The following is a 1,153,433-nucleotide window of genomic DNA, read 5'->3' as shown; positions in this document are numbered from 1 at the left end:
TTAACCTTCTGGCCTGAGTTTATAGGGGCAATAGTATAAAAATGTATGTATATCAACTAAAGGTCAAGATGCATGTGCTGAAATGGCCACCTTCCCCAAATGTTGACAACTCTTCATTTAAGCCCCTTTCCAGGCTATTCAGACTATAAATCCATTGTGCTTCTTTGTTAAGAAGGGACCTTTGGGGGTTTGATGTATGTTTCGCTGCATCTAATACCCACCATTGAATGTCTTTTGAGTTGTGTTGGTTCTCCGTAAAGTGTGAGACCAGTTGTGCTGAGATGTTCTTGCAACGGATTCTTGATCTGTGTTTTTTCTTAAGTGGACTTCTGGTGATGTTTGCCAAACCTACCTTTAGCACCACGGGCATTCAATGCAATAAACCACACACGCACCCAGCAAGTACCGGAAAGTACTGCTTTGTTGTGTTACTTTGTCTCGTAACAGCTTGAAGCAGTTCAACTTTTGCCTTTGGATTGCCTGCATTGCAGATACAACATTTACAAGGACTTGTATGAGGCATATCTATTGTTGGTTGTACACCTTTAAGGGGGACTTTCTATAAAATCAGGAGCGTGCGCGCACCCAGCAAGTACCGCTATGCCGCGTTATTTTGTCTCGTAGCAGCTTGAAGCAGTTTAACATTTTCCTTTGGATTTCCTGCATTGCGGATACAACAGTTACAAGGACTTTTACGAGGTGTGTTAAAATCAACACCATATTCGACGGGCTCCCGCGCCCTACGAAGGAGGGCCCCTCGACGGGGGCCCCCCTTAGTGACGACTGCCTCACAAGGCACGGTGGCGCGAGGAGTCGGGGGGTGGGGTGAGGGGGGGGGGGTGTGCGCCAGGCATCACTCCACCCTGGTGAGGGAGGGGAGGGGCGGGTGACGTCATCACCCGCGCGGCCATTTGGGGCTTAAATACACCCGGTCGGAAGACGCAGGGTCTCTCTCTGCCGGCTTCCCTCCTACGTTGCTCTCGGGTTTCCTGTCCCCCTCCACGTGTTGGGACCTGAAGAAGCTGAGTGTTGCTGTCCTGTGTTGGCTGCAGTCGTGGCCGTGGTTCCAGTGGAGAGTTCGAGGTCGGTGTTCCGGGTTTTCCAGCGTCAGCAGGTTTCGGTTCCAGTCGGTAAGAAAGAAAAGAAAAAGGTGAGTGAGGGCCGAGCGCAGTAGAGGGGGTCACAAACTCTTAGTGAGGGTTGCCGGGTCCACGTGGTGGGTGGCACTGGGGCTCGTCGGAAATGCGGGGTCGGCTTGGGGGCCACATTAAGGGCATCGGCGACAACCTGGGAACATTTATGGGGGGTAGTTTATGTTTTAAGTGTTTTGGTTGGGGGCTGGTGGGCCAAGTGTGGTAGGGCCTTCACCAAGTCTGCCCTGCGACTGTTGGGCATGTGCGCCGCGCTTCGGCTGCTGGCCGCCGCGGTGACAGTGGCAGTGGCGGTGGTTATCTGGACCACGGACGCGGCACGGCAGTTGCGGCAGTGTCGGGAGCGGGCGAGGAACGGAACGGCCGACCACGCTCTGCAGCAGCTTCACGACACGCTGGTCTCCTGCCGACACCATGCAGTAAAACTGCTTCCCCCTCTTCCTTCTTCTGGCATTAGCACATCTCAATGAAAAACCCAATAGCAAGTGAGATTTCCCTATGTAGGCACCTCTCAAGCTTTCAAGCTTGCATATTCCCAATAGTATAGCAACTTCAACACGGTCACAATCCCCACAAGAGGGCAAAACCTTCCTGTGATTGTTCAGTATTGCGGGGCCAAGTGCGTTAAGGCCTTCAGTGGGGGGCGTGGGGCGTCCGCAGGGTCGCGGTGCGGGGTGCAGGAACACAGGGCAATGCGGGATGGGCGTTGTGCATTGGGGATTGTTCAGGGGAACTTCTCGCGGCTGCAGGCGAATGGTGGGAGGGTGGAAAACGAGACGGCGGGGCAGTGGGGGACTCGAGTGAGCAAGGGGGGGGATATTGGGAGGGATCGTGAATTGAGAAGAAACTGTTAATCAGAGGCCCTGTACGTGATGTTATCATTGGCTGTGTTTGCTCCTTTTGTTTCTGGAGTAATCATTCCAAAACGTATCTATTGATGCGACATGTGCTTCCGGGTGCAAGTTGTGAGTGAATTTTGCTGGGGTCTTTGACATCGCTGGCAAAAACCGCTACACAATTCAGCGAGTGGCTGTTTTCTCCAAAACAGCATTTACCCTACTAACTAGTGGGCTTTGCATGGGTGACTTGAGTTCTGTTCTGCCATGTCTTAGAGTGGTGTGGGGGAGGGGACGCCTACACCCCCCTCTTATCTCTTTGGGATTAAAGCCCAGGCTTTCAGACAGAGTCCCCGCGCCACTTCAGCCGCACTGGGGGCTAGTAATGTATGCGTGAGGCCGGAGGCCGTGACGAACAGCTGTTCTGGTGGCGGACTTCTGTGCTCATTAGCATAAACGTGATTAGGGGGTTATCCACGAGGGGGCTGGGCAGCCGGCTGTACTCTGGTCTTCACAGCTTGGGACACGGCAGCAGTGCAGAGGGGCAGGTGTCGGGGTATGCTCACACCGCATGTATGAGGCAATTGCTAAACCTATTTACGTCTTGTATGATTCTAGCTCCTCGGCTGAACTGCAGGCATGTTTATTTGTACCTTAGTGTACCTAAGGGGTGTTTCCTACGAGGCTGTTGGACATGCGCAATACATGGGTATTTTCACTCCAACTTCCAGAAAGCTGCATTCTCTCGTATCATGTTTGTTCACTAAATGGATGAAACCGTGGGAGGGTGAATGTGTTTCTATTTGGGGTTTTCACTACTTTGCCAGCATATCAAATGCATATGTGGCAGGGGCAACTTCCACGCACTATGGTAGCCTTCGGCAAAGCAACCGCCCCCGGGTCTCTGAAAAACAACCCGGTTTGTTGGTACGTTAACATTCCTCATACTCGAAGGGTTCTTTAGCCGTGGTGTGCCTAGGTTTTGCCACGTGCAGGGTAATGGTGGTATTACGGTTTGGAAGTTTGCGTTTCACGTGCGTTAAGGGTAATTTTTGCAAGCCCTAGGTTGCCCACGCGCAGAAAAAGGAGACAGTTGGGCACAAGGGCAGGGGGCCCGCGATGCCACAATGAGTTGCGTTTAACAGAGGTGCAAGGTGTTTCGTCAAAAAATGAAGCAACGGGAATGTATTAGTGCATATATACTGGTCCGTGCTCTTACAAGGAACGATATTTGTACTCGGTTGAAGTGTCTCCTTAATTAAGGCGGGTTGCTGCTGGTATGCACACAGTGACGTTGGCTAGCCTACTTGCTGAATTGTGTTTCTCGATTAGGAACTTTCGCCTGCCCCATGAACACAACGGTACTGACGTGCATGTTAATTACCCTGGGATGGCCAACGTGTCGCATGGGCTCACCATTGTTGCGTGGGTTTGTGCAGGAAAAGCATGCACCTCGGTACAGTTCATGGCTCCCATGAACCAACTTCCACCCGTATTATCTGGTTTGGGGCAGTTGATTCGACCCAGGATATGTTGTATTACTTACAATGCTCCTGTTACTATTGATTGCACGGGAAAGGGTGGCTTTGCATTGCTGAGGATACGTTTAACCCAGACGGCCGCGGGTGCCGAATTGTTTTTCCAGCCAGGGTCATTTGTGGAAATGGAATTTAAACATGTGGGAGGATTGCCAAGTGGGTTTCAATAGTAAAAATCTAAAGGCATACGTTAGTGCTGTTAAAGGGTTTATAACGAAGTGTGTTGTAGGTAACGTGTCCATTTAATACATAGGTTTTGTGCAAGGAAATGTTTTCAAACCACGTGGCTGTACACCAGGCCGTTTGGAAGCACTTGCATGGGTGCCTGGTAGCGGCGCTGCCGCATGTCCGAAATGGGACGCAATTGGTGTAGCCCACGAAAACTCTAGCCAGTACTAGGTGGATGGATCGTTCGACCACAGTGCGGTGCGAGAGAACGGGGTGCACCCGGCAGAGAAATGCCCAGGGACGGCGGGGGTCCTTTGTTACATAACGTAATTACTTGTCTCGAAGGGTGCAACGAGAGATGCACATCTTGGTACTGTGGATGCTTTTAACTCAGGCCGGTCAAGTGGCGCAGCGGGTGGAGCGCTCGCTTTGTCATCGGTGCAGAGCCTGCTGACGCAGGTTCGAATCCCGGCGGGACCGGGCTCGGCCTTTCATCCTTCAGAGGTCGACACCGTGGGTAATGATAAGCAGCGCTCAGATACCCGAGGGTTCGTAGCGTGGTATAAATGCCAAATTATTATTATTTGCGGGTTAGCGGCTTTTATTATTTGCAGGGTTAGCTGCTTGCCGTCCAGGTCCCAGAGCTGCTGGTGAACTCTGACTTGTTCCGGCGAACGAGCATGTTCTATTTTAATGCACGGCATACATTTCTGGGGTTTGCTGGTGTGGCACCACGAGGGGAATGGTGGTGGCACTTTCGCAGTAGGGAACGTTTTGATATTTTGCAGCATTTCATAAGGAGAGGGGGCACGCTTTGATAAGGAAGCTAAGCTCCCGTTCACATGGTAGTGCTTCATCAGTCGGTGTGGCTCGAACTGGTATCACCGTAGGGCGGCTACTTAAAGGTGGGGGTTCAAGCCTGCAAGGTTTGAAATGAGCACCACACACCGGGGTAATAATAAACAGGATACCTGAGGGTTCGCAGCGCTATATAAAATGCAATTATTATTAAAATTTTCGGAATGGTCGTAGTTACGGGGCATCACAGACTGATGGTTTATGACCCTGGCTGAACAGGCTCCCACTAATGACAAGGCTATTAGAGTACAGCGCGCAATTAAGGTATATGGGTTCTGTATGTTCATTGAGCCACACAGCAAGTGACACTGTGCCTCTTTCTGGGTCTGCCATGGGCGCGTTTTTTAAGGTCCGGTTCAAGGTTGAAGATCAGAGAACTTTTTGTGTGCAACAGTAGTACAGCAGCGATAAGGCCCGCCAAGGGGTCACAAGGCAAATGGCAGGACGGTTGTGCGCCGGGGTCCGTTGGTGCGCTTTCGGCCGGGGTGGGGGGGTGTTTGGTTTCCCAAGGGTCATGGTGGCAGTGGCCACAGCGCCGACCATTAGGGATAATTCGCTTGCAATCTATAGTGGGATGGTCGCGTTTCAAATGTTTTGTTGCATAAGGGGGGGGGATGTTCATACCGCGGGATCGTGCTGTTTATACGTTTTTGCAAGGCTAAGATTACCAATGTCATATGGGTTAGTGGGTAAAGGAGGCTATTTGCGTGCTGCGGTGTGCTCAAAGTAGGCGTTGCGTTCATTCGGATATACCTTTCGTCGGCATTGCAGATCCAATGTACTTAACAGGCACTTAATCAAAACACGGCATGGCAGTTGCACTTAGAAAGGAGAGGTGGAGCGTTGGTCAGTTAAAAAAAAAAAAAAAAAAAAAAAAAAAGTAGCTGCTTTCGGTTTCGTCACTTTCAGCACAGCTCACAGACATCAATTTTGTCACAATCATCTTTGTAGATGTAGCGGAGGGCGCAAAAACGGGCTGCATGGGGACCGACTGAGGGCACTTACTGCGGGCGCATCACAAATGGGTTTGAAACTGTTGAGAACAGAGATTAGTATTAAGGACGTTCCAAGGACGTTCACTGCACAATCTCGCTTTTTCGCTACTTACCAGTGTCCCTTAAGGTTGGGAGTTTTACAATGTTCACAGGGTTCAAGGAGTAAGATTAACCTACAAACAGATGCAGGAAGAGAGCGTTTGGTTAGAACAATTGGCAACTTGGGTACGCCTACAGATACCCATGAGAGCGTAGTGGCGCATGGTTTTGCATGACTAGCTGTGGTTAAAACAGAGCATTTTGGGCTGGGTGCCGGGCAAACCACCCCGCTCTGGGATGGGCAAGTGATGGAGCGGCACAGGCGCAACCTCCGCCACGGGCTTTAGAAGTGGGATGGCCAACAGCGCGGTTTAAGCTAGGGCGAAGGAAGGGTGCGCAAGCCGGATCCCCCTCTCTCTCTTGCAGGAGAGGGGTGCTCTGGCAGGCGTGGGAAGGGGGGCAAAGGGAGGGGGCGCTAGGAGGGGGCTGATCACGCGCACGGTGACAGGGGGGTTGCAAGGAAGAGGGGGTGGGTGAGGGAGAGCGGACACGGGGACGGGGGGTGGAAGAATGGGACAGGTTTCTTGGCATACGGAAATGAGATGACATGGGTAAATCAGTCTATCAAATCAATAGTCATTAAGACATTGCCTAGACAGATGCAACAACAGAAGTAATCAAAAGGCTTACAAATGAGGGCCCACAAGGAAGGGGGTGGATCATACCTAGGCAGACTTGGAGGGGGGCACATTCCCAAGGAGGCATTGAGGAGTCCAGGTGAAAATTGAGTATAAAACTAGGAAAATTCCTGATCAGCAGGGGCTTTGGTTGGGTCGAGCACGCATTGATCAGCTGGAAAACTCCGGGTTGTTTTGGGGAAGACAAGGTCCACTTATCGGAAGTGGGGGTAAGGGTGATGGTGTACAACTTAAAAGATGCCCTAGAAGGCATGGGCTGCAGATGAGCTGCCGGCGGAGGCCATTCGGGGAGGGGGCACGAGTCGGCTCTGATTGGGCTTTGTCAACGATGGAAGGCCTTTAAAGGGTCCGAAACGCTCCCTCCCTAACCGTGGCTGGGGGGGGGCCTCCGGTAAGGGAACGGAACGGTCAAGGGACGTGTTCCGAGGGCAGGACACCCTGCAGTCATGTGGGAGCAGAGTGCAGGCCGGAAAAAGGGTGAGGCCTGATGAAAACCTGCAGGTATGGTTGGCGGCATTCAGAGTCATGGAGCACATAATAACGGAGAAGGACCACGACCAGGGGCCAGCCCTTCAACACTACAGAGAATGCGTGGTGGAGGAACACAAAGTGGGGGGCACGTTTTGGATGAGGGACGACCTAAGGTTTAGGAAAAGCCTGGAGTGTGACCACGGCTTGAGATGGGAGCACAAGCAGGTGGGGGTTTAGTGGCTAGGAGAAGGGGGGTCAAACCGGACTGACAATAGAAGGGGCATACGAAAGGGAGGTCAAAGCACGAACAATCGAAGGTATGGGGCCTACAGGACAATTCCTTTTAAGGGGCACAAGGGCTCAGCCGGAACTCAGTTCTATCAGCAATCATTACTAGATGGGAATGTAGACAATAATAATGGTCAAAAAATAAATAAGAGATTTCACAAAAGTGCATTACTTATCGTAGTGGGCGTGGTTCGCCAAACTGGGGAAATCCCTAATCAGCAGGGGCTTTGGGTGGGTCAAGCATGCCTGGATTAGTTTGAAAACTGCGGGTTGCTTCGGGGAGGAAAAGTTCACTTATCCGAAGTGGGGGTAAGGGCGATGGTGTACAACCTAAAGGATGCTCTGCAGGGGATGGGCTGCAATTGAACAGCGTTGGGGGGGGCAGGGGTGAGTGTCGATTTGGGTTTTTTGCGAATAAAGGAAGCCTTTAGGGGCCCGAAACGCCCCCCCCCCACCTAAATCTGGGAGGTGGGGCCTCCATTTATGGAACGGAACGGTCAAGGGAAGACCTCTTTTGGCACGCCGCTGCCAGGCCAGTTGGCCCTCCTGCACATGTAAGCTGCAAACAGGAGGAGCACCAGCGGGGAAGGCTGCGACACAAGTCATCACGCCACCGGTTGTCAGCCGGAGGGCCTGCGTGCCTGTTGCGGACGGAGTGAAAGGGGTGAAAGGAGCATGGTTAGTTTAACCGGGGATTCCTGAGCTAAGGCGACCAGGTGCATGAGGGGGAACTCACTACGGCCGGTGGCCCGCTGTGAGTCATGGCGGTGACACCGGTCGCAGCGACTGGTCTTTGGCAGACAAGCCCAGCGGATGTTACCTGGTGTTCCCATTAGAAAGTACTGGCGGAGCCCACAAGGGGAACTGCACAGCCATCAGTTTATTAAGAACGGCGCCCAGGAGTATTAGACTCAGGGGAGGCCCACGTTAATGGGGAATGTTAGGGGGCTTGGAAGACCTTTCCAACTCCAAAAGTGGGTGGGGGAAATGGGAAGTGCATCCTTGGAAACTGAAAATTGCAAAGCATCAATGAAGTCAGCAAGGGGGGGTGAATTGAAAGTTTGCACTGTAAACGGGGCTCCGGCAAGTACGTTGGTAACTGAGGGGAAGGGGGGGCCCCTGGGAGATAGGGGGGGCTCAAGAGAAGGGGGCCCTTTGGGATTGGCACCCTTTGGGATTGGCAGCTTAAGGAGATCAAAAAGAAACCTGGGGGGAGGGCCTTGGAGTGCGGGGGCTAGGGGCCAGGAGGAGCAGGGGGGTTAGTTGGGGTGGACCCCCCGAAGCGAAAGGCGGGGGAAGAGGAGGGGATAAGAAGGATGCTGGGGCTCTGGGGGATAGGTATGCGCTTGATGGATGGGGCTCTCTAGAACAGGAGGGCGCGATGGGGGCCGGAGGGGATGGGACAACTAAGGCGGCGGGGAGAGCTCAGGCTGATCGGGGTCTTGGCTGAAAGGGGGAGAGGGGCTCCCTGGCAGGATGGGCTGGAGGAAGACCTGTTTGGGGAGAGAAAGTTAACTATGATCAATAAGCCAACCCGGGGAAACGGGAAGAGAGAATACAGGGGAAAGGGAGCAAGAAGGGGAAAAGAAGACCGGAACGCATCCTTTAGAAGGAGCCTAAGCGGAAATGAAGAATGGGAAAGAAATTAAAGCACGAAATAAAAATTGCACTTAAATAGCGTTGGGGAAAGAAATGAAAAGAAAAATTGCAAAATAAAGAAATGGCCAAAGGGTAGAGAGGGACTGCTGAGGCAGGGACTGGGCGCCCGCGTCGGGTCCCCCAAAGACCCGAGGGGGCGGGGGGGGAAAGTTGCTTGCTCTCAGAGTAGAAAATCCTGAGCGTGAACGGAACACCTGTAAGCTAACTCCTGACTTTATGTGTAATAAAGTTTGCTGTGGCAATTTTTCTCCCACTCATCCTACTGGTCTCTGCCTATCCTTTGGGTGGATGGGGGGTTGGGTTGCTTTGGGAGGAGGGTAGTTGGGAAGGAGTGAGAGTCGGAATGTGGAATGAGAGCTGGGGGGCGGGGGGGTTATTGGGAGCAGCATGGGCGGCCACTGTGCCACCCCACTGAGGGTGTCGGCGCTAAGACTTTCAGTGGACATTGATTTCAGAGTACTTACACTGTTTTCATTTGTTTTAGGCATATCTATTGTTGGTTGTACACCTTTAAGGGGGACTTTCTATAAAATCCGGAGCGCGCGCACCCAGCAAGTACCGGAAAGTACCGCTTTGCTGCGGCGCTAAATCGGTATAAAATCCGGTTCCAGAACGGGTAAGGCATGAGGAGGGTATATAAACCTGTACTAACTGAGCGTGTGTGGCAAGGTTGAAGTTATCAACGCCAGGAAAAAGCAGAGCACGTATTATTCTGTGCTGACAACTGAAATGTCCAGATCACTTTACACGCTCAAAACAAACATGCTGAATTATAGGAATGATTTGTGCACTCCTATCAAACGTAATCCCTAAAAAAGCGATAACGCCATCACCAGTAGTGCGCATGCCTAACTTGAATCAGGACATCCGCACCTTCTGCGCCCTCCGACACGAACACCAAGATAGTACGATCAGTCCCAAGATTATGAACATGTCGAAGGTGGTCAAACAGTCAAACACACGATCAGTGATGGTGTCTCCCAGGCGAGCTGAAGACGGCCCCATAAATCAGCATGGGGCTGCCAAAACACAAACCATCTCGGACGATACAATTCTAAATGCAGCTAAAGTACTGCTCAAGAAAACAATTGAGGAAACCACAAACAAAGTGACATCTCGATTCATGCGAGCGCGGGGGACTTGAGTCTGCCTAATGAATCTGGAACAACCGACTACCGAACATGTTGCTCTATGGATTCTTCCATTCACTCGCTGTCGGTCACATACACGCATCCAACACCGCGGCGCAAGGAACAAACACCTACCATTAATGTGGAAAATACCACGCTGCTGGAAATAACGCTGAATGCAGCGAACACAACGATTAACAGTCTATTCAAATTAGTTTCTACACTAGAAGAAAAAATAACGGTGCAATCAGCTGAAATCCAACAGTTGGTTACTTGGATATAATATATATTTATAACGCGCTTAATACCCAGAGGCTTCTAAGCGCGGACCCGGGGATCGAACCTGTGTTACTCCGTGTCATCTTGCTTCCAAGGCAAGCACGTTACCCCCTGAGCTATCCTCCCTGGATGGCATTGGTATCAACCAATCAAACTGGACTAACGCTCAAAGAAATCCCCATATCGCGGGCTAACACATGCAAGACACAGGATCATCAGAACACACAGACTGCTGTGAAGTTGACCTCATCAGCGCTGCCAACATTCTCTTATATAATTCACCCCAAGGAACAAGACAAAGCCCAATTGGCACCTCATCCTAATGACTCATGGATCAGTATAGCTACATCCAAACCTGATCAGGAATGTGAGCAAAGACCACAAAGGACGCAGCAGAGGTTAACTAATAAGGAAAGACCGCAGTAACACGATTTGATAACCGTTGCAGTAAACGGGCATCCAGAAGTTTCGTACAACGTCATAACAAACGAAACAAAAACTCAGCGAAAGATGAAAACATCCACACAAAAAAGCAATAACAACACAAACAAGCCACAATTAGAGGCTCAACTATTGCCATCCATGGAAAATGGACCAGTCACTGAGGAGAATAAGTCAAAAGGACTGAAGAAAATGACTACAACCACTCTGGACAAATACATGTTAAAACCTAAGACCGCCAATCTAAAACTAAAACCGGTAGTCCCAACAATGACTGTACCAGAGAGTCACTCACCCTTGGATGCACGGGTGGATCTTATAGAACCAACTGTAAACACCGGAGCAGTGAATGAACAAGTATCAAGCAAGGAGTACTTCACAAAAACAGGTGAACATGAAAGTGTCATACAAGCAAAGGCCCTAAAAACAGGATGCTGCTGATCAAAACAGCGGTAGCAGAATTCTGATTAGAACATCTGAAGCAGGAGGGAGTGCAGGCCGACTCCCGGATGAGCAAGAACCGCAACAAGCAACTACATTACAAGAAAGAGGTCCATCAAAGGCTCAGGTCGCAAATCTAGTATGCCTACAGTTACACCAAGCACAACACTGGGATCCGAATCAGTTAGAGAAAAACCGCCCGATAGTGGTCATAAAAACCTCAATGGCATCTCAATTTCAATCGAGAAGCGGTCAAGCGCATGAGAGCCACATGCAAAACGTCAATAAATCCACAAAGCAAAGTCCCAAAGTACCCTGGCAAGAAGACATAAACGGAAGCTGTTCCAGTAAGCCCTTGGGAACAGCACAAAAGCAAAGCCAGGTGGTGAAACAAGGGAACCGAGACCTGCAAGGAAAAAACACGATGAGCACAACACAAAAATATCACACGCTGATCTTGAAGTGCCGAGATGCACCTTTCCCCAAATAGGATATGAGTCGCATAAGTGTTCTTAATGGAGAAATAAATGATTTGGAAGATATCTCATCAAGTGACATAGACCAGGTGGAGTTTTTGTGTGATCACAATCTATCAATAGTGAGACTTTGGATTAAATCAGGACTGGTGATGAACACCATATGGAAGGCGAAATTGAGATTTTTGGGCTTGGGTTTTTAATAGCCCAAGATCCGGAGAGGCAGAAGTATACCTCTGAAGAGCAAGAAGAAGATAATTATACTAAAATCACAAATCAGAATTCTACACAACAATGCCAATGTGCACATTGTAACAATAGTATCGCCAAACTAGTCCAACCAGCGTGCCGTCAACAAGCATAACCACTATCGAATAAGGTCTCCAAACCAATTTCCTTAGCAAGTTGGAACTGCCGAGGCCACATGCATCTTCATTTAGCTGTCGATAACAATCTGAAAGACTTTGAGATAATTGCCTGGAAAGGGGCTTAAATGAAGAGTTGTCAACATTTGGGGAAGGTGGCCATTTCAGCACATGCATCTTGACCTTTAGTTGATATACATACATTTTTATACTATTGCCCCTATAAACTCAGGCCAGAAGGTTAACAATCCAATTGTTTTGAAATTATAATTAGCTCTACAAGAGACATGGCTATTAGCAACTCCAACTTGGGACAACCATGACGTGCTACTGGTGCCGGCAAAAAAGGCAACACGAGGCAGACCAACGTCCGGTCTATTAGTGGCAGTGAAAACCAGTGCAGGAATTACTCTTCAATCATGGGCCTCACCAAATAACTTCCTGCAATTAGTGCGAGTGTCTACACACACAAGACATAGCATTAATTAACATCTATCGGAATCCGGCAGGAATTGCTGACAATGCCTTCTATAAATCTTTGACACATCTTCTGGAACTAATCGATAAAGCCTCCATCACACAACATACCATCATAGTAGAAGACCTAAATGTGAAATGCATACAATTAGATGGGAAGCCCAAGAATACAGATGCGAAAAGATGGGAAACCTTCATGAGAGAGCGTAACTTCAGGATGGCAAATGGTGCTATAGCGGGTGATATACCCGCCCAGAAAACCTAGAAGAGAGGAACATCTTCAAGCATCATTGATTACATCTATATGAATGAAAAACTGTTTCAGAAAACAGATAAGTTTGAAATTCAACAACAAGCTAACAGTGTCCATCAAATGCTGATGATGAGCTGGCACGAAGAAACATCAGAGGCACCACCTCACCGCGACTGGTCATCTCAGGCTTTGCTCATCAATAATGCAAGAACGCGGTTTTGATGGTCTGAAGTAGCTCTACATTCCCTCCACGAACATCTGCACAAACACCAACAGCATAAACATGATGTGTCCTACGTCCAAATGCTGCATCCTTATACAGTTACTGGAAGACAGATGAGTTCTCTCGTTATTAAACATCTGCACAGTTACGACCATGAATTACGACTAGTCCGAGCAGATTACAGAAGGGAAAGAAAGCACATCCAATTGTTGCCTAGGCAAGATCAAGAACAAGCCTATAAAACAGCAAAATGCAGATACAAACGTGGAAGATGCGGAATTCCGTGAATTCTCCACAACAGCTATTTGCACAAATCAATGGTGTGACAGAATCCCAATGGCTTGAACATTTTACCCAACTGTATGCGGATAAAATCTTCAAAGTGTATCAGTACAAGCAACAAGCAATACAGCAATGGGACCTGGAATGTGAGGTGGAAATAGTAATAGATCTAATCCAAAAGGCGTCCAGCTCCCGAGCCGCAGGCCCAGATGGTCTGAACAACTCGATGTTTAAGGAGCATCCAATACACTGGGCTACAATACTGAATGATATCTTCCAACACACTCTAAAGACCAGCACATTACCAAGGTCCTGGCGCAAATCCATCATTGTTCCCATTTTAAAAAAAGGGGTCCTCGCCTTACCGATCAACTATCGATTGATTAATCATCGTAGCCCCTCGAGCAAGTCAGGGGCATAAAGTGTAGACTAAAAATACATGTGTGGAAATATTGAAATGTATAGTTGTAAAAAAAGTGATGATGAATTATTCTTGTTGAACTTGTTGGCATAAACTCTAGACCTCATCGGGAGCTTAGGTTGAGTAATGGAAGATACTATACACGATGTGATTCATATGTGATTGCAAAAAAGCTATGACATTGATTTTAAATGTAATGAAATGTTAATGAAGTGATAATGTAATTTTGTAATTGAAAAAGTTATGTATAAAAATTGAAAGATTGATGTAAATCAACTAAATCAATTAAAAAAAATAAGCCACATTAGTGGTTTTGCAGTTAGATGGGAACCTTAGCTCCCATTCTTTGCCATTGACTTTAACTGTTGTAGTTTTAGTTGGGAATTTGCACGCTTTGCATGCATCACATGGAAAATGACCCTTTATTGGTTGCAAGGCCCAATTAGAAATGGTTGCTCTAGTTCTTGTCGTTTTAGAGTATACCAATTTGTCCTTCAGGTTCTTCGATTGTTTGAATGCGAAGAGCGGTAGTGGTGTATTTGGTATGCATGTCCTGACCCTAGACCAGTATTTCTGTACCATTTTCTTGATTTGAAAGGAGTTTGTGTTGTATGTCATCCCAATATAAGTCTCTCTTCTTTTTCCCCTTTTATCTTTCGTTTCCAAGAGAGTCTCCCTTGGCACAAATCTTGCTCTCTTAATGGCGTGGGATACTAACTTCTTAGGATAGCCTATATATTTCAAGTTAGTACTTAGGTTCCTCGCATGATCATAATAATCCTCAATCGAAGTACAGTTCTGCCTCTGATGTAAAAATTGTCGGTAGGGAAAGTTGTCCTTTAGTGACCTTGGGTGAAAGATGGAGTGTGGTGTTTCTATCTGTGGTCTTTTTGTACAGGGAGCATTTCAGCTGTCCATCCCCCCCTTTAATGACCAGATCAAGAAAATTGATCTGTTGTCGGTCTGCCGCCATTGTAAATTTAATAGTTGGGTGGCAACTAATCGGGCCAATCAGAAAATTCTCCAGAGACTCTTGTATTCCAGTCCAGATGAAGCTAATATCATCTATATACCTATGCCAATGAAAGATCTGTGGTTTGAAGGGGGTTCTTTCTGTCCGAACAAACTCTGCTTCAAAGGCTGCCATGTACAGAGTTGCTAGACTTGGAGCAAAGGCAGCTCCGATGGCTGTGCCTCGTGTCTGTTAAGTAGTATTGGTTGTCATATTGGAAGAAGTTTTTCTTTAGGGCAATGGCCATCGGGTCTACAATGTATTCAGCAGGAACTCTTTGTTGCGTAGCCCCATGCATGGGTGAGGAATTCCCTGATCTTATCTATTGCTTCTTCTTGGCGGGTGTTTGTATATAGGGATGTGATAGCCATTGTGACTAAGAAGTTGTTGGCTGAGTCAAATGCCAATCCCTCAAACAGTTTAATCGTAGCCATATTATCTCTGAGGTATGTCGCTGTGTTTCTGCTAATGGGCTACAGAAAAATGTCAACAAATTTACAAAGTGGTTCAAGTATCGAACAACAGCCTGATATCATAGCTCTACCAGGAGGTGAGACATGGTTTTTGTGGATCTTTGTAAGGCATAAAGCATGGGGTTTTGATGTTCCGAGTTATTCAGGTATTCACACTATTCCTTTGTGATCCATCACCTGTCTGCCCAAAATTGGATGGTTGAGACGGATAGGGCGAGGAGCCTGTTCCTCAGTATTTTGTGGATGATTGTATCAAAGGCTGCAGAAAGATCCAGGAGGATGAGTGCAGCATACACTTCTGAGTCGGCAGTTCTTTTAGGTTGTCCCAGATGGAGACTAGTGATGATTCCACTCCACAGAAGGGTCGTAACCCCAATTGGGCATGGTCGAGGAGACTATTGGCGTCTGTGAAGAGGCCAAGTTGCTTATAGGCAGCGTGGTCAATTAGTTTGGCAATGAAGCGGGTATTGGAGAGTGGGCGTTAGCTTGATGGAGAGTGAGGTGTAGAGCTCAACGGTTGTTGGTTCCTGAAAGAATGAGAGAAGTGGTAGTGATGTTATGATGTAGTGATGTTGTGACAAAGGACACATGGGGATATCCAGGACAAAATCTGTGGTAAGAACAGATTTCTGGTGGCCGAAAATGGATGTATTCATTGAGCAACAAGTGAGCCATTGCTGTTGATCTTTTGGGTCCATTGAATTTTGCAGGCGTGCTTGATAATTATGTTATAGTTGTCATTGATCTTTTGTCTAGGTGAGCAGTAGTGGAAATTCATAGAGAAGTCACGTCTGCCAACATAATACCATTTTTGGAAGGTGTGTTCTGGTGGGAGGGACTCCCTTCAAAGTGACAATGGACCTCAATTCACGTCTAGAGAATTTCAGAGTTGGTTGAATAGTATGGGGATTAACCATAAGAGGACTGCTCTGTATCGTCCCCAGAGCAATGGTTGTGTTGAAAGGTTAATCGGACACTAATGGATGGAATAAGAATGTCTATGAGCATAAATGAAGACTGGAAGGGTGCTTTAATAATGCAAAGGGTATTTCAGTACAGGATTACTCCCAATGACACCTCAGGGGTGTCACCATTTGAAGGGTTAAGGGGACATAAGTCTAATACATTGATGCCACCAGGTTGGCTGTGTATGTCTAGAATGGTAGCTTTGGATACTGAGGAGATCAGATTAACAAGAGTGGAGCGGTGGTAAAATTGCGATATGATAAGTATGGAAGTAAGCATGAGAATTATGTTCAAGAGGACAAGATAAAACATCTCATTGCCAACGAGAGAGAGGAAGTGTGAGTCAAAGTACTCAAGGGAGAAGATTGTTGATAGAGATTATGGAAATGCTGCGAGAGTGAGTGGAGGCAAGGTGTGGAATAAAGAGAGAGTGGCACGTTTGAAGTAATATTCTCACTTCCAAGTGAGGCTTTTCAATGCTGTATAGGTAAACTTTGTTAAGTGTCTTAGGTGTTTTGCAAAGATAATTTGTTTGTTCATTTACAAGGTTTGTAGAGGGAAGGAGGTATGTTATAATAAAGTTATTATCCTGGTATTAATTGTACATAGTTAGTTTTGCGCAATTATTTGTACATTAGTATTCTGTTGCAGAAGAATTATGCTTGCTATGTTCAGTTTAGAATTGTTTTCACCCAAGTGACAGAATGTAGAATGTTAATCGGAAGGCGAGCAGTTGGAACTGGTAGCTGAGCAGACTAGGGGTGCTGCAGTTTTCTTACATCTAAACCTAATAATGAAGGATATAAAACAACTTACCTGAATCCTTCATTGCTTCATTATGCTGTTGGCCTCCCTTGGTAGTTGAGGTCAAGAACTGTAGCCTAAATGGCACCCAATGCCTGGTTAGAAAAACACTGTTTACAGCTTTGCTTATATGCACCATCTCCAGAGCTCTTTCTAAGCCTTGAAACGGCGATGGCGGGACTCGAAAAATCCTGGTTGTAACTGACCACTTCACCCCATATGGCCAGGCCTTCTCCACAAAAGACCACACACTATGGCTGGCCGGTGCAGATCCACTCTGATCAGGGCCGACTTTGAATCACGACAGAACAGGCAAGTGTTACAATGGGTGGGTGTCAAAAAGACCAGGTCCTCCTCCTACCTCTCAGGGAAATGCTCAGGCTGAGCATTTTAATAGCACTCTGCTTGGCCACCTAACACCTGAGCAGACATCCCACTGGAGCTATTGCCTCACTGACTCATTCTTACAATTAAGCAACTGGTTACTTCCCCTATTTCCTCATGTTTGGCATGTAGGCCGGGTTACCGGTGGACCTGTGCTTTGGGGTAACCCGATGAGCACCTGAGCAGACATCCCACTGGAGCCATTGCCTCACTGACTCATTCATACAACAAAGCAACTTGTTACTTCCCCTATTTCCTCATGTTTGGCAGGTAGGCTGGGTTACCGCTGGACCTGTACTTTGGGGTAACCCGATGATACCAGATCATATAACTACCTGAGATATGAATCACCTGAGACACGACGAATCGCAGCCTGCATCTCCGCCCTGGCCATGTTCAGTAGATCTACTGATAAGGTACATGCAAGCCGCTAGATGTACCACCAAGGCGATTGCTTACCTTATTTTATTTCAATTTGCCCTCCTTCGCCCGATGCCTGACACGAGAATCGAGCACCTAAAATGGCGGCCGCCACCAGCGTCCGGTTGCTGGACACCCAGAGCCGCGACCGAGGGGCCTCCATTGGCCGAGCCTCCTATTTCCGGACCCGCCGGAAGACGTGAGCCTGCACATCTCCCTAAGGCACTCTACACAAGGCACGCTCCTGTCCTGAGCCTGTCCAGAGGAGACAGGGCCCAGGAACGCTGCAAGTGCCACACGCCGCCAAGCCCATCAACCACTGCCTACGTCTTGACTGCAAACCCATGGACTGTATGGTAAGCTCCCGGCTGCCTGACCTCACCACCGCTAGCCAGCACATCCACACAAACTTGACCACGAGCCCACAGACCTCCCCTGGCTGCAAGCGCCAAACTAGAAATGGTCTCATGACTCTACGCTCTTTTCCACATAACCACCTAGTGCTGTATACGGCCTATAGCCAGTGTTCACTGCACCCTAAACTTGCAGCACATCTACTCAAAGCCAAAGAGCCTTAATGTTGCCTGCTGGCTACATTACTGTAATTGTATTAACTATTGTCAGCCTCCGCAATCATACTAACTGCTTAACTTTTGCCCCTATGTAATCAGTCTGAAATTTAACTTACTTACTGTTTACTGGCAGTGTCTGCAATGTAAGTCACCAGGATCATTGACTATAACTCTAGATTTAAACAAACATTGCCACTTGAAAGCCCACTTATACTATTGCATGTTGCAATCAGCCATATAGCGTTCCCCATTGGTTTGTTGCATCTAGCCTAACTGTGCCTCTCCATTTGAACGTTGTAATCAGCCATAGAGGGCTCACCATTGGATTGTTGCATCTAGCCTAACTGTGCCTCCCCATTTGAACGTTGTAATCATTCATAGAGGGCTCACCATTGGATTGTTGCATCTAGCATAACTGTGCCTCCCTATTTGAATGTTGTAATCAGCCATAGAGGGCTCACCACTGGATTGTTGCATCTAGCCTAACTGTGCCTCCCCATTTGAATGTGTTATTTAGCATTAGATGGTTCACCACTTGATTACTGCATCTTGCCTTTTTTCGCCCCCCCTACCTGATTGATGCATAAGTCTAAAGCAGCCCTACCCAAAATATACTAGTGCACCTAGCAACCACCTACTACCTACTGTACCCTACCTATGATCATGAGTAAAATCTTAAGGACCCTGCTATTCCAACTCATACTAGGCCTTTTCGCCACAATGGCCACTGCCGCTCCAACCTCATGCCCTCCCCCCCCAAGGACAAAAATATGAGATTGCGAGAAAGACTGCCACGTCTTTACGATCCTAAAATAAACAGTAACAGAAGAAGCTCTACATGTTACACAGCCCAATCCATAGAACTACCCAATAAAAGCACACAGTAACATAACTCCCATAAACTGTCCTCTGACCATACAGGTACAACTCCCAGAAACACTGAGAGAGCTAACGTATCTACAACCATACCTCCCCCTAAGGCAAAAATACTAGCAACCTATCACTATCTGGGTCACTTATCAATGCCAGATCCATGGTGGCCCATGCTACCGAGATCACCGACACACTAACCAATGACAATCTGGATTTACTGGCCATAACTGAAACATGGCTCCATGAGGCTGCAGGACCTGCCCTTATGATAGCTGTACCAGACGGATACCAGATACTCAGAGCAGACAGACCTAACGCCAGAGGAGGTGGACTAGCCATTATCCATAAAACCAACCTAGCTCTCAGGCTTGCCAATGCTCCACCCTACCAATCCTGTGAGACCCTCACTGCCAAACTCTACCTCTCTAACAACTGGACCTTAACCATACACGTGGTCTACAGACCTCCTGGGCCACTAGGCTCTTTGGAAGATGACTTAAACTGCATCCTAGCCAATAATACCAAAGATCACTCGCAAGTATTGCTTATGGGCGACCTTAATCTCGGATTCAACAATAATGACAACAAACATGCCCAATCAGTTGTTGCTACTCTAAAGGACTACGGCCTGACACAAAAAGTCATCACTCCAACACACACTAAAGGAAGGACCTTAGATTGGGTTGCCGACTTAAACTGCAACATCACTATTACAAACACCACACCGCAAACGTGGACTGACCACCATCTAATCACCTTCTCTGCCTCTCTGGACCTTATCTGCCCTAATACTATAGTCATGGCACCATCTCTCCCTACTAGGAGCAAAAAGAGGACATTACATCAGAAAAGCTATTACCATATCTTCTCCCGAACCTCAATAACTCACCCAACAGTACAGATCCCACCTTACTAGTCAAAACGATTAACTGCACCATGACTAGGGCATTAGACATTATTGCAACGGTCAAAATTCGCAAAAGTAAACAGAAAGCCCACCTCAATGGATGGTTCACACCCCAATTGAAGGAATTAAGGGCGTAAAAACGAAAGCTACAATCCAATTGGAACCACTCGCCCACTGAGGAAAATAAGCTCCGACTAACAATCTTTCTAAACTGTACAAAAAGGAAATAATTAGCACAAAAAAGAATACATTCAACAATAGAATATCCAAGGCTAAATCAGACACTAAGGAACTTTTCGCTATCTTTCACGAAATGGAATCTCCCTTACCACAGGTTGATAACACTCCCAAGGACAAGCTATGGTGTACTGACATTCAAAATGCCTTATCGAATAAAATTACATCCCTCCAAATCAAAATTACTAAAAAGAAAGTCTCACTGCTCTTACCAGCAGAGACAATACCCCAACAGCAACCGTCTCCTCTCACTCAGGGCTGCACAACCCTACCTTTCAGCTTCAGAAACGTCTCTACTATTGAAACAGAAAAAATCATACTCTCGCTCAAACCCTCCAATTTCAAAGGAGATAGCTTCCCTCCCCAAATTATAAAGGATGCAGCTAGAGATTTAGCCCCCTTCATCTATAAGCTCATTAATGACAAACCTAGTGCCGAACAATCTTAAACACTCCTGGGTGCTCCCATTGCTCAAAAAACAAACACTCAACACCTCCATCCCGACTCATTACAGACCTATCACTGCGTTCCCCTTTATACTTTAAATCCTCGACAGAGTAGCATACCTACAAATACAGGACTACCTAGAAGCCAACAACCTGCTAGGATCACGTCAGTCTGGATTTCGCCCCCTCCACGGCACAGAAACAGCTTTGATCGACCTCAAGACTCAAATTGACGAGCTAAAGGACAAAGGGAACTCAGCTATGCTACTCCTCCTTGACCTATTGGCAGCTTTTGACCTAGTGGACCACACAGTCTTATGTAGCCACCTCAGGTCAGCTGCCCATTTCTCAAGTGATGCCATAACTTGCGTTCAATCCTTCTTAGCGAACCGCACCATGAGAGTCTTCTCCCCTCTCGCAGCCACTGATCCCATTCAAGTCCCCTGCGGTGTACCACAGGGATCATGCGTCTCCCCACTATGTATAACATTTTTACTAAGCCCTTGTTCGACAAGTTGGACAGACTGGGTGTCACCTACACTAACTACGCAAATGACACCCAGATCCTCATTCCTCTTTCGGGCAACTTCCTGGAGGACTCGGCCTTAGTAAATAATATATACCTCCTCATTCAGGCATGGATGGCATCCCATGGCCTCTGCCTGAATGACGTCAAAACTGAGCTCTTAATCCTAGGCTCCGAGACTGCCATTAAAAAACCTGACCCCAACTATGCCATCTTCAATATCGACAGCAAAGACATTAAAGTGGTACCGGCTGTTAAAACCCTCGGCTTCTATTTTGACTTATCGCTTACCCTCAAGAAGCAAGTCAACTCACTAGCATCATCCTCAGCATATACCTGCAAACTGATCCGAGCTTGTAGACCATTCCTTTCTGAAACTAGCCGTATCACCCTAGCAAACGCACTCATATTATCTAGACTGGACTATTGCAACGCACTTTATGCGGGTTCTAATGAGTACATCATAGACAAATTGCAAAGACTCCAAAACAATGCCCTATGAGCAGCTCTAAATATTCCCAACAGAGATCATATCTCTGCCTTCAGAAGAAATGTTCACTGGCTCAAAATAAAAGACCAGGTCCTCCTGAAAACACTATCCCTTACCTCCAAATGCCTAAATAACATAGTGCCTCCGTACCTTACAGAGAGAATAAACAGGAAAACCTCAAACCAGCCCATGAGATCAGCTAACGCCTTCACCCTAGAGGTTCCTAGATACAAACATAACACAGCTGGCAGCTCCAGCTTCCCAGTTACTGCTTCCCAATCCTGGAATAAACTCCCATTAGAGCTTAGAACTGACCACCCCTACCCTACATTTAGGCGAAAAGTTCTAACTTGGTTATGGGCCAATGATGCCTGATTTGAGCTGCCGCTGAATCTCCCTCACACCCAGACAGCTCACTTTACTTGACCACTAGTCCAACTGTATATATTCCATTGTACCACCCTCACGTACAACCAGTTGGTACTTTGCTAATTTGCCACTGTAATTATGATCACTCACTGTAACATTCTATAGATATCTATGCCTGTACATAACTGTGTATGTATATCCTTGTAATGCTTGCGCCCAACTACCTGCGGGTCTCGGCTGCGCCATATCAAATAAACAAACAAACAACAAACAAACATATGTCAACCAGCTCCATCAACAACTGGAGCAGGCCCATGAACCTGCTAGTGCTGCTGTGGACAGGAATGCTGGCAGGAACAACATTGGGTATGATTCCACAATGCGATGTCACTGGTGGAAGGAAGTGAGGATGAAGAAAGACTTCTTGAAGGGCTACACCCAGTTATTGTGATCCTCACCCAATCCTGCCTCCCCTCTGCCTTTGACACCCAGTGTCGCACTGGAAGATGACCGGTCTGCTCTACCACCTCCTTTCATCCTTTGGCAGGTGTCTTTGCCACTCGCTCCTGTCTTGTGTCCTCCTGCCTTTCTCTGGCAAGGCCACCCCAGCTGCAGACTCCTGCTTCCATATCACCACCAGCTCCAGCTGTGGGATGCGGTGTGTGTTTCTCCATCCACTAACACCCAAACTGGATGCTATGGTTTTGCCTGTAGCGGGCGCAGCTGATCCACAGTCATATATGGTATCCATCTACGTTGCTGCCCAGTTGATCCACCACCTGCTACAGTCAGGTACTCCTTGTAAAGTACTCCCTGTTTATCTTGAACCTGAAGCTCCTCAGACAACCCCACCTGATGATGAAAATAAGTCATGAAGCTTGGTTATAAGGCCCCCCAGCAGTACCTTGTGAAGTCCCCATTTCTAGTATCATGAAATCTATAGTGTGCTATGCGCATGTTTCGGCCTTACCCTTTTCCCTATGGAACATCCATGTGCTAAATCTGACCAGTTTCACCGGGTCCGGTGCCTTGTGAAGAAGCAAGGACCCCAATCCCAAGGCTAATGATAAAAGAAGAAGGTGAAGGTGTAACTACCCCCAAATAGAGGCTAGTACGAAGGCTGGTACCTGGCCTTCATGGCAGTGGTCTATGGCCCACCCCCCCCCCCCAGACTGCCACAGTGGATTTTTGGGAACTCACCCATTTGCAGTGTAACTTGTAGATAAGTGAGGCCTGTCCCAGGTAGAAGTAAACTCCTTGAACAGCAATGACTAAGCACACGTACACTATAGAACAATAATGGACTGAAAGGAAAACCTTTATCTAAAATGCCCTTTTAAATTGCACTGATACCTATGGACAGCCATGATCTCTCTGAGCTGCATTAACGTCAACAGGCTGGAATTTTCCACTGCTCCAGATTTGCTGCTCAGCCCATACCTCATTACCTCTTTACCAGACTTTTCAGTTTTTGTCAATTAGAAAATGGTTTTTCCCCTCTCCCTATAAGGAAGGACAGTTCCAGGCCTCTACCACCAACCTCCTCCGAAAGTAGCAGCCCACCTGTGACTAAGTGCAGAATGTCACCTACCTTCTTGAAACTGCATTTATTTAATTGTATACATTCAGAAAACGTGTGATTTAAGTGTGTTAGTCAGCTGGCTATTTATTTGCAAGTTGCATGTGTATATCTGAGGTTGCTACCCCCATGCAAGCAAGACTGTATCCTCTGTGGAGGTGAAGAGGGAAAATCTGAGTGTCCCTGCCCTCCCGATGGGGCCCCCAACTGGAAGAAACACCCCGACAGAATAACCATCGACCATACAAGTTTGCACCAATCCCCACCACTCCCAGCATAAACGCGCACCACAAACAGTACCCAGCCAACCGACCATACCACCCTGCGGTGGTACGAACTCTATCCAATCCAAGCAACGACAACCAAGGCTGAGCTGAACATGATTATATCGACCTAATCCATGCAAGCCATTCTGCTGGTCATTGGAGACGCCATGAAGACATAGTCGCGTTAGACAGGAAGCACACGTGCAACCTGTACTGTTGGGACACTCGCACACCAATCCACCCAAAGAACATACACGTACAGTTCTATGAGCTAGATGACGGTGACATACACATACTGTCTGCATGTTTGTTATTTTGCCACATAGGCTTGCTACAGCACTGCAGAAATACAAGACGCCAGAAGAGCTTGTGTATATGCTTGCAGATGCTACATGCTATTAACCATATGGATGGACAGGAGCACTCAAGGGACCTGACCAACCATGACATGCCTTTAACTTATAGACAATTATGTCGAATGAATAACCAAAGCCGAAGTAGGGCTCAGACAAACCCAGCACACTAGAATCATCACACAGAAATCCCGAAGCTGCAAGTTGCTGTGCAAGCAGAATAGCCCTGGCAGGGACTGCCACCGCCAAGGCCAGGATATTGCAAGTGACATTCCTCACTCACTGCGCCGCGATGAGCCCAGCTACAGGGGAGAATATCCCACGCTAAAATTAAAATCTAAGTAATTTGGCCGCACCAGTGGTCTCCTCGAATGTGATCCGGCTGACCTGGCATGATGCCAAGGCCTGGAAGCTGGGAAAATGCAGCCGTCTCACGTCTGGGACCGAGCTTGCAACAATTTGCAACAATCCATCTACAACATGCGCTGGGACTGGACCGCTCTCATAGCATTAGTAAAAGGCTCATTGTTACACACTGTCACACAGTCACACCTTGCTGATACACGTTGTACGCAAGCAGGTATCTTGCAGGCTGGGAAAAACGGTAGTCCCAGGCTTGGGGGCCCGCGGCCTGACCAATGAGGACCCTGGGGGATAGGGGCTGGCGGTGGGAATCCCCAGCCAATCATTGGGGTTTGTAATGTAACAATCTTCAGGTAACCATTTTTAGGGAAGGTCCAAGTACACCACCTGACACCGTATCCTCCACTAACAACGCACACTATAGGTTTCTATACTGGACCTACCAATCTTGGAGCCAACCCGGAGTGGCGTTAGGTTCAGGGATGGATTTTGGGAAGTGACACTGACTGTGACATCACACATGTACAAAAGTGGCATGCAAGCCCAAATTCGGCAAGATGTGCCTGGACTGGCTTTTGCTCCATGCATGTGATCCCTGCTGGTTTATGATAATAAAACAGCAGTAACCCTTTGCTCCTTGTGTGGACTTTGACTTCTTTGGGACATTGGAAGGAATTGGGGCCTTCCGAGAGCTGGAGGTCTGCGGACCCTAGGTATGGCTCTGCTGACCACAGAATTCACCCTAACAGAGGAAACATTCAACAATTGTGAGAAGACACTCCTGGCAACGGTGTGGGCATTGAAAAACTACCGCCCATTCATCATAGTGGAGACTCCACACCATCCTTTGCAATCCCTCCAAAGTGACAGAATCCAGGCCGGAAATGTGAGTAATTCCAGAATTACTTCCTAGATTCTGTCAATGCAAGGCTTTCCTGTGGAGGTCAGATATGACCAAAACAAGAAGAGTCCCCTCGCACAAGTTCTGACTGACTTGCATGATTGTACCAGAGAAAACTTTCTCGAGGACGAAAGTCTCAAAACCCAGGACAACATGGAGGTGTACCTGAATTCCCTGCACAAAGTCTATGGTGAAGACACGTGCCAGGGAATGCCCACAGTTTATGTGGATGGGTGCTCCTACCATGTTGACAACAAAGGGGAAAAGGAACTGGTGGCAGGCGTTGGTAATGCCTGGGTGAATGATGCCCCGGAACCCTCCGCTGGATACAAAATTGGTCCCTGCAGTAGTCAGGTAGCGGAGTTGATGGCAGTTCATCAGGCCATCCTCACTGCCGTCCAACACCAACTCCACGAACTGGGCATAATAACTGACAGATTATGTCCGAAACGGGTTCGTGGAGCACCTGGTTAATTGGAAAACCAGAGGTATGCTGTTTGCTAATAACAGACCACTTAAACATGTCAAGCTAATACAAAATATTGATGATCTGGTCACCTCAAATGGGATGACCATCTATTGGAAAAAGATTAAGGGTCATTCCAGAATAGAGGGGCCAGACAAAACTGGACACTACCTAGCTGATCAGCTGGCCAGAACCAGAGCCATCCAGGGTGATCTCCTTCAGATCGAGTCCCTGTTTGGGGGAAATCCTGGTCACTGCTGTCACTAGGTCCCAGACAAATGCTCACAATGAACTCTCAACTGCCCAGTAGAGTAAGTAGACCCCAGATGCTGATTTAATCACGGCACAGAAAGGGGATCCGATTATTGGGAAATTCTATCAACACATTGAGGACCCTGAGAACTTTCCCCTGACTGAAACCGATTACATTGGGAGAGAGGACCTCAGGGTGTTGATGAAGTGTCCCAAAACATTCTGAATCCAAGACAGTTTGTTGATAAGGAGATCCATCTCTGAATGTGACCAGTGGGTGTTACCTACCTCATGTCGGAGCCTGATGCTAAGTCACACCCATGACGCGGCCACAGCCGGTCATCAGGGGTTTCACACTCTTGAAATTTTGCGAGAGGTTGCATACTGCCCACACATGGGGCAGGACCTCAACCAATATTTGAAGGGATGTCTTGTATGTGCACAATTTCAGCCAAGTTCATTCGCACACCGAGCTCCCCTCCAGAAGAGGGGAATGAAACTGCCTCGGTCAGATTTACAAGTAGATTTCATCTGGCCCATGATTCGCTCCTCTAGGGGGAACAAGTACATGTTAACAGTAACATGTTTGCTTACCAAATGGGTGGAATGTCTCCCGGCCCCCAAGTGCATGGCAGAAACAGAGGCTGCCCTCATGATCAACCACATCTTTTCGCGTTTTGGTCTACCCGACAGGATTGAGTCAGACTGAGGAAGTCACATCACCAGCGAAGTGATGACAAAGATGTGGGAGATACTTGGGGTAAAAAGGAAACTTCATATTGCATACCGCCGTCCTATACAGACCTGTGAGAGGTACAATAAAACAATTGTGAGCATTCTAAAAAAATGTTGTGGCAGATGCTGGGCCAAGTTGGGACATCTGATTACTGCTTGTCCTGATGGCCATCAGATCTACACCATCCTCAGCTACCAAAATGTCTCCATTTGAGCTAATGACTGGACAAAGGATGGTGCTACCTCAGCATCTGCTCTATAGAACACAAGAGCAGACACTGATAAATGCCTCCACAACTCATGAATATGTTGAGAATCTAAGAAAACACCTTCAACATGCTTTTGCGTACGCTCAGCGGAATCTGGAAAAATCATCAGAGGGGATGAAGACTCAATATGATTGGAAAACAATCAAAAAGGAGTACCAAGCAGGAGACCGGGTCTACTTGTACAATTTTCAAAGGAACCAGACCAAGGAGCGGAAATGTATCTCTAGCTGGCGCGTTCCTTTTGAAATTGGAGATAAAATTTCACCCGTCGCTTACAGAATATGCATCCCCAAAGGAGAGCTGACAGAAGAGAAATGGGTCCTCATTAATCAGCTAAAGAGGTGTCATCCCAGGCACACTTTGCAGCTGATTGAGGAGCCCAAGGAAGGTCAAATAGAGGAGACCCCTGGAGAATAAGATGCCAGAGAAAGAAAAATCAGAAGGGGATAGGTAGGTACATTGGTATATCTATCTAACAGGGAGTTATTTTCTTTACTACCATTGCAAAAAGGGATCACAAAACATGGTGTAAATGTGGATAGTTATCTTTGCCTTGTTAAGGAATTGTTGATGCGTTTAAGTAATTTAATGGATGTAATGTCTGTTTGTCCCACTGATGTCAACCTTCCGGGAAGACAGTGGGAAAGTGTTGTAATCTGTCTTTATCTATCCACTAGTTAGTACCAATTCTGTCCTTTGTAGACAAAGGAGGACTTCCCCGGGGACCCGGAAAGGGGGTGTCGCTACACACTCCAACGAAAGACAACGGGAGGATCGTGGTGTACCGCTCCCTGATGGAGAAAAAAAAGAACTCTGCCCGATGAACCCCACTTTGCCCTACTTTCCCTCAACAAGAAGTCTTGGGGAAGAAGGGTGGGGATCTGTTGAGTACTTGACCAGCCCAGCAGAACTCCCCTACCTCACCAAACTACATCTCAGCAGTCACCAGCAGAATGCACTGGCTCTGTTGAGCACTGTTGCCGTGCATTAAAATTGCGCTTTGCAGACTCCAAAATGATGGCTTGCTTCGTCTTCCCAGCCACACATGGGGCAAGATGGAATACCGAACACCTTGCGAATCTCTGCCAGTAATTTCTTCATTTGCACCAGAGAAAAGAATTAAGGGCAGCGCTGCTAGGCTGCCAGCTTACAATTTCCCACTGAAAAAGGGAAAAGTTCTGCCTTTTAAAATGACTGCGCCCTGATGCTCTTTTTCATCTGTTCAGCAGTACACTGTTCTGATCCAGTGAGACCAAGCTAGGTCCCTCCATATTCAGGTTGTGTTCCAGCAAAAAGGGGGCATTTCTCATTGAATGACAGGCTTTGCCAGGCAAGATCTGTGAAATAACAAAGAGCTTCACTTCAACCGTACGCAAAGATGCTTTACCTATGCAACAAAATATCACAGAGAAACCCTTCATAAGAAGCTTTCTCTCTTTTTGCTCATGTCAGTCTATTTCTACTACACAGGAATCAGTTCAAAGTAAGGGTCCAATGAAACTATGGCCATGGAAATGCTCAGAATAAAGATACCAGGAAAAGCCGCATTTGAAAGTGACTGCCAAGGAAAATGTATGTTATGTGTATTGGGACAAGTACCGAGCCATTCAACACTCCAAACTGCATTCATACCGGTTTCGGGCAGGTTTGTCTCCACCATTGTGTCAAACACCAGATACTAGACACCCACAACATAGAATGCGTATTCGTCACACACTTCATTCACCCAGCTCCCACCCAGAGGCGTACCCACAACATACGGTTGTTGAGAAGGCTCCAGCCAGTCTGGTCGGCACTTCCCCACACTACTATATATGGAACTTCCACCCAACAGCCAGTCAGGGGGAAGGGACAGAGGCAGGGCTTTCTGGGACTTCGGGAAGATCAAGGTAACAGGTTATGGAAGACAAGAGGCCATGGGGGCCATTTTGTCTCCATCAGGAATCTACCAATTCCAATGACAGGGCCAGGGCATCCCAAAATGGAGGACGCTCAGGGCACCAGTCATTTCAGCACGGAGCTGCCACCAGCCCATACCCTGCTCTGTGAGCCACACACAGGTGCCCACAAACATACACTAGGGGCACAGTGTTGCACCCCTACCCACGGGTGCCATACGGGTATCCCACGGGTCTGTTCACCAAACCAAAAGAGAGAGAGCTGCACCCCCAGGAGTCCCACATGAACTCCTGCGCGGAAAACGCGACAGAACCCACGATAAAAAGCCGTAAAGGACAAGGATACGGAGGCCCTGTCCCTCCGATGCATTCCCAGCATCACAGCCGGTCCAGTAACAACGATGCCGGTAGGCTTACCAGTACCGTTGTTACCAGACCGGCACACTCGTAATAGGCCCACTGACTTCAACTGCAAAAATTGGAGTGCTCATAAGTGATTACGTTTACAACCTCACAGTAGGCCAGTTTTAATAAGTATAGGGACAAATTAGTTTACCCTGGTGCTCCTCTGCTAGTGGCCCCAATACTGTCACATAGAATTGCATTATTGCTGCACTGGCCCTCCCCCAGTCTCATATCACTTGATTTGACAGGCAGACATAGGGCCTCATTATCAGTCTGGCGGTAGACGTGCCGGTAAAAACGGCACAGCTGCCGCCAGAGTCATTTTTGTTCCAGTGCCAGGCAATGGGGACTTACCGGGGCATTACGGCCCTGGGCGTCCCTACGGCAGGGCGCCGGAAAAAAGAAAATTCCCATTCCCTTTCGAGTCCCATTGGACTCAACGGGGAGGACAGATGCACCGGCACTGTGTGCAACAGTGCCGATGCATCCATCAAGGTCTGCGAACGGGTGACCCACTCGTAGTTTGCCGGTCTGAAAACAACAGTACGGGCAAGCTTACCGGTACCATTGTTTCCAGACTGGCAAACTTGAAATGAGGCAATGAGGCCCATAGTCTCACCAGCTAGTAACTGTGGTAGAACCAACATTACATGTTCTCCCCTGTTGCTCCCAGCCACTGAAGTTGCTCGAGCCCTCCAGAATACTGCCCCACACTCGGCTATGTCCTGTTATGCAAGGATATTGAGCCTCTAAGAGTTGGACCAAACATTGAGAGCAAAGGTGCCAGGAATAGCCCTTCAAAACAAACAGTGCGCAGGAACTAGAACATTACGTCTGCACGTAATACCTTTTACTTAAACTCTGCAAGCTAGTTTTGGAGGAAAGATGGGGGCACCAAGCAAGCTCTGCAACAACACAATCTACTGCCAAACATCCACATCCAGGCCAATGGAAGAGTTGTATTTAGCTCAGCTTGGACTTGTGTATTTATAAACCAGTTATGAACTTATCGTTTTATGTTAACCGGACTCTGCGGCTGTATCGACCTGGTGAGTAGCTGCTAGGTTCTTCCCAGCCATGTTTGCAGTATACTTTGCTATCAAGCAACAAGGACAGCACATTAGCAGAGAATCAGGGACGCCGGCAGGGTCTTTCAACTTTTTCAAATGACAGGGGTCTCAAGCCTCAGAGGCCCCCCAGCAACAGCCTCCATATTGCCATTCAGTAGTGTAATAACACCGCAATATATTCCTTTACATATTGCTCACTTTCTGAGTCTTACAGTGTGTGCTTGCAGTGCTCGCCTTACAAGCTGCTGCTGGAGCCCGTCCTGCCGTCACTTTGAGGAAAACAGAAATATTATCACGTACTTTCAACACTGTTACCTCCATGTCAGCCACTTTCTTATGAAGAAGGATCATTCACAACTATTCAGCGGTCATTCAGTGTTTCAGCTCCCTGCTGGCTCGTGATAATAGGCGGCTATTAACATTATTTTTTCCTCCATTATAATGTATGACCTCCACCCTACAGGAGCCTCAGACTGAATTCTGGTCTAAGCAAGGGGAGCCCCCACCATCATGTTGAAATGGTCCCCACACATCTTCACCCGTGCCTGCAGAGAATATTCCATTATGTTTAGAGAGGACATTATATCAGACCAATGTGCACCACTACATCAAAACTATTTTGCCGTTGAAAATCATGGCCCATACCGCACGTCATATCATTGAATAATATGCACATGTCCCAGAGGTGTAGCATTCATACACTTACAAGAACAGTACAAACAATTTTGATAGTGGGGGTGCAAGATATCACGGCTTGAACGGACCTAAAGTAATTCGCATCCCCTGACTTGCTGAGGTTAATTCACACTAACACAAGTGGTCACCCTGTTTTATATTTACTCAGGTCCCAACCAATGTAGAGGCACCATCTATCCCTTCCCTGGACACCCCATACCTTTTAATTGTGGGGGTGAAAGGTATCATGGCCTGAACGCACCTATAGTAATTCGTATCCCTTACCTCCCTGGGGTTAACTCACACTAACACAAGTGGTCATCCTGTTTTATGTTTATTCTGGTCCCAACCAATGAAGAGGCTCCATCTAGTCCCTCCTGGAATACCCCAATACCTTTTAATTGTGGGGGTTGCAAGATATCATGGCCTGAATGCACCTACGGTTATTTGCATTCCCTGTCTCCCTGGGGTTAACTCACAATGACACAAGTGGTCATCCTGTTTTATGTTTACTCTGATCCTAACCATTGTAGAGGCTCCATCTAGCCCCTTCCGGAACACCCCAATACCTTTTGATTGTGGGGGTGCAAGATATCATGGGCTGAATGCACCTATGATAATTCGCATCCCCTGCCTTCCTGTGGTTAATTTACAGTGACACAAGTGTTCATCCTGTTTTGTGTTTACTCTGGTCCTAACCAATCTAGAGGCACCATCTAGCCCCTCACGGAACACCCCAATACCTTTTGATTGGGGGGGTGCAAGATATCATGGCCTGAACACACCTATGGTAATTTGCATCCCCTGCCTTCCTGTGGTTAATTTACAGTGACACAAGTGGTCATCCTGTTTTGTGTTTATTCTGGTCCCAACCAATGTAGAAGCACCATCTAGCCCCTCCCGGGAATACCCCATACCTTTTGATTGTGGGGGTGCAAGATATCATGGCCTGGACACCTACGGTTATTTGCATTCCCTGTCTCCCTGGGGTTAACTCACAATGACACAAGTGGTCATCCTGTTTTATGTTTATTCTGGTCCCAACCATTGTAGCGGCTCCATCTAGCCCCTTCCGGAACACCCCAATACCTTTTGATTGTGGGGGTGCAAGATATCATGGGCTGAATGCACCTATGGTAATTTGCATCCCATGCCTCCCTGGGGTTAACTCACACTAACACAAGTGGTCATCCGGTTTTATGTTTAATCTGGTCCCAACCGAAGTAGAGTTACCATGTAGCCCCTCCCTGGACACCCCAATACCTTCTGATTGTGGGGGTGCAAGATATCTTGGCCTGAATGCACCTACGGTTATTCGCATTCCATGTCTCCCTGGGGTTAACTCACAATGACACAAGTGGTCATCCTGTTTTATGTTTACTCGGGTCCTAACCAATGTAGAGGCACCATCTAGCCCCTCCCTGGACACCCCAATACCTTCGGATTGTGGGGGGTGCAAGATATCATGGCCTGAACGCACCTATGGTAATTCGCATCCCCTGCCTTCCTGTGGTTAATTTACACTGACACAAGTGTTGATGCTGTTTTGTGTTTGTTCTGGTCCCAACCAATGTAGAGGCACCATCTAGCCCCTCCCGGGAACACCCCCATACCTTCTGATTGTGGGGGGTGCAAGATATCATGGCCTGAACGCACCTATGGTAATTCGCATTCCCTGCCTTCCTGTGGTTAATTTATAGTGAGACAAGTGGTCATCCTGTTTTGTGTTTATTCTGGTCCCAACCAATGTAGAGGCACCATCTAGCCCCTCCCGTGAACACCCCCATACCTTTTGATTGTGGGGTTTCAAGATATCATGGCCTGATTGCACCTATGTTTATTTGCATTCCCTATTTCTCTTGGGGTAATTCTCACTAACACAAGTGGTAATCCTCTTTTGTATTTACCCGGGTCCCAACTAATATATCAGCACCATCTATGTCCTCCCTGGACACCCCCATACCTTTTGATTGTGGCGGTGCATGATATCATGGCTTGGACACCTACTGTTATTCCCATTCCCTGTCTCCCTGGGGTTAACTCACAGTGACAGAAGTGGTCAAACAAATTTAGAGGCTCCATCTAACCCCTCCCGGAACACCCCAATACCTTTTAATTGTGGGGGTGCAAGATATCATGGCCTGAATGCACCTATGGTAATTTGCATCCCTGCCTCCCTGGGGTTAACTCAAACTAACACAATTGGGTGCATAGAAGGTTGAACCAAGTGCTGAATAATCTGTGGGTGACTCCTTGAAGCAGCACCCTCCATCGGCTCCAGTGGTGCCCGGCCCCAAGGAAACTGTGTCGACATGGGAGCCCTCGGGCTCGGCGCTGACTGCTGGCATGGTGTTGACGCAGCTATCGGTGCCATCTGGTGCCATCTGGTGTGGATCCGTCGGCGTCGATGTCCGACTGATCGTACATGCCTCAGTGTCGATCTGATTATTTTTCGGCACTAAGGCTTTGATTTTCGGTGACGATGTCCACGAGCCGTTTGACGTTCATCTCGCAATTTCAGGCAATGGAGGCAAATATCTTTTCTCAGATGTGGCTGATTTGATGGCCGTAGCAGAGGGGCTTTGAGATGCAAGTGGCTTGGACACTTCCTCTGAGGTGGTGACTCAGCAAGCCCACCCCTATGGTCATGCAAGTGCAAAGTATCGTTCCACAGTGGACACAGGAGTGGATGCACTAGGTTGCAGTGCCCTAGCCAGAACTCGGTCAGGATATGATCTGACTGACATTTTGGATGAGGGAGCCTCTACAGAAAAAGCCATGCCTTTCAATATGGCCATTGCTGACCCCATCACCACCTTGTGGCAGAAGTCGTGTACCAAAGAACCTGTGAATTCTTTCTTCACAAAGAAGTATGAGCTGGCAAGAGGGGACCCAATATACCTCCCCTCTCATCCTAAGAACGAGGGACTGGTCATACAAGCAGCCACCGTTAATACTAGACCATCCACATCAACTTCCATTCTACCGACAGACGAAGGTAAGGTGGAGAGTGTCGGTCCCTTCACTGTGGCCAAACAGTGCTTGTTCCCCTGGATGGAAGTACCAGTCCAGGGGTGCCTGAGGGGCTAAAAAAAGAGCGCTGTGACCGGTGAGTTTCATAGAATGTGAGAAACCCGGTGTGTGTATGAAAGTTACTGAGATTCATTGTATTGGAGTGGTCGCATGCAATCAGCATATTCTCGAGAGCATATTCTTTGAACTGTGTATAGTGAAATCAAGTGTTCTTGAAACTTGGGTAAGAGAAACCCAAGTCCTGACAGAACATTTGAAACCCATAATTGTTGGAACTGTATCCTGAACGTGGGGAAGGGAGATCGAGATTGCTCCAGACCTTGAGCCTCATCATGAGTTGGGCGCCAGTACCGCTCTGCCGGATCACTATTACAAATCCTGCCGGCGCCATAATGGTAGTACAGCCGGCTGTAATAGCGCCGGTTGTAATAGCGCTGGCACTCAATCGCGCTATTACAGAGTCATCACGAGTCCAGCAGGTTCTATTAGCGCCAGAAAACCTGTGGAAAATCTGCCGAAAATATCCCTAGCCAAATGCTGGAGGTAAAATAACACAGGAGACAGCAAAAAGTGTCCAGGTGAAACCAATGCACATCAGAGGCCTACACAGGACCCGCCCATGCACAACACACTCTCTGCAACACCATTACACCAGCAGGAGCAGGGAGGAGACAGCAAAAAGTGCCCAGGTCAAACCAATGCACATCAGAGCCCTACACAGGACCCACCCATGCAAAACACCCCGCCACCCCAACACCATTACACCAGCAGGAGCAGGGAGGAGACAGCAAAAAAGTGCCCAGGTGAAACCAATGCACATCAGAGGCCTACACAGGATCCACCCATGCACAACACACCCTCCCAACACCATTACACCAGCAGGAGCAGGGAGGATGCATCAAAAAGTGCCTAGGGGAAACCAATGTACATCAGAGGACTAGACAGGACCCACCCATGCAAAACACCCCCTCCCGCCCCCAACACCATTATACCAGCAGGAGCAGGGAGGAGACAGCACAAAGTGCCCAGGTGAAACCAATGTCCTACAAAGGACCCACCCATGCACAACACACCCTTCCCAACAGCATGTTGCCATTTGGAGCTGGGAGCCTTGATGATGACATCTACTTGCTGCACCTGGTGCTGCAGAGGCCTGCCAACCAGCCCAGGGCCCTGGGAGCACAGGGGGTATTGAGGATGAGGAGAAGGAGGAGGAGATCAGCATCAGCAAGGAGGCCAGCCATCTCCAGGGTCAGCCCAACACCCTGGGCCCTGACTGAAGGGCAGCTGGTGATGAATACAGGCTGGACAAGGCAACCATCACGCAGTTGCTGGACACAATCCAGGCTGACATAAGCAGCCGTATAGCCATCAGCACTGCTGTGCCCCCATTTGTCAAGCTTGTGCCGGTACTACAGTACCTGGGGACTGGCAGCTACCAACACACTGTTGGCATGATGCACGGCATGGCCCAGTCCACCTTTAGTGCTGTGTTGGGACAGGTGCTGGATGCACTGCTGCTCCATGTCAATGAGCAAATCGCATTTCCAGCCACACAGGCACAGGTCACCCAGCTCAACATCATAGCAGCCCTGGAATGCACACACGTAGCACTAGTAGCCCCCCGGCAACATGAGGCAGCCTACCGGAACCGGAAGAATTACCATTCAATGAACATGCAGATGATGTGTAGCCCTGACCTAACCTTCACCCACTGCTGTGCCCGCTACCAGGGATCCACCCACGACTCCATGGTTCTTCACAACAGTACTCTGCCAGCCTACATGGAGAGGCACCAAGGCCAAAACACATTGATGTTGGGTGAGTACAAAACAAGCCTCAAATGCATGCGAAATTTCATCTGTTGGGGGGCATACACAGAGGAATCCCTGCATGCCAGCATGCGACATAGGCAGCAAAAGCACTGCAACATTCCCATGGCAGAGCCTCACACGTGAAAACCTGCACACGTTCAACACAGCAGAACATAGTCTGAATGTTACATACCTGTGAAAGCACAGTCACATATGGAAGCACAACTACCACTGAGCATCTTGTGTGTCGCAGTGCTGCACCCCACCCTGACACAGAAGAGACATTCCAACCTGGCCACTAGACAGTCATGCCAATAGAGTCCTAATGTAGGCATATTCACAAAGCCACCATACACGAGTAGTTGGAGTCATAACCATCCCTGAGATACTGACCCTTGATTTGTCAATCACATGCCTGGCCAAATGTACATGACCGTGCCAAGTAGCAAACGCAACACCAGCCATAGCGAATGCCACGACACATGACCTAACAACGTGTTACATGAACATGCAGACATAAGTCTACCCCCATCCAGTGATAATGGACAGAGTACTGTGCCATTTCGACACTGGGGTTGTGCATGCAGTAAATGATCCATTGATTGATTGTTGCACCTTGTACAACACACACCATAATGAAAGTAACCAAATAGGAACTAGCGTGCGTGTACAACATGAGAGTGACACACAAAGGAATCCACATATCAATTGATACACTGCTGCATGTAAACCTCAGGCCATGCACGTCTCAGAAGGTGAAGGATGTATGCCAACATTTCACTGAGATAGCAGGAACCTTCACAACGCATACTTGATTGTGCTGCCAATGTCACTGATGACCGAGCCTTGTACACCCACTGAACTAACCTTGCCCTAATGTGCACATTCTCTCCCATGCAGGTGAGACCAAGGTCCAAGGAGAGCATTCCTTGTTATCACCCCACCTTCTCTCTAAAATGCTAAGATCTTTTCTCGGTCCTTAAAGTTCATAATCTTGGCAAACATATGTCTTGGGGGGTGCTCCTGTGCGAGGTTTCCTGGTCAGGGCCCTATGCGCTCTCTCAACCACAAATCCCTGGGATAAGTTCCCTGCCCCCACCTTCTGGAGCAATAGATTCTCTATGTAGTTTGTGGGTTCTCTGCCTTCCTCACCCTCCGGCAGCCCCACTATAGGCTCATTGTTACGCCTGGCTCTTCCTCCTGCATCCTCGGCCCTTTGCTCCAGGGTGCGTATACGATATAGCGCCTCCGTCATTTCGCTTTGGGTGGTAGTTAAGTTTGCTGTATTACTCTGCACTTGCTGTTCTGCTGTGTTGACCCACTCTGACAGGATCCTTACATCTTGCCTTAGAAGTCCCACGTCCACCATCACCGCGTCCATCTTATATTCGAGTGGTGTTTTCAGCGCTGCTATGGCTAAGAGGATGCGGCCCTCCTCTTTTACCTTCTCGAACTGTGTGGGAGCGGATGCACTAGAACCAGCTTCTCTGGTGTCTCCATCTGGGGTGCCTCGTTCTTCCGGATGAAGGCCTCCATGCTGGTTTGTTTTCCTTTCCCTCCTTTCTGCTTCGCCGACATGCCGGTGGCACTTTTTCGTTTGCGTCGGGCCCCAGTCTCACTTCCTCTCTGCCGCCGCTTTAATTTCCAGCGGGTGTCCTGGAGCAGCTCCCTGCCTACCAGTGTGGCCTCCTGTGTCGGAGTACTCGTGTCGCTCCAGTCCTCTCCTGTTGCAGCTCTTGTTGCTCTGCACCTCTCTGCTTCTTCTGTGTCCATGCCCCACCAGGTCCAGTCAGGGCCCCGTTTGTGAAGAGAGACTATGGCGTGACAGCTGTGGTTGTTGCTGTGGCTGCCCTTAGCGCCTTGCTTGCCTGTCTCTGGTCCAGGCTCCCCTTGTGGCGAGTACCGTGGTGCACTGGTTGCTGGACTGGGCCTCCCCTTACATAGTCATTATTGGGGTTGTTTATGCTCCCGTGTCCATTTGCGTCCAGCCCATCCCTTTTGCGGCTAGATATTAACTTATTAGAACAACTCAAACTCACAATACCATCAACCATGAACCTTGACTAAATCGAACTCGATAGACAGACAGAAAAACTTCATAAATGAATCACTGAAACAATCAACAATATCTCCAAGGAAAAACCCTTCAGCCCATCACACAAGAGAACAATGGCAAAATGGTTTACTCCCAATCACAATTTCAATGACAAATCCGCTCATACAAAAAGGAAATCCAAAAGGCAAAAAAGAAATACTACGATAACCGAATCACCAAAGCCACAAACACCCAAAACGAACTGTTCAACATCATAAACGAAATGAGGAACCCAATTGGATGCAACAACACCCCAGTGCCTTCAGTGAAACTATGCAACGACCACACAGACCACTTAAAAATCAAAATCAGTGTCATCCACCAAATCATACAAAGCAGACCAGTCAACCAAAATACACAATCCACTCCCCCAACCGAGGATCCCCAGAACAAACTCCAAAGCTTCCCCCAAATATCAGCAGAGGCTTTTGTGAAGCTGGTAAGAAATATCAAAAAAGCAGGCTCCCCATTGTACCCCTGCCCTACAGACATATACAAATGAATCCTCACACAAGGCACACCCTTGGAATGTTACAGAAACCTCTTTAACCAATCACAACAGGGAAAGTCCTGCGTTTTTTCAAATCGGTGTACATCAAACCACTGCCCAAGAAGACGGCAGGCCACGTGGAAGACCTCTCCAACTACAGACCTATATCGAACATCCCGTACCCAGCAAAACTACTTGAAATCTACGTCTATGGTCAAACACAGGAACATATTGAAAAATACCAACTGCTGGACCAGGCACAAGTTGGGTTTAGACCTAAGAGAGGAACTTAGATGGCACTCTGCTCAATCTGTAATGATCTAAAGACAAATGCAGACTCTGACACAAGTTCAGCTCTTATACTTCTGGACCTCTCTGCAGCGTTTCACACAGTCAGCCATGACTTCCTCATTAAGACACTCAAAGAAATAGGAATCACCGACCTGGCCTTACTCTGGATTAAATAATTCCTAACAGACAGATGGAAACCATCTGGAATAAACCTTTCATATCCACTCCAAGAGACACCAACTGTGGAGTACCACAAGGATCATCCATAGCCCCACTGCTCTTCAATATCTACCTTACTCCACTAATCAAGCTCATTAAAAACACGGATTTTCATGCTACAGCTATGCACATGAAACACAAATCATCTACAAAATAGAACACGCACAAGAAGAAAACTCAATGATGGAAGGATATCTACAAGAACTCTATGAATGGATTAACACTCTGCAACTCATCCAAAACAGGGCTGCAAGACTTGTCCTTGGCCTAAAACCCAGGGATTGTATCTCTCCAGGACTGAAATCTCTGCACTGGCTCCCAGTGGCGGCGAGGATTAAGCTCAAAACCCTTTGCATTGTGCACAAGGCCTTCTGGGGTCTGGGACCTCAATAACTTCAATTCTTCAATTCGCTCTTCCTAAATATCTTCCCCCTCGAGCTTTTCGCTCATCCATCTCCATCTCCCTCACGGTCAGTCGCTTCTCCAAGCAGCGAGTTGGTGGTAGATCTATTTGTTCTGCTGGGGATTCCCTCTGGAACAGCCTCCCGGCCCCTCTAAAAATTGGGGAGAACCAGCTCCGGTTCCGGAAGCACCTCAAGACCTTCCTCTTTGCTTCTGCTTTCTCTCCTCCTCTCCCCTGTTGATCTCCTGACTGAATTTGAAACTGCACTGGTTACCTGGCTACCCACTGATCTCAGACCCAGGTCTCCTCCCCACCAGTTACACACCTGCACTGCCCCCCTGGCAACCCTTGCACTGGCAGACTGTTCCGTTATCCCTACAGCCCAGACTAGCACTTTACACGTGATGGCTGCACTTACCGTTGCTACCTGCTGGCCACACTTATTTATTTATTTATTGCCTTTATTTGTTGCTTTTATTTATCTTACGGTTATCCTATGTACCGCACTATCCCCTCCACGTTCCCTCTGCACTGTTCCCCTCTCCCCTCCCCTGCACTTGTGCAATCTCAATGTGACCTGGCCTAATAGGATCACTGTCTTTGTCTTCCCTCTGTTTCCCCTCCCAGGCCTCGTCGCGCTTTGAAACACCTGTGTATAGGTGCGTTATAAATGCCATATCATATCATATATCATATCAGGGCTTTGGCATTTCTTTGTCCTGTAGACTGTAGTGTGTGTCTATGAGGAGGCATAACTAAACAGAACCCAAAGACATACAAAGCAATGCCAGGACTGGCGTTATTAAACCATCCATGGGAGTATCTACCTTACTCGAGGGGCAGTTCACCCTATTGACACAATAAATAGTCTGTTGTTAGCACAGCAGGGTTTGGTTAAACTATGCGAAAGGGCAGTTCAAGAGACCAATTTGTTTTTACCCCAACCCCTCAATGGTAATTTCTGTTATGTTAAGTCTGTCCACTCACTGAACATTTGTGTCTAAAGCTCACCAGGGGCTATGCTATCCCTGATGCAGAAACACTCCACCTCTTCAAGGACTTTGCTCATGAATCAATGAGCCATAGAAACATTGCATATCTGCACCAATAGTTGTATGAAAGGTGCTTCCCTCTACAATACGTAAATGAGTTTTCTCCCTTGAAATTTAGAAATAAAACAATGCCTTGTGCAAGCATATAGGTATGGGAACTCTTTCCGGAACAACTTATAACTGAGCATTCTGCTCACTTCTGCACTGAAACAAGCACTGCCTGAAAGAAACCTGCAAAATAATGTACTCTGACAGGTCACTGCATCTGTCAGTCAGCCTTCCGGGGTATGTGATGACAGCAGGTAAAGCTTTGCAATCACAGTTGACCTAAGTATTCTCTGAAAAATCAATCCACCCCACTGGGCTTCATGTGTTCTACCTACAGGGTCCCAAAATCCAAATCCTAACCCACATTTTCTAGAACTGGAGTTGAAATAGTACATGATATCCTCCTAGAATATCCAAGGGTAAAAGGACACACATATCTATCTAACGATTGTTTGTATAGCGCTGCACGCGCGAAGGCCTCTCCAGTGGTTTTAATTTAGTCTTCTTACTTCATAGTAAAGAACATTTTAAAATGTGACTGCAATATGCCCCCAGGGTGTCAAGCCCCCCAGGGGCACTGGTGAGAGAACACTTGGTACTGTGCATCTGCAAGGATGAATGTTGTATCACCTTTCTCTCAGCTGACCAACGAGACTGACCACTGCTTACCACTAAGAAGCCCCAAGAGGAAACACTTGAAAGAAAAACATATATTGTTATGTCCTATCCCCCTGACTGATCAGGTTACATAATGAAGGTATTCCCAGACAGATAACTACAAAAATTACTTTTTATTTTCCTTTAATCCCTTATTCAGATATACGCCCCTGCCTCGGTTTCCTCTACTTGGATTTTCTGCCTCAGAGATAGCTGTGAACATGTGGGGTCAGACCGTGATCAAGCTTTCAAATGGACCAACATAAATATAAAGCAGGATTACCACTTGTGTCATTGTGAGTTAACCCCAGGGAGACAGGGGATGCGAATTACCATAGGTGTGTCCTGGCCATGATATCATGCACCCCACAATCAAAAGGTATGGGGGTGTTCCCGGGAAGGGCTAGATGGTGCCTCTATGTTGGGTGGCACCAGATTAAACATAAAACAGGATGACCACGTGTGTCATGGTGATTTAACCCCGGGAAGGTAGGGGATGCAAATTACCATAGGTGCGCTCAGGCCATGATATCTTGCACCGCCAGTAATCACAAGGTATGGGGGTGTCCAGGGAAGGGTTAGAAGGTGACTCTACATTGGTTGGGACCAGATTAAATATAAATCAGGATGACCACGTGTGTTATTGTGAGTTAACCCCAGGGAGGCAGGGGAACGCAAATTACCATAGGTGTGCTCAGGCCATGATATCTTGCACCCCCCACAATCAAAAGGTAAGGGGGTGTCCAGGGAGGGGCTAGATGAGCCCTGTCTATTGTTTGGGACCAGATTAAACATAAAACAGGATGACCATGTGTGTCATTGTGAGTTAACCCCAGGGAGGCAGGGAATGGAACAAGTTACTTACCTGTAACCCTTGTTCTCCAGCATGAGTCTGGCTTGGATTCACATGCTCATGAATATTCCCCGTCATCAGGCTGGGAATCCTCGGTAAAGAAAAAAATCTGTTTCAGTTTCGTTCTGAACTGTCTTTCTACTAATAACCAATCACTGGTCTATGGGTCATACCGCCCCTAGCCAATGACTGCCCTCTACCTAAGCCCCTCCTCTGCCAGCTATCTTCAGATTTGGTAGCACGTAAAGTGGCAGTACGACCAAGAGAAGAGCCGCAGAGGGGTAGGCGGGAGGGTTCGCATGTGAATCCATGCCAGACCCATGCTGGAGAACAACAGTTAGAGGTAAGTAACTTGTTCCTTCTCCAGCATGGGGTTTGGCATGGATTCACATGCTCATGAATATAAGAATACAAAGCAGTACACACATGCACAACCACGGGAGGTGGCAAGGCTCAACATTAAGCAATACAACAACTCAACATTAAGCATCTCTTACCTCCTCACCAGGCTCACCTTAAGCGAACAGTTTGCGCAGCACTGCCTGGCCGACTCTGGACTCCTCCCTGGAATCCCGGTTGATGCAGTAAAATTTAGTGACGGTGTGTGTCGACCTCCACGTAGCAGCCCTGCAGATGTCGATCAGGGGCACACCAGACAGGAACGCCATGGTAGCAACGATCGCTCTGGTAGAATGGGCTCTCGGATGGCCGGACAACGGTCGGTTTGCGACCCGGTGACAGTGCATGGTACAGCAGGAGAGCCATCTGGAAATGGAAGCCTTCAAGAGGTCCTTCCCTTGGTTCACAGGTCCAAAGTTCACAAACAGCTGTGATGTCTTCTGAAAACTCTTTGTGCGTTCCACGTAGAACTTCAGCGCTCTAGCCACATCCAGCGAGTGCTAAGTCTTCTCAGCCGGCGACGAAGGCGACAGGAAGAAAACAGGTAACACCAAGGGCTCGTTGAAGTGGAAGACTGACGGCACCTTGGGCATGAAGGAGGGGTGCGCCCTCAGCACCACCCTCGTCTCGTGGAATGTCAGGAATGGAGGTTTACAGGAGAGGGGCTGGATCTCTCCCACTCCTGTCGTGGAAACGCTGTCTGCCACGACAGGAACTTCAACGGTGCCGAATGCAGAGGCTCGAATGGCGGCCCCATGAGCCTGGACAGCACCACGTTGAGATCCCACGCCGGGGTTGGAGCCTTCACCGGCAGGAATGATCGGAACAATCCTTTCATGAACTCCTTCACCAGGCGATGGGACCATAGGGATGACCGGCCGGAGTTCTGGTGTAGCGGGAGATAGCCGCCAGATGGATCTTGATGGAGGTATGTGCCAGGCCCACCTTGACCAGCAATAGCAAGTACGGCAGCACCTGAGGTGCCGTAATCTGAAGAGGATTAATCTTCTGTGCACGGCACCAGACAGAGAACCTCTTCCATTTGTGTCCATAATACTTGAGAGTCGAGGTCACTTTGGCCTTCGCAAGCACCTCCTTGCAGTCCTCCAGGATATCGTATCCTCCGAACTCTAGTGCTGCAGGAGCCAGGCCTACAGGTTCAGCGACCCCGGGTCGTGGTGGAGGATGGCACCCCCTTCTCTGGCAAGAAGATCCGCGTCCATCGGCAGTTTGGTTGGGGGGGACGCTGACATGTTCAGAAGGTCTGGGAACTAAATCTGCCTTGGCCACGCCGGTGCAACGAGGATCATCCTGCACCGGGACTGTCTGAGTTGATTCATGAGTTGCAGCAACAACGGCAATGGCGGGAATGCATACAGGAACAGGCCGTCCCAGGGGAATGAGAAGGCATCGCCCATACTCCCCAGCTGGGGAAACCTGCTGGTGAACCTTTGACACTGTGTTCATCGCCGTCGTGAATAGGTCGATCTGGGGATTGCCCCATTGTTGGAATAGGAGATCCACCTGATCCTGTCGCAGCTCCCACTCGTGGCACGAGCGCAGCTCCCTGCTGAGCGAGTTGGCGATGGTGTTTCTTATTCCTGCCTGATGGAAGGGGACCAGAAACATCTCCTGGGCGACGGCCCAGTGCCACAGATCCTGCGCTTCCTTGGATAGGGCTGGGGATCTGGTGCTCCCCTGCTTCTGGATGTAGAACATTGTGGTGGTGTTGTCGGTGAAGACCCTCACCACTTTTCCCTTGAGGGACGGAAGGAATGACCTGAGGGCCCAGAACACGGCTCGGAGCTCCAGGACATTGATGTGAAGCGACCTCTCCTCCGGGAGCCAAAGGCCTCTTGCGTGCAGATCTCCGGTGTGCGCTCCCCATCCCTCCAGGGTCGTCCGTCGTCACTGTTTCTTGATATGTCGGGGTCTGGAAGTCCATACCCGCTGCCACATGCACGCGGGTGCCCCACCACCGGATCGCCTGGTGGAAAATCTTGTTGAGTGAGATCCTGTCCTCGAAGCTACCTGCTGCTTGCATCCAACGGGCGTCGAGGAACTCCTGCAGGGGTCGCATCCGCAGTCTGCATAGGCACACGAGGTAGATGCACGAGAACATCATGCTGAGTAGGGACTTGATGGACTTCACCCAGGCCACGTCCAAGGTCAACAGCCGTTGTACCTTGCCCAGGATGGCCTTCGTCCTTTCCTCCGACAGCGAAGCCAATCGTGCCACTGTGTTGAGTCTGGCTCCCAGGAACAGGGCTACTTGCGACGGTACCAAGTTGGATTTTGCGAAGTTGATGGAGAATCCCAGATCCGTGAGCAGTTGGACGGTCTTTGCTGTGTGATCGACGGCGAGTTCCCTTGACTTCGCTTGGACGAGCCAATCGTCCAGGTAGAGGTAGACGTGGATCCACTGCAGGCGCAGCTGCACCGCCACTGGTGCTAGGCACTTGGTGAACACTCTGGGCGCTGACTTCAATCCGAAGGGAAGGGCCTTGCACGTGCTGGAGGGTGACCATCCGGAACTTCCGGGATCTGATGTACTTGTTTAGACGATGAAGATCCAGAATGGGTCACCAACCGCCGGTCTTCTTTTGGACTAGAAAGTATTGCGACTACACCCCGGAGCCCCGGAGCCTCTTTGGGACAAGTTTGATGGCCCCTTTTCTTAACATCGCCCGTACCTGCAGCAGCAGTTGGTGGATGTGGTTTTCATTCTTGGCCACGGGTGGAATACAGGGACACCTCTTTTGAAATTCCAGGGTGTGCCCGGGGGCCAGGGTCTGTAATGGTCAGTGGAGATGGACTCCCACACGCTGACGAACTTCGCCATCCGGCCTCCCACCGGGGTGCTCCGGTGGGGGCCTGACGCCACGGCCAGTTCGATCCTGCTTCATTGCGGCCTTGGCCTCCTTGGCGACGACGACGAGGTCCTCCTGTCTTGCCGCGTCCTCTGTAGGCCTCCTGAGAAGAGGAGCGCGCCGCCTGCCGCGTACCTCCTTTGGAGGCACCTTGCTTGCGAATGGACGGCCGCCATAGCTGAAGAACACCCAAGGCCCGAGCCGTCTCGGTATCCGCCTTGATGGGCTGCAGAGAGTCGCCCACTGTCTTGCCGGACAGGTTATTCCCGTCCAGAACCTTGGTTTGCACGTCCTGGTGGAAGTCGGTGGCCTTGAGCCAACAGCACTGGCGAAGGCAAACGCTGTTGCCCATCTGAAGGAAACCGGTGTCTGCGATGTCTGTGGCCACCGTGATGGCGTGGTCCGACGCCACTTCGCCTTACTGCAGGATTTCCAGGGCCTCGGCCCTCTTGTCGTCCGGGAGGAAGTCCAGCAAGGGAGCGATCTTGAACACAGCTCCCTGTCTGTAGCGTACCATGATCGCAAGGGCGTTGGCTGCTTTGATCGTTGTCACCACCAACGAGATGACTCGTCGTCCCATGGCGTCCAGCTTCTTCCCCTCGCCGTCCGGTGGGGAAGTTGAAGTTGATGCTGCTGCCCCTGCCGCCTTCTTCTTGGCTGCCGTGGAGAACACTGAATCCGGGGACGGTTGTGCCCTGAGACACATGGGGGCAGAGTCCGGGACCCGGTATTTCTTCTCATACCGGTCTCTCCTGGCGGGAGCCATGGATGGGTTCTTCAGAAGCGCAAGCCCCTCGTCCCAAATGTCATCCAGTAGCGGGATTGAGAGGACCGTCTTCCTCTTGGCCTCCCGCCATTGGTAGAGGAAACCTTCTTTCTTCTGTTCTTCGGAGCAGAGCTGGAAGAGCTCCGATGCCCTGGCAATCATGGTGTGGAAGGAGCCAATTTTGTCGGGTGGGGAGGCCCGAATAGGTGGTGAGGGGAGGTCCATTCCGTCGTCACCACCATCGTCGTCTGTCCCCGTCGTTACCGTCTCTGTTCCCATCTCATCCCTCGGAGGAGGGGATGGGGGTACAGGCTGAAAGGGGGGAGGAGGATGAACCTGTCTCCGCTTGTTCGGCAGGCTTCCCGATGGACCAGGTTCCGCTGGGTCCTCGGTGGGAGGTAAGGGCATCCTCGTCATTATCTCTGCACACAGGGACTGTATGGCCATCAGGATCGCCCCTGAGTTGTCCTGTGGTATGGGTGCAGATTGCAACGGGAACGATGATCTGGGTACCTCGTCGGCCCCCCCGTCGCTCAGCTCGTAGGCTCTCCTCGTAGACCTCGTCGGGATCGTTCCTGTGGGACTTAGCATCCTCGACCTTCCTGTCAGGATCCTTTGGACGCTTGCCAACTCATCCTCAGAGGTGGTATCTATGTCCGTTATGGCTACCGTGCCCCCCTCTTTTCCCTGCCGGGGTTTCGCAGGGGTCTTCTCGATAGGCAGAAAAGACGATTCCCTCCTGGGTGGCAGGGAAACTCTAGCCCCTGAAGTCGCCTCCACTGGGGGAGCCTCCGCAGGCTCCCCCACGACTCCCTCAGAGAGACAAAGCTTTACCTCACTGATGAGGCCCAACAAGGCTGAAACACGTGTATGGGGTTGCTTTTGGTGCTCTTGTTCAGAGAGGAATTGCCATAGGATTTCGGTGCTGGACTGCCCATGTGGGTGGGACAAAGACTGATATGCAAATGGATATTTCCCATCTGTGAAAGGTACAGTGAGCAAAAAGCGTGTGCTGCAAACTCTCATCTCAGAACAGGTTATCATGCCATGTTCTTTCTAGAGAGGAGCGCCTGCTACCTTCTTTGTAATGTTTGCAAGGAACTTGGGGTTGGTCACCCTGAGTTACCTGGGGGCAACCAGACGTGGACTCCCTGCTCACTGTGCTCAGAGAGACAAAGCTTCACCTCACTGATGAGGCCCAACAAGGCTGAAACACGTGTATGGGGTTGCTTTTGGTACTCTTGTTCAGAGAGGAATTGCCATAGCATTTCGGTGCTGGACTGCCCATTTGGGTGGGACAAAGACTGATATGCAAATGGTAATTTCCCATCTGTGAAAGGTACAGTGAGCAAAAAGCATGTGCTGCAAACTCTCATCTCAGAACAGGTTATCATGCCATGTTCTTTCTTGAGAGGAGCGTCTGCTACCTTCTTTGTAATGGAACCAGTAAGTGTCATGCTTCCCTTGTCCTGGGCAATGTCCATGCCGTGTAGGCCTCAAAGATCTTCCGGAATCCTCTGAGAAGTGGAAACACAACGAAAAGTGCCCTTGAGGGGCATAGAAATTTCTGAAAACGGGTCCCCGTTTATCGGAATCGAAGTCGGTGGAGCTTGAGGCTCGATTGACCAAAAATATAAGAGTAAACTCTTCGAAAAAACGCAAACGCAGTAAAAGCTTGAGAGCTACAACACGAGGACTCCCAACACTTGAACGTGCGCAAAAAATCTGAAGATGGCTGCCAGAGGAGGGGCTTAGGTAGATGGCAGTCATTGGCTGGGGTCAGTATGACCCAGAGACCGGTGATTGGTTATTAGGAGAAAGACAGTTCAGAAACGAAACTGAAACTGATTTTTTTCCTTTACCGAGGATTCCCAGTCTGACGACAGGGAATATTCATGAGCATGTGAATCCATGCCAGACCCCATGTTGGAGAAGCGAATTACCATAGGTACGTTCAGGCCATGATATATTGCACCCCCCACAATAAAAAGGTATGGGGGTGTCCTGGGAGGGGCTAAATAGTGCCTCTGCATTGGTGGGACCAGATTAAACATAAAACAGGATGACCACTTGTGTCAGTTTAAATTAACCCCAGGGAGGCAAGGGATACAAATTACCATTGGTGTGTTCAGGCCATGATACCTTGCACCCCCAAAATTAAAAGGTATGAGGGTGTCCAGGGAAGGGATAGATGGTGCCTCTAGATTGGTTGGGACCTGAGTAAATGTAAAACAGGGTGACCACTTGTGTTAGTGTAAATTAACCTCAGGGAGTCAGGGATGCGAATTACTGTAGGTGATATCTTGCACCCCCACTATCACAATTGTTTGTACTGTTCTTTTAAGTGTATGAATGCTGCACCTATAGTACATGTGGATAGTATTCAACGTTATGACGTGCGGTATGTCAGGGCAAAATAGTTTTGATGTAGTGGTGCACATAGGTCTGATATAATGTCCTCTCTAAACATAATGGAATATTCGCTGCAGGCCCGGGTGAAGATGGTTGGAGCTCCCCTTGCTTAGAGCAGAAAGCAGTCTGAGGCTCCTGTGGGGTGGAGGGCATACATAATAATGGAGATAATGATAAGATTAATAGCTGCCAATTATCACCAGCCAGCAGGGAACTGAAAACACTGAATGACCGCTGAATAGCTGTAAATGATCCTTCTTAAGAAAGTGGCTGGCGTGGAGGAAACAGTGTTGAATGTAGGTGATAATATTTCTGTTTTCCTCAAAGTGACGGCAGGACGGGCTCCAGCAGCAGCACTGCCAGCGGACACTGTAAGACTCAGAAAGTGAGCAATATTTAAAGGAATATATTGCTGTGTTATTACACTGCTGAGTGGCAATATGGAGGCTGTTGCTGGCGGCCCCCTGAGGCTCGAGGCCCCTTTCATTTGAAAAAGATGAAAGGCCATGCCGCCGTCCCTGATTCTCTGCTAATGTGATGTCCTTGTTGCTTACTAGCAAAGTATACAGCAAACATGGCTGGGAAGAACCCAGCAGCTACGCACCAGGGATATAGAGCCGCAGAGTCCTGTTAACATAAAACGACAAGTTCATAACTGTTTTATGAATACACAAGTCCAAGCTGAGCTAAATACAACTCTTCCATTGGCCTGGATGTGGACGTTTGGCAGTAGATTGTGTTGCTGCAGAGCTTGCTTGGTGCCCCCATCTTTCCTCCAAGACTAGCTTGCAGAGTTTAATAAAAGGTATTATGTGCAGACGTAATGTTCTAGTTCCTGCGCACTGTTTGTTTTGAAGGGCTATTCCTGGCACCTTTACTCCCAATGTTTGGTCCAACTCTTAGAGGCTCAATATCCTTGCATAACAGGACATAGCCGAGTGTGGGACAGTATTCTGGAGGGCTTGAGCAACTTCAGTGGCTGGAAGCAATAGGGGAGAACATGTAATGTTGGTTCTACCACAGTTACTGGCTGGTAAGACTATGGGCTTCATTACAAGTTTGCCGGTCCGGAAACAATGGTACCGGTAAGCTTGCCAGTACCGTTGTTTTCGGACCGGCAAACTACGAGTGGGTCACCCGCTCGCAGACCTTGACGGATGCACCGGCACTGTTGCACACAATGCCTGTGCATCCGTCCTGCCCATTTTCCGGCACCCTGCCGTAGGGACCGCCAGGGCCGTAATGCCCCGGTAAGTCCCCATTGCTGGGCACTGGAACAAAAATGACTCTGGCGGCAGCCGTGCTGTTTTTACTGGCACGACTACTGCCGGACTCACAATGAGGCACTATGTCTGCCTGTCAAATCAAGTGATACGAGACTGGGGGAGGGCCAGTGCAGCAATAATGCAATTCTATATGACAATATTGGGACCACCAGCAGAGGAGCACCAGGTTAAACTAATTTGTCCCTATACTTATTAAAACTGTCCTATTGTGAGGGTGTAAACGTAATCACTTATGAGCACTCCAATTTTTGCAGTTGAAGTCAGTGGGCCTCATTACGAGTGTGCCGATCCGGTAACAACGGTACCGGTAAGCGTACTGCACACTACGAGTCTGCGGGCAGGTGCAATCCGGCCTGCCAAGGTCAGACCTGGTGGGCAGAAAGGCACCTGCCTGTAGACTTTCACGGAAGCCGGTGCTTCTGCCATCCCCATTCCCATTGAGTCCTATGGGACTCAGATGGGAATGGGGATTTACCATTTACCGGCGCCTGACTTCCCGGAACACCAGGGTCGCAATTCCCTGGTGTTTATGGCAAGCAAGGTGCCGGTAAATTTTGCAAGTCCAACGGTAACCCGTCGGTAGCACGGCAGGGTTACCGCAGGACTTTTAATGAGCTCAGTGTGAGATTACATTAACGCCCAGGATTACACACTTTCGCTAAACAGCGAAGCAGGGATTTTAAACCACTGTGCAATTTGGGCACGGCCACCTTCTTCCGCGCTTTACTTGGAACAAATATTTAAGTTTTGGGTGTCAAGACCTACAATAATACTGTCCTATAGAGTTTACTTGTAAAATCCACAAATTGCATAGTAAAGCATCATGATAACCTGTAAATCCTTATAGTAGCATGTTAGGCAAAAATAATATCAGCGTACCTTTATTTTCCACATCCTGAATGGAAAACTATAAGCTGCCAAATATCCATTTACCCACTTTATTTTCAGCGCTTTCAGACACACAACAAATGAGGCGTAAAAAAACTCACTTAGGGTTGGAGATTTGTCACAAACCTCCAGCGTGTTGTTATGTATGGTTTAAAGAACATTCAACTAAGGACACGAAAGCACACTTTACGTTTTGGGATATAAAGCTATTAGACGTTATTGGTGTGAAAACATTTTCAAATGGTGGTTTATTGTGTTGCTCTATTTAAATGTCACAGATTTCAGTTGGAAAGTCACCATCATGCATAAGAAAGCCTCTGCTGCTTATGATACAAGAAACGTGTTGTCGGGTTTATTACGCAGCCTGTGTGTCTCAGGGGGGCTGTGACACTGGGAAAAGGGTAGTGCTTGATGAGTTGAACTGTTGGCACTTGGTTTGTGTGATATTCTGCATCCCCTACAGATGACAGGAATGGGCAGGGGCGGAGCTACAAAGACATCACTGGCCAATCCCAGGAAGGGAGCTGTTGGATGGTGGGCTATGCTGCTGTATTTTCTCATTTTTCATTTTGAGCTGTTTGTATGGCTGTAGCCATCTGTGGGTGGGCGGGGTAATCAAATGGAGCACAAGCTACCATGGGATGCAGGTAGCATACAACACCGGCAAAGACTCTTGCAGAGGTCTTGTCAGAGCAGCTTTTTTTTCTCTGGCACTCTGAGAGGAGAGAGAGGTACGCTTCAGGAGAGTGCGTTTTCACTGAGGCCACGCAGAGCTGGGAGGCCAGGGGGGCTCAGGCCTTCGGTGCAGGAGAAGCTCTGTGGGGTCAGGCGCCTGCACAGCAGTGGCTTTGGGGCTAATCAGCAGAGGCATCAGCGTGGGGGCAGTGTCAGTGAGGAGGGCACATCAGCTTAGGTGTCCCCCCCCACATAAGATGCGTGATTTCCCCTGGCCCCCTAAGTGCTGTGGAGCGGCCCGTACTGGCATTCGGATGCACCACGTGAGCAGTACTGAAGGAGTAAACTAGTGAAACAACTCCAGGAATGCCGGAAAAAGTGCAGGACTTCGGTCTGCATACCGCAATCCCAATATATAGAACCGCCCCACCACGAGTAGAACTCTGGCACATAGAAATGGGGCCAGATACCAAATGCAAACCTGAGCTCACGAAACTTGCACCTTTCCCACTACGAATGCACCAGAGCGCAGCTGCTCTCTGGCCACGCCCACTGTGAACTCAACTCACCACAACAAAGTGCACTGAGCCAGACTCGCTGCAAAACTATTACAAAAAAAAGTCTTTCTACCAAGATCTCACCTTTTGTGAGAATGCACAGAGTGGTAATCTCTCCTTTGGAACCCTGAGACAAAGAAGAGCGCTTAAAAGGGCACTTTCCCAAAACCAGCCTGTATTAAAGTATTGGGGGACCAAGGGCTTTCTTGGGGGTGGTGTGTTGGAGGCTTCTTGGGGATTGGTGTTCAGGGACAGCAGAGGCTCCCAGCTGTACGCTACGCAGGGTGCCCGAGCCAGTGCCCCAGCAAAGGTTGGGGAGGGGCAGTACAGGGGGGACACCCATTGACCCTGACCCTCATGGGTGGGGGTGTGACTGACCCTAGTCATCAGTGGAGAAACTTTGCTGAAAATTTTGGGGGGGACATGTCCTCTGAAGAAAAGGTGCCCCATTCAAATGAATGGCGCCAAAATAGAGTGCCATTGGGGGGGGACAAACACCCCCGCCCCCCTAAAATTACGCCCATGCTAGCCATCCTGTTTTGGGAGTCTCTCCACACCCAGAGGCTGAGGGTCTCGAGTGCTGTGTGGAGTGGGGAGGAGGACTAAGTCTTGTTGTGGGTCAGACATCCAGGAGTGTCAGTGGTGGACCCTAACCGTGAGGGGAGTCCGAGTGCTTGGAGGCAGAGGGTTTTTCGTGGTGTAGCGTGCCTCGCCCGCAGCAGCAGTACTCCAGTGGGGGCTGACCCTGTTACCCAGCAACCCCTGGGTGAAGGTGTTCTCTGAGGGGGACGCTGTCTCTCTTGATTGAGTTTCTCTTTGCTTAGGCTCCAGGGGGGTTCACAGTGGGCATTACCACAGGCCCGGGCCTGATATTTTTGCAAGGCTTGACAAACTGCCGTCTTGTTGTCTGTTGGCTTTCCTGGATGAGTTGGAAGGAGGCGTTACAGGGATTACGATTTTGCGAGACTCCAGCGGGACATGGAGCATCTGCTCCTCCCAAAATGGTGGCATCGGCAGGGGACATGATGTCTACGCAGAGGGAGACATTGCAGCCTTGCTTGAGGAGATCAGGGGAATCCGGTCCGACATTGGTCACAGACTGGACAAGTTGGACCGCAGAGTAGACACAATGGAGGACAGGATAGAAGGCTTGGAGTCCAACCAGCCCATGGTTCACATATTGGAAGCACAGATTGACACCAGATTGTCAGCCCTGGATAGGAGGGATGAGGAGAAACCCTCAAGATGGATGACTTTGAAAATGGGGAAAGGAGGAATAATCTTAATTTTTGGATTTCCTGAGATGGAAGGGGAGACTGAACGGGACATTGCCCGCATGTGTGGATGTGGTCCAGCTATTGTTCAGTAATGATGCGACAATCAAGCCTACTATAGACAGGATCCACAGGGCGAGATGGAGCTGGAGAGACAAAATCTGTCCTCGTCCATTTTCATTCATTCATTATTATGCGGAAAAAGCCAAGATTTTAGAGGAAGCCAGGAAGTCTAATTCTATTACCTATAATAACGCAACCATTACGATTTTCAGGACCTCGCCTCGTTCACCCTGGCAAAACGATGGATGTGCTCCCTCTTAATGCAGTGGCTCAGAGGGGAAGGGATACGCTATCACTCAGGGTTTCCCTTCTCTCTTGTTTTTGAGAATGAAGGACAGCAATATTGGCTGGTATCGGAGGACGACATTAAAGGAATGATTTCAGAACTTGTAGATCCCCAGAGTGGCCAAAGACACGATCCCGTGAAGGGTGCAGAGGCAGGGGGTGGGGGGCAGGAGGCAGGTCCCTGACTCAAGGAGATTCATGAAGTTGAATACCACCCACTCCCCCGGCCAATTGTTATTGAGGCCTGTGCTGGAGAGAAGGAGAAATTGCTTCGATTTTGATGGAGTTTTTGTAACGTCCTCATTGGGTGTTGTGAGAAAGGTACTTGGAGGGGCTGTTATTTTGAGTTTCGGGGCATTTAAGGGTTTAACTGGTTTGGGTGGCGGGTAGTTAGGAGGTTGAGGATTTTGGTTGTGGTTTGGATGTGAGGAGGGGATGGGGTTCTGAGGATTGGAGTGGGGTAGGCAGGGGGCTCAAGAACTCAGTTGGAGTGGGGCTGTCTGGTGGTTCAGTCGGGTGCCACTGATGGCTGTGTATCGTGACTTGATGCCTGGGGTGGAGGGACGGGGGGGAAAGAGTGCTGGTGGAGGGGAGAGTGGGGATCAAAGGGTTTTGATTGGGGGCAAGAGGGAATTCAGGTAATTTCACAGGTTTCTTTGACCATGGGAGCAAGGCAAGGGTGCCTAGAGCTAGTTCCTAGGTACCAGTGAACAGTTGCAATATTTTTGTTGAGTTCTGTCTCTGCTGATGGCTAGTCCTCTGGCTGCGTTGACGGTCGGGTCCTTAAATGCAAGGGGTATTAATTCCCAAATGAAGAGGTCTCTGTTGCTTCGTGCGTTTTCTCGTGCCAAGCTGCATGTGTTATCCCTACAGGAGACGCACTGGTTAAGAGGGAGGGAGCCATGTCTTAGGTCCACAAAGATAGAGAGGGTCCACCATGCTTCATTTATGGTAAAGGAAATGGGGAGTAGCGGTTATCCTTTCTTGTAAGGTGGCTTTCAGGGTAGAGAAAGAGCTGAAGGATCTGGATGGGCAGTTTTGTGTTCCTGCGGGGTACCCTGCAAGGGAACATGTTGACCCTGGGCATAGAGTATTGTCCAAACGTAGGACAAGTTGCGTTCTGGGAAAGGTTGAAGCATAGACATTTGTCCTTTGTGCAGGGCCCACTAATTGTGGGAAGGGATTACAATGGGGAGAGCAAGAGCAACCCAATACTGGAAGGGAGACTCCAGTAGATAAACCACGAGATGGGGGTGATGGATTCCCTGACGCCCCCATCTGTAGATGGCTCTCCATTCACGTTGTACTCTCAAGTGCACAATTCCTTCGAGGATCGATCATATTCTAGTTGATCGTGGTCTACGTGAACACTTTTCTGACTTTCGAGATGACCCAGTGCCATAATCTGACCATGATCTGGTGTGGATGGAGGTGAGGGGGGGAAGGATGAGATGGTCCGCGTAGGAGATGGTGGAAATGTAATGACTCCCTTCTACAGGATAAAGAGTCTGCCTGGACCCTGCTCATCAGCATAAAGGAGTATTTTGAATGTAATGATAATGGGGAGGTTAGTTCGGACACATTGTGGGAGGGTTTTAAGGCTATGATCAGGGGGGGAATTGATCAGAATGAGTTCTAACAAGAAAAGAGCCAGACTGAGGGAGGAGGAGGGCATGAGAAGTAAGATTGCGGGGTTGCAATCGGTGGGGGGGGGGCTCAAGGAGTACTGGGTGCTGAATAGGTGGGGAGGCTGATGGAATACAAATTACAGCTTAAGGAATTAATGTTGAATGATACGGAAAAGAAGTTGCTCTTCCTTAAGCATAAATACTATGAGAAAGGAGGCCAAGCAGGCAGGATTCTGGCATGGATACTGCGGGAGGCCCAGAAGAATAAAATGGTTGGTGTCATGCAGACTGACCACGGGATAGCTCATTATGACAAGGAGGGTATTGGGGTTCAGTTCAGGCAGTATTATGGGGAGTTGTATATGTCAGAATATAAGGGTGACGGGTCGCATATTGCCGACTTCATTGACCCGCTGCCAATCCTGAAGTTGTCAGGTGACTTGGTGGCACCGCTGGATGAGCTGACAACAGAGGAGGAGGTGATCCGGACAATGAAATCCATGAAGGGGGGCACATCTCCCGGGGAGGACAGCGTCTGTGGCAAGTTCTACATATTGTTTCCATCCTACCTGGTTCGGGTGTTTAACACAGTGTTGGAGGGGAGGCCCTCTGCGATACTATGATGGGGGCAATCACAGTGGTGATGCACTTGCACGATCCTAATGCACCGTGCATGAAGACCGTCTGTTTGTTCTCCCTTGTCTTCACCCCTTAATTGCACTTGGTAAAACTGCAGAGTCGTCGTCAGGCCTATTTGCTGTGTCTCAACTGTTAATTGTATTATATGCACTTACTCTGCCTGTGCAGACTAATATCGTCTCAGAACATCACAGGCTCTGATTCAACTGTTTTTCCCCATGCTTCCACCCTCCTTGAGCACTTTGAAACACTTTCCTTGTGTATAGGCCTTTTATAAATAAACATTACCATACCATACCAAGGAAGGTATGGATCTGATGCAGTGTTCCTCCTAGCGACCCTTCCCTCCGCTTGATACCAACGTTGAGATACTGGCAAAAATGCTTGGGAACAGGTTGGAGTGTATCTTGCCTTCTTTGGTCCAGGGGGATCAGGTGGGCTTTGTTAGAGGTCAGCGGGGCTTGGACCATATTCGGAAAACCATTGAACTGATGCACTTTGCACAGGAATCCGATCTGGGCACCTGCCTCCTTCCACAGGACTCTGAAAAAGCATTTGATAGGGTGGAATGTAGGTATATGTGAACACTTTTTGGAAAAATGGGGTTACGGGTCAACTTTTGCAAATGGGTGGAGGCTCTATACAGCGCCCCGGCCACACGATTGCAGGTTAACGCTTGTCTTACAGAGACCTTTTCTCTGTCTTGTGGCAGGGTAATCCGCTATCTCCGCTCCTGTATGCTTTAACCATGGCCATAGCAATTCGTCAATACCCCAGTAGAAGAGGGGAGATGGATTTTAAGCTTTCCTTGTTTGCTGATGACATTCTGTGTTTATTTATTTGCATCGCACATAACCCATAGGTATCTAGGCGCTAGTTTCATTGAATTGTGGAAGTGCAGGTTATTTATAATGTGCATGTTTTGTTTGTTTTTTTCAAAAGCGGATCCAGGATTCAAACCTGTGTTTCCTCTGCGTGGTCTTGCTTCCAAAACCTGCACGTTGCCACAGAGCTAACCTCCCCTCCCGCTAACTTAGTGATGTGGAGCAGGGGCGTTGCTGGGGGGGGGCTAAGGGGGCTATAGCCCCTGATGTTTTGGTTGTAGCCCCGAGATAGAATCTCAGGAACTACAGCCAAAAAACTAGCTAGCCCCCAGTCCCAACAGTTCCGACATTACCGTAGCCCCGGGTCTTTTCCAGACCTAGCAACTCCCCTGATGTGGTGTCATCCGTCCTAGAATTGCTGTCTCTTATAAACATTTGGGATCTTTTCAGGGGTTGAATATTAATACCCCTAAATCATTAATAATGGCATTGAAGGCCTGGGCCTCCTGTATTGAGGGTAGAAGACAGGTATATAAGATTGGGGTGGCAAAGCGATACCTGGGTATCCTAATACAGAGTAAACTGTCTCAGCTGGCGGAGATTAACTTTGATCCCCTTATGGTGACAGTCAAGAATGATTTGAGGTGTGGTCCGTTGGTGCTGATGTGGTATGGGAGGATGACGGCAGTAAAGATGCATGTCCTCTGCAGGGTTTTGTACCTCTTTATGGCCCTCCCGACGAAACTCCCCAATAGCTTTTCTGTGCATCTGCACTCATTGTTGAGAAGGTTTGTCTGGCAGAACAGGTGCCCCAGGATAAAGAGGAACACCCTTGCAAGGGCGCGCAGGGGATATGGTTATCCAGATTTCTACCTGTACTATTTTGCAGCCCAATTGCGGGTTTTAGTGGCGCACATGAGGGATGACTTCAGACGTTCTGGATGTATCTGGAAGATATGGACACGCCCGGCAAAAATGCAGGATTTATTATGGACCCCCCGAGTTGCGAGATCACCCTACATTGGGGATCCTATTGCACTTGTGGAAGTGGGGAGGGTTCATGGAAAAACTGCCCTCTTGGCCATCACCCATGACATCAGTGTGGGGTCCTTTGCTGGGACTTGGGCGTCAGGGCCTGTGTCTGGAGGGCACAGGCTTGGTCGGATGCTGGATTGGAAAGAGCAGGGCAGTAGTTTGGGGGGAGGTTTGGATTACGACACGATCAGTGACACTTTAGGTAGGGATTCCATCCCAATCTTTGACTACCTCAGGCCTAAGGGGAGATTCATGGATCAGAAATGGGGAGGCTAAGCTCAGGATGCCGCTTACGCCCTTTGAGAAGGTATTCAACAACTCGCTCTCGCAGAAAGGCATTCTGTCCAGACTGTATGGGGTCCTGATTATGGTGGACAGGACGTAAAGGCAGAACTTTAAGAAATATTGGAATGAGCTGGGTGGCGAGGAAATCTCAGAGGACATGTGCGGCAGGACTTTAAAGGTTGTGTTTCCTTGCAACTTCTTTACAGCATCTATCTAGCAGAATGTTAAAATGTTGCACAACAGGCATCAAAACACGCTGCAGATCTCAAAGATGTTTGCAGTAGCCCCTCCACTATGTCCGAGAGGATGTGTGTAGGTGGGGTATCTGTGGCTCACATGCAGTGGCACTGCCTGAGAGTCCAGAGTTACTGGAAGGATCTATTGGGGTAGATGTCGTAGGTGATGGGAGAACTTCTCTTATTAAACTCCCTTCAGATGCTTCTGGGGTTACCTCGTCTGATAAAAAAGGTTTTTAGATACCCCAGAATATGGGAAGCCATGCTCAGAGTTGGGTGAGCCTTAGTCCAGAAATGAGCGCCAACCTTCTGAGCCATGATGATTGGAAACGTAAACTCAAAGAAATGTTTCTTATGGATAAGTTGACGGCCCTGGTTCATGACTACGCGGGTACCTTGAAGGAGGAATGGGGCCCAGTGATACAGAAGTGGGGCTGGGATCTGCATTGATTGGTGGGGGAAAGGTCGGTACAAGTGGGGAGGTGAAGGGCTTGCAGACTGGTATTTGGGGATATGGAATAGGCTGTGATTTGTAGGAGGAACACACAACAGCAGGGATCTGATGGGTGGGAGGGGCACAGAAAGCCTTTTTCGGGTAATTTTCAGACTGCCACATGGAGAACCTCTCGCATTGGGCAGACGGGCAAGGAATTTAATTCATAGTGACTGTGGCTATTATTTGGTTGAAATCACTTTCTCTTGGTTGGGGAAGGGCAGAGTGAGGGGAGGAGTGGGGTGAAGAAAAAAATATTTCTGATAATAGACTGTGTTGATATGGAGTGTGTATTCTATTGTGTTTTATGTTGCCCCATAAAAATTTAATTTATAAAGGAAAGTGAATAGTTTGTCATTAAAGTATTTACCCGAGTTCTATAGACTAATAAAATTAAAATGAGGTAGTTAGATTGATGTAGAACTTGAATTGTTTAATTGGTTGGTCATTTTGAAATATTGGCAACAATAATTGATAAGAATAGTTTTTTTTTTTTTTGTGCATTTTTATTAATGATTGTACAGATAACACAAATGTATTGTTACTTATAATAGTTATTTCCTCATCCAAATGTTGTACTTTTAACAGCATACGCAAAGTTACATTAGTATAAAATTCACTCCACTATCATTAATAACACCTGGAGGGCTATTTGAAGAACTGTTAGCTGTCCTAAAAATACTTTCTTTTACTGCAGTATTAATGTCTGTACTTTTACCTGTTACTTTGGAACTTACTTGTTGCAATTTGGAAACTGTGGTTTTACCTTTCAATGCAACTGTTTTTATTTTTATTGGCATTTCAATTTGGGGTAAGTGCTTAGAATACAGTACATGCAGTCTGTTGTGTTCGTTTATGCATGTGAGCCGTGATTCTTTTGTACATCCGTATTTACTATAAAATCCTGCATCTACTAATACTGTATTTATACTTAAACCTTGAGATTTATGTATTGTTACAGAATGTGCTGGAGTTATTGAATTGAAAGCATAGAGTAACACTTTTTATTTCTTGCACTTGTTTAATGTTATTAAACGTTATTGCAATAAATTCAAAGAATAAATTGCTAGCATGGTTTAAAAAACAACTGTATAGCCCATCACTCCATTGACTAAGCTATCTTCGACACTAACATTCCTTTTAAAATTACTTTTGCATTTAAACAATTGTCAAGGCCTGCTGTTCTAGAAACTATGGTATAATTGGTTGAACTTTTTTTTGTATTCTACTGTATCTTTTTAGTGACAGCAGACTGGTCAGATGTATGTGATTTCTTCGAATATATTTCTCCTATGAAAATTTCACCAAATCCATTTCACTGAAAAATCAAATCATCCTTTTACTTTTTTTTTATGCGGGCGATGACCCCCGCTTCCTCTCCTCTCCCCTCCCTAGCCTAACACCCCACCTATTATGCATTACACATATACCATTTTACCTACCTTTTTCTGTGAAATATATTTAGTAAAATCTCATTAGGGGAAATGGTATTTGAAGAAATCTACGGAAACAGACTGTTCCACTTTGTCTACTACTTCGAGTGCAATTATCTTTTGATTTTCTTTAGAAATCATTTCACAATTACATTCTTCGCAATCTATTGAGGTGGACATTAAACATATTGGTTTTAGGCCTTGTTTTACTAAGGCAATATATACTTTCTTTTTGCTTCTTTTCCATATAAATTATTTATTGGCCATTCCTGTAATTTAATTATTGAGCTCTCAGTAACTGTGCCGATTCTAATTTGTTTAAGCATATTGTCATATTCAATATCTTCACTTTGTCTCATTTTCTGTTAACCCAAAGTAATGGAAATAACTCCATTGGCTATGCCTACAAAGGCTTTTACACTATCTTTTGTTTTAAAAACAAGTTATCCACTTACTGGTGTTAACTGTAAGAAATTACCAAATACAATAATATGTTTACCATCAAATATTTCATTATCATTACATTTTAGGATTTCTTGCATGTGCAAAACTATAAATGCAAGCATTATATTCGATAACATGCTGACTTCTTCAACGATTAAAACTGTAATTTAAAAAAATAACTGTAGCAACATTTTGTGTTTCTTCAGCATGTAGTTTTTCAAATTGTCATTTTTGTATCATGTTCTACTGGTAAAAAAAACAGTTTATGCAGTGTTATACTGCCAATATTGTAAGCAGCCAGACCTGTGGGAGCTGTTATAACACAATGCAACAGATTATGCAATCTGTCACTCACACATTTGTATATAAACTTTAATAAAAAAAACAAATGCTCCGAGTACCTGCTTCTCCACTAGTATATAAGAGGGTTGGTTTAACGTTTTTGCATTCACATACGCCAATTTCACATATAAGCTCATGGTCAATGTTAACAACAAAATCATGGAACACCTTTAGCTCTACATTTAACTGAACAACAAGTTATTCTAAAGAAATAACCTATTGGTTATCTTGTTGCATTGCAGCAAGATCATCTTGCATTGGGAATTGTGCTTCATTTCTTGGTATTGGTTGGCACCAAAGGGATAGATCATATTTGAATTTGGATTAAATGTTGGTTGTTGTGTATCTTTGTGTGCTAATTCTAGTTATAACATTTTGTCTTGCTCGATTTCTTCAAGCAATGAAACCATTTTTAAGGGAATGTAATGTGTTCCTTATTATGTATAAATGCTGCTTCTAAACTATTCCACTTTTCAATTAATTTTGGCTCTTTATGCCACTGAAAAAACAGCTGTATTAAGGGATACCAATAGAGCTCCCTTTTCTCTAATGAAGCATGTTAGTTTTTGGTGATTACCAACTTGGTTTTACATGCTTAAACAACCAACCATCACTGGTTTCACTTTTATAAGGTCCCTTTTCAATGTTTTATTTTACACCGTCTCAAACATTGTAATATTGTAGGACTTCATAAAGATACAAATCTTCTAAATGGTCAGAACTATCAGGGTAGTGGTTATCAAGCATGTTTCTTTTTTACTATATCGTCACTGGGTTATGACAAGCTAATATTTTTATGTGATATGGTTTTAAAACCTTATGTCTGGAGGCCACCAGGGGGCGCAGGCATGATGGCTGCCTGAGCCGTTAGCTCTACAACCAGCCCCGGAAAAACTGCGCAGTAACTACGGAGAACGGGCTCCATCCCGTTAATGAGCACACGACCCCGATCGGTGAACCAACGCCGCACCATATGGAAAACCCCCCAAGTCTGGAGGTGGCCCAGAAGCAGAGAAACACTCACGGAATTGTGGGGCTCCCCCTCCCCCACCAGCACGCCCCAGGCAACGCACAGCGACGCTGGCACCCGCTGCAGGCCTGCAGAGCCTCTGTGTTGCTAAACGAATTAGTCACCTGCACCCCCGGGCCGACGCGAGCGGAACGATAGGAGGTCCTGATGCGTGAAAATAACTGGAGCAACCCGCGGTGTCTGTGCCCACGCCGCTCCTGGAGGGGACCCCACCCGCCTGGGGCCTGCATCCACAGCCCTATGGAGGTTGCAGTGAAAAACCGCGAGCAGCGTCCCACAACGCTGCCACCGTGCGCCACAGGAGCAGGCCTACGTCCCCCCCCCCACACCAGCTGTGTGGCTTGCTCCCCTCACAAGGGGGCCCATCACCATCTGGGCCGACGCGGGAGCGTGCCCAGACACCCTCTGCACACGACCCTAAGGAGAAAGTTGAGGAGGGGGGAGTGCTGCCCCAACGGGACATTGGATTTTTGAGGCCATATTGCAGCCCATACAGACGCTGCCCTGCAGACACCCATAAAGTGCCCACACAAGGACCCCCCCAGCACACAGTTTTGCATCTGGGCCGCCGCTCTCAGGGGACTGCTACCCTAAATGCCACACTGCGCGGGGCAACCCCAGGAGCACCACAACACTGCCAGCAAGCCCCATAACCCTGGCAGAGTCCCCCCCAACTGGGGCTGTCGTGGGAGCGCGCCCCTTTCACTACCATAAAGGGGGGGACATATCTGTGACCCCACCAGGAGGTGAGATTTCAACATGTCCACGGGCCCAGACCCGGGTGGAGTGGGCCCACCTAATTGTAACCGGCGCCCCCCACATCCACGTTGCGGACCCCACCGACTCAGGTACACGCTAGGGGTCCACCAGTGGCTATAATAAGAAATATCAGCCAAGAACATTTAGCTGCCTGCCAAATGGGTCATACCACCCCCGAGGGCCCCCACGGGTGTGGTGCCCCGATGCCCTACACCAAGGAAACGACCATGAAGAACTCCCCGTGGAACCACGACTGCCATCCCGGCCACCTAGCCCAGGCACGACTCCCATGAACTGGAGGGAAACCCTCTCTAGATACCGATTCCAGGCTGTTGAGGAAAAGATGGCCCCGGGGGCCCATCCGCGCCAGCCCGGATCTTGGGGCCATCTAGAATAACATCCAAACAAGCCTGGAAGAAATCAGGGGAATGAGAACTGACATGGGGGCCAAACTGGCAGACCTTACCACAAAAGTCACCACCCTGGAAGATCGTATGGAAGGAGTTGAAAACAATCAGCTGTCCACGGCACTCCTGGAGACTCAAATGGAAGCGAGGTTCCAGGACAACGCCGCGAGGAGGAACTACGGTTCAAGGTGGACGACATGGAAAATAGGGCATCTTTGGCTTGATGGAATCCGAGGGCGAAAGCCCACAGGGCCTGGAGGGCAAGGTGCATAACATTATACGAATTGTCATGGGGCGGAGGCTGATGGGGAGATTAAACTCGACAGAGTCCACCGTGCTGGAGGGGGAGGCAAGGGTCCTCGCTCGGTGCTGGCTCGGCTGCACTACTACAAGGACAAAGCCAAGATCCTCGAGAAAGCCAGGATCCTCGGAAACATCCAATATGGGGAATCTAAGGTTGCTATCTTTCAGGACCTCTCAGCCCTCACCTTGCTGATGAGAAAGAAGTGCGGTAATCTCACCAGATGGCTTCAGGGGAAGGGGGTCAGATACTGCTAGGGTCACCTCTTCTACTTGGCATTCGAATGAATGGGGGAGAGACATCACCTGGTCTCTGAGGAGGACATTCAATGGGTCACAGAGGACCTGGTGAGCTACCGGGCCGGCTACTCAGGCACCCGAAAGGGAGACCTGCGGGACTCTCCCCGGGTCCCGGGAGACTGGATAACCTCAGTGGTAAAGCGAAAGTTAAGGGTGCTCGCAAGTTCCAAAAAATCAGACATCCGTCAACGGCCTCTGAGGGACACTTGAAGTGACCACGGTACTACCTCCCAGGAACGGGTCAAGTTCCTTTTCAGGATGACGGTGCCAAGTGAGGGCTCCCACGTTGTCCTGGGCCAGGGCCCCGAGGTTCTATAGCCACACGCCACATTGGCACTATGTTTGGCACTCAAGGTTACGAGGCCAGTTGTTGTTACGTGAACGATGGACAAGTTGTTCACGGTCTCACATGCAGGGTATACGTTCTATAATATGAGCAGAGGAAGGGGATTACAAACTACAGATCCCACTTTGGACACCCACATCGTGGATAACGTGGGATCACCTTACACATGATGAAGGGGATGGAAACCCCACATATTTTATCTACCTGGGGCTGGGGTAGAGACCTTGGTGGTTCGTTAACCAACCCCGACAAAGTGTTGGGGGACGTAGACAAACGCCTTTCAATGGGGGAGGGAAAGGGGGGGCGGGAACAGGGGTGGAGGTGGGAGAGGGCGGGAGGGTGGGGGGAGACCAATGAAAGGGGTACGAGGGAGACATTTAGGGGGGTCAAGGGAAAGAGGGTCAGCCAGATCGAGCCTGGGTTCCGTGCTTCACAACGGGTCCCATACCGAAACCATATGAAGGGGCAGAAAGAGAACGACACCAAGGACGACAATGGTTGAAGGAAGGATAGGCACACGTCCTCGATGAATCAAGGTCAAACATTGAAGAACTCTGGCTCCCCTTCTTTGAGAAGTATGAGCGCCCGGCCTGAAGCAATAGAGGCTCACCTAGGGACTTACCCGGACTCCAAGGAGCGCATGGGTCGACACCTTAAAGGCACGAGATATTTGACAGACAACCCCTCCACAGGGGCACCAACAGGCTAAGCCCAAGACATTTGTGCACCACAATTTTATGTCAGACCTTAACCATGAATATTCTCTGTTAACCTGTGGGACAAACTAGATGCCAATGCTCGATCAACAGCTGAGGGCTGGGATGGTGGGTGTGGGGGGAGATAAGGGTTATTGTTAAAATGTTCTGGAGGATAATGTTGATAAAGCAGAATGCATATTGTAATAACCAAAAAATGCCAATAAAAACTTGATTTTCAAAGAAAAAACCTTATGTCTGCGTTCTGTGTAGCGAAGACTGATGCACTTAATATGTACACTTTTTCAACAAAGGTGCTTACAGTTTGTCTCACTATGTGATAGAGAGTATGTCCAGACGTGGGTCCCTTGCTCGCTGAACCATAGGGAACCAAGCTGCACTTCACTGGGGAGGCCCAACAAGGCCGAAACATGTCTGGGGTTGCATGTGTTTCCGTGCAGAGGGGACCTGGCCTAGCAGTTCGGGCTGGGCTTCTACCATTGGTGGCAGTACCTGACTGATTTGTATATGGCTGGACCCCTTTTGCAATGGCGCAGACAGGCTAAAAAACGGTGGTGTGGAAGGTTGCCCAGAGCAATGCCAGTGGTTCAGATTCATTCAGAACCTTCCACCCATCACTTTTGTGCTTACAGTTTGTCTCACTATGTGAGAGAGGGTATGGCCAGACGTGGGTCCCTTGCTCGCTGCACCATAGGGAACCAAGCTGCACTTCACTGAGGAGGCCCAACAAGGCCGAAACATGTCTGGGGTTGCTTGTGTTTCCGTGCAGAGGGGACCTGGCCTAGCAGTTCGGGCTGGGCTGCTACCATTGGTGGCAGTACCTGACTGATTTGTGTATGGCTGCACCCCTTTTGCAATGGCGCAGACGGGCTAAAAAACGGTGGTGTGGAGGGTTGCCCAGAGCAATGCCAGTGGTTCAGATTCATTCAGAACCTTCCACCCATCACTTTTGTGCTTACAGCTTTTCTCACTATGTGAGAGAGGGTATGCCCAGACATGGGTCCCTTGCTCGCTGCACCATAGGGAACCAAGCTGCACTTCACTGAGGAGGCCCAACAAGGCCGAAACATGTCTGGGGTTGCTTGTATTTCCGTGCAGAGGGGACCTGGCCTAGCAGTTCGGGCTGGGCTGCTACCATTGGTGGCAGTACCTGACTGATTTGTATATGGCTGGACCCCTTTTGCAATGGCGCAGACGGGCTACAAAACGGTGGTGTGGAGGGTTGCCCAGAGCAATGCCAGTGGTTCAGATACATTCAGAACCTTCCACCCATCACTTTTGTGCTTACAGTTTGTCTCACTATGTGAGAGAGGGTATGCCCAGACATGGGTCCCTTGCTCGCTGCACCATAGGGAACCAAGCTGCACTTCACTGAGGAGGCCCAACAAGGCCGAAACATGTCTGGGGTTGCTTGTGTTTCCGTGCAGAGGGGACCTGGCCTAGCAGTTCGGGCTGGGCTGCTATCACTGGTGGCAGTACCTGACTGATTTGTATATGGCTGGACCCCTTTTGCAATGGCGCAGACGGGCTAAAAAACGGTGGTGTGGAAGGTTGCCCAGAGCAATGCCAGTGGTTCAGATTCATTCAGAACCTTCCACATCACTTTTGCGCTTACAGTTTGTCTCACTATGTGAGAGAGGGTATGCCCAGACGTGGGTCCCTTGCTTGCTGCACCATAGAGAACCAAGCTGCACTTCACTGAGGAGGCCCAACAAGGCCGAAACATGTCTGGGGTTGCTTGTGTTTCCATGCAGAGGGGACCTGGCCTAGCAGTTCGGGCTGGGCTGCTACCATTGGTGGCAGTACCTGACTGATTTGTATATGGCTGGACCCCTTTTGCAATGGCGCAGGCAGGCTAAAAAACGGTGGTGTGGAAGGTTGCCCAGAGCAATGCCAGTGGTTCAGATTCATTCAGAACCTTCCACCCATCACTTTTGTGCTTACAGTTTGTCTCACTATGTGAGAGAGGGTATGCCCAGACGTGGGTCCCTTGCTCGCTGCACCATAGGGAACCAAGCTGCACTTCACTGAGGAGGCCCAACAAGGCCGAAACATGTCTGGGGTTGCTTGTGTTTCCGTGCAGAGGGGACCTGGCCTAGCAGTTCGGGCTGGGCTGCTACCATTGGTGGCAGTACCTGACTGATTTGTATATGGCTGGACCCCTTTTGCAATGGCGCAGATGGGCTAAAAAACAGTGGTGTGGAAGGTTGCCCAGAGCAATGCCAGTGGTTCAGATTCATTCAGAACCTTCCACCCATCACTTTTGTGCTTACAGTTTGTCTCACTATGGGAGAGAGGGTATGTCCAGACGTGGGTCCCTTGCTCGCTCCACCATAGGGAACCAAGCTGCACTTCACTGAGGAGGCCCAACAAGCCCGAAACATGTCTGAGGTTGCTTGTGTTTCCGTGCAGAGGGGACGTGGCCTAGCAGTTCGAGCTGGGCTGCTACCATTGGTGGCAGTACCTGACTGATTTGTATATGGCTGGACCCCTTTTGCAATGGCGCAGACGGGCTAAAAAACGGTGGTGTGGAAGGTTGCCCAGAGCAATGCCAGTGGTTCAGATTCATTCAGAACCTTCCACCCATCACTTTTGTGCTTACAGTTTGTCTCACTATGTGAGAGAGGGTATGCCCAGACGTGGGTCCCTTGCTCGCTGCACCATAGGGAACCAAGCTGCACTTCACTGAGGAGGCCCAACAAGGCCGAAACATGTCTGGGGTTGCTTGTGTTTCTGTGCAGAGGTGACCTGGCCTAGCAGTTCGGGCTGGGCTGCTACCATTGGTGGCAGTACCTGACTGATTTGTATATGGCTGGACCCCTTTTGCAATGGCACAGACGGGCTAAAAAACGGTGGTGTGGAAGGTTGCCCAGAGCAATGCCAGTGGTTCAGATTCATTCAGAACCTTCCACCCATCACTTTTGTGCTTACAGTTTGTCTCACTATGTGAGAGAGGGTATGCCCAGACATGGGTCCCTTGCTCGCTGCACCATAGGGAACCAAGCTGCACTTCACTGAGGAGGCCCAACAAGGCCGAAACATGTCTGGGGTTGCTTGTGTTTCTGTGCAGAGGGGACCTGGCCTAGCAGTTCGGGCTGGGCTGCTATCACTGGTGGCAGTACCTGACTGATTTGTATATGGCTGGACCCCTTTTGCAATGGCGCAGACGGGCTAAAAAACAGTGGTGTGGAGGGTTGCCCAGAGCAATGCCAGTGGTGCAGATTCATTCAGAACCTTCCACCCATCACTTTTGTGCTTACAGTTTGTCTCACTATGTGAGAAAGGGTATGCCCAGACGTGGGTCCCTTGCTTGCTGCACCATAGAGAACCAAGCTGCACTTCACTGAGGAGGCCCAACAAGGCCGAAACATGTCTGGGGTTGCTTGTGTTTCCATGCGGAGGTGACCTGGCCTAGCAGTTCGGGCTGGGCTGCTACCATTGGTGGCAGTACCTGACTGATTTGTATATGGCTGGACCCGTTTTGCAATGGCGCAGACAGGCTAAAAAACGGTGGTGTGGAAGGTTGCCCAGAGCAATGCCAGTGGTTCAGATTCATTCAGAACCTTCCACCCATCACTTTTGTGCTTACAGTTTGTCTCACTATGTGAGAGAGGGTATGCCCAGACATGGGTCCCTTGCTCGCTGCACCATAGGGAACCAAGCTGCACTTCACTGAGGAGGCCCAACAAGGCCGAAACATGTCTGGGGTTGCTTGTGTTTCCGTGCAGAGGGGACCTGGCATAGCAGTTCGGGCTGGGCTGCTATCACTGGTGGCAGTACCTGACTGATTTGTATATGGCTGGACCCCTTTTGCAATGGCGCAGACGGGCTAAAAAACGGTGGTGTGGAAGGTTGCCCAGAGCAATGCCAGTGGTTCAGATTCATTCAGAACCTTGCACATCACTTTTGCGCTTACAGTTTGTCTCACTATGTGAGAGAGGGTATGCCCAGACGTGGGTCCCTTGCTTGCTGCACCATAGAGCACCAAGCTGCACTTCACTGAGGAGGCCCAACAAGGCCGAAACATGTCTGGGGTTGCTTGTGTTTCCATGCAGAGGGGACCTGGCCTAGCAGTTCGGGCTGGACTGCTACCATTGGTGGCAGTACCTGACTGATTTGTATATGGCTGGACCCCTTTTGCAATGGCGCAGACAGGCTAAAAAACGGTGGTGTGGAAGGTTGCCCAGAGCAATGCCAGTGGTTCAGATTCATTCAGAACCTTCCACCCATCACTTTTGTGCTTACAGTTTGTCTCACTATGTGAGAGAGGGTATGCCCAGACGTGGGTCCATTGCTCGCTGCACCATAGGGAACCAAGCTGCACTTCACTGAGGAGGCCCAACAAGGCCGAAACATGTCTGGGGTTGCTTGTGTTTCCGTGCAGAGGGGACCTGGCCTAGCAGTTCGGGCTGGGCTGCTACCATTGGTGGCAGTACCTGACTGATTTGTATATGGCTGGACCCCTTTTGCAATGGCGCAGACGGGCTAAAAAACAGTGGTGTGGAAGGTTGCCCAGAGCAATGCCAGTGGTTCAGATTCATTCAGAACCTTCCACCCATCACTTTTGTGCTTACAGTTTGTCTCACTATGGGAGAGAGGGTATGTCCAGACGTGGGTCCCTTGCTCGCTGCACCATAGGGAACCAAGCTGCACTTCACTGAGGAGGCCCAACAAGCCCGAAACATGTCTGAGGTTGCTTGTGTTTCCGTGCAGAGGGGACCTGGCCTAGCAGTTCGAGCTGGGCTGCTACCATTGGTGGCAGTACCTGACTGATTTGTATATGGCTGGACCCCTTTTGCAATGGCGCAGTCGGGCTAAAAAACAGTGGTGTGGAGGGTTGCCCAGAGCAATGCCAGTGGTTCAGATTCATTCAGAACCTTCCACCCATCACTTTTGTGCTTACAGTTTGTCTCACTATGTGAGAGAGGGTATGCCCAGACAGGAGTCCCTTGCTCGCTGCACCATAGGGAACCAAGCTGCACTTCACTGAGGAGGCCCAACAAGGCCGAAAAATGTCTGGGGTTGCTTGTGTTTCCGTGAAGAGGGGACCTGGCCTAGCAGTTCGGGCTGGGCTGCTATCACTGGTGGCAGTACCTGACTGATTTGTATATGGCTGGACCCCTTTTGCAATGGCGCAGACGGGCTAAAAAACGGTGGTGTGGAAGGTTGCCCAGAGCAATGCCAGTGGTTCAGATTCATTCAGAACCTTCCACCCATCACTTTTGTGCTTACAGTTTGTCTCACTATGTGAGAGAGGGTATGCCCAGACGTGGGTCCCTTGCTCGCTGCACCATAGGGAACCAAGCTGCACTTCACTGAGGAGGCCCAACAAGGCCGAAACATGTCTGGGGTTGCTTGTGTTTCTGTGCAGAGGGGACCTGGCCTAGCAGTTCAGGCTGGGCTGCTACCATTGGTGGCAGTACCTGACTGATTTGTATATGGCTGGACCCCTTTTGCAATGGCACAGACGGGCTAAAAAACGGTGGTGTGGAAGGTTGCCCAGAGCAATGCCAGTGGTTCAGATTCATTCAGAACCTTCCACCCATCACTTTTGTGCTTACAGTTTGTCTCACTATGTGAGAGAGGGTATGCCCAGACATGGGTCCCTTGCTCGCTGCACCATAGGGAACCAAGCTGCACTTCACTGAGGAGGCCCAACAAGGCCGAAACATGTCTGGGGTTGCTTGTGTTTCTGTGCAGAGGGGACCTGGCCTAGCAGTTCGGGCTGGGCTGCTATCACTGGTGGCAGTACCTGACTGATTTGTATATGGCTGGACCCCTTTTGCAATGGCGCAGACGGGCTAAAAAACAGTGGTGTGGAGGGTTGCCCAGAGCAATGCCAGTGGTGCAGATTCATTCAGAACCTTCCACCCATCACTTTTGTGCTTACAGTTTGTCTCACTATGTGAGAAAGGGTATGCCCAGACGTGGGTCCCTTGCTTGCTGCACCATAGAGAACCAAGCTGCACTTCACTGAGGAGGCCCAACAAGGCCGAAACATGTCTGGGGATGCTTGTGTTTCCATGCGGAGGGGACCTGGCCTAGCAGTTCGGGCTGGGCTGCTACCATTGGTGGCAGTACCTGACTGATTTGTATATGGCTGGACCCGTTTTGCAATGGCGCAGACAGGCTAAAAAACGGTGGTGTGGAAGGTTGCCCAGAGCAATGCCAGTGTTTCAGATTCATTCAGAACCTTCCACCCATCACTTTTGTGCTTACAGTTTGTCTCACTATGTGAGAGAGGGTATGCCCAGACATGGGTCCCTTGCTCGCTGCACCATAGGGAACCAAGCTGCACTTCACTGAGGAGGCCCAACAAGGCCGAAACATGTCTGGGGTTGCTTGTGTTTCCGTGCAGAGGGGACCTGGCCTAGCAGTTCGGGCTGGGCTGCTACCATTGGTGGCAGTAGCTGACTGATTTGTATATGGCTGGACCCCTTTTGCAATGGCGCAGACGGGCTACAAAACGGTGGTGTGGAGGGTTGCCCAGAGCAATGCCAGTGGTTCGGATTCATTCAGAACCTTCCACCCATCACTTTTGTGCTTACAGTTTGTCTCACTATGTGAGAGAGGGTATGCCCAGACATGGGTCCCTTGCTCGCTGCACCATAGGGAATCAAGCTGCACTTCACTGAGGAGGCCCAACAAGGCCGAAACATGTCTGGGGTTGCTTGTGTTTCCGTGCAGAGGGGACCTTGCCTAGCAGTTCGGGCTGGGCTGCTATCACTGGTGGCAGTACCTGACTGATTTGTATATGGCTGGACCCCTTTTGCAATGGCGCAGACGGGCTAAAAAACGGTGGTGTGGAAGGTTGCCCAGAGCAATGCCAGTGGTTCAGATTCATTCAGAACCTTCCACATCACTTTTGCGCTTACAGTTTGTCTCACTATGTGAGAGAGGGTATGCCCAGACGTGGGTCCCTTGCTTGCTGCACCATAGAGAACCAAGCTGCACTTCAATGAGGAGGCCCAACAAGGCCGAAACATGTCTGGGGTTGCTTGTGTTTCCATGCAGAGGGGACCTGGCCTAGCAGTTCGGGCTGGGCTGCTACCATTGGTGGCAGTACCTGACTGATTTGTATATGGCTGGACCCCTTTTGCAATGGCGCAGACAGGCTAAAAAACGGTGGTGTGGAAGGTTGCCCAGAGCAATGCCAGTGGTTCAGATTCATTCAGAACCTTCCACCCATCACTTTTGTGCTTACAGTTTGTCTCACTATGTGAGAGAGGGTATGCCCAGACGTGGGTCCCTTGCTCGCTGCACCATAGGGAACCAAGCTGCACTTCACTGAGGAGGCCCAACAAGGCCGAAACATGTCTGGGGTTGCTTGTGTTTCCGTGCAGAGGGGACCTGGCCTAGCAGTTCGGGCTGGGCTGCTACCATTGGTGGCAGTACCTGACTGATTTGTATATGGCTGGACCCCTTTTGCAATGGCGCATACGGGCTAAAAAACAGTGGTGTGGAAGGTTGCCCAGAGCAATGCCAGTGGTTCAGATTCATTCAGAACCTTCCACCCATCACTTTTGTGCTTACAGTTTGTCTCACTATGTGAGAGAGGGTATGCCCAGACAGGGGTCCCTTGCTCGCTGCACCATAGGGAACCAAGCTGCACTTCACTGAGGAGGCCCAACAAGGCCGAAACATGTCTGGGGTTGCTTGTGTTTCCGTGAAGAGGGGACCTGGCCTAGCAGTTCGGGCTGGGCTGCTATCACTGGTGGCAGTACCTGACTGATTTGTATATGGCTGGACCCCTTTTGCAATGGCGCAGACGGGCTAAGAAACGGAGGTGTGGAAGGTTGCCCAGAGTAATGCCAGTGGTTCAGATTCATTCAGAACCTTCCACCCATCACTTTTGTGCTTACAGTTTGTCTCACTATGTGAGAGAGGGTATGCCCAGACAGGGGTCCCTTGCTCGCTGCACCATAGGGAACCAAGCTGCACTTCACTGAGGAGGCCCAACAAGGCCGAAACATGTCTGGGGTTGCTTGTGTTTCCGTGAAGAGGGGACCTGGCCTAGCAGTTCGGGCTGGGCTGCTATCACTGGTGGCAGTACCTGACTGATTTGTATATGGCTGGACCCCTTTTGCAATGGCGCAGACGGGCTAAGAAACGGAGGTGTGGAAGGTTGCCCAGAGTAATGCCAGTGGTTCAGATTCATTCAGAACCTTCCACCCATCACTTTTGTGCTTACAGTTTGTCTCACTATGTGAGAAAGGGTATACCCAGACGTGGGTCCCTTGCTTGCTGCACCATAGAGAACCAAGCTGCACTTCACTGAGGAGGCCCAACAAGGCCGAAACATGTCTGGGGTTGCTTGTGTTTCCGTGCAGAGGGGACCTGGCCTAGCAGTTCGGGCTGGGCTGCTACCATTGGTGGCAGTACCTGACTGATTTGTATATGGCTGGACCCCTTTTGCAATGGCGCAGACAGGCTAAAAAACGGTGGTGTGGAAGGTTGCCCAGAGCAATGCCAGTGGTTCAGATTCATTCAGAACCTTCCACCCATCACTTTTGTGCTTACAGTTTGTCTCACTATGTGAGAGAGGGTATGCCCAGACATGGGTCCCTTGCCCGCTGCACCATAGGGAACCAAGCTGCACTTCACTGAGGAGGCCCAACAAGGCCGAAACATGTCTGGGGTTGCTTGTGTTTCCGTGCAGAGGGGACCAGGCCTAGCAGTTCGGGCTGGGCTGCTACCATTGGTGGCAGTACCTGACTGATTTGTATATGGCTGGACCTCTTTTGCAATGGCGCAGACGGGCTAAAAAACAGTGGTGTGGAAGGTTGCCCAGAGCAATGCCAGTGGTTCAGATTCATTCAGAACCTTCCACCCATCACTTTTGTGCTTACAGTTTGTCTCACTATGGGAGAGAGGGTATGTCCAGACATGGGTCCCTTGCTCGCTGCACCATAGGGAACCAAGCTGCACTTCACTGAGGAGGCCCAACAAGCCCGAAACATGTCTGAGGTTGCTTGTGTTTCCGTGCAGAGGGGACCTGGCCTAGCAGTTCGAGCTGGGCTGCTACCATTGGTGGCAGTACCTGCCTGATTTGTATATGGCTGGACCCCTTTTGCAATGGCGCAGACGGGCTAAAAAACAGTGGTGTGGAAGGTTGCCCAGAGCAATGCCAGTGGTTCAGATTCATTCAGAACCTTCCACCCATCACTTTTGTGCTTACAGTTTGTCTCACTATGTGAGAGAGGGTATGCCCAGAGGTGGGTCCCTTGCTCGCTGCACCATAGGGAACCAAGCTGCACTTCACTGAGGAGGCCCAACAAGGAGAAACATGTCTGGGGTTGCTTGTGTTTCTGTGCAGAGGGGACCTGGCCTAGCAGTTCGGGCTGGGCTGCTACCATTGGTGGCAGTACCTGACTGATTTGTATATGGCTGGACCCCTTTTGCAATGGCGCACACGGGCTAAAAAACGGTGGTGTGGAAGGTTGCCCAGAGCAATGCCAGTGGTTCAGATTCATTCAGAACCTTCCACCCATCACTTTTGTGCTTACAGTTTGTCTCACTATGTGAGAGAGGGTATGCCCAGACATGGTTCCCTTGCTCGCTGCACCATAGGGAACCAAGCTGCACTTCACTGAGGAGGCCCAACAAGGCCGAAACATGTCTGGGGTTGCTTGTGTTTCTGTGCAGAGGGGACCTGGCCAAGCAGTTCGGGCTGGGCTGCTATCACTGGTGGCAGTACCTGACTGATTTGTATATGGCTGGACCCCTTTTGCAATGGCGCAGACGGGCTAAAAAACAGTGGTGTGGAGGGTTGCCCAGAGCAATGCCAGTGGTGCAGATTCATTCAGAACCTTCCACCCATCACTTTTGTGCTTACAGTTTGTCTCACTATGTGAGAAAGGGTATGCCCAGACGTGGGTCCCTTGCTTGCTGCACCATAGAGAACCAAGCTGCACTTCACTGAGGAGGCCCAACAAGGCCGAAACATGTCTGGGGTTGCTTGTGTTTCCATGCGGAGGGGACCTGGCCTAGCAGTTCGGGCTGGGCTGCTACCATTGGTGGCAGTACCTGACTGATTTGTATATGGCTGGACCCCTTTTGCAATGGCGCAGACAGGCTAAAAAACGGTGGTGTGGAAGGTTGCCCAGAGCAATGCCAGTGGTTCAGATTCATTCAGAACCTTCCACCCATTACTTTTGTGCTTACAGTTTGTCTCACTATGTGAGAGAGGGTATGCCCAGACATGGGTCCCTTGCTCGCTGCACCATAGGGAACCAAGCTGCACTTCACTGAGGAGGCCCAACAAGGCCGAAACATGTCTGGGGTTGCTTGTGTTTCCGTGCAGAGGGGACCTGGCCTAGCAGTTCGGGCTGGGCTGCTACCATTGGTGGCAGTACCTGACTGATTTGTATATGGCTGGACCCCTTTTGCAATGGCGCAGACGGGCTAAAAAATAGTGGTGTGGAAGGTTGCCCAGAGCAATGCCAGTGGTTCAGATTCATTCAGAACCTTCCACCCATCACTTTTGTGCTTACAGTTTGTCTCACTATGGGAGAGAGGGTATGTCCAGACGTGGGTCCCTTGCTCGCTGCACCATAGGGAACCAAGCTGCACTTCACTGAGGAGGCCCAACAAGCCCGAAACATGTCTGAGGTTGCTTGTGTTTCCGTGCAGAGTTGACCTGGCCTAGCAGTTCGAGCTGGGCTGCTACCATTGGTGGCAGTACCTGACTGATTTGTATATGGCTGGACCCTTTTGCAATGGCGCAGACGGGCTAAAAAACGGTGGTGTGGAAGGTTGCCCAGAGCAATGCCAGTGGTTCAGATTCATTCAGAACCTTCCACCCATCACTTTTGTGCTTACAGTTTGTCTCACTATGTGAGAGAGGGTATGCCCAGAGGTGGGTCCCTTGCTCGCTGCACCATAGGGAACCAAGCTGCACTTCACTGAGGAGGCCCAACAAGGCCGAAACATGTCTGGGGTTGCTTGTGTTTCCGTGCAGAGGGGACCTGGCCTAGCAGTTCGGGCTGGGCTGCTTCCATTGGTGGCAGTACCTGACTGATTTGTATATGGCTGGACCCCTTTTGCAATGGCGCAGACGGGCTACAAAACGGTGGTGTGGAGGGTTGCCCAGAGCAATGCCAGTGGTTCAGATTCATTCAGAACCTTCCACCCATCACTTTTGTGCTTACATCATGCACACACTTGATTAATGTAGCAATATTTTAAATAGGTATATATATTTGTTATTTATGTTGATTATATAAAGTAAATGTGAAATTTCAATTTTGAACTTAACATATTAAAATAAATGCAAACAAAGGTGTATTTGTCTTAATCTATCTGCTGCTTCGTATGTCCAACATTCAGGGTGTGAAAGAGTTTTAACTCATAAGCTAATTAAACACGCTGAAAGGAACTAGTCATTTGTAATTTCCTCCCAAAGATCTTCAAGCTTACATTTTTCTGCCTGCACTATGTTTGATGTCATGCATCTGCTCATAACCATAGAATTGTCAGCTATACATTGAGTATCTACCTTTGCATCGTACACACTTAAAATTACAGGGCAGTAGTAATTTATAGTAATGATTTTTTAATCTTCTTTAAATGCATATCTCTTTTGGAAGTTTTACGTTTAAAATGGTGTCTAATAGCTGAAGGTGTTCATTACTTACTGTTGCTTCACACTCCTTTCTTGGAAATCCAAAACATCATCTTTGGTAGAAGCAGTTATTTGACTTGTATGCTCTTTTACAATAAAATGTGCATTTGTGATTTTGAAAATGCATTACTTTTTCATGATAATTCAGGCTTTCATCAGAGCTTGGAATTGTGCAGGTAAAATATTTCTATGCAGATGCTTACTGTTTTAGTATTAGCTTCAGAAAATCAAGCAGCACCTTCAACCCATAAAACCATGTGTTTATGAGGTACTCCTCGAGCTTGATATTCCTTCCACAAAAGTAATGTGTAACTTTAACTAATTGTGGGCACTATGTATTTAAAATAAAGTTTAACATAGCAAGGAATCAATTATGAAAATGTCTTGATACATTTATAGGATCAAATGCCTAAAAGTCTAATAGTTCTTCCCATGCATATTTTGCACAGCTTAAAGTTACAAATCATTTTGGTGGAATAAGGTTTTAAAACCTGTGATATATAATTCTGATAAAGGCCTAAATCAGTATTCTCTTTTATCTCACATATTGGCTAAAAGGATTGTAATGCTACTTTCTAAAACTTGATCTTTAGTGTCAACTTTCTCAACTAGTGTTGAAGCCGTCATATTTCTATATTGTTTTCTTGAATTGAGCGTCTGGGCCACTGCACAACATAGGGTTGCTAATACACTTTCATAAAGTAAGTGAAAAATAGATTCATGATTTAGTCTAAATCTAGGGTCTATTGAATACACGCAAGTTGTTATATATTCTTAAGCACATATGTGTACCAGTGTGCCATCTAATCTTCCATCCTCTCCTGTGGGGGAACACTTGAGCAAAGCATCTTTATTTGAAGTATTTATTTCAGACACTTAATAATGTGCCTTTTGTGTCACTTGAAATAATTCTATTGAATCACCTATAATGTTGTTTGAATGTAAAGGGTAGATAGTATATTCTTCATACAGATTTACTGTATATTGTAGTGAAACCTTTTCAAACTGCAACTGTTTTTCGGTTAGATCATCAACATTTAAATTCATATGTTCTTCACCATTTAAATGTTCATAATGTTAATTATTTGCTTTTAACAATGTTAAACTTTGGCCCACTTTGTATGAATCAACAGGTTTGTGCCAGATGGTTTTACTTTTTTATTGGGACTCCATTCATTAAAACTAATAGTGTATTTTCAATATAACAACTTGCACCTAAAGCTTTGGCATTTACATGTATATTTACTGGTAAGTATCTTACTTTGCCTTTTAATATTTTGTTCATTCATCAGCTGGTCTTTTTCCTGACTTTGTTTGTAAGCACACACTTGTTTGAAAAGGATGTATTAATTGAGTAATTATATGTCCGTATAAGTTTGAATCTTACAAAATAGGTTGGGGGTTTCATATTATTTATTGAAGGCACAGGCCATTTTTTTGTCTAAATATTTACAACAATATAAACACATGGTTACATTATCTTCAAGAAATAAATGCATAAATCCAAGCCTCACTGTGTTCTCCTCATTTCAAGTTGATTCATAGAATAATGTTGACACACATGTATGTACAAAATTTACATACATATAAAAGTTGTTTGCTTATTTTGAAATTTTATGTTGCATTTATTTATCATATTGTTTAAAACTTTGAGTTTTGCACCGGTGTTGTAAATCAAAACTTAAGTTACTGTTTTAATTTGTTACTTGGAAAGGCTCTTTTGCAAATGATCGGTCTTGTATGTCACTGCAAAGGTCATTTAGAACACATTGCAATGCCATACGTTCGTTGTAATTGTAAAGGTGATCCTGCTGTTTTTCTAGCTGCATTACTTTTTCAAACTAAATGTCTAAAGTCTTTATTATGTGCACCAAGTATGCACATGTGATGAAATGTACTATTGCAATGATTTCCAGAAGAACAGGAAATATGATATCCTCGTGATCTGGTACATTCTGTCATGTAACAATCGTCATATTGTTGCAAAAGGTGAATTTTTCCTTTGTTTTTCTTTCACAATAATTAACAGCAAACTTTCAAAAGGATTTTAAGTGTAATTCTGTTACAGCACATGTTTGAGTACACCTCCTTTGCTTTACTTGTACTTTTTTACTTGCATTTGGCACTTTTTTCTTGTATGTACAACTTTCAACTTCAATTAAATCATGAGTGTTTCCATTTATAAATTCAAATGTATTCGCTTTTGTAGTACAAGAATAGGTTATGTCATTATTTACTCCAAACATTTCTTCAGAAAAATTACATTCTGAAAAGGAAGTATGTATGCATTGGCCTAAAATACTACTTTTGTAATTCTGAACATTTTAATTTCTTACATTTGAAATGTTACGTAAACACTTGTGATGGTAAATAGTGAATTCCTTTTGAACATTTACAGTGTGCTTAAATAACTTCTTTTGCATAGCTAATGCTTTGACTACACATATTGTTTTGCTATGTATCCACCTGTATCTTTAAATTGAACTTCTCATTAACCTTGTAATGATTTGAGTTGGTTCAGCTAAAAAACAGGTTTTTGTATTGTATATGTTTTTGAAAACCTAAATATGAATCTTCGCTTTCATTTTTCTTTTGTATTTAATATGTGGTATTTGATTGTGTTTCTTACATTTTTGCAAGTGTTTTAATGGTTGTTATTGTCTTTGTGCATTATTTAAGTGCTATTTTTAAAATGTGTAGTTTCTAAATTCTAAATTGTAAAGGGGTTGTATAATGTAAAATAATTCTGTTATACACGGTATATTTTTAGCAACTGCTTTGGACTTTTGAGTTTTTTTCCCCCTATGTTGTGATTTGATTGTCTGTAAAACATTTTTAAAAAACACAGTTCACTGTTATTGTATACATTTTTTCAACTATGTTTAGGAACGTATTGATGTATTCAAAAACCATACAATTATGATGTATTTATACATAATAAAAAATATACAAGTACAATACGCTTAAGAGCAATACACATACTTTTTTGTATGTTTTTGTGTGTTATTTCTAAACACTATATGCATAATTTTAGTTTTAATAATATGACCTTAACTTTACCAGAATTAAATGGTAACCTACAATTGCAAAGTACATAAGAATTACGTTAGGTAATTCATTAAATATTGTGTTAGTAGTTGCAATGTTAGTTTTGTGAGTGGTAATGTTATTAACAATACTATATTTTTGGAATTATAATATGAAATAACTGATGTACATATTAGATTTGTACTATCAGGAATATCCTTGTAAATGAACATTATGAAAATCAAGTTGTACGTAATGTGTGGTAATATTACCTACAACTTTTTATACATACATAGGTTAGTATCTTTGTAATGTGTGTAATTATATTTTCAGACTATTGTATGCAAACAGCACATTTATTTAATAAATATTAGTACCTTACACTGTTTTGCGGTTTAAATGTTTTTTTTATAAACTTTATTAGATTTCATATACATAATTCAACAAAATTACAGAGTGGAGCTGAGAGTGGTTGGCAGTGGCTGCAGTGATCCATGCTAAGTATTTTTTCCTGTGTCCTTTTCTGGAGGCAGACTTTGTGGCAACGAGCAGGAGATGAGCCTTATATTCCTCATTCATACACGGAGTCGAGCTGAGTGTGGGTGGCAGTGGTCGGTAAGGGATCGGCTGGAAGGCATTAGGAACCAGGAACTTTGCCTGTTGTCTATTGATTGTTGGCATTCTCACAAGGTAACTTTCACTAAGTCTGACTAGATTCTCTCTCTCATCTTTCTTGATTGAACCGTATGCCCGCTTGTGATTCACGAGTACAAGAATAGGGCTTTAAACGGTTAGACTGTTCAGAGTTGAAGCGGTTGTTAACTTTGGGCAAGATTGTGTCAGACCGATACCTCCAATTTTACATGGACACAGACACGTAGGGTTACTGAAATACTTTTTGATCTTTGCTGGTGGCATTTGGTGGACGGAGACTGTGGGGGGTCTTCCTTTGATCTCAAGGGCGAGCATTACAGCTTGTGCACTCCAGAGACTGTGGGAAGGCCAGTCTTTGATCTGTTGTTTTCTTCCTTTAGCCCCCATGGACACGGGCTTCTTTGGTTGCTTACTTCTCAACATTGCTGCTATATCAGACTAATTTTGCTGCTACATCTATATCAACGTTGCTGCTATATTTTTTCCCAACTTTAAGGCAGTGCATAAACTCTCTACTAACTCTGCTGCTATATTTATATGAACCGTGCTGCTTTAGTTATATTAACATTGGTGTAATATTTATATTTATTTTGAAGTCAATGCATCCATTTTATGACTTTTCTTTAATTGCGCAATTTTCGAAAAGTATTTTTTAAGACAATTATTCTTTTTTACCATTAATTTGTGAATGATGCGCAAGGGATGGATTAAGCAGTCAATCATTAACCATGGAACACTCTGAAATACAAATTATAGAATCGAAGTTCCTGTGGGATCTGTGCCTCATGTGAACGAGGGGAATAAGGCGATTAAAGAAAAATTGGTTGGTTGTCAGGAAGACTTTATTGTGAGGGTCCTTATACCTAATTTGGGTAAGGATGACCCCGATACATTATGTTTTAACTTATTTGATTCTGCTGCAATGAATATGGGATCAAAAGTAATAAGCATAGTAGCGATAAAGAAAATGGCTATAAGGCAAAGAAGCCCAAAAATCTGAAAAACATTAAGATGTAACACACGTCTCGTAAATATCTGTTCAATTTAACCATACCAGAGTTACTTATTAAGGGTGGAAACAAGAGGACTTGTGTACCCAGGGTGATGACCCTAGTTTTAGAGGAAAGAATGACCCTGACTGAACGAATTGAGCGGAAAGTCAGTAAAAATGTGCAACTGGAGGGAGTGGTAAGTCTCCATTGTACTGAGCTGAAGTTATTGGTAGGAAATGTAGCATTGGGTGAGAAACTCAAGATGTTTGAATAGGAACACAAACTGATCCGATTATGGGATCTATAGAGGTCCAAACAGACAGTATTGAAGGTGGACAAGGAAACTTTAATCAAAAGTAAGACTTAGGGAGGGATTCCTCGCCCAAACAAAAAAGTAAGGAAATGGTTGATTCCCAGAGAATTAAATGGGGTTAATTCCAGGGGTTACCAAAGAGACAATTCCACCCTCGGACCCTTTGTTTTTAAAAAAAAATATATTTCCACTAGGTGCCCCAAGAACCCATTGCCATGATACTGGAGGGAGACAATTTGCCATAACACAAGGCGGGTGTTGTAGGTAATTGTCAACCAACCAATAATCAATTTACAGGCTCCTTATTATAGCCAGCTCATCACAATTACTTTGTAAAGAATCTGTGTGTTCCTAATTTAGCCCCACCTATGGATGGTGCATTTAGAAATTCAATGCAATCTGCTGTGGATAGGAAACCACAGGGGCTGGGAATGATAGATCCTATAGTATTTTGAGAGGTACTAAAGATAGTGAGGCTTTGGCACAACCTATACATGGAAATGATGGTGGTGTAAAAGGTCTTTGTGGAAGTAATTACAATCAATGTATGAACAATCTGAACCTAAATGTTTTGCAAAATGACAAGTAAATTGGGCTTGAATTTACCTGTATGTTTGAATTGTGGTAGCGTATTACAAATCTTTGCTGAAATTCCATATATGAGCCTGTCGACTTCAATTGCTTTGAATAAGGTCCAGTTCCAAGAACGGGCGGACTTGACAAAGTGTATTTTGTATTTTAATTCTCAACTGGTTATGAATTTGGTGTATGTGGAACGTGGACATTTGGAAAGGTTGGGATTTAAAGTGGAATTAATTTTGCCCCAACATGTTACAAAAGGGACCAACTCTGGGGGAAATCTGAAGGTTGTGTTCCAAGCTCATAGGTTTGTACTGAAGTAATTGACGGACTGTAACCAAGCCTCTAACAGATGGGAAGAGGAATGGGGTAAAATAAAGGCTACCCTATGGAGCACTCTGAAGCTTCCCCCGAGATGACAGTTCCACTTGCAGCTATCAGGTCCGTTGATAGCCATGTCTCGTTTCTCTTGAAAGTCTGTTGCCGTTGAGGGCCGGACGTATTCAATAACAAAACAAAAGTTCCTTCAACAAAAATGAAAGTTTGTTTCCTGGTTTTACTTGCTATCAGGTCCGTTGATGGCCATGTCTCGTTTCTCTTGAAAGTCTGTTGCCGTTGAGGGCCGGACGTATTCAATAACAAAACAAAAGTTCCTTCAACAAAAATGAAAGTTTGTTTCCTGGTTTTACTTTGGATGAGGATTCTTCACCCCTGGGTGTCCCTCTTCTGTGCTCTGACCCCTCTTTGCTTTCAGCCTCCCTCTTCTGGGTTCACTATTGCTTGTCCATTATTCACCACTCTTAATGTCTTTTTAAACAGTTCCAGTGGACATCCCTCAGCCGGGTTCACATTTGTCACCACACTGTTTCTTGGGACTTTAGACTTTTCCCCTTCTCGTCAGCATCTCTCTTCCGGGTTCACTCTTGCCAACTTCACATTTACTTTCAATGTTTATGGGATTTCACTTCCCTGGCTTTCTCATGTGGCGGGATTCACTTCCCTTGCTTTCTTTATAGTTCTTAGGTCAAAGGCCTTAGACTGTATGGGGATTTTGCTTGACCTCCTGTATGACCACTTTGACCTATTTTAGCAGCTCTCCTAGGGCCTTCTGGTATCTGTAGTTTCACTCAACGGGGATCGACCAGATTTTCTCACAGCAGCACCCATTTGGTGCCGGTCCCCTTCTGCAGCTGGACTCCCCTGTACAATTTTACAGTTCTTTGAACTTCTATCACTTTGCCATTTTCAGATTTTCATTCACCACAGCCCGTTATCGGTTCCCCCCCTTTCAACTCACTGGCTGTGATGAACCGCTTGGCTTTCCTCTCTAACTGGAGTCAAGCCCGGTACCACGGTAGCAGGAGTCTCCTTTGTACCATTGACATCTGCTGCAACACGCTTGGGCCATTGTCCTCGGTTTTACGATTCCTTCCGCTGAGGTTTCACAGGGCTTTGTTGAAAAGGGCAAGGTTGTGTCTCTCCTCATCAGCCTCTCGATGTTTGCCACCTTTCTCTTCCTCTTGAACTGCTGGGTCTGGATAGCTGTTGCGTCGTGCCGTCTGCCTTGCTCGTACTGTGCTCTCTTGCTCCACCTTTTATCCCTGTAGGGAAGGGAAAGAGCCATCAGGTGTGTGTGATTCTGCTCAATTGCCTGACTATGCCTGATCCCTGTATTGGGACATGTCAGGCAAATGGCTCGGGTGTTAGTCCATTCTCTTGTATGTCGTACAAAAGGGTTTGTGTCGGAAAAAGGGGGTGGGGGACAGTGGTTTTGAATGTCCTACATGGTAGGATGGGGAAAAGATGTTGAAAGAAGGGTGATACCGCGTCTCACCCGTCTGTGTCCCACTCCCCGAGGACCCCCCAATCAGGTGATACTCCCTCCCTGGTCCAACCCTAGGAACTGGATCCAATAGCGATGGCCGTGTCCTGGCCACCTGGATGACATATCCCCAGAGACAAGCTAGGGAGACACCTTTAGGTTTCTGACAGTGTGTGGGGGCGGGGGAAACCTTGGTGGTTACATACAATGCATTTCTTAAGATTCACTATTTATAAATTGGTTGTCTGCTGGATCAGACCTGGTGGGTTTTTATATTTCTGCAGAACGTAGGCTTTTAATATGCTCAACCGTGAATACTTTACTGTGCAATTAAAAGCTCTTTGCCTGTTAAAGTAGTGATATTAACTTAGTTATAAACCGAGCTGATATAATCCAGACACCTATGACATTATTCACTTCCCCCTCCCCATGCAGCTGGATTAGAGTGTTAGAGTGAATTTCTTCCCTGGGAAGGGTGGCAAGTACAGCTACCAAATGAGCGGATGGAATGGAAATTCAAATAAAGTGGCCTACAAAGAACCATTTGTACAAGGAGCTTTACACACACTCCTTTTAAAAATTTTTTTTTTTTTAAAAAGAACTTTGTTTTGTTTTGAGAGCCCGCCAAAACAGTATAGAATTCCTTAACGAGCAGAATAGAGGATCAAGTTAGACTGCCCTCTCAATACCTCAGCAAAACCCCCCATGTTCTCATTTCACCAGGATGCCTATTTATATGACAGATAAGGGAACCATTTGGCAGGCTTCAGTTACGCCATCCTTTTCCGACCTCAGGTTTGAAAGAGCAAAGGCAAAAGTGACAATGTGGCTAATTGCCCATTTAAGATAACGAAATACCGGTTGAGATCAATTATTATTGCACCTAAAAGATAAATGAGCTGACGCGGAGGGTTCAGCAGGAATAGTAAATAAAGCACTCAGCGTACCGTGCAGAGATGAGGAGCATAGAGTGCTCTCCGTTGGATGGAGCGCCGCACAAGTATAACATTATCAGCCTGAACATGCTATAAAACAGGCATGCTGGCTAACTGTCCAAATCCTATTAGACATGCCTCAAAGTAAAATCTTACAAAAACTCACCAATTGAAAGAAACGTATAATTTTTAATTTATGGATTGTGTCACGTTTTTACAAGATTATTTCTGTCAATGCACCACGATACCCAGAAGAACAAAGTTGGAGGGGATGGGGGGGGGGGGGGGGGTCAGAGTACGCAGGGCTCAAAGGGTACAACAAAGACATGGTAACCAAATTAATGCCACCAGGGCACTGCATGGCCGGTGCCATGCTTTCATTTAACAATTCATTCCAGGAGTGCCTTGCATGACACACAGTAGATGCCGTTGGCAGATTCTCATTCAGTCCCAGATTTGGTTTAATTTGCATTCTGTGGCCTTTAGCCCTGTATAAGAAAATACTACAAGCCCCAGAATACAGCAAAAATAAACGAGGACTAGATTATCGTCTGCATCGTCTGAATGTTATTACATGGAGGAAGGGTGGGGGTTTATAGAAAAATGGGGCAGCCAGACTGGGCATTTCCGTTTTTTGGCATGGCATTTACTACCCACATAAAGGGAAAGGCCAACATGATCAGTGTTCTTACATGGGGAGATTGGGGGCACTTGTGCAGTCAGTAAGTATATGTTTTCCTACTGTGGCATTTCATGTTTTACTTGTGTTAAAGGCAAAGTCAATATGAGGAGTGTTCATATTGAGTCCAGCCATAGTGCATCCAAACAAGGAAATGTCCTTACTGTAGCACTGCATGTTTTACTGGCATTGAGGGCAAAGTCAACATGAGCATTCTTACATGGTGGTGCAGAGGTTGGGCAAGCAATTTGTGCAGCAGTAGTAACATGTGTTCTTCTTGTGGCTGGGGAGTTATACTGGCATTAAGGGCAAAGCCCACAACAAAATGTGTATACATGTGGATACTGGCAGAACCAGCACGAACATGTTTTCTTATGGTATCATAACTGTGCATAATATTACTGGCCACACACAGAGTCAGCTGGTACATTTGGGTGTCATTCACAGGAGCTACTTTCGTCTAGTGCAGCGCACAGCATTTCCCTGGAGCAGCATGATCATCATGCACATTGTACATGCATGATGGTCCAGGCATGCCCAGAGAGTGGCACAGCCTGTGCTGTGTTGCCGAGCTGAGGTTGAGGGGGTGTCTGATGCATGGCTCGCAGGGGGGCCCCCACATTTTGTGTTATGCCACTGATTCAAGGCAGAATACCCATCTATTAACTAACACAGAAACTATTTCCATGTCGAAGGACAGCAACCGTATTCTTCTGCAAGAAGCATGGTTGGTGGAAAAACCTGCCCTGGATGGTTTTGAGGTTTTTGTTCAATTGGAAAAACCTGGTAAGGCAGGAGGAGCTTCAGGGGGGATGTTATGATAATTAGACAAATCAATGGATTGCTCTTTGGGGTTACGGCTCTCACTGTTTATTAAGAACTGGCACACTTGGAAATACTCTTTGTAAATGTTTATTGGCATAAGGGTGTGGCGGCCCTCGATTCCTTCCTGAAAGGTGTTACTGATACCATCTGGGATTGGCAAGAGGTAGTTCAGAATGGAAGTGTTATATTGGCGGGTGATTTAAATTCGGATTGCTGTATGCAAGGGGTGGATGGTGAACCCTGCGAGATTTTGCCTGAAATTGTCTCGACAAACCATAAACAGCAATGAGTGATAAAATGGCAATAGGCACTGGTTGCACTGGGTCTTGTTTGTCTCAATGGGGGAGGTAATGGTGTGGATTTGATTAATTCCGAAATGGAACAAAGGGGATTGTAAGTCGACTATTGACTATCTCTTTATTGATGCCTTTTTGTTTAACCACTGTATGGGCCTTAAGATCATACAAAATGTCTCGAATGATCACAGAATGGTGAAAGTTGGGATTAGCAGTATTTTGAACAGGACTCTCTGAGGTGCCCCAGTAAAATATAGAATAGTGGGAGAGGGAAAAGCAGTTTGGTGGTCACCCCACAATATTGGGATATTGAACATGGAACTAGACGATCTTAGGAATTCCAGCACAATAGAATGGGAGTTATATATGTTTGTTTCCAACTGCTTTGAAAAATTCCTGGACTCTCTGATGGTAAGGGCCATTTTAAATCCAGGGATGAGGTGTGATAATCCTACTGTGAACCATCAGCATGTGTATGATCAGCATCAGGCTAGAGGAAAGGTGCTTATGCAGCAGAGGTTGACAATTATTCGCTGTTCTAACTGCCAATTATGTCAAATCAGACTTCTTAAACAAAGGTATGGAAATGTCATTAAATATAGAAGGGCCGTGAAACTACAAAACAATGCAGAAGCAATGCTTCGCATTTTGCTTAAGAGGGCCCTAAGAGCGTTTTGGGCCCCAGTTAATGGCCAGGTTCCATTTATGTCCGTTTCCCAGTTGAACGCAGTTTCTAAGTCTTAATGGGTAGCTTTGTTCTCCAAACTTTATGGGTCTAAAACGGGGGATATTAATGGGAATAGAGACCATTTGACCACATTGAAAAATAAATATGGGCTACCTACGGTTGAACTTGAGGTGGTATTAAGGTTGATAAAGAAATCTAATATCTCCCGGGCCATAGTACCAAAGGACCTGATGAATCCCTGCCAATCTTATGGGCCCATGTTTTGACCATGGTGTTCGGGAGTATTATTAAGGCCGGGGTTCTGACGCTTTCTTAGCATACTGTATATAGTTACATGTCTTTGGGCCTCATCACGAGTTGGGCGCTAACCCTGGCGGTATTACCACCACGGCTATTAGCCCTACCGCCAAACCCCCGGCGCTATTATATGAGGGCATTGCAAGAAACAGCCTGGGGTAGGTGCACTGGTGATATTTTTGTGGCCTCGATTGACCACTTGCCAGCCTTTGATCGGGTTGACCGCAATCACCTTTGGATGAAGCTGTCGGCGTGGCAGATGCCGGGGGGTCTGCTGAGATTTTTCATGGCACTTTATGACAAGGCAGGGATTCATGTCAGATTAAAGTTGGAGGGGAATATGTCCCGTAGGACATAAACTGAGTTTGGCTTGATGCGTGGGTGCCCGCTTGCTCCTGCCTCTTTAATTTATATGTCTCAGACATTGATGAATATTTAGCAGATGGGTGAGCTACGAATACCCTAGTTGGCTTATGCAGATGACTTCATGCTCTTTGATGGCACCAAGGTGGGACTGCAGCATCGGTTGAATACGTTTTCAAAATATGCAGATGAAAATGGCCTGAAAGTCAACCCAGGCAAGACCCGTATTTTGGTGCTGTCGAGGGGCAAGAAGCAAAGGCCTTGAATATGGAGTATGCATGGGGTCCCGGTGGCTAATACAGGGAGTGTCTTTTATTTGGATTTCCTCCTTTTGTCCAAACCTTCTAAAATCGGGATTGGAACTCTGCTGAGACAAAAAGCTTTAGTCTTGACCAATCAGGTGTGCAAAATGGAACAAAAATACGGGTGATTCTCTATAAAATCATCAGATGTTTTCTATGAGGGGAAGGTGGTTCCTAAACTCATTAATCGGATGGAGCTATACTATGACAAGGTGAACGACTTTTTAGAAACCATTGAGGCACGAATGTGGAGACGTGTTCAAAAGCTACCAAATTAATTACTGGTTGTGGCCATTCGATTTGAAATGGGTATTTTATTGTTGACTGTGCGTGTGCTCTGGAGGCTATTGTCACTTTTCAGGAATATGAATGATCCGATTCATAACACTCTGTAAGAAGACTTAGGAAAAATAATGGGAAAGTCAACCAGCAAATGTAAATCAAATCGTTATCTGAAGAGAACACAAGAACAATGTGATACAACATTGACAGATCTATCTTTAGATAGGGAAACCTTGGATACTAACCCAGACAAGGGATAGATATCATTGAGAGATTACATAGGTATTCTTCTTAGAATCACTTATGGTGGGAACACAAAAGGCCAGGGGTTATTTCCCTCATTTTGCCACAATTCCCAAACCGTTGGTATCGGTCTATTTTATTAAAGCTCTACTGGTACATTTTACTACCGACCCGTGAGGTTCTTCACTGGAGAAAATGTGTCACAATAGAAAATGCCAACTGCAGATTTTGTAAGGTGGGAGGGCAAATTGAAACATTGAAGCACCTTAAATTAGCATGAACCAGGAGAACTATATTTATGGCAAATTTTGTAGCATGAGGTGCTTACACTAGTGAAGACTCTATCTGGTCCCGATGTATTAATGGCCAGAACACGCCGGATGGTATAGCAATTGCGTCATTCATTAAACCGATGAATTAGTTGTTTTTTAAATATTTGAAATCTTTTTGACTGGCTCAACTGTTTGTATTTTTACGATGATATTTATTACAACTTATGTATTTTATTCTCTTGATTCAGAAATTGATAATGTGAAATTGTGTTTTATTTTGTTTCTTAATTTCTATTTGTTGTAAAGGTTTTTTTGTAAACCATATGCAATACAATAAACAAAATTATAAAGACAGCAATTAAATGTTATTAGTTTGCATGTCGACCATCATTTGATGTACATTTGTTCACTTTATGTAAAAGTATGGGAAAGCACAATTACCTTTACACCAAGTACAGTATGTTGTACATTTTAAGGGTGTTGATTATTTTTATAGGAAGGAAACAACAATTATGAATACATTTAAAAGTTATATTGCATGTGGAATCCGAGTAATAAGGATAGAATATGTAACTGCATCAAATGTTTTGCAGAAAGAGGGTTTAATATTAGAAGGATGTTGTCAAGACTACCATTAACCACTGTTTCTTCACTCAATTCAGATAGGTCCCCCTCCTCCTCTCCTGATTCTTCTGATGTGGAGGTGATAGGCTTGTTTTTCTTTCTCTGGATAGTCTGCTTTTTTCTGAAGAGATATGGCCTCCCTCGGGTAGATACTGAAGTGGGAGAATGGAAGACCAGGCTCCCGTCCTTCACCTCTCGAGCTTGGCCTAGAGGGTCACGGCCCAGACACCCGCCGCGAGAAGAGTTCGTCCAGTTACCAGACGACCAGGTACCATGGTACAGGAACATACGGATGTGTCCACCTGCCTGCCCAGCAGCCCGCACTGACCGTGCCGACACCTGCGGCTCGGATCAGCTAGACTAAAAACCACACGTCGTTAGAGATGCCATGACGACCTAGACAACGGGAAGCACATCTGTATAAATATACACACTTAACATTCCCACACCAATCTACACGAAGAATATACTCAGTGCTCTGACGTAGGCAACAGGCATATTCACGGACGTGCATCTTTATTATTTTTACATAGGCTTTCAGAGTACAGAAACGCAAGACGCATCATGAACTCATCTATAACGCTTGCTCATGCTTCCCTTGAAACCCGTTACCACCGTGAGAGGTATAATGGAAACACGATATTGGTCATGGAAATATATGCCACTATAATCTAAAGCACCCATGCACGAAATGGATCACTTATGCACCAGGCCCAAGTAGGCCTCAAGCAAGAGTTCCGTGGACATTAACAAAGCAAAAGTCAGGTTGCTGATCCTGCAGAATGAGCCTGGTGGAGCACCCAGCCAAGGTCGCAATGTTGCAAACCCACATCCAAGAACAAATCATCAAAGGCACGATGTTGCAACCTTGCACTCCGCGTACCAACGTTAGAATCATATCTACAAATTAAACCAGACACACAGTGGAAAAACAATATTAATTGTGCAGAATTCTGCCTCAAACACGGTCCCGCCTCACGTGACCAAGCCGAACCTGACGAGATGCCAAAACCCAGGAGAGACAGGGCGTCTGGGTCCCGCACTACGAGACACAGGCCGGGACACTTGAAAGGCTCCATGGACACCTGCTACAGTGGGAACGGTCAGCTCCCACCTATAAATAAATCCTCACATTGTCTGCATGTACCCATATTGAAACATTGTTGCAAACACGGGTACACCGAGAGCTGGGAACAACGGTGGTCCCAGGCTGGGGAGCTCACGGATGCACCAATCAGAACATGGGGCTCTTATCTCACACGTCATTAACATTAGCCAATCCTCAGGGGTCTTCATGTAACAATTCTTATGTATCTAATTGAAGGGACAACCCAGATATACCACCTGACTACACCTTGACCACTAATATCATTCTCTATATGTGTACTATACTAACCCTACCACTCGAGCAACCAATTATGAGTGGCGGTAGGTTTTTGTTAACTTTTTGAAGTGACGCAAGTAGCGCGTCATATTACAGTAAAAAGGGCCTGCGAGCCCCACGATTGTGTGTGTGTCAGGACGAACGCGTACGCTCCTTGACCCATCCCTGCCGTTTGCATAATAAACAGCAGAAGTTGCCTTGCTCCTTGTGTGTGCCTCATACTCTGTCTCGATCCGAGATATAGACGGGAGGAGTTGGGGCCTCCCTGCCCGGAGGTCTGCGGGCGGCCCGGCCGACCCCGGCAGAATTTCCCCCCGACAAGTTGGAGGCACTGCTGAGATCTGTTTAAGATCGACTTTTATTTTTAATTTTTCCAGGCACTCCCGTTGCGAGGAGGCCCGGCGGCGCGGCCCCCTCTGCCGTTGCCCCCTTCTGAGGACTACAGGACCATCGCGGAGCTGCGAGAGGACCGGACAGCGCAATCCGGATATTGGCCCTCGGGAGCCGGTTGAGAAGTATCCCGCCCGCGGTCGGCGAGTGTCCAGACGTGGTCCAGACGAGGGGAGGTGGCGAGCCGCTTGGAGGGGTGCACGCAGTCGAGCGGCCCTGCATCGAGAGAACTTGGTGAGCATGACACGCACAACAAGCAATGCGAAATTGTGAGGGAGGGGGAGGAAGTAAATAAGGGAGGAGGGAGGAATTGTAAAGTGGCGAGGGTTTAGTTGAGTGTTGCTAATGGAATGAATGGTAGCGAAACGAGTGCGAAAGCAGGCGGCTAACGTTACGCGAAAGAGGGGGGCGGGGAACGAAAACATCACGTGAAGCCGCTCGTAACAGTGAGCTAACGTTACGCGAAAGAGGAGGGCGGGGCACGAAAACATCACGTGCAGCAGCTCGTAAGACACTGATTGGCCTAAATCGCGACTACGTGTGAGGATGGGTGTGTGGTTTCCTACGATTTGATATTTATTATTGAATGAGTAGATGAGGTTCCCTATTGTTCGAGCAAGAAACTCGATAGGTAGATGACGTTTCCCTGTGGGCGGTGGCTAGTTACGTAGTTGCCCAAAACGGAAGATAATTGGCTGGTTAAGCCCTCCTGTTGAGGGGCGTATCACACGCGAGGCGACGCAGCGTGCGCAGTCCGGTTATAGTATTGATGAGATTACCTTGTTCCAGGAGAGACAGGAAGACAGCTGTAGGGTTAGCGGGGTAGATTACAAGTGTATTTTGAATTTAAAGAACATAACACGAATATACCAGTAGCTCGAAGAAATCGGTGACGTCACCAGTAGGGATTTAATAGGATATCGTGAGCACAAGGAACCTTGGGTTCGAGAGTGGTGGGGAGGAGAAGTATGATAAAGGAACTGATACGGAGATAAACTATAAACCAGTGGATCGAAAGAAGAAGGGGAAAGGGGCGTGGCTGCGCACGGAGAACGCCGGCCACGGCAAGTGTAAAAGGGGGAGGAGAACGGAGAAACAGGACAACTGTATAAGATCGTCGTAAGGGGTACGCAGCCGCAGGGGGCTGCGTGCGCTTCGGCCGCAGGGGGCCGTAGGGGAAGGAATATAATATAACATCACATTTATTACTATTGCATAATTTGTCAAAGGATTGTCGTAAGTCCCCACACTTGCGGGGCGAGGTAAGCAATACAAGGTTGTATATTGTAAATTGGTAGTAAGGGGAAGGGTAACAAGGGGAGTACAACCATGTCATCCGGGAGAGGGTCATCGGGGAGAGGGTCGGGAGGGTGGGGGAACACCCTCACTACCCCACTACAGCACATATGCACCACACTGCCACCACACAGGGAGAAGTTAATTAAGTACAGCATAGAGTGGACCCAGGGGACAGACAACAAAATGTTAACACCATGGCCGCCTAATGGTAGTTTCGATCCATATGCCCAACACTCACTACTGAACCATCTGCACAATACATACAAGGGGAAGAAGTTGGCAAACCACGTGGAGGTGTTTAACTTATGGAGGATGTTCCAGGGGTCTCGACCAGGACCAAATGGAATGTTCACTATGGGGGAAACACCGGAAGAAAAGGAGATTAAGAAAGAAGGAACGGGTGGGGAAAAGGAGTGCGAAAGCACAAAGAATACGGGGAACGAAAGACAGGGAGGAGAAAAGATTGATAAATTAGACGACATAAAAAAGGAACCGAGCAATGAGATACCCATAACACCGGGAGTGAAAACAGAGGGAGGAGGGTTGTACCCTTTAAGAGAATTAGGAGAAATAGAAGGACGGTTAAGGGCGGCTGAAGGATACTCAAACCCGGCATACAGCCCTCCACCATATGTAGCTCATGGGAAGATACCACCATATGTAGCTCATGGGAAGATACCAATGGGGGAAGGGAGGATTAGAGAAGAGCAGACTGTAGAGATAGGAGAGGATGAGTGGGTAGCTGCACAGATATTGTTGAAATTACGAGGCTCACTAACTGGAGAAGAAAGGGAGGCGGTGAGGAGAACAAACGAGGATAGTGCCAGAGAGAGTGAAATGAGGGGAGAGGAGCTACTACGGCAGAAGGAAGAGATTTTGGAGGAAAGATTAGCAAAACTAAGGGAAGAGCAGAATGAACTGATCAAACAACTTGAGAGGGAGGAAAGAGAGAGAGTGAGGAAAAGGAAAGAAGGTAAGGACGAATTGGAAAGATTAAGGGAACGAAGCGAGGAACAAAAGAGAGAAGCTGAAAGGGTAAAAGCAGCAGCAGATAGGGTATCAAGAGTAGTGCTGAGAGAGAAGAAGAAGGAAGAAGAAGAAAAGGAAAAAGAAATGGAAATATGGAGGAGGAGGATAATATCTGAGACAGCTAAAAAATATGAAGAGGGGAAGGTAATAGAGAGTATAGTAGAAAGAGAAAGGGTGAAATGGGAAAGGAAGAGGGAGGATGAAAGGATATTGGAACAGATGAGCAACGAAGTAATGGAGGAATTAAAAAGGAAAAGAGAGGAAAATAGTAGGGAAATGGAGGAAAGAAGTGAAGAAGGAAGAGAAGGGAGGGGTAAAGAGAGTGAAAGATGGGGAGATGTATATAAAAGTAGGGAGGTAGCAACGACATCAGCACTAGGGGGGACAGTTGGTAAAAACGAAAGGGGAGAAAGAGACCTAATAGATTTAAAAACAGTAACAATAAAAGGAAAAAAGGCAGAGTGGGGGGTGGAATTTATAAATGATTTTTGCAGTGAGGAGGAAGAAGGAGTGGAGAAGGATGGAAGAAGGAGTGAAAGGGAAAGCTTAGATAAACTGTACCTCACTAGAACAAACATAGATTCGCCCTGGATAAGTAGAAGAGGGGAGGAGCTGGAGAGAAGTAAGGAGGAAACGAAAAGAATAGAGGAAACACAAACCAATGAAACCACGCCACCAACATCTCCATCACGCCGCCCTCCCACGTCACTACCTACGTGTTCAACCACCGCACGCTCTCTGCACAGAATAAAGCTCGCGCCCTTCATGAACGAACTTACACCGTATGCATGTCGGCTTAGGGACCTCCCTAGTCGCAGGCAAGACAGACAAATAAACATACCCTTATTGAACACAGGAAATGATGAAAGAAGGGGAAAGGAAGAAGAGGGAGGTAGGGGCAGAGGTAGTAAGGAAGAATTTGAAGTAGTAAAAGAAATGGGGGAAGAGGAGGGGTGTGAAGACTCAATATCATGGAGCGTAAAGGGTGACACAAGACAGAATTTAATGCCACTGCTGGAGAGAGGAGGGGTTAGACCACAATATGTACCTTGGAAACATACGGATAAGGAAAATATAAAATGTAGGCTCCCATCACTAAGTGGAGGTGCGGGTAAGTGGATATATGAAATGGAAAAACACACCGCAGGACAGAAACTAGCAGTAGGAGATGTGAAGGGCCTGTTAATATCAATATTAGGGGATAGAGCGGATGACATTTGGAAAAGAGCGGGATTCCATGGGGTAACAATAACAAACACATCGCATGATGGGGCACCATTTGCAAACTGCAGACATGCGCTATGGCAGGCACTGAGAGTGCAGTACCCAGACACCTCAGACATAGGAGCCATTACTTCCCGTAAGATGGGTGAAAATGAGGATCCTGTTGATTATATCCAGGACATTCAAGAGAAGTGGCGCATGGAGACTAGAGAACAATGGGACAAGACACCAGCCATATTTTATCATATACTAGTACAAGGGCTCCCAGAAGGAGTTCAGAAACAGCTAAAGAAAGTAGTAGGAATGGAAGCAAAACCATGGCCAGAAATACAACTGACTATAGTACATCACTGCAGGACATGGCAAGGAAAGATGAAACAAAAGGAGGAGGACAGGAAAACAGAAGAGGCCAAATTAGTACAGAAAAAACTTACTAAATACACAATGGAAGGGGCACTAATAACTACGCCCACACCAATGACCCAAAGCCCAACGCAAGTAGTGGCTGCACAAGATCCAGCTCAAATAGCGCCCCCACAAGGTGTAATACAGCAAGTGCCGCCTCTGCAATTACACACACCGAACATGGGAGGAGGGTACCCAATGCAAGGAACTGGGTATTATAGTTATAACAGAGGGAGAGGAGGGTTTATGAGAGGGAGAGGATATGGATATAATACCCAACAACAGGCTGGGGGACTCAGGAATAACTACTCCACAGGGCAACCCGTATACCAAGACAACGCAGGGAGCTTCCCATGGCAAAACAGGGAACCACCCGTGTGTTGGAGCTGCGGAATATTAGGACACATGTCACGTACATGTAGGGTCAGGCCAGGAACACCAGCATGGAATGAGCAAGCACAACCTAGGACATCACAAGAACAGCAGGGCATACAACAGCAGCAGATGTCACAACAAGGGAGTGGCCAACCACAACAACCACAACAGCAACAAGCCTATTCACTGCCACAACAACAAATAACACAGTATCTGCCACCGCCACAACAACAAGTAGCGTTAATACAACCACCACCACAAAATGAACGAACACAATTGGGTGGGGTGACGGTGTTGGGACACAACCCTTACACAGGGAATGGCCAATCATTGTACCCCCAATAGGACAGCCCACAGACGGCCTTGGTGTGTCCCATCCTGTCAGTAACACCTAATAGTGCGGAGGAGCCACGCATAGAGGTAACGATAGGTGACAAAAAATTATCATTTCTTGTTGACACCGGGGCGACCCGGTCTTGCATAAGGGAAGGTAAATTTAAGATGTCAGGCGAAGCCATGAACACCCAAGGATTTTCTGGGGCTAAAGGGTTGGTTCCATTTACTGATAACGTTCCGTTATCTATTGGAGATTATGATCTGTCAGTTCCACTTTTGTATTATAGTGCCTCGCCAGTAAATATACTGGGGAGGGACATAATGAACAGGTTGAACATGACGATCTCGTTTACAGAGGATGGCATAATTTGCTCTACTCCAGGGATTAACATGCTCGCAGCACGACAGATTTTGCAAGCATACTGTGGACAGACAGTGATTAGGGCGGAGCCAGTAGATGGCGAGATATTTCAATATGGCACTGACATGGCATTTGCATGGATGCCAGGGATAGAAGGGAAAATATGGAGGAGACCAGCAGCCTATCTATTCCGACCAGAAACACCAGGTAATGAACTAGAAGGGAAGGTGTTTGCAGTGGACATTGAGAGCATTATTGCAACAGCTGATTATGTTGCTGTGCACGCCCAAGATAACGAAGGGAGAGCTTGGAGGGCGGTGATAGCACTAGCAGAAGGGTGTAGGCTGACCCAGGTGTCAGATGAAGAGCTGTTCTCAGAAGAAAAGGAAGAAAATGAAATGGTGTTCATGATGAGCGTAGAAATATGGCTAAGAGTGGCTCACAAACAAGTAGCACAGAAAATTGCAATGGCACTTGAGGCACCCGCAGGCACCCCAGTCCCATTTTTTAAGGAGGATATGTCAAAGGTGCCCAAATCATTATGGACTATTAGCCCTTATGACGTAGGATGCATAAAAAGCATAGGGGGTGTAAGGATAAGGTTGAAAAAGGGTGCCATATTACCAAGAGTGAAACAGTACCCATTGTCAAAAGAGGCAGATGAGGGCATATATGAAACCATAACGGCCCTTATAAACAATGGCATATTGGTCCCCTCAGAATCACCATGTAACACAGCTGTGTACCCGGTGCGCAAGGCTAAAGGGGGGTCTTGGCGCTTCATACAGGACCTCAGACCCTTGAACAACATAGTAGAAGCAGAGTATCCAGTAACAGCAAACCCGGCCACAATATTGTGTGGCATTCCGGCAGAAGCATCACGTTTTACAGTGATTGACCTTAAAAATGCTTTTTTCTCAATACCATTACACCCAGACTCACAAGATTTGACAAGCTTTACTTACCGAAATACAAAGTGGAAACATACCAGATTACCACAGGGGTATTGTGAATCACCCTCAATTTTCAATAGAGTAATACAGATGGATTTGGGTAACGTTGAGGTGGAAAGCACAGTGTTACAGTATGTGGATGACATAATAATTTGTAGTACAAACGAAAGCAAATGTAGACAGGACTCCTTAAAAATGTTGACAATATTGGCTGAGAAGGGGTATAAGGTAGACATGGAAAAGATACAATACTGTCAGGAACAGGTACTTTACATTGGCCAACTGATATCTCAACATGGAAGAAGGATTGCACCACAAAGAGCACAGGCCATCTCAAGCACTCCCGTGCCACAGACTGTGAGAGAACTACAGCAATTTTTGGGGCTGTGCAACTACTGTAGAGCATGGGTATTTGATTACAGCTCATACATAGGACCCCTGCTTGAGGGTTTGAAGGAAGCAAATAAAGGGGAGAAAAAGTTGGGATGGACTATGGAAATGAGGGAGGCATTTGACGAATTAAAAGACGCAATATCAACTGCTCCAGTACTGGCATCCCCAGACTATGAGCGGCGCTTCTTTATTTTCTCACATTGCGACTCAGCAGTGATGAAAGCAGTATTGGCCCAAAAAACTAGCATGGGCTATAAACCAGTAGCATTTTACAGCGGTCACTTAGACCCTATAATGTTAGGCCAATTCTCTTGTGAACAAGGTCTCGCTGCAGCTGCTTTTGCAGTAGAAAAAGCATCAGCAATAACTATGGGGTGTCCAACTACACTATTTGTGGAACATGCACTATTTGCGATATTGAATAAACCTAAGTCCACACTAACAACACAGAGGGCATCAGGTTATGAGATTATTTTGTCTAAAGCTGAACTAGCAATTGTTAGATGTAGCACGGTTAACCCTGCAAGGTTCCTAGCAGAAGTAATTGAAGAAGGAGATTACGCCCACGACTGCACCCAAGTAACTGAACTATACTCATGTACTAGGAAAGTTGAAGAAAACGCACTAGAGGGAGGTGAGCTGTTGTTTATTGATGGGTCATCAACTATTGATCAAGGAGATGGGATTAGAAGGACTGGGGCAGCTGTAGTAAAAATGATGGAGGCGCCGGTGTGTGTGGCTATGAAGTGTGTACAATTACCACAGCATTACTCTGCTCAAGCGGCGGAACTCGTTGCACTCATATTGGCATTAAAGGAAAGTTTTAATAAAAGAGTAACCATATATTCCGACAGTGCATATGTTACATCCACTGTCCACTCAGGGCTATCAAAATGGAGAAGAAGAGGGTTTAGGAGAGCTGATGGCACTCCAGTACAACATGCCCTCTTGTTGGCTGAACTAATTGAAGTAATAAACGATCCCCAAGAACTAGCCCTAGTAAAATGCACCGCACACACCAATGGAGAAGACTATGTATCAAAAGGAAATGCAGCAGCAGACGCACATGCGAAATATGCTGCATATTTTGGTGAGATATGGAACCCCACCGACTCACAGAGAGGGAGAGGGAGGGGAATAGCGAGGGAGATGTTAATAAGAGAAGGGTACACCCATCTCCCAGCCACACAGATTATGGAGCTACAAGCGGCTGCACCAATGGCCGAAAAAGAAGTATGGGTGAAAAGAGGATGCACAATGTCACCAACTGACGCACTATGGCGCCAGGGTGGCACTGGGAAAGTTGTAATACCGTTGGCACTGTTAAATACCGCCCTGAGCCAATTACATCACCCTGCCCATACAGGCAAGGAAATAATTGCAGCACGAATTAGAGAAGATTGGTTTTGTCCCGAGTTAACCTCTCATGTGTCAAATTTTATCAGCAATTGCCTCACATGTCAACAGTTTACGGCCGGCCATACTTTAAAAGTGATAAGAGGTACAATACCCCGGCCAGAAGGGCCTTTTCGGCACCTTCACATTGACTATGTTGATATGATCAACATCTGTCAAGGCAATAGGTATATGATTGTAGTAGTATGCCCATTTTCTAGGTGGATTGAAGCAGGGCCCTGTTCACACCCTGATGCGTTTAGAGCAGCCAAATTCATAGTAAGGGAGGTCTTCCCCAGATGGGGAGTGTGCGAGGTGTTAAGATCAGACAATGGGCCCCATTTCGCAAACGAAATGTTCCAGCATATCACATCCCTGCTGAACATTAAACACAAATTTGCATGTGCATACCACCCACAGGCTAATGGTGTATGTGAACGCCTAAATGGCTTATTGAAGGAGGCAATTGCTAAAATACAACAAACAACAAAGAAAAGTTGGTTGTATTGCCTCCCGTTAGCATTGTTTGAACTTAGAAACAGGCCAGGGTCCGACCACCACCTCACCCCACACGAAGTGGTTACTGGACGCCAAATGCGCCTTCCCCTAACACCAACGTCAAGGGCATTCACCGACCACGAAAGTTCAGCGAATGTGTTAGGTGATGAAATGTATCAATATGTGTCTTCTTTGATTACTAGTGTCGTGTTTGTGTCTCAACAGCTCGAGCGCATACGGGGCGGGTCCACCAGCAATCAAGAAAAAGACGAAAGTACGGAATTGGGAAAGGAGAACTCCTGCAAACTTGCCAAAGGTGACCACGTACTACTTCGCAATTTCAATAGAAGGTGGCATGAGAAGAGGTTCACTGGCCCCCATCTGGTAGAGGACGTATCAACAAGAGCAGTAAAACTAAAGGATAAGCGTGCCTGGAATCACCTACATGACGTAAAGATCTACAAACTGCAGACCCGCCCCAGCGCCAACGACAGAGCAATTGGAAGAACAGCAACCACATCCCCTACAGCGGAAGAAAGTTCAACCACAGACAACGACCCAATTGTTCCCTCGGAGACAATAACTGACGAAGAAGGGAGTGATCCCCATACTGCCCACCCCATGATCACTCGCTCAAAGAGTAAAAATACTTCCGCCATTTGAGCACAAACCCCCCCCATTGACTGCTAAGTACAGTTGTAACTAAAACTGAAGGACATGATTGCACTAATACACATGTAAACACGTGAATGTTCTCTTTTTTCTCTCGCACATACAGGAACTGCGTAATATTGTATTGTTAAGAAAACTAATTAACAAATTCAGTGTGCAGGTGTAAATGGTGCTGCCAGACGATAACTACCCAGAAGAATTGTCACACCAATTTGTATACGAAATAAAGAGGCCAACATACTTAAAAAGGAGAAGGGTACGTGTATACTACACAGCCTTCCTCCTGGCCATAGAATATCACATGCCCCACCTCCGCCCATACTTGCCAGTCCTAAGAGACCCATCACTTAGAGTAGCGTGGGAGCAGCTCTTCGCCTGGGCACTGAATGACTACTTGATAGGGAGAGCTTAAAAGTAACAAAACTAACATCTAATAACCAGCACTTTTGAGAATTTTCAGGCGGGCAACTGTAACGTCGCAAGAATAAGCTGCCAGGACCGCAGCAAGGTAAGAGCAAAATGCCGGTGAAATTAGCATATGTAATAAAAATAATAGGGATTTTTATGATCACCGGGTTCTTGGCTGCTTCTGTCTGGCAGTACAGCTATGCTATTGATTTTATTGCTGCACCCAAACTTAATATACCCCCGTCCCCTGCTGCAACAGGTGATACGTCAGGTGGTAATAGTAATTTTGCACCCAAGCAAAATAGAGTTAAACGCAGCACATACTCAGACAATAAAGGTATTGATAATTATGTACAAGACTCAGCACACGTCACAAACAACATATGGTACCAACACATGACCCGCATTGGTAAACAGACAACTGAGGATAGCTGTTACGTTTGCTCATTAATACCATACGCCATGAGCGCTTCACGAACATTTGTTGCCACAGAAATAGATGAAAAAACAGCACAGTGCGTAATATATTTGGCCCTGTTCCAAACAAAAGGAAGATTTCAAGGAACAGTAGTGCACATGACATGGAAAACACGAGACTCATACCCATATGAAAACAACTTCCTCAAGACCTATCTAAGTTATCACAAGACCAGTTTACATGCTGAAGCATTCAGGTACATAACAAGTGGCCCTGCAAAAGGAGAAACAAAGAAGGTAACACTGCAGTACCTACCATGTGATTGGTACGCCACTGAAGTTCCGGGTAAACAAGGATGCTGGGAAAGGCCGCTACTGACGATAACAGGAAAGGTGTTCCTGGGCAACAGCTGGGAGATAGGAGTGATTGGCAGCAACATGGTAACAAAAGAAACTATCTCAACTATCGAGACACACAATCATCGATGTTGGACGACGTGGATCAAGTATGTACCAATGCTCACATGGGTAGAAGAAGATGAAGACCCGATAACTATACTACCATTGACTGCACCCAAAGTATGCTATCAGCATAAAGGAGAGGTGGACGTAGGATATAACACCAATTGTGCAAACGTGATGGAGTTACCTGAGGGGGGAGCGGGAACAGCAGTAATAATGGACCATTATTGGGCCTGTGGGGAAAAGGCATATCATACATTGCCTCCCCTGTGGAATGGTGTGTGCACAATGGTACACGTCAATGTGCCATCACTAGTGGTACCTAAGAAGCATGTCGATGTGGCGAAATTTCCTAAAATGGATGAAGGGGATAAGAGAAGAAAGAGATCTGCACCACTCCAGAAGGAGCAAGGAAACAGGACCAACAGCAATGATACTGTCCTAAACAGGAGAAAAAGACAAGGAGAGCCATTGACAGGAAATTACCTGTGGGGAAGATCGGAAACGGAACTAACATCAATACCGCCAGAACATAGACTATTCAGCAGAGCAGCAATGTTCTTCTCCTCAATAATACATCCGGGACTGCAGGCATACGCAAACGCAAAATGGCTCCAAATAACAAGGTGGGAACTAATGATGACCATCAATTCAACAGTAAATGGGTTCAACGCAATTAAAGAGGAGCTGCGAGCTGTAAGGATGGTTGCACTCCAGAACAGATATGTATTGGACCTCCTCACAGCAATGGAAGGAGGAGTTTGTGCAAAGATAGGACAATCTTGCTGCACGTTCATACCTGCCAACGATGCTGACAATGGTACGCTGACAGAAGCAGTTTCACAATTGGCCCAGATGCACTCCAAAATGATGGACGAAAGTAACGGTGTGAACAAGGATAAGAGCTGGTTTTCACTATTATGGTCATGGATGCCATCTTGGCTGTCAGATGGACTGAAAATAATAGTGGGATGTGCTATTTTGGCTGGAGCTGCCCTGATAATAATTAGGTTTTGGAAGGCCCGGAAGGCACGCACGACTGACGAGTTGCTGGAAATGGTGGGAATGGACCCCTTAATGCCAGCAGATGACGGCCAGCATACAGGTGTGATAATACAAGAAAGGGAGAAGTTGCGCACCCAAATTATCACCAATCATCTAGACCCACCATCAGTGAAGATCGAAAACCCAAGGAACCCCCGGAGCTACATAGGAAGATGGGTATACTGTACTCCTGGAGGGACATGTGAATACATGTATTGGTCATTTGAAGATCATGTAAACCATTATGGACATCTCGGCGGGATAACTAAGATATGGAGGGTAAGAGGAGATAACGAGAAGGATATGTTTGTGGTCGACAAGTCGACCAGAGGGGGGACTGAAGTGGGAGAATGGAAGACCAGGCTCCCGTCCTTCACCTCTCGAGCTTGGCCTAGAGGGTCACGGCCCAGACACCCGCCGCGAGAAGAGTTCGTCCAGTTACCAGACGACCAGGTACCATGGTACAGGAACATACGGATGTGTCCACCTGCCTGCCCAGCAGCCCGCACTGACCGTGCCGACACCTGCGGCTCGGATCAGCTAGACTAAAAACCACACGTCGTTAGAGATGCCATGACGACCTAGACAACGGGAAGCACATCTGTATAAATATACACACTTAACATTCCCACACCAATCTACACGAAGAATATACTCAGTGCTCTGACGTAGGCGACAGGCATATTCACGGACGTGCATCTTTATTATTTTTACATAGGCTTTCAGAGTACAGAAACGCAAGACGCATCATGAACTCATCTATAACGCTTGCTCATGCTTCCCTTGAAACCCGTTACCACCGTGAGAGGTATAATGGAAACACGATATTGGTCATGGAAATATATGCCACTATAATCTAAAGCACCCATGCACGAAATGGATCACTTATGCACCAGGCCCAAGTAGGCCTCAAGCAAGAGTTCCGTGGACATTAACAAAGCAAAAGTCAGGTTGCTGATCCTGCAGAATGAGCCTGGTGGAGCACCCAGCCAAGGTCGCAATGTTGCAAACCCACATCCAAGAACAAATCATCAAAGGCACGATGTTGCAACCTTGCACTCCGCGTACCAACGTTAGAATCATATCTACAAATTAAACCAGACACACAGTGGAAAAACAATATTAATTGTGCAGAATTCTGCCTCAAACACGGTCCCGCCTCACGTGACCAAGCCGAACCTGACGAGATGCCAAAACCCAGGAGAGACAGGGCGTCTGGGTCCCGCACTACGAGACACAGGCCGGGACACTTGAAAGGCTCCATGGACACCTGCTACAGTGGGAACGGTCAGCTCCCACCTATAAATAAATCCTCACATTGTCTGCATGTACCCATATTGAAACATTGTTGCAAACACGGGTACACCGAGAGCTGGGAACAACGGTGGTCCCAGGCTGGGGAGCTCACGGATGCACCAATCAGAACATGGGGCTCTTATCTCACACGTCATTAACATTAGCCAATCCTCAGGGGTCTTCATGTAACAATTCTTATGTATCTAATTGAAGGGACAACCCAGATATACCACCTGACTACACCTTGACCACTAATATCATTCTCTATATGTGTACTATACTAACCCTACCACTCGAGCAACCAATTATGAGTGGCGGTAGGTTTTTGTTAACTTTTTGAAGTGACGCAAGTAGCGCGTCATATTACAGTAAAAAGGGCCTGCGAGCCCCACGATTGTGTGTGTGTCAGGACGAACGCGTACGCTCCTTGACCCATCCCTGCCGTTTGCATAATAAACAGCAGAAGTTGCCTTGCTCCTTGTGTGTGCCTCATACTCTGTCTCGATCCGAGATATAGACGGGAGGAGTTGGGGCCTCCCTGCCCGGAGGTCTGCGGGCGGCCCGGCCGACCCCGGCAGAATTTCCCCCCGACAATACCACTATGCCGCCTGAGTGAAAAGGCCAGCAAGGGACCTCTTCCCGAGGATGCCAAGAAGAGGAAAAAGCCAACGGCAGAAAAAAACTCTTTATGTTTTCCAGCTCTTGAGTGAAGTCTTTAGATGATGGCAGACAGATAACCTGGGCATTTGTCCAATAGCTATGCCGTTGTATCCAACATTACCCATTTTGTCAGCCCCTTTCGTTTCCCCTCCAGTAAGGTGCTGCATGAGACATTTCCTTTGATTTGGCATAACAAGGCCGCAGATTTATTTTTACATATACATAACCACTGTAAACAGGTATTAAAAATTAGTTCCAAAAGGTGTGGCGACTGCTCCTCGTCCTGCTTCCCCCTTTACCTCCATATTGTTTGCAGGCACAACTCCCCCAAGGCCTTCGAGTCTGAGAAATCGCCTGCCCCTGCAGGTCTTTGCGGACTGGGGGGAAGTTGAGCCCCAATTGCTACCGCCAGACACCCCTGCCGTTTAGGCTCCCAGGAGGCGCTGTCTAGAATGGGCAAAGCCCCTTCCGGTTTAGCAATGGCTCATTCGGAGTCTTTGTCTTATCATAGGTTGCCACAACCCGCCACGCCAAAGGTGGGTTACCGCCCACCGTGGCTCCCGCTTTTCCTATTTTGTAGTTCTAGCAGTTCTGAGTACACCTTGCTGCCCGGTGCAACTCCGTCTATCCTCCTTTGACCAGGGATTTCACCTTTGCCCGTTGTGCCTGATCTAGGGATACTTCAGTCCCCTCCCTCTTTCCGTCATACCTTGACCTGCTCTTGCACAACCGGCTCCCGGTTTGACCACCGCTTTGAGGCCAACTGCCTCCCCTTTCCTCAAACCATCCCTTGGTAGCCCCAACTCTCTCAACCCTCCGTGCCTGCTATCCCCCTGCCCCTGCAGGTGATTCTGGGCTGAGAGAGAGCCATTTGTTCGAAGAAGCGGAGCCCTCGTTGCCACCACCAGACGCCCCTGCCGTTTTAGGCTCCCAAGAGGCTCTGGCCCGACTCCGTTTCTTGCATAGTCCAACCACCTCCTTTGTAGACACCGCTCTCTCAACCCTCCATGCCTGATACCCACCTGCCCCTGCAGGTGTTTTGGACTGAGAGAGCGCAATTTTCTCGAGGAAGCGGAGCCCTCGCTGCCCCCAACAGACGCCCCTGCCGTTTTAGGCTCCCAAGAGGCGCCGGTCCGACTCCGTTCCTTGCCCAACCGTCTCCTTCGTGGACACAATTCCCTGCACCCTCCGTGCCTGATACCACCTTGCCCCTGCCAATGTTTTTGGGCTGAGGGGGTGCCATTTGCTCGAGGAAGAGGCGCCCTCGTTGCCACCACCAGACGCCCCTGTTCTTTCAGGCTCCCCAGGGGGGCTGGTCCGACTGTTCCTTGCCCAACCATCTCCTTCGTAGACACGACTCTCTCAACCCTCCGTGCCTGATACCACCTTGCCCCCGCAGATGTTTTTGGGCTGAGAGAACACCATTTGTTCGAGGAAGCGGAGCCCTCGTTGCCACACCAGACACCCCTGCCTGTATTTGAACAGAAAACAATTTGTTATCCACCCAATGCAGACATGAGGCATGCTGTGGACACTTGTAGGCTGTGTCCCAAAAGCATTGCCTCGTGGATAGGTACCTTCCCTCATACATAAATGCCTTTGTCAGCTGAGTGAATAATTGACCACCCTGTCATCTCAGGGAAATCTTGGTTGGTGCAATCGCTACCTGTCCGTATGGATCATCTCCCCCAAGGAATGCCTCCCGGAAAACCCTTTCGAGTGGCTCCTGAAAACCAACCAGCCTATTATCCCTCGACCTTCCTCATAACTACTAAGTACTCCCATATCTAAACAACTTCAGGCCATGCTACAGCCTTCTGCCGAATTGCATTCTGGTATTTGTAGTCTCGTTATCCAGAAGTGGGGCTTATTTGTATCCATACAACCTATACTATTAGCCATAATTTTATTATCCACCGGCCATGTTTCCGCTAATCTTTCAGTAATTGTGCCTCTTAAAAGAATGTTAAGTCCCGTGGCACGCTATCCTGCCCTAAAGCCGTAGAAACCCACTTTAAGAAACCTTTACTCGGTCCAGATGCACCCTAACATTTTTCTTGGATGTTGCATAAAAATCCAGACACGCGAGTTCCGCACATTGCTGTGCTATGGCAAGCGTACTTAACTATTCACCTCCCGCGGGAGGGACCAGTGACTCACTACGCGCAGCAGTGCCCCCCCACGCAACAGTACCCGGGGCTGTCCCCCCAATTGCCTGGCCATATGCCCCCCTGACGTAAAGCCAAGCCGATCAACCCAGGAGATATACCCGCACCCATCTCTCAAACCCAACAGTTGTGGGCTGTGTATACGCCTAAGGGATACGCCAGGCACAATCCCCTGGCCATGCACCCTTCTTGCACCTGCTACCATCGATGGCTAGTAAATACCCCAATATTCCATGGCCTTGTGCGTACACCTGTTACCAACAATGTACAGTAATACCACGGGCAACCATATCCCGTGGCCATGCACTTACACCATGTTTGCACCTACTAACATCAATGGTCAGAAAATCCCTATTCGTAGCAAGTATTCCCTATTATTCGTGTGGACATTACTGGAAACCAACTCTGATTACTTTTGTTTTTTGGAAAAACCAATCCCATGCCTGTGTAATGGAAGAAAATGTCTTCACTGCAAAGCCGCCATTTTTCCATTTCCAAAACAATGGAGAGCACCTTGACCAATGCGTAGCAGCTGCATGCAATCCGCCTTACTTAGAAATGCACATGGCAAATGCCTAAACGCATTCTGGGACTTAGTCTTGCAGGTATACAGGGCACTAAACCCCGGCCAGGGGCATGACTGCGTCTGGCATAAATTAATTTACCGAATAAAAGCCAATCTGATACCAATCCTGTGCCCAACTACCATTCCCATAATGCACCAAAATGGGCTCAAAACCTTAAACGCAACCCCTAAACACGGCCACTGACCCCATTTCATTTCAGCCCGCAAGTATTGCAGCAGTTCTTTAAAGCTGTGCCCGTACCTGGACCTCACTTGTAAAGGCACAACATTGCCACACCAACCTTAGGGGTTATCCGTTCCTTATGCAATCACGGCCTCCAACCATACCAGCGAACACTGCGCCTATACCATACTGTGCATTGGCCATTGACCCTAAGCGAACCCTCGTAAGTGAAAAGCTCGCCCTGTTTCGTCCCAAATGCACATCACACCTGCTTATACCGCTGCAAGTAGCGAACTGACCAGTTATATTACAACCCCAATATCTTTGTTGATCCCCTGAGCTACAGAAACATGGGGGGAGAGGCCACCCCTAAACTCAAAATCGCGCCTTAAAAACACTAGCGTACCGGTGCGTTACAACTGGCCTATCATAAAATTCCCCCGCACTTTGCTATTACGTCCCTGCTATACCTCTTAGCCCACATTTGTGCCCATGTCTCACCATCATGCAACTCAATCCTACCATCTTGCCTCGTGGTGCTCCGACACCCGACACCAGAGTCCAGCCATAATGCTTAATAACAACATTTTGTCCCCGCTGCCTCGTGATGCACCCCCTAACGTTGGAAAGAGGCATGCCATAATCCTTGCAGCGCAACTGGGTGCTACCTGCCTCGTGGCGCTCCCACACATAATGTAAGGCGTCATTCAATACTGTTTATAGTGCCCTTTTGTAGTCCCTGCCCAGAGGCCTCCCCCATCCCTTGGGAAGAGTCGTATCTGCTTGTCCCGCCGTTGCAAACGTCAGATCTTTCCTTTTCGTACCGACAGTTTAAATAGTTCCCAAGGAGGCGTTTGACAGTAACATGTGTCGTAAATTGTGCAATTTAACGACTACCGTACAGTAACTGGTCAAAACTGCTAGGCGCACAGTGAAGTAACACACCATAGTAGCTTCTACGCATTGTCACTTTCGTGACGCTCTTCCCGTGCCTGCAATACTAAACCAGTTGACCACAACTACTACTGCCCGCACAACCGCAATGGAAGAATTCATGCCCGCCTTTCTAGAACCTCTTAATAATTGTGTATGAACTATGTTAGGTTACTCATACCGTGTTTAATACCCAGGGGCTTCTATGCGCGGAACGAACCTGGAGTGCTTTGTACCGTCATGCTCCCAAGGTGAGCACGTTACCCCTTAAGCTATCCTCCTCCTTATAAAGTAAGAATGCCGCCTTAAAACCAAATTGCCCCGAACCACCGCCGGTTTAGGAGAACAGTTTCTTATCCATTAGGCCACCGGGACCACTCGTGTGTGACAACCCACCCAGTGCTGTGTTAACAGAAACCACCCGCCTGCTCTGCGTGTTGCGGACAACCTCAGCTCGCAACTCCAACTTTCCTAAAATGTGTCACCTGGGTGGGCATTAGATCGGTACCCACGTCCGACCCCTAAGGTGCCATATGTAATTCACTCCGCAAGTTCTGCTGCAGCGCTTATTAATGTGCGAAATCGGACCACTACTCCCACAATTATTCCTTAGTTGTATACTCCTACTTAGTTCCACAACGATTGCCCTAACGCAGCTTCGCCCGACTGAGCTGTTGGACTGGACACCCTGCATCAAAAGCACCTAAAACCTTAAACCCCTGCGGCAATTCCCATAAGATCGACCGCCGACCAGCTCCCTTATTGTCGTTTAATACGAGCGCGTACCCCGAGGGGACAGACACCCCGGAGTGACGTAGACCCAGCGCGGAGATGTCATGACCCAAAACCAAGCCCGAGTAACATTTAGGTTTGCTGTGTTGCAGCACAAAAAATCAATCGGACTCGCCGCCACACGACCCCACTAGGACCCACCTAATAAAGAAGCCATCCAAACCGCTGACGCTGCACCTGGAAACATAACAACGGGTAACACGAGTAATGAGGGCAGCCTATAGCGCTACGAACCCTCAGGTATCTGAGCGCTTCTTATTATTACCCATGGTGTGTGGTGCGCATTTATCGACCTCGGAAGGATGAAAGGCTGAGTTTTGCCCCGCCAGGATTCGAACCTGCGTTAGCATACTCTGCACCGATGTCAAAGCGAGCGTTCTACTCGCTGTGCCACTTGAAACAGATACTTTACGACGCGTTTCTTCTCGAGTGTATGTTCCCATTGCCCAACGTTTCTAAAATTCCAGCCCTTTTCCTCTGAACACAGGAACACTTTTTCGATTTATCTCAGTAGCACAGGGGTTATGAACTGAGGAGACCGATTGTCACGGAATTAACCCCATATGCGCCCGCCGCCGCTTCAAAAGCGCTAAAACTTAAACCCCTGCAGCAACCCACCTAACCTCGATCGCCGACCCGTTCCCTTACTCTCCTATTAATACGGAGAGCGCACCCAGCTACTTCTGAAGCGACAACAGCGCATATATGGCGCTATATCCACCCCGCTCCTTACCCGACGCATACTCCTAGCTGGAACACCATCCACTCCTTCACTGGAAATCTCCTTGTCGGAACACCATTCCACTCCTTCACTGGAAATCGCCCCAACATCGCCACTCTTCGTCTTTCTGGGTCGAAAAAAGCACTCCTGCAGCCACAGCATCGCGGGATCTCAGACTCACAAACAGCAACCGAAAACGAAGTCCACAAACAGCAACCGAAAACGAAGTCCTCCACTTTTGGCGGGCGCCCAGCTGCTGGAAGAGCTGCAAGTGCCCCTGCGCCGGGCGCCCGCCGCTTTTATGTCCCAAGCCCCGCCTCCTTCCTTTGTTGCCCTTCGCGGGCTTTCCCGGGCTCTTGTCGCCCTCTCCTCTGGCTCCTTTGCCGCCCTCTCCCCTGCCCCTGGGGGGGAGGGGCGAGAGAGCGTCCAGGAGGAAGGCCCCTGCCCCGGTTATCGGGGTGCCTCCTCCACTTGCTGCGCTCTCCGTTCGTCACCTTCAATTACGTAGTCTCAAATGGAAGGGGGCGAGCAGGAGTAAACAGTCCATGCAGAAACAACCTTCCGTGAAGGAACAGAGAGACGGGCCGGGAAGGAGAGCAGCAGCCCCGTACTCTGTAGCTGGAAAGAGATGGCAGTCAAGGGCAATGCCGATGGATGAAGACAGAGGGGATACCAACCCCCGGTACAGGTGAGCAAACAACTGCTCAGGGAGATCCGAGAATAGAAAAGAGGCACAGAGCCAAGAAAGGGAACGTGGTAAGCACCAAAGAGAGGTAGGTGAGAGAAAGAAACACGTGAAAGGCGAGTAGCGAGAAAGAAGAAAGAAACGGAAATAAAAGGACAAAAAGATGCGCAGACCTCAATAGAAGGGCAGATCGAAGCCGCCAAGCGAGGAAACACTAACCTGGCAGAGTGGGACGATACCCAAGGAAGGCGAGGCCAGCAGAAAGAACAGCGAAGCAGAGACAGAAAGGCAGGCATGGAAGGAGGAAAATACGAGCTGGTTGAAAATACAACCGAGAGGAAAACTGCAGAGCGTCAAACCCGAAAGCAAAGGTGCAGATTAGGTTGCAACGCACAGAAGGAAGGAAGGGGAGTGGTTAAGTAGAGAGAGGAAAGCGGATATAGCAACCATAGACTAGAACGTTGAGAAGAGCAACGTGGACAACGTGACATGCTCTCCTAATGGCGACAGAACCTCGAAGTATGCCAGACGCGCTAGGATGGCAGGCGCGTGATAGATGTTTGATTTCTAACCAATAGGTAAGGGTATAGGAAAATGTACTGTGATTCAAATATACTTTCTATTGGTTTTGTAAGAGCACCTTTTTCATAAACAAAAAAACTGTTTCTGAAAATCAACATCAAAGTCACTGAAATGTTCTAGAAAGATGCATTTGAAAAAAAATGATTTTTATGAACCAGGTAGATTCATGTGAAGGTGTGTCTTGTAAAATAAGGTATTTATATACACTGGGCCTCATTCCGAGCTGGGCGGTAAGGGGTTGACAGCGCCGGTAATGGTGCCGGCACCATTAATCCCTTTGCCCCCTATTACGAGTCTGCTTGCGGGACCCGCAAAGGGCGCCTGGTAAAACCAGGCGCCCTTAGCTGGTCCCGCTAGCAGACCAGGGAGCTAACAACGGGCCCGCAGTGCAGTGATAGATGACTTTTTTATGAGGTAATTTTCTATTACCATTGTATATCCTGTCCAGGTTTAACCATTTAGAATTTAATGCGAAATTGTTCAATTGACGTTAATAAATGTAACACATTAATAAAAATAAAAACTGATGCTCATTAGCTTATTCATTATAGTGAGCGTTTTGTATGACACGTTTTCATATACACACTTGATGTATTGCAGTGTTACAATTGTTCTGTGAAGTCCGATAGCTGGTTGTATTCGTATTGGTTTGTGAACACATTTCCTATGTTTAAAATGCAATGTTTATTGTTTAATGATTTATTGAAATATTTTCTTTCCAGTGTAATTACGAAATGATAAAGTTTTTTTTTAGATTTTGTAGTTTACAGTTAAATAAACATTGATTTATGTTTACATACAATAACTTGTATGTATTGTTTAGTGGTATTAATTAAAATTTTACATAGCATATCAATGTATTTTTAATTAAATAAAGTCACTGAAATGTACTTATGTTTTATTTGTATCGCCGAAGTACTTACATTGTGTGCATTGTCTTATTTTCGTTTTTTAAAAAGGTAGTTATATCATTAATGCAAGTATTTTATAATTATATGATTGCTAACTTATTTTTTATAATGAAATTTGTTTATTTTGTACATAATACAAATATTTTGGTGAAACATATAACCAGCACGTTAAATGTATTCATGCAAGTTGTACGTTTAATATGTATGCTTGCATAATTAACAAACATATGTATATTTCAATTTTTCACATACAGTTCCTGGAGTTAATGGAACAACGTCATTTGTAGACAAACTCTATAAGAAATATAGGTGTAGTATGTTTTTTTATGAAACTTTATCAAAATCAAGTTCTTTTATACATTACCGTTTTAAAAGACAGTAGTACTAAAATAAAATATTGGAAACACTGCTCAATTACTTTATTTCGGCATTATGCCATAAAAGTATTGCACAACAATATAAAACAAAACAAATTAAACCAAATTATTTCATTCAGATTTGAAATTAAATCGGGTTGCATGCAATATCCCCAGTGCCCAGCTTTAGGCTATAGGAGGTGGATTTGTAGCCGGGCAGTTGGAACTAAGGCCCAATGGCATTAGTTCACCATATACTAAAATGTCAGGTAGAAACCTTTTCCCAAGTGTAATAGTGTAGTTGCATGATTTCCAGGCCAATGGTGCTCAGTTCAACTGTACTCTTTGCAGGGGGTTACATTTCCCAAAGAAACCAAGTATGTCCTTGACCATGGCCATGGCGGTTTCCATGAAGTCTATTTTAATAGAGTTGAGGGCGTGACTTCCCTGCTGGCCGATACTAGTGCAACTTACAATTTGCTCTCGGTTACAAATATGCATCCTCTCACTGTCCGAATCCAGTGAAAATATTTATTAACCCAAGCTTCCCTGGGTTCAAACTGATTGGGTACCGATTTGGGGACCCTGTACAAATATAATGAGCCCCCCCTGCCCGTTGTGGCTTTTGTCTTCTGGTTATGACAGTGGAGGTGACAGGGTGATAGGCCAGTCTATTTTCTGCTTTCTCGCGAGTGGCCATATTCATAGGTGCCCTATTTACCTGCAGGCTGAGGTTCTGCATTGCTAAAACAGGGGCTAGATATTGGTCACTTCAGTCTTGGTTGCGGCTATTTTTAACTGGGTTGTGGTATTGCCAAGTGCATTTATGTTGTAACAACAAACATCAGGCTCATTGGTCAACCCCTCCAACCCTTGGCAGCTCTGGAAAAGATGGGGCAGATTTCGGGTTGCGAAAGTCCACCTTCCACTGGCAAGTTTATGGCCCTTTTCCCATACTCTTGGCTCTGCAGTAACTCACACTTGCTTGTTCCCTTCCCAACAGTTTCCACTAAGGTTAGGACAAGTTTCTTTAGGATCAAAAGTTCTGCCAGGACTGTGCTGCAATGGCACTCTGTTGCTTGGCCGGCCTCACTGGCTGTATGGAAGTGCGTCTTGCTGCTTGCTCACTCAATAATGATGGGCTTGGCATTCCACCGGCGAGTCGGGCATGGTTGGTCGACCCTGCTGACAACCGCTGTGTCCACTCATGCGCTTTTTCCTTGCTCACAATCAGACAGGATTCTCTTTCTGGAAATGACAATGACCCGTTATCATGTCCCTGAGAGTACATAATTTGCTTTATAGGCTGAAAGGGCTCATCGGGGTGGAGGTATTTGGCGGACGGGGGTCTGTCCTAGGAAGCAATGTGCCCCCCCCAATCAGTGCAGCAGTTCTAATGACGGCCGGGAAATGAGGATGCTCCAACTGATATTGGGTGGATATTAAAGGGACAGCAGTGGCCAGAATGGTGGGAGTGTCAATGAAAGATTCCATGAACTGGTGAGTTGTTCCATTGTTAATCAGAGATGTTGTGCTAGGGGGGCCCTTGGTGGACAGTTGTTCCATACTGCTCATTTGCCCAAAGTCGATCGGCCAGATGCCCAGCTGGCACGCTGGTCGGCCTGTGGATTTATCAGATTTAGTAGGGGCTTCAGTATTAGAATAAATGTTCTCCTCCCTCAAGGATCCAAACTGGTGGGGGCACTGAAAGAGACAAAAAACTGCTGAATTTAGCTGATAAGGGAATACGCTTCACCCAGGGGTCATAGGCTGGGCTCAGCGGAACATTCCAGTAGTAACAGTCGTTGTGAGACTGTTGCTGCAATTTTCCTTATGACAGACAGTATCTTTCGCTTGGGTATAAATCCAGGTTCTGGTGCTGTTAGAGATACGAACATGTTCAAAGTTACAGGAAGTTTGTATTAATATTGCGGGTAGGGCAGTAGTAACGAGACTAACAGAGTTTTTAATAACTGATCATGCTACACGGCACATGTCATGTTCCACTTTGAGCCAAGTAGTTCAGTTCAGCAATCTTCACTGATGATGGTAGCGTTATGGTGCCCCTCCTCCCCCAGCTTAACTCACACCTGGTCCACTGCTCATAAGCTTGACAAGTCCTGCTTTGGAGGACAATTTCCAGGGATTTCGCTGCCCAACTCTGTGTCTTCTTTATCTTCTATGGGTATCAGCGAGAGGCACGTGAGAGGAAAAAAGCAGACAACACTGGAAAATCCTCAAGTGTCAAACTCTCTGTAGGCGCTCAATCCCGCGCCCTTTCCCCTACAGGATTCACTGGTTACTTTCACATAAGAACATTTTTCAAATGTGCAAAGGGACGAAAATCAGTAAATTATTGAAAGGATTAATGAAAAAGTTTGCAACATGAATTATGTTCTTTGATAAGTTTTAGTATTTTTCACATCCAAATTCAACATGCTGCTAAGCATGAGAAAACAATTTTAGTCCCAGGAAACAATATTGCTAGGCGTGCAAAGTAATTTATTATTTTAATACAAGTATTTTATAATTATATTTGTGATGATAGATCCTTTATTTTGTATATGATTTGCATATTTTCAAGAAACATATGGCAAACACGTTAAATGTACAAATGTAAGTTTAACGTTTAATCCGGATGCTTTTAACAAACATATCTGTATTTACTTGTTTACATACAGTTCATGGCGTTCAAAGATTTTTATTGGAACAAAGATATTTGTAGAAAAACTATGAAACAAGTATAGGTGAAGTATGTTTTTTATTAAACTTTATAAAAATAAATGTGTATTATACATGTAACAAAATAAAATATTGTAAACATTTATGTTACTTTCCCATAAGAACATTTTACAAAATGTGCAAAGGTACAACAAAATCAGAACATTATTGAAAGGGTAAGTAAATGAGGTTGCAAGATAAAATATTTTCTTTTTAAATTTCTGTGTTGCAAACGTATTAATACGCATTTTTACATTTTTACAATATGCCCTATGCCCAGAATATTACTTTTTCAAAGTAAGTCATAAACATGGTGGTACTTACATCTTTTTGGAGATGAATAGCAGCATTCATTTTTCCTACTGCAATAGGAAACAAGATACTCTGCATCAATGGCTGATAATGTTTGGAAACCACTGAGTCACCAATTTCATATGTTATAGGAATTTTTGAAGGTAGAAATTTATTAAATTTGTATACTGTTTCTTTTTCTACAGGTTTCCTTTTTCTAGTAGGTATTTCAGTTGTGTTGACTACAGTTGAACTGGGGTTTTTATTTTTACTGCCTTGATTTGTATTATTTTCATAAACATTTTTGAGATATATGTGCTCATGCCTATTATGCATATTGGACACCATTGAAGAATTTCCCAAATTATATTTTTGTGGATTATCTCTTTTAAATGTGATTTGCATAGGAGTTCAGTCATGTTTTGGACATCATTAGGGTGAGGAGTCTTCAAGTAGTACCAGACCCAAGATTTTAGGATTGCATTGGTCCAGAGGTTGGTATATATATATTTTTTTTAAAGCCTTACTTGTACAAATGACACCACTTAAAATAGTCCTATCACTGTCACTGGTGAGGTCGTTCAATTTTGATGTTTGTTCTGCAGGTGAAGGTGGACATTAGAACAGAAAAAGTATGTAGTAATTAGTAATTTGTCCAGTTACATTTTGTGAACAACAGATGTGCTAACATTTGAAATACCACTATCTTTAATAAATATTCATTTTTAGTCATTTATTTATAAAGATAAGAGAAATTGTCACACTTGGAATATGACTTTGATTTACAGAAACAGCAGTTGTAGAATGTTTTCTTTTTTCCAGAATGAAAGGACTTGCCACAGTTGAAATGGTAGTAGTAGTACTAGTACTGGGTAAAAAATATATGTTTGTAGTCTGTGATCTTAAAGTTTGTACATCTGACATAATCCTACTAACAGTACTTCAGTAGGTATTTATTGTTCCAGAATTGTTGGACTCTGTACAATTAGAATGGTAATTGTTAAAATACCAGGTGATTTTTGTTTTTCATTTTATTGTGCTACAGTACTGTGAACTATTGTATCATCTGTACAGGTAGCAAAATGCCATGTAGTAACAGGCATTGTAGGTTATGTTATCAGTACAGATGACATTTTAATTGTAGGAAAAGTGGGTGACTACTTTTTCGTAATTACATTTTTTTTTTAGGTGTTTGGGATGGCAAACCAAATTGATGGTGTGGTGCATGAAACTTGAGATGCAACCTTTGCAGTATTTAACAGTATATCTATTTTTTTTGATTGTTATATTTTAAAGGAGCAATGGAGTCTGAAGGTAAGACTTCACCAGCACACAGTACCTAAATAAAAATGCAATAAAATAATGTATTAATAGTTGTTTGTCATATTAAATTACTTCAATTGTTTACTAACAGAATTATAGTTTGAAGAGTTAATTGTTTGCATGCTTTAATTATTTATTTTTATGCTTGGGAATTAATGTGTTTTAAATCTTACACTATAGTTTTATATTTGATATATATTATTTACAATATATTAAAAACATACTTCTTATTGTTGTGCTTCTTTGTGAAGATGAAAGTGGTGTCATGGAATTCCCCTGTAATAATTTGTTTGGTAAGCTCCTTGTTTTGTCTTCCTCTTGAGGTGTATTGATTTGTAGGAGTTCTGCAGTTGGTTCAATTGCAATAATTAGGTCATCAAGGATTCGGCCTATGGGAACTTTGTTTTTCTTGCTCTTTGTCCTTTGTAGAGAAATGTTTGTGGCGTTTTTAGTGATTTTATTTGGTTTTGTATTGTAGCTTTTGTTTCATGCTTGTGTTTTCCAGCTGAAATTAAATCACAAAAGGAGACTTATTCTACTTTTGTTTAAAAAGGACACTTACTTGTTTGAAAAGGATTTTCTTTTTCAAAGACAATGCTTATTTAATGTTTGGGGACCATTAACTTGAATGAAATGACAATGTATTTGTGGAGACTTTTTTTTATTTTTACTTGTGTTCAAATACTTTTGATTTTATGTTATGGCAGTAAAACGTGATGTGTATTTTGGCCTCAATCGTGCTCTCCATTTGAATTTGATCCTGCATTGATGTTGATGTTTCACCTATACAAAATACATGTTTCTCTGATAGTTAAAATATGTGCATGTTAATGACAATGTAATATGTTCTCTTTTTTAAATATATGTCAATTTTGATTAAATAAAATATGTGTAAAACCCTAATGTTTTTTATAACAAAATGTATAATATGCATAGCCATATCTTACTATTTATTTGATTTTTTTATTTGTCCACTTATAGCAGCGCGCAAAGCCCATGGACATCTAGGCGCTAGGTACAGGTAAACAGTCATAGTGGAGAAGTGGTAAGGCAGTAGGCAAAGGTGGCTAGTTGAATAGCAAGGTTTTGATATGCTTTCTGAAGACATTGTTGGAAGATTTGCCTCTCATGTGAGGGGAAGCTTGTTCAATAGTGACGGTGCCCAGACTGGGAGGCTGGATCCCCCAGATTTTGAACGCTTGAAGTGACAAGGCAGTGTCTATAGCCGGTTCTTGTAGGCCTTTCTGAGTCATGTTTTTTAAGTTTGTTCGCAAGGTAACTTGGTGCGTCATTTGAAAGACATCAGTGGGTAAGGGAGAGCATTTTGAAGTCGATTCTGTCCTTAACTGGGAGCCAATGGGCTGCTTTTCTAGCATCCTATAAATGGTCCAGTTTGCCACGTTTGCCAATGTCAAGGGCAGCGCTGAGTGCATTGTTTTGGGTTATTTGTAGTTCGCTGAGGGTCTTCTCAAAGGTGCCATAGAGTAAGGAGTTGCAGTAGTGAAGTTTCAAGCAGAACAGTGCCCTGGCCACTTCCAAACGATTAGTGGTGGTGAGAAAGGTTTTGCTGGCGTTGATCAATTTGATAGCATATCCCGATGCTGATGCAATGTGGTTAACCTGGCGTGTCATAGTTAGAGAAGCGTCAAGGTAGACCCCAAGGATCTTGACAGAGGGGGCAACCGAAATCTTGTGGCATCAATGATGAAGGATTTGTACTCCTGGGGTAGATTCTTCAAGCGGGCAGAAGGCCCAATGAGTATGAGTTCAGTTTTTTGTCATTGAGGCAAAGCTGTGTGTGACCATCCAGGATTGGATGGTTTCGTATATTTCGTTGTTTCTGAGCATGTCTGTCAGGTGGTCGCTGGTGAGGGGGATAAGAATTTGGGTGTCATCTGCGTAATTTGTGTACGATATTTCAAGGGCATCAAGATGTCAAACAGAGGCTTGGTGTACACGTTGTACAGGGTGGGGGACACACACAAGCCTTTGTGTACTCTGCAGGAGTTGGGTGTGGGAGAGGCCACTGCTGCAAATACTCATATGTATGTGCTTCTGTATGTTCAGTTTATATATTTTTTTTTTTTTAATGGACTACTAGTACATACATGTACATATTCATACTTAAGATCCAAGCAATTATTGTATTAACTAGTAAATGTATAATTAAAATGCAATTTTAATTTCTCTCTCTGTCAGCAACATGTTTGTAGGTGGTGACATTTTTCAATTTGCTAGAAAAATAAGCACATTTCATTTTTAAAAAGAAAGAAGCATTTTTTTTTTTTTTTAATGCATATGGTTTACAACTTTAAACCTTACATTTGTCAAAATGCTCATTACATCAGTTCATACAAAAAGATTTAACAAATTAATATGATTTATCTAAGGAAAGGTAATTGTCCATGGCCAGGCATTAATTGTGTCTGGATTGTTTTCCAGAAGCAAATAACCGCAGTCGTCATGGAAATGTTGTTGCCAGATAAGATGTGTGCCCATCGTTCTTCAGGGTCCATGGATTTGTTGGATTTCATGTAGAGCCTACCAACTGCAAAGCGTTCATCTGCTAAGGCTGGGCATTGCATAAATAAATGGTGTAGAGTTTCAATACTGTCTTCTTCCTTGCAGTACCTGCATGTCTGATTTTGAAGGGTTTTTTGTGCTCGTATCCCAAGGATTTGTTGTGTTGGAAGAACATTAAGACGTAGTCGTATGAAGGTGTCTCGTATAAGACGATCAGGAAACAAGTTCAGATAACGAGGGATCACATTTAAGGCTCTAACTTTGGTAGTACAGTTTAACGTCAGTTTGTATCCGTCTTTTTCGTTTATTGTTGATATCCAGTCGAATCTTTCAATTTGGATTTTGGCTCTTTGTGGTCTGCATACTAGGGTTTCAAATGATATATCATATTTTATCCTTTCTTCATTGAGGAATTCCTTCCATTTATTCAGAGCCGTTGCGTTGATGTTTCCAGTGACTGGACGAAGAATGTTCAAGGCGGGAATCTTCTTGTTATTGCTTATCTTCCTAAGAAGATCAAGTTGTTTCCACCGTATGATTGATTGCACTGATTGCAGGCCAAGTTCGAAACAAATTCTTGAAGTTGGAATGGATTTTGGGATGGCTAATACCTTTGTCCAAAAGATTTGTTCCAATTGGTCCCATACAATTATTGGTAGGTTTATCATTGACTCACCGCTGTAAGTCAAGATGGGTACAACTTTTTGTTTGAAGAAAATTACGATTGGTTTCGTAGAATATTTCCCAAATTTTGTATGTAGTACTAGGCCTTGGCGCGCTAGAGAGTGTGCTTTGCCTTTCAGGTGATCAATCCATGGTTGCTCGGCAGAGGATTTATTGAGCCAGACCCCTAGATATTTAATTGTTTGAACTTGCTCAATTTTCTTCTTCTGTAGAAAGAATGATGGTGATTTCTGAGAAGGGCCCTTTTGAGTAGCTAACAACATGATCTTAGTTTTCCTGGTATTTATTTCCAACTGATTTGTATCCATGTAGTCTTGGATGTTATTCAGGGCAGTCTGCAGGCCTCTTGGGGTTTTGGCAAAGATTGCAATATCATCGGCATAAAGAATCATTGGAATTGCTGTTGAGTTTAATTTTGGTGGATTCATTTGCGGAGTAGCTATAGTCTCTTCAAAGTCTGAAGTGTACAAATTGTACAGGGCTGCAGCCAGTGGGCAGCCTTGTTTGAGTCCATGCCATGTTTTTATTGGTTGCGTGACAAGACCACTCTTACTCAAACAGATCTGCACTTGTGTAATTGAATATAGCAACTTTATTGGTTCCAGTATGTTGTTTGGGCAGCCCCATTTTGACAATTTTTCCCATAGGATGTTTCTGTTGATTTTATCAAAAGCGAGATGCAGATCGACGAAGGCCGCATAAGTCGGGCTACCGGAACTGATGGTTTCATGTTTGAGCAGGTTTAAGATGAGTAAGTTTATGTTGGTCCCGACGTTTTTTACAAAGCCAGTTTGCCGGATGGCATGTCTGTTTGCTGTGATGGCCCATTGGTTCAGTTTCAAAAGAAGGATATTTGCAAAAACTTTTCCCAGCGGGTCCAAAAGCGCAATAGGCCTGTAATTAGATGGATTCTATGTTGGTCCTTGCTTGTAAATAGGGATTATTGTCGCTCTTTGCCATGAGGCAGGAATTAGTTTTGTGCGATTTATCAATGCAAATAGATGGCTGCAGAAGGCTGCCCATATGTCAGGGTTCTTTTTTATAATGGCATTTGATAAGCCATCCGGACCAGGGGCCCGAGATACATTTAGGTGGCGTATTGCATCATTTATATCCGCGAGATCCCACTCGAACGTCCAGTTTGGTTGCAGGGTTGTTGGTTCATCGCAGCCGACCGGCGGGCGTTTTTGATGCAGCTGGTGGTAGTGGGTGATCCAGCTTGTTTCGGGGACCTCAGAGATCATATGGTCGACTGTAGTTGATGTTTCATTCAACAGTTTCCAGAGATCTCTTGTATTTCGCGTCCCCATGGCTCTTAACATGGTCTCTGCGTCATTTTGTTCGAGTGTCATCTTGGCATTTTTCAGCCAGTTCTTGTATCTTTGTTTGAGATGTTTAATCTGAATATACTTGGTTGGATTAGGTTGTTTCTTTGATTTTCTGATCTGAGATTTTAGGACTTTTTTCCTTAAAGCTATAGTTCAGCTGTAGGCATGGTGGTGGTGGTTTCTCGGTAGGTGGCCAATAGTTGGACGTTGGTGAAAAGTTTGTAGAATCCATTCATAATTTAGTTAGGATTCATCTATCATCGTTGTGTTGATGAATATATCTGGGAGAGACTTTATTTCAGGTTGTGATAATTTCAATCTTGTTGCCCTAGTATTGGCTTCCAACTCTGGTAATTGAAGTCGCAGTGGTGGTTCTCTGCTGTTTGACCATGATGTGATCAAGATGTAATGATCGCTGACCTTTGTGGCAATATTTTCCATCCGGCGTTTGGGGTCTTTGATGCTCCCTGAACGGTAAATGTAATCGATGATCCCATTACTAGTTCCGTGTGACCACGTTGGAGTAAATGAGTTGGAAGATGGATTTCGGGCATCAAGCCGCCTCATGTTTCGGTCTGTCATTTCTTTAGACCATTGCCGGGCACGTGGTTCTAGCTGATGTTCTGCGAGCTCTTCGCCATCAGAGGAAAAAAGATGGATGTTCAAATCACCACATATGATAAATGTAATTCCAGGATATTTCAAGATGTCTTCGTCCATTGATGTAAAGAATTAATCTAAGAACAGGTCAGCAGATATTTTGTTCGGATTCCAATATAAATTGAAAATACCCATGTATTGAGTGTGGCCAGGTATCAGAAGATCTTGTATGGAGTTCTTCTAAGGAATCCGTTCTTGTTGTATAATGAGTCTCTGGATCCACGGAGTAATATCTTGCGCTTCTATTATATTGAAGTGAGTGCCCATTTTGATAAAAGTTAGAAGACCAGCAGAGGGGTGTCCTTTTTGCCGGCGAATCGCTGGGTTCATGTAGGCAGTGTATCCATCGCATACTGGTTTTTGATGAAGCCATGTTTCCTGGAAACAAATAATCTCGGAATTTGTTAGTTCAGGTCGCGTCGATTGGTACAGATGAAGATGACCTCGGGTGTTCCATGAGCAATTGTCAAGGAGTATAGATCTTGTTGCGATCGTTGCCAAGTGGCTTCTTGGACGCTCACGTTGGTAGATGTGGTTGAGTAACTCATGTCTCTCCATATTGGTTGTCGTTCCATCACCGACTGGTGTCTATCATAATGGGCGGACTCTGTCACAAGTTATTGATCGTTCTTGGAAGGCGATACGGTTATCAGAGTAATGACTTTCACTGGAACTTAATGATGAGTATATTGTTGTGTTAATCGTTTCATCTCTCTCTTGTTCAAATTTGGAGTCAAATGTTGTGTCTGTGACTCTGAGATGAAATCCCAACGTTCGGAAATCTTCGGTGTGGGCTTCAATCAAACGTAGAGTCTTTAATGTAGCACATTCGATCGCAATTATGTCAAGTTTTTTGTGATCTATAAATTCGATTAGGTGTATGTCTTTAGTAGTAACTATTCTCAGCGCTGGAATGGCATGAAAGAGACGTAAAATATTTGTCCTATTGAGGATTAGATTGTCATGTTGCGTATCAAATCTAGCAAGTTGGAGCCTGTTCTTTGAAGATTTTTCTCATGGATCAGTGAAAGAAGGAAGTTTCACGGCGGCACTCGCCGATTGGTTGAAACTTGAAACATCTAATGAGGTTTGCGAGATGTCAGAGCCGTCTAGGTCGATAGTAGGAATTTGAAAAGAAGCATCTCTGTGGTTCTCATCAACAGGATCCATCATGGATTGCAGGTTTGACTGTGTCTGTTCATAGTGATCGATGGTAAGTTGAGCAGATTCATCTAATTGGGTCTCTTCCTGATCGCTGACTTTGTTATGATTGCTTGAATATGTGGATAAGTTCAATAATAGTTCTGTCTCAGCTTTCTCTGTATCAGGTAAATACGCTTCCCTAGTGATGCTTCGTGGTTTTGGCATAATTGTGGGATCTGGTTCTGCAATAGGTCAGATCGAGGTGTGTTGTGGTGTAGGTCTTGGTGGTTTTGTGGCGTAATTCGCTGGGAAATTGAGATTGCGTAAGAAAGCCTGTGAGCCTTTTTGATGTTGTTTATATTGTTTCTTTGTTTTCTGGTGGCCAGGATTGGTGTTGGTGTGTGGCCGTGTCGAGTCGAAGATACTATAGGAGTCCTTTGTTTTTACGGGGCACTCAGGGAGTACTGCCGGACAGTTAGCTGGATCTCTTGTTGCAGTTTGTGGTTCAGTAGTTAAATCAATTAAGCAATCTACAATACTTCCTCTATTGCTTAAATCTGAGGAGGGTCCAGTGTCTGTCTCATGAGAGCGGGGGTCCAGATGATCCGTTTGTGTTTCAATGTTTTTTAAACTTAATATTGTGTCTCGCTTGAGGCTCTTGATTTCGTGCAGAATTATCTATATTAGTTTGCATCAGTTGTATCAGTGCATCAGTAATATGTGCTTTTTCTATTCTTTCCTTTTGTGCTATGTCAGCTAGCCTTTGTTGCCAGGATGCACTGGTTTCAGCCTCTGTTTGGATCCGGCCTTCTATTTTAATCATCAATACCTCCTGGATTTTTTGCTTCGAGTAAATTGAAGCTAAAATTGAGGCTTGGTCCCGCGCTGTGTCAGCCTGTGCTTCTTGTTGTTTCATATACGGAATTAGGGCTTGAGTGCAGACTGTTACCAGCATGTTTTGAAGATCCACCATCGTTGTAGGGATCGACTCTTGCTGTTGAGGTGGATTAGGTGTAGGAAGAGTTTGATTAGGATCAGATAGGTAAGGTTTATTCTCACAATTGGGCTGCCGTAGATGCTGCATACTTGCATTCAAGGCTGGCAGTGGTGTACTTGTTGTTTGGTGAGTTTTGGCACTTGTGAATGGTCCGCAGCTATCACTTTGTGAAGTTTGTAGATGGTCCCAAGTGTTTTTGGATGTCTTCCTTTTGTTTTCTTGAAGCTCCATTAGGGCTTCTATCTCCGTTAGGTCCAGCGATAGGCGCTGCAGACGTTGCTTCGAGACTGCTTGAGGCAGCAAATCATGTAGTTCTGATTTCGTTCTGCGTTCATGCAGGGATTTCCATCTCGCTTTGGCCAGCTTTGCTCTGTCTTTTTGGTATTCCCGAGTTTGTGAAGGTGCTGTGCTAAATTGAGAATCTGGTTGGTGGCTAGGGGTAGAGTAACTTGTTGCTGATGAGTAGTGGCGTGTTGTAGGTTAAGGTGGATAGAATTATCAGGATCGAATGAGCTGGAATTCTGTTGTTGGTGACTGCTATTTAGGTCTGTGCTCGGGGCGTCAATCTTCTCCAAGTGACTTGTCCAGGACGTAGCTTCTATGTGGTAGAATTCAAGTTTATAAATGCCAAGCAGTGTGTCTGTTTGTGGTGTTGACTTGGTTAACTGTGAAAGAGTTATCTGCAATGCGGTGCAGAGGAAATATCGTCAGTGATTGCTAGTTCAGACATGGTATCTGTAGAGGAGGTTTGTTGAAGGCCTTCTATCGGCTTCTTGTTTGTAGTGGTTTCACTAACTATTGTTTTTTCTGTGAGACCGATATTTTCATTAGGCATAAATGAACTGTTTTGGTTGGTGTTGTTTGAACGTTGCATTTGGTGCATTTTGCCGGATTGCAGTCTTGTTTGCATCCGTAGTGCACCTAGTTGACCACTGGGGGGCTGATTTGTTGTAGAGCCCTGCTTGTCTGGCATGGTAAGATAATATTGTTGCTGCGTGGGCGTGGCCTTGTCAGAGCCGGGAAGCCGGTGCGATCGCTCGCGTCTCCGCACCGGGAGAAGAAGCCTCACATACAGGGGGGCTACAAGTCCCAGCACACACCCTGCACCCACCACGGGGACAGCCGCGGGCAGACCCGCTGGGCTGGAGAGCCTAAACCCTCCGCACACAAAGGGGCTCCAGACGGCCCTAGCGAGACACGCGGCTCTGAGGGATACTCGCCGCCCCCATGACCACAGCACTCCGGGGACAGCGGAAATGGAAAGATACTTGATCCACTGAAAGGAGGCGCTCACGTGAGGTGAGTCGGGGGGGGCAAAGTTACAAAGGTCTCTGATGGAGCAACAGTCTATCACTCAGGTGGTGCCAAGATTTCTAAATGTTTCAGAGAGGAAAGGGTTAATAATAAAGTAGGCCGTGAGGGTCAAAGGATAGGGTTTCCCGCAGTCCCCTCGGGGTTACTAGAGTCACTAGGGTTTGTGTGGGTATTTGTTTGTCGTGGGTCTGGGAGGAAGGCAGGGGTCCCAGAACGTTACAAGTGACGTTTTTGTGAGCAGACATTTTGTGTCCCACAGTTCAGGACGTTTGATATGTTAGACGTTGCCCAACTCTTTGCTTGAGGGGGTATGATGTACAGCCACGTGGGTCAAAGGTTTCCCCGCAGTCCCCACGCGGCACGACTTTTAAGAATAGTGAATACAGTAAGGTGCTGGATGGCACAGGTTTACCTGCAAGATATATTGGAAGCGTTGTACCGTGGTGCTGCTATTGTAGATGCTGTATGTGCTGTAGGTGTTAGGGGCACACCACGGACTTCCGTGGACTTCCGTGGACTTCTGTGGACTTCCAGGGACTCCAGTGACTCTGCACCGACTCCGCTCTGCAGGTCTAGGTAGTTTAAGAGACCTGGAACCTCCTTCTTGCAATGGAAAAAGAAAAGGGACTCCAAGTGGTCAGGATAGGCAAACACAAGTCCAGAGCAGCAAAGGTCCACGCTTCCACTGACTCCAGTGACTCTGCGCCGACTCCGCCAAAGAAGCATATATTTACTTTTACAATTTTATTAATTGTAGTGGGTTTTATTGTAAAATTATTTGAAACGTTTGTAAAGGATAATTACTCTGCAATGATCTCCATCTTAAACAAAATGTTCACTATTGTTTATAGGTGTGGTTGGAAAGGTGGCATGTTTGGGCGTCGTTAAAATCATTTATGTCACATGCGGTTGATATGAAACAAGTTCGGCAGAGTTTGTACATCCAGTGAACATGCGCACATTGTTTTTTTAACAATAGGCGTGCGCTTGTGTAATGTAAAAGAAAATGTGTAGCGAATGCATTATCACTCGTGGCATATTTGTTTTTCATTACGATTGTGTTTTTTTTTGTTGCATTTTAATATTCCAACATAAACCCCCCAAACCACCCACAATTGTGTTATTAACCTGTTTTTCATTAATCATATGCATCTGCAGGATGACTAGAATGAACATTACATGTGCTCTTGTAGTTTCTATGTTCTTTTATTGTGCAGCGTAATGATAGGGAACATGCACACGTTTTTGTAACATTATGCATGTACTGTGAGTTTCTTTTTGCATGCGCGCATGTATTGGGAGTATGCATGTTTTTTTTTCCAGATGCGAATGGTGATTTGAAGTGCTAATGTTAGAAATGGTTTTGTTGGAGTTCATACATAAAACGGAACAAGCAGTAAGTGTCGTGAATTTTCATATGTGTGTGATGCCTATGGTTTCACATGTGAAATACATTAAAGGTATATTTTGTTTTAATTTAAAGAAACATTGTGTTAATAATGGGAGACGCCTGGATTTTTTGGCTTCAACATTATAAGAGACAAGTGCTGGCTCTCCTACTATTTTCAAATTTGAATGTGGAATGGCACGGCTATCGCGGTGGAAAATGCTAACACATAATGGAGAAACTTGTTGTGCAACGTGGCAGTGGGAAAATAACAGATGTAATTTTGATCCATGCTGGAGGGAACGATTTGGGATTCCGAAGAGGAACTGAATTATGTCTCCAAATGAAAAATGACTTGGTACCTAGAAACCAAAATTGTATTTCCATGCTTGGCAGCACATTGAGCTTGGACGAATCATTGAAAAGTAAATTGGGAATGATTATGTATATGTATATATAAATTTGCAGTTGAATATGATCTACATTCTATGTTTTACTTGCTCCAATAACTCAGATTGATTCTGCCCAGAGGCTACAGTCTCCTGGTACCTTTCTTCCATGATTATCATGTGGAAGTACATGTAGGCAGTGAGCTGGACCATTTTAGTTTGCTCATCGTTAGTAGTCTGCGTCATGTAAAAGTTGGTCAGGGGTGGATGTAACAGGCCACTGTCCTGTCATACATCCATATTTATAGGGGTCACCTGTTTCATTATTGTAGATTGCCAGGCATCATGTTCCTGCTCTGCCCATTCCCTTTAATGAACAATTTGGACAGAAGGGCTTTCTAGCCATGTTAATTTCCATGGTGCTCATTGTGAAGAGTGTTCTGTACCTGCTGGGTTATCTATGTAAGGGCAAATCTCCACCCTGCTTCTTCCTGGTTTATGGTTACAATATTTTCTTTTGCGATGCAGCCCCGATACCTAGGGTACATGTTTTTGGATAGCGCCTTTACAATGCATCCCTGCTTTCTAGCCACTAAAGGTAACACTACACTAGCCACTAAAAATGCCACACTTGGACAGAATTGTGAATGTTAGCCTGCCTTGTGAATGTTAAGTGCCACGCTTGGATAGAACTGTGAACACTAGCCCGTGTCGCATCCAGATAAAACAGTGATTGTTAGCATGTGCCACACTCAGACAGAATTGTGAACATTAGCCTGCAGCGCATCTAGACAGAATTCGATAGGATGCCCTGCGTTGCATCCAGGTAGAACCGTGATTGTTAGCATGTGCCGCTCTTGGACAGAATTGTTAACATGGGTCTGTGTCGCATCCAGATAGAAATCTGTTTGTTGGCAAGCACCACAATTGGATGGAGTTGTCAACATTGACCCGCGCCACATCTGGACAGGATTGTGGGTGCTGCCTTGCATCACATCTGGATAGATTTGTGAATGTGGGCGAGTGCCACACTGGAGTTGTGGACATAAGCCTGCATCACATCCACTCTGCAGGACCCTCAATTTAGGTGTGGCCTTCACCTATTGTATGGTGAAACACTGGTCCTCATTACGAATCAGGCGTTAAGGGTTAACCCGCCATGATGCTAATTGCGCCACCGTAATTTACGGTGGCGTAATTAGCGCCTTCCCCACTCCCATTATGCCCTATGGGGCAAAAATGGGAATGGGGAAGGGAAAATGGGAAATGGGGATTTACCGCCCCACTCACCTTGGAATGGGGCGGTAAATCCGCCATCCACCATGGTGTAAACATAGTTTACACCATGGTGGTAAAGTTGGCGTACTTAGCGCCTGGGTCGTAATGACCCCCACAGTGTATTGTGAAGCCTGGGCCTCTCCCCCACTTTGCAGAACTCTCAAACCTGGGTGTAGCCGCCATCTTTGGCCATTGTATGGTGAAACACAACGTATTGTGAAACCTAGGCCTCTCCACCACCATACAGGATTATCAAATCTAAGCATCTTACCAAACTGCGAAGGTCGGCTACGAGAAATATAACTCACTAATCAAAAAGGTCAAATTTTCTGCATACTTAACTCACACAAAAACCCACACAACCACCTCTCGCACAGCAAGCCACACCCACTTCTCCACAATGCAACAACAAACAACACATAAGCCACACCAACAGCACGCGAGGACTGGCATCGATCCGATACTTGCACCAAAGCTCAGCGCACGGTGTCAACCGAACTGATGCTGCCAACAGGACACCACCTTTCTCAATATCCTACTCCCTCTCCACCTTATTAACACACCCCGCCTTCTCGTTTACAGATCCACCTGAGCGCCTGGGGACCAACTCTGTTGGTGACGGTGCGCCGTTTAAATATATTTTAACATTTAACTGCAATATAAAAAGTCAAAATGAAAGTACTTTTAGAGTTGATGGATTACATTTAACTAATAAGGGGTGATAGTTTATTTTTAGCTAATATTATTGAAGGGCTCTGTCATATATTGCAGTAATGGTCTGCTTTACGTTTATTAGTGTATACAGCATGTTTACTATTATTGGTTAATAAAATATGCATTTCCTTGCTTGAGTGCATGTTTGTAATGTGCACGCAGCGGAGGGGAGTGCTTAAGTCTTGTGTGAATATTCTTGTGTATACTTCCTCCTCAACTTTCCACTGAAGCCGGATGATGAAACAACTTGGGCCTCACAGATCCTCCCCCAACACCACAAGGCTTTGCTTTCTACAGGGGTCTGCAGCCATCTTTTTGCAGCAGGTAGGTCTTGCTGGAGCGCGATGCTCATGGGGTGCTTTTTCTGATTTCAGTTTCGGCACTCATTACCATATTACTGATCTTACCCCATCTTGCGATCAGAGTGAGAGTGCTTCGGGGCCTTTGCTTTTACCATGATTGGCCATACTTGTGTACTTTTACCATCTTCCAACATGGCCGCCTGGTGACTGTCCTCCTCAGCCCTACCTGATGCAGCCTGATGCTGCAGTGTGATAGGCCTGTTACTCCATCTTACTGGCCAACCATGAAGCCGTCAGGTGAATTCCGGCCCCACTCCTAGGCTCCTGTCTGTGCCTGTCCGTTCCTGGCTGGACCAATTGGCCCACCTTTTTCCCCCACCACCGCAGCAGCACATCTTGATGAAGTCACCTGGACTTGGGGGCTGACTGTAATCCCTCACACCTGGCCCACCAGAACTTCAAGCACCCCTGCAGATTTACTTGCGAGTAGGAAGCTCACCTAATTTCGATTTCCTGTGAATTTACATCTGCAACCACTTTACGTTTTGATGTGTTTAGTAGTGTGCCTTTGCTTAAAATCGAATTCAGGTGACTACATCTGCAGCCACTTTTTTGATGTGTTTAGTAGGCCTCTGCTTAAAATGGAATTCAGGTGACTTTACATCTGCAGCCACTTTTGGTTTTTGGTGTGCCTCTCCGTGCCTTCCCTCTCACCCTCCTCCTCCTCTACTATGTCTCTTGCACTTAAATTGCTCTGTGCCTCTTATCCTACTCCCCAGCCCACTTCCCCTTCTTCGTGCATAGCTCTTGCATTATTGAAACGACCGTCAGGCACGTACAATAATTATGTCATATGTTGTTACAGTTTGTATTCCTCCTTGTCCTAAGTTGTACCGCTAAATGCATAGCACTTGCCCATTCTGAATGTTCCAATGCCTATTAAGAATGTACATTTTTTGTTTAACTACTAACCCTCCCTGCATTGGAGCGCTTTGAAACGCTTGGTAAATGTATAGGTGCTATATAAATGACCAATAAAAACATAAAATAATGTTGGCTAGATACTGTTGCTTGATTCATGCACCTCCTTGCTTGAGTGTATGTTTGTAATGTGTATGTATTGGGGGTAAGTGCATACATTGTGGGTGGTCATGATAATGGCTGCATATTGCTTAAATTATGTATTTCCTTGCTTGAGTGTACGTTTGTAATGTGTATGTATATTGTGTGTAATTGTCATGTAGTCTTTATTTTGTAATTGTGCATGCGTTGTATATATTGTTGATTTAAGTATATTTTTGCTTGTTTTAGAGTATATTGTAATGTGTACACACTGGGGCTGGGTGCGTACGTTGTGTGTGGACATAGCTGCTGTGCATATGATTGGTGTATATTTTGAACTTAGTTCATATGTTTTTGGGTGAAACGTTGGTTGTCATTACACATGCATCATATATAGATACATTTTGAATCGTTTGTATCCCAAAATTGTCTGGTCTGTTTTCAAAATTATTTTTTCAGTGCACCAATTCCAGATAAAATCTAGGCACTTTAAAAAAAAAAAAAAGAAAATCGAAGCAGCCAAATTTGAGATATTTGGGCTGATTTTCTTGACCCCATGTTGCAAGATGTTCAAAACGCAAAGTAAACATTTGGTGAAGTACATTTAGGAAGTGCTGTCGGCTGAGAAGGCTGTGAAGGAGATTATCTGCATTTCAAACGTGAGTTACCCAAGCTCCGCCCACTTTTCCCAGAATACTTTAAAAGTTGCTGGGCATGCGCATTTGGAGAACTGCATTTAGGAAGTGCTGTCGGCTGAGAAAGCTGTGAAGGAGATTATCTGCATTTGAAACGATATGGCGTGAAACTGAAGGTCTTCTGATTCAAAGGACTTTCTTAAGCCCCGGGAAGACATTTTGGAACGTTTTGGATGTATTATTTATTTTTGTTTTCCTTTTAGTGAGTTACCCGAGCTCCGCCCACTTTTTCCCAGAATACCTTAAAAGTTGCTGGGTGCGCACATTTGACACGCGCGCATTTGGTGAAGTGCATTTAGGAAGTGCTGTCGGCTGTCAGCTGACTGAGGGTAAGATATTGTCGTGTAATTACACGTTACTGTTGTTTCCATGCATGCTTCCACGTTGTATAAGTCTAACGTATTGATTTGATACTTGAGACTTCAAAATTGGCTCCTCATTTAACACTGCTAATACTGGTCTTGTGGCGCAGTAGATTATTATTTTTTTTAAAAGCCTTTTGTGCAATTTAGATAACGCAGGCTTTACAGGTGTTGGAAGAGGTGTGTTTTCTGATTATAATTTGTGTTTGTGGTTGCTTGAAGTTGGTGCCTGAATTGGTGGGAGTCTTTAACTGGAGCACGGGGAGGCTATCCAGTGTGGATTTAGTGAAACTAGTGAATCGAGTTAGACAAAACTGCTGCATTTACAATGGTGCTAACCTTAAAAACAGGAATGCCTACTCAAGAAAAAAATCAAAGCATGTGTGTTGGAGGCTATTCACACCCCTAAATCATCTTCGCGCACTATTCATCTAGCGCGCTCATGTAAATCTGCCTCTAACCTACGGGTCTGTTCTGCAATGGCAGATATACAAATGTTTTGTGCTGCAGGGGCTGTTAGGCAGAAACCTGTGCAGTTCCCTCTGGGACCACTGCAAAAGATTTAGGACTACAGGTGTTTGGCAGTAAACCCACTTGGTAGCAGTCTGTACCACACAGATTCACTTAGAAGCTGTGGCTGAGCAGTCAGACTTCCCTCAAGAAGAGTTAGGCAGTATACAGAGTGTTCACAATAGGTCAAGAGAACACAATAGAGCAAGTAAACACTGACCAGGGCTTAGTGTAAAAGAGATATAATTATTTATTTAAAACCACATCTAGAAAAACACACAGGCAGTAATAGTAAGCAATTCAAAAACACGGTCACTAAAAGATATACACTCCCTTAAAAGAATATTAGACAAGTCTTAGGTAAAGCCCAACTTATTTTCAGACAGCGGTGAGCGCTTAACGCAGATGGCACTCTAATAATTTGTTTTAAAAGGGAGAGAAAAGCAGAGAATAAATTGAAACAGATCCCAACACTTTTTCACGAACACAAGGGAGGAAGGCAAAGTAACACTAGGAATTCAGAGTCAGTAGGCCTGATCCGCTTAGGAGGATCCAAAACAAAATGTGTCCAAGGTCACAGGGTTGCAGTGCACAAAAGTCTTGTAACGGTTCAAAAAGGAGTTGGATCAAAGAGAGGGACCAGTTAGAGGGTCAAGGCGGCCAGACCAGTCCAGAAGGTTAAGGGGTTATTATTACCTTGTAGCAATCTTTAGAAAGGGAGGCCTGGCGGACACGGTACCTTAAAGTGGTGAGAACACTCCAGCGGGGGCAGTTGTTCCTGGCAGCGGATGCAAGTCGGTGCTTTGTCCGGGGGAAGAGAGGATCTTGTCGGGGAGGAAGACAGGAGTCCGTTGCACTGCCAGGGAAGAAACCAGCCGCGGAGTTTCTTAGGTACAAGGAGCAGTCTGTTGATTCGCGGTTCAGTGGTGAGTGGCTATCCGGCTGCTGGGGTGCTTGGCACGGGCAGTTCGACCACAAACCGGTCTGGGGTGTGAAGAAAGAAGGTAAACTGGTTGTGCCCACCAGTCGGGAAGAAGCCTCTCCAGCCGGGAGATCTTCTCTGTCGTCGGGAAGTGGAGAGTCGGTTCCGCAGGGCTCCACCGGTGGTGTCGTCGTGGTAGGTCGGCTCAGCTTCTCCCTCGTCGGATTCTCAGGTCCTGTGGCGACTTCTGAAGTTCCAGTCCCCAAAGCCCTGCTTTTATGCAGCATACCCCCATTCACTCAGCCTAGCTGTCAATCAAACATGCTAAGTGGTGAGCTGGCCAGCTCACCACTTGGGCCAATCACACGAGAGTGCGACTTGAGTTACCAAGGTAACTCAGTCCAGGGTGCCTAAACCCCATCCCACACCCCCTGTGGTACCCAGACAGAGTGGCACCACTTTTGGATGCTTCTGTGGAGAAGCCCGCCAAAAAGTGGAACAAAGGGCTCGACTTGGGTTGGAGTCACAGAAGAGAACACAAACGCCATTTTAGAATCGAGTCTTGGCAAAAAATACCAACCGGCGAATTAATATTAATTAAATAAACCGGCGGTATGTTCGAGGCTATGAAAATTAAATAATTAAAGTTGGTAGCCTCAAACAATGGGAAAATCCCATAGGGAAATATTTGCGGTCGAATATAAAAAGTAGTTTCCACTGCCACCAGCCAAAACTCGATCAGGGGGGACGGAGACGTGCCCCCTCGACTAACAGACCCCGGGGCAATCGAATTGCCCCGACCAGTACGTCCACAATATGATGGTTTGTACTGGTTTCTGTTAATAATTTGGGACTAGTAAAGCCAATGGTGACTTTACATGCCCTGGGAGACAGTAGTCAGTCCCAGGGTATGGAGTCTATGGTGGGGTGTCACTATGAGACCCCTGTGTTACGACACGGAGGGTGCTGTGTAACACACATAGTAAAAACACATGAAACCCTATGGAGTAAAGGACCCCATAGCCCATAAAACACATTAACAGTCAAAGGAACACCATAAATCATGTCCAAGAGTGGGAGAAAAAGAGTCTCACTCTTGGCAGGAGAAATAAACAAACTCCAGAAATCCAGCAAAGCTGCTGGGGGACTCACTAGGTTAGGAAATTCAGCCTAACGAGAGAATTCTCCCTAACAGGGGCCAAAATGGGGGGGGGGGAGAATTGAGAATCCGCAACCAGGCTGTTCTGCTGCTGGTGTAAGCAGTGTGGTCCTGGACATTCATGAGGATGGGGGGGCGGTGGTCAATATAAACAACACCGCTCCGGACTCTCGATAAAGGAACTTCATTCTAGAACACTGTCCAAATCAGATTGGCTATGGATGGAACTTTATCCGACCCCATCCCGCCATTCTGTGGCCTCAAACAGGGGTGCATTTTGGCCAGTACGCTGTTTAATTTCTTTATGGCTGCGGTGCGTTATGAGTTTATGAACTGTAGAGCTGATGCACCCCGGTTAAGGGGTCATGCGGTCCCCTGGTTGTTCTATGCCGACGACCTTGTGTTGTTGGCTAAGACTCCTGAGGGGCTGTATGACCTCTTGGCGTGTCTGAGTAAATATGCCAATGCAAATCTCTTGAAAATAAATCAAGCAAAATGTAAGATCATGATATTGGGCCTAAATAAAAATCGCGCGAAACAAAGGAGACAATGGGTCATACAGGATGTTGATATTGAGATAGTATCTGAGTACAAATATCTAGGCATTCTAATTAGTAATGATGTACATGATAAACCATTCTTTAGAGAAATTAACCAAAAATTGACAACTGGCATTTCACAGACAAAAATCATACAGGCCAAATATGGCAAGTTCTCGCTTCTACCAGCGATGACTTTCTTTAAACAGAAAGTCGTCCCTATTTTAACTTATGGTACTGAAACAAGAGATATCATAGCTGATAATGTGTGGATCAAAATGGAAGGTCAATTATTGGAAAACGATATGTGGCTTACCAACGACTGTATCAGCATGTTTAATACGACATGAAATGTTGTATTAAAAAATGGTATCTTTGAATGCGATTTAGTTTTGGAAAGTTCTGTCCTTATATCGAAAGTATCTGATGGCCACTGAAGAAAATGGTGTGATGTTCAATGTAGGAAAATTCATGTTAAGAACAGATAGTTATAAAATCACCAAATGGCAGAAGTGGATAAATCTAATGATGGATGAAGCAGGTATTGATGAGGATCTCCTAATCAATAATCCTGAAAGAGCTAAAAGGAAACTATGCTTGCTCGATTGGATTAATACCAGAAACTCCTGTTTGGAATTGAGATTATTTAAAAATCAGGCCTTCGCAATCAAGGAACTGCATAAAATTCAACAGTATTTGGAGAGATTTCCAGATCCGAAAAATAGGCCGGGGTATATGAGAATAAGATTTAACATCTGCCTCACAAATGAAGTCCGTGCAATGCATAAAATTACTATGAATGGGTACTGCATATTTTGTAGGGTGCCACTGCAGCTAGAGACATTAAAACATCTGATTGTTGCTTGTCCTGCTTTAATTGAGAAAAAATGTCAATTTTTTAAACACATGTTTGATGAATTTTGTATTTTGGACTATGAGGTTTTATGGAATATGCTATATCATAGCCAATCAGCTAAAAAGAATACAGCAATATTAATGTACATTCAATCACTAAGTAAAAAGAGTGTATGGATACAAGTGATCTAGAAAGTGCATAATGGTTGAAATTATATATGATACTTGCTGAAGATCAGCCGGGAATGTCTAATTGTAAAACAATGATCAAGAGTTTTATTGATTAAGTTTAAAGATGAAGTTTATTAAGACTTAGCGAAAGTTGCAAAAATCTTTCTAGTTGGATTTAATATGTCTCTGTTTTAATAAGTTCTACAGTTTTACAGTGCATTTTATTATTGCTATTTTATATGTTTCATATGTTGTATGATGTGATCAATATGTTTGGTTTTCTTTTTGAAAGGCTGTTCTTCCACAGCTATATCAAGTAAAAAAAATAAAAAATAAAAAAAGTAAACATTTTGGAAACTATGAAATTTGTATGCACAGATGGCTGCCTTGAAATATCACTGTGTAATATTTTCAGATTTTTGTTAATGAAAGCGTTAGAAATTTACGAAAAATCTTTTTCAGAAACACCATAGAGACTTCGTCCTAACATTGACTATGACTTGTGCTAGCACAAAGGCATAATGACAAACAAGGCCTTCCAGTAAGTTGCTGGTTGATGCAGAGTATTACATTATTCCTTTTCGAAGTCAAAAACAGTACGTCGATGGGGCATTCCCCTAATACTATCCTTACTGGGACGTGTACTGTACCCTTGATCCTCACCTCATCTAGGTCCTCTGATTGTTATTTTTGATATGATATGATATTTATAACCCACTTAATACTGTTGGGTATTTTGTGTAGATTTGGGGTCTGGCAGTATTTTATTACCGCCAAAATAATGGTAATTTGGTGATGACTACTCCTTGCATTCAGATTGGGTTTGGCCTTACTTCCTTTCAGTGACCATTCCTTATTACATTATATAGGATCATTTAGTGGTATACATTTTTGTTGGTGGTATTTTCTGGTGGTAAATTACTTAGTGGTGAGCATGATTTTCCTTCCCTTCATTATAACCCCATCATACAAAACCTTCCTTATTCTTATAATACTTCTGTGATAGAGAGCCTTGGACTTACATTATTCAGAAATACCACATTTTCATGTAGAGTGCCACCTGTGGCTGTTATCACTGATTTATCTACACCAGTGAACTATGTTTCTATATAGTATTCACAATAACCTGTGTTATTATCACTAATTCATATACATTAGTGAACTATGTTTCCATAAAGTATTCACAATAACCTGTGGTATTATCACTAACTTATATACATTAATGACCTATTTTCTCCATATGCCTCTTTGCTGATTCATGTACGCCCAGCAATATCTATTGTATTATATTCCACTCAAACACCACACTGAGTGGAAAGACGCACGCAGCTATTTATAATTGCTAGTGTTACTATTTCATCTGCATGGGAAACATGACACATGTATTACCTAAAAAAAATCTTCCCCATTTCCTATCATATTATTCTAGATGCACCAAAGAAAAAGACAAAACAAAGATACGCTACACGATTTATGTACATTATACTTATATTATAAACAATTGCATTACAAAATAACACCTCACCCTTCTGTTTTACAGAAAAATGTACAGCAGCAGAATGAGATCCACTTGGCATCATCTGTAACAAGGAGAAAAAAAATACGGCAAAAGAACATTCACTTTACAACATTACAGCGTGTCAATTAAACACAGGGGATTCCCTATTGCTACTCTGCCTGCCTGATATTAGGTCATTCGTACAGCAGTCACAGTAATCTCCATTCACTTTGATAATGACCAGCTATCTGTAGTTCTCCCACACGCGACCTTCTTGCGCTCGTCTCTGAGGAATGGGCCCGGGGTTTTCTTTTTAATCTTGAAGGATTAAAGTGCACAGTGAGAACATGCAGTTCAATCTGCAGTTCTCAAGCCGTGCTAAGTGAGACTGGACCTGCCTCACAGCCAGTCTCAGATGCTCCGTCTCCACAGCTCAGCCAAAGCAAACTCCTCACGGTAGCCCGCCCAAAACCATCTGAACTCAGTTCTGTCAGACCTTGTCCAGAAAACCTCTGTTGCATCCCCCCATTCTTACGTGTCACCAATCAATTTCAAGAAACCGTATCCTCCTTCTTTCAACAATAGCTCGACTTTTACAGTAAGAAACTGTATCTAAACACATTTCCTGGCATGCAGATTTCGCTTCCTGCAACACAGTGAACAGAGAGAGCAAGGAAAAAAAATCTAAATGCACGTTTAAAAATGACTCTCTGAGCACGTCTCTTCTGCCTCTTTTTCCACATGGAGAGCACATTATAATGTTATTGAGTTAGTACCAGTGTTAGTATTTGTTAATTAAGTCAGTCAATTACATAGCTAATGTGGTCTCCTGTAAATGAGGCATTTCAAATAAGAAAAAAAAATTCTATTGTGCTTTTAAATCTGTAACCTGTCTCCATTTGCATATCCATATGTTACACTGGCGACATATGGCTAGCTATATGTGTGCCACATTATAGCAATAATGTGATCATATGCAGTGGCGCTGTACTCCAAAACACAATAAATTATACTACAATACCCAGAGGTTTCTAAGCGTGGTCCCGGGGATAGAACCTGTGTTGCTCCGTGTCGTTTTGCTTCCAAGGCGAGCACGTTGCCGCTGAGCTATCCTCCAAAGACAAATGTCAACTAATGAAATGCCTAAAGTTAACTTTGAAAAACAAATAAGTTGTTTGTTATACCTTAAATCCCATCGCGGGGATGATGGGTGAGCGCATGTCATCTAAGGCTTGTGGATCTGCTTAGAAACACATGGTTTACTTAGAATAGCAAGTAGTACTAGATGAAGGAGGTGAGTGAACTGAAGGAACAGAAACATAGCTTTAACATTGCCTGTCCCACTAGTGAATAATTTATTGCGTGTGTGTCAGCACAATAATGTTTCATTAAAGTGTGTATTTATTTCATTTATTTATTGGACATTTGTATGGCGCCTATACATGAGTGTTTCAAGGCGAAACAAGACAATGGGGGAGCGGACAGAGAAGAAACAATAAAAGTGCATACCGGTCCTACTAGGCCTTGTGACATTCGGATTGCGCAAGTGCAGTGACAATAAGGGCAGTTAGGAGGGGGGCAGGTCAGGGAGGAAGAGAAGGGGTGAGGGAAGGAGGGAAAGATAAATGCAGGAGGGCAGGAGGCCCAGGGCTGGGCAAGTGCTGATAGGGGCCCGGGAGGGCAAGTGCCAGGGGGACAAAGGGGTAAGGGTATGCTACAGCGGGGAGGGGTGTAGACCAAATACAAGCTGGTAAAGGAAAGGGTGCCCAAGGGCAGTCTGTGGCAGACTGGATGAGGAGGGTCTGGACCTAATAAGCCACATGAGGTTCCAGGCACCAGTTGCAGCTGGGAGTTTAGCAGGGGAGGGGGCAAGGGAAGGAGGAGGTGAAAAGTCTTGAGAAGTTTTCAGAATTTAAGGACTCTAGCACGGAGGTAGTTAGGGAGAGACCTGTGGATGTAGCGGGGTCCCAGGCCCCAGTAAGGCTTCTGGATGATGTAGAGGGTCTTGAATTTGATCTGAGGGGGAGCCAGTAGAGAGATTTTAGGGCTGAGAGATGCGGTCCTTGGGCTCGAGGCCAAGGATAAATCTTGCGGCCCTATTCTGGATTAGTTGAAGAGGTCGAAGGGAGGAAAGCGGTAGATTGAGGAAGAGGCTGTTGCAGTAGTCCAGCCTAGAGAGAACCAGGGATCTGGAGATATTGAGCTTCTGGGGAAAGGGAGAATACCGCTGAGGAGGAAGAGCAGGAAGTTGGACTTCTTGACAAGGTCCGTGATGAGAGAGGAGATGCAGAGAGCAGAAAAAGTGAAGAAACCAGTACAGAGACAACTGCACAAATTTAAATTAGGCACCTTTCCGTGACTTAACTGCCAACACTGTCCGAACATTCTAAAGGGAGACCACATCAGACATCCAAACACAGGCAAAACAAAATAACACTGACATTTTGCAACATGTGATAGCAAGAATGCAATCTATGCTATAATAATGACCATTCAGCAAATATTATGTAGGCCAAACTATCCACAAAGGGAAAGAAAGATGGACGGAATATAAATCTAACATTAGGACTGCAAATAAAATAACAAATCACCAGTGTACAGGCACTTCCATGACAACAGACACACAGCAGCCAAAATGAAATGAGCAGTTTTAGAGATTGGACATCCTCCGCCTAGTGGAGGAAACATTAACAAACAAATTGGGTATTTTGGATCCATCATTTGGATGCAAAAGCCCCACTGGAGATGAATGAGGACTTTTATTTTGGACCTTTTCTATGAACAAGGGGGAACCTGTAGAATCTAACCCATACCAGATCTCAGTTTGGAATAGGTACCTTTAACCATTGGTGCAACTCCATACCATGACTAGTATTATCAGATTCACTGTACTACACATTAAAGGGCGATCCTACTGTACACTCTACAGAGTAGGATAAGTAAGAACCCCATTGGGAAAATGTTATACGAATGTATTAAAAAATGGCATACCTTGATACTAGAATGTACACTCCCAGGAGGTAGCACAAGTCACTCGAGTACAATTAAGAATAATGTATTATATGATTGTGCAACTCCTTAACAAAGTATAACTATGGGGGTCATTATAACCTTGGAGGTAACCATGTTGCAATTTTCGGCATGGTTACCCCCTTACCGGGTCCAGGTTCCTTGAATGAGGAATTACCGGGCCATTCCAAACTTGGAGGACCCGGTAATCCCTCATTCAAGGAACCGAGTCCTGGTACATCCCGATTCCCATTCGAGCCCCCATAGGGCTCAATGGGAATGGGGAGGGGGAGGGAGCTAACAACGGGCCCGTTAATAACAGGGCCGTTAATAACGGGCCCGTTGTTAGCTCTCTGGTCTGCTAGCGGGACCGGCTAAGGGCACCTGGTTTTACCAGGCACCCTTTGCGGGTCCCGCAAGCAGACTCGTAATGGGGCGGTAAGGGGTTGACGGCTCCGGCACCATTAACCCCTTACCGCCAAGGTCGTAATGACCCCCTATATCTAAGGGCCACTATATTCTACACTCCATGGAGGAGGATAAGGAAAATCTACGTGGGAATCCATCCTAGTGAACATAGATAGTTATATACAAGAGGGAGCCATCACGTCTATTCAAGCTATTTGAAACAGCTTCTGTAGGGGGTTAACATAAGAGATCAGACAGCGACCCCACAACATACTATAACATGGTTTTGACCAGCAAGTATGGGTTTGCTTTGAAATATACCCGGAAGATGAACAGTTATAAGGGATTTTGTGCCCAGAAAACTGGTCGGTATAAAACCAACATAAGAGAACAGACAGCGACCCAACTAAAATAACATAGTACTTCTATTAAACCATATTATACACTATATCATGGTATTGACCAGCAAGTACAGATTTTCTTTTTTTAAATACCCATAATTTGAATAGTATGGTCTATTTACAAGCGTGACGTCACTGGCGTCACAAATACGATAACGTCACAACAGCAAAGCGTGCTATCATAAGTAGCAGCCATTTTTGAAGTAGCGCGAATCACTCTTTTGGAATACGGTGGCTGACAGACTTTGGATCCCTTTTGACAAGGGAACAGTAAGTTAACAAAGGATGGGAGCTATCTAGGCATTTACCCCAAAAACCTCCTAACAAATTTTAAAAATATCTATTCCTAGACACATTTGTACATTTTCCTTGGACAAATGAGGGAAACATCTTCCCATTACCAGCCAAATTGAACTCCTAAAAAGGTGAGTGGACATGATACTTACAGATTACATGTTCATGTGTATACTGAGTACATTAATGCTTCGGAGAATTATATAATTTGATGAATATAACATGACACAATATCTAATAGATTCAGGTCTAGTTACTCCTAGAACTGAAGAGCCATATTTTACAAGGAACCCATAAGGAGCTACCTAGTTCAGAACCAGCTGTAACACAGACCAATAGTGATATGATATGTCATTTATAATGTGCCTGTACACAAGTGTTTCTAGGCGCAACAAGACAAGGAAGGGAAGACAGAAGGACAAAACAAATGGTGTGTGAAGGGAGTGGATCCTGAAATTAATATCCATCATAAAATTGAGCATGGGATATGGAACAATTTACTTACCTGTAACTATTGTTCTCCAGCATGGGTCTGGCATCGATTCACATGCTCATGAATATTCCGTGTCATCAGGCCAGGAATCCTTGGTAAAAGAAAAAAGTTTCACTTTCACTTACAAATGGTATGTCTCCTCTAAACCAATCACTGAACTCTGGGTCTTACTGCCCCTAGCCAATGACTGCCCTCTCACTAAGCCCCTCCTCTGGCAGCCATCTTCAGATTTGGTAGTACATAAAGTGGCAGTATGACCAAGAAGAGCCGCAGAGGGGCAGGAGGGATGGTTCGTATGTGAATCCATGCCAGACCCATGCTGGAAAACAATAAGTAATGTGTTCCTTCTCCAGCATAGGATCTAGCATGGATTGACATGCTCATGAATAAAGAAATCATATCAGTACAATATTACAAAACCATGGGAATCTCTGTTGACGCGGTAGAATCTTGTGAAGGTGTGCGTAGAGCTCCACGTAGCAGCCCTGCAGATGTCCAGCAAGAGCACACCAGACAGAAAAGCTGTTGTCGCAGTGATCACTCTGGTGGAATGGGCTCTCGGACAGCTGGGCAGCAGTCGGTTTGCCAACCGATGACAGTGTGTTATACAGCCGGAGAGCCACCTGGCGATGGAAGCCTTGGACAAGGTCTTCCCATGGTTCACAAAACCAAAGTTCACAAATAGTTGAGACGTCTTACGGAAACACTTTGTGCGTGCCACATAGAGCATGAGCCACATCCAGCGAGTGCAAAGTCCTTTCAGCCGGCGACAAAGAGTCTGGAAAAAACACAGGCAACATCAAAGGCACGTTGAGGTGGAATTCTGACAGAACCTTTGGCATCAAGGAGGGGTGTGTCTGCAGCACCACCCTTGTGTTGTGAAAAGTCAGATAAGGCTGTTTGGAGGATAGAGCCTGGGTCTCACCTACCCTCCTGGCAGAGGTGATGTCCACGAGGAAAGCCATATTCCATGAGAGGGGCCTGATGCATAGGCTCGAAGGGGGCCCCCATGAGCCTTGTCAGTACCTTGAGTCTTCACCAGCAGGAACGATTGAAACAGTCCTTTGAGGAACTCCTTGATGAAACTATGGGACCAAAAAGAAGACCACCCCAGGGACCTGGTGTAGCAGGAGATAGCCACCAGACGTAGCTTGATAGAGGCGTGCACCAGCCCCGCCTTTGCCAAGGACAACAAGTATGGCAGAATCTGTTGGGCTGTGACCCTCAGAAGATTGATCTTCTGCATCTGGCACGCTGTTGTGAAACGCTTCCACTTGTTCCCGTAGCACTTTAGAGTCGACGACGCTCTGGCCCTGGCAAGGACCTCCCTGCAGTCCGCCAGCAGCTTGTACCCTCTGAACTCTAAGGCTGCAGGAGCCAAGCCTTCAGGTTTAGCGACCCTAGGTTGTGATGTAGAATTGCACCTCCTTCTCTGGCGAGCAGATCCACGACCACTGTCAGCTTGACAGGCTGGGTGACGTTGACAGGCTGAGAAGATCCGGGTACCAAATCTGCCTCGGCCACGCCGGGCCGACGAGGATCATCCTGCATCAGCACAGTTTGAGTTGATTGATGACTCGAAGCAGGCGAGACAACGGAGGGTACACACACACAGGAACAGGACTTCCCATAGGAAGGAAAACGTGTCCCCCATGCTCCTCGGCTGGTGGAACCTGGTGGCGAATTTCAGGATTTTGGAATTCATCGCCGGGGCATACAGATCAATCTGGGGTCTGCTCCATTTGAGGAAGAGGCGGTCCACTTGATCCTGCCCAAGTTCCGATGCATGGTAGGAGCGCAGTTCCCTGCTTAGGGAGTCAGCAATGGTGTTCTTGACTCCCGCCAGGTGAAAAGGGAAAGGAACAATCTCATGGCAGTGGCTCAAGACCTACGCCTCACTGGAGATCTGCTGCCCCCCTGCTTCCTGATGTAGAACATCATGGTGGCATCGTTCGTAAGGACCCTCACCACTTTGCCCTTGAGTGACGGAAGGAACAGCACGTTGGGTAGCTCCAACACACTGATGTGGAGATCCCTCTTATCCGGCAGCCACAGGCCTCTGGTGTGGGCTCCCCAGCCCTCCAGGGAAGCATCTGCGGTGACCGTCTCCTGGTATGGGGGGGCTCTGGAAATCGGTGCCCCCGGTGACATTGGAGCGCACACCCCACCACCTTATTGCACAATGGAACTCCTCGTCAAGAGCAATCTTGTCTGCGAAGCTTCCTGGATCCACTGTGCATCTAAGGTTTCTTGAAGGTGTTGGATCTGTCACCTGCAGAGGCGGATCAGGTGGATGTACAATGACAACATGCCGAGCAGCTACTTGATGGTAAGCACCATGGCGGTCTTTAGCGCCAACAGCCATTGGATCTTGCCCAGCATGGCTGCTATCCTCTCTTCCGAGGGGGCTGCCAGGCAGGAGACCGTGTTGAGCCTGACCCCCAGGAACAACACGTTCTGTGATGGGATCAAGCAGGACTTTGGATAGTTGACTGAGAACACCAGATCCGTCAGCTGCCAGTCGGTCCTCTCCGTATGTTCGACAGCCACCTCCCTTGACTTGGCCCGGATGTGCCTGTCGTCGAGGTACGGGTCCCCTGTAGACGCAGATGGCCCGCCACTGGTGCCGGGCACTTCGTAAACCCCCTGGGTGCCGTTTCAGCCCAAAGGGGGAGGGCCTTGAATTGGTAATGCCTTCCCTGTACTACGAAGCACAGGTACTTCCGATGCTTTTCGTGAATGGGGACGTGGCAATATGCGTCTACCAGATCCAGCGACGTCAAGCAGTCTCCTTCCTCCAGTTGGCCGAGCACGTGCTGCAACCTGCCCATCCTGAATGTTTGGGACTTGAGGTATTTGTTGAGATGCTGCAGGTGTAGAATGGGCCTCCAGTCCCCGGTCGTCTTCTTCACCAAGAAGTATCTGGAGTAGACTCTGGAGCCCCAGAGTCATTTTGGAACCAGCTCTATCGCCCCTTTTCTTATCATGGCCCTATGTGCTGCTCGTGCCGGGCCACAGGTGGTATCCATGGACACTTCTGCTGGAACTCTAGAGTGTGTCCCTGGGCAAGAGCGTCTAGAACCCATCGGTTGGTGGAGATCTTCTTCCACTCGCTGATAACGCCCGCCCGCCGGCCTCCCACCGGGGTGCATGGATGGGGGCCCGATGTCCTGGCCAGTTCAATCTTGCTTCAGGGCCTGCGTGCTGCCTTGGGAGCGACGACGGCCACCGACCACCGAAAATCTTGGAACGGCCTCTGTAGGTCTCCTGGGTCGTGGACCGGGAGGGTTGGCGGTATGAAGAGGACTCTCCACCGAAACCCTTAGACAATCTGCCAGAGGCACGAAAAGGACATGCAGTGTTGAAAGGTTGTCCCCATCGAAGGGCATGTCCAGAACCCTCGTCTGGACCACCTGATGAAAGTTGGTGGCTTTCAGCTAGCCATGACAACGGAGGCAGACACCGGTCCCCATCTGTCAGAACCCTGTGTCCACGATGCCAAGGGCTTCAGTAATGGCATGGTCCGATGCCACCTCTCCCTCCTGGAGGACGGAGGACAGAGAGTGCTTCGACCCACTTGTCGGGTAGGAACATCAGTAGTGGGGCCATATTATACCACAGATCCCTGTCGTATCTGGCCAGGATAGCAAGGGCGTTGGCCGCCTTCACCATGGATGCCGCTGAGTAGATTACTTTCCTCCCCATGGCATCCAATTTCTTCCCCTCACTATCCGGAGGGACGGAGGATGAAGACAAGGGGTAAGACAACTTCTTCCTTGCTGCCCCCGAGACCACAGAGTCCAGGGAAGGGTGCAAGCGTAGGCACTTGGGTGCAGACCCAAGTACCCAGTATTTCTTCTCCAGCCAATCCCTCTTGGCAGGCCATGGCTGGAATCCTCATCAAAGCCAGGCCTTCCTCCCAAACATCATCCGGGAGAGGATGGTCTTCCTCTTGGCCTCGCGTTGTTGATATAAGAACCATTCCTTCCTGGTCTCCTCTGGTGTCAGTTGGAAGAGTTCCGACGCCCTGGCAACCATGGCATTGAACGGGGGGGAGAGGCACCCTCGGCTGTGACGAACTACCTATGTCCGTCCCTATTTCTCTGGGGGGGGGAAGGCCTTTGAGGGGGTTGATGTGGCTTCCTCTTCTTCGCCGGAGGTTGGTCCAATGTCGTCCCCATATGGATCATATGGACGAATGCCTGGTCCTCCTCATCCGAGGAAGAAATATCCGTGCCCTGCAGTACGGATGAGGTCTCCTCTCCCCACCTTTTTGGCATCCTGGGGAGTCGGGTTCAGGCTCAGGGATGGCATCCTCTTCTCTGGTGTCCTCTCCAATGGCTTGGTCGATGCCTCCGGTCTCGGGGGCAGCGATACTCTGGCCACTGCCGGAGCTACCTTGTCTGGGACAGCCCCCTCAGCCTTCGAGAGGGCGACCGCCATCAACTCGATGGCAGACGACAACTTCACCTCAGTCATCTTTTCCTGCGGGTAGCAGATTTCCTCTTGGAGTATCTGGAGCAGACGGTGAAGATGAGCGTGCCCTGCCCATTGTGGGACCCGCCTACGCGGCACCCCCGACGGAACAGACTTGCAGTGCTTGGCCTTGTCTTGGGCCCCCACGGATTGAGCACCCTCAAAGGACATAGAAGCCTGCTCTTGGGACCGGCCGGTCAGAGGCTTGCCCCTGCTTCCCACACAGGATAGAGGTCTTGGCGTTGAGCCATGCCACCAGCCTACTATGACGATCCTTTACGGTTTGCTTGGAGCACCCAAGGCAGAGTTCGCAACCCACTTCCTTGTGATCCCAATGGAGACAGTAGAGGCATTGAAGGTGTTTGTCCTCCACAAACACGTTACGCAGTCCACAGCTGGAGCAGAGCTTGAAAAGAGAGCGTCCCTCCTTCTCCTCCGACATTTCCGGAGTGCAGAGTAGGCCCAATGGCCTTCTGGAATCTTCTATGAAACTTCGACAATTCTGCCCTTGAGAGGCATTGAAATTCACCAACAAAAAGATCCCCGCTTGTCGGCTGATGTAGAAAAGAGCACACAGGCTCTATTTGAGAAAAATAAAATCTAACTTTTCCCCAGACAAAGCGTGAAAAAACAGATCAGCTCACAGAGCAAAACACAAGGACTACCAAAACTTGAACGTGCAATAAAAAACTGAAGATCGCTGCCAGTGGAGGGGCTTAGGGAGAGGGCTGTCATCGGCTGGGGGCAGCATGACCCAGAGTTCAGTGATTGGTTTAGAGGAGTAATACAGTTTGTAAGTGAAACTGTGTTTTCTTTTACCAAGGATTCCTGGCCTGACAACGGGTAATATTCATGAGCATTTGAATCAATGCGAGACCCCATGCTGGAGAACGTATAGAACACTCAGCAAGGTATCGGTTTTTACAGGGGATGCCCCATGGCTTTGCAGTTTATGCAAGTACTTCTACATACAGGTGAGGCAGAGTCTGATAAGAATCTCATTATTGCTCAGATATATCAAGGTCTACGTGTTTTTCATACCTTCTGTTTTGGTTATTTTTTTTACATCAGGAAGGACATCTGTTCAAAAGAAAGAGTCGAATATCTACATGATTGAGTATTTCAGAAGAATCCGGAAAACAAGAGGCATTTGTTATAAGATTACCTAATGCGCATGATGTAAATAGTATGGTATTGTATTATCCATCAGTTGATAAAAGGAAAAAACATTTACACAATTTTCTTTCTGGATTGTTTCTAGAATAAGTTTCATGAAAACTTCCCCTGATGAAGAGAGATTATCTTGAAACGCGTTGGACACAAACCCTTTTCCTCCCTTATTGTGAAAATTGGATATAAAAAATATCTCCTTTGTACAAGCTAGTATTGTTTATTGGATTAATGAGTGTGTTTACTTTAAATTTAAAACGTTGTTCTTTCCTAAAAACTACTATGCATCTCTATTTAAATTCTAACATTAATTGTTGTACATACATATGAGAATATATAGATAAAATAACTTGGTGTCTAGCCTAAGATAGTGTGCAGGGGATGGGAGTTCCCCATTTTGGGAACTCCTAAAACGACATGTATATTCACTGACCGTGTGCCAGGGCAGTCCTCGCTCCCCCGCACCTGGATCAGTATCAAATCTATAACCCAGAAGGTCTATTAAACCAACTTTACACCTTCTTTTTAAGATTGTGCAGGGTGCATTATATCTAGCATTCTACTCTGCAGGGAACATGGCAGCCACCCTTGTTTAGGGGCCACCCCAGCCATGTAGGTATGGAAGGTCCCATCTGCCAGCGGCCGTAGCACTGCCTCAGAGGAAAGACACAGCGCTGCAGGAAAGCCAGCACCGTGACACAATCCCCAATGTCATGCAGTTCTTGCAGGGTTTGTGTAATCAGATCCTCCATGCCAGTTTGTTGGTCTGGCATGGGCCTTAAATGTGGTTTTGACATTCCTTATGGGAGCCACGTTGGAGCCTCTGCATTCATGTTCTGTTAGAGTGCTCGCCCTCAAGATGATTTTCTTGGTTGTCATCACTTCCGTGAGGCAGGTGGTGAGCTCCAGGAACTATCTGTTAGACCTCCCTACTTGGTTTTCTCCAAGGAGACGGTGACAGAGTGAGGCCCTCTGGTCTTCTTAAAGTGATCTTAGATGATCAACTCTCTCTCAAAAGATCCATCTTCCTGTGTTTTTTCCTCCACCACATTGAACTGGGGGAGTTGCTACAGTCCTTTAAGACGAGGTAGCAATACTATGAGATGAATGGGGATGCAGAAGTTACTCAAACATCAATAATCGAATAGACTTAGGTAGTTGGCAAAAAGGATGACTGTTTTAATATCAATTAACACTGGTTTTTATATGATGTTAGTTCAATGAACTGTTTTACTATGTATTAAGTATAAATGTAAACGTGTATTTTGTATATGTTAGTGTGAAAGGGATGCTAGTCATCCAAAAACACACTTTAAATAAATAATAATAAAACCAAATATATCAATTATCTAAAACAGTGAGATCAACGGACATCTCATTGCATGGTCTCTCAATGCATCTTAAAGAAAACTTACTTTTGTAATGAAAACTCGCCATAGGTGACATAAACCTATGTATTTGCTATCATCATCCTGCGTGGCAAACTACAAAAACCTAGTGGCAATTGTGATTGAATCTAAGGGAACATCTAAGTATACGTTCCATACTAGTCTAAGAAAATGATAGGCTTCTTAACATCAGGTGGGGCAACTAAGCCCTCCGCTTAAACAGGTCACTATGAACGTCACTAAATGCACAACGTCCCATTGGTTACACAAACTATAGGACCCTTAATTACACAGCCCCCTACAATTGGTTGGCTCTCTTACATCCGTTAGTACTTTTCCACTTACGTTAGCAGCATGCAGGCTGGACTTCCAGGTGCTGGTCATAACCATAGCTTCCCACCAATTAGCATATCATTTATCATCACCTCAGTGGTCTGCTGTCAATTAGGGCTTTGAACTTGTCCTTGGGAGTGGTCTTTGCTCTGGAGAATTCAGGGGAGTAGAGGCACGCTCTGCCTCCATGAGTAGGTGTGGTTTGTCTTGTTTGTCTAACTTCATCCTTCCACGTGACTGAAGACCACAAAATCGTGCTCTAGTGCATATTAAAATACTATTATTTAATAGACCTCTGACGTCTTCCTTGTTTTTGTCCATATCTTCTGAACAGGAGTTTTGCTCCTTCACACGATTGTAACTGATGCCTGCTCATGCCAGCCCTGAACGGCCTTGGCTTCTTGGGGCTCATCCAGCCTCGCCTTTCTAAAATCTGATTTTGTAATTTGCTTTTCAACTGATTCACACTGGAAAAAAGGTCTTCCTTTTCTGGTCCAGCTCTGCTATAACACGTAGTGGAAACATCCATTCTTCACTCACTCCTATATATGTATATGTTGGCACATGCCACAACCTATTCACTATTTAGCTAGCCTCAAGAATACTTTGTCTGCTTGCATTTCTTTGCATATGTACACATGTAAAATGACTTGATATCTTCATCGTTTCTATAGCATAGGTTTCTTCATCTTGAGCCCAAGATGTCACTTGTCTTCGATGCTTTCTTCATGCCTTATAGAATATCTGCATCCTCTTGTCCCTGCATCTCTTCTATGCACGTCAGTTTGGCTTCATGTGTGACGTCACCATTCGTCTCTTCCATACATTTGCTCTGCTTCTTCCGGGATTTCATTCAAATGACCATCATATTGTCTCATATGCAGGTATAGCTTTCTCAATGGGAACCTTGCTTCCAGGATTCTCCTTGGTATCAGTAATTTCACTGATACTGCACATGTCTCACACTCTGGTTCCCAAAATAGAGGCAATATGGGCGAGATGATTGAGGTGGGGGCACTTGGCTCTTCTTCTACACTCCCACATCTGGGCGATTCATCGACCACTCTCCCATCATCCTTCATGTCTAGACATCCGCGTCTGAAAAACATGCTTCTTTGGGATCCATATCTTCATGACTCCCTTCAGACATCCAGCTGATTTCACATGCTCAACCTTGTTCCAATTCATGAGCATGTACTGTCCATTTGGACTGCAATAGATCCATCTTCCCACATACTTCTTATGGTTCTTTGGATACAGGAACTTCTTTCCTTCAGGTGCATGAATGCTGGCCTTCACAAAATCTCTAATTTCTTCATCTGTCAGGTCTCTGGCCTTCCATCCAGTTTCAACATCCATCAAAGGAACTTTAAAATGTCTGCCATCCATTGTGCAACCCAAGAAAAGATTGATCCACACCAGCTATCATCAGTAATGTCTTCCACTTCATCTATCATCTGGACGTGTAGCTTCGTCAGAATCTCTATGGTCTCTGTCAAAGTGCCATTCTCATCATGAGAAGGTATAAATGTGCAACATGATTCCCCGATTTTTGCAAAAACACCTCCATCCATAGCTATAATCATGTCCAGGACATATCTATTCTTAAGACTCATCAGTCGTATGGCTCTCATAGCATTGAATACCTTTATGGTAGCGTTGATTGTTTGCAGCAACTCCCATCTGGTAATCTGCAGCCATTTGGTATTTGCTCCAACTTGGATCCTTGGCATGAATATCGTTGTGAATATCGACGAAGTCAGGCTGAACAGTCTATGTTCATATAGGATGGAGTCAAAAGCTTCTATTGACTTGGCTGAGAAATAGTTCTCCCTCTTCATTCGATTAATCAGCTCTACAGATCTCTTCTTCCTCAGGTGAGCATCTGCTTTAGGAAAGCTGTCAAGACTTAAGTCACTTTTAGGAATCACCAACGCTGGAACATGAACATTCACCAGTGAGCATCATCCTCCCCAGTCAGCTTCCTATAAGCTCTGGATCCACAAGCCGAATAGTGATCCATGATCACTGCTGTTCCAATGTTCATTCCTGGTGCATCAAAGACTCTACCACAGTACTGATTTTCTCAGACTTTTGTTGTGCCATTGTTTCTCGAGCACAGCTTGGCACTTTCAAAAGGCCCTATCTGCAAGGGTCCTCCTTTATCTCCGACCCAGGTCAGAAGTTTAGCAAGTTTCGACCATAAAGGCTTGCACAACATTTCTGCATTCTCAATAGTTGGCTGGTAGTGACCCATTATTATCCAGTCTCTGCAGATCACCACCCCTTCTTCCCAACCATCTGGTGATGGCACAGATCCCCAAATCTGCATCTGGCCTCTGTTCTTCCATTTACAAATTTCTTCTGCAGATGTTCCTGGACTCTCCAGTCTTCTGTTTAATTCCCATCTGATTTCAGCTCCTTTTACTCCAGGCTTTTCGTATCTGATCACGTGATTCTTCGTGTGCACCCTATTTCTGGTCTTCGTGTCTTGGACATAATCATCTTCATCTGGATCTGCCATTCAGTTGCCATTTGAGATATGCTGTTTGTCCCATGAACGGGCCTCTTGTACGACAGAATGCTAAGTATGATAGACAATGTGCAGTCAGAACGTCTATTTCAATAGCTATGAAGATCTTAGACTTCCCCATGCACATACAAAGCATTCCTCCTTTGAGGTCCTCCTTCCTACTTCTTTCATATGCTGATTACATATGTTATTCCCCAAGTGTGCTGTACTATCCAGGTAATCATTTAACTCGTGATCATCCTCCCTAGCACTTCTTCTCGTTCTTTTCTTATGAGCTTCTATAATCATCTCCTGAAGTATGTCAGAATAATTCCTTCTTACTGCACCAATCATAGAAACATTTATCAGTGCACTTGGTGTCTTTACATGTGTTACCTGTGCAGGAGAAAGTTCTTGAAACCTCTCCTATCCTGATGCTTTTTCTTAGCGGCAGCATATGATGGCCATGGAGAATCTGCCATAACCTCCATACGTGAGCTGCCTTCAAAAGGTAACCCAGGTTTATCTATCACAGGACCTGGTGCCTTTAAAAGGTACCTCCCGAGTAGGAACAATTACATAAGGTCTCGGCTGCTTTGTAGTGGCCACATCTGTACCCTCCTTCTGCATAGGTGGATACACAGAAATTCTTGCTTTATTTGAATCTAGATAGTAAGCATTGCGTACTGTAAGTAAGAGGAGTATCACTATGAACAAAATGCACATGTAAATAACACACATGTAAGCCCTTTTTCTTTACACCAATAGCTTCTTGCACATCATGGAGGTCTCTCGTAATCTGCCATAACGTTGTTGCTATTGACGCTGCCCATTCTTACTCTTTTTTAAGGAAGGAAAACCCAATTTTTAATCGGGCAACATCATGCAATACTCTGGAAGCTGCCGAGTCTGTTCCACATATTTCTCAATCAGCTGGCTGATTGCTAGAGGATGAACAAAGTTCCCACTGTAGACAAAGGAATCGTCCTTTCACCAGACGAAATGCGGATGCTCTCCCAGCAAGAAGTAAAGTACTTTAAAACATAGACTTTTGGATCTCTTCCCTCGAAAGTCTCATTCACTTCTCAGTGTTCTCTCAGAATAAAGATCAACTTGCCACGTTATTCCTCGGATCTCTCAAGAACGTTCGAACATCAATTTGTCTTCCAAGAAGATGCAGGCATTCCTTAATCAAATAGTAGAACACCATGCCAACCAGTCTATCGCATTGTCATCTGATAGGGGCATTTGTGTTTTCCCCACTGTATTCAAGAAGCTGAAGAATCTGCTTGATTATGGCTGCGAGCAATCTCCTCACGATTGGACCAGACTCAAGATCTTGCAGGAACAGATGAACACTAGTAGTTCTCCCCACCAGAGCAGGGTATGCGTGAAGAATGAACAGAAAAACTGTAAGAACGATCCTGTGTACGTGGCCATCAGGTATTATCATGGGTGTCTCTGGAAAAAACATCTGTGAGAAAGGAATCGGGGAGCTGTTCCCTCTTCCAATCGTTGAAAAGGAACTCCAAATTTGGCATCTTTCCTTCTCAATCAAGACTTAAACATGTCTCAGTCCAATGTTAATAAACTCCTGTGGCTCAAGAACAAATACCTTCCCTTAACTCCTTTTTTATTAGCTGAAAAAAAGTGTGTCCCGAAACAAGCCACAGTCCAATGTACTCTCTATTTATCTATTCCAGCTTTTGCGTTCTCCTTCCTCGTCATGGACCTAGTCTACATGTGCTGCTGTTCTTCCCCGATGCTTGCTTCCGACAGGGGTTGGGTAAAGGGGGTTCTCCAAAGTAGATCTTTACATCTCCAAGAAATATCCACGCTGATGGCGTTACATCCTCTACGATGAATGGGCTGTTAAAGCGCGGCTTGTGCCATCGCCTAGTAAATTTGCAGTTCAGGATCGAATCACCGGGGAAAAGCTTGAGAAGACCTTGTTTTTCACATCTGTTTCTTGTAACATCTCCTTCTGTGCTGCCCCACACCCCTTTCGCTTGAGCTGATCTGAAATGACAGAGATATCTGTAGTCATACATGTTAAGTAATCACGTCACTCCTTTCCTTAACAATTCTGCAGTCGCCTCGGCATCACTTCTAGTTTTAGATGGAGGTGTGAGGGGTGTCCTCATCTCCCTCTGTGTCACTATTTCATGGAGGGTAAGACGGTGGTCGGAACCTGGCTGATTTCTCAACGCATACTATGCCAGTGGTAGGCAATGCAACCATCATTTCTTCAAGTCACGCTTCAATTTGGCTATTCTTTCTTTAAACTATTCTTTCTTCGTTGAATCTCTCACAGACCCCGTTCGCTTGTAGGTGATAAGCCGATGAAAACGTGTGTTTCATACTAAGCAACAAGCTTATCTGTTCAAAGACTTCATTAACAAAATGAGGGCCATTATCTGATCTCAATACATCAAATTCCCCATCTAGGAAACACTTCTCGTACTAAAAAGTTTGCTGCGCAGGTGGAGTCTGGAAGTGTACATGGACCAGCCTCAATCCACCTTGAAACGGGACATACCACTACAATCATATATCTGTATCCATTACAGACTTGCAGCATGTCGACATAGTCGATATGTAAATTCTGAAAAAGGCCATTAGGTCTCGGGATATCCCCTGTAACAGTGCGCAGTGTGTGCCCAGCTTTAAACCTTTGACATACGATACAGTTTACTACATAAAATGCAACATATTCTAACAAATTTGGCACAAACCATTCCTCTGCAATTATTGTGGCGAGGCTCTCTCTAGTGACATGCACAGTGTAGTGTAGCTGTTCCAACACCACCCATCATAAGGCTACAGGCATCACCGGTTTACCAGTGCTGTCTTGTCACCACAATGTTTTGGAAGGGTTTAAAGAACACCCTCTCTGCGTCCACAGGTCTTTCTCATCCTGAGGCGCTTCCCCTTGAATTTCTACTAGTTGAGTAGTAGACAAATGACTATAACAATCAGACACTCATCACCACAATGCTTTCATTCACATCAGGCGTGTCAAACGTCATAATGTCTTCTGAACATGCAACACGTTTCGCTTCCTCGTCTGCTGCTTGATTTCCACGTGAGATAAGTCTACCCTTTTAGTGTGTGCTGCGCACTTAATGACTGTGATGGCTAATGGGAGTTGTAGTGCTTTAACGAGTCTGTCCAATAAGGCTGTGTGCTACACTGGAGTACCGTTCGCTCTGAGGTAGCCCCTCCTTTTGCAACGTGCTAGCTCTGCGTGAACTGAAGACATCACATAGGCTGAGTCACTGTATACCGTTACATCCTGTTCTGCATGATTTTCAAGCGCGACAATCAGTGCCACTAACTCTGCAGCCTGTGCAGAAAAGTGAGATAATAGTGGTGCACTTATCAATACTTTAAACTCTCCTTTGGCTGTGTGCTTTACTACAGCGGCACCTGTATATCTTTGTCCAACATTTTGATCAATTTGCGAAAAACCACCAATAAAGCGAATCTCCCCAGCTGCCAACGCATTTTCTTTCATCCTTTGGAGCTCATCATAGAACTCCTCCTAGTTCGAGCAATCATGTGTATGCTCATCCTCTGCCTGTGGCTCTGCTACAAACATGGCAGGGTTCACTATTCTGCATCAAACTAGTTTAATCGCTGGATTCGATATGACCACCTTGTTGGCAGAAGCCCTTGAGAAGTCAATGTACCTTTTGGTTTCTCCAAAATGGCAAACAATGCATGTTCAACAAATAACGTCATGGAACATCCCATTACTACAATGGCAGCCTTCTCAATGGCGAACGCGGCAGCTGCCAAAGATTGTTCGCAAGGAAAGTGACTCCTCTTTATTGGGTCTAAAATCCCACTGTAATATGCAAGAGGCTTGTACCCCAACGTGGTTCTCTGTGTGAGTACAGCTGTCATAACAGTGCCATTTGAGTGCGAAAATAAGAATTCCTCAACATAATTGGGAATCCCTGGAGCTGTGCAAATTGCTTTTTTCAACTCATCAAACCCTTCTTCCATTTCCTCAGTCCAGACACTTTTCTCTTGAGTTGCCTGTGCTTTTTTCAGAGCTTGCAGTAAGGGCCTTATTCATGATCTATAGTTAAAGACCCATCCTCTCACGTAATTACATAATCCCAAAACTCTTTGCATGTGCTCTATCGTGTGCAGCTTTACAGTTTTTAAAATAGCTTCAGCCCTTTCAGGAGTGACTTTCTTTGTCATGTGAGATTAACTGGACTATGTACAAGAATTCCGCTTGACGATATTGCAATTTCTCTCGGTCTACCTTCTATCCCTTCTCTGCAAGAATAATCATTAGTTGAACTGAATCGCGTCTGCACTCTTCCTCTGAGGTGCTGCAGACCCAGTAAGTCATCCACTTACTGCAATAGAACACTTTCCAAATCAATATTGCTTAAGTCCATCTGCAGGACTCTATTGAAAATCAATGGAGACTCACAATACCCCTGGGGTAATTGAGTGCTTTTCAGTCGAGTTTGGCAGAAAATATATGAGGTCAGATCAAGTGGGTCCTTATGCAATGGGATTGAGATAAACACCTTTTTCAAGTCAATCACAGTGAAATATCACGCCTCAACAAGAATACTACTTAAGATTGTCACAGGATGGGGCATGGCCAATGGGCGCAACATGGAGACGTGATACTTCAGTGCTCGCGGGGCTGCCAGCCGTATCCTGAAATATCCTTCTCAAACAACGAGTGCAAAAGGGAAAAAAAGGCATTTTCCAGAAGCGGAATGCAGCCTGCACCGCATGCTGAAATCTGGGGGAGAACTGTTGACCAAACCCAAAGAAATCAGCGACCGAATCCGCAAGAGATCCAAGATGGCCGCTGAGCGCGAACGTAGTAACGTTCTGCATCCTGGCACCCGCTGAAGCGAAGCCGCACATTGACAGCCATCGGAATCCTGGGCGCGGGCTTTGACACACACGCCCCAGAGGTCGGAGGTGGAAAGCGTCTCCTGACCCTTGCGCAGACCTGCACACCTGCAGACCAAAGGCCACAGCAGGAAGAGAGGGCTGCCTCATGCGGCGTCCTGCACTGAGCCCCCCAGCCTCCGTCCCCAGGCAGAAGTTACACCAAACAGTCGCGGGTGCTACGTATAACGTTGAGCGCCTGCTGACCTATATACACCGACGGCTGCAGAACCCCAGACAACGAACAATCAACTGATGCGGTAAGGAGAGAGGGAGGCGTGAAGTGGACATTGAATCCTGCCGGGGGAGCATCGTGAGGGAAAACCTCCCGGCCCCCCTGCCTTGCTGGGCTGACTTAGTTTCACTACACACTGGGACCGTGGAGGTGTGTGAAGCCGGCCCGCCCAAAGAGTGTAAGGAGGGCAGCCCCACGCGTGATACGGATGCTGTACACTATAAGCTCCCAGGATAATATCCAAAAGTGACATACAAACCAAGCGCGGCCCCAGGCAGAAATACCAGGATTGTGACTCTGGAAGCGCACAGATAGCCCCAGTTTGGAGAGACAAAAACTGCGAACCGTACAACCATCGGGCAGTCCTTGCAGTAGAAGAGGACCATCCTGATCTGCCCACGCAGTCATCTCGAAATTGATCTAAAGCCACAGATGCCTTACTGTACACAATCTCTCAGACTAGGGGCAGCTGGAGAGGAAACCCAATAAATATTCAACACTTGTCATGGACTATACCCCTGCCTAAACACCCGCTCTAATACAGATTGGGGAAACGAGATCGAAGGAGCTAGAGCGGGAAGACGGTGGTGGGCTGCCAGCATACACCACTTACCAACCGCGTGACTACACATCCTGTGCTGCCTCACAACAAGACACACTACGCGACTGATGCCGCGAATGCATGTGAGTGCAACGGAAACATGAACTCACCCCCAGCTGCAGGGGAAGCACCCAATCCTGGGACATACCGATGCCCATAGAGGCGACAGACAAACCGCATAAACAGCCCAAACAAACCAAGGCGTGCCAAACAGTGGGACAGAACACGCAGACACCTAAAGGTGCCCCAAGTGAATTGACAAAACCCACACCGTGTGAATAATAGCAGACAGAACTGACAATCCCCCCCTTGAGGGGCGAAGAAAGAGGGCCCTATAACCTGAACACACATGTAAGAACTGTTCTACCTGCAAGACTGGTGTCCCAGTGCAACCCGTTATAGCACGCAATTAACAAATCCACGCCACAGCAAAGGGAGTAAACTCTCCAAACCTGAAAATAGCAAAGGCAGTACGCTAAAAACAGGGAGGAAGCACACACACATGTGCACAACCACAACAAACACAGCAGCAAATAGTGACCTGTAAACTGAAGTCACTCCTGCAAGAGTAGAAACGACAAAGCGAGGGCCCTCACTGCACAATACCACCTCCCACTGGGCTTCACGATCCTGTGGACAACAAATCCAAGATACCTGCAAGCCAACATTGCCAACCCCCCCCCCACGAAACGAAACAAATCCCACGATACAATGTCAAATTTACAACATGGGGAAAGACAAGCCCAGGAAAACCTCCACACAAAGCAGGATAGAACAGTACAAGACCACACCACTGTCTCGCTCGCCGGAAATGTCGGCATCAACCGAACCAGAGAACACAGAAGACGACATCTCCCTCAGAGACGTGATGGGTGCCATTGCCAGCTCAAGAACATCAATGGAGAAGAAAATGGACAGTATTGGCGCCGAAGTATGCCTATTGAGAGTCAACCGTCATATGTCTGGCATGTTGGACAGCATTAACATCCTGGAAGGAAGAGTGGATGAAAGTGAGTGAAGATCGAGGCGCAACAACATCCACATCCTCGGCCTCCCGGAGAGGGCAGAGGGGGCATGCATGGAACTATTCCTCGAGCAATGGCTCATAGACACATACGATACAAAATCCTTTTCCAAATTCTTCTCTATTGAGCGGGCACATCGCATCCCAACTGGTAGAATCGTACCAGGTGCACCGCCATGCACAGTCATCGCAAGACTCCTAAACTATAGGGATAGGGACGCCATACTGCGGATGGCAAGGACAAAAGGACCCATTACCTACAATGGTTCCAAAATCGCTTTCTTCTCTGACTTCACTAGAGGTGCAAAAAGCTTGTCAATCCTTTGACCCACTCAAAAGACGGCTGCAATCATTGGGAACTAAATATTGTCTAATCTTCACTGCCCAACTTAAAATATTCCATAATGGCACAACGATGCACTTCACAGACCCTAAAGAAGCATGGAATTGGGCTGAAAGACATATAGAAGGTGATTGGAGCACAAGGAGGAAATCAGGGGCCGAACGCAATAGACCACATCCAGAGAGACCACCAGACATCAGACCCCAACAACAGCAGGAAGAAATGCCACAACAAGGAAATGCATGATAAGGAACAGCAACAGTTAAAGCTAACAAAACTACCGGAAGTGTAAATATAATGAAACCCTGCTTCGAAACAGAACTACGGATCATAAAGCACACAATGGCTGGCGGCCAAACCCAAGCCACCCCCCCCCAACGAGGAAACGTACACACAGCATTAAGCAAGTGTACTAAACTGTCTAGATTCATTGTCTATACACAGACAGCGAAACCTAACTAGAACACAGTTAATATATGTGATTTGAAGTTTAGTTGTTTGCAAGTTTATGATGGGATGACAGATGCTTCAGTTGGGGTTGGAGTATAGGGAGGGGGGAGTTGGGGAAAAGTTTCTTATTAACCGGATAGCATACAGAGGCACTATGAGAACAAACAAACACAAGGACGTTAAAAATAAATCATACCTTAACAACCGCAAGACATCCACGTCCTACGAGACGTATCCATGAAACCAAACACCCAGCCACCCTATGGAGCCCAAAACTGCTCTAACCAATAGATGCCTAACAGTTATGGCATGGAATGTGAATGGGCTAGGCTCCAGCATTAAAAGACGACTGATGTTGCAATATATAAACCGGCATGCACCGGATATAGTGCTCCTAACTGAAACACAATAATATGTTTAAATAGGTATAAAGAATCCCTATTAACATGAAAACATCCTACTCCACCAACGGGGATATAGATATATGTAATACAATAAAGAGCAAGATGATATGTGTTGTTTACTTGCCTCCAACACCCTCACACAGGAACTCTATAAGGTTTTCCAGCATCACTAGTCCTGAAAAAATGGACCGTCTGCTATAACTGATTTACACAAATGTATAACAAGTTTATTATTCAAATAATTCAAACTGAATTTAAACAAAAAACACTACCCTCACCTAACACAGTGTACTAAACATTAAAAAACAAATATAAAACAATTATAAAACATCAGATAACTTATTTATACGACACAGAAGATATCACATAACACACAAAAAAAATCTCAATGTGTCACTAAAACAACAAGCATCCCAACATGTTTCTGTTCTTAACTGCCCAGTTCAGGCGAACATTCTTCAGGGGATAAATTTAAAAGCATCCACTAATCTCTTCCACACCGTGTTGAAAGGGTAGATTCAAGCACCCAAGAGGGTAAAAGGAAAACAACCTCCAAGCCTGTAAAAATAAAGGAAAGGAGAAACTTAATGAGTGCCAAAGAGGGAAGGAAGTACTACAAAATGTAAATGGAGGCATGGCACAGGGATTATGCCACACTCACAAGGGTCCCGAAGGGCACCCGCAGATTTACCTTTAAATGGTGAAACTTCAAAGCACGTCACAGGATGACAAATTTGCTGGTTTCCCTCCAAATGAGAAATCAATACTTCAACAAAGCGTCACAGTCCGCTAGAGTATCGCCACACCTAAGTAAGACAAAACCAATACACAGAGACCACATGCTCTGTTATATCCAGAAATCACACTGGCTTCAATACCACTGCACATACAATCAAGGCTCCAAATAACAAAGTGAATTACCTCCACAAATGTAGGGATCAAGACTGCAATTCACAATTCAGTAATGGACAAGTTGAAATGGAAACATTCAAGCAATAAAGTACAGAGTCAATCTGGAAAGCAATGGGAACATAACAGTAAACGCCATTTATCTGGCATTACCAAAACCTCAGCTAACAACATGCCGTCAACATGCACTAGAGGGCAAACAGAAGGGGGTGCTTATATTTCACACACGTGAGGAGACCATGCATTATCTAATGTGTAAAGACAACTACTCAGCGTCCATGCTGTCCAACCTCCACAACGTAAAAGAAACGCGGAAAATGGATAGCCACACAACATGTGTAAAATAAGTGTAAAATAAAGTACCCCCAACCACCAAATAATGCAAAAGGTGTCCCGACATGGAGACAATATCATGCACAGAGTCACATCAAAAGGCGAAATGCTGGTAGCGTGCTCACCTATACACACGGCGGGGTTTATTCACTCCACTTGCAGCATTCAAACATACTCGGCCAGCACTCGATTCAGAGGAGCCATGGCTGCTGCACAATCTCAAAGCGTCTATGGAATGCTGCAAAAGGCGAAATGCTGGTAGCGTGCTCACCTATACACACGGCGGGGTTTATTCACTCCACTTGCAGCATTCCATAGACGCTTTGAGATTGTGCAGCAGCCATGGCTCCTCTGAATCGAGTGCTGGCCGAGTATGTTTGAATGCTGCAAGTGGAGTGAATAAACCCCGCCGTGTGTATAGGTGAGCACGCTACCAGCATTTCGCCTTTTGATGTGACTCTGTGCATGATATTGTCTCCATGTCGGGACACCTTTTGCATTATTTGGTGGTTGGGGGTACTTTATTTTACACTTATTTTACACATGTTGTGTGGCTATCCATTTTCCGCGTTTCTTTTACGTTGTGGAGGTTGGACAGCATGGACGCTGAGTAGTTGTCTTTACACATTAGATAATGCATGGTCTCCTCACGTGTGTGAAATATAAGCACCCCCTTCTGTTTGCCCTCTAGTGCATGTTGACGGCATGTTGTTAGCTGAGGTTTTGGTAATGCCAGATAAATGGCGTTTACTGTTATGTTCCCATTGCTTTCCAGATTGACTCTGTACTTTATTGCTTGAATGTTTCCATTTCAACTTGTCCATTACTGAATTGTGAATTGCAGTCTTGATCCCTACATTTGTGGAGGTAATTCACTTTGTTATTTGGAGCCTTGATTGTATGTGCAGTGGTATTGAAGCCAGTGTGATTTCTGGATATAACAGAGCATGTGGTCTCTGTGTATTGGTTTTGTCTTACTTAGGTGTGGCGATACTCTAGCGGACTGTGACGCTTTGTTGAAGTATTGATTTCTCATTTGGAGGGAAACCAGCAAATTTGTCATCCTGTGACGTGCTTTGAAGTTTCACCATTTAAAGGTAAATCTGCGGGTGCCCTTTGGGTCCCTTGTGAGTGTGGCATAATCCCTGTGCCATGCCTCCATTTACATTTTGTAGTACTTCCTTCCCTCTTTGGAACTCATTAGGTTTCTCCTTTCCTTTATTTTTACAGTCTTGGAGGTTGTTTTCCTTTTACCCTCTTGGGTGCTTGAATCTACCCTTTCAACACGGTGTGGAAGAGATTAGTGGATGCTTTTAAATTTATCCCCTGAAGAATGTTCGCCTGAACTGGGCAGTTAAGAACAGAAACATGTTGGGATGCTTGTTGTTTTAGTGACACATTGAGATTTTTTTTGTGTTATGTGATATCTTCTGTGTCGTATAAATAAGTTATCTGATGTTTTATAATTGTTTTATATTTGTTTTTCAATGTTTAGTACACTGTGTTAGGTGAGGGTAGTGTTTTTTGTTTAAATTCAGTTTGAATTATTTGAATAATAAACTTGTTATACATTTGTGTAAATCAGTTATAGCAGACGGTCCATTTTTTCAGGACTAGTGATGCTGGAAAACCTTATAGAGTTCCTGTGTGAGGGTGTTAGAGGCAAGTAAACAACACGTATCATCTTGCTCTTTATTGTATTACACCTAACTGAAACACACCTCGCTGGGACGATATGTAACCTCTTCAAAAGATCCAACTACTGCACTGCGATTCACGCAGGCTTCTCCATGGGGGCAAGAGGGGTGCTAATATTAATCCACAAGAGACTCCCACTGGCGATAACCCAAATAACACAGCATACGGGTGGACGATATGTACATATACACGCGACATTATGGAATCAAACCCTGGCAATTATGGCAATATACTCTACACCGGCACTCCTAACCACACTGCTGGCAGAAATTACCCCCATCCTTGCCTCAAACACGGCAGACACCTGGGTTATAGGTGGAGACGTCAATGAAGTATTGGACAAAACCTAGATTGCACACACATGAGAAGGAGAAATCCCACCACTAACACCAAACTGGCCACCTTTGCCTCTGCTCTGGGCTTGCGAGATGTATGGCGAGACCTACACAGCGACGCGCGTGAATACTCCTTTCACTCAGGCATACATGCCTCGTTGTCTAGGATAGACTACTACTCCCAACTGCTACTAGAACTTGAAACAGAAAAGCCACGTCGTCCTCCCACCTGGCGGCTTAACTATTACCTGGGGTTCCCGGACCTAAAAGAAAAGATAGAAACAGCCACATCCAATTATTTTGAACTGAATACAGGCTCGGTGGATAACCCTGGAACATTATGGGAGGCCTACAAGCCAGTCCTGAGGGGCGAAATCCTCTTGTGGACAACAGCCCGAAAAAAGACACATCGTGCACAGGTTATAGAAGCCAAAAAAGAAGTTACGCTCAAAGAAGCAGAACACATAGGGCCTCATCACAGTCTGGCGGTAACCCTTAAATGCGGCGGTAGCGTTATTACCGCCACATTTAAGGGTCCGCCAGATCATGGCTTTGGCGGATTTCCCCCCAGCTCTTAGCTGGGTGGAAATCTTCAGCAAAATTGCCGATTTTTGGCGCGATTACCGCCGGCGGTAATAGCGCAAATTTTCCCCATTGGGCCCAATGGGGAATGGGCAATAACCCTTCCGCCAAACCTGTGATCCGGCGCTAATAGCGCCGGGGTGTTTGGCGGTAGGGCTATTAGTGCCGGCGCTAATAGCGCCGGCGTTATCGCCCAACTCGTGATGAGGCCCATAGCCATCAACACCCCCGAGTCAAACAGAGCCTTAACACTAGCACAGATGAAGCTACATAATCTGTCCTTAGATGGTGCCAAAAAAGCGCATGGTGGCATGAAGGCAAGCCTGTATGAGACGGGGGGAAAAAGCTGGCAAATTGCTCGCATGGCTGGAAAAACGAGACGAGGGACAGCAACAAGTCAAAAATATCAAAAATACAAATGCGGAGATAGTCTCCTCTGATCGAGAGATAGCAGAATGCTTTGCAAAATTTTACGAGGAGCTATACAAGCCCCCCAATACCTTAGTGGAAAGGACTATAATAGATGAAACTGCCCTCCCTACACTTACCACGGAACAAGCCAATATACTAGACAATAAAATAACAGAGGAAGAAATATCGGCAGCTATCTCCAAACTCCAATCAGGCAAGACCCCAGGCCCGAACGGCTTCCCACTTGACATCTGGAAAAAAATAAAGCACCTAGATATAGCGACCCATCTACTCAACATGTTTGAACACTCCCTAGAAGTAGGTATACTCCCACTGGACCTACATAAGGCCACCATAATAGTAATCCCAAAACAGGGCAAACCCCCAGATGAATGTAGCTCCTATAGGCCCATAGCCCTAATCAATAGCGAAACCAAAATACTAGCGAGGGTACTAGCCAATAGACTCCAAACAGTTATCACATCAATGATCCATCCAGACCAATGTGGCTTTATGCCGCAGAGATCCACAAGAATGAACTGCATTCAGCACTTGAAAGAGCACCCACTATACAACAACCATTGGTGTTACTGGCCATAGACTTCAAAAAAGCCTTTGACTCGGTACACTGGGAGGCACTATGGATAATTATGAGGAAAATTAACTTCAGCTCCTATACAACACCCCAATAGCAGAAGTGAAGGTGAATGGATGGTCCTCTCATAATATCCAACTGGGGAAAGGAACCAGGCAAGGCTGCCCATTATCGGCAATGTTGTTGCACTGATCATTGAGCCACTGGCTGTGATCCTGCGAAACACAATGATGTGGTCTGGCTTCCGATGGGGCCCAACATGGGAAGACAAGGTATCTCTTTATGCAGAAGACCTTCTGGTGTATCTGGGCAACCCAGCATTCTCCTGCCCTATAGTTACTCAAATACTGAAACTACAGGGCTTTCAGTGGCCTGATAGTTAATTGGTCCAAATCAGTACTCTTCCCAGTGAAAGGAATAGACTGTATACCGCCCCAAGGCTCCCCATATGAAATCGAACTCAACCAGTTTCAATTTCTAGGCCTCTTGATTGCAAATAGGCTGGAAAACTACGTGTCCCAAAACTTGCACCCAATAGTGAAACGATTCGCACAAGACGTTGCCCATTGGGAATCACTGCCACTGACACTACTAGGCAGAGCGGCACTTTTCCAAATGCTGGCCCTCCCCATTTCTTGTATACTCTGCAAAAAGCCCCCCTACACAGCCCCACAGCGGAATTTCGCAAAATAGATCAAATACGAAAATTACTATGGGGAGGGAAACTCCCGAGAATAGCCCTAAGTACCCTCCAGCGATCAGTATGGGAAGGAGGAATGGGGCTCCCAAATATCCAAACATACTACTGGGCGACCCAGATGGCGACAGTAAATGATATATTACATGGCAACCCGGAGCTACCGCACATACAGGCGAAATAGCGAGACACGGCATGCACCCAATTGAAAGCCTCTATAACATCAATGGATGCCCTCCTGACCGTACAATAATAGCCCACACGGCCAAAGTCTGGAGAGAAACACATAGGCACATTGGGTGGGAAGACAAAATCACCCCGGTGCAAAACCCTCTGGAACAATGCCTACCTCACGGAATTTAAATTCCCTAAATGGCCGAATTGGGCAACAGCCATTCAGCAAATGATTAAAGAAAACAACGTCATACCTTTTGCTGAACTCTCGGCTACATATGGTCTCCCACCCAGCGAAAATTATCATTACACCCAACTACATCATGCACTCACCAAGCAAATGACAAAACTAGTGGATATGCCGGCATGCACGCCAATAGAGAGAAACATAGTCATAGACAGCGTGAAAGATAAAATCACATCCACCATGTACAACGCAATCTCCTCTCCTCTTTTGCCACAAAAGAAATGTCTAGACTGAAGGCAAAATGGGAAAGAGATGTGGGCCTGATATTACCTGAGGAATGGATCTCATAGTTAATGTAACCCAGAGAGACGGCGATATCTGCTAGGATCCGACTTATATAACTAAAAATAAAAATAATATTATCCTCAAGTAGCACTATACAACTGGGGCAAAATATCCAACCCCGAATGCCTAAGCTGTAAGCAAGAAGAGGGGATTTTCTATTATATCCTATGGCAATGCACAAGAATACAGCTCTTCTGGCAAACATTTTGTGAAAGGCTGACAAGGGTCATGGGCCGATCAATCCCAAACGAACCGAAACTCCTCCTCGTGGGAATCGTAGAGGAAGGAGAAATGACTCATTTTGAAAAACTCTTACTCTCAACGTCCACAGGGTTTGCCAAAAGGAACATTGCACAATTGTGGGGATCAGAGGTTACTCCTCAATATGACCAATGGATAGCGGATGTAGATGCCAGCATACTGATGGAGCGCCGAGTCTATCAAGCAAGAGGCTGCCCAGGCAAGGCAGACAAGATATGGCAAAAATGGGAACAGACTATGTAAAGAAAATAACAATCGAACCAATAGACCCTATCACACAACCTTTGTAATCACGTAAAGGATCCAAATCATGAACTGCCATAACTCGTTTAGAATAAATGTTAGTGCGCCTAAATGCATATGGTGTTTAATCATATTGCCACACTTCCTGTATGCAAGGAAGTTATGTTTATGTATTGTACGTCATTGTATTGAAGTAACAAAATAAAATAACATTTGTTATTAAAAAAAAAAAAGATTGTCACAGGATTAGGCACGAGAGGGAACTCAGCTTCTACAATCTGGTCAATCGGGTGAGATCTTGTATTAAACAACAACAACCCCTTTGATTTTTTAATCGGATAATCCGCAATATTACACTGTGACTCTGACGCCACTAAGATACCTTGTTCCATCATGGTGGATATCGTCTTGAAAATACCTTCATCTACCTCAAGACATGGGGTATTGTCGTGCTCGAGGTAAAATTGCTCCTGGTTTCAAAATAATCTACACTTCTCCAGCCCCCTTCAATAGGCCTACGTCATAGGGGCCTGTTGTCCATAATGAAACAGGCACTTTCGCCATGTCTTCATCGAAATACTCGAGGCGCTTCTGAGCTAACATAATTTTCTGAGGAACCTCACATTTAATTGCTCTCACCCAATAAGTAATACGTATCTCGAATATCACTTAGTCATCTGACGGATTAGCTCTAAACATATCCTCATCAGGGACGTCAGTCAATCTATATCCTTCCCCAATGGCAATCACTGTGCTCCATCTTCTGCCTTCATAATCGTTTCCATCAAGCAAAGCCATTTCTGCTCGCACTATGGCTGCTTGCAATTCTAAAGGAAAGACTCGTCCTTACTCTTCATCCATAGATATATTTGGCCTGAATAAAAATTCATCAGGTATTCTCATAGTTTTACCCACTAAACCTGGTAACCATGTTAACAAAACGTGTACCCCATAGTGAAAAACTACTGGCTCTATCGGTGGTACTAGTATTCCATAATAAATTCACTCACGTTTAAATAATGCATTCCTGGAGTTGAACACACTATGCCTTCATCAGTGAACAAAATCATCATGTTCAATTTTGTCATTAAAGCTTGACCTAATATATTGACAGGTGTCAGTCTTGAATATAATAATGGCACAGACAAGTCACATTCTCCTATAGAGACTGGCAATTATTTTGTAAAATGAACTCTGCTTTGTAGGTCCTGTGAACCCTTGAGTATTCATGGCATTTCCAGCCATTGTAATTTTCCCCTCACGTATACTTGAGCGTGTTGCACCTGTGTCTACTAAAAGAGAAAAAGATTTGCCTATATTGACGTCAACTCTTGGTTCCTCTTGAGGATTGGGTGTCACTGATAGTAGCTGTCCTATTGTGGATACATTCTCATCCCTGTCCCTGTGAAAGGATTCCCCCATCAACAGTGACACCCCCTATCCTAGGAGTCATCAGTTGTCCCATGCTTGTGCTTTGTTGTATCTGCATGGGTGACTGTTGCGACATCCCTTGCGGCGGATTCATTGTCGTCTGCTGTGTTTGTAAATCTTGCTGCACTCTCGGCAATTGTGTCTGCTGCACTGTGATTCTGGGCAAACCATCTACATTCTGTTGAGTGTATGCAGGTGGGTATGAAGACCCCCACTTGAGAATTGCCCATTGTGCACAACTACTTGGCTTCTACACATGCATCCAAGGTGCCCTAACATACCACATGTCCAACATACAGGAGAAGGCCTCCTAATTTGCCCATCCGGCATGCCTTGACTGTCATTCTGCGTATTTTGAAACCCACCTTGGTTATACTGGAAATTTCCATGATTATTCTGAAAGCCTCTAGCTCGAAAGCCTCCCCTTCCTCGTGGTACAAATCCATTATTACCTTGATCGAAACGGCCTTTGGTTATTCACCTGTGGCATGCCTGCTGCTTGCTGCGAACCTGACCCTTCTTCCCTAGTCAACATTGCCCCTTCAATGGCGTACTTTGATAATTTTTTCTGTACTAATTTCACCTCTTCACCTTTCCTAGTATCGCCTTTCTTTTGATTCTTCTCTTGCAACAGTCTGGAGTAATGTGTGATGGTCAGCTGAATTTCTGACCATGGCTTTGCTTCCATGCCCACCAATTTCTTGAGCTGCTTCTGTACTTACTGTGGCAGCCCTTGGCACAATATATGGTAAAATACAGGAATAGATTTACCCCAACCCTTGCCTGTCTCCAAAGCCCATTGCTCTTGAAAATTCTGAATGTAAACAAGAGGATCATTCACTTCCTGCATCTTTTTTGCCATTATAGCTCCCATATCTGATGTGTCCGGATACAGCACTCTAAACTCTTTCCAGACTGCTGTCCTGCAGTTGTTAAACGGTGCTCCATCATAAGCGGTGCTCAACATGGTAACACTAGAATACCCTGCTCTTCACCAAACATCATGAGCCCTTTGCCCAAGGATGGCGAATAGGAGACCCTTAATATCCCACAAAGCTAACGTGTTTCCTCCTGTCATTTTCTCTAACTCATGTATCCATTTCCCAGCACCGGAATTTAAACTCAGGAGTTTACACCTTAAATTGACCTTATCCATCTGTGGCCAAGGTATATACTATGGTGTGGCTCCTCCTTTCTCTAGCAAGAGAAACTGCGAAATCCCAAACTCACATTCGTCCCCTATCGTCTGTCTGTCCATAGCAGGGATAATGGTTCCGCACAGCCTTCTTCCTGGCAGTGACCTTAACCTGCTCACATAAGGTGGCGAGTCTCCCCTCTCACCATGGGATCGCCCTCTAGGTCGATCTAGCCGCGTCAGTGATTCTGGCGCCCGAGATATAGGTCTAGATCTGATCATCTTACTTCCTTGTCCACTGGGGAACATCCTTCAGGACCACATGCGTTACCTCCCTCCCTCCCTCCCTCCCTCCCTCGTCTGACATATCCTGCCCCCAACTTGTGTGGCGTCTCACCTCTTCGTCTCTATTCAGAGTTAGTCTATCTATAGACAACTCTTTGGGCGCAAAACTACACAAACCTTCCTCTCCGTCGTACAACTGTGGGCTCTCAAGTCAATCGTTTTCACCCTTTCCCTTCAGTTCCTTCTTAGTCCTCATATCATGATAGACTATCGATTGCGTCCCCAATGCTTCTAGAGTCCAACTCATCCCCTAGATTTGCTCTTAATGGACCTGCCATCGGCTCAAGTCTCGGGAAGAACTATTCGAAATCCTCCCATGCCACTACTAGATTAGACACCAATCATTCCTTTTCCATACGATCAATATCGCATGCTCTCTGCCTCCCCTTTCGTTCTCTTTCATCATCAATCTCTCTTTGCTTCCTTGCTTCTTCTCTCTCCCCGTCTTCTTCCTTTTTCATGTTTTCTCTCATTTCCCCTTTGTATCTCGTCTCTACGTCTTTGCATTCTTTTATCCCTTAATTTCTGTTCTTCCTCTTTACCTGTTCTCATTCTTCGATTGCCCTCTGTTTGTTGTCATACTTCCTTTGCTGATCTGCCCTTTCCTGCTTTTTCAGTTGGTCCTCTTGATACAACTGTTCCCATCTTTAGCTATCCTTCCTTTTCGCCCTGTCTTCTTTTCAATTGTTCCTCTCTCTATACTTTTTGTCTTGCTCGTCTCGATCTTCCCTTTGCCTCACGTTCTTGATTCTCTTACCATCAAATTTGAGCAAAATCTGACCACCCATACATTCATTCTGTATGAGTGCTGCCTCATCAGTTTTATCCTTTTCTCCTTTCCGTCTCTTTATTTCCCGTCCTATATTTAAGGATGTACTTGGTCCTTCACTGCTCTCCTTTTCCTTTCTCTCTTTGTCCCTCAGGACTTTAGAGATTACATCTCTCTATGTATTTTTCTCTGGTCCTTCGTTGCTGCTTTGTGCAGGCGACTCGTATGCCGGATTGCTGTACCCAGTCGCTGCCTTAAGCTCTCTTAGTGGGTACAAACCGTCATCTTTCTTGCTATCATCGTTTACTTTAGGCGCAGCGGGGGGAGCAGAAGGCTCATCACCTCCCTCTTTGCATATGCTAAGTATCCAGTCTTCAGGAGGCAGCTCTTCCCTTTCCTCGTCATTTTCCAGAGCTCTAAGCTCGCTAGTCGTTTATCTAACTTTTTCCCTGTGTATGCTGCATGCAAATATGTCGTCATATGCTGCAAAACAGCCTTCGATAGTGATCCCCGTGGCCATAGCATGAACATCTTATCTGCCATGCCTTTAACCCATTCCGCAATGTACTGTTTAAGCTTGGGTGCGTGTTCTGGTAGCTGCTTGCAGAGGTGTGTAATATCCTCCGTTTTGATGCATCACACTTGACTGTCAATACTCACCTTTACATTTTGCAAATATTTTTTCAACAATACGTTTCAAGAAAACACAATATGACCAGGCACCAACCGTCACAGCTCCAGACCCTCTATATGCCCTGTGTCCTTACCTAGTATTCTCCCCTACCCCTTCCCACTCACTCACTCTTCTGACCTCTCCCCTACTTCTCTATGGTGCTCTCTGTCTCCCCTATCTTTTCTAATTGTTTCTCTATCGACTATCCTGCTCTCCTCACTAAATCTGGTAGGAAGAAGTTCAAAAAGGACATCCTGGTCTCCAGCACAGGCCTCCCTATCGCTGACACCTATACCAGTGCCTCCTCCAGGCAAACTGTCACCGACATCCTCTTTGTCGTTCCCTCACCAGACCTATGGATCTTGCATATGGTCTCTGTGCTCTCCCTTTTCTTCCTCTCCCATTAACGGTGGCACACGGTGGGAGGCCCTCCTGGCCTCCTTCCACTCCTCTAAGGTCATTGTTAATGTTTATCTAAATGGTACCACCTTGGTCCAAGGCCCGCAAGCCAATCTTCTTCTCTTTGATAGACGCTTCCCGCGCCTCATCAACTTCATCTCCTCTCCTGCTGTCCCTTTTCTTCCCTCCAGGGCCTCTCCTGCTATTTCCTCCTCGAGTACCTTGACCTTTCCTCCTACCCTTTATGCCCCCCCTCGGGCTGCTTCTACACCTCTGCAGGGCGTACCTCTGATTTGTACCACTCCCCGGAAGTCTTTCAAGAGCGGCAACCTTCTCCATATTGCCATTCTAAATTCTCGCTCAGCTGTCAAACACTCCTCTGACATCTGCCATCTTCTGGAGGAACTTGACCTTGACGTCCTCGGTCTCACCGAGACATGGTTCACGGCCAGCTTTGACACTCTCCTCCCTGATGGCTACAAGATCCTCTCTGCGCCTAGGCCCAACCGTTCCGGAGGGGTTGTAGCCCTGATCTTCCCTGAGTGGATTCCTACCTCAGTCATTCCTACGCAGGCCTACACATCCTTCGAATGCCTCATCTACAGGCTCTCTCTCTCCTAGCCATTCCCTTACTGTGGCTACCATCTATCGGCCACCTGGTCAGATCTCCTCCTTCCTCTCTGAGTGGCAGACCTCTCCTCTTCCCTCCTCGTCTCGACCACTCAACTCCTCCTTCTTGGAGACTTCAACATCCACCTGGATGCTTCCTGCCCTTCCTCTGGACTCTTTCGCGACCTTTGCGACTCTCTCTCTCTCTCCATTCTCCCCTCTGGCCCGACTCACTCTGCAGGGCATACGCTTGATCTTCTGATCTCCTCTGACCTTCCCCTTTCTATTCCTCTCACCACTCCTCTCTCCTGGAGTGATCACTTTCTCCTTTCCTCCCAGCTCACCCGCTCTACCCCCCAGGCCAAGCCCTCTCCATCATTGCCATCCTCCTTCTTGGTCATCAGACCCATGAAGCGCGTGTCATTGGAGGCTTTTGCTGCCACTTGCTCTCCCCCCCCCTCTACCCCTCTGGCTGACTCATACCCTGACACAGTCCTTTCTATGCTCCACTCTGCTATATCAGACACTCTTGATGTTCTTGCCCCTGTCATCAGGATCCGCCTGAAGCCGAAAGCCAAGTGCAACTCCTGGTACGACTCCGTCCTCGTCACCCTTAAACGCAAGTGCAGGGTGGCCGAGAGGAAATGGCTTGCTTCACGTACATCCTCTGACAAACTGGCCTGCCGCCTGCTCCAAAGGCAATAACGGCTCTCTGTTCGCACTAAGTAGAGAGCTCACATCCAAGCGCGCAACTCTGAGGCATCCAACAACTCGGTCAAACTCTGTAAAATCTGCAAGGAACTGGCCAATCCTGCCGCAGCCTCTACCACTCCTGTCCCTTCCCAGGCCCTCTGCACGGCCCTGGCTTCTCACTTCATCTCTAAAACTCAGGACTTCTTGCCCTCTCTTTCCACCTCTATTCCCTGCCCATCCTCTGGCCCTTCTGCTGCAACCTCTCCTCCCTTCTCCTCCTCTGCCTTTCCCCTGCTCTCCCCAGATGAGGTTTCTAGACAAGTCCGATCTATGAAAGTCTCGTCAAAACAGGTCCACCCCTGTTCCTCCAAAACCATCCAGGACCACATTGACTCCCTGGCTCCTGCCCTTGCCGATTTCTATAACCACTCTTTCACCTCTGGAGTCTTCCCCTCTCCCCTGAAGCACTCCCTTGTGCACACTCTTAAAACCCTCTGCCGACCCCTCCTGCCATGCTATCGCCCAATCTCCATCACTCCTTTCCTGGGCAAACTCCTTGAAAAGCTGGCCATCTCACAGCTTAATCTTCACACTGAATCTGATGGCTGTCTCCATGACCATCAGTCTGGCTTCAGGGCTGCCAGAAGCACAGAAACTGCTCTTGTGAACATCTGTGAAGACCTGCTCTCTAACCTTGATTCCAATAACCCCAGTGTCGTCCTCTTACTTGATCTCTCGTCTGCCTTCAACACGGTCAACCATGCCATCCTGCTCAACCGTCTCCGTGATAACCTGGGCATCACGGGTCAGGCCCTGGCGTGGCTGACTTTTCTCTCCGATCGACCCTCCCAGGTCCAACTCGGGTCCTTCCTCTCTCCATCTCTGTCTCTACCTGTGGTGTTCCCCAGGGGTCTAACCTCTCTCCCTGGCTATTCAACCAATACCTGGCACTTCTTGCCCACCGCATTGCCGCACTCTGCCCCAACTTCCAGTGCTATGCGAATGATACTCAGCTCATTTTCAGGCTACCCTCAGCAACTTCTTCTCCCTCCCTCATCACTAACTGCCTGTCTGCCATCCAGGAGTGGTGTGCCGCCAATGATCTCTGCCTGAATGCCAGCAAGACTGAGATTCTCCTCATCGGCACACCCACACCCTCCTTTCCCGTCACTCCCTGGCCGGCCTCTCTTGGCCCTCTCCCTGCTCCCACCTGTGAGGCTAAAAACCTCTGGGTCATCTTCGACTCCACTGTCTCCTTCTATCCTCACATCTCTGATATCTCTAAGAAGTCACATTACCAGCTGCACCTCCTCAGATGTATTCTACCTTTCCTATCCTTCCCCCAGAAGCTCACTGTCTCCATAGCTCTGGTTCTCTCTAAACTGGACTATTGTAACAGCCTCTTTCTAGATCTGCCTGCTTCTACCCTCCGCAGCTCATCCAGAACCGGACTGTGAGACTTGTCCTTGGCCTCAAGCCCAGGGATCGTATCTCTCCAGGATTGGGGACTGTTCTCTGTATCCCTACAGTCCTACCACCAGCACTTGAGACATGATGCCTGCACTTACCCTTCTCCCTTGCACTTGCCACCTGTTGGCCATTCTTTACTTTATTTATTTTTTATCCCATGTATTGCACTGTCCCCTTCACACCCCCCCCCTGCACTTCCCATTTCCCCCTTCCCATGCACTTGCACGATCTGTATGACACTTGGCCTAGAAGGATCGCTGTCTTCCCTCTGTTCCCCCTCCCTTGCCTCGGCAGGCCTTGAAACACTTGTGTATAGGCGCGTTATAAATGCCATATCATATAATTTATCACGTTTTTACTTCAATCTACTTTATTCACTAAACACCATCAATTCAATTTCAACAAATAAATAACTCTTGAATCTTGTGTTTTTCTTTTCACATAAAACAGACAAACAAACATACTCGACAGGCCAAATATATCTCAGCCTACGATCCTCGAGACTTATACTCACCCCTAAAAATATCCCGATTGGGTTGTGAACTGTTCTCTTTGGACCGTCTTTAAAGAGTCTGTAGCCTACATCATCCACAAATGGGACTCTAGATCCGGTTCCTTCTGTTACATGCTTGTGACGCAGGACACTGGGTTTACTCTAGCGTGACGTTCCTCGTCTCACGATTACTTAATTGCTTGGCTCCTCTCCTCAAGTCAATTACTTACTAACTCGACACTCATCGTCTCAAGTTTTTTACCCCCAACCTCCCTCCGTTACTCGTTTTCTACTTATCACTTTCTCCACTCACTGCCCATTCACAATTTTGCCACCTCACTCAATTCTTACTCGCCATTCACTTTTTCGACTTCCGACTCTCGGGATCACTGCCTCTTTATCAGCCGCTTCAACCTTCCGTCCGTTCAGCTTCCCGTGGACTATTGGAGGGGTATTTTGCCTGAAAACAAGGGACCCGTCTCACCTACGCTTGCAAGTCTGATCTTAAAAAACTGTTGCAGCTATCTACAGGGAGCTTCACATCCTTCCAGTTAAATGGCAGAGGATGTTTGATATTGCCAGGACCCCAAAGCTTACTATCTCGATGGATTTTAAAGAACCATCAACACTCTGCAACCACGTGACCCGGGGGAGTCGCCCCAGCCCTTTAAGATGAGGTAGCAATACTATGAGATGAATGGAGATGCAGAAGTTACTCAAACATCAATAATAGAAACAACTCAGGTAGTTGTCAAAAAGGTTGACTGTTTTAATATTGACTATCTAAAACAGGCAGTACAACGGTCATCAACAGACGTCTCACTGCATGTTCTCTCAATGCATCTTTAAAAAAAACATACTTTTATAACGAAAACTCATTATAGGTGACATAAACCTATGTATTTGCCAACGTCATCCTACGTGGCAAACTACAATAACGTAGTGGCAATTGTGATTGGTTCTAAGGGAACATCTTAGTATACGTTCCATACTAGTCTAAGGAAATGATAGGCTTATCAGGTGGGGCAACTAAGCACTCGCCTAAACAGGTCACTATGAACTCCACTAAATATACAACGTCCCATTGGTTACACAAACCATAGGACCCACGTGACCCCCTACAATTGGTTGGCTCTTTTACATCCGTCAGTACCTTTCCACCTTTGTCAGAAGCATGCAGGCTTGACTTCCTGGTGCTGGTGAGCTGGTCATAACCATAGCTTCCCACCAATTAGCATATCATCTATCATCACCTCAGTGGCCTGTTCTTGTCATGCGCCAGGGCACATGGAGCCTTTGGCATCAGTGGAAGCGTTTCCACCATTGTGTCATCACGCTATCCACGCATCTTTCATGCAGTCTTGTTGTTTCTGAAGATGGCGGCCGCCAGGTGGTGCTTATACACTTCCCTCCCGGCGGTCCAGTGCATTGCAACTGCGGTATTGTTTTTCGCTGCTACCACAACGCTAGTGCTTTGCATACTTCCTTGCTTTTGTTCCACACCGGAATGCTGTCTTTCCTTTGCTCTCTTTTTCCTCCGTCATGGATACTTTCTTACCGTCCTCTCGGCTGCACTTTTTCTCTCCGGCTCTCCTGCTTTCCTTCGCTCCTCTCCCTCTGTTTACGGTCTGCTTGGCCCTTATGCTGGTTCCTTCTGGCACTGTGCACCCCTGCGCTGTATCCTCTCCTTAGGATAACCGTTACCCTAGTGCTTCCACTTTTTGCTCAGGGACTTTCTGTTGGACTACGGCCCATACCCAGCCTTCCCCAAAAGGCTATTGTTCCTCATTTCTCACCGCCAGTTCCCGACTTGGATCACGGATTACTTTGCTACATGAGTTCTAAGAACTGCTCCTGTAATTTGCTTTTCAACTGCGACACACTGGGAAAAAGGCCTTCCTTTTCTGGTCCAGCTCTGCTATAACACGTAGTGGAAACATCCATTCTTCACTCACTCCTATATATGTATATGGCGCAATCTATTCATTATTTAGCTAGCCTCAAGAATACTTTGTCTGCTTGCGTTTCTTTGCATATGTACACGTGCAAAATGACCTGAAATCTTCATCGTTTCTATAGCATACGTTTCTTCATCTTGAGCACAAGATATCACTTATCTTTGATATTTTCTTGATGCCCTATAGAATATCTGCATTCACTTGTCCCTGCATCTCTTCTATGCACGTCAGTTCGGCTTTGTGTGTGACGTCACCATTCGTCTCTTCCATACATTTGCTCTGCTTCTTCTGGAATTTCATTCAAATGACCATCATCTGTCTCATATGCAGGTATGGCATTCTCAATGGGAACCTTGCTTCCAAGATTCTCCGTGGTATCAGTATTTTCACTGGTAGCACACGTGTCTCATAATCCCAACATATAGGCAATATAGGCGAGATGGTTGAGGTGGGGGCACTTGGGTCATTCTCTACAACATCTTTCTACGGCAGAGGAGTGATTTCATTGGCTGGACCCAGTGTAGACCCTCAACTAGTATGTCTCTCAGACGAGAGAGGCTAGGAAAGATGACCATCATTTCATTGGTTAAGGTAGTGCTTGTGTCAGCAGGGCTGTGACCAAACATACCATTTGAAGGTAGATGATTCTTTCTCACTGGCTGGAACGGATGTGCCTGAAGGTCTCAGAACCCATGCCACCTCCGTCCTGGACATCTGCTAGGTTGCCATGTGGTCATCTCTGCACATGTTTGCTAATCATTACATCATGGTTTCATTTCGGGACAGGAGCCCTGCTTTGGTATGGAGTGCAGCCATAGTTTCTTGGTTAGTGGTATCCTTGCTCTCCTTCCTCCTCCCGTTTTTTCTTGTCCTTCTTTGGGAGTCTACCATAGCTGAGGAATTTTTGGGATGAAGGAATCTCATAGAACTAATTACTTACCGGTCAGTAATGTTCTTTCTGATGGATGTTCTTTCCACAGATTCCTCATCAACTTACCTACATGCCCCCCTTGGATGATAGCTAGTACACCATCCGTTCGGTGTTCCACAGCGCCAGATTTCTAGGGGTAAAGGTTGGAACCGAGGTCACGGGGCACAGTGCCTCAATACATACTGGCTCTGATGTCATGTCTGGTGCAGAGGGCGTAAGGGCATCAGGCTGAGTGGATAGGATATCGGATGAATGCGTGGGAGGTACATCCATCAGAAAGAACATAACCGAGAATTCATTTCTTCTTCCCAGCTGCTCTGTCTTGTTAAGGTAGTACATGACTGCTAGGAAGACATTCAGTGTAGTAGAGATATTTATCCTTCATTCTGAGGGCTAATGGACTGGTTCACATGAAATGTAGATATGTATTTAGATGAAAAAACGTGGGTGTTTTTTAGACCACCTCAGATGTAAAGTCTTTGGCTTAAAAGTTGGACCCAGAAGCTTGCTTAGTAGAACATTTAGATCCCAACCTGGTGGCCGGTTAACCAGTTGGTGTAATAATTGTATCCCTTCCATGAAGGCCTTGACAACTGGAATCCTCCACTAGTAGACCTTGTTTTGGGATGTTGTGTAAGCTGACAGGGCCGCTAAATTAACCATTAAAGAATCAAAGACTAGACTTGAATCTAGTAAGTGTAGGAAGTAAAGAAGAATGTGTGTGATGGTAAACAATCAATATGATTGATGTGAGATTTTCTACACCACACGTCAAACCTTTTCCAGTTAATAAAATAGCAGGGCATAGTGTTGGGTTTGCGTCCCTCCGTTAAGATCGCCATGCATCTGTATAGTAAATTGAAGTGCCCAAAGTGTATGACTTCAGGAGCCAAGTTGTTAAGTTTGGTTCGATGTGATTGAGGGTGTAGGACAGGACTCTGTGACAGCAGGTTGTGGGCGGGTGTCAATTTTATTGGTGGGCAGAGACATTTTGAGAAGGTGGGAATTCTATGTCTGCCACAACCACATAGGTGCAATGAGTATCCTGTTTATGTTAAGAGTGCAGCCTATGATATTTGCTTAGTTGCTGTGACTCCATTTTGCATGCAAGCTACTGGTTTCATTATTAATGCAGCCTTTATACAGAATTGGCGCTTGAAGATGCTAAAAAAAAAATGTCAGGTCAAATGTCTTGATGTCCCAGGTTCTCTGTTACTTGGCAAAAGGGGAAAGAAGGGGCCATGCTGTTTTAGGAGACAGAAAAGTATCAATTAGCAACATTATTTGCTTTATTTACAGGTTTGAAAAGTGTGTTTTACTGCTGAAAGAATCTTCATTGCACAGACTACGAATTGATCCATTGTGCATTCTACAGGGATCCCCTCTGCCGGTACATTGAGGTATAATTTGGGCATTTTCATTTCCTGCTGTTGCAAAAAGGTTCGTTGATGGCTGCCCCTACTGATTGAAAATGTTTTCGAGTACATCAGAGTACACGTTCCACTCATGCTCATAAGGTTGTGCTCCACTTAGACCGTCTGATAGACAACTGTGTTCCTCTAAAACATGTTTGACTGGAAGATTTATTGACCTTTGGCAAGCCCATTTCCAAATTATTTGAGCGAGTATGGACAACCCCAGGGAGTGTGGTCCTCTGTTGATGTGTCTGATATTCTGTCTGTTGCAATTAGAACTTTCTTCCCCTTCAGATGTTGCTGGAAAGCATGGAGTACTCTGTATATTGCCAGTATGGAATGTATGTGCTGGTTCCTTTGTGATAAATACCATTTCTTGAGCCATGAGTTGTAGGTAATGGGCTCCCCAAACCTGTCAGTGATGCGTCTGTTGTGATGGTTAGGCAACTTGGTGGGTTGACAAAAGTTTTCCATTTTAGCATGTTTTCTTTTGTCCACTACATTTTAGAGCCAATACCAGTGTGTGCGAAGATCGCTCCAATCCCCCTCTGCTTGAGACCATTTTTTTCACTAACCATTCTTGTACTGGGTGCATATTTAGTATGACATGTGGCACCATAAAGACAGAGAATGTCATCATGCCAAGCAGACGCATGACCCTTCTGACTTCTCTGCCAACCGGCCACATAACGGGGGATCTGATTTTCCAATTCTGTGTCGATAATGGCCCCTTATAAACTGTTTTTGTTGGCTGTGAACTAGACTGGATTTCTTTTCGTTGATTGAAAACCCAAGTCGATGTAAAAGGTTAGTTATCTGAGTTTTCTCACTGCATACATTTGGATTTTCCATTTATTAACCAGTCGTCCAGATAAGGGTACATGGGAATGCCTTCCCTGTGGAGGGGTGTCGTTACAACTGCCAGTACTTTTGTAAACACTGAAGGAGCTGACAAAAGTCCAAAAGGAAGAACTGTTGAATTAATAATGAACAGGACCTAGTTTGAATCTTATATACTTCCGTATTTCTATGCTTCCAACACATCGAAAGTATGCCTCTTTCATATCCAATGTTACCAGGAAACCGTTCTTCTTGAGTAGTGGAATTACCTCATGTAATGTTGGCAATCTGAATTGCTGAGCTTTTACATATGTATTTGCTGGTCTTTTTGCTTTGTCTTTCTTGGCACAACGAATGACGCAGAATAAATACCCTTCTTTACCTGTGATAGAAGGACTCGATCTATTGCTTCTTTTTCATGTAATGCCAGTATTTCCACTTGCAGAATCCTCATATGTTCTAGCTGCATTCTTTTGTTTCTTGGGGGTAAGATGGCGCAGCTTCACAATGAACGCTATGTAATATTCCCTCTTTGCTATGGACAAGAGTTGTCTTACGTCAATTGCCTCCAATGCAGGGTGGTATGGTGTTGTTACTCGTCCTCCTTACTGGGGTAACATGGGATGGAACGTGAATCACAGCCTCATCGTTTTGGGGGGCAGAGGGCGTTCTTCTGTAGGATTGCCCTTTTCCGCAGCAGCTTCTGCTCCTAAACTACCTTTGGAAGCCACGGGCGAAACCTGGGACGAGTGGAAGCCATTTGAGGCAGAGAGCCTTGTTTCTAATTGTTCTTTTGGAGCTGGCACAGAAACGGGCGTGGAGCATATTTGTGCATGTCACTAAGTTTACTTTTACTTGGTGTGGAAGATTCTGACACTGATCATGAACGACTCATGTGGGTGGTTTCTCAGTTTAGTCCTTTTGTCCCCAGTGGTAGTCTCCATAGCTGGGCCCAAAGCCTGCTTTTTGGAGCAGATGACTGGCTTATGGGAATCCATGGGCTCCCGAACACTTGTCTCCTTTCGAAATCCGGACTGACCTGTTCAGCCTTGATGCTTTCCACAACTGCAGAAAGTTTGACGGATGCCTCAGCCTACATCGCGTTGGCTGCCCAGTGCTAGCTTGACACCTCTCCCTCCTGGTGGTCCCGAGGGAGAAAGTAATTGCACTGTTTGTGTATCTCTCCAGGGGGATTTATCCATTGTCGAAGCTGGATGACAGGGAGATATTAAATAGATGGCAATTAAATGCAGACACATTACCATAGTGAAACTAGTGTAATGTATTTTCCACACACCACCGACTGTAATGCCTGAAAGGCCCAGCGATAGTTCACTGCCGATCTTCTGAAATCTTGTGGTCCGCTTGCGGACGAATCGTGACGGGCATGTAGATTCCATCGAGCAATATGAGATGTTGATGTAGACTAACAATATAAATAATAATATAAATATTGCTCGATCTCAAGCAGACAACAAGTTTACGATCTCTGCATATAGTGACCAACCCGATGGCAGGAAAAAACCCAATCCCACGACCTTGATGCGTGAAGGATCATGAGTACTGTAGGGGTAGTATTACAGGAACGCCCCTCCGAACACCGGTTTTTAATTTCGTAATGCTCCTCACCAACCACTAGATGTCAGCTTAGGCAAAGCATCCGATTATAACTAGCTCCACAAGCCTCAAAAATAAATGTATGCAGCGTGATAACTTTATACACACATTTATCCACTGGAGAAGCAGGAGCGCCTGCAGCCTTCCCGGTGGTGGGGACCCGCCACACCAGATGTAAGGGGGGCCCAGGCCTCACCCATCAGGGCAAGGCTGGGTCGGGGCAAGCAGCGCGAGAAAGAGGCTCAACATGGGTCAGAGCTGAACGTGACATGAGGCACGTGACACATACCACGTTCAGCTCCGACCCGGTCTCTTCCTGCTTCCTGGCGTAAGGAGGCTTTTTAAAAAAAAAAAAAAAAAAAAAGAATAGTGTAATTGTATTTTGAATGTGTGAGGTGCGTGTCAGACATACGTATATGGGTCATTGAGTGGTGGGTGAATGAGTAGGAATTGGATAGTGTGCGATTGAATTTTCTGGGTGGGTGAGTGCATATCTATGTGGAGAATGCAGTGGGAGTGATGTGAGAGAAGATTTATGGGTGGGTGAATGAGTATGAATGGGATAGTGTGTGTTTGCATTTTCGGGGTGGGTGTTCCTGTGGAGAATGCAGTGTGAGTGGATGTGACAGAAGGTGTATGAGTGACCTGTGGGTGAATGGGTATGCATGTGGTAGTGTGTGTTAGAATAGTCTGGGTGGGTATGTGCCTGTGTGGAGAATGCTGTGTGAGTGGACGCGAGAGAAAGTGCATGGGCCAGTGAGTGGTGGGGGAGTATGAAAGTGAGTGTGTGGTTGACTGTTGTGTGTGGGTGCGCTCCTGTGTAGATAATGCAGTGTGTGGACATGAGAGAAGGTGCAAGTGTGAGTGACTGGTGGGTGAATGGGTACGAATGTGATTTTGGGTTTGAATGTTCTGGGTGGAAGCGTGCCTGTGTGGAGAATGCAGTGTAAGTGGATGTGGGAGAAGGTTTATGGGTGAGTGACTGGTGGGTGAATGAATGGGATTGTGTATGTGAATTTTCTGGGTTGGTGCCAGTGTATGTAAGAGAAGGTAGATGGGTGAGTGACTGGTGGGAGAATGGGTATAAAAGTGATTGTGTGTGAATTTTCTGTGTGAGCACCCGTATGGCAAAATCTGTATGATTGAATATGAGAAAAGATGTATGGGTGAGGAACTGGTGGGTGAAAGTGAATGAATGTGTGTGTGTTTGTGTAAGGCCCTGGGAGGCTTGGGATCACAAGTTTTTTTGACATATTCTTAATTGACTTGATATGTTTTAATGGTATTTTCGGGTAAAACCAAATTCATGTGTGTTATTACGTGGGTAGACTGGCATTTTGGTGTAGCAGCATATCTATTTTTTACTGTAGCATGACTTTTTATTAACTGAGCATCTCTGATGAAGCAAGCGTGTTAAATGTTCTTTTGAGTCTAGACTGGCCTACACTAGAACCATTTTGTATAAGTGTTCTTATTGTGGCTTGTCACTTTTAATGGCCAAACCAACGGGAGTATGTTCTAACATAGGAGTACTGCCGTATATTGGCAGAAACAGCAAACGAACATGAATATCTTGTTATATGGGAATACTCGCATAAGTTGGTGGAGCAAGCATGGAACTGTATGGGCACAACCAGCATGAAAATATTTGTTATACTGGCATGTATCACAGGGAAAGGCACAAAAATGCATTGGGAAACGCACCTGTGCAATTTTTGGTGACTTGCATATATTGTATTTTTTCACGAGTTGCCCTACAAAACCTATTGCAAACTGTCTGGACTTTTCCCCAATTTTCACAAAGTGTGCTGTATAATGCACCATTTTAACCCACATTTCAAAACATTTTCTCAGGGGAGGGGGAAGAATCCACCCTACCCCACCCCCCAAACATTTTTAGTGTTGGTTGGGGCCCCCTCGCTACGCTCAGTCACAATCGCATATTAGTGGCAAATATTTACATCATCTTTCTTCTGGAGTAGTCCATGCCCCTGCAGCAGCATAATCATGGAAATTGCGCACATGTGGTGGTCTGGGCAGGCACGGAAAGTGGCGTGGCCTATGCTTTACTAAGGAGCTTAAGGGTGGGGGACTGGCATTATGAGTGTTGGAGGTAAAACAGAGTACATAAAGTGATTTTATTTCTGGTCTTGAAACTAAAGAAAGGTTATACATGGATTTTCAAACCATGTGATCTTTCACAAACAAAGAGATGCTTCTCAAACAGCAATAGGATCCTCTTAACATGGTGGAAAAGACAGACTGAACGGAATACGCCAAGATGGACAATGGGAAGGTGAGCCACGATGTCTTAAGAACCACTCTCTATATTGATTCTTCGATTGTAAAGCACTAAGCCAACTGCTTGATTATGGGCCATTGAAGCAGCACCAAGTCCCCATGAGCGGGAATGGAGGGCCTTTGTATGCCAATTGTAATGTACCAAGCACAACTCCCTCCCCCCAAATGAGTTCCAGAAAAAACATACAATATTTTGTATGCGTTTGGAAAATGTTATTGGGAAATGAACTGTACTGCAGTAGAAGGTAATCTTCACTAATTATTATATTTGGATTCAAGACTTAATTTAATTAACGTCTAACATTTTAAATGAATAGTAAGAGTGTTTAAGTTTTGTGGAAACCCTGCATGTCACGAAACCAGGTCAACTCTAGTCCATTGCAACTGCCATTTGGGATGCATTGATCGACCATGAATCTCTGATCTAACACATTACACAAGATGCCATTTGTTCATGTTTTTTTATTTACTCATTTGCTATAATCTGTAGCAAAATCATTTTGTAATGAACCCGTCAAGGTGTTTTCACCACACATTTACTAATTTACAATCACAAAACAGACATACAAAATTGTACACCTCTGGGACACAGATGCTGAAGGTGACTATCTCAGTGAGACTCATTATCTACAACTAATCACAAGGTGGAATGGATAATTAAGCCTTGGAGGGTAGGAGGAAACCATAGGAGAGAGGAAGGAGTACGAAAAATCATGATGGGTGGTATTTCGTGCTGCCAGTTTGAGATCTGCCTCCCCCTCCTCCTTACATAGCCTGCACTTTTATTGATAAAATCAATCAATGGGCAGGGATAATATTTACATTTTCCAAGGAATGTGCTTCCCATATAGTATGCTGGAAAATGTAACTTCAGTAGCTTACTGCACAATGTGTTTGCTTTGAGAGCAAGTGTTGTGCTCTACTCAGTACAGGCACTATCGCTACAATGGTGTAGGAATTGCAGAAATGTGAGGTTCATTCTATAGATAATACCTCTTTACATAGCTAAGTTCACCATCACAGTTGGCTTGGCTCCCCATCGTTTGGAAACTTGCAGTATAATCAACTGGAAAGCTTAATAAAAGCACACTCCAGACATTGTCTACCTGAGTAAACACTGAGAAAATGTACTTCTATGAAGCATATCCTGTATCAGAGGCCTGAACATTTTAAACTAAAAGAGGCAAACAAAACCGATTGTGTACAAGCATGGATCAACTCTCAAGTACAAACCTCCATCAAGGAAAAGAAACAATTTTGTTTAGGTACTGCTGTACACCATGGAATGGGTAGATCCATTCAACCAATTTTAGACTTTTAGCATCCCACCTAGAAAACCTGCAAATGAAACCGCTAGAAGCAAAATGAGCAGATTAATTTCACATTGTGCCTCCTTTTGGCACACCAAACTCTAGTCCATCTTAAGGAAGTAGACATAGGATACTATGGTAGCCAGCAGGGCCCGTATTTTGGCTTGGAGGCCAAAAGGAAGAAGGAGTTTGTAAAGGGCTTTCACAAATTTAGGATTTCCGACTGCAGTAATTAAGACTGAAATCCATAAAGTCATGCAGCATATGAAGGATGCACATATACAATGGCTAGAAACCTTTGCAGCGCTTGGGTACTACAACAAAAATGCACCTCAACACCGACTGGTCTGCCAGATACTCTTCTTCGAGGAAACATTCCTACTGAGCCGAAAATACTTTGTTCTGTTTCTCCACTTCCATGTTGTTCAATTTATAGGAAACAAATAACTAATGCCTTGTTGAAGGAACCTTCAAAAGTTTTCTTCCATTTGTATGGCTTAAGTTCAGTTGTACATTATCCATTGGTTGGGTTTGACCTCTGTTCTTGTTTAGGCATCACCTAGACTGGTTAGGGCACAATTCAAAGATATGTTCACAGAAACAAATGGTCATAATGGTGGATTTGGCTGAAATAGACACACATTACATGGCAAACATAAAAGGAAAGCAGAATATCTTTCAGATACATAAATAAAAAGCGAAGGCTTGAAAAAACATCTCACATTTTCACAAATGTCTCATAAATAATGCCCTGTGTGGGGAATTCCAGTGTGACATACATTCAATGCCAGACAGGTTAGTGAGAAACATTCATAATTAGGCATGTGCCATGCAGCAAGGACTATACAGTTAGGACTTGTTATCCGGGGGTTGGTACTAGTGGGGTTCCAACAGTGCCACTCTTAACAAGGATATCCATGTCATGGAGTTCATCCATTGTAATTCTTGATGATTGTCCAAACGGTTGTATGGAATAGTCTCCTGTGCAAATACAAGTGTGTGGGTGTCTGTAAGCCCCCTCAACTCCTACCCGTCCATTCCCCTTAACCTCCCCTATCCTTCCAAATTGTAGCTCGATCCACATTGCCTGCTCCTATCTGCTTGAGATTTCTACTGCATATTTGTACAACAAAAGCAGGCAGGAAAACAAGACAAAAGGCATAGTATGCCAGCAGGGCCTGTAAAGGATAGTTGAAGATTGAAAAGCTGATGTTCAACTATTCATGGTTTAACTGCATTATACTAATAGCCTCATCCACCAATGTGATGTATTCTCATCTTCATGCATTACCAAAACCATACACCCATCCTCAGAGTTTTCCAATTTAGGTAGCAACAGTTCCAGGCCCATCCATCAGAGTGTGCTAATTCAGGAGGATGAAACATAAAATAAGCTGTGTCCCAGTTTGGTAATTCAGCACAGATCTATGCAGCAGGTATCGACAATCCAGGAATACAGGATACTTCAAGAAGAGCAAAGGCCATTAATTCAGAGAAAAGCACCAGAGAGTGCAGCAGAGCCAATTAACTCAGGGACAGGGAACAATAGCCGAACTGTGCAGAGGAGATCAGTGCTATAATTTTGGAGTAGGCTATGATATCGACCTGTGCAAGAGAGACAATTTGGGACTACAGCACAATGTCAGGGCTGTAAGGAAGATGTTGGTTATTCAGGGATAAGATACATTATCAACCCTGTGCTACAGAGATCAGTAATAAGGGGAACAGCACAATGCCAGACCAACGAACCAGACTTTACTAAAGGAGGCACATAGCATTATAAAACGCTTGTGCTGGTGGGTGATGTTGGTAATTGTGCTCTATAGCCTTCCAGGGCTGTATTTAAGTAGGTTCACCCGTTTGGAAGTGCTAACCTGTTGAGTCACCTTGAACTAGGCTTTGAAGCAGTCAGTGCTATTCTAGATGAATCCAACTTGTAAAACTGAGTTTCGAAGAAATACAAATGTGGCTAAAAACCGACAAAGCAATGAGAGTATTTTGTCTAGAGATTTAGGCCTTCTTGAGAGGAACACAATAAGTCCCAACCATTCTTGAATAGCCACAAGAAATACCTGCCTTATGAGGATGCAGGGACGGGTGATCAATGAAGAGCTCAACCCAGACGATGAGTTGATGCCAAAAAGAAAACAACTGGTACTGGAAGTAGAACATCATCCAAGAAACACCATATTACTGCCCCATTCTTCAAGATGCGTGAATTCATTACGCCATAAAAGAAGGCTGAAGAAATTAAAATAAACTCATTGTGGTTCAACAATAACATCTCGTGCCTTGTGGGAGAAATCCACTACGATAGAACAGACTGGCAAGAAAAGCCCTTTTTCTTGTGATTTGACATCACCCTTTATAAGGAACAAAATATGTACGATATAGTCAAACAGCTGTAAATAGGAATAACCCTTTGCGTTGTACATTATTTCATGCCATATTCCTACTCCTTCGTAAAGCTACAATAACAGGTATCATTACCCAATTTATTGATAATTCATCAACCTTGGGAGGATGAAAGTCTGAGTGAACCCTTCCACGGGATTCTAACATGAAAAGGGCAGTCTGATCTCATGTTTTAGACACAACCTTAACTTGTAAGTTGTCTACCCAGGTCCGGCATATGCCACAATCGAATCTGTCTCTGAAGAGTCAAAGGACCCAACACTCAATTAGGAAACCACAGATCTACACAGGTGTAAATTATTGCTCCCATCCAAATGCACGCAGATTTCTCAACTCAGGGCATCAGGACTTAACTATTCAATAGATCAGAGAGCCACGTCATGTATATAGACAAAGCAGTGATATGGGGAGATGAAATCATACATTTTACTCATCACAGTGACTGTCATATAGACCCTTTAATCCATACTAGTGGGACGTCCTCCGCAGGAAGACGACGCGTCTAAATCATTTTGCAAATCCAGAATCTATATTTTGATCATGCACCAATTTACAAAATCAGCTCAAATCTCAAGCATGTTACTTTGCATACATGTATACTGTCTATTTTTTAAAGTGTCCAGTGTCTCAAATCTCGCAAGCATGAAACATCGCAGTTGACTTTAAGGCAAACTATTTTGGGGAAGTTACTCCCTAATACCTCCCTTGGCGCACCCATTCATCCACAATAACCATTCATCAATCGCGTGTCCACCACTGCCAAATTACTGCAACCAGGCATTTGCTCCACAGGAACTAAAACATTCAGAATGCAACCAAACCACCATAAATTCAAGTCAGCAAAAGCAATGCATGTTCCAAGATAATGACCGCATTGGCCTCTTTAGGCCAGAACGCCTTGTCAGCGCCACTGTGACCTGTTGGGCAAAGATTTCCTTTCTGTGTTACTCCATACAAATGGTGGTCACCATGCTTCAAGTTACGCATGCGTGCCTTCCATTTCCAATTTTCCAAATTCTAACCTGTTCTATGATGGCCACCAAGCTTCGAGTGGCAAATGAGTTTCTTTTACTTACTCATGTGAATTCACAAATGTAGATACATAATCACGCTTTTACAATGAACTAAACTCATAGTTGAACTGATTTAGTATTAGAGTTGGAGGAAAACAAGAGGTTTGAAAAATGAAAATGCGAAATATGAGATGTAAAATGGATTTAAAGACTAGATACTGCACAGCAGAGTCTAAAAAATCCAGTGTGTAAAAACACATTGGTGCATGGAATCACTCCTCACAATGCAAGCTACAGATGGCCAACCATTTAGCAGTGTGTCACACTCATGTGAACTCTGATTAGCAGTGATCAGGTAAAGGCCGTAGGGAAGTAACGGGACAGTGGACTCACTACTGGGAGTAACTTCTAGTGACTTTCATTCCCCATCCCCTTTATACCAGAAGGAGACCACAAATCACCCCTGAAGAAAAGGACAATGGTAAAAACCTTGACATAAATGCAGAAACCCTAGTTAGCCAAAGATGTTTTACAGAACTGCCATTTTCACCCTGCAAATAAGCCTTTGAATTGGCATTCAAGGAGTAGGTTTGCACATTAGTGTGTGGGCTACCCATGTTGCCACCTTACATATGTCATACAAGATAACATGTCTTCCAAGTCCCCAGGGAATAATCAGACACTCCCAAATGCAGGTAACTATCTACTGAGCTATGGATGTTTTAGAGGCAGTTGAACCAGGAGTAACAGCCACAAACTACTAACATTATGGTCATTTTCTGGACAGGTTTAGTTCGATCAAACTAAATTTTAATCTCTCTACATGTGGACAGTATGGATTCAGAAATCAAACCGGTAAATTAATTTCTTGATTTTGGAGTCTATTAGAACTTTTGGGAGAAAGGAGGGGTGTGTGCGCAACACTCAATCTCCCTATTTAGTGTGGGATTAAGGCCACAAGTTACATGTTGGGGCCAATGGTACTAATTTTATCTGGGATAAAGCAAAAAAAAAAAAAATACAAAAAAAAATATTAAGATGCCACATAGGATGGCGGTTTTTAACCAAAGGCAACCATCATATTAAAAAATGTATCTCTTCACAGATGGATATTATAAGGATACTACGTGGTTTTCGGCACTGTCACAAGATCTATAGAAGGCAGAGTAACCCAACTGCTGAAATGTATGGAAACAACAAAGAGGCAGGTCCATGGTCGGGGGTAGGGCAAAACAGACAAGGCAGTTGAGAGTCTCCCTAGTTGGAAAGGAAGCTTCTCCAGGATAGATATATTGAAGATTATAAGGAATCTGAAGAACTCTATGGCACCAGGGCCAGATGGTACTACAAACATTATTTCCCATAGTGTGGGCGGAGTCTTTGAAAGTGCTATTTGGCAAGATAATCACCTCTCAGACCTTCCCCTAAACATGGACCTAAATCTTTGCTGATAAAAATATTTAAAAAGGCCAAAATGGAGGAACACAACTTATAAATGCTTGTAGCAGGCTAGAAGTTTCTATCAAAGTTTTCACTTTTCTTTTATAGAGTGGGAACATATTTTAAAATCCTAAGCTGGGGTTCAGAAACATACGGGAACTAATATTAATGTGATGGTGATACATTTGTTAAAAGCCTAGGCCAGAGTTATGGGAAGTGCTCCACTGTTTATGGCTTTCCTGGATCTTACTGATTGCTTGACCTGGTGGACAGGTCGGACTTTGGTAAAAACGTATACCTGGGACAAAAGGGATACTGAAACTAATATCTTATTCAAATACTAGGGTTAACGTTGGATTACAGTCCGAGAGACAATTCTTCAGGCTGATTCAGACTTATTGGGGTATCAGACGGTGGTGCGTGCTGGCACCTTTCTTGTTTAATTTGTATCTGTCAGAACTGAATCAAGCCCTTTACAAGACAAATAACTTTCAGCCCAAACTGGGCCGTGTAGGGGGTTCAGCATATGAAATGGTTGGACTATGTGTACAATGCAGTGATATTTGATACAAAGTGCATAGGCCTCCACCATAGGCTTGATGCTAACAGATAATTTGTCGGTTTGAATGGCTTGGAAATAATTATTTCGAAGACTGAGATAATGGCAGACACAATGGGAACGAAGAAAGGTCATTTTTTTGTGTTAGTTTGGTACTGATGCTAGAGGTGGTTGCAGAATTTCCAAACTTTGGGGTATCACTAGCCTCTAAAAACAAGAAAACTGTAGTCTGTGGTCAAAGGATAATATAATAATAGGGCTTTAGGTACCATGTCTTTACTGAGCGGGTTTGATAGGCAATGTGGTGGATATTCTTTAAGTCCCTCACGGAAGCATACAAACACAGTATTATATTGGAGTGGGAAGATTTTTCGCTGAAGTGGCTAAATATGCTAGGACGTTGTTTGGGGAAATCCGCATTGGGCCTTACTGCTTCAGTTTCTATTGACTGGATAAGAATGGAATTAAGATTGGCTCCATTGGAAACTAAAGTCAGATGAAAAGGGTAGACTTGCTGCTAAAAAATATTAGGGGCAAATGAAATACTCTTCTATGACATGGATGAGAGATTAAATAAAAAGGTGTTAATTGTTCGACCGCTAAAAATAATACAGTGGATTTTTAGACACTATCTTATTCTGTGAAGGATAATAGATGCTATACAAAAGATTTAAAAAGGTCCTATAAAAATGATGACGTGTTCTTATGCAAACTAGCTAACTAAAGAGTGTATTGCATTTTGTCCATCAAGTTGTCAACATCTGACTTATTTGGTTGAGGTATTTAGGATCCCTTTCATGAAATTAAGGTCCAATTGTTTAGTTACTGATGGCGGTCCCAGGCTCTCTTCTTCGATTTGGGGAACAACAACAAAACTGTTCATTATGTAAAAAAGCCAGGTATACTGGAATATTTACACCACTAATTAATACATTGTAAATCCACTAAAGGTTTCAGGTCAAAACCTTTCTCTACATTGTTGCATGATCTTGCGTTTTTAGAGACTTGCTCTAGAGGTCTGCTGAGTGCGTCTCAGATTTTATTGATTATCCAATTAGTCCTAGAGTTTTGAACAAGAATAAATAGTATGAATTTTGTAAAACGTTTATTTTTAGCTGTTACACGACGCAATGACAATCTTGATTATGTACTAAAGCAGTTTATTGTAATTGTAAAATGTTTAAAAATAACAATAAAAAAATAAAATCTCGTTACAACTGGAACAAAAAAGGTTTGCCCCCAATTCAAATATGCTTCAATACCCTACAGAACGTCAACCTAATACCCGACCTGGCCAGGACCACAGTGAAGTAGATGATATAATTTAAGAAGCATTGCAAAGAATGTACATTCTTATCCAGACACCAATGGCAGAACAAGGTCCATTCGCTGGTATACTGTAAATGGGTCAAATCTTTCCAAATCACTCGTAAACACATTTTGTTGACATCTAACAATCTCGTATTACCACATCAGGTCTCCATGGGAAGAGGCAGCTAATGACACTAATTGGTGTAATGCATGAAATGGGAGGGATGCCTCCATGTAAGCCACAGGCCAGATTCAGAAAGTCTCAGATCCAAATCCTGTGGTGCTGCCATTATCAGGTAAACATGTGCCAGAGGGTATGACCTTCAGTATCAGGAAAAGTGGAGGACATGTGTTGGGGTTTCTGACCATCAAATGGTAGGAGAAACACTGCCCCTGGGGAATCCTTGTCCACTAAATACATGGAGTGTATACTTCTTGATTCACAAGTTATGAACAGATCCACCAAAGGTATGCTCTAACATAGAAATAAAGAAAAACAGCTTATTGGTAATTCCAGTTCACAGTGTGTGGTTTTATTTTCTTCTATTCTGTCCCTCTCTCATCCTGCACGGGAGACCCAGAAAGAGCCTCTAAAAGTTACACTTTAATACATTTTTAAATGAGCTACAGACTGCGGGCTCCTTTTCACACCGGCCCGGTCCCTATAAATTTAGCATCTTTAACAATCACACCTTGTTCAATAATTTATTCTACTCTGTACCAGTGAGGTTGGAGCCCAGTATGTGTACACTGTGGTGCAGGGTTCATTGTTGTGAAAGAGGGCAAGCAAGAAATTTACAAATGGTATCTCCATGAATGTAATTTCTCTGTTCTCTTTAAACTTGCACCTTTCTAACTGCTTGGGTAGCAGATTGCACAGCTTAACACTGCGAGGCAGTGACCATGCATGACAACCAAGCTCAAGCAAGCTAGATGAGAACTTCTGAGCCAAAGGATGTATCCCTTCGGGAGGAAAAATCCAGAGAGTAATGTTTACCACGTGGCCAATGTGTCTGCTCTACATATTCCTGATAAGGGCCTAGCTGTAAAAGTCAACTGAGGATGCCTTTTCTCTGGTAGAGTGCATGAAGCCATTAAAGAACTGGCACTCTGCACAGTTCACAGGAACAAGATATGTAGGAAAAAATCCATTTAAGTTAATTTGCGCCAACTGATTTCTTCCTAGGAGAAAGGCGCTCATGATTAACTAAATAATGATGTGTATCTGAATTGTTTCATTCTATTGAAGACATTTTAGGTTTGAGAAAGGGGAAGTTTCCTAAGCAAAAAAAACATGGTGGCTATGCTGAAAAATGAGGAAAATGCCCCCCGAATGAGATACAACTTCAAATAGGAATTTAGGGATGAGGACTACATTTTCCCTGTGAACAATGGTGTAGTGGTTCTTTGGCGAAAAATGCTTCATGTAAACTAAATCTTCTAGCTGAAGATCTAGCCACAAGAAAAAACCTGCCATGATCGCAAAAACCATAGACTCTACTCATCTGTGCATTAGAGAAGCTAACAATGAATGAGGAGCCCATTGGAGGGTACAGCTCCCTTATAGGTAGGTAAAGATTAAGAATTTTGAAATAGCTTCACTGCCTTATTCTTTTAACAGAAACAATATCCCCTGGAGAATTCAGATAAGCTCAATGGCCAAAAGGTAAAGCTTGCACAAATCCATGATATCTCCTGTGTACTAGCAAAAAGTGTCATAACGTACATGACATTGTTTAAAGTGGCAAGGAGTGGTTTTATATTCTTGTCCAGAGTACAGTAACAAAAACAATGCTATCTGCCTTTCAATTGTTTACAGATGATCTTTTCCCTTGCACACTCAACTGCCAGATTTAACTCCAAAATGCACAATATATACCCATTTATCAGTCAAGTTCAAGAATGGTAGGAGCATGTACCAAGACGGAGTAAGGAGATGATAAAACCTAAGGGAGACACCGACCTGCCTTTTGAAAGATGCAGGAAATCGGAAAAACAAATGTGGTGAGACCAGGTTTCAGAGATCAGACTCGGAGGAATCGATTGATGAACGGAACCATTAAACAGGTCCCAGAATTAAAGCAGTCTAAGGAAAGGCATGCAGGCCCTTGTTAAAACAACTTAGGAAAATATAACCTAGAGTTGAAGCAGGGACCTATGCAAGACAGGTTCTGGTGACACTGTGCATTTTGATGTATGTCAAATACTATGTGAGAGCATTTTTTTGTAACTATGTGCTTCAGGATCCACTTTTGTGGAGCAAAACGAAATCTGTTCATAGCACTTGCTAGGACATTGCTCTTACCTTGTAAATGTGCTGCTTAATGTGTTTAGTCATTTATACGTGGTCAAAGGTAGATTTATTTTGTCAAATTGCAGATGGAAAGCGACTGAGTATCTTCTTGCTTATTCAAATAGGAAATTTGACTAGTGCGGTCCTTGGCGACTTGGACAATAATTTAGAATGGGAGAAAGGATTTCAGCAGTAGAAAGAACTTTCCCCTGGAGGAAATTCATAGGCCGTGCATTTTTATGGCCATGAAAATGCACCCCAATAGACAAATCGGTCATAAAGCATTTGATAAAGAAGGGCAGAAAAGCATGCAATTTCAAAAGATGTCCCACCAATAACATCACTGAATCAAATGGACCAGAGTGTCAGGAATTAGGATTTTTTTTTAACTGCAACTCAGACAACTTGTCACAGATCATGGCAAGATGATACCAACTTTCATATTTTGAATCTTGCTACAGGAGAGTTATAACATAAATACACAAAGCATTACCTGTAGATGCGAGCAAGAATGGGAAAAAAAAAAAAAAGGAGAAACGTGTTCTGGCTGGACATTATTCTGTACCGAAAATGGAAGGCCATTCCCGGGCTACAATCCAGGATTACATTAAAACAAATCTGAATGTACGCGTTGACAAAAGCACTTTTGACGATGTATTGAAAATGCCAAATTATACAATATGTTACACATCCTCTGAAAACCGAGGCGTCCCTGATCCAAGGACTAGGTTGAAATCTACAGTGGCTCAGAAACTGGTATAGACGGACACCTCTTGGAGATGTATACTGCACTAAAGAAAGGTCCTTCGTGAACATCCTTTCGGTTGTGTTCATGCCAAATGGTAGACTTAAAAACTGGTAATAGAGATGCTATAGCAAAGCACAGTAACTCATTGCACTCTTTCAGGATTGGGATTTGAAAATAACCTAGATGATTCACTGAACACACGCAGTCATCCATTTGCATGGTTTCCAAAATATGTATTGTGCTTGAACTCCATTGCCAGACTAACAACATGAGACTTGAGGAATGTTGTCAGATAATGTCCTGGCTACTAAAACATTTCTTAAACCATTGGTGCATTATCAAGCACCTCTGGCCAAAGAACATTGCCTGCACCACCAGCATATTTAATTCTAGAACCAGTAACAGATACCAAAAACAGTATACCAACAGAAAAAAGCCTTGTCCAGGCACAATAGTTAATTCCATGGTGGAAACACATTTCCTAGGATCTTGCTTAAAGTCACCATTCCTCCTTCACAAAATTAGAGGGTATTTGCACCGGTTTGCATAGCGGGAAGCGGAATGTATCCGTCTCTATCCAAGAAATAAATTCATTAGTGATGAAGAACATTTGTTTTTTAGTTATTTTTGTAGAAAGCATGTGGAACAGGTTGTTTATGTGATGGGCAGGAGGGAAGTCTCCACTGGGTCTGCATTTATGGCCTTTCAAGGATTTCGTATCAGTGAGCCATCAACATATAATGAGCATGTTCAAGATACTGGAATCCCTTTAGTAGGAGAATGGGATTCTGCAACAAACACCTATTTCTACTGTCAGCATCAAGTACGTTCCATTGGTCTGAATTAAGCACGTAGGTTCTCCGGCAAGGCCATGGCAGCAGTGCACACATCTGGTGCTGAGGGCCATTACCCAGGCTCTAAAAGCCTTCCTGGTAAGGAATGTTCTGAACTGTGAATTACATGCACAGCAGCGCTCTTAAGTTCCAGGTCAACAAGAAGTGCAGCACTCACTGAAAACGCCTGTATCCAGTAATGCATGCTTCATCTTGACCAATCTAGAAGAGATGAAAGTGAATTATTTTAGCATATGCATCTATATAAGATACCAATGCAGGAGTAGATAACTAAACTTTCTGTTTGCCTCTCAGATTAGAGATCATTTTCCTGATAGATGGTTCCACAGGCCACAGTAAAGAAGGTTTTCCCTGAATGTAAATGGCTGGTGTCAGAGTTTGAGCAGTCATTACCTTCACTTATTAGTAGAATTTAGCAATTGTTGCAGTAGCAAGGGAATCCACCAGGAAACAACATTTTTATCACTTATTCCTTATTTAATCACATGCATCCGAAAAAAGAACGGTCATATTTTTCGATTGGGGGCTGCGGGACAAGAGTTGGGGCAAAGGAGCCATCAGTACCCCCCAATACAGAGGAACTGCTGTAATCCATTTTTTTTTGCCCATGGCAGTCTGGGCACCCTAGGGCAGGGGCAGCCATCCAGGGGTTTATTTGTTACAAAATAAGGTTTTAGGAAACATTTGGATGGACTCCTAAGTCGGGTTAAATGTAAATGCTGTTCTGAACACAGGCATACTGTCTACTGAACATAGGGCTTTGAGTAATATTAAGCGGGTGATCTAGAAACTGCTATTTTGCTGGTGGTGGTAGTGACATCAGCTCAGAAAACCAGCTCCAAGTTCTGTCACCTGAGTAACCAGTCACCATTGCAACGCAAGCTAAGTTTGTGCTATCAACTCACTTATTTAATGTAAACCAGGGTATTTCTCCCTCTGCATTTTCTTGACTGGGCATCAGAAGCAGATAGATTTTCAGATTAACAAGATCCATTCTTAACAGATCAAAAGCATTTCATCAGCAACCAAAGTTATTTATTGCTCATTGGGTCCCTGGGTAAAGATGCAACTAAAGCCAACATGGCGCCTAGGATCTTGTATCACATAGAGATACTTTTCAGGGCATCCCAGTAGTAATCCACACTCGTGCAGTCAGGGGAAAAGCAAACTGCATGGCATTTAAGAAGCATGTTTCCATTGACAGCATCTGCAGAGCACACCTGTGGCCTACTGTCCAAGTTACTATGTAAGGATTATGCACCAAACGTCATCTTCAGAGCCGACGCTAAATTTGGCAAGCTATGCTGAAATTGGCTAGATCGGGTGCTGCATTTAGGGCTTCTGAATAACCACTGTAATTCATGCAGGCGTGTCTGAATTTTGAATGAAACAAAGCAAGATCAAGTATTTGTGACTGAGCCCTATAACCACCTCTCCCAAATAACTACCCATTTGTCACCTCAACTGACTTTAAGGTTGGAGTTGGGGCTAAGTCAGTGAATATGTGTGTGTATATATCTATCATACAAATGAAAACGGACATTTTTGAACAGACAAACCCTTATGCAAATTGGCTAGATTTGAAGACGTGAGAAGGCACCTTCAAACGACCAGGGAGCAGAGAAAATGCCCTTATCTAGGTAGTTTTTCAGACAGGCCCTGTTCTTTAACAGTTAACAAGCCTGATGTGGTACTTTAAAGTTGCTGTTTCGTTTGATAAAAAAAGAGGACGAAGAATTAAGCCCAGGAGCTAGAATGTCGAGAATATTTTACGAATGTGAACAGGACCATTATTGGCACAGAAGTTTACTTTGACACCAGCATTTTGTTTACAAACTGGGTTATCCTCCTGCTTCAAGTTTTGATTTGTCAGCATGGACAGACATCAATGATTACACATATACCCAAAGGTGGACATATGATAGGAAAATACTTTTAGTCCATGATACCAAGCCAAAAGGGCAAATTACTCTTCAGGCCACGCGGTTTTGTATAGCCAACACCCTTCCCCTTTTGTGGAAGACTACAGCCATAACAAATTTCCCATTTTGTGTAATGCTTAAAGCAAGTGCCTATTTGCCTCAAGCATTATCACCAGCAGCCACACTTCACAGTGAACCAGCATTTCATGAAAGTCTTCAACCTTCCTTTCAGAGGAATCTGGCTCTGAGACGGTTTGCTATGCTGATTTGTAAAAAGGGTTTTTGAAAAGACATACTAAGACTCACAAATACAGTCCTTTCTTCAAGGTCAGATTGCAAAAAGAGGGTAGACTGCACATGCATGTTACTAATGCTTTCCTGATGAAAGTAGAGCAGAACTTCTGTTCAGGATGATCAACTTGAAAGTCCTATGAAAGCATCCACATTCACAAATAGAAGAACAAGATACTTACCAACTAGTAACGTTCTTTCGACTGGATGTTCCTCCAACATATTCCTCATCTATGACATATAATGTCCACAGCTGTGCTGCTTTGGAATTTTCTTCGGCAGAGGGCGCCCTGTGTCGATTGCTTCGGTGTACCTCGAAGGCATCCGTCCAGGGTGACCTCATCGGAGGTTATAAGTAGCATGCACAGTGCCCGTAACATCAGTTCATGTCCCCCCACCCCACTCACAACGTGTGGCACACGAGCCCATAATACAGCATCGACTGCACTTAGCCTTGATGGAACGAAAGCTGTAAAGGCATGGGAAATTCTTGAGAGGGTTAGGCTGGGAAGGCGATGTGGAATACGTTGGAGGAACATCCAATCGAAAGAACGTTACCAGTTGGGAAGTAATTTGTTCTTCTAATGGATTGTGTCCTCCAACATATTCCTCATCTATGACAAACTCCCAAAGCAGTATCCATGAGTGAGGCGGGAGAAGAATTTAGACATACCCAATTGAATGGCAGAGTAAAGCACTGCCTTACCAAAGGCAACATCCCGAGCATGGGAAGTATCCAGGGATTAATACTTAACAAACTTGTGTATGAAGACCACGTTACAGCATCACAGATGTTTGTTACCGGAACACCCAAGGCCGTCGATGTAGCCATGCTCCTGGTGGAATGAGCCCGCAAGCCCTCCGGAGGGTCCTTGCCAGCCAATCTGTATCATTCAGAAATAGTGCGGGTGATACACCTAAACAAGGTCCGCTTAGAAACAGTCTGGCCTAATCGGTGTCCAGTATACCCCACAAACAGCTGGTCATCTGACTTTGGACATCCTAGAAAGATAAAAGCTCAATGCTCTCCTAGAATCTAACCTATGGAGTCTCTCCTCGTCCTTACTAGGATGAGGAGGATGATACAAGGTTGGTAGCACCACCTTCTGACTTAAATGAAATTCTGACACTACTTTAGGTAGGAAGGACGGATGTCCTCTCAATACAACCCTGTCCTTGTGGAAAAAAGTAAAGGGTGGCTTAGAAGAAAGTGCCTGCAACTCGCTCACTCTTCGAGCAGAGGTAACTCCAACCAAGAAAACCTTCTTAAATGTCAACAATCTCAACAGACAAGAGTACAAAGGTTCAAACAGAGCTCCCATCAGAGACTTTAAGACCAAATTATGGTACCAGACCGGCACCTGAAAAGGCGACAGCGAGAACACATTTGTGAGTCCTCTCAGAAACTGAGTTATCAGTGGAATCTTAAAATAAGAGCATTCCTCAGAGGAGCGCTTAAAGATAGATAGCGCTGCCAGGTAACCTTTAATGGTTCCCACCTGAAGGCCCCTGTGGGCCAAAGAAAGTAAGAAAGTGAGAACCTCCGGAATTAAGCACTGAAAAGTAAGAACATTTTTTCCTCTGCACCAGTCGCAGAACTTATGCCAGCGGTACAGGGACTTTGTTGCTGGCTGTCTGGCTGAAAGCAACACCTCCATCACATCATCCGGGAGGTCCCAATCCTTATATCTCAACCTTTCAGAAACCATTTGTGAAGGCTGAGAGTCTTGATCTCTGGATGGAGAACCTGACCTTCCTCTCGCAAGAGAAGATCCTCTCTTTGGGGAAGACATATTGGAGGACAGATGAACTAGAAGGTCCGGGTACCACACTCTCCTGGCCCAATCCGGAGCAATGAGGATCATGTGGGTCCCGAACCGTCGTAACCTCCTGAGAACTTAAGGAATGACGCGGATCGGAGGAAACTCGTACAGTAGCGGGAATAACCAATCCACAACGAACGAGTCACCTAGAGCTCCTCTCAGAGGAAATTCCCTATAGCAGTACCTCTCACACTTCCAGTTGGCACTGGTGGCGAACAGGTCCACCTGTGGGGTTCCGCAAAGGGCAAAGAACTCTTGAAGGACTTACTGAGCTAGTTCCCACACGTGGGAGACTGCGCTCTGCCAGCTCAAGAGCGTCCGCCGCCATGTTCTCCTCTCTGGCCACCGTGTTGTCCATCATTATCAGGACATACCTTCCCCATATAGATGGCAGGAAAGCCTTCAGTGCTAGCCTGATTGCTTTCAGCTCCAAAAGATTGATGTGTAGTTTGGACTCTGATGGAGACCAACGACCACTGATGGTCAGATCGTTGGCATGAGCTTCCCACCCCGTGAGGGAAACGTCCGTCACATCCGCACACTGTTGCCAAAAAGGCTCTCCCTTCATGAGATTTTCCTCACCGGCCCACCACAGAAGATCCTGTGAGACCTTGACCGGAACATGAGAGATCCGACATCTTGCCTGAGAACTGGGACTGGAGATGGATCGGCACATGAAAATAAGCATCCTACAGGTCCAATGACACCAATCAATCCTGAAGTTGGAGGGCCTGAAGGATCTGAGAAAGAGCGACCATCTTGAATTTGTCCTCGTGAGGAACTTGTTGAAGGATCTCAATTCCAAGATGGGTCTTAGTCCTCCGTCCTTTTGGGAATAAAAAATTACGGGGAATACCAACCCGTGTTCCTTTCCGCTATAAGCACCGGTTCTATAGGGCCTTTCTCCAGCAGGGTTAAAATCTCCTGCACAAGGAGCGGATCTGGAATCCTTAAAGAGTGCTTCCCTGGTGGATTGTGAGGCCGTCGTAGAAAAGGTAGGCAGTAGCCGTGGGCTATTGTTTCCAGAGCCCACGCATCTGAAGTAATGGCCCGCCATTCTTCTAGATGCAGAGACAGCCTGCCCCCTACTGGTGAACAGCGACTCAAGTCCTCTGGGAGGTTTTGAAGCAGCTGCTGCAGCGCCTGATGGCAAAGAGCCTGCTGCTTTAGTGGCTTTGGCACCTCATCCACTACGAGGAGCCTTTGACTGGCCATTTCTCTCAACCTTCCAAATGAGGAATAGAAGCAGAAAGATCCACCCCTCCATTGTTGTCCCCTAGGACGAAAAGGCTGAGGTGGTCTCACAGCTGCACCGAAAGACTCAGTGGCTGCTTTCGACGTCTGCAACTTCTCAAGGCTCTTGTCAGCCTTGTTGCCAAAAAGATGAGACCCGTCAAAGGCCATGTTGAGAAGACTGGGATGCACATCAAGCATGCAAACCTGGGTGTCACGGTGCTCGTAGCCATGGACCTGCTGACACTAACTGCAGTATCCAACCCAGACTGAAGGGATTCACACATGGCCTCTTTGCCGTCCTTCACAATAGCTAGAAAGCCATCCCTTTCTTCCCCTTCAGGATTATGTTCAGAAATGCAATTCCACAGAGTGTGCTAAAACTTTGCTAAGGCACGAGTGGAGTTGGCCGATTTCAACGACATACTCGCAGCAGAAAACACCTTGCATGCCCATCCATCCACCCATCCATCATCCATGATTGTAGAGTGCGCCACCTGTTTCGAGGTAGCCACGGCTGCCAGACCACCAAACTCTCCAGCGTGGGGTGAGTGGACAGGTAGCTGGAGTCGCTACCGGATGGGCGGTATTTCTTCGTCAAAGACTTGTTCACTGCCGGAATAGTCTCCGGGGTGTTCCAAGTTGCAGCCACCCTCTTTTGCAATGTTACATGAAATGGCAACACAGGGTCAGTCGACGGACCCTGATCCAGAATATCTGTTAAATCATCTTGATCAAAATGCACCGGAGGCCTGGACCAGCCCAAATACCCCACAACTCTCAACATCAGTCTCCGATAACTGGAGTCGGCATGATCCCCTGGGTCCAGCTTGCCGAACTCCATCTCAGGGGAAGTGTCAAGGCCACTGGCATCGTGCAAATTCTGACATGACACAGATCCTCCATCCACATGCGCATTCACAGCTCTGCATGAGCACAGAGAGCTACAAGACGCCAACGGTGTTTGTGATCGGTACGGCGCGACACGATGAGTCAGAAAAGACTTGGAAACAACCAAGTTTTTCAGCAACCATTACAGTTCTACATACAGAACAGATTCGCCCTGACGAAGGAGTCATCTCCGAAATGAATTGGCACATGAATCTTATATGCTGATGGATTTGGAAATTTTGGAACGTAAAATTCTGTGGAAAAACTTTGGCTATGATGTCTTGAGACTATCTGGAATACATCCACAGTTAACATGGACTATTTTTTTGTTTTAAATGTTGTATTAATTATAAAACCCAGTTTGGGTACATACAGAGAGCGACTGAGTAGCTGGGTTAGTTTACTTAGCTTCTTGATCTACAGATCCTCCATCCGACTCTTCTGAAATGAGGCAGTCAGGAACATAGGGGGTCCCAAACTGGAGACCAAAAGGGACATCATCCTCATCGGACCTTTCTTCCTCCTCATAAATGTCACTGAGGGACTTAAAAAAGTCCTTCTTTGGGAGAGGAGTAAACCTCATTTCAGCTACAGGCTTCAAAGACTTAGAAGTAGCCTTCCTAGGAGGGTGCACTGTCACAGGGATTTCCACCGGCAAATTGGGCCCAGATGGTACAGATGGGGTCGACGGCGTCAACGGCTTTGAGAACCTGACCGGGGTCGAAGACCCGACAGGCGCAACCGACTGGCATGGCGCTGACAGTGTCGATGCCTTCAAGGACTTCGAGGTTTTCGAAGGCTTTGCCGGAGACGAAGACCGCAACCTTGACCTGGCACATCTCTGGTGATCGCCAATGCCTTGTCCGAACAGGGCCTCGAAGTCTCCCGATGTTTATCATGCCATCCATCCATGCTCGAAGGCCAGCGAGTATCAGGCCAAGACCGTTCCATGCCGCTTCGTCAGAAGGCGCAGACGGAACTGTGCCCTGGGACTGAAATAGCTTCAAAATTTGCACCCGGAAAGCATCCCACTCCGCCGGGGTCGAAGATTTTTTCGGGCAGACCACCCTTTACGGGGAGGCTTCAGCAGAAGACGAGGAAGACAACCAATGGTGCCTTTTCCTTCAATGCCTCAACGAGGACAAGTGGCGCAAACCACTGCGGGACCTGGTTGGCTTGGACTTCTTCCGACAACGAAAGTCCCCTCTTGACTTGTCGGTCGAAAGTCCAGCAGACTTGGATTTACGGGACTTGTACACCCTGCCTACCTGCAGTTTCCCCTTTCGTTCCTGCAAGGCTTTGGCAGTCAACAACTGGCACTTTGAACAGTCATCCGTATCGTGGCCCTCACTGAGGCACAACAGACAAATTCGATGCAGATTTGTGATCGGCATCTTGGAGCCGCAGTCCTTTATTATTTCTTTTCATAACATCTTTTTATTAGCATGTCAACAAATAAATTACAGTTCCGACACTTCTGAATAGCCAGACAGCGGGGTTGTCGTGGTAGATGAAGACATAATTCGGTAACTTCACAGTAACTACGAGGCGCACTGAGTTTTACGAAGCAGACACGTTTGCAGGTAAAACGAAACTGAGGCTACGGGCGCTGTGCGTGCTACTTATAACATCGACCCGACGCCATCGACGTAGGGTGCCCTCCACCGAAGAAAATTCCAAAGCAGCACATCTGTGGACATTACATGTCATAGATGAGGAATATGTTGGAGGACACAATCCATTCGAAAGAGAAATTACTCACCATAATGTTCTTTCTATGGATTCTTCTCCCACAGCTTCCTCAGCGGATATTCCATCCAGCTATGCTGCTTCTGAAATTTTTTGACAGGGGTTGCAGTGGAACTCAATCCAGCCGGCGATCCGTCTTGCTCGGCATCTGGTTGTGACATCAGGCATCGTATAAATACATTGTCACTGCGTCCAACGCACCTCAGTGTCCCCCCTTTTTTCCCCCTGAGCACACCACGCTGCATAAGAAAACAGAGGACAAACAAGCAAATGAGCCCTTAAAAATAAAATAACCATAGACCTCAGAAGGAGGAAGAATTTGCAACAGACACTACCAAATAGTTTCCTTTTTTGTTTTTAAATGTGGCAGGAAAGACAGGTAAAGGACATGCTAAACTAAGACATTTTGCAGTACTGCCCTGCCAAAACAAGCATCAGCTGTACAAGATTATAGTGCTTAGCAAAGGTATGAAGGGATGACCATGTTGCAGCGCAACATATCCCAGACAGGGACTCCCCTCTGTAATGCCGTTGAGGCGGAGACTACCCTAGTCGAATGGGTCCTCATGCCTGCCGGTTATTCCTCTCCAGCGGACTGGTAGCATTCCGCTATACAGAACGTTATCCAGCAGGATAAAGTTTGCTTAGTTATGGGCACGCCCTTACGGGCTAAGAGAAAAAGACACAAAGAGCTGGTCGGCTCTTTTGAAATCAGCTGTCCTCGTGATGTAATAACTTAGTGCCCTTCTCATGTCCAGGCGATGTAATTGCTCCTTCTGCTTAGAGGAGGGTAGAAGACCGGAAGGTCGATAAGATTGAGACAGGGGCAATTCTGAGACAACCTTGGGGAGGAAGCCAGGCCCTACCCCGAGTGAGACTTTCTCAAGTAAAAAACGCAGGAAGGGTGGTTTGCAGCATAAGGCCTGCAGCTCACTTACCCGCCTCGCAGATGTAGTAGCCAACAAAAAGGCTGTTTTCAAAGAGCGAAGTCCGAAGGGACAAGTATGCCTAGGCTCAAAGGGAGCCATCATCAGATGTCCGTACCATATTAGGGTCCCAATCGGGAAAGGGAGTTGGCGGAAACTTATTTACAAAACCTTTCAGGAATTGTGCCGTCACCAGGATCGTAAAAAAAGAACCTTGATTCATGGATCTCTTAAACACAGACAAGGCCGCCAAATAACCTTTGACTGCTGCAAATTGAACGCCTGCTGAGGCCAGTGACAGAAGAAACTCCATCACTGTAGTGGTAGGGCGAGAGATGAGGTACATTTTGTATTTCCTGCACCACGCCTCAAATCTTCACCATCTGCACACGTACAAAGATCTTGTAGACTGTCTGCGTGCAGCCAGCAACACCTCAAGTACTTCCTCAGAGAGGTCCCAGTCATCATACCTCATCCTCGCAAGAGCCATGCATGTAGGTTGAGGGATTCCGGGGTCGAGTGGAGTATCCAACCTTCCGACTGGGTTAAGAGATCAGACCGCCGAGGCAACTGGCGAGGTGCACAGATCCAAGAGGTTGGAGTACTACATTCTCCTTTCCCAGTCCGGGGCGATCAAGATCATGGTCACTCGAAACCTCTTCAACCACCGGAAAACCCAGGGAATGACGGGAATCGGAGGGAACGCTTAATGGAGAGGGAAGGTCCAATCCTCCAGAAATGTGTCTCCCAGTGCACCGTTCACTGAGAATTCCCTTGAGCAAAACTGTCTGCAACCAAATCCAACAGGATTGTGCTAACAGATCCACTGCTGGGGTACCCCAAAGGGAGAAGGGCTCCCATAGGACTTCCTGACACTTCCCACTTTTGCGAGACTGTGCCCTGCCTGCTCAGAGCATCTGCCAAGTTGTTCCCTGTGCCCTGATGAACTGCCAAGACTGAGATTTGGTTCTCCAGCAACCAGAACCAAAGCATCATCACCTCTGTGCAGAGGGGGTGGGTGTGCACACCACCTTGTCTGTTGAGTGAATTGCCACTGTGTTGTCTGCCAGAACGAGGACACTGTTCCCCTGCAGAGATGGGGCGAATGCTTTCAGGGCAAGCCCGATAGCTGACAACTCCAGTCTATAGATGTGCCACTTGGCTTCTGCTGCTGACCAGGGGGCACGCACCTGAGAATCCTTGCAGTGCGCGCCACAACCCTTCAGAGATACATCTGTGACCACGGAGGCCAGAAGGATTCCCCTGCCAGGAGACTGTTGCAGTCCGCCCACCAGGACAGGTTGTTGACCACTGATGCCGACACCTTGAGAAGATCCGAGAGAGTGCCAAGGTACTGAGACCACTGACCCCCTCAGGCGCCACTGCAGGAATCTCATGCGCAACCTGACCTCTAGCACTACAAAATGCAGGAGGCCACGAGACCTAGGAGGCGGAGGAAGGAAGCTGCTGGTAGAGTGGTATGGTTCCAGAACAAGTTGACTATGTGTGTCAAGCCGACTGCTCTTTCCTCGGGAGGGAAGGCCTTTCCCCACCCGGCTTTCTAGGACTGCTCTGATAAACTGGAGCGTCTAGACTGGCGTCCTTTGGGACTTTAAATAAGCCCAGCCTGTGCAGCAGCAAGCAGGTGTCCTCTAAATGGGATAAGACCTGTACTGCAGAATTCCCTCATATAAGCCAATCGTCCAGATATGGAAACACGTAGACCCCAGATCTCCTGAGGTGAGCCGCAACTACCGCCATGAGCTTGGTGAAGAAACTTGGGGTGGAGGCTAGACCAAAGGGAAGCACATTGAACTGATAGTGCATATCCCCTAAGGTGAACCTTAGGAACTTCCTGTGCTTTCGATGGATTGGCACATGGAAATAAGCATCATGTAGGTCTATTGACACAAGCCAGTACTGTATTTCGAGAGCATGGAGAATCTCTCTCAACGTCACCATCCTGAATGTGTCCTTCCTCAAGAACTTTTTCAAGGCCCTGAGGGTTCAGAATGGGATGGAGACCTCCTCCCTTCTTGGGTACCAGGAAATACCAATCCAATCCTCTCTCCTCGGGCGGTACGTCTTCCACTGCACCCTTCAACAACAGGTATCTCAGTTCTTCCGGGAGCTCCTGTCCCGGTTGGATTGGGAGTGGAGGGGGTATGTACTGTGGTTTTCTTACAAACGGCAGACAATATCCCAACTGAATGAGCAGAAGTAATTCCCTGCCACTGGAGCAAATGCTCTGTCAACCGTCCTCCAACCGGTGCGCTGTGAGAGGGAAAATCAAAGTGCCATTTGGAGGCTGGTTGCCCCCGCCGCTGACACCGTTTGCTGACCTCTAGAAACCCCTCTGCCCCTCCCAGAGCACGAGAAACGCTTCTGCCCTTGCCTGACCAGTGGGAGCTGCGCTCTCCTGCCATAAGGACATACCGCCTGTAGCCCCGTGCCCTAAAGGAAAAGATGAAGGCAGATTTAGCCGGCTGCGCAGTTAGGCCCAAGGACTTAGCAGCGATTTTAGATTCCTTCAATTTTTCTAAGAAATCGTCAGCTTTCTGGCCGAACAGAAGATCACCTTTGAAGGGCATGTCCAGAAGTTTAACTTGGACAGTAGGCCGAGAAGCCAGAAGTTTTTAATTAGGCCTGCCTTCTTAGCGTTACTGATGACAGCATAAATCGGCCCACACAATCGGCAAGGTCCATGCCCGTTCGCAGCGACTGCCTGGTCGCCTCTTCGCCACCCTCCACTCGCTGTAGGAAGCCCTCACGCACTAGTCCTTCAGGGACGAACTGTGCAGCATTCTCAACTGCTGTCCATAGACCAAAGGAGTAGTTAGCAAAACTGCTTGCCACATTTGTAGCCTTAAAGGTCATACTGCCCGAAGTGAATGCTTTTTTTGCTAAGACATCCATTTTTTTTTTTTGCTTCCCTGTCAAGAGGTGCCAATAACACTTTCTACTAAAGCCCTGAATTTAGGCATGGGGCTGGGATTGCTGAAATTCAAGGTCTGGAGAGGTGTCCAAACCACTGGCGTCATGTAGGCCATGAGCTAACTGTAAAAGCTGATTTTGGTGATGGTATCGATAAATTTGGACCGGGGTTCCGGTGTGAAGTTTTTGTCAACAACCATCGATGGTTTGTCTTTTGGCACTGATATGGTGGATGTTGGTGTCTCAGTGTTGAGACGCCGTAGCGTTGCCATCTTTGGATGCAAGAGGTTGATTTGGCTTCCATTGGACCTCTTTCGTGTTGAAAAATGTATCTGCGCCGACATTGTCGGTACCGGGGCACTAGAGGGGGTCGGAAATGCTGAGCGCCGCTCTTTGCTCTGAAGCCTGCTGAGTGGGAGGATAAGCCGTGCTGAATACAGCAAGCTTTTTAAACATTTCAAGCATAGAACACTTAAAATCCTCCCACTCTTGTTGGGGGGGGAGGGGGGGAGTAGGCCCCGCCGTCGGCATACCTTTTTCTGTTGACAAATCCAGACAGTGGGGGTGACGCCTATTCTTCTTTCGGGACAAGGAAGAATGGCTCATCGAATGGGACCGTTTCTTCCCCCATTTTCGGGGGTGTGCCCCTCAGTTTCAGCCTCTGAAAGATTGAACCGTCGACCACACTGGCGACTTAGAGGGTGGCCGTCCAAAAGCGAGTTTAGCTGCTCAATCACGAAGGGATTTGGGCTGTATTTTGGCACAGAGCGGACATTGGTCAGTCCCGTGACACATCCCGAGGCACCAGAGACACAACTCATGTGGGACAGTGATGAAATCTTAGTGCCACAGTCGGAACACTGCTTGAAGCCCGATACCCGAGCGACCGACCGACATCTCGCGTTGAGGAATTGGAAAAACAAAACTTTTTCTGATGAAAACGTTGATTGACTCGAAGACTTGCCTTGTGTTCCAAAGCAGCGTGTTACATGCAGAAAAAAGGAAATGAGGTGTGGGGCGTAGTGACAAGGTATTTATACGATGTCTGATGTCACGCCGAGAGCCGATGACAAGATGCCGAGCAAGCGGGATCGACGGCCAGGTCGGTGTCCAATACGCCCCCGGTCGAAAGTCTTCCGAAGCAGGAGAGCTGGGTGGAATCTGTGGGAGAAAGGCAATCCACTGATAGTCTGTTAATGGGACTGCTAAAGCACCTTCAAAAACATATTCACAGCCAAGACCAAGCAAGTCTTGATAAAAATTCATCCATTAACATCTACACACAGAAAGACAGTATGTTTAGGAAATTGTTATTTGGCCCAACCTACTTAACTGGGGGCACAACCAACAGATAGCCAGAGCATGAAGGTAATTGAATCTGCAGCAGTACTATGCTTCACAATCTTATGTGCAGCATTCAAAGTGAGAGGGCAGCACGCAATCGTAAAGGCTAACAAAAAGGCATCTTTCTGCACAAAAGCACACTACACGCAGGATCCGATGGCGCATGCAACTTGTAGGCATACATTGGCTAAACTTGTCAGGTGATAAAGACTTGTCATAGTCCACCACACAGGGAATCCCTATTCAATTCCTCCCACAGAAATAATTTGAAACAGCCACGGGCACAGACTGAATCCTGAACCTTTAAACAGCCACTGGAAGCATCCGAGGAATACCAGCATGACTGCAGCACGATAGCACCTACTCCAGAGCCAAAGGAAATGTTAAAACGGTCAGTGAGAACACACTCTTACTCGCACATGTTATGAGGGAGTGTTGAGGGATCTTTGAGAGGAATACCACATCCATCCTATACAACATGACCAAACATAATAACTGGTTCATCCATATATTCCTCACTTTATGGTATCTCCCAAAAGTAGTAACTTTACAAGATGGTGGGCAGGGATCATCAGAAAATGATACTCTGATGGGGGAAAACAGTAATTCTTGGCAAATGATGGCAGAAAGGACCTCATGACCAAGTAAGGAACATCTTTCTACAAGACAGAAGTAGCTTCCTGCCCTCTGGAAGAACGGTTCACCTATTAATGAACATGACAATCCACTTCAACGTGGTCTGGTAATAGGGATTTCCTTACAAGGCCAGCAAAATGAAAAAGTAACTTTTTCAATACTGTACTAGTTAGATATGGAGTCAGGCTGTAGGAACCTGCTTACTATCAAAGCAATAAAACAACTCCTGCATCTTTGAAGGATGAGGAGAAAGCAGACTGGAAGATGACACTTCATGGAAAGAATGTACCCCCTCGAACCCTGCCCCGAGACCTCCTTAGGAAAGATGGAGTGCCTCAGACACAGACACATTATCCTTTGAACAAGCCAGGAAAGGTTTCACTCAATGATCCTCTAGCTTTTACATCTCCAAGAAGGGCGTCTTGAGAACCTCTCTTCATAGTTATGTCTCAAGTCTCAAGTGGCAAGAATGCATTAGCTCAAAAACATGGCAGTACCAGGTTTAGGTCCCAAGACAGAATCACAAATGGCAGGTAAGAATTGAGCAACGTTTCTAGAGACTGGATAACAGTAGCAATACCAAGGCAAGAACACGAGTCATCTGTTAATATATATAGCTGCCAAATAGCCATTTAACATGTCAACACTAAATTCACTCTTGGCCAATAAAACGAGAAAATGACATTCATGGGGAAGAACAATGGGGCAATGCCTTAACCACGACACCAAACAGAAAAAAACAGTCCCCAAGCTGGCAAGCATGGCTTTAGGCGATGTCCTACGGAATTGCAAAGGAATATCCAAATCATCTTTGGAAAGGTTCAATTTCTGGGACCTTATCCTGGCAACACTCCAGCATGCAGGCTCAAGGGTGAGATATAATATATCTTGAACCTGCAGCAGAAGATCCTTTCTCAGAGGAATCAGGTAAAATGAATAATTGAGCCAGAACTATCAGATGCCGTCCTTGCTAAATCCAGAGCCTCAATAATAATCACTGTTCTGTATCGCCCAAGCAATCTTAGATGTGAGGGATCAGAGGTACTGGTGGAAAGACATAAATAAAATGGCTTATTCCATGGCTGTCACCTAGAGCCACTGGTAGCTGTTTAAAGTTTACAGAACCAGTCTACACCCTTGTCTATTTGAAAAGTTGAGGACGCTGTGAAAGGAAGGCATAATATAAATGTATGTATGTATGAATGTATGTGTGTATACCAGATTCACAAACCTTTTTTCAATGGGATGCACCGATTGAAAAGCACTTTATGAATCATATCTATGCATACACACATATAAACATACATATACCCTCAAACACATACAGGATCCATATACATACACTTAATAATTCATTCAAGTTCGATAGCTAAAGTCAGTGAGCCAATATGAACAGACCATTTTTCCAAACCGCTCCCCGAAGACATCAGCCTTAAAAGAAACAGGGAGACCGAGGACAGTTTAAGCCATTGTTGCCAATAAAAAGCATAAAGGTGAGCAATGGTGGTTGAAGAGTTTGAGCAAGGGCGCACAATCTGAGTTGGACAGAGCTGAATTACAAATACATTAAATAATTTTGTAGGTTGGAAATAATGCCATGCCTTTTTAACACAAAGCTATTTTCGGAGAAGGGGCCTAGGCCTCTCGCTCTTAACAGTGTTGTTGAAATGATCCTAAATTGGCTACTATGCAAGAGATGGTCTCTGTGTCACAGTCCCTGGCCCATATTCTAGAGATAGTTGCAAAGTCGGGGCACTTAGTGTCTTTGTTGGTGTTGTTTTCAGAGTCTTGGATGTTGGCTTCTCTGATAGAAATTTTCTTTTCACAGCCAGGGTCTCCATATGGGTAGCAATGAGTTGAAAGTTAGGGCCTTCAACCCACAAGTTGGAGAAGGTTTCTCTGTGTGCGTTTTTTTATATTTGTTAGGTTTTGGAGACTGTTGCAAGAAGATTGAGTCACAATGATCATTCCTTCTGTTGGAATAATGGAGAGAGTCTTAGAATGAACGAGTAGCACAAAAATAAACAAATTATTTCTTTAAAATAGAATATTTTTAAGCCCAACATTTCGTTTTTTTTCTCTACACAGCAGATAATTTTTTTTCCATTTTAACATTCTAATCCATGCTGCTAGAGTTGTCAAATTATCCTTCACAGTGTAGATTCTGAGAAAGTATCTTCCGCAAGATGCAGGTGCTGATGACCTATTCTTTGAAACCGACGCATTGGGTGCATCTCATTCCTTCAAACAGTAAGTGTGTAAGCTCTGAAAATGCCAGTGCTCTGATTTTGTCCTCTGAAAAGATCCCAAATTGCAAGAATGTATTCTCTGAATGAAGCATACATAGACAACATCCTCCGAATGATGTAAACACGGGTGTCACCCACCGAATGATGCAAACTTAGATGTCATCCTCTGAAACACGCAGGCACTCAAAAGTCATCCACTGGAAAAGGGAGATGCTGAAAAATAATTGTCTGAAGGCGGAATACACCAAGAATCTATCAGCTGAATAATGCTGGCACTCAGAATGTGTTATTTATGTTGAAGGAGGGAGAGACTAAGATCACACCCTGTGCAACATGTAGGTGCTGAGGGAGATGCTGAGAATGTATCGTTTAAACATTGTAGGCAATAAGAATGTATACTTGGAAGGAGGAAAACGCTGTGTTTTTATATTTCCCCTTACAAGGAAAACGTGAGTTGCCAAGATGTATTCTCTTCTCTGTACGGCAGAAACACTTAGTTCACCAGGCTCAAGTGGCAAAAGTAACGCTCTCCCTCGTTTCACATAAGATTTAAAAGACCAACTTTAAAATCCTTACTTCATCTTCTTAAAAATGTCTGTTAGTCAAATTGATTAAAAAATATACACCGGACACAAATGTAAAAAAAACATTGCAGCGTGGCGTGGCAGACCAAGCCCTGCCACGCCCAAGGACAAGTACTGGCAACACCCCGCCAGCCCCACTGCATTATCGTTATCCAGCTCCATGTGCAGCCGTCAAAATTAGCAGAAAGCTTCATCATCTTCTTTATCATCTTTCAAACCCTTCAGCCTCAGCCGAGCAAAGTCTTCAAAGACAATGTCATCATCACCAAAACTGCAGGATAAAAGGCAAAAAACATTTATTACAATGAAGAAAGGGACGGACACAAAGATAATAAATCCAGCAAGACAACTAATGACAGTGAAAAAGCAAGCAAGTGAAAGAGAAGACAGACAATGAATTTCAGAGTGTCTGCAAGCAAGAGAGATCAAACAGTGAGTGTGCAAGAGCGTGAGAGGGGCATAAATCTTGCTCTCATGCATCCAAAGCGTTCAGAGAAAGAGAAAGCGTGTGTGCAAGAAGAGTGCACAGAGCGCATGTGAGGGTTCCACAGAGAGACACACACAGTGCATGTAAAGTGAGAGAATGAGTGTGAGCTGTCTAAAGAGCAAGTGCACAAAGGGTTCAAAGAGTGAACGCACACATGTGTGCGAGGGGTCCAAATAGTGAGCGGTCAAGAGTGTGTGAGAGCGCAAGCATGGGAGGGTCCAAAAAGAGAGCAAGAGCGTAATGGGTACACTATTTCAAGCACATTTTGGCATTCATTCAGCATCCTTTACTGGCACCTGGCTCAGGCAAGAGTTTCTTGTTAAGGAAATGGTGAAATCAGACATATTTGTATTACACCTGACCATCCTTTTTCCTAAGCTCCCTGTTGGCTCTATTTGACAAATGTGTCCTCTGTGGCAGACAGTCCAAAATTAACACTAGGCAGTATGTGATATGACCTCCAAATCATCCCACAAATTTTAATCTTTGGATCTTAACCTCTCAATAGCATGATGTGGGGACTATCTGCCAAGGTTTGGGCAGCATCCTCAGATATGTAAGGTCGAGGACCTCTTGCTCACTCTTGAATCAAAAAGTTCGTTATCATCTTGAACCAGATGAAACAGATTAATACTAAGTGATGACAGCATAAGCTGAAAGGATTCAAGCAAAACATGAAATAGTACAGAACCTCTTGGCTAAAAGATGCTCCCCCTTTTGAACAATGGATGGATAGGGTAAATGAGTACAAAAAGCATGTGGGGTGGCCAATGTCGGTGGCCAGTGATGCTCACTTACGTTTGTTAGTATTTGCAACATTGTTTGCACTGGAATTATGCATTGGAATGAGATGTGTAGGCAACTAACAATATAGCAACGGTCGCCTTAACTCCTTGCTTGACCCGGCCAAGACTACCATGAGCAACAAAGAGATGATCTGTAGTCCTCTTAAATGTTAATTCCCTCGAAATATCCAGATTATGTGATGTTTTATCAACCAAAGAAGCATAAAGTGTGGGCTGAACAAAGAATTATGACCTTTTCATTTATACGACAGTCACAAATAACTTTTGAAATGAAGAATGATACCATGCAAAGAACGACCCTGCCCCAATGAGTGACAATAGTATTTGTATTTATTGTGTTTATATAGCACTTTAATCCAAAGCCTTTTAAATTAGAACAAAATACATAGAAAATTATAACAGTAGAAGCAATTTACAGTCATGAATCAAACCAATAAAACAGTAAGTAGAGCAATTAATCTGTGAGGGAGGAGGAGAAGGAGGAGGGAAACAAAAGGATATAAGGGTGAAGATGAGGATGGTAAATGGCATGTGCGGAGAGGCACATAGGGAAGATGTGAATGAAGGAGAGAGAGAGAGAGAGAGAGAGAGGTGGGAAAGATATCAGAGCGGGGAATGGAGAAGGAGAGATTTCAGGGAAGTACAGAAGGAGGAAAAGGTAGGTATAGAGTGGATTGAGAGAGGTGAAGAGTTCCAGTGCAGGGGGGCTAGGAGTTGAAAGGAGCGGAAACGGGAGCCGGCACATGGGGAAGGAGGGACAGTGAAAAGGAAGTGATCAGCAGAACGAAGGGAGCTGGAAGGAGTGTAGAAAGAGAGGAGAGATAAGGGGGAGCAAGATCATGGAGAGATTTAAAGACTAGACAGAGGAAATGATATCTAAGTTGGGAGTGAAAGGGAAGCCAGCCAAGGAAGGAAAGCGAAGAAGAAATGGAGTCATGAGGGGCAAGGAGACAGAGGGCACGGACGGCTGAGTGGTAGATGGATTTGAGGGGCGCAAGATGAGAAGCAGGTAGTCAAAAGAGCAAAGGGGAGCAATAGAAGAGGCGAGATAAGATGAGGGAGGATATTAAAAGTTTAGCGGCATGGAAGGTGAGAGTCTTATATAAGACCATATAAAAGAAACGCAAAGGCTTGTAGGCTTTGAGCAGTAGGGAAGATAGCACTAAACTAAGTGGAGGATGCTATGGAGGAGGCTGGCAGTGTGCTTTCTTTGACTCTTATCTAAGAAACAAATGTACTATTGGGAATTCATGCATGCAACATTAGCCGAAAGAAAGCATACAGAGAAATCAATGAGGATCCCCGTACTGGCCGAATAAGTCATAAAAGACGTGGGGCGGAGGATATACCACTGAACACTTCAGACACAAGTAGCAATTCAACAAAGATTCTGGATTGTCGGCCGTTGGAGCTGCAGCCTAACCCTGCAGCTCCTATCCCTCTCCTAAGAGGATTTTCTATTGATAATGAATGCCAAAAAGAAGAATAACACTGCCGAGAACCCAATTCCCAAAACAGGTTGCTGAAATGGAAGAGGTTCTGGGGATTCAAGACATCTACATATTATTGAAAGCTGCTCAGGACGTGCGAGAGGCGAAGAGCACCCTATATGATCTGACTCAGGTTACTCATTTTGAGCGCCGTGTTTCTAAACGAGGTGGATTCTGGAAGACTGGGAGTGGAGATTGCTGTTAGTTTCAAGGCGTATAATGATGTGAAAGTGGAGATTTTCAAAGAGAAAGCGAAAAACCCTTGACATGGACTTGAAGCTTTGTGGAAAAAAAAAAAACAAATCTGGTGTGTCTTGAGGAATGCAAGGAAGAGAACGCCTGCTTGGCCTCTTGTGTGGTAAAGACTATTAAAGAGGCATTGGGCCCTATTGTATTGATCTTGCTTGATGTGGACTTTGCTTGTAGGGTTGAAAGCCCTCTCCTGCCAGGTCGCGGCAGGTCCTTTTGACCCTCGCCAATGTGAGATCTAAGGAGAAAGTGCTGAGTGCGGTGACAGGGAACAATTGTATTATATTTAAGGGTAAGCTGCTTTCAATTTATTACCCGAAAAAGGTGCTGGAGAAAGGAAGAGCCTTCAAAGATGTTAAAGGTCTGGCCAAGGAGAAGGGCATTAAGGTGTGGCTAAATAAGGTTGCAGTCCTGAAACTGGCTTTGCTGGAGGGTGAGAGATCTAAAGGGGACAACTCTGAAGCTATTCTCTGGCTGGAAAAGGTGGGGAAAGCGGGACCATCTTCGTTGTCAGACGCGATTGAACAATGATTATAGTTTTCATCTACAACACAATGCCACAGGTTTTTTGCTACAATAAGTTATTTTATTTTCAAATGTACTTGAGCCTTGCAGCTTTCCTTTATGGATATTTATTTTTTTAACCAACTTTATTTTTATTCATTTTTAACTGTAAGACAACGATTAGCTTTCGGTTACAGCAATATTACAACCATTAATGACTGTGTAAACATATTAATTGAACATCCCGAACTTAGGCTTTGGAACTATTGTCTTCCAGCTTTCCCCCCCAAATGCCCCTCCCCCCACCCACCCTATCCCACCCTCAACCCTTAGCGAAATTCTGAAGCAAGCTGAATCAAGGTTATAACCAGAGCAAAGCAGTTCCCTGAGCTCGTCCCACCTCCATGTCTTCTGCTGTCGTTATCTGATGTGAATGTTTAAGGTCCTGGGTTTAAAGAATTGGGCCTCCCTCTCCCCCACATAGTCCAGAAGAGGACCCCATATGGCTAGGAATTTCAGGTATGTCCCTGATTATGTGGCGCAAATGTTCATCGCCATCACTCCCCACACTTTCATCCACCACCATGGGGCTGTAGGGCCCTCCACTGTTTTCCATCGTTGGGCGACTGTCATCCTTGCTGCCGCCAGTAGGTGGGTGATGAGGGCCGCTCTGTTCCCTGAAGCTGCGTATGTCCCTTCCGTCACTACCCCCAACAGGATAACCTTGGGGGATTGAGGTAGGTCTGCACCTGTTATGTCTTTGATTAGACTCAGAACTTCTTTCCAATATATCTTTATCTTTGGACATGTCCACCACATATGGAATAGGTCGCCTCTTTCACCGCACTGGCGCCAACAGTCTGGCGGGTATGTAGGGTTCATTTTATGTATTCTACTTGGGGACAGGTACCATCGATAGCATAACTTATATGCAGATTCCTTGATTGCAGTGGACTTGGAAAGTTTGTGAGCCCTCCTCCAGACTTGACACCATTCTTCCTGAGTGATCTCCTCCCCCATGTCCTGCTTCCAATCCTTCATGTATTGGAGGGATTCATCTGCTTGCGATTTATCTAGTAGCTTATTCAATCTGGTGATCCCCTTTCCCTGTGCCCCCTCCCGTATCATGAGTTCTAAACCAACTGGGGGCGTAGACAAGCCCTTTTAACTGCAGGGTGCGAGATCCAGTGGCGCACTTGTATATATTTAAATCTGTGCTGTTCAGTGATGCCAAATCTTTGTTCGCATAAGTCAAAGGAGAGTGGGGCATCATCTTGGTAGAAGTCTCATAAGGACAATGTGTCTGCTCCCTGCCAGCCATCCCAGAACCTCTGTTGGAGCCCAGGCGAAAGATCTGGATTGTGTATAATAGGAGACATTGGGCCCAGACCTAGTTTGATCCCTCTGCTATGGATCGCTGAGTCCCAGGTGTGAAGTGTCGTCTTTGTCGCTTCCAATAGGATGCCTCCCCTCTCTCGTGCTTTTGGCTTAAGGAATGGGAGCACACGTAAGGGGGTGTCGGTCGCAAACTGTTCTATTTCCCCCCCCACCTTGGGAGGGGGTCACTACCCGCCCATTTCAGAGCTGGCGCCAACTGGGCCGCTGGGACGTATCCCCATATATCTGGCACTCCCAGTCCCCCCAGAAGTGTTGGGCGCATCATGATCTTTTTTTGGATTCTTGGCTTCTTATTCCCCCAGATAAATTTGAACACAGCTTTTTGGAGTTGCTGAATCCTTTTCGGGGGGATTACCACCGGGGTGGAGCTTACCACATACAGCAGTCCAGGTAAAAAAGTCATTTTTATCGCTGCTATCCTAGCAAACCAAGCTAATTCCTGGAGGTCCCATCTCTGCAAGTCTCCTTGCAGGCGTTTGTGGATCTAGTAATGCGAATTCCTAGGTATTCCAGGGATTGTTTTTCCCTCTGTAGGGGATAGCGTTCCTCTAGGTATGTTATGTTCCCCCTATCCTCGGTTACATTCAGTTCCTTTATGGATATTTACTTACTGGACATCATTTTGATTTTTTGTCTTACTTGGTTTGTTTGCCAATATGGCGCAGAAGTACTTTGGCCGTTAGCGGCTCTTTTGCTGCGGGTGGTCCTGTGCGGTGCAGGCTTGCGACGGCTTAGTTTCCGACATCTGTGTGCTCGGAGAAGGGTGGAGAGGGCTGCGGCACTGCTGGAGCATTGTCATGCTTGAAATAGGAGACTGCGATCATGCTGTGCTCATCCGGGGCAGCATCGGGGGTCATGGAGGCAGGTTTTGGGCTAGAGGAGAGAACCAAACGACATGCGTACGTACACGTCGCCGGAACAAGGGTATGGCCTCAGTTTGTGTGGCAGTGCCCAGAGTGGCACTTGGAGGAGTTGCATGTATTGGGAAGTGTGCAGAGCGCAATCTGGGATGACTTCCTTCATCGGTCCAAGGTCTGCTGCATAATGAGGTGGTACTGTTTGCTATTTACTACCACGCCTCATGGATTCAGGATGTTGGACAATGCAATGGGTTGATATAGACCGCAGTTTGTGCCGGTTTGCTCGAGTCGTGCATGTCCTGCACAGTAGGGATGCTAATCCTGCATCTCCCTTTGTCAATGGGAGTGTGTGGCACTGAGGTTTTCCATGATGGGCTGTAACTAGTAAGCATATATGTTGGGAGGTTCTGTGAGCAGAGTTGAGGTTTATGCATTCTTGGATGTATAAATGTTTGGGCACGTTGTATACTGCCACTGTAACTGTCTTCGTAGCCAATTTGATGGGTGGTGATGCTAATGGCATGCCTCCTTTTACGCTCTGTTGTGGGCATATAACATGCTACCTTTTGCTTACTCTGCATTAACGGTTTGCAACTGCCTAGGCTTCGGTGTCGACCCCTACCCTACTTGCTGATTATGAGTTGGAGGGATCGTTGTTGAGGGGCAGGGGAGGGGGGCCACATGCTGGCCATGTAATGTATGTATAGAGTTATGGGTATGCTGTACATTGCCATCTGTTGCTGGCGCTTGGGCCATTGTGGTGGCTGCAGATATCATTGGGGGGGAGAGAGGGTGACTATTGTTTTGTTGTAGTTGGCGTTGCCCCCTACCCTGTTTAATAATTATGAGTTGGAGGGATTGTTGTGTGGGGGGGGAACGGGGGAGCTGCATACTGGGCATTGAATGTATTCCAACTCTCTGCATGTCTTACGCTTCTCCAAGCAAAGAGTGGGGGCAGGTCTCTCTTTGGCTGGTGCCTCTCTTTGGAACACTGCCCCTCTCAGACTTGAGCCAGACCTCCTCAAGTTTCCGGAAACTTCTCAAAACTCTGCTCTTCTCAACCACTTTCCCTTCCCTTCTAACCACCCAACTGCCACAGCGACTGGCGGCCTGGACCTGTATGAATCGCACAAGTTAGCAGGCCCCTGCCCAGTCTACACTAGCACCCTCCCATGTCTCAGTACTACCCTTTGGGCCCCCAAACTGCGGCTATGCTTCCACACCCTTGGGATTCCTCTGTCCTAGCACTCAGCCAGCATCCTCCTCCCCTGTCACTTCCCTCCCGGGCTCTCACCAGCACTGCCCATACCTTGCTCCTCCCCACCCCATCTCCTGCACTTCTCTTCACTGTACTTGCACGTTCGAAAGTCACAAGGCCTAGGATGACCACGATTGTATACTGACTTTTTTGCCAATATTATTTACTCCACTTGATCCGTCCCTACTTTGTCTTGTCGCCCTTGGAAACACCATTTTGTTGTATATGCGCCAAACACATGCTCAATAAATAAAATTAAAACAAATGTATGGAGTTTTAGGTATACTGTACATTGTCACCCCCCACCCTACTTACTAGTTCTGAGTGGAAGCGATCACTGTTGGGGGAGCGGGAGGAGGGCGATATAATTCTGGACATGAGTGTATGTATGGATGTTTGGGCATGTTGTGTGCTCCAGTCTGTTGCTTGCTCTTGACTACTGTGATGGGTCGGGGTGTCGATGGAGTGACTTAGCAGATGTTTTATTGTAGGCTTATAGCATGGTGCCATCTGATTGCTCTGTATTAAAGATTTGTATTTGCCTAGGACTTTGGTATCACCCCCAAACCTACTTACTAGTTTGGAGTTGGAGGGGTCGCTTTGCAGAGGGGCGGGGGTATTCTGGCTGTGAATGTATTCATGGATATTTATGGGAAGCTGTACATTGCCGGCTGGTTTGTGATGGGTGGGGATGTCGATGGAGCGTCTACTCTCCCACTTTATTGTGAGCATGTATTACTCTGTCGGTGAAGCATGTAATCATCATGTCTTTACCCCAACCCTGTTTATTGGATCTACGATTTGGGGCAGTACTATTTTAGGATGTGAATTGTACAATGTGGGAAGTGCTGTTGTAGTGTTTTCTTTTTGTTTTGATGTTCATATACATAGTGAGGGGGGGGGGGGTTTCGTTTAGGTTTTTTACTCACTGATTGGTGTTTTTACAGACTAATATTGCCTTAAGAGTTGTGCAGTAGTACTTTTCAGAGGTGGAATACGGCGGCAATGTCTGCATCTGAAGGAGAATTACACGTTATGTCCTGGAATGTCAACGGGGTTAACAATCCCCTGAAAATTAAGAAAATCTCAAATCATTTAAATAGCTTAAGGGCTGACATAGCGTTTTTACAGGAGACTCACCTCACATGAGTCAGAAACATTGAAAATGCAACAAGGGTGGGTGGGGCAAGTGCATGGATCCTCATTCAATTCTCGCTCCAGGAGGGCGACGTGCTGATCCGTAAGAATCTAGCTATCCAGGTGCTCTCTGAGCAGAAAAACGAGGTAAGGACGATAAGCCTCTCAGTGTGCCTGCAGGGGGCAGTGGAGTATGCTATGCAATATTTACACCCCCACCGTAGACAATGGGTCTTTCTTTAGGAAGGTAGCATAGTCCTTACAGGACTGGGGGTGTAACAATATCCAGGGTGGAGAATTCAATGAGGTGCTGGATCCGTGGTTGGAAAGAAGTAACAAAAGTGTGTAGGCTATGAAAGGCTTATTTCTGAACATAGAGACAGATGACTGGAGGTTAGAGCACCCGTCTGAAAGGGATTATAGTTTTTATTCTAATTCCCATGACACTTATTCACAGATTGAGCTTTTTCTGATGGACGGTTTGGCTACCTCAAATTATGTGTGAGGCTCGATTGAAAGCATCCACATTTCTGATCACATGTATATTCAATTGATTATTTCGCTGCAATTCGCTAATCACAGGAGTTCGCTCTGGAAACTGTGAGAAACTTGAAGGTGTCTCACCCGCCAGTCCCCGGGAGTCGGTCTCTCTCTCACTCTCTCAGGCGGCCAGGGCACGGCCATCGCCTTTAGATCCAAACCCTGGGGGTGTGTCAGTGCGGGAGGATCACCTGGGTGAGGGGTGCTCGATGAGTGGGACAACTGATCGCAAGACGTGGTATCCCCTTCCCTGTAACACCTTCACCCCATCCTACCCGGTATGATATTTAGGAACTCTAACTCCACACCCCCTCCTTTCCCTACACGGACAGCCCGCTCTGGGAGAAAACAGACTCACACCTGAGCATTGTACCCGACATGTCCCACTAATATGGTCAGGCAAGGTCAGGCAATGAATGGTAACCATCCGACTTCCATTAAGCTTCACCACACAGATAAAGGCGGAGCACGAGGGGACACTCTGAGCGAGGCAACGCACACAAAGGAACAGTATTTTTTAAACAGCAGCTGAATGAGGGGATAAAGAAGAAAAACCAAGAAGGGTGCAACAGGAGGGAGATGCCCTTGACCTTTCCGGCAGAAAACTTACTTTCCAAAGTCCTTTAGATCGAAAGGCATAAGGCCAGGAAACAAGACTGAAGAATCCTGCTTTGTGTGTCGGAGATACCCGGGGCCCTCATGAATGGCTGATCAAGTCGGGGAGGAGCAGCACCCGCTGTGGTACCGTCTTTGGCTACAAGATTAAAGCAGCGCCAGTAAGATTAACACAGATGGTGAGAACGATGCAAGACCGGTCTGTGTTGAAATCAAGGTTGCAAGCAGCAACATTGTATAATGAGCGCAAGTAGAAAGATTTGTAACGCGTGTGATGAAAGACGCGAGAAGAGCCGACTTGCTGATGGATGTTTGAACTGAAGAAAGATGCAACACCTGTGACAGTGGTCCAGCACCATGAATGTGCTCAATCGAAGGTCTCTGGTATCCCGCCAAGAAATGGCATAAACAAAAGTAGACGATTGATAAGAACATTGTGTGACGTGAATCGAAGTGGTCCGGCAACGGTTTAAGCAATACCCATTGCACATTCAAAAGTCTTCAATTTTTGATATCAAGAGTAAAACGGAGAAAGTGAGATTACATGGTCTGCGCCGAACAAGGGAGACCAAATGCGAATATTGTGCTAAAGGGATCAGAGGCCAAATAAGGCGAGATCCATGGTCCTAGCCCGAACGAGGGGAACAAATTGTAAACATTGTAGTAAAAAGGGTTCCAAGCATGAAGGAGAGAGACCCATGATGAACACTGGAAGTGACAATTTATGCATGTGAAAATCCTGATAAGAAAGCAACATGGTTGCTTGTTTGTTACGACAGGCCCTGTGCAGTAAGAGACTGTTATTGGAAAAGAGGCTTTGGCAGAAGGCCCTGATACCTATGCTTTGAACTGTATGCTTGTGGCAGAGAAGCCAGAGTGTGTGCGAAGCTCGAATGTGCCGCCTTGCCCCGTGTTGAAAACGTGAAGGAAAGCCAACTGCTCCACTATCATGACATATCATTTCTTGAACACTTTCCTTTTTGCATACACTATTTTTCTACACCATTTTGTATTTAGAAGTAAGGATTGGCAATATGTTTATTAGTATAGGCCCTTTTATTTTGAAAGAGACTCGACTATGGCTGCGTTGTTATTTTATTTGATGGTCGTAGCTTGCTCCGATCCTTAGATTTAGGTTTAGATAGGCGTTAAACCAATCAATTGAAGTTCAATAAACACCCTTTAACTGTGATCACGTATGTCTTGTGTCGGTCTTCACAGGCAAATGGCATGTATCAGGATGCAATTGTGGACGCAGAGAAGGCATTCGATCAGCTAACGAGGTAAGCTGGAGTTTCTTGTTTGAGGTGCTGATCTGGATGGCCTTCGGGGAGACCTTTGTGAGTTGGATTAGGTTAATATACTGAAGTCCCACAGCGGATGTGTCAACTAATGGGGTACGCTCTGAACCCTTCATAGTTTGGAACAGGGGACGCGACAGAGCTGCCCTCTATCACCTTTGTTGTTTGCAATTGCGATCGAGCCCCTGGCCTCAAACATCAGGTGAGATTTTAGAATAACTGGAGTTAATTATGGTGCGGTCACACAAATATTCTGGTTGTATGCGGATGACTTACTCTTAACTGCTGAGCAACCTGGACAGCTCACTGCCAGCATTGATGGAACAGATTGCAGAGTTCAATGTTCGATCTGGATACAAGATTAATTGGTCCAAGTAGGAGGAGTTAGGTGTAGGCATTATGAGTCGGACACAGACAACTTCAAGTTTTCTCAACAAAACTTTATTTTAACTTAAATGGCAAGGTGGAGTAATGCCTAACTTGCCCAATGCTAAGGTGGAATTTCCCTGCCTAAAGAAAACCAAGGATAGTCTACGTCAGGAAGTCCAAAGTAAAATATCGGTTGGTGTCCAGAATCTATACTTGCACTGACAACTGACTGCATACAACGTGTAGGGATGTCAGCATCAAAAAGGAATCGTGTTCAAGGCACATTTCAGAGCTGCTTCCAGCTTGTTGGCTTAGAAACAGCTCTCCTTCCCCAAGTTCAAAGTAGTTAATCAACTACAGGGGTTCCCTTCCTCCAAGTTCAAAATAGTTCGAACACAGGGAGTTCCCTTCCCCTAGATTTCCAATCTTCTATCTTTCAAGCAAAAGAGTTCCACGCTTTCAAAAAAACACTTGACTTTAATATCACAACAAGGTCTTGGCACACCGCAAGCTTGGTCTTAGCTTTCAGAGGCTTCTCCATTCAGGGCCACTTGGTCTAGGCACAGCTGTCGGACCACACAGTCGACCCATTACAGGTCAGGCAACAGGTACCCTTTCCTTGACTGCTTTCCTTTAACACCAGGCCACTTCTCCTCAGCAGTGAGGTTTGCCTCAGGCATATGTGTCACACTCTCCTGACTCTGTACAGTGGCTTGTTTAACCACCTTGCGCTTGTTACACCGTCTTGTGTTTTCTTGGCTCTTGCCAATGCTCGTTTCCTTATGATGCACAGTTCTTTGTACTTTTTTGGTTGTGGTAAATGTTGGATTTATCATATCTTGCATACAACTCTGTGCTCTCTTAGCCTTGCTAGCACATGTGTCAGTTCATTATTTCACCACAGTCACAACTTTCTTCTTAGTATGATTCACAGCTACGTCACTAACACCCTCATTGTGGCTCTCACCACTATGGCTAACATGACCTCCATGATGCATATGCAACGACCTCTACCACCATCTAATCATATTAGACCAACCTACTTCCTGCCACCTATCAATCCCACTCCGCAGCAAACATTCTCAACCAGCAAAAACACCCATTACTTGTCAGAACCTTTATCGCCAGTTCAATGGATCCAACGCTTCGCAAGCAAGCCTAAGCCCAACCAACCTTGCTCCACTAATTGGAGAAATCACAGACTAGGCTCCAGACTTACCAACCCTTCAGCATACTCACCTGAAAATACCCAACTACTGCCAAGGCCATGCACTATCAACTTTAACTTCAAACTAATTCAGGAACCTGAACACTTACCACCCCACAAAAATCAAACCAATAATCGGTCTAAGGAATCCCACATAGTCAGAGGAGCACTCATCAACGTTAGATCTCTCGCAGCCCATGCCACAGAAATCGCCGACAACACCACAACCAACCAGTCGATTTCCTAGCCGTTAGAGACGTGGCTCCACAAAGCAGCCGGCCCTGCACTCCCTAGCTGTCCCGGAAAACTTCACCATAATCAGAAGAGACAGAGAAACCTCCAAAGGAGGAGGAATAGCATTCATATGCAAATCCAACCTTAACATTAGAGCAACTGAATCGACCCCTCTGCTCTCTGCTGAACTACATTCAGTCAAGCTACAACTATCTGCCTCTCGCACCATCTACATGCACCTGCTATACCGCCGCCCAGGTTCGCTAGGGACCTTTGAAGAAGACATAATGACCCTCCTTAATACCAACACCAAACCTGGTTCCCAAACTATTATACTTGGAGACTTTAACCTAGGGTTGAATGACCCCAGCTACACCAATGCCACCATCCTAGCTAATACCATCACAGAAGCAGGCCTTACACTTAGGAACAACAGACCCACACATACAGTCATAAGTATAATCAATCTTCTTACTTTAAATGTCTTTTCTTGAAGAATATATAGCAAAAGTATTTTTTCTTGTTTATTATCAGGATTAATTCCTTTTCTTCATCTAATATACTTTTTTCGTGACTTATCTAACACAACTCATGGAACCTCTTAAAGTCAGCTAGCAACTGATCCCTAAACTAAACCTAATTAGACTACAGTATCTGGAATATTAATAATAAATTCACTGAGTAACTGACCTCTAATTTTAACGTAATAAGACTTAAGTATCTGGAATTAAAATACAAAATGTATGTTTAAATATCTCCAAGCCGATGCTTTTACTATGAATATATAACTACGAGCTGCTCGTTCCAAAATGGCTGCCACAAGCGTTGGAAACGCGGTGACATCATTACGTCACGTTCGATAACGTTGTGCACGATGTGATGACATCACCGCGTAGTTTTTGTTACTATTAAAAGAGCGTATCCAGACAAAAATGCCATGCAACCAGCCGGCTAGCTTCTCCATTGCTTATCACGGCGAGAATGATTGATTCACTTCTATCCAGGGTGATTTGTATATACTAGGTAAGCTAACATTAACTTGTTTTCGAAGCCTTTAAGGAATTTACGTTTTTCTCCAAGCATTCAATTCCCCATCTCTAAATGGGGACTCTCTCTCTCTCTCTTCCCTGCAGTTGTCTTTGCTTTGGACCCTAGAAAAGCAAAAATTTGGCACATTTGAAATTATAAAGAAAAACTATTTGGACATAATCTAAGGCATGAATTACAACCAAAACAGGGTGAGTCAGTATAATGGACTTTTCTCTTGTATATCTATAATTTGTTTAGATACAAACATGATTCCTATACTTCAACCATCTTTTCAATTATAACAACTATACTTTTGTAACCCCTCTCCCACCTTTTCCCTATTTTGATCTGTCAGAAACCATTTCTTCTCCTGATGAACCATTGATATCATCAATGGGGAAACACTTGTCGAGAATACAACTAAGGAGAATGTAATAAAGTGGAATATATATTTTGAGAGCATTTAGTACTCTACTTAAGAAAAACAAACTGTTTATTTCAAGATTTGAGAGAGAACTAATTTGGAAACCACAAGGTGTGATGATAACACCACGATAGACAATTCTTTTTTTTCAAATAATTACAAAATTAAAGATTTTTGAGAGCATCATCCACATTGAATTGAGTTTTCCTTTTTATGAATATGGACTTAAATCAATATTGTTTACTGGTCAATCAATTGACTCACCAACGAATACTTTTTAAATTGAGTTGGCGCATTTGAGTAACCTTTTCTCATCTCTTTATATTTTTCCACACATACAAAAGGTCGCACTCTGGACTGGATCGCAGAAATCAATTGTATATCATGCATAACACATACTGAACCATGTGTGTGGACAGATCATCACTTGATCTCATTCACCATTCAAGACAGTCCTCAAACCAACTCTGCTAGACCCATGGCCCCACCTGCCTTAACAAGAAATAGAAAAAACATACCAGTCCCTAACCTCCTACCCATGATACAGTCTATCACCAACCCCATCTAACCCTACGGATCTGGTTGACCTATACAAAAATACAATCAACCATGCTATTGACTCCATTGCATCACTTAAACTCAGCAAAGAGAAACCTGCAGCTCACTTGAACTCGTGGTTTACTCCCAGCATAAAAACTTTGCGCAACGAAAAAAACAGGCTGAGGCCAGAAGGAAAAACAACCCGACTGTTCAGAACAAACACCTCCTCGCCTCCCTGGCCGACAGTACAAAAAGGAAATTATTCAAACTAAAAGAGACACATTTAATGTAAGAATAAAAAAAGCCAGCTTGAGCACTAGAGAAATCTTCTCCATCCTAAGGGAATTGGAATCCCAGATCACCCCCAGGGACTCGTGCATCAAAAACAAATCTTGGTGAACCGATATCCAAGATGCACTCTGCAATAAAATAATCACGCTCCAAGAGAAAATGAGTGCTAAAAAAGCCACATTACATAGGATTGCTTTAGAAACACAAGAAGCCATTTTGCAAGAAACCTCCACTAAACAAACCAAACCTAGTCACCAATTCAAATTCAGCTCCATCTCAACTAATGAGGTCGAAAAGATCATCACCTCCCTCAAACCCTATAAGTGTCTAGTGCACACTTGTCCAGCCCCCATCATTAAAGAAGCCGTCAAAGATCTAGCTTCATTCATCTCCACATTCATCAACTCCTCCTTCAAATCATGTTAAGTTCCCACCAACCTCAATGATGCCTGGGTACTACCCCTACTAAAAAAAACAACTTAGACGCCAGCATTCCCACCAATTATAGGCCCATCACAACCATACCTTTTCTTCTTAAAATACTTGATAAAGCTGCCTATCTCCAGATTCAAGCTTATCCTGAGATTAACAACTTACTGGGTACTCTCCAATGAGGCTTCAGACCCACACATGGGACAGAGACAGCCCTCGTTGACCTAAAGAACCAACTAGACGACCGGAAAGACAAAGGAGAAGCCTCCATTCGCCTCCTCTTGGACTTATCCGCTGCGTTCAACTTGGTTGACCATAAGGTCCTATGCAACCATCTCAAAACAGCAGTCCATTTCTCCAAGGAAGCCACCACATGGATAAGCTCCTTTCTGGATAACAGATTCATGAGAGTCATATCATCTTCCTCTGCTGCAGACCCAGTACCTATTACTTGCGGAATACCTCAAGGCTCCTGTGTGTCCCCTACCCTGTATAAAAGATTTACAAAGCCCCTCTTCGACATACTTGACAATCTGGGTGTCTCATACAGCAACTATGCCAACGACACCCAGATTCTCATCCCCATCCAAGGAGGCTACGACAAAGATGTAACCATGATTAACAAAATCTTCTTAATTATATAAACATGGACAGCCACTCATGGTTTATGCCTCAACGACGAAAAGACTGAGCTCTTAATCGTTGGGTCCCCTAACAGACTTACTAAACTCTCTCCCCAATAAAACACCGTCCTCATTGACGGAATTAAGATCAAAGTCTCTAAGGAAGTCAAGACCCTAGGTTTCTACCTGGACTCTGCTCTCAAGCTCATTAAACAAATCAACACTACAGCCTCTGTGACCAGCTACACTTCCAAAATGATAAATGTAAACCCTTCCTATCCACAGAAAGCTGTATCACAATTGCAAGGACCTTAATCCTCTCCAAGGTAGACTACTGCAATGCCCTTTATCTGAGCACCAGCAAACGCAATACCAATAAACTCCAGACAATCCAAAACAATGCCCTAAGAACTGCTCTAGGCATCCCCAAATCACAGCATATCTCCCACGTGAGACGGTCCACCAACTGGCTCTCCATAAACAACAGAATCAAGTTCAAATCACTTAACCTGGCCCACAAATGTCTTTCCAACAAGGCTCCACTATACCTCAGTGACAGATTCACCAAACACACCTCTGAACGTCCTATCAGAAAAGCACAATGTTTTAGCCTCTGAATACCTACTTTTAAACTTTAAAAAAAAAACAGGAGGCGTTAGCTTTCCAGTTCTGGCTGCGCAACTTTGGAACTCTATCCCTGATTCACTTATAGCCATATCTTTGTTCCACTCCTTGAAGTCTAACGTCAAGATGTGGCTACACTCCCGAGACCAATGATTCCATGTGCTTGCATCCCTGTACTTAATTCTAAGTAAGAAACTGTATTTAATGTAAATTATCTTGTGTAAATATGTATATCCTTGCCACACATTTTTTTTATCTGCTTGTATCTGTATATTATGTCTTTGTTTTACGTTACTATGCAACCTGTAATCCACCCAGATGCCCACGGGCCCGGCGCGCTATATAAATAAACAAACAATTACAATCTTTCCTTCACTTCTCTCAATATGCCAGAGTGTGCCCAACTTGCTTTCATTACGTATGACATTCAAAACGCCTTGCTTTGCTTTGACTTGCTTTCATTGCGATCGATATTCAAAATGTCTTGCTTTGCTTTAACTTGCTTTCATTGCGTTCGATAGGATTAAAGCAAAGCAAGGCTTTTTGAATATCCCTCTCATGTTTCTCACCCTTTCCCGATTGCACTCACTGGTCGGTCTTATGGCTCCTCGCAAAGGTCTTCCGCCAGCACGGTTCCCGTTTCTCTGTGCGACTGCTCATGTCTTCTCCTGGCGGTCTTTTGCGGCTTGCGCACACACACAGCAGAGCATCCTCTGCAAAGCAAGATACTCACAATCGCTTCTCCCCCATGTCCCGCCGGCCTCCTTCACATGGCTTGCCACCGGCCTCCAGCTCTATATTCCTTCGCTTCCTGCTGCATACACGCTGCACTGCTTCACGGGTCCTCAGAACTCCTGCCACATCGGAGAGGTCCGCTTGCACACAGCTGACTCTGCCCCCACAGCTGACGGTGCTCCCACAGTGGACTGCATTTGGTTTTATCTTGCATCTTTTCAAGCCCCCGCCTCCATTTCTTTTACAAAAAAGACTAAACCGATCATCAGCAAAGGGGAGTCCTGCCTTGCTCCTGTAGTAGTCGTCCTCGCCCCAGTACTTGGCTGGGCTTCATAGATGTTCCTTCATTCAACATAAGGATGTGTTGGTCTAGTCATCCTCTTCTTTGTCCCAGTACCATACTGGTACAATTTGAAGCATATTTTAGGGGACTCACAGAAAAAAGGCTGACAAAAACCCATAAAGGCTTGTGGGATGGTGTGTTTGTAAAGAAAGGGAAATGGGAGATACCACGTCTCACCCAAAGACGCCCTCTCCCCAAGTTCCCTCCACCCAGGTGATCCTCCCTCGCATATCGACCCCCAACATCAGGATCCAAAAGCAATGGCCTTTCCCTGGACACCTGAGAAGAGGATACAGGGGGAAAAGAAGTGAGGATGCCCTCAGGTTCCTCACAGTTAACTGTTTCAGCACACTGCCGGAAGTAAGTGATACTGGATTTAGATGGTGCACGGAAAGGATTAACTATTTGGACATCTGGCTGACCAGTAGATTGGACAAGATTATGGTGAAAAATATGGTGAGACTGCTATCGGGTCTGAAGTCAGATTTGGAAAGATGGAGGCTGTTGAGACTGTCCCTGTGGGGGAAGTTAACGTGCTGAAAATGAATTTTGCACCTAACATTACTTATATACTCAGTATGTTGCCTTTGTCTGCAGATAGGAAGATGTGGCCAGAAATTGATGTTCTATTACAAGGTATGGGACGACACGCCACCTTGGATGAAGCTGTGGAAACTTCAACTATCGGTTGTTTGGGAAGGCTTGGGCGTTTCTAACTTCCAAGTCTCCTATTTAGCTTTCACTGTCAAGCAGCTGGCGCCATTATTGGATCGAGAGCCGGATGAGTGGGTTAGGACAGAGGCCAGTTTATGCGGGTCATTGGCACCTCAGGCTATTCTTTCAACGAAATCTACGCAGCCCTTTTGCGCCACATCACTAACGGAATTCTTGAGGGCATCTTGGGAGAAGCTTATAATCCTTCTGCAGGGCAAGCCATTCAGACGTCTTGACTCTTCAATTTGGTACAACCCGGAGATCAAAGATGGGAGGAAAATGTTGTTTTGGCCAAATTGGTTCCTGGATTGGTGACCTTAGCTCGGGAGGATAGCTTGGGGGCAACGCATTCGCCTTGGAAGCAAGACAACGTGGAGCAACACAGGTTTGATCCAGGCGTCTGTGCTGAGAAACCTTTGGGTATTAAGCACATAAATAACCAATTATAATTAGAGCAGATGGGAAATGGTTTACTTTAAACCAGCAAAACAAAAGAGGTGATGGCTGGAAGATTTGAAAATAATCTGAACCTCTGGCATTGCTTCGGGCAACTCTCCAGACCATCGCTCTTCACCTTCCAAGCCATTGCAAAAGGGGGAAGATCATATGCAAATCAAGGTTGGCCAATACAAAACATTTTTTTTTACAAAGTAGAAATTCAACACCTTCATTCTCCAACCGGATACAGAGAAACACAAGAGTATCTATTGATATAGTGTCTGGATGAAAAAGCAAACAAGGTAAAACGGCCTACGCTAAAGAGGTCCGAACACCATTAGTCCACTATTTCCTGTGAGAGGTCAGCAATGGGAGTAGGATGCAAGGTAGCCATGTTTTCAAACAGACATTTAAAAAAAATGGGTTGGGAAAATACCTTTTCGAGCCCTATTTTAAAGAGGTATTTCCCTCCCTATAAAGAAAAACTAAGGATCTGCCTGTGTCAATGATGTCAGTAACTGATAAGCCACCCTTATCCTATCCTGGCCCTCACACTACAAACAAAACAAAGGGTGCAAGGAAATGTCTTTGACTTGATGTTGGCAAACGTTTTCAAAAATCAAAAGTATAAGAATGACTCCAATGAAAATGTTCTGAGAGGTAAAGACCCTTGGATCCACAGGGTGGTTGCCTTCCTTTAGATTCATTAAATAGGATGGCAAAAATGTCTCCTCAACCAACAGTTCCTTTGTGCATTCTCTGGACTCTACATTCTTGTTCAAGCAATAGGTTATGTAACAGTCTTTCTGTAGAAATTCTTGTAACTTAACTGCCTGGTGTACTAGTCTGCCAGGTCTTCTTTTTCAGATCACGTGGTATTCTCCCTTGGCAGGAATCCTTGTACAATTTCAGCTGCCTAGTGTACTCACCTGCCATGACGTCTTATACATTTCACAGTTCTTTGATTTGCTATTATACCACAATAGCCTATACCGTGAGGTGCTTGGTATATCCATCTATGGTAACACTTGCTCAAACTGCTCCCCCACACTGGCATCTCATGCATCTATATTGGATTGGAGTTTGCCTTTGTACTTTGCCTTGTCTGCATTCTTCTTACTTTGTCTTCTCTGCATTCAAACATTCTTCTTATTGGACATTACATTTGTACTTTGCCTTGAGTGCATTCAAAGAAACTTCGAGTATTTTCTGCCTCAGCAATTTCGTACCATTCAAACACCTGTTCGGAACACCCGGGGTACCCAGCTCCTTTGGGCAGACTCACCAGCCTCTTTCAGCGTCTCCGATCTTACTCACGCCTCTGCGGTATGGCTTCTTCACCCGCTTTCCACTTTGGAATGTGCGTATGGTCGTTCAGACGGCTCTGCATTCGCATGTCAGCTTTCATTTTCGGGCAAGACTGGAGAACGTTTCTTCTTCGAGCCCGGTATCCATGTGCCCCTACGTGTCTCCCAGCGTCTCAACAAGCCTTCTCGTTTGCAGCTTCATCCTATTGTCCAGCCTCCCATCCCCGTTCAAGCAAGCCTGTTGGTGTGCTTTGTGTTTGTGAGCCTCAGCATGGAGTTTCACGTCATCTCCTACACTGCTCGATCCAATAGTGCGGTTTCCATCTTTAAATGTCCCACGTACTGCAGGCTTGGAAAAACATCTAGCCTGAGTTCCTGTCACTTTGCATAAACTCCCTCATCCTCTTCCCCGTCTCGGTACCTCAGTGGTTATGGGAGTTAAGAGTCCATGTATGTCCGTAGACTTAACTCCTACTTGGTTTTTCTCAGGGATTTCACATAAAGGCAGATCAGAAACAAAAAAGGTGTTATATGTGGGTTGGGAGTTTTTGGCTTAAAGCTGTGGCCCTGACAAGAATGACAAATAGCCATAAAGAACTCCAGTATTAGAGGGTCTTCCTCATTGGAAAGGGGGGGTGGGGGGGGGGGGGGGGACTACTGCGTCTTCTACAATGAAGTCAAAACATCTCCCCGGTAGTTGTCTCCTGTTAGCGAGAATTCTCAAAAATGTGCCAATTCTCATCTTGGAGACCCCAAGCAACTTTACTGGATTTTGAGGCCTGGAGAGAGCCTGAGCCTTTTGCCCCACTCATGTATTTTGATATGTGTTTTACCCTTGTGTTTTCTTTAGTTATGGAGTCTAACCAACTCCATAGGCATCTTTTACAATTGTGTCACAAACCACCTTCAGTGCAGTGACACAGGGAAGTCTTTCAGATTTCCCAAGGTTTAAATACCTTCTCTGCCATCAACTACTGTTTCCCAGAATGAACAGTGGAGTGAAATTGACTTCACTTAGCCATGTACATTTCTAGACCCAGCACACCCTATATTACAATAGATTGCTGGAGGGGTTACTTAGTATCCCCTATGTCTAGTTACTCATGTAACAGTCAAATGTTACCCTTTCCTCTCAGAAAGGCTGGTGGCAGTGGTTTTACAACGAACTACCATGATTTTTCCTGACCGCAAACTATTTATAGCTCCGGTAAAGTTAAATCGTGGGAGCCATGTATTTCAAGATGGCGCCCAGCCATCGTTGCTAAAAACAGGTCCTGGCCTTTTTTCGCCATTTCTTTGTGGAAAGGTCCTTCTAGAGTTTTTCTCTGCGCGCCAAACCAGGTTTGGTCGCTTTCTTCATTCGCCTTTGATGGGCTTCAGGAGTGAAACCCACCTCTGGCTCCAGAGTGTCTGGGGTAGGCAGGAAGTGAGGGAGGTGCCCGAAGCTCCCTGTGCTTAGTCTCCTAGGAGACCCAAATGCACTCTGCTGATTTGCTGGCTGACTGACTGTCCGGCAAGGAAAGCCACCCTGCTGGGTGAGTGGCAGCTAGGCTGGAATGAATGGGAGAGAACTGAATAAAAGGCGAGTCTCTTGGCTTGGAATGCAGAGTCGACCACTGGAACGAAGGAACCGAAGAAGAGCTTGAAGAGGACGGCTGCTGAAACTCCTGGACCGTTGGTTTGACTGGTGAAGCCCTGCTTCAGGTCTGAATCGCGAAGTTTGCATCGACAGAGAAGCCCTGCTAAGGACAGTTGGTAGGACTAATCAACTCCCAAGTAAGCCACCTGGACACCTATCTCTGAGTAGGTTGCATTTACTCAAGAGTGCTGCAGGAAACCGTAGAGCCAGGAGGAGGGACACCAGATTGTGTGTGTTACTTGTAAGCTGGCCAAAAGCGTTTGGAAGATCCTCTGGACTCCGACGTCGGGCCGACCGAGCCTGACCCTCCTCAGCTGAGCGCAGGACCTCAGAAGCCAGGACAGTCCACCTTGACAGCCAGGACCAGCGTTGTTACCAGTGAAATAGCCACTGAAATTGAAGTTTGCCAGTTACGAGCTTTCACCAATCCCAGTGCAGGAGTCCCCCTGCTTCCTCCCCCTTGTCCCCACGACCAAGGCCCATGAACAGTGAGATCTGCAGGTCATCAGATGCATCTTTTTTCTTCATTGTAAGGTACTGTAAAACAAGACAGAAAACTTACCTCTCACTGTGAAAGTGCTTGAAACCTTTGCAACTCACAGGCCTAATCAGCTTGTGACCCAACATATGATTCTTCTTTTTACAAACTATTTCTAAGACCTTGTGCAGAGACCTTTCCGTTTAACTACAACAACTGTTTTATCCTATCCAAGACTTTATCCCATTGACTTTAGCCTATTGAATTGAATTGACTCTTCTGGTGAACTCAAAGTATTTGCACTAACTAAGAATAATTGTAATCTTGTATGTTCTAATAACCTTTGCCTTTTACTCATCTTGAAAAGTATTCTAAAACAGTATTGAAGTACATTTGTGTGTTACTATAGGATTGCCTCCTTCTAATGAGTGTTTTATAGAACTGATAAATTATTAATTGTTATAGAAGAAACCTTGAGTGCAAGGGTCCATTTGAATACCTGTAACTGTGAATCTTTGTGTAATTCCACTACTGCTCACATTTCCCCTCTTGAGATAAGCCTGGCAACTCAACACGCTACCAAAACTGTGTAGTACAGACTTATACCAAAGGTTGGTTTGCTTACACCTGTAGTCATAGTTGTGTGTAGTGTTCCCAAAGGGTACTGCATACAAACTTTGCCTAACATCTACACCTATGTGATCCTCCCTCATTACCACCCCCAGGGTCAGGATCAGTTAGTGACTGCTGTCCTCTGGCCACATGGGAGGAGGTCACTGTGGGGGAATCAGTAAAGACTCCACTGAATTAATCACATTACTCTATCCTAATCCACACAGTTCTGGGGGTGTCTGCACCCAAGAAAGAATTCTCCAATGCATTCAGTTTCAGGGATTTAAATGTGTCCCAACAGATGTCTTTATTTGGAAGAGGACACAGAGGTTGTGCCATCCTCTGGTAATCTGTAGCTATGAGACTCTCATACTGTGGTAAGACTGTAGCTACCCCCTCTCTCCTTACCCTAGGCCTCCTTGATCTTCTACAGGGGCAGCAGTCAACCCACTTTGTTCCATCTACTTGGGTAGGATTTTCTTCCCTGATACGGGTTCGTTTTCAGGCTGCAGAAACAAACCTCCCCAGCCAAGGGTCACTCTTTTCGGCTTAAGGCCACAACAGACTGTTCTCAAGTTTCCAAAATTGCAAGCTACGCTAAAGTACAGTTGCTGCAGAGACCTTGGGGGTGGAGCACATCAGTGTTCACCTGTGAAGGAGCGTGTGAAGTTCGGTTGGCAAACCTGGGACTGCTTTGATATAAACAGAAGGCTGCAAGGACTACAGGAAGATCTTCCTTCATCTCTGCAGCCCTGTCCAGGAGAGCAAAATGTAGGGGAGGTCCCTTATAAGCAGACTTAAGGGGTGAAGCGCCCACAAAGTGCTACACTAAGCACACTTGACACAGGAGTGCAGGAGGCCAGGGGTAAAAGCTTCATTATAGCATATAAACATATGCACTCAGAAGGAAAGCTATGATGTAACAGGGAGAGGTCAAGTGTCATGGCAACTGCCCAATGGCGAGAAGTACACCGGACACCCCTGCCCCTTTGCAGTCCGCTTGGGTCATAGTTAATTGCTTACCACCTTGCAGAAGGAAAAAATCCTCACAAAAATAACCAAATTCTTTGCCAAGGCAATACCGTGCCCACAGGTGGTGTGTAGTATAAATACATCTGTGCAACCAGAGTTGTAAGTAGGTTCGGTTTGCTTTGCCACAGAAGATCAGGGGTTTGCCCGATGTAAGCAACATGGCCCTTGCCCCCTCATCTGAAATAGAGAGATTTAGTTATCTCGGATTTAACTCAATGTAAGAGAAGGGAGGACAATACTAACACCACAACTGCGGTTAGGCTTGATTACAACAGTATAAGCCCGCCTTTGTCCAAGGGGAAAACTGATGTAGCACGGAAGAGAACGCAGCCTATGCACATTATGGACTCATTGGTGAAATCACCAGATATATTCAGACCCACTCCTTCCGTTCAGGAGTTGGATGATGGACTATTCTATTAATGATGAAGAAAATAATCATAGAAATACCAACTATCAGACTCTGGAAATACCAGGTGGGTCTACGATTTCAGCTTTGAACTTTGTGATGAACTCACTGGTGCGAGTTTATGAGAACATTAACTTTAACTTAAGGCAGGCAAAGGACCAACTACAAATAATTAATTAAAATATATGCTTCCTGGAGAAATGCATTATGGCTCAGGCCTATTCAGGGAGTGATGAAGCTCGCTCTTGGACAACTGACGATCACGCTTTGAGCACGGGAGGTCAATCCAATTTGGAAAACATTAAAACTACATTGTAAAATTCTTCGGATCAAGCCATTGCACAGGAAGTGTAATCCTGTCTAGAAATAAATCTGTCACGCTACCGACAGACAAGAGGGCGGTCATGTGGACTTGGAGCTTCAGATGTTAGACGCAGATGCCATCATTAATATCGCTGTTAAAAGAAAGGAGGACACTGTGGAGCCGGCTCTTCCATCTTATCTGAACCCCTCCAATGGTGGAAAAAAAGGAACACAAACCTAAGGCTATGAAGAGTGTGCCATCTAAAAAAAATAGATTATCTTGAAAATGCCTGAGAAAACTCGGGAATAAACTCTTGTCTCCTCAGTATAGCAGTGTTTGTTTGGAAGCCTCCATACCAAAGCAGGGTTATAAAACTGGCTTAAACGGCATTAAATGTTGACACCTGGAATGAGGGACCCCTCCATCATGCCATGTCCACTCTCCTGTGAGCCAGCACCAGAAGGAGCCCAGCTAGGCTCTGTGCATGCTTAGGTAGGGTTCTAGTACATCCCAGTAAAACCACCAGTGGTTCCAGCCCAACCTGTTCCCCAAGAATGAGAGAGATGTTAGTGAGAACCCCCTGCCAAAACTTAGCAATCAGCGGGCACCCCAAGCCAGATGTAGGAAATCAGCCGAACCTCCTTTACATCGCGCACATTCATCAGGTGTTTTGGGGTAGTATCTGTGTAGCGTAGCTAGGGTGTTACCAGTTTGATGCACATAATTGAAATGTATCCGCTCGAGTATCAAAACTGCCCTTTTTTAATTCCGCTGACTGAGCTGAATGGCTCCTTCCTTTGCCTCCCTGTCTTTGACCTCGGTATTATTCTTTGGTTTCCTTCTCGTCTCTTCCGTACGCTCTGAGGTCCATGGGCATGTAGCGCCTAATAAGAATTTAAATAATAATAAGTCTGGTATTCAGAGAGACCACCTTTGTTTGGAACAGTATGTTTATCCAGTCCTCAGCTCAAAAGCTCCTCCCCCAAACAGGTCACCCATCGTTGTCTGAGAGCATCCCCATCCCATGGATTATCGGACATTAAGCTACTATACAATTGGAGACTAGGCGACTCCAGCGCTGGGCCCCAATGACCTTGTGTAGCAGTGAACATGTGGGCCTTTGGTCGGGGAAAATGGGAAACCTTGCTTTGAACTTGTTCCTAATCTGAAAATACATGGAAATATCGAGGGGAGTGGAACTTTTTGTTCTTTTGTTCTAGGGACAAAAATGTCCCCTCAGGATAATTGTCCCCGAGTGTGCCCATATCGATCTTAGCAGTCAGGTGGAGATACGCTCGATCCCTCCTGATTCCCATCGTGGCCACATGTCTGGCCGGAATCAGATGTGAATACAAAGTGCCCACGTTCAGCTTGTCAGCAAATCTTATACCAGATAGCACATACATTAAGAACAATGTTTCTGAGTCCCGGCTCAGGTTTGCTGTTTCATAATATCACTGTCCTCGGTAATTCTGGGGCAGTGAGAGCCCTTTCAACCTGCACATGTGGCCAGAAGAATTGTGTGACATACCAAAAGGACATAGTGGGCCAGAGCTGCCCAGTAATATCGCTCAAAGTCTGGCAACACCCTAGCACATGGTTGAGTAAGCGTAGACCAAGTCACCCTGGGCTGCTTCCCAGCCCACAGAAATTCTGTGATGATGCCCGCAATTGCGTGAAAAAGATTACTGGTGGACATGGTCAGACTGGGAAAAGAAATAGGCCCGGACACCCAAAAAAAGTGGCCCACCCCTCGCCTCACAAACCCTGACCTCTGATGACATCACCGAACGTGATGTCATTTGACCCCATCCAAAAGTGACATCCCGGGAAGCGATGAAACATGACCTTTCACCCTTTGACAAAACAGGAAGTGGCATCAAATAGGATTGTTCCCAAGTACACTACGAAAAGAACAAGTTACTTTCTTACCTGGTAACTTTCTTTCAGTGGGATGCTCCTCTGACGTATTCCACATCTTTCACATCGATTACCACAGCTGTGCTGCTTCGGAAAACTTTTTCGGCGTAGGCATCGTGCGTCAATGACGCCGATACGCTCCCTCAAGGACCTCCTCCGACGGTCGACGTCACCGGATGTTATATGTAGGACGCACGACGCCCGTAGCCTCAGTTGTAGTTTTTCCCCCAGAAAGTGTGGCACCAATCTCCTACCAGTATTACTACAGAAAGCCTTGCGGAAACAGAAGCTGCAATCGTATAAGAAATTCTGTAGAGGGGCAGTTAGGGAGGGTACGATGTGGAATACGTTGGAGAAACATCCCATCGAAAGAACGTTACCAGGTAAGAAAGTAACTTGTTCTTCGAGGGGATTGTGTCCTCAGACGTATTCCACATCTTTGACAGACTCCCAAAGCAGTACCAATGTAAGGAGGTGGGAAAAGAATTTAGACATTTTTTAGAATGCCCAATCAAATTGCAGAATAGAGGACTGCCTTACCAAAGGCCTAATCTTGCCCATGGATAGAGTCTAGGAAATAATGTTTCACAAAAGTATGGACAGAGGCCCATGTGGCTACTTCCCAAATATTGCGAATCGGAACGCCCCTCTGTAGTGCAGTGGAGGCAGCCATACCCCTAGTAGAAGGAGCCCGTAAGCCTACCGGAGGGTTCTTTCCCGCCAACCGATTACACTCCGAGATCGTCAAAATGACCCATCTAGACAAGGTCTGCTTGGAAACAGCCTGACCTAAATGCCTTCCAGCGTAACCAATAAAGAGCTGATGTCCAGGGACATCCGTAAGAGATAGAAACTCAAAGCTCTCTAGGGCCCAATTTAAGGAGCCTCTCCTCTTCCTTACCAGGATGTGGAGGAGGATAGAATACCAGAAGAATTACCTTCTTGCTCAGATGTAATTCCAACACAATCTTTGGAAGAAAGGAAGGCCGTACCCGAAGGACAACCCTGTCATTATGGAACACAGGGAAGGGTGGTTTGGCGGAAAGTGCCTGCAACTCACACACTCTGTGTGCGGAAGTAACCGCCACTAAAAATACAGTTTTAAAGGACAACAGTCTCAACGGACAAGAATGTAAGGGCTCAAACGGAGCTCCCATTAGGAACTTTAAAACCAAATTCAAATCCCATCCCGGCACCGGCAAAGGTGACGGTGGAAACACATGTTATCCCCTTTAGAAACTGAGATTTCAAAGGGATTTTAAAATAAGAACATTCCTCAGACGAGCGCTTAAATATGGAAAGGGCCATCAGGTAACCCTTAATGGTACCCACATGCAGGCCCTTGTGGGCTAAAGAAAGCAAAAAAGACAAAACCAAAGGAATGGAACATTGGAAAGGACCACATTCTGTACCCTGCACCAGTCGCAGAACTTCCTCCAACGGCAACGGTACAGGGATTTCGTTGCAGGCTTTCTGGCCGAAAGCAACACCTCCATCACGTCTTCAGGGAGGTCCCAATCCTTATACCTCAACCTTTCAGATACCAAGCATGAAGGCTGAGACTTGACCTCTGGATGGAGAACTCGACCCCCTCCAGTGAGAGCAGATCATCTCGGTAGGGAAGACGATGTGGAGGGCAGGTGGACATGTCTAGAAGGTCCGGGTAGCACGCTCTCTTGGCCCATGCCGGAGCAATGAGGATCATCCGGGAACCGAACCTCCGCAACCTCCACAGCACCTGCGGAATGACGCGGACTGGAGGGAACGCGTACAGCAGTGGGAACGCGTCCCCTAAGGCTCCTCTTGGAGGAAATTCCCGCAAGCAGAATCTCTCGCACTTCCGGTTGACACTGGTGGCGAAGAGATCCACTTGTGGGGTCCCCCAAAGGGCGAAGATCTCCAAACGAACTTCCTGAGTCATCTCCCACTTGTGAGAGACTGCTCTGTCTGCTCGGAGCGTCCGCCACCGCATTTCCCTCTCCGGCCAGATAAACTGCCGAGATCGAAAATTTCCTGCTGGATGGCCCAGAACCAGAGCTGCATCGCCTCCCTGTACAGTGGGAGTGACCCTGCCCCCCACGCCTTTTTGTTGAGGTAGTGCATGGCCACTGTATTATCCGTCATAATCAGGACATTCTTCCCCCGCACAGACGGCAGAAAAGCCTTCAGGGCTAGCCTGACAGCCCGCAGCTCTAACAGATTGATGTGGAGTCTGGACTCCGGCGGAGACCAACGACCGCTGGCTGTCAGCTCGTTGGCATGAGCTTCCCAACCCATGAGGGATGCGTCCGTCACGATCGTCACCACCGGCCACGGCTGCCAAAACGGAGCCCCTTTGAACAGATTTCCTTCGACGACCCACCACAGAAGGTCCTGGGAGACCGAGGGCAGAATCTGAATGGGATCCGACATCCTGTTGGGGAACTGTGACCACTGCATCTTGAGTGCCCACTGCAGGGATCTCACCCGCAGCCTGGCCTCTGGCACCAGTAAAATGCAGGATGCCATGAGGCCAAGCAATCTCAAGAACTCCAACGCTGGGAGACTCTGGGCACGTTGAAATGTGTCCACCATCTGCAGAATATGATGAGCCCTCACCTGGGGAGGTGAACACTGCCCCAGGGATGTGTCTAGCACTGCTCGAATGTACTGGAGCCGCTGGGTAGGTGTCACATGAGCCTTCTTTAAGTTGAGGGAGAAGCCCAGCTTGTGAAGGGAGTGGCAGGCGACGTACAGATGATCCAGGACTTGCTCGGGAGAGCACGCCCTGATCAACCAATCGTCCAGGTAGGGGTAGACGTGAATCCCTCCCTTTCCTGAGATGCGCTGCCACCACCACCATCAGCTTGGTGAAGACCCTCAGGCGGAGGTCAATCCGAACAGCAGGACCCGAAACTGAAAATGTGAGTCGCCAACCACGAACCTCAGGTACTTCCTGTGCTTGGGCTGAATCGGCACATGAAAGTAAGCATTCTTGAAGTCGAAAGACATCAACCAATCCTGAAGTTGAAGGGCCTGGAGGACTTGAGAAAGAGTAATCATCTTGAACTTGTCCTTCCTGAGGAGCTTGTTCAAACCACGCAAGTCCATGATGGGTCTCAATCCTCCGTCTTTCTTTGGGATCAAAAAGATATGGGGAATACCATCCCTTGTTCCTCTCCGCTTCAGGTACCAGTTCTATGGCACTTTTCTCTAGCAGGGATAGGATTTCCTGCGCAAGGAGCGAATACGGATTCTTCAAAGAGAGCTTCCCGTTGGATTGTCGTGAGGCCTCTGCCGGAAAGGAAGACAGTAGCCTTGGGCTATGATCTCCAGAACCCACACATCTGAAGTAATGGCACGCCATTCTACAAGATGCTGCGCCAGCCTCCCCCCCCCCAACCGGCGAACCATGGGACATGGCCTCATGACTGAGCGGAAGCGGCTGCGGCAGTGCCTGAGGGTACCTCTGGTACCTCTGGTACTCCTACGGTTGCCCCTTTGACTGACAGCTCCCCTCGATCTACCAAAGGAAGAGTAGTATCAAAAGGAATTTCTCCTCCATTGCTGTCCCCTAGGCCGAAAAGTCGGAGGTTGACGCAATGTAGCGCTCAAGGACTTTGCTGCAGCTTTGGAGGTCTGCAACCTCTCAAGGCTCTCGTCAGCCTTGCTGCCAAAAAGATGGACACCATCAAAGGGCATGTTGAGAAGCCGGGACTGTACATCAGGAGAAAACCCCGACTTCCGTAACCACGCAAACCTGCGCATCACGGTGCTTGCTGCCATGGACCGGCTGACACAGTCTGCCACGTCCAGACCCGACTGAACGGATTCACACATGGCATCCTTGCCATCCTGAATGAGGGCAAGAAAACCATCCCGTTCCTCCCCTTCGGGAATATGTTCAATGCCAACGACACACAATTCCATAGAGTGTGAGTGAAACTTACAAGGTCACAAACGGAGTTGGCTGCCTTTAAAGCCATATCCCCAAAGAAAATACTGTCTTCGCCCAACCATCAAAGCGTTTGTTGTCCCTATCAGGCGGGATTGTAGGGTACGCAGCCTGCTTTGCTGGGGCCATAGCTGCCTGCACCACCAAACTCTCCGGAGTGGGGTGCGTAGACAAGTAGCAGGGGTCACCACTGGCCAGGAGGTATTTTTTCAGCAACGACTTACTCACTGCCGGGAGACTCTCCGGAGCAGTCCAAGCCGCCGCCACCCTTCTCTGTAAGGCCATATAATATGGCAACACCGGGTCAGTGGGTGGACATTGGTCCAAGATATCTGTCAGGTCATCCTGCAGAAAATCCACAGGTGGAGCAGACCACCCCAGATACTCTGTCACCCTCAACATGAGGCGCCTGTACGAGGAGTCAGCAGGTGTACCAGGCTCAGGCCTGCCAAACACAACCTCTGGGGAGGTATCAAGACCACTTGCGTCATGTAAAGATTGATGAAGGTCATCCAATGGGCTACGACCCGACAACAAGTCATCAGGCATCTCAGGAGGCACAACCCTCTCCTCAGACCCTTCCTCCACCTCTGAAATGTACTCCAACGGTTGGAACAAGTCCACCCTGGGAGGAGGAACAGAGTAGGGGTCAAACATAGGCCGCACAGACTTGCTGAGCGCCTTCCTTGGAGCTTCCACAGCTCTCCAGGGCACCTCCGGCTAATTTTCCTCAAAAGGCATCGAGGCACCGATGGGAGTGGCGTCGACATCGATCGAGGCGCAGGCGACTCGACATCGGCTTCGAGCCCGGAGCCCCGAGCGCGTCCTTAGACGGTCTCGGCGCCGATGGCATCGATGACTTTCTCTGAGCCAGAGCCTCGACCGACATGGCGCCGATGCCTTCTTGGAAGGCCTCACAGGCTCCACCGGTCTCAACGGCATCGAGGACCAGGACCTGGAGCGGGCAAGGTGGCGATCATCTTTGTCCGATCGGGACCTCGACGGTTCCCTATGATCGCGCTGACCGCCCGAGCCCAAAGGCGTGCGAGCGGTGGCTCTAGAGCGTTCCTTTCCGGCTTCTCTCGAAGGCGCAGACGGAACGGTGCCCTGCGATTCAAAAATCGCCATCATTTGCCGGCAGAATTTATCCCATTCGGCCGGCGAAGAGTGTTTCGTGGGACAAGCCACCCACAGTCTGGCAGAGTCCTCCGACGAGGACGGGGAAGGCGACCGGTGACGGGGCTTCCATGAATGCCTCGAAGAGGCAGAGGAATGGCGAGACCCACTCCTAGAATGAGACCCCCTGGACTTACGCCAATGCAGAGTCGCCCCTCGAATCGTCGGTCAAAAGCCCAGCGGATCTTGGCTTACAGGGTTTGGAAACCCTACCTACCGACAGCTTCTTCTGCTCCCGCAAGGCCCTCGACGTCAAAGACTGGCATTCGTCACAGTCATCTGTGGCGTGGCTCTCACCGAGGCACCAGAGGCAGACGTTGTGTGGGTCCGTAAGAGACATCTTGGAACCGCAGTCCCAACACTTCTTGAAGCCCAAATTCGGGGTAGCAGAAGACGAAGACATGTTACTCGAACAACAATCGAAGAACCGATTCAACAAGAGAACCGAGGCGCGCCGAGATTTCGAAGCGAACACGTTGGCGGAAAAAACGGAACTGAAGCTACGGGCCTTGTGCGTCCTACATATAACATCCGGTGATGTCGACCGTCGGAGGAGGTCCTAGAGGGAGCGTATCGACGTCATCGACTGTTAGGCAGAAACCTGTGCAGTTCCCTTAGGGACCACTGCAAAAGGCTTAAGACTACAGGTGTTGGCAGTAAACCCAACTAGTAGCAGTCTGTACCACCCAGATTTACCTGGTAGTTGTGGCTGAGCAGCCAGACTCCTCTCAGGAAGAGTTAGACAACATATAGAGTATACAAGATAGGTACCAAAATACAGTAGCACAAGCAAACACTGACCAGAGCTTTGGTATCAAGTATATAATTATTTATTTAAAGACACACTTAGAAACACTCTAGCACTATTATTATAAGCAAGTTCAAAAACACAGTCACTGTTAATATATGTACATCCCTTATTCCTTATTAGACAAGTCTTAGTTAACACCACTTATTTCCAGACAGAGGTGAGCGCTTAACTAAAGATGGCACTCAAATAAGTTAAGAAAAAGGGAGGGAAAAGGCAGAAATTAGGAACAGCACACAACACAATACTTTAGAAGCACTCAGCAAGGCAGGAAAGTCAAAGTCTACTTGTGAGCAAAACGTTCAGAGGCCAGGCTCCCTCTTGGATAGAGTAGAACACCAATGCGCCCAAGATCACACAGTTTAAACGGCTTGGAAAGTCTTGCAGAGAGTTTAAAAAGGAATCAGTTCAGCTCAGAAAAGTTCAGTTAGCCAGCCTAGGGCCAACCCAAGTGGTAAAATGAGGATTTACGAGACACCCCACACAGACCGTTGCGAGGGAGGCCAGGCGGACACAGTACCTTGAAAGTGGAGAGAATCCTCCAGCGGGGGCAGTTGTTCCTGGCAGTGGATCCAAGTCGTTGCGTCGTCCAGAGGAAGAGAAGATCTCGACGTGGAGGAAAGCTGAAGGTCGTTGCACTGCCAGGGAGGAAACCAGCCGCAGAGTTCTCCGGTTAAAAGGTACTACCCTTTTATTCGCGGTAGTGGTAAAACATGGTATCCCGGTTGCCGGGGTGCTTGGCACAGGCAAGGCGGCCACGAGATGATCCGGGAAGGCGAAAAGGCAGGCAAACTGGTTATCCCCACCAGTCAAAGGAAGAAGACTCTTCGGGATGAAGATCTCCTCTGTCGTTGCAAGAAGTGGTGAGTCGGTTCAGCAGGGCTCCACCGGTGGTGTCGTCGTTGCAGGTCGGCTCAGCTTCTCCCTCTTCGGATTCTTTGGTCCTGTGGCGACGTCTGAGGTCCCAGTCCCCAAAGACCTGCTTTTATGCAGAAAACCCCCATTCATCAGTCCTAGCTGTCACTCAAACATGCTAAGTGGTGAGCCGGGCAGCTCACCACTGGGCCAATCACACAAGAGTGCGACTTGGGTTGCTGAGGCAACTCAGTCAAGGGTGCCTAAACCCCCCTCCCACACATCCCTTAGACCCAGACAGAGTGGCACCACTTTTGGAGGCTTCGGTGTAGAAGCCCGCCAAAAAGTGGAACAAAGAGCACGACTTGGGTTGGAGTTACAGAGGCGAACACAAACGCCATTTTAAAACAGAGTCCTGGCGAAAAGACCCAACCGGGGAATAAATATTAAATAAATAACCCGGCGGTATCTTTAACATTGCACCAAAAAGTGGTGCGTTTAAAATGAATGGGAAAATCCCATAGTAAATATTCTTAAGGACTATGCCGAGTGGTAACCACTGCCACCAGCTAGAAACTCAACGAGGGGGGACTGCACAGTGCCCCCTCGAAAAACAGACCCAGGGGCAATCTAATTACCCCTACCAGTACTTCCACAATATGATGGTCTGAACTGGTTCTGTTCCCAATTTAAGACTAGTAAAGTCAATGGTGACTTTACATGCCCTGGGAGCCAGTAGTCGGGCCCAGGGTATGGAGTCTATGTTTGGGGGTCACTATGACACCCCTGTGTTACTGCACTGAGGGTGCTGTGTTACACACTTACCAAAAACCACATGAAGCCCTATGGAGTAAAAGACCCCATAGCCCATAAAACACATTACAAAGTCAAAGGATATCTCAAATCATGTCTAAGAGTGGGAGAAAGAGTCTCTATTAGCAGGAGAAAAAAATAAACCCCCAAAATCCAGCAAAGCTGCTGGGGGACTCACTAGGTTTGGGAAATTAGCCTTAACAGAGAATTATCCCTAACATCGACGCAGGACGCCTACACCGAAAAAGTTTTCCGAAGCAGCACAACTGTGGTAATCAATGTCAAAGATGTGGAATACGTCGGAGGACACAATCCCCTCGAAATATGGTTATGATTTCACTAATGTGATATACATTTCATACAAGAATGGATCACTATCTGTGTATAGATCTATATTGTCAAATTACTGTGAATGCAAGCAGACGTCCAAGGCCAAATGATATGTTATTGTATAGCACTTACGCTCTTTTTATAGATAAAAAAAGCATACAATATCACCCAACCTGTGTTGGTACTCATTTATCGACCTAAGAAGGATGAAAGGCTGTGATGGCCTTGCTGGGATTCGAACCTGCAGATCACACACACATCCCAGCAGCAAGCGTTGAACCCACTGAGCTATCATATCGGCTATAGTAAAAGGAGCAATTATTTTGTAGTGGATACCATTAAACTGGTAACTGAAATTTAACAGCAAACCAGTTAAGTACATCTGCAGGTCTGGTGCAAAGTTGGCCGCATGTCAAGCCTGCATGCATCTACTTTCAGGCTTCAGAGGTTGGCAAAATAGGGAAAGCAGCACACTCACAGGACATCCCATACACGGAGAACTTGTTAACTCATACATGCAAACAAACATCCTGAACAGCATGCCAGGGAGATGCAAAAGATAGACACATTACAACAAAGCATTAATTGTGGCACAATGAAGTCAATGGCCACTTGATGTGCTGTGGTTAAATATTTGTACACTGTACAGAAGCTAGGCACAAGGATGTTGTCAAGTGACCGAGGGAGGACACCGAGATGGAATGTCTGATGATCGTAACAGACAACGGCAGAAAAACAAAGCATGCTATTACTGCAACTTGCTAAGGGCAAAATACATAGTCCGAAATGGATGCTTATTCTACTCTAAAATTGGTCTTTTATCGCTAAAATCACTAAGCCATATTTATCACTAATACATCAACTCCATAGAGCACCATGCCCACTGGAGTGGGGGCACAGTGACAGCCGCCAGCGGCCCCGGCCCCTCATCTTTGCATGTTGCAGCTGCATGTGAATGATGCATGCATGCATCATAATTTATGATGCACACATCATGCATGCAGATCAATAATCAAAGCAAGGTAACATTTTTTAGCTTGCTTTGGTGAATTGTGCCGTTGCAGGTTTCTTTTTATTTTTATTCCACTTGATTAATTTTACATAACAAGAACACAATCAAATCTAAGAAGCATTCAAAGAAGTTTTTCTTTACAAAAATACTTATAACAATTATGCCTTGTGGAACTTAAATAAACTATACGCCTCCTCACCTACACACAGTCTGTGTTCATTGTTCAGAGACTATGTCCAATTTTCACTTGATGTGCCATATATTATGTCCTCAGGTGCTCAACTGAGAAGTAATCGGTTTTAAAGCAAAGAACATAAATATTCAAATAATCATAATACACGCAGCCTTCGCAGACATAATCCAAGCCTATATTCATTCACTCAAAAATGTATGATCGTTCACCAATCAGATGAAAACTGGGCCTATTGGTCCCTTATTGAAAATGTAACGTTTTTCACTAACAGTAAGCCCCAGAGCTTCTGCATCCATAAGTTAAATGTATAAGCGTCAGACTTCTTTCACCATGCCGCTGTCACCATTCTAGCAGTCAGCGCCCATGTAGCAATAATCTTCCACTCTTTGGTTGTATGTTCTTCCTTCTCAAGATCTCTAAGACCCATCATTAATATCCACGGATCCTCAGGCCCATGACTCCCCAGTATGCTTTGAATCGCATTTGGAATCTCCTTCCAGAGAATTCTTAGGATCGTGGAATCCCAAGGATTATGCAACAAATCTCCAGGTCCCCCACATCTGCTCCGACATTGATAAGAAAAATCGGTGTACATCGGATGCAATTTGCTGGGGGGTCAAGTGCCACTGATAAATCACTTTTATCCATGCCTCCATGTACTGCATAGATCTAGTAAACCTCGGATTATCCTGCTATAGACCCTATGTCATCTGTCCTCCACTGCCAACTTCTCCCCAAAAGCCTGCAAATGGATATCATCCTTCCTCAAAGAGAGAGTGATGAAGGTGTTCTCTGACTCCTCAAGTGCTGTCGCTAGCCCTATCAAATGCGGTGTCCCTCAAGGGTCCTGCATATCACCAACTCTCTACAACCTCTTCACGAGGCCACTGTTCCAACTTCTTGACGCCATGGGCATTGCATATACCAACTATGCGGATGACACACAGGTGCTCATACCTCTGACCAGTGACTACCAGACAGACACGAATACTCTCAATCGCATCTACTCCACAACCCAGTCCTGGATGGCTGAAAACTGGCTGTGCCTAAACAGCGAGAAAACAGAACTCTTGCTAATTGGATCCACATCCAAACTCAGTAAACTCGATGCGCAATACAGCATATTCACAATAGACAACATCCCCATTACCGTGTCCCAAGCCATCAAGACTCTAGGCGTATACCTGGAACCTAGCATGACCATGGACAGACAGGTTAATGCCATCGTTTCCTCAGCTGCTTACCACTCCAAACTAATTAATGCAGTGAGGCCTTTCTTATCACAAGACCATCACCATTGCAAGGGCCATTATAGGATCTAGGCTAGATTACTGTAACGTACTCTATGCCGGCACCTCCCAAAAAACCTGTCAAAACTTCAAGTTGCTCAAAATAATGCCTTGAGGGCCGCAACGGGTATAGATCGCAGAGAGCACATCTCTGGGGTGAGAAGGCAGGTCCATTGGCTGCCCGTCAAAGAAAGGATCATTTTCAAAACACTGGCCATTGCACACAAATGCATCCATGGACTGGCACCTACCTACTTAGCTCAGAGAATCATCATAAAAACACCCGCCAGACCGTCCAGGTCTGCGTATGCCAATCGCCTCACTGTTCCCCACACACGAAGAGTCGGAGCCGGTGGCTCCAGTTTCCCCACCTTGGCTGCAAGTCACTGGAACACCCTCCCTGCCCAACTCAGGATGATCAAATCACACACAACCTTCCGTAAAGCCCTGAAGACTAAGCTTTTTGCCTAAAATTGCCTCCCCCTATTGTCTCAGTTTACGACTGTCTATGCTTACTGTACCTGACTTGTAACCTACTGTATTCGATGTAACTGTTTTATTAATTGTAATGGGCCGCTATCTTGTAACCCTCAAGCAAGCCTGCATACGTATTCTTCTCAGTGCCTCTATGCCCACGGGTTGCAGCACGCTATACAAATATCAAAATAAATAAAATAAATAAATAGTTGTGTGTCGATCTTTTACTCAATACCCCGACCCAGACCCTCCTCCCAAGAATCTAGAAATGTTTTTCTAGGGCAGTGGTAACTTTTTTGTGCTGAACCCCCTTAAGTAAACCTTTTGTTGCCGAGCCCCTCCCCCCGTAAACCTCACTCACCCCCGTGCAAATATATTGTTGCCTGGCCCTCCTAGATGCATTTCTGCTTATAATATCTATTGAAAGCAGACACCAAGCTTCCTTTTCTAAGAGTTTTTCCCCCCCGGACATCCTTTGGGCCCCCCCATGGGTGCAACCCCACAGTTTGAAAACCACTGATCTACGGTATTTGACCATGCCTACATTTGTTTATATAGAGCTGATAGCAGGCCCTTTCATCCTGAATCCGTAAGAAGCAAAGTAGCAAAAGGCTTATTGTTCCGAGTGGCCACAGGCTTAACTGTTAACTGTGCTGTGGGGTAACCAGGGTCTGAGCTGAAAGTATTGGAATCAATCTACTTCGCCCAACTTCAAATCCCTTTTAGAGCCCTTGATTCCCCCCCCCATTGAAACATATAGGTTAATTTCTTACAACCTGATTGTCTTCACTTTTAAAAAGCTAGTTCAGTTGCTGCAGGGAGAAACTGGGGATTGTTACATATAGGAGCAAAGCAGGATTGGAATGCAGTCAGTCCATATTTAATGGCCAGTGTATCCCAAGTGTCTGTCACTAATTTTGTAATCGAATATTTATAGATATTTGGGGGCCGGTCCAATGTGTAGACACAGGAATAAGCAAGCTATGAACCCATAACATTCTGATCCATCATTGTCCATATTTTCCCTGAAACTGCCCTCCTAAACAGTCAGTGATGATTCCAAGTTGCGCAGCATCGTAATAAGCTCCAAAGTCTAGAAATACAATTCCCCCTTACCTGGGTGCAGACAGTAGTTTACTTGAAAGCCTTGCGTTTTTCCTTTACCACAAGAAGGCAAAAAAGAGTTAGTCTTAGGTACTGGGAGCGCTTGGAAGTAGTACAGCAAATGAAGAAGTGTTACCATTTTGACCACCTCTATTTGTCCTAACCATGCTATATCTGAAGGACCCCAGTTACGGAGCTCAGGTGTTTTTTTAATCTAAATTATTTATTTTCAAAATTTCTTTTCCACCATTATTTTGTTGTTCAAAACCGGCCCAGGCATGGCCAGAAATTGGCCACCATTCCTGGCCGAGAGGCTAATCCGGCCCTGCCAGTGGAGTACATATACCGGGATGTTCAGGAATAGATATATGAATCTCCAAGTAGAACCATCTTCGCAACAGATACTCAGCAAATTAAGGAAAGAGGGTGGCTATGTCACTTTTGTGTCTGGTCTTTCAGGGAGTCAATCGCTGTGCCATAGTTTTCCCGAAATAGACTATCTGGGTCACTCAAAACTTCAATACCCAGGTGTCTGGTTTCCTCCCATTCCCATCTGAAACCAAACTCATCCACAAAGGTCCTGGTAAATTTGGTAATAGGAAACACCACTGATTTACCATGATTGACCATCAGCCTAGAGAATTCCTCAAACTTAAATCACGTGCCTCACTACAGGCGCCAGATTAACAACGGAATCAGAGAATGTTGCTTACTTTTAACTCCTGTTCTCCAGCATTGGTATCTTTCATGGATTCACATGTTTTGGATATTCCCTGCCGACAGGCTGGGAATCCTCAGTAACATTTTATTATAGCGTATAATAGAACTTTTAAGCTCACTTTCATAACCCATCCGTATCGTATTGGGTGCATTCTGGCCCAGCCAATGGGAAGTCTAGTGACAAGCCCCACCCAGGAGGCCATCTTCAGATTCTAACCCCAGCGGGCTGAGAGTTGGCGTAATGTAGCCTTGATCTCTTAGGGGTGGTAGGTGATCGAATGTGAATCCATGAAAGACACCAATGCCGGAGAACAGGAGTTACAGGTAAGCAACATGCTCCCTCGCCAGCATTGGATCTTTCATGGATTCACTTGCTTTGAATAGAATGCCACAGCATTTAACATCTTGTAATAGGGGGTATAAGGGAGAAGGCATATCTTATTCAAACAAGCATTGTAGGACGTATCTTCGACCCTTGATTCAGCCTCTCCTTGCTCCCCCCCCCCCATGCAGTAATGCTTGACCAAGGTGTGCGGAACTGCCCATGTTGCTGTGCAGCATAGGTCCTACAGGGGAACTCCTGCGCACAGCGCTGCTGAAGACCCCACTGCTCCAGTGGAATGAGCACACAGGTCCTTGTAGCGGTTGCTTGGCCTGAGTGTGCGCCTTGGAAATTACGGTTTAAACCCATCTGGCAATATCTTGCTTTGAAATCTGCCGCCCTTTGTTAGGGGGGCAGAAAGCTACAAATAGTTAACTTTCGTTGAAAGTTTTTGCCCCGTCTATGTAGAACTTCAGGACTCTTTGAAGGTCTAGCGAATGTAGAGCTTGTTCAGCTGGTGTGGACGGATTTACGAAGAAAACCGGTAGGGTTACTTCAGTCTGCAGGTGGAAGTTAGTCAAAAAATACCTGGGAAAGAACATAGGGTTTGTTTTTAAGAAGACCTTGTTCTTTTGAAACCGTAGATATGGAGGTTTTAACGATGGCGGATGCATTTCTGACACCCGTCTGAAAGACGCGAAAGGCAGACTTCCAGGATACAAACTTTATGTCTTCAGTCACCATAGGTTCGAACAGCAGTTTCATTAGGGCTGAAAGCACAGTGTTTAAGCTCCACTGAGGTGGTACTTTCTTTTGAAGGGAATAGGTGTTGAATAGATCCTCAACAAGTGATGTCGCACTTGCTGGTTGCACATAGTCAGCAATTTGGGGTGTTGACCCAGAGGGATTGGAGGGCCCTGGGACAGATTAAGAATATCTCAGACCCCTGGTTGTTTTGCCTAGGTTGGCGCTATGAGAATGACCGTGAAATTGTATGTCACAATCATTTGTTGGACCTTGCGCAGGACTGCTGTTGGAGGGAACGCATAGGCGAATATTCCTTCCCATGACATTGTGAATATGTCGCCTCGTGATCGATATGGATATCGTCTCACGAATAGCAGCCATTTCTTATTCTGCGATGTGACAAACAAATTGATGGTTGGCGTTCCCCACTTGGTGAAGATTTGTCTGTCCGGCAGTTGCCATTCGAGTGACTGGTCGTTGGCTCTGCTCAGTTGATCTGGAGTTCCATTTTCTTTCCCTGGAAGGTCAAATGCTTGTAGTTGAATGTTGTTTCGATGGCCCAGTGCCCCAGCTGTTGGACTTCTCTGAAGAGCGTCGTTGACCTCGTGCCCCCCCGGTTTTCGAATACAATACATTGTGGTCATGTTGTCCGTGAATACATGCACCACTTTTCCTTTGAGCACTGGTTGGAATCAGTGAAGGGCACGTGCTACTGACTTTAGCTCCAGTATGTTGATGTGGAGTTGTGTCTCGTTCTGGGGGCCAATGGCCTTTTACTGATAACTGTTTCGCATGCATGCCTCATCCAGTAAGTGAGGCATCCGTGATTAGAGTTTCCTGAAAGAGAGGATCCCTGAATGAGACTCCTTCGGTGATGAGAGATGGCGTGAGCCACCGCCGCAAGCTGCCTGCGAGTGTCTTTGTTACTGTTAGCTTGTCGTTCCATGTTCCAATTAACTGGGACCACCAATCCGCTAGGACTTCTTGTAGCGGTCTCATTTGCAACCTGTCAGTTATATTAGGGGAATGCAGGACGACATGGTGCCTAACAGTTGCATGACGGTTCTCACTGTGATTCTGGTGCCGGTTAGAATTTCATTAGTAGATGGAGTATTGGCGCTGCCCTCTCTACAGAGGGACGCACCTGGCCCTCGGTGTTGAACTGTGCCCCTAGAGACACTAGCTTGTTCGATGGCTTGAAGCAGGATTTGCTTGAATTTATTGCGAGGCCGATGAATAAGAGGGTGTTTGACATCTGCTGGAGTGCTATTTCCGCTGCCCGGTGCGATGGTGCTCGCACCAACCAATCGTCAAGATATGGATACACACAATATCCTTTTCAACTGAATGACGCTGTTATTGGGCTGCACAGTTTGTGAATGTTCTTGGAGCCAAGCGAAGACCAAGCTGGAGGACTTTGAATTGATAGTAATTTGTGCCCACGACAATTATTAGGAACTTTCTATGGCATTTGCAAATTGGGAAATATGCATCTTTGATATCTAGTGACGGTAGGTAGTCACCCTCTATCAGCTTTATGACATCTGCCAAGATGACCATTTTGAATTTGTGTTTGACATATTTGTTCAGACTTCTTACGTCTAGAATTGTTCTCCATGAGTCGGCTGCTTTTTGACCACAAAGAATTTTGAGTAGGTGCCCAAGCCCCTCTGATACTTCACACCTTTTTCGTTTGCATTCTTTATGAGCAGTTTTTCCACTTCACACTTTAGAATGTCTAAGTGTGGCTGGTGTTGAAATATTGGGGTTCCTTGGAATTCTATGACTTGCCCACTTACTATGATGTCTAACACACATTTGTCTGTGGTTAATTGTTGCCACTGCTGTAGATGATATTGCAAGTTGCCTCACAACCCCCCACTTGCTGCAGCTGTACCGCGGGTGCAACTGGTTGACGGAAGTCAGGCTTGTTTTTGCTGCCTGCTCCTAGAGGCGGATGTTGTATGTTGCCTTCTTGGAGCTTGCTTGTAGTCTTTTTGTTTGTATGGGTATGCCCGGCAATACCGCTGATAGTATGTTTGAGAGTATGAGGGTTCCCCTCTGGTATCTCTTTCTGCCTCCGTTTGTTATTGTGGAACGACCTGAGGCTCCTCGGAAGGAGCACAAAGGTGCGTCTCACCGTTAGTGTGGTAAGTGATCATGCTGCATCTGTGTCAGTATTTACTGCTTTAAGGGCATCGTCAAGTTTGGGACCGAACAGTTGGTCTCCATCAAAAGGCATGTCTAGTGCCTTTGACTTAACATCTGCCCTGAAATCTGTGCGCTTTAACCATGCTCATATCAATAACACGATACCGGTGTTGATTTGTTAAAACCCTGTCTCTGCTATGTTGATCACATGATTGGAGGCATCTTCCCCTTCGCGCAGGATTTCTAGGGCCTGCTTTCTTTTATCTTCTACCAAGTACTTTAGGGGAGCCATCCGGTTCCACATCTCGCAGCCGTATCTGGAGAGTATTGCCAAAGAATTTGTCACTTTTAATGTCGTGGCTCCAATAGCCTGAACTTTCTTGCCAAATGCGCCTTGTTTCCGGCTGTCGTTATCAGGTGGGACTGCACATTTTTGACTGCGCGTTAAGATTTCCTGCATGCTGCTGCGGATACCACAAAGTCGGGGTTCAGTTGGGATGTAGGGCATTTTGGGGACACCTCTGGCGCTTTACATTTCTTCTCTAGGCAGCCTTTTAATGCCAGTTCTGGGATGGGTTACTTCATGAGCAACAGCCCTTCTTCCCAAACATGGTTTAGAATGGGAGTTGACATTACCGCCTTTTTGCGCGTGTGCACTCATTTGAATAGGAAACAAACTTATTTCTGCTCAGATGGTATTAGGCCAAATACTTCACAAGCCTTTTGGACAGTATTGTAGAATACTGTGATGTCATCAGGGGGAGACTGACGCAACAGTTCTTCAGAATCTTGGTTTATACCCAAGTCTGTGTCCACCCAGTTATCTAGCTGTGGTGATTTTGAGGTAGAGGTGTCAGTGTCCCTATTGTCTCCGTCATCGTCCGTGGTAGAGAATTGAAGTTCTCCTTATTCCTGAGTGTATGGGGAATGTTGTGGCCATGGAGAAGCCCCTTGTGTTATAATGGGGCTGCTGGTCCTGTGCAGTTGTGTGCGCGGCTCAGACTTAATAGGCACCCTTTGCAGTGAAGTTGTACACCTGGCGGGTGTACTACCTCTTGGTTCATTGACTTGGCCCATCGCTGTTCTGTCAGACCTGCGGGGTTCCCCCGAAGGGCCCGGTGCGTCATCAGATGCCTGTGGGTGCGGTTGGTTCACTGGTAGCCTGGTATCCAGTTGTTGAAGTAGAGACTGGTGAGTAGATAAAACATGTATTGATAACAGGGACTGTGGGTTGAGTAAAGATTCTGTTGGCTTTGAAGGGGTGCCACAGTTTGTTCCCCTGGCAAATAATGGTCTTCCTCAGATAAGCGGGGTGAGTACCCCAGTTCAAAGTCTGAATCAATATGGTGCTCCAGTATCTGGTCTGGAAGAATTGATGAGATTGGCGACAGGGCTGGGCCTTTGGACGCTATAGGGTGATCGGTGTCTCCCTATGGTGGGAGAGGTGAAGATGGTTCCCCATTTCCTGCTATTATGGCCTTGTTGTCCACAACATTGGGCGAGTGCAGGAGCCTGGCAGGTATTTTAAGGACTACTGGGCCTTGTTGTACAGGTGCAGAGTCTCTTACTGGCTCTGGTTCCTTTCTTTTTGGTATGTATTTGTCTACAGACCTTTGTGTCATTTTTCCAATGTTCCTTCCGGTTTTCCTGATTTTTGATATTTTCTGTGTTGATGTAGTCAAGGACGCTCTAATTTCCTATTTCGGGCACCCCCCCTGTTGATGAGATGGACAGGAAAGGTGTTGGCGACCTTCCATGTACCGTCAATGCTGCCGTCGATGTTGTTTGGCTTTCTGTGGCCATTACTCTGGTCGGGGAAGCAGCTGACGCTGCAGATGAGGACTTTGGGCATTGTCGTCATCAATGGGTGTGTAGACTATCTAGTCGTCGATGATGATGATGATGATGATTTTGCTTGTTCTCCCGTCGAGGAGAGTTTATTGGTCCTAGACAATGACGAAGCAGACTATGCTTTAACAGGCGTTGACGACTAATTTGTTGTGGATGATCGTAGTGCCGCCGACTGTGGTTTTCGGCCAGAGGCAGGGATCGTCGTACTCGTTGACAGAGCGCTTACCGTGGATTACGTCGTAGCTTTCATCCTCTGGTGGTCTTTCGTCAGCGAGGTCCTTGACGGACAGGCAGATTTTTCTGTTTTTCCTTCCTTTTTCCTTTTAAAGGCAACAGAAGAATAAGACATTCTCTCCTCTGACCTGGCCCTTTAATGGGTTTTTTGGACTACCAAATTGGTCCTCCACCACACTTTCAGAGGATTCAGCCTGCAGATGTGATTTGGATATAGACAGTATATGCATTCAGAAAGCTGCTCTCTCTTACATACATTAATTCCACATGACTGGCATGCTTTGAAAAGGAGAAATTACTTGCCTTAATGTTCTTTCTATGGATTCTTATCCTGCAGTTTCCTACTCTGATAGATATTTCCTCAAGCTCCGTTGCTTTGGAAAATTTGCAACGAGTGGGGGAGGGCGGGGTTTGACACAGTGGACATCGACCTGGCCGTCGATTGGTCTTTCTCGGGCTTTGGCCGTCGGCTCCAGACGTGACGTCAGGCGTCGTATAAATACCACATCACTACACCCCAACCTCAGTTACCCCCTTTTTTTCCAAGCACCACAAGCTGCATAGGAAAACAAACGGGCTAATGAGCCCTTAAAAAAATAATTAACTATAGACCTGCGAAGGAGGAACAATTGAACACAATACAAGTAGCGTTAGAAAAATCTTTGTTTTAAAATCTGTGGCAGGAAGATAGAAAACTGATACAGAGGACCATCACCAAGTCAACGTGAAAGAGAAGATGCGCGCCAACCACGACTTTCTGAGCGGTGATGGATGGGAGGGGAGATGAGGAATCTGCGGGAGAAGAATCCATATAAAGAATATTACGGTAAGAAATTTCTCCTTTAATGGATTGCCCTTCTCCTGCAGATTTCTCATGTGATAGACTCCCAAAGCAGTAAAGTAAGGAGACAGCAGCAAGTTATAACAAATATTTTTGCAGCACTGCCAAAACGCGTATCAGTTGTACAAGCCACATCCAGACTTTAGTGCTTTGCGAAGGTATGAAGGGATGACCATGTCGCAGCGCAACAAATCTCCGGGATTGGGACTCCCCTCTGCAATGCTGTTGATGCAGAGACTACCCTTGTCGAATGGGCCCTGATGCCTGCTGGTAATTCCTTCGCAGCGGACTGGTAGCATTCACCTATGCAGAAAATTATCCATCAGGATAAAGTCTGCTTGGTTATGGGCAGGCCTTCATCCGCTCTCCTGAAATCAGTTGTCCTGGCAATATAATTACTCCACGCACTCTTCAGATCTAGGCGATGTAACCGTTTCTCCTGCTTAGAAGGGTGCGGAGGAGGGTAGAAGACTGGAAGGTCGATGGATTGAGAAAGGTGAAATTCTGAAACAACCTCGGGGAGGAAGTCAGGCCTTACCCGGAGTGAAACTTTATCCTGCATAAAACACAGGAAGGGTGGTTTACAGCCTAAGGCCTGCAGTTCATTCACCCGCCTAGCGGATGCAATAGCCACCAAGAAGGCGGTTTTCAAAGAGAAGCCATAAAGGACAATAGTGCATAGGCTCAAAGGGAGCCACCATCAGAAATGTCAGAAGCAGATCAAGGTCCCAATCCGAAACAAAGGGAGTTGGCGGAAACCTATTTACAAGGCCTTTCAGGAATTTTGCCATCATCGTAAAAAACAAACCTTGATCCGGGGATCTTTTAAATACAGACAAGGCCCGACTGTGGTGACCTTAAAGGCCTGAAGAGGCCAGTGACGGAAGGAACTCCATCACTGTAGTGGTGGGGAAAGAGGTGGGGTCAATCTCGTGTTCCATGCACCACGCCCCAAATCATCTTCATCTGCGTACAAAGACCTTGTAGATGGTCTGCGTGCAGCCAGCAATACCTCAAGCATTTCCTCAGAGAGGTCCCAGTTATATCTCATCCTCTCAACAGCCACACGTGTAGGTTGAGGGATTCTGGGGTTGGATGGAGTATCCATCCTACCGACTGGATTAAGAAATCCGGATCCTGAGGCAACCAGTGAGGTGGACAGATCCAAGAGGTTGAAGTAGCACGGTCTCCTCGCACAATCCAAGGCGATCAAGATCATGGTCACTCGAAACCTCTTCAACCTCCGGAAAATCCTCAGAATGACAGTAATCGGAAGGAACGTGTAAAGGAGAGGGAAGATCCAACCCACCAGAAATGCATCCCCCAGTGCACCGTTCGATGGGAATTCCCTCTAGCAAAACTGTTCATATTTCCTGTTGGACTCCGTTGCGAACAGATCCACTGCTGGGTTAACCCAGAGAGTGGAAGACCTCCTCTAGGACTTCCTGGCACACTTTCCACTCGTGCAAAACTGTGCTCTGCCTGCTCAGAGCATCTGCCAAGTTGTTCTCTTTGCCCACCAGATGCACTGCAGAGACCAAGATCCTGTTCTTCAGCAAACAGAACCAAAGCATCATTCCTTCTACGCAGAGGGGGCGGGAGTGCACACCACCTTGCTTGAGATGGTGCATTGCCACTGTATTGTCCGACAGAACGAGGACATATTACCCCTGCAGAGACAGGGCAAATGCTTTCAGGGCTAGCCTGATAGCTTGAAACTCCAGCCTGTTGATGTGCAACCTGGCTTCCTTCGCTGGCCAGAGGCCGCTCACCTGGGCATAGGACGATTTTACTGTAAGAAAATGGTCGGAATGACCAAAAGTTCTAAAAATGCTACCACCAAAGGTTCGAACACCAAAAGCCTTCCGTTTCCCCAAAAAAAAAAAAAAAAAAAAAAAAAAAAAAAAAGAAAAGGACCCTGCAGCACCGGTTCCCGATCACGGAAGTGAAAGGGAACTGGCGCTGCAGGAACCCAGCGTAAAGATGAGTGGGGTTTGTTTATGTTGGGGGTTTGTGTGGGGGTGTGCTGAGGGTGTGAGTGTGTTTTGGGCGTGTTGTGTGTGTGTGTGGGTGTATGTATGTGTGTTCGCATGAGAAAGGTGCAAACTTTTGGTAGTTTGCACCATTCTCATGCAAACGTTTTGCCTGCGGTAGTTTCAGCCGCGGGTAAATCACTTGGATTTGCTCACCTGCAAATTCTCGCAGTGAGCGACCCAACCCTTCAGAGACGCATCTGTGACCACTCAGGTCTGAGTCCAAAGAGGCCAGAAGGGTTCACCAGTCTTTGACCACTGATGCGCACCCCCTGAGGAGGTCCGAGAGACTGCCGAGGTACTGAAACTACTGGTCCCTCAGGAGCCATTGCAGGAATCTCATGTGCAACCTGGCCTCTGGCACTAGCAATTTGCAGGAGGCCATGAGACCGAGGAGGCAGAGGAAGGAAGCCGCTGGTAGAGTGGTATGGTTCCAGAACAAGTTGACCATGTGTGTCAAGCGGACGACTCTCTCCTCAGGAGGGAAGGCCTTCCCCATCCAGGTGTCTAGGACTGCTATGATGAACTGGAACTACTGGACTGGTGTCATGTGGGATGACTTTAAATTTAGGGAGAAGCTCAGCTTGTGCAGCAGCAAACGGGTGTCCTCTAAATGGAACAAGACCTGCACTGTAGAATTCCCTCGGATCAACCAGCCATCCAGATACAGAAATACGTGGACCACGGATCTCCTGAGGTGATCCGCAACTACTGCCATGAGCTTGGTGAATACCCTTGGGGTAGAGGTTAGAGCAAAGGGAAGCATGTTGAACTGATAGTACATATCCCCTATGGTGAACGTTAGTAGCTTCCTGTGCTTTTGATGGATTGGCACATGGAAATAAGCGTCCTGCAGATCTATCGACACCAGCCAGTCCAGTAGTTCGAGAGCGTGGATAATCTCTCTCAACATCACCATCCTGAATGTGTCTTTCCTCAAGAACTTGTTCAAGGCCCTGAGGTTCAGAATCAGACAGTGACCTCCTCCCTTCTTGGGTACCTAGAAATACCTGGAATATCAACCCAATGCTTTCTGCTCTGGAGGTACCTCTTCCACAGCACCCTTCAACAACAGTTCTTCCTGGAGCTCCTTCCTTGGTTGGAGGTGGGGACGGTCTGTCCAGGGGTTTTCTTACAAATGGCAGACAGTAACAACACTGAATGAGCTGTAGAGCCCAGGCATCAGAAGTAATTCCCTGCCACTGGAGCAAGTGCTCCGGCAACCGTCCTCCAACCGATCCGCTGTGAGAGGGGAAAATCAAAGTAGCTTCGTAAGCTTCATCGCCCCCGCTGCGGACGCTGCCTGTTGACCTCTAGAAGCCCCTCTGCTTCTTACAGAGTGTGAGAAACGCTTCTGCCCTTGCCTGGCCGGTGGGAGCTGCGCTCTCCTGCCATGAGGAGCATGTCTCCTGTAGCCCTGTGCCCTAGAGGCGAAGCTAAATGCAGCTTTGCCCACCTGCTCAGCTAGGCCTAAGCAGCGATTTTGTAATCCTTACATTTTTCTAAGGAATCGTCGGCTTTCTGGCCGAATAGAAGATCGCCATCGAAGGACATGTCCAGAAGCTTGACTTGGACATTAGGCGAACAACCAGAGGTTTTTAAATAGGCATGTCTTCTTAGTGTTATGGCCGACCCCATAGATCTGCCCACACAGTCGGCAATGTCCAGTCCCGTTCGCAGTGACTATCTGGCCACCTCTTTACCATACTTCACTAGCTGTAGGAAGCCTTCGTGCATTTCTCCTTCAGGGGCATACAGAGCAGCATTTTCAACTGCTGGCCATAGACTGAAGGAGTACTTGACAAAACTACTTGCCACATTTGTAGCTTTTAGAGCCATGCTCCTGAAGTGAATGCTTTCTTTGCTAAGGCATCTACTTTTTTCGCTTTCCTGTCGGGAGGCAGAGTGAACGTAGAATATGCAGGTCTAGAAGAGAACGTAGCAGCCTGCATAACAAGCCCCTCTGTGGAAGGGTGAGAAGAGAGCTATGAAGGGTCTCCTCTAGTCGCCCTGTTTTTCCCCAGAAATGGTGAAGCTGTCGGGGGAATGGAATAAGGATTTTGCCACATAAGTGCTAAACGATCGGCAATGGCAGGGTTTAATGGCATATTACCTTCTGTGGTGAGGCCTTTATCTAAAATGTCAGTAAGGTCATAACCTTGTACAGGCGCCACTGATGAATGCAATCCCAGCGTGTGAATAACCTGTTCTACCAAAGCCCTGAAATATTATGAAGATAGGGATCAGATTGCTGAAATTCGAGGTCTGGATATGTGTCTAGACCGCCTGCGTCCTGGAGGCCTTGAGCCAGTTGCAAAAGCTGATTATGTTCGTCAAAATAATTGACCCCTCCTGAACCCAAGTAAATCATGACCGCTGAAGATACCCGCCATAGTAATGAAAAATTCGGATGGGGGTTGTGGGGTGAATGTTTTCTCGACAACCGTTGATGTCAAGTGTTTGTCTGTTGGAGCCGATGTGGTGGAGGTTGGTGTCGATTGGGGCTGAGATGCCGTAGCGTCAACATCCTTGGATGCACAGGGTTGATCCAGCTTCCAATGCAGCTCTTTCAGTGTCGAAAGATTTATCAGCACAGACATGGGAGGTACCGGGGCACTAGAGGGGAAGGGTATAACGAACGCCGCTCTTGGCTCCAAAGCCTGCTGCATGAGGAGGGGAAATGGGGGTGTAGCCGCACTGACTGCAGCATGCTTTTTGAACATGTCAAGCAGAGGATTTGAAATCCTCCCACTCTTGGCGTACGGTATGCCCAGCTGCCGGCTCACCTTTATCCGTCGACGACTTGAGTCCTGACAGTGGCAGTGACGCCTTTTCTTATTTCGGGACGAGGAAGAGTGGCTCCTCGAGTGGGACTATTTCGTCTTCTGCTTACGTTCTTTCTCGGGGGTGTGCCTCTCAGTTTGGGCCTCCAAGGACTGCGCCAGCGATTTTAAAAATGGTCGACCCAGAGCAAGTTTTGCAGCTCGACCGCGTAAGGATTTGGGTTACAATGGACACCAGTCAGTCCCGTGACCCGTGCTGAGGCATCAGAGACAACTCGTGTGGGTCAGTGATGGACATCTTGATGCCACAATCGGAACACCATTTGAAACCAGATACCCAAGCGACCGACATCTCGAATTTGAAGAAAAAAAGTACAAAATGCTCTGACGAAAACGTTGAGTAAGTCCTAGCACACCGAAAAAAGGAACTGAGGTTGGGGTGTAGCAACGTATTTATACGATGGCTGACGTCACTTCCAGAGAGGATGACAAGATGCCAAGCAAGACGGATCGACGACCGGGTTGAGGTCCACTACGCCCCTTATCTATCAGATGAGGAATCTGCGGGAGAAAGGCAATCCATTGAAGAGCTTTCTGATTTTCTTCCATATTTGAAAGTTAAAATCACTTATCTGTTTGTTTTTATGAAGTTGTGAAGAGATATTTCCAAATTTTGAAGAAATGTGTTGGTTTCTGCCCTTTTTTCTCCTAGAGAGAAAGCCTTGAGGACACCTCAGCACGATGTGCGGTTAGAATCTGAAAATGGCCTCCTCGGTGGGGCTCGTCACTCGACGTCCCACTGGCTGGGTCAGAATGGACCCAAAATGACTGATGGGCTACTACAGTGAGCTTAAAAGTTCTATTTTAAGCTATAATAAAATGTTACAGAGGATACCTAGCCTGTCGGCTGGGAATATTCAAATCATGTGAATCCATGAAAGATCCAATGCTGGAGAAACTCAGAAACAGAACATCATAATCTGATATATTTCATTTATAACACGCCTGTACACAAGTGTTTCTAGGCATGACAAGACAATGAAGGTAAGACAGAAGGAGGACAAAACAAACAATATTACTAGGCCTTGTGTGACTCAGATCGTGCAAGTACGAGGAGGAGGCGGAGGGATGCAGAGAAGTGCCAAGTGGTGTGGGCGGGAAGAGTGCAATGGAATGTGAAAGTGCTGCCAAGGAAGTGGCTCTTAAGTGCAGGACGTCGGGGGACTGCAAGGTTGCAGATACAGTCCCTAAGTGGTTGGGAGGCCCGGAGGCATTGCAAGGGCAACTGGTCTTGCAGGAGCCTGGCCCTGCAGGTTCAGTGGGTGGCCAGGTAACCAGTTAGCGCAGCAGACAGGAGCATCAGCAAGGGAGAGAGAAAGCAGAAACGAAAAGGAAGGTCTTGAATTGCTTTTGGAAGCGTAGGTAGTCCTCCTCAAGTTTGAGAGAGGCAAGGAGGCTGTCCCAGAGGGAGGCACTAGCCGAGGACAGAGATCTACCCCCCCACTATCTGCCTGGAGAAGCGCCTGACCCTCAGAATTGGAGGTGGATGAGCAGAGGGCTCGACAAGAAAGATGCTTAGGAAGAGAACGTTGGTTGTAGTGTGGTCCCCGGCCCCAGGAAGTCTTGTGGACCATGCAGAGGGTCTTGAACTTGATCCTTGCAGCCAGTGGAGAGATTTCAGGGCTGGAGAGATTCGATCCCTGGCCTTGAGGCCAAGTCTTGCAGTCCTGTTCCGGATTAGTCATAAAGGACAAAGAGTAGAGGCAGGCAGATTTAGAAGGAGGCTGTTGCAGTAGTCCAGCCTAGAGATAAGCAGGGCTCTGGAGTCAGTGAACCTCTGGGCAAAAGTGAGAAAAGGAAGACTACCTCTCTAGAGGTGCAGCTGTTAATCTGACTTCTTAGAGACGTTGTATGCGGGGAGAGAAGGACATGGTGGAGTCGAAGATGACAACGGTTCTTTGCCTCACAGGAAGTTGCAGGTAGAGGGTTCAGGGAGGACGAGAGCAGGTGTCCCAATGAGGGGGATCTCAGTCTTACTGGCATTAGGCAGAGACCATTGGAGGCACAGCATTCCTGAATTTCGGAAAGACGGCCGTGCATGAGAGAGAAAGCAGAAGAGGTTGAGGGGAGCCTGAAGGAGAGCAGAGTGTCATCCGCCTAAAACTGAAAGTTAGAACAGAAGGTGGAGATGAGGTGGGCCAGAGGTGCCAGGTAGTGGTAAAAGTGCCAGGGAGAGAGGTTAGACCCCTGGGGAACACCACATGTAGAAAGAGGTAGAAAGGACCAAAGTTGGACCTGGAAGGGTCGATCAGAGAGAAAGGAGGTCAACCATGCTAGGGCCTGACCAGTGATTCCCAGGTTGTCACGGAGGCTATTGATCAGGATGGCATGGTTGACCATGTCGAAAGCAAAGGTTAGATCAAGGAGAATGTGGGAAGAAGGAAGGTTAGATTCAAGATTAGAAAGCAAGTCTTCATGGGTGTTCAGAAGAGCAGTTTCCGTGCTTCTGGCTGCTCTGAAGCCTGACTGGTGGTCGTGGAGACAACCAACAGATTCAGTGTGGAAATTAAGCTGGGAGATGGACAGCTTTTCCAGGAGTTTGCCTAGGAAAGGAGTGATAGAAATTGGGCAGTAGTTTGCTGGAGAGGAAGGATCAGCAATGGGCTGCTTAAGGAGGGGGATGCACAAGGTAGTGCTTAGGGAGGTAGGAGGGGGAGGTTCCAGTGGCAAAAGAGTGATTACAGAAATTGGCCAAGGCTGGAGCAAGGGTGTCAATGTGGTCATTAATGGTACTGGAGGAGCAGGGCAGCACCTCTTTGACAAGGCTTTCATAAATCTGACTTGTCTGGAGTGTTAAGAGTAAGAGGAGAGAGAGGACAAGATGTCCTGGGTTTTAGTGGTGAAATTAGAGGCCAGAGCTGTGCAAAGGTCCTGGGAGGGAACAGGAGAGGTGGGAACTGCAGCAGGCTTGGCCCGCTCCTTGCAGATTTTGAAAAGTTCGGCCGAATTGTTAGAGGCCACAGAGACGTAGACTTGGATGTAGGCTCTCTTCTTAGACAGGACAGAGAGTCTATATAGCCTTTGGAGTAGGCAGCAGGCCAGTTTGTCAGAGGATGAGCATGATGCCCTCCACTTCCTCTCAGTCACACTACACAAGCGCTTAAGGGTGGCGTACCAAGAGTTGCACTTGGATATGGCCTTCAAACAGATCCTCGTGACAGGGACAAGGATATCTAGACTGTTAGAGATTGGGAGATGAAGGTTGGAAAGGGCTGTATCGGAGTATGCGTCAGCCGCCGGTGTAGGAGGAGGAGAGAAAGCCTCCACTGACACACGTTTCATTGGCCGGATGACCAAGAAGGTGGGTGGCAGTGCTGGGGTCGGCTTAACCTGGGGGACAGAGAGCGACAGGTAAGAGGAGAGAAGGAAGTGGTTAGTCCAAGAGAGGAGTGGTGAGAGGGTTGGAGGGGTCTGACGAGATCAGAACATCCAGGATGTGCCCTGCAGAGTGAGAGTGAGAGATATTGCGAAAGAGCCCCAAGATGGGCTAACGGCATCCAAGTGGATGTTGAGGTTTCCGAGGAAAAGTTGAGAGGTAGAGGTAAGGAGGGAAGAGGAGAGGTCGGCCCACTCAGAGAGGAAGAGGGCAGCCGGTAAATGGTGGCCAAAGTAAGAAACAGGCCAGGAGAGATAGAGAGCCTATACCAGGCATTCAAAGGAGGAGTAGGCCTGCATAGAAATGATAGAAGCAGGGATCCACTCCAGGAAGATCAGGGCTACTCCACCTCAAGGACGGTTGGTTCTGGTTCAGAGAGGCCATCGGGGAGGAGGGTGTCAAAACTCACGACAGAGCTGGTCATGAACCAAGTCTCGTGAGACTGAGTACATCCAGACCAAGCTCTTCGAGGAGTCGGCAGATGTCCGAGGAGTGTTTGATAGGAGTGCGAGAGTTAGGAGTAGCGACGTGGAGCAGATTGCCACATTTGAAAGACTTCCGTGGAGGCGCACAGGCATGAAATATGCCCTGCAGAAGTGTTAGAGGTGCCTGGAATGGGCAATGGAGGAGGAAGGAGGAGGAGATGGCAGGGTAGTTGGAGATTAAGCAGAGGGTGCCAGAGAGGTGGCCAAGGAAGGAGAAGGCAGAGCGGCCAGAGAAGCAGAGGAGGGTGCCAGAGAGGTGACGGAGGAGGAAGGTGGTGGAGGAGCCAGAGAGGAGTAGGTAGGAGTAGCAAGAGAAGGAAGGAAGTTGATAAGATGCGGGAAGCATCTATCGAAAAGGAGGAGATTGGCCCGAGGGCCCTGGACCAACACGGTGCCATTTAAGTAGACATTAATGATGCTCTTGGAGGAGTGGAAGGGGGCCAGGAGGACCTCCGACCAGGTACCACCATTAATGGGAGAGGAGGAAAAAGGAGAGAGAACAGAGACCATTTTGGAGGCCCATAGGCCTGGAAAGGGAACCACAAAGAGGATGTTGGTGAGGGTCTGTCTGGAGGAAGCACTGGTGTAGGTATCGGCGATAGGGAGGCCTGGGTTGGAGACCAGGGTGTCTCTTTTGAGCTTCTTCCTACCAAACTTAGTGAGAGGGATAGGATAGGCGAAAGAATAGCAGTTAGGGAAGACAGGGGAGAGAGCACCATAGGGGGTGCAGGGCAGAGAGGAGGTGGGAGACAGCCACGGCCGGAGGAGGAGTGGATGGGCCACACACTTGGGGTAAAAAAGGAGGGCGGCACAAGAGGGGTTACACACAGGGAGCACACAAGTGAAGGGTCTTAGGGAGAATTCTCTCTTTAGGCTGAATTTCCTAACCTAGTGAGTCCCCCCAGCAGCTTTGCTAGATTTCTGGAGTTTGTTTTTTTTCTCCTGCCAAGAGTGAGACTCTTTTTCCTCACACTCTTGGACAGGATTTGTGGTATTCCTTTGAATGTTAATGTGTTTTATGGGCTATGGGGTCCTTTACTCCATAGGGTCTCATGTGTTTTTACTATGTGTGTTACACAGCACCCTCCATGCAGTAACACAGGGGTGTCATAGTGACACCCCACCATAGACTCCATACCCTGGGACCGACTACTGTCTCCCAGGGCATGTAAAGTCACCATTGGCTTTACTAGTCCCAAATTATTAACAGAAACCAGTACAAATCATCATATTGTGGACATACTGGTTGGGGCAATTCGATTGCCCCGGGGTCTGTTAGTCGAGGGGGCACGTCTCCGTCCCCCGATCGAGTTTTTGCTAGTGGCAGTGAATACTACTTTTTATATTCGACCGCAAATATATTCCTATGGGATTTTCCCATTGTTCGAGGCTACCAACTTTAATTATTTAATTCTCATAGCCTCGAACATACCGCCAGTTTATTTAATTAATATTAATTCGCCGGTTGGTATTTTTTGCCAGGACTCTATTCAAAAATGGCGTGTGTGTTCTCTTCTGTGACTCCAACCCAAGTCGAGCCCTTTGTTCCACTTTTTGGCGGGCTTCTCCACAGAAGCCTCCAAAAGTGGTGCCACTCTGAGTACCACAGGGGGTGTAGGAGGGGGTTTAGGCACCCTGGACTGAGTTACCTTGGTAACTCAAGTCGCACTCTTGTGTGATTGGCCCATGTTTGATTGACAGCTAGGCTGAGTGAATGGGGGTATGCTGCATAAAAGCAGGGCTTTGGGAACTGGAACTTCAGAAGTCGCCACAGGACCTGAGAATCCAACGAGGGAGAAGCTGAGCCGACCTACCACGACGACACCACCGGTGGAGCCCTGCGGAACCGACTCACCACTTCCCGACGACAGAGAAGATCTCCCGGCTGGAGAGGCTTCTTCCCCTGACTGGTGGGCACAACCAGTTTACCTTCTTCTCTTCGCACCCCAGACCGGCTAGTGGTCGAATTGCCCGTGCCCAGCACCCCGGCAACCGGATAGCCACTTACCACTGGACCGCGAATAAAAGGACCGCTCCTCTGCGGCTGGTTTCTTCCCTGGCAGTGCAACGGACTCCTGTCTTCTTCCCCGACGAGATCCTCTCTTCCCCCGGACGAAGCACCGACTTGCATCCGCTGCCAGGAACAACAGCCCCCGCTGGAGTATTCTCACCACTTTTAGGTACTGTGTCCGCCAGGCCTCCCTTTCTAAAGATTGCTACAAGGTAATAATAACCCCTTAACCTTCTGGACTGGGCTGGCCGCCTTGACCTTCTAACTGGTACCTTTCTTTGGTCCAACTTTTTTTGAACCTTTTCAAGAGTTTTGTGCATTGCAACTGTGTGACCTTGGACACAATTTGTTTGATCCTCTTAAAGTGGATCCGGCCTAATGACTCTAAACTCAAGGTGTTACTTTGCCTTCCTCTCTTGTTGTGGTCGTGAAAAAGTGTTGGGATCTGTTCCAATTTATTCTCTGCTTTTCTCTCCCTTTTTTTAAAACAAATTATTAGAGTGCCATCTAAGTTAAGCGCTCACCGCTGTCTGAAAATAAGTGGGGCTTTACTTAAGACTCGTCTAATATTCTTTGAAGGGAGTGTATATCTTTTAGTGACCGTGTTTTTGAATTGCTTACTATTAGTGCATGTGTGTTTTTCTACATGTGGTTTTTAAATAAATAATTATATATCTCTTTTACACCAAGCTCTGGTCAGTGTTTACTTGTTCTACTATGTTCTTTGACCTATTGTGAATACTCTGTATACTGCCCAACTCTTCTTGAGGGAAGTCCGACTGCTCAGCCACAGCTACCAAGTGAATCTGTGTGGTACAGACTGCTACCAAGTGGGTTTACTGCCAAACACCTGTAGTCCTAAATCTTTTGCAGTGGTCCCAGAGGGAACTGCAAAGGTTTCTGCCTAACACTGGGGAAAATACACACATGGGTCTTCTTCAACTGGCTTGTTCAGGACCAAATATAAAGACCACATAAGAAAGTAAAACTAACTAGATTGGCTGGATTTTGCAAGTTCCAAAAGAAAAATAGGTTTCTGCTTGGGGGGTGGGGGAGGGTTGCTACCAACAGGAGGGCCTCTATCAGCAGATACTAACACCCCAGTGATAATTATTAGCTTGGACAGAATCTAGTCTAGGATGAACCCACTGACAATGGAATTTCCAGGACAAGGAAGTGTGAAGTGGGGAAGGGGCAATAAACCTTCAATCCAGATGGGAAACCCCCACCTTGCTCTGGAGGAAATGGCAGTTGGAGGCAGCTGAATAAATAAAACAATGGTCCAGTGACAGACAAAGGACTCCCATTACTTCCAAAGACTATTTATGAATAAAAATGTAAAGGCCTTTATCTCTACAGCAAGAATTTGTACGAATTTAAAAATGTTGCAGTTTAAAAGTGACTTTATAGCCTTTCATTTAAGACACGGTATAATTCACTGACCCCTTGGAAATAAAAATGGCAAAGAATCAGGGATTACAAGGAAAGTATTCCTGATAATCCACACATGTATAAAATTATGGTATTTTAGGCCAGACCGTTAATGCTCAAAATTACCAAACAGTATTAGAAGGGTGAAACAGTGCCCCACGGATTGAAGAGTTGGAGTGCTATGCTCTACACACAATATGTAACCTGTGTATATAATTTGCTAAGAGATTTCAACTGTATAAATGTATCGTTTGTAGAAAAATCTGATTTTGGCTCAAATAACTGGGGGGGTTTTGAACATTGTAAAACACATTATAAATCTGCCCTCCTGCTTTGAAATCCAACCAGTTGAGAGCGAGGCGGAGACAAGCACCCCTGACCAATCCAGTTGGTTAGAGGTGTGCTTAGCTAAGCCATCCAAGCCATATACTTTGATGATGTCACTATGTACTATAAATAAGAGTCCCTGACAGGACTCTAGACACACTCTTCCTGATTTTCCTGTGTTGGCGTTCCTGTTCCATTCATCCTGCTGAGTCCAGATTCCAATGACAAAGCCAAAGCATTGCTGAACCCACTCCAGGGCCCACTGCAAAACCCAAGTATTGCTGATCCTATTCCACAAGCGCTCAATTCTGAAATTCCACTGAAATCCCAAATAACCAAAGGGAGAAAGCTGTGGTATTTTTGGGGAAGCACCCTGAACCAGCCTGGTTTGCTGCCCACTAACTGCATCCAGAGGTACCTGTGCCATCCAGTGACCAGAATAACCATCCGGTGACCCGACCCTGCCTCAGCTGTCTTTTGCCCAGCTGTCCTTTGCCAGGCATGCTCCCGTGTAGTGACCAGAACCATTGACGGTCCAAAATCCCAAACTAAAAGTGGACTGTAAGTAAAGCCCTTGATCTCCAAGCGTTAGTGCCACTTTTCTCTCAATTTCTGTCTTGCATACATCATAAGTCATTAGCGATATTGTGTTTAAATAAATTAAAATTTTCCCTAAAGAAAAGGGGTACACTGCGTGAAGGGTTACAACTGCAGCGTAACTTACATTCATGGGTGGCGTTCCTCTTTTCTTAGCTATTAAATCTAGTTTAAGTAAAATTTCCATTCACTTTTAAAACCGATTTTCTGTTTTTCACTGCTATGTTTTCCTAAAAATGAACCTCACTACCTTCCAAATCCCTCTCAATTCACCAGCTACCCCCATTCTTTCACTTCTGTAATATCTCTGTGATGCACCTCTGTCCCTCAGACTAAAAACCGCATCACGATTTGGAATATTTCACCCATTTATTAAAGAAACCGTTTGGGTAAATTTACACGGAAATTGAAAGGAAATGCAACTTTACCCCTGTGTCATTTTGCTGCAATACATTTTAAACTTTCCACTCATTTTCGAATTATATGCTCTTGGTAATCCATTGCTTGTGATTGTTAGTGTCCATACATTGTTGTTTTAGTGAGAAATTGTATTTACCTTAGAGTTTAACCGCACATTAATTATTTAACTGTCCATTTCCGAGTGTCATTTCATAATATTGCAAGGGGTTTAAAATCCGTTTGGGTGAGGGAAAGTCGGATTTGGATTCCGTTTTCTGCCTCTTATCCCCGATTACCTGCTGTGTCTTTCTATCATTCATAATTGATTATTTGTGGGTTGAGGAAACATTGCAGGGGGAATTCCACTGGAAGGTTAATTCAGTGCATTGATTTCATTTTCATTGTGATTATCACCCCATTGGCGATTGCTGCCCCATATTAAAAATTGTAGGAGTTATTCTGAATTTTAAAATAAATATTGCACTTTACCAACCAGCCTGGTTCATGGTCCATTGTGACCCGGGGTATTTGAAGAGGGTGTGTGATACGAGTTGTGTACCATCTCAAATTGAATCTGCATAAGATAAGGAGAAAAGCCTCTCAGTTGTACACTACATACTAGGCTGAGACCAAGGTGTGTGTCGCCTGATTGAAATCCTTAACAAATTTGGGGGCTCGTTGGCCGGGATTGAGTTTGGTTACCACTCGTGCAGTCTAGCACAGCAGACTAACCTGCAGGGTAGTTATACTTTGCGTGGTTGGAATACTGTGTTACTCTATACAAGCGCCTCCCAACAACAAATACTCCAAGTACCAGACCTGTTTCTAAAAGTGAAACTAAAATCCACCCCAAAATAGATAGAAAAGCAACAGAATACAGGTTACCCTTACATAAATAAATAAACAACATGTCCAAAACGACTGTAGTAGGGAGCACATTCTGCAAAAGCTATTTGTCAGAGGCGAGTGACCAGAACAGGATGAAAAAGCCTGGCTACAAGAAATAAAACCGGTCAACGCCATGAACCTGGGTACGTGGCAGGACGGTGGACTATTACACCAAGCTTTGAGTGAGCTATATATGACCCCAAATATTAAAGAGGAGCAAATCAAAATTGTTAGAATTGCGGCCTACATGTATCTCCACATAGGAGTGATTCAGGAAATGCATAAGGGAAACAACTCTTGCGCAGAATCAAGTTGAAGTATTTAATAAAATGCAGACTGATCTAAATTTAGCAGAACAAACATTACAGAAGAGCCAAGAGTTGGAGGTAGAATCTGGAAATTATGTCATAAAATTAAAAGAGGATTTGGCTCTCCAACAGCAGAATAATGCAGATCAAGAGACCCAATTAGAGGCATTGAAAGAGGAGTGTAAGGAAAAGGTTGACTCTGCACGAGAGTCAACAGAAGTTAAATCAACAAATACATTTTAATAGATCCTGCACAGAGCAGATAGATGCCCAACAAGATCAGATAGAGAAATTGAAAGAAGAAAATAATAAATTAATGAGAGACCTCCACTCTCAAGCAGAATTTGATCAAGAGCGCCAGAAATCCAATACCCTCAAGAAACAAAGTGATAACCTGGCGGAACAGAGGGGCACTTTAAATCAGGAGAAAGACAGGCTAGGCCAGGAAATAAGCAAGTTAATAACAGAGTTACAGGGAAGTGAGTCAGCCCTCCAAAAACTAAATGAACTTAAAACGGAGTATGGGAATCTATTGGGGCACGCCAGACGGGTAGAAGGTGCTCTGGAAGAGAGCAGCCAAACTAAAGATGGAAAAAATTCAGGAGGAGAGTCTCCTGCAACAGAAATGGTCTCATTATTCTCAAACCATACAGGAAGCGCAGAGAGAAAACGAGGCCCTTTGTGACAAGAATGATGGGCTCCACAAACAAGTGGTAGCTAAAGAGTGGGTCATAGAGGCCAGTAAAGCCTTGATAGCGGATCAAAAGGCTAAGATCTTTGCTTATTATCAAGAAGTAGGGGCTGAGAAGGAGAAACTCGCAAGGTTGGAGAAAGAGGAAGCTAGATTTAATCCTAACTGGAGGGACCCTGAACAGATAGAGAGAGACAGGGCAACCCCTGATCATAGCACAAGGACCTCTGTACTAAGGGACTCATCCCATTTAACACTTTGTACACTGCAGACTTCATGGCTGCCAGTTCACATGAGCCGGAGACCATGAGGCATTCAGAATGTAATAGACCAAGCATGATGGAACTGACAGGTCAGCATCCCCCAGAAATTGATGGATGGGCGTCCCTGTATAGATACCCAAACCTTAAGGCTGATGTCTCTGACAAGGAAGTCCCCTATGAGGGGAGTCCGGGAATTAGATCCACAGAAATACTACCTCCCAAGGGACCAGTTGGTTCAATTTGATGAAAAAACAAATGGAATGAGGCCCAAAAAGAGCATCCTGAAGACCTCTGCCCAATTAAGGCAGTGCCAACCCTGGGAGCAGGGAAGAGTCCGAAGACTACTCTCCTGAGTACCACGGGAGTGGAGAAACTAGGCCCCACCATTCTGCAAGCCCCTCTTAAACTCACAGAATCAGGGAGTGCCTAGATGATCATGAGGGGGCCTCAAGTAGTAGCGCCTCGGAGTCTGAGGGCAGTGGACTCGGTGACTAAGCAAAAGAAGGCAACCAAACTCAAAAGAGTGATGACAAAAGACCCCATTAGGCAGATTAAGGGCATTAGGAGTTTCATAACCCTATACCATAAAAACGCAAAATATTCTTTTTGGGAACACTTGGAACTCTATGAGCAGATGATGGACACTTCATCTGAAAGACAACCCAAACTGCATATAGTATGTAAAATGGACCTTCTCTCCTGAGTACTCCCAGCTTCTTTGCTGGACTGGAGGACCAGAACCATTCAAGATGGTCCACCTACAGGGCGGCCATCTTGAAACACTTTTCTGCCCACAGAAACCCCCAAGAGGCTCGCAAAGCGGCCTACAATCTGCAGCGAGGGAAGATCAGGCCCCACTACAATTTGTGCAGGAGCTCAAACGCGCCTTTGCACAAACCACTAGGAGGGAGCGCACGGATAGCAGGAAGTTCAAAACTACCTTCTTTCATGCACTCCCAAAGTATATCATGACCCAGCTGGTGAGGGACTTCCACGAGAAAAGATCTCTGGACTGGGTCATAGAGCAGGCGACCCGCCTGAGGTCCAAAAACCTGCAGAAAATAAAAATCAGGCCAAAAACCCTAAACCAGCCAACACCCCTTCTGCTGCTAAGGTGGCAGAGGTGAAGGTTGCCCCCATTTTAGACCTAGAGATGGGGGAGGCTAAAAATGTACCTATGCAAAATCAGCAAAATCAGAGATCCAGAAGGCCTTCAGGCCAATCACAAACAAGTGGCGGTCAGGGAGGTAATCCCGCCAATGGGACCCCCAACTCCCCTGATTATATAAGTCCCAGGTACAAGGGCAACCGACCAATCTTGGGGTATGTATGGACCCACCCAGCACCAGGATGGGATCCAATCAGGTAAGTACTGCAACTGGAAACTTCCCTCCTAACTTCTCCCAGGAGGGCAGTAATCGCCCAAATGCCGGGTTAAGTTTCTTTCCCCGGTACTCACAAAACCGCAACCTGCAGGACAACCCTCCTTTCTTTTCCCACTTTCAGGAAACCAGACAACCCAATCCGGGAGAGGTGAGGCCAAGAGTGGAGAGTTACCAAAATTCACCATATCCAGGGTACTACAGGAGAAGGGATAGTTACCCTTCACGTGATCCACCTAGATTTGAACAAAGACCCCCGTACCAGCCGGAGCGCCAGGCCAACAGAACCCTCAGATGAACATGGCGGCTCAGAACCCCACAAACCAAGGGTCTGGTACCCCAGAACAATGACGGGGCGAGAACCCTGACATTTCACCGGTTCCAGAGGAGGAGGCACGGGGGAAGGGAGGTGTAAAGCCGCAGAGGAAGCTTCCTTCCTTACTCGTGAAAAGCCCCTGTACACACAGGAACCAGAACAAAAATCTCCTGCCCCCGAAAATCTGCAACCCAAGGAACAGAGGGTGGGTATGAGAAATAAAGAACTCAAAAAGGCCCATTTGGTGGAGGAAGTTAGTGTCCTCCAATTTGAAGGGGAAGAATCCTTAGAGGATTCTGGGAAAAAGATATTCTTCTTCAGGGACAGGGGGACTCCTCCCAAAGAAAAATGGGTCCCAAGATATCTAAATGAAGACTGGGTGGGTGTGGGGACTGAGTCAGAATCGCCCATCCTTGAACCCCAAAATGAGCATCCAGGACACCCAATAGTAACAGAGGTATCCCAAACCTCACAAACCAATTCTGATGACTGCCTCCAAAAAGGAGGGAGGTGGGGAGGGAGGGGCAGCCCAGAATCAGAAAAAGGGGCGCCCGAAACTCCCCAAATATCAGAATGTTAAAATTTGCTTTCAGATCCCCCAACTCCAACACAGAATTATGCCCAAACTACCCCTGTGTTGGAGTCAAAAATAATCAGGTTACTCACCGTAGTGACCACCTTACTCCTAGTCCATAGTCCCCTTTCCTCCATATTTATGGGACATTCCTCCGTCCTGTGGGACGAGATCAGAGCACTTTGTAAAAAGCATCACATTTTTCAAAAATGTGTCCTTCTCTTTTTACGCGGGGTACCACACGCGGCGGTAAGCCCGCCCTCCCTAGCTCCGCCCAGCGCATCGCCCATCAGTCCTCTTCTATTGCCAGGTCAGAGACCTTTAAGCAATAACAAAGGAACCTTATTAGAGGGGACGGCAGACGGGCATATGGAGGAAAGGGGACTATGGACTAGGAGTAAGGTGGTCACTACGGTGAGTAACCCGATTATACTCCTATGTCCCGTCCCCTTTCCTACATACTTACGGGAGATTCCCAAACACTCCTTACAGAATTACAGGTGGATGGAAAGTGAAAAAGGTTTTTAAGCACAGCCTGGCTGAACTGAGCATCAGACCTAGAGCTCAGATCCAAACAGTAGTGCTTACAGAAAGCCGATGGGGAGGCCAGGTAGCCGCTTTCGCAATGGTCTCCCAAGGGACATACTTTTGAAAAGGCCACAGCAGCTGTCTTGCACCGTACCAGATGAGCATGAACCCCCTTTGGGGGTTGAAGTCCTTGAACAGCTAAGACTCCACAATAAAGGCAGCGATCATTCTGGAGATAGTCGCTTTAGAGGCTGGTTTCCCCTGCTGATTACTGAAGGCCATGAAGAGCTGAGAAGAACTCCTAAATTCAGATGTTCTGTCCAGATAGAACTTAAGAGCTCTAACGTCCAGGCAATGCAAAACCCTCTCAACCTCTGAGGCTGGGTTTGGAAAAAAGACAGGCAAGGAGATTGACTGATTCAGATTAAAATCAGAGACCACTTTCGGAAGGAAAGAAGGATTTGTCCTCAGGACAACCTTATCCTTATGTAAAACCAGGAAGGGATGCTCCACCGACAAGGCCTGAAGCTCACTTACACGTCTTGCTGAAGTCACAGCAACCAAAAAGGACACTTTCCACGAAAGGTGCTTAAGGTCTACAGTAGCCATGGGCTCAAAGAGCTTGTGGCACAAGGCTGTAACAACCACATTCAGATCCCACGTCGGATGCGGTTTGCGAACAGGAGGCTAAAGACGCATGAGGCCCGCAAAGTGCCTTTTAACAACTGGATTTGACAGCGAAAAAGAGCACTGATCTGTGGATAGGTATGCGGCAAAAGCCGACAGATAAGTCCTGCATGACAAGACATGAATGCCTGACTCTGCTAGATGAGACGAAGGACAGCACCGTGTTGATCGTAGCCACCCTGGTGTCCAGCTGTCTAGCTAGTCACCGGTGGCAGAACCAAACCTATTTGCTCCTGTATTGAGATCTAATCGAGGGCTTCCTCGCCGCCTGAATAATGCGCATGTTATCAGCGGACAAGTTGAGGTGTTCTAAGGATCTGAACTCGGGCACCATGCCGCCAAGCTGAACGATAGTGGGCAGGGGTGCCACAGCTGCCGATCTCTCTGGTGAAGTAGGTCGGGAACCTGCACACACTGACAGATGCTGAAGCTCTGAAAACCAAAACCTGGCTGGCCACCACGGTGCTATGAACAGAAGATAACAATTCACTGTGCCCCTCAGCTTGCAAAGCGTCCAATGAATCAGAGGCAGAGGCGGGAAAGCATAGGCCCTCATGTTGTGCCAGGAAATGTTGAGAGCATCCCCCAGAGAAGAGGCTTCCAGCCCGTTCCTGGAGGCATATGGGGAAGTTTCCTGTTTGTCTCCGTTGCGAAGAGGTCCACTGCCGTAGTACCCCAACACTGGAAGATTTGTAAGAGGACCTCAGAGTTCAGTTTCCACTCGTAGCTGACCACTGTCCGCCGGCTAAGGGCATCCGCAATAACATTCAGCTGACCTTGGATGTTCACTGCCACCAACCAGATGCCATGCTGAACCGCCCATTCCCACCTCTGAATGGCGTGATCCACAAGAGGAGGGGACTTGGTACCCCCTTGCTTGTTGATATAAAACATGGACACCACATTGTCAACAAAGTAGTCTGGATCCGCACGGACAATGACAGGCTTGAACGCTTTGAGCGCCATGAAGATCGCCAGGAACTCCAGGTGATTTATATGAAGCAGTTTATCCTGCAGTGACCAGAGATCGGAAACCTGAAGAAGATCCAATGTCGCACCCCACCCCAGAAGGGAAGAGTCCGTTGTGGTTGTCACTAGTGGGCCATGCCCACCGACCGATTGCTGAGAGACGACCACCACAATAGGTCCACTCTCATGAAAGATGGAACCAGTATCATTTGGGAGTCTGGGTCCATTGCTTGGTGCCAAGAACTCCGAAGAGCCATCTGCGTTCGCCTCATTTTGAGACGAGCAAGAGGAAGAGCCAACACACAGGAATCCATGAGGCCCAGAAGCCTCTGGAACCACCAGGCAGACATGCTCTCCGACCGCATAAACACCTGACACGTGGCCAACAGATCTGCCATTCTGTCCCCGGTCAGGTATACTCTGCAGTCGATCGTGTTCCAACGAAAACGGAGGATATTCAAGTCCTGAGAGACCGTCATGGAGGATTTTCGCCAGTTCACCGACAGCCCAAGGCGGAAAAGGATCTGGAGGACAGACTGAAGGTTGTTCGAGGCTGACAGAGGACAAGGACTGCGCAGCAGCCAATCGTCCAAATACGGATACACATGGATACCCTGTAGCCGAAGATAAGCTGCGATGACCGACTTAATCTTCGTAAAGACACGCGGTGCTGAGCTGAGGCCAAACGGGAGCACACGAAACTGGAAATGCTCCTCCCCAATGGAAAACCGTAGGTATTTCTAATGCGGACTCCAAATAAGGATATGCATATAAGCATCCTGAAGGTCCGCCACGCTGAGCTAGTCGCCCTTCTGCAAAGAGGACTTTATCTGGCTGGGCGTGATCATCTTGAATTTCTCTTGGGGCAGAGAGAGATTCAACTGGGAAAGGTCTAGGATGGTGCGCAGGCCAGCCTGGTTGGGTTTGGGCACCACAAACAGCCGGGAGTAGAAGCCCTTCCCTCGCTCCTCTAGGGGAACGGGTTCCACTGCCCTGAGATCCAGCAGCTTCTGAATCTTGGCTCTGAGGGAGGGGTGGGGTAGGGCTAAGGGGCAAGCGGAAACCCGCCCGAGCGACTGACAAGACCCACCGGTCCTCTGTGATGGCCTGCGACGCCTCCCAGTGAGACGCAGTGCGCCCTCCCGCCGGGGTCCCACCGGTGTCTCGTGCGAGCGCAGAAAAACCTCATTTAGTTTGTTTCTCAGTGGCTGCGCCACCTAAACCTGAGGAGGAGGATGCCGAGGAACGGGAGAAAAATCGGCCCTGTTGCTGCCATCGGCGGGAGTTTCCTGATGGAGTATCGACCCTACGGCACTTCCAATTCAGAAACCCGCTAAAACCAGAGGAAGGCCGAGGCTGTGAAGACGTTCTCTGTGCCCTGAAAGGCGGTTTCACCAGGACAGACAAGGACTTGGCGGTCTGAGTGCTGTCCTTAATCTTGGTCAGTTCAACATCTATCAATGAATGAAAAAGCTCCTTGCCATCAAAAGGCAGGTCCAGAACTTTATCCTGCGCCTCTTTAGAGAACTTGGTGGCGTGAAGCCAAGCCTGACTAGGTGTCCACGCCAAGCATGAGGCCCCGGGCTGAGGTGTCGGCCTGATGCGCCGCCGCCTCCAGCATATCCTGCGCCAGCACCCTGGCATCTGACAAACCTGCATTAAAATCCTCTAGTTTATCAGCGGGAATTCATTCCTCAAACCCTGACAGACCTTCCCACATTTTCATATTCGCCCCCGCCAATACCAGTTCCGCGTTCGCTTGACGCAACTGCAGGGCTGAATTAGCGAAAATCTTCCTCCCCAAAGAGTCAAGAAGCTTGTCCTTGGCCAGACCTGCGTCGCCACTGTAGAAGACGATGAAGCCGGTCTGGATTGTAGCGTAACCGCAACCACCACCGTGGAGGAAGGGGGCGGATACGAAGCTAAGGCCACTTCTTCCAAAGAATGAAGCCTGTAACAAGCGTCAATCTTTTTGTTAAACAGTCCAGAGTGTGGTTTTTCCCAGACCTCGGCCAAAACGTTCTTCTGAAAGAACAAGCCAGTACGCTCCAAAGGAGACAACAAATGGGAAAATCTAACTGAAATGGCATAGACGGACTACTGCATGACTGCTAAGACGGAGCAAGAGAGAAGGACAATGGAAGGAAAAAAATCTTCCAAAGATGCAAGTGCGTCCAGTCCTGATCGTGAGGAGAAAGGGACTGATGGGCGATGCGCTGGGCGGAGCTAAGGAGGGAGGGGTTACAGCCGCGTGCGGTACCCCGCATAAAAAGAGAAGGATACATTTTTGAAAAATGTTTTACAAAGTGCTCTGGTCCCGTCCCACAGGACGGAGGAATGTCCTATAAGTATAAAGGAAAGGGGACAGGACGTATGAGTATAAGGAAATTGACCACACTGCTTGCCCAAAATGCACATTACCGTTGCCCATTGGAGGAGAAAGAGGGTAGATTTTATGCCCCGGTCCAAGTGCATGCAAGGGCAATGTACATTTTCGCTGGTGAACACTGGATCCCAAACCACTCTGTCAAAAAGGGCCTTTGAGCAGCTATATTCAGGAAGTGGGGAGTGATACCAGATCCCCTTCATCCCTCTTTCTGGACAACTCCAGAACTTCGATTGGAATGAAATTCCTGTTGAGGGGACTGCTGATTTGGTAATAAAAAATTGGGCGACACAAAGTGAAACACCCGGTCATAGTCGTGACTACAGAGGGCACACCCCGTCTACTATGGAATGACATCCTGCGTAGGTTGTCCCCCTAATAGACTGTGTGAACAAGGTCCTCAGGACTCAGACGAACAGGACAATAAATTGAAACAGTGCGTCAACCATGTTAGTTTAAATGGCACATGCCACATGGTTGAACAAAAAACCTGATCATATTGAGTTTCATTTCCAGAACAATCAAATACCTGACGTGACAGTAATTGCTGTATGACAACAAACGGGTGATGGGAACTCCTCTCCATTCCTGAAAATCAACCTTCCTTCCAGTTTCAAGTGGCAAGCCACAGTGGAAGGAAATGCCAATTCACAATCTGAAAATACCAATTCCATAGTCAAAAGTGATGAGAAACCAGCTCAAAGTTTAGCTAATATTCCGAAAATTAGAGAACAGTTCATCCCTATTCAGTTAAATGAGGGGAAGGAGTCTGTTCTCGCTCGAGTGTGCATGAACAACGGTAAGAGCTTCATCAGCGAAGCCATGTTCCGAAAGCTCCCAAAAGATCCAGCCATTCCCACATTTAAATTGATCGATAAGTGGGAAATGGGCCTGGAAACGCCCCATTCCAAACATCTCCTGCCTAGCAGGTGTATGCTCAAAGTTTCTATAGGAAACAAAAGCATAGTACATAATTGTTGGGTTGTGCAAGATGTCCCTGCTGCATTCTATTTAGGCAGTGACATTCTCAACCGTTTTGCCATTAATTTGGACCTGATAAATTACAAAGCCTGGTCCCTACTAGGGGGTAATCCCATGGACTTTGATAATTCGGAAAAAGGATTTCTGCCAGCCCAATTGCTGCTGTATGCAGCTGAAGTTCAAATTGGAGAGGAGGTCACCATCTCATGACGGACCCGACTATTCCCACTTGAATAAAAAATTTAAAGGAGGACAGAAACTGCAAAATCCTGACGCATATGTACACCTCAGTACCCATCTCCAACACCAGGGGTTGGGGTTAAACCCAACGCCATTAGTCAATGTAGAACACAAATGTCAGGAATCAGGGTTGGCAAAGGCGTGGAGTGTGCAAATACGCCTATTGAGACATTAAGGGCTGGAAAGGACGTGGAAACTACAATTCCCAGCATCCTTTGTGGTTTTGGGTAGTTCGGCCCGTGCGCTCCTTGCCAGCTGTTTTGCATCAAGAATCAAGCACAACTTAAAGGCAGGCAACAGCTGCAGGCAGGTGTGGCTTATTGTTAATTGTGCAGCATGAGGCAGACCGCCGCGTACGACTACAGGAGCCGGGAGTCAGCGTGAGACGAGAAACCATGAAGGGGAGAAGCTATTAATATTACGCGGTCACAGTGCGGCAGGAGCAGGAGGGGCGCTGACTCTCCGGCAGAGACAACGCTTTCAGTTCTCCGTCTGGGAAATCCTTCGGGACTTCCCAAACTTAAGATAAGTACTCGTGGGGGCAATATTATTTGCAACTGCTTGAAAGTGATTTACAGCGATTCCATGTTTGTCTGGGAGGTCCCAAGGGGCTCCCCAGACCAGAGATAAGTAACGCTCTCATTTTCTTGAATTCAATCTCTGGGGAGAAAACAAAGTGTGCTTGTTACGAATGTGTTACACGAACTTTGCAAGCCTTGTGTTGAGTTAATGCAGGAAGTACTGCTTATGGACAAGGACATTTCACTAGTGAATGAAACTAAGGGGAAATGCATTCATGTTGTATGTTGCTAACGCCGCCCTGCGGGCCATATGTACTGTCTCCTCATTTTGGGAAACTTTCCCTTACGTGTGTTCATTTTGCTTGCTTATATGCTGTTCAAGTCAGAGCATGATATGTCCGAGTATGGTATAGTACACGTATTAAAGTGTGCTATTACGCTATTAAGTACATGTTAGGAGTGCAGGTGATATTACTGTTTGTTAAAGGTTAAACAGTAGGGTTTTCTCCTGGTGGTTCCCCGGTCCTATCCACATTAGGAGTTCCTCACCCTCTTTCCAGTGTTCCTAATTTCCCCTCCCTATCCACAACCTCTCCCTAAACCGTCTTGCCCCCATTGGCTGCCACGTGGCAACCTGTTATCTAAATCAGGTGCCTGTGCCAACCACGGTGGGAGGGTCGAGTTCATTCGGCTTCCGTGGTTCGGGTGAGAGTGTCGATCTCTCTACCCTCCAGTTAGTGTGATAGTGACAACACCATTCCAATATTGATGTATAACAGCGACCATAGGAGTATCACTCTGGGCGCACGCACCATTATTGGAATGGCGGTTGATGACCGACATTTTTCCATGGATCTAGGTAATTAACTGATAGGACCAATCCCCAATGACTGTTTTGACAGTGACAATGACATACCACCAGACGAGATATTCACCGACATGGTGAGGGCAGGAATTTCCTGGTGTCCTCTTCCTGCCCTTATGGTGAGGAAGAGGTGACCTGTGACATCAGGCAAGATGAGGTGATATTTCAGGTCCACAATGACTGCCTCTCCTACCTGAAACCCTCTGTCCAGGTCAATACTCGAAGGGACCTCTCCACCCAGCTGGAGGAGGGCGCTGAGATAGCAAGACCAGAAGTCTTTCCAGGCTTCAGGCAAATGGTTGAAGAGCAGGTCAACCTAGCTGATGCCTGTGAGACTCCGGAGTAAAAGCAAAAGTTGAAACAGGTTTTCTTAGATTTTCAAGATCTCTTTGGGGTGGACTCGTATGACTGTGGTCGCACCGAAATCCATACAACAACAATTCCCACGGACCATGGAATGACTCCAGTGTTTGAGAAGCAATATCGCTGGCCTCTCAAATCCGTGGACTCCATCACGGAAATCATCAAAAACCTTGAGTCTCGTGGGATAATTCGCCCAGTCCACAGCACCTTAAATAATCTGGTGCTGGGGATTTTAAAACCGAACGGCCAGTGGAGACTCTGTGCTGACCTGAGGGAGCTGAATAAACAGGTCCACATGTCCCAATGGCCTCTCCCCTACATTGACCAGGGGCTGGCCCAGATGTAGGGCTCAAAGACTGCCATTGACCTGACCAATGGGTACTAGACTGTTCCTGTCAGTAGGGAGGACCAATACAAGCTGGCCTTTACCTTCAGGGGGCAGCAGTACACATGGATCCGGACTCCCTTCGGATACATCAACTCCGGCAACAAAGTCAACATCTTCCTACATAAGGTCATGCCCGACTTGGGTGAAAGGGGTAACCTGGCCTATGTAGATGTCCTGATAAAAAGCTCAACTGTGGAGGAACATTAGAAGAAATCCGTTATATTCTGACACAGTTAAGGGTTGCCGGAGCAAAACTGTCCTTCCAAAAGGCACAGTGGTGCAGGACCCGTGTCAACTTCTTGGGGCATGAGATACCTCCTGAGGGTCTCTGTCAACAGGAAAGGAAAGTGGAAGCACTCCTAAAACTAAAAGACCCTACAACTCTGCGTGAGCCAAGAAGCCTCCTTGGACTGACTAATTACAGTAGTAAATTCATTGAGGATTACGCAGAGATCACAAGACCCCTGTTCCATCTGTTGAAGGGGTGGGGGGGGTCAAGTGGGAGTGGGGTCGAGAACAAGCTGAGGCAGTTAAGGAACTCAAAAGAAGCCTCTCACAAGCGCCTTGTCTAGCTTACCCTGTCAAAAACAAGGGGTTCTTCTTGGAGATCAGGGTTCCCGAATACATGCTTGACAGCAGTATTATATCAAAAGCATTGCAAGGTCAATAAAGTCATCTCCTATGCAAGCAAGACTTTATCCTCTGTGGAGGAAAAATTCAACGATTGAGAGAAGGCACTCCTGGCAACGGTGTGGGCATTGAAGAATTACCGCCCGTTCATCCAGGGGGAACACATCATAGTGGAGACTCCACACCAGCCTTTGCAATACCTCCAAAGTGACAGAATCCGAGCCGGAAATTTGAGTAATTCCAGAATTACTTCCTAGATTCTGTCAATGCAAAGTTTTCCTGTGGAGGTCAGATATGGCCAAAACAAGATGAGTCCCCTTGCGCAAGGTCTGGCTGACTTGCATGATTGTGCCAGAGAAAACTGTCTCAGGGACGAAAGTCTTAAAACCCAGGACAACATAGAGGTGTACCTGAATTCCCTGCACAAAGTCTATGAAGAAGACAAGTGCGAGTGAATGCCCACAGTTTATGTGGACGGGTGCTCCTACCATATTGACAACGGGAAAAAGGAACTGGTGGCCGGCATTGGGAATGCCTGGGTGAATGCTGCCCTGGAACCCTCTGCTGGGTACAAAATCGGTCCCCGTAGTAGTCAGGTGGCAGAGTTGATGGCAGTTCATCAGGCCATCCTCACTATCGTCCAACATCAACGCCACAAACTGGTCATAATCACCGATTCAGATTATGTCCGGAACAGGTTCGTGGAGTACCCAATTGGAAAACCAGAGGCATGCTATGTGCTAACAACAAACCGCTTAAACATGGCAAGCTAATCCAAAATATTGATGATCTAGTCACCTCTAGTGGGATGACCATCTATTGGAAAAAGATCAAGTGTCATTCCAGAATAGAGAGGCCCGACAAAACTGGAAACGACCTGGCTGATCAGCTGGCCAAAACCGGAGCCATCCAGGGGATCTCCTCGATATCGATTCCCTGTTGGTGGATATCCAGGTCACTGCAATCACTAGGTCCCAGAGAAATGCTCACAATGAACTCAACTGCCCAGTGGAGTAAGGAGACCCCAGATGCTGATTTAAATCACGGCACAAAAAGGGGATCCGATTATTGGTAAATTTCATCAACACATTGAGGACCCTGAGAACTTTCCCCTGACGGATGCAGATTATATTGGGAAAGAGGACCTCAGTGTTGATGAAATGTCCAAAAATGTTCCGAATCCAAGACAGTTTGTTGGTAAGGAGATCCATATCTGGCTGTGACCATTGGGTGGTCCCTACCTCATTCTGAAGCCTGATGCTAAGTCACGCCCATGAAGCGGCCACAGTCGGTCATCGGGGGTTTCACACTACTTTAGAAATCTTGCGAGAGGTTGCATACTGGCCACACATGGAGCAGGACTTCAACCAATACTTGAAGGGGTGTCTTGTGTGTGCACAATTTCAGCAAACATCACTCACACACGGTTAGGCAGAAACCTGTGCAGTTCCCTCTGGGACCACTGCAAAAGATTTAAGACTACAGGTGTTTGGCAGTAAACCCACTTGGTAGCAGTCTGTACCACACAGATTCACTTGGTAGCTGTGGCTGAGCAGTCAGACTTCCCTCAAGAAGAGTTAGGCAGTATACAGAGCATACATAATAGGTACAGAGGCACAGTAGCACAAGCAAACACTGACCAGAGCTTGTGTAAAAGTTTATAATTATTTATTTAAAAGACACACTTGTAAATTACACTAGCACAGAAAAAGGTAAGTAAATTCAAAACACAGTCCTAATTACTATATGTACATCCCTAGTTATTTGTTGGACAGGTCTTAGTTAACACCACTTATTTCCAGACAGAGGTGAGCGCTTAACGTTAGATGGCACTCCAACAAGTTGTTTAAAAAGGGAGGGAAAAGGCAGAATTAAGAAAGCAATACGGCAAAACACTTTTCAGAGAACCACAGTAAGTATTAGAGAAGGCAGTCTATTGAGGAGCAAGGAAGTTCAGTGCCAGGCCCACTTTAGGGAGAGCCAGGCCAAATATGCCCAAGATCGCACAATGTCACAAAGTCTCAAAAGTCTTTACAGGTGAGTAGAAAAGTTCTGTTAAGCTTAGAAAAGTTTAGTTAGGGTGTCCCAGGCTAACCCAGGTCCGAGAGCCGATGGCTAAATCTACCTCGTACAATCGGTGGCAAGGGAAGCCGGGCGGAACACAGTACCTTCAAAATGGAAAGGATCCTCCAGCGGTGGCAGTTGTTCCTGGTAGTGGGTGCAAGTCGTGGCGTCGTCCAGAGGAAGAGAAGATCTCGACGTGGAGGAAGGCTGAAGGTCGTTGCACTACCAGGGAAGAAACCAGCTGTGGAGATTTCCGGTTAAAAGGATGTTACCCCTGTTTCGCGGTAGAGGTAAAAAGTGGTATTCCGGTTGCCGGGGTGCTTGGCACAGGCAAGGCGGCCACGAAATGCTCCAGGGAGGCGAAAAGAAGGCAAAAACTGGTTGTCCCCACCATTCAAGGGAAGAAGACTCTCCGGACTGGAGATCTCCTCTGTCGTTGGGAAGTGGTGAGACGGTGCCGCAGGGCTCCACCGGTGGCGTCGTCGTGGCAGGTCGGCTCAGCTTCTCCCTCTTCGGCTTCTTAGGTCCTGTGGCGACTTCTGAAGTTCCAGTCCCCAAAGACCTGCTTTTATGCAGCATTCACCAGTCCTAGCTGTCACTCAAACATGCTAAGTGGTGAGCCGGGGGGCTCACCACTGGGCCAATCACACAAGAGTGCGACTTGAGTTACCAAGGCAACTCAGTCCAGGGTGCCTAAATCCCCCTCCCACACATCCTGTAGACCCAGACACAGTGGAACCACTTTGGAGGGCTTCTGTGCAGAAGCCCGCCAAAAGTGGAACAAAGGCTCGACTCGGGTTCAGGGTTTCTGAAGTGAACCCGGACGCCATTTTGGCGGCGAGTTCTGGCAAAAAATCCCAACCGGTGAATTAATATTAAATAAATAAACCGGCGGTATCTTTAACATTGCACCAAAAAGTGGTGCATTAAAATCAATGGGAAATCCCATTGGGAAATATTCCGGTGGAATATTTCCGTGGTATCCCGGCCACCAGCCAGAAACTTGGCGAGAGCGGACGGGACAGTACCCCCTTGACAAACAGACCCAGGGGCAATCTAATTGCCCCTACCAGTACTTCCACAGTATGATGGTTTGTACTGATTCTGTTCACAATTTAAGACTAGTAAAGTCAATGGTGACTTTACATGCCCAGGGAGACAGTAGTCAGTCCCAGGGTATGAAGTCTATGTTTGGGGGTCACTATGACACCCCTGTGTTACTGCACTGAGGGTGCTGTGTAACACACATACGAAAACCAATGATAGCCTATGGGGGAAAATACCCCAAAGCCCATAAGCACATAACAAGTCACAGGAATACACTCAAATCATGTCCAAGAGTGAGGTTAAAAAAGTCTCACTCTTGGCAGGAGAAGAAAATAAACCCCAAAAATCCAGCAAAGCTGCTGGGGGACTCACTAGGTTAGGAAATTCAGCCTAAAAAGAGAATTCTCCCTAACACACACCAAGCTCACCCTCCAGAAGAGGGGGGCGACACTGCCTTGGTCAGATTTACAAGTAGACTTCACCTGGCCTGTGATTCGCTCCTCTAGGGGTAACAAGTACATGTTAACAGTAACATGCTTGTTTACCAAATGGGTGGAATGTCTCCCGGCCCCAAATTGCAAGGCAGAAACAGCAGCAGCCCTGATGATTAATCTCATCTTTTCGCGTTTTGGCCTACCCCAAAAGATTGAGTCAGACTAAGGAAGTCACTTCACCAACGAAGTGATGACAAAGATATCTGAGATACTTGGGGTAAAAAGGAACTTCACATTGCATACCCTAGTTTAAGTAAAATGTGCCTTTCACTTTTACCACTTATCCTGATGGCCATCAGATCTATACCTTCTTCGGCAACTAAGATGACTGGACTAAGGATGGCGTTACCCCAGCATTGCTCTATAGAACACAGGAGCAGACACTGATAAACGCCTCCACAACTCATGAGTATGTTGAGAAGAAAACACCTTCAACATGCTTTTGCGTACGCTCAGCGGAATCTAGAAAGATCTGCAGAGGGTATGAAGACTCAATATGATCTAAAAACAACCAAAAAGGAATACCAAGCAGGAGGCAGGGTCTACTTGTACAATTTCCAAAGGAACCAGACCAAAGAGCGCATATTTTTTCCCAGTTGGTGCTGCCCTTTTGAAATTGTAGATACAATTTCACCCGTCGCCTACAGAATCCACATCCCCAAAGGCGAATTGACAGAAGAGAAATGGGACGATATTAATCAGCTAAAGAGTTGTCCCGCTAGGCACACTTTGCAGCAAATTGAGGAGCCAAGAAAGAATCAAATAGAGGAGACGCATGAGACTAAGAAAAAGAAGAATCAGAAGGAAACGATGGATTTATAAGTATAATTATATAACAGGGGGTATTTATCTTCACTATCCATTGTCATTATTGAATGCATGCGTGTCCCACTGCTGTCAACCCTATTGGAAGGCAGTTAGTGGGAAAATTAAGTGTCATAAAGGAAGATCCAAGAGAAAGCTGGGGGTGTCGTTCCACGCTCCAACAAGAGCCAGCGAGAGGATTGGGGTGTTCCGCTCTCTAATGGAAGAAGGACTTCTGACTGATGAAGCCCACCTTGCCCTACTCTCCCTCGACAAGGATCTCAGAAGAGTCGGGGGGGGGGGGGGGAATCTGTGGGCTACATTGACTCACTGAACAGAATTTTGCCAAAACCAAGCTGCATTTGCGCAGAAACAGCTAAATGGTTGCTCTGGCTCCTGTGAGCACCATGGCCTTAAAACTGCATGTTGCAGCAATAAAAAGAAGGCTACACCGTCTTGCCAAGCATACATTGAGCAGGATGGAACAAGGGGACACACTGAGGAAGCATGCCAGTGTGTTCTTACCTATACAAATCGAATAAAGTGAAAAAGGGCAGCACTGCTTTGCTGAAAACCCAAAATCCCCATTAAAAAGGAAACTTGTTCACCTTTCAAAAAATGCTGCTCCAACGCTATTTCCATCTGTTCTTCCTTAAACTACTGTGATGAATAAGGCCTTGCCATGCCCAGTATATCTCATTGTGCTTCAGCAAAACCAGGCATGATTTCTGAAGGACAGGCCCTGTCAAATCAACTGAGAAAAATCAACAAGGAGCTTCACTTTTCCCGCACAGGAAAAATCGTTCCTTTTCTTTACAAAGTATCAAAGGTCAATAGTTCAAAGAAACTCCAGCTATCTGAGCCATGTCAATTTCAATGCATCTGTGCTTCAAACAAAACTCCTGCATACCAGAAAATAACTATAGCTGCAAGACAGTGTGTAAATCCAGAGGGAGATGCAAAATTGAATTTAAAAAGAAATGCCAGCTTTTCACCACATGTGTAAAATGGGCTTTACACAACTCAAGGAAAAAAAAATCTGGTTTTAAAAAGTAAACTGTTGAATGAAAGCCTGCCATTATCTAGCAATGTGAAGGGGTTTGTTGCTGGGGAAAATGCACACATGGGTTAGTTTCTTCAACTGGCTTGTTTAATTCAGGACCAAATATAAGAATGTAAAACTGTTAAACTAGATTGGCTGGATTTTGCAAGTTCCAAAAGAAAAATAGGTTTCTGCTTGGGGGATGCGACCAACACGAGGGCCTCTCTCAGCAGATACTAACACCCAAGTGATAATTATTATGTTGGACAGAATCTAGTCCACGCTGAAGCCACTGACAATGGAATTTCCAGGACAAGGAAGTGTGAAGTAGGGAAGGGGCAATAAACCTTCAATCCAGATGGGAAACCCCCACCTTGCTCTGGGGGAAATGGCAGTTGGTGGCAGCTGAAGAAGGAAAAAATTGCCCAGTGACAGACAAAGGACTGCCATTTGCTTCCAAAGACTATTTATGAATACAAATGTAAAGGCTTTTATCTCTGCAGCAAGACTTTGTAATTTTTTAAAAAAACATTCAACAATTTAAAAGTGATCTTATGGCCTTTCATTTAAGACATGGTAGAATTCACTGACCCATTGGGAATAGAAATGGCAAAGAATCAGGGATTACAAAGAAACTATCTATGATGCTAATGCATTAGAAGGGCGAAACAATGTCTCACGGATTGCAGAGTTGGAGTGCTATGCTCTACACAAAATATGTAACCTGTGTATATCATTTGCTAAGAGATTTCAACTGTATAAATGTACCTTTTGCAGAAAAATCGGCCTTTGGCTAACTGGGAAGTTTTGAATATTGTAAAACTTGCATCATAAATCTGCCCTTCTGCTTGCACCCCTGACCAAACCAGTCGGTTAGAGGTGTGCTTAGCTACGCATGCCCAGCCATATACTTTGATGTCATTATGTATTATAAATAAGAGTCGTTGACAAGACTCTAGACACACTCTTCCTGATTTTCCTGCATCGGCGTTCCTGTTCCATTCATCCTGCTGAGTCCAGATTTCAATTACAAGGCCAAAGCATTGCTGACCCTACTCCAGGGCCCACTGCAAAACCTAAGCATTGCTGATCCTATTCCAGCAAGCCCTCAATTCTGAAATCCCACTGAAATCCCAAATAACCAAAGGGAGAAAGCTGTGGTATTTGTGGGGAAGCATCCTGAACCAGCCTGGTTTGCTGCCCACTAACTGTATCCAGAGGTACCTGTGCCATCCAGTGACCAGATTAGCCATCCGGTGACCCCGAACCTGCCTCGGCTGTGACCAGAACCATTGACGGTCCAAAATCCCAAACTAAAAGCGGACTGTAAGTATAATCCCTACCCCATAGAAATGTATAGTCTACCTTGACTTGCATTTGTCCTTATCCCACTCTTTAAGCCATCCTATCCTTATCCTGGTAACTTGTTAAAACTGTCAGAATTCTCTGTGTTCTTGCCCTTGATCTCCAAGCATTAGTGCCACTTTTCTCTTAATTTCTGTCTTGCATACATCATAAGTCATTAGCGATATTGTGTTTAAATTAATTAATTTCCCTAAAGAAAAGGGGTACACTGCGTGAAGGGTTACAACTGCAGCATAACTTTTATATTCACGGGTGGCGTTCCTCTTTTCTTAGCCAATAAATCTAGTTTAAGTAAAATGTGCCTTTCACTTTTAAAACTGATTTTCTCTTTTTCACTGCTGTTTTCCTAAAAACGAACCTTACTCTACCATCCAAATTTCTCTCAATTTACCAGCTACCCCCATTCTTTCACTTCTGTAATATCCCTGTGATGTACCTCTGTCCCTCAGACAAAAATCTGCATCACGATTTGCAATATTTCACTCGGTTTTTAAAGATTTACACAGAAATTGAAAGGAAATGCAACCTTTACACGTGTCATTTTGCTGCAATCCATTTAAAACTTTCCACTCATTTTCGAATTATATGCTCTTGGTAATCCATTGCTTGTCATTGTTAGTGTCTATGCATTGTTGATTTAGTGAGAAATTGTATTCACCTTAGAGTTTAACTGCACATTAATTATTTAACTGTCCATTTTCGAGTGTCATTTCATAACATTGCAAGGTGTTTAAAATCCTCTGTTTTTCACTTTTATTCGGTGAGGGAAGGTCGGATTTGGATTCCGTTTTCCACCTCATATTCCTGATTACCTGCTGTGTCTTTCTATCCATTCAGAATTGATTATTTGTGGGTTGAGGGAACATTGCAGGGGGAAATCCTAACTCGGGTGCCATCTTTCCCAAATTAAAAAAAGTGCTCCTATTCCCTGGTGTTTTGTATATGTTCCACTGGAAAGTAAATTAAGTGCATTGATTTGATTTTCATTGTGATTATCACCGCATTGGCGATTGCTGCCCCATATTAAACATTGTAGGAGTTATTTTGAATTTTAAAATAAATAAATAAATATTGCATTTTACCAACCAGCTTGGTTCATAGTCCATTGTGACCCAGGGTATTTGAAAAGGGGGTGTGATACGAGTTGTGTACCAACTCAAATTACATCTGCATAAGATGAGGAGAAAAGCATCTTAGTTGTGCGCTACATACTAGCCCGAGACCAAGACCAAGGTGTGTGTCGCATGATTGAAATCCTTAACAGAGGAGTGCCACTAGTTCGATACATTTTGCACCCAATCCCAGTTTGTTTAGGATGCCTTCTCGGCATCCCAAACACATTGTCTGTGCTTCTGGGTCAAGTGCTGAGAGAATTCCAAAGAACCGCCACAGCCCATAAGAGGTGTTCCTTCCAGGTACAAAACCTCAGATTGGTCAGCGAGGACCAGACCTGCCATTAGCAGGAGTCGTCGGTTGGCCACGATCTTGGAAAATATCTTGCCTACATTAATAAGAGAGATTGGCCGATATGACACACTCCTCCGGGGGTATTCCTTTTAGGTTTAACAGGACGATGGTCGCTTCCCTAAGATTGGGGGTCGGGGGGAAGAATCCCACATTCGCTCTATTGTCCTCCAGGCCAGCCTGTGCCCCCTTCGGAACATGCATACTGCACAAAATAGGGACGTCACGACTGGGCAGTCTACACCACATTTTTGGGCCCATGACCAGAGGCGCAACTAAAACCTACATTTCAGGGGGTGTAGTGGGATAGGTTAACCCTTCAAATGTCAGGAGAGGCACTAACTTCAGAGACGGTGGGGGAGGGGAAACTTATTTACGCATTCTAATGAGAATATTCAAGTGCACCTTGTTACAATGTTCAATGTTACAAGCAGTTACCTCTCTCCTTAAGTCTGAAAGCACCCACTTAAGGACTGCTGTGAGAAAGAGCGGACTCCTGTCCCCTCTCCATCCTTCAACATTGCCCAAACAGAGCCCAACATTTTTTGGTGGGTGGTGGGTGGGCAGAAGCCCGTTCAGTTCAATGGTGTTGCGGACCAATTTGATAACTCTCAGTGAAAGGGGCAACTGGGGCCAATGTTAAATACGGACCTGATGTTCTTTCAAATGCGCCATTTCAGCTGCTCACAGATTGTCACGAGAAATCCCCACTTGTTTCGGATGTCCAGTTGTCATTTTTCCTCCCAGTCCGACCTTGCTCAGGCGTGCAATATGCAAAGATGAAAAATTGCTGAGGTAAGCTAGCAGTAAATGAGCCTTCCCAAATCACCTTTATGTGGTTCATTACTACAGGGGTGGCACTGCTATCCAGGACCTCAGTGGGACTTTTAGCCCTAAGGAACCTGTACATTTTCCAGATTCGGGAGGGAGGGAGGGTCACAGTGAAGCACCTGTGGCCTCCCCTTACTTTCCCCCCTGCCACTCATAAGCATGGCAGGAGCCGATGCTGTGGGCTGGGTCCCATGCAGCACCCTTTCCAGCTGTGAAGAGGGCCTCAGTGTTGAAATGGGTGTAATTAGTGTGCACTGGTGGCCCCTGGGGTGCCAGTGAGGGGATTGGATGGGGGACATTGCTAGTCAGAGCGGCTGAGGAGATACACGCATGGGGAGGGGGTGTGTGTTCAAGTAATGATAGCCTGGCGATTGGAGTGGGGTGGGGTGATGGGTAAGAGGCCAGGTAATGATAGCCTGTGGGATCGCTCAATGCCAGACCTTTAAGAGGCGGGTGATGGGCTAAGTGATAGTCCCTCTTGCTTGCACTGTGGGAGGTGGGCTGCAGGAGGGTTGAAGGTCACCCAATCTTGGGACTCAATGCATGGGCATCTAGACCCGCTTTCACAAAGCCTGGAGCAAAAGCAGTACCTTTACAGTCTCAGAGGGGGTCTACTCTGTCAGATGCGGGACGGACGGCCAGTGCTCACACTGTAAAGTTAGAACACTGGCCTGGGAACTGCACTTAAACGCACAGTGCGTTTAAGTGCAGTACCCAGACCAATGTTCATGGGCACAGTCAGTTAGGAGCTGCTTACAGGCAGACCTACCAGAGCGCAGGCTGCTCTGCATAGACACGGGACAAAAAGTTCTTTGTTCCGTGTCTGTGCAGAGCAGAGCGCTGCAGCTAAAGAAGGATTCATAACTATTCAGTGGACATTCAATGACTGAACGTCCGCTGAATAGTTTGGAATTCTTCTTTCGTTGCTGCATACAAGAGACAGTGAAATAGCTGCCAAATATCAGAAACCAGCAGGGAGCTGATGAAACATGCATCATGTTTCATCAGCGCCCTGCTGGCTCACCATCGCGTGATAATTGGCGGCTATTTAACCTTCTCTTTATTAAGAGATTTTTTCCATTAATGTCTGGCCTCCGTGCGTGCCCCAAACTGTTTTCCACTCTAAGCACGCACAGTCTGTGTGTTTAAGTACAGTGCCCATGCGGCCATTTAAATGTTTGGAGAGATGCTAACTTTAGAGATGGTAGGAGAGGGGCAAACATTTGTGGGGGGCATCCAACTTCTTTACACATTCTAATGAAACTAATCTAGTGCAGCTTCAATGTTACAAACAGTTAACTCTCTCCCTGCTGAAAGCACACACTTAAAGACTGCTCTGAGAATGAGCAGTCGTCTGTCCCGTCTGTAGCCTTCCAATCACTCCCCTGCCATGCTAGTATTAAAGCCACATCATAATTTCAATTGCCTAAAAAATTATGCACATGAATGCAGGTACCAGCAATGAAATGCTTTATGTTAGTAATTGCTGGGACTTTGTTAAGGAACAAGTTACTTACCTGTAACGTTTGTTCTCCAGTATGGGTCTGGCATGGATTCACATGCTCATGAATATTCCCAGTCGTCAGGCTGGGAATCCTTGGTAAAGAAAAAATCAGTTTCAGTTTAGTTTCTGAACCATCTTTCTACTAGTAACCAATCACGGGTCTCTGGGTCATACTGCCCCCAGCCAATGACTGCCCTCTACCTAAGCCCCTCCTCTGGCAGCCACCTTCAGATTTGGTAGCACGTAAAGTGGCAGTAGGACCAAGAGAAGAGCCGCAGAGGGGTAGGCGGGAGGGTTCGCATGTGAATCCATGCCGGACCCATGGTGGAGAACAACAGTTACAGGTAAGTAACTTGTTCCTTCTCCAGCATGGGGTCTGGCATGGATTCACATGCTCATGAATACAAGAATACATAGTACACACACGCACAACCACGGGAGGTGGCAAGGCTCAACATTAAGCATTTCAACAACTCAACATTAAGCATCTCTTACCTCCTCACCAGGCTCACCTTCAGGAGAAAAGGTTGCGCAGCACTGCCTGCACGACACTGGATTCCTCAGTGGAATCCCGGTCGACGCAGTAGAATCTCGTGAAGGTGTGCGTCGACCTCCACGTAGCAGCCCTGCAGATGTCCAGCAGGGGCACACCAGACAAACGCTGTGGTAGCAGCGATCGCTCTGGTTGAAATGGCTCTCGGAGGGCCGGGCAAAGGTCGGTTTGCCAACCGATGACAGTGCATGATGCAGCCGGAGAGCCATCTGAAAATGGAGTCTTCGAGAGGGCCTTCCCTTGGTTCACAGGTACAAAGTTCACAAAACAGCTGTGATGTCTTCCGAAAACTCTTTGTGCGGTCCACGTAGAACTTGAGCGCTCTATCCACATGCAGTGAGCGCAAAGTCCTCTCAGCCGACGACGAAGGCGACGGGAAGAAAACAGGTAACACCAAGGACTCATTGAGATGGAAGTCCGACTGCACCGTGGGCATGAAGGAGGGGTGCGTCCTCATCACCACCCTTGTCTTGTGGAATGTCAGGTATGGGGTTTACAGGAGAGGGCCTGGATCTTTCCCACTCGTCGTACAGAGGTGATGGCCACAAGAAACGCTGTCTTCCACAACAGGATCATCAACGAATGCAAAGGCTCGAATGGCGGCCCATGAGCCTGGTCAGCACCACATTGAGCTCCCATGCCGGGCCGGAGCGCTTTCACCGGCGGTAACGATCGGAACAGTCCTTTCATGAACTCCTTCACCAGGCGATGAGACCATAGGGATGACCCCCCCCAGAGTTCTGGTGTCGCGGGAGATAGCCGCCAGATGGATCTTGATGGAGGCATGCGCCAGCCCCGCCTTGGCCAGCGATAGCAAGTACGGCAGCACTTAAGGGGCCATAATCCGCAGAGGGTTAATCTTCTGTGCACGGCACCAGACAGAGAACCTCTTCCATTTGTGTCCATAGCACTTGAGAGTTGAGGACGTCCTGGCCTTTGCAAGCACCTCCTTGCAGTCCGCCGGGATACCGTACCCTCCGAACTCTAGTGCTGCAGGAGCCAGACCTGCAGGTTCAGCGATCCTGGGTTATGATGGAGGATGGCGCCTTCTTTCCTGGTGAGAAGATCCGCGTCCGTCGGTAGTATGACCGGGGGGCGGGGGGACGCTGACAAGTCCAGACAGTCCAGAAACCATATCTGCCTTGGCCATGCCGGTGCAACGAGGATAATCCTGCACCGGGACCGTCTGAGTTGACTGATGAGTCGCAGAGCAACGGCAACGGGGGGGAACGTATACAGGAATAGGCCATCCCAGAGGAATGAGAAGGTATCACCCATGCACCCCGGCTGGAGAAACCTGCTGGCAAACCTCCGCCACTTGGCGTTCGTCACCATTGTGAATAGGTCGATCTGGGGATTGCCCCATCGTCGGCATAGGAGATCCACTTCATCCTGGCGCAGTTCCCACTCGTGACACGAGCACAGCTCCCAGCTGAGTGAGTCGGCGATGGTGTTCTTTATTACTTCCAGATGGAAGGGTACCAGGAACCCACAAATGCATCAACCTCACAGCCCCCCCCCTTATTTATCTGACACGATAGGTAGACATCAGCCCACAAGACCAAGAAGAGCACAATACACAAATCAACTAGTAATACCCCGCATCAACAGAACAAAAGCAGGAGGCATAGGCTTCCCCTTCCTCGCACCCAAACTCTGGAATTCCCTACCTACTGACCTCAGAAATGACATCTCTTCTCCTTCCGAAAAAAGCTCAAAACTGCCCTATTCAACTAACCACGTTCTCATGTGCTCCTGCTTCTCTTGAATATGTGTAATAAGTATATCTCGTCCAATGTAACTGTATGGACACTAACTGCTGCAACTAAGTATAAGCAACATTGTAACTAGCGCCACGATGTCTTCGGTCTGCTGTGCACTTAACAAATGCGAATAAATAAATCCCTTGGGTGACGGCCCAGTGCCACAGATCCTGCGCTTCCTTGGATAGGGCTGGGGATCTGGTGCCCCCCTGCTTCTGGATGTAGAACATTGTGGTGGTGTTGTCGGTGAAGACCCTTACCATCTTGCCCTTGAGTGACAGAAGGAAGGACCTGAAGGCCCAGAACACTGCTCGGAGCTCCAGGACATTGATGTGTAGGTACCTCTCCTCCGGGGGCCAAAGGCCTCTTGCGTGGAGATCTCCGGTGTGTGCCCCCCATCCCTCCAAGGAGGCATCTGCCGTCACCAGCGCCTGATGTGCCGGGGTCTGGAAGTCCATGCCAGCCGCTAGATGCACGCGGGTGCCCCAACACCAGATCGTTTGGCGGAAAGTCTCGTTGAGTGAGATCCTGTCTTCGAAGCTGCCCGCCGCCTGCATCCAACGGGCGTCGAGGTACTCCTGCAGTGGTTGCATCGGTAGCCTGCATAGGCACACGAGGTAGATGCACGAGGACATCATTCCGAGTAGGGACTTGATGGATCTCACCCTGGCCACGTCCATGGTCAACAGCCGTTGTACTTTGCCCAGGATGTCCTTCGTCCTTTCCTCCAACGGCAAAGCCAATCGCGCCACTGTGTCGAGTCTGGCTCCCAGGAACAGGGCGTCTTGCAAGTGGGATTTCGCGAAGTTGATTGTGCATCCCAGATCGTGAGCAGTTGGACGGTCTTCGCTGTGTGATCGACGGCTAGTTCCCTTGACTTTGCTCGGATGAGCCAATCGTCAAGATAGGGGTAGACGTGGATCCCCTGCAGGCGCAGCTGTGCCGCCACTGGTGCTAGGCACTTGGTGAACACCCTGGGCGCCGACTTCAATCCGAAGGGAAGGGCCATGAACTGATAGTGTTGCTCTTGGACCACAAATCATAGGCATTTGATGTCCTTTTAGAATGGGGATGTAGGCATTCCCCAAGTCCAGCAACGATAGGAAGTTGCCTTCCTCCAGCTGTCCCAGCACGTGCTGGAGGGTGACCTTCCAGAATTTCTGGGACTTGATGTATTTGTTTAGACGACAAAGGTCCAGGATGGGTCGCCAACCGCCAGTCTTCTTCCAGACGAGGAAGTACCACGAGTACACCCCGGAGCCTCGGAGCCTCTTTGGGACGAGTTTGATGGCTCCCTTTCTTGGTATCGCTCGTACTTCCAGCAGCAGTTGAGTGACGCGGTTTTCCTTCCTGGCCACGGGTGGAATACGGGGACACCTTTTTTGAAATTCCAGAGTGTGCCTGCGGGCCAGGGCATCCATAACCCAACAGTCGGTGTAGATGGATGGCCGGTTCAATCCTGTGGACCTTCCTGCCTTGACCTCCTTGGCGACGACGGGCAGATGGCGCTCCCCGCTGGCAAAGCCCATAGGCTCCGGACAAGGTCCCCTCCAGGGGGGCTGGAGCCCTGGATGGTGATCAGCTGAGGGGCTGGGGGGAAGGTACGGGGGGGTCGCGGACTCACCGGATGTGGGGCGCCTCCCGTCTGCTGGGGCTAGAGGCCTCGTGGGCTCTAGTCGAGGCCTCCACCGGCAAACTGGTGCTCCGGTTGTTAGGCGGCTAGAGTGCCAAGGTGATCACGGGCTATGGGCTCCAGCCCGGGAGTGCCCAGCCGGCAGTGGCCCCTCGCCTGAGCACCCCTACGCCTACTCTCCGTCGGGTCCTCTCTGTGTGGTGTCAGGTCAGCGCTTCCCCGGGCCCAGTCGCCATCTTGGGAGATTTGGGTGTTGTAACTGTCTGACTTAGTCTGCTCCGTCCTTGACCCTCGTTGGGTGTTATGGGCTGTAATGTATGCCCCAGGTGGCTTGGGCGTTCCGCTGGCAGGAGCCATCAACTTTCAATCTTATGGGAGCAGGAATCTTCCAATTTTTTATGTAAGCTGCAGGCTTCCCACAGAGGCCATCACGGGAGCAGGCACATCGCTGGCGCTCCAGGCCACGCCCCCCATACTGTTCCACTCTTACGTCCCCTATTTGTGTACCTCTCTGTATTGCTATTTGTGTCTGCCCTCCATTTCTATTGCTCTCTGTGTCACTGTTAGGGGAGTTTTTCTAAAGTCCTACTGACAGTAAGACTTAAGCTATTGCAGGGGATTGTAGATCTCAACTCTTAGTATCAGTCACTACTAACTCAGGACCTTGGTAGAGTGGCAGAGCAGTCAGACCCATCTTAAGAGGAAGATATGTTCTGTAGGTAAGTATACTGAACCTAGTTAGACATGCACACCAAAGAAACATTTACACTCATCATTTATATAAAATTATATATTTATTATATTTACACAAGAATCACTTTAAATACCTTATACATTTACACTAGAACACTTTGGAATACTTTGGGTTACATTTGTTGCAATGTTAGAAAGAGAAAAGACAATGCCATCTTATTATCGGTTACTATGCGCACTCAGATTTACGGTAAGAAATGTACTCTGCAAACACATATAAGAACGTAACTTAAAGGAAGGAAAATGGTTAGAGTAACACTAGTCTGGTTCAAGGTCTCAGAGTGGGTTTCTTCACACAGCAAGTCTTTAAGTCCAAAAATGCAACCCTAGGTTAAGGCAGTTCGGAGAGGGCTCAAAGTCTTGACAAGCAGCAGAATCGAAGAGTTCCTGTGGATTTCTTCAAGCCTCTAGTGTTATAGAAGCAGCAAGTTAACTAACTGTGGAGACCCTGTTAAGGACTCGATGAAAGGACACAAGCAGCGGCTTGAGTCGGAGGGTTGCCTGGACACCTCTACGTGCACTCCAATGCTCTGGAGCGACTTTCTGGATTCAGGTTAGCAATACTCTTTTCCCCACAGTACCTTAGGTTAGAAGAAAATGTTTGTGCTGGATGCACTGCGATGTTGCAGCTCTGGACCCGACCTCCGATTCCTTGGTCTGATGACTGAAGGCAGGACAATGGATGGGATATCGCAGCAGCCTCAAGGGAGGATCTGGGGAACGACTATCAACAACTTCTTGGTTCACTCTTTTCTGCAGCACCAACAAAGGAAGGCAGATCGCCCGGTCAATCTACTTCACTTCCTACAGTCCCACGGTCGGATGAGGGGGTCTGAGTAAATTGGATTGGATCTCTGGAGTGTCCTTACGGATTCAGCAAAGATTTGGACGGATTCGACCTTTCCGCAACTATGCACTCAAAATGGGCAGCAGCTCTCCTGATATTGGGGTCCGCAGCAATGGAAGTTCCTAGGAATTCCGAAAATGGCTTAATTCAAAGTTTTTCTTTGGACTGGTTTGTTCCCACCAGCCAAACGGAAGGAGTACTCTTCGGAGCTCCTCTGTCGCACAGCAAACTGGGTCAGGACAGCAGTGGTGGTCGCTTCACGGTGTTGCAAAGGGTCTGCAGGTGTCTCTGGTCGTCTGATTCGATTACTTCAGTTTCCAGTGGTCAGCTTACTTTTCACTCCAGAAGCCTCACCTCCAGCACACACTCCTCTACAATCTCTGTCAGCATTTTACAGAAAGGGGCATTTGGCTGTCCAATCAGGACAGCCAGACCCCATATATGAGCTGGTCCAATTCAGGCACTCTGGCAGACAAAGGACAGGGGGGGGGGTGGAATACTCCTCCCTTACTTCCTGCCTGCCCAGACACTCTGGATTCTAGGCGGGGGCACCCAAGGGATCCCGCCAAAGGCAAAACACACACACTGACCTCCCCAACCCAGAATGGTAGAAGGGCTAACAATGAACAACCACGCTAGTAATGGTGAAAAAAGAAGGTAGGCCCCAAGTTGGTACTTTGGTGCCCTTACTGTGCACTACTGAGGCTATGGACATAGCCTGCGGTACAAAAATGACAATAGTTGGTAGAACACGTCCAATGCCACCAGCCATAACTAGGAGATTGTCTATGTGACTAAAAAGTCACAGGAGCAGAGAGAAGGGGGTTACTAGGTATCCCTTTGGCACTCCACATAAGGCGGTGTGTGCCAATCTCTCAGGCTTGAGAGTGATCCTAACTGTAATTACTTGAGGATATAGAAAAATAATCTTAAAGGAGGACCGCGACGGTCCACATCAACACTGCGCATAAAGAGCTGTGTGCTGCAATAGAAAATTACAGATGCCTTTAAGAACTATGGAGCAGACAGACTCCATAGTACAGGTGGAATACAAAGAATACAGTTCCAAAAGACAGAGTCCAGAAGAATAAATGAGTGGAATAAGGCTCTACTCAATCAGGATTGAAAGAAAAAGGTCCAGAAGTCCAGCAAAAAGTGCTGGGGGTCTCACTAGGAGAGGGGACGAAACATACAAATGATAAACCTCCCCAACGTTCACTAGTTGGACCTCTGTGTGTTCTTCTGTGAGTGTTCTTTGCTGCTTGTTCTTTATCTCTGCCTTTCTGCTGGTCTCTCTTTTGGGCACTCTCTCTCTCTTTGTCCCACACACACTATTTTATCGTGTTTTTTCCCTCTCCCTCTGTAGACCTGCTTTTTCATCTGCAGCTCAGCAGACATTATTACAATTAGGAGCTGCTTCAGCCTCCAATTCATACAATACTGACGATACTTAAACAAATCACACTTGGATTTTAACCACTTAACTGCCAAGGAGCCCCCTCCCCCAGTGCCAAGGCCTTTTTTGGTGATTTCGGTATGTCGCCATTCAATCCATTGTAACCTTTTTGTTACATGAGATATCTCGCCAATTTTGGCCCCTTTTATTCCTACATGTAGGCGTTCGTAATGCGACTAAGGAATCCTAGCTGTAGAGGGGTGAGAGAAAATAACCAAAAAGGGAGAACACTTTTTTTTCAGAAAATGCCAATAAAATTATGTACAAAGAAGCCTGTGTTTTTTTCCTTGTAAGTGCCAGGAACAAATGGTTTGCTGTGCTGAATTCCCCATTTTCCAGGCTTTCAAGAACAGGTTGAGTAAAAACCAAAGAAACATATTTTGATATCGTTAACAGCCATTTTGTGCGAGATAGGAGATTTTGGCCTTTTTTTCAATAGGACATGCGTGGACGGAATGGAAGAGAAGGGTAAGAAAGCTGAATGGGAAGGCAGAAAGGCATAATTCGTAAACAGAATTCCAAGTTTAGGGAGAGGTGATTTGCACAGGTCAGGTAACAACTATGTAGGGAAAAATTCCATAGTTTGAGGGGAAAAAATAAATAAATGAAATAAAAAAATCGGGTACATGTATGTGGTGGACATGGTTGACCCGTTAAGGCAATAGCTTCTGTGAATTTTGAAAAAAACAATGCTCTGCTACATTCCCTCGACTCTTCCAGTTAGGAAATCAGACATTTTTCATAATGTTTCACAAAACAATCAATACCACAAGGCAAAAACAGAGCCATGGTACAGAAGGAGTCTTGTGTTTACGGCCTAAACAGACGTACTTAGCATGTGTAAATAAGGAAAACAAATGTGGTGAGGAAGGACAAGCATACATTTTTTGAAAGAGCACAGGCAGACCTTTTAAAGGGTAGGTGACTTGTGCAGGTTACAAAAGTGTATAATGCCTAAAGCAGCGACTAAATGTATGTCAATTTTGGGAAATGAAAGGGTTGTAAAACAAAGGGCAGCAGCAAATATGTCTAAACATTATGAAATCCACACAAACACACCAAATGTCGTACCTTCCCGCGTTCCCACAAGTGTCCGAATGAAAAAACAGTACCTTACATGTGTGGGTGCACCGACCTTGCCACAAAAGGAAAAGGCTAAACCACTGGTAACCCGCAAGTCTTTCGGCAGAGCAGAATTTACGGAATTTGACTCTTTCGGACAACGTAAACATTTTTCTGTCCGTTTGTTAATTGATTTATAAAGCGCACCAAACCCGAAGGTATCAGGGCGCATTAGCAAAGATTACATGGATGCTGTAGGCTTGAGTTGCAAAAATTAGTTCACATATATAAAAAATTACAGTGGATATATGACAATGCATTACTTACCGTAAAAGCATTTCTGATGGTTGCATCTGGCTAGATTCACATGCTGTGCATAGTCCGACATCTAGTGGTCACTGCGGAGTATTGCATTTTGTTTTTCGTAGTTGAAAAAAGGGACGTCGACAAGGCGTGACTAACACTATCCCTATAGTGACGTGCAGTGTACCCACAATCCCTCACGTGTCGCGGTCCCTCTGTTTGTATTTTTTCTGCCCTGAGGGAGCCTATTAGACGTGAGTGAGTACAGAAAAGAGATATAGAAGAAAGTCTATGTTCCTTCCATCCGAGCGGGGAGGAAGGGTGGGCGCATGTGAATCTAAGCAGATACAACCATCAGAAATGCTTTTACTGTAAGTAATGCATTGTCTTCTGATGTTTGTTAATCTGCTTAGAATCACATGCTGTGCATAGACTAGCGAGCAGTACCCGGAGTTGGAGGTGGGTTGTGAGAAGGAACAGTAGAGAAAAGAGGTCTTAATACTGCTTGTACCACCTGGGAAGCAGATCTAGCGTGGGCATCTAGACAGTAGTGTTTTGTAAAGGTGTGAACAGAACTCCAGGTTGTCGCTTAGCAAATGGACTTAAGAGGGACATTTGCAATGAAAGCTATGGAAGCCCCGGTGCCTCGAGTGGAGTGTGCTCTTGGCTTGAACGGTAGTTCTCTCTTAGCAAGAGTGTAACAGAGAGTGATGCATTGTACAATCCATCTAGAAATAGTGGATTTCGAAACTGCATCTCCTTCTCTTCCTGCTGCCACCGAGACAAAGAACTGATTAGTCTTTCTCAATGGTCTAGTTCTTTCCATATAAACCATCACTGCTCTGCGAACATCCAGTGTATGCAGGCTCTTCTCACCTAAGTTTGAAGGATTTTGAAAGAATGTTGGTAGTTCTATTGACTGGTTGACATGGAATTTAGATATACATTTTGGTGCAAACCTAGGATGTGTGCATAGAACCACCTTATCCTTGTGAACTGTTACAAAGGGGTCTAGTACAGAGAGCGCTTGTAGTTCACTTACTCTCCTAATGGAGGTGATATTAGAAAAGCAGTCTTAAGAGTGAGGTCTTTAAGTGTTGCTTTGTGCATGGGTTCAAAGGGAGACCCCATGAGACTGGTTAGTACCACATTTAGGTCCCATCCGGGAGCGGGGTTAGCTATGGGAGGGTGGATCCTCTTCACTCCTTCCATGAAGGCTTTAATAACTGGGACTTTCCACCATGACACTTTTGTTGGGAAGTGGTGTATGCGGAAAGTGCAACTAAATGGACTTTAATAGAGTTAAACACCAAGCCTGAGTCTAGTAGGTGAGTCAGGTGCAGAACAATTTGTGTGGGAGAGCAGTCAACTGGGTTGATGCTCCTTCCCCTACACCAAATGACAAATCTTTTCCATTTGCTAGAATAACAGTGACGAGTGTTAGGCTTTCTAGCCTTCCTGAGAATGTCCATGCATCTCTGGGGGAGTTGTAAATGTCGCCAGGCTGCTAGGTTCATGGTCTGAGGGCATGGATGTAGTGTCCTGCCCTTGTCCTGTGACAGCATGTTGTACGGGCAGGGAATTTTCACTGAAGGAGATATGGACATCTCCATCAAGTGAGCGAACCAAGGCTGTCTGGCCCACATAGGGGCCACCAGTATTATGGTAACTTGTTCCTGGTGCATCTTGTGCACTATCTTGTTGAGAAGGGGAGTTGGGGCAAAAGCATAAACAAATTTCCCTGACCATGGTATCCATAGACCGTTCCCCTTGGATTGGTTCTGGGGGTACCTGGAGGCATCATCTTGGCATTGTGAGTTCTCCAGTGTTGCGAACAGATCTATTTCTGGGAATCCCCATTGGGTGAAGACGTCAAAGACGATGTCTTCGTGTAACTGCCATTCGTACTCTGAGGGCAGAGGGAAGTCTCTGCTGAGTTCGTCTGCTAGCAGATGGAGTTCCCCTGGTACATGTTGTGACAGCAGGAATATGTTGTGTTTGAGAGCCCACTTCCAGATGTTCTGGGACAGCTTGGACAGTCCTGGAGAGTGAGTGCCCCCCTGCTTGTTGAGGTAGTACATGGCTGTGGTGCTGTCCGTGAGGACGATCACCGTCTTCCCTTGCAGGTGTGCCTGGAAGGCTTTCAGTGCCTTGAACACAGCTAGTAGCTCCAGTAAGTTTATGTGCTTGGATGCTACGCTCGGAGTCCAGACTCCGTGAGCAGTCTGATGGGATAGGTGAGCCCCCATCCTGTGAGGGATGCGTCTGTGGTTAGAGTGGCTTCCACTGCGGGGGTGGCGAATGGTTCCCCTATTATCAGGTTTTCCTTCGACCACCACCGTAGCGAGAGAACCAAGGCCTGCGAGACCACCACTAGATCGTCCCATTGTCCGCTGGTGTCATGATGCCCGCTCCCGGGGAGCCGGTTCAAGCCCGGCGTCCCCGAAAGCAGACATCCAGTCCCCAAGGAAGGACCCAGCAACCCCATATAGGGGCCCTTTGGACAGTGTCCTGGCGCCTATGGCGCCAGGCTCAAAAGACATCAGTCCTGGCGCCATAGGCGCCAGGCTCATTATGGGAATGCTTGGGTGCACTTACCTGATGCAGACCATGCTGCAGGATCCCGGCCTCCTTGAGGCCTGAAAGGAACTACTTTACCTGTGGGACTAATTTAACATCTGGGCGTGGTCGGGGAAGGATACATGCCTGATTGGAGGAAGGATACATACCTGGAACTTCTTCCAAGGCTATTTAAACCCCACCCGAACACACGTGCTTCGCGTTGTTCTGCATCTAGCAGCTGGACGCTCACCGTGTCTGCTCCTGCATCCTGACTTCTGCCACGCCTGCCAGCATCTTGGATCACCTGCAAAGGAAGAGAAGAAGAGAACAGAAGAAGGAAAAGTCCTTACCTGCTAAATCCGCATCCCGGAGACATCTCGCTGACAATCCTGAAAAGGAAGACTAATTTAAAAGCTCATCGCGTCGATCGCTGCAGCGCCGCATTCCACTCACCTTTACAGGGCGCCTCCATGTTAAGCAGCGATCATCCGGATTCGCAGTCACGCCCCAGCGCCTAGGGAGAAAAAGACCAGAACAAAAGGTGAGAGAGAAGTTGAATAAGGAAAGCTAAATCTCCATGTTAAGACTTACCTGTTGATTCATTCCCTCTTCATTTCGGATCTGTGCCGCATCCTGGCATTTCCGGACCCCGGCCCCTAAGGGGAAAAAAAAAGACATCAGCGTTAATGAGCGAATGAAAAGACATTACCAAAAAACGCTCATTAAAGACTTACCTGATTTCTACAAGGATTTCACCTCTCATCTCGGGTCGGTGCCTGTTCCCCGGCATTCCGTACCCCCGCCCCTACGGGGAAAAAGACACTAGATTAGTACATTAATGCATGGACACAAGGGGAACCTCTTATCAAAAAACTTACCTGGAAGCCAAGCAAGTTTGGTTCTCACCAATCCGAAAATCTAGTGAAGTAACTGGATACCAACGTGCCCCTGCATCAGAAGCAGGATGGAGAGCTCGTCCTTCCAGACCCTAAGGTGAGACGCTACGAGAAATCACAGAAGGGTTTCAAGGAGGGTCAGAGGGTAAAGTGGGAGGCCAATTGCATTACCCCGCAGACAGTTAATCCCCTATTTTCGCCTACAGAAGGATACTTCTGCGAGCCAGACAAGCCAGATTTGGGGGGCCCGGTCCAGTCCGTCTTCCGAACCCTGCGCATCACCTTAGAAGAGGTCACAGCAGCGCGAACCAGGCCAGCGCCTCCGTGGGAGTCAGGCCAGCGTAACAGCTGGCCTGACACCACTGGCTGTTGAGCCACTCTTGCATTGGGCGCAGGCGCGCGTGTGGTACCAAATAAATACATGACGCCATCATTCCTAGTAAGCGCATTGCTTTGCGTACCGTCACCTCTCGACCGGCCACATATTGAGGGATTTGAAAGAGCATGTTTTGGACCCCGTCATTGGAGGGGAAGACGAGGCCGTCCTTTGTTTGAATTAGAGCCCCTAGGAATTGTTTGATCTGGTTGGGGTCTAAGCTGGACTTCTTCTCGTTGATGGAGAAGCCCAGTTGAAACAAAAGGTCTACAGTCTTTTGGGTATTTGAGAAGCATGTTTCGTAAGAATCCCCTGTTATGAGCCAATTGTCGAGGTAAGGGTATACTGGGATGGAAAACCTGCGCAGGTGGGCCGCTGCCACTGCCAGTACCTTCGTGAATACTCTCAGCGCTGATGCTATGCCGTAGGGTAGCACTCTGAACTGGTAGTGTTTGCCCTCTATCATGAACCTGAGGTATTTCCTGTGCGCTGGCAACATTAAAATATGAAAGTATGCATCTTTCATGTCCAGTGTTGTCATGTAATCTCCCTGTGAAAGCAGGGGGATTACCTCCTGTAGAGTCACCATATGAAACTTTTGAGGTTTGACAAATTTGTTCGCTGGGCGCAGATCTAGTACAGGGCGCATGGTTAAGTCCTTTTTGGGTACAAGGAAGTACACTGAATAAATGCCTTCCGTTACCTGGGATAGAGGCATAACCTCTATAGCTCCTTTTTCTCGTAGTTGGTCCACTTCTTGAAGAAGGATGGCGAGGTGTTCTGGCGACATGCGTCGTCCCCTCGGGGGTCTATACGTAGGGGAACGTTTGAATTCTATACAGTAGCCGTGGGCTATGGTTGATAGTACCCAGCGGTCTGATGTTATACCCTCCCATGCAGGAAGAAAGGAAGTTAACTGGCCCCCGAGCGGCGAAGCATGGGTGGGGACCCAAATCGTTGAGTCATTTGGTGTTGGTGGTTTGGGAACCTCAAGGGGTGGGACCCAGACCTCTTCCCTTGCCACAACGTTGTCCTCTTTGGTTATATTGTCCACTGGTGCCTTGGTTAGAGAACCAGTTACCTGCAGAGTATTGCTGCTGCTGTTGCTGCTGGCGTTGGCCTCGAAAAAAACATTTGTTGCCATAACCATGTTTGTTGGGAGGCCTTGAAATTTGGTCTAGTGTCTGGATTGTGTCAAATTTCTTATTTGCGGTCTCTAGTGCCTCATCCACCGCCTTACCAAAGAGGTTTGCATCTTCTATAGGTTTGTTAATAAGAGATGCTTGTGTTTCGGGTTTAAAGCCTGAATTACGTAGCCATACATGGCGTTTGAGTAGGATTCCTTTGACTAGGGAACGCCCAGCCGTCTCTGCAGCATCCAGAGTATTTTTAATGATGCTTTGGTTGACTAAGGTCCCTTCAGTCAAAGTGGCTAGAAGGCGAGTACGTAGGGGTTCCAGTACCTCCTCAATGTCCTTACATAGTTTGCTCCATTGTGCATCTGCGTAACTTGCCAGCAAAGAGTTGTTGTTGGCAATTCTTGCGGCAAAGGCAGCTGAGGCTGTAATCCTCTTTCTTAGGGCATCCAATTTTTTATCCTCTTTATCTGGTGGTGCCTCGCTAGTTGACAGCGGGACCCCTGCTCTCTTCCTGGTATTTGTCACCACTAAGGAGTCTGGTACAGAGTGGCCCCTGATGTATAACGGGTCCGATGGAGAAGGACTAAATAATATTTCTATCCTCGGGTTGACCCCTCTGATCAACGCGGGGGTGGATAGCGAAGGAATAATTCATCTCTTTACTGAGGCGAGGAGGGGAATGGTTTGGCCGACAGAGGGTTTCTCCTTAATGATCTTTTCTACAAAGTCGATGTCAGGAGATGTTTCCCCGGTGTCGATCTCGAAATGCGCTGCTGCCTTGCGTAGGAGTGCATTAAAAGGTAGGTTGATCGTCTATAGGAGATGTATTCCTAATAGGTGAGGACAGGTTTATGGCTTCAGGGTCTGAAAACGCTGATGGGGACTGCCAGGGCTGTGAAGCGCCTTCTTCTGGGTATTCTCCGAAGCCCCCATCACCCATATCTGGGTTGTCTTCAAAAACCTTCCTCCTCTAGGTTTTTGTTCCCCTTCATTGCCTAAGAATTTGTCATCCTCCTGAAAGTGGGGGTCCTCTCCAGTGAGGTCATATAAATCTACATCCTCTTGGGGGGGATCAAACAGCCTGGGGTACTTGGCCCTGGGATCCTCCCGAGGTCCCTCTCTTGATCTCTTGGGTATTTGAAGGTTCTGATTCTCCATAAACCTTTCCATTTTGTCCATACAGAACTGGAGTCTCTCTAGGGTTTCTTGAGGTACCCCGGAGCGGTCAGGGGTAGAAAAGGGAGGGCCTTCTGTTAGAAAACGCTTCGACCTATCCCATAACGTCGAGGAGAGGTTCCCCTTGCCTTCTGAAAAGCCTTCTGGTAGGCTAGGAGTCGCTATCGACGGAGCGGGTGGTTCCTGCCTTCCTTCTGACCTTTATGAGCGGTAACCGACATCTCTTTCGCCGTCCATTTCTGGCTATCGGTGGAAATAATCCACGCCAGGCTCTCGACAACTAAACTGTCTGTCGAAGGTACCTCCGGCGTCGATGTTACAGGCGTCGCTTGCTCTACGCCGATGTGCGCTCTCTGCCGGTGCGCGTCTGGTGGTTTAGTCATAGCGCCCTTATCTGGGGGTAGCCCAGTCGCTAGTCGCGTTTGCGAGGGGGGCTTCAGACTCTTACGGTCTGAGGCCGCCGCCGGTAGGACCTGCGTCTCCATTGGCGCTAATGCTCTCTTCGACGAGGAAGAGCCGTGGGTTGTGTGTTTATGGGAGTGTTTTCTGTGTGCGTCCTTGTCGCCGGGGTGTTCATCCCCATAAGCAGGGTGTGAGCCGAGCTTGTCGGGGCCGGGGACAAACGAGGCGCGCGAACGCTCCTTAGAGAGGTCTACGACTTCTGAAACAGACGTCGGGTTGTCACATTCCTCGTCACTTTCGGCGGCGGCGGGTGATGAATCAGACCTAGACATGGCATAGGCTGCCCACCTCTTGACCCTATGGTCTTTCAAAGTCTTCGGCTTAAGGAGCTGACAGGCCGCAAAGCCGTCTTCTTTGTGGTCGAGGGGCAAGCAACGGTTACACCGTTTATGCTGGTCTTTCCAGGTAAATTTGCTTTTGCAACGCGGGCAAAACCTAAAGGGTGTCCTCTCCATAGCTGAGGAACAGATTGCATGTGACAACAACCCCGAAGGAAAGGGAGGGGAAAGGGAAAGGCATTCTCAAAGAGAAACAGTAAATGTCTCACAACCCCACTCTCCCTACTGTATTTGGCCGTCGAGGCCAGGCCACATGTTCCGCGAACGCCAACAAACTCCTTCGTCGAAGGCACCGCCGTCGGAGATCTTGATCGGCGGTGAACAGCTTTGCAGCTACGACGCCGAAGGAGGGATGTAAGTAGTAATATAAGTTAAGGGCGACCAAAGGTCGAATGAAGTTTTTTGCAATGTCTCTCGAGGAGCTCCGCATATAGGCGACCAATATCTGGGCGGAAAAAAACAATCTGAGGGACCTCGACGCGTGAGGGATTGTGGGTACACTGTACGTCACTATAGGGATAGTGTTACAGACACGCCTTGTCGACATCCCCTTTTTCTACTACGAAAAACAAAATGCAATACTCTGCAGTGACCACTGGATGTCGGACTATGCACAGCATGAGATTCTAAGCAGATTACCAAACATCAGAAACATAATTATACAGATGAAATCACATTAAAAAGTTAGAAGCAATGGTTACATCGCCAGGCCGTCATATAAAAACAATCATGGCCTAGACAATCCTGAGTTAGGCAAGCCAGTTTATAGTATTTCACCTGAAGTTAGTGAAGGATTGGCCTGCTCTCAGGGCAGGAGGAAGGGCATTCCAGACTTGTGCTGCCATGACATGGAAGCTACGCCCCCCTGCTTTTTTTAGTTTAAATCTGAGAACGACCAAACGGAATGAATTGACTAACCTGGTGGGGCATAGAGAGGATTTTCTGATAATTCTCTGAGAAGTAAAGTGGGGCAGCTGTATTAAGACTTAGGAGTTAGAGAGACAGTTTTAAGCAGAACTTTGTCGTTTATAGATAGCCTTTTGTTCTGTCTTCTTGACTCCGAGATGTGCTCTGTTCTAGGTACGCCAAGTACTGTTCTGAGTGCATTGTTCTGGAGAATATGGATTTTGTTTACGATGTACTTATTTACACCCAGGTACAATGCATTCCAATAGTCCAGCTTAGAGAGGATGAGGGCGCTGGCCAACTTACTTTGGAGTGAAAGGGTTTGCAGGCACTGATGAACTTGCAGATATAAGTTGAAGCAGATGCCATGGCACTAACTTGTTTGTTTAGAGTGAGGGCTGAATCTAGGAAGAAACCTAGAGTTTGTACCTCTTTTACCACTTCAATATTATTTCCATCGATATTGAAAGAGGAGTATTTTGTACTCAATTTGTTCAGGTTGGCTGCAGGTCTGAATATTAGGAGCTCGGTTTCTTCATCATTCAGGCATAGGCCATGGGCGTCCATCCATGCCTGAATGATTAGGTAAATTGTACTCACTAGTGCCATGTCCTTGTCATAGTCAGTCACCAGTAAGAGGTACGAGGATCTGGGTGTCATCTGCATAGTTAGTGTAGGTAACACCCAGGTGATCAGATCATAAAACAAAGGCTTTGTGAATATATTATACATTGTTGGTGAAACACAAGACCCTTGTGGTACACCACAAGTTATTGGAATCAGGCCTGCGGCTGCTGATGAAGGGAAAACTCACATGGTTCTATTGTTCAGGAAGGATTTGATCCAAGCAATTGTCTCCTGTGAAAAGTGAGCAGCTGAAGCGAGGGGATTACAAATTACTTTGTCGTCCACCAAGTCGAAAGCGGCTGAAAAGTCAAGGAGAAGTAACAAGGCCATTTTCCCTTTGAGTTCATCGATCTGGGTTTTTAGATCAATCAGTGCCGTTTCAGTGCCGTGTTGTGGCCTGAAGCTATTTGGGCATAGGGTGTGGAAGCCTCCAAGGAAAACCGGGAACCCCATGCATTACCAAAAAGAGGACACCCGTGGGAATCCAGAGGTGTGACTTGCGCGAATCGCCCCAGAGTTTATTACCCACAACACCCGGCAAAGTCTGAAATTTGGTGAAACCCCCCCCCCCACAATTTTCAATTTCCCTCCGCCCACACATCGAAACACGCCGCCAACACCACATGTCCTACCATCCTGCGTTCCCACAGGTGTCCCGACGAAAACGTTACCTCACATGTGCGGGTGCACCTACATGGGTGCAAAGGGAAAAGGCTAAACCACTGGTAACCCCAAGCCTTTCGGCAGAGCAGAATTTGAGGAATTTTGCTCTTGTGGACAACCTACAGATTTGGGCCTGTGGTGTCGCAGCAACCAAGAAAAACAGGGAGCCCCATGCATTTCCGAAAAGAGGACACCCATGGGAATCCAGAGGTGTGACTTGCGTGAATCTCCCCAGAATTTATTACTCACAACACTCGGCAATGTCCAAAATTTGGTGAAAACCCCGCCACAATTTTCGGACGTTTCTTACCCCCAACCCACAGAAACACACCGCCAACACTACATGTCCTATCTTCCCGCATTCCCACAGGTGTCCTGACGAAAACAACACCTCACATGTGTGGGTGCAACTACCTGAGCGCAAAGGCAAAAGGCTAAACCACTGGTAACCCCAAGTCTTTCGGCAGAGCAGATTTTGAGAAATCTTGCACTTGTCGACAACACACACATTTGGGCCTAGGGTGGTGAAGCCACCAATGAAAACAGTGAACCCCATGCACTTCCGAAAAGAAGACTCCTGTGGGCACCCCCCTTTCCATTAAAAACATCCATGGTGGTCCAGTGGCCCCCCCACACCCACCCAAAACAAGTTATGATTTTGTTTTTCTTTATGTTTTGCCCCTTGCCTAGGGGCAGATGGGCACATTAGTGTGCCCATCTGCCCCCAGATGGGCACAACGTACTGCCCCATGCATTGGGGGGTCATTCTAATGTTTTTTGGTGGCCCCTCCACCCCAAATGGATGGGGAGGGGAAATCTCATGTACTCCTTCTTAGGGGCAGATTGCACTAGCAATCTGCCGCCAGGGAGGGCTACATGAGATGCGCCACATCCACTTGGGCTTGGGGAGTGGGGGCGGAGGAAGAGGGCCACCCCCTTTCCACTAAAAACATCCATGGTGGTTCAGTGGCTCCCCAAAACTTTCCTAGGGGCAGATGGGCACCCATCCACCCCCAGGAGGGCTCAAACCTGCAGCCCCATGCTTGGGGGCGGGGGGCCTGCACCAACATTTCTGGTTTGCAGGGATCGCACAAAACGGAGTGGCAAAAACGACGAGCTCTCTCATCCTTGGCACTTAAGAGGTTAAAACCATAGTGTTAAGCAAGATTGTATGCAGTACCCTTTGGGTGCACTACAACAACCCAGGCCTCCTGGCAAAAGGAACCCAACCTTTGGTAGAGGGCTTTACTATACAGGTTGTTAGCGTGCTGGGCAGCCAGGCTGATCTCAAGAGGAGTCAATGTGAGCTGTAGAGGAGTTACACAGAGATTTACAGTGACAAGTATTCAAATAAACTCTTACACACAAGGTTTCTTGATTAAACAATTACTTTATATAACAATCAGTTTGAGTGAGCCATCTTCAGAAGGGGCAAGATAAAATAGTAACACACAAATACACTCTACAATACACACTCTTAATAGTTCTAACTCAGTAAGTACCCTTTTGGGATGGCACACAGACACTTCCTACACACTCAGGTGACTTGAATAGCTAGCACACTGTGGACATTAATAGGTCACTGTTGCATTAAGAACAATACTTAAGGGCATGTCAAAGATAAAGGTTATTGGAACAAAACAAGAGATCTCACAAATATTCTGAAAGCAGGTGAGTACTTTTGTAAACCCCCAATGCAAAGTTAGTTAACACCTTCCTGGAAGGAAGACCAAACACAAAGTCAGAGGGAAGAAGAATCATTCAGGGAGCCAGGCCACGCGAAAGTCAATTCGACAAAAGTCAAGGTGAGCTGAAGCACTTCTTAGAGATAAGTTAAAGTCTTGCACAGTGGTTTTAGAAGTCTTTGTAGAAAAGAAGAAATCAAAGTAGGGCCACAAGCTGTTTAGGCTTGTGAGGTAATGAAGATGTTAGCAAATCTACAGAATTAACCAAGTGAGGCTACACAAGAGGTATGTTCTCTTAGACTGTACAGTACCTTTGGTTAGAAGAAAAGGGCTTTGGCTGGCTTATGTTCCCGTGCAGCTCTGCAGATCCTGTGTTCGTGGGCCTCAGTCGTGAGGAAAATCAGTGACAGAAAAGGACCAACTTCTATTCAGTGGCACTTCGTGGTTTCAGCTCCTTGCGCCTCAGCAAATGGCACCACTGTGGACTCTTGGCTGTTGAGATTGGCTTTCCTTGCATCTGGAGTACAGCACTCTGTTGAGGTGGCTCAGGCAGTCCTGCTTCCTGGGAGTCCAGAGGATCTACTTGGAGCTCTTGGCCAACTTAAAAGCAATGCACACAATCTGGTGTTCCTCTCCCTGGCTCTTCGGTTCCAACGGCAACCGCAGTGGAATTTCAACCAGCTCCGAGAGGATGTGCAGGTGGCTTACTTTGGAGCCGATTGGTCCGACCAACTCAAGGGGAGATGTCGCCCTTGCAGGGCTTCTCTAGTCGAGGCGAATTTGGAGCTTCATCACAGCAGCAGGGCTTCACCGGTGCAAACCAACGGTCCAGGAGTTGCGGCAGGCGCCTCTTCCAAATTCTTTTTTGGATTCCTTCGTACAGTTGTCGACTCTACCTGCCAAGCAAAAAAGCCTCCTTTATGAAGGTTTCTCCCATTCATTCCAGCCTAGCTGTCAGTCACTCAGCAGGGTGGCTGTCCTTGCTGGACCGGCAGCCGGCCAATTACCTAAGAGTGCATTCCTGTCTCCTAGGAGACACAGCACAGGGAGTTTCAGGCACCTCCCTCGCTTCCTGTCCCCACCAGACACCCTGGAGCCAGAGGTGGGCTCCCGCCAAAGGCAAAATGAACAAAGGGACCAAACCTGGTTTGGCACGCAGAGTAAATCTCAAGAAGGACCTTTCCAGAAAGAAATGGCGAAAAAAGAAGACTGGGCCATTTTGACAAAAATGGCACCCTTTGGTACCTTACTGCAACTGCAAACGCAGCACGCGGTAAAAGCACACCACAGTAGTTAAAAGTAAACCACTGCCACCAGCCATTCAACGAGGAAAGGGTAACAAAAATGTTACATGAGATGCTAGACAAAGGGGATACTAAGTAACCCCTCCAGCACCCTAGTGTAAGATAGTGTGTGCTGGATCTAGAAAGTTACAACGGTAAGTAAAGTCAATTTCACTTCACTGCTCTTGGAAACAGTAGTTTATCCAAGAGAAGGTATTTAAACCTTGGGGAAATCTGAAAGACTTCCCTGTGCCACTGCACTGAAGGTGCTGTGTGACACAATATAAAAGATGATGCCTATGGAGTTTGTCAGACTCCACAACCAAAAGAAACACAGAGTTCAAATCACATTAAAATACACAAGAGTGGGAAAAAGGGTCTCAAAAGCTTCAGGTTAAAAAATGAAAGTCCTCAAAATCCAGCGAAGGTGCTGGGGGTATCCAAGGTAGAAAGGAATTAGCATATTTCAGAGAATTCTCCCTAACACATAGATTATGCTTGTAAAACCCAAGTGGGATTTGTTTAGGCTCACATTATTTTACATAGTGCTACTGTGACCTTCCATGCGGGATGGGGAGAACAGAACAAAAGCCATACTATTACTCCTCAACATATTTCTATGTCAAATAATATAGTGTAAGGTTAGTTTATGCTGAAAGGTTAGTTTATTATATAATGTGGGTTATTTTCAAGGCATTGATAAAAACAAAGTTTTATTTAAGTGAATGAAATCTAAAGCAAAACCCTCATCCCATTTCCACTGTTTACCCAAAGCGTGTGATCCTGGGCATATCATTTAATCTTGATATGCCTTATCTGGAGCCGCTTAGGTGATTCAGTTCATTGCTCGTTTTACTATATCATCGTATTTGTGATGAATCTGAGGAGGTCGTCCCTTCTCCTCTAGGGGGAGACCTTTCCCATGGGGCCACGGCCGTGCGTCCACAGTACAATAGTCTCCCTGGGGGTGGGTGCACTAAGGGAGGATCACATGGGGAAGGAATCCCCCTATGGGATGGGGGACAACTATCACCAGAGAATGTAGTATCGGCCCGCTTTATTATCTCCAACCCCTGTTCCAACTTTAAATCCTCTTTCTCCCTTCCTGGATAAAGCGGTCTAGTTTGTCAACTTAGTCCACCCAACCTACATGACAACACTGGCAAGCCAGAACATGCAAAGTATCATGTGTATAGCTTCAAGGCTGCTACTGGGATGAAGAAGATGGCTGCGAGTCGAAGGATCACTCGTGAGAAGCAGAGCGAGCGGTCTAACTTCCTAATGCCAGTTAATGTCCCAAAGCAGTACTGCATGGGAGCAGTTGATGCAAGCCACAAGGGAAGACCGAATCTGGGGAAACAGAAAAGCTGAGCGTGGTCAGTTGCAAGAGTACTCGGGCTGCCACAAAGTGAAGCCTCTCTGCCTCCCAGGGCCAGCAAAGCGTCGGAGAGACAGAACATGCAGTTGGGAAAAGCCTTCAGACGACCAAAGGCTACCAGAGCGTCCAGAAGGGAACACAGCTGCCCGGGAAACGGGAGGCAAACAGGTACCTGGGTTGCCGGGGAGCTGGTAGAGGCCTGGTGGAGCAACAGGGTGAGCTCAGAAACTGTAACAAGAGGGTTGGAGGCCCTGAAGCAAGTGAGAGTTGTATACTTGGCAGGAAGTGAACCAAGCAGATACAATGGAACCCACACCCAAGAATAAGAGAGTCGGGGACCCTGATGGAAGCAAGATAGTTATGTACTTGAGAGGAGAGTGAACCATGTTCTGTCGAAGGGTTAGGTAGCACAGCAATCAGCACCCGTTTACTCTTTTCGCCATGCATGGGCGTGAGAGTGGAAGCGAAGCTGGCTTGTGGCGCATGGAGTCGGAAGGCTTTGAAGTGCCTGCTGCTATTGAGAGGTCTTCATTCGATGCGCTCATCGAAATGCGACTAGGGGTTGTGTTTATGTTTGTGGTGTGTGTCTCTGTCACCCAGAGTTTTCCCCATAGTATTGCGCTGGGCCTCCCATTGGGGCTAAGGACTGACATACAGGAGCTGGAAGGCTCCTCTAAAAGGTCTTCGGAATACAATCCAGAGCCGTTGCTGCAGTGGCATTCCTGATCTGATTCGAAGGCACCAGTGGAGATGTCGGAATCTGCCATCATAGCGTAGGCCGCCTACCGTTTGGTGCGCCTCTGAGTGTCTTGGGCTTAAAGGCCCCTTTCCCCTTTATTGTTTTGGTTTATACAAACCTTTACAAAGTGTCAGTAACAAAATGACATACCAATCAAGATACAATAAAATGTCATTGACGTTAAAACGTTTACCATTTTACAATTAATTTCCATCTGTTACATTCTAGAACACACATTTTAAAATCATGTAATACTACTAACTCATAGGCCTATGCCCATTATGTCTAATTTCCCATATAACTCTGATTACTGTTCCTTGTTATTACCTGCTCCGACAGCAAATTCACACTGCCTCAAGGCAACTTCATATGGCTTGGATTTAGTCGTCTTAGAAATGGTAGACCGGCACTCAAATTCAATTGTAAATGCATTGCCAAAACTATACCGAGAAACACCACTCTACAGTTTTCATGCAAGAGAACATATATTTTCTAGCAATCCATTAAAGAGTTTGGCCGACGCACACCGCCTTCCTGTATGGTCACGGGGAAGGCAGTGGTTACATACTCTATGAATGTCCTTCCATGGGAATTTTCCATTACACAACGGGCAGAGTTTAAAGGGGGTTATTTCCATTTTCACAAATATGTAGAAATGGCAGCTAGACGAATACGATGGAAAAGGGAAGTGAAAAGATGAAGACTTGCTCTCAATTCTTGATTCCAACTCTCCATCCATTCTTCTACTTCTGGATCTCTCCTCTGCCTTCGACACGGTCAATCATGCCACCCTGACGGATTGGCACCATGGGCCTGGCACTGGACTGGTAGACCTCATTCCTCTACGACCATCCTTCCCAGGTTCAACGGGCCCTTTTCTCTCCCCTATCACACTATCCACCTGCAGAGTCCCTCAAGGCTCTATCCTCTCGCCATGGCTCTTCAACAACTACCTTGCCCATCTGGCCCACCTGATCTCCTCCTCCTCCTCCTCCTCCTCCTCTCCTCACTTCCAGTGGTATGCAGACAACACAGCTCTCCTTAAAGCTTCCCTCTATTGCCTCCTTTTTCTCCTCTCTCATCCCCGACTGACTGCTATTCAGGCATGTTGTGCTGCCAATGAGTGCTGCCTTGATGCCAGTAAAATCAAGATCTTCTCATTGGGATCCCTGCTGCCTTGTTCCCTCTGGCTTCCCTCTATGGGCCACCTCGCCTCACCCTCATGTGAGGCAAAAAACCTTGGTGTCATCTTTGACTTCTCTCCAAGAAAGCCCACAATCAGCTGCACCTCTTCAGACATTTTCCATTTCCTCACCTTCGCCCAGAAACTCAATGTCTCCAGAGCTCCAGTCCTCTCCAGGATGGACTACTGCAACTTCTCTTCCTCAATCTTCCTTTATCCTCAATTCGCCCCCTTCAACTAATATATAATAGGACTGCAAGACTAATTCTTGGTAGAAGACCAGGGACCGCTTCTCTTCAGCCCTAAAATCTCTCCACTGGCTTTCGGTTGCTACTAGGATCAAGTTTAAAACCCTCTGCATCATCCACAAGGCTCTCTGGGGCCTGGGACACGGGTCCCGTTACGTCCGACTCCCTCTCCCTAAATATCCCCCTGCTAGAGCCCTTTGGTCTTCTAGCTCCAACTCTGCAGATTACTCTTCTCCAAGCAGAGAGTGGGGGTAGCTCTCTCTCCTCTGCAGAAGAACAAGTTACTCTCTTACCTGGTAACATTCTTTCGATGGGATGGTCCGACGACTTATTCCAGATCTATGACAGTAATCACTGCAGCACAGCTGTGGTGATTACTGTCATAGATCTGGAATACGTCGGAGGACTCAATCCCCTCGAAACCTCCCTCTGGAACAGTGCCCCCCTGCCCCTCTCAGGCTTCAGTAGGACCGCCTTAAGTTCCGGAAGCTCCTCAAGACCCTCCTTTTCTCTTCTTCCTTCCCTCTGCCCCTCCCCTGTTAATACCCCGGTCTGCTGCAGTGATTGGCTGCCTGGTTCCCTTTGAGTTCTACAGGGCACCAGCCCCCCCCCCCTACCCGCTCAGTCCACACCCCCCCCTCCTAGCACTTAGCATGTGGTCCCTCACAACCTGCACCCCATGCAATCCCTGGCACTTGCACTCCTGGCCTCCCCTTAGCATGCGCCTAGCCCCTGTGACCCTCTCCCCACTTCCTTAACTTGCACTCTCTCCTCCTTACCCTGCACTTCCCTTCCCACCTTAGCACTTCACATTCGTCCCGACTGGCACTCACCCCCCCCCCCACCTCCCTCATACTTTGTTTACTGCACTTGCACGATCCGAATGTCACAAGGCCTAGTATGGCAGTTATTGTTATCTTTCTCCCTCGCCCCCCCAAACTCCCATTTTTGTCTTGTGGGTCTTGTGGCTCCTTGAAACACCATTTGTTGTATAGGCGCCTTACAAATATCCAATAAAATAAAATATATAAAAAAAAGAGAAATAACAAGTTACGCACCCTCTAACTCTTGTTCTCTAGCATGGGTCTTGCATGGATTCACATGCTCCTGAATATCTCCTGTTGTCAGGCTGTGAATCCTCAGTAAAAATAAAGCAGTTTTAGTTTTAAACTTAAAACTGCTCATCTCCTCTATAGCCTATCGGTGTCCTTTGGGTCATACTGCCTCCAGCCAATAACACTTGCCTTCCTAAGCTCCACCCCCTGGTGGCCATTTTCAGATTTGGTAGCACACGTAAAGTGGCAGTTTGAACCAAGAAGAGCCAGAGAGGAGAAGGCGGCAGGGTTCGCCTGTGAATCCATGCTGGAGGACAAGAGTTACAGGTAAGTAACTTGTCCTTCTTCAGCATGGGGTCTTGCATGGATTCACATGCTCCTGAATAAGATTATTCAGCAGTACAGATACACAACCACGGCAGGCGACAAGGCTCACAGAAGCAATACACTTACCCCTGAAACAAACTCACTTCAAACAAACAGATTGCGTAGAATTTTGTGAAGGTGTGGGCAGATGTCCACATAGCAGCCCTGCATATGTTGAGCAGGGGAACACCAGAGAGAAACTGTCATTGCTGCGATGGCTCTGGTAGAGTGGGCTCTCGGCTGGCCTTGAAGTGGTCTGTTGGCCAGATAATGACAATGGATGATACAACCAGTGAGCCACCGGAATATGGAAGCATTAAACAGGGCCTTGCTGTGTCCCACAGGCCCAAAAATGACAAAAAGCAGAGACGTTTTCTGAGAGTCTTTAGTGCGTTCCATGTAGAATTTAAGGGTATGAGCAATGTTCAGTGAATGCAATGCCCTTTCAGCAGGCGTAGAAGGATTTGTGAATAACACTGCCAAAATCAAAGGCTTATTGAGGTGAAAGGCTGATGGAACTTTTGGCATGAAGGTGGGAGGAGTCTGCACCACCACCTTAGAAGCATGTAAGGACAAATAGAAGTGTGGAAGGACCCCGCCTGGCTGAGGTAACCGCCACTATGAAAGCGGTCTTCCACGATATAAACTGCAAAGGGGCACCATGCATTAGTTCAAATGGAGGCCCCATAAGCTTAGACAGGACAACAATCCGTTCCCGAGCCGGGGAAGTAGCATTCACCGGTAGAAAATTCATGAAGAGATTCTTGAGGAACTCTGACAAGCCTGTGCGCCCACAGGGAGAGTTTGCCTGGCGCCTGTGTGCCCCAGGATATTGCAGCCAGATGAACCTTGGAGGCCTGAGCCAGGCCAGATTTAACCAGCGAGGGCAGAAAAGGGAGGAGCTGTGGCGCCGTTATCCGCAGTGGCGTTACATTCCGCGCCCGCAACCACACTGTGAAGATTTTCCACTTGTGCCTATAGCAAAACAACGTAGAGGCTGCTCTGGCCTTGGGCAGGATATTATTGCATTCCAGCGGCAGGGAATAGTGCCCAAATTCTAGAGCTGCAGGAGCCAGGCCGTGAGGCTCAGTGACGCTGAGTCGTGGTTCAGGATTGCTCTGCTTTCTCTGGGGAGGTGGATGGCTGGAACCACTTAACAATGGAGAAGGTCCGAGCACCAGATCTGCCTCGGTCACGCCTGTGCATGGAGGATAATCCTGCAATGGCACCACTGAAAGTGTTGATAACACGTAACAGTAACAGAATCGGGAGGAGGACGTACAAGAAGAGCCCGTCCCCTTAAAATGAGAAGGCATCCTTTGGTCTCCTCAGCTGAGCACATTTGCTAGCAAACATTTGCTACTTGGAGTTGGCAGCTGTCGTAAAGAGGTCGATCTCGGGAAGACCCCACTTGCTCAAGAGATGTGACAATTGAGCTTTTTGGTCCCTCTCATGACATGACCTCTGCTCCCTGCCGAGCGACTCTGCAATGGAGTTCTTGACGCCTGCCAGGTGAAAGGGGATGAGGAACATGTCTTGAAGAATGGCCCAGCGCCAAAGGGACTGGGCTTCCAGGGAGACCTTGTTTCCTAATGTAAAACATGGTGGTGGTGTGGTCTGAAGATCTGCACCACCTTCTCCAGTAGCTGAGGCTGGAACAACTTGAGGGTCCAGAATACCACCCGTAGTTCCAGGACGTGTATGTGTAAATCCTTCTCTGTGAGCCAGAGGCCTCTGGCGCGAGATTGTCCTGTGTGAGCACCCAAACCCTCCGGAAAAGCATCAGTAGTGACTGCAGCCTGGTACGGAGCGATCTGGAAAGGGGCACCTTGAGTGAGATGTGGCCGAACCAACCACCATTGAAGAGAGACTGAATTTCTGATCCAGGGCAATCTTGTCTGTCCACGTGCCTGTGACATACTGTCACCAGGCTTCTACGAATTCCTAGAAGTGCATCTGGAGCCTGCAAAAGGGAACTAGTTTGCCCGACAGGGATTTGATGGACCAGACTGTTGCAAGGGAAACGGTCAACAACTGCTGAACCTTTCCTAGGATGGCTTTTAGCCTCTCCTCCGAGAGAGGAGCCAGACAAGAGATTGTGTTGAGCCAGGCGTTCAGGAACATAGCGTTCCGAGATGGCACCATGCATGTGTTTGGATAATTGATGGGGAATCCAAGCAAAGTTAGAAGGTGTATGGTCTCCGCCGTGTGCTGGGTTGTCCGTGCCCGAGAGCAGGAGCGGATTAGCCAATTGTCCAGGTCAGGGTAGTTGTGGATTCCCTTGTGGCGTAGATGCACTGCCACCAGGGCCAAGCATTTGGTGAAGACCCTGGGAGCTGATTTCAGGCCAAAGGGAAGGGCCTTGAATTGGCAATGCTGCCCCCTGCATGACAAAACACAGGAACTGCTGGTGTTTGCGATGAATGGGGATGTGGAAGTATGCATCTTTCAGGTCCAGAGTTGCCAGAAAATCCCCTTCCTCCAGCTAGTCTTCAGTTACTTGTTTAGGCATCGCAAGTCTAGGATCAGTCGCCACCCTCCTGACGTTTTCCTTACCAGAATGTTACTTGAGTACACTGCAGAGGGGCTGAGGGATCTGTTCTATTGCCCCTTTTCTCGATATGTCTTGAAACCCCTGTAGCAGTTAGGCCATTTAAGTTCTTGATGCGCGACAGGAGGCATGTAGGGGCACTAGTCTTGAAATTTCAAAGTGTGCCTCTACTGAAGAACGTCCAGCAACCATTTGTCTGTGGTTATATTTCTCCATTGACTGACAAAGTTGGATAGTCAGTGTGAAAGTGGGGCGCGGGACCTTGACCGGTTAAGGCCTGCTTGGGAGTCTGTCCTGGATGTTGTACGACAACGTTGGCCTCCACTGTCGTAAGCTTGGAAGTGGCCGCTGTAGGCCTCCTGGGTGGTGGAATGGGAGGGCCGACCATAGGGTGTAGTATACCCCTTGGAGGACCTGGAGACCCTTTCTTTTGTGGAATGAAAGTATAACATTCGCTGCTGCAGGGTTCCAAGAAAGAGTGCCATCTGTGTCGGTCTTTATGGTCTGGAAAGTGTCGTCCACCGCCTTCCCAAACAGGCTATCCCCATCAAACGGCATGTCCACAACTTTGGTCTGCATGTCCTTGGGAGCATTTGTGGCCTTCAGCCAACCTTAGCGTCGAGAAGCCATGCCATTCCCCATCTGACGGAACCCCGAGTCCACTATGTCGAGTGCAACTGTGATGGTGTGGTCTGAAGCCACCTCTCCTTCCTGGAATAGGGCCTCGGTCTTCTTGTCATCAGTGAGGAAGTCCAGGATGTGCTTGAGCTATTGTACCTAGACATGATGGTGAGGGCTTTGGCGCCTTTGATGGTGGAGGCTGCTGTGGTATTGATGCACTTGCCAGCTTTATCGAGCTTCTTGCCTTGCTGGTCACGAGGCACCATGGACAATGAGGGGTTTGATTATCTTTCTGGTGGTGGCAGACACCGAGTCCGGAAAAGGGTGAGGCTCGAGACACTTTGAGGCTTAATCCGGGACCGGTACTTCTCCATCCCGTCATGCTTCGCTGGTGTGATGTTTGGAGCCTTCATGACTGCCAATCCATCTTCCCAAATGTCCAGCAGCAGGACCAACACGGCTGTCTTCTTTGCGGACTCTCGATGTTAAAAACTGAAGCCTTCCTTCTTTTCTTCTGGCACCATATTGAAGAGCTTGGCTGCCTTCACGATAAAGTGGAAGAAGCCAATCTCGTCTGGGGGTGAAGCCCTGGTGGGCTCATCGACATCCGGCGGTTCCCCATTTAAGGGAATACAGTCATTCTGATTTGTGCGAGTGCGGGCAGTGTTGGTGTCTGTGCCTGTATCTGTGTGGACTGACTCTTCGCCACAGGGGACAGCACTGGCCGAGGGGCAACAGGTGCTCTACGGAGAGGTGTCGGCTGATAACGAGGAAGCCTTGAAGGGCACCTGGCCGTACCAGGCACAGGAGCAACAGACAGCCGCTCCTGAATCTCCACCACCAACGTATGCAAGGTGGTTAAGAAGTCCCTTGGTGCAGGAGCAGGTGGTTCAGCCGGACTCAGACCTCTTGGAGGGCGAAACAGCTGGTAGGGGTCATGGGACGGTGATCCTCATGAAGCAGGGTTCCCTGGCCCCCTTCCTGGTTGGAGTAAAAATTCTCACGCAGATCCTCCTCAGAACCAGTGTAGCTATGTGGTGATCTCTTGGGGGATCCCAAAGGAGCCAGAGGAACCGTCCTGGTAGGCGTGGGCAGAAAAACCAGAGCAGCAGGCAGGACTCTCTCCGATCAGAGTCCTTCGGGAAGGAGCTAACACATGAGCCTGCAGAGTTGGAATAGGCACAACCATTGATAGGGTCGTGGTTATGCCCGACAAAAGGGGTCTAGGTGGAAGAGAGTGCCTGGGCGAACTGGTAGGCATTAAGATGACAGTAGTAGACAAACTCTGTAGCTGAAGGAAGACCAGTTTTTCTTGACAGGGTCATTGACAGGTCGTTCGTCGCCGAAGTGGTCGGCGGGGTGAAGGTCCTGGTCGTCGACAAGGAAGTTGCCAGTGGTCCTGGTGGATTAGGGTGTCAACGGGGCTCGCAACACTGATTGCATAGACAACGGTGGGGCTGGTGACGGACCTTCGAAGAGATCGAGGGCACTGATTATCTTTCACTTCTCCAGCATGTGGTCTTGCATGGATTCAAATGCTCATGAATATTCCTCAAACAACAAGGGGGGGTCCTGGGAGACTCTCTGCCAGACATGAGTCCTGGTTTACAAGAGCCTTACCCAGAGTCTTTAGCTCACTATCTTTCACAGAGGAGAAATATCCTAAACACATCAGTCTTTGTCCTCCCCTGGGGCAGTCCAGCACCGAAATGCTAGGCAATTCTCCTCTGAACAAGAGTACCAACAGCAACCGCAGACATGTGTTTTGTTCTGGTTGAACCTCATCAGTAGGGTGGAACTGTGCCTCTCTAAGAATAGTGAGCAAGGGGCCCACGTCTGGATTCCCCTTGTTACTTAGGGTGAGACCCAAAGTTACTTGAAATATGCAAATAACAAGGGGGTTGCAGGACCAAGTTCTGGAAGGGGTTGGTCCCTGTCACTGACTCAGTCGAAGGTTAGCCTGCTGGCTGGTGGGTTGCTTCCATCCAAGAGTAAGTCGCTGACACTTTCAGAAACATAAGAAGAGCGGATGGAACAAGTTACTTACCTGTAACTGTTGTTCTCCAGCATGGGTCTGGCATGGATTCACATGCTCATGAATATTCCCCGTCGTCAGGCTGGGAATCCTTGGTAAAGAAAAAACCAGTATCAGTTTCGTTTCTGATCTGTCTTTCGTAGTAGTAACCAATCACTGCTCTCTGCGTCATACTGACCACAGCCAATGACTGCCCTCTACCTAAGCCCCGCCTCTGGCAGCCATCTTCAGATTTGGAAGCACGTGAAGTGGCAGTATGACCAAGTGAAGAGCCGCAGAGGGGTAGGCGGGAGGGTTCGCATGTGAATCCATGCCAGACCCATGCTGGAGAACAACAGTTACAGGTAATTAACTTGTTCCTTCTCCAGCATGGGGTCTGTCATGGATTCACATGCTCATGAATAAAGAATACATAGCAGTACACACATGCACAACCACGGGAGGTGGCAAAGGCTCAACATTAAGCATTACATCAAACTCAACATCAAGCAATCTTACCTCCTCACCAGGCTCACCTCAGGCGAACAGGTTGCGCAGCACTGCTGGGCCGGCCCTGGACTCCTCCCTGGAATCCCGATCGACGCAGTAGAATTTCGTGAAGGTGTGCGTCGACCTCCACGTAGCAGCCCTGCATATGTCCAGCAGGGGTACACCAGAAAGGAACGCCGTGGTAGCTGCGATCGCTCTGGTGGAATGGGCTCTAGGACGGCCAGGCAGCGGTCGGTCGCTGTTTTCCACGACAGAAACTTCAACGGGGCCGAGTGCAGAGGCTCGAACGGAGGTCCCATGAGCTTGGACAGCACCACGTTGAGCTCCCACGCCGGGGACGCTCCACGGCGAGCTCCCTCGTCTTGGCTCGGATGAGCCAGTCGTCCAGGTAGGGGTAGACGTGGATCCCCTCTCGGCGCAGCTGTGCCACCACTGGTGCAAGGCACTTGGTGAATACCCTGGGCGCCGACCGCAGACCGAAGGGAAGGGCTCTGAACTGATAGTGACGCCCTTGGACCACGAACCTGAGAAATTTTCGGTGCCCCTTTAGGATGGGAATATGGAAGTAGGCATCCTCCAAATCCAAGACGACAGGAAGTCGCCCTCCTCCAGCTGACCCAGGACGTGCTGGAGGGTGACCATCCGGAACTTCTGCGCCTTGATGAACTTGTTCAGCCGTCGTAGGTCTAGGATGGGGCGCCATCCTCCCGTCTTCTTCACGAGGAAGTATCTTGAGTAAACTCCGGAGCCCCGAAGCCTCTTTGGGACGAGTTCGATGGCGCCCTTCCTGAGCATCGCCTTTACCTCCCGGAGAAGCTGAGGGACGTGAAGCTCTTTCCTGGCCACAGGGGAGACGCGCGGGCACCTTCTTTGAAACTCGAGCGCGTGGCCCTGGGCCAGGGCGTCCAGCACCCAACGGTCGGTGGAGATGGACTCCCACACGCTGACGAAGCTCGCCAGCCGGCCTCCCACCGGGGTGCTTCGGTGGGGGCCGAACCCCACGGCCGGTTCAATCCTGCTTAGACGAGGCTTTGCCGCCTTGACCTCCTTGGCGACGACGGCGGGGTCCGCCTGACTTGCCTCGTCCCCTGTAAGCTTCTTGAGACGACGAACGGGCCGCTTGACGGTAGGTGGAAAATCCGCCGCCGGAACCTTTGTAGGCACCCTTGCCTCCGCCGCTCCGAAAGGGCGGCCGCCGTTGCTGGAGAACCCCGAGAGCCCGGGCCGTCTCCGCTTTAATGGCTTGAAGGGAATCGTCCACTGTTTTCCCAAACAGGTTGTTCCCATCGAACGGCATGTCCAGGACTCTGGTCTGTACGTCTTGTCGGACGTCAGTAGCCCTGAGCCATCCACGCCGCCTAAGGCACATGCCGTTGCCCAACTGGCGAAATCCAGTGTCGGCGATGTCCGTCGCAATCGTGATGGCGTGGTCCGACGCCACCTCACCTTCCTGCTAGATCTCCAGGGCATCCGCCCTCTTGTCGTCCGGTAGGAAGTCCAGCAGGGGAGCCAGTTTGTACCACAGCTCCCTGTCGTAGCGGGCTACGATAGCGAAGGCGTTGGCCGCCTTAATCGTCGTCGCTGCAGACGAGATGACCCTGCGCCCCATCGTGTCCAATTTCTTTCCCTCGCCGTCCGTCCGGCGGGGAAGTCGACGTGGAGGCCGCACCCCCCCCCCTTTCTTCCTGGCCGCCGCGGAGATGACGGAGTCCGGGGTAGGAGGTGCCCGGAGGCACAAGGGGGCCGCGTCCGGGACCCGGTACTTCTTCTCGTACCGGTCTCTTCTAGCCGGCGTCGTGGATGGGTTCTTGAGGAGGGCAAGGCCCTCATCCCAAATATCGTCCAGCAGAGGTACCTTCCTTCTTCTTCTCCTCAGGGCAGAGCTGGAAGAGCTCGGACGCCCTGGCGATCATGGAGTGAAAAGATCCAATCTCGTCGGGCGGGGAAGCCCGGGTGGGAGGTGACGACGGCAGATCCTCGTCGTACACCTCGTTGTCCGTACCCGTCGCGGCCGTGTCAGTCCCGTGTCATTTTCTCGAGTCGTGGAGGAGGGCTGAACGGGGCGCGACGGCTGAAAAGTAGGTGGAGGGTGAATCCTTCTTTTCTTAGGAGGGGGGCTGCCCGAAGGGCCTGGTTCCGGGTCCCCCGACAGGATCTCCACTGGCAACGGCAGTCTCGTCCTTATCTCTGAGCATAAGGACTGTATAGCCAACAAAATGGCCGCCGAGTTGTCTTGCGGCGCTGGTAGAGGGGAGTCCGACGGGCGGTCAGGGACCCCGTCGGTACCCTCGACGATGTCGTCGTCTCCTGCGTCGGGATCCCTCCCGACGGGCTGGTCTTCTTCCACGCCAACGCCGTGGCTTAAGACCTCGACCAGTTCTTCCTCAGAGGTTGAGGCCGAATCCACGACGACCTCCTGCCCCCCCTTTTTCTTCTCCGTCGGAGGTTTCACGGGGGTCCTGTCGATGGGCATAAAAGAGGACTCCCTCCGCGGTGGCAGGGAGACTGAGTCCCGAGGTCGCCACCACTGGTGTAGCCTCCACAGGCTGAGCCAGGGCCGCCACGACTGTCTCGATAGAGGCCTTGGCCGGATGGATTAAGGCTTTCACCACCCTAGGTGCGCTCACAGCCTTCTCCTTGAGGGGGGGGACACTGCCTCGCTCCCCCTCCGCCTTCGAGCTCGACCGGGGCCTCTCCAGGAGCTTCGCCGGGTGCTCGGCCTTCCTCTTACCCGACCCAGAGCGTTGGCTCGTGGTTGATGGTGCCGGAGAGGGTGCGCCCTGCCTGGCGCCCGTAGAGCCCGACCGTTCGGCGCTCCCGGTGCCAGCGGACTCGCGGTGCTTGGCCTTGTGTTGGACCCCTGTCGCTGGGGCGTCCTCAAAAGTCTTAGAAGACCGCTCGGATTTCTTCCTCCTTTTCTCGCCAGACGGGCTCTTCCCTTCCAGCCAGTTGGCGAGACGTTGATGGCGGTCCTTCATGGTCCGCTCCGACATGTTGCTGCAAAACGCACAGTCCTTCTCCACGTGCGTCTTGTCCTCATGTAGGCAGTAAAGACAAAAGGAGTGTTCGTCTTCCTTAAAGACATTCTGTAGCTGGCATCCAGGGCAGACCCTGAACAGCTTTCCGGGCGTCGAGCTTCCCTTCTCCTGGGCCATGACCGAGATGGGCCTGAGAAACTTCTGGAATCCTCCAAAAGCGTAGCTCGACAAATCTTCACCCTTGAGGGGCGTAGACGAATCCGACACGGGTCCCCGTTGATCGGATGGAGAGTCGGTGGAGCTTGAGGCTCTTTTGACCGAAAAAACGAAGTTTTTTGAGAAAAAAACGTGAAAAATAGCACTAACGCTCGAGAGCAATAGCACGAGGATACCAACACATGAACGTGCGGTAAAAATCTGAAGATGGCTGCCAGAGGCGGGGCTTAGGTAGGGGGCAGTCATTGGCTGTGGTCAGTATGACGCAGAGACCAGTGATTGGTTACTACTACGAAAGACAGATCAGAAACGAAACTGATACTGGTTTTTTCTTTACCGAGGATTCCCAGCCTGACGACGGGGAATATTCATGAGCATGTGAATCCATGCCAGACCCCATGCTGGAGAAGTATGGGAATACATGCTATGAAGAATACAATAAGAGCTGGGAGAACTCTTTAAAGCCTATACCTAAAGAGGGAATAAAACCTAAGTATGTTGTGAAGGAACTGCAAGAGATCATGAAGGGGTTATCGAGAGACTATTCATGAAATGATAGGTTATTTATAACGTGCTTAAAACCCAGTGGTTTCTAAGCGCGGACCCAGGGATCAAACCTGTGTTGCTCCGTGTCGTCTTGCTTCCAAGGCAAGCAAGTTGCCCCTGAGCTATCCTCATAGAGACCATACTAAGGAAACCTTGAAACAAAGAAAATACATTTCCATAAGAGGCACCCAGGAGAAGAGACACATTCTCTTGGTATTATTTAAGTTAGTTAATATAATGGAAGGATCAGTTCGAGTTAGTTTGGACAGTGGACATTTATTTGGGACTTCCTGACGACGGACTAGCACCTTTAGTTTATTTTTACAGGCAGGGATAACCCTCTAGCAGTAGAGAAAGCTAGGCCTATCCTTATCATTTTATTAAACGTCAGTCAAAAATGTCCTTAACATGTCCGACGACTCCTAAACCGCAACAGGTGTTATTAAAGTAGTCACAGTAAGTATTCGGGGGAGCTTGACTTTAAAAATACATCAAAATTACAAGAGTGCTAAAAATGCAGTTCTTGGCCTAGAACTCCCTGAACCCTTGCTTGTCACATGAAACACATCCTGGGGTAGGTAAGCACATCCAAAATCACTTTAGGATAGTTCCAAGGAGAGTAGAAAGTGGGAATAAATTGGATAAAGTCAGTAGGAAATCTGCATGTATGGGGAAAATGAAGGCAAGTCTCAGGTCTACACCATAGGTGCAGATCTGGCAGCAAACAACCCCAGGAAAGACCAGAGGAAAACCCAATCAAGAGATCCAGGTCGGTGCAAGGCCCGGAAGCCCTCGCAGAGGATGCAGCAAAGAAGGAAGACTCCCAAGGTCAGTCAGCAGGTGGATGCAGGAAGCTCACAATGAGGTCTAGCAGCAGACCATCCCAACCGGGACGTCCGCAGACTGCTGCATCCAGCTAGTAGGGCCAGATTGAAAGGGGCCCCTAGGGGACCCTGACGTCTATGGAAACAAGGTGAGTCACCACACACGATAGATACGCCAGACACGAGGTTGTATTCCCAAAGCTAGGGTTTATTGCAAAGCAAAAGTCTCAGTTGGCCAACTTGGTCTCACGCCCCGCGACGTGTATCTCTAGACCTCGAGGGACGCAAGAGAGTGAATTACGTACATCAGTAACATATATACAAAATGCATATCAAACAATCAGATATGAAATGATTAACACCCCCCTTTATTGGGTTTCTTTGAACTTGGAAGATGATGGACATCTCCGACTACTATGACACCTTCAAACATCTATTCTAGTAATAATTTACAATTTGTGAGTGGAAAGGCATCTTTCAGTTGTTGAATAGAACACAGCGCTTCTGTTCTTGGAAGTGAGCTACATACGGGGGGGAAGAGTTGCATTCCGGACCTTGCTATCTATTAGGTGGTATTCGCGTCCTGGGAGACGACACGCTCTAGCGGGCTCAGCAAAGGGAGGCCGTAAGAAAAGCATAATGCAAGCCTTTAGCGGTATTATTCTAACATATTCTACCATATAACGAGACTGGCTGGCAGCTGTGAAATAATTAAATGCCCTGCAGCTCTGCTTCAAGGCTACATTCGGGAGGGAGCCGGGCATTCTTCCTGGCGCTGCCTACGTTTGTGTTTCAGTGAACTCTTGTTATCCTCTCGGCCCTGCGGCCTTGTCCTTTTCACATACAGACAACAATGTTTTACAATCGAGCAGTGTAAGCGGAAAATATATTGCGAAGCAATAGGAACAGAAAGCAATGAGCAATGGTTATAAAACAAAATGGAGATTCTTGTTACATCAAAATGGCCGTTCATTGGCAAATTCGAAAACCTATATTCTGTCATATCGTGCATGAGACGGTTGGCCCACGGCCACCAAAATGCGTTTGCGGTCACAAAGTAGAGGTATCCATTTTTCTAGACTGACAAGACGAAGGCCTCAAAATACAAGAATGGCAGGAAACCCTCCATCAGGCAAGTAGACATGCTTCTTCTGAAAATCCAGCAACAAGAGTACAAGAATCGACCCTACAGTGCACACCAACTACAGGCCCATCACAAAAGTGCCATTCCTGCTCAAAATACTGGATCGTATTGCATACCTCCAAGTTTCACAATTCCTGGAACACTAATTCTCTCCTTTGTGCAAGACAGGCAGGCTTCCGACTGAAACAAAACGGCCCTCCTAGACCTGAAAATGCAGCTATATAGTATTGGGGACTCTGGTAACCTAGATATCCTCTTATTGCACCTTTCAACCACTTTCAACTTGGTTGACCATGATCTGTTCGGTCAAATCCTTCTCCCTCTTCCACTTCTCTACTGATGCGGTCACTTGGATCAAATCCTTCCTTAGCGATAGGACTTTGTGTGTTAATCGACAACCACTCTGCTGATCCCATCTGATTCCCTCTTGGTGTCCCAGAAGGCTCATGCTCATCTCCCACGCTCTACAACACCTACACCAAACCACTCCGACATCCTTGACACTCTGGGTATCACTTAATCTAACTTTGCGGATGCCACTCAAATTATCATCCCAATCTCTGGCAGCCACTTCAACGACACCAGGACCATCAACAACTGGATAGCTACCCATAACCCATGTCTTAATGAGAAGAGCAAGTGCCGGTTTGCCATCAATGGCACTACCATACCTGTTCTCAAACATGCCAAAACCCTTGGGGTCCACCTTGCTGCTGATTTAACTATGTCCAGGCAGATCAATGTGCTCGCCTCCTCCACAGCTCACACTGCCAAGCTCATCTCACTAACCAGACAGTTCCTGACCGCTAACAACACCCATACCCTTGCTAGAGCCATTATATTGAGTAAATTAAACTATTGCAATTTCCCGTTGAAGGATATGTCAGCATTCAACTTGGCGAAGTTACAGCTCTGCCTGCAGCTTTGGGTCTCTGCAGGTCTGACCACATCCCTGCAACTCGTCTTGAGGTCCACTAGCTTACAATAAAAGCCTGGATTGACTTTAAAACCATGGCTAGTGCGCACCGCTGCATCCATAAAGAAGCACCCCAGTACTTGAACAATTGCATCTTAAGGAGACACCACTGTCGAGCTCTCCGCTCTTCCAACCATCTCACCCTGGCTGTCTCTCGCTTTAAGCTTGCCAGGGCCATCGGTGTGGGCTTCAGCACCACAGCCCTTCACTCTGGAACTCACTCCCTTTGCATATTAAAAACGAGCCCCCTTACTCAGCCTTCGAGACACTTGCAAATGTAGCTATTTGACAAATATGACTAACATTCCGCTGTACCGGACGCACTACTCTACTGCCATATCACTGTTTTATTACCTGGATTGAGTTGCACTTCTACCATGTTCCTATTGTACACACGCTGCGATACCGATGGGTCTGGGCATTGCACAAATGTTAAAATAAAATGTACCAGCTCTGTCAACTTAAACCTTTTCTTTATGGTGAACAGTGGCTGATACCTGGATGTCCAAGGCCTTAAGACACTTCCCATTAGGACCATGTAGGATGCAAATTAATCACTGGCCACTACAGGCACTTTCCCCATTAAGGAATATCCCTAGTGATGTGTCCAGGCCACTGGCATCTTGGATTTCCGGGAGTGAAGCCACTAGAACTTCAAAATCAAGAGGCTTCTACCTCATTTCTGGAACTTTGAATGGAGTAGAGGATGGTGCCCTATGGGCATTGTGCAGACCGTACCAGCAGCAACACTCAACTACACTGATTCAGTTGAGGAGTGCCCATTGAACAGGTCTATCACCAAGGTTTTCTGCTCCTTTGCTTTTCTGGGGTGGCTCTGAGCCCCCGGCGCTGCTGGGAGATGTGGCGCCATATCTCTAGAACCATACTTGGTAATGGGCACTGTGGGAGCAGAAATTATCACTGCCAATTGTTGCTGCATTTCCAAACATGCTAGCATTTCATGCCCGAAGGACTGCAAGCACCCAAGCATCACCAGCACCTGTATCTTGGCCAGTGAGTTGCAATACCACTGGCTTAAGGGTGGGGTAATGGGCTGAGACACTTCTTTTGTTTTTAATCTCGCTTTTCAAGTATCTATGCTTTGAGGAGCAAGAGGCACTCCTTGAGAGAGATCTCCTCTTATGTCTTCTCATGGTACCAAGGGGAGGAATCAGACCATAATGCCTCCTCCAGGAGTGCTCAGAGTACTGTTCTCGTTCGGTTGAGCATTTGCAGGCCTCCTGAAGTAAAACTCCTTTGTCTTCACCTGGCACAACATATGTTTACATTACTGGGACTATCTGGCCTTAGAAGTCCCTATCCTTGCTATCATGGCGGGTGCAAAAGACCACATGCAGCAGTCATGGGAGTCCATGATGGATATTATCAGAGGAGTTTTTAGAAAAAATGTAAAGTAAAACAACTGAACCTCAATGTGCGTGACCTTTAGAGCCATCAGCTCTGAATGTTTTCAGAAGTCCCAAAACATGTGGTGTTAGAAAAGGAACTGTTGTGCTTGGGCAGGGTGGCACTGCTTCTAATTTGGTCACCTTCACTTTTGGTGGAGGCAACAAGGCAAGTTTTCATGACTCAGCAGGTATGGGGGACACCAACCGGCACCATCAAGGGCGATTCAGAAAATTCAGAAGTCTCAATCTGCTTGCTGAACATTTAAAAAGGAGGAATCTGCAGAGGAAGAAGATTCTCCTCTTATAGAAAATCTAAAACCAATCTATAAGGAAGAGGTCTTGCCTACTCTTGTAGTACATAGCCACATAGATACCAACAAGTCTATTGTGATTCCACTTTTGAAGAAACCAACATTGGATAACACAGCAGCGTCTAGTTATCCACAAGCCACAGTACCATAGACAGCCAAATTATTGGAAAAGTACTCACAGTTCAGCGGTGCAGTTGTCAGAGATATCTAAAAGTAAACAATATTCCAATCAGGCTTTCACCCCTGGCAAGGGGCAAAGCCTTTTCCCTCTATGGCATGGGACGATATACTGCTGAGGCAGATTGGCATCTGTTCTTACTGGTTATGCTCAATCTCTTTAAGGCTGTCGACATGGCTTAACACAAGACAATTATTCTCTCGTTTTAGAACCTTGCTCTGCCAGTGAGATTTTCCTCTTCAGTGGTTCAGAGCTTTGTTGTCCAACAGATAGAGATTTTCAGCTAAGACATCATTTCTGCGGCGATGATGCACAATTCTACCTTACAGTAACCAACTTGTGTAATGACATGGGGGCCGTTTCAAATGTACGTGTGAGGTGAGAAATTGGAGGATCCCAAATGGGGTGCCAGTCCCTCATTGTTTGGTGTAAGGACCCAGGGGATTATACTACACTCACGAGGCAGCCGATCAACGAACGCACGGTCGCAGGGACAACCAAGACTGGTGAAACTGTAGGAGCGGAGGCAAATAACACTAGGGATTGGTGGGGGCACGATAAGGGCAGCAATAAACAACAAACTGTCACCGCTGCAGCGTTTAGAAAACCGCTGCCGGCCAAGGACTTGATTTACAGCCAGCTGCGGCAGGTGGGCGCCGCGGCGGGCGAGAGTCATGAGGCGTGTGCAGTCAGCGGCTCACTAATTGAAAACCGCAGCGGGCTGAGAAATAAGCCAAGTTATAGCGGGCGGACAGAAACATTGCCTTCCACCTATGAATTAGGCGCAGTAAAGCACGATGACAAAAAGCTACATTAGTGGCAACAGAGTAATCCCTCAGATAACCACAATTGGGGAATGTACAACTTACTTAGAAGATGGGCTGCCAAAAGGCTGGACGCAGGGTGAGGACGTTGGGAAAGGGAGCATGAGGACGTCTTCCCAAGCTCACTCTCAGGGAGAAGGGGGCGGGGTTTGGGAGGGTTTTTATAACCTATCCAGTCAAAAGAATGCTTATTGGCCCATTAACACTTGCCTATATAAACAAGTAGAAATGAAAGGACTGACTGATCATTCTCGCCTCTGTTGCAGAGACAGGCAGACGTGGAGACCGGAGCTGCGGGAAGCCTGTGGGCCTATGAGGACTAGAAGGTGGAGAAAACAGCTTAGTCCTTATTTCCTTCCCAGAACCACCAGCAGCAGGAGAGAATCCGGAGGAAGCTAGAGGAGAACCAAGAGGAATTTCTGTTATACCCTCAATCTTGCATTTTTTTTTTGCTCTTATTTTTTTTAAAGTCAATAAAGACTAATTTTCTTTGAAAATCCAGCCTGCCTGCCTCTTTGTCACATTTGGTTTGCCTTGATCGTAAACTGATACTGAAGAATCTTGTATTTATCTGGCAATCCAATGCGAGTTCACAAATTAATTCTGTTGGGAAAGCCGGTTACTTTAGGATGTGTCTTTTAAAACAAATTTTAGGATAATTGTCACCAAAGTCAATTACAAATTGAACTGTGGCAATGCACTATATGTGGGCTTACCGGTTGAACATCTTTACATGCATCAGAATGTGCAAAATGCTACATATATATATATATATATATATTTTTTTTTTTTTTTTTTTTTTTAAATGGTAGGTTTGGAAATCCAAACTTTTCATTAGATTTGTCTTTCAAAGAATCGTTCGGATAATTGATGAAGAAAGATTTACTTCTTATTTTTTTTTCGTGATCTTTTCGGTCTCGATCCAAAATTTAATGGCCATTAGAATTAGATGTTTGTTGTTGCCTTTTAGCAGATGGGTCCAGCGTTCTTTTGTAGTCATCTGTTTTTTTGATATTCTAAAGAAATCCTTGAATAGATTTCTTTTTTCTTGTAGGGCTGGACAAATCATGACGATATGGAACAATGTCTCTTTGGTTCCGTTGCTCTGGCAGAAGCGACAGTCTGAGGATTTGATTTCTGTCTGTTGGGTGATACTCAGTCTTGGGTTGGTAAGATGTTCAATCGGAACCTTAAGAAGAGATCTCGGGTGTGTCTATCTGGAAAACAAGTCAAGTGTGGTGGAAGTTCATGGAAGGCTCTTATGTCTATTTCGCATACTTGATGGTGTTTATATTTAGTCTGATCTTCCAGAGTTTTTATCCAGTCGCTCCTTTGTAGTGTTAGCTTTGCGTGTTGTGGCCTGTTCATTAACGTTTCTTCAGTGATGCCTTCAGCTTGCATTTGAGTCTTGACCTTGTTGGTCCATTGTTGGAGAATCGTTGCGTTTGTAGCGTTTTTTTTGCTTTTCAATATTTCTATGGCTAGGATTTTTACGTGGCTTATTATTTTCCTGTAGAGGTCCATCTGTTTCCATTATATTATGGATTGTAATGATTCCAACACCAGTTCGAAACGGATCCTTGTCATGGGGAAGTTTTTTGGTAGTGCTAGTGTTTTCCTCCAGAATATTGCTTCGTAGAGGTGCCATTTCAGTCCTTGGTTGTTTACCAGGGTTTCGCCAGTGTAGGTCAATATGGGAACAACTTTTTGTTTGTAGAAGATAATTGTTGATTTAAAGGAATATGTCCCGAATTTGCAGTGATAGAATCGACCTAGTCTGGCCAGAGATCTGGCTTTGTCTTCAATGTGCATTTTCCACTGTTCCGTGGATGACGCGTTCACCATTACCCCTAGATATTTGATGGATCTTGTTGTTTCAATTTCTTTGCTTTCAAGATACAACTTTGGGATTTTTCGGTTCTTCTTTGTTTTTTGGGTTGTTAAGTTCATTACTGTGGTTTTGTTTATGTTGATCTGAAGTTCATTGGCTGTCATGTAGGTTGCTACTTTGTCCAGAGTTTTTTGTAGACACAATGGGGTTTTGTCCATGACTGATGTCATCAGCGTATATTAATGATAGAACTGATTCGTTATTTAGTTTCGGAGGATTTGAGAGTGGATCTTTGATTGAGTTGACAAAGTCGTAGGTGTATAGATTATAGAGGCAGGCGGCCAAGGGACATCCTTGCTTGAGACCGTTGGAGGTATTGATCGGTTGTGTGACTTTACCCTGTTTTGTTAGCCTGACTCGGACTGAGGTATTAGTGTATAGTTGCTTGATTGGGTGAAAAATTGCTGGTGGACAGCCCCATGTTGTCAGTTTGGTCCATAGTTTTGTTCTGTTTACTGATCGAATGCCATTTTTAGGTCAATGAAAACCGCATAAACCTGTTGATTTCTTAATGCCGCCTCGTATTTGAGGAGGCTCAGTATTATCAAGTTAACGTTGGTTCCGATTTTGCCTACGAATCCCGTTTGCCTTTTTTCAACTTTCCCGTTGTTCGTTGCCCAATCAGTGAGTTTTTTCAGTAGAAAGTTCGCAAAAAGTTTTCCTAACGGGTCCAGTAAGGCTACAGGTCTGTAGTTATGTGGGTTCTTTCTGTCACCGGTTTTGTAGATAGGAATCAAGATGGCCAATGTCCAGCTATGTGGGATTCGTTGGGTTTTTTCAAAGATAAGGAGCAGGTGGGAGAGGAGGCTAGCCCAATTTTCCGGTGCAGCCTTCAGGATTGCGTTTGATAATCCGTCTGGACCTGGCGCTCTTGATGGATTTAGAGTTCTAATGGTTTGAATGATGTCCTCTGTTTACCATTTCAGATTCCATTTTGGGCAGGTGGATTCTTGTTGGATAGCCTCTGCATGTGCACTGTTGTTATATAAGGTGTTGAAATGTGCAGTTCACGCTTCTGGATCAACTTCTTGGATCATGTCTGTTATTCTGTTTCCGTTTAGAAGTGACCATAATTGCCTCATATTTTTCCCTTTGATTGCTGCTAGAATAGCTTCAGCGTCAGCTTGTTGCAATGATCCTTTGACTGATTTAAGTGAGTTAGAATAAATCTATTTTTCTTTTTTTATGGCGATGTTTGCTGCTGTTGTATTCAGTTTTTTCAGTTGACGTATTTTTTTTCCGAAACATTTTTTTCTTTTCTTTAATTTCCATATTGAATGCATGTTTATGTGTAACAATGGTATTGGTACTTTGGAAGGATTGGTAGTCTCTGAGTACCCATTCATAGTTGAGTTTTACATGGTCAGGCATTGAAGATCTTTCAAATTTGGATACTAAGTCGAACGTTTGATGCTGTTTTATTCTTAGTTTCGTTAGTCCGTTGTTTATTTCAAGTTCTGGGAGGTCCAGGATCGAGTTCTCGATTTGTTCTGTTTGCCATGTTATTGAGATTTGACAGTGATCGCTGTTAGATTGTGCAGAATTTTCAGTGGTAATTAAGTTGTTCTTTATTCCTTCAGAGATGTAAATATAGTCAATAAACGATTTGGAGTTGCCACTGGACCATGTTGGGGGCATTTGACCTTGTGTGTTTAACGGTTGTTCTGTTAGGGTTAAATTGCAGATCTCGATCTCTTTGGTCCATTTTCTTGCTCTTGGAGATATTTTCTGGGTGTCTAGACGAATTCCTTCAGAGTTGTAGAGGTGGATGTTTAAATCGCCGGCGACTACAAACTCAGTTTGCGCGAAAGAGTTTGCTATTTTATCGTACTCGTCATAGATGGAATTTATGAATTTATTATCAGTCATTGACATTGCGTTCCAATAGATGTTGAAGATTATTAAGTATGTTTTATTCGGAGATTGCGCTGGTTTGGATGGCGGGATGAAAATACAGATGACAATGTATTGGGCCCATGGATGGATATTTTTCATTTTGACCATTGACCAGTTGGGGTCTATCTTAGTCAAGATTACCATGCTGGATGATGGTCTACCTTGTTGTGCTTCGATTGCCGGGTTCATGAAAGTGGAAAACCCATTGCAGACCACTTCTGTGGATAGCCAAGTCTCTTGGAGGCATATGATAGCGGTTTCGTTTTGTTTTGTAGGACCCTCTGAGAGGAGATGTTTGAACCCTATCGTATTCCATGAAGATAATGTTGTTTCTGTTGTTGAATTTCGGTTTGAGGTTGATTGTTATAAAAAGGTTGTCCTTTGTATACTTTGGAAAGTGTTTCTGGGTGATGAATTTCTGGTCGGATATTTATGGGTGATCGTCTCCCTTGGTACTTCCGGGATGCTGGTTATCTGGTGTGAATTTGTTTGCCTGGACTGGTTGTCATTTCTTGTTCGGTATGGTTCTTCGGTTGTTCGTTGTCTACTTAAAGATTGTTGTTGGTCATATTTGCGATGAATCGGGGCAACTTGAGGCCTGAAGTTGATATCCAATTTTTTTCTTTGAGAGCCATAAATCGATTGGTTCGATGATGAAGCCCCATTTGGCAAGTTGTTTTTTGGCATGTTGAATGTGCAAAATGCTATTATCTATTTAAACTTCAAACCCTCTGAATTTGACAGTATTTCACTTGATCAGTGGTCTCTTCATTGGCTGTCAGTTGGCCCAAGAACAGCCTTTAAGGTTTTTATTATGGGATTTAAATGCCTGCACGGACTGTCCTTGCAATACCGTATTAATAAAAATGCATTGCTATGTATCACCTAGACCCCCGGATCCCTTGATAAACGTATACGTGTGTATGTGCGCCTGTATGGTTCCATTCCACATCTGTGCTACTAGAGAGTTTAGGTGTGGGGCATGAGTGAAACCAATGGTTTCCCTTATTGCACTACTACTCGCTGTTTCAATTTGTGGGCTTCGATTTGCTTCCAGGCTGGAATTTGGAAAAGAAGAGGACTCTTGCAGCCATTTTGTCAGATCAGCACTGGAGCCAAGAATCCCTTGTAGATGAACAGCCGACTGATGATCTGACAGACTCCTGGCATCCATTCCTGCATCTGACCCAGTGAAGGCCTGTTGGACTACCTCATCTTCGAAGACCCTGAGCAGTGCTTGAGCCTTTGGACTAGTTGGATAACGGAGCAGCTCTCTCGTGGGCTACCTTGCCAGATGCGTTGCCGTTCCGCGCTTGCCCTGGGAACTTTGAGAGTAGGCAGCTTATGATGAAAGTCACCTTTCCTCTGAATATCAACATCAAGGGATCTTGTCCTAGAGAAGCTTCTTCAACCGCGACTGGAAGGACGGCGGCTTTCGTCTGTGTGCAGTGGCCATTGCTGGAGCTCACCTTCCCCCGTCCTGTGAAGTATCCTAAAGAGGCCTGCATCGGTAAATCTTGCATTTCTCCATCGCCAGCGGTTGCATCCTGCATCTGGACCTGACCGGAACAATACTTGCACCCACAGCTCATGGGCACCTCTCACTGGAAGCAACAGTGGGAAATTCAACCTCCATCAACCCCAGTCGATCCATCAAGTCATCTGGGAACATCAGTGTCGAAAGAGTAAGTAAATGCAAAGCATTTGTGTCCCCTCCCCCCTGTCCTTCATAGGATAACATTGGGAACAAGTATCCTAACATTATATTTCACTGCCTTTGGTCATCAAACCTGGGTAATAACACCTAAAAGATAAGAACACATTTTACTTACCTAGTAACCTTGTTGAATATCTTCTTTTGAACAATTACCAACACAAGTATAATTATAACTTACATACAGAGACTAAGTTCTCGGGAGAAACATTGTGGATCCTGTGATTTTTGGGCACAAGGCCCCGTTCTTCTTAGGGGTTGGACTGCTGAAGTAAAGGAAATTCACTTGCGATTTGGTCTCCTCTTTACTGCATTCAATTCCTTACCTTTTTTGATTGAATAAGTAATTTTAATGCATTTTAAGAACCTATGGTGAATGGATGAGACATACATTACTTACCGTAATCGCATTTCTGGTGCTTGTAGCTGCTTAGATTCACATGCTGTGCATATAGTCCAACATCTAGTGTTAATCGCAGAAGTTTGCATCTTTTCTCAAAGTTTGAAAAGGGACGTCGACCAGGACGTGTCTGTAACACTATCCCTACTGCGACGTGTAGTGTACCCATGATCCCTCACACGTCTAGGTCCCCCCAATTGTTTATGTTCTGTCATGCGAGAGCCTGAAGAGAGCAAGTACAGAAGAATAGAAAGGTGAAAGATGTCTATGTTCCTTCAACTTCAAGAGGGGAGGAAGGGTGGGTGAATGTGAATCTAAGTGGATACAAGCACCAGAAATAGGATTACGGTAAGTAATGTAGGTCTTCTGATGCTTGTGAATCTGCTTAGAAACATATGCTGTGAATAGACTAGCAAGCAGTGACAGGAGATTGAGGTGGGATGTTTGAAGGAACAGCGGCGAATCAGTCTTAAAATGCTTATCTAAGCAATAATGTTGTGTACGGGTGTGAATACAACACCAGGTAGCTGTCTTGCAAATAGCAGCAAGAGGAATATTTGCAATGAAACCTATAGTTGCTCCTGTGCCTCGAGAAGAATGTGCTCTAGGCGTAAATGGTAAAGCTCTCTTTGAGAGTAACACATTTGGATACATTTAACGATCCATTTAGAAATTGCCATCTAGAGACAGGATCCCCTTCCTTACCAGTGGCAATGGAGAAAGAAATGTATCCGTCTTCTGAAGGGGTTTTGTTTAATTGAAGTAATACAGCACTGATCTAACATCTAGTGTATGGAGCTTTCTTTTAAGGAATGAGTCGGATTTTGAAAGAAAGATGGAAGTTCTATGGACTTCAGCTTATTGATAACGGAGGCCTGCGTCTCAGGTTTGAAACCTGAGTTTTTTAACCAATTGTGGTGCTTTAGAAGAGTTCCTCCAACTAACACTCAACCAGTCCAAAGTGTTAAAAATATTTTTGGTGACATGTTCCTTCTTCAACAACAGCTAGCAGCAGTGAATTGGCTAGTCCAGGAACACTCTCCAGCCCGTTCTCCGACCCCACTGGACATCACTAAAGATGGCAAGCAAGGTGGTGTTAATCGCAATGCAAGTACTATGGGCTGCAGAAGACTTAATCCTTTTGCCCAAGGTATATAACTTTTTATAGTCCTTGTTGGAATGAGCCTCCGCTTATGACAAAAGGAACACCAGCACACTACCTGGTTGTGGCGACCACCAGTGAATCAGGAACAGAGTGTCCCCGAATATAAAGGGGATCTGAAGGAGCAGGCCTGAACAACATCTCAATGCGCGGTTTAACTGCCCGTGCCAGGGAGGGCTTGAGTAAAGAAGGGGCCATACGATTCTTCATAAAATTAACAAGGGGAATTAATTGCCTGACATGCTTTTTCTCTTTGAGGATATCCTCCACAAAGTCAGAGCCAGGCACAATCTCTTGAGAATTTTAAAATGATCTGCTGCCTTCTTAAGAATATTAAAGAGCAGCTCATCGTAAATAGGAGAAGCATCTCATGACTGCACGAAATCTACAAAAATGTTGTTTGGCTCTGCCTCACGAGTCGGAGTAGAGGGCCAAGCCTCATTGTCAGCAGTGACATCAATGGTAACTAGAGGGAGAACCCACAATATTAGGACTAGGGATTCGCAAATAGTATATAACAAAGGAAGTGTCCTAATAAATTGATTTGTACTGCACTAGGTGTGCATCTATTCAAAGAGACCGATCAGTGGTTGTTAATTCTTTTATCTCAGCAAGAAAAAAGACAATCATTAGGATTTTCTCAAACAATATGAGGGAGTGATTATTTTAATCCTTCTGCATTGTCTATATTTTAATTATTTTTAATTTCTTTTACATTGATTACTGTCGCTAGGCACCATTTGTGTGCTCAAAGTTTTCTTAAAATTACAATCCATCTAAGAGAGTCATATGTTAACATTCGCAATTACGTCTAAGTGTGGCACATGCTATTTTCCACAATTCAGTCTAAGGGCCTCATTCCGAGATTGGAGCTAGCCATGGCGCTATTTGCGCCATGGCTGCCTCCAATACCGGGTCCGGCACCGGTCTTGTTCAATGGGAACTTACCGGTGCATTCCGACCCTGGCGGGACCGGTAAGTCCCCTTTGAACAAACCATTCCCTATTCCCATTTGAGCCCCCATAGGGCTCAATGGGAATGGGGAGGGCGCTAATAACGGGCTTGCCACTAGCAAGCCTGTTATTAGCGCCCTGGTTCCTTAACGGGACCCGTAAGGGACGTGTGGTCAGACCACACGTTCCTTACGGTTCCCGCTAAGGGACCTCGGAATTGGGCGGTAAGGGATTACCAGCACTGGTCTCCTTACCTGTGCCGGTAATCCCTTACCGCCCGACTCATAATGACCCCCTAAGTGTGGCACATGCTAACATTCGCAATTCCAACTGGGAGTGGGACATGCTTTCATTCACAGTGCACCTACGTGAGTGATATGCTACCAGTCGTAATTCTATCTAGGAGAGGCACATGCCATCATTCGCAGTTCCACCTACGTGTTGCACATGCTATTTTTCACAATTCCATCTACGTGTGGGAGTGGCACTACTTAGTAACGCAAGTATGTTAGAATGTTATGCAACATTTACAGTCCAGCCTTGAATTAGGTTGTTGCTCGGATCTCTCTAGGTGTGCATGGTGTAATTCTTTGGCAGTTTACGTTATGGGAAGGTAAGGTATAGTGGCAGGGGCTTCTGGAGTAGAGTAATTGCTCTACACCCCATCCATGCCACACTTACAGTTTTGTTGGTGTCTGTCTGCTGCTGGCTTCATTGGCTTCCCTTGTTGACACCTGCAGACACTTTGCGGAGCTGCTACTGTAGGAGCCGCCCTTTGCCTTGGGCCATTAGCCGAAGGGGCTGGGCTGCCAGGCAGAGGGGCTGCCTCAGGTGGGCGGTTTTGACGCTTAGGCTCGCCAATTAAGGCACGGTGGGCGGGGAGGGAGCTGGGGAGGGAGGGACAGGGAACCAAGAAGGCAACCGGTGGGGAGAGGAGGGCAACAGGGAGCTACACAGGACCTGGGGGCATACAATTATTTAAGGATGGGGTCAGGTGGGACAGAGTTACTGCACACTCACCTCGGATCTCCACAGAAATGAGGGGGCACGAGAGGAACGGGGCCTGGAAAATAATTTTTTGGGGACATCTGGGGGCGCATGGGAAGCAGAGCTCTCACCTGCTACAGGATGCAAATGCAAATGGGGGAGGACTATGGGGAGGGGAAACAGAAAATGACGAGGCGGGCCTAGTAGGGGGACATAACATGCAAAGTAAGGCAAAGAAACAGGGAGACAAACAAATCAGGAAATTAGATGGGAAAGAGGGGGCAAGGGAAGGGGTCTCTACTCACCTGCACTCCAAGCTGGGAATTGAGTGCAGGGGTAGCTGGCAAGGTAAAAACTGTCGCAGTGGCGAGGTCGGTGGCCAATGGGAGAAGAGAGAGGGCTATGGGGAGGGGAAACGGAGAACAACGAGGTGGGCAAAGGAGGGGGACACAACATGAGAAGTGAGGCACAAAAACAGGGAAACACACAACAGGACATAACAGGTGAAGGAGACGGTCGTGGGAAAAATGGAAGGTGTCTCCACTCACCTGAACTCTAACCTGGGAATTGAGTGCAGGGGTGGCTGGCAAGGTAAAAACTCTTGCAATGGTGAGGTCGGTGGCCAATTGGGGGTGGGGGGGTAGGGTAAACCGAGAATAAGGCAGGCAGAGGAGGGGCACACAACATGAGAAGCGGGGACAAACACATCAGGACCTAAGGGGTGAAGGAGGGAAGCAGGGGAACAAAGGGATGGGATCTCCACTCACCTACACTCCAAGCTGGGAATGTAATGCAGGGGTGGCCTGCAGAGTAACACTCTCACAGAGGCGGGGTCAGTGGCCAATGGGGAAGGGCTATGGGGAGGGGAAACAGTACAACGATGCAGCAGAGGAGAGGGACACAACGTGAGAAGTGAGGCACAAAAACCGGGAGACACACACATCAGGGCATAAGGGGTGAAGGAGGAGGAGGTCAGGAGGGACAAAGGGAACGGGTCTTCACTCATCTGCACTCCGATCTGGGAATGGAGTGCAGGGTTAGGTGGCAAGTCAAAAACTCTCACAGTGGCGAGATCGGTCGCCAATGGCCGAGGTAGGGGGAGGGTAAACAGAGAACAACGAGGCGGGTAGAGGAGGGGGACAAGACGAGAAGTGGGGCACAAAAACAGGGAGACAAACACATCAGGACATAAGGAGTGTAGGAGGGGGCAGGGGGAAAAAAGGGATGGGAAATCCTATCACCTACACGCCAAGTTGGGAATGGAGTGCAGAGGTGGCCTGCAAAGTAAAACCTCTTGCAGTGGCGAATGGGGAAGGACTATGGGGAGGGGAAATGGAGAATGACGAGGCGGGCCCAGTAGGGAGACATAACATGAGAATTAAGGCACAGAAACAGGGAGACAAACACATCCGGACATTAGATGGGTAAAAGGTGGGAGGGAGGCGATTCGGAAGAGGGTGCGGGGAGGGAGCGGATAGGCAACGGGAGATGGAAAGGGCTCGGGGCCAACACAAGCACATGCAATCAGGCCCGGATGGGTGGCAAAGGAGCACAAGTATGGCCCAAATACTCACTGTGCTTACGAGGACCAAGTCAGACAATGGCCCAGAAATCACCCAGCAGGCCCGGGAGGGTCACTGGCCAAGGCACTCACCTGCAGGCGCTCCGAATGGTACTGAGCAATGGAATTGGCAAAATAAGACCCAGGAGGGTCTAGGGTCTTGCACACTTACCTGCTCGTCTCAAGATGGAAGTGGAGAGCAGGCTGCAGTGCAGGGACTCGGGCCGGCAACACAGGTCCTATGGACCAATCAGGGCCAGGGCGAGATGGGAGGCGGGACTCAGAAGGGGAACTGGGACCGGGAAACGGGGGGGCTGGGAGCTCACGGGCAAAGGGAACAATTGGCAAAAATAAGGCCCAGGAGGGTCCAGTGTCTCGCGCAATCACCTGCCCGTCTCAGGATGGAAGTGTCCCTTTGTTTATTTACATTCTACATTACTATTTCACACTGTACCTTCTGCTACACACCTAAAGGTATGTTGGTCCCCTCGGCTGTCTATCACCCCCTGCCCCTGTATCGCTCTTTCACTCCTTCTCTCATTGACTTCACTCAGCCGAGTTTCCTACCCGCCTTCACCCCTTACCCCCACCTTGTGTACCTGAGCTTCTTCACAGCCTTCGTCATACTTCAAATCTTTCTCATACCTAGTAGACCTTACTGTGAACATTTGCAGATATGCAGCACACCGCACCCCACCCACATGGACCTACCTGTTGACTTTTGCAGCCGCACTGTACTCTGCTCCTTACATATGTGCTACCTACTGTTGTCCTTTGACAACCCCCGCTGTACATTGCACCTTCTGGCCTGCATCAGGGAGGAAGGATAGCTTGGAAGCAAGACAATGCAGCGCAACACAGGTGCAAACCCCTATCCCGCACTTAGAAACCACTTGCTGATATTAAGCACGCTATAAAAGAATAATTATAATAATAATGTATTGTTCTCTCTGCGCCGCATTGCTGTGTACTGCTTGTTAACCACTGTTGCATTTGGTTCACCTATGATGTGTTGTACTTTTTTGTGCTGTTACCTTGTAGTCCCCTGCACCTCTGATCCATTTCTACCTACATGCTAATGTTTTACCCCCCCCCCCTCCCTGTGTTGCACTCTCTTGCTTGACCCCCAATTGTGCCTCTGCCTCTTGTTTTCCCCTCCATCTCCTACCCTCCCCCTCCCCCATCTTGGCCCTGTCCCCATGCTCAATACTTTCCTAATTGCTACAACTGCCTGTCTTTTTGCCTGACACAGCCCTCAGGCCATGAGGCGTGGCCTTGCTAGGCTATGCATTTTCCCTACCTTTAACACTCATGTATCTGTATGCCTAATGTAACCCCCTGTATAATGAGGCGTGGCTTTACTACTCATAAGAACCACCTGTACGTTGTACTCTAGGCGTGGGCCTGTACTTTGAAAATTGTTAATTCACACTTACAGTCCCTGATACCTGAGGATTTGGTGCACTGCCATAAATGCTAAAATACATACAAAAATAAATGCATTCAAAAATACTGTTACTTGGTATTTGATGGATTTTAAAAAGTGAGCAATGAAAACAATGGCGTGTGTGGAAAGATAGAAAAAAAAAAAGGAGAGGCAGAAACCAGAAGAGATAACAAGAGCAAAGACTGCCAGGGAGGTATAGAAAAGAGAAAATGTGGGCTAGAGAGAGCCAAGCAGACCAGAGATATAGAAGGAAACGCAGAGATGGGAGGGTCAAGGGGACCATCAAAAGAATCTTACTTCGTTTCAAACTCTATTAGATTGGTATCGACTGGTGCGTCAGACTCAGGAATCACTGAAAAAAAAACAGAAACATTGATTAATGTTAACGCAACAAAGAGACTAGTCTAAGAATAGTAGATGGGAACAATCCACTGGTTATAGCTGATAACTTATTTAATATCAAACCATCTTTCACAAACTTTAAGCTTCGTCATCTTCCTCATCACATTACAAAGCAATCTAATGTATGGTACTTGGTGATGAACAGGTTACCTCCAGCGCTCCCCTGACATCTGAGAACCCAGCAGGTAGAGGGCCTTTACAAGGTGTGTGCCCGCCCAAATTGGATTCAGATAAACAAGTTATTCTAATGTAAATGTTAATTCCTCCAGCAATGCCTGCCCTAATAAAACAAAAAAAAGAACTCACAGGAAGACCCATGGTGTCAGAGACATATCTTGGAAATATTTGTTCTGGTTCGGTGAAGGTTTGCATTTATAAAGTGTTGTATAGAGCCTCTCGAGAGGCAGCATGGTGCTCAGATCTTAATACATGGAGTTTCAAGGTAAGAGGGACTCACAAATGACCAAGGAAAAATAAATGTTTTGCACTTACATTTGAAAACAAGGTGGTTTTTCGGTAGGACGAGCTCCGGTACAAGGCAATTCCATAAACTGGAGGCATGGACAAGGAAGTAACGGCATCTCCTTCTTTGGCTGAAACGTAGGATTACCACCAGGCCAGCTGCTTCTGATCTTAAATGCCTACAAACTACGTGCTCTATAACCCGCCGGCTGATGTAAGAAGGCCCTTGGTTATTGTACGTAGTGTGAACAGACACAAGGCTTTAAATCTGATGCATTTATTCACAGGTAGCCAGTGCAATTCCCAGAGTACAAATGGTGATCATGTCGGCACAGATGGAGCGGCAGCCAAGCAGTTGCATTTTGAAAATAATGTAGCTTCTCAAGTAATTTTTCTGGAGTTCCACATAAATGGTACTGTAATAATCCAAACGGCTAGCCACGAACGCATTTATCAGGTGAACCCTTGTAAGTAAAGTAAAATACTCGAAGAATCTTTAAGTTCACAACTGCAGAAAACTGCTAATGGTCGGCTTGTTCATTTGAAGGTCCATTTTCAGTGCTGGATCAATCCAAACACCTAGATTTCGTACAATTTTTGCAGGCTCCGGGCAAGGTCCTAATGATAAAGGCAGGAACCCCGCCATTGGTTAAGAAGGATTTCCAAAATCATCTTCTGTGGAGAGGATTTTGGGATACCTCCCTATTTAAGCTCAACAGGAAAGATGCCGACAGGTTAACCAAAACCCAACTAAGGGAAGAGCGCGAGCCTTCAAGGTTTGGTTTCAGGAAAAGTGTGAGTGTGGTCTAGGGCTACAACAACTGCACACAGTACAATATAATTCAAATTAGACAGTAAGTTTATAAAAATACAGTTATTTATTATGCCTTTAGGTACACACTAAACATAAAAACCACAGGTAGAAATGTCAAGTCAAAACCATACAAAGCATACACACATTCATCAATTAAGAGACAAAAGATGCACATGAATTGGTAACCAGTGTTTAACGGGTTAACAGTGCAATATAGACGAGTAGACAGATGCAAGATAAACTGTAAGGATCAGCAGAGGCCCAGTTCCCTCGGTCTTATGAAGTCCAGCCCTAAAATGCATGGGGCCCTGTGGCCAAACTGTCTTCAGGGAAGGTATTTCATAAATGATGCAGTGGGTTGTTGTAGTGCTTTAGAGTTATTAATGTTTACCCCAGATCAGGCAAGTACACAGATCAATCCTATTCCTAAGGTAAGCACTAGGAAAGGATCCTTAGCCCAGGTTCCACGACCAAAGGCCAGGCAAGAGGGAGATGGGGACAAGGCCTTTACACCTAATGTTACCATATGGAGGTACTGGGGGGGGTACAGAAACTGGTATAATAACTTAACTCCCTGACTGATTCTTCAGGTTACACGGTAGGTATTCCAGAATTCGCTGGGGTCACAATTGTCTGCCCTTGGTTCTGGTGAGAAATCCCAGGGAACACAGTGCAGAGGTCACTTTTTGGATTGGGAGCTGGTCGTGTTGCTCAACAGACCATTCAGTCAGCTTCCAGAACAAGCTCCCAAATGAAGAAAATGTGAAGACTTTGGCAGTGCAGTCCGTTAAGGACACCTCAGTGGAGTACAGAAAGATTGTTCCATCTGGCTCACACACACACAAATCCCACTTCGCCACGAAAGCAGCAACTTTCCCTGGGCAATGGGATTCCATATATGGTATTTCCTGACCTGAGAAGGCAGGAAGAAGTCCAAAGAAAGTGAAAAATCACATGGCATGCCATTTTAAGGTTCTCGCCACCTTTAGTACCCATTTGCGGTAAATGTAAAAGTCCACAAGAAAAATATCCCAAAAAAAGTCAAAACTACTCAGCTGCCACCAGCTTGTGTTAGGCACATTGTCAACGTAACCAAAAAGCCATTAGGTAAAATGTTACATAGATACAAAGTATTCTGACTACACTACACCGTAAGGTGATGTGTTCAATTGTAAAAATACAAGAAATCCAAAAGAGAGTGAACAAAACAGGCAAGGGGAGAAAATCAGAAGACATTAGGGAATGCCAAATGACTGGATAGACTTAGAAAATACGCAAAACGACTGAATCTACGACTGAATCTAGAGCCTATGGAGGGGAAGATGAAAAAACGAAATCTCATGCCTGTGTAATATCCAAGCTAATCAGGCTGTCTGTCGGAACATTCTTATTACACACACAGAATAATCTCTGTTTTTCTCAGCATTTAGCTGCAGACTGTCTGTAGTCATCCACTCTTTTACCCGCCTCATGTAAAGTTTAAAACAATTGAGTGGTTGCGATCAACATCTCCAAGATGAATAATAACTGGAGTATCATACATGTACACGTAAAAAGGGTATTTCATAGCCACAGATGAGGTCTGCCAAAGGTTGCAGTCTGTCAGTTTACTTTGTTTTGGCTGATTAGACACAAAATATCAGACAGGTTTTATAAACTCATAAGAACTTTCATTAATCATTCTCCCAAACTCCACACATTGTTCATAAACACATAATGAATCAGTCCCAGAATACACAATTTACAAAAAGATTCACATATTTGCTTATAATCCAGAATAAGAATTTGGTGTAATTTAAAACATGAATATCACAATATTTGTCTTAGTGCAGCGAGTGTTTGGTCACTGCGTGTAAAGCTATCCATTTTGCCTGCTGGAGCCTGAGCGAATTGTGTGGAGTCTGTTTTCCATTACCTCTCAAATCATGCATCACGCTAGTTTGAAACGACCAGGAGGCAGCCAAGCGTGGCGCAGAGTGCAGTGAGTATTTGGTGGTCAGAGGACGGCAGTAGGCAAGAAACCATCTACACACAGTCAACCAGGATTTGAAAGTGAGTTACTATCTGTAGAGATATTAACTGTCTTCTTGCTCTTGTGTTAAATCGACTACATTAATACGTACGGTTTCTTTTGACATTCTAACTTGGACTTCTATGGTAGCATCAGGGGGGAAGAATACGATGTATTGTATAAACTGCTCGAGTTACTGCAGGCTGCAGTAATATAAGTGATATAGTTTTGGGAAGTGCATTGGTGAACTGTGCGGATTGCAGAGTGTCAATAGACTGCTTCCTGAATAAAGCGAGATCCCCTCATTGACTGCGGGCTAAATAGCATTTGTACTCAAGGTGGCAGGAACACAAGGGATAGAATTTAGGGAAATTAGTCGGAGATCTGTGCGCGTGGATGAGTGCTGACAGATCGCTTCCTGAATAAGGTGAGAACTCGAGTGACTGCAGGCTGAATGGTCGGCGTGACCGGAGTGTTTGTGGTTTGGTGCTTTGGGTCAGGGAGCCCTGAAGATGGCAAGGTCTATGACCGGCAAAGTTAATGGGTATCCTGGCAAAGCGGTGACTGGCACAGAGTATTATACCTTCCCCCGGTACCTTTTTTCCTCCCTAGTTCCGTTCCCCTTACTGCATGATTTTACATCTGCTCACATGGCTATTCTTTTTTGAAAAAGTTCAATGAAATCAAAGGAATCTTGCTGCGTCACCCTACGCAATGACTCCAGACAAATGGGGAAAATGCCTACAGAACTCACAAAATAAAAAGCCCAGGCCAAATCCATTCCCGAGTAGTAAAAAAAACAAAATGGATGCAATGCATACCAAAACAGCTATAAATCTCTGTCTCTCCACCCCAGGCCAATTCAAATCCGCAGAATCCCTTTCAGCTAAGCTCGCTATTTCACCAAACCAGACTATTACTGTACACATTATCTACAGACCTCCTGGCCCCATATCTACCTTCACCGAGGATCTCGCCCACACTCTGTCTCAAAACACCAAGACTACCTCGCAAATCATCGTATTAGGTGATTTCAATGTATGCCTTCTCGACCCCAACCATGCTCCTGCCCACGAGGTTAATAGTTTACTACTCAATCTAGGCTTCACACAACGTGTGACCGCACCCACCCACTCCAAGGGTAGAATCCTAGATTGGATTGCTGACGTTAATTGCGACGCCAAGGTCAACTCCAACCTACCATGTGCTTGGACGGACCATCACCTTATTACTTTCAGCATCCCCACTAAAACTACCCATTCCACCCCTAACATAGCACCTGCCACACTCACTAGGAATAAGCGCAACATAACTTATGCTAAACTCATACCACTCCTCCTCACAGCCCTCAACGACCTTGCCTCAATTTGCTCAGACCCCACTGTTTTGGTAGACTCCTACAACCAAACTATGTTAAAAGCATTAGATCTCATCGCCCCAGCCAAATTACGCAAACTAAAACCTAGGGCCCACCTGAATTCCTGGTTCACGTCCCAGTTGAGAACCCTACGCAAGGAAAAAAGGACCCTTGAAACTCGCTGGAGAAGCCACCCGACCGAACTTAAAGCAAGCATGGCATTAGCTACACTAAACTACAGAGAAGCCATACTATATGCAAAAAAAAGACCTATAATAAACGTATTGAACTTGCCAAATCTAACACCAAGGAGCTCTTCAAAATCCTAAAGGAATTGGAATCTCTCGCCCCTCCTCCAGACACCTGCACTAAAGACAGCTCTTGGTGCACTAACATCCAAGAGGCCCTTCTGGGTAAAATTACTATGCTCCAAACTAAAATGAATGGAAAAAAAGCAGTCTGCATTCTCTCATAGCACAGCTTGCTCCTCAGGTTAACCACAAACTTAATACTGGCCCCGTGCAACCATTCAGCTTCTCACCCCTCTCCACCTCTGAAGTTGAACACATCAACAGCCTCAAGCCAACTAATTGTCAGGGAGACTCCTGCCCTGCCACTTTTATCAAAGAGGACTCTCACAACCTGCCGCCTTTTATCACCTCACTCAAACTCCTCCTTCAGGACGGGGATCATCCTGGACAACCTCAAGGATGCCTGGGTCATTCCCCTTCTAAAAAAAAACAACACTGGACGCCAACATTCCCACTAATTATAGGCCAAAAACGCAAACAGAAGATTTAAAAGACAAGGGAAAATTGGCCCTCCTACTTTTATTAGACCTCTCCGCAGCATTTGACCTAGTCAACCATCAAATCCTCTGTCACCACCTCAAAACCGCTGCCAACTTCTCCAAGAAAGCCACAGCCTGGATCACCACCTTCTTGGACAACAGATCCATGAGGGTCTTCTCCCCTGCCGCCACTGTAAAACCCTCACCTGTCACTAGTGGAGTCCCCCAAGGTTCATGTGTGTCCCCAACACTCTACAATGTCTTCACAAAACCCTTATTGAACATACTGGATCGCATGGGCGTCACCTACACTAATTACGCTGACGATACCCAAATCCTTATTCCCATTACAGGCGATTATAAAAGTGACTCACTAGCTATCAACTCTATCAAGTCATCCAGGCCTGGATGGCGCAGCACGAACTGTGCCTAAACGACGAGAAAACCGAGCTACTCATCTTAGGCTCACCTCATAAACTCAGTAAACTTGACCCTTCCTTCGAAGTCTTTGCCATCAAAGTGACCAAGGGCACTAAGACATTAGGCATGTACCTCGACTCCACACTCTCCTTAACTAGACAAACCAATGCAGTCTCCTCAGCTGCATCTTACACATGCAAGCTCATCACTGCCTGCCACCCCTTCCCATCACCAGCCAACTGTACTACTCTAGCCAGGACCTTGGTCCTATCCAAAATTGACTATTGCAATGCCCTCTACTTGGGTACCAACCAATGCAATATCAGAAAACTCCACATCATCCAAAACAATGCTATTAGAGCAGCCCTTAACATCCCTAGGACTTCTCACATCTCAGAACACAGACGCAATCTTCATTGGCTCTCAGTTACCCAACAAATCTTCCTCAAAGCTCTGACACTCGCACACAAAAGTACTGCGAATCAAGCCCCCAACTACCTATCCAACCGGTTCACAACCCACTCAGCTACGAGACCCCTCAGAAGCACACACGCCAATTGTCTTGTCATCCCACGCTTCAACCTCCAAAAATCTGGTGGCCGCAGTTTCCCAGTCCTTGCTGCGAACTATGGAATACTCTCCCCAACCCACTCAGAGCAGAACCCTCATTCCCTGCCTTCAAGTGCAAGGAAAAAGCTTGGCTGGCCACCCTGGACTTGGCCTGACCCTGACCAGAACTTATATCCCAGCATTCCAGGCCGCCCACGCATAATATCTTACCCTAAATTCTGCTCAGACTGTACATCCCCTACTCCCCTCCCTATGCTTCTTGTACATTATGTATATTCTCATTGTAATATTTTGCCTGTAACATGTACATCCTGTATATTTTCAAGTTAAACACTGTATATGTATGTAACCTGCCTGTAACCAAAAATGCACCTGGTTGCCCTTGGGCCTTGTGCGCTAGACAAACAAAATACAAAATACAAATAAACTTCTCCCAGCCTAAGAAAATGCTGTGGCTGTCAAAACAACGGCACAAGCAGCATCTGTTTTTGAATCTCTCTCTGAAAAAGGGGACAAGTGTGTCTTGGACTCCAACATATCTATTGACAATAATGGCTCCCTTCTAAAGCTTTGCCAGGTTATTCAAAGAAATTCTATGGCTGCTGCGGATTTCATATATGACAATATTTTGAGTTCAAACATATCTTGCACCCCTGACTTGGGGAAGTTATTAACCACTTCAGAATCGCTAACCAGTGAAAGAGACTATGAGGAGGAAGCAGCGGTGGTAGGTGCACCGCTCCCCTATGATTCATATAACACAAGAACCCCCATTGAAGCTCTACTGGGGGGGCACTGGAATAAAAAAAAAAAAAAATTAAAAAAAGGTGCCCTTTTCCTACTATGTACTAATATGGTGGGAGAGCAGGAAGCTTTGGAGGAGGTTGTAGCTAAAGTGGTTGGCATAATTATGCTGGCAAGCAAGGACTCTCTCTCCTGACATCCAGAGGGTGGAGCAACCCCAGTAATGGGGCCGACAGTACCTCCCTTAACCGATGTTAATCCATCTGCAGGTCATAACATGGAGGCAGAAATATCATCTAGGGCAGTAGGATTGTGTCGCTTACAGGCAATGTCATTGCCTCTTAGGGAGGATCGACGTCAAAGAACAGCTTATGTTGTGGCTGACTCGGAGTGGTGCTTTGGAGGCAATATGTGCTGAACTCTCACTTCTAAACAGTTCTGTGAGTCCTCCTCTGAACACCAAGCAGCACAAGCATCGCGTCCCCGCCCGTGGGGGTCCCCAGCGCAAAGCTTGGACAAATAAGCAGATGGCCAGGCAGCACTTGGAGATGAAGATGGGGGATTGGCAAGTATACACCTCATCAGAGGAGGCCAAAACTGTTACTAAGACTATGAGTGATGGCATGGTCAGAAGGGTTTGTTTCCAGGGCCCCCCTGGATAGGTGGAGCCAGAAGCACAATCCCAATCACTGACGGACTCTTTCAAATGAGAGGCTGTGTCTGGCCCCGTTTGTCTGCTGGCCTTACCTCCTTCCCTACTCTTTGTCCCCACCCTCCTCCAAATACAGAGACCACACATTGGCTATAGCTTCCTGGGATATGCCGTCCCTTCCAACTTCCACCTATAACTGCCTACAAGTGCCGGATAGGGAAATCTCGGGCCTGCTTACGGGTACTAACCATGCTCAATCTTTGGAAGTGATGCCATCTGTTCCCTAAGCGAAACAGTTGGCCGCAGGGCTGGAAACAGTGAGGCACAATACCCAGGAAATGTTGGGGCTCAATTCTGATTGGTTCACTGACCTTTTGCACATTAAATGTATTGAAATAAGCTAAGCCCTACAGCCATGAGCCATTTTTTGAACCGTACATGGTTATTGGAACTGTTACACCTTATCCCGCATCTATGCACCATTTCTTTTGTGAGAAACCTGAAGCGTTTCTCCCAGGCTATTCCCAGGGATCCTTTGTTTAGGTGGCCAGTGGAGAGCCATCGCTCTTGGATCCCAACCCTGGGGGTGGGCCGGCGAGGGAGGATCACCTCGGCAGGGGGTCTTTGGGGACTATGGTAGGCACGGCCTTGTGCGATACATGGTATTCCACCCGTTCCGATACACCCCTACCCGACATCCCCTCAGTTGTCAAGGGATATTGTAAACAGAGTCCAATCATACCCCAGTACCTTTCTGTAAAGAAAAGGCAGAACCATCAGGGAAAACAAAGAACATCCCTAAACTCCAACATGAGTTTCACCCCTCTTTCCTCGAAACCCACTTTTCAACAACCCTACATTCAAACCCCTTTTCCTGACAAAAATCTACAATATTTGTATTCCTTTTTTGTAGAACACTACAATTCCCATATACCCATTCCCCTATTGAAATGGCCAAGGACTGGGACGAAGGAGAGGCAGATGGAAGTCATGATGATTGCCCATAGGAATCCATGGGCAAATGTTTCCTATGTGCAGTCTACTTGTTGTCCCGATAATGAGGTCAGGCAGGGAGTGACAACTACTCACAGCTGACTCCAATCTAGCTGGGAGTATAAAAGCAGCAGCCAGAAACAGCATATTGAGCGAGCTGGGGATGCTGGAAGGTGCTGAGAAGCCAGACGAAGACCAAGTGAGCTGCAGAGACCCTGGAAGACCTGGAGGAGGAAACCACACAGACACTGGACCTTTGAATACAGGGGAGGTTGCAGTGTGGCGAGGGAACTGTACTTGCAGGAGGCAAAATCAGGAACATCAGGGGTCTCCTGGCGGTATCACACAATAGCTCCTCCCATGGGCCAAGCACGTGAGCCCAGGTCTCTGATGGGCAGGCGATGAGACACTGACTTCAATACACATCCCCATTGAAACTCCTGCAGCTCCCAAAGCCATGGAATGCCGTTTTGGGGATCTGTGAAGTGAGAGCAAAATAAACCACAATGCATTCTAGGACTGGAAGTCCATGACTGGTTCTTTGCGAAAGCTGAGAGGGGTCCAAGCTTGGCTGAGGGAGACCTTTATGAAAAACATTAAGAAGGGGTCCGAACCCGATGGAGGGAGAATCCTAAGAACCTTTGGGGAGAAGTCAGAACACAGAGGACCCGGAAAGCCAGAGTGCATAAAAAGAAGCCTTGAGAGACTGGAGAAGAACGTAAAGCCAAGATGCTGAATCAGAACGAGAGAGGCGCTCTGGCATGGCAAGGGAGATGCATCTCCAGGCAGCCGGTGAGTTGAGAGAACTTGTGCCAGGCCAAACTGTGTTGAACAAAGGTTGCCAGCGACAAGAGCGTCACTGATGAAAGTTTGGTGAAACCGTGAGTGAGGGTGCCAAATAAAAGTAGAAAATTGGGGCAGAAAGGAAGAAAGACCCCCCCTTTTCTACATGATAGCAAAGTGGGTGCCCAGTCGAAAGATCTGTATCAGGAAGGTATACTGCAACTAGAACTTTTGAGATTGGATGGAAAGATCGAAGTGGTCCTGCAAGGTTTTAAGAAAAATCCCTAGCACAATCGAAAGTCTTTCATCCCAAGAAAAACCCATGAGAATGAAAGATAGGCTTGCACCCAGTATTGAAGTTACTCAAATCAAAGGACATTACGATAAGTGAAAGGAAGGTCTGAGCCTGACTGCGGGGGGGACTACGGTGTCTTTGAAAGAGAAGGGAGTCCGAGCACAGCTGAGGGAGACCCGAAGGTGGAACAAGCGAAAGGAAGAGAACTTTAAGTTGTTAGATCTTTTTGTTGAACAAGACTCTCAGAGCGAGAGACTATATGTGCTTTTAAGAGACTCTGTGTTAGAAGGTCCTGCCGTGTGTTAAAGACTGCCTTCTCACGCTAAGAGAAGCCAAAGTGAGCTATAGAGCCAGAGTGCTCTACCTTACCCCGTGCTGAAAACATGGGGAAGGGAACTTTAGGCTCTACCAATCTGGCATATTATTTTGAACACTATTCCTTTTTGCATTTCACACCCCTTTCAAATTTGATTGTATTAGTGGAAGGGCTGGTAATAGGTTTTTCTAAGTATATGCACTTTTATTATTTAGAAAACACTAAGAGGACTGTGTTATTATTTGATTAGCTTGCTCCCATCTGTAGATTTCGGATTAGATAGGCTTTTTCAAACCCTTTAAAGTTCAATAAACACCTGTACTGTGATCACTTTTGTCCGTCATCTTACTATTGAAACCATGGATTCCTTACACTTCTAAGGACATTCAAAAACTGGAATTGCCTACCGTCGAGAGCTTTTAACTGGGCACTGGCAACATTCGCCTCACCCATAGTAGTGGAGCGTATATGTAAAAACTCCAAGTCAATGCTTGAACTACGATTTGAGGTTTTAGCATCCCTTCCTATCCCATCCAAAATATTTCAGGCAGTGCTCGTCCCGTGTTCAAAGCCCTCATCGGGGCTTTGGTCGAACCTAACCAAACAAGCTTTGTAGAGGCAACACAGGCAGTAGTCCCGTGTAATACAGCGGGCACGTTGACCAACCCCTCTGGAGAAGTCTGGTTCCTTGTGTATGTTGTCTTGGAATTCCAGGGGTCATTGCTCGTTTTTTAATAACCCAGAGTCTCTTGCTGTTTTAATAAGGGCCCAGGTGTTTCTGTTTGCAGGAGACATCGTTGAGTACCTCTATTGACTTGGATGGTGACACTCTAATACTTTGCCCATCTTTTTGGCAACTAAGGGGCCGAACGAGCGGGCGGTCTGTGCATTAGAGCCAAATGGTTTTAACACATCTCAGAATATGTACCTTCTAGACCTCATGGAAACTTTGTCTACCTGTATTGAAAAAGCATGGTTTGACGAGGAGGCCACCTTGGTGGCAACCCTGTACGACCCACCAGGTGGCAATACCACTCCACTGAGTTAATGGAAGTGGTGTCTGAGACTTTTAGAAATTGGCATATTCAATTTCCTAAGGCATTATTTTGGCGGGTGATTTTAATGTTGATTGTGCTCAGATTCAAGTGAAAAAAATTAAAAGGTGAAATGAAGGGATTGGTGGTGACCAGGGTGAAGGAATGGAGAGGGGTCTTACCAGAGTTTGATTTAACGCCCCCACCCCCGAATCTGAACTAGGGATAATCACAGATTACACGGTCTAACGTACGATACAGTAGTTGTATAGACTTCAGTTTTATTGACTGTTTGCTAGTTGCAGCCCTGAGCTTGAGATGCTGCCCACGACCGCCAGTCACCATGGAATGCTGTCCATGAAGTGCCAGGCCCCCCAGCAAAAACTGGTCATTTATTGAGTGTTAATCCTATGGTTAATATCCAGGGGAACAGGTTGCAATGGACATCAGTAAATATACAAAAATGTAGTGTTGCTATGGGGTGCTGTGGTTTCAAAGGGGAGAACATTTTGAGAAAGTAATTGGGATCTGGGGAGGATGCAGGTCTTATTTGGGGCCCCCAACCACAGACATTTTAAGAGTAAACACATGGGTAAACCAGGAGTCAGATTCAATCATGGAATAGACAAAAAGAAAAAAAATAGCCAAATGCAGTGGTGCAGAGAACTGAGTGAAGTCTTGTTATCCTGGAGGGAAAAACATTTTTTTTTTTTAAAGCGGCCATGTCGAGTTAGACATGGTTGCAGGGGTACAAAAACCTTGGTGAACACTACTGGCTGGAAATGCATAAACCGCCTGATAAGGACGCATGACACAAAGAAATGTTGGCACCTTATATGCAGCCATGGGGCTGGTAAAATGGCTAAGGACATTGCTGGTATTTCAGAACAGCAATGGGGCTCTTTAATAGAGAATTCGTTCTGGTGGGAATCGGAATCAAGCCCAATTGTTGAGCCTAAGAACCTGAGCGAGTCGCTGGTAAGTTCATACATAAAGGTAGGTGGCCAGTATTGTCAAGTCCAAGGCCTCTAGGGCCACTGGCCCGGATGGTCTCTGCAATGTGGTACTAAAGAGCGACCCACAGTTCTGGGCTCCACTGCTCCAACTTTTATTTTTGCAGAGATGTGAAACCAGGAGGATTCCTTGCTCTTGGAAAGGCTCAATTCTGATATCTGTCCACAAGAAAGGCCCTTGTGATCAACCTCTAAACTATAGGCTTCTAACCATGTTGGACGGTAGTTCCAAGATATTTGCTAATATATTATTGGACCTTTTATCCTCCTGGGTAGCAGATAAGGGTCTGCTGAACTTCCAGCAGACAGGATTTAGAAAGGGCATTCAATCTGTCTCCTCTAAACCCTAATCTCAGATATACAGTGTTATCCTGGTACTGTGCTATACGATGGGATATAGATTTGTTGCTTTTATACTGCATCAAATCATTGTTATGAGAATCCAAAAGGTGTCCCACCCTCTAGTCTGTTAGGCAGAATCATATGCAGTACCCTTTTGGGACACTACACACAATTAAGACTACAAGTGTCAGTACAATGTCACCTTTGGAACAACAGTAATGTGGTAGCAGTGGCTGAGCAGCCAGACTTATCTCACAAGTAAAGTGAGCAGTAGGACAGGTACACAAAGGACCAGCAAATACAGTGATTCAAACAAACACTTACTCAAGGTTTCTTTGTAAAAGAATAAACATTTGTTTACACAGTCACTTGGAAAACATTCCACTAGTAAGAGCAGCTCCATATCACAATCTAATATACTACAATACACAACACCAATCCGTTTCTGAACAAGTTCAGCTCACCTGAAGTGGGAGCAAAATGGCACTTCAGTTACTTTAAAAAGGGGTAAAAAGACAAGGTTATAAGAATCAACAGCACAATTACTTTCATAGGCAGGGCAAAGGGTTTCAGTTCACTACAATCAGCAATTCAATTCAATAGGCCTGGGCCAAAGTCAATGGTTCAGACTCTTGTATAGGAAAGCACAGTTCTGGTAGTAAATGGTTAAGTCTTTGCCACGGACATTAGAAGAATTTGGTCAGACGAAAAAAGTTAGATGTTGGTTTAGGGAAGGACAAGCCTTCGAAGTCGGGAAAGATTCACAAACTTTCACTGCGGCCGAACAGAGTTCTGCACCGCACTTGCTCAGTTTCTTGTAAGTGAAGAAAAGCTGTAGCTGAGGCAGTTGTTCCTGGTAGTTCCTGCAGATCTCGCTGTTCCTGAGCTTCAGTCGTGGGGACAAGGAGGATGTCGTGGAAGTTCCTGCACTGCCCAGGGAAGATGCCACAAGCTTGGCAAAACATCGGTTTAAGGTGCGAGTGCCTTAAAGTCCACGAGCTGGTTTTCTTCCTCATGGCTATCCGGTTTTCAACAGTACTCTGAAGAAAATTCGACCAGGTTGGGAACGGTGTCCAGGTGGCTTACGAGTTGGTTGTTCCCACCAAACTCAAGGGAAGAAGTTAACCTTGAAGGGCTTCTCTGTCGATGGAGTTTCAGGCAATTCGGACCTGCATCAGGGCTTCACCGGTGGACCAGGAGTTGCAGCAGTCGGACTTCCTTCAGCTCGTCTTCGGTTCTTTCATTCCAGTGGTCGACTCTGCTTTCCAAGTCCCAGAGACCTGCTTTTAAACAGTTTTCCCCCATTCATTCCAGCCTGGCTGTCACTCTCAAAGCAGTGTGGCTGTCCTTGCTAGACAGCCAGCTGTCCAATCACTCCAGAGAGCATTCAGGTCTCCTAGGAAACTAAGCACAGGGAGTTTCGGGCACCTCCCTCACATCCTGTCCATCCCAGACACTCGGGCGCCAGAGGAGGGCTTCAGCACTGAAGCCCGCCAAAGGCCAACGAACAAAGGGACCAAACCTGGTTTGGGGCGCAGAGACAAACCCAAGAAGGACCTTTCCAAAAAGAAATGGCGAAAAAAGTTGACCGGAGTCTGTTTTTACAGATAGGTCTTAGGCGCCATATTGGAAAACATGGCTGGCCCAATTTTTGCAGTCGGGATAAATCATGGTAGTTTGTTTAAAACCACTGCCACCACCCATTTCAAGTGGGAAAGAGTAACATTTGACTGTTGCATGAGATTTTAGACTTCGGGGAAGCTAGGCAACCCCCTCTCTATCAGTCTATAGGAAGATAGTGTCTGCTGGGTCTGTAAATTTAAAAAGACTAGTAAAGTCAATTTAAATTTACATGCTCTGGGAGACAGTCAGTCCCAGAGAGGGTATTGAAACCTTGGGGAGTCTGAAAGACACCCCTGTGCCACTGCACTGAGGGTGATGTGTGACACACAGAAAAAGATGATGTCTAAGGAGTTGTTTTAAAACTCCATATCCAAAGAACACAAAAGTAAAATGCACAACAAAATACATGGAAGAGTGGGAAAAAGGCTCACGCTCTTCCCAGGTAAAAAAATCAAATCCTAGATATCCAGCAATGTTGCTGGTGGGTCTCAAAAGGTAAGGGAAATTAGCACATTCTTGAGAATTCTCCCTAACACTAGTCCCTGGGGATCTGTCATCCAGGTGGCCAGGACACGGCCATCGCTTTTGGATCCAGTTCCTGGGGGTGAACCAGTGCAGGAGGATCACCTGGGTGGGGGGTTTTCAGGGAGTGGGACACCGGATGGCGAGACGCGGTATCCCTCCCCCTGTAACATCTTTACCCCATCCTACTAGGTAGGATACGTGCAAAATGTACCCCCCGCCCTTTCCCTTCACAAACCCTTCCACACGGATAGCCCGCTCTTGGAGAAAATAGACTCACACCAGAGCTGTGTACCTGACATGTCCCGCTACTATGTTCAGGTGAAGTCAGGTAATTACTGACAATAACTCGCCTTCCATTAAACTTCCCTACAGGAATAAAAGGCGGAACAGCAGTTTCGAGTCGGCAGCTGAACGAGGGGAGAAAAACGTCAAACCAAGAACGGTTCGCAAGGAAGGAAATACCCTTTACCTTTTGGGCAAGAAATCTTTACTTCAAGAAACGTTAGTCAGATAGCGCAAGGCCGGGAAACCAGACTGAAGAATCCTGCATTGTGTGTTGGAGATAGCAAAGGCTCTCCTGCTTAACAGACCAAGGCGGGAAGGAACAGTACCCACCGTGCTATCGTCCATGGCTTCAAGAACAAAGAAGCGCCAAAGAGATCAACACAGCCGGTGAGTTGGGGAGACCGATGCAGGACCGGTCTGTGTTAAAGTAAAGGTTGCAAGTGGCAACATTGTATAACAAGCTCTGGAACTAACATTGTTAAACATGTGTGATGAACGACGCGAGTAAAGCTAAACGACTGATGAATGTTTGAACTTAAGGAAAAATACAATACCATTTGACAGAATGGTCCGGCACCGTCCATGTGCTCAATCGAAGGTCTCTGTAAGGTATCTCGCAAAGAAGTGATAGAAACAATAGTAGCAGATTGATCAGATCATTGTGCTAAGTGAATCGAAGTGGTCCGGCGATGGTTTAAGCAAAACCCATCGCAGATTCGAAAGTCGATTTTGATATCAAGAGGAAAGTGTAAAAAGTGAGATTACATAGTCCGAGCCAGAACGAGGGAATCCAAGTGTAAACATTATGGTGAAAAGGGGGTCCAAGCCTGAAGGAGATAGGCCCACGATTAACACTGGAAGTAGGAACTGGTGCATGTGAAAATCCTGGTAAGAGTGGAACTTTGATATTTATATGTTACAACAGGCCCTCTGCAGTAAGAGACGGTTATTGGAAAAGAGCCTTTGGCAGAAGGCCCCAATACCTATGCTTTAAACTGTATCCTCGTGGCAGAGAAGCCAGTGTGTGCGAAGCTCGAACGTGCCGCCTTGCCCCGTGCTGAAAACCTGGAGAAGGGAAGCCAACTGCTCAACCGTCCCGACATATTTCTTGAACACTTTTTTTTTTGCATACACAATTGTCCCACACCCTTTTGTATTTAGAAGTAAGGATTGGCAATAGGTTTATCAGTATAGGCCCTTTTACTTTGAGAGACTCGACTAGCACTGCATTATTATTTGATGGCCGTAGCTTGCGGATATCCTTATATTTAGGTTAGACAAGCGTTCAAACAACCCACTGAATTTCAATAAACACCCTTGAACTGTTATCACTGTTTGATACCATGCCTTCCTTACACTATACGACACACATGCTAGGGTCAGGATGTCCCAGGAGGGGGCCTGGTCTAGTCCCTTCCCTACCAACAGCGGGCTAAAGCCGGGCTGCCCCCTTGAACCCCTTCTTTTTAATCCATATATATCCAAGTTAGCCCTTGCACTGAAGGTGGATAATAACCATCCGCCGCACTATGGCAGGGAATTCCTCTCCTGCTGACGTACGCAGATGACACAGTTATCTTAGATCGCACAGCGGTTGGCCTCCAGTGCTCTTTAGATGCTCTTCATGTCTTTGCATGCGAACACGGATTTACCCCGAATGCCATAAAAACTAAAACCATGACCTGTGGTAAAGGTGCTAATGGTGCTCCTTGATTCGCTTGGAACTTGGGTGGGGTCAAGTTCGAACAAATTGCTGAATACAAATACCTCAGTATTTGTATTAGAGCAACCATTTCGACCTCATACCTGGTGAAGGACTAACGTACAAGGCCTGGCAGAAGTGGCTGTCAATTAAACTGGATTGACGCCTATGGGAGTCATTCCATCAAGGCAAAAATCATCACCTATAGGACCTGAAATGTGCTGGGCATATTAGATGCCCTGGAAGTATATTATGGGAAAAGGTGGTTGGCTGGCTCCCAAGGCTGGAAGCGGAAGCAAAAGTCCTGCGGTCATTACTTAGCCTTTCTGAGAGGGTTGCTGTAGAAGTGATAAGACTCAAATTGGGATTGCCCCCTCTCTTCTCACTTTGGAAAATTTCGGCCTGCAATTTATGGGCCAAAATACATTATGGCTGCTGGGGAGAAGACACCCTATCAAGCCGGGTCACCATAGTAGATTTTCTAAAACGTATGGTTTAGAGAAATGGAAGAGATGGTGAAGTTCCATCTTTATGAAATGAGCATACATAGTGTGCCTGATTCATGGCTGGACTTCAACTTCCCATGACATGGACCTAGCATTAAACTATTTGACCACATTGCATATGTACGAGATATACTTGCACCAAGGTTTTCCCATAGATCGCCCAATGTCCTACCTGATAAAGCTCGGACTTCCTGCTTTGATTAGATTCATCCTATGGGTCCGTCTCTACATTTGACCTTTTTCTAGAAAATATGGGCGCTTGGGTGGGCCTGCCTATGGGAGACTGATTATGCAGACTCTATGGTAAACATGTAGAGACCCCCACGACACATCCCAACCCAATGCGCAGCACTTAAGTTTAAAGGGGAGTATGATAAAGCTTACAATAAATTTGAGCTCTATATGTTTTGGAGGATGATTTTTAGTGCAGAGTCATTGATTGTTACGGCGCCCTACAATTGGTGGTCGAAAAACGGTCACTTTAATTTTAAGAATTTTATAGTTGAATAATTTCACAATGTATGAATCAGCACTGAAAAAAAGCAATAATACCTCCGAACATTTGGATTTTTTTTAGTAGTCCGTGAAAATATTAAATGTATTTTAATCATCAGCAGTGTTTGCTTTTGTGATATTGTATTGATTATGGTCGTTTTAATAGTGTAGAAGGTGACATTTGTTAACCAAATGCCCTTAATTAAGAAGAATATTTTTCATAGTCTACTCCTCCAAGACAAAGCTTTCCCGCCATAAATGGATACAACGAAAACTATATCTAAATTTGCATTTTCGCATAAACCTTTTGCTGGCGTCAAAGGTACGAACTCTATAATTAATCAACATCGTTTAAGATTTTTATATCTAATATGGGCATAAGTAGGACAAATAGAGAAAATGTAAAGACTCTACACTGTCATGGCAAAAAGGGCAGCAGCTAGAGGATGCTGTATCCTAGCATGATTGAAATCATGCTGAAATGATAAAGGTAAAATTCTCATATTACGGGGCCCAACATAAGATTTGATGATAAAAGATGGGTACATTTCTTGAATAAAATCCTCCTTAATAGTCAGATATGAAGGTACCTGAGAGGCTAAGACATTTGGTAAGATTTTTATTCGACACCAAGTCAGCATTAGGGGCGTTACTGTATTGGTCTTATGGCGGTATGATAACCACCTTGCCAAATGATGGAATATCATGGTTATCACGGTATAGCAGGTGGAGTTAACTAATCTTAAATGTTTTCTTAAAGGTCATAAATTGTCCGCATTTTGAAACTGTCTCTGCACATTTTTAGCTGATCCTCGAGAAGTCTAAGTCGACTGCAGATTGGTCCTTCATGGCGCTCACTCGTTGATCGTCTTAAATGAAAGAGTGACTAGTGGAAGTGTTAAAATGCACATTTTGAGCAATGAGCTTGCTGCTCAGTCACAGGTCATCGCTTTGAAAATCGGCCTGAACCTGCATTATTTTGGAACCACATAGCAAGTGCATCATGACCACTCGATGCGATCAGTCATAAAAATGTGTTTTGATAACGCTTTATCCCATTAAAGGGACAAAAGTCACTCATGTGAGGTCTGAAAGCCCATGTCATTGCGTTTCTTTTGTCAAAATGTTATAGCCAACACACACTCATAGAAAGGTTGCATATTGATCAAACCACTATAGCTTTTTTACCATCTGCCTGGTGTATTATAAAGGTCTGATGTTGGAGTCACCACTGACCATGTAATCCCAACAGGACAGCGTTCAGTGGGCGCTGTTTATTTCTTTCAATACATGTTCATTTACTTTTTTAAAGGTAGTCGCACAAATCCTTTTGAAAATGACAAAGTTAAAATACATATTGGCACAAATCTGGCCTAGACCACCACAGCCCCATTATTACCATTTTCCCCAGGTCTGAGAGCATTAGGACCCTTGTCATGTAAGTTGAGACAGAGGAATGCTTTCATGGATGGTGTCCCAAATCGAGGATAGACCTGAGAAATATCTCACGCCCATTTCTCTGGATACTTCAAATTGAATGAAGAATATGTCCTGCCTGCTTGAGTCCAGTGCCATATGCAGAAGGCAAGTGAAGCAACAACGCTAGTGCCAATATGCAAATCTACAGGGAGGACAATGGGGGGTAGTTTATATACTAGCACAAAGCATTGATAGGCCCAGTGTTCATACAGTCTACAGAGCTAACGTTTTTTGTGGACATGCATCAGAAGGGCATCCAGTTCATTCCCCCCTTTGAATTCTGGGTTGTGTAGTTCCCCCATCTTTCAAATTGGTGCCAAAGCTACAAATTGGCTGACCGTTAAACCTACTCTACCGTTCACAGAGAAAGAGCAGTCACAGCATCAAAGCTGCATTTACTAATGAGGCCTCACTTTCCCTATGCTCTTGTCTGCCAAACAAGGCCACGTTGGCAGACGCCACGTTCCACAGTGCAAGATCCAGACTGCGCAGCACTTGCTTACTGCAGCCTTTCTAAATCAGATTGAAAAGCTCACTTAATAGCTGCAGGCCCTAAAACGGCATAAACATCATGACGGTTATTATAGTTCAATTAAGCTGTTCACGGTATCCATAACGGTATACCATTCTACCGTTACACCCCTACTCAGCATGTGCATCTATTAGCGGTTTGTTAGCTCTATTTATACTAGTGGGATTACGCCATAATAAACTCTACATTTAATATCCTCAAATTGTCCCGGATATACCTAAACCAGGGAATAGACAAGGCATCATGGCAATTAAATCAATCAGGGCTTCTCTGTACTTTATCAGGTGTGATTAATCGAGGGAATTCGTCCCTTGTCCCCCCAAAGGAGAGCTCTCTGCACCCTGTAAGGACTCGGCAGGTGAGTCCGCTCTGCGGCACCATCCTTAGGGGTGTTGCAGAGTAAGACCTCACCGGGAGAGAATCCCCATCTATGGAACAGGACTCCCGTTCCTGTAAAGAACTCCCTTTTGCCCTCTAAGTGATGGCTTTTATGGATTTGTTTAATATATCAGAATGTTATCAGTTTCTTGTAGATAAAGTCTTCCACATCAACACTGACAAGAAACTGAAGCTTTCCCTTTAAATCAAACTCTCCAAAGGACTGTGCTGAGGATACTGAAACCAGAGAGAATTGGTATAGAGCCGAGAGAGAGTGCAAGAGGCCGAGAGAACCAGTGGAAGTCTCTGTATGTAGCAGGAAGGAGGTGGGGCTGTTGCAGGACACGGGTCCCGCGTAATCCAGAGCAACTCAAATGCGGAGCAGGAAACGCTGGAGAACCGGCGTGTAAACGTAGAGGAAATCTGAACACGGTCGAAGAAAGTTTGGTGATGGCAGGGCCACAAAGCAACCATGGTGGGCAGACAGCCTGCACAACAACGAAGACACCACCAGCGGAAGGAAGGAGCTTCCAATCAGAGTCCCGGAACCAGTGCTATCCAATTGGCAAGAGCGGAATGCAGAGGAATGCAGAGGAGAGAGATGCTGTGGAAAGAAAGTTGCGGCGCTACGAAGTAAACAAGAGAGACCAGTGTCCTACAGGTACTGGCGCGGTTGTCCCAGAAACAAGAAGGTGATACAGGGAACGGAAATACCTGAAAGTCCAGAGGGACTCCTTACAAGTTAAACAAAACTCGTTGCAGTACTAATGCGAAAGGAAACAGAAATAACCTGATAAACCAGAACTATGTTCATGAGGTAAAGAGAAATACGAGAACCATAAAATGGCAGAGAAATAGTACAGTTATGAGGAAATAAGATTTTGGTTCTAACAAGGTAAAGAGAAGAACGAAAACCAAAGCAATAGAGGGAAAAATTGAAGCTTTATACTTTTGAAAAAGGGAAAAGTTCATCTAAGAAAGAGAATGCAATAAAGAGACAATAGTGGAGTCAGAAAAGTCAACCCATATCTTGAGGCTAATAAAGAGAAAACACTAGAGAAAGACATTTGTGTAATGAAGACATGTAAGCTCTGGAAGATCAGCCTCATGCATGAAACAGCACCCTGGGAAGAGGTAGATTATGTTTGGAAGTTGAGCAATCAAAATATTCAAAAGAAGAGGAATATAGAAGGTGGTCTCGAGCACTACAAGAGAAAAGCAACCAGATTAGAACTAGGACTATCTCTAAGAAAGAGGGAGGGGAAAATACCAGTCCCCTAGAAGAACGGCATAACCTAAGCCAGAGAATAACCAGGGGTTTGTAGAGGAGCAGGTGGACGTCATCCCTAGCTCCTGCCCCCTCACCTCCATCATATTGCAGGAGCAGGAGAAGAGCCCTTTGTGGGACACCAGGTATTGTCCCACTACCGCATTGAGTGTATGAGAGATGATATGCACTCATACAACTGTATCGAATGTGCCCTTGCACTGAAAGGGTGGAAGGATGTCTGCACACACCATCGGACATCGAAGAGCTACAAGTCAAATCGGACGAGGGCAGAGTGACGTCATGAAGGAAAGAAAGATTCACTGAAACGATATGCAAATACTTTAAAGATTGAAGGTGTAACTGGATTAATACAAGAAACATGTAATGAAATACGAAGAACTCATATGTGCTAAATAAATTAGTGAGAAGAGATGAAGTGAATGTATATATGCAGAAACGCAAGGTAGTCGAGACACAGGCTTGCTGCAGAGGAAAATATAACGTGGCTAAGCTGGCCATGCGAGAAAGATGCGAGAAAGATGGATGCCGGACTTGTGCTAAAACCAATAAAGCTACCTCAGACAGACTAGGGCTGCAGAGTCAACAGACGCTGGACAAACAGCTTAGTGTGAGGAACAAAGAGGAGTCTATTGGCCTGGGATCAAGGATGCCACCTCAAGGAATCATTTCCTGGCACAAGGGAGTCAAGAGGATAGCCCTTGTACGCAAGACATATTTCTCTTAGATTAAACAAAGAAGAAAACATCTGCAAGTGCCAAGTATCAAACAATAAAATATGTAAAAAGCTGTTAGGCAGAATCCTGTGCAGTTCCCTTGGGGAACACTGCAAAAAGATTAAGACTACAGGAGTAAGCAGTAAACCCAATTGGTAGCAGTCTGCACCACCCAGATTTACCTGGTAGCTGTGGCTGAGCAGTCACACCTCTATCAAGAAGTGTAGGGCAGTATATAGAGTATACACAATTGGGCTAAAAACACAGTAGAACAAACAAACACTGACCAGAGCTTTGTATAAAAAGTATATCATTATTTATTTAAAACACACTTTAGGCAATATACTAGCACTCTACCTGACTGTGTTTTTACTTGCTTTTGATTTAAAGTATACACACCTCCCTTGATAACTATCAGACAAGTTAGAGTTAAAACACCTCGATTTGTTAACCAGATGTGAGCGAATAACCTGATGGCACTCCAATAGTTCGGTTAAAGGGAGAGAAAAAGGCAGAGCATAGAAATAAAACAGGTCTCAACACTTTTAGGAGTTCTCAGCAAGGGAATAAGGCCAGTTAATACTGTAGAGCCAAAGTTCATAGCCCAGGTCCACTTTAAATGGAGCAAAGCGAAATGTGCCCAGGATCACACGGTTAAAATGCACGAAAAGTCTTTGCAGAATGTTCAAAAGAGGTTGGGGTGATTCAAGAAGGTAAAGTTAGAAGGTCTGGGGCCAACCCAGTTGGCAAGCCAAGGATTTAAGGGTCACCTTGGGTAAACCGAAGCGGCCAGGCAGGACACAGTACCTTAAACAGAGAGGAGGCTCCAGCGGTGCAGTTGTTCCTGACAGTGGTTGCAGTTCGTTGCTTTGACCAGGGGAAGAGAGGATCTCGTCGAGGAGGAAACGTGGAGTCGTTGCACTGCACAGGGATGAAACCAGCCACGGAGTTAGTCAATAAAAGGTGCGTTCCTTTTATTTGCGGTCAAAGTGGTGAAGCTTGGCTATCCGGCCGCCGGGGGGTTTGGCACGGGCGATTCGACCAAGAGACGTCTTTGGAAGGCGAAAAGGGCGAACTGGTTGGTCCCACCAGCTCAGAGGAAGAAGACTCGTCCAGCAGAAGATCTTCTCTTGTCGTCGGGAAAGTGGTGAGGTAGTTGCAGCAGGGCTTCACCGGTGGAGTCGTCGTTGCAGATGGCTCAGGTTCTTCCCTCTTCGGATTCTTAGGTCCTGTGGCGACTTCTGAAGTTCCAGTCCCAAAGGCCCTGCTTTTATGCAGAAAACACCCCATTCATCAGCCTAGCTGTCAATCACACATGCTAAGTGGTGAGCCGGGTGGCTCACCACTGGGCCAATCAGAGTAGAGTGCGACTTGGGTTGCCGAGGCAACGCAGTCCAGGGTGCCAATTCCCCCCTCCACCCTTCCTGTGGAACCCAGACAGAGTGGCACCATTTGGAGGGCTTCTGTGGAGAAGCCCGCCAAAAAGTGGAACAAATGGCTCGACCTTGGTCAGAGTTACAGAGACAGACACAAACGCCATTTTAGAAAAGAGTTCTGGCAAAAAGACCCAACCGTTGATTTAATATTAAATAAACCGCAGTATCTTTAACATTGCACCAAAATGTGGTGCGTTTAAAATCAATGGGAAAATCCCATAGGGAATATTCCGGTGGAATATTTCGCGTGGTAACCACTGCCACCAGCCAGAAACTCGACAAGGGGGGACTGGACAGTGCCCCCTGGAAAACAGACCCAGGGGCAATATAATTAACCCCTTCCAGTACTTCCAGCTTTGGCTTAGGGCCTGACCAATGAGCGATGGACTAATTGGGCAAGTGGGTGGTAGTCTAATGTTGTTCTCTGCACCAGAGTTTCGTTTTGCCTACGTGCTGCTAACAAGCCAAAAGTTGACGGTTGGGAGAGAATGCCTACCAACCAGAAGGTCTACCTAGCAACATGCTATTCAATGTTGCACAGACCAATCGGCTGCTGTTATTCTGCATTATACATATTTAGAGGTGGTTCAAAGCGTGCCGACTAGATAAGGGTCATCCAGTGATATTACTAACAATTATATGATATATAGGTATATATGTTCACTTAACAAATCCCTCCCTTCAATAGGTTTTACAGTTTGCCACGTAGGATGATGTCATAGATGACGCATATTGAGGTATTAAGCACAGTATTATCGAAACCTAAGTGCGAGTGTGTGGACTACAGTCTGTCTGTCAGATTGCCATACTTTATTTTAAACCGATAATAAAGTAATACTTTGCCATATTCTTCGAGTCTGTCTGGTTATTTGGGTCTGAGATCATTATTGTTAATTCCAGCGAGCATATGAGACGCTTCAAGGTGCAAGAGCACATTTTGGTAGCAGTGCAGATGGTTCTGGTCCAGTCGACCTGCAACCAGACCTAGACTGTCAGACTATCGACTACTTTCGCCATTAGCCGGAAGATCATGGAGCTTCCTGTAGAGAGCATTGCGCAATACACACGTGTGAAAAGTATCGGTCGGAAGGTGCCTCTTTGAAGAAATTCATGTCCGGTCCCTGCAGGTGCACCACTGACCGAAGGCAAACTGATTGACTACGGAAGAGTCGATGCCGAGGGACTCAAGCTGAGCCACGGATGTAAGTAGAGCATTGAAAGTGGCAGGGGGGGGGGAATGTATTGTAAATATATGTATATAAGTAACAGGATTTTTTGGGATTAGAAAGAAAATCGATACCTCCATTCCTGGTTCAAGAGGGGCGTAAGGGTATGCACTAAAACTTCAAGTTGGGGTATTATTTAAGGATTCCTGAGGCAAGTCCAAAACGATGAATGCGTATCAAACTGTAAAATGGGGTAAAAAGTGAGATGAGATACATCTACTAGAGATGATAAATGTTAAAAGGTATGTATACCGTGCACTGTCACCAGCGGAATTGGTCCCCATGCGCTCACACGGATCAGTAAAACAAGAGGTGGGCGGGTTAGGTTAATTGGAAGAAGGAGTAGGAAAGTGAGAGCAGTGGTGTGCTGTATGCGGCTTCAGTTCGGTTTTCACTGTGCACTGAGCTTTGGTGCGAGTATCAGACCGATGCGAGACCTTGTGTGCTGTTGGTGCGGCTTATGTGTCGTTTGCTTGTTGTTGTTGCAGTGTGGTTAAGTGCGTGCGGTTTGATGGGCCAGAGATGGTTGTGTGGATTTTTGGGTGAGTTAGGTATGCAAAGGTTTGAGCTTGGGTTAGTAGGCTATGTATCCTAGGTCATTGCAGGACTTGTTCTATTTAACTGGTATTCCTGTTGGTAAGCTTATTGCCACTTTCCTTTCTTGTCCATCTTATTGTTGTGAGTGATGGTGTGGTACGTTCCCAGCTGTGTTGTGTATGGACTTCGTGTAATGTGACGTTGTGTGTATAGTCACCCCTTCTAGTGTTGGTGCTTTAGATTAGCAGTCCCCTACTCCCTTGTCAACTATTTCTGTTGTTGGTCTGTAAGTGCAAGTGTGTAATTCGGGTCATGGTGCTATTGGTGGTTGCCCTGGTCCTTTCGTCCTGGTCTAGCTGTGTATTCAATCTTTAGGTTTCGTCCTGTCACAGCTATCTCTCAGTTGGCAAGCTTGGTATGTCATAGAATGTCTTCCTTAGATTCTGGATGAGGAGATCCAAAACAGAGGCACAGAAGTGCTAAGTGTGAATGTTTATTATATACTCACACAGGAAGTAGTAAGTAACTCCACAATTTACTTTACATTTCTTCCGATGAGCACCAATAGGTCCTCCAAGGGTGGAAAGTATCCGGAGATCACTGCGGATAGTAAAACAAGGTGGACTTTTAGTGTATAATGGTGTTCACAAGGTGGAAAAACATAGATGTCCAATGTACACAAAAGAGGTAGTCCATTTAGGTCAATCGAGCGTAGTGGACACTGATCTGCCGCCAGAGGGGTGTGACAGTGGCTGGTTGTTCTCTAGAAGTGTTTCCATTCAACGGTTACGTTTAGACCGTCTTGGACAGAGTTCAATTTGTGGACCCATTTTTGCTCGAGTTTAGTAAGGGCAATGTTGATATCACCTCCTCGTCTTTGCGGTAGAAGTTGTTGCACTACGGTCCATGTGAATTGTTCGTGGGTGTGTTTCTTCTTGGTGAAGTGTTCAACCAAAGGTTTGTCCTCGATTTGGTTTTTAATACATGATCTGTGTTCATTGATTCTTTGTTTGACAGGTCTAATAGTTTTGCCAATGTAGATTAAGTCACAGGGACACTTGATGGCGTAAATCACATATTTACTCTCGCAGTTGGTGTGGCTGTTCTGTTTCCATACCAGATTCTTGTGAGTGAAAGTTTTGCTGTTAGTAGTAAAAAGGCAGGCGACGCATTGTCCGCAACTGAAGTGGCCGACTACCGGCGGAAGATTCCACAGCGTGGTAGCTGGTTTTGTGGGTTCTAGGAAGGTGTGGACCAGGGAGTCTCTTAAATTTCTATTCTTCTTGAAAGCGAACAGTGGCTTCTTCGCAAGGGTGCCTTCATTTTTGACCAAATACCAGTGTTTGTTGATGGTATTTTTAATGATGTTACTGACTGGATTATACGTGGTTACGCACACCGTTCTGTTGTTGGGGTCTTTTTCTTTGGTCGTTAGGCAGAGGAAGCGGTCGGTGTTGGCTGCTCTTTTTTTAGCTGTCTTGATGGACTTCCTGGGGTAGCCTCTCTCTCCAAGGCGTGTTTGCAGTTGTTGTGCATGGTGGTTGAATTTCTCTCTGTCAGAGCAATTTCTCCGAATGCGCAGAAATTGACCATAGGGGAGATTGTATTTCAAACCTTGCGGATGGTAACTGGTGAAATGGAGTAAGGTGTTCCTATCGGTGGGTTTCCTAAAGAGTTCTGTCTTCAGCGTCACTCCGGACCGATAGATGTGTAAGTCAAGAAAATTGATATCTTGGTAGTCCCATTCAATGGTGAACTTGATGTATTCGTTCCGAGCATTGAGCCATTGGTGAAAGGCTAGTAATTCTTCCGCGCTTCCTTCCCAAATGAGTAGTACGTCATCGATGTATCGACGCCACACCTTGATGTGTGTTCTGTGGGGGTTCGTATTATGGTAAATATGATCTTCTTCGTATTGTGCCATGTATAGGTTGGCGACGTCTGGGGCAAATGTGGCACCCATACTCACGCCTTTAATTTGTTGGTACATCTGTTGGCCGAACAGAAAGAAATTCTCGCCCATAGCAATCCGGATGCACTCAACCAGGAAGTTGGTAGGTATGGTGGAGGTATCAGCTCTTTTTTCGAGGCATGTTGCCAAAGCCTGTAGGCCCTCTGTTTGTGGGATGGAGGTGTATAGTGCCTCGACATCCATGGTGACCAATATAGACTGGGCAGTCAGATGTATAGAGTCTAAAATCTTGATTGTTTCTGTGCTGTCTTTCAGGTAAGAGGCCATCTTACCCACGAAAGGCTTCATGAAAAAATCTGTATATAAGGAGAGAGGTTCCAACAGTGAATCACAGGCAGAGACTATAGGTCTGCCCGGAGGTTTGGTGGGATGCTTGTGAATTTTGGGTAGAATATAGAAAGCCTGAATTCTCGGGTGAGTTTTGTTGAGGAAAATCCTTTCTTCTTGACAAATCCACCCTTCATGTTCGGCATGCTTCGTAAGGTTCATGATCTCTTCTTGCAATCGTGGTGTCGGGTCCCTGTTCAGCATTCTGTACGAGGTTTTGTCATTGAGGAGTCGTAGGCATTCCTGGTTGTAATCTGTGGTGTTCATGATCACAATGCCACCTCCTTTGTCTGCTGGTTTTATGGTGATGGTAATGTCCAGGTTGAGGTCCTTCAGGTCCTTCAGGGATTGTCTCTCTGTTGGTAACAGGTTGTCTTGGTAGAAGTTTTTTCGTTTTATTCCATCCTTGATCGTCTTCATCACGATTTTCTCAAACGTCTCAAATTCACTCGGGATAGTATGGTGAGGGGGTGAGAAGGTTGATTTGGGTTTAAAACCAGTGATGTTTTCTTTGCTCCTCTCTGATCCTTGGTTGATAGAATCTTGTTTGCTGGGTAAATACACCTCAAAAAAATATTTTAACCTCAGGGTACGGAAAAACCGTCTGAGTTCTGCTTCTGTGTTGAAGGGGTCCGCTTTGGTGGCTGGAACAAAAGAGAGGCCCCTCTCGAGGAGTGTCTGTTCAGCTTGGGCTAGGGGCCTCGAGGATAGATTAAAGATAGGAATGATTGCTAGGGCTGGTTCGAGTACCACTGGCGCGTCCTCATGTATTGTCCGGTTTGTTGAGGGCGCCTCCTCGGGCGGCCCCGTTGGCCCCCTCTCTGAAAAAACGGATGTTGTGGCGGGGGGCCCTGATTTCTACCGCTTCCGGGGGAGCTTGGAGTACTCCCGCTAGAAGATCCGGAGCTTCCTGAGAAATTCACTACCCGGTTCCGTCTGTTGTAGTTCGTTTTCTGTTGTTGCTGGAGTTCCTCGTAGTATGTTTCTTTGAGGTAGGGGTAAGTTTTCTCCTCTATGTAATTGTTGAGATCTTTCCTAAATTTCTGTACCTTTCGTTCTACCGTTAGTTGGTTAAACTTAATAACCTCTTTTGTTTGGCGTCATTGATAGTTTTGTCATCTACGAATTTCTTCTCCAGAGTCGCCAGATCTTCTCCCTGTTTCTTGCATTCTTCCTGGGCGGTGTCGATTATGAGAATTATCCAGTCGCGGCTGCATTTATTGCCCACGCCGCTAAAGTTGACTTTGAATTTCGGATTATCGGTGAAGACCCTGGGGATGTTCTTTACTTGTAGGCCTTCGGGGATGATTCCTGCTTTTAGGTATTCTAGCATGAAAGTTCCATGCATTTCTGTTCGTACAAGTTTTTTCCTTTTTTGTAAGATGGTGTCCAATTCATCTCTGTTGGCACCCTGCGCGATGGGTCCACCTTCCGAACCTAGGGTAGTGGTTGTGCCCATTAATTTCCGAAAATATTCATCCGCACTCCTCGTGGATTTCCCGACAGCACCCACCTGCTCTCCTAGCAGTAGGTAAGCTGTTTTGTAGATACTCCACATGGTGTATCGCCTGGGCATAAGTTTGGCCCGTATTAAATACATTTTGTACTTAAAGAACAACTACCCGAGATCCTAAATAGTTCTATTTTACCCACAGATACCACGAACAGCACCACTACTGGTGCCTTTTCCTGACGAAGGCCAGCACAAAGACGGCTACAACCAAGCCACTTTCTTTGGCCGAAACACACCCTGTGTCGAACTACGTGTCACAACTGCATCACTACCCTGCACCTGTCAAAATTCAATGATTGTTGTGTGCACTTTCTGTTTTGTGTAACAGCGGGTTCTTATACCCCCTCGATATATGAGGAAACATGTATCTAAATGTAGTGCTGACCTCTATATTCCAGAGGCCTACACCTATTTGTGTCACCACTGCATAACCAACCTTGTTCGTGTCTTTCAACTATCTTCCGTGCTTATCGGAAGAAATGTAAAGTAAATTGTGGAGTTACTTACTACTTCCTGTGTGAGTATATAATAAACATTCACACTTAGCACTTCTGTGCCTCTGTTTTGGATCTCCTCATCCTGATTATTTTGTTTATGAAACGTATACCCACCTGGGTAAATCGGGACCTAGCCAGGTGCCCTAAGATTTAAATATTCCTTAGATTCTGTTTGCAGTTAATTATTTAGTGGGATCCGGAATCGGTTTCTTTATTCATCATTGTTTCAACTATGTATATGCCCCTGTGGGCGTTGTTCTAGTTATGCAGTGAAGAGCAAGGATTTGAGGAGTTACCGGAATAGCAGGTGATTTCTTGTGTTACGTATGTCATTTGATAAATCGTTCCAAGTTTTTGGTGCAAGGTGAGTAAAGGAAGGCGTACGTAAGAAAATGAAAAGTGCACATGTGTATTGGGTTATAATTATGTCAGTGTAAATCATTATTTTTGTCTAGATTAGGAGATGTAAAACGATAGTAAAAAAATAAAGATGATCAGCAGATTTTTAAATCATGAGATTGACGTCAATCATCAGGATAAACAATAAAGTAGAATAATGTCATGATCTCTGCTTCCAAAAGGTCAGGGTTTTCCCAACTCCCTTGGAAGCAGATCCATAACCCAGGTTCCGAGTGCCAACCAGTCCCAATTGGGACCTTTTGGACCCAGTCCTGGCGCCAGTGGCACCAGGCTCATAAATATGCCCAGTCCCAGCGCTGGAAGCGCCGGGCTCATAATGCTTGGGTGGACTTACCTTCAGCAGACCATGCTGCTTACTTGCCTGCCAGTTGAGCCTCTGATCCTCTTCTGTTTGGAACTACTTTTCCTGTTGGGTGGGGCTGGAGCCACTCCCTAGATTCAGAACACTGGAACTCTTCTGGAAGGCAGGAACTCTTTTCTTACCAGGAACTCTTTTCTTACTTAGGCGTGGCTGTGGAAGGAGACACCTAAGCACTACAGGAGGCTATTTAAACCACACCCGGTGGATGAATCTTGCTTTGCGTTATTCTGCAACCTCTGCAGCAGAACGCTCATCGTGTCTTCTGCATCCGGTCCTGGGCCTAAGGAAAAAGGCTTACCATCCTGAATCCAGTCTTCAGCAACACCTATAAAGACAAGAAAGAACAGGTTAGCATTCCGGCATCTGAAAGGCAAAGGCTTACCTACTCTTCGTGCGCTCCGGAGGTCTTCACACTGCATTCCGGCATCTGAAAGACAAAAGTTTACCAACTCTTCGCACGCTCCGGAGGCCTTCGGCGCTGCATCCCGCATCTGAAAGACAAAACAAGGTGCGTTTAAAGACATTGGGGAACTTTAATACTCACGTGCCATTACTCCTTTCCACATCTAATCCAGTGGGTATTCCGGCACCCTGCAGCCGCTCCGAACTCGTACCTGCAAAATAAAAAGACAGTTAGAGCGCATAGTGAAGCAGGCAACAAGCGCTTACTTACGTGCTTCCAGGCGCTTCTATTCATCACACGGGCTCCATCTTCAACTCACTTCAGCCCGTCATCTGCCATCGCCGGAACCCTGCAAAACAAGAGACATCATTACTAAAGACTTTAAAGACATTTGAATGACTCGAAACTTACCGTTCGTGCAGTAAACGACGGACAGCAGTCCTCTGAAGTCAAGAGGCCTGCGCTACATATCCAGTGAAGAAACTGGTTACAGCACCCTGCCCCGAGGCAGATGGAGAGCTCAGCATTCACTTACCTAAGGTGAGAGCGTTAACCTTTGGGGGTCTACAGGAGAGGAGAAGAGGAAAGAGATAGGGACACCCCAATAACCCCAGTTCATTAACCCCATATTTTCTATCTGCAGACATCTTACTCTACACATCAGGCATACAGTGCACAGAGGTCCAGTCCAAAGAGCCAACCGGGTGCTACACATCACCTTTGAAGATACGGTAGTCGCCCAGTCAAGACCGGCGCCTCTGCGAGAATCAGGTGAGCGTTACAGAACGCAAAGCCTACCGCAAAACTCTCGCCCAGGCGCTATGGAAACCTCGGATACTGACCCCCTAGCCCGGTTACTTGGGGAACTAAGGGCAGAAGTGCATGCAGCTCGTCAGGAAACGAATGCTCTAAGAAGGGAACTAATTATTTCCAAGGAGAGAACAGACAATCTTGCTAGACAAGTGCTACAGTCACAAGCCGGACAGACCCCGTTACCCGCATCAGGGGCAAATCTTCCTTCAACATCCTCTATGAATCCAGTGCAGATCAACCTACCTGGGAATGTACCTCTGGCTCCGCCCGAACGATTTTCTGGTGACCCAAAGAGGTTTGCAGTATTTATCAATCAGTGCCGGTTGCACTTCTTATGCCGGCCAGCAGCCTTTCCAACTGATCAAGCAAAAGTAGCTTTTGTACTTTCGTACCTTAGTGGCAATGCGGCAGACTGGTCGATCCCTCTAGTTAATCAAGATGATCCGGTTCTCCATGATTTTCAAGCCTTTCAGCTTAGTATGGAAAAACTGTTCGCAAGACATTCACAGGGGCAGGCCTTGGACAATGAGCTTCTTTCGTTGCGACAGGGTAATCAAGACCTTTTGGCTTATATTGCATCTTTCAATAGACTAATAGTGGAAACTCAATGGCCTGAGGACAAAAGGATTACGCTGTTTTATAGAGGTCTACGTGGAGAGCTCAAAGACGTTTTAGCCCAAGTAGTGAATCCCCCACAAGACTGTTCGGATTATATAGACTTGGTCGTTCAAATAGATCACAGGCTGCAGAACAGGAAGGCCGATCGTTCCAAGTTTGATGCTCGAGTATTTTCCAAACCGCCAACTCCTTCCAAAGGAGTAGACTCCGGGGAACCCATGCAAATAGGGGGTCTGAAAGGTCCTCTAACTCAAAGGGAGCGGGAAAGGAGGAAACAGTTGCAATTATGCCTATATTGCGGAAACTCAGGGCACTTTCTTCGAGACTGTCCGGTGAAACCTGCCAAGAAGGCAGTAGGAGCTGCAGTTACCAAAGTTACAAACTCTGAGCAGGGAAACAACCTCGCCCGACAAGAATAGAGGTCCTCTTGCCGAGCGTGAAAACCAGTTCCGTGACCTCGCATTTCGTGATACCTATGGTCCTCATTAGCCCTGATAATCCGGATCGATTACATGCAATTGAAGCTTACGTCGACAGCGGTGCCATCGGCAATTATGTGGATCATGAAATGGTTTTGAGGATGAATCTAACTCTTTGTCCCAAGGCTGTAAAGGACGTCATTACTACGGTGGATGGTACGGAGATAGCCTCCGGGCCAGTAACGCATACCACTCAAGCGGTGACGCTAGTAAGTCAAGATGGACACCATGAGAAGATCGTGTTCGATGTGATCAAGGCCCCTCAGTTTCAGATTATTCTAGGAATACCTTGGTTAGAGAAACACAATCCTCTGATCGATTGGCGAGCAAGAACGGTCCAGTTTCCAGAATGTGTCTCTACTTGTCACCCTCCACCTGGTGTTGCACTGGCCGCAATTTCTTCAGAGACTCCCCAGTTACCTCCCGAATACCTAGAATACCAAGATGTTTTCCGGAAGGATCAGGCTAACTCTCTACCTCCTCATAGGTCTTATGACTGCCAGATAGACCTGATACCTGGATCTACTCCTCCTTGTAGTAGAATTTATGCCCTCACCGAGCCTGAGAACCTTCACCTTCGACAATACCTGGATCAATACCTGGCAAATGGGTTTATTCGTCCTTCCAAGTCCCCTGCTTCTTCAGCTTTGTTCTTCGTTCCAAAAAAGGAAGGAGACCTTAGAACTTGTATCGATTATCGCTCCCTGAACCAGATCACCGTTAAGAATAGATATCCGTTACCTTTGATCCCTGAACTCCTGGACCAAGTCAGAAAAGCATGCATATATACAAAGCTGGATCTTAGAGGAGCTTACCACTTGGTACGAGTAAAAGAGGGCGATGAATGGAAGACGGCCTTCCGCACCAAGTATGGGCTATTTGAATATCAGGTCATGCCCTTCGGACTTTGCAATGCCCCGACCGCCTTTCAATATTTTATGAACGATGTCCTCAGAGAGCTCATAGATGTATGTGTTGTTGTTTACATTGACGACATCCTCGTTTATTCTTCATCGGAATCTGAACATCGGAAACACGTGAAAATGGTCCTCGAAAGATTGCGTCAACACAAACTTTTCGCTAAGTTGGAAAAATGTGTTTTCAACGTGACTGAAGTTGAATTCTTGGGATTCATATTATCACCTAGCGGAGTGCGTATGGATTCAAAGAAGGTCGATGCAGTTCTCAAATGGCCATCACCATCCTCCGTAAAAGGTGTGCAAAGCATGTTAGGCTTCGCTAACTTTTACCGCAGGTTTATCCCCGAATTCTCTCGAATAGTCCAGCCCATCACTGCCTTGTTAAAGAAAAACAAACGTTTTGAATTGTCTACCGAGGCGGAACAAGCTTTCCAGGATTTGAAGACTAAATTTATCTCTGCACCAATCTTAAAACACCCTCGCCCCGAACTCCCCTACATCGTGGAAACTGATGCTTCAAGCCTTGCCATGGGGGCAGTTCTATCACAAAAGGACCCGGTAACGAATCAGTTGCATCCCGTGGCATTTTGGTCCCGCAAATTCTCGCCTCCTGAAATCAATTACACGATTACTGACAAGGAACTTCTGGCTATCAAGTCTGCCTTTAAGGCTTGGCGGCATTATCTGCTGGGGGCCCGACACACCGTTACTGTGATTACGGATCACCGAAACCTGCAATATTTGAAGACCGCAAAAGCCCAATCCTCTAGACAACTCCGTTGGGCATTATTCTTTGCCGAGTTTGACTTCATAATTACCTATCGACCTGGTACAAAGAACGGTAAAGCCGATGCCCTTTCTCGGATGGGAGTGGAAGAACACTTGGTCAACCCTAAACCTGTACCAATCATTCCCGAACAAAGAATTCTGGGTGTAATCGCCACAGAATCCATAGAGGAAGTTAAGGATAAAGCCAGGCAACTTGTAACTCCAGCAGACATACAGAATTGGCATCTGCAGGGAAAGGACTTTGCAGTAAAGGACAACTTATTGTATTTCCAAGAACGATTATACCTACCCAGCACAGATTTACAGAAAAAAGTAATCTCTTGTTATCACGACTCTTTAATGGAAGGTCATCCCGGTATAGCCAAGACCTCAGAAAAGATCAAGCGCTACTTCTGGTGGCCGTCTTGGAAAAAAGATATCAGAGACTTTATAATGTCCTGTGGAGTATGCGCCCAAAACAAGAGCCAAAAGGAAAGACCAGCAGGCCTCTTACGCCCTATTGACATCCCACCTCGCCCTTGGCATACACTTTCTATGGACTTCATCACCGATCTACCTCCATGCTCCGGATACAATACGATTCTAGTAATCGTGGACTTATTCTCCAAGATGGCGCATTTCATTCCGCTCAAAGGCTTGCCAACAGCAGCAACTCTGGCCCGAGAATTTCTCAAAAACATCGTCCGACTGCACGGTTTTCCTTCGGTTCTAATTTCGGATCGAGGTAGTCAATTTATTTCTCATTTTTGGCGAAGTTGCTGTCGGTCGGCTCAAATTGATGTGAGACTATCGACCAGTCACCACCCTCAGACCGACGGACAAACTGAGAGGACCAATCAAACTCTGGAACAGTATTTACGCTGCATGCTGCAACAAACTGAAAAAACTTGGAAAGATATCCTTTGGATAGCCGAGTATGCCTACAATAACTCTGTCCATTCGGGAACTGGGAAAACCCCGTTTTTTCTTTTGTACGGCAGTCACCCTCGAACCTCGGAGTTGGATCCCCTCCAAGTTCTTGAAACACCAGCAGTAGACTACCTGCATTCTACAATCACCCAAGCCTTTAAGGAAGCTGTTTCTCACCTTCAAAGGGCTAAAGAACAATACAAGAAAGGAGCAGATCAACATCGGAAGGAAGCCCCTCACTATCAAGTAGGGGATCAAGTCTGGTTATCCACCAAATATCTATCTCTAAAAGGGCCACGCACATTCAACCCAAGATACCTTGGTCCCTATTCCATCACTACCATAGTAAACCCAGTAGCGGTCAAGTTGGACTTGCCCCCGCACATGAAGATACATCCGGTCTTCCACGTCTCTCTATTAAAACCCGTGCAACCTCAAACCCGACTAACCAAATCTCCAAAACCTATCCTAGTGGATGGAGAACTCGAGTTTGAAGTCAAAAGCATTCTGGACTCCAAGATCTCCAAATCTAAACTATTCTACCTAATTGACTGGAAAGGCTACGGCCCCCAAGAGAGATCCTGGGAACCTGCTGAATATGTCCACGCTCCTCGCCTAATCAAAAGATTTCACCGAACATTTCCTGACAAGCCAAAACCCCCGGAGAAGCCCGGTTTGGGAGGGGCCTTGAGGGGGGGGTACTGTCATGATCTCTGCTTCCAAAAGGTCAGGGTTTTCCCAACTCCCTTGGAAGCAGATCCATAACCCAGGTTCCGAGTGCCAACCAGTCCCAATTGGGACCTTTTGGACCCAGTCCTGGCACCAGTGGCACCAGGCTCATAAATATGCCCAGTCCCAGCGCTGGAAGCGCCGGGCTCATAATGCTTGGGTGGACTTACCTTCAGCAGACCATGCTGCTTACTTGCCTGCCAGTTGAGCCTCTGATCCTCTTCTGTTTGGAACTACTTTTCCTGTTGGGTGGGGCTGGAGCCACTCCCTAGATTCAGAACACTGGAACTCTTCTGGAAGGCAGGAACTCTTTTCCTACCAGGAACTCTTTTCTTACTTAGGCGTGGCTGTGGAAGGAGACACCTAAGCACTACAGGAGGCTATTTAAACCACACCCGGTGGATGAATCTTGCTTTGCGTTATTCTGCAACCTCTGCAGCAGAACGCTCATCGTGTCTTCTGCATCCGGTCCTGGGCCTAAGGAAAAAGGCTTACCATCCTGAATCCAGTCTTCAGCAACACCTATAAAGACAAGAAAGAACAGGTTAGCATTCAGGCATCTGAAAGGCAAAGGCTTACCTACTCTTTGCACGCTCCGGAGGCCTTCGGCGCTGCATCCCGCATCTGAAAGACAAAACAAGGTGCGTTTAAAGACATTGGGGAACTTTAATACTCACGTGCCATTACTCCTTTCCACATCTAATCCAGTGGGTATTCCGGCACCCTGCAGCCGCTCCGAACTCGTACCTGCAAAATAAAAAGACAGTTAGAGCGCATAGTGAAGCAGGCAACAAGCGCTTACTTACGTGCTTCCAGGCGCTTCTATTCATCACACGGACTCCATCTTCAACTCACTTCAGCCCGTCATCCGCCATCGCCGGAACCCTGCAAAACAAGAGACATCATTACTAAAGACTTTAAAGACATTTGAATGACTCGAAACTTACCGTTCGTGCAGTAAACGACGGACAGCAGTCCTCTGAAGTCAAGAGGCCTGCGCTACATATCCAGTGAAGAAACTGGTTACAGCACCCTGCCCCGAGGCAGATGGAGAGCTCAGCATTCACTTACCTAAGGTGAGAGCGTTAACCTTTGGGGGTCTACAGGAGAGGAGAAGAGGAAAGAGATAGGGACACCCCAATAACCCCAGTTCATTAACCCCATATTTTCTATCTGCAGACATCTTACTCTACACATCAGGCATACAGTGCACAGAGGTCCAGTCCAAAGAGCCAACCGGGTGCTACACATCACCTTTGAAGATACGGTAGTCGCCCAGTCAAGACCGGCGCCTCTGCGAGAATCAGGTGAGTGTTACAAATAATACATAAAGAGGAGATTCTTAAAGTGTCAATAAAATGAGAGCAAAAATTGCTAGAAGTTGTAAACAAAGGAATAAAAAGAAAACTGTTCCATACATTTTTAAAATTGGTTGAAAACATGTTTTTTTGGTAATGGGCAGCATTGATGGTGCTTGCTCAGATCAATCAGTGTGGTATATTTGAAAACGTGAATAAAAGATCTGGTAAGTATTGGTAATCGAAATCGACATGTCACCATGGGGCACACTCCTTTTACATCTATGGTGGGCACTGCCAAGATATACACCCAAAATAAGGCAGTATCACGCGGAGTGGGTGAAGGGCACGACCAATAAAACAATTATGGCGTGGCCTCAAGAAGGTTGATTGTCAAAAACAGTACTGCGACATATGACAACGTATTTGCATGCTATAAATAGGGGGGAAGAAGTTACAGAAAAGGTTGGCCGTTTCAGAGTTGTGGAAGATGTACCAGAGTGAAAAAGAAGATCTGGCTGAGGAGGAGTGGATACTTAATGAGCGTAAAGGGGAGGATCTAACGCCTTCGGCTCCTCTTCCCCCTACTGAGAACAAGAACGTAGATACTGAGAAGCAGGGATTTTATCCTTTAAAGGAAATGAAAACAGCGGCGGAGTATGTTAATCCGACATACAAGCCCCTGCTTGCAACAATGAGGATAATGTGGAAGAGCTAAAGTATATAACGCAAATATATGTCAACACGCAAAGAAAGTAAACAGCGTGAGGAGAGAAAGAACAGACGGCTAGAGGAAGCAGCAAAGAGAAATGAAGGGCTGGATTAAGAAAGCGACGATAGTACAGAGCACATGGATGGGAGGACAGATATCACTTCAACTAGATGACAAGGGCATTGATGGGGTTAGAGAAAGGTAGAAAAAAGAGCAGGAAAAGAAAGAATGAAGAGAAGGAAAAAGACGAAACAAAGTACAAAGAAGGTACAAGGCAAGGAAAGAAAAGGAGAGCTTAGAAGAGAAGAAACAAGAGGAGATAGAAACAGATTGAAAGTATGTAGATTGCAAAGAAGGCAAGAGGAAGGAGAGAGGAGAAGGGAAGAAGAGATGAATAGGAGTAGGGGACAAGGGGATGATGAAATAGATCTATTCAATATAGGTATGGTGCTGATTGAAGCACGAGAACAATCAGAAGAGAGGGTCACAACAGCCCCGCAGGGAGCTGTAAAGGATACCGAGAATACAAACATGGGATGACTAGCATGAAGCAGAAAACATAAGAAAAATGATTGCTGATTTATATAGGCAAATGAGGGATAAAGATGGGTATAAGACCAAAGAGAATGTCGAAGGATCTTTATTGAGGGAAACAGGAGGTAGGTCAGATGACAAAATAATAGACTAACATAGAACGCTGTCTTTAAGTAGTCTAGATCTTGATGTGGAAAGGGACGAAAGTCATACAAGTAGGGCATAATGATGTCAGACAAAGAAAGGGAAGAAAACGAGTAAGCACGATGAGAGGGTGCATGTGGCATTTCAAAAGATTGAAGTGTAGAAAAAGGGGTAAAATGGTCAGATTTAGAGGACCCTAAAGAAAAAACACCAGAACCGACACCATACTCTGAGCGACCAAAAGTTCAATCTTGCAGTGCATGGAATATATCCCTGCCTCATGTAAGCAGATTTAAGTCACTGCCAGGACGGAAACAAATGGGCAAGACTAGCCCCAGCTGGAAAAGAAGTGTAGGTGGTTATGATTATGGATCAGTATTTACACAATTTCCATTAACAGAGAAAGGGAGAGGAGCACCACAATATATACTGAAGCCACAAATGGACAAGTATAATTTCAAATGTAAATAACTTAGTTTGACTCGGGAAAATGAACTTATGAGTTAGAGAGAATGATATCAGATATGACGTTAGCAATAAGTGAAATAAAAGGCTTGCTGGCAGCCATTCTAGGCATGAGAGCTGATGACATTTGGAAACTCTGCCCCAGCTTTCAGTGCTATGCGGATGACACTCCGCTCATTTTCAGGCTTCCCTCTGCCACCTCTTCTCCATCTCTCATTTCCGACTGTCTGCTATCCAGGAGTGGTGTGCCACCAATGAACTCTGCCTTAATGCCAGTAAGACCGGGATTCTCCTCATCAGCACATCTGTTCCCTCCTTTCCCGTCACTCTCTGGCCGACCTCTCTTGGCCCTCTTCCTGCTCCCACCTGTGAGGCTAAAAACCTCAGGGTCATCTTTGACTCCACACTCTCCTTACATCTCTGACATCTCTAAGAAGTCACATTACATCAGAGGTATTCTTCCTTTCCTCTCCTTCCCCCCCAGAATCTCAATGTCTCTAGAGCTCTGGGTCTCTCTAGGCTGGACTATTACAACAACTTTCTAAATCTGCCTGCTTCTACTCTTCGCAACTCATCCAAAACAGGACTGCGAGACTGGCTCTTGGCCTAAAGCCCAGGGATCGTATGTCTCCAGGACTGAAATCCCTTCACTGGATCCCTGTGGCTGCGATGATTAAGTTCAAAACCCTCTGCATTGTCCACAAGGCATTCTGGGGCTGGGGCCTCAATACCTTCAACTCTCTCTTCGTAAATATCTTCCTTCTCGAGCCCTTCACTCCTCCAACTCATGGTCAGTCGCTTCTACAAGCAACGAGTTGGTGGCAGATCTTTCCTCTGCTGGGGCCTCCCTCTGGAACAGCCTCCTTTCCTCTCCAAAACTTGAGGAAAACCATCTCTGGTTCCGGAAGCACCTCAAGACCTTCCTCTTTGCTTCCGATTTCTCTCTTCCTCTCCCGTGCTGAACTCCTGGTTGAAATTAAAACTACACTGGTCACCTGGGTACCCTCTGATCTCTGTTCCAGGTCCTCTCCCGCTGCACTGGTTGCCCCCCTGGCAATCCTTCCACTCAGGGTCTGTTTCTGTATCCCTACAGTCCCCTACCAGCACTCGACACTTTGATGTCTGCACTTACCCTTACACTTGCCACCAGCTAGCCTCCCTTTTTATTTGTTTTATATTGATTTGTTTTACTGTGTGATCCCATGTACTGCACTGCCCTTTCCCCCCTTGCACTTTTTCTCTCCCCCATCCCCTGCACTTGCGCGATCTCAATGTCACCCGGCCTAGCAAGATCGTTGTCCGTCTTCCCTTTGTTCCCCCTCCCTTGCGGCATTGCGCCTTGAAAAACGTGTGTATAGGCGCGTTATAAATGCCATATCATAACAAGCAGGGAAAGCGGGTGTGACTGCACAAAACACGATGCACAATCGAACGCCATTTAATAATTGTAGAGCGTATGGCGGGCACTCAGGGTACAATATCCCGATACATCAGACATGGGTGCGATTATGACTAGGAAAATTGGTGATGATGAAGATTGTCGCCTTTATTCAAGATATTCAAGTGAGATGGCGTCTCGAGATGAGAACCGTGGATAAAACAGTGGCATTGTTTTACCAATTTATGTCTGGGACTGCTTGAGCCAGTGCAACGGCAGTTGAAGAAACTGGTAGGGATGGAATCAAAGCTATGGACACAAAAACAGTGGACTATCATAGATCATCTTCAATTGTTACAGGAGACGAATAGGAAGAAAGCCGAGTAGAAAGCGTAGGAAGCAAAGTTGGTTCCTAAATATTTGTCAAAATTACAATAGAGGGAGCAGTATTGACAAGTGGTGGAGGTGTGATGATGCAAGAGATACAACCAGTTCAGCAAAGCAATGCAGGGTAGTGTAGTATATCTTATAGATCAGAGTGGGTATAATTTCTGGCCAAGAGGGAAAGGGAACGGCCCTAGGAGAAGACTAGGTGTATTTCAAAATCCTCAGGGAGGGGGAGGATTTAATGGCAGACAGCCGCAACAAAGCTGTAATTGTGGGAGGATGGGACATATAGCCAGAACATGTAGAAGTAGAGGGACATGCAGCATAACTGGCAAACTCCAAGTGGGGGGGTGTGCTATGTTCCACATTACAATAAACCACAGGAGTATTATGCCGACAAGCAGAATCAGACACGTGCACAGCAAACACCATTACAAATGCATTTGCCACAAGGGCAACCACAGCAAATGCCTATGTATGCAAACAACAGCTACAAACCCAGCAGACAACAGGCCATGGTACCACAATGGAATACAATCACCAGAGTCCCACAACACCCACATCTGGAATAGGGAGTGTGACCATGGTAGGAGGAAATCCTTTCACAGGTACAGGGATGAATGTATAGCCACAATAGGAAAGCACACACAGCGACCTGATGTGTTCAATGACACCGGAGCCCCCCCTCTACCCCCCCCCAAGAGGAACCAAGGGTCAAGGTAACAATAGGAGGCATAACATTTGAATTTTTTGTAGACGCTTGAGCAACTTGTTCCCGTGTCTATGAGGGGAAAATACCCAATGTCAGACATTGCCATGAAACACAGGGATTCCCTGGGTGATGGGCTTAGTTCCTTTTACAGACGAATTACCAATCTCTATAAGAGAACACAATAGGCCTAATTCACAGAGCGTTTTCCAATGGGGGTTTGCCATTATGAAACACTTCTGTGAATTAGGCCCAATGTGTCTATGCCATTATTATATTCTCGACAGACACCAGTTAATATATTAGGATGCGACTTGATGACAAAGCATAACAATATCTTTTACTGACAAAGGAATAGTGTTCTCCACTCCAGGGATAAATTATACGAATATAAAAGAGTCTATATTAGCTTTACAGGCCAGAAGGCACTACGAGGATCCAGAAGTATTCATGTATGGATTGACTATTTTATTAACATAGTTACCCAGGTTGTTAGGTAAAATATTGAGAATACCTGAAGAATTTTTCTTTACACCAGAAATGCCCATGGATGATAGACACACTATCCCCTTAGAGCTAGATGCAGCAGTGGTCAGAGAAGAAGAACAAGTTACTTCTTACCTGGTAACGTTCTTTCGATGGGATGTTCCGCCGAGGTATTCCTTATCTTTGATAGATCATCTCCCAGCTTGCTGGCCTCGGAATTTTTTTTTCAGTAGAGGGCGCTGCGCGTCGACGTCCCTCGAGCCGATGTCCCTCGTCAGCCGCCATATCGTCGCCGACGTCATCACGCGTATAAATAGACTCACGCAGCGTCCGTTGCTCAGTTCCGTTTTGACGTTAACAGATGTTTTACATGAATTGGTTATTGACCTTGAAGGAGCGTAATGGGATGGATGGGAGGGGCGATAAGGAATACGTCGGAGGAACATCCCATCGAAAGAAGGTTACCAGGTAAGAAGAAACTTGTTCTTCGAAGGGATTGTGTCCTCCAGCATATTCCTCATCTTTGATAGACTCCCATAGCAGTGGTGTGTAATTGGAGGTGGGAGTAAAACGCCAGGTTTCCTTTTAGGAATGAACAGAATGTAATACGGCTTTGCCAAACCTAGTCTCTTGACTAGTGGAGGATTTCCAGGTTGTAAAATCTTATGAAGGTATGTGCTGACGACCATGTGGCAGCCGAACATATGTCTCGAACCAGAACCCCTCTTTGGAGGGCCGAGGAGGCTGCGATACCCCTGGTTGAATGAGCCCTAAGATTTTGAGGAGGCTCTTTCCCTGCTAGTTTGTAACATTCCAGAATGGCCAAAATAATCCATCTGGAAATGGTTTGTTTTGTTATCGGTAGTCCTAATTTGTGCCCTGAGTAACCCATGAATAGTTGGTCTGCTTGCCTAATTCTAGCAAGTCTGCTGATGTAAATGCTTAAAGCCCGCCTTGGGTCCAGCCTACGTAGCCTTTCTTCCTCTTTCCCCGGATGGGGAGGCGGATAGAACAAAGGTAAGGTGATGTGCCATTCAGAAACCACCTTTGGGAGGAAATTAGGCTTCACCTGTAGGACAACTTTGTCTTTATGAAAAATTGTATGAGGGGGTTTACAAGATAGAGCTTGTAATTCGCTCGCCCTTTTAGCAGATGTTAAGGCCACTAACAAGACAGTTTTAAGGGTGAGAAATCTTAGCGAACAAGAGTGGAGTGGTTCGAAAGGAGTACCCATCAGGAAATTTAAGACTAAATTTAAGTCCCATAAGGGAACTTGGAATGGCCTTGGAGGATAGTTAATCCCTTTAGAAATTGTATTACTAAGGGTAATTTGAAATACGATGGCTCCTCTGCAGTGCGCTTGAAGATTGATAGCGCTGCGAGATAGCCCTTGATAGTGCCAACTTGAAGGCCTGAATTTGCCAAGTAGAGTAGAAGGGATAACACCGTTGGTGTAACACATGAAAAGAAGTCGATATTCTCTTCTCTACACCAGCTGCAAAATGTGTTCCAACGGCAGCGGTATAAAGACTTTGTTGCTGGCCTTCTGGCCGAAAGCAACACTTCCATGACGTCATCAGGGAGGTCCCAATCCTTGTATCTCAACCTTTCAGAAGCCAGGCGTGAAGGTTGAGGGTTCTGATGTCTGTATGGAGAACCTGACCTCCCTTCTGTGAGAGAAGGTTCTCCTTGCGTGGAAGACGAATTGGAGGGCAGATGGACATGTCCAGAAGGTCCGGGTACCACGTTCTCCTGGCCCAGTATGGGGCAATTAGGATCATCGTCCTCCGGAATCTTCCCAACCTCCTGATCATTTGAGGAATGACAGGGACTGGTGGAAACGCGTACAGGAGTGGACTCCGATGGAGACCAACGGCCGCTGATGGTCAAGTCGTTGGTATGGGCTCCCCACCCCGCGAGTGAGGCATCTGTGACTACTGTTATCTCCGGCCATGGTTGCCAAATAGTTCTCTCTTCAAGATGTTCTTCTGGCAGGCCCACCACTGAAGGTCTCGAGCCACCTTGTCCGGAACCTGAAGGAGGTCTGTCATTCTACCCGATAATTGCGACCACTGAGTTCTCAGTGCCCACTGAAGAGATCTCATTCTCAGGCGAGCCTCTGGTACAAGGAAGATGCAGGATGCCATGAGGCCTAGCAACCTCAAAAAGTCGAAGGCTGGGAGACGTTGGGCATTTTGAAACTTGGTGACCATCTGCAGAATATCTGGAAACTCCCATTCCACTACGAACGCGTCCCCTAGAGTTCCTCTCGGGGGAAATTCCCTTGAACAAAACAGATCGCACTTCCTGTTGGTACTGGTGGCGAACAGATCCACTTGAGGGGTTCCCCAAAGGGCGAAGAACTCCTGAAGGACTTCCTGAGCTAGTTCCAACTCGTGGGAGACTGTGTCTTGCCTGCTCAGAGCGTCCGCCGTCAAGTTCTTCTCTCCGGCTAGGTGAACTGCCGATAGAGAGATTCCTTCTTGAATTGCCCAAAACCAGAGCTGCATTGCCTCTCTGCACAGTGGCAGTGATCCTACGCCTCCTCTTTTGTGGAGGTAGTGCATGGCCACTGTGTTGTCTGTCATTATCACAACATTTTTCCCCTGTACAGATGGCAGAAAAGCCTTCAGCGCTAGTCTGATTGCTCTCAGCTCTCACAGGTTGATATGTAGTCTGGACTCCGATGGAGACCAACGACCGCTGATGGTCAAGTCATTGGTATGGGCTCCCCACCCTGTGAGTGAGGCATCTGTGACTACTGTTATCTCCGGCCATGGTTGCCAAAACAGTTCTCCCTTCAAGATGTTCTTCTGGCAGGCCCACCACTGAAGGTCTCGAGCCACCTTGTCCGGAACCTGAAGGAGGTCATTCTCCCTGAGAATTGCGACCACGGAGTTCTCAGTGCCCACTGAAGAGATCTTATTCTCAGGCGAGCCTCTGGCACAAGGAAGATGCAGGATGAGGCCTAGCAACCTCAAAAAGTCAAAGGCTGGGAGACGTTGGGCATTTTGAAACTTGGTGGCCATCTGCAGAATATCTTGAGCCCTCACCTCTGTTGGCGAGGCTTTTCCTAGGGAAGTGTCCAGGACCGCTCCAATGAACTGGAGTCTCTGTGATGGTATCATCTATGACTTCTTTAAATTGAGGGAGAAGCCCAGTTTGTGAAGGAAGTGGCAGACATAAACTAGCTGAATCTGAGCTTGTTCCGGGGATACAGCTCTGATCAGCCAATCGTCCAGGTAGGGGTAGACGTGAATCCCTTCCCTCAGACTTGCAGCCACTACCGACATTAGCTTGGGGCGGAGGTCAGCCCAAATGGCAGAACTCGAAATTGATAATGAGAGCCGCCAATTGCGAACCTCAGGTATTTCCTGTATTTGAGATGGATTGGCACATGGAAATAAGCATCCTGGAGGTCCAGAGATACCAGCCAGTCCTGGAGCTGGAGGGCCTGAAGGATCTGAGAGAGAGTTACCATCTTGAACTTGTCCTTCCTGAGGAACTTGTTCAATTCTTGTAAGTCCAAGATAGGTCTCAGTCCTCAGTCTTTCTTCGGTATGAGAAAGTAGGGGGGAGTGCCAGTCCTTGTTCCTCTTTGCAACAGGTACCGGTTCTATGGCACCTTTCTCTAGCAGTCTATAATTTCTTGCAAGAGGAGCGGATCTGGAACTTTCAGAGAGCTGCTCCCCGGTGGATGACTGAGGGATGCGTAGAAAAGGCAGGCAGTAACCTTGGGCAACCGTCTCCAATGCCCACGCATCTGACGTAATAGCCTGCCATTCCGTCAGATGTTGAGTTATCCTGCCCCCTACTGGTGTCTTGTGAGGAGAGTCCTCAGAGCGGTTTGGAGGCGGCTGATGCAGATGCCGAGCGTAAAGAGGCACCTACTGCTGCTTCAGCTTTTGTATTTTTACCCCGTCCACCTCAGGTGAATTTTTTCTGACCCCTTTGAACCGGCTGTCCTCTGCCTCTTCCGAATGCGGAATAGAAGCAAAAGGACTTACCTCTCCAAGAGGTTCCTGAGGGGCGATATGGTGTCTGACGGATTGCAGCTCCCAGGGATTTTGCTGCTGCCTTTGATGTTTGAAGCTTTTCTAAACTGTCATCCGCCTTCTTACCAAACAAGGAGGAGCCGTCAAAGGGCATATTCAAGAGTCTGCTTTGCACATCTGGAGCAAAACCAGACTTCTGCAACCAAGCAAATCTCCTGGTTGTTGTGCTTGCTGCCATGGCCCTGCTGATGCTGTCAGCAGAATCGATGCCAGTTTGAAGGGATTCGCACATAGCGTCTTTACCATCCTTGATGACGTTTAGGAACGCTTCCCTTTCTTCTCCCTGCGGGAGGCAGTCAGCCGCTGATGACGCACACTCCCAAAGTGTGTGGCTGAACCTTGCGAGCGTACAAGTAGCATTGATTGATTTCAACGCCATACTACATGCAGAAAAGACTTTTTTGGCCATAGAGTCATATCTCTTATCATCCCTGTCCTGTGGAACAGTAGGGTAAGCCAATTTACTACCTGATGAAGTAGCTGCCTGAACAACCAGTCTCTCCGGAGTTGGGTGTTTGGATAAATATTCAGGGTCAGCACAAGACACCCTATATTTAGCTGATAATTTTTTGTTAACCGCCGGGATTACCTCAGGTGTTTCCCAGTTTGCCAATATTCTCCTTTGTAATGCTGCATGAATGGCACCACAGGATCCTCCTGTGGACCTTTGACCAAGATGTCTGAGGTCGTCTTGCTGAAAAGCAAGTGAGGGTGTGGACCACCCCATAAGCTCTATTATCCTTGCCATCAAGGTTCTATAAGGGGTTCAGCATGTTCCCCTGGGTCTGGTCTGGCAAATTCCACTTCTGGGGAAGTGTCCAACCCACTTGCTTCCTGTAAGGATTCTTGGAGGTCTTTAAACCTACCTTCCTCAGGAGGTAAATTCCTCTGGTACAGGAGTCTGGTACAGGAGTACAGGAGTTGCAGATCCCTGCAACTCAAAAGGTCTTTCCTGATCCGAATCCTCCCCTTCTTCATAAATAGATAAGACTCTAGAGTGATCAGGTCTTGAAAATGGTATGAATCCCATTTCCAGAGCAGAAGGGGCCAAATTCGTCATGATTGGCTGAGAAAACGTCGACGTCGTCGACGCGGACTTTAAACGCTTCAAAGCCATTGAAAAAGGCGTCAAGAAAGGTGGTAGAAGCCTTGATGAACTCGAGAGTATCGGAATTCTACTCGAGGTTGTCGACGACATTCTCGTGATCGAGGCTCTGGGTATGGTCACTGGCTGTGAGGTGGCCGTGGGTTTGTCTTTTCTTTGCGTCGACGACTGACCTGTGTGTCGAAGAACCCTTCGATAACGGCGTCAGACGCCGATCTATGCGTAGAAGGGATCTTTGACGACGGCGTCGAAGACGCGACTTTGCCTTTACTCGAGGGTTTGTGACGCTTTCGAGTGGCTTCTTTCGCCGGGTGCTGCGACTCGCAGCGTTTTGATTTTTCAGGACTTTCACCCTCAGCAGTCTTCGAGGGGGTCGAGGTCGCTTTCTCGAAGACGCTCAGCATCTTTTTCCTGAATTCCTCCCACTCAGCCTGAGAGCTATGTTTTGTGAGGCAGGAGACCCTTTTTGGGGAAACGGAAGAAGAAGACGAGGAAGGGGATCTTCGACGTCTCTTTTTTGAATGCTTAGATCTCGAAGAGTGATGGGAACTGCTTCGAGACCTAGAACCAGAATGTCTTGTGATGGCGAGGAGACGAATGTCTCGACTCCGCCGATGAAACATTCGAAGAAGTTTTAACTGCCTTACCTCTCTCGAACTTCCCCTTACGCTCCTTCAAGGCTTTCGCCGTCATGGGCATGCAGTCCTCGCACTCCGAACAATGGTGCTCGATTCCCAGGCACCACAAACAGATCCTGTGAGGATCCGTCAACGACATTTTCTTTCCACAGTCTCGACATTTTTTGAAGCCGGACCGTGGAGTCGTCGGTTCGGGTGAGGAAGCCATCGAGTACGAGTCAGTATTCATGAGGAATAATGAAGTATATTTGACTGAAGAACTGAGCAACGATATTCTGAGGCCCCACGAAGCGCGGAAAAACGGAACTGAGCAACGGACGCTGCGCGAGTCTATTTATATGCATGATGATGTTGGCGCTGATACAGAGGCTGTTGAGGGACATCGGCTCGAGGGACGTCGACGCACAGCGCCCTCTACTGAAAAACAATTCCGAGGCCAGCAAGCTGGGAGATGATCTATCAAAGATAAGGAATACGTAGGAGGACACAATCCCTTCGAAAGGGGGGTTTGTCCATGAGACGGATGATGAGGGAAGAGGATGGAGAGCAGTGTTAGCCCTCAGTGAAGGATATAGGTTGACAGACGAGGAGCTTTTCAGGGATGATTATTCAGATGAGTTAGTATTTGTCCAAAGTCTCTCTTATTGGATTAAGATGGAGAATAGAGAAATACAACAGAGAATGACAATGGTAAAAAGGAAACTGTCTTTTTTCAGGAAGATTTAGAAAAAGGGCCAAATATTTTATGGACTAATAGTCCATAAGACATGGGTCTATTGAGAGGAGTATGATCAGTTAAAATCAAGCTTAAACCAGGGGCAAATTGCCACGAGCAAAGCAATATCCTATGTCCAGAGAAGCAGATGAAGGTATATTTGAAATCATTTCTGCTTTAAAGAAGCTGGGAATATTGGTGCCATCTGAGTCCTCATGTATCATGGCTGTGTACCCAGTGAAGAAATCAACTGGGGGATCATGGAGATTTATTCAGGATCTCCGTCCCCTAACAAAATTGTTGAAGCAGAGTTTCCTATAGTTTCTCTGCTAGTATGGTCATGAGTCAAACTATAAGAAACTACAATATTGTCAGAAGGCGGTCCTGTACATAGGACAGTTAATTTCTCAAGAAGGGAGAAAAGTGACACCTAAAACAGTGAGGGGAAATGCAACAAAGTTTAGGCCTGTGTAACTACTGCAGAGCCTGGGTTTTCGATTACAGTACATATATTAAACCACTTTTAAATGGACTTAAGGGAGCACAGGTAGTGTGAGAAACCTGAAAGTGTCTCACCCGCTAGTCCACAGGGATCTGTCACTCAGTTGGCAAGGACACAGCCATCACATTTGTATCCAGATCCTGGGGCTGGACCAGTGGGGGAGGATCACCTGGATGAGGGGTCTTCGGGGAGTGGAAGTGGGACAGCGGATGGCGAGACCTGCTATCCCTTTCCCTGTAACACCTTTACCCCATCCTACCAGGTAGGACACTTAACTCCACCCCCTCCCCCTTTCCAACACTCTTTCTCACAGACAGCTCACTGTGAGAGAAAATGGAGTAACACCCGAGCCGTATACCCAACGTGTCGTGTCCCAATACAATGGTGAGGCAGGGTCAGGCGATTACTGATCATTACATACACCTGACTTTCATCACACTTCCACACAGGGATAAAAGGCGGATCACGAAAGCACACTCTGAGCAAGGCAAAGCACACAAGGAAGCAGCAGTTCCAAAATGGCAGTTTAAAACAAGGCAAAAGACTAAATAGGATTGCAAGGAGGGTGCCCTTGACCTTTTCACCGAAAGACCATAACTTTCATGAGCCTTGGAGAATAGGAAACGTAAGACCCGGAATCAAAGCTGAAGGATCCTGCATTGTGTGTCCGAGGTACCCGGGGCTCTCCTACGTCGATAGTCAAGGTGGGGAGAATCATTCGCCGTCGTGGTACTGTCCTGGGCTCCTACGACAAAGCGGCACCAGTGAAGTCAGCACAGCCGGTGAGTTTGGGAGACTGATACCAGACCGTTTTGTGTTGGAGCCAAGGTTGCAAGCTGCAACATTGTATAGAGAAAATTGAAGGGAACAGTGTATGAAGCGTATGTGGCAAACAAAGTGAATGTAATTAAAACAGCAGATGAGTGACAGAATTCTTTGAAGCCAAGATACAATACCGTAGGCTGAGTGGTCCGGTCCCACGTGGGTGGTCATTCAAAAGTCTCTGCTAGGTATCCAACTGAAAGGTGGCAAATGTTAAAAGGAAAAGAATTGCGAAATCTAAGTGGTCCTGCAAGGGGTCAAACCAAACCCTGTGTACATTCAAAAGATAGTTGATGTTATCTGAAATTGGTCCGAGCCCGGCCGAATGCTGTGCTCTATGTCGAGCCAGACGGGACAACGGAGCATAAGGAAGGGGACAGGAGCCCACACAGGAAGCGCGGAGAGTGGCATGAACACAACCCCTCCTCCCCCAGGAGAACCAGCAACGGGAGGAGGCAGGGGCTCACACGGGAAGTGCAGCAAGTGGAGCGGCCCGGACTGTTCCCCCAGGTGGTCCTGCAGAGCGGCAGCAGAGACATCCGAACAGCAAGAGCACCGGAGAGGAGGAGCTGACAGTGCACAGAATGCTCACGCGGCATACAATGAGAGAGCTCTAAGAGACAGCAGCAAGAGACCAGAAGGGGGTACCGAGGATCAGGAGGCCACACCAGGCGGACTCCCAATGGAAGTAGAGGAGGTACAAAAGGCACCGCACACTTCCAACAACAAAAGAACTGGGGGCTGGCGGACGCAGAGGAGCCCAGTGAGAAGGAATCACGGCTGCAGAGGGGAGCAAAGCACCTGGCAGAGCAACCAGCACCACAGAGAGAGGACACGCAGTGGCGCCACAGAAGAGAGGGGGACCCAGCAGAGTAACACAGCCTAGTGCTCAAGGTGTCAAGGAGGGAGCCTGCACAAGGGGAGAGTGCAAACGTTTGGAGAGAAGGAGGGCCCAAAGAGCTAAGTGGAGACGCAGAGATCAGCCGTGGACTGGCACAAGATTAAGGAGCCCAGAGAAGGATACAGAGAGGAAGGAGACCCAGGGGCACAGTGGGAACATCACAGTGAAGAGACGGGATTAATCAGATGAGCTGGAAAGTGTTAGGCAGAAACCTGTGCAGTTCCCTCTGGGACCACTGCAAAAGATTTAGGACTACAGGTGTTTGGCAGTAAACCCACTTGATAGCAGTCTGTACCACACAGATTCACTTGGTAGCTGTGGCTGAGCAGCAGTCAGACTTCCCTCAAGAAGAGTTGGGCAGTATACAGGGTATTCACAATAGGTCAAGAACACACAATAGGACAAGTAAACACTGACCAGGGCTTGGTGTAAAAGAGATATAATTATTTATTTAGAACCACATCTAGAAAAAACACACAAGCACTAATAGTAAGCAATTCCAAAACACGGTCACTAAAAGATATACACTCCCTTAAAAGATTAGACAAGTCTTAAGTAAAGCCCCACTTATTTTCAGACAGCGGTGAGCGCTTAACGTAGATGGCACTCTAATAGTTCTTTTTAAAAAGGGAGAGAAAAGCAGAGAACAAATTGAAACCGATCCCAACACTTTTGCAAGAACATAGCAAGAGAGGAAGGCAAAGTAAAACCGTGAATTCAGAGTTAGTAGGCCAGATCCGCTTTAAGAGGATCCAACGAAATGTGTCCAAGGTCACACGGTTGCAGTGCACAAAAGTCTTGTAATGGTTCAAAAAGAAGTTGGATCAAAGAAAAGGCACCAGTTAGAGAGTCAAGGCGGCCAGCCCAGTCCAGAAGGTTAAGGAGTTATTATTACCTTGTTGCAATCTTTATAAAGGGAGGCCTGGCGGACACGGTACCTTAAAGTGGTGAAACGCTCCAGCGGGGCAGTTGTTCCTGGCAGCGGGTGCAAGTCGGTGCTTCGTCCAGGGGAAGAGAGGATCTCGTCGTGGAGGAAGACAGGGGTCCGTTGCACTGCCAGGGAAGAAACCAGCCGCAGAGTTTCTCAGGTACAAGGAGCGGTCCGCCGATTCGCGGTTCAGTGGTGAGTGGCTATCCGGCCGCCGGGGTGCTTGGCACGGGCAGTTCGACCACAAACCGGGCTGGGGTGCGAAGAAAGAAAGGTAAACTGGTTGTGCACACCAGTCAGGGGAAGAAGCCTCTCCAGCCGGGAGATCTTCTCTGTCGTCGGGAAGTGGTGAGTCGGTTCCGCAGGGCTCCACCGGTGGTGTCGTTGTGGTAGGTCGGCTCAGCTTCTCCCTCATCGGATTCTCAGGTCCTGTGGCAACTTCTGAAGTTCCAGTCCCCAAAGCCCTGCTTTTATGCAGAAAACCCCCATTCACTCAGCCTAGCTGTCAATCAAACATGCTAAGTGGTGAGCCGGCCGGCTCACCACTTGGGCCAATCACACAAGAGTGCGACTTGAGTTACCACGGTAACTCAGTCCAGGGTGCCTAAACCCCCTCCCACGCCCCCTGTGGTACCCAGACAGAGTGGCACCACTTTTGGAGGCTTCTGTGGAGAAGCCTGCCAAAAAATGGAACAAAGGGCTCGACTTGGGTTGGAGTCACAGAAGAGAACACAAATGCCATTTTAGAATCGAGTCTTGGCAAAAAATACCAACCAGAGGATTAATATTAATTAAATAAACTTGCGGTATGTTCGAGGCTATGAGAATTAAATAATGAAAACTGGTAGCCTCGAACAATGGGAAAATCCCATAGGAAAATATTTGCGGTCGAATATAAAAAGTAGTTTCCACTGCCACCAGCCAAAACTCGATCAGGGGGGACGGAGACGTGCCCCCTCGACTAACAGACCCCGGGGCAATCGAATTGCCCCGACCAGTACGTCCACAATATGATGGTTTGTACTGGTTTCTGTTAATAATTTGGGACTAGTAAAGCCAATGGTGACTTTACGTGCCCTGGGAGACAGTAGTCAGTCCCAGGGTATGGAGTCTATGGTGGGGTGTCATTATGACCCCCCTGTGTTACTGCACGGAGGGTGCTGTGTAACACACATAGGAAAAACGCATGAGACCCTATGGAGTAAAGGACCCCATAGCCCATAAAACACATTACCAGTCAAAGGAATACCATAAATCATGTCCAAGAGTGGGAGGAAAAGAGTCTCACTCTTGGCAGGAGGGAAAAAAAAACTCCAGAAATCCAGCAAAGCTGCTGGGGGACTCCCTAGGTTAGGAAATTCAGCCTAAAGAGAGAATTCTCCCTAACAGAAAGCAGCAGGGCAAAGGCACAACCTGCTGAGGGGCTCCATCAAAAGTGACACTCATGATCCTGGAGGAGATACGGGGGCTGCATTAAGATATTGGGGTGACTGTGGCAGAATGGGTAGAGGCTAATCAAGCCTCCGTAGGGGTGCTGGAATCGCAGATCGAGGTCAACTTCTGAGACATGGAGAGGTGGAATTAGGGCTCAAAGTGAACATCGAGAACAGAGAGGTGCAACAACCTCGGTTTCTTTGGACTGAAAGAAAAGGAAGGGGATTCAATGACTAAGCTTGAGAGAAGAATCCAGGAAATTATAAAGATGGTCCTCGGTTCTAAGGAAGGACAACGAGTGACCCTGGATCGAGTGCACCTGGCTAAGGGGCCCTGCTCAGTACTAGAAAGGTTACACTACTACCGGAACAAGGCTGACATCCTGGAAAGGTCAAGGAGAATGGGGACCATCGATTACGAAGACTCCAAGGTGTCCATTTTTCAGGACCCCCTCCGCACAGACTAACGAGACGCAAGAATTGTGGCCCTGTCACAAGATGGCTCCAGGAGAAAGGGGTGAGGTACAGATGGGGGTACCTCTTTGCAGTCATATTCGAACTTGCAGGAGAAAGACATCACCTGGTGTTGAAGGAAGATATCAGAAGGGCCACAGAGGAACTCACAGGGCCGTCACAGTAATGCCTGGGAGAGGAGGGAGGTTGAGAGTGAGCAGAGAGACGAGAAATTAAGGGCCCAAAGACTGACCAGGGAAGACGTAAAACGCGAAGGGCTAGGAAATTCCTGAAGCTCAATACCCCATCTCCTGGAAGAGAGACCACCTCAGTAGACCTACTTCATGAAGACCCAAAACCCTAGACCTGGAAACCAGTTTTTGTGCGTTTCAAGGATGTAATGAGGGAGAGGGGTCTTGGGAGAGTAAACGCGCTGGAGTCCAAGAAGGCGAAAACCTTAAGTGTAACCATAATATTGTTTAAGTTCTGGGGGAAGGGGATAGCAGAGATGCCCTGACCGGGTCTCCCGATGTGAAAGGTGAAGGAAGAGAGGGAGGGGAAACGGCCACGGCTGATCAAACAGGAAAGTAACATATGAGCGACAATAGGACGCTACACATACAGGGGAGATCGGGGAGAGGTTATTGAAGGCGGGGCAGGGGCCACTACCTTGGTGGTTCGGCCAGTAGACCTGAAAGGTCCAAAACGGGAGGCCGAATGCCAGAAAAGGGTGGGAGGGAGCCAAGCAGGGGGGAAGGGGGCATGAAAAGGGGGATAGGTGGACGAGGGGAGTGGAGAAGATGGTTCACAGATATGGGGGTAGAGGGGATGGGGATAGATGAGTCGGGGAAGGGAACTACAAGCAGTACATCATCACAAATTACCTGGGGGTGGGAGGGATTAAAAATAAATAAAAATGGATGGAGGGCAGAGGAGTAGGGAGGCATTCGCAATGGGATAATGGTTAATTGGAAGGTAGCGACACTGAATGTGAGGGCGCTAAATTCCCCAAACAAAAGTTCCCTCAAAGGGAACATGCTCCGCAAAGCCAAATTAGCAGTGCTATTCCTGCAGGAAATACACTATAGACAGGGGAGGGCATACTCCCTGAAAGGGCAAGAGGTTGGAGAGACCTGGGCCTCACATAAAACGGGCAAAAAAGATGATGTGTAAATTGTCCTGTCGTGAGCTATGCAGTTGCAGGAGGTCCAGGTGAAGGGAGGTTTCAGCGGTAGGTTGGTGGCAGTGAAGGGCTTTTGGAAGGGAGGCTGCTCACCCTGGTGTCTATATATGCACCAAATGTGAACCAGTCAACCTTCCTCCGCAAGGTGTTTTCAGTGTTGGAAGGTTAGGGGGCAGGGGGCGTGCTCATGGTAGGAGGGGACTTCAACCTTGTCGCAGATCCAGCAGTGGACTGCGAAGGGTGACAAGGTGAAGGTGAGGGGAAAGGAACATGAAGTTTTCTCACAAATGTTGCAAGACCACTTCTGGGTTTGACATGTGGAGGTCCAAATATCCCCAGGCAGGAGGATACACCCCCCCACCACATCGCACAGGCACCAGAATTGACCTTCTGCTAGTCACAAGGGAACAGAAGGCCACAGTGTCATCCCCAAGGGTAGAGAAGGTGACGTGGTCAGACCACAAGACATTCACGACAGACAGGTGGATTGAAGAAGGGAGAAAGGGGCGGCCAGGCTGGAGGTGTAATTATGGTCTCCTATGGGACCCGGTATTCCTGGACTTCCTACAGACGGAAATCACCCAATACTTTGAGACAAATGAAATGGGGAGGTACAGCTGAAGACTGTGTGGGAAGCAGCCAAGGTGTCATTGCAAGGGATCCTCATAGCAGAAGGGGCCCGAAAAAAGAGGGAACGAACGCTGATGGGGCGGAGAGTTAGGGAGGAACAGACAAATGAGGGCTAGACTAACAATACCAGGAGAGGATAGGGAGGATCTATTGGAGACAATGCGGAACAAACAGGAACTTCACTCACTCCTAATAGGGGAGGTAGCAAAGAATATGCGCTATACCAAACAAAGGTTTTTACGAGGGAGGGTACCGAGTGGGGACACGGTTGGCAAACAGGATCAAGGGGTGCAGGGGAGGGAACAAGTTACTTACCTGTAACTGTTGTTCTCCAGCATGGGTCTGGCATGGATTCACATGCTCATGAATATTCCCCGTCGTCAGGCTGGGAATCCTCGGTAAAGAAATAACCAGTATCAGTTTCGTTTCTGATCTGTCTTTCGTAGTAGTAACCAATCACTGGTCTCTGCGTCATACTGACCACGGCCAATGACTGCCCTCTACCTAAGCCCCGCCTCTGGCAGCCATCTTCAGATTTGGAAGCACGTGAAGTGGCAGTATGACCAAGTGAAGAGCCGCAGAGGGGTAGGCGGGAGGGTTCGCATGTGAATCCATGCCAGACCCATGCTGGAGAACAACAGTTACAGGTAAGTAACTTGTTCCTTCTCCAGCATGGGGTCTGGCATGGATTCACATGCTCATGAATAAAGAATACATAGCAGTACACACATGCACAACCACGGGAGGTGGCAAAGGCTCAACATTAAGCATTACATCAAACTCAACATCAAGCAATCTTACCTCCTCACCAGGCTCACCTCAAGCGAACAGGTTGCGCAGCACTGCTTGGCCGACCCTGGACTCCTCCCTGGAATCCCAATCGATGCAGTAGAATTTCGTGAAGGTGTGCGTTGACCTCCACGTAGCAGCCCTGCATATGTCCAGCAGGGGTACACCAGAAAGGAACGCCGTGGTAGCTGCGATCGCTCTGGTGGAATGGGCTCTCGGACGGCCAGGCAGCGGTCGGTTTGCCAACCGATGACAGTACATGATACAGCCGGAGAGCCATCTGGAAATGGAAGCCTTCGAGAGAGCCTTCCCCTGATTGACAGGTCCAAAGTTCACAAAGAGTTGTGACGTCTTCCGAAAACACTTTGTGCAGTCCACGTAGAACTTCAGCGCTCTAGCCACATCCAGCGAGTGCAAAGTCCTCTCAGCCGGCGACGAAGGCGACGGGAAAAACACAGGCAACACCAAGGGTTCGTTGAGGTGGAAGTCCGACGGCACCTTGGGCATGAAGGAGGGGTGCGCCCTGAGCACCACCCTCGTGTCGTGAAAAGTCAAGTATGGTGGCTTGCAAGATAGGGCCTGGATCTCTCCCACTCGTCGTGCGGAGGTGATGGCCACAAGAAACACTGTTTTCCACGTCAGAAACTTCAACGGGGCCGATTGCAGAGGCTCGAACGGAGGTCCCATGAGCTTGGTCAGCACCACGTTGAGCTCCCACGCCGGGGCCGGAGCCTTCACCGGCGGGAACGATCTGAACAGTCCCTTCATGAACTCTTTCACCAGACGATGAGACCACAAGGACGTCCGCCCCGTGGTTCTGGTGTATCGGGAGATCGCAGCAAGATGAATCTTGATGGACGCGTGTGCCAGTCCAGCCTTGGCCAGCGTCAACAGGTACGGCAACACTTGGGGAGCCGTAATCCTTAGAGGGTTAATCTTCTGTGCGTGGCACCAGACAGAGAACCTCTCCCATTTGTGTCCGTAGCATTTAAGAGTCGAGGACGCCCTGGCCTTTGCAAGAACCTCTCTGCAGTCGGCCGGTATGTCGTATCCTCCAAACTCTAGCGCTGCAGGAGCCAGGCCTGCAAGTTCAGCGACTTCGGGTCGTGGTGGAGGATGGCGCCTCCTTCCCTGGAGAGCAGATCCGCGTCCACTGGCAGCTTGATTGACTGGGACGCTGACAAGTCCAGAAGGTCCGGGAACCATATCTGCCTCGGCCACGCAGGTGCGACGAGGATCATCCTGCACTGTGACCTCTTGAGCTGGTTGATGAGCCGGATCAGCAGTGGCAGAGGAGGGAACGCGTATAGGAACATGGCCTTCCCAGGGGAACGAGAAAGCATCGCCCATGCTCCTCGGCTGGGGAAACCTGCTGGCGAACCTCCGGCACTTGGAGTTCGTCGCCGTCGTGAACAGGTCGATCTGGGGTGTGCCCCACCGTAGGAAGAGGCGATCCACTAGATCCTGCCGTAGTTCCCACTCGTGGCACGAGCGCAGCTCCCTGCTGAGTGAGTCGGCGATGGTGTTTTTTATCCCTGCCAGATGAAACGGCACCAGAAACATCCTTTGGGCAACGGCCCAATGCCACAGGTCCTGCGCCTCCTTGGACAGTGCTGGGGACCTGGTTCCGCCCTGTTTCTTGATGTAAAACATGGTGGTGGTGTTGTCGGTGAAGATCCTCACCACCTTGCCCTTGAGGGACGGAAGGAAGGACCTGAGGGCCCAAAACACTGCACGGAGCTCCAGGACGTTGATATGGAGGGACTTCTACGTCGGGAGCCAAAGGCCTCTCGCGTGCAGATTTCCGGTGTGCGCTCCCCACCCTTCCAGGGAGGCATCCGTGGTCACTGTCTCCTGGTGGCCTGGGGTCTGGAAGTCCATGCCCGCCGTCAGGTGCGCATGGGTGCCCCACCACCGGATCGCTCGTCAGAAACTCTCGTCGAGTGTGATCCTCTCCTCGAAGTTGCCCGTCGTTTGGATCCAGCGCGCGTCCAGGAACTCCTGCAACGGGCGCATCCGGAGCCTGCACATGGGAATGAGGTAGATGTAAGAAGACATCATTCCGAGGAGGGACTTGATGGACCTCACCTTGGCCGCGTCGGCAACCAACATCCGCTGTACCTTGCCCAGGATGGCCCTGGTCCTTTCCTCCGACAGGGAGGCCAGAAGGGACACTGTGTCGAGCTTTGCTCCCAGAAACAGTGCGTCTTGCGCGGGTACCAGGTGGGACTTGGCGTAGTTCACGGAGAATCCCAGGTCCGTGAGAAGTTGGACGCTACTTGCCGTGTGCTCCACTGCGAGCTCCCTCATCTTGGCTCGGATGAGCCAGTCGTCCAGGTAGGGGTAGACGTGGATCCCCTCTCGGCGCAGCTGTGCCGCCACTGGTGCAAGGCACTTGGTGAATACCCTGGGCGCCGACCGCAGACCGAAGGGAAGGGCTCTGAACTGATAGTGACGCCCTTGGACCACGAACCTGAGAAATGTTCGGTGCCCCTTTAGGATGGGAATATGGAAGTAGGCATCCTCCAAATCCAACGACGACAGGAAGTCGCCCTCCTCCAGCTGACCCAGGACGTGCTGGAGGGTGACCATCCGGAACTTCTGCGCCTTGATGAACTTGTTCAGCCGTCGTAGGTCTAGGATGGGGCGCCATCCTCCCGTCTTCTTCACGAGGAAGTATCTTGAGTAAACTCCGGAGCCCCGAAGCCTCTTTGGGACGAGTTCGATGGCGCCCTTCCTGAGCATCGCCTTTACCTCCCGGAGAAGCTGAGGGACGTGAAGCTCTTTCCTGGCCACAGGGGGGACGCGCGGGCACCTTCTTTGAAACTCGAGCGCGTGGCCCTGGGCCAGGACGTCCAGCACCCAACGGTCGGTGGAGATGGACTCCCACAGGCTGACGAAGCTCGCCAGCCGGCCTCCCACCGGGGTGCTTCGGTGGGGGCCCGACCCCACGGCCGGTTCAATCCTGCTTAGACGAGGCTTTGCCGCCTTGACCTCCTTGGTGACGACGGCGGGGTCCGCCTGACTTGCCTCGTCCCCTGTAAGCTTCTTGAGACGACGAACGGGCCGCTTGACGGTAGGTGGAAAATCCGCCGCCGGAACCTTTGGAGGCACCCTTGCCTCCGCCGCTCCGAAAGGGCGGCCGCCGTTGCTGGAGAACCCCGAGAGCCCGGGCCGTCTCCGCTGTAATGGCTTGAAGGGAATCGTCCACTGTTTTCCCAAACAGGTTGTTCCCATCGAACGGCATGTCCAGGACTCTGGTCTGTACGTCTTGACGGAAGTCAATAGCCCTGAGCCATCCACGCCGCCTAAGGCACACGCCGTTGCCCAACTGGCGAAATCCAGTGTCGGCGATGTCCGTCGCAATCGTGATGGCGTGGTCCGACGCCACCTCACCTTCCTGCAAGATCTCCAGGGCATCCGCCCTCTTGTCGTCCGGTAGGAAGTCCAGCAAGGGAGCCAGTTTGTACCACAGCTCCCTGTCGTAGCGGGCTACGACAGCCAAGGCGTTGGCCGCCTTAATCGTCGTCGCTGCAGACGTGATGACCCTGCGCCCCATCGTGTCCAATTTCTTTCCCTCGCCGTCCGGTGGGGAAGTCGACGTGGAGGCCGCACCCCCCCCCGCTTTCTTCCTGGCCGCCGCGGAGACGACGGAGTCCGGGGTAGGGGGCCGCGTCCGGGACCCGGTACTTCTTCTCGTACCGGTCTCTTCTAGCCGGCGTCGTGGATGGGTTCTTGAGGAGGGCAAGGCCCTCATCCCAAATATCGTCCAGCAGAGGTACCGAGAGGACCGTCTTCCTCTTGGCCTCGCGCCGCTGATAAAGGAAACCTTCCTTCTTCTCCTCAGGGCAGAGCTGGAAGAGCTCGGACACCCTGGTAATCATGGAGTGAAAAGATCCAATCTCGTCGGGCGGGGAAGCCCGGGTGGGAGGCGACGACGGCAGATCCTCGTCGTACACCTCGTCGTCCGTACCCGTCGCGGCCGTGTCAGTCCCCGTGTCATCCCCTCGAGTCGTGGACGGGGAGGAGGGCTGAACGGGGCGCAACGGCTGAAAAGGAGGTGGATGGTGAATCCTTTTCTTAGGAGGGGGGCTGCCCGAAGGGCCTGGTTCCGGGTCCCCCGACGGGATCTCCACTGGCAACGGCAGTCTCGTCCTTATCTCTGAGTATAGGACTGTATAGCCAACAAAATGGCCGCCGAGTTGTCTTGCGGCGCTGGTAGAGGGGAGTCCGACGGGCGGTCAGGGGCCCCATCGGTACCCTCGACGATGTCGTCTCCTGCGTCGGGATCCCTCCCGACGGGCTGATCTTCTTCCACGCCAACGCCGTGGCTTAAGACCTCGACCAGTTCTTCCTCAGAGGTTGAGGCCGAATCCACGACGACCTCCTGCCCCCCCTTTTTCTTCTCCGTCGGAGGTTTCACGGGGGTCCTGTCGATGGGCATAAAAGAGGACTCCCTCCGCGGTGCGCTCACCGCCTTCTCCTTGAGGGGGGGACACTGCCTCGCTCCCCCTCCGCCTTCGAGCTCAACCGGGGCCTCTCCAGGAGCTTCGCCGGGTGCTCGGCCTTCCTCTTACCCGACCCAGAGCGTTGGCTCGTGGTTGATGGTGCCGGGGAGGGTGCGCCCTGCCTGGCGCCCGTAGAGCCCGACCGTTCGGCGCTCCCGGTGCCAGCGGACTCGCTGTGCTTGGCCTTGTGTTGGACCCCCGTCGCCGGGGCGTCCTCAAAGGTCTTAGAAGACCGCTCGGATTTCTTCCTCCTTTTCTCGCCGGACGGGCTCTTCCCTTCCAGCCAGTTGGCGAGACATTGATGGCGGTCCTTCATGGTCCGCTCCGACATGTTGCCGCAAAACGCACAGTCCTTCTCCACGTGCGTCTTGTCCTCATGTAGGCAGTAAAGACAAATGGAGTGTTCGTCTTCCTTAAAGACATTCTGTAGCTGGCATCCAGGGCAGACCCTGAACAGCTTTCCGGGCGTCAAGCTTCCCTTCTCCTGGGCCATGACCGAGATGGGCCTGAGAAACTTCTGGAATCCTCCAAAAGCGTAGCTCGGCGAATCTTCACCCTTGAGGGGCGTAGACGAATCCGACACGGGTCCCCGTTGATCGGATAGAGAGTCGGTGGAGCTTGAGGCTCTTTTGACCGAAAAAAACGAAGTTTTTTGAGAAAAAACGTGAAAAAATAGCACTAACGCTCGAGAGCAATAGCACGAGGATCCCAACACATGAACGTGCGGTAAAAATCTGAAGATGGCTGCCAGGGGCGGGGCTTAGGTAGAAGGCAGTCATTGGCCGTGGTCAGTATGACGCAGAGACCAGTGATTGGTTACTACTACGAAAGACAGATCAGAAACGAAACTGATACTGGTGTTTTCTTTACCAAGGATTCCCAGCCTGACGACGGGGAATATTCATGAGCATGTGAATCCATGCCAGACCCCATGCTGGAGAAATAGGTCGACCCGGGGGAAGCATCTCGGAACGTTTTGCTGAATACTTTGAAACTCTATACTCCCAACCAAACAAATCAGAGGGGAGGAAGGTTAAGAACTACCTGGGTAAGCACCCCATCCCACAATTGACGGAGGGGGAAAAGTCCCTACAGGAAACAGAAATCACAGGGGAGGAGGACAAAAGGGTGATAGGCTGGCTAAAATCAGGGAAGGCACCCGGAGAGGACGGCTACACAGCAGGTTTCCACAAGCAGTTCCAAGATATCCTGGCGGGGCCCATAATGAGTGTATAACTCCATAAAACAGCCGGAGGACATGCCCAACACGTTCTGGGAAGTGCTCATAACTGATCGCTAAGCAGGGCAAGGGTCTGTCGAGCTGAGCCTCAATAGGCCCATATCCCTGCTCAATGTAGACGCAAAGATCTTAACAAGAATCCTGACATCATGCCTAGAGATACATCTTGCCGCCTGATACACCCAGACCAGACGGGATTCATTCAAATAAGACAGGGCTCTGATAATCTGAGGAAATCCCTGCATATTCTGAATGACCCAACGACACAACAGGAAGGGGACCTGGTCCTCTCCCTGGATGCCGAAAATGCATTTGACAGGGTCAATTGGTCCTTCATGGAAGGAGTCCTCGAGGAGATAGGTATGGGGGAGCGGTGGAGAGGATGGATAAGGGCTCTGTACCATACAAAGGCGAGCGTGGTGATAAACAGTGACGCGTCCTGGGAAATCAATTTGCATAGAGGGACCAGACAGGGATGCTCCCCGTCGTCCCTCCTGTATGCTTTAGTCATGTAACCATGGGTAATTGGTCTGAGGAGCTGTAGGGATGTAACGGGGGTACATATAGGGGGACAGGAATATAAAAAGTCAGCCTATTCGCCGACTATGTGCTGCTCTACCTCACAAATCCACAGTCTTCAGTACCGGGCCTACTACAGAGCTTGGAAGAATATTGGGAACTATCAGGGTTCAGGGTCAATCTCGACAAATCAGTGGCATTCCTTGTAGGAAATTGTGAGCGTGGGTTGACAGATGGAGATTCAAGGCGAAACAGGAGGGCTTTCTGCTACTGGGGGATCGAAATAACCGGGAACCTGGGAAACTATTTGAAAAGAACTACACTCTGTTATGCGGAAAGATTGGGAGGACCTGCAACGATAGGGACGGATTGGGATCCTTTGAGCCGTGTATCCTTTGTGATACTCGAGTGACCATGCTATATATTGGTTGGGGACACATCCAATTGGTTTGCTGTACAAATAAAAATGAGAACAGTTATTTAAAATATACATTTTTTTCACATGGATGTTAACTTTATATACCTGGAATACAATATCTGGAATTGTTGCATGGGAACATAATGTATTATTTGATGAACATGTGTAATATACTAAAAGTGTCTCTATATAATATTTTTCCACAGTCCAATAAGGCTCATGAACAGGACTAATCCTCGAAATGTGTCAGCCGATGATACTGGACATACGGATAGCTTTGCCTAAAAAACTTTTCTATCATTAAATTGCAAATTTTATTTACATGACTGGGCTTGGACACTCCTGGGCCATCTAATACGATTTTAGCCGTCTAGGCTGCCCGAGCCCCTTGCAAGGCCTTCCCTTCTCCCTCCCTCCCCGATTACATCCTCCTCCTGCCTCCCAACCGGCCCACCAGCCTCCCATTGGCCGACCCCCCTGGTCATTACTGTCCCTCCGAGGGCAGCCCTCTGCCCAGCAGCCCTTCCAGCTAAGGGCCACAAGGCAAAGGGCACCTCCAACAGCAGCAGGTGAGAAAGTGTCAGCAGGTGTCTGCAGGGGAAGCAGATTGCCAGCCATCAATCAGCAACTACTAGGACCAAAATGGTAGGAGTGGCCTGGGTTGGGAGCAGAGCAATTACTTTGCCCTGGAACCCTAGCCGCTTAGCAAACCTACCGGAAACACTAATTATCTCCCACTGCCGCCCTCTCTCCCACACCGTCAAACCTAGATGTACTTAGACTGATACTAGAACTGCATTGCAAGGTGTAGGCCTCTCTCCCACTATATGGGATTCTCCGATCTAGCTGTGTTTAGGAGTGTAATCAATTGTTCTGTTAGGTGTAGGCCTCTCTCTCACTATACAGGATTTTCAATTCCAGCTGTGTTTAGGAGTGTACCTAACTATTCCAATTGAATCTCAAATCTAGCTGTCCTTGGACCGATACTAGAATTGCATTGCTGGGTGTAGGCCTCTCTCCCACTGTACAGGACTCTCAAATCTAGCTGTGTTCAGGTTGACACTCAAATTGCATTGATAGGCCCCAACTGTGTCTAGGGTGGTACTCAAATTGCATTGTTAGGTGTAGGCCTCTCTCCCACTATACAGGACTCTGAAGTCTAGCTGGGTGTGGTCTTATGCTCATTTGCACCATCAGGGGTGGCCCCCCCTCCGACTATACAGGACTCCCGAGCATAGTTAAGCATAGTCTCAAGCCAATCTCAGTCAAAACAAATGAAGGAAATACAGCCAAAAACCAAAACGACCAGAAGGAACTTCCAAAGGGAAAAATCCTTATATCTCGCACCTTGCCTCGCAACAACCCCTGAACCTGGATACCCCAACGACACAGACATCAAGATACACAGAGAACAGCCCGAGACAAACAGGAAATAGACTAGAGCACCCAAGAAGAGTGTCGATAGACTCAGACCCCATCACCCCATACATCACAAGAACAGAAGGACATCAACACCCACGACACACCGGACAGAACGACAAAGCTCTAATAACCAACAACAAAAACATCAACCTAACTGACCACTTCAATGAAGATGCAGCCTTTGCTGATCCTCATCTTCCCCCAATCAACCCCAATAAAGATGCACCGCAACCAAACAACTGCAAACCATAACAAGCAAAACCGCAACAAAAAGATGCACTGCAACCTAATCAATGCTAGGTCAATGTCCAAACACGCCACGGAAATATACGATCTGCTCTGCGACGAAGGGATCAACATCCTTTTTGTAACAGAAACATGGCTAGGCGACAACTACGAGATCACCCTCAACAACTGCTTGCCCGAAGACTTCACATGCGTCCAAGCAAAGAGAAAAACCAAAAGAGGGGGGCTGGCAATCATCCACAAGGAACACCTGGATATCAAATTGGAAGACCCACTAAACATCAATAAATGCAAATCCTTAATCATACAGCTATCAGTGAGCACAAAAACAAACCTGAAATTCATACCGATATACACACCACCAACCTACAATGAAACCTTTGTAGACGCCTTCACAAAGCAATCACCATCCTAGCCATCAAACAATCACCTGATCGGAGATTTCAACATCTGGTTCGTAGAAGAAACCATGACCATACAAAAATCTCTAACCAGCCAATTAGCAGCAATGAATCTACGACGACTAGTCAAAGGAGCAACACACTCAGCAGGGCATATACTCAACGCCGCGGACAAACAACTCCTTACCACGGCACCCCCAGTTCAAATACTCTGGAGCGTCCACCTCATCATCCCCTTCGTAATCAAAATGACCACTCCAGTAAACAATCAGACAAACCACCGATCACCATGAAAAGAAAATGGAGAACCATCAAAACTCCAACCTTATTGAACTCCTGGAGCTCAACAAACCACACCCAACATTTATGGAAGACAACGACCTGGACAAAAAAGTAGCCCTACTACTACTGATAACAACTATAGACAATATCGCCAAAGAAAAACCATTCCCTCCTTCTCATAAACTGGCAATGGCAAAATGGTTCACCCCACTACTCTGCACCATGAAAAGGAAAAACCGAAGACTGGAACTTGGTTGGAGAAAACAAAACACTGCGAATAAACTGAAATTCCTACAACACAACCGTGCATACAAAAAGGAAATACAAAAAGCGAAGAGGAAACACTACGACAACCGAATCTTTGAAGCACCAAACACCCAAAAAGAACTCTTCAAAATCATAAATGAAATAAAAAGTCCCCCGGGATGCAACAACACACCAACTCAGTCTACGGAACTATGCAATGACCTTGCAGACCACTTCAAAAACAAAATCACTACCATCCAACAATCCATTCAAAGCAGAGAACCCAATCTGACTACGACCCCCACCTACACTCAGGAGGCACACCCGAACAAACTACGAAGCTTCCCAGAAATATCAGTGGAGACATTCGTCAAACTGGTGAATGAAAGCAATAACTCAGGGTCTCCCGGAGACCCCTGCCCGGCAGACATATGCAAATCTATTCTTAAACAAGGAACGCCCATGGAATATCACAGGAATGTCCTCAACCTTTCAATTGCAACGGGGAAAGCGCCACAAGCCTTCAAATCTGCATATATCAGGCCACAACTCAAAGATACAGCGGGAACCGTAGAGGACCTTTCCAACTACAGACCCATCTCCAACATCCCATACACAGCCAAGCTGCTCGAAATGTACATATACAAAACGACTCAAGAATTCATAGAAGAGCACGGCCTACTAGACCAGGCACAAGTCGGCTTCAGACTAATGAGAGGAACAAAATCAGCCCTCCTCTCAATATGGGATGACCTAAAAATTAACGCAGACTCAGACAACAGCACTGCCTTGATACTCCTAGACACATCAGCAGCACAGTTAATCACAACACCCTCATAACGAGATTAGAAGGACTTAAAATAACAGACACCGCCCTACTATGGATCAAAACTTTCCTAACAAACAGAATGGAAACTGTATGGCTGAAACCCTTCAAATCCAGCCCGAGAGATTCCACCTGTGCAGTACCACAAGGATCATGCTTCTCTCCGCTACTATTCAACATCTACCTATATCTACTTATCAGAATCATCAACAGTCACGGCCTCACCTGCTACAACTACGCTGACGATACACAAATCTTGCAAATACAAGACAACCTGGAAATAAACTCAACGCTAGAAAACTGCCTCTGCAATGTATTCACTCCAACTACCTCAAAATCAACCCAGGCAAAACAAATAATGTTTGCGTCAAAAAATGGAGGAGAAAACCACTTCATCACTTGGCCAAGGGAACCCCCAGCACTCTTGCCGATTGTAAAAAACCTGGGGGTCCTGATGGACAACAATCCAACGCTAGAGCCACAAGTAAACGCTCTTCTCAAAAAATTCTTCTTCCTCCTGCGAGCGGCAAAGAGGATCATACCGTTCCCATCATTCGCCAATAAAGCAACCACCATCATCGCCCTCGTCATGACAGACTAGACTATGCCAACAGCGTATACTTGGGTATGCCTGAACTACTTTTTAAAAAACTATAATGCATACAAAATGCGGCAGCCAGACAGCTTCTGAAACTACCCCGAAGAGAACACACCACGCCAGTACTGAAAACACTACATTGGCTACCAATAATACAACAAATACAATTCAAAACAATGCGCATCATAGATCAGTACACAACCAAGGCGCAGAGTTCCTGAGAGACAAACTGCATCTACATCAACCAACAAGAACGCTCAGATCAAGCATTGACATCCACCAACCCTACAACAAAAGAATATTGAGGATCTTCCCTCACCAAGCGTTGAAAACCTGGAACAACCTTCCAAAGCACATACGTAACACAAGAAACCACTTACTATTCAGGAAATTACTCAAAACTTGGCTCTTCACGTCATAACTAGAAAGACCGACCACAGAGGCACACTCACAACTAAAACATCGATAAACTAAGAGAGAGACCCACCCTGATCCACACCAAGCAATCTACAGAAAAACCCTAAGGAAAAATCCCAAGACATAGCAAACGACTAACCGAGAGACAGCAGTATTAGGACCAAAGATGGAATACATAGCAAGACGAAGACAGAATCATCAGGACAACTCGTCAATAGGACCATTACCCTAAACTATAGCCATTCCCAATAGACCTAATCACAGCAGACAGCTAGGGAACAGGAAACCCTGTACCATTAGCCCCAATCCAGAGGGTGAGAAACAGAATAAGCACCCATTTTACACAATGCTCATCAAGATACAGCGGGAAGCACAATGCGCCATCACACAAAAACTACAACTAGACAATAGCCCTAAGGAAGTCACCCCACGAAAACCAAAGAACTAACTGAAAGATGGTCACGATACGAGGACACTAATGACAGAATACACAGGTTGACCAAGACGAACGCACTAGGATGCCTCAACAACAGCATTCTCACCCTGAACCATTCAAAGCTTCCACTGACCAGTGTCACACTAGATAACAAGAGAATAGATAGCACCAACCCAGTTCCACACCCGAAGAAATGGTTCAGACACACCCACCACCTCATACAAGACTCACTATGAGAAAGCTGGATACGTGCAGCACTACCCACAGGGATTCAGCTCAAACGGAACCAGAAGTACCTGAACCAGGATACAGACCCCACTAACCCAACCCTCAATTTTCTGCATACTGAACCCACACAAAACTCACAACCATTTCTCTCCCAGCAATCCGCACGCACTTTACCACAACGCATCAACACATAGACAGCACCTACAGCACACAAGGCCTCGCCCGATCCGATACTTGCACCAAAGACCAGCATCCGGTGTATACCGAGCTGAAGCTGCCAACAGCACACAACCTCTCCCACTCTCCTCCTCTCCTCCTGCCCTCATTCCGACTAACCCTACCCACCCTCCTTCCTGGTTACAGATCCGCCAGAGCGCCTGGGAACCAATTCTGTTGGTGACGGTGCGCTATATAAGTACCTTTAACATGACTTGTCTTAATACACTTTATTGAACCCGTTTGTTGAACCTGTAGTTTGTAAATTACTTTTGAATTGCATCCTTAACTGTTTGACGGTAATATACAGTGTGCAGGGGACGGGAGGATTCTACCTTTGGATCCTCTTCCTTTTCTTGTATTTAGTGCTGGTTCATTGCCAAGACCTCAGTTCCTCAACCAGCACCTTGAATTTTCTTAAATTGAATTACGTGATTGCATATAAGAATATGTTCTAAAAATTGGTGTGCACCAACAACCTTTGTTCTTTCTTCCAAATGCTCCCAATAAAGTTCCCAGCACACTTACTCACTACTGCAAAGAAAGCCCTTATAGGGCTTCTATGGTCAGGAGCAAAACCCTGGGTAGCGCACACGACACTGGTGTTGCCCAAGGAGGAGGGAGGGGTTGGATTGCCGGACCTGGAAACATACTACAGGGCGGCCGAGTTACGAATGGTGGTAGATCACCTAGACCCAGGCACGAGAAAGCAATGGGTCCATATGGACAATGCGATTCTACAGCCAGTAACGTTAGGTGAATGGATGTGGGTGTGGGTGCTGGTACACCCCGTTCTGAAGTATCATAGTCAATATGTCGCTAGGGGAGTGCTACCTGATGGTTCTCAACATGGCCCTCTTCCATCAGCTGTATCTGGGCACCACCCATATGGAATTACCTCATAAAACCTCTACGATTTCAATCATGGTACAAGGCGGGGCTCTCAAGGGCAGGACAGCTGTGTGAGAGGGGCTAATTCATGTCAGTGACCCATCTCGAAGAATGCCTGGGGATGAAGGGACTCTCGAGCTTCAGCTACTTGCAGCTGAAGGGAGTCCTGTTAAAGTCGAACTGGGGAGAGAACTATGTCAAGAACTTATCCCCCTTTGAAATAACACTACTGCAGGAAACTAGCACAAAAGGGAGAATATCTAGGCTCTATAGGGAACTGAGGCAGTGGGAGCTCACTGACATTCTACCCACACGCAGAAAATGGGCCAAAGCTTTGGGAATTGACCTGACAGACCAGCTATGGGGCAAAATGTGTAGAAAGGTTAAAACATCCACACTATCCCTGCAATGCAGGATGCAGGCATTCAAACAGCTACATAGATGGCACTAGCCACCAGCCGGACTGGTGAAAATTTACCCCGAGGTTGACTTGCGATGCTGGCGCTGTAATAGGGTGGACACAGTACTACCATATGTAGTGGAAATGCCCTCTCATTCAGAAGTATTTGGAAGAGGTCCTGGGATAGCTCAAAGAATTAGATGGGATACATAGGACCAAATTGTTCCCTAAATAATTACGCCTTTGCTGCGTAGCCCCAGAGTGTGCAGGGGAAGGGAGGACTCCAATCTTGGGTCCTCTTCCTCTGTTCTTACATAGGCCCAAGGAGCCAACTTTGCTGTTTGGGGTATATGAGAAGTAGGAGCCTGGGGGTGAGGAGGCGGGTCACATGGTTCACACCCACCTAGTGGCGGCAAAGAGCTACGTGGCACAACACTGGAAACGGGGGCGTGTGCCCACAGAAAGAGAATGGGTACAGAAGGCAAAGTCAATATATGATATGGAGTATTTGATACATCACCTGGATGAGGCGCAAGCTGACAGAGGGGATCTGAGTGCCTTTCTTTAACAAGTATGGACAATAGCCTGCCGTTGGAATGCAGGGAAATGATATAGGTGCTCATCAGTGATGGTAAAGTGTCCAGAAACTGATTCTACTGCATATAAGGGGGAGGGGAGCAGTGGGGGGAGAGTTGGAGAAATTGCAAGTTGTACATTTTGATGACAAAGTTGATGTTTTGGAAAATGACAAAAATCGGATTTTAAAAAAACAAAAACAAAAAAAGTATCTGAGCCCGGCTGAGGGGGGTGCAGGGTGAACCGAGAGTCCCCCGAAATATAATATCCTACCAACATTGGTTTCAGAGTATCTGAGCCCGGATGAGAAGGATCCAAGGTGACGGACATAGTATTAAAGGGATCTGAGCCTGGCTGAAGTGGACCCAGGGTGAATAGCGAATCACCTAAATTGAGTACTTGTGAAAATCTGAAAGAGGAAAATTACTTTTTTGGTTGCATCAGGCCCTCAGAATTGAGAGACTTTGATAAGCAAAGAGACTTGAGCACAGAAGGCCCTGATGCTAATGATTGAAATGTATCCTTGTGCTAAAGAAGCCAGAGACTGCTGCGCTCAAGTGAATCGCTTTGTCCCGTGCTGAGAATGTGGGGAAGGTAGGCCAACGGCCTGAATATCTTGACATATCATTTTGTGAACACTTATTTCTTTTTCGTAACACTGCTTCCTACACTATTTGTGTTTAGAGGTAAGGATTGGCAATAGGTTTATTAGTGTAGACCCTTTTATTTTGACAAGACACCACTAGGGCTGCGTTATTATTATTTGATGGTCGTAGCTTGCTCCCATCTGTAGATTTAAAATTAGATGGGCGTTTTTCAAACCCTTCATGATATGATGATAGGTTATTTATAATGCACTTAATGCCCAGAGGCTTCTAAGCGCTGACCCGGGGATCGAACATGTGTTGCTCTGTGTCGTCTTCCAAGGCGAGCATGTTGCCGCTGAACTATCCTCCTGGGACAAATGAAGTTCAATAAACACCCTTGAACTGGTCACCTGTGTCTGTATTACTGTTGATACCATGCCTTCCTTACAGTAGACAAAAGTAAGATAACAGACAGATGAAATGACAAAGTTTTGAAGAGTTAAAAATAGCAATTAGTACAGCCACAGTGCTAGGAATTTCAGACTATCATGAATAATTGAATTTTCCCATTCAAATGGGGAAGTTATGACAGGAGTTCTCAAACAGAAAACATTGGGACATTGATATAAACCATTGGCTTACTATAGTGGTATTTTAGATCCAGTGATGACAGGGCATTACCTGTCACGACCCATGACCCAGAACCCCACTGGCATGGTCACATACCAGGTAGGGTCAGGACTCAGGGTTCATTTGGGGCCCCAAGGGCCTTGCATTATCATCATAGACTCTCCTGGAGTCAGTCCTGGTGCCTTATGTTCAGATTGGGACTTTACCTTGAAGGGACTTGAATGGACTACTTTTCCTGTGAAGGCCTGCAGCCAACATGGAGGCACCCATACAGTCTAGTTCCTAGGAACCAGACTGTGCAGTGTTTTAGGGTGTGGTAGCCTGGACTACTTTACCTGGACTACTTTACAGAGGGCTATATAAACCGCACCCAAGCTACAGAACGTGCTTCGCGTTATTCTGCAGCCAGTAGCGTGACGCTCATCGTGCTCAGAGACCAGCACCCGGCGATCCTTGAATAGCGGACCTGCAGAGGAGACAAAAGAACATCATTAGCAGTCTCTGCTTACCTGCAACTTTCCATCCGTCGATTCCTGCTGCTCGCGGTCTTCCATCCACTTGGCAGCATCATCAGGACATCACGCTCGCACCGGAACGAAGCACATGGAGGGAGAGAGAAAGAAGGACAACGTTAAACAGGTTACTCACTGCATTCACGGCAGTAATCACAAAATCCTCACCTCGCTGGGCATTTGAATGGTTCCGCTCCGGAAATCTTTGCACGCCCAGAAAGACCATTGCGACCTGAAAAGTAATAAAGAATACAGGTTAGCAAGAAAAGACATTACCGTGCCGCGCTTAACCTACCATCCATCCATCATACGCTCCTGTGTCCATCATCCTGGCAGGAGCCTGATCCAAGTAGCGCACCACTGAACCTCTGTGCTCCTAAGGGGAAACAAACAAGAAAAGACATAATTAGCAAGAAAGGAAAGCAAGGACATTTAAAGACTACTATAACCAGACTTACCTCCTTAAAGACACTTGAATGGGTTAGCACCAGTGAAGTTAACTCGGTCGCTTCAACCCACAGAAGACTATGCACCCCTGCACAGAAGGCAGGACGGAGAGCATGCCAGACATCATAAAAAGGTGAGGAGTGGGCCATCAGGTCGAGTCCAGGGGGCTGGTGGGAGGAAACGAAGTCTGTTCCTAAGTCCAGTCCTCCTGTGTTTTCAGGCCCGGCCGCCACAGAAGGCATCGTCCAGGGTGAATCTGGCAACCAGGGCAGAACGGCGTCCCCGAGGATACCAGGTGAGCGTAACATTACCCTTGCGAACAAGCATTAGCTGCTGCATTTGCTATTGAAAAAGAATCCACTATTACATTGGTGTGTTTAGTGACATTTGTTGAGCATGCATTATTTGCTATACTAGAGAAATTAAAGATGTGATTGATTGTTGCTGACATTTTGTTCACCATGTATTTTTGACTTGAACTGTGTTCGTATTTGCTTTATGTAAATTTATTATGTCTATTTTTTGTAAAGGTTTGGTTGAACCATAACAAATTAAAAAAAAAGATATATATATATATATATATATATATATATATATATATATATATTAAACCCTGTACAAAGGTACAGGGAAAGTGGAAGGCATTCCAGGAAGCAGTTCTGCTAGCAGGAATTGCGGCAAAACACTGAGGCAACAAACCATTAAGTCAGCCAAAAAAATGTACTTTAATTAAGCATATGTCCAGGACAAAAGAGAAAACACGAAAAAACAACGCGTTTCGCAGAAACAAACCGCTTGTTCACACATATATATGGGATACATTACTCACCGTAATCGTATTTCTGATGCTTGTATCTGCTTAGATTCACATGCTGTGCATAGGCCGACATCTAGTGGAAGCTGCGGAGTATTACAGTTTGTTTTTCGAAAGTCGAAAATGGGCGTCGACACAGGCGTGCCAGTAATACTATCCCTAGTGTGACGTCCACTGTACCCAAGATCCCTCACGCGTGTAGGATCCTCAGATTGTATTTTTTCTGACATGAGGAAGCATGAGGAGTAGCGTGAGTACAGATAATCCAAGCAGATAGACAGAAAAGGTAAGACTACAAGCAATCATGCGCCTTCTCTCGGAGGGGAGGAAGGGTGGGTCGCATGTGAATCTAAGCAGATACAAGCATCAGAAATACGATTACGGTGAGTAATGTATCCCTTCTGAGGCTTGTGGAATCTGCTTAGATCACATGCTGTGCATAGATTAGCGAGCAGTACCAGAAGAAGGAGGTGGGATGTGAGAAGGGTCATGAGCAAACAGGTGTCTTAGAACCGCTTGTCCCACTTGTGTATCTGTCTTGGAATGAGTGTCAATGCAGTAATGCTGAGTAAAAGTGTGAATAGAGCTCCAAGTAGCCGCTTTGCAAATGGTGTCGAGGGGAACATTTGCAATGAAAGCCAGAGTGGCACCAATGCCTCTAGTAGAGTGGGCCCTTGGCGTAAAAGGCAGAGTCTTGTCAGAAAGAGAGTAACACAGCTGTATACAGTTGATAATCCACTTCGAGATAGCGCCCTTAGAGACGCGATCCCCCTCTCTGCCTGTAGCTACGGAGACAAACAGTTGATCTGTTTTCCTTAGCGGTCTGGTTTTATTTACATAGTATAGGACCGCCCTACGCACATCTAGGGTGTGTAGTTTCACCTCAGCCGAGCTTTGCGGGTTCTGGAAGAAAGCTGGAAGCTCGATGGACTGGTTTACATGGAACTTGGATATGAATTTAGGTGAGAACCTAGGGTGTGTGCGTAAAACCAGTTTGTCCTTGTGGATAGTAAAGAAAGGATCCTGCACTGACAGAGCCTGAATTTCACTGACCCTTCTTATGGAGGTAATGGCTACTAAGAAGGCCGTTTTATAAGTCAGGTGTTTGAGACTACTTTTATGCATGGGTTCGAATGGGGGTCCCATGAGCTTAGCTAGCACCACGTTGAGGTCCCATCCTGGCGGTGGGTTCGAAATAGGAGGGTGAAGTCTCTTTACTCCTTCCATGAAGGCTTTAACCACTGGTACTTTCCACCACGAGACCTTGTTATGGGATGTGGTGTAAGCCGAGAGGGCTGCCAGGTGTACTTTCAGCGAGTTAAAAACCAACCCTGCATCCAGCAGGTGGAGCATGTATGTCACAACGTTGGAAGGAGTGCAATCAACCGGGTTGATTTGTTTATTCTGGCACCAGATAACGAATCTTTTCCACTTATCAAAGTAACAGTGCCTTGTATTTGGTTTCCTGGACTCCTTTAGAATGTCCATACACCTCTGTGGTAATTTGAGATGTCCAAACTCTATGACTTCAGGAGCCATGCTGCTAGGTTCATAGAGTTGGGTTCCTGATGCACTGTTTGAACCTGTTGCTGGGACAGTAGGTTGTACCAGGCTGGGAGTCTGATGGGTTCGCACACCGCCATCCTGCGTAGGTGTGGAAACCATGGTTGTCTCGCCCACATGGGAGCAACTAGGATGAGCGTCATAGATTCCTTGTTCATCTTGTACACCACCTTCCTGATGAGAGGAGTTGGTGGAAAAGCGTACGCAAACATCCCTGACCAGTTCATCCACAGGGCATTCCCTTGGGAGTCCGGCTGGGGGAACTTGGATGCAAATCCTGGGCATTGTTTGTTTTCGCTTGTGGCGAATAGGTCTATAGTGGGGAAACCCCACTGAGAGAAGAGATCTTCTACTACGTCTCTGTGAAGGACCCATTCGTGTTCTTCTGGGAGGGAGTTTCTGCTTAGAGCATCCGCTAGGGAATTGAGCTCCCCTGGAACATGTTGCGATGACAGGAAGATGTTCCGTCTGAGTGCCCATATCCATATTTTCTGGGCAAGCTTGGACAGATTTGGCGAACGAGTCCCCCCTTGCTTGTTCAGATAGAACATGGCTGTCGTGCTGTCCGTCCTGATCTGCACCGACAAGTTCAGTAGATGGGGCTCGAACGCCCTTAGCGCTCGGAATACTGCCAGAAGCTCTAGCAGATTGATGTGGTTCTTGGCTACTGAGTGAGACCAGAGACCCTGAGCTGTGTGGTGGAGATGGTGAGCTCCCCACCCAGTCAGGCATGCATCTGTAGTCACCACGGCTTGTACTTCGGGATCGTAAAAGGGTTTCCCCTTTGCGAGATTCTCTCTTGTCCACCAGTGTAGGCTCTGTACGAGTGTTGGCGAAACGACCACTAGATCGTCCCAATGACCACTTGCCTGAGACCACTGTTTCGCCAACCATTCCTGCATGGGACGCATGCGCAGACGCGCGTGGGGGACCAGGTAAATGCATGACGCCATCATGCCCAGTAACCGCATAGCTTTGCGTACTGTTATCTGTTGACCTGACTGATAATGCGGAATTTGCAGAAGTATATTCCGAATTCTCTCTTCCGAAGGGAAGGTCAATCCTTTCTGAGTATCTAGGATAGCTCCTAGAAACTGTTTTGAGGTGCTTGGCACCAGACTTGACTTTTTCTCGTTGATGGAGAAGCCTAATTCGTGGAGGAGGTCGATAGTCCTCTGAATGTTTGACCTGCAAATTCCTGGGGTTTCCCCCGTTATGAGCCAGTCGTCCAGATAAGGGTACACCGGGATTGCTTCCCTGCGTAGGTGTGCAGCCGCCACCGCCAGTACCTTGGTGAATACCCTTGGTGCTGAAGCTATCCCGAAGGGCAGTACCTTGAATTGGTAGTGGCGACTGTCCACCTTGAAGCGCAAGTACTTTTTGTGCGCTGGGAGCATGGAAATATGAAAATAAGCATCTTTCATATCCAAGGTTGCCATGTAATCCCCCTTTTTTAGGAGGGGGATTACCTCTTGTAGCGTGGTCATACGGAATTTTTGGGGCTTGACATATTTGTTGGCAGGCCGTAAGTCCAATACTGGGCGCATTGTCAAATCTTTCTTTGGCACAAGGAAGTAAGTTGAATAGATACCCTTGTTTACCTGGTGTCCTGGGACGAGTTCTATCGCGTCTTTTTCTAGCAGAATGGCGATCTCCTCGAGAAGGATCCTTTGATGCTCTAGGGAGTGCACTCTTTGTCGTGGAGGATGATTCCGGGGACGCTGCAGTAGTTCTATACAATATCCTGCGGATACTGTTGACAGCACCCATCTGTCTGAGGTGATCCCTTCCCAAGCCTGGGTGAAGGTGGAAATGCGTCCCCCTACTGGGGTTGCGTGGCAAGGGACCCTGAACTGAGCGTCACTGTTTTGGTGGAGGCGTGCCCCCGCCCTTGTTGGGGCTGCCTCTGCCTCTTCCACGACCTCTCTTGTTACCCCTGCCGTAACTCTGGGTAGACTGCTGGTTGTTATTCCATTGTGTACCTTGTCCCTGGGCATAGTTGCCTCTTTGTGAATTTTGGCCGCGTGGGCGACGAAAATTATTGTTCCCCCTCTGGTTAGGGGGTTTGTTGGTAAGCTGGCCAAGGGATTTGAGAGTCTCATATTCATCTTTGGCATTTTTAAGTGCGTCTTCGACCGCTTTCCCAAACAATAGGTCGGGTTCCACTGGCTTGTCTATTAAAGAAGCCTGGGTTTCTGTCTTGAATCCCGACTGCCGTAACCACGCATGTCTCTTGATAACAGTACCTTCTGCTATCAATCTCCCTGCGTTGTCAGCGGCGTCGAAAGTTGCTTTTAAAATGCAACCAGACACGGCTCTCCCCTCTGCCGAGATCCGAGCCAGCTGGCCCTTTAACGGTTCTGGAGCAGAGGCAATGAGCGCCGCGACTTCTTCCCATTGATGGCAATTGTAACTAGCCAACAGGGTGGTGGAATTCGCAATCCTTGCTTGGTAGGCGGACGTTGAGGCTACCTTTCTGCCAAACCCGTAAAGTTTTTTGCTCTCCTTGTCGGGAGGAGCTTCTGATGAAGATAAGGGCGTGCCAGCCCTCTTTCTAGTGTTGGTCACCACTAGGGAATCTGGTTTAAGATGTCCCTTTATATACAGAGGGTCAGACTGGGCTGCCCGGAAAATCTTTTCAATTCTGGGGTTGACAGCTCTGGTGAGGTTAGGATTCACCAGGGAAGGATCTATTCTTCGTTGGATGGATTTGAGGATAGGGATGGTCTGAGCGACCGGTCTTCTCTCTCCTACAAACTCCTCCGCGAAGTCCCTTTCCTCCTGTACACCGTGGGTGTCGATGTGGAAGTGTTCCGCTGCTCGAGCGAGAACCTCGTTAAGGAGGGGCTGGTTATCAACTGGAGAGTCAGTAACTGGGGCTTCGCTTTGTACTGGGGAATCTACTCTGTAAATTTCCTGCTCATCTTCTCCCTCCTCCAGGTCCTCATCCTCTGCATAGTAATCTGTCCCGGTTTGTTCTTCCATAAATGCAAACTCCTGGTCCTCTTCAGGGAAAACTTGTCCCTGATAACTGGGGAGTGGAGTAGAATATGGAGTGGAGTAAGGCTGAACCTTGAAGGGTTCAGGTCTTTCGACCCGGGGCTCTTTACTTAGCGGGATAGGATCGGAGGAGCCTGAGGGTGTGGCCCCTTGAGGGTTATATGAAAGAAAGTGTTCTGGGTTCTTATCATAAAAATCAGCCAAGGAAGACATCCTAGACATAACCCTGTCTATGTCTTCACTGGACCATTCCCTGGAACAGGGTATTACTTTAGCAGGTGATTTATTTTCAAGGGTAGACTTGTGTTTGCTTGTCTGCTTAGGCTTTACAGGGGTGGAAGGCTGTGCTTTCCGCTGTTTCCCCCCTTCTCCGTGCGTGGAAAAATGTTTTCCCTGTCCCTTGGGGGCCCCAGAGACTTTCGACGCCTGGCGTCGAGGGTCTGGAGAGGTATCTGTGTGCTTCGGGCGTGGGGCCTCACTGATGTTAACCGCGGTCTCGGTATCTTGGAGCGCGGCCTGGGGGTGGAAGTCGTCTTCGTCTCCCGACGATCGAACTTCCGTTAGTGTGTGTAGCGAGGCACTCTTGGCAAGAGTGGATGATTGCCTTGCGTCGTGAGGCGATCTCGATCGAGAGCGCCCAGAGGACACCGAGTCGGACCGTTCTTTTTGTGCCTCTTTCCGGGAAGTCGACGTCGTCGAGGTCCGGTTGGTCTTAGTGTGTTTAGTGTGTGTTAGGTGTGTAGCGCTTGCGTCGCCGGGGGTCTTCCCCATAGCCGCCTTGCCGGACGACCTTCCGAGGTCGGGGACCTGCGCTCGTCGGCTGTCTTTCGACGCCGTAATGCCCTCGCCGTCCGAAAGTACGGCGTCGCTGCCATCGCTGAAGGCGCCCTCCGCTGCCATGGCCTCCTGCCTGGCGTGGTGGGCCCAACGCTTTGTCGAACGGTCCTTAAGTGTCTTAGGTTTAAACCTACTACACGCTCTGCAGTTCGCTTCGGGGTGATCCCTCGGCAAGCAGAGATTGCACGTGGCGTGCCTGTCGACCCAAGGGTATTTGCGATTGCACTTGGGGCAGAATTGAAAAGGGGTACCCTCCATACGCACCTTAAGGCAGCGGGCTGCTAAGTGTAGGAATATATATAAATGTAACTATATATCAAGAGTGAAGAGTATGTACCACCCCCCACTCTCCCTACTTGTAAGGGCCGAGGCCAGCGGCCTACTAGGCCCGGGCCGAGGCCAGCGGCCTACCGAGGCCCAGATCCGTCGTGCAGCAGTCGACGGTCGATGACTTCTCCAGCCGTCGTCGAGGTTGAGGGTCGACGTTGGGGTGGGGAAGGGAATGAATAAGAATTAAAATTATAATAACAGCAAAAGTATGGCTAAGGCCAGGGAACTCCGCAAGATGCTTCCGACCAGTATGGCGGAAAAAAACAATCTGAGGATCCTACACGCGTGAGGGATCTTGGGTACAGTGGACGTCACACTAGGGATAGTATTACTGGCACGCCTGTGTCGACGCCCATTTTCGACTTTCGAAAAACAAACTGTAATACTCCGCAGCTTCCACTAGATGTCGGCCTATGCACAGCATGTGATCTAAGCAGATTCCACAAGCCTCAGAAATATATATATATATTCTAGAGAAAACTAAAAGTACATTGACTACACAAAGGGCATCAGGATACAAGGTAATTATTTCAAACCATGCTATTAAAATTGTTAGATGCAGAATAGTGATCCCAGCAACACTTACAGCAGAACCAGTAGGAAAGGAGGACTATGTACATGACTGCACAACATATATTGAATTTTAGGACATTCCTCGTGTTAGAGAAAATGCTCTCGGCGGGGGAGAGGGGATTATCTTTATTGAAGGTTCTTCAAAAATTGACCAAACGACAGGGGCAAGGCATACTGGATCAGCAGTAGTGAAGTTAAACCATGAGCGTAAAGTTTAAGTAGTAACAAGAGCAAGATTGCCTTCGCATTGCTCAGCACAGGCTGAAGAATTAGTGGCGCTTATCGATGCACTTCATAGATATGAGGATGAGGAAGTTACGGTGTACTCTGACTCCGCCTATGTGGTATCAACTGTACACATAGGTTTGACACAGTGGAAAAGGAGGGGCTTCATCCACGCAGATGACACCAGTGCAACATGCGTCCCTATTGGATAAACTTATTGAAGCACTAAGACTCCCATTGCCTATCAGTCGTGAAATGCGCAGCCCATACTAAAAGAACAGCCATGATTTCTCGCAGTAACAAAGCTGAGGATTTAGAAGCCAAAAAGGCAGCATATTTCCTGAACACTTCTGATCTTGAAGTAAAAGGTGTTCAACAGATGTCAGGACGGTGTATGATGCTAAAGGTGGGTTTAAGTATGTTGTCTATTGTTCAGTTAATTGAGTTACAAGGTTGAGCCTCACAAGAGGAGCAAGATTTGTGGAGAAAGCAGGGGTGTTCTTTACCTCCAACTTCCTCAGGGTCAGCCGCTTCTCCAAGCAACGAATTGGGGGTAGATCTCTTTCCTCGGCTGGGGCCTCCCTCTGGAACAGCCTCCCTGCCTCTCTGAAACTTGAGGAGAACAATCTTCGGTTCCGGAAGCACCTCAAGACCTTCCACTTTGCTTCTGCCTTTGCTCTTCCTCTCCCATGCTGATCTGTCTACTTCGGCACCGGGCACCTGGTTACCCTCTGATTTTCTGGCCCAGGTCCCTGCCCACCCTGCCACACACCCGCACTGCCTCCTGCCAATCCTTGCACTTGGGTCTGTATCTGTAACCCTACAGTTCCCTTACCTGCACTTACCAGACACCCCTTGTCTGCGCTAAGGAAGTCACCCCACGAAAACCAAAGAACTAACTGAAAGATGGTCACGATACAAGGACACTGACAGAATACACAGGTTGACCAAGACGGACGAACTAGGATGCCTCAACAGCATTCTAACCCTGAACCATTCAAAGCTTTCACTGACCAGTGTCACACTAGATAACAAGAGAATAGATAGCACCAACCCAGTTCCACACCCGAAGAAATGGTTCAGACACACCCACCACCTCATGCAAGACTCACTAGAAGACAGCTGGATACGTGCAGCCCCACCCACAGGGATACAGCTCAAATGGAACCAGAAGTACCTGAACCAGGATACAGACCCAACTAACCCAACCCTCAATTATCTAGATAATCAACCCACACAAAACTCACACAACCATTTCTTCGTCGGCTGATGAACTATTTCTCAGCAAAATCAATAGCAGCCTATGACTATATTGCAGCAGAGCATAAATTATTCAACAAGACAACTATTACATTTACATCTTCATCTAGATGTATGCCTGGACGCCAGGCTGCAGTCAGTGACAAGTGGATATAATTGACCAGATGGGAGCAGTTACAAACGATCAACACGACAATCAAAGGATTTAATGTAATCAAGGAAGAATTGAGGGCAATCAGGCTAATAACCATCCAGAACAGGCATGTCCTAGACTTAAGTACAGCAATGGAAAGAGGCGTGTGCGCCAAGATTGGGCCTTCTTGCTGAACATTCACACCTGCCCATGATGGAGAAAATGGTACCCTGACAAAAGCAATATCTATGCTGACAATCCTGCATACGAAGATGGAGGATTAAGCTGATGAGACGGAAGGAGATTATTGGTTTTCGTCTGTTTTCATGGGTTCCAACTTGGCTGGCAAATGCCTTCTAACAGTTTAAATACAACTGAAATAATAGTGATTCACTGTTATTGTTTCATTTCATGCCTTTACATGTAGAATTATTTGACTTAATTGTTGATTCAGTTATAATTTGTTTTTTCTGTAGAAATTAAAGAATGTGTTTCTGTATTTAAGGGAACACTCAGAGAACTTTTGAGCAATCAACTTTTGTATCAATATTTCATGAAACGTTTATAATATTTCCCTTTGTCTCTAAGTCTCTGTATTCTCCATCTCAAGCTCTGGATCTGTTTGCACACCATTGTCACTGGGTCTTTTTCCTTGCCTTACTTCTTCTAATATCACTACTTACCTTTGCACTGTAATTATGCCTACTAGACACAAGTCGTTTTTTTATTGCATTTGAATTCCTCACGTTTTTGTTTATTATTGCGCCACAATCAAAATGTTTCGCCTAAAGTAACATTTATGTCTCATTTAGTACACTGTAGTGGTTTGCATGATATTTTATGGACACAATTACTAGTGTATTTAATCTTTGTTTGATTAGAACCTTGTTGTATAAACTAATAACCGCATAGGTATCAACACTGGCAGCAGTCCCTCTCTGTTTTTTACATTACTTTTGCCCATTCTGCTGCCTGTCCAGTAGGGCACCCATTTTTGTTTGGCAAATGCCTTCAAGCTACTTAGAGCAATACTAGTGTTGGTATTTCTTGGAATCTGTTTTATAAGGATCATTACAGGACAAGAAGACAGCCAAGAAAGCAAATGGGATGACGATAATGATTGATATAGATGCTGAAACTAGTGAACACATGCAAAATGAGAGCATCACCTGTGCGAACATAAAAGGAAGTCCACTGAAACCCCGAGGATCAAAGTTTTATTATCCTAAGGATCACACGAAATATGTAGGATGTTGGATATTGGATATGTTGTCCACCATCTGGGGACAGCTGCTATATGACTTGGTGTGGATGAACATATAAAGAATGCAGGTCACCTAAGAGGGGTGATGAGGATATGGATCCCAAAGAAGCCACAGTGTGAAGAGAAAATAAAGAAGATTGAGGAGGAGGAGTGGGAGGGGGGGGGGGGTTGAGGACTTCCCCAGAGAGGGGCATGTAAGGGAGCAGGTGACTACATCATCCCTAGCTCCCGTCCCCTCACCTCCATCATATTGGAATAGCAGAAGAGCCCTATGTGGGACACCGGGTATTGTCCCACTACCGCATCAAGTGTATGAGAGACGATATGCACTTCGAAAACCGTATCAAATGTGCCTTCGTACTGAAAGGGTGGAAGGATGTCTGCATACACCATTGGACGAAGCGCTATAAGTGAAATCGGATAGGCAAATACTTAAAGAATGAAGGTGTATGCAGTAATAAGTGAAACATGTAATCAAATACGAAGAAATCATATGTGCTAAAGAAATTGGCGAGTAGAGATTAAGTGAATTTATACACACAGAAACGCAAGGTGGATGAGACAGAGGCTTGCTACAGAAGAAAACATAACGTGGCTAAGGCGGAATTGAGAGAAAGATGGACGCCGGACTTGTGTTGATACCAGTCAAGCTAACTTAGAGAGACCAGGGCTGCAGAGTCAGGAGATGCTGGAAAAACAAGCTTTGTGTGAAGAACAAAGAGGAGCCTATTGGCCTGGGAGCAATGAAGCCACATCAAGGAATAATTGTAAGGCACCAAGAGAGTCATGATAGGCCTTGTACATAAGACATATTTCTCTTAGATTAAGCAAAGAAGAAAACTGCAAGTGCCAAATATTAAACAATTAAAGATGCAAAAAGCTTCTGTGAGGAAGAGCAACCAAGTCTCCAGAGGCCAAGAGGAGTAATAACACCTTTACTTGAATCAAACAACAGTAAATAATAATGGACAGAATCGTGGTCTCCTCACACATCACTCAGAAATCGAAAACTAGGGCTATTCATTAAAGGGGTGGTCTAGTAAAAATTTGTATTTAAAAAATAGATAGGCAACATAAAAAAGAAATACTAGCATTCTCTTTTTTAAAAGTTCCTATGTAAAATTTTGAGCTATTGAAGCACAAAATTCGCAAAAGCAAGCACATGGGCGCATCCATTTTGTGAAATGGAGGCCCTCCTGTGCTGGCTTTTGCGGCACTAATGAAGGAAAAGCCAGCCAGCTGTAGTAAACAAAAGCTACCGCTGGGTGGCTTTCCCTTCATTAGTGCTCTACGGGGAGGGCGGGGACCGGAGACCACTATGATATATAGGTATACATGTTCATTTAACCAATCCCTCCCTTGCTCCCTTTACAGTATGACGACACCACAGATGACGCATATTGAGGTATAAAGTCTATGTATAATCGAAACCGAAGTGTGAGCGTGTGGACTACAGTCTGTTCGCCAGATTCCCCTACTTTATTTTAAACTGATAATAAAGTAGTACTTTGCCATTTTCTTTGAGCCATCCGGTTATTTGGGTCGGAGCACAGGTTTTTTACGAATGGTCTACTGAATTGAACAATAGACTCAAGAAATCCCTGTGAGAAAACAGCAACCTGGAGAAGGGAGTCATTCTCCTGGCCTTAGTTATATTAGTGGTAGCGTCAGATACGTTTCTTTTAGCCATGCATATTTCTGATAACGTAATTCTGTCAGGATCAGTTTCATCACACAAGATACTTAAAGACACAAAATAACTATTTTTACCTTTTTATATAATTTTGAAAAATTATCAAGCCAAATATCTTCAAGTATTGCAAATTCAAAAGGAGCACTTTCATAATTGGTACCATGCGTAACAATTTTCCAAAAAACCCTAGAGTCTCTGGAGGTTAAAGCAGCGAACAATGCCTCCCATCTTTCCTCTGCTTGGGTAGCGTTTCTGCCCAATAGTGTGAATGTATTATCTTCTGAGCCTTTTTACTGTTTCTCATCAACAAGCACCTTCACATTTTAGTGCTTCCAACAATTCACCCTTTTTTGGCCTGCAAGCTATAATAACTTCTCTCTATCTTAACTTGACGCACTGCCACGGTTTCATTGGTTTAGTCAGTAAGGAAGCCAAAGTAGCTGCTATCGTTTCATTAGTGTTCCAAAAAACCATTGGATCCACTTGTAAGGAACCCATCACCTTTTCAAAGACGGGCATCATTTTTTCAGTAAACAATGTTAAGGTTACATCCTGTCCATTGGAGTCTTCTCTTGGTTGCACTGTGCAAGAATTGTACCCTAGTTACAGTCGCTTGACTCAAGAACCCCATCCTTATTCGAGGTATTCCAAATGACCACGACAACCTTATTGTCACTCTGACCTCTTAATATTAATATTTGTTGTGCTTTTTCTATGGCAGTAATCCAATTAGGATATAATCAATGTAGCTAGTTTTAGAGTTGCTATGATAAGGTCTGTCATATCACCTTGAATTCTACCGGTACAGGCCCGAACACCCAATTTATAGAAAAAGTGTGCAATATGGGGTAAATATTTATATTGGTGTTTACTTTACAGTTGTTCATAGGGAATATCCTAAAACAGAAACTTCTGCTTCAAGAAGTTCAATCATCTCATCTAAGGGTTCAAATTGTGGATAGAGATCGCCCAAGTATAATTACATTTTGCTTATTGCTATTTGACCAAGATCCAACTGGTTCTAATTCATATTTTATTCTATAGCTTTTACACCATATGGTCGATTATCAATGTTCCACACCAGTGTAGGTCCAAACAATCAGTTTTCAGTTCTATTATTCATGTACACTTGTATTGCTCTAAATGCTCAGCCCCCCGCTTGGTTGATCCCCATTTCCCTTGCCAAGGGAGGTTTGGATGTCATAATGCATATATCCTTCTAGCGAAGCTGCCATGTGCATCCATGTTTCCAGGAAACAAAAGATATCTAATGGTCTTATAAAAATAAGCCAGTCTGCTTCTAACAAATTTGTTTTCAGACTGACAATATTACAATTTGCCAAAACAACTTCACACGTTAAGATTCCATATAATGGGGTTAGAGTTGGGCAATACAAGCCCATTGGTCAAGGCGGGGCGCATGATGGCAAATTGGTTAATTGTGCACATTTTTATATTGGTAAAATGTGCCTGACTATGTCGGCCCCTAGTTCGATTGGTAATGGGGTGAAGCAAAAGATGGTTTCCTCATCAACTCAATTTGTAGCACAGCAAGGCAAAAGGCACGCAGATAAAAAGTAAGTCCACAATCTGGGCATTGCTGAAGACCAATACAATGTGGTCTAGCTCAGACTCCCCTTTGGAAGGGTTTGTCATCAACAAGGTCTTCTCTTATGAGCGATAAACGCGGTCTCTTATATCACAGCCAACGTATACATTTATTAAAGTGGGTTTTCTATAAAATTGGCCAGGTTCTAATCTTTGAACATTAACCATGAATATCGTGCACACTTTATTTAGAAAATCTGCTAACTTGTGGTAGCCATGACTAAATATTGGAGCATGAAAAACTGGATGCTTTCTAAGGAGTGTGCACTGTCACTAATTCCTATTTACAAAGAAAATACCAGCGTGAGATCTAGGATACCCTGGTAGGGTGACTTGTTTAATTATACACAAGAGAAATTTCTAAATCATTTTTTTTTCAAAAGTCCATTCAGAGAGCCAGCAATATGCACAAGAAGTATTCCTCATAAGCCCATTCAAAACGCCCTCAAAGAGGTATTTTCAAAAGCCCATTTAAAAAAGCTGTCAATATGCACAAAGAGTATTCCAAAAGCCCATTCAAAGAGCCAACACGTGTTTCGAACCACCTGGTGTCCCAATGAGAAGGATCTCTGTCTTAATGGCATTAAGGCAGATATCATTAGCAGAGCACCACACCTGAATACCAGTCAGGTATGAGAGGAAGGAGAGGAGGTAGAGGATGGCAGCTTAAAGGAGAGCTGTGTGACATCAGCATAACACTGGAAGTGAGGGATAACACTTGAAGTGAGGGGCGAAGGTGGGTATCTAGTGGGCCAGAGGGGCAAGGAAGATCTTGAAGAGCCATGGCAACAGGATAGAGCTCTGAGAGACGCCACAGGTAGAGAATGAGGTGGAGGAGAGGAAAGGGCCTAGTTGCATCAAATCTATCACACTACCTCCCCCTCTGCATTTCAAAAATTATCTTGGATATTCACCGTATTACTTCCCATAGATCTTTTATAATTTTTTCTCCTGGCTTGTGGTTATAACTAGTGCTAGGTTATTATTACTGTACTTATGAGCACTGACCTAGCATCCAGCAGCAACGGAGCACCTTACAGAGGTGTACAACAATACAGATGCATAGAGAGCACTTTTCAGAGGTAGGTGCTTATAAATCTCAACTGGAACAGTGTAGGTGCACCCCCTTTCTTGGGCACGGGGTTTGGGAATCATCACTGGTTCACAGTCATAATTTATCAACCGCCTTCATTGAGTTTGGTATATGGTCATTTGGATATTCGACTTTTCTTAGTGCTCTTAGTAGCAGTAGCTAAGGGGGCTGTGTATTTAATCTAGTCAGGCTTCACTTTCGCCATTTTGTATGAGGTGGGCATACCATCTTCATTGCTCATACAACTAAATAAAACATCCAATTTCCTCTGTATGCAAGTTCACTTTTATCGGTGCAATAGCTCCAGCGACACTCTTGGATCCAGAAGCTGGAGAAATGGTAGTTGTTGGTTTACGTTTGCCCATTCCTTCATAGAAAACGTATCACAAAAGGTGCAAAGTAGGTAGTATGAGTAAAGGATGGAATGGGGAATGCCCGACTGGCTCAGGAGGCCGTCATATTCTATCTCCCCCTCCCAAGAACCAACTGACCACTCTGGAATAGCCCTGTTATCACATCCAGTCACTCAGCCTTTGACCTACTAATATACTAATCCTTGAAAACGACTTCAGAGCACTTAATGAGCTAATCTTGAATGGAGCTTGTGTTATATCCCACTCCTACTTCAGCTATAATTTGGGACGGTGCAAATGAGTAGGTAAACAGAAGGACTGTCTGGTTGCGCAAAATAATGCTGCACTGGTGTATGTGCAAATTGTGCAAAAACGTGTAGAGCATTATAACTCAACAGATAATCTTAAAGACAATTTCAAACATTTGATAAAGCTTCAAACGTTAAAATGTTTAAAAGTAAAGGGGTGAGTTTAAGTGGTATTCTCAGTTAGGTTTCTTGTGTCTCATAGTGGTCAATCTTTGCTCTTTTTCTTAGCAAATGTTTGTGGCTGGGCTCCGGCCGTTTCACCTGGGGCAGTTAATATTGGACAATTAACAATTAACTTATGTGATCCAGAGTAATCTATTAAAAGCGGATAATTAATCCAGGGTGCGCGCTCAATCACTCTACATCCAGCAATGGTGCCGATCTGAGCCCTGCCAAGCCAGCAAAACTGCCCAACCGCTGGTGCAATTGGCCAAGTGGGCTTCAGCTGCAAGTAGGGATGGGGGGCATGGCTTAGAGCAGCCTCAGAAGCAGCGAGACAACAACTTTTACTCCAACTGCTGCTGCCCTTGGCCATGCATGCTTTGCCGCAAGATAGCTGGCTTCAGCTGAAAATTGTAGCGGGGGCCGTGGATTAGCGCAACCTAAGGAGCAGCTACACAACGTAACCTCCCGCCTCCCAAACTGCGGGTGCCTTGGACCACACTGGCCAATTTTTTCATGTATAAATTGAACAACATTAGACTGGCTGAGCCTTAAGGTATTCCCGGCAAGGGATGGATTGGTATAGCTACTATCTGTGCCAGATTGCGCAGGAAAGATTTAATCCATTACCACACCTTGCCGCTGGGTCACAATTTGAAGAGGCAGCCCAGAAATGTCTCATGATCCACTGCATCAAACACAGCTTAGAGGTCAAGAAAGATGAATGCTCCCAGCCCCTCGTATCTATCCATGATTTCAGATAGTCTAATGATGCTAGTACCATTGATTCAGTATTTCTGCCTGCCCAAACCTTGTTGACCTTCATCGAACCAGCTAACAGTTTCAGATAATGTATGAATTTGAGAGGTTACCACTGACTAACAGATTACCCAGGAAAGGGATCTGTGAAATAGGTTGATAGCTTGAAGGTACTGATGGGTCCATGGTAGGCTTATAATTAGAGGGGCGACTACTGCATATTGCCTGCTGGGCTTAGAGACCCAAGCTGCACATCACTAATGATGCCCAATGAGGCTGATACATGCCTGGGGTTCATTGTGGTCTTGTGCAGACCAAGCATTTCAGGCTGGATAGCCCCCTTAGGGGTGGGGCCAAGCCTGATTTACATATGGTCTTTCCCCTTTATGTAATGGCTTGGCGATGTTCTGAGGGGTTACCAGAGCAATTTCAGAGGTTTAGATAAATTCAAAACCTTCCAGCCATCACCTCTTGTTTTACTGCATATTCAAGGTAGCCAGAAATATATCCTGTAAGAAGGGAGCAGTTGAAAGAGCAGAGGTCTGTTATTACAAGTTGTACATTCTTTTAATAGTCTAGCGGGACAGTGATCTTAAGAAGAACCTGAGGGCTTACGCTCAGTCTTCCTCTTTAACAAAAAAGTCTGTTATAGGTGTTAAAGATTCTAAAATGTGGTCGGGAAGCAAATCTGGGCAAGCCCTGCCTCCTAAACAATCTACATCTGCATGAGAGGCTTCCTTTATGAGCTGACCTCTGATGGATTACATTTTTACCAAAGAGAATGCTTGTGAAGGGGATAAAGGCAATGGAACGCCCATTCATTGAGCACCTCAAAAAGTTTGTTGTTAGAGTTATTAAAAATACATTTGGTGGGGAATGCCATTTGGTTTGCTGGTTTTAAACCCTGTCCTTTTTGGAGATCAGCGAAGCCTTCTCTGCTTTACTTCCCCCTTGCCTGTTTTACCAATTCTTATGGGGAAACTGACTAGTCCCACGGACTGTGCATTTTTATAATTGCACGCAATGAAGCAGTTACTTTGTATCCTTATAACTTTTTATATAAGGGTGCTTTGGTTACTTTGAAAATGTAACTTAGACAAACTGGTGGCAGCAGAGTAATTTTTACAGTTTGTGTGATATTTTTCTCGTGCGCTTTTGAATTTACCGCAAATGGCTACTAAAGGTGGCCAACACCCTAAAATGTCTTCTAAGGTCAGGAAAGGCCTCATATTGAAATGACCTTACCCAGGAAAGCTGTGGTTTTCGCGGCAGGTGGGCTTTGTGTGAGCCCGAGGAGTCGGCTGGAACTTCTGGTCCCAGTCCATATCTTCTGGTGTCTAAAGGTCTGTGGTTGGACTGATGTGATGACCAATGGTTGTCCAGGAGTTGACAACCCTCAGGGTGTTTAAATGGTGCAGATCCTTACCATTGGGGGGCTTGGGCATGCTCACAGCCTGAATCTTGGATAAAAGTAGGGGCCCTGCAACTGTTCATCAGATCATTGTTGGAACCAAGGCTTCTACAAAGAACAGCAGCCTGCTGACAACCCCTAGTTGACCAGCAACAACTCCAGTGATTTCAGTCCGGTGAAGCCCTGCTCCTCTGTATGATCTCATAAGACCCTCATCAGTGCTTCAATTCTTGGACCTGTGGCCACAACCATTCTCGACCTCGGATTGAGGATCTGTGACTTGGGAGACTTCCTAAGTGCTTCTGGAGCAGCTGGTGGATTAAACAGATCTATCATGGGCACCTTGCTGCAGCAATCATTGTTCCGGGCAGAGCCATGGAATTTTGCAGATCCCAGTTTATGCCACAAGTCGCCTATTGTCAGAATTTCAGCATTCTTACTTCTAGGGAAGATGTGCTGCGGCAGCGTCTGTGTTTGCAGCTGTACGAATGCGTGTCTCCGTCTGACTGTGGTTATCTTTGTTGGAACAATCCTTCAATCCTGTGAGGTGTCCTGAGGGGGTGTGCACTGCAGAAGTCTTCGTCTGGGTCTTCTTCTGGAAGCTAATTTGAACAGTTGCTGAACAACGTTACCAACTCCCGACCGAGAAAGTGACCTCTACACCGTTGACCCCTGAGACTTCCCGACCCAAACCAACTGCAGACTATTGTTTCCCCAGAAAATTCCAGAAGACCTTCAATGATAGCTGGAAGAATCGATGTCAGGAGGGTAAGTAAACATACCTGTTTATGTGCCCCTGTTCTTCATAGGGTAACATTGGACTTGAGGTCCTTGTTCCCACAACCCACTCAAGTCTGGTGTCTGGATGTCAAACCTGGGTTAAGGATTTATTTATTTATTTGAATTTATTTAAAGCGCACGTCAGCCCGGTGGCATCGTGGCGCTGTTACATGAAGACAATCTGGTTACAGTGAAAGGAAGATGGTTACAAAGCAATTTTCATTACAGGACAAATTTCGTATCAGACGTATGCGAGCTAGTGTAGGTGCGGGAGGGAGGATGTTAGTTGAATAGAGTGGTTTTGAGGGATTTGCGAAAGGAGTACAGCGATCGTTCTGCTCTGAGTGAGTTGGGGAGGGCATTCCAGAGCTTAGGTGCTATGTGTGGGAAGCCAATGCCGCCGGCTTTGGCTCTTTTTACAGTGGGTACTTGGAGTTGGTTGGCGTGATGGCTTCTTCTGGGACGGATGGAGGAGTTCTTTGTTATAGTTTCAGATAGGTAGGGGGGTGCTGTGTGATTGATGCACTTGTGTGTGAGAGTGAGGATTTTAAAGTGGATTCTTTCCTTGACTGGGAGCCAATGGACGAGTCTTCTGGCCTGTGAAATATGGTCAATTTTGGGATTTGTAGTGCAGTGCGGAGGGCATTATTTTGTACTATCTGGAGCCTGTTTAGATTTTTAGTCGATGTGCCTGCCAGGGGGGCGTTGCAGTAGTCCAATCTGGCTCCTATAGTAGCTCTGGCTATGGAGAGGCAGTTGGGTGTGGCAGGATGCTTTCCTAGGTCATACCTGGTAAAGTGGGGGTACTTACCTGATTTTTGATAAATACTTATTCACATTTTAAAAACTGTATAAGCATCACAAGCAGCCCACTGCATCATTATGAACTACCTTACCAAAAGAAGCTATATATTGGAACGTTTTGAGTTCAAGACCCCATATCATTTTAGTGTTGGACTTCATAAGATTGAGGGAAGCTGTAATTGTGCTTATTACAACTAAAATCCATTTTAACATCTGCTAAAACCTTGACAGGGAACATTTCTCAGGAGGCCTGTAGACAGATGGGGAGTCAGCGAGGCTCTGCCTGTCGCCAAGTTGGCGGATTGGCCTGGGGGCTTCGACAACACAGGGAGAGGTCCTCCGTGACTGTTTGGGTGGGGACCCCAGGGTCAAGCGGGGGACACAAGAGTAGTGGGGCTGCGGCAGCAACCGAGGCCTCCTGTGTGGAACGCCAGAAAGGCTGGGCTGGCGGACTCGAGAACATGTGGGGCATGCATGGAACCAGACGAGGGAGTCCTTCTGTGGCCCAGGCGAAGTCAGAGCTGTGTACATGGGGCTCAAGGGGATCCAAGGCCGGGAGATGGGTGGTGCAGGGACTGGATTACTGGAGGACCGAAGGGGACGGATAGACAGCAGCGACCCCTGGAGCGAATAGGCCCAGAAGCTGACCAGAGCTCTTCGGTGAACCTTGAGAGGGCCCTATGCTGAAAAGAGGAGCCCTTTTGACTACAGGCCCCGCAGACAGTGACGCAAATCTCCCCTTCAGGCTTCGGTGCCTTTATCTCCAGGAGCTAGGATTGGCCGACCCAGTGGCAGGAAAAAGGGGGAAAAGCAAAGAAAGAAATGCCCCACAGAAAACACCTAATTTGAGGCACTGTGGAACAAACTAGTTAGGAAGGCAGAGGAAAAAGGGGAGGAGCCAGGTCTCCCTGCAGAGAGCCAAAGCCGGATGGTCACAGGAGAAGGCTACCAACCAAGGAGAGGCGGCAAGGGCATTTACAAACAGGCCCATTGGGCTGCATGGCAAACCTTAAGACATTGGGAAGAAAATCTCAGAGGAACTATGGGCTACTGTCCAGAGTAGCCATACCGGCATCGCCGAAATTAAATGTGAACCTCTCTCCTCAACGCAGTGGATTAAGGCCAACGAGACTGGGATTCAGGCACTGCAAGAGCAGAGTCGACGACCTCTGCGACATTAGAGAAAATAAGGCCAGTGAAGTAAATACTTAAGAGTAAGAATCTCCAAGGCCAGCCATGCCAGTTTCCCACCCCAACACAGGTGGGCCAATGCAGATCTAAGCTCTGCATAATATATGTGGTACCTTTATAGGAAGGTTTGTGAAAAGGTAAAAACATTTGGGGAGAATGACCATTTTGAGTAATGAGATGCATACCAAGTTTATTCAATTTCTGTACTTTGCACCAGATATTAGCTACCAAGTTGAAGTCATACAGTTTGAGTGATTCTGGCCACAATGACCCAAGTATTTAACACATTCAAAGATAGACAGGGACAAGAATAATGGAAGGGAGCTCGGTAGCATCGGTAGCATCTGTCAGGGGAAAAAGTCTGTCTTATACCAGTTGATTTGGAGGCCAGAAACATTTCTGAATTCTTGCACCTCCTGGATCAAAGCGTGGGAGGTTCTCTGGGGTTATTGATATTTACCAGACCACCTGCGTAGAGAGGAACAAAAATATAGTTTTGCTATATAACTGTACCCTGTGAGTGTGATGTTCCCACATTTCAGAGAAGGGAGGTTCGACCATTGCGGCAAAGACAATAAGAGAAATGGGACACCCCTGCCTAGTTTCCTTGGATAACACTAATAGATCAGACAGCATTCTATTTGTGTATACTCTGGCTCAAGGGCTTTCATACAGTAATCAAACCAGAGGGATCAAATATGCTCTGACCCCCATTCTGGTCCAAACAGCAAAGTTCTACCCCATATAGTCACAAGCTTTCTCTGCATCGAGTAGTGTGGCGACTGCATTCACGTTGTGTTAGAGAGAGTACATGAATTTTCCGATATTATAAAAGGGGGACTGACCCGGGACAACGCCACTTGGTTGAAAAGCATCATAGGTAACATGGCAATCGTGTTTTTGCTAACATTTTTTGCAAGAATTGTATTGTCTAGATTAAGCATGGAGAGGGGCCGATAGGATTTGCAGTGCCATTTGACTCAGTTTATTTTAGGTAGGGACCACTATAACACACTCCCCGTGCTGTAGGCGATAGTGTCAATTGTTGGAGTGCATCAAGGTACATCTGAAGTAATTTAGGTGCTAGTATGGCACTGTAGGTTTTAAAGAACTCAGTCAGTAGCCTATCTTGGCCACGCGTTTTGCTGGTGTGGAGGTCTGTCTTTGCGTTCAGGACCTCTTCCAGTGTGATCGGATCATTTAGTGCTACCCTTTTCTTCGACTCCACACTCTCCTTCTCTCCTCACATCACTGACCTTGCTAAGAAGTCCCACTACCAGCTGGGCTACTGAAACAGCCTCTTTCTCAATCTGACATCCTCTACTCTCCACCCTCTCCAACTAATTCAGAACAGGACTGCAAGACTTGTCCTTGGCCTCAAGGCCAGGGATCGTATCTCTCCAGCCCTGAAATCTCTCCATTGACTACCAGAGGCTACAAGGAACAAGTTGAAGACCCTCTGCATCATCCACAAGGCTTTCGGGGGCCGGGGTCCGCACTGCATCCAACTCTCTCTTCCTAAACATCTTACTTCTCAAGCCCTTCGCTCAGCCACCTACAACTTGAGGGTCAGGCACCTCTCCAGGCAGAGAGTGGGTGGTAGATCGATCTCCTCTGCAGGTGCCTCCCTCTGGAATGGCCTCCCTGCCCCTCTAAAACTTGAGCCGGACCACGTGAGGTTCCGGAAGCAGCTCAAGATAATCTATTCACTTCTGCTTTCTCTCGCTCTCTCCCCTGCTGACCTACTGGTCTGCTGCGCCGACTAGCTGCCTGGCTACCCTCAGAATCTTAATGGACACCAGGCTCCTACACGACCAGTAGCCGCTACACTGCCTCCAGGCCAACCGCACACTTGGTGCTGTATCTGCAACCCTACAGTACTCGGTCTCCTTGGAATTACCCTGAGCTGCGCTGCCCAGGCTGCACGACCCACTCGCCCACCACATCCCTCCCTCCCCTCCCCCCCCCCCCCCGACACCACTTCTCTCCCTCTCCCCCCTGCATTTGCACAATCTGAATGATACAATGCCTAATAAGATAGTTTGTTTCGTCTTCCCTACCTTGTCTTTTCACGCCTAGAAACACTTGTGTACAGGTGCGTTATAAATTACTCATCATCATCATACCGTTAGCATTCCATCAAGCCAGAGTAGTTTGCCACGCTCTAGATAGAGTTCGTGATTGTGGATTTGGTAGAGTTATGAACCTATATAGTAGTCAGCAAAGACTTTGTTAATCCCCTGTGGAGTGTGGACAAGTTGACCACGTCTGCTTCTCAGTGTTTCAATGTCACACTGACAGCCTGCAAGCATTTATTGTCGAGGCCAGTAGTCTGTCAAGACGATCACTTTCCTCATATTTCCGAGCAAGGGTCTGGAAGGGCATACCTTTTGTTTCCCCTTCATGTAATTCGCTACATTCATTGCCAAATTCTCGAGTGCCAAGTAGTTGGATCATTTTGGAGCATAATTGCTAATTGAGAGCTGCTGGGATAGATTTTAGAACTCCGGTCTCTTTTGTTATGCATGTCCCTCAAATGCAGCATTTAAAGGATTCCCAGATAAGCGCAAAGCTAGTGACAGACCCTCATTAGTATTAAAGAATTGCAAGATGTCTATCTAAATCATTACAAAAAGCAGGGTCTCGTCTCTAAGTGTGTCAGGCTTGAGACTTCAATTGCTGACTTTTCTGGTTTGGGAATTTAGCTGCATAGATACCATGACCAGGGAAATGATCAGAAAAGATTCTTGGGAGAACTGAACATTCCACTGTCAGTCTGGACAACCTGGTGGATGCTAGCCACATGTCTAATCCTGAATACGAGTGGTGAACAGTAGAGTAAAGGGTGTAACTCCTTTCATCTACATTAAGTCTATGCCAGATGTCATTACGTATAATGCCGTCCATGAAATCACAAGAGAGCAGAGCGTGCCAAGGCGTCATGGCGGCCAAAGGAGGAGGATCTATCCCTCCATGCACTAAGGCTGTGTTGAAATGTCCCCAAATAAGCATTTTGCAGCCTATCCCTTCAACATTACCCTGATCAATCACATGGTTAGAGATAGCCCTTTCTAGCATCAAATGCACTGTGTGGTGGATTAATATCAGGAGGCCTCTAGAGTAGGTTGAGGAACCTGCATACCACGTAGTGGGTCCCGAGGAACTAGCAAACTTTGTGTGTGCCTCTGTGCTGAGACGAGTCTCAAGCAGAAAAGCGACTGATATCTTGTCACAATTTAAATATGTTATCACCTTTTATTCCATTACTGGATAATTTAGCCCACTTACGTTCCACGTGAGGCATTTAATCGACATCATAAATTATGCAGTCGACCAAATGGTAACTGGGTTATGTCAAAAGTATGCAAATGCACTGCTGTATGCTGTTAAAAAGTACATTGTGGACATTTCCCCTACTCCCTCACTGTATTTTTACCCAAGGCCAATGTAGATCACAACAGCTGCTAGGACCCAAACCGCCAAGGCAGATATGTAGGCAAACATGTGATAGGGCAACTCAACAGCAACCTAAGCTTCAGGCCTTCCAACCAGAAATAAGTTTCACTGACTGGTCACACCCCTAAGTAAGGAATATATATGGCTGAGATGGTATGGCCCACATGATTTATATTGGGTGAATTTAGACTCTTATCTGTGAGGTTTTGATGTTGGCATTGATGAACTGCATAGCATCTTCAGAGGATGTGAAGAAGTGAGTCGTGTTGTTATGGATAACTCTTAGCTTTGCTGGGAACAGCATTATACATGGTATGCTATTTTCCCAGAGAAAACCCTTTCACGTGAATTGGATCATGGTGCTGTAGTCCTGGAAAATCAAAATCCAGGACGATTGAAACGGTTTTCTTAGTTAAACACACGAGTAATGATAGAGCGAGGAAGCATTCCTGGTGCATGAATCTGTGTACATGTTTGTTGAGATGGAGTTCTAGAAGCTGGCCTGGTGGGCAGATTATAGGAGGCCACCCTAATTATGGTGACAGGGAGCTTAGAGTTTAGCCAAAACCCAATTAATGTAGCAATAGAGAGCAGTCAAGGCCTAGTTTTAGGAGAGTGAGTGCGGTTAAGGGCCCTCAAAGAGTCACACAAAAATTCAATTTTGACATTTATCTATAAAATTACAGTTATTTATGTAGGATTTAAGAACACAATGAAAAAAGAAACTAGCGGGTAGAACTAACATACAATACCCAATAATACAACAGAACAAGTTACTCTCTTTCCTGGTCACCTTCTTTCGATGGGATGGTCCAACGACATATTCCATATCTATGACAGGTAATCACCACAGCTGTGCTGCTTCAGAAAATCTGTCAGCGTCCTGCGTTGATTACGTCGATACGCTGTCCTCGAGGGCCTCTGTTGAGCCGACGTCACCAGATGTTATAAGTAGGACGCCCGACGCCCGTAGCCTCAGTTGTAGTTTTTTCCTCAGAAAATGTGGCACCAATCTTCTGCCAGAATGATTACAGAAAGCCTTGCGGAAACGTAAGCTGCAATCGCATAAGAAATTCTGTAGCGTGGCAGGTAGGGAGGGAGCGATATGGAATACGTCGGACCATCCCATCGAAAGAACGTTACCAGGTAAGAGAGTAACTTGTTCTTCGAGGGGATTGGGTCCTCCGACGTATTCCATATCTATGACAGACTCCCAAAGCAGTACGAACGTATGGAGGAGGGAAAAGAATTTAGAATATAGACATTTAGAATGCCCAATCAAATTGCAGAATAAAGGACTGCCTTGCCAAAGGTCAGATCCTGCCCTCGGATGGAATCGAGGGAGTAGTGACGTACAAAAGTATGTACTGAAGCTCAGGTGGCTGCATCTCAGATGTCACCAATAGGAACACCCCTCTGCAAGCCTATGGAGCCTCTCCTCTTCCTTACCAGGATGCGGAGGAAGATAGAACGCCGGAAGAACAACCTTCTGGCTCAAATGAAATTCCGAAACCACCTTCGGAAGAAAGGAAGGACGAACTCCAAGGACAACCCTGTCCTTATGAAACACAGTGAAGGGTGGCTTAACTAAAAGTGCCTGTAACTCACTCACTCTGCGAGCGGAAGTAACCGCAACCAAAAACACAGTTTTCAGAGTTAAGTATCAAAGGGCAAGAATGCAAAGGCTCAAACGGAGCACCCATAAGAAACTTAAGAACAAGGTTCAAATCCCAACCGGGCACCAGAAAAGGCGACGGAGGGAACACATTAGTGAGCCCTTTCAAAAATGGAGAAATTAACGGAATCTTAAAATAGGAACATTCTTCAGACGAGCGCTTAAATATGGACAGCGCCGCCAGGTAACCTTTAATGGTCCCCACATGCAAGCCCCTGTGGGCCAAGGAAAGCAAAAAAGACAGAACCATGGGAATGTCACACACAAAAGGATCCACATTCTTAACTCTGCACCAGTCGCAAAACATTCTCCACGGCAACGGTACAGAGACTTTGTTGCCGGCTGCCTGGTCAAGAGCAACACCTCCATCACGTATTCAGGGAGGTCCCAATCCTTATACCTCAACCTTTGAGAAGCCAAGCATGAAGGTTGAGGGATCTGACCTCTGGATGGAGAACCTGACCCCACCCCCTCCCGTGAGAGCAGATCGTCTCGGTAGGGAAGACGGCGTGGAGGGCAGATGGAGAAGGTCCGGGTTCTCTGGGCACATGCCGGAGCAATGAGGATCATCCGGGAACCAAACCTCCGTAACCTCCGCAGTACTTGCGGGATGACGGGGACTGGAGGAAACATGTACAGCAGTGGGAATGACCACTCCACCACGAACGCGTCTAAGGCTCCTTTTGGAGGAAATTCCCGCAAGCAGAACCTTTCACACTTCTGGTTCACACTGGAGGCGAAGAGATCCACTTGAGGGGTCCCCCCAAAGGGCGAAGATCTCCAAGAGACTCTCCTGAGCCAGCTCCCACTCGTGAGAGATCGCGCTCTGCCTGCTCAGAGCGTCCACCGTCTCGTTGTAGTCTCCGGCCAGATGAACAGCCGAGATTGAAACTTCCTGCTGGATGGGCCAGAACTCGAGCTGCATCGCCTCCCTGCACAGAGGAAGTGACCCTGCCCCCCCCCCCTTTTTGTTGAGGTAGTGCATGGCCACCGTGTTGTCCGTTAGAATTAGGACACACTTTCCTTGCACAGTCGGCAGAAAAGCCTTCAGGGCTAGCCTGACGGCCCTCAGCTCCAACAGATTGATATGGAGTCTGGACTCCGACGGAGACCAACGACCGCTGACTGTCAACTCGTTGGCATGAGCTCCCCATCCCGTGAGGGATGCATCCGTCATGATCGTCACCTCCAAAATGGGGCCCCCTTCATCAGATTGCCTTCGACGGCCCACCACAGAAGGTCCTGGGCAACCGAGGGCAGCACCTGAACAGAGTCCGACATCCTGCCGGAGGACAGACCACTGGAGCTCGAGTGCCCATTGCAAAGATCTCATCTGCAACCTGGCCTCTGGCACCAGAAGAATGCAGGATGCCATGAGGCCGAGCAGTCTCAAGAACTCGGACACTGGGAGAGTCTGGGCAAGCTGTAACTTGTGCACCATCTGCTGAATGTGAAGAGCCCTCACCTGGGGAGGAAAACACAGCCCCAGGGATGTGTCGAGCACTGCTCCGATGTACTGGAGCCGCTGTGTTGGCGTCAAATGGGACTTCTTTAAATTGAGGGAGAAGCCCAGCTTGTGAAGGGTGTGACAGGTGACGGACAGATGATCCAGGACTTGCTCGGGAGAGCTCCCCCTGATCAACCAATCGTCCAGGTAGGGGTAGACGTGAATCCCCCCTTTCCTGAGATGCGCTGCCACCACCACCATGAGCTTGGTGAAAACCCTCGGGGCAGAGGTCAATCCGAACAGCAGGACCCGAAACTGAAAGTGCGAGTCGCCAACCGCGAACCTCAGGTACTTCTTGTGCTTGGGATGGATCGGCACATGGAAGTAAGCATCCTTGAGGTCGAGAGACACCACCCAATCCTAAAGTTGAAGGGCCTGGAGGACTTGAGAGAGAGTAACCATCTTGAACTTGTCCTTCCTGAGGAGTTTGTTCAAACCGCGCAAGTCCATGATGGGTCTCAATCCCCCGTCTTTCTTCGAAATCAAAAAATAAGGGGAATACCATCCCTTGTTCCTCTCCGCTACAGGCACCAGTTCTATGGTGCCTTTCTCCAGCATGGCTTGAATTTCCTGTGCAAGGAGCGGATCCAGACTCTTCAAAGAGGTTCCCAGGTGGATTGTCGCGAGGCCTCTGCCGAAAAGGAAGACCGTCGTGGGTTATGATCTCCAGAAACCACACATCTGAACTAATGGCACGCCACTCTACAAGATGCTGCGCCAGCCTTCCCCCAACCGGCGAACCATGGGACCTGGCCTCATGACTGAGTGGTAGCGGCTGCGGCATTGCCTGAGGGCAAAGAGGCAACTGCCCGAGCGGCCTTGGCACCTCGAGTACCTTGTTTTCCACCTCTGGCACTCTTACGGTGGCCTCTTTGACTGACAGCTCCTCTTGCTTTACTGAAGGACGAGTAATAGCGAAAGGAACCTCCCCTCCATTGTTGTCCCCTAGGACGAAAAGGCGGCTGTTGTCGAACTGCAGAGCCCAACGACTTTGCTGCAGCTTTGGAGGTCTGCAACCTCCCAAGGGTCTCGTCAGCCTTGCTGCCAAAAAGATGTTCACCGTCAAAGGGCATGTTGAGGAGCCGGGACTGCACATCAGGAGGGAACCCAGACTTCCGCAACCACGCAAACCTGCGTATTACGGTGCTCGCCACCATGGACCGGCTGACACAATCTGCCATGTCCAAACCCGACTGAACGGCCTCACACATGGCATCCTTGCCATCCTGAACCATAGCAAGGAAACCACCCCGTTCGTCCCCTTTGTGAATACGTTCAGCCGCTAATGCAACACAGTTCCACAGAGTGTGTGTGAAACGAGACAAGGCACATATGGAGTTGGCCGCCTGAAGCGCCATACCCCCTGAAGAAAACACTTTCTTCGCCCAGCTGTCAAAACATTTGTCGTCCCTATCCGGAGGGATGGTAGGATACGACACCTGCTTTGCCGGGGCCGTGGCCGCCTGCACCACCAAACTCTCCGGAGTGGGGTGCCTGGACAAGTAGCAGGGGTCGCAACTGGCTGGACGGTATTTTCGCGACAAATACTTGCCCACTGCCGGGAGACTCTCCAGAGCAGTCCAAGCAGCCGCCACCCTTCTCTGCAGAGCCATATGAAACGGCAGTACCGATCAGTGGGGGGACCAAGATCAAGGATGTCCGTGAGATCATCCTGAACGAACTCCCCTGGGGGAGCCGACCATCCCAAGTACTCGGTGACCTGAGACATAAGGCGCCGGTATTTAGAATCGGCATGAGTGCCACGCTCCGGCCTACAAAACTCCACTCCGGAGAGGTGTCCAGTCCACTGGCATCATGCAGTGACTGCCTCAGGTCATCAAACTGGCTATGGCCCGAGAGAAGCTCATCTGGTACCGTAAACGGAACCAAGCCTTCATCAGAGCCTTCATCACCCTCTGAAATGTACTCCAGGCGGTGAGAGGAAGACACCTGGTGACCAAAGCTATGCCTGACCTTAGCCAGAGCCTTTCTAGGGGCCAACCTCGTGCCACGGGGCGCCTCCGACACCACCGCCTCGAAAGGCGTTGAGGGCGCGGAACGAGACGGCGCCGAGAGAATCAGCGTCGAGCGAATCGGCGTCAGCTGCAGCGCCGTCAGCATCGACGTCGTCGACACAGGCCTCGAAGCCGGACCTCCGAGCATGTCTCTCAACGATCTAGGCGCCGACAGCATCGACAACCCCATCGGAGGCAGAGCCTCGAGAGAAATAGTCGACGACCTCGGCGCCACAGGCGTCGACGTCTTCCTCGAAGACGGCACAGGATCACGCGGTCTCGAGCGCATCGAGGACCTGGAACGAGAACGACTACCCTTGTCCGAGCGGGACCTTTCCCGCAAGCCGTGCCGACCACCCGAGCCCGAAGGTGTACGAGCGGTGTCTCTTGACCGGTGCCGACCGACCCCACTCGGAGGCGCGGACGGACCGGTGCCCTGCGATTCAAGAATCGCCAACATCTGCTTTCCGAAGGAAGCCCATTCTTCCGGTGTCGCTTGCATGGTGGGATAAGCGACCCGCCGACGGGCAGAGTCCGCGGAAGAGGACAGGGAAGGCGACCGATGCCGGCGCTTCCGGGAATACCAAGAAGAGGCAGAGGAGTGGCGAGACCGACTCCTGGAAGGAGACCCACTGGACTTCCGACGATGACGCGGAGAGTCGCCTCTCGAGTCATCCTCGACTTCCGGGGCTTAGACATCCGACCAACCGACAACTTCTTCCTGTGCTCCCGCAAGGCCTTGGCCGTGAGCGACCAGCAGTCGACACAGTTCTCCGTATCGTGGGCCTCACAGTCCCCGCATTTCTTGAAGCCCGGACGCGGGGTTGAAGATGAAGTAGACATTGTCACAAACAGGTTTTCACAAAAACCGAACAGGTTCAACGAACTGAGAAGAATACAGCAAACTCCAAAGAGTCGAGGTGTACTGAGATTCACGAAGCAAACACGTTCGCAGAAAAAACAGAACTGAGGCTACGGGCGTCGTGCGTCCTACTTATCACATCGGGTGACGTCGGCCGTTGGAGGAGGTCCTCGGGGACGGCGCATCGTCGTCATCGATGCAGGAGCCAAAGATTTTCCTAAGCAGCACAGCTGTGGACATTACTGGTCATAGATATGGAATACGTCGGAGGACCCAATCCCCTCGAACCATGGGTACCTCCGACACAATGCAGATTTCTTCAGCTTTAGTCCTAGATCTTAGGTTTATTTTCCAAAGTTTGTGAAAGTAAAGGTCTGAAAAGGTCAAGGGCACTTCCCTTCTTGCAACCCTTTCTAGTCTCGCCGTTTTTCTCGTTGTATTAAACTGCCATCTTGGAACTGCTGCTTCCTTGTGTGGTGTGCCTCGCGCAGAGTGTGCTTTCGTGCTCCGCCTTTTATCCATGGGGGTCGGGGGGTTGGGGGGTGTGCTGGAAGACAGGTGTGTGTAATTATCAGTAATTGCCTGACCATTGTGTTGGGACATGTCAGGTATACCGCTCTGGTGTTCGTCTGTTCGCTCATGGTGAGCTTTCTGCGAGAAAGTGTTCGTGCCGGGAAATGGGGGTTTTTGAGTTCCTAAGTATTCTACCTGGTAGGAAGGTGTTACAGGTAAGAGGATACAAGTCTCACCATCCATTGTCCCACTCCCCGAAGACCCCTCATCCAGGTAATCCTCTCACCCTGGTCCAACCAGAGGAACTGGATGCAAAAGAGATGGCCGTGTCCTGACCACCTAGATGACAGATCCCCGGGTACTAGCGGGTGAGACACCTTCTGGGTTTCTCACAGTGGTAAGATCGCTCTCTGGGAACTGAGCTGTGTTTTCAACATTCACTCTATGCTCTACTTCTGAAATTCTGGTGCATAGTTGTTCAATCTTGGCATTGGATCTTTCCACCTTGGATGCCAGGTCATAAATCTTCTGATCAATTCTGTTTACACTGTGTTGGAGATGCAACATGATATGCAGAGTTGGTGGGCAGGCCAGTCGTGCATGATCACCGGGATTGAAGTGGAGTGATCAGTCTGCAGTGTTAATCTAGTTTATACTTTTCTGAAGGGCTATATTTACCTGAAATAAGCATGCTTAAACACTATGTGCCTCTCAGATGTATAATCTCTTGGATCACCAGAGGGCCGAGATTCTTGAGGAAAAAGCATCTGAAAAATAATCTTTTAGAACAGAATGACATCATGCTGCTTCGGGAAACATGGATGGTTAACCCCATTGAAATAGAAGGCTTGACAGTACAAAATAACAAGGCCTCACAAAAACTTAAAGGGAGACCAGCAGGAGGCCTTTTAATAGCAACCAAAAACTCTATTGTCAAAGAAATTGTTCCGCTATATAACATGGTGGGCATTCAAGCTTGCAAAGTAGAGATAAGACCGAATGATTCTCGGCTTACCCTAATCTTGGTTAACGTCTACTGGAACCCTGCCAGGTCAAAACTCCAAGACTTCATAGAATCCCTACACTCCCTACTGTCAACGGCAAAGAGCAAATTTGAGGGAGCACAGATCATCATTGCAGGGGACCTGAATACTGATTGGATTAATCCAGGGAATGTGAGTACTGGCCATACTAAACAAAGTACTTTACGGAAAGGTAAACAATGGTGGGATTTTTTCCAGTCATGGGACCTGGACATGATAAATGAAAAAAGCAGGTGTGTGGAAGTGGCTGGACCAACCTGGCGTCAAGGGGCTCTGCAATCAACCTTAGATTACATCTTCATTTCATCATCTCTTACCCTGCTCTGCCCCAGTCTTACTCTGGATTGGGAAGGGGGGGAGTGATCATGCCAGGCTGGAACTCCTCTTCCCCAAAATTCAGAGAGCCTCCAATCTATATATCACACAGGAATTGGAGGGTCACAAAGGTAATCTGAAAGTGGCCAAATATAGAAATGGGGGGAAAAAGTTAAACAAACTTGTGGAGGCAGTTCCTCCTGCAACATGGGCAAATGAAATGCATCCAGAAAAATTTGGAAAATTTGTGTGGTCCACCTGCCAGCCAAGTGAAGTAAAGATTGCAGGGAAACAGACGCACCTTCACAATTTCGATGAGGAAACATTCAATAAGAAGAGAATCTTGCGCCAAACATTACGCCGCATAAGACAGAATGAAGCAAAAGATCCGCCCAGCTGTATACAAAAGCTCAAAAAAGGCTAAACAAGCATATCGGAATTGGACAAAATCACAAACACCAAAAGCGCCAAGAAGACGGGGAGAGAATGCTTTTCCTCCTCAATGCAAATAATTGCAGGAACTTTTGGGCGGCACTAAACCAACTAGAAACCGGCCAAAACATCTCTCTGCAATTTAGTCCCTGAGCACAAGTGGGTGGAGTACTTGTCCAAAAACTTTGAAGCAACCGATTCCAGAGATCATCTTCTCCCAAACGTAACCTGGTCGCTGACATTCTCTGAGGAAGAAATTGAGGACCTTATTACATCCTCCTCTGTCTCTAAGGCAGCAGGCCCGAATGGCCTCACTTATCAGGTGCTTAAAAACCAACCAAAGTTATGGGCAAAGCTACTCTTCCATTTATTTCAAGAAATTTTAAAGAATAAAGCCTTTCCACCATCATGGAAGTGTGCACTTATTATTCCATTTTTCAAGGGGGGTGACAGGCGAAACCCAGCGTGTTATCGCCCATCGCCCTCTTGGACATAGCAAAATCTTCATGAGATTAATATTGAAAGAACTTACTTTATGTGTGGACTCTAGACATATCCTTCCCCCTCAGCAGACAGGTTTCAGGAAAGGCCTTTCTACCAGTCTTAACAGACTCATCTTGAACCTGCTGAGCGAAAGTTCAAATGAGAAAGAAGGCTCTCCACTATACGGGGCATGGGTCGATTTATCGAAAGCGTTTGACCTAGTAGACAGATCCCTCTGGCAGAAACTAAATAATTGGGGGATTCCGGCACCCCTTCTTGCAATGCTCATAGAACTCCACAAGAACATTACCATCACAGTGAGACTGGATGAACCCGGTAATCTATCAGAAACAATCCAAGTCCTTAAGGGAGTACGACAAGGTTGCTTGGGTGCACCATTATTCTTTAATTTGTTCCTTTCAGACATTGGAGATTTCCTAGCCTCCGCATCATTAATCTGCCCGAGAATTAATGGAAGAAGACTCCATTGGTTAGCCTATGCGGATGACCTGGTGCTACTGGATGGCTCAGCGATGGGGCTGCAACAACTCCTATCCAAACTTAACGAATATGCTAAACTGAACAGCCTCATAATTAACCCATCTAAATCTAAGGTCCTCATTTTTAAACATGCAAAAAAAAAGGTGACCTCGAGAAACTGGGTCTTGGACAGCAAAGTAATTCCACGTGTGGACGAGTTAACATACCTGGGATATGAAATCCTTGCTCACCCAACCTCAAACAAGGTGATACACTCCATTCTTGGGAAGAAATCAAAAATTATTGCACAAATGAAAAATCTGAATGGAAGTTTCTGCAAATTCTCAATTCCACTCAAGAAGTTCTACATAGGTAAAGTTGTCCCGGTCCTTCTCTATGGCCTCGAGGCAAAGCCTCTTCTGTGGCACTATGATTGGAGCAAAATTGAGGGCTCTTTGTGGAAATCTTCCCTCCATCTCCCATTGTGCACTCCTCTCGTTAGTCTGAGATTTGAGTTGGGTCTGACTTCTTGGAGTTGCCGCGCGGAGTGGAAGCTAATGTCCCTCTATCGTAACATAACCACAGCCAGTGTATCCACTCGTTTTTTTGACGTAAACCAACATCTAAAAAAGGCAAAATCAAAAAAACTTCTCGGTTTAGAAGAAAAGATTGGCTGCATTTTATACAGGCTGGAATTAACAACAGAAACTCTCATACAAAATCCTAAGAAAGTCAAAAAAACATTAGAAATGGAGGACTGGATCAAAACGATCGAGGGAGTCAGAAGGCTTAACCCCCCCAAACCTATTCCTGACAGCGGACAGAAACCTTGGTACCATCCCACACTACTTGGTAAAATTCCCGGACCATAGAATTAGAAACAACTTTCTCAGGCTCAGACTGAACATAGCCCATACGGGTGAAATACTGGACCAAAGTAACCAGGGCGAGAAGGCAATAAGCCTTTGCAAGATCTGTGCCTCTCCAAACTTACAATCCCTCAAACATTTTCTGCTGGAGTGCAAAGGCACATGGGCGATTAGAGTATCATCACTGGGGAGATTTGTAACCAGAGAGGAGAGCCTAGTCCAGGATGCATTTTGGGATAGACTGATCTCTGGCCAAGACGTAATGCTAACTGCTGAGATAGTAAACATTTTGGAGAAGCTTATTATCTTAAGGAATTATAAACAGACTAGCCATGTTCTTGAACCCTCGCGTCATTGGGATCAGTCTATTTAGTTAATGCCTCGTTTCTGAGCCTTTATTTTACCCTTTTACTTTACCTTTTTACCTTGTTTTCTTAAATATCAAACCAAAAAAAAGAAAAAAAAAAACAAAAAGATGTATTGATGCAGTTTTCCAGCCCGGCATCTTACCAACTTGAAGTTGAGTATTCTTCTCATCCACGATGACCATGTGTTTCCTATCTCTGAAAAGTTGGGACCTTGGAGTGTGAGATGGCATGGTGTACTTTCCCTTTAAATTGAAGATTGGTGCCCATGAGGCTCGGAATCATGCATCGGGCTGCTCAAACAATCACAAGGCTACCATTTCTGCTTCAGGGCAGGAATTCACGACAATGGCCACTCTTGGTCCAAACTCCTAAGGTGGCGTTGCCGATTGTGTCCACAGAGCCTCTCCTCTGGCACAACTTGCACCAGCAACACATGTAGATGTGTTGGCTAGGCACCTAGTAAAAATCATCACACCAAACACTGCCACAGAAAAATCCCAGTTCCGATACCTTATCCTGTCAATAGCCAGGCACTAGAATATCTTCCTTCCAAGGGATCCTCCGAGGAAGGATACAAGATCCTTCATGCTGTCAGGAGTGATCAAGATCATGGCTGTTCTACTCTGCTTTAACTTCCTCAGCACCAGAGAAATCAGAGGGAATGGATGGAATAAGGTTGGACTGCAGAGAATCACCATCACATATCCATAGCACTCAAAGTGAACTTGTCAGAGCAAATTATCTAGTACTTACTGAACAGGCTGTAGCAAATAGGTTGACCTGGGGAAACATTCACATGCAGAATTACTCTGCAATCTCCCTGTTAAGGTCCAACAAGTGTGAGCCTCTGTGGAGAAGGAATCTGCCTGAGCTTTAAACTGCCAGTGAGGAGGACCACTGTTATGGTCACCTCGTCATCAAGCACCCATATTGTTGATGTAGTGCATGATGGTGGTGGTGTTGTTCATAAGGATCGACAGTCTGACCTGATTAACGGTGAGAACAACTGTGCTGCAAGTTTCACTGCGCCAAGTTCCGATAAGTTCATTTGGCTGGCCTTCTCCTTATATTCCCACAGAGTGCTCACGGAACGATCCTGTAGATGAGCTCTTCATCCCGTTAAGGAAGCTTTCATTACCATGTTGACCACTGGCCAAGGGTGGTAGAATGGGTACCCGGAAAGAGGTTGCTGTGGATGTCCACAAAAGGAGGTCCTTGAAGCTCTGCAGAGTGGTCAGTATTTCCGGACCCTGTGAACTGTGACCAACTCCAGGATGAATGCAACTGCTTTCATAGTAGTAAGACAGGTAGACATGCAGTTCTTGGTGGCTCTCAGAAGCGGTCGTTAAGGTGGGAATATATGTGCATGATAGAAATTGCAAAAATCAAACAAATCAATGTCACTTCATGGCGACTGGGAGAAAGATATGCAGGCAAGAGAAAAGGATTGGTAACTACATGGAAACCAGAAGACTCCCTGAAAGCGAACCAAGCTTCTGCAAATAATTGGGAAAATCCAGAAGTTGTGGGTGCAGTTTGGTCCTGGCATCAGGATTTAGTTTTAAATATGAGGCTCATTCATGAAGCAGGATCTGTAAGTAGAGTCCCTGTGGTGGCCGGGTGAAGTAAATTATGTCGACTATGTTGGAGGCGAACCACAAGATTACCCACAAATAATCTACATGACGGGCAGAATTGAGGAAGTACAAGGGTCCCATGAAGGAAGACTGCTGCAGATGTCCAATCCAGGTTGTCCCACAATCGAGCAGACCCTTCTAAACTGCAGGGAACAGTCTGCTTGGTTTCCAGCAGAAATAGCAGGGGGCTCACAAGCTTGTTCCATTGAAGTCCAGGAGCTCCTATGGAAGTACTTAGAATGCAGTGCAGGAGGATCAGCTGTTCCAACCAGCTCACTTTGGGTGGAGAGAAATGTTTCCCTACACAGTCAGCAGCAAAGCTTTCAGGAAGGTTGTTCAGGTAGGTTCTAAGGTACGTGCACACAGAGACGCACTCTTCCCAATAACCATTCAAAGACTTTCCACCCTTCCCATCAGGGAAGACAAGCCTCACTCCTACATTCAGGAGCACATACAGTATGGTGTCTAGCAGTCTCTCTACAAGCCTAAAACAGATTCCAGCCCTGAGTTCTCATAGGTAGGGTGGCCGAAAATGTTCTTACCGTCATGAAAACACAATGAGAAGGACTTTAAAGAAAATGGCCAAGTCACAGATTTTAAATGCTCCTGAACTATTTTGCTCCTTTTCAGGGAGCACGTTCTTACTACATAAACTAAAAAGGCGACATTGTGGTGTAACCAAAAAGAAAGATTAGAGCCACCAGCTGGATATATTTTTTGGGTGAGAAAACTCATTCAGGAACATAATGTGGCACTTTGGAAGCATTGCTGGATTACAGTGGTGGCTTGATTGGCTACAGGTGAAACAATACGCAAGTTCCAGTTTTTAGTGAGATTGGCAGTGGTGGATGAAGTGCAGGTAATGTATTATGTGAAAGAGAGGGAGAGAAAGAGACAGAGACAAAGAGAGAAAGAGACAAAGAGACAAAGAGAGAAAGAGACAAAGAGAGAAAGAGACAAAGAGAGAAAGAGAGAAAGAGACAAAGAGAGAAAGAGACAAAGACAAAGAGACAAAGAGACAAAGAGAGAAAGAGAGAAAGAGACAAAGAGAAAGAGAGACACCAAGCTTGAGAGAGTGGAGTGATTGTTGTGAAAGTATGTTAGAGTAATATTAGAGGGAAGTGAGGTACACAGAAGAAAGAGTAAGAGATTAATATAGAAAATGTTAGGCGAGATTGGCACAGTGGAAGTGTGAGTGAAAGCGAGATGAAGAGTGAGTGAAAGAGGCAGGAGGAAGGTCCCGGGGTCTTGCAAAGATGTCTAGCATCTTAAGCCTGAAGGCCTCTAATTCCTTTGGGGTAGAGGATAGGATTTGGAAAGGATCCTGAGGAGCCTAGACATCTGGTGATCCTCTTCAAGGAAATAGGGTGGTGCCTCAAAGAACCTCCAGGAGACATACTTCTTGAGGTGCTTTTTTTCCTCTTTGTCCTTGCAGAACGTGAACCGTTCTTCGGTGTGGCGACCTTCAACGAGTCCGCTCATCACCCTTTTCCTTGTGGAGGAATGTGAACAGTTATACTTCCCGTTAAACCACATTGTGGTGCATCGACCGACAAAGCCCAATCCTGCGCGTCATGCCCCTCACAGAGGCAATAAAGACAAATCCTATGCAGATCCGAGACTGTCATCAGACTCCACAGTCAGCGCAGAATTTAAACAACCAATGACTTCGATGGATTTGGCATGTTGTCAAAGAACGAAAAAGGCATTGAAGAAGCATTGTTCCCATCATCGAGCAGAGTGTGCAGATCCTCTGTATATACTGGCCCGACGCCCTGTCCGGCGTAGGGTGCTTAGAGGTGTTGCTGAACTGTGCTGCGCCCCTTGGCGGAGTAAAAGTTCCCTCGGAGCAGCTGCACTTTGTGAAGTTCTTTGTGTTTTTATTTAAGTCTGATCACGTTTTTGGTCAGTGTTACTGACTCAAGGTGCCTTAAAACCGATTTGGCAGAGTTTTCTTTTTATTATTAAATACATGATTGTTCACAAATCCCTCTATTTATTTTTATTTTCATCCTCTCTGTTACTTGTTGAATTAACTTTAAAATGTAAGGTTCTGGGAGGGAACAACCAAACATCACGAGATCATGAAATCTTAATACATATGTAGGATGGTAACAAATGATGCCTCTTTTAATGTCGACCCATATCATAGGTCCGCACAAGTACATACAGCTACCGTTATTCCCTTGCACTGCCGCTGTAGGTAAACACTGTTGCATTGCAAGATGGAAAAGCACCTTGGTATATTTCTAAATTTTTCCTCCACCTAAAATACTTCTACTAGTAACAGATTATAAGGGGGTAAAAAGTCAGCATCTCAGATACCTACCATCACCATGTAATCAAAGGGTGAGACTTTACCCTTCTGTGCATTCAAAATAATGTACAATAGCAATGATTCACTAATACATGCATCTTTATCTTCTATATGAGAATGGAAATGGTAAAAACTGTTTTATATGATGGCTGCGATTTGCTGAAATGAATGGCAGTATTTTAGTATATCCCCTTGTCATTACCATCATGACAGTGAATCTGTCATGAGATGTTTACTGTCAGATTATCAATATGTGTGTGTGTATTATATAATACATTACTCACCGTAATCGTATTTCTGTTTCGTGTATCTGCTTAGATTCACATGCTCTGCATAGTCGGACATCTAGTGGAAGTCACAGAGTATTACAAGATTTGTTTTCAAAACTCGATAAGACGTCGATAGGGCGTGATTAATATTAACCCTAGTGTGACGTGTACTGTACCCTAGTGCAATCTACCCCTAGAAAGGGGTGCATGAGATGCCCTTGCATACATTTGGGTGGAGGAGGTTTGGGGGGGGGGGAATGACCACCAGGGAACTTTGCAATGGAAAGGAGGTTGTCCCCTGGGGGGAAGATGGGTACAGTAATGTGCCTTCAGTTTCTCTTTAATATGGGTGTGGATATGTTCCACAGGTGCATTTGGGAGGTGGTCCCAAATGGTGTGGTATAAGGGGGTATGTAGGGGGATGAGTCATGCATGGTTAAGCAAGGTACGTGTGTTTTTGGTGGTAGCGCCACCAGTTCTGTCGGGCGTGACTGAGGTTAGTCATGCAGGGTTAATGCTATTTTTGCTGGGTGGTAGCGCCCCCAGTCGGTTGGGGTGTGGCTGTGATTATAGCCATGCATGGTTTATAGCTATTAATGCTGGGTGGTAGCCCCCCCAGTCAGTCGGGGTGTGACTGCAATAGTGGTCATGCATGGTTTAACGAGGTATGTGCGTCGGGTGGTAGCACCCCCGGTTCTGGTGTGGGCATGTCTGTGGTATTGGTCATGCAGGGTCACAAACATACTTGGGTCTTGTGGTTGTGTGCCACTCCCATGTACTTCTATTGCACACAGGCGGTTGTGTTCATTTAGGACTCGTTCCACCTTTCAGGGTTTAGAGTGTGCTAGTGACATTGGTTGTTGGCCTTGGTGTGCCTGGCCAGTGCATCGGGAGTGCCGAGAGTGGTAGACAGTTAGTGCACGTGTTGTGTGCTTGCCCTGGTCATGCGGGTCGGTATGGATGGCATGAGTTGGTGTGAGTGGAGTTGTATTGTGTAGTGCTTTGTGTGTTTGGTGCGCTTATGTAAAGGGTGGAAATGTGTCGTGTAGTGCTTTGTTGTGTTTGGTGTGCTTATGTAAAGGGGGGAGATGTGTTGTGTATGGCTTGCCTGGGTGAGCAGGAATGCGGTGATGTCACGTGGAGTGTTTAGGTAGGAGTGTTGGAATGTGTGGGTGAAGGTTCCACCCTGGTCCGTTGGTTAGCCCTCTGCCTGGGTGATGGGCCGCTAGTGTTTAAATGTCCTACTTGTAACTTATATGTAACCTGATTGACTGCTTATAAAGATACCTTTGACGCTTGTAATAAACCTAGCATTTTACAAAGACTCCTAAAGAACATCCAACTGACAGATGGTCGGCAACGGTTTTTGAACCAATCATTAGAACCACATGTTTGCACACAAAAATAACTTTAAAAGTTGCTGATTATTGCAACAATGGGCATTCACATTTCTGGCATACCACCAATGATGCCTGCAGTTATTCAAAGGGGTTCCAGAGGATTCAAGGCTGTTCAGTGCCGTTCTAAAAGCAGGCTGTGCGGAAAAACAGTTCAGTTTACTGTTAATCCTACTGCCACCTGTGAACCTAACAGGAAAATGTAGCTCAGCGAAGTGCTTGGGAAATAAATGGGTGGTTTATATGGAGATTCCCAGAGGAGCCCAGCAGCTGACTAAGAGGCCCAGTCTCCACAACACTTGTCTGGTGCTTACATTTTTGGCTGAAGGATTCCTTACCAGGCCATCCGTGCTGTGAGGATGATTTACTGTGGTCAAGTGCTTTAAAAACTACAAGCAAACCATAGCTTGTAGTTACATAGCTTATGTGGTACAGTCATGTCACCACCAAAGCTCCATTGCAGGAAACCTGAGCGTCACAGTAACTGTACTCTAAGGCAATGTATTATCAGGGTCTCATCCCAGGCCTGCAACACATCCTACAATGGACCCAGATACTTCTTCCTTATTACTCCATATTTCCAACAGAGGTTTATAGCTTCAATTATCTTGTTTTGCATTACCAGGAGTATAGTGTTATTTTACATTGATCATCTTGGACTACCTTTTAACTCCACTACATTGGTGCGGTCAGCACCATGGAACTTATGAGGAACATTTTGAAACTCATGATTTCTCCTCTATAAACTGATCTCATTACAATTCTTTGAATTATCATAATTTGAGGGATGAATATACTCTGATATTTGTTTAGATTATTCATAGAAATGTGATCGATGTATACCCCTGATGAAGAGATTAACTTTTTTTAACCTTACATTTCTTTTGTTCAACAAAGAATATTGTGTTATCCTATTGAATGAACACATTCTGAAATCTGTCAATATATTTAAGTATTTTCTACAAATATTTGCTACTTTTTACAACACCTTATCCTTATAGATATTGAACAGTTTGGTTTCTTTTGGGCCTAAGGTAGTGTGCAGGGGATGAGAGCTCCCTTCATTGGGAACTTATTTTCCATGATCTATTTGTACAGCCCATGTGCCAGGATTGAATGTTCTCCCCCGCACCTGCATGTCCTATTATTCTGAAGCTGACTAAGACTACACAATTCTACTTTCATACATTTACACTAGGTTGTGCATTGCGCAGTACATTCAGTTTATAAGCAGTAGCAAGGTGACAGGCAGCACTCTACATACCCCAATTAATTAAATCACGTTAGTTGCACTGAGTTCAGGTGAAGAGCAACAATGAACAATGCAGATCTGCAAAAGCAGACTCTACATCGCTTTCTGAGTCTAAAATTACCCGGCTACCAGCTTTAAATAGGTTATGATGGGGAGACTTATGATGGGGAGACGAGGCTAGGCTATGCAGATTAACCCAACCCCCCCGCCCAACCCCGGAGCTGGAAGCTGAGGTGGAAGCAGTCTGCTGCAGTTACCCTGTGTTTTGTAGTCTGTTTACTATTGCTACTGGTGCCTGTGGGAGATGACGATCTTACAAGAACCACCCTACACCGCGGAACGTAGGTGGAAGCTGAGGTGGAAGCAGTCTGCTGCAGTCCGCGGCAACACGGGGCAGTGTGTGCAGTGTGCATTCCCCTAAGAATGGAAGACGCGGGGCGATGCCTCCGAAGTCAACGGTCAAGTAGAGAGGACTCAGGCTTGGACTTGAGGAGCCCCTTGAAACACTCACCTCGACAACAACGCTTTGCCTTTGTACCATCGTCTAACATACTGTCAAAGACAGGTATGGAACAAAATGCTTTCAATTCTTCTACAATGGATTCAAATAACCTTGACATTTCCAGTTTGCACACCCCCTCATTATGCCTACAGATTAAAACTAAGCGTCTCGCAACTTATTCTGCGAACGCCAGTGAACTAGAAAATCTGCAACCTCCTCATATATCTCCTATGTCCCCAACGCCCCACTTACCTGATGGAGGGGAGGGTGATGAGGGGGAGGAGAGGGACAGCTGCTGCTCGTGGACCGTTGAGGCAGAGAGCAGTGAGCGGCTGCGAGCGATCGAACGGCCGCTGGAGGCGTCAATGAAGCCGTGTGAACTCCCGCGACTCCCGGTGGGTGGAGAGTCCGGGGAGGTCCCGGTGGAGATCCAGGGGTGCCCGCCGCTGAGAAAGAGCTTGGGCGGGGGGTGAAGGGGGGAGAGGCATGGCCGGATGGGGACAGCGAGGTGCGCCCACAGTGGCAGACTCCGGCAGGAGCCGAGGCAGGAGTGGTTCCCCCAATAAATTTGGCTGATCCGCCCCTGGACAGCCAGGAAGGTGCAGATAGTGACGCGCACACGGAAATGCACCAGGTGGTGCTAATAGAGCCTACAGTGAACTTTAACAAACCAACAAATATCACCATAGAGATTCACCCTTTGATGACGGGGCCAGATTTGAAGAGCTCACACAATGAAGTTTCGCTGGATGATTCTACACTGCAAGAAAACATGAATTATCCAGAGGCAAAAGATGAAGATGCAGTGAACCTAGAAATGGAAAATGAGACTGGCGAAAGCAATCCTTGTAAAACTAGTGATCCATCGGAGTACAACAAACCACACTTAGCTTGTGGTGAAGCACTGATTACGGGAACTCCAGTAAAAATCACTAAAAAAAAACATACAAAAAGGGCAGAACAAAAAGGATAGCAACAGTGCCGGGAAAAGCGCCTCAGATAAAAAATTCAATGTTACAAAACAAGAGAGTGCTACTTAAGATTATTCCTGGATCAAAGACAAAAGCCTCTTCTTCAAACTCTGTGGCCAATTCTTCCAAAAGCCATTAACTAAAGAGCGAACTCAAATAGAGGAACTGTCTGATGGGGATTTATTGGAACGAGCAGCCTTGCCTATAAATGATCGTTCACAAGGATCGAGTTTTGTTTGGTCAGGAATGAGAACGGATACACCAGGTACAGTCTTAAAAACTGGGATTCGGTATTTTAAAGACCCGGAACCGCAAGTTGGGCTGGATAGTCAGGTTCTGCCCATGCTAAATAATCATGTACTAGAGAAAACACTGGAGAAATCAAGATACATCCTGCTGATAGCAAGAATTATTTGGCAAAAGGGTGTATATTTCACTCACAAGAAGACATTGAGGATAATAGAGACAAGAATGCTGATTCCTCTTCCCCTCAGGAAATAAACAAGTCAATTACATGTGAAAATGACTTGCCTCCGAGTGAAATAAATTTAAAAGCTACATATACCACACGAGACTTCCCTTAAGGGTAAGGACCAACAAAAGACATCAACAAAAGTGATAATGGAAAGGGGAAACTATGTAGAAAAATCACCAAATAGTAATGACCTTGGAACGAGGACTACGTCTTGTCTCCATCAGCGGTCACCAATACGAAATAGAAGATCTTCAACTCTGATCTCCAACAATGAGAAAGAAACACCAACAAAAAAAGGACATTTTTTTCTGTAATGTCAGCCGTAACAATTGCCCTTGCTGTCTTCTGTAAACTATATGAATCCATCCATGACACTTTGAAGGATCATACACAACTCTGGCAGCTATGCTGCATACGAAAATGATCTACATTGAAGGATATATCACGGCTTTGGATGCAAGGGAACGAGGGTCCGGTACAATCTACAAGACATCGGGCTACACTAATGGAGAATTAAAGCAACAAGATGTGTTGGAAGTGGAAAAGACCATCCAGAAAAAAACCTTGGTCGCAGTACAGACCGAGGAGCTATTAAAGACAATTCCAAATATATCTTGAACAGAGGGAGGACTTCAGCTAAGTGAATCGCGAACTGATAGAGCCAAACAGAGCTCTTTATTCGAAGATTATCACGTACTGAAGAAAGTGCCCTCAGTAAAAACATTAAAACAACAGAGGGCTTATCAGCCGATTATAAAAAAGAAGCAACCACTTAATGGATGTATGATTATGACCTTGGGAAAAAACACATCGTGTATGACTTCAACTGTAGGGGAACGGGAAACCAAGCCTCAAATAGAGCCTTTAAGGGTAAATTCTCCAGGGTTTTTTGACCAAAGAAATACTGACTCTCAAAGTAAGGAACTGACATCATACCCGCACTTTGTAAATGAAAAGAGACATAGGAAAAAAGTAGTAAAATCAGTGCTAACAATAGAAGATCAGCAAACACATTCAGAGCCAATAACGAGCCCGACAGACAACCAGAGTAAAGAAGCTCGGACTGAAGAACAGCCGAGAAAGAGATCTGTGGTTTTCCAGGTTTTAGAACCACTTAACTTAGAAAAAGCGGGACAGGCTGTTACTCTAAACAAGCAACAATTGGAGACTGATGACCCTGAAAAATGTTTAGACCTTATGGGCCTTTCGGTGTACTCGGTAGAAAATTCGGACTCAGAAACGTCACAAATTGTACAACTAAGGACATCGGAAAAGGATTATAGAAACCAATAAAATAATGATATACTGAGTCCATATCTTACCTTGAAAGAAAGACAGGAAATATTATTAAAGATTTCCCTTCAGAGAAAAGTGGACAGACCGTATTCCCCGGGAGGAGAGAAGGCGGGGAAAGAACCTAGAGGGAAAACAACGGTCCAAAGGTCTATAAACCACAAGAGTAGATCACCCTGTATAAGCAGAGATACAAATAGCCAGATTCGGGAGAATAGTCAATTAGTAAACCATCAAAAGAAAGAGCAAAAGAGGAAAGTCATACCAGAACCAAGTCATGGACGAGATTTAAGAAAAGAAAGTATTCATGACCCAGATAAGAGAAAAAGACACCTACATTCCATATAGCAAAAAGCTGGGTAGTGAAAGGATTTTTAAATTGGAACGGGTGGGTGAGTTCCGAGATAACTTGATTTTGAACAGGAAAAATATCTTGGCCCCAATTAAATGTATTCCAAAGCTGAGGCAGATTAACTCTGAAGACATTAAAATTGTTGAGTTCAGCTCCACCGGCAAAAGGGATAAGCAGGTCAATGCTGATTCTTGAACAGGAGAGTTTTCAAATGCTGGGCTATGATCTGTGTGAGTGCCGCACAAGAGGTGCCAAGATACAACAAGAAAAACGACAACAGGCATATCAAGAGAACACACACTTAACGCAAGGGAGTATATTAACTTGTACCAAAGAGCCAACAGCTTGATCAATTAAAGTGTTGACACAAAAAGAGGAAGAGACCATGACTGTGAAGTCGACTAGTTCCCTCGAAAGGTCTTGTCAAAGAGCAGAGCTGAACACAGTGGGACTGGAGGGAACCACTTATTCGGATCCTTTGAACAACGGAAGATATCCAAAGGGACCTCTTTAGAGGTAAAAAATTACAGTTGTACAAGAAGCTACAGATACGGAAAATGAACAATCAACATCAAAAAAATATAAGGAGGGGGAAAAAGATGACCATTCTAGTTGGTCACGTATTTCGAAAGCTCTAGTAAAAAAAGCTAGGCATGCAAGGTACGGATGGACAGAAGGGATGATGTCGGGAGTGATGTAGCAAAGGATCCGGGGAAAGGCACCATTGTAATGGGCTGTTAGAATACTCTAGGGTACAGCCACCTCCTGGCCACAAGTGATGTCAACTTAGGGGATTTTGACATCTTATGTCTCCAAGAGACGTGGCTAACCAAAAAGCCATTTTTGGAGGGCTATGAAACATATCTTTCCCCAGCGATACGATCTGAAAGAGGCCGACCTTCATCAGGCATGCTGACCGCTATTAGATCTGGATCGGGGCTACATCATATAAAAACAATGACATCAAATATCCACTTTCAAGTGTCCCTTTTGAATTGGTCAAAGCAACCGACGGAAAAAAATAAAAATAATTCAAAGGAAGAAGCAGCGATTCTGATATACATATTGGAACCCCGCAGTGATTAAGAACGAGGATTATTTAGAATTGGCAGATAACATCTTGGAAAGAATACATCTGGAGTGGATGCCGAAATTCATCATTTTATGTGGAGACCTTAATGCGGTTTGCCCTAAATCCAAAACGCAGGAAGGAACTAGGAAAAAAGTCCCTTTAAACATGGTTCGAGGACATTTATGGATCACGGCAATGTCCTCTTGGGACTTACAAAGCCTAGAAACATCAATATCTAGACCCAGTCCTATAATCCCGACATGGGAAAGAAATAACCAGAGTGCAAACCTAGATCATGTATTTGTCTCAAACGAGATGTTGAAGATTGTAACTGAGTTTGAGGTCGTGAGAAAAGTCAATAGCGATTGTAACCTTTTAAAGGTAAAATGGGCCTGCACGAGAAATTCCAGAACGAACATGGCAGCTGAGATTGAGACATGTAAGGGAGGAACAAAGTTAAGACTGTCCGCAAATGCAGTTGTAGAACTGACTGATACATCTACCAACATTTGCAAGATAAATCAGCTAGCAGGCTTGAAAAATAACATCGATTACCAACCTCTGTTAAAAGTTTACGAAATTAAAAGAAAGGCCTGACAAAATAGTGAGATCATAATCCATCTACACGAATTTAACAAATGCATTGTGGAAGAGAGAAAAGAATTAAGGAAATTAAAACGTCAAGAAAGAAAGCAAACTCCCTTGAACTTGCGATCCAGATAAAAGCTGCAACAAGGATATATAAAAGTTGGTTAAGACAACAAAGATAGAACATTAACCAAGCCGACGCAGCTGCAATGCTAAAGACAGTGTGCAGTAGAAAAACAAGAGATTTCTGGACTTTAATCAGAACAATGTCAGGGATTCAGAATAATTCAATAAATAATTGTGTGGGAGAAGAAGCCTGGTCAAACCATTTCACAAAGCTATTTCAGAAATTTGGGCATACCACCCCTCTTAAACAAGATGTGTTAAATACATCACGGGAGAATACCTGGGACCTGGATGACATTAAGAGAAAACTTGCTTGTCTGAACAATTCAAGGGCACCGGGGCCTGATGGCATTACGAACGCAGACCTGAAGGAACATCTGGTAGAATGGGCAGACTTCATCTATGAGTTAATAAAAAACTGCACAGAAACAAGATCCATACCTTCTTCATGGACGACAGCAACTATCGAACCGATCTATAAACATGGACCCAGAGCTCAAGCTAAGAACTATCGTCCAATCGCACTCTTAGATGTTGCAGGGAAAGTGTTTGGATCGCTACTGCTGGAGAACTTCCAAAAATGGGCAAGGTCTACGGGATATGAAGACCCACTTCAAAATGGGTTTGTAAAAGACATGGGAACAGCACCAAATATTCTTTTACTAAGCACTTTAAAAAGTAAGATTCAGGAAGGAAGCCCAAAAATTCACCTTGCATTTGTTGACCAGGTCCAGGCTTTTGACCAGGTGAACCGTGAAATTCTCTGGGAAAAATTAAGAGCAAGAAATTGCCCGGAAAGTATTCTAGGACCTATCAGAGCTCTCCATCAAGATACGTTTAAATCAAGAAGGGATGTTATCAGAGCTAATCCCTACAGCTAGAGGAGTTAAACAAGGGTGCACCCTTGCACCAACACTGTTCAATTCATACCTTTGGGACATTAAAGAATGCGAATTGGAGGTCCGTTCATTCCCTCCAACAGTAGGGAAGATTAGGATCCCAAGATTGCTTTATGCGGATGACCTTATTTTTATGGATTACACCCCAATTGGCCTTCAGCGCCAATTAAACAAACTGGCGACTTATATAAAGAAGAACAATCTGGAGATAAATAAGGTTAAAACCAAAGTCATGACTATGGAGAAACAAAGCAACCGCACGGAGATCTTTAGTTGGACCCTGGAAGGGGAGAATATTGAACAAGTGAAGGAATTTAAATACTTGGGTGTAATCCTAAGTAATAACAAACAAGAGCGTCCAATACAAAATCATCTCTTGGAAAGAGATGAGGGAACTGGCAAGTCAGGCGAAAGCAATAGACAGAAGATTCCGTTGATTCACAGTAGCTCCACTGATTCAATTCTATAAGGGAAAGGTGGTACCCTCCTTAATTTACGGTGCAGACGCTATGCTGACCCTACCACAAGAATTTTGGAAACGTATAGACGGTCTCTTCTGGAAAAATAAGCTGAATTTACCACCATCAACACCAGTAACGACTATACGTCAGGAACTCTGTTTGCAATTATTGGAGTCGATGGTTGCTAGAAATACAATAATGCTATACAGGAAGACCATAATTAGCAATTCTCTGAATGTAATGTCCATCATCCATACAGAAATTAAAGAACAAAAAAGCAATTTATTGATGACCTGGATGAAAGAAAATCAAAAAATCCTGGAAGAAATAGGTAGCTCTGTAGAAGAACTCATTCAAAATCCAAATAAAGTAAAACAAAAATTGTGGGAACAAGATTGGATACAGAAATCTTTAAAACAGAGAAGTAAATTGATAAGTCATCTGCCACCAACAACAAGAGGCCTAAATGACCTACCGAAGTACTTAAACAAATTCCCAAGTAACACTTTGAGAAACATCTTTTTATGAGTTCGAATGAATCTCCTTCCAACTAAGGAGATTAGAGCTATAAGAAAAACAATACTTGATAATAGCTGCAGTTTTTGAAAAAACAAGGATCAAACGGAGACACTTCGACATTTACTACTATCATGTACAACCATGTCAAAGTTGAAAACCACACATTTGGGACATCGATTTAAAGAGTCAAGAATATGTGGAGAAGAGGAATGGTGGAACCGATTGAGGGGGACATTACTGGTTATGAGATAGCGGTTTCCCAATTGTTTATGAACTTGAAGCTTTAAGATTGTAATTGAGAACTGACAGATCTGGATTGGGAAGATTTTGAAAATCTTGTTTTGTTTGGATTTAGGGAACTTTTCAGCAGGAGAGGAGGGAGGGATTTCTTTTTCTTTTCATTTCTTGTAAAAAAAAAAAATTGTACATTGAAACTAGTAAAATAAAAATAAAAAAATGTAAAAAAATTAACCCCCATAAGAACTGTGGTAGGTCAGACTCAGGAGGCTGGCAAGAGGTAATGGTTAAACGTTGATTTTTTTTAAACTAAAGAAATAAAGAACTTCTCTAGCCTAGTTCTAAAGTGCATCTCGGCCCATTCAAAAAGAAAGAACTGGTGCTCATCCCAAGTCCAACAAACAATATACACTCCTCTGTCCCAAAGCCTAATCTAACCCAATTGCTAACCCTACTACTAATACGAAGAAAATGGATAATGGAAGGCTAACCAGAACAGGTAATCAATGGCTGAAGTGGTGGCTGGTGTATGACCATCATCCAATTGTCAAACTGTGGCTTTCCAGGACTTGCGCCTGGTTGGATAGTTCAAAGGCTTGCCCAACAAGGTCTCTCCTGACTTTCAGGGGATTGTTGGTCATAATAAACACTGATAGTTAAGTCCTTTTCTCAGTATTGTGAACTCCTACCTTCCAGCTTGGATTCAAGTGTCTTAATCTGTCATGGGCTCCTGTGGCTTTCACCCTGCCGCAGGTCCTCAGGTTTTCCACCCTGTTGAGGTCGCCTGGCATTTAACGTGCCAAGGGCTTTCAGGTTTCTCATACCGCTCCTTCATGGGGTTATCTGGCATTTACTCTGCCACAGGATCTCAGGTTTCTCATCCAGAAGTGGGGTTTTGCCAGGACTTGCCACCCTCCCCCCTGCTGAAAAGCAGAGTGCGTTGTGGTGGCGTTTCCTGGAGAAGGCGGTCGCTTCGGCAGTCTCAGAACCGCAGGCCGATCTCTGCCGTGTACCTACGTCTGTTCTCAGTCTACCTCTGGTTGTGCACCTAGTCCTCCAGTTTGTCAGTGCTGTGGTGCTGCTGACATCAGTTCTGAATTTTTCGATCACACTCTGGTTGCCTGTCCTCTCAGTCCAGCCCTCCAGGCAGACGTTCTCCCTCGTGGGTCACTATGTGCGCGTTCCCCGCCTCTTCTCCCACCATCCCCTCAGCTCTACCTCCAATTGCATTCTTCCGTTACCTTTATAACTCCAGCTGCAAAGAGATGGAATGTTCCATTCATTCTGTGTTTCTCGCAGTGGGTGTTAAACATAAGGGTCCAAAACTTTGCCAGACACTTACAAAGTGTTGATAATCATACTACTCAAAGCCCATAAAGCCAACAAACACATGGGACCTTCCACAGGAGGGAGGTTGCATAAAATCCTTTTTGAGGACTACTTTACCAAGGGTGAGCCACCATCTGTGGGATTCCATTGCCATGCCCCCTAGGGGGTGTTAAGCTCACAAGTTTCAACTCCCTAGTCCTAAAGGGGGTGGATTCCCTTTGAGGAGAAGGGATACATTCCCTGGATTTGTTACATAGCTCAACTTCTAGCCAATAGATATCCAACCATCAACATCACTAGTAACATCCCCATAAAGCTCGCAGCAGGCCTGAAGAACTTCTGGGGAGCCTGGTCTAAGGCCTTACTCCCAGTGGAGCCACAAACAAAAATGCACCCTCATTTAAGAGTGCCCGCAGTTTCTCCCAGCTTTTTGGAATATAGAACCTGGCTGTTCTGGGCCTTTGGAGCAATCGGATTAGTGTGTGCTCACATGATCCTATGGGCATGACATTAATACAACTACGCAGACCTCAAAGCCTCTACTTAAGATGTGTGATGAATCCAATGAAGTCATCACAGATTCCCAGGTGGGGACCTCCTCCCCATGTGGCCAGGAGATGGCAGCCGCTACCTGATCCTGACCCTGGGGGGAGGGAGGATCACATGGGAGGCGACATCTATCCTGGAGAGGTTATGACTTCATTGGATGAGTCACAAAGTTCCACCCTTTTTCGATGAGAACGAACACCTGATAGCGCAACACTTTAATGTCTTATTGTCAGATAACAAATCCCCCCTGTAGAGAACGTCAACTAAATATTTTCTCTACATCATTCTAGTCAGGAGGGCCCTTTCCACCTAAACACCCATAACTCACACCAAACACCTTTTGTTCTTGATGTGCCTTCATGTAAAGTCCAGGAGAAAAACCATTAAGAATCCAAACGGTAACCATGATCCTAATTTACCAGTCTATGAAATCTGTGAGAAAAACCATCTGGGAGTTAAAAGCCCAAAGAAAGTTAAGGACTTCAACTCCCATAACCCCTCAGGTACTGAGACAAGTAGGAGGACAAGGGAGTTTGTGCAAAGTGGCAGGCGCTCGAAGTACAACATGTGGACTAGTTTTTCCGAATCTGTAATGAGCCGGACATTTAAAAAAGGCTAACATTATGGTGGAGGGAGATGCAGCGAGCAGCGCAGGAGGCAACGTTGCCATCCACGCTGGGGATCCTAAGCACGAGGCACAACGAGAGAGCTGGTGAAGCAGAGAAGGGCGCCTGGACAGGGAAAGATGCCGTGTGTGAGCAAGGAGGACAGTGGAGACGCCAAGAGCAGTGCAGGAGCTCCTGGAAGTTTGGTCGCCAGACGAGGCAACAGAATTCATCTAGGGCCAGGAAGGAGTGATAGCGTGTGACAACGGAGCCACGCCAGGTGCTGGGGGAGCTTCTACATGCTCAAACCTGAAAGGCAGAAGAAGCAGTCATAACGCAGAGGCGCAAGTAACGTCGAGGGCACTGGAAAAGACTGGTGAGTCTTCTCAAAGCAGCTGGGGACCCTGCAGTGTTCTGACAACCGTGCCAACCAGTGAATGAATGGTACAATATTACTAATGCAGAAAATATGAAAAATTACCTTCATGGTGATTCAGGTTCTCTTAGTGCGGGCTCTCTCTCCTTCAATACTGGTTGGGAAAGCCTACATCCGCAGGCGGGCCAGAAGAGCTGGCTGAAAAAGATAGCTGTCACTTTAAGAGTTTTAGAAGGGGAAGCGCCAACGTCACGCGTGCGTCCCTCCGCGCGCCAGGCCTTCATCTTACCCTCACGTCACAAACGGTCCACACCCAGTTCCTGTGCTTACGTCGAAGCGGTAGAATTTAAGTAAATGCGTACTGCAGGGCAAGGCTGGGTGGGTATTGTGAAAGAGGGAGAGCCAGGACTACGAGAACCTGAACCAACATGAAGGTAATTGTTAATTTCTCTGTCGTTCTGGCTCTCCCTCCTTCCCAACTGGTTGGGACCAGACTAAAAAGCCTTTGAATAAGCAAGGGTGGAGGAGTCAGCATGTACAGGATTCACGCAAACAAGTTGCGGAGAACCTCTTGGCCATATTTTGCATCATTTCTGGACAATGTGTCCACAGCATAGTGCTTGCAAAAGACGAGCAGGGTAGCCCAGGTAGCTGCTTTACAGATGTCTACAATGGGAACGTGCCTGGTAAAGGCTACAGATGCTGCCTTGGCTCTAGTAGAATGAGGCAGAAGTCTCTGCAGAGTCGAGAGTCCTTTCAAGTCATAAGCCTTGGAGATACAGGAGACAACCCATCTGGCAATAGAAGTCACTGCTGCTTTACTGCCAGAAGGACCACCGCAAGTAAGAAAGAGCTGATCTGCTTTTCTAAATGGTTTGGTCCTTTCAAGGTAGAATTTTAAAGTTCTTACTACATCTAGATTATGCAATTTCTCTTCTGCCGCAGAAGCATGCAGTCTAGGAAGAAAATAATGGGAAGACATTTCCTGGTTTAAGTGAAAATCAGAAACCACATTATGCAGAAAAGAGGGAACCCTATGCAAGACAACTTTGCCTTTATGGAACACAATATATGGTTCCTTAGAAGGCGGCTTGGAGCTCCCCAATTCTTCTATCCGAAGTAACGGTCACCAAGAAGGTTGATTTCCAAGTTAGGAATTCTAAATCGCATGATGTCCATAGGCTCAAATGGTTTTTGCATTAGGGCGCTAAGACCACGTTGAGTTCCCACTGAGGTGGAGGTTCCACAAATTGGGCGATGTAAACGTAAAAGGACCTAGAAGTGCCTTTTAATGGCCTTGTTCGAATGAAAAAGACTTGTGTTCTCTATTCAGGTAAGCACCAATAGCTGATAAGTAATGTTTGCAAGTGTCTGCCTTGACACCGGTGGAATCAAGATAAGACATGAAGGACATGACATTATCAATGGAGGCCCTTAGAGGGTTAAGGTTTTGTTCTAAGGCCCAGTGACCGAAACGTAACCATTTGCTACGATATTGTTTCTTAGTGGAAGATTTCCTGGAGGCCGACATAACAGCAATATTCTGTTCTAACAAATGCAAGTGGGCGAAGGCTAGCTTTTCAGGAACCAAGCCTTCAAGTTGAGCAATTGAGGGGAGGGGTGAAGAACCTGCCCCTTCTGTTGAGTCAAAAGATCTCTCGAAAGTGGAAGATCTAAGGGGGGAAACCCTGCTAACTCCAGAAGATCTGTAAACCAAATCTGGTGAGGCCAGAACAGGGGTATTGGAATCATTGTCAGGTTGTGTGAATTTCAGCAACATTTTGTGAATCAATGGAAGAGGTGGGAAGGCATATGGTGCTAGATTTGACCATTCCAGATGTAGAGCATCTCAAAGGGACAGAGGACCCTGATCTTACCTTGACGCAAATTGCAGACAAAGTGTGTTGACTTGATTGGCAAAGAGATCTATTGATAGATGTCCCCACTTCTGAAATATCATGTATGCTACTGATGGTTTCAGCTCCCATTCGCGCAGAGCGCATTGTAACCTGTTTAGGGCCTTCAAGATGGTACGCCAACAAGAAAATGTGATTTTTAATGGCCCAATACCACATTTTTCTGCTAGGAGACACAGGGGGCGGGAGCGAGTCCACCCATGCTTGTTGATTTAAAACATTGCAGTGGTATTGTCCGTTTGAATTTTCACTACCTTCCTTGAAGTGAGGGAAGAAAAGATTTTAGAGCGAAAAATATGGCTCTTAGTTCCAGTACATTTATGTGGTCCTTCCTTTCCTGAGAGGACCAAAAACCGTGAGCTGTTAAGCTTTAAACATGGGCTCCCCAACCATAATCTGAAGAGTCTGTTATGACTATGTGGTGAGGGGGAGGTCGAAAGGGAGATCCCGTTAGTAGGTTCTCTGGGGAATTCCACCAGCGCAGAGGACTGGGCTTGGAATTTGGATCTTTGTTTCCTGGGGATCCAAGAGCTGATTCCAGTTGAGAGCAAGATGCCAGTGGGTCGTTCTCATATGGAGCCTTGCAAAGGGAACTAGCTTTATGCAAGAGGCCATGAGGCCCAAGAGCCTTTGGAACCACCAAGCAGTTAGTGACTGGTGAGTGGAAAACCGAACAAATGGTTTTTTGAATGGCTTCCACTCTTTCCAAGGGTGGAAAGACTTTGTGCAGAGTAGGGTCTATAACTGCTCCTAAAAATTGGATCCTTTGCGAGGGACGGAGTTGGGATTTTGTTACATTTATGGAGAACCCCAGGTTGAACAGAGTATGTCAAGTAATTTGCAACTTCTGAAGCAATACCTCCGGAGACTGGTCTTTGAGAAGTCAGTCGTGTAGGTAGGGATACAGATGGACTGTTTGCAACCGAAGGACGGTTGTCACGGACCGCAGAACCTTTGTGAAAACCCTGTGGGCAGAATTTAGCCTGAAGGACAGACATGTGAACTGGTAATGAGACGTTCCTACTGTGAATCTCAGAAACTGATGGAGTTTGTATATGAGGATGTGAAAATAAGCATCCTGTAGGTCTATCGATGCCATCCAATCGTTTGGATGTAGGCAAGCCAGAATCTCAGGGATGGTTATCATATGGAAAGTATCCAGAGATAGAAATTGATTGAGGACTAAAAGGCCCAGAATTGGATGGATCCCGCCCGATTTCTTTGGGATCAGGAAGTAACGCAAGGAAAATCCATGACCTTTCCTCTTGGGAAACCATTTCTATCGCTCCTAGAAGGAGTTTCTGAATCTCTTCCAAGAGCTCCGGGGATGATTTTTGAAGCTTTGGATGAGAGTAAGGTTGAGTAGCGGCAAGGGCAAGATGGTACCCATGTTGAATAATATTTAGAACCAACTCCTCTTGAGTAACTGTTTTCCAAAAAGGGAGGAAGTTGGAAAGCCTTGCTGCTATCGGGGATGTATGCTCCAGGATGATGGTTGACGCGGAAGGTAAGTACAAGCCCGGGGGAAAGTCAAATAGACTACTTCTGCTCCTGAACTGAATTTGACGCAGAGGGGGGATCAATTTATTCTTGGGTCTATGCCTTCTCTTTTTGGAAGAGTAGTACGATTTAGCAGAAGAGGAGGAACCACTGTTGCCTTGTGTACGTGGTTTAAATGCCTTGACGTTTTGGTGATATGGTTGTTTAACTGAGTTGGAACTGAGGGTTTTAGTTGCTGTGACACTGGCCTTACATTTCTGTAGGACCTCATCTGTAGATGGGTCAAACAGCATTTTGCCATCAAATGGAAGGTCAAGCACCTTCACCTGGATATCCTGGTGAAGTGAAGAGGAAGACAGATATGCGTGTCTCTGCATAAAGACTGAATTGGTAACTGCCCTAGCAGTTGTGTCAGTTAGATCTTTAACTAATTGAAGTTGTTGCACAGCAGATTCTCTGCCTTCAGAGCGCCAGAAAGAGAACTCGTCTGCGGCCTCCTGAGGTAGCATGTCAGTGAAGTGCTCTAGATTCTCCCAGTTAAGGATATTAAATCCTGCAAGAACTGTAGCAGTGTTAATCTGCCCAAGTTGTAAGGTAGAGGTGGTGTAAGATTTCTTACCTTGGGTCTCCCAAGCATTTGCATTTTTGTCCAGCACTGAAGCTGGTGAAGGAGAAGGGCCTTTGCCCTTTGTGCCCAGGCCAGCATTGAGTACTGTTGATTGAGCTTGAAGATTTACAATGAAAATGAAGGGTTCCTCCTTGGGCACCTTGTATTTATTATCTAGGGCCTTGGAGATGTGGGGATCAGAATGAGGTTTTCCCCAACAAGCTAGTGCTTGCTCCATGAAAGGCAATTCCATGGGCAGAGGAACCTTAGACTGCTTTGATGGTAGTTTTCCAAAAACACCAGCCGTTTCAGGCTTATCCTTAGGGAGGATTTCAAGAGCCTGCATGGCTTTAGTGACAATGTCATGTACCACTTTAGAGGGTGAATGAGTGGTGTCCTCTGAATCCGAGTCACTGTCCTTTGACATTCTGTTTTTTGGGTGGAGGAGCAGGATCCACATTGTCCGCTGGTACCGGTAAACGGTCGGGAGTATGGTCAACTTGAACCGATCCCTGCGTTAGTACTGGTGACATTTTGTATTTGATGCGTTGAGCCAAGACTTTAAGGAAGGACTCAGAAAGCATAGTTTCCAGCACAGTGTTAGTGATGTCGTTTGCCGTTTGGGAAGGGCTAAGTAAAAGTTCCTCCCATGTGATGGGAGAAGTAGAAGAATCAACCCTATCGAGCGGTTGGCTAGGATTGAATATGTTCAACACCACCGGCCTAGATACCTGAATGTTGGTTAGAACCAGCTGGGGTGCAGGTTGCGATTGCCCCAGTGCAGGCTGGCCCAAATTGTCCTCAGACTGAGGAGAAAACTGAAGCAAGATGGAAGGTGTCTGAGTTCTCATAGAAGTGCTGAACAATTGATCTGGTGGAACAGTAAAACATTTTGAAGCGTCAAAGTCTTCTGAGTCAGAAATTAAAGTTGAATTGTTTTTCTGGCTCTCCGTTACCAAGCCAGAGACAGAAGGCACGGGAGAATTCAGGACAGTACCGGACTAGCTCTTGAATGAGAGTGCTTTTGCCTCTTATAAGATGACTTATGAGATTTCCTTGGTACCGAGGAGCTTGCAAGCTCAACTGCAGTAGTTCAGTACAGAAGGAAAAGGATTTACCCTGAAGTACCAGAAGTTATGTGCAGAAGTGACTTGGCTTTGTTCAGTACAGGGGAATCTGAATGGACCGAATCAACCCCAGAGGCGCAAGCCTCTTTGCACGTACCCTTGCCTGTTTGGTGTACCGAGGCAATAGAGGGTTTTGCTGGTAACGTTATTTTATCTGGAGTAAATAACTCTTCCGGTACTGGCTGGGTCTTCCGTGATCCTTTCCCACCTGGAGGTACTAACACTTTCCCACCTGGAGGCACTAGTGTTTTAACAGTCCCGTGAAGAATCTGGAACCAAGGAGGCAGTCTTCCCTTGGGTACCGACAGCCTGTTCCGAAACTAGTACCTCACCTGAAGGTATAGTCCCCCTCTAACCAATATCGGCTTCCCTCCTATTCCAGCTGGGACATGGAGAGAAGGCGAGTCCGCAGAGACTTCGGGTGAATTCCACAGCAAAATATGCAGGTACTCCCCGGGTGATGTATACCCAGACAGTGGGCGCAGGGATGGTGGGATTTAGCAGGTGAAAATTGCTTCCAGCAACGGATGCACTGCTTGAAGCCTGTGGCATACGGCATGCGTAGAGGGAGGCACCACAAATAGAAAAAATGAAATAAAGAACCAATCACTAGGAAAAAAGGACTGGACAGCCAAAGGAAGGTGCAGAATAGGTAGACGCAGGGCAGCCAACAATTCTGACCAGCCCAGTAGGTGGAAAAACAGGAACTGGGTGTGGACCGTTGATGGCGAGAGAGTAAGGGTGTGGAAAGGCGTGCAGAGGGACGCACGCGTGACGTAGGCCCTTCCCCTTCTAAAACTCTTAAAGTGACAGCTATCTTTTTCGGCCCGCCTGCGGATGCTGGCGTTCCCAGCGAGTTGGGAAGTTGGGAGAGCCTGGACGACCGAGAAATACAAAGGCAAAGTTGTTTGAATGCAGTCAAGGCAAAGTGTGTTTGAATGCAGCCAAGGCAAAGTGCAAAGGCAATATTTGATTAGAATAATGTATGAATGCAGACAAGAGAAAGTATAAAGGCAAACCCCAATCAAATACAGATTCTTGAGATGCCAATGTGGGTAACAAGCTTGAGCAAGGACATTTGGGTAAAATATTACCACAGTTGGATATGATATGATAATTTATTTGTATTGCTCTCGTACACAAGTGTTTCAGAGTGCGACAAGGCCAGAGACGGGGAAAGAGGGGAGAACAAAACAACGATCTTACTAGGCCCAGTGACATTTAGAACGCGAAAGTTCATGGGAAAGGTACAAGGGGAAAAAGTGCATGGAAGGGGGAGAGTGGGAAGTGCGAAGCAGAGGAGAACAGATAAATAATAATAAATACAAATAAATAGATAACAGAGGCAATAAACAGTGGTAGTGCAGCCAGCAAATGGCAAGTGCTGTGTTTAGGGCAGTAGACTGGGTAAGTCTGAATAAGGGCAGAAAAAGAAGAAAATAGAGGGGTGGGGGACTGTACGGGTAAAGATACAGTCCCCAGTGCAAGGGGTGGCCAGTGCAGGAGTGAGCAGGTACCTAGGCCCAGGGGACAGAAGGTGGCCAGGTGTACAGTGCCAAGAGAGCAGGTCAGCAGGGCAGATGGGGAGCGAAGGCAGAAGCAAAGAGGAAGGTGTTGAGGTGCTTCCGGAACCGGAGAGGATTCTCCTCAAGTTTTAGAGTAGGATGGAGGATGTTCCAGAGGGAGGCCCCAGCCGAAGACAGATCTACCCCCCCCCACCCCACTCATTTCTTTGAAAAACAACTGACCCTGAGGGAAATAGAGATAGAGGGGCGAAGAGCTTGAAGGGGGTTGGGGGTATTTGCGGAGGGATAGCTGAAGGCATTTTGGGCCCAGGACCCAGAAAGTCTTGCGGACAATGCAGAGGGTTTTGAATTTGATCCTTGCATCCATTGGGAGCCAATGGAGAGATTTCAGAGCTGGAGAGATCCGATCCCAGGGCTTGAGGCCAAGGACAAGTCTCGCAGTCCTGTTCTAGATTAGTTGCAGAGGGCGGAGAGTAGAGGAAGGTAGATTTAGAAAGAGGCTGTTACAATAATCCAACCTAGCACCACATGGTATATGATATTGTGGTCTATTAAGGAACTGTGAACCACAAAAGAGCTCTGGCAGGTCAATACCCCCCAAGCAGCTGATGTATTAAGAAACTGTGAAAGACATAAGAAGTCCTGGCAGGCAGCTGAAATGGTACAAAGATTGCTGGCAGGAGAGTTCACCAGGTGATCTGAGAATCCTAAAGCGAAACCCTGGCAGGCAAATAAACCAGGCAGCTGAACAATGTATAAAGGATTCCTGGCAGGGGAGTATACCATATAATCTGCCAAGATACAAAGACTGTTACAGAACATTTTGTTGAACAGAACTTTTTAATTTGAGAACTTTGCGAGTCCATTGAAGACACCCAGGAACTGTTAGCCAAAGAGACATTTTGGCATCCTTTTTAAGAAATCGGGGGAAGGGGACCACCTCCTGGATGCAAGGGTATTTACCTTGGAGATCAGTTTTGTTGGAGTCATTCTTCCACATTTGGTTTTGAACAATTTTTCTAAAATCAAGTTAGACATTTCCTTGACCTTTTTTTGTTAGTTTATAAGTATGAGGGCCAGGGTAGGTTGTTTTTCAGTTACTGGCATCCTGACACAGACAGATTCTTAGTTTTGGTGCCAGACAGCCCCTGCACAGGGGCTTTTAATGCAAAGTGGCGTCCTTAATTCCTTAACTCACCGGCTCTGTGTGTTTTTTTCTTGTCTTTACAGTTTTACAATTCACAAGTCAAGGTTAGTACCACAGGCTTGGCCTCGCCTCCCCAACTATGCCGTTCACCCTGGAGGGTCGCTGGCATCCTTCAAACACAATGCAGCCAACTTGTTTGGGATTTGGCCTTCTCCACAAGTCTTTCATGACCGTTTGGAGGCAACACCCTCCTGAAGGAAACTCCTGGGATTCTCGAACCCGTTGCTCTTGTTCCTTGGTCCGTCGCCCTGCTCCAGTAGGTTCACCTTCGCCCCAGAAGATATGCTCCTACTCGTTTTCCACCTTGCTCAGAGTGTCTGTATGTTCCGTAATTTATCCGTGTTGAGGAGAGCTAATTGTATCTGATGTATGCACTTAAAGTCAAGTGCCTGACTTTGCCTGACCCGATTAGCGGGACATGTACAATGCGATGTGTAAGAGTTAGTCTTGTTACTCTCAGTCACCCTCTTCCTCGGCCCAGTGTTTGTGTAGAAAGGGTGATGGGGTAGTTGGGACATCAAAGAATCCTAAAAAATGGGATGGGTTAGGTGTACAGAAAAGGGGGAATACTGGTGTTTCTGATGACTTACTAAGATTCAGGGACGCTGAAAAATACAGTTGCATCCTCTTGCCCTTCTCTGCCAATTTCGAAGTAATCGATCGCCTCTCCTTTCAACAGTCTCATCTATTGTCATTATCCAAAACAAAGCTCTATTCCGGTTCAAATCCTTCCTCTTGGACAACGCTTATTCCGCCAGACTCCCCGTCACCCATCCTATGGCATGTAGGTTAAAACTCCCCCTGGCCAGATCAAACATTTAAATCTGTGCTTCCACCAATATGCAGACGTCACTCACATTTACTTTCAACTAGATCATGATACTGCTATCTGATCAAATCAAGTCTTTAAATTTTAAATGCCTCTATGCCATACAACCCCTGTTTAAAAAACAACCGGCTCTGAATAAATTGCATCAAATCTGAAATGCAACTCTTCTCCAATTAATCAGCCCACCATATTCCATGCCCCTGGAATAACAGCCAGGGTATAACTCCGTAATCTGGAGTATTAATGGATAACAATCTCCCTTTTTGTCCATCTCTCAAAATCGTTTACCTAAAAATTGAAAGCCATACAAAGAATATCATAACCATGCTCGCCTGCAAAAGATCTTGAATGTCTTAACTAGGTCTTGTCAATTCTGGGTTACTACAATGCTCTTCTGCTGGGGTGCTTGGCTCAGCCCTCCCCAAACTCAAAAGTTGTACAAAACTATGCAGCCAGATGAATCCTCATCAAATCCTTTCTGATGTTTCTTCACTGACTGCACATCAAAGAATGGCTGTTTTAAAACTATCCAAGGATCATAAAGCACTTGACGGCAGAAGCCCAGACTACAGCAAACGTTAAAAAAAAAGGCCCTCTACTACCCCCCCGTCTTTAACACAAAATTGTTTCTTTTGTCAGACCTTTCATTCCGCTCGCCTCAAGAGCTCATGCCTAATCAGTTCTGGGTTCTTCCCCTTCAGAACTGTATCAATCTTCACCCAATGTCTATCCTCTTAGCCTTCGAAAAAACAGACAACCCACCTTTTCTGCTGAACTTTTTCTCTGCAAAATATACACTTGCTAAGCTCCATGGTATGTTTGGTAAAACAGAACATGCAAAGCAACAAAGGACACATATTTACCAAAGATCCATAAGAAAAAAAAAATACTAATTTGGCAATTATCTTACTGATTGATATTATTCCTCGAACAGATTACTCATCTTCGAACCATTCATCAGAGGCAGTTCGGCAAGAACATTTTTCAGCTTCCAAATACATGGTGCAGTGTGGCACATGGGTCAGTAACATCACAGCTCCTTGGTGCCCTTCGCAGCGAGAATGATATATATGTGCTCATTGAAAAAACCTTAGTTAAGGTGCAGTTAAGTTGCATAGATTTAACGCAACAAAACCCTTGAAATTCATTGGATGTGGGATGTCATGACCAGCTTAACTCAGCGCGTTCTCATTGATGTCCCCCATAATGCCATTTTGTTGTGAATCCCTTCTCTTATATGTATGTGCTCATGGGCTTTGCAATGGGAACGTGCTGATTTAAGCTGGTCATGACTTTCCAAATACACTGAATTTCAAGCGTTTTGTTGCGTTAAATCTGAGCAACTTTACTGCAGCTCAACTAAGGTTTTTTCTTAAATTTCAACGGTTTTGTTATACAATAATTTTTTTTCAGGCTACTAGCCATGGCCTTTGGTCGTGTCCGCTGTACATGTTTCACCAGTAGGTTTCTTTCGGACCCATTAGCCAGGGCCATTTACCCTGGGCGTGCCCACTGTATATTTCAAAACACTACCGTGCCACGAGCCATGGCATCTGGCTGTGTCCTTTGTATATGGTTACCCTAATATGTTTCTTTTGGACCCACTAGGTGGCCACAGCCTTTGACCATGGCCACTATACATGTCTTTCGGGCCCACTAGCCAGGCCAGGGCCTTCGGCCATGGCCAAGGCCTTCAACCGTGTCTACTCTACATGTTCTGCAGATGTTTCTTTTGTACCTAATTATTTTTTTTAAATTCTAGAATTTGTATTGTCATTTTCATGATACCATGCGTTATATCAATATCACTTGATCTTGTTACAACGTGGTCCATGCACATCATGCTATCAATACACTTTGAAAACTTGTATTTATTATTTTTTTTTTTTTTTTAACTTCTTCCCCATAACGCCGGCAATGGACTACAAATAATCCTCAATATTTCAAAAATGTTCACGGTTATTATACGTGTGACATACTTTCATTCCTAATCCCGTTTTATACTATAACCCAGAATATTGAAAAATAAACCAGAATATGTGAAAACCTTTGAGCTCTAAACTCCCCATATTTCACACAGAGTTCTCTTTCAGCCCTCCACACCCCTAGCATGATGCCATGACATCCTTTTTCCTCCTCCAAGAGGCATTCTTCCCACTTTTAGTTATTGGATATTCAGGAATATTTGAAAATATTTGCATATATCTTTTACATCGGAAAAAAGATAAATACAAAATATGGCGGCTTTAATTTCTGAAAACTCTCCTGCAAAGCACCATCGGCGATATAGCAACAATTTTGAGAGGGGGCACTCCCTTCTCCATGAAATATTTTAACAACTGGACTGTGCATGCGCGAGCCGTGCATGAGGAACTAGAAGAGCTTGCTCTGGGCGGCCGCGGGAAACATCCCGATAAATCCTCATCACCGGTGTTCGTTTCGGAAGGGAAACAATACGATATTGTGGCAGAACTCCGTGGGCATCGCCACCTTCAATCACAATCGAAATCGGAGCCCGGAAAGTAAAATGTGGCTGATGACCATTGGTGGAGCGGACAACGCCATCTTGGCGCAGCACTTAAGCGATAGGCATCCCATCTGCCTATATGCTCCAAGAGCCTGCAGATCCTGGAAGACGTTACCCAGGACCCGGGTGCCACAGACCGGGAGAAACAAACAGCTGCTGAGGGATGAGCTGCGGGTGGTGGAGGCACCTGCATACAGAGCCCGCTGAGGCTCCGGGAACCGTCTTTAACCCCTCCTCCTGCCCGAAAAGAAGTGCCTTCTGGAGCCTACGCGGCATGCGACACCGGCTACAATAGACATAAACCCGGGAGGCCGCCCCGTGCTGTATCCAAGCACAGAGCAACGCCAGACCAAAGGTGAGGCACCCTGCATGCTCAGATCCCTCTCCCGGAAACCCTCAGTGCCTAGTAAACATACCTCCTCCCTGTGCACACACAGCGGACCTCCACGTCTCCACTGCCCCAGGCTCCAAGCGCAGCGGCCAGCGGGCATCCCTCCCACTCTTAAAACTCCTGCACAAACTGCAATAAACCATTGCAGGCAACAGAGGGTGAACAAAAGGCTCACAGACAGGCCTCAGGGGTGACGCACGCGCCCTGAAGCGCCTTCCAGAGCCCAAGCGGCATGCAACACCGGCAACACCAGCCCACAAGCTAGACGTCATACCAGAAGTGAGGCACCCCGCACGCCTAGACCCCTCCGCCGGACACCCACAACAGCAGTAGACAGAGTGCCCATTCAAGCACACACAGAGGCCCCCCAGGCCTCCAGTGCCCCAAGCTCAGCAGGCCGGCAGGCGACCCAATACTGAAGACCCCTGCACAAAGAGCAACAAATGCAGCAAGCAACAAGGGGGTGAACAAAAGGCTCACGGACCAGGCCCCAGGACTGCTTTACCTTTCCCCTCAACTAGCATGAGGAACAACGGGCTGTCATAGCAGTCGGACCGCAGACATAAAAGATGCTGCTGAGGGCTGGAGAGAGGAGCTCGCCCACGGTACTTACTCGCCCAAGAGGCCTGCCTCCTTCGTCCCCTCTACCCAGGTGGAACGCCGACAGTTGTCCGGCCAACCTCACGAACTGTCCAGTGCCAACCTCTGCTACCAAGGAACCCGTGGGGCCCTATGACACAAACCCAAGGAGCCGACGGCCTACTGAATACCCTTCTCTCCCCCCAGGCATTCCCACTCAGCCACCTTACGACCCCCCACGCCCACTTCACTAAACTCTTGGGCACCCACCCGACTATCTGGAGAGGCCTCACCTGCTGGACCGCCGGTAATACAGAATTTGCCAGAAATGTACCATCTTCACGGTTGATATTCCCCCTAGATCCACACCGCAAACCCTTGGCAGTGAAGTACCATGTGACGGAACTCAATACTCTGCTATCTCTGTCACTGACGTCATGAGGGCGATTGATGACTCAAGGACATTTCTAGAACTAAAGATAGGGAGCCTGTCCGCAGAAGTGTCCTTCCTCCACCAGGACCTCCGCAACTTAGCATCTAGTCGGGGAGTCGGAGCAAAGAATATCGGACACGGAAGACACGCTCCGACAAATGGAAAAACAACTAGCTGCAATCTCCAAAAAGGTTGACCAACTCTAATACTGTGCAGAAGACCATGAAAGAAGGGCGCGACGAAACAACCAGAGTTTCCTCGGGATCCCAGAGAAAGAAGAGGGCCCTAGCGTTGAACTCTTCTTTGAGGACTTGCTCGCCCATCTTTTTGCCCCTAAAAAGCTCTCCAAGTTCTTCTCTATTGAAAAGGCGCATAGGGTCCCCACCGGAGCGTGTCCCAGGAGCCCCGCCACGGACGATTATTGCACGTCTCCTAAACTTCCAGGACAGGGATGCCATCCATCAGATGGCCCGCACCGCTGGCCCAGTCACCTATAATGGATATGTATTGGGTTTTACCCAGACTATACCAAGGAGGTCCAGAAGGCCCGCCAGTCTTTCGATTCTGTGAAGAAAAAACTGCACTCACTGTCTATCAAATATGAACTCTTTTTCCCGGCACTATTAAAACTTCACCATGTTAATGTTAAAGGACATTTGTATCGCGCACTATCACCACCGGAGTGGTCCCATGGCGCTCTGGCGGCTCTGAAAGAAGGGGAGGTTGAGTTAGTGGGAGGAAGCAGGAAAAGTGCAAGAGAGCAGTGATCTGCTGTTGGTGGCCTCAGCCCTGTGGGTCCGTTGGCTGGGCCTGGGGTGTTTGTGGCCGGTAGTCATTGTGTACTGTTGTGCGGGTCTAGGTGTCTTTGTTTTGTTGTTGCAATGTAGTGAAGTTTGTGCGGTTTGTTGTGCTGTAGGTTTTGGTTGTGTTTGGTTTGGAGTTTGAGAGGTGTATGCAGAGGGGCAAATGTTAGTGGAGTTGGTTAGTTTGCATCTCTATCCTGAAGTGAGGCGCTGGGCTTGCGTAGTCTCCCCTGATTCGGCTCTGTCCTGATCTGGGTCCATCTGACATTCCAAGGTTCCTTACTCCTCTGGCCCCCGCCTCTATCCGGCTCTCTTAGCCCCCCCCCCCCCTGCCCTCCCTTCATACTCCTGTGGCCAGTGCACCTGTCAATGTCCAGAAGTCAGGTAGTGTGGTGAATTGCATGCCGGGACCACCCACCTGTTTTACCCACCTAAGGAGGCACGGGAATAGCTGGAGACTCAAATCCTTAATGAGACTGGACCCCGCCGATCACCGCAGGGAACTGGATGGAAGCCAGGGCCGGAACAGACTTCACCCCGCCTAACTCGCCTTGTTGGGCCTCATCAGTGAGAAGTAGCTTATTTCCTCATAAATTGAGGAAAGAGACTTAAAGTCTTGGGCATTAGGGTGAAAGTTTGACATCTTTCAAGGGTTTAGCTATTTGCGTCAACAGTGGCATTGAAGTCTTCTATGCCGTCGAGGGCTTCAATGGCTGTGGCGTCGAGGCTATTTTAGGCATCGACTTTGATCTTTCCGCGCCAACGATTTTGGCTTCGAATTAGTCTTTTCTCTACTCGATGGAACCTATGAGGGCTCCCGAGGAGTTCTCTCCTGGACACACGGCCGAAGGCACACAGGTTTTTTCCTTTGCCTTTTTGTCATGTTTGTCGACATGGCTCTTATCTTTCTTCGAGGGGGTCGAGGCCACTATCTCGAATAGATATAGTGTAGATGGAGTACCTAGTTAACGGTGTGCTGAAGACCTCCCCTAATTACAAGCTCAAGATGTTAGTTGGAAAAAAGTCGGTATAAACCAGCTGAGTGTGGGCAGCAGTACAGGTAGAAACGTTGGGATACCCGAGCCCATCTTAATGGAGTAAAATGATTAAACTATTCTCCTCTTCCGCGCTTTACACTCCTCTTGAAGAAGTAGACAATGAAATAGTGCTGCAATTTTAATTGCCTGCAAACAGTGCAGTATTTTATTACTATGGTTTCAAAACATTTGCTCACCTCCAATTTTGGCAAGAGACTAAGAATATATAGCATAGAGATCCATTCATTCTTAACGGGTAAAATTCAATGTCTTTCAAACAAACTAAATACGAAAGGTTTCTTGACAAAGTACTGAAGCGCGCCGATATTCAGAAGCGATAGCTCTCGGGTAAAAACTGAACTGAAGCCAATGGTCATTGCGTGCGCTATATACCATTGATGTCGTTGACACAGACAGAGGCCCTCGAGTGACATCGAGTCGACAGACTTCAACGCCCCCTGCTATAAACATTTTCCCAAGCAGCTAAAGCTGGATATGGAGACATCATATGATGAGGAATACGTGGGAGGAATATCCAGTCGAGAGAACGTTACCATGGGTAAGTAACTTGTTCTTCTGTGCAGCGCACAGCAAAAACGCTGGACAGAATTGTAGTAGCTACAAAACAACTTGGGCACGAAGCATTGACTCGGTTTCCGGGAGGGGACTGGGGTTATAGATCATAAAATGAGGAATAGATGGGAGCACACAACACAATCCATTCGGGTTGAATTGTAATATGTTGGAACTGCGTTTTTTTTGCTTTCTAACTAACATTACCCAAAATGTCCAAAGTGTGGGAGGGGTGGGAGGTGGACTCCATGTTGCTGCTTTTCAAATTGCCTCTAGTGGCACATTTTCGATGAATGCTAAGGTTGCACTAGTACCCTGTGTGCGCTCTGGTTGTAAAAGGTAGCATTTTATTGTATAGTGGATAGCATTGTATTGTATAGTGGGTAGCATTGTCATATACAGTTCACATGAAATTGCTGCTTCAGATACAGGGTCCCCCTTCTCTACCTGCAGCCAGCCAGTGAAATGAAGAATTGATCAGTCTTACTTAATGGTTTAGTTTTGTCTAAATAATACATTACCACTCTCCTGACATCTAACGTATGGAGGGCTCTTAAACCAGAATTATTTGGGTTTTGAAAGAAAGCTGGGAGTTCTGTAGATTGATTGACATGACATTTTTAAATGAATTTAGGTGAGAAACATGGATGTGTTCTTAGGACTACCTTGTCTGTATGTATGTATGGTGACAAAGGGGTCGTCGACTTTTAGCGTTTGTAGTTCACCAACTCTTCTTATAGAGGTGATGGCTATACGAAAGGCAGTTTTGTAGGTAAGCTCTTTCAAGGCTTGATTTGTGCATGGGTTCAAATAGAGGACCCATGAGCTTAGTTAGAACGACATTTAGAACCCACCCTGGGGAATGGTGGGTTGAAATTGGGGGATTAATTCCTTTTAACCCCATCCATGAAGGCTTTCATAACTGGAACCTTCCACCAAGATACCTTGCTTTTCGTGAGGTAGTAGAAGCTGAAAACACAGCTAGATGGCCTTCAAGAAAATTGAACACTAAATCGGAGTCTAACAAGTGTAGTTGGCAGTGCAAATATGATAAGGTGACGAGTCAATGGGATTGACATTATTCCTCCTACACCACATTACAAACCGCTTCCATTTATTCAAGTAACAGTGTCTAGTGTTTGGTTTGCATGCTTCTCTTAAGATGTCCATGCATCGTTATAAATAAAATATCAATATCGTTCCAGTAAGTTGAGATGTCCAAACTCTATGACCCCAGGAGTCAAGCTGCCAAGATGAGTGTCTGAGGATGTGGATGGAGGGCTATTCCCTGATGTTGCGACAGCATGTTGTAAGGGGTGGGCAGTTTGACTTATAGGCAGTCATTTTGAGAAGGTGCGAGAACCAAGTCTGGCATTCATTGAAGCTATTGGGATCATTGGAAGTTGTTTCTGATGCCTTTTATGGATTATATTGTTCAGCAGTGGTGTTGGAGGGTGGGGCAGAGCACACGCAAATTTCCCTGACCAATTCATCGACTCTGCGTTTCCTTGGACTCATTCTGGGGAAAGCTGGATGCGTAAGCATGGAATTTCGTGTTTTCTTGTGTTGAGAGATTTATGTCTGGATGCCCACATTGTTTGAAGAGGTTGTTTATAATGTCTGTAATTCCCACTCGTGTTCTGAGGGAAGCTGTGAGTTTCTGCTTAGCAAATCTGCTAGACAGTTGTGTTCCACTGGAACGTGCTGTGAGAGGAGGAAAATGCTTCTCTGCAGAGACTACTGTCAGACAAGCATGTTATGAAGAGAGACACAGACTCAAAAATAGTTTCAAAACCTTTATTTACTAAGGTTGTTGGGTTGGTGTAATGCCTAACTAGCCCCAACTCTAGAGGGATTGTTCCATTAACTGATGTTTCTAAAGGCCGTCGATGTCGGATAGTCCAAAACAAAGTTTGGTCAATGTCACAAAAATTAGTACAATCAAAAAGGGCTGTTCATACGACCTTCTCCACAAAACCCTCGTAATATTCTCAAGTACTTTCAGTGTCCTTGGTTCCCTGGGGTTTCCCTTCCCCAAGCTTCAACTTGTCTATGTTCCAAACACCACTGAAACTTTTCAGGGTTCCCTTCCCTAGGCCTCAATCCTTTCAACACTGAAAAACACAGTCTCCAGCTTGGTTAGGCCTCTCAGGATTCCCCTCCCCAAGCTCAGGCCCCTTTCAGTTTCCAACACGAAATTCAAGTTTGTCAGGGTTTACTTTGCTTTTTCTTCAATATGATCAAAACAATATGTATTCTACAATGTTAGGCCTCTCGGGGTCCCTTCCCCAAGCTTAACCCCTCTTGGTTTCCCACACAAGTTCGGCTTGTCAGTATGTACCTTCCCTTTTTATTTACAGTTCTTTCACACGCACTTCACTTGTGGGTTACAATAAGACTTTCATAAGCACCCGGTTATTTGCTCCTCCTAGGCGTGATGACTGATCTGTAACCCCCTCTCTTTATTCCTTGCTCTTCCTTTTAAACCTTTCACCTTCGGGTGCTTCCTGCACCCCTTCTTATTCTCCTTTGCTTCTTCCCTGTGCACACCTACACCTTCCTTTTGCTGTTCCCTCCTTGGCACACTTGCACCTTCTTTTTGCTGTTCCTTTTTTCATGGTGCGCTCTTGCACCTTCCTTTGCTCTTATTATCGTGTCTCTTGCACACTTTCCTTTCCCTTAACGTGCACCCTTGGACTAGTGTATTTCTTTCTTGTGCCTCCTGCACACTTGACACTGTCCTCTTGACTGTGCACAGTTGGCACTCTGTAAATGTCTCTATGCCACACTTCCATCTTTGCACTCTTCAGATGCCCTTCTTTCACTTTACTTTTCTTCTGCGGCGCCAGCGCAACTTCCTTCTCTTTTTTTCCTCTGGTTGACATCATTTCTTACTCTTTCTGTCCCGGCCTCCCGGGTTTATGTCTATTGTAGCCGGTGTCACATGCCGCTTTAAACTGTCTTTCTCCCGCTCCTCTTCAGTCAAACGCAAGCTCCTGGGTTTCTCTCTCTCACTCACCGGGTATCATCGCATTGACAAGCGGTCCCTCTGGATACACAGGGTTGAGGTCAGAGTCTCACCACCTGCCCCTCAGTCACCCTTGGGACCGGCACACGTCTCAAAGGAACAAGCATTACATTGAACGCCATAAGCAGGATACAGGCTGCCTTCCTACGGCTCCTTGGAGGCACGGCTCCCTAGCCACACTGCAGCCCCTTACAAAAAAATGGCCAGCGTATTGACACGCCGTTCTCCAGGCTTAAACTCCTGCTGCACTCTGATCCTTGGATTCTGTGGTCCAGACAGCATCCGAAGCTCGCTCCCCTTCTTGTGAAAAACCACACCTTTTGTAGTTGAAAAACAGTCAAGTGGAGTCAGGTGTGAATGGTCATTATTAAATGCCAGGACAACTTATGTTCTTTCTATAGTAGGTTTCCCTTACTTTCCCCATGTTGTTTCTATGGGTAATCTTCATTGATCTTTGTGGCATCCTCGTCTCAGTATTTGTTGTAAATGGGAAGGGAGAGTGGGTTGTGGTATTATTGGGAATAGAGGACTACCAAGTCTCCCCTTGGGTATCCTCCTCCCAATCCCTTGTGACCCGCCACTCAGGTGATCCTCCCATCACGCTTGTCCACCGCCAGGGTCGGGATACAAAAGTGATGGCCCTTCCCTGGCCACCCGAGTAGGTGGAGAATGCCGTCAGGTTTCTCACAACAAGTACAAATCTTTTGTGCAAGTTTGGACAGACTTAGGAAATGCGTTCCACCATGTTTGTTAATGTAAAACATGGGGGTTGTGCCGCCTGTGAGGACTAGACTTGACTCACCCTACTTATGGTGTTGAAAAGCTTGTAAGGCTTTGAATATAGTCAGTAACTCCAGTATGTTGATACACTGGCTCCATATGCCGTGCGTGGTCTGGTGGAGATAATGAGCTCCCCACTTTGGTGAGTCAAGCATCTCATAGACCGGTCTCCACTGTAGGGGTGAGAAAGGGTTTGCACTTCAACAGGTTCTCTTTAGTCCACCACCCGCAATGCGTTTAATACATTCTGTGAAACAACCCCTAGATCGTCCCAGTGACATTCTGCTCGAGACCATTATTTTGCTAGCCAATCTTGTGCTGGACGCATGCGCAACGTTGCGTGAAGCCATCATTCCGAGAAGGCGCATGAGCATTCGTACAGTTATCCGACGACCAGCTGTGTAACAAGGAACGTGAAGCGCTATGTTTTGTACCCTCTTGTTGAAGAGGAACACTGGGGCAACTTCGGATTGAATGATTGCGGTCAAGAATGGTTTGTTTTGGCGGGAACAGACTGGATGTTTTCTTGTTGATTGAGAAGTCTAACTGAAAGAGAAGGTTGATTATGGTTTGTTTGTGCTTTTCACACATTTGTGGGGAATCTATTGTTAAGCAAACAAGTCATCCAAATAAGGGTACACTGGGATAGATTGCCTGCATAAGTGTACTGCCACCACTGCCAGAAGCTTTGTGAACACCCGAGGGGCTGAAGAAATGCAGAAGGGTAATACCTTGAACTGATAGTCCGTGGATCCTACTTTGACCCTTAGGTACTTTTGATGAGCTGGCAACATTGAAATATGAAGTTATGCATCTTTCATGTCCAATGTTGTCATGCAATCCCCTTTTTTTAGAAGAGGAATGACCTCCTGTAGTGTTGTCATTTTGAAATATTGTGGTTTCACATATGTGTTTGCGGGATGCAAGTCTAACACAGGGCGCGTAAAGTCAAGTCCTTTTTTGAAACAAGGGAGTACACTGAATAAATACCAGGGTTTACTGCGCCCAGGGGAACAAGTTCTAGTGCCCCCTTGTGAAATGGCAATTGTACTTCTGCATGTAGGATTCGTTGATGCTCTTTGGACTTTTTCCTGGTCCTGGGCGAATGATCGCACAGTATGTCCAGAAACTTGATGCCGTAGCCTGACACTTTTGATAACATCTACTTGCCTGCAGTGATTCTCTCCCATACGTCGGTAAATAATGAAATGAGACCCCCTGTTGGTGTCATTGTTTAGCTGGGATGGGAGAGCCTCTAGCGGTCTGACTTCTACCCAGACCTCATGCCTGTCCAAATCCTCTTTGGAAAATGACTGAAAGGGTAATGGTTGTGTTGAATACTATGAGGAGGCGGTAGCAACCTGTGGGAATGTGGACTGCAATGACTTTAAATACCGCTGGGTACAAAAAGTGTGATGGGTATTAAAAGACGCACGTTGCATAAAGGGTTTGTTTGAAATTTGAGCCAGTGTTTTGACGGTCTCATGTTAGTTTTTCTCAGTTTCCAAAGCATTGCCAACAGCTTTGCCAAACACTTCATTTTCAAATAGCATATTTATTCAAATAAGAGAAGAGGTGAGAGTACCGGGGACATCCAGGTACTGCGCTGAACTAGTCCAAATCGAAATGTTACATTAAGCAGCCAGTTGTAGGAATCCAATGGGGCAGTGCTCATGTGCCTCAGATGCGGGAGAGAGCACTGTTGCTCTAGTGTTATGCCAAAAAAGACTCGTTGGTAAAACACTAGAGCAAGAGAGCTCTTTATTCACCAATTGTGACCAACAATTCCAATTAACAGTAATTCTGCCAAACGATATATACAGCGTCAATATTGTGGGTTTTCAACAAAAACTGAAGTAGCTTGCATTTCTGGCTTAAATTCTGAGTTTCAGAACCAGGAATGGCACTTCATAAGCGTCCCGTCAGCTACTTCCTGCAGTGTCAGCTGCATCAAGAGAATTTTTCATTATAGAGTTAGCAACCTGCTTCCCTTCCGAGAAGGTTTTTAACATTGGAGTGCCTAGAGGCTCTGGTACAGCATCTAACTGCTTAGATTCACATGCTTTGCACAGGCTGACATATAGTGGTTGATGCAATTATTACACGACTTGTTTTCTAAATCGACAAGGGACGTCGACAGTGTATGTTTGTGATACTATACCTACTGTGATGTGTACTTGACAAAGTGCGTCTTTGAGCAGAAGAAAAACGCAGAAGGTCTAAGTTGTCCATGTACCTTCTACTCCCAACGAGGGGAGGAAAGTTGGGGCGCATTTGAATCTAGGCAGATACAAACATCAGAAAGGCCATTACAGGTATGTAATGTTTGTCTTCTGAGGCTTTTGGATCTGCTTAAAATGACATTCGCTACATAGACTAGCGAGCAGTACCAGGAAAAGGAGGCGGTTTGTTAGAAGGGAAAGAGGGGAAAAACGCTGCCTGTCCTATGAGAGTCGCTCCTAGTTTGTGTATCCACACAACAATGTTGGGTAAATGTGTGAACTGAGCTCCATGTTGCTGCCTTACAGATTGCCTGTAAGGGCACATTTGCAATGAAGATTAATGTGGCACCAGAGTGTGTTGTAGGGGTAAATGGTAGCTCTGTTAGCTAACCTGTAGCATCGTCGTATGTATTTTAAAATCCATTTGGAAATGGCTGCTTTGGAGACAGCATTCCCTTCTCTCCCTGCAGCTAAGTAAACAAAAGCTGGCCTGTCTTCCTGAATAGTTTAGTGTTATTGCGATAATTTATGACAGCACTCATGTACTCTCCTAACATCTAGTGTATAGAGGGCTCCCTCCAGATTTCTGCGGGTCTTGAAAAAATGCCAGCAGTTCAATAGACTGACATGAAACTTAGAAATTAAAGTCGGTGTGAACCGTGGGTGTGACAAACGGTTCTGCCTCTAATGCTTGGAGCTGACTCACTCTTCTTATAGAGGTGATGGGTAGAAGAAAAGCAGCCTTGTAAGTGAGAACCCCGAGGCTTTCTTTATGCATGGGTTCAAAGGGGGCCCTATAGGTTTACTCAAGGTTTACTCAAGACAATGTTTAAATCCCACCGTGAGGGTGGATTTAATAGGAGGGGGTACATTCTTCTATAAAGGCTTTCATGACTGGAAATCTTCCACCATGAAAACTTGCTATACTGGACCTTTAGGGAATTCTACACTAGACCCGAGAGTATACAGTCTTTTCACCGAATACATTTTCCTCCAGGGCTTTTTTTACCTAAAACTTTTCATTGAAACATACATTCAAGGAAAAGTGTTAGGTAAGAAAGCTCTTGAGGAAAATTAATGTTTGGGATGTTTTTAAGGGTTCAAAACAAGAGTTTGCGGGGCCCAATAGAAACATTTTAAACAAAATTATTTGCAGCACTGGACAGCGCCCTATGACTTGCATACAGTCACAGTCATCAATGAAGTTCAGCACTGGACAGCGCCAGAGACACCCTCCGTAAACCGGTATGCTGAATGCAATTTTATTCACACTAGTCAGAGGGAGATGTCTAGTGCTGAACTAGATGGTTGACTGTATGCAAGTTATCAGATTGAGTGCATAACAAAGTGCATTTACCAAATTTACATACATTCAATGAAAAGAGTTTATATACCGAAACTCTTTACAGTAAAAGTGTTTTGGAATACAAACTCTTCACTTTATGTATGTAAATTCGGTAAAAAGAATCTTGGTAAAACATGCCCTCGAGGAATATTTTTCGAGGTAAAGACATGTAACCGACCAGAGTCCAAAAAGTGCAGTAGCTAGTGCACTATGTTAGAAGGTGAACTGTCAATGGGATTAACATTAGACTTTCTACATCATATGACAAACCCTTTCCACTTGTTAGTGTCTAGTGTTAAGATATCCAAACTCTACGACTTCGAGAGCAGAATTGCTAATTGGTTGTCTGAGGGTGTGGATGAAGGGTTGACCCTTGGTTCTGAGACATGTTGCAAGGGCTCGTTGGTTTCATTTGTGGGCAAATGGACATCCCGAGTAGGTGGGAGTACCATGTCTAACGTGCCCACATTGGAGCATCTAGGATCATTGTAAAGTGTTCCAGATGCACTTTGTGGATTCCTCTGTTGAGGAGTGGGGTCTAGGAAAAGCGTACCCAAATATTCCTGATCAACTGATACACAGTGCATTCCATTTGGATTCCCTCTGGGGGAACCTCGAGGCATTGGCATGGTATTTTTAATTTTCTTTTGTGGCAAACTTATCTATGTTTGGCTGAAACCATTTTGCAAAGATGTTGTTCACAATGTTTGTGTGTAGCTCCCACTCATGTTCTGAGAGTAAGTCTGTATTTCTGCTTAGTGTCTGCTAGGCAGTTGCGTTCCCCTGGAATAGGTTGACACAAGGAAGATGTTTATCTGGAGGCTCCACTTCCAGATCTTCTGTGGTAGTCTGGACAGATTTAGCCAATGTGTTCTGCCCTGCTTGTTAATCTAAAACATGGTGGTTGTGCCGTCTATGAGAATAAGTACAATCTTCCCAGTCAAGTGATGCTGAAAAGCTTGTGGGGATTTGTAACACAGCTAACAAACCGTAGGACATTGATATTTGTCAGCGTCATTGTTTTGTGACGAATCGTGGCATCGCGCCATTCTCTCCATGGTGGGAGCCTTTCGCAGTGAGGCCATGGGGATAGCTCAGGGCAACGCGTTCGTCTTGGAAGCGAGACAACACAGTGCACCATAGGTTCAAATCCCGGCCCTGCGCTTACAAACCAATCTCTGGTATTAAGCGCAGTATGAAAATAATTATAATTACCCAATATTCCCCCTAGGTGTGGTAAAAAGCAGAAGGACCTCACGGGGCTGATGACTCTTGTTCCATGGTGGAACTCCCTAACCCTCTTACCTTTGAGTCCCCGAAATCCATGAGACCTGTAAGAAAAGGCTATGACAGTACCACTCTGTTATTGTGACACTCCTCCCTTCCTTCCTATAAAACCTAATTCATTGTCTTACGAAAATACTGTGAAGAAGATTACAGGAGTTATACAAACCATTCTTTTATGTGACTTTCAAAGTGCTGAGAAGAGGTGGCACTGAGGAGGTCTGAAGAGTGCATCATTGACACAGATAAGGCACTGCCTGAAAGGGAACAAGGGAAACCACAGAGAAGCCAGTGTGAAGACGTATCTGCCCGGGAAGGTCAAACCCAGCAACGGAGACGTGAGAGGGAGAAGCAAGTTATCGGTTGAGAGGATGTATTTGGCAGGTCGTAGGAGGTCTCAGGAATCAAGAGGAGGCCTGACCATGCAGAATAGATGATCTGGCCAACAGTAGTGTGACCTCAGTAAGATGGACCGGGTGGTCCCTTAATGCTAAAACTGCAGAACCAGAGGCCCTGCTGAACTGAAAGAGAAGCGAGGAAGAAGTGGCGACGAATGCAGAAGAGCAGCCCCAACATCCCAGGAAGACCCATCGACGTGTGTTCACAGGGAGAAAGACTTAATGGGAACCACAGTAAACCCCATTGGGGGAGACTAGTGAGTGCATCCAGACGGATATCCCTCATCCCAGTAATTATTGTAAAGCTGATCAAAGCACAAGGAGGGATCTCCCTCGTCACAGTGGTTGGTGGAGAAGTGCCAAAAGTGACACTTAGTGGGAAGGGCATCCAGAGGGATCTCCCTCAACCCTGTAATTTTAGTAATAGTATTGGTAATGTTTATTTATAAAGCGCCTATACACAAGGCAGTGTTTCAAAGTGCTCCAATTAGCTGATCCAAGCATTAGGAGGTATGTCCCCCGTCCCAATCCTTTTTGCAAGGCTGATCTAAGCACCGGGAGTGATCTCACTCGTCTCAGTAATTGATGCAGAGCCTACCAAAGACTCGGGAGGGATCTCCCCCATCTCAGTGAGCCTAGCCAAGATAACCAAGTACATGGGAGAGTAGTCTCCCTCACAACACTACTGATGCTTACAGTAATCAAAGGGATGCAGGAACACAAATTAACTCTGAAGAAAGCCTGCAGAGAAGTACTAAGCGTAATAAGAAAAGTGAAGAAATATTGTCATCAAATGTCAGGAGAAGGTAGTATTCTTATGTTTTTTTTTTCCAAAATAGTTGTATTGATTCAGATACTAGGGCAAAGGTTGCCAAAGACATTGTCAAACACAGAACTATTGGACCAGGAGGAAAGTCATCCTCCTGGTGTTCTGTAGGTTATGTTATGTTTCTAACACTTATTAAGCGCTATGTCGCCCAAAGGCATCATGGCGCTGTAGGAGAGAGAGAGGAGGAAGGAGAGCCAAACATAGGGAGTTTACTGGAACAGAAAAGTTTAACAATTTGCAAAATGCCAGATGGTTTTACAAACTCTTCGGGATCAGCGGAAAACTGCTCCAAAGCTGAGCGGAGGCGACCGAAAAAGCCCTACCGCCAATGCGTGATTGGCAGAAAGGGGGAACCACAAGTAGAACCACGGTGGTTGATCGTGGCCGTCTTGCAGGAAAATAGCAAGTGAACTTCATTCAAAGGTATTCGGCCCCTTGATCATGCAAGGCACGATGTACCAAGCACAAGGACTTGAAGACAATGTGCTGGGTGACCAGCAGCCAATGTAGGGACCGCAACACCGGTGAAATATGGGCCCCATAGGGGGAGCCAGAAGCCACCCTAGCTATCATATTCTGCAGTCACTGAACTAGGGCTCGAGGTTGGGCTAAGTATAATGAATTGCAGTAATCTAGGCGGCCGAGTACCAGAGCTGCAACTACAGGAGGGCGAAGGTGAGAGGAGATCAAAGGAAGCACCTCCTTAGGAGTTTTTAGATGGAAATGGCCAGCCTTGCAAACTGCAGCCACTTGCACATCCATAGATAAGGATGCAGAGAGAACCACGCCCAAACTCTTCACCTTAACTGTTGGAACTAGAAGAGAACCAAGGGAAGAGGGCCAGAAAGAGGACACCCAGAGTGAAAGATCGTGAGGAGAACCCACCACCAGCACCTCTGTCTTGTCTCCATTCAAACTCAGCCAATTGTGGTTCATCCATGCTCCCATGGCAGTCAAGCACCGACGTAGGCACGACGACACTTCAGTCTGATCACGATCCAACCGGATCAGGATCTGAGTGTCATCGTTGTATGAATAGCACCTGATGCTGAATGAGCGGATGAGACACACAAGAGGGCAGATGTAAATATTGAAAAGAATGGGAGACAAGGCAGAACCCTGAGGGACACCGCAACAGAAAGACAACAGACCAGAAAGAAATGGAGAAGTGAGAGGGTCTGGGTTCTATCAGTAAGGAACGAGGAGAGCCAGGCAAAAACCTGACCCGATACACCCACTTGGGCTAGGCGGGCTAGCAGGATGAGGTGTATCGTTGTGGAAAACTAACCTCCAGTTAAGGCTTTTAAACACAAACCCCAATAGGGATACCACTGAACCAGGAGAAGGTAATCATTCTCCTGGTGTTTTTTGTTGTTTGAATATATAGTATGGAACAAGTTACTTACCTGTAACTGTTGTTCTCCAGCATGGGTCTGGCATGGATTCACATGTTCATGAATATTCCGTCGTCAGGCTGGGAATCCTCGGTAAAGAAAAAATCAGTATCAGTTTTGTTTCTGATCTGTCTTTCTTAGTAGTAACCAATCACTGATCTCTGGGTCATACTGCCCCCAGCCAATGACTGCCCTCTCCCTAAGCCCCGCCCCTGGCAGCCATCCTCAGATTTGGTAGCATGCCAAGAGGCAGTATGACCAAGTGAAGAGCCGCAGAGGGGTAGGTGGGAGGGTTCGCATGTGAATCCATGCCAGACCCATGCTGGAGAACAACAGTTACAGGTAAGTAACTTGTTCCTTCTCCAGCATGGGGTCTGGCATGGATTCACATGCTCATGAATAAAAGAATACATAGCAGTATACACATGCACAACCACGGGAGGTGGCAACAGGCTCAACATTAAGCATCTCTTAGCTCCTCACCAGGCCCACCTTAAGCGAACAGGTTGCGCAGCACTGCTTGGCCGACCCTGGGCTCCTCCCAGGAGTCCCCATCGACGCAGTAGAATCTTGTGAAGGTGTGCGTCGACCTCCACATAGCAGCCCTGCAGATGTCCAGCAGGGGCACACCAGACAGAAACGCCGTGGTAGAAGCGATCGCTCTGGTCGAATGGGCTCTCGGACGGCCGGGCAGCGGTCGGTTTGCCAACCGGTGACAATGCATAATGCAGCCGGAGAGCTATTTGGAAATGGAAGTCTTCTAGAGAGCCTTCCCTTGATTCACAGACCCAAAGTTCACAAACAGTTGTGACGTCTTCAGAAAACTGTTCGTGCGGTCCACGTAGAACTTCAGCGCTCTAGCTACATCCAGCGAGTGCAAAGTCCTCTCGGCCGGCGTCGAAGGCGACGGAAAGAAAACTGGTAATACCAAGGGCTCGTTGAGGTGGAAGTCCGACGGCACCTTGGGCATGAAGGAGGGGTGCGTCCTCAGCACCAGCCTTGTGTCATGAAAAGTCAAGTATGGAGGCTTGCAAGATAGGGCCTGAATCTCTCCCACTCGTCGTGCAGAGGTGATAGCCACGAGGAACGCTGTCTTCCATGACAGGAACTTCAAAGGCGCCGAATGCATAGGCTCGAATGGGACCCCCATGAGCCTGGTCAGCACCACATTAAGCTCCCACACCGGGGCAGGGGCCTTCACCGGCAGGAATGATCGGAATAGTCCCTTCATAAATTCCTTTACCAGGCGATGAGACCACAAGGACGCCCGTCCCGTAGTCCTGGTATATCGGGAGATGGCAGCCAGATGTATTTTTATGGAGGCGTGAGCCAGTCCAGCTTTGGCCAGCGACAGTAAGTACGGCAGCACTTGAGGGGCCGTAATCCGAGAGGGTTAATCTTCTGTGCACGGCATCAGACAGCGAACCTCTTCCATTTATGACCGTAACACTTGAGAGTTGAGGACGCCCTGGCCTTTGCAAGAACCTCTCTGCAATCAGCCGGGATATCGTACCCTCCAAACTCTAGTGCTGCAGGAGCCAGGCCTGCAAGTTCAGCGACTGTGGGTCGTGGTGTAGAATGGCGCCTCCTTCTCTGGTGAGAAGATCCGCGTCCGCCGGCAGCCTGACTGGCGGGGACGTTGACAAGTCCAGAAGGTCTGGGAACCAGATCTGCCTCGGCCACGCTGGTGCGACGAGGATCATCCTGCACCTGGACTTCTTGAGCTGGTCGATGAGGCGGAGCAGCAACGGCAATGGAGGGAACGCGTGTAGAAACAGGCCGTCCCAAGGGAACAAGAAAGCATCGCCCATGCTCCTCGACTGGGGGATCCTGCTGGCAAACCTCTGGCACTTGGAGTTCGTCGCCATCGTGAACAAGTCGATCTGGGGTTTGCCCCATCATCGGAAGAGCCGATCCACTTGATCCTGGCGCAGTTCCCACTTGTGGCACGAGCGTAGCTCCCTGCTGAATGAGTCGGCAATGGTGTTTTTTATTCCTGCCAGGTGGAAGGGAACCAGAAACATCCCCTGGGCGACGGCCCAGTGCCACAGATCCTGGGCCTCCTTGGATAGGGCTGGGGATCTGGTGCCCCCCTGCTTCCGTATGTAGAACATCGTGGTGGTGGTGTCGGTGAAGATCCTCACCACTTTGTCCTTGAGGGTCGGGAGGAACGAGCGCCCAGAACACTGCACGGAGCTCCAAGATGTTGATGTGAAGAGACCTCTCCTCCGGGAGCCAAAGGCCTCTTGCATGTAGATCTCCGGTGTGGGCCCCCCAACCCTCCAGAGAGGCGTCCGTAGTCACCGTCTCCTGAAACGCCGGGGTTTGAAAGTCTGTGCCCGTCGTGAGGTGAGCCCAGTGCCCCACCATAGGATAGCCCGACGGAACTCCTCGTCGAGGGGGATCCTGTCCTCGAAGCAGCCCCCCGCCTGAAACCAGCGGGCGTCGAGGAACTCCTGCAGCGGACGCATCCGAAGTCTGCAAAGGGGTACAAGGTAGATGCATGAGGACATCATCCCGAGAAGGGACTTGATGGACCTCACCCTGGCCACGCCCGTGGCTAACAGTCGCCGTACCTTGCCCAGAATGGTATTGGTCCTCTCCTCTGAAGGGGAGGCCAATTGCTCCACTGTATCGAGCTTTGCCCCCAAAAAGTGCTACTTGCGACGGAACCAGGTGGGATTTGGGGTAGTTGAAGGAGAACCCCAGCTCCGTGAGCAACCGGACCTCGGCGTATGATCGACGGCGAGTTCCCTGGACCTTGCCCGGATTAGCCAGTCGTTCAGGTAGGGGTAGACGTGGATCCCCTGCAGGCGCAGCTGCGCCGCCACTGGTGCCAGGCACTTGGTGAAAACCCTGGGTGCCGACTTTAATCCGAACGGTAGGGCTCTGAATTGGTAGTGGCGTCCTTGAACCATTAACCAGAGGAACTTCCTGTGCCTTCTTAGAATGGGGATGTGGAAGTAAGCATCCTCCAGGTCCAGCGACGATAGGAAGTCGCCTTCCTCCAGCTGTCCCAGCACGTGCTGGAGGGTGACCATCCTGAATTTCTGTGCCTTGATGTACTTGTTTAAGCGGCGCAGGTCCAGGATGGGGCGCCAACCGCCTGTCTTCTTCCTGACCAGGAAGTACCTTGAGTACACTCCGGAGCCCCGGAGCCTTCTGGGGACAAGCTCGATGGCACCTTTCTTGAGCATCGCCTTTACCTCCAACAGCAGTTGAGGGACGTGATTTTCCTTCCTGGCCACGGGAGGAATGCGAGGGCACTTCTTTTGGAATTCCAGCGAGTGCCCGTTGGCCAGGATGTCCAACACCCAACGGTCGGTGGGGATGGACTCCCACACGCCGACGAACTTTGTCAGCCGTCCTCCCACAGGGGTGCTTCGGTGGGGGCACCGACAACACTGCCGGGTCATTCTTGCTTGGAGGCAGCCTTGCCCTCCTTGGCGACGACGGCGGGAACCCCCTTGTTTGCCGTGACCTCTGTAGGCCTCCTGGGAAGAGGAGCGGGCCGCCTGGCGGTAGGTAGAGGAGCCACCGCTGGATCCTTTGGAGGCACCCTGTCTGCCTCCAGAGCTCCGAAAGGGCCGTCGCTGCTGAAGCACCCCAAGGGCCCAGGCCGTCTCCGAGCCGGTGTTGATGGCCTGTAGAGACTCATCCAATGCCTTACCAAAGAGGTTGTTGCCGTCGAACGGCATGTCCAACGCTCTGGTCTGGACGTCCTGGCGAAAGTCTGTCGCCTTGAGCCATCCTCGTCGTCGGAGGCAAACTCCGTTGCCCAGTTGGCGAAATCCGGTACCGGCAATGACCGTTGCCACCGTAATGGCGTGATCCGACGCCACCTCGCCCTCCTGCAGAATCTCTAGGGCCTCCGCCCTTTTGTCATCAGACAGGAAATCTAGCTGGGGAGCTATCTTGAACCAGAGCTCCCTGTCGTAGCGGGCCACGATTGCTAAGGCATTGGCCGCCTTAATCGTCGTCGCCACCGACGAGATGACTCATAGAGTCCAACTTCTTACCCTCACTGTCCAGCGGGGAGGTGGAAGTTGAAGCCGCCGCGCCCGCTGCCGCCTTCTTAGCCCTTGCCGAGACGACCGAGTCCGGCGTGGGCTGGGCCCTGAGGCACAAGGGGGCCACATCGAGGACTCAGTACTTCTTCTCGTACCTGTCCCTCTGGGCGGGTGTCGTGGCAGGGTTCTTGAGGACAGCAACCCCCTCGTCCCAGATGTCGTCGGGTAAAGTCACCGCGAGGACCGTCTTCCTCTTAGCCTCTCGTCACTGGTACAGAAACCCCTCCTTTTTCTGTTCTTCAAGGCAGAGCTGGAAGAGCTTGGATGCCCTGGTTATCATGGCATGGAAAGAGCCAACCTCGTCAGCTGGGGACGCCCGCGGGGGAGGCGACGACGGGATGTCCGCTGTGTCATCGCCGCCGTCGTCCGTCGCCGTATCCATCGCCTATCCTCTCCCGGCGAGTGGGATGAGGGGTCTGCCGGTCTCGCAGGCACGAAGGGCGGAGCAGGGTGGACTCTCCTCCGCTTGTTCGGAGGGCTTCCCGACGGGCCTGGTTCTGGCTCCTACGTCGGGGTGCGTGGTAATCTCGTATCCCGTCCTTATCTCGGTACATAAGGATTGGATTGCCAACAAAATGGCGCCGAGCTATCCTGGGGCTCGGGCAATGGCTGCGATGGACGGGATGGCCGCTCCCGTGGGCCCTGTTCGTCGTCCTCGTCGCTATCATCGATCACGTCAGTAGGGACCGCCCCCTGGGATCGAACCTTCTCGAACCTCGTTGAGGTTTATGAACCTCTCGTTGAGGCCTATGGACCTTTCGTTGAGGCCCCTCTTGGTCTCCACCAGTTCCTCCTCAGAGGCTGATTCCGAGTCTGTAACGGCCACCGCCCCCCCCCCCCCACTTTTTCAGCTGGGGGCTTCACGGGGGTCTTAGCGATGGGCTGGAAAGAGGATTCCCTCCGCGGTGGCAGGGATACTCTGGGCCCAGAGGCCGTTTCCATTGGCGTAGTCTCAGCCGGCTCCGCCGGGGTCGCAGAGACCACTTCGGTAGAGGCCTTAGCCGGGTGGATCAAGGCCCTCACCACCTTAGGTGCGTCCTGGGCCTTCGCCTTGGGGGGGGGGGGGTCAACGCCTCGCTCCCCCTTCGAGATCGACCGAGTCCGCTCCAGCGGCCTACCCGGGTTCTCGGACTTCGTCTTCCCCGACCCAGAGCGCTGGCTCGTGGTGGAACGTGCCATGGAAGTAGTGCCCTGCTTGGCAACCAAAGAGCCCGACCTTTCCTGCGCTCCCGGACTCGCGGTGCTTGGCCTTCTGTTGGGCCCCCGTCGCCGGGGCGCCCTCAAAGGACTTAGAAGCCCGCTCAGACTTCTTCTTCGCCTTCTCACTTGCTGTGTCCTTCTCCAGCTAGGTGGCGAGGCGAGAACGACGATCTTGTTTGGTCCGTTCCGAAAGGTTCTTGCAGAACGCACAGTCCTTCTCCACGTGCGTCTTGTCCCCATGGAGGCAGTAGAGACATTGCGAATGCTCGTCCTCCTTGAAAACGTTATATAATCCGCATCCAGGGCAGTTCCTGAACAGCTTGGATCCGGCCCTTCGAGCTCCCTTTGTCCTGGGACATGTCTTGAGGTAGGCCGCAGATCTTCAGGAATCCTCCAAGAAGTGTAAACTTGACGAAAACTTCACCCTTGAGGGGCGTAGAAGAATTCCGAAACGGGTCCCCGTTATCGGAAGTAGAAACCGTGGAGCTTGAGGCTCGATTAAACTGAAAAAATTAGAAATTCTCCTGAAAAAAACGTGAAAACGCAGTAAAAAACTCGAGAGCTAAACACGAGGACTCCCAACACTTGAGCGTGCGGTAAAAATCTGAGGATGGCTGCCAGGGGCGGGGTTTAGGGAGAGGGCAGTCATTGGCTGGGGGCAGTATGACCCAGAGATCAGTGATTGGTTACTACTAAGAAAGACAGATCAGAAACAAAACTGATACTGATTTTTTCTTTACCGAGGATTCCCAGCCTGACGACGGGGAATATTCATGGGCATGTGAATCCATGCCAGACCCCATGCTGGAGAAACTGAATATATATATTTGAATGTATGCTTTGATATATAACATGTATGTATCTGCAACAAAGTTCACTGTAATAGCGCCACAATGCCTCTGGGCTGATGCACACTTTATAAATACTAAATAATAAATAAATAGTGATGTGGCCAGAGTTGGGTAGTTTTGGACAGAGGACAGTACTCTACATTTGGACAACCACCCTGACGAGCACCAATTATTTCCTTATTTAGGTAGGGAATACCCTTTAGAACAGTTTGAGTTAGGCCTTTTTCCTCTATTATTTAATAAAGAAGTGTTTATACCATGCCACCACTTTGTCCGACTCCTTCCTCCAGCACACCACACTGTCCACATGCCGTGAGCTGTCCCGTTGAAGTAATGAGCTCCCCAACCTAAGAGCGATGAGTCTGTTATTGTGGCTTGCGTTGGCAGGCTGACAAAAAAGTTTCCACTTCAGTAAGCCGTCATTTGTCTACCCCTTAAGTGCCGACATCGCCATCTGCGAAACTACCACTAGATCGTCCCATTCTCCTTGTGCTCGAGATCATTGTTTCTCATGCCATTTGTGTATTGGACGTAGTGCAGCCCTGCATTTGGCACAATGAATATGCATGATGACATCATACCAAGAAGACCCATCACCTTCCTGACAGTTACTCGACTACCGGCTATATAATAAGTGATTTGGAGCAGCATATTTTCGACACTCTTGATGGAGGGGAAGACTAAAGCATCTTCTGCTCAAATTATTGCCCCAAAGAATTGTTTGATTGGACTGGGGACTCGACTTGATTTCTTCTCGTTTAAGGAAAACCCTAGTTAAAATGTGTCCTGTGTATGCTGCCGACACAGCTATGATGTGTCTCCTGTTATGAGCCAGTCATATACATAAGGGTACACTCAGATCGTCTGTGCAGGTACTCTGCCACTACAGCTAATAGCTTTGTCAAAACCAGAGGGGCTGCTGCGATCCTGAATGGTACTACTTTGAAATGGTAGTGTATGGCCCCCACTTTGAACCATTGGTACTTTGTGAGCTGGCAACATTGAAATATAAAAGTATGCATCTTTCATATCCAGTCTCCCCCTTTAGTAATGGAGTGAATAATTATAATGTTGTCAATCTGCATCTCTGAGGTTTGAGATGTGTTTGCAGGTCTCAGATGTAACACTGAGCGTTTGGTTTTGTCTTTCTTTGGAACAGGGAAGTACACAGAATAAATACCCTTGTTTACCTCTGACGGAAGGAGTTATATGGCTCACTTTTTCAGCAGTGTTTCTACCTCTGCCTGGAGGATCTGCTGATGTTCCAGAGACATGTTCTTGTTTCTTTCAGGATTATTGCATGGTCTTTCTTGAAACTCTATGCAATAACATTCTTTGCCTGTTGTCAGCACCCACTAGTCTGTTGTGATCCCCCTCCCCCATGGGCAAAGTGAGAAATACTGGGTGACATGTGAAGGGACGTGCAGCTCAGTGTCATTGCTTATAGGGGGCGGCCAAACCCCTAGTGGTTTGGCCTCTACGCCTACTACGCCCTCACCTGAACTGTATCTGGAAAAAATAAGGGGTCATTTGGGAAAAGAATGAAAATGTTTGTTTGGGAAGAATGACTTGCACGTCAGAAAGTTCATCATGAAAGGGAAGGAAATTAGTTTTCTAATCGATTCCTTCCTACCAAATCTCCCAAGGCAATACAGATCCCAGAGTTGGGAGGCAAGCAAGACACCAAAGAGGCCACCCTGTCCTACTAGTATTACTTTTTGGCAAATATGTGCAATGACATGCATGTGGCAACCACATGGACACCCATCTACAAAGAAGAGAGAGCCTCCATGCCTCTAGTGAAATGAGCACCAAGACCCTCAAGGACTTCATTAGCCAGATGATAGCATTAGAAAAGGCAAAGAAACTTACTGGGAAAATTGGCAAAGAGATCGTCTTTCCTGATGTCTCTCGTCTGAGATTTAGTAACTAAGTGCCTTTTTGGGGAACAGACGATAAAACCTCTCCTCAGTCTTAACTTGACACAGAGGTAATAAGACTGGAAAATTAGATATTGCATTTATAACGTGCCTGTACACAAGTGTTTCTAGGCACCACAAGGAAGGGAAGACAAGACAAACAATCTTGCTAGGCCTTGTGATATTCAGATCATGCAAATGCAACGAGAGGCGAGGGAGTGGGGGAAGTGCAAGGAAGAGGGATGGAGGAAGTGCGGTCAGGGCAAGTGAGGCTCTGGGTAAATGTGACTAGGGCACAAAGCTCTGGGTAAGTGCAAGTTGGAGGGGGGGCTGCAGAGGTTACAGATTACAGCCCCTAAGTGCGCAGTAGGCCAGGTCGCAGTGCAAAGAGGACTAGTCGTGGAGAAGCCTATAGCCCAATGATACTCCGTGGGTACCAGTAAGCCAGTCGACGCATCAGACAGCAATGTTAGCAGGGTAGCGGGGGAAAGACGGCAGAGGATAACAGGAGGTTCTTGAGCTCCTTCCAGAACGTAAAGTGGTCCGGCTCAAGTCTGAGGGAGGCAGGGATGATCTTCTGAGAGATGAAATTCAGACATGGCATTGTCACGGAAAGATGGTCCTCACCCTCTCTCACATTTTACTTAGAGACGATTAGGTGAGCAAGATCCTTGAGCTTGCTCAACCACTAGGTGATAGTGATGAAACCCAGGATAATCACTCAAAACACTCTTACCGGGAGGCCAGAGTTACACATATATGTCCTGAAGTTCCAGGAAACACATCTTCCAGGCTGGATTCGGAGGGACCAAGATGAGAGTGGATATCAACCCTCCTCACGACCAGCAAGATGACGGTAATCAGAGTTGAGAGGGAGATGACACACAGAAGAGACATGTTCCACTCTATAATCAATGTATCCCCCTTAGCCCTTTTGCGTGGGATACTCTCTGGAGCAGAAAAGCTCCAACTTCCAATTGGCATTGGAGAGAAGAACAAGTTACTTACCCCTGGTAACGTTCTTTCGCCTGGATGTTCCTCCCACATATTCCCCATCTTTGTTATTCGATATCCAGCTTCAGCTGCTACGCAATTGCTTTTTGGCAGAGGGCGCTGTGCGTCGATGCAGTCAGCTCGATGTCCCTCGAGGCCTCCTTCTCGAGGATGATGTCATTGAAGATATATATGGCACACACAGGACCCGTTGGCTTCAGTTCTGTTTCTCTTACAGTAGAAACTACCCGCATAACCACGGGTTTGACCGTGCTAAATTTTGAAGACGCGAAAGCTGTAACAGCATGGGAAATTCTACTGTGGGGTAGGCTGGGAGGGCGATGAGGAATACATTGGAGCAACATCCAGTCGAAAGAACGTTACATGGGGTAAGTAACTTGTTATTCGAATGGTTTGTGTCATTCCACATATTCATCATCTTTGGTAGACTTCCCAAGCAGTGTTTGTTTTGGTGGAGGGAGTAAGAATTTAGTTTTCAAATGGTTTTCATGAACCGAATGGAGTACAGGTTTTCCAAAGCTTCCATCCTGAGCGAGGAAAGACTCAAGGCAGAAATGCTTTGTGAACGTGTGAATAGTACACCACGTAGTTGCCTCTCAAATGTTTTTCATTGGTACACCCCTTTGCAGGGTTGTAGAGGTAGTCATGCCCCTGGTAGAATGGGCCCTTAATCCTTCTGGAGGATCCTTGTCTGCCAGTCTGTAGCATTCTGAAAGTGCCAGAATGATCCACCTGGATAAGATCTGTTTTGTCACAGCCTGACCCAGTTTGTGACCTGGATAGCCTATAAAAAGCAGATCGTCCATACGAAGTTTGGATAGTCTAGATATGTAAACGCTCAGAGCACTGCGTGGATCCAATCTATGTAATCTATCCTCCTCTTTGCTAGGATGAGGTGGAGGATAGAAAGTGGGCAACACAATGTTTTGCCCTACATGAAAATCAGAAATGATTTTGGGTAAAAATGAAGGCTTAACACTCGGAACAACCCTATTCTTGTGGAAGATGGTAAAGGGTGGCTTGGATGATCGTGCCTGCAATTCACACTCTACGGGCTGAGGTTAATTCTACCAAGAGAATGGTTTTAGATGTTAAGATGTAAAGGTTCAAAGGGTGCACACATTAGAAATTAAGGACCCAAACTCGAACCTAGAAAGGAGATGGGGAGTGGTGGGCAAAGAGGCGCTGCGGGACACATTGGTGAGTCCCTTTAGAAATTGTGTCACCAGTGGGATTTTGAAAGATGAACATTCTTCTGACAAGTGTTTAAAGATGGATAGCGCCACCAAATAGCCCTTAATAGTTCCAACCTGGCGTCACAGATTGGCCAAGGATAGTAGAAAAGATACCACTTCCAGTGTGTTGCATAGGAAAGGGTCTACATTCTTGTCTTTGCACCAGTTGCAGAATTGGTTCCAACGGCACAAGGACTGAAACAATGCGTGAAGGCGGAGTGTCTTGACCTCTGGATGGAGAACCCGACCCTCCACTCGCAAGAGAAGGTCCTATCTTAGTGGAAGACGTATTGGAGGGCAGATGTACATGTCCAGAAGTTCTGGGTACCATGTCTGCCTGGCCCAATCCAGGGCAATTAGGATAATGTGTTTCCAGAACTTTCTCAACCTCCTGATCACGTGAGGAATGACTGGGACTGGAGGAAATGCGTACAAGAGTGAAATTTCCCAGTACCCTACAAACGTGTCCCCTAGAGCTTCTGTTAGAGGGAATTGTCTGGAGAAGTTCCCACTTCCGGGGAACACTGGTTGCAAACAGATCCACTTGAGGGGGTTCCCCAAAGGGTGAAGATCTCTTGAAGGACTTCCTGAGCTAGTTCCCACTCGTGGGAGTCTGTGCTCTGCCTGCTCAGAGCATCTGCCATCGTGTTCTCTTCTCCGGCTATCTGCAGATAGAGAGATTCCTTCTTGAATTGCCCAGTACCAGCACTGCATTGGCTCTCTACACAGTTGTAGGGACCCTACACCTCCTCTCTTGTTGAGGTAGTACAAGGCCACTGCGTTGTCCGTCATTATCAGGGCATTCTTTCCCAATACAGTGGTCAGAAAAGCCTTCAGCGCAAGTCTGATTGCCCTCAGCTCCAAACGATTGATGTGTAGTTTGCACTCAGATGGAGACCAACAAACGCTGATTGTCAGATCGTTGGAGTGGGCTTCCCACCCCGTGAGTGATGCGTCCATCACTACTGTTATCTCTGGCCATAGTTGCCAAAATGGGTCTCCCTTCAGAATGTTGCCCTCGCAGGCCCACAACAGGTGATTTTGTGTGACCTTGATTGGAACCTGAAGTATGTCTGACATGTTTCCTGAGAACTGGGACCATTGAGTCCTGAGAGCCCATTGAAGGGATCTCAGTCTCAGACGAGCCACTGGCACCAGAGAAACGCAGGATGACATGAGGCAGAGGAACCTCAAAAAATCAAAGCCCGGGAGATGCTGGGCCCTCTGAAATTTGGAGACCATCTGTAGAATGTCTTCAGCCCTCACCTCGAGTGGCGAGCTCTTTCCCCAAGAATGTATCCAGTACAGCTCTGATGAACTGGAGCTTTTGAGAAGGTGTCCTATGATACTTCTTGTAATTGAAGGAGAAGCCCAGTCTGTGAAGAGAGTGACAGGTGATGGTGAGATGATCCAGGACTTGTTTGGGAGAATGCGCCCTGATCAACCAATCGTCCAGGTAGGCGTAGACTTAAATCCCCCTCTCCTGAGACTCGCTGCCACCACCGCCATCAGTTTGGTGAAAACCCTTGGGGCAGAGGTTAGCCCTAATGGCAGAACTCAAAACTGATAATGAGAACCAGCAATTGCGAACCTCAGGTATTTTCTGTGCTTGAGATGGATCGGCACATGGAAATAAGCAGCCTGAAGGTCCAATGACACCATCCAGTTGGAGCGCCTGAAGGATCTGAGAAAGTGGGAACATTTTGACCTTATCCAAGATGGGTCTCAGTCCTCTGTCCTTCTTGGGTATTAGAAAATATGGAGCGTATCATCCCTTGTTCCTCTGCGCTACAGCCACCGGTTCTATAGCGCCTTTCTCTAGCAGGGTCAAAATATCCTGCACAAGGAGCGGATCTGGAACCCTGAAAGAGTGACTCCTGTCATGATTCCTGCCCCTCATGTCCCCAGCCCTCCAAGATGTCAGGCTGCAGCCAGGCCATGATCACCTACATGGCTCTCAAGGGCCTCTCCATCCCTCCAAAGACCCACTTGGAGTCAGACTTGGTGCTTGTGGCACCAGACCCACTCACTCCCATAGGATAACATTGGGGATTGGACTTGTAGTGCATTGTAGTGCATTGATGGGGACAAGATGGATGCCCCCAAATATTTCGGTTCCCTGAACTGCATGTGCAGTCTAGTCTTTTGGGTGTGGTTCAGCCCAGAGACACCTGGGATACCCAGAGACATTTTTTTTATTTGCATTTGGTTCAAAATACATGACAATTCATGTAGAACCTTTACAAAGTTTAAAATCTTACAGATAATCATTTAATCAATCATTGCAGTTTAGAAAATAACTCTAATTCATTTTCAATGTACTTACAAAAATTTGCCACTTCATATATTAGGGGTTTATATGATCCCTGCATCATTCTGGACCACAAAACTTCAAGGCAGTCCTCAAATTCAATGTTTCATAAGATTCATTACATTCAGCAAATCGACATCCCACACAATTATTTGATTTATTCATTTCCCAGTTCTTAGTTCTTTCCCTAGTATGGTATAGGTTTAGTCTAAATCGGATATATACCTCTTGGATATTTTCACAGGGGAATAACAAGACATGATCGTAACGTGGAATGCGCTGTTTTACATGTGTACCATATTCTTTATATAACCCATAGGTCTTAATTGAATCAATTGTTATACACCAATCCATTTCAAAAAGTTTTTTCTTGGCAAAACCAGGACGATATTGAATATCCTCAACAGTAATATTTGCATTGTCCAAAATTTGTTGCATTTTCAATTGATAGTTAGAAAAAGATTTTGGAGTTTGAGAACCCAACATTTTGTTTAGATCGATATACAATGAGTTAATTGGAGGATAATGCATCTTGACATAGTTGGACAGCTGTCTCCATTTACAACGAGATGATAGTGCAACCAGCCCCAATTCATGCCGAATAATGGCATTTGGAATTGACATAGGGAGAGACATTGCAGATTTCAAAAGAGAGCCCTGTAAGCTGTCCAGCGCGCTTGCCATGTCACAGACAAATATCTAATGTATACAATATAACACTTTCAATTTTTAATGTCATAAAATCTATTAGCGGGATTAAAGAGAATTTGCAATATTGGCTATAGATCCTTTTCATTTGGGACAATAGTGGTCGTGTTTTGTTTCTAATTATAATTGACCAAGCGTTAATGGAGTTGAGGGCCGATATATAATACCCTAAATAGATAGCATTGTTCACACGACAAATTTGTGTGTTCAACATTTGCCATCTAAAATTCCCTCCTTTTGATTTAACTCCGAAGGTCATAATGGCAGTTTTCGCTGGGTTAGGTGTCAAATTATTAGCTTTTGCAAAAGTCTCAAATAATGAGAGTTTAGTTTGAAGTCCTACCGGAGTAGGGTCAAACAAGATGATATCATCAGCGAATGCAATCCATTTCAGATGAATACTCCCCACTTTAACAGAAAACAAATTCTCTTTTTCCCAATTTTCACCCAGATCAGAAAGGTATAAGTTAAATAAGGTAGCCGCCAGATTACAACCCTGTTTCACACCAATTGTTGTACATATGGGGGGAGTGGTCCCACCTTCCGGAGAGATTCTTATTCTATACGAAGTATTCGTGTGCAACTTAATGTTCCAATACATCAGCACAGTTGGAATCCCTATTTTCAACATTTTCTTCCACAATAAATTGCGGACCACCGTGTCAAAAGCTGAACTCATATCGATCATTGCTATGTAAACAGGATTAGAATTCTTTTCTTTTACTCCCGAAATGACATGCGACATGATAAAAGCATTTAAGGTTGTACTCATGCTCTTCCTAAATCCAGTTTGGTATTTCGAGTACATGTCATTCGCCTCAATTACTTTCTCCAATTCGTTTAAGAGAAGGATAGTGAAAATCTTAGCCTCAGTATCAATTAAAGATATTGGACAATAATTTTCCGGGAGAGATGGATCACCCTTTTTAAATATGGGTACTATGTTAGCAGTTAGCCATGAGGGTGGAACCTCCCCAGACCTAATGATAGAGTTGAATTTATGGTTTATAATGCCAGACCACAGCACTGGATCCGCCTTATAAAGACATGGGGGAAGACCATCCGGTCCCGCAGCTTTTGAATATGTCAACCTGGAGATTGCCCACATAATGTCAATACAATCCCACTTCAGCCTTGGGATTTTAGAATATTCAAGAGAAACATCTGGGACAAAACGAAAACTGCAAGGCAGTTGGTATTTAGCCTTTATAAATGTTTGCCAAGTCTGCTCAGGAATACAGTTTAGCGAATACAATGCCACACATTTATTATTAGCTTTCAAGATGCGCCAAATTACTCGTGTGTCATGAGCCAAAATGGCTCGAATTAATGTGCAATTTACGTCATTGTATCTTGAAATGCGAGCAGATTTCAAATTATGTTTGTAGGCTGATAATATTCTATTCCTCCTTGCCTTGCTATCTTCGATGCCCAAGTTGCTTCTCTTTAAAGATCTCAAAGCCCTATTCTTCTCCCTTTTTAATAATTTACATGTATGATCATATAAGTGTGGATGTTGCACATTACTTTGTATTTTACTAAATCGCTCGAGTGCTGTGGCAACTATATCAGAATAATGTATGCACAATATATATTCATAATTTCCCCCTGCGCGTCTGATCCTCTCGATCTCCGAGGAAATTTGTTTAACAACAAAGTTGCAGATCCCTCGATTCCATCTAATGGAATGCAGAGGACGATCAATTTCGACCACTGCCAAGGTAATATTTGGCATGAGCGAATGACATTTCAGTTGACAAAAGGTAGAAAGTTGAGCGTGATCTCCTATCTCAATCTGTCCTATTACTAGGGGAGCCATATGCATGATAAGATTGTGAGATACAAATATATAATCTATCATTGAGTGCAACGTTCCTCTTGCCCATGTATTTCGTAGATTCATGCCATTTCTTACCATTAAATCCATATCCCACTCTGTGAGGAGTTCTCTAAATTTAACTCCTCTACTATAAGAAAGAGTGGATGATTTAAATGTGTGGGTTTCAGTCAAATCTCTACAATCACAATTAAAGTCACCGCCTATAATGATTTCACAAGTCCGGTATCTACCAGATATATATAATAAGCATGCGTCCAGTTCGTCCAACATCTCGTCGACTGGTAAGACAGCTGGAGTCCAGTATAGGGTAATTATCATAAGTGAGGAATAACTAAATGAGGGTATTGTAAGATGAATCCCCAGTATACTGGCAGATACCCAAGCTAATTCCGCTTGAGCCTGCAAGGATATCTTAACTCCAACCAGCAGACCCCCAGATGGACGTCCTAGCAAAGATCTTCTTGCAGGTGAGGTAAAAGTTAAATACCCAGGAATTACGAATGGCTCAGTTTTCATCGTTTCTTGTATCATTATTATTGTAGGTTGATCTACGGGAGTTAAAGCAGAGTGCCACTTCATTAAGTTTACATGTCCGCAAGAATTCCAAGATATAATTTGCATATTCGTATCATTGCATGGCTATTTAGCAGGGGTAGGTAATTTTGGACATGAAATTGCCGAAAGCATAGGTTCCAGCCATGATAACCCTTTTGTATTGGCTGCAAATTTCAAAATTTCCAACATGCCCCCATCCAGCCCTGCTTCAGATTGCGAATGAGGCCTACCTGCTTCTTCTATCTTTTCAATGCCTTTGGCCAGTGTTTCCAGAAATATTAAAGCCTCCGACTCAGAGTCAAACATAAACAGCGTCAAACCCTCCTTTTTTATTTCCTCATGATTGGACCAGATAAATTTCATAATAGCCTCAGAGGTAAGATAACATATAGCCCTGTGATTATTTACACTTGCCAAAGAAACCCTTGTAATATCTTCGGATTTGATTATTCTCAATTGAGGTATTTTTGAGAATACGGAGAATATAAAGGATCGATTAATGCGATTATCCGCCAATATCCTTTCATCCCCCTCAAATCCAATAATATACTGTGTTTCCAATTCACTATCTTGATGCCTAGTTAGAGGTGTATTTTTTCCTGTATTTATTAATGTTGTAACCAATGGGGATGCCCTAGTAGCCACGCGGGGATTCAACTCAAGTGAAAATGCGCTCTTGCTATCGGAGAGATCGTATTCTTTATTCATATTAGTTTGTTTCTCAGATAAGGACCTTCTTAAAGGAGGACCGTGAATAGATATGTAACTCGGTGCAAACGGGGCATCCACATTATTTACTTCATTAATTGATAAATTTCCCAGGCTGGGTCCTGAGAGGTGTCTCAACAATTTCCGCTTTTTTGCCTTGGCCATTTAGCATCACTACATTTTTCTTTTTATCGAATAAACAATTTTCACACCTTATTGAATCATCATGTGTTACATTCATTTTATTACTATTTCTATTTGCTACTTCTAATTGTATTTCATTACTCACTGTGCACATATTATTTACATGTGTACGATCATTCGGAACATTAGTACATATCTCGCTATAGGATTTCCTCATAGGTGTTTTTAGGGAGGCTCTGATTGCTTCATCTTGATGTTTTATTTGATTTTTTGAGGTACAGCATCTGCCTACTATAGGGAAATATTCACTTAAAGTGGCTTTTGCCGAGTTTTGAGTAATGAAATCTGTGTTAGACTTTACAGTTTCATTTTGCTGAATTGAGTGGTCTTTTGTAATAATCATAGGTATTTTTTGATGTAACAGTTTTGGAAATTGAGGTTTGAGATTTTGATTTTGCCAATTGTGTGGTACTAGTTTTTATGATTCCCATGTTGGTGTGCACGTCATCCTTCAGTAGTGAAGGGGTGCCTAGATCTCCTCCTCCTTTTTCCACTTTTACTTCAGTAGCAGATGCGAGGGCATACTGGCTCTCTTTCGACAACTCCTCCAAGTTGATATGCTCCTCATCTGCAATTTCCAGGATGGAAGTTGATTTACTGATCTTCGCTTCCCTCCTTCTTTTAGCAAGTCTTTTCACAGCACGCATATGCATCCTTTTTGCCCGGCGAGACAAAGGTTGGAGTTGCTTCGGTGTGAGTATTTTCAATTTCCGTCTTTTTTTGTTTTTTAATTTCATCCAACAAGACAGAAGGGCTATCGGGCGGATCTAGAATCGGAACTTCAGTAATAGGACTTCGCAGCATATCAGAAGGGTGTGCTTTGTTAAATAGATGAGAAACTATAATATCGTTTAATGCAGTTATCGATGATTTAATCTCACTCAGATCGTTCTCACAATTGCACTTCAATGGCTCAGATGATACCCTATGTGATTGTCCGGAATTGTTACATTCTAGGTGAGCAGGTAGCAAACATTGCGTGCTTTTCTCATGACACTCATTCGTAACTACCCATGATCTTTGGCCACCTGTTTCATATTGCAAAGATCTCAGGGAATCAATTGCAGTTATGAAGCCCTCAATTTTGTCCATCTTGGAACAGAAATAATGCATAATTGCCTTTAGTTCTTTTAATTCCAAGTGGGTAAGTTCATGGCCCTTGTCAAGAAGATCTAGTATTTTGGTGATCACTGGAAGGGGGCTAGGAGATTGATGTTCAACACTACACCTCTCTGATATATTACCCTCAGGATCATCATTTATAAACCTTCTTTGATCTTTGAATTGCTCGGGAGAGTACAATAGAGCATGCGAGCTCCCTTCAGAGCTTCCTTCACGTGTTATTTCATTATCAGTTTTTGTAATGCCCTTGCTATAGGTTGATTTGAAAATAATCCTGTTAGATGATCTTTGAACCAATGGGGTCATCATTTCAATAGATTGATTAACCTGTTCATCTAATTCAGCCATTTTCTTCATAGTTATTTTAAACGGGTCTTCATTGAAAGTGCAAGGTAGCAGTGGGGTTGTGCAACTCCCCAAACTCACCCTAGCATCAATATTTACTTCGCCTTTTATGGAATTGGACGAAGTAGGAGTTGGATTGGCATGAATCTGGGCCACATAAGTAGTTCGTGTTGGAGTATCAGTATGATTCATATTATCGTCGTTAGCTACCACAGCTGGAGTGTCATTAACGAGTAGCTCATTGTCAGAAATAGTTCCTTTGTGGTCTAAAAGGTCAGTATTAGTTTCAGTACCAGCTTTCAATATTGCCCCCGTGCACCGCCCGCTACGCAATCCGTTAGCCATAGTTAAAATAGTAAATATAGCACTGGTGCAATATATTAATAAAGAGACAGGGTTTTCAGCTTTGTTGGAATAAAACAAAGATCAATAAAGACTAATCTGGCTTTACACTCAAATTATGATAAAATACCAATTAGCACGGTGTGTGGTGACCAACACCTAACACTTTATAATAAAATGTCAACAATTTATAAAAATGGAACCTCACCCACGCTCACCAGCGCTAGTTATAAAATCATGAGATCTTCGTAATCTAGCAATATATAATATATTACACTATTTTCAGAACTAACCGGAGCGTTACAAGTGTTAAAACGATTGTTGGAATGGAGCCTCAGGGATCAAAGTGACTATACACTGAAGTCTCCCTTCTGATTGTGCCGCCAAACAGCCGCACAACAGCCAGTGGGCTTTTCACCGTCGGGCTTAACGCCGCAAGGGTGGTTTCCTCTGCGCTTTGTAGTGGAGAATAGTCACGTGATAAATCACGTGTCAAGAGCGAGCTCCGCCTCCTCCAGGAAGCGAGCGTATGCCAGCAAGAGCCCCTAGACAGCTCGCAATGCTGGAAGTATGTGATTCACCAAACGAACGGTCAGGCACAGGTATTTCCAGTAAAACAGCAGCGCACGCCACTCGGGAGGTTTCCTCTGCGCTTTGTAGTGGAGAATAGTCACGTGATAAATCACGTGTCAAGAGCGAGCTCCGCCTCCTCCAGGAAGCGAGCGTATGCCAGCAAGAGCCCCTAGACAGCTCGCAATGCTGGAAGTATGTGATTCACCAAACGAACGGTCAGGCACAGGTATTTCCAGTAAAACAGCAGCGCACGCCACTCGGGAGGTTTCCTCTGCGCTTTGTAGTGGAGAATAGTCACGTGATAAATCACGTGTCAAGAGCGAGCTCCGCCTCCTCCAGGAAGCGAGCGTATGCCAGCAAGAGCCCCTAGACAGCTCGCAATGCTGGAAGTATGTGATTCACCAAACGAACGTTCAGGCACAGGTATTTCCAGTAAAACAGCAGCGCACCCAGAGACTATTTAAGCCACGCCCAGGCTGAGAAACATGCTTTGCGTTTTCTGCACCTGCAGCGTGACACTCACCGTGTTCGGATCAGTCTCCAGTAGGCCTGCATCTTTCTTCTGCGCTCAGCTCCTGCAAGAACAAGAACACTGTTAGGAACAGCCTTACCTTGCGGCGCTTCTGCCCATCATTCATCGCTCCTTCTGTTCTGCGGGCATCTTCGGCGGTGTCATTCCCATCCCGGCACGCCGCTTCCTAAGGAAAAGAGAAAAGAACAGAAAAAAGGCATTAGTAAGCATTCAGCAAATCTTCGCTTATTTTTATAGACTGTACAAGCTTCAAACGCTTACCCGAATCCCAGCCGCTCTGGGGGAACTCTGTCTCTGGAACTTCTCATCCATCTGCAAGAGGGAAAATATACTCCAGGTTAGCGTGGAACCATCTAGAGGCGCCGCATACCGCGCATACTCACTGTATTTCTTCTTCATAACCGGTATCCACGCTGAAAACGTCGCAGCACCTAAAAGACACAGAAAAAGAACTCCGTTCAATACAAATACGAAATGGTCGCATCCCGCTCACTCACCTTCAGCGCTACTCATCTCAGCAGCACATCGCCATCCCCGGACGCCGGCCATCATCTAAGGAAGGAAAGGAACGAAGTTGGAGAACTGTTCAAAAGACTCATTATACTTACCTGTTGGACTCTTGCCAGTGAAGTAACTAGGCAGCAACTAGCCTGCATCAATCAACGCGCCCCTGCGCTGAAATCAGGACGGAGAGCACACTTTCCAAGAAAACAAGGTGAGCTGTGGATCAAAGGGAAGAGTTGGACCCCGGGGAAGAAGGGGTTCAAGCAAACAGACAATAGGGAGTTAAACTCTACCAATCCTGTGTTTCAGGCCCAGTCTCCAGTCGAGTAGACTCCAGGGAAGGGTTCGAGGTCGTAAGAGATCAGAACAGGCTGAGTGACGTCCTCGTGGGTACCAGGTGAGCGGTACACTACCCGGAGGATGGTTCTGTGGTCTCTGAATGAAAGGAAGGCAGTAAACGTGGGCTATGGTTTCCAATGCTCAAGCATCCTAAGTAATGTCTCACCGTTCTTTCAGATGCTGAGACAGTCTGCCTCCCACTGGTGTTTTGTGACTCAAGACCTCAGAGAGGTTTTGAGGTGGCTGATGGAGTGGCTGTTGGTAAGGATGCCCCTGCTTGAGCGGGCTTTGCACCTCTCCCTCGTATACCACAAGGAAATCTTCTTTGGCCTCTTTGCCCAGCCATTCCTCTCGCTCTTCTAACGGAGTAGTAGCAAAAAGATCTACCCCTCCAAGGCTGTCCACTGGGGCAAAAAGGCTGAGGCTGCCTAATAGTGGCACCAAAGGATTTGGCTGCCGCCTTCGAGGTCTGCAACTTCTCAAGGCTTTCGGCAGCCTTGTTACCAAAAAGGTGAGACCAGTCAAAAGGCATGTTGAGGAGTCTGGATTGCACATCCGGTGCAAATCCAGACTTCCTCAACCATGCAAATCTGCGTATTACCCGGCTTGTTGCCATTGCTCTGCTAATGCGGTCAGAAGAATCCAGACCCGATTGAAGAGACTTGCACATGGCTTCCTTGCCATCTCTAACAATAATAAAGAACCCATCTCTTTCCTCCCCCTTGGGAATGTGCTCTTCCGCCATGTAAATGCAGTCCAATAGAGTGAATGAGAATGTTGCTAGGGCACATGTGGAGTTGGCTGATTTAAGAGCCATTCTCCCTGCAGAAAATACTTTTCTTGCCCATCCATCTACTCTCTTGTCATCCTCATCTGGAGGGATAGTTGGATAAGCTGCCTGCTTGTAAGTTGCAGTAGCTACCTGTACCACCAGACTCTCTGGAGTGGCGTGTTTAGACAAGTAGTCGGGTCACTACTGCAGGGGCAGTATTTTTTGGTCAGGTTTTTGTTTACTGCAGGATTAGTGTCCGGCGTCTCCCAATTTGACCCCATCCTTTTTTGGAGGGAGATATGAAATGGTAAAATAAGATACATTTGCGGACCCTTATCAAGGATGTCCGTCAGATCATGCTGTTCAAAGGGTAGGGTAGGCCTACTCCTCCCATATTAGTTGTCTGTATGAAGCATCTGAATGCTCACCAGCTTCAGGTCTACCAAAATGCAGCTCTGGTGAGGTGTCTACCCCACTGGCCATTTGTAAATTATCATAAAGATCTTTCAATATAGACTCTTCTGAAATAAAGCTCTCAGGCACATTTGGTGTACCAAATTGAAGACCAAAAGGCGCATCATTGTCTGATGGCTCATTTTACTCATAAATTGAGGTGAGAGATTTGAAATAATCTTTCCTTGGTAAAGCAATATAGGTCTTGTCTGGGATAGGAATCGAAGGCTTCAGAAACTGAATTTGAAGCTCGAGGAGTCGAAATCTTTTTCAGCTTTGATGGCACCATTCGTTTAGAAGGCGCGGTTGGCGTTGAGGGCGCAGCCGGCGTTGATGGAGCAGACTACGTCGAGGGCGCAGCTGGCGTCAACAACCTCGACTTATGTTTGGACTCACAGGATCATTCGATGACTTATCGCGTCGAGGCCTCTGCGTCTCTCGATGAGGATCTGGCCTTCGTCCAGGGCTCAAGGGCACGCAGGATTTGACTCAAGCCCTTTCCTTACCGGCTTCTTTGGAAGGCGCAGTAGGAACATGGCAAGCGCAGGGTTTTTGTTTTTGAAATATTTTTAGTATTTCAGATCTAAATGGTTCCCATTGAGCAGGTGTGGAGCTTTTCGTGGGACAAGATACCCTCTCACGGGAGGGAGCTGTCAGTCGAAGAAGGCGACCTGTGGTGCGTCTTTTTCGACTTCCTGGATGATTATGAGGCTTGGTGGGAGCCACTCCTTGTTAGGCAGAATTGCAGGCAGTACCCTCTGGGACCACTACACACAATTAGGACCACAGGTTTTAGTCAAACCAACCTTTGGTATAAGTCTGAACCACACAGTTTTTGGTAGCGAGCTGAGCAGCCAGGCTTATCTCAAGAGTGAATGTGAGCAGTACAAGTAGTTACACAGAGGACTTTCAATCACAGTGGTTAAAGTAAACACTTATACTCAAGGTTTCTTGGTAAAGACACTTATTAATTTATTACACAATCATTTAGAACACATTTCACTAGAAGAAGACAACTTAATATTATGAACCAATAAACATCAATACAAAATTCTAAAGTTTTGAGAGAGTTTGAGCTCCCCTGAAATAAGAGCCAAATAGCAGTTCAGTACTTAGAAGGGAGCAAAAGGCACAAGGTAAGTAAAATAGATCATATATACTTTTTAAATAGTGGAAATAGTTTCAGTTCAGCAGAGGAGTTCAATTCAAGTCAATAGGCTAGGCCAAAGTAAATGGGCTAGTGTACTGGATAGGAAAGAGCAGTTGTAGTATCAAACGGTAAAGTCTTTGCAAAAGTTCTCAGTAGTAGTTTAGGTGAAAAAGAATCCTTTGTGGGGTTACAAGCTGATTAGGCCTGCAAGTTGGGAAAGTTTCACAAACGTTCACCGCGAGAGTGGCGTTCCCTCAATCGGGTTGGCGCAGTACCTTTTGTATGAATAAACAAATGCTGCTGAAGTCGTGGTTTCTGGCAGGTCCTGCAGATCTCGCTGTTCCTGACCCTCAGCAGTGGGGAAAAGAGGGAGGACGTTGGGGGACTCCTGCATTGCACAGGATCGTCAAAGAAAAACAAAATGGAGTCACTTCAGTAGCTGTAGATTCAAGAACACGAACTGGTGTCCTTCTCTCTGGTTAATCCTAACCAGCCTTGAGAATGGTATCCAGGTGTCTTATGAGTCGATTGGTCCCACCAACTCAAAGGAAGAAGCCGTCCTTGAAGGAACTTCTCTGTCGAATGGAGTTTGGCAATTTGGACCTGCAGCAGGGCTTCACCGGGCAAACCAACGGTCTAGGAGTTGCAGCAGCCATCCTCTTCCAGCTCGTCTTCGGTTCTTTCGTTCCAGTGGTCAACTCTGCCTTCCAGTCCTGGAGACTCGCCTTTTGAACAGTTTTCTCCCATTCATTCCAGCCTAGCTGTCACTCACCCAGCAGGGTGGCTGTCCTTGCCAGACAGTCAGCCAGCCAATCACGCCAGAGTGCATTTGGGTCTCCTAGGAGACTAAACACAGGGAATTTGGTCCACTTCCCTCACTTCCTGCCCACCCCAGACACTCTCACGCCAAGGGCGGCCTTCAGTCCTGAAGCCGGCTAAAGGCACACGGACAAGGGGACTAAACCTGGTTTGGCGCGCAGAGACGAACACTAGAAGGACCTTTCCAAAAGGAAATGGCGAAAAAAGAAGACCGGGACCCGTTTAAACAAAGGGGCTTAAGGCGCCATCTTGAAAAACATGGCTCCCGTGATTTTTAGCTACCTGTGTTCGCGGTCGGGAAAAATCATGGTAGTTTGTTGTAAAACCACTGACACCAGCCTTTTCAATAGGAAAGGGTAGCATTTGACTACTACATGAGCATTTAGACACCAGGGGGTACTATGCAACCCCTCTAGCACTCCATTGTAAGATGGTGTGTGCTGGGCCTTGGAATTTGGAAAGGCTAGTAAAGTCAATTTCACTTTACATACTATGGGAAACATTAGCCTATCCCAGAGACGGTATTTAAACCTTTGGGAAGTCTAAAAAGACATCCCTGTGTCACTGCACTGAGGGCGCTGTGTAACACACATGAAAAGATGCCTTTGGAGTTATCTTAAAACTCCACAACCAAAGAACACAAATATAAAAACACACACCAAAATACGAGAGTGGGAAAAAAAGGCTCACACTCTTTCCAGGTAAAAAAATCCAAGTCCTCAAAATCCAGCAAAGTTGCTGGGGGTCTCTAAGGTGAAGGGAATTAGCACATTTATGAGAATTCTCCATAACACTCCTCGACCTTGATCTTTTAACCTTCTTCCTTCGAGGAGAGCTGCCTCTCGGCTCGTCAGACCAAAGTTTCTTCGGCGGGGTAGTCGATGGGGTATTCGTGGTGTTTTTAACCATCGCCAATTTCCCATTTCACTCCTTCAGAGCCTTTCCGGTCATTGATGGCACTTGGAGCAGGCCGAGATCTTATGCTCCACCCAGAGACACTACAGACAAACTCGGTGTGGGTCAGTTAATGGCATCTTAGAATCACAGTCCCGACACTTCTTGAACCCAGTCTTCAGGGTAGTGGGTGTCAAGGAAGAAGACATTATTGCGAAGAACAAAAGAAGTGCGATGTAGTTTCTCAAAGCGTTAGCTTACTCAGAAAAACTGAACTAAAGCCAACAGGCACTGCGCTTTCCATATATACCTTCGATTACATCATCCTCGAGACAGAGGCCCTCGAGGGACGAGTCTACTGCATCGACGTACAGCACCCTCTGTCGGGAAAAAAAATCTGCACCAGCTGAAGCTGAATATCGAATATCAAAGAGGAGGAATACGTGGCAGGACACAATCCATTCGAAATAGGTTGACTTGGGTTAGAAAGGATGGAGTGAGGGTCCCACAAAAGGTAAAACTCTTATCAGACCTCCCTGACCGTTCCCACTCATGGTAGTCTATAAACACCCTCTTCGGCGGTCATGAACATTTTCCATCCCAGGAGGATGCGCTGCTGACAGACACATTCTCCAGACCCAAAAACCAGAGTCACATTGCCTGCACAGATTAAATGATTCGACAGCACCGCTCTTGAGGAAACACATGACCATTGTTATTCAATATTTGGGCACATGTGTCCTACACAGAGGGAAGAAATTTAACCAGGGCCAGCCAGATGGCTCCAATTCCAGGAAGCTGCCATGCTCCCTTGTGTCAGTCACAACACTTTGGCCACTTACCATCAGACCATCCTGGGGAGCACTACATCTTGTTAAAGCCATGACTGTTAGGGAGATTTTTGTATAGCTCTCCAATGAGGGATGCAGGGATGTAAAACCATCTAACCCCTAAGACAGGACGGGGTATCCAGCCAAAAGATAAACCAAATTCTCTAAAGGATATCCATGGGCGAGCAATCAGGTTTCACCTAAGGGAGGAGATAGGCTGGCAGTGAGGTATAATTAATCCCTATAGTGAGCGCCAAACAAAACACTAAACTGGTATAACAAAAAGCATAAACTATTATAAAATTGCAAATGTTTCCAAGAGTCCATAAACTCGCCATAACTTCAGTATTTGCTAAACATACCCAAATGTTTCAACCACAAGGCTGTTAGACTAATGCATTAATGATCCCTAATAGTGGAACACATGCAGTTGTCTGCATCCTTGAAAGCTTTGCGCCTTGGGTTGATAAAGCTATGCATAAAATAGCACTGCCCTATCAAATACATAATTTTCTGGAGCTAAAAGCATACATTTCAGCTGATACATATACCAACAAGGCATCACTCAACCATGAAATGGAGGTGAACTTCCATTGATGGCTACTGGGTGACGAGGCATGTGTCTTTGCTAAAATGTTATTTTTTTTTTCACAGCGCAGCTATATGTTCCGATAAGTACATTGGGATAAACATAACACAGCAAACACACAGTCTATGTAGACCTTCCCATTATTAAGCTAAATGGTATAACTCAGTACATTATGAGCTAAAAGAATGTGGTAAAAAAAGGAAGCCCAGTTAAAAGTAAAATGCATTTACATATTCCTAATCAAGATCCACAAGGCCATAACATGAATAGTCACAATAATTCCAATACCCGCTAGTAAAAAGTAGAATAATACACATGTAAAACCATGTGCTAGGAACAGTACCTAGAAGGAAGAAAGAGGTGGTTAACACTTTACCAACCACACCAAGAGGGCCACCAAAAATCAGTAAAAGATTAGGCTTACAGTGTCAGACCTGTGCGGTTTCTTTTTACTTCTTGAAACAGACAAATAACCATCAGTTCTACAAAGTACACTTAGTAACCCATTACATTTCAGTAGGCAGAAGAGTAATGCAGGGATTTAAAAATACATATTAGCTCAGTGGTAGAAGTTAAAATTCTGGTTATTGGGGGAAAAATACCCATGAATAAGGTCAATGCTCAGGTAAGTACTTTGGAAGGAATGAACGATACAAAGCAGGATTTGGACGAATGTAAGTCAATGGTGAAACGCAGTAGTGGGGTACTTGCAGAACCTCTCCACTACAAGATGAAGGGGATCTCTGGTGGGAAATCTGATGAATAAGTCAGCTGCCCAGGACACAGCGGTAAGTACTCCTGGTGCCGAAGCCCGAGAACTTGGCTCAGGAACAGCTGAAAAACCAAGTGAGCATAACACTTCTTTCACAGGTCACGTTTCAGGGTGCAGTACCCAGGGACTTGAACCCCAGACCAGCATTTACCCAGAGGACTCAAAAGAAATCTAATCCGTCTTCCCAGTATCATGACCCACCAGCCAGGAGCTAAAGCAATGAAGGAGGCACCAGTAGGGCCTCAGAACCGGTCCAAGTGGATGTTGATGGCTCGAAGGGCAATACAGAGTAGCCAGCCTGCAGGAAGTGATCCCACAACGGGGCAACAGTAGGGGTGACCCAAGATGGTCCAGACATAAGAGCAAAGGGGTCTGGACACTTCTGCATGACAGATGTATTCCTTCTATCCACAAGGGTAAAACCAGAAGATGGCAGCAAAACGCCCAGAAATAGTACCAGCATGGGATATCCAGTCAAGCCAGTAAGGATAACTGGGAGGAAAGCAAACATCACCCCAGGAAGAATGTCCCGCAGCCAAAATTGAGACTCTAGCAGGAGACAAAGGAACCTGGGATCAGCCACTAAGGCGAAACCGGGTACTAAAATTTTGCAGCCAAGCATTGTGGTAAATCCTTCAGCAACCAAGGCAAGAAAACAGCAGAATTAACGAATTCGCAGGGTCCCATCTAGATGCACATATTCCCTCATGGGCTGCCCTAAACCAGCCACACCATGGCCACACCATGACCCCCCAGGCAAACGAAAAATGTTTAGTGAGCCAGCAAATCAGGCTGGCGCTAAAACACACCAATTAATCAGGCCCACTAACACAGTTTGTTTTGGGATGAATGGGACAAAATCCGTTTAAACAAGTCCAAACCACTATAAAACATGCAGGGCTGTATTCAGAGTGAGTCCATGTGTGCACAACTGACATTTTAGGCCTGCCTCAGGTTTGCCAGAAACGCAGGAATGACCCAAAACAATGGCCGAGAGTAGGACTTCAAATAAATGCAGTAGTACGCCAATGGCTATCAAACTGGTAGACTGGGCAACTGCAAGTGTAAAATCGTTGCACTTCTGGCGAAGGCAAAACTAATTAGAGCTGCCACCAATCTATTACACAATACAAGTTTAAGTGTGTAAGGGTGCAGACGGTGGAGACTGACACACAGATGGCATGGTTGTGGCCATAAACTTATTTAACGATGGCAGAAATAAACAGAAAACCTAACTCCAATAGGGGGTGTCCCTTCCTCAACAAAAAAACGAAGGATTCAGTAAGGAGGTCTGTTTAAATCAAGAGTCAACAATCCAATGTCAATGACCTACTTCTGTCTCTTACACTTAAACTAAAGAGTTAGTGGATCCTCTTGGTCCAGAAGAATGGCTTCCTTCTTCTGGACAACGGATCAAAGTTCCAATTGTAAGGTCCCCCAGGTTTCAACCCCTTTCCAAGGCACAAAAACAAAATTCCAGGTTACAGTAAAGTTCCCGTTCAAACATCAACATTCTTGATTGCCCATAGTTGTTTCTTCACTATTGGGTTCCTGGAGAATGCCCTCAGTGTTTTCATAATGCCAGCGGAATGACCCCCTTCCCCTGGCCTTCCTTGGCTTTGTTCTCACACTCTTGGTTTTCACAGTTTACACAAGGGAAAGTCTCCCTTCCCCCTGCCCTTTTTACAGTTTTGGCACAGTGTACAATACCAGGGGGAAACAGACCCTGGCCACTTTCTATGATTTGTACACTTCTCCTCAACGTAGACTTGGCTTCCAGTCTTGTGGATGTGGGTCCCAGACATGTAGGATTCTCTGCTGGTAGTGTGGCAGATCCGGTTCACTAACCTGCCAGGTACTGCGACTATGAAGATGATGACTGATTAACTTTCCTTCTTGTGGGTGCAGGTCCCACACCTGTATTGTTTCCCGTATTGCATTCTCAGTCTTTTTCCCGGGCTATTTTCCCAGCCCTTCTTCTCAAGGCATCTGGTCCTGGTGTGCCTTCGGCCGACTTTGTTCCAGCTACGGCGGATTTGCAGCTGCGGGTTCCCTCTAGGCTGCTCTACATATGCAGACCGTCCGGTGCCCCTTTCTCTGTCTGGTAAATCAGCTGATTTCAAATAGGGAGACGGGTCTTTCCACTTCTGAACTTCGAGGGACATGTTGCCTTCACGCCTCACATCTTGGTCCCCCTTGCTTCTCTCCACTGTACCACTGACTTGCTTGCGGCTCCTCTAGGGAGGGCTGAACTTCCCCTCCTAATTTCCCTCTTCCATTTTGAATGTGACTTGACAATTAGGAATTCGGGAACTACTAAAATGTTCACTAGTAGTTCCAGGAGTGCTCTTGATGCTACTGCATTGCCTCATTGTCCCGGTATTTATACCATAGTCCTCCACTGGGTTGACTAGATTCTTCCTCGTCCCAGTATATATGGTTTTGGTTACATGACACATGTACATGGGGTTACAAGGCAAAGGTGGTGTTGGTAAGGGGGCAGTGGAGTATACCACATTCTCCTTGGATCGTCGTCCCGGCTCCCACGTGTGGGACCCCTCCCCATGAAATCCTGAGTACTACCCCCAGGGGGACTATCGAGGAGCGGCCTCACCTCCCTGGCCTCATGGGAAGTGCTTTGGGAGAAGTGACGACATCCTGGGATTCGTCATAGGTGATAAAATCATGCTTGGCCAATTAGGAGCCACATGGGCGACCATAGGACAGAATGGGAAACAGGGTTATAGCCCCAGAGGGCATCTGTATAAGTCCCTCTGACCACAAAAATTAGACCAAGGGTAAAAAAAAAAAAAGCAAACAATGGAAAGGTCCCACAAAACAGCACAGCAGAACACCAAAAATGAAATTTGCTCCCAACATTGTCTTTGAACACAGTCAACCGCGGCCAAGGTTTCTTAAAAAAGCTCTCCCTTTAGCAAGCTGTCGCTGCAGGCACACTATAGATGACCCTGTGAGACATTGCTTGACACCTGTAAAAGGCCCATCATTGTTGCCTTGAAACAAACCACTGACGGCACAGCAGCACCAGGAGCAACCTCACATACAATGGTGCCTCAGGCAGCAGAAATATGCAGGGAACCATGAGACCGAGAAGGGGGGAGAATGGTAAAGCAGGGATTTGGCTCTAGGACCAGAAAAGCTATACTCGCTGCAATAATCCCCTTGCAGGGAAAGGAATACTAAAAAGATAAACAATCCCTGGCACGGGACATAAAGGAAAAAAAAAAGGGATCCTCAAGCATGGTTTTTTTACTCCTGAAAAGGAAGGAAAATACACAATTAATGGCGCGATCTGAGAACCGTTGGGACACATGCCCATTCACTGTCATTGCTCGGGCCTGCATTTAGGCATTCCCATGACAAGCAGGGGAAAGCACATGATCACTACCACCTCCCCCCGTTCCCAGGTGTCCCCCAGTCACCGTCACAGGCCCCAGGCACTCTAATTGCGAGAGCTCCCCACAGCGAAGAGCGCCCAACCTTTAAGTTCTCTTGGCCTCCATAAAATGGAAAGGGCCAACCCCCCCTTCAGGTTGCCCACCAGGACTCCCTTGGCCGCATCTTCGGGATGTGACCAAGGTTTAAGAGAGTTGGGGCCCCTCCCGACGCTGCATCTGCTTGCTGTGCTGCTTCTAGCATCCGCAGCCCAAACTTTGGGGTCCATACACATTTTTGCTGATGCTGCCTACTGCCTACTACAGACCAGCACTGCTTGCCAGAGAGCCATCACCACCAAGAAGAACATCACACTTGCACCTCCCGCGGCCCAGTCCGTATAGCACTCAACAATCCTAGCACTTTATCTGTGGCTCACCCAGGAGCTCTAACTCCCCAGCACTTACCCCTCTTTTCTCCTCCTTGATACACTTGCACATTCTGAATACGCACAATGCATAGTGGGTTTGTCCCTCTCCCTCTTTCCCCCCACTGCTCTTAAATATTGTTCTTTTAATGTATTTCCCACCCTTCCTCCCTCCCTGCTGTGTGGACATTTTGAAACAGTATTTTCTTATTATATAAGCGCCTAATAGGCAAGAGAGAGAGAGAGAAAGAGAGAGAGAGAAAGAGAGAGAGAGAAAGAGAGAGAGAGAAAGAGAGAGAGAGAAAGAGAGAGAGAAAGAGAAAGAGAGAAAGAGAAAGAGAGAGAAAGAGAGAGGAAGAGAGAGAGAAAGAGAGAGAGAGAGAGAGAGAGAGCGAGAGAGAGAGAGAGAGAGAGAGAGAAAGAAAGAAACAGGGCAGCAGCAAGGACCTTCAGACAGCCCTGGCCAGTCTGTCTCCGAAGCAAGGTGTTTTAATATGCTTTTTTTGTACAGTGGACTGTATGGACTTTGTATATATATATATATTTTTTTTTTTAAGGACTTTTACATGTGAGATTTAAAAGAACTCCATTCTTTTTTATCGTTAGATATGTATCTGCTTAGGGTAACATTATCTGTATATATTGTCTTATGATTTCCCCTCTGTTTTAACAACTCTCTCAAAAATCCCTGCTGGTGTACCAGAAGAGAAAAGCGTTAGGAGCACAGAACTAAAAGAATCGTACACCAGAATTCCTTTGCCCATCATTTCCTTGGTGTGCCAGTTACTTTAACCTATTGTCTTTTTCGTTATAGGTATTTGGGGGAAATCCTTCTCTAATCCTTGCCTTTTCCTCCCGTCCTCACAGCAGAACTCACTGGGGTGATCTTGGACCCATGTAAGAGGGGTTAGAGACAGGTAAGAGGCAGGTCAAGTATTCAGTATATGTAAATAAGTACATAGTGTGCCCGCCTACATCCGTCTCCCTATAAGGTGCGTGGTACGATCCCCCCCACCCACTACATTGAGGACATAGTGTCCGGTGCAGAGGTCCTGCCAGGTGGTGTAATAAGAACTGTCCAAATTAGCTTGTGTGTTTGAGAGAGGAAGAGCTGGGACTTTTTGAAGTTGAAATAAAAGTGCAAGCTGCGGGGGGCGTGGCCAGCCAAGGACGCCATAGGATACCTTCTCGTTGAGCTCCGGGTTCCCAGTCCCTTCTCGAACCCCTAATGCCCCTAAAACTAAGCATGCGAGCTAACGAGTCCTACCGACGGGTGTCGCAACCCGAGGAGAATAAGTGAGCCGCCGCTGGTAACTTTCGAGCCACTATTAACAGAGCTCCACAAACTTATCGGCATGGGTCCTCCCGCAACCAAGATGGTGGACGAGACTGAGCTCCTGCACTAAGGGACCCACGATCAATCGGTGACCAGCAAATAATGACATGGTGAGACAACGGACTGCGCCAAGGGATCCAATAGCTGCGCCGGGAAGCTGACAATAACTTGCTCCCTGGAAAACACAACTTGGGCGGATATCGGTGCTGGCGGAGCTGCGTGGTGACAGCCTGTCCCCTTCCCCCACTCGATGCCTCGAGGTCCCGCTGGAGCATAGCGGTGGTATGGTGGGTGAGGCTCACAGAGGAAGCATGCTGCCAGGAGTGGAAGCTCCGAAAAGAAGGCGTGGAGCATTGAGGCGGCACAGCAGTCCGACGCACCACTAACTGCTCGTCCTGCAGGTGTTGGTGGAGGCTACGTGGCATTTAAACTTGCTCGAACTCCTGCGGGGACCTCGATCTCGGCCCGGAGCTATACGCGAAAGGGGGCGGGGGGAAGGTGTCGCGGCGGAGGACTCCACACTAGCCCTCAGCGCTGCTGGGGTCCATAGAAGTGAGGCACGGGCCCCAGCCGGACAAACGCCTACTGAATCTCCGACATCCGGCACAGTCGCTGCTGGAGCTGCGGCACCTCTCCTTGGAGACAAATAACAAGGTACCTAATTTTGGAAGAGGGTCAGCGAAGGGAAGGAGACGATATGAAACGGCTATTCCGGCTCCCCCACGCATATAAACCTGCTTAGGCACTGGGGGCATCGTGGCAGGCCTGGGGGTGCGCACCTGATTGGAAAGAGGCAGTCTGACTGGAGAACGTCCCAGATGCCCAGGAGCGTGAGGCAACAATCCTGGTCATAAGCAGCAACGGTCCCACTACTGACTTGGCTGCAGACAAAGGAGCCAAGCTGGGATGGCTAACCCTTAGAACCCGAAAGGCGCAGGCGGCAAGCTCCTGGATAAAACAGATATGTACTAATTTAAGCGACCAGCCATGTATGTATCAGGAAGCACGATCACTCCTCCGTAAAACAGTGCCTCACGACACCCTACTCAGGAAGCGGCGGCGGAAAAGGGGCAGTTGACCCCCTAGAGACTGTTCCGGCAAGTTCAAAATAACCCTCAACTCAGAACGCCAATACATGGCGGTTGACTGGCCACAACCAGCCTCATAAAACCCAGGCAAAGCAACTGTAAGTGAAAACATACTTGAGGCTTTGGGGAAGTGACCACAGCCGACCTGGGCTCAATAGCTCCGATATGAAGTGACACGCCTTCCGGGAAGTGACCACGATGTCCAAGCAAACAAAAGCCAAGCGCCAGGGGTCCAGCGATATCAAAGCCCTGCTACAAACAATGGACACACAGAAGCGCAAACAGATACAAGCACTAGCCCAGGTACATCACCCCCCTACTGAGGGAACCGAGGCTCTGGAAGACCCCCCCTATCAGGAAGTCCGATCTCTTAGAAATGTTACAGGAACTCAAGAAGGATATCAAAGAGAGTGCAAGTGACCTGGCTAAATCCATCTCGGACCTCAACAAGGGAATCCTGGCAGCAGAAAAGAGGATTGACGAGGTTGAAGCGGCAACAATGGAGCAGAGCCACGAACATGACGTCTTGGCACATAGGGTGCAGGAACTGGAGCAGCAAATGGAGCAAATGCAAAACAGAAAGGAGGATGCTGAAAATAGATCCAGAAGTAATAATATTCTAATTCGAGGTATCCCGAAATCAGTGATGGACTCGGATTTAACACAATATGTGATCGACTTGTTTCCCGACATTCTGAACATGGAGGAGAACAAAGAAATTATGCTAGACCGAACACACAGAACTTATTCCACATATCAAATCAATAAGAACCTGATCCCAGACATCCTGACCCGGGTCCACCTGTACCAATTGAAAGCAGACATAATGCAAGCTGCTCGCAAAAAAGAACCTATCATCTACCGCTCCACGCCACTCCAACTGTTTCAAGATCTTGCCCAAGCTACACTTGCCAGGAGGAAAAAGCTGAGAGTGGTTACTGACTGGCTAAGAACTAGAAAGGTGCGGTATCGATGGGTTCACCCAAGTACATCCGCTTCGAGTGGCAGGGCCAGAGATTCTTGGTTGCTAAGGAAGAAGAAATGGCAGACCTCATGCAAGAAGGCGAAGGAGACACCCTCACAGATGGAGAAGGCTCTCCATCCCGAAGTGACGAGGTGGAGGGGAGGCATCCGGGAAGCCAATGGAGACCAGGGCGACCTCGCCCACGGAGGCGCAATAAAGAAACGCAACCCACGGTCCCTACCCGAGAGGTCATACAACTTCTAACAGGAGACATTTTATGGCGACACTAGGGGGGAAAGAAAAAAAGAAATCAGACACTTATGCCTGAAATGGAATCCCAAGTCAGCGTGGAAAACAAATTGTCACACGAGCCAGTATATGGGGAAATGGGGTAAGAAGCAATGTTCCCTGTAAGGTGCGCGCCTGTGCGGCCGCGCACTTTTTGATTGTGAGCCGTGCATAATGCTTATTTTGCCGCGCACTCCAATCATCATTTTGTGGATTTTTATTATTTTCTTTTTTTTTTCCAGCCTGCGGCCGGGAAGTCAAGTCAGACTCCTGTGGGCTGGGCCGGCTGGGTCTGGGCAGGGCAGGAGCCAGGAGGCACCAGCGGCACTGTCTGCAGACTGCACTCTGCAGTGTCTGCACACAATTCATCATCATAGCAAAGTAACACTAGATGTTGTTACCTTGCTTTGATGATTGCATCATGCATGCATCATAATTTATGATGCATGCAGATGCATGTGCAGCAAGCAGCATCATTCAAAATGGTGGGCGGGCCACCGGCGCCCGTGCCTCCACTGCAGGGGGCCGGTGCGTGTGGTGCTCGGCTTGCGCTCTGCTCGACCGGCAGGCGGCCGAGTTGAATGGTTACTTTGATCTGCGGAGTGAGGCGGCTGAAGCAATTGCACACACTAAAGCAATTGTAACACCTGCCGTCTCCCTCCGAGTCCTCCTGACCCTGGGGGGGGGCAGCCTGCATGCAGGGCTGAGCTACCTGGGGCCCAGTGACATTGCACACTAGTTGCTTCAACTTTGAAGGAAGTAACAACAAATTTGTTGTTGCACTTCTTTACAAAGTTGAAACAACTTCCACTTGTGCCTGGGGGGCTGGAGGGCTGCCGCGAAAGAACAAGCCAATGAAAATTCGTGCCCGCCCCGCACCCAGACTCTGTGCCGCCAGGTCCATCACAGCGTGACGCACGTGAGTGACTATGCTATTGGGCCTCTGACGCACCCTGGCCCTGGCCGGGCATGATTTATTGGGGTGCACCAGTGGACCTCAGTCACCTCATCAGTCACCACCAGACAACTTGGAGGCCGCCAGCCCATTGCCCACACACAGGACAGCCACACTGAGGAGGACCACCAGGCGAGGCGACGACGACGACCCAGGCCACAGTCAGCAGCCAACAGCCAGCCTGCCACTGTGCTGCAAGGTAAGGAGGTCTCTCGTGGTATAATGGATTTGGCAAAAACCGCTATGATGTGTTTCCCCATGGATGTCACCCAGCCGCCCCCTCACACCCCCAATGTGTGCCCCATGCTATCAGGTGCCCCGGTAGTTCTTAAAGCCTCCCTGCCCTGCCCGGGCTTTGTTTTCGCGCCCAGGCCCTCCAACTTGAAGGCCCCGCCAGCAGCTCCTGGGGATTTATGGGGGGGGGGGGGGGGGGCCTGGCTACCGGCTGCCGCCAGCCCCGTCTGAGCACCGATCGGGCCTTGCCTTCACGGCGTTGCTGTGTCCTGCTGGGGGGCACCCCACCTAAGACGCTCTTGTTAAGCGGGGTGACCCGTCGGCTCAGGAGGGCCATGGGCCCGCCTGGGGCCGACAGGCCAGTGGGCTCAATGCACTGGGCCTGCTCGCTATCCGACTGGGCCTGCTGGCTGGCAGCCAGGGCCAATTTATGCAAATCTCGGGCAGAGCAGGGCCTGATAACGGAACTGTGCTACAATGTGCCCCTTCTGCTGGGCTCTGCCTGCCGGAGCTTCCCCCTGCACGTGGGACAGGCAGCTCTGCAGGCGCTCAGGGCTTCCAGGAGGGCTGGGGCTGGATCAGGGCCTGTCTTTCTCACCCTCGCTTAGCGGGGCTTCCAGAACAGGCCCAACCCCTGCCCTCTTGCTCGCAACTCATACTTACCTCGCAGGGGAGCATCTGTGATCAAAAAGGCAGATCTCCCAGGGTGAGGCTCATCCATTGCAAATCTGATTTGCTGACCCCTGCGATGTCCCCAAATGTGGGATACTCAACTGCATTATTTCTGGTAGTGGGGGACTGCCTTCGTGCTTTCCCCTGATTTATTGGTGTAAGAAAGAAAAAGTTTAGTGTGCGAGTCAGCTTGTTTACACACAGGGCTCCTGGTCATGCAGCATAGTTTCTTTTGCTATAGTCGATGGCCAGCCCCGAGCAGCTCAGGGGTCCAGCCCTGATGCATTGGTGAAAGAAAGAAAAAGTCACTCACGTGTGTGAGTAGGTTGGTTGCATACAGAGCCCCTGAATTTTGCTGCAGTCAAGAGGGCCAGCATTCACTGGAGGGGTCAAGTCAAGTGCACAGGCGCCTAACCCCAGACTTGTGCGGATGTCGTGGCATGGTCTTCTTAGCCAGCAGATGTGCTGTTGGGCTGTATACAGCGCTCCGCTGCCATTCGTACGGTCTCCAGGCGCTCTGGCAGGTTTAGAATTAGGGGTTCTTCTTGGTTAGGTTAGTGGGAGGGGAGAAGTGGGAAAAGCAGGATGATACTCAGTCATCAGACAGTGTTTGGGGATACTCTAGGGTTTAGGGGTGTTCGAGCTTGAGGGGGAAGGGGCGCTCATCAGGGTTTGGGGATACCCTAGGGTGTAGGGGTCAGAGGGTGTTAGAGGTAGAGGGTTAAGGGGCACTCATGGGGGTTTGAGGATACACTAGCGTATCGGGGCACTAGAGCTTGAGGGGGAAGGGGCGTTAATTATGTTTTTGGGATGCACTAGGGCTTGGGGGTGTTGGAGCCTGAGGGGGAGTGGGGGCTGTTCATCAGGGGGAGCCCCTACAGAATAGGTGTGTTTTTGATTGAAGTGGCAGGATTCGAGAAGACCTCCCTCAGAAGCGTCCTATGGGGCCTGCTGAAGGCACCCCCGAATCCCTTTCCTACAGCTCTGAAGTTGCCAGTGGCAGGGTTCACGCAGGAGCAGGGGCAGAGCCGGCCTCAAAAGTTTTAGGGTTGGGGGCTGTTGGGCAGTTTTAAAAAGCAGGTTGAAAGTGGGGCCTCGAGTGACGGAATATCCAGCGACCTCCAAATGCTTGCATGTCTGTCCCCCATCATAGCGCCGAGAGGCCACGCAAGTGGCGACAGGGCGCGGTGCATGACCGAGTAACATAATATAGCCTGTGCCTTACATAATACAGCCCATGCCTATTATCTGTCCCCTCTGACCTCGATGACGCTCCTGCGTATGCTGTCTCTTTGCTACCAACTGTTTGAAAACAAAAGAGGGAAAAAGTGTGTCAGTACTTAGTACTGAAAAGTCAGTCGAGCTGGGAGCAGGCTGGGACTGGCCTGTAGGACAATAGGCCTAGGGCCAACCAAAAACACAAAATGCTGGTGTGAGCCCGTTTTTTTGGCCAAAGTGGGATCCTTATTGGCCCATGTGGGCCAGTTTGAGGAGTTAATTTACTCTGCTGCGACTAGTAGTTTTGACCAGTGTTGCTGAATAAATATTCTTTAAAATGTACAATTTGCACGTCACTATCAAAAAGCTCTTCTGGGTACTACTCAAACAGTATCACAAAAGGAATGAAAAGCCATTTGCAAGTGTGGGCCACTTTTTCTTTGGTGCCTGAGCCAATTACATGGCCCAGTCTGACCCCGGATGATCGCTAGCCTTTGTTACTGTGTGCAGTTCTGAAGCACCCCACAGTGTCTTTGTCGAGGGCATAGGGGCATTGGTATCCCAAAAGGGGCCAGGGCAGGGACACGTGGTGATGTAGTGTAAATTGGCTGTAGAGGCGTTGTCTGGAGTGTTGTAATGTTACAGACAAATGAACCATCAATATGTTGAATTGGGGTTATGTGTAGAAGAGATAGAGCCATCCTGTGCTTGCCACACAATTGTTCTCCACCCGACCTGGTGTGTGGAAGGTCAGTACTCCATGGTGCGACAAGTAAAAACCCTGTAGAATTAAATCCGTTGCAAATAAATACACAGTGGGCCTTGTATGGGCAGAGTATTGTAGAATGAACACCTCTTTTCTCCACTGCTACACATATGGAGATCACATGATCTAAAAGTTACAACAGACCTTATGCTTAAACACTGGCAGTCACATGACATTCACAAATGGCATTGGTGAGGTGACATCCTGATAATATATAAAATATCCTTCACTGTGCCACTTTGGGATTGTCTGTGCAGGATAGAGGAGCAGGCATTTCTACAAGTCAAAAAGCATTAACACCTGAATAACCGAATCCTTGACAGAGCAACTATATCTCTTGTACGGACTATAAAGTCAAGGAATTTCATACATTATGCAGCCCGCAGTGTTCTACATAGTGTGGTGCTGGTGCAGCCTTCTTCCATGTTTTTGATATAATTCCTTTTGACGGTCCAGGTTTGTGGACCCACGTCGGAACCCCCCACGTGGCCCAAATTAACCCCCTGAGGTGGCGCATAGGATTGGCCTGCTGGTGGCGGGCTGACTTCAACTAGTGGCACCTAGCGTCCATTACAAGGTTTATTTATTTATTGCGAGTGTGACATTTGTAAAGCGCACTAAGCCCAGATTAACTTAACTGGTCTGCTGTTAAATCTCAGTTACCAGTTTAATGGTATCCAGTCCACTAATTGCTCATTTTATTATAACCGATATGATAACTCAGTGGCCATTGGGTTGAGCGCTCGCTGCTGTGATGTGTGTGTGATCTGCAGGTCCGAATCCCAGTAAGGCCACCTCAGCCTTTCATCCTTCTGAGGTCGATAAATGATTACCAACACAGGTTGGGTGATATTGTATGCATATTTGTTCTATAAAAAAAGAGCTTAAGCCTAAGTGCTATACAATAACATTATCATTTGGCCTTGGACGTCTGCTTGCATTAAATGTTATTTGACAATATGGATCTGGACCTGCTGTTATTGCATATAGCGATCTTTCTAACGAAAGATCTTGCTAATGTTTAGAGATGTAAAAGGACACAATTTCAGAAGAGCTAAAGACCTGGGAGGAGAATAGAGCACCCAAATGTCCCTTGAAGTAGAACTTGTTGTGCCGCAAATTCGCATTCCTCGCTTGCATACTGTGGAATCTGATCACTAAGCCTTGCTCACTGGTGGGGCGGGGCGCTGCGCCGCCGACCACCCCCGGTCTGGCAGCGCATCACTCAGTTGCGCACATGACTGAAAAACAGCCCGCACACAACTATTCTTTGGCGCACACAGCCCAAAAAAATTAGAGGGAACATTGGTAAGGGGGTAGGGGAGTGGAAAAGGACAACCGGGTCCCATACTTCCCGGGGGGATAGAACATGCAGTGATTTACCACATTGGTATTCTGTTGGTAATGCAAGTTGGAAGTTACAATCCAAGAGTTAAGGGGGAAAGTTATATTTTGATTGTTTCGGGAAGGACGACAATATACGAACAACATTTTTTACAACAGACATGAGTTGGAACACAATGAAGGAGACAAATGGTTGAAAATGTAGTAATGGCAGACCTAACTCTTGTCTCGCTGAATGTACAGGGGCTGAACTCGCCAATTAAACGTAAATCCATACTAAATAGATTGAGGGACATGCAGGCCTCAGTGGTATGGTTACAAGAGACACATCTGCTCCCCGACGATGAATGGAGGCTGAAGCACAGAGCCTTCCCAATACAATACCTGGCCTCTAGCAGGACTAAAAAACGGGGGGTGGGTATCTTAATGGAAAAAAGGTATCAATTTCGAAAAACGCTTTGTTAAGAGAGACCCGGAAGGTTGATACCCAATGTTGGGGGGAAACTGCGGGTACAATTGGTCACATTGATCTCTGTTTACGCTCCTAATGTAAAACAAGATTATTTCTTGCTGAATTTACTTCCCAGAATTGCACAATGGGGTATAGGGGAAATCCTCATTGGTGGCGACTTCAATGGAGTGATGGACGCAGTCATGGATAAAACCCTTCTAGCTACCTCCCATGAAGACACATTTAGACAAGCATTAGCCACATTTTTAAGAGATTTACATTTGTTGGAAACTTGGCGATTTTTTAACCCACAAGACAAAACCTATACTCACTACTCCGCTGTCCACAAAGGTCATTCCCGTATTGATATGGTACTAATTTCAGAAACATTGGTCCCACAAGTCACAGGCCTCGAAATTGGAGTACGTTGCCTATCAGACCACGCCCCAGTTATCTTAAAAATAGAATTAAACCACCCGCAACAACAACCCCGTAAACCTTGGCGCTTGAATGAAATAATTCTGAAAGGCCTCACTGTCTGGGTAGGCATAGAACAAACCCTAAGAAACTACTTCCAAGAAAACATAACTCCTGGTATTAATTGGTCAACCATCTGGGATGCAAGCAAGGTGGTGATACGGGGAGAGTTTATAGCGCAAACATCAAACTACACCAAAACCCGGGCGAGGGCACAACGCAAAGTAGAGGCCAACATACGCGTAGCTGAGACAGAATATCAAAAGAGGGGCTCAGAGTGCGCATGGCAGGAACTTAAAAAGGCCAGAGCGATTTTAGAAACCCACCTAACAGATGACGCGGCACGTCTGCTGGTACAAACTAAACAGTTTTACTATATTCACGGGGGTAAAGCCAATCGATTCCTGGAAGCCAAGCTGAGGCACCAGAAACTCCGGAACCGTATTACTCAACTTCATAAAGGGAACAGAGACATAATTAGGGGAGAACAAGAAATTGAAGAGGAACTGTTCTTATTCCACTCCACTAATATGGGGAAAGATAACTTTGAGGGGGCAGCACAGGTAGCCTTTTTAAATCAACTAGATTTACTGCAAATCAAAGAGGCAGACAGAAAACAGCTGGAAGCTTCTATAACAGAGGAAGAGGTAGGGGAAGCAATAAGGGCATTAAAAGGTCAAAAATCACCGGGCGCTGACGGGTTAAGCAACGCATATTACAAAACATTTAGAAACATACTGGTAGGCACCCTAACACAACTATTTAATTACATCAGGGATAAGGGTCAAATTTCCCAGGACATGTGCCCAACAACTACAATATTATTGTTGCTGAAACCAGGCAGGCACCGAGCAGATTGTGCAAGCTACCTCCCAATTTCCTTATTAAATGGAGATGCAAAAATGTATTCCATGATACTAGCGAGAAGATTGGCAATGATACTCCCAGAGATAATTCATTCAGACCAGGCCGGATTCGTGAAGGGGCGACATACATACGACAATATTCGTAGGGCTATAGACACAATTGACTGGGGGCGGAGGACCGGTCAAAAATTTTCAATAGCCGCTCTGGACGCTTCTAGAGCCTTTCATATCTTACATTGGGGATTTCTCCAGTTAACCCTAGAAAAATTCGGTTGTTGGCCAATCTTCACTCGTATGGTAATGGCGAACTTCGCACACCCCTCCACTAAACTCATGGTCAATGGTAAATTCACAAAAGATATTCCCATCCAGAAAGGCACAAGACAGGGATGCCCGTTGTCACCCCTGATCTTTTGCCATGGCTATGGAGCCATTTGCGTGCAGGGTCTGGAGCCACACAGGGATTTGGGGGGTGGAGGTGGGCAATATGGGACCGCAGAAGATGGCACTCTATGCGGATGATATTCTTCTGTTCCTAAAGGACCCTGAAAGCTCCCTACCAGCAGCCATACAGCTGCTGGAAGAGTTTGCACGTGTCTCAGGCTTTCACATCATTACCCAAAATCTAAAGCTCTTAATATTACTGAAGAAATGACCCGTATCCTGGAATGGGAAAGCTTATACCCTCTGAAATGGGAACGTAAGTCAGTAAAATACCTTGGGGTACAACTAACCTCCCGTTATGACAGATTATACAGAGTCAACATCCCAAACCTCCTCAAAGCCTTAACTAGTGACATAAAACGTTGGGAATTGCAGGAATTGTCCTGGCTGGCACCCATTACGGCCGTCAAGATGACCCTGCTTCCAAAATTTCTATATGTGGTAGGAGCCCTTCCGATAAAAATCCTGGGTCCAGCTATTCAGACACTGCAGAGGGAAGTGATGTCCTTTATCTGGGGTGGGAAGAGACCGAGAATACCAAGACAGGTACTCTTTAGACCGCAAGTATTGGGGGGGCTGGGGGTCCCGGAGTTTCGCAGGTACCTATGGGCAGCACAAATAGCCCTGATGTTACAATGGGCAGCTGTTGAAGACCGCAACCAATGTGTAACAATAGAAAGAACGGCAGCCATGACACCTCTGGGGAACCTTGGCTTTATTGCCGCACGTCACAGGGAGAAAAGGGGTTTACTACTGGAATCAACTAAGACTACCTTATGGTACTGGGATAGGGTGATGAGAAATAAGAAGATTAAAATAGGAGAGGGCCTGTTGGCCCCCATCTCCTATAACCCAGACTTTACCCCAGGAATGCAAGCCAACTTCTGGACACGATGGGGGGGCAGAGAGGACAACATAACTCTAAAAGATCTTTACGCAGAAGGGTCACCCCTAACGTTTGAAGACTACAAGGCCAGATTCCACATACCGGAGCAGGAACGGTATCACTATGGTCAGCTTAGGCACTGGGTCTCCAAGGCCAAAGTAAAAGAAAGGGCAACCAGAAACCCAACAGGCATAGAACTAACAATACAGGAAGGCCAACCAGATAAGGGCATAACCAGATTATATCGCCTGGCGGGAGAGGCCAACCCTGAAGTAAAACTTACATATATGCAAAAGTGGGAGATAGACCTGGGGAAACCAATTTCAGAGGAAACCTGGAGTCGCATTTGGCACAGAACAGCCAAAGGTTCCAATCGCACCTCCATAAAGGATGCAGCATATAAACTTTGCCTCCGGTGGTACATGACACATGCACGCCATTAATTCAGAATATCCCGCAACCTGTTGGAGGAAATACGGACAACCCGGGGACCTTATTCACATGTGGTGGTCTTGCCCACTGGCAGCAACATGCTGGAAAGAGATTTGAAGCCACGTCAAAGATATTACCGGGGTGGGACTACCCTTCGATCCATTAGTGGTACTACTGGGGGAGGCGGTGGAGGGGAATTACGCAAACTCAGGGCCTACAGCCACTCTTATAACCCACATGTTGAGTGCGGCCAGGATTACACTTGCACAGGCATGGAAGACAAAGGAAAGCCCAATAATAGCTATGTGGTGGGTCAGATTATGGGGGGTAATGGCCATGGAGAAGGTAACGGCACATGGCCAAGGCTCCTATTCCAAGTACCTAAACACCTAGTTACCACTTCACGAATTTATGGACTGTTAAGCAGAAACCTGTGCAGTTCCCTCTGGGACCACTGCAAAAGATTTAAGATTACAGGTGTTGGCAGTAAACCCACTTGGTAGCAGTCTGCACCACACAGATTCACTGTGGTAGCTGTGGCTGAGCAGTCAGACTTCCCTCAAGAAGAGTTAGGCAGTATATAGAGGATGCAGGATAGGTACAGAGGCACAGTAGTACAAGCAAACACTGACCAGAGCTAGATGTAAAAGTATATACTTATTTATTTTAAAGGCACACTCATAAATTACACTAGCACAGAAAAAGGTAAGTAAGTCAAAACACAGTCACTATTACGTATATGTACATCCCTAGTCATTTGTTGGACAAGTCTAAGTTAACCCCACTTATTTCCAAACAGAGGTGAGCGCTTAACGTCAGATGGCACTCCAACAAGTTATTAAAAAAAGGGAGGGAAAAAACAGAAGTAATGAAAGCAGCAAGGTAAAGCACTTTTCACATAAGGTTAGCAAAGGCAGTCAACTGTGGAACAAGGAGAATGGGTTCGAAGCCCGCTTTAGAGAGAGCCAGGCGAAAATATGCCCAAGATCACACAATGTCACAAGTCTTTGCAGGTGAGTAGAAAAGGTTTTACTGAGTTTAGAAAAAGTTTAGTTAGGGTGTCCCAGGCTTACCCAGGGTCGAGAGCCGAGGGCTAAATCTTCCCCGTACAATCGGTGGCAAGGGAAGCCGGGCGGAACACAGTACCTTTAAAAGTGGAAAGGATCCTCCAGCGGTGGTAGTTGTTCCTGGTAGTGGGTGCAAGTCGCGGCGTCGTCCAGGGGAAGAGGTGATCTCAACGTGGAGGAAAGCTGCAGGTCGTTGCACTACCAGGGATGAGACCAGCCGTGGAGTTTTCCGGTCACAAAGGAGTTTACCCCCCTTTCGCGGTTGAGGCAAAAAGTGGTATCCCGGTTGCCGGGGTGCTTGGCACAGGCAAGGCGGCCACGAGATGCTTCGGGACGGCGAAAAGAAGGCAGCAACTGGTTGTCCCCACCAGTTAAGGGAAGGAGACTCTCCGGCGGGAGATCTCCTCTGTCGTCGGAAAAAGTGGTGAGACGGTTCCGCAGGGCTTCACCGGTGGTGTCGTCTTGGCAGGTCGTCTCGGCTTCTCCCTCTTCGGCTTCTTAGGTCCTGTGGCGACTTCTGAAGAACCAGTCCCAAAAACCCTGCTTTTATGCAGCAAACCCCCATTCATACAGCCTAGCTGTCACTCAAACATGCTAAGTGGTGAGCGGGGTGGCTCACCACTTGGGCCAATCACACCAGAGTGCGACATGAGTTGGCAAGGCAACTCAGTCCAGGGTGCCTAAACCCCCTCCCACACCCCCTGTGGTACCCAGACAGAATGGCACCACTTTGGAGGGCTTCTGTGCAGAAGCCCGCCAAAAGTGGAACAAAGGCTCGACTCGGGTTCAGGGTTACTGAAGTGAACCTAGACGCCATTTTGGCGGCGAGTTCTGGCGAAAAATCCCAACCGGTGAATTTATATTAAATAAATAAACCGGCGGTATCTTTAACATTGCACCAAAAAGTGATGCATTAAAAACAATGGGAAATCCCATTGGGAAATATTCCAGTGGAATATTTCCGTGGTATCCACTGCCACCAGCCAGAACTCGGCGAGGGGGGACGGGACAGTACCCCCTCGACAACAGACCCAGGGGCAATCTAATTGCCCCTACCAGTACTTCCACAGTAAGATGGTTTGTACTGGTTAAGTTCCTAAATTAAGACTAGTAAAGTCAATGGTGACTTTACAGACCCAGGGAGACAGTAGTCAGTCCCAGGGTGTGGAGTCTATGTTTGGGGGTCTCTATGACACCCCTGTGTTACTGCACTGAGGGTGCTGTGTAACACACTTTCAAAAAAACCAATGATAGCCTATGGGGAAAAAATACCCCCTAGCCCATAAGCACATAGCAAGTCACAGAAACACTCTCAAATCATGTCCAAAGTCTCACTCTTGGCAGGAGAAAAAAAATAAACCCCAAAAATCCAGCAAAGCTGCTGGGGGACACACTAGGTTAGGGAATTCAGCCTAAACAGAGAATTCTCCCTAACAACGACAAAGAACAGATGTTCTTTCAATCAAGGCTGCTTCGTGCAATACCCATCATTTGAAAACCCCAATCTTCAATTTGCGGAATTTGAACTTTACATCACAAGTGATCCAAGCTGTTGAACTTACAAATCGGAATGTTGAACCTTCTAACCCATAAATTGGGACATGTTGGGGGGGTTAACTTGTTGTTCATTACGTATGTCTTTTCCTTTGGTTGTTTCTGTTTCACCCTTTTTCTTATGAGCAAAGGAACAAGTTACTTACCTGTAACTGTTGTTCTCCAACATGGGTCTGGCATGGATTCACATGCTCATGAATATTCCCAGTCGTCAGGCTGGGAATCCTCGGTAAAGAAAAAATCAGTATCAGTTTCTGATCTGTCTTTCGTAGTAGTAACCAATCACTGATCTCTGCGTCATACTGACCACAGCCAATGACTGCCCTCTACCTAAGCCCCGCCTCTGGCAGCCATCTTCAGATTTGGTAGCACGTGAAGTGGCAGTATGACCAAGTGAAGAGCCGCAGAGGGGTAGGCGGGAGGGTTCGCATGTGAATCCATGCCAGACCCATGCTTGAGAACAACAGTTACAGGTAAGTTACAGGGGTCTGGCATGGATTCACATGCTCATGAATAAAAGAATACATAGCAGTACACACATGCACAACCACGGGAGGTGGCAAAGGCTCAACATTAAGCATTACATCAAACTGAACATTAAGCAATTCTTACCTCCTCACCAGGCTCACCTTAGGCGAACAGATTGCGCAGCACTGCTTGGCCGACCCTGTACTCCTCCCTGGAATCCCGATCGACGTAGTAGAATTTCGTGAAGGTGTGCGTCGACCACCACGTAGCAGCCCTGCAGATGTCCAGCAAGGGCACACCAGATAGGAATGCCGTGGTAGCTGCGATCGCTCTGGTGGAATGGGCTCTCGGACGGCCAGGCAGCGGTCGGTTTGCCAACCGATGACAGTACATGATACAGCCGGAGAGCCATCTGGAAATGGAGGCCTTTGAGAGAGCCTTCCCCTGATTGACAGGTCCAAAGTTCACAAAAAGTTGTGACGTCTTCCGAAAACACTTCATGCGGTCCACGTAAAACTTCAGCGCTCTAGCCACATCCAGCGATTGCAAAATCCTTTCGGCCGGCGACAAAGGCGACGGGAAGAAAACAGGCAACACCAAGGGTTCGTTGAGGTGGAAGTCCGACGGCACCTTGGGCATGAAGGAGGGGTGCGTCCTGAGCACTACCCTCGTGTCGTGAAAAGTCAAGTACGGCGGCTTGCAGGAAAGGGCCTGGATCTCTCCCACTCTTCGTGCGGAGGTGATGGCCACAAGAAACGCTGTTTTCCACGACAAGAACTTCAACGGAGCCGAGTGCAGAGGCTCGAACGGAGGGCCCATGAGCTTGGTAAGCACCACGTTGAGCTCCCACGCCGGGGCCGGAGCCTTCACCGGCGGGAACGATCTGAACAGTCCCTTCATGAATTCTTTCACCAGATGATGAGACCGCAAAGACGTCCGCCCCGTGGTTCTGGTGTATCGGGAGATTGCAGCAAGATGAATCTTGATGGACGCGTGCGCCAGTCCAGCCTTGGCCAGCGTCAGAAGGTACGGCAGTACCTGGGAAGCCGTAATCCGTAGAGGGTTAATCTTCTATGCGTGGCACCAGACAGAGAACCTCTTCCATTTGTGTCCGTAGCATTTAAGAGTTGAGTACGCCCTGGCCTTTGCAAGAACCTCTCTGCAGTCGGCCGGTATGTCGTATCCTCCAAACTCAAACGCTGCAGGAGCCAGGCCTGCAAGTTCAGCGACTTCGGGTCGTGATGGAGGATGGCGCCTCCTTCCCTGGAGAGAAGATCCGCGTCCACTGGCAATTTGATTGACGGGGACGCTGACAAGTCCAAAAGGTCCGGGAACCATATCTGCCTCAGCCACACAGGTGCGACGAGGATCATCCTGCACCGGGACCTCTTGAGCTGGTTGATGAGCCGGATCAGCAATGCCAATGGAGGGAACGCGTATAGAAACAGGCCCTCCCAGGGGAACGAGAAAGCATCGCCCATGCTCCTCGGCTGGGGAAACCTGCTGGCGAACCTCCGGCACTGGGAGTTCGTCGCCGTCGCGAACAGATCGATCTGGGGTGTGCCCCACCGTCGGAAGAGGCGGTCCACTAGATCCTGTCGTAGTTCCCACTCGTGGCACGAGCGCAGCTCTCTGCTGAGCGAGTCGGCGATGGTGTTTTTTTATCCCTGCCAGATGAAACGGCACCAGAAACATCCCTTGGGCGACGGCCCAATGCCACAGATCCTGCGCCTCCTTGGACAGGGCTGGGCTGGGGACCTGGTTCCGCCCTGCTTCCTGATGTAGAACATGGTGGTGGTGTTGTCGGTGAAGATCCTCACCACCTTGCCCTTGAGGGACGGAAGAAAGGACCCGAGGGCCCAAAACACTGCACGGAGCTCCAGGACGTTGATATGGAGGGACTTCTCCGTCGGAAGCCAAAGGCCTCTCGCGTGCAGATTTTCGGTGTGCGCTCCCCACCCTTCCAGGGAGGCATCCGTGGTCACTGTCTCCTGGTGGCCGGGGCTCTGGAAGTCCATGCCCGCCGTCAGATGCGCGCGGGTGCCCCACCACCAGATTGCTCGTCGGAAACTCTGGCCGAGTGTGATCCTCTCCTCGAAGCTGCCCGTCGTCTGGATCCAGCGCGCGTCCAGGAACTCCTGCAACGGGCGCATCCGGAGCCTGCCCAGGCGGATGAGATAAATGCAAGAAGACATCATTCCGAGGTGGGACTTGATGGACCTCACCCTGGCCGCGTCCGCAACCAGCATCCGCTGCACCTTGCCCAAGATGGCCCTCGTCCTTTCCTCCGACGGAGAGGCCAGAAGCGACACTGTGTCGAGCTTCGCTCCCAGAAACAGTGAGTCTTGCGCGGGCACCAGGTGGGACTTGGCGTAGTTTATGGAGAAGCCCAGGTCCGTGAGTAGTTGGACGGTCCTTGCCGTGTGCTCCACGGCGAGCTCCTTCGTCTTTGCTCGGATGAGCCAGTCGTCCAGGTAGGGGTAGACGTGGATCCCCTCTCGGCGCAGCTGCGCCGCCACCGGTGCGAGGCACTTGGTGAACACCCTGGGTGCCGACCTCAATCTGAAGGGAAGGGCTCTGAACTGGTAGTGACGCTTTTGGACCACGAACCTGAGAAACTTTCGGTGTCCCTTTAAGATGGGAATATGGAAGTAGGCATCCTCCAAATCCAACGATGACAGGAAATCGCCCTCCTCCAGTTGACCCAGGACGTGTTGGAGGGTGACCATCCGGAACTTCTGTGCCTTGATGAATTTGTTCAGTCTTCGTAGGTCCAGGATGGGACGCCATCCTCCCGTCTTCTTCTTCACGAGGAAGTATCTTGAGTAAACTCTGGAGCCCCGAAGCCTCTTTGGGACGAGCTCGATGGCGCCCTTCTTGAGCATCGCCTTTACCTCCAAGAGAAGTTGAGGGACGTGATGTTCTTTCCTGGCCACAGGGGGGACACGCGGGCACATCTTTAGAAACTCGAGCGCGTGACCCTGAGCTGGGGCGTCCAGCACCCAACGGTCGGTGGAGATGGACTCCCACACGCTGACGAAGCTCGCCAGCTGGCCTCCCACTGGGGTGCTTCGGTGGGGGCCCGACCCCACGGCCGGTTCAGTCCTGCTTCGACGAGGCTTTGCCGCCTTGTCCTCCTCGGCGACGACGGCGGGGTCTGCCTGACTTGCCTCGTCCCCTGTAAGCTTCCTGTGACGAACGGGCCGCTTGACGGTAGGTGGAAAATCCACCGCTGGAACCTTTGGAGGCACCCGGTTTGCCTCCGCCGCTCCGAAAGGGCGGCCGCCGTTGCTGGAGAACCCCAAGAGCCCAGGCCGTCTCCGTGTCCGCCTTGATGGCTTGAAGGGAATCGTCCACTGTTTTCCCAAACAGGTTGTTTCCGTCGAACGGCATGTCCAATACTCTGGTCTGCACGTCCTGATGAAAGTCAGTAGCCTTGAGCCATCCACGCCGCTTAAGGCACACGCCGTTGCCCAACTGACGAAATCCAGTGTTAGCGATGTCCGTCGCAATCGTAATGGCGTGGTCCGACGCCACCTCTCCTTCCTGCAAGATCTCTAGGGCTTCCGCCCTCTTGTCGTCTGGTAGGAAGCCCAGCAGGGGGGCCAGTTTGTACCACAACTCCCTGTTGTAGCGGGCTACGATAGCCAAGGCGTTGGCCGCCTTAATCGTCGTTGCTGCCGACGAGATGACTCTGCGTCCCATCGTGTCTAATTCCTTTCCCTCGCCGTCCGGCGGGGAGGACAACGTAGAGGCCGCGCCCCCCCCCGCTTTCTTCCAGGCCGCCGCGGAGACGACCGAGTCCGGGGTCGTCTGTGCCCGAAGGCACAAGGGGACGCGTCCGGGACCCGGTACTTCTTCTCGTAGCTATCCCTTCTAGCCGGCGTCGTGGATGGGTTCTTGAGGAGGGCGAGGCCCTCATCCCAAATATCGTCCAGTAGAGGTACAGCGAGGACCGTCTTCCTCTTGGCCTCGCGCCGTTGATAAAGGAAAACTTCCTTCTTCTCTTCCGGGCAGAGCTGGAAAAGCTCGGATGCCCTGGCGATCATGAGTGAAACGATCCAATCTCGTCGGGCGGGGAAACCCGGGTGGGAGGTGACGACGGGAGATCCTCGTCGTAAACCTCGTCGTCTGTACCAGTCGCCGCCGTGTCAGACCCGTATCATCCCCACTTGTCGTGGACGTGGAGGAGGGCTGAACAGGGCGCGATGGCTGAAAAGGAGGTGGAGGATGACTCCTTCTCTTAGGGGGAGGGCTCCCAGAAGGGCCTGGCTCCGGGTCCCCCGTTGGGAGCGGTTCCTCCGTTGGTGGTAACGGCAGTCTCGTCCTTATCTCCGAGCATAAGGACTGTATAGCCAACAAAATGGCCGCCGAGTTGTCTTGCGGCACTGGTTGAGGGGAGTCCGACGGGCGGAGAGGAGCCCCGTCGGCACCCTCGACGTTCTCGTCGTCTCCTACGTCGGGGTCCCTCCCGACGGGCTGGTCTTCTTCCACGCCAACGCCGAGGCTTAAGACTTCGATCAGCTCTTCCTCAGAGGTTGAGGCCGAATCCACAACGACCTCCTGCCCCCCCTTTTTCTTCTCCGTCGGAGGTTTCACGGGGGTCCTGTCGATGGGCATGAAAGAGGACTCCCTCCGCGGTGGCAGGGAGACTCTGGGCCCCGAGGTCGCCACCACTGGTGTAGCCTCCACAGGCTGAGCCAGGGCCGCCGCGACTGTCTCGATAGAGGCCTTGGCCGGATGGATTAAGGCTTTCACCACCTTAGGCGCACTCACCGCCTTCTCCTTGGGGGGAGGGTCACCGCCTCGCTCCCCCTCCGATGGGGCCTTCGAGCTCGACCGGGGTCTCTCCAGGAGCTTTGCCGGGTGCTCGGCCTTCCTCTTACCCGAGCCAGAGCGTTGGCTCGTGGTTGATGGCGCCGGGGAAGATGCGCCCTGCCTGGCGCCCGTAGAGCCCGACCGTTCGGCGCTCCCGGTGCCAGCGGACTCGCGGTGCTTGGCCTTCTGTTGGACCCCTGTCGCCGGGGCGCCCTCAAAGGTCTTAGAAGACCGCTCGGACTTCTTCTCGCCTGACGGGCTCTTTCCTTCCAGCCAGTTGGCGAGACGTTGATGGCGGTCCTTCATGTTTCGCTCCGACATATTGCCGCAAAACGCAGAGTCCTTCTCCATGTGCGTCTTGTCCTCATGTAGGCAGTAAAGGCAAAGGGAGTGTTCGTCTCCTTAAAGACATTCTGAAGCTGGCATCCAGGGCAGACCCTGAACAGCTTTCCGGGCGTCGAGCTTCCCTTCTCCTGGGCCATGCCCGAGATGGGCCTGAGAAACTTCTGGAGTCCTCCAAAAGCGTGGCTCGACGAAATCTTCACCCTTAAAGAGCGTAGACGAATCCGACACGGGTCCCCGTTGATCGGATGAAGAAACGGTGGAGCTTGAGGCTCTTTTGACCGAAAAAAGAGAAATTTTTCTGAGAAAAAAACGTGAAAAATAGCACTAACGCTCGAGAGCAATAGCACGAGGATCCCAACACTTGAACGTGCAGTAAAAATCTGAAGATGGCTGCCAGAGGCGGGGCTTAGGTAGAGGGCAGTCATTGGCTGTAGTCAGTATGACGCAGAGATCAGTGATTGGTTACTACTACGAAAGACAGATCAGAAACGAAACTGATACTGATTTTTTCTTTACCGAGGATTCCCAGCCTGACGACGGGGAATATTCATGAGCATGTGAATCCATGCCAGACCCCATGCTGGAGAAACAGTCGTATGCACTTTTGATGAATCCCCGGATAGGGGTTGCTATGAGTTGACTACCGATATATTCATGTCTGTGATGCCTTGAAAACTAAATAAAGTTGATTAAAAAAAAAAGTGCAAGCTGTGCATCCGATGTGAATTATGCAGCCAGTGGACCAAAATTAAACTTGGTAGAGTGTTCCAATGAGCCAGTCATTGAGGTAGGAAAAGTCAGAAATCTGTTGCCTCCCAGGACAAACTACAGCCATGACCAACAACTTGGTGGACACCCTTCGGGTTGATATGATATGGCATTTATAACGCGCCTATACACAAGTGTTTCAAGGCGCGCAGAGGCAAGGGAGGGGGGATAAAGGGGGAAGGCCGAGACAATGATCTTACTAGGCCAGGTGACATTGAGATTGCGCAAGTGGAGGGGAAGAGGAAATGTGCGGAGGGAAGGGGAGGGTGCAGTGCAGTACATGGGCTCGACAGTAAAATAAATAGAATAATGCAATGAGTAAAAAAAAGTGCGGCCAGCTGGTGGCAAGTGTAAGGGTAAGTGCAGACATCAGGTGTCACGTGCTGGAAGGAGACTGTAGAGATACAGAAACAGTCCCCATGTGCGGGGGTTGCCAGGGAAGCAGTGCAGGTATGCAACTGGCAGGGGAGGGGACCTGGGCCCGAGTTCAGAGGGTAACCAAGTGACCAGTGCAGTTTCAGTTTTAACCAGGAGTTCAGCAAATGGTTCTTCTCAAGTTTCAGGGAGGCTGTTCCAGAGGAAGGCCCCAGCCGAAGAAAGAGGTCTACCACCACCTTGTTGCTTGGAGAATCAACTGACCCTAAGGGAGTTGGAGGCGGATGAGCAAAGAGCTCGAGAAGGAACATATTTGAGGCCCCAGGCCCCAGAAGGCCTTGTGGACAATGCAGAGGGTTTTGAACTTAATCCTCGCAGCCACTTGGAGCCAGTGTAGAGATTTCAGTCCTGGAGAGATACGATCCCTGGACTTGAGGCCAAGGACAAGTCTTGCAGTCCTGTTCTGGATGAGTTGCAGAGGGCGGAGAGTAGAAGCAGGCAGATTTAGAAGGAGGCTATTGCAGTAGTCCAGCCTAGAGAGAACCAGAGCTCGGGGGACAGTGAGCTTCTTGGGGGAAGGAGAGGAAGGGAAGAATACCTCTGAGGAGGTGCAGCTGGTAGTGTGATTTCTTAGAGACATCAGAGATGTAAGGAGAGAAGGAGAAAGGAGTGGAAGATGACCCCGAGGTTTATAGCCTCACAGGTGTTAGCAGGAAGAGGGCCAAGAGAGGCCGGCCAGAGAGTGACAGGAAAGGACAGCAGTGCAGGGCAGCAAACTGGTAGGGGGTTTTGCCAACCACAAACCTCTGGTACTTTCATGTGTCAATTAACCTCAAGCACTGAAGTTTGGCATACATAAATTCTATGGACACCAGTCAGTCGTGAAGGTCTAAAGACTAAAGGATTAGGGTACAGTGACCATATTTAATTTTTCCTTGCATAAGTACAGTTTCAGCAGCCATAGATGGAGGATAGGTCAAATATCCTCATGGGCACTAAAAACACAAATGCGAACAGCAACCAATTCCCCCCCCCCCCCCGGTGTGCACACAAGTTTTAATGCAGTGTTCACTAGAAGCTGTGTTAAATGTACTGGGGGTGGGGGAGGGGTATCACCCTATTACAGCGCAGCAGAAAATAAAGAGGACGAAAACATCAAATATGTTACTGTGAATTTCAATGCAGTGATATGTGGGGGTAGGGTAATAAAAAATGTGAGGTGTCTATGGGGGGCTGCAGACGGATCTCCCCCTGCATGTAATTGAGTTGAAATGGGCGAAAAGAAAAACCTCAAAGTTTTCGTCTTTGGTATTTTCTATTCGCAGTAATCACATTGATCCCTGTGGGAGTTCTGGGGGGGAAGATATCTGGGGGAGGGCACAGTAAAGAAGGGGTATTGTCCAGGTGACAGTGGAGGTAATAGAAAGCAGAAGTCCTGAGAAACAACCCGCAAGGCCCAGGAGTCAGAGGTGGTGTGTGGCCACTCCTGAAGGAGCAGTGACAGCTTCCTCTACAACCCCAGAGGAGAGGAGTGCCAAAGATAAAACCCAGAGCATTTGGATAGGAAGGGGGGAGAGGAGTGACTGAAGCGGAAATGGTGTCTTTAGACACGCCTCTCCTACCTGAACAGGTGTTGCACGTTTGTATTTGTTTTGGGATGCCCGACACCTGCCTTGTGGGCAAAGGAGGTGAAAGTGCAAAATGACCACCACTGATCGAATATAGTGGATGGCTGTTGCACTGTCCAACCAATGGATTTGGCAATTGTTTTGGATGGCTTAGCTTTCAAGGCTTCATCAGCTTTGGACCAAAAAATGACGGCCCTAATGAAGGATGCTTCCATAACTTTGCTTGTGAATTAGGCAGGTGAAGAGGTCTATCTGGGAAGTCAAGGGACCAGTGATCTCCATAGCAATGTTTTTGGAAAGGCACAATGGTATGTGATAAGCAAGGCCTCCATGATTTTCAATCCCGGTGATGTGTCTGGGCCCCTAAAACCATAGAGATCTAACACCAAGCTGAATGAGCACACTTCCTGATCAATGGATCATATGGGAATTCACGCAGCTCATCCTTTTAGGCACTCTAGTTCAAACAGCACAGCCTCACCCTTTAATTCAAGGTTGGCAACATTTGGAGAGCTACTCAGACCTGGAGGGCTTGAGCAAATGCCAGGCATCCATCGTTCCCTTTGTTTTCTCATCAGGCTGAGACTTCTCTGAAACCGAAGGCCAGATGAAGCCAGAGACTTTGTTGGTGTTTTCCTGCTCTTGTCAAGAGTGTTGGAATGCACTCCCTAATCTGCATTGACTGGCAGGAAACACATTCAACAGTAGTATGATTTAGAGCCAGCCAGCAGACACTGCTGGTCAGATATCAACAAAGTCTTCTCCGTTTTTACAGGGTTTAGAAAACACATGACAGAAGTCTAATTAATCCAAGCAGTAACCAGGGCTTCTTATAGAAGAAATCTGTGTGAGTTTAGGAGAAGAAATCCATTTGAAACACACAATAATGCAAAGTTATGGAGATGATCTACTTTGTCAGAGCTTGAAATTCTGAAAGTGATCTATAAGATAGCTGAAAAGAGGTTACTAATAAAACAGCTTCTCTTCCCCATCAGCATTATAATAAGTATTGTAAGCAATGCAAACTAAACACTATGAAAGATTGCTCTCGCAGTCAAACCTCCCCCACAGAGTAGACGTATGACAATTTCTCAACACCTTTTACAATACACTGCTTTCACTGCATATTATGATTTGATTCAAGTTGGTCAGTTTAATTTAAAAAAAAGAATTGCCTGGTAGATGGACCTTCTTTTGGCGAAACAGGTGACAATTTACACCATTGAAAAGTATAATAATATGATATGACTCATCTATAACACACCTGTATACAAGTGTTTCTAGGCGTGACAAGACCAGGGAGGGAAACGGGGAAGACAAGAGAAACGATCTTACTAGGTCTTCTGTCATTCAGATCGTACAAGTGCGACAATGTATAGTGCAGGGGGAAGGGAGGAGGGGGAAGTGCCAGGAAGAGGGAAAAGGGGGGGTTTCAATCAGGGCAGCTTTACTCCAAGTGCAGCAAGGCTCTGGGTAAGCGCGAGAAGGGGGTCTGTGGGTAACAGTAACACCCCCCAATTGCATGGTGGCCCGTAGGCAGTGCAGGGGAGACAGATTGTGGAGGAACCTGGTACCCAGTGAAATCTGAGGGTAGCCAAGCAACCAGTCAGCGCAGGAGACAGATTGGTCAGCAGGCGGAAGAGAGAAAGCAGAGGAGAAAATGAAGGTCTTCAGCCACTTCTGGAACTTCAGGTGGTTCGGCTCAAGTTTGGGGGGGGCAGGGAGCCTATTCCAGAGGGAGGCACATGCAGAGGAGAGAGAGATCTACTCCCACTCTCTACCTTCGGAAGCATCTGACCCTCAGAGAGTTCGAGGTAGCTCAGCGCAGGACTCTAGAAGGAAGGTTTTTAGGAAGAGAAAGTTGGATGTAGTGCGAGCCCCGGCCCCAGAAAGCCTTGTGGGTGATGCAGGGGATCTTGAACTTGATTCTTGCAGCCACAGAGAGCCAGTGGAGAGATTTCAGGGCTGTAGAGATACTGTCCCTGGACGTGTGGCCAAGCACAAGTCTCACAGTCATGCTCTGGATTAGTTGCAGAGGGTGGAGAGTAGAGGAAGGCAGATTGAGAAAGACTGTTGCGTCCAGCCTAGAGAACCAGGGCTCTGGAGACACTGAGCTTTTGGGGAAAGGGCGAAAAGGAAGACTACCCTCCAAGGAGGTGCAGCTGGTAGTGGGCCTTCTTGGCAAGGTCTGATGTGAGGGGAGAAGGAGAGAGTGGAGTCGAAGATGACACCAAGGCAAAGGAAGAGGGCCCAAGGAGGGCGGCCAGAGAGAGGGAAAATGGGAGCAGGGTTCCCACTGAGAAGGATCTCCATCTTACTGGCATTAAGGAGAGATCGTTAGAGGTGCACCAATCCTGAATCGCAGATAGTCAGGAATGAGCGAGAGAAGAGGGAGAGAGAAGCGCGCGAGAGAAGGAAGCGGCTGTGGGAGCCTAAAAAAGCTGAGTGTCATCAGCATAACACTGAAAGTTAGAGCATAAGGTAGAGATCAGGTAGACCAATGGGGCCATGTAGACCTTGAAGAGCCAAGATGAGTGGAGAGAATCCTGGGACACACCACATGTGGAAAAAGAGATGGTGGAGAGAAAGAAACCAAGTTGGACCTGGGAGGGTCAGTCTAGGAGGAAGGTCGTTAACCAATCTAGAGCCTGATCTGTGATGCACAGGTTCTCACAAGAGTCGTTTGATCAGGATGGCGTGATTGGCCATATCAAAGGCAGAGGAAAGGTCAAGGAGAATGAGGACAGAAGGAAGGCTAGAGTCAAGGCAAGTGAGCAGATCAGCACAGGTGTTCAGGAGAGCAGTTTCAGTGCCCCTGGCTGCTCTGAAGCCAGACCGATGGCCATGGAGATAACCAACAGATTCAGTGTGGAGAGTAAGCTGGGAGATGTCCAGCATTTCCAGGAGTTTGCCCAGGAAAGGAGTGATAGAGATCGGGCGATAGTTGGCCGGACAGTAGGATCGGCAGAAGGCTTTTTAAGTAGGGGATGCACAAGGGAGTGCTTGAGGAGGGAGGGGAAAGGATCCAGTGGCAAAGGAGTGATTGCAGAAGTCTGCCAAGGCTGGAGCAAGAGTGTCAATGTGGCCCCTTATGGTTCTGGAGGAGCAGGGAAGCACCTGTATGGACGATACTTGCATAGATAGGACTTGCCTAGAAAAATTGTCAAGTGTTATCGGAGAGAAAGAGGAGAAAGGAGGAGGAGAGGGAGCTGGAGAGGGAGATGGAGAGGCAGCCAGAGGGGGGCCGAGAGAGGTGAAGGGAGATGCAGAGGAGTGGGAGAGAGGACAGGCTATCCTGAGATTTAGTGGTGAAGTGAGAATCCAGAGCCGTACAGAGGACCTGGGAGGGAACAGGAGAGGTGGAAACTGCAGATTAGTTTGGCGGTGTTGATAGAGGCGCAGAGACGCAGGCTTGGATGTAGTATTCCTACACTTAACTCTTACCTGACTGAGGTCTTGAAATTGTTTGTTCTGAAGGCTTGGGATGCATCAACACAAACGGCAATTCTACAGACACGTCCCTGGTGAAAAGCAAAGAATATGCATTACGTTACTCAGACTCTTTGTGCTTAAGAGCATTTTTTGACAAGTCTAGATAAAGCATTGAGACCATGTGGGTGGCTCCAACTGTGTACAGACATGCCTCAGTCCCAAAATTTCCATGAATGATACAAAAGGAAAGGGGGAGGGTGTAATATGTGCACAGTTTGTAGTAAGGGGGATAAAAGGGGTCATATCCAACCACTACGCTGATTAACTTTATGTCCAGAATCCCGTACCCCAGACACCAAACTCAGATTCCAAAGGTTCGGGGTAAACTGAATAAATGGATAGGGAAAGTATCAAAATAATCAAAGTAAACAGGTGAAATGTACATTTGCTTGAGAACTATATTCTCTCAGACCATCCCTCCCTACCCTGGGTTTCCAGTCAAGTCCTGCGAGATCCGTTGTTGACCTGCAAGATCTGACCACTTCAGGATCTACTGTGATATAGCCTCTGGTGTCTTCCAAGAAGTTGGTCTCTTTGCTGTATGAAACAGCTGGTGTAAAAAGAATTAAAAGGCCCTGCCGATCAGCATAATTTGATCCAGCCCTGTTTCCATGTTTGCCAATCCTATACTAACAGATGATGTCATTTATGTAATCATTTGCACTGGCCATCCTGTTCATTTACATAGAAATGAAGCCAACGCTACCCTGTTGGCTGCGGGCATATATTCTGGCATCCTTCTGAGAAAACCATGCAGGTTTGTCTTTGAACAAAGAAATGCAAGACCAATGTTTCTCATTTCAGCTTATTAGCAACTGACCTTTACAAAGACCCGAAAGGCAGCTAACCATTTTCTGCTGTATTTCATATTGAATAAAGTAGTATCGCGAAGATTACAGTAGTGGCAAAATCTACACTTTATCTGAGAAATACAATGCTCTTTATAAAAATGTTACAAATGCTCCCTGCTAGCTCAGTAACAGAACTTTTATTCTCCGAATCTTCAGATATGAGCTCAATAGAGGAAGAGGCAATACCATCTGTGTCTATTGGAGCTAGTGCAAAAGATAATAAACTTGATTTTTTAGAAGAACTGATGATTTAAACCAAAAAAGAAAATTCCAAAGAGGTGTTAAAAGAAAAATGTTCAGGGCAAGACGTGGCAGACAGAGGAAAGAAAAAGAAAGAAAAAAAAAAAAAAAAGAGCAAAGGAGAGACAAAACCCTTATCAACTGCTGACCTGTTGAAATAAGTGATTGGAATGAAGCCCTTTAATACCAATACCAATACAGTACTTAATTCAACTGATGTACCAATTGATGATCATACCTGCGAGTTATTTGATTTTGGGTTATATTTCGTCTCTGATCAAAATATTGATTTGGTTGACACTTTGATAGATGTGTTTAAATTCTGCAAGAAATTGCATCTGAAAAGGTTAACACAGTGGTTCCATCTTCACCTATGGTCTCAGAAGTTCATGCTAGGAGTGTTCGAGATCTAGAAGCTGCAACTTGTCTTGCCGACTTCGAATCGGAATCTAATCCGATGAGTGTTGAAGCGGATTGGCTTAATTTAGAGCCCGATTTCTTTGAGCACCATAGAAAGTTTAAACCCAAGTCTTATTTCATACCACCAACAGTTGATAAGATGATTGCTCAATTTGTAAATCTGACCAAGATTGCTCAATTTAAAAATCTGACCAAGACCGACGGACATAAGTCAACCCGTAATATGTCACATGAACACATACAACTTCTTAAAATACTGGGTACAAACGTGGGCTGGGTCACACAACATGCCAATAAGTGTGGCAAATTGGTCCTCTGGGATCAAGTTAAGTCTGAGCAGGCGGCTTAACGTTTAAGGGAGACAAATTGCTACCAAAAACGTACTCAAGACCACACTGATCATTTCAGGGCTTCCCTCAATTCTTTACTGGATAGGTGTTTTGGGGAAGAATTTATTAACAAAGAAGAATATCCATTTCTTCATGTAACATATCCTACTATCGCAGTACTGTATCCTTCTCCCTAAGGCGGAACTATTATCTCTATTGGGTCATTGACCAATCCAGTGTCAAGCTTTGTTGACTCTTTCCTCCTTTTTGTAACCAATTTACCATTTTTGTTCGGGACACAGTTGATATTCTTAATAGATTACAAGACATACCATGGGAACAAGACTATCTTAGTCACCCTAGACGTGACAGCATTGTATACAGTGTTTTAACCCATTGATGGACTTCGAGCAACTTAACATTTTTCTCAGGAACAGATCTGCAGCTTTCAGGCAGCATAATGACATGTTTTTGGAAATGATAATGTTCGTCCTTGGGCATAATTATTTTCTGTTTAATGTAGACCTCTACTTGCAGCTTATGGGGACTGCCATGGGCACTAAGTTTGCACCATCACATGCCAATCTTTTGATGAGTTATTGGTAAGAAGTGTTTGTTTTCAATAAGCCACAAAACCAATTGAATGAAACTATTGCTATTTGGCTCTGTTACAGAGACGACCTGTTTTTAATTTGGCAAGGTAGTCTGGAAGAGCGTCATTCATTACATCCATTTTTTAATCAGAATGATTTAAACTTGAAATCTGTTATGTCCAAGAATACAGGGAGTATTGCATTTCTAGATATCAAGATATCTGTAATGGAGCGTGTGATTCATACATCTATGTACCGCAAACCCACTGCAGGAAATTCGATTTTACATGCTACATCTTGTCATTCACCAAGAACCATCAACAATATTCCATTAGCTGAGTGTTTTAGAGCTAAACATAATTGTTCACATGTCTTTGACTTTGAATCTGTTTGTCATGCCATGACTGCCAAATTCTGGCAGCAAGGTTATTCTCATGAAATATTAAACACAATCCGAAAATAAAACTTGTTTACAATCTAGATAAAACCTTTTAAAGTCTAATAAAGATGTTTAATTTGCATCAGACAAGATAAGGTTGATTACATCATATGGTTTGCAATCTAGAGATGTTCACAAAATTGTGAGTAAGCATTGGCAACTGCTTTTGAATGATATCAATTTGAAAACAGTGCTTTACCTATAGACGTGGGAAAAGCATTGGTGATTTTGTTGCACAGTCATTAGAGGGGGTGAAGCAGCCTAATTGGTTGCAATAACAAAAAGACAGTTTTTCTCTTGTGTGGCTTGCAGTATCTGTGCCCAAACCATCAAGAACAATTGTTTCCAGGTCAGAGACATCAATCGGACACATATCAACTCAATGATTGATTGTAACTCAGAGATTGCAATTTATGGACTCTAGCGCCCTTCTGAGAAAATCTATACGGGTAGTACTAAAAGAAAATTGAAGTTACGCATTATTGAGCTTCTTCGTGTTATCAAGTCAAAAGATGAGAATTATCCAGTGGCAACCCATTTCGTGGAATTCCATCATAAAACAGATCTTTGTTGAAATGGATTGGACTAAGCCAACTCCAGCCATAATCGCGAAAAGGAAATGGGGAGCTTAACCTTCGTAGACTTGAAACTAAACTGATTTTGCGGTTCAATTCCATGATCAGGGCCATGCTGTCTAATTGGACAGCCTCCACACCTGCCTACATCATGTTGCAGTTTCCTTCCACAGGTGTGCCGGAGCAGCCCCCAGCACACATCATTAGTAAAGGAGAGGACATGTAGCTTTTCAAAATTGTTGCCCATGAGATCTAAGCATCTGAAGTCAAAGGGTCAACAGCAATGGCTAAGCCAACCACTGCATTCAAGGCCTCTGCCTTAAAGTCAGCTGTGAAGACCTAATCAGGTACAAAGAACAACTTAGGAGAGGTAAGAGGATTTTTAGCCCTCTGCTTAGCACATCCTCAATGATTTTAGGCGAAGCCTAGAGCAGCAAACAAGTGCCAAGAGGCTATTTGTGTTCCCTATTTCGATTGGGGTCCCAATACCTGAGGCGTCAATCAAAAATTACAAATCAGATGCCAAACCATTTCACAAAAATATATAACATTTATTTGTTTAATATTTCATCTTAAAACCAGAAGTATATTCAATATCAACACAGATTTCATTCACCAAATAAATGGTATAAAGTGCAAATGCTAATGACGTGTACCCCTACAGATCAAGAGGTAAAAACAGCAGAGTAAACAGAAAAAACAGAAAAAAACGCAAACAATTCTCAACTGGTACCAAACAATGGCAGATTGTGTGAAAACAGAGTGAAACGAGATTGGAGTCACTCGGGGGTAGTGTTGTTTAGATGTAACCAAATAAACTTAATCACGCACTACATTCATTCTACTTCAAATTCAGACATACTCATTCTTTCTCCACTCTTCCCTAATCAGGTGCCTTTCTCCCCTGGACTGGTTTGCCCCACCAGTCTGAACCCTGCGCTGCATCCATCGCTCTTCCAAGTTACGGCTTCCGACGGGTTTGCATTTGGCCTACGCCTGGCTATAACCGAACAGCACTGTTACATGGGCTCCTTTCTACCTCATCATTGTAAACTTTGATAGTATCCACAGAGCTCTGCTGGGACCTTACAAACCTGCTGCTTCCGTCTCTTGCTAAGAAGGAAGGACCTGCTGAGCCCAAAGTAGGACTATGTGGCTCTTGAGGGCCGGTCAACCCTGTCCCGGGCCAAACAAACTTCTTCTCCTGTCCCCTTCCGAAGGGTCCTGCTACTGGAGCCATGCTGCAAAATTGACTTCTTCACCCTATCCAGAGATCTCTACAGGGCCTAACTGAACAGTCAATGGAATTCTCAAACCCACAACTTTTGAGCCTTCAGCAGGCTCATCTACATCGAGACCCTGTTGTCCCCACAGATTACCTGTCCCTGGTTGTTGCTGTTTTCCGCAAGTCGGGGGATTGGGATTGCTTATATGTTTTTAAGTGTGCCTATCCTAATTGACCATCAGGTGTAAATACCTTATTTAAAGACTAACTGCCTTATCAGGCTATAGGCAATTTAGTCTGGGTCAGGAGTGCTCTCTACCATCACATAGGGGACTGTGGTAGACCCACTCCATAGCAGTATGACGGACTGGAAACCTTTTACTTTGAATTCCTACAAAAACCTGCTTCATAAGGCCACCTGCCTGTAACAGACTGTAAAGGGTATGGATGGACTTCTAGATGTCAAAGTGCTGTTCTTGTATGCAAGTCTAATAGCCCCCCCTAAGGCTTGTGAAACTACTTAATTTTTCTCCACCAATTTAGCTACAGTGTATATATGCCTTGCCTAACTTTGTTGAATTTAAAAGTGGTAGATAGTGTTAGGCGGATGAGAAAGCCCTCTGTATTTCTGGCGAGTTTGCCGAAATAGAATTTCTGCATCACTATGATACCTCGGTGGTAAAACTGTGGATGACTTCAGGTGTTATCAGAAATATTATATGGCAAGCTAGACATGATATCTATCAGCTGGGCTTCTTGACATTAAATCCAACTGAGGCAATGTTGTCAAATAACAATGGCTCCGACTGCACAAGCTACGATCCATAATAAACAGTGGATGACTGCTCCATTGTCAATTTTATGTTCGGCTAGCAATCAACCGAGCACTAGAAATGTGACTTTGAGTAAGGAACTTCCACAAGTAAAAAAAACAGTAACAAGTCAAGAACTCTTCTGATCGAACTTACAAATTGGCGTGCTAGAACACAAGAGGCTATATGCACTTGACTGTATCATCCATTAAACTTCTCTCTGATTATGACTTTGTGATGCTTCGAGAAGTATGGCTGTCCGAGTCTCCAATTTGGGATAACCATACGCTATCACTAGTACCGGCCCGTACTTTGGCAAAGGGAAGAACGATGGCTGGGCTAATGATAATAGCACAGACATCATCAAGATTTGGAGTAATGCCATGGGCGGTGCCTAACAGCTATATGCAATTAGTTAAGATTGTGATGGGGCCTACCATCATTGCTCCTTTAAATCTATATTGCAACCAGATAGAAATCTAGGAAGTCCAGTTTTTTAATGACCTAGTACTGATGTTAGATCTCATAACCAAGGGTTTAACTATTGATCACACCATTATTGCAGGGGACCTTAACATGAACTGTTTTGAAAACAAGGGCACAAATCACAATAATAAACCATTGGAACCTTATAATGCAGGACATGGGCTTTGTAATGGTCAATGGTTGTAGTAAGGAAGATGCTCCACCAAAACCTACGTGGCAAAGGGATAAGCAATCAGCTTTAATTGATTATATATATGTAGATAACAATTTGTTTGCCATGATAGAAAATTTCAGAGTTAGAGATCAAAATGTGAGTGACCACAACATTTTAGAATGAACATGTACAGGGTCCGAAATTATAAATCTGCGAACATCGGATTACTACAAACATCAGGTTGCCATATCGTCTAGGGGTAACCGCTTTAGATGGTCACCTGACACCCTGAATCATTGCTGATGATTATCTCCTATCCAGCGGATATTTTGTGCCCTGAAATGATCCAAGAAGGTCTATAAGTTGCTGCACTACAGATGTTTAAACCACACCATCCCCATCTGGCTAACAATTTCAAATCATACTTGCATACATTTGAATAAAACAATACAAGAAATAAAAACTAAATTGAGGTCGAATATTCAGGCTCTTAAGCATCTACCATTTGATATGAGGAGTCGTGGCATCACCAGACTAAAAAACAAATATAACAACTGGGTTAAATTGAGACGAGCACAGATGCATCTCGTTGATGCACAATTACTGCTAAAGACATTGGCATCTAAAAATTCAGCCATGACATGGGGTCTTCTAAAAACAGTATCTGCTGACAAACAGTCCCCTATACAAATAAATGCTGTACCCGAGGAGGTTTGGGTGAACTACTACAACTCCTTGTATGCAGCCTCCCAGTGGTTTTACCATATTGTGCCTATTCCACCTGACCAATTGACCCAGTTGATCATAAACAAAGACGATATCATTACACATATTATGAGACAAAGCCTGTCGCAAGCTCCGGGGCCTGGCGGGTTGTCCAACCTTATGATGAAGAAACATCCAGAGGCTTGGGCTCGAATATTGAGTGTGATATTCTCACAAGTATTACATTTCCAACAAACAAAGAATCGGTCATTGTACCCATTTATAAGAAGGGAGAACGCCATTGTCCACAGAATTACAGACCGGTGGCTCTGTTGGATGCCCCAAGGAAGTTATTTGCTCGGTGTGTTTTGGTGGAATTCAACAGATGGGCCAAGGAACATGATGTCTATGACCCTTTTCAAACAGGCTTTATGCCAGGACTAGGTACATCCATTAACTTGCATGTGTTGCACGCAATTAAGCAGCATGAATGGCAACTAAAACAACCTATATATGCTGCCTTCATTGATTTAGATTCAGTTTCGTGGGAACTTCTGTTTCATAAACTCTCGAAGACTACATGTCCAGTCCATTTACAACATTGGATACAGGAGTTTCATTCAAAGACCTCCATTCAAATAAGGCTTTCCTTGGACGGCAGATTGACACAATCCATCAATACACAGAGGTTTGAAACAGGGATGCCTGTCGGTGTCAACACCGTTTAATTTCTTTATTTCTGATATTGTGAAAGACTTTAAAAAGAGACAATCCGACTCACCCCGATTAGTTGAACAAGCGATCCCCTCGCAGTTCTATGCTGACGATTTGGTATTGTTGGCAAAGACGGCCAGGGGACTGCAAGCCTTATTGTCCCAACTATTTGTGTATACTAATGAAAATAACCCAGTAATTAATCTGTCTAAATCTAAGATTATGGTAATTTTGAATGTACCTGTGACCACGAACTGTTACAAATGACGCTGCAAAATAAGCAATTAGAACTGCCCCATATTATACTGATCTTTGCACAAAAATGAAAACAGCTTCTGCTCAGGCACGATCTTGAACATTAGATATGGCAGATTTTCACTATTACCAGTCCTAATGTTTTACCGTCAGAAAGTGGTTCCAACCACAATCTATGGTGCAGAATCACGAATTGGCGGGTGATCCCTTCTGGACAAGAGTAGAGGGTTCTTTCTGGAAGAAGTTATTGAATCTCCCCAATTCTGTTTCCGTGTGCATTTTACAGTATGAGCTGGGCTTCACTTCGCTATATGCTTTATATATGTGGAAATTATGTAGCCTGCACAGAAAATGTATTATGGATGTTAAACCCAATTCTATTCTTGGTGTTCTGGCCAAATATAAGGAATCAACTGATCACAAAAGCATGACAATTTGGCGGAGTAAGGTTCATGGGTTCTTAGCAGCAGCGGACGTAACTGAAGTAGTACTTATCTCAAATCCCAATAAGGCCAAGAAAAAAAAGAAAATCTAATTTGGGACTGGATTAATACTCGTGCCCAATGCCTGCAAAGCAAACATTGAGAAGACTATCTTTCTTTAAACAAAAATCCACAAACTCCAGAATCTTACGTAATTAAATTTCCGGGGGCTAAATATCGGGATTTATTAATCAGATTCAGATTGAATATTTTACACACAAAAAAAGGTTATAGCCAAATGGAAGTGGATTCCACTAGATGAAAATTACTGCGTCTTCTGCAATAACTCCAGTGAGCCTGAAACACTAATACATCTTCTAATTAATTGTATGAGATAGTTGGAAAGTAGAATCAAACATTTTAGACACTTTATTGAAGGATATACAATGCCCACTGGAGAAACAATTAGGAAATACTTTTATAATACCAACAGGAACACAGTGAGACTTGCAATAATACATTTCTTGGTTGCATTGAGACTCGAAAATGCCTAGGAGGGCCGTAATAACTTCCTTAAAGTTAGATTTAATATGAGACAAGATATCACAAACTTATTTTCTGATATAAAATCGCACCATATGTGAGAGAACAACTGCGAAGAGTAGAAGCTGTTGAAATTTGAAGGCTCCCGCAGAATTAATAATGATGTAAGCTTCTTATTATGTACAAAGATGCATGATGGACACGAGAGGGCGTATTTATCTTTTTATGCTATTAATTTAGTATCTGCAATATGTTGTATTTTATGAATTCTAATGTAACAAATGATGTTATGTTTTAAGTGTTTTGTATCAAAAAATATTGAAAAGTTGATTATTCAACTACATCAATAAAGAAAAAAAATGCATTCACTAACGTAGGGCAAACGGATGTTGAGCATATTTCAATACAAAAGCTTTATGATTATAAGGCACCTGGCACCATTTACTATAACTTCAGATGTACAGCCCTAGCCTGTACCAAGTCTCTAGTAGTCTTTTTGGTACCCCAAAAGGTTCCAGTGGGAAAAGGTGAGATGCCAGGAGGGTCCACTCAGCTAGCGCAAGTAAAGTACTGAATTTCAGTTAGTGCAAGGCAAATGCATCCATGTGGGATGGGGACTAAAGAGTTAAGTCAAATTCCATAAAGAGGGGGAGAAGCTACGACCCCTTGGGTTCACCAGCATGACCCACAGATGTACTGACCCTGAAAGCATTAAGGTGAACAGGATTTTACACCCTGAGCAAACTCAATGGGGATGGAGGCGATTCCAGAGATATAGGGGTCCTAAGGCCATACAAAGGTAGAAATGATCCCAGGCATCAGTACATCGCTGAGGAAAGCAAGCCTCACAGTTCTGGTTGCGGTGCAGGTTTGTGAGTTAGCAGGCATTCCCCACCAGTCATCATTAGGTTCATCTGGAGACCGAAGACTGTAAGTGGGAAAACCCAGATTCAGTGCCACAGTGAAGGTGTCACACCTACTGCCTCTGCTTCATTTCCTCGTAGAGACGTGCAGCTTCAGCACATCTCATTCCACTGGATGTGCACCTTGCCCACAGAACGGCTAGACCGTTCTATACGCAGTGGAAGCTTTTTCATATACTTCCTGGTTGGAGGCAACGACAGAGTATTCGTCGCTAGAGTCACGTGATCGGATCACGTGATTCAGCCGCACCTATTTAGTCATACAATGACTGTTACCCCGTGCTTCTGATTGACTTGATGAAGAGTTAAGCCCCGGCTCGTTAAGCCATTCTGTATTAACCAGTGCTCAGCAATTATGTCTACGTTTCCCTGTGGACCGCTGCAGCTGAATTCTGTGTTTTTTCACTTTCCTTTAGCGGGATTTCTTTTCACAGCGCTGCCCTGACTACTGCAACGGAGGTCGGGAGCGTGTTCATGCAGTGTTCGTTTGTCCTGCAAGATCCTGTAATTCCGTGGGTGCTTCTTCGAATCCTATCACGGCGGTGCCCTGACTGCAGCCACAGAGGTCGGGAATGTGTTAAAAGCAGCGTTCCTTTGTCCTGCGGTATCCTGTTTGTCCCGCAGGACTTTCTTCGATCCCATTAAGAAGATTCAAGTAAGCGTTCTCAGGCTCTGCCTAAACCGCTTCTTTTGTTATCTATTGAAACTAACCTAAGGTTCTAAATCTTCATTCAGTAATTCATGCTCACAGTATCATTGGGTTAATCTGCCTCTATTAGTAGGACTTTCAGTTCAAGGAGTCAAGAGTATACAAGGGCATTGGGATTTTCCTTTCACCTCCATATCCCAAGAAGAATTGGGTATTGTTTTCTTATGAACATTGGCATTGGATATCATTGTGCACTGAACTTTGGGACGCTATCCAGGTGTGCACCAACCTGGCACTAGCGTGACCCTTGTTTCGTTCGGGATTAGTTTCCCTACTAACCTTCCCACTCCTAGTCATTTTCCTTTTGGATTATCTTGTGTTCTACATGGAAACTGTCAGTTCCTTCACCACAGGTTAGTTTGGGATCTACAGGGGTATTTAGAGTATTCATACTGGAAACAAATACTTACACATCCCTTTATTTCCAACAGATTGGTGGTAGTTCGTGTTCCCTGCCCTTTCCATTGATCACTCTTTCTGTTCAATCATACTCAGACGGAGAGTTTTATCAATTGGAAGGTCTACTACTAGTCATCCTTTTTGTACTCCATCAACAGTTGAACACGGGATACAGCAGGCTGAACTTACCTCACCATGTATCCTTTGTTAAGTTCTGACCTGAAGTCTTGTATCCTTTTCAAGTAAAGTGTGGGTTTCCTAGTCCAGACTCTGTTTATGACGGAATCAGAAGCCATGGAAACTGTTAATACAGTCAAAGGGTCTGCACCTTCACAGTTGATCACAGATTTACGGAATGAAATGGTTAGTGCCCAGGATACCTTGCGCCATCGTATGGATGTGCTGCAGGATGCGGTACATGCATCCCCTCTGGGGGTTGAAGCTCCCGCAGGTGTCGCATCTGGTTCTAGTCTGCCCACTCCATCACGGGAAGCTGTGCAAGTGGTTATGCCCATTCAGCTTCCTCTGGCTTCTTCAGAAAGGTTCAACGGTGATCCTAAAGCCTATTGCACGTTTGTGAACCAGTGCCGGTTGCATTTTCTTTACCGGCCCAACACTTTTCCTGATCTGACTACAAAAGGCTGCTTTAGTGTTATCACATTTAGGAGGTACTGCAGCAGCCTGGGCTAATCCTTTATTGGAGTCCAACAGTCCTCTGCTGTACTACTGAGACGCTCTGCTATCAGCCATGAGTAAAGTGTTTGATATGTGTTATGCAACCCAGGCCACAGATTTGGAATTGTTGAATTTGCAACAAGGAAATCCGTCCGTTAACTTAACTTGCCAGATTTAATTAGCTGGTTGCTGAAACACAGTGGCCAGAAGACAAGAAAGCGGCGGTTTTCTATAAAGGATTGTCAGAAGATCTCAGACGCCTTGTATACAGTCCCCGTGGTCCCCTCAAGTTTCAGAGAGCTCCTGGATCTTATCCTTCAGATGGATGCATGGAGAGCAGCCAGGAAAGGTGAAAAAAGGCCCACCATGCCGTCTTTGGCTCGATCAGACCTTCCTATGGTTCCGTCTACCGATCCAGAACCTATGCAGATTGGGGCTATCCGGGGACGATTGTCCTCTGCAGAGAGAGAGAGAACCGCCGCAAGAACAATCTGTGTATGCATTGCGGTTCAGCCGACCACTTGTTGGTTAATTGCCCCAAAAAAATCTGCCAAGCGTTCGGGAAACGCCAAGGCTCGGCAATAAGAGGAGTCCCTAGGCCGAGTTCAAAACTGGACTCACGTCAGGTCTTTTTATCATCTCCGATTTCCATTCCAGTGGATTTATGCTATGGGGACAAGTGTATCCATACCACAGCCATGGTGGTCTCTGGAGCCACCAACAACTATATTGATATCTCTTTTGCTAACATGAATGTCATAAACACAGTGGTAAAGCCAGTCCCTGAAACCGTTAACACCGTTGATGGTTCTGCATTATCCTCCAATCAGTTAACGGAAGAAACCATCCCCATGCGTTTGGTTTTGGCTAATGGGCATGCCGAGAATGTGGTGTTTGATGTGATATCCGCACCTCAGTACAAACTCATCCTAGGTTTGTCATGGTTGACGCTGCACAATCCATCCATTGACTGGGTTACGGGTCACAACCAATATCCCTCTGCTTTTTGTAACAAACATTGTTTTAAAAGTCAAGAGATAACCAGATCTGCATCCCTGTTGGCTTCTATGGAAGGGGTCACAACCATTGGGGCGCTTCTGCCCAGTGGGAATCCAATAACTCCGGAATATGCCTCTTTTTCAGACGTATTCAACAAGGGTATGGCAGAACAATTACCTCCACCTAGGCAATATGATTGTCCGATAGAACTGCTGCCCAGGGCTAAAACACCAACTGGGCAAGTCTACTTGTTCACCAGTCTGGAGGGCAGAGTCCTAAAGGATTATATAGACAAAGCTTTGAAGATGGGGTTCATTCGACCTTCCCAGTCTCCTGTGGCATCCCCCCTGTTCTTTGTTCCAAAAAAGGAGGGGGACCTCAGACCATGCATAGATTACAGAGCGTTAAATGCCATAATGGTAAAAAACCAGTACCCCTTGCCTTTGATTAATGTGGTTCTGGATCAGCTAGGCACTACAACAGTTTCCGCCAAATTGGACCTACGTGGGGCATACAACCTTACGAATTCCAGAAGGAGAGGAGTGGAAATCTGCTTTCAAGACACGGTATGGTCTTTATGACTACCTGGTGATGACCTTTGGGCTATGTAATGCCCCTGCAACCTTTCAATTCTTCATGAATGACATTTTCAGTGATCTCCTGGATAAATTTGTCATCATTTACTTGGATGATATTTTGATCTACTCCTCTTCATATCAGGAGCATATAGAACATGTCTCCAGAGTACTACAAAGGTTGTGGGAAAACCATTTATTCGTGAAAGCAGAGGAATGCGTGTTTCACTCCCAAGAAGTGGAATTCCTGGGTTATGGCATTACCAATCATGGAGTATGCACGAGTCATTCCAAATTGAAAGCCATCCTGGACTGGCCCATACCTTGCAACGTCAAAACACTTAAATCCTTTTTAGGGTTTGCACATTTCTATCGCGTTTCATACGGTTATTCTCCAGATTAGTCGCTCCACTAACAGCGCTAACCAGTTGAAAGGTAACATTTTCACTGGAATGATGATGCAGACAAATCCTTACTTGCATTGAAAGAGGCCTTTACTAGCGCCCCTATTTTGCAACACCCTGATATTGAACTACCGTTCATCGTAGAAGCTGATGCCTCCAGCGTTGCGATATGCGCTATCTTTTCCCAGGAATGAGTTGATACCAAGGAAGAACATCCTATCGCTTACTTTTCTCGTAGCTTACTTTTCTCGTAAGCTGACTCCGTACGAACGGAATTACACCGTTACCAAGAGGGAGTTGTTAGCTGTTAAGGATGCATTTTTGGAATGGTGCCATCATTTGTTGGGAGCAAAACATCCAGCACGCGTATATTCAGATCATCGCAATCTACAGGCCTTCAAATCTATGAAATGCCTTACAGCACGACAAGCTCTATGGCATGCTTTCTTTGCTCAGTTTGATTTTCATATCACCTACCGTCCGTCACGTATTCACACCAAAGCTGATTCTTGGTCTCGTATCAATAGTGACGTGCAAGAGATCCACCCAAAACAACGTCCTGTTCTCTCAGAACAGGTGATCTGCAGCTGTTCAGTACAACCTTCTCTACGACAAGAGATCCAAGACTGGGGGGTTCATTACGAGTCAGGCGGTAGGGGATACCGGGCACCGGTAAGGAGACCGGTGCCGGTAATCCCGTACCGCCCGATTCCGAGGTCCCCTAACAGGAAACGCAAGGGATGTGTGGTTGGACCACACATTCCTTACGGGTCCCGTTAGGGGACCAGGCCGCTAATTACGGGCCTGCCATTAGCAGGCCCATAAATAGCACCTTCCCCATTCCCATTGAGTTCTATGGAGGCTCAAATGGGAATGGGGAATGGTTGGTGCAATTGGGACTTACCGGTCCCGCCAGGGTCGGACTAGACCGGTAAGTCCCCATTGCACCACACCGGACTCGGTACCGTTATTGGAGACTGTCATGGTGCAATTAGCGCCACGACTACCTTCAATCTCGTAATGACCCCCTGGGTGTCCAAAAACCCTCCTGAGCTGTTAGATCTCAATCTTGACGTTCACAGCGGTTTGCCTTATATACAAGGTCTCTTGTATTTACCTACATAGAGCTCTCGAGACAAAGCACTGTGATGGAATCATGATCGCAGCACATCCTGGCCAAAAGAAGACGCTGAGACTGTTAAAACGATGCTGTGGTGTTGGTGGCCTTCCATGTCAAGAGATGTGACAGATTACGTTACATCCTGCTCTATTTGTATAAAATGCAAAGACAGCCGTGGTAAACCGATGGGATTATTGCAACCACTACCTGTACCACACAAGCCCTGGCACATGATCTCCATGGATTTCATTGTGGAGCTGCCTCAGATACAGGGATTCACCACCATATGGGTGGTGGTGGACTACTTCACTAAATTGGCTCAGTTTGTTCCCTGTAAAGGTTTACCGACGGCCTCGGTTCTTGCAGAATTGTTCATGCGGCATGTATTCCGCTCTTTTGGTCTGGCATCCATTATAATCACCGACAGGGGGTCCCCCAGTTCGCCTTCAGGTTTTGGAAAGCATCAAGCTCTGCTTTTCTCATTGATGATAGAATGTCTAGCTCAAACAGATGGCGGACAAACAGTACTCTAGAACAATATCTATGTTGTCTGTGTCTGCAGTTTCAATCTACCTGGTTATCGGTATTACCCTCAGCTGAGTTTGCATACAATAATTCAACACACTTCAACGGGTACCTCCCGTATTTTGCCTTATATGGTCAGTATCCCAGACCCATTCCACTAAATCCTGTTCTGTGTCAGGACATACCCGCTGTGGGACAAAATGTAAGGGACATCACTTTGTTGCATTCCCGTATCAGGAAGTAACGGTTAAGAGCTCAGGAACGTTCTAGAAAGTATGCCGATGCACATAGGAAGCCAACTCCACTCTACCAGGCAGGTATGAGGGTCTGGTTGTCTACCAGGAATCTGAAGATACCCGGAAAGCGGAAACTGTTACCCAGATTCATTGGACCCTCTAAGATCACCCAAGTGATCAATCCAGCTGCTGTGCGTCTGGAATTGCCTAACCGATGGAGGGTGCATCCAGTGTTTCATGCATCTCTTGTCAAACCATGCCCTTCGTCTACACGTTTCCTCTGTCAAGCCATTATCTGTCTCAGTTAGGGGATCGGAGGAGTACGAGGTTAAAGCCATTTTGGACATGCGTTTACGGTCTGGGAAACCTCATCACCTGATCGATTGGAAGGGATACGGTCCGGAGGACAGGTCCTGGGAACCTTTGTCTAATATCCATGCTCCGATCCTGCTTCGCCGCTTTCATTCCAAGAAGGGGGTGATGGTCCCTTTGGGGGGTGGAACTGTTGCACCTCCTGCCTCTGCGTCATTTCCTCGTAGAGACTGTGCAGCTCCAGCACCTCACTCCACAGGATGCGTGCCTTGCCCACAGAATGGCTAGACCATTCTATACGCAGTGGAAGCTTTTTCATATGCTTCCTGGTTGGAGGCAACGACAGGGGATTCGTCGCTAGAGTTAGATTCAGGCGCACGTATTTAGTCATAAAATGACGGTTACCCCGCGCTTCTGATTGTTTGTCTTGATCAACAGGTAAGCACCCGGCTCGTTAAGCCATCCTGCATTTTCCAGCGCTTAGCAATTATATCTACGTTTCCCTGTGGACTGCTGCCGCCGAATTCTGTGTTCTGTCACTTTCCTCAAGCGGGATTTCTTTTCACGGAGCTGCCCTGACTACTGCAACGGAGGTTGTGAACGTGTTCATGCAGCGTTCGTTTGTCCTTCGAGATCCTGAAATTCAGCGGGTGCTTCTTCGAATCCTGTCACGGCGGTGCCCTGACTGCAGCCGTGGAGGTCGGGAACGTGTTAAAAGCAGCATTCCTTTGTCCTGCGGAATCCCGTTTGCCCCGCTGGACTTTCTTCGATCCTATTAAGAAGATTCAAGTAAGCTTCTCAGGCCCTGCCTAAACCGCTTCTTTTGTCATCTATTGAAACTAACCTAAGGTTGGAAATCTTCCAACAGTAATTCCTGCTCACAGTATCATTGGGATAATCTGCCTCTATTAGTAGGACTTTCAGTTCAAGGAGTCAAGAGTATACAAGGGCATTTGGATTTTCCTTTCAACTCTATATCCCAAGAAGAATTGGGGATTGTTTTCTTATGAACATTGGCATTGGAGATCATTGTGCACTGAACTTTGGGACGCTATCCAGGTCTGCACCAACCCGGCACGAGCGTGACCCTTGTTTCGTTCGGGATTAGTTTCCCTACTAACCTTCCCACTCCTAGTCGTTTTGGATTATCTTGTGTTCTACACGGAAACTGTCAGTTCCTTCACCACAGGTTAGTTTGTGATCTACAGGGGTATTTAGAGTATTCATACTGGAAACAAATACTTACAGATCTCTTTATTTACAACAGATTGGTGGTAGTTTGTGTTCCCTGCCCTTTCCATTGATCACTCACTCTATCTGTTTAATCATACTCACACAGAGAGTTTTATCAATTGGAAGGTCTACTACTAGTCATCCTTTTTGTACTCCATCAACGGTTGAACACGGGATACAGCAGGCTGAACTTACCTCACCACGTATCCTTTGTTAAGTTCTGACCTGAAGTCTTGTATCCTTTTCAAGTAAAGTGTGGTTTCCTAGTCCAGACTCTGTTTATGACAGAAGGAGACCCTTATGGACATCTGCACGGATGCACTCCTTGCACTGACCGCGGAACTCTATGGTTTAACTTTGGTCTTGCTGCATGCAGGCTTGCCTACTGGTGGAGGGCAGCACAAGAGATTTCCAGAGCCGCAGCAGAGCGTCCACCATGCCCACAAAGAGTTTTAGCTGTTTGGCCAGCTGAAAGTCCATGCATTGAAGAATAGCTGGTTCGGAGTCTGGCAAAAAAAATGCAAAGATACATGCCCTTACGACAGAAAAGTGGCAATGTAACAAGCAGGACAGGTGACTGGTTTGTCCCATGTAAGGAAGCAGAAGGAGGAGACTGACATACGGGTGGTATGCTTAATAGCAAACATTAGTAATGAGAATAAAAATAAAATCTAACTTTCCCTAACTGGAAGAGAGTTTTCTCTACCTCAACTAAAATACTAAGGATTTGGTCACAATGTCTGTGTAAATCAATAGTCCACTGTCCCGTTTAAAAAGCAAACTTATGTCCCTTACACTTGTAACTAAACTATAGATGTAATGGATCCCCTTGGTCCAGAAGAATGACTCCCTTGTTATGCACAGTGGATTAGAGTTACAGTTGTTAGGTGGAATCTGTACAAGAGAGAATGGCTCCACAGGTCTCAATTGATTTCCAAGGCACAAATAAAGTTCATTCTGTAATGCCATAAAGTAGTACAGTTCTCAATTCAAACTCAAAAGGTAACGTTCTAGTTCAAACATCAACATTACTTGCTGCCCCCATTTGCTTCTTCAATATTGGATTCCTGTATAGTGCCTACCTTTTTCAAGTATCTTGCAAACTCAATTACCAGAAAAGGACGCACTTCTCCTGGTGTCTGACTTGGTTTCTTCTCTACACACAGCCAGAGGGAATGACTCCTTTCCCGTTTACTTGGCCTAACTCCTTTACAATGCCAGTGGAATAACTCCTCTCCCTTGGTCTTCCTCAGGCTTCTTGTTACAATTCACAACAGCAGGTGCAATGTCTCCCTTCCCATTGACCTTTCTCGGGCTTATTACAGTTCACAACAGTAGGGAGAATGGCTCCCTTCCCTGGCCTTTCAAAGGCTTATTACAGTTCACAACAGTAGGCGGAATGTCTCCCTTCCTCTGGCATTTCTCTGGCTTCCGTTTTGGCAGACCTGGGTTCACTCTCCTGCCAAGTACTGCCACAAAGATGACTTTGGAAGAATCTTCTCCATTTCGGTGCAGGTCCTAGACCAGTATTCCTCGGTCCTGGTAACTTGGTTCCCTCTCCTGCCAAGTAGGGTCACAACTAAGAGGATGTTGCATCTCTGATTCCCCACTATTTTGGTTCCGGTCCTCAACCCTGTTTTTCTGTCTCTCTCTGCAGGATAAACTTGAATCCCACTCTCACCAAGTACTGTGACGAAAAGGAGGGTCGTTCAATTCCTTATACAAGGACAGGCGAAAGAAATAAGGCATTTCACTGCAGCCTACTCAACATAAGATCCATGGCAAAACACAAAACGTACATTCACGACCTCCTAACCGAGGGTGGCTGAGACGCGCTTTTTCCGACAGAAACATGGCTATCGGACTACTACAAAACTATCGCGCACAAAGCCCCCGGGCAATTTCAAATACATACAAGTCAAGAGAGAAAATTAAAGAGGTGGAATCGCACTGGTGCATAAAGAACATCTGAACCTCCCTCAAGTGACATTGAAGACTACGAATCCCTCCTAGTCAAGATCAAAACTCAACGACCAAGCCAACATAGTGTTCCTCCTGAATAACAGACCACCATACTACAACCTGAACTTTGCGATGAAACTCAGACTCCATCGCCAACCTATCCACCTACCATGACAACCTAATCGTACTGAGAGATTCCAACATCTGGTTAGAAAGACAGAACGAAAACAAAGCTAACTCACTCTGCGCACTCCTGGAAACACTCCAGTGAAAGAAAATAGTAAACTGATCGACCCGCAATGCCAGACACACCTTGGACTCTGTATCTGCCCCCGTAACACCAATGGTATGAGTGATTACTACTATAATACCCTTCTACATCCAATTTCCAAGCCACTTGCCACCAAGAAACACAATACTACACAGCACTAGGACAAGAAACTGTTCTGGATTTGGAATCCTTAACAGATCTGCTAGAATCGATGCAACCGAAAACCACTGAGCTGAACAGAATGATCCCAGACTCAGTGGAAAATATACTCAACACCTGAATCCGTGAGACCCTAGACCAACTGGCAGCAGCAAAACCTTTCAAATCCACAGCAAAAAACTGGCAGCAAGATGGTTCACTGAAGAGCTGAAATAACGAAAAAAATAAAATAAAACAGCAAACTGAAAAAAATATGGAGAAAACATTACAATCCACAGAAACAAAATAAAATACAATAGACAACTCAGATTATACAAATTGAGAGTCCTCAAAGAAACAAAAAAATATATATATTTTTAATTAAAATGCTTTCAGTACAAATGGTACTTTTTACATTATATTACATGCGACTTTCATTGACAAATCCCGGTACACACAGAAAAAGCAAACAGCACAAACTCAAATACAAGGCACTTGAGCCCGTTCACATAAGTACACTAAGTTAAATCAATCTTGCCCCCTCCTAGTTGTTCGGTGAGTCAATTTCCGATCCAGATCGCACATTCCACAGATTAGCCTAACCTTTTTCACTTTCTATCCATGAGGATTTAGACAGACCCTAACCCCTCGCCCCGCAAGTTAAACCACCCCCAGTTTCTCTGCTTCTACTTTTGCTGCCACCATCAATTCGTCAATGCTTTCACAAATCGCAATAAAGAATTTCACTAAGGCCAACGTGAGTGAAATTTGAGACGTTGTCAAGAGCCTGCGCTACAGATCAGTTGTTAAAATGCCTGCTGGTGAATTGACAAAGGGACCCAACATGTGAATCCTTCTTTCAATTAGTCTTTGGCAATCCATTACCAGATATTTCAATGAGTCGGTTTCCTGCCAGCACAATCTACAGGCTCTCATCTCCAGAGGGATCCTCCACTTAGGTCCCATTACTTCGAGTGTCGATAGGCAATTATAACTAAACTTTAGTTACCAATTTCAAAGGGGATTTTTTCACATATAATCTATTTATGTATTAACATTTATAAAGCGCACAACAGCCCCGAGGCATTGTGGCGCTGTTACAAACAATAAGAACTCGTTGCTGGATACAAAGAATGTTTAGTTACAGGGTAGTGAGGCAGGGTAAACATGTTAAGACAAGAGGTGCAGAAAGAAGACATGGTTAACAATAGAGAAAGGGGTATGCAGCGGAGGAAGGGGTGGAGGGAAAAGGGGGTAGGGGAGTGTGTTAGTTAAAGAGTTTGGTTTTGAGGCCTTTGCGGAAAGCAGTGAGGGAGGTCTCGGCCCTTAGGGTTGTGGGTAGGGCTTTCCGTAGTTTGGGAGCTATGTGTGGGAAGCCAATCCCTCCTGCTTTGGCTCTTTTGATGGGTGGATACATAGTTGATTGGCGTAGTGCTTCTTTTAGGGCGTGCAGAGGACTCTCAGCTAATAGTTTCTGACATGTAGGGCGGGGCTGAGAGGCTTAAACATTTATGGGTGATGGTGAGGGTCTTGAAGAGGATTGTCTTTTAGAGGGAGCTAGTGGGCAGACCATCTGGATTGCGTGATGTAGTCTCTTTCGGGGATACTGAGAGCTGCTCTGAGTGCGCTGTTTTGGACCATTTGGAGCCTATTTAAATTTTTTGCCCAAGTGCCTGCTAGGAGAGCATTGCAGTAGTCTAATTTGGCTCAGATAGTGGCTCAGGCGATAGAGAGGCAGTTTTTGTTGGATAGGAACGGTTTAATGGTATTTATGAGTTTAGTGGTGTAGGTGGACGTAGAGGCAATAGCACTGACGTGCCATGGACAGGGAGGCGTCTACGTAGACTCCTAGGATCTTCACTGATGGGGAGACAGGGATGGTGGTGTTGCCGATGGTGAAGTTGCAATATTTTTGGTTGAGTTTAGATAGTGTTTCTTTAGGGCCTAGGAGGATGATCTCAGTCTCGTCTCCACTGAGGCATAGTCCATTGGCAGCCATCCAGGCTTGAATGGAGGTGTAGATTTGGAGGAGAGCTGCTGAGTCTAGGTCATAGGACCCGGTGAGAGGGAGGAGGACTTGTGTATCGTCGGCATAGTTGGTGTAAGCTGTGCCGAGGGATTTCAGTTTGTCGAATAGAGGTTTAGTGAACAGTATGAAGAGTGTGGGTGCTGTACAGGAGCCCTGGGGGACTCCACATTGGATGGTGGTGAGAGCGGCGTTGGCCTGATCTGAGAAGACCTTCATGGCTCTGCCTTGTAAGAATGAAGTTATCCAGGAGGTGGCATGTTTGGAGACGTGAGCTGCGTTAGTAAGAAGGGAAGTAAGAATTTTATAATCAACAAGATCAAACGCTGCTGAGAGATCTAGCAGCTGCAGTAGGGCTGGTTTGCCTGTGTCTATTATCTTAGTTATTTGATTTTTCAGGTCTAGGAGGGCGGTTTCAGTGCTGTGGCCTTTACAGAATCCGGATTGCATTTTGCCTAGCATGGCGTTGGACTCTATTAAGTGTTGGATCTGGTTGTGGGCTGCTTTATCTAGGATCTTTAGAAGGAAGCGGACAGTGGTGATAGGGCGGTAGTTATTAGGGCAGGTGGGGTCAAGAGTTTTTTTTAGAAGGGGGCGGACCTATGCTTCCTTGAGGTTGGATGGGACTGTAGCTGTGTTGAAGGAGGCATTGATAAATGCAGTGATGATAGGAGCCAGGGATTTGGCAGTCTTTGATGATGTTAGGGGGGCAGGTGTCCCCTTTACACATGGATGGTTTAAGGTGTTGGAGTATATTTATGACTTCCGGTTATGAGATGTCTCTCAAGGAGAAGAGGGGGTGGGGGTGGAGGGGCTGAGAGCGGCATGCGTTGCCCGACAGGCAGGATTGGGAAGTGTCTTACATTGTGTTTTAATCTCATCTTGGAGAAGTTTGATTTTGTTTAGCATGGCTGACTGTATGCTGGAGCACCAGGCTTCGTCTTTGATGATCACATCTGGGCTGGTGGAGGAAGTGATGAGGTCTTTAAAGATGGCGAACATTTCCTTAGATTTGGAGTTACCATTTGTGATGCGGTTGTTGAAGGAGTTGGACTTGGCTTTAAAGATGGCTTTTCTGTATTGCGTTGATAGCCTTTTAAATTCTTCCAGTGTGGCGTCACTAGGCTTTGCCTGCCATTAGGATAGGGCTAGGCATTTGCTGGTCCGAAGGGCTAGTAAATCTTCTGTGAACCACAATCTAGGTTTTTTCGTTGGTAGAACACTACTTCGTAACCCCTGTACCTTTTCAATTGGCTTATATCACGCAGGTCCGCTATAAAGTCCCATCTTTTTATCATTTCCTTTAGGAGGGCATCCAAAACTGGACTCCAAAGACCTAACTCCATAAACTTTTCGCCATTTTTTTTAAATTTGGAAAGGAAGGGATTTGTTCCTTTCCACATCGTGACATTTAAGAAGTAATCTATCTGGGGATGTTCTGCTTTTATCATCTTAAAAAATACGGTGAGGCTGTGCTTCATCAGTTATGCCCACCCTGAACCCAGCACCAACTCAAGTCTAATCAGACTCATAGGAAACAAGGTTGGGAGCCCTAAGGCCCTCTTCAGAGTCCTCCCTTCCATGACGTTGTGGAACTTTCTACACATGCTGTTGGTTAACTCGCAGCCATACAGAACCACCACAGATATCATGGCCCGATAGAACTCTGAGAGGGAGAAGTGAGAATTCACAAAGTACCCTTAACTCTATTGGCCAGAGACAGACATGCCCCAACCCTTTCTTCCATCTTGCCTTCCTCAGTTCTCCTTTTCCGCCTTAAAACACAGAGAATCAGGTATTGCAGACCTTCCACTTTCCTTATCGGTGACTCATTCATCCTCCATGTGTAACTAGCTTGCTTCCTTCTCCTGCTACATGTCATTGCAAGGGATTTAGCTGGGTTCACCGTGTGGTGGTTCTTTTGCAGGTAGTTTCCAAGCCCAGTCAAGCAGTGCTGTAGTCCTGCTGTGTGTAATCCACCAGGACTACATCGTCCGCATAGGCAATGCATCCCACCCCCAGATCCCCCCCGCATCACCCATCTCGGTGTGGAAAACCTTCCCCCTCCCCCCCCCCCCCCCCCCCCAACACCCCCAGGTCTCGGCTTCCGGCCAAATACAAGTACAAGAGGGTTGGCACGACTACGTAACCTTGTCGAACACCCCTTGAGACCTTCATGTCTCTGGAGAGATCTCCCATACGATTGACCCCGACTTTAGTCTTGCTGCCGGAGTATAGCATCTGAATCATGGCCAACAAGCCCGGGTTGATGTCCCAATCAGATGGCTTCTTCCAAAGGCATCGGAGGTTTACGTTATCAAAGGCTGCTGAGAGGTCAACAGTGGCTACATACAAATTTGCATGCATGCCACCGACTACCTCGGACAGGCAGGCGTGGAGAGTCATTCAACTTTGTAAGGTGCTCACTCTCTCCTAAAGCCGGTCTGTAACAGGTGTAGTCGGTTTGTCTTCTCAGCCCAAGTTCTCAATTCTCCAAGGACCATTGTCGCAAACACCTTATAGAGGTGGTGTCTAATAGAGATACAGGCCAATAGCTGCCAGGGGACCCCAAATTGCCCTTTTTAAAAATGGAGATCAGAATAGAATAGTGCTATGAGTCTACCTAAATAGATTGCCCAAGATGTCAGCCCATAAATGCAGATTGTTTTTCATTACTTGATTTGTTACGCCATCTGGAGCACTTGCGCTGGGATTTATAAGGTTGATAATTAATTCCAGGCCGTCTTTCTCAAACTTAGCATCCCATGCCTGCAGCTGTTCCTCGTCCACAGTCACCTGGGTATATTGGACGGAATCTTCACTAAACTCTGACTGAAAGAAATGTACCTAATCTTCCGCAGCCACGCCCAATGTCTGTAGCACTGACTGGAATCTGCTCTTTTGATTTAGTATCCATCATATTCCCCGAGTGTCTTTCTTAACCAACTTTAGTTGGTTAACCTGATTATTGTGGATATATTTCCGCATCTTATGTTTACTCCACAGCCTGTATTTCTGCTTCAGGGAGGTTATGGCCCTGGTCTCCTCTAGCCCATTCTGCCCCTTGGACTAACCCGATTTCTTTGGTTAGCAGGTGCTTCTTCTCACTCACTTCCTTACCAAACGTGTGGCAGTGGCCTTCATTGTTTAACCTTATGAAGTGTCCCTGCACCAATTGCCACACTTTCCCTAGCTCCGCCAGCAGATTCAAAAAGGATGCCACCGAGCACGTTCCCTCTAAACTTAGTCCATCCAACCATGCTGCCTGCCTTTAATTTAATAAACCCACATTGGAGCTGCGCTGGGTCAATCTTTCTCCTACTCCCACCAATTAGAATATTTGTATCACACATGGATTCCATTTCCTCCAACTGTGGTGGCATTAGGACCATTAGCATAAGAAGGAAATGATTACTGTGTTTAGTTGTGACTATTTGCAGGTCTTGGAGCCTAGCACGTTCTATATTCTTCATGATTATATAGTCAATGGTTGCAGAAGTAAATGCATTGGCCTAGATCGGGGTGTCCTTTAGTCTTTCGTCCCCCATTAAATTTGTTTGGGAGAAATCCCATCACGTCTCTAGTGTGGTTACTGCTTCATTTTACTACAAATTGCTTCACCAGCTTAGGCCGCTAATCACACAGGCCAGTGCAGAGACAATCGCCAGAGCCATCATAGGCGCCAAGATGGACTACTGTGGTAGCTTAATGGCCGGCATTTGTAAACGTGATAGCCGCAGACTACACACCTTACAAAATAGGGCGTTAAGAGTAGTTCTGGGTCTCTCACGAAGAGACCATGTGACGGATGCCAGGCAAGCTCTTCACTGGTTTCCTATTGAAGCACGTGTCACTTACAGGCTCCTCACAATGACATTTAAGTGTAGAATAGGGACAATGCCATCCTATCTTCAGGTCTCCATCAAGGATAAAGCTCACGACAGAGGACCGAGGTCCAGTGGACAGAATCTACTGGTCCTCCCTAGATGCAGAACGTCCAAGTACGAGAAGGGGGCCTTCTATTTGTTGGCTCCTAAACTCTGGAATCTACTACCGATAAACCTAAGACTCCAGAGCTTGCTGTCTGCCTTCAAGAAAGATCTAAAAACGCATTGGTTTGCATAATTGCTAGTCAAAATCCCGATCAGACATAGGCTTCTTAGTTTTACTTTCCACCCTGAGATAATTGTTCCTCGTAACCCATCTACTGTCAGTGCCTTTATGCCTGAGGGTCGACAGCGTGCTATATAAATACTGTAATGTAATGTTATGTAATGGAGAGCAAGGGAGACCATTCCCGCCCTATATTATCCCCTCTAACGGAACCAGTAGTCTTTTAGTCACCCCCTCATCGAACTCCAAAAACTCCTGTTGTGACCATACAATTACAGTTGAAGTCTCCTCCTAAGACAATTGGCCCTCCTTCCCCATCTTTCTCCCAATCCAGCAGGGCATTTTCGATCTCATTGGTCAAATTCTGAAACACCCTCGACCTAGGATTAAAATAGATATTGATTAGGAGGTACTGTTCCTTATGACCATCCCGCATGTTTTACTTTTGTGATCAGCAGGCCTTCAGTGTTCGTTTTCACGAAGTGTAGAGACATCCTCTTCTCCATTTTAACAGTCACCAAAAGCCTGCCCACCGGTCTCCCTTTCTGCCCCTTCTTAGCATTCCTGGCGAAAGACATGTAGCCGTCTAAAGAGGGGGTCTTATTTAAGCAGCTTTCCTGCAAAAAAAAAAAAATATCATCCGCCCTCTTAAATAGAACATTTAGGTCGGCATTTATAAAGGAATTATGGCCTCTCTAATTCCAGCTACAAATCATAAGGGCAGTGCGATTGGAATCCTGGGCGTTTTCTTGTGTAGATTGGTCGCAAGCTAGATAGCCAACCCCGACTTGCTGTGTCCTCATTCTGTTCATTACATGTCTTAATAACAAATGAAGTAATAACGAATGAAAATATAACAAAAGAAAAATAATGACAAAATATAACAAATTTATTTTTGGGGGTCCCCCCTCCCACTCACCCAGCTAAAAACCTACCCCAACCGCTTCACCACAGGATTTAACCCTTTACCCCACCCCCACATACTTTTTCATTATTCATTTTTCATTATAAATTCCATTTGTTATTTATTTTTTCGTTATAAAGACTTAATACCATTCTGTTTAACCTGCCTCCGCTGATCTTGATCACAGTGGCACTTGATGAACAACTTTTCCGTCCCTCTAAGTGGAGGAGCTTCTTCATTCACTTTACAGTAGTACGTATCAAACCCATTTAACGGCAACTCTTGTTGACAAAAAAGAAATACTACACTACAAGAATACAATCGGAAACCGACCCTCAAAAATAACTCTTCATTATCATCAGATAGAAAAAACCTTCATCCTGCAAAAAAGGCACCATCCCAAAACAAGCACTATGCGACATCACCAACCACCTTAGATAGAAAATAAATAATCCAACAGACCAACACAAAACGCGCTTATATAAACACAAACATTGAATCATGGATAACTGGCAAAATACTGACCACAGCAAGACTTGCCTGCTTTGAACCAATACACGAAAAAAACTTTCTCCACACTAAAGGACACCAACTTCGCAGGATCTCCAAGCGGCCCTTTTCCTTTGACATCAACAAAGAAATCCTCAAGCCCAGCACCCCATTGTCGCACTTTCGGCACCTAATGAACCTGCTCCTAAACACAGGAATAGTACCAAAGTCGTTCAACTCGACATACATCAGACCACTGATAAAAAAGGAAACCTAAAGTGTGGAAGACCTCAACAACTAGAGACCTATTTTCAACCTGCACTACCCGGGGAAGATACTGGAGAACCATGCATACACAATTCTACTCAACTACAAAGAAACAAATGGAATACTGACCACTCGCAAGTTGGCTATAGACCTATGAGAGGAACTGAATCAGCACACTATCCATCTGGAACGACCTAAGAAAAATGCAGATAACAGCACTCAATCTGCCCTCATATGACTGAACATCTCTGCAGAATTCTACACAATCTCCCACACATTCCTAATAAAAAAAGACTGGTGGAATGCGGCATGAAAGACTGCCTTTAAATGGCAAATTTCCTTCCTCACAAATCAAACTGAAAGAAATTACCTTACACCTCAAACGCCCAAAATATCTCCTGCGCAGTGCCACAAGGATCCACTCTCTCCCACCATCCATTTCAACATCTACATATCCCCCTTGATGAAAATCATTCAAACCCACGGACTGACCGCCTACAACTACACAGACGACAACTGATCGTGAAGATGGCCACGACCCAAGAACCAAATACCACCCTAAACAATTGTCTCACAGACATATACAACTGGATGACAAGGAACAACCTCAAACTAAACCTGGCCAAAACAGAAATAATGATTTCATCCCCAGAGGGCAATGGACCAACCCCCAACTGGACTGGACAGCAGGCATGGCAACCCAACCGGAAACAAAGTGTGATAAACAACCTAGGAATGCTCATGGACAACAGGCTCTCTCTGGAACCACAAGTCAATGCTATCATAAGTGCTTTTGTCTCCTGAGGCTACTCAGGGGGATGCTCCTGTACCTTTCTTTTCCAGATTGTACCCTTAGAATAATATCCCTGACATTGTCAAGAATAAACTATGCAAACAGCCTGCACCTCGGAATGCCTGAAATGCTCACCAAAAAATGTGATGTATCCAGAACAGAAAAGGAAACTCCTGAGATTAAACTGAAGAGACCACATCACATCAGCTCTGAGAAGCCTACATTGGCTCCCATTAAAAAAACTGCATTAAATTCAAGGGCCTCTGCATTTCCCACAAATCTCTACACAGACAGAGGCAAATTTATTGAGGCCACGATCAGCCGCTGTCAACCAAGAAGAGACCTAAAATCAAGCAACAACCTCCAAAGAGACGAAAAAAAAAGGAAATTCGGAGGAACTGCATTCTCACACCTAATTGCTAACATGTAGAAAACGATGCCAAATGAACTTAGAACCACAGAAGACTACCTCACCTACAGGAAAGGACTAAAAAAGAAAATATGGCTATTCAACTGCCAATAACCAGTAAGGGACAACAGCAGCAAAACCAATGAGGACCGAAAGAAATGCCCAGTACCCTCCCCACTCCTCCTCTTCCGGCCATTCATCACACCAAGATAGATCTGCAAAGAGTAGCCATGCGTCATATTAGGCAGATCTATCAAGACACCGCACACGACACATCCAGATAAATCTGAGAAGATTAGCCATGCATAACATAAGATTGAACTATCTAGACTAACATTGTGTCAATCTAGATAGTTTGGGTAGATCAACCAAGCATCACCTCCAGAAGATTTGTGAAGATTAGCCATGCGTGCGCACATTGTCGGATTACTCACCTATTCTAATAACTCTGGATCTGGGAATCCCTGCCCCTACGATCAACACATGGCGATTCAAATCAGCGGCCCTGCAGGATATTGTATTTAAGGCAGACATCCTCTCCGACATCCAGACTTATTTTGAATGCAATACCTCCACCAGTTCACTACACTGGGAACCGGCTGGGAAGCCTTCAAAGTCTTCATCAGGGGTGCGTCCATCTCTAGAGAGTCAGGAGTCCTCAAAACTATTAGAGCCGCCTTGTCCCGCGCGGAAACTAAATTGCGTGACCTGGAACGGGCCCACCCGGCCTCAGTGACCCAAGTGTCCTCTCCCAGATCAGTGATGAGCTGAAAGCCTTTCACGAACAAGCCACCAGGGAAGTCCAGTACTTCAGCCGCCCACAGGCAGCTCGAAGGTACGGGTAAGGGGATAGACCTGGGAAAACACTGGCTGCGTTGGCAAGGGGGGAGTGGGTCCAGTCTCAAATAACCTGTGTCAAGAACGGGCAGGGGATTGCACAGTGGTCCGACCAGCAAATCCTTGATACCTTTGCAGACTTCTATTTGGATCTATACTCACAGCCTCCCGAACACAGCGACTCCCAGATGTGAGAACTCCTGGAACAGATACCCACCACCTGTGTCTCTACAGCCACGAGGGACCTATTAGATTCCCCTTTCTCATTAAATGAAATAGTGGAGGCCATATCCAGCCTCCCTAAAGGAAAGGCGCCGGGCCCAGACGGGCTAACGGCTGAATTTTATCAGGAACACGTCACGATATTGGCCCCCGAACTGCTTGCAGTATGGAATGAAGCAGCTAGGCTCCCTTCCCCCGTCACTACACGAGGCCGTCATCACGGTACTGCTTAAACCAGGCAAACCCAGCAATGAATGCGGCTCCTATCGGCCCCTGTCATTGATGAATTAAGATACTAAAATCTTTGCTAAGGTGATCGCTGCCCGTTTCCTGCCTGTCATGGCGTAGATGGTGCTTGACGACCAGTCGAGCTTTGTCCCCGGGAGATCCACGTCCCACAATATCAGGTGACTCCTGAACATCATGGCACACATTGATCAGGGGGTGAGTGTGGTGGCGGTAACCCCGGATGCCCAAAAGGCCTTTGACATGGTGTCCTGGAGGTGCATGTGGCTAGTTCTTGAGACCATGGGTATAGGACCCAGGATGATCGCATATATCAAGCTGTTATACACCTCCCCGGTTGCCAGGGTCCGGGTCAACTCCCTCTCTTTAGAGGCACCCGCTAGGGATGCCCGTTTTCCCCGATCCTATTTGCCCTTGCCATCGAGTCAATGGCTGACTGTTAGGGAGCGCCACTCGCGCAAAGGGATACGTCTGCATGATTCCCCTGAAATTATCTCTCTATATGCAGATGATGTACTGCTGTTTGTCAGGGACCCCAATGCCCATCTGGACCCAATCCTCCGGGACATCACCCGTATCGGCACGCATTCTGGTTTCACAATTAACTATACTAAATCTGAACTTTTCCCGCTCACAAGCTCTACAATGCAGCCGGCCACGGAGTACCCTCTCCGCTAGTCCCCAGACGGGATTAAATATCTGGGTATCCAGGTGTCCCTGACCAAAGACGCCCTCCTTGCTAACAATTACCGGGCGGCGGCGTAACTGGCTGAGGCCAGGATTGTACAGTGGCGCCCTCTCCCGTTATCCTTGGCAGGGAGACTGTCACTGTTTAAAATGATATTGCTTCCTAAACTGACGTATATATTCAATAATGTTCCTATCTGGCTGGGTAAGAAATACTTCACAGACCTGCATAAATTGTGTGCTCAATTCCTATGGCACTCTGGGGCGGTGTGGAAAAAATGGCTCGCCATGACACTTCCCTACGAGAAAGGTGGTTTCACTGCCCCCGACTTGATGCAGTACTGGATTGCAGCGCAGGCACAATTTGCCTCCTACTGGTATCCCGTCCCCCCCTCACGCCCTCATGTCAAGCTGGAGGCTCTTGCGGCATCTGGCACCAACATAATGTCCCTAATACTGCATAGACAATACGAGCCGGACTCTGCAATTGACCCGGTCCATACCACCGTTCAGGCCTGGGGACAGATATTCACTGCTGGGGCGGAGGATCACCCGTACTATAAGTGGCTCCCCGTCTGGTGTTTTCCCGGACTGGAACCCACACATGATGTAGCTCTGTCTCGGCACTGGCGGGCCCTGGGTTACTCAGCCCTGACAGATTTCTACCCTGACGGGCAGTTCATAACTCTGCAGACCTGGAGGCCGGGACACACGGGGTCACCACTGGAACTACTACAATTCTATAGGCTACGAGCGGCCTTTCGAGGTGCCTGGCCGGGGTTTCCCTGTGAACCCCCCCGGGATTTCCTTTATCGCCAACTCGGGTGGGGCCCGTGGGGGTGGTGTCCTCATTATATAAACTCCTACTAAATACTGCCCCAGCACCGCACTTTAGGGACAGGGACGACTGGGCATCTGAATTGGGGCTGGAACTCACTGATCAGCTGTGGATGAAGATGTGCTCCCACACTAATAGAGTCTCGCTGAACTTTCGCTACCGAGGTATCCAGTACAAACTGGTGAATAGGTTATACTACACCCCACGCAAAGTCTCGAAATCTGCTCGCTCTGAACCTAAACTCTGCCCTCGCTGTGGCTCTGGGGATGCGGGCCACTTACATATGTTTTGGGACTGCTTGGGGCTGGCCTCATTCTGGGACGGGATCCTGAATACTTTGTCTAAAATATGTGATATCACTATAGAACCTAGCCCTCTGGGGGTGCTATTTGGCGTATGGGGGGGGTGAGGGAGTCAGAAGTGTTGCTAAATTCCTAAACGTGAGTTGCATACTTGCCAAAAAATGTGTGTTACAGAACTGGAAGTCGTCCTCCCCCCCAACTTTCCAGAAATGGATGAACTTATTGACGTGGTCTCGTAACTGCGAGGAGGAGTACCTCACTATCCTCCCGGCCCGTTCTCGGCCAAAAAATATCTGGGCTGCTTTCAATAGCTATCTTAATAGCCTTGACGCTCTCTCGTCTGCAGACGATTCATCGCACTCATCTGTGCAATGATCCACAGCGGTCGCCACTACATGAGGTTGCCATTTTGTACTGTATCTGTTTTCCCATTATTGTGCATTTGCTCTACTGCTTCTTGGGAAACTATGTATTATGTTCCTATTGGCTACTCTGATGTATGTGTCAGCTATCTACCTCTGCCGCCAAAAATAAAAGTTTAAAAAAAAAAAAAATTAGCCATGCGTCACTTTAGCTGCTAATCTTGCAACACGCAGAAGCACAATTGTACCTAATAAATCTTGCTGAACAAACAGGGAGCAATGAGAGTAGCCAATATGTTGCACTCAGAGGAACATGTCGGAGAATGTAGCGTTCGGAGCTTGGAGAGGTGGCAGACTTGCATGGTACCACTGAGTTGCAACTGGATGAACTCTGAGGACATACTTGGAGGGATTTTCGTGAGTAACAAACGTACTAACTAATCCACCATATTCCTGCTCCTCATACATAAATCACAATTACTAAACATGCCTATGAGCCAGCCAAACCACACATACACACTTCAAACTTAACTAACATTTGCACTAAAACATCCCAGACACTGGACCTACCCTACAGACAGAACATACCCACCAATACAACCAGAAAAAAAACAGCCAAACCACACACAAAAACGCACTAAATCACACACCAACTTAACTTTCTCATACATGCAACAACCATGACACTGGACTCCCACTTAAGGATAGAAGGATACAACACATACAGACACACACCGGCCCCTTTTCTTTCAGAGCCACGTGAGCGCTTGGAGACCGCCCCTGGTGTGGTAGCGGTGCACAGTATAAGTCAACATAACATCCTGCACAGACTTAACACAAGTGAAGGTAGCCATGTATTTTCAAAGTCTGTTTCTGCTGACAGTCCATCTTATGGTTTTATGCTTCTATTGAAAAATGTTTTGGTCTCTGCTTTTTTAGTCCAGAGCTTATGCATCTATCCCAAGAGCTTTAATGAGTATTTTTGTCTTTTTGCCACTCTGAGCGAGCAACCACTTTATCTATTTGACATATTGGCTATGTCAAGTAAGTAGTATGTTAACTTACTTAACAGTTTTAGTGCATATGAATGGCCTCGCTTTGGTAGCATAACTAGTGGTTACACAAACTGATTTTGCTTGAATTGTATTGCTTTCGGTCTTCTGCACGGTCTCTTTGGGATTTCTATTAATTTTTCTATGTTTTCTTGCCATTCGTAATCATGTGGGCCATCTGCAATAAGGAATAAGTTACCTGTAACTCCAGTTCTCCAGCATTGGTATTTTTCATAGATTCACATGCTGTGAAAGTTCCCCGTCGTCAGGCTGAGAATCCTCAGTAACAGAGCAGTTTGAACCTAAACTGAAAGCTTTCAGTCACTTTTGTGCTCTAGTACAGTCATTTTGAAACATACTGCCCACAGCCAATAGGAACACCTCGCTTAACTCCTCCCCTGCCGGCCATCTTCAGATTTGGCAAGCGCATGTCAGTGGCAGTAAGAGCCAAAAGAAGAGCCATGCGGTGTAGGCGGGAGGGTTGCATGTGAATCTATGAAAAATACCAATGCTGGAGAACCAGAGTTACAGGTGCGCTGCGCTGCGATTCTCGCATTTAGGTGAAACACTGCCCTAGTCACTTTATGCATTCCACTGTGTTTTTAGCTGTGCTGTGTTTCTCGCATTTAGGTGAAACACTGCCCTATTTATCTTATGCATTCAAATCTAGTTGCTACTAGTGCATCTTAGCAACACTGTCTCATCCCAAACTGAAGTGCTTCTTAATGCCTCATAACTAATTCATTTAGCTGTACATAGGTTTTACCTTAATGCATCTCACCTCAATTGTGTTATTCTAACCTAGGTGTCACACTAACGCACATTAGTCTAAACAGTGTTAACCAAGCTAACTCCACGCTCACCCTACACTCTTGCCACTACCACTGAGCATGTGTCCATTAATTACCAACTTGCTTGCCTGCATCCTGATCCTTATCAACACGGTATCACGCCCTAGCACGATTCCTCAGCTACCCAACTCGAGACATTCAACTATGCCTAATACCAAGTCCTTATACCCAGATATAAATGACTCTCAACCACTGCAATTTACCAGCCTCCCTCATCCTACGATTGATAGGAACCTAGGACGTAGAGCCAGATTAGCCAAAATGTATGAGCCCTTCGCCCGCTCATTACCTACCTTACAGAACTCCAAAATTCTACCTAGTTCTACTACTAAAAAAATCAAACTTGCCTCTAAACTCTAACCCTAGACCTTCAATCAGCTCCCCCACTCAAGCTACTCCTGATTCAACACAGGACAAGCACATTACTTAATTTTGGGGCTGGTTGCTAAAACACAACCAGCCCCAAAATAAAGGGAGCCCTGATCAATGCCAGATCGTTAGTAGCTCACTCTACAGAAATTGCCGACTTGATCCTCAAGGAATACCTTGACCTCCTTGCCATTACTGAGACCTGGCTACATCCAGCAGCAGGTCCCATGCTTATGTTGGCACTCCCAGATAATTACTCTATCCTGAGACAAGATCGTCCCAATTCCAGAGGAGGAGGTGTTGCCATCATCCACAAATGTAGTCTTACCATGAGACTAGCAACACCTATCAACGTCCTATCATGCAAAACTCTCTCCGTCAAAGTCCCACTTACCAACACCCAAACTCTCAACATCCATTTGATCTACCGCCCGCCAGGCCCCATTGGCACCTTTGATGAAGATATTAACACTATCCTCGCCAGTAACCTTACAAGCTCTACCTAAATTCTCACCCTGGGTGACTTTAATATGGGCTACAATGATCCCGAAGACCATTCCGCCAGCACTATAGTCAACACTCTCTCGGAACTAGGTTTCGCGCAAAGAAGTATGGCACCTACACACTCCAAAGGCAGAACACTCGACTGGATGGCCGATTACAATTGCCAAGCGAACATTACAAATATCTCACCACTAGCCTGGACCGACCACCACCTGGTTTCGTTCCTGCTCTCCACTGACGGACCACCACCCCTATCTACTATCTGGGCCCTTCCCACCCTAACAAGAGATAAGAAGAATATGACAGCTGAAAGACTCATCCCGAACTTACTCCCTAAACTCAACTCACTCCCAGACAACCAGGACCCAGAGACCCTAGTTAAAGAACATAAGATCATGGCCACCTCGCTGGACAGAATTGCCCCCCTCAAACTGAGACCAAGCAAACCAAATACGCACCTAAACAAATGGTACACACCATTCCTCAAAAATGTAAGGCAGCAAAAAAGGAACTGTGAGGCCACTTGGAAAAAATCCCCCTCAGCCGCGAATAGACCCAAACTTTCCAAACTCGCCACACTCTACAAGAAAGAAATCTACCTGACCAAACGAACCTCCTTTGACTCTCGCATATCCCAAGCAAAAGAACTATTCTCCATCCTTAAAGAAGTAGAAACCCCTATAGTACCGCCCGACACCTGTGCCAAAGATAAAAACTGGTGCTCAGAAATCCAAAGCGCCCTAACAAACAAAAATTGCGACCATCCAAAGTAAAATCTCCCGTGAAAAGATGTCCCTCCATTTTTTAAAATTTTTTTTATTGTATATGTTTTACAAGAAACCTTTACAAAAAAAAAAGACTTTAAGAAGAAAAAAGACATTCATTACATTTAAATTTCAAATATACAAACAAGCATTAAAACATAGATACAATTTCCAGTTAAAATTTCCAGAGAATAATCAACACATTTAAATTTAAAAGGTTCAGTGCAAAGTACAGTGCAGCATTGAGAAATATACCAACATTAAAATTTTAAATTTTCAGAATTCTAAAATAGAAAAAAACCTGCAGAAATTTAAAAAATGTCATAACGACAAGCATAATCATAACAGCGGGCGTATAAATCTAAAGCTTTAATAAAACCCGCCACAGCAAGTCCATCCTTAATATTTGAAATAGAGAGACACTGACCAGATCAGATTGTCCGCCCCCATTTGCCCCATTACATTAAAACGAGCTAAATATTTGTCCCTTAAAGATGTCAAAGCAGTACAATCTAAAAAGAGATGCCGAGCAGTTTCAATCACCCCCAGAGTTTTGCAAAAACGACAGATAGGATCTAAATCAGAAAACTCCTTCCTTTTATGTACAACTTCCTGAGTGGGAAGGAGATTCCATCTGAGTTTAATGAGAAGGAAACGATAATATCTGTTGGGAAATTGATTCAGAATAAAAGACAGCAGGCCTCTTTTCTTATGGTCAAATTGTAAGTCTCTCAAAGAGGGATACAAATGTAATTTTTCAATAGTGTTACTCCAGTCATGACTGAAAAGACACTCCTTGACCTTGTTAGTATTCGTTAGTAGGGTGTCCCTATCAGTCGAAATATCCAACAGGGTCTTGTCACAGAGATCACTATAAGCGTTAAGGTATAAATTCTGGACAAAAGGTCCCTGAGAACAAATCATGTGACCCACATCAGCATAGAGAGTCTCAGGTTTAGGAGAGAGCAAAGCTGAAAAAAGCTAAAGAACCCTCCAGAGTATTTTTGCTTGCAGTGATACTAACCCTAGTTCATACCTAATAGCCACTGTTGGAATGGAATTCGGCAGTTTTTAAATTTTCCTCCAATAGATACCCTCAACTGAGTCCCAGAAAGTCAAAAGTGCCGATTAGTGGAGTTCCATTCCATACAGAAGCTTTGGAGTAACCTTACCCTTAAAGAAATCTACTACAGGCTTAAGGGAGAACATGCAATATTTATTGTCTAGTCTAAGGGATTGGGAGATGAGAGGGAGCAGTTTGTGTCTAAGAAATCGTCTTAGTTCGATCGCCGAGGGTTGGGCCAAAATCAAATAATCAAATAACCAAGATAAACGATTTTATTTGCTCTGATTATATTTTCACCACCTATTTTCCATACTTTGTTATTCCCCATTCTCCCCTTTGAGAAGACCACAGTACGGGTTTTGCTCGGGTTAATCTTAAGCCCATTAAGAGTGGCGTATTCTTCAAATTTGCAAATGAGCCTCTACAGGCCCACTTTAGTTTGATCAAAAAGAAGAAAATCGTCGGCAAAAGCCAACCATGAGAGCCTCAGATCCCCTAGTTTAGCACTCACCATGCCTGCATTTCTCAGAAAGTCATCAACATCAGCCATATAGAGGATAAAGAGACAGGGAGCTAACGAGCAACCCTGTCTCACCCCAATACGTGTCCCTATCCTTCTGGAGAGGGTTCCTGCCAAGTCAAGCCTGATATGGACCCCAGAATTTTCATACATAGCCATGATAAGAGTTAAAAGCCCGGCCGGAATGCCCCATTTGGTTAATTTTTCCCATAGTCTTGACCTGATAACCAGGTCAAATGCATTTGACAGGTCGATAGACGCAACGTAAAGAGAACCATCATATTTACCCCAAGTGGAAGTCTGCAGGGCACTAGCAACAAGACCATTTAGATTAGTTGAGTGGCCTGCTCTAAAGCCTGTTTGTTGTTTGGGGAGAATATGATTTTCCCTGATCCAAACGTTAAGGTGGGAGAGCAACATAGAGGCAAAAAGCTTACAATCCGCATCAATAAGCGAAATAGGTCTATAATTTTTGACCTTGTTACGCAGGCCTCTTAAAGATTGGAACAATGTGAGCAGTTTGCCAACTAATAGGTACCTTCCCAGAATTAACGACATCTTGAAAGAGCAAAGAAAGAAGGTTAGCCCAGAGATCTGGCTCAGCTTTAAATGTATTGTTAGTGAGGCCATTAGGCCCCGGAACCCTAGATTTCTTGGCTTTGGAGATGAGTCCTAATACTGTCTCGTAATCAATAGCAGGCTTCCATGAGTCCTTAGAGGGGTTGTTCCCCGGAAGACAGGAAACTAATCCCTCACCCCCAGTGTCAAAGAGTTTAGTATAATGCTCAACCCATTGAACCTCAGGGATGGCATTCAGCTGGTCGGCCACCGCCGCATTATCTAAGCTAGATCCCGTAACCCAAAATGCCCTCAGATCTCGTTTTAATAGCACTGCAAGCATATTCTCTGCGTCATTTTGTAGCATAGTAGCTTTTCTAGACTTACAATAATTTTTATATTTTTGGCGGATAGTTTTAATTTTTGTTTTTTTGTCAACCCATTCAATATCTAGGGCTTGTACATCTCTAATGAGTTTCCTAGTGAGACCCTTTACATTAGCTAATTCTTGGTCAAATCTATGAGGGTGAGATATTTTAGAAACACCTTTCCTAAGCTGGCCATGAATACTACACTGGAGAGCATTGAGAAAGCTATCAAAATGAACTGTATTGAAAACTGCTAATTTCCAACAAAAAGAGGTATGGTTAAAAGAAGAAATCAGTTTACGATTAAGTACACTGATATTGAGAGGAGTCCAGCGTACCCCTGTCCCTTGACCCACAGTTTGAAGATGGGTAGGACCCCCCCGCGGGCAAAAACTTAGTAGGAAAGGGACAGAGAAATGAAACCCGGAGGATACCATGGTCACTCCATGAATGGTCCCTCAATAACACTCTCCCATCAAAAGCAATACATCAGCCCACGCCTACAGATCTCACTCGCTTCAACTTCTCTAAAGTCACGATCCTTGAAATAGAAAAAATCATCCTGTCTTTAAAAGCTTCTGTCAGGGAGACTTGTGCCCGGCACAGCTCATCAAAGATGCCGCCCGTGACCTCTCCCCCTTCATCACGAAACTGATTAATGCCTCCTTCGCCACTGGTTCCATCCCCACCAATCTGAAACAATCCTGGGTACTTCCACTATTATAAAAAAAAAATTAAAAAAATTAAAAAACACACACTTGGCCCAGCCACGCCCACAAATTACAGACCCATAACGACTGTTCCCTTCCTTCTAAAAATCTTGGACAAGGTCGCCTATACAGAAGTACTTGGAAGAACACCATCTATTAGGTTCCAGACAATCAGGGTTCCGCCCTCAACATGGGCCTGAAACCGCTCTCATTGACTTGAAAGCTCAGAGACAACGGCCAAGTTGCCCTACTCCTCCTCGATCTGTCTGCAGCTTTCGACCTGGTCGATCACTCTGTCGTATGTACACACCTCAGCTCACTTCTCCGCTGAAGCCATCACTTGGATTACCTCCTTTCTCAACGGTAGAACCATGAGAGTCTTCTTCTCACCCACTGCGGCGGCAGACCCCATACCCATCACATGTGGAGTCCCACAAGGCTCCTGTGTCTCCCCCACATTGTACAACATATTTACCAAGCCCCTTTTCGATAATTTGGATCATCTCCGTATCACGTACAGCAACTATGCAGATAATACCCAGATCCTCCTTCCGCTTTCTGGAGATTATGGAAAGGATTTGGCCTTGCTAAATAGGGTGTACATCATCATACAGGCATGGATGGCCTTACATGGACTATGCCTGAATGATGATAAAACTGAACTTATCATCCTAGGCACTACGTCCAGCTTAAAGAAACTGGGCCTGCCTACAACTCTTTCCTGATCGATGGTAACATCATCAGGGTTGGACAAGAGGTCAAAACCTTGGGTTTTTACCTTGACTCCAACTTCTCCTTCAGAAGACCGGTGAGCTTCCTGGCTTCCTCCACGACATATACGTGTAAATGAATCCACACAGCTAAACCATTTCTGTCTGACACTAGCTGCTTCACCCTCGCTAGAGCCCTTCTACTATCCCGCCTGGACTACTGTAACGCCCTATATATGGGATCCTCCAAGGATACCACCAGCAAACTACACACCCTCCAGAATAACGCTCTTAGAGCGGCCTTGGGCATCTCCAGAAGAGAGCACATCTCAGGAATTAGTCAACTGAACAACTGGCTCTCCATTAACGACAAAATTCTCTTAAAAACTGCATCGCTCACTCACAAATCCCTTAATAATGCTGCCCCTACTTACCGGATCAATAGATTCCACAGACAGTCCTCCCTGAGACCTACCAGAACTGCTTACAAAGACTGCCTCTCTGTCCCCAACTTTAAACGTGCCACCATAGGGGGCAATAGCTTCCCAGTGAAAGCAGCCAAACTGTGGAACTCCTTACCGCCAAACCTCAGAGCGGACCTGCCCTACCAGAACTTCCGTTCCAAGGTAGTTTCATGGCTAAAAACGAAGGCCGTCTAAGATACTCAAGCGCTAGGGTGTCCCATTTCGTACTACCCGCACACACTGTAACCACGTGTGCTCATTTGATCACATGTATATAATATCTATGTACCTCACTGTCTCTTTGTATTTTCTATGACTACTGTAACTAAGCTTTGCAAATTCTTTTAAAAGCTGCGCCCTGATAACCTCGGGTACGCTCGCGCATTATAAATAATAAAACAAACAGGTAAACAACGTATTCCTTCTCCAGCATAAGATCTTTCGTAGATGTATATGCTGTGAATAGATTACAAAGCAATATTAAAACAATACATACAGGGAGATGCAAGCTGCCAGCACAACTTAATGCTAGAGACTTACTAACCTCACGCGAAGAGGCGCTGCAGAACCAACTGGCCGACTCTAGACTCTTCTGCGGAATCTGACAAAAGAGCAGAACCTGGTGAAAGTATACACCAATCTCCAGATGGCTGCACGGCAGATGTCAGGCAGCAGGATAACGGAGAGGAAAGCAGTGGTTGCAGCTACCGCTCTGGTGGAGTGAGGTTGTGGCCTGCCGGGGAGAGGCCTGCCGGCCCGTTGATGGCAGAAGGAAAAGCAGGCTGCAATCCATCTAGAAATGGAGGACTTTGACAGAGCCTTTCGCGGACCCTAAGGTCCAAACGACACAAACAATTGATCCATATACGAAATTACTTTGTACGCGCCACAAAGTACTTGAGGGCGCGCACCACATCCAGCGTGTGCAGTGTTCGCTCCGCTGGAGATGGTGTGCCGAAACATACGAGCAGAACCACTTGTCGATTGAAATGGAAAGAGGACGGCACCTTAGGCATAAAGATTAGGTTGGTTCGCAGAACAGCCTTGTCCTTGTGAAAAGTCAAATAAATCAGTTTGCAACAACATTTCTGGATTTCACCCACTCACCTAGCCGCCACCAAGAAAGGGGTTTTCCAGGAAAGATGCTTGATGGATTCCTGGTACATAGGCTCTAAAAGCGGCTTAATGAGCTTTGTGAATAGCACATTCAGTTCACACGCTGGAGCTGGGTGTCGGACAGGTGGAAAGGACCAAAACTGCTCCAGCCGGTGGGAGCACAGGGATGGCACTCCTGTGGGGCGGTTGTACCTATAGATTGCAGCCAGGTGCACTTTGATTGAAGAATGTGTCAAGCCTGTCCGCGCCAGAAACAATAAAGAAGGTCAAATATCTTCAGGCCGGACGGTCTGGGGCCACAAGTGATGGTTCCTGCAACCTGAAAACATTTCCACTTGCTTTTGTAGCACTTCAAAGTGGAAAGAGCTTTTGCTCGGGCCAGGACTTCTTGGCAGCACTTGTGGAAGGGACAGAGATCCAAATTCTAAGAATACAGAAGCTAGGCCATCCGATCGTGGTGCAGCAGCGCCCCTCTGGTTCCTGGACTGGGGAGCCTGGTGTGGATGCAGCTTTAGAGGAGTCGCTGACGAGATGGAGGAGGTTGGAGTACCAAAATTGTCTCAGCCATGCAGGGGATACTAATATCAGTTTACACCGATACAGTCTGAAGGTGTGGAGGACCCGAGGCACCATCGGAATTGGCAGGGGGGCAGGGAGTGAACAGGGATTGGGATGGAATGCATTTAGGAACTTCCCCTCCCAAGGAAATGCAACAGCATCCCCCAAGCTCTCCGGATGGGAGAATCGGCTGGCGAAGATTTTACACTGACTGTTGTCGTAGGTGGCAAAAAGGTTAATCTCCGCAGTGCCCCACGTCGAACAGGTGAAGTTGATCCTTGTGCAGCTACTACTCGTGGCATGAGCGCAAAGCCCTGCTGAGGGAGTCTGCAAGGGTATTCTTAATCCCTGGCACAGATGGAGGGGAATGAGAAACAGGTTGTGCTGTAAAGCCCAGTGCCAGAGAGCCTGAGCCTCCTTGGAAAGCAAACATACAACATTATGTTGTATTGTCGGTGGAGATCCTTACCACCTTCCCCACCAGTAGGGAAAGGAAGGACTTCAGGGCCCAGAAAACCACCCGCATCTCCAGCAGGTTGATGTGCGACTCTTCCTCTTTGGGCCATAAGCCTCTTGTGTGTTGGTCCCGACAGTGGACACCCACCCCTCCAGTGAAGCATCTGTTGTAACGGAGGCCCGAGGGTCCGGCAACCAAAAAGGAGCACCCTTCACCAGATGTTCCCTCACAGACCACCAGTGAAGGCTCCGCCTGAGAGCCTGCGTCAGAATTATGTGGTTGTCCCAAGACCCTGAGGCGTGTTTCTAATTGGCATCCAGTAATTCCTAACTGGCCGCATGCGTAGCCTGCAGTGAGTGATCAAAGGGATGCACAATGACAACATCCCTAGCAAAGATTTGCAATTGCAGGCCAGGGTCACCTGGGCACTGCCGAGGCAGCGCACCTACGCCAGACGAGCCACCACCCTCTCATCCGAGGGCCTGGCAGTGCAGGTTTGGGTGTAGAGTCTCGCTCTGAGATAGATTGCCTGTCTTGATAGAACCAGGCACGACTTTGCAAAGTTTATTGAGAAACCTAGTTGCTGCAGACACTGGATGGTGGCCATGGTGTCGACCTCTTCCAGCGGGTAGGAGGGGGTTCTCACCAACCAGTCGTCTAGATACAGGTATACGTGAATGCCCCTCTGCCACATATGTGCCACCACTGGAGCGAGGCACTTGGTAAACACCCATGGAGCAGAACGCAGACAGAAGGGAAGGACCTTGAATTGATAGTGCGCTCCTGTCACTACGAAGCATAGGTAGCGCCGGTGTGAGAGGTGAATAGGGATGTGAAAATAAGCATCCTCAAGTCTCCTTGCTGTAGCTGGGACAGAACCTGTTGCCATGTCACCATATGGAACGTGTGTGCCTTTAGGAATTTGTTGAGCACCCTTGGATCGAATACAGGCCTCCAACCCCTGATGTGTTGTGCAGTGCCTTTTTTCTTACCAGAAAGTAGCAAAAGTAGATTCCTGTGCCCACTTCGTCCTTTGCCACCTTCTCCACTGCCCCTTATATACAGTGAATAAACAAAACCAAAACTTCAGGGTGAGAGGTCACACAGTTCCAACATTATAACAAATATAACAGTCGAGCACCACAGCAGGAGATGGGCTGTCACTGGATGATCTAAGCATTGGCGAGGAAAGCAGGACATGATATTTAGGAGAACCAACAACCAACCAAGCAGGTAATGGGAATGGAATTAAGATGCATGCAATAACACTTGTAGTGCGCTGGGTGATGGTGGTAGGTAGAAGCTAGGGGTACTTTTGGGGGAACCTCCGCGGCCGAGGAGACCACTCAGGTGTGGCGGCACGTGTCGAAGGAGAGGAAGCCAATTGGTCTAAGAGAAGGAACCAGCCAAGAATAGTAGAGGAAACAGGAAAGGCAAAAAAACTCTGGCTTGCAGGCACGCAAAGAAAGGACTTGCCAGCAGAGCTCGAACAGTGGAAAAAACCACCATCAAAGAGAGTGCGGGCTCTGAAGAACAAGCGGCTGGTGGAAGGCATCACTCCCCTTGGATATGGTGTGTCCAAAAGCACACCGGTTTTATTTTGTGGTCATTATTGCAGTAAATAATAATAAAAGCCTACGGTCAAATTTTATTTCCACACACTATGGTATGTAGTTTTCTTTTGTAATACATAAAGAGAGCAAGGGTGCCCACACTTTATAGCCTACGCCACAGGCCCCTGACGGTCCTGCAGGGACTGGAATATAGAGGGCCGGGGAGTTAGGGTTGGGGGCAGAGGGGCTCTCCCAGGGGGTGCGTAGCCAATAGGCGCCGTCACCAGAGTTGCCATGACAACATAAAGGAGGCCTAGGGGGAAAAAGGAACAAAGAAAGGTGTGAGCAATAGCAGAAGCAGCCCCAGCCCCCAGATGCATAACAAAAGGCAAGGAGGGAAATAAATAGAGGTCCCAGCGAGGGAGCAGGCACGGCAGAAAGAAAGCAAACCCAGTTCTGGCAAGCTTGCTGAAAGGAAAGGAGCGTTTAGTTTTCCCACACAAACCACCCGAAAAAGGGGAGAGAGAGAAGCCGGGTAGCAGACTCGGTACTCGGCCAAGTCGTAGGTGGCACGTGTCGAAGGAGAGGATGCCAATTGGTCTAAGAGAAGGAACCAGCCAAGAATAGTACAGAAAACAGGAAAGGCAAATGTCTGGCTTGCATGCACGCAAAGAAAGGACTTGCCAGCAAAGCTCGAACAGCAGTGGAAAAAAACACCACCAAAGACAGGGCGCGCTCTGAAGAACAAGAGGCATCACTCTGTCCAAAAGCGCACCGTTTTAATTTGTGGACATTATTGCTGTAAATAATAACACAATTTGCCAGATAACCTACATGTGCCAGATAGCAACCTTTCACATTTAGCCTGATTGTTCCAGATACACTGATTGGAACAGACAGCAGCTTATCAGAATTGGCCAGATTACGCCCGATTCCACTGCTCAGGAACTTCAAAATTAGACGTTCCGATTAATGGCTGCCTTTCGTGTTACTGTTATTGCATCTACTGTTGTGCCCCTGTGTTAGACCCTCTATCCAGGTGTCCCAATTCTAGGTGCTACTACTGCATTTGCCATTATTGTATTTAGTGTCGTTGCAGTCACTGTTGTGCCCCTGTTTTAGGCCCTTTCTCCCTCTATCCAGGTGTCTAAAATCTAGGCGCTGCTATTGCATTTACTATTAATGCATTTACTGTCATTGCATTTACTGTTGTGCCCCAGTGTAATACCGCTTCTCCCTTTATCAAGGTCCAAAATTTAGGTGCTACTATTTCATTTACTGATATTACATTTTCTGTCATTGCATTCACTGTTGTGTCCCCGTGGTAGGCCCTTTCTCCCTCTGTCCAAAATCTAGCAGCTGCTATTGCATTATCGCTCACTGGATTCCTGCTATCTTAGTCTTCGGTGCATCGAACCAGGTACCTTCCGACCTAGCCCTCTATATGCGCAGCTACTCTCTGACCCACACATCCCTCAACCTTTTCCGATGGAGATATCACAACAACAAAGACTGCCTCTCTGCCCCCACATTCCTTCTGCATCACACCCACTCCCCACCAAACCATAATGCACCCCACCCGGCTCATGTCCTCCGTAGCACCTTCATTCACCAAACCCCCCTGCATGCCACATTGGATTGCCAACTCCAACTCCTGCACCAGAATACCCATACTCCCTGACCACCCCCCAATCCTCCCTCGCCGGCCCCCCAATCACCATTTCCCCCTCTAACTCTAAGATCAGTGGCACGCTCTGGTGCACCAAACACCAACCGCCTCCTACCCTCATCCCACACATTCCAGCCTACCACCCCGTCGCCCTCCCTCTGCCTGCAGGCATCTATTGAGAAGGTCCCCCTTAGCCCCATTCGTACACCCCTCGCAATTTACAACTCACAAGCCAGAGGAGCTCCAAACAACATGAGCCTCCCCCCACCCACCACCACTACCATGGCACCAGTGAGGTCCCGCAGGAACTCCCACCCCCCCCCCAAACCAGCCTCCTCGTCCTCTGCCGGCTTCCGCCCTGCCATAACCCTTTTGACCCACACTCCATCCAACCCCCCCACATCAGTCCTACGCCTCCTCTCCACCAACACCACTCCGTCAAAAACCCAACGTCTCCTTGATGGCACAGACCCACGTAGACAATCGCACCCCCCGTACCCTGCACAGCTCAGCAGCTCCCCCTCTTCACATGTGAAACCATTGTCCTACCATATACACAGACAACTCCCCCCAAGCCCCTGCCCATCCCCCTTCAAACCCTTTCCCTTCTCTCAAAGTAGCACGTCTTGCCTTTCTAAATCCGTCGCTTCACCCCCTTTCACCTCTGACCCTCCTACCCTCTCTCACTCCCCTCTTTCAGCCAAACGTGGAAAGGGTGACGGGCCCTCTCCCTCGACTCTCTATACCTCACCACTTCATCAGTCCAACGTCCCATCCTTTTCCAGCCCTGCCATCAGGCCCTCCCCTCCTGTCTCTCCCCCTCCTTGAACACTACCTCTCACCCAGTACACCTAAACCCCTAGTGCCCTCCAGACTTGAACCACAATCAACAACTGGCATGACCCCACACACCATAGGTGCACCACTCATCGCCCTCCCCCTCTCCCCTGATCATACCCACCACAGTCCACCTACTGTTCCCGCTCCCCATCGACCAAACCCTCTCAACCCCCAAAGAGCACTTGCGTCACCAACCCCCACTACCACCCCTCGGTCAGTCTCTGCCACTGAGACTGTTCCGACCACACCTTCCATTGCATTGACCGACTCCTTACCACCCCCCTGCCTCTCAATCCAACCGAGTCCTCCCAGCCACAAGTGTCAAAAAAACCACCACGGCTCAAAATCCCCCCCTCCTTTTCAATGTCCGCTCTGTGTCGAGAAACAGACAGCATCTTCGACCTCCTATCCTCTGACAATCCTGACGTCATTTTCATCACTGAATCTTGGTTCTCAGGCGATTTTGCACCGTCACGCACAAGGCTTTCCCGCCTGGCTACTTGCTTATCCCCCACAACAGACATTCCAGAGTTGGCTGAGTAGCAATCCTCTACAAGCCTCATCTCTCCATCTAACTCACCGAAACCCAGACATGCAATGCAAACTGTGAATCCCTTCTAGTAAAGCTCTCCCATCAACACTCACTCACAGCTTCCTACTCTTATACAGACCCCCATGGACATGACACACACTTTGCCAACAATCTCTGTCACTCACTTGCTACCATTCAGGTAAACCACCCAACACTCACATTACTGCGGGATTTCAATATCTGGTTTGAAGTGCCCAACAACCCATTACCCAACCCTTGGTCGACACTCTAGAGGCACTCAACCTCTCCCGACATACCCCAGGTCCAACTCACTCCAGTGGTCACACCCTTAATGCAATCTTCAGAACCGCTAATCTGGTCAGACCACTCTGCTATCCCTTTCTCTGTCCACACACCACCCCCTCCACCCATTGCTCTCCCTACCCTCACTCCTGATCACAAATGCTGGAACAAAGTCAAGGTACTCCCTGCACTAGCTGAAGACCTGCTACACAGTCTCCCAGCACCGCTGACCTCAGATAGACCCTTAACCATCAAATCCTTTGACTCCTGGCTTAAAGAATCACTACTTCCTCTCACCCCTGTAGCCCCTCGCAAAGGACCGTGCCCCAAATGGTTCACGCCCCACCTGAAGACTTTCAAAAGCTGAAATAACTCTTGAGCGCAAACGGCGAACATCTAAAATCACTCTCAGCAGATCTATGTTCGCACACCACCACCGTAATTGGAAATCCGAGATCAGAAAAGGCCAAAATGGCCTATTACAATAAACGAATCCTGAACTCTCACAGCAACAAAGAGCTCCACAGGATAATCTCTGAATTCGTGAAACCCACCTGCACTACTGCCCAGACCACACCCATGCAAACGCTCTGCGAGTAACTCTCGCTGCATTTCTACAACTCATCACTAGACAAACTGGCAACCCTTAATACCAAACTTTCTACCCTCACCCCATGCCCCACACATGCCCGTTTCGATTCCATTGCTCAGACTACCGCAATGGCATCTTTCGTCTCTTTCAAGCCCATCTTCAGAAACTAGTTCATTGATCTACTATCTGGCAGCCGACCCTGCGGGGCCCCCCTTAACTCCTGTCCCGCCTCTCTTCTGAAATAAATATTCTCCCCGACTTGTGCAGGAGAACAAGCAAGGTCCATACTAAATGACTCCCTCACCACTGGTATCTTTACCGAGGCATTTAAAATAGTGCATGTCAAACCGTTTCTAAAAAAGGCATCTCTCGACCTCCTTGACCGTAAGAATTAAAGGCCGATCTCCAACACCCGTTTCCTTGCGAAACTCACTGACCGCGTGTACCCTCAGCTCAACCGCTTCGTGGAATCCAACAAACTACTCAACCCTCAATCAGGTTTCAGGTCGCGCCATGGAACAGAAACCCCCCTGATCTCGATCTGGGATGATCTGAAGGTCACGGCAGACAGAGTTGTGCAGCGCTGGTTCTCCTTGATCTGTCAGCAGCTTTTGACACTGTTAACCATTCTACCCTCTTTGACAGACACCACTCCCTGCAAATTCGAGGCTCGGCACTCAAATGGATTGCCTCCTTCCTCAACAGAAAACGATTCACCCTCCTCTCCCTTTTTGTCTCAACCGCTCACACAGTGAACACTGGCGTACCCCAAGGCGCTTGCCTCTCTGCTCTCCTTTTCTGTATCAGACTACTCTACCAAGTTTAATCCGCGCGCACAACCTCACCTGCTACAACCACGCTGGCGATAACCAAATTAGCCAGAGAATTCCCAAAACAAGCTCTAACCCACGTCCAACCTTGAAGCCTGTCTCAGATATTGACTAATGGATGGCAAGAAACCACCTACTTCCGAACGCAAATAAAATGGAAATCATGGTGTGCAGCAACACTGCCCTTCTCCCGCAACCACTCCCATGGTCCCCCTCCCTTGGCACCCTCTCCTACATCCAATATAATCAAAAACCTTGGCTACACTATGGACTCGGGTTTAACCCTCTCCCATCAGATCAATGTATCAAAATTGTGTCACTACCACCTCAAACTCCTGAGACGCACATTCCCTTACCTCACCTACCTCAACAGACTTGCTGGAAGGTATCTGGTCATTGCATCGAATGCCAAACCAGAGGAAAAAAAGCATCGAAAAAAAGCATTGAATGGTAAAGGGTTTAGTTTAATGAAAATGGGTTTTAAAGGTTAAAAAATAAAAAGGGGGGGCTCGGGGCGGACCCCCCCATTAAAAAAAGAACATGAAAAAAATGCATTCAATGCTTTTTTTCGATGCTTTTTCTCTGGTATGGCATTCAATGCTATTGCATTCGATGCAATGACTATAAACCTTGCTGGTATTCTGTTTATTGTGATGTCGAGACTGGACTATTTATTTTATTTTGCATTTTTAAAGCGCTCACACAGCCTGTGGGCATGGAGGCACTGTTACAGGAATGGTTTGTTTTTTAGTTGCGTATTTATAACGTGCTTAAATACCCAAAGGTTTCTAAGCGTGGACCCGGGGATTGAACATTTGTTGATTCGTGTCGTCTTGCTTCCCAGGCGAGCACGTTGCCACTGAGCCATCCTCCCGGGACTATGCCAACTCCTTATACCAGTGTGCACCGGCATACCAACTTAAACTCCAAAGAGACCAAAGGTGTACCACCCCCCTTAATCCTACTTCGGAAAACTTTAAAAGGTGGTGACCGGCTTCACTTGGCCAAACTTAATGCTCGATCCGCTATCAAACATCTAGCGTCAGAGTAGCCTTGATCTTCCCTGAGTGGGTCCCTTCTTTCCTCATATCCACCCAGCTCTACTTATCCTTTGAAAGCCTGGTCTGCAAGCTTGGCACTTCTCCAACTTCATCTCTGACCATTGCCACCATCTACAAGCACGCCAGGCCCTATATCCCCTTTCCTTTCAGAATTAGCCTGTCCTCCTCTCACTCCTGCCTTACACCTCTAAACTCCTTCTGGGTGACTAACATCCACCTGGATTCTTCAATGACAGCCTTCGCTCTCTACTGTGACCTCCGCACCTCTCTCCCTCTCTATTCTCCCCTCTGGTCCTACCCACTCAGCTAGACACACTCTTGATGCCTTCACCCATACTGTTTAGAGGCACGGAAACTGCTCTCCTGAACACCTGTGAATTGCTCGCATCTCTCGACTCCAACTCACCCAGTGTTCTCATTCTACTCAATCTCTCCTCTGCTTTTGACACGGTCAACCACTACATCCTCATAAAGCGGCTCCACGATACCCTTGGTATCTTGGAACGAGCACTGGACTGGCTGACCTCCTTCCTCACTGACCGTCCGCTCCCAATTTATCCTGTGTTCTTTCTCCTCACTCCCTTCAATCTCCACCTGTGGCGTTCCCCAGGCCTCTATCCTTTTGCTTTGTCTTTTGAATATCTATCTCTCCCATCTTGCTCACCTTAGCTCCACTTTCTCCCTTCACTTTCGGTGTTCTGCAGATGATACCAAACTCTTCTTCAGACTACCCTCAGCATCTCTTCAGACTTCCCCTGTCCTTCCTGATTGCCTGTCCACCATCCAATCTTGGTACACCTCCAGTGATCTCTGTCTCAATGCCAGCAAGACTGAGATTCTTCCTATCGGTACTCCTGTTCCGCTCCATTCTCCCTCCACTCTGGCCACCCTCTATGGTCTCTCCCTCCAACCCCTCTCCCTTCCTCTGAAACCAGAAACCTGGGAGTTATCTTCGATTCCTCTCTCTCTCTTTCATTGCTCACATCTTGGACATTGCCAAAAAGGCCCATTTTCAACACTACCTCCTCAGAGGCATCCTCCCTTTCCTCACTTTTCCCCAGAAGCTTAATGTCTCCAGAGGTCTGGTACTCTCCAGGTTGGACTATTGTAACAGCCTCTTCCTCAATCTACTACCTCCTCTCTGCCCCCTCCAGCTAATCCAGAATAGGGCTGCAAGACTTATCCTTAGCCTTAAGCCCAGGTACTGCATCTCTTCAGCCCTAAAATCTTTACACCTGCTCCCGATTGCTGCAAGGATCAAATTTAAATCCCTCTGCATCATCCATAAGGCTGTCTGGCGCCGGGGACAACGCTATCTGCAACTTGCTCTCACCAAATACTCTCCATCTAGATCTCTCTGATCCTCCGTCTCCAACTTTTTGCATGTCAAGCGCTTCTCTAAGCAGGGAGCGGATGGCTGTAATCTTTCTTCAGCTGTGCCCCTCCTATGGAACAGCCTCCACCTTTCTCTCTGCCTTGAGCCAGATCTCAAGTTCTGCAAGCACCTCGAGAGTTTCCTCTTCTCCTACTCCTTCCCTTCCCGTGCTAATCCCCGACAGTCACTTTGACTTGTGGCCTGGGCCCTTATGTATCCTTCTGGGTCTTGGCCTTCTGTACAATCGCCCGCAGCATCCACCCTCCCCCTGCAGTTGCTTTTGGGCATCTACTGGCCTGTGATGTCTCACAGGCATGCACTTATTGTATTGGCTGGTGCCTCCTCTTCCTCCAAGTGGTCACTACCTGGCACTTGCTGGTTGCCTTTGCAACTGGCTCTCTGGCACCCCCTCCCCCAATCTACCCCCGCCATGGAACCTCTAGCACTTACCACCTCCCCTGTCCCTCCTCTTGCTCTGCACTTGCACGCTCCGAATGTTCACAAAGCCTAGTAGGACTGCAATTGTATTTTTGCTCATCACTTATCCTATTCCATTGTCTTGATGTTCCCGTCCCTTTGCCCTTTGGGCTCTTAAAAATGGCCAACAAAATAAATGTATGGATATATTATCTGTATTCGCAGCTGCTTCTGAAGTCCATGTCTGGCATGTAATCAATACCACTAGTTATTGACTGAATTATGAACATTGACTGGCTAAGAGGCGGTCAATAATATCTTCTATGTGCTAATAGATCTTAACGCCCTGCAATGTAGTCCTAGCATATGCCAAACAGTTCCAAGCAAAATTGAGCGTCAGGGGTTTTCAAAGTCATCATGAATGTATAAAAGACAGACAGACAGATAGATAGATAGATAGATGGATAGATAGATCCCCTAGTGTACAAAAAGGAGAACAGAGCCCAAAGCTGACAATAGAACGTTTTTCACCTGCCACTTCTTTAAACACCAACAATTAGTCTTATGCCCAGATCCAGAGTTACCTGGTAGGCTTTTAAACCTGGAATCTAAGCAAGGTTAATGTAGAGTCTAAAGGGGCTTCATCCCTGGTTTGGTACGCAGAGCTAAAGATTTAGCGGCCTATGTAGAGGTTTTCTTTTTTGTACATTCCTCGACAGTTGAGGAATGGAAACGTTCTATGCCCTCAAATGACAATTCCAAAATCTTGCCCTGGATGAATTTGTTAATGTGTGTTGCCCTCATCCACGTACAGCAGTGCATCCATGCACACCGCCATTTAAAACAACTTAACCGATATTGGCAACCCTTATATGGAGACGTGTGTTAACTTAATTCTTCAATGTTATTTGTCGGGTATCCAAAACAGCTTGGTAACTGCTTGTACGCCTGACAGTGCACGCCGGGCCTCCCAATACTCCAGGGCAGACTCACTGTTGTTCCCGACCCTTGGCATATTGCTGCCACAATGTTTGTGCAGTTGGAAATCGTTCTGCGCTTTGCATTCACTTCTTCGGTTTTTCGGCCAGCTTCTCTCTCACTTGCCGGTGGGATGGTTGCTCCGTAGTGTGACCACACTCCCGACAGCCTTCTCCTTGCTATTGGCTCTTCAACGGTCACCTTTCTACGCCGTTCCCGGTCTCTCTCCACTCCGGTAGGAAGCGCCTGCCTCCTTTAACGTAGCATCCTCGCGTGTTTATGCCTCTGGTTCTGCTTCCCGCTGTGACCGCTCTGCATCTCTCCTCTCTTTCTGCTCTGCATTTTCCAAGGCACACCATATTTAAATGTCCTGTACATCTGACTGGTATTACAACAACTAGTCTACACATTCAGCTAGGCGTGATTTCTGCTCCACATTGACTCCTTTTCTCCACTTCCTCGTCCCAGTACTATAGGTTTTATGGGACTTTGAGTCCAATGGAGATTGAGACTCTTAAGCTTTAATGCTTTGGATTTTTATCCAAGTCAAGATGATCAGACATAGAAGATGTTATGCGAATATTATGTTCACATGAAGTGTGAATGTTATCCTGCTAAAGGTGTCTGGCAAGAAGAGGTCTTTGAGTTTTATTATTAAAAGGATCGGTATACTGACAATATGCCATCAGGTAATCAGGGACTATAGGATCTTCTTCAAATCGAAGAGGAGCATACAGCGTCTCTCCTGATGGGGTCACCACATCTCCCTGACAGCCATCTCCTCCCATGCGATCCTCCTCCATAATACCACCCCCAGGGTCAGGATCAAGCAACAGCTGCCGACCCGTGGCCCCATGGGAGGATATTTTAGGCTGGGGATTAGCAATGGCTCCACAGGACTCATCACATGTCATGGAAGTAAACTGAATATATTTCAGAGTTCCTGTCACACAGGGGAACCTCTTATGGTCCCTATGCTACAATCTCTTTGTTTAACCATGTCTGATCTCGTTAGGTGGGAGTCGTACTAGAATGTTGGTCTCATTTGTGCGCCCCCGCAGTCACTGCGACTTTCGGGGCGCACAAAATACTGACTCCCATTACTGCTCCCAAGCATAGCGGGGGTGTCCCTTGCTCTCCTTGGGCGCAGTAATGGAAGTTGAGGGTTGCAGGGGTGTCCCCCGCTTACCATTGTGGTAAGCAGGGGACAAGAAAGTAAAAGAAAAAAAAAAAAACCTTCAGCGTCAGATCCGACCCACGCAAGTAGGAGGAACCTGTTCCGCTCACCTTGTCTCCGCAGGGGCATCGAATGCGACCGAGGTCAGCTGGTCTGTTCCAGCGTGGTTGTACTCCACTCCCTAGACTGGTCTGCCCTGGTGCACTCGTCTTTTCTTGGATTGGCCTGGGGTCAGCTCCTGATGGGAAATAGAAGAAATATAATGGGGCTGGCATCTTCACCGGTGGACCCTTCCCTTGCGTCCCCAGATATGGTTTCTTGTTACCCTATGTCGTGACTGCTCACCTTAGAGATATTGAGCAGGGGTGCAATGTTCTTTCGGATCAAGTTGCTCCACTTATCCGATGCAATTTCTTTTTGGATCAAGTTGCTCCACTGATCCGGTGCAATTTCTTTTTGGATGAAGTTGCTCCACTGATCCGGTGCAATTGGTAAGTCTTTCTTTGTCCAATAAGTGCAATTAGGATCACGGTTTGTTAATCCCTGTTCCCTTGTCTTCTCTAATATACCTTATGTATAATACCAATATCTCTTCTCCTCCAACAGGTTCCGGACGTCGGATGATGTGTAAACAGCAAGAGCACAGATCGAACTGCTGTGCGAAGCGTTGGACGCTGTGGAGAGGTATATTTGCTGCGGTCACATGAGAGAGCATTGCTTGCGAGTTCGTTCTCACTGGACTAACCTGGTTTGTTTTTCTTTCTCTCTTTCTCGGTAGGTGCGACGGCTGTGCAGAAGAAGGAGCGGAACATCGGATACGATGCTGGAGGCTGAATCAGCTGTAGCGCGAGATGGAGAATGACGCGGGTCCACTGCAGGCGCAGTGTTCAGGTAAGCAGGAGTCTTCACATGCTCGTAGATTGCTGGAATTCTTTCCATGGATCAAATTTCAGCAGATGGCGTTCTGCTGCCATCGGCAATTTAACGTGAAGCGACTGGCAAAGCCTGGGCGGGGTTTATATAGCCAGGCCCAGCCAAACCCAAGATCTTGGAGCATGTTCTGGCCATGCCCATACTTGCCACACCCATTCGTGAGGCAGCAGTTAACGATGTTCGGGCCTGTTGGCGGCCTGTGTTGATTTTGTCTAACAGGCTTCTGAATCCTTTACCATGGGCCCGGTGCCAATGACGCCAGGACAGGGTCCAGGTGGCCCTCTCTTGATCTCCCCGGGTTTTAATCCGGGCAGGGTGCTTTTTATGCCCCAAAGTCCCTACTGAAGTCCCGAGTGATGGGTTGCAGTGTCTCTCGGAGGTACTGGTCATGACAGAACCAATGCCGCAGGGAGAGCGAGGAGTCGGCAGCGCATACAGAAGTGCACAGCAAAGGTGGGTGGGGAGAGGTGGTCGGGTAAGGGAATGCAGGCTGGAGGACACCTATAAAGTGATCACACTTCGCCGTGCCATAATTGGCATCGACATTTTCGTCGGCGCAGTTACGGGCGGTGCAGTGATCTAATAAATTTGTCAGGTGCAGCTGGTCGTTGGCTATACTCTAAGGCATTTCAAGAAACTCAATTTTCTTATTTTCAACTGTCGAACACGCAACACTCTGTAGTGATCGCCTTCCATGCGTGGGTTCTTCAAGAGGCTCCTACTGAAGAAGCATGGGATGGCAGTACAGGTGGTCACTGTTAAGCTGCAGCTCAGCCTTTGGCAGGGGAACTGCATTGGCAAGCATATCCTCTGATGTTTTGAAGTAGGTTTTGCATTGCATTTAGCAGTGAGCAGTCTTATCAAGTGATGAGGACTGTACCAATGTTTATGCATAGGCTATATGCCACTTTAATGCCCATATGTGTACCAATATAAAAACAAGTTACAAACTGGTAACGTTCTTTCGACTGGATGTTCCTCCAACATATTCCTCATCTTTGACATGTGTACGGAGCTCGGCTGCTTTGGACATTTTTGTCAGAGGGCGCCCTGCGTCGAAGGTGTCGGGTCGATGTCCCTCGAAGGCCTCCGTCGAGGGTGACGTCATCGGATGTTATAAGTAGCACGCACGGCACCGTAGACTCAGTTCTTGTTTTTTCCTCCTCCTCGTGTAGCAGAAGTGGCCACAAATCGGGCCTGACCGTACTCAGCCTTGTTAGAACGAAAGCTGTAATAGTATGGGAAATTCTACAGAGGGGTAGGTTGGGAGGGCGATGAGGAATATGTTGGAGGTACATCCAGTCGAAAGAACGTTACCAGTTGGTAAGTAACTTGTTCTTCGAATGGATTGTGTCCTCCAACGTATTCCTCATCTCTGACAGATTCACAAAGCAGTATCCATGATTGGAGGAGGGTGCAGAATTTAGTAAGATATGAAATTAAAAGGGCAGAATAAAAGACTGATTTACCAAACGCAACATCTGGAGCATGGGAAGTATCCAGGGAATAATGCCTGGTAAACGTGTGCATCAAAGACCACGTTGCAGCATCACATGTGTTTTTGATAAATACACCCCTTTGTAGGGCTGTCGTCATAGCCAAAGCCTAGCATTCAGAAATAGTGAGGATGAGCCACCTAGACAAGGTCTGCTTAGACACAGCCAGGCCTAGTTTTTGCCCGGTATACCCCACAAAGAGCTGGTTATCCACTCTCACCTTGGACATTCGGGAAATATAAAAGCTCAAAGCTCTCCTAGGGTCCAACATATGAAGCCGTTCCTCTTCCTTACTAGTATGAGGAGGATAGAAGGCAGGTAGCACAATTTTCTGACTCAAATGAACATCCGAAACTACCTTAGATTGAAAGGAGGGTCTGACCCTCAAGACAACCCTTCCTTTTGGAATACAGTAAAGAGTGGCTTGGAGGAAAGTGCCTGCAACTCGCTCACTCTACGTGCAGATGTAAGAGCAACCAACATAATAGTCTTAAAGGTTAACAACCTCAACGGGCATGAGTGTAAAGGTTCAAATGGAGCACCCATCAGAAACTTTAAGACCAAGCTGAGTTCCCAAACCGGAACCTGAAACAGTGAAGGCGGGAACACATTTGTGAGCCCTTTTAGAAACTGAGTAACCAAAGGAGTCTTTAAATAAAAGCTTTCCTCGGATGAGCGCTTAAAGATTGAGAGCGCTGCTAGGTAACCCTGGGGGCTAAAGAAAGCAAAAAGGAAAGAACAACCGGAGTTGAACACTGAAAAAGAAACCACATTCTTCTCTCTGCACCAGTCGCAGAACTTCTTCCAACGGCAAGAGTACAGAGACTTTGCTGTCGGCCGCCTGGCCGAAAGCAACACCTCCATTACGTCATTCGGAAGGTCCCAATCCTTGCATCTCCAACTTCCAGAAACCTTGCGTGAAGGTGAGAGTCCTGACCTCTGGATGGAGAACCTGACCTTCCTATCGCGAGAGAAGATCCTCTGTTTGGGGAAGACGCAACGGAGGACAAATGGACATTTCCAGAATATCTGGTTGCCGCGGCCTCCTGCCCAATCCGGAGCCACTAGGATCATGCAAGACCCGAACCGCCTTAACCTCCTGAGGACTTGAGGAATGACGGGGACTGGAGGAAACGCGTACAGTAGTGGGAATTCCCAATCCACCGCAAACGCTTCTTTCTAGAGCTCCTCTCGGAAGAAATTCCCTTGAGCAGTACTGCTCGCACTTCTGGGTGGCACCGGTCGCGAACAGATCCACCTGTACAAAGACCTCTCGAAAGACTTCATGAGCTAGTTTCCACTCGGAGACTGCACACTGCCTTCTCAGAGCACCCGACGCCGTGTTCTCCTCTCCGGCCAGATGAACTGCTGCCAGGGAGATTCCTTCTTGATTTGTCGAGAACCAGAGCTGCATCGCCTCCCTGCACAGTGGTAGTGACACCACACCCCCTCTCTTGTTGAGGTAATGCATGCCCACCGTGTTGTCTGTCATTATCAGGACATTCTTCTCCCGTACAGATGTCAGAAAAGCCTTCAATGCAAGCCTGATTGCTCTCAGCTCCAAAAGATTGATGTGAAGTCTGGACTCAGATGGAGATCAACTGATGGTCAGATCGTTGGTGAGAGCTCCCCACCCTGTGAGGGAAGCGTCTGTCACTACAGTCATCTCCGGCCATGGCTGCCAAAAAGGTTCTCCCTTAATGAGGTTTTCCTCACATGCCCGCCACAGAAGATCCTGTGAGCCACTGACAGGAATCTGAAGGCGATCCGCCATCTTGCATGAGAATTGAGATCATCGAGTCCTGAGTGCCCATTGAAGGGACCTCATTCGCAGACAGGCCTCTGGCACCAGAAAAATGCAGGATGCCATGAGGCCTAGCAACCTCAAGAATTGGAAGGCCGGAAGACTCTGGACATTTTGAAATTTGGTTACCATCTGGAGAATGTTGTGAGCCCTCACCTTGGGTGGCGAGCACTTCGCAAGGAAGTGCCTAAGACAGCCCCCATTTACTGGAGCTGTTGGGAAGGTGTCATATGGGACTTCTTGAAGTTGAGTGAGAAGCCCAGTCTGAAGAGAGCGACAGGTAACAGTGAGATGATCCAAGGCTTGGTCGGGAGAACGCACCCTGATCAGCCAATCGCCCAGGTAGGTGTAGACATGAATGCCCCCCCTCTCGTGAGATGTGCTGCCTCTACCACCATCAGTCTGGTGAAAACCCTCAGGCGGTGGTCAACCAGAAAGGCAAGCCTCAAAACAAAGTGTGAGCCGCCCACGGCGAACCTCAGGTATTTCCTGTGCTTGAGATGGATCGGCACATGAAAATAAGCACCCTGAAGGTCCAATGACACCAACCAATCCTGAAGTCGGAGGGCCTGAAGGATCTGAGGAAGAGTTACCATCTTGAATTTGTCCTTCCTGAGGAACTTGTTCAAATTTCTCAAGTCCAAGATGGGTGTCAGTCCCCCGTCCGTTTTGGGAATAAGAAAAATAAGGGGAGTCCTAACCCTTGTTCCTCTCCACTAAAGGCACTGGTTCTATAGCGCCTTGCTCCAGCAGGGTTAATATTTCCTGCACAAGGAGAGGATCTGGAACCCTCAAAAGAGTACTCCCAGTGGATTGTCGTGAGGCTTCCGTAGAAAAGGAAAGCAGTACCCATGGGCTATTGTTTCCAGAGCCCAAGTATCCGAAGTAATGGCTTTCCATTCTTCCAGATGCTGAGACAGCATGCCCCCCCACCGGTGAGCTGTGACCCAAGGCCTCAGAGCAGTTTTGTAGCAGCAGAGCATGAGGGCAAAGAGGCTGCTGCTTGAGCGGCTTTGGCACCTCTACCTCGTCCACCACGAGGAAACTTACATTGGCCTCTTTGACTGGCCATTCCCCTCACCCCCTTACAAATGAGGAGTAGTAACGAAAGGATCTACCCCTCTATTGCTGTCCGCCAGGATGAAAAGGCTAAGGCTGCCTAACAGCGGCGCCCAAAGACTTGGTGGCTGCTTTAGAGGTCTGCAGCTTCTCAAGGCTTTCATCAGCCTTGCTGTCCAAAAGGTGAGAACCTTCAAAGGGCATGTTCAGAAGTATAACCTACACATCTAGTGCAAAACCAGACTTCCGCAACCACGCAAATCTGTGCATCACAGTGCTCAAAGCCATGGATCTGTTGACACTGTCTGCAACATCCAACCCGTACTGAAGGGATCACACATGGCCTCCTTGCGGTCCTTAACAAGAGCGAGGAAGCCCTTCCTTTCATCCCCTTCTGGAATATGCTCAACCGCCACTGATATGCAATCCCACAGAGTGTATGAAAATCTTGCCAAGGCACAAGAGGAGTTGGCCGCCTTCAACGCCATACTCCCAGCTGGAAAAAACCTTGCACGGCCATCCATGCGCTTATCGTCCCTATCCGGAGGGATGGTAGAGTATGCAGCCTGTTTAGAGGTAGCCATGGCTGCCTGGGCCACCAGACTCTCGGGACAGGAGGGGGAGGGGGTTGGGGGGGAATGGGGGGGGGGGAAATCAGTGAGATGACAGATAGCAGTGGTCGCTACTGGAAGGGCTGTATTTTCTCGTCAGAATTATTTACCGCTGGATTAGAGCCTGGGGTTTCCCAATTTTTTCCCACCTTGTTCTGCAGAGCCACATGAAATGGCAATATGGGATCTGTAGGAGGACCCTGATCCAAAATGTGCGTAAGATCATCCTGATCGTAGTAGCCAGTGGGCCTGGCCCAGCCCAAGTACTCCAACATTCTAGACATAAGGCTTTGGTAAGAGGAGTCGGCATGCTCACCAGGGGCAGGTCTGCCGAACTCCAGCTCAGGAGAAGTGTCAATACCACTGGCATTGTGCAAGGTTTCACAAAGATCCTGCATCCAACTCTCCAAGATGAGGAATTCTGGTGCATTAGGGGTCCCAAACCGGAGACCAAAAGGAGCCTCACCCTCATCAGACTGTTCATCCTCCTCCAAAATGGAGGTGAGAGACTTAAAAAAAAAATAATAATCTTTCTTTGGTAGAGGAGTAAACCTTTGTTCAGGCAACTCAGCCAGCCAGAGTCTTCACTGTCGACGTCTTGGACTTAAATACCGCCTTTTTAGGTGGTTCTACCCTCACCAGGGGCTGTGCCTGTAAAATTGGCACCGACTGTGTCAATGGCGCCGGCATTGAGGGTCTGATCAGGGTGGAGGACCTGTCGGGCAACAGACTGGCATGGCGTCGACGGCACCGAGGATTTGTACGGGTTCGATGGAGGCAAAAACCGTGACCTTGCTTCACGTCTCGAGAGGTCTTGTATGAACGAGGCCTCGAAGACTCTCTATGAGGATCGCGGGGTCGAAGGCACGCAAGTATCCGGCTGAGACCGTTCCCTACCAGCTTCAACAGAAGGCGCGGACAGGACCATGCCCTGCTTTTCATAAATGTCAAGCATTTTCACCCGGAAAGCTTCCCATTCAGTGGGCGTCGAATGTTTGGACGGGCAACTCATCCTCTCTGGGGTGCCCCCCGAAGAAGACGAGCAAGTCGACTGGCAGTGCCTTCTCCTCGAGCGCTTCGATGAGGAGGATGAGTGGCTGGAACCACTCCGGGACCTTGAGCGTCTTCTTCCTCGGAGGAGAGTCACCGCCCTACTCATCGGTCAAAGGCCCAGCAGGTCGGGACTTATGGGGCTTGAACACCTTGCCTACCTTGAGTTTCCCCTTTCGTTTCCACAAGGCCTTTCCAGTCATCGACTGGCACTTGGAGCACGTATCGGTGTCATGGCCCCCGACGAGGCCCCACAGGCAGACACGACGCGGATCTGTGATGGACAACTTGTTTCCGCAGTACCAGCATTTCGTAAATCTGGACTGAGGTGTCGTCGGCGTGAAGAACAAAGACATCGCCAATAAAATCTACACAGCAAACAGAAAGCACGAGGCACGCCGGGTTTCTCAAAGCAAACACGTTTGCAGAAAAAACGGAACTGAGGCTAAGGGCACTGTACGTGCTACTTATAACATCCGATGATGTCACCATCGACAGAGGCCTTTGAGGGACATCGACCCGAAGCCATCAACGCATGGCACCCTCTGCTGAAAAATTTCCGAAGCAGCCGAGCTGTGGACGCTATATGTGAAAGATGAGAAATACATTGGAGGACACAATACATTCGAACAGTACTTTACTATCAATGTCCGTGGGGCAATTCTTGGTAGAAGTGCATATACCACAGTGTTTATGTGCTGTACTTAACAAAATGAATTATTAATTGTCCTTTATTAACTAGAGGGGGATCATTTCTAATTGTCTATTCTGGAATTGCTGCCTTATTAGTGGTAGGAAATTATAAAGAGGCTTTAAAGTGCTACTTACAGAATGCCATATTGAGATATACTAAGCTACTGGCTTAGAGGCACTTCTAGTATATTCGTCTATAAAGTCTCTTTTTCCTTAGTTTCTCCCTGCTGCAAATGTACATTAAATTCTGCCATAGCCCTTTCAAGCAATGCCTCACAGGTGTTTTGTTTTCCAATCAGGGAATCTGAATATGGCGCTTATGTGTGATCAAGAGACTCCATATGGGGTTTCTCGATATTGGATCTGACCAATGCAACATACTGTCCGTGTTTCAAGGAATTGTCCTCCGACTGTTCCTTATATAGTGCAGCCCTCCAGTAGTCTTTGTAGGTGTTGTGTCCTGACCTACATGGAAGTTATCCTCTTTGCCCTTTCTTGCATAAGTAGGATATTAGCCAAAGTTTGTGATAGAGCCTGCTCTTCCCATGAGGGTGTGTCGTTATCTAGATTATATACTAATGCCCAAATAAGTTCTTTACACTATTCTTCTACATCTTCGTCAGTGAAATCGTCTTTGTGTTGCCACTGATCCTGCACCCTATCCCTTTCAAGTGTGTGAGACAGTGTGTCTTCAGATAGAGAATACTTTGGTTGAGAAGGTTTTCTTAAAATAAGAGCATCAGAAAAAGGGCTTTTAATACATTCCACCTCTTTAGGCGATTGTTCATTGTAGGAATAGAAGCGTTTTTCTCCAAAAAGTCCCCTTTCCCAAGCCAGTAATTTTAGTGGTATGTTTTTCGAATCCCACCGACTGAATGGATTCCAGATTTAGACCTTTCAGTGTTTGGGGGTCAATGTTTTGGTCACGTCCCTTTGGCACCAAGTTTCAAACTGTTTTCACTGAGCCATACTATGCAGCACCTTGTCCTGAAATTGCTATTTTGGTGGCATGTACTTCAGTGCCATCACTTTCAATGACATGTTTGAGTTCGCCCACATTCTGCCCTCTAGTGTTTTAATGTGTAATGTGCTTCTGTATTGTTTTATCGGTATCAATTGTTTAACACCTTGTAAATGAGCCTTAAACTAATCATGGCAGAACCATTAAATGGTAAAGAATAGAAGGCCCTTTTACTCTTAGCCCGTCATTCTCTGAGAAGAATCTTTGTACAGGAAATGAGACCAAATGCGTGTGTAGGTGGTTCATGGTAATTGGTGCTGTCTTCAAATGTCTCATTGCCAATGCACAGAAGAAAAAAAAAACAATCTGAGGACATAGGCATTGGGGGAACCTGCACACATAGAAAAGAGGTCATGCTAGTCAACGCCTACTTTTAAGTTAAAAAAACGTTTAACACTCTGGACCAACCACTAGAAAGAGGGGTACACAAAGGTTCAGAGTCTAAAGAGATTGTCAAGCTTCTCCTAAAAATTATATTTATGTATATATCGCTAGTCGCCCCATAGTTAAGGGGAAACCTATTTCCCACGGGAAATTTCATGCAAATCCATGTTATGGTTTAAAAGATATGAAGAGAAAAATGGGTGCGTTTTTCACTTTTTGCATTGGTTTTTCCATAGGGAAAATGTCCAATATTTGCTCATGCGCACAGCCCAAACTATTGGAAAGATGTTTCCCAAATTAGAAACCAGTTGGGCACAAAGCACTTGTCCATAGCCTCGGTAGTGCACAATAGGGGCACCCAAGTACCAATTTAGGGCCTCCATTCTTCTTTCACCATTACTAGCGTGGTTGCGCTTTGTTAGCCCTTCTTCTACCATTCTGGGAGGGGAAGGTCTGTGTGTGTGTTTTGCCTTTGGTGGGAACCTGTAGGTATCCCTGCACAGGCTCCAGAGTGTCTGGGCAGGCAGGAAGTGGGGGAGGAGTCTTCCACCCTCCTGTCCTTTGTCTCCAAGAGTGCCTGAATAGGACCAGTTCCCACAGGGGGTCTGGCTGTCCTGATTGGACAGCCAAACACCCCTTTCTGTAAAATGCTGAGAGAGATTGCAGAGGAATGTGGGCTGGAACTGTATAAAAGGTGAGGCTTCTGGAGTGTAAAACAAGTCGGCCACAGGAAACGTAAGTAACCGAAGAAGTAGACGACGACCAGAGACGCCTGCAGACCCTTTGCAAGACTGTGAAGCGAGCACTGCTGTCCTGACCCCTTTTTCTATGCGACAGAGGAGCTCCGAAGAGGACGACTCCTTCCCTTTGGCTGGTGGGAACAACCAATCCAAAGACAAACTTTGAAACAAGCAATCTCCTGATGTCCTAGGAGTCTCCATAGCTACGGAACCTCAATGGATACATGCTGCCCATTTCGAGTGCATCGTCGTGGAAAGGCCAAATCCATCCAAATCTGTGCTGAGCCTGTAAGCACACTCCAGAGATCCAATCCAACTCTCCCAGACCCCCTCACCAGAGTGTGGGACTGCAGAAACCGAATAATGGACCGTACAATCTGTTTCCTTTGTTTATGCTGCTGAAAAGGTGCCAAAACCAGAGTGAAACAAGAAATTGCAGAAAGTCGTGCTACATGTCCCCCCTCGAGACTGCCTTCCTGCCTTTCGTCACCAGACCAAGGAATCCGGAGGTCGGTCCAGAGTAGCCCCATTGCAGAGGAGCAAACACGAACACCTTCTTCAAACTCAAGGTACTGTGGGGAAAAATGTATTGCTTAACTGATTTCAAGAAGTCACTCCATAGTGGTGGAGTGCACGTAGAGGTGTCCAGGGCAACCCCCTCTTACCTCTAACCCAAGCTGCTGCTCGTCTCCCCTTCTCAAGTCTGTTTTAGGTCTCCTTTGTAAGTTGCTAACTTGCTGCTTCAATAACTTTAGACACTGGAAGAAATCTGAAGGAACTCTTCATTATTCGCCGATTGTCAAGACTTCAAGTCCTCTCTGAACTGCCTTTAGCTAGGGTTGCGTTTTTCAACTTAAACGACTTGCCAGGCAAAGAAACTGTCTCTAGAACATTGAGCTTAGCTCATGTTGCACTAACCACTAATTTTCCTCCCTTTAAGTGACTTTTCTATACATGTTTGCAGAGTAAATGCATTACCATATAACCCGTTGAAAACCGCATGAGTGCGCAATTATCGATAATACGATAATATAATAACAAATGTAATCACGAACAAAAACAAAAGTGAAAGTGCCCTTTGAAGTATAGTACCTAGTATTCTTAAGTGTTCTGCCGTTACCATGTGAAGTATTTAAAGTGATTTTGGTGTAAATATAATATATATCTTTTATATAAATACTGGGATTCACAGTACTTACTTACAGCTCACATCTTCCTCTTAAAATAAGCCTGACTGCTCTGCCACACTACCAAAGGTCCTGAGCTAGTACATACTGATAATAAGAGTTGGAGATTGACAAACCACAGGTATAGCTTACTACAATCCTACTGCCAGTAGGATTTTAGGAAAACTCCCCTAACACTGGTTTGCTACTGGAACTGCTATACTCGTGGGCCAGAGCGAAGGGTCTTGATTTCCCAGCAGACTGGTTTCAGGAAAGGGCGTGGGACCTCTTACTCCATTTGGACTGTGTTAACCTTGATGTTGGATACGCAGAGCTATCCAGGAACAGCGCATTATCTATGCTTTGTCGATTAATCGGCCGCTTTTGATAGTGTAATAAGAGCAAAACTATGTGAAAGTTGGCACAATGGGGCATATATTCTTCGTGCTTGTATACAGTAATACCGATGTCAGGGTTAGATTATCACAAGATGGGTAGCTATCTGGTCTATTCTATACTAAGCGAGGGTTGAAGCAGGGGTGCCCTTTAGCCCCCCTGGTTTTCAACATGTATATTTCAGATCTAGACCAAACACCAGTTGGCCTACAGAGATCTCTTAATACCCTTTTTATTTTTGCTAGAGATCATGGCCTTACTCCCAATGCAATTAAAACCAAATTTAATGACCTGAGGGAAAAGGGCATATGGTGCTCTGTCTTTTATTTGGAGGATGGGAAGTATCAGGTTGCAACAGGTAGTAGAGTAGAACACCTGGGCGTTTTTTATTAGGGCTTCTTTAATGCCTTCCCGCCTGGCTGAGGAGATTTCTCATAAGGGATCGGACAAATGGCTGCCATTTTAAAAAAATCATTGATGCCTAGTGAGGCTGTTCGCGTGAGGCAAAAAGGACTGCTTACATGTCTGCAAATATCCCAGGCATATTGTACTCCCTGGAGGTTTTTCCGTTAAGGGCAGTACACAAACTACCTAGACTGGAAGCAAAGATTCTTCGTTCTTTACGGTCCATCCCATGTAGTGTGCCGGTGGAGGCGATAAGGTTGGAATTGGGTGTGCCTCCTTTGCTGGCACTCTGGAAAATTGTTGCCTGTAAATGTTGGGCCAAGATCCATTATGGTGAAGCCCGAGTGAGTAAAGGGCGAGAAGCAGAAAACGAGGACTGTTTTGCTGTTTGCTGCTTTGCGGAGTGGCAATCTCTGTAGTTTATGGCAGCTAGAGCTGCACGCTCCGCTAGTAGGAAAAACAGTGCTGTGCACTCACTGGTTTTCGTGGAAAAAAACGAGACTTTTGGGCCACGTTTACGCAGCGCTAAAACAAGCACGGCGCTTCTTCATCAGTCAGATAAAGTGTTGGAGCTGCCTGTATCAAGCCAAGCAGATACAGAACTCGGACTGGCGGAGCCGGGCGCTGCAACCTCCCTGATGGACGTCTTTGTCTCTTCTGGTTCCGGTAATCCTTCAAATGAGATGGAGCCCCCGTCAGCCGCCAGCTGTCCCCCGCCGAGTGACGCGAGCGTAGCGGGGCCCCTCGGAGGAGAGGAAACGCCGCTCGCTCCAGGTGAGGAGGTATTAGTGGGCGGTGGGGGGGGGGGTTAACGTGTTGGTCGGACTGTCTGCTTGTGCTTCCCCGGAAAATGGACTAGAGCTGCGAGCCCTTCTGCCGGCCAAAGCCCCCCTGGCCCCTTTCGTGGTGGAGGGGTGCAACGACCAATCTGGGCGGCAGCCCCAGATAAATTCACTTGAAAGAATAACGGACAGTTCAGTCTTAAATGGCCCTATACAGGTCGTCATTTTGCAACATTCTCCGCCGGAGTCTTGCACTGTGCTGGACGCAGAGGTTTCGCCGCGGTTTGGCCCCGGAGAGGACGTGCAGCCCACCGTCTCGAGGAACCTGGACCTTGAATCATCTAAAACCCCCAGGGCTGCGAGGCCAAAGGATAGCCAAACCAAACCCTCCCATGTTTCGTTAAATACTGTTTATTACAGGAAAAAGGGAGGGTTGTCGCGTAGGAAACGATGCGCGCACCAAAAGCCAAAGATGGGGTTGAAAGTTTTGATATCAAAACGCCAAAAATCTGCGAACGCCGATGACAGGTCTGCAAATCAATCAGAGGTCGCCCAACCAAACAGCCTATAACCAATAGATTTTTTGCTAAATTCTTAAAGAAGCAACCTTCAACCTCGGAAGAAATCTCGGATGCCGAGATTTTGGGAGCGGTCTCGGACCAAATCCCGGCCACAGCACCTGCACAAAGAAATGATGAGAGAGCCGTGCTTTCGTTAAAACCGGTGAGTTTTTCCTTTTCTAACATGGTCCCAAACGCGAACATTAGGTGGCATTTTGGGTCCCCAAGTCCCGCACACCTTCCATCTCCGAGGCAACTTCCAAGCTTATCAACAAACCTAGCGAAAGGGCAAAGTGGTCTCGGCCAAATGCCTGGGTCAGACACACGACCTCTTTTGGCCAAAAACTTTGACACTGGGAATTCAGTGACCTCGGCCCCAAACGCAGGACAAAGCCATTCTACTCTTAAGAGTATTTTTCAGACTGATGAGACCCAACGCCCTCTGACAATTTGCAGTGAGGTGGAAAGTGACGCAGAAGACAACCAGTCCGAACTATCTTTGTTCATATTTAATCCCTGCTCGACTGAAACAAATGCCGAGGGGACCGCGACAAAGACTGCGGGCTTGGGACTAGGGCAAGAGGATATCCAGCCCAATTCGGAGCCTGATAACATTCCTTTTCCAGTCCAAGCCTTGAACCATCGAAACTCAATCGGCTTGGGAAAGAGACATAGACTCGACGCTCCAAGGACCTCTTCAACTTCAAGAGGAGGGACAAACGACTGTAATAGCCATACGGCGCCTAGTCCAACGAGAAATCGGCGTTCCAGCGAACTTATAGGAAATCCACCTAAGGACCCTTCGCCCAAGAAGACTGACTTAAGATTAATTATGTCTACAGTAACGTTGGCGATGGCACCGTTCTGTAAACTATACGAGTCGATAAACGACTCTTTGAAAGATCACACATCTATTACAGCGATGATGAACAGTCGTTTGATTTTCCTAGAAGGCTATATTAACGCCTTGAACAACAAAATGGGAAAAATCAACACGGACGAATGTCCGGGGAAGACAAGAGCTAGGTCACTCGAGACACGACCTCTTCCTTCAGACGCCAGTACCCAGACCTTCGAAGATGGGCTGATTGTCGACCTTGAGGGTTTTATCCCGGAGGGAGATAAGGAGTCCCCTGCTAGGGGTTTTTTAATAACTAAAGCAGGGGGCACGGCAGCAAAAACCAATGGATCGATTTTTAACGATCAAATCTCAATTTCATCTGAAATCGACAGTGTATCAGCATCAAAAGGCCCTTTCTTTAAACAAAAGCAAACGACAAGCAAGCTTCCCGTTGCAGAAGCAAATAGTAGCAAAAAAGTGCCTCTAAATGAGAAGGGGAAGTCTAAATTGCCCGACAAACTATTGGGCAGAATAGTTCAAGGAAAAGGAGATAAAGTGAACTATTCAACTAAGGAAACAGACGACGTCATAGCCGGTATTCAAACAGCCTCTAATGAGGACAACCGAGAAACAGACGTGGACTTGTTAAACTTTAGTGTCTACACACTGTCTGATGACCAAGATGAGCATCCAGATCCAAATTGTACTATGGAGGAAAACCTCCATTTTCAAACCCTAGAGAGTCGTTGTAAGAACCTGCAAAACAAAGCTAGCGGGGGGCCTGAAGTGCTGAAGAAGATCCCGGAAAAAAGACAACACGCACGAAATCTAGATTACGACCGGCCGAAGATCAGTCCGTTAAAAGTCAGTGGGAGAAACGGGTCTCAAAACAACATCTTTGTTTCCAGAAGGAACTCTCCCCAAGGGTCCAGATGGGTGCATGCGACAAGGTCCAAAGACGCCCCAGCAACAAGAAAAAATGAGGAAGCATCTGCAAAAGACAAGCAGAATCGACATAACCCCAGATCTAGCCGAAAACAAAAATCGGTAAGGCCTGGAGCTCAGCCTCTTAGAACCAAACGTAATTTCCTTATTGAACAATTACCAGATAACAACAAATATATTATATTAAACAGAGGATTTTTGTTGCAACTTCTCAAATGTATTCCTTCCCTCAGGAAAGTCAAAACCAAGGATTTAGCGAGGGTAGAACCATTCCATCAAGGGAAACTAGCAAGTGCCTACCTTCATGTCCATACGAATTGGGCAAAAACCAGACTAGCAGAGGCAGCCGAACACCTTTTAAAGCTGGGATTCGACTTGTTCGAACTAGAAGAAGGTGTGCCTTCTTCTACGCGGCGCGAATCATCTGAACAGTTGGGATTAAATACACCCCCGCATCTTGAAAATGTGAGTATTAAAACGAAGTTGTCTAAAAGAGATCTGGAGGACAGAGGCTTGGAGCGACAGGTTCGCTCTTTTGGAAAAATCAACGCTGCTCTAACAGCAGAAATCCAGCAGACAAACCGCTACGATTTTGGGAGTCAACGACCCTGGGGAGAAACCACAAGAGAGGAAGTGGTTTACAAAGACCCGTTGGGAATAGGAAGACGCCCTCGCGGCCCTACGGCCACAATCCAACGGACAATAACCCAATCTTTGGGTAAGGAAGGCTCCGACATGAAGGAAACTTCAAAACAAGCCTCACTGTTGCAATCTTGGGCATGGCTACCAAAGGCTCTCACACAACATAAGATTCAATAGCAATCCGCCAGCCACATCCTCACACCCCTTCCCATACAACAGACACGGGGAAAAGAAGTGCTCTCCCTGGGGTCATGGAATACGCGCGGTTTTCAACATCTGACGAACGAAGGGGATGTAAATTTGAGATGCTTGGATATAATCTGCTTACAAGAGACCTGGATGATGGAACGTCCATCCATCGATGGCTACGACTTGGCCCATGCGCCAGCAATCAAAGGTTCCCTTGGGCGCCCTTCCTCAGGCCTCGTTACGGCAATCCGGTGCGGCTCAGGACTACAACATCTAAAAATCTTACATTCATCCACTTACTTGCTGGCCACAGAAGTCAGCTGGATAACTGGCAAGAAGGACGGGGGCAACTTCAAAACACAGCCCTTAATTATTATAAACATCTACTGGAATCCCGCAGCCTTGAGCGATGTCTCTTTTATTGCCCTGTCTAGAGAGACCATTAACGAAGTCCTGGTGAACAATCCGGAAGCACTGTTGGTTATCTGTGGAGACTTAAATGCTACTTGGGTGCCGCTCGAAGTAGTAGAGCATCCCCCTCTCTTTTCATCCCTCAGAAACAAACGAGGGGACAAATGGTTATCTTTGATGTCAGCGTGCGACCTGCTGAGTGCAGGTGATCTTTTCTCTAGACAAGGGAGACCCTTTACTTGGGAAAGAGGAAATTCACACGCGGACATTGACCATATCTTCATTAGTAGACATTTGTCTACTCTTACAACATCATTCGAAGTACTAAAAACCAAGGAGAGTGATCACAACTTGTTGGTGTTAAAGTGGAAGACAAACCCAACTCACAGTTTGGTTATGCCTGCTCCTGTCGAGGCGAACAGCCAACAAACACGTCTAAAACTGACAGCAGCTGCTATTTCTGCAATAAAGCTTCAGTACGAGAACACAGGCAAAGAACAAAAAGAACAGGAGTTTCTGCGATTACCAGATTACCAACCACTTCTGTTACCTTACAGGTCAGACTTCAAGGGTCAGGGACGACAAAACAAAGTCATCTCACACGAGTACAGTAAAGAACTGGTTTTGAAAAGGCGCCAATTAAGACAAGCAAAAAGAAGGGTGAAAGCATTCCCTACGCCAGAAAATCAGGCGCTCTTTATGCAAGTGCAGAAAACCTATAGAACATGGATTAAACAACAACGGTGTAATCTTTACCAAAAAGACCCGGAAGCCATGCTAAAATTGGTCAGTGGTCATCATCCAAGAGAATTTTGGGCTTTAATTAGATCTACGATCTCGCCTTTCGGCGAACCACTAACAAACCCAATTGGTGAAACTGTTTGGGTAAAATTCTACTCAAACCTTTTTCAGGCACCCATATACTCGGGGCCTTCACTGGAAAATACAAACTTGGAACCGTGGGTTGATCTGAGCAATAAAGAAGAGATCATTAAAACACTTCGTAGGCTTAAACCGTCCAGAGCCCCCGGCCCGGACGGTGTTACAAACCTGGACCTAAAACAATTTCCAACAGAATGGTCTGCATTGATCAGTGGCATCTTCAGACGATGCAAAAAGGCCAGACAAATCCCGCTCTCATGGACAACCTCAATAGTCGTCCCTATCTTCAAAAAGGGGCTAAAAGACGATCCCAAGAACTATCGTCCTATAGCTCTCTTGGACACGATTGGGAAGGTGTTTGGTTCCTTACTACTTCAGCAATTTCATCGATGGTTCGATAACACAGATCGCTTAGACCCATTTCAAACGGGTTTTACCAAGAAAAATGGCACATCCACAAATATTATGTTTCTCAGTGCGCTAAAAAGTAAGGTGCTAGCAGGAGCTCCAAGAGTGTTCCTGGCCTTTATCGATTTGGCGCAAGCCTTTGATCAAGTCAATCGAGCAAACTTGTGGAGGAAACTGTCCCAGTGGAATTGTCCAGCAGAAATACTCCAACCAATTCAGGCATTACACAAGAACACCAAGCTTCGCGTTAGGTTAAATCAAGCAGGCTTGTTATCATCTGAAATTCTGGTTGACAGAGGAGTAAAGCAGGGATGCCCACTTGCTCCCGCACTTTTTATCGCTTACCTCAGTGATTTCAAAGATTCAGAGCAATTAATTTGCTCCTTTCCACCGTTATTGGGAGACTGCAAAACTACAAGGTTACTTTATGCAGACGATCTAATCCTAATGGATTTGACCCCAATCGGTCTACAGCGTCAGCTTAATAACCTTGCTGCTTATGTCTGCGAGAACAACTTAACCATCAACGTTGCAAAGACCAAAATCTTGACGATGGAAAAATTCAAACGGCGACAAGAAAAATTATCCTGGCACTTGGAAGGCAAGGTTCTTGAGAAAGTGTCAACTATAAAATACTTAGGAGTCACCTTGGACAGTTCTAGAACAAATGTAGCATTCCAGATGTGTCTGATAGACAAGGCTAAGAAACTGGCAGCACAGGCGCGAGCATTAGACAGAAAGTACGGGCGTTTTTCTTTGCTTCCAGTGATGAAATTTTACCGTACAAAGGTAGTTCCATCAATCACCTATGCAGCGGACGCTCTCCCTCATGTGCCTTTCCATTTATGGCTGAAATTAGAGGGGTACTTTTGGCGCATGGTTCTGGGGTTGCCAAAATCCACATCGGCACCCTTAATCAGAAGGGAATTCGGTTTACTTTCACTGCAAGGATCTGTGGAGATTAAATCTATGATGCTCTACAGGAAAATGCTGTTACCCGATTGCCCTCGCGTGTTAGCGATGATCCACGCTGAGGTCAAAAGGACGCGATGCTTGGAGCTAAAATCTTGGGAAACAGCAAGAAAAGCAAAACTACTGGAACTCCATTTCTCGGAACAAGAGCTGGTGCGAAATCCTTCAAAAATAAAAAATAAAATGGCAGAGTGTGATTGGATAAAGACTCTGGACTTTGCAGAAAAAGCGAAATCAGTTCAACATCTCCCGCCCTATAACAGCAAATTAAACACGGTCCCCAACTATCGGAGCAGGTTCCCAAACAAAGCTGCCAGAAACCTGTTTTTGAGAGCACGTTTAAATCTACTGCAGACAAATGAGATTCTGAAACGAAGAGGACTGAGTGATTCAGATACATGTCGTTTTTGTAAAGATAGCTCAAAAGTCGAAACTATTCGGCATTTGCTTCTCAACTGTCCAGGTACCCAAGATATTGGTGAAAAGTATCTGCAACAACATCTTCAGGCATCCTACATCAGGGAGGAAGAATTCTGGTGGGGTCGCTTAATGAGCGGAGAACGAAATACCTGGACAATCGCGACCACTCAAACCCTAAAGTCCATTTTGTCTTTATGAATTTCCTTTGTTAAGAGTCTTCTACTTTGACTGTAAAAGTGTCCTCAAATCAATTTTTCTACTGATTTCTTCAACTATGTTTTGTAAAAATCATTAATTTGATTAAATCAACGAATAAATAATAATAATTATGTTAGTACGGGAGATTTGCTGTTGAGCAGGACGGTGGGTCATTCCAGAAGGTTCTCTAAAAGTGTCTGGTATAGGTGCCTGGTGATGTTGGCGAGGTCCCACTTTGCGGAAGTTGGCATATCTAATCTACCGGAGTACTGGCTGGACTTTAATTTGGCAAGAATTGAGGAGAACTACATCCACCATGGGGCGGAGTTAGCACTGGACTATTTGGCTGGCCTCCGTAAGTATGAGGCCTACTTGCATCAGGCTTTTTCTCTGGGCTCGCAGAAGTCCTACTTGCTAAAACCTACGTTACCTATCTTGATTAGGTTCATACTCGCCCTTCAACTAAACACTACCTGTCTTTGAATATACAGGTGCTTGGGAGGGAATTCCTCGGCTTGAAACGTTATGTAGATTGTGTGCTAAACAGATTGAAACACCTCACTACATTCTGACCCAATACGGCTCTTTGAATCTGGAGTATGGGAAAGCTTACAACAACATTAACTCCCATACTTCGGATCAATTCTGGAGTTCAATTTTCATTGCAAAGTCATTAGTGACTGCTTCCTCAGCCTTTCACGTATGGAAACCGGTTGTTTGGGAACTGTCCCTTGAAAGAACATTTGAATTGTTTTAAGAGGATTATTACATTTTTGTATGGATTGATTTTAATTTGCCTCATCGTGATGAGATCTATGTCGTCATCGGATTTTAAAGTGTGTGGGGCTTAATAGGATATATGTATTGTATTTGATAGCCTGGGTGTCGCATTTCGCTTCTCTGTTCAGAACAAGGGGAGCATCAGAGGATGGGGAAAATAGGTGCTGAACCCTACGCTTCACAATTGAAGAGTTCTCTATGGGAATCGGGGCACAAGCCCATAACCGGGCCCCTGGATCAGAAGGGATACCCGCTGATCTATTTTTGGCCCAAATTGATCTATGGACACAGGTGTTGACCATAGCTTATAAACACATGTCTAATGTCTGGCCAGCTCCCAGTGACATGGAAATCAGCCATTATTTTTCCGATTTTAAAAATGGAGATCCCGCTAGCCTGATACCTTTTCGACCCATATTGCCCCTGGACACCCTGTTCAAAATCTTTGGAAGGGCCTGATTGGGGCATTTAGAGTCCTGGCTCTCGGAGGGGACAGTCCAATCTGCTATTCAGTTTGGATTCCGTCTGGGGCTAGGACCTCCTAATATCCAATTTCATGTTTTACAAGGAAGAGGCGGTTTATCTTGCCTTTATGGACCGAAGAACAGAATTTGACAAAGTAGATCAAAGTTGTGGGCCATGCTGCAGTCCTTGGGGTGCCCAAAAGAAATATCGGTTATGTTGCGAGCAATCCATATGGATAATAAGGCCCGTGTTCGAATTGGTCTGGAGGAGCAATGCACAGAATGTTTTGAATTCTCAGGCTGGCTGTCCGGCAAGGCTGTGTGTTTGCACCAATACTGTTCACGCTATACATTAATTGACTCTTGAAGGCCCTGGTGGACACAGGCGCAGACGTCTTTCCGGGTCTAGCATATGCCGATGATACGGTTCTTATGGCCAGAACCCCAAGGGCCCTCCAGGCTGCGATTGATGCCGGATATGATATGGCATTTATAACGTGCCTATACCCAAGTGTTTGAAACCTACGTTGCCTTTATGAATAGTCTGAGGCTAATAATCTATTCCACCAAGTCAGCGGTGATGATGTGCATAGGAAGGATGAGGCCCGCTAAGATGCAACCTATCTTTAGTTATGGGGAATTCATCCCAATGGTCAAAGAATTTGTCTACCTGAGGCTGAGATTTTCAGAGGTGGTTTCGGACAATGCCCATATTAAAAAACAGTCTCTGAAAAGTATACAGCAGGAATTTCCTGCTTTTTAAGTAGGTGTCAGGGCCAGCCCCTAAAACCAGTTCTGAAGGTTTATGCTGCTCAGACAAAGGCGGCCACTTTAAACGGAGCTCCATTTTGGGGCCACATGAAGGCGGCTGAAATACAGGTGAATGAAAATAAGTTCTTCAGACAGCTCTTGGGCCTTCCGGGCTCAACCCCTTGTGCCTCAGTTCATATGGAATTGGGGATTGACTACTGGGAGGATCAACGGGCCGCCGCCCCGAGCATATTTTGGCTACACCTTTGGGCAAACGAGCATGCAACCATGTGCTACTTCATCATTAGGAGCATCATGGGCAAGGAAAGTTGGGGGAAAATCCCCTGGCTGACACGTGAAGGTGTCTTTGTGCTCCAGCAATATTCAGGTTTGTTTCCCCCTAGATGCATTGTTGTTACCCACGCAACTGAGTGTCAACAAGCAGGCCCTATATCAAGGGGCTCAGGAAAAGGGGGGGCACATGGAATGCGCAACCTACTGTGAGAGTCAACACATGGAGATAAGTAGGGTGTCTGAGATCCAGCCCTACCTTATGTGAAGCCTGAAAAAGAAGGAAAGATGGCTCATAACACGGGCAAGGTTCGACTGCCTACAGCTAAGGGGAAACACTGTAAAGTGGCCCGAGTTCCCAAACGACCCTCGCTGTCCAGCATGTGGGGCAGAGAGGGAAGTTTTGAAGCAATTTGTATTGGGATGTCAGACGGTCCACCATCCTGCAGGTGGTTAAGGCCACTGATATCTGTCAATACAGACCGGCTCTTCTCTTCCTCTTGACGCCAGAGTCAGTTCTGACAGCTTGGGCCCTCATATCCTAGTAGCTGGAAAAGGGTTTTTTATGCAAATAGAAAATGTTTTTACTGTTTTAGGAAATTTGATTTAAATTTTTGCTTTTTTATGTCTGCACTGTTTGACAATGGTAATGTTGTGTTTTAAAAGTGTGATGTAATGGTAATTGTTAATCCCTATTATGTGTATGTGATGCTTTTTGGGTTTTATGGATTTTCAATCCGAATAAACTTTGATTTGGTATCTTATTTCTCCTTTTTTTATGAATGAGTAGTGTAAAAGATCACTACATGCAACCAAATGCACTTAATAAAAAATAAAAATAAAATATAAAATATTGAGATGTAGCAAGCACAGTAAATGCTAGTATAGAAGAGGATTATTTTAAGTGAATTTAGGAAGGAATCCCTATTACTTTCATTATGAATAAAAAATAAAGTAATTTCTTCCTAAATGAATCTACGTGTGGGAGGATGGTAACAGGGGTCTTATATTGATTGTGGATGTTGGATTAGCTGTAAGAGCTTTCATTTGGTTAAGGACATTGAAAAATGCATGCAACAGAAGCGCTAGCAATGCCAATGCATGTTTTCAATAGTCCTCATTGGACAAGCATGTTCAGTGATTTAACAGTGAAGCTCAGGATTTTTTGGGCACATCAGCAGTGAAGATCTCTGCGTTCGACCACATCCCTTGCCCCAGTACGCCATTAATAATCTGTTGCATTACTCCTACCAACTGCTTCCTCATCCCGAATAGCAATCCATTGCATATCCAAAACCTCCCGCTTCCCAGTATCCGATTAAAAATCCATTACATTATCCTAAGCTCCCTCTTCTTAATACCAGTATTCCATTACCCCACCTCTCTTCCTCCCTCTTGTACCCCAATAATTAGATTAATTGCCCCTGCATCCCCCTTCCTCGTCCCAATATGTCACTAGTAATCAGTTACATTATCGCCACCTCCCTTGTACCAGTACTTCATTGCCTCCACCACCTCGTCCCAGCACCCGATTGCCCTCACCACCCTCTCCTCAGTACCCCATTAGTAGATTGATGCATAAACTCTACTTCCCTCATCCTCGTTCCTGTAACCCAATACTAATGTGTTACCCAAGTACCTGCCTCTTCATGGTCTCAGTACCCCAATAGTATTCCAATACACAGAACCCCATTAGTAATCTGTTACACTGCGGTCACATGCCTCTTCCTGGTCTCAGAATTCCATTAATCCATTATATTACCACTTAACGCCGTCTTCCTCATCCCAGGACTTCATTAGTAATCAATTGCATTGCTCACACATGATATATGATGCATTATTTAACGCATCCTCCCTGTGTGTGCAAAGATGGTCATTGTTTTCCTAAAAGAGGGGAAGGTACACATTCTCAGACCTCTTACTATACATGTGGCCAATAATTCCTTTGAGAACAGCGATGTTACCGATGGAAAATAACTTTAGATTGTATACCAAGATCTCATTTTTTTGTTCTGTCAAAATGATTAATGTCCCCCTAAAATCTAATTCTTCTGATCAGTGAATAAGCATGTTTCTATTAAAAATGCATTAAAAAAATACAATGGATATTTTCTAGATGATGACATTTGGAAATTGTTGCATACAATAGGTGTTGTCTTTATTTCTTTTTTTTCTTCTTTTATTACAGATAGGAATTGTTATCCATTTGTATTTGCAACTTGGAGACCCTGAAAAAGCAGATTTAGTGAAAAATGTGTCGGTCTGGCCACTTAACAAATAAACTGACTTTGCACCAATCTATACAGCAATCTGTTCACAATTGAATTGCAAACTCTTAATGCACTGTGCAGCATCTTTAGAGCAGTGTTCCGGCCTGGTCTGTTGCAGGAGTAGGCTTTCCAACAAGTTTGGAAGCAAGAAGAGCAATATGGACGTAGGAGTACCTCTAGCTTAGTTTTAAAAATACTGTTTTATGTACTGCATACACACATGCATACAAGGAAACGAGCTCTTTTGGTTACAAAGGAGCATATACAAGGTAATATAGCAGATAAACTAGTGCAGTGAGCCTCTTATAAAGGTGAGAGTTGGAAAGGCAGGATGACCGGGTTTGAGAAGGGGTATATTGGACAAATACTGGGAACAATACAGTGCACAAACTTCAGTCAAGTAAGTGTCCGCGGGTAGGCATTGACCTCAAACTATTAGTTTGGTGGGGAAAAGAGGGCAGAGTCTGGTGAGCAGTGAGGGAAGTTGTATGTAATAAGGCTAATTAGGTGATAGCTTAGAAGCAAGAGGAGGCTTTTTTATTTACTTTTCAATACATCGATGTGGATCGCGTTACTAATTGCAGAGGGCATGGTGCTCCAAGTAAGCGGGGCAAAACGAGCGAAATAACGGAAGTGAGAGAAAGTACAGGGTGGGTGAAAAGCCGCAAGGGTGGTGGTGGAGGAGGCAGAACGAAGGCTGCAAGAGGGTTTGTAGGGGACGAGGATAGATACGGCGGCGCCTTACCATGACTGGATTTATGAACTAGTAGAACTTTGAACCGTTATGCCTAGTTAGCCAGCCAGCCTGCTGGCAATAGGAGAAAGTAGGGGTGACCAGAAAAATACACCAAAACCAGAACAGAGTGAAAATGGAGGATTCTGTCTGTTCTGAATCCACAGAATGTCCCAGAAACTAGCCTCTGATTTAGATTGCCTGTCAGCTCTGTGCCCAACAGTCTTAACCTACTAGCCACCCCATCAATACAATAGGGGCCTCATTAGGAGTATGGTGGTGCAGGAAAAAAGTAGCAGCAACAGAATTACCACCACTCTTCTCACTCCGCCATACTAGGAGTTTGGCCCTGGAGTGGAGGATTTACCTCCAGCATCATGCTGGAGGTAAATCCTCCCACTTTTTGCTGAAAAATAGGCAGAATTACGGCCGCAGTAATTCTTCCGGAATGCCCAAAGAAGTACTATGGGCTCCAAATGAATGGGGACTTTGTAATTCGGTGTTGTAATTCCACCGAACCAATTGGTGGTAACGGTAATTCCATTGGGTGGTGTACCAGCGGATTTACTGCTGGAATAACGGCCAACTCGTAATGGGGCCCTAAGTCGTTAGAAGCCAGGAAAGGAGAAGTTAGTTATAAGTAGAATCCAGACAGACAGACAGACAGACAGACACACACACACCCATCCCCCCCCCCAAATTGGCATTAGCAGAAAACTATACCTGCCACTTTAGTGCAGGCATAATTTTAGGACTCTGTACAATGGATATTTACGGGAAACGTTCCTTGTGGAGGCAAAAATTAAAAGTCAAAATTGAAAATAAAAATGTAGTGAAGCAGCCAAGTTCACAGAAACATTACTTCAGGAAAAAAGAATGGGAGGAGTCAGGGAAGAATGTGTGAAATTAAAGGCCGATATCAATAAGTGTCCAGTACTTACCCTCCACGAGACACCACCAGCTTCACCTTCACTCTGTACGACACCAGAATCCCCAGAACCTCTTTGTTGGCCCCTTCTTTAACTCTGCAAGACAAGAGCAAAGACCTTGAGACAGTACAGATATTCATCAGACACCTGCGAGAAACTACTGATAAACGTCACCTTTTGACACAACTTATATGAGAATGGATTTCAAGCCTGTAGCCAAACACCTAACCTGGTCAACCTCTCCTGCCATAGTACAGGAAGCAAGGTTGAAAGCCAGTGCTATTCTTGTTTCCTGGAAGCCTTTCCCACCCTCAAGTCCCCCATTTCCTTAACGTCCTTCCACATGGCACCCTAACCACCCCCCACTCCCATTATCCTAGCAATGCTTCGTACTGTGTAACTAAGACGTTTGTTTGCAACAGCGCCTCGATGCCCTTGGGCTGTAGTGCGCTTTACAAATACAAAACAAAATATCCCAATCAACCCATGCTCCCCTTCTCCATATAGTGACCATCCATCCCTCAAGCCCCGATCCATTCATTGGCCCCAGCGATCTCACACTTTATAACTGCCCACATCTACCCAACCACATAATACTCTTTTCTCCAGTTCTCCAAATAATTTCTCCTCTATATGCCCTACCTGGCTACCTCAATGTGCAATGCAGAGCTCAGAATCTGTCTCAAAAAAGCACTCCAAAGATCGATCTCTTTGTTGGCAAGACAGAAGGAGGGTGGCAAAAACGTGGGTTGTTTGCTATGATCGCTAGTAGACAGGATTTAATTTGGATTTGAATGTGGGGTGAGAATGGGTGGAGTAGGGTGTAGGAGTAGAACCTAGATGGATTGTAACCAGTTCCGAGATGGAAAGTTAATTTTGGGATTGAGCCAGCATGGTAGAAGGAGGCTTAAAGGGTAGTACAAAAGAAAAGGGTAATAGTTATACATTTTGTTTAGAACCTAAGTGGTGATCAGGTTTTTGCCATAGTCGAACAATAATTGTGAAGCTTCTCTTACTGGCCCTTCATCCATGGTGACTACAGCCAACGCCCTTTCTAATATACATATCCATGCTAGGTTGCCATTCTACCACTTCAGCCAATCCTGATGGCTCAAGTATAGCCCTTCCTTCAATGACCCCCCCCCGACCAAATGTCTGAACTCTTACATTGTGCTGGATGCTAGGTTTGTATCTTCATGCTTCAATTTGCCATCAAGCGCTAGGCCACGTTTCTCACGATTATTTGTTAGGAGGGGTGTCAAGGTGTACACTTTACAGAAGGTGGAGCTGGCAGTCACCTGGTCACTAGAGGGCAGAGAAAAAAAGAAAGTTAGTATTTATTTTAAATATGAAGCTCCACATTTCTAAAACCAGAACCGAAGCCCGGCTTGTGCTCAGAGCAAGCTGTCTCTGAAGGGGAGGAAGGCAAGCTTTAATTTAATGTTAGAGAGGACAGTCATCAAACCTGCATTACAGATACAAGGCATCAGAGGCTGGACCTTCAAATGGGCAGTTGAAAAATCAACACTTACAAAGAGAAAAAGTGCAAGTGTCCATTTCAGTACCTAACTGTGCATCCGGTGTGTGGTTGCAAAAAAATAAGACACATGGCCATATTGGCACCAACAAATTCAGTACATGGCCATACCAAACAGCGCATGTGGCCATGACCATACCAAAAACAATGAAAGTGTGCAGAGTAATGAGCCCTACCAGGCAGGGTAGATTTTTAGAAAGCTAGTTTTGTATTAGGTCAGCTGGGTATAACCAGGGATTTCCTAGATAGTGATGTTCCTATAACGCCAATGCACAGTGCAACACCCTGTCCTTTTAAAGCAAACTATACCTGGTGAACCCCCATTTTATTCAATTTGGTGCATTTGCCTAGCAAATGTGTCTTTTTGGTTGTCAGTACTGCGTAGCATGGTCATATCCACCCAAAAGTAGAAAACTCCCTCCTCACTTAAAATCATGGGCATAGCACTACCTAGAATGGATTAGTACTGTCCTCTTCCCTTTGAAAATCTGTGAGCAGTACACTCTAGAGATGCCTATCTCCACAACATCTCGTCAATATGCACTGCTATGTATGTAGAAATTGCTTTAAAGTAGGAGGGTTCGTATATTTGTGTCAAAAGTGTCCAGAAAGACTGACGCTCTGGAGGATGGTAAACTTCTTCCGGACTGCACCCCTACGAACAGTATGCTCACCAGGTCACTAGATGGAATGTCAATGGCCGAAAAGAAAAGTATCCGCAAGGACCTGACCCGGGGCTGGGGGGGGGGCGGTTTGGGGGAATGAGGACGGTAGCTAAGGGATGATGGAGAAAAACAAAACTGCAAGGTCTAAATAACAAATACAACAAAGCAATACGAGGAGCTAGAGCCAGGTCCAAAAACCAGCATATCCAAGAAGAACAAGTGGTAATACAGGGTAAAAGTCACAATCCTTTAGAGGGACAAAACTTAAGCCAGTTCCAGAAAGGGTATCCAGGAGTTGTTACCGTCAAAGTCAAGACAAGTGGTGATCCAGAGGAAAATCTAATAAACGGGTGCCAAGGAGCCAGGAAACCAAAGCAGAAAGAAAATGCAGGAACGAACACACAATTTGCGGGCAAGGATCCATTGTTTTGCTTGTGTTTTACTTCCGCGTTGACGCAATCACAGGCTTCCCAGGCATCGGATTGGCAATATGTCAGGAAGCAAGGTGACGTAACGGCTGCTCTTGACTCGTAGTTAACTTAAAGGCACATGGTCATGCATTCACCAAAGGAGCCGACAGCCCTACAGCCCGCGGGGCCTGTACAAGCAACCGTTTTGGTGTACAGCGACCGGGTCAGGCCCACAAAGGGGTCTAGCTTGTAAGTAGCACATTCAGTATCTAAGCATTCAATTATAACTGCCTTCTCTTCCCAATTAATTTAATCGATCAGAGAAAGTCAAGAAGATGTTTAGTGAATTCATCTGGCCTTGCAAAATGTTTATTTCAGGTCTTCAAACGTCTTGCAGTGGGATGGGTAAGGAAGAGGGTTGAGAGAGAATTTAGTTTTCAAAGTTTGGAGAAATATACACAAACAAGAAATTATTAGGGTCTGCATGCATATTGCCTCATGAAAGCAAAGTAAAGCTAAAATAACTAGACCTTTATGGACTCTCCCAGTTGCCTGGGACAAGAGGGATGCTGTAAGGGGTACAGAAGTAACGCTTCGACACAATGGTGGCATATTTTTGGCTATAGACTTTTATTAAGTATAAATGAGTTGGAAAAATTGATCTCTGTCCGTAAACCTACGAGGAGTTTCCCTAACAGGAAACTAGTGAAATGGTCAGGAAGTCCAAAACTAAAAAGTGTGCCACTGTTGTGTCTCAAAACCTACTCGTGTTTTCAACCAACAGAAACACCCCCAGTCTCTATGGTAATCAAAAAGTGATGCAAAATGATGTTCCAAAACACAAGAATACAAAGCTAGGATTATGCTCCTTTCCCCTAGACTACTAATCTTATTTCACTGGGTAACTCACAAGGAACTGTTTCTTGTTTTCACAGTTCTTTATCCTAGCAGCTTGGTGGGCTCCGCTACCAAGCATAGGATCCCAGTGCTAGGGTGGTGTTCCTTTCCCTTAGTAGTCCCATCTTACTTCCGCTCCTTTGGGCTTATGAGCCCCTTTATACATTTTGGTAAAGTGTCACCTGAAAAGATGGGAATTGAGGATTTGTAACAATTTATCCAATAGGGAATGCTCGGCTGGAAACAATGAATTTTTAACTTCCTCTCGCACATGGGTCAGAACATGGTCGGAGAAACAAACAAGTTTGTATCCAGTGCAGTCCCGTGCAATCTTCCAACACTGTATTAACTGGGGCCTATGGTGGGACTCATCAGCGTTCTGAAATGCCTTTGCTACTGTTAGGATGACCAGATTTTCAAAGTAAACTGGGACAGGGCTCTAACATTAAAGTAGGACTACCTTTTGACAGGGACGGCCATGACAACACTTAGTTGGGAAAACAAGGAAACAGAGGGATTCCAGAATTTGTCCTGGACATAGATTTCGATTTACCTGAAGTGCACAACACAAAGAAGCCTCAGATCCGACTTATATTCCAAGCCCGTCCTGTGAAACAGTTTCCTAAGTATCCTGTGTTGCGCAATTGATTAATTCTATGGCTGTAAATTGAATGTTTGATGGTACAAACCCGCTTTGAGTGTTACAGTAAAATCACAAATCCTAACATTTATTTAGTGTTTAATAAACATTTTTTTCACGAAATAAGTGCATTGCAACCCACTCTGTGCGAGATTGTGCTCATTCATGCCAGCAGCGCAACCACTAAAGACCTTTCCCAAAAACCAGGACAGCATTTTTAAATGAAAAATAAAAACCTGGTAAGTAGGGGCAGAACACCCAATTCTGGGGCAGTGCAAGCAAAACTGGGATATCTGGTCACTTTAGTTACTGCGGCGTAGACAAACCTTATCGGACCAAATGCGATCACTGATGGATGCATAAAAATACCTCAAAATATTTTTTTACTTTTTATCAAGAGCTTTGGCTCAGTCTAGAGAAAGCTTCAGGCTCTCCAAATTTGAGAGCGAGCTCCCCATCACCCTGCAAAGCCGCATGCAGTTGCTGGTGAAAACAATACCCTTAGGACCTGCAATTGGCCCCAGCCATGTGACTGGGCTCCATGTAGAGTGACTAGGTAATCCTCCCAATGATGCTCGTAGTGGCATTACGGCCCCTGTTTTACCTCCTTTGTTGTTCCCAGAACTAGTAAGAGGACTTCATCACAACTCCAAATACTCTAACAGCACCATTTTAAAAAACGATGTCTGAAACACAAATCGGTCATCTGTTAACGCACCAGTTGCAATTATAGACAATAAAAACCACTACGAAATGAAAGTGTTTGCAAACTTTTCATTTACAGTTTTACTATGCACGGAAGACAAAAATACATAATTCAATAAACTGCTAGCTTCTCGCATGGTTTCCTCCAAAAGCCCTCACCCTACCCACGCTGCAGACTAGGACAAGGCAAAACATGATGTGTCAACGGTTAGGGATCTTAAGTCTCATTGAATTTCCAGACAAGGAGTGAGCCGTGCTTCCAATACAATATCACATTTGTATTTAGCGGGTCGTGGGAGGTCCCTCTGTCCTTTTTAAGGACTGTGAAATTGGTTGAATTACACATTTTAGAGGGCACAGAAAAAAGCTGAAGGAAAATAAAGTATGTTACAAGAGAAATGGAGGTACGAGGCAAGAAATGAAAATTAATCAAGTATTGGGTAAACGAGGGGACGAAGCAAAGGAGAAAGAAATGGAATGACAAACAACTTCAAAGAATCACTTGATATCACAGTTCTTACCATTTCATATATCTTTAATAGCATATGTTACGGGTACCCAACTGAAGGGTAGGCATTAAATTAGCATTAAAAGCATTTTAGGCTAAGCCGTCTGGAAGGGATTTAAACCCATAATAATGATCTTCCTTGCGTGGACGGTAGTGGCACTACCACTGCCTTGAAAGTTGCAACTGCTCAGATGTAATTGCTCCCTCACCATTCTCTCCCTTCTCCTGACATGGTTGGAGCCCCTTCCCTCAGCTCACCAGCACCCTCCACCCGTGCCGGACTTCCACCACTGATGCGCCTTGCTGGGGGGGTAAAGAATATGTCTTTTGGAACATTTCTTCATGAGGCTGCAATTGACTGAAAATGCACATTTCGATCTTGCGTGCATACCTGGCTTTGCGTGAACTGCATGTAGCGCTCCTTGCATTTCCCACTTGGGTTTTAATTTGTTTTTGCCATTAACATGCCTGATTCCAGTAGGCCTTCTCAGATGGCCGTTTGCTCGATGCACTTTGAATTTGGTTTTCCATCTTATTGGGCCAGCTCCTGCCTCCCTCTCCCATTGGTTGCCTTGGCCTTCTTTAGCCAATGGCTGCAACCGGGAGGCGGGAGCCGGCCACACCATCAAAGGCGCTGTCTACCCGTGTCCACCATGGTATGCCGCATTGCTGCCAGTCCCTCCCTCGCACGCCCCCTTGCCCCTCGTGTGTGTTAAAGTGCCCCCCGCCTTCCCCCTCGTGTATGTGGAAGTGCCCCCCGGCCACTCCCTTGCCCCTCGTGTGTGTGAGAAAGTGCCCCCGACCACCCCCTTGCCCCTCGTGTGTGAAAATGCCCCCTCCCACCCCCTTGCCCCTTGTGTGTGAGGAAGTGCCACCCTCTCACCACCTTGCCCCTCGTGTGTCTGACAGTTCCCCCTCACGCTCTCTTGCCCATCGTGTGTCTGACAGTGCCCCTGGCACACCCCCTTAGCCCCAAGGTGTCGGACAGTACCCCCTTTGAACCCCATCTGGTCTCACTCCCCCTTCCCACTGCCCCCTGTAATTGTCTTGGTTGCCCCTTACTTCCCCTGATTCTTCGCCTCCTCCTGTTAAAGTCTGGCAATACCCCAATTGCGTCAGGCATAGAAATCGTAGCTGCCTGCCTTTTACAGCTCCCCCTTTTTTGCCCCCCCCCCCTTTTCCCCATCCTCTGTCCAAGTCTGGCATGACCCCAATTGCTGTCAGGCATAGTAATTGTAGCCGCCTGTCTTTTACTGTCACCTTTCCCCTCCCCCCTCTTTTTCCCCTCTCCTCCTGTTTTGCAGCCACCTTTCTCCTCTCATAGCACTTACACTTATCATTTGTCCCATGACCTCTGATAGTAGCTTGACTGTCCCCCCTTTCCCTCCTTGTCCTCTCCTCCCATTCCCCGCTGACTACTCTGAATCGTTGTCTGACCTTTTTTGATAGTCGCCTGTTTCCTCTCCTCCTCCCTCTCTCCACACCTCCTCCTCCCCCTGCCCAAACCCCCTCCTTTTATTACTCATGCACTACAATAATTGTCGGCAGGCATAGTAATGTTACTGCTTGTTCGTCTCCTTCGTCCTTTTTCCCTCCCCAACTGTTCCTTGCGCTTGCACCATCAGAAATGTCTCCAGGCTGATTATGATAGTATTTTTCACATTCTAATTTGTTTCAAAGACCTATAAGAATGTAACTGTATTCTTCCATGTTCCTTCCCTCCTTGAAGCGCTTTGAAACACATTGTGTATAGGCGCTATACAAATAAACAATCAATCAAACCAGAGAAACATGGCAATTCCGCTCTCTTCAGGAGAATTGCTGCCATTTCAGAGGCACTAACACTATATTCAGATATTCCTTCCCTTATCAGAAGTAATCATCCCTCAGAGAACACCCGCTCATTAAGATCAAGTTACTCACTGTAGTGACTAATGCACTCCTAGTACATAGTCTCCTTTCCTCTATACTGTATGGGCGTCCACGTACAAGAACAGGGTCTTTAGCCCCGCAATAATCTTGCACTTACCCTTTGAGGGAACGTATTTAGGCGTGTGTAGGCGCGAGAGCGGCTGTTACCGCCCCACAGCGCAACACCTTAGTCTCCATTGATGCACGTTGGGAACGACAAATCTAACTACATCTTTCAACCCTCAGCGGGATGGAGGAAGGGACGTATGGAGGAAGGGTGACTATGGACTAGAAGTACATTAGTCACTGCAGTGAGGAACTTGTTCTTACGCATATGTCCCATCCCCTTTCCTCCATACTGTATCAGCGATTCCTAGGCAGTCCCAAATTTAGGAAGGAGCTAAAAGTTAATTCACGCAAAAAAGGTTCTGGAGAACTGTGTGGCTGAAAGCTGCATCCTCACATGAGCTAACATCCAAACAGTAATGACGGCAGAAGGCGAACAGAGTGGCCCATTTGGCTGCTTTGCTGATTACATCCAACGGCATGTCCTGCAGAAACGCAACTGCCGCTGCGTTGATCCTAAGTGTGGGCCGAATGCCCTATGGAGGTGATTTGTCCTGCGCATTACAAGCATCCGCTATGCAAGACACAATCCATTTGGCTATCCCCTGAGCAATGGCCCATTCCCACAACTGAACTGCTAACCTCCACAGAGGAGGGAGCCTGCCCCCCCACGTCCAGCTTGTTTGCGTAGAACATGGTAGTGCTGTCTGTAAGAATGAGCACCACCTTGCCTTGTAGTAGAAGAGCGAACGATTTCAGAGCCAGGAATATCGCTTTCAACTCTTAATAGTTGATAGGCCTGCTCAAGTCCACGTTGGTCCACCCTAAAAGGGTGGAGTGCAAACCCAGCGTGGCACCCATCCCTCTAAGGACGTGTCTGTTGTCACAATCAGGGAATGGGGAGGAGGATGAAACGGGGCTCCCGAGCTGCCAGTTGAGTCCTCCCTCCACCATAGTAAGTCCTCTGTGAGGGCTGACGGAACTGATATTCTGTCAGGTTGTGCTCCCGTCTCCTGGTCCCATGAGGTTGCTAGATGGAGCTATATTTTTCTCATCTTGATTCTTGCCAAAGGCACCAACAATATGCAGGTTGCTTGCTGTGCCAACAGGTGCTGATACCTAGGGGATTTTCTTCCCAGGAAATATGTTATTGCTGCCCACATATCCCTCCTTTGGTCTAGAGTGGGGACTATACTGGCCTGCACTGTGTATCACTGAAATTCGATGATGGTAATGCTCTGCGTGGGGGTAAACTCTGATTTCTTAATGTTCACTGTGAACGCCAGTTCGAATAAAAGATTGATCAGCACGCACATGGCCGAATTGGTATATGCAGATAAGCGTTCTTCAGGTACAGGGCACAGAGCCAGTGTCCCTGGCAAAGTATCTGCTAGCTACGCTGGAGTTACCATCTTGAATTTTTCTAGAGGTAAATAAAGGTTGAGGTATGATAAGTCCAACAAAACTTGCAAGCCTGCCTGGTTCTTCTTGAATATCGTGAAGATCCTGGAGTAGAATCCCTTGCCCCTGTCCTCCACTGGGACTGTTCACTGCACGGGACTCTATCGAGGACTCCACTACTCTGAGAAATGCTGGAGACCCCATCTGAAACAGTGGAGGAAGGGCAGGGTTGAGAAACTGGGAGCCAAAACCCCTCTGAAATCACAGAAATGAGCCATCGATCTGTAAATGGTGACCCCAGTGGATCATGTGTAGGGAGACTTTCCCTCCAACGGGAGATTTGTGGACCCGGATGGAAATCTCCTGTTTTTTTGGGTTCAGAGGAAGCTGGGGAGTAAGGGGCAGTTAACACCCCTTACGTGTGACTAATTACTGCTTACACCTATGTGGACTAGGCAAACTATCAGGTTGCCTAGTCGTCCTCTCTTGGAAACCTCTGAAACCTCCAAACGACCTAGGCCTGCCTTTCCGAGTGTGGCTGAGCCTTGGAAAATCCTCTGGTTGCTGTTTTAGTCAGGATGGTTAAGACTAGCAGTCTGGGTACAGGTCTTTCACTTGGTGAGCTCTTCGTCTGTCAATGAATGGAAAAACTCATCTTCAAAAGGGAGGTCTAGAATTCATTCTTGGACTTCGTAAACCTACGGGCAAGTGTCCATGCGGATATACCCCTGATAATGTTCTTTTGATATTATGTTCCTCTCGTATTTCATATATTTGATAATCTCTCCTTCCAGCGTCAGCTGCTTCAGAAAATGTGTCTCTATAGAGGTTGTGTCATGACCCCTGGCCCTGGGCCTGGGCAGCCAGGCCATCCGGGCTGCATCACAGTCCTCCATCATGGCGTCAAAGACCCCATCATGTCTCCCTAGACTCTCTTGGAGTCAGTCCTGGCGTCTTAGGCGCCAGGCTCATATGGGAAATCAGAGGACGGAGCCATGCGGTCCAGCATTTTAGGTGTGGTCAGGCCTGGAGGCACCTGGGATAAGCCACACCCAAGTTGGAGAACACGCTTCGTGTTACTCTGCTACTTGCAGCGTGACGCTCACCACTGTCTGTTCTTCATTCCGGGCCCGATTACCTGCAAGAATAAGAACAAGAACACCATTAGTATTCACTTACCTGCTAGTGAGCCCTGCTTCAGACCTCTGCTCCAGAATCCGAACACCCATCAGCTTGGCGCACTCCCGCTCTGTCTTGGAAGCCGCAACCTGGAAGAAAGAAAAACAGAAGCAGCATTAGTAAGCGTTTATTCCTCAACCTGAATTTGACTTGCTTTTGGTCCATGTCCATTCCGGGCCATTCAATGATCTGCAAGAAGAAAGAAAAAGGCTGATCAACACGCAGAAGTGCTAGAAGCCGATTCGCGCAAGACTTACCGCTCTCCATCTTCTTGGCAACACAGAGTCCGGAACATCACGGCGGCCTGCAAGAAAGGGACAAAAACAGGTTAGCACAAGAAAGGCACATAGCGCCACGCTCCGCGCTTTCACTTACCATCTTGTGCACACACCAGCATCATCAGAATTCCTTCCACACCTACAAAAGATAGATATTATTTGGGGCAATTGCAATAATAAAGGACAAACTGCCAAGACAGCAGACTTACCTGACAAACAGAGTCGCAGCAGGTCTGGACTCTGAGGGGGCCGCACCAGTGAAGCAACTAGGCTGCAACGCACCCATCCACAACACACAGAACAGCAGGACGGAGAGCGCAACTTACCCAAAAGCAAGATGAGGAGAGCACTAAGGGGTCGTCGGGTCGACAAGGGAGGTGGGCTCAGGGCTAGAAGAGACAAAGCTAATCCAAACTCCTGTGTTTTCAGACCTGGTTCTCAGCCGAATAAGAGTCCAAGGGAGTGGGTCCGAGGTCGGAAGCAGTCCGGATAGACTGGGTGGTGTCCCCGTGGGTACGAGGTGAGCGTTACAGAACGCGAAGCCTCACAAACCATAATCCACCTGGGCATCATGGAAACCTCGGCAACCGACCGGTTAGCTCAGATGTTGGGGCAGTTACCCGCTGAGGTGCATTCAGCCCGGCAGGAGACCAACGCTTAACGGAAAGAATTGATAGTGGCTTAAGTAGACAACTCCTCCAATCACAGGCCGGACAAGCCCCCATTGCCTCGGAACGTTTCATCGATGCCAGCCCCACCGATCAATCCGGTACAGATCACTCTTCCAGGAGCAGTTCCTTTAGCCCCACCAGAACGTTTCACGTGGGATCCTAGGAAGTATGCAACCTTCATGAACCAGTGTCGCCTCCATTTCCTTTGCAGACCTGGAGCCTTTCCAAATGCTCAGTCACGGGTTGCCTTTGTGTGGTCTTATTTGAGTGGCAGTGCTGCAGACTGGTCTGTACCTTTCATTAGCCAGGATGACCCACTGCTACGTGACTTTGGGGGCTTCCAGCAAGAGATGGAAAAGCTCTTCGCCCGTCGTACTCTTGGACATGCACTGGACAATGAACTCTTGTCCCTCCGTCAAGGAAACCGAGACTTACTAACATACAAAGCGACCTTCAACAGGCTCATGGTCGAAGCAGGGTGGCCGGAGAAGAGAACCACGCTATTTCACTGAGGCCTACGGGGTGAGCTTAAGAACGTACTTGCTCAAGTGGTGGATCCACCAAAAGACTGAAGAATTTATCAGCCTTGTGGTTCAACTGGATCACAGGTTGCAAGACCGAAGAGCAGATCGGAGCAAACCAGGCACTCGCCATATGTTCGTGCGGTCTAAGGACCATGTTCCACGGGTGGCAGACAGTTTGGTGGAACCAATGCAACTGGGAGGGGTAGGACCCCCTCTAACCAAAGCTGAAAGAGACAAGAGAAGGGAACAGCAGCTATGCCTATACTGCGGAAAAGCCGGTCATTTCCTCAAAGAGTGCCCAGTAAAGCAACCAAGGAGAACCGTAGGAGCCACGGATAAGAAAAACACAAATGAAGAGTCGGAAAACTACCAAGCCCAGCAAATGTAGGGGTCCATTTGCAGAGCGAAGAAAGTCAACTACAGACCTCCCATTTTGTGTTGCCCATGATCCTAATAAACCACCAGCAACCATCTAGGATGCATACATCGACAGAGGCGCAATTGGGAATTATATGGACCAGGATCTTGCAGCAAAGATGGGGCTCTCTCTGTGCACTAAATCGACCACTGAGACTGACCACCGTAGATGGTACAGAAATCGCTTCCGGTCCAATATCCAAATGCACAACAGTTCTAACCCTTTTATGTCAGGATGGCCACCAGGAATCTATTGCTTTCAATCCCATCAAAGCGCCTAAGTTCCGGTTGATCCTAGGGATGCCGTGGTTGGTCGCACACAATCCGCATATTGATTGGTTTGCAAGGGAGTTGGTATTTTCCAAAGGCTGTACTCCTACTTGCTATTTCGAAGTCAACAAATACAAGCCCATCTGTCCATGGAACAGCAGTAATAGCCCTGGGTGTGATCGGTACCCTACCAAGTAAATACCAGGATTTTCAAGATGTGTTCCAAAAAGAACAAGCTAACACCTTGCCTCCACACAGAACCTATAATTGCCAGATCGGTCTGGTAACTGGAGGACAAATCCCTTGTGGTCGTATCTATGCGCTTACACAACCAGAGAATCAACATTTAAAGTCCTACTTAGACCAGTACCTGGCTAATGGTTTTATCCGCCCTTCGAAGTGACCAGCAGCATCTCCCCTATTCGTTGTGCCGAAGAAGGAAGGGGATTTGAGGACGTGCATAGACTATCGCGCACTGAACCAAATCAATGGTTAAAAATCGTTATCCGGGGGGCGTGGCTAAGCAGCACACTATGCGGCTGCGTTTCCCATGAGCTCCTCTTCAAAGGGCCCAGGCCATGCTATTATATCTTCCTATTATGGAAATTCCTGCCCGAAATCACTTACTCAGTGATAAAGAGAAGCCTACACAGCGGCAAGCTTCAGAGGACAAAACGCACTATTTAAAGCCTGTTTCGGGAGTACGAATTACGGAGGCACTGGAGCACAAAATGGCGGCGCACTCCACCCAGGGCCGTTACTGAGAGAGGGGCTGGCCGAACCCGCCGTGTCCTTGCCTGGCAATCCTCGCCCTAGAAACTTTGCGATGCGGCCCAACGGGACCCACAGAGGTCCGCTACAGCTTTCCGGGACCGGGGGCGCCCGCTGACAGAGGGCCCAGGCGAAGAGAAGGAGCGGCGCTGAAGGCGGGGACTTGGAGGCGGGAGGACCCTTAGCTGGGGCGACCAGAGCCAGACTCTACTGCGCGGCGCTGCCCATGAGAGCTGGATTGCTCGGGGCAGCGCATAAAACAACCCCCCCCTCATGACCCTGGATCACCGGAGGTGCACCCCGACAGCCAGGAAGCGGGATTCCACCGAGACCGGGCTCTCGACACACGGGTAAGTAATACACCATCCCGAGCTGAGAGCAGAGATCCCCTCCTCTGCCCCCCTACATGAACACCCTCCATGCAGGGATCTTCCCGAGGGCCCTTCCAAACCTCCTATGAGGCACCTATAACACCTCGCCGAAACAAGGGAAAGGCCTTACACCTCCTGCGGGCCCCACCTGACCAAGCCTAGTGGGATTATCCGTGGCCGGCCCTGTACACCCGGCCTCTCTCGCCCCCCCCGGTGGTGCTGAGACCATAGGCGGCCAACCCCCGGCAGCCCGCTTAGAAGCAGGACAGCCCTCTGTTAGGGTGAACAGAGCGGAGGCGCTGGAGCGGTGAAATCCCTAATGGACCGTAGCGGGTTGGGGGCTCGGCCCCGCCGGGTCCCTATGTGCGGCACCACCCCTGGGAGCTTCCTTGCTCGGGGTGGTGCATAAGATAACCCCCCTGGGGCTGAGGGCTGCTGGGGAGTTGGTGAGGCTGGAGGAGGTCCATTGAAGTCAGAAGCAGCCTTGACAAAGTGGGGACACAGGAACTATAAAACCTACGGATCTCGGAACTACGGACAGAGGGAGAAGTGGAGAGACTTTACGAGGCGGGACCCCCCCAGCCCTCACCAATCATCCAGGACCCACGAAGAGGAAAACCGCTGGAGCTGATCCTCGGAGCACTGCACCATCCCAGGCGGGGAACGAAAATCCTGTTGCTATCTAAAGACACACTCGTCACATTTGAACAACCTCGAGGGACCTTCCATACCCCTTTTGGGTCCTAAATAAAAACCCCGGAAGCGCGGGAGGAGACCCTCCACCGGCCCTACCTGATGGAGCCACAGCAAACACCTGAGGCTGACCTTGCACAACCGGCATTCCTTGCTCTCCCACTGGTGCTGTGACTATAAACAGAAGCCTCCAATATCTACCCGAGGGGATGCCCAAAACAGGGGTTAAGAGGAAGGGTCACGGCATACAGGCTACCTGTCACCACAAGCTGCGGACCCATCGCCTGCGTGCACGGCCGAAATTCACACCGCCCCATCTTCAAGCTTGCCTTCAAACATGGCAATGTCCAAGGAGGAACTGGAGCAGATGCTTAGAACCTTCAAACAGGATATCAGCCACGAGATCAAGGAAGAGATCAAGACCTCCAAAGACTCCTTGGCTCAGTCTCTCGCAGACCTTACCTCTCACATCAGAGGGATTGAATCCAGGGTTAATGAGCTGGAAAATACAGCTGCGAGCAATCCCATAACACCGAAGCACTTGTAGAGAGAGTGAAGGTCATTGAAGAACAGATTGAAGACATATGGGCAAAACAGGCCGACTTAGAAAATAGGTTGAGTCGGAATAATGTGCGCCTTCGTGGAGTCCCCCGACAGGTCGCAGATCAGGACCTAGCAGAATACGTAGAGACTTTGTTCAGATCCCTTCTTGACCTCTTGCCTAATGACAAATTACAGCTAGACAGAACCCACCGGGTATACTCCTCGGCCCAATTTAAAAGGAATATGACACCAGATGTGCTCACCAGAAAACACTTTTTTCGCCAGATGGAAGCGATCATGGCAGCAGCCAGAAATTCTGAGTCAATACAATTCCAAGGCACGAGGGTCCAACTCTTCCAGGACTTGGACCCTACACCCTGGCATGCAGACAACGTCTACAGAAGCCTGGCTGAGAACCCAGAAGGTCCGCTTCCGCTGGGGGTTTCCTTGTAAGTTGATCTTTGACTTCCATAGTCAACATTATGTAATCTCTTCTGAGGAGGAAGTGAGAGGCCTGATGCAAGAGGTGCCTGATAACAGCGAATCAAACCCTCACGTCCAGAACCCGGACGGGACTACTCCACATCCGCTGCCAAAAATCGGATGAGGGAAACCCAGGCGGCGACACCAATCTCCGACACATCCGCGCCAACGTACCGGCCCAGAGAAAGCAATCACCAACTCTGATGAAACCCCAATCCGGAATGCAGGGGAGGAGGAAGGCTGGGCCGCCACCTGACCCTAATGAATGGTAATGCCCCGCGCTGAGAAGACATGCCCACCTACGAGATCTTGATCAGGCCTACAGCGCATTTTGTCTAAATGGACCTACCATGGTCAAGCTGGGGAGTTTGGGATGTTGAAGACACCTCTTCCCCCTCCTTCTACGGTCGCATTTGTGAACGCCATGTCCTCAGTTTTGGACCGAGATGCTAAGGGGAATTGGCTAACCCCAACATAAGTTTGTAAATTGCCCAGCTCCCCACATCCTCCGCATGCCCTGTCTGGCGATACTTAAGAGCATGGTAATTTCCACATGATAATCGGCTTGGGCACCTGACTGGATGGCGCCTGACTAATTTTACACTTGGTTAATGTTGACTCTGGTTGTGGGAATAGCACAAGTTGTAAAGAAAGTAACCTGGCTTTTTTACTGTATAGTTTATTGTTTTGAATATTTTCCTGAGTTTAACCCGAAGTCATTAAGTTGGCGTTATTGTCTCACCCATCACAGATTTCCTGCAGTTCACACTGCAATGATTGATCTGACAGTTTATCCTGCTCTTGGCCCTCTCGTGGGAGTCCATCTAAAGCGAAAACCCATGCGACACATTAACAGCAACCCTGAGCATTAGATGCATCTCTCTTAATGTGCAGGGCCTGAACTCCCCCCCCCCCACCCCCACTGAAACGAAAAGCGCCATTTCATAGACTAGGGACGCTGGATGCTTCGGTTCTATTCCTACAAGAGACCCATCTACGACAAAAAGATGAATTCCGCCTTAATGATAGGCTCTACCCCACTAAATGTTTTGCCTCTAGCGGACTGAAGAAGCGAGGGTTTGCCATCCTAGTGCACAGGGGGATTTCCCTTAAAACCATAGGGGTGGTACGAGACGAGGAGGGGAGATTCCTTGGTCAACGCCATGTTAAATGGTTGCAAAACCACACTGGTTTCTATACATGCCCCTAACATCAAACAGGACCTGTTTTTTATGAAATTGTCGAAAGCTATACTTGAACATGCAGAGGGGGAGGCGATTCTAGGCGGGGATTTCAACGCTGTGATCAACCCCCTGGTTGACAAAACGCTCCCTCCAACAGTTAATGACATGAACAACTGTTAGGCAGAAACCTGTGCAGTTTCCTTTGAGAACACTGCAAAAGATTTAGGACTACAGGTGTTAGCAGTAAACCCACTTGGTAGCAGTCTGTACCACCCAGATTTACCTGGTAGCTGTGGCTGAGCAGTCAGACCTCTCTCAAGAAGAGTTAGGCAGTATGCAAAGTATACACAATAGGCACTCAGACACAATAATACAAGCAAACACTGACCAGAGCTTTGGTATCAAAGTATATAATTATTTATTTAAAAACACACTGTTTGAAACACTCCAGCACTCTTATCGTAAAACACTCTAAACACAGTTACTATTATAGTACATACAACCCTTATTCCTTATCAGATAAGTCTTAGTTAACAACACTTATTTTCATACAGAGGTGAGCGCTTAACTATAGATGGCACTCCAACAAGTTCATGAAGAAGGGAGGGGGAAAAGACAGAATATGGGAAGGTACACCACTCTAAGCTTTAGGAACACTATTAGCAAGACAGAAGAGCAAAAGTCACTTGTGAGCCAAAGTCCATAGGCTGGGCCCATTCAGAGAGAGCAGAGCACAAATGCGCCCGAGATCACACAGTTACCCTAGGCTTAGAAAGTCTTGCAGAGAGTTCGAAAAGAGTTTAGAGAGGCTCAGAAAAGTTTAGCCAGGGTGTCCCAGGCTAACCCAGGTTCGAAAGCCGGGGGCTAAATCTACCCCATACAGTCGGTGGCAAGGGAAGCCGGGCGGGACACGGTACCTTAAGTGGGAAGGATCCTCCAGCGGTGGCAGTTGTTCCTGGCAGCCAGTGCAAGTCTCGTTGTAGTCCAGGGGAAGAGAAGATCTCGACTTGGCGGAAAGATGAAGGTCGTTGCACTGCCAGGGAAGAAACCAGCCACAGAGTTTTCCGGTTAAAGGTATTACCCTTTAATTCGCGGTCGTGGTAAAACGTGGTATCCCGGTTGCCGGGGTGCTTGGCACAGGCAAGGCGGCCACGAGATACGTCGGGAAGGCGAAAAGACGGTGAAACTGGTTATCCCCACCAGTCAAAGGAAGAAGACTCTCCGGCGGGAGATCTCTGTCGTTGGGAAAAGTGGTGAGACGGTCCAGCAGGGCTCCACCAGTGGTGTCGTCGTGGCAGGTCGGCTCAGCTTCTCCCTCGTCGGATTCTTAGGTCCTGTGGCGACTTCTAAAGTTCCAGTCCCCAAAGCCCTGCTTTTATGCAGAAAACCCCCATTCACTCAGCCTAGCTGTCACTCAAACATGCTAAGTGGTGAGCCGGCCGGCTCACCATTTGGGCCAATCAGGACGGAGTGCGACTTGAGTTGCCTAGGCAACTCAGTCCAAGGTGCCTAAATCCCCCTCCACCCCTCCTAAGTACCCCAGACAGAGTGGCACCACTTTGGAGGGCTTCTGTGGAGAAGCCCGCCAAAAAGTGGAACAAAGGGCTCGACTTGCGTTGGAGTCACAGAAGAAAACACAAACGCCATTTTAGAACCGAGTTTTGGCAAAAAATACCAACGGAGAATTCATATTAATTAAATAAACCGGCGGTATGTTTGAGGCTATCGTAATTAAATAAAGATAGTAGCCTCGAACAATGGGAAAATCCCATAGAGAAATATTTGCGGTTGAATATAAAAAGTAGTATCCACTGCCACCAGCCAAAACTCGATCAGGGGGGACGGAGACGTGCCCCCTCGACTAACAGACCCCGGGGCAATCGAATTGCCCCAGCCAGTACGTCCACAATATGATGGTTTGTACTGGTTCTGTTCAGAATTTAAGACTAGTAAAGTCAATGGTGACTTTATAGACCCTGGGAGACAGTAGTCAGTCCCAGGGTATGGAGTCTATACTGGGGAGTCACTAGGACACCCCTGTGTTACTGCACTGAGGGTGCTGTGTAACATACATCACAAAAACACATGAGGCCCTATGGAGTAAAAGACCCCATAGCCCATTAAACACATCTAGAGTCAAAAAAACGCACTCAAATCATGTCCAAGAGTGAGGGTAAAAGAGTCTCACTCTTGGCAGGAGAAAAAAATAAACCCCAAAAATCCAGCAAAGCTGCTGGGGGACTCACTAAATTATGAAATTCAGCCTAAACAGAGAATTCTCCCTAACAACAACTTCAGGGCCCTCACCTCTCTGCTGATAGAACACTCCTTGATTGAAGCATGGAGGTATTATCATCAAGAGGAGAGAGACTATACCTACTTCTCAGCAGTCCATGGGGGATTCTCAAGGCTGGACATGTTTTTTTTATATAAGATTCTCTCAATTAGGAGGCGGTGGAGGTGGAGATTCTCCCAGATGCTTTGGCAGATCATTCTCCAGTTCTGTTAGCTATATCCCCCACCATCCCCCACCACCCCCCCCCCCCCGGGCTACTCCCACTACGAGACCTCCCTGGAGGTTAAACTACTTCCTTCTAGAGAATCCAGCGATCCGGGCCCATATCAGAGAATCCATAGACTTATACTTCACTGAGAACGGTACAGATGACGCGAGTTAGGGCACGGTTTGGGATGCAAGCAAAGCGGTGATTAGGGGACACCTCATTGAGCAAGCAGCACAACGGGGGAGGGCCAGGAGATTGCTCCGAGAACAATTGGAGGGGGAAGCCCATAGACTAGAGGAGGCTCACAAAAAGAAACCCTCTCGGCGCTCTGAGGGACTTGCGTATGGCTAATAAAGCACTGGAAGCACATCACATAGGAAAGGCAGCCTACTGCATGATGCGTACCAAACAATTTTTCTATACCAAAGGAAACAAAGCTAACAAATTACTAGTAGCCAAGTTAGGGAAGCAGACGTCAAAATAGGATAGACTTCCTGCGGGATAAAAAAAGCAAGAGCACCTCCTCCAAAGAAGGGAAACGCCATATTATTGAGGAGTTCTTCAGGGACCACGCAGCCCCACATAGGGGAGGAGGGGAGTAACAAACCACCAAAGACTTCATAGCTAGGGCAGACCCACCCCATCTTCCACAAGAGCTACACGATCCCTTAGAGGGCCCAATATCCTTTGCAGAAGTAGAGATCGCTGTTAAGTCACTCCCTATTGGCAAGGCTCAGGGCCCTGAAGCTTCACAAATACGTTTTATAAAACCTTTTATAAAGGAGTTTACAGCTATTCAACGAATGTTGGGAATCAGGAACTGTTACACAGTCCATGGCAGAATCTACCACCACCCTAATTCTAAAGCCAGGGAAAGACCCAGAGGAATGCTCATCCTACCAGCCCAGAGCCTTGCTCAATACGGAGGCTAAAATATATAGCAAGATCATAGCACAGCGTTTGGGGGAGATCTTACCTACTCTAATAGACAGGGACCAGACAGGATTTATCCAGGGCTGATCCGTCCATTACAATATTCGCAGAGCTATAGACCTGATAGCCCTGGCTCCATCGGTTCCGGGTCCTCACTCCATATTATCCCGGGATTCCCATAGGGCATTCGATAGTATGTCCTGGGAATATCTCCCATCAGTCCTGAAGGGCTTTGGGTTTGGCCCACAATTTTCCAAATTGGTGCTATCGAATTTCCAGATCCCATCCACTAGAATACGAGTCAACTCTAGGTGGACATCCCAGATACTCCTCTGTAGAGGGACCAGGCAAGGGTGTCCCCTACCCGTTCTAGTATTTGCACTGGCGATGGAACCCTTGGCCCAACATATTCACCTTCACCCTGATATTCAGGGGTTTGAGGTGGGGGATCAATGCCATAAAGCTTCACTCTGAGGCTTGGCAGAGAATCTGGGATCGAGCGCATAGGTCCTCTAGATGTACGGCTGTAAAGGAATGTGCTCTTAAAATCTATTATAGATGGGATTTTTCCCCGCAAAGACTACATGGGATGAATCCGGAATATCCAGACACCTGTTGGCATGGATGTGGGGCAAAGGGAGACCTGGGTCATTTGTGGTGGCATTGTCCAGTCATTCAAACTTATTGGCTGGAAATCAGGTCAAAGATCAAAGACATGTGGAATCCTTCTTCCCATGGACCCACTAGTAATGTTGCTAGGAGCCTCACCAGATGGGTCTTATCCCCGCTCTGGCCCTACCGCTCGCCTGCTCACTCAACTGCTTATGGAGGCACGACTTACACGAGCAAGATTCTGGAAGGAAATAGAGGGCCCCCACATAGCATACTGGTGGGTAAAGGTATGGGAACTCTTGGGAGTGGACAAGTTAAGAGCGGCGATAGAAAGTCAGACACCCAAATTCACAAGCATCTGGGGACCATTTCTAGACCACGTCGCAGAAAAAACACATGTTTTTCCAGCCCAGACTGATTAAATACCTTTTTCAACCCTTGACATCTAACAGGGGGAGAGATATAGCCCGCGCGGGACAGGGTGATGATCTGTTGGTAACCATGATGAGGTCCTTTCCCTTTATTTTCTCTCTCTCTCTCTCTCTCCCCATCTTCTTGATTTTCTACTTCTACTCAGTTCAAAGAGCTACAGAAGGTTAAGCTACTCTATCCTACTCCCAAAGGATGTTAAGATATGTATAAATCTGATGAATTACAAAATGTTAAAATGAAATGTTGATGATTAAGAGATTAATTGTTGAATCATTTATAGTGACAAACTATGAATTTACCCAGTCTCAAAAGTTACTGAATTTGTTACAGCTGATTAATTGTAGTCAATATCGATGCACAGAATTTGAGATGACCAATGTTGTCACCTACAATGCCCTCTGATGAATTAAATGTTTTATCAATATTTCAATAAAAGGATATTGACAAAAATAAATAAATCGTTATCCTCTTCCACTTATCCCAGAATTGTTAGACCACGTCAAAGATGCCCAAATCTACACGAAATTGGACCTTAGAGGAGCATACCATCTTGTCCGAATTAAAAGGGGGGTAGGGGGGTGAATGGAAGACCGTGTTTCTTACTAAATATGGCCTATATGAATACCAGGTAATGCCATTTGGCCTTTGAAACGCCCCCGCGGCATTTCAGTATTTCATGAACAATGTCCTCAGAGTTCATTGACGTCCATGCCCTGGCCTATATAGACGATATCCGAGTATACTCTGCCTCAAAACAGGACCACGTCAAGCATGTTCGTTCAGTCGTTACGAAGCTCCGCCAACACCACCTCTATGCCAAACTCGAAAAATGCTCATTTCACGTCATTGAGGTAGAGTAGAGTTCCTCGGCTTCATCCTCACTCCAAAGGGAATCCGAATGGATGTGCACAAGGCTGATGCCATCTTAAAACTGGCCAGCCCCAAGTTCATTCAAAGGGATCCAGAGCATGTGCAAGTATGCTTTTCAAACTTTTACCGCTGATTCAAAAGGGACCAACAAACCGGCCAGTTACATCCGGTAGCCTTCTGGTCGTGTAAGTTTTGCCCGCCTGAACTCAATTACGCTATCACGGACAAGGAGCTCCTAGCCATCAAATTAGTCTTCAAGGCCTGGCAACACTATCTTCTAGGTGCCAGGCACACTATCACCGTGATAACAGACCATCGGAATCTACAATATCTAAAAACTGCGAAGGCTCAATCTTCATGACAGCTACGTTGGGCCCTTTTCTTCGCCGAGTATGATTATGTGATCACGTTTCGACCCGGGGTCACAAAAGGAAAAGCCGATGCCCTTTCCTGCATGGGTACTGATGAACAGGTATACCCAACCCCTGATCCTGTGGCTATCATCCCAAGTGACAAGCTCCTGGGCATTACATGATAACTCAAGACAAGCTACTGCAAGAGATCGGAAGCGTGATGACTTCCGAGTTGTTACAAGAATGGGACTCGCGAGGAGAACACTATGCAGTCAAGGACCAATTACCATATTTCAGGAACAGTCTATTCTTGCCTAAGAAAGAGCTTCAGGAGCAGGTCACCTCAGGGTATCATGACTCCCTAATTGAGGGCCACCCCGGGATTGGTAAGACTCTAGCCAATGTAAAGCGAAGCTACTGGTGGCCTACATGTGAGGATGTCATTCAATTCCGCATCTCTTGCGGCGTATGTGCACAAAATAAATCGTCAAAGCAGAAACTGGCTGGACTCTTCAGACCACTGGAAATTCCGCCGGCACCCTGGCATACACTATCTCTTGACTTCATCACCGACCTACCGTCCAGTAAAGGATACAATACCATTCTAGTGGTCGTGGACTCGCTTTCAAAAATGGCCCGTTTAAAGGTCTCACGAATGCATCTAGCCTCGTGCGACTTCATGGATTCCCGTCAGTGCTGATCTCCGATCGAGGTACCCAATTCGTATCCAACTTCTGGAGAAAATGCTGTTCAAATGCTCAAATCGACATCAGACTATCCACTAGCCACCACCCCTAAACGGATGGACAAACAGAGGGAACAAATCAAATGCTTGAACAGTACCTGCGCTGTATGTTACATCAAGTGGAAGGGAATTGGAAAGAGTTGCTGTGGATCTCCAAGTATGCTTATAATAATTACTTGCGCAGCAGTACAGAACAGACCCCATTTTACACAATATATGGCAGACATCCACGCACTTCCGAACTGGACGTCCCCATGACTCTGGAAATGCCAGCCATTAAAACCTTGCACACCATCATTTTTCAGGCCTTCACAAGAGCTGTCAAACCTCTACGTCAAGCCAAAAACCGCCAAAAGAAATACGCAGACCAGCGTCAAAGGGATCCAGACTACCAGGTGGGAGACGAAGTGCGGTTAACATCAAAACACGTGCCTATAAAAAGGAACCCGGACATTTCAACCACGCTATCTAGGACCTTTTACCATCAAATCCATTGTAAACCCAGCTGCAGTTAAACTGGCTTTGCCTGCCAACGTGCATATTCATCCTGTGTTCCATATGTCTCTCTTGAAACCAGTTCAACCTGGAACCCAGGTAACCATACCACCCAAACCAGTGATGGGTGATGTAAAACCGGAGTTTGAAGTCAAGAACATACTGGACATACTGGACTCAAAGTAAGTCAGAGCGAAGCTATACTATCTAGTGGACTGAAGGGGTATGGTCCGCAGGACAGAACATGGGAACCGTGTGACTACATCCATGTACCCTGTTTGATACAGTGTTTCCATCGTGATTATCCCACCAAGCCAGGACCAGACAGAAGAACCCCCTGAGAGGGGCCTTGGGGAGGAGTGCTGTCATGACCCCTGCCCCTGGCCTGGGCAGTCAGGTCATCTGGGCTTCATTACAGTCCTCCATCATGGCCTCAAAGACCCAATCATGTCCGCCTAGACTCTCTTGGAGTCAGTCCTGGCGCCTTTGGTGCCATGCTCATATGCGGAATCAGAGGACTGAAACCCACAATAGCATTTTACATAACATGGATGCCCTCACATGGCTCAGTTCCAGAACTGAGCCATACGGTCTAGCATTTTAGGTGTAGGCAGGCCTGGAGGCACCTGGGACACCTGCAGGCTATTTAAGCTACGCCCAAGTTGGAGAACACGCTTCGCATTACTCTGCTAGTCGCAGCGTGACGCTCACCAGCATCTGTTCTTCATTCCGGGCCCGATTACCTGCAAGAGTAAGAACAAGAACACTGTTAGTTTCGCTTACCTGCTAGTGAGCCCTGCTTCAGCCCTCTGCTCCAGAAGCCGAACATCCAGCATCTCCTCGCACTCCCGCTATGTCTTGGAAGCCGCAACCTGGAAGAAAGAAAAACAGAAGCAGCATTAGTAAGTGTTTATTCCTCAACATCAAAAAAACAACCGAAAGGCGCATGCTTACCTGAATTTGACTTGCTTATGGTCCAAGTCCAGTCCGGGCCATTCAACGACCTGCAAGAAGAAAGAAAAAGGCTGACCAACATGCAGAAGTGCAAGAAGGCAATTTGCGCAAGACTTACTCACCGCTCTCCATCTTCTCGGCAACATACAGTCCAGAACATCACGGCGGCCGGCAAGAAAGTGACAAAAACAGGTAGGCACAAGAAAGGCACATAGCGCCGGACTCCGCGCTTTCACTTAGCATCTCATGCACAGCCCAGACAGCACGGCATCATCAGAATTCCTTCCGCACCTACAAAAGAAGGAAAGACATTATTAGGGGCAATTGCAATGATAAAGGACAAACTGCCAAGACAGCAGACTTACCTGACGAACTGAGTTGCAGCAGGTCTGGAATCTGAGGGGGCCGCACCAGTGAAGCAACTAGGCTGTGACGCGCCCATCCACAACGCACCCCTGCACAGAACAGCAGGACGGAGAGCGCAACATACCCAAAAGCAAGGTTAGGAGAGCACTAAGGGGTCATCAGGTCCACAAGTGAGGTGGGATCAGGGCTAGAAGAGACAAAGTTAATCCAAACGCCTGTTTTCAGACCAGGTTCTCAGCTAAACAAGAGTCCAAGGGAGTGGGTCCAAAGTCGGAAGCAGTCCAGCTAGACTGGGTGGCCTCCCCGTTGATACCAGGTGAGTGTTACAGGTTGCTGTGCATCGACTATGTCCCTCAACGGCTGTCACGTTTTGGTTACACAAGCAGGTTGTGGTAGGCTATGCAGAATATGCGATTGCTGCTCTACTGGGAAAAAAGGGCACATGAGATGGTTTGAATGAATGAAGATTATAATTCTGTGAACCTCAGTTGGAGCTGGCCTTAACTACTCTGTTTAGCTGGGGGAAATGGTTCCCCCAACTGGCGCTGAAGGATCAGGCAATTGATTGGTGAAGTTAGTTTTCAGGCAGCTGATTGGTGGATTTGAGAACCTTGTCTCAGAACACACTTTTCCAGCTGCCTTTCATTGTCCTTCCTTAAGCAGGAAGGTCCTGTGTCCATTGAGCTCTTGAATGTAGGCCCAATTCAGGAAGGCAGCCAAGTTTTCAAGGAAGAGAGTATCCAGGAAGATTCAAGACAGCATGGGACAATACAAGCAGGGTTTATGGTGGGAGCGCAGCGATTTAAGTTCTTCATGAAAGTCCAAGGATTCAGCAAATTAAACTCTTGGTTTGTTTAGTTTAATATTTAGCTAGTTTGGTTTTTTTAGAAGAGCATTTCATTTTCCTTATTGTTGCCGTATTTAAGAAAGTTTTAATTCAAATGTCGCTACGCGGTTCAGCTTAAAGAAATATATTTTGGGTAAAACATACATGCTCAGAGGAACAGTGTTCACAAGTGCTGCCTCATAAAAGAAAGACTATAAAATACATGCACAGAAGGATGAACTAGCCCGTTGACCCAATTTTACACCCATTTTTGAGTGTGTGCATTAGTTACAGTAGTGTCTAACTTTCAACATCACATGCATGACAAAAGGGGTAAAGACTATTTTTAGTACAGTGTAAATGATCCGAGAGGCAGTGCAAAGTTCAGCAAAGTGAGCCTGAATTATGGGGCAGTGTTTTGTTTCCGACAAAGGAGTGTTCTGTCAATAGCATCAAGTCTGTTAACAACGCGTAAGCGCAGCATCAGCGTGTATTGTGTCCTAAATAGCATTGCCTGGAGCGGAGTAGCGTTCGTCTCCAATTTCGTGATAATTTAGATAAGAACATCAGAGTAGTCTGGGAAGAAGATCTACAGGTGTACTTGAGTAAGATAGTCCAAGATTAAGTTAAAAGTTTATGAAAAGACATGTTGAAGAATAAAACTGAGAACAGAAGTTGAAAAAGAGAACAAAAAACAAACTTACAGTGCTGAAAACTACAGGAAGTTTTGTTTGTGTAAAACATTAAATTAGTTGTTCTCAAAGACAATTCAGGTTCTTTTGGAATCCCCAAGCAAAAGGACATTAACAATTCCTCTCAACAATAGAAGAAAGCACAAGTACAAATATTTGTCAAGGGAGTGTTCAGGAGGGTAGGGAGTGTGTGAGTGGAATTTATTTTTTGTTTTCTCGTCCTCTACAGATATATTATTTTCCCCCGCAGAATAAAGAAAATCTGTAGCCTTTTTTATTTTATCCACTTCCGAACGGAAGTTTGGATTTCAGCTGTTTCTAATTCAGTTGTTGACCAGACATCTCTGGGGGTCTGTGTGGTTCAGCAGCTCCCGCGGACTAGGATGAACAGCACCTGACAGACTGCCTCTGTCTGATCTCAAGCAGGACATCACCAACTGTATATATAGCACGTACTGCGCACATTACTTCAGTTCTAGTTTTCCCCCTCTCTTCTAGAGCACAGACATTTGCAAGGTCAAAAAGACCAGACGGTAAAGAGGCAGGTGTAATATACGGAAATTCTACTGAGGGGTAGGGTGGGAGGGGCGATGAGGCATACTTTTGCTGGAACCTCCAGTCCAAAGAACATCGTCAGGGGTAAGTAATTTGTTCTTAGAATGGATTGTGTACTCCCACGCATTCCTCATCTTTGATACACTCCCAAAGCAGTGTGTGCAAGAGGTGGTAACAAGAATGTACTTCTCATTAATGCTGTGAAGCACAACTTCTCCAAATCCTGCCTCCTGTCCCGACGCAGGGTCCAGGCAATAATGTTTTGAAAATGTATGTAGAGAGGACCAAGTGGCAGCATCACAGTTGTCTTGTACTGGTACCCCTCTCTGTAAAGCAGATTACGTGGCCGCACTCCTAGAAGAGTAAATAAAGGCACTTTCTTTGTGATACTATCAGTCTCAATCACTATCTTTTGACGAGGCACTATATTCAGGTCAAGCCATTCAGACCATCAAAACAACCTACTTGTAAAAAGCGGCTCGCATGAAAGAGCCTGTAGATCAAACTCTACATGCAGATGTGATGGCCGTTACAAAAAACGGTTTGAGCGTGAACATCCTTAGAGGGTATTAATGTAGCGGTTCAAAAGGAGCACACATGAGGTATTTAGTACAAGGTCCAGATCCCAAAACTGGTATAATTTAAGTGACTGGAGGGAACACATAATTGGACAATGATCGGTATATTGAAATAGGATCCATGCTCTAACGAGAGCTTAAATATGGATAGCGCCGCAAGGTACACTTTTTACAGTGGTACCCTGGAACCCCTGGTTGGAAAATAAGGCGAAATGGACAACGTTATCTGAGTGTCACACACAAAAGGATCCACATGCTTCGCTCTGCACTAGCTGCAAGACGTATTCCAACGGCACAGAGACTTTGTTGCTGGTCTTCTAGCCGAAAGCAACACTTCCATTACGTCCTCTCAAAAACCAGGCATGAAGGTTGAGAGTCCTGATCTCTGGCTGAAGACTGCGACCTCTCTCTTGCGAGAGTAGGTCCTCTCTTTGGGGAAGACTAATTTGAGGGCAGATGGACATGTCGAGAAGGTGTGGGTGGCACGTCCTCCTGGAGCAATCCAGATCATCGTTTTCCCGAACTTCCTCAACCGCCTGATGACGTGAGGAATGACGAGGACTGGAGGAAATGCGTACAGGAGTGGAAACAACCAGTCTGTTACAAACGAGTCTCCAAGAGGTCCTCTCAGAGTAAATTCCCTATAGCAGAACAGGTTGCACTTCCTGCTGACATTGGACGTGAACAGATTCACTTAAGGGGTTCAGCAAAGGGCAAAGATCTCTTCAAGGACTTACTGAGCTAGTCCTCACTTGTGGGAGTCTGCATTGCCTACTCAGAGCTTCCGCCGCCTTGTTCTCTGCTACGGCAAGGGGAAAGGCTGTGAGAGATTCCTGCTGGCAGTGTCCAAAACCAGAGCTGCACTACCTCTTTTCACAGTGGTAGTGACCCTACACCTCCTCTCTTGTTGAGGTAGTACACGGCCACTGTACTGTGTCATTATCAGGACATTCTTCACCCGTACAGAGGATAGAAAGGCCATCAGCGCTAGACTGATTGTCGTTAGCACCGAAAGGTTGATGTATATTTTGGACTCTGATGGAGAACGACTTCTGATCTTTGGCGTGGGCTCCCCAACCTGTTAGTGAAGCAGCCGTAACTACTGATATCTCCGGCTAGGGTTGCCTGAAAGGTTCCCCTTTCAGTACGTTCTCCTCGCAGGCCCCCCACTGGAGATCCTGCGTGACCTTGCTGGGGACCTGAAGTAGGTCTGTCATTCTGCCAGAGAACTGAGACCACCGGGACCTGAGAGCTCATTGGAGAGACCCCTTTCTCAGACAAGCCTCTGGCACCAGCAAAATGCAGGGCAATACCACCCCTGGTTCCTCTCAGCTGCAGTTACCAGCTGTATGGTACCTTTCTCCAGCAGGATGGAGACCTCCTGCAGAAGGAACAGATACAGAACCCTGAGGGAGTGGCTCCCAGGTGGATGATCGAGAAATTTTTAAGAAAAGGAGGCGGTAACTGTAATAATGTAACTTCAGGGGTCTTCTTGGGCTTCTTACATATACTTTATTACATAGTTACATTAAGCTACATATATGGATAACCACTGGGTCCCATCACCCAGGCTTAACTGAACACTCCATCACAGGGTCTCTCATTCACAAGGAAGCACTTCACAACACACTTCCTTCCTTTCCCACACCACACCAACGAACACATCACAACACATCCCTTTCCTTTTTACAACCACCACTGGCCTGGGAAACACAACACAATACAGGACACTCATACAGGGCATCCACACCATGCATCTTTTTATAGAGAGATGCAGCTCTAAGGAAAATATCTTAGGGACGCGGGACGCTATTCCTATACTGGTGCGGGACGCTACCCCTACTCTGATGAGGGACGCTATCCCGACTCTGCTGCGGGACGCTATCCCTACTCATCACTTCAGGTTGAAAGGGACACTATGCCTACACTTCACTTCTCATAGAAGGCGCTACCATCCTATATTTGGAACGCTATCCCTATACTTCACTGCTGATTGGAGGCACTACCCTCCTCCATTGGGGACGCTATCCCTACTCTTCACTTCACACTTCACTAAAAAGGGAAGGCGCTACCTTCCTCTATTGGGAATGTTATCCCTACACTTTACTTCAACTATTACACTTCTGATATATTTGCATATCACACTTCTGGTATATTTGCACTTCATGCCAACCTTCAACAATGCCGACCCACTTTTAAAATAAGACATTATGAATTTCAATATCTTATTACAGTAAAATCTGCCAATCTAAATCTCTAAAAGTCCATGCCGCCTTCATGCAGCCTACTTTTGCTTTATGCGCATACCTCTAAACTTCTATAAGTCCATGTTGCACTAGACAACATAACCCTGAAATGCCTCAAAAAGTTACTTCTAGCCCACTCAGGCTCTCTTTCTTACAACTTCAGGCATGCATCATGCACCTCCAACTTTCTCACTTAAGACAATAACTGTATTCTATAAAGTACATAAGTCCATTTATAGCTGCAAACCCTCAAAAGGTTAGGCTTCAATCAGTAACTTTTAAACTTCAATACTTGTAGACCACATATGCATAATCTCACTGTCATTTGCATCCTAATAATAATACAGTATCTTCTTGCGTTAACGTAGACTTAATAACGTGACCCTACTGAAATACAAATCATCCGTAAAGTTCATAACTTTAAAGGATACATGCATATGATGACGCTTCATATAATGGCGCTCCTTTATGCCCATCACTTCTTTTAGTCTGGACTGAGAACGTTTGGGGAAGTTATACTGCACCGAATCCCCCAGTCATGTGGTTTCACTTTGCTCTATAGCGCTTCTGCCAAAACAAAACAATCATTTCTCATTGCTCAAAGGTCCTTCCCACTTATTTCTTCCTCCCTTCACTATGGGAACTTCACTGGGCTCAACATTGCAGTGACTTCTTCACACCTTTGGTTACCACGCTGCAACTGCTTTCCGAAATCTTCCTTTTGAGGGCCTTCTTCCTCACTTTAATTCTCCCTTTGCTTTCCTTCTACTTCTGTCCTTTGAAGCTTGCTTCTGCTTCAAGATATCACAGCGCAGGTGCTTATCTTCATAACACTGCACCCTGCCTCTGCTTCACACTTCACACCTTCCCCAGTCACTTTGCTGCAGCTTCTACTTCAAGCTTCAACACTTCACCTTGGGGCCTGCTTTACTATTTGGGGCTTCACTTCAAGACTTAACCTCTCTGCTTCTGCGCTGGGCTGCCCCTTCCTCTTTACTTGTGCCCTGGGCCTGCGCTGGGGCTTTCTTTACTTCTATGCCCCTTGCACTCTGCACCCCTGGGTGATGGGACTTACTTATCTTTGGGGGTCAGTGGTTCCTTGCCTTCCTCTGCTGCTCCCCCCTCAGCAGTCTTCTTTGCTCAGGTTCTTTGTTTCAGCAATCCTCGTCGCCAGTGTAATAATGTAACTTCAGGGGTCTTCTTGGGCTTCTTACATATACTTTATTACATAGCTACATTAAGCTACATATAAGGATAACCACTGGGTCCCATCACCCAGGCTTAACTGCTTTAGGTAGAACACTCATACAGCATTCACACATCAACATTCCACATGACATCACAGGGTCTCTCATTCACAAGGAAGCACTTCACAACAGTAACCATGGGTTCTGGTCTGCAAGGCCAAAGCATCAGAAGTAATGGCCGCCATTCTTCCAAATGCTGACTACCCCACCCACCCCCACAACAGTCCTGTGGACCAACGCCGGTGAGAGGTTTTGGGGCAGCTGCGGTAGTGGCTATGGCAAGGAGGCTGCTGCCTGGGCAGATTTTGCACCACAACGTCGAGGAAATCTTTTCTGGCCGGTTTGGCTTTCCCAGCCCCTTGCCCTTTCGAAGGATGTATAATAACGAAAGGGGCGACCCCTCCAAACTTGGGAAGTCGTATGGGCCTGTTGCTGCAGCCGTATCAGTGTGCTAAGCGATTTAGCTGTCACTTTGAATGTCTGGAGCATCTCCAGACTTTCATCTGCTTTGCTTCCAAACAAATGGGATCCATCAAACGTCATGTTCGATAACTTAGATAAATTATCAGGCGCAAAGCCAGATTTCTGCTGCCAAGCGAATCTGCGTGACAAAGTACTAGCTGCCATGGCTCTGATGACACAGAATCAAGTCCAGACTGCAAAGATTTACACATGGCCTCCTTACCATCCTTGATATTATTTTGGAAATCATCCCTTTCTTCCCCTTCCGTGATATGTTTTGCAGCCATAGCTATGATGTCCCATAGCGTAAGGATACATTTGGCTATGGCACAAGCAGCGTTAATATACTAATGCCATACTACTGGCTGAGAAAACTTGATTAGCCAAAGTGTTGAACCTCTTATCGTCTCCGTCAGGTGGTATAGTCCGGTATGCACCAGCAATGGATGTAGAAGTATCAGAGGAATAAGGTTCAGGCCTCTCCTCTACTTGAGGATTCAAATCCACACAAGGGGTACAAGGTTTAGAGCCTGAGCGTGTGAGCTGAAACCTTGATGGACACTTCCTATGCCTCACAAATGGCGTCATGGGACTTTTTCACCTGTTTACAAGGAGCCGAAATGCCTTATCGAAGATCTTTAACACACACACACACACACACACACACAAGATGAAAAGCTTCCCACTCGGCCCTGGCGGCTGAATTACCAGGACAAGGTACCTTGCGCTCGGGAGAGGAGTCGGAAAACGTCAGGCTGGATCTGCGATTGCTTTTCTTGGCCTTCTTATGAGAAGTCGAGACCAAGGGGTGGATCTCAATCGCTTCTTCGAGCGCTTCCGCAGTGGTAAACGCCCCCTCATCGGATGATCTTGTCTTCAAAGGAGTTGTCAATGGGAACTTATACAGGGACCTACCCACAGAAAGTTTCCCCTTCCTCTGTTTAAGTGCCTTTCCTGTAATGGACTGAAAGGAATCGCAGTCCCCCCATCTTGTGCTCGAGCCCGAGACACTAGAGTCAAACACAGTGTGGGTCCGTAATGGACATCTTGGCCACACAGTCTGGGCATTTCTTGGAACCAGTTATTGGTGTCAAAATTATTTTGAGAAATAATCGTCAAAACGACAACGCACCGTATCCGAAGTGAACTGTGCAGCGGAAAAACTAACCTGAACAGGGACAATGCGTGCTATATGTGCTGTCAGTTATGTCATGTGCGAGAGCAGACAGATGCAGTCGAGGGACATCGAGTCGATGCTTGGTGCTCTCTAAAGAGAAAACATTTACGAAAGCAGCCAACACTGGAAGGACAATCCATTTAAAGTATGAATTTCCAACAGGCCCTAATTAGGTCTTTTATCCTTAGAAAGAAGGAAGAATCCATAATATAGGAGGCATATACGCACAGCAGCAGTATTCGCACTCCCTTTCACCCTACCCTTCCTGATCAGTCAATGTTACCATGAGCTCCAGTGGGATCCTTCATTCAATAAAAACATCACTCCTTTTCATACGCAGAGCATAATGAGGCATATACTCCATTACTCAACTTCATCTGCACATTTCAATGCTAGCGAATGAGTCTCTTGTAATATAAATATTCCGATTTGTTTCCTATTTAAGTAATACAAATTCTGCCCCTTGTCACCACACCATTAATACACTGTAAGCTGGATTTTCAGAGTAAACGCTGTGTGCAGATTATGGGAGGCAAACAGCTACTCTTAGGACATTTTTCCACGCCAGCGAGTGTAGCTCCGCTCTCGTCTCTGCACGATGTCTGTACATGCCCAGAACCGGAAAGAATGTCAAGGCCAGTATATATAGCTGCCGTGCCCCCTGATCTTAGTTCCACCCTATTTACCCCTATTTCCGACACTGATGGAATCTGAATCAAAGTGTACTAGCTATCCGCCAAAGTGGGGCAGGTAGGGAGCTGTGGGGAATCCGGAGGAACATCCATCCGTAAGAAAATGGAGAGGCAAGTAAGTTCTTCCAATTGATTCTTTCCTCCCTTGGATTATTTGTCACTGATAGATTCCCATAGCAGTACGTAGATCTGGAGGAAGGAGGAGAGTTAGTACACCACCTAAATCAGAGGACAGCCCTGCCCAAATGAGCATTCTGAACAGCCTAAGAATATAAGCAGTAATGTTTAGCAAACGTGTGCAAAGAAGCCCATGTAGGCACCTGGAAAACATCCACATCAGGGATTCCACATCAAAGAGCTGAGGTGGCAACCAGACAGGTGGAATATATCTGGAGACCCTCAGGCCTGCGCTAGGACTAGCCGATACAACTACTTCTCCACCTTGGAAGGAGGAAAGCAGACCAGAAGATAGAACTTTTCAGAGAGATGAAATTCAGAAAGCATCCCCTCACCATCGGTGGTATTTTGCTGGGAACCGCTAGGGTCCTGTAAGGAAAACATGGTATCAAGAATAGACTGACACAAGTGATCACAGTTCAAGGGTGTTTAAACTGTTTATGCAGGTTGGATAAATGCCTAATCTAAAAATAAAAGCTAAGATGGGAGCAAGCTACAACCATCAAATCAAAATAAGGCAGTCCTAGTGGCGTCTTGTCAAAATAAAAGGGCCTATACTAAAAAAACCTATTGCCAAACCTTAAAACTAAATACCAAAAAGAGTGTGGGATAGGACTCACAAGAAAGAAAAGTATTCACAAATGATAAGTCAGGATGGGGTAGCCAGGGGTCTCCCTTCCCCGCATTTTGAGAACAGGACAAGGTGGGACTCCTGAGCACAGCACAGGCTCAAGCTTTCTCAGCACAAGACAACAGTTCCAGCTTCAGCTATCAGGACATTTGGTGGTTATGTGTCTTTTCTACAAATGTCTCTTGCCTCCGAGGACCTGATGTGCTCCAAAATAACAGACAAAAAGTTACTTTCAAATGTACGTTGAGCGATGCCTTCACCTCTGGCTCTTGGGCCTACTCTTCTAGACTGCTCACCTCCCTCAGTCAGGTTCACTACGGCTTTTCACAAATCGTTTTCTCTTTTGGCACTTACAAATCTAAATGTCTTTTTAAACAGTTCATCTTGGACATCCCTCCGTCGGGTTCACTTTTGTCAAAACACTGTTCCTTGGGACTTTAGTTTTTGTCCCCATTTATTGGCATCCCCCCCACACTCCCGGCAGGTTCACTCTTGCCATTTCACAATCCCTTTTGATGTGGGTTTAACTTCCTTTGCGTTCTTAATGGTTTGTCGGTCAAAGACTTTCGACTGTACGGGATTTTGCTAGATCCCTGTATGACCACCTTGACCTTTTCCTCCCGGCTCCCCTTGGGCCATCAGGTATCAGTAGTTTCCTTCAAACACGGGATTAACCAGTCTCTCGAGTGGGCACCCACGTGGTGCCAGACCCCTCTGTTAATGGTCTTCCCTAAGCAATTTACAGTTCTTTGAACTTTCCTCAATGTGCCACTTTGCAACTTTCATTCACGCAGTTCGGTCTCTATATCAGTTCTCCTCTGGACTCACTGGCTGTGACGAACCGTTTGGCTTCCTTCGTATCGGGAGTAAAGACTGGTACCACGGTAACAGAAATCTCCCTCTGTCCCGTTTACCAGTGTAGGCGCGCTCCGTGTACCGTTGACATCTGCTGCAACACACTTGAGCTATTATTCGCGGTCTTACGATTCCTTCCACGGAGGTCTTGCGGGTATGGGTCGGAAAAGGCAAGGTCGTTTCTCTCCTCAACCTTTCAGTTCTCACCGCCTTTCTCCTCCTCTTGAACTGGTGTGTGTGAATATATATATATATATTTAGCGGTGTGCTAAAGTGTTCGTGTTCGAAAAGGGTTGTGGTACAGTTTCTGTGCTTCCTATATAGTAGGTTTGGGAAAAGTTATTAGAAGAATGGGGGTACCAGTCTCACCCTTCAGTGTCCCACTTCCACTCCCTGAGAACCCCCCACCCCCATCCAGGTGTCTCCCTGACATCAGGGACTAGTCAGGGAGACACCGTCAAGTTTCTTACAGTCCATATTGCAATATCGTTTTGGTTGACTGGGGTGTCCCCTGGCTTTCCAGTGCAGGAGTAGTAGAAGAAAGCCAGTTGTATAGCGCCTTTCATCAGGAGTATGGTCACAACACCCTGTAGGTTGAACACCCTCAGGGGACCGGAGTCCAGGTATGGGAAGTTTAGTATGCACGTGTGCATATTGGCCAATGCAAAGCTATGAAAGGGCGGCCAAGTCCCTGCTAGCCATCCATGTCGAACAGGCATGTTAATTGGTGTTGAGAAGTAGTTTAGAGAGGGTATGCGAGAGCAAGATAGTCATTACGTGTGAAGGTACCTATCAAATTTCTATTATGAACAGAAGCTACATGGCAGAGATGTTGTGCCAAGAGTCTTCGAGTGGTGTATGATGGTTGATGGTTGATAAGTGCGGGTCGGTGGCCACGCCTTTTGGCTAGATTTCCATATACTTGGAGTGCGACAGGGTTCAAAGCAATGGCTAATTCTAACAGTTATCTAGAATAGACATATTGGCTACACTCCAAGTCACCTAGGTTGAATCGGTGGCAAATATCTACAGGCACTTAGATTCAAGCTGGGTTACAATGTACTAATAAATCTAGATTCCTTAGCTGGCTACATACTCTTGGAATTAAAGCAGTGGCTAAATTCTTGGTTCACACAGAATCATTATTGAGGCTAGATTTTACATTTGCCGGGGAGTCAGACAGAGGCTACATTCTTCATTCTACTAATAATAGTACGGAAATCAGAGTTCTAGCTGTGTGAATTACTTTGTGTATGACCACCAGGAATTAAACACTGGTTGGCTATTAAATGCCCCAAAATTCAAACAATTGCTGGGAACCCGCCTCCATTTTTTGACTGGTATTTTTTAGCCTTTGCAGCACAAGCCATCCTCAATGGAGTGCTGCAAGGACACTTTGGGCCCGATTTATGTAATCGGGTATAGAATTAGCACACAAGCCGCAAGCCGATAAGGATCCTGCACAAGCCGTGGCGCAGATTAAAACATGGGCAGCACACGTATTCATGGATTTCCAGAGGCATCAGTAGCTGTTGCACAAGCAACAGTCAGCTGAGCGAGGAACGCCCCCAACACGCCTCCATGCACACCAAAAAGCAAGTGTAAGGCCTAACACGGCGCAAGCCTCCGCACCTTCCCTGGCCCAGCATCCAGCACCCTAGCGAAATTGCACGCCAACACCACGCAATCCCCGGCCGCACCCCAGAGGAAACGCATGCCCCCCACGAAAGCCCAGGACGTAACCCAGCGAAATTGCGCACCAACACCTTGCAATCCCCGGCCGCACCCCAGCTTAATAGCGCGTCAGCACCTCACAATCCGTGCCCGCACCCCAGAGAAATCACGCGCCCACTCATAAGTGTAGGCTACACCCGTTTCAAAAATATGATGCCCCCACACCCTTGGCGCCCAGTCTGCCCACACAAGAACCCACTGCACATTAACCACTGGAGTGCACACTCCACACCCTGGCCCCCTCACCGGTGACACCCCCTGCATGCAGCCTCCTCCACAAGGGACACCACGTGCAGGCATCCCCCTCCACAAGGGACACCACCCCCAGGCCCCCTCACCTGTGACACCCCACCTGCAGGCAGCCCCCTCCACAAGGGACACCACCTGCAGGCAGGCCCCTCCGCAAGGGACACCACCCACACTTCCTGCCCCCACCCCCCATCAACTGTTACAACCCCCTGCAGGCAGGCCCCTCCACAAGGGACACCACCCCCCAGCCCCCAACACCTGTGACAACCCCCTGCAGCAGCCCCCTACACAAGTGACATCACTCTCCCACCCCACAGCCCCCATCACCTGTCCATACCCCCTGCAGGCTGTACTCTAACATTGTGACACATCACTGCAACGATTGTGTGTTGCGCACCTGGACCGCCGTGTTGTGACTACAGCCTGAATATCATACGGAACATGTATCCTGCGAACAAAAATAAATGCATTCACCGGAGCTACATCCATGAGTGCTGCATCTGGTCACACGCACTTCCTGGCCTTAACCATCCCCCAACATACACATGTGGCAAGTGAATGTTAAAGTGAGGTCCTGCTGCCCATGCGACAATGGCATGTCATTAAGCCCCAGTGACCGAATGTTTGCCAATGACAGAAGCAAACATACCAACAATGTGAGGTACACCAACAAACAATGGCAGGTGTGTCACAGGCACAGCATTAATGAGCTGGTAGTTATTAAAATATTCCTCTAACAATCACATCATCAACGTTTCAGGCATGTGTGAAGCACAGGGCAGTCAGAGTGCGCAATTCACAGAGACTGGAGAATTGGGCAGCCACTGTGGAATATAAAAGAATAACAAGTTACTTACCCATGGTAGCGTTCTTTCGACTGGATGTTCCTCCAACATATTCCTTATCTTTGATATTCCCATATCCAGCTTGCTGCTTCAGAAATGTATTTATCAGTAGAGGGCGCTGTGCGTTGATGCCTGTCGAGTCGATGTCCCTCGGAGGCTGCAGTCTCGACAATAACGTCATCACGGGTATAAGTAGTCGCACGCAGCGTCCGTTGCTCAGTTCCGTTTTGAAGTGTTAGACATTGTCCAGGATAAGACGGTTACTACCCTTGAGAGAGTGCAGACTGCAATTACCAGGGGAGTTTCACTGCGGGGAAGGATGGGAGGGGGGATAAGGAATACGTGAGAGGAACATCCAGTCGAAAGAACGTTACCATGGCTAAGTAACTTGTTCTTTGAATGGATTGTGTCCTCCCATGTATTCCTCATCTTTGATAGACTCCCAAAGCAGTAATGTATATAGGAGGAGGGAGCAAACCTTTTATTCTTTAAGTATGCACAGAATGCAATACTGCCTTCCCGAATTTAGTTTCTTGGCTAGTAGAGGTATCAAAGCTATAGAACCTTGTAAAGGTGTGTGCAGATGACCATGTGGCAGCTGCGCAAATGGCTTTTACTGGAACTCCCCTTTGAAGAGCTGACGAAGCTGCGATACCCCAAGTTGAATGAGCCCTCAGATGCTGCGAATGGTCTTCACCTGCCAATTTATGGCATTCTAGGATAGTTAAAATTATCCATCTCCCCACAAACAACTGGTCTGCTTGCCTAAGTCTTGCAAGTCTGGTGAGGTAGAAATTCAAAGCACGCTTTGGATCAAGTCTGTGCAGTCTTTCCTCCTCTTTTCCAGGATGAGGGGGAGGATAGAATGAAGGTAGTGTTATTTTTGCGTAATATGAAATTCTGACACAACTTTAGGAAGGAAATTAGGTTTCAATTGAAGGATTACCTTATCTTTGTGGAATATAGTATGTGGAGGTTTACAACAAAGCTTGTAGTCCGCTCAAGCTTAATGTGCAGGAATGGAGGGGTTCAAAAGGAGTGCCCATTAGAAATTTTAGAACTAGACTGAAGTCCCACAGGGGGACTTGAAAACGAGTTGGTGGGTAGACATTAGTCAACCCTTTCAGAAATTGAATGGCTAAAGGCATCTTGAAATAGGAGGGTTCCTCAGCCGTGCGTTTGAAAATTGATAGTGCAGCGAGATAACCCTTAATTGTGACGACTTGTAGACCTGAATTTGCTAGGTATAATAGGAAAGATAATGCCATCGGTGTGTTGCATTAAAAAGGGTCCATATTCTCATCTATCCACCAGCTGCAGAATTAGTTCCAACAGCAGCAGTATAGTGATTTGGTTGATGGTCTTCTGGCCGAAAGCAATGCCCCCATTAAGTCATCCGGGAGGTCCCAATCTTTGTATCTCAACCTTTCAGAAACCATGCGTGAAGGTTGAGAGTTCTGATATCTGGATGGAGAACCTGAACCTCCTCTTGCGAGAGAAGATCTTCTCTTTGTGGAAGACGAATTGGAGGACATTTGGACAAGTCTAGAAGATCCGGGTACCATGTCCTCCTGGCCCAGTCCGGGGCAATTAGGATCATGTTTTTCTGGAATCTTCTCAGCCTCCTTATTACATGAGGAATGACGGGGACTGGAGGAAATGCATAAAGAAGTGTAAACTCCCAGTCCACCAAAAATGCATCTCCTATAGCTCCTCTCTGGGGAAATTCCCTGGAGCAGTACTGTTTGCATTTCTTGTTGAGACTCGTTGCAAACAGATCCACCTGAGAGGTTCCCCAAAAGGCAAAGATCTCTTGAAGGACTTCCTGAGCTATCTCCCACTCGTGGAAGACTGTGGTCTGCCTGCTTGGAGCGTCCGCGGCCTTGTTCTTCTCTCCTGCTGGTGGACTGCCGATAGAGAGATTCCATCTCGAATTGCCCAGCACCAGAGCTGCATTGCCTCTCTGCATAGTGTCAGTGACCCTACCCCTCCTCTTTTCTTTTATTGAGGTAGTGCATGGCCACTGTGTTGTCCGTCATTATCAGAACATCATTTCCCTGTACTGATGGCAGGAAAGCTTTCAGTGCTAGCCTGATTGCACTCAGCTCCAACAGGTTGATGTGTAGTTTGGACTCCTATGGAGACCAACAACCGCTGATGGTCGAATCGTTGGCATGGGCTCCCCATCCCGTAAGTGAGGCGTCCGTCACTACCGTGATCTCCGGCCATGGTTGCCAAAACTGTTCTCCTTTGAAGATGTTCTCCCGACAGGCCCACCACTGAGGGTCCCGTGCGATTCCGTTCAGGATTTGTAGTAGAGCCGATATCTTTCCTGAGAATTGCGACCATTGGGTCCTTAGATCCTACTGGAGAGACCTCATTCTCAGGCGGGCCTCTGGCACTAGAAAAATGCAGGATGCCATGAGGCGGAGCCACCTCAAAAAGTCGAAGGCTGGCAGATAATGGGCATTTTGAAATCTGGTCACCATCTGTAGAATATCTTGAGCCCTCACCTCTGGTGGCGAAGCTTTTCCCAGGGATGTGTTCAGGACTGTTCCAATAAATTGGAGTTTCTGTGATGGTATATGTGGGACTTCTTGAAGTTGAGGGAGAAGCCCAGCTTGTGGAGGAAGTAGCAAACATAATCTCGATCTCCTGCTTGTTCCGGGGACACGACTCTGATCAACCAGTCGTCCACGTAGGAGTAGATCTGAATCCCCTCCCCTCCTGAGACTTGCTGCCACAGCTGCCATTAGCTTGGTGAAAACCGGCGAGGCAGAGGTTAGCCCAATTGGCAGAACCCAAAATTGATAGTGAGAGCTGCCACAGATAATTTCTGTGCTTGAGATGGATTGGCACATAAAAGTAAGCATCCTGAAGGTCCAGAGATACTAAACAATCCTGATGTTGGAGGGCCTGAAGGATCTGAGAAGGGGTTACCATCTTGAACTCGTCTTTCCTGAGGAATTTGTTCAATTCTCGTAAGTCCAAGATGGGTCTCATTCCTCCGTCCTTTTTTGGGATTAGGAAATATGGGGAATACCATCCCTTGCTCCTCTCCGCTACAGGTACCGGTTCTAAAGTACCTTTCTCTAGCAGGTCCGAAATCTCCTGCATAAGGAGCGGGGATGGAAACATCAAAGGGTTGTGCCCCGGTGGATGACTGAGGAGTGTGTAGAAAAGGTAGGCAGTAACCTTGGGCAATTGTTTCCAATGCCCAAGCATCTGAAGTAATAGCCTGCCTTTCTGTCAGATGTTGAGTTAACATGCCTCCTACTGGTGTCGTGTGGTGAGACCTCAGAGGGATTTTGGAGCGGCTGACGCAGATGCTGAGGGCAAGGCAGCACCTGCGGAGGCAGACTTGGTACGTTTGACCCGTCCACCACGGGTAAATGGACTCTGGCCCCTTTGAGCTGGCTGTCCTCTGCCTTTCCGAAACCGGAGTAAAAGAGAAAGGACTTGCCCCTCGAGGGCGTACCTGTGGGGCGGGTTGGAGTTTGTCGAATTGCAGCCCCATAGGATTTGGCCACTGCTTTGGAAGTTTGCAACTACTCCAAACTGTCATGAGCTTTTTTACCAAGATAGGTGCCGTCAAATTGCACATCAGGAGCAACAAACAAGTTACTTACCTGTAACTGTTGTTCCTTAGCATGGGTCTGGCACGGATTCACATGCTCATGAATATTCCCTGTCGTCAGGCTGGGAATCCTCGGTAAAGAAAAAAATCAGTTTCAGTTTCACTTCTGAACGGTCTTTCTCCTAACAACCAATCAATGGTCTCTGGGTCATACTGCCCCCAGCCAATGACTGCCCTCTACCCAAGCCCCTCCTCCGGCAGCCATCTTCAGATTTGGTAGCACGCAAAGTGGCAGTAGGACCAAGAGATGAGCCGTAGAGGGGTAGGCGGGAGGGTCCACATGTGAATCCATGCTGGAAAAGAACAAGTTACTTACCAACTGGTAACGTTATTTCGACTGGATGTTCCTCCAACGCATTCCACATCTTTGACATATAATGTTCACAGATGTGCACTTCGGAAACTTTTTCGGTAGAGGAAGTCTTGCGTCGATGTCGTCGGGTCCATGTCCCTCGAAGGCCTCCGTCGAGGGCGACGTCACAGGATGTTATAAATAGGACGCACAGCTCCTGTAGCCTCAGTTCAGTTTTTTCAGCGAACGTGTTAACTTCGTGAAACTCGGCGGGCCTCGTGTGTTCATCATTAAGATTTTTCTCTTCAACGCCTCTGACTCTGCGGTCTGGCTTTAAGACCTGCCGCGACTGCAAGTCAAAGATGTTGCTCACCGACCCCCACCGCATTTGTTTTTGGTGCCTGGGAATGTCGCACGACACCGACGACTGCTCGAAATGCCAGTCGCTGACTGCCAAGGCCTTGCGGGAGCTGAAGGGGAAGCTTCAGCTAGGTAGGGGCTCTAAGCCTGTTAAGTCCCGGACTTCCAAGTCCAAGGGGGTTTCCACCGACAGCTCGAGGGGCGACTCTCCGTTTCGGAAGGAGTCCCGGGGATCTCGGTCCCGGAGTGGTTCCCGCCATTCATCCTCCTCGTCCTGGCACTCCAGGAAGCACCGTCACTGGTCACCTTCCCGTCTTCCTCGGAGGATGGTGCCTCGAGGAAGGTAACGTGCCCTACGAAGTCCTCGACTCCGGAGGAATGGGTGGCGTTTAAACAATCCATGTTAGTGATTTTTTCAATCGCAGGCCACGGGTCCGGTCGCGCCTTCTGCCGAAGCCGGCCAGGATTGGTCTTGCACGGTGGCTTGCACCTCTTCGGGCTCGGGTACACGACACGACTTGCATCAGGAGCCTTTGAGGTCCCGTACGGACAAAGAATCGAAGAGTCGCAAGAGACGTGCCTCTAGGTCTCGGTCCTCGTTTCCAGCAAGACCGCAGCAACCTATTGAGGGCTCGGGGCTGGCGTCTACTCGTTCGGCGCAGTGTCTGCCCGATTCGGACATCGACGCCTTGCCATCGTATCAGCCCACGGCAACGTCAGCACCTGTGTAGACGTCGAAGTCTTCAGCGATCACGACATCGAGGTTGACGTCGAAGCCTTCGGCGCTATAGCCGCCTTTGGGATTTTTTTCTCGATATTTGCCATTGGAGTACCCGGACATCGTGGATCCTCCAAGGAAGGCTACGTCAAAGTCTGGGGCCGGTTTTGTCCTCCAGACCCTCTGTCCCCAGACCTGGGTTTCAACTCCATCTGGATAATATTTATGAAGAGGAGGAAAGGTCTGAGGTTGAGGAACCTGGTGACCTTGATGATGCTCTACTTTTTTCTGGAGACAGTTAGAGGAGTTGAGGCAGACCCTCCATGATGCAAGTGGGCTTGACACTTCCTGGAAGTGGAATTTGGGCATGAAGGAGGGGTGCGTCCGTAGTACTACCCTTGTCTCGTGGAATGTCAAGTAAGGTGGTTTACAAGAGGGCATGGATCTCTCCCGTGCGTCGTGTAGAGGTGATGGCCACAAGAAACGCTGTTTTCCATGACAAAAACTTCAGCAGCGCCAAATGAGTAGGCTCGAACGGTGGACCCATGAGCCTAGTCAGCACCACTGAGCTCCCACACCGGGACCGGAGCCTTCACTGGTGGAAACGAACGGAAAAGTCCTTTGATTAACTCCTTGACCAAGCGATGTGACCATAGCGACGACCGTCCCGGAGTTCTGGTGTAGCAGGAGATAGCCGCCAGATGAAACTTGATGGAAGCTTGAGCCAGACCTGCTTTGTATAGCGACAGCAAATACGGCAGCACCTGCTGAACCGTAATTCGTAGAGGGTCCGTCTTCTGTGCATGGCACCAAAAAGCAAACCTCTTCCACTTATGCTTGTAGCATTTCAGCGCAGACGAAGCCCTGGCCTTGGCAAGCACATCCTTGCAGTCCGTCAGGATATCATATTCCCCCAAACTCTAGCGCTGCAGGAGCCAGGCCTGCAAGTTCAGTGACCCTGGGTCATGGTGCAGAATCGCACCTCCTTCTCTGGCGAGAAGATCTGCGGCTGCTGGAAGCTTGACTGGAGGGGACGCTGACAACTCCAGAAGGTCTGTGTACCATATCTGTCTCGGCTACGCCAGTGCGACGAGGATCCTCCTGCACCGGGACCGTCTGAGTTGATGGACTAGTCGAAGAACCAACGGCAACGGAGGGAACGCATACAAGAACAGGGTATCCCAGGGAAAGGAGAATACGTCCCCCATGCTCCCCAGCTGGGGAAACTTGCTGGCAAACCTCTGGCACTTGGTGTTCGTCGCCGTCACAAATAGATCTGGGTATTGCCCCATCGTCTGAACATAAGATCCACTTTGTCCTGCCGAAGCTCCCACTCGTGGCAAGAGCCCAGCTCCCTGCTGAGGGAGTCGGCGACTGTGTTCTTCACTCTTGCCAGATGAAACGGTATGAGGAACATCCCCTGGGCAACTGCCCAGTGCCATAGGTCATGCGCCTCTCTGGAGAACGCTGGGGATCTGGTACCCCCATGCTTCCGGATGCAGAACATTGTGGTGGTGTTGTCCGTGAAGACCCGTACCATCCTGCCCTTGAGGGACAGCAGGAAAGGCTTGAGGGCCGAAAACACTGCCCGTAGCTCCAGTACGTTGATATGCAATGACTTCTCCTCCGCTAGCCACAGGCCTCTTGCGTGGAGACTTCTGGTGTGCGTGCCCCATACTTCCAGGGAGGAGCCCGTCGTGACCTTCGCCTGATGAGGTGGGATCTGGAAGTCTGCACCCGCCGACAGATGCGCACCACCGTATCGCTCAACAGAAACTCTCGTCGAGAGTGATCTTGTCCTCAAAGCTTCCAGATACCTGAATCCAACAGGCGTCGAGGAACTCTTGCAGAGTGTGCATCCGTAGCCTGCACAACCGAATGAGGTATATGCATGACGACATGCCGAGAAGGGACTTGATGGACCTCACCCTTACTATCTTCAGGGTCAACAGCCGTTGTACCTTGCCCAGGATGGCTGCTATCCTCTCCTCTGGAGACGCCAAGCACGGCACCGCGTTGAGCCGATACCCCAGGAACAGCGAGTCTTGTGATAGCACCAAGCAGGACTTTGCATAGTTCAAAGGGAACCCCAGCTCCGTCAGCAGCTGGACGGTCTTTGCCGTGTGTTCGACAGCGATCACCCTCGATTTTGCTTGGATAAGCCAGTCGTCCAGGTAGGGATAGACGTGGATCCCTCGAAAGACGCAGCCACTGGCGCCAGGCACTTGGTGAAAACCCTTGGTGCTGACTTCAATCCGAAGGGGAGGGCCTTGAACTGATAATGCTGCCCTTGGACCACAAAGCGCAGAAACTTAAAGTGCCCCTTGTGAATGGGGATGTGAAAATAGGCATCCTCCAAGTCCAGCGACAATAGAAAATCCCCTTCTTCCAGCTGTCCTAGCATGTGCTGAAGGGTGACCATCCGAAACTTCTGGGATTTGATGTACTTGTTCAGACGGATGGGCCTCCAACCATCTGTCTTCGTCTTGACGAGGAAGTACTGAGAGTACACTCCGGAGCCTCTTTGGGACAAGCTCCATCGCGCCCTTCTTCAGCATAGCCCGCACCCCTCAGCTCCTGCTGGAGATGTGGTTTCCCTGCCTGGTCACTGGTGGTAAGCGAGGACACTTTCGTTGGAATTCCAGGGTGTGTCCATGGGCCAGAGCGTCCAGCACGCAACGGTCGGTGGAGATGGACTTCCACATGCTGACGAAGTTCGCCAGTCGGCCTCCCACCGGGGTGCGCGGGTGGGGGCCCAATGTACCGCCCGGTTCAGTCTTGCTTTGCCGTGGAGGCGCCGGCTTGGGTGCCTTGACGGCGGCGTCGTCCTCCTCCAGACTTGTTGCGGCCCCTGTAGGCCTCCTGGGTCAAAGAGTGGGGCGGTTGATCGTGGGACGAAGAGCCTCTGCCAAAGCCTTTGAAGGAACCTTGGGATTTTCTTCCAGAGGTCCGAAAGGACAGCCGTCGTTGTTGCAGCGTTCCCAAGGCACGAGCCGTCTCGGTGTTCGCCTGGATGGCCTGAAGAGATTCATCCATGGTTTTACCAAACAAATTGTCTGTCAAAGGGCATGTCCAGAACCCTCGACTGCACCTGGTGGAAGTTAGTGGCCCTTAACCACCATCGCAGACAAAGGCAAACGCTGTTGCCCATTTGACGAAATCCTGTGTCAGCAATGTCTGTGGGCCACTGTAATGGCATGGTAAGACGCCACCACGCCCTCCTGCAGGATCTCAAACGCTTCTGCTCTCTTGTCATCGGGAAGACAGTCCAGGAGAGGAGCAATCTTAAACCAGAGCTCCCTGTCGTAGCGTGCCACGATGGCAAGGGCGTTGGCCGCCTTGATGGTCGTTGCCACCGACCTGATGACCTGTCGTCCTACGGCGCCCAACTTCTTCCCCTCGTTGTCCGGGGATGATGAGGTTGTCTATGTAGAAGAGCCCGACGATTTCTTCCGCGCCACCACCGAGACCACCGAAATCCAGGGAAGGCTGGGATCTCAAACACTTGGGTGCACAGTCCGGCACCCTGTACTTTTTCTTGTATCGTTCCCTCTTTACCGGGGCCGAGGACGGATTCTTCATCAGGGAGAGCCCCTCGTCACAGAGGTCGTCCAAGAGCGTAATTGAAAGCATAGTCTTCCTCTTAGCCTCGCGGCGTTGCTAAAGGAAACCTTCTTTCTTCTTCTCTTTGGGGACTAGTTGAAACAGTTCCGAGGCTCTGGAGATCATGGCGTGGAAAGAGCCGATCTCATCGGCCAGTGAGGCCCTGTGCAGCGGGGACGGGTGGTCTTCTAACCCGCTGTAGTCGCTTGATGGGCTCTGAAGAATCAAAAAACAGGTCCCATTAATCGGAAGATGGATCGATGGAGCTTGAGGCTCCATTGACCAGAAAAATAGAGTAAAGGCAGTAAAAGCTCGAGAGATATAGCACAAGGACTCCCAACATTTGAATGTGAGGTAAAAATCTGAAGATGGCAGCCAGAGGAGGGGCTTAGGTAGAGGGCAGTCAATGGCTGGGGACAGTATGACCCCAAAGACCAGTGATTGGTTGTTAGGAGAAAGACCGTTCAGAAGTGAAACTGAAACAGATTTTTTCTTTACAGAGGATTCCCAGCCTAAAGACGGGGAATATTCATGAGCATGTGAATCCATACCAGACCCCATTGCTGGAGAAAGCCAGATTTCCACAACCACGCAAATCTGCGGATTGTGGTACTAGCCGCCATGGCTCTGCTGATGCTGTCCACAGAGTCGAGACTACATGCCGAGAAGATCTTCTTGGCCATGGCGTAAAATTTCTTGTCGTCACGATCCTTGGCATGATGCCTACCTCCAAGGAACCAGGTCGGACCCAGTAACCCCAGAGGCAGGCATCATTTCCCCCAGGGAAGCGCCAGCGGGCCCAAGCTGGGGCCCTTTGGACACAGTCCTGGCGCCTTAGGCGCCAGGCTCATGTTGGACCCCTGTCCTGGCGCCTTAGGCGCCAGGTTCATAAAGCTAGACATGTGTTTTAAGGTGCACTTACCTGATGCAGACCATGCTGCTACATCCAGGCCCTCTTGAGGCCTGAATGGAACTACTTAACCTGTGGACCTACTTTCCCCTGGGTGTGGTCGGGGAAGGATACATACCTGATCGGTGGAAGGATACATACCTGGAACTTCTTCCAAAGCTATTTAAACCACGCCCGATCAGCAACTCACGCTTCGCGTTGTTCTGCTCCTCGCAGCTGGAAGCTCACCGTGTCAGCTCCTGCATCTGGACTTCAGCCACGCCTGTCAGCATCCTGGTAACCTGCTAAGAGAGAATTGGAGAGAAAGAAGACCTTGCCTGCTAAAGCTGCATCACGGAGACTTCACACCGACGATCCTGAAAGGGAAGACATCATTTTAAAAGCATTTCGCTTCGATCGCTGCAGCGCTGCATTTCACTCACCTTTCCTGGGCACCTCCATCTTCAGCAGCGATCATCCGGATCTGCAGCCACTTCCCAGAGCCTAGAGAGAAAAAGACAAGAACACAAGGTGAGAGAAGGAAGGGAATAGGAAAAGCTCAGTTTCCTTCTAAGACTTACCTGTTGGGTCATTCCCATTTCATTTCGGGTCCTACCGCTTCCTGGCATTCCGGACCCCGGCCCCTATGGGGAAAAAAAGACAAAGACATTGAATGAGCGAATGCAAAGACATTACCCGAACGCTCATCCAGAACTTACCTGTCATTTACTGGAACTGCACGTTTCACTTCGGGTCGGTGCCATATCTCCGGCATTCCGAACCCCGGCCCCTAAGGGGAAAAAGACATAAGCGTTAGCACTTGCTGCAATAAGACAATGAACATTATTATTAAGCTTGAACTTTTGAACTTGCTACAGAACTCTTACAGCGCCTTACCTGAATAGTCAAGCTTATTGAACTCCCATCAAACCTCAATCCAGTGAAGTAACTGGGTTTCAACGCGCCCCTGCATCAGAAGCAGGATGGAGAACTCATCCTTCCAGACGATAAGGTGAGACTTCACGGGGAATCGAGGAAGGGCATCATGGAGGGCTGGAAGGGAGTGGGAGGCTTGAGCATTATTCCGTCAGTAGGTAATACTCCCTTTTCACGCACAGGGGAATATTCCTGCGAGCCAGTGAGTCCATCTTCAGAGTCCTGCGCTTCACCATAGAAGAAGCATCAGCACTCGAAGCCAGACCTGCGCCTCCGTGGGAATCAGGTGAGCGTGACAAAACGCAAAGCCTACCCACAATTTCCCACCCGGGCGCTATGGAGACTTCCGAGACAGATCAGCTGGCCCAGCGTTTGGGGGAATTACGGGCAGAAGTGCACTCAGCCCGCCAGGAGACTAACGCTCTCAAAAGAGAACTGATCCTATCCAAGGAAAGAACAGATGACCTGGCCAAAAGGTTATTGCAGGCCCAGGCAGGGCACACTCCTTTACCTAATTCCGGAGATGCTTCCACATCAATGGGTTTGAATAACCCGGTACAAATCAATCTACCTGGACACATGCCTTTGGCCCCGCCTGAACGTTTTGCGGGGAATCCCAAGAAATATGCCGTCTTTATGAACCAATGTCGTTTACACTTTCTATGCAGACCGGGGGCCTTCCCTAACGACCAGACCAAGGTAGCCTTTATACTATCTCACCTCAGTGGCAGTGCTGCTGATTGGTCTATTCCATTGGTAAATCAGGATGATCCCATTCTCCAGAATTTTCAGGGTTTCCAGGCCAGCATGGAAAGATTGTTTGCTCGACACTCTCAAGGACAGGCCCTTGATAACGAACTGCTATCCTTACGACAAGGTAATCAGGATCTTCTGTCCTACGTTGCCACCTTTAATAGACTGGTTGTGGAAACTGGATGGCCAGAAAACAAAAGGATCACATTGTTTCATCGAGGCCTGCGCGGAGAGCTTAAGGATGTTCTAGCTCAGATAGTAGATCCACCCCAGGTCTGCGCAGACTACATAGACTTGGTGGTTCAACTTGATCACAGACTTCAAAATAGAAAAGCAGATCGGTTCAAGTACGAAACCCGAGTACCGATCAAAACCCATGCTAACTCCAAGAGTACCGACGTATCCGAACCTATGCAAATCGGCGGTGTTAAAGGACCATTAACACAGAAGGAACGAGAGAGAAGGCGGCAAAGGCAACTTTGCCTGTATTGCGGGACTTCCGGTCACTTTCTTCGAAATTGTCCGGTTAAACCACCTAAGAAGGTGGTTGGAGCCACTGATAACGATTTATTGACACCTGATTCGGGAAACGACCTAGCCCGACAAGCGTAGGAGTCCGCTTGCCGAGCTTGAAAACAAACTCTTTGACCTCGCATTTTGTCATGCCAATGGTTCTCGTGGACCCAAAACAGCCTCAGCTGTTGCATGCTATAAAAGCATACATCGACAGTGGAGCTATTGGAAATTACATAGACCGTGAATTGGCTTCCAGGATTAAGCTCCCTCTCCGCCCGAAAGCAACCCAAGATGTCATTACTACAGTAGATGGAACCGAAATAGCCTCAGGGCCTGTAACGCATTCCACTGTTGAAATGACACTGGTGGGTCAGGATGGACATCGGGAAGCAATCGTGTTTGATGTGATCAAGGCCCCACAATTTCAAGTAATTCTTGGAATTCCTTGGTTAGAAACACATAATCCCAGAATTGACAGGCGAGCAAAGAAGATAAGTTTTCCTCATTGTGAACCAACTTGTTACCCAAGAAATCCAGTTATGGGTCTAGCCTCAGCAACTTCCACCCCTGTACAGCTACCGTCAGAATACCAAGAATTACAAGACATTTTTCAGAAGGAACAGGCTAACACGTTACCTCCCCATCGGTCTTACGATTGCCAAATCGATCTGGTACCCAATGCTCCACTACCTTGTAGTAGGATTTATGCTCTTACGGAACCTGAGAACCTACATTTGCATCAGTATTTAGATCAGTACCTAGCCAATGGTTTTATTCGCCCGTCCAAGTCTCCTGTCTCCTCAGCTCTGTTCTTCGTGCCGAAAAGAGGGCAACCTTAGAACATGTATAGACTATCGCGCCCTAAATCAAATAACGATTAAGAATCGTTATCCTCTGCCCCTGATCCCTGAGCTTATCGACCAGGTGAAAGACGCTTGTGTGTACACCAAGTTAGATCTCCGGGGAGCTTATCACCTGGTGCGTATAAAAGAAGGCGACAAATGGAAGACTGCATTCCGCACCAAATTTGGGCTCTTCGAATATCAGGTGATGCCCTTCGGTTTGTGCAATGCACCTGCCGCCTTTCAGTACTTTATGAATGATGTTCTTCGGGAACTTATCGACGTCTGTGTCATTGTTTATATTGACGACATCCTGGTGTACTCCTCTTCAGAATCCGATCACAGAAAACATGTTAGGGCAGTTCTTGAGAAATTGCGCCAGCACAGTATTTGCAAAGCTCGAAAAATGCGTTTTTCATACCACAGAAGTGGAGTTTCTCGGATTTATCCTGACACCTCAAGGAGTCCGAATGGACTCGCGAAAGGTGGACGCCATCCTCAAATGGCCATCTCCTAGCTCGGTGAAGGGAGTCCAGAGCGGTTACCAGACATTTGGTCGAAAAAAATTGGTCGACCAGACAAATGGTCGAACCAATTTGGTCGAAAACCAAATGGTCGAATTTTTTTTTTTTTTTATTTTCACTCTTTTTTTGGGGGATCCCCCCCCACCACCCCTTTTTTTTCTAAAAAACCCTTTTTTTTTAAAAACGAAAACCCGAAAAATAAATATATAATTAAAAAAAATTCGACCATTTGGTTTTCGACCAAATTGCGTCGACCAAATGTCATTCGACCAGTTTTAATTCAACCAAATGACTGGACACCGTTCAGAGCATGCTCGGCTTCGCCAATTTCTATCGAAGATTCATCCCGGAATTTTCCCGAACAGTCCAACCCATCACAGCTCTCCTAAAGAAAAACAAACGCTTTGAATGGACTCTTGAGGCCGAACAAGCCTTTCAGGACCTGAAAACCAAATTCACCTCTGCACCTATATTGAAGCATCCGCACCCAGATCTCCCTTACATTGTGGAAACCGACGCATCCAGTTCGGCCATGGGAGCTGTCCTGTCGCAAAGAGACCCAGAAACTAACCAACTACACCCTGTGGCCTTTTGGTCCAGGAAATTTTCTCCTCCTGAAATCAACTACGCAATTACCGACAAAGAGTTACTGGCTATTAAATCTGCTTTCAAGGCTTGGCGTCACTACCTTCTCGGGGCAAGACACACCATCACCGTAATTACGGACCACAGAAATTTACAGTATTTAAAGACGGCCAAGGCTCAATCTTCACGACAACTCCGATGGGCTCTATTCTTTGCGGAATTTGATTTTGTAATTACCTATCGCGCTGGCTGCAAGAATGGTAAAGCGGACGCCTTATCCCGGATTGGCATGGAAGAACCCAATTCGAGTTTAGAACCTGTGCCAATCATACCAGAACAAAGAATCTTAGGCCTAATTTTATTGCAAACTATTGAGGACATCCAAACGCAAGTAAAACAACTTCTAGACTCTTCAGCCTTACTGGAATGGAGTCAAAAGGGTCCTCATTACACCGTCAAGGATGACTTACCCTACTTCCAGGAGCGGTTGTTTCTGCCTAGTAAAGAATTGCAAGAACTTGTTATTGCCCATCATCATGAATCATTAATGGAAGGACACCCTGGTATCGCTAAAACGGAGGAAAAAATCAAACGCCACTTCTGGTGGCCTTCTTGGAGAAAAGACAGTCTTTTGTATTGTCTTGCGGAATTTGCACCCAAAACAAGGGTCAAAGGAAAATGCCAGCCGGCCTACTTCAACCCTTGGATATTCCACAGGCACCATGGCACACCTCGTCAATGGACTTTATAACTGACCTGCCTCCTTGTGCTGGCTACAGCATTATCCTTGTAATTGTGGATCTATTCTCCAAAATGGCCCACTTTATCCCTTTAAAAGGTTTGCCTTCAGCTTCCACCTTGGCCAAGGAATTTCTGGAGAATATAGTTCGCATACATGGTTTCCCTTCCATATTAGTCTCGGATCGTGGAAGTCAATTTATCTCCCATTTTTGGAAGAAGTGTTGCCAACTAGCACAAATAGATGTGCGGCTATCCACCAGCCACCACCCCCAGACCGACGGACAAACCGAGAGAACCAATCAGACTCTCGAGCAATATCTTCGGTACATGTTACACCAATCCGAGTTAAATTGGAAAGACATCCTTTGGATCGCAGAATATGCATACAACAATTCAGTGCATTCTGGAACCGGACAAACTCCTTTTTATACTTTGTATGGTCACCATCCTCGGACCTCTGACCTAGATCCACCTCGGACCCTGGAAATGCCCGCAGTAAATCATCTGCATTCCACAATAACCCAAGCCTTCAAAGAAGCTGCAACTCATTTACAGCAAGCCAAGAAAAAGTATAAAGAAAACGCTAATTTGCACCGAAGTAAAACTCCTCCTTACCAAGTAGGAGATCGGGTATGGCTAGCAACGAAACATTTACCCCTCAAGGGCCCGCGGACCTTCAATCCCATATTCATAGGACCTTATCCCATCAAGGCTATAATCAATCCCGTGGCCTTTAAACTGGATTTACCGTCTAACATGCGTATTCATCCAGTTTTTCATGCATCACTTTTGAAGCCAGTACAACCTGGGACCCGACTGTCCAAGCCTCCAGACCCAGTTCAAATTGAAGGGGAATTAGAATTCGAAGTTAAAGACATTTTAGACTCCAAGGTGTTAAAGTCCAAACTCTTCTATCTTGTTGACTGGAAGGGATATGGACCTCAGGAGAGATCGTGGGAGCCTAGTAACCATGTTCACGCACCTCGATTAATACAAAGGTTCCACCGGAGATTTCCAAACAAGCCAAAACCCCCAGCGGGAACAACCTTGGGAAGGGCCTTGAGGGGGGGTACTGTCATGATGCCTACCTCCAACGAGCCAGGTCCGACCCAGCAACCCCAGAGGCAGGCATCATTTCCCCCAGGGAAGCGCCAGCGGGCCCAAGCTGGGGCCCTTTGGACACAGTCCTGGCGCCTTAGGCGCCAGGCTCATGTTGGACCCCTGTCCTGGCGCCTATGGCGCCAGGCTCATAAAGCTAGACATGTGTTCAAGTGTTTTAAGGTGCACTTACCTGATGCAGACCATGCTGCTACATCCTGGCCCTCTTGAGGCCTGAATGGAACTACTTAACCTGTGGACCTACTTTCCCCTGGGTGTGGTCGGGGAAGGATACATACCTGATCGGTGGAAGGATACATACCTGGAACTTCTTCCAAAGCTATTTAAACCATGCCCGATCAGCAACTCACGCTTGGCGTTGTTCTGCTCCTCGCAGCTGGACGCTCACCGTGTCAGCTCCTGCATCTGGACTTCAGCCACGCCTGTCAGCATCCTGGGTCACCTGCTAAGAGAGAATTGGAGAGAAAGAAGACCTTACCTGCTAAAGCTGCATCACGGAGACTTCACACCGACGATCCTGAAAGGGAAGACATCATTTTTAAAAGCATTTCGCTTCGATCGCTGCAGCGCTGCATTTCACTCACCTTTCCTGGGCACCTCCATCTTCAGCAGCGATCATCCGGATCCGCAGCCACTTCCCAGAGCCTAGAGAGAAAAAGACAAGAACACAAGGTGAGAGAAGGAAGGGAATAGGAAAAGCTCAGTTTCCTTCTAAGACTTACCTGTTGGGTCATTCCCATTTCATTTCGGGTCCTGCCGCTTCCTGGCATTCCGGACCCCGGCCCCTATGGGGAAAAAAGACAAAGACATTGAATGAGCGAATGCAAAGACATTACCCGAATGCTCATCCAGAACTTACCTGTCATTTACTGGAACTGCACGTTTCACTTCGGGTCGGCGCCATATCTCCGGCATTCCGAACCCCGGCCCCTAAGGGCAAAAAGACATAAGCGTTAGCACTTGCTGCAATAAAACAATGAACATTATTATTAAGCTTGAACTTTTGAACTTGCTACAGAACTCTTACAGCGCCTTACCTGAATAGTCAAGCTTATTGAACTCCCATCAAACTTCAATCCAGTGAAGTAACTGGGTTTCAACGCGCCCCTGCATCAGAAGCAGGATGGAGAACTCATCCTTCCACACGATAAGGTGAGACTTCACGGGGAATCGAGGAAGGGTATCGTGGAGGGCTGGAAGGGAGTGGGAGGCTTGAGCATTATTCCGTCAGTAGGTAATACTCCCTTTTCACGCACAGGGGAATATTCCTGCGAGCCAGTGAGTCCATCTTCAGAGTCCTGCGCTTCACCATAGAAGAAGCATCAGCACTCGAAGCCAGACCTGCGCCTCTGTGGGAATCAGGTGAGCGTGACAATCCTGTGGAATTGTGGGGTAGGCCGATTGTCTGCCTGTTGATGTAGAAGCTTGGACTACTAGACTCTCTGGTGTCGGGTGCTTAGATAAATAAGGAGGGTCTGAAGTTGATGTCCTATATTTTGCAGAGAGTTTCTTACTGACTGCAGGAATTACTTCTGGAGTCTCCGAATTTGTGGCTAATTTTTCTGCAATGATGTAAGGAAGGGACCTATAGGGTCTTATCTAAAATGTCTGTTAGGATATCTTGGTCAAAAGTGGGTGTGGGTCTCGTCCACCCCATATATTCCATTACCCTATTCATAAGTAACCTATAACTTCCTTCAGCATGATCACCAGGCTCAGGTTTACTAAAGTCTACCTCATGAGAGGTATCAATCCTACCCGCCTCATGTAAGGACTCTTGTAGATCCTTTAGCCTGACCTCTTCTGGTACAAATTCCTCTGGCAGAGGAGGTCTTGTAGATTGTACATCTAACAATCCATTTTTCAAATTGCTGACTTCAAGACAGGGTCCCCTTCTCTACCAGTGGCAATGGACACAAAGAATTGATCTGTCTTCCGAAGTGGATATATGGTATTGAGGTAGTAAATCACTGGTCTCCTAACATCTAGCATATGAGGACTTCGTTCAGCAGAATTATTTGGATTTTGAAAGAAAGAAGTTCTATGGATTGATTTACATGGAATTTGGAGATTAGTGTATGTGCAAAGGGTGGATGTGTGAGCAAACAGACTTTGTCCTTATGAATGGTAACAAATGGGTCTTGAACCGAAAGAGCTTGCAGTTCACTAACTCTTCTAATGGAAGGCATATCTACCAGATAATCAGTCTTATAGGTGAGAGCCCCAAGACTAGCTTTGAACATTTGTTCAAAATTAGGGCCCAAAAGTTTAGTAAGGACGACATTCAAGTCACATCCGGGAATTGGGTTAGAAATAGGGGGTGAACTCTTTTTACTCCTTCCATAAAAGCATTGATCACAGAGATTTTCCACTAGGAAACCTGGATTTGAGAGATGGTGTAAACAAAGGGCTGCAAGGTGGACCTTTAGGGAGTTAAAAACTTGGCCTGTGTCTAAGAGGTAAGTTGGGTAAATGACCAGGTGTGTGGGCAATTGGGTTGATGTTACGAGTACCATACCAAATTACAAAGTTTCCATTAATTGAAAAAACAAAGTCTGGTAATTGGTTTACGTGCCTCTTTAAGAACATCCATAAATCTTTGAGGCAGCAGAAGATGCCCAAACTCTAGGACCTCAGAAGCCAAGCTGCTAAGTTGAGAGTTTGAGGGCATGGGTGCAGTGTTGTTCCTTGATCTTGAGATGTAGGGGCAAGGCAGTTTTACTGGTGAGCAAAGTGACATTTTCATGAGAAGTGCGAACCATGGCGGACAAGCCCGCATTGGTGCCATTAGGCTCAGTGTAACTTGTTCCTGGTGCAAATTGTGAATGACCTGGTTGAGGAAATGAGTTGGAGGGGAAAAGCATAAGCAAATCTCCCCGACCATTTGATCCACAGACCGTTCACCCTTGGCAATTTTTTGGGGATACCTGGAGGTGTAGTCTGGGCAGTGTGCGTTCTCCAGTGTTGCAAAGAGTTCGATATTTGGATGCCCCCATTCTGAAAAGACGTTGTTCAAAAAGTGGGCGTGTAAACGCAACTAATGTTCTAGGGTTAGTTGTAAATTCTGCTGAGCACGTCTGCAAGAAAAGTGTGTTCCCCTGGAACGTGTTGTGACAGGAGGAACATATGTTTGAGTGCCCAATTCCAAATGCTTTGGGTCAGTTTGGACAGCACGAGAGAGTGTACCTTGACGCTTGTTTATGTAAAACATGGCTGTTGTGCAGTCAGGATTAGAACGGTTTTCCCCTTCTGTCGTTGGATAACCTTTAGGGCAGCGAACACTGATAGAAGTTCCAACAGGTTGATATGTTTGTTTGCCACGGATTGTGTCCACATGCCATGTGCTGTCTGGTAGAAGAGATGTGCTCTCCACCCTAACAGGGATGCATCTGTGGTGAGTGTGGCCTCTACTTCGGGGGTGGTAAATGATATCCCTATCACAAGGTTTTCCGTTGTCCACCAATACAGTGATAGGACGAGGGCTTTCGAGACCACCATGAGATCCACCCCACTGATCACTTGCTGGACACCATTGGCTCGGGAGCCACTCTTGCATCGGACGCATGTGCAGACGGGTGTGTGGAACCAGTAAAATGCAGGAAGTCGACTTTTTGATCATCCGCATGACTTTCTGTACAGTTAGCTGACGACCGGCTACATATTGAAGGATTTGGAACAATATGTTTTGGACCCTCTTGTTGGTGTGGAAGACAAGCCCCTCTTCTGTCCGAAATTAGAGCTCCCAGAAATTGTTTTACTTGACTAGGGACAAGGATTTATTTTTTCCTCGATGGAGAAAGCCAGTTGGAAGAGTAGGCCTAGTGTCTTTCGGGTGATCTCTAGACACACCTTATGTGCGACTCCTGTTATTAGCCATTCTAGATAAGGGTATACCGTAACAGACTGTCTGCTTAAGTGAGCTTCTGCCAATACCAGAACTTTGGTAAAAACTCTTGGCGCGGAGGCAATGCCGAAATTAAGTAGCTTGAACTGATAGTGTCTGCTATTTTGAACATCAGGCATTTTCTGTGCGCTGGCAACATTGCAATATGAATGTATTCATCTTTCATATCGAAGGTTGCCATGTAATCCCTGAACTTTATCAGTGGAATAACCTCCTGTAGAGTTGTCATCCTGAACCTTTGAGGCTTGACATACTTGTTTGAATGACGCAGATCTAAAGATTGCATTGTCTGATCTTTTTTGGGTACAAAGAAGTATATTGAATGGATACCCTAATTTACCTGGTGAGCAGGGATAGGTTCCATCGCTCTCCACTCCTGCTTGAAGAATAAGGAAATGGCCTTGGGTCATTCTTCTTGTTCTTGGCGGGTGGTACAGAGGTGTCTAGAGGAACTCGATACAGTATACCTCGGCCACTGTCTTGAGCATCCACTTGTCTGAAGTAATGCCCTCACATGCATGGGTGGTATGTTAGCCAACCTCATACTGCAGATGCATGGGAGGGGACCGGGAACAGAGATTCATTTTTTGGCAGGGGTAGAGGAGCCTCTTTCGGTCGCATTCCTACATCTCCCATTGCCATAGCGAAAACCTCACCGAGTGGGATGATAGGTGCTTGCCGACCCTGGAGTGGAGTACCAGGGTGAACCTACTGTGGTGTACAAGGCAACTGTACGTCTGAAAAAGGACTGCCCTCGAAAGGACCAGTGAATGTTGAACCGCGCGCTGCATGTACAGTCTGGTGGATATTTAATACCATGACTTTAGAGTCAGATGTTCTTTTTTTACTGTCTCGAGAGCTTTGTCGGACTGTCTTCCCAAACAAAGCAGACTCCACTATTGGTTTGTTAATAAGGGAAGCCTTCGTCTCTGCAGAGTTCTGTAACCCTGCGTGGTGCTTGAGTAGAGTTCCTTCAGATAATACTGCCACCTGTCTCGGCGGAGTCTAAGTGTTATTTAAAATATTTTGGGTGCCCCGTCTGCCCTCCTTAACAAAAGCGAGAAGTTGACAGGCCTTCCTGTACAAGACCCCATTGGACGTCACTAAAACTGGCAAGCAAAGTAGTATTGTTTGCAATACAGGTAGTATAGGCTGCGTTGTGATTATTTTGCCTAAGGCATACAACTTCTAACATTCCTTGTCAGGAGGAGATTCAGCTGAAGACAGTGGGACTCCCGCACGCATCCTGGTTGTAGCAACCACCAGAAAATCAGGAACAGAGTGCCCCCAAATGTACAGGGGATCCGATAGAGCAGGTCGAAATATTTTTTCAACTCGTGGGCTGACTGCTCATGTCAGGGAAGGGGAAATCCGCTTCTTTATAAAGTTAAGTAATGGAATAGATTTACTCACTGGCTTTTTTTCTTTAAGGTTACCAACAAAGTCAGGGTCAGGCACTGCCTCCTGAATGTGTAGCTTAAAATGTTGTTCTGCTTTTTTCAGAATGTTATCGAACAGCAGCTGGTCATCAATGGGGAATGTGTCTCGAGGCCACACAACAGGTGCAGCATCTTCAAATCCATTGTCTGGCTCTGCCTCACGAGTGGGGGTTGTAAGCCAAGGCCCCCGATTATCATTGTCATCAAGCCAGGTGTCTGGGTCTTGGGTAATAGGATCCAGTGTTTCGTCTCACTGGTCTGGTACATTATACAAATGATCATCCTGATCATATTGATCATCCAGAAAAACATCACTGGAAATATCAGTTTGTTTAGGTATGGGTGAGGTCGTTTTAATAACCGTGGTTGAAGTCTAGGTGATTTAAGTGGCCTAGGCTCCTCATCTAACGGAAGAGATCTTTTAGGAAATCTGTCAGAGAATCTGTCAGAGAAAGAAATTCAGACACCTTCTCCATGGTCTGTTCAAATCTCTCCCTTGTCCAAGTTCCTGTATCAGGAGTTTCAGGAAGTGGAAAAACAACCTCATCTTGAGGTAGTCTTTTGTGACTCTGTAAGGACTGAGACAGAGTGGCTTTGTACATACCCTTGCGACTGGGCCCCAGTACCATGGGTGTCATTTGCTTTAAGGAGGTTGAATTTCTTTTTGCAGCTTTCCCTCCACTAGCAACGGATCCTCTTGCCCCGCCTTTTTGCTATGCCATGAACCCAGTTTCTGACCTTTGGAGTCAAGTGAAGTTTTCTCCTTTATTTTCTTAGCTCATCTCTTTTGGGGGCACTGGTCAACCATTATCAATGGAGGGAGACCCTATTCCCTCTGCAAGATTCCTTTTTTTTCTTTTAGTGTAGCACACATCGCCTTATAGTGACGTGTGAGGGGCACATTGTATCCCTTGTTCATTTTTCTTTTGTATTTTAACATTTCTGTTACTTCATCAAGGGATTCAAGAAGGGATGGTGGGAGCAGATATTTTTCCACTGCGTTTTTCTGCTTTACCACATGCACTTTTGCATGTGACTATATATACTGGAAATGACTGGGCCACACTTTCTGCCATGTGTTTTGGCCTTCTTCCCACCTTATCTCCCAGGTCAGGAAATGTACTATATGGCAAGTCCTTTTCAAGACAAAAGCTCAAGCTTCTTGTGAAAAGCAGCAGTGTGTGCAGCCTGGCCAGATGTGGGGTTTGTGACTATTGTCACAATCACATTCTAACTAACGTATACCTGTTGCTGGGAAGAAGTGGCACAAGGGGCTGTCTAGGATTGGACAGCCCTTGCCAGTTTGAATGGTGCAGATCCATACCATTGGCAGGATGGGGGTAACCCTAGCTTCAATTTAGGGTCAAAGGAGGAATCCTGCAGCCATTCTTAAGATTGTTGCTTGGAGCTTAGAGCACTACGAAGAGGAGCAGCCCGCTTAAGACCCAAAAACTCATTGAGGACAGCCCTCAGCAAAGTCCCAGCAAAGTCCCAGCATCTACATCAATCGCCTGAAGACCTCCCTCAGTGCTTTGGCCATTGGGCTGGTGGGACTAACCAATCCAGACCCCTGCACGAGGACCGTACCCTCAGAAGCGTCCCAGAACCATCAGGTGGGATAACCAGCTGCATCAAGGGCTTCTTTGGTGCATCCGTGTCTGTTTGGAGTTGGGCACTAGTAGGTGACCCGCAAAGTTCCAAGTCCTCTCCTTCTGAAGTTTCTGCTCTCCATCACAAAGAGGGGACTTTCTGGAGCAGAGTTTGCTTCACCGAACAGGAGTGTCACCTGCCGCTATCTGATCACGGTGTTCTTTGATGCTGCCATCTCAGTCCTATTCTGAGGGTATCCTGTCATAGGACATGTGGTGGTTGCCATCCGGAGAGGTTTTGGTTGTTCAGCTTCAAGTTATCAGGAATCTTACCAGAGCACAGAACTTCGGTCCATCCAGGCCCAATCCCAAACCCAAAATCTACCACTGCCCCGGATGTCCTGCAACCAGACCTTTAACTGAAGGAAGTATGGGCAGCAATTCCGAGGACTCTAGGAGTGGTCCCTCATAGAATCGGAGTAAGAGGCGGAAGATGGCATATCTTTTTCCACCCAACTTCTGCCATAGGGATTGTATGTGCGTAAAGTCCACTCCCTAATTCTCCCTTGCCTAGTCCTGATCAGTGCAGTCTGGCAAAAGATCCACCCCGGGCAACCCCAAGAGTGGTGGCATTAGGAGAGGACCGCTAGCCTTCATTCCTTTTTCACGGGAACAATTACCCAACTGTTGGCTTAGCCAATACATTTTCTTCACTTTTAAAAGACTTCCATCTCCCTGCAACTGGTACATACTTGGAACTTTAATTCTTAGGCACTAGACCTACTTAAATTAGCAGGGAAGGACTTCTAGGGTATTTGTTTTCATTGCGCTTACATGGTTATGGTATTGGGATTTTTGCCATGCACCGTTGGCATTTTCATAGTCTCCAGGCTCTCTGACGGATCTGAAAATGGAGGGCTGGGAGGGCTTTGTGGGATAGAGAGAAAGCACTAGAGAGCGTTGAGGCGCTGTTGATCGCTTCAGTTCAGAAAAAAGTAGGTCTGTGCTGGGTTTGTCTTTAGTTGGTAAGGGTTAGGTGGTGTCTGTTGTAGGAGCGTGTGTGTGATGATTTGTGTGCAATTGGTTTAGTGTGCTGTAGTGTGTTGTGTTTAGTTGGGTGTTGCTGAGTATGTCCATTTTGTGGGGGTTTTACGTTTCTGCTGTGGTAGAGGTATGTGTGTTTTGTTTGGTTTTTGACGGAGAGTTTGCAGGTTATCACAACGTTTTTATTAGTGATATTCGTAATCGGTCCTTCTATGCAATGTTTATGGTGGCCTGGCAGGGTTCATATTCTTGTACGGTGGTTTGTGTTCACTTTACTGCCTACAGTTTGCTGGTCTATTTGCTTAACTACTTTTACTGTTTTAAGATATAATATGGGTCTATACAACTGTTTTAGGGATAGTTACTTACCTGTGAGTTTATCTGTACACAGTGTTTTGAAAACCTAATAGAGAATGTTTGTACTTCCATCTAATTTGATTGGCGTTCCGTGTGTGGCCTGTTGTACCATTACACCACCCCAATACCTCCTGAACTCTTACCTTACTGCTGTGCTACAATACTTTGAGAGAGTTTCGCTAGACCCAAGTGTCAATGACTGTGCTCATTAACTTGGGTGGCCTCTCAGAACTTTGCCACATGGCTGGTTCTGAAAATCTATCTCAACAATGATCACGGTCCTGCCACCTACTGGGACTCTGTGTCCCAATTGCTCCAAACCGAGACCTTGCCAGACCCAAGCACCACAAAGAAGGGTCTTTACCCTCATGATGCATGGCCTCTGCACCATCCATGGACCAGGGTAGCATACCCCCAGGCAAACATACACCTTTGAACCAACATCCTGTTGCTGGTCTTTATTTCCAGGGTTTGGGTGCTGTGTGCACAATCCTCCTCCCATGCCCTGCAACAACAATCTTTTTGTTCAGTGGGCTGGGGTTTCACTCTGCGCTCATCCATACGTGGCCATTTGCAAGACATCCTGCTCCTACTTCCACCTCCAGAAATCTCAAAAAATCACTGCTCTGCTGCCTCAAAATGTAGTCTCATTTCTGTAAAATCCTGCGGCTTATATAGTAGTACACATCAACCCCAGGGATATACCTTGCTTAAGTCTATCCAGGTATTCTTAGTTATGTAACCTGAAGTTGGACTGGTTAGGCTTCTAATGATTTGTGGCTTATCTGCAGTGGTGATGGCCCTGCCACCTACGAGAGGTAACTCGGTTCAAGACCTGGATGACATTTTTTAATACTCGTGTATGCGCAGTGTTGTGCTGTACCATGGGAGCTCTTTGCCTTGGGGCTCCAGCTAGCATTGCTCAAGCATGTATACGGCTCCGAAAACTGTAGGTTTCCTGCAGTAATGTAGCTCACCAGTGTTTTTGTAACTCAGTATTTTGTTCCCAGGCTCTGCGATCTTCTGATCCGAGTGCTTTTGTAATCATTCTCACTTAATAAGCGGGGATTGGTGACCTTTCTTTCCTCACTAGTCTAAATATTACTGAATAAAATGTTACAATGGCCTTGCCACAATCTAGCTTAGTAAATATTTTGGGCCTCATTGTACCAAAGGAGGTTTAATTGTTTGAATGGGCTATTCACACTATGTAGTTCCCTTAAAAGGGGCATGGGCAAGTTTCTGCTTACTATAACAAGCTCCTACCAAATGAATGGGGCATGGTGGGGTGAGTCCCCGAGCCCTTCTTGCCCAACCCAACCTCTTCATTGTCCCTCAATGAGCAGGGAGAGGACTGCGCAGAATATATTTGAGAACAAGAGCCCCAATCGCACTCCAAGGCAAAAGGACGTGCAAAATCCTCTTATCTAAAAAAAGCAAAGCAACTAAAACACACATATACACACTGAGCCCAACTGTAAGGGCCATCTCTAGTCCCTTGGATGCAGCTTTCCAACTCCGACATGAAGGACCCAACAGTGTCCATCTGACAAGTGGTCCATCTTACCCTCATGAGAAACCTCAGCTTTGCTGGACACCACACAAGGAGGCAGCAACCCCATTTATTAACAGGTCCTTTTTAAATACTAGATGTTCCTAGCATCTCCACTGAGTGTCCCCTAAAGAAAGCTGGGAATAGGAGGAACCTTCTGGCCCAAACTTCAACCTATTTCCGTTGCTGTTCGACTGAGCAGGGTTTCTCTTTCCATGGGGCGATCCAGCTCCATAAAGACAGTCCTCTCCTCAGATTGTTTCTCTCTAGTGATAAGCTGGAACATTCTACATTTACAAGTCAAATCAGTCTGAGGAAAAATGAGAATCTAACAATAATAGTACCAGCTGTAAAATGCCTTTAATTTTCTCAGGGAGTGCGAGGCAGAGAATTATCAGAATGTTTGGTTTTCTCCAATCTTCAGATCTCGGACAGCAGGTCTACTACCATGGCAATAGCACATTTCTAAAATGTCTGAAGGTCAGGAGAGGAGGCCTCAATGTCCACCACTCTGGTATTCAGGTCTCCAACTTCAGTACAGAAAGATATGTATTGTGTTTGCCTCCATCTTGGATGAAGTGCCACTAGTTTGGGCACCATAGAGATTGATACAGTAATTATGCATGTTTGCAGGGGAGATAATCCAGCACTTTCAACGTCACCTCACCTGCAATGGCTGAGAAGTTTTTTCATCAATTTGACTGTTGCAAAAAGAAGCATAGAGACTAGAACTGCGAGAGCTCCACAGAACATTAGAGATACAGCTAAATACACTCTTAGATATGCCTTTAATATTGCACTGCACATTCAATCTTTGCAACTGCTTACATAAGTAACAATTACCAACAGACCACTAGATGGCACAATTAGTCATATTCACTGGATGGGACTTGTGTGTGCACAACCTAATAAAAGAAAACACATGAAAAGAAATCACAGAAATATGAGTGGTAGAGAAAAAACGATTATATATAAAACAAAGACATAGCATTTAAGAATAACAGAGCTGAAGCAGTAAATAAGTGATCCTGGGCAGCTGAAGGGGTCCAGTGCAGACTAATAAATCAAGGAAGGCATGTATGAATATAGCGAGAAAGAATAACATGGAAACATATGGGCACTGTGGAATCAGTATTTACCCCAACAGAACAGCAGTAGCGGTGATAATAAAAGAAGGCTGCAAAGTGATTAACTCAGGACAGACATGAAAAATAGGAGGAGTAGAGACCAAAGCAGGGCAGGGTTATCGATTACATAACCACAGATAGATTAATACATGATTAGGGAAAGGATTACTCACAATTACATAGGGCAGGTGAAATATGACAGAACTACAGCAATAGGGTCCAGGGTACAGTAGGATTACATCAGGTGGATACGAACCAGTGTACAGGTGCTATAGTAGGACAAGAATAATGTCTACGCAGTAAGGAGTAAAAACAGACCAGTAGATATTGCATCATAGAGAGGAAAATAAATCAGAAATAGAGAGAGTAAATTTCAAGACGACAACGGTACTCACTCTTGGTCTAATTGGGCGACAGGGCACTTATACTGGGCTGTGCTAAACAAACAGATATCCGCATACTGCCGCACTGTAGGGATCAGAGATACATGGGACATTACAAAGTGAAACGGGGCAGAAGACACACAAGGCAATGCAAATGGTATACCAACAGCATTCAAGGAAAACAGCATGCAATCAGTCTTAAAGCTACTGGAAAGCTATATGCACAGAAGGCTGAGAGGAGAAGCACAGGGCCACAGATATTGTAAAAGCCAAGATAAATACAACAAAATGTACACATTATTTGAGTAAGAGATTCATGCATCAGCGTGAATTGTCTTTCCAGAATCCAAGGAAGTAGGGGTCCCCTAATTTAGCTTAGTACATATGTCGGGCCTAATTGTACCAAAGGAGATTTAATTATGGTCTTTTCACGCTTTGCAGTTCCCTTAAAAGGTACAGGGGCATGTTCTTGCTTACTATGACAGGCTCCTGCCAAATGAATGGGGCATAGTGGGGCGAGTCCTTGGGCCCTTCAGCATCGCTTAGTGGGCAGCACAACTTAGAGGATCAGTGAGGCAGATTTATGGTTTATGAAGCAGTGGTGGATCTCAAAGATGAACAGAAAAGGAGTCAGTGCTGCCCCGGATTGGGAGCAGACCGCATTCTTTATATCAAAGGGAGAGAGGCTCAGCGTTCCCCCATTTGTACTGAGAGATTGCATTTACCTGAAATTTTCATCTTCTTGACTGTTTTCGTGGAGTTGTTGGTCACATGGACATTGACATTGATAGCTTCACCATGGTAATAAAGCTGCAGAAGATAAAGACATGAGGCCTCTTACAGCACATCCTTCAACAGCGGCCAATTATGTTTTTACCAGCTATCCACAGCACACACAATGTAATGCTTTATTGTGTTCCCTGTACTAATGGAGCTTCCTTATTATACACATTAGAGGAGAATGCACAACAAGCTACAGCCAGAAGAAAGCTCTGAGAATTCAATACTGTGCACCATTCCACAGACTATCTTAATCACAATATATAGCCAGAGGCATTTTTCACACATTGTACTGCAGACCGCATTCCCACAGCCGGGTTGGATACACCCTATACCCAACACTTTTCAACTCTACTCTTAAGTGTGCAGCTCTTTCAGTTCCCTGCATGCGATTCACATCCACTGAACAGTACTGGAGCAAGCATATAGTACTTCAGCAAAGCAGCCACGTGCATTCACAGGATCCAACCCATTATTCCCACATAGATTGTCCCTAAACTCGAATATTCTCGATGTGACAACAGCTGGCAGACTTTGATTTTCAGGCTTGTTTAATAAAAAATAAATAAAAGATTCAATAGGGATAAAAGGTCAATGCAGGGCTTAAAAACCTTTAAAAATCCATAACCAGTAAAGAACCACCAAGAAAAAAATGCCTTGACAGGCTGTAAGGAATCCTGCGGAATCCCCATAAAATCCCTACCTAAAGTCTCCTCTCTGGTGGCTAGGGGAAGGCTGACACTTTCTGATCGTAACCCTGGGGGGGGTATTAGCCGGGTGGATCACCTGGGAGGAGAAAGTCCCCCAGGGAAAAAGAGGATTCTTTTGGAGAGAAGCAGCATTTGTCTTCCTCAGGAAGGGCGATTTCTATGATACCTGAATATTTAATAGCTTGTTGCCAGAGTCAAACCTCCCTTTCCATAAAAACACATTGAAAGTAGTGAAAACTCTTATGATAACCAAATAAAGGGTATAATTGGGAATCAGAACATCAACACTGACTTCTAGTGAATATAATTCTTCCTTGGATCTGAATAAACCATTACATCATCTAAAAATGTGCTATTAAACAATATCAAGCCAACAAAGCTTACGTTTATAATTGTGAAGGAAGTGGTAAAATAAACAAAGGGATTCCAGTCCCACAATGCTTTAAGTACTGGGACAAGGAAGAGGACCTCAGAGGCACCAAGCTGCAAGATGCAGTCTAGTGGTTCTAATGGCCCACACCTGAGCGGGACATTTGAATATACCAGGCCCCTCTGGTGCAGGCCATTATAACGGCAGGATGGAGTTGCAGACCCCACCGGTTGCAGAAGCTGTGGAAACAGAATGGAGGCGCCAGAACTGCTGCTAATGGGAAAGCGGTGTCGGTTCTGAGAGGGTCTCCAAGGTGAAAAACATGATTGCAGAGTTTGTGCAGTGTAAAGCGGCATTGCAGATTACTTTCTCCCCGGAGAGAGAGGTTCCGAAGTTCTTTGTGTCACGGTGGCAGGCGAGTGTGTAGGCCACGGGAGCAAAGAAGCAGCTTACCATACAGACAGAGGCAGAAGAAGCAGAAGGAAGACGAGCAGCAGTCGCACTGATGTGTGACACTGAACCGGTGAGTTTACCATGAGTAGGTAACCCTGATACGCTCCATACACGACAAGCTGAATAATACAAAATATTTGGAAAACCGAACTGATAGAACAAAATCTTTTTGGCGAGATAAAAACTGTATAAAAAGGGAAGGAAAAGATTACCAACAGTTATTAAAGCCACAGTGCCTAAAGAAAGAAAGGGCAATACTGAATCAAGTTGATAGAAACCATCCTTGCCAAAATAAACAGGGGACAATCCCTGACAGCACTTGTAAAGAATGTTGGCTGAATAATAAGATAACATTGTTGCAGAAGCGTTATAACTGTTGTTGCTAGTATAGGAAAGAACAGTCAAGTGAAATAACAACAAGCATTGTCTAAGCCAAATAAAAGCCAATGTGAGAAGGAAACATTAACAGCAGTTTGTTGATGGGAAAGTGATAAAACGGAAGTGCCAGGAGAGAGGCCCTCCTGATAAGAGTATTCAGGAGGAGAGGAGCCAAACCTCCATTGTTTGTGGCATAACCAAGAGTGGAACAAACAGCACCAATGTGTAACATGTTTTCCTAAAAGGTTGTGATTGTTGATGTGGCTGAAAGTTAACGACTTACTTTTGAATTTGACCTCACAACAGCGTACTTGTTGCAGTGGTAGGAGTGGTTTGTCCTGACAGGCGAGTATACCGGGATAGGGACATTTTTAGTGGTAGTCCTGGCAGGTTAGTAGACCAGGAAGAAATAATTGAAGAACTATATTGTTATATAAGTGTTCTCAAGAAGAAGTGGCAACGTCACTAGAGTGTTTTCTGAACTGTTGTGGAGTCATCCTGACAAACTTTGTTGTTGCTACAGAAGATCTATAAAAGGGTTTAATTTCTAAGGAAGAAGTTATGTTAAACTTTTGTTTTCAAGAAGAAGTTGTTTCTGAACATTTACTAGAAGTAGAAATACAAAGGGCCTCATTACGATTTTGGAGGTATCCATGGAGCTATTAACTCCATGGCTGCCTCCAAACCGGGCTCCATTACCGGGTTCCTGCAATGAGGAATAACCGGGTCATTCCGACATAGGAGGACCCGGTAATTCCTCTTATGAAAACCCTTGGTGGCGATTTTAGGTTTTCAACGTACCAGAACTACGAAGTTGTCACGCCTCTCAGAAAGCGCTGGTCTTTGTGGCACCGTTGGATCCGGAGAAGTACGGCAGCCATTTTGACACCCAAGATGGCCGCTGCTACGATCAGCTGCGGTCTAGCGGCCTGGTTTCAACATGGCCACTCGGCTCCTCCCTCCCGGCCGGGCACTGTATATCAACATCGGAGCACAACAGACGGATGCGTTGCTACTCCTAGCTACCAACGCTGCGCGAGTTCGGATCTAGGGTTTGTTCTTACCTGTCCTTGTCACATCCTGTACTTCTAACTTACCTTCTGTCTCCTTTACTACCAGCTCCCGCTCGTTCCCAGGAAATACACAGTCTGCAGTACGCCTACCGTCCCGCTCCCGCTCACTGCTCGTTTCCTCTCACTCCCGAGGAAAACAACCGGACCGCCGCGGAAGTTCTTTCACAGTCGTCTTTCAGCCTCAACTGAGGTACCCAGGCCGGACTGACTGTTCGTTATTCTCATTCCACATATAGGTCATTCTGACGTTGTTTCTCCCTATCTTGCAGACAGTCTTACTCTTCTGTCTATCCATGGAACCTTTGTCTAATCCTCAGTTAAGCGGGCAGACAATTCTTACCTCAGGTACCTCTTGAGCATTTGATCTCGTTTCCCATTTCTTCTTTTGGATCTTAACTAACCCCCTTCTCTCATCTTAGAGCTGTCCTCCGAGGTTCCTGAGAAACAGACTCTGGCATCTCTTACCTCTATCTCCCAGTTCGCAACAAGGTGCTTACTGATACCTCTTATCTTACTTGTTCTAACACTACCAAACACCATTACTTATTGTGTTCTGTCTACTTCCTTGTAGCCTATGGTACGAGATAACCTTATCCGGAATCTTCTCCCTCCTCAAGAATTCAGAAGCAGACGATTGACTGAGACGCAGGGTTTTCTTCCCCCTGAGGGTTTCCCTGGACTCTCTCTCCATCCCTGGGGCTTGACCCCGGGGAGGAAGGTAGAGCGGGGGAATCAGTGGAATCTACATCAGCATCGCTACTCCTGATCTCCGGTTTCAAGTGATACTAGCCTCCTTCACTGCTGGCGAGTTTGTCCTGGATTCTCTCCTTGTCATTTCCACTGCTTAAACTTATCGAATGGTAATATACATAACAGAAGTGCAGGGACTTTCGATGCTTCGGGTGTATGGGGACATGAAAGTAGGCATCCTACAGTTCCAGCGTTGTCATGTAATCCCCTTCCTCCAGTTGGCCGAGCACCTGCTGCAATGTGACCATCCTGAACGTTTGTGATCTTCGTTATTTGTTGAGGCGTTGCAAATCCAGGATCGGGCGACATTGTCACGACCCATGACCCAGAACCCCACTGGCATGGTCACATGCCAGGTAGGGTCAGGACTCAGGGTTCATTTGGGGGCCCCAAGGGCCTTGTATTATCATCATAGACTCTCCTGGAGTCCGTCCTATCGCCTTTGGCGCCAGACTCATGTTCAGATTGGGACTTTACATTGAAGGGACTTGAAGGGACTACTTTTCCTGTGAAGGTCTGCAGCTAACATGGAGGCACCCATACAGTCTAGTTCCTAGGAACCAGACTGTGTGGTGCAGTGTTTTAGGGTGCGTTAGCCTGGACTACTTTACAGAGGGCTATATTAACCGCACCCAAGCTACAGAACGTGCTTCGCGTTATTCTGCAGCCAGCAGCGTGACACTCATCGTGTTCAGAGACCAGCACCCAGTGATCCTTGAATAGCGGACCTGCAGAGGAGACAAAAGAACATCATTAGCAGTCTCTGCTTACCTGCAACTTTCCATCCATCGATTCCTGCTGCTTGCGGTCTACCATCCAGTTGGCAGCATCATCAGGACATCACGCTCGCACCAGAACGAAGCACCGGGAGGGAGAGAAAGAAGGACAACGTTAAACAGGTTACTCACGGCATTCACGGCAGTAATCACAAAATCCTCACCTGGCTGGGCATTTCTTGACTGGTTCCGCTCCGGAAATCTTCACACGCCCAGAAAGACCATCGAAACCTGAAAAGGAATAAAGAATACAGGTTAGCAAGAAAAGACATTACCGTGCCACACTTCGCGCTTATCCTACCATCCATCCATCATACGGTCCTGTGTCCATCATCCTGCAGGAGCCTGATCCAAGCAGCGCACCCACCAAACCTCCGTGCACCTAAGGGGAAACAAACAAGAAAAGACATTATTAGCAAGAAAGGAATGCAAGGACATTTAAAGACTGCTATAACCAGACTTACCTCCTTAAAGACACTTGAATGGGTTAGTACCAGTGAAGTTAACTCTGTCGCTTCAACCCGCAGAAGACTACGCGCCCCTGCACAAAAGGCAGGCCAGAGAGCCCGCCAGACATCATAACAAGGTGAGGAGCGGGCCATCAGGTCGAGTCCAGGGGGCTGGTGGGAGGAAACGAAGCCTATTCCTAAGTCCAGTCCTCCTGTGTTTTCAGGCCCGGCCGCCACAGAAGGCATCGTCCAGAATTGGGAACGTCCAGGGTGAATCCGGCAATCAGGGGATAAGGGCGTCCCCCGTGTATACCAGGTGAGCGTAACAGACATTCTCCAGATTTCTTTCGGACCAGAAAGTATCTGGCGTATACTCAGGAGCCCTAGAGGCACAGAGGGATGGGTTCTATTGCCCCTTTTGCCAGCATGGCTTGAACTTCTTGGAACAGCTGGGCCATGTGCAGCTCCTTCCTCGCTACAGGGCGAATACAAGGGCACACGTGTTCGTACTCCAGGGTGTGTCCCTGACAAAGTAAGTCCAGCACCCATTCATCTGTGTTGTGCTTCCACGCATTGATGTAATTTGATAGACAATTCTGCACCAGGGTGCAAAAGTGGGGGTCCCAGCCTTAGGCCGAGTCAGGCTTGCTTGGGTGTTTGCGTCTTGCCTTGCGGGCATCAGCGATGCCGCGAACCTCCTCAGAAGGCTTGCGACCGGCCTCTGTATGCTTCCTGCGCCGTGGAGTGGGAGAGCTGGCGATAGGAAGCAGAGGCGTATGCTCTAGCAGATCTGCTGAACTTTCCCCTTGAATATGAAAAGGAAGAGGATCGGGAGACCTCCAGGCGGGCGGAGACACTATGGCTGCCTGAGCTGTCTTCTCCCTCTCCAGGCATCGGAATATGGTGTAATATCGCAGCTAAATGGAGCTACATAAAACTCCGACAAGAGCTAAAAGGCTGGAGCATGCAGTGGCGGGAAATGAGAAAACCGTGCCTGAATACATGGAAAACGCGACGGGAAGAATCAGGCAAACCGCTATGACATGGGATGACTAACATGGCAGGCACTGAGTAACGGCCACGAGAACCCCTGAGGAGCAGGAGCTTCCGCCGCTGTGACCCACATCGGAGGGCAGCACAATCATTGTACATCCCTCCCGCGGAGTGAAAGTGACGGCCCGGCTAAAGCTGCGTTACACAAGAGATGACCCAGGAGAAACGTGCGGAGCGCGTATTAAGTTTGGTAAGCGAGGGGCGCTTACCTTTCATGAGCAGCACCCAGATAGAAGCAGGCTGTTGCATTGCCCCCCCAACCCCTCCCGCTTGTACAGGCACAGACATGAGGGCATACCTCACTGAGCAAAGCAAGGATACTGTGACCAAAGCCTGACCCGCTCCGACAGCCACATATACACAAGAAGGCACGCCACTCACCACCGAGCCTCCAGGGAGCGCAGAAGCATATGCAGAAGTCTGCCGGCCGTGAGGGAGCACTGGAGAGAAGTGCGAACGTGACAACCATACAAGAAGCTGCATGAAGCGAGCGAGAAGGAACAAGTTACTTACCTGTAACTGTTGTTCTCCAGCATGGGTCTGGCATGGATTCACATGCTCATGAATATTCATCATCAGGCTGGGAATCCTTGGTAAAGAAAAAAATCAGTATCAGTTTTGTTTCTGATCTGTCTTTCTTAGTAGTAACCGATCACTGGTCTCTGGGTCATACTGGCCCCCAGCCAATGACTGCCGTCTCCCTAAGCCCCACCCCTGGCAGCCACCCTCAGATTTGGTAGCACGTAAAGTGGCAGTATGACCACGTGAAGAGCTGCAGAGGGGTAGGAGGGAGGGTTTGCATGTGAATCCATGCCAGACCCATGCTGGAGAACAACAGTTACAGGTAAGTAACTTGTAACTTGTTCCTTCTCCAGCATGGGGTCTGGCATGGATTCACATGCTCATGAATATAAGAATAGATAGCAGTACACACATGCACAACCACGGGAGGTGGCAAAGACTCAATATTAAGCATCACATAAACTCAACATTAAGCAACTCTTACCTCCTCACCAGGCCCACTTTCAGGCGAACAGTTTGCGCAGCACTGCTTGGCCGACTCTGAACTCCTCCCTGGAATCCCAGTCGACGCAGTAGAATCTCGTGAAGGTGTCAGTCGACCTCCACGTAGCAGCCCTGCAGATGTCCAGCAGGGGCACACCATACAAGAACGCCGTGGTAGTCAAATGGGCTCTCGGACGGCCGGGCAACAGTCGGTTTGCCAACCGGTGACAGTGCATGATGCAGAGCCACCTGGAAATGGAAGCCTTCGAGAGGGCCTTCCCTTGGTTCACAGGTCCAAAGTTCTCAAACAGCTGCGACGTCTTCTGAAAACTCTTTGTGCGATCCACGTAGAACTTCAGCGCTTTAGCTACATCCAGCGAGTGCAAAGTCCTTTCGGCCGGCGACAAAGGCGACGGGAAGAAAACTGGTAACACCAAGGGCTCGTTGAGGTGGAAGTCCGACGGCACCTTGGGCATAAAGGAGGGGTGTGTCCTCAGCACCACCCTTGTCTCGTGAAAAGTCAAGTATGGAGGCTTGCAGGATAGGGCCAGGATCTCTCCCACTCGTCGTGCGGAGTTGATGGCCACAAGAAATGCTGTCTTCCACGACAGAAACTTCAACGGTACCGAATGCAGAGGCTCGAATGGCGGCCCCATGAGCCTAGTCAGCACCACGTTGAGCTCCCACGCCGGGGCCGGAGCCTTCACCGGCGGGAATGAACGGAACAGTCCTTTCATAAATTCCTTCACCAGGAGATGAGACCACAGGGATGGCCGCACTGTAGTTCTGGTGTATTGGGAAATCGCTGCCAGGTATATCTTGATGGAAGCATGCGCTAGTCCCGCCTTGTCCAGCGACAGTAGCTACGGTAGCACCTGAGGGGCCGTAATCCGTAGATGGTTAATCTTTTGTGCACTGCACCAGACAGAGAACCTCTTCCACATATGTCCGTAGCACTTGAGTTGAGGACGCCCTGGCCTTTGCAAGAACCTCCTTGCAGTCCGCCGGGATATCGTACCCTCCATACTCTAGTGCTGCAGGAGCCAGGACTGCAAGTTCGGCAACTCCGGGTCGTGATGAAGGATGGCGCCTCCCTCTCTGGAGGGAAGATCTGCGTCCGTCAACAGTTTGACTGGTGGGGACGCTGACAAGTCCAGAAGGTCCGGGAACCAGATCTGTCTGCGGTCACGCTGGTGCGACGAGGATCATCCTGCACCGGGACCTCTTGAGTTGGTTGAGAAGTCGGAGCAGCAACGGCAACGGAGGGAACGCATACAGGAACAGGCCGTCCCAGGGGACCAAGAAAGCATTGCCCATGCTCCTCGGCTGGGGAAACCTACTGGCGAACCTCTGGCACTTGGAGTTCGTCGCCGTCACGAACAGATTGATCTGGGGTTTGCCCCATCGCTGGAAGAGTAGATCCACTTGATCCTGGTGTAATTCCCACTCGTGGCACGAGCGCAGCTCCCTGCTGAGGGAGTCAGTGATGGTGTTTTTTATCCCTGCTAGATAAAAAGGCACCAGAAACATCCCCTGGGCAACGGCCCAATGCCACAGATCCTGGGCTTCCTTGGATAGGGCTGGGGATCTGGTTCCTCCCTGCATCCGGATGTAGAACATTGTGGTGGTATTGTCGGTGAAGATCCTCACCACCTTGTCCTTGAGGGACGGGAGGAACGACGACCTGAGGGCTCAGAACACTGCTCAGAGCTCCAGTATGTTGAAGTGGTGCGGCCTCTCGCGTGAAGATCTCCGGTGTGCACTCCCCACCCCTCCAGGGAGGCATCCGTCATCACCGTCACCTGGTGTGCTGGGGTCTGAAAGTCCGTGCCCGCCGCGAGATGCGCGCGGTGCCCCACCACCGGATTGCTTGGTGGAAGACCTCGTTGAGCGAGATCCTGTCCTCGAAGCTGCCCGCCGCTTGCATCCAACGGTGTCGAGGAACTCCTGTAGTGGACGCATCTGAAGCCTGCACAGGCGCACCAGATAGATGCACGAGGACATCATTCCGAGAAGGACTTGTTGGACCTTACCATGGCCACGTCCGTGGCCAGCAGACGTTGCACCTTGCCCAGGATGGCCTTCGTCCTTTCCTCCGACGGCGAGGCCAATCGCGCTATTGTGTCCAGCTTGGCTCCCAGAAACAGTGCGACCTGCGACGGGACCAGGTGGGATTTGGGGATGTTGATGGAGAATCCCAGGTCTGTGAGCAGCTGGACGGTCTTCGCTGTGTGTTCGACGGCGAGTTTACTTGTCTTTGCTCGGATGAGCCAGTCGTCCAGGTAGGGGTAGACGTGAATCCCCTCCAGGCACGGCTGTGCCACCACCGGTGCTAGGCACTTGGTGAATACCCTGGGCGCCAACCTCAATCCGGATGGGAGGGCCTTGAACTGGTAGTGCCGTCCTTGGACTACAAACCTGAGAAACGTCCGGTGTCCTTTTAGAATGGGGATGTGAAAGTACGCATCCTCCAAATCCAACGACGATAGGAAGTCACCTTCCTCCAGCAGGCCCAGCACGTGCTGGAGGGTGACCATCCGGAACTTCTGTGCCTTTATGTATTTGTTTAGTTGACACAGGTCCAGGATGGGATGCCATTCTCCTGTCTTCTTTCTGATGAGGAAGTATCTTGAGTATACTCCGGAGCCCCGGAGCCTCCTTGAGACGAGCTCGATGGCTCCTTTCTTGAGCATCGCCCTTACCTCGAACAGCAGTTGAGGGACGTGGTTTTCCTTCCTGGCCACGGGAGGAATGCGGGGACACTTCTTTAGAAATTCGAGTGTGCCCGCGGGCCAGGGCAACCAGCATCCCTCGGTCGGTGGAGATGGACTCCCACGCGCTGACGAACTTAGTCAGCCGGCCTCCCCCCGGGGTGCTCCTGTGGGGGTACGACGTAACGGCAGGTTCAATCTTGATTGGAAGCGGCCTTGCCGCCTTGGCTTCCCTGGCGACGACGGCGAGACCCACCCGACTTGCCTCGTCCCATGTAGGCTTCTTCCAAGGAGGAGCGGGCCGCCTGACAGTATGTCGAGGAGCCGCCGCCGAATCCTTTGGAGGCACATTGCTTGCCTCCGGAGTTCCGAAAGGGCAGCCATTGTTGCTGCAGAACTCCCAAAGCCCGAGCCGTCTCCATGTCGGTCTTGATGGCCTGCAGTGACTCATCCACTGTCTTTCCAAACATATTGTTCCCGTCAAAGGGCATGTCCAAAACTTTGGCTTGCACGTCTTGGTGGAAAGCCATCGCCTTGAGCCACCCCCCGCCGTTGAAGGCAAACGCTGTTGCCCAACTGGCGGAAACCTGTGTCGGCAATGTCCGTGGCTACCGTTATGGCGTGGTCCAATGCCACCTCACCATACTCTAGGATCGCCAGGGCCTCTGCCCTCTTGTCATTCGGTAGGAAGTCCAACAGGGGGGCGATCTTGTACCACAACTCCGTAGCAGGCAACAATAGCTAGGGCATTGGCGGCCTTAATCGTCGTCGCCGCCGACAAGATGACTCATCCTATGGCATCCAGTTTCTTTCATTCGCCGTCCGGTGGGGAAGTAGAAGTTGAGGCCAACGCCCCCCCCCCTGTTTTCTTCTTGGCTGCTGCCGAGACGACCGAATCTGGGGTCGGTTGTGCACTAAGGCACAAGGGGGCGGGCTCGGGGACCCGGTCCTTCTCGTACCGCGTGGACCGTCTTCTTTTTGGCCTTGCGCCGTTGGTAGAGGAATCCTTCCTTCTTTTGTTCTTCAGGGCAGAGCTGGAAAAGCTTGGATGCCCTGGCAATCATGGCATGGAAGGTGCCAATTTCGTCGGGTGGGGAGGCCCGAGGAGGTGGTGGAGGGAGATCCGTCCCGTCGTCACCACCGTCGTCATCCGTCCCCGTCGTGGCAGTGTCTGTTCCTGTGTCATCCCCAGGGGTGGGGGAAAGAGAAGGAGAAGGAGGCAACGGCTGAGAAGGCTGGGAGGGCTGGAAGGGTGGGGGTGGATGAACTCTCCTCCTCTTGTTAGGAGGGCTTCCCGACTGGCCCGGTTCCGCTGGGTCGTCCATTGGGGCTAGGGGCAATCTCGTCCTTATCACCATGCTTAAGGTTTGGATTGCCATCAAAATGGCCACCGACTTGTCTTGTGGGTCGGGTTGCGACGGGCGCGTTGGTTGCTCCTCCTCCACGAGAGCCTCGTCGGCGCCACCGTCACTTTCTGCGCCCCCCTCGTCGGGATTCTTCCCGTGGGACGGCACTCCCCAAATTTCCTGTTGAGGCCCTCCACGACTTCCACCAACTCCTCCTCGGAGGCTGTGTCCGTAACGGCCACCGCCCCCCCCCCCTCTTTTTCCACCGGGGTCTTCACGGGGGTCTTCTTGATGGGCTGAAAAGAGGATTCCCTCGACGGTGGCAGGGAAACTCTGGGCCCCGAGGTCGCCTCCACAGGAGTAGCCTCCACAGGGCCATCGCTACTACCTCGGTAGAGGCCCAAGCTGGGTGAATCGAGGCCTTCACCACCTTGGGTGCGCTTGAGGCTTTCACCTTGGGGGGAGGGTCACCGCCTCGCTCCCCCTCAGCTGGTTCCTTCGAAATCGACTGGGGCCTCTCCAGAAGCTTAGCCGGGTTCTCTGACTTTCTCTTCCCCGAGCCAGAGCGTTGGCTCGTGGTTGATGGTGCCGGTGAAGGTGCGCCCTGCCTGGCAGCCAAGGATCCCGACCGTTTGGCGGTCCCGGTGCCCGCTGACTCGCGGTGCTTTGCCTGCTGTTGGGCCCCCGCCGCCGGAGCGCCCTCACAGGACTTCTTATTCTCACCTGCTGAGCTTTTTCCTTCCAGCCAGCTGGCGAGATGGGTCCGACGATCCCTCATAGTCCGATCCGTCATGTTCATGCAAAACGCACAGTCCTTCTCCACATGCGTTTTGTCTCTGTGAAGGCAGTAGAGGCATCTCGAATGCTCGTCCTCCTTGAACACATTCTGTAATCCGCATCCAGGGCAGTTCCTAAACAGCTTGGATCCAGGTGTCGAGCTTCCTTTCTCCTGGGCCATGTCCACGAGGTAGGCCTCCGAAACTTCTGGAATCCTCCGAGAAGCGTAACTCGACGAAACTTTGCCCTTGAGGGGCGTAGAAAATTCCGAAACGGGTCCCCGTTGATCGGAAGTAGAAACGGTGGAGCTTGAGGCTCGATTGACCGAAAAAAATCGAGATAAATCTCTTGAAAAAACGCAAAATGCAGTAAAAGCTTGAGAGCTATAGCACGAGGACTCCCAACACTTGAACGTGCGGTACAAATCTGAGGATGGCTGCCAGGGGCGGGGCTTAGGGAGAGGACAGTCATTGGCTGGGGGCAGTATGACCCAGAGACTAGTGATTGGTTACTACTAAGAAAGACAGATCAGAAACGAAACTGATATTGATTTTTTCTTTACCGAGGATTCCCAGCCTGATGACGGGGAATATTCATGAGCATTTGAATCCATGCCAGACCCCATGCTGGAGAAGTGCATAGATCAAAAGGCGGACAATAACTTGCCTGGGCCGGCACGTTTAAAGTCGTACATTAACGCCAGAACACTGAAGCACTACGAATTACACTCTCTACAAAGGGAAAGGTGGACCCGAGAGCCACGTAGCCTCTGTTCGTAATATACAAAAAGGTGCATGTCAAAGAACAGCAGCATCCTCGTACACACAGAGCCCCACACAAGAGACACTGCCAGTGAAATAACACTAGGGGGGCTGCCTGGGCTCACATGTGCGAAAGGCAACCAGAGAGAAAAGTAAGGCAAACAGAAGACATCTAAAAAGAAAGAGGATTTGCCCATAGAAAACGGTATTGCCCATACCACCAGTGGAGGAAGCTTGTGTTGGGCTTCGCTAGAGGTATACCCACGTGAGGCCCCCTGGCGAAAAACTACTGAATCTCTCGCCCAGCAGAGCAGTGGACCCGAACACTTTCTCCAGATTAAGGACATTTAGCCACATCCCAAGGGAGATGGAGCAGAATGAGGTGCAGAGTTCGACGGAAATACCCGGGAATGATCGGGACAGTGCCACGAAGGCAGACATCCGTCTCAGTTTGGGGAGATTCGCTCAATAAAGTCCAGCCTCACGGAAACAGTTTCAGATGTGCAGGCTAGGATGGTAAAGGTCAAAGACTGGTTTGAAGCGGTGGAGAACAACCAGCTGACGGGAGATCTGGCAGTAATGAATTGTGAAGAAAGGTTCCAGTACCTGGAACAAAAAGAGAGAGGCATAGAATTAAAGATCGAGGACCTGGAAAACCGGGCACGGAGAACAAATATTCACATTATTGGCCTCAGCGGAAAAACAAGGAGAAACAGGCCATATAAGAGTAGAGTGACGTCCCTTGTAGCATCTCTGTCTGATTCAGCGACCGCCCCAGTCTTGGCATTTGACAGGATACACAGGGCCGTGGGTCCCCCAAATGGCCCAAGATCGGTTCTCGCCAAGTGTCATTACTACAGGCAGAGGCATAAGATATTGCAAAGAGCAAGGGAGAAAGAACCCATTGAGTTTGAGGGTTCAAACGTGAACATTTTTCAAGAACTCTCTGCTGCTGCGCTGAATAGACGGAGAAGATGCCGCCCATTGACCAGCTGGCTAAAGGAGCATGAAATTCGTTAACAATGGAGGTTTCCTTTTTCACTGAGTTTCAAACATGAAGGTGAAGGCTACCGCGTTACATCAGAGGATGATGCATGAGGAGTCCTGGAGGGCTTGCAAGAAGGCATGTTCGGAACGGACAGACAGACAGATCCAAAAAACCTGGGGGACCGCTGTACAAAGCCTTACCCTCTTCTCCAAGAAGAGGTTGAGCCCCAGGAACCAGAAAATACAAGCGTTACTATACACCCTGAAAGTCTTAAGTCTGTGAAACCTTCTCGGAGACAGTTTTTTTGCTTTCAGAGCAGGTGGGGAAAGCTTGTCTCATTTGCAGGTGCAGAAAAGCTCATGTTATGCCAATGGATAACGGGTTTGTAGCCTGTGTGTGGCCTTGAGAGTTTGAATGTTGTTAAAATGAGGTTATGATGCGGGACAGTACCGCCATTAGACACTTTGTACGGTTACATGTATCTTACATCAGCCTGGAGAGGGGTCCCTGTAGTGTGGCCCTTCTTTTCTAAGGGCGTCTCAGTTGTAGAGGAGTGCCTAGGGTGGCATTCTTCAAGGGATAAGAGGGGTGGGGCGCACTTAAATATCACTAAACCTTTACTAACACAACCTCACTCTTTTCTCGACAATACACGCATGGGTCAATCGCTCACACTAAGACAACCCACCTTAGTAGGGTCAAAACGCGACAATAATACACCAACATGACACAGCCTGATGGAGTAAAATGTGGGTCCCTAAATGTCAAAGGCCTCAACTCCCTGCAAAAGTGATTCATGCTAGAAAGGAAATTTAGGTTCTCCAAACTGGATGTCTTATTTGTGCAAGAAACAAAGTTTTCCCAAGGGAAAGAATTAAGGATTGTAAGCAAGGTCATAGGGGGCACGCTTTGGGGGCTTCGAGCAGTCACAAGAGGGGGGGGGGTTAGAATTATAAACAGGAAATCAGATGGCCTTCAAATAGAGCAAATACACTGGGGAGAGGAAGGGAGGTTCCTAGTCTTAGAAGGGGAAAATAAGATCACACACAGTCAAACTTTGCTCTGTGTACGCACCCAACCAGAACCATAACAGATTATTTTACCGCAAATTATATGGGGGACTTGCCACTGAACACAGTGTGGGAGGCGGCGAAGGTGCGATACTTAAAACAGAAATTTTATGAAAGAGGCGATAAATCCCACACCATACTGGCCAACTGCCTGCGAAAACAAACAGCTATTGTTTGTCATAATTCCCCCCAATGCCGATATCAGAAGTCCATCAGGACATGCTAAACGGCCCAATTACAGCAGAGGAAATCCCAACTGCCATCTCCAAGATGAAAGCAGGTTCAGCCCCCGGGCAGGATGGGTACACAACAGCCTTCTATAAGGCTAACTGCAATTCATGAACTCCCTTTTTAGTAGAACTTTTTAACTCGATTCTGGAAAGCCCTGTCATAATTCACTGAATCAAGAATCATAGTAATACCCAAGGAAGGTAAAGACGCCACAGACTGCGCATCATACCGCCCAATATCGCTCATAAATGTGGATGCAAAGGTTTATGCTAGCATCCTCGCCAACCATCTGGCCCAAATCCTACCTCAGCTAGTTCACACTGACCAGGTTGGCTATGTAAAGGGCAGGCAAGGCACGGACAATGTCCACAAAACCCTTGATCTTATTGCCACCATCAACATGAGGGAAGACTGACCCATTTTAATGTCCATCGACACGGAGAAGGCGTTCAACAGTCGAATGGCCTTTTCTGCGTGCGGTTATGAAATGGGTGGATTGGGCAAACTATGGATATCGGGAGCGCCAGCATTATACCGCAATACCTCAGCTAAGGTCAATGGAGTGGCTTTGGATCTCTTTAACCTGACCCGACAGGGCTGTCCTTTGTCTCCCCTTTTGTATGCCCTCGTGGAGGAGCCCTTCATGTAGGCAATTAGGACAAATGCCCAAATTCAAGGGATTGTGAGACGAGGGGGAGGAGGGGGGGGGCGGGGTGCCTGAGAATATAAGTTACGCTATTCGCCAATGATATTTTAGCCTATATCTCCCGGCCGTCGGAGTCAGTGCCTGCCCTTTTTGCAACCATGAGGGAATACGGCACGCTATCAGGTTTTAAAGCAAACCTGAATAAAACAGTAGCTCTAACACTCCAGCAGTCCGCGTTCCTTTCGGCACAACTTGTAGCAGAATGGGGCTTCCAATTGCAGAAAAAGCGAATAAGACACTTTGGTATTGAGATCAAAAAAAATGTGGCCCAATTTATTTGACGCAAACTATAGACCCCTCTGGCTTGCCATCAAAGCAGATTTAGAGAGATGGTCCAAAGTAACGCTTTCCTGGGCTGCTAGGTATACGTCAATTAAGGTGAATTTACTCCCTCGTTTCTGGTTTCTTTTTCAATCTCTCCCAGTGGCCATCCCAGAGGCATTTCACACAGATGTTACATGGTCCCTTCTGACATTTCTTTGAGCATACCAGAAGCCCGGGTCTCGTGCGCGACCTTGATCTCGCCGAAAGACAAAGGGGGCATGGGATACCCTGACCTGTTCGAATATTATAGGGCCTCAATTCTGCATCCTTGTGGATCACTTATGGAAAAACTGAGAAACAATGGGTAGTCTTGGAAAATGAGCTTTTTACACCTGTTACACTGGGCGAATAGCTCTGGGTCCCGTATCGGACCATGCCAAGTAAGATTTGGGAACATACAGCCCTAGCGGTATTGTGGTCTGTTTGGGGTCCCACTCACATTATGAAGGGAGTAACATCCTGGCCATCTACTCTCAGCTGCATATGGGCTCCTCCTATTTGGGATCAATTAATCGATGTAAATTGCTTACAGCCCTAATATGCGGAGGGGTTGGTGAGAACAGGGCAGATGTGGAGAGAGGGTACCTATATTTCCAAGGCAGAGTTAAGAGGATGCAATGCATGGCACCACAATAGCGCCCCTACTCTACTTACAGCTGAGGAGTGTACTGCGGGACCCGTGCTGGGGAGACTCCCTTCGAAGACAATTTATGGCATTTGAGCGAATTCTGAGTGACCGCCAGGGCTCGAGGGGGTGGATTGCCCAAATATATAGTGCACTGCTCACCAGAGGCCTCCTTGCACGACCCAGCACTGAGACTAAATGGTATGCTGAACAAGAGCTGCAGAGCCAACCAGACACGTTGGCCGTAATATAGAAGGAAGCATGGAGCACATCTAGATCTATGCAATACAAGATGCACAATGGGAGGCTATTAATGAGATGGCATCTAACCCCACACCAGTTTTAGAAAATGTTTCTGGAACAGCACTGCGCTGTTGGAGGGGTTGTGGTGAAATATGTGATTACTGGCATCAGTCTCTGGGGTGTGCAAAAGTGCAGATGTTTTGGAAGGAGGTCCTAGGCTGGATACAGGCCACAGATGGTATCTCTAGGAACATTTCTCCATTGCCTGTCTTGTTTGGAATTGAAACTGATGCGGAAGAGACAGGCTTGATTATCTCTCCTAAGACAAGAAATCTTTTAGCAGCTAGAGTGTGTGTTTGACAGTTAAATGGAAATGCAGCACCTTGCCAACGAAAGGGGACTGGCTCATGAAAGCGCACACCAGATATCAGATGGAAAGTATCACAGTGGCTTTGCTGGAATCCCACTCGCATATAGATAGGATTTGGCGTCCCTTCCTGTAACATTAGAAATCCATTGAATGGGGAGGGGTTGAGCTCAAAGGAAGGCACCCCACCATGGCTTTCACATGGCCCATAGTGCCCCGGGGCTGTGACCCCACTGGGGTGGCATGGAAGGAAGGAAGGTTAATTCTGGACATGTGATGGGCCCAAATGCATGGAAGTGAAAATACAAAGAGGTATCAAGACTAGTGAAGTGAATAGTGGTGCCTTGGTTTATTTTCTGGTGTGTGGAGGGAGGGGAAAAAAGGAGGAAAGATGTTTGCAAGTCGTCATTATGGCACAACACCTATCTGGAGATAGCCTGGTCAACGCTATCCGGCATAAAACGGCTCTTGGAGTGAGTTCCACTTGGACTTTGTAGATGTCAGTCTGAGAGCCATGGGACATTCAATGGTTTGGTGTTTGCTCGGTAGCGGGTTGTTATTTTTAATTTTATTACCATTGCCTCTGCAAAGGTAACCTGAGAATGATTGTGCTTAAACTTGCTGTAAAAGCAATAAAATATGGTTTAAATTTTTTTTACAAAAAATAAAGGACAGATGCTGTTGTAGGGTCCCTAGGGATCTTTCAGTCTTCGTGTCTGTCTTTCTCGCCTGCAGCGTATCATCTACTCCCTTTCCGAAGAGGTCATCACCATCAAAGGGCATATCGACCACCTTGGCCTAGACAGGCGGTCAGAAAGCCTTTGCACCCGAGTGCCACACCATTACCCATCTGACGAAAACCTGAATCTGCACCATCCATGGCTACTGTGATAGAGTGGTTGGAGGCCACCTCCTTCCTAAAAAAAGGGCAAAAGCCTAGTCTTTTTGTAATCCAAAAATCTCTAGGAGCGGCCCTAGCTTGAACCAGAACTCCTCATCATACCGGGCTAGAATGGCCAGAACGTTAGCGGCTTTGATGATTGATGCTGCGGTGTATATGACAAGTTTCCTCATTGCATCCAGCTTCTTTCCTTCCTGGTCTGGGGGAACCATAGACTTCGAGGACGGGTTTGCAGACCGTTGCTTGCTGCGGGTGAGATCACAGTGATGGCTGTGATTCTAAGACACTTCGGGGCTGAGACTGGCACCCTGTATTCTTTCGAGCCTGTGCTGTTTTTCTGATGCAGAGCTTGGGGTCTTCATTAGCACAAGGCCTTCCTCCCACACCTCGTCCAGTAAAGGGACAGACAATATTATCTTCCTGGACGATGTGCGTCTCTGGTAAAGGAAACCTTCCTTTTTCTTTTCTTCGGGCACTAAGTTGGAGAGGATAGATGTTCTTACCATCATGGAGTAGAACAAACCCACCTCATCTGGGGAGAAGCCCCGGGAGTATCATCGGCACTCATGCGGTCCCAATCTGCAGGAATAAAGTCGTCAAACTCATCCGTGTCTGTGGTGCCAGCATCCGTGCATGTTGCAATATCCTTATGTGGTGCGTCCACCCCACTGGTGCTCCTGGAGCGAGCAGCGGCATTGGTGGTCGCGCGATACCTGCACAGAGGGCTGTAACTGGAGTCACTCCACGACGGGGCTGCTATTGATAGCAGCCGCTGTTGTATCAACAAGACCAGAGAACTCAGGACAGTGAAAATATCATGAGACACATCTCTAGAGGCCTGTGGAGGGGCCTCGGGAGAGGGCACCGACGGATGACTAATGCGTCTCACTGGGCTAGTATACCTTGGTGACTCTATGCCTATCAGGATGTCCACCCCTCCCCCGCCCCCGTGTCCATGTATTCCTGCAACGTTTCCTCCTCACAACTTGTGTACACTCATCTGGCCGCTTGCGACCTCCTTCCGATCCCCCATCGGTCTAGGAAGAAAATCCATTGGTGGTAACAGATGCTTTGGTCTTGCCACCCCCTTCAAAGCAGACGATACCAACGCTGCCTTTACCGACAGTAGCGGTAGTTGACGAGGCAGTAGGCATGGTCTGAGCGGTCGTGGTCCTTGGAGGCAGCGATACCCTGGATTTCGTTGATGGTGTAGCGGTCACGAGAACACCTAAAGGGCCAGTTGACAGGGATGTGCCGCCCAGAGTCATCGACGGGGGCCTGGCCATCGAAGTTGTGGTCGAAGGCATCAGCGATGGGGGCCTCTGTTTGCGGGTCATTGCTGCCGATGAAATCATTGACGTCGACAAGTACCTCGACGTGGCTTCCTTACAAGAATGCTTTTTCAGTTTATCCTTTGACAAAATAACATGTTTTGAAGGGCTCACAGACAATACACAACCCGCTGACAAGCTTACCGTGGACAGGCATGGTGACAGAGAGCACGTGTGCCCCAGACTAGGACCCGCATCTATGGACAGCTAATCAGCATGACGTTTAGCTTTATGGACACCCTGCTCATCGACCAATCTCTACCTTTTACATGAGGGAGAGCACTCCATAGGTTGACTGATCTAGGATCTGCCTGAGCATGCCCAGAGGCCACGGCAGGGGCCCGGTCTTCCGTCAGCCACACCACCAACCGTGGCTAACAGTCTCTCTTAGTGTTAGCTGGGAAACTTGGCAGATGTTGCATCCGTCTTCCTCATGGTGGAGATTCATACAATAGAGGCACCTCATGTGCCTGTCTTCCAGGTAGTTGTTCCTCAAACTACAACGGGAGCAAGGCCTGAACAGACTCATCTTGCCTTTTTCCGACATGGTGAGGCACGAAGCAGGCCTCACTGGGCCTTCCAATACTTGACACGAAGATCCAACGGTATAGTTGCCAAACTTCACTGGCAACGGGTTCGCCCCTACTGGCACTAACAGCAAATCAGCAGATGAGATTTAGGACAAAACTATGATTTGTTTTCTGTCAAAAAAGAAGAATTACGAAAAATAGCTCCACGAGAAACTCACGAGGACTCCCTGCACAAAAAAAACGTGTGGTAAAAATCTGAAGATGGCCACCGGGGGCGGGACTCCGTGAGACGGTCGTCGTTTGGTGGGTGCAGTATGACCCCCGTCTCCAGTGACTTGATATGAGAGAAAGGCAGTTTAAGCTTTTAAAGCAAGACTGTTTTTGTTTTCTTACCAAGGTTTCCAGGCCTGATGGCAAGGAATATTCATGAGCATGTGAATCCATGCCAGAACCCATGTTCGAGAAGTATAGGTGTGAGGGACAGATTCCTTTTGTAAGAGTGTTTCAATATGGAGGGAAATCCTTGTTAGTTTAGGGATAGTGAGGAGTTGATCAAATCTTTTTTAAGTTAATAAAATGCATCTTGGGAAAACCCTTTAACAAGTTGTCTGCCTCACATTTCTGACCCCTCACAGAGGCACAGTTTAAACACTTTTCTGCTACGGTAAAGGGGTAGTTCTCTTGTTTAGAAATGCTCTGGTCTCCAAAGGCCTTGTTGCAGACTGTTAGGCAGAAACCTGTGCAGTTCCCTTAGGGACCACCGCAAAAGGCTTAAGACTACAGGTGTTGGCAGTAAACCCAATTGGTAGCAGTCTGTACCACCCAGATTTACCTAGTAACTGTGGCTGAGCAGCCAGACTTCTCTCAAGAAGAGTTAGACACTATATAGAGTATACAAGATAGGTACAAAGATACAGTAGCACAAGCAAACACTGACCAGAGCTTGGGTATAAAAGTATATAATTATTTTTTAAAAAAAACACTTTGTAAAATACACTAACACTAATATGGCAAGCAAGTTCAAACACAGTCACTATTAATATATATACATCCCTGATTACTTATTGAACAAGTCTTAGTTAAAACACCACTTATTTACAGACAGAGGTGAGCGCTTAACCTAGGGAAAAAGGCAGAATTAGGAAGATACACAATACCAACACTTTGAGGAGAACCAGAGCAAGTCAAAAAAGGCAGAGTCTACTGACGAGCAAGAAAGTCATAGGCCAGGCCCACTCTTGGAGAGCAAGACGGAATGTATCCAAGATCACACAGTTGAATAGTACTTTAAAGAGTCGTTGCAGATAGTTCGAAAAGGGTTGGATCAGTTCAGAAAAAGTTAGTTAGCAGGTCCCAAGTCACCCCAGGATAGAAAGTCAAGGATTTAAGGGACACCTTGAACAGTCTGTTGCAAGGGAGACCAGGCGGGACACGGTACCTGAAATGGTGAGAAAGCTCCAGCGGGGGCAGTTGTTCCTGGCAGCAGGTGCAAGTCGGTGCTTCGTCCAGGGGAAGAGAAGATCGAAGTGGAGGAAAGCTGGAGGTCGTTGCACTGCCAGGGAAGAAACCAGCCGCGGAGGTTCCCGGTTAAAAGGTACTACCCTTTTATTCGCGGTAGTGGTGAAGCGTGGCTATCCGGCCGTCGGGGTGCTTGGCACGGGCGATTCGACCACGAGACGATCCAGGAAGGCGAAAAGGAGGGCGAACTGGTTATCCCTACCAGTTCAGAGGAAGAACACTCTCTGGGATGAAGATCTTCTCTGTCGTTGGGAAGTGGTGAGGCGGTTCAGCAGGGCTCCACCGGTGGTGTCGTCATTGCAGGTCGGCTCAGCTTCTCCCTCTTCAGATTCGTTGGTCCTATGGCGACTTCTGAAGTTCCATTCATCAGTCCTAGCTGTCACTCAAACATGCTAAGTGGTGAGCCAGGCGGCTCACCACTGGGCCAATCACACAAGAGTGCGACTTGAGTTGCCGAGGCAACTCAGTCCAGGGTGCCTAAACCCCCCCTCCCCTCCCACACATCCTGCAGACCCAGACAGAGTGGCACCACTTTTGGAGGCTTCTGTGGAGAAGCCTGCCAAAAAGTGGAATAAAGGGCTCGACTTGGGTTGGAGTTACAGAGGAGAACACAAACGCCATTTTAAAACCGAGTCCTGGAAAAAAGACCCAACCGGGGAATAAATATTAAATAACCTGGCGGTATCTTTAACATTGCACCAAAAAAAGTGGTGCGTTTAAAATGAATGGGAAAATCTCATAGGAAATATTCCGGTGGAATATTTTGCGTTGTAACCACTGCCACAGCCAGAAACTCGACGAGGGGGGACTGCACAGTGCCACCTCGAAAAACAGACCCAGGGGCAATCTAATTACCCCTACCAGTACTTCCACAATATGATGGTTTGTACTGGTTCTGTTCACAATTTAAGACTAGTAAAGTCAATGGTGACTTTACATGCCCTGGGAGACAGTAGTCAGTGCCAGGGTATGGAGTCTGTTTGGGGGTCACTATGACACCCCTGTGTTACTGCACTGAGGGTGCTCTGTAACACTTAACAAAACCACATGAAACCCTATGGAGTAAAAGACCCCATAGCCCATTAAACACATTACAAAGTCAAAGGATATCTCAAATCAAGTCTAAGAGTGGGAGAAAAAGTGTATCACTCTTAGCAGGAGAAAAAATAAACCCCCAAAATCCAGCAAAGCTGCTGGGGGACTCACTAGGTTTGGGAAATTAGCCTTAACAGAGAATTCTCCCTAACACAGACCTCTCCCGTGAGCACAGTCTAATCATCAATGCAGACTTACTTTGCACCACACATGACACAGAAACCCAATGGTGCAAATCATGAATTAACTGTCATGCACTGTTGTTAAAGGTGGGTCTTCGACAAGATCAATGTCCACCTCCCCTTCCTCCTCACCTGAATCCTCTGAGTAGACCGTTCGCCGAGTGAGCTTCTTCTTTGATTTCTTCTTTGAGAAGAGAAAAGGTTTGTCCTCGGTAAGAAGCCACCCTGATTCCCTGTTAAACAGGGAAGCAGTGGACTCCCTTCCCGCGGGGACCGAATGGAGAGGAAAAAAGCAGCCGCTTAAAAAAACCTCTCAGTGGTGGTTGTTGAAGCAAACTTCCAGGTGGTTCTATAGTCCAGAACAGGAGGAAGGAGATCCGTAGCGCACTGTGTAGGTTCTGAAGGAAGGTCTTGGTCTTGAGGCTGAAGAGTAGATGTAGAACTGTAGCCGACGCCCAGGAAGAAAACGGGCGTGGATAAGGAGCGGAGTTTAACAAACAGGCCAGGTAGATAGAGCACAGAACGGGAAGGAAAGTAGAGCGAAGCAGAAGAGAGAAGGCGGTGAAAGGCAACGCGCCGAACCCAGAGTTGGGCAGGATTAAATACTGAACCGGCGCCAAGGAGCAAAAAGACTAGACCGGTGGACCAGGAAGTGCGAAAACAACCCGGAACAATCTAATGGCGCCGCCAACACCAAGCGTTCCAAAGCCGCCAACGGCCATGAGACGGCGGCGTGACATTAACATCTTTAGGGAAAGGATAGGGGGATGGATAGCTTTGTAGTGATAAGCTGCATAGGTATGCTAAAACCAATGGCACTACCCTGGTCAGCATAACACCACCATCGTATTTGCAAATAGGCAAGATCATTGCAGAAGGGGAACCAGAGAAATGCACATACATTGATACACTTACACCAGTTGGAGCATTCCAGCCCAACTGCTAGGCCACATCCCCTCTGCAAGAGAACACAAGCAACCCCTTAATGAATATAGGTCACTTCAATAATGTGCCCTTTGGCGAGTTATCCTTTTATAGAAACAAGTTGAAATAACTAATGTAATGACAGTTCTTTCATGCAGAAGCAATTTTCTTTTTCTGTGTGTGTGCTATTTTCAAGTTTATTGCAATTGAAAACACACATGCACCCATCAGGAGTGAATTGGAATGAAAAGGTTAACAAGTCAAGCAGTGCGCCCTTGCCTAAATTATTTGGAACAGTCATCTATGGATTCTGTTACATCCACCCTGTTGCATGTGCCTGGGCAAAGCTGCTATTCACTCGCAGCCCTAAAACAAAAACAACTCTAGAAGACCACTACCTAAACATATTGCTTAACAATCAAAACTTCAGAGCCCAGTGTGGCGGTTATTTCTACTCAAAACTTTGGAGTATGCAAGAATATTTGTTATGTAATTTGCACATATGATCATCTCCATAATAAGATGGCATTACTTTAAATGTTCACACTTCAGAACTAAAGCCAAGCGCATGCAGCCTAGGTAGTGGTCTTTTAGAATCTATCAGGAGTGGTCTTCATAACCTACTGATCCACACCAAGTCAGTGACTGAGTGGGGGCAGCCATCCCACAGTTAGTGAATTAGTGGCCATAGTTGACCTGAAGGTTAGCGCAAGGGGCAAAACTTGCCATTCACATCAACACAACTTTCAATAAAAGTATACAGAAAGGAAAATACCAAACGCCCAATGCCCTCGATCCCATCGTAGCGATGTGGCATGATGTTGAAATCAGAAGCTCAAAATGTTTCCACGCTCAGGCATGTGCGCATCAGAAACAGAGTGTTTTATTTTTGATTTATAGTGTTACTCTACCTAAACTTTAGTAATTAAGACCACTGATACGCCCACAACTATGCATGCTTTGTTTTAGATATTATAAACACAAAACATGGCATTCTTTTAAAGAAGAAACATAAATTAAGCTGTTTAAGCCTATTCCTACTGTGCCCACCAAAATGATGCACCTCAGAGCTGCTGAGAAGCGAGGCCCTTCCAAGATGCTCTGTACATGGGACACCTGCTTGAATAAGCAGACTCGCCCTGATTGGAAAAGAAAGCAGAGGTAGTGAGCTACAACCGTGGGTCTCCAGCATCGGCGTCTTAGGCAGTCTCACAGGCTGTAATCAGACACGCTCCCATGCTGGGTGAGGCCCTGCATCCCATTAGACACTTGGGTAGAAGTCATAACACATGGAATCAAAGGTAGAGCCTATACTCCAGTAAAGCTTGAATACCCAGTCCGCTCTGGAGTAGGTTGTTTGTTCAAAGTAGACTGCTCCGTTAAATCTTTTCAGAAATAATTTCCTATGCCTAACCTTTGAAGATGTTAGGGAGGTTTTTCAACAGCCCTCTGGAGGGTGTTGTAGGAAAAGTGACCCTTAGTGATATAGCAGAGTGAACATCAGGTTGATCCCTAATCTCATAACTGGAAGTGTGGCTGAGCATTTACACTTTACTCTGGTGGAGGTTGGGCTGGTAGACAAGTACAATTTGACCCATGACATACACAAATACACCACACAATATACTTTTGTATATTATAAAGTGCAATATTAAAATGTTAATAAAATAGGCAAGTTGGTACAACAGACACTGAGCCTAACTGGAAATAAGGCACTGTACTTTATGCAATTTCTCTTTTCATCACCCTGCCCCTATTCACCAAACATACAAATCCCACAGCATATGGTCTCTAAACTATGACACCATCCCCAAAGTGTTGTCAATACAGTGAATGACAACCTTTTATGACACAGAGTAGCCTTTTTAACCACAGCCCCAATGCTGGTGGCATTCCTCTCAAACTCGCATGCATGGACTTGTATTCATGTCCCTGCCCCACCAACCATGCACTCCCTCCATTTTCCAATTTTCTTATCCCTCCTTTGGCATCTTCCTAAAACTCAATCTCAGCCCCGCTCTCCTGTCTTCGGCTGCATTTCTCAGCTATTTTTGTTAAGGGCTTAATTGCTTTGTCTGAATTATTTTGCAATATGCATGCACGAAGGATACAGCTAATGGATGACTGTGGTGTAGAGGCATACCTCTGAGTGCTCCCACGGAGAAGAACATTGGTTATTAATTTATTGTTAACAGTTTGAACATTTTAAGTTCGAAATCTGGAGGAAATCACAGAGTATTGCAGCTTTTTTCGAAGATCGAAAAGAGACGTCGACAAGGGCGTGAATGTAACACTATCCCTAATGTGACGAGTAGTGTATCCAAAATCCTTCACGCCTTGCGGTCCCACCAGGTTTTTTTATGCCCTGAGGGAGCCTTACAGAAGCATGAGTGACTACAGAAGAAAGTTGGTGTTAGATGTCTATGTTCATTCTACTCCAAGGGGAGGAAGGGTGAGAGCATGTGAATCTAAGCAGATACAACCATCAGAAATACAATTACGTTTGTGACTCTGCTTAGATCACATGCTGTGCATAGACAAGCAAGCAGTACCCGGAAATGGTGGTGGGATGTGTGAAAGAAAAGTAGCAAAGACATATCTTAGTACCGCTTGTCCCACCTTAGAATCAGACTTAGGGTGCGTGTCTAAGCAGTAGTGGGTGAAAGTATGAACAGAACTCCAGGTTGCTGCTTTGCAAATTCAATCTAGAGGAACAGTTGCAATGAATGCTATGATAGCCCCAGTGCCCCGAGAGTGAGCTCTAGGCTTGAAGGGAAGATCTCTCTTGGCAAGACAGCAGTACAGTATGAGGCAATTTACAATTCATTTGGAAATAGCAGATTTAGAGACAGGGTCCCCCTTCTCTACCAGCTGCCACAGAGACAAAGAATTGGTTTGTCTTTCTCAGTGGCTTAGTCTTTTCAAGGTAATATATTACTGCCCTCCTCACATATAGTGCATGGAGGCTTCTTTCTGCCAAGTTATTGGGGATTTGAAAGAAAGTGGTAAGTTCGATCGATAGGTTCACATGGTACTTCGAGATTAATTTAGGTGCAATATGTGGGTGTGTGTGCAAAACTTCATTGTCTTTGGGAATAGTCATAAATGGGTCCTGAACTGAAAGGGCCTCCAGTTCACTAAATCTCCTTATCGAGGTGATGGCCATTAAAAAGGCAGTCTATAGGTGAGGGCCTTAAGGCTAGCTTTGTGCATGGGTTCGAAAGGCGGTCCCATTAAATAAGGGCAACAAGAGGGTACTGGGCCAAACACTAACTATGCCCCTAATAGAACTTAACACCCCAAGGGAATCCAGTTAAAGAACTCCCCGCCCGCTGATCACTATCTGGGCTAGGAACGGGCATCTAATCAGAAATGGGGACTGGGATTGACTTTCTTACCATTGCACCAGATAAAGCGTTTTCACTTATTGGAATAGCAATACCTGGTGTTGGGTTTCGTGCTTCCCCGAGTATATATATATATATATACACATATCTGAAGGAGTTGGAGGTGACCAAACTATGATTTCTGGAGCCAAACTGCTAAAATGAGTTTCTGTGGGTATGGATGCAGCATTCCACCTTGATCTTGCAATAGCGTGTTGTATGGGCATGGCAATTTCCTGGCAGTTGAGTGGGCAGGGGTGAGACGGACATCCTCATGAGGTGGGAGGATCATTGTGACTGGTTCCTGGTGCATCTTGTCCACTATCCTGTTGAGAATGGAAATCGGGGGGTGGGGAGGTGGTGTCGGATCGGGTGCAGGGCTGTTGAGCGGAGGCAAATCTCCCGGACCATGTTATCCAGATACTGTTCCCTATGGAGTGCTTCTGTTGGTACCTGGAGGCGTAATCTGGGCATTGGGCATTCTTCAGAGTCGCAAGCAAGTTGATGTCTGGAGAATCCAACTCTGTAAAGACGTTCAGTACAATGTGCTCTTAGAAAGCGCCACTCATGCTCTACGGGTAGGTTGAAATCTCAGCTGAGCACGTCTGCCAAAAGATTGTGTTCCCCTGGAACATGTGATAGAAGGAACATGTCGGGTTTGAATGCCCATTACCAGATGTTCTGGGGTAGCTGGGATAGCTCTATAAAATGAGTGCCCCCTCTCCCCCCGGTTTGTTCAGGTAGTACATGGCCGTGGTGCTGTCTGCAAGGACGAGAACTGTTTTCCCCTGAGGGTGTACCTGGAAGGCTTTCAGTGCTTTCAACACTGCAAGCTGTTCCAACAGATTGATGTGACTGAATGCTACTGATTGGCACCATACGCTGTGCGGAGTCTGTTAAAGGAGGTGAGCTCCCCACCCCGACAGATGCATCCGTGGTGAGAAGAACAAGTTACTTACCAACTGCAATGTTCTTTTTCGATTGGATGTTCCTCCCACGTATTCCTCATCTTCGATATATCCTTACCTTCAGCTTTGTGGCTTTTTGCTGCTTTGGAAAAAAGTTCCCTCTCTCCAGCAGAGGGTGCTCCACTCGAGGCTGCAGCATCGATGTCCCTCAGCGGCATCCATCGAGCGCCAACGTCATCCGCTGTATAAATTGTATAAATGCCTCGAGCGCGCCTGTTGGCTCCAGTTCTATTTTTCGTATATTGTAACCAATGGATTGTAGTTAATGGTAGGCTTCTTTTGACCCACGCCTTAAAGGAATTTTAAGTGTAAATCATGTAAACTGTACTGTGGGGTAGGCTGGGAGGGTCGATGAGGAATACGTGGGAGGAACATCCAATCGAAAGAACGTTACAGTTGGTAAGTAACTTGTTCTTCGAATGGATTGTGTCCTCCCACCTATTCCTCATCTTAGATAAGACTCCGAAAGCAGTGTCGTATTGGAGGCGGGAGTACAGAGATATAAGTCATGTATAGAATGAACTATGATTTAACAAAGCGATCACCCTGCGAAGAAGTCGAATCTAGGGCATAGTGTTTTATAAATGTGTGCATGGATGATCAGGTGATTGCTGCGCAAATATCCTGCACTGGGACACCCCTTTGAAGTGCTGTTGAAGTCGCCATGCCCCTGGTTGAATGAGCCCTCAGCCCATCTGGAGGATCTTTCCCAGCCAATCTATACCATTCAGCTATAGCCAAAATGATCCATCTAGATAATGTTTGCTTAGTCACTGCTGGTCACACGGACGTAATATTGCCAATCTTGAAATATAGAAACTAAGAGCCCTTCTAGGGTCTAATGTATGTAGCCTTTCCTCCTACTTACTTGTGTGAAGGGGAGAGTAAAAAGCAGGCAGTGTTATTTTTTGCGACAGGTGAAAATCTGAGAAAGTTGTTGGCAAAAAAGAGGGTTTCACCCTAAGGACATCCTTATCTTTATAAAAGATGGTGTGAGGAGGCCTGCTAGAAAGTGCCTGCAACTCACTTACCCTGCAGGCTGATGTAATCGCCACGAGAAGTATGGTTTTTAAAGTAAGGAGCCTTAACGGACAAGATTGTAAAAGCTCAAATGGGATGCATGTGAGGAACGTTAGTACTAGGTTTAAGTCCCACACAGGTACTTGAAAAGGTATTGGAGGAAACACATTATTAAGACCTTTTAAGAATTGTGTAATCAAAGGTATTTTGAATTAAGATTCTTCCTCTGAGGAGTGCTTAAAAATAACTAGCACTGCTAAATAACCCTTTATCGTGCCAACCTGGAGCCCCAGATTAGCCAAGTATAACAGAAAAGACAATATTGTGGGAATATTACACTGAAACTGGTCCACATTCCTATCTCTGCACCAGTTACTGAACTTGTTCCAACGACACCGGTACAGAGATTTCGTTGCAGGCCTTCTGGCCAAAAGCAAGATCTCCATGACGTCATCCAGAAGGTCCCACTCCTTGTATCTCAGCCTCTCAGAAGCCATGCGTGAAGGTGGAGTGTCTTGACCTCTGAATGGAGAATGTGACCTTCCTCTTGCGAGAGAAGATCCTCTTTTTGGAAGACGTATTGGAGGGCAGATGGACATGTCCAGAAGGTCTGGGTACCACGTTCTCCTGGCCCAATCAGGAGCAATTAGGATCATGGTTTTCCTAAACTTTCTCAACCTCCCGATTACTTGATGGAACACAGGGACTGGAGGAAACACGTACTGGAGTGGAAATTCCCAGTCCACTACAAACGCGTCTCCTAGAGCTCCTCTTGGAGGAAATTCCCTTGAGCAGTACAGTTTGCACTTCCTGTTGACACTGGTCGCGAACAGATCCACTTGAGGGGTTCCCCAAAGGGCGAAGATCTCCTGAAGGACTTCCTGAGCTAGTTCCCACTAGTGGGAGACTGTGCTCTGCCTGCTCAGAGCGTCCGCTGCTGTATTTTGCTCTCCGGCTAGATGAACTGCTGATAGAGAAATCCCTTCCTCTATCGCCCAGAACCAGAGCTGCAGTGCTTCTCTGCAAAGTGGTAGTGACCCTAGTTGTCCTCTTTTGTTGAGGTAGTACATGGCCACAGTGTTGTCCGTCATCATCAGGACATTCCTTCCCCGGACAGAGGTCTGATTGCCCTCAACCCTAATAGGTTGATGTCTAGTTTGGACTCCGATGGAGACAAACGACTGCCGATTGTCAACTCGTTGGTGTGAGCTCCCCACCCTGTAAATGAGGCGTCCGTCACTACCATTATCTCCGGCCATGGTTGCCAAAAAGATTCTCCCCTGAGGATGTGTTTCCTGCAAGCCCATCATTGAAGATCCTGTGCTACTCTGGTTGGAACTTGCAAATGATCTGACATTTCCCCTGAAAATTGGGATCATTGAGTCCCGAGGGCCCATTGAAGGGATCTCACCCTCAATCTGGCTTCTGGCACCAGAAAAATGCAGGATGCCATAAGACCGAGCAATCTGAGAAAATCGAAGGCCGGTAGAAGCTGGGCATTCTGGAATTTTGTTAACATCTGCAGAATGTGGTGAGCTCTCTCTTCGGGAGGCGAGGCTTTGCCCGAACAGGTATCCAGGACTGCTCCGATAAACTGGCGTTTCTGTGAAGGTATCATGTTTGACTTTTTTAATTTCAGAGAAAAGACTAGTTTGTGAAGGAAGTGGCTGGTCTTGGACAGATGTTCTTGGGCTTGTTCTGGAGAACGTGCCCTGATCATCCAATCGTCCAGGTAGGGGTAGATGTGAATTCCCCCTCTACTCAGACTCACTGCCGCCACCACCATCAACTTGGTGAAAACTCTCGGGGCGGAGGTCATCCCGAAAGGCAGAACTCGAAACTGATAGTGAGAATTGCCAATCGCGATCCTCAGGTACTTCCTGTGTTTGAAATGTATTGGCACATTAAAGTAAGCATCCTGAAGGTCCAATGATACCAACCAGTCTTGGAGTTGGAGGGCCTGAAGGATCTGAGCTTGAACTTCCTGAGGAACTTGTTCAAGCTTCTCAAGTCCAAGATGTTTCTCAATCCTCCGTCCTTTGGTATGAGGAAATATGGGGAATACCAACCCTTGTTCCTCTCCGCTACAGGTACATGTTCTATTGCACCTTTCTGTAGCAGGGTTAAGTCTTCCTGCAACAGGAGCGGGTCTGGATGTTTGGCAGAGTTGTATCCCGGCGGGTGATTGAGGTTTCTTTTGAAAAGGAAGGCAGTAACCTTGGGATACTGTTTCCAGTGCCCAAGCATCTGATAAAATACCCCACCATTCTTCCAGATGCTGTGAGATCCTGCCTCCCACTGGGGTCTTGTGGGTCAAAACCTCACAGTGGTTTTGCGGCAGCTGCAGCATCGGCGGCTGAAGAGACAGTTGCCGTTGCTGGGGCAGATCTAGTACCTTTTCCTCGCTCCCGAGTTCCTTTGTCCTTTTTGACCTGCCTGTCCCCTTCCTTTTCCAAATGAGGAATAAAATCTAAAGGGACGACCCCTCCAGGAGGATGAGCCTGTGTAGGGCGTTGTTGAGGTTGTAGTATAGCGGCACTGTGTGATTTTGCTGCCCCTTTGGAGGTCTGCAGCTTCTCCAAACTTTCATCCGCCTTGCTGCCAAACAACCTTGAGCCGTCAAATGGCATATTGAGAAGACTTGACTGCACATCCGGTGCAAAACCGGACTTCCTCAGCCATGCAAATCTGCGTAGTACCGTACTAGACGCCATGGACCTACTGATACGGTCAGCCGTGTCCAAACCTAATTGAAGGCATTCCCCCGAAGCCTCCTTTCCATCCCTTACTGTGGACAGGAACCCATCACGTTCCTCGGATAACAGGATGTAAAGTTTTTTCGAGACCATGCATCAATCTTTTTATCATCTCTTTCTGGGGGAATTGTAGGATATGCAGCATTTCTGGTAGAAGTAGCTGCCTGAACTACAAGACTTTCAGGTGATGGGTGTTTAGTCAAATATTCAGGATCTGAATAACAGCGCCTATTTTTTTAAACATATTTTTTATTTACTGCCGGAATAGATTCAGGGTTTTCCCATGCAGTGTTCACCCTCCTTTGTAAAGCTACATGAAAAGGAAGTATGGGGGTTGTTAGGGAGAATTCTCCAAATGTGCTCATTTCCCTTACCTTTTGAGACCCCCAGCAACTTTGCTGGATTTCTAGGATTTGATTCTTTTACCTGGGAAGAGTGTGAGTCTTTTTTCCCCACTCATCCATGTATTTTGATGTGGGTTTTACTTTTGTGTTCTTTTGGTAAAACAACTCCATAGGCAACATCTTTTTCTGTGCGTCACACAGCACATTCAGTGCAGTGGCACAGGGATGTCTTTCAGACTTCCCAAGATTTAAATACCTTCTCTGGGACTGACTACCGTCTCCCAGAGCATGTAAAGTTAAATTGACATTACTATTTCTTTAAATTTACAGACCCAGTACACAATATCTTCCTATAGAGTGCTGGAGGGGTTGCCTAGCTCCTCCTGAGACAAAACACTCATGTAACAGTCAAATGTTTTCCTTTCCTACTTTAAATGGCTGGTGGCAGTGGTTTAGATCAAACTACCATGATTTTTCCTGACCGCTTACAACGGCAGCTAAAACTCGTGTCAGCCATGTTTTTCAACATGGCGCCCAAGACCTAGTTGTAAAAACTGACTCTGGTCATCTTTTTTTGCCATTTTTTTTTTTAGGAAAGGTCCTTCTTGTGTTTGTCTTTGCGCGCTAAACCAGGTTTGGTCCCTTTGTTCGTTGGCCTTTGGTGGGTTTCAGTGCTGAAGCCCTGCTCTTGCTCCTGAGTGTCTGGGATGGACAGGATGTGAGGGAGGTGCCCAGAACTCCCAGTGCTTAGTCTCCTAGGAGACCTGAATGCACTCTGGCGTGATTGGATGGCTGGCTGTCCAGGCTGGAATGAATGGGGGAAAAAGGTTTAAAAGCAAGTCTCTGGGACTTGAAAAGCAGAGTCGACCACTGGAACGAAAGAACCGAAGACTAGCTGAAAGAAGAGGACTGCTGCAACTCCTAGACAACCGGTGAAGCCCTACTGCAGGTCTGAATTGCCTGAAACTCCATCGACAGAGAAGCTCTTCAAGGTTAACTTCTTCCCTCGAGTTTGGTGGGAACAACCAACTCGTAAGCCGCCTGGACACAGTCCCTATCTGGTCGATATTTCTGCAGAGTGCTGTGGAAAACAGGATAGCCAGTGGGAAAGATACCAGTTTGTGGTCTTTAAGGTACTCGCACCTTAAACCAACGTTTTGCTAAGCTTGTGGCCTCATCCCTGGGCAGTCCAGGAAGCTCCTAACGTCCTCCTTGTCCTCACAATTGAAGCTCAGGAACAGCGAGATCTGCTCGAACTGCCAGGAACAACTGCCTCAGCTACAGCTCTTCTTCACTTTTAAAAAGGTACTGTGCAAACGCGGTCCGGAAATCTTTTCGGCCACAGAGAAAGCTTGTGAAACATTCCCGACTTCGAAGGCTTGTCCTGCCCTAAACATTCGTCAAACATTTTGCCTAGCCAAATTCTTCTAAACACTGTGGCAAAGACTCAACCGTTTACTACCAGAACTGTGCTATCCTATACAAAGACTCTGAACCATTGACTTTGGCCCAGGCCTATGAACCGAATTGCTGGTCGAAGTTTACTGAAACCCCTTGCCCTGCCTATGAAAGTATTTGGGCTGTCTATTCTTATAACTGCTTTTTACCCCTTTTAAAATTATCTGAAGTGCCATTTTACTCCCACTTCAGGGGAGCTGAACCTGTTCAGTAACTTATTTGGTTGTGTATTTTTGGTGTATTAGTATCCGATATTGAGCTGCCCACTAGTGTAATGTTTTCAAACCGACTGTGTAAATAAATGTATATTCTTTTACCAAGAAACATTGATTAAGTGTTTGGTTGAACCACTGTATTTGTTGGTCCTTTGTTTAACTTGTTCTACTGCTCACTCAACTCTTGGATAAGTCTGGCTGCACAGCCATCGCTACCACTTTACTGTGTAGTACAGGCTTGTACCAAAGGTGAATTTGTACTGACACTTGTAGTCTTAATTGCATGTAGTGTTCCCAAAGAGTACTGCATGCAATTCTGCCAAACAGGGTCTTGCTGAGATCCCCTGAAAGGATGTCAGTCATATCATCCTCCTGATAAACAGGTGAATTTCTACTCCAACCCATAAATTCAGTTACCCTGTTCATCAACTTTCTATATCCTGCATCAGCATGCTCATCCGGGTCAGGCTTTTCAAATTCATATTCTGGAGATGTGTCCAGGCGACTTGCTGACTGCAAGCACTCATTTGTCCGCCATCTTATATTGAGGGTTAATCAACTCCTCAGGGACTTGTTTTGTACCAAACTTCACACCAGCAGGTGAAACATCTTCTGCTGGTGAATCTCCCTCATAAATGGAGGACATGGTTCTAAGGAAATCCTGTCTATTTTCTGGATGAAATACCTGCTCAGGTGGCATAGACTTCGACACAGGTGTCTATTTTGTAACTGGAATGAACGAAGACGTTGACAAAAGCGTAGATGGCGTCGACGTTGTAGTCCTCACCTTCGATATCATCGAGGTAATCTTCGACACCTTTGAATAAATTGTCGACTCCGTCGAAGGAATTGTCGACACTGTGGAGCCTTTGACACCATTGACTGTGCAATCGACGTAACCTTTTTGGGATGGGTTGTCTACACCTTGTGCTCGACTGCCTTCAATAGAGGCTTTGAGGAAGTTTTAGACCAGGATTTTGATTGTGTACGAGTGTCTTGACGCCATTCTTTTGAGTTCTACCCCCGATTTTTTCACCGGTAGGTGTTTTTATGAGCCATCGGGGAAGTGTGATTGTCATTGGGCCAAGAATGCAAATATTAAAGGGCCACATACACAGGGGCCTCGGATGGACACAGACCTGGCGCCTTTGGCGCCAGGCTCATGAACAACAATAAGCAAGAACATTTTTTTGGGACAAGAATGCTTTCGTTTTGGACATAACACCTAATTTTGGGAGCAAGGTGCATTTAACCTGGGAACTTCCATCACTAAAGCAGCCCCACGTTACTCTTGGGTGTGGCAAACTAGCCAGGCCTAGAGGGCGTGTCCACTATCGCAGCTATATAAGCTGCTCCGATCCCTGAGGCAGACATTTGTGTTATTCTGCACTTCCATGCAGCGTAATGCTCACCGCCGCCTGGGATTAAACTTACCCTTGGAAATCTTGCTTCCTGCTTTCATAATTACCAACTGGGGAACCTGCTCTCACCTGTGCGCGTCTTCGTTGATCCTGACATTCTTCTCCAAATCTTCCGCAACGCTGATATCTTCTTAACACCGCATTTCATCTTCAAATCTTCGGGGACGCTGAAATCAGCGACAGCAGCATCTGCAAGTAAAACTGAAAGGCAAGGTTAGACACTTACAAGACATTCAGTTTAAGGTTGCGCTAACACCGAACCTCACGCTTTGCCTTAAACCATCACTCACCTGTTGTCGGACATTGCGGTTTCAACCATCTTCTTCCTGGCCGCGTTCCGCACCCCCAAAGCTGCTTTTGAGTCACATTTCCATCTATTGGGAAGAAAACAGACAGGAAAACGTTATTCACTAAATAACTGCAATATTGTGAGCAATAATACCAAGACAGAAAACGAGAACAGGAAAAGAGAAAATTGAAAGGGAAAGAGACAAGAGGAGAAGCATAGTCACAGCTGGACTGGACTATTACTTACCAGGGATCAGTGAAGGAACTACATCCCAAGCGCCACTGCCAGAAGTAGCAGGACGGAGAGCTTACCATCAATAATTAACAGGTGAGCCGTATGGGCCGGTACATGCCCACAGAAATCGCACCTTGGGTAGAAGGGTTTGAGAGGCACACAATAGTCAATGATCAGTGCACTCACGTTTTCTCATATCCACGCAGGAGCAGTGTCACCAATTGGCGCCGCTCGCAGCTTATCCACAGAGGGATAGACCGGACGGGGGTGATCCAACTCCTGGAGGGCTGCAACCGTGCCCCAACGCCTCCGCAGAGCCCAGGTGAGCATAACTGAACGCAAAGCCTCTACGACTCTCTGCCTGGGCGTTATGGAAACTTCAGCGACAGACCAATTGGCCCAATTACTAGGGGAATTACGGGCTGAAGTACATGCTTCAAGGCAGGAAACCAGTGCATAAGGAGGGATCTTATTGTAACTTGAGAAAGAATGACGACTTGGCAGGACAGATGCTACAGGCACAAGCAGGGCAGGTTCTCTTGCCAGGGATAGCCCATTCTTCCACGCCACAGCAATCAACACCGGTTCAGGTGGTCCTTCCAGGAGCAGTGCCTTTAGCCCCTCCCGAAAGCTTAATCGGCAATCCAAACAAGTTTGCCATATGCATGAACCAATGTCGCCTTCATTTCTTATGCAGACCAGGAGCCTTTCCTAACGATCAAGCCAAAGTTGCATTCGTACTCTCATATCTAGGGCTGGTCAATACCACTGGTCACTCAAGATGATCCTTTGCTTTAGAATTATGAGGTTTTTCCGCATGAGATGGAGATATTGTTTGCCTGACATACTCAAGGACAAGCTCTGGACAACGAATTGTCACTCAGACAGGGGAATCAAGATCTATTAACCTACATTGCAACCTTCAATCGTTTCATAGCTCAGACCAACTGGCCAGAAGAAATGAGAAGTACGCTCTTTTATCGAGGGTTACGTGGAGAACTTAAGGATGTGTTGGCTCAAGTTGTGAACCCACCAGAGGGGTGTGCGGACTATATAGACCCGACAGTGCAACTCGATCATAGGTTGCAGAGTAGGAAAATGGATTGAGCCAGAACAAAGGGAAGGAACAAGTTACTTACCTGTAACTATTGTTCTCTAGCACGGGTCTGGCATGGATTCACATGCTCATGAATATTCCCAGTCGTTAGGCTGGGAATCCTCGGTAAAGAAAAAATCAGTATCAGTTTCGTTTCTGATCTGTCTTTCTTAGTAGTAACCAATCACTGGTCTCTGGGTCATACTGCCCCCAGCCAATGACTGCACTCTCCCTTAGCCCCGCCTCTGGCAGCCATCCTCAGATTTGGTAGCATGTAAAGTGGCAGTATGACCAAGTGAAAGCCGCAGAGGGGTAGGAAGGAGGTTTCGCATGTGAATCCATGCCAGACCCATGCTGGAGAACAACAGTTACAGGTAAGCAACTTGTTCCTTCTCCAGCATGGGGTCTGGCATGGATTAACATGCTCATGAATACAAGAAACATAGCAGTACACACATGCACAACCACGGGAAGTGGCAAAAGGCTCAACATTAAGCATTACATAAACTCAACATTAAGCAACTCTTACCTCCTCACCAGGCCCACCTTCAGGCGAACAGGTTGCGCAGCACTGCTTGGCCGACCCTGGACTCCTCCCTGGAGTCCCGATCGACGCAGTAGAATTTCGTGAAGGTGTAAGTCGACCTCCACGTAGCAGCCCTGCAGATGTCCAGCAGGGGTACACCAGACAGGAACGCCGTAGTAGCAGCGATCGCTCTGGTCGAATGGGCTCTCGGACGGCCGGGCAACAGTCGGTTTGCCAACCGATGACAGTGCATGATGCAGCCGGAGAGCCATCTGGAAATGGAAGCCTTCGAGAGAGCCTTCCCTTGGTTCACAGGTCCAAAGTTCACAAATAGCTGTGATGACTTCCGAAAACTTTGTGCGGTCCACGTAGAACTTCAGCGCTCTTGCCACATCCAGCAAGTGCAAAATCCTCTCGGCCGGCGACGAAGGCGATGGAAAGAAAATAGGTAACACCAAGGGCTTGTTGAGGTGGAAGTCCGACGGCACCTTGGGCATAAAGGAGGGGTGCGTCCTCAGCACCACCCTCGTGTCGTGAAAAGTCAAGTATGGAGGCTTGGAGGATAGGGCCTGGATCTCTCCCGCTCGTCGTGCAGAGGTGATGGCCACAAGAAACGCAGTCTTCCACGACAGGAACTTCAAGGGTGCCGAATGCAGGGGCTCGAATGGCGCCCCCATGAGCCTGGTCAGCACCACGTTGAGCTCCCATGTGCTCAGGGGCCTTCACCGGCGGGAACGATTGGAACAGTCCCTTCATAAATTCCTTCACCAGGCGATGACGTGATTTTCCTTCCTGGCCATGGGTGGAATGGGGAACCTTTTTAGAAATTCGAGGGCGTGCCCCTGGGTCAGGGCGTCCAGCACCCATCGGTCGGTGGAGATGGACTCCCACACACTGACGAACGTCGCCAGCCAGCCTCCCACCGGGGTGCTTCGGTGAGGGCCCGACACCACAGTCTGTTCAATCTTGCTTGGAGGATGCCTTGCTGCCTTGGCCTCCCTGGCGACGACGGCGGGGTCCACCCGACTTGTCTCGTCCTCTATAGGCTTCCTGCGACGAGGAGCGGGCTGCTTGGTGGTACGTAGAGGAGCCACCGCCGAATCCCTTGGAGGCACCCTGCTTGCCTCCGGTGCTCCGAAAGGATGGCCTTCGTTGCCGGAGAACGCCTAGGGCCTTAGCTGTCTCTGTGTCCGCCTTGATGGCTTGGAGGGACTCATCCACTGTTTTCCCAAACAGATTGTTCCTGTCGAACGGCATGTCCAAAACCTTGGCTTGTACGTCCTGGCGGAAATCCATCGCCTTGAGCCACCCTTGTCGTCTAAGGCAAATGCCGTTGCCTAGCTGGCGGAAACCGGTGTCGGCAATGTCCATTGCCACCGTAATGGCGTGGTCCGACGCCACTTCGCCTTAATCGTTGTTGCCGCCGACGAGATAACTCGTCGTCCCATTGCGTCCAGCTTCTTTCCTTCCCCGCTTTCTTCTTGGCCGCCGCTGAGTCAGGGGTCGGTTGTGCCCTAAGGCACAAAGGGGCCGTGTCGGGGACCCGGTACTTCTTCTCGTACCGATCCTTCTTGGCAGGCGTCGTAGACGGGTTCTTGAGAAGGGTGAGGCCCTCGCCCCAGATGTCATCCAGCAGAGGCACGGCGAGGACCGTTTTCCTCTTGGCCTCACGCTGTTGGTAAAGGAAACCTTCCTTCTCTTCGGGGCTGAGCTGAAAAAGCTTGGATGCCCTGGAGATCATTGCCTGGAAAGATCCGATCTCGTCGGGCGGGGAGGCCCGGGCTAGGGGCGATAGGAGCTCCGTCCTGTCGTCACCGCCATCGTCGTCGGTACCCGTCGTAGCTGTGTCCGTTCCCGTGTCATCCCCAGGGACGGGGGACGTGGGCAAAGGTTGAGTAGGCAACGAGGGCTGAAAAGGCGGGGCTGGATGGATCCATCTTCTCTTGTTCGGGGGCTTCCCGCCGGACCTGGCTCTGGCTCCTCCGTCGAGCCTGGTTCCGGTTCCTCCGTCAGTGGTAAGGGCAATCTCGTCCTTATCTCTGAACATAACGATTGTATTGCCAACAAAATGGCCGCCGAGTTGTCCTGCGGCTCTGGAAGCGACGGGTGACTAGGACCCTCGCCGGTGCTGCCGTCGCTCTCGTCGTCACCTTCGTCGGGATCCCTCCCGTGGGAACGGGTCTCTTCGACGCCCTCGTCGAGGCCCTCTAAGACTTCTACCAGCTTCTACCAGCTGTGTCCGTGCCCACAATGGCCACCAGCCCCGCCCCTCTTTCCGCCGGGGTCTTTACGGGGGTCTTTTCGATGGGTCTGAAAGAGGCCTCCCACCGTGGAGGCAGGGAGACTCTGGGCCCCGAGGTCGCCTCCACTGGTGTAGCCTCCACAGGCTGCGCCAGGGCCGCCGCGACTTCGATAGAGGCCTTGGCCAGGTGAATCAAGGCCTTGCCCACCTTATGCGGGCCTGTGGCCTTCACCTTGGGGGAGGGTCACTGCCTCGCTCCCCCTCGGCCGGATCCTTCGAGCTCGACCAGGGCCTCTCCAGAAGCTTCGCCGGGTTCTCGGCCTTCCTCTTCCCTAAGCCAGAGCGTTGGCTCGTAGTTGATGGCGCTGGGGAGGATGCTCCCTGCCTGGCAGCCGAGGAGCCCGACCGTTCGGCACTCCCGGTGCCCGCGGACTCGCGATGCTTTGCCTTCTGTTGGGCCCCCCCCCATCGCTGGGGCAACCTCACAGGACTTAGAAGACCGCTCGGACTTCTTCTTCTTCTCAACCGACGGGCTCTTACCTTCCAGCCTGATGGTCCGTTCCGACATGTTCCCACAAAACGCACAGTCCTTCTCCACGTGCGTTTTGTCCTCATGAAGGCAGTAGAGACATTTCGAGTGCGCGTCCTCCTTGAACACATTCTGCAGCTGGCATCCAGGGCAAACCCTGAACAGCTTTCTGGGTGTCGAGCTTCCTTTCTCCTGGGCCATGTTCGGGTAGGCCGCAGAAACTCCTGGACTCCTCCAAGAAGCGTAACTCGACGAAATCTTCACCCTTGAGGAGCGTAGAAAAATCTGACATTGGTCCCCGTTAATCGGAAGTAGAGATGGTGGAGCTCGAGGCTCTATTTGACCAAAAAATGAAAAATTCTCTTTGAAAAAACGGGAAAACGCAGCAAAAGCTCGAGAGCTAAACACGAGGACTCCCAACACTTGAGCGTGAGGTAAAAATCTGAGGATGGCTGCCAGAGGTGGGGCTTAGGGAGAGGGCAGTCATTGGCTGGGGGCAGTATGACCCAGAGACCAGTGATTGGTTACTACTAAGAAAGACAGATCAGAAACAAAACTGATACTGATTTTTTCTTTACCGAGGATTCCCAGCCTGATGGGGAATATTCATGAGCATTTGAATCCATGCCAGACCCCATGCTGGAGAAGGTCAGTTTATGTGCGACCCCGTGAAAACCAGACCAAAGCACACGAACAGTCGGAACCAATGCAATCGGTGGTTTACGGAGTCCTCTGACCGAGGCGGAAAGGGAGAAAAGAAGGCAGCAACAGCTCTGCTTATATTGTGGTAAAGCAGGTCACTTCCTCTGTGAATGCCCGATAAACCACCCAAGAAAATAGTTGAAGCAACGGACTAAAATGACTAAGAAGCAGTACAGGACTCGTATAAACTCCAATGCCCGGCAAGTATAGGGGTCCACTTGTCGAGCGAGAAAAAGGAATCCATGCAGACCTCGCATCTAGTCCTTCCGGTACTTTTGGTGAATCACAAGCAACCATCAAAGATGCATGCCTTGGATGCGTACAATGACAGTGGAGCTGTGGGTCACTACATTGACCAAGATCTGGCTATCCAAATAGGCCTTCCTCTCCAACAAAAGCAGAAATCTGAAAACGTCACTGCAGTGGATGGTTCTCAACTATCATCTGGCCCAGTGACACAATACACCGAGAAAGTCAAGCTTCTGTTGCAGAATGGGCATCAAGAGGACATTACCTTCGATCTCATCTGTGCTCCTCAGCTCCAGATGATATTGGGAATGCCTTGGCTGGAGACCCATAATCCTAGGATCGAATGGCAAAAACAAGTTCTGACCTTTCCTTAAGATTGTGCCGACACCCGTTATAACAAAGACGTCAACCTGAAACCAAAGAAAGGAATCGTGCTGGGCCTCACTGGCTCTTTACCACTTGAATACCTGGATTACCAGGATGTCTTCCAAAAAGAGCATGCCAACGTTTTGCCCCTGCACAGACCCTACGGTTGCCAAATAGACCTCGTACCCAGAGCCCAGATTCCCTGCAGCTGGATTTACGCTCCAGGAAAACCAACATCTTAGAAGTTACCTGGATCAGTATCTGGCAAACGGATTTATCCATCCATCCAAGTCCCCTGCTTCATTGCCCTTCTTCTTTGTGCCTAAAAAGGAGGGACTTAAAAACCTGTATTGACTACAGAGCAATCAATCAGATTACAGTAAAAAACCGATACCCCTTAATACCAGAACTCCTGGATCAGGTGAAAAACGCTCAGATTTACACAAAGCTGGATTTACGAGGGGCCTACCATCTTGTGAGAGTCAAAAAAGAAGACTATTGGAAGACAGCCTTTCGTACGAAATATGGCCTCTTCGAATACCAGGTATTGCACTTCGGGTTATGTAACGCCCCCACAGCGTTCCAGTTCTTTATGAATGACGTGCTCCGTGAACTAGTGGACGTTTGCACACTTGTCTACATAGATGGCATTCTCATCTACTCAAATTCCAAGGAAGAACATGTTGGTCATATCCGGGCAGTTCTAGAGAAGCTTCGACAACACCAGTTGTATGCCAAGCTGCAAAGATGTTTCTCCCATGTGACCGAGGTCGAATTTATCAGTTTCATGCTCACACCACAGGGCGTATATTGGACACGCGAAAGGTGGACTCAATCCTCCAATGGCCTTAACCAACATCCACGAAAGGAGTACAAAGTGTGCTCGGATTCGCAAATTTCGATCGTCTATTTATACCTGGGTTCTCACAAATTGTACACACAATTTCTTCCCTGCTGAGAAAGAACAAAAAATTCCATTGGTCCACAGAAGCTGAAGAAGCCTTTCGGAAGCTGAAACTAGCATTTACCACAGCACCAGTTCTTTGACACCCTCAACCAGACCTACATACGTGGTTGAAACAGATGCTTCAAATGTAGCAATGGGAGCGGTATTGTCCCAACGGGGCCCAGAAACAGGACAGTTACATCCTGTTGCATTCTGGTCCCGCAAGTTCTCTGCTCCCGAATTGAACTACGCAATCACGGATAAGGAATTCCTGGAGATTAAAGCAGCATTCAAGGCATGGAGACATGGGCCCTCATTACAAGTCAGGCGTTAAGGGTTTAACGCCGCCGTCGGCGCCGTTAACCCTTAACGCCTGATTCACACTTTAACACCTGCTTTTTGCAGGCGTTAAAGTCCAAGGCGCTAAGCGACCTTGGCGCTAATTACGGCACCGTAATTTACGCTGCCGTAATTAGCGCCTTCCCCCTCCCCATTATGCCCTATGGGGCAAAAATGGGAATGGCGAAGGGCAAATGGTGAATGGGGAATTACCGCCCCACTCACCTTGGAATGTGGCGGTAATTCCGCCATCCACCATGGCGGAATCCGGCATGGACCATGGTGCTAGTAGCACCATGGTCCACCGCCTGACTTGTAATGAGGGCCATTATCTTCTTGGGGCAAGACACATGGTCACCGTCATCACAGACCACCGTAACTTACAATACTTGAAGACCGCCAAAGAACAATCCTTGCGTCAAATTCATTGGGCTCTCTTTTTCACAGAATACGACTTTACTATCACCTATAGACCTGGAGTATGGAATGGAAAGGCAGACGCACTATCACGCATGAGTGAAGAAAAAGGGGCCTTTACAACATCAGATCCTGTGGCCATCATTCCCAAAGAAAGAATTCAAACCAAGATTGCCACCACCACGTGTGTAGATGACTTAAAAACCAGTTTGCAAACCCAGATTAATCAGTCAACACAACAGGAATAGTTTTTAAAGGGAGACTGGTACACCATCGAAAAAACAATCTACCATATTTTCAAGGACACTTATATGTCCAGGACAAGAAACTGCAAAATCAAATCATCACAAACTATCATGATTCATTAGTGGAAGGACATCCAGGAGTAGCCAACACTCAGGCTAAAATAAAGCAAAACTACTGGTGGCCAACTTGGAGAAAAGACATTGCCCAATTTATTGCAACCTGTGGTGGCTTACTACATCCGTTGATGGTACCAGCAGCACCATGGCATACTCTGTCAATGGACTTTATCACGGATCTTCCTCCCTGCAAGGGTTACAACACCATCTTAGTCATTGCGAATTTATTCTCCAAAATGTCCCATTTTAACCCTCTGAAGGGACTCCCAACTGCATCGACTCTCGCTACTGTGTTTTTAGAACAAATTGTCCGATTGCATGGATTTCCATCACTATTAATATCGGATCGTAGAACTCAATTTGTTTCCGCCTTTTGGAGAAGGTGTTGTACACAATGGTCACAATTGACCTCCGGTTGTCCACAAGCCATCACCCCCAAACGAATGGGCAAACCGAACAAACTAATCAGACGTTAGAGCAGCAGTATTTAAGGTGTACGTTACAGCACTCTGAGGACTCCTGGATAAACATCCTCTGGGTAGTCGAGGATACATACAACAACTCTGTTCACACTAGTACTGGGCAAACTCCATTATACTGTGCACGGAAGACATCCGCGGACAACAGTATTTGACCCACTCGATACTTTGGAAATGCCAGCAATAAAAACCTTACATAAAACCATCACTCAGGTTCTTGAGGAAGCAACAGAGCATTTGACTAAGGCCATAGAAAGACAAAAACTGTTTGCTGATTGGCACCGGAAAGAAGCTCCCGATTACCAGTTTGGGGATAAAGTCTGGTTAGCATCCAAATACATACCGTTGAAAGGACTAAGGTCCTTCCGCCCCAGATATTTGGGCCCCTACACTATCAAAGAAATAATCAATCCTGCCGCCACGAAATTAGAGTTACCATCGCACATGAAGTTTCACCCAGTATTTCATGTCTCTCTGCTCAAACCAATCAAACCAAATACACAGATTAGCCCTCCACCAGAGCCTGAATTACTCGATGGGGAACCAGAGAATGAAGCTAAATCCATCCTGGACTCCAAGGTGGTTCGGACCAAATTGTATTACCTTATAGACTGGAAAGATTACGGACCTCAAGACCGAACCCAGTGAACACGTCCATGCTTCACATTTAATCAGGCAGTTCCCTTGCGATAATCCCACCAAACCAGGACCGTGAGGAGGACCACCCGAGAGGGGCCTTGAGGGGGAGTGCTGTCATAGTCATCGGGCCAAGAACGCCAACATTAAAGGACCACATACACAGGGGCCCCAGATGGACAGTCCTGGTTGCTTTGGCACCAGGCTCAAACAAAAATAAGCAAGAACATTTATTTGGGACAAGAACGCTTTTATTTTGTACATAACACCTCATTTTGGGTGCAAGGTGCATTTAACATGGGAACTTCCATCACTAAAGCAGCCCCACGTATACTCTTGGGTGTGGCTGCTGCTGCTGCTGCTGCTATCGGGTTGGCTTGCACGTGCTGACTCTAGGAGTGGCAGGGTGTGGCAGGCAAGCCAGGCCTAGTGGGCAGGCCCACAATCGCAGCTGTATAAGCAGCTCCGATCCCTGGGGCAGACGCTTTGCCATATTCTGCACTTCCATGCAGCGTAACGCTCACCGCTGCCTGGGGTTAAATTTACCTTGGAAATCCTGCTTCCTGCTTTCATACTTACCAATTAGGGAACCTGCTCTTACCTGTGTGCGTCTTCGTTGATCCTGACATTCTTCTCCAAATCTTCTGCAACGCTGACATCTTCATCCCGGCACCGCAGCTCATCTTCAAATCTTCCGGGATGCTGAAATCTTCATCTTGGCACTGCAACACAACACGTTTCGTCAGCGACAGCAGCATCTACAAGTAAAAACGAAAGGCAAGGTTAGAAACTTAAAAGACATTAAGTTTAAGGTTGCGCTACCACCGAACCTCGCGCTTTACCTTAAGCCATCACTCACCTGTTGTCGGACATTGCGGTTTCAACCATCTTCTTCCTGGCTGCGTTCCGCACACCCACAGCTGCTTTTGAGCCGCATTTCCAACGTTTGGGAAGAAAAGATAAGGGAAAAACGTTATTCAAGAATTAACAGCAATATTGAGAGCAATAATACCAAGACAGAAAACGAGTAGAGGCAAAGGGAAAGAGACAAGAGGAGAAGCACAGTCGCAGCTAGACTGGACTATAATTTACCAGGGATCAGTGAAAGAACTAGATCCCATCGACAAGCGCCCCTGCCAGAAGTAGCAGGACGGAGAGCTTACCATCAATAATTAAAAGGTGAGCCCTATGGGCCGGTAGATGCCCGCAGAAATCGCACATTGGGTAGAAGGGTTTGAGAGGCAAAATAGTCACTGATCAGTGCACTCACATTTTCCCATATCCCAGCAGGAGCAGTGTCACCCATTGCTGCAGCTGACAGCTTATCCACAGAGGGAAAGACCTGACAAGGGGGATCTTACTCCGGGGAGGGCTGCAACCGTGCCCCAATGCCTCCAGGTGGGCGTTAACAGGAAGATTCCCTGGACGACAACCTCAATGATATTTTTTGTCGGATTTTCTCGTCTTAGATCTTCCCCTGTCACTTTTTGTATGGACCAGGGGCATGGCCTTCGCTAGACTTTTTTTTGAGGGGGTCTGGGCTGCATTATACAAAATCTTTAGCATAGATGTTCTGAACACTTCCCACTTTCTTGGGGAATCATGTTTTGACGGACATGTAAGGACTTCCTCAGACGTTGAGGAAGAGGGAGACCGGCGTCACCTTTTCTCTGCCTTCTTTGAGGAAGAGGACTTCCTGGATCTACTCCTCTACCTAGATTTTTTGTGACGTTTTGATGATGAAGACTGTTTTCCTCCCTTACCGCCAGTTTACCTCTCTGTTCCTTTAAGGCATTATGGGTCATCGACTGACAGGAACCGCACTAGTCTATACAGTGGTCGGAACCGAGGCACCAGAGGCAATTCCGATGGGGATCAGTCAGCAACACCCTTCTCCAACATTTCTGGCACTTTTTTAATTCAGTCTTCGGCGTGGAAGGATTAGAAGAAGATGACATTTCTATGAACTGAAGCACCGTTTCTCAAAGCGAAGCTAACGTTAAAACGGAACTGAGGGGAACCCTCTGGTGGAGAGGGACATTTTTTTCCACTGCAGAAGGTTTTCCTTTGACCACAAACTGCAGAGACTGAACGAGGGCTGTCGAGACCACCACTAGATCATCCCGCTGTCCTGACACCATTGGCTCGAAAGCCACTCTTGCATGGGGCGCATGCACAAACGAGCGTGAGGAACTAGGAAGATACAGGAAGCCATCATCCCCAGCAGCTGCATGGGCTTGAGAACAGTTAGCCAGTGACTGGCTACATAATGAGGGATCTGGAACAGCATGTTTTGAACCCTCTTGTTGGAGGGGAATGAGTCAGTTTTCTGTCCAAATCAGGGCCCCCAGAAACAATTTGACTTGGCCATGGACCAGACTTGATATGATATGCAATTGATAACGCGCCTATACACAAGTGTTTCAAGGCGCAATGAGGCAAGTGAGGGGAACAGAGGGAAGATGGACAACGATCTTACTAGGCCAGGTGTCATTCAGATCATGCAAGTGCATGGGAAGGGGGAGGCAGCAGAGGGAGAAGGGGGAGGGGACAGTGCAGTACAGGGATAAAAGAATAAATAACAATAAGTAAAAGTAGAGCCAACAGGGGTCAAGTGCTGGTAGTGAGACTGTAGGGATACAGAAAACAGTCCCCAAGTGCAGGGGCTGCCAGGAAGGCAGAGCAGGTGTGCAACTGGCGGGGGAGGGGGATCTAGGGCCAGGATCAGAGGGTGGCCAGGTAACCAGTGCAGATTCGGTTTCAGCCAGGAAGTCAGCAGGGGAGAGGAGGAGAAAAGGCAGAAGCAAAGAGAAGAAAGGTTTTGAGGTGCTTCCGAAACCGGAGATGATTCTCCTCAAGTTTCAGGAAGGCTGTTCCAGAGGCAGGCCCCAGAAAGAGAAAGATCTACCACCAACTCGTTGCTTGGAGAAGTGACTGACCCCGAGGGAGTTGGAGGCAGATGAGCAAAGAGCTAGACAAGGAAGATATTTAGGAAGAGAGAGTTGAAGGTATTGAGGCCCCAGAAGGCCTTGTGGACAATGCAGAATGTTTTGAACGTAATCCTCGCAACCACTGGGAGCCAGTGCAGAGATTTCAGTCCTGGAGAGATACAATCCCTGGGCTTGAGGCCAAGGACACGTCTCGCAGTCCTGTTCTGGATGTGTTCCGGAGGGTGGAGAGTAGAAGCAGGCAGATTTAGAAAGGCTGTTGCAATAGTCCAGCCTAGAGAGTACCAGGGCTCTGGAGACAGTGAGCTTCTGGGGGAAGGAGAGGAAAGGAAGAATACCTTTGAGGAGGTGCAGATGGTAGTGTGACTTCTTAGAAACGTCAGATGTGAGGAGAGAAGGAGTGTGTGGAGTCGAAGATGACCACGAGGTTTTTAGCCTCACAGGTGGGAGCAGCTAGAGGGCCAAGAGAGGCTAGCCAGAGAGTGACAGGAAAGGAGGGAGCGGGTGTGCCAATGAGGAGAATCTCAGTCTTACTGGCATTAAGGCACAGATCATTGGCGGCACATCACTCCTGGATGGCGGACAGACAGTCCGAGATGAAAGAGGGAGAAGAGGTGGCTGAGGGTAGCCTGAAAATGAGCGGAGTGTTATCCGCATTGCACTGGAAGTTGGGGCAGAGCGTGGCAATGCGGTGGGCAAGAAGTGCCAGGTTCTGGTTGAACAGCCAGGGAGAGAGGTTAGACCCCTGGGGAACACTACAGATAGAGATAGAGGAGAGGAAGGACCCAAGTTGAACCTGGGAGGGTCGATCAGAGAGGAAAGAAGCCAGCGACGCCAGGGCCTGACCAGTGATCCCCAGGTTATCACAGAGATGGTTGAGTAGGATGGCATGGTTGACCGTGTCAAAGGCAGAAGAGAGATCAAGTAAGATGAGGACACAGGGGGTGTTGGAATCAAAGTTGGAGACCAGGTCTTCACGATGTTCAGGAGAGCAGTTTCCGTGCTTCTGGCAGCTCTGAAGACAGACTGATGATCATGGAGACAGCCAACAGATTCAGTGTGGAGACTGAGCTGGGAGATGGCCAGCTTTTTCAAGAGTTTTCCCAGAAGAGGCGTGATGGAGATTGGACGATAGTTAGCTGGGCAGGATGGGTCGGCAGAGGGTTTCTAAAGAAGAGGGTGCACAAGGGAGTGCTTCAGGGGGGAAGGGAAGACTCCAGTGGCGAAGGAGTGGTTGCAGAAGTCAACCATAGCAGGATCAAGAGAGTCAATGTGGTCCTTGATGGTTTTGGAGGAACAGTGATGAACCTGTTTTGACAAGACTTTCATAGATCGGACTTGTCTAGAAACCTTGTCTGTGGCGAATAGGGGAAAGTCAGAGAAGGAGGGAGGAGAGGTGGCCGAAGAAGGGCCAGAGGAAGAACAGGGGCTAGAGGGGGCAAGGGGAGAGGAGGAGGAAGGGGAGAGGAGGAGAGAGGATACAGGATGTCCCGAGTAGTTTTAAAGATGAAATGAGAAGCCAGGGCCATGCAGAGGGCCTGGGAAGGGACAGGAGAGGTAGAGACTGCGGCAGAATTGGCCAGTTCCTTGCAGATTTTAAAGAGTTCAGCCGAGTTGTTAAAAGCAGCAGAGACGCAGGCTTGGATGAGAGATCTCTTCTTGGTGAGGACAGAGTCGGTATTGCCTTTGGAGCAGGCGACAGGCCAGTTTGTCAGAGGATGTACATGAAGCACGACATTTCCACTCAACCACCCTGCACTTGCGTTTAAGGGTGAAGAGGTCTGAGTCGTACCAGGAGTTGCACTTGGCTTTGGGCTTCAGGAGGATCCTCATGACAGGGGCAAGAACATCGAGACTATCAGATATAGCAGAGTGGTGCATGGAAAGGGCTGTGTCAGAGTGTGAGTCAGCCAAAGGGGGAAATGGGGGTGAGAAAGTGGCGGTGAAAGCTTCAACTGACACGCGCTTCATGGGTCGGATGACCGAGAAGGTGGGTGGCAGTGATGGAGTTTTCTTGGACTGAGGGGTAGAGAGGGTTAGCTGGGAGAAAATGAGAGAAAGATCACTCCAGACAAGAGGAGTGGTGAGAGGGATAGAAAGGAGAAGGTCTAAGGAGATCAGAACATCCAGAGTGTGCCCTGCAGAGTGAGTCGTGGCAGAGGGGAGAATAGAGTGAGAGTCGCAAAGGTCGCAAAAGAGTCCAGAGGAAGGACAGGAAGCATCCAGGTGGATGTTGAAGTCTCCAAGAAGGTGGAGTTGAGTGGTTGAGACCAGGAGGGAAGAGGAGCGGTCCGCCCACTCGGAGGAAGGAGGAGATCTGACCAGGTGGCCGATAGATAGTAGCCACAGTAAGGGAGTGGCTAGGAGAGGGAGTGAGCCTGCAGACGAGGCATTCGAAAGAGGAGTAGGCCTGCGTGGGAATGACAGAGGCAGGAATCCACTCAGGGAAGATCAGGGCTACACCACTTCCGGAGTAGTTGGACCTGGGGGCGGAGTGGATCTTGTAGCCGTCAGGGAGGAATGTCAAAGCTTGTGACAGCGCTGGCCGTGAACCAAGTCTTGGTGAGACAGAGGACATCGAGGTCAAGTTCCTCCAGAAGGCAGATGATGTCAGGGGAGTGAGACAGCTGAGCGAGAGTTTAGAGTGGCAATATGGAGAAGGTTGCCGTCCTTGAAAGACTTCCGGGGAGGGGTACAAATCAGAGGTATGCCATGCAGAGGTGTAGAAGAAGCCCGAGGGGGGACAGAAAGGGAAGGAGGAGAGGGCAAGGTAGCCAAGGAGGAGGCAGCAGGGGGAGGCGAGGAAACCGTAGAGGGGGGAGAGGGACGCAGGAGAAGAAAGGAAATTGATGAGAAGCGGGAAGCGTCTATCGAAGAGGAGAAGGTTGGCCTGAGGGCCTTCAACCAAGATGGTGCCATTCACATATACATTAATGATGACCTTAGAGAGAGTGGAAGGAGGACAGGAGGGCCTACCACTGTGTGCCACCATTAATGGGAGAGGAAGAGAAGGGAGAGAGACCATATGCAGAGTCCATAGGTCTGGCGAGGGAATGACAAAGAAGATGTCAGTGAAAGTTTGCCTGGAGGAGGCACTGGTATAGGTGTCAGCAATAGGAAGGTCTGGTTTGGAGACCAGGATTTCCTTTTTAAACTTCTTCCTACCATATTTTGTGAGGAGAGCAGGTTAGTCGATAGAGAAACAGTTAGAGAAAATAGGCAGAGAGCACCATAGAGAGCACTCGACTTCTTCTCATTGAGAGAGAATCCTAGATTGAATAGTAGATCTAATGTCTTCTGGTTATTTCCCAGGCTCCGGTTATGAGCCCGTCGTCGAGGTAAGGGTACGCAGGGATGGAATGTCTGTCCTGGTGAGACGCTGCAACCGCTAGTACCTTTGAAATCACCCTTGGAGCTCAGGCAATGCCGAAGGGGAGAACCTTGAACTGATAGTGCGTGTCCCCAATCTTGAACCGGAGGCACCTTCTGTGCGCTGGCAACATTCAAATATGAAGGTATGTATCTTTCATGTCCAATGTGGCCATGTAATCCACCTGTCACAGCAACAGGATTACTTCCTGAAGAGTTATCATCCTGAATATCTGAGGTTTGACATACAAACCAGGGCGCATGTTAGATCCTTTTTGGGTACAAGGAAGTATATTGATTAAATACCCTTGTTTACCTGGAGATTAGGGACGACTTGCCGTCCTTCCGCAACCACGGCCAAAGGTCGAGTGCGAGCAGGTTCTGGGACTTCTCGGAGGCCCTGTTAGGCGAGACCCCCCTAAACATCACTATAGCTCGCTAGGAGCATGGTATTATTGGCTATTCTAGTGGAGAAGGCGGCAGAGGTGGTTACACGCTTGCCAAGGGCGTACAGTTTCTTTCAGTCCTTGTCGGGAGGGGATTCCAACAAAAACAGTGGTACCCCAGCCCTCTTCCGTGTATTAGTGATGACTAGAGAGAACGAGATGGCACAGCCGCTGGTGTACAATGGGTCTGAAGGAGCCGGGCGGAACATTTTCTCCACACTGGGATTAACCACACGTGTGAGCGATGGTGTGGTTAATGAAGGGGGCAGACTATTTTTTTGATCGAGTACAACAAAGGGCTGGCTTGCCTGAAAATATCCTTAAGGATATTTTCCACCAAGTCTGAATCAGGGACAGCTTCTTGTGTCGTAATTTGAAAATGGTCAGCAGCCATCTGTAGAAGGTTATTGAACATTTGGTCATCCATGGGCGAGTTTCTAGTTTGAGGAGTAGGAGAAGCACCCAGAAAAATGTTTACTGGGTTACAGTCATGATGTGGAGTGGTAGGCCACATGCCCTGGTCATCTACAGGGTGCCAATCGGGGTTCTAATAAGTAGGATCTTGGTTGTCTTGGCCAGAGTACTGGTCATAGAAAATGTCTTCATTAGGGTCACCTGGGTCATCTAGAAACACATCCGCCTGGGGGTCCCGATGGGATTCACCCAGGGACGAGAACTGAGCACCTACTGAGTGGAGCGTCCGATTTAGGTGGGACAGAACAGGGGTCAACATCCCAGTGTCTTTTGAAAACATAATCGAAGTGGCCCGAGAAATCAATGAACGCAGCCATTTTATTAATTCAAGCCTCAAACTTGTCCCATGTCAATTCAGAGGAGTCTGAAGGATCCGAAGGGACGGGGTCCTGGTACAGGGCTTCAGCAAGAGGAGTAGAGCCCGAAGAAAAGACCTCAGATGTAGAGGTGGCTTTCTTGGGGTCAGAAATGTGTGAAACAGCTTTGAAAAGCTACTGATGCTTGGGAGTGTTTTACGAGTGGACCCATGTGCGTGTGTCTTTTGACACTATGGCTGCTTTCAGCGACACTGCAGCTTTCAACGACACGTTGGAGGCCATAAATGTAGTGGGTGGGCCCGTTACAGAAGAGGATTTACTGCCATGCATAGGCCGCAAAGGCACGTGCACAGAGGGTGTCAGACCGTGAGGCTCCAAAGGCCCAGCCAAGGATTTCAACAGGCCTGCGGGCGTAGAAGCCTTCCTCGACAGCTCAGCCGAGGAATGTCATTTTTTTTATTTTACATGTTTTTTTTGCCTTTTGTGCTTTTAAAAAAGTTTTTTTTTTAAAAAAATAGGGGATTGGGGGAACCCCCCATTTTGGACAGAAAAAAAAAGGACATTTGAATTTTTTTTTGTTGCATATTTGTTCTAGATTTTGACTTTCGACTTTTTTACATTCGAGATTATGACTATGAACCAAGGCCGACTGCCTCCTAATCGGAGCGGCGGCTGCCTACAGACTCCTCGTCTGAGGCTACAGCAGGAGAATGACTCTCGGCCTCCATAGCGTAGGCTGCCCACCGTTTCATACGCCTGTCTTTCAGGATCTTGGGCCGAAAGAGTTTACAGGCCTTACAGTTACACTTGTGATCCCGAGGGAGACCCTGATTGCATCAGCTATGGATGTCTTTCCAGGGGAATTTGCTGTTGCAAGATGTAGCAGAGGGAAATGGCAGTCAGATCAACGGAAAGAAGAGAGACAGGGTGAAGAAAGGGCATTCTTAAGAAAAGACAGTACCAATAGGGCGCCACTCTCACTACTGTAAATGGGCCGGGGGGCCAAGGCAACATGGAAAACAGTCACTGAGCAGTCACTGGATGAATCATCGTGAACAACATCAGGCGAACAGCCGTCGAGTATTCGTCAAAGGCAAGTGAACCGTTGAGGAAATAGGAAACAGCAATATTAAACTTGTACAAACTCCATTATGTGCGACTGACTAGAAAGGCAGAAAAAAAACAATTTGGTGGGACCACAATGCGTGAAGGATTTGGGTACACTACACGTCACGTTAGGGATAGTTTTACAGTCACGCCCAATGTTGACGTCCCTTTTAGGAAAAAAGATGCAATAATCTGCGATTTCCATTAGATGTCAGACTTGTGTCCATCTACGACTTGAATCCTGGCTTGCACTTGCTGATCTCTTGTAACATTATGTGTTCAGTACGGACCTCTGCAACTTGATGTGCTCTCTCCATTTGCTAATGTGCTGTACAACACTGTATTTCGACGGCTTTTCTTCCTCTCTTTCACCACACTCACTGCTGCTCAGTCTTCTATTCCTCTCCCTGTCTTTTCACCCTCTCCTCTCCACCCCTTCCCTCACTATATTCTATGCACTTACCCTATCAGAATTGTCATCAGACCTAGTATGATAATCCCTTATTTGTTCCTCTCCAGACCCCCTCACCTTTTGTCAATCTCCAGCACTACCAGAAATGTCGTCAGGCCTAGTTATGATAGTCGTCTGTCTCATCTCCTATCTCTCCCACCCTCCTTTCCCACCTAATCATTGTCAAAGCTCTTGCAATATCTGAAATGTCATCAGGCCTAGCATGATAGTCAATTTCACATTCTTAATGTCTCAAGGCCTTGTAAGAATGTCTTTGTATTTTCCCTTGCTCCCTCCCTTGCCTTGAAGCGCTTTGAAAAACGTGTGTATAGGCGCTATACAAATAAACAATCAATAACAAAAGACTGTGGAAAACACAGAGAAGTGAGTCTGAAAGGCAAATCTGGGTTATTATTGTGGTAGACAGACTAGAGGCAAGCAGATATTCAGAGGAAGAGTGCCTTGCTTACCAGAGGGTGTTGTAGTACTTTAAAGTAGATATTATCAAAGTTGGTCTAAAAGTCCGAAACACTGAAGCTGTGGTAGTAATCCAAAATACTGAAGCGGTGGTGTATCTAATTGTCAGTAGAAGCAACAGTGCAGTAGTTTCAACAAGGTGGAGTACTGTGAGACAAAGGTTACTGTTCTCATGGTAAATCAAGTAGAAGAGTGGTTGTTGGATGGAGTGGAAGTAGCAGCACTTAGAAGTCATCCTGACAAGTATATCATTGTTCATGCTAGAGACTGTAACTAAAAAATTCCTAACTGTTGACCAAGAACTGTGCATTACTAAAAGTATGGATATTGCATTTTCTTTTGAACCGTGGCACATCTTGACGAGGTGACAAAAGCATGGTGGCCAGGATTAACATTGGTGCTTTTTTCTGAAAGTAGAAAGTGGATCTTTCAAACATGAGGAGAAATTTGGTGTCAGGGGATCTTTGGTTAATGAACTCTTAATCTGACTTTGAAACATCAAGAACTTATTCAAGACAGTTCTTTCTTTGGTTGAACATTTGCAGAAGTGACTTTGTATCCTGGGGAAGGGAATTACCCAGGACATTAGAGGGTCATTTAGAAAATGTGAATATTGTTCATGTCATGTGGTATTGCCATATATTTTCTTTGTATATTTGTTGCTTAGGGTGAGGGCCAGTTATCCTGTGTTAGAGTGTGTTCACTTAGCTTTGGGTTAGGCAGGGAATTACTCAGCAGAGTAGGGACAGTTAGGCATTTTTTAAAATATTTTAAGAATAAAATGCCATACTTTGATAAATCATCAGTTGTCTACCTTGCATTACTGACCCCTCATATACTATACACACAGACACTCACAAGGCAGATTGGTTCTGAAACATGAAAAACTGTGTGCAGCAAAGCAAGTATATCGCCACGTAATTCAGAAACAGTAAATATTTTAAAGTATTGTAAAGGAAACACTATTACCCTTTAAAAAACAAGGGCCCTAACAATTAAAAAGTGCATCCCTGATATGATATGGTGAGTAGTGCTAGTCAAGTCCCAAGAAGAAACCTTTGGAGAGAATCGGATGTCTTTAGAAGTGGAGGACAGCTGAGTAAAATATTCCAGAGATCGGAGAACAAAGGGCTGTGTCAGAGTGCAGAGAATATCCTTTTCTTGAATATCACACTTTGCAGGTTACTTTCCGTAGTCCCTCAATGCTACTCTCGCACCGTTCATGCCTTCACCTCTCTGTTGGGATCTATGCATGCACTCTCAACACTAAACTTGCACCCCCTCTGCTGTAACTTGAAGGGCCGCGTGATCTTAATGCAAGTCTGCATCATTTAAACAGGAAAAATCTTAATAGGCAATATGTTAATCTCCATAATTTCACACACACTTACTTACCTGCAGTCATCACATACTGTGACTTACTGTCCAATGAAGACTCGAATCTGGCAGTTCTAAAATGGCTTATTTAGAACCAACATATTAGATAATCTCCAAGAAGATTTGGTTGTGCTCCATTCTCCTTTGAAAAGCATATCACTCTGACGAAGTAAATTCAGTTCACCTTCTTGGCAAACGCCTAAACACCCATTAAAGCACTATTCTCACAGACCATCAGCTATGTGTTAGCTAATCATTGGCAGTCTTGCCATTCCTGCTATATCTATCCTGTGGTGCAGAAATGTCTCTGCCCTGTGGTGCAGAAGGTTAGGGGAGAAGGGAGAGCTTGACAGTAGTATGCTCAGTGGTAATGAAGTATTCTTCACTTGTTTGGAATAATTTCCTTGGGCTTCACTGGTTGTTTGGTACTCTTCCCGGTCAGGATTACCTGCTTCCCCTGGCAGATGGTGGAATCTCCAAATTCAGTCTTCTCCTTCCAACTCCAGGGTGGATGGCTGACGTTCGGGAGTAGGCGCTGCAGGTTTGGCTGCCCCCCCCCCCCATCAACATCAGCTTAAGTCTACCTCATCGCCATAAATATGCATTCAGAAAATGCTGGTTGCACGCACTGAAAAACCAAGGTGGTTTAATTGTAAGGCTGTTTATTCAGGAAAGCAGCAGGTAAATGTATTGCATAAGTAAGTGCAGTACCAAAGTGGGGACTGTATTAGGGCAGACAGAGGAGGAGGACACTGAGGCATAGTTCAACACTGCTTTATCAAGTATAGAAAAACATGTTCTAGTCCCTCCTTCCAAGATAAGTACTCCATGCTATAAAATATGGAAACTGTGCTTGTCAAGATGTCGCAAACTAAAATCAGTCCTTAGCCCCAAATATAAGCTAATGTATCATGAGTCTGCTCTATGCAAATGATAGAAAGAAGGATCCTAAGCTATGACTTAGTTAAGGGTAACTTCACCCCAGGAAGTAGTGGTGGCTGTTTTCTGACTTTCACCCTAGCGATCGGAGACATTTAAAAAAAAATAAAGAAATCTCTCTCAAAGTTCCTGTTGTGCTCAAAACATAGTCCTCATCTAACCAGCAGATTTCATCCATTCTACGGGGAAAGGCAGATTTACACATGGAGTCTTGGTACGCCCAAGCAAAATTCTTTTAATTCCTGAGCCTTTCTGAGCTCTTACATCCAAGAACATCGGATAGGCTTCCTCGGTCTGGTTCTTTCGTTACCTTTCAGTGGTTTGCTGCTTTTCGTAGCCCTGGGTGTGCTCTAGCCCAGTTGGTTGTTTGGTTTTCTGCACCCCATACTGGGGTATACTTGTGGCTGGCCACTCGCAAGGTTACGAGCTTCTCTGGCCCTCTTGGTTTTGGCACTCCAAACAGTCTGGCAGCATTGGCGTCTGTGTTTCGGGATACCGGTACCCCTCAAATTCTGTAATGTGATGCTTCCTGCCCCAGCGGTTGCTCTCTGGCTCGAGGTTCCGCCTTCGTCGAAGCTACTGCGTTCTCTGCACTCTCTTTGGGTTCCACCCAGCACAGAGTCTGCTTCGTACTCTGCTCCTCCTCCGCGAGCCAGCGTTACTCATTCTACAACAGATGCTCTCCCAGTCTTCCAAAGTTAGTCAATCTTTAAGTTTCTCCCTGGAATGGAGGAAGACATTTGAAGGAGACGACAAATACAGGCCAGAAACCAATCATCCAAATTAAAGGGGCCTGCACATAATTACTCTGTTCACTTCCCATGTAATCAATAGAAATGTCAGATATGGAAAAGACCAGATGGCGTGTTATCCTTCTTTGGCCATTCCGTGTCCGGAGGAAGTGGGAGAACACCCCCAGTGGGATCCTGCTTGTCCTGTCCTCTACGAAGGGTGTTGCACACCTCCCCAGGCCCCTTCAGAGAAAGGGAGTATTATTTGGATTAATCACATGACCGAGTAGCCACCGGTCATCCATATTGTTTCTTCTCTCAAGTTTCTCTCAAAGCAGACAGAGCCCATGGCTACTCCCGCAGTGACATAGTAGGTGCTAAATGAGGGAACCAGACTGCTTCTGGCAAGCTTGGAGATTCAGAATATAACATTCCAGGTTGAAGGACTCAAGATGCTGCTGGGGGTGGAATATCTAGACACACACAAATTCTCCTCAGGTACTAGGCAGAGTCAGGGTCCTATCACAGAGCTAGGCCGGAGGTGCTCAGATACCCACCAAAGATCTGAGTCAAGTCTACACCTGGAGGCATTTTAAAATATAAAACCTTTGTGAGCAATAACTATTAGAAGTGATCTTTTGACAATGTTGTAGAAACGTGGCTTACAGGTGTGGAGAACGAGAGGAGAAGCAGAAGGTTCATCATACTTACCTTTCTCATTCATGCATAGAAATCCCAGAACGTTTGTGCAGACCGGACCATGCAATTGTCAGAATCAGGGCAGGATTTTTCAGATACAAAAATACATATGAAGCAACAGGGCACTGAAGTGCTGGAAACACTCAAAAAATTGTTTAAGATCTCTGTTCTTTGAAAGCTTTGACCTATGGCAGATGTACACGCTCTGGAAGAAAGGAAGCCAGATGAACGAACCAAAAGCAGAAGTACTATAAAGAACAGGCTGAAAAAACAGGAGCATCCATGTAAACAATTAGAGCTGCAAAGAAATAAAGGATCCTTCAGTTGAGACGACAATTTTGTTTTCGATGTCAGCAGACATTTAAGTGACAAGACCTGAAAGCCACAGACCATATTGGGATATTACAATTTAAATTTATAGATCAATGCTGTGCAAAGTTGCACCTTTCACATACTGTACCAGACAAGAATATCCAATTAGAAATGAAAACATGACAAAAGATCCTCTTCAGCCATGCCACTCCAATCCTGCTCTCAGTAACCCTCCCCTGCAAATTCCATGCCCTCATCCACTTTAAGTTGTTCACTCTCCTTTGCCCTTACCATACACTTCAATCCCTTCTTTACCTCTTTATCCAAGGAAGCCTCAAGATGTAATGACCGGTCAGACATCAGGAAGTGCCTTGTGGTTTCTGCCATAGGTTGTGGGCCAGGTTTCTCTGGGGCGTATTGCACCTTCCGTATCACCAGCCGCACAGAGTTCCTAAACAGAGAAACAGGTTATGGAGCCCAAAAGCACTGAGAGGCTAAAAGCAAGCGCAGTCAGGATGTATGATTGCACAGTGCCTCCATTTTCTTTTATTATTGTGTTAAAGTGTATACAAACGTTTCACACATTACAGAAGAAAGGAACATACAGATATTCAAACTATTCAGTAAACGTCCATACTACATCACAAACACTGCATTCTCATTACCTAAAATCTTACCCTCAATAAAAGTGCCTTTATACGATTATTAAAATTGGGTACAGCAATAATAAATAAGTTTGTTGTGTACGACCAGGTCGAATATGAAAACAGATTCCTCAAAGATCTTTCATAACACCACAAATACACAACTAACCAATCACTTGTAAGCGGTCAGCCTAAATCAGCTTGAAAGCTTGGTGTCCCTAGCGACGTAACCAAGAAATCCTTATACATCAAATATTCTTAATCTATAGCAGCAAACTACAGATCTTTTGAACCCGAACCAAGTCTTGTACCAAGTACTATTAAGTAGGTAATGGGTTGAATCTCATTCTCATAAAACAAAGTTCCCCCCTTATTTGGAAATTTCACTAAATAGTTTGGGAGTCGATTTAATAGTTTTTCTTCAAGGGAAGAATAGGAGAATAATGTATACCTGCTTATTGGGACTCTGATAATGATATAATCGTGACCATAGCTTTATTTCTTTAACCATGTTAGGGTTCATCACCAGATCCTCTTTGCTGACCTTTATTCACCTAATAATCAATTACATTGATAAAGTCTGTGGTTAAGAACTGGGCAGGCCCCCACCAGAAAAACCTTGCACGGATCCATAACCGCAAATTCACAGGAGGGCTCAATTTAGCGTAAAGTAATAGCGTCTTCCAATTTACAATTGCCTGCATAGATCTTAGGCCCAATTCATACCAAAGGTGATGGGGACCCCATACAAGGCTCATGTACCTCCCCCACACTCTACAACCTTTTCACCTTACAACTGTTCAATGACCCAGAACATTTCGGCATAACGTTCACCAATTATTCCGATGATAGACAAATTCTTCTCCCTCTTACTGGTGACTACGCACATGACCTCAGTTCAGTACAAAAACACATATGCCATCATCCAGGCCTGGATGGCAGCAAATGGCCTTTGTATCAATGGAGACGAAATCGAAATCCTACTGGTTGGCCCCAAGGAGAACCTCAAAAAACTAGACAAGAACTATTGCAGTTTCAAACTAGAGAACACAGTAGTCACAGTCTCGACTGCTGTAAAAACTTAGTCTTCCTGGACTCAACCCCATCTATGGATAGACAAGTCAGCTATATCTCCTCCTTAGCAGCACTCCCAACCAAAATTATCAATGCAGTAAAACAATACCTCTCAGCCAAAAATTGTCTCAACATTGCCAGAGCAACGATAGGTGCAAAACTAGACTATTGCAATGTCCTCCTACTTGGCACATCCGCCAAAAACATCAACAGATTACAAATCGCTCAAAACAATGCACAGAGCAGCTCTCAGCATTCCTAAGAAAGAGCACATCTCTCGGGCAAGAAAATACACCCACTGGCTCCCCATCAGAGAGCGCATACTGTTCAAGATACTTACAATAACCCATAGATGCCTATCCCAATCAGCACCCACTTACCTAGTGGAACAAATACACCAAGTCCAAACACTCAGACCTAAACGTGACTTATACTCACACCAGCTCACTATTCCTACCTTTAATAGAACTAAAGCCGGTGGCTCCAGTTTCGAGGTACTAGCACCAGAATCCTGGAACTCACTTCCACTTGAACTCGGAACAGAAACTTCCCTCATGGCTTTCAGAAAGGCAATGAAAGACATTCATTACTTACCGTAATTGCATTTCTGATGATTGTATCTGCTTAGATTCACATGCTTGCATATGGTCCGACATCCAGCGGTAATCGCAGAGTATTGCATCTGGTCTTTCGGGGACCGAAAGGGGACGTCGGCATAGGCGTGTCTAACACTATCCCTATCGTGACGTGTAGTGTACCCAAAAGCCCTCACGCGTCAAGGTCCCTCCGATTGTATTTTTTCTGCCACGAGGGAGCCCAAGGCTATTGTGAGTGAGTACATGAAAAAGAGAAGTAGTAAGATGTCTATGTTCCTTCCACCCCGAGCGAGGAGGTAGGGAGGGCTCATGTGAATCTAAGCAGATACAATAATCAGAAATGCAATCACGGTAAGTAATGCATGTTTTCTGATGCTTGTTAATCTGCTTAGAATCACTTGCTGTGCATAGACTAGCGAGCAGTACCCAGAGTTGGAAATGGGTTGTAAGAAGGAACAGTAGAGAAAAGATGTCTTAGTACTGCTTGTCCCACCTGAGAATCAGACCTAGAATGAGTGTCTAGACAATAGTGTTTTGTAAAAGGTGTGTACAGAACTCCAGGTTGCCGCTTTGCCATTGGACTCGAGGGAAACATTTGCAATGAATGCTGTGGATGCCCCAGTGCCCCAAGTAGAATGTGCTCTAGGCTTCAAGGGCAGTTCTCTCTTAGCAAGAGTGTAATAGTGTGATACATTTGACAATCCACCTTGAGATAGCCGATTTAGAGACAGGATCCCCTTCTCTACCAGCTGCCACCGACACGAAAATGTTTGTTTTCCTCAGTGGTTTAGTTCTTTCCAGGTAGAACATGACTGCCCTACGCACATCTAGTGTGTGTAGGCTTCTTTCAGCCATGCTAGTAGAATTCTGGAAAAAGGTAGGTAGTTCAATCGATTCATTCACATGGATCTTCGAGATGAAGTTAGGCGCAAATTTGGGGTGAGTGCGCAGTACTACCTTATCTCTGTGGACTGAAACAAAGGGGTCTAGAACAGAAAGTGCCTGTAGTTCGCTAACCCTTCTAATAGAAGTGATAGCCACTAGGAAGGCCGTTTTATAAGTCAGGTTTTTTAGACTTGCTTTATTCATTGGCTCAAAGGGAGCTCCCATGAGAACTGGTAAAACCACATTTAGGTCCCACCCAGGAGCTGGGAGAGAAATGGGAGGATAAACCCTCTTAACCCCTTCCATAAAGGCCTTAATCACCAGTATCTTTCACCACGACACCTTTTGTTGTGATGTGGTGCAGGCCGATAGAGCAGCCAGATGAACCTTTAGGGAATTGAAGAACAACCCAGTGTCTAACAGAAGGGTAAGGTACAGCACAAGGTGTGTGGGTGAGCAATTGATGGGATTGACGCCCTTGGAATTGCACTAGATGGAAAAAAGCTTCAATTTTCTGGCATAGCAATAAAGTGTGTTAGGTTTTCTAGCTCCCCTGAGTATGTCCATGCACCTCTGAGGGAGCTGTAGGTGTTAAAACTCAATACCTCAGGAGTCAGGCTGCTAAATTCAGAGTTTGTGGGCATGGGTGTAGGGTCTCCCCCCCCCCCCTCCGCCGTCCTGAGACAACATGTTGTATGGGCAGGGTAGTTTTATTGGTGGGGAGAGGGACATTTCTATCAGCTGAGCGAACCAGGGGTGGCGGGCCCACATGGGGGCCACAAGTAGTATGGTAACTGGTACCTGGTGCATCGTGTGCACCATCTTGTTGAGAAGGGGAGTCGGGGGGAGTGTACACACATTTCCCTAACCATGTTATCCAGAGACCGTTCCCCTTGGAGCGGTCCTGGGGGTACCCGGAGGCGTAGTCTTGACATTGGGCGTTCTCCTGAGTTGCGAACAGGTCGATCTCTGGGAAGCCCCATTCTGCGAAGACGTTGGACACAATGTCTTCGTGCAGACGCCACTCGTATTCTTCGGGCAGAGGAAAATCTCTGCTGAGCACATCGGCCAGAAGATTGAGTTCCCTTGGAACATGTTGGGACAACAAACATCTGGTGTCTGAGAGCCCATATCCAAATATTTTGGGACAGCTTGGATAACCCTGGAGAGTGAGTGCCCCTGCGTTTGTTCAGGTAATACATGGTTCTAGTGCTGTCTGTTAGAACCAGCACTGTCTTCCTTTGCAGTTGAATCTGAAAGGCCTTTAATGCCTTGAACACTGCTAATAGCTCCAGTAAATTTATATGGTTGGACACTACTTGAGGGGACCACACTCCATGTGCTGTCTGCTGAAGCAGGTGAGCCCACCCCCACCCCGTGAGAGATGCGTCTGTCGTGAGAGTGTCTTCTACTGCAGGGGTGGTGAAGGTCTTCACCTTCAAGAGGTTTTCTCTTGACCACCACTCCAGAGAGAGAACGAGGGCTGGCGAGACAACTACCAGATCTTTCCATTGTCCGCTGGCCTGACACTACTGGCTGTTGAGCCACTCTTGCATGGGATGCATGGGATGCATGCACAGCCGCGAGTGGGGAACCAAGTATATGCACAACGCCATCATTCCTAGCAAAAGCATGGCTTTGCGCACCGTCACCTCCTGACTGGCTACATATTGAGGGATCTGAAAAAGCATGTTCTGAACCCTCCAGTTGGAGGGGAAGACTAGGCCGTCTTTCGTTTGGATTAGAGCTGCCAGAAATTGTTTTATTTGACTGGGGACTAGACTGGATTTCTTCTTGTTGATCAAGAACTCCAGACTGAAAAGAAGGTCTGCAGTCTTTTGGGTGTTCAAAAATATGTGTCGTACGAGTCCCCTGTTATAAGCCAGTCGTCGAGGTAACCTGCGAAGGGGAGCTGCAGCTACTGCCAGGACCTTCGTAAACACCCTTGGTGCTGAGGCGATGCCGAAGGGGAGTACCTTGAATTGGTAATGCCTGTCCACTATCATGAACCTTAGATATTTTCTGTGCGCTGGCAACATTGAAATATGATAGTATGCATCTTTTATGTCCAATGTTGCCATGTAGTCCCCTTGTTTCAACAGTGGGATCAACTCCTGTAGCATTACCATGCAAAACTTCTGAGGTTTTATGAACTTGTTCGCTGGGCGCAGGTCTAGAACCGGGCGCATGGTGAGGTCCTTTTTGGGTACAAGGAAGTACACTGAATACATACCCTTGTTTACCTGAAGAATAGGGACGGCTTCTATGGCGTCCTTTCCCAGCAGCGCTTCCACCTCTTGATTCAAGATCTCCAGATGGTCCGGTGAAAGGTGCCGTGAGCATGGTGGCCTGAATTGTGGAGGTCCACGCAGTACCCGTTGGCAACCATCTTTATGACCCACTGGTCTGAAGTTAATCCCTCCCATGCCGTGAGGAAAGATGTTAAGCGCCCCCCGACCAAGGTGACATGGGAGGGGACCTGGACCTGATGGTCATTTCTGACCAGAGGCTGTGGCTCCTCTTGGATTGGGGCCTCTACCTCTGGCTTTGCCGCGTCGCTGACCCCTTTGAGGGTAGTATCTTCCTGATGTTTGTCCGGCATTGAAGTTTCCCGTGCCATAGTTGTTCTGACTTGCACGGGACTGCCCGCGAAAAGACCGCCGAGAATTATTTCCTCTCTGGGGGTGAAGGTCTTTGAGTTATTTGTTGCAGAGACTTAAGAGTCTCATGCTCCTTTTTAACTGTTTCTAAGGCCTCATCGACCGCCTTTCCGAAGAGGTTAGCTTCTTCAATTGGTTTATTGATAAGCGAGGCCTAAGTTTCAGGTTTAAATCCTGAGGTCACAGCCAAACGTGCCTTTTGAGTAAGGTACCTTGGGCCCGAGACCTGCCTGCTGTTTCAGCCGTGTCCAGAGTGTTCTTTATTACATTCTGGTTCAGTTGCCTGCCTTCAGCCACAATAGGCAGAAGCTTGGACCTGATGGGCTCTGGAACCTCTTGGAGACCTTCCTGTTCTAGGTTCCATTGAGCGTCAGCATAACTCGCCAATAGCGTACTGTTATTTGCTATGCAGATGGTATATGCGGCAGCCGAGGTAATCCCTTTACCTAGGGCATATAGCCTCTTGGATTCCCTATCTGGCGGCGCCTCCCCCGTAGCAAAGGGTACTCCTGCCTGTTTCCGGGTGGTAGTCACTACCAGGGAATCGGCAGTGACGTGCCCTTTAATGTATTGAGGGTCTGGCTGAAATAACTAACTCTTGGGTTCACTGCCCGGGTTTGAGCTGGTGACACCAGGGGAGGGAGCCAATCTTCTCTTAATAGAATTAAGGAGGGGAATGGCCTGGCTAGAGGGAGGTTTCTCCTTAAGAATATCCTCCACAAAGTCCTGCCCAGGCACTGCCTCTTGAGTAGAGATTTGAAAATGTTCAGCTGCCTTTTTTTAACATGGTATTCTGGTCGTCTACAGGCGAGGCCTGGCAAGCCGGGGTGGACGGAAGGGAATCCAAGCACAATACATAAGTGTCCTGATCTTGATGGGGAAGCATCCCTGGGTCCATCCCCACTTGCTGGGTTTCTTCCCAATTGTCCGTGGCATCCGCCTGGTCCTCATCGTAATTTTGTAGGAAGGTTGGTTCTTCATCTTCACTATAAATGTCCCTATAAGTATCCATCTGGACGATGTCTTCATGCTTGACGGGGCAGAAGGCTGATCTTCTAGGAAATGTGAAGCAGATTTTCGGGTAAGGATGCTTAGAAAAACTGATAATTCTTTCAAGACGGTCCCATACACCTTTCAAATTTCTCCCTAGTCCATTTGGAGGACCCAGAAGGGCCTACGGGTGGAAAAGCGTTGTATTCCGCTCTTTGGCGCCGAAAATCGTCTCTCAGGGTGTTGGAAAGAGGCTCTTGACTGTCCTCATAGGTATCGTGAGAATCGGGGGACCATGGCGTATCCAAGAATTTGCCCACAGCCTGCCCCATGTTTTTCAGCGGAACAGGAATAAGCCCAACCGCCGAAGTAATTCTTACGATGCTGTGTTAGATTATCGCTGAATCGGCGTGAGTAAGTGGGTCCGAAGGACTATCGGTAATCGTGTTGCCTTCCGCGGTGTTAGTAGGCCTAGCGGTCGGTTTTTCGCCTTGAGTCCTAGTCGTGATTTTTGGGCCTACCACGGCCTTCGGACCGTCGTAGCGTCGGATTTCCGCGCTTCGACGTGTAAATCTGATTTAGGGGTAGCGCCCTTGTTTGTCTTGGAATGCCCAGTCGCAAGACGCTGCTGCAGATGCGTGGAAGGCTTTGCTCTATACGATCCGAGGATTCCACCGAAATTTGCGATGCACCTGCTGCCGCTTTCACCTTTTTTGACGTACCCGTCGAAATAGGTGTAGGGGTTGTGTGCTAAGGCCCCCCTGTCGCCGGGTGTTGTCCCTGAAGCGAGACCAGAGCCAGGCCTTAAAGGGTTGGGGACGAGCGTTGTGTCCGCCTCGAGGTCTATCACATCCGCAACGGATGTTTGGTCATCGGTGGTACACCCGTCACTTTCAGTGGGTGTGGCGGTGGGGGGGAAGGGGATTCTACCCACGACACACAGTATGCGTGTTACGCTCACCTGGCTCCCACAAGGGCGTCGATCTGAACTGGACAGCTGCGGTCTCCACCAATGTGGAGCGTAGTGCCGAGATGACGGACTGAACTGGCCCACCTAGCTTCATTTGCTGGGCCCGTAGGAATATTCTTCTGCAAATGGAGAAAGGGAATTAACCACCCGTGGAGTTGAGCGTTAACCCCCCCCCACTCCCGCTGTCCTCCCCACTGATCACCTTTGATGTCCCCTCTTATAGTCTCACCTGATGGTTTGGAAAGATGAGCTCTCCATCCTGCATTGAGCGCAGGGGCGCGTAGATGACCAGTTGCTTAACTGGCTCGAAGGAATTGGCGAGTTCCAGAACAATACTGACTCTGCGATTCCCGGCAAGACGATATAAGTATGTAGTTCGTAAGAGTTCAAATGTCTGACTTCCACTCTGTCCGATTCCTTGCAGGTTGCAGCTTGACCCTAGCGAAGAGTTCCTTGTGGCAACCAGTAATATTCAGGTAAGGATTTGTATTATCCAACACAGTTCGATAAAATAATGTCAATTTGTAACCTGTTGCTTTCTCCCTTATTCAGGCGCTGAGAGACAGTATAAAGTCTCAGGGAATAATGCCTCCGGCATTAAGTCTATTGTGGTGAGGTTTCCCCTTGTTTGTCCCTTTGTTTCACCTTGCTGTCCTTTTGTTTCCCCTTAGGGGCCAGGGTTCGGCGAGGATGCAGTGGAAGCTGCGCCGACCCGTGAAGAGGAATAGTACCCCCAGTGGTAAAATCAGGTAAGTCTATGGGGGGTAACTAATATTGCCTCTGTGTATTCCCTTGGCTCACCTTGCTGTTCTGGTCTTCCAGCTCGAAGGCGCGATGGATCGGGAATTTAGGTAAGGATCAAAGGTATTGCTCTTGTTCTAACCTTTTCTCCTTCTTTCTCCCTTTTTCTAGGAGCTCCAGACTCGAGGCGGGCGTGGCAGAAGACTGGTTGCAGACTTGCAGGCACGGTGAGTGTTACGCTGCTGGATGCAGAATAACGCAAAGCGTGTGCTGCTCTTCGGGCGTAGTTTAAATAGCCTCCAAAGTAGTCCCAGGTAAGTATTCCTCCCCAGCCCCACCCGAGTAAAAAAATAGTCCCTAGGTAAAGTAGTCCCTTCCAAGCCTCTTTTGGCTTGGAGCTCTTGCAGCATGGCCTGCATCAGGTAAGTTTGCAGCATGGTCTGCATCAGGTAAGTTTTAATATATGAGCCTGGCCCCTATGGCGCCAGGACTGACTCTCCATATGAGCCTGGCGCCATAGACGCCAGGACTGCACCCAAATAGCCCCTAGCAGGGGTTGTTGGGCTTGCTTGGAATAACTGGATGCCTGTTTCCGGGGTCGCTGGACTTGGTCTGGGTCCCCGGGGGTAGGCATCATGACAACGCGGTCCACCGCTTTACACGGCGCTCCTCAAGGGTCTTAGGCCGAAGAGTTTACAAGCCGCACTCCGCTTCTCATTGTGATCTAAGGGGAGACAGGAGTTGCACATCCTGGGTTCGTCCTTCCACGGATATCTGACCCTACACTTAGGGCAGAACCTAAAAGGAGTCCTTTCCATAGCAAAAGGGGAATATGACCAGAACTAGAGGGTAAAGAGGGGGAAAAGAGGAAAGACATACCGAAAATATGGCCACCCCGACTCCACTCTCCCTACTGTAACAGCCAGCGTGCAGGCCCGGCGACGTGGATGCCTCAGCCGCCGGATCGTAGGCGCCAAAGTCCACCTTCATAGACAAGTCCCCCGTAGTCTTTGTCGAAGTTGTTCTTGGCTTCGAAATGACTTAAGGGGGAAATAACCAGCAAGTCGGTTTAGAATAAACAATGTCTCTTATGTAAGAGCTCTGCTATAGGGCGACCAGTTATCTGGGTGGAATAAAAACAATCTTATGGGAACTCGGCACGTGAGGGATTTTGTGTACATTACACGTCACAATAGGGATAGTGTTACAGACACGCTTATGCCGACGTCCCCTTTCGGTCCCCGAAAAACAAGATGCAATACTCCGCGGTTACCACTGGATGTCGGACCATATGCACAGCATGTGATTTTAAGCAGATTAACAAGCATCCGAAACCAAACTATTCAAGTAAACCGCACCTGCTCTGATGTCTCCCCTGTAACCTTGAACCTGTACCCAAGTATTGTAACTATGTTAACCTACTGCCAAGTGAAAATGCTGTAACAGCGTCTCAATGCCCGAGGGCAGTTTGTGCACTTTATAAATGGAAATAAATAAAAATAAATACATTTGGTAAATTTAGATACGGTCACCACATTTTCCTTTTAACCTTATGCCAGGCCACAACACCACATTTTAATTCCGCTTCATATAGCAGAGTATGGATCTTTTTTTACCATATAAGACTTGACAACCGACTTCAGTGAATATCAACCATATTTCTGGTTTATTTTTACATTTGCGCATCTAAGGCGATTATTGCAGACAAATCTTTTAGATCCAAATAGCTTTTGGGTATCACTTTCATAGTAAAACCCAAATATTCCAACCAGTCACAGTCTCTAACCCGGCTTCCTGCATGTGCCATTTGGATATTTGGGGTCCTTTTTGGGTGGGTTATAAACTCAAGATCTTTGATTTTAGAAGGGTTGATTTCTAGGTGGAGTTCCATATTTAAGGCACTGAGTACATTTGAATTTATACCGCTCTTTCGCCAAAGGGCTTTAACAGAAAAGAGCAACATTACAAAATAAAAATGCAAAATGGCAGTACACATCAGCGGTTTATGGTGGAGACACAGGGTAAGCCTTTAAGCGGGTACAGAAGATGTTATGTGATATGTGGAAGAAGAGCGGATAGTAAGAGGAAGAGAATTCCAGTGAAATGGAGCAAGGAAACAAAAAGGAGTGAAACCGAGAAGCACAGGGGGGTTTGGGAACACCAAGACGACAGGAAGACTGGGAGCAAAGAGCACGAGGGAGGGGGGGGGGGAAATAGGAGACTAAGCATTCAAGTTAAGGGGGGTGGTTGAGACAATGAAGCCATTTGATGATGCAAAGGAAATTAAACAGAAGATGAGATTCAAACAGCAAGACAGAGGCAGGTAGAAGTGAAGAGGAGACAGAGGCACAGGGAAGAGCCTTAAGAGAAGACGAATAGCAGAGTTGTAAATGAAGCAAAGGGGTGTATAACAAACCGCACAGAGTCCAATCAAGAGGGAGGCAAAATAGTAAACATAGGAAAACATTAGGGTAGAGATGAGAAGTTTAGAGACATGGAAGGAGAGAAAAGGGTGGGTGCGGCAAAGAACGCAGAGATTCCAAGCAGAAGAAGAAAAGGAGAGCTGATTGGGGAGAAAGAAATGGAGAAGGCGGGAAGGGGAGGGAGAGGAAGGAGGGAAGAAAAGAGTTTCTGTTTTTGATGGATTAAGATGAAGAAATTGGGTAAAGCAATCAAGATTGGATGCAATAAAGACAGCCAGACACTTGAGAATTAAGAGTATCAGAGAACTCAGAAAAAGAAAAGAGGGAATCATTAGTATAAAAGTGACAGGAAAGACTGAAGGATGAGATGAGCGTGGAGAGAAGGTATTTAGTGAAAATAAGAGCTGGGCCAGGAACAAATCCTTGGGGAACACCATATGAAGGCGGAAAAGGAGGAGAGAGCTGGCCGGGCCAGGATTTAGAATATGAGCGACCAGAAAGATGAGATTTAAACCAGGTGAGAAGAGAGCCAGAAATTACCAATGAAGAGATGGAGGAAAGTATAGTAAATAAAATCAGAATAGAAGAGAGCTTGTTGCTACATGCAGAAAGAAGGAATTCAAAAACATGCAGGAGAGCAGTCTGTAGAATGTGGTGGTCTAACGCCAGATAGGACTGGAGGAGGAAGAGAGCAGGGATGCAGTATGGAAGAGATTTAAGAATAGACAATTTGCTCTAGGAGCTTAGATAAAAATAAGGAATTCAAGAAATAGGGTGGAAATTTGTTGGAAGAGAGAGGATCAAGCAGTACTCCAGATAAGATTTGAAAGTGGGAGTATTTCATGCCATATTTTTAGTTGTGGCCGCCTGTTGAGCAGGACACACGTCCCCTGAGCTCCGTGTTCGCAAGTTCCTAAAGGTGCCAAAAGCTACAGCAAAAGGCAAAGTTACCTCGTCCTGCAGAGCTCCGATGTGCCCCATCAAGGGTGAAGGAAAATTCCCTGGTGCGATCCAGGCACTTCGTCTGCCTGTGCAGAACGGGCGGTTGGTGTGCGTGCCAAAGAGAAGCCAGCGTAGGGGCTGCATCACCCGGCCGAGCCTGCGTCATGCAGCCAGCCCCAGCAGCAAAAGGCCCGTGTCCGACGGCCAGCCGGGCAGCCATCGGGTCCCCCGTCGAGCAGGAAAGCACAGCAGAGCCCCTCAGACGGGATTGACCAGTGGCAGAGAGCAGCGGAGGCCTAAAGACAACATTCAGTAGAACGATCCGCAGGCCCCTCCGACAGTGAGCACCGAACAACAGCGCCCCAACCAGGACGAACCAGCGGGCTGCTGCAAAAGGAGTCCTGGATCAATCAGCCCAGCTGGTGCAAGCCCGGAGCGGTGGGCGGCGGGAGGACCTAGCCCCATGTACCCAGATCGGAAGGATTGGAAAGGGGGCGCTGGGGAGCGACGAAGCAGAGCAGGCACGGAGAGGGTCGGCTCCCCCAGCACGACAAGCTGCGCTCCCCCCACCCCAAGCTCTGGCGCAAGTCACAGCCTGTAGCAGTGAGCCACAACCATCCTACGAACAAAGGGGAAGATGCGTGCCCCCACCAGGAGCTCCCTCGGGGAGCACAGCTTCAGCAGGAGCAACCAACGTCTGGGCTGAAAGGTAGGTGCCCCACCCTCCCTCGGTACATATACATGGCCAGGGGTCTCCGCTCCCAGCCATCCTCTGGGGCTATTCACAGGGTGGAGGAAGGGTGGAGGATAGAGACACTGTTGGCACCCCCTCGGCGCCAGGCGGGCCTCCATGGAACAGGGTTTAGCTACCTGGAGCCACAATAAAGAGTTCCACTAAAGCCAGCAACACTGATCCTTGGATAGATCCCAGGCTCCCGAGGCCTCTCACACCCAGAGTTGCACCGCAATCCACTTGCGACACTTAGGGGATCACTCGGCCCTACCTTGAAAGATCAGTGGAAGGGGCTTGGGGCCCTGCAACATCTAACTGGAGTTAAAAGCAAACACTTCCACCAGCAACGCATAAGACTCGACGCCCCGGAATACATTAGCCAAGGAGGGCCCCAACTGGAGGTCTGGAGAAAAGAGCCCTCTGGTCATAACTCACCCCACCACACTCCTACCGGTGTGAGCGTACCTTTGGGTCCCAGACAACCACTACTCAGACCCAAAAACTGTCAGCACGCATAACTGCTAACGCATCAACGGTGCCCGCCTCGGAGGGGGCCCATCGCAAGATAGATACCAGTGGTCAGTCTAGATGCCTGGCGCCAGGACGAAAAGTGCACCCCCAAGAGTGATAGGTTCCCCCAAAAATCAAGAAAATCAACTGGCCAAGTGCTGGGGTCGAAAGCAACCACAGGAGTCAAACCCACCACTGTCACCACAGTACTGAACAGAGATGGCGCCAGCTACACCCTCACCCACAATGTACCCTGACAAGGAGGATCGGTTGACTTGCTTAAAAGGCATGGAGTCAGGAATGACAAACACATTTCAGGCCCAAATTGGACAGTTTCGGGAAGACCTAAAGGCCTCTTTACAAGAAGTCCGTAAAGAGGTCAACGAGCTGGGAGATAGGGTGGACACAGTGAAAAGCGGTCTCTCCAACCTATCAGAAGAATCCAAACAGACCAGCCAGTTGCTGGACCAAATAGCTGTGGCTACGAACAACCTCGAATTACAAGCTGAGGACCTTGAAAACCAGTCACGACGGTCCAATATCAGAATTAAGGGCTTATCGGAAACTGTCCCAGACTGGGATCTACGCGACACACTGCAGCAGACCTTCAGCAACATGCTACTTGACACCATGCCTGAAACAATAGGGTTCGATCGGATTCATGGCGTTGGGCCCCGTGCTGGTGGCTTTTACTTCCTATGCTATGAAAGAAAGGATTCTAAAAGCAGCCAGATCCACTACTGACCCGACGGTCAACAAGAGCCCGATCCAACTGTTCCAGGACCTGGGACTCTACCCTCCACAAGCAGCACCTCATGTGTCCGGTGACTAGGGCCCTACGAGGAAAACAAATTCCTTATAGCTGTGCATACCCGTTTGGCCTAGCATTTAGCTGGGCAGGAAGGCAAAGAATTAGCACTTGGGAGGAGGGCCTCACGCTGTTGGGGCTGGAGGGGGACCAGATTGGCGAAGAAAATGGCCAGGTCCGTAAAACCGAGCCCACAGGGGCCAACCCATGGAAATGGTCCAAAACACGAAGGGGCAGATCCAGGAGAGAACCGAAACTTAAGGGCCCGTACAACATTCCGTTCACAGCAAGATGCTTAACGGTGATAGCCAAGACACTCTCCATAACCCTGCATAGGAAGACTACAATTGCATCCAGTAGTGAACGTATAAACACCGAAAGGCTTGCTGAAGCAGAGTTATGGGAAGCCAAATCTTGGAATCCAATCCAAGTCACAGATCTTACAGATCTCTCGGAACCAATGCACTGTTCAGTGATCCCCCACATCCCAGGTTGTTAGGGGGGGGGGGGAATTCCAGGAAATCCCAGTCACCGGGGTCATGGTCGGGGGTGTGGGGAGGGGAGGGGAGGGGAGGAAGGGGTAGATGGGTGCAAGGGAAGGGAGGGAGACAGGGGGAGTAGGGAAGGAAACAGAGGTTCAAAATGTTGATTGGTCCAGAGTAGGGAAGGGCAGTATGAGGTAGGTCAAGGAGGCCACAGGGTATTCCACAGTTCAGCTAGATGGGTGGGTAAACCCCTTCTACCCCCCAGTTTGAGAATGGCCGAATCTAAAGTAGTTTCCCTGAACACACAGGGGCTGAACTCACTGGTAAAACGCAGAGTAATATTGGAAAGGTTAAGAGCAATGCAGGAGTCAATTGGGATCCTACGGGAGACTCACCTCCTCCCGAAAGATGAGAAAGGGATGGTCCATCGCGCCTTCCCCCAGCAATACTATGCATCTATTGTGGGGGGGGGGGAAGAGGGGAGTAGCCATCTTGATATGGCGGGAGATAGAATTAAAAAAACGACTCCATAGGGACAGGGAGGGGCGATACCTCGGGGTCAAAGGGACGATAAAGGGCTGCATATATACAATTCTGCCATGTATGCCCCCAACGAATGGCAAGATGTGTTCATGTCGGGTTTACTCGAGCCAACTGGGCAGCTGGTGGGAGGACCAACTGATAGTAGGAGGGGACTTTAATTGTGTTATGGACCCGGTGTTAGATCAGACTCTCCCCTCCCACAACGGCGGACCAGAATAATAGGCAGGCTCTTGGGTGCTTCTTTGGGGAACTGGGGGTCATAGAAACCCAGCGATTCTTTCACGAGGAGGATAGGGAATACACTCATTACTCGACTGTCCACCTAGGCTATTCCAGAATAGAGATGATCCTGGTCTCAGCTACCCTAATACCCCAAATAACGAAGGTAGAAAATGGGGTGGAATATTGTTTGGGCCATGCGCCGGTTCTGGTGGGGGTGGAATGCGGGGCAGGAGGGTGTAAGCAAAAGCCACCCTGGAAACTGAATGACCTACTCCTGGAAGATATAGCACTAAGAGCCCACATGGGGAGCACCATTAACTATTACTTCAAAGAGAATGATATCCGAGAAATCGGCTGGGGGGGCGGGGTAGTATGGGACGCGGGGAAGGCAGTGATCAAGGGTGAATTCATATCTGAAGTGGCAGAATATTACATGGACAGAGCCCTGGTAACACGACAGCTGGAAAAGGAGGTGAAGAAACCTGAAACCCAACATAATATCCTACAATCAAGGAAGTCACTGCGGGAGCTCAGGAAGATCAGAGCCCTGCTCGAGAAACACATGGCCGAATGAGTGGCCAAGACACTACTAAAGGCAAAAAAAAAAAAGTTATCTTACACACATGGGGGCAAGGTGATTAGATTCCTGGCCGCAAAACTGAGAAAATGGAAGGCCCGAAACTATATAACACAACTGTACAACAAGCATGGCAATCCGCACACAGCAGAGCACGATAAAATGGAAATAATGATGCAATTTCATGAGGATCTCCTAAGTTGTGAGAACCTCGACCTAGAGCTACAACTCTCTTATGTTCGCTCTACCCCCCCCCCCCGCCCCAGATCTCGGAAAAGGATAGGTTGAATCTAGGGGGCCCGATCACAGCGATGCCATTTCAGCACTGCCGCCGAGGAAAACCCCCGGCCATGATGGCCTCGGAAATTGCTACTACAACACATTTCGTACGCAGCTACTGGCCCCGTTGACAAGGCTCTTCAACACAATCAGAGAAGAGGGGCGGGTAACGCCCAACATGGGGCAGTCCACAACCATACTGCGTCTGAAACCAGGGAAAGCCCCCCCACGACTGCTCCAGCTACCGCCCCATCGCATTACTGAACAATGATGCGAAAATATATACAAATATCTTAGCAACGAGACTGATTAAGGTCCCCCAAGCATAATTCACGACGACCAAGCGTGATTCATCACAGGCCGGCACACCCAGGACAATGTGAGAAGAGCAATAGATGTAATAGACGCTGGGAGGCGAATGCAACAAGCGGTTGCTTTGGCCACCCTCAACGCAAGACGGGCCTTTGACAGCATGGACTGGCGATATCTGGAATTGGTGCTGGAGGGCTTCGGATGCGGTCCAGAGTTCACTAACATGGTGCTAGCTAACTACCAAATCCCTTCGACATGTTTTACACTTAATGGTCAAAGCTCTGAGTATGTCGAGATTCGAAGGTGTACGCGACAGGGGTCTCCCCTCTCCCCATTGATCTTCGCAATGGCAATGGAACCATCTGCCACGCGGTTCAGACAAGATGCAGAGATCAGAGGAGTAAAGTTCGGCCAGGAGATCCATAAAATTGCACCATATGCGGATGACATTATGCTCTTCATGAGAGACCCAGAAGTAACGATGCCCTGAGCCATGTCACAATTGCAGGAATTCAGAGAGGTCTCCGGGTTCGCCATTAACTACTCCAAATCTAAGGTTATGAACATCATGGAGAAGATGTAAGTGATCGAGAAACTTAAGAACTTTCTGGTGCCCTGGGTGGAGGAATAACTGGAATATCTGGGGATTCGTCTAACAAGTGACCTAAACAAGCTATACAAGACAAATATAACCCCCCTATGGAAACAGCTGCAGGAAGAAATGCTCAAATGGGAAATCCAGGAAGTGTCATGGTTCGCTCGAATCACTGCAGTAAAAATGACCATTCTCCCTAGTCTTCTCTACGTGGTGGGAGCCATTTCGGTGACTATTTCCCACGGCCAAGACCAAAGAGCTGCAAAACACATTATTCAAGTTTATATGGCAAGGGAAGAAACCAAGGATCCAGAGATGCATCCTAATGCACCCACCATTTCTCAGAGGCCTGGGAGTCCCGGAGATGGACAGATACATACTGGCAGCGCAGCTGGCCCCTATGCTAAGGTGGGCAAGCCCCGAAAACTACAAAGGCTGGTGTCGAATCGAGCAATCGGCCACGTCAATCCCTCTAAAAGCTCTGTTAAGCCTGAAAACCGGATGTCGGGAGAAAGGTAGAGCTCTCTTTGAAGCGACCAAATGGTCTCTGCTTAACTGGGATAAAGCCCGGAATAGAATGGGTATCCCACGAGGCCTTGGCCCCTGCACACCGCTTATGCACAACCCAGACTTCTCACTGGGCCTCCAAAGGAAGTTCTGGGAGGGTTGGACAGGTGCCGACACACTTACCCTGCAGGACTTCTACAGCAAAGGCTCCCCACTGCTTTTCAAAGATTGCCAGCAGAAATTCGGCCTGGAAGAAAAAGAGCGCTATAGATATACACAGATTAGGCACTGGATAACCCACCCAACAGTGAAGCAGGTGGGCACAAGGACTCTATCAGATCTTGAACTGACCCTACAGGAGGGCCAGACGTTGAAGGGAGTGACCAAACTCTACAGAGTACTCTCGGGGGCACAGCCGTGGGACATTCTCCTATATAAAGCGCACTTGTACAGGGATATGGAAGAATCCCTAACCGAGGAGGAATGGATTCAAATCTGGGAAAGGGCAAAAGGAACCTCCAGATGCACCACGATAAAAGAATCAGCGCATATAAATTATGCCTCAGATGGTATTTGCCCTCTTACTGGATACATAAAATCAACAAGTCCTACTCACCTAACTGCTGGAGGAAATGCGGCGAGAGGGGTGACATGTTCCACATGTGGTGGACATGTCCCAAAGCGATCACGTTCTGGAAAGAAATACTAGGCCACATTGAAGACATTACAGGTGTGGAGCTGCAGATGTCCCCAAAAACAATCCTGTTAGGAGTTCCCATAGAAGAAGTGTACGCAATGTCAGGGGCCAGGGCCACCTTAATCACTCACCTGTCATCGGCGGCGAGAATGACCCTCGCACAGAATTGGAAGAACAAATCGGGTCTGTTGTCAGCCTGGTGGTGGGTCAAGATCTGGGGAGTGATGGCAATGGAGAAGATATGCGCCCTCAATACCGGGAAATGCCTAAGGTTCCTGAGAATATGGTCACCCTTTCATGACCTGGTGAAGACCAGAGAAGCCCAATTCTTCAAGCCACGCCTACTTAGGAAAACACATGTCATATGAACCTCTCTACACGGTCAAAACTCAGACTCAATTGTCTACAAAGGACCTCACGCAGCTGGAACTGTGTATCCCAAAAGTTGGATTTCCAATGTTGGGGATAGGGGGTATAAGGGGAAGGGGGGGGGGGGAGGTGTTGGATGAGGGGTAAACCTGAAAACACTCAAAGGCCAGCAAACTGCCTCCGTCCCGGAGAGCGGGAAGGGATGCTCCATATAGCATGTTTGATAACAATGACCTGTTCTCTGAAAATGTATCTATGCTTTGTTTTTGTATGCCTTTGATTAATAAAGATGTTTTAAAAAAAAGATTTTTAAAGTTAGTAAAAATGTAAGTCCAATTCCCAATGAGAGTATTTTATAAGCGATTAAAAGTAGGTTTAACTCAACTCAAAGACAGATTTATTTTGCGGGATTTATTTCTTTGCACCTAGAAATTCATGCACATGAAATGAAACCAGTTTACTTCTTCCAATCAGGCAGTAATAATAGCAGTTTCTTACTGTGGTACTACGTGAACTATGGTTCCAAAAGTGTCCCTGGAGCTGTGAGGGTGAAAGCAGGGGCGCAAGATTCTACATGTTTTTTTCCTAATTTTTATTGGGATTTTTTTTGCTCCCTAACTTTATTTTGTGGGAATATTTGCACATTTTTAGGGAGTAAAAGTGACTAATACACCCTTTATCTGTACGGCTGGGATCAAGAGAGTTGTTTTAAGATTAGGTATTACAGTGGCATGTTTGAGGAAGCACAGACAGAGACAGAGACAAAGGGCCTCATTACACGGTAGGCGGTAAGGGTGTACCGGTACCGGTATTTTACCAGTACCGGTAAACCCTTACCGCCTTACTACAAGGTCCCTTTGCGGGTTGGTGAATTTAACGCCTGCTTTTTGCAGGCGTTAAAAACCAACCCGCAAAGGGACCAGGGAGATAATTACGGTACCGCAATTTGCGGCACCGTAATTAGCGCCTTCCCATTCCCATAGAGCCCTATGGGGCAAAAATGGGAATGGGGAAGGGCAATGGGGGAAAGGGGAATTACCTCCCCGCCAACCTTGGAATAGGGCGGTAATTCCCCTTTCCACCAAGGCGGTGCAGGTATTTTACCGGCATGGACCAAGGTGCTAATAGCACCTTGGTCCGCCGCCATCCGTGTAACGAGGCCAAAAGTGTTAAGGAGTATAGTAAGATTGTGGATAAACTAAAGGAATAGGGTCATTTGGAGAAGCAGTGGGATGAGCATGAGAAAAAAGGTGAGCGGTATCGAGATCAATGAGGCGAGAAAAGGCAGAAAAGATGAGAAGGAAGGGAAGGGGATGTGATGAGTGAGGGGGGGCAAGGATGCAGCGACAAGGGACACGCAGAGTTTAGAAACCTTGGTGGTAAAGTATTCAGCAAAGTCAACATCAGAAAGAGATGAAGACAGACGGATCTGGCGAACACAGAGAATATTATAAGTTGGACAAGACAACAAGGATGGTGAGATGGAGACATGGTAAGCGAAGAAAAATATTGCTTTTTAGAAGCTAGAAGAAGAGAATCGTAAGAGGAGTGTTCCGAAGAAAGCAATTCCAGATCAAGGGATGATTGATTCTTTTTCCAACGGCCCTCAGTTTCCAGAGAGGAACTAATGGCAGTAAGATAACAGTTAAGTGCCAAGGTCCAGGTGGCTTAAGAGAAGCAGTAAAAGGTAGAGCGTGGGGAAAGAGTGCAAGGTAGCAGTAAGAGAAGATTGAAGGGAAATGAGTACAGAATTAGCAGATAGTTGCGAGAAAAGCAGGAGAGAGGGAAGGAAAGTAGTGAGAGAAGATACAAAAAGGTATATCTAAAGAGCAAAGATCGCAACATAGGAAGGAAATTGAAGAGGGGGAGGAGAAATGAGGAATGTAGAAGAAAGCAAAAAATTATCTGATGAATAGTGTTATAAGCTGTGGTGAAGCAGAAATAAGACTCAGACTAGAGGACGTTTCAACTTTAGGTTATTTAAATAAAAAGAAAATATCTCTCTCACCCTTTTGCTAAAAGTGGTTTCCCTTCATAACAAAAAGAAACCAAAAAAAACAAAAAGGTGCTCGTCAGGATGTCAAATAACTGAAAATCAGTCCTCCGTTCTAACCTGGCCCTATCACTGGTTCAAAATGAAAGAAAAATGACAGAACATGTTTTCACACTAGAGGTAATCAACTTATACTAGCTGACCCCTCCACTGCAGAAAAGCTCCAAATTAAATGTTCACTCTGGGAAACAATTCATGGACTGGTCTCCACAGTGTCTTTCAAAAGAAGAAATCAAAAAAGTTCATCAAATCAGTCTCTGTTCCCCTGATCACAAAGTCACTCTGTTCAAAACTTTAAAGATAACCTTCATATCACATCACTATGCTTACTCTCTACTATACACCATCATACAACTAGAAGACAGCTATACCCCTGATAAATTTGGCCTAGGTGTTCACATACGAATACGACCCCATGAACACCTCATCACCCTAATAAAACGCAGCTAACCGAGTACATTCCGGCCTAGTTGCTCACATATGTATCCCTAAGGCCTAACGCAGCCAGAGCCCAGTCTGCACACATCCAACTGATATCTTCAGCACCACACCTAATGCTAGGATGCAGCTACCATCCAGCAATTACATCAGCTGCACACATCTGGTGCACCCACGCACCCTATGACACCATCTGTCTCTACTGACCAGAACTACGGTTCCTGAGGGCGTTCAACCTACCAGCGCTTCGAGGTCATACCAATGATATATAGAGTGCTATATAAATGCAAAGTAACATAACAAAAACATTTTCAAGTGTTTCAAAAGGATTGCTCAGTTCAACAAAGGTTTCAATGCTGGAATCCGATGGGGTACTCTACTCATCCCCTCCAACAATGCTGTATCTTATGTCCCAACTTAAGCCTTCACCGTCCTGTGTACCAGAGGCATATTTTTTGGTTCCTTTTGTGGCTCTCTTTACCTTCTCTATTGATATCAGTTCTTGTGTCCCTCGGGACACATTGGCCCTTGCACAGGTTCTGTAACCCCCTCTCGCTTCTCATATGTCAGTTACCCTTTCTCCTTTTGGGACATTTCAATATCGCTTTGTGTCATTATCTTGGACACTTCAGTACTGGGTCAGAATATTCATGGGCCCACTAGCTGGTGAATGATTAGGGGTTTCACCTTGCCCGCAGCATCTATACACCCGCCTCCTTTCTTGTGCGCCACGTGTACCTGTTCTCTCATAGTGCTTTCTCCAGGAAGGGTCTGCGATTTTGATATCGGCAGTGTTCGTCTGTGCCTGCCAGGTTTTTCTCTGGTCTCAGGGGCCTTCTCAGGGCCTAGTCTGTTCCTAAAGCTCTCTCCCCTTGAATGATTCTCTATACGGGTGCTGAAGAGCTTTCGCCCCAGAATTCTGCAGTGTTTCGCAGGCTCCATGCCCTCCACATCCTCTCTGTAGTCCCACCTCCAGGCTAACTTCGCTCCAGAAGAGTCTTCTCTGCACATCAACCCTGCTGTCCGGATTGGCATCAGGGAATCTCCTCCTACAGGTGAGGGTTTCATTGTTTTTATAAGAGTCTCTGCAATGAGAGGTGATGTGTAGTTGCTTATATGATAGTGAGTCTGCAGAGGGTTCAACAGTGGTATCCAACATACAAAAAGGCCTCATCACCTTTACGACTTCTGTAACCCCCACATAGGTGGTGAGTACCCGCTTGCCCAAACGGCTAGGGAGGGTCTTGCAGGGCAGGCTCACCTCCCTAGCCTCAATGGGCATTGGGGATAAGGGACAAATTCTCTGGATTTATCACAAACCCTTTAGGAGTCTTGTCTAACAATAGAAGGTCACCGGTATAATACAGGTGCTGTATTTCAATAATCCCTAAATGTGTTGGAAAGACATTGCTCCCATTAAGGTAGCTCCCCTGGTCAGCCAAGTACAAATTAAACACTTTGGTTTCCAAGATGAAACCTTACTGAACACTGGACCTGTGTGCCTTGATAGAAGATTCACAAATAAATTTAGAAGTGATAGGGGGCATCACCAATTTTGTAATTTCTCTCAAGTTGCACAGCGATTCACCTTGTCGAAGGCCATAATCAAACCTGTTTGAGTCAGGTAAACTGGCCAATTGGACAACCAGGCATGACTTGAGTGGGAAGAGTATCTGTCCGTTTAGCGAGTTGCCCATCATCTGAAGCTTGTATGGTTCTTACCAAAGACCCCTGATACCAGGGGCCATTCCTCAATTTCCTTCAAAACAAAGGCCGGAAGAAATGTTGCTAGAAGCATCAAGATGGGCGACAGTTTGTTGGATTAAGTCTGCTCCCTTCTTGTGCATAGGAACTATGCAAGATTTTTACCATGAAAAAAAAGAAAAAAGAAATTAAGATTCCGATGCAACTATATGTTTGAATAATATATACAAAATAAGCTTCCAGCTTTCCAGATCACCGTTCAATGTCACATCTACAAGGCCATCAGGGTTTAGCTTTTAATCAAGTCAATGAAGTCATCCATCTCAAATTTCAAATGCCACGGGAGGTGGTTAAATCACAGTGTGTCTTCTCAAGTGGCATTCGGAGTAGGGTTTATTTGAACCCGAGTTTGAAACTACCCCTTGTGTCTACGACCTTGAGGCCTGTACTCTTAGTTTTGGCATCTCTGTATCATGTCATATTTATGGTATTTCAACCCATGTTTGAATGCTCATTTAGGTATTCTTTGCAAATAGAGCGCTCCTAGAACATTTAGATGTGAGCCGCAGAGGTGTCAATTGCCCATCTGTTACTATTTTTTCCATTGAACCTCTTTGTCATAGAAGTGGGGCTCAAGGCATCTACTGTGAAATTTCTGTAGGTGCAGACTTTCCACCAAACCAGATAAAGTATTAATAACCCAAAGTAGGTTGGCATTCACAAAAACGTAATTTTCTCGAGAATTTACAGATTTCGCTAGCTAAGGTTAAAAAAAGGCAACCAACTTGGGCCTCCAAATTAATCTTGCGGCAGAATTATTTACTAATAGAGGGAAAGATTATTAAGAGGAAGACCCTTTAGCTAACTTTATTTCGCAAGTTGTAGCAGTTCGCGATCACTACAGTGAGTATCTAAACCCATTGTAAAATGTACACGTCAAAGATGGCTCTAGAGGTGAAGATGTAGTCTATGATGAAAGACTGAGAACCTCTCCAAGTCGGACAAGGTAGAATGCTGTGATGAAGATTACCATTTAACCTTTGAAGGTCCCAGAGATTAATAACGGCATTCCAAAGGCTCCCCTAATTGCTGAGTCCAAGGAGTCCCCTAAAAGTAATCCGTTAACAAAGGCTCAAAATCCATCTAAATGCATCGATATCCCTTCCGATACCAAAATATACCGCAAGTCAATTTCAAGACATAGGGCCTCATTAGGAGTCTGGCAGTAGCCGTGCTGATAAATACTGGGACGGATGCCGCCAGAGTAATTCTTTTTCCAGCGCCTGGCAATAGGGACTTATTGGGGCACTACAGCCCTGGCGGTCCCGGTATCTCCCTATTGCCAGGCGCTGGAAAAATTACTCCCCATTCAAGTCCCATTGGACTCAATGGGAATGGGGAGACCGTTGCATCCGTCAAGGTCTGCGAGCGGGTGCAGTTACGCCCGCCAGGTCAGACTTGGCGGGTTGAAAGGCACACGCTTGCAGACCTCGGAGTATGCCGGACGGATAATGAGGGCCATAGTCCTAATGTAACGCTCAGTGTCAAAAATTGACGACTGAGGTTCTTACTGGATTCCAATAAACCTACTCAGTTCCTAGAAGTCACTTGATCAAACCATGGTATTTTGACAGTTAAAATGCCATTAGAAGCAACACCCCCCTTTCACAGGACAGTTTTGGGTTACTGCAAATAGCAATTATTAATCCCGACTAAGTAAGTCACCAGCATTGCTCAAAAGGCTTTTTCTGTGCTAATTATCTGTTTGGGAACATAACCGCCTTCTTTGCGAACAACCAAAAAAAAGAAACAACAGTATTGTATAGAATCCATAGGGGAGGAATGGTACCACAAGTATGACACTGACACAAAATGTACAACTTGTAAAACCTTTCTTAAAGTTTTGCGGTTTGGAAAAACTCCTACACTGTCCTATAACTAGGATAGGAGTAGTCCCGACCATCAAATAATAAATAAAACAGTCCTAGTCGAGTCAGTCAAATCAAAATGGCCAATACTAACAAAAACCTAATGCGTGCTCTATCTTTTGTAAAAAAATAAAAGTGTGTGCAGCAGATATGTATGCAAAGGAAAATCAGTGTTCAAATATAAAGAATACATGTGGCTGAAGTCAGCTCTCCTCCGCAAGTTAGACAGCATGGAGTAAGGTGGTCCCTCTAGGCAGGATGACACTGGCTCGGGTTCTTAACACAAAGGCAGTTAAAAACGTGGACCGAGGCCTGCCTGGCATTCCACGCTTAAGTCTCTTGTTCCAGTCTTCCAAACGACGTTCAACAAAAAGTTCATGCCAGTCACCCTCTGTCAGGCTCAGACCTTTCAAAACAAAAAGTTCAATACTTGCAGTGGCTCCCTTACCCAAACTTATTTCATATCCTTTAGTGGTTCCCGTCCCCTAACTTACTACCCTTCGGGTCTCCCTCAGTCGGGCTCGGACCGTTTCCTCATGTCGAAGACTTTCGAATGTGCGTGACTTTCTCTACAGACCTCTGCAGGACCACTTTGACTCAAAGTTCAATATTCACCTTTTTACTCTCCTTTCTCTGGGTTAATTTTGATCGCATTGCTTTTACAGTTCATTCACTTGGTTGCTACAAAAAAATGCACCTTTGACAGAGACTTTCCAGTGGGCTACTTCCTTTCGCCGGACCACTCCATTACGCAGTATCGCTTACTTCAAAGTTCATTCACAAGTATGCCTTTCTTTGCATCTCATCCACACACCTGCAGCCTTCACTTGCTATATATTGTTGCAACGTCAACACACACCGGTCTCTCAGGTCACTTGCCAACTCACTGGCTCTGTACGTTTCTTTCTTGTCTTTAGAGTTCTCCGATTCACGAGTCAAGGTTAGTACTACAGGCTTTGTCTTGCCTCCCCAACTCGACCATTCACCTGGGAGGGTGGCTGGCATCCTTGAAACACAATGCAGCCTTCCTGTTTGAGAATTGTCCTCCTTCACATGTCTTTTGCAGCCTTTTGGAGGCTACAACCTCCGGTAAGGAACTCCTAGAGTTCACGACCCACTGCTCCTGTCCCTTGGTCCGTCAACCTGCTCCAGTAGGTTTGCCTTTGCCCCCGGAAGTTCTGCTCTTACTCATGTTCCACCTTGCTCAGAGTGTGTCTCTATGTTTCGCCTTTTAGCCGTGTGAGGAGAGCTAATTGGTATCAGACGTATGCACTTAAAAAGTCGAGTGCCTGACCTTGCCTGACCAGATTAGCGGTACATACCCATTGCGATGTATAAGAGTTTGCCTTGTTACTCTCAGTCGCCCTCTTCCTCTGCCCAGTGTTTGAGTAGAAAAGGGGGGGTTGGGACATCAGAGAATCCTAAAAAATAGGTTGGGTTAAGTGTACAGAAAAGGGGGGAAAATGCTGACCATCCAGTATCCCACTCCCCGAGGACCCCCACCTCCAGGTGATCCTCCCTCCCTTCCTTCCTTCAAGGTTATTCTCCCGCACGGTTCCACCTGCAGGAACTGGATCCAAAAGCGATGGCCGTGCCCTGGCCACCTAGCTGACAGATCCCCGGGGACTAGTGGATGAGACACCTTCTGGTTTCTCACAACACCCTTTGGTTTCTCACAAATTACACAAATCTTGATCATATCTCTAACGGGAATGTAGAGCAGGCTGCCCCTAAAGGTTTGGCTGTTTTGGCACAGCCTTTATTCCTCGTAGAATCCATAATCCATTCTTCTACTTTTCTTTTGTCAAGAAGCCATACCTGTACACAAGGCATTCTAAAAACAAAAGTAGCTTTTCTTTGCTGACAACTACCAATCAGTGTGGCGACAGATGTTTCCTTGGGTCAGAGTCTGAATCCGGGCCCTGGATTTCAATTACACACAACACTAAAAATAAATTTAAAAAAATAAATAAAAAAACAATGAGTTGATGATGCTATATACTGTGTCAAGAGTAAACCAGTATGAAGCACCAAGGCTATGATATCATGGAACAAAACGTTAGCCAGTGAGTTTCAGGAAAGTTCCAAGTATCTGAGAAAGGAAGAGATAGAAAGTGTGGATGTGCGTGGATGTGCAGATACATTGTGTGAGATAATACTATCTGGAGTTACCAAAACCATTTTCATGCTTTAAAGCACAAAATGCAGCATTACATGGAACCCGACTCCAGAGTTAATGTGTGATTGATGCGCAATTCAAAATATTGGTGACAAGGTGTACCTGCTGTGTTGATGAGGGGTTGAGGTCACTCAGACCTGCATCCACCGCCCCTAAATGCGACAGTCCAGCCACCCTGCCACAATCTCCATCCCAATCAATACATTGTCTCCACAATATACTATAACTATCATGCATGAGCCTACCAGTGAAGAGAGTGAGAGATTGAGCATTCTGCCTACACTTAAGGGATACAGTGAAGCAGTTGAGCTAACTGTTGGAGTAGCGAAGAGCCATTGAGCCTACCAGCTGCCATGGACCACTATAGAAGATCCACCCACAAGAGCTGTACTTGATCCTTCCTTTGCGCTAGCAAGATCAGCGGCTCTCGCCTTCCAGATTGTTCTTCCATTCTAGGTAGGTCCTCCTGGACCTTTATCTTGCTCCCTGATTTGAGAAGGAATAGCCATTGGTTCCTCCAGGCCAACAGGGAGGCAGAGAGAGAAAGAGAGACCAACATAGGAGCAAAAGCACAGACAAGTATGAGTAACTGGGCAGTTGGAAAGGCACCAGATCAAAAGAACCTATTGAAATCCTATGCAGGTGAGTAGTTAGGCTAGATTACCAGAGGGAGTTTGATAGAAGAACAAGTTGCTTACCTCTGGTAACGCGCTTTCGACTGGATGTTCCTCCCACTTATTCCTCATCTTTGATATACGATCGAGCTTCAGCTGCTTCTGAATGTTTTATTTTTTTATCAGCAGAGGGCGCTGTGCGTCGATGCAGTTGACTCAATGTCCCTCAAAGGCTTGAGCCCGTTGGCTTCAGTAGAAACAACCCACATAACCACAGGTTTGACCATACTAAGGAGCGAAAGCTGTAATAGCATGGGAAATTCTACTGTGGGGTAGGCTGGGAGGGCAATGAGGAATACGTGGGAGGAACATCCAGTCAAAAGAAGGTTATCAGGAATAAGTGACTTGTTCTTCGAATGGATTGTGCCCTCCCACGTATTCCTCACCTTTGATAGACTCTCAAAGCAGTGTTTGTTTTGGTTGAGGGAGTAAGAATGGTTTTCATGAACGAATGGAGGACAGCTTTTCCAAAGCTTCCATCCTGACCGAGGGAAGTATCAAGGCAGAAATGCTTTGTGATTGTGTGTACAGTAGACCACATAGCCATCTCATAAAAGTATTTGACACCCTTTGCAGAGTTGTAGAGATAGCCATGCCCCTGGTGGACTGGGTCCTTAAGACTTCTGGAGGTTCTTTGCCAGACAGCCTGTAGCATTCTGAAATTGCCAGAATGATCCATCTGGTTAAGGTCTGCTTTGTCACAGCCTGAACCAGTTTGTGACCTGTATAGCCTATAAAAAGCATATCTATATTAAGTTTGGATAACCTAGATATATAGAAGCTTAGATCTCTACTTGGATCAATCTGTGTAACCTCTCCTCCTCTTTGCCAGGATGAGGTGGAGGACAGAAAGTGGGCAGCAGAATTTTCTGCCCTACATGAACATCTGAAATGATTTCAGGTACAAATGAAGGCCTAACCCTCAGGACAACCATATCCTTGTGGAAGAAAGTAAACAGTGATTTATGATAGTGCCTGCACTTCACTCTACGGGCTGGCGTTAATGCTACCAATAAAATGGTTTTAAATGTTAGCAACCTTAATGGACATGAATGTAGAGGTTCAAATGGTGCACACAGACATTTTAATAACAGATTAAGGTCCAAAACTGGAACCCAGAAAGGAGATGGGGAGTGTGTGGAGGGGGGACACATTGGTGAGTCTCTTGAAATATGAAGATTCCTCAGACGAGCGCTTAAAGATGCACAGCGCCACAAAAAAGCCCTCAATTGTTCCAACCTGGTGCCCCAGATTGGCCAGCTTTAGTAGAAAAGATAATACATCTGGTGTTTTGCATAGTAAAGTGTCTATATTCTTGTCCTTGCACCATCTGCAGAATTTTTTCCAACAGCAACTGTACAAGGACTTTGTTGCTGACCTTCTGGCCGAAAGCAAAATCTCCATTACATCATCCGAGAGGTCCCAATCCTTGTATCTCAGCCTCTCAGAAACTATACATGAAGCTTGAGAGTCTTGACCTCTGGATGGAGAACCCTACCCTCCTCTCTCTAGAGAAGGTCCTCTCTTTGTGGAAGACGAATTGGAGGACAGATGGACATGTCCAGAAGGTCCGGGTACCACGCCCTCCTGGCCCAATCCAGGGAAATCAGGATTATTGGGTTTCCTGAACTTTCTCAACCTCCTGATCACGTGAAGAAAAACGGGGACTGGAAGAAACGCTTACAAGAGTGGAAACACCCAGTCCACCACAACGCATTTCCTAGAGCTCCTCTTGGGGGAAATTCCCTGGAGCAGTACAGTTCGCACTTCCGGTTGACACTGGTTGCAAACAGATCCACTTAAGGGGTTCTCCAAAGGGTGAAGTTCTCTTGAAGGACTTCCTGAGATGGTTCCCACTTGTGGGAGACTGCTCTGCCTGCTCAGACCGTCCGCCGCTGTGTGCGCCTCTCCAGCTAGGTGAACTGCTGATAGGGAGATTCCTTCTTGAATTGCCCTGTACCAGAACTTCATTGCCTTTCTGCACAGTGGTAGTGACCCTACACCACCTCTCTTGTTGAGGTAGTACATGGCCATTGTGTTGTCCGTCATATCAGAACATTCTTTCCCCATACAGAGGGTAGAAAGGGCCTCAGCGCTAGTCTGATCGCCTTCAGCTCCAAAAGATTGAAGTGTAGTTGGGACTCCGACCGCGAACCGCTGATTGTCAGATCATTGGCGTGAGCTCCCCATCTCACGAGTGAGGCATCAATCACAATGGTTATTTCCAGCCATGGTTGTCAAAAAGGTTCTCCCTTCAGAAAGTTGTCCTTGCATGCCCACCACAGGAGATCCCGTCGGACCCTGCTTGGAACCTGAAGTAGGTCTGACATGTTGCCCGAGAATGGAGACCATTGAAGGGATCTCATTCTTAGGCGAGCCTCTGGCACCAGAAAAATGCAGGATGCCATGAGGCCGAGCAACCTCAAAAAGCCGAAGGCCGGGAGAGTAGGGCACTAAAACTTGGAGACCATCTGCAGAATGTCTTGAGGCTCACCTCGGGTGGCGAGCTCTTCTCCAAGGATGTATTCCGTACAGCCCCAATGTTCTGGAGCCTTTGAATCTGGGAAGAAAGTGGCAGGCGACATTAAGATGATCCAGGAGTTGTTCAGGAGAACGTGCCCTGATCAGCCAATCGTCCAGGTAGGGGTAGACAAGAATCCCCCCTCTCCTGAGACTCGCTGCCATCACTGCCATCCGTTTGGTGAAAACCCTGGGATGGAGGTCAGCCCGAATGGCTGATCATGAGAACCGACAATGGCGAACCTCAGGTACTCTCTGTGCTTGAGATGGATTGGCACATGAAAATAAGCATTCTGAAGGTCCAATGACACCATCCAATCCTGATGTGACCATCTTGAACTTTTCCTTCCTGAGGAACCGGTTAGGGTATCTCAAGTCCAAGATGGTCTCAGTCCTCCATCCTTCTTGGGTATTAGGAAATATCGAGAGTACCATCCTTTGTTCCTCTCTGCTACAGGCACTGGTTCTATAGCGCCTCTCTAGCAGGGTCAAAATGTCCTGCACAAGTAGCGGATCAGGAACCTTCAAAGAATGGCTCACCGGTGGATGGTCTCAGAATGAAGGGAAGGCAGTAACCTTGGGCTATGGTTTCCAATGCCCAAGCATCCGAAGTAATGTCTCTCCATTCTTTCAGATGCGGAGACAGTCTGCCTCCCACTGGTATTTTCGTGACTCAAGACCTAAGAGGTTTTGAGGCGGCTGAAGCAGTGGCTGTAAAGGAAGCTCCTGCTTGAGTGGGCTTTGCACCTCTCCCTAGTCCACCACAAGGGAATCTTCTTTGGCCTCTTTCACCAGCCATTCTTCTCGCTCTTCCACTTTAGTAGCAAAAATATCTACCCCCTCCAAGGCTGTCCCCTGGGGCGAAAAGGCTGAGGCTGCCTAATAGCGGCACCCAAGGATTTGGCTGCCGCCTTCGAGGTCTGCAACTTTTCATGGCTATCGCCAGACCTTCTGCCGAAAAGGTGAGACTCATCAAAAGGCACGTTAAGGAGTTTGGATTGCACATGTGGCAGAAATCCAGACTTCCTCAACCACGCAAATCCGCCTATTACGGTGCTTGCTGCCATGGCTCCGTTGATGCCGTCGGCAGAATCCAGACCCGACTGAAGAGTCTTGCACATGGCTTCTTTGCCGTTTCAGAAAATAGCCAAGAAATCGTATCTACACCCCCCATCCCCACTCAAGAACATGCTCAGACGCCATAGAAATACAGCCTATAGAGTGAATTTTGCTAAGGCACATGTGGAGTTGGCCGATTTAAGAACTTGTTTTGACGTTGCCGTAGCTGCCTGCACCACCAGACTTTCTGGGGTAGGGTGTTTTGACAAGTAGTTGGGGTCATTACTAGATGGGCAGTATTCTCTAGTCAAGTTTTTGTTTACTGCCGGACTGGACTCTGGCATTTCCCAATTTGCTACCCCCTTTTTTTGCAAGAGCAATGTGGAATGGTAAAATGGGATCCATTTGCGGACCCTTATCAAGGATGTCTGTTAAATCATCTTGCTCAAAGGGGAGGGCTGGTCTGCTGCATCCCAAGTAATCTACAACTTTAGACATAACTATCTATATATGATGCATCTGCATGCTCGCCAGCTTCAGGTTTACCAAAATCTAGCTCTGGTGAAGTGTCCACTCTACTGGCTGTTTGCAAGTTGTCAAAGATCTTTTAACCTTCACTCGTCTAAACTCTCAGGCACATTTGGTGTACCATATTGTAGTTCAAATGGCGCATTGTTACTCGATGGCTCATTTTCCACATAAATTGATGTTAGTGATTTCAAATAATCATGTCTTGGTAAAGTATAAGTGTTATCTGGTATAAGCATGAAAAAGCTTCAGAAATTTGGAATTCGACGCTCGAGGAGTCGTCAATATTTTTACTGAAGTCGTTTTCGGCTTCAATGGCATTGAAGGCTTTGATGGTGTCGAAGGTGCCATTTGTGTTGATGGCACAGCCGGCGTCGATGGGGTTGACGACCAAGTTCTCGGCTAATGCTCTGATTTACGGCTCGAGGGATACTTCGATTTCTCATAGCGACGAGGCCTCAACTGCTCTCAATGAGGATCTGGCCTTCGTCAAAGGCTCGAGGGCGCACAAGATTTGGCCCGAGCACTTTCCTAACCGGCTTTAGAAGGCACCGTAGGAGCATGGCTTCTATTTGGTTTTTGTTTCTCAAACAGTTGTAGCATTTCTAACCTCAATGCTTTCTAATCGGCAGAAGTGGAGGCCTTTGTGGGACAGGATATAGCTCTCTCAGGAGAGGAGTGCGACAACTAAATTGAAGAGGGCGACCTGTGGTGCCTCTTCTTCGACTTCCTCAATGACCATGAGGAGTGGTGGGAGCCACTCCTCCATCTAGACCTTTTTACCTTCTACCTTCGAGGAGAGTCGCCTCTCAGCTCGTCTGAAGGTTTTTTCGACAGGGTCATCGATCGGGATTTCTTGGGGTTTCTACTTACCGCCAATTTCCCCCGTCACTCCTTCAGAGCTTTTCCGCTCATCGACTGGCGTTTCGAGCAGGCCGAGAGCTTGTGCTCCACACCGATACACCACAAACATACTCGATGTGGGTCGGTTATCGACATCTTGGAGCTGGAGTCCTGACACTTCTTGAACCCGGTCTTCGGGGTAGTGGGTGTTGAGGATGAAAATATTTTTGCCAATCAATAGAAGCGCGCCGTAGTTTCTCGAAGCATAAGCTTACTCAGAAAAACGGAACTGAATGGGCGATGCGCGTGCTATATATAGCTTCGATGACATCACTCTCGAGACGGAGGCCCTCGAGGGACATGGAGTTAAGTGCATCGATGCACAGCGCCCTCTGCCAAAAGAACATTTCTGAAGCAGCTCAAACTTCATATTATACATTAAAAATGAGGAATACCTGGGAGGACACAATTCGAAAAGGCCAAGGCCTTTAGGGCATCATTGTAGATAGAACTGTAGACCGTAGGGGGTTACTGGCCTCTAGTTGACTAACTGGGGTACAAGGAAGCTTGAGTTAGGAAGGTGGGAAGGCTACAGGAGGCGAGAGAGGGAACATTTTTAGTGTACCACGTTGCAGTCACCAACAGTCAAAACACAATATTTTGGAATCCGACAAAATCCACCCTTGTTCTAAAGCAATCTATGACAATTTCCAGAGGAGTGCCAAAGAAAAGACCCCAAGACAATATTACACACAATAAGATTGCCAGTCAGGATAGAACTTGGCACACATTTCCTGCTACATTCTAAATAAAGTATTATACATCATACATGTGCACGTAACAGTGGTAGCATTTAGATTTTGCGGAACTCGGAACCATATGTCAAATGCAGGCAGGCAGAACTACTAAAGTCCAGGATATATTTTAGGAAGACAGTCCCTATACCCAGAAGAGCATATAAAAAAAATAAGGAAACCGAAGCAACACAATAAAACAATGTATATCCTATGCAGGTGTGTAATACATAGATTGTAATGGAAAAATATCCAACAAACCAAGGAAGAAAATTCTAAAAATACAGGGCTTGATGGAGAACTCCAGGGGCACTAGGAGGATGCTTGAACAAAATGGCACAGGCCAGCTAAGCTCCTTGCAGGTGGAAAAGAAAAATGTTTCGAAAATTAATTTGATTAAATTGCCATTCAGCAAAAGTGGGGAATACCGAGGTTTAAACACCAGAAATCTACAAAATGAATGTCTGACCAAAAAGCAAGGCAGGATCAAAGCAGTAGATACATTTGTTACGCTCAAGTGAGGGGTAGAAGAGCCCCTTGCATCCCATAAGAAGGGTGTGCTCCAGTGAGTGTGACGAGAGCCACTTGACACCAGAAGAAACATTCCCCTCATCCAAGAGAAGGGAATGGTCAGAAGTAGTAAGAGCAGGCTCAAGTCGGGGATACACACAGGTGGAGGGCAGACACTGTTACCAGTTTATTTTATAGGCTGTGTGCAAAATACAAAACATTGAATGTCTTTTTGGAATGTATGCCGACCTCAGGACTCAAACCACAGTCGATAGGGATGCAGGTCGAGCACTACACCATATAACCTGATGAGATGCAGCAAACTAAAGGTGAAATGTCACATTTTGGGATTGCATGTTCCAGGCAAAACATTGGTATGGATTCTTGGAGTTTAAAAACATGCATAGCTTGTAATGTTTTCAAAACATTATTAGAAGACAACATCCTCTCGGTTTTTCGTGTCTTCATTTTATGAAAGGCAAATGCCATCGTCCTGTACAGTTTATATGGTTATGCGAAGCCAATTGAATGAAATTTACATATTTCACCTTGGTGTGCCAATTATTGGCGACGTCACATCCCATTGCGTATGATAATGAGTCCTCTGAGTGTCACTTATATACCCAGGAGAGGGGATGTGTAGCAAAATAGGAGAACCCCTTGAATTCCAGAGGAGGAGGGAAGGACCTCCAGTGAGACCGGATGAGGGGTGTGCTACAGTGGAGAGAGAGAAAGTCACTTTAATGCCCATGAGAGGGAATGTGTATAACAGAGGTAGAGCATCTTTTTATTTTCTTCATTGCCATTTTTAAAACAATTGACAGCCAGTGCCATCAAACAATACCCTTGTCTCTTCTCCCTCCCCACCTCGGTACATTCCAGCAAATAACTTCTTTTGGTTCTTATGGGCTCATAGTGTGGCAGTCCATTGAGCAGTGTTTGGTGGGGTCAGTGTGCTACAGATTACAACTTTATAATCGAATGCCAAAAAGTTCAGCTGTTGGCCGCTCGGGATTTCCGTATTGGTCCGACACTGCATCACCTTTGGCTGTCCTGTGCTGGGAACATCATTTCTTGGCTGTGCTCATTCAGCTAACTTGGAGGGCAACTATTCATTGACGAGTATCACTCAGCAGCTCTGCCCTTCCCTGGTGTCGACTCATGGTGTGAGGTTAATTTTCCCCATCGTCCGATTGCCTGATTAAGTAGTGCGTATATGCATCCCACATTTGTCGGTTACCACATCCTAGTACCCCATCTAGTTTGCATGTCATTACAGTACAAAATATCTGCATTCCATTGAGTTGTCCTCGGGCTCTGTTTCCCACCCCACAGCATCGCCACCCTCCGCTTGGCCAAATTCAGGAGTAGACCCACCAATTTCCTAGTGTACCTGGGAATCGATTTGGTATAGGTAGAGCATCTTTGTCCCAGATCGGGTAAGTATGTAAAGGAGGGGAGAGCCCCAATAAGATTAGGACTTTTAGGTCACTTGTGAAAGGGAAAAACCTCTAAAATCCAGAGAGGTGGAGAGGCCTTGTGGTCTCCAGAAGAAAGGAGAACTGAGCTCTAAAAAAAATCACTAAGCAGGAGACCTTCATGCCAGAAACTCTGTCTTTATTTCCCTTTTTTTTTATATATGTTTCTGCTTTCAAAGACTACATTTCCAAGAATCTTAATGTCAAGAGTCCTCCTGAAACAGTTTCCCTGCAATACCTTTTATGTTTTACTGGATAAAGCCTTTCACCTTTATTCCAGTATCAGTAGTTGTGTGTACTCTCGACCATGTGACACACTGTAATAGGGGAGAACGCCCCAACAGCATACATGTTGAAACCCTTTGTAATGCATGTATGGTCAGGACATTCAAACAAGACTGTTTTGCAGACCGGTCAGCAGAGCCTGCGAGTTTCGGCTCCCTACATGAGCAGCTGTCCCAAACTAAAACGTGTTCCGCCTCCTGGTTATAGCCATTTAATATACACCTAACTTAGAAAGCAGCATTAACAATTTCATGCCAGGTGTCGTTACTTTTCACAATACCATTAATTAATACATATGTGCTATGACTTAGTTACCTTGACACCAAGGCGAATTCCCAAGCCACATGGGATTCTCTGAGAAGTCTGACCAGATCTCAGCATAATGGACAAACTGCACACGTGCTCTTGTTAACTTGAGGCAATCGTCTATCCAGAAGCTGGTTTAATCCAAGAGTCAGGACAAACTTTAAGCACTCAACTTGCTTAACCTTAAAGTAAAAGTCCAATCAACCAGATAGGAGTGTTTCCATGTAAAACCCACTTAACGGCCACACAGCATAAACTCAAAGAGTTTACCTTGACATTGAGATGCCAATATCAAGACGGCAAAATCTTTCTTATAGTGGGGTAAGTTTAGGTGTCCTTTACTTAGGTTTGGCCAATCTCAAAATAACTATCTACATTACAGAAACGTTGATTTTGATTGTTCTGTAATGCTCAATTCTGAAACCAAAAACACCTGATCTTTCATTATCTTCAGAAGGTGAACCTTCTGGTTCCACATACAATTAATCTTGTCATTAGGATGCTGAAAATATATATATATATATATATATATATATATATATATTGCCCTTGCTCTAAACCACTTTCACCTCGTTGGAGGAATCAATTATGACTCCTTTAGGGATACAAGGTGAGTCCATGTTCTGAAGGACACCCTACCCCCACTTGTAGGCTACAATTTTACTTTAGGTGTACTTCAGACCATTTTATTTAATTGAAATGGCCCAAAACTACAACCACCAGCAGGAAATTCATGGAGTGAAAGTTAAGAACTAGGACATGGTATCCTTCATGACATGAGTCATTTGGTAACTGTAGGTTCAATCAATAACAGCACCTGGTTAGATATTGACATCTGGTGAAACCACTATGGTGGTACAAGTGCCCCGCACACAAATGTTTCATTTACTTTCAGTAACAAAAATAAAAAGATTGGAGACAAAAGCACTCATGCTGTAAAACTAATCGCCTGTTTCAACAGCTTCCTAAAACATAGCAAAAATAGATCAACAGGAGTTGTGAGAAATGAGAACATACATACATAAACTGTTATGCATGCATGAATGAAAGATATAGTACCGTAAAATAATTCGAAAAGTAACTCATTTGCAGTGAAGAACTGTAAATGAGCTGCTTTTGGAACAGTTTTGCGGTACAATATTTTTTAATCCAGTCAGCATTTTATAAAGGTAATAATGTATTGACAATGCCATAGACATTGACACAAATCTATTGAGAAAACGTTTGAAGCGTCAAGTAGTTTCAGGAAACCTAAAAATAAACCTCAACGTTTGTTTTGGAATAAAAAAAAAAAAAAAGGACTATACTATGAAGGTTGAAGAAAGGCCAACAACAAATATTGAGATAGCAGATAATGAATTGTGTTTATATTTCTACTTAAGGCGTCCCTATGTTCAATGAAATGTCTTCAATATGATGTGTGGAAAGGGCCAGCTTTCTCCACTGTCGTGTTGTGTAGCCATTCTATTTGGAATGACTATGCAATTTCTACCAATTTAAGCTTTGTCGGAATAGTGGAGACTTCACATTAACAGTCTATTGGTACAATCATATGGATTCTTCCTGACATTTTGCCAAGTGGAAGCTGAAAGGCATTGGTCAGACAGGGTTTCAAACATCAGTACCTTTTGTGTATCTTCTCTTCAAGGGTTTTGGCACAGAAGGCTCTGATCTCAAAGTCCACACCACATGCCTGTAGGAGAAGAAAGTATGTTCATGAGAAGGGTATATTTTATTCACCATCTCACCAGTTAAAAAATATACATAAAAAAACAACTGGGTGCCTCTACCACAGCCACCATCAAGGGTTAAAAAAAAAAACATAACCATTCACCCTTGATGCATGGGGTTAACCTCAACTAGCCTCTGATTTGCCAACAGATCGCCATTTCCATAGAAAATGATGCTGAATAAGGCCGTTTCATTTGGATTGTTATCAGCCCAGGGTAGAGAGGGGGTTGTTACGACCCAGTCTAACATGCCAGTCATGTTTTCCTGCATTTTTCTAAATCTGATCTGCACGGACTCTGCATACATATCATGACACAGGACACTGAGTGGAATGAACAAGAGTCCCAAATTGAGTGAGCACATCCTTTTCTAGTATAGCACCCAGGCCTGGTGACCTGTTGTCACGCACCACCTGCAACAAGATGGGTGCTAAAAATCTTCTGGAACCTGAACACAGTAGCACCAAGGGTTGTCCCAAGCATTCCAAATTAGTGGCCAACAGAGGTGGTCTACAGACAGCCATACATGGTCAGTTACTGAAGGCTTCTCTGAGGTGGATGCCTCAACATCAAAGGGTCATCTTGCTGGAAACATTAACCAAACTCAGTCCTAGGATAAACATTTTTAGTATTGCAGGTACATACCTCCTCAAGACCTTAACACATCTTAAACAGGTGTCCATCTTCAGATCAAAGGCCAATGGGGCACACTAGATTTCTGCTACAGCCATCTCTAGTTGTAATGGTGGCCAATATATTACTAAATCACAATAGGAAAAGCCAAAGTACTGTTGAGTGCTCCACACCTAGCAAAAGGCTCATCAGTCCACATATGATGCTCCAGCTTAAAAATACATTTTGTCCATCATATTGATGAGGGCTGGATTGTGCTTCTGCAGAGTAGTGAAAAATAATTCTGAACGTCCAAAATGCAAGCATATTGATCAGCACAGGAAATGCTATTAAAATACAAATTTGCAAAACACAAGCCAAAACAATAACTCAGTCTGCAAATAAGACCCATCATAATAAATACATGTGGCCCACCGGAACATAAAAACACATAGTACATTACAGTACAGGAACATAAAGGCACGAGCTTTCACTTAAATAAGAATAAAATGAAAAGAAAGTCACACCGAGGAAGGTGTTAAATCGGAACAATACCTGGCAGTCCCCACGTAAAAAGGAGCAATCAGTGGGTTATATCCCTAACTTGGACAAACTGTCTAGGCCTGCCGGATTATGGCAAAGTTGAAAAGACCATGCTTCAACCATTAAGCTCTTAACCCTTTCATTGCTCCTAGGATGTATATACGAGTGTTCCAATGTCTGGAAGTGAAAGGTTTACTCTGCTATTCAATGGCTAAGCAAAAATAAAGCAGACAGTCTCAAAAAAGCATAAGATCTCTTTTGGCTCAAGCACTACCACACCATACTTACTGACCTAACAGGCAGGACATCATACAGAACTGAGAACAAATGTATTGAAGAGTTAAAAACACAAATCAAATTGTGGGGTTCTATTGTTCTGGCTTAAGTAAACTGATTTCCCTGCTGCCTTTCCTGGATCTTTTACTTTATTTGTGCGGCCTGTAGAGATTCTAATGAAGTCTATCTGTCACTGCAACACTCATCTGCTGTCCATATGACTCCTAGGTCTGGAAAGCTTTAAAATAATTCAATGTCAGTCCCAGTGTAATGCTATAATGCTACAAATGGGTTGGGGAGTAAGATGGTGGCAGATGCAATGTATCCATTTAGTTTTTTTTCTTTGTGGAACAAGAGGCAGGCCTAAAACAGCTACTATGCCGACATGGACTCCACCTGAGCTACGCCCTGCACGCTCTAATGTGGATTACAGTGGCTTAGCCCGGTTTTGAGCCCCAGACATGTCATTCCATGTGTGGGTAAACCAGAGTGCCTAGTGGGTATTTGGACAGCTGATTTGCTGGCTGCCAAAACCTGTGTATGCCTCTGTTATGTGATTGGTGGGCTGGTTTAGGTTACCCTCCGAGTTTGTGGGTTTATCTAGGGTAGACCCTTTACATTACTCAGATCGTTGCATTCTTACCTGAATTGCTGGATGACCATCACGAAGATGGGTTGCTACCTTGGAGGACCAGGTTTGGCCATATTGGCTGGACCGTGATTCCATTGTCCATGCCCCAGTTTATTCTTAAGGCAGCTGGAAGATCCTGTTGGGATGGTTTTTGTTCCGACCACAGTCTTCATTGCTGGGTAGACTGGCCGCCTCTAGCTGGACCGTTTCTTGGTCATTGCTGTGCTGCCACCCTGAAAAATCCTATTAGACCAAGCTCCTCTGGGTAGGATGAGTCTACTCTGCCGAGAAGAGTGGTGGGTCACAAATACTCCACTTCGGCTCTGTGTTGCGCCATCCTGGGTCAACTGCTACAGTTCAGGGACTGTTCTCTTTGCTGGCTGACTGGGCAGTCTTGCATCGAGCACCCTCCCAGATCCCCTTGATAAGAGTTCCTTAATCTTCCCAGTGCCTTCCTAGTCGATGCTGCTGCTTCTGGCTGGTAAGTCGTTCCCCTCAGAAAAGATTATTATTTTCAGCATTTTGGGTTGGGGTTAAAATCTGTAGATACAGGATCCTTGTCCCAGCTACATGAAGCCATGCGTTCTCAACATGCCTGAGCTGAATCTTCAGTGACTGCCATAGCAAGTACTTGTCCCCAGGTTCGGGGATCTGGATATATGCATCTTGGAATCATCTAGAGAGGACTTGAATAATGGAGTTTAGCAGCGCCTCTACCATAAATCACCAGTGACTTCCATTGGGCCAAACACTGCAATGCGTCCATCCTTCTCCAGCTGGCTAGGTCTCAAACCTTAGGACGGTTGCTTCTTAGGCTGCATTAGTGGGGATGAGCGCAGGGGTACTAGTAACTCCCTAGCTTAAGCTCATAGCAACAGTTTGCTTCTGGGATGTGTCCAGTTTTCGAGGGACAAAACCTTTACAAACTTTTGAATCCCTACAAATTACTAAAAATGGTCACTTATCTGGACCTTGGTATTTTTCTTGGTTCCAACTTAGGTCCCAGGAGTTCTTTGCCAAAAACGGACTTTACAAAGCACCAGAAACTTACTAGGAAATCTAAAGTACAAATCTGTGTTGTGTACTCTCCCATATAATTGGGCATTGTTACAATTCAGGACCTAGACCAGCCCTGTACATGTTATCTGATTTTACTGCATGGATGGTTCAGTGCAGAGAATTGGCAGCATTGGCTTGGGTTTTCCCCTCAATGATTCTAACAGGGAGGGGGCTAATATTGACAACCTCATCTGCCAAGGGGACGACAAAACTCTGACCCTTATTCTGCAGGTAAAATACGATCATGTAGCTTCTAATAGACAACCTTTCCAAACTAAATGTCTTCGTCCTAGTTGGCCAGGTGTTTGGGCAGTTTCAAATTGAGCCAAAATGTCCTCCTTCGAGATACGAGTTCCAGTGTCTTTGTATGATTTGGTGATTACAGATTCAGCGGCAAAAAAGGATATCAAGTCCACAACATCATTTTTTAAAAACTGTTCGATTTAGAGGCCATTAGCAGCTCGCTGGGATCTTGCTGATTGCTCTTTGTGTTCTCTCTCCAGCAATTCGTATTGGCCACCCGTCTTGATTCTGTCAATGTTTGAGATCAGCGAGTTGACTTCTTTGATGGGCCTAAACATCCTCGAGATTTTACATTGGCTGGCCCCTGGAGGAGCAGCTCCTTGGGCTTTCCTGATCACCATTATATTCACCAAAGGTAAACTGCCACTGCCTCCAAATAGAAATCTGGGCGAACTGTAGTTTTTCATATCACCAAGGACTCCAAAAAGGAGTCCTTCAGAAACCCAATGAAACAATGCTGCACTGATGCTCCGATATCAGGGTTCCCAATAAGTGGAGACGCTGTTTAAAGGTGGTTTATTAGCCACAGGGGCCAGTAAGTAAAAACAGTTGGTAGCACAGTAGTGGAGGTCAAAGAATTGAGTCATCTAGTCTGGCCACAAAAAAAGTGCAGTACTGTGACCCTGTAAGGACACCATTGGCTGTGGGGCAGACGCCAACATTTGCACCCTTGTCCCATCCATGTCCTCCCCAGTAAGCCCCCTGGGTAAGCAGGTCACAAATCACTGGATACAGTTTTTCCACACCTTGATGGACATTCAAGAAGTCACCTCTCAGATGGTTATCAGTTCGTAGCGAGCTGCCCCTCTCCTCTGCAGGCTCTAAACACCCTGTGGGAGCAGAACACCTGCTCCCTTAGACTCTGCTGTTTTGGCTTGGTGGGCTGGGCGTCTTGTAGAAGGTGGAGGCATGGCCCACAGCAGAATACGGAGGCCCTCCTGGGCCCAAAGCAATAGAACAACACCCACACCCTTACACCCCGCGGGCAATTAAAAGGCAAGTTACGTGTGAGGATTTTCAGAACTGGGAGATCGAGTATTTGTATCCATGATCAATGCTATATGAGGGAGACACTGTCACTACGGAATTGGCCCGAAATTCTTGAAATGGATGGTGGCTAACTATCAGCACCCCACTACAACCCTAAGGATCAACGACGCCAGATCCCCAAGAATCAAAATCACTAAAGGCACATGCCGAGGCTGGCACTTGTCGCCTCTTGTCTTCGCCCTGTCAATGGAGCCGAGCGCCACCAGAATCCGGCGAACCTGGGCCTCAAATTCAAGGACTATACCTATAAAGCGGCCCTATATGCCGATAATGTACTGCTACACTTACGCAGCCAAGCACATCCCTCACTGCGCCATGGGAGGAGTTAAGCAGCATCAAGTCAGCATCAGGGTTCTCAATCAACCTCACGAAATCCACAGCACTGGGCATCAACATTCCAAGAGCAACGCTGGATTCTATAGCGGCCTGCCTCCCAATCCCATGGGCCAGGGTCCCACTTAAATTACCTAGGCATCCACCTACCGAAGCTAGCAGAACGCACCTACAAACTAAACCTCCCGCCCCTGCTGAAGGACCTACAGTCGGATATGGCCCGCTGGCAAGATCAGGAAATATCCTGGCTAGGGAGGATCGCAGCACTCAAGATTAACTTGGTCCCTAGACTGCTCTACCACTGCCAAGACCTCCAGGTAGCAATACCCAAACAAGCCAAACAGAAACTGAATGTCATTCGCATAACACTGGCAGTTATAACAGAAGGTAGAGATGAGGTGGGCCAGAGGTGCCAGGTAGTGGTTAAAGAGTCAGGGAGAGAGGTTAGACCCCTGGGGGAACAGCACATGTAGAGAGAGAGAGATGGACCTGGGAGGGTCGAACGGAGAGAAAGGAGGTCAACCAGGCTAGGGCCTGATCAGTGATGCCAAGGATGTAACAGAGACAATTGAGCAGGATGGCGTGGTTGACTGTGTTGAAAGCAGAGGATAGATCAAGGAGAATGCGTTACGCTCACCTGGTATCCATGGGACGCCACATGATACTGGATGGCGGTCTAAGCGCTATCCCAGACCCCTCTCTGCTTGGTTATGTGCCAGACGTTGGGTAGCGCCTATAACAGGAGAATGGAGAGTTAAGATACTAGTTATGTGATGGGTGGACTCCCAACTCCCTCTGGTCCAAATCCCCTCCCTTAGGGTTATTGCTCACCTTAGGTTTTTGTGCGTTGAACTCTCCGTCCTGCGTCTCTGTGCAGGGGCGCGTGGTTGGTGCGGGTGTTCTGTGGACCTAGTTGCTTCACTGGTCCGTGTGCCCTTATGTCGGGTCCAGACCGGCTGTGACTCTGACTCTGTGTAACGCTCACCTGATTCTCGCAGAGGCGCCGGTCTTGACTAGGCGACTACTGTATCTTCAAAGGTGATGTGTAGCACCCGGTTGGCTCTTTGGGCTGGACCTCTGTGCACTGTATGCCTGACGTGTAGAGTAAGATGTCTGCAGATAGAAAATATGGGGTTAATGAACTGGGGTTATTGGGGTGTCCCTATCTCTTTCCTCTTCTCCTCTCCTGTAGACCCCCAAAGGTTAACGCTCTCACCTTAGGTAAGTGAATACCGAGCTCTCCATCTGCCTCGGGGCAGGGTGCTGTAACCAGTTTCTTCACTGGATAGGTAGCGCAGGCCTCTTGACTTCAGAGGACTGCTGTCCGTCGTTTACTGCACGAACGGTAAGTTTCGAGTCATTCAAATGTCTTTAAAGTCTTTAGTAATGATGTCTCTTGTTTTGCAGGGTTCCGGCGATGGCGGATGACGGGCTGAAGTGAGTTGAAGATGGAGCCCGTGTGATGCATAGAAGCGCCTGGAAGCACGTAAGTAAGCGCTTGTTGCCTGCTTCACTATGCGCTCTAACTGTCTTTTTATTTTGCAGGTACGAGTTCGGAGCGGCTGCAGGGTGCCGGAATACCCACTGGATTAGATGTGGAAAGGAGTAATGGCACGTGAGTATTAAAGTTCCCCAATGTCTTTAAACGCACCTTGTTTTGTCTTTCAGATGCGGGATGCAGCGCCGAAGGCCTCCGGAGCGTGCGAAGAGTTGGTAAACTTTTGTCTTTCAGATGCCGGAATGCAGTGTGAAGACCTCCGGAGCGCACGAAGAGTAGGTAAGCCTTTGCCTTTCAGATGCCGGAATGCTAACCTGTTCTTTCTTGTCTTTATAGGTGTTGCTGAAGACTGGATTCAGGATGGTAAGCCTTTGCCTTTCAGATGCCGGAATGCTAACCTGTTCTTTCTTGTCTTTATAGGTGTTGCTGAAGACTGGATTCAGGATGGTAAGCCTTTTTCCTTAGGCCCAGGACCGGATGCAGAAGACACGATGAGCGTTCTGCTGCAGAGGTTGCAGAATAACGCAAAGCAAGATTCATCCACCGGGTGTGGTTTAAATAGCCTCCTGTAGTGCTTAGGTGTCTCCTTCCACAGCCACGCCTAAGTAAGAAAAGAGTTCCTGGTAAGAATAGAGTTCCTGCCTTCCAGAAGAGTTCCAGTGTTCTGAATCTAGGGAGTGGCTCCAGCCCCACCCAACAGGAAAAGTAGTTCCAAACAGAAGAGGATCAGAGGCTCAACTGGCAGGCAAGTAAGCAGCATGGTCTGCTGAAGGTAAGTCCACCCAAGCATTATGAGCCCGGCGCTTCCAGCGCTGGGACTGGGCATATTTATGAGCCTGGTGCCACTGGCGCCAGGACTGGGTCCAAAAGGTCCCAATTGGGACTGGTTGGCACTCGGAACTTGGGTTATGGATCTGCTTCCAAGGGAGTTGGGAAAACCCTGACCTTTTGGAAGCAGAGATCATGACAGTACCCCCCCTCAAGGCCCCTCCCAAACCGGGCTTCTCCGGGGGTTTTGGCTCGTCAGGAAATGTTCGGTGAAATCTTTTGATTAGGCGAGGAGCGTGGACATATTCAGCAGGTTCCCAGGATCTCTCTTGGGGGCCGTAGCCTTTCCAGTCAATTAGGTAGAATAGTTTAGATTTGGAGATCTTGGAGTCCAGAATGCTTTTGACTTCAAACTCGAGTTCTCCAGCCACTAGGATAGGTTTTGGAGGTTTGGTTAGTCGGGTTTGAGGTTGCACGGGTTTTAATAGAGAGACGTGGAAGACCGGATGTATCTTCATGTGCGGGGGCAAGTCCAACTTGACCGCTACTGGGTTTACTATGGTAGTGATGGAATAGGGACCAAGGTATCTTGGGTTGAATGTGCGTGGCCCTTTTAGAGATAGATATTTGGTGGATAACCAGACTTGATCCCCTACTTGATAGTGAGGGGCTTCCTTCCGATGTTGATCTGCTCCTTTCTTGTATTGTTCTTTAGCCCTTTGAAGGTGAGAAACAGCTTCCTTAAAGGCTTGGGTGATTGTAGAATGCAGGTAGTCTACTGCTGATGTTTCAAGATCTTGGAGGGGATCCAACTCCGAGGTTCGAGGGTGACTGCCGTACAAAAGAAAAAACGGGGTTTTCCCAGTTCCCGAATGGACAGAGTTATTGTAGGCATACTCGGCTATCCAAAGGATATCTTTCCAAGTTTTTTCAGTTTGTTGCAGCATGCAGCGTAAATACTGTTCCAGAGTTTGATTGGTCCTCTCGGTTTGTCCGTCGGTCTGAGGGTGGTGACTGGTCGATAGTCTCACATCAATTTGAGCCGACCGACAGCAACTTCGCCAAAAATGAGAAATAAATTGACTACCTCGATCCGAAATTAGAACCGAAGGAAAACCGTGCAGTCGGACGATGTTTTCGAGAAATTCTCGGGCCAGAGTTGCTGCTGTTGGCAAGCCTTTGAGCGGAATGAAATGCGCCATCTTGGAGAATAAGTCCACGATTACTAGAATCGTATTGTATCCGGAGCATGGAGGTAGATCGGTGATGAAGTCCATAGAAAGCGTATGCCAAGGGCGAGGTGGGATGTCAATAGTGCGTAAGAGGCCTGGTCTTTCCTTTTGACTCTTGTTTTGGGCGCATACTCCACAGGACATTATAAAGTCTCTGATATCTTTTTTCCAAGACGGCCACCAGAAGTAGCGCTTGATCTTTTCTGAGGTCTTGGCTATACCGGGATGACCTTCCATTAAAGAGTCGTGATAACAAGAGATTACTTTTTTCGGTAAATCTGTGCTGGGTAGGTATAATCGTTCTTGGAAATACAATAAGTTGTCCTTTACTGCAAAGTCCTTTCCCTGCAGATGCCAATTCTGTATGCCTGCTGGAGTTACAAGTTGCCTGGCTTTATCCTTAACTTCCTCTATGGATTCTGTGGCGATTACACCCAGAATTCTTTGTTCGGGAATGATTGGTACAGGTTTAGGGTTGAGCAAGTGTTCTTCCACTCCCATCCGAGAAAGGGCATCGGCTTTACCGTTCTTTGTACCAGGTCGATAGGTAATTATGAAGTCAAACTCGGCAAAGAATAATGCCCAACGGAGTTGTCTAGAGGATTGGGCTTTTGCGGTCTTCAAATATTGCAGGTTTCGGTGATCCGTAATCACAGTAACGGTGTGTCGGGCCCCCAGCAGATAATGCCGGCAAGCCTTAAAGGCAGACTTGATAGCCAGAAGTTCCTTGTCAGTAATCTTGTAATTGATTTCAGGAGGCGAGAATTTGCGGGACCAAAATGCCACGGGATGCAACTGATTGGTTACCGGGTCCTTTTGTGATAGAACTGCCCCCATGGCAAGGCTTGAAGCATCAGTTTCCACGAAGTAGGGGAGTTCGGGGCGAGGGTGTTTTAAGATTGGTGCAGAGATAAATTTAGTCTTCAAATCCTGGAAAGCTTGTTCCGCCTCGGTAGACCATTCAAAACGTTTGTTTTTCTTTAACAAGGCAGTGATGGGCTGGACTATTCGAGAGAATTCGGGGATAAACCTGCGGTAAAAGTTAGCGAAGCCTAACATGCTTTGCACACCTTTTACGGAGGATGGTGATGGCCATTTGAGAACTGCATCGACCTTCTTTGAATCCATACGCACTCCGCCAGGTGATGATATGAATCCCAAGAATTCAACTTCAGTCACGTTGAAAACACATTTTTCCAACTTAGCGAAAAGTTTGTGTTGACGCAATCTTTCGAGGACCATTTTCACGTGTTTCCGATGTTCAGATTCCGATGAAGAATAAACGAGGATGTCGTCAATGTAAACAACAACACATACATCTATGAGCTCTCTGAGGACATCGTTCATAAAATATTGAAAGGCGGCCGGGGCATTGCAAAGTCCGAAGGGCATGACCTGATATTCAAATAGCCCATACTTGGTGCGGAAGGCCGTCTTCCATTCATCGCCCTCTTTTACTCGTACCAAGTGGTAAGCTCCTCTAAGATCCAGCTTTGTATATATGCATGCTTTTCTGACTTGGTCCAGGAGTTCAGGGATCAAAGGTAACGGATATCTATTCTTAACGGTGATCTGGTTCAGGGAGCGATAATCGATACAAGTTCTAAGGTCTCCTTCCTTTTTTGGAACGAAGAACAAAGCTGAAGAAGCAGGGGACTTGGAAGGACGAATAAACCCATTTGCCAGGTATTGATCCAGGTATTGTCGAAGGTGAAGGTTCTCAGGCTCGGTGAGGGCATAAATTCTACTACAAGGAGGAGTAGATCCAGGTATCAGGTCTATCTGGCAGTCATAAGACCTATGAGGAGGTAGAGAGTTAGCCTGATCCTTCCGGAAAACATCTTGGTATTCGGGAGGTAACTGGGGAGTCTCTGAAGAAATTGCGGCCAGTGCAACACCAGGTGGAGGGTGACAAGTAGAGACACATTCTGGAAACTGGACCGTTCTTGCTCGCCAATCGATCAGAGGATTGTGTTTCTCTAACCAAGGTATTCCTAGAATAATCTGAAACTGAGGGGCCTTGATCACATCGAACACGATCTTCTCATGGTGTCCATCTTGACTTACTAGCGTCACCTCTTGAGTGGTATGCGTTACTGGCCCGGAGGCTATCTCCGTACCATCCACAGTAGTAATGACGTCCTTTACAGCCTTGGGACAAAGAGTTAGATTCATCCTCAAAACCATTTCATGATCCACATAATTGCCGATGGCACAGCTGTCGACGTAAGCTTCAATTGCATGTAATCGATCCGGATTATCAGGGCTAATGAGGACCATAGGTATCACGAAATGCGAGGTCACGGAACTGGTTTTCACGCTCGGCAAGAGGACCTCTATTCTTGTCGGGCGAGGTCGTTTCCCTGCTCAGAGTTTGTAACTTTGGTAACTGCAGCTCCTACTGCCTTCTTGGCAGGTTTCACCGGACAGTCTCGAAGAAAGTGCCCCGAGTTTCCGCAATATAGGCATAATTGCAACTGTTTCCTCCTTTCCCGCTCCCTTTGTGTTAGAGGACCTTTCAGACCCCCTATTTGCATGGGTTCCCCGGAGTCTACTCCTTTGGAAGGAGTTGGCGGTTTGGAAAATACTCGAGCATCAAACTTGGAACGATCGGCCTTCCTGTTCTGCAGCCTGTGATCTATTTGAACGACCAAGTCTATATAATCCGAACAGTCTTGTGGGGGATTCACTACTTGGGCTAAAACGTCTTTGAGCTCTCCACGTAGACCTCTATAAAACAGCGTAATCCTTTTGTCCTCAGGCCATCGAGTTTCCACTATTAGTCTATTGAAAGATGCAATATAAGCCAAAAGGTCTTGATTACCCTGTCGCAACGAAAGAAGCTCATTGTCCAAGGCCTGCCCATGTGAATGTCTTGCGAACAGTTTTTCCATACTAAACTGAAAGGCTTGAAAATCATGGAGAACCGGATCATCTTGATTAACTAGAGGGATCGACCAGTCTGCCGCATTGCCACTAAGGTACGAAAGTACAAAAGCTACTTTTGCTTGATCAGTTGGAAAGGCTGCTGGCCGGCATAAGAAGTGCAACCGGCACTGATTGATAAATACTGCAAACCTCTTTGGGTCACCAGAAAATTGTTCGGGCGGAGCCAGAGGTACATTCCCAGGTAGGTTGATCTGCACTGGATTCATAGAGGATGTTGAAGGAAGATTTGCCCCTGATGCGGGTAACGGGGTCTGTCCGGCTTGTGACTGTAGCACTTGTCTAGCAAGATTGTCTGTTCTCTCCTTGGAAATAATTAGTTCCCTTCTTAGAGCATTCGTTTCCTGACGAGCTGCATGCACTTCTGCCCTTAGTTCCCCAAGTAACCGGGCTAGGGGGTCAGTATCCGAGGTTTCCATAGCGCCTGGGCGAGAGTTTTGCGGTAGGCTTTGCGTTCTGTAACGCTCACCTGATTCTCGCAGAGGCGCCGGTCTTGACTAGGCGACTACTGTATCTTCAAAGGTGATGTGTAGCACCCGGTTGGCTCTTTGGGCTGGACCTCTGTGCACTGTATGCCTGACGTGTAGAGTAAGATGTCTGCAGATAGAAAATATGGGGTTAATGAACTGGGGTTATTGGGGTGTCCCTATCTCTTTCCTCTTCTCCTGTAGACCCCCAAAGGTTAACGCTCTCACCTTAGGTAAGTGAATGCCGAGCTCTCCATCTGCCTCGGGGCAGGGTGCTGTAACCAGTTTCTTCACTGGATAGGTAGCGCAGGCCTCTTGACTTCAGAGGACTGCTGTCCGTCGTTTACTGCACGAACGGTAAGTTTCGAGTCATTCAAATGTCTTTAAAGTCTTTAGTAATGATGTCTCTTGTTTTGCAGGGTTCCGGCGATGGCGGATGACGGGCTGAAGTGAGTTGAAGATGGAGCCCGTGTGATGAATAGAAGCGCCTGGAAGCACGTAAGTAAGCGCTTGTTGCCTGCATCACTATGCGCTCTAACTGTCTTTTTATTTTGCAGGTACGAGTTCGGAGCGGCTGCAGGGTGCCGGAATACCCACTGGATTAGATGTGGAAAGGAGTAATGGCACGTGAGTATTAAAGTTCCCCAATGTCTTTAAACGCACCTTGTTTTGTCTTTCAGATGAGGGATGCAGCGCCGAAGGCCTCCGGAGCGTGCGAAGAGTTGGTAAACTTTTGTCTTTCAGATGCCGGAATGCAGTGTGAAGACCTCCGGAGCGCACGAAGAGTAGGTAAGCCTTTGCCTTTCAGATGCCGGAATGCTAACCTGTTCTTTCTTGTCTTTATAGGTGTTGCTGAAGACTGGATTCAGGATGGTAAGCCTTTGCCTTTCAGATGCCGGAATGCTAACCTGTTCTTTCTTGTCTTTATAGGTGTTGCTGAAGACTGGATTCAGGATGGTAAGCCTTTTTCCTTAGGCCCAGGACCGAATGCAGAAGACACAATGAGCGTTCTGCTGCAGAGGTTGCAGAATAACGCAAAGCAAGATTCATCCACCGGGTGTGGTTTAAATAGCCTCCTGTAGTGCTTAGGTGTCTCCTTCCAGAGCCACGCCTAAGTAAGAAAAGAGTTCCTGGTAAGAAAAGAGTTCCTGCCTTCCAGAAGAGTTCCAGTGTTCTGAATCTAGGGAGTGGCTCCAGCCCCACCCAACAGGAAAAGTAGTTCCAAACAGAAGAGGATCAGAGGCTCAACTGGCAGGCAAGTAAGCAGCATGGTCTGCTGAAGGTAAGTCCACCCAAGCATTATGAGCCCGGCGCTTCCAGCGCTGGGACTGGGCATATTTATGAGCCTGGTGCCACTGGCGCCAGACCTGGGTCCAAAAGGTCCCAATTGGGACTGGTTGGCACTCGGAACCTGGGTTATGGATCTGCTTCCAAGGGAGTTGGGAAAACCCTGACCTTTTGGAAGCAGAGATCATGACACTCTGCTTGCTGTCTTCCAGGTGAGTTATAATGCCTTTTCGCCTTTATTCTGTCTCTTTCTTTACCTCAGTTTTCTCTGTCTTCTCGGCATCTTGCTCCACTACGGTGTTCCCCAACAATGTCTCTTTTTGTTTTCACAGGGATGGTTGCGATCTCGGAGTTGTCGCGCCGATGGCGAAGACCACAGTGAGTTATTGAGGCGTGGAGCACTGCAATGTTTATTGGTGTTAATTGCTAACCTGTGTTCTCTTCCCTTTGTACAGGTTGCGGTGATGTTCCGGAGTGATGAGCGATCGAAGCCCTGCTTGCCCAGCTAAGTGCTTTTGTTAATACTGACCTTGTTCCTTCTCCCTTGCAGGTTGCGGTTAAACCCAGAGATGGGCGAGTTAAGAGAAGCCCAGGGTGCTGCCAGGACTCGCTGCTTGCCCAGGTGAGATCTGTTATTAATGCTGTCCTGGTTTCTTCACCTTTGCAAGTTGCGGCGAACTCCGGAGATGGACGAGGTAAGCGAAGCGCAGGATGGATTCAAGACCGGTTAGTTCACAGGTAAGTGTTCTTGCTCGCTAATGCCGTTCTTGTTCATCCAGGTTATTGATGGAATCCGGATCTAGGGCTTCAGGATCGGACCGCCGGAAAAGCAGATGAGCAGGAGCTTGACACGGTGAGCGTTACGCTGCAGGAGTGCAGAATAACGCGAAGTGTGTTCTGCTGTTTGGGTGTGGTAGTTCCAGGCCCAGCCAGACCCAAAACACTAGACCACATGGCTTCGTTCCAAAGAACTGAGTTGTGTAATAGGCCTCCATGTTGGATTAAGGTCCAAAACTGGTATTGGTTTATTCCTGATAATGAGCCTGGCGCCAAAGGCGCCAGGACTGACTACATATATGTTTCTGATGGAGTTTTAAGGCCCTTGGGGCCAGTGTGAAGGGCTTTAGCACCACTGCTGTGTGGGGGGCCGTTATACCAGAGGGGGTCAGGGGCATGGATCATGACAGAATGAGGATAAAAGGAGGGTTAGAACCAAGATTAGAGAGCAAGTCTTCATGGGTGTTCAGGAGAGCAGTTTCCCTGCTTCTGGCTGCTCTGAAGCCAGACTAGTAGTCATGGAGACAACCAACAGATTCAGTAGAGATTTGGCTGGAACATGGCCAGCTTTTCCAGGAGTTTGCCTAGGAAAGAAGTGATGGAGATCGGGCGGTAGTTTGAGGGAGAGGAAGGATAGGCAGAGGGCTTCTTCAGGAGAGGGTGCACAAGGGAGTACTAAAGGGGGCAGAGAAATTTCCAGTGGCAAAAGAGTGATTGCAGAAAGCGGCCAAGGCTGGAGCAAAGTTGTCAATCTGGTCCTTAATGGTTCTAGAGAAGCAGCGGAGCACCTACTTTGACGACACTTTCATAGATCGTTCTTGTCTAGAAACATTGTGTGAAGTGAACGGGGAGAAGGAGATGGAGAAAGGAAGTGGAGAGACGGCTGGCGAGTGGCCTGGATTGGCAGAGGAAGAGGAGGTAGAGGAAGAGGAGAGAGTGGACAGGATGTGCTGAGATTTAGTGGTAAAATGAGAGGCCAGAGCCGTGCAAAGGGCCTGGGATGGAAAAGGAGAGGTGGAGACTGCAGCAGGATTGGCCAGCTCCTTCCAGATTTTGAAAAGTTTGGCTGAGTTGTTAAAGGCCGCAGAGACCCGGGCTTGGTTGTAGGCTCTCTACTTAGACAGGACCGAGAGTCTATATTGCCTTTGGAGCAAGCGACAGGCCAGTTTGTCAGAGGATGAGCCCGATGCCCTCCACTTCCTCTCAGCCATCCTACACTTGCGCTTAAGGGTGTCGACGTTGGAATCGTACCAAGAGTTGCACTTGGAAGTGGCCTTCAAAAATATCTTCGTGACAGCAGCAAGGACATCCAGAGTGCTAGAGATTGAGAGATGAAGGTTGGAAAGGGCTGTGTCACAGTGTGTGTCAGCGGCAGTTGTAGAAGGAGGAGAGAAAGTAGCAGTGAGAGCCTCCACCGACACTTGCTTCATGGGCCGGATAACCGAGAAGGTGGGTGGCAGTGCTGGGGTCGGCTTAACCCCGGGGACAGAGCTACAGGTGAAAGGAGATAATAAAGTGGCCAGTCCAAGAGAGAGGAGTGATGAGAGGGTTAGAGAAGGGGGGTCTGATGAGATCAGAACATCCAGGGTGTGCCCTGCAGAGTGAGTTGGGGGGAGTGAGAGTGAGAGTGAGAGTGAGAGAGAGTGAGAGAGAGTGAGAGAGAGTGAGAGAGAGTGAGAGAGAGTGAGAGAGAGTGAGAGAGAGTGAGAGAGAGTGAGAGAGAGTGAGAGAGAGTGAGAGAGAGTGAGAGAGAGTGAGAGAATGAGTAAGAGAGAGTGAGAGAGAGTGAGAGAGAGTGAGACGCAAAGGATATGAAAGAGCCCAGAGGAGGGACTAGCAGCATCCAAGTGGATGTTGAGGTCTCCGTGGAGGAGATGTTGAGCGGTAGAGGCAAGGAGGGAGGAGGAGAGGTCAGCCCACTCAGAGAGGAAGAGGGCGAGCTGGCCAGACGGCCTGTAGAGGGTGGCCACAGTAAGGGAAGCCAGGAGAGAGAGCGAGCCTGCAGACCAGGCATTCAAAGGAGGAGTAGGCCTTCATAATGACAGAAGCAGGGAGCCACTGCGCGAAGATCAGGGATACTCCACCTCCGGGACAGTTGGTTCTGGGATCGAAGACGATCTTGTAGCCATTTGGAGTGAGTGTCAAAATTTGTGACAAGAGCTGGCCGTGAACCAAGTTTCGGTGAGACCGAGTACATCCAGATTAAGCTCTTCGAGGAGTCGGCAGATTTCCAAAGAGTGTTTGACAGCAGAGCGCGAGTCAAGCAGATGGTCACATTTGAAAGACTTCCGTGGAGTGGGCAGAGGAGGAAGGAGAAGATGGAAGGGTAGTCCGAGAGGAAGAAGAGTGAGCTGGAGAGGTGGCGGAGGAGCCAGAGAGGAGTAGGTAGGAGTAGAAGGAAGTTGATAAGATGCAGGAAGCGTTTATTGAAAAGGAGGAGATTGGCCTGTGGGCCCTGGACCAAGATAGTGCCATTTAACTAGATATTAATGATGGTCATAGACCTGAGGGAATGACAAAGGATTTTGCTGAGGGTCTGTCTGGATGAAGCACTGGTGTAGGTATCAACGATAGGGAGGCCTGGGTTGGAGACCAGGAGGTCCCTTTTCAGCTTCTTGCTACCAGAGTTTGTGACAGGGATAGGGAAAGGGATAGGATAGGTGACAGAACAGCAGTTAGAGAAGCTAGGGGAGACAGAGCTCCATAGAGGGTGCGTGGCAGAGTGTAAGAGGTGGGAGGGGGCCACCCAGGCAGGAGGGGGCGTCACACACTAGGGGTACAAGAAGGGTCACGGATAGGGGGCACACAAGCAAGAGGGTAACATGCAAGTACAACAAAGAACACTAAAACCTTGGGGGGGGCCTAGAGGAGTGAGAGGAGAAATGCAGAACAAAACAACAATATACACTACAATAGTACCAAAGGAAGAACAAGAGACTGACTCCACTGAACTGTCGCCGCAATATACTGAGACGAGGAAGAAGGCCTTGTGATGAATCCTATGGATCCCTCACTGAGACCCTGCCTAAAGTATCCTCCTGGGTGGCCAGGGAAAGGTAGACTCTTCCTGATCCTGACTTTGGGGGTGGTGTATTGAGGGAGGATCTCCCGGAAGGAGAAAAGGGACAGGGAAGTAAGGGATACTTGTGGGATCATCTGCGTTCTTCAAATACTTCTAAAGACATCCTACAAATGTCACAGTATGTAATGTCTTGTTGCCATCATAATTCCATTGTTCCACTAGTGGACCATATGAATGTGAACAAATTCAGCCATAAACAATGTGGTGTTAAATAAACATTCTGTTATATCCCAATAGATGTATATGGTTATAAATTCCCCTAGCTCCCAAAAGCATAAGAGGAAGTTGTATAGTAATAGAAATCTTAAGACCAAAGATCAATATTCCTTTTCTCAAACCTGCCTTATGCCCGATTATAATATTCCTTGGTTGAATGTCTTACAAGGTAGAAATCCAAATTGTAAAGCAGAAGAGGTTAAGCAAATAGACTCATTTATTAAAGGACTTCAAGTCCCATAATTCTCTCAGTACTGGAATGAAGAAGAGGGATGCAGAGGAGCAAAGATGCATGACAGGTCAGCTAATTAGTTAAAAAGACCTACACCTGATGGAGACCCAGAAGCTTAAAAGGCCCCCTGTGGTGCAGGCTGTAGAGAAAAAGAAATGTAGAAGTTAGTGCTAGCCGTGCATGCAGTGGAAGAAAGAAGTAGAGGAGCAAGACCACGCCGGAACCAGGACGGGTTGTGAGAGGGTCAGTGCCTCAAACTCCAAACTGCAGAGGTTGCGCTGCGGGTAGCGTGGAGACAAAATGCTTACCCCGTGAGACTATGTTGCGCAGAGGTAGCGCAGCAAGAAGCAGACGTGGTAGGGCTGGGTTGCACCAGAGGCTCTAAGGAGTCAGAGTGACTCCAAACCAGTGTGGCGGAAGTGGCAGCGGCCAAAGAGAGGGTACGCCTGGTCGAGAGAAGCCACTGATCCAGTAGTCCTACAATGATGAAACGGAGCACATGCAAGCGACTTACCCGGTGAGTCTGAGATGAGCGACTGAGGGATGCTCCAGTGCCGGTCATGTGTTAAGCGCATGCAGGATCACTCGCGAGCGAGTGAGTGAAAAAGCAAAGTATAAGTGCTACGAATATCTAACTGCTAAAAATGTGCAAAAGCAAGCTAATAAGCAGTATGAATACTGAACTATTAATAATGTACAAAATTGGCTGAAGTTAAATCAAGAGAACCCTAGAACTGAATATGTGAATTTGAGCAAACACCAACAACCCGGTGGGGAGGCTTTATCAGAGTCTCAGCCATACCACCAATACACAAGCCAAGAGACATTAAAGAACAGGCAAGTTGCCACACACAATAAGGGTATCTTAAAAAGGCCCAGGGTTGTTAAGGTGTGACTCAGTATCTGGGACATCTACAACGGTGGTTGGCTTGAACACACATTGCCAAAGCCGAGGAGCAGGAAAATACTTTATCCTTGCCACTATTTTGGTATTGATTTAGAAGGGAAAGAAAGGTGGCAAACGGGCTGACCAGAGGGAGAGGAGCATTGTTTGTAGAAAAGTCCTAGTATGGATCAATGTGAATGTTCTGTTCCCCGAAAGCTGCTAACATTGTGATACCAAAGAAGACCATTGAAGCACCTTTCTGTTGTGGTGTTGAAGAAGTAGATGGGCAGACGAGTCTACCCGTAGGGCAAGAAGTGATTGCCCAGAAGAAAACCGATGAGGGGATAATCCAAGTAGTACAAGGTGAAAGTGCTGAAGAGTGGTACTAATAGAAAACAACATGTTGACTTGTGACATTTGGGGAAGAACTGTGAAAGCTGGTTGAAGAAAAGTTACAATTCTTTATTTAAATTTAAAATTGTGGTGAACCATCATGATCAAACTATTTGTTTTTGCTACAAACAGGACGCCGCTCTTATTCCAGGAGGAGTGAGAACTTATGACTTTCTTTTTAAAGATACTTTATTGTGACAACGGAACATTGTGATTTGGAACTGTGGAGAATTATATTGGAACTTTGAGTCAAAACTGATTTCCTTGTTTTTACCTTTAAACTTTTTGCAGAGGAGCAAGGTGAGTGGCAAGGCCCTTCCAGGAGCGCCTTAATTTGTTAATTCTTGCAGGCCCCGAGGCCTTTTTTGATCCACCAGCAGCCCGCTTTCCCTTCCCTCCCGCCTCCCGACCCGCCCAGGCCTGTTCTCATTGGTCCTCTCACCCTTCATCACTGGTCCTCCTAGGGCAGCCCTCGGCTAAGGGCCCCAAGGCCAAGGGCGGCTCCAACAGAGGCGGCTCCAGGAAGTGTCAGCAGGTGTCTGCAGGGGAAGCCAGTGGCCAGCCGTCAACCTGCAACTACAAGGACCAGTAAGGTAGGAGTGGCCCAAGGCCAGGAGAGGAACAGCCGCTCTGCACTGGAGTCCCAACCACTTGGGAAGACCACGTTGCGCAGGGTCACTACACCGCACTGCATCTCTCACCCTCTTCCTCAAAATTAGTCAAAATCCAAACTTAATCTCCAGACTGCATTGTATGATATTTAGATTGCACTGCTAGGCCTCTCTCCGACTACACAGGTCCCTCAAATTTAGCAGGGCCTCTGTGCCTAAATTTCCTTTTGTGTCATTTAGATTGCATTGATAGGCCTCTCTCCCACTATACAGGTGTCTCAAATTTAGCTGACCAACTCACTCAAGTGAAACAGAACCCACCAGTGAATTACTGTGGAGTGTCACTCTGATTAGGGGCTCACGCATCACAAGGAGCAAGTCCGAGCTGCGCCCCTCCAAGCCACTCTTCAACTAGCAGATACCTGTCCCCAAACCCACATAGCTAGCTCACTGCATTGAACCGCGCTCAGGGAGACGGACACTAAAGAGAGCCACCGTTAGCACCCAACTAAACAACCCTTAACCACCTCCCCATCCCCTCTAAGGACAGGGACTGCACAAGTCGCCAACTTCAGCTGGAATACCACCGACAGACAGAGCCCAAACTAGTAGCGGACAGCTTTCACACCCACTACTACACCACAAGACAACCAGACCAAAGCAGGAACAACTGGACATCACCAAACAAAAGACTAAACAACTCTCAAGCTTATAATGTCGCGCTAACGCCCAATTCCAAGGAAAAGACGAAGAGAAGAAAGAACAAACACTCCAGAACAGCAACCAAGAACGACAACGATAGATTGCACCCCCACAGAAAGTAACACAAATCGAACCAACACTGAGAGAAGAGACAAATCCCTCTACCTAACTCCATACCTTGCTGACAACTGGCAACCACAGCAAATCAACCCAGCGTTAGAAGCAGCAACATCAAACAACCTAACACAAGCAAGTAGAAGGATGAACAACACAAAAAACAACAAGCACAAGACCTATGCGATAACACCCTACATCACCAAAGCAAAAGGAACTTCCAATCAACAACCATAACTTCTGGAAGATGAACACGATGAAAACAAAAATAAACCAAGACAGAACCTAGAAGAACTCTTCGAAGACGCTGACACACCGAAACCCACAGCTCAGCAAGAGATCGACCAGGAAGGAAACCTCAACACCGATCAGAAGACAACCTCAACAAGAAAGTCCAAACCAAACAACACCTCCAAAGTTCACTGCAATCTAATAAACGCAAGATCCATTTCAAAACACTCCGAGATCTTCGACCTACTGGACAACGGCATTGACATCCTGTTCATCACAGAAACATGGCTGGACGACAACTACAAAATCACACTCCAAAGCTGCCTTCCAACCAACTTCAAATGTCTGCAAATAAACAGGAAAAACAAAAAATGCAGAGGCATTGCAATAGCATTCAACGAACACCGGAAAATAAAGGTTGATGAACCACTCAGCATCCTCAACTGCGAAACCAAAAACCAACATCACATTCATCCTGGTGTGCAGACCCCCGACATATGATGCAACATTCGTCGACAACTTCATAGAAGCATCACCAACTTAGCCATCAACCACAAACACCTAATCATCCTGGGGGACTTCAACATCTGGTTTGAAGACAATCACACCAACTCCAAAACTCACAGATTGAACAACTCACCACCATGAAACTACGACAACTAGTCAAAGGGGCAACACACTCGGCAGGACACACCCTCGACGCAATTTTCGCCAACGAAAAACTCATCACCATGGCACCACCAATACAAATACTGTGGAGGAACCATCTCATCATCCCATTTGTGATCATTCTGCCTACTCAAGTCTGCACCCAACCCCCGAAACTAACAACCACCACAAAGAGAAACTCGAAACACGTCAAAGAAAGCAACCTATTCGAACAACTGGAATTAACCAAACCCTCAACTACAGAACTAGAGCTAGCTGACCTAGACGGGAAAGCGGAGATACTACACAAATGGATTGCAGATACAATAGACAAGATCACCCCAGAAAAACCGTTCACCCCCATCAGCAATGGCAAAATGGTTCACCCCACTATTAAGCGCCATGACAAAGGAAAAAAAAAAAGACGGAACTGGAATGGAGGAACGAATACAAACCAACAAAAAAAAAAATACCGAAAAAAAACACTGTTCCAGAAACAAATCCACACATACAAGAAGGAAATTCAAAAGGCGAAGAGAAGACATTACGATGACAGAATCACTAATGCCGCCAACACACAAAAAGAAATGTTAAGCATCATTAAAGAAATGAGAAACCCACCAGGCTGCGATAACACCCCAAACCACTCAGAAAAACTATACAACGACCTCGCAGACCACTCCAAATCTAAAAATAAATAAATAAATAAAACAAAAAACCGATGTCATCCGACAAACCATACAAAAGAGACCAACCAACCACAACATACAACCTAACGAACCTAACACGGAACCACAGCACAAACCGGATCACCCATGGACCCATGTCCCCCAGACATCTACAAATCAATCCTCACGCAAGGAACACCAGCAGAACACTACAGACCTTCTAAATATATCACTAGCAACAGGGACTGTACCGAGGATCTTCAAATCAGCATACATCAAGCCACTCTTGAAAAACACAAGTGGCGACGTAGAAGACCTCGCCAACTACAGGCCGATCTCGAACATCCCCTACCCAGCAAAACTTCTAGAAACCTACGTATATAAACTAACCCAAGAACACGTAGAAAAACAACACCTGCTAGACCAAGCTCAAGTCGGCTTCAGACCAGCAAGAGGAACGGAAACAGCACTACTATCCATCTGGGACGACCTCAAAACTAACGCAGACTCAAACACTACCTCAGCCCTTACTCTGCTCGACCCCTCCGCAGCCTTTGACACAGTGAGCCACGACACCCTGACCAAAAGACTAGAAGACATAGGCGTAACAGACAGCCCTACTCTGGACCAATCATTCCTAGCAGAAAGAACAGAAACCGTATGGATTAAAACATTCAAATCCACTCCACGAGTTAACGACTGTGGAGTGCCACAAGGATCCTCACTATCTCCACTATATTTCAACATTTACCAGACTCCGGTCATCAGAATCTTCAAAAAATACAAAATTACATGCTACAACTACGCAGATGATACTCAAATCATCTACAAAATCAGACACTGATGCCGATCATTCAACCCTAATCGACTGCCTAAATGAAGTCTTCATTTGGATGAATGCCAACAACCTGAAAATCAACCCAGGAAAGACAGAAATCATGATCGTATCCGAAGACCAAGAGAACAAAAGCACCATCATGTGGCCTACGGAAATGGGAAACGCACCAACACCATCGAAGGTAGTAAAAAATCGGGGAGTCTTAATGGACAACACCCTAACCTTAGAACCACAAATAAATGCAACAGTGAAGAGATGTTTTTTCCTCCTCCACACGGCAAGAAGAATTCTACCTTTCCTCTCCTTCACGCATAAAACACTCACTATCGTCGCCCTAATCATGTCAAGAAACGACTATGCACACAGCCTCCATCTCGGAATACCAGAACACCACCTGAAGAAACTGCAACGGATCCAAAATGCAGCAGCAAGACCCCTCCTCAAACTATCCAGAAGAGACCACATCACGCCAGCCCTAAAAACACTACACTGGCTCCCAGTTAAACATTGCATCACCTTCAAAACAATGTGCATAATGCACAGGGCAATCAGTGGACAAGGAGCAGAATTCCTGCAAAAGAAAATAATCTACAAACCAACAAGACCCCTCCGATCAAGCAACGAAGTCCACCTGGAAATCAAACCATACCTTAAGAAAAAACTTGGAGGCACCTCCTTCTACCAATTAGCCGCAAAAACTTGGAACAACATCCCAAAAGAAATAAGAAACACCGAAGATCACCTAAAATTCAGGAAATCACTAAAAACCTGGTTCTTCAACACCACTGAAACTGAAAACCGAAACAGAGAAAAGGATGACTAAACTGGAAAAGACACGGACAGCCCCAGGAATGACAAGGAAGCTCCCACGGGACCTGGACGTGTGACACCGGATAGACTGGAACTCAGGCGACATGCACGGAGACCAAGTCAATTACTCCACCCACCCCTTAGTTACCACCAGGTACCACAGTGTTGTGGAATTGTCGAGATATTTGCAATTAGCACACAACCTGACTTGCTGACATTGGCAGGTGCACTGGCCACGGAGTATGAAGGGAGGACAGGTGGGGCTATTAGAGAGCCTGATAGAAGTGGGGACCAGAGGAGTAAGGAACCTTGAATGTCAGAGGGACCCAGATCATGACAGGCGCATCAGGGGATACTACACAAGCACAGCGCCTCAATTCAGGATAGAGATGCCAAATAACCAACTCCACTAACTATTTCCCCCTCTGCATACACCTCTCAAATTCCAAACCAACACAACCAAAACCTACAGCACGACAAACTTCACTACATTGCAACAAAACAAAAAGAAACAGACTCGCACAACAGTACACGACGACCACCGGCCGCAAACACCCCAGGCCCAGCCAACGGACCCACCGGGCTGAGGCCGCCAACAGCACATCACTGCTCTCTTGCACTTTTCCTGCTTCCTCCCACTAACTCAACCTCCCCCTCCTCTTTCAGAGCCGCCAGAGCGCAAGGGGACCTCTCCGCCGGTGATAGTGCACGGTACAAATGTCCTTTAACATTAACTGTGTAGAAAAACCTTGTTTGGCTCTGGGGAAGGGAAGTTCGCCCAGACTACGAGAAGAGACATTGATCACATTGTGAAGCAGTTCATAGGTTATATATTGTTGAATTGCCTCAGAATTCCTTTTTGCTTTGATTTTTGTATACGTATGAGTCTTAGATAGCCCTTGGTTAGATTATTCACCTTTGTTTACTTTAGGTAGGGAGATCCTTGTCAGGGTAGGGATAGCGAGGCATTTATTCAACCGGTTTATTTAATAAAATGGCAAAAGTTGAAAACACTTTACAAAGTTTTTCGCCTCACATTTCTGATCCCTCACACACTGTTCTAGAAAGAACTCACAAACCATTGCTTTACACAGTCTAGCTTTTGTGTTCCATGAAACTCAAAAAGAGAAGACTAACAACATTGTCAGTCCACCCCCGGAGGCACTGCGAACAAGGAAAGGACCACACAGACTGAAGAGCTGAACCTACAGCCACTGACTGAGAACTGGCAGAATAAGAGATGGTGTCCCTACCTGCATGGACGAGGACCTAAGAGGCCATGGCTCCCGACAAAGAAGAGCCCAGAGGAAGACGGTCTAGCAGGTATGCGCTGCAGGGCTCCCAGCAAGCAAGCTGCATACAGCAACACGCTAACAGGAAGCAGCACAGAAGAACCGACGGAAGACGCAAGGAAGCCAGACACCGAGGTGAGAGACCGGGAGCCCATACAGAAGGTACAGGGGCGGCCCGGGGACCTCAAGAGCAATACAGAAGCCAGTGTGAAGGGGTCAAGGACCAGAGAAAGAAAAATACAGATACAGGGGTCTGGGAGCCGAGAAGCCGGTTTGTAGAGGTGGAGGATCCAAGGATAAGAAAACGTAACGACAGGGTAGAGGACCCTCTGGAGGAAAGACAGCATTACTGGCAGGGGAGGACCCAACTGTGCATGAGGACAAGGTCCTCCAACAAGCCCTCCTTGTTGCAGTACCCGATAAGGACTAAAACCATGTCTGTCCAAGTGAGTCACTGGAGGGGCTCACCAGGGGTGTGAGAAAAGTTAGGGGTAGGGACGCATTCCCCCTACTTTGTGTAAATGTGTAAATAATATCCTGAGAAAGGTCAGGGGACGGAAGCCAAATCCTCCTTCCTTTGTTAAAGTGTTAACATAAGCCTGAATAAGGCATGGGTAAGGGAGACATTCCCTCTACTTGTGAACTGTGTTTGTCCAGAAGGGACCTTTCTTCTGGACCCAGACTGATCCAGTGTAAGGGATAGAAATAGGATTTGGACACAGGATGGTGGAATATTTAGATATGAACATTCTCACAGCTCCTTAGTTTTTGTTGAGGCAGGGAAACCCCTCTTAAGAGTTAGGGATAGTTGGGTTTCCTTCGTTCTTTTGGTTTAAATAAAAGTCTTTGCCCACAAATATGCCTCCTTCCACACCCTGACAGACATCACCTGTTAAAGAAATGGCTGGTGTGTGTTGGACAGATGAGTAACTTGAGTTTCAGTAGGGTGTTACCCCTTCCTGTAGATCGAAATATTTCTGTTTCAAAGGGTTCTTTTGAAGCAATTTCACAAATCAAGAGGTCTTATCCATAGTTTCCTAAAACATTTCTTTTGTCCAATACCCTGTACTAGGAAACATATTAAAGTCAAAAGCTGTATAATCACCTTTAGTTTGCTAAGTGAGATGTGATTGTAAAACCTCTGACAAAGAAGATGAGGCCGATGTATACTGCGAGTGTTTTAATGGACCTTCTAAGGGCGTGGAAACTTGTTTTGCGATTTGTCTATGGTGTGTGTATTTCGACGTACTGTCAGAGTGTCGTAAACGTTTGTTGTGCAGTATATTGTTTAGCACGTCAATGTATAGTTTCTTTATGCACAGTATTAGTATTTATATTGCTTTACATCTCTTTACGCTCGTCTTGTGGTGTACGTGAAGATGAGGGCCCAGAACACAAAGGATGTGACGAGCCAGAATCAGCAATGACACCTTTATTCAATACTATGAAACATGTTTCAACTTTTTAGTCGACAAATGGGTAGGCGTTGTGTTCTTAGTATGGGAGTGTTTGTGTGTGCCCTTGTCACGTAGTGTGGTCTCCATCACAGGACCGTAGGCGGGGTCTGGCACATGGCATTCGGCAGAACCCAAAATGTCACTTTGTGCACCGTAGCTGCCTTGCTCTTCGTCAGACTCTCATGCCCGTTTGATTATCAGAGTAAGCCTCGGCCTGCAAGGCATAGGTCGCCCAATGTTTTGTACATTTAGCCTTTAATGCTTTGAGTTTAAACCATTTACAATGTGTGTCCTTCCACAGGTACTTATTACAAGATGGACAGAATTTAAAAGGAGTAGTCTTTATGATATTTTAAAAAACAACATGTCAATGTTTATAAGAAGGGAGTGAAGAGAAATTCTATAAAATGCTAGAAAGTACGAGATTGCCCCCAATCCTCCACGCTCCCTACTGCAAAAGGCAGAAACCAGCACATCGTCGAGATGAGGTGAAGAAAGGTCGCTGGAAGCTTTGGAAATGGTTGATGTTTGTCAAAAGTCGTTGAAGAGATCTAATGATGAGGAACCAATACGTTTAAGTTCAATACAACAATAATGGCGTTAGCCAAGAAAACCTGCATAGAGCGACTAACCGCAATGGCGGAAAAAGACAATCTGATAGACCTCGGCTTGTGAAGGTCCGTGGGTACAGTACACGTTGCACTACAGATAGTATTACAAACCCATTTGACGTCCCTTTTCGAACTTCAGAAAAAAAGTAATGCAATACACTGCATCTACCACTAGATGTCAGCCTATGCAAAGCATGTGATTCTAAGCAGATCGACAAGCTTCTGAAATAATATTATCGATCCTCAATTATATCTCCTTCCTCCTCTATGGGCTGTCTACAGAGGTCGAAGAAGGAAGCCGACACAAGGGTGGCATGACTGTGCTATAAACGTATTTATAGTAAAAATAAACCCTCACTATCCCCATCTTCTAAGAGGAGGTTTACCTGCGTCAAACTAATACTAAAGGATCTGTCAGAATGTCCAGTAAAATCAACCTCCACCATTGTATGTTACAACCTAAACTACAACTAAAGGATAGTCCAACAGAAGAACAAGTTACTTCTTACCTTGTAACGTTCTTTCGACGGGATGTTCCTCCGACGTATTCCTCATCTTAGATATATATCCTTCCAGCTCTGCTGGCCTCGGAAAATCTTTTTCTCCAGAGGGCGCTGCGCGTCGACGTCCCTCGAGTCGATGACCCTCGACAGCCGCCGTATCGACGCTCAACGTCATCCTGCCTATAAAGGCCGCGCGCAGCGTCCGTTGCTCAGTTCCGTTTTGTAGCCCACAGTATTACTGTCTGGACTAGACTAATCACCCTGAAGGAGCGTAAGCTGCAACAACAAGGGAAGTAAAACTGCGGGGATGGATGGGAGGGTCGATGAGGAATACGTCGGAGGAACATCCCGTCGAAAGAACGTTACAAGGTAAGAAGTAACTTGTTCTTCGAAAGGATTGTGTCCTCCGACGTATTCCTCATCTTAGATAGGCTCCCATAGCAGTATTCTATATTCGGAGGAGGGAGTACGGACTTCACGCTGTCTTCTATTGGTGAATAGAATGCAGTACAGCCCTTCCAAGGCCTAGTCTCTTGACTAGAGGAGGAATCCAGATTGTAAAAACGTGTAAAGGTATGGACAGACGACCATGTAGCGGCCGCACATATGTCTTTAATCGGCACGCCTCTTTTGAGGGCCGATGAAGCTGCAATACCTCTGGTCGAATGAGCCCTAAGGTTTTGAGGGGGCTCTTTCCCTGCCAGTTTATAACATTCCAGAATGGCTAGAATGATCCATCTGGAAATGGTCTGCTTAGTTATTGGTAACCCCAGCTTGTGACCTGCGTAGCCTACAAACAGCTGGTCTGCCTGTCTTATCCTGGCTAGTCTACTAATGTAAAAACTTAAAACCCTCCTAGGGTCTAGTCTGTGTAACCTCTCTTCCTCTTACCCCGGGTGAGGAGGAGGATAGAAAGATGGTAGGGTAATCTTCTGAGAGATATGGAATTCAGAGACTACCTTTGGGAGGAAATTAGGCTTCACTTGCAGGACAACTTTGTCTTTGTGAAAGATTGTATGAGGGGGTTTACAAGAAAGAGCTTGTAATTCGCTCACCCTTCTAGCAGATGTAAGTGCTATTAATAAAACAGTCTTAAGGGTAAGGAATCTTAACGAACAAGAATGGAGAGGTTCGAAAGGTGTACCCATCAGGAAAGTTAATACTAAGTTTAAATCCCAAAGGGGAACTTGGAATGGTCTTGGGGGATAAACATTGGTTAACCCCTTTAGAAACTGTATTACCAAGGGTAATTTGAAATAGGATGGTTCCTCCGCAGTAGATAGATAAAGATAGATAGTGCTGCGAGATAGCCCTTAATGGTGCCAACTTGAAGGCCTGAATTTGCCAAATATAGTAGGAAGGACAAAACCATTGGTGTACCACATGAAAATGGGTCGATATTCTGTTCTCTACACCAGCTGCAAAATCTGTTCCAACGGCAGCGGTATAAAGACTTTGTTGCTGGCCTCCTTGCCGAAAGCAACACCTCCATAACATCATCAGGGAGGTCCCAATCCTTGTACCTCAGCCGTTCAGAAGCCAAGCGTGAAGGTTGAGGGTTTTGATGTCTGGATGGAGAACCTGACCTCCCTTCTGTGAGAGTAGGTTCTCTCTGAGAGGAAGTCGAATTGGAGGACAGATGGACAAGTCTAGAAGGTCCGGGTACCACGTTCTCCTGGCCCAATCCGGAAACTCCCAGTCCACTATGAACGCGTCTCCCAGAGCTCCTCTCGGAGGAAATTCCCTTGAGCAGAACAGGTCGCATTTCCTGTTTAGGCTGGTGGCGAACAGATCTACCTGAGGGGTTCCCCAAAGGGCGAAGATCTCTTGAAGGACTTCCTGAGCTAGCTCCCACTCGTGGGAGACTATGCTCTGCCTGCTCAGAGCGTCCGCTGTCAAGTTCTTCTCTCCGGCTAGGTGAACTGCCGATAGAGAGATTCCTTCTTGGATTGCCCAAAACCAGAGCTGCATCGCCTCTCTGCACAGGGGTAGTGATCCTACGCCTCCTCTTTTGTTGAGGTAATGCATGGCCACCGTGTTGTCCGTCATTATCAGGACGTTCTTCCCTTGTACAACTGGCAGGAAAGCCTTCAACGCAAGTTTGATGGCTCTCAGCTCTAACAGGTTGATGTGTAGTCTGGACTCCGATGGAGACCAACGACCGCTGATGGTCAAGTCGTTGGCGTGGGCTCCCCACCCCGTGAGTGAGGCATCCGTGACTACTGTTATCTCCGGCCAGGGTTGCCAAAACTGTTCTCCTTTCAGAATGTTCTCCTGACAGGCCCACCACTGAAGGTCTCGAGCCACCCTGCCGGGAACCTGAAGAAGATCTGTCATTCTCCCTGAGAATTGTGACCACTGAGTCCTCAGTGCCCACTGGAGGGATCTCATTCTCAGGCGAGCCTCTGGCACAAGGAAAATGCAGGATGCCATGAGGCCTAGCAACCTCAAAAAGTCGAAAGCTGGGAGACGTTGGGCATGTGGAACTTGGTAACCATCTGTAGAATATCTTGAGCCCTCACCTCTGGTGGCGAGGCTTTTCCCAGGGAAGTATCCAGGATCGCTCCTATGAACTGGAGTCTCTGCGATGGTATCATTTGAGACTTCTTTAAATTGAGGGAGAAGCCCAGCTTGTGAAGGGAGTAGCACACGTGATTTAGCTGGATCTGAGCTTGCTCCGGAGAAACAGCCCTGATCAGCCAATCGTCCAGGTAGGGGTAGACGTGAATCCCTTCCCTCCTTAGACTTGCAGCTACTACCGACATTAACTTGGTGAAGACCATCGGGGCGGAGGTCAGCCCAAAAGGCAGTACTCGAAATTGATAGTGAGAGTTGCCAATTGCGAACCTCAGGTATTTCCTGTGTTTGAGATGGATAGGCACATGGAAATAAGCGTCCTGAAGGTCCAGAGATACCAACCAGTCCTGAAACTGAAGGGCCTGGAGGATCTGAGAAAGAGTGACCATCTTGAATTTGTCTTTCCTGAGGAATTTGTTCAATTCTCGCAAGTCCAAGATGGGTCTCAGTCCTCAGTCTTTCTTTGGAATGAGAAAGTAAGGGGAGTACCAGCCCTTGTTCCTCTCCGCTACAGGTACCGGTTCTATGGCACCTTTCTCTAGCAGGTCTATAATTTCCTGCAAGAGGAGCGGATCTGGAGCTTTCTGAGAGCTAATCCCCGGTGGATGACTCTGAGGTATACGTAGGAAAGGTAGGCAGTAACCTTGGGCAACTGTTTCCAATGCCCAAGCATCTGACGTGATAGCCTGCCATTCCGCCAGATGTTGAGTCAACCTGCCTCCTACAGGTGTCCTGTGAGGGAAGTCCTCAGAGTGGTTTTGGGGCGGCTGATGCAGATGCCGATGGTAAAGAGGCACCTGCTGTTGCTGCGGCTTTAGAATATCTACCCCGTCCACCTCGGGTAGTTCTTCTTTGACCCCTTTGAGCCGGTCGTCCTCTACCTCTTCCGAATGAGGAGTAGAAGCGAAAGGACTTGCCCCTCGCAGAGGTTCCTGTGGGACGAAAAGGAGTCTGACGGATTGCAGCTCCTAGGGATTTTGCTGCTGCTTTTGAAGTTTGCAGTTTCTCTAAACTGTCATCCGCCTTTTTCCCGAACAAAGAAGAGCCATCAAATGGCATGTTCAAGAGCCTGGCTTGCACATCTGGGGCAAAACCCGACTTTCTCAACCAAGCGAACCGCCTGGTTGATGTACTTGCCGCCATTGCTCTGCTGATACTGTCAGCCGAATCAATGCCCGTCTGGAGGGATTCGCACATAGCGTCTTTACCGTCCTGTATAATATTCAGGAACGCATCCGTTTCTTCTCCCTCCGGGATGCAGTCAGCCGCTGTAGAAGCACACTCCCAAAGTGTATGGCTGAACCTAGCAAGGGTGCAAGTAGCATTAACAGACTTTAACGCCATGCTACATGCTGAAAAGACTTTCTTTGCCATAGCATCATATTTTTTATCGTCCCTGTCCTGTGGGACAGTAGGATAAGCTGTCTTGACGTCGGTAGAGGATGCTGCTTGTACCACCAGACTTTCTGGGGATGGATGTTTAGACAAGAACTCTGGGTCTGTGGAAGATACCCTGTACTTTGCAGACAGTTTCTTATTAACTGCTGGTATTACATCAGGGGTTTCCCAGTTTGTCATGATCTTTCTCTGAAGAGCTTTATGAAAGGGCACCACTGGATCCTCTTGTGGGCCTTTGTCAAGAATATCCGTGAGGTCATCTTGCTGGAAAGATTGTGAAGGTGTAGACCACCCCATGAACTCTGTAATCCTGGCCATTAAGGCTCTGTAGGGGGTTTCAGCATGCTCCCCCGGGTCTGGCTTAGCAAAATCCACCTCAGGGGAAGTGTCTAACCCACTTGCTTCATGTAAAGAATCATGAAGATCCTTTAATCTGCGCTCTTCAGAGGAAAATTCCTCTCTAACTGGGGTTACAGGTCCCTGTAACTCAAATGTGTCTTGTTCGGACAAATCACCCTCTTCTAAAATTGAGGATATAGTTCTCAATTGTTCTGAACTAATAAAGGGAGTAAATCCCATTTCCAAGGCAGAGGGTGCTGAACTTGTCATTACTGGCCTCGAAAACGTCGATGTCGTCGACGTCGAAGGCTTTGAGCGTGGCGTCGAAAACAGAGGTGGAGGCCTCGAGGACCTCGACAGAATTGGAATTTTACTCGACAATATCGACGCCATTGACGTCGAGGGCCTGGGAATCGTCACTGGATGTGTGGTCACCGTGACTTTTCTCGGCGTCGACGCCGGCGTCGAGTCGACAGACCTGTGTGTCGAAGGTCCCTTCGACAACGGCGTCGAAGACCTCGACGGAACCTTCGTCGACGGAACCTTCGAGGAAGGTTTGGAGGTCATAGTCCTACTCGAGGGTTCGAGACGCACTCGAGAGGTTTCTTTCGCCGGGTACTGCGACTCGCGGCGTTTTTGACCTTCAGGTCTTTCGACCAGAGCATCGCTCTCGGCAGTCTTCGAGGGGGTCGAGGCCGCTTTCTCGAAGACGCTCATCATATTTTTTCTGAATTCCTCCCATTCAGCCCGGGAACTATGTTTCGTGGGGCAAGGGATTCTTTTTGGCGAAACAGAGGAAGAGGAAGACGGAGAAGGGGATCTTCGACGTCTCCTCTTCGAGTGTTTCGATCTCGAGGAGTGATGAGACCCACTCCGAGACCTGGAGCGTGAATGGTGACGAGGAGACGAATGTCTCGACTTCGTCGAAGAAGAAGAAGCTTTAAAAGTCTTACCTTTCTCCAGCTTCCCCCTACGCTCCTTCAGGGCCTTAGCCGTCATGGACATACAGTCCTCGCACTCCGAACAATGGTGTTCGGCTCCCAAGCACCACAGACAATTTCTGTGAGGATCGGTCAACGACATCTTTTTCCCACAATCTCGACATTTTTTGAAGCCGGATCGAGGAGTTGTCGGTTCCGACGAGGAAGCCATCGAATACGGTATCGAATAATTCGAGGTAAATAGTACTAAGAACTGAGCAACGGTATTCCGAGGCACCGAGTAGTGCGGAAAAACGGAACTGAGCAACGGACGCTGCGCGCGGCCTTTATAGGCAGGATGACGTCGAGCGTCGATACGGCGGCTGTCGAGGGTCATCGACTCGAGGGACGTCGACGCGCAGCGCCCTCTGGAGGAAAAAAACATTTCCGAGGCCAGCAGAGCTGGAAGGATATATATCTAAGATGAGGAATACGTCGGAGGACACAATCCCTTCGAAGAACAAGTTACTTACTCTTGGTAACGTTCTTTAGATTGGATGTTCCTCCCACGTATTATGATAATATCTTTCCTGCCTCAAATGCTTTGGAAAATGTGTTCGACAGGGCGGGGCTGTGTGCCGGCTCATCGAGTCGATGTCCCTCGAGGGCCTCTGTTCGACTGTCAACATCATCATTAGTATAAGGACCGCACGCAGCGCCCATTGGCTTCAGTTCTGTTTTTCCCCTCCTGTCAAGGAATTACCCGGCGTACCATAGATCGTAGGCTCCAAGAAAGCACGAAGTGTTAAGACACGTACATTCTATGGTGGGGTTAGCCTGGGGGGGCAGGGGGGTGAGGAATATGTGTGAGGGACATCCAATCTAAAGAACATTACTACGGGTAAGTAACTCATTCTTTGAATGGTTTGAGTCCTCCCACGTATTGCTCATCTTATGATAGACTTCCAAAGCAGTAATAATTTGGTGTTGGGAGTATGAATTTGATTTCATCCTAAAAGTTATCATGGACTGAATGGAGGACTGATTTTCCAAATTGTCCTTGATTGGAAGATGAATCCAAGCAGTAACGTTTTACAAAAGTGTGAAGAGACGACCAAGTGGCCGTTGCACATATGTCTTTTATTAGAACACCTCTCTGAAGAGCAGCAGAGGTTACCATGCCCCTTGTGGAATGTGCTTTCAAACCTTCCAGCGGATGTTTGTCCGCTAGCCTGTAACATTCCCCAATAGCCAGGATGATCCATCGGGATAGGGTCTGTTATCACAGCTAAACACAATTTAGGACCGGTGCCTATGTAATCTTTCCTACTCCTTTCCAGGATGAGGAGGTGGGTAGAAAGATGGTAAAATAATCTTTTGCGACAAGTAGATGTCAGAGACTACCTTTGGTAGAAAAGAAGGTTTTACATTGAGATCCACCTTGTCTTTATAGAAAACAGTTTATGGGGATTTACAGAAAGTGAATGCAACCCGCTTACCCTATGGGCTGACGTTATTGCCATTAGCAAAACAGTTTTCAAAGTTAGCAGTCTTAATGGGCATGAATGTATTGGCTCAAAAGGAACGCATGCAACACATTCTAACACCAGGTTAAGATCACAAGTAGAGACTTGAAATGGAATTGGAGGAAATGCATTAGTAAGACCCTTTAGGAATCGAACAATCAGAGGGATTTTTAAATATGAATCCTCCTCTGAAGAGCGCTTGAAAATTGACGGCTCCGCCAGGTAACCTTATATTGTTCCAATCTGGAGCCCCAGATTCGCCAAATGTAAAAACAAAAAAAAAAGCACCAGAGGTGTATCACAAAGAAAGGTATACATATTCTTATCCCTGCACCGACTGCTGAACTTGTTCCAACAAGAGTGGTATAAAGATTTGTTGCTGGCCTTCTGGCCGAATGCAAGAGCTCCATTACGCATCCGGGAGGTCCCAATCCTTATATCGCAACCTCTCAGAAACCATGCATGAAGGTTGAGTGTCTTGACCTCTGGATGGAGAACCCGATCCTCCTCTCGCGAAGGGTCCTCTCTTTGTGGAAGATGTATTGGAGGGCATGTACCACGTCCTCCTGGGCCAATTAGGATCATGGATTTCCCCAAACTTTCTCAACCTCCTGATGACATGAGAAATGAAGGGCACTGGGGGGAAATGCGTGCACTACGAACGCTTCTCTTGGGGGGAAATTTCCCTGGAGCAGTACAGGTCGCACTTCCGGTTGATATTGGTAGCGAAAAGGATCCATTCGAGGGGTTCCCCAAAGGGCGAAGATCTCTTGAAGGACTTCCTGAGCTACTTCCTACTCATGGGAGACTATGCTCTGCCTGCTCAGAATGTCTGCCGCAGTGTTCGCCTCTCAGACTAGGTGAACTGCTGATAGGGAGATTCCTTCTTGTATTACCCAGAACCAGAGCTGAATTGCCTCTCTACACAATGGTGGTGACCCTACACCTCTCTCGTGTTGAGGTAGTCCATAGTACCTGTGTTGTCTGTCATTATCAGGAAATTCTTTCCCCGTATAAAAGGCAGAAAGGCCTACAGCGCAAGACTGGTGGCCCTCCGCTCCAAAAGATTGATGCGTAGTTTGGACTTCGATGGAGACCAACGACTGCTGATTGTCAGATCGGTTCCATGTCATTTCATCGCAGGATGTTTTTTCGAGCGATTTTTTAAAGAAAAAACCCATCAAATTGTTTTTTTTTTCATTATTTGGGGGGTGGGGGGGGTTCTCCCCCAATCCCCCCCCATTTTCTTTCATTTGTATTATTTCCCCAAACATCCACACCCCATATATATAATTTACTAACCCCCCCTAAAAAATTCGATGTTTTATTGAAATAAAAATTCACTGTAAAAAACCCTGCGAACAAACATCCTGCAATGAAAGGACGTCATAACATCAAATCATTGGCATGTGCTCCCTACCCCGTGAGTGAGGCATCCGTCACTCTTTTCTCCGGATTTGGCTGCCAAAAGGATTCTCCCTTCAGAATGTTGTCCTCACAAGCCGACCACATCCTGTGTGACTCTGCTTGGAACCTGAAAAGGGTCCGACATCCTGCCTGAGAATTGGGACCATTAAGTCCTGAGAGCCCATTTGAGGGATCTCATTTTCAGGCGAGCCTCTGGCATCAGGAAAATGCAGGATGCCATGAAGCAAAGCAACCTCAAAAAAGTCGAAGGCCGGAAGACGGTGGGCACTCTGGAATTTCCTGACCATCTGCATAATGTGTTAAGCCCTCAACTCGGGTGGCGAGGCTTTTCCTGAGGAAGCATCCAGGACTGCTCCAATGAACTTGAATCTTTGAAATGGTATCACGTGGGACTTCTTGTAATTGAGGGAGAAGCCCAGTCTGTGGCGAGAGTGGCGGGTTACGCTGAGATGTTCCAGGGACTGTTCAGGTGAATGTGAATTCCCCCCTTATCTTGAGATTTGCTGCCACCACCACCATCAACTTGGTGAAAACCCTCGGGCGGAGGTCAGCCCGAATGGCAGAACTTGAAATTGATAATGAGACCTGCCAACCGCAAACCTCATGTACCTTCTGTGCTAGTGGTGTATAGCCAAATGAAAGTAAGCTTCCTTAAGGTCCAATGATACCATCCAATCCTTGAGTTGGAAGGCCTGAAGAATCTGAGAAAGGGTAACCAGCTTGAACTCCCTGAGGAACTTTTGTTCAAGTCTCTTAAGTCCGAGATGTGTCTCAACCCTCCGTCGTTCTTGGGAATTAGAAAGTACGGGGGAGTACAAACCCCTGTTCCTCTTTGCCACAGGTACCAGTTCTATAGCACCTACCTCTACCAGGGTCATAATTTCCTGCACAAGGAACGGATTTGGAATTTTGAAAGAGCTGTCCTCTGGTGGATGATCCTGGGGCCTTTTTAGAAAGGGAAGGCAGTAACCCAGGGCTACCGTTTCCAGTGTCCAAGCATCTGAAGTAATGCCCCGACATTCTTTCAGATGCTAAGAAAGTCTGCCTCCCACAGGGCATTGTGGGTTAAGGCCTCAGAGTGGTGTTGAGGCAGCAGAAGCATTGGCTAGAGTAAAACTGCTGCTGCTTGGGCTGATTTAGCAACTCTCGTTTGTCCACCACGAGAGAATCTTTTCTGACCTCCGACTGGCCTGTCCTCTCCCTCTTCCAAATGAGGAGAATCAAACGACTTAGCCCTCCAAGATGATCTACTGTGTAGGAATGTTGAGGCTGTCTAATGGCGGCACCAAGATTTAGCAGCCGCTTTCGAGGTCTGCAGTTTTTCCAGGTTTTCATCAGCCATGCTGCCAAACGGCCTCGAGCCGTCAAAGGTCATACTGAGGAGTCTAGATTGCACATGCAGAGCAAATCCAGACTTCAACCACGCAAATCTATGCAGCACGGTGATAGTTGCAATAGACCTGCTAAAGCTATCAGCAGTATCCAGACCTGACTGGAGGCATTCACACAGCCTCTTTATCCTCGATGATAGCCAGAAAGCAGTCTCTTCCTTCTCCTTCTGGGATGTGGTCAGCCGCCATAGCTAAGAAGTGCCAGAGGGTAAATGTGAATTTTGACGAGGCACAAGTTGTGTTTGCTGATTAGAAAGCCATACTTCCAGCAGTAAATATTTTTCTAGCCCAGGCATCCACTCGCTTGTCATCCCCATCGGGAGGGATAGAAGGATATGCCGATTGTTTAGTAGACATAGCAGCCTGAACCACCAAACTCTCTGGTTTTGGGTGCTTTGTTAAATATTCTGTGTCGCTGCTGGAGAGCCTAAATATTTTTGCAAAGTTCTTATTTACTGCAGCTGCAGTTTCTGGCGTTTTCCAATTAGATGTGACCCTTTTTTGTAGGGCAATATGAAAGGGCAATATTGGATCTCTCCAGGGACCCTGGTCCAGTATATTCGTTAGGTCATCCTGCTCGAAAGGTGGTGCAGACCTGCTCCAAACCAAAAATTCAACAGCCTTGCTCATTAGTTGTCTGTACAAGGAGTCAGTGTGGTCAGGAGGATCCGGTTTTCCCAAATTCCAATTCTGGAGAGGTATCTATACCACTGGCTGTTTGCAGGTTTTCATACAAGTCTTTTATCCTAGACTCTTTAGAAATGAACCACTCTGACACATTTGGAGTACCAATTTGTAAGCCAAATGGTGGTGTATTGTCATGAGTGTTCATTGGCTTCATAAATTGAAGTAAAAGACTTGGACATCTTTTTTTGGTAAGGGTTTGTGCGATAGGGAATCAGAAGCGGCCGCCCGAACAAGGGATGAAGATACGGAACTGAACAGCCTGGAGGGGTATAAACCAGTCATCACACAGGACAAAATAATATTAAATATGAGAGAAAGGAGCAAACAAATAGAGACACGGACTACATATCCCAGAATGCCCCAGCAAAGACCTCATCAGTATAAAAGCCAGAAAAGGGGAAAAGAAATCAGGCAAAGGAGACGAAAAACCGCATTATTCAGGTGGACTTCCACAGTCAGGGTTTAACACCAAAACTCACTCCACGAGAATCAAGCAGGGAGGAGAATTACCATCAGGTGTGATAACACTGGGGATGGAAACACCCAACGTTAATTACCAGGGAGGAGGGGCATGCAGGTTAAAAGGCTCACAAAACGACTCCAGCTCTCTGTTTTTAGGAATGGAAGGAGGCTGACGGCGGAGGCACGGAGTGGAACGAGGCCAGTCCCCCAGTACCGGTGGGCTTACTAGTGAGAAAAGGAACACCCTCCGGTGGACGCCTTATCTGCCCGGCAGGCAAGCCCGTCTGCGGAAGGAAGGAAAACTTTAGATGGAAAAGAGGTGAAAAGTGGCTTCAGGAAGTTTTGTTTATTGGGTGATTCGACCCGAGTTGGCAGAGCAGTAAACAATTGAGTGTTTTGACGGGCGTGCAGAGGAAAAACACCCTAATCCTTATGAGCTGCATTTTTCTCAAGAGACAGCTGCAATCTTTGGTTTCACCTTAAAGACCGGCATTTTATTTGCAAAGTACAGCAGCCAACCTTACGAACTGCATTTATTTCAAGGGAAAGCTGTACCCATAGTTTTCAACCTATGAATGGCGTTTTGTTTGAAGAGCTGCTGTAATTCTGGCTTCACTCATTGCAGTCTCCCTTCCAGTGAAGGAGGGGCCCAGAATTCTTGTTTTTGCCTTTCGAACTGTATTAAAGAGCCTTGAAGTTAACCTATAGAGCCACGGTGAGCTGTACAATAAACCTCATTTGTTACCCTACCTTATAGTCTCTGGCTCACTATTTAACAGTTTGAAAACCTTTTCCTGCATAACCATGGGCTTCGGCAAAATCAAAGAAATCATCGACAACGACTTCGAAGTTGGTGTTGATTGGACGTCGACTTCGACACTGGAATCGACGGCTCTGATGCCGATGGCGTTTGAGATGGTGTCTGAGCTGCAGACTTTCTATCTGCAGCTCAGGACTTTCTAAGAAACCTTCAAAGGGCTGGATTCCTGACTTGTAAAAGCCTGCAACTATTTTTCGTGGGATCCAGATTTCTCTCGATGTAGCTCTGGCTCATGCCTCAGACTCGAAGATTTATAAGGTTTAGTCTTTGACTTCCCATTGCCGTCTTGATGCAGATCGGTAGGGACATGGGGCCTCATTACAAGTCAGCCCGTCCGAAAACAGAGTCCTGCAGGCGGACATGGAAACACCGGCTCCGTCATAGACGGAACTGATGTTTCCATGGTGCCTGGGGATTTACAGAATTCCACCTCCAGAATTACCGGGTCGCCGGGGTTGTAATACCCCAGTGATTCCGGCAATCACTGAGGCGAAATGGTATTACCAGTCCGGTGGCAGCCTGCCGGTCTTTCTGCTTCTCCTTCGAGGGTGTAGTGCCGCATTCTCAAAGATGTTTAACATTTCTTTTCAAAATGCGTCCATTTTGCTGAGGAGTCCGACTTGGTTGGACATTTGATTACCTTGGCTGAGGAATCAATAGTGGTCGAAGGTGACCTGTGATGTCATTTCTTGAGAGGAGGAGGAGGAGGAGGAGGAAGGGAAAGGGCGCGATCGACTTCGTAATCTCTTTCATACAAAGTCTCTTGCCTTCGAGGGCCTGATATGTCATCAATAACAAAACAAAAGATCCTTTTACGTTGGGTGATGACTCTTCACTCTTAGATCCCCCTCAACTGGGCTCTGATCCTTCTTGAATGTTATCCTCCCTCCGTTGGGTTCACTACGGCCTTTCACTCAATACTTTCATCTGTAGTTTCAGGAGTCTTTTTAAACAACCTTTCTCTGTGGACATCCCTCAGCCATGTTCACTCGTCAACACAAAGTTCACAGGGTTATCATGCTTCACCCCAACTTGCAGTCATCCCTCAGCCGGGTTCACATTTGCCAGATACACAGTTCTTTGCTTAATCACGATTGTAGGATTAAATTCCCTTTGCTTTCCTCTTAGCTACGGGTCAAAGACTTTCGAGTGTACAAGGGTTTGTTACTCGACACTTGTATGACCACTTTGACCTCTTAGTTCGGGCTCCCCTAAGGCCCTCTGGTAGCGGTAGTTTCAACAGGGGAACTAGTCAGTCTCTTTCGAAAGAGCACCCACGTGGCGCCGGACCACTCTGCAGCTGGTCTTTCCTTATGCTATTAAAAGTTCAGTAACGCACAACTTTTTTGTTCATTGGTCCTTTCATATGTTGCCATTTGCAACCTTTGCTCAACATAGTTCCGTTTTCTATCGGTTCTCCCACCGACTCATCGGCTCTGATGAACCGCTTGGCATTTCTAGTCTTTGGAGTCAAGGAGGGTACCATGGTAGCATCTATCTCCGCCTTGGTCATCATTGTGGGAGGGCCCCGTACACCACACGCTAGCTGTAGTTCCTGGCCTTATGATTCCTTTCACAGAGGCTTTGCGGGTCTGGGTCGAAAAGGGAAAGGGCATTTCCTTCCTTGTTGTCCCTTCAATTCTCGCCGCCTTTATCCTCTTTTTGAACTGCCGTCCTGGAATAACTGCTTCCTTGTGCAGTTTACCTTGCTCAAGGTGTGCTCCCGTGCTCCGCCTTTGCCAGTGGGGAAGGGAAAGGGCTGTCAGTGCGTGCTGTAATTGAGAATTGCCGGACTCTGCATGACCCTTGTGTTGGGACATATCAGGTAAACGGCTCTGGTGTTAGTCTGTTGTCTTTCACAGTGTAAGAAAGTGTTTATGTTGAAAAGGGGGGTGAGGGGGTTAGAGCTTCTAAATATCCTATGGGGGTAGAATGGGGAAAAGGTGTTATAAAGGGGGTACCGCATCTTACCCATCGGTGTCCCACTTCCAATCCCTGAAGACATCCCATCCAGGTGATGCTCACCCACTGGTCCACCCCCAGAAACTGGATCCAATAGCAATGGCCGTGCCCTGGCCACCAGGATGACAGATCTCCGGGGACTAGCGGGTGAGACACCTTCAGATTTCTCACACTACCCACTGCCAATTTACCTTTATGCTCCCTCAGCCTTTTCGGTCATCGCCTGACAGGAGTTACACTCAGAGGGGGTAGGTGATTGACATTTTCGAACCTCTGCCTAGACATTTCCTGAAGCCCGTCTTAGGCATTGAGGGAGCCGACGGTTAAGACATTTTTGTACAGAAAATTAGTGACGAAGTTCAGTAAAGATCCGAAGCGCTCCGTAATTCTTTGACATGAATGCTCTGAAAAACAGAACTGAAGTCAACGGGAGCTATGTGCGCAACTTACAATAATTATGTGTTAGGGAGAATTCTCAAAAATGTGCTAATTCCCTTCACCTTAGAGACCCCCCCCCCAGCAACCTTGCTGGATTTTAAGGACTTGGAAAGAGTTTGAGCTTTTTTTCCCCACTGTCATGTATTTTGATGTGCGTTTTACTCGTGTTCTTCGATTATGGAGTTTTAAGATAACTCCATAGACGTCTTTTCATGTGTGTTACACAGCACCCTCAGTGCAGTGACACAGTGATAGCTTTTTTAGACTTCCAAAAGGTTTAAATACCTTCTCCGGGATAAACTGTTTCCCAGAGAATGTAAGGTAAAATTGACTTTACTAGTTGTTTTAAATTCCTAGACCCAGCAGTTCTGGAGGGTTACTTAGTATCCCATGTGTCTAGAACGCGTGTAGCATTCAGATGCTACCCTTTCCTATCGAAATGGCTGGTGGCAGTGGTTTTACAACCAACTACCATGATTTTTCCCGACCGTGAACACCGGTAGCTAGAAATCGTGGGAGCCATGTTTTTCTAGATGGCGTCTTAAGCCCCTTTGTTGAAACGGGTCCCGGTCTTCTTTTTTCGCCATTTCTTTTTGGAAAGGTCCTTCTAGAGTTTGTCTCTGCATGCCAAACTAGGTTTGGTCCCTTTGTTTCTATGTCTATGGCGGGCTTCAGGACTGAAGACCGCCTCTGGCGTTGGAGTGTCTGGGGTGGGCAGGAAGTGAGGGAGGTACCTGAAACTCCCTGTGCTTAGTCTCCTAGGAGACCCAGATGCACTCTGGCGTCATTGGCTGGCTGACTGTCCGGCCAGGACAGCCACCCTGCTGGTTGAGTGGCAGCTATGCAGGAATGAATGGGAGAAAACTGTTTAAAAGGTGAGTCTCTTGGACTGGAAAGCAGAGTCAACTACTGGAACGAAAGAACCGAAGACGAGCTGGAAGAGGACGGCTACTGCAACTCCTGGACTGTTGGTTTGCCCAGTGAAGCCCTGCTGCAGGTCCGAATCACCAAGTTCATCTCGACATGGACGCCCTTCAAGGACGACTTCTTCCAATGAACTGGTGGGGCCAATCAACTCGTAAGCCACCGGGATACCAATCTCTGAGCTAGTTAGGTTTAACCAAGGAGAAGGGCACCAGCTTGTGTGCTTGACTACAGCGATTCGAACTGAAGTGACTCCATTTTGTCAGCGTTTTCCAACAATCCTGTGCAGTACAGGAGTCCCCCGACGTCCTCCCTCTTGTCCACACGACTGAGGCCCAGGAACAGTGAGATCTGCAGGAACTGCCAGGAACCAATGTTTTCAGCTGCATCTTTTGCTTCTTATTAAGGTACTGTGCCAACCAGATTGACAGAACGCCTCTTTCACGGTGAAAGTTGGTGGAACTTTCCCCAACTTGCAGGCCTAATCAGCATGTGACCCAACATATGATTCTTTTTCATACAAACTACTTCTGAGAACATTGGCAAAGACTTTACCGTTTACTACAGGAACTGCTCTTTCCTATCCAAGACACTAGCCAATTGACTTTGAAATAGGCCCATTGATCTGAATCGAGTTCTATAGTGAACTAAACTATTTGCACTGCCTAAGAAAGTATTTATGATCTATTCTATTAACTTGTGCCTTTTACTCCCAAGTAACTGTAATGCCACTTTGCTCTTATTTCAGGGAGCACAATTTACTCAGAACTTATTGGTTTGGTATTGAAGTGTATTTGTGTATAATATTAAGTTGCCTCCTTCTAATGAATGTTTTCTAAATGACTGTAATAAATTAATAAGTGTTTTTCCAAGAAACCTTGAGTATAAGTGTCTAATTGATCCACTGTGATTTTAAGACCTCTGTGTAACATCCTTGTATTGCTTACATTCCCTCTTGAGATAAGACTGGCTGCTCAGCTCGCTACCACAAACTGTAGTACAGACTTATACCAAAGGTTGGTTTTGCTTACACCTGTAGTTCTAATTGTATGTGGTGGCCCCAGAGGGTACTGCATGCAATTCTGCCTAACATGATGACAGACAGTCGAACTGAGGCCCTTGAGAGACATTGGGCCTCATTACACGGTAGGCGGTGGACCAAGGTGCTAATAGCACCTTGGTCCATGCCGGTAAAATACCGGCACCGCCTTGGTGGAAAGGGGAATTACCGCCCTATTCCAAGGTAGGCGGGCGGTAATTCCCCCTTCCACCATTGCCCTTCCCCATTCCCATTTTTGCCCCATAGGGCATAATGGGAATGGGGAAGGTGCTAATTACGGTACCGCAAATTTGCAGTGCCGTAATTAGCACCAAGGTCCCTTAGCGGGTTGGTTTTTAACGCCTGCTAAAAGCAGGCGTTAAAGTACCAACCCGCTAAGGGACCTCGTAGTAAGGCGGTAAGGGTTAACGGTCACCGGTACCATTACCGGTGACCGTTAACCCTTACCGTATTCCGTGTAATGAGGCCCATTGACTCGACAAGACGGCACACAGCGGCCCCCGTCAAGAAAAATGTTGCTGAAGCTGGAATGGTATCTTAAGATGAGGAATACTTGGAGGACACAATCCATTTTTAAGTTTCTTCTCCAGGAGAAGGGATTTGGGTGCTGTCCGCAAAAGGTTCTGTTGCAAAAGGATGCTAGGGGGATTGACTCCCTTTCCCCGAACTTGTTGTTCAAGAAGAAAAAAAGAAAAACTTCATACAACTCAACTTTCGGGAACAGGAGAATGACTCCCTTCTCCTGGGACTGGTCCGAACCCTCCAACATACGTCACAACAAACCTAGGGGGAAGGACTATCTTCCCCCTGACGTCTCTGGAGTATATTCAAAGGATTTCGTTTCTTCTCCAGCAGAAGGGCTCCCTTCTCCTGGTATTTGAGAAGACTTAAGAGTTGTTTGTTTTGCCACTTTCTCATGGTATTAGCTAAGTCCCAAATCATTTGCTGCGTTTCAGTGGATGTATCTCTGCTACTCTGACGAGGAAGATTTCCGTGGATGTCTGCTTCACTGGCATTGGGGTCCCAACCCTTCTCTGGTTGTCGGTGGACTTATCTCTGCCACTCTCTGAGGTTCAGTAGCCTTGGGGATACCACCGAGACAAGGAAGCTTTCCTCGGATGCACAAATCTTCACTATGTGGGTTTACGACCCTATTCACAATGTCAGTCTTCTCACGAGTTAACCAGGGGCTAAGCATAGACCCTCTTACTACCCCTGGGCCCTTACTGGTCTGCCTGTGCCTCCCATTACCTTCTCTAGACACATCTCCGGTTCTTCCTGGGACTGGGGTCAGCCTCTGGTCTGCTTCATACGACTTTGCAGTGTCGTGGACATTTCGTGGTGGTTGCGCGGCTCACAGCTTCTTACGGTCCCTGCGTTGTCGAGCCACACAGGCTACCTCACTGCGGTCACGCCACTGCCTCCCTCAGCTGGGCAGGGTGCTGCCAGACCCAACAAGGACTCTGTAGAGAAGCCCCTCAACGCTCACACCAGAAAAAAAAAAAAATACAACCCACTAGGGGAAAAGGCCCAGCACACCTCTTGCAAAGAAAACAGTTTTATTTCCAGAAAAACAGAAATGCACCAGCAAAGAACTCCACGGAACGTTCTGGCAAAATCAGCATGACCACCACTTTATGAAGGCAGAGCTTGTCCTCTGTGACATAAATTACATACTGTGCAAACCCACATGACTGGTTGGTCAAGACCCTATAGTTAGGCTACCTGCACCATAAAGGATAACAGGCCATTGCTCCCAGCCCTTTCTGTCCATCTTCTTCCACATGGGTTCCTCCTTTCGCGTCATCGGGCGTTAAGCTACCACTGATTGCCAATTATGTGAAGAAAAACAATACAGGCTTCATCTTTAAGCTGATGTGCAACTGGTACTGCAGACATGGGCTTAGAGGTTACTTTGAGGCCATCGATTCTGACAAACTACAGCTCAATTCCAGACACGTTGGCCCCCAACCAAAGTTCCCCACCCTCGTTTTAGCCATGTTGTTTTACCCCTTCCGACACCTTGCAGCACACAACCTATGTTGAAGGCGAACGATCCCGGTTTTCAGATCTTTTCTGATCGATTGGAGGTTTAACAGTTTTATGGTTGGTGGCTGCGACTGACCAGTATCTTGGAATGTTGGGGGTCTGAGAGCTGTTGCTTTTGGGTGCTATTACTTAGAGCTTGGACAGGAAGGGTCGGAGGCTCGTGCCCTCTTTCCTGTGTGATCAAATTTCACAGTGAGCTCTCAGCCCCCCTCGTGGCCTTGCAGGGTGCATACCTGCTGGGATACGAAAAGTTGGAAACATGAGACAATGAAGCGTCTATGAATCTCTGCAGCTCTGGCCTTCCTCAGCGGTGCCGAAGCTACAATCCATTAGCACCTGCATACACTTAATTTCTGTGTGTGTGACTTGGGCTGCATCCTTGGCTTTAGCGCAAAACTAGGCCTCGATTCCGATATGCCTGCTAACAACGAAGATGGTGTTTGAGCCCCCATCTATACCAGAACCGAAACTGGCACCCCCCTTCCCACATTATGACATCCAGCGACACCCCCTGCCACCTGTAACCTCCCTAGCCCCTACTGCAGCCTCCATTTCATTCGAAAGCCCTGCGGGCCTGGGAAGATGGTTTCTCCTTCAGCGGCTCGCCGGTGTCCTCCTTCCTGTGTCTCCGATCTGCCAACAGGATTCGGAAACTCCTGCTCTGGATGGTTTCCACACCTGTTGCCTATCCGGGCTGGACTCTATCAGCTTGACAAATGTGTTAGTCCATATCTCTTATACATCGTTGCCAGTCCCGCCCTGGTGTATTGTCAAAGTCCTTTGTTTTTAAACACCTTGATCTTCATGCCTCCTTTGGGCCACCTCGTACCAGTACTAGCACAGTCAATCGTAATGTTTTCTGTGCGGTTCTTTGTCCTATTACTTTCTGTATCCAAAGTACTACAGTTATACCGAGGCTCAAAATTCTGATTGGATAAGCAGGAGCTAGAAGCTGCTCCTGGGGACCCAGCAGTAACTGGTCACCAGGAGCTACCAGTGGGGAACGAGGAGCTAGTACACAGCGTCACACAAATCTAACTTTCACATACAATGCAAAGGAAGGGCGCTGCTGTCTGTGCGCTGCTGAATCATCGAGGGAGATGGCCACACCCCCAACACTGAGTGGGAAGTTTTGCTTTAAAAGCACCACCAGCAAACCCTTGCGGCGTAAACCCGCTGCAAGGGAAGGGCGCTGCCGTCTGTGCTGTCCATGGCAGTACGCGACAAGGGAGAACTAAAGGGACGGGGAGTGCTAGCGATGGCGAGCGTGGCAGTGGTGCTTCTAAACAAACTAAAACTACACCCAAGTAAGGTGGAAGCAAAGTGACTTGGGATTTTAGATGTCAAGTGCTGCCCTCAAAACGGGAGCAGAGGAACAGCGGGCATTCAAGTTTAACCTTTTTACTTTTTTGAAAATTTTGTTTTAAAGAAGGTTACATTCTTTGTGGGTATTAACGGTCAATCTTTAGCATGTCCCTCGGATTAAGTATTTGAAAGACTTAATGACCCTTCTTAGACAACCTTATTTATTTGCATAATTTGCATCACTTCAGCATACGCTATATTTGCACAACCCATTGAAGAGTTTTCATAGTCCGGAGGATTCAAAAGGGACTTGTTTGGCCTCCCTGAACCACAGGGAAAAAGAAAGCTGCAAACCCAATCTCCCCACCGGATAGCCACAAAAAAAATTACATTATTTAAACCCATAGATGTCAATGTGCTGATAACGGAGAAAAGATCTCCTGGGCGATATAGAGGCCATCAACAACATTGATGGGAAGAATGGATTTGTGATGACCTTACTACCCCCACAGTACCACTGAAAGAATGTCCCATGACTACAAACTGTAGTGTGAACATAAACACATTCCATTTAACAGCTATAGCCCCTGACTCACCAGGTGCATTTAATGCCCCAATAGTCCAACCGAGTGGGTCGTGCTCTATTAATGGGGTACAAAATAAAAGACCCGCTGCAGGTGTTCAAGTAATAAACCACGCCCAAACAAACATATGGCAATAACTACATACTCCCAGTCTCGGGCCCAAACACTTGCCCTTGCAGGGGACCAATTGAGAGTCACCAGTTTTTTTTACCGCAGTCCAATATAGTACTGGACGATAGGGCAAGTGCAGCCCAGGCAAAAGGAACAGTCCCTTCATTAATGGATAAGGAGGTAGTATCGATTCCAAAGCAAGGACATGAACTGAACATAACCCAATCGATCTCTAAGGAATGATGGCAGTCAACACAGCGGGAGTGTAATGCTGTAAATAGGAACTTACTCGGTCTGACCCATCCCAATGCCCCCGAAAAAGCAGGTCACACAACTAAGTAGTGAAACCACTGTGTATATGGTGCCGCTGGCAAATAGTTTTGAAACCTTAGGTTCATAGGCATGCTTCCAGGAAGAGGTGTCATAATGGGACTGAGGGAGAGGCGGGGGGAGAATGGGGGTGGGGAACACCGGCTCGAACTGAAAGCAAAAAACCTGCTTACCCAAAGGGAGGAAAGAAGCTATAATTAAGCACAAACCTATGAGCTACCCATGCTGCAGCAAGGCCACAGGCAACACCTATATTTGCAATCGTTGGAACCTACGAGGCCGCCTTGAGCAATATAACCAAAGAAATAACCAAATTGAAGTGTGAAGTAGCTAAATTGGCAAAGGCCACAGACTGGGACATGGCGGCCGGTGGCACCAGGCGAGTACCTGGTGCATACCGAACAGAACCAGTGAGCCGGTAAATAAGGATAGGGGATGGAATGCGCCAGGGGACGCGAACCACTCGGCCTACCATGCCGGGTGCAGTAATGGTGAAGAGGCAGTTAAAACTACAGAAAACATCAAAGGGTCCGTTTATGTAATGATGAAACAGACGTAACCCTAATGGTGGTGTTAGGGACGTTATAATGCCTATGCTGGCCATTCCGCCCAACCATATGCAGAGGAACAATTACCCTGGCCGGCCCACCAACAGACAAGGGGATGCCTATATGCACATGTAATCTAAGCAAGGAAATGATGGCAAGTTAGAAACCAGAGGGGACAATTTAATGCATGGAGATGGTAGAAATGTGTACTTGTACAATTTCCCAAAACTGGGAACTGGATGTGTTGAAGTCCAATCATCATTAGCAAACGAAATCAGCCACTGGCTGCGTAATGTAGAAGGCTGCAAGTCCGTAATAAGGGAGAATATTGCACTGTGTGTGTGAGGCAGGATGCCAAGGGGTGACGGAGCATTTGTCCAAGTCTCTCTGAATGATCCAGGCTTAGTCAAGGGACTATTGTCAATAGTGCTGCGATCCTACCCACCTGCATGCACAAAAATGTCTATCCGACCTAGAGCACGATGTCCGAGATAGTTGCAGGGAGCACAAAGGGGTTGGATGAAGTAGATTGACTGCCGAGTGGGGATGCAATGAATCACTCCCTGCCTTCTATGGAGCAACGGGGGTAAGTGGAGGACCACGCCAAAAAAGAAATTGAGGTATTGTCCTGGAATATGGCAGGGTCAATAGACTTCTGCCGGATTCCAACTGGACCCGATTTATCCATCAATATGACCTTGTTTGCCTTCAGTAAACTTGAACTTCGGGCTGCTGGGATTTAGCTCATATTGGCTGAAACAGTAAATGCCCTAGACGAAGACCGAAGGGAGGGCGGCAATATTGTTCATCCCTGCTATGGACCTTTCAGTAAAAGAACTCATACGTGTTCTGCTGACCTTTTGTGTCAAAAATTGACAAGAAGAAAGGGGAAGTCTATTGATATTCAATATCTACAAGAGACTCAGCAATGACACCCTGCTAGAAAGCATAAGGGTAATGTGTCAATTAATCAAGGACTCCCAGATAATTTAATATTCACCAATAGGTGATCTTGGCAATGGGGGATTTCAATGACCAGCATGAACCTGTAGAAGCACTGGCCGGTCTGTGGGACGATAAAGATGCAGTGTTCGAAATACCCATACTGGAAACAGGAAAACCGGTAAGGACGCACCCTGCTGCTGTAGAGGTTGCAATATAATATGACATGGAATTGCGCTCATGTAATGTGAGGGGTCCCACTCCTCCTCCCCCCGCCCTCCCCCTCCTTCCCTCTCCTTCCCCTCTCCCCCCCTCCCCCCCTCTCCCCATCGTGGGCATCTGCATGGCTGATAACGCCTTTGTTAATACAGGAGAATTGTATATGGGCATGATGTTGACTTATTCTCATGTTTTTGTTAAACCAGTGAGGAAAATGAGAAGGAATAATATGGGTAACAAGGGCTGGTTCGACAAAAATGCCAGCAGGCCAAAAATGCCCTTTTAATGCATCTTAAAAATACAGATGCCTAACAAAGCCCATTTAAGAAATCTTCGGGCTAAATCTAAATCAACGATAGCATCAAGAAAGTCACAGTACACAGCCAACAAATGGGATGAATTGTTATCCTGCAGTGTGAAGGGCGACCAGATTAAGTTCTGGAAAACTGTGTGGTGACGCGTCTAAATTAATGGGGCCGTCTCAAGTAATATACACCCCCCACACTCCCCGCGGAGTGTCTTGCATTAACATTTTAGCATGCACTATATAAAGGAGAAGGGAGAACAACCTGAAACATCCCAACAACATGATTGTGTGCAATGTGTGTGGAACCCTGTACATATTGCGATTGGGGATGTAGAAAAGGCCAATAAGGGGGGGGGCGTGGCTTGGAGCACCATCGATGTGGTCGCTCCTCTGAAGCCGCCCGTGGGATGCCCGCCGCCGCCGTCAAAATCATGCAGTTCCCTTGAGGGTAACGAGCCACTAATGCCATCCAAGGCGACCGGAACCATCACAGCATAACCCGGCCCAAAATGATCATTTAACGCAGGAGCGTTCTATCTGAAATTGGCCGCCAAACTCAGCGCCCGTCACCATCCGAGGAAAGCAAGATGGCGGCCACTCCGGAGCCCAGCAGCAAACTACGAACGGTACGAACGCGGTGACGGGCGTGTGGAGTGCTGGGGAGCTGGAGAGGAGGAGCGGACGGCTGCCTGACATCCCGCGGAGGTCCGCAGACCCGCCGACAAAGAGCCGCCCAGATCGAGTCGGAGGCAGCCGGGGCCCGAGACGAGAGATCCAGCCGTAGCCTGTACCTGGGGCGCGCAGCGCTCGCGTACTCGGCTGCGGGCAATATGCTGAAGTTGGCTCCCTCCCTCCTCTCCTCCCGAGCTGACTCGGAGCCTTGACGCGCACACCGGAGGAACGTCGGGCGTTGCAGGTGGGTCCCCTCCACCCCCACACTAAGGATCGACGTTGGCCATTCTCCCAGCACCAGCCGACAACATCACCAGCCACACACTAGAAACGCGGAGGCGACCAGGGTCTCCCCGTTAATTGATCTGCTCCGGGGGCGTGGGGCACTGAGCGGATGCCCCAGGGCCGCTCCTGCTGCCCAGATAAGCTCTAACCTCGTAGGTCCCACTAAGCAAAGCCCCCTCTCCGCGCAACGACTGCACACCCTGAGCCGGACCTAGTCTGCTAGATCAGCAGAGGACCCCAGCAACGGCCCACGGCCCCTCCCGGACCAACGCTCCACGCGGCAGTCCCACTAGCTGATGCCCTACCTGCTACAAACTTCCCCCCAGGCTACGCCCACGCCGGGGAGTGGACTCAGATCCCCCCCCCTGATGTTATTACCAGGGTCCACTTCTTCACAACCAAAGAGGCTATCTCAGAGATCAGCCGTCAAGGAGATGATATCACCTTCCAGGGCACCCCACTTCAGATTTATCAAGACCTCTCATTACTCACCCTTCAGAAAAGGAGAGCTCTCCGACCCCTGTCACTTTTCCTCCAGGACCAACAGGTCCGATACAGACGGTTATTTCCGACCGCTCTGCAGTTCTCATATAAAGGCACCCTGCGCCGAATTAGCCACCTGGAAGATGCAGATAACATGCACCTGACCTCACCCCGAGAGCCCTCCACGCCGAACCCAGAAGGGGCTGGGGACCCTGAGCCACCCCCCTCCCCGAAGCCCAGACGGTCATCATGGTCGAAAATACAGCAGAACAACAGGAGAAGATGATCAAAGGTGGTTCCGCGTCCCAGGGAACCGATACTATTCCAGCCTCGGCTCACCTGGCCTCACCTAATAGGGATCCACTACCGCACTTCTAAACTAATAGATCTCAACGACGGTGGCGGCGGGCTATACCCATGGCTCAAACCCACTCCAAGATACCCACTCCAAGGAAACGTTCCAACTCTAGTTCCTTGGAAACCCACAGTACACAATACTCGATTGGATAGTTGGCCCTGTTGGCCAAGGGTGCATCCGTACTCACAATGTCGACCCACCCACTAGTTAATTGTGGCCCCCCGTTGGGGTCCCATGTTAAAACCTCAAGTGCAGGATGATACTCTCATGGCTCACACCGGAAATGGCAGTTGAATCACCCTCTTGTGACTCCCCCTCCAACCCAAGCGACAGGGAGAGAAGTAATATCAGACCATCAGACCTTGAGACTTCTCTCCCTAAACGTCAATGGACTGAACTCTCCTAGCAAGCGAAAGGCAATTCTACTAAAACTCCAGGACGAGGAAGCTGCGGTAGCCTTGCTTCAGGAGACCCACCTGCTACCGGCGGATGTTAACCGACTTCGCTCCCGGCTATTCCCACTTCAATTTTTCGCCTCTAGAGCAACCAAAAAGGGAGGTACCGCGATCCTCTTTAGAAAGGACTTAAACCCACAGGTACTGGAAACGAAAACGTGCCCAGAAGGCCGATTCATAGCGGTCAAATGCCTTTTGCTAGGAGACCTATACACCATCTCGGTGTACGCCCCCAATGCTGGACAATCAAACTTCTATAACTCACTGGGTTCCTCCCTCGCACGTTTCGTAGAGGGCCAAATGATAATCGGAGGGGATTTCAATGGGGTTCTGACCCCACCAAAGACAGATCACCCCCGCCCCCCGACTCCGAGCGACTTTACCCAGACGCTGAGCCTCCTCCAGCTGTTCAGATCCTTATAGATAGTGGACGCGTGGCGGGTGCTTCACCCCACCGAAATAGACTACTCTTTTTACTCATCCGTCCACCGAACCTTCTCTAGGATCGACCTCCTCCTAACCTCCCCTCAAACCCTGGCCTTTGTGAAAGAGGTGTCCATCGGCACAAGAGCCATATCCGATCACGCTCCAGTGATCTTAGAACTCCGGGCCCAGAACCCCAAACTCAACAACCCACGTAAATGGTCTTTATATGACCCAATCCACAACGGTATGGCAACAAGAGACAAGATCGCAAAGGGGATTAAAAACGTATTCAATGAAAACCCGGCCTCAGACACCTCTGTGGCGAATAACTGGGACGCCATGAAGGCAGTGATTAGGGGCACCCTGATCGCCCAGGGAGCGGCCTACCACCGGAATAGGCGACAGGCCCGGATAGCCTTGGAAGAAGAGCTGAGGGGGGCAGAGGAAGTCCACAAGAAAAAAGGTTGGTCCCCAAGGATGCAGCGAACCATACGCACAGCCAGGAAAAAACTAGAAGCCCACTATGCGGAACAAACCGCACTACTCATGGCGAAGGCCAAACAATTATACTACGCCAAGAACAACAAGCCAAATAAATTCCTGGTGTCCAAATTGGCCAAACGGAGACAAACTAACGTGATTGCTGGCCTGCGCGACTCCAATGGAGTCATACAATACTCAATACTACAATGGTCAGCGGTGGACCATCTGACCCAGATCATGACAGCAACCCCACGGAACCTATCGCAAGAAACGGAATACCTGCAAAAGGCAGCACTGCCCCGACTCCCCGACATGGCAAGAGGTGAACTGGAGGAGCCCATTACGGAGGAAGAGATTGAGGAGGCCCATCAAGTCGCTCAAAACACGAGCCCCGGGCCCAGATTGATTTTCGACCAGGTTCTATAAATTATTCAGACCCCAGCTGATTCCCTCCCTGGTAACACTCGACTCCTTCAGGGAAACAGGATCGGTAACCCCATCGATGCAGGAATCAACTACCATCCTCCTGCCCAAACCAGGAAAAGATCAGAGAAACCTGACCTCCTACAGACCGATTGCACTTCTGAACATAGACGCGAACATATACTCGAAAATTCTAGCGAACCGCCTGAGTCGCGTCCTACCGGAGATCATCCACCCAGACCAGGCAGGCTTCATCTTACACCGGGCGGCAGGAGAACCCTAAACCTGTTGGACCTTGCCTCCCGGAATTCCCAGAAACTGGTCTTAATGGCGCTGGACGCGGCCAAGGCATTTGATAGGGTGGATTGGACATTCATGAAACACACCCTAGGGGCCTTTGGCTTTGGGATAGCATTCCAAACAATGGTCCTGGCCAACTATAACGGACCAAGAACTTTCTTGAGAATCAATGGACACAGCTCGGCTCCAATCCCCCTGTCCTGTGGAATCAGACAGGGCTGCCCGCTGTCGCCTCTGCTCTTCGCACTTACTATGGAGCCCTTTGCCCAGAGAATTAGGCGAAACGACCGGATCAAGGGCCCGCAGGTCGGCCCCACACAACACAAAAATCGCCCTATATGCGGACGACGTACTGCTCACGATCTCAGAGGCCCACTCATCCCTGAAACATGCACAAAGAGAAATAGCCAGCTATGGAGAAGTTTCAGGCTTTGGAGTAAACTTCGCCAAATCAATGGCCCTAAGCATCGGTCTCACCCCGAAAGAGAGAGAACCACTGGCCAAGATGTGCCCGATTACGTGGGAAAAAAGGGCTATCCCTTACCTGGGGGTCCACATCCCAGCAGACCCAAACGACACATATAAAGCTAACTTTCCCCGGTTGTTCAAAGAACTGGAAGGAGACCTGAAACGTTGGGCGACCCAGGAGATCTCACTGCTGGGACGCATTGCAGCCTGTAAGATGAACCTCCTCCCGAGGTTCCTGTACGCCTGCGCCTCCCTTCCAGTGGCGATCCCTGCACCAACTCTGTGATATACAGAGAAAGATGCTGAAATTTATCTGGAAAGGTAAGAGGGCGAGAATCCCCCTCAAAACACTACTGGGGAGCTCCAGACTGGGAGGGTTGGGGGTCCCAGACTTGCAGGCCTACAGAGTGGCGGCCCAATTAGCACAGATCCAGGCGTGGTAAACTATCACAAACCTCCCTAGATGGGTAGAACTGGAACAATCACAAGTGCCCTTACCCTTACGATTTCTGCCACACATCCCAACCCCCCCCCCTCAGAGCGCACTGGGTAGACCTCCTCCTCTCAACTAAACATACTCTAAGCTCCTGGGAATGGGCACTGAAACGAAAGGGAGTGCCAAGAGGTCTGAGGCCACGATCCCCGAGCTTTCATAACCCGGCATTCTCACCTAGAGCGCAACCCCGCAACTTCCAAAACTGGATAAATGGTGGCCTGGAAACCATAGACCAGCTATGCGCGGGAGAGGCACCGCTCACATTTGAGCAATGTAAGGAAAAGTTCCAACTCCATGAAAGGGACAGATTCACTTATATCCAACTGCGCCACTGGTGCTCGCACCCCAAAACTCTGCAGGCAGCAACGCGCCCTCTCACCGCCCTGTAACTCACACTTGGGGACCTCCTGCCTCGTGGGTGTTAGGCAGAAACCTGTGCAGTTCCGTTAGGGAACACTGCAAAAGATTTAAGACTACAGGTGTTGGCAGTAAACCCACTTGGTAGCAGTCTGACCACCCAGATTTACCTGGTAGCTGTGGCTGAGCAGTCAGACTTCCCTCAAGAAGAGTTAGACAGTATGCAAAGTATACTCAATAGGTACTCAGATACAATAATACAAGCAAACACTGACCAGAGCTTTGGTATCAAAGTATATAATTATTTATTTAAAAACACACTGTTTCAAACACTCCAGCACTCTTGTTGTAAAATATTCTAAACACAGTTACTATTGTAATATGTACACCCCTTTTTCCTTATCAGATAAGTCACATTAAAACACCACTTATTTTCATACAGAGGTGAGCGCTTAACTAGATGGCACTCCAATAAGTTTGTGAGAAAGGGAGGGAAAAAGACAGAATATGGAAAGGTACACCACTCTAAGGTTCAGGAACACTGTTAGCAAGGCAGAAGAGCAAATGTCACTGGTGAGCCAAAGTCCAAAGGCTGGGCCCACTCTTAGAGAGAGCAGAGCACAAATGCGCCCAAGATCACACAGTTTCTCTAGGCTTAGAACGTCTTGCAGAGAGTTCAAAAAGAGTTTAGAGAGGCTTAGGAAAGTTTAGCCAGGGTGTCCCAGGCTAACCCAGGTTCGAAAGGCGGGGGCTAAATCTACCCCGTACAGTCGGTAGCAAGGGAAGCCGGGCGGGACACAGTACCTTAAGTGGGAAGGATCCTCCAGCGGTGGCAGTTGTTCCTGGCAGTGGGTGCAAGTCACGTAGCTTGGGTCTCTAGTGGGACGGGTATGCCCAGACGTGGGTCCCGTGCCTGCTGGGCCTAGAGACCAAAGCTACTCCTCACTGATGAGCCCCAAAAAGGGCGAAACATGTTTGGGGATGCTTGTGGTCTCGTGCAGAAGGGATGTGACCTAGCAGTTCGGGCTGGACTGCCCCTTTTAGGGTGGGGCCAAGCCTGATTTGCATATGGTCTTTCTCCATCTGTAATGGCTTGGCAGGCGAAGAACGGTGGTCTGGAGGGTTGCCCAGAGCAATGCCAGTGGTTAAGATTCATTCTAAACCTTCCAGCCATCACCTCTTTGTTTTTGCTTTGTCCAAAGGATCACTACAGCGTTTTATGTTCTTTTGTTGAACACTGCTACCACAAAAACAATCGTAAACATCGGATGTTAAATTTGTTTTAGAGGGGTTAGACACGTGAAGGAGGAATACAGTTACGCTTGAGATGCTTAACATAAGTGGCTTTCAAGAGCTTACAATCAAAGGGGTTTGTAAGAATAACAACAGGCCATTAGAAACTCTGGGATTAGGGTTTCTTCTCCACAGTCAAGGGAAGAATACCACATTTCTCCTGTCAGAGCCATCACCTCTCCCCGACAGCCATCTCCTCCCATGTGATCCACCCTCAGACCACCACCCCAGGATCAGGTAGCGGCTGCTTTCTCCAGGCCACATGGGAACAGACTTTAGGCTGGGGATTAGTGATGACTCTGCAGGATTAATCAAATACCCTTCCTCTAATGTCTCAGCCTCCTGCTCTAGGGTAATTGGTTTTGAAGCCACCAATAGCCTTTCCCCAAACGAGGAAGAGGTTTCTGAGTTTGAAGTCCCCAATCCCGAACAAGGCCCGTTGATGGAAATCGTTCTTTCCTCCCCCCACGCCCCATTTGTCAACTGGGAAATCAGGTAGAGATATTCTGATTTTCCATTTTGGTCTTATTGAGGTGTTTGAAATTTATTTGGGCCACTCAGAAGACCCACTGATCAAATTGGGGCACTTTACTTCCCAGAATCAATTATACTGGAAGTTCTGGTATTACTGCCACTAATAACTTGTACCTCCCTTCCCCAATATGTAAACATAAACATGAGTTCATGGGTGTCCTTTTATTTCACCATGAACACAACCTATAGTGTTTTGTCCTATGGGTCTCCAGCCCTGAAGAAGTAGCAGTGCTCCAGATAAGATTTTGAGGTGGGAGTATTTTACGCATGATTTTTCAAATTAGAGCGTAAATGCAATTTCAAGAGAGTAAAAATCAGTTTTCTCCTCTGCAAGAGAGTAAAACCTATCCAACAAATACGTTATGGGTATGAACACATTTTAAAAGGGTGCATGCTTTATTGTGTTGCTCGCTTAGCTGTCACAGATTTGGTTTTTCAGTTGGAAATTCACCATCATGCATTAGAAGGCTATGCTGCTGACAAAAGACATGCTACATTGCCATCTAGTGGTGTAAAGTATGTTTTTTTAATGAATAAATCAAAGTGTAAACGGTACGCAGTACAAAATTAAAATGGTCCGTATTTGCCATATTTACATGCGTAAAAGGGTAAGATATGCACGTTAACTGGTAGGCTGAGAAGTAGATCTGCTTTTATGGCACATCCCTTACTTTCTGTGTCTGATTGGGCACATATTTTTCCTTGCAATACTACAGGGATTTGATACAGACTTGTATACCCAGTACAAAGCATAGTATCAGGTTTTTCTAGAACTGCTGTTTCTTTAGAATGCAAAGCTGGAACAAGTTACTTACCTGTAACTGTTGTTCTTCAGTGTGGGTCTGGCATGGATTCACATGCTCATGAATATTCCCCGTCGTGAGGCCGGGAATCCTCGGTATAGAAAAAAATCACTATCAGTTTCGTTTCTGATCAGTCTTCCTCAGTAGTAACCAATCAGTGGTCTCTGGGTCATACTGCCCCCAGCCAATGACTGCCCTCTCCCTAAGCCCCGCCCCTGGCAGCCATCCTCAGATTTGGTAGCACGTGAAGTGGCAGTATGACCAAGTGAAGAGCCGCAGAGGGGTAGGCGGGAGGGTTCACATGTGAATCCATGCCAGACCCACGCTGGAGAACAACAGTTACAGGTAAGTAACTTGTTCCTTCTCCAGCATGGGGTCTGGCATGGATTCACATGCTCATGAATATAAGAATACATAGCAGTATACACATGCACAACCACGGGAGGTGGCAAAAGGCTCAATATCAAGCAATACAACAACTCAACATTAAGCAACTCTTACCTCCTCACAAGGCTCACCTTAGGCGAACAGGTTGCGCAGCACTGCCTGGCCGACTCTGGACTCCTCCCTGGAATCCCGGTCGACGCAGTAGAATCTCGTGAAGGTGTGGGTCGACCTCCACGTATCAGCCCTGCAGATGTCGAGCAGGGGCACACCAGACAGGAACGCCGTAGTAGCAGCGATCGCTCTGGTCGAATGGGCTCTTGGATGGCCGGGCAGCGGTCGGTTTGCCAACTGGTGACAGTGCATGATGCAGCCGGAGAGCCATCTGGAAATGGAAGTCTTCGAGAGCCTTCCCTTGATTCACAGGTCCAAAGTTCACAAACAGCTGTGATGACTTCCGGAAACTCTTCGTGCGGTCCACGTAGAACTTCAGTGCTCTAGCTACATCTAGCGAGTGCAGAGCCCTCTCAGCCAGCGACGGGAAGAAGACTGGCAACACCAAGGGCTCGTTGAGGTGGAAGTCCGACGACACCTTGGGCATGAAGGAGGGGTGCGTCCTCAGCACCACCCTCGTGTCGTGAAAAGTCAAGTATGGAGGCTTGGAGGATAGGGCCTGGATCTCTCCCACTCGTCATGCAGAGGTGATGGCCACAAGGAATGCTGTCTTCCACGATAGAAACTTCAACGGCACTGAATGGGGCCCCCATGAGCCTAGTTAGTACCACGTTGAGCTCCCACGCCGGGGCAGGGGCCTTGACCGGCGTGAATGATCGGTACAGTCCTTTCATAAATTCCTTCACCAGACGATGAGACCACAAGGACGCCCGTCCTGTAGTTCTGGTGTAACGTGAGACGGCAGCCAGATGTACCTTGATGGAAGCGTGAGATAGGCCAGCCTTGGTAAAGACAGTAGGTACGGCAATACGAGAGGCCGTAATCCGCAGAGGGTTAATCTTCTGTGCCCGGCACCAGACAGAGAACCTCTTCCATTTGTATCCGTAGCACTTGAGAGTTGAGGATGCCCTGGCCTTTGCAAGAACCTCTCTGCAGTCGGCCGGGATGTTGTATCCTCCAAACTCTAGTGCTGCAGGAGCCAGGCCTGCACGTTCAGCAACTCTGGTTTGTGATGAAGAATGGCGCCTCCTTCTCTGGAGAGAAGATCCGCGTCCGTCGGCAGCTTGACTGGTGTGGATGCTGACAAGTCCAGAAGGTCCGGGAACCAGATCTGCCTCGGCCACGCCGGTGCGACGAGGATCATCCTGCACCGGGACCTCTTGAGCTGGTTGACGAGCCGGAGTAGCAACGGCAGGAATGCATAAAGGAACAGGCCGTCCCAGGGGAACGAGAAAGCATCGCCCATGCTCCTCGGTTGGGGAAACCTGCTGGCGAACCTCCGGCACTTGGAGTTCGCCGCTGTTGTGAAGAGATCCATCTGGGGTTCGCCCCATCGTCGGAAGAGTCGGTCCACTTGATCCTGGCGCAGTTCCCACTCGTGGCACGAGTGCAGCTCCCTGCTGAGTGAGTCGGCGATGGGTTTTTTTTATCCTTGCCAGATGAAAGGGTACCAGAAACATCCCTTGGGCGATGGCCCAATGCCACAGATCCTGGGCTTCCTTGGACAGGGCAGGGGATCTGGTTCCGCCCTGCTTCCGAATGTAAAACATCGTGGTGGTGTTGTCGGTGAAGATCCTCACCATCTTGCCCTTGAGGGACGGAAGGAAGGACCTGAGGGCCCAGAACACTGCACGGAGCTCCAAGATGTTGATGTGGAGGTCTTCTCCGAGCACCAAAGGCCTCTCGTGTGGAGACACCCAGTGTGCGCTCCCCAACCTTCCAGGGAGGCATCCGTCATCACCGTCACCTGGTGGGCCGGGGCTAGGAAGCCTGTTCCCGCTGTCAGATGAGCGCGGACACCCCACCATCGTATCGCCTGACGGAACGTTTCGTCGAGCGAGATCCTGTCCTCGAAGCTGCCCATCGTCTGGATCCAGTGGGCGTCGAGGAATTCTTGCAAGGATCGACCCCCAAGTCTGCAATGGGGCACCAGATAAATGCAGGAGGACATCATTCCGAGGAGGGACTTGACAGACCTCACTCGGGCCACGTCTGTGGCCAGTAGACGCTGCACCTTTCCCAGGATGGTCCTTATCCTTTCCTCCGACGGTGAGGCCCGCCGCGCCACTGTGTCGAGCTGTGCTCCCAGAAACAGGGCGACTTGCGACGGGACCAGGTGGGATTTTGGAAAGTTGATGGAGAACCCCCAGGTCCGTGAGCAGCTGGACGGACTCCGCAGTGTGTTCCACGGCGAGCTCCCTTGTCCTTGCCCGTATGAGCCAGTCGTCCAGGTAGACGTGGATCCCCTGCAGGCGCAGCCGCGCCGCCACCGGTGCTAGGCACTTGGTGAACACCCTGGGAGCCGATTTTAATCCGAACGGGAGGGCCTTGAACTGGTAGTGCCGCCCTTTGACCACGAACCTGAGGAACTTTCGGTGCCTCTTTAGAATAGGGATGTGGAAGTAAGCATCCTCCAAGTCCAACGACGACAGGAAATCGCCCTCCTCCAGCTGTCCCAGCACGTGCTGAGGGTGATTTTAGTCATCGCAGGTCCAGGATGGGACGCCATCCTCCTGTCTTCTTCCTCACGAGGAAGTATCTTGAGTAAACTCCGGAGCCCCGAAGCCTCTTCAGGACGAGCTCGATGGCACCTTTCCTGAGCATCGCCCGTACTTCCAACAACAGTTGAGGGACGTGATTTTCCTTCCTGGCCACGGGAGGAATGCGGGGGCACCTCTTCTGGAACTCGAGGGTGTTGCCCAGGGCCAGGGCGTCCAGCACCCAACGGTCGATGGAGATGGAGATGGACTCCCACACGCCGACTTCGTCAGCCGGCCTCCCACCGGGGTGCTTCGGCGGGGGCCCGACCCGACGGACGGTTCAATCTTGCTTGGCGGCCACTTTGCCTCCTTGACCACCTTGGCGACGACGGCGGGATCCACCTGATGTGCCGCGTCCCCTGTAGGCCTCCTGCGACGAAGACCTTGCCGCTTGACAGTAAGTAGAGGAGCTGCTGCCGGCTCCCTTGGAGGCACCCTGTCTGCCCCCGGAGCTCCGTAAGGACGGCCGTCGCTGTTGGAGCACACCCAGTGCACGGGCCGTCTCCGTGTCCGTCTTGATCGCCTGAAGGGATTCATCAACCGCCTTGCCAAAAAGGTTGTTCCCATCATGTCCAAAACCTTGGTCTGAACGTCCTGGCGGAAATCCGTCGCCCTGAGCCATCCTCGTCGTCTCAGGCAAACGCTGTTGCCCAACTGATGGAAGCTGGTGTCGGCGATGTCTGTAGACACCGTAATGGCGTGGTCAGAGGCAATCTCACCTTCCTGCAAGATTTCCAGGGCCTCAGCCCTCTTGGCATCCGGAAGGAAGTCCAACAGAGGGGCGATCTTGAACCACAACTCCCTGTCGTAGCGGGCTACGATGGCCAGGGCGTTGGCCGCCTTGATGTTAGTCGCTGCAGATGAGATGACCCGTCGTCCCATCGCATCCAGTTTCCTACCCTCGCCATCCGGAGGGGAGGTTGAAGTCGAGGCCGATGCGCCCCCCCCTCCCGCTTTCTTCTTGGCCGCCGCCGAAACGACCGAGTCCGGGGTAGGTTGCGCCCCAAGGCACAAGGGGGCAGCGTCGGGGACCCGGTACTTCTTCTCGTACCGGTCCCTCTTCGAAGGAGCCGTGGCAGGGTTCTTGAGGGCGAGCCCCTCATCCCAGATGTCATCAAGAAGCGGTACGGCGAGGACCGTCTTCCTTTTAGCCTCGCGCCGCTGGTAAAGGAACCCCTCCTCCTTTTCCTCGGGGCAGAGCTGGAAGAGCTCGGATGCCCTGGAGATTATTGCATGGAAGGATCCAATCTCGTCGGGCGGGGACGCCCGGGCAGGGGGTGACGGGGGACACGTCCCGTCGTCGCCTCCGTCGTCATCCGTACCCGTCGTAGTCGTGTCCATGCCTGTATCATCCACGTGGGTAGTGGACCGGGGGGAAGGCAGAGAAGGCCGCAGAGGCGGAAAAGAGGAGGCCTAGGATGCGTCGTCTTCCTCTTAAGCGGTGGGCTCCCCGAAGGTCCTGGCTCTGGATCCTCCGTCGGGTCTGGCTCAGGCTCCTCCGTCGGGGGAAGGGGCAACCTAGTCCTTATCTCCGAGCATAAGGACTGGATGGCTGACAAAATGGCTGCCGAGGTGTCCTGTGGTGCCGGAAACGACGGGAGAGAGGGCTCTTGAGGAACCTCGTCTGCGTCACCGTCGCCCTCGTCGGGATCCCTCCCGATGGGCTGGGTCTCCTCCACGACTTGGATGAGCTCCTCTTCAGAGGTCGTGTCCGTATCCACGACGGCCACCGCCCCCTCCCCCCCTTTCCAACGAGGACATTGTGGGGGTCTTCTCGATGGGCCTGAAAGACGACTCCCTCCACGGTGGCAGGGAGACTCTGGTACCTGAGGGCGCCTCCACTGGTGTAGCCTCCACAGGCTGAGCCAGGGCCGCAGCGACATCCTCAATCGGGGTCCTAGCAGTGTGAATCACGGCCGACGTCACCTTCTGTACGCCTGGGGCCTTCACCTTCGGGGGAGGGTCCGAGCCTCGCTCCCCCTCTGCCGGAGTCTTTTAGATAGACCGGGGCCTCTCCAGAAGCTTCGCCGGGTTCTCAGACTTCCTCTTACCCGAGCCAGAGCGTTGGCTCGTGGTCGATGGCGCCGGGGAGGGTGCGCCCTGCCTGGCAGCCAAGGAGGCCGACCGTTCGGCGCCCGCGGACTCGCGGTGCTTAGCCTTTTGTTGGGCCCCCGTCGCCGGAGCACCCTCACAGGACTTAGAAGACCGCTCTGACTTCTTCTTCTCGCCTGGTGGGCTCTTACCTTCCAGCCAGTTGGCGAGACGGAGGTGGCGATCCTTCATGGTCCGCTCCAACATGTTTCCACAAAACGCGCAGTCCTTCTCCTTGTACATCTTGTCCTCACGGAGACAGTAGAGGCATAACGAATGCTTGTCCTCCTTGAAAACGTTCTGAAGCTGGCATCGAGGGCAGGTCCTGAATAGCTTCCCGGGCATCGAGCTCCCTTTCTCCTGGGCCATGTCCGGGGTAGGCCTCGGAACTTCTGGAATCCTCCAAAAGCGTAACTCGACAAAATCTTCACCCTTGAGGGGCGTAGAAAACTCTGAAACGGATCCCCGTTGATCAGAAGTAGAAACAGTGGAGCTTGAGGCTCTTTTAACCGAAAAAAAGAGAAAATCTGAAAAAAGCACGAAAACGCAGCAAAAGCTCGAGAGCTAAGCACGTGGACTCCCAACACTTGAACGTGCGGTAAAAATGGGAGGATGGCTGCCAGGGGCAGGGCTCAGGGAGAGGGCAGTCATTGGCTGGGGGCAGTATGACCCAGAGACCAGTGATTGGTTACTACTGAGAAAGACAGATCAGAAACGAAACTGATACTGATTTTTTCTATACCGAGGATTCCCGGCCCGACGAAGGGGAATATTCATGAGCATGTGAATCCATGCCAGACCCCATGCTGGAGAAATAGTGCTCTCCCCGGAGGGCTCAACATCTGCTTTTTTTTTGCTCTTCCGATATGTTAGCAATTCTTGGATAATGCAAAGGGCACTGATGGGCAAGATGTTGAAAGCTCACACAGATAAAGCATTCTATATATAATTAATGAAAATTCCCAAAAGATTTACAACATTCCCAAGTGGAATCGGATTCTGCAAAAATAAGAGGCTTCAGGTTCTGGGGTTTGAAACCATAAAGATTTTTGAGAAGCCCCTTCCAGATGCATTGCTATATGAAGGGGTTAGTCTTCTTTTTCCAGAGTAGGTCTCCTTTTGATTTGACAAATCGGCATCTCTTGTTCAAATTCAGGGATATTATTCTTCAAATAATTTTTAGTTTTGTCTTTAGAGGATTCCCAAGAAACTTCATATACCAGGTTTATCACTATCTGGCATCTGTTGATTTTCATGGGCACTGGAGAAAGATTTAAAAGAATTACCTTAGAAAGGAGGGGGGCAATGTTCACGTTCCCATCTTTATAGGGAATGATGTAAATGGACGCAGGCAGGAAACTCTACCTTTAACTGTAAAGAAATAATTATCTTTACCAGGTATTAAGCAATCTTGTGGGCAGAAGAGATGGTAAACATTACCTTCCACAGTTTTCCTAATAGGTAGAATAGCCTGACTGAAAAATCACCATCATACCATTCACCTAAGAAAAAAGTGACTGGGTTGGATTTTTCCCCAGACAGATGTTAAGGGAAGCAATTTTATTCTCTTGAGCGTTGCTATGACCTTCCTCATTAGATGTAAGATATGTAGGCATGGAGTCTATTATACTCATGTAGGATCCCCATTTGTGTCAACTGTATCCGATCCCACCTCTGACACCATGTGTGAGGGGTCAGCAATGAGAGGCGGACACAAAGTTGTAGTGTTCTCAACGTTAGCCAATGTTAATAAAAAAGAAAATGGGGGTTGGAAAACTGCCCAGCTCGCCTTCACCAAAAGAGCATGTCCCACCTATGAAGCAAAAACTAAAGCGAAATGACCTTATATCCAAAACACCTCCATCCCTCACAAGAGCATACACAATATGAAAGAGGCACAATAGAATTTCTTTCTTTGCTTCCACCAAATTGTGCACAACCATACATACCCAATTTCCACAAAGCTATTCTTTTGTCCAGAATTGTGTCCCAAATCATACATAAAACTTACATTTAAACTTAACTAGTTTCTTGCTTGCTGCTCGAAGGATCCCAAAGCATTTATTTACTCCTCTCACCTTTAAGATGTTTTCCTCCCACCATCAAAACACAGGCTCCAAAACATGTACGTATTTACCTTTCCGGTGTCCTCTGGTCCAGGTTGCAGAGTGACTGAACACGGCAAGTTCTGAGGGATCTAAAACGCAAATAAGTTCTCACATTTGAACTGAGAATTAGGCAGACAACCAAGTCACAAAGTTTGATTCAGGGGAAAATAAGGTGAAGAGTATGCAGAACCGAGAATGGGATGAGAAAGAGTGATCCAAAACATACAAAGGGAGAAAGAAAGCTGAAGTGGAAATGCAAAGAGAAATGTGATAGAAAAAGTGGGGAGAGAAAAAGTAGGTGAGTGAGAAGTTGGGAGAGTGGTGGATTGCTGTCTTCATACTTGCACCTTACTTCCCTCCCACTCCTCAGCCTCTCTGCTTATTGAATCTCACCGTGAAGAAGAAAGGATGAGCATTTTCGCCCAATTTCTTGATCAGCCTCTCCTGCAGTCTTGTTAAGGGCTTCTTCTCTTCAGGAAGAGGGGGAAATGCTTGAAATGTTGCAATAAAAAGGTCTTTGCGGAAAGAAAGTCCAAGCACATCCAGATCCTCCCGCCCGTAACGAAAAGCACAGGTCAAGGTCACATAAACTGTTAGGGAAAAGATTGAGACAGTTATGTTCAGGGTGCAGAATAGCCAGATTTACTAACATGCACCGAATATTTTTACGAAGGACCCAAAATCAGAGCCAAAGCCGAACAATTAGGCAACCATGACCCAATTAATTTCCAAAGGCAGACTGTGATACTTTACGATATTAAAGACTGATGACATGAAAGATTAAAAACAAAATTCTTTCTTACAACAGGGTTTCGGGTTATCATTTCAAGCAATGTGCTTGAATTGATACTGCATTTCCCAAGACTCAAGTTCTCAGCATATAACGTTTCAAAACCTTAACATTTCAGTACACTATGGGATTACATACTCTTCCACAGTGGGCATTATGGCAGAGAAATAACAGCTCACTTTGCTTAGGGATAATTAAGACTTCACAAAATAGTTCTGGAACACTAGCAGTTCAGTCTGGTCTTTAACACTCTATATGAGGTATTTTTGGGCGTATTTTTGGGCCACTGGAAATTCAGTTCACTTGGTGCTTTAGGGCTTACCCTGCATGCAACAAAAGGCAGTTCTGCTCCTTCTGTGCTTTAGCACACTATTTCCCAGAAGATACGAGTATGGCCAAGTGACAGCAATTTACTATTCCTTTTAGTTACAGTATTCTCAGCATGCAGCGTTTGGTGGATGCATAGCTTGCCAATGAAATGAGGAATTTGATGTGGACCAGGAACTTTGAAGCCCATTGTACAGCTAGATTTTTGGGAAGAAGGTCACGCAATTTTCACTCGCCACTACAAACCACTGTTGCTGCATTTTTAGGCAAGCATCGGACTATACTGGCTGGCTGCGTTCGCAGTTGCAGTAAAGCACCCAAGGGTGCAATTTTTGTCAAAACGGCCCTGGTCGTCTTTTTTCACCATTTCTTTGTGGAAAAGTCCTTCTTGAGATTTACTCTGCGCACCAAACCAGGTTAGTTTTGCCTTCGGCAGGATTCAATAGTGAAGTCCGCCTCTGGCTCCAGTATGTCTGGCAGGGGCAGGAAGTGAGGGAGGTGCCCGAAACTCGGCATGCTTAATCCTCTTGGTTACATGAATGCACCCCTGCTGTTTGACCGGCAACTAGGCTGGAATGAATGAGAGAAATCTGCATAAAAGGCAAGGCTGTTTGGTGAGTCGATCACAGGACGAAGGAATCCAAAGCAGAACTTGGAAGAGATGCCTGCTGCAACTCCTGGACCGTTGGTTTGCCCATTGATTAAAGACCTACCCAAAAACAAAGCACCAGGACCTGTGAAGCTCACCGGCGAGTTCTACATGGAATACGGCACTCTACTAGTACCCTTGTTACTGAGACTCTGGGAGGAATATGTGCGATAGGCCAAATACCATTGTCGCTACGTGAAGCCATAGTTATATAGTCTTGCTCAACCCGGGAAAAACAAACAAATGCGTTTCTTATAGGCCGTTATCATTAATGTTTCATGTTTGTTTCATGTTTATTTATTTGGTAATGCGCTCCTAGCCCGAGGGCATTTGGGCGCAGCAATACAAGATGACTCGAAGCTTAGTTACACAGCCTGACATAGGCTATTACAGAAAAAAAAAAAAGAAAAAAAAAAAAACGGTGGTTGGTTACAGTAGGTGATACAATGCATATAGAATATCCAGTTAAGCGCAATGAGAGCAGTTATAGCAGGTTTGTGCTGTTACCACTAGGGTGAAGGACGTTGCATGTCGTTGTTGTGCAGCCATTTGCGAGCGTAGGATCTGAAGCTCGTGTAAGGTAAAGGGCATCTAAGGTCTGGTGGGAGTGTGTTCCATGATTGAGCAGCTCTGACTGGGAAACTTGCACCGCCCGCTGTGGCGAGTTTGAATCTGGGGACTTCCAGAAGGAAAGTATTGGCAGATCTCGTCAGTCGGTTGGAAGGTCTCCAGTTGATTCTTTCCGCTAGGTAGTGGGGTGCTTGATTGTTGAGGCATTTGGACGTGAGGGAGATAGTTTTAAGAAGGATTCTGTCCTTTATCTTTAGCCAATGGGCTTCAATCCGATGTTTGGAAATATGTTCTCTACGTGGGATGTTCAGAGCTGCTCTCAGAGCATTATTTTGCAGTCTCTGGAGTTTGTCGGTGACCGACTTGTTGGCACCTGAGTATAAGGCGTTGCAGTAGTCAAGTCTGGACATGACAAGGGCATTGGCTAGGGTGAGGCCGCTGGCACTGGACAGGAAGGGTCTGGCGGCACGGATGAGTTTGCATGTGTAGGTAGTAGAGGAGGCAAGGGAATTCACTTGCTTTTTGAGGGTGAGAGCTGAGTCAAGGTAAAAGCCCAGCATTTTGACCTCACGCATAGCCTTAATAGTATTATTATCAATGTTAAATGAGGTGTAGTCCGGGGTAAGTTTGGATAGTTTGTGGTCTGAACCGAGGAGCAGGATTTCGGTTTTATCGTCGTTCAGACAGAGGCCATGTGTGGCCATCCATGCTTGAATGAGGATGTAGATTTTGTTCACCAGAGCCAGGTCCACTTCGTAGTTACCCGAAAGGGGTATGAGGATCTGGGTGTCATCTGCGTAATTAGTGTAGGAGACACCCAGACTGTCCAACTTGTCAAACAATGGCTTGGTGAAGATATTGTACATTGTGGGTGAGACACAGGAGCCCTGTGGGACTCCGCATGTGATTTGGATGGGGTCAGCACAGGTAGAGGCGGAGAACACTCTCATAGTCCGGTTGGCTAGAAAGGATTGGACCCAAGCTATGGCGTCTCCTGTGAAGTTGGCAGCCAGCTTGAGGTGGTTGCATAGGACCGCATGGTCCACCAAATCGAAAGCTGCTGACAAGTCCAGTAAAAGTAGCAGCGCTGTTTTCCCATTGTCCTTGAGTTCCTCAATTTTGGTTTTGAGGTCTATCAGGGCAGTTTCCGTACCATGGAGCGGGCGGAAGCCCGATTGGCGTGAGCCTAGTAGATGATAGACTTCTAGGTACTCTTGGATTTGGATATAGGCTACTCTGTCGATTATTTTTAGTAGGAAGGGCACTGTGGTGATGGGCCTATAGTTCGTCGGGATAGAGGGATCAAGGGTTTGTTTTTTGAGAAGGGGGAGGACCCAGGATTCTTTTAAGTTGGCTGGCACTGTGTTGGATTTGAAGGATGAGTTAATGAGCTTAGAGATGAAAGGGGCTAAGTCTCTGGCAGCGTCCTTTATTATTTGCGCTGGGCAGCTGTCACCCTTGCAGTTAGAGGGCTTCAGTGAGAGGATGGCCTTTTCAGTGTCGATGATGGAGATCGGTTTAAAGCTAAAAGGGGGGATAGTGGTCGGTTTGGTTACTGGAGGCAGTTGTTGGTCAGTAAGAGAGAGGGCATCTTTTTTGTTCTTTATTTTAAGTTGGAGGGTGGAAATTTTGTTAGCTAGGGCATTCTGAATATTCGTGCACCATATCTTGTCCTTAGGGGTCGTGTCAGAAGGTTGGATAGGGGATTCCATTTCACGGAGTATGGTAAATAGTTCTTTAGTATTCGATTTGGCTTTGGTAATTCTGTCATTGAATACATTTCTTTTGGTGTTGATGATTTCAGACTTGTAATGTTTTGTAATTTGGGTTAACTTGGCTTTGTTGTCGTTAGTGGGCGAATTGCGCCAGATAGTTTGGAGTTTTCGTTTCTGCTTTCTAAGGTCCTTAAGGTGGGGGGTGAACCAGGAGTTAAGGTGGGCTTCTTGCTTCGCTTTACGTAGTTTTGCAGGTGCAATAGTGTCTAGTGCGTGGGACATAGCTTTGTTAAAGGTGTCTACTAGTGTGTCTGGGTCGGTGTTGTCCTTCAGATCGTTAATAGTAGGGAGGAGGAGGGGGATAAGTTTTTCTGTCGTAATATCTTTTTTATTTCTTGTGGGGAGTGGTGGTATCATTTTGATAGTCTTAGGGCTGGGGAGGTCAAGTGTGGCAGTGAAGTTTATTAGAGAGTGGTCAGTCCATGGTTGAGGGGTAATGGAGGTGATGACTATGTTGCAGTTAAGTTCTGAGACCCAGTCAAGGGTTCTGCCTTTAGCATGTGTGGGAGAGAGAATTTTTTGGGTAAGGCCTTGGTCGTTTAGGATAGCTGTTATAGAAATGGCATTTTTATTGCCTGGTTCGTTGAAGCCAATGTTGAAGTCGCCCATCAGCAGCATTTGCGAATGCGCCTTTTGGGTATTGTTCGCTATGAGGGTAGTAAGGTCATCTTCAAAGGTTCCCAGGGGACCTGGGGGCCTGTAGATCAGGTGAATGGTTAGCGTGCGGTTGTTGGAGAGTTGCAATTTTGCTGATAGTATTTCGCAGGAGGCGCAAGGGTGTGAGGTGGTGAGTCGGATAGGCAAGGTGGTTTTCGCGATGATTGCTAGGCCACCACCTTTGGCGTAGGGTCTGTCTACTCTGTAGATCTGGTAGTTGTCAGGTATGGCTAACATCAGTGAGGGTCCTGCTGCCTCATGGAGCCATGTTTCTGTTACAGCAAGGAAGTCAATGTTACTGTTGTTCAGAATGTCAGCAATTTCAATTACATGTGCTACCATGGATCTGGCATTAATAAGGGATCCAGTAAGAGTTAAGGTGTTGTTAGGTATAGGATGACTTACGAAGCTTTTTGTGTGTTTGTTTTGACTCTGACGTGTCTTTTGGTGGGGGTGAGTAGGAGTTAGGATTGGAATTAGAGGTGTTGTAACTAGGGTTTGCTTATCCATGTGGGTCTGTGAAGATGGGAGTCGAGCAGTATTGTCCGTACTGTTTCTTTTGGGTTCGTAGATACAAGGTAGCCTTGCCCTGAGTCTTAGGTTTCTATCAGTAGGGGGGCGAGAGCTGAGGGTAGCAAATGTCATGATTGTAGCTAGGATGGTCAAGGTCAAGTTTCTGCACATGGTGGATTGGAATGGTCTGCAGATGCACTTTGCTTTCCTTGTTTGGTTGAGGTGTCTGGCTAGGATGGTATAAAAGTATAGTGCAGGTAGCTGGTTGAGGCTGGGGCTGCGTCTTTGTGATAGAGGGTGTAATGTTCACGAGGCACCGTGTGGGCTAGAGTGCATAGTCTGTTGATGAAGATAGGGCACAGCACAAACAAGGTGACCCGCTAGCGACCATAAGGCACAGCACAGTTCAAGTGGTCCGTTAGCGACCATAAGGCACAACACAGTTCAAGTGGTCCGTTAGCGACCATAAGGCACAACACAGTTCAGGTGGTCCGTTAGCGACCATAAGGCACAACACAGTTCAGGTGGTCCGTTAGCGACCATAAGGCACAACACAGTTCAAGTGGTCCGTTAGCGACCATAAGGCACAACACAGTTCAAGTGGTCCGTTAGCGACCATAAGGCACAACACAGATCAGGTGGTCCGTTAGAGACCATAAGGCACAACACAGTTCAAGTGGTCCGTTAGAGACCATAAGGCACAACACAGTTCAGGTGGTCCGTTAGCGACCATAAGGCACAACACAGTTCAAGTGGTCGGTTAGCGACCATAAGGCACAACACAGTTCAAGTGGTCGGTTAGCGACCATAAGGCACAACACAGTTCAAGTAATCCGTTAGCGACCAAAGGGCTCAAGTGCATAGGATCATGGGTACCTAGATCAAGTTAACAAGAGGGTAGGTACAGTTCAGAAACATCTAGATGCGAAGAGGCACAGATGGGCGACCAACAGCAGTGCAACGCAATTTGCTGGGCACAGTGTAAAGTGTTCTAGGGTGTAGCCAGGTGGCACATTTATAGGCAGGGGCCGCCGAGATATATGCGCACGTGTGAGGTGGCAACAAGTTAGGTTAGACAAGAGCGTAAGTAATGAAAGTAGACACCAAAATGTACGCTAAAGGCCTAGCCAACAGATTGCTCCCTCTAATGCCCGCTTTGATCCATCACTAGCAGGCAGGTTTCATCCCTGGCAGAGCAACGTCCCTTAACCCAAAGCGTTTAATATAATGGCACATATCTCCCCAGAGGCAAATGCAGTGACAGAAGCCATAGACACCCAAAAAGCATTTCACATGGTTTCATTGCCTTTTTTGTTTCATATCCTGGAGAAATGCGGGGGGGGGGGGACACCTTCATAAATTATATGAAACTATTATACACAAAACCTATGGCAGCCGTTCGCACAAAAGTCACTCAATCTGCTCCATTTGAACTTGGCAGAGGCACTCGACGGGGCTGCCCCCCATTCACTCCTACGGTTTGCTCTGCCTATAGAACCCAGGGCGGATCCCGATCCCCTCCCGTCACCGTAATAGAGCCATGAGAATATCAGGCACCCCGGAACTCATATCACTGTACACTGATGACGTATTACTATAGGTTAGAGACGCACAACACAAAATGGACGCAATAAAACATGACCACTTGTAAGCATGCGTAACCTGTAAAGTTTAAAGTATCCTTGAACAACGCGCCCGGTTACCCTCGGGTTTGGTGCGCGCTATAAATAATAAACAAACAAACAAACATAGCCAAGATCGGTGCATATTCCGGATTCACTGTGAACAGAGCAGGTCAGAAATATTCCCCCCGACAGACAATACTCCCCATCCCCCCAAATACAGTCCCAATTAAAGTGGTCTGCGGACAAGTTGATAGTGTCTAGAGCCAAAGATGCTCTAATTGCGGACAATTATACATCCCTGCAAAAATATGTAGATGCTAAAATATCTGCCTGGTCCCGTATACCCATGTCCCTGGTGGCTAGAATGGCCCGAATAAAAAATGATATCGGTACCTAAAATGCCATGTCCCAGTTTCTGGGACATGCCGGAGAGATATGAAAAAAATGGTTGAATATGGCGCTATCATATACACTGGGGGGATTCAACGGACCCAAGATGAAGTGACTGGTTAGCGGCCCAATCTCAATATGCCACCCACTGTTACTGCGCAGATGCAGCCCCGCCGCATGTCAAACTAGAAAGGAGGTATCCATGAACATGCAACTAAATCTGATTCAATATAAAATACTGCACATGCTACACTATACGCCTCTTAAACTTAAATAAATATACCCAGAGTGCAAGGGGCAATGCCAGAGATGTGGAACACCAAATGCAGGCACTTTACATAGGTTTTGGTACAATATTAGGAGTCAATATACAACACACTACCTAGTATCACTGGCAGGCAGACACAAATCTCCAATGTCTGCTAACTTTGGATTATGGCATGATGTACCAGAAAAAAGGCGGAGAACCCTACTAAATATTGGATGTATGGTAGCAAAACGATGTATATTGAAGAAATGTAAGTATCCTAGACAACCCACCTTTAACAAATGGCTCAAAGAATTAACATTGATCAATGAATGTGAAGAACTATATATATTGAAATTGCCTTACGAGTCCAGACCAAAAGATATCTGGTGTGAACTTAGGGCTTACTTGTCTAAAGATTAACTTTGTAAAAAGTATTGTCGCTTTAAATTGGTAAATGGGAAGGTGAAACTCTGGTTGCGCCACAACTCTGCAGTCTTACTTGCCAACTGACTGTTATACTTATCATACTGAACTTATATAAACGTTTTTTTTTTTTTTTTTTAAATCCCCTGGGAGACCACAATGGCTGCTATGGCGTCACTAGGGAATTCATCGAAGCTTTGGTTGTATCCCAGGGGTTGATAGAGGAGTAGGAAGCTGTGGGTACAGGAGGGGAGAGCAGGAATTTTAACAAGAGATAGTCGCAGTCTGTGTTGCAGGCCTTGTCGTCCGTGTGCGGTTTTGAAAGGCAAGCTTTGTGACGGATGGTAATGCTGCCCGTCGGACAATAAGTTTGTAATCCGGAGGGAAGGCTTCATGCGCAATCGGCCAGAAGCCTTGAGAGAACCAGATTTCGGTGACAAAGGATTTTGGGGAGTTCTGATGGAGATTCGGCCTATACATTGTGGTGATTTCTTTTGTGACGGTTCTGGCATTGATGGGGAAAGAAGAAGGGGGGGAAAGGAGAAGAAGAGGGGGGGAAGAAGAAGAGGGGGGGGAAGAAGAAGAGGGGGGAAAGAAGAAGAGGGGGGAAAGAAGAAGAGGGGGGAAAGAAGAGGGGGGGAGAAGAAGGGGGGAGAAGAAGAGGGGGGGAGAAGAAGAGGGGGGGAGAAGAAGAGGGGGGGAGAAGAAGAGGGGGGGAGAAGAAGAGGGGGGGAGAAGAAGAGGGGGGGAGAAGAAGAGGGGGGGAGAAGAAGAGGGGAGGAGAAGAAGAGGGGGGGAAAGAGATGGTTTCTGGAGGTAGGTGAATGGACAGAGGCCCTACCAATTATTGATGGAATTGTAGTGAGAACTGGGAGGGAGGAAAAGTTCTGGATGTCGGATGGTAATGTGGCTTCGAGGGATGGGAGTGTATGCAGGGGAGGGCATGAATTAGTGTGCCGATTGCTGGGGCTAAATGGGTTTGTAGAGGTGTAGTATTGGGGAGAAGGGGTTGGACGGTATCTGAGGTGTGGTGGGATTTCCAGTCGGCTGAGGGGAGTGTGGTGACAGTCTCCTAGAGGTGCGTGGGGTGGAGTGCTTAGCTCGAGGCCTAGTGGCTATTTAAAAATTTAAGGAGCAATTTCACTAGGTTTGTAAGTGTGGGGAGGACGCAAGAGTGTAGGTGTGGGAGTTCTTGTCATGTCTGAGGTGGGGAGTGGAGTATTGCTCAATAGGAATGTTGGGGCGGCGAGGTGTCATTCTTAAGGTATTTTGAGGGAGCTGGGGGTGTGTGGGTAAGTGTTGGAGGGTCGGCTGAGCAGGGCTAGAGGCCAGGATTGCATGAAGGTGCTTAGAGATGCAAAGCAGGGACCTGATTGGGGTGGTTGCGTTGCCGGAGGGAAGGTGATGCTAGTAGGGGTGAAACAGGAGGAGTGGACCAAATTGGCGTAGGCCTGTTTGGTGGTAGTGAGCTAGATTAAAAACCTAAGTGGGGGATGACATCGAAGAGGTGGTGAGTGCTGAGTTGACTCAGCAGGAAGGGGGTTGTTGCTTTTATTGAGTGTTGGGTTCTGTGGGTGGCGAGGACTAGTAGGGATGGTGCCTTTATGGTGCGCTAATTGAAACCTCGGATTTGAGCGGTTAGCCATACTGGGAGGATGCGAGTGTGGAGGTGGTAACTAAGTGGGAGGGGGTGGGTTGAGTTTTCAGGATCTTGGCAGGGTGGGATTGCTGGGGGCGGGGAGGCAGTTGAGATCAAGGCAGCTTTACCTGGTTGTGGACAGGTTACTCCAAGCAGAGAAGTGAGAGTTTGGCAAAGGTGGCCGACTGGTAAACTCTGCAAGGCAAAATATCAGTGGGTCAAAAGTATCACAGTGGCAGGAATCAAAGCAGCAAACCTACACTGGGAACACTACGGGACGCAAAAGGCAAGTGGAAAATATATATGGTCCCCATGATTAGTGAGTGAATGATTAAGTGAAAGGAGCATATGAATGAGTGAGAAGAACAAGTTACTTACCAACTGTAACCTTCTTTTGACTGGATGTTCCTCCCATGTATTCCTCATTTTATGATAATTTGTTATCTCCAGCTTTGCTGCTTCGGAAAAGAAAATTCTCAGCAGAGGGCGCTGTGCTCGAGGTTGCGGCGTCGACTGTCCCTCGACTGACTCCGTACTCTGTCGACGTCACTGATGGTATAAATAGCTCGAGCCGCACCCGTTGCTTCAGTTCTGTTTTTTCGATGAACTATAGGAGGAACACCCAGGCGTGCCTCATGACTGATGCAGTCTTTGTGAGAGGAAAGTGTAAGAAAACGTAAACTGTACTGCGGGGTAGGATGGGAGGGTCGATTAGGAATACGTGGGAGGAACATCCAGTCGAAAGAACGTTACAGTTGGTAAGTAACTGGTTCTTCGAATGGATTGCGTCCTCCCACGTATTCCTCATTTTATGATAGACTCCCATAGCAGTGGCAGTTTTGGAGGTGGAAGTACTAAATACTGTTTTCATGGACGGAGTGAAGTACCGGCTTGGCAAATAACCCCTCATTGGAGGAAGCAGTATCTAAACAGTAATGCTTGATGAAAGTATGCATTGATTTCCAAGTTGCAGCTGAACAAATGTCTGCTGCAGGAACTCCCCTCTTTAGAGCCACAGAAGTAGCCAATCCCCTTATAGAATGGGCTTGAAGCCCATCTGGTGGGTCTTTTGCTGCCAATTTGTAGCATTCAATTATGGCCAGAATGATTCAGTGGGATATGGTCTGTTTTGTCACTGATAAACCCAGTTTATGACCGGTATAACCCCAAAAAAGTTGGTCATCTTGGCGTAATCTTGACATCCTTGAAATGTAGAAACTAAGAGCCCTCTTGGGGTCTAGTCTATGTAGTCTCTCCTCTTCTTTGCCCAAATGAGGAGAAGGATAGAATGTTGGTAAAACTATTTTTTGTGACAAATGGAAGTCGGAAACTACTTTTGGTAAAAAGGAAGGTTTAACTTTAAGAACTACCTTGTCCTTATAAAAAGTAGTATATGGAGGTCTGCATGAGAGAGCCTGTAGTTCACTAACCCTGCGGGCTGATAAGGCTACAAGAAGAACAGTCTTTAATGTTAGAAGCCTCAATGGACAGGAGTGCATAGGCTCAAAGGGTATGCAAGTCAGAAATGTAAGTACTAGATTTAAATCCCAAGTTGGGACATGAAGGTACTGGAGGGTATACGTTAGTAAGCCCTTTTAGGAATTGAATGATTAATGGTATTTTGAAGTATGAAACCTCTTCCGAAGTGCGCTTAAAAATAGATAGCGCAGCAAGATATCCCTTAATTGTTCCCATCTGGAGCCACAGATTAGCTAGATGTAATAGAAAAGAAAGCACTATTGGGCTGCCACATTGAAAAGGGTCCACATCCTTATCCTTGCACCAGTTACTGAACTGGTTCCAACGACATCGGTACAAAGACTTTTTGCTTTCGGCCAGAAGGCCAGCAACAATCTCCATTACGTTATCTCGAAGATCACAATCCTTGTATCTCAACCTCTCAGAAACTATGCGTGAAGGTGGAGTGTCTTGACCTCTGGATGGAGAACTCGACCTTCCTCTTGCGAGAGAAGATCCTCTCTTTGCGGAAGACTTATTGGAGGGCAGATGGACATGTCTAGAAGGTCCGGGTACCACGTCCTCCTGGCCCAATCTGGGGCAATCAGGATCATGGTTTTCCTGAACTTTTTCTCAACCTCCTGATTACTTGAGGAATCACAGGGACTGGGAGAAACAAGTTCAAGATGGTGACCCTTTCTCAGATCCTTCAGGCTCTACAACTCCAAGACTGGTTGGTATCATTGGACCTTCAGGATGCTTACTTTCATGTGCCAATTCATCCCAAGCACAGAAAGTACCAGAGGTTCGCGATTGGCAACTCTCAATCATTTTCGAGTTCTGCCATTCGGGTTGACCTCCGCCCGAGGGTTTTCACCAAACTGATGGCGGTGGTGGCAGCGAGTCTCAGGAGAGGAGGGATTCAAGTCTACCCCTACCTGGACGATTGGTTGATCAGAGCACGTTCTCCCGAACAAGCTCAGGAACATCTTTCGGTCACCTGCCACTTCCTTCACAAATTGGGCTTCTCCCTCAATTTCAAGAAGTCCTACATGATACCATCCCAAAAGCTCCAGTTTATCGTAGCAGTCTTGGATACATCCTCGGGAAAAGCCTCGCCTCCCGATGTGAGAGCCCTCCACATTCTGCAGATGGTAACAAAGTTCCAGAATGCCTAGCATCTACCGGCCTTCGATTTTCTGAAGTTGCTCGGCCTCATGTCGTCCTGCATTTTCCTAGTGCCAGAGGCCAGATTGAGAAGGAGATCCTTTCAATGGGCACTCAGAACTCAGTGGTCCCAATTCTCAGGGAGTATGTCGGATCTTCTGCAAGTCCCGAGAGCTGTTGCTCAGGATCTTCGAAGGTGGGCTTGCCACGACAATATCTTCAAAGGAGAATCTTTTTGGCAACCATGGCTGGAGATAACAGTTGTAATGGACGCCTCACTCACGGGGTGGGGAGCACACACCAACGATCTGACAATCAGCGGTCGTTGGTCTCCATCGGAGTCCAAACTACACATCAACCTACTGGATCTGCTACGAGATCGAGATCTCTTGGAATGCCTATGACGATCCGATTCCTTAGAATCAGTCGATTTGTTATGTTTTTTGGACACAGCCTTAGGTTTAGAAGCTTCCCTTCCCACCGACAGTTTACCTCTCCTCTCATGAAGGGCCTTCTCCGTCATAGACTGACAGGAGCCACAGTCGTCGGTTCGATGACTTGAACCGAGGCACCAGAGACAAAACCGGTGAGGATCGGTAATCGACATTTTCGATCCACAGTCGATGCACTTCTTAAACCCAGTCTTAGGTGTCGAGTTGTAGAAGAAGACGACATTTTCCACAGAAAATCTCGAAGTGTGCCATGCTCGATAGCGAAGCGATTGGAAAAAGGGAACTGAAGCAACGGGCGCGGCTAGAGTTATTTATACCATCAGTGACGTCAACAGAGTACGGAGTGCGTCGAGGGACAGTCGATGCCGCAACCTCGAGCACAGCGCCCTCTGCTGAGAATTTTTTTTTCCAAAGCAGCAAAGCTGGAGATAACGAATTATCATAAAATGAGGAATACGTGGGAGGACACAATCCATTCAAAAATTAGTGCGACATGGTGAAATGGATAGACGTCGGATTTGCAGAGTTAATGTATAAATATGTGGACCAATCTGAATCACAAAAATCATTAATCAAGCAGCTCAAGGCAATGAAACTACACCAGATGGTTTCTTCACCAAAAAGAAAAACTGAGCTCAACTGCGTCTCTAATACAAAAACTATGGAGCAACCAACTCATCTTACCGTTCGTGATCCAACTTACAGCTAATGCACCCAAACAACCCCAAAAGGTCTCCACCCACCTCGATCTCGAATACCACCAAAAGCAGTAACTTAATGAACAACTGGAATCCTCCAAACCATCAACCGCAACCCTGTACGGAATGGACCTAGACGTAAAAGCAGAACAAATCCACAAATGGATCGCCAAAACAATAGCGAGCATCTCCCAGGAATAACCCTTCATCCGATCACAAAAATAAAGCAGTGGCAAGATGGTGTACACCCCACCTGAAAACAATGAAAAAAAAAACCCAGAAACTAACTAGAATGGAGGTAAAACTACGACCAGGCAAAAAGAAACTATCAAAAACAAATCCGAGCATACTAAAAGGAAAATCTCAAGGCCAAAAATAAATACGACAACCAAATCACAAAAGCCACCAACACCCAGAAGAACAAGTTAATTACCCCCTGGTAACATTCTTTTGACAGGCTGTTCCTCCCATGTATTCCTCATCTTTGATATTCGTATCTCACCAGCTTTGCTGCTTCGGAAAGCTTCGGCAGAGGGTGCTGTGCACATGTCATTGTGTCGATGTCCCTCAAGAGCGGCTGTGGAGCGTCGACGTCAGCAGTATAAATAGCTTGTGCAGCGCCCGTTGGCTTCAGTTCTGTTTTTTTGTTCCATTAATCGAGGACCTAACCAGGCGTACCCCAGACTACAAGCTCTCAGGAAACACAGAGTGTAAATTCACATGAATTGTACAGCGGGGTAGGCAGGGAGGGGCGATGAGGAATACGTTGGAGGAACATGCAGTCGAAAGAACGTTAGTAGGGGTAAGTTACTTGTTCTTCGAATGGATTGTGTCCTCCCGAGTATTCCTAATCTTTGATAGACTCCCAATGCAGTGACAATTTGGAGGAGGAAGTACTATTAAAATTAATCGTGAATGGAATGAAGGGCTGCTTTAGCAAAAAGACCTCCTCGAGTAGAAGAGGAGTCCAAGCAATAGTGTTCAACGAATGTATGAATGGACGACCAAGTCGCTGCAGAGCAGATGTCAATTATAGGGATATCCCTTTGAAGAGCCACCGAAGTTGCCATGCCCCTCGTGGAATGAGCTCAAAACCCTTCCAGCGGGTCTTTGCCCACTAGTATGTAGCAAACGCCATTAGCCAGTATAATCCACCGGTATATGGCTTGTTTGGTTACTACAAGGCCCAATTTAGGGCCGGTATATCCCACAAATAGTTGATCATCATGGCTAAATTGCGCCATTCTTGCAATATAAAAGCTAAGAGACCTTTTTGGGTCCAGCCTATGCAGCCTCTCCTCCTCTTTGCCCAAATGAGGGGGGAGGATAGAAAGATAGAAGTGTTATCTTCTGGGACAGATGTAGATCAGAGACTACTTTCGGCAGGAATGAAGGTTTTACTCTGAGGACTATACTTATGAAAAGTAGTGTGGGGAGGCTTGCAATAAAGAGCCTGCAACTCACTTACCCTGCGGGGTGATGTTAATGCCACAAGAAGTGCAGTTTTCAGAGTTAAAAGCCTTAGTGGGAAGGAATGTAAAGGCTCGAAAGGGGTACAAATTAAAAATGTTAACACAAGGTTTAAATCCCAGGCCAGGGCAGGGCATGAAATGGGACTGGAGGGTACACATTTGTGAGTCCCTTCAGAAATTGAACAATTAACAGTATTTTGAAATAGGAGACCTCTTCAGAGGAGCACTTAAAAATGGAAAGCGCTGCCAGGTATCCTTTTATGGTTCCAATTAGGCGCCCCAGATTAGCCATATGAAACAGGAACGAGCACCATAGGAGTGCCACATTGAAAAGGGTCCACATTCTTGTCCTTGCACCAGTTGGAACAAGTTACTTACCTGTAACTGTTGTTCTCCAGCATGGGTCTGGCATGGATTCACATGCTCATGAATATTCCCCGTCGTCAGGCTGGGAATCCTCGGTAAAGAAAAAAATCAGTATCAGTTTCGTTTCTGATCTGTCTTTCTTAGTAGTAACCAATCACTGGTCTCTGGGTCATACTGCCCCCAGCCAATGACAGCACTCTCCCTAAGCCCCACCTCTTGCAGCCATCCTCAGATTTGGTAGCACGTAAAGTGGCAGTATGACCAAGTGAAGAGCCGCAGAAGGGTAGGAGGGAGGGTTCGCATGTGAATCCATGCAAGACCCATGCTGGAGAACAACAGTTACAGGTAAGTAACTTGTTCCTTCTCCAGCATGGGGTCTGGCATGGATTCACATGCTCATGAATACAAGAATACATAGCAGTACACACATGCACAATCACGGGAGGTGGCAAAAGGCTCAACATTAAGTAACTCTTACCTCCTCACCAGGCCCACCTTCAGGCGAACAGGTTGCATAGCACTGCTTGGCCGACCCTGGACTCCTCCCTGGAGTCCCGATCGACGCAGTAGAATCTCGTGAAGGTGCGAGTCGACCTCCACGTAGCAGCCCTGCAGATGTCCAGCAGGGGCACACCAGACAGGAACGCCGTAGTAGCAGCGATCGCTCTGGTCGAATGGGCTCTCGGGCGGCCGGGCAACGGTCGGTTTGCCAACCGATGACAGTGCATGATGCAGCCGGAAAGCCATCTGGAAATGGAAGCCTTCGAGAGAGCCTTCCCTTGGTTCACATGTCCAAAGTTCACAAATAGCTGTGATGTCTTCTGAAAACTCTTTGTGCGGTCCACGTAGAACTTCAGTGCTCTAGCCACATCCAGCAAGTGCAAAGTCCTCTCGGCGGGCGACGAAGGCGATGGAAAGAAAACAGGTAACACCAAGGGCTCGTTGAGGTGGAAGTCCGACGGCACCTTGGGCATAAAGGAGGGGTGCATCCTCAGCACCACCCTCGTCTCGTGAAAAGTCAAGTATGGAGGCTTGCAGGATAGGGCCTGGATCTCTCCCACTCGTCGTGCGGAGGTGATGGCCACAAGAAACGCAGGCTTCCAGGACAGGAACTTCAACGGTGCCGAATGCAGGAGCTTGAATGGCGCCCCCATGAGCCTGGTCAGCACCACGTTGAGCTCCCACGCCGGGGCAGGGGCCTTCACCAGCGGGAACGATTGGAACAGTCCCTTCATAAATTCCTTCACCAGGCGATGGGACCACAAGGACGCCCGTCCTGTGGTTCTGGTGTATCGGGAGATCGCCAGATGTATCTTGGAAGCGTGAGCCAGTCCAGCCTTGGCCAGCGACAGTAGGTACGGCAGCACTTGAGGGGCCGTAATCCGTAGAAGGTTAATCTTCTGTGCACGGCACCAGACAGAGAACCTCTTCCACTTACGTCCGTAGCACTGGAGTTGAGGACGCCCTGGCCTTTGCAAGAACCTCTCTGCAGTCAGCCGGGATATCGTACCCTCCAAACTCTAGTGCTGCAGGAGCCAGCCCTGCAAGTTCAGCGACACCGGGTTGTGATGAAGTATGGCACCTCCTTCTCTGGAGAGAAGATCCGTGTCCGTCAGCAGCTTGACTGGTGGGGACGCTGACAAGTCCAGAAGGTCCGGGAACCAGATCAGCCTCGACCACGCCGGTGCAACGAGGATCATCCTACACCGGGACCTCTTGAGCTGGTTCAACAGTCGGAGCAGCAACGGCGGGAATGCATATAGGAACAGGCCGTCCCAGGGGAATGAGAAAGCATCGCCCATGCTCCTTGGCTGGCGAACCTCTGGCACTTGGAGTTCGTCGCCGTCGAGAACAGGTCGATCTGCGGTTTTCCCCATAGTCGGAAGAGACGATCCGCTTGATCTCGACATAGTTCCCACTCGTGGCACGAGTGAGTCGGCGATGGTGTTTTTCATCCCTGCCAGATGAAAGGGCACCAGAAACATCCCTTGGGCGACGGCCCAATGCCACAGATCCTGGAGAGGGCTGGGGATCTGGTTCCTCCCTGCTTCCGGATGTAGAACATCGTGGTGGTTTTGTTGGTGAAGATTCTCACCACCTTGCCCTTGGGGAACGGGAGAAAGGACCTGAGGGCCCAGAACACTGCACGGAGCTCCAGGATGTTGATGTGGAGCGGCTTCTCCTCAGGGAGCTAAAGGCCTCTCGCGTGAAGTTCTCCGGTGTGCACTCCCCACCATTCCAGGGAGGCATCCGTCGTCACTGTTATCTGGTGAGATGGGGTCTGAAAGTCTGTGCCGCCGTCAAATGAGCGCGGGTGCCCCACCACCGGATCGCTCGTCGGAAGGTCTCGTTGAGCGGGATCCTGTCCTCGAAGCTGCCCGTCGCTTGGATCCAGCGGGCGTCGAGGAACTCTTGCAGAGGGCGCATCCCAAGCCTGCACAGGAGGACATCATCCCGAGAAGGGACTGGATGGACCTCACCATGGCCACGTCCGTGGCCAGCAGAGGCTGCACCTTGCCCAGGATGGCATTCGTCCTTTCCTCCGACGGCGAGGCCAGACGCGCCACTGTGTCGAGCTTGGCTCCCAGAAACAGTGCGACTTGCGACGGGACCAGGTGGGATTTGGGAAAGTTGATGGAGAATCCCAGGTCCATGAGCAGCTGGACGGTCTTCGCTGTGTGTTCCACGGCAAGCTCCCTTGTCCTTGCTCGGATGAGCCAGTCATCCAGGTAGGGGTAGACGTGGATCCCCTGCAGGCGCAGCCGCCCTGCCACCGGTGCGAGGCACTTGGTGAACACCCTGGGTGCCGACTTCAATCCGAACGGGAGGGCCTTGAACTGGTAGTGCCGACCTTGGACCACAAACCTGAGGAACTTTCGGTGTCCTTTTAGAATGGGGATGTGAAAGTACGCATCCTCCAAATCCAACGACGACAGGAAATCGCCCTCCTCCAGCTGTCCCAGCACGTGCTGGAGGGTGACCATCCGGAACTTCTGTGCCTTGATGTACTTGTTCAGTCATTGGTCCAGGATGGGGCGCCATCCTCCTGTCTTCTTTTTCACAAGGAAGTACCTCGAGTATACTCTAGTCCCGGAGCCTCTTCGGGACAAGCTTGATGGCACCTTTTTTGAACATCGCCCTTACCTCCAATAGCAGTTGAGGGACGCGATTTTCCTTCCTGGCCAAGGGTGGAATGCGGGGGCACCTTTTTAGAAATTTGAGGGCGTGCCTCTGGGCCAGGGCGTCCAGCACCCAACGGCCTGTGGAGATGGACTCCCACACGCTGACGAACTTCGCCAGCCGGCCTTCCACCGGGGGTGCTTCAGTGGGGGCCCGACACCACGGTCGGTTCAATCTTGCTTGGAGGACGCCTTGCTGCCTTGGCCTCCCTGGCGACGACGGCGGGGTCCACCCGACTTGCCTCGTCCTCTATAGGCTTCCTGCGACGAGGAGCGGGCCGCTTGGCGGCACCCTGCTTGCCTCCGGTGCTCCAAAAGGACAGCCTTCGTAGCCGGAGAACGCCAAGGGCCTTAGCTGTCTCAGTGTCCACCTTGATGGCTTGGAGGGACTCATCCACTGGTTTCCCAACCAGATTGTTCCCGTCCAAAACCTTGGCTTGTACGTCCTGGCGGAAATCCGTCGCCTTGAGCCACCCTCGTCGTCTAAGGCAAACGCTGTTGCCTAGCTGGCGGAAACCGGTGTCGGCAATGTCCGTTGCCACCGTAATGGCGTGGTCTGACGCCACTTCGCCTTCTTGCAAGATCTCCAGGGCCTCAGCCATCTTGTCGTCCGGTAGGAAGTCCAACAGGGGGGCGATCTTGTACCATAACTCCCTGTCGTAGCGGGCCACGATCGCGATGGCGTTGGCCGCCTTAATCGTTGTTGCCGCCGACGAGATAACTTGTCGTCCCATTGCATCCAGCTTCTTTCCTTCGCCGTCCGGCGGGGAAGTTGGCGTTGAGGCCGATGCCCCCCCGCTTTCTTCTTGGCCGCCGCTGAGATGACCGAGTCAGGGGTCGAGGCACAAAGGGGCCGCGTCGGGGACCCGGTACTACTTCTCGTACCGTTCCCCTCTTGGCAGGCGTCGTAGACTGGTTCTTGAGAAGGGCGAGGCCCTCGTCCCAGATGTTATCCAGCAGAGGCACGGCGAGGACTGTTTTCCTCGTGGCCTCGCGCCGTTGGTAAAGGAAACCTTCCTTCTTCTCTTCGGGGCAGAGCTGAAAAAGCTTGGATGCCAAGGCGATCATTGCATGGAAATATCCGATCTCGTTGGGCGGGGAGGCCCGGGCTGGGGGCGATGGGAGCTCCGTCTCCTCGTCACCGCCGTCGGTACCCGTCGTGGCCGTGTCCGTTCCTGGGTCATCCCCAGGGACGGGGGACGTGGGCAAAGGTCGAGTAGACCGCGAGGGCTGAAAAGGCGGGACTGGATGGATCCGTCTTCTCTGGTTCGGGGGGCTTCCCGCCGGGCCTGGCTCTGGCTCCTCCGTCGAGCCTGGTTCCGATTCCTACGTCAGTAGTAAGGGCAATCTCGTCCTTATCTCCGAACATAACGATTGTATTACCAACAAAATGGCCGCCGAGTTGTCCTGCGGCTCCGTAAGTGAGGGGTGACTAGGACCCTCGCCGGTGCTGCCGTCGCTCTCGTCGTGATCCCTCCCGTGGGAACGGGCCTCTTCGACGCCCTCGTCGAGGCCCTCTAAGACTTCTACCAGCTCCTCCTCAGATGCTGTGTCCGTGTCCACAATGGCCACTGCCCCCCCTCTTTTTCCGCCGGGGTCTTCACGGCAGTCTTTTCGATGGGTCTGAAAGAGGCTTCCCTCCACAGAGGCAGAGAGACTCTGGGCTCCGAGGTTGCCTCCACTGGTGTAGCCTCCACAGGCTGCGCCAAGGCCGCCGCTACTTCCTCGATAGAGGCCTTGGCCGGGTGAATCAAGGCCTTTGCCACCTTATGCGGGCCTGTGGCCTTCACCTTGGGGGGAGGGTCACCGCCTCGCTCCCCCTCGGCCGGATCCTTCGAGCTCGACTGGGGCCTCTCCAGAAGCTTCGCCGGGTTCTCGGCCTTCCTCTTCCCTGAGGAAGCGTTGGCTCGTGGTTGATGGCCCTGGGGAGGATGCGCCCTGCCTGGCAGTCGAAGAGCCCGACCGTTCGGCGATCCCGGTGCCCGCGGACTCGCAGTGCTTTGCCTTCTGTTGGGCCCCAGTCGCCGGGGCGCCCTCACAGGACTTAGAAGACCGCTCAGACTACTACTTCTTCTCACCTGACGGGCTATTTCCTTCCAGGCAGTTGGAGAGACGAAGGTGTCGGTCCCTGATGGTCCGTTCCGACATGTTCCCGCAAAATGCACAGTCCTTCTCCACGTGCGTTTTGTCCTCATGAAGGCAGTAGAGACATTTCGAGTGCTCGTCCTCCTTGAACACATCCTGAAGCTAGCATCCAGGGCAAACCCTGAACAGCTTTCCGGGCGTCGAGCTTCCTTTCTCCTGGGCCATGTTCGAGTAGGCCGCAGAAACTCCTGGACTCCTCCAAGAAGCGCAACTCGACAAAATTTTCACCCTTGAGGGGCGTAGAAAAATCCGACACGGATCCCCGTTAATCGGAAGTAGAGACGGTGGAGCTTGAGGCTCTAATTTGAACGAAAAATTCGAAATTCTCTTTGAAAAAGCGCAAAAATGAAGCAAAAGCTCGAGAGCTAAACACGAGGACTCCCAACACTTGAGCTTGCGGTAAAAATCTGAGGATGGCTGCCAGAGGTGGGGCTTAGGGAGAGGGCAGTCATTGGCTGGGGCAGTATGACCCAGAGACCAGTGATTGGTTACTAAGAAAGACAGATCAGAAACGAAACTGATACCGATGTTTTCTTTCCGGAGGATTCCCAGCCTGACGACGGGGAATATTCATGAGCATGTGAATCCATGCCAGACTCCATGCTGGAGAAACTGAATTTATTCCAACGACATCGGTATTTGTTTGCTGGCCTTCTGGCCGAAAGCAAAATCTCCATTACATCATCTGGGAGGTCCCAATCCTTATATCTCAGCCTCTCAGAAACCATGCGTGAAGGCCAAGTGGCTTGACCTCTGGATGGAGAACCCGACCTTCTGCTTGCGAGAGAAGATCCTCTCTTTGTGGAAGACATATTGGAGGGCAGATGGGACATGTCCAGAAGATCCGGGTACCACATTCTCCTGGCCCAATCCATAGAAATTAGGATCATGGATGTCCCGGACTTTCTCAACCTCCTGATCATGTGAGGAATCACAGGGACTGGAGGAAACGCACTTTCCCCCTATACTTTCCCCTTTCCCCAGTCTCCCGCACCTTGCCTAGTAAGATTGTTGTCTCAGTCTTCCCTCTGTTCTCCCACCCTTGCCTCGTTGCACCTTGAAACACTTGTGTATAGGCGCAACGAGGCAAGGGTGTGTTATAAATGCCATATCATGTATCCTAGCAGATCTTGGTGGTAATTCCCTTGAGCAGTACTGTTCGCACTTTCGATTGACACCAGTCGCAAACAGATTCACTTAAGGGGTTCCCCAAAGGGTGAAGATCTCTTGAAGGTCTTCCTGAGCTAGTTCCCACTTGTGGGAGACTGCTCTGCCTGCTCAGAGCTTCCACCGCCGTGCTCTGCTCTCCGGCTAGATGAACTGCCAACAGAGATTCCTTTTTGTATCGCACAGAACCAGAGCTGCATTGCTTCTCTGCACAGTGGTCGTGACGCTACACCTCCTCCCTTGATGAGGTAGTACACGGCCACTGTGTTGTCCGTCATTATCAGGACATTCTTTCCCCCGTACCGAGGGCAGGAAGGCCTTCAATGCTACTCTGACTGTCCTCAGCTCTAAAAGGTTGAAGTGTAGTTTGTACTCCGATGGAGACCAACGACCGCCGATTGTCAGTAGCTGGTGTGGGCTCCCAAGCCCAGGAGTGAGGTGTCCGTCATTACTGTTATCTCCGGCCATGGTTGCCAAAAAGATTCCCCCTTGAGAATGTTGTCCTTGCATGCCCACCAAAGAAAGTCTTGAGCAACTCTGCTCAGAACTTGCAGTCGATCTGACATATTCCCTGAAAATTGGGACCACTGAGTTCTGAGAGCCCACTGAAGGGATCAGATTCTCAATCGAGCCTCTGGCACCAGGAACATGCAGGATGGCATGAGACAGAGCAACCTCAGAAAATAGAAGGCTGGAAGATGCTGGGCATTCTAGAATTCTGATACCATCTGCTGAATGTGCTGAGCTCTCAACTCGGAAGGTGAGGTTTTCCCCGAGGAAGTATCCAAGACCGCTATGATGAACTGGAATCTTTGGAATGGTATCATATGGGACTTCTTGTAATTGAGGGAGAAGCCCAGTCTGTGTAGGGAGTGGCAGTTGATACTGAGATGTTCCTTGGCTTGCTTGGGTGAATGAGCACTGATCAGCCAATCGTCTAGGTAGGGGTAGACTTGAATCCCCCCCCTCTCCTGAGACTCGCTGCCACTACCGCCATCAGTTTGGTGAAAACCCTTGGTGTGGAGGTCAGCCCGAATGACAGAACTCAAAACTGATAATGAGAATCACCAACCGCAGGTAATTCCTGTGCTCGAGATGGATTGGCACATGAAAATAAGCATCCTGAAGGTCTAATGATACCAACCAATCTTGGAGTTGGAGAGCCTGAAGGATCTGAGAAAGGGTAACCATCTCGCACTTGTCCTTCCTGAGGAACTTGTTCAAGTTTCTCAAGTCCAAGATGGGTCTCAATCCTCCGTCCTTGGGAATGAGAAAGTAGGGGGAACACCAATCCTTGTTGCTCTCTGCTACAGGTACATGTTTTATTGAACCTTTCTCTAGCAGGGTTAAAATCTCCTGCACACGGAGCAGATCTGGAATTTTGAGTTAGTTCCAGGTGGATGATCTTGAGGCCTTTTTTGAAAAGGAAGGCAGTAACCTTGAGCTACTGCTTCCAGTCATGTCATTCTGCTCATATTGCTGGGGAAGCCCTCCCCCACCCCATGTACTCCATGACCCTGTTCACAAGGTTACTGTAACCCGAATCAGCATACTCTGACGGGTCAGGCCTGCCAAACTCCAGCTCTGGTGAAGTATCAAGCCCACTAGATGACTGAGTCAAAGAGGTCTTTCATCCTTGACTCTGGGTCAATGAGCTCTTCAGCTACATTTCGAGTGCAAAACTGCACCCCAAAGGGTGAAGTCTCCTCATCAGAAGCAATGTCCTCTTCATAAATGGAGGACATTGACAAAAGTCTTTTTTCGGTAATGGCTTAAAGATTTTTTCCTGAACCGGTATTGGCTTCGATGGGATCGTAGGATTCCGTTGACTGTCGAAGACAGCTTCGATTTACTAGTAATCGCCCTTGATTTTGGTGTTGAAGTGCTCGGCACTGATGACGTTGATGAAATCATCCAAGGCCTCAACGATTTATCCTTGTTCGGCGGTATCGTGGATGGACTTGATTCGATACCTTTGACGTCTTTTCGTCAGGTCGAGAATCTTGCCAGAGAGCCGACTTACTACTCTATTTTGACAAAGTAGTGTTAGGGAGAATTCTCTTATAAGGCTAATTTCCCAAACCTAGTGAATCCCACCAGCAGCTTTGCTGGATTTTTGGGGTTTGTTTTTTTCTCCTGCTAAGATTGAGACTCTTTTCCTCCCACTCTTAGGCATGATTTGAGGTATGTCTTTGACTCTGTGTGTGCTTATGGGCTATGGGGTCTTTTACTCCATAGGGAATCATCTATTTTTATGTGTGTTACACAAAACCCTCAGTGCAGTAACACAGGGGTGTCATAGTGACCCCCAAACATAGACTCCATACCCTGGGACTGACTACTGTCTCCCAGGGCATGTAAAATCCCCATTGCCTTTACTAGTCCAAAATTGTGAACAGAACCAGTACAACCATCATATTGTGGAAGTACTGGAAGGGGTTAATTCGATTGCCCCTGGGTCTGTTTCCAAGGGGGCACTGTGCAGTCCCCCCCTTGTCGAGTTTCTGGCTGGTGGCAGTGCTTAACACGCAAAATATTCCACCGGAATATTCCCTATGGGTTTTTCCCATTGATTTTAAACGCACCACTTTTTGGTGCAATGTTAAAGATACCGCTGGTTTATTTATTTAATATTAAATCAACGGTTGGGTCTTTTTGCCAGAACTCTTTTTTAAAATGGCGTTCGTATCCGTCTCTCTAACTCTAACCAAGGTCGGGCCCTTTGTTCCACTATTTTGGCGGCCTTTCCCCAGAAGCCCTCCAAATGGTGCCACTCTGTCTGGGTTCCACAGGATGTGTGGGGAGGGGAATTGGCACTGTGGACTGCGTTGCCTTAGCAACCCAAGTCGCACTCTATTCTGATTGGCCCAGTGGTGAGCCGCCTGGCTCACCACTTAGCATGTTTGAGTGACAGCTAGGCTGTTGCATGGGGGTTTTTCCGCATAAAAGCAGGGCCTTTAGGACTGGAACTTCAGAAGTCGCCACTGGACCTAAGAATCCAAAGAGGGAAGAAGCTGAGCCATCTGCAACGACGACACCACCGGTGGAGCCCTTCTGCAACGAACTCGCCACTTTCCCAACGACAAGAGAAGATCTTCTGCTGGACGAGTCTTCTTCCTTTGAGCCGGTGGGATCAACCAGTTTGCCCCTTTCACCTTCCAAAGACGCCTCTTGGTCGTATCGCCCATGCCAAGCACCCCGGCGGCCGGATAGCCAAGCTTCACCACTTTGACCGCGAATAAAAGGAACGCACCTTTTAACCGACGAACTCCGCGGCTGGTTTCATCCCTGGGCAGTGCAACGACTCAAAGTTTCCTCCTCGACGAGATCCTCTCTTCCCCTGGTCGAAACAACGAATTGCAAACACTGCCAGGAACAATTGCCACTGCTGGAGCTTCCTCGCTCTTTAAGGTATTGTGTTCTGCCTGGCCCCCCTTTCTTCGGTTTGCCCAAGGTGACCCTTAAATCCTTGGCTTTCCAACTGGGTTGGCCCCAGACCTTCTAACCCTACTTCTTGAATCACCCCAACCTCTTTTGAACATTCTGCAAAGACTTTTAGTGTATTTGAAACTGTGATCTTGGGCACATTTCGCTTTGCTCCATTTAAAGTGTGCCTGGCCTATGAACTTTGGCTTTAGAGTGTATACTGCCTTTACTCCCTTGCTTTGAACTTCTAAAAGTGTTGGGAACGGTTTTATTTTATGCCCTGCCTTTTTCTCTCCCTTTAACTTAACTATTGGAGTGCCGTCTAGGTTACGCGCGCACATCTGTTTTAACAAATAGTGGTGTTTTAACTCTGACTTGTCTTATAGTTATTAAGGGAGGTGTATATACTTTACCTGACTGTGTTTTAAGTTGCTTTTGATTTAGAGTTCTAGTGTATTTCCTAAAGTGTGTTTTAAATAAATAATTATATACTTTTGATACAAAGCTCTGGTCAGTGTTTGTTTGCTCTACTGTGTTTTTAGCCCTATTGTGTATACTCTATACACTGCCCTACTCTTCTTGAGGGAAGTCTGACTGCTCAGCCACAGCTACCAGGTAAATCTGGGTGGTACAGACTGCTACCAATTGGGTTTACTGCTTACTCCTGTAGTCTTAATCTTCTTGCAGTGGTCCCCAAGGGAACTGCACAGGATTCTGCCTAACGAGTAGTCTTGGACTTCCCCGAGTCGTCCGAAGGAGCGACCAGGGCATGGCTCTTGCGTTATTCTTTTGAGGGGGCCGAGGCTGCATTCTCAAAGATCTGCATAATTTCAACTCTAAAGGCATCCCATTTACGTGGGGAATCGGACCTAGTCGGGCACCCGATTACCTACATAGAGGAATCCGATTAAGTGGGAGACCTATGGCATCTCTCCTTCGAAGAAGAGAGAAGACTAAGACTGCCTCGATCGACTCCTTGACCTCTTTGAACATTTACGCCGAGTGGAGTCTCTAGACTACCCTCCCCACCGCCAGTTTAGCTCTACGTTCCCGTACAGCTTTTTCTGTCATGGACTGACAGGAACCGATGCCCGTAACCGAGGCACCACAGGCAGACACAGTGAGGACCTGTTATTGGCATCTTCCACCCGCAGTCGTAACTTTCCTTAAATCCCGACTTTGGGGTCATTTTTCAACAGAAAAACGAAGCGCGCCGCTAGTACTCGAAGTGAAAGCTTTCGGGAAAACGGAACGGGAGCCAACGGGCACTGCACAAGCCATTTATACTGCTGATGACGTCAACGCTCCACGGCGGCCCTCGAGGGACATCGACGCCACGACATTGTGCACAGCACCCTCTGGCGAGAATTTTGTTTTTACGAGGCAGCAAAGCTTGGGAGATACGAATATCGAAGATGAGGAATACTTGGGAGGACACAATCCATTCGAAAGTACTATTCAACATTGAAAATGAGATGAGAAATCCACCTGGATGCAATAACACACCGGTACCCTTCCAAAAACTATGCAATGATCTTGCATACCCCTTTAAAAATCATCAACATACATCGAATCACACAAAGCAGACCAATCAATCAACCAGACCGTGCAGCATGCCCAACCTACCCTGGAACCACAGAACAATGTGCAAAGCTTCCCCCAAATATCAGGAGAGCAATTCCTCAAGCTGGTGAAACTAAGCAACAAAGCAGGCTCCCCAATGGACCGCTGCCCACATATAAATCTATCCTTACACAGGGCACACAATTGGAATGCCACAGAAACCTCTTCAACCAATCACTCAACAGCGAGAGTACCGCAGGCTTTCAAATCTGCATACATCAAACCACTCCTCAAGGATACAACCGTCGATGTTCAAGACCTCCAACTACAGACTGATATCAAACATTCCCTATCCGACAAAACTATGACTACGAACAAACACTGGAACATGTAGAAAACCACCAACTATTGGACCAGGCACAAGTCGGCTTCATACCCATGAGAGGGACAGAGATGGCACTTCTATCTATTCGGGATGACCTAAATTTCAACACAAACTATGCTCTGATACTACTAGACATCTCCACACCATTTGACACAGTCATCTGCAACATCCTCATCAAGAAACAGTATGGATAAAACCATTCAGATCAGCGCCGTGGAACACCACCTGTGGAGTACAAGGATTCTCCCTATCCCCACTTCTCTTAAACATCTACATGGATCCACTAATCAACCTCTTCAAAAGACACAGCTTCACGTGCTACAACTACACAGATGACGCCCAAATCAGCTACAAAATAGAAGATGTACAAGAGGCGAACACAAGGCTAAAAGAGTGTCTAAAGAACTTTATGAAAGGATGAACACGAACAGCATAAAAGTCAACCCAGGCAAGACTGAAATCATGATTATATCCAAAAACCCAGGAAGCAACCAATACATCCTACGGCCCACAGAACTAGGAACAGTGCCCACACCATCAGAAATTGGCAAAAACCTTGGAATCCTAATAGACAATGAGCTAGAGCCACAAGTAAATGCGATAATCAAGAAATGCTTCTTCCACCTGCACACAATCCAAAAGATTCTACCATGCCTCTCCTTCACGTACAAAACACTGTCCATCTTCCAGTATAGACTACGCCAACAGCCTGTACCTCGGAATGCCAGATCATCTAATGAAGAAACTACAACGTATACAGAACGCAGCAGCCAGACTTCTCCTTAAACTCTCACAGAGGGACCATATCACTCCAGCGCTAAAGATCGCATTGGCTGGCAGTCAAAAAGCACATTACATTGAAAGCAATGTGCGTAACACACAGCAGAATTCATACCAAAAATAAAATCTTTTTTCTTCACCATTTACCAGCTGACCAGAACACTCAGATCCAGCGACAACATCCGCTTGGAAGCTAAAGCATACAGGAATAAAAAACTTGGTGGATGTCATGATCTCTGCTTCCAAAAGGTCAGGGTTTTCCCAACTCCCTTGGAAGCAGATCCATAACCCAGGTTCCGAGTGCCAACCAGTCCCAATTGGGACCTTTTGGACCCAGTCCTGGCGCCAGTGGCACCAGGCTCATAAATATGCCCAGTCTCAGCGCTGGAAGCGCCGGGCTCATAATGCTTGGGTGGACTTACCTTCAGCAGACCATGCTGCTTACTTGCCTGCCAGTTGAGCCTCTGATCCTCTTCTGTTTGGAACTACTTTTCCTGTTGGGTGGGGCTGGAGCTACTCCCTAGATTCAGAACACTGGAACTCTTCTGGAAGGCAGGAACTCTTTTCTTACCAGGAACTCTTTTCTTACTTAGGCGTGGCTGTGGAAGGAGACACCTAAGCACTACAGGAGGCTATTTAAACCACACCCGGTGGATGAATCTTGCTTTGCGTTATTCTGCAACCTCTGCAGCAGAACGCTCATCGTGTCTTCTGCATCCGGTCCTGGGCCTAAGGAAAAAGGCTTACCATCCTGAATCCAGTCTTCAGCAACACCTATAAAGACAAGAAAGAACAGGTTAGCATTCCGGCATCTGAAAGGCAAAGGCTTACCATCCTGAATCCAGTCTTCAGCAACACCTATAAAGACAAGAAAGAACAGGTTAGCATTCCGGCATCTGAAAGGCAAAGGCTTACCTACTCTTCGTGCGCTCCAGAGGTCTTCACACTGCATTCCGGCATCTGAAAGACAAAAGTTTACCAACTCTTCGCACGCTCCGGAGGCCTTCGGCGCTGCATCCCGCATCTGAAAGACAAAACAAGGTGCGTTTAAAGACATTGGGGAACTTTAATACTCACGTGCCATTACTCCTTTCCACATCTAATCCAGTGGGTATTCCGGCACCCTGCAGCCGCTCCGAACTCGTACCTGCAAAATAAAAAGACAGTTAGAGCGCATAGTGAAGCAGGCAACAAGCGCTTACTTACGTGCTTCCAGGCGCTTCTATTCATCACACGGGCTCCATCTTCAACTCACTTCAGCCCGTCATCCGCCATCGCCGGAACCCTGCAAAACAAGAGACATCATTACTAAAGACTTTAAAGACATTTGAATGACTCGAAACTTACCGTTCGTGCAGTAAACGACGGACAGCAGTCCTCTGAAGTCAAGAGGCCTGCGCTACATATCCAGTGAAGAAACTGGTTACAGCACCCTGCCCCGAGGCAGATGGAGAGCTCGGCATTCACTTACCTAAGGTGAGAACGTTAACCTTTGGGGGTCTACAGGAGAGGAGAAGAGGAAAGAGATAGGGACCCCCCAATAACCCCAGTTCATTAACCCCATATTTTCTATCTGCAGACATCTTACTCTACACGTCAGGCATACAGTGCACAGAGGTCCAGCCCAAAGAGCCAACCGGGTGCTACACATCACCTTTGAAGATACGGTAGTCGCCCAGTCAAGACCGGCGCCTCTGCGAGAATCAGGTGAGGATTACAGAGGATCAGCATTCTCTTGCCTAGCCACTAAACTTTGGAACTCCATCGCAAGAAAAACATGAACCACCAAGGACCATCTAAAATTCAGAAAACTCCTAAAAACCTGTCTATTCAACTCAGAACTGGAGGAATACAAATGAGCAACACCCACATCCCACGGAATGAACACTCAAATGGTATGACGGGGGACTAGGCCAGACCATGATGAAGTGCAGGGGAGTAGAGAGGCCGTGAATGGGAGGGAGACAGGTGCTCCGGTTCACACAGAGGGCCCTGTGTGACACCAGAAGGCATCTCACCCACTAGTGCTGGGGATCTGTCCTCCAGGTGGCCAGGACACAGCCATCACTTTTGGATCCAGTTCCTGGGGGTTGGCCCAATACAGGAGGTTCACCTGGGTGAGGGATCTTCAGGGAGTGGGAATGGGACACGGGATGGTGAGATGCGGTATCCCTGTCCTTGTAACACCTTTATCCCATCCTACCAGGTAGGATAGTTAGGAACTCCCCCCTCACCCCCCCTTCTTACAACACAAACACTTTCTCACGGACAGAACGCAATGATGGAAAACAGACTAACACACGAGCCGTATAACTGACGTGTCCCAATACAATGGTCAGGTGAGGTCAGGCAATTACTGACCATCACACGCAACTCACTTCCATTACACTTCACCACACGGATAAAGGGTGTAGCGCAAAAGCACACTGAGCGAGGCAAAGCACAAGGAAACGGCAATTCCAAGATGTCAGTTTAACGAGTGGAGAAAGACAGCAAAACAGAAGGGGTTTGCAAGGAGGCGAGTTCCCTCGACCTTTTCGACAAGAACTGTTACTTACACGAAACCTTGAAAACAGAGAGCGCAAGACCAGGAAACCAGACTGAAGAATCCTGCATTGTGTGTCGGAGGTACCCAGGGCCCTCCCGCGTCAATCAAGGCGGGAAGAAGTACCAGAGACTTTGAATGGTAAAGAGACTGACATAGAAGGCCCCAATACTGAGTTTTGAACTGCATCCTCGTGCTAGAGAAGCCAGAGACTCTTCTAAGCTATGTGCCGCCTTGTCCTGTGCTGAAAACGTGGGGAAGGGAAGCCAACGGCTTGAATATCCCGACTTCTCATTTCTTGAACACTTTTATTTTGCATAACCTTGTTTCCTACACTATTTTGTATTTAAAAGCAAGGATTGGCAATAGGTTTATTAGTATAGGCCCCTTTTTGACAGACTTGACTAGGGTTGCGTTATGTTTACTTCGATGGTCGTAGCTTGCTCCCATCTTTAGATTTAGGATTAGATAGGTGGTTTTCAAACCCAATTGAAGTTCAATAAAACACCCTTGAACCTTTGATACCAGCCCTACCAGAAAAATTGGGGGTTAAATAAGATCAACCCAAGTTGCACTACAGACAGAGGGCATTATAATTAAAGAGTGACAGACAAACAATGGGGTTTAGGGAGCTCAAGGGCACATGGAAGAGGGACACCCCCCTTCAAGGGGCCCAGGGAAGAAGATGATGGCTGCACACCATGGGACAAAGCGATGTAGACATCCATTAGTCTGAACATGGGGGAAGGGTGCCTGGAGGAGGTGTCACCACTAAATAGCCCTGCTAACACTGCACAGAAAATAGGAGTGAGGCCCCTACCACACCACAATGCACAACACTGGCAGGGATATGTGCCACAGGTGGCCAAAGCGGAAGGAGTACGATAAAGTAGAACCACTAACCAGCCCGACAAAAAAAAAAACTCATTTCTCTGCATACACCCCTCAAACTCTAAACTAAACACAACCATACCTGTACAACACAACTAACTGCACACACTTAACTACACCGCAACAATGAATCAAACTACACATAGCCTTGCACAACAGCACATGACAACTACTGACCGAAAAATCACACCTATGGTCAGCAAAGGGTGTAAACCGAACTGAAGCTGCCAACAGCACATTGAAGATCACTTGAGCTTTTTTCCCCCCACTCGGTCCACCAACGTACCTTCCCCCCACACCTTACCCTCTTGCTTTTCAGATCCGCCAGAGCACCAGGTGATCACTCAGATGGTGATAGTGTGCATTATAAATATCCTTTATCATAACATGAATGAACAAGCGTATGAGAAAAATCAGCAAATGGATGACCAAGTTAAATGTATACATGGTTGAGTGGTTTACTGAGGACCCTCTTACAGCACAACTAATAATCGAAAAGTTTCAGGACCATGAACAATAACAAAAAACAAATAAAAAAAAGTCATCGAGCTACTGCGTACAGCATTTAAGCTGTATATTCTAAATAGAAATGTATGTATATATATATATATATATATATATATATATATATATATATATATATATATATATATATATATATATATATATATATATATATATATGATATATTACTCACCGTAATCGTATTTCTGATGCTTGTATCTGCTTAGATTCACATGCTGTGCATAGGCCGACATCTAGTGGAAGCTGCGGAATATTACAGTTTGTTTTTCGAAACTCGAAAATGGGCGTCGACACAGGGCGTGCCAGTAATACTATCCCTAGTGTGACGTCCACTGTACCCAAGATCCCTCACGCGTCTAGGATCCTCAGATTGTATTTTTTCTGACATGAGGTAGCATGAGGAGTAGCGCGAGTACAGATAATCCAAGCAGATAGACAGAAAGGTAAGACTACAAGTAATCATGCGCCTTCTCTCGGAGGGGAGGAAGGGTGGGTCGCATGTGAATCTATGCAGATACAAGCATCAGAAATACGATTACGGTGAGTAATGTATCCCTTCTGAGGCTTGTGGAATCTGCTTAGATCACATGCTGTGCATAGATTAGCGAGCTGTACCAGAAGGAGGAGGAGGTGGGATGTGAGAAGGGTCATGAGCAAATAAGTGTCTTAGAACCGCTTGTCCCACTTGTGTATCTGCCTTGGAATGGGTGTCAATGCAGTAATGCTGAGTAAAAGTGTGAATAGAGCTCCAAGTAGCTGCTTTGCAAATGGTGTCAAGGGGTACATTTGCAATGAAAGCCAGAATGGCCCCAATGCCTCTAGTAGAGTGGGCCCTTGGCGTAAAAGGCAGAGTCTTTTCAGAGAGTGAGTAACACAGCTGGATACAGTTAATAATCCACTTCGAGATGGCACCTTTAGAGAACGCGATCCCCCTCTCTGCCTGTAGCTACGGAGACAAACAGTTGATCTGTTTTCCTTAGCGGTCTGGTTTTATTTACATAGTAGAGGACCGCCCTACGCACATCTAGGGTGTGTAGTTTCACCTCAGCCGAGCTTTGCGGGTTCTGGAAGAAAGCCGGAAGCTCGATGGACTGGTTTACATGGAATTTTGATATAAATTTAGGTGAGAACCTAGGGTGTGTGCGTAAAACCAGTTTGTCTTTATGGACAGTAAAGAAGGGATCCTGCACTGACAGAGCCTGAATTTCACTGACCCTTCTTATAGAAGTAATAGCTACTAAGAAGGCCGTTTTATAAGTCAGATGTTTGAGACTGCTTTTATGCATGGGTTTGAAAGGGGGGCCCATGAGCTTGGCTAGCACCACATTAAGGTCCCACCCTGGTGGTGGGTTTGAAATAGGAGGGTGAAGTCTCTTTACTCCTTCCATGAAGGCTTTAACTACTGGTACTTTCCACCACGAAACCTTGCTATGGGAAGTGGTGTAAGCCGAGAGGGCTGCCAGGTGTACTTTCAGTGAGTTAAAAACCAATCCTGCATCTAGCAGGTGGAGCATGTATGTAACAATAGTAGAAGGACTGCAATCAACTGGGTTGATTTGTCTACTCTGGCACCAGATAACGAACCTCTTCCACTTGTCAAAGTAACAGTGCCTTGTGTTTGGTTTCCTAGATTCCTTTAGGATGTCCATACACCTCTGTGGTAAATTGAGATGTCCAAACTCTATGACCTCAGGAGCCATGCTGCCAGGTTCATTGAGTTGGGTTGCTGGTGCACTGTTTGACCTTGGTGCTGGGACAGTAGGTTGTACCAGGCTGGAAGTTTGATGGGCTCGCACACCGCCATCCTGCATAGGTGTGGGAACCACGGTTGTCTTGCCCACATGGGAGCAACTAGGACGAGCGTCATTGACTCCCTGTTCATCTTGTTCACCACTTTCCTGGAGAGGAGTTGGTGGAAAAGCGTACGCAAACATCCCTGACCAGTTCATCCACAGGGCGTTCCCCTGGGAGTCTGGTTGGGGGAACCTGGATGCAAATCCTGGGCATTGTCTGTTTTCGCTTGTGGCGAATAAGTCTATAGTGGGGAAACCCCACTGAGAGAAGAGATCTTCTACGACCTCTCTGTGAAGAACCCATTCGTGTTCCTCTGGGAGGGAGTCTCTGCTCAGAGCATCCGCTAGGGAATGGAGCTCCCCTGGAACATGTTGTGATGACAGGAAGATGTTCCGTCTGAGTGCCCACATCCAGATTTTCTGTGTAAGCTTTGACAGATTTGGCGAGCGAGTCCCTCCTTGCTTGTTCAGGTAGAACATGGCTGTAGTGCTGTCCGTTCGGATTTGCACTGACATGTTTAGTAGGTGGGGCTCGAACGTCTGAAGCGCTCTGAATACTGCCAGAAGCTCTAGCAGGTTGATGTGGTTCTTGGCCACAGAGTGAGACCAGAGACCCTGAGCTGTGTGGTGGAGATGGTGAGCTCCCCACCCCGTCAGACATGCATCTGTAGTGACTATTGCCTGTACTTCGGGATCGTAAAAGGGTTTCCCCTGTGCGAGATTTTCTCTTGTCCACCAGTGAAGGCTTTGTACCAGTGTTGGCGAAACAACCACTAGATCGTCCCATTGACCACTTGCCTGAGACCACTGTTTCGCCAACCATTCCTGCATGGGGCGCAGGCGCGCGTGGGGGACCAGGTAAATGCAGGACGCCATCATGCCCAGTAAACGCATTGCTTTGCGTACCGTTATTTGTTGACCGGACTGATAATGCGGAATTTGCAGTAGTATATTCCGAATTCTTTCTTCTGAAGGAAAGGTCAACCCTTCCTGGGTATCCAGGATTGCTCCTAGGAATTGTTTTTAGGTGCTGGGCCCCAGGCTTGACTTCTTCTCATTGATTGAGAAGCCTAACTCGTGGAGGAGGTCGATAGTCCTTTGAATGTTTGTCCTGCAAATTCCTGGGGTTTCCCCCGTTATGAGCCAGTCGTCCAGATAAGGGTACACTGGGATTGCCTCCCTGCGTAGGTGTGCAGCCGCCACCGCCAGTACCTTGGTGAATACCCTTGGTGCTGAAGCTATCCCGACGGGCAGTACCTTGAATTGGTAGTGGCGACTGTCCACCTTGAAGCGCAAGTACTTTCTGTGCGCTGGGAACATGGATCTTTCATATCCAAGGTTGCCATGTAATCCCCCTTTTTTAGGAGTGGGATTACCTCTTGTAGCGTGGCCATAAGAAATTTTAGGGGCTTGACATACCTGTTGGCAGGCCGTAAGTCCAATACTGGGCGCATTGTCAAGTCTTTCTTTGGCACAAGGAAGTAAATTGAATAAATACCCTTGTTTACCTGGTGTCCCGGGACGAGTTCCATCACGTCCTTTTGTAGAAGAATGGCGATCTCCTCGAGGAGAATCTTCTGATGTTCTAAGGAGTGTACTCTTTGTCGTGGAGGATGGTTCCGGGGACGCTGCAGTAGCTCTATACAATATCCTGTGGATACTGTTTACAGCACCCATCTGTCTGATGTGATCCCTTCCCAAGCCTGGGTGAAGTTTGAAATGCGTCCCCCTACTGGGGTTGCGCGAGAAGGGACCCTGAACTGAGCGTCACTGCTTTGGTGGAGGCGTGCCGCCTCCCTTGCTGGGGCTGCCTCTGCCTTTACCACGACCTCTACTATTACCTCTGCCGTAACCCTGGGTAGACTGTTGGTTGTTGTTCCACTGTGTACCCTGCCCCTGGGAATAGTTAGATCCTCTCTGGGAATTTTGGCCACGTGGGCGACGAAAATTGCTATTCCCTCTCTTGTTAGGGGGTTTATTGGTTAACTAGTCAAGGGATTTGAGTATCTCGTATTCGTCCTTGACATTTTTCAGTGCGTCTTCGACCGCCTTACCAAACAATAGATCGGTTTCCACCGGTTTGTCTAACAATGATGCCTGTGTTTCTGCCTTAAAACCAGACTGCCGTAACCACGCATGTCTCTTGATAACAGTACCTTCTGCTATCAATCTGCCTGCGTTGTCCGCGGCGTCGAAGGTTGTTTTCAAAATGCAACCAGACACGGCTCTACCCTCTGCTGAAATCCGAGCTAATTGGCCCTTTAACGGTTCAGGAGCAGAGGCTATGAGAGCCGCGACTTCTTCCCACTGATGGCAGTTGTAGCTGGCCAACAGGGTGGTGGAGTTAGCAATCCTTGCTTGATAGGCGCACGTTGAGGCTACCTTCCTGCCGAAACCGTATAGTTTTTTGCTCTCCTTGTCGGGAGGAGCTTCTGACGAAGACAAGGGTGTCCCAGCCCTCTTACGAGTGTTGGTGACAACTAGGGAGTCTGGCTTCAGATGTCCTCTTATATAGAGAGGGTCAGACTGTGCTGCCCTGAAAAGTTTTTCAACTCTGGGATTGACTGCTCTGGTGAGGTTTGGGTTCACCAGGGACAGATCTATTCTCCGCTGAATGGATTTAAGGATAGGGATGGTCTGGGCAACAGGCCTCCTTTCTCCCACTAACTTTTCTGCAAAGTCCCTTTCCTCCTGTACACTGTGGGTGTCAATGTGGACAGGTGTCACGCCGCGCGCTCGCTCGCGGGCGTCGGCGCCACTTACCTGGGTTCCTGGTCCTCGGCCGCAGCAGTCTCCTCCTTCATGGAGGCTGTACCCGCGGTGGCGACTCTCTTCACGCCGACCCGCGGTTCGGATGGGCGCTGTGGACGCCGCCATCTTGCGAGGATCTGCGCATGCGCGGATCGTCAGTATTCGACGTCCCGCGCATGCGCAGCATCGGAACATGCGTTCCAAGCCTCGTTTTGACCCCGGACCATAAATAGGCATCGCATACACAGGGACAACGCGTCTCAACGCGGTTGTTACTGTGTATGCGCTGCTGGAGCCTGGTGCTAGGTTTTCAGCCCTCCAGTTTCCAGGTCTGCCTTCCTGCTCAGTCCTACCTTTTCTCCTTACTCCTTACTCCTTCTTGCTTCTGGTCCTCCTACCCTTTCTTCCCCTATCTCCGTTACTAGCCAGCCCCTGGTTCAGGGTGGAGGAGGTTTTGTCTGGGTTCCTAGTAGTAGTGGGGACCCCTGTCAGTACTGCTTCTTCTTGCAGTTTGCTTTCCTTTGCCTGTCTTGTGCCCTGCCGGTACCTGTGCCTTACTGCCTTGGAAGTTCCTGAGTTCCTCTCCGTTTTCATCGGTGATTTCATCAAGCCTTCTCAGCCAGTGGAAACACTGTCCCGACGTCACGCTAATCCTGAGAAGTGCCACCCGTGGCGTTGGGAGTTGGTTCAGTGCCATCCTGTCATATACCGTCAGGAGGGGATTGGGCTAATTCCTCGCGTTACTCTTTCATCGGCTATCAAGACTTCGACAGACTGGCAACCTCAACTCCACGGTCTACAGGAAAAAGAGGTAAACCACGATCCCGTGAAGATACGTTTAACAGATTGAGACGCCTTAACCCCAGTTCCGACATGGACGACATACAGGAACTACGTGAAGAAATGCGTTCCATGCGTCTTGAAATGACCACTCTCCGCCAGGAGAACAACACCCTCAGACAGGCATTGGATCGGTGTTTGGCTAGTCCCGCACAACCTGTCACACCGTCAGAGAACTCCATGGCTTACACGACTCCGATGAAGTATGATGGTGATCCGCGTCGAGTGGCTGAGTTCTGTACTCATTGTCGGATCCATTTCCAGTTCAGATCAACTCATTTTGCTCAAGACCAGGCCAAGATCGGGTACATCCTTGGCAATCTGACCGGCAATGCACTCGCCTGGGCAGCACCTCTAGTCTCTACTAACAGTCCTCTGTTGAGTGATTTCACTGCCTTTGAGAAAGCCTTTTTGGACGTCTTTAAACCACCCAATTTGGCAGCCATGGCTCAGAATCAATTAATGGAGATCAAGCAAGGGTCAGATGACATAATCCGCTACATCAGTCGGTTTCGACAATTAGCAACTGATTCACAATGGCCTGAAATTACTCAAAAAACCTTGTTTCGTCGGGGATTACGAGAGGAGTACAAGGATGAATTACTGCACATTCCGGAGCCAGAAACATTGCCTGCTTTGGTGGAACAAGTTTTACGCATTGACCACAGGTTGACCGAACGACGGAGTGAACGTCGCAGGTCTGCCAGGTATCAATCGATTCCTCTTGCACAGAACCTCGGACCAGCTGTTTCTACTGAAGTAGGTCCAGAACCCATGCAGTTGGGTGCCGTCCGTGGTCCGTTGTCCGAGACCGAAAAGAAAAGAAGACGACAGAAGAATTTGTGCCTGTATTGCGGTGGTTCTGACCACTTTTTAGGCACATGTCCGCTACGCCCGTTGAAGAAACAGGAAAACTAACAGGCCCGTTGTTTGAGGCGAAGGCAGCAACGGGCCGCCCTTCTGATTCCGTCCTTCCTCCCATGAACTCAGTACCTTTGTTGATCCTGAAAATCGGTGTTGCCTGGCTTGGAAAATGTGTGCAGACCTGGGCCCTTTTGGATTGCGGAGCATCCGGCAACTACATCGATGCTTCATTTGCGATTGCCAAGGGGATCCGTTTACATAACAAGGAACGACCTACAGTGGTTGAGGTGATCGATGGGTCTACTTTGTCTTCGGGTCCTGTTTGCCAACACTCTGATCCCTTGTGGCTCTCTGTAGAAGGGCATCTCGAACGTATCTCCTTGGACGTCATCAAATCCCCCTCATTTCCGGTGGTTCTGGGGTTACCATGGTTGTTGTATCACAATCCCCAGGTCGACTGGACCGCTCGCTCTTTGATGTTTACTTCGACACGTTGCCCTAGTGATTGCGTAATCCATGAAACCTTTCCTTCAGTTATGGAGTCCCTCAATCCTGCTGACGTGTCTACTCGTCTATGTGCCACTCAATCGGTACCTCATGAATATGCTGACTACCACAAGGCGTTCTCCAAGCCTGAGGACATACCATTACCACCTCATCGGTACTTTGATTGTTCCATTGACATTCTGCCTGGTGCGATCATTCCCCACGGCAAGATTTATTCGTTGACTCAACTCGAGAAAGGCATCCTACAGGAGTACATTACGGATTGCCTGAACAAAGGCTACATTATACCCTCAAAATCCCCTGCAGGATTCCCGTTATTCTTCGTCAAAAAGAAAGAGGGCACTTTGCGCCCTTGTATTGACTATCGGCAATTAAACGAAATCACGAGGAAAGACAGGTACCCGTTACCACTCATCCGGGACATCATCGAATCTCTGAAATCAGCACAGATCTTCACCAAACTGGATCTAAGAGGGGCCTATCACTTGGTGCGGATTAAGAATGGAGATGAGTGGAAGACGGCCTTCAAAACGCCTATTGGTCACTTCGAATACAGGGTGATGCCGTTTGGACTCTGCAATGCCCCGGCAGTCTTTCAACGGTTCATGGACGATGTCTTTTCTGACCTTATTGGGATTTCTGTCTGGGTTTACCTTGACGACATATTGGTTTTTTCTGACTCTCGTACTGCACACGTAGTGCATGTTCAGGAAGTCCTCCGGAGGTTAATACACAACGGCCTGTATGCCAAAATCGAAAAATGTCAATTTCATAAGGAAAGCATGGAGTTTCTGGGTTATGTGATCAGCAACACAGGAGTACAGATGGATCCCGCAAAACTGCAAGCTATACAAGAATGGAAACCACCACATGGCGTGAAGTCGCTTCAAAGGTTCTTGGGTTTTGCCAACTTTTATCGGCGTTTCATCCCACGCTTTTCTAAACTGGCCAACAGTCTAACCCGCCTGACCAGTACCAAGGTGCCGTTTATTTGGGACACGCAGGCCGAGGAGGCATTCCTGGAATTAAAGAAATCCTTCATGTCGGCTCCTGTTCTTAGACACCCAGATGATGAAAAACCATTTGTGGTTGAGACAGACGCTTCTGACTACGCAATCGGTGCGGTCTTACTACAGCAAGATGCAGTCACAGGAACAGAGCACCCGGTGGCATATTACTCAAGGAAATTGTCAGTGAGCGAGAGAAACTATGCAGTGATAGAAAAGGAACTACTGGCAATAAAAGCGGCCTTCGAGGAATGGAGACATCACTTGCTGGGTGGGAGGTACTCGGTGGTGGTTCGCACAGATCACCGCAATCTACAGTTCCTGCGCTCTTTGCAATGCAGAACTTCCCGTCATGCTCGTTGGGCCTTTTTCTTTTCACAGTTTGATTTCACTGTCACGTACATTCCTTGTTCCCAGAACACGAAGGCTGATGCCTTGTCTCGTTCTTTGGAAAATAACATTGAAGGTGTCAATGAACCGGAACCTTTGATTGCATCCAAACATTTTCTATTGATGCTGACTCCCCGGCTCCAACAGTTTGTTGAGGCCACACGTACGGATCCCACAAGAGCACAGATACTACAACGTGCCGACATTAAGGAACGTGACGGCTTGTTGTTCTTCAAGAATCGTCTGTACGTTCCCACATTGGAACTCCACAAAATCATTCTACAGAATTGCCATGATTCCGTCGTTTGCGGTCACCGTGGAGTCCGCACAACACAAGAACTGGTTGCACGACAGTACTGGTGGCCTGGATGGGCTACACTGGTAAAGCAATACGTGGACTCCTGTCCTGTATGTGCCCAGACCAAGATTCCTCGCAAAAGGCCAATTGGCCTTCTGAAACCCACGCCTACGCCTCCGTACCCTTGGCATACCATCGCCACGGATTTCATCGTTGACCTGCCCTTGTCCGGTGGCTTTACCTGTATAATGGTGGTGGTGGATTGTTTCACCAAGACGGCTCATTTCTTGCCCTTCCCTAAGCTGCCCACTGCATCTCAGATGGCACGATGTTTTCTACATGAGGTGTATCGCCTTCATGGTCTTCCGGAGAAGATCTTGTCAGATCGGGGGTCTCAATACATCTCTTCCTTTTGGGGTCAACTGTGTCGGCATTTGGACATTCAGCGAGCCCTGAGTTCCGGCTATCATCCGCAGACTAATGGACAGACTGAACGTACCAATCAGACCCTTGAGCAATACCTACGTTGTTATGCCAATGCTACCCAAGACAACTGGTCGGAATGGTTGGACACCGCGGAAGCAGCTTACAACAACGCTGTTCATTCCGCTACTGGACTCAGCCCCTTTTATTGCTCTACTGGTCTTCATCCTCGCCTGCTGCCTATTCATCCAACGTATTCCAGCACCGTTCCTTCCGCAGATGCCCTGGTGTCCCTGATCCGCGATCAACATCGTCTGGCGGCCAGTACCTTGGCAGCGGCACAAGCACATATGAAGGAGCAGGCTGACAAGAGACGGAGCCCGGAGCCTGTCCTTCATGTTGGGGACATGGTTTGGCTATCCTCCAAGAATCTACCGGTACGCAACTTACCTGTGAAACTAGCCCCCCGCTTTTTTGGTCCCTTCCGCGTCTCTGAGCGTATTTCCTCTGTTGCCTTTCGTTTGTCTTTGCCTCGCTCTTGGAGGATCCATCCTGTCTTTCATGTTTCCCTCTTAAAGCCCTATGTGCCCGATGTTATGGGTCGTGCCTGTTCCCGTCCTGCCCCGCTACTGGTTCGGGGGGTCCCTGAATTTGAGGTGCAGGAGATTTGTGATTCACGAATACGGCGCGGTGTTCTGCAGTTCCTGGTCAGCTGGAAGGGTTATCCAGCTTGTGACCGCACTTGGGAACCGCGCTCCTTCGTGCATGCACCGCGCCTGGTTCGGGATTTCTATCTCCGCTTTCCTTGGAAACCCGGTGCTCCGGGGTTGTCCGGGAGGGGGTATGGTGTCACGCCGCGCGCTCGCTCGCGGGCGTCGGCGCCACTTACCTGGGTTCCTGGTCCTCGGCCGCAGCAGTCTCCTCCTTCATGGAGGCTGTACCCGCGGTGGCGACTCTCTTCACGCCGACCCGCGGTTCGGATGGGCGCTGTGGACGCCGCCATCTTGCGAGGATCTGCGCATGCGCGGATCGTCAGTATTCGACGTCCCGCGCATGCGCAGCATCGGAACATGCGTTCCAAGCCTCGTTTTGACCCCGGACCATAAATAGGCATCGCATACACAGGGACAACGCGTCTCAACGCGGTTGTTACTGTGTATGCGCTGCTGGAGCCTGGTGCTAGGTTTTCAGCCCTCCAGTTTCCAGGTCTGCCTTCCTGCTCAGTCCTACCTTTTCTCCTTACTCCTTACTCCTTCTTGCTTCTGGTCCTCCTACCCTTTCCTCCCCTATCTCCGTTACTAGCCAGCCCCTGGTTCAGGGTGGAGGAGGTTTTGTCTGGGTTCCTAGTAGTAGTGGGGACCCCTGTCAGTACTGCTTCTTCTTGCAGTTTGCTTTCCTTTGCCTGTCTTGTGCCCTGCCGGTACCTGTGCCTTACTGCCTTGGAAGTTCCTGAGTTCCTCTCCGTTTTCATCGGTGATTTCATCAAGCCTTCTCAGCCAGTGGAAACACTGTCCCGACGTCACGCTAATCCTGAGAAGTGCCACCCGTGGCGTTGGGAGTTGGTTCAGTGCCATCCTGTCATATACCGTCAGGAGGGGATTGGGCTAATTCCTCGCGTTACTCTTTCATCGGCTATCAAGACTTCGACAGACTGGCAACCTCAACTCCACGGTCTACAGGAAAAAGGAGGTAAACCACGATCCCGTGAAGATACGTTTAACAATATGTTCTGCTGCGCGAGCGAGAACCTCATTTAGGAGGGGTTGGTTATCGACCGGGGAGTCGGTAACCGGGGCTTCGTTCTCTACCGGGGAATCTACTCTGTATGTTTCCGGGTCATCCTCTTCTTCTTCCTGGTCCTCATCATCCCCATAGTAGCCCATCCCGGTTTGCTCTTCTATCAACCCAAATTCTTGGTCTTCACAAAAGGAAGCCTCTCCTTGATACCGTGAGTATGGTCTTGTGTAAGGTTGTACCTCAAAGAGTTCAGACCTCATCGGAGTTTCAAACCGGGCCTTCTTGCTCGGGGGGATAGGATCAGTAGAGCCTGAGGGTGTGGCCCCTTGTGGATCATACGAGAGAAAATGTTCTGGATTTTTAGCATAAAAATCAGCCAAAGAAGACATTCTTGACATGACCCTATCTATGTCTTCACTGGACCATTTTTTGGAACTGGGAATGACTCTCTCAGCAAGTCTATGGGATTTATCTTGAGTAGCTTTGCTGGTAGTGGACCCATCAGCAGACCTGGGCTTGTCTGTCTGTTTAGGGGGGGTGGAGTGTTTCACAGGTGTGGAAGAATGTACAGGTAGTTTCTTCTGCTGTTTTCCCCCCTCCCCGTGCGTAGAAAAATGTTTTCCCTGTCCCTTAGTGGCTCCGGAGTTTTTCGACGCCTGGCGTCGAGGATCGGGAGAGGTGTCCCTGTCCTTCGAGCGTGGGGCCTCGCTGGCTTTAATTGCGGGCTCCGACTCCTGGAGCGCGGCCTGGGGGTGGAAGTCGTCTTCGTCTTCCGACGATCGAACTTCTGTTAGCCTACGGAGCGAGGCACTCTTGGCAAGAGTGGATGATTGCCTCGACTCATGCGGCGATCTTGATCGAGAGCGCCCAGAGGACACCGAATCTGACCGTTCTGTCTGTGCCTCTTTCCGAGAACTCGACGTCGTCGAGTCTCGGTTGGACTTAGTGTGTTCAGTGTGTGTAGTATGTGAAGCGCTTGTGTCGCCGGGGGTCTTCCCCATAGCCGCCCTGCCGGACGACCTTCCGAGGTCGAGGACCTGCGCTCGGCTGTCTTTCGATGCCGTAATGCCCTCGCCGTCCGAAAGTACGGCGTCGCTGCCATCGCTGAAGGCGCCCTCCGCTGCCATGGCCGCCTGCCTGGCGTGGTGGGCCCAACGCTTCGAACGGTCCTCAAGTGTCTTAGGTTTAAACCTACTACACGCTCTGCAGTTCGCTTCGGGGTGGTCCCTCGGCAAGCAGAGATTGCACGTGGCGTACCTGTCGACCCAAGGGTATTTGCGATTGCACTTGGGGCAGAATTGAAAAGGGGTACCCTCCATACGCACCTTGAGGCAGCGGGCTGTTAAGTGTAGGAAATGTATAAGGTGTACCTATATACCAAGAGTGTAGAGTATGTACCACCCCCCACTCTCCCTACTTGCAGGGCCGAGGCCAGCGGCCTACCAGGCCCGGGCCGAGGCCAGCAGCCTTCCGAGGCCCAAATCCGTCGTGAAGCAGCCGGCAGTCGATTTCTTCTCCAGCCGGCGTCGAGTGTCGAAGTTCGACGTTGGGGTGGGGAAGGATGTCAATAGATTATTATTTTAAATTCTAGCAAAAGTATGGCTAAGGCCAGGGGACTCCGCAAAATGCTTCCGACCAGTATGGCGGAAAAAAACAATCTGAGGATCCTAGACGCGTGAGGGATCTTGGGTACAGTGGACGTCACACTAGGGATAGTATTACTGGCACGCCCTGTGTCGACGCCCATTTTCGAGTTTCGAAAAACAAACTGTAATACTCCGCAGCTTCCACTAGATGTCGGCCTATGCACAGCATGTGATCTAAGCAGATTCCACAAGCCTCAGAAAAAAACCTGCATTTAACATCGTTTATAATTGCACAGTATATTCTACGGTTCCCAATTCAATAAATGTTTAAGAAAAACAAAATATGATCATACTCATGCATTTCATCAAAATGTTGTTGATATACAATTATTTGGTCATAGACATCACAATTATATTTTATCATCAACACCTCAGGCTCTTGGGCAGCAGGAGGAGAGTAGGAGCTTCTTGAAGTGCAGGCTTCGGTATGCTTCTGGAAAGGCATGCAGTCAGTGGCTTAGTCTGATCCCCTGCATGCTAGCATGGATTATACATCGCACTAGCCTAATGGAACCAGCATAAAACAGAAGTACATCAAAACCACTGGAAAATAGCTTCACTCAAGGCTGATCTAGGTTGTCCATTGTCCAACCATGAGGTGGTCCTCGTTGTGCAACCCTTGCTTCTAGCATCAATCCATTAGTTTCTTCCCAAACCGAACACCCATTGTTCAGAGCAATAATTTTGGTTTATTTGTGGTCACTGTATAGGCATTTATCATTTGCTGCAGTTGCCATGGTGTGTAATAGGTGCGGTCATAATTTGCTCTGCTGCTCATAGTATCTGATGAGTGCTCATACATATACGTTGGTGCACCTTATAGATTGTATGCAACCTTGGCTGCTGACCTGCATTTCAGAGAGTTCAAAGACTTTTTCCTGTTAGAGAACCAGCTGGTCAGTTACAAATGTGAAAAGGGGTTGGAGATCCTTGGTCTACTTGATGCTTTCCTGTTGATGCCGACCTTTCTGGAGAAAATCAAAGCACAGGCTATTGACCCACCTACAGCAACGCCTTCAGCAGTGTAAACCTTTCCTTCAAACCCTACTCTTCAGTCAGCATCTCATTTTAGCCTTTTAGTTTGTCAATCCTGTATCAAACTCAAAATAAGGGGAACCACTCGTGCATGCCTTGGTAAACAGGACATATACCCTAGACAAAGAAATAAATGGTGTCTGAAGCTGCAGAAATTGGACTCCAGCGAATATTTTATTTTCCATTTGAAAGGAAAAATTATATACAATGTTAAACTTTACACCATTATCTTATTTGCATACTTTTTGCACAATCTCATTCACCATTGTTCAGGTGACCACACTACCCGCCACGCTTTATTCATAAAGATTAAATATATTTATTAGTGCATAACAAAAATAAAATGCAGAAATAGCAGTGATACTTCTAAAACTATTCCAGTGGGGTTAAAATCCTGCTACTCTCCATGCAGGGGTTTAGCACAACCGAGCCAGCACTGAATTTATCCATGACTTTCAGACAGTTTGTTATGCGACACCGGTCCTTTTGGGTACCAAAGAGATTTCAAGGACCATTGTGTGGTCAATCTTGTTCTTCTATACAAAATCCTTCAATCAAAAGGCTTACCACCATCCACTGTTTTGAACATTCTGAAAACATGTGCATTCAGATCTAGAATCAAAGTGATATAGGGTCCGACTAATGTGGGACATGTTCAATGGTATTTTTGTTTTTAATAATGAAAAACGCCCATCTTGCCCTACTGCTACGAGGGGAGTTCCCGACCTAAAACTAAAAATAATCTACATGGCCTGAAGGGTCAGGTTTAGCAAACTCCAACTCAGGTGATGTATCTAGACCACTGGCAGAGTGGAGGGAGTCTCAGAGATCTTTCATTCTTGACTCAGGGTCAATTAATTCTTTAGGCACTTCTCTAGTGCCAAATCTGACTCCCAAAGGAGAAATATCCTCCTCTAAGGCACTTTCCTCCTCAAAAATAGGAGGACATTGACTTAAAGAAGTCTGATTTCGGTACAGGTCTGTACATTTTCTCCTGAACCGGAACTGTCCTCGAGGGAACCGAAGGAATCAAAGGCGTCGACAAGGTCGTCGATAAAGGAGTAACTGTCGCCTTTGACTCCGGCGTCGAAGCGATCGGCACCGATGAAATCGTCAAATGTTTCGATGCATTATGCTTCGTTGCCAGTATCGGAGCCAGACTCGACTCTCGGGTCGAAGCCCTTGACACCTTAGTGTTGGGTCGAGAACATTGAGTTTCCAGTTTACTACTAGATATAGCAGAAGTCGTTTTTGACCTTCCTGCTTTGTCCAAAGGCGCGACCGGGTTCTGGCTCTTGCAAGGCTCTTTTGAGAGCGTCGTGGCGGCATTCTCAAGGATTCGCAACATTTCCACCTGAAAAACATTCCACTTGCTGGGGGAATCAGACTTAGTCAGGCATCGTATAACCTCAGTGGAGGTGTCTGATGACAAAGAGGGAGACCTATGATATATCTTCCCTACCTTCTTGGAAGAAGACAGATTGTCTCGACCGACTCCTCGACCAAGACCTCTTAGAGTGCTTATGCCGAGTGAGTCCTTGGACTTACCAGATTTTCTATATCTACCAGCCTTTCCCGCCCCACCGCTAATTTACCTTTGCATTCAAAAAGAGCTTTTTCAGTCGTAGACTGACAGGAGCCGCAGTCGTCTGTCCGATGGCCGGAACCCAAACACCAAAAGGCAGACACGGGCAGGGTCTGTTATCGACATTTTCGCCCCACAGTCGTGACATTTTTTAAAGCCAGACTTGGGATAGAATGCAGAGAAGATATTTTTCCATGAGGAAAAAACAAAGCATGTCGTTAACTCGATGCAAAGCTATCTGAAAAAACTGAACTGAAGCCAACGGGCATGGCACAAGCTATTTATATTACTGGTGACGTCAACACACCACGGCAGCCCTCGAGGGACATAGATGCCACAACATCGTGCACAGCGCCCTCTGCTGGGAATATGTTTTTCCAATGCAGCGTAGCTGCCGAGACACGTATATCAAAGATGAGGAATACGTGGGAGGACACAATCCATTCAAAGTTGCAAAACAGAAGAGTTGTTAAGCAGAACAACAAGTTACTTAGCCCCCACCTGGTAACATTCTTTCGATTGGATGTTCCGCCCACGTATTCCTCATCTTTGATAATGGTCTTCCAGCTTCAGCTGCTTTGGATTTTCTTTTTATTTTCGTCAAAGGGCGCTGTGCGGTAGCATCGATTATTCGATGTCCCTCAAAGGCCTCCGTACGATGGTCTACGTCATCTGCAGTATTTGTAGCACGCAGCGTGCCCTTTGACTTCAGTTCTTGTTTTTTATATGTTAGAGGAATTACTAGTGCCTCCTTAGACTTTAGAAGACTCACAGTGCAGAGTGTAAAACAAGTAAACTCTGCACCGGGTTCAGTTGGGAGGGGCGATGAGGAATACGTGGGAGGAACATCCAATCGACAGAACGTGACAAGGGGGTACATAAGTTGTTCTTCAAATGGATTTTGTCCTCCCACATATTCATCTTTGATAGCCTCCCAAAGCAGTAATTGTCTTGGAGGTGGAAAAAGAATTTATATCTGCCTTTAGCAGTTATCGTGGACTGAGGGCAAGACCGCTTTCCCGAAAGCTCTCTCTTGAATAGAAGTAGTGTCCAGAGAGTAATGTTTCACAAAGGTGTGTATGATAGACCATGTGGCTGCCCCACAAATGTCTTTAATAGGTACTCCTCTTTGAAGAGCGGAATTAGCCATGCCCCTGGTTGAGTGAGCTCTTGGACTCTCTGGGGGATCTTTACAAGCTAGTCTATAGCATTCTTGTATAGCTAGAATAATCCATATGGATAAAGTCGGTTTAGTTATTGCAAAGCCCAATTTATGACCTGCATATCCGATGAATAATTAGTCGTCCTGGCGAATTTTGGACATTAACGAGATATAATAGCCGAGAGACCTCATAGGGTCCAGTCTATGTAACCTCTCCTCCTCCTTTCCAGGATGAAGAGAGAGATAGAAATTTGATAAAACTATCTTTTGTGACAAATGGCAGTCTGTGAGAAACCTGAAGGTCTTGCTCTAGCTAGTCCCCGGGGGGATCTGCCATCCAGGTGGCCAGTACACTGCCATCGCTATTGGATCCAGTTCCTGGGGGTGGACCAGTGAGGGAGGATCACCTGGATGGGGTGGAGGGAGGGATTCCTTGGGGAGTGGGACACTGACTGGTGAGACGCGGTATCCCCCTTCCTTCAACACCTTTTCCCCATCCTCTCACGCAGGACATTCAAAACAACTGCCCCTCCCCCCCCTTTCCAACACGAACACTTTTGCACAACACAAAGGACAACAGACTAACACCAGAGCAGTTTACCTGATATGTCCCAAAACATGGGTCACACTCAATAGGGTCTCAACTCCATCGTCAAATACGCTGAAGTTAATGACTTGGTTATTAATGCAAATAAAAGCAAAAATCATATCATTCAGCAGTAATCATAAAAAAACATTTAGAATGGTACAAAGCATATTTATCCAGTCATAAAACTAAAATATCTAGGTTTTGAATTAGATTTGGCCACTTTTAATAGTTATTCTTCAGAGACTAAAGGACAAAGCCAGCGCTTTAGTGTCAGAAATGAAGCACATCAAAACATATTGTAGGTACTCTACAGTACTCCTAATCACCTTCTACAGAGTGAAGACAATTCCAGCTTTGCTTTATGGACCAGAGATTAGTAATTTGGTTTACGAGTCTTATATGTGTAAAATGTAATCTGGACGAAAACCTTACTTTTACCACATTGTACTCCAATTTCCCTGGTTCAGTAGGAACTAGGACTGCCATCCCTATGCAGCTGGTTAAAATGTAAAAAGTTGACATTCTACAAGTTGATTCGTTGCTCTGCTAACAATTCACTGTTCTGCGATTCTAGTAATACAAGATAATATTGTGGGTGATAGAAGAGGCAGTGACAGCCAAGAGGGTCAAGGAGAGATTGGTGGCAAGAGAGGTTCAGAGAGGACAGCAAGAGGTAATAATAGAGGGAATGGCTGGACAGTGGGTAGCAGTAGCCATGGAGGATGTGGTAACAGTCATTAAGATTGGAGGCGATTGTGAGAGAGGGAGCAGCGTGAGGAACTGAGGACATCCTCACTTCTTTCCCATTGATCGCCTCTTCATAGGTGCCCAGGAAAAGGCCATCACTACTGGTTCCCGACCCTGGGGGTGGATATGCAAGGGAGGATCACCTGGATGGAGGAGATTTGGAGAACGTCCTCAGGCGAGACACGGTACTCCCCATTCCCTTTTCATGATGAACCTTCCATCTCAGAAGCTTTTATGGGATCATGTCATAAGACCCCCTTTCCCTCCTGATAGGGTGACCAATGGAAACATCCTTATTATCCGAAAACTAGAAAGAGCCCACCCCGAAGGACCCCTCTCTCTATATGGGCCACATAGAACCACTTAAAAACTTAGTGATTCCTAGAGCCCTCAAACATATATCAAATCACAAAGTAGACAAATAGGAGGCGTCCCCTATATAATACAGCCCCTATCTCTACAACATACACTGTGACCCCAAAGTGTATACCTTTAAAACTGGGACGAGGAAGAGGCAACTAGGAGCAATGCACACTTCTAGTCAGTTTCAGCACTGTGGTACGGAGACAAGGAAGATGCCTATAAAGGATCAAGCATGTCTAGTTAATTGGTGTAATGAGTGTCAGGCAAACGTTTCGCACCTGCAACCTATTGGAAGGCTATATGTGCTTAAAAGCAGGCCCAAGTAGCAGAGCAGGGAGAAACTGCGTGGAGAGAAGGTGGCAGACGTGTGAAGAGGAGCAGGACTGGCAGAGAGTATGCTGATTGTTCTCAGGGGAGGAGAGAGGTGCTGTGACCAGAGGGGGCCGCGAGAGGACCAACGCCCCAGCAATTGCCTGTGCTATGTGTTTCCAGCTGGAGAACACTGAAAACTCCTGACTGCCATGGGACGCTGCCAGAAGATTTGCAGAAAAAGCGCTGCTCGCTGGAGCTCCTGGCGTCTATCTGGGAACAGAGGGCAGGGCGGAGAATGGCACAAAGTGCCCAGCGAAGCAGAGAAGCTCCAGTGAGTGTGAGACAGTGAACTGGGGTGCTCTGGGGCAAATGTAAGACATTTAATGTTTCGAACCAGCGAAAAGCTTTTAAGAAGGGGGTTTGGAACCCAAATGGAGAAATAATGAATCGTGAATAAGTTGCCCAGTGTTTTGGGGACGTACAATGAAGAACTAATTAATCATGGAAAAAAGGCGCCAAGTATTTTGGGAAATACAAAAAGGCATGTTTTGAATACCTAACTAAAGAGAAAATATGGAAATCATATGAAATGATAGCACAAGTGGAAAACGAATAACATGCTATGCTGAAAGGAATGAAATTTGCTTAGAGCATTAAGAAACAAAGTGAAAGCTGTCATGAATATTTAAGAACTGAATGAAAAGCAAATGTAAAAGACTTGAACTCAGGGGACAGTGCTCCAGATAAGATTTTGAGGTGGGAGTATTGTATTCCCTAATTTTAAACTTTGAGAGTAAATGTGATTTCAAGAGAGTAAAAACCACTTCCAGCCGACGTTTGAAAAAACTGCATGGAAATCATTACCATGCAGCAGCTTTCTGCATTGTGACAGAATACACCTTGCATTTTTTTCTCTAAGGTCTGGCCATTCGATTTCTCCTGTATATATTTAAAATGTTGAAAACACAAAAACCTAGCCAATTGCATAGTAAAGCAAACATGAATTGTATTGTGTGTTTCGAGGTTCAATAGCAGATTGGTCTTTTGATGTTTAATGAAAGTCATCATTTTCTGGAGCCATTACTACCTAATGGTATGCCAATCTTATGATGCAACAGTGCAGAGAGGAAAAGACTCCATGTTATATTCTATACCTAATCTCACGGTGAAATGGTTATTTGTCTATAGTGCTTTTGGCAAAGCACAGTACATAGAACAGATTTATCACAATTACCACCAAACCGAAGTCAGTACTATCAGGTCCCAGCGCCGAAATCCTGCAGGAGCAGACAAATAGCCCACCAAGTCTCTCAAACCAGTACACCCAACAGTCAACTGAACAACTATTGGATTGACCAGAGTGGGGGAAAAGGGGTATTGGAGAAAATAATAAATGGACAGGATAGCTCTGGTTTCCTCAGCTTCTAGACGCACTGGAACACAGGATTCCTGCAAATAACATATAGTTAACATCAAACTAAACTTCCTAAAACTTCTTAGAATGTACCTCTCCAGAACCTCTGGTTACCTGTGTGCCTCTGATAATTATCAGAGAGTCTGTAATGGAGTTTGGTTCTTGTAATTCTGCTGATACTCAAAACTGCTGACTTCTCTGTGTTTTCAAACTCCACTTCTGCTTTTAAAGTGACTATTGGTCTATCTGCTGAACCTCTTCTGTTGCCTTGAAATGTTGTCACTTATGATGAATCCTTCCTTAAAATAGACAGTTTATTTTGCCTTGTATTTCTGCCCTAAATGGAATTCTTGCTTCATGTTGCCAAAAACGTCACTGTTAATGTATTTCTCTGGTCATAACTGTGCTATGCCATATGTAGTTTACTGCTTGTCTCTTCATACCTGTAATATTTCTCTTTCTGCGCTAGGTACATTTACCCTGAGTTAATGTACTTATAATTGTGCCACATCTATGAAATGTTCCGCTTACACACGCAGTGGATCTTTAATTGAACACTGCTACTTCATCCGATCAGCACAATAGTTTGCACCCTCGTGTTACCTTTTACAGACATGCCGCCGCGGGAACACGTAATAAATGAAATCGCTTCATTTACTTCTGATTAGAATCTCTTATACCTCTGATCCGCGCCTCACTGTTGAAGGTACGCCACTTCAGCGATAACGACTTCCTTAAACATGTGCCTCTTATTACATCACGCTTCCTCACGCCGTCAGGTCCTCTTCTCTAGCGCGGCCTGGATCACGACACGACGCACTAGCAATTGCAAACGAAATAAACTTCCTGAACTCACGCGCATGCCGGCATGCAAACGAGTAACTTCCACACAGACGCGCCCCCAGTATACAATTAAATTTGACACTTTTCAACTCTTTTAATATTTTTCTTTAGTTAACTTTACAAGAGAAGCAAGTTACAAATCTGTAGGAAACAGTCTTGCTTTTCCTCTAAGAACCTCTAAATAACAGTCAACTTCAAAATTTAAACTGAATTGAAAATACTTTCTTGAAACTTTGAATTATTGATAACTTCAGTCACTTATCTGAATAAACTATGTTCCTGGCTCTTTCTGTTGGTTTTGTATCAGGATATTGATTTCTTTTCCTCTGGTTTATCTTGCTTTGTCTTGAGCTCTTGAGCGCTGTGACCACACCTGAACAGATCTTAAATGAAAGGCAGTTTAGAACCTCTCCTGAGGTTCCAAACTGCATCACAGTAGTCCTCAACCAATTATTGCTGATCAGGAAGTAGTGCATCTTAAGCTCAGACAATAGGGGCAATAGTATCTGGATAAAATGATGGTTGTGTTAAGGAAACACTATTGACATTTTTGGCAATTAGCAATCCCTAACCTAACACCTTATGTTACACCAGGACCTGAAAGGTACTCCTTTATCGACCTCGAAAGGATGAAAGGGTGAGTTGGCTATGCTGGGATTTGAACCTGCAACCTACAGATCATGCACAGATTGCAGCAATGAGCGCTCAACTGACTGAGCTATCTTATTATCTAACATCCTTCAGAGGTCGGTAAACTGAGTATTGACTAGATTTTAGACAAAGCAGATATGAAGCGCTACATAAAGTTAAATACATATATCTGGATTATCACAGGGACAGGTTTTGCTGAGTTTCCATTTCAATTACAAATGAAACTCATTTGTTTTTGAACACCGCTTGCACTTCTTGACGAGTCAGGTGTTAGATGTTTTAATTGTAGTCTTGAAGATTTGAGAGGCAACACCACCTGCGATTGGTGTAATGACAATCACTCACCTTTGAGCAAAGACTCTGATGCCACTGACCATCTATAGTAATGTACCCCATTGACTGCAAGGTTGAATGGATGTAAACTAGACTGTGCATACTCATAATTATACAATCCTAAAATGCTAGGAAAATAAATATGCAGTGCTTCTGTTTGCTCAATGAGCATCTACAGACAACACAGCAGAAGCTGAAAGGAAAGAAACCCTTCCTTTTGTTTTTTGAAAGGATTCAGAGAAATAAAATCGGTTAGAGGCTTTTCTCCATGGCTTGCAATTACATCCATGTAGATGCAAATAAAAAAAGTGCTAGTTTCTGTCAAGCAATCCGACCTTTGCACTGCCCTCTGCTCTATACTGGTGTGTAAATGTACACAGGAAACTAATAAAACTGCTTGTATTTACAAGATTTTCATGCGTAAAAAGGGCCGTTACAAACCTTATCTGGAGGCCTTTCAGAGGGGCAAGGTGAATGCAAGGTGGAAGACGACCTACACCACAGAACAACGTGAATGCAAGTTGTGGCAAAGCCAAAAGACTGTCTATATACAAATGGTGACTAAGGGCCTCATTACACGGACGGCGGTGGACTAAGTAAAATACCGGCACCGCCTTGGAGGAAAGGGGGAATTACCGCCCTATTCCAAGGTTGGTGGGGCGGTAATTCCCCATTGCCCTTCCCCATTCCCATTTTTGCCCCATGGGGCAAAAAGCAGGCGTTAAATTCTCCAACCCGCAAAGGGACCTCGTAGTAAGGCGGTAAGGGTTAACGGTCACCGGTACCATTAACGGTGACCGTTAACCCTTACCGCCGTCCGTGTAATGAGGCCCTAAGACCTAAAACTGCTAAAGAGAAACTACGGCAGATGTTACTTGCCAACACTGGTGCTAGGTGGAACACCTGGTGTTCATTAAGAAGAACAAAGAAAATCACAAAGTCCCCTGGGTTATCGGCTGCGTGAACTGTAATGGTGTGGAAAGAGGCCAAGAGAAGTTAAAAGACAAAGGGTTAGGGTTATCTGTTGCGTGACTGGTTATGGATGGACCGTGTGTTCCGACAACTGCACCTAGACCAACTAGCGCAACTTGAGAAAGAGCCAAGAAAAGCCCAGAGACAAAAGCTGTGTGATGCAAGTGCTGACGCCTCTGTTTGATATGAATCAAAAGGAGTGTAAACCGAGGCTAACAATATTGGTGAAAATCTAGAGACTTGAACCATGTGGAATTGTTTTGAACTTGGGGAAGGGAACCCTGAGATTTCCTGGAATTATGTTACACTTGGGGAAGGAAACCCCAGAGTTCTTTTTCTTTGTGGACCTATTTGAACTTGGGGGGAAAAGAGAAGCTGAACCAAGTCGGAGCTGGAAGAAGCTCAGAACATTATTTTTGAACATTGTTTCTTTTGGTGCTTCCATCCCTATACAGTGTATATCTTTAGCTATGAGGGAAAGTATAGGTTTTGGACACAGACAGACATAAGTTGGACTTACTGACTCAAACTATCCTTAGTTTCTTTAGGTAGGGAAATCCCACCTTAGCATAGGGTAAATTAGGCCTTAATCCATCCTGACATAAAATAAAGTCCTTTTTGTTAAAAAAAGTGAATCTGTTGTCTGTCTTTCTTCATGATGCCTTCACAATGGGGAAAAGGAGGTGGCAAAATCAGGAGAAAAGCTATAGGAAGAGGTGGTAACATCAGCACTCGGGAGTGGAAGTAAGAAGAGGTGCTAAGAATCAAGGTGCAGGAGGGGCTGGCAAGACTCAAGAATTAGAAGGAGTAGACATCACCACAAAGCTGTATTGACACTGGGGAGGCATCAAGTGAGAAATCATTGTAGGCTGTAGAAAGGAATACCACAAGGTGTTAGTGGGAGTGAACGTGGGCCGGAGAGTTTAGAGATACAACATCAGAGGAAGAGAAGGATATCCCAGGAGGGGTAATATCCAGAGTAGGCAATGGGTCGGAGGTAACAGCAGGCAGAAAGACTAGAGCAGGGGGCATGGCTTGATGCTGACGTTAATGGCTGCCTGACCCCACTCCTCCCGCCTCGGACACCTTTGAATTTATGCCCGCAGCGTTTCCTCAACCCATTACCACATTCTTTGCCTGCTTGGTTGTTGCCCTCGATTGGGGGAGTAGTGCAGTGCCTTTTTCTTTGAAGTTACTGGCTCCCAAGCATACGTGGGGATCCTCTGCTTCGCTACGTCAGTTGCTCTCTGAAAGCTGGCACAACAGACTAGAATTTAGGCTGCCCCGTCAGGAAACACCAGAGGTCTCCGGAGCCAGGCCTCTCACGTACACCATCTGCTGGCCTAAAAACAATATGCACAATAGTGGAAAAGAAGCCTTACAAATTGGTATTGAAGGCACTTCTTCAGCAATAACTGCTTCACACTGCAGTGAGAATCTCTTATTATTTTTATTTTCACAATGAGGCTGCTAAATATATTCCTAGCCTCAAACTGTGGCAAACTTGACTGATATATTTGCCATTGCTTAGCCAATCCACCACATTCTGTCACTTCAACGGACTATACTAAATAAGTAAAAAAGGGGAAAAGAAATAAATTTAAGCATCATGGCCTCAGGAAAAGGCAAGCAAAAATCAGTACAACCTCACGGTGATGCCCAGTCAGCCACATCCCCTGCCACACTTAACAGGCATAAAAGCAAATCTCCACCTCCAGCTGCCCAGCATGGAATTATTACTTCAGGAGATCAGGTCTTTAATGCCCTTTATAGAAACCACCAACTCAAAGCGGCAGCAACTCAATGACAGATGGTGCGTATTCGAAAATAGAATAGAGGTTGAAAAAAAAAGTAAACCTGGTGGTGGAGGATCTCTCTCCTAGAGTGCACTTGAAACTACCATTAAAGAGCTCCAGAAACACAACGAAGAACTGGAAAATTGAGGTAGAAGGAATAACCTCGATATCTCTGGCCTTCTTGAAGGATGCTAAGAAAAGGACGCCATCTTATTTTTACAGAAAATGCTTTCATCCCTTCTTCATATTCCATCAGACATCGTCCTCACTATTCAACGGCACACAGGATTGGGCTACTAAAAATCAGCTCATGCTCAACATCCTATGCAACGCACTATTTTTTTACTACTGGAATATACTCTGCTGCAGCTCATTTCCAAAGCTAAAGAAAAGCGCAATCTCATCTGGCAAGGCAGCTGGATTTACGTTTCGTAGGACGTCACCCAGAATATGGCTCTGCAGCGCATGGAATTCCTCTCATATCGTCCTGCACTTAAGCAACTGAACATCATGGCCTTTTCGATCCTTGCTCCTTCAAAGTCACACACAATGGAAGAACATCGGTCTTCGATGATCCTGCAGACCTTAAAAAGATCCCTCAAAGCCAATAGCATGGACACTTGTACTCTGCCCTTGTCCTCTACTTCTGCCACATGACTATTCACTCAGTAAAGCAGATCTCATTATGACACAGCCCCCCATTTTTTGCTGCGGGAATCGACTTTATGTTTTGCTACCCTTGGTATAACTCGCGGGCATGGTTGCTGTGGCTCAAGTGCTCTTTAACCCGCAGGACTAATTTTTCTATCCGTTAGCACTTCTTGTTTTCCTCATTCTTTTTTGCTACATCTCTAATTTTACTGTCATGTCATACGCACGTCAGGGTTGTTTGTCTTCCCACCTTCCTTATGTATTCCTCTTATGTGTCATGTGCCCTCTCAATTGGTACAATATTCAAATAATTACATGTATATGTTTGTTTTTTCCGACATCATTCTACGACGGGTATTTCCTTCATTCAATTGCTATGTCTTAAATGTATTGTTCATTTTTAATAGCATCTTTTATCAATAATTAGTACGTTTAAATGCATATCCTGGAATGTGAAAGGGATTAACAACCTAATTAAGCGATTTAAGATTCTCTCACACCTCAAACAATGTGGTCCCTCTATTGCATGTATACAGGAGACCCATCGGTCCATGGTTCAATCAATGAAGATAAACTTTGTGGGTCCATGATATTATTGCTAGCCCTGGAAATGGACAGTTGGAAAGTGTTTGATAACAAAACATGGGAATCCCTCTAGTCTAAAGGTCAAAACTGTCTCCACTGCTGCCAACATTTCCCAAAACCTATTTTTCTTCCTTCACATGGCCTTGATCACTCTAATACTCCTCTTGAAAACCAAATTTGGAACAGATGGAAACTGCAGGACTTGTAGCACCATCGCTGGATCATACTGTAATATGTTCTTTCAGTGTCCCTCTGTGCATTCTTTCGGGATATCATTGTTAAGGTTAATCTCTCGAACACACTCCTGGGAAGCCTAGCCCTTAATATTACGAAAAAAATAAAAAAATAATTAATTTTTAAAAAAAATAATCACACCCTGCCCATGTTGTTTATTGCGATTGCTATCAAGTTAATTACTGCCACACTGTTAAGTGTTGGTGGAACATCATATGACACATCCACAGATTGGAACACTGCATGGCAGCACGTCTCAAGGCTAAATCTAAACATGACGTTAAATGGTCTTTTTTTCGGATTATCTCTCGTATCACAATATGTCCACTCATGGTTCATGAATATCAAATATTTCATTACCTCAAATTAATGATTACATGTGTACAATTATATCCTGTACCCAAATCTTGCTGTTCTGAATTGCTCCCTCACCCTCCACTTTGTTTGTCTTTAGTTTGTCTACCCCTTGTTTGTGCCATCATAATCCTCATATGATGTTTAGGTCATTAATCTATCTGAACACTGTATACATACCACACTGTTATAATTCTCTCACTCAAGATGATTTTCGATAAATTTTATCACTTTATATTTTTCTCTTCATCACTCACAATTGACCTACTGTTATATTGATCTAATCATTTGTCATTTGTTAATTATTAAAATATCAATACAAGGCCAGAGCAGATTAAAGTTTAACATCCCGAGAGGTGGATAAATGTGAGAAAAGTGGACCACACTTAAAATAGCCAGAGCAGGCAGGCAGGCTCTATGCAGTACCAGATGGTGGAAGGAGGAATAAGACTAGGACAGAGAAAGGATTACGAGGTAATGCTCCAGAAGGCTGATTGGGCCAAGTCAATCCCCAAAGACAACTCTAGCTTTACCTGTCAACTACATACCCTAACCAATTAGACTTTGCAAAAAAACGAGTTCTGGGATGTGGGCCCCAGAAAGCCTGCATCACGTTCAAACCAATAAGTCTAATGACCAGGAGTAAGGCAACCACGATTTGAACTCTTAAGAACTAGGGGATACTTACCTCAGAGGCTGGGACGGCCTAGAAACCTGCATATTGTGGAAGACATTGGAAAAGGGGATTGTCTCTGAAGGGTAAGGGACCCACTACCATTTAAGGAGAAACATCCTGATCTTTGGAAAGATAATTTTTTGAGTTAAAATTCCTATGACAAACCCCAGTAGACGGTGAACTAACAGTGTTGTCATCTTTCTTTGTCCCAGGAGGATCCATGTGTCAGCATCTAGCAGCACATGTCGTAGTGTCATGGTCTTAACCCTGTCAAGGGTCAAAGGGGGGGGGGGGCAGAGACCCTGCTGATCATGGGTTAGGCAGCCTTCCAGGGCAACACCAGAGCAAGACGTTTTGTGGGGGGATCTGAGTGGGATCCTTTTACCTGGTATGCATGGAACTGTGCTTAGGCAGTGGGACGGGGGACCCAATATATAATCAGCTTCTGCTCTGGACATGTGGCATTCTATTTTTTCAGATGGTTTCCAAGGAACAACAATATGACCAACATACAACAGACTCTTCAGAACTCTAGGATGGATAATAGTTCCCATAAAGCAATACTGTCTGAAATAAACTAAATGTATCAGTACACATGGGCAAACGACAAAACCCACTCTTGAACAGGAGGAATGAACTGGTTACCCAAATTGGAAAGACTAAGCAGCCCCCTGCAGAAGCTGACTGTGTATAAAGGAGCAGTGAGGCAGCCACAGAGGATCTAGCAGGGGCCTGCTAGGCAGAGAAGACCAGGGAACCCTACCCAAAACCTTTGTAGTTAAAGAATTGCTTGACTCAGAATGGCAGCAGCAAACAAACTACTGCAGTGATTGCATGGTAATGATGGAAGCTGAAAAGAGAGTTTGGGCTAGAGGTGCCTAGCCCACAAGGGGATCAGACAGATATGCTCCAGGAATTCGCTGAATTGAGTAGCTAATGGGAGTAGAGAGAAGCTTCTAGGTAGGAAAGGTAGGGCTATAAAATGCCAGCAAATTAATTTGGTAGTTATAGGTTTATGGGTGAGATTGGAGCAGGTGAAGGAGGACCAAAAGACCAGAGATGGGGATGTAGAATCTGGGGGAGGATTCAGAGTGTGTACAGAGTGAGCAAGTAAGGGGTTGGGGGGTGAGGGGGGTTGAGAAAAGAGTGCCAATCTAGGAGGGCAGGGGGGGGGGCAGAAAGAGAGGGATGGGGGAAAGAGAGAGAGAGAGGGAGAGGGATGGGGGAAAGAGAGAGAGAGAGGGAGAGGGATGGGGGAAGAGAGAGAGAGAGGGAGAGGGATGGGGGAAAGAGAGAGAGAGAGGGAGAGGGATGGGGGAAAGAGAGAGGGAGAGGGATGGGGAAAGAGAGAGAGAGGGATGGGGGAAAGAGAGAGAGAGAGGGATGGGGGAAAGAGAGAGAGAGGGATGGGGGAAAGAGGGAGAGAGAGGGATGGGGGAAAGAGGGAGAGAGAGGGATGGGGGAAAGAGAGAGAGAGAGGGATGGGGGAAAGAGAGAGAGAGAGGGATGGGGGAAAGAGAGAGAGAGAGGGATGGGGGAAAGAGAGAGAGAGGGATGGGGGAAAGAGAGAGAGGGAGGGATGGGGAAAGAGAGAGAGAGAGGGATGGGGGAAAGAGAGAGAGAGAGGGATGGGGGGAAGAGAGGGATGGGGAAGAGAGGGATGGGGGAAGAGAGGGATGGGGAAGAGAGGGATGGGGAAGAGAGGGATGGGGAAGAGAGGGATGGGGGGAGAGAGGGATGGGGGGAGAGAGGGATGGGGGGAGAGAGGGATGGGGGAGAGAGGGATGGGGGGAGAGAGGGATGGGGGGAGAGAGGGATGGGGAGAGGGATGGGGGAGAGAGGGATGGGGGAGAGAGGGATGGGGGAGAGAGGGATGGGGGAGAGAGGGATGGGGGAGAGAGGGATGGGGGAGAGAGGGATGGGGGAGAGAGGGATGGGGAGAGAGGGATGGGGAGAGAGGGATGGGGGAGAGAGGGATGGGGGAGAGAGGGATGGGGAGAGAGGGATGGGGGAGAGGGATGGGAGGAGAGAGGGAGGGGGAGAGAGGGAGGGGGAGAGAGGGAGGGGGAGAGAGGGAGGGGGAGAGAGGGGGGTGAGAGAGGGAGGGGGAGAGAGGGAGGGGGAGAGAGGGAGAGGGAGAGAGGGAGGGGGAGAGAGAGATGGGGAGAGAGAGATGGGGAGAGAGGGATGGGGAAGAGAGGGATGGGGAGAGAGGGATGGGGAGAGAGGGATGGGGAGAGAGGGATGGGGAAGAGAGGGATGGGGGAAGAGAGGGATGGGGGAAGAGAGGGATGGGGAAGAGAGGGATGGGGGAAGAGAGGGATGGGGGAAGAGAGGGATGGGGGAAGAGAGGGATGGGGGAAGAGAGAGGTGGGGAAGAGAGAGGTGGGGAAGAGAGAGGTGGGGAAGAGAGAGGTGGGGAAGAGAGGAAGAGAGGGAGGAAGAGAGGGAGAACGAGGGGAAAAAGGGGAGGGAGGGACGAATTGGAGGGAACCAGATCGGATCAGGAGGGAGTTGGTCGTGGAGACATGAGAAGGATGAGGCAGAAGTAAGACCAGGAGATGGAGTGTAGTTAGAGCAGGGAGACTAGGAGGGAGGTAGAGAGCGGAGACAGCATAAGAGGGAGAGAGCGATAAAACCAGGAATTTAGAGAATGAGCGAGAGAAAGAAGGGCGGAGAAGAGGGGGCTGGGAAGTGAGGAAAAAGGAGAGATGGTTATCTGGGGTAAATGGGCTCCAGGACATTCAGTCTATGCTGCTAGGTCACCTAGGAAGTCCCTGCGGGAGTCAGAGAAAGAAGGGACCCCATCTATACCAGGAGCCGAATTGCCTGCATTTAAAAGATACTTTTGTAATAAAAACTGAAAATGTATTGGTTTTGTCTTGCGACTCATTGAGCATCTTGTCTCATACTGCACCCATAATATATTAAGATACATTTAACCTTGTTGGGTTGTTAACAGGCGAAATCTTACCTTTTCTGTCCTTCAAGTAGTCCGGATCCACCAAGACCACGCCATCTGAAATAAAGAGTAAGTTACAACTTTATCATAATTAAATGAATCCAACAAGAGAATCTCACACCGGACTCGCTACAACCAAAACTAGCCCATCCCTGATAAACAAAAGCTGAACTAAGATGCACACTTAAGAAATCACATCACAAGGAGGACGACATGCACACCCAAGCCCAAATGTAGCCTTGGCAAACCTAACCAAAAACCAAATTATGGCAGAGCTAGCCCAATCAAAGTACATCAATTAAAATGGGACCAAAATAGGACTGTACGCAAATAGGGCCTAAGCAGGAACAAACCAATTTCTAATATAGCCTGACCTACCAAAGATCGAACCAAAGTCAAGAAACAAAAGAGAAGATCAAACCAAATTCAGATCCGGGAAGATCTATTGTGAAGGCATCATGAAGTAAGACAGACAACAGACTTAAAATTCAAACAAAAGTCTGTAACATAAATGTCAGGATGGTTGAAGGCCTAATTTTCCCTATATTAAAGCAGGATTTTCTTACCTTAACAAAACTAAGGAAAGTCGGGATCAAAGAGTTCAACTTACAAGTCTGTATACAAAACCTATTCTTGCCCTCACAACTAAAGCTAAATAATGTGTAGGGATGTTACCAACAAAATGAACAGTGCTCCAACTCTCAGCTTTTTTTCATCTTCCCTTCCCCAAATGCAATAAAGTTCCACACAAAGTCTCAAGTAACTCCTCTGGGTTCCTTACACCAAGTTCCAAGCAACACAGTTCACAAAGTAAAGGGGTCTGGAGACTTGGTCCTCAAGACAACATGTACAGTTCTCAAGTCTTAGGGCGCCCTTCCCCAAGCCTTCACCTCTGCCAAGTTTATTTTTAGTCTTTCAAAAGTGCAACAAAACGAGAGATTAACTTGGTACTCATTCTGGTAGGCTTCACCAGTTTTAGTCACAATATTTCTCCTTGGTTTGTTTCACATTCATTCAGGTCTCACTGGTCTAGGTCCAGTTGTTAGACCACACAATCCACCCATCACAGGTCATGGAACTAGGATCCCCTAGGTTCTGAGCCACACAGGTTCTTCAGCTCCTGCCTCTGTGTACCAATTCACTTTCACGTTATTCCACTTTATTGGCCTCCTGGCTTTATGTGCAAGTTGACACTTCTTTGGTTTCTCCTAGTCAACCTCTTGATTTTGCCAGCATGTATAGCACACCTCTCGCCAGTCTGTGGCCTTGCCGCATTACATTCATTAATAAAAGTTAATCTTTGTGGGGTTTTATTTCTATCCCACTTTCTGTGGCACTCTTTCACACTTATGCCCTTTTCCTTAGTTGATTTTCACACAGGCAGTTTAGTTGTTCTACAAGGTTTGCTTAGTTCATAATGGTTTTAGTACATTCAGTACTCACCATATCTAATTTCAAGTTTCTGCTTGGTTCGGTATTCAATAGGTTATATTGTTTTTGTTTCAAAGACCGTTACCAATTCTGCTCAGAGCGCCCCAGTGCCCAAGTGTTCCAACGGACCCTCAATAGCTGATGACAGCCCCCACCGATGGCCTTGGCAACTTTTCTCTGCCCGCGGGGCCGGCTGGCCCTCTGATGCAAGCCATGCTTGCCTGCCGGGCCGTCTTCCCAGTACGCCGGCACTCTGAGAGGCTTCTCTCCCGACGCGGACGGCGTCCTCCCTCTTGCTGCTCACGCTCTGCATTGGAGGCTCCCACACCTGTGCAAGAACACGGCCAACATGCCTTCGGCCACACAAATTCTTCGGGGTCTCAGCCGGCGACCAGGCTCCTGCGCTGGTCCCACCACGGATGCCACCATAAGGGTTCTTCTGCAGGTCTCTCCCACGCAGCCTCACTGTTGGACTCCCCGACTCTTTCTCTGGCCATAATTTTATATATCTGCAACCAGTTAACAGGTTGTAGGTGTGTGTCTTTACTTCGGTTTGCTTGAACTTGATTAAAGGGACATGTCTGACTCTCTGCAGGCATCTTCTTCGTCCCAGTACCAGAGTGGTAAAAGGAAGGTATAATGTTTACTACTCAGTCTCCTCTTCCTCGTCCCAGTACGTTTAACAGTCAAATGTGGGCAAATGAGGGAGGCAGTCTTGTAGTAGCCCATAAATGCCAGGAAAGGGTTAGGTAGGTCATTTTTAGGGAAAGGGGAACACCACATCTCACCTAAGCATATCCCACTTTTAACCCTTCTCCTTTTCGCCCTCCTCATGCTGCCACTAGACTGGCGAAATCTATTATTTTCTGTGTCAATGGGATAAGGGTAACAATATCCCTTGATTGCGTTTGGGATAGGGACTTCTTTGAGAGAAGGGAGTATGTAATACTGTGTCTCATCTGAGGACATCTTGTCTCCAACCCCCAAAGATTCTCCACCCAGGTGATCCTCCCTCACTTCTCCAGCCCCAGGGTTGGGATCCAAGAAGGGTGACTGTTAAGCAAAGCTTGTATGCAGTACCCTTTGGGTGCACTACACACAACTCCGACTACAGGTATAGGAAACCTAACCTTTGGTTTAAGCTTGTACTACACAGTTTTGGTAGCATGTTGAGCAGCCAGGGTTATCTCAAGGGGGTCAATGTGAGCTGTAGGGAAATTACACAAAGATTCACAGTGACAAGTATTAAAATAAACACTTATACTCAAGGTTTCTTGAATAAACAATTATTAATTTATCAGTCAGTTAGAATAAGCCTTCTTCAGAAGGAAGCAATATAATAGTAACACACAAATACACTTCAATACTGTACATGCTTAGTTTCTAAACCAGTAAAGACCATTTTGGGATGGCCCACAGACAACCTACACCATCAGGTGACTTCAATAGCTAGGGTGCTGGGGACATTCATATCTCACTGTTTGCATTTAGAATACTCTTAGGAGTTGGCAAAAGGAATAGGTTATTAGAACAACAAGAAACCACAAATATTCTGAAGCAGGCAAATACTTTTGGATCCCCTAAGCAGAGTCATTCAGTATAACAGCCTAAGCGAAGTCAATGGGCAAAAGTCTTCTATAGGATGAAGCTCTTCTGGTAGGTAAGTAGAAAAGTCTTTGCACAATGTTTTAGAAGTCTTTGAAGAAAAGAATCAAATGTAGGGCAACAAGCTGATTAGACTTATGAGAGTTAGAAGATGCAAGCAACTCTACAATAAGGTAAGTTCTCAGACTTTACAGTACCTTTGTAGTGAAGAAAAAGTGCAGCACATGACTTCTGTTCCTGTGCAGCTCTGCACAACTCCCTGTTCCTGTGCCTCAGTCGTGGGCACAAGAGGGAGGACATCTGGGGACTCCTGCTCTACAATGGGATGGTCAGTGCTCGCAACCGGCAATCTTTCCAACAAGTGGCACTTCAGTGTTTCAGCTCCTCGGCACTACCGCAAATAGCAACACCACAGTTTCTGGCTGTCGAGATGGACTTTCCTGACTTCTGGGGTCCCGCACTCCTTTGAGGGGGCTCGGGCTTGGTCAGTCCTGCTTCCTGAGAGTCCAGAGGATCTTCCTGGGGCTCTTTGCCAACTTAAAAGCAACGCACACAATCTGGTGTTCCTCTCCCTATATATCCGGTTTCCAGCAGAAACTGTAGAAATTCAACCAGTTCCAAGAAGGATTGGTCCCACCAACTCAAGGGGAGAAGTCGTCCTTCCAGGGGCTTCTCTGTCCATACGAATTTGGAGTTTCAGCACAGCCGCAGGGCTTCACCGGGCAAAACAATGGTCCAGGAGTTGCAGCAGGCGTCTTCTTCAAGTTCTTCGGTTCCTTTTATTCAGTTCTCTCCCATTCATTCCAGCCTAGCTGTCAGTCACCCAGCAGGGAGGCTGTCCTTGCTGGACAGTCAGCTGGCCAATCACTACAGAGTGTATTTGGGTCTCCTAGGAGACTAAGCACAGAGTTTCGGGCACCTCCCTCACTTCCTGCCCACCCCGGAGCCAGAGGTGGGCTTCAATCGTGAATCCCACCAAAGGCAAAGAGAAAATGGGACCAAACATGGTTTGGCGCGCAAAGTTAATCTCAAGAAGGACCTTTCCACAAAGAAATGGCGGAAAAAGACCGGGGCCATTTTGACAAAAATGGCACCAATGGGTGCTTTACTGCAGCTGCGAACGCAGCCCGCAGTAAATGCACACCATGGTAGTTAAAACGAAACCACTGCCACCAGCCATTCAGTGAGAAAATGATAACAAATGTGTTACATGAGAAGCTAGACAAAGGGGGGTACCCCCTGCAGCACCCTATTGTAGGATAGTGTGTGCTGGGTTTAGAAAGTTACAAATATAAGTAAAGTCAATTTCACTTTACTGCTCTGGGAAACAGTTTATCCCAGAGAAGGTATTTAAAACCTTTGGGAAATCTGAAAGACTTCACTGTGTCACTGCACTGAAGGTGCTGTGACACACTGTAAAAGATGCCTATGGAGTTTGCCAGACTCCATAACAAAAAGAGAAACAGAGTTCAGAATCACATTAAAATTCATGAGAGAGTGTAAAAGTGAGTCTCACTCTCTCCAGTTTAAAAAAAAATCAAGTCCTCAAAATCTAGCAAAGTTGCTGGGGGTCTCCAAGGTGGAGGGAATTAGCACATTTCTGAGAATTCGCCCCAACAGTGGCCTTTCCCTGGCCACCTGAGAAGAGTTCTCAAGGGGATTATATGGGAGGACGCCCTCAGGTTTCTCACACTAGTCCAATAAATCCAAGCCGAGCAGGACTTCTACATCTTGCAAGTCTCAATAGTCAAGATCCCAGGTTTCCCCTGGCACACCAATGGCAAACATGTCATCAATTGTCCGACAAAAGGGAAATTAAATGTCTTGGTCTTATGAAAGCTAAGTGTTGCAAACGTGGGGGGAAATCGAACACTGACACTCAGACGAATGGAATCTAAATACATCTGCAAACTCAGGGGCACTAAAGATGGTCTAAACACAGATCATTAAATAAAGGTTTTTCTTCAATGGACGTTACATGTAATCAACATTAATAACATTTTCCAATTTATGTATGGTACTATTATAATAATGGTCTCGTTTCATGTGGATCTTAAGAGGATAGCAACCGAACCTCAGTTCATATAAAAAAACCATGATAAATCAACTGGTCACCATACGCTATCGTTAGAGGAGTTTAGTGTTGATTATTAATGTCTAAATGTTATGAATTACTTTTTTTAATTATATGGTTAAAACGATTAACCTTTAACAAATTTCTAAGAACAAATAATTTAAAACACTACAAATAATTATATTAATTCATAATTAAGCACATAATACACAGCATAATTAAGTTTGTTAGTTTTTATTTATTTATATAATGCTCCAGGCCCGGGGGTAAACGGGCGCTTCGGGAAACAGTTACATGGTACAAAATATGCAGTTACATTTATATATTTATCCATATCCACAATTAAGTGAGGGCAGTATCGTCAGACATGGGAGAGAGCAGAAGGATAATGCTAGTATTTATCCAATAACCATCTAATAACCTGTTTCCTGAAGGGTTGAAAGGACTCGATAGATTTGATGTGGAGTGGTAGGGTGTTCCAAAGTTGGGAGGCAAGGACAGTGAAGCTGGATCCTCCAGCTCTTTTTAAAGTGAATCTGGGCACTGTTAGGCATAAGGTATTGGAGGATCTAGTAATTCTGGAGGCTGGTTTCATGGTGAATTTGTTGGTGAGATAGGGTGGGGCTAGATGTTTTAAGGCTTTTTATGTGAGGCAGATAATCTTAAGGTCGATTTTTTGTTGTATGGAGAGCCATTTGCCCGATATTCTGGTAGTAGAGATGTGCTCTCGCCTGGGGATGTTTAAGGCAGCTCATAATGCGTTATTTTGGAGTACTTGTAGTTTATTAATTATGGATTGGTTTGCGCCTAGTTATCGACTGTTACAATAGTCCAGTTTGGATTGTATGAGAGCCCTGGCCAGCGTGATGCAGCTACTAGAGGACAGGAAAGGTCTACAGGCCCTAATCACCTTACTAGTGTAGGCAGTAACAATCATACAATGCACCAAAATCAAAAACTAATTGTGTTAAATTCAAAATCTCTTTTAAAAAAGTGCATTGCTGCCGTCAACCAACGATTTTGTCCATAAGAGCTCATAACCAGTTGCCACACTATTCCATCTCCGCCAAACAGTACACTTTTCCAGCAAGAACGACTTCTCTGAGCCGTTATAGGTGAACTAGGACCCCGTGCACTGGGGATTAGCCTCCCCATTTCTGCCAAGAATAAAGTTGCTACGAGCCCACCTGGGCCTTCTACAGTCCTCTTCCGAATCTCCCGCGAGCTAGCCTGCCCCCAAAATGGCCGCTCGGAGATCTGATTGTGCTTGTGTACACGTGTTGCCTAGCAACGCTTACTACTAATTTCGACACTTCCACCGGCAGGCGGAAGCCAGCCCTCTCGTGGGAAGGCCCACGAGAGGTAAGGCCCTGTTTGCCCCTGTTCGCCACAGGGCGCAAGGGGCTCCCCTCGCTATACCTGACCCACTATTCGTGCATCGTGGCAGGAAAATTGCTGCTTATACTATCTTAACCGATTCCACCTCACCGCCCCTAAGTGGACTACGGATGACAGCACAGCAATGTGGGTTTGAATACCTATCCTCAACAATTGCCTCTCACTGGACTCGCCCCATTCATAGACAATCTGACTCGTGTGTACATGTGCATTCTAAGTAGTGGGCTGCTTCTCTGTTTGCAGCAGCATCTAGCTGACTTTTCTTACAGCGGAATACTCGTATTTACTGTACTGTCTCCGAAATGTATCTAACTTATTCCAGTTACCAATATACCAGCTGTGTTGCCCTTCCTAGCGTTAACTCTTAACTAAAGCCCATATTGTACTGCTGTTACTATGCCTTCAACTTAAGTAGCACAACGCACTAATGCCAAGTCTACCCTGAATGCTGTATTATCTATACCAGTTCGCTTTCACTTGGAACATCTAGCCACCACTGTGTTTCTGCTTGACTAGTAATAAAGTCCTCTGTAATCACTTGTGCTATATTTGTTGTTTTTTATGCTAGTCCTTTAATAATCTTGGGTCACCTGGGCCACCACCGTATTTATGCTCATCTAGAATAATATCAGAGTCTACCTTTGCCCCCACTCTTTTAGGACCCTTGCCATAGCCCTATAGCTCTAGAACGTGCATGCTAGCCAGCAAACTACTGTTCCAACTTGGCCGCCAGATTCCCATCCGTCTATCCCCGCCACTGTTGTGCTCCCACTGCCCATTATAATTACTTGCTGCACTATCCAACACCTACACCCATTCACTAAACATGGACACACACCACCCTATCATGCCTCTCTGCTCAAACATGATTCCACCTACTCTTTTCCTCCCTGCCCTCACTATAAGTGAGCCATACACTGCCCATTCCAAAGTCACTCCACCTAAACTCCCAAATAACGCCATATCTAAGCCTAAATCAGGAGCTCAGGCCCGCTTGTTCACGCCACCCGTATACCCAAGGAACCAAAGACTAGGATCCCGCTCATCTAAAGCACCTGCCAATAGGCACAAACTCACAGCTAAAATCCACCATACACCAGCTCACACAAACACCCCTACGACAAGAACCCAGCAACCAAGCACAACTCACTGCTAAACCTAGCAACAATAAGACTGCACAAATCCAACTTGCACTCATTAATGCTAGGTCAATGCAAGCCCATGCTACAGAAATCCACGACCTGATCTCTGATTTGGAGCTAGACGCACTAGCCATGACAGAAACCTGGTTACACCAAGCCTCCGGACCAGCTATATGCCAGTGTCTACCCCCTGGTTACATCATTCTCCGCCAAACTAGACCTACACACAAAGGTGCAGGGGTTGCCCATATAGTCAAAGAAGCACTCAAGGCCAGACAAATTAAATCTGCCACATCAGATAATTTTGACGCTCTCTCTGTAAAAATCTTCTTCTCTCCCAATGACACTATGACTATGCACCTAATCTACCGTCCCCCAGGCCCCCTATTGGACTTCCAAGCTAATCTTCTACACCTCATAGGTAGTGACCTAAAACCTAACACTAAAGCCATACTTTTAGGAGATTTCAATCTCAGCTTCAAGGATACAAAAGACAAACATAGCAAAGCCTTTGCCAAATCTCTCCTGGATCTAGAATTCATTCAAAAAGTGGACTCTCTCACTCACACCAAAGGACAAATACTAGATTGGTTAGCCGACCACAACTGCAGTGTCGACTTAAGTTCCAATACCCCACACCCATGGACGGACCACCATCTCATCCACTTCACCATCCCTACAATTATTTGTGAGGCAATATATATTAATGCTGCAATGCGTTTTTTTCTCGCTAACATGCTAACTGTGCTGTACCCGTCTTAACCACCTGCCAATAAACAGAAGTTTAAAAAAAAAAAAAAGAAAAGGAAGGCAGTAACCTTGGGCTATTATTTCTAGAGCCCAAACATATGAAGTAATGGCTCGCCATTCTTGCAGATGCTGCGACAGCCTGCCCCCTACAGGTGTTTTGTGATGCAAGTCCTCAAAGCGGTTTTGTGGCGGATGTTGCAACCGCTGATGGCAGAGAGGCTGCAGCTGGAGCTGGTTTAGCACGTTTTGCCTCGTCCACCACGAGTGGCCTTTTTCTGGCCCCTTTGACTGGCCATTCCTCTCACCTTTCCATAGGAGGTGTAGTAACGATAGGATTGTCCCCTCCATGACTGTCTTTGCGCACGAAAAGGCTGAGGTTGCCTAATATCAGCTCCTAAACATTTGGCAGCTGCTTTTGAGGTCTGCAACCTCTCAAGGCTCTCGTCAGCCTTGTTGCCAAAAAAGTGAGACCCGTCAAAAGGCATGTTCAGAAGGCGGTTCTGTACGTTCAGTGCGAAACCCGACTTCCGTAACCACGCAAATCTATGCATTACCGTGCTAGTGCCCATGGACCTGCTTACACTATCTGCAGTTTCCAATCCAGATTGAACGGATTGCTGCATGGCTTCCTTTCCATCTCCAACGATGGCTAGGAACCCTTCCCTTTCTTCCCCTTCTGGTATGTGCTCCACCGCCATTGCAATGCACTCCCAAAGAGTGTACGAAAATTTTGCCAAGGCACATGTGGAGTTGCCAGATTTTAATGCCATGCTCCCGGCTGAAAATACCTTCCGTGCCCAACCATCCACACGCTTATCATCACTGTCTGGAGGGATAGACGGGTATGCAAGTTTGTTAGAAGCTGTGGCTGCCTGTATGACCAGACTCTCGGGAGGTGGGTCTTTGGACAGATAGCCGGGGTCGCTATTGGCCAGGCGGTATTTTGAGGTGAGGGATTTATTTACCAAAGGAATAGAATCCGGAGTTTCCCCAATTCTTGGCCACCCTATTTTGCAAGGCTACATGAAAGGGTAGTACTGGGTCTTCGGTGGGACCATGGTCCAATATATCTGTTAAATCATCCTGGATGAATTGGGCTGATGGTTTAGCCCATCCTAAGTAATCTACTACCTTTGTCCTTAATTATTGACGGTATGATGGACTGGCATGCTCTCCTGGTTCTGGTCTGCCAAACTCGTTTTCAGGAGATGTGTCAATGCCACTTGCATTGTGTAATGATTCCACCAAGTCCTTCATTGTGCTTTCTTCTGAAATCAAGCATTCTGGGACATTTGGGGTGCCATATTCCAGCCCAAAAGGTACATTCTCCTCATCAGATCTCTCCTGTTCCTCAAAAATGGAGGTCAGGGATTTGAAAAACTCCTTTCTGGGGAGAGGCTTGAAAACCTTCTCTGGGAGAGGAGGAGGAAGAGGTCTAGTACCTGGCTCTGAGGACAATACAGGGTTTGTAACCTTATCCTTCTCTTTTTTCTTTGGCGCCGAGGGTTTTGGCGTCGACAACAGCGTCAACGACATCGTGGTCATCAACAGGGTCTGCTTCGAGGGCGTCAAGGCGACCTTCAGGTTTGATGTGTCTCAGACGGCGTCGATGACCTCGAGCAGTCGACTCGACTGTTTTTCACTCGGCGTCCTGGAAGGTTCCCTATCCTTCCTTTTTCGATCACCCTGGCTCGAGGGCACGCGAGTGTCGGAGCGATGACGCTCCTGGCCGGCTTCCGAAGAAGGCGCAGACCGAGGCTTCGCTTTTTCAAACACTTCCATCATTTTGACCCTGAATGCTTCCCCACTTTTCGGTAGACGAATGTTTCGTGGGGCATTTCATCTTTTTTGGAGACTTGTCTGACAACGAGGTGGAGGGAGACCTGTGGCGTCGTTTCTTCAATCTTTTTGACGAAGACGACGAGCGATGGGAATCGCTACGGGACCTCGATCGATGCCTTTCGCGTCGAGAAGAATTCTCCTCACGGGATCTCGACTCGACGCTAGAGGTTTTTCGATCGGTTTTTCGACCTACCTGTAGCTTTCCTCTCCTCTCTCGCAAGGCCTTCCCCGTCATTGCCTGACACTTCGTACAGGCCTCCATGTCGTGGCCTTCTCCGAGGCACCACAAACACTCTCGATGCGGGTCCGTAATCGACATTTTTGACCTGCACGATTTGCACTTTTTGAATCCCCATTTCGGGGTCGTGGTCGGCGTCGATGACAAGGACATATTTCATTATTATATATTCTCACAGAACTCAAGGCGCGTGGAATGTCCGAAGCAACTTATACTGCGGAAAAACGGAACTGAGGCCAACGGGCGCCGCGCGTGCTACTTATACACCCGATGACGTGATCCTCGACGGAGGCCTTCGAGGGACCATCGACTCGACGACATTGACGCACGGCGCCCTCTGCCGAAAAAAATTCTGAAGAGCAGCAAAGCTGGATGGAATACATCTATCTAAGATAGGAATACGTTGGAGGACACATTCCACTCGAAGTGGTGGCTCATAAAGAATGACTTTCTATCGTGGGTCCTTAACTACAAGAGATGACATCATGGATGCCATATACATCCAGTTGGATGCTCTTATTCAACAAAACACATATGGGGTGAGTACCCTCAACAAATGCATGCTAGTCATCTCTGGAAGAAGACTTTTACTTACAAATCAACATTTAAAACGACATTTGTAATACATGATGTACAGTGACAATTACATGTATACATTGCATAGTTGGTCCTCATGGTGGAGCATATTATACCTTGACCATAATGTACATTAATATACAAGAATTAAGTGCATAGTGCTGCAAACTTGGTATGGCTCATTTATTTAATGTAGCTTGTAACCCCCCCCCCCGCTAAAATGTGAATGTCGATTCCACAAGCCTGCCTCATCGGTGCCTGTCGTCACATCTCTGACATTATAAAATAGTGGACGTGCAAGGAACCCATCTCTCAAAGTGCTTACCCTCCATAACATGATCTTAGACACACCTATTATATGAGATACATTACTCACCGTAATCGTATTTCTGATGCTTGTATCTGCTTAGATTCACATGCTGTGCATAGGCCGACATCTAGTGGAAGCTGCGGAGTATTACAGTTTGTTTTCCGAAAACTCGAAAATGGGCCTCGACACAGGGCGTGCCAGTAATACTATCCCTAGTGTAACGTCCACTGTACCCATGATCCCTCACGCGTGTAGGACCCTCAGATTGTATTTTTTCTGACATGAGGTGGCATGAGGAGTAGCGCGAGTACAGATTATTTATTTATTTACATTTATAAAGCGCTCACACAGCCCGCAGGCATCGAGGCGCTGTTACAGGAATTTTTAGTTTTTCTTAGTTGTGTAATTGTGGTTTTTCTTTGTCTTAGTTACGTATTTATAACGCGCTTAAACACTCAGAGGTTTTTTTTTTTTTTTTTTTTTTTTTTTTAAGCGCGGACCCGGGGATCGAACCTGTTGTTGCTTTGTGTCGTCTTGCTTCCAAGACGCGCACGCTGCCGCTGTGCTATCCTCCCGGGACAGATCCTAGCAGATAGATAGAAAGATATTACTACAAGCATCCATGCACCTTCTCTCAGAGGGGAGGAAGGGCGGGCGCATGTGAATCTAAGCAGATACAAGCATCAGAAATACGGTGAGTAATGTATCCCTTCTGAGGCTTGTGGAATCTGCTTAGCTCACATGCTGTGCATAGATTAGCGAGCAGTGTTAGAAGAAGGAGGAGGTGGGATGCGAGAAGGGTCATGAGCAAATAAATGTCTTAGAACCGCTTGTCCCACTGTCATGATTCCTGCCCTTCATGTTCGCAGCCCTCCAAGATGTCAGGCTGGAGCCAGGCCACAATCACCTACATGGCCCTCAAGGGCCTCTCCATCCCTCCACAGACTCACTTGGAGTCAGACTTGGCGCTTGTGGCACCAGGCTCACTCACTTGGGGATTGGACTTGTAGTGCATTGATGGGGACAAGATGGATGCCCCTACATATTTCGGTTCCCAGAACTGCATGTGCAGTCTAGTCTTGTGTGTGGTTCAGCCCAGAGACACCTGGAATATGCAGAGACTATTTAAGCCATGCCCAGGCTGAGAAACATGCTTTGTGTTTTCTGCACCTGCAGCGCGACACTCGCCGTGTTCGGATCGGTCTCCAGTAGGCCTGCATCTTTCTTCTGCGCTCAGCTCCGGCAAGAACAAGAACACTGTTAGGAACAGCCTTACCTTGCAGCGCTTCTGCCCATCATTCATTGCTTCTTCTGTTCTGCGGGCATCTTCGGCGGTGTCATTCCCATCCCGGCATGCCGCTTCCTAAGGAAAAGGGAAAAGAACAGAAAAAAGGCATTAGTAAGCATTCAGCAAATCTTCGCTTATTTTTAAAGACTGTACGTGCTTCAAACGCTTACCTGAATCCCAGCCGCTCTGGGGGAACTCTGTCTCCGGAACTTCTCATCCATCTGCAAGAGGGAAAAGACACTCCAGGTTAGCGTGGAAAGATCTAGAGGCGCCGCTTACCGCGCTTACTCACCGCATTTCTTCTTCATAACCGGTATTCAAGCTGAAAACGTTGTGGCACCTAAAAGACACAGGAAAATAACTCAGTTCAATACAAATACAAAAGGGTCGCATCGCGCTCTCACTCACCTTCAGCGCTACTCATCTCAGCAGCACGTAGCCATCCCCGGACGCCGGCCATCATCTAAGGAAGGAAAGGAACGAAGTTAGTGAACTGTTCAAAAGACTCATTATACTTACCTGTCAGACTCTTGCCAGTGAAGTACCTAGGCAGCAACGAACCCGCATCAATCAACGCACCCCTGCGCTGAAAGCAAGACGGGGAGCACACTTTCCAAGAAAACAAGGTGAGCTGTGGATCAAAGGGAAGGGTTGGACCCCGGGGAAGAAGGGGTTCAAGCACAGAGACAATAGGGAGTTAAACTCTACCAATCCTGTGTTTCAGGCCCAGTCTCCAGTCAAGTAGACTCCAGTGAAGGGTTCGAGGTTGTAAGAGGTCAGAACAGGCTGAGTGACGTCCCTGTGGATACCAGGTGAGCGTTACACCCACTTGAGTATCTGTCTTTGAATGAGTCACAATGCAGTAGTGCTGAGTAAAAGTGTGAATAGAGCTCCATGTAGCTGCTTTGCAAATGGTATCAAGGGGTACATTTGCGATGAAAGCCAGAGTGGCCCCAGTGCCTCTAATAGAGTGGGCTCTTGGGGTAAAAGGCAGAGTTCGTTCAGAAAGGGAGTAACATAGCTGGATACAATTGACTATCCACTTCGAGATGGCACCTTCAGAGACGCGATCTCCTTCTCTGCCTGTAGCTACGGAGACAAACAGTTGGTCTGTTTTTCTTAGCGACCTGGTCTTGTCTTCGTAGTAGAGGACCGCTCTTCGCACATCTAGAGTGTGTAGTTTCACCTCAGCAGAGCTGCTGGGTTCTTGGAAGAAGGCCCAAAGCTCAATGGCCTGGTTAACATGGAATTTAGAAATGAACTTCGGTGAGAACCTAGGGTGTGTTCGTAGAACCAGTTTATCCTTATGAACAGTAAATAAAGGATCCTGCACTGACGGAGCCTGAATTTCACTGACCCTTCTTAGGGATGTAATGGCTACTAAGAAGGCAGTTTTATAGGTCAGGTGTTTTGAGACTGGCTTTATGCATGGGTTCAAAGGGTGTGCCCATGTGCTTAGCAAGCACCACCTTAAGGTCCCATCCTGGTGGTGGGTTTGAAATTGGAGGGTGGAGTCTCTTTACCCCTTCCATGAAGGCTTTAGCCACTGGTACTTTCCACCACAAAACCTTGTTATGGGAAGTGGTGTAGGCCGACAGCGCCGCCAGGTGTAACTTGAGTGAGTTAAATACCAACCCTGCATCCAGCAGGTGAAGCATGTATGTGACAATATTGGAAGGTGTGCAATCAACTGGGTTGATTTGCCTATTCTGGCACCAGATAACTAATCTTTTCCATTTGTCAAAGTAACAGTGCCTCGTGTTAGGTTTCCTAGATTCTTTTAGGATGTCCATACATCTCTGTGTTAAGTTGATATGTCCAAACTATGACTTCAGGAGCCATGCTGCCAAGTTCATTGAGCTGGGTTGAGGATGCACTGTTTGACCTTGGTGCTGGGACAGTAGGTTGTACCAGCACGGGAGTCTGATGGATTCGCACACCGCTAGTCTGCGTAAGTGTGGGAACCACGGTTGCCTCGCCCACATTGGAGCAACTAGGATGAGCGTCATCGATTCCCTGTGCATCTTGTTGACCACCTTCCTCATGAGAAGGGTTGGTGGAAAAGCATAGGCAAACATCCCCGACAAGTTTATCCACAGGGCGTAAATCTCAGGTGGCTATGAATACGTTGACGGCACCTAAAATCAGAGAGGGTTAGGGCTTCTGCACTTCCACAAATATTGCAAGACTGCACAACTGCGGGTGGTAAAAGAATGGTTTTTGGTGGATACCCAGAAAATGTGGCTGCAACAGGATAGGGTGGCAGAGAGGGCACCCCTAGCGGGAGTATTATGGCTAGGGAAAGCACACAGAGCACCCAATATACAGATTAGTAAAATTGTGGTCCTGGTGGTAGATATCTGGGACTTGCTGGTGACGAAGGGGTCCCTTTCCACTATCCCTGCCCCTTTTACGCCTTTGCTTCATAACCCAGAATTTACCCTGAGTCTGCATCAGGTATCCTTCAAGGCGTGGTGGAAGGCAGGATGCACAAAACTGCAGGATATGATGCAGGGGCAGAACATTGTGTCATTGTATGCATGTAAGGAAGTGGTGGAGTTGAGAACGGGGATAGACTCCCCTATTGTCAACTAAGGCATTGGTTATCCGACCCGCGCATCAAGGCTGCGGCCGGAAGACAATTGAACTCATTTGAGAAATACATACCAACACATTTAGGGTCCAAGAAACTAGTCTCGTCCCTCTACACGTTACTTTGAGAGCCCTGGGCCGGTGCAATGGCCATACATGGCTAGATGGGAGAACTCGCTGGGCAGTGAGATTCCAGAAGAAAGGTGGGAATATTTATGGCTCAATATACCCAGGCTGACACTCTATTCAGCTGATGAAAATGTGGTACAAAATAATGCGTCAGTGGCATTATACCGCCGCAGAGAATACATACCATGTATCCTAAAGCAGCATCAGTCCGCTGGAGGGGCGGTTCGGTGAAGGGAGATTGGGCCCATATTTGTGGGGTGCCCGGTTGTCAAACCATTTTGGGAGGGGGTAAGGACAGTTGGGGGGAAATGCTCCCAGGGAGGGGGGGGGGGGGGTCACCAACACGGACATATAGGCTGTGGGACACCAATACCAGGAGTCTCACTAAAAAGCAAATGAGGGGATATATGGTTCCATTTATAGCAGCTCGGCTTGTCGTTGCGCAAAAATAGAAACAGAAAAAGGCACCGGCTTAGTTTGAATGGCTACGTAACGTGCATAATGTTGTAGCTCTTGAATGGGTCGCTTGTGGCCTGCAAGGAGATCAGGGTGCCTTCCAGCAGGAATGGGGTCAAATTTGGTCATTTTATAAAATGTACTTATTTATTTAGCATTTATTTCAGCGCACAAAACCCAGAGGCATCTAGGCGCTAGTTACAGAAAGTGCATGTTAGAATTTGGTAGTTACAGGCAAGTACAATTCAGGCACAGCGCAGGGCTGTGTATGTCACATTTGGTAGTTACAGGTAGATGAAATTCAGGTACAGCGCAGGACCGTGAATGTCACATTTGGTAGTTACAGGTAGATGGGTATAATTCGGGCACAGCGCATGGCTGGGTGTGTCCCATTTGGTAGTTACAGGTAGGTAAAATTAAGGTACAGCACACGGCTGTGGATGTCACATTCGGTAGTTACAGGTAGGTATATTTCAGGCATGTGACGTTAGAAGTGACATTAAGATTCAATGGTGCCCCCATCACCTGAGAATTCTAAACCTACTATGAAAGGCCCTGGCTTATCACTTGTGTGCTGCAGGTGTGAGCCGGTTCCTCTGGTGAAGTGGGGGTGGGGGGGTGGGAACCTCGGGGGAGGGCAGGGGAAAGGAGGGAAATTGGGGGGAGGGCAGGGTTTTGTTATGATGCAAACTAATAAAAATACATTTTTTTTAAAAAGATAGTGAAGAAAGTCAAAAGACTGGTAATACCAGTCTCAGTGGTTGGAAATACTAAGACGCAAGCAAAGAGGAGCAGAACAACCTACATGTTGCTTCCCATAAGTGAAAATTCTTGATAACAAAGTGGTAAACGGGACATTGGTCTCCATAGAATGAGAGTCTGTGCGCCCCCAACTCCGATGTCTTACAAAAATGGTGTTGAACTTTGATTTTTGTCTTACATGTGCAGTGCACCTCCTCGATTACTTAGATAGGTTATTCACAACTATACCAAGTTCCAACTCAAACATAAGGCCAAAAAAATACTGTATTCTCCCTGAACATGCCAATCTCAGATGTCAACATCATCTCACTCTTCTGGTCTAACCACCACCTGGTGGCAAGAGGTTTGGTTTCTGCTCCCATCAGCCTAAGCATATAAAATGTAATCCGATCTCCTTCAGACTGGAACAATGCATTCACAAGGTCAAATTTGCATGCCACGAAATTCCCTAAACTTGCATTCAATGATGCAGAGATCATGCTTACCACCCTGCATAAGACATTTACCACCACCCTGGACACTATTGCTCCTCTTATCACCAACCAGCCCAATTCACAGGTGGAAACTCTACAAATGGTGGGATTACTGGCTAAAGCAATTAAAATGAGAACTCAAAACTAATCTGAATTGATAAAATAAGGCAACATGAACCATGCACTCGTGAAATGTCTCAAAGTCAGGCCATCAGAGAATAATGTGGAGGAAAAAGAAAGAATATTTTAAGCATAGAATCCAAAACACTACCATTAAATCAGGTGAAACCACTGACCTACATAACTAGTTCAATACAACTTAAGAAGAACATTTATCTTTACAGCCTACCCAGAAACTGACAAAGCCGGTGCACGGTATAAATGACAATAACGTAACATTTCTTCACAAATGAGACTGCCACAAAACAGTTTTACACACTAACCTTGGAATTAATTTTAAGAACGGTACGTACAGCGTAAAACCCAAGGTCCACCATGCAAACCCAATCATAAAACTAACAAAAATAACTGACAGACTCCACAATTTAGGCAACTGCTCTGTAAATTCAGGATACCTCCCCACTGCCCTTAAATTGTCCATTGTCAAATCAACCCACCTCCTAAAATGGTTAATGAGCACACACCTGATCTGTCTAGCTAAGGACACAGCATAAATACACAATTTGAGACTACTGGTATTAAAAATAATAGCCAAACGACTATGGGCATGAATGGGCATTGAGGCGACCTGTGCTTGGCTGGGTGACTTTTCTTTCTCAAAGACTTTTCTTTCCTCTTTTTTTGGGGGAAGGGGGACTTTTGTCTTGGGCATCATTTCTAGGGCCATTTATGAACATACTTCGTTTACAGGGTGTTTCCTTTGAGTTCCTGATTCTGCAAGTGATACAACCACTGCAGCAGTCAACACAGCACTCTAGAAGATGTGAGCTAGTACAGTAAATTAAAAGTCCATGCAATATATCTGTTACACAATCTTTTTTATAATACATGTGTGCATGGGAAATAACTAGACAATGGACAGTTATGTGGACATTAAAATAACTTTCAGAATATGGTTAAAAATAGGGAAGTCATCTCACAGAGCCAAAGCATATATGTCTCAGCAGACTCTAAATGAACTTACCCTGGAGTCCCAATGTCAAATACACAGGTCCATAGTGTGATGAATCCTGTGGAGTCATCACTGATCCCCAGCCAGAGATCTCCCATGTGGCCATTGGACAGCAGCCGCCACGTGATCCTGACCCTGGGGGTGGTATTATGGGGGATGATCACATGGGAGGAGACGGAAGTCGAGGGAAGGTGGTGACCCCATCACGAGAGCCGCTGTATTCTTCCTTTGACAGAGAAGACCTCAATATGGGGAAGGTTGGAGCATGTATTACCACAAGCAAATGAATACCAACTAAGAAGATAAAACGCAGAACTTGGAACAAGTCTCGACATATGAGATAGCAATGTTGGAAAAGTTGGAACAAGTAGTACTTCAAGCCAATGAAGTATGGACAGTGAAGGAATACAACTGCACTCTACTGAAAGACACTAAGAACATTAAAAGAAGTCCTGGTGAATGAAGCACATCGGCAGTGAACATTGGGGGGGTGGGGGGGGAGATACCTGGAAGAGCAGCCTACCAGGGGATCTGAAACGGACTCCTGGCAGGGGATTACACCAGGCAATCCATTTGAAATATACAGACAAATAAGACATTGTGGAAAGATACCTGGTAGGAGAGTATACTAGGGGATGGCACAGGAGCATACCAGGAAGCCCATCAAAGTTACAGAAGGAAACGTACCTACTTTTACAAAATACATGGTGAAACAAATATACCAGAGACTAGAAAACAGACAAGTGGGAGTAGTGTAATTGAACAAAGACCATTTCCTTTTAAAAATTAAAATACCTGGCAGAAGGGTATCATTTGTTTATTTTATTTATTATCTGTTTTCATTTCGAAAGAACTTTAACAAAATCAAATTATTATTACTATTCTCTTCATACAATTGCCAGAAGGGTATAAGTAGAGACCTAACCGAGACATACAGGGTAAGCTAACAAACCTTTGGATCCAAGGACTATTTTTGTTGGATGTATGTATTTGCATTAGTTGTGAACACTTTTTGACAAGCCTGAGTCAGAGACATTTCCTAACACCCTTAGTTTTTCATCTCTAGTGTGAGGGTCAGAATAGTATGTTTTGGACACAAGGACTGTCTAAATAACTTGGACGAGACACAGGCTAAGGTCTTTATCCAACCGTTTTAGTTTAATAAAAATGTCTAATGTTGAAAACATTACAAGTTTGAATCCGCCTCACATTTCTGATCCAAAAGAAAAGTTCACAATTTCTAAAAGAAATCAAGTCCTGCGATTTACATGCAGGCTAGGAGAAGGACTCCCTTCTCCTAGTGTGCTCCCCAGTTCTTTGTACACCTCCTCCAGGCTATCTTATCTTTAATTTCGTAAGGAAATCTTGTAGTTCCCTCCATGGGTTTCTTCCACTCTACTTTTTCAATATTCTCTAATTTGCCCCCACTGGAACAAGGAAAAGGCTTGTCGATTGCTCTTTGATCTCTTAAGGCCAGAATCTCTTTCATAAAGTTGGAACAAAAACTTCTCCTTCAGGAATGACTTAAATGAAAGGAAGACACCCTCCTGCACACTGACGTGTGTCGCAAAAGGGATCCTGTGGCTCACAGGCATGGGCTCGGAGTCTGACTGTTTCCAGGCTGTACTTCAGGAGAATACTGTTCTCGCCAATGATGCTCTCGAAGACCCCTTGTCGTGGCCCGAGGGTTCGGTGTCATGCGACGCCTTGGATATTGGCGTCTATGGCACCATTGGAGTCGCTACCGCACTTCCCGATTTCCAGCACGCCTTCAACTACGTACATGCAGCGGTGTAGTTCTTTTACGTCGTATGTACGTAGTACTATTTAGGTACGCCTCCTCCTGACATCTGCGCGTTGCAACCTTTCGGTCAGCTGTGTTTTTCCTTTGCTGCCGTTGTTGCGCTACGCTTTGTTCCCGGTCTTTTCCGTTTTTTTTTTCCTTGTTATCTTTCTCTCCCTTTCTGCCCGTATTTCCTCCCGTTTATGCTACTAATCTGTGCGTGGAACCTGAATACGGGTTTCTTTCCTATCGGCCTCGCCGCCTCTTACTTTCACTTTCTGTCCTGCTGCCTATGCTTTGGGTTTTCATGTTTGTCCGAACTCCAATTCAACTATCTCGGATTCCTGTGCCCACATTGGGACGAATACGTTCTTCCACTTGAATCCTGCATCTTCCAGTCCACCTGCCACATTTCCGAGGGTTTTTTTGCCACGTTTGGCTTTTTCCCCCCTAACTCGTCCCTCCCGGGAGGGGGGTCCTCAGGGAAGTGCTCTATAGTAGCCTTCACTGTGGCTTCCTCTCGTGTGAGACTCAAACTTCAAAAAAAAAAGGAGAAGGACTACAGATCCCATCGATCCTTGAACCCAGTGGAAGAGGACACGATTTCCTCAGGTGAGGAGGGAAAGTGGGACATTCAGCCTCAACAAGGAAAGAAAGTTGACATTCTGATACCCCTCACTTACTAGCGCCGTATCCCCGGAATCTCCTTCCGAGTAGGGGGCGCCGTTCTCTTTTTTGGTTCTTGGAGAAAGCGGTGGTCGTTGACCTGGAGAAGTGGCTGCTACGTGGCCACGCGCCCTCGGGCCGCGTGTTTTGTGGAACACGTGTGCAGCGTCTGCATCAACTGACCGCCACATCCATAGCCTGACGCAGAAGACGCATGAAGATTGGCCCATACAAATCACTTCCGCCCACATGATAGCGCTTCCAATTACGTGTTTTCTACCCCGAATTGGGTGCTCCGTGACTGCGGTCTTCTTGGTTCTTTGTTCCCTGGTTTCCTGACTTCTGCCTCGTCCCCGGAATCGTCATAGCCTTTGCCCTGTTCTCCTTGATCAGCCAACCTTCGAACACTCCCCGGACGGTCTTTGCTTAGTGACTTAGTCTCCGGCCTATCTACATGGCTTACTGACTCGGTACGTCCCTGGAACTGCTCTCTTGCCAATTTTGCCTCTGTTATTGCCTGCTTGTCCACCGACCCTGCCTGTTACTGGATTGCGCTCTCCCTTCTGAGTTTGGGTCCTGAGCCTTCCCTTCTACCTTTTTGCTCTCTATTTTTCCCTTGTTCTCCTACTCCACCCCAGTAAACTCGAACAGCACATTGGACTTGTGGGACGCTTTGCTGAGTGCTGCACCCCGGACCTAGAGAGACTTGTTCCGTGCGGGTCAGTTTTCCTTTTTACGAACCTTCCCTTCCCATCGTTTTTGCCCTCCTGTGGACCTGGATTCAGGAACAGTCTCGGATCAGCTCCTCTCCCAATACATGGTAAAGACCCTGTTTTATAGTCAACCATTATCCCCTTGGTTGCCTCTGGTTCAGGCACTTATCTGGTGTTTTCTCCGCCCTTTTTAGTGGAAAGCCCCGTCGCAGATCCTCAGCAGATTCTCACTTGGGTAACGGCCATACGAAGAGTCGGGGTAACAGAGCAATCTACGCAAGGTGGGTACAGATAGGGGTTTTTTCCTGTCCTTTTCTGGTTGGTCTGGTCACAGTTCTAAAACCCATCTGTCTTGCTCCTAACAGCCTGGTGGACCTTTCAAGGAATATCTTCCATTACCTTGTCATTTACCTTGAGCAGTGGGACATATTGTTAGGAAGGGTTCCCTCTGTGAGGGGGGGGGGGGGGGGGGGGCCTTGGCATGGGGTCGGTGAAGTCATCAGAGAAGGAGAGATAGGTGAAGGCATCGGTGGACTTCCTCTTTGTGAATATCCACTGTGTATCCTTTGAAGTGTTTGTTCTACACAGTGTTCTGACAACCCTGGGTCCGGGATTTAATCTCTGCAAGGACGTCTTTCAAAGGATCTGCGTCTTTGATGTTTGGAGGCAGGTATTATAGCACCAGCTCAGGGTTATAAGTAAATCTCATTTATATATGCGGCAACTTTCACTTACATATCCTACGGCTCCCTCCAGTACTTTCTCAAGTTCCTGTTACCTGGTCTGGCCAGAGAACATTCCACTGGTTCTGCCTGGGGATATTCTGTGAGGTTTCGTTTCTTCCTTTGTTGGGGCCCGCTTGGCTTTGCAGCCCTTGGCTATAGGCAATTCAGGTGTTCAGTGCTGACCCGACTGCCCAGCCCAGGTATCTTATTGCTCGCACATCTGGCTGTTTCTCGTGTAATCGCCTACGCAGCTCTGTGGTAGGCTAGTGCGGGAGGTTTTGGTGTCATTCCTGGACAGCACAGTCCACCCACCACTGATCACGCCACCGCCACAATTTCTTTTCGTATCTATTATACCGGCTCTCTGTCTACTATCAAGGTACTATCCCACTTCACTCAACCTTCTTTCGATAGATTCACCTTCCTAAGGCTGGTAGGGCGCCGGACCGGTTTCGCCTTTCTTGGGTCTCTCGCTCACCCTCCAGTTTCCACCTTTTACTACTACTACTGTAAAGGTCCTGCCGACTTGGAAGGTCTCGCCGCTTTGTACTACTATTACCACTACTGCTGACACTCTGCTAACGTCCCCAACGTCCTTGTGTGTTCCGACCAAGCACACCCTTCACATTGGCCTCCTTCTCTGACCCTCATTATCTTTTACAATTCTGAACCGATGTAAATCCTCCTTTGCTGTTTGGTTTACATAAGGGGAAAGCCCAGGCATAATGTCAGTTTGATTGACAAAAGCTTTTTGAACACTCTTCCTACTCGAGATTGTGAGTTTACAATAACACATGGTTTCAGACTGGATCAGAGGTAGAACCCCATGCGGACGGGAGTTAAAGGGACTGCGTCCCGGACTTGCGTCCTTATCCCCAGGAGGGGAGTTCCTCCCCGTGAGATCCTCCCACAATTTACCACCCCTAAGGGGACTACTGGTTAGCCGCCAGACCTCCCTAGCCTCATGGAAAGGGGCTCTCTTCTGGGGAGAAGTGACACCATCTGGGGGAATAGTCAAAGTAGTCCAGTATGTGGGTCTGCTTTTTTTGAGTGCCCATTACATCAGCTTCACACCTTGTGTTCCATCAAGAAGGGTGGGCTCCTTGCGTAGGACAGAAACTTGTGCAACTTGGGCTTTGTTGGTAATGAAATTGATTTTCGTTAAAAGTCAAATCTAGCTGTGTTTTGCAAACTTGCTCAGCCCTTTGCTTGTATTGCATGCTTTTTCTGTAACCTCCCGGCCCAGTGACTGCACCGTTCTACTTGTTCTACGCTTACCCGCTGTCCCTTTCCCCCGCACGGCTTCTCCCACCCCTCTCTCACTACCACACCCATGGCGCTTTCTGTTTCTCCCATCTTCTCCAACTGCTTCTCCATCGACTTTCCTTCCCTTCTCACCAAGTCTGGTGGGAAGAAGTTCAAAAATGATATCTTGGCCTCCAACCCTGGTCTCCCTATCACTGACATCTATTCCAGCGCTTCCTCCATACACACCAACATCCTCATTGTCGTTCCTTCGCCAGATCTATGGACACTTCATACGATCTCTGTGCTCTGTCCTTTCTCCTCCTCTCCCATTAATGGTGGCATCCGCTAGGAAGCCCTCATGGCTCCATTCGACTCCTCTAAGGTCATCATTAATGTCTACCAAAATGGCACCGTCATGGTCCAAGGTCCTCAGGCCAATATCCTCCTCTTTGATAGGCGCTTCCCTCGCATCATCAATTTCCTTTCATCTCCTGCTGTCTCCTCTGCCCCCATCTTGGCTACCTTGCCCTCTCTTCGCTCCTCTTCTGCACCCCTTTGGGCTCCTTCACCCCAGCAGGGTGTACCTCTGATTTGTACCCATACCCAGAAAGCCTTTAAGGCTGTCAACCTTCTTCATTTGCCACTCTCAACTCTCGCTCTGCTGTCAAACACTACTCTGACATCTACCACCTCCAACTTGTCCTCGATGTCCTCGGTCTCACCGAGACATGGTTCACAGCCAGCTCTGTCACAAGCTTTGACACTCTCCTCCCTGACTGCTTCAAGATCCTCTCCGCACCCAGATCCACCCGGTCTGGAGGGGGTGTAGCCCTAATCTTCCCCGAGTGTATTCATTCCCACACAGACATGCTCACATTTCGCATGCCTTGTCTGCAGGCACTCTCTCTCACCGTGGCTACCATATATCAGCCTCCTGGTCAGATCAACTAATTTCTCTCTGAGTGGGCGGACCTCTCCCTCCTCCCTCCTGCCCTCAACCACTCAACTCCTTGGTGACGTCAATATCGACCTAGACTCTCCCTGTTCCTCCTATAACAGGACTATAGGAGGTCCTGTTCACATATAAAGAACACAGATGAGCAAGGTCATGCGAGTCTCACTTCTGACAAAAGAACAAAAAGCTCCCGAATTCGTCACAACTTAGTGTGGTGGACACAGAATCATACCAAAACAGAATTCTGTGTACTGCAATTCAGATTTAATTTGATTGCAGTGAGTGTTTAAGATACACTTGTATTTCTAGAGCATAGGATATTTCAACATTTATAAATTTAAAAGGTGTAGTACCTTAGTTTACATGGATCAAATGTTGAATATTTGAAAAACAAAGTTCTACTGCTTCTACATCCTCTATGTATTCCTTGGGAAGGAAACTAGAGAACTTCGTGAAGTAATAGCATGGTCATCAGCATGATTGCGTGGAACACAATATAGGTTGAACAACAACAAAAAACCAAGTCAACACAACAGTGTTTAAGCCAACTTAAAAGGTAAGTTAGATGAGCTTTGGTGGTGTGGACCTTCATTAGGACGGGATATTCATGTGAGAGAAGTATCCTATGTGGTCGGATCTGGGAAGCCCAGTGGCTCAATGCATCTAAGTGTCTATGTACACTGAGGAGGGTTCATTACCCATAAAGAGGCCATTCCTATTGGGAGCCTGCTGATAGGAAGAATTTCTAATGGCAGGTGGCGTAATCAATACGGCTTAAGTTCCGGGAGAGACCATGGAATAGTCACTCGCTTGTTGGTAAGAGAGTTGGCGGCGGTCGCCGAGTCCTCTCCAGAATGGCTCACGGATCCTTCCTCTGTACTCTTCCGGGACCTCTGCGATTACCTCTCCCTTTCTATCCTCCCCTCTGGCACGACTCACTCTGCAGGGCACACGCTTGATGTTTTGATCTCCTCTGACCTCTCCCGTCCATCCCTCTGACCACTCCTCTCTCGTGGAGCGATCACTCCCTCCGCTCCTCTTATCTCTCCCTCTTTACCCCCCCTCATCCCAGGCCAAGCCAACCCCAACACAGCCACATACCTTCTCGGACATCCGGCCCATGAAGCGTTTGTCAGTTGAGGCTTTCCTGCCACCTTCTCTCCCAGTCCCTCTGGCTGACTCACATCCTGACATAGCCCTGTCTCTGCTCTACTCTTCAATTACTGATACTCTTGATGCTCTTGCCCCGTTCATGAGGATCTGTTTGAAGACCAAAGCCAAGTGCAATTCTTGGTATGACTGACCTAGCTACCCATAAGTGCAGGGTGGCTGAGAGGAAATGGAGGGCTTCTTGTTCATCCTCTGACGCACTGGCCTGCCGCCTGCTCCAAAGGCAATACCGACTCTCTGCCCATACTAAAAAGAGAGCCCACATCCAAGATGTGCATCTGCGGCATCTAACAACTCGGCCAAACTCTTCAAAATCTGCAAGGAGCTGGCCAACCCTGCTGCAGTCTCTCTCCTGTCGCCACACAGGTCCTTGCACAGCCCTCGTCTCTCACTTCATCTAAAAAACCCAGGACATCCTGTCCGCCCTCTTGTCCCCTCCCCCTCTTCTCCCTTCTTCTATGAACTCTAGCCCTGCTGCCGCTGCTACCCCACCCCCTTTCTCATCCTTTCCTCCCCTGACAAGGTCTCTAGACAAGTCTGATCTATGAAGGTCTCGTCAAAACAGGTTCTTCCCCTGTTTCTCCAAAACCATCAAGGACCACATTGACACCCTTGCTCCTGCTGATTTCTGCAACCTCTCCTTCGCCTCGGTAGCCTCCTCCTCCCCTCTGAAGCACTCTTGTGCACCCTCTTCTCAAGAAACCCACAGCTGACCCTTCTTGCTCAAACAACTATGGCCCAATCTCGCCTCTGCAAGAATTTATCATTAATCACTGGCACCCAATACACCAAACTCTCTGCAACCGATTACTGAAATTGAGATCCTAACCCACAACACTGCTCCCTGTGTGACCCTCCAAATTGATTTCGCCATCTTCTCTCACGCCTCTTCCTCACCTATTCTACCACTGAAACCTCTAAAGGTAGCCTACCAATTGATTAACACCACCCCCTGAAAATCTTTTCAATTGATAACCTTACTTCCAATAGTTGCAAATTCAAAACCATTATTGTGGACTGTATACTGGAATTTAATTCTGGCAGACAAATGTAAGTTACAAGCCAGGTATAAACCAGCCACTCTGTTTCTGCCTTCCCGGACGTTACGTAGCACAAAACTCACACCTGTACAGGGAATCCCACAGCACTAAGCTAGAGCCCAAGACCCACCCCCACTACAACCATAAAATAATGACTGAACATGTGTACTCACCCACAGGATCCACTCGGTCCAAGTGATCCACAAAATCACGTTTTCCCAAATAGACAGTTAGCTTAAAAAGAGAAAAAGTGGGTGTGAAATGCCAGAGATGTCAAGAGCTGTCCGTAAGAAAAAGACAAAATGAAAATACTTGCATTAAGTACACATTAAGTATACATGAAAATGCGTGCATGTACCCACCATCACCCAAACCAAAAATAACACAATAATAAGGTAAATCACATAGACACTGAAAGGGCTCCATATCTCGGGGTGCAGCACCAAATCATAAGGCCTTAGCTATTAGATCACCCTGCCCACAATTACCACATTCTCAAGCTGCTTTCGGAAAACGGCCACTCCCTGTGGGACTTCACAACTGATCCGGTCTAGGTCTAAAATGTCCATCATGGAGAAGTAAAAGTCCAACTGTAGCTAAAGAAGTGCATGCAAAATAGACCTCCAACCCAGTGCAGGACTTGCTGCAGACTGCAGTGTCTTCCTGTGACTTGGAAGGTTGCTTCTCACTCCCCAGCTTTGAGGCAAGTATCTGCCGTTTTGCAGGACTGAACTCCGTTTGCCTGCAGATGCAACTATCTCTGCGTTGCAATTTCTTTACAATGCTTTACCCGTGACAACAAGATCTGTTACCTCAGTGCTGTACGGTCCCAAACCCTCTGCCTGCAGGTGGTAAGTCGACTCCCAGTTTGTTCCAGGATGATGCCATTTCTGTCTGTAGATTCAAGATCAAATTCCCCCTTGATGTTACAGGACCAGTGTTCATGTATATCCCCCACTCTGTATAAAACGTGCAAGCACAGACAATCTATTTCCAGACATGGAAGCAGCCATCTGCAGCAAGATCCTCCCACGGTGCACAATGTGTATATACTTTCGTGAGCTTGTTTACCAAGCACCCTCACCATCCTCCTCCTGCCTCAGCTGGTGCCTATCCTGCAACCTTCCAATTGGCCCCGAGGGATCACCTGCCCAGGCCCCAAAGGGAAGAGGAGCGAATCAGAGCTAGACATCCAAGAGAAGACAGAACCTGGCAACAAGAGGTGGAAAAAATATAAACACACATACAAGCAAGCCTTAACAAAGCTTAAACTGTGAGCATCCAAACACATTTCATAGGCACATTCAGACCAGTCAGTAGTGGTGAAACAATACAAAGCCTATAGGGGTGCCCAAACCAAAGGACATACACATAGGTCTCCTAGAGGCAATCACTAAAATAAAAAACACACACAATGGTGCCAAGAACAACCTCCATTGAAGGGCAATCCTGAACAAGTTTCTTGAGAGCAAGAAACAGGAAGTAAAGTACAAAGCCAGAAAATGGCAGGATCAGCAAAAACAGTTTGTTAGGATACAGTAGACTCACCTTACAATTTGGACTAGACTTCTTGAAAACTCTGCAAGAGGAGAAAAGGCAAATATTGTAAAGAAATAAGAAACAGCCTGTAGATCTGGCATCAGCATACAAAATACACTCCCTCCCAATCCCATGAAGTGTTCCGCAGAGGTGCATGTTAATACGAGAGAGAGAGAGAGAGAGAGAGAAAGAGAGAGAAAGAGAGAGAAAGAGAGAGAAAGACAGAGAAAGACAGAGAAAGACAGAGAAAGACAGAGAAAGACAGAGAAAGACAGAGAAAGACAGAGAAAGACAGAGAAAGACAGAGAAAGACAGAGAAAGACAGAGAAAGACAGAGAAAGACAGAGAAAGACAGAGAAAGACAGACAGAGAAAGACAGACAGAGAAAGACAGACAGAGAAAGACAGACAGAGAAAGACAGACAGAGAAACACAGACAGAGAAACACAGACAGAGAAACACAGACAGAGAAACACAGACAGAGAAACACAGACAGAGAAACACAGACAGAGAAACACAGACAGAGAAACACAGACAGAGAAACACAGACAGAGAAACACAGACAGAGAAACACAGACAGAGAAACACAGACAGAGAAACACAGACAGAGAAACACAGACAGAGAAACACAGACAGAGAAACACAGACAGAGAAACACAGACAGAGAGAAACAGACAGAGAAACAGACAGAGAAACAGACAGAGAAACAGACAGAGAAACAGACAGAGAAACAGACAGAGAAACAGACAGAGAAACAGACAGAGAAACAGACAGAGAAACAGACAGAGAAACAGACAGAGAAACAGACAGAGAAACAGACAGAGAAACAGACAGAGAAACAGACAGAGAAACAGACAGAGAAACAGACAGAGAAACAGACAGAGAAACAGACAGAGAAACAGACAGAGAAACAGACAGAGAAACAGACAGAGAAACAGACAGAGAAACAGACAGAGAAACAGACAGAGAAACAGACAGAGAAACAGACAGAGAAACAGACAGAGAAACAGAGACAGAGAAACAGAGACAGAGAAACAAAGAAGGCAAGCAAGAGAAAAAAAAGCACAATCTATGAGAAAAAAAAGGACATTTTTTCAAATCCAGGAACAACGAAATACCTGGGAAACTAAAACATACAGGGAGAATCTTCAAGGTGCAAAGTGTCTTCTTTAAATGGCTGTTCAGCAAAGGACAGAGCCAAAGAAATCAAAGTGTATACGCTGAGGGACTTCATCATGGATAAACACAATACACACAAATTACTATCAACAACTCTAAAAGATGTAAGTTAGACTCCTGATGGGAAGAACACATTTAAACATTTGGCGTTTGTTTGAGGAGTTTTAAAAATAGACTGAACTCATTTTGTTTAATGAAGTTCCATAAGCAGGCCAAAGTTATTGGGGATGGGGCTTTTGGGTGGGACAAAATTGCTGGACTGATTTCTCACCAAACATTAGCTAGAAATTGGTACCTAGACCTGAAAACATGCTTTCACGTTTGGTGCAATACACATTTAGGCAAAATAGAGTTAGTGATACCTTACACCCTACAAACTGCCCGGAAACCCATCAGGCCATTTTAAGGGCCAGGATTGGGTTATAAGGACCTGTGCCAGAGCCACACATTTTAAGTAACGGTTACCACACTAACAAAGTTACTCACCGTACTGACTACCTTACTCCTAGTCCATAGTCACCTTTCCTTCATACTTTTACATTCCGTCCATCAGGATGGGACCAGAGCAGCACTTTTGAAGCATCAAAAATAGCTTGTCGTTTTATTTTTACGCTGTGCCACCGCACGTGACCATAGCCCCGCCTTCCTGAGCTCCGCCCAATGCCCTTCAGTCCTTTTCAATCGCCAAAGTTGAAGGACCATTAGCAAAATAGAGGATACTTTTTAGAGAGGACGGCCGGTGGGCGTATGGAGGAAAGGGGACTATGGTCTAGGAGTAAGGTACTCACTAGGGTGATGTTATACTCCTATGTCCCGTTCCCTTTCCTCCATAGCACTGACTCGGGGGGGGGGGGGGGTGCGGGGGGCAAAATCAAAAGGATGGAATTTTCCCTTACTGTAACAGGTGCTTGAGAACTGCCTGGACGAACTGGGCATCAGCCCAGGAGCTCAAGTCAAGACAAAAGTGCCTGCAAAAAACAGAGGCAGATGCCCACGTAGCAGTCCTGGCTTTGGACTCCCAAGGAATATTTTTCTGGAAGGCAACAGCAACCACTATGCGACGGACCAAATGCGCATGAACGCCCCTTGGGGCTGAGGCCTTGAATTGTATAGGCCTCGGAGAAGCATGAAGAGATCCAGCATGAGATAGATGCTTTTGAAGCCCGTTTCCCTTTTGGGTCCCCGAAAGTAACCAAGTGTTGTGAAGAACTTCTAAGTTTGCTTGTTCTGTCAAGGTAAAACTTCAGAGCTCGTCCGACATCAAGGTTATGAAGAACCTTTTCTGTATCCGAGACCGGGTTCGGAAAGAAAAACGGTAAGTATATTGATTGATTTATGTGGAACTCAGACAATTTTTGAAAGGAAAGAAGGATGAGTGCGAAGCACAACCTTTTCCTTGTGGAAAGTTAAGAACGGGTGTTCGATAGAGAGAGCTTGAAGCTCACTTACTCTTCTTGCAGATGTTACTGCAATCAAGTAGGCCACTTCCCAAGAGATCCTTGAGCTCAGCAGCGGCCATTGGTTCAATTGGCTTGTGACACAAAGTAGTCAGATCCCACTTCGGGTGAGGCGTTCTGACCGCGGAAAGAGGTGAAGAAAACTTGCGAAATTCCCATTGATTAGTGGGTTTGCCAGAGAAAATGACCAACTGTCTGTGGAAAGATAAGCTGCAATGGCCGGTGGATATGTTCAAAGAAGACTGTCAAGGATCACGCCCTTTAGCTAGACACCAATGACAAAAACTAAGCCATTTACCTTTGTACTGAGCCCTTGTAGAAAGCCTACGTGCTGCCTTGATTATGCGCATATCCTCTGAAAGGTTAAACTGCGCTAATGGACTTTAACTCAGGTACCAGGCCACCAAGCTGAAGGATTTTGGGGAGGGGTGCCACAACTAGGGATTGCTCTGGTGAAGGTGGTTGGGAACCGGCGATAACCTGATCGGATCGCATATTGATAGGTGCTGCAGCTCCGAAAACCACAACCTGGCTGGCCACCAAGGAGCTATGAAGAGGAGAGTGCAGCTGGAGGCACTCCTGAGCACCCAGAGCGACTGATGAATCAACAGCAAAGACGGGAAGGCATAAGCCTTCATGTTGTCCCAAGGAATCTCTTAGGCATCCCCCAGGGAAGATGCTCAGAAAATGTCCATGGAGGCACAGAGTGGAAGTTTCCTGGTGGTTGAAATAGCAAAAAGGTCCACCATTGGAGAACCTCATTGCTGGAAAAGCCTGACAAGAACATTGTTGTTAATTTCTTACTCATAATTCGCCATAGATTGACAAATCAGGGAATCTGCTGCAACATTGATCTGACCTGGAATTTGCTCGGCCTGTAGCCAGATATTGTGTTGGACTACCCAATTCCAAATCTGGATAGCTATATCCACCAGAGGAGGAGCTCTGGTGCCCCACTGTTATTGGTGTAGAACATAGCTACAGAATTGTCTGTGCCAATTTTCACCACTCTGTTGATGATAGAAGGGTGGAAAGCTTTCAAAGCCAGAAAGATTGCCAAGAGTCCTAGGTAGTTGATAAGAGAGACATTCCGTCCTGTGGCGTCCACAGATCGTACACCTAAAGGTGACCCAACGTCGCTCCCCACCATAGGAGGGAGTCTGTTGTAATTATAACCTGTGACAAGGGCTCCTGAAAAAAGGTCCCCACTGAAGGCTGTTGGAAGTGACCACCATTGAAGATCCAGAGTCATGGAGAATGGCAACAGAATAATTTTGGCGTCCGGGTCCACGGCTTGGGATCAGCAGCCCCGAAAGACTAGCTGTGTGTGCCTCATTTTCATTCTCGCAAGAGGGAGGACTAGCACTCATGAAGCCATCAAGACCAAGAGACTCTAAAACCACCAGGTGGGAGGAGTTCAGGAATAGAAGGCACACGGCCGACAAATCTGCTATTCTGTCCTCCGTTAGGAAAACAGACCGTATCTGGACGGAAACCTAGAAAAATCAGGTCTTGAGAAATCTTCATAGAAGATTTCCACCAGTTCACCGACAGCCCCAGTTGGAACAGGAGCTGGAGGAGTGTAGCCCGTAGGCAAGCACCCCACAGAAGCCAATCGTCCAAATATGGAAAGACATGAACTCCATGCAGGCTGAGGAACGCTAGGATAACCGCCATCTTCTTCAGGAATACACGCAGTGCTGAGCTGAAACCAAACAGCAGCACTCAATATGGGAAGTGTTCCGTTCCCACGGAAAACCAAAAGGTATTTCCAATGTGGGCCCCAGATCAGGATGTGCATGCAAGTGTCCTGAAGATCTACCACATTGAGCGAAACGCCCTTCCGGAGAGAGGACCTTATCTGGCTGGGTGTTATCCTGAATTTCTCTTGGGGTAGGAAAAGAATGAAGTTGGAGAGGTTGAGGATAGTACGCAGGGCAGCCTGGTTGGGTTTGGGCAATGGAAACAGATTGGAGTAATATCCTGCCCCTTGCTCCAGCAAGGAAACAGATTCCAAAGCTCTGAGGTTCAGAAGTTACTATTCCTCAGCTCTGAGGTATATACCTCAGAGGAGGGTGACAGGGTGGGGTATGAGAGAGAGGCAAGCGGAAGTCAGCCCGGGCAACGGACAAAACCCATCCGTCTTCTGTGATTGTCTGCCACGCCTCCAGATAAGATGATACACGTCCTCCCAACAGAGTCTCGTGTGACTGATTGAAAACATTTGGATGGCTGGTCAGTGGCGAGGCAGCCTTATATAGGCTTGTGGCGAGAGGACTCTCTTTCTTTTTGTCTCCCTCTCTCAGTGCTTCTCCCATTTTCTCTCCAACCTTCCCTTTGGTTCCCTGCTCCCTCTGCATTCAAGAGTACTCCCCAGGCCGACGGGTTCCATGCCAGTGGGTGTGCCTAGCTAGTATGCTAGCCATCAATGCCAGCCTTTTGCCCGCAGCCCAGTGTAGGAAATCACCTGTGTCCGGTGTGTCCAATTTGTCCTGCTGGCAATGAGTTTACTCCTCTTCCTGTAGTAAATCGGTTCCTGGTTTCCAGTGGTGCCTTCATTGTGTTCCCACTTTTCGGTGCAGACTGCCTGTTCTTGCCAGAGGGGAGACCCAGTCCATCTGTGTACACAACGCACCCTCACCAGGTCTGTTGACTCCCTGGTCCAAATCTGCGCCCCTAATTGGTGTCTCCCACACAGCCTCCCCCATTTTGGCCTGCCTCCCACTTCCACAGTTGCTCAGACAAAATATGGACCCCCTCATCTCAGCAATTTGCATTCACAAGCTATGCGTTCTCCTACTCAGGCTAGTTACATTTTGCAGGCTGTATCCCTAAGCTAAGTCAACTTCAGGTGGTCAAGGCTTCAGATTTAGCTACTTTAGGATGGACACCTTGTTCCACGGCACTGAAAACTAAACTTCCTGATTACAGGAACATCTTTCCTCTCATCATCCATTGCCTAGAACATAACATCGGACAAGTCACCTCAATTTACTGCCGGCTATTTAACTAAATGTACTTCAAGGCATAAAATAATCAGTATTCCATCGCAATTTGCAATGCAATACCAATCAAGTGTGTCATTTGATGGGGTAGGTCGCATTTGCTGTGCTTGAGGTTTGAAGCTGGCAGCTGCTCCTATTAATGGTACCAAGCAGTAAGAGTTGAGTATGCGCAGGCGAGCCGTGGACATGGAGGACGGGCTCTGGAACAAATGTTAAAATTGTAGCACCTATGCCAGGGCTCTGCATGCGCGTGCCGCCAGCAAAGTGAGAGAGGAGGTGGTCAGGAATGGCCAGGCACTCTGCTTGCCTGCTGCCTTTATCCCAAACAGGCTTTTAGCTATTTGTAAAATGAATTTAAAAAGGGATGGTGCGCTCAAAATATATTACTTTCCCAATCGTTTGGGTATGTGTTTTTCAGCATACAGTGATCGATCGTAAAAAAAAGCTTTCCTATGCATCTTACCTTAATTTTCCTCACTTTTACACATGCGAAAACAATAAGTCGGGCGCAGCCATTTTATGCTAATCTTATCCGTTGCCGCATCGCACTAAGGTCGAGTGGCCCTGCGGCACTAAATCATATACTCCGCCCCTGAAGCTGACACTCGACACTTATGCCCCTTTACACAAAGCCAATGCACGTCTCGTGTCAAGGTTCTCTGTGCGCAAGCTATTGGCATGTCTCCATGGAAATGGCCGGTCACCTCTTATCTCATTAAGTATAAACAGACATCTGCTCAGACAACATCAGAGTTGCTTTTTCAATCGTTTCACTGTATTTTTTTTTATTGCCTGTGACTCGTTTCTGCTCTGTTCAGCTACTTTCTTAGCACAAAGCCCATGTGAACAGATACTTGCACTAGCATTACTATTGATTTCATCCGTTATTTGCGTTTTATTTAAAAATGTGTCGTATAATGGCAGCAATACAGCCCTACCAGTACGAGCCCAAGTATTCCAAGGAGGAAGTAATTTAAAGAGAAAGGTGCAGAAACAATGGGGAAAATCGAACGATAGTTGGGAAGATGAATCACCGGAGCATGAGCCGGAGACTAAATCGCATGGAAGACGTTTCCACCTGGTGTGCCTGCAATCGCTGTGAGGTCATGCCAACCGAGGAGGAGAACTTCTGCTGTAAAGAAAACTCTGGATGATTGGCCTACACATATCAGAAGACCACCACTATGCGTTACCGAGCTCCATGACTTAAAGGCAGCCTGCCTCACAAGGTCTGTGTTGAGGATTATGATGGTGCTTATGCACGAAGTTCGCACAACAGTTTGCCCTCGCAATCCAAGTAACAATTAAGTGTACGCTATGTGTGATGTCATTTTGACCACGGAGACCAATAATATTTCATGTTTGTACCCTACTCTCAGGTTTGACAGGTTGATCAAGTACAGCGTCTACACAACTAGCCCCACTAGCCCACTCCTCACCTGATGAATCTGTTGGAGACGCAGTAGATTCGTCTGTAGAACTTTCCTTCTTTTCTCTCCAGGTGGTTCTTGTGGACTTGGTTTCGATCTTGTTCTTGGATTTGAAGATAGGACGGGCTCGCCTAGAGTCCACTTTGCCAAAGAGGCTATGTGCCCGGCAGCGGGATTCCAGGGAGCCCACCCAAAACCAGGGAAAAACCGGATGAAAAAACCCTGGTAGATCTTGATATGGATGGTGGTTGATGCAGTCCGTAAAGAAATCCAGTAAGAGTGAAGGCAAGAGTAGTATTGCCTACAAGTACCAGAATGCACTGGTTGTCGTAGTAGGCGATTGTCTGTTGTCCGGGTAGAAGTCCAGCAGGCGTGCGGATAACACGTGGATATAGTGGTACACAAGGAAAGGACTGTGTCGTCAACACACAGCTCCAACGGTAGACACCGCTCACAGGAAACAATGAAAGCTGGGGAACCGCCCAGCGTGGGAGAGAGTAGAGCAGTAGCAGGAAGGGCTGAGAGAGATGCAAACAGGTTACGGCGACAGACGCCGCACAAGCGGAGAGGAAAATATTCCAGAACGAAGGAGGCAAGGAGCCGTTGGAGTGGGAAGCAACCCACTAACAAACGACCAACAAGGTAGGCAGAAAACGGGAAGGGAACACAAGAGGGAGCGTAAGTAAACTTACTCGCGGGAACAAAGTAAGGAAGTTGCCACGCACAGGTGCTACTCATCTGCTGGTCTTTAAGGCGGCTAATACTGGAAGACTAGAACGCGCTGTGCGTTGCATGGAATAATTCAGTCCTTCTTCCATATCGACCATCTTCTCCATACTTTCCATGGGCGGTATGTGACACCTTCATTATCGTCACTTTGATCGATCACTGACAAATTAATTTAGTCTTCAAATTGGATATAATGCTGTGGCCCAAACCGTTATGGATTGAATGGGTGCTCACTCTTGCAATGTGTCTAGACTCCAAAGCCCAAGTTCATTTATCAATAAAGTGACGTTTGTAAGGGCAACTATGTCATAGAATTCAGGATGCATTTTCAAGTACAGCTGGAACACCTACATGTATGTTTCTCTTCCACAGGTGGTACAGGCTAGTGGCCTGATGTTCATGGCTTTATGGGAGGCTTGGATTCCGCGTTCGACAAGTAATATCTGCCTGTGTCGGAGCCCTTTGCGCAAAATTCCCCAGTGACAGCGGACAGTACACAGGATTTTCGCACACTGTGCTGCAACCTCAAGTATACAATTTGTAGTTTGTTTGTGCAATCAACATCACCAAACTAAATAAAATACAAATGAACTTATACAAATAGTTTACATTTTTCAGTGAATCAATAACACGCTCACCTGTTTCAGGGACATGAAATAATGGTTGGTGCCTTTTTGTGCTCACATCGCCCGCAACAAGCCATCCGCCCTCCATTATACACTACTCCAGTACTGCATGGGTGGGAACGGCGACCAAGGTGCCAAACGTACATTTCAAACGGGATCTTCTGCACAGTGGATTGTTCTCATGGCCTCCCCAGGCCCAGTGTCTCCAGACTCCCCTCTGCATGACCAAGCCCTTGCAATCCACACCAGTGTCTCTCCCTTGAGCAGTGTTCCGGACCTTTTGCGCTCGCCTCATGCCCATCCATCCATCCATCCATCCATCCATCCATCCATCCATCCATCCATCCATCCATCCATCCATCCATCGTGGAGATGAATGGGCACTTGGTTTATGACTTCTCAATGTCTACCGCTCTTCGCAGAGCACATTGTTTCGGAAATTATACCATAGGATTGTAACAAGGCATGGCTGGCTTCCGTGAAACAGGCCTCACGCAGAGCTGGCAAGGGGAAAGCGATGGTGTGGGCTGGCTGTGCGAGGTGCTGCGGATGATGGATGAGAGCTGAATTTCTACATATGTATGTTAGGGAGAATTCTCAGAAATGTGCTAATTCCTCTCTTCCTTAGAGACCCCTAGCATCTTTGCTGGATTTTTACCTGGAGAGAGAGACCTTGTTTCCCCACTCTCGTATTTTAATGTGATTTGAACTCAGTTTCTTTTGGTTGGGGAGTCTGACAAACTCCATTGGCATCATCGTTCACATTGGGTCACACAGCAATGGCTGTGGCACAGGGAAGTCAAATCTTTCAGATTTCCCCAAGGTTCAAATACCTTCTCTTGGATAAACTACCGTTTCCAAGAGCAGTGAAGTGAAATTGACTTTACTTACCGTTGTAACTTTCTAGACCCAGCACACATTATCTTACAACAGGGTGCTCGAGGGGTTACTTACTATACCCTTTGTCTAGCTTCTCATGTAACATTTTTATGTTACCCTTTCCTCAATGAATGGCTGGTGGCTTAAGTTAAACTACTGTGGCATGCTTTTATCGCAGGCAGCGTTCGCAACTGCAGTAAAGCACCGTAGGGTGCCATTTTTGTCAAAATGGCCCGGTCTTCTTTTTTCACCATTTCTTTGTGGAAAGGTCCTTCGAGATTTACTCTGCGCACAAAACTAGGGTATCTGGCGGGGGCAGGAAGCGAGGGAGGTGCCCGAAATACCCTGTGCTTAGTCTCCTAGGAGACAGGAATGCACTCTTAGGTGATTGGCCGGCTGGTTGTCCTGCTGGGTGACTGACAGCTAGGCTGGAATGAATTGGAGAAACCCGCATAAAAAGACGAGGCTTTTTGGCTCGGAAGGCAGAGTCGATCTCTGGTTGAAGGAATCCAAAAAGAACTTGGAAGAGACACCTGCTGCAACTCTAGCAACGTTAGTTTGCCCTGTGAAGCCCTGCTGCTGTGCTGAAGCTCTGAATTCTCCTCGACTAGACAAGCCCTGCAAGGACGACTTCTCCCCTTGAGTTGGTGGGACCAATCAACTCCAAAGTAAGCCACCTGGACATCCTCTCAGAGCTGGTTGAAATTTCACTGCAGTTGCTGTTGGAACCTAAGAGCCAGGGAGAGGAACACCAGATCGTGTGCGTTGCTTTTAAGTTGGCCAAGAGCTCCAGAAAGATCCTCCGGACTCCCAAAAAGCAGGACTGACCGAGCCTGAGCCACCTCAACAGAGTGCTGAACCCCAGATGCAAGGAACACCCATCTCAACAGCCAAGAGTCTGCAGTAGTTCTATTTGCTGAGACACGAGGAGCTGAAACCGCGAACTGCCACTGAATAGAAGTTGGTCCTTTTCTGTCGACGATCATCCCAGTGCAGGAGCCCTCCAGACGTCCTCCCTCTTGTCCCCACTACTGAAGTTTAGGAACACAGGATCTGCAGAGCTGCACCGGAACAGAAGCCAGCCAAATCCCTTTTCTTCCTAACCAAAGGTACTGTACAGTCTAAAAGAACTTACCTCGTGTAGCCTCACTTGTTTCCAGTTTGGACATATGATGGTTGTTTCTGTAGAGTTGCTAACAGCTTCTTTACCTCACAAGCCTAAACAGCTTGTGGCCCTACCTGGATTTCATCTGTTCTACAAAGTTTCCCTAAAACCATTGTGCAAGACGTTTACTTATCTCTAAGAAGTGCTTCAGCTTACCTAGACATTTGTCCAATTGACTTTGGCCTGGCCTGGCTCCCTGAATGATTCTTTTCCCCCCTCTGACTTTGTGTTTGGTCTTCCTTTCAGGAAGGGGTTAACTAACTTTGCATTGGGGGTTTACAAAAGTACTTACCTGCTTTCAGAATATTTGTGAGATTTCTTGTTTTGTTACAATAACCTTTATCTTTGACATGCATTCATCCACTGCCGATCTCAATTGGTTTTACCATTTCTAACAATTGTACCGGCCATTGTAATGTTCATTTAGCCCAATGACTTCACAACAATCTAATGTTTCAAGCATTTTCATCTTGAAAAATACCACATTGCAGGTTTGTCCATTGTAATAGAAGAACAAGTTACTTACCAACTGTAACGTTCTTTCGATTGGATGTTCCTCCCACATATTCCTCATCTTAGATATATCCTTACCTTTAGGTTTCGCCTTGGAAAAATGTTCTCTCTCCAGCAGTGGGCGCTCCACTCGAGGCTGCGGCGGTGATGTCCCTCGGCAGCATCCGTGGAGCACCAACGTCATCCCCCGTATAAGAGCCTCGAGCGCGCCCGTTGGCTTCAGTTCTGTTTTTTCGTATATTATCGTCCATGGATTTTGATAGTCAATGACATGCCTCTTTTGACCCAAGTCCTAAAAGAGTTTGGAGTGTAATTCATGTAAACTGTACTGTGGGGTTAGGATGGGAGGGTAGATGAGGAATACGTGGGAGGAACATCCAATCCAAAGAACGTTACAGTTGGTAAGTAACTTGTTCTTCGAATGGATTGTGTCCTCCCACGCATTCCTCATCTTAGATAGACTCCCAAAGCAGTTTTTATTGGAGGTGGGAGTACAGTATCTTTTTCTAATCGTGTACAGAATGTAGTACAGATTTTGCAAACAGACCGCCTTGAGAAGAAGTCGAGTCCAATGCATAATGTTTTAAAAAGGTGTACATAGATGACCATGTGGCTACAGCACAAATATCTTGCACAGGGACGTCCCTTTTTAGTGCTGTTGAAGTTGCCATGCCCCTGGTCGAATGAGCTCTTAGTCCATCAGGTGGAACCCTCAACCAGTGCGTGGTGTTCTTCAATCGTGCTCGTACCCAAGCCAGACGGGGCTGTACGATTTTGTATGGACTTTAGCCAACTCAACCTGATATCCCAATACGAAGCCTATCCCATGGCCAGGATGGATGAACTGCTGGAAAGGCTGGGTGCTGCCCGTTATCTCAGTACCTTGGACCTCACCAAGGGATACTGGCAGATACCACTACAGGAATCTGACAAAGAAAAAAACGCATTTTCTACACCCCAGGGGCTCTTTCAATATAAAGTGCTACCATTCGGGTTGCATGGGGCTCCAGCCACCTTTCAGAGGCTGATGGACGTCCTCCTACAGCCCCACGACCAATACGCTGCAGCCTACCTGGACGACATCGTGATATACAGCGCATCATGGAATGACCATCTAACCCATCTACGCAAGGTGGTCGGCACCCTGACCCAGGCCGGACTCCACATAAACCCAGTGAAATCGGTACTAGGGACCCAGGAAACCAAGTACCTCGGACATATAGTCGGTGGCGGCGTGATTCGGCCACAGGTGTCCAAAATCGAGGCTATTCAGGGGATCCCAGTACCAACTAACAGAAAACAAATTAGGGCCTTCTTGGGGTTTATAGGGTACTATAGGCGCTTTATTCCCGGTTTTTCTTCCCTGGCTGCGCCGCTGACCGAGGCGTTGAAAATCGGGGGTTCCCCAGACCTGTCAACCAATCACGCCGCCATATTGGCCGTTGAGGGGCTGAAGCACAGTATATCATCCCACCCGGTGTTGGTATGCCCAGACTTCCGGAAGCATTTTTTTCTGCAGACGGATGCCTCTGGCATGGGGTTGGGGGCGGTCCTGACGCAGGAGGTAGATGGGTTCCTGCGACCGATCTGTTTTGTCAGTCGGAAGCTCCTTCCGCATGAATTGGCGTATTCCACTATCGAAAAGGAATGTCTCGCCATTAAATGGGCGGTGGATTCATTGCAATACTACCTACTGGGGAGGAAGTTTACGTTGTATACCGACCATGCACCCCTGCAGTGGTTGGCGAGACACAAGGACTCCAACCAACGTGTTCTACGGTGGTTCCTGTCCCTCCAACCCTTCGACTTCGTTACCTTGCATAGACCCGCCAGCTTTCAGCTGGTGGCGGATTACTTGTCCAGGAGTTCGATCCGGCCCGACCGGCCTGGACCTGTGGTGGGGGTATGTGAGAATGTGAGGGTGGACAGTGAGGGAAAGCGGGGCGCACGGCCAAAGGAGCCCGCTGTGCCGCGGGCGTGTGCGGCGCCGAACGCGGGCGCCGGAAAGGCGTCCCTGTTAAAGGGAGAGCCTTGTCGGCGTCCCGCGACGGTGCCGGCGTTGCGGCCGCGGCGCCGCGTGTGCCCACGAGGACCGGGTTCACTGGCGCAGCAGCTGGGAGACCCGCGAGCGCAGCATACCTGGGCGACCTCTGGCGGCGAGGCTCGGGAACTGGAGAGCCCGACTCGTGCCGACCGCTCGGCGTCGGATGTGCGCCAGACAGCTGGGCAAGGACCCATCAGGGGCAACCCACCAGAACCCCCTCCTTACCTCATGTAGGGCAGACCCAGAACGGTGGCTTGGGGCCTCAAGCAGGACGGGCCTCCGGGAGACATGTCTCGAGGGAGACACATTGTTGGGGGGGCGGGGCCAATGGAGGGGGTGTGGCTGACAGCAGGGAGGGGAAGCTAGAACCAGGCAGCCAGTATAAAGGAGGAGGTGGGGAGGAGGCAGCACTATTCATAGAGGGTGGGTGCCTAGGGTCCCCACCAATCAGACAGGGGGGGAGGGAAGTTGTCCCCGATTGGCCCTTTTTCCCTCCAAACCCCAGGTATAAAAGGGACTGGCCTAATGGCGTTTTTGTTGCTTTTTGCAGGGAGAAGGAGAGGAGAGTGAGAGCAACTGGTGGGCCTATCCGGGTCCGGTTGAGTAGGAGACACTCAAAGAGAAGAGGAACTCCTGGTGCCTTTTACTCACAGTGAAGTAACTGTGGGGTCAAACCTGGAGTTCAACTACCTTGGTTAAGACACTGTGTAATAAAGGTCTACAAAACTCCACTTCGCCTACTGTCCTGATTTCTACAGTCTCACAATGACATTCTTGACGTCTTTTTATCAGCCTTTCTTGTTTTGGACCTTCCTCTGTCTCTTTTCTTGTGAGCAGGAGCATGGTCTTCTTTAGCTATTGTTGAGGGTGTCTGGGCCACGTTCTCAAAAAAGTTTAGCATGGAAACTCGAAAAGCTTCCCATTTTCTCGAGAGAGTCATGTTTAGATGGACATGTGATAACCTCTTCGGAAGATGTCGAAGAGGATGAGGGAGATCAATGCCGTCTCTTCTTAGCCTTCTTAGAAAACAAAGACGACGACTTCCTCGATCTACTTCTCGAATGATGTTTATGATATGACTGTAGACTCGTCCGAGTCTCTTTTTTAAAGTGGACTTTGAAACACCCTCCCCATCGCCAGTTTACCTCTACGCTCTTTTAGGGCTTTGTGGGTCATCGACTGGCACGAACCACAGTCTTCCGTCCGGTGGTCGGGACCGAGGCACCATAAACAGTTCTTATGTGGATCCGTCAGGGACATTTTCTTTCCACATTTTAGGCATTTTTTAAAGCCTGTCTTCGGTGTGAAAGGGTTCGAAGACGATGACATCGCTTTTTCTCCCAAAATACTGAAGTGCCGTTTCACTCGTTCCGAAGCAAAGCTAACGGAAAAACGGAACTTAAGCCAACGGGCGAGCTCGAGGCTCTTATATGGGGGATGACGTTGGTGCTCGACGGATGCCGCTGAGGGTCATCGACGCCGTGGCCTCGAGTGGGGCGCCCCCTGTTGGAGAGAGAAAAAATAAATTCCAAGGCGAAACCTAAAGGTAAGGATATATCTAATATGAGGAATACATGGGAGGACACAATCCAATCGAATCGAATATTTCATGGGACATGTTTGTAAGCATGTTCGGTATACCAATTATATCTGTAAAACAGTTACCGCTGTGTTCATTCGACAACGCTAAACATGTTTTCCCGCTTTGAAAAAAAACTGATATTGCATAGAAAGCTGTAATACAATCGCATCAATCACTGGCATACAGTAATGTTTTTGAATTATTTATATATTTCTATAGAGGTCTAAGAGACAATTGAGGAATGCCGGCCTAGATGGTACTCGGTTGCCCTTCTAAAAGTCATTCAAGAAGTTCGGGCATGGTCCTGCATACGTTCCTGAAGGATATTGATTTAATAAGAGAATGGGTTAAATACTGTGGTTTTCAGGTGGATGAGATTGAAAGTAGAGCCAGGGCTGTCTTGACGGACATGACGGCCAATCGATTCCGCATCTGCAGCCGGCACTTTACCGACGATATGTACGACCGATCCAAGTACACTAAAAAGCGTTGCCTCCAAATTCATCGTAACTTGATTCCACATGCCATTCCAACCGAATTTATGCACACGCTGCCTCCGGTGAGTCCTGCGTGATGAATTAGCTGTGCTTGTTATGTTGGATGATGGGCTGCATAAATAAGTACTATCAATGATCTCTCTATCTAAATCTGGTACTTCAAAAGGTTTCTTACTAAGGTTTCCATTGCTACAAGATAGTAAGTGATAGTCTCGAGCGTTAGATCTGCCCACAAATCTAATACAACTTTGTTTTTCCCGTGGCCCACTTTGTGACAATGCTCGGAAAATGAAGGAACAAGATTCTGCATCAATTTCATTTCCAGAGTCATCAAGTTTGTTCTCCCATCAAGTAATTTTATTATACTTGTCCTTTACGAAAATGTGTTATGCTTGCAATTTAGAATGAAATGAAAAAGTTTATGTGTGCTATCGGTTATTAACAAGTATGGGTGTCCCTCTAGATGTACAATTGTTTAAATCTCATTGTCACAGTTCCATTTAGCTGTTTTCACCCGTACTAAAACAAGTATGCGGTGTTACAGGTGGATGCTGGAACTTCATCCACAATCACTTCATCCTTTGCAACTGGTCCAGAGTATGAGGTATGCGTACTCCCCAACCCCCCTAAATCAGAATACATTACAAAACATTTGAGGGCAATATTACAATCAGTATGTTTTGCACAGTGATCTCTGATGAAGCACATGTGTCATCTCTGAACGTTATCCGGTGCAATGTGAAAGTTATATCATGACTGTTTAAGAGGGTATGTTCATACAAATGTTCTCTTAGTGTTGCAAGAACAAACCTTGTAGCATACGGTTCTTATTCATTTAATACTACTTTGTGAATGAGTGCACAGTGCGATGAAAGATTTAATTTCCAGTACGATTCACTTTTTTTTTAATGAATATTCTGTTCAAGGAATGTACACATGGTGTTGAAATAGAAGAGGAGGCACATGTACCAGAGGTAAACATAACCTAATATTGAATACTATTGGACAACACATTGCATTTGGAATGCATTTTAATGTTGTAATTTTTCCTATTCAATCAGGTTGGTTCTGTTTGTAGATATACAGATGTTTGCGATAAAATGAAATGTGCTGGATGTACAAAAAAGCTATTTTTTTTTCAGCTTGGTGGTGCGGTGGAAAAAGAGAAGGTCATGGTTTCAAAGAAAACAAGGGTAACGAATAAACAAGTTTGCTTTGTAGAGCGTTAAGCTGTTGATTTATTCATATAATGTTTTCGTTTATAAAGTGGTATCTGCTGTATGTGTGCTATACATTGAGCATGTTTCTCAACACATCTTTTAGAGGCCCAGAAAGAAGCAAAGTATAAAGACACAGACAACAAATGAAACAAAAGATGTTGCTTGCCAAACTGATTTCACTATGGAGCAACTACTATTTGGGCTGCAGCGTGGTTCAGTCCCTAACCAGACTTATAATGCTTATGCCCAATGGCCGGAAACGAAATGTAATGAGACCGGCGATCCGTGCAAAGTGTCCATGGACCATTGCTATCATGTGACAACTTGACAAGATGAGACTGAATATAATGAAGATGCATTGCAATTCCTCGCAGATCCCTTGGCACAATCTACACCTGCCAAAAATGTTCCACCAAAGAAACATTCGATTACATCGGTTTCTCCAATTTGTGTGCAAATTTCGCAACCTGAAATAACAGAGTTTGAAGCTTCAACTAAAATGACCAAGCAACTAGTTAAAGATTTCAACTTTAGTTTTACGAGTTCTGTCGATTTGTCCACCACAGCCGAATCTGAAACCACATTCATGTTGGACGATTGGCTGATAAAGGAGCAAAAATACATTGCATTTGACAGCTGCCTGCTAGAGATTGTACATATGCTGAAATTTGTTTATACATCAAGGGGGAAGATATGCAAGGAGCCATTGGTGTATGTATCTTGTGTATTACAAAGCATTAACCTGAAAATCCAAGCCAGCTTTGTCCACCTCCATAGTACATTTTCATGTTCCGCTCAACCGATGCCTGGCAAAGTGCCAGCTGGAAATCTACTAATCAACTATGTTCAGCAGCTTTACTTTTCAGCTGGACTACTTTCGGTAAGATTTCCAGTTTCTGTCAATTTGTGGGAGTGGAGTTCCTTGCTAAAACCCAGTACTTCAAACATCAAAAGGGAATTCTTATTCCCCACCATTAGTGAAGCCTGGAAAGTTGTATAGATGTCAATCGAAAGCACATTCTCTGGCAAAGGTTTTTGGCTAGCTGTCAACTGACAGTTTGACATCCCAGGATTTTCAGCAAAGTACTGCACATACCACTTTCAAGACACGGAAAGTAAACCAATTGGGAGTTCGGCGATAGGTGCCCGAATGTACATCTTCTGTGAAGGGATGCAACTAGAGTAAATAGCCACTGACAGGCATGCGAGAGCAGTTTCCACACATTCGTCATTAATTCGATGTATGGCACGTTGCCAAACCAGTCAATAAATTGCAGATGCTGGTAGAAACAAAAGGGTTCTGAAGAAATCTTAAAGTGGTGTCAGTCTATCAGCAACCATCTTTGGTGGAGTTTCAAAACTTGTGATGGGTCTGTAGAAACTCTACTTGAGAAATGGCATTCATTGATGCACCATTGTTCCAACGTACACTCATGGACAGAAAACCAAAGTGTGCACGAATGTGCACATGGACCTTTATCTGAGGAGCAGAAACGAAAATAGAAGTGGTCGGTGCCAAGTTCACCTACACACAAAGCTCTTGAGAAGATCGTGTACGATAAAACACTTTCCAGAGACATGAAGGGACTCACCGAATTCTGTCATACTGGAAATTTGGAGGTGCTCCACAATATGTGCCTACAGTACAGGCCCAAAGGGTTGCATTTCGGCATACACGGTATGGAGGCCAGAACAAGACTAGCTGTACTTGCGCACAACCAGAACGTTGGGAGAGAAGAAGCGAAAACTGCAAGACATTTTGGGATGCATCATTACCTCAAGGCCTTCACAAAACAAAGCTAGCAATGGGTGGTTAAGCCAATATACCAGGATATGTAATTCGAATTTGTGAAAGATTTGACATTGAATGTGTTGGCCATGCATACTCATGGAATTGATCCAGATATTGTTCCTAGGACACGTATAGTGCCAGAAAACATTGCAAACAAGCCCTGTCCACCTAAAGAGGTACTTGTAGAACAGTTGACTTCCCGATATAAATAATTAGTATCCGTCTTCACAATCTGCTTACAATAAAAATTTTCGATATGTTGCCCAATGTTTGTACATCAACAATTGAATATTACACTAACTTTCAATGCTACAGACATTAAAAATATTTCATTATGCGGACTATATTTGGTGTATGATTCATTAATGTATTTCATTCACCTTCCCTTCATCAATATTTATGTTCCTCGAACGATAAGATACGTGTCTGCGATTGCTATTCGTGATAGATTTGAAAATGAAATTGCTCTAGCACATCAGTGCTGCACTGCCCATTTCGGTTGCTGAAATAATGATGGGCAAATTTGACATTATCCATCAGTCAATGGGACACTGAGACTTGGTGTCTATCAAACCCTTAATTCTTGACCCAAACCACATACACATATGCAGTGCTTGGCACTGGCACTGAAAGCCTATGATGAATCGACTGACATGTGTCAACCCCCTAACTTCCAGAACATTCTGCCTTTAATGGGGACACCCGACGGGAGACCCTCTTGGCCTCCTTCCACTCTGTGCAAGGTCATCATTCAAGTTTACTTAATGCCTCCTAATTAATAAGTCTCCTTGTTAAAGTCTCCTTCTTGGAGAATAACATCCAATTGGATGCTTTGTGTACTACCTCCCGACAAACAGAAAACTGCTCTCCTGAACATCCCTGAGGACGTGCTTTCCAAACTTGATTCCTTCACCCAGTTTCATCATCTTACTCAATCGCTACTCTGCCTTTGACATGGTGAACCGTACCATCCTTTTCAACCGTCTCCATGATAACCGGGGTTATGATATAATGATATGATAAGTTATTTATAACGCGCTTAATACCCACAGGTTTCTAAGCACGGACCCGGGGATCGAACCTGTGTTGCTCAGTGTCGTCTTGCTTCCAAGGCGAGCACGTTGCCCCTGAGCTATCCTCCCGAGACGAGTTATCACCGATCATGCCCTGGCTTGACTGACTTTTCCTCTCTGATCGACCCTCCCTGTCCCAACTTGAGTCCTTCCTCTACTCCATCTCCATCTGCTTTTTCTCGCCCTATCCCCCACTGATCTACTGACAAACTGTGCTGGTTGCCAGGATATCGTCTGACCTGGCTACCCTTTGATCTTGGGGCCAGGACCCCTCCCCGCCAGTTGCCCACCTGCACTGCCTCCCCTGACAACACTTGCAGTCGGGGACTGTTTCTGTATCCGTACAGCAGCCTAACAGCAATTGACACCCGTTGTCTTTACTTACTCTTGCACTTTCCACCTGCTGTCCGTGTTTTATTTAATCAGATTATTTAATTTTTTTCTCCACCTTTCCCACGGCACTTTTACCCTTGCACCCACCCCCCCTTCCTTTTGCAATTTCAAAAGATCAATGTCACCTGGACTAGTAAGATCTTTGACTCGGTCTTCCCTCTGTCTCCCCTCCCTTGCCTCGGCGCGCCTTGAAGCACTTGTGCATTTGTGCGTTATAATTGCCATATCATATCATATGATATCGTGGTCTGTTTTGTACAGACACAAAACGAATCATAGGTTACACAAGGCTTTCAGTGCCTTGTACTATCGGTTTTACTTACCTTCAGTTTAATTGTGGTCAAAAACTAATTTGAAGTCATGGCTTCCCCTGCTCTGTGAAACGAAAAGCAACTGTCAATGTTACGCACCAAGGTCCAACTCTCCTGGAATGAAGGTTATACAGAATACAATTCATAGATCTATACACCAATTCATAGTTCTATACCGTGCCCATTATAGATTATGTGATTTCTTGCTGAGATTCACGGTACAAAGGAAAGAGTCTAGCAAAGGAATTCTATGTTGTCTGGTTTGGCCTGTGCTCTGCTGCCGTTTTCAGATTTTGAAACCCGATCTGCCGTGAAGGGTACACCGTGCTGCAATAGTGGGAACCAATTCTTCATCGTCTCAGGCCCATTCCTGACTTGCTACGGTCTTCCCAAGAAAATCTTTTTGCTTGAACAGCGTGACTGACTTTGCACACTACTGCAATATTCAGCATAAGTCTGCAGACTTCTCAGGTACGAGTTTGAAAATCAGGTGAAAGAATCCGAAGAATTGGCCACGCTTAACCTATGCACACGCATTGCCTATTGAGACATGGCATAGTCGGATCATAAATACAACTAACCGGTATGGGCAAGCAATGTGACCTGTCTCGCTTGAACAGGGCTGACTCAGGTGGGATAAATAGTGCGAACGGCTGTCCCATGTTACGCTCAGAACCTAATGAATACAAACCTCTCGTGAAAGAAGCAAAGAGATAGGTTGCAGAGTTCCACAAGATTAACTTTATTCCGAAATTAAATAATAATCAACAAAGGTAGAAGCTGTTCGTGAACGTTGAGACTCGAGATCTAATGTTTTTGCCTATGGAAAGGCCACAGCATCGTGAATGACATCATATATCGGTTCATAACCCGCACTAGTGATTGGCGAGATAAAATTCAAGATCGCGCTGCACTGGTGGATGCCAACAATTTGTTTATTATTCTTGTGTTTTTCGAATGCCATGTACAGCTGCTGTGCTCAGTGCTCCATGGAGTGAATGTCACTTTGTGGGCTGATGCTTGTGGTAAAAGAAGAAATTTATCAGTTCACACTGCGGCATCTTCTGCGGTATGTTTTAATATTGTGGCATTCATTCTCAAAAATAAAACATACCAAACATAAGCGCTGAAAACAAGCTTCAATTGGTATGTGACCTTGGACGAAAGGAAGCAATCGCCAGGCTGGAAGGACAGAAGCTGTGGAATACCCGCAAACATTGCATGAAAGTGGACATTGAACCATTTAGTTTCAATTTATGCAAACCGTTGTTCAGAGCGGACACTGCGCGTTATGCCAAGAGAATGGAACAAAAGGGAAAAGTGTTCTTTTTTGCATAGTGGAGAATTTAGCGACGTGCTAAAATGACATTTTGACATAAACAGTGGACAGAATATGTTGTTCCGTATACTGTGCCATATTTGAAATACTGAGCGCGTAACTCGATGTTTATTTAGAAGTCTACTAATAATTGTTATTGGTGTTTCGGTTAAGTCGGCATGAGTAAAAGGTTGGGATTATTGGCCTGTATGGATTATTGACATGAGTTGTTCGTTGGAGCATATTGTGATGATTAATCATAGACAAGACAAAAGCACAACCTGTATGCAGGCTAGTGATATCTAAACCACTTCGTCCCATGAAATATCAGGTTGTGCAACCAAGGTTGCATTATTGAAAGGGCCGGGGCCAGAACATTTTCCAAGGGTAATTGGTTCGCTTTTCTATAGATAATAATCCCAGTTCGTTACAATGCCATCTGTCTGTTGTCCCATTTCTGAGTCACTTTATCCATACCTTTGGGAGCTGTACCGACTTCTCAGCGCTAACCTTTCATGCACATCGTAGACTAAAATAGTCCCCCACGTTGTCTGTGTGTGTTCATTGTGTGTGGTTTGTGTTCGTTATTCCGTTTCATCCGGTGCAGAATTACAACACAAATGAGTATAAAGAACGCATACTAAAATATATTTTTATTCTGTCATCTGCACAGATATATATTGTACTGTTCTGCAAATGCCATAGTTTCCAGCTGCCGTGGGACGACTTTCAACCAGCAATGGCAGATACGCTTTAACCGCTTAATTCAGCATCACCATCATGTGGGACGTTAGACTCGGACCGACATGCCCTTTGGCCGTACCAGTGACAAGGAGCAACCAGTCATCATTTACGGTGTAGCAAGAATCTGATGCGTCGAATCCACATCTTCTCCCAAAAGGAACACCATGTGCGTCATTTTAAACTTTTGCCACTCGAGCCTAAGGACATACAACTATTGGTGGTTCATCACAATCAGTGTATCTCAATGTGGTTTTTGGAGCGTTCTTTGATAAATAGCACTTGCGAAATTGCAGATTAATGATGTTTTCTGGTAAATTAATTGGTAGCAAATTCGATTTGGGGCGTGCTGTGGGAGTGTGTTAATCTTCCATGTTCTGCGTAAACTGACGTTATTACATGGGTGATGAACCGACGCGTTTGGCTACGCTGCCCAATAATGTCATGAAAATAAAGGAGCATATCGTTTAGAATAGTGATGTCAGCTTCAGGGGCGGGCGATATGATTTAGTGCAACTGGAGCACTAAACCTTATTGCGATGCGGCAACGGATAAGATTAGCACAAGATGGCCACGCCCGACTCCTTGTTTTCCCATGTGTAAAAGTGAGGAAAATTAAGCTAAGATGGATAGGAAATGTTTTCATGATCGTTCAAAGTATGCTTATAACGACATGCCTGAAAAATTGGGACAATAATATTTTTGAGTGCACTTTCCCTTTAAGTACCCAATTCCATCTGGACAGAGCCCTGGAATGAAGATTTAAGGTTTTAGACTGCAGAATGGGTGGGTACAGGCATGGGGTGCCGAAGGGGGGAGGGGCGTGGGGGACAAGAGGCAAAGTGTTGGGAGAATCCAGATTGGGCCTACTTTTGGAAGGGATGTGGCAGAGATGGCAGAGATACCAGAGATTCAATCCACCATATATGTGGCAGAAATGGTGGATGGGCCTTGACCATATATCCAGCATCACATACTTCACAGATGCTGGAGATTTCACATATTTGAGCACTTCAGTGTGCTTCTCCCAGAATACCCTGTTCAAAAGCAATGGGACTAGTGCTGCATCCTTCTATTCACGGGGTGCTACATGCCTGAAACAGAGTAGAGATTTGTACAGTTCATCTGGCTCTGCGAAAAAGCTCCGCTTCAGTTCCCCCCACCCCCATCTGCAGAAAAAACTGGTAGCATTTAAAAACAAGTGTTACGGCATAACTTTCGAAGACCAAGTTGCAGCATTACATATGTCCTGCACCGGTACACCTCTTTGCAGAGCCAAAATGGTTGCCACTCCACTGGTGAATGCACCTAGATTTTCAGGGACATCTTTTCCACCCAAAGTTTAACATTCTGAAATATACAGAATGATCCAGCGCGACAAGGTCCGTTTAGTCATGGCTTGACCCAGTGTCATTTGTCAATCTGGCAATATAATAAAAACACAAGAGCCCCTTTTGGGTCAAGTCTGTGCAACTGCTCTTCCTCCTTAGCAAGATAAGGAGGTGGATAAAAGGCCAGCAAGGTAATCTTTTGTGTCAGATGAAATTCGGGCACCACCTTGGGAATTAAGGAGGGGCATATCATCCAGATTACCTTCTCCTTAAAAAATGTAGTAAAAGGAGGTTTACAAACAAGACCCTGTAGCTCACTCACTCTGCAAGCATAAGTGATGACCACTAGGAAGACGGTCTTAAATGTCAATCTGAGTGGACAGTAATGGAACGGTTGAAATGGAGCTTCCATTAGAAATATTTATTCATTTATAATGCGCTTAATACCAGCTTTGTGGTTTCTAAGCGCGGGACCAGGATTCGAACCTGTGTGGTGCTGCATTGCCTTCCTTCCAAAACAAACACGCTGCCCCTGGGCTATCCTTGCTCACCGCTGAAAGGGACCGGTGAAACAGTACTTGAGGAATTGAAAAACAATGTGTTTTTTAATTAAGAGATTTGCTGTGTCGTGCATTTAAAGATGGATACCATTATCAGGTAGCCCTTGGCAGTAGCCACCTTGAGCCCCAGATGGACTAAGTGTAGCAAAAAAAAGAAAATACTGCGGGAGTATCACAAGTAAAAGGATCGATATATCTTTAGCCCCACACCAGCTGCAAAATTTCAATGGCAGCAGCAGAATGCTTTTGCTGCTGGTCTTCTGGCCGAAAGCAACACCTCCATCACGTCTTCCTTGGTATCTTACCCTCTTAGAAACCAAGCGCGAAGGTTAAGAGTTCTGATTTCTGGGTGAAGCAGACTGCCTCCCTCTTGCGAGTGTTGGTCCACTCTCTGAGGAAGACAAAATGGAGGGCAGGTGAACATATCTAGAAGTTCCAGGTACCACATCTTCCTGGCCGAATCTGGAACAATCAGGATCATGGACTTCCGAACTTCCGCAAACTCCTAAGGACTGGTGGAAACGCGTACATTGAGTGGAAATTCCCAGTCCACTACATCCGCATCTCACAGAGCTCCCCTCCGACCTGTTCTACTTCAGGGAATTTCCTCACATTTCCTGTAGATACTGGACACAAACGGATCCACTGGAGGGGTTCCCCAAAGGGCAGAGATCTCTAGAAGGACTTCCTGGGCCAGCTCCCACTTATGGGAGACTGTGCTCTGCCTGCTCAGAGTGTCTGCCGTTGTGTTATAATCTCTGGCCTGATGAACGGCCAAGAGATTATGTTTTGAAGTGCCCAAAACCAGAGCTGTGTTGTCTCCCTGCACAGTGATAGTGACTACACCTTCTCTCTTGTTGAGGTTCTGCATGGGGACTGTGTTGTCCATCATTATCAGGACGGTCATCCCCTGTATGGAAGGCAAAAACACCATCAGCGCCAGTCTGATTTCCCTCAGCTCTAAGAGGTTAATACTTCGTTTCGATTCTGATGGGGACAAAATGCACTGCTCATGAGATCGCTTATTTGAACTCCTCATCCTGTGAGGGAAGAATCTGTGACTATTGCCAGCTCCGGCCAGGATGGCCAAAAAGGTTACCTCATAACATTCTCCTTGCGCCACCTGATTCACTAAATGCTGCCTGCCCCTATCCTCCCTGGCACCTGGTACAGCTGTACCCCTCCTCTGTCCCCCTCTCTCCCCCTCTGTATCCGACCACCCTCTGTATATCTCTTCTGTTGCAAATACAGCTGAAGCGCTCCCTTGCTTCTCGAAGCTAGGTCAGCATGCTCAATAAATACCGTAATAGCAGCCACCAAAGGAGATTCTGTGCAATCTTGCTCGGGATCTGAAGAACACGAGTCATCCTGCCCGAGAATTTTGGCCATTTGGATTCGAGGGCCCACTGGAGGGAACTCATCCTTAGGCAGGCCTACTGCACCAGACAAATGCAAGATGCCATGATACGAGCAACCCCAGAAAACTGGAAGGCCGTTAGAAGTTGGCCATTCTGAAATTGTCACCATTTGCAAGATATTTTGAGCCCTCAATCCGGGTGGCGAACAGTCTAGGACTGCTACAATTAAATGCAGCTTTTGCAAAGGTGTCATCTGGGACTTCTTGAAGTTGAGGGAGAAGCCAAGTTTGTGGTGAGAGTGGCAGCGGCTGTTTAGATGTTCCAGAACGTGTTCGGGAGAACGAGCTCTGATCAGCCAGTCTTCTAGGGTAAGGAAAGTTGGGAATCCCTCCCGTCCTTGGATTCGCTGCCACCACCACCACCAACTTGGTGAAGGCCATTGGGGGAGAGGTCAGCCTAAAGGGCAGTACTCGAAACGGATGGTGAAAACTGCCAATGGCGAACCTCAGGTACTTCCTTTGCTTGGGATGTATAGGCACATGAAATTAAGCATCCTGAAGATCGAGTGACACTATCCAGTCCTAGAGCTGAAGGGCCAAGAGAATCTGCGAAAGAGTGCCCATCTTGAATCTGTCCTTCCTAAGAAACTTGTTCATGCAACTCTTCCCAATCTACTGCTGAGGCAGACTGGTCTGGGAAACTTATTCGTCTCTTGTCAGGCAAGGAGCCGGATGGCGAAGAACAATGGATTCCATTTGTAGATTTTCTTCGAGAATACAAAGATGAAGAGTGACGTGAATCGCCCCGTGACCACTTCAAATGTTTGATGCATTTGTTAGGCCTTAGAGGTGCCATATCCCTCAAACTCCTATCTTCAGACATTTCTTCTTCAGGTGGAGTAGAGGATGGGTATTTAGACACCGACCGACAAAGGGCGAGTTTAGACTTCCTCTCCGTCAAGGCCTTGCTAGTCATCGACTGACATGAGGCCAGTTGTCGACTTCAGGCTCCTCACCGAGACACAGAGGCATATCCTGTGCGAATCTCTGAATCACAGTCCGCACAAACCAGTTTTCAGAGTAGACCTATTTGAATAAATAGTGACTACACAGTAGAAACTCGAAGTAAGAATCGCTGAGGCGAGTCGAACTGTTCCGACGCATGCTGCCCATGCAGAAAAACCAAACCGGTTCCAGGCACACGTTTTGAAGTATGGGCACTCTGAGACAGACATGGTATCAAGAGAGACACAGACTCAAGTGTTATAGCTACAAAATCTTCATTTACTACAATGTTGGGCTTGGTGAACCAACTAGCAATTTTTCCCCTCAACTGGTGTTTTTAAAGGGCTGTCGATGTCTAAATGCCAAAACCAAAATCAGTGTGCGTCTAAACCTATGCTTGCCCTCACTCTCTGAAAATGTGATAGGAAGTCTCTTTTAAAAAGGAAAAATTGTGATTAAAAAAGAAATATATACCAAGGCTGGGTTCAGATGGTCTTCTCACCAGGTGTGGCTTGGTTAGTGTCATCAATATATAGCACAATCAAAAAGGAGTTGTTCATCAGCTCTTCTCCACAAAGTTCTTATACTCTGTTCAACAATTCCGAATGTCTTTAGTTCCTGGAGATTCCCTACCCCAAGCTTCACACCTTCCAAGTTTCAAATCAAATAAAAATATAACAGTTACCTTCCAGGCTTTTCTGGTTTCCCTTCCCCAAGCGTATACCTACTTGTGTCACCAAATAAAAGTTCAGCTCTGTTAGGCCACTTAGGGTTCCCTTCCATCAAGCTCTAACCCATACAGTTTCAAACAAAAATTGCAACTTGTCAAGGTGTGCGTTTCTCTTGGTTCCAGTTCCTTTCACATAGAACCTTGTCATGGGGTAATATCAGAACCTTTCGAAAATGCTAGGTTCTTGGCTCATCCTAAGTGTGACCACTCTGATCTTTAGCCCCTCTCTGCATTTCCTCTACCCCCAACTTTCAGCAAAGTTACTCCACTGGGAGCCTATGGTAAAGAGACACTAAGGTGCGAGTCAGAAACCAGCCACCATCCCTTGGTTCGTGCAATGGCTCAAAGAATGTCGGTTGGTTTCTGTTATTTTGCAGTGGTAGGGGCAGAACACTGAATAGGATTCTGGACCAAGGACTTTTCTTTGTAGAGTATGACATAGAATCCTATGCTTAATGGCAGCTTAGGCCTGGTTTTCGTTAAAGAATAAAGAAACCATTCAGATAGCATGCCAACATGACGTCTCCCAATTCTGATCTACCCACACTTATTGTTGCCTCCACTTGCAACACCTTAGGATGGATCTGTGTCCATAAAGCAGCCCTGTTTTAGCCGCTTACAGTACCTCCTTCCAGGGCATTCTTCAAAAGGCATCTCACTTATGAACAGTCTATAGCGGGCAACTAACCACAGATTGGATCGCAAGGTTCAATCTATCATTTAAGTAGGACAGGTGGGGCAATATAAAAAAAATAAAAATAAAAAAATAAAAGATTATTGCTGGCAAATCTGAGAGTGGCCTTTGTTAATTACCACTCCACTCAAATAACTAAAATTCAACCCCCTGCTAACTAAGGTACATTTAGAAATGTAATCATAGGCCTTGTTCAATAATACCGGCAAAGTCCACAGCAATCATTTACTTAGTTACTCCTTCTAGCAAAAAAACGAACACACACCTAAAATCTGTCCCCAATGACTCATCACAAAAACTAAGAAAGTCACTTGTGGGTTGCATAGGTTTCAAATTTGAATGGCTTTCTGTTAGGTCTTACCTTTTCTGTTGGTTTCAAAAGTTAGTGTTCTCCCAGTGATGCCGCCAAGAGAGAATTCAGTTCCTCGCAAGTGTTAGGAAGGGTTTCCGTACCAATATTGGAGTTCAGTAAAGTTTCAGTTAAGCAACCAGGTTTTGACACTTGGGATGGGGCATGGCGTTAAAATTTAGTGAAGGTGCTCCCATGGGAAACGGGCTCAATTCAGTATCCTGTGTGGTAGATCATGATACTGAATATGAAGCCAAAGTGTTTCCTGTGTAGGAAAGGGCCAGCTACCAATGCTGGATGTCTAGCGGGACTCCCAGACAATTCCTATATCCAGATTCAACCACCAAATTTAAACACAAGAGAAGCTGCAGGGTAGCTCTTTATACCAGATAAATGAATGAGGACAAGATGGACATATACAGGTATGCTCAACAGCCCCTCCAAGTCCAATCAGGATGAGCAATGAGACTATCTTGGCCATTGGGGACAACTGCTCCCACAATTGGCTGCAGCGCTGAGGGTCCAGAGGTCGCAGGTGCACAGGAGTGTTCTTTTGACAATCTGTCGCCAACAGTTGCCCCACGGTTCTGAAAACGATCAGGCTTGTTTTTGCTGTAGATATAGATTCTACGCTTCACATTTCCACAACGATGATGAACCGTCAGATACCATAGTCAGGATAAAAAGTCATGGCCAAACATGAAAGCAAAATACATAAGGACTCTGCTTTCTGAAAGGCTCTTCTTGACAGAAAGCAGCAGAGCTTAGATGTCCAGATACCACAGCTAGGATGCACCGAAAGATTCAAAGTCACAGAGCTGCAAGAGATCCAAGCAAAGGAGGAGCAGCCACTCCAAACGATGTATGCAAAGCCCACAAATTGTTTGCGCGCCAGTTGAATATCACAGCGATGCAAGACTCTGAAGTGGGTACGCTCATTACTGCAAGAGAGGGAGGCGAGTAGAAGGTCTCCACTGTCGAAGAATGCACAGCGCTTTACCTTGCAGTAGATTGCTTGTGCAATACACGTCACCACAGCAGCTTCGACAGACTCCCTGCGGCCTCTCCTGCTTTGAAATCCTGGTGACCAATAAGCAGAGGCTACATATTCACTCCTAATACATAGTAAAAGGCACACCTATCGGAGACCTGCACTATTCAAAATACTGAGTTGCTGTCGAATCCTGGACAGCTAAAGTACATTCATGAAATCACTCAAGGTTTGGAACATGAGGATGCACCCCAAACCAGTTCCACACATGAAAAGGCTACTTCCCAGGCTCGACAATAGGAGGCAAAGAGAAAGACCCCAATATGTTCACTTAACCAGAAAGTCGTAAACATTTTTTTTAAAAAGGCAGCGAGCAGAAATAGTATGGCTTAAATATGTTAGCTATTTCGAAGATTCTAGTGCTACCTCGCTGTAATAAAGTCAAGATGCACAGGCGTGCGCTCAAGTGTAATAGATATAGTACAAATGCCAGCCTGTCTGTCTACACAGAATAAGGAAAAAAAGCCAATAATGTAAAAAGAAAGGTTGAAAAAAAAACAAAAAAAAAAAAAGTTCCCCTACACTACTGTCTCCACGGTATCCTATTATCGGTGGGAAAAAACCCATTTAAAAAACAGTGTAAACAAATCTATTTTTTTTAAATCGTTTGAAAAAACAAACATCTTAGTTTTCTTTTTTTATTTGATATGGATAATACAATCATCCTTTCAAATATACACAAAACAAATACAAATATGTACTAAAATATTTAACAGCTTTACAATTTAGAACCAAAAGAATTATGAACACAAACGTATTTTACACTAACATCAATGAATGCATGGAGAGGAATGCAAACAATAAACATTGTTAACAATACTTCATCAATAAAAGAATTGAAATATTTGATTTCATTCTTATTACTTGTTATGATTAACCGGTGCATGGTGGATTTATAACAATAGATCAAAAGGTTCAATAAAGATCAGAAGGAGTAAAGAAATAGGAATACAAAAATACAGTGCAAAATTTTAGAACTGCAAGTAGAATTACATAGTCCTTTCATCGGAAAGACATTTGGGAAAGATTGCATCTAGATAGTGGACTATTGCCACCCACATTCCCAAATCGGGGTTATTAGTTCTATTTCACCAAATATCATCCATTGACATATGGTTATATCTGGTCGAGAGGCATTTTCTGAAGTGGATTATCCTTTGATTGACTAACATTGTGCAATATAGGATACAGTGTTCTAAGATTTCTCTTTGTGTCTTGTTGGAGCAAAAGCGGCAATAGTTCAGTGCTTTCCAAATCAGGTTTTGTCTAGCCAAGACCTCAGTTGTTGGCCATAGATTTAAACGAAACCTAAGAAGTTGATGTCTGATGTAAGGACACGGACATCTTAATAAGTAAGGCGATGTTACATGCAGTGCTTTATTACCAAAAACTCAAATGTCAAAATACTTATATTTTAGGCATAGCCTTCGATTTTCTATCCAATCGTAGAGGAAGAGTTTTTGCTTCGTTCAAACTGGATTGGATAAGATTAAGTCCAGCGAGATGGATGCATCAGATAAAGTGTCCAGAACTAGATTGCACCAGGTCTTGGTCTAAGCATCATCTTGTGCCAGGAGATGTTGTGCCAAGATGTTCAGCAATCCTCCGGAATCAAGGCCCAAGATTGATTTTCTAAATAGAGCGCACATCCTCCATTTAATTTGCGATTCTAAGTATGGAATTCCCAGTTCATATTGTATTAATGGTAAAGGCGTGCTCTTGGGCAGATGTAACAATTGTTTCCAAAATCTGGCTTCAAAGACTGGCCACCAATTAGATTTTTTGGGCAGCATGGTTTCAAAGCCGTAGCTAATGGTAGGGATCACTCTGTTGATAAAATAATAAAATGTGTTTCAAGGTGAATTTTCCATATTTCTTTTTGAGAACTTTGGCTTGTGTGATTAGCATAGGGAGTTTAAACTGGGATGAGGAGGAGGCCTGGATAATAATGCCTAAATATTTGTAATGCTGAGCTTGCGATAGAGGTTCATTTAGTAGGTGCCAACAATAAGACTTTACTCTCGTTTTTCCATGAGGTTTACATATCATAGTTTGTGTTTTTTTGAGTATTAACTATGAGATTGTAGGCCGATACATATGAAGCCAGACTATCCAATAAATATTGTAGGCCGATAGGGGTCTGGGAGATTAGGATTAAATCATCCGCATAGAGAGGATGATTTATAGTAGGAGTTCCAAGTTTCGGGAGTCACCCTTGGTGGCCCGCAAAGTGAATCCCAAATCAAACAAAAAGTAGTTGAAAATATAAGATGCCAAAATGCAGCCTTGTTTAAGGCCTCAAGCAGTTTTGATGATAGATGAGTTTGCCTGCTGAAGAGAGTCTGATTTGAATAGTTGTGTGGGTATGAATTAACATAACTAAAGTCAGACGAGACGGTGGACAATTGTGTTGAATTAATTTGTGATGTAAAATGGACCAGTCTATGGAATCAAAAGCGGCTTTGAAATCGATATAAGCCAGGTATAATACTTAAATCAAAATATGCAGCAAAGAATCAAGTATGTGTCACGATTCCTGCCCCTCATGTCCCCAGCCCTCCAAGATGTCAGGCTGGAGCCAGGCCACGATCACCTACATGGTTCTCAAGGGCCTCTCCATCCCTCCAAAGACCCACTTGGAGTCAGACTTGGCGCTTGTGGCACCAGACTCACTCACTCACTCCCATAGGATAACATTGGGGATTGGACTTGTAGTGCTTTGATGGGGACAAGATGGATGTCCCCACATATTTTGGTTCCCAGAACTGCATGTGCAGTCTAGTCTTTTGGGTGTGGTTCAGCCCAGACACACCTGGGATACCCAGAGACTTTTTGAGCCACGCCCAGGCTGAGAAACATGCTTTGTGTTTTCTGCACCTGCATCATGACACTCACCGTGTTCGGATCGGTCTCCAGTAGGCCTGCATCTTTCTGCTGCGCTCAGCTCCTGCGAGAACAAGAACACCGTTAGGAACAGCCTTACCTTGCAGCGCTTCTGCCCATCATTCATCGCTTCCTCTGTTCTGCAGGCATCTTCGGCCGTGTCATTCCCATCCCGGCATGCCGCTTCCTAAGGAAAAGGGAAAAAAAAACGAAAAAAGGCATTAGTAAGCATTCAGCAAATATCGCTTATTTTTAAAGACTGTACAAGCATCAAATGCTTACCTGAATCCCAGCCGCTCTGGGGGAAATCTGTCTCCGGAACTTCTCATCCATCTGCAAGAGGGAAAAGACACTCCAGGTTAGCGTGGAAACATCTAGAGGCGCCGCATACCGCGCTTACTCACCGCATTTCTTCTTCATAACCGGCATCCATGCTGAAAACGTTGCGGCACCTAAAAGACACAGAAAAAGAACTCTGTTCAATACAAATATGAAAGGGTCACTGTTATATCGTGCCCAAGTGTGTTTGTAATGTTTATCAGTAAAGGAAGGAGATGTGGTGTGATGTGCTTGTCTCTGCATGTGAAAGCTGGTGATGTCATGTGGAGTGTTGCCTTGTGAATGTCGGAATGTTTACCCAATGATTCCACCCCCAGCCAGTTAGAGCTCCCCAGCCTGGGTGATGGGAGCCAGTGTTATGTCCTATCCCAAGAAGCCTGGAAGTCACATTACAACAGTCACATTGCGCATCGCGCTCTCACTCACCTTCAGCGCTACTCATCTCAGCAGCACGTCGCCATCCCCGGACGCCAGCCATCATCTAAGGAAGGAAAAGAACGAAGTTAGAGAACTGTTCATAAGACTCATACTTACCTGTCGGACTCTTGCCAGTGAAGTAACTAGGCAGCAACGAGCCCACAGCAATCAACGCGCCCCTGCGCTGAAAGCAGGACGGAGAGCACCCTTTCCAAGAAAACAAGGGGAGTTGTGGATCAAAGAGAAGGGTTGGACCCCGGGGAAGAAGGGGTTCAAGCACACAGACAATAGGGAGTTAAACTCTACCTAACCTGTGTTTCAGGCCCAGTCTCCAGACGAGTAGACTCGAGGGAAGGGTTTAAGGTTGTAAGAGGTCAGAACAGGCTGAGTGACGTCCCCATGGATACCATGTGGGTGTTACATTATGTTTAAGGTCATGAGATTGGGACAGATCCCAAGACCTGCGACAAATCCAGTCTGAAAAGGGTCCCTTAAATTGTTTTGAGACATCCATTGATTAAAGTCCCTTAGGATGATCCTCGCAAAGATTTTACCCGGCGCGTCCCATGAAGCCATGGGCCTGTAGATGGCTGGCAAAGAACGATCCCCCTTTTCGTAGATCGGAACTATAATTGAATGGGTCCAGGTTGCGGGCAGACATTGTGTGATATTGATAGTGGTGAAGATCTTGTGTAATATAGCAGCCCAAACATCGGGGTGTTTTTTGAACATTTGATTAGAGAGTCCATCCGGGCCGCAGGCACCAGAATTGCTAATTTTATTAATGTAGAATCTGATATCATCCATATCAAAAGATAGATGAAAAGAGTTATTTGCATCATAAAGTGTCATACTATGAGAGTATTTGGGACAGGCGTAGAGATTCAGAAAGTGATTAATCCACTTTAACTCGGTTACAGAGTTAGCTTGCGAGACAGATTGGGGGTGGCGCGTGGCCTTATTCAGTAATGACCACAGACCTGCAGCATTTTTGGATCGAAAGGACCGCAACTTAGCTTCTCCATCCAGCTGATACAATTTGACTCGAATGGCCTTAAGGGCATTCTTAGGTCTGGTTTTGATGGTCTTCAGAATGGAAGCTCTAAATGCTACCGGAGCGTTCAAAGCCTGTCATTTTAGAGCCCGAGTGTGAGCTTTCAATTTTTGGACAAACATGGAGTTTTGGACCAGCCACCACAGGGCCTACACCGAGGTTTGATACTTTAGAAGACTGGAAATACTGCATCAAGTCTGAATAGTGAATAATCCGATTCCAGTGGCGATTTTCCAGGGCTCCCTTCAACTCACACAAGGTTTGTGGGGACCATCATAGCGATTGCCTCCATTATTCAAAATTAGATTTTCATGGAAGTGTTTCACAACAGTCGTGATACCAGGACTGTGGATCATCCACACAGCAACCAATTGATTATGATCACTATTGCGATTGTCAATTATATGAAAGTTATCCATGCTTGAAAACAATTGCGCATTTACAAATACATAATCAATTATGGACGAGCTGGAACCTCTCTTCCAAGTTGACTTGGGCGACGTATCTGATGGAAATGCTCCATTGAGCATAACTAGATCATAATTGGAGACCAAGGCTAGCCATTTGGTTAATTTAAGTTTCTTGGTGGTTTAAGGAGTGAAGTAATTTAAATTTAAATCGCCTGCAATGAGGACATTAGGGACTGATGTGTCAAGGGCAAACAAATTAAGCAAGTCTGTTAAGGCCTTGAAAAAACATCCATCAGATATATCGACCCAGTTCCAATACACATTGATTAAGGCATAGCCAATTGTTAGCTCAAGGTGAGAGATCCGAGGGGCATGATAAGCATCTGAAGTATTTCCATATTTCCATGCTCTCCCCAAATACATGATGACTCAGCTGGTGCACGACTTTCATGAGCATAGGACCCTGGTTGGGTGATTGAACAGTCCACCAGGATTTATGAGGCCCAAAAGCTTGCCGAGAGTAAAAATACAACCAAAACCCCCAAACCATCTAACACACCTGCTGCTGCAAAGGTGGCAGAGGTAAAAGCGACCCCTCCATTGGATCTGGAGACGGGGGCTTAAAAGTAACACTGCTGCCAACAAGCAAAATGGAAAGCAGAAGGGACCTCCCGAACACGGCCCAGTCGAATGGTAGTCAGGTAGTGGCACAGAACAATGACCCCTCGGACCCTGCCACCTATATAACTCCTAGGTACAAGGATACTAAACCAATCCTGGGGTATGTATATACTCCCCTGGCCCAAGGGGGGGAAACTAATCAGGTAAGTACTGCCCTGGGAAACTTGCCTCCAAACTTCCCTCAGGAGGGAAGTATCACTCCACCTCCAAATCTGAACTTTTTCCCCAGATATCCCCCGAATCAGTACTTCCAAAACAATCCTCCTCTCTCTCCCCAGGTCCAGGACAATAGATCCCTGAACCCGGGAGAAGGGAGATACAGGATGTAAACACTTGTTCAGACAGCTCCATTCTTGAGCAACCATTCCTGAGCCCATCTTAATAGCTATAAGTAAACCAGAGGTGGGTCTGCCAGAAATACCACGTTGTGCCGGATAAAGGAAAACATTGTAATTGTCCAACACCGGGGCCGAAGTCATCCAAGTTTACTGGAGCATGAGTATATTATGACATGCAAGTAGATTGTTGTTGTCATTAATCGAATGGGAAAATCCTCTGGTATTCCAGCTATTGAAGGAGATGGTCTGTGCATTTATTTCACATGCTAGCTAGTTTGACTGCGAGGCTGTGTGACAGTGGCATCCTGTTGGCTAATCGACCTGAGAGATCGGATAACTTCTCGGGGCTTCACCACTATTAGTTTGAGGATAATCTTTTTGGTTGAAAGCAGCTGTGTTTAAGGGGTCTATTGAAAGAACAAAACCTAAAGATGAGAGTTCCATTCTGGCCATCCATAGAAGATGTTTAATGACTCTGGAGTTAATCCAAATCCTGGTGGAGTTGGCATTCTGCTGAATTGGAAATTCTATGAGTGCAATATCCGTTGTGCCGTGACTGTTCGAATTTTGGAAAATATGGCCAGGAGGGCACTTCTATTCAAGTTGAATTGGGTGGAAGGTCTTGGTTTACATTTTAATAACAGCGAAACATTGGCTGGAGGTTTACCATTAGGCTTTCTGGGCAAGGGATTTAACTGAGCAAGGGGTGCATTGGAAGGCTTCAAGGGCGGATTCATAGATTGTGTTTTGGGATTAGTGACTGATCGTAGCAGTTCCACCATTTCTGGAGTGATTTGCGCAAGTAGTACATAAGGGTCATTTGCAGGAGCCAAAGTAGTATTATCAGGGTGGATCCAAGATGCAACATTTTTGGGTCTTGTGTGAGGCAGATCAAGAAACCTTGTGTGAGGCACGTCGAGAGGCCTTATATGAGGCACATCAAAAGATGGTGCGCAATTCAATTCATTAGTAGTAGAAGTTTTCTGTGATATGCTGCTCATATAGGCGTCCACCGCCTTCCTGATCTCTTGCGGTGTAGGTCATCAACTCTGATTGCAGGAATGGATGTAGTTTTTGAGCTGGCGACCTCGACAGAGACAACCTCAGGACAAGATGCCTTACCAAACTCGCATTGAGATTGTTCCGTTGCTGCCTCAATCAATTGATACAAAAGGTGCATATGGAGCTGGAGGATTACTAATGGCAAGCAGATGGTTTGTCACTTTGGACTGTTTTAGCTGGAGATATTTCTTTGATACTGAACGTGCAGCATCAATCGCACTTTTTTTAGTCGAATTCAAATTCTTAATGAATAATTTCGATTTTGCAGTATTGATTTTTTTATTTCCAGAGAAGTTTTTAGTTAATTTGGATTGACAGAAAGGACTAGTATTCCTTTTACTTCTGGAGAATATAGTATAGGTCTCTTTACAGGTTGAACTTATTTGTGTTTGAAGGGAGGTCAAACTTGTGCCGCACTGAGGCATGTTCACCACGAGTTCATCTATGGGGTCACATGGAGTAACCGTCTGCTTCATCCTACGTTTAACAGGCCGCACGTCGGGGGCCTCGTCTGCTAACGGGCCACTGTGCCCACTCGGAGCATCACAAGTGGCGGTGTTGAGACCCGTGACAGGACACACGATTTCTACATTCTCTCCCACAGGTCGGATGATTTTAATCAAAAAGAGGCAAACATTGGATTGTTGTTTCCTGGGCAGAAGTCTGTGTAGCTGCCGCAAGACGGGCTGGTGCACTGACCCCCATCAATGGCTTCATGCCAGTGGAAACGAGGATGGTTTGGGTGCTAGGGCCATATTGCAATGGCTTACTTGTGCAATACGCTTGCCATATTAGAATTTATTCCAATAGTGCTGTTTGAGAGAGTAACCTGGCATATAAAGTGTCATAGTTTTAATAGTGTTGTTAAGGACAGGTGTAGAGCATTAAAGGCAATTTGAGCTAAAGCCGGATTATTCTCATTTAGCCATGCCTGATTGGAAACAGAACTAAGTTTTTGTTTTTTGCTCAGGCACTCGGGGTCTAAAGCTTGGTCATGGCTAATAGCCGTGGATGTAATTGAAATAGCATCCACATTTTCTTGGGAGACCACGGGTCTGCGTGGAGTGGGAACACAAAAGGAGATGTTAGAAATGGAAGAACAGCTGCTCGATAACATAATGGGAGATTTGGCTAAATTATCTGAGATTAGTTGGAGAAAAACATGAGTTGGAAAGGTTAAGATCAATACCAGCAACATCTGATACCTGTACCACTGAGGGAGCGTGATTGAGAACAAGCTCTGCAGTGGGAGGCACATTCTACAGAATGCTAGTATCAGAGATCGCATTCAGCTCACCAGGGCATCTTGCGAGAAAATCGCAAGATGGGGTGGGCGCATCACCGCATACAGATACAAATTGTTGGTCGTGTGCTGTCTGTGGTATGCTCGTGGAGTGAATGAGAATCTGGCGCAGCAGAATGTTAATTTTCTGAAGTAACGCTTCACGAGGGGGTACACAGTGGGCTGAGGTATGACATTCAGCTTCCGAAGCTTCAAGAGACCAGGCTATAGATTCTTTATAAAACTTGCGGATGTCCGGTATGCCTGGTTTTTTGAGGGTAAGATGTACACCTCTTTTAAAGCGCAGGGCTTTTGGGGTGGAAGTGGAGCTCAGGACGCTCCCTTTTGAGTTTTTTAAAGTCACCACCCCAGCACCTGGTTGCAAGCCCTTGGGCATTCCGGTTTTCAAAGTCAGAAACATAAATACAAAAAGAAAAATACAGATTAATGTGTGTACAGACGGACCCCAGAGACCCTCTCGCCACACGCCACGAAGCGGCAAAGCGGGATTTGTGTGGACCTGATGGGTGCGCAGGTTTTATAGCACCGCCTCCTCAGGGATCACAAGAGCCTAAACAATGAAGGAAAATATATCGTTTAGTGAGTGCTTTTAGCACTGAAGTGCTAATATTAAAGTCAATAGAAGTGTGGCAGGGTTCACCTTCTGGTAAATGCTGTTATTCACTGCACAGCAGTGCAAAAGTCCAAAGAAAAACACGTCCAAGCACAGGAGCTGCAACAGAGTCTCGCGGCAAAGCACATTTTAATATTATGCCTAGGAACGATAATATGACTGGATACCATTCTTACGTAAAGGCGTTGGGTTGGGAGGCGGGGTAAGGGGCAGTAAGGGGCGAGGGGGTCAGGGTTGTGTAGCGGGGGGGTGCAGATGGGTTTGGCGGTGGAAAAGGGCAGGAGGGGGGAGGTTTCGAGGGGGGCGTCTCCCAATAAAGAAAATAATATGTACTACATTAGACACATCTAGTAATAATACATTAATGGGTGTGGGGAATGAGTTCGTGTTTAACCGTTTTGTTATGCCATAAAAATCCACTAGATGGCACAACGTGACAGAAAAACACTACACCATGTAAATGTCTAATCGCCGTTTATCAAAACTGCACTGGTAGCCTTAAGGGCTACCCACAGCCCCATTAACAAAAAAAAAATCACTCACAAAAATCATGTCACAACCCTATGAAAAAGATGGGAACCCTGCAAAAAGTAGCGAGATTTTTTGGAACGACGTGATATAAACTCGATCTGGCACCTTTGAATAGTCTTCATTAGTAGAGGTGTGTTTCTGCTACATTGCAATATCGTGCGGGGTGGCGCCAGTTTTGAGAGTCAAAAGGGAGTGTTTCTCCTCCCGTCCGGCTGCAACACTCAACCTAGCCATCCAGCTGCGGCTACATACCAACGTCTACCCCATCTTCTACGTTTTTCCTTTCAATGTAAAGCTTAATGTCCAATTATATTCTCGTGCCTTATCGCGCTCACGTTTGTCGTCTGCTGCCTTGCGCGTGTTGTGCTTGGCTCTCACGATTGGCCTCATGTAATAAATACAGCACGCCCCCCCCCATTGCCCGGTTTACAATCGCTATTATTATATATACCATGTCTGCAGCCTACCATTATTTTTACTCCCATGCCCTTCTTTGCCCTATATGCGTAGACACCTGCCAAAGTTTCATTTCATGTAACTGGATTCGCAGCTCACCACAACATAAGGCGAGTCTGCTAAGTGTATCTTGTTATCATCGTGCCTATGACTTTACATACATACCAACATGTTTTTTCTCACTATGTTTATTTTGCTACAATTTTGCCTACTTTGACTTTAAATGTACCTGATGTAGCTCCCTATAACACGAGGTGAGCTTAGCCAAGTACATTTTCCTGACCCGATCATATCTTAATATCCTGTAACAAACATCAAGTTTGCTTAGGCATATATACTATCTCCATTAGTCTTCGCCACTTGTTGCTGTGCTCCTAGTAGTTAAGTCGTGATTGTCTATTTAACCTATGCACTTCCCTGCCTATGTACACCAGGTATGTAACTGTCTTACTGCACTTCTTGTAACCATATTCTTTGCACCGAGACGCCTCAGGTCTTTGTGCGCGTTATAAAGAATAAACCAAACCAAAATGCTGTTATAGGAACCAGTGAAATGGTCTTGCATCATCGTAATGCAACGAGGGATTTTCCTGGTATTCTAAAGCATACACTGCTTAAATGCCATATGCCTTACATGATTTGAGCAAATGGGACTTTGCCGGAGTTTTGTTCTCGCCATTTTTTTTGCAGGGGTTAACGGAGAGCTTTGCATGAGGCCAATGCAGTCCCAGACATATTAAAGATGCTGGCTCTCAAGTCAAATCTGGAATGGTTATTTACTTGGGGTTTTCTATGCCCTGTTGCACACAAACCCATCCTTATATACAGTTCAACCATATATATAGAATAGGCAAAACAGGGGGGGGGGGGGGTTCTGGGAGACCCTCTACCAGCACGAACACGACCCATTGACCACTTCTTGGGTGGATGGCCCCCGGGAGAGTCTCAACCAAGTCTTTAGCGCACCGTCACTTTCACAGAGGAGAAATATCCCTGCATATCAGTCTTTGTCTTGCCCAGGGGCAGTCCAGCACCGCAATGCTAGGCAATTCTCCTCTGAACAAGAGTACCAACAGAAACCCCAGACACGTGTTTCGGCCTAGTATGCCTATGCATTACATGAATTGAGCAAATAGGACGTTTCCAGGTTTTTGTTCCGTGATTTTTTGCGCTGGGGTTTAACGGAGAGCTTTGCATGAAGCCAATGCAGCCCCAGACATATTAGAGACGCTGGCTCTGATGTAAAATCTGGAAGGGTAACTCATTTGTTTTGTTTTTTTAAATGCAGTGTCAAACACAAAACCACCCTTCTATACCGTTCAACCATATATGGATTAGGATTGCCAGATTGATTGCTTACATTCTGCCAAATGGAACCACACTGTCTTGGAATAATGCCCCTGCATTGATTATGGGGCAGGGGAAGCAATCTGATTTACAATAAAGACCAGATTACAATTACCCCTTAATTTAAATATTCTGGCACTGCATCAACAGGCCAATAGTTTAGGTGTAACTTGAGGAGCCCTACCACTTGCTCAGTGTGAATGCAAACCCCGTTTGGGCTGTTTGGATACAGGATGAAAGTCGAGGGACCTGCAAGTGCAAGTAAGGCGGCAGGGTCTTTGACTAAAGCCATCGACAAAGGGGACCACTGTCTCCTGGTCCTACCTCTCTGCCACATTCGACATGCTGGACTACAAACCACTACTCAACTCCCTGTCCCCCGCGCATGAGATTTGATGCAAGTCTTTTGATGATCTGACTTCTACTCCATAAAAAGACACCAGCTCTTCCAAATGTTCCCCTGAAGATCCCAGCAATACCCAGTGACCTGCGAAGCCCCACAAGGCTTCTTCCTCACCTCAATCCTCTTCAACCTTTACATAAAAGACAGCGAATCGTGGCACCCATGGCAAAATTATCAAAATCCAGAACTACGCGAATGACTTAACTATACCTGAAGGTCCACTTCCTCCGTGGCATTCACCAGTAACCTACCCCTAAACCTTCCAAAACAGAGTTCATCATCCTCTGGGCACTATGATAAAAGGACTACTGCTCTGCAGGGGTACAGGGATGGATAGTGGCTAACCCATTTATTGATTCCTATACAGGGAGGAACAATGCTCTTGGTCACAAAAGAAAATGCAATAGATAAATCAGATTTGACAGGAAGGTGTGATCTTCTTAAAATGAGGTGAGTTTGAGGTACATTTTGACCAGGTTGAGGAGGGGAGTACATGAAACAGTCACGAGAACAATACATAAGTGGACATACATAAATTAAGGACAACCAACATTAGACATTTTTTAGTGCAGTTAGGTGGTATGGCCAGCTGTGCTCGGGATGTGACCATGATGGATGTAGTGCTAGAGTAGAGGCAGAGAAAGTGAAAGAAAGAGGCATGTTAGAGAGGAGGCAAATATGTACTAGAAGGCATAAGAGAGATAGGTTAAGAAGATAATGCGTGGGGCGTGGCTTGGAGCGCCGGTGCTGCGGCCGCTCCTCTAATAGCCTCCGTGCCAGGCCTGTCGATAAAGCTAATTAACTGGAGTTTGGCGATAAATCTTAGCCCCCTTTTCACTCCGCACGATGGGAGCACCGGGAGACCTCGGGGGCCAAAGCTGAGGGCTCATAGTGCCTGGGAAACCCCTAATCCCATCCGGCGATCTTGCGCGCCGTGAGCCGAGGAGGACCAAGATGGCGACCGGGGACTTAAGCGGTCCCCGGACATAAAGAGGGCCGAAGCCCTGCTGGAGATACTCTTCGGGGCAGACTTGGGGAGGAGCCCACTCCCTACATTGCGGCCCGTGGCGCTATTCTTCCTGAGGCCCCCACTGCCTCCAGCCCAATCCTGCGGCCCCCTCCTACGGCTGACGCCAAAGCCGCTCTCCTTGGCCCCTAGCGGGGCGTCGGTGAGGCCGTGGCACCAGGGACCCGAGAGGGCTCGCATTGTGGCGGGTGAGCTCCAGGCTCTCCGTTCTCTCCCTCCTCCCCCCTCCCCCCTCACCACCTGCCTGCTACCTCTCCGGGCCACGGCCCAAACCTGCAGGGAGCGGACTAGACACCCCCACCCCGCAGGGGCACAGAGGCAGGGGGCCGCCTTGGAGTGGGGCCAGATAGAAAGCCCCCCTCCCCTCTACCAAAAGACCAGGCCAATCCAGCACAGCCTTGAGACATCTGAGGCCCGGAGGCCCTCTTTACCCTCACCTGGGGCTCCCCGGCCCACCCAGCTGCCCTGCTGAGGCGCACCACCGGCATAACGAGCATCGGCAGTGACCTTCCCACCCCCCTTGGAATCTAACCTACCTTCTTCTTTGCCACATTCCATAAGCAGCATATCGTCACCCTATTCCTGGAGCGCCCCTGCCCACCCAGCGGAACTCGGCAGCCAGCTCTTCAACCCGGAAAGGACACACAGAGAACCACAACAGGGCCTACGAGAGCCGCACCAGCGGTAGGGGGACTTCCCGCTTATAAGCCAGCTCCACCTGACCACCAGTGGCCCCCTTACAAGGCTTGCCCTGATACCCAACCAGCAACATAGCCCTAAATAGGGTTCCCCTCCTCTTCCTTCCTGGGGCGCCCCGGCCCACTCAACGCCCAGTGGAGATCAGCTGCTTCAGCAGCACTTGCCCACCCGCTGCGGGAACGGAAACCTCCCACACCAACACTTTAGCCAACAAGAACACCGAGCGGAGGCACTGAACGCCCACCAACCTGTATAGCTACTACGGGCTATCCCCATGACCTTCTCCTGGCTGCCCCGACTAGTCAATTAACGAACACCTCAACACCTGCCCCCTTCTCCACAACAGGAACCCATCATGGCTAAGCAATCAAAGGACAATAAAAATGCGGACATCTCCACAGAAATGGAACAGCGCATAGGGGAAATTGAAGGTTGCTCTCAGGACCAATCACCATCGATGGAGCAGATCCAGCGCTCGATCCAGTCCCTGCAAAATCGGTGTGAGATTCTTGAGTTTAAAAAGGAGGACCTAGAAAACAGGGCTTGTCGCAATAATCTCCGAATCCGGTGTGTCCCAGCCTCGATCCCGGACAAAGATCGTGGCAAACTTTTTTCAAGCCCTCCTCCCCCACCAAGACAATACGATGCTTCTACTGGACCGTACCCACAGGCTGCACCTGCGACGGGGGGTGACAACAGACTCCCCTCCTGATGTGATGACCAGAGTGCACTTCTTTACAACCAAGGAAGCCATCTCGGAGATGAGCCGCACACGAGACGGACTATCATTCCAGGGGTCCCCCTCTTCAGATCTACCAGGACCTCTCACTACTCACCCTACAGAAGAGAAAAGCCCTCCGCCCCCTCTCCTTTTTCCTCGAAAACCACCAGATCCGATACAGATGGCTCTTCCCTACAGCCCTTCAGTTCACCTACAACGGATCACTCCTAAAATTTTCCCAACTGGAGGACGCTGAGAAAATCCTACACTCAGGCTCCCTGGAGGGCGCCTCAGCGCGCACAGAATCCAACAACGGTGAACCACCAGCCTCTCCAACAAAAGCTAAGGGGACTTACTGGTCCCGAGTCCCGAGATACGGGAAAAGGAAATGACTACCGGCACGCCCCCCACACGCCTACGATGAACCTTCGCCCTCCCCGGTTCCCCCAGATTGCCCTCCCGAAAGCGCCAACTCCTTAGCTTCTAAAAATGAGCCTATCGACAGGCCCCCCCACGGACCATGCCCATTTCCAAGGCACAGACCATCAATGAGTCCTTGGAATGACTTTCATCCAATTGCCAGACTCGTTGGCAGAGTGCATGGCTGTGGCCATATTGGCTGAGTGGGGTCTGTTTCTGAAACCCCAGGCCCCCCCAGAATGTACAAGTTGGGGTCCTCCCGTTGGAGGCTCCATTTAAAAATTCAGAGTCAGTGACCAGCAGTTGCTACTCCTCTATAATGGCGGCTAGTGCTCCTCCCTCTGCCGCAATGGATCCCCCGGGCTCTCAAACTCTTCGATTTGTCTCCCTTAACGTCAAGGGCCTGAACTCCCCAGCTAAACGCAAGTCGATCATCCAGCGACTCCTAGACAAAGACACGGGCGTAGCCTTGCTGCAGGAGACCCATCTGCTCCAGGGGGACTTCAGCCGCCTCAAATCCACAGAGTTCCCACTGCAGTTCCTGGCCTCGGATAGTACCAAAAAAGGAGGGACAACGATCCTCTTCAGAAGGGGCTTAGACCCGCGGATCCTAGACTGTAAAGTAGATCCAGAGGGCCGCTACGTGGCAATCAAGTGCCTCTTACTGGGCCAACTCTACACGCTGGTCTCTGCCTACGCTCCTAACATGGGCCAGACGGCCTTCTACGACTCGCTGGGCACGACCCTCTCAGCCTTCTCAGAAGAGTTGAAGGTGATTGGAGGCGACTTCAATGGAGTCCCGGACCCCATGAAAGATGAGTCGCACCCTGCCTCCTCGAAAGATCTTAACACGACCCTGGGAATTCTGCACCTCTTCAGGACCCTAGAGGTGGTGCCCATCCTACAGAAAGGGACTTTTCATTTTACTCATACGTCCACAGAACTTTCGCCAGAATTGACCTCCTAACCTCCCCGCAAACCTTGGCTTACACCAATGAAATCTCAATTGGAACACGGATACTATCAGATCACGCACCAGTAACACTGGAACTCCAAGCCCACCAGGATACATCCCCTCCTCCGTGCCGCAGGGCCCTATTTGAACCAATATTAAATGACATGCCCCTGAGAGATGCAATTGCCTTCACGATCCGTAACTTCTTTCGGGAAAACCGCAATGAAGACACTCTCCGGCGAACACATGGGATGCCATGATAGCAGTGATTCGGGGGAGGGGGAACTCATCGCCTAAGGAGCTGCAAATCACAAAGCTAGACGCCAAACTCGCCTCTCCCTGGAAAAGGAGCTCCAAGAAGTGGAAAAAACACACAAGCTGAAGGGATGGGCCCCGAATACACAACAGGCAATCCGCACTGCCCGAAACAAAATCGAGGCGCACTACGCCAAACACACAGCTCATTTCCTGGCTAAAGCGAAGCAATTTTACTACGACAAAAATAAAGCAAATAAACTGTTGGTGAGCAAACTAGCCAAAGCGATACGGACCAATACGATCACCGGGCTACGGGACCCCCAGGGTAGGATCTACTATGCAGAGCGGGAGAAACAGTTGGTGGCGGACCACCTGGCCCAAGTGCTGTCCCCCACGCCCAGAGACCAGAGCAAACAGGGAATACCTACAAAAGGCGCCGCTACCCCACTTGCAGGAGACAGCCGAACAAACCTCGACGCACCCATCACAAAAAAGGAAGTTATTAAAACCCTCAGAACACAGGCCCCAGGGCCAGACGGGTTCTCTGGCAAATTTTACAAAATCTTCCGACTGCAACTGGTGACCCCTCTGGTCACCCTCTTTAACTCCTCCAGGGACTGGGGGCACAGTCACTCCCTCGATGGCAGAATCGATCACAATCTTGGTGCCTAAACCGGGAAAAGTCCCGAAAGACCATGCGTCATATAGACCCATCGCCTTGATGAACATTGACTCGAAAGTCCTGGCCAACTGCCTTTCTGCCATCCTACAGGAGTTAATACATCCAGACCAAGCGGGCTTCATCGTCAATAGATCAACGGGAGATGGCGTTCGCGGAGCCCTGAACTTGATTTATCTCACAACCCGGAAATCACAGAAACTAGTCTTGGTGGCCCTAGACGCAGTCCAAGCGTTCGACAGGGTGGACTGGACCTTTATGAGCCAAACCATGGAAGCCTTCCACTTCGGACCCATGTTCCAGAGGATGGTTTTAGCGAACTATCAAGCTCCGAAGACCCTCCTTCGAATTAATGGAGCCCTTTCTACCCCAATACCGCTCGGCTGTGGGACCAGGCACGGATGCCCGCTCTCCCCACTACTCTTCGCCATGGTGATGGAACCATTCGCCCAGAGGATCAGAGCCAACCCCAACATCAAAGGCCCGCAAATCGGACTCACCAAACATAAAATAGCCCTTTATGCAGACGACGTCCTGCTAACTCTCACGGAACCCGCTCGCTCCCTGCGCCACGCCATGACAGAAATAGGGAAGCATGGAAAAGTCAAAGGCTTCTCGATTAACTACCACAATTCAGTAGCCTTGGGGTCTGGTCTATCATCGAGCAACCGGGAGGCCCTCTCCTCACTGTGCCCCGTTCAATGGCGCGAGGACACCATCCCCTACCTGGGAGTTTAGATCCCGGCGGACCTTAAAGTGGTTTACCAAGCAAACTTCCCCCCACTGTTTTGTGAACTAGAAGAGGTGGGCAACACAGGAAATCTCCCTGATGGGACGTATCACAGCGAGCAAGATGAATCTCCTGCCTGGATTTCTGTACGCCTGCTCTGCTCTCCCCATACCGGTTCCCCCGATAGCCCTCCAGGGACTCCTGAGGAAATTGCTCCAATTCATCTGGAAGGGGAAAAAGGCCCGAATCCCCCTGAGAAGAATGCTGGGAAATGCTCGTCTGGGAGGACTAGGAGTACCTGACCTTCAAAATTACCAAATAGCGGCCCAGCTAGCCCACATTCATGCCTGGCTGATGTCCTCAGGGTGCTCCCGATGGGTGGAGATAGAACAATGCCGGCTGCCTCTTCCTCCAAGTTTTCTCCCTCACACCCCACCCCACCTCCGACAAAGCGAAGACGTACTCCTACTCTCCACCAAACACTTTAAAAGCATGCGACTGGGCGCGGTGGCGACAAAAGATCCTGAAGGGCCTTAGCCCCTTCTCCGCAGTCTTTATGAATCCCTCTTTTACCCCCGGAACCAATCCCCACAACTTCAAGAACTGGATAAGCTGAGGCTTAGAGTCACTGGGCCAACTGTTCGCGGAAGGCCACCCGCGAACATTTGAACAATGTAAAGAGTCCTTTCGACTGAAAGAAAGACAGGTTTACCTATATTCATCTTCGTCACTGGTGCTCTCACCCACACACAAACCCGGCAAGCAGCAACGCGCATGCCAACTCCTCTTGAACTAACACTGCAAGACCTCCTGACCCAGGGAAGAATCTCAGCTTTCTATAAATGGCGGGAGATTTCCTCAGCTCCAAAACCAGAGCAATGGCCCAATGGGAGGCAGATCTGGGACACCCACTAACCGACCAGAACTGGGTGGATATTTGGTCACGAACACACTCAGTGTCCTCCTGCATCACAAACCGAGAATGTGCATACAAATATATGTGGTGGTCGTGCTCGAAGGTGCAACTTTTCTGGTCCCAATGCGTGACCATATTCGCAGACCTCACCCGGAAGACAATCCCACTTGAACCCGAAACCATCCTTTTGGGGGCCCCAGTCCCCGGATGCTACCCAAGATCTGGAAGAAAGGCCGCACTCTTGACTCAATGTCTCCTGGCAGCGCGGATTGTAGTGGTCCGCACTTGGAAGACCGCGGAGGGTCCCCTGATGGCGCTGTGGTGGGGGAAAATGTGGGACATTCTGATCGCAGAAAAGAGAACAGCGGCCAGAACCGGGTCTCTGCACTGCTTTCAGGACACCTGGGCCCCATTCCTAGACTACAACCGGAGGTTCCCAGCCATAACCTACCTACCCCGGAACATCGCGAGAATTATGGAAGGAGCAGCGACAGGCCGAGGGGAGGAAGAAGCATAGGGGGGAGGGAGCAGGGGGTGGCGGGAAGGGTTGTGGTCTGACTGCCATATGCTGATTGTATTTATAATGTTTTCACTCTGCTCTGTTGCAAAAATAAAAACAGTTTAAAAAAAAAAAAAAGAAGGTATCGCGCAGGCGAGGTGGTAGGCTTTTCATTTGGTTTTGAACAAATCCGTGTGGGTGCTTTGTCAGATTTCTTGGGGAAGAGAATTCCATGCAAGTGGTGCAAGAAGTGAGAAAGAGTAGAAGCGAGAGGAAGCACAGGGAGGATGTAGAGCCACAAAGGTAGTCAAGGAGGCAGAGCAGAGATTACGAGAAGGCTTGTAGAGTTGGAAAGAAGAGGATAGATACAGTGGTGCCTTACAATGCCTAGATGTGTTAACCAGGAGAAGACATTTAAATCTGGCCCTGTTTTCCATCCTCAGCCATCCAGCCGGATGACGGTATGAGGAAGTAGGTGTGAAGCGATTGAGTTCAGAACGTCCTGCTAGCGAAGTTAATGATCTTGTCGAGATGATAGAAAGCATAGTTGGGAGACCAAAGAGGATGCTGGCACAGCAGTCCAGTTTAGAGAAGAAAAGTGTTTAAGAGATGCTTGGCGGTGATGAAAGGAAGGAAGGGTTTGATTTTCCTAATATTTAGGAGGTTAAGGCAAACTGCTTATCCAGTTTTGGAGATTAAATTAGCGGAGCAGCAGTTGCCCGCAGAGAACGTGTGCTGTGAGCCTTAAAGGAGGAGCTTGTTACGAGACACAGCGATGCAGGATTCAAGCTCGGCCTCTTTACAAGCGGATTGGCAGTGGAGATTTAGTTGCCCACAGTTAACCGTGGAAGGCCCAGGGGACTCAGGGCCTTGAGGCGCAGACTTCCAAGTCTGACAAAACAGATGCACAATTAAACTGATGAGACATTGTTACATCTAAAACATCCAAACATTGAGCGGCAGACAGAGTTCTGCTGTACAAGAACATGTCAGATGAGGGCAGAATGTCCAAAGCCTGATCTGCCGGATAAAGTAGCAGAGACCCCTGAATTAGACACAAAGATGACTACCTTTATAACGAAGTCAGCTGAATTTATTCGTAAAGGCATTGATCAGGCATGAAAAGAATGCCGGGACAAGGTACTGGATCTGGCAGGGCCTATTGCCAAGAATATGGACCTCGCAGAAAGGGCCTTTGACACTGGGGATCCGGTAGACCCACACATTCTAGTTAATTGGGCACAGAGAGCAGTGTGCATGCTGGGTAATGCCAATTGTGCATTATGATCAGAAAGGAGGAGGGGTATTCTCCTTAAGACTGACAGCAAGTTAGGTGATCTCGCTTCATACGAGGCAGGTGCGGCTGACGAACGCCCCGATTTTTGGCAAAGCTTTCTCCAGGGAAATGAACAAATGTGAGGGCACCTCCACGGTGCTCGAGAAGGCACAAACTTTATCAAGAACATTTTTTCCAGGAAGAGTTTTTGCAAGGACTGGTCGATTCCGGGGTTGATCTACCGTTTCCAGAGAAGACCTCAAGGGCCTATGGCCCAATATTGGGAAACCCAGCAGCAGGACACCTTCCTGAGCAAAGGCAGAGGATACAGAGGCTTGTACAGACACCAGAGAACCTCCACAGTTAAGACAAGAGATTCTGAAATACCCACCAGTAGGGGGAATAACAGTGCATTTTTTTAATCAATTGGCACAGGTTATCCAGTGATGTATGGGTTATTCAGGCAATAGAGGGGTTGCAACTAGAGTTTATAACAAAGCCCACTCAAGCACAGATCCGCTCGCAGATTCAAGTCTGCCAGGCAGAGAGGAGGCTTCTAGACTCAAAGATACATCAGAGCTGTTGGTCAGAAAAGGTGCACTATAAGAGGGAGGACCAGAGGTCTCAGGATTTCTACAGCAATATGTTCTTGGTACATCAGAAGAATGAAGTGAGACCAGTTATTAACCTCAATCACTTGAATTTTCATCTTGTGTCCAGCCATTTCAAGATGGAGGGTATTCATCTTTTAGGGGACATTCTCCAGAAGAACAACTGGGTGGCAAGGATAGATTTGAAAGATGCGCATCTCTCATTCGCCTTTTGTCAGCGCTATGGACATTCACGAACGTCATGAGGCCGATGGCAGCCGCAATGAGGCAGAGAGGCATAAGGAAGCCAATAATATATTTGGACAACATCCTGGTGATGGCTCAGGATGTTCGGCAATTGAGAGAACAGATACAGTGGTTCTGCAAGCTTCTCGCCTCTCTAGGTGAACAAGGAGAAATATGCTCTTACCCCGGCCAAGGGAGCAGAATTCCTGGGCTTTATCATAGACACAAAGAAGGCACAAAGAGGCGACTTTGGAACTACCCATTCAGAAGATGAGGGCAATAAAGAAGGAATTGAGAGTAGCGATCAGGAAGAGGGTTCTCTCACTTCGGAGTCTAGCCAGAATAGTGGGGCTTCTGGCATCTTCGATTCAGGCGATTTCTGACACATCACCGGGCCCTTCAACGAAAGGAAGCATCTTCAAGGGGAGGGGGGGGGGGGCGGAGTTATTTATCATCAGTTGATATCATTAAACTGATAGAGCGAGACCGTACTTCAATGGTGGTTGCAGAATATTGACGTGTGGAACAGCTGAACGATGTTCGGAGATGTTCCGGATCTAGTTACATAGTGAGACATAAACAGGTCTGGATGGGGGAGGGGGGGGGCAGATGTGGCCAACTTCAGACAGGAGGCAAGTGGTCTCAGGCAGAGTTAGATATGCACATCAGCTGCCTAGAGCGATTAGCAGAATCCTTTGCAGTGAGGGACAGGGTTCAATGTTGCACATTACTCAGGATGGACAATCAGCAGTGCGATATATAAACATGCTGGGGGTTACTCTGTCGAGAATGCTTATGGAATTGGCTAAAGAAAGTGGTCTCTATCACAGCAGAGTATCTTCCAGGGCAGCCAAACAGTGTAGAATACTGGAATTCCCAGTTTCTATGGGACTACAGTGAATGGATGCTAAACAATCGGTGTTCGCTCAGTTACTGAGTGTGGGGGCCCCTTGGAAACTCTTCTTTGCATCCAGGATCAACTCTCATTTGGAGGATAGACACAGGGGCGCTGGGGACAGACTCGTTTCTACAGGATTGAACAGGTACGCTTCACTATGCATTTCCCTCGTTCGCAATGATAGCAAAGACGTTTGCAAAGATTTGCAGAGAGGAGGCAGAAACAGTCACGATTGCCACAGCATGGTTTCTAGTTCTGATGGAACTTTCGGATTTTCTGAGCAGGATTCCGTTCTGGATGGACCTGCTGATGCACCCAGTGGGAGCAGTACATCCGCTAGTGGGGTCGGGCAGCCTCAGTCAACTGAAATGCAGAGTATCCTGCATAGATGGAACTTGTCAGGAATTTCGAAAGGAGCTGCAGAGTTCATCAGAGTATCTTGGGCCCCCATCTACTATCAGGAGCTATAGTTCTGCATGGCAGGTTTGGGAGTCGTGGTATAGACAGCCGGGTGTTAATCGTGTTTCTGCCACTGTAGTCCATGTGCTGAACTATCTGGCGCCCCTTCCAGAGGGCAAGGCGTTCAGAATAGGAGTAAACAGGTCTGCCATCTCGGCTGGACCAGATTTGGTTCTCAAGTGGGGTGTCGGGGGGAAGAGGGGGGGGGACACCCGGCCATGATATGGCTTAAGTTGTGAAGATCACCAAGCCTCCGGTACCCAAATATTCAAACTTGTGGGATGCAAAGGTGATGCTTAGATTGTTAGCTCAACGGCCATATAACGAAGGGCTACCAATTTTCAGGAAAGTTGCCCATGTTGTTCAGCCTGGTCTCTTGTAGGAGAGTGTCAGATGTGAAGGCTCTGAAGGTAGACAGGAAGGTGTTCTCCCCAAAGCGGGTTCCGTTTACTGCAGCGATGTGACCAAGAGCAATTCCTCAGTCATTTCTTATCCATACTTTCCGGGGGAAACAAATCTGTGTGTGGCAAGGTGCATCAAGCATCATTTATTTTTTTTTCATCATTTGCATTTATTGCAGCGCACAAAACCCTTGGGTATCTAGGCGCTGGTTACATTGGCAGTTGTCTTCGGAGATTCTTTGCATCAGGATGAATAGCAAGTCTCAGAACGTGCTGTATTAGTTGAACAGCCAGGTCTTTGGATTTTTGCGGAAAGGTCCAGTAGACCGGTTCTTTTCTGGGGACTGGTGGGAGATTGTTCCACACTTTGACGGCCATGACAGGAAAGATCTTGCCCCTGCACTGAGAGATGACTAAATTGGGGATCTTGAGGAGGTGACGGTTCAAGGATAAGAGAGGTTGGAGGGGGCGAATAGTATTTCTCCAGGTAGCGCGAGCGTAGGATGGGGCAGTGTTGGAGAGACACATGTGGACTATGGATAGAGTTTTAAATTTGATCCTCTCGCGGATAGGTAGCCAGTACATCATCTCTCCTGGCTTCTGAGATGTGGTCAAATTTGGAAAGACCTGTGGCTGTTTGGAGGGCATTGTTCTGAATAGATTGTAGTTTTTTCAGGGTGCGCTCGGAGGAGCCGGCTAATAAGACAGTGCAATAGTCAAGTTTAGCACATGTGAGGCCAGTTGTGGGTGGAGAGGAAGTGCTTACTGGCGTGGAGCAGTTTGGCTGTTTAGGCTGCTGATGAGGCGATAAAGTTCACCTGACGCGAGAAGTCAAGGGTTGAATCCAGGTATACCCCTAGGGTTTTGGCTGCAGAATCAGTGGGGGATTCGGTTTGCGTCAATAGTAAACTCCTTGTAAGGTGGGTCTATGTTGTACCAAGTGGAGGGGAGCGGGAGCAGACAATGAGGATTTCAGTTTTATCATCATTGAGGCATAGTAGGCGAGATGATATCTAGTTTTGCACAACTTCATACACAGAGTTGATGGTAACATAGTCCTCTGCGTAGGATCCAGAGAGAGGATAAGGAGCTGCGGGTCGTAGCATAGTGCATATACGAGATGCTGAGGAGGTCAAGGTGGTCGAAAAGGGGTTTTGTGTAAATGTTGTAAAGAGTGGGGGAGAGACAGGAACCTTGGGGGTACACCGCAGGTGGCAGCTGTAGGTGAGGCAGTAAAGTCGAAGAATTCTCGCAAATAACTTTTAGCTAGGAATGATTTAATCCAGTCTGTGGCAGCAGTGGAGAAGTTAACTGTAGAGGTGAGTTGGGAGCAGAGAGTTTGGTGGTCTACCGAGTCAAATGTTGCGGAGAGGTCCAGCATCAGCAGAAGGCCAAGTTTGCCAGTGTCCTTGATGGCATAGAGTTGAAATTTACGTCTAGTAGGGCAGTTTCCATTATGTGCGTGGGCAGGAAGTCGGATTGGTGGACACCCAGGATGTTCTCCTCAAGGTAATGTTGAACCTGGATGCAGGCTACACGATCCAGGATCTTCAGGAGGTAGGGTACCCTTGTAATGGGGCAATAGTTTGTAGGCAAATAGGGAGGGCTTCTTCATGATGTTATTTATATAGTGCCTTAATCCAAAGCGCTTTACAGAGCACATATTTACATACAATATCACCCAACCAAAATTGGTAAGCAGCAGAAGGACCCACACTTCCTTCAATTTGGATTTAGAGGCAAAGGAAGCATTAAAGATGGCTGAGATGATTCGAGTAAGTGTCTCGGCGCAGTCTTTGGGGCTGGGCAGGTGTCACCCTTGTAGCAAGAAGGTTTGAGACTGTTGATCATCTTGGTGACTTCAGGGACTGAAACCGGGCTGAAGTTGAAATTGGTGTAAGTGTGGGTCATTAAAGCACAGGGGGCAGTGGGTGGTGGTGGTGGTTTCAATAGCATGGCTTGTTGTTTGGAGAGAAATGTTTTCTTTGAGGGAGTCGATTTTCCCAGTGAGGGCATCTTGGATTTCGTTGCACAAGGTGCTGTCCACTGTCTGGTCTGGGAGGGAAGGGAAGGGAAGGGAGCCTCTAGCTCCCGGAGAATCGTGAATAGCTTCCGGAGTTAGATTTGGCGATACTGATCCTGGAGTTGTAGATGCTAGCGTTCGCAGTGTGGATTTCCCTTCCATAGTCTTTGGTGAGGGAGGTGAAAAGGGCTTCAGAAGGAGGGGGAAGTTTTTTTACCTCCATGCCAGCTCGAGGAATGTTTTATGGCACAAGCTTCGAGAAGTTCAGGTGTGAACCATGCGTTTTCTTTTAGTGCAGGTTTGGCGTTCCTTTGTGAGTGGGGCAAGCGTGTCGTCTGCTGGAGCAATGGTTTTGTTATAGTCGATCAGTGTGGCTGGGTCTGTCACTGAGGTTAGAGGGTGGGCAAGGGTATCAAGTAGCGGGGCAAGGTTGTTCTTGAGATTTTTTGTGCAGCGTGCCAGGCCTTCGGGTTTTGAAGGGTGAATCGGACTGAGGCGTTCATATGGGTGGGCGGGGGTGTGGAAGGCAATGTGTGGTGGGCAGGCCATGGGCAAGGAGAGAGGACGGTGTTGGTGATGTTGCAATTGAGGCCACTGATCCAGTCAAGGATGCAGCCTTGGTCATGTGTGGGCTCGAGGGTTCATTGCATAAAGCCAGCTTTGTTGAGTGCAGTGGCTACGCTGGTGGTAGGGATGTCCGAGTGATCGTTGAGGCCTAGGTTGAGGTCCCCAACAAATAAGATTTTTAGAGTTAATGGAGGAGTTGATGCTTTGAAGTAGGTGGTTGGCTTCGAAGGCATGGCTTGGGCCAGAGGTATACTCGGGAGGATAGCTTAGGGGCAACGTGCTCACCTTGGAATCAAGATGACATGGAGCACAACAGGTTCGATCCCCGGGTCCGCGCTTAGAAACCTCTTGGCGTTAAGCACGTTATAAATATATAATAAATAACCAAATAAATATAGACGAGGAGGATGATTGAGTTGGTGGGGGACGTGGAAAGATTGGCTAGTAAGGATTTGCAATTGTGATGGCTTTGGCGTTCGTGGCTCCGATGGGAAGGGTGTTTTTGATAAATTAGTGCTATGCCGCCTCCTTTGTTTGGGGATCTGTTGCATCTTAGGATGGCGTAGCCCAGAGGAATGGCGATGGAAAGGGCTGTCTAAGTGTAGCAGGCATCCCTAGAAGCTGTATGGAGTTGTGTGGAGGGTGACATGGGGGCTTGCGAGTGGTGGGTTGTTGCAATTCAAGTGTTAAGCCGAATTGAGGGTGGTTGCAGGTGCGGAAGCTGTCTAAGGACGCAAAACATCTGCAGAGGTGAAACACCGTCTGGAGTCACAGGCGCCTGTGGGCCTGGAATGCAGAATGAAGTAAGTATCGGTCGTATTCTGCTGTGCCATTGCCCGGCACCCAACACCTGCAGCAAACAAAACAATGCCCTTCCCCTGTGCAGGCTTTTCCGCAGAGGGTTCGGCAGGCAGTTTTTAAAGCAGGGTCGGATGTCAAAGCGATGCGTAGAACATAGCGGACGTGGATCGGGCAATGTGCTTTGCAGACCTGCGGCACACAACACTGCACCCTTAGCCTGCGCAGGCTTTTTGAGATGAGGACAGCAGAACTGAGGCCAAGGGGTGTTACGCAATTGTTGACTGCGCGCAGGTGGCATCAGCCAACATTGCTAGATGGGTGCGAGGAGTGATATCTTTGGCAGGTATTAATGTAGATTTGTTTGAGACACATTCTGAAAGGGGTGCAATGGCTTCCAAAGCATTTACAGCAGGGATATCGTTGCAGGATAGTCTCAGGTCAGCAGATTGGACTAGTGATTCTACTAGTAAGTAATATTATTTTAAACCAATATCCAATATTGCTGAGACTGTTATGAGGAGCTTTCAACAAGCAAAATGCTCGCCTCCGGTCCCGATATACAAGCAAGACTCCTGAGCTGTATGCCTGGGTCATCTTTATTCTATTATTAAATACACGAAGTCAAGCATTATCCCTCCTAGAATATGCATTGCAGTTTTTACAGTTGTGTTGATGGTGCTATTGGCACAGTGCATATTGTTCTTTTCTTGTGGCAGGAGTGGAACAGAAGAATGGATGAGCAGAGGACTGAGGTACAGCTGTAATGGTGAAGGAGGCTGGATTTCAGCTGCAGGGTCTCCACGGATCCAGACAGTGGACTGGAGCGGAATGCTTTTGTGGGTTTTGCCCGTTTGGTTCATTTTGGCTTCAGTTGGTGTTAAGTTTCAGGACATCCAAAAGAGGAAGGGACCTGGACAGGAAGTGGCTTGTGAAGAAGGAAGGGTCCCCTTTGGTCGAGCCGGTTAAAACAAACTACCATAAATGAGACGTTTGGGAAATTGTAGTTTTTGTGAGTGTTTTATCTAGTTATTAACAAAAATACAAAAGTTTACAAAAGGCTGTTGGGGAGTGGTATTAAAAAGAGCTGAGCATAATGCTTGCCTCCGTTTCTTTAATAGAATCACGGCTCCCCGAGCGTTAAGTCTGGGTAATCTTCATTGTAATGAACAATTATAATTAAGCTATAAGCCCTGAGCCGTGGGGGCATTAGCAGAGAAGGTGTAGTGCCCGCCCCGCCCCAAGCATATAAATATGTGTGTGTGTGTGTGTGTTTTGTTGGTTATGAAAGTTCCCCTGCCAACAACGAAGGGTCTGGCACGCAAATGGTTGTCTGAAATACTCTACATTAGTGGCCATGTGAACCCTTACCCGGGACAGGCAGCAAAGTATGTGAGACCAGATACACAGATAGATATGTGGCCTGTCAGCTGAGAGGGCTGCTGCATAAACAGCAGACTGCATGTGACTAACGTTTCCTGATAGCCTCGATGCCAAAGACAGCCGCTTCCTTCCTCTTTCTTTTTTTTTTATTTTAATAATTTTTATTAAGTTATGTAGTATACAATCATAAAGTCATAACTTCACAAACATAATGCAGTAAAACCTATACAATGGTATGGGTTAAACAGTGGTACAAGAAGGTGTTCCGAGAGAGCAATTAATTTAGTACACTGTGTATATTTAGGAGTTAAGCATTAGAGGAACAAATTGTCAATACAATTGAAAACAACCATGGCACAGTATTGTGCTAAACTTAGTGTAAAACGATTTCTGCATTATGATGTCTTAAGTGGGGGAAGACAAACACAAGACTGACAATTGACAAACACGAGATGTGAGGGGAGGGGGGAAAAAGGAAGGGAGGTAAATATTAATGAAGAGAGGCACCTTGGCATATATTACAATAAATATTCAGTTGAGTGATCGGATCAAAATTCACATTTAAAGATCTTGGGAGCATCAAAGGAGTATGATATATTTGAGGATGTCACATTCCGTGCGTGGTTACATTAAAGTGATTCAGATAGCGAATGAAAAATGACCATTTAGCATTAAATTTGGGTATAGAATTAAGATTGTTTGCCATGCACATTTCCATCTTTTGCGTGAGACATATATTGTTCCACCAACTTCTTATACACAAGGAACGAGAATTTTTCCAATTGGCAGTTATACATTTCTTAGCTAAACAAATGAAAAGATCATAGAGCTTGGATGCACCAGAGGGCAAGTGGGTGGTAATAGCCAGACTACCTAAAACAATATTCATAAATGAAAGTGGTATGTCAATGAAAAAAATAGAGTTAAGGTATTTCCACACTTGTTGCCAGAACTTAAGGGTATAGGGACATGAGAAGAACATGTGCTCATACGATGCAGGAGTGACTCCACATGTCCAACAATTATCATTGTTATTGATATTGGATAGAGATAGTCTGGCTGGTGTGATGAAAGCTCTGTGTATAAAGAAGAAAAAATGTTGGGAGTTATTTGCTGATGTTGAGATATATTTGATTCTAGAGAAGAGCTTAGACCATGTGTGATCGTTTAAAATGTATCCGAAGTCATCTTCCCATTTGTGGCGTATCGAGCACAACTTCAGGGATGATATGAGAATGTTGTAGAATGTTGAAGCCTTTGTGTCAGTGGGCATTGTAAGATGTATCAATCTTGAGGCATCAGGAGTCAGAATATCATTGGAGGAGCTGTGGAGAGCGTCAAAGCATGAATTAACTAATTCATTATAAAAGTTGTAATCTGTGTTGGGAATTGAGAATTGACATTTAAGCTGCTGAAAGGAAAGGATAGATGATTTATTTATGATTTGTTGTATAAATCTGATACCCTTTTTCTTCCAGGATTTTCTATTTAGGGTTTTATTCTTAATCAGTATCTTATTATTATGCCATAGGTAAGGAGAAAGGTGTTTTTTTGGGGAGTCTGTCTGTGTGAATAAAAAGAGTTGGAGGGCTGATATTGTGGCTCTAATGGGTTCTGATATAGCCAGTGAGGAGTGCTTAGATATATAAATGAGGTCGGTGATTTCTACTGGATACATTAACTGCTTCTCTATGGTACACCATGTGGCAATGTCTGACGTTATGGGGCAGGCAAACCAGTATCTAGCTTGCTTCAAAAGAAAAGCAGTGTGGTATGCTTTGAAATCAGGAAACCTAACACCTCCTTTGTCATATGGAGCCTTTAATTTGATTAAGGCTATTCTTTTGCTTTTACCCTCCCCCCATAGGAAATTTAGTAGGATAGAGTAAATTGATTTATAAAAGGAAGGAGATATTGGAACACATAGGAGTTGTAGATAATATAAAATTATTGGTGATAACATCATCTTGATCGTATCTAGTCGACCCCACCAAGATAGATACAAGGGGGACCATCTGGATGTTAATTCCTTAAGTCTATTTAGTAATGATTGAGTGTTCTGTTTGATGGTGTCTTGGATGGTAGGAGCAAATCTAAGGCCTAAGTATTTAATAGAGGAACTGCACCATTTAAAACCAAAGGGGTCTATGTCATGTTTAAAGCAGTAGGGATTGAGGGGCATAATTTCTGACTTATCTTTGTTAAGTTTGTACCCTGAAACTGAACTAAATTGGGATAGTACTTCAAGTAAATATGGGAGGTGTATTTTGGGGTTTTTGATGAGAATAAGGATGTCATCAGCGTAAGCAGCTATTTTAATATGGGATGTGCCACTTGCTATACCTGGAATATTTTTATTGGATCTGATTAATTCTAGTAACGGTTCTAAGGAGAGGATGTATAGAATAGGTGAGAGGGGGCAACCTTGTCTAGTGCCTCTGCTGAGGGAAAAAAATGGGGAGGTAAGACCATTAATACATATTGAAGATTTTGGGGATGAGTAAAGTAAACTGACTAGAGAGATGAACTTGTCACTGCAACCGTGCCAGCGGAGGGATTGAAACATGAAGTCCCAGCTGACTCGGTCAAAGGCTTTTTCTGCATCTAGTGCTATAACCGCTGCGCCCTGTTTATCTTTTTTATTTTTACTGGATAAGTGGATAGCATTTAGAAGGAGTCTGGCATTGGAAGAGATGTTGCGCCCTTTAACATATCCGACTTGTTCAGGTTTGACAAGGTAAGGAAGGGAGGATTCGATCCTGTTGGCTAAGATTTTTGCAAAGATTTTGCTTTCTACGTTTATTAGAGAGATGGGCCGATAATTACCTGGTAGAGACGGGTCCTTATCGGGTTTGGGGAATAGAATAAGCAAGGCTTCTGAGAAGGAACCTGAGGATGCTTCTTGGGATATAAAGTAAGAAAATAGATTTTGAAGCTTGGGTATAAGAGATTGAGCTAATCTATCATAGAATTCTGTGGAAAGGCCATCAGGGCCTGGAGCCTTGCTTTTACCCAATCCTTTGATTGCTTTGGAAATCTCTGGGAGAGTAATTACAGAGTCTAAAGAGGATAAATCAGCTTGGGGGTAGGAGGATCTGTTAATGTTATCAAAAAAGGATGTGATGTTATTATGGGGAATGGAGTTTTCGGGAGTGTATAGTTTGGTGTAGAAGTCTCTAAAACAATTTAGTATATCTTTGGGATGGTGATGCACATTGCCTAAAGGGTCTTTGATGTGAGATATGAAAAATTGTTCCTTTTTGGTTTTTAGGTAAGAGGCCAGTGCTTTTCCAGCTTTGTTGGATGTTTGATATATTTTAGTTTTGTATTTAAGAATTGTCCCTGCAGCAAGATTTGTGATCTCTTTGTTAATTGAGTAGCGTAAAGTCAGTACTTTGCGGAGATTGGTAGGGTTGGAAACACTATAGTAGTGTTGTTCGGCTGTAGTTAGCTGAGAGTAAAGGTCATCTAAGTGTTTTTTGCGTAGAGCTTTCATTTTTCCAGAGTAAGCCATGATGTGACCTCTTAATGCAGCTTTAAAGGCATCCCAATTATTCCCTACCGAAGTGTCACTGTCTTGATTATCCGCATAGAATTGTTGAACAAAAGACTCTACGGATAGGATGAATTGAGGGTCTTGTAAAAGAAAATTGTTAAGCTTCCACCGAGATGACGGTTTCCGAACATCAGAAAGACTGAAAGAGGTACAAACAGGGGCATGATCAGAAATAATGATATTTTCTATTTTGGAATCTATAATGGTACCTGTAAGGTTTTTAGTGGAAAAAATATAGTCAAGACGAGAGAGAGTATTATGTGGGGAAGAGTGGAAAGTGTAGTCAAGTTGAGTAGGGTGAGATATTCTCCATGTATCAATAAGACCAGTTTCGGCTAAGCATTCTGAAAAGGATTTGTGTGTTTTGTTATTTTTGAACAGGCAGCTAGATTTTCTATCCAGAAAAGGATCAAGGACTTGATTCATATCCCCACACATAATTAAATTTGTAAAGTTTTTTTGAAGTATCATTTGTTTGATGGTGGTCCAAAACTTGGGATCTGGGCAGGTGGGGCCATAAATATTCAGAATGGTAACATCAGTAGAGTTTACATTTAGTTTAACCCAAACCCATCTGCCATCTGTGTCCGCACCTTGGTCGAGAACTTTATATGATAGTTTCTTGCTGATTAAAATAGCTACCCCATTTTTTTTAGCAACAGCAGGACTGGAAATGATTTCTTTGATCCAACGGGACTTCAGTTTCAGTGTTTCTCTGACAGATAAATGCGTTTCCTGTATACAGGCTATGGAGGGGTTTAGTTTGTTAAGATGCGAGATGACCTTACACCTTTTGATGGGATTGTTGCAACCCTTAATGTTCCATGTTACACATTTAAAAATCATAATAACCGTTTAAATGTTATGATAGCATAGCGATAATATAAGACCTTATACATGCAAATGTTAGGTGCTCTAGAACAGTGTCTGAAACAGCATTTGTGAACCATATAGATGCAAATAATTAGTGCCCAAGAACAATATTTTGAATACCAATTAATGAGAAAGGGACACATTAGGAAAACACATGAGGTAATAGGATGAGGGTTGGGGTGTCTGATCATAAACGGTTGCCTAATGGCTTGAAGATATGGAATAGAACACTGATCAGACTGGAGGAAAAGGAGGCTAGGGGAGTTTCAATTAGTAGGGAAGGGTGACACCCGCTGAGTCGTCAAAAGGGAAGTAGAGCGACCCAGGATGGAAGATGGACGTCACGAGGCCACCCGTCCCACGTCATATATATAGGAGATAGTCATGGCATTGCATTTGTAATAGGAAGGAGAGAAAGGGAGCAAAACGTTCATGTAACGAAAGAGGTGGAGGTACTTGCAGGCGAGGTAGTGTCCATGTTATCGGATTTGATGGATCGTATAAATGCTTTTAGGTCTGTTGGTTCTTCAAACATTCTGGTACGGCCTTCATATGTGATTTTGAAAGAACAAGGGTGGTATAGCCCATAACGTATATTAAGCTGTTTCAGGGCTGGGCGAAAGGATAGGAATACTTTCCTGCGCTGTGCCGTGCTTTTAGCGACATCCTGTGAAATGAAAATCTTAGAGCCATTCCATATAAGGGATTTATGTTCCTTTGCTGCAGATATCATGAGCTGAAGTTGGGAGTATTCCAGAAGATAAAAGATCATTGTTCTGGACGAAAGTCGAGGAGAGGTGGAGGTAGATAGTTGGCCAACTCTATGCGCACGTTGAATATTAAGTGTTAGATCAGGGGGTAAGTGAAGCAGCTTTGCTAAAAATGTTTGCAAAAAGACAATGGTATTGGTTCCCTCTGATCCCTCTGGTAGTCCTGAGATGCGGAGGTTATTACGTCTACTGCGATTTTCCAAATCTTCATTGTGTTTTTGAAGTTCTTTTATTGCATTTTCCAGTTGCTTTACTTTAGATGTGGTATCTTCTACTAGACCCACTCGCTTCTCCACCTCGTCCATTCTATTTTCAAAACCCTTCCATCTGTCGTCCAACTGTTGTAATTTTAAATTTGTGGTCTCTATGAAGGGTTTGAGTGATCTAATCTCTGCCAAAATGGCCTCCAAAGCAGGATCCGAGATGCCCAACGGAGGAGGTGAGTCACTTTTGGGTCTCTTGAGGTTGGCGGTGAGAGTATTAGGTTCTTTGGTAGTTGAGGTATTGTTTTTTTTGTTGGCCGCCATTATATTGGCTGCAAGATATAGATATGTGGGCAATTGAAAAGAGCTTGGTAAGCGGTATTGATGATGCAATGTAAAGAATTGTAGAAAGTTGTTGCATGTAGAGCAATAGTAGGTTCCGTTTCAAATAGAAGCTTTTTTGAGAAGGGCTTGTGGTGGTAAGCACATATGTATAGAGTCTTTCAATAGTAACTTCGTGGGGTTCTATGTACCATAGTTTACAATTATTACGTCCATATTATTAAGGTAGTACTACTCCTGATAGAGGAGGTTAATAGAAGCACTGTTGAATAATAAGGCGTAAACTTAGGTGTGAGTTGAGAGTGCTATAAGCCTTGTAGTGGTAGGAAGCTTCCATTTAATGTGGGTATCCAGTTACCGTCAAGTTCAATTTTGAGTTGTGGTTATGCCCAGTTCCATGCATATTCCTGCATATAGAATGCGTGGTTCACCTATGTGTGCTCTCAATTAGAACCAAAATCGAGCTTCAAATAGAAAGGGTTGTGTCACATGAGTGGTAACGTGTGGAGGAGATCCTGTGCAATAAAACAGTATTCCTTTCTATGTTTCTTTATTGCTGTTTTTTTTTTTTTTTTTTTTTCCTTTCCCCTCTTTATCTAGTCCCAAAAGTCTCAGAGATCAAGAAAATGTTCAATTTCTTCTTTGTGTGGAAGGGTATGGCCGAGATATTGGTTAAATTTAAATCGTTTCTGTATCTTGTGTGGTATTGTTTTTTATATAGCTGAAATGGGCTTCCTAATCCTTAATTTTTTTTTTTTTTTTTTTTTTTTTTTTTTTTTTTTCTTCCTCTCTTCAGGGAATGCTTTATTTATGGAGCTATTGCGCGCCGGCACCAGAGGCAGCAGTTTTGTGGCGGGGAAGAGAAGGAGGGCGGACCAGGCCGCGGCCGGCGCGTCACGTAACACGTGACGCCGACACTTACTTCACGGTGCGCGGATGCAGGAAGGCGGCCGCGGCGGTCCCCGGAGCTTGTTGGCTGGAGCCGGTGAGCCGGCGCGGGCGAACGTGGAGCTGCGCTGAATTTCGTTCAGCGGTTCGTGGAGGAGGTCCGGACCATAGCGCAGGGAGGAGAAGGTAAGTGATAGGGGAAAAGAATAATGGGAAATGCCTTATTTTATTTTCAGTGAGACGGAGCTGCCAGGTCACGCCGCCATCTTAGTCGGCGTCAAGCCACGCCCCTCCTTCCTCTTTCTAAGTAACGGTCATGGCACACATATCGATAACTAAGCTTAACAGAGGAAAAGATGTATGGAAACAGCCCCACAGACAGACAAACACAACATGTGAGTGGGAAGGGGTAGAGAGTAACAGAAAATAAAGAGGGGGAAGAGAGAAACAGGGTTGGGGGACAAGAGGGTAGAGAGAAATTGTATTAATATGTGTTTTTTCTAGGGCGCTAGGCCTTCACCATCTGAACTGTGTCTAGGATGGGGTAGAAATTAACCATGCAAAGATTTTAATCAAATTTCCAACCACACAAACAGATGATGGTCGGGAATTGAATGCAGGCCATCATGAGGGATCATGTGCATTAAAAGTGTCACGTCGATGGAGAATTAATGCAAACAAACAATCTGCCACACAATTGTGCTTAGGCAGTGCTTTGCTAGCGGATAGGAACGCAATAGGTGTCGGCTTGACATCTGGTCACTCAGGACGGGTGCCATTAATAAGACACTGATCTGTATCCATCGCAGGTAAAAGGCCACCAGACATGGATAGTAAAAGACATTTTACAACCTCTCTGAAAAAATAACCTCTACCACAAGAAATGCAGTGTTACATATGCAAGTCTGACAATGTACAGCAAATAAGCTCCTCAGACTCAGACGGAAGAGGGTGGCTGCACCAGACTCGATTATCACGTTTAAAAATGGTAGGAGCAAGAGAAGAAATGGCATGATGAGCAATTCCGCATCTCGGGTGAGAAAGTGGGCGGGTAGGATGGGGTGATGGAAGAAAAAAAAAACTGGGCTCTGATACAACAGTAACTTTAAATGCAATCACAGCAGCAAAAATTAAGGAACAGAAATACAGAGTAAAACAAACAAAAAAAGGAGCAAGCTCTCCTCAATAAATAATGCCCCTAGAAAGTCTGTGGTAAGCACAGATACAAAAAGGGATGAGGGGGAAGAAGTAAGTGGGAGGTATCGCGAGTAAGACTCGGACAAAGGGAGGCCACCAGGGGGTGCAGGCAGGATGGTCGCCTGAGCTTCGAGCTCCGTACCCAGCCCCGGGTGAACGACGGCGCTAGCACGGAACGAGGGTCCCACGAGCTACGTGACCCCCACCATACACTGTGGGAACCTGTGGCCCCCACTCTACACCCAACTCCGGTGCCAATCGACACCCCTGAGCCAAGTTCTACGGGCTTGAAAGTTCCCGCGGCCCCTCCCCCGCGGCTCAGCACGGCACACTGAGGGAGGCCGCACGCGCACACGCGGCCACTGTCGGAGTGAGGAAGCCGCGGGCGAGGAGGAGGCGGCGCCGCATAGGGGAAGAACCCGAGGCCGTGCACCCGCGGTGCGCCGGGGCTTCCCGCCCTGGCCCTCGATACTGGGCGCGGATCTGGCCGAGCGCGACCGACGCGGGAGAGGCCTGAATCAGAGAGGGCCACCGGCCCACGGAGCAGCAACATCGCCGGGGGGCCGACGCGTGAGCGATCCCAGGACCCCGGAGCCGGGTGAAAAGAGCAGTGACGGGGCCCTGGAAATTGGATGCCCGCCCCCTCCCCACATTGAACAGACCTGCAGGCCACCAGGAGGCCCTCACCACACAGCGAGTCCCCCGCGACCCGTGGGGTCAGGGAGCTTGGGGGCCGACGCAGGAGCGCGCCCCCCCAATATGCACCCCTCCTCCACGATCACTAGAGGAGGGCATCCAGGGGCACTTGTGACTTTTTTGGACTAGACCCCCCCACTACAGCGAGGCCTGGGGATCACAGGAAGCCAAGCGCCGAGGGTGAGGGCCCTCGCTTTGTGCCCCCATATCCTCCTCGTGGGACTCGACCCCTTAAGGGAGGCACACTTGAAGGGTACTTTGACTGAATGGGGCGCTAGAGGGGACACGATCCACGCTTGACCTTCAGATAGCCCCAACCACTGCAATTCCAGAGCCCCCTAGCCGAAAAACCCAGAGACAACCACCACAAGGGGAACTAACAGATACAGATAAGCCTGGCACGTACTAAGTCACCGACGACCACGGAAAACGCGCTCCCCGCCACCCCGCCAATAACAGGTGACCAAAACAAACCTCCCATGAGCTGGAAAGAAAACCTGGCGAAATACCAATTCGTGGCCGGCGAGAACGTCATGGCGACCGGGGGCCCCCTCCACCCCACCCCCAGACCTGGGTGCCATCCAGAACAATATCCAGATGATTCTGGAGGAGATCCGCGGGAGAAGGACGGACATGGGTGCCAAATTGGCGGACCTCACGACTAAAGTCACCACCTTGGAGAACCGAATGGAGGGAGACGAAAACAATAAGCTCTCCACAACTCTCCTTGAGACCCAAATTGAAATCAGATTCCGAGACATGGAAAGACGCGAAGAAGAACTCCGGCTCAAGGTGGACGATATGGAAAACAGGGAGAGAAGGAATAACCTGCGTATTTTTGGCTTAGTGGAGGCCGAGGGTGAAACCACACAGGGCCTTGAGGGCAAAGTACATGACATCGTAAGGATTGTCTTGGGGGCGGACGCCGAAGGTGCGATCAAGTTCGACAGGGTCCATCGAGCAGGGGGAGGAGGCAGAGGCCCGCGTTCGGTCCTGGCCTGGTTACACTATTACAAGGACAAAGCTAAAATTCTGGAGAAAGCAAGGAACCTTGGCAATTTTCAATACGGCGACTCCAGGGAGTACATCTTTCAGGACCTCACCCTGTCAATGAGAAGACAATGTGGGAACCTCACAAGATGGCTTCAGGGAAAGGGGGTCAGATACTGCTGGGGCCACCCCTTCTATCTGGAATTTGAATGGCTGGCGGAGAAACATCGCTTGGTGTCTGAGGAAGACATTCAAAGGGCCACGGACGACCTGGTTGGCGACCAGGCAGGCCACTCAGGTGGCCAAGATGGAAGAGCCCGGGACCCCCCCCCCACCCCCAAGGGACCCCGACAGATTGGAAAAGCTTAGCGGCAAATCTAAGGTCAAGGGGGCCCGGAAGTTTCGGAAAACCAGGCACCCATCAACGACCTCCGAGGACCACCCAAAGCTATAACAGCATCGCCCTTCCGGAGGTTGAGGAAATCCTATGATGATCATCAATTCCAGGCTCTGGCAGTAAGGGGACCTGGGGCACGGAGGTGCCACGGCTGGGCACCGCGTTGGTGCGGCATGGGGCCTGCCGGTTTGGAGGGCGGGCAGAAGTTTATTAAATGTTAACTGTTTTGTTGTGGTGACCCACGCAGGAAGTCTGAGTTCGGAGTTTACAGGCTGAGGCGGGGGTTCACGGTTCCAGAATTCCACCTCGACATTTGTACCGAGGATTTGGTGGGGTAGACCTATATTGACTTTAAGATTTGAGATTCCCGAACACAAAAAATTCCCGGGGCTGGGGTTAGAGTCCTTGGTGGTTCGTTGACCAACCCCGACACTTGTTGGGGGGCGTGAACAAACGCCTTACATTGCAAGGGAAAGGGGGGTGGGGGGAGGGGGGCAGAGGGGGAGGCTTGTGCCTGGGGGGGTGGGGGTGGAATGACCAGCGAAAGAGACAGGGAGGAAGGGGGGGAACCAGTTCAAATCACAGATACTTGCTTGGCAGCGGGCTCTGAAACGCAGATATTATGAGGGGTTCAAGGTGCACAACCTAAAAGACGATAAGGATTGAAGGGAGGATAGGCACGCTGAACGTCAAGGGCCTTCACTCCCAAAATAAGAGGTCCCTTACGAGCAATATGTTCCGCAAACAACATCTAACAGTCCTCTTCCTACAAGAAACGCATTACAAACGGGGAAGGGAATCCAGAATTAAGGGGAATGATATTGGCTGCAACTACTGGGCCTCACATGCGAGCTCCAAGAAGGAGGGGGTGGGTATTCTCCTGGGGAGGGCGCTCCATCTCACGGGGGTAGAAACCAAGAGAGGTTTTGGGGGCCGATTCTTAGATGTCAAGGGGTTCTGCGAGGGACAACGCATCACCCTGGCCACCTTATACGCACTCAATTCAGGTCAAGTGCAGTTCCTCACTCGGATCTTTAATGTCATGGACGAATGGGCAGAAGGGGCCATGATACTCGGCGGGGACTTCAATCTGGTAGCTGACCCCCGTCTGGACTGGTGGTCTGCCAAGGGAGGGGTGCCCAAGGGGATTGCCAAGGATAATCTGGCCCTGCAGACCCTCTTGAGGGACCATTATTGGGTGGACGTCTACACCTTTTTCTCTCCCCCACACTGCACCTACCCTAGAATTGACCTCCTGCTAATTTCCGAGGAAGGTAACGGGGTGGTTCAACAGCCGAGGGTGGAGGCCATAACTTGGTCGGACCATGAATTGCTCGTGGCCGACTGGTCACTGCCTGTCGCCCCAAGATCCTCCCGTTGGCGGTGCAATGACACGCTTCTTAGGGACCCCGTATTTCGGGATTTTATGAAGCAAGAAATGTCGGCTTATTTTGAGACGAATGACAATGGTGAGACCGACATGTCCATGGTATGGGAAGCCGGAAAAGCCACTTTTAGGGGTCTCCTCATAGCAGAGGGCTCGAGGCGTAAACAGGACAGGGGCCTGATTGAGGGCAAGCTCCGCGCGGAGTTGGGGGTCTTGCGGGCCAGACTGGGCGTCCCTGGGGTAGACCGAGATGCACTCCTGGAGGAGATGCAGGGCAAAAGACAAGAGCTAGACACGGTTCTCATAGGGGAAATGTGGTACAACAAGCAAAGACACTACGAATGGGGAGACAGGGTGGGGACTCTTTTGGCACAAAGGTCCCGGGGCTGCAGGGTGGAAAGGGGGCTTGCCCAGCTTAGCGATGGGGAAGGTAGGATTCACGGGGGCCGGGAGAAAATAGCAGAATGCTTTGCCGACTATTACAGCAAACTTTATTCCAGGCAAGCAGGCGAATCATTGGAAGATATCTCAGCCTACCTGGCGGAACACCACCTCCCCAAGCTATCTGACGAGGATCTAGGGGCCCTCGAGGGGGGAGATTTCAGAAGAGGAGGTGGAGGGTGCCATTAAGAGACTGAAGGCAGGAAAGGCACCTGGTGGGGACAGCTACACGGCTGATTTCTATAAACAGACCCAATCGATCATGGTGAAACCCTTGGCCAAACTGTTCAATCAGATTAGGAGCCGAGACTCAATTCCACCGACGTTTCTGCAAGCCCTCATCACCGTCATAACCAAGCCCGGTAAAGACCAGACAGAATGTGGGTCCTATAGACCCATCTCGCTCCTTAACTTAGATGCCAAGATTTTTACCAGAATCTTGGCCTCCAGACTTGAGAACTGCCTTCCACGCCTGATACACCCTGACCAAGTGGGATTCGTCCTCAACAGGCAGGGCTCTGACAACGTACAGAAGACACTCCATATACTTGCCACAGTGGGGGTCCGGGACGAGGGCGCACTTCTACTGGCTCTCAATGCGGAGAAAGCCTTTGACAGGGTTAGCTGGGCTTTTATGGGGGAGGTTTTCACATCTCTGGGAATGGGTCCTAGGTGGCTGGGGTGGATGGCCGTGCTTTACTCTTCCCCCTCGGCTAGAGTGGTGGCAAATGGGACAGAATCAAGAGAGTTCCCCCTCAAACGTGGCACAAGGCAGGGATGCCCCCTGTCCCCGCTCATTTATGCATTAGTAATGGAACCATGGGCAATCTCGGTCCACAATGACGATGCCATTAGGGGAGTACAGATGGGAGACATGCAATGCAAAATCTGCCTCTTTGCGGATGACGTCCTACTCTATGTCACCAGACCGTCCCAAACAGTCCCCCGGTTATTACAGGGCCTCTCGCGCTATGGAGAGCTATCGGGGTATAAAGTCAATCTAGATAAATCAGTGGCGTTTATAGGTGGGAATCTGTCGGATCCGGCCTTTGTGAAAGGGCTCCCCTTTAGACGGAGTGAAGAGGGATTCCGGTATTTGGGAGTGCAGATTACGCATAACCTTTAGGAACTGTACACGGCTAACTTCCCGCCCCCTCTGGTCCGCAATCAGAAGAGATGTAGAGAGGTGGGCGGGATCGGGGCTCTCCTAGATGGCGCGCCTTAACCTCATAAAAATGGTTCTCCTCCCAAAGTTTTTATTTCTCTTCCAAATGCTCCCGGTGCTGATCCCCAAGACCTTTATAGAAACGAAGCAAGTCCTTCTCAACTACCTCTGGTCTGGCAAAAAGCATAGGATCTCCTACGAGGTGTTGACTAGGGCTAAGGAAGATGGGGGGGGTGGGTTATCCCGACCTGGAAACGTATCACAGAGCTTCTCAGCTGAGGGTTTTGGTTGATCACTTCTCCCCAGATACGAAAAAACAATGGGTTGCTATGGACAATAGACCCCTTGCCCCTGTCACAATAGAGGAATGGCTTTGGGTCCCAAGGAAGAAGATCCCCAGAAGTGTCCTGAATCATCCAATCTTGAAGGTGCTGTGGTCCCTGTGGAGGGAGGGAGGTTACTATCGGTGGCTCACAACGTGGCCATCCCCGCTAAGATGCATTTGGGCCCCTCCCTTCTTGGCCAAAATAGCAGAGCCAGCGGCGTACCAGTCATCATTGGAAGGGGGTTCCCTTCCCATATGTTTCTTATTTCTTTTACCGTTAGCAGTCTTATAAGCTCCAAGATGGTGTTCTCCCGCTCTCAGCCTTTCCTTCCCATAAAATGCACTGGCACATGGACTGTGCCATGATATCAAAGAAAGTTCCCAAATAACCGGTTTAGTGCCAAGGACAAGGTATCTTGTCCTTTTAGGCACTGTGTTTTGAGCATGCCCTGCAAAGCTCAAAACTGTAATCCAACCCCCGAGCTATGTGAGGGGGAGGTCCATCTTCATAGCCTGGGGGTTGGATTACCTTCAGTTTCACGTCAGCGTGCATACGTACGCCGACATGAAACAAAGTAATTTTCACTGTGAAAGCCATTTTCGGCTGCCACAGTGAATCGAGAAGTTAAGAGCCCTTTCTCCCTCTCCGGCTGTATTGCAAGCCAGAGATCGAGGGAGGTGTCTGTCATGATCTCTGCTTCCAAAAGATCAGGACTTGCCCGACTCCCTTGGAAGCAGACCCATAACCCCGGTTCCGAGTGCCAGCCAGTCCCAATTGGGACCTTTTGGACCCTGTCCTGGCACCAGTGGCACCAGGCTCATAAAGATGCCCAGTCCCAGCGCTGGAAGCGCCGGGCTCATAATGCTTGGGTGGACTTACCTGCAGCAGACCATGCTGCTTACTTACCTGCCAGTTGAACCCCTGATCCTCTTCTGTTTGGGACTACTTTTCCTGTTGGGTGGGGCAGGAGCCACTCCCTAGGTTCAGAACACTGGAACTCTTCTGGAAAGCAGGAACTCTTTTCTTACCTAGGCGTGGCTGTGGAAGGAGACACCTAAGCACTACAGGAGGCTATTTAAACCACACCCGATGGATGAATCTTGCTTTGTGTTATTCTGCATTCTCTGCAGCAGAACGCTCATCGTGTCTTCTGCTTCTGATCCGTGGCCTAAGGGAACAAAGGCTTACCATCCTGGAATCCAGTCTTCAGCAGCACCTGTAAAGACAAAGAAAGAACAGGTTAGCACTACGGTCTTCAGTGGCAGCGCATCTCTTACCTGGTCCATCGGCTGTCACCAACGCCTCGCGCTGCATTCCGGCATCTGAAAGACAAAAGCTTACCAGCTCTTCGCACGCTCCGGAGGCCTTCGGCGCTGCATCCCGCATCTGAAAGACAAAAGAAGGTGCGTTTAAAGACATTGGGCAACTTTATTACTCACGTGCCATTACTCCTTCCCACGACGAATCCAGTGGGTATTCCAGCACCCTTCAGCTTCTCTAAAGCTCCGAACTTGTACCTGCAAGATAAAAGGGACAGTTAGTGCGCATCGTGAAGCAGGCTACAAGCGCTTACTTACGTGCTTCCAGGCGCTTCTATTCCTCACGCGGGTTCGATCCTCAACTCTCATCAGCCCGCCATCCGCCATCGCCGGAACCCTGCAAAACAAGAGATATCAATACAAAAGACTTTTAAGACATTTGAAGTGCCCAGAACTTACCGTTTGTGCAGTTAACGACGGACAGCAGTCCTCTGAGGTCAAGAGGCCTGCACCCTTATCCAGTGAAGAAACTGGTTACGGCACCCTGCCCCGAGGCAGATGGAGAGCTCGGCGTTCACTTACCTAAGGTGAGGGCGTTAACCTTTGGGGTTCTACAGGAGAAGAGAAAGGGAAGAGGAGAGAGGCACCCAATAACCCCAGTTCATTAATCCCATATTTTCTATCTGCAGACATCTTACTCTTCGAGTCAGACATACAGTGCACAGAGGTCCAGCCCAAAGAGCCAACCGTGTGTTACACATCACCTTTGAAGATACGGCATTCACCCAGTCAAGACCGGCGCCTCTGCGGGAATCAGGTGAGCGTTAGTGTCGTTGGAAAGGGGAGACCCTCCCCTTTCCAAAGACACCTTTACTGAAAGCGTTGCTGGTCGCTGATCGGGCGCAGAGCGTTCGATCTGCTGCCAGCAATGCCACTAGACCACCAGGATCTGTTTGTGACGTGGGGGGAGGGGGTGCTGCTTAAGGTAGGTAGGTAAGCAGCCCCCTCCACATTAGTGTGCCAATCTGCCCCCAGGGTGCCCAAACCCTACTGCCCCATTCAATGGGGGGGGGCCTGTCTGACATTTTGTGGTGGCCCTCTCCTCCCCACCCCAAATGGAGGGGGGCACCTCATGCAGCCCTTCGTAGGAGCTTCAGTGAGGGCTGCATGAAATGCCCCCCCTCCATTTGGGGTGGGGTTGGAGAGGGCCACCACAAAAGGTGGGACAGGCCCCCCGGTGGGTGGGACAATAGGTTTTGGGCACCCTGGGGGCAGATTGGCACACTAATGTGCCCATTTGTGCCAAAGGGAAGTTGGGTAAACAAAGAAAAAACAGAAAATGGTAGGTTGCATTTTAGGGTGGGCTGTGGGGCGTCCTAAACCACCAAGTGATTTTGTAATGGAAAGGGGGTGGCCCTCTCCCCCCCACCCAAAATGGAGTGGGGGGCCCATCTCATGCAGCCCTCCTTGTGGTCAGATGTCCCTCCCTGGGGTCAGATGTCCCTTCCTAGGAGCAGATATCTGCCCCCAGGGAGGGTTGCAGGAGATGGTCCGCCCTCCATTTAAGGTGGGCGTGGGAGGAGAGGGACACCACAAACGTGGGACAGGCCCTCCAATGGATGGCGCAGTCGTTTTTGGGCACCCTGGGGGCAGATTGGCACACTAATGTGCCAATTTGCACCAAAGGGAAGTTGGGTACTGCATTTTAGGGTGGGCTGAGGGGCGTCCTAAACAACCAGGGAAATTTGTAATGTAAAATGTATAGGTTGTCTCCCCAACCCCGTTGGGGGTGACCAGTGGTTTAGCCTTTTTCCCAGGTAGGTGCACCCACACATGTGAGGTACTGTTTTCGTGGAGACACCTGCGAGAACGCGGGACAGTAGGACATGTGTTGTTGGCGGCGTGGTTTGGTGGGTGGCCAGAGGGAAATGTTGTGACAACTGTTTTTTTTCCACCAAAATTTCAGCAACATTTCCCTCTGCCCACCCACCGAGCCACGCCACCAACACCACATGGCCTACCTTTCCCGCGTTCCCACAGGTGTGCCGATGAAAACGGTACCTCACATGTGTGGGTGCACCTATCTGGGCGCAAAGGGAAAAGGCTTACCCCACTGCTAACCCCCAAAGGGTTTGAGGAGACAACCTACAGACTTTGGCCCAGGGTGTAAAAGGCCACCAAGGAAAACAGGGAACCCCATGCATTTCCAAAAAGAAGACACCCGTGGTAAACAGAGGTCTGACTTGCGCGAATAGCCCCAGAATATATTACCCACAATCCCCCACAAAATTTGATACTTGGTGAAAAAAAAAAATATTTTCACTTTGTCGGGAGTTGTGGGTAATAAATTCTGGGCCACTTCGCGCAAGTCAGACATCTGTGCATTCCCACGTGTGTCCTCTTCAGAAATGAGCCTCTGGGGGAAGTGAGAAAAATGAAGAATACCTCTGAGGAGAGAAGGAGGGAGTGGAGTCATAGAAGACACCAAGGTGTATAGCCTCACAGGAAGGCACAATAAGAGGGCCCAATGCGGGCGGCCAGAGTGAGAGAGGGGAAAGCGGGAGCAGGGGTCACAATGAGAAGGCTCTCCGTCTTACTGGCATTAAGGCAGATATCATTGGAGGCGCACCAATCCTGAATAGCGGATAAACAGTGAGGAATGAGCGAGAGAGACAAGGAGGCTGAGGGGAGCATGAAAAAGAGCAGAGTGTTATCAACATAACACTGAAAGTGAGAGCAGAAGGTAGAGATCAGGTGGGCCAAACGTGCCAAGTAGACATTGAAGAGCCAGGGTGAGAGGATAGAGCCCTGTGGAACACCATATGTGGAGAGAGAGGACCCAAGTTGGACCTGGGAGGCTCGGTCCAGGAGGAAGGAGGTCCGCCACTCCAGGGACTTGATCCTTGATGCCCAGGTTTTCACTGAGTCGTTTGATAAGGATGGTGTGGTCGACCGTGTCAAAAGCAGAGGAAAGGTCAAGGAGGATGAGGACAGTAGGAATGCTGGAGTCGAGGTTGGAGAGCAGATCTTCACAGGTGTTGAAGAGAGCAGTTTCCATTCCTCTGGCTGATGGTTATGGAGATAACCAGCAGTCAGCTTGGAGAGTAAGCTGGGAGATGGCCAGCTTTTCCAGGAGTTTGCCCAGGAAAGGAGTTATAGAGATTGGGCAACAGTTTGCCAGACAGGTAGGATCAGCAGAAGGCTTTTAGAGGAGGGGGTGCACAAGGGAGATGGTTGAGGAGAGAGGGGAAGTTCCTGTGGCGAAAGAATGATCACAGAAACCGGCCAAGGCTGGAATGAGGGTGTCAATGTGGTCCTTGACGGTTCTGAGGAGCATGGGAGCACGTGTTTATACTACACTTTCATAGATTGGACTGGTCTACAAACATTGTGAGGTGTTGTCAGAGAGAAAGAGGAAAAAGGAGGAGAGGGAGTAGAGGGAGAGCTGGCCAGAGGGGGGCCGAGAGAGGAAGAGGAGAGCACCGACAGGATGTCCTGAGTTGAAGTGAGAAGCCAGGGCCGTACAGAGGGCCTGGGAGGAAACAGGAGAGGTGGAGAATGCAGAAGGATTGGCCTATTCCTTACAGATTTTAAAGAGTTTTGGCCATGATGGTGGAGGCCGCAGAGATGCAGGTTTGGATGTGCACTCTCTTCTTGGACAGAACAGAAAATCCGTTGTATTGCATTTGGAGCAGGTGGCAGTTTCAGGGTGGTGAGATCAGAGTCATACAAAAGTTTCAGGCAGATTCTCATGACAGGGGCGAGGGTGTCCAGAGTGTTGGAGATAGCGAGATGCAGGTTAAAGAGGGCTGCGTCAGGGTGCGAGTCAGCCGAAGGAGTATGAGGAGCAGAGAAAGTAGAGGCAAAGGGGCTCTTAGGGGTCCCTCGCGATATGGAAACAAGGCCATAACCATACACGAAAGGATGCGCCAGACACAAAGTTCAAAATCCCAATGCTAGGGTTTATTGCAAGCTAAATAGTCCCAATTGGCCAACTGTGGTCTCACACCCCGCAACGTGTATTTTCTAGACCTCGAGGGACGCAAGAGAGTGAATTACGTACATCAGTTACATATATACAAAATGCATATCATACAATAATCTATGTCATGTTTAAACACCCCCCTTTTATTGAGTTTTTTGAACTCGGGATGATGATGGACATTTCCGACGAGTATGACATTTATGACACTTTCGATGTCTATTCTAGTAACAATGTGCAATTTAGAAAGTGCGGAGGCATCTTCTAGTTGTTGAACAGAACACGGTGCTTCTGTTCTTGGAAGCAAGCTGCGCACGGGGGAAGAGTCACATTCCAAGTTTAGCTATCTATGAGGTGCTATTCGTGTCCTGGGAGCCGACACGCTCTAAAGGGTTTTGTGAAGGGGGGCCATAAGAAGAGCATAATTCAAGCCTTTAGCTGCTTTATTCTAACATATTCTACCACAGTACGAGACTGGCTGGCAGCTGTGAAATAAATGCCCTGCAGCTCTCCCTCAAGGCTACAGAGAGGGAGCGTGGGCATTCCTTTCTGGGCGGCTCATGAAGAGTTTCAACAAACTCCTCAGTCCTGCGGCCTTGCCCTTTCATATTCAGACAACAATGTTAACAGTTGAGCAGATTAAGCAGAATTCGCAAGAATTGCAAGCTGCAAAGCAGTTTAGACAGAAAGCAATGGTTAAGCAAAATGGCGATTTTTGCTACGTTTAAAATGGCCGCTTGTTGGTCAAGCATAGCAGTCTGTATTTCTACAATTCTGTGCATAAGACGGTTGGCCTTCGGCCATCAAGATACGTCTATCATCCAAATGAAGGGTATTCATTTTTCCAGATTGACAGCGCTTCATGGGCCCAATGACCGAGAAGGTAGATGGCAGTGCTGGGCTTTGCCTCAGGGACAAGGAGTTTTAGGTGAGGATGTCTGAGATGAGAACATCCAAGGAGAACCAGAGAGAGAAAGACAGAAAGACAGACACAGAAAGAAAGAGACAGACAGACACAGACAAAAGGGACCAGGGAGAGCCCCAATTGGAGGAAGGTCAAGATCAACAGTGTCCATATCTAGCATGTGCTGTTTTTGAAATTCTTGAGCGTATTATAGAGCTCACCAGGTAAGACTTTGTATACTTTACTTTCACTTCTGTTTCTATTCAATCATGATGGTCCACTTTTAGACCAGGTCTTGTGTTAAACAATTGGGCCCAATTCAACACGGTTTTGGTTTAGGACACAGCCCTTAAGCCTTAGCAGACGGCTGATTTATTCTTACCCTTTGTTGTTGCCAGCAGCTGGTTGCTCACAAGATTAGTGGACCTACAGACATCACTGGTTCGGGTATTGGTTTTTGTGGATACTTGTATGGGTTCGCTTGGTTTTTCTCCACTCAGCACGGGTCTTGTTCGGGCGTCACTAACCCCTTGCTCGGGGGTGCACAGCTGTTTAGGGTTCACAGTATACCAATTCATATGATAGTACACTTAGTCCCAAATTGTTGTGGTAAAAAAAAATATATTAGTCTACAGCCATGTGTTTGTGTTTTTTACAGTAAGGTTACACCCGCCTCCGGATGAAGACTTTGTGAAAACCAACATTCCACGTCGAAACCTGTCGAGAAAAGTTAAGGGATGTGATCTTTGTATTTCTTTGTCCTGATCCACACTTATAATAGAGGTTACGCCAATAAGCTCATGTGTTGGGCAATTACAATAATAATGAATGCCGCTGTGGGGAGTAGTAAAATATTTCTTCTCCTCATTTGTTTTTAGCATATTAGCATAGTCCTTTTGTATTTTAGCATTTTGGATGTATGTCACAGTATGTTGAGGCGCGATTGAATGTTGAACTATGAATGGCAAGTGTGAATGATGTTTTAGCCTATTCTAGGCACTTTTTGCTCCTGTGTTGCTATGCCAAATTATTAGTGTTTAATAAATTGTAATTAATTTACTATTTTTCAATTTGTGTATCACTTTAAATAAATTTTGATACATTGTTCTAATTGTTTTTGTTCTCTGGACAATTTTATCCGTTCATCATGTCTTAATAATACTTTGGTTCAGGAGGTTAGAGTTTTCCTGCTCTTTTCAGTTTTTACAAGATCAACAGGTGACAAACTCCTAAAACAATATTTCACAGACTTTGGGAACAAAATTGCATACACAGTTCAAAAAGAAATGACCATAATGAGGGAAGATCTGGCCGCCGTGCTCCAAGTGATAAAACAAGATGTTAACAAAATGGAGGAAAGGGTTGACACGAACGAGAAAGCCATACAAGAACTGACAGGACTCAAGGAGATAGAAACCTGGGTAGAGCAAATGGCAACAGCAACCCGTAACTTGGAGGTTCAGACTGAAGAATTAGAAAACAGAACGTGAAGATCAAACATCCAGATCAAAAACATGCCGGAAGATGTGCTAGATAAAGACCTCGAAGCAGAGGTAAAGGGCATCTTTGAATACCTACTTGATTCCGAGGAGAAACCACAAGTGAGACTGGACAGGATTCAGAGTCAGCCCCCGTAGAGGGGAACCGGGGGCTCGCCCCAGAGAGGTCTTGGCGGACTTTGCAATACTACAGAAATCAAGGAACGGACCCTACAACTGTCAAGAAGAGCCAAGCAAATATCCTACAGTGGGTCGGAACTGTTACTTTTCCAAGACTTAGCTCGGACAACTCTGGCCAAAAGGAGAAAAATTGCTCCGCTTACCCACGCACTTGGAGAGAAGGCTATTAGTTGATGGTTTGGTATGGTGTTCGAATGGCAGGGCAGGCAACACCGGATCACTTCCAGTGAAGAAGGAGCAAGGATCTTAGGGATCGAGGCGGAAGACCAGGAGACTAGGGCGCTGCAAGCAAAGGACCAAGCGGGTCACAAAAGCTGGGAATGGTGAACGGTGGTGAAACCACAAAGAAACAAGAAGGGGGATATCACCCCCCAATTGAAAGGCCCTGCTATGTGAGATAACGAGGAAGGGGACAACCATTAGTGAAGAGCAGAGCTATGAGAAAACATTGTAGAGGTACAAAGGGCTAATCAAGCATTATGCCTGGGGAGGGCGAATAAAGGGAAAAACATAGGGGGCCGAGGGGAAGGGGCAGTAGGGAAGGAATCCAGAATGGGTTGTGGAAAACCCACTGGGGCGTCTCGTGTTTTCAATCCCTTAGGGGGAGATTCCGGGGGGAACGGAGGGGATGGGGGGGGGGGGGCTAGAGGCCGGTTGAGTTCCTCCAGCCAAAGGGAGCGCAGGGGGGGTAAGGGTACACAGACAAGTTGGAAAAACCTATGAAAATGGGTAGCCTCAATAAGTTAGGAATTATATCTCTGAATATAGAAAGGTCTCAACTCTCCAGTGAAGAGGAACAAAATTGGAGAGATATATACGGAGGAAGGGACCAGATATAATCCCACTGTAGGAAACCCACGTACAAACACTGGAAAGGGATCGCCGGATGTTGCAAGGATCACAAAATGTACCAGTCCACGGACAAGAAGAGGGAGTGGGTGTTACTAACGTTACGGAATACTCTGGACCTTAATGTAACGGAAATGGAAAGAGATGCGCAAGATACATAGCTGTAAACCTAAAAGGGAGAGGCGAGGGTTACACTCTAGCGACCATCTATGCCCCAAATACGTGTCAGCGCGCCTTTATTCAACGCTCCTTGCTTAGACTGAAATTTGCGAAAGGTCCCATAATATTAACAGGGTACTTTAACTTGGCATGGGATCCAGGAAAAGCTAGGTCGTCAAAAAACAAAGGGCCCAAGGGGGACATTCAAAGTAATTAGTAGAAAAAGTGGAGAGGCTAGCCCCAGTTGATGTGTGGAGGGAGAAAGAATGGGACAAAGCGGGGGTTCACATTTTTTTCGCATGCTCATTACTCATCATCACAAATAGACCAAGTGTGGCCCTCCAGGAAACTCCTGGGTTGGGTTAGGGCCATGAAGGTGGGGGCAATACTTTCATCTGATCATGCTCCTCCGACGGTGCAAATATCCAGAAGGCCAGATTCCCACAAGTCTCTGGAAATGGAGGTATCCAGTGCATCTGTTTAAGGCTGAGACTTTGTGGAGGGAATTGAATGAGATGGGGATTTTTTTTTAAAACATTTTTTTAATAGGGACATCAAATTGGCAGAGACCTGTGGGCAAACGAGGTGGGACGCCTTCAAGGCAACTATTAAGGGGAGAATCATTGCAATCAAGGACCGTAGAGACAGGGAGCGAAGGCTTTTGGAAATAACCTTAGAAGGAAAATGAAAGACTAATGGCCAGGATGGGCGTGGGAGCCAGCGGGGCAACAATAAAGGAATACAGAGCAATAAAAGCCCAACTGGGAATTATACAGGCAAGGGCGAGAGAAAAAGCACTGGTGTTTTTAAAACAGAAGTTCTATGTCAAGGCCAATAAAGCCGATAGACATTTGGCCAGGATGTTGAGAAGGGAAGAGAGGGGTAAAACAATAGTCAAAGTAAAGGTGGAAGGTGGGGTGCGGGGGGGGGGGGGAAACCTAGTACGGACACCAAAGATCTAGTTCGGGAATTCGAGGTTTTATACAGTTCAGCAGATCCCACGCAACAGCGTCAACAGGAATACTTAAAAGTAAGGGATGTAGTTCAAATAACACAAGAAAAAGAAGCTCTAGATTTAGAGATCACATCAGAGGAGGTGCAGAGAGTCATCATGGTTCTGCCCAAGTCCCCCTGACTGGATGGCTTTAATACGTAATTCTATAAAATGTTTAGGGAAACATTAATTCCATATTTGGCCCCACTATTCAACGATATGGGGCGCGAGGGGAAAAGAACAGCAACCATGGAAGAGGCAAAGGTTGTCCTCCTCCCTAAAGAAGGCAGGCAAAGACCAGACGGCCTGCGGCTTGTATAGGCCAATAGCTCTAATTAATACGATGCAAAGATTTTTTTTACAAAAGTCCTGGCAAATCGTCTGGATCAAATTCTTCCAAGTATAATTAGCCCAGATCAGTCGGGGTTTATTAGTGGCAAGCAGACTAGCGACAACCCCAGGAGGATAGCCCACCTCACAGAAAAGGTCAATAAAAAGAAGAACAAAGCGATCTTAGTAGCCTTGGACGTGGAAAGGCCCTTTGACATGGTGGAGTGATCTTTTTTTTTTATTTGTTATTTGTTTAATATTTATATCACGCACCAAACCCAGAGGTAGCTGGGCGCTTTTACAAATATGAAAAGGCAATAGAATACAATCAGGAGTGAAGACAATACATACGTGGGACCCTGGTTACATATGGGTCCGAAGAAGCCATGAATAACAGAGAAATAGTTATACACATTGAGAAGAGATGGTTACATAGATTGTGGTCCCTGTTCATAACAATGAGGCAAATGGGCTTTGGGGAGAAATTCCTAACAATGATTAGGGCCATCTACCAGAATCCACCGCTATGGTTATCAATAAACGGTCACTTATCTGAACCCCTTAAGGTACAAAGTGGTACGAAACAGGGATGATCCCTTTCCCCCTTTCTCTACACCATTAACTTGGAGCCACTCTTGGAAACAATAAGATTGAATGGGGAGAAAGAGGGATTAACATTCGGAGGAAGGGTCCACAAGGTAGCCACTTTTGCTGACGACATGCTATTGACTCAGATCGATCCGGAGGGCTCCCTGAAAGCAATGGAAAGAGACAAAATGCTTAGGGAAGATGGTTGGGTTAAAAATAAATCCCCCAAAAACTGAAATACTGAACATCACAATGCCAAGAGAGACCGAGAAGGGGCTAAAAGTCAGCCTTCTATATAAATGGGCAGAGAAATACATAACCTACCTGGATATAAAGTTAACTAAAATGGTGGAGGAACGATCTATGGTCAGTTACACACCTCTGCTAGAAGCAATCAGAAACAAGCTGGTGGACTGGGGTCCATTAAAAGCTATCTGGTTGGGTAGGATTAACGTGCTTCAGAAGGTAATTCTTTCACAGATTTTTTTCAAGCAGTCCAAAAACACACGGGACGATTTGGAATAATAAAAACCCAAGGATAGCCAGGTGACGACGACGATGATGATGATGGATGATGATGATGATGATAAGCGGCAGGAGGAGGGAGCCGGACCTGACCTCATATTTAAGGGCAGCTCAGATGAGGGCAATGAGGGATTGGTTCAAAGACGATAAGGAGAAAATATGGCGGTCAATGGACTGGGCAAAATAGGGGGAAACATTGAAGAGGTATTGTGGAAGAGACAGGCCAAAATAAATGTACTACAGCCCGATAATGACGGTGGGAGGCGATTCCTGGGATGAAGTGAAAAGGCAGGCCCAAATGACTACATTTCCGTCACCATTCACCCCAATTTCCGATAATCCAAGGTTCAACCCAGGCCATGGGGAAAAGAGCTTGGGGGCATGGCGTGAAGGGGGCTGCCTAAAGATTCGGGACATGTTCAGCATAACAGAAATTAAGTCATTCTCCCAATGCAAGGAGGACTTTGGGCTGAAAGTCGGAGAGATACAGATAGGGACTGGGTCATGCAGTCTGGCAGCAACGCGCCGCTTAACCCCCTTCGAGAAATACCGAACATCTGATTCTGGAGATAAACATATAGTGGGGTCAATCTACACTTTAATTACACAAGTGGAGATACCAGGGAAAAGGAAATACATGATGCTCTGGGAGGGGGGTCACCGGCCAAGAGATAGAATCAAACGACTGGCAGCAGCTGTGGGCTAATATACCAAAGTTAACAAAATCCAAGAAATATGAATACAATTTATGTTGCAATGGCATTTAACCCCAGAGAAATTGCATACATTTTACTCCTTAGTGTCGAATCTCTGCTGGAGACAATGCGGAAATGTGAGGACCTGGAACCACACCTGGTGGGAATGTCCACACATCCAGGAATATTGGAAGGTAATAGGGGATGCATTAGGTGAGGCATTGAGTCTGAAGGGAAGGGGCAATAGAGGTCCACCAATACTGAGGTGGGGGCGGGGGGGACAACTGCAAGAACTACCATCCAGGGCAGAGCGCAACATTTATGTGATCTTGGTGATGGTAGGGGCGCTGGGGTTGGCACAAAACTGGAAAGCCAAAGGCCCTCCAACTAAATACGAATGGGTGGGAAATGTTTGGAATTTTGTTCTAATGGAATGGGCTACTTACTCTCTGCAAGGTGATCAGCAAGGTTTTTTGGGGGTAAATGGGAACTGATGCCGGATGAGGTGGTTATCCCTGATGGAATGATCCTGGTTAACTGCTGTCAGGCGGTAATGACACAATGGACTCTAAAAGGAAGCTTCTCCATCGATCGTCCGGATCCGGGGGGGGGGATTAGTGGGGGAGTATGGGGTGAAACTATTGTTTGTTAATTTAAAAGGTTATATGGGGGGAGATTGTGCTGACGGCTCCTAGACCAACACAGGGCCATTAATAATGGTCTTGGAGGAGTGGAAGAAGGCCAAAATGAGCTCCCACCGCGTGCCACCATTAATGGGAGAGGAGGGGAGAGGGAGGAGGAGATAGGCGGAGAGGGAGAGGAGGAGATAGGGGAGAGGAGGACATAGGGGAAGAGGGAGAGGAGGAGAGACCATGTGAAGGGTCCATAGGTCTGGTGAGGGAATGACCAAAGAGCAGGTCACAGAGTCTGTCTGGGAGTCTGTCTGGAGGAAGCACTGGGGTAGGTATCTGCGATAGACAGCCATCAATTGAAGACCTGCTGGCAGGAACCACTTTAGGACAGGAATCATGTGGATCTCAACAGTGATAATATTTGGAAAGGAGACAGGAATGTCAGAAAATCGTGGGGCTGAAGAAACAAGGGAAGACCATTATGAAAGTGGCCGAGGGTGTACGCAACCTCCTCCCAGATTCCACAGATTCAGAGTAAACACCAAAAATGAAGCACCCACCAATATTGGTAGTTCCAGTAGGTGTCACCACTACTGGATAAGCAGTCAGCATATTTTCAGGATTGAAGCAGAGTTATCAGAGAGTGGCAGGGTTGTAGATATAGGGAAAGTGGAAAAAACAAAAGACCCTCAAAAGATCCTCCGCTGCATGGAGAGAAGTGATGGGTGGAGTTCCTTTTCAGGGCAGTAATCAAGGATGGAGAAGGACAATTTAAAATGGTTTACGGACATTCACAGGTTTAAACAAACATGGTACACCAAGGAAATTAACAATGGCTAACTCTACCTCAAGGAATCATACACAGGTTGGATCCATAGAGAAGGCTTGCAAGACATTATCAATCCCAACTTCATGCATAACCAGTACTGTTTCTAGAAGAAACGACAAGAAGAGAGGTTAGAGCACTAGCTGCATATGTCAGAAGCCCCCCCCAAGAAAAGGAATAGGGAAGAGCAGGACGTTTCCAAGAATGGCAGCCATGTACACCAGAAGCAGCCACCTATGAAGAGAGGAGAGAAAAGGAGAACCGTAAGGAGTGCCAGGGATACTTGCATGGACGACCACATATGCCAGGAGTGGACACTATTGACTTGAGAGGGGAGCCTTACACTATTCGGGGATAGTGGTTCTGTGGAATGGCAAGAGGCTGCAATGTCAAGTATGAGCACAGTGCACGACGAGAGCACTTGCTCCAGTGAGCCTTACAAATCACCCGCCACTGGGCTTGTCGGCAGCACTCGGGCCATGCAAGGAGGGGGCTCTCTAAAGCCTGCCTGAGAAGTAACAATGGGAAGTCATGCCTGTATTGGGCTCTTGTTCTCCTGTCTCAGTACACGGGAAGCTGTACATCACCAACCTTGTACCGCCTCCAGGTAGCTCATGGCTTCTGTAAAGAAAACCTGGTAGGTTGTTGCATGGGCTCCTCCAGGAATGTGGACGCAGACAAGCACCAGACTTTCACATGTATCATGAGCCAACATAGCATTGACACTGACATGGTCACATTGGACACCATATCTACTCGGCTTGGCAGAACTCTGGGGACTCGAGATGTTTGCCCACAGTGCAGTGCTCAACCTGAAGGAAGTAAATGATGAGGGAGGGCGTTCCCAAGAGCCCCTCTTCTACTCCTAAAATGTGTTGCCTGTCGTGAAAGTATGGGCTAGTCAAAACGTTTTTACTTATGGAAAAGAAAAAACCTTCGTCCAGACTTCCACCTCAGTAATCTGTTATTCACTCACTACCCCTCATAGGAACATCTGTTGGATAACGGGTCAGCTGCAGACTGTAGGTATGCTCTTCGTAAGTGCAGCATTATTTTCTGTGCAGACGCCATGTCGAAACGGGGAGGAACCCCTGGTTGTGGTGATATCCCAAAAAAGTAGTAATATCCCCCACCTTTTCGTGACCCTAGAAACCCCCTCCGTAATGGACCCATGAGTCGTGGTCATACTGCCATCACCCTAAAAAGTCCTGGCACGAGGAAGGTGGTGACCTGCCTCCTTGAAGGTTACATTGCAGGTACTGACATGAGGGAGAAGAACAGAGGAGAACAAGTTACTTACCAACTGGTAACGTTCTTTCGACTGGATGTTCCTCCAACGTATTCCACATCTTTAACATGTAATGTTTCGCCAGAGGGCGTCCTGCGACAATGGCGTCGGGTCAATGTCCCTCAAAGGCCTCCTTCGAGGGAGACGTCACCGGATGTTATAAATAGGACGCCCCGCGCCCGTAGCCTCAGTTTATGTTTTTTTCCTCCTTAACGTGTGACATGCACATATCCAATGCCTGCTTAACTGCACATAGCCTTGCGGAAACGTAAGCTGCAATCGCATAGGAAATTCTCCAGAGGGGCAGGCTGGGAGGGCGATGTGGGATACGTTGGAGGAACATCCAGTCGTAAGAACGTTACCAGTTGGTATGTAACTTCTTCTTCGAATGGATTGTGTCCTCCAATGTATTCCACACCTTTGACAGACTCCCAAAGCTTTACCAGAAAACAGAGGCGCGAAAAGAATTTAGAGTATCCAATCAGATGGCAGAATAAAGAACCGCCTTACCAAAGGAGATATCTCGACCATGGATTGTATCCAGGGAGTAATGTTTAACAAAGATGTGGATAGAAGCCCATGTAGCTGCATCACAAATATTCCTTATAGGAACTACCCCTGCAGGGCTGTGGAAGTAACCACGCCCCTAGTGGAATGAGCTTGCAACCCTTCAGGAGGGTCCTTGCCCGCCAAACGGTAACATTCAGTAATGGTGAGGATAATCCACCTGGACAAGGTTGGTTCTGTAACAGCCTGGCCCAATCGGTGACCAGCATACCCCACTAAGAGTTGATCGTCCACTCTCACCCTGGGCATCCTAGAAATATAAAAGCTCAAAGCTCTCCTAGGGTCCAACCTATGGAGTCGCTCCTCTTCCTTACCAGGATGAGAAGTAAGAACCACTTTCTGGATCAAATGAAATTCAGACACTACCTTAGGTAGAAAGGAAGGACGTACCTTCAGTACAACCCTATCCTTGTGGAACACAGTAAAGGGCGGCTTAGATGAAAGGCCTGCAATTCACTCACTCTGCGCGCGGAAGTCACCGCAACCAAGAATACCGTCTTGAAGGAAAATCTCAAAAGGACAAGAGTGCAAAGGTTCAAACAGAGCACCCATGAGAAATTCCAAAACCAAATTCAGTGCCCAAACCGGCACATGGAAAGGGGACAACGGGAACACATTAGTGAGAAATCATAAGGAATCTAAAAGTAAGAACATTCTTCAGACGAGCGCTTGAAGAGAGCCAGAGAATCCTCTCGGTAGGGAAGATGGCATGGAGGGCAGATGACATTTCGAGAAGGTCCAGGTACCACACTCTCCTGGCCCAATCCGGAGCAATGAGGACCATGTGGGATCCGAACCTCCCGAACCTCCTGAACACTTGAGGAATGACGGGGACTAGAGGAACCGCGTACAACGGTGGGAATGACCAATCTACTACGAATGCGTCTCCTAAGGCTCCTCTCGGAGGAAATTCCCTTGAGCAAAATCTCTTGCACTTCCGGTTGGCACTGGTGGCGAAGAGATCCACTTGTGGGGTTCCCCAAAGGGTGAAGATCTCCAGAAGGACTTCCTGACCCAACTCCCACTCGTGCGAGATCACGCACTGCCTGCTCAGAGCGTCCGCCGCCGCATTGTCCTCTCCGGCCAGATGAACTGCCGAGAGTGAAATTCCCTGCTGGATTGCCCTGAACCAGAGCTGCACTGCCTCTCTGCACAACGGGAGTGACCCTATCCCCTCCCTTTTTTGTTGAGGTAATGCATGGCCACTGTGTTGTCCATCATGATTTGGACACTCTTCCCCCGCACAGACAGCAGAAAAGCTTCAGGGCCAGCCTGAAGGCCCTCAGCTCTAACGGGTTAATGTGGAGTCAGGCGAGACTGAGTGCTTGCTCGGGAGAACGCGCACAGATCAGCCAGTCGTCCAGGTAGGGGTAGACGTGAATCCCCCCGCTTGCCTGAGATACGCTGCCACCACCACCACCAGTAGCTTGGTGAAGACCCTCGGGCGGAGGTCAATCTGAATGGCAGGACCCGAAACTGAAAGTGTGAGTCGCCAGCCGCAAACCTCAGGTACTTTCTGTGCTTGGGATGAGTTGGCACATGAAAGTAAGCATCCTGTCGGTCCAGAGACACCAACCAATCCTGAAGTTGAAGGGCCTGGAGGACTTGAGAAAGAGTGACCATATTGAACTTGTCCTTCCGGAGACGTTTGTTCAACCAACGCAAGTCCAGGATGGGTCTCAAACCCCTGTCTTTCTTTGGAATCTAAAGATATGGGGAATACCATCCCTAGTTCCTCTACGCTACAGGCACCAGTTCTATAGTGCCTTTCTCTAGCAGGGTCAAGATTTCCTGCATAAGGAGCATATCTGGAAGCTTCAAACAGATATTCCCCGGTGGATTGTCTTGAGGCAGTTTTAGGAAGGGAAGGCAGTAGCCGTGGGCTATGGTATCCAGAACCCACGCATCCGAAGTAATAGCTCGCCATTCTACGAGATGCAGAGACTGTCTGCCCCCAACCGGCAAACCATGGGACATGGCTTCATGAATATTTTGGAGCGGCTGTGGCAGCGGTCTTTTTATGCTGACCCCTTTGACTGGCGGCTCCTCTTGTTCTACCAAAGGAGTAGTAACAAAAAGAACCTCCCCCCCCCCCACAGCCGTCCCCTAGGACGAAAAGGCAGAGGTTGACTCACAGCTGCGCTTAAAGATTTTGCCACAGCTTGTGAGGTCTGCAACCTCTCAAGGCTCTCGTCAGCCTTGCTGCCAAACAAATGCACGCCATGAAAGAGCATGTTCAAAAGACGGGCTTGCACATCCGGGGCAAAACCCAACTTCTGCAACCTCGCAAATCTGCGTACAATGGTGCTCGCAGCCATGACCGGCTAACACTGTCAGCAGAGTCCAAACCCAACAGAAGGGATTCACACATGGCCTCCTTGCCATCCTGCACAAGGAGTCCATCCCTTTCTTCCCCTTCGGGAATATGCTCCGCCGCAAGAGAAACTCAATTCCACAGTGTGTGTGAAAATCTTGCCAAGCCACAAGTGGAGTTGGCCGACTTCAACGCCATACTCACCGTAGAAAACACCTTGCGTGCCCAACCGCCGAAGCGTTTGTTGTCCCTATTAGGAGGGATGGTAGGGTACGCCGCCTGCCTCAAGGTGGCCGTAGCTGCCTGAACCACCAAACTCTTGGGAGTGGGGTGAGATGAAAAGGTAGCTGGGGTCGCTACTGGAAGGGCGGTATTTCTTGGTTAACGATTTGTTAATGGCCGGAAGAGATTCCGGTGACTGCCAAGCAGCCGCTGCCCTTTTCTGCAACTCCGGGTCAGAGGACGGACCTTGATCCAAGATGTCTGAGACCATCCTGCACAAAAGCTTCAGGAGGACTGGACCAGCCCAGATACTCTAGTTATGAGCCTCCTGTAGGATGACTCAGCATGAGCCCCAGGCCTGCCAAATTCTACTTCCGGAGAAGCGTCCAAACCACTGGCATCATGAAGTTTGCCTCAACCCTTCCAACTGACTGCCTCCAGAAAAGACAGGAGACACATCAGGCTCAACATGGTCCATATCGAAGTCGGACCTCTCTTCCTCTTCATAGAGGTCATCCAGCGGGAGGTAAAAGCCTTGCCTCGGGACAGAAGAGGATCACAGGCCTCACAGACTTAGAAGTAGCTTTCCTGGGAGGATACACAGTAGCAGGGTTCTCCGACGGTACATTTCAGCCAAAAGGCCCCAACAGCGTCGATGGCTTCGGTGTTGGCAAGGGCGCCAACACCGCCAAGGGCTGATACAAAGACAAAGCTTCGACGTCCATATCCGATGGAGTTGATGACGAATCTCGAGCCCTTAGAAGGTTTATGCGGTCTCGCTGGGGACGAGGACCGAGACCTGAAAGCATGTCTCTTTCGACCATCCTGAGCCTTGTCCGAAAGGGACCTCGAAGGTTCCCGATGAGGATCGCGCCGAGGACCCGAGCCCGAAGGTGTGCGAGCCATGGATCGATACTCTTCCTTGCCGGCTTCGTCAGAAGGCATGGATGGAACTGTGCCTGCAATTGAAAATCGCCAACATCTACTCCCTAAAGGGCTGCCTCCGGGGTCGAGGACTTAGTTGGACAAGCCACTTTCCTCGCGGCGCCATCCTCGGAGGAGGACAGGGAAGGCGACCGGTGACAGCACTTCCGAGAATGCCGAGACTAGGAGGACGAATGGGGTTGGGGAGGGACCACACCGAGACACCGGCGTCTCCTTCCAACGCGGAGAGTCACCACTCGAGTCGTCAGTGAACATACCCTTGAACTTTTCTTTGGATTTACGGGGCTTACTGGGTTTCGAACCCCTACCAACCTGAAGCTTTCCCTTACGCTACTGCATGGCCTTAGCAGTTAGCGACTGGCATTTGGAACAGTCATCGGTGTCGTGATTCCCACCCAAGCACCACAAACAAATGCAATGCGGATCGGTAATCGACATTTTCGACGGAGGCCTTCAAGGGACATCAACCAGATGCCATTGACGCAGGTTGCCCTCAAAGATGTGGAATACGTTGGAGGACATAATCTATTCGAAACACAGATTACCTCCAGGAACCACTTTAAACATTTTAGTGGTTGCCCGGTTCCCATTGGTTGCCTCCCAATAGAAACAGAGGTAGAGAACCAGGAAGTGTGTTCAATCCTTCCCTGGAGGAGCAGAGAACCAGAAGAGGCTGTGGCCCACGAACATACAGAGAGAAGAGGATCTCCCCCTCCCTTGCTCCAACCCTCTCCCTCTCCCTCCAGCTGCAGTCTACAAGGGACTGAGGGAACCAGGAGACTTCCTCACTGGAAGAGAGCAACTGGGGAAGCTGCCGAAGGAAGAGCCAAGAACCCAGGAGAATACGTAGACGCTTACCAGAGCTGCCAAGGACCGGGAATCTTGTGGATCAAGTACACAGAGGGGGACCGGGAAGACAGAGGGGGACCGGGAAGACAGGGAGGTCCCCCCCAAAGACCCATTGAAGTCTACAGTAGCAGCCAAACAAGGTGCTGCATTACAAACCCGAGAAAGGGGTTGGGGACACATAAGAAGCAGAAGTTGCATCCTCTCTGGAAAGGAGCCGTACTCCTAAATGTTCATAGTTGCAGTACTTGGAAAACAAGTGAGCCATGTCTGCCAAAGAAGGAATTTAGACACAGGCCTGGTACCCACACACTTAGAAAGGAGGGACAGTCCCTGGCAGGAGAGTTTACAAGGGCTGTGGATTGAGGACTTTGTGAGAGCTAAGAGGGAGGCATCCTCTTAGCCAATGCTAAAGTGGTAAGGACCAGGGGAAGAGGAATGTCCCCCTTGTTACTCTGGACATGTAAAGTTTAGGGGGGCAAGGGGAGGAGTCATCACCCCAATATCGAGTGTTGTGAACCATTTAGATATATGAAACAGATGTGAAACCGCCTGCCATGGAAGGCAAATCCAAGTTGAAATGTACTTTGTGCACTTTTTTTGTTCTATTAAGTAACTGTGAAGCGATTCACTGCTCACCTTATGTCAAGTTCATACTGTAAGGGCAGGAAATAGGTTGTTTGGACAGGACTGTGGACATCTATTTATTGACATCCAGACCAACCCTTTAGTTTATTGTTTCGAGGTAGGCAAATTACTTTTAGTCATAGAGAAAGATATGCATTTTCCAACCTCTTATACGTTAAATAAAGGATTATACACCAAAGCATGCAACCACTGTGTCTGTCTCTTACTTCCAACCCCTGACATCTACTGTGTTCCCTACACACCATTGTTTTCCAGCCTGCTGCGTCATTACAGAAGAGGGAAAGGGCATTTGCAAGTCATGCTTGGCACCAACTCAAAAAGCGCAGTCCAGCCCTAACGATTAGGTGACATCCCTTGTGCACGAGATGACAAGCAAAGCCATACACGTTACCAACTCATTGTGTGTCATCAGTGTGGTGTTTTTCTGGTATCTCAGCACACAACCTTGTGACATAGCAGTTCAAGCTGGACTGGCACATTTGGGGGTGGGATCAGGCCCAATTTGCATTTGATTTCTTCAATTGGATGGCAGGATGGAAAACAGTGGTCTGACCTTCCAGCCATCACAGAGCTCCTTTTGTTGTCAGCTAGAATTACCAGCTGTAGTCTCAGCACAATTACCACAGATTAGATATTTTTTTCACAAGTACAATTCAAGTGTTAATTTTAGTGAAATGACCACGTGTTAATTCCAGTGGTAACGCGTGTGCAAATGTTGCGATTGTATAAAGGATAAAATAACTTACATTCAGCCAGTGTGCTGGGATTATAATTAGCAATGCAGATGCAATCATCCACTTTGTGCCATTACAAAGACAGCAATTGTGCTGGTGCTTACAACTTTGCAAATCACAGCACTGCAAAACCCAATCAGCTTTAGTAATTTCACTAGAGCTATAAACAGAGCAAACATGGTCACTGGTCCTACAATAGGCCCAAAACAAAGTGGGTTATTGTCCTGATAGTACAACAAGTAATGCGTGTGCCATAGAAATGTTCCAACGGATGGGTGGGGAATTATGTCAGGTCCCAACATAGACCGATCTGCTTGCAAACAGGCCGACTATGGAGTGTCGAGCCTGGCAGTGTCTATTGATACGTTATACGGTCATAAGGCTGTGAAAGTACATACTAACAAACTGATAAAGATTACAAAATAAATCACAATCAATACATCCGTCCATCATATGGTGTCACAGCTACAGTAACCCTGGCATCTCACCACTGGGCATCCTAGAGCAGTCTGTTGCATTCCATGTACCCCTGTCCAACTGCAATTCCTCCCCCCCCCCCCCCATGGACTTTTTCAGCAGTGGTAATGCATTTGCCCCGGATTGGGGACTGATTAGGATTGTGCTATTTGGTATTGGGGAGCTTTTCATGTTAATGCCAAGGATACCGTTGGCTATTCTCTGGTCCTGAAGGTCTACCCGGGTGAAGTCATGGTCGCTGTCCCCATGTTAATGCAGTCTAGTGAAATTTAAAATGACCTCCCGAGATACAAATAGGCAACCGCATATGGTGCCGAGCCAGTGCAAGGATTACTTTATCAATGCCTCCCTAGATTCTACCTGGTTGCAGAAACAGTTTGGGGATCAGGTGCAAGTATACCTAATCCTCTTTGGGCGTTGCACAAACTGTACTCCGAGGGCCCTAGGGCAGGCATCAATTGTGACATGATTTGGTGCTACATAGCCAACCCTATGAGTTGGTTTGCCATTTTATGTGTTGGTTCTAGATGCCTGATCTGCCGCCCTGGATGTGGGCTGCTTAAGCAATTGCACATCTTAAGTCAATAAACTTAAGAGTCTGCACAAGACAACTGGGATTAGTTGGGTAATCATGGCCCCATCAGAGCCAGTGGTTTCTCCACTCATGCAAATGGGCCCCAACCCTGGTATACTCAGTTTTGTAGTACTTGTGGGAGCGTCCAAATTGCAGTGGGCTATCACCCCAGATGGTTGGTTAGCACAATGAACCCCCTTGCCCCTGGGCATTTTATGAGATCAAGCAGTAACCTCTACACATCCCCAAGTTCTGAAACAACACCACTACAGTTGCATCCCCAAGTTGTGGGTGCTCCCTTTGCAGCTAGGGGAACAGTATGCTGGTTGGTTGGTTGGTTGGTTGGATGGATGGATAATGTAGTAGGTAATGGGAGCTCAGCAATTGACTATTCCAAGGGCAATTAGCCACCTCCTTGTTTTGGTCAAGACCTACTGAGAGAAAACTAATTGCAGAAACAATGTCATGGTCAGGTTGCCGTTTGACCTCCAGACCGTCAAATTCCATTAGGTCCATTGGAAATGGGAGCCCATTTAAGTCCAAGTGTAGTGCAAAAGGGTACACATTTATCTTGGATCCCCATGGGGTTAAGGTCTTAATGCCCTTTCCCTTTGGAGCCGTTAGGCCCCTCCTTGGGATTTTGCTGGATTGCTCTCCTATCCCCATGGACAGCTTAGAGGTTAGACTGATAGCATAAACCTCAAATCTGGGCCGCAATCGCCAACTCTACGGCATGCATGGGCACCAAGTAGCTTGTGACCATAGCAAGACTGGCTGAGGAAGTTACAAAGGGAGATGGTGGACGGGCTGGTTAGAAGCCACTTGTGCACCAGTGCATCGTGAACCATGGTGGTTGCAGCTACTCCATTGCCACCCTCTAATCCCCAGATATCCGGCAAGCCAATACGTGTGACAATGGGGCAAACACCAATTGCGGTGGGCTTGTCGCTGTTTAAATCCTTGCTGGTTGGAATGGTGCCATTGCAGCCCTCAGTCCTTCCCTACCCCACGATAATAACCGCATGAGGCACCAGTCTTTCATATAGCTTCAGGGGCACCGTTTGTGTGTACATGCTGCTCAGGGTCGCTGTGGAGGGTTGGGGGGGTGGTGGAGAGATTAAAAAGGTGTGGAGGGGGCATGGCCTCTGTGACAGCTCCTCTGCTGCTGGATGGATGTGGGTCAGGATGCCAAACAACCCCCTCCCTTTCCCCCTGTGGCCTTTGTGATGCTGGAAATGCATCGGAGGGACAGGGCCTCCATTTCCTTGTCCTTTACTGCTTTTTATCGTGTGTTCTGTCGTGTTTTCCGTGCAGGAGTTCATGTAGGACTCCTGGCGGTGCAACTCTCGCTTTTGGTGAACAGACCCATGGGATAACCTTATGGCACCCATGGGGGGAGGGGGTACAACCCTGTGCCCCTAGTGTATGGTTTTGGGCACCTGTGGCCCACAGAGCAGGGTACGGGCTGGTGGCAGCTCTGTGCTGAATTGACTGCTGCCTTGAGCGTCCTCCATTTTGGCATGCCTAGGCCCTGTCATTGTTATCGGTAGATTCCTGATGGAGACAAGATGTCCCCCGTGGCCTCTTGCCTTCCATCGCCCGTTACCTTGATCTTCCCGAAGTCCCGGGAAGCCCTGACTCTGTCCCTTCCCCCTGACTGGCTGTTGGGTCGAAGTTCCATATATGGTAGTATGGGAAAGTGCCGACCAGACTGGCTGGAGCCTTCACAACGACTGTGTTGTGGGTACACCTGTGGGTGGGACCTGGGTGAATGGATTGTGTGACGAACACGCATTCTGTGTTGTGGATGGAGAGAAGTGAATGGCCTGAATGCACTATGCACCCGATTGGCTGCCTGCCTGCATGAATGAATGCCCTTCTGACCGATTGGTTGCCCGAGTGTGACCCAGCAGAATGAATGGGGGATCAACTAGTATATCTGGGGGCCTCTCACTGCTAGAATTCGTGTTCAGAAGCTGAAGTCCACTACGAAGAGTACTGGAATAAAACCGAAGCTTAACCTCCAAGCCCTGCTGGAAGAGAAGAATTGCTGTTGCTCTTCTTCTTCAATATGAAAGCTGCTGTGTCTCCAAGGACTGACCCAGAGGACCTGGTAAGGTGTCCTCTTCCCGAGCTACAAAAGGACCATCGTGCACCAGCTGATCTTTGCCAAAGCTCCCTGGTAGACAGACCTACGACAGGCTGCCAACCAGAGACGGGGACTGCCGCGGAATCCCTAAGAGAAGCGCCCGGATTGTTGTCCGCCACCGTCGATGATCTCAGTTGCCTACCGGAGTCGTCATGCTCCCGTAGCCTAAGAACATTCGATTCACGGACGTGCTCGTCCGCACCGCGGCTCGCCTTATACCGCCGGAGAAGGCCAGGTCGTTGACGTGCCGAGGCGCATCTGCCAGTGGGTTTCCGGCCACCGAAAGACCACAGACACCGACTCCAACGCCCTTGCTGGGCCATAGTTCTTCGAACTCTTTGCGATCCAAAACCATCGACATCGAGGTGCCCCGCACGCCTCTTCCTTGCAGGACGTTTACACTTCACAGTCGACGAGCACCGCTAGGAAAAAAGCTGCCACTTCACCGTCGTAGCTCACCCTGTTCTCTGTCGGACGTTCGACGATCCGACTCCTGCCTTAAAGGGAGGACCCACACCCACCCACAACAAAGGTCGTATCCTTGATTGGATAGCGGAACATAACTGCGAAGTAAATATCCCAGAGTCCGTATCTCGGATTTGGACTGACCACCACCTGCTTTTATTCACAGTGACGTCTAACCCTGCTACTGCCCAGTCCTCACTTGCCGCACCCTTGCCCACGAAGAACAAAAAACTCATGACAGCGGATAATTTGATGCCCGTCATAATACCTAAACTGAACTCACTCCCAGACATTACAGACCCTAATGTGTTAGTTGAACAGTATAATGAAGCTATGAACTCAGCCCTCGACCACATAGCTCCGCTCAAACTAAGAAACAGCAAACCAAAAAACACCTGAACTCATGGTTCACGCCTCATCTAAAAAATCTCAGGCTGACTAAAAGAAAACTTGAAACCATTTGGAGACTCTCCCCATCAGTCGAAAACAAACTCAACCTCTCCAGAGCCTCCGTCCTATACAAGAAAGAAATACTACTAGCCAAACAAAAAACGTATAATACCAGAATATCTCAAACGAAATGAAGCGTCAGAGAATTGTTCAGCATTCTGAAAGAATTGGAAACTCCCATTGTGCCTCAAGAAAACTGCACCAAGGACAAAAAATAGTGCTCTAGTATACAACTTGCCTTAACAAATAAAGTAGCTAATTTACAAACTAAAATTGCTCTCAAGAAGGCATCTCTAACGCCTCACATCCCGCAGAGTTTAGCGCTACCACCACAGCCTAATCAAAAAGTCTGTTTTTGCTTCTCCAAGGTATCGACCATTGAGGTAGAAAAGGTCATTCTGGGACTTAAACCGTCCAACTGTAAAGGTGACCAATGCCCAGCACAACTTTATCAAGGATGCTGCGAGAGAACATCGCCATTTATAACCAAACTCATCAACTCCTCCTTTACCACAGGCACAGTACCAAACAACCTAAAAGAGTCCTGGGTACTGCCACTCTTAAAGAAACAAACCATCGACCCTGCCATTCCCACAAACTTCAGGCCCATCACGACTGTGCCCTTTCTTCTAAAAATTCTAGACAAAGTGGCCTACTTGCAAATACAAAACTTCCTAGAATCCAACCACTTAATCGGAAACCGCCAATCTGGATTCTGCCCGCAACACGAGACTGAGACAGCGCTAATAGATCTTAAGGCCCAAATAGACGAATGTAGAGATAATGGCTAAGCAGCCCTACTCCTCCTTCTGGACCTATCAGCGGCATTTGACTTAGTTGACCATACAGTCTTACGTAGCCACCTTGACTCTGCAGCCCATTTTTCAAAAGAGGCTATAACATGGATCAAGTCATTTCTGAGTAACCGGACTATGAGAGTCTTTGCTCCATCTGCCTCAGAAGATCCGATCCCTATAACCTGCGGTGTACCACAAGGATCCTGTGTGTCACCCACCCTCTACAATGTCTTCACGAAGCCCCTCTTTGACGAAATGGATCATCTGGGTATCGCCTACACCAACTACGCAGACGATACCCAGATCCTCCTCCCGCTCTCAGGAGTCTAAGCCAAGGATCTGGCTCTAGTTAACAGAATCTATAGCATTGTTCAGGCATGGATGGCCACCCACGGCCTATGCCTGAACGATGATAAAACCAAGCTTATCATCCTAGGCACCCCAACATATCTATCCAAACTCAGCCCTGATTATGCCAACTTCATTACTGATGGGAACAACATAAAAGTAGCTAACGAAGTAAAAACCCTAGGATTCTACCTAGACGCCACCATGAACTTTGCCAAACAAGTTAACTCTCAAGCCACATGCAAACTTATCAGAGCTAGTAAACAATTCCTCTCCACAGATAGCTGCATTGCACTTGCCAGAGACCTTTTACTATCCAAATTGGATTATTGCAACAGACTCTACATTGGGGCAAATAAACAGACCATTCACAAAATCCAAGTCCTCCAGAACAATGCCTTGAGAGCAGCACTCAAGATTAACAGAAAGGAGCATATATCCTCTATAAGAAGAGAACACAAATGGCTTTCCACGTTTGATAAAATTCAACTTAAGATCGCCTCCCTCACCCACAAATGCCTCATTAATAAAGCACCACCCTACCTCATGGACAGGTTATGTAAAAGAACCTCATCCAGGCCAACAAGAACTGCTAACACAAACTGCTTACAAGTTCCGCGCTTCAAACTCTCCACTATATGAGGCCATAGCTTCCCAGTCAAAGCTGCATAGTTATGGAACTCCCTCCCCCCATGACATCAGAGAACCACAGCCCTTCGATAATTTCAGACAGAACCTAACCAGGTGGCTGAGAGCTAAGGACATCCAACTACTCTAACCTGCATAACCCTTAGATGCACCTCCCGTGACACCCACTCTCTGCTCCTGGAGCGTATTCGCTATGCGTTTGAAGCTCCGCGCGCAGCATATCATTCTGACACTGATGACCCGATATGTCACACTGTACATAACTGTATATTATAACCTTATGACTATGCAGGAAACATGCACACTGTTACCTCACTGTTCCTTAACCCCTACCTTGTACATACCCGCCCATTGTAACATTGTTTATGTCTGTATTTTTCTACTTATCATGTACATTTAACTAAGTTGAGCATATCCTTGTCTGTTTGCGCCCTGATGCCCCAGGGTATGGCGCGCCATATAAATAATAAACTAAACTCAAGAAGGGCGTCGATTCCCCGACAAGGTACGCTACAACGGCAGGTACTTTGGGGTTGCAGAACTATTGGAAAGTCTCTTGTGAACAATATATGGACTGGGCTTGTGCTAGATCTTTACTTTACAGGTTGCCCAGGTGAGGGGTATCTCCACACAGAGCTGTGTCTAGGTAGCAGGGCCAGTATTCTGCCTATTGTTCTAACCCACTGCTTTCCTCAAATCTATTGTTGGATTCCTTTACGAACTGATTTGTGTGACATTTAACCGTACAGTTGATGCACTTTAAAGAGATCGAATAGTAATTGTGGTACCACGTAGAACTGTATAGATTTGCCATTACAGATAACCGAGTAAAAAGTGAGTGATCGTGATATTGTACATAACCTTGAATATGAATTATATAAAGACTGTTTTAACTAATACAGTGTGCAGACATTCCTTTGTGGGGGCTTGGGGACTACACTGTACTTAAGAACCAGCGTGCATTACCTCTTGAGAAGCTAGGCCTTCATTGCTCGACCACGTACCAATAATACAGAATCTTGGCTGGGTTACTCTGTGCCTCTCCTCTACCACAGAGAGAGCTGATGTACAGACCATCCCTCCCCCACCCCCCTCCAGTCTTTACAGTCTTCCTGTCCATGCAAACTGTACACCACCATGGGACTTACTGGCTGCCATTCTTTTCGGCACCAGAAATAAAGCTAAAACCTTCTGGGTGACGACTATTAAAGAAGGGCAATGATCATGTGAACCCAACATAAACCAGCCATGATGTGAAGTGTAATAGGAATTGGAAGTTGTGTGCAAAGCAGGTTTAATGTAAGCTAGGAATGGTGTGCAAAAGTATGCCATGATGAAGAAACTGGACATTACAGAAACTGGCAACGAACCACTAAATTGAGATGAGAACTGGAAATAAATGCAAACTGGTAATGGGCTTGGCAGGTCTGCAGCAAACCAGAAATTATTTGGGGACGTGCAGACTTTAAATATGCTGCTGCAAAAAGGAAAGGATCAGAAAACAAGCCTTCTCTGCCTACGCCCCAAGACTACAGAAACTCCTCCACATCAGCAGCAGAGACTCGCTCCCACACTCCTATAATTCAGCAAAGAACTCGACCCCACCGATTCAAGGAATCTCTCCAAGTCACCAGATAGGCCATAACATCGCCCCTCGCTCCACCGGACTCTACACACTGCCTGCCCCTCTCCTCCCAGTATAGCTGATACTCCCTCTCCTCGGTGCCCCACTTTATCGCGTACCCCACTGTATCCCCACTGTACATCTGGTCTGATGTTACCTCTGAAGAGTGCTCCATTATGCAGCTGTACTGTTGTATACCTCTGCAAAGCGCTCCGTTGCTTCTCGAAGCTAGGTCTGCGCTCAATAAATATAATAATAATGTGGCAACTGGGCATAATGTAAAACTGGTAAGAAGGTCCAACCTAGGTCCAAATAAACAAACATGAAAAGAAAAAAAAAAATTGTACTTGGGAGTAGCCGGTACCAAGTGCGTATTTTCCCAGGGGGAAAAGCGGTGAAAATTAACCCAGCCAGACGCCCAACGCGCACTGGAGACAGAGGAGGGAAACGAAGGCGAGAGGTGTGCAGATGGCTCCTCCGAGTGCCTGCAGGACACAGTACAGGCGAAGGGGAACAGCCAGCCCGGCCGGGGAGGGTCTAGTACAGCAAGTGGAGGGACGGGCACAGCTCCAAGTCCCTGCGAGGAAGACCCCGAGCACAAGATCAGTCCATTCGTTAGTGAGTTTCAGAGGACAAAAGAAAATAAATAAAAATTTTAAAGTGCGCCCACAGCAGACTCCTTTTCTCAGTCTCGGTTCTTCCTTCACCTCTGACTTACATCTCAATGTCTCTTCCTGTCTTACTGCCATTAAAAATTGGATGTCATCTCACTAGCTCTCTCTTAACACTGACAAGACTTAAGTCTTGTTCTTTCCATCTAACACACTTTCTCTTCCTCTCCCCCTCCTTCTATTCAATTTCCCACTCCTTTACTCATCATATCTCCCTCGCCTCTCAGGCATGTCGCTATAATCTCTTTAACATCCGTAAAGTTCGTTCCTCTCTCACCTTCCATGCTACCAAACTTTTAATCTCCTCCCTCATATTTTCTCGTCTTTTCTATTATTCTTCTCACTTCTTTGGTCTTCCCGCTTCCCACCTTGCCCCCCTCAAATCCCTTTATTACTCTGCCACCTGCACTCTCTGTCTTCTCTCTCCTCATGACACCATTTCCAACTCACTTTCTCAGTTAGGATGGCTTTCTTTCCATTCCCAACTTAAATTTCACCTCCTTTGTCTGGTCTTTAAATCTCTTCATGATTCTTGCTCCTCCTTACCTCTCCTCTCATTTTACACCCCCTCTCACCACCTTCGTTCTACCGATCTCTTCTTACTTTCAGTTCCCCCACCCCCTTGTGCCTCTTCTCGTTTCCGATCCTTTCACCTCCTTGCCCCCTTACACTGGAACTCCCTACCCTCACTGAAATCTCTTCTTTTTCATTCCCCTCCCTGATCCCCTTCCCCCATTCACCCTTTTTCCCTCTTTCTTGTACCGTTCTCTTAACTTCCCCCTTCTCTTCTAAATCTCCCTTCTTCCTAACTACTCACCTACTCACTATTCTTTCTCCCCCCTCCCCCCTCCCCCCTCTCCCCTCCTCCTCCTCCTCCTCCTCCTCCTCCTCTTTCTTATATGTAAATTGTTCTACATGCAGATTTTCTGGTTTGACTCATGTTTACCGTTATTGCTTCTACTGTTCCAGGTTTATTGTATATTGTATATTTTGTTCATTGTAAAGAGCCTTGGATTAAGGCGCTATATAAAACAAATACAAATAAGAGCGTGCTGCAGGAAGCGAGTTGAGCACAGCAGGTGGGGGCCAATGGCGCCAGGGGGAGGCGCAAGCATCTCACCACCCAGCCTCGAAGCAATGAGCAGGGGAAAAGAGTAACGTCCGACCGGGCAGGCGGATGGAAAAGGGTGAGGCCAACCCAGACTCACGTGGCATGCAAGATCCTTTAGCTCCACCCCCCCCATAGCAAATCCTAGCTGCAGCAGACTGCGGGGGTAGAAGCAACCGGCAGCCTGAACCTAGCAAGGGGGACAAAACTTGTGGCACAAGCAATACAAAGGGAAATGCTAGCAAATCAGGCCCAACCCCGGTTTAGGGTGTAGCATGCAAGAGTGGGACCATCCGATCTAGACATACATGGTGGAACCCTGCAACACGTGATTCAAGCAGGACAGATAAGGCAGCACAGGAGTGCAAGGGCAAACATAGCAGTGCTGTTGCCACGCTCCCTAGTCATCAGTGAGCACGGATTGGGAGCTCCCCAAAGTAAGGGAGGCAGCAGACAAGGGACTAAGCACAGGCACACCCCCCCTGGGAGCGTCACGAGCCTCACTCCCTATAGACAAGCCAGATCTGCGGATACTCCCCGGAACGCTATTAATTTGCGGCATAGCTTCCCTCTGCCTCCTCAGACAACAGGCAAAAGAAACCCAGCGAAGCCCATCAACACAAGCGTCCGCCCTAAAAGGATTTCGGGTTCAGCCGGGGCTACATGCCAAGAAAACTAAACCCCGCAACAGCGCACAAGCTCCAAGAGTTCCACCACAAAAGCTTAACCATGGCGTCACAGCCCCCACCGGATCCACCTACCATACCCAGGGCGGACCAGAAGGCCCCCACAAAAGCAGATGTCTGTCTGCTCCTAGACAAAATAAGATAATTGAAGAGCAGCATGACAACCACAGTAAATGCCCTCCAAGACAGGGTCCACAAAATTGAAGGTGGAAGCCCTTGAAAATTACCAACTCTCAACGGACCTCGTTGAGATGAAAACAGAGGGTCGATTTCAGGACCTTGAGCCAAGGAATGCAGATTTGGCAGCTAAGGTTGTTGACCTGGAGAACAGGGAGAGGCGATCCAACATACGTATTCAAGGCCGATGAATGAAACGCCATCGAGCCTAGAGCATCGAGCCTAGAGAGACAAGTGAAAGCCCTAGTAAATTCTCTTTTTCCCTCTCCCTAACACCAGACCTGGAATTTGAGCGAGTGCAATGGGCGGGAGGGCCCTCAAATGGCCAGAGATCCGACCTAGCCAAATTCCACCACTACAGACACAAAATCGAAATTGTACAGTGGGCGAGAGAGCTAACCCACATCGACTTTGAGGGATCGCGGGTTAGAATTTTTCGAGACCTGTCAGCATCTACCCTCACCAAAAGAAGAGACTGCCGTCCGCTAACCTCATGGCTAGGCGTACAGAATATTCGCTACAGGTGGGCCTTCCCCTTTGTGCTCTCCTTGGAGCATGAGAACGAGGAAAACAGAGTGGTCTCGGCTGAAGAAGCAAACATTGTGCTACAAGGCTTAACAGCAGGAGCAGGCAGAGTCGAAAGGGAAGAACTTCTGGTGTCCTCGGAACCACCAAGGAAACCAATAGGCCCCTGGCCCAAGAGAGGACGCAAAAGGGTACAAGAAAGTTTAGGAGATACAACACTCAGGGGGGCACAGGAACTATAAAACTACATCATCTGGTGGTATGGGGCGACGGCAGCGGGGAAGGTCGCGCTTCACACTTTGATCATTACTGGAATAGCAAAAAAAGGAAACCGGACATGAGTGGTGTCACCACTTGGCCCTCCCCTTAAGTTGTATCTGGGCCCCTGTAGACCCAGAAACATTTGGTCCCGATATAAACAATATCTGACGGAACTGGCAGACCACTAAAACCTGAACACTGAACAGAATTGACCTGTATATGTATTTATGCTTAATTAAATCGAATGGTATAAATGTATGTGCAAATATAAATAAATGTGGAAATATAAATAAAGTTAAAAAAAAAGTAGTATCTGGGCACCTCATATAAGCGATCTCATAATAGACACTATTAGCTTCCTACCGCAAAATGAACAGGGCTTAGTCAGGGTGGGACAAATTTGTAAAGGTGGGGGCCTTTCTGACCAAGGAGGAACTACAAAGTACTCAGCAAGGCCAGCAGATACACCCAATGCTACACCTGCAATTAAAAGGTGCACTCACTGACCCTAGATGGAACACGCATCCCGAGAGGCCTCTTACCCCATTTGAGAGCATACTTAACACATACATGGGCTCAAAAGGGTTAGTGGCAAAACTTTATAGCACCTTATTGCATAGGGGGCATTTACCAACTCCACACAAGCAAGCCAAGTGGGAGACAGACATGGGATGGTCAGGGGATTAAGATGGATCACAATATATAGAGCTGTCTGGAGCCCCACGATATTGGTCCAATATAAAATGCACAACAGCAGGCTACTCATACAATGGCACCTTACCCCCCGCCCCACCCCGAGCAGTTGGAAAAGATGTACCCAGGAATGAGCCTGTATTGTTGGCAGGAATGTGCACAGATTAGCAACTACTGGCACCAATGGTGGGATTGCCCCAATGTCTAAACTTACTGGAAGGAAATCCTGCGCTGGATTCATGACAGGCAATTGGAAGTGTAGCATCTCCTCTCCTGGTCCCGTTTGGGGTCGAGCGGGTTGAAGATTAATATTTGGTCCTTCACCTATCTGCCCATAAATGTACTCCTAGTAACTCGGGTTTGTTTAACTATAAGATGGAAAGGTAGCATCCTGCCAACAAAAAAAAATAAAGAATGATTGCGAAAGGTATGCAACATGGAGAGCCTCACAGCTGCATTAATGGAATCTAACGCACACATAGAAACACTGTGGCTTCCCTTTCTGGAATATTGGGATCTGAACAAAACAACTCCCTAAAATCCCACACGGTTAGGCCCTACTTTGTGGCATGTCTCATGACATGCCAAGCCATCTCATGCGGTCTGGTCTCCCAATGAGCGATCGTAGCTGTAGGTCAATGGTCAAGCGTAACATGTCCTGCACTGAATGTCTTACTACCTGCTGTTGTTCTTGGTAGATTGCTATGTGCTAAGGGGGGTAAGGGGAGAACGAAGGGGGGGGTGAGGGGGGTAAAATGGAAACCAGATCAATCACTTGCACTGTCTTGATACTGTCACGCCATGTTATTTTGTTACACTTGTTGATCTTTAATAAAATCCTATTCCCCCTCAAAATACAATCTAATTTATGATTACTTTGCAAAAATAGTGTTATAAAAACTACTTGTGTTAAAATTAAAATGTATTTTTACTTGTCCAACATTACTCCAATGGGCAAACGTATTACTTTCTGAAAAATCCTTTTACTTCCAAACATCCAAAAGAAAGAAGTAAAACACTACCACTCATATTTAATCTGTAGCCCCAAAATGTAGGTAATGCCATTGTTGCGGCTCCAATACACATGGCCACTGCAGCAGCAAAGGCAATATTCAGGCATGCATAAACGCATTTTGGTTACACCTCTATTCTATGAGAAGCTGATCCACTCAAAGCAGATCACATGGACCAGACCCTTTTATGGTGAGGAGCCGAAATGGTACACTCGTGATGGTGGGGTCTGAGCTTACCTAAAAGCCATTATCAAATGGCTTCAAAATCATTTAGGCAGATGCCACCAGGGGGCGGAGGCAAGATGGCTGCCCGAGTTCCACGCTCCGACCTAACCCTGAGCTCTAAGAGGAGAAATTGTGCAAAGCAGGTGCGAGCCTGCCTCCAAATTGTGATATTTTTCTGGCTGAACTCTGAGCCAAGCGGAGGGTCGTGATCCAAAGACTTAAAGCGGCCCCAGAACACCGAAAAACAGCTCGGGCCTGGCTGGCGCACCTCCCCCCGCACCGCACTCTGCTCGAAGAGGGAGGCGAGACGACGCTGCCGGGCCTGTGGTATTGCGAGGAGGAGCTGCGGGATCCTGGTCTGCGGCTGCACCAGTACTCCCTGCAGGACGTAAGGAGTGCCTTCAAGCACCGGCGTGTGCCCCCAAGCTCCGTCAACTGGTGGAGAGTCGAAACCCCCCCCCACCAGCTGACCCAGCACTGCAGCCGTGGCCCGTCGCAGGAGCGCGCCCACTCCCGACCCGGATCGGGAGACTCGTAAGTAAAGGTGACGGCAGCGGGTGGGAGGGCAGGAGTGTGCCGGCCTCTGCACATGTAAAGAGACTGCAGAGAGGCAACACAGCTTTCCCCAGGGGCCGCTGAGAGTTCAGCACAACAACCCTGACACCGGAGGGAGCGTGTCTCATTGCTCCACTCCGACGCCTGGGGGACCTCGCAGGAAGGCGGTAAGGAGCCGTCGCAGGGGAGGGCTATCTCCACCATTTGCAGACTGGCTACAACAAAGCAGCATGTTTGAGAGAGGGGCAACTGTGATCCCAGAAACGTGGCGCCGGTGGGCAACCCTCGGATCAATCCACAATTAGAACGCCAAGGCCCGAGCTGGATACACAGCCCCACTCCCATGGGTTCACCCAGCTGGAGCACAGGGGGTGGCTGAGGAAATCTGGGGTTCTGAGGGCTAGGCCCCTTCTATGAACGACTGATCACCCTGTGAAGGACTCTGGAATGGTGGAGGTCACCGCGGGGCCCATACCCCTGGAGTGTGGCCTGAATATAAACGCTCTGCATGACTAGTGTGACACCACAAAAGACCCAAAAATAGAAAGCAGAAGTCCTGCACTTCCCAAGGGCCATCCAGGTTCGTAAGACCAGGCCCTGCAGCAGACGTGATCAAGCAGTCCTGCAGAACCCCCAAAGACGTTCCAGGACAGGTTGGACGGGGTGCAAATAGCGGCCACATGCACCATGCAGGGGACCTAGCAAACTGCCAATAAGACCAGACCCGCGAGGCCGGTCCCCGTGCACCAGAGGGATTAAAGGGTGACGCAGCTGCGATATCGCCATCTGAGGGCTCCGGCATTCTCCTTTCTCCGTCATGTGGTGGCTAGGAGAAGGTGTGGACCACCACACCTGGATAGTGAAGAGTTGGCCCAGCCACCTGCCCCCCCTGCACTGGGAACTGTCAGGGAATGACCCCTTCAGCACTGTCCCACCACACAGGCCTCATAGATCCTTGCTCGCCTTAGTTCGTAGTGAGGCCTCAAACCTGGAGGGTTTGGGACCCAAAGTTGGCGGCCAAGCAGGCTGACTGGCTTATCCATATCCTCGTCCCCTGGTGAACAGAACGAGAGTGGGCCTAGACTATATATGAGCTGGAGAGAGACCCTGGCTAGGTTCCAGTCCCGCGCCGAGGCCAACATGATGGCAGCAGGTATCTCGAGCCCGGCCCCCTTGGAGCTGTCCTCCATCAAGTCAGATATACAGATCATTGTGGAGGAGATTAGAGGGATGAGGACGGACATGGGGGCTAGGATTGCTGACCTCTCGGCCAAAGTGACCACGTTAGGGGACGGAATGGAGGGGGTAGAGGCAAACCAAACATCCACGGGCCTCATGGAAACGCAAATGGAAGACCGCTTCATGGAGGTTGAACGACGCGAAGAGAACTCTGCCTTAAAGTGAATGACATCAAAAAATCGTGAGAGGCGAAATAACCTCAGGATTTTTGGAATGGTCGAAACAGAAGGGGAGACACCGGACGGCAAGGTGCAGGATATATTCCAGCTGACTCTGGTCAGGGAGGAGGGCGATAAGATGGTAATAGATAAGAGTTCACAGAGCGGGCGAGGAGCAAGGGGCCCACGGACAGTCCTAGCTCGTATGCATTATTATGGTGACAGAGTGAGGGTCATTGAGAGAGCAAAGAGGATCAGGGAGATAAACTATGGAGACTCTACAGTGTCAATATTTCAGGACTTCTCCGCATATACACTGCTCAGGAGGAAGAAGTACGGGGCCCTTACCAAATGGTTACAGGAGAAGGGTGTGAAGTACTGATGGGGGTACCCATTCTCATTGGCGTTTGAATGGGAAGGGGAAAGGCACCACTTGGTGGTGGAGGAAGAGATCCAGAGAATCATGGAGGAAGTGACGAGCACCCGCGGCGACCCAACCCCTGTCCGCAGACCTAGAGGCCCTGAAGCAAAGGCGAAAGAGAAGTTCTAAGTTTCAGAAGTTGAACACTCCTCCACTGAGGGGAGAGGCCCCCTCCCCCCCCCGAGGAGATAATGTGGGGTCTTCAGTTTTTCTTTTTGATGCGAATGCTGCAGGTCCATGCCAAGTGGGGAGCCCCATACGGGTACAGTTGTCAGGAGGGGTTTTACTGTTTGCCCCTTCCTGCCTTTCTAGGTACTGGCCGGAGGAGTGGCGGCTCCCTGATTGGCTACTGTTGTTTCTGTTTATGCCCTTTTTGTTTTGACAAGGCAACATGTGGGTGCTGTCCTGTGGGGAAAAGTTACATGACCAGGGAAGCACTGGGAGATTACAAAAGAAGGGGGGGTGAGGTAGGATGCACGCTACAGTGACCAAATGCCTCCCCCACCTCTTGGCCAGTTCTCAGTTTACGGTGTTCAGAGTGTGTGGAGTTGTTAAATGCACGTTCAGGGTAGGAGGAGAGGCCCTGTTGGTCCGTCGATCATCTCCAGTATGTTTAGGAGGTGAAGACGGACGCCTCAGTTTAGGGAATAGGGAGTGTAGGGGGGGGGGGGGTGAGTTGGTAGAGATGGGGGGGGGGAATGCCACATGCTATGCTATTCATATGTAAAGAGGCCTCTGGGCCTAATTGGGCGAGGGAGACATGAATGGAGAATGGTGAGGAAGGGATGTGGCTGAGGTGTTAGTAGGTACCCTGAACGTGAAAGGCCAAAACTCACAGAACAAGCATGTTCTGCAAACAGAAGCTGCATGTCCTCTTCCTACAGGCGACACACTACCGGAGAGGAGCGGAATCACCAATCAAAGGAAGGGAGATCGCTGGGAATTTCTGGGTCTCTCGCAAGACCTCGAAGAAGGAGGGAGTGGGGATGTCACTGGGAAAGTCATTCATGCTGGAGCGGGTAACTAGGAGAGGTTTTGGAGGGAGATTTCTGGCAATAAAGGGTACCAGGGAAGGCATATGAGTCACGCTTGCTACCCTCTATGGCCCCAACGGCAGACAGCTGAGGTTTCTGCGGCAGGTGTTTAAAGTAATGACGAATGGGTAGAGGGGGCGCTGAGCCTTGGGGGCGGGGGAGGTTTTTTTTTAACTTTGTATTAGATTCTCGGCTCGACTGGTGGTCGGAAAAGTCGCAGGGACCTCCTGCAGGATCATTTCTGGGTAGATGTATGGCGCAGGGCCAGCCCGACAGCCGGAGGCTATACTTTCTTTTCACCACCCCACCAGTCATATACGAGGATTGATTTCCTACTGGTCCCGAGGGAACAGGAGGATGAGGTGGGCAACCCAAGGGTCGACACTATCACATGGTCAGACCACGATCGATGGCATGGCGGCTACCTGAGCCACAGCAAACCTACAGGTGGAGAAGAAACGACACATTGTTGAGGGACCAGGTGTTTCGAGATTTCATGGCTAAGGAGATGAGGGCATATTTTGAGATAAATGACACCGGGGCGACAGCCATGGCAGTGGTGTGGGAGGCTACTAAGTCCACGTTCCGGGGTTTAGTAATAGCAGAGGGGACCCGCAAGAAGAGGGAAAGGGCCTTAATTGAGGAAAGGATCTGTGAAGAGTTTAAGTCAATGCGCATGCAGCTCAACCAGGGAGGCATTGACAGAGGGACCTTACTCATGGATATGAGAGAGAAAAGACAGGAGCTACACACGGTCCTTATTGGGGGAAGTGGTGAAAAAGATGAGGTATACTCGCCAGGGATACTATGAGAAGAGGGACATTGTGGGGACCCTCTTGGTACGAAGGGCAAAGGGCTGTAGTATGGAAAGGTAGGTGGCTGGTATCCGTGAAGGGGGTGGACGGGGCTCCAGAGGGGGAAAAGTTATAGCAGAATGCTTCGCGAGCCACTATAGGGACTTGTACACTTAGCCAGCAAGTGAAGCTGGAGAGGACATTTGGCACTACCTAGCTGCATACGGCATCCCCAAACTAAAAGAGTCGGAAAGGGTTGCCTTGGAGGGGGAGGTAAGTGGAGAGGAAGTCCTTGAAGCTATCAAGGGACTAAGGGTTGGGAAGGCCCCAGGCCAAACTATATAATTCAACCGTGGGAGGAACTATGATTCCCCCCGACCTTCCTACAGGCTTTGAAAGCGGTTATACCAAAAGAAGGGAAGCACCGGGCGCAGTGCGCCTCGTACAGGCCTATGTCTCTTCTTAATGTAGATGCCAAGAGCTTCACCAGAATCGTGGCAATGCATTTAGAAACGTGCCTCCCTCGTATGTCCATGCGGATCAGGTGGGTTTTGTGCTGAACAGGCAGGGAACGGATAGCATACGCAAGACCCTACACATTATGAGCTGCCGGGCGGTCCGAGACAATGGAACGCTTTTCCTGTCCATTGATGCCGAAAAGGCGTTTGACCGGGTGAGCTGGGCGTTCATGGGGGAGATCCTCACGTCCCTAGGAATGGGCACAAGATGGATGGGAAGGCTGGCAGCCCTGTACTCAGAACCCATGGCCAGAGTGGCGGTTAATTGAACAGAGTCTGGGCCTTTCCCTTTGCAACGAGGCACACGTCAGGTCAACCTGGGTAAATCAGTGGCGTTCCCGGCCGGAAACCTTTCAGAGGGGGAGAGGGATATAGCTAGGCTTCCCTTCAGGATGCAGACAGGGAGGTTTCGGTATCTAGGGGTACAGCTGACAGTCTGGAGGACCTTTTCTGCACAAATTTCTTTCCTCTATGGATGGCAGTGAAGCGTGACCTTGAAAGGTGGGTGGGGGGCTTCAGACTATTTTGGATGGCGAGGATTAACATGATCAAGATGGTGATACTACCCACGATTTTATTCCTGTTCCAGATGCTGCCAGTCACTCTTCCCAGGTCTTTCTTGCTGGACGTGAAATGTGTCTTGCTGCAGTTTGTGGGCAGGAAAGAAACACAGGATAGCTTAATGACACACTTAACCGACACAAGGAGGAGGGGGAAGTGGGATATCCTGACCTGCCACTTTACCACAAAGCAACCTAATTGTGAGTTTTGGTGGAGCACTTCAATCCGAACTTGGGGAAACAGTGGGTGGCAATGGACAACGAAGTGTTGGCTCTGGTGACTTGAGTGGCTATGGGTCCCTAGATCACGCATTCCCCATTCCCGGTAGAGTCCTGCACCGCCCAGTCCTGGAGGTTCTGTGGTCGCTGTGGAAGGAGGGAGGGGAAAACAGGTGGCTCTCATCTTGCCCATCACCCCCGAGCTGTAATTGGGCCCCCCCACTCCGAGATGGAATAGAGGAACCGCAGGCATTTCAGCTATGGTATGAGGCGGGGCTAAGTAGGTCGGCTTGATTGTGGCTGTGGGATGAAATCATGTCCTTGGGCAACTTGGCGAGGGTCATCGCCTTACCACTTCCTGCAATTAAAAGGGGCCTTGACAGAGGTGAGGTGGGGGATGAATCTAATAAGGGAACAGATTTTGAGAAAGCCCTTATAACACAGCGGGGATCTAAGGGGCGGATAGCGTGATTATATAAATTGATACTGCTGGCAGCTCTGAGAGAACCCCAAGCCTCGAGATCCAAATGGGGACGCGACTTAGGGGTGGATATTGGGGATGAGTTGCAACGCCGAAGGTGTACTCGGGCCCATCAATCTACTAGGTCTCTTCAGTATAGACATCACACCCTTAATCTCCTCCACAGGTGGCACTACTCTCCAATGATTATAGCGCAAATGAAAGGTTACGACCTACACTGTTAGAAATGCCGTCAGGAGAGGGGAGATTACATACACATGTGGTGGGGCTGCCAAGTGAGTGAGTTTTGGAAGGAGGTCCTCTCTTGAATAAAGGGGTTGATGGGATGCCAAGGGACCTCTCCCCATGGTTTGTCCTCTTTGGAGTGAAAACCGATGAAGAGGACAGAGGAACAGGGTCATATACTTCACACCATGCTTGTGGCAGGGAGGTGCTGCTTGGCCCAACAGTGGAGAACCCTGCACATGCCTGTTGAGAATGAATGGGTCACAAAGGTCTGAGCCATCTATGACATGGAATACCTCAAACCTTTTGATCGAGTCCAAGGTTAACATTGAGACTGCATAGCTCCCTTTTTTTGAGAAATATGGGAGGCTGTACCAGAATGGTTGAGCAATAGAAGGAAATATGGTAATGGAGAAGGGAGATTTCATAGGGGAGGCATTGGGCCGATGTGGAACATTCTCTAAGATGGACACCAAAGCAGAGAGGCGACCTTGCCACTCAGGTGTACCGCGAGACTGTACCCGGACTCAAGACGAGAGTATTAATGAACCGTTCAAACTTTAAAAAAAAAAAAGTGTAGTGTTATGACTAAAATGCCAATAAATTTTCAAAAAAAAAATAATAACCATTTATGTCCCAGACTCCTGGATACCGTTTTCGTTTACTTTGCTTGCTTCTACATGGCAAACACACATTTGGTTTTGAACCAAAGGGATCAAACCGGCACCAAGAACTGCTCCTCTAACGTTCCAGAGGAAACAGATGCATTTTTTAGCCCAATGGTAACAAAGTAAAGCTTGGAATTCAGAAAAAAATGTTAATTAGCAAGCATTACATATTACCTGAGAGGTTTAGGTGATATGTAGGGAAAATAAATAAGTGAACATTTTAAAAAGCAGCCATTTGTACAGTCAACTACAGTTTCCCCTGCTGAGAGTATTCACTCTCTCACTAGTTTTATTTTTGGGCCACTTGGTTTTTCACAACAAAATGAATTTCGAGGTTTGCGCCACGTAGTCACATCCAATCCATCAGAATACTTTTACAGTCTTAGATTACCTTTAAATTGCCTTAAAATTAGCTCAGGTAACTAAATTGTGCTAATTTCCTTAATTCAACTTGTTAGTCACATGGCCTTGTTTTCTTTGTCCTCGTTTTTTGCCGGCTTCCCTTTCCTTCCTTATTATCCTCCATCTATCGTCTCAGCATTTCTTTAAAGCCTGAAAACCGTTTCTCTCTACCCACTTCTACCTCTTCTGGACTTTCCCTGTGTTCTCTTAGGTGATTTTAATCTTCCTTTCTCCTCTACTCCCGATTCTCTCCCTCTTCCCTCCATTCTTGACTCTTGTCTTTCACAAATCCCACTCCTCCCTCCCATAACTCAGGGTCTTCACTGGAACTTATTTTCTCCACTATTCCTTTGTCATCATCTGTAGCTGCACTCCCACTCCAGCCTTCAGATTATGATTTGCTTGCTTTCACCATTTTCCTTCGTCGTCCTCCAAAATTCCCACCAACCCCACCCCTTTTCCTCCGGCTTCTATAACTGATCTTCACTCATTCAACATCACCTCCTTCCAGAGCACCCTCACGTCGGTTCTTCCTTCTTTTGCCTCCTTCTCATCTCTATCAGCCGACTCTTATTTTATTTCTTTTATTTAGAACACGCCGATAGCACACAGGCATCTGGGCGCACATGAACAGGGAGATGAACAAAAGAAAAGACAGGACACGACACGGAGAGGGTCAAGGTCTCCAGTTAGGGGGTCAATTATTTGAAGAGTATGGTGTACGTTTTTTCTGAAACGTAGTAAGTTTTCTTCCTGTCTCAGTTCCCGGGAAGTGAATTCCACAGCTGGGCAGCACGAACTGGAAAGGTTCTGCCCAGGCCCCTTGTATGTTTGAAAGCGGGGCAGGAGTCCACTCTTCTTGTTTGCCCGACTGATACTTATGACCTTCTAAACCCATCTGCCCCTTTGTTCCTTCGCACAAGCCATCTCAACCTGGTCGGATCCCCTCTCTCTGGGTGTCCCGGTAGGCTATACGCTGATCTGAGCCAGGCTGGTATACGACCTAAGAAGCCTCTCACTTGGCCTGTATGTCCTCTCTCCACACTTCCTATGATACTCTTCTCCTCTCAGCTGAGTGATGCTACTTTAATTCCCTTTTTTCAATTCCCTCTTGTTGTCTCTTTCTAAGTCTAAAGCAGGTTCTATCCCCTTATCCCCCTAATCCTGCTTGCTCTTCTTCTTCGCTCTCGACTTTCTAATACTTCTTGTCTAAGATTTCACTTCCTTGATCTTCTATTTCTTTGTCCTCCCTTCCTACACACTCACCTCTCACCCCTGCATCTGCTCCTGGTGCTACTAGGTCTTCTTGACAATTATTCTCTGAACCCAACATCATTTCTGGTCTTGCCCATGCCCATCCGATTGCTGTCCCATGCGATTCTCTCCCTCTCTACCCTTCCCTTATGAATCATCTCACTTCTCACTTTTCCCCCTCATCCTTCAAGCATGACTCCATTCTCCCGATTATGAGAAAACCCTCACTGGACCCCCCCTCTCTTTACTCTAACTTCTGCCATATTTCTCTTGTTCCTTACCAAGCTACTTGAGCTAATTGTTTACACTCAATTATATTCCTTTGAAAACCTACACTCACTCCTCACTTCCTTCCAATCTGGGTTCAGGCCCTCTCATTCCACCGAGACTGCACGTTTAGCAGTAACTGAATCTCTTCTTTCAGCTCATTACCAGAACCTATCCTCTCTTCTTGTGCTCCTTGATGGTTCCAGCGCCTTTGATATGGTTAACCACTCCATTCTGCTTCCCCCCCTCCCCTCTTTTTTGCCTTGGCTTTAGCAACTGTCTTGAACTGGTGCCAGTATTCTCACCAACCATACTTTGTTGGTTTCTTGGTCTGGACAGTCCTCCCCAGTTCTCCCTCTTCTACCTGGCGGACCCCCCCCCCCAGGGTTCTGTCCTTGGTCCTCTTATCTCTCTATACATATCCTCTGGGGGTTGTCATCTCTACACATGGTTTCTCATACCATATGTAGGCTGACACTACAAAATGCTCTTTTCTTTATCGTCTTTCTTAGATTCTCTTCACGCATCTCTTTCAGCCTGCCTTCTCTCCATCCAATCCTGGATGTCTTCACACTTTTTACTCCCGAATCCTTCTAAAACTGTTGTCCTTTTCTTCCCTGCTTCTATTGTCCCTCTCCATTCCCATTTCTTCCCTCTCTCTCTTGCCACTCCTGCTAGAAATCTAGGTGGTCTTTTCGATCCATCACTGTCCTTTAGCTCCAACATCTCTTCTATCCATCGCACCTATCCCTTCCAGCTTTTTAACATTCAGAGGGCTCACCTGTTTCTTACTTTTCGTGTCTCTAAACTCCCGATCACTTCTTTAGTCTCCTCTAGTCTTTTCTATTGTTTCTCTTCTCCTGGGTCTCCCAGTGTAAGGTCTTGCCCCTCTTCACTCCATTTATTCCTCCTCCATTCTTAACCTTTGTTCTCGCTCTCTCCCAGGGACTCTATCTCCACTGCCTGCACCACCTTCAGAGGTTTTCTTTTGGCACCAGTCTTCTTTTTAATTTCCACTGCCTGGTCTTTAAATTCCTCCATGGACTACCTCCTCCCCATCTCAACTCACTTGTTCCTTTCTAATCCGCTCTGTGGGCTCTTAGCTCACAATCTCTCGTTCTCCTAATTGTTCCTCACCCCCTCTACCGCTCAACCCCGTGCCTTCTCTCATTTCCAGTCCCACCCCTGGGCCCCCGCCTCTTCCGCCCCCCACCCTCTACGAACTGAAACATTCTCCCTCTGTCTCTATGGTCTTTACCCAGTCTCTCCCTTTACAGATCCAAGCTTAAAGAGCGCCTTCTTTCTCTCCAATATTCTGTCCGCGTTTCTGCCAAATTTGAATTTTGACTCAGTTCCACATCGTCTGTACCTACGTAAAGCGCTTGGCGATATATAAAACAAAAATAAAAAACAAAAATAGTTCACAGTAAACTTCAAAATGTGACACTCCCAGTAAAATGTTTATCATCCAGTCAACTCCCAGCTTGATGCAACACCAAAATAGCCTCTAGTTTGACGTTTCCAGAAACCTGGATATTAATAGTAAATTCTAAGTAAGACTAACAGTCCTGGTACACACCGTGTTCACACAATTCCATACATCATTAAATATAAAGGACAACAAGCTAAAATTTGAGAAACCCTGCTTGTGCAGTTCAACCAAAAAATGCAAGGTTCAAAATTGGCAGGAGCTGGGAGCAGTTTATCTCCAGTCTGTAAACTAGATGTACATGAATAGCTTAATAAATACCACCATGAGACAATTTTGATTCCCCAAGCCAAATGGTGCCAGACAAAAATACCTAGCCGAACTTAACATTGTGGGTTTGGGAATGTTCGATAGGTAGCATAGATGAAAGGTTATAGGGTGCATCTCATGTGGAAGTTAGATACTTGGCATGCTACATAGAATTTTCTTGGAAAACCTCTGCAATACCCACAGCAATCCATGGCCAAGGAGCGGAATTCTCCATCTACAATCCAAACCAAACATTAAAAGGTCCAGCAAGGACAAACCAAAATGTATGAAGGAAATATCAAACCACAGAAGACCACCTAACACTTTGCTAAAAACATCGCTCTTTAACTCAACGAGCTAAACACAAAACACTTTAAGGCAAACAGCCAACACTGCACAAGAGAAACACCCAAAACAATCAAAACCCAATGAACAAACTTTGATACTCCAATAAAATAAAGCATTTTAAGCGTTATAATAAACCACCACATAAGACTGTACACTGCCAGATCAACATAAGCACTGCATAGAAGGGCACAGACTAGTAAAATCACTAACCCTAAGAAAACGTTCCGATATCCTGCAAAATCCAGTCAAACACTTAACATACACATACCTCAACACATATCCCTCTACCGCAGCAGAAACCTAAACTACTACAAAATGCACAGACTGAGCAACACCCAACTAAACACGCTAGAGAAAACTAAACCAATCACAAATCATTCCACACACACTCATACAACAAACACCAACTAACCCTTACCATCTAAAAACAAACCCAGCCCACAGTGGCCGGTTATTCCAAACACATCAAGCTCTCTGGCGGTTTCCCTCTCTATCCTACTAACTAAGCCTTCCTTCCTTTTCAGATCCACCAGAGCACCTGGAGACTATGAAAATGGCAGTGGTGCACAGTATAAAAGTTATTCTATGATGATACGGTGCACTGCTGCCATTTGCATGCTCTGCAGGCGCTCACGAGGCTCTAGTGGGTGGGGATGGTTATTGAGGGAGACAGGGATAAGATAGTGGTTGTGCTCATGTAGTGATGTGTGCAGAACCAGGAGAAACTGGTTTGTTTTTCTTGTGTGCTTCATTTTGTGCACAGAGTGGTTTGTCTGCAGATAATGGGTTTGTAGCTTGTTTAGAGAGGGCGGTGTCTGGTCTGCATGTTTAGATGGGTTATCTCACTAGCCCTCTGGGCATGTGTACTACGTGAGAGTTGTAGGGGGTAGAAAAGAGAAGGGGGAATTGTTTAGGTGGCTTCTGGATGTTTAGTTTTATTGTCAGTTTTTCATTCTGTATTCTTCCAGGTTTGCTTTAGTCCAGGAATATGGTTTGTAAGGGCGCGCGTCTATGTTTATCTCAATGATTGAATAGCCAAATTTGGAGTCGTTTCCTGAATGTTAGGTGGTCTTCCATCATTCTTATTTCCTTCAGTAGCAAGTTCCATAGTTTGGCTATCAGATAGCAGAAGGCAGTTCCTCAGAATTTACTTTCTCATAATGTCTTCTTCTTCTAAATTACTAAATGCGTGGGCGGACCCACGCAGGCGCTTCCCCATCCAATAGGATGATGTGCACCTACCCCCACCATTCATACACATAGCCCTCACAATCTCATAACTCCTCCCACCGCTCCGTCTGCCTCACAAAAATCCAACAACACACTGCTCCTCCTCCTGCCTCTCACCCCATCACCTCCCAGCAAAGCCTTCCCACTCAGCTCAGCCACACCCAGCGCAGGCATCCGAACTCTCATCAATTCTCTCTCCTCAACATGTCTCTCACACCTAAACAGAAGTTGTCCCACAGTCTCAGGCACCCCACACACTGCACAGTCCCTCGACTCACGCTTCCCCACTCGATATAGACAGTCATTCAGCCCCACATGTCCTATTCTCAACCGATTCAGCATCACCTCCTCCCCGCTCCTCCATTCCACACTCCCCGCATCCACCTTCACCGACACTTTCCCATGGACACCAAACATCCACCTGCCCTTCACCCCACTCACCCACCTCTCCTGCCACTCATCCATGACCCGTCTCACCACCACAGCCTTCACCTCATCCACACTGAAAGGCAACCTCACATCAACCGCTCTTCTCCTCATACCTTCACCCGCCGCCAGATCCACCAACTCATTACCCAAAATGCCACTGTGACTGGGGACCCACGCCAACTCCAAATCCATTCCCCCACGCACACACCGATCAATCTTCCTCCTGATGTCCAAAATCACATCCTTCCTATCACCATCCCCTGCCACAATCGCCTGCAACCCACTCAATGAATCTGAGAACACCACCACTTTCACATACCCCAACTCGCACACCCTATCAATTGCCAATGCAATCGCCACCAACTCAGCCATACAAATAGACACATCATTCGTCAGTCGCCCCATTTTATACTCCCCAGTGCTTTCCAGATAATATGCCATACCCACTCTCCCAGACACAGGATCTTTTGAACCATCCGTGAACACCTTACATCCTGCCTTCCCTGCTACATACGCCTGACCCAAAACCTTGATCTCACCCCGCAAACCCTGCTTCTTCGACACCACACTCGCCAACTCCAAACACACCTTTGGCGACCCCATCATCCACATCGGCTATCTCATAAAATCTGTGCCCGTCACAGTCAGCAACTCGCCCACACCCCACTGCACCCCCTTCTCCCACATGTGAAACCCCAAAGTGCCCCCCTTCCTCCTCCACCGATCCCTGTAGTAGTCAAACCTCCAATTATACTTCAAACATTCACGCACCGGATGAGCCACACTCTACGCACTGCACTTCACCCACCACCTCATATTCAACGCATCCCTCCTCAACCCCAGCGGCATCTCCCCCACAAGCACCTGCACCACATTCACTAGAGAGGACCTCATCACACCCGAACACACCCTCAATGCCCTCGCCTGCACCCTATCCAACCGCAACTTCTGACTCGCTGTGAAACCCACTGCCACCTGACATCCAAAATCCATCACACTCAAAATCAACCCCTTATACAACATTCGTAAACACTTCTGCTGCGCACCCCATTCTTTCCCAGACACCGCCCGCAACAAATTCAACCTACGTTTACACTTATCCACCACACCATCCACCTGCAAATTCCAGTTCAACTTCCTATCCAAAATCACCCCCAAGTACCGAAATTCTTCTACGCTCTTCACCCTCACACCTTTCAAAACCAATTCTAACTCCTGCTGCACCCTTTTCCTCGAGAAAACCATACTCACACTTTTATCCACAGACACCGAAAAGCCCCATTTCCCACACCACTCCTCCATACGCACTATCCCAGCCTGCAGCCGACTCTGCACCAACAACAAACTCCGCCCTCTTACCCATACCACACCATCATCTGCGACTCTGCACCAACAACAAACTCCGCCCTCTTACCCATACCACACCATCATCTGCAAAGAAATCCACCTGACATCCGATTCCTGCCAAAGCCCGAATCAACCCATCCACCATCACATTAAACAACATTGCACTAATCATACTCCCCTGCGGCGTCCCATTCTCCATCTTCCTAACCTCAGACAGCACCCCCCCTCACTCTCACCTGAAAGGTCCGATCAGCCAAAAACGCCCTAATCCACCGAAACATCCTCCCTTTCACACCCATCTCCAACAGTCTCACCAACAACCCATTCTTCCACACCATATCATGCGCCTTCTCCAAATCCACAAAGAACGCTCCCACCAACTCCCCATCACACAACGCCTCCTCCACACCAGTCACCAACCTCACTAACGGGTCAGCCACTGACCGATTCCTCCTGAACCCACTCTGAAAATCACTCAAACACCCATTCGACTCCAAATAAAACCCCAATCGCCCAACCACCATCCGTTCCATAACCTTACACGGCACAACAGTCAACGCAATCGGCCTATATGACTTACACTCCGTAGGAACCTTGCCACCCTTCAAAATCGCCACCACAATCGCTCTCTTCCACAACTTCGGCAAAACTCCACTCTTCCAGATCTCATTAAACAGTGCCAATACCTCCAACTTACATTCCACTGGCAACTTCTCCAAAAATACATACATGACCCCATCCACCCCTGGGCTAGACCACTTCCCCTTTCGAATCACCCCATCCAACTCTACCATAGAAAACGGAACCTCATACCGCTCCTCCCAAGGCCCAACATCCGCCAACAACTCTCGCATCTCCTCCTCAACCACACCCATACCTAGCCTCACCGCTTCTGGGAAGTTCCCTGAACTGTGCACTCCCGCAAAATACTCCCCCAACAAATTCGCCTTCTCCCCATCCTCACTGACCACCTCTTCCCCTTTCAACAACACTGACATACTACCCTGCGGCCTCATCAATCCGGACATCCGCTTGAACTGTTTCCAAACCTCACCCACACCAGAATCACTCACCGGGGACCCACAGTAGCCCCTCCAATACCCGCGCTTCCTTTCCCTAATCACCCTCTGCACCACCGCCTTAGCCTTCTTATATGCCACCAAATCCAACAACATTCCCGATCTCACCGCCCTGGCTCTAGCCTTCTTACGCGCCGCCACAGCCCTCGAACATTCCACCAGATGTCCATTCCATTCATCCACCCCCCCCATCCCTACCACGAGGAACAATCAATTCCCGACACACTCCCTTATACACCTCCCAAACAGCCTTCCTAAAATTCAACCGACACCAAGACATCCGTGGCCTGATCCTTACCTCTCCCCTCACAGTCACCAAAATACCAGAGTGGTCGCTCCCCATATCCCCATCCTCACGCCCCTCCCAATCACATTCACCCGCAATCGCAGCAGACACCCAGGTTAAATCCAAACACGACAACTTCCCAGTCCTCACATCCAACTGTGTACCTGAACCATCATTCAGTAAAAACAGACTCAATTCATCCGCCATATCCTCCAACAGTTCTCCATTCGCATCTGTCCGGTCACTACCCCACAACGTATTGGCACTATTAAAATCGCCACACAAAACACAAGGTCCCACATGTCCCCTAATCACTCCAGATAACACACCCACCTCCACCACCTCACACGGATTATAATAATTCAGCACCAATACTTCCGATCCTCCTACCCGAATCCCCGTCCCAATCGCCTCTACTGCTCCATCCACCACAATCTCCCTTGCAACCAACCCCTTTCGAACTGCTAGAGCCACACCCCCTCCTCTCCCCTCCATCCTATCTTTACGAAACTCAAAACCCGGAATCACAAACCTCAGATCACCCCTTAACCACGTCTCCTGAATACAAACTACGTCAACATTCAATTCCCCACACAACACCGCTTTCAACTCCTGACCATTCCTCAACAAACTCCTCGCGTTCCACTGCAAAATCCTCATGCTGGCACCCCACTCTGCTTCCGCACTTTAGCAACCATCCTAAACACATCCTGTTCCGCCACATCCACAACACTCAAAAACCTCCTCCCTGCTTCCACCACTCCTTTCGTAAGATCCGACACACCGATAGACACATTCCCCTGGACCAGCTCCAGCACACTCACTATGAAGCACATAAACTCAGTTTTCGGGACAATCACCATTTCTACGCCTTTCACCTCACCCACCACTTTCTTCCTTCCCACAGCCTCACCCACCACCGGCTCTTTCGCACTCACCTCACTCACTACCCGTGCCGGTTTCACCCTTGCTACAGCCTCCGCCGCCCACACCTGCACTACCTCTCTCGCCACCCTGTGACTCTCACACCCCCTATACGTGGTAGAATGCCCCTCCCCCACACAATTCACACACTTCTCCGGGGTCTCCACCTTGCATTCCTTAATATCATGATCTCCACCACACCTCCCACAGTGTCTCTCATTCCTGCACACTCTCGCCACATGCCCAAACTGTTGACATTTATAACATCTCAAGGGCAACGCTACATAAACTTTCACACGGAACCTCCGATATCCCAACTCCACCACTTCCGGACACTCCGTCCTCGCAAACCTCACTGCCACAGTCGTAGATACCACATTCCCATGTGCATCTCTCCTCTCCAACCTCCATGCTTCCACCACCCCCACATCCGCCAATTCCTTTTCCACCTCAGACATATTCACAGACACTGGCACTCCATACAGCACCCCCTTACACGACACACCACTTTGATCAATCACTCGCACCGCATGTCTACCCAGACAACGCAACTCCAGAATCTTAGCCTTGCTATCAGCATCCGTTCCCTCCACCAACAACCGGCCCCCAGCCACCACTAACACCCGAGTAACATCCCCCACAGCCGCCTCCACCCATCTAGCAATTTCCAACGGATTCACCCCCAGAAACGTCTTCTCTCGACTCTCAGGCTTCAACACCACCTTCCACACACTGTCACCATGCATCTCCTCCCAGACCCACCGCTCTCTGAGGCTTCCAGCCCTTTCAAAACACGCTTTTCCTGGATTACCGACCCAGTGTTGTTCCGGGCCAGCCCCCCTTCATCATCCCTCGGGGATCTGCTGCGATCCTGTCCCCCACTCCTCTCCATCCCTCTTTCCACAGATGTAGATTTTATAGTCAACGTCCTACCCCTCTTCACCCCCTCCTCCACCTCCTTTTTCTTTCCTTTCTCCTTACCCATCCTTACCTCCTTCTTAGAGCTCATTTACCCCCAGCCCCAGCCTTGAGGGTCCGCTCGACCTCCTCGAGCCCAGCACCCTCCACCCAGTCACCGCTCCGCCCTGCCTGAGTCCGCCCACTGTTCTCATCTGCAGCCTGACTCTGTTTGCATGATGATGACGACAACACCACCGGCTTAGCCTACGCTTCTCATAATGTCTTGTTTCCATTTGGAGGTTGTTGCTCGATCTAGCAGGTTGGTAACGGGGGATTTCAGCTCCTTGTCCGCGTAGTGATTAATGGGCCATGCAGCGTGCTTTGAAGTTAATGGGCCTCATTAAACGGACGGCGGTAAGGGTTAACGGTTAACCCTTACCGCCTTACTACAAGGTCCCTTTGCGGGTTGGAGACTTTAACGCCTGCTTTTTGCAGGCGTTAAAAACCAACCCGCAAAGGGACCAGGGAGCTAATTATGGTACCGCAATTTGCGGTGCCGTAATTAGCACCTTCCCCATTCCCATTATGCCGTATGGGGCAAAAATGGGAATGGGGAAATTACCGCCCCACCAACCTTGGAATAGGGCGGTAATTCCCCTTTCCTCCAAGGCGGTGCTGGTATTTTACCGGCATGGACCAAGGTGCTAACAGCACCTTGGTCCACCGCCGTCCGTGTAATGAGGCCCAATGTATCTTTACTGGCCGCTAGTATAGACTCAGGGATGGTGTGATGTGGTCTCTTCCATTTAGTATCCAGAGTAGTGCAGTATTTTGGATGAATTGTAGATTTTTTGAGAGGCATTCTGGTATTCCAAGACAGATCATTTGCATGGTCTATTTTTGTTAATACCAAGATGATCTTAAGGGTTCCGTGTGGGAAATTGATATAATGGAGGATCTTTCTTATTCACAGGAGGTAGAACCGTTTTTTGTGTGCTTTTTTTGTGGTTCCAAAGATGCTGTCATCTGTGAGAATTCCCAGAATTAAATGTTAAATCACTGTCCATAACTCCAGGTGAGTTCCAATGCTCGGGGGCTATGTCGGTGTTGTATTGTCATCTTCCGGTGGGGAGATTATATCCGTTTTGCTTAGCTGTTTGGGTTGGTTTATCATCCAGGTATTTATGTCATCCAGGTATTTATGTCGGTTGAGCGTGTTGTCAGGGTCTCACACTGATGTTTTCTTGAAAGTTGGCCGTCATCTGCGTAGTGTGTCATATGTGCAGTTGTAGGCTGTCAGTTCATGGGTTTGAATATGGGGGAGGGTCATGTAGATGTTGAAGAGAAGCGGAGAGTGGATTGATAGTTGTGGTACACCGCAGGTGATATTTTTAGTGTTTCATGTAAATGGCGATCGGCGTGTTTATTCGGTTGGTAAGGAAAGATTTTGGTGCAGAGCTTTCAATGCTGCATTCCTCCAGTCTCTTTAGCGTTGTGAATCTGATGGTGTCAAAGGCAGCTGATATGTCCAGTAGGTTGAGAGACGATTGGGTGCTGTAGTCAATGGGTATTTTTAGGCTGCCACATTTGGAGAGGAGTGCGGATTCAGTTCCTCTCATGGGTCTCAAGCCGAATTGGGACTGGTGAAGTATACCATTGCTTTCTACATGATCGAGTAGTTCTTGGTAGACATGATTCTTTATGATTTTTTCTGGGTATGGTATATTTGATATAGTTCTCTAGTTAGTAGGGTCTTGTGTATTTCCGGTCCCATCTTTTAGGAGGAGCTTGATGTAAGCCGATTTGAATGATTTTGTTCCTATTCCTGTGTTTAGGTATAGATTAAATATTATTCGGGTGTATAATGCGTTTTTTTTTTGTAGATACCCGGATCACAATACCTTATACATATTGATTGCTATGTAGTGCCTCCTTGTTCCTCAAAAACAAGCCGTCTGCTTACTGGATGATGCTTTTAACTCCTGCTCCTCAAATCCTAAATTCATTACGAAGGAAAACAATTTGCTTATGCCGCAGGGAACATAAGGTCGAGCAGGGTGAGGAGTTTCAGAACCCTCTTACCCCAAAACAAAACTCTTCAAATTCATATGACAACGGAAGTACTTACAATCCCATTAAGTGACAACTGCATCAATGTTAGGAGAAAAAGAAAAGACAGGATCCACATCAATACAAACCCAAATCATAACTAGTTATACAAGTTATATCTCATCTTATTAAATACATATAAAACAATAGCAAATCTACTGCTAAAATAGATTTCACAGATTTTAAAACGGAAAGGGTAAAAGGGAAACAAAGTGCAATTAAATTGCTGTGATAGTACTGTGCCGGAAAGGCAAAGTAACTATGGGTCATTGCCTGCTCTCTGTATCACAACCAAATGCTCCAGCAAAGTGGCAAGCAAGTCAATTATCTGGAAAAGAGGGCCAAGAAAGATCTGAGCAAGAGCTAGCAAAAATATATATATATTTTTTTTTAAAACAACAAAACAACAACCCATTCACTATTAGTCAACAATAATGTCCTAGGTCCCTGGAAAGGAACTAAATCTGAAACTGATGATGCAAATGGTCAGGCTTTGATATGTTTACCAGCTCCATCCAGGGACAGGTTTGCAGAAGATGCTCCAACCAGATAATCTAGTTTGTGGGAAATTACACACACTTTAACATTTCATTTGCTGGGGAAGGCAGAGCAGATGTGCCATAGCTGAGCTCTGGTCGGCAGAATGGATGGAGGAGATGGCTTCATTTACTATCATTTGGATCATGTAGTTAGAGGCCTGAAGTTAAAAGTTAAAGTGAAGCTCAGGGATAAACGCTGCCGCTGGCAGACAATGAAGCAGACTTACATAAAATGGCAGCCAGAGATTCCCCCTTGCGAGATGCAACAGGATTGATGTGGGTTGGCTCCCGACTAGAATTGAGATGGGCCTGAAAGCACTGAAGAGCCACTGTAGAAAATGAGTGTTGTTGGGAAAATAAAAGAAATGAGGCGACAAGTGAGGAACAAAGTGGCAGAGAGTATCGCTGTTAAGATGCACACTTCCACTGTACTGGAAGGTACGAATGAGTTCCATCTTGGGAGCCGGGCGGTCCACAATATGGATAGCGGAGGTATGAAGATCATAATATTTGGTGCAGAATTTAATAATTATAAGTGATAGTCTTCACCCAGAACTAGAACAGGGTGCTTCTTTAAAAACACTAAAAACGAAGATTATCAGAGGAGAGTTACAGGTGAAAAGCGGAGCAGTATCGAAGCCGCAATAGAAGACCGGCTTAACAGCTACTTAGATAACCAAAAGCCGGGGTAAGAAGGGCTCTGAGACTTTTCAAAGGCAGCTAAGAACACAGATTGGTGATAGATGACCCTGAATATCTGGAGATCCCCTTCTCAGGAAATCAGAACCGAGTACCTAGAACATCAACAAGTAATCAACACAGCCAAGGTCTCCTACTATCAGACAGCAAAGCAGAATCGGACAACAAAAGCAGAGCCTTCTTCAAAGGGGTCAAGCCTTGCGTCAACCCGCTAAATAACCCCACCATACCACATGCCATTGGAAAATCTACCACCATTAACACCTTCTTCATAGACAAAATCAGCAAGATTCACCACCACATAGGCACCATCTCTGCACCCATTGACCCATCTAATGTCCCTCCTTGTTGTCGTCCACACCCTGGAAAACATTCAAGATACTCTCTACAGGGGACCTGGTAGAAACCCTGGTCGCCCTCAAAGCCACATCGTGTACAGAGGACATCCTCCCAGCATCAATCCTCAAACCCCTCCCTGCAGAAGCTCTCCTTCCCTGCCTGGAGATCATCAACAGCTCCCTAACTCAAGGAACCTTCCCTTCGACCCTAAAGACAGGACAAATCCTCCCTCTACTAAAGAAATCCACTCTGTATCCTGACATCCTAGGTAACTATCACCCCATCACCCATCTTCCCTTTATAGGTAAGATCCGCGAGAAAGCGTTAGATGCACCACTGGAGCAACATATTGACACCAACAATCTCCTCCAAACCTACCAATCCTGGTTCAGATCCAGATGCAGCACAGAGGCGGCAACCATACAGGTGGTCGACGACACCCTCAACATACTTGACGATGGCCACCCCTGCCTCCCGGTTCTACTCAACCTCTCTTCCGCTTTCGACAGAGTAGACCACCACCAGGCGCTCACCGACACCCTACATCGGCGCATGGGGGGGGGGGGAAATCAGCGGCCTTGTCCTACCCTGGCTCCAGTCCTACCCCGCCAACGGTTTGTTCAGATGGACTCCACAAGTGACGTGTAGCATTCGCGATCTAGAGAAGTCCTGCATGGTTCCATCCTCTCCCCAATGATTTTCAGTCTATACATGGAGCCGCTGGGAACCCTCCTAGAAACACACAACATCCACGTCCACCAATACGTCAACGACACAGCTATACCTCAATATCAACTCCATCAAGGACATCCACAGGCTCAAAACCTGCCTCTCGCTGATCCAGTGCATACTTGAAGCTCAACCACTCCAAGACTCGATTCCTACTCCTCACCAACACAAGCAGACATACAGACCTGTCTATCAACCATGACCTGGAGGGCTTTACACCAGAGCTCACCTCCTGCCCCAAGTCCCTCTGTTACCAAATCAACCACACCTCTCCTTCAAGACATTCTTAGCTAGAAAACTCAAGACAGCTTGGTATCAGCTCTCCCTCCTGCGGAAAGTCAAGCCCTACCTTCCTTCCAGACAGCTTTAGATCCACCGTTCAATAACTGGTCCAATCGCACCTGGGTAGGGGCAATGCCCTCCTCAAAGGCCTCCCATCGTACTGCCTTGTGCCCCTGAGAAGTGTCCTACACGGCTGCACGCCTCATCAATGGTCTATGCAGATACAACCACATCACCCTGGCCCTCACAGACCTTCACTGGCCCCCACTGCATACACGAATCACCTTCAAGTCTTGCTGGGTCATCTAAAAGGCAGTCGCCTTCAAGGTCACCATCAATCTCGCAGAGAAACTCAGTATCTCTGGCGGACAGTGCACCACTTGTTGGCTGACTTTATTGGACTCCAATAAGAATGTTTAAATTTAAATGGATAGATAATGTGTGTTGGGGAGGTGGGAATAGCACACGAACATTGTTACACTTGTTAGCCAGTCAAATAGCACAGCGAGTAGAACGCTCGCTTTGGTATCCGTGCAGAGCCTGGTGACACTGGTTTGAATCCCGGCAGTGCCAAACTCAGCCATTCATCCTTCCGAGGTCTATAAATGAGCACCACACACCGAGGGTAATAATAAGCAGTGCTCAAATACCTGAGGGTTTGTAGCGCTATATAAATTCTAAATTATTATTACACTTATGGAGTTGTTCACGTGTGCATACATTTTGGAAGGAGGTTTTGGATAGAATAGACATGGTTTTAAATATTGCTCTCCCTAGGTCAGCTGCACATAAGATCCTATTGATACATAGGGGGAGATGCTCAATTGCAAAAGACTATGGTGGATGGATTGATAAGGCTTTGGTGGTTGCTGTGAATTTTGAGAGTTTGATAAACTAGGAAAAAGCTTCTACAGAAGACTGGATAGTGGAGATGCAGACATTATCAAAATATGAGGAAAATACTACTGTTAAATAAAGATCGTGAAGACTTCCATCTCTCATTATGGAATCATTTCAATAATTTATGAGCAATTTTATTTTTATGTTTGTCGTGTTGTAATGGATTTGTCTTGTTGGTATTTTGTGTGTCAATTTATTAAATGTTCAATAGATATAACATGTAACTGCCACCAATATAACAGGAGTATGTTTGCTTACGGTTGGTATGATGATTTATGGTAGTTTCTATTACTTAATAAATTAAAAGTATATTTTAAATGTTTTAATCCTTGAAGTTATGTGAGGTCATTGAACGTCATATGTATTGGAAGCATGCGTTTTTTTATTTTAAAAAAATTATTTTAAAAAAATTATTTTTATTTTGAGTATTCATTGATGATAGTATCGAACAACAGAGTCTTTCCAAGTCCGAGAACACATTTCTTGGGAGGGATTAACATTTTATTTCAGTCCTGACCAAACAGAAATAGAAATTTAAAGTGAAAGCTAATTAATACGTGGTACTGTGTGTATGCCCACTCCAGACTGCTCCGCATTGACCAGCAATGATTTCATTAAACGACTCACAAAACACACATTCACCTACTTTGCATGCTCAGCACTTGCATGATTTGGGTACGGTGTGTGATAGATTTATTTACCCCCCCCAAGCCTTCCTCGCTCAAAGCATGTGCACGATTTGGATATGTGACATCTTCAGCCTCAGTGTGCGCGCAGTTCAGCAAATCATTTGGTTAAAGTGACCGCACCGGGTCACATTTCAATTGCCTCGTTGTTGGCAGAATCCCCAGCCTCCGGGGTTTGCATAGAACGTCAATGGAGAAAGAAGCCCTGGCTGCTGGTACAAACCATGCACCTGTCCTAGGGGCGGGAGATCCCTGAAGGATCAACACCATGTACAACCTAATACAGTGGCACGGCTCGGCCTCTCAGCCTGTATCCCTAAAGACTAAAGGAAGGCGGAAAGAAAACAGACAGCCAGCCCCGGGGTTGGAAAAGAAGCCTTCAAAATAGCATGACGCAGAGAATGCAAAGTAAACAGCACAACACAGCGATTAAACAACTTGAAGGAAAAGATGACAAGAACCAGGATGTCAGTCCAAGCCAACGAGGGAATGACATTTGGACCATCAAGTGGACAACGGTGTGTACTAGGCGAGAATGCAGTGGCATGCAACACCCACACACTTCTTCATTGTTCTGGTACATCATACATGTTCGAACGGCAAGTGAACGACAGCCGTTATTAGATTCCGGTTTACATCCATGTAAAGGCTTGTCATGTTTGTAACGAATGATTTTGAAATCCGCACACATGTTTTACATAGTGTATAATACATATAGTCTGTACAATAAGGTAAGCAAAATGGGAGCACAAAACAAAGGCCTTTCCCACGATCCTGTGGGGACTAGTGGAAAAGAGTCGCAGCACATATTATCTTGTGTATTTATTGGGGTCATGAGTTGTAATGTTAGTGTATATTTCCTAAATATTCAAGCTGTCTGATCCTACAAGACTAGGACCATTTTCTATTACACTGGCATGAAAAGCAGTGCATGTAATGATGTCAGGGAGAGTGCCTTGAAATGACTGTGCATGTGAAGACCCGAGCATCTGCTGCAGGCATCCCAAATATCGTGTACGCCCGTAGGAGACAAGAACATTAGATACTGGAAGCACACGTGAGTATTTTGAAACACCGATAACATAGGGTCCATTATTCTACGGGCGGTGTCCAGACGTGTTGTGCACTTATATTTGAAGTTGGGCAGCCATGAACAAGAGAAGCATAGAGTTGGGTTATGTCCACAGTCACAACTATGCTTACTCCTATCCCAAGGCCCATGAGTCTACCAAGAACAGTGGGGAAGCGTGTTTGTCAAAGAAGCACAATTTATGCAAATCGCCCCGACAGCACTAATCAACCAAGGTTGATATCTCAAACCAGAAGACCTATAGGTAGTCATTCCTTTCCCGCAACAACTTACCACACCCAGCCCCAAGACCTGTACAATCACACCCATACCCCACCATAGAACATCACTAATCACGGGAAACGGTCCTCATTCACACCAGAAAAAGAAAACAGCAGAAAGGGGCTCCATCAACGTGTAACTTAATTTAGCACCAAGGTCACAGAGCTTAGAAACTACCCATACACTTTTACAGACTGGCTTCACACCAACCACGTGCATCGTCTACTATTGTGATGGGTAGACAAGATCAGACATATGATTTTCGGCAGGTTGGGAATTAACGAAGAAACACTGCCATGGGCCTAATCTTCACTCAAATGTTCGGATCCAGCTTAAACTATGCCTACAACATGACCATCTCAATTTCTAACACGAGTGTCTACTTTCAGTGTTTAAAATCTACTAAAATACGCCGCTTTGTCAACTGCATCTGGGTACTTGTAGGCGGGGGGGGGGGGGTGGTGTGTGTGTGTGTGTGTGTGTGTGTGTGTGTGTGTGTGTGTGTGTGTGTGTGTGTGTGTGTGTGTGTGTGTGTGTGTGTGTGTGTGTGTGTGTGTGTGTGTGTGTGTGTGTGTGTGTGTGTGTGTGTTTTTTTTACAGAAAAACAAGAAAACGGGCGTGCTTCAAAAGCGGGGCAGCGATCGTTCAGTGGCAGGAGGCAATGATCACACGTCATTGAACAATAAAGAATTTGAGTGAAAAGGGAAAGGGCAGGGTAACCGTGGGTGTTTCAAACAGGAAAAGGCTCATTGGGGAGAAGGGCTGCTGCTGTCATTGGAAGAGATAGGAGTGCCGTCACACTGATTGCACAGATAAAGTGCTCAGAGATGAAACAAGGAGCGGTCCAAGGCGGGAGGCAAGTTAGAAGGAGGAAGTGAAGAGGTCAAGAGACAGTGTGCTCGGAACAAATGCGAGGGCACCAAGGGGTCAAAGAGGAGAGTACACAGCAGGTATTTGGTCCCTGCGAGTGTTTCGGTTTCCTCAGTTCAGTTATCCAATGGAAGCCCTTTACAAAGCCCCACCCCTTCCAGTGTTGCCCCTCTCTCCACTGACCCGGCGCCTCTCTGCTTACCGGGTCCCGGCCTTGTCACCCATGTCGCTCCCACTCGGGCTGCGCCGCCGCCTCCTCCTCTTCCGCCGCGCGTTCTCGTTCCTTGGTCTCGCGCCTGTGCTCCCCTCCTCGCCTGCCGATCACAGGGAGCAGGCTCATAGGCTGCTGCTCCAATTGATTGGAGGATTCAGGTGTCTCCCCCTCAGCCGCCGGCGGATGGTCCAGGGGTCGCGCGCTACGCACGTTGGCCTCTGGAGCCTCTAACTGGGCTCTGCAGAGACACCAGCACTGCTCTCGAGCTCAGTCCGCGCATTCCGCCCTTCCGCTGATGGGCGGCTCCCTCTTCCAATCCGATCCCGCCCAATACACAGGCCAGCCAATCATAAGGTGGGCGGGCACCTGCGTCAGTGCAGGAGCTTGTAAGAGTTGGGGGCTGCGTCCACAGCTGAGACCACAACAGAAGGGAGGACCATTGATTGAAATATAAACGGGTTCGTATATCTGTAAAAAGGTTGCAAAACTTTGGAATTTGCAAATCCTTGCAAACAACTGTAACCTCCCAAGTCTTGCCAGTAAGGCATTATTGCATTTGAGTGAGGAAAGTGGACTCCTCGGTCAGCGAATCACCTCATTGACAACTATCATCCCTTTATGATAGTCGGTCATTTATCGTTGACAACGCCAATAGTTATCACTTATGGATAGTGCAAATGTTTTCGTGGTTCACAAATTATTCACCATACAAACAAATATATGTTGTCTCCAAATGTATGGGTGCCCTGATGATTGATTGATTTATTTATTTATTTATTTATTTATTTATTTTTAACATGTATAAAGCGTGCAGCCCTTAGGCATCCAGGCGCTGTTACAGGTGATGAACTTAGTTACATGAGGCATTTGTCAGACATTATGGAATCATTACAAAACATCATATTTATAGTGCAAGCAGGCATAGAGAAAACGTATACAGAAAGCACAAAGTCAGGGTTAGGTGAAGAGCAGAGTCGTGATAGCTTTAAGGAAAGCTGGATAGGAGGTTTCTGCTTTTAGGGATGCTGGGAGGGCGTTCCATTGCAAGGCTGCTACGTAAGGTAAGCTAGCACCACCCACTCTGACTCTTTTGATTTTGGGTACAGTGAGCATGTTGGTATACAGTGTTCTGGTTGGTCTGGAGGATGCAGCTCTGTAGCTCTGTGTATTCTTGGGGTAAGATAGAGGGGGCAGTTTGATTGACACATTTGTGGGTTAGAGCCAAGGTTTTAAAGAAGATGCCCTCTTTGATGGGTAGCCAGCGTTCCTGTTTCCTGGCGGCAGAAATGTGGTCCCTTCTGGGGATCCTAATGGCTGCGCGGAGGGCGCTATCTTGTATTATTTGGAGCTTCTCCATATTTTTTACTGCCGTACCCGCAAAAAGGGCATTACAGTAGTGGAGTCTGGATCCTGTTATAGCTCTGGCAATAGTGAGGCATTTTTCCTTGGAGAGGAATGGTCTGACTGCATTTAATAGCTTGGCGTGGTATGCTGCGGCAGACGCAATGGCGTTGACTTGCCTGGGCATAGAGAGATTTTAGTCTAGGTAAACTCTGCAGGTTTTTACTGTTTCGGAGACTGTGATTTTGATGTTATCAATCATAAAATGGAGGAATTGGTTGTCAAGTTTCTTTTGGGTTTCAGTGGAGCCAATCAAAAGAAGCTCAGTCTCGTCACTGTTGAAGCATAGCCCATTCGTGGCCATCCAGGCTTGAATGGTTGTGTATATGTGTCATGATGCCCGCTCCCGGGGAGACGGTTCAAGCCCTGCGTCCCCGAAAGCGGACATCCAGTCCCCAAGGAAGGACCCAGCAACCCCATATGGGGGCCCTTTGGACAGTGTCCTGGCGCCTATGGCGCCAGGCTCATAAAAGACTTCAGTCCTGGCGCCATAGGCGCCAGGCTCATTATGGGAGTGCTTGGGTGCACTTACCTGATGCAGACCATGCTGCAGGATCATGGCCTCCTTGAGGCCTGAAAGGAACTACTTTACCTGTGGGACTAATTTACCATCCGGGCGTGGTCGGGGAAGGATACATACCTGATTGGAGGAAGGATACATACCTGGAACTTCTTCCAAGGCTATTTAAACCCCATCCGAACAGCCACACGTGCTTCGCGTTATTCTGCATCTAGCAGCTGGACGCTCACCGTGTCTGCTCCTGCATCCTGACTTCTGCCACGCCTGCCAGCATCCTGGATCACCTGCAAAGGAAGAGAAGAAGAGAACAGAAGAAGGAAAAGTCCTTACCTGCTAAATCCGCATCCCGGAGACATCTCGCTGACAATCCTGAAAAGGAAGACTTTTATTTAAAAGCTCATCGCGTCGATCGCTGCAGCGCCGCATTCCACTCACCTTTACAGGGCGCCTCCATGTTCAGCAGCGATCATCCGGATTCGCAGTCACGCCCCAGCGCCTAGGGAGAAAAAGACCAGAACAAAAGGTGAGAGAGAGAAGGGAATAAGGAAAGCATAATCTCCATGTTAAGACTTACCTGTTGATTCATTCCCTCTTCATTTCGGGTCCGCGCCGCATCCTGGCATTTCCGGACCCCGGCCCCTAAGGGGAAAAAGAGACATCAGCGTTAATGAGCGAATGAAAAGACATTACCAAAAAACGCTCATTAAAGACTTACCTGATTTCTACAAGGATTTCACCTCTCATCTCGGGTCGGTGCCTGTTCCCCGGCATTCCGTACCCCGGCCCCTATGGGGAAAAAGACACTAGCATTAGTACATTAATGCATGGACACAAGGGGAACCTCTTATCAAAAAACTTACCTGGAAGCCAAGCAAGTTTGGTTCTCACCAATCCGAAAATCCAGTGAAGTAACTGGATACCAACGCGCCCCTGCATCAGAAGCAGGATGGAGAGCTCGTCCTTCCAGACCCGATACCTAGTGAGTCCAGGATGTGGAAGAGGGGGTCTGGTGAATAAGTTGTATAGTGTGGGGGGAAATGCAGGAGCCTCTTGGGACTCCGCATAGGATGATGGTGGGCGAGGCAGAGGCTTGGTTGGAGAAGATTTTCAGGGTCCTGCCTTGCAAGAATTGTGTGATCCAAGAAGTCGCATTGGGTGAGAAGTGGGCTGTAGCTGCCAGGTGATTGCAGAGGACTTTTCGATCCACAAGGTCAAATGCAGTGGATAAGTCCAGGAGGAGAAGTAGAGCAGGTTTACCAGAGTACTGAACGTCATGCATTTTGTTTTTCAAATCAAGTAGGGCCGTTTCCGTACCGTGCCCAGGGCGAAACCCAGACTGACAAAAACCCAGTAGGCTATTGTCCTCGATGAATTGTTGCACTGGTACATTATGTTATGTCAAGGAGATTTATTAAGCACTTGTTCACCCGAGAGCATCATGGGGCTGGCAGAGAGAGGGCAGCCTAGCCTAAAGTCAACAACTAGAACAGAAAGGTTTTCAAGGCCTTTCTAAAACTAAGGTAATTTACTATATTTTTCAAACACAGAGGAACGCAATTCCAGAGCCGAGCTGCAGAAACAGAAAAGGCAAAGCCATCATTACGGCAGCGTCGAAACAAAGAAACAACAACATGGCCAGCAGTGGCCGAACGCAAAGATCGTGTGGGAGAGTAACAGGAGAACTTTTCACAAAGATAGTCAGCACCTTGCACATGCAAGGCACGGTGGACCAGGCAGAGAGCTTTAAAAACAATGCGCTGGGCAACCAGCAGTCAGTGTAGGGAACGCAGCACCAGGGATAGATGCGCACCATAGGGGGAGCCGGTGGCAACCCGAGCAGACATATTTTGTAGTCGTTGAAGCAGCTGAATAAGGCCCTTAGGCTGAGATAGATAAAGAGAATTACAATATTTAAGCCGACTAAGCACAAGGGCCGCCACTTCTGGAGAATGAAGATGAAGAGGCAGCAGAGGCAGCACGTTCCTCAAGATTCTAAGATGGAAATGCCCTGCTTTACAAACAGCAGCAATTTGTGATTCCATCGAGAATGAGGCCGAAATTATTACCCCCAAATTCCTCACCTTGTCAGCCGGCACTGGAAGGGAGCCCAAAGAAGAAGGCCAGAAAGAAGACACCCAAAGTGAAGGATAGGGAGGAGAACCCACCACCAGCACCTCCATCTTGTCCCCATTCAACTTAAGCCAATTGTAGTTCATCCACTCACCCACGGATGCCAGGCACCCCCACAGGCGCGACGACATCTCAGCCTGAGCTAGATCTAAAAGAATCAGGATCTAAGTGTCGTCGGCATACAAGTAGCATCTGACACCGAAGGAGCGGAGAAGACACACAAGAGGACAGATGTAAATATTGAAGAGAATTGGGGTCAAGGCAGAGCCTTGGGGGATACCACATAGAAGTGCAAAGATAGAAGAGGGAAACAGAGGGAGTGAAAGAGTCTGAGTTCTCTCTGCCAGGAAGGAGGAGAACCAGGTGTGAACCTGGCCCGAGATTATGACTTGGTGTAGGCGGTCAAGCAGGATGGGGTGGTCAATGGTGTCAAAAGCTGCTGACAAATCCAGGAGGATCAGGGCACCCATCCCTCCTGCATCAACCAACCTGGCCATATCGTCCAGAACCGAGACCAGAACATTCTCAGTCCCCCAACCCTGCCTGACTCCAGATTGGACAGGATCAAAAAGCTGCATGGATTCCATATATGACAACATAGGAGAAACAAGAAACTCTAGAAGTTTCATAAGAAAGGGGAGTAGTGAAATAGGGCGATAGTTAGAAAGAACCAGTCGAGAGAAGGTTTCTTAAGGAGAGGGATCGCCGTGGCAGGAATTCAGCAGGAATAGTACTAGTTGGCGTTAAATTCAGCAGGAATAGTACTAGTTTGACAGGAATTGGTAATTGCGCAGGTAATCTCTACACGTAAATCAGAAGAGATGTCATTCATGATAACCAGAGGAATAGGGTCGGAGGGAGAATCAGGCTTAATACAGTGGATTGCAGAAAGAACATCCGATTCTGCAAACAATGAGAAGAAAACCAGCCATCAGATAGTGGATGGCTCGCAGGAGCACATGTTGCAGGCACAGTATACTTGTCAATAATGGTTGGAATAGTAACCTGGGCTATATTTAAGCAATATGTCCTAAGCGGCAGGTCATTACCGACTCAGGTAATGCCCCATGGCCCATAGTTATAGACCCAAGTGAAGCGAGGGCCTTAACGAAGGCCCCTGAGCATTGCCAGAGTTGGCCATAGAGCCAGGCTCATATGTTAAAACTTACCTGATGCAAGAGATCCAAGCCCATGTGAGGCTTGGAAGGGACTACTTTACCTAGGGACTATTTTGTTACTCGGGTGTGGTTGTGGAGGAATACTTACCTGGGACTACTTTGGAGGCTATTTAAACCACACCCAAAGGGCAGCACACGCTGGATTGGATTCCGGATTCATCGCACCTTTGAACGAGAAAAATACTTTATTTTAAGCACGGCGCTTCGCCAGCAGCAGCGCCGCGCCATACTCACCGTTCCTCGCAGCATCTCTACGATCCGGCGCTGTCTCCATCATTAAGTTGTCGCATTCCAGGACCTAAGGGGGACAAGAAAACAACAAGGTGAGCCGAGGGGAAACAAATAAGGACAATCTCTTGCCACCATCTACTTACCTGATTTTACCACCAGAGGTATTATTCACCAGCACGCCAAATCTTCTTACACCACACCTGTAAGAAAAGAGACAGCAGCGAGTTAAACTTTGGCATCAATTAACGGACAGTGTGGGATAGCACAGACCCTTACCAAAAGGCTTTCAGCTGCCACAGAACTATCTTCATTTTGGTCTAAGCTGCAAGATAAACAAAGGAATTGGACAAGAGTGATTATTCAGACATTTTGAACTCTTTAGAACTATATACTTACAGCCCTTTGCCAGGAGTTCCTCGCACGATGCAGAGCTCATCATTCAAAACTATAAGGTGAGCTTTGTGAATGGGAATATCAGAGGTGATAAATGGGAACGCAGTGAGGGGCTATTACTCAACTCCACGGTTGGCTAATTCCCTTTCTCCGCCTTTAGGAGACTACTTCTACGGGTCAAGCAGACGAAGCTAGGTGGGCCAGTCCAGTCAGTCATCTCAGCACTACGCATCACGTTGGTGGAGACCGCAGCTGTCCAGTTCCGCACGACACCCATGTGGGAACCAGGTGAGCGTAACAGAACGCGAAGCCTCTCTACAAATCCTCACCCGGGTGTCATGGATACCTCAGAAACGGACCAATTGGCCCTATTATTAGGGGAACTTAGGGCTGAACTACATGCCTCTCGTCAAGAAACTAATACCCTCAGGAGAGAACTGATTGTTTCTAAGGAACGCACTGATGATCTTGCTAGACAATTATTGCAAAACCAAGCTGGGCAACCCCATTACCTGGACTCGGGGGGAATTCAACTCATGTTTCATCAAGCAATCCTGTGCAAGTGGTTCTACCAGGGAGCATTCCTTTAGCCCCGCCGGAACGTTTTGCTGGGGACCCGAAAAAGTTTGCCGTGTTTATGAACCAATGCCGCTTGCACTTTTTCTGCAGACCTGGAGCCTTTCCAAACAATCAAGCCAAAGTAGCCTTTGTATTATCATATCTCAGCGGCAGTGCAGCGGATTGGTCAAGTCCACTAGTCAATCAGGATGACCCTATTCTTCGGGATTTTCAGGGTTTTCAAATGAGCATGGAAAGACTATTTGCCCGGCACTCCCAAGGACAGGCCCTGGATAACGAACGTTTGTCTCTACGACAGGGTAACTAGGCACTTTTAACCTACATCGCAACCTTCAATAGGTTGGTGGTGGAAACTGGATGGCCCGAGGTAAAACGGATTACGTTATTTCATTGAGGACTTTGAGGAGAACTCAAAGATGTTTTGGTTCAGGTTGTGAACCCACCTCAAGACTGTGCTGAATATATAGACTTAGTGGTCCAGTTAGATCACAGACTTCAGAACAGAAAGGCCGACCGAGCCGAGTTCGAGAACCGGGTGTTGGTTAAACCCAACGCTACCCCCAAAGGAGCAGATGCCTCAGAACCCATGCAAATCGGAGGGGTAAAAGGACCCTTGACTCAGAAGGAAAGAGAAAGGAGACGGCAAATGTAATTGTGTCTATACTGTGGAACTTCGGGACATTTTCTAAGGGATTCCCCTGTAAAACCACCCAAGAAAGTGGTAGGAGCTGCTGATAAAAGCCATATGGAGTCTGACTCGGGAAACAACCACTCCCGACAAGCGTAGAGGTCCGCTTGCCGAGCTTGAAGAAGGATACTCAGACCTCGCACTTTATCATACCAATGGTCCTTATAGATCCAAGGCAACCATCACGTATGCACGCAGTAAGGGCATACATTGATAGCGGGCCTTAGGAAACTATCTGCACCACGAATTGGCTTCTAGGATGAATCTACCTCTTTTCAGAAAGATCACTTCGGATGTCATCACCACAGTCGATGGAACTGAAATTGCCTCTGGGCCTGTAACTCATTCCACCGCAGAGATGACACTATTGGGTCAGGATGGGCATCGAGAGACTATCGTGTTTGATTTAATCAAAGCCCCGCAGTTCCAAATAATACTGGGGATACCTTGGTTGGAAACACATAATCCTTGTATTGATTGGCGAGAGAAGAGAATAACCTTCCCGGATTGTGCACATACTTGTAACCCGAAAAAACCCTTGAACGAAGGCCTGGCCGCAGTCGCTACTCCAGTCATGCAGTTACCTCAGGAATATCAAGAATTCCAGGATGTTTTCCAAAAAGAACAGGCAAACATCTTACCACCTCACAGATCATACGATTGTCAAATCGATCTCATACCTGGTGCACAACCTCCATGTAGTAGGATCTACGCCCTTACTGAACCTGAAAACCTTCACCTACGACAATACTTGGACCAATACCTTGTCAATGGCTTCATTCGTCCATCCAAGTCCCCTGCACCTTCAGCTTTGTTCTTCGTGCCAAAAAAGGAAGGTGACCTCAGAACGTGCATAGACTATCGCGCATTGAATCAGATCATGGTTAAGAACCGATACCCATTGGCTCTGATCCCCGAATTACTAGACCAAGTAAAGGACGCTTGCTTCTACACTAAATTAGATCGCCGAGGGGCATATCATCTGGTACGTGTGAAGAAAGGCGACAAATGGAAGACTAAATATGGGTTATTCGAATACCAGGTGATGCCCTTTGGGTTGTGCAATGCACCAGCAGCCTTCCAGTATTTTATGAACAATGTCCTTCGTGAACTCATTGACGTCTGTGTTGTCGTATACATAGACGACATTCTAGTGTACTCTCTTCAGAATCAGACCATGTGAAGCACGTTCGTGCAGTCCTAGAGAAATTACGCCAGCACAAGTTATATGCAAAATTGGAAAAATGCGTTTTTCATGCTACGGAAGTTGAATTCCTTGGATTTATCCTGACTCCAAAAGGAGTCCGAATGGACTCTCGAAAGGTGGAAGCAATTCTCAAGTGGCCATCACCCAGTTCAGTTAAAGGAGTACAAAGCATGCTCGGATTTGCTAATTTCTACCGCAGATTCATTCTGGATTTCTCACATGTTGTACACCCTATCACAGCACTCTTGTGAAAAAACAAATGCTTCTTGTGGACTGAAGAAGCTGAAAACGCCTTCCAAGAGTTGAAAGCGAAATTCACGTCTGCACCTGTATTAAAGCACCCACACCCTGAACTTCCATACATAGTTGAAACTGATGCATCCAGTTTAGCCATGGGAGCTGTCCTGTCCCAGAAGGATCCTGAAACTGGTCAACTTCACCCAGTAGCATTTTGGTCCAGAAAGCTTTTGCCACCCGAGTTAAACTATGCGGTTACCGATAAAGAGTTATTAGCCATCAAATCTGCCTTCAAGGCTTGGCGGCACTATCTTCTCGGTGCCAGGGATACCATTACTGTAATCACTGATCACCAGAACTTGCAGTATTTAAAAACAGCCAAGACCCAATCGTCACGCCAACTTCGATGGGCATTGTTCTTTGCAGAGTTCGATTTCGTGATCACTTATTGACCAGGCTGTAAAAATGGCAAGGCAGACGCCTTATCCCGAATAGGGATCGGAGAAGCATATGTGAACCCAGAACCGGTACCTATAATTTCAGAACAAAGAATTCTTGGCATAACTACTCTACAGACACTAGAGGATATTCAGGTAAAGATCCAACAACTCTTCGATCCAACAGCCCTGCAGGACTGGGTAAAGAAAGGCCCCGACTACTCAGTCATCAATGATCTACCTTATTATCAAGGGCGACTATTTCTGCCACACAAGGAACTACAAGAACTAGTCATCTCCAATTATCATGACACCCTGATTGAAGGGCACCCAGGTATCGCAAAGACTGAAGCTAAAATTAAGAGACTATTCTGGTGGCCCACCTGGCGAAAAGACATAGGGCCTCATTACGAGTCCGGTGGTAACCGAGGCGGTAAAACCACCTCGGTTACCACCGGACTCGTATTACCATTCCGCCTCCGTGATTCCCGGAATTACCGGGGCATTACAACCCCAGTTTCCCGGGAATCACGGAGGCGGAATGGTGTTAATCCCCATTCCCATTGAGTCCTACAGGACTCAATGGGAATGGGGATCATGGAAACACCGGCAGCATCTCGTAATGCTGCCGGTGTTTCCTTGTCCGCCTGCAGGCAGGCGGTGTTAAATCCGCCAGTTCAAACCTGGCGGGAACATCACCTCCCGCCTGCAGGAGTCGGGATCAGGCGGTCCGGAAACAATGGTGGTGGTGGGTTTACCGCTACCGTTATTTCCGGACCGCCTGATTTGTAATGAGGCCCATAAAGTCATTTGTAATGTCTTCTGGCATTTGCGCCCAAAACAAAAGTCAGAAGAAAAAAACAGCTGGACTTTTACAACCATTGGATATCCAGCCTACACCATGGCACACCTTATCGTTAGATTTTATTACAGACCTACCTCCATGTAATGGATTTAACACCATTCTAGTTATTGTGGATCTTTTTTCCAAGATGGCCCACTTTATTCCTTTAAAGGGATTACCTTCTGCTTCAATCCTGGCCAAGGAGTTCCTCGAAAACATTGTTCGCATACACGGATTTCCTTCCATATTGGTCTCCGACCGAGGTAGTCAATTCATTTCACATTTTTGGAAAAAATGTTGTCAATTGGCGCAAATCGACGTGAGGTTATCAACCAGTCACCACCCCCAGACCGATGGTCAGACGGAGAGGACCAACCAGACTCTTGAACAATACCTACGTTGTATGTTACACCAGACTGAAGGTAATTGGAAGGACATTCTATGGATAGCCGAATACGCATACAATAACTCTGTACATTCTGGAACTGGACAAAGCCCCTTTTATACCATATACGGGCACCATCCTCAAACCTCAGAACTTGACTCACCTCAACATTTAGAAATGCCCACAGTGAACCATCTGCACGCTACTATTACACAAGCCTTTAAGGAAGCAACTGAACATTTGAAGCAAGCGAAAGAAAAATACAAGAAAAATGCTGATCAGCATAGAAGTGATGCTCCACAATACCAGATTGGGGATCAAGTTTGGTTGGCCACAAAACACATACCTTTAAAGGGAATGCGGACCTTTAACCCCAGATATTTGGGACCTTACTCTATTAAGGCCATTATCAACCCGGTAGCCGTCAAATTGGAATTACCTGCTAGTATGCGAATTCACCTTGTCTTCCATGTGTCGCTTCTGAAGCCAGTACAACCTGGATCAAGACTAACCAAGCCACCTGACCCCATCCTTGTAGACGGGGAACCCGAATTTGAATTTAAAAGCATCCTGGACTCCAAAATGGTTAAGTCAAAACTTTTTTATTTAATCGACTGGAAAGGCTACGGACCACAAGAAAGGTCATGGGAACCTAGTGACCACGTTCATGCACCTCGGTTGGTGAAAAGATTCCACCGGAATTTCCCAGACAAACTAGGACTGGGGGGAAGAACGACTTTAGGAGGGGCTTTGGGGGGGGGGTGCTGTCATGATGCCTACCCCCGGGCATCCAGACCAAGTCCAGCAACCCCGGAAGCAGGCATCATGTTACCCAGAGAAAGCCCAGCAACCCTTGTTAGGGGCTATATGGGTACAGTCCTGGCATCTATGGCGCCAGACTCATATGGGGGAACAGTCATGGCGCCATAGGCGCCAGGCTCATATGTTAAAAATGACCTGATGCAGACCATGCTGCAAGAGATCCAAGCCCATGTGAGGCTTGGAAGGGACTACTTTACCTAGGGACTATTTTGTTACTCGGGTGTGGTTGTGGAGGAATACTTACCTGGGACTACTTTGGAGGCTATTTAAACCACGCCCGAAGGGCAGCACACGCTTCGTGTTATTCTGCATCCAGCAGCGTAACGCTCACCGTGCCTGCAGTCAGCATCCAGCCTCGTGCCACGCCCGCCTCGAGTCCAGAGCGCCTAGAAAGAAGGGAAAGAAGAAGAAAGGTTAGAACAAGAACAGTATTGGGTTTCTTACCTGATTCTGGATTCATCGCACCTTTGAACGAGAAAAAGACTTTATTTTAAGCACAGCGCTTCGCCAGCAGCAGCGCCCCGCCATACTCACCGTTCCTCGCAGCATCTCTACGATCCGGCGCTGTCTCCATCATTAAGTTGCCGCATTCCAGCACCTAAGGGGGACAAGAAAACAACAAGGTGAGCTGAGGGGAAACAAATAAGGACAATCTCTTGCCACCATATACTTATCTGATTTTAACGCCGGAGGTATTATTCACCAGCACGCCAAATCTTCTTACGCCGCACCTGTAAGAAAAGAAACAATAACGAGTTAAACTTTGGCATCATATAACGAACAGTGTGGGATAGCACAGACCCTTAGGAGAAAAGGACACCTTTGCACACCTAAATGTATCTAGACTTTTGTGTGAGTTATTTTTTATGTTTTATGTTTCTGTAACGTTATCTAAAGTCAAGGTGCGGGGGAGAAAAATAGCAACCCTGGCATATGGGTTGAAGGAAATATGAGAACAGAGTAAGTTCCCTATTAGGGAACTCCCGTCCCCTGCACACTATCTGGGGCTTATGGAGCCAAAGTATTCAAAGAGTATCTAATATAAGTATTTGGTATAGTTTTTGGTTAGACTTAAACCAAGTGTTGATTGAAGCAAGTGTTTTTTTGCCTAACATAGTTAAAACATAGAGACAGTTGTAGAATAGATATTCACTTAGGTACAAAAGACAACTTGTGACTTGATCTTTAGTTCAGGATTTATTGGTCCAAACAGGATTGCCCAATGCGTTTCGAGAGTTATTCTCTTCTTCAGGGGCTATATGCAATTCAAAACTTTAAATCTATTAAAAAAAGGTTAAACAATGTTCTAGATTAGTTGAATAATTGATAATAATAATTTACATTCAATTGCAATATTCATTTTTACAAGAAGATATTCATTAGATAATAGAAAACCTCGTTATTTACAATTCCAGTATAAGCATTGATTATCGTGTAACAGTGATCCCACTGTCGCATATGTTCACAATTTTGGCAATTACACCATACAAAACCAAAAGAGGTATCCATAATTCTTGTGGAAAAAACTTAGTTCATTGAAACCAATTGGTTTTTGTTGCTAATATTAAAGTAACAGAAAGAAAAAGCACTGGTTAATCGCCATTTTCAGAAAGAAGGACATAGAGTAATTCCTAATTACATATTTTATTATTTCAGCACGAGATCTCAAGGTGGTAAGGAATAGTGGTTGGCTTACCCTGTTTTTATGTTTTAAACATTAGGATAAGAAGAATGATCCATGATTATGGGTCTGTAAAATATTTCACATCGACAGTTTCAACAGGAGTCAATACGGTGTTTAAGCCTGTGTAAAATAAAGTGATGGACCAGTCTAAGTATATTGGTATATTGATATGATTAAAGACACGAACAATCTAAACTGAGATGTTCACTAATGGGGATACATAATAGACTTACTTAATGGAGTTCAATCTCTAGAGATGTGGGAAAGATGGTCGTGCTCGAAGTCTGTAGGCATACTGCTACGTTACCGTAGTATCGACGGATTCTCCATTAGGAGGAGAGAAATGCCGGTGTGGCTTTTTTGTTTAATCTGGGGAATCGAAGAAACCCAGTTTAGGATCTAAAAGATTCGCTTAAGGTAAAAAAAGTTCTGGCTGAGGGCCGTTGTCAGCATACTTACAGGTTTCTGACTGTATGACTCGACTGGAAACAAGTACCGTCCGGCTCCGTACGCTGGGAAATACAGAGTGTGAGACTAGGTTACAAGATGGCCGTATTTGTGGATAATCTAAACGTGACGTCATCACGCGGCGTGCGTGCATGACGTCACGAATGTAAACAAGGAGACGGGTGCGTGACGTTGAGAAAGGATTCAATCGAAACAACATACTAGATAAATATCTTAGTGCCGTGGTGTCATTTGTAGATGCGATCGGATACGACCCTATGGTGTATATCAATATAAGGGGTCTATAGTAGATGAACATTAAAAACAAAGGTAAAAAATAAAGGTACAAAAATGAAGGTAAAAAATGGCAGACATGGTCTGCTGAGATACAACTCTTAGATGAAGAGGACCAACTCTTAGATGTGAAGAAGTTAGTTATAGTAACCTTGTCTTGAGTAGAGGAGAGCTACATGGCGATGTAAGAAACTCGAACAGAATTTATTGGGAAACGTGGGAGCAACATGTAGACTACATATGTAAATTGAACAGATATTAAAGCTTTCATCAGATATTTTCAAATACGATATTTAAAGATGTGGTCCCCTCGGAGTATGATGGTAAGAGTACCAACACTACCCCAAGGACTATACTGTGATATTTTTGAAAAGAAGAAGGGCTATGGTCCTCTTAGCGAGTAATGGTAGACAGGTCAGGTAAAAAACAAAGTGCAAAATTGACACATATTTGTAATTATACTGCTGCCTCATTCAGAGTTAACAATCTCTTTGTTTTGACATGAAAAAGCGTCTGGTTAAATCTTTGTTGTAACTAGAACCGGTGCAATTCTTATGCATTTCTTTTGATGCTTTTATACATTTCTAGGTAGTGTTTTGTAATTATTCAGCTGCCTCATTCAGAGTTCACAGTCTCTTGGTTTTGGCATAAAAGAACGTCAGGTTTCATCTTAGTTGTAACTGAAACTGGTACAATTCTTATACATTTCTTTTGATGCTTTTATACGTGTCTAGGCAGCGTCTTGTAATAGGAAATTCAACATGATGTTAAGAGGAAGATTATGCAAAAGGAGGTTTTATAGATAGGGTCCTAAATAGTATTCCTCATTAAGCCCGTGGGGTGATAAAGCATCAAGTTTATTTATCCAGAATAATTCCCTTTGGGATAGTCTTTTGGCTAGGTCTCCGCCTCTTGGAAGGGGGTGGATTAATTCAAGGATTGCCCATCTAAGTTGGGTAATGTTAAGTCCATTCTCTTTGAAGTGTCTGTATACCGGTGATTTGGTATTACATGTCCTGATGTTGGATTTGTGTTCCGTCCAGCGTTCCTTTGCCTTTCGGGTTGTTTTGCCCACGTAATATTTCCCACAGGGTCATCGGAGTGTGTATACAGAGGTAATACCGCCTAAAGCCCTTGGGGAGGAAGCCGAGACTATTCCAGACCTGGCATTCGTCCAAAGGAATGATCCCTTGCTTGCAGAAGCTTTCCTTCATGCGTTACCTGAAGACGAGTGCAGATAGGAAGGGAAGCATTCTTTTCCCTAAAGGATGGACTGCTCGAGAAGGGTGACCTTAGTCCTGATGGTACTTCCAGATCTCAAAGAGCCACAATGAATGTTATTAGAAATTGCTCAATCCCATTTAACAGGTGATCACTTAGCAAAAGCCAAGACACAGGCACAAATATTAAGCCATTTTTATTGGGCAGGAATTAATGCTGATGTGAAAAATGTCATGCTGATTTGTGCCCTGTGTCAAAAGATCGGTTTTCAGATGCACCCTCCAGCTCCATTACAACCATTACCAATAATTGATGTGCGCACCTTTGGAGAGTGCCTGTGAGTGCAGATGGCAGGTCGCAGGTCGTTACCCTGCCGGTTTGCTCACCTGTTTCTGCTTCGCTCTGCTTCGTTCTGGGGACTGACTCTGCCCACCTGCTGAAGCCCTTCAAAGACTGTAGGATGCAAGCACTTGCACGCTCGCTCTTGGAGAGTGCCTGTGAGTGCAGTTGGCAGGTCGCAAGTCGTTACCCTGCCGGTTTGCTCACCTGTTTTTGCTATGTTTTACAGTGTTTTGCAGACTGACTCTGCCCACCTGCTGAAACCCTTCAAAGACCCTGGGCTGTGTGCTTTTGCACACGCGCTCTTGGAGAGTGCCTGTGAGTGCAGTTATCAGTTAGCAGTGCAGCAGTGTGGCGGTGAGTTTGATTCAGACATTTTGACCCTTGGTTAATAAGTGACATCATTTCTGTGGCTTTAGAAGATTGTTCTGTCTGGAGTGGAATACCAGGCTGCTACACTATTATGCCGGGAAAATCTGCAAAAAAGTCCTATAATCTAAGGAAGGGAGTGGGTAGTCTGTGACAGTCCTACAGTCTTTCCTCTGTGTCCACTACTGTTTTGGTGCCCTTTCTACAAAGACTCCTGTCAGGAGCGAATCGGAGCAGAAGGGTGTGAAAGTGGGCAGTCTGTGGCAGTCCTACAGCCTTTCCTCTGTGTCCACTACTGTTTTGGCGCCCTTTCTACAAAGACTCCTGTCAGGAGCGAAGCGGAGCGGAGTGGTGTGAGAGTGGGCAGTTTGTGGCAGTCATACAGTCTTTCCTCTGTGTCCACTACTGTTTTGGCGCCCTTTCTACAAAGACTCCTGTCAGGTGCAAAATGGAGCAGAGTGGTGTGAGAGTGGGCAGTCTGTGGCAGTCTAATGGCGGCTGGGGCGGATGGCGGTGAATCTTTGGACTCTCGGCTTAATACATCTGGTTGTGAGTAGGAACCTCGCTGGTTGCGTAGCGCCCGCTCAGATAGTGTCTCCTCAACCCCATCCACAGTATCACTTCCCACCGACAAGCCTTTGACACCCCAATTCGGCAATTTAGCCATCACCGGCTCCCTAAAGCGGCCGGGAGGCATGCTACAAAATCTACCATCTAAGAGAGTGGCTAAACAATCCGTGCAACCGCATACTACCAAACAAAAACAATTACCAACGGGTTGGTTTGAGCCCATGTCCGGACTCACCCTGTCAGCGGAGGCTGCCTCCACCATGGACCAGATGGCGGGGGCCGCTGGAGCGACGTCGGAAGCTGCGAGCCATCCGGGAATACGTGGATCTGTGGTGCCTTTTCCACTGCCCCTCCTTGTGGAAGACACAGAGAAACCGTCCCTCGAAGGAGGGGGGGCTACCCATGTCAGAGGTCGGGGGGGCAGTGGGCTGGGAACGCAGGCTCGGAAGCCTCAAACCTGGACAGGCACAGGCGCAGGCTGGCAGAGGAGCAGCTCTGTATTGAAGCGTCCAGCCAACAGACCTACGACAGCCAAACCAGCGACTCTGGGGCGGCTATGTGCTTAAACTCTTTGGAAACAAGCACAGCCGCCACACAGCGCCACCTGGCGGCCACCGAAGTCAGTGCATCGACACTTGTCATTACAAGCGCACAGATCCACACTACATCAGCAATTAAATCTGCCGCACAGCAGGGTTCCCCTGCTGCAACCGCACACATTGGCTCGAGTGAAGCACCGGTCCCTGAGGAGGACCCCAAGGATGCAGTTCGCCCTCTGGGCCTCACTCCAGTCAGTCTTGAACCTATATCCACTCCCTCAGAGACTTTAGAACCTCTGAATATTTCGATTGAAGGACAGAGGACCGAAGAAATGAAGGAGGGGGCCAAGCAAGGCCCACAAACTCACCACTTGCATGGCATTCCCTTCCGCTTGATCACTAAGAAATTCGATCTCCCAATGGCCATAAGAGATCAACCATAAAAAAGCCTAATAAAAAGGGGACTAGGACAAACCCTTCTGCAAGTATGCGCCTGGAAAACTCCTTGAAAACTCTGTTCCAAAGACAAGCGAAAAAAAAACAAAATGGACTAGGCGAAATTTCGGATGCAGACTTATTGGAAGTACTTCTTGAACCCTCACTTCAACAGTCCATCCTAAGAGCGTCCCCAGCAGTTTGGACCAAGTCTCTCCACAAAAGCCAAAAGAGCAAGGAGGAGAAGCTTCCAATTACATGCCAGTGGCTCCACCACCTATCGCCGAGACATAGGGAGCCCGGCTCCAGCTAACTTCTCCACGGCCAAACTTGTCATTACAAAGAGAGCCCTCCCTTGAGGATTCATCGTCTCTTCAGTCTGATCAACCCAGCCGTTATCCATCGGGAAGCCCGACACCTCAACCTCAGACTGACCTTATAGGACTGTCAACAATCCCGTCAGGGCCAGTGCAAAAAATAACTTTCGTCCTCAGGGCATCATAACCTTATTGCCCCAAAGTTGTGACCAGAGGAATACGGACAACATCCCCACTGGCCCGGTGGACCATGCTTCTAATCTCTCCCAAGGGCCAGCTCAAAGGAAGGAGCATGTCCGGGATGCTCTTGAGAGATCATCCCCTTTGACGGCTGTCCCCCAGCATAAAATTCAACAAATTCCTCGCCGTAGCTGCCTTCATCACCACCAAGACTCTCGCTAACAGAAGACTAAGTGATACATCCTACAACAATCCAAGGGACACTCCATCCAAGAAAATAGATATTATGTCTATCATGTCTTCCGTGACTATTGCACTGCCACCTTTTTGCAAGCTATTTGAGATGATCAACGACTCTTTAAAAGATCACACATCCATTGTTGTGATGATGAACTCATAGCTCATCTACCTGGAAGGCTACATCAATGCCCTGGAGAGACGGAGAAATGATCCAGGCACTATGCCCCATATGTGCCGACCGGACTCCTCTAAGATCTGCATGGACACTAGAAAAACCAACAAGCAAGGGATAACGGTGGACTCAAGCTTGCAAACAGAACTACAAGATACACCTCGGCCGGAGACCATTCACTTGGATTGTGGAACAAGATTAAAATCTTCCTCCAATCACTCTTCAGGCCATACCAGCTCATCGCTAATCAGACCTCATTCACCGTCTATCAAGTCCAGGGATAATGACATGATGTGCTTGGACGACTCTGGTGGTGACCACCGACATTACCTCGACCACGGGAAGCAAAAATCAAGCCTCCTCTCTACAAGTGTGCCTTAAAACGGCCCCTTTGTTGTTTAAGCCAACACCACTGCTACAGAAACCCGAACAACGACCTGAGGGTATCCCACAACAAAAAACCAAATACCAGGGGTGAAAGACACAGAGCAAAAAGACTTTTTAAGGCACCAGAAATTACCAGAACCCATTTCCCACTCTCCAAAATCAATAAACGACTTTCTCAATCACAAGGAGTTGATGGACGTAAGCCAACATCTGGACGCCAGTGCTGACAGTCAGCTTGAAGGGGTGATTCTCAATTCACCTAGTGAGACGCCCCTCCTCCAAACTGTCACCCAAGATTTTTCAAGCTTCTCCTCATTGAGTGATTGCTTTAAAGATTTACGGAATAACAAAGGGTCTCGTCCCACCAAGTCTAACGAAGACCGCACACAAAATGACCTTCCACCAGATTCACCAGTTCGACGGCCACCGACCAACTACACTTTGATGGTCCATACTCAAAGACAAACAGAACTCTCGGATAAGGCTGGCAACAACATTCAGTCTCAGCACAGACATTGCCACCAGGACAATAACGCACAGTCGAGATCTTCTTATAAACCCCATCATCAGAAGACTTCTAACCAAGACCAACATAAACAGAGGCTGAGTCCTTCCTTCAAAATTAATCAATGCACAGGCAACCAAAAATATTTAATACTAAACAGATGCACTGTGTTGACCCTGATCCATAGCATCTCGACTTTAAGAGAATACAATCAGAAGATTTAAAAACAGTGGAACCTTCCCACAAGGGGCAAAAAGCCTCTTGTTTTCTCTACACAACATCGGATAGAGTGGTCACTCTGCTGACGAAGGCAACGGACGTATTCTATAAACAAGGATTTGAACTAACACGTCTCAAATCAGATAGAAACGAGTGTGCTGTCTTGAATAATTGGGGCACGGAGTCCACACAGACAGCCTCACAAAAGCTTGATTCCCGTCCAAGAGAAGAGCCACATTCAGGTTCCTCGTCAGACTATAGGTCTGACGCCGCTCAGTCATCTCCCCACAGGGAAGACCCAACACCTCGCCCAATAAACCTCGCAAAACCTAATAGGGCATTAGGGGAGGAACAAAAGGCGACTCCCGGCAGAACAGACCTTAAGTCTCAAACATGGTTGTGGCTTCCGAAAGCTCTCTCAACTCGCCTACACAAATAGCCACCATTACATGCCACCATGTTCGAAGATCCTCAGCTACTCTCCTTGGCCAGTTGGAACACAAGAGGGTTCCTTCACTTAACATCCCACGGCGACATCAACCTAGGGGGATATGACATTTTATGCTTACAAGAGCTGTGGCTGAAACACTTGACGGATTTGAAATTGCTTTTTCAGAGGCACTGACGGGGGACAAAGGCAGGCCCTCTTCAGGATTGATAATCGCAGTCCAGATGGGCAACGGCTTAGAAATAGTTAAGATCATCTTGAAGTCTCCATTCGTCCTGGCGGCACCCATCTCCTAGCTTCATAAAGAGGTTGGTGGAGAATCTTTCAGGCACACATATATGCTGGTTATGTCCATCTATTGGAATCCTAAGGCAATCCAAAGGGACCTACTGTTTGACCTAGTAACAACTACACTGGACTCCATATACTTAGAGTGGGAAGCTTGTGAGGTCATATTTGTGGAGACCTTAACATCAAATGCCCCATGGTTCTTCCTGAAACTGCAGAGTTCTTGCAGTACAAACCCTGTCTACGGGAAAAGGACTGGTCCAAACTAATGACATCAAGATAACTTTTCAACACAGCAACGGCGCTTTCCGATTTTATTAATTTACCAAAGTGGAAGCGTGGTCTGGCCTACTCAACTATCGACTACATCTTTGCCTCAGAATATCTCCTTGCTCGGCTGATTGATTTTAGTGTCCAACAATTAACCCAAAGTGACCACAATCTTCTGGTTATTAAATGGTCATCAACAAAACCACCGACTTCCCATTACCTAGGAGCAATCGAACCAGAAGGTAAAGCAAACCGGGTAAGAGTCACCCGGGCAAACATTCGAGACATCACCGTCTCTTATGGAAGCAGTGTGAACCACCTCGAGGTAGACTACAGACCACTCTTGGACCCCTATAGATCGACCATGAAAGGCGCACATGATTCTAACTCGGAGCCTCCGTGTCATATTCACAATTTTGATGCCCTGCTGGTGGCGAAGCGCAATACGCTCGGTAGAGCTAAAAGAACTGCCGCGAGACACAACACAACTGCCAACAGAATCTACGCAATTGAGGCAACAAGATCTTACAAAAACTGGTTACGATCACATAGCCTTGCTCTTTACCAAAAAGATTCCGAGGCCATACTGGAGCAAATCAAAAACAGCAATTCTAGAGATTTCTGGAAGCTGATCAACCCACGGACCAAAGCCGCAGATTCAATGATGTCAAACAGTATTCCGGAGGCAACATGGATACATTTTTACTCAACACTGTTTAGCTCCCCAGATGTGCTACCTCTAGCTCCCCTACCACTGGCACCCGAACCCTGTGTCGACCTTCACGTGAAATCGGACATATTACGCTCAATAATCAAGCTGAAGAATTCAAGGGCGCCGGAGCCTGATGGCCTCTCCAATGCAAACTTAAAATCTGCGCCAGAAGATTGGGCAAAACTTCTGAGCTTGATTTTTAAAAAATGTTCGATTTACAGCAGAATCCCGCCTATTTGGACCTCGGTGGTGATTATTCCTATATTTAAAAAAGGAAGAAAAGACGACTCAAGGAATTTCTGCCCGGTGGCTCTACTTGACGTCATAGGGAAGGTTTACGGATCTTTACTCCTGGAACATTTCAATTCACGGGCAAAAAAATCACCCTGTAATGACTCTTTTCAATCCGGGTTTAAAACGGGAATAGGAAACAGTATCAATATCTTCCTACTGAGCATACTAAAATCAAAAGTCCTGGAAGACAATAAGAAATTATACCTGGCATTCATAGACCGTACCCAGGCTTTTGATTTAGTTAATAGAAGGAAACTCTGGGAAAAATTAAGAAATTGGCAATGCTCACCGGAGATTCTAAATCGCTGCAAGCCTTACACGCCTCTACCACCGTCCAGGTCCGACTCAATTCAATGGGACTACTTTCCGCAGTGATACCAACCACCCGAGAGGTTAAACAGGGCTGCCCTCTTGCCCCGGCCTTATTCCTGTCATACTTTGGCGACTATAAAGAAACTAACGCCGTGACATGATCTTTTTCCCCAGTAATGGGCAACATGAAAGTTCCAAGACTCTTGTATGCGGATGATCTCATACAACTTGATCAGACCCCAATTGGTCTACAACGCCAGCTGGCCTCATTAACTAATTAAATGGAAGCCAATGACCTGGAAGTGAACAAGCAAAAAACGAAGATCATGGTCTTTAAAAAAAGGTTAAAAAAAAAAATGAAACAACTCATGTTTTTTGGCTGGAAAAAAAAGTTGAACAGGTGTCAGAATTTAAATATCTCGGGGTGCTGATCGATTCTACATCTAAAGACTCAGCAATGCAACTACACCTTCTCGCAAAAATGAGAAACCTTATCTCACAGACCAAAGTCTTGAACAGAAAATATGGCCGTTTTTCTGTGATGCCCCTACTTAAATTCTATCGGGGTAAAGTGGTTCCAACAATCACCTACAGAACAGACACCATGCCATCCCTCCCCAACTCTTTGTGGCCCACACTGGAGAGTCTTTTTTGGCGTTTGGTCCTGAACCTACCAACTTCTACACCTTTAGTTTTGATCAGACGGGAACTCTCACTCTCGTCTTTGGAGTCAATAGTAATGAGAGCTTCGATTATGCTTTACCGGAAGATCAAGGACCCTTCCTCTCCGACGATGTTCTCCATGGTACAAGAGGAGATGAATTCAGGTAAAAGCAAACTCCTGACCACCTGGGAGTCAAATTGCAAACTACAGCTGGAAATCTGTGGCAGCTCCACGGAAGAACTACTAGGCAATCCGACAAAAAACAATACACGCTTAGATGAAATGGACTGGATAAACAAGTTGGAGAAGGCATCTGTGCATAAATTGACCCAACATTTGCCCCCATCACATAGAAAAGTAAACAAAGTCCAACCATTTCTCATAACACACCCGAGTAGAAAAACATGATCTACTCTTCTTCGCGCCAGGTTGAATTTACTGCCCACAAATGAGATTCTGCATATAAGAGGCCTCTCTCCGACTAACATCTGCCGCTTCTGCAAAGACAACCGAACTATTGAAACACTCCGGCACCTTCTTCTATTATGCCCAGGAACATCTCCATATAGAACTCCTTATCTGCTTCATCACTTGGAGAAAGCATACTTGACTGATGAAGCTCTCTGGTGGGACCGCTTAATAGGGGGTCTTAGACCTTCATGGACGATAGCAGCTACCAGAATCCTGGATTTAATCTTTGAAAACAAAGCACCGGAGACTTTGCAGAACTGCTAAAGTTGGCACAAGCTTTTGCGGAGGGGCGGTATTGTTCTGCTCTGCTCTGTTCTGTTTTTTCTCCGTTCAGAGTATCGTGCTGAAACTACTGATTTTCTTTTTTTCTTCTGCTTACTTTTTACACTTCATTTAGTAACACTTCAGAAATTCTGGAGATTTTACGTCTATCTTGTAAAAATCACTTTGGTGAATATAAACTCGCAATAAAAAATAATTAAATAATAATCTAAGGAACAGTAACAAGAGGATGGTGTCAAGGCGTGGATTACTGTGTGGACTAAAATACCTCTATCCCCAAGTACCAGTCATGAAGAAAATAATCACTCACTGACCTATTATTGAGACCACAGGTGGCTGGAACAACAGCGCCGGGCCTCCAGAGAGCTGCAAAGGAAACAGAAGAGGTAAGACACTACACAATGTATGGCAATAGCTGATAACATGCAAACCCAGATCCCTTACCTACCTACAGGGAGACCAGGAGATGGCATCGAAGTGAGGAAGGAAGAGTAGCTCCTGCAGTGCAGAAGGCGCTTCCTCACCCGGATATGGTGCAGCGCAGCTAAGAAACAGGTTCCAACAGCCAGTGGGGAGCCCCAGGGGAACCTGGATGCTAGGAGCAACCCACCAGCAGAACGTAGACAAAGTCCCTGAACAATCCAGGTAAGCATGTAGGCAGGAAGTCCAAAATGCGAGGTGCAATCAAGGAAGTCCAAAAGCAGTTCAGTAAATAGCCCGAGGTTAATCACAGGCGAAATCCAGAACGAGGAAAAATCCAAGGCAAACAAATGACAGGTAGGTCCAGAAGAATAGTCCAGGGAAACGTAGCCAGAAGTTGAATAACACGTGAGGTCAAAAAGGTAGTAGGGTATGACAAACACCGGCCAGAGACACAGCTGAGAAGCAACGAGTGCTGGGCCGAGCCGTGTTTATATCCGTTGCCTTGGGTTTTGAACATGTGACTCCCTACGCGTCACGTGATCAGAGGCGAGCGCTTCCTGAGCGTCGAGCAATCGCCATGTTAATCACCGGCGATAACGCAGCTTGAACCACAAGCGGCGTGTTCCCTGCAAGGAAACATTCCCGCCCCTATGACGGGAGACAGAAACGGAGGGAGCAGCCAAATTAGGGTGCAGCGAACGTTGACGTAAGGTGAGCCGGGTCAGCGGCTGGGGCGTTGCTGAGTGCATGACAGGTGGCAGCTGGTAATGAAGCTTCTGGTTCGGGGAGTACCTCAGACAGAGCCAATTGTAATGGCAAACTGGTAATGGCTCCCCAGTCTTCCCCTGCAAATGGGAAGATTACAAACCTCTTTAAAGACCATATTGAGGCTGTGGCGGCTAAATAATGCTAAGGCTGCTGATAATACACAATCCTCAATCCCTGCAGAGCTCGACAATAACAAGTTTCTTTTGAAGTTATGTTATTCATTACAATCTGAAGTTTTACAGCTGGAAGTACCTAATGTGACAGTGGCGGAACCGACCATTGTTGTTGATAAAACTCTGGCACTGCAAGCTGTTCCTGCTCCCATTGTATAACTGATATTGCTAATGGTCGTTCTTCACCTAAGTCATTGTCAGAAGACTACATGGTGGCTGACCAGGTTGTATTAGAGCATAATATCTCTAATAGCCTCATCTTTGTAGTTACGCAAGGGGTGGAAGCCCATGAGGAGGCCATCAGTTTTTCACTAAAATTACTATTGAACCTGTGCCATCATATACACTGAGCTGTACAGACGCACCTAACAGTATTACATAAACTAGTGATAGGCTTGGAAGATGCTGGTAGTCCTGTAAGTGCCCCAGGTGCTCCTGGAAATCAACCTCCTGTTATGGGTCGTGCCGGGGAGTCTAATATGATTGTCCCGTTGGATCCCTTGAAGGCCCAGATAGTGGAAGTGTTGGTATCTACCAAGGTGGAGGAGGAATTGAAAAAGGAAAGTCAACAGAAGGTGCTGGTAATGGAAGACCAACACAAAGGAGATAGGACTAAAGTTCAGTCCACAGAATTACTGGTGTTGGCAAGAGCAACCTCAAAGAAAGCCAGAAAAAAGCTGCTAGGTGGATAAAGAGAGTGAAACATTCTGGAAACTTAACTCACTGGCTTCTGACAGAAAAGGACCAATCTCGCTCTAAAGAGATGCATCAAGATCCAATGGGTGAGGAAGTAGACTTAGACACTGACAAAAGCCTGCAAGAGTCTGTTTCCTCTGAGTGCTCCTCACCTCTGTTGGCCATAAATTCAATAGAGCAGTCAACTAAAGCAATAGGAGGCAGCACAGCCGACGGGAAGGTCCCAGTGAAGCTGCCTATCCTACCTCTAACTTTCTTTACGATCCATAGACTGTTTAAAGGAGTTAAGCTATTCATCAATCTTAGTAGCCTGTTTGTCAAGATGTGCGTCCCGAGGACGCTGTGTACCTGTGTTTCCTGAAGGCTTGCGTGCCGGGGTCGCCAGGACGTTGATTGTAGAACGAAAGACGACAGGGTAACGCCAAGAACCGGCCCAGGTCCCGTCCTGATTTGCAGGATTGAAAATGGGTCCGATTCCTGACGCCACGGATGGACACTTCCCTGGATTTACGTGGCGCCAGAACAGTGCGAGCACTGAACAGGGAAGGTCGGTAGATGTTAACAGCAAGCTTGAGTGTGTTGCTTGTGATTCTGCGGAGACTCTCTCGAAGATGGTGGAAGAAGGCAGCCGAGACTGTAGTATGGCAGCAACTGCAGGCAGCAGAAAAGGCAGAGTAAAGGCACCGTAGAGGCACTGGTACCCAAGCACAAAGCGGAGGAGTATTCAGGCAAGGGAAGGTGGGCAGGTAGGAGAGGGGTAAGGCGGCAAGAAGGGAAAAGGAAGGGACAAGAGGCTCCAGACCAGGACCAGACTAAGCCCAACCCAGGAAGGCCAGACCCCCAACCAAGGAACCAGACCAACAGGACAGGGGAAGGCAGGGCAAACAGGAAGGGAACAAGGAAGGCAAGCGGAGTAACCGAGTATGGACAAGGTAATCCAGTAGCGAGCGGGAGGTCAGGACCAAACCGCGTTGAGACGCGGCGAGTACAAGAACAGGAAGCTCTTTTATAGAGACTCGGCATGGAAGCGAGGCTTGACCCGCAATCCGAGTCGGCGCATGCGCGGAATCAAGGTATTCATGGAAACGAGGCTTGAACCACAAGCCCGTTCCCTGCCGCTTCCGCGTATGAACGCATGCACCCCGACTCGCCCGGAGCGGGCACGCACCCCAAATGAGCGATGACCTCGGAGAATACACCTTCGGCCAAGACGATACCGCGGGTACAGCCGCCAGGCATCTCCCCGCCCACGAGGATACGGACATTCCTGTTCCCGGGTGAGTGTCCTAACACCATGCCCCCTCCCAGAAAGACCCAGGGCCCCCGGTTTACAAGGATGGCGTAAATAGAACTCACGCACCAAACGAGGAGCATGGACATTCCCAATAGGTTCCCAAGTGCGGTCACAAGCTGAATACCCCTCCCAGTCCACCAAGAACTGCAATTGACCCCGATGGAAACGAGAATCACAGATTTCCTGGACCTCATATTCAGGAACACCCTGTACCTCAATGGCCGCAGAACGGGAGCCCGAGCGCCCATAGGGGTCATCCAGGTAAGGCTTAAACAGGGAGACATGAAAAACGGGATGCACCCGCCAGGATGGGGGCAAATCTAGTTTGAATGCCACCGGGGAAATCCGTCTAGTAATTCGAAAGGGCCCTAGGAAACGGGGAGCAAGTTTTGTAGGTAAGTTGCGAACAGGTAAGTTCTTGGAAGAAAGCCACACCTTCCCTCCAACCCTAAATGTGGGTTCAGGGGTACGCCTCCTATCTGCCTGGGCCTTCATGTCCTCACGTGCCTTAACCAGGGTACCAGTCGCCTGAGCATGCAGTCTTTGTATCTCTTGAATCAGCTGATCAGCAGAGGGAACCGTGCTTGGTCGTACAGGAGCAAATGGAAAAAGTCTAGGATTGAGTCCATAGGAACAAAGAAAGGGGCTTAATCCTGTAGCAGAATGGATCGAGTTATTATAAGCCACCTCAGCTAAGTCCAAATGCAATGCCCAGTTGGTCTGAGAGGCGTTGGAAAAACAGCGCAGATACTGTTCCAACGTCTGATTGGTCCTCTCAGTCTGTCCGTTGGATTATGGATGATAGTCGGAACTAAGCGTCCGATGTATGCCCAGGTGACGACACAGCTGTTTCCAAAAAGATGATATGAACTGGGAACCACGGTCCGAGATGATCTTATCGGGTAGTCCATGTAACCGGTAAATGTTGTGCAGAAATGCTCGGGCCATGGAACTAGCAGAGGGAACTTTAACCAAGGGGATAAAATGAGCCATCTTGGAAAAACAGTCCACTACTACCATTATGCATGTGAAGCCCTCGGAAGGTGGTAGTTCCACTATGAAATCAGTAGCTATAGTATGCCATGGATATGGCGGTGTCTCGATTGGTTGGAGTAGACCGAGTGGCTTCCTTCTGGGTATCTTTACTTGGGCACATACTGGACAACATTCCACGTATTGTTTAATCTGTTTAGCCAATCCTGGCCACCAAAACTGTCTGGCGACAAGTTCTTGTGTTGCACGTATGCCCCGATGGCCCCCAATCTTCGAATCGTGAAATGCTTGCAAAATGGCCATTCGAAGAGAGTCGGTAGGTGCATATAATCTCCCACTGAAGAAGAGCAACCCCTCGTTCTCACTAACTTGGGGTAATTTCAATAGTTCTGTTCTGTAGGGATCTGCCAACGTTTCTTGTAAGAACGTATCCAGACAATGAGACACGGAAAACAAAAAATGTTCTGGGGCTAGCAATAGCTGATTCTGGCTGTCTTGCTTGATGTCTTCCAAGGAGCGAGACAATGCGTCTGCTTTCAGATTCCGAGCATTGGGTATGTAAGTGATTGTGAAATCGTATTGTGAAAAGAAAAACGCCCAACGGGCCTGGCGGGAAGTGCGACATTGAAGAGATCGTAGGTACTGTAAATTTCTATGGTCGGTACGGACCTCAACAGGAAACCGACCTCCCAAAAGGTGATGGCGCCATTCTTCAAAAGCTAATTTGATAGCTAAAAGTTCTTTCTCGATCACGGCATAATTCCGTTCGCTTGACGTTAATTTTCGGGAAAAATAAGCCAGTGGGAATTCAACATCTGACTGCGGGTCCTTCTGTAGCAGAACAGATCCAACGGCGAAATTCGACGCATCTGCTTCCACAATGAATGGTCTACTCTCGTCGGGATGATGTAGGATGGGAGAGGTGCTGAAGGCTTCCTTGAGACGTTCAAACGCATTAGTAGCTTCCTCATTCCACACAAACAACGTCTTACTGCTGGTTAAACTGGTTAAAGGTGCTGTGAGATTCGAGAAACCTGGTATAAAGCGCCTATAGAAATTGGCGAATCCAAGGAATCGCTGAAGGGCCTTCACATCATTAGGTTGTTGCCATTCTTGAATTGCCCGTAACTTAGTTGGGTCCATCTGTATGCCAGAACGGCAAATCACGTACCCAAGAAACTCAATCTTGTCTTGATTGAAGAGACATTTCTCAGCCTTGGCGTATAAATGGTTCTGACGTAAACGGCTGAGAACTTCTTTGACATGTAAAATGTGTTCCTTCTTATCTCTTGAAAAAATCAGTATATCATCTAGATATACCCACACAGATATTCCGAATAAATCCGAAAATATGTCATCCATCAAACGCTGGAAAACGGCTGGGGCATTGCATAGTCCGAAAGGCATTACACGATATTCATAATGCCCCAAGGGTGTCTTAAAAGCCGTTTTCCACTCATCACCAGACTTAATTCGTACCAGATGATATGCCCCTCTTAAATCCAACTTAGAAAATATACAGGCAGAGTGCAAGGATTCCAGGATATCACGTATTAGAGGCAACGGATATCTGTCCTTCCGAGTAAGATCTTTTAACTGTCGATAATCCACACAGGGACGTAAAGTGCCCTCCTTTTTCTTGATGAAAAACAGCGGAAATCCTGCAGGAGACTTGGAAGGGGTTATATACCCTTTCTGAAGACAGTCGTTTAGATATTCTTGTAAGGCTGTTCTTTCTTGTGGGGATAAGGAGTACACTCGTCCATGTGGAATCACAGAATCTGGCAACAGATCTATGGCACAATCAAAACTTCTATGAGGAGGCAGAGGAATGTCCCCTGGTTCCGAAAACACAGAAGAGTAGTCTGCATATTCAGATGGTACGGTAGATATCTGGCATACATAAAATATTCCATTCACCTCTGTCTGTGTGGCAGTTGTGGATATCCCAACAGATAACCCTGAGGAGGAACAATCCAGTAAACAACGATCTGAATTAAATGTCAATGTACGGGTTACCCAATTAATTTTAGGGTTGTGATACAACAACCAGGGTAAACCCAACACGATCGGATAAGATGGTGACTTAATCACATCCAAAGATATCTTTTCCTGATGTTCATTGATCCACAACTGCAGAACTCCGGTGTGATGTTGAATGGGACCAAAAGACAAAGGTGTACCATCAATGACCTCAATCGGTGTAGCTTGATTGTTCTTAAGTAGAGGTATCTGGTTCTTCTTGACGAACTCAACATCGATATAATTGCCAGATGCTCCACAATCTAGAAGACCCATGATTACAGTTGACTTGTCCTGCCAGAGTACTTTAATTCGGAGTACCAAAAGGGCCGCGGGTGACATGGGCCGTAAGAAACCATCGGTATCCGGAAGGACTGGTTTAAACGGTGGGCCTGTCATTGCCTTCCTTATACATGACAGGCCTATTAGTTTTCCGACTTCCTGAGTGGTCGTAACTGACAAGTACCCAGATAGTACCCGGCTGCACCACAATACAAGCATAAGTTCAAGTCCCTTCTTCGTTTCCTCTCCATCGCGGACAAAGGTCCTCTAAGTGCCCCCAATTGCATGGGTTCCGGACCCGTTTCTGATGTACTTGAAGCACCAGCAGGTAATGGAAAAGACCTGGAGTATGTCCTCTCCAACCAATGTCTTTCTCCCTTCCGTTCAGCCAAACGGTGATCGATTCGAAGAACCTGTTCCTGAAGTACCTGTAAAGTATCCGGTTCTGGTATATGAAGAAGTTCATCCTTGTACTCCTCTCTCAGGCCTCGCCGAAAAAGCGTCTTTTGTGTAACTTCTGGCCATTGAGAATCCGCCGCCAATTGACGGAACCGACCGATGTATGTGATCAGATCACTTGAACCCTGCTTTAAATCCATCAATTGATTTTGTGCAGTGGTGGCCAAGTTAGGTGACTGGAACACTTCCAGGAACGCTTTCTCAAAGGCGGCAAAATCACTCAGAATTAGACTGTTTGAGGACACCAAAGGAGCTGCCCATGCAAGCGCATTTCCGGTTAGATTCCCTAGAATATACCCAATCTTCGCCTTCTCGTCGGTGAAACTGAAAGCCCGGAACAAAAAATGAATCCTGCAAGGATTACAAAATTCGGCCACTCTTCTAGAATCCCCATCAAACTTCATGGGTGTCGTCTGTGCCATGGCAGAATCAACCGGAGTTGTGGTGCTAGTCCTATGCACCACCATCTGACGTAGTGTCTCATTTTCTAGACGAAGCGCTGTCATTTCAGCCCTTAAAGATCTGATTTCGTCTCTAAGATCAGAGGATTCCTCCATCTCTGGGTCCGAATCGGAGGTTAGGCGTCTCAATCTGTCAAGATGTGCGTCCCGAGGACGCTTTGTACCTGTGTTTCCTGAAGGCTTGCGTGCCGGGGTCGCCAGGACGTTGATTGTAGAACGAAAGACGATAGGGTAACGCCAAGAACCGGCCCAGGTCCCGTCCTGATTTGCAGGATTGAAAATGGGTCCGATTCCTGACGCCACGGATGGACACTTCTCTGGATTTACGTGGCACCATAACAGTGCGACCACTGAACAGGGAAGGTCGGTAGATGTTAACAGCAAGCTTGAGTGCGTTGCTTGTGATTCTGCGGAGACTCTCTCGAAGATGGTGGAAGAAGGCAGCCGAGACTGTAGTATGGCAGCAACTGCAGGCAGCAGAAAAGGCAGAGTAAAGGCACCGTAGAGGCACTGGTACCCAAGCACAAAGCGGAGGAGTATTCAGGCAAGGGAAGGTGGGCAGGCAGGAGAGGGGTAAGGCGGCAAGAAGGGAAAAGGAAGGGACAAGAGGCTCCAGACCAGGACCAGACTAAGCCCAACCAAGGGAGGCCAGACCCCCAACCAAGGAACCAGGCCAACAGGACAGGGGAAGGCAGGGCAAACAGGAAGGGAACAAGGAAGGCAAGCGGAGTAACCGAGTATGGACAAGGTAATCCAGTAGAGAGCGGGAGGTCAGGACCAAACCGCGTCGAGACGCGGCGAGTACAAGACCAGGAAGCTCTTTCATAGAGACTCGGCATGGAAGCGAGGCTTGACCCGCAATCCGAGTCGGCGCATGCGCGGAATCAAGGTATTCATGGAAACGAGGCTTGAACCACAAGCCCGTTCCCTGCCGCTTCCGCGTATGAACGCATGCACCCCGACTCGCCCGGAGCGGGCACGCACCCCAAATGAGCGATGACCTCAGAGAATACACCTTCGGCAAAGACAATACCGCGGGTACAGCCGCCAGGCATCTCCCCGCCCACGAGGATACGGACGTTCCTGTTCCCGGGTGAGTGTCCTAACACTGTTGGATTTATTTAGTCATGCACCTGCACTTAGAGTGCTTAGAAGTGGGGATTTTGATTATGTGGCACATATAGAAGGCCATACTTCTCCACTGCTTAGAGTTCACTGTCGTGGGTCAGAGATTGCTGCCCTTGTGAGATCCAATGCGGAAACGCTCTTGAAATGGCGCTATTACTTGGAGCGGACAGTACCTATGGATGGCAGTTGTGTGGAAGGGTAGGGGTGCAAATTGGTATCTGTACCAAAGAGCAGACCATTTAAAAAGGTGCAATTGGTAGGTAGTGGCACGGTTGGTGATGGGACTATTGTAGATCCATCCACCAAAGTGCACAGTGATGAGTCCTGCAGGGTCAGCACTGAATCCCAGCTTAACATCTCTTCCCATGTGGCCAGGGGAAGGCAGCCACTACCTGATCCTGTACTCTGAGGGTGGATCACATGGAGGAGATGGCCATCAGTGGGAGGTGGTGACTCAGATGGGAGAGACATGGGATTATTTTCTTGATAATGCCATAATGCAGAACCCTTTATTTCTCAAGTCTTAAAATCAGTTGCTACTAAACACTCCAAGCAGTACTTGATTTCTCCTTTACAAATGAACAACCTCTTTCAAACTTCTTTGACATTTGATGTTAATGAGGATAGTAATATGGGTAAAAAGGATCAACAGCAGGTCCTAAAATACTATTCCACCCTGGGGACTTCAACTCCCAGAACTCTCTAAGTACTGGGACGAAGTAGAGGAGTAAAATGCTAATGAGGATAAACAACATGATCAATGGTAACGAATGGTCTAGTTGTTGTCCCTTTAATTATCACTGTGGGACTTTTAAAAAGGAGAAACACCTGCAAACAAGTGAGCAAGGCCATGACCAAGTCCTGCAGAACTGGAACAAGAATGAGAGAGAGAGAAGGAGAAGCCAGGTCGGACTGCAGAACGAGTGCAGCAGGAATTGGAGTCGCTGCGAAGAACAGGTGTGCAGGAGTGCACTGGAGTGAAGAGAACAGGTGCTCCCTGACTGCCTTTCTCCAATCCAAAATACTGGAGTGGCGGGAAGCCCGAGAAAGAGTAACGGGTTGACGACAGGGACTGCAAAGGTGCTGGTGACTGCAGGCAGTTTGTCCACAGCGCTGCTGTGAAGCCAAGCAGTATCCATTTCGGCCAGGGACCGCAAAGGTATCAGAGAACCTGAAAGGGGGTTTGGCAAATTATGGAAGCCCTTCCCTAAGCATAACTCTGATATTGCCACAATCAACGGGTCGGCAAGACGCTGAAGAAACGGTGAGTTGACCATGTGCTTTGGTGACCGCCGGGCGTTCTGACCGGTGCATGAACATGAAAGTGAACGTTTCAGATATCGGATAAAAGGATATTGTGAAAAGAAAGAAAGAGGGCAGATGTGGTGCAACTTCCCAGACAGTCAGTTGGGGCAAACTTGGAACCAGCATTGCCTTAAGCCACAAGAGTGTGAAAGAAAGAGAAAGAGGGCAAATTTGGTACAACTTCCTGTTTTGCTTTTCTGATGTGCGTAATCTCTATATGGATCACTTACCTGATTACACAAATGAAAAGTTATTGGACTCAGGAAGGCAATAATTCGCCCAAAAACCAACTGTTAGAATGTAATTGTCTCTTTTACAGGCAGATTATTGAAAACATAAGTATACAGGCTAAATACGAGAATACATGCAATCAGTTATACATAAACACACAGTTACATCCCCGTTAGTGTAGTTGCAGAAGAAAACGTCATCTCAGCCACGACAACACTACCCAGTCCCAAGGCAGTTAAGCAGAGAGATCAAACGTGCTAACGGGGTCCGGAGCAGAGCGTCCTCCCTCTCAGCTAGACTGCATCACCCGGGGTTCCAATTCTCTGTCTACCGTCAGGATACCTCTCCTCTTATGGGATCAGACATCCCCACCCATCCTAGGTTGCCAACCATCCCCGGGCCAAGCACAGACAGCAAGCATGGAAGGCATGGAGTGGAAAAAGTCAGTCAGAAGTGTCTCACGCACGCACGCTCGCTCCCAGCACCCATTATCAATGCAACTACATTACTCTGACTCCCTTCTTGGCTAGTCCTTGAGCGAACAATACAACAACTCTCTTTCCTAGTAAGGTCATCCATTTCAGAATATAATCTTGCAACCGCTGCAGAATCCATGTCTGCCTTCTGAGTCCACAGAAATGTAGACTTTCATTGCAGTTTGGAAGTGAATGTCCAAAATGGCTGCACACCAGCGCCATGTTTTTTCAGCTCATTTTCGCACACGCATTACACTCCAGCCTTTGAACAATCAACTGCCATATCCCAATGAAACATTCTGATGATGTCGAAACATCCTTCCCAAATTGGGAATGCAAGAAATACAAAAACAACCAACCAAAAACAAAGCAACCACAAAAAAAACGCTAATAAAAACATAACTCAATGCCGCAGGCATCCAGGAAACCAGCTGATCCCACCAATTCCCGCCTTTGTCCTGCGTGACTTGGGAAATCAGGTCTTTCTAACTACCAATGTGTTTTTCAATAGAGCGGGAACGATTGTATAGATAGAAACAACACATACCTTCAACGGCACTGCAACCCAAATTATGTTTCAAAAACAAATAATTTATAACAGCTATTTTCTGCAAAATAGCTTTCCTAAAATGTTTATTATACAGCAGCAGCTCACTTAAAGCTAGAGAGGTCTCATTGAGTCCTTTCACCACTGTGCAAGCTGATTTAATTAAGGATTTATGGCCTCCAGCAGCCAAACCCCAAACACCCACCAATGAAATTGGCAATGCCAAAACTTTGGCTTCTGACATCAAATGCACATTTGAGTCTCAATCAGGAGACAAGCCAAAATGGTAGATGACATGCGTTGATCGACGAATAGCAGGGTGCAAAGGAAAAATCATAAGACTAAGACGCATCAAAACACAAGGTCCACCATTAATGTTAGCTGGTATATACGAATAGGTAAGGTTACCACAGGAAAATAGCCAACCGATAGGAAATTTCACATGGCGATTATGACTGGCAGTTAAAACAGTAAAGTTGCAGAACATATTGTTAGATACATCAATACAAACAGACATAGATCGGGCACAGAAACTTTGTTTGAGGTCCGTGCCACTTTCATAGTTAATTAGGTTTAACTGCTGACATTTGCAGATGTGCAGAGGATCACAAGTCATCAAGTAGCACACATCTGCAGTAGCAATATTGTAGGTGACAATGCAAGTTATATGTCTGCATTTGCGATCCGTGTCTTTGCAGAATTTGCAATACTCATAAACAGAAAAAGAACCTCTGACATCGGAATCCTCTACAAGTGAATCATTGTGCAATACTGCAAAAATGTGCCTCAACACAGAGGCTGGCGTCGGGCTAGAAAGACCCATACATTCTCAAGCTGATCGACAATTGTATCATATCCATGCCGCACAAAGGACATGGAGAGTGCTGAAGGGGACAAAGCATCAGGCTCATTTCCACAACGTTTCCTCAAGGAGTCACGATACAGCACTGTTGTGCTGGTAGCAGGCAATGAGTTAACATCAAATCCGTCAGTCGTCGTCCAGAGCGTCTCATTGAGCTGTGACATGATGACACTTGCCACCACTTCTGGCATGTCCCCGGACCCTCCCGAATGGACTCCACAAAAATCCACAAGTGCAAACAGTACGATCAGGATCTAAAAACAAGAGTTTCAGAAAGACAAGATATCATTAGTACATTACTCAAGTAAATAACATTTGTCAGAGGGTACATGACTCCATATCCTTTTTCCTGCTTCCATTACTAGAACAATCTGGTCTTCCCCTGCTGCAATTACATCTGCCGGGACCGGCGGGTAATTATATTTTTTGACCCAAACTTTCGCTCCCGGAACCATTTTGTCTGATGAGCCAAAACCTTTGTCTCCATGTGTAGTTATCACTGTGGGTGTCTCTCCCTTCTTTACCAAGGACAATTTGACAGGTACAATGATTAATTACACCACCCTATCACCTTTATGGATAGGTAGCATGCCTTCTCCACTATTAATTAAAGTCACTTTAATCTCCCCCTGATAATCGGCGTCCACAATCCCTCCCAGTATTTGAATTCGTCTCAGTGCCAGCCCCGATCTAGGGGCAATTAATCCCATATGCGCTGATGGAATTTGTACTCCAATTCCGGTATCGATAACATGGATACATCGGGGCTTTAGCTTCATCTCGTCTCTGGCATGTAAATCCACCCCGTAGACTCTAGCGTGGCTCAATAAGGAGCTAACGCTCCAGGTTTCATTTCCCTGTAAATTAATGTTTCAAAGATTCTGTTTGGTTTCATTTGTAGGATGGCATTAACATACGCATCAATGAGGTCTCACCATTGGTAATAGGTCTGTTATTCAACACTTGCACTGCATCCAAAATTAGTTCCCGCCACCCCTTCAGATTACCATCACCAGTTTTTGCAACTGTTCTTTCAACAAACCATTAATTCTCTCAATTAATCTGGCTTCCGTGGGGTGATATGGGACGTGAAAGATCCATTCTACACCCTTGTCCTGACAATAATCTTGAATCAGTTTTCCTATGAAATGTGACCCATTGTCGCTCTGTATCTGTAAGGGAATTCCATAATACAAAGCCACTTGATCTAACAGTTTAATCATGTTCAATTGGCTGGCTCTCTTGCAGGGTAACACCATTAAATAGCCGGAATATGTATCCACAATTGTGCACGCTTAGTGAGATCCTCTGCTAATTGCCATTGGGCCGATATAATCGATCTGCCAGATTTGACCAGGTAAAGTACCTTATTTCAGTGTACCCTGGATAATATGGGGAATGGATCTTTGTTTTTGATGCTGGCACACTGGACATAGCAAAATTACTGTTTTCACTGTTTGTAAAGGAATGCTAATGCCTCGATCGTGTGCCCATCTGATGGTAGCTTTCTCTCCAAGATGCCCACTTTTCTGGTGGGCCCATTTAGCAATCCCTTCAAGATATATTTCTTCAGACCTTGCATCCATAGCAGAGATTTTCGCATGTTCATCTGCAACAGAATTGAACCAATGTGCTAATGAGTTTGTTGCGCAGTGTGCATCCACATGATATACAGTGACTGTGCTATGCATCAACATGTCGGTGATATCTTGCCACAATTCCTTCCCCCATAATTCTTTTGCATGAATCTTCCATCCATTGTTCTGCCATGTTGATAGCCAACCCGCGATTGCGACGGACCTTGAGTAAGTATATATATATAACAACAACCAGGGGCCTCTTGCTTCAAAGTCTGATAAACGGCATATAATTCAGCAAATGGAATACTCCTCCCTTTTCCCAATGTTGTAAATATTGACTTCATTTTTGGATTACACACCACTGCCTTCTAATGTCTCTCAGACCCTACATATTTAGCTGGACCATCGGTGAACCAGGCATGTTCAGTTTGTTCACTAGTCAGCTCTCAGTAAGGAACTCCCCACTTTACAGGAGACTCTCAAATTTCAGTCCCTTCTGACGCTTCCAAATCCATCAACGGAACACCTGCTACTTGCTCATGCAATTTTGCCACTCCACACTTTCCTGTTTTGGCACAATCTTGTATGTACCATTTCCATTTGATAATACTGGCCTCTTGGGCATGCCCCAACCGATGTGTTTTAGGAGAGCTTTGTACCCAATACATCATGGCCTACCGTCATTTGTTCGGTATCCATAAGAGCCCAAAAACAGGGCAGTAACTGTTTTTCAAAGGGAGTGTAGCAGTCACCAGCTTCAAGTAACTTACGACTCCAAAACCCCAAAGGGACACGCTTTCGGTCTTGATTCTGCCAAAATCTCCAATTTGCATAGTTTTCCCATACAGAGACATTTAATTCCACTTCTCCTGCCTTCAGTGGCCATAAATCAAGCATTCTCTGTATAGTATCTTTTGCTAACTGAAATGCTCTCTCCTGCCCCTCTCCCCACTCAAAGTCAGATTTCTTCCCTGCCACTTTGTAGAGGGGCGCAAGAATCTGCCACAAATGTGATATATGCTGTCTCCAAAACCCAAACAACCCTATAAACTGTAGGGGCGTGACTTGGCAGCCGATGGAGTAGGTCACTAGAACGGACTGCTCCGCCTGATCCTGCAGTGATCCTGGAACTACAGCAAGCGTTACTGCAGCGACCCAGCAGTAAATTGGTGGACAGGTGTGGGAATACCTTGTCAGAGTGGTGCCGCAATGTTGGAGCCGTGCAGCACCTACAGCAAAAGAGAGAGGCAAAATGCCATGCGATGCAGAGAGCCCCTTTGTGCAAGATGGCGGCCGCACCGAGGATGAGGAGACAGCATAGCCGGTCTGTATCTGGCCTGTGGATGTTCGCCGTAATGTCATTAGAGTGAGCATTACAGGATCGGAGGGTGGACGGCCGTGTGCAGCGCAAGTGAGTAGAAGTGAATGTCTACACCACTGCTTGTGTGCTTGGGCCGGTGTTCTGAGAAGTTGGAACGGGCAAGAGGAAACTGGCTTCAGAGAAGCACGGCCCCCCTCCGGAGCACTATGGGAGTACGGAAGGTCATTCGCGCTGGCCCTGTACTGTGCTGTAGTGACAATCGTGGACTCTCACTGTGCAGCGTGCAAGACACCACTAAGTAAATACGCACGGCCCTGGCATGGGCATTTTCAATGTGGGCTCTGGCGCATTGTGATGAGGCGGACAAGAGAGCAACCCGCAAAGTGCTAACACAGATAATCTGGTAATGCGCTGCCGGGAGTGCGAGCAACGATCAGCGGTGACAAGGTGTGAGAAAGCACTGGATAATTCCCCAGGGAGCCGCCCATAAGCTCCAAGTAACCAGCCAGAGGTAATTTCCACACATCTATTGTGTACTACAACTCCCACGGTGCAAAGTGACTCAGAAGACCAGCCTCGTGGTACGACTACCACGTCCAAGAACTATTCAGCGAAATCTCGCCCATAGTGCACCCTGACCGAAGCACTATAAGGCACTCATGTACTACCACACCCAGAGTGCAACACAATCTAAACACTGCGACAGGTGCGGGCGGGAGTCGGCTGTGCGTTGAATCTGCCAAGCCACTGAGTGTCAGTATCACAGCAGACACCCAACAGTCAAACAAAACAGGTTATAAAATAAGGACTATCAAAAAAGACTGTGCAACATTGCCGTATAACTCAGGCCTGATATCCACTATCAATAAAGCAGCATCATATATTTACCTCTACCCCACACACACCTCTTGCACTCTGTGGAGAGGACGGTCACCGGGACAGACTGGAGCTACGCGAGGAAGGAGTCAAACGATGCAGGAACCATTTGTTGAATAGGGAGCGAGGGCGGCATACGTTCAGGAAACACTGAATGCGGCAGACGAGAGCCTGTGAGTGGAGGGCAGAGACGATTACTGCTGGGCTTACTAGGGACTCTCTTGAAGGAACTCTCTGACTCCATCCATACCTTTGAAACCATAAATTCTTTTCGACTTTACGTGAAAAGAAATTTTGCTCCACAAGAGACCCATTTTGCGCTAACCTGGTTAAAGGTGTTTTTGTTCAGGCACTCACATCCACCGACTGATCTTTTTGCACAAGGGCCACTGGGGGATGCTTGTGGACAGCGGTGGGCAAATTTCAAGGGGGAAGAGGCAGGAACGCACGTGAGTCTTAATGAGAAGCCTGCAGTGTGCAAGGAAGCAATAGAGCCCGTTCTGGAACTGTGAGAAGGATGGTGGTGTGGACCCAGACACTGTGAGTTGCCCACAGGAATGGAGCATTGGGCAAGTGGACTTGGCTGGCAGGGGGCGTAGTGGAGGAAGGCCCCGCACTCTTGGTTGCCACAGGTCTGCGCTGTGGGTGGTAGGTCACTTATGTCATCGGAGGGGCAGATGGACCAGTCTTCTTGACCCTTCATGTCACAGCTGCAAACTTGGGGTACCAGCCATACATAGTGCGGCATCAAGGTATTGCTAAGAAGATACAACCAGGAGTGCACAAACTGAATTGGGCATCACTGAAGACGGTAGTCACACAGGCCACCCATGAGAGGGGTGTTGGGAAATAGGGAAAGGGATTGGAAGCAATTATTGGCATGACTATTCCACGAGGAGCCCCAGAGGGCGCCTGGCCGCAGCTAGAGTGCTGATATCCACACCTGAGTCCCTGGAGAGGAGACTAGGGACAGACAGCGATAAGAGACACGTTATGGGAACCTGACAGGCCTGATGCCTCCCAAGTAGGCCAAGTCTAAACAAGGCCAACCCACGCTCTACGCCTTTGCCAGGGCCAAGCAACAGCTACTGGAGGGCAGCATGGAACCGGCAAAAAGGAAAGAAAGCAAGGCTATGGATGTGCCCAACCAGGAGCTGCAGGCAATAGCGGATCTAAAAGCCTCCTTGGGCACGCAGATTGCGACAGTACAGGTAGATGTGGGCCTGCTGCGTCAGGATGTGAGGAATTTGGCGGAGCACACTGTTACCCTGGAGACACAATAGAAAGAGAACACGGAAGCGCTCCTTGGGACGAGGAAGGAAGTCCAAATACTACAACAGAAGTTCAGCCTCCTGGAGAACCGCATGGAGGAAGCGGAAGGGTATGCCTGAAGGAACAGTATACGTATTGTAGGTCTGCCGGAAGGTGAGGAGGGTGCTGACCCTACGTCCTATGTAGAGAATATGCTTCTCTAGGAGATTGGGCCCGGGAACCTTACATGGGGATTCACAATCGAGAGGGCACACAGGGCACTGTCCAGGCGTCCACCCCATGGTGCGCCACCCAGACCAATTATCGCCACAGTCCTGAACTATAAAGACCGAGAGAAAATCCTGGCATATTCTAGACAAGGAGGTGAATTGAAAAGGGCCTCAGCAAATTTGGCGATCTATCCAGATTACACCTTTCAAGTCCAGAAGACCAGACCGCAGTTCGCAGCGGCTAAAGCAAGGCTCTGTGAGGCTGGGCTGAAGTACATGCTAATTTAACCTGCTTGCCTCAAGATCATACACAAGCACAAGACATGGTTCTTCGATCTCCCTGAAGATGCACAGTCGTGGATGGACAGGGAGAAGATAGGTCCTGGTGGTAACGAGGAGGACAATGGGGATACACACTGCAAGAATAGCTCCACACAGCCGGTGGACTGGAGGGCCTAAGATGGCCGGCTGGTTTGAAGTGGTTTGAGGTGCCCTGGGTAGGGAAGGGGGAGGGGCTCCCCGTGGCAGCAAATCTTTGACTGAAGAAAGGGTTCTCCTTTGATTGTATTGCTTACGCTTGCCGGTTGAGCCTTTTTTTGTACATGGCAGGGTTTTGGTAGTGTACAGGAAGATGGAGAGGAGCGTGCTTGCAGCTGCCGTAGCCATACCCCAGGAGTTCTTGATTTTTTTAGGGGCACTTGTTTCTGTGCCCATCTGCTCTGCATTTGCCACAGCCAGTTTGGCCTGGGGGAGAGCGGGATTCGGACATGCCCGAGCAATGGGAACATAGCTGGGCTTTGGGGTTTTTCTGTTTGGGGATGTTGGGAGTTTTTTTTCGGGGTGGGGTTTGCCTACTGATAAGAAAATGCAGATGTACAATGTGTCACCCCAGGTTGGGATAATTTGTATGAAGGAATTTGCGAAGGGCTGTTATTGGGGAAGGACATGTTGGACAGAGTGGGAGGCAAGCTGATGACTGGTACTGTGAATGTCCCCACTTGGAACGTGAGGGGGCTGAATGCCTACGTGAAGAGGAATAGAGTGTATTCATACCTTAAGAGATGCAACGTAGATATAGCCATGCTGCAGGAAACCCATCTAACGGCTGAGAAACTGATATTGCTAATGAAGAGAGGGGGAGGGAAGGATTGGGGCTCCACATATTCGGCTTATGCACGAGGGGTCCTGATATGTATGGCACCCTCTGTAACATTTCAGGTGACTCATTTCAAAACCGATAACAAAGGTAGAATGGTGGTGGTACAGAGCCTTCTTGAACAAGTGGATACATGTTTGATCAATACATTTGCCCCTAACCATAGAGCAGTTCAGTTCTTCTGAACCCTGTATCCGAGGCTTGGACCTTACAGGAATAGTAATGTGATATGGGTAGGGGATTTTAACTGTACGCTAAACCCCCTTCTGGACAGATCAGATGGGAAATATACTAGACCGGCCCCACCGGCCAAAGCTCTGCAAACGCTTCTAGATTCATTTGCCCTAGTGGATGCCTGGTACTGCATAAATAAGGCAGGCATTACTCGTACCACTCAGGGTCACATGAGGTGCATACGAGAATAGATCATTTTTTTGTGGGTTGTAATTGGCTCCCTTTGTTGTAAATGTACAATAAAAAGGTAGAGTGTTGTCGGATCATGCACCACTCAGCCTGCAGTGGCAATACATGCACCCCAGGGCTCTGATCCCTATGTGGCAACTGAGGAGCGAGTCGCTACAGTACCCCCCATCGCGGGATTGCATCAAAAACTGTATAACGGATTATGTGTTACATAATAAAGGGAGTGTCTACTGAGGGAACTTTCTGGGAAACATTGAAGGTGGTGGTAAGAGACGCAGCAATAGCAGGATCTAATAGGGTTCAAGCAAGTATAAGCAGGGATCTGTCTTCGGCTGAGGAAAGCTTGAGGCTACTAGAACAATCCCAAGAGCGGCTATTGGACAAGAATGCGAGAATCTTTGCACTAAAGCAGAAGTGCATGTATTTTTGGGAGAGGCTGGTCAAACATAACTTTGCACGATACACAGAGAGGCAGCATGCAGAAGGAGATAAACCAGGCTGCCTCATGGCTTGGCTTTACAAGAGGGAGGCCACCTGGGGGCCTATACACTCCACATACACAAGCCACTGAACCCTGTGCCATACCCAGAAAGGCGTTTTTGAAATTATATAAGGACCTTTAACAGGAAAGTTCTCGAATTCCACTGACCCATATAGAGCAGGTGCTAGACGAGATCGCCCTTCCAAAACTGAGCCAGGAGGAGCCAGACAATCTAGGCACACCCATTTCCTTGGACGACATACTGAGCATGATAGGAGCCCTGCCAACGGGGAAGACACCGGGTTCGGTCGGACACCCCGGCGAGTTCTATAAAGAATACGCCCATGAGCTGGCACCCCACTTGCTTGGCACTTTTAATGACTCCTATTAGGCGGGGGCTCTCCCACTGAGCTTGAGGGAATCTATTATCATACCACTCCTTAAGCCACACAAGCCTCGGGAAGATTGTAGCTCGTACAGGCCCCTGTCCATGCTTAATCAAGACAGCAAAATACTTACATCTATACTCGCAAATCACATGAAAGCAGTGATACATAACCTGGTATTGCATGATCAGAAGGGATACATACCAGGACGTAACATGTCCTGGAACTTGAGACAATCGCACCATGTGATTGATAGCACTGAATCCTGGAACACGCTGTGCGCCATAGCCACTTTAGATGCTGTCAAGGTGTTTGATTCTGTTAGGTTGGACTGGATTTATGCAAGTTTGCACAGGTTCGGTTTTGGGCAGGTATATATTAGGTGGGTGAAGATGATGTATACTGGGCCGATAGCTAGGATCAAAACGGGCAACATTATTAAGGAGACATGGGAACTGGAGAAAGGGACCAGACAAGGCTTTCCTTTGTGACCGTTGCTCTATGTCCCGGCAATGGAGCCCATTGCCCAGTACCTCCAGAGCGGAGTACGCGGAGGCAGGTATTGCGGTAGAAGGTACGAGGCATTTCATATCACTTTGTGAACGGACATTGAAGAAAAGACACCAGCAGAGGCACGACAGAAAGAAGAAGATCAAATGAGAACAATTAATCATAGAGCAATGGAAGGAAGAAAGCATGGTTCGTTCTACAGACCAAATGAAGGAGGTAGAACAACAATGTTGAGGGCATACATGGTCACAGGCGGCTGATGGCCGCAGGTCCTCAGAAGATGGGGTTAGAGAAGACCGGAACCAAAGCCTCCCGGCCGTACCCGCTCCCCTATACCCGAGAAATATACTCTCATGTCAGCAGGGTAACATCAATCAGACCAGTTATGCTCTCCAACAGCCGGTGGATTACCATCGAGCAGTTCCGTTCACATGGCAGTGGAAAGCCGCGACAGAGAAAAACATGGGAGTACCGGATTACGGAGAACCCCGCCAACACACACCTTTCATTTCTCGTTGCAGAGGTCCAGCGACTGCGGCGATGTCGGCTCACGTGGAGGCCGCCGTACCTTTTGGTTGCACGGGCTTGGCGGACCAGGCATGGAGGCATCCTTCGTTACGAGAGAAAGGGGGCAGGGCTTATGGGAACTTTTATAGACTACCTGAACAACACCTCCCTGATTGGTTCACAACACTCCAGCCCCTACATAAGGTGGAGACAAATGACGGACGGTGTGTGTCTTCTCCATTTCCTTGCAGGAACCCGAGAGAGAAGGAGCACCCGAGACGCTGTGGGCTTATGAGAACTAGCTACACCTTTGTGAAGCCTCATCCTTACTACAGAAGAAAGAAGTAATCTTTATTAAGAACCTTTTAAGTTGAAGCAGTTATCTCTGCATCCTGAATAAAGGTTTTATTTTTGGTTCAACAATCCTTGCTGCCAGGTCTCTCATTTACACACTGTATGCGGATGACACACTGTTGTATATTCAGAATCCGGAAGATAATGTTATTGGCGGCACTGGCCCACTTTGCAACGCTTTTAGGGATTACGGTTAGCATGGATAAGTCTGTTCTGTTTCATATAGCGGGGTTGTGTGGGCTGGGGGAGCGAGAGCTGCTTGAGCTAGCGTTACGATGGGAAATTACCACTTTTAGGTAATTTGGGAATTAACTTGTATCGTGACCCTACTGTGGAACACATGCAGGGCACGCTGAGGGCCTTAGAAGGGGTCCAGAGCTCAATTAAGTTCTGGTCTAGGTCACCTCTTTCAGTGATGGAAAGAGCGGCCCTGCTGCAGATGCTAGTGCTGCCCAGACTGCTGCCCTTCTTTGTAAATGTCCCATTTTACATACCTAGATCCTTCTTTAAAACCTTGGATAGCATTAGCATTAGCATTAGCAGAGAGTTCTTATGGCAAAATGGGAGGAATCTCTTAGCGCTGTCACAGCTGCATAGACCGTACGCTGATGGTGGCATCAAAGCCCCACAGTTCGAGCTATACTATGTGGCGGGGCAACTGCAGTTTGTAGTGGATTGGCTAGCCGACGACCCTACCCAAGACACTCTGATGCTGCAGCCTGCGGGGCAGAGCTTTTACCTGAAAGATTTGGTGTGGATCCGGAAACCATGGGGTAGTCAACGGTCGCACTTTTTGGCATTGGGGGTGAAGATGTGGGATAGGGCTCTAGTGGTATTAGGGCTTAGAGACCTATTGCAAGATCAATCCTTCATAACCTTCTCCGAGCTAATGGAATGCACTGGGTTGCACAAAGGCCAAAATGTGTTACATAGTATAATTAAGCGAGAAATTGTGTGCAGATGGCCTGCATATAGTGAACTGATGGGGAAGCATGCAGTTGTAGATGTCCTATATGACATGGCTGAAGGAGGACATACTATATCTACATCTATATGACCTCTTGTTGACCAATGTGCCTTCCTCTCAATTAGCGATACGGGATAGATGGGAGGAGGACTTAGGGGCCAAGTTTACTGATACGCAATGGACGCAAGTGCTAGGATACCACAAAAGAGTGTCGCGGAATGCGAGGCGTCAGCTTTTACAGCCGCTGATGACGCACAGGGCATATATGACTCCTCAGAGGATCTCGAGGTTCCTAGGCGCGATGGACCAGGAGTGTCCCAGGTGTAAAGCGGGCAAGGCGGGCTCATTGCAGATGTTTTGGGCATGTCCAGTAGTGAGATTGTATTGGCAAAAGGTGGCGGATAGGCTACATAGAGGCAGTCTGAGTTTGGATGTGTTTTCCCCAGGGGCTTGCTTACTGGGTTGCTTCCTGTGCCCTAAAGGCTCTAGACACGCCCACAAAATGAAATATTTAGCAGGTATTCTTGCCAAGCGAAGAATAGCTATGACATGGAAATCCCCTCGGGATCCGGCAATTGAGGACTGGTGGCGTGATCTGGGGAATTGGGCAGTAGCGGAAACAGCGTGGAGGAGGGCAGTATGGAGCAACCAAGATGAAGCCACAGCGGATATTGTGCCATGGGAGACCTTGTTGCTTTCTTTGCTTAAGGCAGATGACACAGGAGGAGAGGGGTAGAATGAAGTTGGGAGGAATGTTAAATACTGTCGTTTTTTTTTCTTTTCAGGCCCAAGTAGAAACCTCAGGAGTATTCAGGCAAAGGGAGAGAGAGAGTGGGGTGGGGCTGGTGGGAAGGGTGGGGAGTTGCGGGTAGTGACGTTTTAAATGTTTTGGTGAAGTCTGATTGCTGTGTATTTGTTACCTTTGACTAGTACCATGTTTAAAAACAATAAAAACTATTTTAAAAAACTATGAACTGGTCAGCTTGCTTCTTATTCATGGTTGTCGAAACCTTGGATTTTTGCTTCATTAATTTCCCATCCTTCTGTCCTCAGTTCCTCGATAACGAGGTCTAGGTGCATTCGCACAATCTGCACATCCTTTCCTTGGATCAGAATGTCATCAACGTAGTACGAAATCTGCACATCAGGTTTGTATGGGATTTTATCCAAATGTTCTGCCACCAGCTGGTGACAGATTGGTGGACTATGCATGTATCCCATAGGCAGCTATTGGAACGTATACTGCCTCCCATTCCAGGAGAATGCGAACTATTCTTGACATTCCTCCATAATAGTTACAGTGAAGAAGGCGTTGGGCAGGTCTATCACTGAGTACCACGTTCCTTCGAACTTTTGTACATTTTCAATTAATGTAACTGCATGTGGCACTGCAGGTTTTAACAGAGTAGTATATTTATTCAAATCGCGATAATCTACAGTCATCCTATAGCTACCGTCCGGCTTCTTGACGGGCCAGATCGGATTGTTCCAAGCCGTGGTAACTGGACGTAACACGTCTGCTTCAACATATCCCTTAATAGTGTCTGAGATTTCCTTCTGCCCCCCAGGAATACAATATTGCTTCATAGAGACCTGTTTTGTGGCTAAGGGAACCTGCACTGGGGGCATTTTTAATGTTCCCACTGTAACAGGAGTACATGTCAAGGCGCTCACTCCCAACTGGTAGGTTTGATCTCCCAGTCCCAAAGTCAATCCCCCCAAAATATCGAAACCAATAATATATTTAGGTATGGGAACAATCAACACTTGGTATTTATTCCATGTCAAATTGCCAATTTTCATATCAACACTAGTTTGGACTGCAGGAGTCTCGTTTCCTCCCAATCCCGTAATAGTAAAATGTCTGCCATTAAATCTTGAAGGATTACTATGGATCAAGGAGGCCTCCCCCCCGGTATCAATCAAAGCTCGAACCTCCTGTGTATTCCCTGATTGCCAAAATAACTTCACATTCACATGAGGTCGTCTGTCTACCTTAATCCGGGCAGACGCTACCAGAGTTTGGCAACAATCCTATTTGTATTTCGGGTGCGTGTATTTGGACACTGTCTCAAACATCGCACTAATAACTTTTTGTAAATCAGCATAGGTCGGCTGGACTCCCCATGGACTCCTCATCTGCATCCTCTTCAGGCAGAGCATAAGCGACCTTGCCCCCCTGTGGCTTATTCACATCTTGCCTCTTGACTTGTTTGTACCGTTCTTTTCCCTGGAGTACTCACTTTTTATATTGCTGATACATCTCTCGGGTTTCGATTACATTTATGCCTTCTCGTGGCGGTCCATCTTTTAGTAGCCCCAGAAACTTATCTTTCCTTGATACACAAGAGTCTCGGCTGTCGAACCGCTTTCCAGGGGTTCGTCTCTCACTGCCCCCCTCTCTCTCTCTCACGTGGTCTTTCTCCTGTCTTGTCCCATTCCCCCAAATCGGCCAACTGCTAATGGCATCCACCACCTCCTCCGTTATTTTACCGGTCATTCCCACAAGCAAAGACATGATGACATTTTTATCTGCCGGAGGAGCAGTTTGAATGATTGTATTTCTGGCTGCAACGGATAAGGCCACTATCCCCATATGTGCGGGATCTTCAATATGGATGGCTTCCTTCATGGCATGCTCCCTAAGCCTTTGAATGGCATCTAATGTGTTCCATTTCTTCTCCTCGCTAGGCCAATCTGAGGTAATCGGATACTTGCGATTGCATTGCCTCTTGAATATGGGTTTTGTAGGACAATGGCAAGAACCTTGAGGCATCCGTCGTGTCCACCAGAAGGCCCGCTGCACCTCCGTTTTGCGGTCCCCTTCTTTTTGTCAGGCTCGGGTTTCGAGGGTACCTCCCTATCCGAACCACTCTCTGAACTGGTACTCTCAAATACGTCCCCGTCCCATTGATCGGGATCCCAATCAACCCCTGCAGAGGCAATGACTGTCACCACCTTATGGGTATTCACCCTCCTCCTTCTCTTTCGATATTTGTATCAGGAGACTCTTACAGCAGCTCACTCTGCTACTGCTTGATATTTGTCTGTCTTGTCATGATACAAATTCATTTGAAGCTGCTTCATTAAAGCAATCTGTTTCTCGGCGGCCAGCTCCTTCTCTGTCCTTAAGACACTTGCCTGTAACCCACATTTTGCTGATGGACTTTCCTAAACGCATGCAACAAAATCCAACCCTGTCTGCCCAGAGCTGAGAACTCCTTTCCCTTTTCCACATGTACCTGTTGCAGGCAAGCCGCCACCTCGGCCGGACTCGCCTCTCCTATACCTGTGTCCCGAAAACCTGCACCACATGCCCAAGTCTGTGCCAGTTTATCATACAGACTTTTGGTCCACCCTGGGATCACCACCTCAGGACAGTCTCTGCCTGCGGAGCTTGTCATGAACCGTCGCCTGCGTCCTTTTTGGACCTCCTGGTCCCTGACCCATAGAGCTCTGAATGCAGTAACCCTCCCAACATGGCCGTCATATACGAAACGTAGCTTGCCAGCCTTTACGTTCCGCGCTTCACACACTATTAAACAGACACCCCCCCGCGGCGCTGCGCGTCTCAACGCTGCTGTTCGCTGTAGCTGGACGTGTGCTGCCGGAGTTCGCTCGGGGCTATCCCCTTGAATTTCCCCTTACCCGGTTCCTTGATTCCTCCTCCTTTCCTTACATCCTCTAAACTTACCCAACTTCCTGGATATACACCGCGCTCGAGTCACGGCTGCCGTGCATCCGTGCGCAGACATTGTTCCTTCCTGGTTACATCCCGGACAGTCTGAACGAAGCACGCTGGAATCCGAAGACCCACGCACGGCTCTATATAAATCCCGGACTGTGCGGAAGAAGTCACGAAAGAAGGTCGCAAGAAACAGGAAAGACAGGTGAGAAGGGGAGAGACTTGCGACATATTGAGACGCCCAAAAGTCAATACGGATACATGGATGGAAGCCGCGGTTCAAGACCTCATGCGAGGCATGCAGGAATTTACCACCGAAGTTCAAAACCTTAAAGCTGAGAACGCTGCCTTAAAACAGCTGGTATTGTCTCGGGATTCTGCTGTCATGATGCCTACCTCCAAGGAGCCAGGTCCGACCCAGCAACCCCAGAGGCAGGCATCATTTCCCCCAGGGGAGTGCCAGCGGGCCCAAGTTGGGGCCCTTTGGACTCAGTCCTGGCGCCTTAGGTGCCAGGCTCATGTTGGACCTCTGTCCTGGCGCCTTAGGCGCCAGGCTCATAAAGCTCGACATGTGTTCAAGTGTTTTAATGTGCACTTACCTGATGCAGACCATGCTGCCACATCCAGGCCCTCTTGAGGCCTGAATAGGAACTACTTTACCTGTGGGACTACTTTCCACCCGGGTGTGGTCGGGAAAGGATACATACCTGATCGGAGGAAGGATACACACTTGGAACTTCTTCCAAAGCTATTTAAACCACACCCGATCAGCAACTCACGCTTCGCGTTGTTCTGCTCCTCGCAGCTGGACGCTCGCCGTGTCAGCTCCTGCATCTGGACTTCAGCCACGCCTGTCAGCATCCTGGGTCACCTGCAAAGGGAGACAAGAGACCTACCAGCTAATCTGCACCACGGAGACATCACTGACGATCCTGAAAGGGAAGACATCATTTTTAAAAGCATTTTGTTACGATCGCTGCAGCGCTGCATTTCACTCACCTTTCCTGGGTTCCTCCATCTTCAGCAGCGATCATCCGGATACACAGCCACTTCCCAGAGCCTAGAGAAAAGGACAAGAATAAGAGGTGAGAGAAGGAAGGGAATAGGAAAAGCTCAGTTTCCTTCTAAGACTTACCTGTTGGGTCATTCCCATTTCATGTCGGGTCTTGCTGCTTCCAAGCAGGACCCCGGCCCCTATGGGGAAAAAAGACAAAGACATTAGATGAGCGAATGCAAAAACATTACCTGAGCGCTCATCTAGGACTTACCAGATCTTTACTGGAACTGCACGTTTCTTTTTTTTTTTTTTTTTTTTTTTTACTTAGTTTAATAATAAACTTTTTGAAAAACTATTTCTTAATCATTTCCCCATTCTATTAAGGAAGTTCAAGGATTGCAGTACTCATATCCGGCCTACAATCTTATACATCGAGCATGTCGATAAAGTTTATCACCGAGCAAGTTAGAAATACCGAGCTCCCACTCAGTATTCTGAACCACCAATCCTCCATGTTGCCGTTTGTTGGTGCATATTTGCTCAGATGTATCGATCTAATTGAATTCAGTTTAGTGCAACCAATCACCAAATGTTTTATGGTTTCGGTTTCCTTTAGACAAAATCTGCACCAGTTGTCACAGATCGTTGGGGCTTTCCGTCTTAGTAAAACCTCTTTTGTTCGTAGCGCATTCATTCGCAGATGAAGAAAGCGGTCACGGTGATGTCTAGAAGGAAACTGAGTAAGATATCTCGGCATCTTATTTATCTTGTTGATGGTTGGTCCCAATTTTGGCACCGATGCCATTTTCTCCAGACGCTCGATGTTTTGTGCCCAGGCCCATTCTTTTAGCTTTTTCTTTGCGGGTTGAGGCCATTTTACCAGCATTTCCTTGCTTATATTGGCTGCTCGCATGATGTCGTGAATTCTTGTGGCCCAGATGTTTAGGATCGACTTTGAAGGGCACACATCGTCGATTGCTAAGATTTCGTAGGCGGGTTCTTTCTCTATTATTGTCATCTTCCTCAGTAGAGCAATCGATTTCCAAATAACTGTTGTGTGTAGAGCATCCAAGGCAAGTTCATGCCTTATTATTGATGTTGAGAAGCATTTCGGTAGCTTTAAGACACGTCGCCAGAAATATCCTTCCAGTTTTGCCCAGATGTTGTGATCGAGATTCCAACCGGCTTCGGTTCCATAGGTGACACATGGGATTACTTTTTGCAAGTAGAATAGCCGAATTGGGGTCAGGGAAAATTTACCGAAAAGGTTATGAATTCTGGTTCCTTGGATGGCCAAGGTATTCATACGACATAGTAGATTTCTTGACCAGCTCTTCTCACATATCGAGGAGGATATCATTATACCTAGGTATCTGAATTCGTTTACTTCCTCAAGACTCGTATTTCCAATTTGCCACTTGAACCATTTTTTTTTCTTTGTTCCTTTCAGCGCTCCGATCTTCATAATTTTTGTTTTTGACGTATTTATCTTCAAATGGTTTGTATTCATGTATTGGTATAATTTATGTAATAGACGTTGTAGGCCGATCGGCGTGGTGTCTATTAGGATTATGTCGTCTGCGTATATTAAGCAGTTTAGGTGGGATCCATTCAGTTTCGGTGGAAAGCAACGCACCTCTTTCAATGCTGATGGAATATCCGCGATGAATAGTTTAAACAAGCATGCTGCAATAGGGCATCCCTGTTTTACACCTCTCTGGGTCTTCATTTTGTCCGATAGAATCCCGGCTTCATTTAGCCTTATCTGGATGGTCGTGGCTGTATGCAATGCAATGATGGGGAACAGAATCTCCTCTGGACAATTCCAGTTGATTAATTTGGCCCACAAGGTTTCCCGATCTATGCAGTCGAAGGCTTGATGAAGATCAATGAATGCTATAAACAACTGTGTTTTTTTTTCCATAGCATTCAACTTCAGTAGGTTTAACAGGGTCAGGTTGTTTTCAGTTCCGACGCCTTTCGTAAAACCCGTTTGTCTGGGATCAGTGATTCCTCTCGTGTTAGCCCACTTCGTTAGTTTTTTTTGCAGGAAGTTCGCAAATACTTGATGGTGTCCAGTAAGGCGATAGGGCGATAGTTTGCCGGGACAGCTCGATCGCCTTTCTTAAATATAGGGACTATAATTGCAGATGTCCACGATGCCGGTATCTCTCTAAGTTTTTTGATGTTGGCAAATAGAGTTTCGATCAATTTTGCCCATTCCGATTTGTGTTGTTTGAGCATAACGTTGGAAATGCCGTCTGGCCCAGCGGCTCGCGAGCTGTTCAGTTTTTCAATGGCAAATAGGATGTCCTCCCTGGTTTCGGTGCAGTCCCAGTTTACAGACCTTAGGTTTCTTTGTTTGATATCAATTTCATTATCTCCTGAGAAAACCTTAAGAAAATGTTTATTCCACTCCGCCTCCGTGACCACGTTTGCCATTTTCGTCTCTTGGTCGGCTGTACAGTTGTTTAGAGTGTGCCATATGTCTCTGCATTTGTGTGATCTTATCATGGTCAGCATGAGTTCGCCTCTTTCTTGGTCGCGTTGGAATTTAAATGCCTTAGACCAATTACGGTATGTTTGGGACCTTTTTTTTATTAGGATGGCGCTGTTAATGCCACCTTGCGCTTTCAGCTTGCGTATATCACTCTTTAGGCGCTTTTTTTCTTCGTTTACTCTTGTGCTCCATTCATGGATATGTTTTTTCTCTGAATTTTTCTTCCACAAGGTCGGTAAACTTTTCAGCGGTAAGAGTGAAGTGAGTTCCAGGCATGTTTTGAGACCCATATATAGTCCAAAACCTTTGCAGTGCCCAAATTCTGCCACGTAATTTTAGGGGGCCTGTCGCCATCAATTTGACCGTTGACCATATCACAATCATACGCCTCCATGATATTATCCCATAGGATCCTTCTCTCCTGATCTGAGGGGCTGTTGGCACGGTCATTAGATATTCGCACACCCTTCTCAGAAATCCAGGACAAGTTCATGTCACCACATATTAGTAGTATGATATTGTTCTTCTTGTGCATGTGCTTGTCCAACAGATTTGTTACCGTGCCTATAAATCGTTTGGTGGTGATCATCGCCGGATTTCAGTATACATTTAATACGAGGAGTTGTTGTGGATTGTTCCCATCGTGGCTTTTTTGTTGCATCAGCGTACATTGCACAAACAGATTTGGGTTTTCACTTCCAAGCACCTTCCAATCACATCCGATTTTCATCATGGTTAACAGGCCGGAGAAGGGGCGTCCATGAGAATTTTTTCCTGCAGGATTCAGCATTGTGGCATAGCCTTCTTTCACGGGAGGACATCTTAACCATGTTTCCTGTAGACAAATTATGAGATTATCATTCAGCTCAATCGGAAAACTTTCATAGAGATGACGGAAGCCTCTCGTGTTCCAGGAGATCAGGGAAGTCAATTTCATCTCTTTGTCGGAGACTAGCTATTTTGTGCCTGCCCCATATTTGTTGATTTTCCCAGAGTGGGGCGTAGGCGGTTCGGGTCTTAGTTGTTTTCTTAGTTCTCTCCTCCGGTGATCTTGAGAGGACACTTTATGTCCGAGGCTGTTTAACGGATTCATTGAATTAACTGGTCTATGACTTGCCAAGTCGGACGATACTTCCCTAGTCTCAAAGCCAAACTGCAGAATTTCATCCTTTGCTGCCAGAATTGTATTGCGTACTGCTTTGGAAGATATGTGAAGGTATACTTTGTCAGCGTATTTCTCAGACACATATTCGATAATAGCAATGTCATTAGACGTCACAGTTCTCAGAGCCGGTACCGAGTGTAAGAGGCGCATAACATTCCTTCTGTTCAAGTTCACATCAGGATCATCTTTGTGGATGTTCGTGATTGCAATTCGTGGGTTTCTATCAACTGTTGATTCATGGATTCTAGGCCTGGTCTTCACCGCCTGATGTAATCTTTGTCCGGCTGTACATTTGGGATTTAGATTTCTCATGTTAATGGGGCTGCCACCTACGCCTTGTGTTAAGGAGTCCACGTCTGACAAATCGCCTCTCGGCATTTTTTGGTTTTTACAGTCCAATTTAGCCTGATGCACGGAGGCCTTCGAGAGCGATTTGGAGTTTAATATCCAAGGGTTTCCCGCCCTTTTTCCCTTGGATGTGTAGGATTCATTTTGGTTAGAATTGAGGGATTCATTTAATTCCAAGCTGCTCGTCGAAATAATTGAGGCGTTTGGGTTGTTTGTCTCGCAGTCATCTTCTATTGAATACGTTGATAAATTGCAGAGGTCAATAGACGAGGTTTGGGCTGGGCTTCCAACTTCTTCCGTTTCCACTCTCTGGCGTTTTTTGGGGTTTCCCTTTTCAGCTGTAGGTTCACCGACAACTTTACTCTTACTTGCGGTCTCTTTAGACGGCATTGGTGCATTACTTTTTTGAGTTCTTAAAAAGAAATTCGGTTTGGCCGGAGACGTCAGATTGCGTATAAATTTTCTAGATTTGTTAGTTTGGTTGCGAGGTTCACAATGTTTTTTCTTTTCTTTCCGTTTCTTCGGGGTGTTGTCAGTGGCCAGCAGCTTTTTAGGTTTCTCAGCGTTTTCTTTCTCCAATGTTGGATTTTTTCCTATTCCCTTAAAAGTTTTTGCTGCTCCAGAGAAAATCCCGAAAGATGAGCTTGGTCGGGTTTGAGTGGCACATTTGATGGAGTCTTGGGACTTGGGTTCACACTCCTCTAGTCCTTGCTTAAGGTTAGAAGACATGGAAGGTGGCTCCACAGGCCCTACTATTGTTGCCACATCGTTGTACACGGCTGGCTCTTTCGGCGTTAATTCCATTGAGTCGGAATTAGGGGTTCCAGTGGTTTCTTTTGCTTTAGGAGTCGGTGTTATAGGCTCCATTGAACGCATCGATCTCATTAGTGTGATTGATTGCTTTAGGCAGGCAGCAATTGATGTTATCAAGTCGTTCTTTTCCTGATTTCCTTTTGCCATACCTTCATTTACTTGCTTTTGGATCTCTGACAGCGCTGTTTTATCAGATTCAAGGTTGTCTTGCAACTGTGCAATTTGTTGTTCTTGTTTGACTAATTTTTCAATGATGTGGGACAGTAGCCCTCCATTTGATTGCAGTGCCTCATGTAAGTTTTCGTATAATTTGGTGAAGGGTAATAAAGCAACCGATGATGCAGCTAACACATTATTATGAATTTGAAGAGCGGCGGCAGCCGACAGATTTGATTTGTAGGCTGCTGCCGCATCACCCTCTGTGTTACCATCAAACGGGATCATTGGGTCCTTTTGCTTCTTAGGCCCCGTTTCTCCAAGTCCGGTCCTTTTGTTACTCGTAGGTTTGAAGTTTAACGGGGTTCTCGGGGTGGAACAGGTGGATACAATCTTCGTCAATGAGTTTTGGTTGTTACTGGAGACGCTGTCCCCCCCTAGATTCTCTAGCCGAGAGAGACTGTTTCTCTGATGGCTTGAGACTTCATCAGCATTTCTCTGCACCTCTCTTGATATGTGATGGAACATTTGCGGAGGGGAGACCATTGCGGCATTGTGGGGGCCGACTGGGCGAGGCTTTCTAATGTAGATGTCAAGGGGCTCCATTCCAGTTCTTGAGGGGCCTATAGACAAGCGTTCTTTCATTGTATCAAAGTCAGCTTTCAGGCGTTCCGCAAGTCTAGCTTCACGTCCTGCTAGATCTAACACCTGGGTTGAGTTTATGCTGCATGCAGGGGAGTATGCATATGAGTTTTGCAACTCGGCAGTAGCACGTCTCTCTTTCCGAATTGCTTTGGCTTTACTCAGATTAATCGCGATCTCGGCGCTTGATCTTGGAAATGCTTTCGGATCTTTGTTCGAAAGTGGATCTAATCTCACTTCCATATCGTCAGAAGGTTCGAGGCTCGATTCTACCTCCAGTGTTTGATGGTTACAAGTGTTGACAAGGTTCGTTAGTTCGAATATTTCAGCATTAGTAGAGACCAACACCATTTCTTTCTCGTGTTCAATGAGTTCGAGGTCCGTCACATCGCACTCATGCAGCGGTCTTCCCATTATTCCTTCATTCGCATGGTGAGAGTCATTCTTGACAGGGACGGAGGCAATTCTCTTCAATTTGGTATGATCGTTGGTTATAATGGATGCACAGACTTCGTCAATCGAAGTTTCCTCCTGGCCGACCACAGGGACAGAAGGTACTGCCACGGACAAGTCCGTCGCTGACTGTGTGTATGACGCAATCAACTGAGGGGTTTCACCCACTTCCAGATCTGGTGGTGACACTAAGGGATCACTCAATAATTCAGGCGCTAGATCAGGAGTTAAAGACTGACGCCGTGATGTAACGGCACAGGGATTACAGGAGGGACTATGGATGCAGCCAGGCATCAAGGATTCAAGTGACGAGTGTGGGCTTGATGAACTTGTGGAGTGGGCAAAGCCTGAGCCTAGGCTGAGGAGTGCTTTGCCCACCATGCGGGGCCCCCTCAGCCTCTGCTGCTCCCAGTCATGACTCCCCAAGGAGCCATCTGACAGACCCTCCATAGGCACACAGTCTCTCTGAAAGGAGGACACAGTCAATGGATTCTGTTCCCGAGTCACCGCCACATCCATTGGCTCGGGCTCAACTGGATAGGCGGACAGGGAGCCCTCCGCTCTGAGGGAGTCCAACTTGCCATTGGATTGTAATGTTTGTCTGGACATGGCACGAGTCAGGGGCCCCAATTCAGCCATAGAGGCGGGTTTCTTACCTTCTCTCCGGCGGGTCTTCACCTCAGCGGCGTACGGCGGCGTATGGCCGCGGACTGCCGCAGACTGAACTCAGCCCGAACTCCGCGCGCGCTCCGCGCGCGCTCCGCGCTCCGGGTGAGTTTTTAAAGGGAGTAGGGCTTCTTTTTCTTAAAGAAGAAGTGATCCAAATACACTGGATCTCCGAAACGATGGATGTAGCAGCAGCTCCTCACAGCAACCAACAGGACCAGCGACTGCCGCAGACTGAACTCAGCCCGAAACTGCACGTTTCACTTCGGGTCGGCGCCATATCTCCGGCATTCCGAACCCCGGCCCCTATGGGGAAAAGACATCAACATCAGCGCTTTGTTGCAAGAAGTCTCCAAAGGAATCTTCATTCATCACCTGAAAAAAGACAATGAACATTATTATTTAAAGCTTGAACTTTTGAACTTGCAACAGAACTTTTACAGCGCCTTACCAGTATAATCAAGCTTACCTGAACTCCCATCCAACCTCAATCCAGTGAAGTAACTGGGTTCAACGCGCCCCTGCGTCAGAAGCAGGATGGAGAGCTCATCCTTTCAGACCCTAAGGTGAGACTTCACAGGGAATCGTGGAAGGGTATCGTGGAGGGTTGGAAGAGATTGGGAGGCTTGAGCATAACTCAGTCAGTAGGTAATACTCCCTTTTCACGCACAGGAGAATATTCCTGCGAGCCGGAGAAGCCAGAGTAGAGGGCCCTTCCTGTCCATCTTCAGAGTCCTGCGCTTCACCATTGAAGAAGCATCAGCACTCGAAGCCAGACCTGCGCCTCCGTGGGAATCAGGTGAGCGTTACAGAACGTGAAGCCTACCCACAATTTCCCACCCGGGCGCTATGGAGACTTCCGAGACTGACCAGCTGGCCCAGCTTTTGGGGGAATTACGGGCAGAGGTGCACTCAGCCCGCCAGGAGACTAACGCTCTCAAAAGAGAACTGATCTTATCTAAGGAAAGAACTGATGACCTAGCCAAAAGGTTATTACAGGCCTAGGCAGGGCACACTCCTTTACCTAATTCCGGAGACATTTCCACATCAATGGGTTTGAGTAACCCGGTACAAATTAATCTACCTGGACACATGCCTTTGGCCCCGCCTGAATGTTTTGCGGGGGATCCCAAGAAATATGCCGTCTTTATGAACCAATGTCGTTTACACTTTCTATGCAGACCCGGAGCCTTCCCTAACGACCAGACCAAGGTAGCCTTTATACTATCTTACCTCAGTGGCAGTGCTGCCGATTGGTCTATTCCATTGGTAAATCAGGATGATCCCATTCTCCAGAATTTTCAGGGCTTCTAGGCCAGCATGGAAAGATTGTTCGCTCGACACTCTCAAGGACAGGCCCTTGATAACGAACTGCTATCCTTACGACAAGGTAATCAGGATCTTCTGTCCTACATAGCCACCTTTAACAGACTGGTTGTGGAAACTGGATGGCCAGAAAGCAAAAGGATCACATTGTTTCATCGAGGCCTGCGCAGAGAGCTTAAGGATGTTCTAGCTCAGATAGTAAACCCACCCCAGGTCTGCGCAGACTACATTGACTTGGTGGTTCAACTTGATCACAGACTTCAAAATAGAAAAGTAGATCGGTTCAAGTATGAAAACCGAGCACCGATCAAAACCCACGCTACCTCCAAGAGTACCGACGTATCTGAACCTATGCAAATCGGTGGTGTTAAAGGACCTTTAACGCAGAAAGAACGAAAAAGAAGGCGACCTTAGAACATGTATAGACTATCGCGCCCTAAATCAAATAACGATTAAGAATCGTTATCCTCTGCCCTTGATCCCTGAGCTTATCGACCACGTGAAAGACGCTTGTGTGTACACCAAGTTAGATCTCCGAGGAGCTTATCACCTGGTGCGCATAAAAGAAGGCGACGAATGGAAGACTGCATTCCGCACCAAATTTGGGCTCTTCGAATATCAGGTGATGCCCTTCGGTTTGTGCAATGCACCTGCCGCCTTTCAGTACTTTATGAATGATGTTCTTCGGGAACTTATCGATGTCTGCGTCATTGTTTACATTGACGACATTCTGGTGTACTCTTCTTCAGAATCTGATCACAGAAAACATGTTAGGGCAGTTCTTGAGAAACTGCGCCAGCACAGACTATTTGCAAAACTCGAAAAATGCGTTTTTCATACCACAGAAGTTGAGTTTCTCGGATTCATCCTGACACCTCAAGGAGTCCGAATGGACTCGCGAAAGGTGGACGCCATCCTCAAATGGCCATCTCCAAGCTCGGTGAAGGGAGTTCAGAGCATGCTCGGCTTTGCCAATTTCTATCGAAGATTCATCCCGGAATTTTCCCGAACAGTCCAACCCATCACCGCTCTCCTAAAGAAAAACAAACACTTCGAATGGACTCTTGAGGCCGAACAAGCCTTCCAGGACCTGAAAACCAAATTCACCTCTGCACCTGTATTGAAGCACCCGCACCCAGATCTCCCGTACATAGTGGAAACCGATGCTTCCAGTTCAGCCATGGGAGCTGTCCTGTCGCAAAGAGACCCAAAAACTAACCAACTACACCCAGTGGCCTTTTGGTCCAGAAAATTTTCTCCTCCTGAAATCAACTACGCAATTACCGATAAAGAGTTACTGGCCATCAAATCTGCTTTCAAGGCTTGGCCTCACTACCTTCTCGGGGCAAGACACACCATCACCGTAATTACGGACCACAGAAACTTACAGTATTTAAAGACGGCCAAAGCTCGATCTTCACGACAACTCCGATGGGCTCTATTCTTTGCAGAATTTGATTTTGTAATTACCTATCACCCTGGCTGCAAGAATGGAAAAGCAGACGCCTTATCCCGGATTGGCATGGAAGAACCTAATTCGAGCTTAGAACCTGTGCCCATCATACCTGAGCAAAGAATCTTAGGCTTAACTTCATTGCAATCTATTGAGGATATCCAAACGCAAGTAAAACAACTTCTAGACTCTTCAACCTTACTGGAATGGAGTCAAAAGGGTCCTCATTACACCGTTAAGGATGACTTACCCTACTTCCAGGAGCGGTTGTTTCTGCCAAGTAAAGAATTGCAAGAACTTGTTATTGCCCATCATCATGAATCTTTAATGGAAGGACACCCTGGTATCGCTAAAACGGAGGAAAAAATCAAACGCCACTTCTGGTGGCCTTCTTGGAGAAAAGACATAAAGTCTTTTGTACTGTCTTGTGGAATTTGCGCCCAAAACAAGGCTCAAAAGAAAAGGCCAGCCGGCCTACTTCAACCCTTGGATATTCCACCGGCACCATGGCACACCCTGTCAATGGACTTTATAACGGATCTGCCTCCTTGTGCTGGTTACAACACAATCCTTGTAATTGTGGACCTATTCTCCAAAATGGCCCACTTTATCCCTTTAAAGGGTTTGCCTTCAGCTTCCACCTTGGCCAAGGAATTCCTGGAGAATATAGTTCGCATACATGGTTTCCCTTCCATTTTAGTCTCGGATCGTGGAAGTCAATTTATCTCACATTTTTGGAAGAAGTGTTGCCAACTAGCACAAATAGATGTGCGGTTATCCACCAGCCACCACCCCCAGACCGACAGACAAACCGAGAGAACCAATCAGACTCTCGAGCAATATCTTCGGTGCATGTTACACCAATCCGAGTTAAATTGGAAAGACATCCTTTGGATCGCAGAATATGCATACAACAATTCAGTGCATTCTGGAACCGGACAAACCCCCTTTTATACTTTGTATGGTCACCATCCTCGGACCTCTGATCTAGATCCACCTCTGACCCTGGAAATGCCCGCAGTAAATCATCTGCATTCCACAATAACCCGAGCCTTCAAAGAAGCTGCAACTCATTTACAGCAAGCCAAGAAAAAGTATAAAGAAAACGCTGATTTGCACCGAAGTAAAACTCCTCCTTACCAAGTAGAAGACCAGGTATGGCTAGCAACTAAACATTTACCCCTCAAGGGCCCGCGAACCTTCAATCCCAGATTCATAGGACCTTATCCCATCAAAGTTATAATCAACCCAGTGGCCTTTAAACTGGATCTACCGTCCAACATGCGTATTCATCCAGTTTTTCATGCATCACTTTTGAAGCCAGTACAACCAGGAACCCGATTGTCCAAGCCTCCAGATCCAGTTCAAATTGAAGGGGAATTAGAATTCGAAGTTAAAGACATTTTAGACTCCAAGGTGGTAAAGTCGAAACTCTTCTATCTTGTTGACTGGAAGGGATATGGACCTCAGGAGAGATTGTGGGAGTCTAGTAACCATGTCCACGCACCTCGATTAGTACAAAGGTTTCACCGGAGATTTCCGAACAAGCCCAAACCCCCGGAGGGAAGAACCTTGGGAGGGGCCTTGAGGGGGGGTACTGTCATGATGCCTACCTCCAAGGAGCCAGGTCCGACCCAGCAACCCCAGAGGCAGGCATCATTTCCCCCAGGTGAGTGCCAGCGGGCCCAAGTTGGGGCCCTTTAGACTCAGTCCTGGCGCCTTAGGCGCCAGGCTCATGTTGGACCACAGTCCTGGCGCCTTAGGCGCCAGGCTCATACAGCTCGACATGTGTTCAAGTGTTTTAATGTGCACTTACCTGATGCAGACCATGCTGCCACATCCAGGCCCTCTTGAGGCCTGAATAGGAACTACTTTACCTGTGGGACTACTTTCCACCCGGGTGTGGTCGGGGAAGGATACATACCTGATCGGAGGAAGGATACACACTTGGAACTTCTTCCAAAGCTATTTAAACCACACCCGATCAGCAACTCACGCTTTGCGTTGTTCTGCTCCTCGCAGCTGGAAGCTCGCCGTGTCAGCTCCTGCATCTGGACTTCAGCCACGCCTGTCAGCATCCTGGGTCACCTGCAAAGGGAGACAAGAGACCTACCAGCTAATCTGCACCACGGAGACATCACCGACGATCCTGAAAGGGAAGACATCATTTTTAAAAGCATTTCGTTACGATCGCTGCAGCGCTGCATTTCACTCACCTTTCCTGGGTTCCTCCATCTTCAGCAGCGATCATCCGGATACACAGCCACTTCCCAGAGCCTAGAGAAAAAGACAAGAATAAGAGGTGAGAGAAGGAAGGGAATAGGAAAAGCTCAGTTTCCTTCTAAGACTTACCTGTTGGGTCATTCCCATTTCATTTCGGGTCTTGCTGCTTCCAAGCAGGACCCCGGCCCCTGTGGGGAAAAAAGACAAAGACATTATATGAGCGAATGCAAAAACATTACCTGAGCGCTCATCTAGGACTTACCAGATCTTTACTGGAACTGCACGTTTCACTTCGGGTCGGCGCCATATCTCCGGCATTCCGAACCCCGGCCCCTATGGGGAAAAGACATCAACATCAGCGCTTTGTTGCAAGAAGTCTCCAAAGGAATCTTCATTCATCACCTGAAAAAAGACAATGAACATTATTATTTAAAGCTTGAACTTTTGAACTTGCAACAGAACTTTTACAGCGCCTTACCAGTATAATCAAGCTTACCTGAACTCCCATCCAACCTCAATCCAGTGAAGTAACTGGGTTCAACGCGCCCCTGCGTCAGAAGCAGGATGGAGAGCTCGTCCTTTCAGACCCTAAGGTGAGACTTCACGGGGAATTGTGGAAGGGTATCGTGGAGGGTTGGAACAGAGTGGGAGGCTTGAGCATAACTCAGTCAGTAGGTAATACTCCCTTTTCACGCACAGGAGAATATTCCTGCGAGCCGGAGAAGCCAGAGTAGAGGGCCCTTCCTGTCCATCTTCAGAGTCCTGCGCTTCACCATTGTAGAAGCATCAGCACTCGAAGCCAGACCTGCGCCTCCGTGGGAATCAGGTGAGCGTTACATCTGCTACCAAGGAAAGTGTGTTATTAGGAGGAGTGGTGGACAAATATGACGGCTCTCCAAAGACCCTTTGTGCCTTCCTGGATTCATGCCTAGTGAATTTCACCTTCAAGCCCTACTACTTTTCCACCCTTAGAGCAAAAGTAGGGTTTATGATATCATACCTCACTGGCAACGCATTAACCTGGGCTACTCCCCTAGTCAATTCGGGCGACGCCCTCCTGGACAACTACAATGGATTCGTGGAAGCCCTAAAGGCCATGTTTAATCGTCTTAAGCAGGTCTATAGCGCTCAAGAAAGTCTACTTGATTTTAGACAAGGATCCCAGGATATGCTTACCTATGTCACCCGTTTCAAACAACTTATGAAGGAAGCCGATTGGTCGCAAGAGGCTAGCTTCACCCTCTTTCACAGAGGGTTGAATGAAGAATTAAAGGACGAGCTAGCCAGGGTAGCTCGCCCTAATTCTTTCCAAGCCCTCTTGGATCTTTCCTTGCAAATTGATTTTCGAATCCTGGAAAGAAAGGCGGAGAAAAAGAAGTCAAAATCATAATTTCCAAAGACTGTCATCGATCATCCTACTAGTCCTGAATCTGAAGTTTCTCCGACCTCAGACCCAGAACCTATGCAACTGGGGGTCTTCCGTGGACCCATTACCCCAAAAGAAAGGATGCGCCGTATTCACACTGGTCTCTGCATGTATTGCACCTCCGATAAACACCTTGTGAGAGAGTGCCCTATTGCTCCTCCACAGCGTTCGGGAAATGCCAGCTCCCGATCCTAGATGGGGCACAGTCTCGGAAGAATGATGTCTGCTCTACATCAATTCCTTCCTTGAACTCTCCTGGACAAAATAACCTTGTGATTCTACAGGCCTTTCTATCGCCTTCCAAGAAAGAATCCTACCCCATCCTGGCATTAGTGGATTTCGGAGCCATGGGCATATTCATAGATCAGGATTGGGTCACAACTCATCGTATCCCATGTGAAACACAAGAGATTATGCAACCTGTTGAAGCAATCGATGGAAGACTACTGTCTTCAGGACCAATAACCCTTCAAACCAAGGAGTTTCTCCTCTCCATAAACCACCATCAAGAAAAGGTTACATTTGATGTTATAAGATCCGCCCACTATCCAATGGTTTTAGGTATGCCTTGGTTACAGAAGCATAACCCCTACATCAATTGGGCAGCAGGCACCTTGTTTCTTGGTTCGGAACATTGTATGTCCCATTGTTTGTCCCTGAACACCTTACCAAAAGCCTCTGACGACTTCCCAAAGAATCAACAGATACCAGTCACCGTCTCTAACGTCATCCAGATTCCCAGGGCCTATCAGGCATACTCAGATGTGTTTTCAACTGCCATAGTTCAAGCTCTACCACCCCAAAGACCTGAAGATTGTGCCATTGATACTGAACCTTCAGCTGTAATTCCGTTTGGAAGAATGTTTATCTTGTCAGAACCTGAAAAGAGGGCCCTCTGGGAATACCTGGATAGCAATCTGGAAAACTGAACTATTCGTCCAGCCAAGTCCCCAGCGGGCGCCTCCCTGTTTTTCTTTCCCAAGAAGGATTCCAAGGAGCTTAGACCATGGGGGTCATTACGAGGTTGGAGGTAAGGGATAAACGATGCCGGTAAAGGATTACCAGCATCGTTTACCGCTCCGGGCCATTGAGACCCACCAACCCGCTATTAGCGGCACCGTAATTAACGGTGCCTCTAATAGCGGCATGGGCGCGGGCATGCGACCCTTCATGCCAACAATACCGGCATGGCGTAAACAGGAGGACATCACAAGTCAGGCGGACATGCAAATAACGGCCTACTGAAGCCCGAAAAGTACCTTACCGGCATGGAGTAAATACCGGCCTCACTGACCACCCGTAAACGGCCATGTGCAGTGTTCCCAACTGCCACAGGTGCACACAATCAGTACAGGTGGAGGCAATATAGACTGGGCCAGCACAAAAGGAGCACACCCCACCCCTTCCCACAACCAGTCACACACCAAAATGATTCCAATACTGTAACGCTCACCTGACTCCCACGGGGGCGCTGGCCTGGTTCGCGCTGCTGTGACCTCGTCTAAGGTGATGCGCAGGGTTCGGAAGACGGACTGGACCGGGCCACAGATCTGGCTTGTCTGACTCGCAGAAGTATCCTTCTGTAGGTGAGAATAGGGGGTTAACTGTCTGCGGGGTAATGCAATCGGCCTCCCACTTACCCCTCTCACCCTCCTCAAAACCCTTCTGTGCTTCCCCGTAGCGTCTCACCTTAGGGTCTGGAAGGACGAGCTCTCCATCCTGCTTCTGATGCAGGGGCGCGTTGGTATCCAGTTACGTCACTGGATTTTCAGATGGGTGAGAACCAAACTTGCTTGGCTTCCAGGTAAGTTTTTCTATAAGTGGTTCCCCTTGTGTCCATGCATTAATGTTCTAATGCTAGTGTCTTTTTCCCCATAGGGACCGGGGTACGGAATGCCGGGGAACAGGCACCGACCCGAGGTGAGCGGTGAAATCCTTGTGGAAATCAGGTAAGTCTTTAATGAGTGTTTTGGTAATGTCTTTTCATTCACTCATTAACGCTGATGTCTTTTTCCCCTTAGGGGCCGGGGTCCGAAAATGCCTGGATGCGGCGCGGACGCGAAATGAAAAGGGAATGACCCAACAGGTAAGTCTTGACATGGAGTTTTAGCTTCCCTTTTCCCTTCTTTCTCTCACCTTTGTTCTTGTCTTTCTCTCCCTAGGCGCGGGGGCGCGACTGCGAATCCGGATGGTCGCTGCTGAACATGGAGGCGCCCTGTAAAGGTGAGTAGAATGCGGCGCTGCAGCAATCGATGCGATGTGCTTTTAACAATAAATGTCTTCCTTTTCAGGATTGTCGGTGAAATGTCTCTGGGATGCAGATTTAGCAGGTGAGGCCTTTTCCTTCTTCTGTTCTCTTGTTCCCTTCCTTTGCAGGTGATTCAGGATGCTGGCAGGTGTGGCAGAATTCAAGATGCAGGAGCAGACACGGTGAGCGTCTAGCTGCGAGATGCAGAACAACGCGAAGCACGTGTGGCTGATCGGGTGTGGGTTGAATAGCCTTGGAAGAAGTTCCTAGAAGGTGTCCTTCCTCCAATCAGGTATGTATCCTTCCCCGACCACGCCCGGGTGGTAAATGAGTCCCACAGGTAAAGTAGTTCCTTTCAGGCCTCAAGGAGGCCGGGGTTCTGCAGCATGGTCTGCATCAGGTAAGTGCACCCAAACACTTTCATAATGAGCCTGGCGCCTATGGCGCCAGGACTGACGTTTTCTATGAGCCTGCACCATAGGCGCCAGGACGCTGTCCAAAGGGCCCCTATAAGGGGTTGCTGGGACCTTCCTCGGGGACTTGATGTCCGCTTTCGGGGACGCAGGGCCTGAGCCGGCTCCCCGGGAGCAGGCATCGTGACAGTACTCCCCCCCAAGGCCCCTCCCAAGGTTGTTCCCTCCGGGGGTTTTGGTTTGTTTGGGAAGAGACGGTGGAATTTCCTGACTAATCGAGGTGCATGCACATGGTCACTGGGTTCCCACGACCTCTCCTGAGGTCCGTACCCCTTCCAATCAATTAGGTAGAAAAGCTTTGACCTAAACATTTTCGAATCTAAAATGTTCTTCACTTCGAATTCGGGTTCCCCATCTATTTGAATAGGTTCTAGAGGTTTGAGTAGTCGGGTTCCGGGGACCACTGGTTTCAGAAGTGACACATGAAAAACAGGGTGAATTCGCATATTAGCTGGTAAATCAAGTTTAACTGCTACTGGGTTAATTATTGCCGTAATAGAATAAGGTCCCAGATATTTTGGGTTAAAAGTTCGAGGCCCTTTGAGCGGTAAATGTCTGGTAGCTAACCACACCTGATCCCCAATCTGATACGGAGGTGTTTCACTCCGATGTAGGTCAGCATTCTCCTTGTATTTTCTCTTGGCTTGTTGTAAATGCGTGGTTCCCTCTTTGAAGGCTCGGGTAATGGTAGAATGCAGATGTTCTACTGCGGGCACTCCGAGGTTCTGAGGTGAGTCGAGGTTTGAGGTTCAAGGGTGATGTCCAAACAAGGTATAAAAAGGACTATGGCCAGTTCCAGAGTGTACCGAATTATTATATGCGTATTCGGCTATCCAAAGAATGTCTTTCCAGTTGCTTTCAGATTGCTGTAACATACACCGTAAGTACTGCTCAAGGGTCTGATTTGTCCTCTCGGTCTGACCATCGGTCTGAGGGTGGTGACTGGTCGATAATCTTACGTCGATCTGCGCCATTTGACAACATTTGCGCCAGAAGTGGGAAATGAATTGGCTTCCCCGGTCAGAGATTAGTATAGATGGGAATCCATGTAGCCGAACAATATTTTGGAGGAATTCTTTGGCTAGGACAGAAGCTGAAGGTAAACCTTTCAAAGGAATGAAGTGGGCCATTTTGGAAAACAAATCCACAATTACCAGAATGGTATTGTATCCCGAACAAGGAGGCAAGTCCGTAATAAAATCCATTGATAGGGTGTGCCAGGGTGCTGGTAGTATGTCTAGAGGTTGAAGGAGACCGGCTGGTCTTTTCTTTTGACTTTTATTTTGGGCGCAAACACCACAGGACATCACAAAAGATTTAACATCTTTTCGCCAAGAGGGCCACCAGAATTGTCGTTTCACCTTTTCCATTGTCTTGGCAATACCGGGGTGTCCCTCTATTAATGTATCATGATAACCTGAAATAACTAGTTCGTGTAAATCCTTGAGCGGCAGGAATAAGCGTCCTTGGTAATAAGGTAAACCATTATCTATGGTAAAGTCTGATCCCTTTTGTATCCAATCCTGTAAGACTGTAGGGTCCAGGATTTGTTTCACTCTGACTTGAATGTCTTCAAGCGTCTGTAACGAAGTCATGCCTAGAATTCTCTGTTCGGGAATTATTGGTACTGGTTCTGAGTTTGTATCAGATTCTCGCATTCCAATTCGGGATAAGGCGTCTGCTTTGCCGTTCTTGCAGCCAGGTCGATAGGTAATCACGAAATCAAATTCAGCGAAAAACAAAGCCCATCGGAACTGCCGTGATGACTGAGCCTTGGCGGTTTTCAAATACTGTAAATTCCGGTGATGGTATGTCGAGCGCCAAGCAGGTAATGCCGCCAGGCTTTAAAAGGGTACTTTATGGCTAACAGTTCTTTGTCAGTGATTGCGTAATTAATCTCTGGTGCCGAGAATTTTCTGGACCAAAATGCTACGGGATGCAGTTGGTTGGTTTCAGGATCTCTTTGAGACAGAACTGCTCCCATGGCTAGGCTGGATGCGTCAGTTTCGACGACATACGGGAGATCTGGACGTGGGTGTTTCAATATAGGTGCAGAGGTAAACTTATCCTTTAAATCCTGGAAGGCCTGCTTGGCTTCTTCAGACCATTCAAAACGTTTATTTTTCCTCAAGAGTGCAGTAATGGGTTGTACTATGCGTGAAAATTCCGGGATAAACCTGCGATAGAAATTGGCAAAGCCGAGCATGCTTTGAACCCCTTTTACAGAGCTAGGTGATGGCCATTTGAGGATGGCATCCACTTTTCTTGAGTCCATTTGGACTCCTTTGGGTGTCAGGATGAAACCGAGAAACTCAACTTCTGTGGTATGGAAAACACATTTCTCCAGTTTAGCAAATAGTTTGTGTTGGTGCAGTTTTTCCAGAACTGCCCTAACGTGTTTTCTGTGATCAGATTCCGAAGAGGAGTACACTAGAATGTCATCGATATAGACGACAACACAAACATCGATGAGTTCCCGAAGGACATCATTCATGAAGAATTGGAAGGCAGCAGGCGCATTGCACAACCCGAAAGGCATTACCTGGTATTCGAATAATCCATATTTTGTACGGAAGGCTGTTTTCCATTCGTCGCCTTCTTTTACTCGCACCAGATGATATGCCCCCCGGAGATCTAACATGGTGTATATGCAAGCGTCCTTCACCTGGTCAAGGAGTTCAGGAATCAGAGGCAGAAGATAACGGTTTTTAACCGTTATCTGGTTCAATGCGCGGTAATCGATACAAGTTCTAAGGTTGCCTTCTTTTTTAGGCACGAAGAACAAAGCCGAGGATGCCGGGGACTTTGACGGGCGAATAAAACCATTGGCGAGGTATTGATCCAAATATTGTCTCAAATGCAGGTTCTCAGGTTCGGTAAGGGCATAAATCCTGCTACAAGGGGGTTGTGCACCGGGCACCAGATCGATTTGGCAATCGTACGATCGGTGAGGAGGTAACGTGTTGGCCTGTTCCTTTTGGAAGACGTCCTGAAAGTCCTGGTATTCTGGAGATAATTGCATGGAGGCAGAGGTTACAGATGCTAGATTAATCTTCAGGTTTTCTGGGTAGCATGTTTGTGCACAATCCGGGAAGGTTATTCTCTTAGCTCGCCAATCAATTTGAGGATTATGTGTCTCTAAACAAGGAATTCCAAGAATAACCTGAAACTGTGGAGCCTTGATTACATCAAACACAACTGCCTCCCGATGGCCGTCAGGACCAATAAGAGTCACCCCAGTAGTGGAATGTGTTACCGTTCCAGAGGCAATTTCAGTTCCATCGACTGTGGTGATGACATCTTTGCTGGTTTTAGGACGGAGAGGGATGTTAATCCTAAAGGCCAATTCACGATCCACATAGTTTCCAATAGCCCCGCTATCGATGTATGCCTTTATTGCATGCAACCGCTTAGGCTTTTCTGGATCTACGAGAACCATTGGCACAATGAAATGCGAGGCCTGAGAGTTAGTTTTCAAGCTCGGCAAGCGAACCCCTACGCTTGTCGGGCTGAGTCGTTTCCCGAAACAGAGTCTTCATGGTTTTTATCAGCGGCTCCTACCGCTTTTCGTGGCGGTTTTGCCGGGCAGTCTCGTAGAAAGTGTCCTGAGTTCCCACAATAAAGACATAATTTTAACTGCCGCCTCCTTTCACGTTCCTTTTGAGTTAAGGGTTCTTTAACCCCTCCAATTTGCATAGGCTCAGAGACATCAACTCCCTTGGGGTTAGCGTGGGTCTTGACCAACACCCGGGTCTCAAACCTGGACCGATCTGTTTTTCTGTTTTGAAGTCTGTGATCCAATTGGACCACTAAGTCTATATATTCTGTGCATTCTTGGGGCGGATTTACAACTTGGGCCAAGACATCTTTAAGTTCTCCGCGTAGACCTCGATAAAATAACGTGACTCTTTTATCCTCTGGCCATCCTGTTTCCACAATTAGTCTATTAAAGGTTGCAATATAGGATAGGAAGTCCTGATTGCCCTGTTGCAGGGATAGAAGTTCGTCATCCAGAGCCTGCCCCTGAGAGTGTCGAGCAAATAACCTTTCCATGCTTGCTTGAAATCCTTGAAAATCAGGGAGAATCGGGTCATCTTGAGTAACCAGTGGAACTGACCAATCGGCAGCGCAGCCGCTGAGATATGACAATACAAAGGCTACTTTGATCTGATCATTATGGAAGGCCCCAGGTCTGCATAGGAAGTGCAAACGACACTGATTCATGAATACGGCGAATCGTTTGGGGTCCCCAGCAAAGCATTCAGGTGGGGCCAGCGGCATGTTTCCAGGTAGATTAATCTGCACAGGGTTACTGGGAACCACAGGAGCGGGGTTCCCTCCGGAACAGGGTAGAGGAGTTTGTCCAGCTTGACCTTGCAAAAGCTGTCTGGCCAGGTCATCCGTTCTTTCCTTTGATATTATTAATTCCCTCTTGAGGGCATTAGTCTCTTGCTGAGCGGCATGTACTTCGGCCCGTAATGCCCCCAGTACTTGGGCCAACTGATTAGTCTCAGAAGTTTCCATAGCGCCTGGGTGGGAATTTGTAGGATGGCTTTGCGTTCTGTAACGCTCACCTGACTCCCACGGGGGCGCTGGCCTGGTTCGCGCTGCTGTGACCTCGTCTAAGGTGATGCGCAGGGTTCGGAAGACGGACTGGACCGGGCCCCAGATCTGGCTTGTCTGACTCGCAGAAGTATCCTTCTGTAGGTGAGAATAGGGGGTTAACTGTCTGCGGGGTAATGCAATCGGCCTCCCACTTACCCCTCTCACCCTCCTCAAAACCCTTCTGTGCTTCCCCGTAGCGTCTCACCTTAGGGTCTGGAAGGACGAGCTCTCCATCCTGCTTCTGATGCAGGGGCGCGTTGGTATCCAGTTACGTCACTGGATTTTCGGATGGGTGAGAACCAAACTTGCTTGGCTTCCAGGTAAGTTTTTCTATAAGTGGTTCCCCTTGGCCCTCATTACGACCCTGGCGGAAAGTAACTGACCTGACCGCCATAGCGTAAATAGCGTTTCCGCCATTGCACGATGGAGTAAAGTGCGGCTAATTCTGACCCATCGGGCACGAGCATTACGCCATGGCGGAAGTGCAAAGTCCGCGATGGCGGAAATGTCCCCAAAACGCCCCTCACCGCCGTCGTACGGCGCCTTAGGTGCAATTCCGCCACCCATCATAGCGGTCACCGTAATGAGCGGTAATCGCAAAATACGGTGACCGTAAATATACGGAAACGGAAGTAAAAACATGGGGCCGGAACGGGAAACAGCACGCCGTACACCTACAAAATCAGAATCCCAACACAACCATTACAAATCCGACCCTGAGACACATCCCAACCCGTTAGCCACCCTAGTCAAAACAATCAAAATGGGAAAAGTTGCTAAAAAAGCGTGCGACCGCAAGCGGCAGGTCCACTTCTCCCATGAGGAACTCACCGTGCTCACAGAGACCCTCCAGGAGAATGCTGCCGTCGTCTTCTCGACGCAAATGACCAGGACGGCACTTGCGAACAAGAAGGCCATATGGGCCCTGGTGGCACAGCGGGTAAGTGCGGTGGGGACCGCACCCCGCAACCCACAGCAATGCAGAAAGCGATGGGACGACTTGCGGATACGCGTACGGAGCATACTATCAGCCAACCGTAACATTGCCACAGCTACCGGGGGAGGATCGGAATCATCCATCAAGTTGACCCCCTGGGAAGAAATCTGTGCCTCCACCATTGGAATGGAGAGTATAGAGGGAGTCGGAGGGATGGAGAAAGGAGTGCAGACATCCGAAGAATCAGGTAGGTGGGCCAAAGAAAACAATGCTAAATCCACAATGTCCAATCATGTGAAGTACCATGTGTCCACATAGTGCAACAGAAACACATGTCCAGGAGAACGTCCACATACATTGGCCTGATAGCGCACTTTAAAAGTCACATTAAATACATAAATAATCAAAAATCCTAAAAACACCCTCTACACGTGCAGCATGCACACCCTAACTGCAGGCTGCAAAACAACTGCATCCTCAATCCACACAAAAATGAAACCACCTCCAAGGCCCTGACCCAAATCACCCTCAGGTACCACCCCAATGCATGTGATACATTGCCATTCCAATTTCCACAGACCCATAAATAACGCTCGCCCTCCTTTACTCCACCACAGGGTCCGATTCAAACGACGAGCTCCAGGACACCCCTACCAGCACACCTGCAAAGAGGGCCAAGACCAACGGCCAAAGACCCTCCACCTCAGCTGCACGGATCAAGACACGGCAGCAGCACAAATCAAGTGGCAGCACACAGGAGGGGACTTCAACAGGCACCCCAGCAGCCAGCATGCCCACAACAGCAGCACCACAGGTCCCCCCAATGGATGCCACAGAAGGCACTGCTTCTGGTGGCAGCAGCACCATAGGTGACACTGCAATAATGGCAGCATGCTCCGACACAGAAAACGGTGCCATCGATGTAGGACCCATCCATGACCTGTCTCAATCCCCCTGTTTGTTTCATCCCGTACACCATGAGGATACCACGCAGGGGCACCCACAAGACGACGACTGGCCATCCCCCACAAGCCCTGTGGCAAGGCAACATGAGGTGATCAGCCCCTCTGTGACACCACCGCAAATGGCCATGGCCCAGCAGAGGCAACAGTCCCTCGACCAGGTGATCGTGCAACAGCAGCAACTGGCCACGCTCCTCAAGGAGCATGCTGATGAATGTGGGGGTTCTAAGGCAGTCATAGAAACATCTACTGAGACACTTAGGGCACAAATGGAGAGAAGTACAGAGACACTAAGGGTACAAATGGAGAGAAGCACCGAGAGCCTGAGGGGGGAACTGCATGCGACATCCAAAAACGTATGTGGTGAACTTGCCGCTGTGCGCCGTGTGCTCACTGAGCTCTCACAAACCCTTAGGGACATGCATGGACGTGAGCAGGCAGAGACATCATCCGTTGCAAGTTCCGTCCAGGGCAGCCCCCAACGTAGATCTGGGAGGAACCTGCGCTCCACAGGCAGGGGTGCCCCTGATACCCGGAGAGGGGGCTTGCAATAGCGTCTGCCCACTGACAATGAGCATCTTTGGACACTGGTGTTCGGGGGGGAGGTAGGAGGGTGGAGGGGGGGTGTTGGGCTTACTTGGGTAGCGGGTCGATGGGGTGTGTAATATAATTTCACATATGCTATAAACATTACATAATCATCCAATGAGATGTGTGGACATTGATCTTTGTGTACGAGGCCTTTATTGGCGTACAGTCCACATTGTGCATGTTCCAGACACACACAGTGCCACAAGTCCCGTGTCCATGTATCAGCCACCAGGCGTGAGTGCTAGAAGCATGAATCTATGATATTCTGACGAATTTCACGGGCCTCCTGTGCCTCGCGGACTCCTTGAGGTGCTGCCACATCCCCACCCTCATCATGACCATCTTCAGGTGCTTGCAGTTCTGCGTCAGGGGGCATGGGCACATTTCTACGTACGCACATGTTGTGTAGCATGACACATGCCATGACCATCTTTGCAACCTTCTCATGGCGGTACAGGAGTGCCCCGCCAGACCTGCTGAGGCAGCGGAAACGACCCTTCAGTAGGCCGAATGCCTGTTCTATGACTACAAGTGAGTGGGCATGGTTGTAGTCCTCCTCATGCTGGTTCTGTGGGTTCCGGAGTGGTGTAAGGAGCCATCTCTTCAGTGGATACCCGGCATCACCTGTATGTGGACAATAAAGGATGTTTGTGGAATGACATTGCTACGTACGCATCCCCCCCCTTCCTGCCAGGTCATTGCCGCATCACATACCCCACATTATCATGCATGAAATGAGACTCACCGAGTAGCCAGGATCTGTTCCCTGCGTGTCGCTCCATGTAGCGTGGTATTGTAGAGTTCCTCAAGACCATAGAATCATGGGTTGATCCAGGAAATTGGGCACAACAATGTGTAAAGATCCTGTTGGAGTCACACACCATCTGTACATTAAGAGAATGATATTGTTTCCGGTTGCGGTACTGGGCCTCCATGGCATGTGGGACAACCAATTCCACATGGGTGCAGTCGATGGCACCAATGCAACCCGGTATGCCGGCCAGTGCATGGAATCCCACTTTTGTGTTTGTAATCTCCTGCTCCGAGCGTGGTAAAGAGATGTAGTCGTCTGCGTGCTTCAGGAGGGCATCGAGCACTTGCGATAGTGTCCGTGACAACAGTGGCTGTGAAATGCCATGCAACTGTCCGACTGTGTGCTGGTAGGTGCCTGTGGCCAGGAAGTGGAGTACAGACACCACCTTCAGTAGGGGTGGGATGGCGGTTGGGCTATCTATCATGCTGACAAGGTCAGCGTGTGTCATGTTCACAATGGTGGTTATGGTGTCCCCGTCCAAACGGTAGAGGGTGTGGATCTGCTCAGCAGTGAGGTTGAACGGATGAGCTCGGAGGCGTGGGATTGCGGGCTGCCTGCGTGGTGGTAGTGGCCCTTGCTGGCCCTGCCTTGCCCTCCTCCTCCTCCTGCGTCTCCTCTGTGCGGCCGGTTGTTGTAGTAGTTGGTGTTCGTCTTCTTCTTGAAGTTGGAGTACTTGCAGTGCTATCAGGTCCCCCAGGGCCAACATCGCTAGTCCTGCCGGTAGCATTTTGGAGTGGGTGTGGTTGTGGGAGGGGGTTGGGTGTGCAATTTATGTGTTTTCAGGCTGTATAGCCTCCACCTGTGCCAGCTGCAATCCCCTTTGGGCGAGCACGTCCCGCACACAACGCTGCAATGTGACGCATGGCATCTTGCTATTACAATCATGTATTTAATCCCGATGGCAGTGAAATATTGGTTTATATGTTCATTCTGCTATGGTCCCATTGTTTCACATACTATCTTTGCAGTCGCGAACAAACTTGTGAAGGGTCAGTGGAATGTAGTACTCGATTAACGGTGGACCCTCATGCAGCACTGTACCGAGGTTCACCGACGGGCGGGGCGTCCCATTTGTGAGTGAAGCCAGTTGCCATTTTCACACACTGCCGCACTACATGGATGAATTTGTGATTTCAAGCGGTCACAGATGCCTTTTCGATGTGATGTTGCAAATGAGGAATTCGAAGGACAGCGCTTTCGGTTTTCAGCTAGCGGCGAGGAGACGCCCACAGGTCTGACTGCAAATATAACGTTCTATTGTTTAATGTCCTTGGGACAGGGGCCATGGCGAGAATGCAATGATTGATATGAATAGTATGGGATGCGCAATAGCGTAGTGGACGATAAGGCAGGACGTTCCCAAATACATGTTACTTCACAACACTAGAATTCCGGGCTGGAGCACAGTGGATTTTGCAGACTGCATTACGCACAGACTCAATGGAAATTTCAAATGTGATGTGAGTAAATAATCAGGCGTTTTTATACCGGGATGAGGGAATGATGTATGGATGCATGGACAGATGATTTAATTGAGAGTTTGCCATGTACATGGCTTTTTGGAATCTATCCCCTTCCCCTGCGCTATGTGATGCAGAGCTGCCATAGTGGGACCTTCGTCTATCTGCCCTTGTTGAACCCTCCCTGTCTCGACGCGCCTTCAAACACTTGTGTCTATGCACGTTACTAATCCCATCTAATGGATTCTGTCTTAACAGACGCATGCACACAAACACTTGTTTGTAATAGTGTTTTCACCTCGATTTATATAGTTATGATTCGCAAGTGATTTTTGGGTGGAAATAATCCTTTTGAGTGGGCTAGCATGCATATGGCTGTAGATTTAGTGTGATCATTGAAGTGAGTAATACAAATGAAGTTCTGATGCCCATACTATTCTTTTTCATTTCATTTGGGTGACAGGTATCTCCTCCCCTTTTGCCGCTGCCATCTGTATGCCACTCCTGCAGATGGCTTTTACTCCCGACACCTGCTGCTTCGAGTTAATCAGTGGAGCACCATTACGATCTTATGGGACGATCGCCAATGGGCCACATGCCCTTACGCAGTACTAGTGGCTAGGAGCTACATATCAACCTTTCAGCTGGACTAGTGCCTACCTAATGGGACGGCCCTGCGGTTCTAGGCGCTTCCATGTTGCCTTTTTGAACGTGAATGTAGCCCCTGTGTACCATGAAGGAACAGGGCGTCACACAAGAAGAAGCTGGTCATTTATTGCGATGCAGCCCACAGTAATGAAAAATATTTTGGAGTTTATGACCTAATAGCTGTATGGGCTTGGTGAATTTGATGTGCATTAAAATTTGATTCTGATATCAACCGTGTAGCGTTATTCTTTGCAAGTAATGTAGCATATTCCTATTTGTGGAGCGATGTATTGTGAGAAGATCTGCATTGGGTTCCGGCTTCTGAGTATAGTTGCGTGGTACTGTACTGGCCGCGTTTGCCTACGAAGCCCAGTAAGGTCAGGGATGGGGGCTGCCATTATGACTGTTTTAATGATGTCATGCTCA

The 1,153,433-nt window shown here is 47.2% G+C and overlaps 1 protein-coding gene and 1 non-coding gene across 3 annotated transcripts; one reads left to right on the top strand and one right to left on the bottom strand.

The window, feature by feature from the left end:
* Positions 1-184,154: 184,154 nt before the first annotated feature.
* ARRB2 (arrestin beta 2) lies at positions 184,155-1,077,839 on the bottom strand. 2 transcript variants are annotated; one of them, XM_069646588.1, is made up of 16 exons: positions 1,077,532-1,077,839; positions 1,031,315-1,031,400; positions 948,239-948,269; positions 946,864-946,924; positions 920,205-920,249; positions 859,239-859,435; positions 858,875-858,934; positions 794,205-794,272; positions 757,034-757,169; positions 698,390-698,474; positions 697,677-697,749; positions 634,568-634,705; positions 633,413-633,496; positions 554,995-555,071; positions 347,401-347,455; positions 184,155-212,506 (listed from the first exon to the last, which is right to left on the bottom strand). In XM_069646588.1, exons 2-16 carry the CDS (start codon positions 1,031,380-1,031,382, stop codon positions 212,413-212,415), a joined length of 1,272 nt encoding a protein of 423 aa, XP_069502689.1. In that variant the 5' UTR covers positions 1,031,383-1,031,400; positions 1,077,532-1,077,839; the 3' UTR covers positions 184,155-212,412. The 2 variants fall into 2 exon arrangements, with proteins under 2 accessions (XP_069502689.1, XP_069502690.1); XM_069646589.1 differs by lacking the exon at positions 1,031,315-1,031,400.
* On the top strand, positions 533,627-533,790 carry LOC138462164 (U1 spliceosomal RNA). Its single transcript, XR_011264772.1, has one exon. It is a non-coding gene; the product is annotated as a U1 spliceosomal RNA (small nuclear RNA).
* Positions 1,077,840-1,153,433: the final 75,594 nt, after the last annotated feature.

This window comes from Ambystoma mexicanum, chromosome 1p (assembly GCF_040938575.1).
Source record: "Ambystoma mexicanum isolate Mex_15411 chromosome 1p, UKY_AmexF1_1, whole genome shotgun sequence".
NCBI lineage: Eukaryota > Metazoa > Chordata > Amphibia > Caudata > Ambystomatidae > Ambystoma > Ambystoma mexicanum.
Note: the sequence above shows the minus strand (reverse complement) of the source record. Positions and strands in the feature narration are given on the sequence as shown.

What these genes read in the sequence shown, in the direction of transcription:
- ARRB2 (XM_069646588.1), bottom strand. Translation starts at nt 1,031,382, where the DNA reads ATGAAGTTGGGATTGATAATGTCTTGCAAGCCTTCTCTATGGATCCAA. An exon ending in CTCATCCTTTCTTCTTCACG is followed by an intron (nt 858,935 to 859,238) that starts GTGAGATTCAAT and finishes TTTGCGTTTTAG; the next exon opens with ATCCCTCAGAACTTGCCGTG. An exon ending in AATTTCAAGACCTCAGTCAG is followed by an intron (nt 347,456 to 554,994) that starts GTAAGAGTTAAG and finishes TTTTTTTTTCAG; the next exon opens with TGATTCCTGAGTCTGACGCA.